Source organism: Somniosus microcephalus, chromosome 5 (assembly GCF_052327205.1).
Source record: "Somniosus microcephalus isolate GS21.2 chromosome 5, FLI_Smic_1.0, whole genome shotgun sequence".
Classification (NCBI taxonomy): domain Eukaryota; kingdom Metazoa; phylum Chordata; class Chondrichthyes; order Squaliformes; family Somniosidae; genus Somniosus; species Somniosus microcephalus.
Window position 1 is genome coordinate 189,680,356 of NC_140991.1, and position 1,153,433 is coordinate 190,833,788.

At 45.0% G+C, this 1,153,433-nt stretch overlaps 1 protein-coding gene and 1 pseudogene across 3 annotated transcripts; both read right to left on the minus strand.

Moving 5' to 3' along the window:
• Positions 1-39,124: 39,124 nt before the first annotated feature.
• On the minus strand, positions 39,125-924,449 carry LOC147117492 (zinc finger protein 385D-like). Of its 3 annotated transcripts, XR_015078456.1 has the most exons (9): positions 924,259-924,449; positions 793,523-793,665; positions 252,945-253,055; positions 114,658-114,820; positions 55,503-55,730; positions 42,541-42,722; positions 42,282-42,404; positions 40,332-40,738; positions 39,125-40,117 (listed from the first exon to the last, which is right to left on the minus strand). XR_015078456.1 is itself a non-coding variant. In XM_085988518.1 (8 exons), the coding sequence occupies exons 1-8, from the start codon at positions 924,278-924,280 to the stop codon at positions 40,508-40,510; spliced, it is 1,182 nt and encodes a 393-aa protein (XP_085844644.1). In that variant the 5' UTR covers positions 924,281-924,449; the 3' UTR covers positions 39,125-40,507. The 3 variants fall into 3 exon arrangements, 2 of the variants coding, with proteins under 2 accessions (XP_085844644.1, XP_085844643.1); XM_085988518.1 differs by having other exon boundaries at positions 39,125-40,738; positions 42,303-42,404; XM_085988517.1 differs by having other exon boundaries at positions 39,125-40,738.
• LOC147117493 (leucine-rich repeat flightless-interacting protein 2 pseudogene) lies at positions 701,834-703,974 on the minus strand (annotated as a pseudogene).
• Positions 924,450-1,153,433: the final 228,984 nt, after the last annotated feature.

A 1,153,433-nucleotide genomic window follows, 5' to 3' on the forward strand; every position in this document is an offset into this window, starting at 1 on the left:
TTATAGAAGCCAGTTAGTGGTAATTCAGGGCCTTAAAGACCATCCTGCCTGTTGGATGCGGGACGGAGTCGGGACCATCAGACACGCCTGAGTTAAAATTGCTCGGAGTCGGGAACCAGGCGGAGGGGGGGGTCCCGCCCACCAGTTTTTTGTGATTTTAACCCCCCGCATGCCTCCAAGCCCGCCTCCATGGCTCAATGAATATCGAGTCCTATGTTGTTGCTGGGAGGGGATCCCAGATGGACACCAACCACCAGACTTTCTGGTCCTCCTTGTATGGCTAGTGTACTAGATGCACCCCAATCCCCCAGAGTTAACAACCAGAGGCCCTTGGCAAGTGCAATTCTGGCATAATTACTCACATTATTGGTCCACAGACTTTCAGGGCTATGAACCCAATTGACTTCTCATAATTTAAAATCATAGATATGGGTGTTGTGTGTGAATTTGATATTTGAGAGAGCAATACAATTTTCAGTTAATTCATCTGGGCTTCTGCTGGAACCAAAAGAGCATGTTTGGCAACATAATAGCAGTGTTTTGGGAGTCCTGAGCATGTGAGGAGGGCAGTATAAATGCAAGTTCTTCCTTTCTTTCTTGTTAATATAAAATAATAATGCAAAGTGAGATCACCAAGGGAGCTCCTCAATTGTTTCATGTAATGAGTATATGCCATTTTTGATATACATATATAAATGTCTTGGCAACACACAGGATTTTTTTGTTTTGCCTTGTCAACAATATTGAAGTTGACACGAGGGAAAACATTGGCATCAGCTTCAGAGAAAAATGCAAGCATTTTAACTGTCTCTGTCTTTCTCCATCCCTCATTCCCTCCATCTCTAACTCTCCTCTCTCTCTGTCCCATAGTACAATTCTAACCCTCTGATTCTATCACTTCTCCCTCCCCAGCAAAGCTACAAAGTGAATTTACAGACAAATATTTTCCTGTTAAATAAAATTAACAAAATTAAAATTAAAAACACTTCCTGAACTCATAGAATCATACAATCATAAAATGGAAGGCGGCCATTTGGTCCGTCGAGCCTGTGCCGGCTCTCTGCAAGAGTACTTCAGCTAGTCCCACTCCACTGCTTTTTCCCCATAGCACTGCAATTTTTTTTCTTTCAGGTACTTATCCAATTCCCTTTTGAAAGCTATGATTGAGTTTGCCTCCACCACCCTTTCAGGCAGTGCATTCCAGATCCTAACCACTCACTGAGTAAAAAGGTTTTTCCCCATGTCGCCTTTAGTTCTTCTGCCAATCACTTTGAATCTGTATCCTCTGGTTCTTGACCCTTCTGCCAATGGGAACAGTTTCTCTCTATCTGCTCTGTCCAGACTCCTCATGATTTTGAACACCTCTATCAAATCTCCTCTCAACCTTCTCTGCTCCAAGGAGACCAACCCCAGCTTCTCCAGTCTATCCACATAACTGAAGTCCCTCATCCCTGGAATCATTCTCGTGAATCTTTTCTGCACCCTCTCTAAGGCTTTCACATCCTTCCTAAAGTGCAATGCCCAGAATTGGACACAATACTCCAGTTGAGGCTGAACCAGTGTTTTATAAAGGTTCATCATGATTTCCACACTTTTGTACTCTATGGCCTCGATTTTCATTGGGCCATGAGGCGGGCTTTTAGGCGTGCGGGGGGTTAAAATCACAAAACCTAGGGGTCGCGACTCCCCCCGCCTGGTTCCCGCCTCCACGCCATTTTAACCTAGGTGTGTCTGATTGACCCGAATCAGTCCCGCCTACAACAGGGGGGACTGGTCTTTAGGGCCCTTAAGCAGCACCGACTGGCCTTTATAATCCCATTTTAACAGGCCCTTGCCTGTTTAACCCTTTTCCCACGCAAAATGCGCCTGGTGGGGATGACGCCTGTGAAACCTGGCGTGAACACTATTGGCTTGCTGACTATCAGCTGCAGGTCGAACATTAAAGAGGATATTTGATCAGTCATCATTTGCAGGTGGCAGGACTTTGTTGTCTCAGGCCTGGGGGAACTTTTAGAAGGCTTAACCACACCTGTGGAAGTTTGGAGCCTCACACACTTCTCCAGTGTGACCTCCTGCGAGGCCCCTCTCGCCACCCTCACTCAGCACTTCCTCAACTGAGGCACCTACCAGAAGCATTTTTTCCTTCCCCTCTTGGCATTAGAGGACCTCCAGCCCCATTCGCGAAATGACACATGCCACAACTGCAGAAGTTGCCATCAGAAATTTTATTTACAATAGCCAACTGATGGCATTTTTAAAATAAACACATTTCACCCAAGTGACTACCCTTGTGACTATTAGTGTTTTAATTTCCTCTTACGTGTGCTCCTACATAGTGGTTCCCCTGTGGCTTCAGCAGATGTGGAGGCCCCTTGCTCACTTTCCTGCTGCTCCTGTCTCGACACCTTTGGTGGGCGTCCTCTGGGATGGCGAGCCTGTGCGGGCTCGCCAGCAGTCTGCTGCTCCTGCGGCTGCGCAGGGGTTGAGACCTCTATCTCCGTTGGGTGTGGACACCGGCGAGGCTCTGACCGAGGGCTCTGCAGTGGCATGGAAGTGTGAGTGCTTGGAGAGGAGCCCCCACTTCCTTGAGGTCTGCCACCAACCTCCCTCTCATCGGTCAGGTCCCACTCAGTGCCTGCAAGTGGCTTGAGAGCAGCTTGCTGCACATCAGGGGGGCATGGGGTCCCGTTTCTACAATGGCAGTCCTACTCAGAGGGCCTGCCATGAAGGTCTGGTTTCTCTGTTCAATAGCTGACTATCGCTCCTCCAGAGATGTCAGTCTATTCTGAACACTCACCATGTTTTCAACACTCTGGCGACTTAGCTCCTCCATGGTCGTAGCCATCCTCTCCTCTACTGTAGCCATCCTTTCCACGGAGGTTGCCATCCTTTCCGTGGTGATGCGTTCATGCGCCAATGACTCCACAAAGACTCTGCTCATGTTCGCTATGGACTCCTCCATTCGCTCCACACTCACAGCGACCCTAGAGACAAAACCTGCCAGAGACTCCTCCATCTGTGCCTGGAGTTCCATCACCTCTGATCTTACGGATGGACCCAGAGGCAGAGGGTCGACATGCAGCTGAGCCGAGCTGGCAGAGTCCTGCGCCCTCCGACAAGGACTGCTGTCCCTGTCTCCACAATCTGCTGATGCTCACTTGTGAGCTGTGATACACCAGGTGACAACTCTACTCTATGTCCTGAAGGTCCCACCGAGGTGTGAGTGTCTGCGCTGGTGCTGGGTGTGCTTATTTCTGCTGACGCTGCGCCCTCAGAGGTTGCAGATTCCTCTGAGGAGTCTGGCTGCTCAGGCTCTTCCACCTGCAGAGTGGGGACGAGGGCTCTCGATGGTCCTGTGGGGGAGTCAAGGAAAAATTTAGAGATGTGATGCCCAGGTTACATGCACATTGCATTCTGCAGATGATCATAAGTCCATATGATGTAGTTTCAGAATCATTATCAGCGACTCATGCAATGCCAATGAGAGAGATGGAAAACTATTCTGTCACCAGCTTGCGGGGATGCCCCTGCCTGTCCTTCCCCAACGTTCACATCTCAGTCAGCCCCGGCAATCTCCAGGATGCCATCCTCCCAGGGGGTGAGCTGGGCTAATGAGGGCGGCCCTCCTCCTGTCCTGACTTGCTCTCTCCTGTTGTGAGCTCTCTTTTCCCGCAATGAGGGAGACAAGTGGAGGTTGAGTGAGAATGAAGGAGTGAGTACAGAGATTGCATAGCATAGATACTTAGAAGGAGACAAAGATGGAGTGAGATTGCATGACCAAGGGCCCTCCCTGTGTGTTGTCAGTTGTGTTCAAAGCATCAGAGTGAGAGGGAGTGTGAGGGCTGCATGGTGGCATAGTTCTGTGAATGTGAGCATAGAGAGAGAGGGAATGGTTAAGGGTGCATGGATGTGAGTGTCTAGTGGGATGTGCAGGAAGAGATTGCTAAAGTTGAGTGCTGGTACAGTACTTACTTTTCCAGTGTGAAGAAGGTCATGGAATCTTTTCCTGCACTGCAACCACGTTCTTCGTGTTAGCCCCAAGGAGTTGACTTGACCTGCCACCTCTAGCCACACAGCCTTGATCTAGCTGGGAGGCCTCTTCCTCCCTGAAGAAGGGAAGAGGACCTCCCTGTGGGCCCTAGCACCAGCCAATAATGCCTGTAGTGAAGCCTCATCAAATTTGGGCGCAGATCTGGCCCTCCCGCTGGCCGTTCCTCCTGCAAGCTCCTGTGCCATCTTAATGTGGAAGGTTGGAAGCCTGCAGAGGAAGCAAGGCTTGCTGTGAACCTTAAAAGCAGCAGCAATGATGACGTCATATTCTGCGGCTTTCTGACTGGAAATACTCAATTGCCAAGGCTTCCCACACGCTGGAAATCAATTGGCCAATTGTGTTAAATTTGCATCAATCTTACAGACCCATTTACAATCATGTCGGAATCACTAAATTCGGGGAAACCGCCAATTCCCCGCACCTGAACGAAAATCAACCCCTATACCTCTATTCATGAAGCTCAGGATCCCGTAAGCTTTTTTAACTGCTTTCTCAACCAGCCCTGCCACCTTCAACATATACCCCTAGGTCTCTGTTCATGCACCCTCTTTAGGATTGTGCCCTTTAGTTTATATTTCCTCTCATCATTATTTCTACCAAAATGTATCACTTCGCACTTTTCTGCATTAAATTTCATCTGCCATGTGTCCACCCATTCCACCAGCCTGTCTATGTCCTCTTGAAGTCTATCAGTATCCTCCTCACTGTTAACTATATTTCCAAGTTTTGTGTCATCTGCAAATTTTGAAATTGTGCCCTGTACACCCACATCCAAGTCTTTAATATATATTAAGAAAAGCAGTGGTCCTAGAACTGACCCCTGGGGAACACCACTATATATCTTCCTCCAGTCCAAAAAGCAACCGTTCACCACTACTCTCTGTTTCCTGTCACTTAGCCAATTTCGTATCCATGCTGCCACTGTCCCTTTTATTCCATGGGGTTCAACTTTGCTGGCAAGCCTATTATTGGCACTTTGTCGAACACCTTTTGGAAATCCATGTACACCACATCAGCCGCATTGCCCTCATCAACCCTCTCTGTTACATCATCAAAAAACTCGATCAAGTTGGTTAAACACGATTTGCTTTTAACAAATCCATGCTTGCTTTCCTTAACTATTCCACTCTTGTCCAAGTGACTGTTAATTTTGTCCCTGATTATTGTTTCTAAAAGCTTCCCCACTACTGAGGTTAACCTGACTGGCCTGTAGTTGCTGGGTTTATCCTTACACCCTTTTTTGAACAAGGGTGTAACATTTGCAATTCTCCAGTCGTTTAGCACCACCCCCATTTCTAAGGAGGATTGAAAGATTACGGCCAGTACCTCCGCAATTTCGTCCTTCACTTCCCTCAGTGTCCGAGGATGTATCCCATCTGGTCCTGGTGACTTATCTGCTTTAAGTACAGCCAGCCTTTCTGGTACCTCCTCTTTATAAATTTTTAACCCATCCAGTATCTCCCCTACCTCCTCCTTTACTATGTCTATGGCCGCATCTTCTCCCTTGGTGAAGACAGATGCAAAGTACTCATTTAGTACCTCAGCCATATCCTCTGCCTCCATGCATAGGTCTCCTTTTTGGTCCCGAATCGGCCCCACCCTTTTTCTTACCACCCGTTTACTATTTATATGCCTATAGAAGACTTTTGGATTACCTTTTATGCCATTCTATTCTCATACCCTCTCTTTGACCCTCTTATTTTCTTTTTCACTTCTCCTCTGAACTTTCTATATTTAGCCTGATTCTCAGATGTATTCTCGACCTGACATCTGTCATACGCGCTCGTTTTCTGCTTCATCTTACTCTCTATCTCTTTCGTTATCCAGGGAGCCCTGATTTTAGTTGCCCTGCCTTTCCCCCTAGTGGGAATGTACCTCGACTGTACCTGAACTATTTCCTCTTTAAAGGCAGGCATTGTTCCATTACAGTTTTGCCTGCCAATCTTTGATTCCAATTTATCCGAGCCAGATCCATTCTCATCCCACTGAAATTTTTGAATACCCCAGCACTTCTCTAGCCATGTCCTGAACTCACACAGCACAATGTGGCACTAACCGGCAAGAAGGCCACTGAACTTACCTGAATATGGACTCAGGAGGAGCAGGAGGAGAACACGGGCTGTGTCACCACCCGGCTACCAATCTCTCCAATCTGGCCTAAGGCCCGATCACCCAACCCCAGCCCGAGGCCCGATCACCCAATCCCGGCCCGAAGCCCAATCACCCAACCCCAGCCCGAGGCCCGATCACCCAATCCCGGCCCGAAGCCCAATCACCCAATCCCAGCACAGGCCTGATTACCCAATCCCGGCCCAAGGCCCGATCACCCAATGCCGGCCCGAGGCCCGATCACCCAATCCCAGCCCGAGGTCCGATCACCCAATCCCGGCCCAGGCCTGATTACCCAATCCTGGTCCAGGCCTGATCACCCAATCCCGGCCCAAGGCCTGATCGGACACCCTTCCTCACTTAACTGAGGCTCACTGCGATGCCAACAGCAGTCCGATCTTAAATGGAAATTTGCTGGCAGCTCGCCAGATCCATAGAAATGATGCCCAAGGCCCAATATCAGGGTGCCTCGAGCCTCACCATTCAGGTGCAGGGATTGTACCTAGAGGGTATGGTAGCATCGTGATTATGTTACTGGACTAGTAATCCAGAGGGCTCGAATAATGAGTTCAAGTTCCACCATGGCAGCTGAGGAATTTAAATCGGTTAATTAATAAACCTGGAATAAAAAGCTAGTATCAGTTAAGATGGCCATGAAATTACCAGATTGTTGTAAAACCCATCTGGTTCATTAATGTTCGTTAGGGAAGGAAATCTGCCACCCTTATCTGGTCTGGCCTATATGTGACTCCAGACACACAGCAATGTGGTTGACTCTTAATTGCCCTCTGAAATGGCCTAGCAAGCCACTCAGAGGTACAAAACCGCTACAAAGAAGTATACAAAGAATAAAACCGGATGGACCACCCGGTGTAAGGTTTCGCAAGAATTTCCAAAATTTCTACAGCCCCGAAGATTATATTTTTGATTAAAGAAAACCTGGGTAGAATATACCTTAAAAATCCAGGGCATCAAAAATGGCTGTCAGGCCTCGTGGCAGAAGAAAAAAGGCAGCCTGTGTGTATGTGAAAAGGAAAATCAAAGATGGCTGTCCGGCCTCGTGGCAAAAGACACAACACAACCTGTGTGTATGTGGAAGGAAAATCAAAGATGGCTGACAAAGGATTTGAAAAAAAATCCAGCCTCTGAAGTAATGAGGTATTTAAACTGTCAATCAAATGCAGTTTGGGAAGCTGCAACATGAACAAAGAACTTTGTTTACATGAACTCTCTACAATGTTGACTCAAAAGATTAAGTACTTGAGACTGTCAATCAATTGCGGTTGGGTGGTGACCGCAGGACAATGGATTTGTTTACACTAACATCTAAGAGCTGTTTACTCAGCACTTAAGGAAACAGACATTTTTTTTCAAACTGAGACAGCTTTATTCAAACCAGTCAATGAATGGGGTAATACATTAAAACCCATCACAGTCAATGGGGGCAGATCGATTCCCTTTTGTATAGCCCAGATATATCCGGATTTGTGCGCGAAGATTTCGGCTCCCAATTGGGGTATATAGATAGCCTCTTGGGAAGCCATTCTCTCTCTCTCTGCCTCCTCACCTCCATGCTCTGCCTACAGAAGAACAGCTTAGCAAGCCCGCCCAAAGAAGTGGAATACCAGCAGTTACTTTTAAATACTGGGGTATCTCTACTTCGGGGCGGTGAAGAATACAGACCGCAGGGGCACGGAGCAGGCGTTCTCTGGTGAGCATAGATTTTCTGGCCCATCACAAGGCAACCTAGATAGGTATTAGGGGTGGGAATAAAGGGGAATTTTTGTTAAATTGTAATTTTAGTCAATTTTCCCTCGATGTGTCCGTTTTCTCCTCCCCTACTAAGTAAAAGCGTGCTGCACTAGGTAAAAGTTCTGTATTAAGTAAAAGATTGTTCTACTAAGCAAAAGAGTGCTGTAGTAAGCAAAAGTGTACTGTATTAAGTAAAAGTGTGCCGCACTAGGTAAAAGTGCTGTATTAAGTAAAAAATTGTTCTACTAAGCAAAAGAGTGCTGTAGTAAGCAAAAGTGTACTGTATTAAGTGAAAGTGCTGTATTAAGCATAGGTGTGCTGTATTGATTATTTTCAATTTATTTCCTTTTATTTCAATAAATACTGGTCTTCTTTGCATCCAACCATGAGTCTCGTTTTGTCTACATCGCTACTGAATAAGTCTGGCGGTCAGAACCAGAAAAGGGGAGCGATTCGAAACCGCACAGGGCTCTGGAGCAGCTCAGATACTTCTGACTGGCCAGAGGCAATAACCCCATGCCCCTCCCCCGCATTTCTACACAGGCATCGGCAAAGGCACCGGACACAACAAAGGCACACCCAGCCCAGTCAACCCTGCAAAGACCTCCTCACTAACATCTGGGGACTTATGCAAAAATCGGGAGAGCTGTCCCACAGACTAGTCAAGCAACAGCCTGACATAGTCTTACTCACAGAATCGTAGCTTTAAGCCAATGTCCCAGAAACCTCCCTGGGTATATCCTGTCCCACCGACAGGACAGACTGATAGGAGGTGGTGGCACAGTGGTATGCCATCGGAAGAGAGTGCCCTGGGAGTCCTCAACATTGACTCCGGATCCGATGAAGTCTCATGGCATCAGGTCAAACATGGGCAAGGAAACCTCCTGCTGATTACCAGCTACTGCCCTCCCTCAGCTGATTAATCAGTACTCCTCCATGTTGAACATTTGGAAGAAGCACTGAGGGTAGCACGGGCACAGAATGTGCTCTGGGTGGGTGCTTCAAAGTCCATCACCAAAAGTTGCTTGGTAGCACCACTACTGACCAAGTCCTGAAGAACATAACTGCCAGACTGGGCCTGCAGCAGGTGGTGAGAGAGCCAACATGAGGGAAAAACCTACTTGACCTCGTTCTCACCAATCTGCGTGTCGTAGATGCATCTATCCATGACGGTATTAGTAGGAGTGACCACCACACAGGCCTTGTGGTGACGAAGTCCCGTCTTAATACTAAATAAAACTAAGACTTGCATTTATATGGCGCATTTCACGACAACCAGACGTTTCAAAGCAATTTACAGCCAATGAAATACTTTTTGAAGTGTCGTCACTGTTGTAATGTAGGACACTGAGGACACTCTCCATCGTGTTGTGTGGCACTACCACCGTGCTAAATGAGATAAATTCAAAACAGACCTAGCAGCTCAAAACTAGGCATTCATGAGGCGCTGTGGGCCATCAGCAGCAGCAGCAGAGTTGTCTTCCACCACAATCTGTAATCTCATGGCCCGGCATATCCCTCACTCTGCCATTAACATCAAGTCAGTGGATCAACCTTGGTAGAAGATCAGCCATGATCTTATTGAATGGTGAAGCAGGCTCGAAGGGTCAAATGGACTACTCCTGCTCTTACTTCTTATGTTCAATGAGGAGTGTATAAGAGCATGCCAGGAGCAGCACCTGGCATACCTAAAATGAAGTGCCAACCTGGTGAAGCTACAACACAGGACTACATACATACTAAACAGCAGAAGCAGCATGCTATTGACAGAGCTAAGTGGTCCCACAACCAACGGATCAGATTAAAGCTCTGCCGTCCTGCCACATCCAGTCGGGAATGGTGCTGGACAATTAAACACTAACGGGAGGAGGAGGCTTCGTGAACGCCCCCACCCCCAATGATGGCAGAGCACAGCACATGAGTGCAAAAGGCAAGGCAGAAGCATTCACAACCATCTTCAGCCAGAAGTGCCGAATGGATGATCCAACTTGGCCTCCTTCTGAGGTCCCAACCATCACAGAAGCTAGTCTGCAGCCAATTCGATTCACTCCACTTGATATCAAGAAACAACTGAGCACACTGGCTTCAGCAAAGGCTATGGGCCCCGACAACATCCCGGCTGTCGTGCTGAAGACTTGTGCACCAGGACTAGCAGTGCCTCTAGGTGAGCTATTCCAGTACAGCTACAACACTGGCATCTACACAACAAATTGGAAAGTTGTCCAGGTATGTCCTGTCCGCAAAAAGCAGGACAAATCCAATCCAGCCAATTACCGCCCCATCAGTCTATTCTCAATCATCAAAAAGTGATGGAAGGTGTCGTCGACAGTGCTATCAAGCGACGCTTACTCACCAATAACTTGCTCACCGATGGCCAGTTTGGGTTCTGCCAGGACCACTCAGCTCCAGATGACATAATAGCCTTGAACCAAACATGGACTAAAGAGCGGAATTCCAGAGGTGAGGTGAGAGTGACTGCCCTTGATATCAAGGCAGCATTTGACCGAGCGTGGCATCAAGGAGCCTGAGTAAAATTGGTGTCAATGGGAATCAAGGGTTAAACTCGCCACTGGCTGGAGTCATACCTAGCACGAAGGAAGTTGGCTGTGGTTATTGGAGGCCAGTCATCTCAGACCCAGGACATTGCTGCAGGAGTTCCTCAGGGCAGTGTCCTAGGCCCAACCATCTTCAGATGCTTCATCAATGACCTTCCCTCCATCATAAGGTCAGAAGTGGGGATGTTTGCTGATGATTGCACAGTATTCTGTTACATTTGCAACTCCTCAGATAATGAAGCAGTCCGTGCCCGCATACAGCAAGACCTGGACCGCATTCAGGCATAGGCTGATAAGTGGCTTGTAACATTCACGCCACACAAGTGCCAGGTAATTACTATCTCCAGCAAGGTTAGTCTAAGCACCGCCCCCTGACATTCAACGGCATTACCAACACCGAGTCCCCCACCATCAAAATCCTGGGGGTTCACCATTGACTAGAAATGTAACTGGAAAAATAGAAACATAGAAGATAGGAGCAGGAGTAGGCCATTCGGCCCCTTGAGACTGTTCCGCCATTTAATGAGATCATGGCTGATCATCCAAATTCAGTACCTTGTCCCTGCCTTCTCCCCATATCCCTTTAGCCTTAAGAAATATATCTAACTCCTTCTTGAATATATTTAATAAGTTGGCCTTAACTGCCTTCTGTGGTAGAGAATTCCACAGGTTCACCACTCTCATCGCAGTCCTAAATGGCTTACCCCTTATCCTTAGACTGTGACCCCTGGTTCTGGACTCCCCCGCCATTGGAAACATCCTTCCTGCATCTAGTCTGGCTAGTCCTGTTAGAATTTTATAAGTTTCAATGAGATCTCCTCTCATTCTTCTAAACTCTAGTGAATATAAGCCTAATCGACTCAATCTCTCTTCATACATCATTCCTGCCATCCCAGGTATCAGTCTGGTGAATCTTCACTGCACTCCCTCCATGGCAAGAACATCCTTCCTCAGATAAGGCGACCAAAACTGCACACAATACTCAAGGTGTGGTCTCACCAAGGCCCTGTACAACTGCAGCAAGACATCCTTGCTCCTATACTCGAATCCTCTCACTATGAAGACTAACATACCATTTGCCTTCTTAACCACCTACTGCACCTGCATGCTTACCTTCAGCGACTGGTGCACACGGACACCCAAGTCTCATTGCACTTCCCCTTTTTCCAATCTATTGCCGTTCAGATAATAATCTGTCTTCCTGTTTTTGCCACCAAAGTGGATAACCTCGCATTTATCCACATTATACTGCATCTGCCATGCATCTGCCCAATCACCCAACTTGTCCAAATCATACTGGAGTTTCTCTGCATCCTCCTCACAGCACACAAGCCCACCTAGCTTTGTGTCGTCTGCAAACTTGGAGATATTACATCTAGTTCCCTCGTCTTGATTATTAATATATATTGTGAATAGCTGGGGTCCTAGCACCAATCCCTGCGGTACCCCACTAGTCACTGCCTACCACTCAGAAAAAGACCAGTTTATTCCAACTCTTTGCTTCCTGTCTGCCAACCAATGCTCTATCCAAGTCAGTACCTTACCCCCAATCCCATGTGCTTTAACTTTGCACGCCAATCTCTTATGCGGGACCTTATCGAAAGCCTACTGAAAGTCCAAGTACACCACATCCACTGGTTCTCCCTTATGTATTCTACCAGTTACATCCTCAAAAAATTCCAGTAGATTAGTCAAGCACGATTTACCTTTTGTAAATCCATGTTGACTTTGTCCGATCCTGTCACTGTTTTCCAAGTGCTCTGCTATTACATCTTTTATAATGGACTCTAGCATTTCCCCACTACCGATGTCAGGTTTACCGGTCTATAATTCCCCGCTTTCTCTCTACCACCTTTTTTAAATAGTTACCCTCCAATCCATGGGAACTATTCCAGAGTCCACAGAATTTTGGAAGATGACCAGCAATGCATCCACTATTTCTAGGGCCACTTCCTTAAGTACCATAGGATGTAGATTATCAGGCCCTGGGGATTTTTCGGCCTTCAATCCTATCAATTTCCCTAACACCATTTCCCTGCAAATACTGATTTCATTCAATTCCTCCCTCTCATTGGACCCTATGTTCCCCGAAATCTCTGGGAGGTTATTTGTGTCCTCCTTTGTGAAGACAGAACCAAAGTATGTATTTAATTGGTCTGCCATTTCTTTGTTCCCCATTATAAATTCCCCTGATTCTGACTGCAAGGGACCTACACTTGACTTCACCAACCTTATTCTCTTCACATATCTATAGAAGCTTTTACAGTGAGTTTTAATGTTCCCTGCAAGATTAATCTCATATTCTATTTCCCCCCTCTTAATTAATCCCTTTGTCCTCCTTTGCTGAATCCTAAACTGCTCCCAATCCTCAGGTTTGCTGCTTTTTCTGGCCAAATTATATGTCCTCTCCTTGGATCTTATGCTATCCCTAATTTCCCTTATTAGCCACAGTTGAGTCACCTTTTTTGTTTTATTTTTATGCCAAACAGGGATGAACAAATTTGGTAGTTCATCCATGCGATCTTTAAATGTTTGCCATTGCCTATCCACCATCAACCCTTTAAGTAACCTTCCCCAATCCATCACAGTCAACTCGCGCCTCATACCATCATAGTTTCCTTTATTTAAATTCAGGACCCTAGTCTCTGAGTCAAATACTTCACGCTCCATCTTAATGAAGAATTCGATCATATTATGATCGCTCTTCCCCAAGGGGCCTCGCACAACAACATTGCTAATTAATCCTTTCTCATTACATAATACCCAGTCTAAGATGGCCTGATCTCTACTTCGTTCCTCGGCATATTGGTCCAGGAAACCATCCCATATACACTCTATGAATTCCTCCTCCACAGTATTATTATTAATTTGGTTAGCCCAATCTATATGTAGATTAAAGTCACCCATGATAACTGCTGTGCCCTTATTGCACGCATCTCTAATTTCCCATTTAATGCCATCCCCAACCTCAGCATTACTGCTTGGGGGTCTGTATACAACTTCCACTAACATTTTCTGCCCCTTTCTATTTCTGAGCTCTACCCATACAGATTCCACATCATCAGACCTAATATCCTTCCTTACTATTGTGTTAATCTCCTCTTTAACCAGCAATGCTACCCCACCTCCTTTTCCATTTTGCCTGTCCTTCTTGAATATTGAATACCCCTGGATGTTGAATTCCCAGCCTTGGTAACCCTGGAGCCATGTCTCCGTAATTCTAATTACATCATATCCGTTTACATCTATTTGCGCAGCTAATTCATCCACCTTATTACGAATGCTCCTCGCATTAAGACACAAAGGCCTAGAAATTGGGTATAGCCCCACTTGGGGCGTTAGAATTGGTGTTGCGCAAATTTTATAGCCAGACGCAACTTATCGCCACCTCACGCGATATTGGGTTGCAGCGCCCCTAAAGGTGATTGAGGAGCGAGTTCAGGCATTGCACAGGACTCCTAAGGCGCTAACATGCCGGCGCAACACATTATCGGGGTGGGCAGGCGCATCGCAGGTGCTCTCAATTACCGATGACCACGAGACTTCCAGGCACCAGCCAGCTCTTAAAGGGGTGGGTCAGTCAGCTTTAGCATCCACACTCTGTGCCTTGTAGGCCTGAAAATCGGAGCAGGCCCTTCTCTGGCGCAAAAAAATTGGAGCAGATGGAGAGGGTGAGGCAGAGAGCAGAGCGCTTCACCAATGAGGCTCTGGAGGGATTGGTGGCCGCAGTGGAGCGCTGGCGAGATGTACTGTACCCCGACAATGGCAGGAGGCCTAATCATAAGGACTACCGACGAGCTTGGAGGGATGTTTCTCAGAGGGTCAACCCCAGCAGCATGGCGACCAGGAGCCCTGTGCAGTGCAGGAAGAAATTCAATGACCTCACTCGGGTCGTGAGGGTGAGTGGTGTTTATGCAAACTTCTGCATCCCTCCATTTGCACCTGACTTTATGGCTACAGGGTGCGCTATGCCCCAATGGCCATCTGTCAGCAAGCACCCATGGCCCTTTCTGGGCACACACATGCACATTTGACTCAGGGCATCACGTAAAGGCTCTTCCACCATGGGGGGGCATGAGATGATAACTCAGGGCATCATGTAAGGGCTCTTCCACCATGGGGGGCATGAGATGATAACTCAGGGCATCATGTAAGGGCTCTTCCACCATGGGGGGCATGAGATGATAACTCAGGGCATCATGTAAGGGCTCTTGCAACATGGGGGGCATGAGATGATAACTCAGAGCATCATGTAACATCACTTCCCGTCCTTTCCCCTGCAGGCCAAGCTGGTGAGGAACCGCAAGGACCAGCTTCGCACCGGAGGAGGTCGTCCTCAACTGCAGACTCTGACGGATCTCGAGGAGAGAGTCCACCAGATTGTTGGAGGACGTCTGAGTGGTCCTGTCACCACTGCAGCTGCCGACCCTATTGTCGACAGCGATGGTAAGGTTCTCACCTTTTACAGCTGTCTCCTTCCACTTGTTCCCCCCGCCAGCATGCTTTCTCACTGTGGACCCATGTCATAGCATTGCCGCACTCTTGCATCCCTTGCTGCCAAGCTGTCCTTTTGCTAAAGCCACTCTTCAACCTCCCTGCTTTCAGATGCTGCATCACCAGCTCGGGAGCCGGCCCCTCAAGCTGCCAGTGCCAGTGCCTCCGGAGGCGCCGATCAGGAGGAAGCCGGAACATCCGTGCCAGCCTCAGGCGAGCCACATCATCTGGAGGCTGGGGATAGTAGTTCCCTGGAGGGGAGGGGGGGTGCGCTGATGAGGAGCCAGTTGCAGGAACCAGCGGGCTGCAGCAACGCGAGGGGGATAGGGAAGCTCGGGGGCCATCTCCCCGGAGGGCGAGGCAGGCCACGATGACTGCTGCACAGAGTGCAGAGGAGGTGCGTAGCCTTGCTGACATGGGCGCCCAGGCCTGGCTCAGGCACACTGAGCTTATGGCTGCAGTGGGGAGGATGCCTGAGTCGATCGACACACTGGCAAAGAGTCTGCTGGACTTTGGGGCAGCAATGGAAAGGACTGTCCAGGGCTTCGGGGCAGCAATGGAAAGGTCTGTCCAGGGCTTCGGGGCAGCAATGGAAAGGTCTGTCCAGGGCTTGTCCGAGGCAGTGGAAAGGACTGTTCCGGCCTTGTCCAAAGCAGTGGAAAGGACTGTCCAGGGCTTCTCCGAAGCACTGGCACCTGCCACGCAGGTCCTCACTGCTGCCACGCAGTCACTTGCTGGCCTCGTCCACACGCAAATTGAGGCCACGCGAACACTCACTGCTGCCACCCTAGCTGCATCAGGCAGGATCACCCCGGGCCCTTGCAGCACCACAGCAGGCCATGAATCTGTGGAGCAGTCGATTGTGGTGGATGATCCGGTGCGGCCCCGTCAGAGTGCCAGTGTGTCGGCCGACCACGGTGCAGGTGTCCTCTCTCGGCATGTGAGCATTCCTGATACCACCGCTGGAACGTCAGCAGTGCAGCTGCCACCACCTGCAGGGCAGACTGCTTCCAGCCATGCCCAGTTGGAGCAACCAGCTTCCGGGCCTTCCAAGCCCAGGGGTCATCCAGGCTGTCCCTCAGGGGCTTCAGCGCTTCCAGACACTCAGCAGGCGTCCCCCAGCCTTGACGCAGCCACTGGGGTCCAATTACGGAGGAGCTGCAGGGAGGGAAGGGGCCGACCTCGTAAGAGAAGTCGGTCTCCATCAAGGGGTCAACAGTAGAGGGAGGTGCTAAGATGTCTCTTTTTTCGAATTCAAGGCTGTCCACACCTGCTGTGTTTGTTTGTTATGTTTTGGTTAGTCTCGCCAGTTTGCCAGACAGTTATCTGTTAGTTTGTTAGTTATGCTTTCTGTTGCCGTCACGTTGTCATGCTGGAAGGAAGCACTTTTTTGAAAATAAAGAAAATGTTTTATTTACAATGGAGCTCTAGACTATTTACAATCATGGTGGCCTTCATAGGCTTACTGCGAACCGAAGGGCGCTGTTCCAATCACACCCAGCATTCCGTCAGAGGGGCCTAGAACCGAGTCCTTATGAGCCTCTGACGAACGGCCCTTCCAGTTTCTGGAGCCCTCCCATCTTCCTCCTCCTCCTCCTCCTCCTGCTCCTCCTCATCCGCATGCTCCTCCTCCTCCTCCTCGTCCGCCTGCTCTGCTGGACCTTGAGGGTCGGCTGGCATTGGCTGGGTGCGTCGAATGGCTAGGTTGTGGAGCATGCAGCAGACAACGACAATGCATGCCACATGCTCCGGCGAGTACTGTAGGGCGCCCCCCCGAATGGTCGAGACAATGGAAACACTGCTTCAGCACACCAATTGTGTGCTCCACAATGTTCCTGGTCGCCTGATGGCTGTTGTTGTAATGCTCTTCTGCCGGGGTGCTGGGCAAACGGAGCGGGGTCATGAGCCATGGGCAGAGAGGATAACCCTTGTCGCCAAGAAGCCAGCCTCGTGGGTGAGCCGGGGCCTCAAAAAGGTCAGCCACTGAGGTCTGCCGCAGGATGAACACGTTGTGGCTGCTGCCAGGGAATTGTGCATTGACCGCCATGATCATCTGCCGGTGGTCACAGATCAGCTGCACATTGAAGGAGTGGAACCCCTTGCAGTTGCGGAACTCCTCGGGATTCTGTAATGGCGACCGCAAAGCCACCTGTGTGCAATCAATGGCCCCCTGCACCACGGGGAAGTCCGCAATAGCCGCGAAGCCCTGCGCGCGCTCCCCCTGCTTCTCCAGGGTCACAGGGAAGCTGATTAATTTGCGCCTCCTTCTATAGAGGGCAGCTGTCACTTGCCGGATGCAGCAATGCACCGCAAATTGTGAAATATTTGCAATGTCCCCAGTTGCTGCCTGAAACGAGCCGCTGGCGAAAAAGTTGAGGGCAACAGTGACTTTGACGTCCACCGACAGAGAGGTCCTGCACCGTAGCCGTGGCTGCAGATCCCCAGCAAGCAGGTGGCACAGCTCAGTCACAACATCCTTACCGAATCTGAGCCTTCGCAGACACTGCTCCTCCGACATGGTAAGGTATGACACCTGCTGCCTGAAAACCCTGGCAGCGTATGGTCAGATTTGGGGACGCCCATTGCCCCTCCTCCTTCTGGCCATTCCCGGCCCTCTCTCCCTCCGTCTCTGTGCCCTTGCCAGTTGTTCAGCCAGGAGAGCGTTCCCCTCCAAAGCAGCTCCCATTATTATGTCAGACGAGTAAGATGCACTAATCTCTCACGATCAAACTGTTCTGGACAGGGCTGAAGGTCCCAAGGCTCCGCTGGCTCAATGAGAAGAACGCTCTCCAACTGAAGGTCTGCAACTCTCTCCAGCAGCGAGCAGGATGGCCACCCCAAATGGCTGCCGCTTTTATACTAGTGCTGTCCCCTTTAAAGAGCGCCCCCCGAGTCCGAGAAGGACCTGGTAACGTTCCATCCAACTGTCACTAATAGCGCCAGGCGGAGCGGAGGCGGGCGCCACCTAATTTCCGGTCCAGGGCGCCAAAAAGGCGTTGCACACTGAAATGACGTCATGATCTGCCTGCGCCCGCTCGCGGGCGCAAAGAGTTAGCGCCGGTGCTAAAAGGCTACTCAATATGGCAGGAAGCGCTGGGTTCCCTGCGCCCGCCCGAAAATTGGGTAACGCCCCAAATCTCGGGCTCTTTAGGCGCTAATCGCTGGCGCTACCAACCGAATTTCTCCCCCAAAGCCTTCAGGCTTGTTTTTTTTAACACTCTTACGCCTTTTGGTATTATTATTTACTGTAGCCCTGTTTGATTTACACCCTTGATTTCTCTGCCTTCCACTTTTGCTTTTCTCCTTCCTGTCTTTTGTTTCTATCATTGCTTCCCTTTCCTCTCTCTCCCTGCAGGTTCCCAACCCCCTTAGTTTAACCCTCCCCAACAGTACTAGCAAACACTCCCCCTTGGACATCGGTCCCGGTCCTGCCCAGGTGCAAACAGTTCAGTTTGTTCTGGCCCCACCTCCCCCAGAACCAGTTCCAATATCCCAGGAATTTGAATCCCTCCCCTTTGCACCATTCCTCTAGCCATGTATTCATCTGAAAATCCTTCTATTTCTGTAGTGTATGTACCTTTAAGGGGAGGACTACTTTTTACAGCTCCTGTATACTGTAGTACTGGCAGTGACCACACCTGTATATAAACCCTGAGTAGGGATTTGTACGTTTAGTTTTAGAGTAACTCTCATCCAGTAAACACCTGTTGATTGTTCCCTGCAGTCTCGTGTCTAGTTATTGAAGGACACACAACATCAAAATACACGGATCTAACATTGGCGACGAGAAGATTCAAACCTACCTGCAACTCTGCATCACCTCCCAGGGTTTCGCTCCTGGAGAAAAGAAAAAAAAAAAGAAGGCCGAGTCTAGAAGCACGGGTGTCGACCATCCAGCGGAGACTTGAGCATCGCAGGGGAGGCTGTTGAGAGCTGGGCTTGGTTCTCCAGTCACGGTGGTCCAGCGAAACGGGCTGGCAACAGGTACGGCGCAGACCCTTCCTGGACCGATGGCACAGAAAAGGCCGAGCAGCGTCGATGGGAGAAGAGAGAGGGTAGAGCGCACAGGGCGCAGCCGGTGTTCAGGACCGAACGGTGTCGACGGGAGAAGAGAGAGAGGTGCGAAGGAAAACGCGCAGAGCGCAGCCGGTGTTCAAGGGATGAGCAGCGTCAGCGAGGAAGAAAGGGAAATGCGCAGAGCGCAGCCAGTGTTCAAGGGCCGAGCAGCCGCAGCGGAGAAGAAGGGAGAGCGCGGGAAACGCCATTTTGAGCCACAGCGGAGAAGAAGGGAGAGCGCGGGAAAACACCATTTTGAGCCGCAGCGGCGAAGAAGGGAGAGTGCGGGAAAACGCCATTTTGAGCCGCAGCGGAGAAGAAGGGAGAGCGCGGGAAAACGCCATTTTGAGCCAGTCTAACCACACCCAGGGATGCCGAAGAGTGGCAGTATCACAGCATTCGACAATGAAGTCGAAGATTGGACGAGATATGTCAAATGCATAGAAGTGTACTGCAAGGCGAATGAAGTGCCAGATGAGAGGAAAGCGCTGGTATTGTTGAATTCAATGGGTGCAAAAACGTATGGCTTACTGCGAAACCTAGTAACCCCAGAGAAGCCAGTGGAAAAGGATTTTGGAAACATAGTGTCAATCCTACAGGACCACTTAAACACCACACCGCTGCTGATAGCAGAAAGATTTAAGTTTCACAAAAGGAACCAGCATAAAGATGAAAGTAATGCTGAGTATTTAACGGAACTGCGCAAGCTATCGAAACACTGCCAGTTTGGAACGGGACTAGCAAATACTTTAAGGGACAAGTTTGTGTGTGGGCTTCAAAGTGAAGGAACCCAGAAACGGCTTCTATCAGAAAAGGATCTTACGCTGGACAAGGCTTTCAGCATGGCAGCATCACATGAGACAGCCGCACGGGGCGCTGCAGAGATACAACGGAGACCGCAAGAATATGACACAAATGAAATGTCATACAGAACAGTGAAGTGCTATCGCTGCGGCAGAACAGCACACGACCATAATGATTGCTGGTTCAAGGACAAAGTGTGCAGACAGTGTGGAAAAGTAGGACACATAGCAAGAGTCTGCAGGTCAGGAAAGAAAACCAGCAGCAAGAAATCTCCACAGGAGAAGTACAAGAAGGTACATAAGGTGACGGAGAGTAGTTCAGACGAACAGAAAAGTGATACAGACTCCGGAAGTAAGGAGCTGGGTTGTCTGAAACTACATAAGGTGATCAAAATGGAGGATCACCAAACTATCTGGGTCACGCTCAAGATAGCTGGAGTCCAAGTGAAAATGGAATTGGACACAGGATCAGCCCTAACAGTCATAAACCGAAGGGACTACAAGCAGCTATTCTCACATATACTCTTGAGAGATACAGAGATTGTCTTGAAGACGTACACGGGGCAAAAAGTCTACCCCAAAGGAAAAATAAGGGTGAACATTATATATAACGGCAAGGAAACAGCAAAAATGGACCTATATGTATTGCCAGATGGAGGACCACCACTATTAGGAGGTGAATGGATCCGGAAGATACAGTTAGATTGGCATTCCATACAAACACTGACTGTAGATGCCAAAAAGGATGATGACGCCATACCTGGTCGACTGTCAAAGATGTTAACTGATGCACAAGAAGTGTTCCAGGAGGGACTGGGAACACTAAAAGGCATAACAGCTGTAGTGTATGTACCTTTAAGAGAGAACTACTTTTACAGCTCCTGTATACTGTAGTACCGGCAGTGACCACACCTGTATATAAGCCTTGAGCATGCCTCTGAACCCTCAGTCTTGAGACTACCCTACTCCAGTAAACACCTGTTGATATTTAAGTTACAGCATCCGTGTAGTTATTGGAAAACATCATACTCTCAGAATCACGGATCTAACAGTGGCGACGAGTGTCGGTTCGAATCTACCTGCAACTCTGCATTTCCCTTCGAAGATTCGCTCCGGGAGGGCGCTGGAAGAAAGTCAAGGCCAGAAGCACGGGCGTCGACCACGAGCAACTGCCCAGTCGTCCGGCAGAGAGTGAACATCGCAGGGGAGGCTGTTGAGAGCCGGGCTTGGTTCCCCAGCCACGACGATCAGCAACAGACTGACAACATGTACAGTGCAGACCCTTCCCGGACAGCAGCGGCAGGAGCCGACCGACGGCAGAGAAAAAGCCGAGCTGCGTCGATGGGGTAAGAGAGAGGGTGAATTGCACAGGGCGCAGCCGGGGGTTGAAAACCGAGCGGCGTCGAGGAAAAACAAAACGGAGAGAGAGAGGGTAAAGCAGCAGCCGGGTTCAGGACCGAGCGGTGGAAACGGGAAAGGCGCACAGAAAAAAAAAAACGCGCAGAGCACAGCCAGGGCTCAAGGGCAGAACAGTGTCCGCAGGGAGAAGAAGGGAGAGCGTGGAGACGCCATTGAGCAGCAGAGAAGAAGGAAGAGTGCGGGAGATGCCAATTTTAGAAGCCGCAGCGGAGAAGAAGGGCGAGCGCAGGAAGAAAGGAAAGTGCGGGAGACGCCATTTTGTGCCAGCGGAGAAGAAGGGAGAGTGCAGGAGACGCCATTTTTGACAGTTAAATCACACCCAGGGATGCCGAAGAGTGGCAGTATCTCTACGTTTGACAATGAAGTCGAAAATTGGGCGACATATGTGGAACGTATTGAGGTGTACTGCAGGGCGAGTGAAGTGCCAGATGCTAGGAAAGCACTGGTTTTGTTCAATTCCATGGGTGTAAAAACTTATGGCTTACTGCAAAACCTAATAACCCCAGAAAAGCCTGTGAATAAGAATTTCGACAGCATAGTAGAAATTCTACAGGACCACTTAAACCCCACACCGCTGCTGATAGCAGAAAGATTTAAGTTCCATAAAAGGAACCAACATAAAGAGGAAAGTAATGCTGAGTACTTAACGGAACTGCGCAAGCTATCGAAACACTGCCAGTTTGGAGTGGGACTAGCAGATACGTTAAGGGACAAGTTTGTGTGTGGGCTTCAAAGTGAAGGAACCCAGAAATGGCTTCTATCAGAAAAGGATCTTACGCTGGACAAGGCTTTCAGCATGGCAGTAGCACATGAAGCAGCCGCATGGGGCGCTGCAGAGTTACAACGGAGACCGCAAGAATATGGAACCAATGAAATGTCCTATGGAACAGGGAAGTGTTATTGCTGCGGCAGAACAACACACGACCAGAAGGATTGTTGGTTCAAGGACCAAGTGTGCAGACAGTGTGGAAAAGCAGGACACATAGCAAGAGTCTGCAGGTCTGGGAAGAAAACCAACAGCAAGAAATCTCCACAGGAGAAGTACAAAAAGGTACATAAGGTGATGGACAGTAGTTCAGATGAACAGAAAAGTGATACAGACTCCGGAAGCAAGGAGCTGGGTTGTCTGAAACTACATAAGGTAACCAAAATGGAGGATCACCAGACTATCTGGGTTACACTCAAGATAGACGGAGTCCAAGTGAAAATGGAATTGGACACAGGATCAGCCCTAACAGTCATAAACCATAGGGGCATAGATAGGGTAGATAAAGAGGAACTTTTCCCCTTAGTAGGGGGGTCAATAACAAGGGGGCATAGATTCAGGGTAAGGGGCAGGAGATTTAGAGGGGATTTGAGGAGGAACTTTTTCACCCAGAGGGTGGTTGGAATCTGGAACTCACTGCCTGAAAGGGTGGTAGAGGCAGGAACCCTCACAACATTCAAGAAGCATTTGGATGAGCACTTGAAATGCCATTGCGTACAAGGCTATGGACCAAATGCTGGAAAATGGGATTAGACTGGACAGGGATTGATGGACTGCGCAGACATGATGGGCCGAAGGGCCTCTTTCTGTGCTGTAAAAACTCTATGACTCTATGACGACAAGCGGCTATTCTCACATATACCCTTGGAAGCTCCAGAGATTGTCTTGAAGACGTACACGGGGCAAAAAGTCTACCCCAAAGGAAAAATAAGGGTGAACGTTATATATAACGGCAAGGAAACACCAAAAATGGACCTATATGTATTGCCAGATGGAGGACCACCACTACTAGGACGGGAATGGATCCGGAAGATACAGCTAGATTGGCATTCCATACAAGCACTGACTGTAGATGCCAAAAAGGATGACGATATCACACCTGGACGACTGTCAAAAATGCTAACTGACGCAAAAGAAGTGTTCCAGGAGGGACTCGGAACACTAAAAGGCATAACAGCAATGATTAAAATAGAGGAAAATGCAAGCCCAAAGTTTCTTAAGGCCAGACCAGTGCCTTATGCGATCCGACAAGCCATCGAAGCAGAGCTGGAAGGGTTGGAACGTTCAGGAGTACTGTCCAAAGTAGACTGGTGCGAGTGGGCTACACCCATCGTTCCTGTAATGAAGAGGTCATTGAGTAATACGCCTGGGGAACCAAAGAAGGTTCGCATCTGTGGGGATTTTAACGTGACAGTGAACCCAATCCTTCACACGGTACAATATCCGCTTCCACGAATTAAGGATATTTTCGCCTCGATAACTGTAGGTAAACGCTTCACCAAAATTGATCTAGTCCAGGCGTACTTGCAAATGGAGGTAGAAGAAGCCTCGAAACAATACCTCACGATCAACACTCATAAAGGTCTCTACCAATACAACCGGCTGGAGTTCGGGGTAGCATCGGATCCGGCTATTTGGCAAAGGGCGATGGTTCAAGTCCTGCAAGGGATTCCAGGGACCCAGTGTTATTTGGACGACATCCTGGTCATGGGCGAAAATGACAGTGATCACCTCGCCAACTTGGAGAAGGTGCTCACTAGATTAAAGGAATATGGGCTATGAGCTAATCACCACAAGTGCGAGTTTTTCCAGAAGCAGATCTCATATTGTGGCCACGTTATTGATGAAGAGGGGTTACATAAGTCCCCTGAAAAGATTGAGGCAGTAGTCAAGGCTCCAGCACTGGAAAATGTGTCACAACTGAGGTCGTTCCTCGGGCTGGTGAACTACTACCATAAGTTCTTGCCAAATTTGTCTACCGTACTACACCCACTGAACACCCTACTGCAAACGGGGGTACCATGGAAGTGGAATGAAGAATGTAAACAAGCTTTCCAGAAGAGCAAAGAATTGATCACATCAAAAGAGGTGTTGGCTCATTTCAACCCAGCACTACCAATTCGTTTGGCATGTGATGCATCACCCTATGGTATTGGAGCGGTGCTGTCGCACAAATTCCCAGACGGGTTGGAGAGGCCAGTAGCCTTTGCGTCTCGGTCACTAACCTCAGCCGAGCGTAACTACGCCCAGATTGACAGGGAGGCCCTCAGCCTAGTATGGGGAGTAAAAAATTCAACCACTATCTGCATGGGCAGAAGTTCACCTTGCTGACTGACCACCAACCACTTCTCGCCATCTTTAATCCAAAGAACGGCGTTCCGGTGATGACTGCACAACGGTTACAAAGATGGTCCCTTTTTCTAGGGGCGAACCAATATGAAATAGAATATAAAGGCACGAAACAGCATGGAAACGCTGATGGACTATCACGCCTGCCACTGCCTACTGTGGAGGAAGCACCAGCAGTGGACCCTATCGAGATATTTTATTCGTCAATAATTGGACAATTGCCAGTAACTAACGCGGATATAGAGAAGGAGACCCGCAATGATCCGACGCTGTCTCGGGTATATGATTTGACGGTGAGGGGATGGCCAACACATGGCAACTCACTGTTGCCAGCATTCTCATCCAGAAGAGAACAGCTGTCAGTATACCAGGGGACATTGATGTGTGGATCCAGAGTGGTGATTCCACCCAAGTTAAGGGAGAGAGTGCTAAATGAGCTTCATGAAGGTCATCTGGGAGGGGTGAAAATGAAAAGCCTTGCTAGGGCTTATGTGTGGTGGCCGGAGATCGATCAACACATCGAGGACCTAATCAAGAGCTGCTCAGGATGCCAGAAGGTCCAAAATGCACCACCACATGCCCCTCTACACCCATGGGAGTGGCCCTCCTCTCCATGACAACTGGTGCATATTGATTTTGCTGGTCCATTCATGGACTCAATGTTCTTAATAGCAGTGGATGCTCACTCGAAATGGCCTGAGGTGATAAAAATGTCCTCAGCCACTACAGAGAAAACGATTGCAGTCCTACGGATCATATTTGCCAGGAACGGCTTGCCAGAGCAGATTTGCTCTGATAATGGACCACAGTTTGTGTCCGAAGAGTTTCGGAAATTTATGAGAAGGAATGGGGTAAGGCATTACACATCCGCCCCGTATCATCCAGCCACAAATGGGTTGGCTGAGAGGTTCGTACAAACCTTTAAGAAGGCGATAAAGGCCATGTGCGATGATGAAATTCCACTACAGCATAAGGTGGACAATTTCCTATTAGCCTACAGAAATGCAACACATGCAGTTACCAACCAGACCCCGGCCATGATGTTCTTTAACCGAAGGTTGCGATCTCGTCTGGATTTGCTCAGACCAAATGTGCGAAGAAATGTTGAGGATAAACAATTCCAGCACATCAATGAGAAGCCGACAAGGAGCTTCAATGTAGGACAACCAGTCTTGGCCCGTGACTACCGAACAGAGAAATGGCAACCCGGAACGATATGCACAAGGCAGGGGCCATTAGTGTACACAGTGGATGTCGGGGAGAACATTGTGAGAAGCCACATCGATCAGATCTTAGCGTCACAGGAATGAGTCAACCCCATGTCTCACGTACCTGGGGATGAACCCAACATGCCGGTAGCATCTACCTCAGAACCAGTAGCAGTGGAAACCGATGAACTAACCGACGAAAAGGGGCCAGAATCGCTTCCGCACCAAGAACAAGAACCTCAGGAAAGGCGCTATCCCGAAAGGATCAGGAAGCCGCCCCAAAGACTGAATCTATAAATGGACTATTGTTGTTTAATGTGCAAGTTAAATTGTTAATTGTTATTTGAATATTATGGGTACTGCTAATCGAAAAGGGGAGGAATTGTAGTGTATGTACATTTAAGAGAGAACTACTTTTACAGCTCCTGTATACTGTAGTACCGGCAGTGACCACACCTGTATATAAGCCTTGAGCATGCCTCTGTACCCCCAGTCTTGAGACTACCCTACTCCATTAAACACCTGTTGCTTGTTAAGTTACAGCATCCGTGTAGTTATTGGAAAACATCATACTCTCAGAATCACGGATCTAACAACAGCGACGATCAAAATAGAGGAAAATGCAAGCCCAAAGTTTTTTAAGGCCAGACCGGTGCCTTATGCGATCCGCCCAGCCATCGAAGCAGAGCTGGAACCTCTGGAACGTTCAGGAGTACTGTCCAAAGTGGACTGGAGCGAGTGGGCTACACCCATTGTTCCTGTAATGAAGAGGTCGTTGAGTAATACGCCTGGGGAACCAAAGAAGGTTCGCATCTGTGGGTACTTTAAGGTGACAGTGAACCCAGTCCTTCACACGGTACAATATCCACTTCCGAGGATTAAAGATATTTTCGCCTCGCTACCTGGAGGGAAACGCTTCACTAAGATTGATCTGGCCCAGGCATACCTGCAAATGGAGGTAGAAGAAGCCTCGAAACAGTACCTCACGATCAACAATCATAAAGGTCTCTACCAATACAACTGGCTGGTGTTCGGGGTAGCATCAGCTCCGGCTATTTGGCAAAGGGCAATGGATCAAGTCCTGCAAGGGATTCCAGGGATCCAGTGTTATTTGGACGACATCCTGGTCACGGGCGAAAATGACAGTGATCAACTTGCCAACCTGGAGCAGGTGCTCACTAGATTGAAGGAATATGGGCTCCGAGCAAATCGCCACAAATGCAAGTTTTTCCAGAAGCAGATCTCGTATTGTGGCCACGTTATTGATGAAGAGGGGTTACATAAGTCCCCTGAAAAGATTGAGGCAGTAGTCCAGGCTCCAGCACCGGAAAATGTGTCACAACTGAGGTCGTTCCTCGGGCTGGTGAACTACTACCATAAGTTCTTGCCGAATTTGTCGACAGTACTGCGCCCACTGAACACCCTACTGCAAACGGGGGTACCATGGAAGTGGAATGACGAATGTAAACGAGCTTTCCAGAAGTGCAAAGAATTGATCACATCAAAAGAGGTGTTGGTTCATTTCAACCCAGCACTACCAATTCGGTTGGCGTGTGATGCATCACCCTATGGCATTGGAGCGGTGCTGTCGCACAAGTTCCCGGACGGCTCGGAGAGGCCGGTAGCCTTTGCGTTTCGGTCACTTACCTCAGCCGAGCGTAACTACACCCAGATTGACAGGGAGGCCCTCAGCCTAGTGTGGGGAGTGAAAAAGTTCAACCACCATCTGCACGGGCAGAAGTTCACCTTGCTGACTGACCACCAACCACTTGTCTCCATCTTTAATCCAAAGAAGGGCATTCCGGTGATGACTGCGCAACGGCTACAAAGATGGTCCCGTTTTCTAGAGGCGAATCAATATGAAATAGAATATAAAGGCACGAAACAGCATGGAAATGCTGATGGGCTATCACGCTTGCCACTGCCTACTGTGGAGGAAGCACCAGCAGTGGACCCTGTCGAAATATTTTTTTCCACTATAATTGAACGCTTGCCAGTAACTAACGCTGATATATAGAAGGAGACCCGAAATGACCCGACACTGTCTCGGGTATATGACTTGACGGTGAAGGGGATGGCCAACACATGGCGACTCACTGTTGCCAGCATTCTCATCCAGAAGAGAACAGCTGTCAGTATGCCAGGGGACCTTGATGTGTGGATCCCGAGTGGTAATTCCACCCAAGTTAAGGGAGAGAGTGCTAAATGAGCTTCACGAAGGCCATCTGGGAGGGGTGAAAATGAAAAGCCTTGCTAGGGCTTATGTGTGGTGGCCGGGGATCGATCAGCAAATTGAGGACCTGACAAAGAGCTGCTCAGGATGCCAGAAGGTCCAAAATGCACCACCACATGCCCCTCTACATCCATGGGAGTGGCCCTCATCTCCATGGCAATGGGTGCATATTGATTTTGCTGGTCCATTGATGGACTCAATGTTTTTAATAGCCGTGGATGCGCACTCAAAATGGCCTGAGGTGATCAAAATATCGTCCACCACCACGCAGAAAACTATTGCAGTCCTACGGACCATATTTGCCAGGAATGGCTTGCCAGAGCAGATTTGCTCTGATAACGGACCACAGTTTGTGTCCGAAGAGTTTCGAAGATTCATGAAAATGAATGGGGTAAGGCATTTCACATCCGCCCCGTATCATCCAGCCACAAATGGATTGGCTGAGAGGTTCGTACAAACCTTTAAGAAAGCAGTAAGGGCCATGTGCGATGACGACATTCCACTGCAGCATAAGGTGGACAATTTCCTGTTAGCCTACAGAAATGCGACACATGCAGTCACCAACCAGACCCCGGCTATGATGTTCTTTAACCGAAGGTTGAGATCTCGTCTGGATTTGCTCAGACCAAATGTACGAAGAGATGTTCAGAATAAACAATTCCAGCACATCAATGAGAAGCCGACAAGGAGCTTCAATGTAGGGGAACCAGTCTTGGCCCGCGACTACTGAACAGAGAAATGGCAACCAGGAACGATATGCACACGGCAGGGGCCATTAATGTACACAGTGGATGTTGGGGAGAACATTGTGAGATGCCATATCGCCCAGATCCTAGAGTCACAGGAACGAGTCAACCCCATGTCTCGCGCACCTGGTGATGAACCCAACATACAGGTAGCATCTACCCCAGAAACAGGAGCATCTGAAGCTGATGAACCAACTGACGACAGGGGGCCTCCACACCAAGAGCAAGACACTCAGGAAAGGCGCTATCCTGAAAGGATCAGGAAGCCGCCCCAAAGACTGAATTTATAAATGGACTATTTTCAGTTAATGTGCATGTTAAAAGTGTTAATTGTTAAATGAATGTTATGGTACTGTTAATCTAAAAGGGGAGGAATTGTAGTGTATGTACCTTTAAGGGGAGAACTACTTTTTACAGCTCCTGTATACTGTAGTACCGGCAGTGACCACATCTGTATATAAACCCTGAGTAGGGATCTGTACGTTTAGTTTTAGAGTAACTCTCATCCAGTAAACACCTGTTGATTGTTCCCTGCAGTCTCGTGTCTAGTTTTTGAAGGACACACAACATCAAAATACACGGATCTAACAATTTCTACTCTGACTGGCATGTGGCACTGGTAGCAATCCTGAGATTACTACCTTTGAGGTCCTATTTTTTAATTTACCTCCTAACTCCCTATATTCAGCTTTTAGGACCTCATCCCGTTTTTTACCAATATCATTGGTACCTATATGCACCACGACAACTGGTTGTTCACCCTCCCCCTCCAGAATGCCCTGCAGCCACCCCGAGACATCCTTGACCCTTGCACCAGGGAGGCAAAATACCATCCAGGAGCCTTATTTGCGGCCGCAGAAACGCCTATCTATTCCCCTTACAATAGAATCCCCTATCACTATAGCTCTCCCAGTCTTTTTCCTCCTGTCCTGTGCAGCAGAACCACCCATGGTGCCAGGAAGTTGGCTGCTGCTGCCTTCCCCCGATAAGCCGTCTCCCTCAACAATATCCAAAGTGGTATATCTGTTTGAGAGGGGGATGGCCACAGGGGACCCCTGCACTACCTGCCTGCACCTACTACTCTGCCTGGTGGTCACCCATTCCCTTCCTGCCTGTGCAGACTTTACCTGCGGGGTGACCAACTTCCTAAACATGCTATCTATGATGACCTCAGCATCGTGAATGATCCAGCATGTATCCATTCGCAGATCCAGCGCTGCAATGCAGTCTGTCAGTAGCTGCAGCTGGATACACTTCCCGCACACATGGTCGTCAGGGACACAGGAATTGTCCCTGATTTCCCATATAGCGCAGGAAGAGCATGTCACGGGGCTGAGCTGTCCTGCCATGACTTACCCTTTAATTAATTTAAATTCATTTAAATCAAATCAATACCACTAATTACACTACAATTAAATGATACACTCAAGGGCCCTTGGTTACTAGCACTCCCCAATACACAACAGGGACCTTAGAAACTATAACCACAAAAATTACGACCATCTACATTTTAAAACTATTAATCTTAACTGTCAAACTATAGAGTAGTATAAATACTCACCTGGCCGTACTCACCTAATCAGCTGCTTCCTCTTGCCCACGTCACTTTTTGAATCATGACGTGGCTCCGGAACGCCGCTGCCAGTCTGTGAGATTGGTAAGCCTTTTACCGCCACTCTCTGCTCCTCCCGACACTGGCCTCAATCAGCTCCCTCCCCTTGTGCCAACATCACTTTTGACTTCTGACATCACTCTTTGAAAATTTTGCCGGTGCTGAGTTGGTACTGCCACCGCCTCGCTGCTCCTCCCAGGTCCGCACTGCCATCACTGCTGCTGCTGTGGGGCCTACCTGCACCTCGGGCTCACTTTATACCGCCACTGCCGCCTCACCGCTCCTCCCAGGTCCGCACTGCCGCCGCTGCTGCCATAAATACTGTGGCTACAAGAGCAGGCCAGAGGCTAGGTATTCTGCTACGAGTGTCTCACCTCCTGACTCCCCAAAGCCTTTCTACCATCTACAAGGCACAAGTCAGGAGTGTGATGGAATATTCTCCACCTGTCTGGATGAGTGCAGCTCCAACAACACTCAAGACTGGGAGGCTGCGATTTTGCCGACCGAGGCGGGTCCGGGGCGGCCGGGGTTGGTGTCGCAGTCCCAGCCGCTGCCTACTGCAGCCCGCACTGTCCAGTGATTTTATGTTAATAGGGCTTGTTAAGCCTGACCTGTGAGGTTCCCGGCCAATTAAAACAGAAGCGGGTCTGATGACGTCATTTAATGGCGCGTGATCAGCTGGTTTCCTTAAAAGAGCCATGTCCAAATTGATTTTAACAGTTCTGCTGTCGGTGTTCTACAGCATTGAGGTGCTGCAAACCCTGATGAGCACTGCACAAAGGTGCACGGCTACACCCAGACTTCTTCCATATGCTTATGGAGGGTGTCACATCACACAGGGAGGTTCTCTTCCCTTCCCATGGGTGGAAGAGACCTCCCCAGGAGATCAACGCAGCCTGGTTGCAGATTTCACAGGAGGGCACAAGCAGGGATGTGGTCAGGACGACCAGGCTGCAGTGGTGCAAACCTTTCAATGATCTCAGTAGATCACGAAACATTACTGCAAAGCCACACTCAACTTCATCCTGCTGTGCCACTCACCACATCCACATCACTTTGCCTTCCCTACCTTACTCCTGCACATCCTTACTCACACCAACTTAACTTGCACCTCCACCCATCCTTCTCTATCTACATTATCACTTCCCCATCTCACTAGCCCCCTCGCACTCACCTTCATCCTACAGCAAGCATACCAACTAACAACACACAAGGTTAGGCATCTGAGAGGTTTAGCCAATGTACATGTGAAGTTTCTGGCAATGTGCTGTCAAACATTGAAACCTTTATTTTCAGCGCTTTGCATTTTTGGACAGATTTGTGCGGACCTTTGGAAGTGGCTTCGTGAGTTGCAATGGCGATGAGTGTGAAAGGAATGGCTTGGGCATTGTAGGGATGCTTTATGGTGTTGGTGTGGGATGGTGCCAACCTGGTGCATCATGTGGCATCCAGGGTGTAGAGCATCAAGTGAAGTAAATCTGGCTATGGTGAGGCCATCCCTGGCGTCCCAGGCAGCAATGTGGTCAGCTGCTGATGTCCTGTGTAGCATCAGTTGATTGCGGAGAAGGCTAGTGGTGTTGTTGCTGTTGCTACTGGTGTGCCCGGTGATGTTGGTGTTGGGGCTGATCTTGGTGGGATTCGGAGGACCAAAGTGAGATATTTTCAAGGGCAATGCTGCTGATGGAATAGATGGCAGGTGAGATTGACAGAAGCGATCTGTCAATGGTTAGAGAGGTTATTCCAATGAGGTAGCACTGGATAGAGAGTTGGCTCCAAACACTTGCAAGCAGCAGAAAGCTCAATGGCCCAGAAATTCGGGTCTCCACGGGTGAGTACGCGCGGAGTACTCACCCGTAAGCCCAATGGAACTGCTGGTTTCCTGCATGCACTGCGCATGCGCGGGAAAGTGGCACTTCCGATCCCCTGAATGAAGGGGTTCAGAGGTCAAACGCGTGCATGGGAGAGGCAGCGCGGGCACATTAAACTTGCGTTTTTTTTGCAGGTTTTCCCGGGAGGGTAAGCCTGCAGAAGTTAGACATGTAAAAAGCAGGCATAAGGCCTGCTTTTTACAAGGTAAGTGGCGAATTAATTAAAATTAAAACATTTTTTCCACAGGTTTATTATTTTTAAATACTTTAAAGCAAGGTAAGTTTATTTTTAGCCCTGTTAGAAAATAAAATGATTTTTTTCAAAAATTTAAATTATTGTTTAAAATAGTTATTTCATGTAATTTATAGTTTATTTAAAAAATGTGATGTTTTTTTAAATTTATTTTAAGATTTAATGCTGTTTTGGGGCTATAGTATTTATAAGTCTTGACAGCTCTTCCTGTCAATCTTATGAATGGAGCATTCCCTGCTCCGATTGGCTCCCTATGGCCCACGTGATCCCAGGGGACGCATCGAACTAACTGCGCCCCTGGGATATGCAAGCACTGCATGCCGGCAGCTGGAGCAGGCCCAGGATCGGAATTCCACGGGGGCCCACAGCACAACGGCCAGCGCGCAAGGTAAGTGCAGATTGGGGGCTTGCACCCACGGGAAGCCCCGACCCGAATTTCTGGGCCAATATGTCTTCCAAATGCTGTAACGAACAGTTTCTGAGCTTTGAAAATGAACAGCTGTAAAATGGGATCTTTTATACAACTTTGGTTGCTGTCAGGTCATGAGATAATTCAATGCTGAATCCACTCATGACATGCTGAGCTGATGTGTTTCCCGAGCAGCGGGTAACCTGTGGGGAACACGTAAAATTGAAATGTATGTTTAAAATAACACTTAATTGGATGATAACAATCCATTTAATGATGTCAATTGTCTCCCCCGCTGCTTGGTGTCGGGCCTGTTCAGTGCCGACAGACCTGACACCTGGGAGACTCGTGTGGAGTCGGGTTGACAGCAGGTTCCCTACCCGCTGTCAAACTTTGCTATTTTGACAGCTGACCCGCCTCCGAACCCGCCCTCTGAGCGCTGGCAAAATTCAGTCCGGTGTAATTGAGCACTTGCTTTAAGGGGATAGGCAGATTAGGAGTAAAACATTGCGCCTGCGCTTCAAACTCCAAACTACCGATGAACAAAGCTACAGGAGATCCGCCAATACTATTAAAAAGTAACTGGTGATTATTTATATCAGTTAAGATTGTCTGTAATATAAAGGCTTGACATTTGCAATATATATGTGGGACACTTACTCTGACGATCAGTGACCCTTGAATGATGGATGTATTGAGATTGGGCTCAGGGTTTTTTTTTTGCAGAGGTTGGCATAGTACAGCCATTAACAAATTTAACCAGGACCTTGGCAGAATAACTGTTTATGGATCTTAAACTGAATCAAAGAAATAAAAGACTTACATTTATATAGTGCCTTTCATGACCTCAGGATATCCCAAAGTGCTTTACAGCCAATTAAGTACTTTTTAAAAAAGTGTAGCCACTGTTGTGATGTAGGAAACACAGTAGCCAATTTGCACACAGCAAGCTCCCACAAACAGCAATGAGTTAATGACCAGATAATCTGTTTTAGTGGTGTTAATTGAGCGATAAATGTTGGCCAGGACACTGGGGATGACTCCCCTGCTCTTCTTCGAAATAGTGCCATGGGGTCTTTTACGTCCACCTGAGAGGGCAGATGGGTTCAAATATTCTTCTATTGAATGTGATAATGGATCACATGTATCTTTGTAGATGGGATTGTTATTATAGAAAAAAGAGGGTAGCAATTATTGAGACTGATTTATGTCTCCATTCAACTTGGTGAACTTCACTTACCAGGCACAAATCCCAGGAAAAAGAGATGGAAATTCAAGTATCAGGATTTCATGGGAATCTCCCAAGAAGAGAGCAGTTACACTCCAAGTAAACATTTTCCTGTTTGATCATCAGGTGAGTGCCCATTTGGAGGGCCGCCAGGAAGAAATCATTTGGCCTTGCCCCAGAGGATCTGAGAGAGACAGGCAGCAAGGCCAAGGAACCCAAGAACAAGAAATGGGAGCTTTTTATTGGGTCAGCAGGAGACTTCGTGGGGCTGGAGATCTTCAAGCTGCTGTTTGTAGGTATTACCATTACAGCAGTTAGATTTCCATCTCAGGTTTCAGGTGCCTGTGGTGTATTGGATCTAAGTTAATGACCTGATCCCACAAATGCGGATGGGTTCAGGTGGAGTGTACTTTGAGTGCACTCCACCTTACTAGCTTCAAGGTGGTGAGGGTGAGGAAAATTTGTGACCAACAAGTAGCAAATGTCTATTGTGATGCTTGAGATTTACTTCTTTATGTTCGAGAGGTTACCTCAGTGAGGTCCAGAGCAGTAGGCAGGTATGTTTTTGAGTAACACTATCCCGGCACCAGGGCTGAAGCTTGCTCTTTAAAGTAATAACTATCTTGGAACCTTCAACCCACATCAGCTGAGGTAGATTGACTTCATTGTCATTGCTGCTACTCAATATCCCCATCAGGCCGTTGTCAGCAATAACCGCTGGAACTCCAACATTTATGGGCTTACCTCTGGAAGGGAACAACATAAAGTCTCACTAAATGCAGACAGAGGTCTCATGATTTCCCTCGTAGCAGTATTTGAGATTACCAAATTTGGAATTCTTTCTGGATACAAAATACTTAATTCCAAGAGGATTGTACACACCTGGGAAACTGTCTCACTGAATATCACATCTGTTTTTTTCTGTTGGTCTGATGGGAGAATTAGATTGCTACACATTTCACTAACTTGCATTATGCACATTCTCCAGGGTTATTAAAATCAGTTTATGCTAACCTTAGGAGAGGAATTTAACTCCCTACAGCTTAATTTGATTCAAAATTATTAGGATCAACATCTTTCCTTGTGAGTCTTAAATCTGTTTCAGATGGTCCTAATCTATGTATCTAATCAACATTTACAGAGCTCAATAAAAACTATCTGCATAGAACAGCAGGCATCCTTAGATTTGGCTGAAAATATTGCATTTACTGGAGGAGAATGTAGGTCTAGTGCTTCCAAATGTCAAATGGACGCAATTCTTTATCCATATAACATTTGTCAGTCCTCCTGAGACTTAATCTTATCCAGCTGTTTCACAACCATGAGGATGTGCTGAGGGGCCTCCAAATAGTTTTGTTTATTTACCAGTAGATATCTCAAGGTAATGTTTGTGGGCTGACGAGTGAAGGCCCAGAGGCAAGTGGGAGGGCAAGGAGTGAGAAGGTGGCTTTGGACCAAAGCCCATCAGGGAGCAGAAGGCCTGGGAATGAGACGTAAGATACCTGGGGAGACAGCAATAGGTTACAGCTAAAGTAATCCTGGTGACAACATACCAGCAGGCAGAGTGCAAAGGAAATAGGCAGTAGGTCAGGTGTCAAGTTAAGTTAGGATTTATCTCTGTCAGTCTATGTTTCCTGGACAGGCACCTGAATAATTTTCCCCCTTTTTTTTCTTTCTGGATACTTTTTGTTTTTCACAGTATAAATACTGAACCATTCAGAAAACTAGAACATGAGGCTACACACACAAAACACGTATTATGTAGAAATTGATTTAACTTTGCAATCTCACTGGCTTAAATAAATTGAGACCATCCCCACTCATTACTTCGAATATTTTTGCACATTGTGTGATGTAGCAGGCTACAGCTGAAAACATTTTAAAATGGGCAGGTACCTTGCAAAATTACCCTGGTTGCGTACAGAAAGACTTGAAGAAATTGTAGTGGTGTACCAATGGACAACATGTTCCCCATAGTCTGAACTTTGATCCAGCAAGTGATGATTATTTCTGCATTTCAAGCTCTGCTTGCAAGAGACAGCATTGTCTGGAAAGAGCTTCATAGGCCCCAGAAGTGCTGTGCAAAGTCTTACTTCTGGCATTCTATATGGACTAGTTAGATTAATATGAAACATTGAGATATTGCTGCAGCAGCTCTTGTTCCTGGTGAAAACATGAAGATGTGGCTTAATATTAGATAGCTGAAGAGTAGAAAAGAGCTTGATGACTTACTTAAAGGAGGCTGCATAAAGCCCTCTCAACTACTTAACTACATCAGAACGGTTAGCATGGCTTCTAAAAACATTATAAATATCTGCAAATCTGAGATTTAATTTCTTTTTGCTTCAAGATACTTTCATATATTGTACCCTAACCCCAATCTGAAATTCTTAAACCATCAAGTTCCAATCAAAAACTGATTTCCAAATTTATGAAGCTTTATGGGGGGATTTTAACCCCAACACTTATTAAGGCCCCCCATAAAAAATTAGGGGGCCTCCCAATAATGTGACTGAATGGCTCAGCAGCACTCAAACTACAGAGTGCCCATCTGGTGACACCCTCCCCTATACCATCATTGCCACCTTTGAAGAGTTAACAGCTGAAATGTTCACCTATCTTTCTTCCAGATGCTGAAGGGCCTGCAGAGTATTTCCAGCATTTTCTATTTTGATTTCAGATTTCCAGCATAGAATCATAGAATGGTTACAGCACAGAAGGAAGCCATTCAGCCCATCGAGCTTGTGCCGGCTCTCTGCAAGAGCTCTTCAGCTAGTCCCACTCCCCGGCCCTTTCCCCATAACCCGCAAATTTATTTAACTTCAAGTACTTATCCAATTCCCTTTTGAAAGCCACGATTGAATCTGCCTCCACCACCCTCTCAGGCAGTGCATTCCACTCACAGTTGCATTTGCAGTTCGTTTTTTCTTTTTACCTCACTTCCTTCAGCCGTGATTTCAGAAAAGTTGCACAGCTGAGACTTTAGAGAAATTGATTTTGACGACAGAGTAAAATGAGAGGGGATGGAGTAGATAAAGGTGGACTTTTAAAAAATGAGTAATTTAAATAGTGCTTGGAGAGAATCCTTTGTACTGGACAGAGAAGAAGGGATTGTTAAAGCATGATTGACAGTAAAATGATAATTTAAACATTTTATGTAAATACTATTCGAAGATAATTCACAGTGTATCCTCCAAAATTTGTACATTTTTACACTCAGTAGCTTTTACTTTAAAAAGTGTTTCTGTGCAAAAAATATCAAATCCCAAAGTTTTGAACATTGGGGTAACAGGAAAACAATATAAAAGTTAGGAAATTCTGTTGCCTCCAATTTATGTAGTAAAACTTGCACTTTACTTCCCACTGACCTGCAGCTAAGACTGTTTGGAATATTGGAAATAGTCCAGTCCTGCTTTTACCTTTTCTCAGTTGTTGCCATTGCTTTTGATCTGCCTGCAGCCCAAATGTTCAATATCCAACTGCTTTATTTGGGATATTTCAAATGCTAGTGATTTAGTACAAGGTTAAAAATTCAGCATCACTTAATTAAGTTTTAGTAATAAACTAACCACTAAAACAGTCTAACACCCCAAACATATGGGGTGATTTTATCAATGGGGACTTAATGGAGGCGGGAAAGCTGCTTGTCGGGTTTTAGTCCCGCCTCCATCGACGTCCGGCCAACGCACACTATTTTCCCTTGATTGACCTTGTTAAGCCTGCCCAGGGGGCTTAGCAGGCCAATTAAGGGAAAGCCAGTGACAGAGAACAGATGAATTGTCATTGCTTTGAGAAGCTGTCAAACACTGACAATCTCTGTTCTTTGGTGAGTCCTTGTACTCAAGACTCACCAAACCTCTTTCCTGAGCAGAAATCAGATGGCTGTTGCATTGGAGAATGCAGCAGCCATTCTGTCATCTCTGCCATGGAGATGAGGCAGCTCGGCAGCCTAAAGGGATGAAGCCTGGAGGAAGAAGCAAAGGTAAGTAATCTTATTAAAACACTTTAGACTCACCTCTCCACACTTGCACTCATCACTCAACTGCACACCGGACATTTCGGCCCCTCTGACCCCCGTAGACCCACAGCTCGCCTCGCTGACCCTGGTGAGGTTCAGAGCTGTCGGGAAGCCCACACTTTAAGGCTCAAAATAGGGATTAGCCAACAAACTGCCTGTTAACTACCTGTTAACAGGCAGTTAATTGGCACTAATCCCCTTCCTGCCTCAAGGAGACGGGACCCGGCGCAGGTCGGGTACCCGCCTCCTGGGAAGATGGCACGGAGGCGGGTTGGGGGTGGGATAGGTACCTGTTCCCAGGTTCTGCCATTTTCCCGGCAGTCCCGCCTCCATACCCGCCTCCCCAGGGCTGGGAAAATCACCCCCAGACTGTTAGTTAACATTGCAGTAGAATCACAGCAAGTTATCTATTAAAAATAGTGCAGAATTCTTCATTGCAATCATAATACAGGCTGACACCTTTCAAACCTTCAATCCAAAATTGTCTGGGGGTTGAAAATCATGAGATTTGCAACAGCCGTGTATAAATGAATGGGACACATTTCCTATAGATTTCAGCGGGGTAGTGTGCTACATCTAAGCATATCAATTAACACAAAACAAAACTGCTCGGAATTTAGTTTGAGATATCCTGAATGTGGTATTTGAGAATTAAAATATAAAAGAGCTACAGTAAAGAACATGAGCGGTTACCAGCCATCAGTCAGTTGATGTTTATGCTCAAGTAAGAATACCTGCTGGTGCCAAAAACTGCACATTTTTCTGTTTTTAAGATTAAAGACTTCTTTATTTATTTCTTCTTTAAATTTATATAAAATTATTGGTGTGGTTCTCTACTTGTATTAAACTACTATTTTGCTTCTAAATATGTCAGACTCTTTTGTTGTAAGTTAACTAAATATATTTCAAAGATTTTCATTGTCAGAAGTCAAACACTCCACTTCCTGGTAATCTTTGCAGCATGATTAGCCTTTTATGTGAAAATATCTGATATCATTTCCAAACCAAATGCCATTCAGTTGTCAGCATTCTTTTTATAATAAACACAGTATATTTTTGGTTAATACTAATACTTTCTTTATTAACAAATTATTTTCTATTTCAGCAAACCTTTTTACATCACCTTTAAAGATTTTGTCCTGAGCTATCAGTTTCATTTGCAGTAGTGATTTTGGTGATCATTGCTGATACATACAAGGTTGGGAAAGATTTTATTGACAATACTGTACATAGAAACATAATTTTCTTGTCACAATTTACACTCGGCTAAACTACCAATGGTCTGCAATAAAGCTGCAGGCTTTAACAGCTAGAATGTACTAAATGACTCCCCAGCTTTGTTGTGCTGTGAGCATATATGGTTAGGTCTGGAGGAGCAGGAATGAGACATTATGCAAGAAAGCTTAAAGCTTATAAGTCAAGTAAATCAACTAAAGACTTACCTTTGAAGTATATGACATTGCATGGCTGTACTGTAAACTCAATGTCCAAATGGGGAGAAACAAAAACAAAAATGTCAGCCATGTAAATCATACAGAGGAATTATCAGAGAAGACATTAAAGCTTCAGTATTAAATACAAGTAAGATTTAGAAATGGCTTCATCGTGCATCTGGAATTAATTCAAACTGGTTGCAGCTAACAGTTGAACAGATAGAACGTAAAAAATATACACTGAAAAACTTTTGTTTCACTCAGTGCACAACTCAGTTGAATGGAAATATTAATTTAGATTATGCTCTGGCAAACCTCAAAGTAAACACAATTACAATGTATTCACTTATTATGGGAAAACTACATTTAAAGATGCTAGCTTTATAAAATACTTAATGGAGCTGTACAAGAAGGTGTGTGGCAGTTATAGTGTCCGTACACCTTAATACCTGGCTTTGTCTCCAATCAAAATAAATACACAATGAACTCCATGAAGACAGCCACAGACCTTCCTGATCACAATTCGCTAGGATGTTTAAAAGTTAAACTTATCTCATCTGCTATTTCATTCCGTCTAACATTTGCAAATCATATTAGACAATTATTACATCAGAGATATACAGCACAAAGCTACAGATTCACAAGACACCATTTACAAGTTTATAGTTGGGTAAATACCAGGCAGCAAGCTGCTGAACTGTGCTGACGGTTAATGAAGACAATAGTCACAGTGTCCCATTTTGTTTTGTTTCATCCTACAGCGAGAAATTAAATGTACATATAAGACTTTAGGTTAATGCCCTTACACACATTTACAGACTATTCACAAGACATGGAAACATTACATGAAAATACTGTGTAAAAAGGCTGATTGTTATGGGTAGTTTGCAGACCCTACACATTTCTACCACACAATAAACTACTCAGATTATCTGTGTAATTGATTTTCCTATGGAAGGGTTGCTTTACTTCTTTTTGCTGAAGAAAGATGCAGCCAATCAAATTCCGTGTACGTTACTGCAGGAGCAGAGTCCAGTTTCTTTCCATGTTATTTAATTCCATGATTATCACTGCATAGTTCCCTGTTTGAATTATTGCAGTACTTTTTATTACTTTTCTAATGTTCTCTCCTGTACATAGGCAGGTCAGTAAGGAGCAAATAGAACTGGAGTGTGTGCTGCCCGCATAGGTCCAGGAGCTGGTCGAAGGAGGGCTGGAGGCAGGGCTGCTGTTTGGAATAGAGCGGCTGCCGGGCCGGAGCGCAAAGCAAATGGTGAATTCACTGCAGCAGCAGCAGCCGCAGCCGCAGCGAATGGGTTTGGTAAAAGCCGAGCAGCCAGTGGCTTAGTAAGTTCCTTCTGAAAGGCCAGTTTCACCTGGAAAAGACAACACTGCAGTGAAGTATGTTTGAACAAAGATTTCAAGGGTTTTCTTGCATATAAAGCACTGGCATCATATACTATGCTAAATCATTAACCTGACCTTTGATAATCCAGAAATATTTTCATTTTGATACATTTTTAAATTTATGTCTGCAATGAAAATATTGCTTTAAGAAAAAAGAATGAAGCCATATAACGTGCTTTATTTATTCATAATACAGCCGATTACGGAACAGCCTTTTCTTATCTACCCCAAGCATACAGATGGATGTTACATGTTAAAAAAAAGCAAAATCTAATATGACCAATAGAGCATTCATATTGAAATTGAATTCCCGAAGGATGTCCAGCTACATTAGGGAGCAACCCTGAATATAGACTTCAAGCCTCATTAGTTATATGATAGACATCTGCTTTTATCATGGTGTAAGGACCTATACAGGGCAATTTGCAACATGCCAGCTACCTTGATACTTTGGATATCCTAATCTAATGCCATGCACCAGGTTTGTTCATTGCCAACTCCTTAATATAGGCCTTCATGTGAGGGATTCGGCAAAGAGACATGCTACCGAGAAACTGCCTCCCCCTTGAGAATATTAAATGATTTCTCCCTTTACCACAAGTCCACCTCATAGCCTGGTCCTGGATCTTGCATCTGGGCCAAAGGGAGCCCTTCTGTTGAATGCTAGGAGTTATGAATCAAGGAGAACTGTTTGGAAACATGACTTGTGTGCTGCAAGCTTAACCTGTTTCAGAATTTGATGTTATTGCAGAAAGATGAGAAAGCCCAAAGGGATGTTCGCCTCTTCTCAGCACTGTCTCAAAGGACAGTGTGCAGGATGAATTTGGCATTCGCCAAGAGGCACAGGTATCAATATGAATCAACAGTTGGGATGGATGTTCCCTAGGTCTTCCAATCAATTCCTTTTAGTTCCCCTCGAGACATTCAAAACCATAATACCATACTTGGGGACACTCATCATCCTATCACTTTGCTCAAAATGGTGAGTAGAGCTCAATGGATCCCCAGGTGAATCTGCCAACATCACAATATCATCTACGAAAAAAAGCACTGTAGTTCTTTCAGAAATGCCTAGAACAGACAATCCTTTATGACGTTATCCAGCACAATATTGATGAAGACATAAAATTGGGTGGGCGACAATGGAGAATCTTGCCTCGCTCCTATTTCAATAGAGATAGGTTCAGTAACTCCTGCGTCTACACTGACCTTGGAGCAGGAGTACACATCCCGGATAAAATCTAGAATTTGGCTCTGTACTCCCATAGCTTCTAGTTTGAACATGAGAACCAAATAAGGCACTATGCCAGAAAAATCCTACTGATGCCCTCATATGATCATCAGTATGTGTTTTACTAGCAGTGGTGTGAAAAATCAACTGCTATAGATCACCTTTTATTACTAGTTATTGCAATATGACCACATGCATCTCCCTGCCTGCCTTGAGCAACCTCTGAGCATGCGATAATAATTATCCAGTTAAGAATTTTTGGCATAGTTTTCTGAGCTTACCGCATTTATGCATGCGCTTACCGCAAGTGCATTGGTACCCCTTTGGAGCTTGTTGTATGGACTGTATTTGGGTTTAGGAGGTTTTCCTGCAGCTCTGTCCTTGTGTCTTCTGCTGCTTATATGCTGTGTTGAAATAAACAGTAAAAGACAGCAAATAAGGTCTCGAAATGTAAAACAAAGATATATGGCTTTGATGGCACAGAAAAACACAAACTTTGTAGCCTTTAGAAGATTTTTCTGTTATGTTCTTAAGACTAACCTGTTTGAGTTGTGTTTCCGAATTGACATGCACGTCACAGATTTCACAGTGAAAGGTTTTATTCTGCAGGCCGGTAGTAACTCCTTTGTTGGTGGGTGTTTTGCCTTTGACGCCCGGTCTGGGGAATGCCTTAATTGGACCACCACCATTTCGAGCTTCCAGCATAGTTTTGTGCTTAGATCCTGTTGAGGAAAATTATAAAACATCACTAAAACAGAATCTAATTGTAAAGATATGAACTGAATTATAGGCTGGAATGATATTGCTCCTAATGAAGGGATTAACCTATTTAAAAGAAGTTTGGGCTAATTTATGACTTGATATTAGACAGTCAGACAGCAGAGCAAGAGTCATGGAGCCAAGGTTGGTGGCAGACAGCTGGGAATCATTGGTTTACATATGGTAGCATCACTGATAATGGCCAAGAAACGTGTGCTGCGCAGACCAATTTCTAGGCCAACATAGGTGAGTTATAGGAGGGGGCCTATGTTGAAAGCTTGGACCATGCTGGAAGTGATAATATGGGTACAGATGGAGAAAACAGCACAGGAGATGTGCTGGTTACAGTGTGTTAGGAAGCAAGAGGAGAGATGGTGGAGGAGGATGGGTGGCTGCATTGTAGCCTGCAGAGAGACAGAAAAGGAAAGAGGGATAACAGCCTCTGGTAGCAGTCACATAGGATAATACTGTTGACTTTGACTACGATTTTGGTGCTATGGCCAGGATTCAAGCAAGGAGTGGTGGACTTGTAGTTGAATGGCAAAAAAGTGTTCAAGATCCTCAGAAACAAAGAGGGGTCAGAAATGGTGCAATTGCTTGGGAGGATGGAGGAATCAACGGTGAGATTTTCGAGGAGAAGGGTGATGACAGCACTTTTGAAAGCAAGAGGAACATTGCCCAAGAAAAGAGAAGAATTAATGATGTCCATGACCACTGGGCCAAGGAGGGTTACTTGACTGGTCATGAGCTGGATCAGGAGTGGATCGGAGGAATAGGTGGGTGGTAGCTCTCATGAAGGAGATGAGTTTGATGAGGCATAGAAGATAGAAAAGAAACTATAGAGTATTCTGGCATCGGGCTTGAAGTAGCAGTAACCCTGCAAGGAGTCAGGGGTGTGGGAGGCAGTGGGCCAGCAGGATACTGAGCCATTTTTGGAGATGAATAAATACACAAGTTCCTTGCATTTGGAGTCAGAAGTGAGGATGGAACGGGCAAGGTCAAAAGGGGAAGTTTTTTGTGGAAAATGTGTCCTTATCCTCCTGGTTAATCTTGGAACAGTAAGAGGGTTTTTTGGTAGGTAGAACGAGGAGAGGTAATAAAATGGTACAATCCTAAAGGGGGTGCATGAACAGAGGGATCTGGGGGTATATGTGCACAAATCATTGAAGGTGGCAGGGCAGGTTGAGAAACCAGATAAAAAAGCTTACAGGATCCTGGGCTTCATAAATAGAGGCACAGAGTACAAAAGCAAGGAAGTTATGATGAACATTTTTAAAACACTGGTTTGGCCTCAACTGGAGTATTGTGTCCAATTCTGGGCACTGCACTTTAGGAAGGATGTGAAGGCCTTAGAGAGGGTGCAGAAAATATTTACAAGAAGGGTTCCAGGGATGAGGGACTTCAGTTACGTGGATGGACTAGAGAAGCTGGGGTTGTTCTCCTTAGAGCAGAGAAGGTTGAGAGGAGATTTGATAGAGGTGTTCAAAATCATGAGGGGTCCAGACAGAGTAGATAGAGAGAAACTGTTCCAATTGGCGGATGGGTCGAGAACCAGAGAACACAGATTCAAGGTGATTGGCAAAAGAACCAGAGGCGACATGAGGAAAAACTTTTTTACGCAGCGAGTGGTTAGGATCTGGAATGCACTGCCTGAAAGGGTGGTGGAGGCAGACTCAATCATGGCTTTCGAAAGGGAATTGGATAAGTACCTGAAGGAAAAAAATTTGCAGGGCTACGGGGACAAGGTGGTGGAATGGGACTAGCTGAAGTGCTCTTGCAGAGAGCCGGCACAGGCTCGACGGGCCAAATGGCCTCCTTCTGTGCTGTAACCATTCTATGATTCTATGATTTGCTAACTGAGTAGGAAAGGTCAAATATGGTGGTGGACAACCAGGCCAGTCACGCTTAATTAAGTCTGCAATCCTCAGATTAATACAAGCACCTATGTTTGTGAAGTGGTTAATTTAAAACACAATGCAGAAAGATTTTCTCTGCTCTCTACTTGTAGTGAAATCATAAACTTGTTCTTTATACACACACTTATGATTTTTCTACAATAATGAATAACATTGCCCTAGGATTCTCAAGGTTTGATCTGTTCTTTCCCAATGAAATGAGGTGGGCGTTCATTAAGAAGGGTGCCAAGAAGAAGTAGGCCTTAGTCCTTGCACCCAGCCCCCCTCAGATTAGTGGAGCTGAGAGGGAAAACAACAAGGCCATGGACAACCCAAAAAGGTTTTTTTTATTTGCATGTCCCCCATTAGATCTTTTGGAGACACCCTGACTGCTGTTATTGGATAGCTACAAGAGTAAATCTGTCCCCATTATTTGTGAAACAGGAGTAAAACCTTTCCTTGGGGGAGGGCCGTTGAATGTAGTGGAGAAGTACAATGTATTCAAATCCCTGTATCAGAATGTGAGTTTGTTTCCAAAAGATATACTTCAGGTTAAAACAAGATATGAGCTACTTTCTGTGAGCCACAGCATTATCATAAGGAAGGAGATTGAAAAATTCAATATGAACCACAAATGCTTTAATGCAGATTTGAAACTGCTACAAAGAATAAGATTTTTCCTTCTATAATGAATCACTCTTCAAACACCATTAATGTATTAGCAAATAGCTGATGATTCATGATATTATTGAAATGCATGACATGGTAAGAGCTCTCACTGGCGATTAAACCATCTCTTTACCATATCATGGAATCTTTTGCACTTTTCTTATTTTTGAAATGGAAAGAAATGATTAATTACAATGCTATTCACTGCAGTTTGTTGCATAAACAGCTGAAGAACTTGTTACAATGCCAAATCAAAATGAATACTGTTAAAATTAGGCAATTTAATTTAAAGTGGTTGATATAATTGATCAGCTGGTTCATTATATATGTCCAGTTCCAAGATCCAATTTTAAGTTAATCTCAGCCCCTTTCAATTCTATTCCTGGACTGGAGCCCAGCATTTCCCAGTCCTAGTCAGTGTTTTAACTCTATACCAACACCATCGTCACCTTTAACACTGCTACAACTGGGAACAGACTGGAAGGACTTTTTCAATGGTTTGGATACTCCCACGAGTTTTAATTATTTAATTAGAAACCTGTGTCTTATGTTGACAGCAACAATTTATGGTTGCTGCAGTCTCAGAGGGACCCTGTTGATTCACTGGATCTGATAGGTTCAGTAAGGGCCAGCTCTCTCTGTGTGGGCATGTAGTTATAAAAGAACTTGCATTTATATCACTCCTTTCACATCCCCAGGACTTCACTGCTTTTGAAATGTAGTCATTGATGTTTTGTAGGCAAACACACCAGCCAATTTGCACACAGCAAGGTCCCATAAACAGCAATGAGATCATTTGTTGGCTGAGGGATGAGTATTGGCCAGGATACCGGGAGTACTCCCCTGCCATTGGATCTTTTACATTCATCCTGAAGGATAGCACCTCCAACAGTGAAGCGCTTTCTCAGTACTGCACTGAAGCGTCAGCCTAGATTTTGGGCTCAAGCCCCTGATCTGGGATTTCAGCCCATGACCACCTGACTCAGAGTTGAGAATGCTGCCCAATTGAGCCAAGCCAAGTGGAGTGGAGCACATTAGAAGCGTCACTCGACCTTACCCTTGCACACAGCAGTTCAGAGAGTGGCACCCCTTGTAGTTCAGAAGGTAGGCTAGAGGAGCCTGCACAGGGAGATGCACCCAGCACAAGTGTGCAGGAGAAAAGCAGGGGATAGGACGACTCAGGAAGAAGCTTGCCGGTGGGAGATCTCACATTCTAGCATTGCTGCAGAAGACCCAGATGTAGCCTTCATGGGCCCAGCCGATCAAAGAAGACTGATGGGACGACACAGGAACTTCTAAGTGCACTGGACTGCTTGTCAGCAGGCTCACTTACAATGTCAGAGAGGATGGAAGAGTTCATCTCCAACTTGTGTTAGGACTTTGCGCAAAGAATCAAAACTATGCAATCAACCATGGAGCAAATGATCAGCTCTATGGACACTGCAGTGGGGCCCACAACAATGGAGTCTCTGGTAGCAGCTCTAACAGCTTCGATGGGAGCTCAGACTGCTGCCATCTTGGCTATGGGTTTGAGGATCGCCTTAGGCTTTCAAAGCATGAAGGGGCTTCAAGAGCATCACATCACTCTCACTTTCTGTTTTTGCACTGAGCACTGGGAGTGCTGAGGCTCAGCCCCATGTGAGTGCCAGTGACACTATGGGAGAAGCACCTACTGTCCTTTCTCAGGATGACAGCATGCCTGATCCCCTGCCAGCCTCTCAACCAGTGCCCTTGTTGGTTTCAGACAGCCAGCTGGGCCAGACTGCCCTGGATGAAGCCATGGCGCAGCAGCCTGCAGCGGAATCTCGATGGTCACAGCTCCAAGGTCGCCCACCATGGCCATTTCAAATGTCTTCAGTGGCAGTTCACAACCTTCCACAGCTCCAAGATGTAGCCACAGGGGAACCACCTCGTAGAAGCACTAAGTTAGATGAAAGAGCACAGAAGTCATGCACAAGGGGTTTGCACAAGGATGACTATTAGTTGCCCATTGGTAAATTTCTGGAATTATGAAATGAAGGTTGATGGTGGCTTTATATTTTACTTTATTTAGCTGTTGGTCTTAACATTTGTAGTAATGTTAGTGCAACATCCAAGAAAGTGCACATGTTGAGAGCATTCATGTGGTGGGTGTAAGGACTTTGGTGAAACGATAGAAGGGACTGTTGTGCATTGGGGAGAAGAAAATTATTCACTGAACCTCTCCTCGATGATTTGCTGCCACAGAGCTCTGGCAGTGGTCAGGATTGGTGGTCCTTGCTCTTCATCCGCATCCTCAGATTCCTGCTGATCCTACTGCTCCTGCTCATCCACTGCTTCCTCCCGAGATGTCTCTAAAGTTTGGCCCTTTTGCAGGGCAAAGTTACAGAGCGTGCGGCACAAGCTGACGAATCTGGAACCTCTTCAGGGGCTGTACTGAAGGACACCTCCAGTCCGTGGCCTTGCACCAATCGCAAGGTCCCTCACAGGCTGCTCACCAGCTGCTGCCGCTGGAAGAGATACTGCACACGCAGCAAATTTAAAGGGCCCACACAGAAATAAAAAATAGAGGGAACATTGCTGCAGACCTATCCAGGCAGCGGAACCTTTGCTTCAGAAGATCGATAGCTTGCTTTAATCACAGCTCTGGTGGAAGCATGGCTCTGACTGTAGTGCTCCCAGTGCTCGGGTTTCTGAGAGGAATCATGAGCCAGGTGATCAAGGGATACCCATTGTCCCCAAGCAGCCAATTTGACACCCGATGGTTTGGATGGAAGAGAGGGTTTGTTGCGGACTGGTGCAGGATAAAGGCATCATGACGACTGCCAGGAAAACAGGCACAGACCTGTATGATGCGTTGCCTGTCATTGCACATTCAGCGAGTGGATTCCTTCCTGTTGATGTATATTCCTGGCTCTTCAGGTGGAGCATACAAGATAATGTGGGTGCAGTCAATGACGTCTTGCTCCTGTGGGAAGCCTACTATCCTGGCGAAGGCTGCAGCTCTTTCATCTTGTTTTGCTGCCTCCATGGGAAACGAGAGACAGTAGATTGGTTCCTCTTACCGTAAAGCGCTTCTTTGACATTCCTGATGCAGCAGTGGACTGCAAACTGCGTAATATCACTTAGGTCACCTGCTCCAGCCCAGAATGACCCTGTGGTGTAGAAATTAAGGGCCACTGTCACCATCATAGCCACAGGCAGTGTTGTTCATGCCCTGGTCCAGGGCTGCAGATGACAATGATGCAACAGGTGACAGAGCTCAGTGACAGGGTCCCTCATGAAGAAGAGGTGCCTCCTCAGTCAGGTTGAGGTAGGAAATGCAGTTCCTAAATTCACACATGGTGTGAATTCATGCCTCCTGCAGCATCTTCTGGTCTGTGCAGTCTTGCTTGCTGGTTCTGCTCTTCCTGATCCTCCAGTCCCAATGGTAGACTCAGCAGAACACCCATTAATTGTGCTGAAGGCAAAGCAGAGAAAGACTCCTGCACCTCCAAAAAGTGATTCTGACTAATTTTTAAACACTTCTATTGCAATCAAAATAGCTATAATAAAAGGCAAACAAACCCACAATGACCCTAAAATGACTAACCATAGAGTTATGTGAATGAAGATGCTGATCCCTTAAAAAGAAATGTCTACAGCCTGCTTTCCAGCTGTTCCTGCCATCATTTGCTGGGTGGGCATAAGAGTGAACGAATCAGGCGTTGGCTCAGGCCAATATCAGAAAAAAATTCCTGAATCTGGTGAAGAACCCTCATTTGAATATTTTAATTGGCTGAACACTTATTTCACAGAGGACTAGAGGTCGACTGAACCACAGTGGATGCAGATTGGGCGTGGGTTATCGGCATCTGAAATTTGCCTCTTTAACATCTGAGAAATAGGCAAGACAAGGTCCAATTTCTGCCCCGTAATTTGCTGTGTTAATGGTGATACATGCACTAAAACTCCATTCAGTAGTAGTAGATTTATGAGTTTAAGTTAAAGTACTCTGTGTTAACTTTAGGGCATGTTCCAAAATTGACTCGTGAGTTTCCAAAACAATTACTGGTCTGCTACATGCTGCTCAATCATGTCATTATGAGGGCACAGCCCTTGCCACCAGCTATATGGCGATCAGCTGATGTGCAGGACGATGAGGAGGGGGAGAATAAAGAGGAGGTGGAGGAGGAAGAGGAAGGGAGGAGGCAACCTAGATAGTGCCTTTTCTGCCCGGGCTGTCCGTGATGAACTCATCCGAGTGCAATACAAGTCACCACAACCCCAATTCCCCATTCACCAACAGTCCCACACCTTACCTTTCCTCTGTCGCTGACCATGAACTGCATCCGCTTGGCCACAATGCAAAAGTAAAAGCCACCACAAAATAAACATTCCAAACTAAATTTATAAATTAAATCATGCCATAATGCATACAAAAGTCAAATAATCATCTTTGTGCATTTCCTCAGTGTTTATCTTCCGTGTGCCTTTGCCTATCCTAGTGCACCTACATAGTACTACCCCAGTGGCTGCAGCATGGCTGGTGGAAGGCTGCTGACTTTCAGTGGAGGAGACTGCAGATGGTCTTGGAGGATGACCTCAAGCAGCTCGGGGCCTAGAAAGCCCAGCTGCGAACTGCACCACTTCGGCCTGGGCATCAGCAGTCTGGGCTGGCTAGCTGACAGGCAACAGCAAGGGCACTGGCAGAGTCGCAGTGGTGGCAGGACGAATGCTGTCACCCTGAGAGAGGTCAGCAGATTCATGCTAAATGGACCCACTGCCACTCCCCTGAGGTGGCTCCTCAGCAGTCCTGGTAATCTGTTGGCTGCTGCTTGTGCTACAATGGAAGCTGCGACATCGGCCACCAGATGCTGCATCATGGTTGTGTCTACAAGTGTGCGAATGGAGTTGGCCACCACTTCCATGCTGGAAAGGATGGGCTCCAAGCTCTGCGTAAAACCCTATGCCAAGCAATGTTCCCTTTAATTATGCAGCCGGCACCCCGCGGGGGTCTTCACAGGAGACCGGGGACAGCAACGGGTCCAGGTGCTAGCAGGTGGCCAGCAACAAAAATGGCTGCCCGGCATCTTCCCTTTAATTTGCACCACACCAGCCGCACGTACGCCCCCGAGCCTGTCAGACATAGCGTCCGGCGGTAAGTCATGGGGCGCTACCGAAGATCGCGGCTGGAGCGTGAGCGGGGCGCTGCGCACAGCGATGACATCATCTCCGGAGGTGCAGCGCCACGGGGCGCTAAAGGTTATCGCCACCGCTAACCTCCTGCAAAATTTCGCAGGAGGTCAGCGGTGCTGCATCCGGGCGCTAGTTGCTTTGCGCCCCCCATTAGCGCCCTCTTAGGATGCTAATGGGAGGCGCAAATCAACCGAATTTTTCCCCCAAGATGTCTTACTGCAATTATATAGGGCCCTGGTGAGACCACACCTGGAGTATTGTATACAGTTTTGGTCTCCTTACCTAAGGAAGGATATACTTGCCATAGAGGGAATGCAACATAGGTTCACCAGACTGATTCCTGGGATGGGGGGATTGCCCTATGAGGACAGATTGAGTAGACTAGGCCTATATTCTCTAGAGTTTAGAAGAATGACAGGTGATATCATTGAAACATACAAAATTCTTACAGGGCTTGACAGGGTAGATGCAGGGAGGATGTTTCCCCTGGCTGGGGAGTCTAGAACCAGGGGTCACAGTCTCAGAATAAGGGGTCGGCCTTTTAGGACTGAGATGAGGAGAAATTTCTTCAGTTAGAGGGTGGTGAATCTTTGGAGGGCTGTGGAGGCTCAGTTGTTGAGTATATTCAAGACAGCGATCGATAGATTTTTGGATATTAAGTGAACCAAGGGATATGGGGATAGTGTAGGAAAGTGGAGTTGAGGTCGAAGATCAGCCATGATCTTATTGAATGGTGGAGCAGGCTCGAGGGGCCGAATGGCCTACTCCTGCTCCTATTTCTTATGTTCTTATGTTCAGACCAGTAGTGCCTGGTGTCTCACCAAGTGCCGATCCCACCTCTAAGCTATTCTCTATGATACACACAGTGTCAGTATTTGAGCTGGTGGCTGCGAGTGTCAAATCAAGTGACGGTGCTATGTCTTCCTCATCGCTCTCATCTTGATGTTCCTCCACTGCCTGGCCAGGTTGCATCTCTTGGGTATCCGAAAGTAAAACGGCACAAGGGTAAGGTTGCGGTGATGGGGTAAAGTAAGACGTGCATGCCTACACCATCTGCAGCTTGCAAATCAGAAGAGAGTGTGGGATGAGGTGGATGTGCGATGTGAGAAAAAGGATTAGGTATGAGGATATCGTCATCTTCAATGGTTTCAGCCCCGGTGCTGGCCACGGCTTCAGCAATGGCCATCCCAATAATGGCCAGCACTGTCTCCTCCATGGGGGTTAGGACATGCAGGCGTGCCTGTTCCCCCTCCGGCTACCTCCTGCTGCCACCGGTTGTGCACCACCTTGCTCTGCAAGAGAGAGGGAAGTGTGTCAGTGAGTGTCATGCAATCTGTTTGGGTGATGTGCCTGTCATGTTTGAACAGCTGGCAGTGTGTGCAAGCTGTGAGATGTGGGTTTGAGGTTTGCAGCAGTGCTAAGTGTGTGAGGGTGAGGTGAAGCTATGAATGTGAGGTATGAGGCCTGATTGAGTGAGATTGTTGGTAGGTGTGTGATGGGGGATGTGATGATTTGAGCAGTGGCTGGGGCTACTGGTGCAGTTGGTAGGCTATGTCATTTGAAGATGCATTCACTGACCTTGACCACTCATGTGAGGTCACTGAACTTCTTGCGGTTCTGCATCCAAGTCCTCAGGGCTTGACTCCTGGCATTGACCTCCGCAGCTGTCTGCTCCCACTGCCTTTTGACCATGTGGCTGAATGGCCTCCGTCCCTCCTGTGGATACAGGACACCGCTCCTCCTTTATACCTCTACAAAGACCTCCAGTGCAGTGTCCAAAAACCTTGGAGCCCATTCTCTCCTGTTGTGCCATTCCTCACTCTTTCCCAGGTCAGAATCTCTTCAACCACGACTCCCAGCACCTGGCCCAGCCACAATGCCCCTCCTCTTTAAGAGGTGTAGGCTAGCTTTAAGCAGTGCAGGCTAGCTTTAACTGGGGCTAACCTCTCATGATATTGGTCCCCTGCTGGTACATCCAGCCAATGAACAGTGCAGTTAGTGCTGGCTGGACGCAGAGATCATTTAAATGAGCAGGCAGCATGAAGTTGGCGTGCTGCCTGCATTGCCATCAACGGGTACGGCTTAATCGCACACTGCAATCCCCATGCCCATTTTCAGGGGTTATCTAATTTAGTTCCCTTATTATCCAAGCAGTAGTTAGCCTCCTTATTCTTCCTACCAAAATGCACCACCTCACATTTATCTATATTGCAATTAATTTGCCCATTACACACCCATTCTGTAAGCTTATTAATGTCACTCACTCCACAACTGTCTTTCCCCACTCTTTGTGACCTTTAGATACCAGTCGTACTGCTTAAGGTGACCTTGACAATCTTATAGCAGGTTCAATGAGATTGGCTGCTCTTTTCTGCATTAGAAATAATGCATCAGACCTCAAAGTTAGCCCACTGGTTGAAATGATCAGGAGTTACAACTAAGTCTCAGTTCAGTCAATTAGGTCTCTATGCATTTGTGGGGTACTCTCTCAGCAGGCAAGAAAGGCCAGTAGGCCCATCCTGCTGTGCAGAAGCATATACCCCTGTGTTCAGCCATAAAATACCTTTATATTATAAGACTGCACCCAACAGCAAAGGTAGTTCACTCACCACTGGCTGCAGTTAGAAGCATAAACCGCCTAACTTTACTTGTTCTGACAGAAGTAGAGACCCAAGGGCCGATCTAATTAATGCACGTGTATAGAGCCTCTCCTGCCAAGCTCGCATAGCGGGAAATCCCTGGGTTCTCCCCACGATTTTCCATCATCCAATTTTTCTTGGGTTTGCTTCTGCCAGACAGCTGATGGGGAATGGTGCAATGTGAAAATGTAAATGAGGAGATCACCACTGTCCAAAAGTGGCACTGCAATGTACAAGTACCAATAGAGGAGTGTTGACAAAGGCCACAGAGAATCCCACAATGCTACCATGGCACATTGGTTGGCGATCAGAGTGCTAGAGTTGGAATTCTGATGGGATTGAGTAGTTATATTTTAACGAGGTAGCATTTGAAAACTGAATAAGAGAAGCCCATATAAAAATTGTAGAATAGGTATGAAGTGATTTAAAAGTTAACTCATAGGTCAGAACTATGAACATGGGGCTATTCATTAAACTCATTACCTGAACATTGACACAGATTCTTTATGTGAAAAGGTTTAAGTGCCTTTGCATGTTACTTTTAGGTTAGCTATAATGGCAAATTCAACAAGGTTATGCACCAGTCATGGAGCCTCTGACAGGAGCAGAAGTTGAAGAGTTGGAGTATGAGTCTTCTAGCTTTATCTCCAACTCACGGACCTGTTGAGTGAGGCTTCACTCTGGGAACTCAGTCTTGCTGAGATCTTCCATATATTGCTTTAACCTACAATCATGTAATATTAAAATAGTCCCCATGTGACATATAGAGGTTAAATGATATTAACTGGAATAGAAAATGATTAATGTTTTGGAATGCTGATGTAATAAACAAAAAGTTGATTGCCAGTGGTGTGATGATAAAGATGTTCTATTGATAGTGGCAGTCATGGCAGCTCAAGCAACCTTGCATAACACACACTCAAGAGAATGCTTCATTGAGCATGTGGACTGATATGTGGTTGCAAGTTCAGTCACTTTTCCTACAGTCAGCACACTGAGGTAAAACAAAATGACCTTGTATATATTACAGTTTAGAGCAGACAGTTGATGGTGCAATAATAGCATGCCTGTCAGCCCTCTCCTACTGATTTTCTAAATGATGCACTCAATTCAGTGAGGGGAGTGGATCACATTTGGAATTTATAGCCAAGGCACTTTCGTTTGATATAAAGGCACCTTTATTCCAACGTAACATAATGCTAAAGAGCTAAGGGAAATGATACAAGTTTTCAGACAACATGATTTTATATTATGTAATAATATTGTCAACATAATGGAAATCCTGATAACACATACATCACTTTTTTGTCACCTTTGTTAAATTGTTTATCTATACCCAAATCATCAGCTATGAACTTGGTGGCTGTAATGAAAGATAATAAATTGATACAGAAATACTGTCCTTCCATAGCATTAGGATTCATACTACAAACCTGAGCTTCTGGCACAAAATGCAGGTGTCCAAACTCAGTCAGTAAAATACACAAATGGACATAATGGATGACGATAGTAATATTAGGGGGAAAAACACAGATGGCTTAGAGTGCAATATGGCTGTAACACAGCCTTGGGGTTTCAGATGATGGTGTAAAGCATCTTAGCTGGGGTTCCTCTGCTGCTTCAGTGGGTAATTGTACCGGGCGGTGTGATACTGAGCCACAAAGACCAGAAGGTTCCAGATTAGATCCCTGATCTGTGCTGACTGAGTGTCTTAGGCTAGTGAGGGGGGAAATAATCAGCCAGGCCTTCTGTTCCTGAATGCTGTCTGGTGAACCCTATGTGTGTGTATGGACTTGGTCAGACTGAACTGCGATGTCTTCACAGTCAGAAAGCTTGCTGATACTCAGCTTCTTGGTCCACATGTGAAGAGCGACCTAAAGGCCGCTTTTGCCCCTGGAGCCATGCCACAGCGTGAGTCACTGACTTCAGAAGAGAAGGAGGAAAAAAGACCTCAGCTTTGCTCAGTTGATTTATGAGGGCTTACTTAACTTTCAGCAGTGGTGGAAAACAGGTGGCAGTGGATTGGCCGCTTGTTACATACCCTTTTCGTTTATCCTTAGGGAAATCAGGACGGAGTATAAAATGGGCGGCCGATCCACTCCCACCACCGCCGTAAGTTCTAATCAGCCCTATGATGTCATCAGAAACCTTTGATCATGTTTTAGTCCTTTGTGACATACTTCAAGCCATCGATTGGTAGGTACATATATAACACCAAATTATTTTGCTGTGCAAATGCTCTCTGTGTTTTATCACAATCTCTGAACAGCAAACTAAAGAAGCTCCATTCCTTATGGACAGACTGTAGTTGAGTAAGTTTGTTCTGCTTAAAGACAGGTAATTATAGGAATGGAAGCTGGGAAAACAGATTCCCGTGTCTCACCACTGTTGTGTGCTTCCAGTTGTGAGGCAGAGTTGACAGCCACCTTGCAGAGTGAACAGTAAAGCAGCCGTTTTGCTTTTTCTTCTTCCGTCTCCTTTGGAAGAGCTGTGTTGCAGCTACTAGATGTAAAGGATTTCTCTGTCCCGGAAAGGGATTCTGTTGTTACACTGTCACTTGCTGCTGCCAATGTGGTCACTTTTGATATTGTTGCTGTCCCTTGAGTGCTGTCTAGAGTAAAAACAAAAAAAATCGTGAAAAGGAAGCTAAGACCACTATTGCTGTCACAAGGCTGTCTTTCAGCAAATATAGCAAAAAAAAAATATTTTAACTGCATTCCAACCAAAAATCTAATCTATCAAATGTTCAACACCATCTATTTTCTTCACTTTTTCAATACCACTTTTCAAAATTTGATCTGTGGATAAGATGATAATTCTGTGAAGACTTTGTTAAAGAAAGATCTTTGATACTATCTCCCATGTATTCAATTTGAAGTAAATGGTCTCCACCAACCACCAGGTTTGCCCTGAAATTGTAATTGACTTTCTCCCATACCCTCAACTAATTTTTCAATTGTTCATGCAGGTCTGTCTTTAGAAGAGTGATTATGGAAAAGCTATGGTGATAACAATTCATACTGATAATGGTTTTCTTGGTATTTGCTGTGCTGTTAAGACAAATGGAAAGATGTTCCTTTCTTTAGCTCAGACTGTGAATAACAATTACCTAAATTTGAATCTTCTGTGGAATAAAAATCATCATCATGCATTGTTATCTGGTCAAAACCCTGCTGTCTTCACTAACTTTACTGAACGGTAGACACCATGGGGTTGATTTCTATGTATAGTGCAAATCAGAGAGGCGATGGGTGGGGCATCTGCTACTCCTACCCAATGAGGTTGGTGTGAGGCCCCATCCATGTCCATGATTGAGTCTTATTTCAATATTCAGGGTGAGCTGCCAGTGCTAATTGTGCTCCCTATAGGCAGCTCACCCATTGGGAGTGTGAGAAATCCAGTGGAGACTACCACTATTTAAAGGAAGCCTAAAGGGGAGGTCCACATTTTATATGGTGGATACTAGAACTTATTTTTCACTATCTGCTGAGAAAGAAAGAAATTGCATTTATATAGCACCTTTCACAACCCCAGGACGTCCCAATGACTTTACAGCCAATGAAATACTTTTGAAGTATAGCAATGTGATAATAACCAAATAATCTGTTTTAGGTGTTGGTAACTATGCATAATCCTACTATGGGGAAGTGTGTCAAATTTACATTTGCAACTTATATTATAAATCAAAAGCTGGAATTACCCATAAGGTTTACACAACCAATATATCATGAGATTCTGTGTCTTTGTAATCTAACACTGGTATTGTAATGTCTATGAAACATACTCATGTTTATTACTGTAGATTTTTTGGCTTCTGTACATTTGTACATTTAATTTACCCTTCATACATCTTCAATTGAAAAAACAAATGCAGAAGATGACTGCAGCCAGCACCCCTAGGTTTGTGAATGGTGCCATGGAGGTGCCCATAGAACATATTACCAGCAGGCATGAGGTTCTCCTCACCAGTGTTGGACACCAGGTACCCAAGCAAATAGCTAAGCAGCAGTGGAGAGAGAGATGACTGACTAGGTCAAAGCCACAAACATTGCTCTAACAAACTGGCAACAATACAGAGAAAAATGTAATGACCTCACCAGAGTTGCCAAGGAAAGACTCCCCTTTACATTTCTCTTACTCTCTCCACAGCCTTGCACCACCGACTTTGGCCCCAGCATTATCAATCCTTCCCTTCCCTGCTTCCCAGACCTCATCTGCAACCAGAACAGGATACTTCACTGCACCTCCTTGTGCATGCACTTGCACACTCAGGGCTTTTAAAAAAAAAATGTTTTATTTGTTTTATGGGATGTGTGCATCACTGGCAAGGCCAGCATTTATTGCCCATCCCTAATTGCCCTTGAGAAGGTGATGATGAGCCGCCTTCTTGAACATCTGCAGTCCGTGTGGTGAAGATACTCCCACAGGGCTGTTAGGTAGGGACTTCCAGGGTTTTGACCCAGCAACGATGAAGAATCGGTGATATATTTCTAAATCAGGATGGTGTGTGACTTGGAGGGGAACTTGGAGGTGGTGGTGTTCCCATGCACCTGCTGCCCTTGTCCTTCTAGGTGGAAGAGGTCGAGGGTTTGGGAGGTGCTGCTGAAGAAGCCTTGGCAAGTTGCTGCAGTGCATCTTGTAGATGGTACACACTGCAGCCACGGTACACCGGTGGTGGAGGGAGTGAATGTTTAAGGTGGTGGATGGAGTGCCAATCAAGCGGGCTGCTTTGTCCTGGAGGTGTCGAGCTACTTGAGTGTTGTTGGAGCTGCACTCATCCAGGCAAGTGGAGAGTGTTGTGTATGTACCTTTAAGGGAGTAACTGGTCTTAGACTGCAGTACCGGCAGTGACCACCCCTGTATAAAAGGCCCTAGCAGGCTTCTGTAGTTTCAGTTTCAAGCTGCCTCTTGTTCAGTAAAGTACCTGTTAAACTGTTCTCCCGAAGTCCGTGTATTATTGAGGCGCGGACTTTACAGTGGCGACGAGTAAGTTCGAACTCACCTGCAGTGTGGCATCATCTCACAGGGATCTCGCCTGAAAGGAAGGTCCTGGAAGGTCGTAGTCTGAGCAACAGGCGTCGACTGAGGGCAACTGCCCAAAGAATCCATCGGTGTTTGGAGAATTGCGGGAGAGACTGTGGTTCCAGCTAATCGTGCTGGTAGCAGGTAGCGCGCTGACCTTTCCGGACTGCGGCGGGCTCAAGCTCGATCGAGCGGCTCTACAAATCGGGCCGCGCAGCGTCGCCGGGAAAAGAAAACAAGAGAGAGAGGGTGGAGCGCACAGGGCGCGGTCGGTGCTCGAGAACAGGACAGCGGAGAGAAACCAAACGGGGGGGGAAGGAAAGCGAGACGCGCCAAAGCTGCGGGTCGCCGCCATTACCCCGTAGAATGCTAGGAGCAGCATGGCAGTAAGGGGAAGAAGCAAAAGCACGGGAGGCACCATTTTATCCCGTTGGGGAAGAAGCAAAAGCGCGGGAGGCGCCATTTTAAATCGCCCAAGATGCCGAAAAGTGGCAGTATCACTGCTTTCGACAATGAAGTAGAAGACTGGACCACGTATGTAGAAAGAATCGAAGTGTACTGCAAGGCAAATGAGGTGGCCGATGGAAAGAGGGCGGCGGTATTATTAAACCTGATGGGTGCGAATACGTACGGCCTATTGCGGAATTTAATTACCCCAGCTAAACCAATGGAGAAAAGTTTTGAGGAGATTGTTCATATCTTACAGGAACACCTAAGCCCTACACCACTGCTGATAGCAGAAAGATTCAAGTTCCATAAAAGAAACCAGCACAAAGATGAGAGCAATGCTGACTATCTTACGGAACTACGCAAGTTATCGAAGCACTGCCAGTTCGGAGCAGGACTGGCAGACACCTTACGGGATAAGTTTGTCTGCGGGCTCCAGAGTGAAGGAACCCAGAAACGACTACTTTCAAAAAGGACCTGACGCTAGAACAGGCTTTCAGCGTGGCAGTATCCTACGAAGCAGCAGCACGGGGAGCTGCGGAAATACAACAGAAACCACAAGAATACAGCGCTAACGAAATGGCGTATGGAGCCGAAAAGTGCTATCGCTGCGGCAGAACAACCCATGAGCAGAAGGACTGCTGGTTTAAAGACAAAATATGCAGGCAATGCAGAAAAATGGGACATATAGCAAGAATCTGCAGGTCGGGAAAGAAGACCAACACGACAAGAACTACTAAGGAACAGTACAGGAAAGTAAAGAAACTGACAGATAATAGTTCCGAAGATCAGGAGAGTGATAAGGACTCCGGGAGCAGGCGACTAAGTTGTTTAAAATTACACAACGTGATCGCAAAAGAAGATCACCGAACCATTTGGGTCACCCTCATGATAGCAGGATCCCCAGTGAAGATGGAATTGGACACAGGATCAGCCCTACCTGTCATGAAACAACGAGACTATGAGCGGCTATTCTCACACATACCCTTAAAGAACACGTCCATTGTATTGAAAACATACACGGGGCAAAAGGTCTACCCCAGAGGAAAAATAAGGGTGCCAGTTGAATATAACGGAAAGGAAACACAAAAACTATACTTGTATATACTACGAGATGGAGGACCACCATTATTGGGACGTGAATGGATCCGAAGACTACAATTAGATTGGCATTCCATTCTGGCACTAACTGTGACTGACAAAAAAGATGATGACGTCGCACCTGGACGTCTGTCACAAATTCTATCTGACGCAGAAGAGGTGTTCCAACAAGGACTTGGGACTCTAAAAGGAGTAAAGGCAACCATAAAGATTGAGGATAATGCAACCCCAAAATTTTTCAAGGCCAGACCGGTGCCATACGCGATACACCCAGCTGTGGAAGCTGAACTGGAGAGTCTGGAGCGCTCGGGGGTGCTGTCTAAGGTGGACTGGAGCGAGTGGGCCACATCCATCGTTCCTGTAATGAAGAAAGCATTGAGCAGCACGCCTGGGGAGCCAAGGAAGGTTCGCATCTGTGGGGACTTCAAGGTGACTGCGAACCCAGTCCTGCACACAGTACAGTATCCGCTTCCGTGGATAGAAGATATTTTCACCTCACTATCTGGAGGGAAACGTTTTACAAAGATTGACCTGGCTCAAGTGTATCTACAAATGGAGGTGGAAGAAGCATCTAGGAAATACCTCACGATAAACACTCACAAAGGCCTTTACCAGTACAATCGACTGGTATTTGGGGTAGCATCGCCCCGGCTATGTAGCAGAGGGCAATGGAACAAGTCCTGCAAGGGATCCCGGGGACCCAGTGTTATTTGGACGACATCCTGGTTACGGGCGAAAATGACAATGAACACCTTGCCAACCTGGAACAGGTGCTCACGAGATTGCAGGAATATGGGCTACAAGCCAACCGTCCCAAATGCGAGTTCTTCAGGAGACAAATCTCGTATTGTGGCCACATGATTGATGAGGAAGGGTTGCATAAGTCGCCGGACAAGATTGAGGCTGTAGTCAAGGCTCCAGCACCAGAAAATGTGTCGCAACTGAGGTCGTTCCTCGGGTTGGTGAACTACTACCATAAGTTCTTGCCGAATTTATCTACAATTCTGCACCCACTGAACGCCCTCCTTCAAACTGGTGTAACATGGAAATGGAGTGATGAGTGTAAGCGTGCCTTTCAGGAATGTAAATGCCAAATCACTTCAAAAGAAGTATTGGCCCACTACAACCCAACACTACCGATTCGGTTGGCATGTGATGCGTCACCTTATGGCATTGGAGCGGTGCTGTCACACAAATTCTGTGACGGTTCAGAGAGGCCAATAGCCTTTGCATCGCGCTCGCTAACCTCAGCCGAGCGTAACTGTGCCCAGATTGACAGGGAGGCCCTCAGCCTGGTGTGGGGGGTGAAGAAGTTCAATCACTATCTGCACGGGAAGAATTTCACCCTACTGACTGATCATCAACCCCTGGTCTCAATTTTTAACCCAAAGAAGGGCGTTCCGGTGATGATGGCGCAACGGCTGCAGAGATGGTCACTTTCTCTAGGGGCACATCAGTATGACATAGAGTACAAAGGTACGAAACAACATGGAAACGCTGATGGGCTGTCGTGCCTACCGTTGCCTATGGCAGAAGAAGCATCTGCAGTGGACCCTGTTGAGATATTCCATGCGACCATAGTCGAATGTTTGCCTGTTACAAACGCAAGTATTGAGAAGGAAACCCGAAATGACCCGACACTCTCTCGGGTCTATGATTTGACGGTGAAGGGATGGCCAGCATATGGCGACTCACTGTTGCCAGCATTCTCGCCAAGGAGGGAACAGCTGTCAGTGTGCCGGGGAACCTTGATGTGTGGATCCCGAGTGGTAATTCCACCCAATTTGAGAGATAGAGTACTCAATGAGCTTCACGAGGGTCATCTGGGAGGGGTAAAAATGAAGAGCCTAGCCAAGGCGTTTGTGTGGTGGCCAGGAATCGATAAAGAAATCGAGGATATGACCAAGAGATGCACAGGATGCTAGAAGGTCCAAAACGCTCCACCACAGGCCCCGCTACATCCATGGGAGTGGCCCTCATCTCCATGGCAATGGGTACACGTTGATTTCGCTGGTCCATTTATGGACTCAATGTTTCTAATCGCTGTGGACGCCCATTCGAAATGGCCAGAGGTCATTAAAATGTCCTCCACCACCACGGAGAAAACTATTGCAGTCCTAAGGACCATCTTCACCAGGAATGGGTTACCAGAACAGATCTGTTCCGACAATGGCCCACAGTTTGTGTCTGAGGATTTCCGGAGGTTCCTGAAGAATAATGGGGTGAAACATTACACATCTGCCCCATATCATCCAGCCACAAATGGATTGGCTGAGAGGTTTGTTCAGACCTTTAAAAAGGCCATAAAGGCAATGTATAATGATGACATACCACTGCAACACAAGGTGGATAACTTCCTGTTTGCTTACCGGAATGCGACACATGCAGTAACCAACCAAACTCCAGCCGTACTGTTTTTCAACCAGAGACTAAGATGTCGCTTGGATTTGCTCAAACCAAACATAAGACGAGATGTGGAGGATAAGCAGTTCCAGCACATAAATGAGAAGCCAACCAGGAGCTTCAAGATAGGGCAACCACTCTTGGCCCGCGACTACCGAACAGAAAAATGGCAGCCAGGCACGATATGCACACAGCAGGGACCACTAATGTGCGCAGTGGACGTTGGAGAGAGCATTGTGAGACGCCATGCTGACCAGATTCTAGAGTCACAGGAACAAGCCAAACCTGTACCACAAGCATGTGCACCTGGTAATGAGCCCGAAGTACAGATTGCGTCTACCTCAGAGGCAGGGGTATTGGAAGCTGACGAACCAACCAATGACAATGAGCCAGAATTGACTCCACCGCCAGAACAGGATACTCGAGAAAGGCGCTATCCAGTCCGGATCAGGAAGCCTCCTCAAAGACTGAACTTATAAATGACTATTTCAGTTGATGTATATATTACTGAGGAAATTGTAATTGTAATTAGTTATTATTTAGTTGTTAAAGGAATGTTATGTACTGTTTATCTAAAAGGGGAGGAATTGTTGTGTATATACCTTTAAGGGAATAACTGGTCTTAGACTGCAGTACCGGCAGTGACGGCCCCTGTATAAAAGGCCCTAGCAGGCTTCTGTAGTTTCAGTTTCAAGCTGCCTCTTGTTCAGTAAAGTACCTGTTAAACTGTTCTCCTGAAGTCCGTGTATTATTGAGGCGCGGACTTTACAGAGAGTATTCCATCACACTCCTTACTTGTGCCTTGTAGATGGTGGAAAGGCTTTGGGGAGTCAGGAGGTGAGACAATCGTCGCAGAATACCTAGCCTCTAACCTGCTCTTGTTGCCACAGTATTTATGTGGCTGGTCCAGTTAAGTTTCTGGTCAATGGTGACCCCCAGGATGTTGATGATGGGGGATTTGGCGATGGTATTGCCACTGAATGTCAAGGGGCGGTGGTTAGACTCTCACTTGTTGGAGATATTCATTGCCTGACATGTTATCAGCCGAAGCCTGAATGTCATCCAGGTCTTGTTGCATGCAAGCATGGCTGCTTCATTATCTGAGGAATTGTGAATGGCACGGAACACTGTGCAGTCATCAGCGAACATCCCCATTTCTGACCGTATGTTGGAGGGAAGGTCATTGATGAAGCAGCTGAAGATGGTTGGGCCTAGGACACTGCCCTGAGGAACTTCTGCAGCAATGTCCTGGGGCTGTGATGATTGATCTTCATTCACCAAAACCATCTTCCTTTGTGCTAGGTATGACTCCAGCCAGTGGAGAGTTTTCCCCCAGATTCCCATTGACTTCAGTTTTACTAGGGCTCCTTCATGTCACACTCGGTCAAATGCTGCCTTGATGTTAAGGGCAGTCACTCTCATGTCTCCTTTGGAATTCAGCACCTTTGTCCAAGTTTGGACCAAGGCTGTAATGAGGTCGGGAGCCAAGTGGTCTTGGCGGAACACAGACTGGGCATCAGTGAGCAGGTTATTGGTGAGTAAGTGCCGGTTGATAGCACAGTCGATGACACCTTCCATCACTTTGCTGATGATTAAGAGTAGACTGATGGGGCGATAATTGGATGCATTGCATTTGTCCTGCTTTTTGTGGACAGGACACACCTGGGCAGTTTTCACATTGTCGGATAGATGCCAGTGTTGTAGCTGTACGGGAACAGCTGAGCTAGAGGCACGGCTAGTTCTGGAGCACAAGTCTTCAGCACGATAACCGGGATGTTGTCAGGGCCCATAGCCTTTGCTGTATCCAGTGCGCTCAGCCATTTCTTGAGGTCACATGGAGTGAATCGAATTGGCTGAAGACTGGCTTCTGTGATGGTGGGGACCTCAGGAGGAGGCCGATATGGATCATCTACTCAGCACTTCTGGCTGAAGATGGTTGCAAACGCTTATAGCCTTGTCTTTTGCACTCACGTGCTGGGTTCCACCATCATTGAGGATGGGATATTCATGGAGCCTCCTCCTCCCGTTAGTTGTTTGATGGTCCACCACCATTCACGACTGGATGTGGTAGGATTGCGGAGCTTTGATCTGATCCGTTGATTGTGGGATCACTTAGCCCTGTCTGTAGCATGATGGTTCCGCTTTTTAGCATGCATGTAGTCCTGTGTTGCAGCTTCCCCAGGTTGGCACCTCGTTTTTAGGTATGCCTGGTGCTGCTCCTGGCACGCTCTTCTACACTCCTTTTTGAACCAGGGTTGGTTCTCTGGCTTGATGGTAATGGTAGAGTGAGGGATATGCTGGGCCATGAGGTTACAGATTGTGATGGAATACAATTCTGCTGCTGCCCCACAGCACATCATGGATGCCCAGTCTTGAGCTGCTAGATCTGTTCTGAATCTATCCCATTTAGCACAGCGGTAGTGCCATACAACACGGGATGTCATCTCCACAATGACTGTGTGGTGGTCACTGCTACCAATACTGTCATGGACAGATGCATTTGCGACAGGTAGATTGGTGAGGACGAGATCAAGTAGGTTTTTCCCTCGTGTTGGTTCTCTCACCACCTGTCACAGGCCCAGACTGGCAGTTATGTCCTTCAGGAGTTGGCGCTACCGAGTCAAGCTTGGTAATGGACACTGAAGTCCCCCACCCAGAGTACATTCTGTGCCTTTGCTACTCTCAGTGCTTCTTCCAGAGTGGTGTTCAACATGGCAGAGTACTGAGGGAGGGCGGTAGGTGGTAATCAGCAGGAGGTTTCCTTGCCCATGCTTGACCTGAAACCATAAGACTTCATGGGGTCCAAAGTCAATGTTGAGGACTCCCAGGGCCAGTCCTTCCCGAGTGTATACCTCTGTGCCGCCACCCCTGGTGGGTCTGTCCTGCCGGTGGGACAGGAAATGCCATGGGATGGTGATGGAGGAATTTGGGACAACCCAGGTAAGGACGGCAGATTTCCTTCCCTTAGGGCATTAGTGAACCATTTGGGTTTTTACAACAATCCGATAGTTTCATGGTTACCATTACTAATACTAGCTTTTTATTCCAGATTTATTTAATTAACTGAATTTAAATTCCCCAGCTGCCATGGTAGGATTTAAACTCAGGATCATTAATCGAGGCCTCTGGATTACTAGCCCAGTGACATTACCACTATGCTACCGTTCCCTTGCTACTACCTCACAATTACTTCCTCCTCTTCCTAAAAAAAAAAGTATACCCAAAATACTTCTTGCAAGCAGAGAGCTATGGATTTTCAGGAGCACGTCAGGAATATGTATATGATTTGGAGATCAGGAAGACCAAAATTCTTTTCTTTACTGATTTTACCAAAATATAGATTGTGGGGAGGGATAATTTTCATCTCATCCTGTTTTTCGACTAGAACCAGCACCTCCCGGCTCCGCATTTAGGGAAGTATTTTTTAATAAAACTTACCTTTTTGGTGGCAACCTGCAGCCTTTAAAGAGCGCTGGTTCAGCTGCACATAGACTGAGTTTCCTTGAACACAGCAGAACCAGCGCCAGCTGCGTTCAGTGCAACCCAGTTTTGCACAGGGGGTCTCAAACAGGCCTGAACCCCTTATAGGCCTGTGCAAAGGGCCCAGCTCCTGTTTCAGGCGGGGGCCCTGGAAGCCTATTTTTTCCTATACTAACATGGCGACTGAGGCACTTCCGGCTCGTAATGAGCGTGCGCTTCCTGAACGCCAATTTGGCGCTTAGGTGCCGTTTTGTGCCTGAAAAACCACACGGCACCGTTGACTTTCTAGACTGAGGTGTTTGTGAAGAAATTAAAGACCATTGTTAACATTCATGAACACAACTGCTTAGATCTTTTGAGTCAATACATGCTTTATTAAATGCAGGTGAGAGAAGGTTATGTTTTGAATTGTGAAACACTTCAGCAGCCTAGATTGGAAATCTGGCATTTCATTTATCGCAAGTGACAGGCGAGCTGAATCATGGCCTGTGCCAAAAAAATACTGGCTTTGGCTCTAAAACAAAATATTCAGCCATTTTATAGAATGACACAGCACAGAAGGAGGCTATTTGGCCCATCGTGCCTGTGCTGGCTCTTTGAAAGAGCTATCCAATTAGTCCCACTCCCATTTGTCTTGTTTTGCACACTTTGTACAAAAATAATAAATTGCAGGACAACGGAGTATTACAATTTAACTCTTTTATAAAGCATTAGGTCTGATGATTTTACTCATACAGCACAGTGGGGACAAGATGGAGTTAGGACCCCCTGCCTGGGTCTTCAAAACAATAGCAGTCCTTACAGATGCTTGCAGGCCAATGACAACTCAGCATGTGATCACATGTGAATATAGTAGGTATTCCTTACAGATGCCTGCTGGCCAATGATAATTCAATATGCAAATGTAACTCCATTCTCTTTCCCCATAGCCCAGAAATGTTTTCCTTGTCAAGCATTATCCAATTTCCTTTCGAAAGTCAATATTGAATCTGCTTCCACCACTCTTTCAAGCAGTGCATTCCAGACCACAACTCGCTGCGTAATTTTTTTTCTTCATGTCGCCTGTGGTTCTTTTGCCAATTACCTTAAATCTGTGTCCTCTGGTTACCGACCCTTCTGCCACTGGAAACAGTTTCTCCTTATTTACTATATCAAAACCCTTCAATATTTTGAACACCGCTATCAAATCTCCCCTTAACCTTCTCTCTCTGCTCTAAGGAGAACAACCCCAGTTTCTCTAGTCTCTCCACATAACTGAAGTCCCACATCCCTGGTGCCATTCTGGGAAATATCCTCTGCATCCTCTCTAAGGCCTTGACATCCTGCCTAAAGTGTGGTGCCCAGAATTGGCCACAATACTCTAGCTGGGGCCTAACCAGTGTTTTATAAAGGTTTAGCATAACTTCCTTGCTTTTGTACTCTATGCCTCTATTTATAAAGCCAAGGATCCCATATGCTTTTTTAACAGCCTTCTTAAGTTGTCCTGCCACCTTCAAAGACTTGTGTATGTACACCTGCAGGTCTCTCTGTTCCTGCACACCCTTTAAAATTGTACCATTTAGTTTATATTGCCTCTCCTCATTCTTCCTACCAAAATGCTATCTTCATAGTTCTGTGTTAAATTTCATCTGCCATGTGTCTGCCCATTGCACCAGTCTGTCTATGTCCTCCTGAAGTCTGTTACTATGCTCCTCACTGATTACTACATTTCAGAGTTTCATGCCATCTGCAAGTTTGAAATAATGCCCTGTATACCTAAGTTCAAGTCATTAATATGGATCAAAAACAGCAGTGGTCCCAATGCCGACCCCTGGAGACATCACTGCACACTTCCCTCCAGTCTGAAAAACAACCGTTCACCACGACTCTCTGCTTTCTGTCCCTCAGCCAATTTTGAACCTATGCAGCCACTGCCCCATCGGCTTCAATTTTGCTAACAAGTCTATTATGTGGTACTTTATCAAATGTGATTTGGTGCCAATCAGATTTACTGTTTATCCCCAAAATGTATTTTTTGCTGAAAAAAATTGAGCTAAAACTTCAAATAAAATGACATTATACAAAGTTCATCCTTCACACTAATAATCACAACACTTCGCTCACTAGCAAGGAAAAAAGTGCCATACAATTTTTGTTATGGTCTGGGGAAGAAGGACTGTATTTCACTGATCTGGGGCCAATTCTACAATTCTGTTCGGCTACTAGAGCCAAATGTTGGATCCAGCACTGGCCTCCAGTCTCTGATATTTCCTGTGTCCGCATTCGAAGACTGAGCATCTTATAATCCTCTTTCATGCTATGGCTGCCTTTGGACAGTATCTCCCGAGACCATAAAAACATTGGAAGTTTTTCATCCTCTGTTTTGAAACAAAATTGAATTGATCTTCCTTATGACTTACATTCGCTCCATTAGCCTCAAAGCCTCAGCAAGTTATACTGCACAAAATCAGGATGACTACTTCATCTGACATTGTTTTTAATCCCAGTGTTCTCACATTATAACACCCCACTATTGTTTGTGAACTTAATAAAACAAAACCTTTATGATGTCAGATGAGGACAAATCTTAACACCATTAAACACATGTTTAGGGGTGGCTTGGAAAATAGAATTTGTTTCAGGAAAAGGATTAAAAACTGTTACAGATGTTTTTACTTGACAACTCGATAAAGCATTTTGAGTCACTGACAATGTTTGGAGTAACAACACGCTAAGTAAACATTCCAGAGATGCAGCAGAAGAACCACGCACCAGAATTGTATTAGGGGAGATTTACAGCAATATCACATTAATTTTGCAAATACTATGGAGGTACCGGGATTGTTACGAAAAATATTATAGTGGCAATTTTCAACTGTGTATGGCAGCATTTAATTATTTTCCAGCAACCAATCAAAACATTTCACTGTCTCTGAGCACATCTGTTACAACATCTTTCCAAATCCTTTCAGCAGTCACATGCTTGTCACTCTTACACATATACATTAGCAAGAGCATAATATACATTAGCAAGAGCATAACCTCTGACTCACTATGATTAACGCCACAGAAAATCTGCTAGTTCCTATTTCAAAATATGCCTTTCACCAATGTCATTTGTTAAAACAAAAGTGAGTATATGAGTTCTACTTTGATGCAAATTCATAAAACTCCGGAATGCTTAGACGCATTTTTATTGATCTTCAACAGTTTCTTAGGCGGGGTTCCAGTGAAACCATTGGAAAAATAGGGATCTGGTTCTACTGCATTCCACTGCTTCTGCGATTTTCCAGGCAGCCTTGGAAAGGGCTGACCGCCACCCACCCTGTACATAACCACTGATGTCAGGGGAAGAACTGAGGGTGGGGGTTCCATAATTTGTAATTCCCACTTCCCCGGCTCATTCAGGACCTGGCATATGGCAGGATGAGGTATATTGGCATCCAAAAGTGGGCCCCATTTATGGGGAACATAGGAATATAGAAATTGCTCGACAAAAATGACCAAGATCCATTTAGTTCACCTTCTAACAACCTTGTAGTCATTTGATGCAGAAACAATGAAGTTGTTGAATAATCATAGCAATCAATCTTGATCAATTAGTCTACAACAGACCCAGAAATGATGCAATGATGCTCTCCCTGTGGTGGAGAGCTTTGGGAACCATGGGCTAGAAATTCACTTTGGGCCCGCCAGCTGGCTTGCGCCCAAAAGTTAGCGCTGCGCGCGGAGCCACGTGCGCCCGCCGGAAATTCAGTTTCAGCGCCCCAAGTCGAAGCCGCCCGCAATTCAAGGGTGTGGCCACCCCCGCTTGGGGCGCTGAAACTGAATTTTGGCGCGCTAGGTGCTGCAGCGCCACCCGCTGCGGAGCGGCAGGCTGCGGTACTGCAGGCCTTCCTCCTTCTCTTAAGGGGGAGGTGCCTGCAACTCCGAGATCGCCGCTCGCTAGTGCCGGCAAATGAGCCCGGCACCACGGAGAAGTGCCGGGCTCCCGGAAAGCAGCCGGCAATGCTGCGGGGGGGGGGGGGGGGTGGAGGAGGCCGGGGAAGGAGGTGCGGGCAGGCAGCCGCCGAAAAAGCGGCCGGCCGCACCTCCACCTTAACTCGCCCCAATAAGGCTGCAGGACGGCCCCGGTTGCTGAACGTTGTTTGCGGCCGCTGCGGAAGAGGCGGCCGCAACTAAATATGGGGGTCGGGCCGGTAGCAGGGCGGAACCGGGGCACTGCGCACACCGATGACGTCATCGGTGTCGGCGCAGCGCTACCGGCTACCGCCGCCATTAACGCAGCGCTGAATATCAGCGCAAGCTCCTCTAGTGGCGCAAAAGCCCTCTTTGGGTGAAAACTGGGCGCAAAGCCTACTGAATTTCTGGCCCTATGGTCCAGAAATTGAATATGGCCACAAAACAGGCAGTGTTAACGCCCTACGATATTAAGCTGCGCCAGGTCAAAATAGTCTAGGTAGCACGCAAAATTTGTGCTCCGTCCTCATTAACATGATTGTTGTCTTGAGCTCAGCACAAAAACTACTGCTCATTGGTTTATCGCTCAACAGGCGGGCCAATATCGGGTCCAGTCTAATTCCCAATCATGTGTGGCATAGGCTTTATTTAGAACTTAATGGGGAGGTGCATTGATGCTACACCTCATCGTCAAGCCACTCACAACTTCAGCTGGAAGAAGACGGCAGTGGAAACACATGACTGAGCCTCAGCACAGGGAGAGAGCCTGCAGATTCTCTGACGTGGCTCTTGAGGCATCGGTCATGGCCATGGAGAGGAGGGGGGCTGTCCTCTTACCACACACTGGCAGGAAGCCCTCGCTATACACCTCTCGAAGGGTCTGACAGGAGATAGCCACCAATGTAACAGCCAGCACTGTGGTCCCAGGGTCGACCATCCAGTGCTGAAAGAAATTTAATGACCACACATGGCAGATCAAGGTGAGTGAAGGCTTCAGCAAATGCCATATCCCACCATCTGCACCACAAGCCTCACACACTGCTCAATGCACCACACCCCCAGCACTCACCGACCAACAATCTTTACCTATTACCAGTAATACCTCACAATCAGAGCTTCACCCTCACAACCTTACCACTGCTGCAGCACTCACACCCACATCTCACACCTTGCACAGGCTGACAGCTATTCAACAATGGCAGGCACATCACCCAAACACATTGCACCACACTCATTCACACACTTCCCTTTCTCTTGCAGGCCAAGGTCACACATAACCAGAGGGAGCGGCGGCAGACGGGCGGGGGGCAAGCTGACATCCAGGACCTCAACAACCTGGAGGAGAGAGTGCTGGAGATCAGTGGGTGGCAGATCATAGAGGCCGTGGCAACCAGTGAAGTTGAAGCCCTTGGGGACAACAACGGTATGCTCATTCCTAATCCTTCTACTCACATCCCACTTCCCCTCATTCCACAGTCTCTTCTCACTTTCAAGCTGCTGATGGTGTATGCATGCATATCTTGCTTCTACCCTCCCCTCACCATAACCCGACTCTTGTGCCTTTCTGCATTCAGCTGATCAAAACCAAGCACCCAAGCAGCCTATCCCTGAGGCAATGCAGGAGAGCGAGGGTGGAGAAGAAGAAGATACAGCATCACTGCTCTGCTTCTGTCAATCGCAGACACCAGCTCAGAAACTGGCACTGCGTGTACTTTAGAGGCTAGTGTCGTAGCGGGATCTGCACAGGGTGAGGGACTGGGCACGAGTGGGCTGCAGCAAGGCCGGGGGGAAAGGGTAGCTCGGGGGGCCGCTCCTCGGAGTGCGAGTTCGTGCGTGGGTTCTGCTGCACTGGATTCAGATGAGGACCTCAATGGGGTGACCTTCAGAAGAAGGGTGATGGGCATGCACACCGAATTGCTAGTTGCAATGGCAAGCCTGCCAGAGAACCTCTTCACAATGTCAAGGAACATGGAGGAGTCTGCCTCCAACATTGCATGGAGCTCTGCGCAGAGCTTGGAGCCCAGGATTTCCAGGCTGGAAATGATGGAAAACTCCTGATGAGACCGTGTCGACCCAGACATGATGCTGAGTGTGATGGACGATGTGGCGACTGCCATTGCAGCACAGGCGGAAGCGACCCAACATCTTAGTGCTGCTGCGGAAGCTCAGTCTACTCTCATGCAATCTCACCTTGCTGCCATCCAAGCTGAGACTACTGCCATCATTGCTGGGTTTACCAGTGTTGACCAGTGCTTGCAGGGTGCTACAGCAGCTTAGCAATCTGTGCTCCAACAGATTGCTTGGAATGCTGAGGCACCACCCCGGGGGAGTGGCATGGGTCAAAGGAGCAGCATTCTGCTGTCCTCTCTCAGGATGACAGCATTCCTGTTCCTACCACTACCACTCTGCCATTGCCTTTGTTGCTGCCCGTCAGCCAGCCAGCCCAGACTGCTGCTGCACATGCTGAGGTGGTGCACTCTAGAGTCGGGCCTTCTCGGGCCAGAGCTGCTCGAGGTCATCCTGCAAGGCCATCTGAAGTCACCCCCATGGAAACTCAGCAGCCTTCCACCAGCCATGCTGCAGCCACTGGGGGAGCACTTTGTAGGAGCACTGGATCAAGAGCACTAGATGATTAGATCATATCTTAAATGTAAATATGTGTCAATTGATTTTTGATCAATTTAATAATTTTGTTTGGAATCTTTTATGGTGTCTCTCATTTCAGCTTTGTGCCCAGGAGGATGCTGTGATATTCCATGGCAGAGGGATGGTATGATGGGGATGTGGTGAGCAATGGGGATCTGGGGCTTCATTCATTGGAATCAGAGGCTGATGAGGCATTCACGGACAGTCTGTCGGGAAGGGGGATTGGCTGCCTGCCTCCTCCCTTCCTCCTCTTCCCCTTGCCCATCTTCCTCTTCCTCCTCCTCTCCCTCATACTCCTCCTGAGGTGGTCCCACAATCCCTGGTGGCAAGGATGTGCCCTCATGATGGCCAAGTTGTGAAGCATGCAGCAGACCACCACGAAATGGGATACCCGCTTCGCCGAGTACTGGAGGACTCCTCCCGAATGGTCAAGGCAGCGGAACCATTGCTTCAGTGGCCCGATGGTCTGCTCAATGATGTTCCCGGTGGAAGCATCTCTCTCATTATATGAGTGCTAGGCATGAGTGGTAGAGTTCCGGAGGGGAATCATCAGCCAGGTGCAGGGCGGATGGCCCTTGTCTCCAAGCAGCCACCCTCGAGTTTCATATGGAAGTGGCCCACTGGATTGATGCAGGATGAAAGCATCGTGACTACTGCCAGGATACTGGGCATTCACCATCATGATGCACTGGGCGTGGTCACACATGAACTGCATATTAAGTGAGTGGTAGCCTTTGCGGTTACGGAAGATCTCAGGATTGTAATGCGGTGCCCGCAAAGCCACATGGGTGCAGTCAATGGTGCCCTGCACCATGGGGAAGTCCACTATCCTGGCAAAGCCACAAACACGCTCCTCCTACTTCTCTCTGCTCAGAGAGAAGAAAACGTAGTCCCTTCTCCTGGTGTCGAGAGCCTCTGTGACCTCCCAGATATAGTGATGGACAGCAAACTGTGAGATGTTAGCTATGTCTCCTGCTGCAGATTGGAAGGATCTGCTGGCAAAGAAATTGAGGGCCATGGTGACCTTGACTGCCTCTGGGAGTGTTGTGTTCACCCTGCACTCAGGCTGCAGGTCTGGTTGCAGGAGGTGGCAGAGTTCTGTGACCACCTCCTTGGTGAAGCAGAGCCTCCGAATACACTGTTCCTCGCTTAAGTAGATATAAGAGCAGTGCTCTCTGAAGATCCTAGGTGGGTAAGGTATCCTGTTGAGAGCCCTGCTGGCCCTCTTCCTCCTCCCTCTGTGCGCATCTATTCGTCTTCTTCGTTGCCTCCACTTCCTCTCCTGAAGATACTCGAGTGCGAGGGGGAATGCCAGTAGAGCCCCCATGACTTTGAGCAAGTGTTGTGACCAGAAGCCTTTAAATAAGACTGAAGGCGTTCTCCACTTGCAGCAACACTCCCTTTTATCTTAGAACCTTGAAAGAAGTTAATAAAGCTGCTGGAGTTGCAGAAAGTTGCACAGAGCCAGTCAAACTGCAGAAACATGTCAGGTACAACTTGTTGCTGATGATCCCTTTAAATACCACTGCTGAAGCCTCCTTCCTGCTTGTCAATGCTTCTTCAGCTCATCGCACTTAAGGCCGGTAAGTGGAGTGGCAAAGTTGAAACTCGCAGATCGGGTGTCAAGTGAGCATTGCACACTCACTGGCATCACGATCTGCATAATCTACATATCCCTAGCGAGCGTGGACATTGGCAGCACTGCCGGCCATTGTTTTGCCCAAATCTGGCGGTAACAGGTGGCGCTAAACCTCCGAATTAGGTGAAAAGTGACTTGTTCCTCCCAAGCATGCTACATTTAACACATCAAGTCTCAAATTACTCATATAATGTATCCCAAAATGCTATTTTCTGAAAGAAATCTATTTAAATTGCATTTGAATGAATCAATACTAACTGCTTCCACCATTTCCCTAGGGAACTGTTCAATAGATTAACCACTCGTTCACTGAAATATTGTTTCTGCAGATTAGTTTTGAATTTATCCCCCTTCTGGTACAGGTCGTGTTCTCTGGTTCTACTGTTCTGGACAAAGTGAAGTAGCTTATCATGGTTTACATTATCTAGTTCCTTTAGGATCCTTAAAGCTGTAATCCTATCATCTCTCAACCTTCCCTTTTCCAGTGAACATGCCCTGGTGTATGTAACCTGTTCCACCTTAAGAGAACTACCTTAAGAGATGTACTACTTTCTCTTGGCTGCTGTATACTGTAGTACCAGTGGTGACCACACCGGTATATAAGCGTTGTGTAGTGATTTACTGGGCAGTTCAGCCCTGACCTCCGAATAGTAAAGACCTGTTAAAGTTATTCTTGTGGTCTGTGTCCAGTGATTTATAATAAGCATAACTGGGACACACAGACTTAACAGTGGCGACGAGTCCGATCTTACCCTGCGGCAGTTTTACATCCAAGGCAGCTTCGTCCTCAGAACGGGCGTCGAGAAGAGGCATCCGCCCTCATCATCCTGCTGAGCACCATCGCACGGGAGGCATCGAAAACCCGGGTTAAAAAGAAAAATTCTGACCACGAAGCCCTCCATCAGTGACAGGCAGTGATCATCCCTTCTACCACGGTGGTGGGTAAGCCGATCAGCGACACGAGCAGAAAGTCGGCCGCGTTGACTGTGGAGTGGGGGAGGGAAAACGGAGGAAAAAGGGCGGAGAACTCGACCACGGCCGGTGAAAAGGGCCGGGCTGCAATCGAGGCCGAGAGGCGCAGCGACTGGGGCAGCTTAAGGCACGAGAGCCACGGAGAACTCAAACGCAGCCGGTGTAAAGGACCGGGCTGCTTGCGGGGCTGAGAGGCGCAACAGCAGGGGAAGCATGAATGCCCACGGGAACTGCGGGGGAGTAAAAGCAGCGTCGGGGAATTGAGAACCGCTGGGGAGGCGAGAACGGCAGCAGCATGGCAATCGCCATTGCAGCCAGCGGGGGAAGAAGGCAAACGCGGGAATCCGCCATTGTAGTCGGCGGGGGAAGAAGACGAGTGCGGGAAAGACCGCCAAGCGCGGGAAGCCGCCATTTTAGTAGGCAGGGGAAGAAGACAAGCGCGGAAAGCCGCCATTTTGAGAAAGAGAAAAATTTAAAAACTTGCAAGGATGCCTAAACATGGGAACATTAATACCTTTGATAGCGATATCGAAGATTGGACCACGTATGTAGAACGCATGGAAGTTTATTGTAAAGCAAATAAGGTACCAGATGATGAGAAAGCACTAACCTTATTAAGCTCAATGGGTGCGAAGACATACGGGCTATTGAAGCACCTTCTATCACCAGATAAACCGGTGGATCAGACTTTCGCGAATATTGTTACTGTCCTGAAAAATCATTTAAACCCCACGCCGCTGATGATAGTGGAACGATTTAAATTTTACAGAAGAACGCAGCTGAAAGACGAAAGCAACGCTGAATTTTTAATTGAACTGCATAAGCTATCAAAGTACTGTCAGTTTGGAACAGGACTAGCAGATGCGCTGAGAGATAAATTTGTGTGTGGATTGTTAAAAGAAGGAACACAAAAACGACTGCTTGAGGAGAATGATCTTACACTTGATAAAACTGTCACTATTGTAGCATCGCATGAAGCCGCAGCGAGAGGCACTGCGGAAATGCAGCTACGGTCACCGGAACTCAGCACCAATCAAATGGTCTTGGGTACAGTAAAATGTTATCGTTGTGGAAAGACAACGCATGATCAGAACCAGTGCTGGTTCAAAAATCAGGAATGCAGAAAATGTGGCAGGCTTGGTCACATAGCTAAAGTATGCCGGTCAGGAAAGAAGACCAGCAACAAAAAGTCACCGCAGGAAAAGTACAGAAAGGTACACAAGGTGACAGAGAACAGTTCGAACAAACAGAAGTCAAATTCAGACTCCAGCAGTAATGAACTGGGTAGTCTAAGAGTACACAATGTTGGTAATGAAGCAGACCTCCAAACAATCTGGATCACACTTCAGATAGCAGGAGTCCAAGTGAAGATGGAATTGGACACTGGATCGGCATTGACGGTCATAAATAAGCAAGATTACAAAAGGTTATTCCCACATATTCCCCTACGGGATACGGAGATTGTATTGAAAACATACACGGGGCAAAGAGTATACCCCATCGGGAAGATAGAGGTAAAGGTGGTCCACAAGGGCAAAGAAAGCCGAGGAGTGGACTTATATGTGCTACCTGAGGGAGGTCCACCACTACTGGGACGGGAGTGGATTAGGAAAATAAATATGGACTGGCATTCCTTAAAAGCACTAACGGTAGATTCCGGTAAAAAAGATGTCAAACCTAAACGATTGTCCAGAATATTGGACGATGCTAAAGAGGTGTTCCAACAGGGACTGGGAACACTGAGAGGAATTACGGCAAACATCAAGGTTGAAGAACATGCAAACCCAAAATTTTTCAAAGCCAGACCGGTACCTTATGCGATACGACCTGCTGTGGAAGCTGAGCTGGAAGGGCTAGAACGTTCAGGAGTACTGTCTAAGGTAGACTGGAGTGAGTGGGCCACGCCCATTGTTCCCGTCATGAAGCGTTCATCGAGCAACAAGCCGGGGGAACCGGGGAAGGTTCGCATCTGTGGAGATTTCAAGATCACTGTTAATCCGGTGCTTCACACGGTGCAGTATCCGCTTCCGCGGATTGAGGATATCTTCGCTTCGTTGTCTGGCGGGAAACACTTCACCAAGATAGACCTGGCGCAGGCGTACTTACAGAAGGAAGTTGAGGAAGAGTCACGCCAGTATCTCACGATCAACACGCATAGAGGCTTGTACCGGTATAATAGACTAGTTTTTGGAGTGGCATCGGCTCCAGCAATTTGGCAGAGGGCCATGGAGCAGGTATTACAGGGAATTCCAGGCACACAATGTTACCTGGACGATATTCTGATTACAGGAGATGATGACGAGGAACACCTTGCAAATTTGGAACTGGTGCTCACCAGATTGAAAGAATATGGACTTCGAGTTAATCGCCAGAAATGTGAGTTCTTTCAGAAGCGGATCTCGTACTGTGGTCATGTCATTGACCAGGAGGGGCTTCATAAGTCTCCTGACAAGATCAAAGCTGTTGTGAAGGCTCCCGCTCCGGATAATCTATCCCAGTTGAGGTCATTCCTAGGGTTGATTAACTATTACCATAGGTTTCTGCCAAATTTACCCATGGTGCTGCACCCGCTGAACGCTCTTTTGCAGAAGGGAGTACCATGGAAGTGGAGCGAGGACTGTAAGAGGGCCTTTCGCAAAAGCAAGGCATTGATCACCTCAGAGGAAGTGTTGGCTCACTTCAACCCAACGCTGCCTATTCGTTTGGCTTGTGATGCTTCTCCATATGGTATTGGGGCAGTACTCTCACACAAGTTGCCAAATGGCCTGGAGAGGCCAGTTGCGTTCGCATCCAGATCATTGACCTCCGCTGAGCGCAACTATGCTCAGATAGATAGGGAGGCTCTCAGCCTTGTGTGGGGAGTAAAGAAGTTTAATCATTACCTGCAGGGCCAAAAGTTTACGCTTCTGACAGACCACCAGCCGTTGGTATCCATTTTTAACCCTAAGAAGGGCGTTTCGGTGATGACAGCACAGAGACTCCAGAGATGGTCCCTTTTCCTAGGGGCACATCAATATCAGATCGAATTCAAAGGTGCAAAGCAGCATGGTAATGCTGATGGGCTGTCGCGCCTGCCACTACCTACAGAGGAGGAGGCACCGATGGTTGACCCTGTTGAGTTATTTCACTCGACCATCATCGAATGTTTACCAGTCACCAATGCAAGTATTGAAAGAGAAACCAGGAACGACCCGACACTGTCCCGGGTCTACGAAGTGACAGTGAAGGGATGGCCAGCACATGGTGATCCACTGTTACCGGCATTCTCAGCAAGACGAGAACAGCTGTCCGTCTGTCAAGGAACATTGATGTATGGAACAAGAGTGATTATTCCTCCTAAGTTAAGAGAGAGAGTTCTAAAGGAACTGCATGAAGGTCATCTGGGGGGAGTCAAGATGAAAAGCCTTGCTAGGGCTTATGTGTGTTGGCCGGGTATCGACCAACAGATAGAGGATCTGACGAAAAGCTGCTCAGGGTGCCAAAAAGTGCAAAATGCACCTCCGATTGTACCGCTGCATCCATGGGAATGGCCTTCAACCCCATGGCAACGTGTACATATTGACTTTGCTGGTCCATTCATGGACTCCATGTTTTTAATTGCGGTGGACGCACATTCGAAATGGCCAGAAGTGATTAAGATGACTACCACTACCTCGGAAAAGACGATCGCGGTGCTAAGAACGATATTTGCAAGAAATGGATTGCCAGAACAAATATGTTCAGACAACGGACCGCAGTTCGTGTCAGAAGAATTCCAGAAATTCATGAAGAAGAATACCTCTGCCCCATATCATCCGGCTACAAACGGGTTGGCCGAGAGATTTGTACAAATGTTCAAAAAAGCAATAAAGGCCATGAGCGAAGATCAGATTCCACTACAACACAAGGTGGACAAATTCCTACTGGCATATCGAAACGCCACTCATGCAGTGACAAACCAAAGTCCTGCCATGATGTTCTATAACAGGAGGTTACGGTCCAGGTTGGACTTGTTAAAACCAAATGTGCGGAGGGAAGTTGAAAACAAACAGTTCCAGCATATAAATAACAAGACCACTCGGAGTTTCGAAATAGGACAACCAGTGTTAGCCCGGGACTATAAAAACGAGAAATGGCAATCTGGAACAATTCGGGCCAGACAAGGACCCCTGATGTACACAGTAGATATTGGTGAAAATGTAATACGGCGTCATGCTGACCAACTGGTAGAATCGAGAACAATGGTCGAACCCAGGGTTACGGCAGAGACAACCGTGGAAGAAGTTAGTGAACCTGAAGCATCTACCTCAGAAGTGAATGTACCTGATGATGATGTCCAATCCATAAGAGACCAACTAGATGAGTCACCCCAGCAACGAGAATCAGAGACCCCTGAAAGGCGTTATCCAACTCGAATCAGGAGGCCTCCTCAGAGACTGAATCTTTGAACTGTTTTGCATGAAGTTGTATATATATATATATATAGATATATATCTATATGTTATTATGTTATGTTAAATGGGGATATAACTGTTAAGCTAAAAAGGGAGGATTGTGGTGTATGTAACCTGTTCCACCTTAAGAGAACTACCTTAAGAGATGTACTACTTTCTCTTGGCTGCTGTATACTGTAGTACCGGTGGTGACCACACCGGTATATAAGCGTTGTGTAGTGATTTACTGGGCAGTTCAGCCCTGACCTCCGAATAGTAAAGACCTGTTAAAGTTATTCTTGTGGTCTGTGTCCAGTGATTTATAATAAGCATAACTGGGACACACAGACTTAACATAATCCAATCTCCCCATCCCCTCAATCATTCTGGTTGCTCTCTTCTGTATCAACAACAAAAACTTGCATTTATATAGTGCCTTTAAGGTAGTAAAATGAAATAGTGAGGTAATTCTGCCACTTTATAAATCATTGGTGCGAACGCACTTAGAATACTGAGTACAGTTCTGGTCGCCACAGGACAAAAAGGATGCTGCAGCTATTGAAACTGCAACTTTAACATAGTAAAATGCCCCAAGGTGCTTCACAGGAGCGTTACCAAACAACATTTGACACCGAGTCACATAAGGAGATAGTGGACAGATGACCAAAAACTTGGTTAAAGAGGTACTAGGTTTTAAGGAGCGTCATTAAGGAGGAGAGAGAGATAGCGAGGCAGAGACGTTTAGGAAGGGAATTCTAGAGTTTAGGGCCTAGGTAGCTAAAAGCAGGGCCGCCAATGGTGGAGTGATTAAAATAGGGATGTGCAAGAGGCCAGAATTGGAGGAGCACAGAGAGCTCGGAAGGTTGTAGAGCTGAAGGAGGTTACAGTGATAGGGAGGGATGAGGCCATGGAGGGATTTGAAAACAAGGATGAGAATTTTAAAATTGAGGTGTTGGTGGACTGGGAGCCAATGTACGTCAGCGAGCATAGGGGAGATGTGTGAACGGGACTTGGTGCAAGTTAAGATATGGACAGCAGAGCTTTGGATGATCTCAAGTTTATGGAGGGTGGAAGATGGGAGGTCAGCCAGGGGAGCATTGGAATCATCAAGTCTAGAGGTAACAAATGCATGGATCAGGGTTTCAGCAGCAGATGAGCTGAAGCACTTTCAATAGCTGCATCATCCTTTTTGTCCTGTGGTGACCAGAACTGCACTCAGTATTCTAAGTGCGTTCGCACCAATGATTTATAAAGTGGCAGAATTACTTCACTATTTCAGCTCAATATTGACCTTTTAATACATCCCAACATCTGCTTTGATTTACTCACTGCCACCGAGCATTGTTGCGATAGCTTCAATTTATTGTCAATCAGGACCCCCATATCTTTTTTGTCTTCCATGCACATTACTTTCTTTCTATTTAAGTAATAGTAAAAGCACTTTGCATTTCATTAAGTTGAATTTCATCTGGCACTTGTTTGCCCAATTACCAAGTATTCCCAAACACATCTTTAGCTTATCCTGTTCAGCATTGGTATGTACTACCTTTATTGTCTTTGTATCATGGGGGTGGGGGGCTTCCAGGGAAGTGCCCTGAATCCCTGAAGAGTGGTAACCCTGGTCCATTTACGCAGAAGGCCAAGGACAGGAGGCTCCATGGGGCCTGGAGAAGGGACCTAAGAAACCCCCCACAGGTAGCCAGTGGCCGGATTTTTCAGCTGCATGAGACAGATGGGCGCCGGAGATACACTCATTGTAATGTGTTTGCCTGCTGGCCCATGCAAATTAGGTGCCTTCCCATCAACCCTGTAAACTCCGACAGGATCAGCGTTGCAGGGTGTAACCGCTGGGATCATGGCCCACAGATTTTTGGGGCCTACTAGTTTTCCCATTTTCTAGTAGGTATCTACAACCTGCATACTAAAGGAAGTTAATGTGTTGCAATAATAAAAAGTATGAGTCACCTTCGCCTGAGCAGATTGTGTGGCACAGGGCATCACTTCCCCATTGTGCGCCAGTCTGCTATACTGGCAAACTTAGATTGGGTGACAGTACTTTCTGCAAGCTTTTCAGACAACCTTCTTTTGTGTCAAGGGCGTTTGAGCCTATATTTTCAAGAGTTGAAAGTGCCAGTCCGGGTCCTGTTGTTCTGAGAATATAATAGTTACATCACGCACTTAAACCATTATTATTGGCTGCAAAACTAAATGAGGAACTTTGCAGCAATGTTTAATCGCAGGCTGAAAAGCCATAGCCCTCAGGGAAGTGCCAGGATGTGCCCGTTTTTGACTTCCATTTGGTGGGGTCAAGGGATGGTCATCAAATGTAAGTATCCTGGGTGGACACTTGTGCCACTAGGAGTGCATCTTGGATGCCTGCATGCCTGCCTTGCCCAAGAAGATACAAAATGTGTCCTCCTGGGCCCCCCGGTGATGTCCCTTCCTACGGGCGCGATCTTGCCAGCCCTGGGGAGGTGATTTGGAGGCGGGACTGCCAGGAAAATGGCAGAATCTGGGGCGGGTACCCATCCCGCCCCCAACCCGCCTCCGTGCCATCTTCCCAGGAGGCGGGTACCCGACCCGCGCCAGGTCCCGTCTCCTGGAGGCAGGAACGGTATTACAGCCACTTAACTGCCTGTTAACAGGTAGTTAACAGGCAGATAAGAGGATTATCCCCATTTTACCCCACACAAGTGCGGGCTTCCCGAAGGCTACGAACCCCGCCAGGGTCACCGAGGCGAGCAGTGGGTCGGAGGGGTGCAAAAGGGCACTGTGAAAGTAAGTGATGGGTGCAAGTGTGGAGAGGTGAGTATGTGAGGTAAGTGGAAAGTGTTAGAAAAAGTTTACTTACCTTTGTTTCTTCCTGCAGGCTTCAATCGTTGGGGATACGGAGAGTCTCGCATCTCCGCGGCAGAGATGACAAATGGCTGCTGCATTCTCCAATGCAACAACCATCTAATTTCTGCTAAAGAAAGAGGTTTGATGAGGTCTTGAATACAAGAACTCATGAAGCTACAGAGAATGTCAATGTTTGACAGCTTCACAGAGCTGTCAAACGATGACAATTCATCTGTCAAAAAAGTCATACGTTGACGTTCTCTGTAACCGGCTTCCCCTTAATTGGCCTGCTAAGCACGCTGGGCAGACTTAACAAGGTCAATCAAGGAAAAATAGCGTGGGTTGGCCAGAAGTCGATGGAGGCGGGACTAAATCCCGACAAGTGGGAGTCCCGCCTCCAAAAGCTCCCCATTGACAAATTCCAGCTGCTGACCTTGTTTGGGCCAGACCAAGGCTCCATTCCAAAGAAAGCCCAGTGGAATTTCCCACAGAATGCTACGATCCAGATATGCTGCATTCCTGCCTAATTTGTGGCACTTCTGTCACACCCCCACAGCCACAAACAGAGATTTTTTGACAGATGAAACGTGCTTGCAGCACAGCAATCAGGTGCATTTAAAGCAGGTAAAAAAAAATCATGCTCATGCTTCTCTATAATCATAACAACCTGTATTTGTATATCGCCTTTCCTATGGGTAGGTAACATTATATCATCCTACATTGCAACAGTGACTACACTTCAAAAGTAATGAATTGGCTGTAAGAGCTTTGGGGCATTCCAAAGATATGAAAGGATCTATATAAATTGCAGTTTTTCTTTCTTCTTTTCCTTATTTTGATTATCTTTGTGCCATCGGAACTGTTTCACAATCACAAGGGTTTTTTAGTTTGTACTGTACAAGTGTGGGCCACCCACCCCGATTTTGAAAATGATCCCGCCCCTGTGATTTGGGACAGGGTCTGCTTTGCAAGCCATGGGCAGACAATAGTTCTCCTCCACCGCATTTCCATGGTGGAACGGGACTCAAGTCATGGTTCTTTATGTATCTCTCAGATATACCCTTTGTCCAACTCCTGTAAATAAGAGAAGTGGAAGATGTTTTCATCACCATCAGAAACTTCCAAACCATTTCTTGGTAACAGTGACAGGATATCAACGATCTTCAGACCTTCAATACTCAATTTCATACTTAAATGCCAAAAGCATTACTGCCCAGCATTGCATCCACAGCTGACACAGGTCCCAAAATAACCATTAATGATTTTGATGGATGATTAAACTAGATTCCCAACTGTGTTCCATCTGGATGTAATTCTACACTAGTGCCCTTCCACCCCTCCTCCCCACCTGGCAATATATGCAATACAAACTCTCAGAAAATCTTCATCTACTAAGGTACTCAAATCCATGCCATCTGCTACACATTGAGATGCCACTGGGGTCTTTTTCATTCTGCACATTCAGGTTTTATGCCCTACTTTTGTGCATATGTGGCATTTTGCATGCTTAAATTTTCAACAACTAGGTAAGTGCTTTCTCCACAATGGTAACATCTTTATTCCATTTGTTTCACGCGAGTTGCCCCTTTCCATGCTTTTTTCAAATACGGCTTCACCCATTTCTCTCCAGGAACACTCAGTTTATGCTAATGAGTTGTGAACTTGCTTTTCCTGACAGTTCTGTGTATTATCTGCCATTTGCTATTGCCACAGCTAGTGCAATTTCATAAACAGACTTAAAAGTCAAATTTTTTTCTGATGGGACCTTTTTTTGAATGAAGCTCACAAGCAAAACAATCTTGCACTCAAAAAAGAGCCAAACTCACAATGAGTAGTTAATTGTTTCAAAACAAAATAAGTGGAAACAGCTACAGCTCCATTTCCATGTTGTGTCAGCCATGGCTCGGTGGTAGCACTCTCACCTCTGAGTCAGTGGGTTGTGGGTTCATAGTCCCACTCCAGGGAATTGAGAACAAAATCTAGGCTGGCACTTCAGTGCAGTACTGAGTGAGTAGCCTTTCTGCTAACTGCCAACCCCTGTCCGCCTCACCCATTTCACGTCCAGAAGCTAAACAGGGCCCTAAGAGATCAGAGGTAGAGGAGGGGAGCACAATATAAGAAGAAACACACTAGACCTTACCCTTGCAGACACCAGTTGAGAGACTGGCACCACGCGTAGTTCAGAACGTAGGCTAGAGGGGCCTGCACTGGGCGATGCACCCAGCACAAGTCCACAGGGGCAAGGGCAGAGGGATAGGATGGCCCAGGAAGCAGCTCGCCCTGCTGAAGAGGATGCCTGGTACAATTGAGCGCACACCTCACGCTCCTCCCATTTGTACCTAATTGGGATCTTACAATCGGAGCAGGACCCTGATTTGCATGTTTAAGCAGCCTTACGTCTGTTTCAGGCGGGCAGGTCCCTCGCTAATTTACAGGCCCACCTGAAAATTGCATCAGGCGGACCTTGGACGTCAAAGGGGCAGACAAGGTGCCCACCCACAATTGTCAACTGCTGGATATCAATTTTCCAGGGGAAAAACGGGTGGCTGTAAGTTGAATTTCTCCCCTGTATTTTCTATTTAAAAAAAACCTTTGTTTAAAATGAATTCACTAAATTTCCCTAGCACCTTTTAGCCTTTTATCCTCACAATATAATAATAGCTCTTAAGGTTTGCCAAGAGTGCATCAATTCTACAGTGGTTACTCCTGTTAGACAATCCTCATCCGAGCGATCATGCTTAAAATAGACATCTGCTAATGTGTCAGGACTTTACAGTCAGTCCTGCTGCCTCCTGCTGATGGAGAAATGATTGCAAGTGTCACAATATCAACAGACGGATTTTCTATATATCCTACTTACAGACAAGGGTATACATGGCCAGGACTATCACTGCATCAAAAATAATTTCCTGCATCTAGGGCCATCTCCTAGCACTCTATTCCTACAATTTTAAAGTTTCCTGCAAAAACAATAAAGTAAATCAGTGGCACGGAGTGGATTTCATACCCTGAACAAAAAGTAATATGGCTCAAGTACAAATGACAAGATTTAGCCTGTGCAAATAAATTACAAAACTCAAGGACTGTTACTGGAAGTCACTGGAATCACTTCACATACAGTTTTTACAAAGGCAGGCTTAGTTTGGGTTTAGTCTTTAAAGACAGTTTTGGAAAGTTTAGAGCTGTTATCCTGACTCAAATTTAAAGATAATTGAAAGCATCTGATTTGCCTGTAAAGGGATATAGGCCACGGTCTTAACTTGCATAGAAAAGTGGTTTTATCTGTGCTCATATTAGACGAGGTACTTCACTATGCGTGATGACTTGGAAAATCTATCCCAGAGATTTTAAATAAATCAGATCATAAACCTATTTAATTGAGTGGAGCAAGATTGGGACCTTTGAATATTTTTATTTTATATATTAAAATCCTTGAGTTGGTAATGCTATCATGCATTCAGTACAATGAAATGAATGGTTATCACTGTCGCAGGAATGGTAATGTATGTTATTCTTAATTGCTGCAGAGGTGGCACTGTGGCCTCTAAAAAAACTAGTGGGACCCCAAGTTACATATTTAAAAAAGGCCTACTGCCTGAAGCAGGCAGGCCACCCAGAAGTAGGGTCCATTTTAAATTGTGGCCACTACAACAAAGTTGCGAACTGGATGTTAAGTAGTACACCATTATTTTAAATGTATCATCACCCCATTTGCAACAGTTGGGTAATTTAAAATCAGCCCCCAAATTCTAAGTTTGCTGAAGGTAGCCTTAATCCTTTGCAATATCTTGATCTTTGAAAGAGATCCTGATGGTGCAGCTCCTTCTTTAAATCTATTAACTGTGATCTCTTTACCTTCCTACACTAAATAAATCTACTTTTCTAATTTTCAAAAGTGGAGGCCTACGGTGAAACCACTTGCAAGGGTATCTTTGAGACTCATACAAAAGCATGTTAAAGGTTGGGTTGTTTCATAAAGATTCTATGATGAAAAGGAGCCATTGAATGAGTATTGCATCACACCCCATGTACATTCAAAACTACCTTCATTTGTGCTGAATTTGTCCTGTTTATGCTATCAGGCAGATGAGGAGGAAACTGGTAAAGCAACTTTTATCCCTGTTTTAACCCTTTGCAGCAGTGGCTGGCTTCCCTCATGTATACATGTAGTTATCAGCGCACCAGACGATGAGTCAAGAGCTTTTGACAACAGGAAGGGCTATCAGTCCATCAGTGTCACGCTAGTGTGTGATCACCGCCAAAGGATCATGCACGTCTGAGCCAGTTTCACTGGCAGCTGTCACAATGCTTTCATCCTGAGGCACTCATCCACCCATACCCTCAGTATTCCACCCCTTCAGCATTGTCAAAGGATGGCTGCTAAGAGACAAGGGATACCCGGCTGATGGCACCCTTAAGAACATAAGAACATAAGAAATAGGAGCAGAAGTAGGCCATTCGGCCCTTCTCCCCCATTCAATGAGATCATGGCTGATCTTCTGCCTCAACTCCATTCACCGGCCCTATCGCCATATCCCTTGATGCCTTTACTAGTCAGAAATCTATCAACTTCTGTTTTGAATATACCCAGTGGCTGAGCCTCCACAGCCCTCTGGGGTAGAGAATTCCAAAGATTCACCACCCTCTGTGTGAAGAAATTTCTTCTCATCTCAGTCCTGAATGGCCTACCTTTATCTTGAGGCTGTGGCCCCTGGTTCTAGACTCCCCAGCTAAGGGAAACATTCACCCAGCATCCATCCGATCAAGCCCTGTAATAATTTTGTATGCTTCAATGAGTTCCCCTCTCATTCTTCTGAATTCAAGAGAATACAGGCTTAGTTTACTCAATCTCTTCTCATACGACAGTCCCGCCATCCCAGGAATCAATCTCGTGAACCTTCATTGCACTCCCTCTATGGCAAATATATCCTTCCATAGGTAAGGAGACCAAAATTGTACACAGTACTCCAGGTGTGGTCTCACCAAGGCCCTATATAATTGGAGTAAGGCTTCTTTACTCCTGTACTCCAATCCTCTTGTAATGAAGGCCAGCATACCATTTGCCTTCCTAATGGCTTGCTGCACCTGCACATTCACTTTCAGTGACTCATGTACAAGGACACCCAGGTCCATTTGAGCATCTGCATTCCCCAATCTTTCACCATTTAGGAAATACTCTGCCTTTCTGTTTTTTCTACCAAAGTGGATAACTTCACATTTATCAACATTATATTCCATCTGCCATGTTCTCGCCCACTCACTGAGCCTGTCGAGAGCCCCTTGAAGCCTCTTCACATCCTCTTCGCAACTGACACTGCCACCTAGCTTTATATCATCAGCAAATTTGGAAATGTTACATTTAGTCCCCTCATCCAAATCATCTGCAACCCCACCACGCCCGAGTAGCAAGATACAATAATAACCGTGCGACCACCAGCAATGTCATTGAACACCATTGGCATCTTTAAGCTAAACTGCCTTGATTGCTCTGGGGAATTGGGTCATATCATAGTAGTGCACATTATGGCTGTGCAACAAGGGTTGGAGGAGGCACAGCAAGAGCAAGAGACTTCACCCAATGAAGGATAATTGGGTGAAGGTGAGGGAGAACCAGAAGAAGGAGGAGCAACCTGGCGGCCAAAGAGGCCAGGGAGCAGTTGATCTCTCAGCACTTTCACTCACCTGCTCAGTCTATTCACTTGAAAGTGACAAGAAGACCCCCTGCATAACAGTCCTTGTTACCCCCTTCAGCCAACCTGTCTATCAGTGACATTCTGACAATGCAGACTAACTAGCTGCAATGAAAAGAGACCATTCACTAAACTCCTAAATATGAAAACGGTGTTGAATTTATTAACAAACAGAAGATTGAACTAAAATCTCTTCATACTCAAGTGCTCAACTTATAGTGCTTTTCTTAACAGTTGGTTTCCTCACTCTATTACCCTTTCAAGGTGCTCCCCCAGTGGCTTCAGCAGAGCTGGTGGAAGGCTGCTGTTGCTCAAGTGGGGATCCTTGAGATGACCGTGGCTGGCGACTCCTGGGTGCTCGAGCCTGAGAAAGCCCAACTGCAGATTGCTTCTCTTCGGCCTTCAGCCTTTGCTGGGACAGACTGGCCCAGTTGGCTTTCTGGCACCTTGCTAGGTATTGGTTGAGGGGGTGGTGAGGGAGCAACATCCTGAGAGAAGTCAACAACTCCCACTTACGCTGAGCCACTGCCGCGCCCATGGGGCTGGGGGCTGTCACTTCCACTGATCTGCGGAAGAGCAGACTGCAGAAGGTGAATGACTCCTTGAAAGCCCCTATCCACTTGCTTCACCAATCTGTCCAAGGTGGACATCTACTTCTCCAAACCCTCACGACAGGAGGAGTGGAACACAGGTTTGAGCTCAGAGTCTGTACGGCAGCTGTTTGAGATTCCACCAAAGTTGAACATGGACTCCTGTTGTGAGAGCCTGGATGAAGTGTCCCTGGAGGGGTCCATGCTCTCCAATGTAGAGTACAGAGCTGGGAAAGGACTTTTCCCTCTGGTGAACTGTCTCCTAGGTGCTTCCTGACCCCTGTACCTGCTGCTGCACACTAGTGCTGGGCGCATCACCATGTGTAGACCCCTCTACCTCAATCTTTAACTAAGCCATGGTGCCAATCTCTATGTTGGCGCTTTGGTTTGATGGAACGCAGGACAGTGCCTCCTCAGAAGGACTCTCCTCTGAGATATCTTCTTCGAGGGGCTCTGGCTGTTGAGAAAGGGAGATGAATTAGAATGGCATTGGGAGGCTGCACAGTTGCAGAAGACATGCATCACAATGTAATTTGATGTAGTCAATCTGGCTGTGTGTTTTTCTAGTGCTTAATGAATGGGTACAAGTAATTGTCAGAGACACTTTTCAATAAGGCCCCCAGCCTTGAAATGCCTGAGGTGCACAGCTCTGGCAGGGCCACAAATGTCCATGGTTTGTTGCTCTATCTCATTTAGAATCATGAGTTTGGGCGATCCTCCCTTGGTGCTCACCGTAAACTTGAGGAACAGCACCTCAGCTTCTGATTAGGCACTTTACAGCCTTCCGGACTCAATATCGAGTTCAACAACTTCAGATCATAATCTCGGCCCCTATTATATTTTTATATTTTTTATCCACACTTCTGGTTTGTGACTTTTCCTTTTTTTCACTCTCTCCCACATGGCAGCTGTCTTTCACTCTGCCAGCACATTTCACACTTCATCTAGAGCCATTGTCTGTTTCTTTACCTGTCCTATTACTGTCTCATCTCACCTTGAATATCTCTTAATGTCTCTTCTTTCATCCCCTTCCCCATTTCCCAGCCCCAAACTGCCTTTTGTTTCATTTCCTGCCTTTTTTTCTCAGTTCTGTAGAAGGGTTTCGACCCGAAACGTTGACTCTATTTCTCTCTCCACGGATGTTGCCTGGCCTGTTGAGCTTTTCCAGCATTTTCTATTGTTATTCCTCCCTTGGCCTTACTCCTCTCATGATTATTGTATATCATTTTGTTCTGAGAAGGAGAGGGTGAAAGTTAATGAGTGGTTACTGAAAGAAGAATGCAAACGTGTGGGATTTGTGCCTGTTGTGTATATACTGAGAGGGAGAAGAATCAAGATGCAAGCGGGATTGAAGAAGTGTTGAATGGGAAGCAAGTGTATGGAATGTGAAGTGAGGAAGGAGTCCTGAGAGAAGTTGGTGATTATGCAAAGACTAGCAAGTGAGAGGAGAATGGTTGGTGTGAAGGGAGCGAGGAAAAGATGCGTGTGTGTTTGTAATGAGAAGGAGAGCTGGCCTAGTATGGCTTGTTGAGTGGTGAAGGATGTGATGAGTGGAAGGGAATTGTTGAGTGCGGTGGGGTGGAAGATGATTAACTGCAACCATGTGTTGTAGAGAGAGGGATAAATGAAGAACAGTACTTACCCTTGCTATTCTAGTGAGTTCCTTGAAGCGCTTCCTGCACTGTATCCAGGTCCTGGGGATGATGCTCCTGGATTTGAAAACCTCTGCAATCTCTCTCCATACCTGGTGCACAGAGTGTTTGGCAAACTCCCTGGCACTGTTGAGGAACAGGAGTTCCCTCCTCATTCTCACTTCTTCCACAAGCACTGCTAGGGAGTCTTCTGGGAATCTGGGGACTTGCCTGTGACCCATTTCAGAGAAGATTCTTCTTCCAATATCTTAGAAATGAAAGAAGCCACAAGGGAATGCAAGCTCCCTTTAAGAGATACATTCCTGCTTTAAATAGGCCTCTGGATTGTAGTGTATGTACCTTTAAGAGAGAACTACTTGTACAGCTCCTGTACACTGTAGTACCGGCAGTGACCACACCTGTATATAAGCCTTGCGCATGCCACTGTACCCCCAGCCTTGAGACTACCCTACTCCAGTAAATACCTGTTGATTGTTAAGTTACAGCATCCGTGTGGTTATTGAAAAACATCATACTCTCAGAATCACGGATCTAACAGTGGCGACGAGTGTCGATTCGAATCTACCTGCAACTCTGCATTTCCCTTCGAGGATTCGCTCCGGAGGGCGGTGGAAGAAAGTCGAGGCCAGAAGCACGGGCGTCGACCACGAGCAACCACCCAGTCGTCCGGCAGAGAGTAAACATCGCAGGGGAGGCTGTGGAGAGTCAGGCTTGGTTCCCCAGCCATGACGATCAGCAATAGACTGACGACAGGTACAGCGCAGACCCTTCCCGGACAGCGGCGGCTGCAGCCGACCGACGGCGGAGAGAAAGCCGAGCAGCGTCGACGGGGTAAGACAGAGGGTGAAGCGCACAGGGCGCAGCCGGGGGTTGAAAACCGAGCGGCGTCGAGGAAAAACAAAATGGAGAGAGAGAGGGTAAAGCAGCAGTCGGTTTCAATCCCAAGCAGCGGAAACGGGAAAGGCGCACAGAAAAAAAAAAAAAAAAACGCGCAGAGCACAGCCAGGGCTCAAGGGCTGAACAGTGTCCGTGGGGAGAAGAAGGGAGAGCGCGGGAGACACCATTGAGCCACGGAGAAGAAGGAAGAGCGCGGGAGACGCCATTTTTAGAAGCCGCAGTGGAGAAGAAGGGCGAGCACGGGAAGGAAGGAAAGCGCGGGAGACGCCATTTTGTGCCAGCGGAGAAGAAGGGGAAGCGCGGGAGACGCCATTTTTGACAGTTAAATCATACCCAGGGATGCAGAAGAGTGGCAGTATCTCTACGTTCGACAATGAAGTCGAAGATTGGGCGACATATGTGGAACGTATTGAGGTGTGCTGCAGGGCAAATGAAGTGCCAGATGCTAGGAAAGCACTGGCTTTGTTAAATTCCATGGGTGCAAAAACTAATGGGTTACTGCAAAACCTAATAACCCCAGAGAAGCCTGTGAACAAGAATTTCGAAAGCATAGTAGAAATCCTACAGGACCACTTAAACCCCACACCGCTGCTGATAGCAGAACAATTTAAGTTCTATAAAAGGAACCAACACAAAGACGAAAACAATGCTGAGTACCTAACGGAACTGCGCAAGCTATCGAAACACTGCCAGTTTGGAGCGGGACGAGCAGATACGTTAAGGGATAAGTTTGTGTGTGGGCTGCAAAGTGAAGGAACCCAGAAACGGCTTCTATCAGAAAAGGATCTTACGCTGGACTAGGCTTTCAGTATGGCAGTATCACACGAAGCAGCCGCAAGGGGCGCTGCAGAGATACAACGGAGACCGCAAGAATATGGCACCAATGAAATGTCCTATGGAACAGGGAAGTGCTATCGCTGCGGCAGAACAACACATGACCAGAAGGATTGTTGGTTCAAGGACCAAGTGTGGAAAAGCAGGACACATAGCAAGAGTCTGCAGGTCTGGGAAGAAAACCAACAGGAAGAAATCTCCACAGGAGAAGTACAAAAAGGTACACAAGGTGATGGACAGTAGTTCAGACGAACAGAAAAGTGACACAGACTCCGGAAGCAAGGAGCTGGGTTGTCTGAAACTACATAAGGTAACCAAAATGGAGGTTCACCAGACTATCTGGGTTACACTCAAGATAGACGGAGTCCAAGTGAAAATGGAATTGGACACAGGATCAGCCCTAACAGTCATAAACCAAAGGGACTACAAGCGGCTATTTTCACATATACCCTTGAAAGCTACAGAGATTGTCTTGAAGACGTACATGGGGCAAAAAGTCTACCCCAAAGGAAAAATAAGGGTGAAAGTGATATATAAAGGGCAGGAAATATCTAAAATGGATATATATGTATTGCCAGATGGAGGACCACCACTGCTAGGACGTGAATGGATCCGGAAGATACAATTAGATTGGCATTCCATACAGGCACTGAAGGTTGAGGCCAAAAAGGATGACGACGTCACACCTGGACGACTGTCAAAAATGCTAACTGATGCAAAAGAAGTGTTCCAGGAGGGACTGGGAACACTAAAAGGCATAACAGCAACGATTAAAATAGAGGAAAATGCAAGCCCAAAGTTTCTGAAGGCCAGACCAGTGCCTTATGCGATCAGACCAGCGGTTGAAGCACAGCTGGAAGGGTTGGAATGTTCAGGGGTACTGTCCAAAGTAGACTGGAGCGAGTGGGCTACACCCATTGTTCCTGTAATGAAGAGGTCGTTGAGTAATACGCCTGGGGAACCAAAGAATGTCCGCATCTGTGGGGATTTTAAGGTGACAGTGAACCCAGTCCTTCACACGGTACAATATCCGCTTCCACGAATTGAGGATATTTTTGCCTCGCTATCTGGAGGTAAACGCTTCACCAAAATTGATCTAGCCCAGGCGTACTTGCAAATGGAGGTAGAAGAAGCCTCGAAACAATACCTTACGATTAACACTCATAAAGGTCTCTATCAATACAACCGGCTGGTGTTCGGGGTAGCATCGGCTCTGGCTATTTGGCAAAGGGCGATGGATCAAGTCCTGCAAGGGATTCCAGGGACCCAGTGTTATTTGGACGACATCCTGGTCACGGGCGAAACTGACAGTGATCACCTCGCCAACTTGGAGAAGGTGCTCACCAGATTAAAGGAATATGGGCTACGAGCTAATCGCCACAAGTGCGTGTTTTTCCAGAAGCAGATCTCGTATTGTGGCCACGTCATCGATGAAGAGGGGTTACATAAGTCCCCTGAAAAGATTGAGGCAGTAGTCAAGGCTCCAGCACCGGAAAATGTGTCACAACTGAGGTCGTTCCTCGGGCTGGTAAACTACTACCATAAGTTCTTACCAAATTTGTCCACGGTATTACACCTACTGAACACCCTACTGCAAACAGGGGTACCATGGAAGTGGAATGACGAACGTAGACGAGCTTTCCAGAGGTGTAAAGAATTGATCACATCAAAAGAGGTTTTGGCCCATTTCAACTCAGCACTACCAATTCGTTTGGCATGTGATGCATCAACCTATGGTATTGGAGCGGTGCTGTCGCACAAATTCCCAGACAGGTTGGAGAGGCCAGTAGCCTTCGCGTCTCGGTCACTAACCTCAGCCGAGCGCAACTACGCCCAGATTGACAGGGAGGACCTCAGCCTAGTATGGGGAGTAAAAAAATTCAACCACTATCTGCATGGGCAGAAGTTCACCTTGCTGAGTGACCACCAACCACTTGACTTCATCTTTAATCCTAAGAAGGGCGTTCTAGTGATGACTGCACAACGGTTACAAAGATGATCCTTGTTTCTAGGGGCGAATCAATATGAAATAGAATATAAAGGCACGAAACAGCATGGAAACGCTGATGGGCTATCGTGCCTGCCACTGCCTACTGTGGAGGAAGCACCAGCAGTGGACCCTATCAAGATATTTTATTCATCAATAATTGAACGATTGCCAGTAACGAACGCGGATATAGAGAAGGAGACCCGCAATGATCCGACGCTGTCTCGGGTATATGATTTGACAGTGAGGGGATGGCCAACACATGGCGACTCACTGTTGCCAGCATTCTCATCCAGAAGAGAACAGCTGTCAGTATGCCAGGGGACAGTGATGTGTGGATCCAGAGTGGTGATTCCACCCATGTTAAGGGAGAGAGTGCTAAATGAGCTACATGAAGGTCATCTGTGGGGAGTGAAAATGAAAAGCCTTGCTAGGGCTTATGTGTGGTGGCCGGGAATCGATCAACAAATCGAAGACCTAACCAAGAGCTGCTCAGGATGCCAGAAGGTCCAAAATGCACCACCACATGCCCCTCTACACCCATGGGAGTGGCCCTCCTCTCCATGGCAACTGGTGCATATTGATTTTGCTGGTCCATTCATGGACTCAATGTTCTTAATAGCAGTGGATGCTCATTCGAAGTGGCCTGAGGTGATAAAAATATCCTCAACCACTACAGAGAAAACGATTGCAGTCCTACAGACCATATTTGCCAGAAACGGCTTACCAGAGCAGATTTGCTCTGATAATGGACCACAGTTTGTGTCCGAAGAGTTTCGAAAATTTATGAGAAGGAATGGGGTAAAGCATTACACATCCGCCCCGTATCATCCAGCCACAAATGGATTGGCTGAGAGGTTCGTACAAACCTTTAAGAAGGCGATAAAGGCCATGTGCGACGATGAAATTCCACTACAGCATAAGGTGGACAATTTCTTATTAGCCTACCGAAACGCGACACATGCAGTTACCAACCAGACCCCGGCCATGATGTTCTTTAACCGAAGGTTGAGATCTCGTCTGGACTTGCTCAGACCAAATGTGCGAAGAAATGTTGAGGATAAACAATTCCAGCACATCAATGAGAAGCCGACAAGGAGCTTCAATGTAGGACAACCAGTCTTGGCCCATGACTACCGAACAGAGAAATGGCAACCCGGAACGATATGCACACGGCAGGGGCCATTAATGTACACAGTGGATGTCGGGGAGAACATTGTGAGACGCCACATTGATCAGATCTTAGCATCACAGGAACGAGTCAACCCCATGTCTTGCGTACCTGGGGATGAACCCGACATACCGGTAGCATCTACCTCCGAACCAGTAGCAGTGGAACCTGATGAAGTAACTGATGAAAAGGGGCCAGCATCGCCTCCGCACCAAGAACAAGAACCTCAGGAAAGGCGCTATCCCGAAAGGATCAGGAAGCTGCTCCAAAGACTGAATCTATAAATGGACTATTGTTGTTTAATGTACATGTTAAAGTGTTAATTGTTATTTGAATATTATGGGTACTACTAATCTAAAAGGGGAGGAATTGTAGTGTATGTACCTTTAAGAGAGAACTACTTTTACAGTTCCTGTACACTGTAGTACCGGCAGTGACCACACCTGTAAATAAGCCTTGCGCATGCCTCTGTACCCCCAGTCTTGAGACTACCCTACTCCAGTAAATACCTGTTGATTGTTAAGTTACAGCATCCGTGTGGTTATTGAAAAACATCATACTCTCAGAATCACGGATCTAACATGGATGACCTGCCGGAATTTGCTCCCCGGAAGTGGGTGGGTATCCGGTTGGGTCAGCCAACTCTGTTGGAAAGCCAGCAGTGAGATTATAATAAGGCCCTGGAGTTAAAATACTCCAGGTCTGTATTTGGCTGAAGCAGGTGAGTTTTAAACTGAAACCAAAACTGAACTGCCCAAAATCCAGAGTTAATTTCAGGGCCAAAATCTGTGAAAGGTTTTCAGTGAATTGTGCCGAACACCCCCAGTTTATCATACAATTTTGCATTCAGGAACTAAAATTTAACAAAACCATATATTCCTCTGGCCTGTAATTAAAACAAAATGCCCTTTTAATTTATCTGCCTTTAAGTAAATGGCAGACATTATACCTTTACTGTTCCCAGATAATCCATACAGCGCAACTATTGCGACACCAGCCTTTGGTTTAATCCTTGTGGAAAAGTCAATCCATTTTCATTATTTCATTTAATTAACGCAATCAGCTGCAAGCTAAGCCTTACAATGAACGCTGTCCATCAGGCTGCTACTACTGATGAGCATTATCACGCTGTTACACTTACATGTTGGAGGAAAAGGCCTTTGTACTCAGTACGTATCATATTATAGTACACTCTAGAGAACGAGCCAATCTATGTTCCTAATTATCTACACAGAGTGGAGCTATTTGCATTTAAAATTGCACTGAAATGCTTAATCTCTTAAATTGTCACAAAAGAGCTGTGAGATTTAATAAGTTATTTTGAGATTTCAAAGTTTGAGCAAACAAGCTTTGGTAATTGTAATTCATTTTCTTTTAATGTGACCATAAATCTAGATTTTTATGTACGTGTTTTGTTTCTTATATAGTGGCTCATACAAACATTTCTAAACTCAATGCATGGTAATATTCTGGAGAAGCCTGGCTGCATAAAATAGAGAGAATTCTTGTCAGCTGAAACTGTTAGAAGCCAGATCCAACATCATTAATACAACATAAATGACTTCATGCCATTTGACATAAAGACACACAGCAAAAATCAGAAACCAGAATTGTGATGATTAGGAAATTGGAAGCAATAATGAAAATGGAGGCAGTACACTCCTGTCTTAACATATGAATAGGAAAGCATAGAAAAAATGGAAAACTATACTGTACATATAACAAATAAAAGATCACATAAGATAACTTCAATAGCACAATTTAAAAAATGGCCCACAGGGCATTGACAAAACAGCTCATTATTCTATTATAAATGCTGTCTTTTTAGCGGTACTTACAAAGATTAGTAATATGTGTGGACGACATTGGCACTAAAACCTTGAAAAGTCATTTCACTTCCTCAGTCTCACTAAGCTTCTGCAATGCGTCGTTCACTGCTTGTGATTTTAGCTGCATTCTGTGCCAGCTTTGTCAGTCGCATGTAACAGTGTCCTCTAATCACAACTGCTTTCTATTTAAATACAGTGCCCGGGGCTAGCCTAATCAGCAAAAAAATGGCACTGACGTCTAAGTAAAACAGCCTCCAGAAGATCACAGGGACTCACATTTTTAATTTTTATCACAGAAAGTTATTAATTAATTTGCCAATGCAGTTTGAACACGCTTATTAATTCTGCATTTATATGACTCTAATCTATTTCACTGTGGGCCAGGTTATGCATGAATATCCAATATGCAAATATTCTGCCTTAAGGTCACTTTGCCACAGTGCATTAATTGCATTAGTTATGACATATGCTTTGAATAGTGTATGTTTTTATTTATTTTTATGAGCCTCACTGCATAATGGTAGTGGGTAATAGAAATTGGGGGTGAAATTGCTAAATGCCAGTAGTGCAAAGTGGGCTGATAGCGAATCAGCAGCCCGTTTTACAGTGCGCCTGATTTTCTTCTCCATTGAAATCACCCCCATTGTTTCCACTTTGCACCTAATAAAAACATGAACACTGCAATACCTTTTCTTATATTTGTGAGGCAAATTTGCAGTGATTGTAGATTTCCTGCACAATTGCATTAACTAGGAAACATAAATTGAGCTGAGTTAACCACTACAGCAGGGTTTCAGTGGAAAATGTCCCCAATTCTTTGCCTTGAATTTGTTTGGGGCTGTGAAGCCGAAGGCTCGCATTAGACTGCACGAATGCCTCATGCAAATCTCTTTCAAGTTTAAACTATAAATTAAAAGTCAGTACAGTGAGCCAGTCAAGTAATTTATTTTTTAATTTAAGACCTCTTGGCATATGAATTAACTTGGGGCAGCCCTTGCTATAAATCTAGGTAAAGTGGAAAGCAAATCTACATTGAGTTTGAGTCTCACAATGAAGAATGAATACTGTTTAATCTCAGAAGTTTGAAAGTATGACTGAGATTCGCAGTAACAGAAAATGCAAATGTTTCTATAGTTCCTCAATAATTCATGTAATTAAAAACTGTGCCAAATCATGCTTTAAACTAACTGGAACCCACATGTCAAATTGAATCTCCCTGGATCTTTGGAAGTAGAACACTCCAGAAGCAACATGCATAAGAAGTAAGTACAATCCAGTGCAACATGGTAATTCAAACACACAAAGAACAAAATTCCAAAGTTAAAGGAGTCTGATACAGGAGTCAACTGCAGCAGAAATGGGATTGCCCAGGACAGAGACATTCAAAATTATGCAGTAGAGGTGGATTGAATCGGGAATGAATTAACTACAAGGAACAAAGAAGTCTCAGAAAGGGATCCCTACAGCAGCAATAGAGTCCATCTGAGGGCTAGCAGGCTACCAATACCAGCCACCAGTGTTTCTCTGGTGAAAATGTGAAGTTGTGGCGACACGTCACCACGGGACATAATCCGCTCACGGCGGCACGGACAGTTTAAGCAGACGCCCCCAGCCGGGGGCCCTTTCCTCCAGCAACTTGTTTCCCGCAGGGACAGGCTGCCGGGAGCACTTCCTGTCTGGGGAGTATTTAAGTGGTTGCGTGGGCTTTTCCAGTTTCTCTTTGCCATGAGGTTGATTAAAGCAGTTGTGTTTCACCAACTCTGGTCTCGACTCCCACGTTTGCCGCGGTATCTCAACACTGGTGACCCTGACGCTCAGGACGAATCCTAAGCTAGCATGGCGGATACAAACGCAGTCACGGTTAAACTACCGGACTTTTGGGAGAACCTGGCCGAGGCCTGGTTCGTTCAAGCCGAGTCCAGATTCGGGCTGAAAAACATTACAGTCGAAGCCACGAAGTACGACTACCTCGTCGCCTCTCTCACCTACGCCACAGTCCCCAAGGTTTGGGCAGCGCTGCAGGATCCACCAGTGGAAGGCAAGTACGAACATCTGAAGGCCGCGCTCCTTAAAAAATTTCAAGCGTCCTCTTACCAGCGCAACTGCCAACTCCTCGACCTCCCCGGCCTTGGTGACGCTTCACCGTCGGATCTGCTTTCCCACATGCTGTCCCTCTCGGACGACAAAAACCCCGGCGCCCTCTTTCGCACGCTTTTCATTCGGCAGCTCCCCGCCAGCATCCGCCCGCTCATTGTGGAGTCTGGCTCCACGGACCTGAATGAGATAGCCGCAAAGGCCGACCGGCTGCTTTCTGCGCAGACCGCCCGCGACGTCGCGCCCGACCTCACGGCAACGACCACGCGGTCTCCCCGGCCCACTAGGCCCGACCGCCCTACCACTCCGGGTCACTGCTACTACCACACCCGTTTTGGCACTAGGGCCCAACGCTGCACGCCACCATGCACTTTCAAACCCCCCCCCGCACCGGCCCCCACGATGGCCGCGGGGCAAAAGGGGCCTCTACTGTACGTCACCGATGACAGCACCAACCGCCGCTTTCTGTGCGATACAGGGGCCCAGCAAAGCATCACCCCCGCCTCCGCCCTCGAAATCCAACGCGGCGCACGGGGTATCACGCTGGCCGCAGCCAATGGTTCTGACATCCGCACATACGGCACCCGCATGGTCACGCTCAACCTCACAGGCCGCCGCTACCGCTGGGAGTTCCTCACAGCCAGGGTCCTCTGCCCACTCATCGGCGCCGACTTCCTACGCGCCCACGGCCTCCTTGTCGACATTCCGAGGCATCGCCTCATCGACATCAATACTATGGCCCCCATCCCTGGCGCATTCACCCCGGCCCGTTCGGCCGGCCTGACGACCTACTGCCTCGCCAAAGCCGCCAAACATGGTGTGGAGCACTATATCCCCACCACCGGCCCCCCGGTTTCTGCCCACGCCCGCAGACTCAACCCGGCCAAGCTGGAAATCGCGCGGGCCGAGTTCACCACCATGGAGCAACTCGGCATCATCCGCCGCTCCAGCAGCCCTTGGGCCTCGCCCCTCCACATCGCCCCCAAGCCCGGCGGAGGCTGGCGCCCCTGCGGCGACTACCGCCGCCTCAAAGACACCACCACCCCCGACCGATACCCGGTGCCGCACATCCAGGACTTCTCGGCCTGACTGGCCGGACGAACCATCTTTTCCAAGGTCGACCTGGTGCGCGGTTACCACCAAGACCCCGTACACTCCGCGGACATCCCCAAAACGGCCGTCATCACCCCATTCGGCCTTTTTGAGTTCCTGAGGATGCCCTTCGGCCTCAAGAATGCAGCCCAGGCTTTCCAGCGCCTTATGGACTCAGTCCTCCGGGACCTGAACTTCCTATTCGTCTATCTAGACGACATTCTCATGGCCAGCTCCTCCCAACAGGAACACCTCGAACACATTCGCATCCTGTTCGGGCGCCTAGCCCAACACAGGCTCATCCTCAGCCCGGCGAAGTGCCAATTCGGACTAGCCGAGGTCGATTTTCTCGGTCAACACATCATCCCTGCTGGGGCCGTCCCCCTGCCCAACAAGGTGCAGGCCGTCCAGCAATTCCCCCGCCCCAAAACCATCAAGGGCCTCCAGGAGTTCCTCGGGATGGTGAACTTCTACAACAGGTTCATGCCCAGAGCTGCAGCCCTCATGAAGCCCCTATACGACTCCCTCCGAGGTAAATCCGGCAAGATGGCCGTAGCCTGGACCACTGACACGTCAGCCGCCTTCGACGCCACCAAAAATGCGCTTGCCGACGCCACCCTGCTCGCGCACCCGAGGGCCAATGCCCGGGTCGCGCTCACCACCGATGCCTCCGACCACGCGGTCGGAGCCGTGTTCGAGCAGTGGGTCAATGGCGTGTGGCAGCCACTTGCCTTCTACAGCCGCCAACTGCGCCCCCCGGAGGTCAAATACTCTACTTTCGACCGCGAGATACTCGCGCTCCACCTGTCGATCCGCCATTTCAGGTTCCTCCTGGAGGGCCGCCCCTTCACCGCGTACGTGGACCACAAGCCGCTCACATACGCGATGGCCAAGCACACCGAACCCTGGTCTGCTAGGCAGCAACGCCAGCTCGCGGCCGTGTCCGAGTTTACTACGGACATCCAGCATGTCTCCGGTAGAGACAACGTTGTCGCCGACTGCCTTTCCCGTCCCGCCATCTGCGCGAATCACCTCGCGGTCGACTACGCGCAACTAGCAGCGGCCCAGCTCACGGACCCAGACCTCCTCTCGGCGGCTACCAGCCTGCCAGGGCTACGCCTAGCCAAGGTCGCGCATGGGCCTGAAGCCACGGCAGTCACTTGCGACATCTCACTTGGCCAACTCAGGCCGGTCGTCCCTGCAACCTGGTGCCGCCGCATCTTCGACGCCCTACACGGGCTCTCCCATCCGGGTTCCCGCGCATCTGTCAAACTCCTCTCCCAACGCTTCGTCTGGCGCGGCCTCAGCAAAGATGTTCGGACTTGGGCCACCTCCTGCCTCGCCTGCCAACGGGCTAAGGTACAGCTGCACACGAAAGCCCCCCTGGGAGACTTCGAGGTACCCAGCCGCCGCTTCGACCACGTACACGTCGACATCGTCGGTCCTCTGCCGCCATCGCAAGGCCAAACTTATCTCCTCACGATGGTCGACCGCTACACACGCTGGCCTGAGGCAGTGCCGCTGACCTCCACCACCACAGCCGACATCGCCAGGGCGTTCGTTAACACCTGGGTCGCAAGGTTCGGCGTACCAGCCGACATAACCTCCGACAGAGGCGCCCAGTTCACCTCCGAACTCTGGACGGCCACAGCACGCAACCTCGGGGTGACGCTCCACCGAACCACAGCGTACCACCCGCAGGCCAATGGGCTATGTGAATGCTTCCACAGGTCACTCAAGGCCTCACTCCGCGCCGGCCTGCAGGACAGTACCTGGACTGACCGCCTACCGTGGGTGCTACTAGGCCTACGCACCGCGGTCAAGGAAGACCTCCAGTCCTCGGCAGCAGAGTTAGTCTACGGACAACCGCTGCGCGTACCAGGCGAATTCCTCCCGGAGGCTACCACGCCTTGGTCGGCCGAACAGCAGCGGCTCAACTCTTTCTCTTCCGCTCAACAGTTCGCCCCACTTCCGGTCAACCGACACGGCGAACTCGCACCTCACGTCCCGCCAAACTTACAGCAGGCACGCTTCGTCTTCGTGCGACACGACGCGCACCGCGGACCCCTGCGACCCCCGTACGACGGACCGTACGAGGTACTACAAACCGGGGACAAGGTCTTCAAGCTGCAACTCGGCGACAGGGTCGACACAGCTCCATCGACCGGCTCAAACCAGCACACACAGAACCAGGGGAACAGGTCCCCGTGGCCCGACCTCCAACTAGAGGCCGTCCCGCCAGCAAGCCAGCACAGCCGGCGGCGAACCGCCCGGCCCCACCAACTAGACCGGCGACCACTCAGAGCCGCTCCGGCAGAACCATTAGACCACCGTCACGACTCGTCCACTCCTCCTAAGTGGATTCTGGGGGGAGCTCTGTGGCGACACGCCACCACTGGACATAATCCGCTCACGGCGGCACGGACAGTTTAAGCAGACGCCCCCAGCCGGGGGCCCTTTCCTCCAGCAACTTGTTTCCCGCAGGGACAGGCTGCCGGGAGCACTTCCTGTCTGGGGAGTATTTAAGTGGTTGCGCGGGCTTTTCCAGTTTCTCTTTGCCATGAGGTTGATTAAAGCAGTTGTGTTTCACCAACTCTGGTCTCGACTCCCACGTTTGCCGTGGTATCTCAACAAAGTTCTCACCTGTCAACTAGAGTTCTTCCCTAAAAGGAGACAAAAGAAAGGGATGTCAGGAAAGGCAAGGCCTAACCAGATAGGACAGAAGATGCAATAACATTCCTTAGGGAGGTAGGTGGGAACAGTGATTTGCCAATGCATTTAGGAGAAGAAGATTTATAAATTTGAATTGTTGTAAAACTAATTTTCTCCTACAATGCAATGGTGAAAAAGCGTTGTCAAAACAGATGTTATTATTTGGAATGTCCCACCCAATACAGTTGAAGCTATGGCCCCAGTTTTAACTGTGAATCAGTTTTCGGCAGGTGAGCGGTGGTGTGAGTTTGGAACTCCAAATATGAGGTCCAGGGTATTTTAACTCCCAAACCTTATTTATATCCCGTCGGCCGAATTCCCACCTATTTTGAGTGGGAAGTGGTGGAAAATGGCGCCGGCCAGTTGTCAGTTAGCAGGTAAGTGGTAGTATAGGCTGTTTGAGCTGTCCCGCGGGAATCCCGCAATCAGAGGCTGGTCAACCTAGAGGCAGGAGAGGCCTAAGCTTTCCTGGTGGGATCTGTAGGAGCACTCCTGCTCCTGGTCCTACAAGCAAAGTAGAAAAAATGTTTTTAAACTTATCTTTTTGGGTCTCTTCTGGCTCCAATCCTCTCACCACTGGTTTGGCCTGGTGGAAACTCGCCATCTTATTCCGCACATGCCACCTAGTTAAAATTGCAGTCGGGTCCTGATAGCATCATCAGAACCTGTCATGCTTAAGAAGGACCCCACTGGCTTTGGGCAGGTGTCCTTGCTGCCTGCTCAATTGAGCAGTTTAAAATTATGGAAGATCAGTTCCCGGTGGCTCCAGGGCGGGTAAGTGACCTGGGTGATTTTAACTGCCCACCGCCCGGTTTATGCTGGATGTGTAGTGTTAAAATTGCCCCAATAATTAGAAGGATGGGGAGAATACACATCCATGTAATGCATTTTGAAGATTTACTTAATCATGTTTTGCTAACTTCTATCATCAGCCAAGCAGCAACGCCCTATATGTAAGGCAACATTTGCATCTTCCAAGGCAATGCAAGCAGCAAGGACTGGATTCCTTAAACCAAAAGGGAAATATGAATTCAAACACAAAAGAATACAACAGAATTCTATAAGACACCCATTCAATAGGCAGAGATAGCAAACATCAAAGATTCCTAAATAAGAGGAGCTGAATGGTCACCAGGGCAGCTGTGCTCCATGGCAGATATTACAGTAAATCACTAAAGAGAGGAGGAATTGAAATGCAGAAGCTTGTTGAGTCTTGGGGAATGGGAAACCTTGTGGGCAAACTTTCTGAAGGAGGGTGGAGAATTTTCAACAACCCAGTATGAAGGTAGATTACAAAATCCCACTGAGACAAGGTATTCTAACTCAAAGAAGGAATATACCTCATCAAAGGTAAACAATATGGGAGAAATAGTTCAAGCCATAATTATTTGAGCCTTATCTGAGGAAGGATGTCCTTGCCATGGAAGGAGTGCAGCGAAGATTCACCAGGCTGATACCTGGGATGGCAGGAATGGCGTATGAGGAGAGATTGTGTCAATTGGGCTTATACTCACTGGAGTTTAGAAGAATGAGAGGGGATCTCATCGAAACTTATAAAATTCTAACAGGACTAGACAGACTAGATGCTGGAAGGATGTTCCCGATGGCGGGGGAGTCCAGAACCAGGGGTCATAGTCTAAGGATAAGGGGTAAGCCATTTAGGACAGAGATGAGGAATTTCTTCACCCAGAGAATGGGGAACCTGTGGAATTCTCTGCCAAAGAAGGCAGTAGAGGCCAATTCATTAAATATATTCAAGAAGGAGTTGGATATATTTCTTAAGGCTAAAGGGATCAAGGGATATGGAGAGAAGGCAGGAACAGGGTACTGAATTTGGATGATCAGCCATGATCTCATTGAATGGCGGAGCAGGCTCGAGGGGCCAAATGGCCTACTCCTGCTCCTATCTTCTATGTTTCTATATGTTATTGAAAAGATGTGAGGACTATTCCCCAAAAATCCATCTGTGTGTATGTGTGCCCACAAAAAGTGAAGTAATGGACAGAGACAATTTAAGAACCTCTTAACACCCAAATAAGTAGGATTTTGACTCCTTTTCCTAAAAGAAGTGGAGGGAGAGAATGAATAACAATAGGAAGCCAAGAAATCTTGGATTGAATATAAAGCTGTTAGAGCCCTGAGTACCTTCACTGAATAAAGAAAGAAGTAACTGCTTCAACACATCAACCAGTGCAGCACCTACACAGATGTTTGGAATCTGAAAGGAAAATGGTTCAGGATCTTTCAGAATGAAACCCTGATGAGATTCAGTGATATTGGAGCCCCAGAAATGTGCATTAACCCTAAATCAAGTCCATAGAAATAGGGATTAACAGAATATAAACAGGGAAGGAGTGAAACTATGTAAGGCCTTTGAAGAGGATATTATAAGAAATTAAAAGGACAGACGATCCCTTTTGCAAGGCAATAAAATAGAAACCAAGGTGTATTTAGATGATAGCACTGTAGAGAAAAAAATCTATTTTCAACTTTGCCAGGGAGAACAAACCAGGAAATGAGAAGAGGGAGCCCAGGAACAGAGGTTGAATTCCGAGGCCTTGTGCTATGTTTGGAGAGGAAAATGGAGTCAAATGGATTGAATTATGAAAAATTAAATAAATTATAAATTTGCACTGAAGCACAGGCAACAGAGCATCATAGAAGGACAACATCTATAGGGAAGAAATTTACAGCACTGTGTATAACAGTTAACATGGCAATAAAATATTTGAAGCAGGGGAAATACAAAACATAGAAATAGTGGTATATCCTCCCAGAAAGAAAATTGTGGATGCTGACAAATAAATTCAAGTAAACTAAAGGCAGGGAGAGAAATGTATGTGGGAGGAATGGGGGTGGTGGCGAGGGGAGGCACTGAGTTGCAACTGATGAGCATAACCCAGGAAATCACATAAGTAACAAGAGCTAATGATGTGGCAGAATGGAGGAAGGTTGTAATTATGGGTGTTGTGTTTGTACTGCTATACACAACTACATAAAATAATAAAGTAGCAGAGACTAAGAGTAACTTCAAGTGATCTTTACAAGTCAAGTCTCTGGGGAGGCCTCCTCTGCCACTCTGGGTAACGTCTCTCCAGACTCTTTTGCTTTGGGGAATGAGACTGTATAGGTACAGTTGCATCAGGTGAGCTATCAGCACAGGTAGAGCTCTCAGCTGTGGATGAGGCTGGTGCTGATGCTGATGAATCAGAAGTGTCTGTTTCCATGTCAGGTGAGTCTGGGCGAGGTATAGGGGTGTTTTCCACCTGAATATCCAGAATTTGGTCCACATGACATCGCAAAACATTCTCTCCCACATCCACTGTATACATCAGTGGTCCCTCTCTTGTGGATATTGTCCCTGGTTGCCACTTTTCCTTCCGGAAATCATGAGCAAGAACTGACTGTCCCACACTGAAGCTTCTTGTTGGCTTAGCATTCAAATGTTTGAACTGTTTGTTCTCTACATCACGACGTACATTCGGTTTAAGAAGGTCCATGCGAGATCTCAGGTTCCTGTTCAGAAACATCATCGCTGGAGTCTGATTAGTGGCTGCGTGTACTGCGTTCCGATAAGCAAAGAGGAAATTGTCTATCTTGTGTTGCAGTGGTAGATTCTCGCTGTACATTGCTTTGATGGCCTTCTTGAAAGTCTGTATGAATCTTTCTGCCAAGCCATTTGTAGCTGGATGGTACGGGGCAGATGTGTAGTGCTTGATTCCATTTTTCCTCATGAAACCTTGGAATTCGTCAGAGACAAATTGTCGTCCATTGTCTGTGCAGATTTGTTCTGGTAGGCCATTTCTAGCGAACATGGTCCTCAGAACTGAAATGGTCTTTTCAGATGTGGTTAATTACATTTTAATGACCTCGGGCCATTTGGAATGTGCATCGACTGCAATCAAGAACATGGAGTCCATGAACGGTCCAGCAAAGTTGATGTGCATACGTTGCCATGGTGATGAGGGCCATTCCCATGGATGGAGAGGGGCTTGTGGTGGTGCGTTCTGGACCTTTTGACATCCTGAGCAGCTCTTTGTCAGGTCCTCGATCTGTTTGTCAATTCCCGGCCACCACACGTAACCACGGGCAAGGCTTTTCATCTTTACTGTACCTAAGTCGCCTTCATGCAGTTCATCTAGCACTCGGTTATGAAGCTTGGGAGGAATCACAACTCGTGAGCCGCACATCAGTGTTCCCCGACACACTGATAACTGCTCCCTCCTAGCTGAGAATGCTGGAAACAATAAGTCACCATGCACTGGCCATCCCTTCACAGTGATGTCATAAACTTTTTGACAATGTAGGGTCATTGCGTGTTTCTCTTTCAATGAGGGAGTTTGTCACTGGTAGCTGCTCAACTATTGTTGTGTGAAATACCTCTGCTGAGTCAACTGTTGTAGTTCTCTCTGAGGTCGGCAGTGGTAAATGTGACAAACCATTGGCGTTGCCATGTTGCTTGGTCCCCTTGTATTCAATATCATACAGGTGAGCCCCTAGGAAGAGTGACCATCGCTGAAGCCGTTGTGCCGTCATCACTGGAATGCCCTTCCTTGGGTTGAAGATTGAAACGAGAGGCTGGTGGTCAGTTAACAGTGTAAACTGTTGACCATACAAGTAGTGGTTGAATTTCTTGACTCCCCACACAAGGCTGAGGGCCTCTTGGCCAATCTGTGCATAATTGCGTTCAGCTGTAGTCAATGATCTTGAGGCAAAGGCTATTGGTCTTTCTGAGCCGTCTGGGAACTTATGTGACAACACGGCACCAATGCCATGGGGTGAAGCATCACATGCCAGTCGAATAGGTAAGGATGGGTCAAAGTGAGCTAGCACCTCTTCTGAAGTAATGAGTCTTTTACTCTCTTGAAAAGCTTGTTCACAGCTGTCACTTCACTTCCATTGTGACCCTGTCTGTAGCAGTGCATTTAGTGGATGTAACACTGTGGATAGGTTGGGCAAGAACTTGTGATAGTAGTTCACCAGTCCAAGATATGATCTCAACTGAGACACATTTTCAGGTGTTGGTGCATTAATCACAGCTTCAATCTTGTCTGGAGACTTATGTAAACCGTCCTTGTCAATCACATGTCCACAGTATGAGATTTCCTTTTTGAAAAACTCACACTTGTCTCGGTTTGCTCGGAGCCCATACTCCCGTAACCTGATGAGCACCTGTTTGAGGTTGGAAAGGTGGTCGTTTTCATTCTTGCCAGTAATGATGATGTCATCAAGATAACACTGAGTACCTGGGATCCCCTGCAGGACTTGGCCCATTGCCCTTTGCCAGATTGCAGGAGCTGATGCTATTCCGAATACCAGCCGATTGTACTGGTAAAGGCCTTTGTGCGTATTTATTGTCAGGTACTTCTTTGATGCATCATCAATTTCCATTTGGAGATAGGCCTGGGCCAAGTCAATCTTTGTGAAGCATCCCCCTCTTGACAGGGAAGCAAAGATGTCCTCAATGCGAGGCAATGGGTACTGCACTGTGTGGAGGACTGGGTTAACAGTCACTTTAAGGTCTCCACAGATGCGCACTTTTCTTGGCTTTCCTGGATTTGTGCTGGAGGTTTTCTTCATCACTGGAACTATAGATGTGGCCCATTCACTCCAATCCACCTTGGACAGGACCCCTAACTGCTCCAAGTTCTCCAGCTCTGCTTCTACTGAAGGGCGAATTGCATAAGGCACTGGTCTGGCCTTGTGGAACTTTGGATTTGCGTTCTCCTCAATCTTAATTTTTGCTTTCATGCCCTTAAGTATTCCTATTCCCTTCTTGAACACTTCCTGAGAGTCAGAGAGTAATTGTGACAGCCTCACAGGAGTGGCGTTGCTGTCCTCCTTTGCTGACACAAACAGTGCTTGGATGGTGTGCCAATCCAACTGTATTTTCCTGAGCCATTCGCGTCCCAGCAATGGTGGTCCTCCATTTTCCACTACATAGAGGTTCAATTGCGGTATTTTTTTTCTTTGTATGTCACTGTCCACTTTTATTTTACCTTTGGGGCACACTCTTTGTCCTGTGTATGTCTTTAACAGTACTTTAGTTGGCCTTAGCGGTATGTGTGAAAACAGTCGTTTGTCGTCATGTACAGAGATCACTGTTAAAGCTGAGCCTGTGTCCAACTCCATTTTCAGCCTAACTCCTGCCACTTCTGGAGTAACCCATATTATTCTGTGATCCCCTGTCTCTTTCACACTGTGTAGTTTTTTAGACAAGCCAGATCCTCTTCCTCTGAGTCTGTGTCACTTTTTTCTTTATCTGAACTGTCTCCAGTCACGTAGTGTACCTTCTTGTATCTATCTTTGAAAGTTTTCTTGTTTTCAGTCACTTGATGTACCTTTTTGTTACTCTGTATTGTATCAGTTTTCGGCTTCTTATTTGCTTTGCAGACTCTTTCAATGTGCCCTCGTCTGCCACATTTTCTGCAATATTTGTCTTTAAACCAACAGTCATTGTGGTCATGTGACATTTTGCCACAGCGATAGCAATTCTTTTCTTGTTTCAGTGACATTTTATTAGTTGAACATTCCAGGGATTTTTGTTGAATTTCTAAAGCGCCACGTGCTGCTGCTTCCATTGATATTGCAATACTCAGAGCCTTCTCCAATGTGAGGTCTTTTTCAGACAGGAGCTTCTTTTGTGTGCTTTCACTTTGCATGCCACACACAAATCTGTCCCTTAATACGTCTGATAAGCCCACTCCAAATTGGCAATGTTCTGATAATTTGCGCAACTTTGCCAAATATTCAGAAATGCTTTCATTTTTGCGCTGGTTCCGTTTATGGAATTTAAATCTTTCGGCTATGAGCAGTGGTTTGGGGCTTAAATGGTCTTGGAGTGTGTCCACTATTTGCTTGAATGATTTGTTTGCTGGCTTTTCAGGGGTTAATAAACTACATAGCAGCCCGTATGTCTTTGCGCCCATAACACTCAGCAAAACAGTGGCATTCTTTTCTACCTCCACTCCATTAGCCTCACAGTACAACTCCACTCTTTCAATGTAAGTTGCCCAGTCTTCAATGCTGCTATCAAATGCTGCAATTGTGCCAATCATCGCCATTTTTTTTTTCCAAACCCGTTTTTCTTTCTTTACTAGTTAGCTAGTGTCATGCAAGTCCTGTGCACTTTTCACATGACTTACGTATCCCCTGCCTAGCTTAGCAAGCGTGCTCCGTTTTCTCTACCTTCTCGCTCCTTTCTTCCAAATTTCGGTGTCCTCTGGATGCGATGCCAGAATAGGAAGACGTAGGTTCATAATTCTCATCGCCAATTTGTTGTGTTTGTACCGCTATACACAACTACATAAAATAATAAAGTAGCAGAGACTGAGAGTAACTTCAAGTGATCTTTACTGGTTAACTGGAACTTCAGCACTGACTGTGCAAATCGATACGCGTCTGTTATATACGCTCGCAACTAAGGATGTACATCCGCAAAACAAAATAGTCCCTTCAATGTTGTATACATTACAATGGGATGTAAAATATGTAGCCATATACGCAACAAGGAAAATAAGTGCACTCACCCTCTGAGTCCAGACACTGACCAGCAGTTCCTCCATTTGACAGGCTGATGGCCATACTTGTGAACTCTGAGAAGATCAAATTGCCAGAGCACTAAAGAGAGTAATCTAACTGCCTCAATGGGACATTTCATACCTTTAATCTATATTATCAGGTTCTGATAAATTGTCAGTGTCAAGAAGGGCAGTTTTGTCAGGCCCATATGAGTCACATAAGGATGAGCTAGACATGGTTCTTATAACAACTAGATGTTTGTGATGAGTAGAATATCTATCTGCAGCTAACAAAACAATTTCATTTTGCCTTTTGACAAAATAGAATGAGGTCTATGTCAACATTCTGGAAGATCAGTAAAGGAAGCCCATTAGCATCAACTACCCCATGCTTATTCACAACAGCTTTTCATTCTGATTAGATAATAAACTTAAAGCTAGAATAGCCACAGTAAATGATTAACTCAAAAAAAGATAGTTGTTCAAGGGGGCCAAGTAGCAATTCCTGGACATGCTTTGGAAGAGCAGAAGATTGTGCCCTCTGCTGAGGTATACAAGTTGGAACAGGAGTCTCAGAGGAAGGTGGAAACTGCTTCTCTGATATGACTGAGGTGGGATAGTAGATAGTAACTAAAGGCTGTGTTATTGGTGTTAGTGGTGTTTGATAATGGAATGAGAAGTGTAAATGATGCCAAGAAAAACAGGTTAGAGTGCAATGGGAATGAATGAAATCATCTCAATCCACAAAGGTGGATAAGATGAAACTATGATGAAGGTTGGAATAGGAAGTTAAACTAAAGGAAGGCATATTTTTCAAGGAGCTGTGGTGACAGGAAGAAAAAAAAGTTACGTATCATTCTAATATCATAAGGTGTTCCTCATGCTGAGCCAATCTGAAAAGTTTCTCCTCACACTGGTGCATATTTTCTCCAGACTGACCCAGAATAGATTATCGGTGCACAGAAAAGGCACTAAAAAATGAGGTTAGCTTTGGTGGGATCTACTGTCAAGTCCAAAATTGAATTTACTGAATTGTGTACAATGACAAAGACTGGGAACAAGCAAGTTGGAAACAATCATGTACAGGGTATCAGAATTTAAGAAATATGGCTAAGAAATAGAGGATTCCCATCAAAATATACTTTCTCAATTCACTTCTTTGATTAGTGGCCAGACGTATATGTAACTTGTAAAGGATAATGCAAAGATATCTCTTAACAGCTTTTATACAATCGTTTATTCTTGGAAATAATAACATTAGTACTTGAGTTTACTTATTGTTAGGCAAGAGAAGCAATAAGAACAGTGAAGGTGATATGATTGGGATGTAAGACTTGACGTTATGTTATCACATGACAGGATCTGTAATACTTTGGTTTGACAGTGAGAAATTATCAGTAGGTGAACGGATGAATTATGTAATAGTTCCAGCTTATAACATGAGGGCTGCAAAAATCAGTCATAGACAAATCATTTTAAATGAGGCCACGTTGTGCGACCTGACTGTTATTATAGATTGTCACTTTTATAATGTTGTCATGCTTGCAGGTTTCAAATAGTTGCACCATAATGAAATCATGACAATCAAGAAACCTGTATTTATCAAACTTGCATCTCAGATATCAGCTTAAGCAAGAATAAGGAATAAGCATGCACAGAGAATGAAGGGAACTGAATGAAAAAATGACAGAAAAGAACAACACATCCTTCAGGCTCATACAATTCCTAGTAAATGAACATATATTTTAAACAAAAACAACTTAAATATATATTTAAAGATGCAATTACAAGAATTTGCACTTGGCAAGCTGGAAATTCCTATGTACAAATAGAATAGCATTTTGGAAAATTACTGATGGCAGCGGACATTTCTTATCAGACAGTTTTTAGAACGTTTTTAGCAGTTTCAGACTCTTCATGAAGACCAAGGGGGAGAAATTTGGTATCGCCCCATTTGGGGCGCAATTATCGGCCGGGCGCAAAGTTTAGCGCCTGGCGCTAATTATCGCCTCCGACTGCAAACTTGGCTTCTATCGCCCCCTGGAGGTGATTGGAGCGCTAAATCAGGTGCTACACACCTGTCTTAAGGCGCTAACGCTGAGGAGCAAGGCGCTACCTCAGAGCGCTGGCGAAGCTCATGTGATGTCAGTCAGCAATGGAACACAGACACACTGGCGCCAGCCAGTTCTTAAAGGGGAGGGTCGATCTTACTCTCCAGCCACACCCTGCTCATTGCAGCCTTGAATCTCGGCCTGGAGAGACCTGTGCATCAAATCTGCTGGAAAGAACAATGGAGAGACCCAGGGAAAGAGCTCAGAGTGCAGCGGCGGCACTAAACACTACCGCCACGATCTCCTGCGCCCGCAGATCATGACGTCAGTCGAGCGTGCAACGCCCCGGTAGCGCCCTGGACCAGATATTGAGTGGCGCCCCCTGCCTTACCGCCTGCCGCTAGCAACGACAGGTTGAGGGGAGCGTTTTTCAGTCGGGAAGGGACTGGGGGAGTGCTATTTAAAGGCGACCACTTCCTTCCTTTTTTTAGTCGGCAACATTTTTGCACCATGCATTCTGAGAGAGAGAGACTTCTGGAGATATTCAAAGCTGTGTGAAGGAGTTTTGGGTACTGAGCAGCTCTTCTAAATCGATGCAAGGAAGGTCAAATCAAAATGAACCTGCAAAGTGCTGCTCAGTACCCAAAACTCCTTCACACAGCTTTGAATATCTCCAGAAGTCTCTCTCTCTCTCAGAATGCATGGTGCAAAAATGTCGCCGACTAAAAAAAGGAAGGAAGTGGTCACCTTTAAATAGCGCTCCCCCAGTCCCTTCCCGACTGAAAAACGCTCCCCTCAACCTGTCGTTGCTAGCGGCAGGCGGTAAGGCAGGGGGTGCCACTCAATATCTGGTCCAGGGCGCTACTGGGGCGTTGCACACTCGACTGACGTCACGATCTGCGGGCGCAGGAGATCGTGGCGGTACTGTTTAGTGCCGCCGCAAAATGTCTGGTCAGTTTCGCGAGCGGTGCACACATCGCCGCGCTAGGGCACTAGTTGCTTTGCGCTCCATTAGCGCCCTCTTAGGGCGCTAATGGGAGGCATAAAGCAACTGAATTTTTCCCCCCAAGGCTTTGAAGCTGCTCAAATATGTCTTGATTGTAAATAATGTGGTAGATTTATATATCTAATCGTATCGTTTTAAAGTGTGTCTTTTGATTTTATCCCCCCCTCCCCCATTTTCTAATTAGATAACTATTAATGTCTTTCCCATCACATGCCCACTTTCAATGATCTGGGCAGGGACTTCACCATCACTACCATCAAGAGTCTTTGTAATTGAGAGGTATTCTGCAGGGAGTGGGGGAATGATGGTGTTGGAGTTGCTGATCTTGCTGGCTTTCCCTCTCCCAGTGTAGGGTTACCTTGAAGCAAAGAACTCTAGTGGACCAGATAGCAGCCTATGAAGACAAACTGAATTTGAATGATAGTTGCTATTTGTTGATATCATCTTCAGTTCTCCAAACTGGTGCTATGCTTGTATATAGGAACACTTAACTCGCAAAACAACATTAAACCTTTAAAACAGTACATTATGGCATAGCCAATATAATCAAATGTAAGCCTATAAATTACTGTATGAATGCTTAACACATATTTATGTCATTCCTTTGATAACTGTTTTAATAGGGATATTAGCCCATTTACGTTATGTGTTCATATACCAATATCACAAACTGTCATTTTTAGGCTATGGAAATTTAGTCGAATATTTTACATTTGGCTTAACTGTATTGTGCTTGAAACATTGATGTTTTATTTAAAAAAAATTCTAAACTACAAATTCCCCCCTGGAGATAATTATGACTTGTGTTAACGCCATGCTGCAATTTTCTGGAGTTGGCAGTATGATTCTTGGGACTATTACTGGGAATCAAAGAATAGGCAGAAGCATACTGGCTTAAAAGTTCAACTTGGAGGCAGCACCCCCCTGTACCCAACATTCTCTTTTACACAGTATCTTAATTGGTAGCAGAAATAATACCAGGCAGAGTCTAGAGGTTGGTTTTATGCCAACATGGAATATTGCTTGTATTTCCCAGGTCTTTTCACATCAGGCATGACTGTGTGCTAACCTTGGTGGGTTGGGACTCCAATGTGTATTCTGATACCAATTGGTTCGACTATGAAAAACTTTTAAAAAAGAGCAAGCACTTACCACGTTGAGAGACCTTATGCCCATAGCTAACAGATCGTAAAAAGGTTGGTCCCCACTAGGCACAACATCCACTAAGATGGCATTCATACAAGAGTTTTAGGTACAAGTAGGGCAGTAAAATTAATGAAATATAGGCGGGAACACCAATAGCATCAACAGGAAATCACCACATCCCACTGAAAACCAGAGAAATATTGGGAAGTGAAAACAATAGAAGGATTTAAAACAAAAAATAGATCAACAGAACATTCAATTTTCACAACTACCTATAACAAATATATATATGTATATCTTTTTTGCCAAGCCTAAGCAATAAAAGACAAGAGGCACAGAAATGAAAAAGAACAAAGATATCTCTTAACCTGCTTTGTCAGAGCTGGCAGTGATGGTGGTGGTTGTGATGGAAGTGAAGGTGGTCTTTACGCTGTCCTTGGTAGTAACAGTTTTCTGCTTATTTTTCATGGCCTCCAGTGCTTTGAGCTTCTTGGCATGTTTAGTGCCTTTGTAGTGTGCCCCGGCTTGGCTCTACAAAGGAGAACAAATGAACCATGCAATCAGGCTCATTTCTTAACTGTCACCCTCTGTATTGGTGAAAATACAGAACAACTTTCAATAATGGGCACCACATTCCATGATTACTAATGTCAACAATTTTAAGCAAGAATGTAATGACAGTAGTTCAAAATAAAATCACTCATACACCTCAGTTAGCTGACAACAGGTGCCCTTATTGAAAGAACTTTTTAGACAGTGTTAGTGGTCATCAGAAAAAAAGTAAAAAGGAACACAGAACAAAAGCACATGCATGTTACTGATACAAGAAAAAATAAATGACATGAAACATCAAGAGAGACACCACAAGCTAGCACTATAAATTATGAAACATATAGGCTGACATGTCTTAGGGTAAAAAAATGGTGTTAAATATGCTTTTTTTAACCAAATATTGATATACAATGAGCCTCAGTGGTTTGGCTCCCATAATATAGTTGAGTAAGCAGATTTATGATAGTAGCTGAGGAAGGTTTTGGTTGTAATCATATCTGGCCAAAAATTTACATGTTAATTCTAATTTTGTCTTACAGAAAACACCTGCTGTATAATAAATCCTAATAAGTCTCATCTAGCATAGAGTCCTGTTATACATGATAGATTAAAACACAGACTAAAACGCTATTTATAATTAGATTTATCTGCAACAGAGCTAGGTATTGTAGTGCTTAACTACATAAGGACATGAACTTGCAGCCTGTAACAATTTGCTTGAATTACTTATGTCCAGTGGCACATATTGCGGTTGCATGCTTTTGATTCAGTAACTCAAACAGAAACTTGCTTAGAGAAATAAACAATCTCTCTTTTGGCATAACAAATCGAGGGCTTTTTTTAAAAAAAAGGGTAGAAAAACAAACCTACCATTTTGGGAGCAGGGCAGGATTCTATTGTATTGAGGTGAGCAAATCACATAATATTAAAAATGTTTCAGATATATATAGATATATATAGACAAGAGACCCTTTTACAATAACAAATCATGGGGTAGATTTTAACTTTCACCACCAGGTGGAAAACTGATGGGCGTGGTTCAGCTGCCCGTTATACTCCTCGCCCAATATTCCTTTCTATAGGCTTCAGTGAATAGGGAACTCGGGCGGTATGTACAACGAGCGGCCGATCGCTACCACCTGTTCACTGCTTGGCAGTGAAAGTTCAAATCTATCCGTGTTTTTTGGCTTTAAGTGACAACTTTGGAAAACCTTTCTGATCTTTTTGTCAGAGTTAAGACTTATTATGCTGAATTGAGGACTGAATTAAATTGTGCAATATACAATTTTTGATGGTTTGAATTTTCTTGTGGACATCTGCGTCATGGCAAGCTGGAGCACAGAAGAAAAATTGTATTCTTCAAAGTAATGCACTGGAAATCGAAATGCCCATTATACTAAAGTTAATTTTAGGACTTTTCAGTTCATCTCTTTCATGAAATGTTTCAATATTTTATAAATTATACCATTTTTTTAAAAGTTTGTTGCTGGCGATAACTTTTGGTAACATAACATTATTTCAAACTAATATGTTGCAATTAAAGGGGACAGTCTTCACTACATTCATGAAAATGTATTTACATAGAAGTTAGAACATGGAAACAGGCCATTCGGCCCAACCAGTCCACATAATAGTCCTTTACCCTCCATGTGAGCAAATAGTCCTAATTATATTTATAATAATAATAATAATAATCAACTTTATTGTCATTGTTAGTGCACAAGTGCAGTACAATGAAATGTAGGCTTGCGGCTCCCGAGAGTGTACATTTAGATTGCGCTGTTCCTATACCCCTTATCCCCTTTTCCTTCATCCGCCTATCCAATCTAATCTTGAATATTAACACAGTTTCTGCCTCAACCATTAAGCCTGGAAATTAATTCCATAGCCTCACAACTCTCTGTGTAAAGAAATGTATCTTGCTCTCTGTTCTAAATCTCTTAATTTTATCTTGTATCTATGGCCCCTCATTCTGGAGACCTAATTTTAATCTGGAAATTTGAATTTTTAACACTTCTATCATATCACCCTGTAATTTGCATGTTCTAACGAAAAAACAACCAATTTTTCAAGTCTTTTTTCGTATTTGTATTTCCTCACATCAGACAACATCCTAATGAATCTGCATTGCACTCTCTCTAAAACCTTTGTACACTCTACACTCTGTTTAATAACATATATTTGCATCTAATTTATGCATCTTCCAGTAGTATTATTCTTTGTAGCACTACTTAAAAAGCAGCGGATTTGTTAGGTCATTAATAGGAGAAGCTAATGATTAGAATGTATGCCTACTGCTCTTGCGGTACTTCTTGGACTTCTGGGCCCAGAGACTTTGGCTTCTGTTTTCCAACAGCATTCAGAAGACCATAAGGCTGGAGTCAGTCCCACAGCTTCTCAAGCCTGCAGTTGTGCTCCTGTTTCCACCCCCATTTCTTAGCACAAAGCTCTGCTATTCTAATGGCTCACCCCACCAAATTTGAGCTTACCTCGGATTGGACAAGCACTTGCAGAGCCTATCCAGTGCCTGAGCAGAAGTAGGCCAGGAAATTCAATCCCATATTAATGTTTATCTTGTCTCTGCCCTTTGGAATCTTGAATGCTTCAATAATATCACCCCTAACTTTCTCAGCCCAGTGTAAACTTCTGCAACCACTCTTCATTATTCAGTGGCCTAATCCCAGCTATCAATCTAGTTGCCCTTCACTGCACCCTCTCCAATGCTTGGATGTCCTTCTCATGATACAGTGACCAGAACTGTACACAGTACTTCAGGCAGGGCCAGACCAGAGCTCTGTACAAACTCAGAATCACTTCCTTATGTTTTGCACTCGTTTCCTCTGGCTATACAACCTAAGATGCTATTTGCTCTCTTTACTGCTGCTGCATACAGTGCTTATGGCTTCAGTAATTTATCCATCAATACCCTCAACCTTTCTCACGTGTCATGTCCTGTAGAATAATATAATTTACTTTATATTACCAATGTTTAATATCCTTTCCCAACGACTTTACATTTGCCTACATTAAACTTCAATCCAGCTCCCCAAGCTATCCAGGTCCTTCTCTATTTGATCAGTGTTCCCTCTTGTTTGCTGATGAGTCATGGTGGCTCCTTCTTATGATCCTGTATCTCTCCAGGAAGTGAGTTGAAACTCCGGAAGCTTAATTGGTGCTGGACCAGCCTACAGACCAGATATTTTATCCCGCTCTTTCCTGAAAGAGTTAGTTAATGCAGTAATAAGCACTTCTTCTGGAAGCCTGTTCTACATATCCAGTACCTTGTGAGAAAAAACAATCTTCCAATCTTGACTGACTTGAGCTTTACTAATTTTGTATTCATGTCCTCTAGTTCTGTACTCACAAGCTAAAATCCATGCCTTATCAGTGGAAAGAATTAAATCATATTTCTTTTTGTTCTCCTTTTCTCCAATGAATGCTTTCAGATCTGTGAATAGCACTTCACAATTTAAAATCCTAAGGGGGAAATATTTGGTCGCTTTACGCCTCCCGTTAGGGCGCTAACGGGATGCAAAGCAACTAGCACCCGGGCGCCGCCATCACCTCCCGCGAAATTCAGCTGGAGGTTAGCAGCGGCAGTAATTGTTAGCACCCCGCGGTGCTGCGCCGCCAGCGATGATGTCATCGCCGTGTGCAGCACCCAGCTCGCGACCCAGTCACGATCTTCGGTGGCGCCCCCCAACTTACCACTGGATGCTATGTCTGACGGGGTCAGGGAGGGCCTACCTGCGGCCGGGGCGGCGCTATTTAACGGCGAGGTGCCGGGCAGCCATTTTTGTTTTTGGCCATCTGCCAGCACCTGCCTCCGCTGCCGTCCCTGGCCTCCTGATCACACACCCCCATGGAGTGCCGGCTGCGCTCCATGAGCCCGGCACTTCTCTTGAGTGCCGGGCTCTTTTGCCAGCACTCAGATCCCGGTGGCCCAGCTAGGCCCCGGGTCGCACTGCGCAAGGCCCCTCCCCTTTAAGAAGGGGAGGAAGGCCTGCAATACCGTGGTACGTAGTGCCGCAATATTCCCTCGCAGCGCCCCAAGAGGGAGGCGGGGTGCTTCCAGTAGCGCCCCGCTTCCCTCTTGGGTGCTACCACTCAATTTCGGCGGCGGGGGTGCTAATTTTATTGGGGTAGCGCCCCGGCGAAGTTAGCACCCCAAAAGGGGTGTGACTCAATTTTTTCCCCTATGTCTCAGAATCATCCAATTCCTATTCTCATTAACACGCATGAAGGTAAGGTACCCAAAACTGCTCAAAACATCCAAATGTGGCCTCACAATGATGTATATAAGGTGAGAATAACTTGTTTCAACCTATGGGCAAATGCCCTTGATGCATCACATGACTTGATTTGCTTATTAAAAAAGATCAGATGAAGGATCCACACATGAACCATTAACTTGCCTGATCTTTCCATAGTGCTGGCTGACCTGCTGATTGTTTCCAACATTTTTTGCTTTTGTTCAGATTTCCAGCATCTACAGTTTTTTTTTGCTTTTTGTTTTGGTTTTCTTGTTAAATTTGCACACCATTGGAAATTGTACAGTCTATGTATATGTCTATGGCTCTGCAGTACTGATTCATTTATATTGATATTGACTTCTCAATGGTTTCAATTTTTCAGGCACTGTCCCTCTTTCCTTCAAAACTGCCATTATCATCCTTACTCAAAAAATCCACCCTTGACCCTTTCTTTTTCGACAATTACTGCCCTATCTCCAACCTGCCTTTCCTCTTTAAAGTCTTTGAATGTGTTATTGCCTCCCATCTCTGTGCTGATCTCTCTTGTAACTTTCTGTTTGAATCCCTCCAGTCTGACCTTGCCCACTTTTCTCACAACAACAACTTACATTTATCTAGCACCTTTAACATAGTAAAACGTCCCAGCACTGAAATATCCCTGGCCAAAGTCACAAATAACATCCACAATGTGACTCTGACCATGGTGCTTTATTCCTCATCATCCTTGAACTCTCTATAGTATTTAACAGGGTTGTTCACGCCATTGTTCTCCAATGCCTCTCCTTAGTTGTCCAACTTCATAGGACTACCCTCACATGATTCTAATTCTACCTTTCCAAACATAGCCAGTGCATCTCTAGAAATGGCTTCTCTTCCCATCCCTACACCAACACCTCTGAAGAGCCCCAAGGATCTATCCTTGGCATTCTCTTTCTCATATACATGCTGTCTCTCGGTGACATCATCTACAGGTATGGAGTCAATTTCCACATGTGTGCTGATGACACCCAGCACTACCTCAGGTACCTCTATCTTCTCAGACTGCATGTGCAACATTAAATGATTGGGACACAACTGCTTCCAGCTAAATACTGGGAAGGCTGAAGCCATCGTCTTCAGTCATTGCCGCAAATGCTGCTCTCTTACCACTAGTTCCTCACCCAGCCCTGCCACTGTTTAAGGATAAAACAGACCGTTCACAACTATGGCACCTTGTTTGACCCTATGTTTAATTTTAGACTCCATGGGCTAAAAATTGAGTAATGCCCCCTTTGGGGTGCTAACTTCACCGGGGAGCTACTTCTAGCGCCCCGAAAAAATTAGCACCCCCGCAACAGAAATTGAGTGGTAGAGCCCCAAGAGGGAAGCGGGGCGCTACTGGAAGCTGGCACTCCGCAGGGGGGCAGGTAAGGAGGCCGGGGACGGGAGCACAGGCAGGTGCTAGCAGGTGGCCATCAACAAAAATGGCCGCCCCGCACCTCACCTTTAAATAGCGCCTCCCCGGCTGCAGGTAGGCCCCCCTGACCCTGTCGGACATAGCGTCTGGCAGTAAGTCAGGGGGCGTTCCCGAAGATTGCGGCCGGGGCACGAGCGGGGTGCTGTGCACGGTGATGATGTCACCGCCGGCGGCGCAGCGCCATGAGGTGCTACCGGTTACCACCGCCGCTAACCCCCCGCTGAATTTTGCGGGAGGCGTTGGCAGCGGCGGCAGCGCCGCACCCGGCGCTAGTTGCTTTGCGCCCCGTTAGCGGGAGGCACAAAGCAACCAAATTTTTCCCCCCATATCTTCTCCATTAAAAAGACCACTTGCTTCCACCTTCAAAACATTGTCCACCGATCCCAACGCCGCTCCACCACTGAAACTGTCATATATGCCTTCACCACCGTCAGATTCAATTACCTCATGTCCTCCTTGCTAGCCTCTCTCCCTCCACCCTCAAGAAGATTAATCTTGTGAAATCTCTGCCACGTGCAGCTTCCTGTACTAAGTTTCACTTGGAATACCCCTACATTATGCAAGTGTGCAGCAGGACAGCAAGTAAACTGAGGGAGACTGCAGCATGCACATCAAACCTCCTGCCATTTTGTTCAAGTTGTCTGCTGACTTGCCGGTTAAATGGCTGGAACCAAAATTCCTTGGGATGCGATCTGGCGATCATGCCCACCAACGTTCTCCAGCGCTGACCCTACCAGTGTTTGCGGGGTCAATGCTAGGTTATCTAATTAGCATGGAGTAGGTGCCCTATGCAGCTAGAAACTCTGGCGTCTGCTTGCTATGATGGTGTGGGGGGGGGAGGCTCCCTCTGATGTCTGCCAGATCCCCATTGCCCTCCATATAAGGGGGCAAATCTGGCAAAATAAAATGTAATAGTTGCTTACTTTTGTTCGGAGGTCCAGACCAGGGAAGCGGGGTCCACATCCGTCCGTCTGGAGGCTTATCTCCACAGATATGCCAGGTCCCAACTGAGGCACTGGAGGAAGACCTCCGGCATAGGGAGTCCCTGCCTCTGGCTCCACCCCCATGACACCTGCCTGTAGGGGATGGGCAGAGGGTTTGCCACTTACAGGGCAGGTCAGAAACAGCAGAGACCCAATCTGCCTTTTTTCTAGGGGGTCCTTCCGGTCTCTCGCTGGTGCTATAGTGGGACACCAGCTGAACCCCCAAGGAATTGCAGCCTTATTGTATTAATATAGCATCTTGTCATCTCCTTAGGATGCCTCAATAGTACTTTGCAACCAATTAATTTTCTTTTGAAGTGCACTTACTGTTTGTGAGTAAATGTAGCAGTGTGGCAGAGCCACTAAGGGACTCCGATCAAATGGATATAATTCCCTTTAACAATATGTTAACTACAGCCTGAGCCTGTATCTTTGTATATACTGTTTGCATGTACAGAGCGCGGTCCCTTTAAGAGCGCGGGCAAACGCGATGACGTCACGCCGTTCATCACGTGATCCCCCACCGGCGGGAAAAACATGATGACATCATGACGCCAGCCACGGGACCGCCCAAGCAGTCCTCGTGGAGCCTCCGAACTGACTAGACCTGTATTCGTAGTTTTCTTGCATCTGTTTGTTAAACTCAATTAGTTTTACATTAAACATCATTTGTTTGATCGCCTGAGTTGACCTCAGTCTCTTGATAGGAACTAGACATTCCTACATTGGTGACCCCGACTTTTGCGAACGGTTTTCGCAGAAGGAACGAAGCATGGAAACGAACGCCGTTGCATTGAAGCTACCGCAATTCTGGGAGCAACAAGCGACCGCATGGTTCATCCAGGTTGAAGCCCAGTTTGCATTACGAAACATCGTTGCAGATCAGACCCGATATTTTTACGTGGTCTCCGCACTCGACAGCTCCGCCACATCGCGGATCATCAGCCTGCTTGAGAACCCCCCGGACGACCGCAAGTATGAAACAATCAAGGCGTGGCTGTTACAGGTCTTCGGGCTCACGAAGTCGGAGCGCGCCCGCTGACTGCTCGCTATGCCTGGCCTCAGGGACTCCGAGCCGTCTGAGCTCATGAGCCAAATGCTCACGCGCCTTGGCTCCGAACCGGAATGCTTCCTCTTTAGGGAGCTCTTCCTCAGTCAGTTACCGGAGCAAGTACAAGCTGCCCTGGCCAGGTCTGAAGTCTCAGACTGCGCAGCGCTTGCTGCCGAAGTGGACAAGATTTTTGCGGTGATGTAGCAGAACTACGCTGCCACGAGGCGCCCATCCCCCACAGATGCCACCCCAGCTCCTCAACCTTCGGGGCTGTGCTCCTACCATGCGCGGTTTGGCGCGAAAGCCAGATGTTGCCGCCCTCCCTGCAGCTTCTCTCCCCCCAAAAAAACAACTGCGGCTGCGATGGCAATCGGAAATTCTGGCAAGCTGTTGTTCATCATCGATTCCATCTCTGGTCGGCGATTCCTATGCGACACCGGCGCACAGTGCTGCATTATACCCGCGGCCGCTATTGATGTTCAAGCTGGGAGGCACGGCCTCTCACTCGAAGTGGCTAATGGCGGAGCTATCCGGACCTTTGGCAAACGGCGGGTCCAGGTGTGCTTCGGTGGCCAGCGATTTGTTTGGGGTTTCACAAGCCATCCTCGGTGCGGATTTTCTGTGCGCCAAAGGCCTCCTGGTCGATGTGAGGAACCGGCGGCTGATCAACGCGGCCACATTTCACTCCATTCCTTGCCACCGTGGTACCACCATGTCGCGCACCGTCTCCTGCGCTTTCCCAACTCCGGAGGAGTTCGCTCGCCTGCTCGGTGAATTTCCGGACCTGACCAGACCTACGTTCTCCTCTACGGCCACGAAGCATGGTGTCGAACACCACATCACTACCACCGGCCCCCCGGTCCATGCACGGGCCCGGAGCCTCAAACCCGGCAAGCTGGCGGTCATGAAGGCGGAGTTCGCTACGATGGAACGCCTGGGGATTATTCGCCGGTCCAATAGTCCCTGGTCTTTGCCTCTCCACATAGTACCAAAACCTGGTGGCGGATGGCGGCCATGCGGTGACTATCGGTGACTTAACGACGCTACCACTCCTGATCGATACCCGATCCCCCACATTCAGGATTTCTCTGCCCATTTGGCTGGGAACACCGTGTTTTCCAAGGTGGTTCTGGTCCGAGGCTACCACCAGGTCCTGGTACACCTGCAGGACGTGCAGAAGACCGCAGTCATCACCCCATTCGGCCTTTTTGAATTTTTGAGGATGCCTTTTGGGTTGAAGAATGCTGCCCAGGCCTTCCAGCACCTCATGGACTCCGTGCTGCGGGACCTCAAGTTCCTTTTCGTCTATTTATACGACATCCTCGTGGCCAGTTGAAATAAGGAGGAACACATCGCGTACCTACGCACCCTCTTTCGTCGCCTGAGCCAACACAGCCTGATTCTCAACCCGGCCAAGTGTCAGTTTGGTCTGCCCCACATTGATTTCCTGGGACATCGCATTACATCGGAGGGAGTGCTGCCTTTGCAAGCAAAGGTAGAGGCGGTGACATCCTTTCCGCGCCCGCAGACTATCAAGGCCCTGCAGGAGTTCCTCAGGATGGTAAATTTTTACCACCGCTTCGTGCCTAAGGCAGCTCTGCTCATGCAGCCCCTGTACGAGGCCCTCAAGGGCAAGTCTGGCAAGGACCCGGTAAGCTGGACGGTCGACATGGACCGGGCGTTCGTTGACACAAAAAGCGCCCTCGCCAATGCGACCATGCTGGCGCACCCGCTGCCAGGTGCCACCATCGCCCTCACCACCGACGCGTCAGACTACGCCATCGGCGCAGTGCAGGAACAGTGGGTAAATGGAACGTTGCAACCGCTGGCGTTCTTCAGCCGTCAGCAAAATGAGCGGAAGTACAGTACCTTCGACCGGGAGTTGCTGGCTCTTTTTCTGGCCATCCGCCATTTCCGGTTCTTGCTGGAAGGACGTCCTTTCACTGCTTTTGTAGACCATAAGCCACTAACGTTCGCTATGGCCAAGACTGCCAAACCGTGGTCAGCCCGACAACAGCGTCACTTAACGTTTATCTCTGAATTCACTACTGATATTCAGCACGTGGCCGGTAAAGACAACCTGGTGGCGGATTGCCTCTCCCGCGCGACCGTTCAGGCAGTCCAGCTCGGCATCGACTATGCCCTCATGGCTGCGGATCAAGCCTCGGATCCAGAGGTGCAAGCTTACCGAACCAGCCCCTCTAGCCTCCAAGCAGCCGACGTCAAATTCCACGCAGCAGGCACCATGCTACTTTGTGATGTCTCCGTAGGAGATCCTCGCCCTATTGTGCCGGTTGCCTGGTGCTGAAAAGTGTTTGACGCCATACACGGGTTGTCACACCCTGGCATGAAGGCCTCGCAAAGGCTGATGTCGTCCAAGTTCGTTTGGCGGGGCATGCATATGGATGTCCGCGACTGGGCCAACACCTGCATGGTCTGCCAAAAGGCCAAGGTGCAGCATCACGTCAAAGCTCCATTGGCCACCTTCGCTGTTCCGGAGCAACGGTTCGATCACGTGAATGTGGACCTGGTGGGGCCACTTCCACCTTCTCATGGGCTTACACATATCCTTACAATGGTAAACCGCACCACTAGATGGCCAGAGGCAGTTCCCTTGTCATCCACCACTTCGGCAGACGTAGCCAGGGCATTCATCTCCTCGAGTCGCCCGTTTCGGGGTACCAGCAGACATCTCTTCTGATCGTGGACCGCAATTTTCCTCTGAGCTCTGGAACACAGTGGCTCAGGGGCTCGGCATCAAGCTACATCGCACCACAGCCTACCATCCACAGGTGAACGGCCTGTGCGAATGGTTTCACAGGTCACTCAAAGCCGCACTGAGGTCCAGCCTCCAAGGCGCTGGATGGGTGGACAGGCTGCCATGGGTCCTGTTGGGTCTTTGCACGGCACCCAAGGAAGATCTTCACTCGTCCTCGGCAGAGCTCATCTATGGCCAGCCGCTACGCGTACCAGGGGATTTCCTTCCGACTCCAACAGAGCCATGGTCCGCATCCAATCAACTCATCAGCCACCAGGAGGCAGCCAGGTGTTTTGCACCAGTACCAATGTCGCATCATGGCTTTCAGAGCTACCACGTCCCAGCAGAGCTGAAGAACGCCTAATATGTGTTCATCCGCCACGACGCTCATCGGGATCCGCTCAAGGCCTCTTACACTGGTCCTTTCTGCGTGCTAGAGCCGGGAGGCAAAACTTTCTCGGTGGATATCGGAGGTAAACCGGACCACATTTCGGTTGACCGGTTGAAGCCGGCACACTTGGACCTTGACCACCTGTCGAGTCCGCACAGCCGGCAAAACGTGGCCGACCGCCCACAGTCGCCGTGCCAGATCAAGCGCAATCGCCCACCAGCCTGCCCGCCGTCCAGCAGCTTCCACTCCAAATGTACAGAAGTCGCTCTGACAGGCTTGTCAGGCCTCCTCGCCATTTCACTTTTTCTGTTAAAGACAATTCTGGGGGGGCGCATGTGGCGGAGCCACTAAGGGACTCCGATCAAATGTATATAATTCCCTTTAACAATATGTTAACTACAGCCTGAGTCTGTATCTTTGTATATACTGTTTGCATGTACAGAGCGCGGTCCCTTTAAGAGCGCGGGCAAACGCGATGACGTCATGCCGTTCATCACATGATCCCGCACCAGTGGAAAAAACGTGATGACGTCATGACGCCAGCCACGGGACCGCCCAAGCAGTCCTTGTGGAGCCTCCGAACTGACTAGACCTGTATTCGTAGTTTTCTTGCATCTGTTTGTTAAACTCAATTAGTTTTACATTAAACGTCATTTGTTTGATCGCCTGAGTCGACCTCAGTCTCTTGATAGGAACTAGACATTCCTACAGCAGCCAGTTACATGTGGTCCTTTGTGATGTTTTCATGATACGAGAATCATGCAGCAACTTAGTGGGGGTTAAACGAACCTCCATGTAAATAATTAGTGGTTCGGTTCAGTATGATGGGAGTCATTATATCAACAACTGCTTGATTAAAAGCTCTGAGGTGCACAAATGAAGATTCACTATGATTTCAGTGCACCAGATACATATTTAAAGGAGTAAAATGTGCTAAAAGGCTCTGAATAAAGCCATGATTAGCTCATTTGTGTTCAGTCTGCAGGCAACAAGGACAGCTGCCATGTTTAAAGCCCTAATGCCTCATAATAATCAAATGTACTCAAAGGGGAAATTAATTCTGCTTCCAAAACTGTATTTTAAATTAATAATGCAAATTGCAAGTTGCCTGATCTGTTTGTAAACACTGGCATGGTGTCAATCAAAGTTACATTTAACATTTGAAATAAGTAAAATTGAACATCGTATATACATTTTTTGGGGGACATTGAGCCTGAAATTGCTGCAATGGTGGATCTCGCGGTGAACGACATTAATGGGACTTTTATGCTCACCATTGATATCGCACTATACCTGTGCCACAAATTGCTGGAAAGTCGATCTGAAAACACAGCAATGTCAATGATGCATCTGGAGCCTCATGAACATTGTGCCAAATGGCTTATCTCCTTGACCAATGAAAGAGAAGGATAGAGAAAAAAACAGAGCGAATGACGGAGAAGGAAATAGGATGGCTTAGAGTCAAACTAAATATATAGAGACAGAAAGAGGAATGAAGAGAGGGAAAGAAAGAGAGTGGATTAAGAGTTAAAGAAAAAAAAAGAGACAGAAAAGAAAAGGAAGAAAATAATTAAAAAGAACAAGCTGAAGAAGAAGAGGACATTGTAACCCAGTTGTGTTTGTGAATTGTTGTTTTGGTCCTTGAGAAGTTAATGTGTGAATGGCAGGGTAGGTGTGCGAAATGTACAAACATTCTTGACCCATGCAGTATAGAAGCAGTAGCCCCGTCCATCATGATCAGGAACAGTGAAACACCCATTGCGAACGCCCACTGCACTGCTTTCATAGGAACACAGCATTTGCTAGACAAAAAAGACCAAGGTCCATCTAGTTTCTCTTCTACTATCATGGTAGTCACATGCTACAATGATAATGTTGACTAATCATAGCATTCAATCTCTATCAATTAGTCTACAACAGACCCATACATGAGGAAATACTCCGGGTGGAAAGCTTTGGGAATCATAGGTCCAAAGTAATTTGTTTCCTCACAAGCATGTCATGTCTTAAATTACTCATTAACTGTATCCCCAAATTATTTTCTGAAAGAAATCTATCTAATTTGCATTTCAATGTGTGACTCTTTTCTGAGTGTCGAAACAGCTTTGCGTCCTGAAAATTATTGTCTTCCAACACTAACTGGAGTGTGGATGGTAAGACTGACACAAAAATACTGCCATGACAGATGAAAAGTTTAAAAAACCTCTAGGAACAATTCACTACCTGTTGGACTGAGACTCCACAGCTTCATTGCTCCCTTTCTGGGCCTCCACGGTCGAGTTTCATGTCAGGACCATAAATCACATCATTAACAAGGTCCTCTATGACATTAATGACCAGCCCTAAATGGTTGCCGTGGGAATAATTCGTATTAACATCATAAATCCAGCAGTTTCATTATTGGCAATCACGGCGAGAAGGAACTTTTATCGGCTTTGGTGAGGCTAACAGTAGAACGACGCAAATCATCCAGTAATTTGTGGAGGATCAGTACTCATGGCATATCTCTCTTACTCCATAAATTGCTGGATATTTTTACAAATTAACAATGGCAAGTGCCATTAATGCATCATTATCATCGTAGCAAATTCTGGTCTATTATCAAACTTGTTGTTTCAAAATGTAAGAAGCACATAGATAATGAACAAATTAAACTTTAAAAAATTCCTACAATCACACTTATAAAAGTTGAAAAATGAAAGCTCATCACACCAGCAGAAAAGGGAAGATGCATAAATAACCAACACTGAAGGTTAATGCTGGAAAAACAGGGGCACAATCAGGGGACAGAAAACAGTAACCAATGGAAACTGTTAAATATTATTTGAAGATAATTCACTGTTCAATCTCTATGGCAACACATGCTTGATTATTTCAGCTGCACTGGGTGAATAATTAAACCCTGTCCTAACTTACTGAACCAAACACTGTTGCGTGGCATTTTAGAACATAGCTGACATTTACCATTAGTTGCTGCACTTTTTAAAGGAGAAATGTACTACAATAGCAGTGTTTTAGCACTTAAAATGTTCCTGCATACAATATTTATTATTGGCAATCATAGGAGGCCCTCACAAATGAGATTGACCCTATCCTCACCCAATATCATTACACACAGACTTTTCAGCAGGGCCAGGAGTGGGAGCCTTGCCTTATATTCTCATTCCTAGCCCAGTGACAATCAGGCCAATTGTAGCAGTCTTTCCACCATCTTATCTCAGCACAAACCAGAGATCATTCCTGGGACTTTCTTAGTCTCTATGGGGGAGAAATTCAGGTTTTCCAGAAAGAAGGATGCGGGAGTACATCACCGAGGCCATTACTGCCAGCAGTGTCACCCCCACGAGCTGGCTCTAGTGCCCAAAGAAGTTTTATGACCTCAGACCAGTGGCCAAGGTCAGTGAATGCATCTTCAAAAGCCGTCTCCTACCAACTGCACCACTAGCGTCACATACTGCTCAATGCATGACTCCCAAACACTTGCCTACCAACAATCTGCACCAATCACTCTCCACGGATGCTGCCTGGCCTGCTGAGTATTTCCAGCATTTTCTGTTGTTATTTCAGATTTCCAGCATCCGCAGTATTTTGCTATTATATAAGAACAGAAGAAGATTGATTTGATACTCCCAGCCACCAGCTCCTCAAGGTCAACCGGCAAGGACATTTGCAGTCTCCCAACTGAAAGTCAGCAGCCTTCCACCAGCCAGAATGCATACGGATGATGATTTCTTGATGTCACATTGGATGGATAGACGTATATAGGTGGATTGGAAAGTTTGCTTTGTGGTGGCTTTTATTTTAAGCATCATGGCCAAGAGGATGTTGTGATGGTCAATAACAGATGGCGTTGCACACTGATTGACGTCACCACGCTGCCATTTTTTCTTTCAGGGTGCTACCAGTTACCAGCAGAACAAAGGGGGACACTAATATGGCGGCTGCCGCAGGACCCACCACCAGCTGGCAAAAGAGAGGCGGCCGCCATTTCATGGTGCTACAGAGTGGCGGTAAGTAGATGAATTTCTAGCCCTATGAGTCATCATAACACTGCACCATCAAACCATCAGGGAAGTAATTTTCTCTCTTTTGTTCAAGCTATATTTAACATTCCATGAAGAGTGCAGATTAACAGTATCTACCTTAAGTTTTGGATTCCCTCCAGTGGTAACAAAGTGCAGTCAGCGATAAACATGTGATAACATTTCTCAACAACCGGCCATCCAGACAAATGTTGCACAATTTTCTTATTAGCTGAGAGAGCCTAATACTCCTACACGCTTCACGATTGTTTGCAAAAATAAGGTTCTAATGTAAAAAGGAACAAAAATCAACATCATTTTTAAAAATGGTCTTTTCCACCTGCACTCACTGATCAATGATGAATTTAATTATTTCCTAAACAAAGGCCTGTGTTTTATAAAATGAAAAGAAATGCAACTTTTGCTTTGATTGATGACTTGGGAATTTTCCAGTGGTCACACTTCGTGCAGGTACTAATTACCTTCAAGGTTGGTTGGTTACTGCCAGGGTGCAATTTGCCAAAAAGAATAAGACAAATTGTTATATTTAGTAATTCTTCCTTGGTAACTAAGAGCTGTAATAGGAATATCACATGTTATAAAGCAATCTTTTAACCCTTTGGGGTCATATTTTCCTGTCCAGTGTAATGATAAGCAGGTATGAATCAACAGTTTTAATCAACAGAATAATAGCTGCTGAAACTGGCAATGGACTTTTTTTTGCACTACCACTAATATAAAAACATAGAAGATAGGAGCAGGAGTAGGCCATTCGGCCCCTCGAGCCTGCTCTGCCATTTAATGAGATCATGGCTGATCATCCAAATTCAGTACCCTGTCCCTGCTTTCTCCCCATATCCCTTGATCCCTTTAGCCTTAAGAAATATATCTAACTCCTTCTTGAATATATTTAATGAATTGGCCTCAACTGCCTTCTGTGGTAGAGAATTCCACAGGTTCACCACTCTCTGGGTGAAGAAATTCCTCCTCATCTCAGTCCTAAATGGCTTACCCTTATCCTTAGACTGTGACCCCTGGTTCTGGACTCCCCCGCCATCGGGAACATCCTTCCTGCATCTAGTCTGTCTAGTCCTGTTAGAATTTTATAAGTTTCAAGGACACCCAGGTCTCGTTGCACTTCCCCTTTTCCCAATCTATTGCCATTCAGATAATAGTCTGCCTTCCTGTTTTTGCCACCAAAGTGGATAACCTCGCATTTATCCACATTATACTGCATCTGCCATGCATCTGCCCAATCACCCAACTTGTCCAAATCATACTGGAGTTCCTCTGCATCCTCCTCACAGCACACACGCCCACCCAGCTTTGTGTCGTCTGCAAACTTGGAGATATTACATCTAGTTCCCTCGTCTAGATCATGAATATATATTGTGAATAGCTGGGGTCCGAGCACCGATCCCTGCGGTACCCCACTAATCACTGCCTGCCACTCGTAAAAAGGCCCGTTTATTCCAACTCTTTGCTTCTTGTCTGCCAACCAGTTCTCTATCCAAGTCAGTACCTTACCCCCAGTCCCATGTGCTTTAACCTTGCAAGCTAATCTCTTATGTGGGATCTTATCGAAAGCCCTCTGAAAGTCCAAATACACCACATCCACTGGTTCTCCCTTATCTATTCTACCAGTCACATCCTCAAAAATTCCAGTAGCTCAGTCAAGCATGATTTACCTTTTGTAAATCCATGTTGACTTTGTCTGATCCTGTTGCTGTTTTCCAAGTGCTCTGCTATTACATCTTTTATAATGGGCTCTAGCATTTTCCCCACTATAGTTCCCGTTTTCTTTCTACCACCTTTTTTAAATAATGGGGTTACATTAGCTACCCTCCAATCCATGGGAACTGTTCCAGAGTCTATAGAACTTTGGAAGATGACTAGCAATGCATCTACTATTTCTAGGGCCACTTCCTTAAGTACCCTAGGATGTAGGTTATCAGGCCCTGGGGATTTATCGGCCTTCAATTCCATCAATTTCCCTAACACCATTTCCCTACAAATACTGATTTCATTCAGTTCCTCCCTCTCATTAGACCCTATGTTCCCGACATCTCTGGGAGGTTATTTGTGTCCTCCTTTGTGAAGACAGAACCAAAGTATGTATTTAATTCGCCATACCATTTCTTTGTTCCCCATTATATGCTTGACTTCACCAATCTTTTTCTATTTACATATCTATAGAAGCTTTTACAGACAGTTTTTATGTTCCTTGAAAGCTTACTCTCATACTCTATTTTCCCCCTCTTAATTAATCCCTTTGCCCTCCTTTGCTGAATCCTAAACTGCTCCCAATCCTCAGGTTTGCTGCTTTAAAGTCTAATAAAGTCTAGATCAAGCCTCAAATGTGTTAATGGAACTTAGCTGCAAAAGGAATTATCTGTAAAGACAATTAAGGCTTTGTTAAGGATCAATTGTGTTGGAATTGTGGAATCTGGATTCTGAACCCTTGTTTAGGGGGAATGGAATTTCAGGCTGCATTTATGCTTCTAGGAAACTAAGACTGAAGTATGCCAGCTGGGCCATGTAGACCTGCAGGTGAGTTCATCTTTTTCCAGACACAAGAGGCAGTGAAGGCTGTGATTGCTCTCAGCTTTTATGCTACAAAGACCCTCAAGATATTCTGCTATAAATTTATAATGTTATTATATCACTTAGATTATTAACTCATTTATTATTTGAAAAATAAGCTTACTTCATATTTTAAACAATGTCTGATGTGTTGCGCTACTGCTTTTGAATATTGAAGTGAGACCTTATGGAGGCATCGGATAATCCAGTATTTAATAATAATTACCAAACAGGGTGTGCATTTGTTTACCTGAGCACATTACAGAAAGCTCACCAAGATCTCATGGCAACGATAGACACTCTCAATCATATGGGGAGTTGGGACTCACTTATTAGAAGAATAATCTACGATATGATATGAGAGCATAAATAATCTCAGATAAGAAGGTTAGAAAAGACTCAAAAGCATAACACGTGCATAAACCTGATATATTTGTGGTAGTGTCAGGGTTCCCTCTTCTAGTATCATTTTGGACCCATTGCTTTCTGAGGGAGTGCCTGCAGCCAGGTGTGTAGGGATACACAGTGATCCGGAACTGCCTGTGACACAACTTCACTCCAATGCTCCTGTGCTTCTCTACACATGCTGATGCTAAAGGCCATTTACTCGCAACAAACATCAGTCTTAGGATGGAGCAGTGGGTCTCTGTGAGATCTTTGAACATCTCCCCGATGGAGCATTGTCCAAACAAGTTAAAGCCGGACAGCTCCTTTTTGGACCTAAAGCAGTAGTGGGAGCATTCATGGCAAATGCTGTGTTACTGCAGTTGTCGCTGAAGTTGTACTGGTGTTGCTGCAGTGAAGATGACCATTTATCCTTCCCTTTTACTGCTATAGATATGGAGCCAAGAACCATGTGTTGTAAATCCTCCATCGTAAAGCAGGCTCACTAATTTTCTGAGTCAATTCAGGAGGGGCAGACAGTATACCAGACCTCCAGTTTACATCTACCTAGCCTTCATCAGCCCCAACCTCTACAAACTTTGCATCACCAGTGCCTTGTGCTTCCACCCCCACATCCCTATATATTTGTTTTGAGGGGAAAGTATTTCTCTTCAGTGTCCAGTTACAAGAGCTTGGTGGGTCAGAAGCACTTATTACAAATTTGGTCGCAAGCTACTCATGATTTTCTCTCCATTAAAATTACTGAAAATTGTGAGTAGTTTGTGCCCAAACGGGCAATAAGCACTTCTAACCCATCAAGCTCTTATACCCATGGGCCCGATTTTGTAGATTGCGTGGGAAATGGTCGGATTCCCCCGAATGTGGGGTTCTGACAAACAAAAAAATGTGTCAGCCAGCTCCATGCAATTTTCCCTCAAGTGGCCAATTAATTTCTAGCATGTGGGCAGCCTTGCTAATTGTCCATTTCTAGTCAGAAAGCCCCACAGTATGATGTCATAATTCGTGGTGCTTTCAAGGTCCATAGCAAGCACTGCATCCTCTGAAGGCTTCCAAATGAACCATACAGGATGGCAGAGGAGCCTGCAGCAGCTGTGGCCAGTGCCAGACCCCGAGCTGCCTCCAAATTCGACGAAGCTTCACTGCAGGCATTATTGGATGAGGTTAGGGCCCACAGGGAGGTCCTCTTCCCTAGGTCAGGGAGGAAGAGGTCTCCCACTGAGACCAATGCTGCATGGATGCAGGTGTCAGCAGATGCCAACTCGCTGGGAGTCACCAGAGGAACCTTGCCAATACATCTGTAACTCCTTCCTTTACTCCCCCACAGTACCATCCAGAGCCCCCGTCCTCACTGTGGAGGAGGAAGAGGCTGTGCAGCCAGACTCCTCAGAGGAAGCTCCAACCTCTGAGGGCGCAGCGTCAGCAGAAGTAAGCGCACCCAGCACCAGCACAGACACTCACACCTCGGGGGGACCTTCGGGACATAGAGTAGTGTTGTCACCTGGTGTTTCACAGCTGACAAGTGAGCCTCAGCAGATTCTGGAGACAGGGACAGCAGTGGAGAGTCCTCGTCGGAGGGCGCAGGGCTCTGCCAGCTCAGCTCAGCTGCGTTGCATGTCGACCCTCTGCCTCTGGGTCCATCCGCAAGAGAAGAGGTGATGGATCTCCATGCACAGATGCAGGAGTCTCTGGCAGGTTTTGTCTCCAGGGTCGCTGCGAGTGTGGAGCGAATGGAGGAGTCCATAGCGACCATGAGCAGAGCCTTTGTGGAGTCATTGGTGCATGAACGCATCACCATGGAAAGGTTGGCAACCTCCATGGAGGAGATAACTCGCCAGGGTACGGAAAACATGGTGAGTGCTCATAAGAGAATGACATCTCTTGAGCAGCGTTGGCCATCTATTGAACAGAGAAACCAGACCTTCATGGAAGTCCTTCTGAGTAAGACTGCCAGTGCAGAAACGGGTCCCCATGGCCCCCTAAAGTGCAGCAAGGTGCTCTCAAGCCACTTCCAAGCGCTGGCCCCTTCTGGCCTGTGCAGCTTCAGGTGAGTGAGCGGCAGCCTGGTGCTCCTGGTACTCATCCTGCTGTTCTTGGTTCTGCTGCTGCCACCTCTGCTGCTGGAGATCCTCTAATGGCAAGAAGGGAAGGAAAAAAAGGCGTCCCATGCTTCTCGCAGATGCCTCTGCTGAGGAAGTGTTGAGTGAGGGTGGCGAGAGGGGCTTCCCAGGAGATCGCATTGGAGAAGTGTGTGAGGCTCCAACCTTCCACAGCTGTGCCTAAGCCTTGAAGAAGTAGCCCCAAGCCTGCAGCAACAAGGTCCTTCACCAAATAAATGCTGTCCCTTTAAATCGCAGCTTTCCCGAATGACCTGCAGCTGACAGCAAGCAAGCCGGCAAGCTTCACGCCAGGTTTCATCAGCGGGGTTCCCCGCAGGCGTGTTTAGCGTGGGGAACCCCACAAAATCGCAACGGCCCTGAAAATCGGCTTAAACATGGAAATAAGTGGTAATTAGTCTTCCGACGGTCAGTCCCACCAGCGGCGGGCGGGACTGAATTGGGTCGCGGAGAAACGGCGGTCCGAAAGTCGGACGGGGTGGGAAATCAGGCGGGGGGGGGGTCGCGACCCGCTTTTTCGGTGATTTTCGGCCCCCAGCCGCATGAAAAGCCGCCCGACGGCTGCCAGAAAATCGGGGCCATGTGTTTGTATTTGAGTTGCTGCTTGCTTCAGATGCATTTAGTATTGACTGGCGCTCTGTTGCCTGTTTCTCTCCATGTGTGACTGGTCCTCCTTGCTCTGTGAGGAAAGCAGATTGGACATGAAGTGCGTAAGCACATTTCTACATTTGGATACAACTAAATAAAGCACTTGTGCTTAATCAGTGCATATGGACATGTTGGTGTAGCATATGGTGAAAATGATAGAATACATAATTAATATAATACATACCAGGTGGTCTGTGCTGTTCTCCAATCTCTTGAAAACCCACGTCTTCCAAAATTTCTCTCCCTATTAACTACACTCTGTTTTGCTCATGTTCTAGTAAAGGCTTTGCTCTAATGGATCAACACCTGTTCTACTTCTTACCTTCCTGTTCAATGCAAGTTTAGTCTTTAAACGTAAGAGAGACAGATGTGTCATTACATTCAATTGTTTAAACCGTATGAGTTGGAAGAGACACCCACCCATGTGACAGCACTGACTCCACCAATTTTCCAGGTTTTGCCTAATTTGTGTATTGTGAGCGAGCTTCTGGTACTGTTGCCACCTGCTACTGGGAGCTGGCCACTGTGGGATGGATATTCATGAGAGGTGGCAATTTAAAAGGGACCAGACTCTAAATGTAACTCAGCATTGTAAACCTGTAGCGTATGTCTGAGAGCACAGCTGCAGGCCACAGAGCTCCCAAGTTCACTGACTCTTCAGTCAAATTGCTACTGGCCTAAATAAGAAAGAGGAGGGAAGGGATTGAGCATTCAAAAGAGCTGCTCAGGCACAGTGGGAAGGGGCAGTAAGTACACCTCCACCATATCCTGCACTGCGACCCAGTGCTGCAAGAAATGTAATGACCTCACAAGGTCAGGCAAGGAAAATTCAGCCACACCATCCGGGAATTTACTGCACTAAGCACGTTTGCCGCTTACAACCATCTTCATCTCACTGAGTTGAAGGGCTTAAATAGTTTACTATTAATATCCAGGAGGATAGGCAGGGCCCTTTAATCCCTAAACCATCACCCACTAGTGTTCCTTCACTTATAGCCTGATATGCATTCAGCATGTTAAAATCCTCACACAGTTTGTAATTGCTCATTTCATGTATCTGTCATCACCCCCATTATGGGCTACATGCTAACAAGTCGAGGGCATTCTCACTTTTTACATTCTCCTTGAAGGAAAAGACAGCCCATAGCATGAGAGGCACGACTGATTGAGCTCACATGATGATGTTGGTTCTCAAATTAGCAGGACATGTGTAATTCCCTCCCAGCCCCATCACATGATTGCACATGTGGCACAAAGAGGATGAGGCCAGGCTGCCCAAACAGTAGCACAGGAGCTGCAGCCAGCAGCTGGTCCACATCAGGAAACAGTTAACATGAGATGAGGGCCACCTCAACCTCCAGAGGCTATTGTTGAGGTAGCAATCAGGCATTCTGCACACTCCAATCATTCAGGGAACATCGAAGAGAAGCACAAAGCTAGGGTTATAAGGGTACACAACACATAGCAGCACCAAGGAGAAGCACTGTGGAAAAAACAGTAGGATCTATTTGCCTTAGCAGAGAGGTCAAGAACCAGGGGGCATAGATTTAAAGTAATTGGTAGAAGGATTAGAGGGGAGTTGGAGGGAATATTTTTCACCCAGAGGGTGGTGGGGGTCTGGAACTCACTGCCTGAAAGGGTGGTAGAGGCAGAAACCCTCATCACATTTAAAAAGTACTTGGATACACACTTGAAGTGCCGTAACCTACAAGGCTACGGACCAAGAGCTGGGATTAGGCTGGATAGCTCTTTTTTTGGTTGGCACAGATACAATGGCCAAATGGCCTCCTTCTGTGCCATAAACTTCTATGATTCTATGAGCACAGAAAGGATGGGGTTTCATTAAAATAATGGTTGCACTAAAATCGTTGGGCTAAATTTTGCTGGTGCTCAGAGGGCGGGATCGGAGGCAGGTCCACTGTCAAAATCCAAAAGATTGACAGGGGGCGGTATCCCGCTCTAAACCCGCCTCCTTGTGAGTTTCCCTAGTACCAATTCTGTCTGCGGTTTGCAGGCACAGCACTAAGCGGCGGGTCATGCAATTGTGCTTGATAAGAGGGTGTTTAAAGTAATTTAATCACCATTTTACCATGTACAAAGTATTTTGCCAAGTTTTCCACGAGGTTCCCGTCACTCGGGGATCATGCCAGGTAAGCATGTCGGGTTCTGAACAACTCTTCATTTCTTTCATTAGGTGACAGCTGAAAAAGTGGTTTAAAACCTGCCATTTTACAGCTGGTCAGTTTCCAATCTCAGAAGCTTCAGCCTTCGGTATTTGGAACCCACTTTTGAGCTTTATGCACTTTTGAAGCATTTGGAGTAATCGTTCTATCCACTGTCACCTCCTTGAAACAACCTATCTCATCATTGACAGATTACTTCTGTCATCTCAACCTCACCTGCCATCTATTCCATCAGCATCAGTGCCCTTGAAAAAAATCTAACCTTGGTCCTCAGAATCCCAACACGATCAGCCCCAACACCAGCATCACCAGACACACCAGCAGCACCAACATCCACACCAACCTTCTCCACAATCAACTGATGTTGCACTAGACCCTGGGCATCATCACCCGTGCACATTGCTGCCTAGGACGCCAGCAATGGCATCACCATGTCCAGATTTGCTTCACTTAAAAATGAACACCCCGGCTGACACATGATGCACTAGGTTGGCTCCACCCCATACCAACACCATTAAGCATCCCTACAATGTCCAAGATGGGGACGTTATGTCTCACCATTCACTGGAACTCACTAAGACACTTTCAAAGATGCACACAAATCTCTCCAAGAACGCAAAGTGGTGAAAATAAGGATTTCAATGCTTGACAACACATTAACAGAACGTTTACAAGAACATTGGCTAAAACATTCAAGTGCCTACCCTTGTGTGTTGTTAGTTGGTATGATTGGACTACAATGAGGGTGAGTGTGAGGGGTGGCTAATGAGATGGGGAAGTGATAATGTAGATAGAGAGGGATGGGTGGAGGTGCAAGGTAAGTTGGTGTGAGTAAGGATGGGCAGGAGTAGGGTAGGAAAGGCAGAGTGATGGGGATGTGATGAGTGGCACAGCAGGATGAGGTTGAGTGTGGCTTTGCAGCAACGTCTCGTGATCTACTGAGATCATCGAAAGGTTTGTGCCACTGCAGCTTGGACCTCCTGATGACATCCCTGCTTGTATCCTCCAGTGCAATGTGCAACCAGGCTGCGTTGGTCTCCTGGAGAGGTCCCTTCCTTGTGGCCATTACAGAAACATGGCTGCAGGGTGACAATGCCTGGGAATTAAACATACCAGGTTATTTAATGATCAGGAAGGACAGGCAGGAAGGAAGGGGAGGTGGGGTGGCTATGTTACTAAAGGAAGGAATCACTGTAATACAGAGAAATGATATTGGATCAAAAGACCAGGATAATGAAACAGTTTGGGTAGAGGTAAGGAATAATAATGGGAAAAAAACACTAGTGGGCATAGTCTATAGGCCTCCGATCAGTGGCAACTCTGTTGGACGGAGTATCAATCAGGAAATAGTTGAGGCTTGTAATAAGGGAACATCTATAATTATGGGGATTTTAACTATCATATTAATTGGACAAATCAAATTGGGCAGGGCTGCCTTGAGGATGAGTTCATTGAGTGTATTAGGGATGGGTTTCTTGAGCAGTATGTAACTGAACCAACCAGGGGGCAAGCAACCTTAGATCTGGTCCTGTGCAACGAGACAGGATTAATTAAAAATGTCCTAGTAAAGGATCCCCTTGGAATGAGTGACCATAACATGGTTGAAATCCATATTCAATTAGAGGGTGAGAAGGTTGGATCTCAAACAAGCGTGCTAAGCTTGAATAAAGGAGACTATGAGGGTATGAGAGCGGAATTGAGTAGAGTGGATTGGGAAAATAGATTAAAGGGTAAGACGATACATGATCAGTGGTGTACATTTAAGGAGTTATTTTACAACTTCCAAAAAATATATATTCCACTGAGAAGAAAAGGGTGTAAAAGAAAAGACAGCCATCCGTGGTTAAGTAAAGAAATTAAGGATCGTATTCGACTAAAAACAAGGGCATATAAGGTAGCCAAATCTAGTGGGAGGATAGAGGATTGGGAAAACTTTAAAAGACAGCATAAAATAACAAGAAGATTAATTAAGAAAGGGAAGATAGATTATGAAAGTAAATTAGCAAAAAATATAAAAACAGATAGTAAAAGTTTTTATAGTTATATAAAAAGAAATAGGGTGGCTAAAGTAAATGTTGGTCCCTTAGAGGATGAGACTGGGAAATTAATGGTGGGAAATATGGAGATGGCAAAAACACTGAATGAATATTTTGTATCAGTCTTTACAGTAGAGGACACTAAGAATATCCCAACACTGGACAAACAGGGGGCTATGGGGGGGGAGGAGCTAAACACGATCGAAATCACTAAGGAAGTGGTACTTGGTAAAATAATGGGACTCAAGGTGGATAAATCACCTGGACCTGATGGCTTACATCCTAGGGTCTTGAGGGAAGTGGTGGTAGGGATTGTGAATGCATTGGTAATAATTTTCCAAAACTCCCTGGACTCAGCAAAGGTCCCGGCAGACTGGAAAACTGCTAATGTAACACCCTTATTTAAAAAGGGCAGTAGACAGAAGGCTGGAAACTATAGACTGGTTAGCCTAACACCTGTGGTAGGTAAAATTTTGGAGTCCATTATTAAGGAGACAGTAACAGGACATTTGGATAATCATAATTTAATAGGACAAAGTCAGCATGGTTTTATGAAGGGGAAATCATGTTTGACAAATTTGCTGGAGTTCTTTGAGGAAGTAACATATAGGGTGGATAAAGGGGAACCAGTGGACGTAGTGTATTTAGACTTCCAAAAGGCATTTGACAAGGTGCCACACAAAAGATTATTGCTTAAGATAAAAAATCACGGGATTGGGAGTAATATTCTGGCATGGATAGAGGATTGGCTATCTAACAGAAGGCAGAGAGTTGGGATAAATGGTTCATTCTCAGACTGGCAATCAGTAACTAGTGGTGTTCCACAGGGGTCAGTGCTGGGTCCCCAACTCTTAACAATCTATATTAACGATTTGGAGGAGGGGACCGAGTATAACATATCAAAGTTTGCAGATGATACTTGTAAAGTCTGTAGGTATTATGGCGAATTAATACACAGACTACAAGAGTAACTTTAACAGGACTTTACTATTCGAATGTCAGGGCGAATCTGCCCAATAAATCCTGACACAGCACTTATATACCGGTGTGGTCACCGTCGGTATTACAGTATACAGCAGCCAAGATAAAGTAGTGCCACACCTAAAATAGTTCTCTTAAAGGTGGACGGTTACATACAATAGTTCTCTTAAAGGTAGAACAGTTACATACACTACAATCCTCCCTTTTTAGCTTACAACATACTTATTCCCCATTAACATAACATCATAACATATATACAACTTATGCAAAACAGTTCACAGATTCAGTCTCTCTGGAGGCTTCCTGACTCTGTCCGGATAACGCCTCGGTGGTGTAGTAGTTTTCGGCGGGGTAGTAGGTTCTTCTGGCAAGGTCGATTCGGCTTGAAGGACAGTGTCAGGTTCATCTGATTCCAGTATTACCAGATCGGAGGTAGGTGCTCTGGGTATCTCTGCTTCAACATTAGCCGTGTAAGGTTGTGGAGTAGGTTGGTCCTTTGTGGATGACCCTATGATCTGGTCAACATGGCGCCTTATCATGCTGTCACCAATGTCCACGGTATACATCAGCGGCCCTAGCCTTTTCCCAATAGTTCCAGGCTGCCATTTCTCGGTACGGTAGTCCCGGGCCAAAACTTGTTGACCTATCTGAAATGATCTAGTTGGCCTTTCATTCATGCCCTGAAATTGCCGGTTCTCTACGTCCCTTCTGACGTTTGGCTTAATCAAATCCAGCCGGCATCTTAGTCTTCTATTGAAAAACATCATGGCGGGAGTTTGGTTTGTGACCGCATGTGTTGCATTCCTGTACGCCAACAAGAAGTTATCTACCTAATGTTGTAGGTTGATGTCTTCATTACCCATGGCCTTTATGGCCTTCTTGAAGGTCTGGACAAACCATTCAGCTAATCCATTGGTGGCGGGATGGTATGGGGCTGACGTGCAGTGCTTGACCCCATTCCTTTTTAAGAACTTCCTGAATTCTTCGGACACAAATTGCGGTCCATTATCAGAACAGATCTGTTCCAGCAGCCCATTCCTGGCAAATATGGTCCTTAATACTGTGATGGTTTTTTCCGTGGTGGTGGAGGACATCTTTATTACCTCCGGCCACTTGGAGTGTGCATCCACCGCGATTAGAAACATTGAGTCCATAAATGGACCAGCAAAGCCGACGTGTACCCTTTGCCAAGGAGATGAGGGCCACTCCCATGGATGCAGAGGAGCTTGTGGTGGCGCGTTTTGGACCTTCTGGCATCCTAGACAGCTCTTGGTTATTTCTTCGATGTCTCCATCAATACCTGGCCACCACACAAACGCTCTTGCTAGGTTCTTCATTTTCACTCCACCCAGATGCCCCTCGTGAAGCTCCTTTAGCACCTTATGCTGAAGTTTGGGTGGAATCACCACTCTAGATCCACACATCAAGGTTCCTCGGCACACTGACAGCTGTTCTTTTCTTTGCGAAAATGCGGGCAGCGTTGGTTCGCCATGTGCTGGCCATCCCTCCACTGTTAAATCGTAGACTCGTGAGAGAGTCGGGTCATTTCTTGTTTCATTTTCGATCATCGAATTTGTTACTGGTAGACATTCCACTATGGATGAGTGGAACATCTCTACCGGGTCCACTGTAGCCGCCTCTTCTACTACTGGCAACAGTAGGCGCGATAACCCATCAGCATTTCCATGCTGTTTGGACCTTTTGTATTCGATGTCATATTGGTGTGCCCCAAGCAACACGGACCACCTCTGTAGCCTTTGCGCTGTCATAGTGGAAACGGCCTTGTTAGGGTTGAATATGGACACCAACGGCTGGTGGTCTGTCAGTAATGTGAACTTCTTGCCCTGCAGGTAATGATTGAATTTCTTTACTCCCCACACAAGGCTGAGGGCCTCCCTATCTATCTGAGCATAATTTCGCTCAGCGGAGGTCAATGATCGGGACGCAAATGCGACTGGCCTTTCCGAGCCATTTGGTAACTTGTGTGAAAGTACTGCTCCAATTCCATAATGGGAAGCATCACAAGCTAGACGAAGAGGTAACGTTGGGTTGAAATGAGCCAACACTTCCTCAGAGGTAATCAACGCCTTGCTTCTGCGAAAGGCCTTCTTACAGTCCTCGCTCCACTTCCATGGTACTTCTTTCCGCAACAGAGCATTCAGCAGATGCAGCACCGTGGATAGATTTGGCAGAAACTTGTGGTAATAATTAATCAACCCCAGAATCGATCTCAACTGTGATACATTTTCCGGAGCGGGGGCCTTCACGACAGCTTCTATCTTGTCAGGTGACTTGTACAGCCCCTCTTGGTCAATGACATGACCGCAGTACGAGATCCGTTTCTGGAAGAACTCACATTTCTGGCGATTAACTCGAAGGCCATATTCCTTCAACCTGGTGAGCACCAGTTTCAAATTTGTGAGGTGTTCCTCCTCGTCTTCTCCCGTAATCAGGATATCGTCCAAGTAACACTGCGTGCTTGGAATACCCTGTAAGACCTGCTCCATGGCCCTCTGCCAAATTGCTGGAGCCGAAGCTACTCCAAAAACCAGTCTATTATAACGATACAAGCCTCTGTGCGTGTTGATTGTGAGATACTGGCGCGACTCTTCCTCGACTTCCATTTGTAAGTATGCTTGTGCCAGGTCTATCTTGGTGAAGTGTTTCCCGCCAGACAATGAAGCAAAGATATCCTCAATCCGCGGGAGCGGGTATTGTACCGTGTGAAGCACCGGATTAACTGTGATCTTGAAGTCTCCGCAGATGCGGACCTTTCCCGGTCCCCCTGGCTTGTTACTTGATGAAGACTTCATGACGGGAACAATGGGCGTGGCCCACTCACTCCAGTCCACCTTAGACAGTACCCCTGAACGTTCAAGCTCTTCCAGTTCTGCCTCCACAGCAGGTCGTATCGCGTAAGGTACCGATCTGGCTTTGAAAAATTTTGGGCTTGCATGTTCTGCAATCTTGATTTTTGCTTTAATTCCTCTCAGTGTTCCCAGTCCTTGCTGGAATACCTCTTTAGCTTCGTCCAATATTCTGGACAACCGTTCAGGTTTGACATCTTCCTTTCCGGAATCTACCGTCATTGTGTTTAGTGAATGCCAGTCTATCTTTATTTTCCTGATCCACTCCCGTCCCAGAAGTGGTGGACCTCCCTTGGGCAGCACATACATGTCCATCCCTTGGTGATCTTTGTCCTTGTATCTCACCTTGACTTTTATCTTTCCGATGGGGTATACTTTGTGCCCCGTGTATGTCTGCAATACTATCTCCGTATCCCGTAGGGGAATATGTTTGAATAACTTTTTGTAATCTTGCTTATTCATGACCGTCAACGCCGATCCGGTGTCCACTTCCATCTTCACTTGGACTTTTGCAATCTGTAGTGTGACCCAGATAGTTTGTCGGTCAGCTTCTTTACTCACATTGTGAATCCTCAGACTACCCAGTTCCTTGCTGTTGGAGTCTGAGTCCGAATTCTGTTCATCTGGACTCTTCCCAGTCACCTTATGTACCTTTCTGTACTTCTTCTGCGGTGACTTATTATTGCTGGTCTTCTTTCCTGACCGGCATACCTTAGTTATGTGACCAAGCTTGCCACATTTTCTACATTCCTGGTTTTTAAACCAGCATTGGTTCTGGTCGTGTGTTGTCTTCCCACAACGAAAGCATTTCGTTGTACCCGAAGTCATTTGATCCACACTGAGTACCGCTGTCTTCCGCTGCATTTCCGCCGTGCCTCTCGCTGCGGCTTCGTGCGATGCTGCAATAAGGACAGCCTTATCAAGTGTAAGATCGTTCTCTTCGAGCAGTCGTTTTTGTGTTCCTTCCTTCGACATCCCGCACACGAACTTGTCTCTCTGTGCCTCTGTCAGATTTACCCCAAACTGACAGTATTTTGCTAGCCTACGCAGTTCAACCAGGTACTCCGCGTTGCTTTCCTCTTTTCGTTGTGTTCTCACGTAAAATTTTGATCGTTCCGCTAACATCAGCGGTGCGGGGTTAAAATGATCCTTCAGGACAGCAACAATATTAGCGAAAGACTGATCCGCCGGTTTAGCTGGTGATAGAAGATGCTTCAATAACCCGTATGTCTTCGCACCCATTGAGTTTAGTAAGGTTAGAGCTTTGTCATAATTTGCTATCTTATTGACCTTACAATATATCTCGATGTGTTCTACATACGTGGCCCAATCTTCCACATCGGAATTGAAACCGTTGATGTTACTACGCTTAGGCATCTTCACACTCTTCCTGAGAAACAACAACGAAATATTTCTTTAACTTTTTTTTTCAAAATGGCGGTTTCCCGCGCTTGTCTTCTTTCCCCGCCCACTTTCAAAATGGCGGTTTCCCGCTTCTGTCTTCTTCCCCACCTACTGGCGGCTTCCCGCGTTTCTTCCCCTGGCGGGAGGGGTAAGCTTTTCCCTCGGGCGACGACCGCTGGCTTTCGGGGTTCGCAGCCTGCGCGTCGGCTTCAGTGCGTTCCTTGTTCCCTTTTCTCGGCAGGGCAACCGGCGCTGGGTACAACCCGTTGACCCCGAACAGTTTCAGCCGCTGGGCTGGATCTCGCTCAGTCTCCCTCGCTCGGGCTCTGTCTCTCCCGCTCGCTCGGGCTCTGTCTCTCCCTCAGCGGCTTCCAATCGCGCCTCCCAGCCCTCTCGCAGTCCGGTGCTTTCCTCCCCGGCTGCGGCTGAGTTCTCCGCGATTTATTTATTTTTATATCTTCCCGCGCCTTACGATCCCGGTCGCAGTGCTTCGTGGCCTCGGTCGCTGCCCGGCCTTTTTCACTCCAATCGCGCCTCCCAGCCCTCTCACAGTCCGGTGCTTTCCTCCCCGGCTGCGGCTGAGTTCACCGCGGTTTATTTATTTTTATATCTTCCCGCGCCTTACGATCCCGGTCGCAGCGCCTCGTGGCCTCGGTAGCTGCCCGGCCTTTTTCGCCAGTCGCGGTCTAGCTGTCTCACGACGCCGTTGCGTCTCCCAGCCCGCTTGTACCGCGGCTTCCGTGCTCCACGCTGCCCCAGTCTCAGCGCCTCTGGGCCCGACTTCTGTCCGGCTCCTTTCCCCCGACCGTGGTCGAGTTCACCGCCCTTATCCTCCGTTTATTTTTTTTTTATTTTCCCTTTACTCACAGTCACCGTGGCCGAATTGCTTCTCGTGCTGATCGGCTCACTCACCACCATGGCAGAAGGGACAATCAGTGCCTGTTGCTGATGGAAGGCTTCGTGTCTGAATTCTTCCTTCTTCCTTGCTCTGCAGACTCGAGTTTTCTCTCAGCAGAACGACGAGGGCGGGTGCCTCTTCTCGACGCTCGTTAACTGCTTCAGAAGTATTGTTGCCGCAGGGTAAGATCGAACTCGTCGCCACTGTAAAGTCTGTAGGTATTATGGCGAATTAATACACAGACTACAAGAGTAACTTTAACAGGACTTTACTATTCGAAGGTCAGGGCGAATTTGCCCAATAAATCCTGACACAGCACTTATATACCGGTGTGGTCACCGTCGGTATTACAGTATACAGCAGCCAAGATAAAGTAGTGCCACACCTAAAATAGTTCTCTTAAAGGTGGACGGTTACATACAATAGTTCTCTTAAAGGTAGAACAGTTACATACACTACAATACTAAGATGGGAGGGAAAGTAGTGAGTGAGGAGGACATAAAAAACCTGCAAGGGGACATAGACAGGCTAAGTAAGTGGGCAGAGATTTGGCAGATGGAATACAATACTGGAAAGTGTGAGGTTATGCACTTTGGCAGGAAAAATCATAGAGCAAGTTATTATCTTAATGGCAAGAAACTGGAAAGTATTGAAGTACAAAGGGATCTGGGGGTCCTGGTGCACGAAACTCAAAAGGTTAGTATGCAGGTGCAGCAAGTGATTAAGAAGGCCAATGGAATGTTGGCTTTCATTGCTAGGGGGATAGAATATAAAACTAGGCAGGTATTGCTTCAGTTGTGCAAGGTATTGGTGAGACCCCACCTGGAATACTGCATACAGTTTTGGTGTCCATACTTAAGAAAAGACATACTTGCTCTCGAGTCAGCACAAAGAAGGTTCACTCGGTTAATCCCGGGGATGAGGGGATGGGCATATGAGGAGAGGTTGAGTAGATTGGGACTCTACTCATTGAAGTTCAGAAGAATGAGAGGCGATCTTATTGAAACATATAAGATTGTGAAGGGGTTGGATCGGGTGGATGCGGGGAGGATGTTCCCGATGATGGGTGAAACTAGAACTAGGGGGCATAGTCTTAGAATAGGGGGCTGCTCTTTCAAAACTGAGATGAGGAGGAACTACTTCACTCAGAGGGTGGTAGGTCCATGGAATATGCTGCCCCAAAAAGCTGTAGAAGCTACATCATTACATAAATTTAAAACAGAAATAGACAGTTTCCTAGAAGTAAAGGGAATTAAGGGTTACGGGGAGCGGGCAGGAATTTGGACATGAGTCTAGGTTCGGATCGGACATGGCCCTGTGGGTAGCGGAGCGGGCCCAGGGGCCATGTAGCCTGATCCTGCTCCTATTTCGTGTGTCTAATTCTGTTAGATGCAGGAGATGGTTCTGTGATAGTAGATTGGCGGTTAGGATCAGATCAGCCATGATCTCATTGAATGGCGGAGCAGGCTCGAGGGGCCGATTGGCCTACTCCTGCTCCTATTTCTTATGTTCTTATGTTCCGCCCATTGGAAGGGAAGAGAACCTCCTTGCGTACTGTGACTCCCTCCATAAGCATATGGAAGGAGTCATGGGAGAATCTGGGTGCAACCGTGCACCTCTGTGCAGTGCTTGTTAGTGTTTGCAGCACCCCAATGCTGTAGAACACTGACAGCACAACTGTCAAAATCAATTTGGACATGGCCCCTTTAAGGAAACTGGCTGATTACTAGTCATCAAATGACATCATCAGACCCGCTTCCTATTAATTGGCTGGGAGCCTCGCCGGGCGGGCTTAACAAGCCCCATCGTCGTAAAATCTTGTTGGAGGCCCTGATCCAGACAGATGTGAGGTCCCCACATGCCACGGACCCGCCGAGGTTTGAAAAATCCAGCCCGTTGTGTGTCCTTTTGGCAATGTATGGAAGTGGCTTTGATTAGGTGACATAAATGGGAGTCACATCAGCTGATGGTCACAGATAAGTGTCCGTAAATGAATGAATCTTTATTATCGGAAGAGGTAGATGGAGACAGGCCTGTTCATACTGTGGATTGAACTGGTAGTCACGAAAAGCTTTTCTAAATCAGACTCAAATGTCTCTGGCAGCTGACAACTGGTTATCTTTCAGGCTGCCAAGAAACACAGATAGAGGCCCATTCACAATGGAAGGCCCATAATGGCCTCGGTAGAATGGGTGAAGGAGCAGGAATGAAAACTCCACGTTCAGTAATGGAATTTTTTTTTTTTTTTAAATGGTTCAGAAATAAGGCTTTTAAATTACTTTGTAAAGTACCTGCTGTGGCCCTTTGAAACGTCTCCCAACTTTGTAACTGCCCCAGTAACGCTGGTCACCTGATTTATACATGCATTCTTAACTTTTGTTAGGAATCTGGAGCTGATGTTGGAAAATGTGATGCATAGCTTCACTCCATCATTGGCACCGCATTTAAATGCATCTGCAAAATTTGGGCAGGCACCATCACTTCTGGCAGAAATTCGGAAGTGCATCTGTAATGTGCAAGGCTCCAACTGGTTCCCACCCGATTTTCCAACCACACCCACCCCTGTACCACACAAAATTGGGCAAACTCAATTCAGAATATCTAGATCTATGACTAATACCTTTACTTCATTGATATTTTTAACAACTCACCCTAAAAGGTTTCTCCTGTACTTCATCTCCTGGCTTCATCTCCAAATTAAACAATTCACACATAAAGCAACCCACTAAATGTGTCCTTCATCTCCATATTTAGACATCGACCTGAAATTCCAGTCACAAGTGTGGTGGAGAGGAACATCCATCTACCCCAGCCTGAAACTATTGATCTCATCCCAGTTTATGGGGATGGGTTTCTTGATGGCTGGAGTGCACACAATGAACCTGCAAGGTTCAGCATTGCCCACCATGATACATTCTTGGAAAGTTGAGCAGCCCGCAGCTGCTCCACCACTTTGATGTGCCCCTAAGCCCTTAAGGACTGAAAGGAAATCTTTAAAAAAATATCTTCAGCTCCCAATAGGAGCCATTGCCCCTGCAAACCAAAGGGAATGGACCCCCTCTGGAACTTAGTAAAGGTTTAGGGGCCATTCTAAAGACCCCGCTGGGCCTCACGCCATCTTTTGGATAAAGTAGGTTGCTTTGAGGCCTTCCGAGGCTATAAAGGGCAGAACTCCCTGGGAACTTCCTCTCCCAGCACCCCCCCTCCCTCTCCCGATATACACTTTTGACATAATGGGGCAACTGATGATTTATCTATGCTCCCCCCCCTAAGGTTTTAAAAACGTGGAGGAAGTCTGGTGTAACTGGGTTCCGCTCCAAATTCCTGGAACCCCCCCACTCCCTAGGCAGAGATCTTTCTTTCGGCCCTCTCCAACCCCAGTAATTTGGGGGCCATTGTGGTACTCTTACTTCGGTGCTCTTTTTCCTTTGGTGCTCTGCCCCTTGGCTGGCCGGCAGTTAAAATCTACCACTCTGCTTTTGTCTGTGTCACTCAAGTTCACAACTTTGGGACTCTCAGGTCTGCAAGCTTCAACATGTTATAGAGGGTAGGCATGTACATTAAATATACCTTACAAATTGGCAGTGGGTATGCCACTTAAAAAGAGTGCTTCCAGATAATGATTACTGCTACATACCAGTATGTAAAAAAAATTATTCCATCATAGTCTAATGGATGTGGAATATGTTCTGTGCAGGTTAAACTGTTTGGAGAATTTTCCCTTAATGTCTAGGTGACATTTATTTCCATCAAAAAGGCTACACTAATAAATGCCAAGCTGATATGTATTAAATCATAATAAACTAAAACAGTTAAAGATGTTTCCACTGATTAATATTACTTTCCCTTGTTAAATCCGCAGTTCAAAATTTCCCTGTTGCTACACTATTTTCTTTCAGGTAGAAGGTGAAAGAATCTAGCCTCCACAATTTTATGTGGCTGCTGCAATGTCACCTCATCAGCCAACAGAAACAGAAACACATGCCCAGAAATACATTCCCAGCAAGTAAGCCCACTTTAGAGTAGGAGGGAAAATCATGGTCAGGTCTTCAACTTGAAACTGATCTTGGAAAAAAGCATTTGAATTAAAACTGCATGTTGTAACTCTGCTTTACAGATTATAAAAAGGTTTCTGAATCAGTCAAACATGGAATGCTATGGCTGGCAATGAAACAGATGGGATTCTCCAAACTCACCATTAGACTCCCCAAGGACATCTATGACAGACTTTGACTGTGAGAATACCCAAAGAACTCATCAATGCAGGATAGAGAGACATCTAGCAAAGATGTATCCTCTTCCCTTACCTGTTTAATATCAATTTTGAGTGGATTATTAGGACAGTTCTGAAATGCTTTCAACAAGCCATACAAATCAGAAACAGAAATGTTAATACATTAAGACATGCTAATTATAATCATTGCTGAAAACAAGAGAGGACTGGACACCGTAAGCAGCTGTTATGAACTCCAGGAAACTAAATGCAATGGTAACTAGCAAGGGACTACACATTCAAATAAACAGAAGATTCAACAACTCAGTGGATATGGCTATTTATGATCTTGGATGACAGAGAGAATGAAACAGCTCCCATGAGAAAAGCAGCTGACAGGCTCAACAAAATTTGGAAGGAAAGAAGCATATCTTGCAGCAAAAGGAAGAGCCTACTGGAAACTATTATATAGCCAAAAGTTCCCTACGGATGCAAAGTATGGATATTGAGAAAAGAGAGCAGAATTGTTGCAAGCCTTTGAGACACAGATGATTCTCAGAGTCCCATTGACCTGAAAACAGAGTAAACAGTGTGTACTGAAAGGCAAAGAACTGTAAAAGTGCTGCTAAGCAAGATAAAGAAAAGGACAGTCCAATACTTTGGAGATATTGGCAGAGGGGAAGACGACAATTTAGGCAAGATGAACAGGCCGGGGAAAATAAAATGCCAATGACTTGGATGTAGACCAAGGATATCACTCAGACTTACAGTAGCAACAGCACGTGACAGGCAACATTGCCACAGGACTGTGCACACAATTATCTATCACAGAAAGGTTTGTAGGTCAGTGACGTGTTACAACAACTACCTGACTGAGCAGCTTCAAATGGTACCATTTGATGAAACCAGTAACCAATCACAGCATAGGCATGGGTGTCATGTGACCAGAGGTTACTAATTGGTGTAAAAAACATATATTTTGAACTTAATTAGAACTTAGAACTGGATGTGGACAGTAACACATATAAGCCGAGAAATGATTGTTGGCAATATTAGCAGATTTAAAGCATTTGTACAACACTTTCTTGTACACAAATTGAGCACAGATTTTAACCCATTTATTTTGAATGGGTTAATGCCTCCACTAAAAAAACAGACAAAAGAATGTCATATGGATGTGTTAAGCATTTATCTGCTAATATTGCTAACAGTCATTTCTAGGCTATAGCGAAATAATGTTAAGAATGTAAATAGAGTTAGGCACCCACAGATAGAAAGCATATTAAATGTTTCAGTAATACTGTAAGATCCTGGGCCACTGCACTGCCAAATAATTTGAGTAGATAAGTTTCTTCCTACAAAATTGCATTAAAATTCATTTTATATGAAACAAGGCTGATTTTTTTTGTTGAAGAAATATATCTGCAACTAATAAAAACTCAGCAGGAACAAGACATTTACAATGATAACAAGGAAGACTAGAATTATTGCCTGCTTTTAAAAACACAATATCAAATTATCAATATAAGGTCTTATTTTACAAACATCCTATGTAGGGATGGATTTCTGACGGAGATGTGATGGGTGAGGTGGACAGAATAAGAAAATAAGAACATAAGAATTAGGAGCAGGAGTAGGCCATATGGCCCCTCAAGCCTGCTCCGCCATTCAATAAGATCATGGCTGATCTTCGACCTCAACTCCACTTTCCCGTCCGATCTCCATATCCCTTGATTCCCCTAGGGTTCAAAAATCTATCTATCTCAGCCTTGAATATATAACGATTCGGCATCCACAACCCTTTAGTGTAGAGAATTCCAAATATTCACAACCCTCTGAGTGATGAAATTCCTCCTCATCTCAGTCTTAAATGGCCAACCCCTTATCCTGAGACTATGCCCTCTAGTTCTAGACTCTCTATCCAGGGGAAACAACCTCTCAGCTTCTACCATGTCAATCCCCCTCAGAATCTTATATGTTCAGAATTTGGAGTGGAACCCGGATCCACTGGGTTTCCAGCCCATTTACACTGAACTGCAAATCCCTATCGGGGGTGGGTGGGCACTTCTTCTTCTGGGGGCATTCCTGGGCTACTCAGAGAATAGTTCCATATGTACCTATGTTCTGGTCCTGGTAATTGGCCCCAAAGCTAAAAGAACAAATGGCAATTGATCACAGAAGCACACAGGTTGGGACAAGGAGGTGCCAGAGTGGGCCTGAAGAAACATTTGAATATATCTATCTTCTCCTCTTCAGCCTGAGTTCCCCCTCTCACAAGCTGCTACCACCTCCACTGTGGCCACAGCGCGGGCGGTCTTCTTATGCTGCTACAGGCACAGCTGCCTATTCCTATTATTTATTTAAATAATCCTGGTCCCAAGTAAAAGTGGTGGGGGGGGGGGAAGCTTTCCTCTTTATTCAGAACTATTTCCTAAGGTTTTTTTTTCTTGAGTGTCCTTCACAGTTATTCCTTTGGAAATTTTGGAGATGTTGCTGTATGATCTGTGCATGAAAAATCTGCAGAAAAAAATGGAAAACTTCCCTAGGTATGTGTACTTATATTGAAGCACAGGTCTATGTATGCCTAGAAGGATACTATTTTTGAGCAAAATTTATTTTGTTGGGGCTGGGGTGAGAGTACACGAGGGAAGGCACATTGTTATTGACTACCATTTAACATTTTCCTCTTTTTTTCCTGGTCCATTAGGGTTAACGACGTGAGATGTTTCCTCTTTCATTAGAACTTTGATGCAATAGTAAAGATTTATCTGTGTTTGCAGAAAATGCATCTTTGAGATTAAATTTAAATCTTGAGACTGATCAGTCTAATGGAATAGTTCATCGGTTAAGCTACAATAGTAAACTGCACAATATATCCACAAATTTCTGAAAACATTTTGAATGAGGTCATATTCATATTCATCATTGTAAGCATAAGTAAGCTGTTAAAATGCATTTATCTACAATTGTTTTCACTTGACTCTTTTGAAACTTCAAATTAATATTACAACACATAAGGCTATTCGGATATTTGAGCAGCTATTTACTGTAATGTTTTGTTCAGCATCAAAATATGTGCGCTTGGCATTTTAAAACACATCGGGGTAGAAATCTGTCATGAGCGGTAATGCAACAAGGGCAGCAATGCATTGGCTGGCCATTATTCAGCTCCATTGTTTTCAGGACATGGATGGGCCGGAAATTAAGGTTCTAAATTGGGGGAAGGCCGATTTTAATAGGATAAGGCAGGATCTGGCCAAAATGGACTGGGATCAGCTACTTGTAGGAAAATCCGCATCGGAGCAATGGGAGGCTTTCAGAAGGGAGATTGAGATCATACAATGGCAACATGTTCCCGTAAAGGTCAAGGGTGGTTCCAAAAACCACAGGGAACCTTGGATGTCAGGGGATATACGAGAATGGATTAGGAAAAAAAGGAGGGCTTTTGGCAGATACAAAAGGCTAAAGACGGAGGAAGCCCTAGAGGAGTACAAAAAGTGCAGGGGGATACTTAAAAAAGAAATTAGGAGATCAAGGAGGGGCCATGAAATAACACTGGCGAGCAAAATAAAGGAAAATCCAAAGATGTTTTATAAGTATATTAAGGGTAAGAGGATAACTAGGGAAAAAATAGGGCCCATTAGGGACAAAAGTGGCAATCTGTGTGTGGAGCCGGAAGATGTAGGAGGGGTTCTAAATGAATTTTTTGCATCTGTTTTCACTATGGAGAAGGACGATGTAGACATAGAAATAGGGCGGGGGGACTGTGATATGCTCGAACATATTAACATTGAGAGGGAGGAGGTATTGGCGGTTTTAGCTGGCCTAAAAATGGATAAATCCCCAGGCCCGGATGAAATGTATCCCAGGCTGCTGGGTGAGGCAAAGGAAGAGATTGCAGGGGCTCTAACACATATATTCAGGACCTCTCTGGCCACAGGGGATGTGCCAGAGGACTGGAGAACCGCTAATGTAGTACCATTATTCAAGAAGGGAAGTAATGAAAAACCAGGGAACTACAGGCCAGTGAGCCTAACATCAGTGGTAGGAAAATTATTGGAAAAAATTCTGAGGGACAAAATTTGTCTCCACTTGGAGAGGCAAGGATTAATCAGGGATAGTCAACATGGCTTTGTCAAGGGACGATCATGTCTGACTAATTTGATTGAATTTTTTGAGGGGGTGACTAGGTATGTGGATGAGGGTAACGCAGTGGATGTGGTATACATAGATTTCAGTAAGGCCTTCGATAAAGTCCCGCACAGGAGACTGGTCAAGAAGGTAAGGGCCCATGGAATCCAGGGTGCCTTGGCACATTGGATACAAAACTGGCTTAGTGGCAGAAGGCAGAGGGTGATGGTCAAAGGTTGTTTTTGTGACTGGAAGCCTGTGGCCAGTGGGGTACCACAGGGATCGGTGTTGGGTCCCTTGCTGTTTGTGGTCTACATTAATGACTTGGATATGAATGTAAAAGGTATGATCAGTAAGTTCGCGGATGATACAAAAATTGGTAGGGTGGTAAATAGCGAGGAGGGTAGCCTCAGTCTGCAGGACGATATAGATGGGTTGGTCAGATGGGCGGAACAGTGGCAAATGGAATTTAACCCGGAAAAGTGCGAGGTGATGCACTTTGGGGGGACTAACAAGGCAAGGGAATACACAATGAATGGTAAGACCCTAGGCAAGACGGAGGGTCAGAGGGATCTGGGTGTGCAAGTACACAGATCCCTGAAGGCGGCGGAACAGGTGGATAAGGTGGTAAAAAAGGCATATGGGATACTTGCCTTCATTAGCCGAGGCATTGAATATAAGAGCAAGGAGGTTATGATGGAGCTGTATAAAACACTGGTTAGGCCACAGCTGGAATACTGTGTGCAGTTCTGGTCGCCACACTACAGGAAGGATGTGATCGCGTTGGAGAGGGTGCAGAGGAGGTTCACCAGGATGTTACCAGGGCTGGAGCGCTTCAGCTATGAAGAGAGACTGGGCAGATTGGGTTTGTTTTCCTTGGAGCAGAGGAGGCTGAGGGGGGACATGATTGAGGTGTACAAAATTATGAGGGGCATAGATAGGATGGATGCTGAGGAGCTTTTTCCCTTAGTAGAGGGGTCAATAACTAGGGGGCATAGATTCAAGGTAAAGGGCGGGAGGTTTAGAGGGGATTTGAGAAAGAACTTTTTCACCCAGAGGGTGGTTGGAGTCTGGAACTCACTGCCTGAAAGGGTTGTGGAGGCAGGAACCCTCACAACATTTAAGAAGCATTTGGATGAGCACTTGAAATGCCACAGCATACAAGGCTACGGACCAAATGCTGGAATATGGGATTAGATTAGACAGGGCTTGATGGCCGGCGCGGACACGATGGGCCGAAGGGCCTCTATCCGTGCTGTATAACTCTATGACTCTATGACTCAGGGCGGGAACGGGCGGCTGATGCAATGTCGCTAGATTTGTGCAACTGACAGAGATGAAGTTCTATCCCATCAAGTGGAGGGAGACCAGGACTTCACAGGATTGTTGGCAACCTAAAGCTTCAAATGTGCAAACTAAAATAATTGAAAACTTGTGCTACAATAGCAACCACTACCAGAAAGAGAAATTTGCATCATTTGTTACAGTATACACCCCACCTATTATACACCCCACCTATTATACACCACACCTATTATATACCACGACCCTTATACACCCCACCTATTATACAACCCACCCATTAGACACCCCACCCATTAGACACCCCACCCATTATACACCCCACCTATTTTATACCCAACCTATGACATACTACGACGCTTATACACCCCACCCATTATACACCCCACCCATTATACACACCACCTATTATACACCCCACCCATTATACAGCTCACCCATTATACACCCCACTCATTTTACACCCCACCTATTATGCACTCCACCCATTATACACCTCACCCATTATACACCACACCCGTTATACACGCCACCCATTATACATCCCGCCTGTTATACACCACACCCATTATACACAACGCCCGTTATACACCACGCCTGTTATACACCCCACCTGTTATACATCCCACCCATTATACAACACGCCCGTTATACACCCCGCCTGTTATACATCGCACCCATTATACACCACACCCGTAATAAACCACGCCGTTTATGCACCACGCCCATTATACACCTCACCCATTATACATCCCACCCATTATAGACCATGCCCGTTATACACCCCGCCTGTTATACACCCCACCCATTATACACCCCACTCATTATACACCCCACCCGTTATACACCCCACCCGTTATACACTCCATCCTTTATACAGCCCACCCATTATACACCCCACCCATTATACACCCCACCCGTTACACACCCCACCCGTTATATACCACTCCCGTTATACACACCACCCGTTATACACCACGCCCATTATACACCCCACCCATTATACACCCCGCCCATTATACACCCCACCCATTATACACACCATCTCTTATACACCCCACCCATTATACACCACGCCGGTTATACACCACACCCATTGTACACCACACCCTTTATACTCCACATCCATTATACATCACGCCCGTTATACACCCCACCCATTATACACCCCACCCATTATACACCCCGCCCATTATACACCCAACCCATTATACACCCCACCCATTATACACCCCACCCGTTTTACACCCCACCCATTATACACCCCACCCATTATACACCCCACCTGTTTTATATCCCACCCATTATACATCCAACCCATTATACACCCCACCCATTTTACACCCCACCCATCATACACCCCACCCATCATACACCCCACCCATCATACACCCCACCCATTGTGCACCACACCCATTATATTCCACACCCATTATACTCCACACCCCTTATATACCCCACCCATTATACACCCCACCCATTTTACACCCCACCCATTATACACCCCACCCATTATACACCCCACCCATCATACACCCCACCCATCATACACCCCACCCATCATACACCCCACCCATTATGCACCACACCCATTATACTCCACACCCATTATACTCCACACCCGATATACACCCCACCCATTATACACCACACCCATTATTCACCCAACCCATTATACACCACACCCCTTATACACCCCACCCATTATACAGCACACCCATTATACACCACACCCCTTATACACCACACACCTTATACACCACACCGATTATACACCACACCCATTATACACCACACCCGTTATACACCCTACACATTGTACACCACACACGTTATTCACAATGTCCGTCATACAGCCCTCCATTATACATCCCACCCATTATACACCCCACCCATTTTGCAACCCACCCATTATACACCCCACCCGTTATACTTCATGACCCATATAAACCCCACCCGTTATACACCCCACCCATTATACACTCCACCCATTATACATCCCACCCGTTCTACATCACGCCCGTTATACACACCACCCATTATACACCCCACCCATTATACAACCCACCCGTTTTGCACCCCATCCATTATACACCCCACCCATTATACACCCCAGCCGTTTTACACCCCACCTGTTTTACACACCACCCATTATACACTGCCCCATTATACACCAAACCCGTTGTACAACCGACCCGTTATACACCCAACCCATTATACACCGAACGCATTATACACCACACCCGTCATACACTACACCCGTTAAAAACACCACACATTATACACCACATCCATTATACACCCCAGCCGTTATACAGCCCACCCGTTATACAGCCCACCCGTTATACAGCCCACCCGTTATACGCCCCACCCGTTATACACCCCACCCATTATACACCCCGCCCGTTATATAACCCATCCGTTATACACCACACCCATTAAACACCACACACAATACACATCCCACCCTTTCTACACCCCGCCCGTTATACACCCCACCCTTTTTCCACCCCACCCGTTATACAACCCACCCATTATACACCCCACCCTTTCTAAACCCCGCCCATTATACACCCCACCCGTTATATACCCCACCCATTATACACCCCGCCCATTATACACACTACCCATTATACACACTACCCATTATACACTCCACCCATTATAAACCCCACCAGTTATACACCCCACACATTATACACCACACCCATTATACACCACACCCATTATACAACACATCCATTATACACCCCACCAATTATACACCATCCATTATGCACCCCACCCATTAGACACCACACCCTTTATACATCGCACCTGTTATTCACCCCGCCCGTTCTACACCCCCGCTTATACACCGCACCCACTCATTATACATCACAGCCATTATACACCCCACCCATTACGCAACCCACCCATTATGCACCACGCCCATTCTGCATCCCACCCGTTATACACCACACCCATTATACACCCCACCTATTATACACCCCACCTATTATACACCCAACCCATTATACATCATGACCCTTATACACCCAACCCATTATACACCCCACCCATTATAACTCCCACCCGTTATACACCCCACCCGTTATACATCAAGACCCTTATACACCCCACCCATTATACACCCCACCCGTTATACACCACACCCATTATACACCCCACCCATTATACACCCCACCCATTATACACCCCACCCGTTATTAACCCCACCCATTATACACCCCACCCGTTATACATCACGACGTTTATACACCCCACCCATTATACACCATGCCCGTCATACACCCCACCCATTATACACCCCACCCATTAAACACCACACCCATGAGACACCACACCCATTATACATCACACCCGTTATTCACCACGCCCGTTCTACACCCCACCCATTATACACCCCACAAATTATACAACCCACCCATTATACACCACGCCTGTTCTACACCCCACCCGTTATACACCACACCCATTATACACCCCACCTATTATACACCCCATCCGTTATATACCACGCCCATTATATACCCCACCCATTATAAATTCCACCCATTATACACGCCACCCATTATACACGCCACCCGTTATTCACACCGCCCGTAATACACCGGACCCGTCATACACCACACCCGTTATACACCCCGCCTGTTATACAACGCAGCCGTTATATACCACTCCCATTAAACACCACATCCATTATACAGCCCACCCGTTATACACCCCACCCAATATACACCACACCCATTATACACCCCACCCATTATACACCCCACCCATTATACACCCCACCCATCATACAACCCACCCGTTATACTCCCCAACCATTATACAACCCACCAGTTATAGAACCCACCCATTATACACCCCACCCATTATACACCCCACCCGTTATACACCCTACCCATTATACACTCCACCATTATACACCACACCCGTTATACACCCCACCTGTTATACAACTGGCTCATTACACATCCCACCCATTATACACCCCAAGTATTATACTCCATGCCCATTATACACCCCACCCATTATACACTCCACCCATTATACACCCCACCCATTATACACCTCACCCATTGTACACCCCACCCGTTATACACCCCACCCATTATACACCCCACCTGTTATACACAACGACCCTTTTACACCACAACCCATTTACACCACAGCCATTAAACACCCCACCCATTATACACGCCACCCATTATACATGCCACCCGTTATTCACACCGCCTGTAATACACCGGACCCATCATACACCACACCCCTTATACACCCCGCCCGTTATACAACGCAGCCATTATATACCACACCCATTAAACACCAAATCCATTATACAGCCCACCCGTTATACACCCCACCCGTTATACACCCGACCCGTTATACACCCCACCCATTATACACCCCACCCATTACACATCACACCCATTATACATCGCACCCATTATACACACCTTCCGTTATACACCCCGCCCATTGTACACCTCACCCGTTATACACCACACCCGTTATAGACCACACCCGTTATACACCCCACCCATGATACACCCCACCCATTATACAAACCACCCATTATACACCCTACCCATTATACACCCCAGCTATTATACACCCCACCCACTCTTTATACACCACACCCATTATACATCTCACCCATTATACACCACGCCCGTTATACACCCCACCCATTATACACCCCACGCATTATACACACCACCCATTATACACCCCACTCGTTATACAACCCACCTGTTATACACCACACGCATTATACACCCCACCCATTATACACCACGCCCATTATACACCCCACCCATTATACACTCCACCCGTTATACACCCCACCCATTATACACCACACCCATTAAGCACCCGACCTATTAAACACACCACCCATTATACACCCACCGATTATACACCCCACCCGTTATACACCCCACCCGTTATACACCCCACCCGTTATACACCCCACCCGTTATACACACCACCCATTATACACTCCACCCATTATAAACCCCACCCATTTTACACCACACCCATTAAGCACACCACCCATTATACACCCACCCATTATACACCTCACCCTTTATACACCCCACCCGTTATACACCCCACCCGTTATACTCCTCCTACGTTATACACCCCACCCGTTATACACCTCACCCTTTATACACCCCACCCGTTATACACCACACCCTTTATACACCCCACCCGTTATACTCCCCACCCGTTATACACCCCACCCGTTATACACACCAGCCATTATACACCATGCCCATTATACACCCCACCCATTATAAATCCCACCCATTATACAACCCATCCATTATACACCCCACCTGTTATACACCCCGCCCGTTATACAACCCACCCGTTATACACCACACCCATTATACACCCCATCCATTATACACACCACCCATTATACACCCCACCCATTGTACACCCCACCAATTATAAACCCCACCCGTTATACACACCACCCGTTATAGAGCGCATCCGTTAAACACCCCACGCGTAATACACCACACCTATGATACACCACACCTATTTGTACACCACACCCGTTATACACGCCACCTATTATACAACCCACCCATTATACACCCCACCCATTATACACCACAGCCGTTATACACCACACCCATTATACATCCCACCTATTATACACCCCACCTGTTACACACCCCACCCATTACACACTCCACCCGTTATACATCCCACCGATTATACACCCCACCCATTATACACCCCATCCATTATACACCCCACCTATTATACACACCACCGGTTGTACACCACACCCATTATACACGCCACCCAGTATACATCCCACCCATTATACACCCCACCCATTATACACCACACCCTTTATACACCACACCAGTTATAAACCACACCCTTTATACACCACACCCGTTATAATCCACACCCGTTATGCACCACACCCATTATACACCCCACCCTTTATACACCACACCCATTATACATCCCACCCTTTATACACCCCACCCATTATACACCCCACCCATTATACACCACGCCCGTTATACACCCCACCCGTTATACACCCCACCCATTATACACCACACCCATAATACACCCCACCCATTATACACCCCACCCATTATACACCACGCCCGTTATACACCCCACCCATTATACACACAACCCATTATACACCCCACCCATTATACACCACACCCATAATACACCACACCCATTATACACCCCACTCGTTATACACCCCACCCATTATACACACCACCCATTATACACCACGCCCGTTATACACCCCACCCGTTATACACCCCACCCATTATACACACAACCCATTATACACCCCACCCATTATACACCACACCCATAATACACCACACCCATTATACACCCCACCCATTATACACCACACCCATAATACACCACACCCATTATACACCCCACCCATTATACACCACACCCATAATACACCACACCCATTATACACCCCACTCGTTATGCAACCCACCTGTTATAAACCCCATGCATTATACACCCCACCCATTATACACCATGCTGTTATACACTCCACCCATTATACACCACAGCCATTAAGCACACCACCCATTAAACACACCACCCATTATACACCCACCGATTATACACCCCACCCATTATACACCACACCCATTATACACCACACCCATTATACACCATGCCCGTTATACACCCCACCCATTATAAATCCCACCCGTTATACACCCCACCCATTATACACTCCACCCATTATACACCACAGCCATTAAGCACACCACCCATTAAACACACCACCCATTATACACCCACCGATTATACACCCCACCCATTATACACCCCACCCATTATACACCACACCCATTATACACCACACCCATTATACTCCCCACCCGTTATACACACCACCCATTATACACCATGCCCGTTATACACCCCACCCATTATAAATCCCACCCGTTGTACACCCCACCCATTATACACCCCACCCGTTATACACCCCACTCTTTATACATGCTACCCATTATACACCACACCCATTATACACCCCACACTTTATACACCCCTCCCATTATACACCCCACCCGTTATACACACCACCCATTATACACCACACCCATTAAACACCACACCCGTTATACACCCCACCCATTATACACCCCACCCATTTTAAACCCCGCCCATTATACACCCCACCCGTTATACACCCCACCCATTATACACCACACCCAATATACACCCCACCCGTTATACACCCCACCCATTATATACCCCACCCATTAAACACCACACCCGTTATACACCCCACCCGATGTACACCCCACCCGTTATACACCACACCCATTATACACACCACCCATTATACATTCCACCCATTATACATCCCACCCATTATACATCCCACCCATTATACATCCCACCCATTATACATCCCACCCATTATACACACCACCCATTATACATTCCACCCATTATACATCCCACCCATTATACATCCCACCCATTATACATCCCACCCATTATACAGCCCACCCATTATACATCCCACCCATTATACATCCCACCCATAATACACACGACCCATTATAAACACCACCCATTATAAACACCACCCATTATACACACCACCCATTATACACCCCACCAATTAAACACCACAATCAATATACACCCCACCTGTTATAAACCCCGCCCATTATACACCACATACATTATGCACTCCACCCATTATGCACCACACCCATTATACATCCCACCCATTATACACCCCACCCGTTATACACACCACCCGTTATACACCCCATCCATCATACACCCCACCCGTTATACACCCCACCCATTTTACACCACACCCATTGTACACCATGCCCGTTATACACAACGCCCGTTATACACCATGCTTGTTATACACCTCACACATTATACTCCCCAGTCATCATACCCCACACCTGTTCGACACCCCACCCATTATACACACCACCTATTACACACCCCACCCGTTATACACCCCACCCATTATACACACCAACCACCCTTTATACACCACACCCGTTATACCCCCCACCCATTATACAACCCACCCACTATACACCCCACCCGTTATACCGCCCACTCATTATACACCACACCCATTATACACCCCACCCATTAGACACAACACCCTTTATAAACACCACCCGTTATACACCCCACCCATTAAACATCACAAACATTATACACCCCACCCATTATACACCCCACCCATTATACACCCCACCCTTTATACACCCCACCCATTATACACCCCACCCATTATACACCCCACCCATTTACACCCAACCAATTATACACCACGCCTGTTATAAACAATGCACTTTATACACCACACCCGTTCTACACCCCACCCATTATGCACCACACCCATTAAGCACCCCACCCATTAAACACCCCACCCGTTATACAGCCCACCCGTTATACACACCACCCATTATACACCACACCCATTATACACCACGCCCATTATACACCACGCCCGTTATACACCACGCCCGTTATACTTCCCACCCATTATACACCCCACCCGTTATACACCCCACCCATTATACACCCCACCCTTTATACACCCCACCCATTATACACCCCACCCATTTACACCCAACCAATTATACACCACGCCTGTTATAAACAATGCACTTTATACACCACACCCGTTCTACACCCCACCCATTATGCACCACGCCCATTATACACCGCGCCCGTTATACTTCCCACCCATTATACACCCCACCCGTTATACATCCCACCCATTATACACCCCACCCGTTATGCACCCCACCAATTATACACCCCACCCATTATACACCACACCCGTTATAAACCACAACCCATTATACACCACGCCTGTTATACACCCCACCTATTATACACCACGCCCATTATACGCCCCACCCATTATACACCCCACCCATTATACACCCACCCATTATACACCACACCCGTTATAAACCCCACCCATTATACACCACGTCCATTATACACCCCACCCATTATACACCCCACCCATTATACTCCATGCCCCTTATACACCCCACCCATTATACACCCCACCCATTATACACCCCACCCATTATAAGCCACACCCGTTATGCACCCCGCCCATTATACACCCCACCCATTATAGACCACAACCGTTATACACCCCACCCATTATACGCCACGCCCATTATACACCCCACCCATTATAGACCCCTCATTATACAGCCCACCCGTTATACACACCGTCCATTATACACCCCACCCAGAATGCAGCCCACCCGTTATACACCCCACCCAATATACACCCCACCCATAATGCAGCCCACCCACTATACATCCCACCCGTTATACGTCCCACCCATTATACACCCCACCCATTATACTCCACGCCCGTTATACACACCACCTTTTGTACACCCCACCCATTATACACCCCACCCGTTATACACCACATCCAATATACACCACACCCATTATACACCCAACCCATTAGACACAACACCCATTATACACCCCACCCGTTATACACTCCACCCGTTATACACCACACCCATTAAACACCCCACCCGTTACACACCCCACCCATTATACACCCCACCCATTATACACCCCACCCATTATACACCCCACCCATTATACACCCAGCCGATCCCAACCCATTATACTCCGCACCCGTTATACACCCCACCTGGTTTACACCACACCCATCATACACCCCACCCGTTATAAACCCCACCCATAATACACCCCACCCATTTTACACCCCACCCATTATACACAACACCCGTTATACTCCACAACTGTTATACACCACACCTGTTCTACACCCCACCCTTTATACACCACACCCATTATACACCCCACACATTATACACCCCACCCGTTATACACCCCACACATTATACACCACACCCATTATACACCCAACCCATTATACACACCACCCTATAAACACACCACCCATTAGACACCCCACCCATTAAACACCCCACCCATTATACACCACACCCGTTATACACCCCAACCATTATACTCACCACCCGTTATACACCCCACCCATTATACAGCCCACCCGTTATACACCCCACCCGTTATACACACCATCCATTACGTACCCCACCCATTATACACCACGCCCGTTGTACACCCCACCCTTTATACACACCATCCATTATACACCCACGCATTATACACCCCACCCATTATACTCAACGCCCCTTACACACGCCACCTGTTGTATACCCCACCCATTATACACCCCACCCGTTATACAACACATCCAATATACACCACACCCATTATACACCCCACCCGTTGTGCACTACGACCCTTATAAACTCCACCCATTATACACCCCACCCATTATACACCCCACCCATTATACACCCACCCGTTATACACCCCACCCGTTATACACCACACCCATTATACACCACATCCAATATACACCACACCCATTATACACCCCACCCGTTGTGCACTACGACCCTTATAAACTCCACCCATTATACACCCCACCCATTATACACCCCACCCATTAGACACCCCACCCGTTATACACCCCACCCATTATACAACCCACCCATTATAAACCCCACCCATTATACACCCCACCTGTTATTGACACCACTCATTATACAGCCCACCCGTTATACACACCGTCCATTATACACCCCACCCATTATACACCCCACCCGTTATACACCCCACCCAATATACACCCCACCCATTATACACCCCACCCGTTATACACCCCACCCAATATACACCCCACCCATTATACAGCCCACCCACTATACATCCCGCCCGTTATACATCCCACCCATTATACACCACGCCCGTTATATACCCCACCCATTATACACCAGGCACGTTAATCACCCCACCCATTATACACACCACCTGTTATACACCCCACCCATTATACACACCACCCATTATACTCCACGCCCGCTATACCCGCCACCTGTTGTACACCCCACCCATTATACACCCCACCCGCTATACACCACATCCAATATACACCACACCCATTAGACACACCACCCGTTATAAACCGCACCCATTATACACCCCACCCATTATACACCACACCCATTATACACCCAACCCATCCTAACCCATTATACTCCGCACCTGTTATACACCCCACCTGGTTTACACCACACCCATCATACACAACACCCATTATACACCCCACCCATTATACACCCCACCCATTATACACCCCACCCATTATACACCCCACCCATTATACACCCCACCCGTTATACACCCCACCCGTTATACACCCCACCCATTATACACCCCACCCATTATAGACCACACCCCTTATACACCCCAACCATTATACGCCACGTCCATTATACTCCATGCCCCTTATACACCCCACCCATTATACACCCCACCCATTATACACCCCACCCGTTATACACCCCACCCATTATACACCCCACCCATTATACTCCACGCCCCTTATACACCCCACCCATTATACATCCCACCCATTATACACCCCACCCGTTATACACCACATCCAATATACACCACACCCATTATACACACCACCCATTATACACGCCCCCATTATACACCACACCCGTTATACACCCCACCCATTATACACCACGTCCATTATACACCCCACCCATTATACACCCCACCCATTATACACCCCACCCGTTATACACCCCACCCATTATACACCACACCCGTTATACACCCCACCCAATATACACCCCACCCATTATACACCCCACCCGTTATACACCCCACCCATTATAAACCACGTCCATTATACACCACACCCGTTATACACCCCACCCAATATACACCCCACCCATTATACACCACACCCGTTATACACCCCACCCAATATACACCCCACCCATTATACACCCCACCCGTTATACACCCCACCCAATATGCACCACACCCATTATACACCAGGCCCGTTAATCACCCCACCCATCATAGACCCCATCCGTTATACACCCCACCCATTATACACCCCACTCATTATAAACCCCACCCATTATACACCACACCCATTATACACCCACCCGTTATACAGCCTGTTGTGTATGTACCTTTAAGAGAAGAACTGATTCTATACTGCAGTACCGGCAGTGACCATCCCTGTATATAAAGCCATAGCAGGCTTCTGTACTTCAGTCTTGTTACCCTCTGTTCAGTAAATACCTGTTATTATTGTTCTCCTGCAGTCCGTGTATTATTGATACTCGGACACTACACTGGCGACGAACAGGTTCGAACTCACCTGCAGTACTGCATCACCTCACAGGGATCTTTCCCTGAGAAGAAGCTTCTTCGAGGTCGAAGTCAGAGCAACGGGCGTCGACCGCGGACAACCGCCCAAGGATCCATCGGAGTTCGGAGAGTTGCAGGAAAGGCTGTGGAGAGCTGGGCTTGGCTCCCCAGTCAAGGTGTTCCAGTAAATTGTGCTGGTAGCAGGTAGTGCGCTGACCCTTCCGGACTGCGGCGGGCTCGAGCTCGATCGAGCGGCTCTGCAAAGGGGCCATGCAGCGTCGTCGGGAGGAAAAGAGAGAGAGAGGGTGGAGCACACAGGGTGCAGTCGGTGCTCAAGAACCGGGCAGCGTAGCGAAAATAAATGAGGGGAAGGAAAAGTGAGATGCGCCGAAGCCGCGGGTCACCGCCATTACCCTGTAGAACGCTAGGAGCAGCGTGGCAGCAAGGGGAAGAAGGAAAAGCGCGGGAGGCGCCATTTTATTCCATTGGGGAAGAAGAAAAAGCACGGGAGGCGCCATTTTAAATCACACAAGATGCCGAAAAGTGCCAGTATCACTGCTTTCGACAACGAGGTAGAAGACTGGACCACGTATGTGGAAAGAATTGAAGTGTACTGCAAGGCAAATGAGGTGGCCGATGGAAAGAAGGCGTCGGTATTATTAAATTTGATGGGCGCGAGAACGTATGGCCTATTGCGGAATTTAATTACCCCAGCTAAACCAATGGAGAAAAGTTTTGAAGAGATTGTCAATATCTTACAGGAACATCTAAACACTACACCGCTGCTGATAGCAGAAAGATTCAAGTTCCATAAAAGAAACCAGCACAAAGATGAGAGCAATGCTGACTATCTTACGGAACTACGGAAGTTATCGAAGCACTGCCAGTTCGGAGCAGGACTGGCAGACACCTTACGGGATAAGTTTGTCTGCGGGCTCAAGAGTGAAGGAACCCAGAAACGACTACTTTCGGAAAAGGACCTGACGCTAGAACAGGCTTTCAGCGTGGCAGTATCCTACGAAGCAGCAGCACGGGGAGCTGCGGAAATACAACAGAAACCACAAGAATACAGCGCTAATGAAATGGCGTACGGAGCAGAAAAGTGCTATCGCTGCAGCAGAACAACCCATGATCAAAAGGACTGCTGGTTTAAGGACAAAGTATGCAGGCAATGTGGAAAAATGGGACACATAGCAAGAGTCTGCAGGTCGGGAAAGAAAACCAACACTACAAGAACTACTAAGGAAAAGTACAAGAAAGTAAAGAAATTGAAAGACAGTAGTTCGGAAGAGCAGGAGAGTGATAATGGCTCCGGGAGCAGGAGATAAGTTGTCTAAAGTTACACAACGTGATCGCAAAGGAGGATCACCAAACCATTTGGGTCACCCTCATGATAGCAGGGTCCCCAGTAAAGATGGAGTTGGACACAGGATCAGCCCTAACTGTCATGAATCGACGAGACTATGAGTGGCTATTCTCACACATACCCTTGAAGGATACGTCCATTGTATTGAAGACATACACGGGGCAAAAAGTCTACCCCAGAGGAAAAATAAGGGTGCCAGTTAAATACAACGGCAAGGAAACACAGAAACTGTATCTATATATACTACAAGATGGAGGACCACCATTATTGGGACATGAATGGATCCAGAAAATACAATTGGATTGGCATTCCATTCAGGTGCTAATTGTGACTGACAAAAAGGATGATGACGTCACACCTGGACGACTGTCAAAAATTCTAACTGACGCGAAAGAGGTGTTCCAACAAGGACTTGGGACGCTAAAAGGAGTAACGGCAACGATAAAAATCGAAGATAACGCAAACCCAAAATTTTTTAAGGCCAAACCGGTACCTTACTCGATCCACCCAGCTGTTGAAGCAGAGCTGGAGCGTCTGGAGCGTTCGGGTGTGCTGTCCAAGGTGGACTGGAGTGAGTGGGCCACACCCATCGTTCCTGTAGTGAAGAAATCATTGAGCAGCACGCCTGGGGAGCCGAAGAAGGTTCGCATCAGTGGGGACTTCAAGGTAACTGTGAACCCAGTCCTGCACACAGTACAATATCCACTTCCACGGATAGAAGATATTTTCGCCTCACTATCTGGAGGGAAACGCTTTACAAAGATTGATTTGGCCCAAGCGTATCTACAAATGGAGGTGGAAGAAGCATCTAGGAAATACCTCATGATAAACACTCACAAAGGCCTTTACCAGTACAATCGACTGGTATTCGGGGTAGCATTAGCCCCGGCTATTTGGCAGAGGGCAATGGAACAAGTCCTGCAAGGGATCCCGGGGACCCAGTGTTATTTGGACGACATCCTGGTTATGGGCGAAAATGACAGTGAACACCTTGCCAACCTGGAGCAGGTGCTCCCTAGATTACAGGAATATGGGCTACGAGCCAACCGCCCCAAATGCGAGTTCTTCAGGAGACAAATCTCGTATTGTGGCCACATGATTGATGAGGAAGGGTTGCATAAGTCGCCGGACAAGATTGAGGCTGTAGTCAAGGCTCCAGCACCGGAAAATGTGTCGCAACTGAGGTCGTTCCTCGGGTTGGTGAACTACTACCATAAGTTCTTGCCGAATTTATCTACAATTCTGCACCCACTGAACGCCCTGCTACAAACTGGAGTAATATGGAAATGGAGTGATGAGTGTAAGCGTGCCTTTCAGAAATGTAAATGCCTAATCACTTCAAAAGAAGTATTGGCCCACCACAATCCAACACTACCGATTCGGTTAGCATGTGATGCATCTCCCTACGTCATCGGAGCAGTGCTGTCACACAAACTCCATGACGGTTCAGTGAGGCCAATAGTCTTTGCGTCGCGCTCGTTAACCTCAGCCGAGCGTAACTACGCCCAGATTGACAGGGAGGCCCTCAGCCTGGTGTGGGGGGTGAAGAAGTTCAATCACTATCTGCACGGGCAGAAATTCACCCTACTGACTGATCATCAGCCCCTGGTCTCCATTTTTAACCCAAAGAAGGGCGTTCCGGTGATGACGGCGCAACGGCTGCAAAGATGGTCACTTTTTCTAGGGGCACATCAGTACGACATAGAGTACAAGGGTACGAAACAGCATGGAAACGCTGATGGGCTGTCACGCTTACCGTTGCCTACGGTAGAGGAAGCACCTGCAGTGGACCCTGTTGAGATATTCCATGCGACCATAGTCGAATGTCTACCTGTTACAAACTCAAGTATAGAGAAGGAAACACGAAATGACCCGACACTCTCTCGGGTCTATGATTTGACGGTGAAAGGATGGCCAGCACATGGTGACTCACTGTTGCCAGCATTCTCACCAAGGAGAGAACAGCTGTCAGTGTGCCGGGGGATCTTGATGTGTGGATCCCGAGTGGTAATTCCACCCAAGTTGAGAGATAGAGTGCTCAATGAGCTTCATGAGGATCATCTGGGAGGGGTAAAAATGAAGAGCCTAGCCAGGGCGTTTGTGTGGTAGCCGGGAATCGATAAAGAAATCGAGGATATGACCAAGAGATTCACAGGATGCCAGAAGGTCCAAAACGCTCCACCATAGGCCCCGCTACATCCATGGGAGTGGCCCTCATCTCCATGGCAACGGGTACACATTGATTTTGCTGGTCCATTTATGGACTCCATGTTCCTAATCGCCGTGGACGCCCATTCGAAATGGCCAGAGGTCATCAAAATGTCCTCCACCACCACGGAGAAAACTATTGCAGTCCTACGGACCACCTTCGCCAGGAGCGGCTTGCCAGAACAGATTTGCTCCGACAATGGGCCACAGTTTGTGTCCGAGGATTTCCGGAGGTTTCTGAGGAATAATGGGGTGAAACATTACACATCTGCCCCATATCATCCAGCCACAAATGGATTGGCTGAGAGGTTTGTTCAGACCTTTAAAATGGCAATAAAGGCGATGTATAACGACGACATACCACTACAACACAAGGTGGATAATTTCTTGTTTGCTAACCGGAATGCGACACATGCAGTCACCAACCAAGCTGCAGCCATAATGTTCTTCAACCGAAGGCTAAGATGTCGCCTGGATTTGCTCAAACCAAACATAAGACGAGATGTTGAGGATAAGCAATTCCAGCACATAAATGAGAAGCCAACCAGGAGCTTCAGGATAGGGCAACCAGTCTTGGCCCGTGACTACTGAACAGAAAAATGGCAGCCAGGAACGATATGCACACAGCAGGGACCACTAATGTACACAGTGGACGTTGGAGAGAGCATCGTGAGACGCTATGCTGATCAGATTCTAGAGTCACAGGAACAAGCCAAACCCATACCACGAGCAGGTGCACCTGATAATAAACCCAAAGTACAGATTGCGTCTGCCTCAGAAGCAGTGGTATTGGAAGCTGACGAACCAACCAATAACAATGAGCCAGAATCAACTCCACCGCAAGAACAGGATACTCGAGAAAGGCACTATCCAGTCAGGATCAGGAAGCCTCTTCAAAGACTGAACTTATAAATGATTATTTCAGTTGATGTATATAGTACAGCGAAAATTGTATTTGTAATTAGTTATTATTTAGTTGTTAAATGAATGTTATGTACTGTTTATCTAAAACGGGAGGAATTGTTGTGTATGTACCTTTAAGAGAAGACCTGATTCTATACTGCAGTACCGGCAGTGACCACCCCTGTATATAAAGCCACAGCAGGCTTCTGTACTTCAGTCTTAAGATACCTTCTGTTCAGTAAATACCTGTTATTATTGTTCTCCTGCAGTCCGTGTATTATTGACAATCGGACACTACACAGCCCACCCATTATACACCACACCCATTATACACCCCATCCATTATACACCCCACCCATTAGACACACCACCTGTTATACACCCCACCCATTATACACCCCACCCATTATACACACCACCCATTTTACACCCCACACATTATACACCGCGCCCATTATACACAACGCCCGTTGTACACCACACCCGTTATACACACCGCCCATTATACACCTCACGCATTATACACCCCGCCCATTATACACCCTACCCATTATACACCACACCCATTAGACACCCCATCCATTATACACCACACCCATTATACACACCGCCCGTTATACACACCGCCCGTTATACACCCCGTCCATTATTGTCCTCACCCATTATACACCCCATCCATTATACTCCCCACCCGTTATACACCCCACCCATTATACACCACACCCGTTATAGACCACACCCTATATACACCCCACCCATTATACTCCACGCCCGTTATACACCCCACCCATTATACACCCCGCCCGTTATACACCCCACCCGTTATACACCCCACCCGTTAAACACACCGTCCATTACATACCCCACCCATTATACACCCCTCCCGTTATACACCCCACCCAACATACACCCCACCCATTATACAGTCCACCCATTATACATCCCACCCATTATACACCCCACCCGTTATACATCCCACCCATTATACACCCCACCCGTTATACACCACAGCCATTATACACCACGCCCGTTATACACCCCACCCATGATACACCACAACCGTTAATCACCCCATCCATCATATACCACACCCGTTATACACCCCACCCATTATACACCACACCCATTATACACCACGCCCGTTATACACCACACCCATTATACACCACGCCCATTATACAGCCCACCCATTATACACACCACCCATTATACACAACACCCATTATACACCCCACCCATTATACACCACACCCGTTATACACCCGACCCATTATACACCCCACCCATTATACACCCCACCCATTATACACCACACCCATTATACACCCCACCCATTATACACCCCACCCATTATACACCCCACCCATTATACACCCCACCCATTATACAACCCACCCATTATACACCCCACCCGTTATACACCACACCCATTATACACCCCACCCATTATACACCCCACCCGTTATACACCACACCCATTATACACCCCACCCATTATACACCACACCCATTATACACCCCACCCATTATACAACCCACCCATTATACACCACACCCGTTATACACCCGACCCATTATACAACCCACCCATTATACACCCCACTTGTTATACACCATGCCCGTTATACACCCCACCCATTATACAGCCCACCCATTATACACTCCACCCGTTATACATCAGCCCATTATACACGACACCCATTATACACCCCACCCATTATACACACCAACCATTATACACCACACCCGTTATACACCCCACCCATTATACACCACACCCATTATACACACCAACCATTATACACCACACCCGTTATACACCCCACCCATTATACACACCCATTATACACACCAACCATTATACACCACACCCGTTATACACCCCACCCATTATACACCACACCCATTACAGACCCCACCCATTATACAACCCACCTGTTGTACACCCCACCTGTTATACACCCCACCCGTTATACACCACGCCCGTTATACACCCTGCCCATTATACACCACGCCCGTTATACACCCGGTCATAAATCTCATCATCGAGAAACTACCTATGAAATTTTACTGGACGACCAACTGGTGGCGCCATCCAAGGAGTATAAATACTCAGGCGTTGGCCCCAGCATGCCAGGGACATTTTGTAAAAGACAAGGAGCTAGTGGATTCAACTAGACTTCCATGTTCTGAAATAAGTTGATTAAAGCCTTGCTTTATGCTCAAACCAAGTGCGCAGTGAGTTTTATTACGTCACACCCCACCCGTTATACATCCCGCCCGTTATACACTACACCCATTATACACACCACGCCTGTTATACACCCCACATATTATACACACCACCCGTTATACACACCACCCGTTATACACACCGCCCGTTATACACACCGCCCGTTATACACACCGCCCGTTATACACACCGCCCGTTATACACACCGCCCGTTATACACACCGCCCGTTATACACCCCGCCCGTTATACACCACGCCCGTTATACAATCCACCCATTATATGCCATGCCCATTATACACCACGCCCGTTATATGCCCCCGTTATGCACCACACCCGTTATATACCCCACCCATTTTCCACCACGTCCATTATACACCATGCCCATTATACACCCCACCCGTTATATACCCCACCCATTATCCACCACGCCCGTTATACGCCATGCCCGTTATACACCACACCCGTTATACACCATGCCCGTTATACACCACGCCCATTATACACTATGCCCGTTATATGCCATGCCCGTTATACACCACGCCCGTTATACACCATGCACGTTATACGCCACGCCCGTTATACGCCCCGCCCATTATACACCCTGCCCGTTATACACCCTGCCTTTTATAGATCACACCCCTTAGACCCCAGTCCTGTTAAGAGCAGCAAGGGCTCTGAGTCCCCGGCCTTGCCATGTTCTTTGGCATTTTTGGCCCAACCTGCACCCCTCCAACTTTCCAGGCCTATGTTTTTTTTTTAAAGCACCTCTTCACTTGTGTTTTAAATAATACTAGACGAGTTACTGTGCAATAGGATACTTGTTCCAATTTCGCTCCGAGGCACACCTTAACTCACTTGCCATTGCAATACTTGTAAACAGTCAGGTTTACCTCAAAATGAAAAAACAATATTGAACTTGTGATTTATAATGTTCTGCTGGGACTGCAGTCTGCAGATTTTTAAGGCCTTTGTGTCTAACCTTATCTCATGTTGACTGAAAACAGCTTGTACCTTGGCACAATACTGTGGATGTTATGTCTACATCTAATTTGGAAGGGTGGTACATGTTTCAGTTGTGCCATGGTTTACATTGAACAATGTTCCTTAATGTATTTTACTGGCAAGGTCGATTCGGCTTGAATGCCAGTGTCGGGTTCATCTGGTTCCAGTATCACCGGATCGGAGGTAGATACTATGGGTATCTCTGCTTCATCATTAGGCGTATAGAGTTGTGGTGTAGGTTGTCCCTTTTCGGATGACTCTATGATCTGGTCAGCATGGCGCCTTATTATGCTTTCACCAATGTCCACGGTATACATCAGCGGTCCTAGTTGTGTGCAAATAGTTCCAGGCTGCCATTTCTCGGTACGGTAGTCCCGGGCCAAAACTTGTTGACCTATCTGGAAGGTTCTAGTTGGCCTTTCATTCATGCCTTGAAATTGCCGGTTCTCTACGTCCCTTCTGATGTTTGGCTTGATCAAATCCAGCCGGCATCTTAGTCTTCTATTGAAAAACATCATGGCGGGAGTTTGGTTTGTAACCACATGTGTTGCATTCCTGTATGCAAACAAGAAGTTATCTACCTTATGTTGTAGATTTATGTCTTCATTACCCATGGCCTTTATGGCCTTCTTGAAGGTCTGGACAAACCTTTCAGCTAATCCATTGGTGGCGGGATGGTATGGGGCGGACGTGTAGTGCTTAAGCCCATTGTTTTTTAAGAACTTCCTGAATTCTTTGGACACAAATTGCGGTCCATTATCAGAACAGATCTGTTCAGGCAGCCCATTCCTGGCAAATATGGTCTTTAATACTGTGATGGTTTTTTCCGTGGTGTTGGAGGACATCTTTATTACCTCCGGCCACTTGGAGTGTGCATCAACCGCGATTAAAAACATTGAGTCCATAAATGGACCAGCAAAGTCGATATGTACCCTTTGCCATGGAGATGAGGGCCACTCCCATGGATGCAGAGGGGCTTGTGGTGGGGCGTTTTGGACCTTCTGGCATCCTAGACAGCTCTTGGTCATTTCTTCTATGTCTCCATCGATACCGGCCACCACACAAACGCTCTGGCTAGGTTCTTCATTTTCACTCCACCCAGATGCCCCTCATGAAGCTCCTTTAGCACTTTATCCTGGGGTTTGGGTGGAATCACCACTCTGGATCCACACATCAAGGTTCCTCGGCACACTGACAGCTGTTCTCTTCTTTGCGAGAATGCTGGCAACAGTGGTTCGCCATGTGCTGGCCATCCCTTCACCGTTAAATCGTAGACTCGTGAGAGAGTCGGGTCATTTCTCGTTTCCTTTTCAATGGTAGAATTTGTTACTGGTAGACATTCTACTATGGTTGAGTGGAACATCGCCACTGGGTCCACTGTAGGTGCCTCTTCTACCATTGGCAACGGTAGGCGCGATAAACCGTCAGCATTCCCATGCTGTTTTGATCCTTTGTATTCTATGTCATATTGGTGTGCCCCTAGGAAAAGGGACCACCTCTGTAGCCTTTGCGCTGTCATAATGGGAACGCCCTTTTTAGGGTTGAATATGGAGACGAGGGGTTGATGGTCAGTCAACAAGGTAAATTTTTGTCCGTGTAGGTAATGGTTGAATTTCTTCACTCCCCACACCAGGCTGAGTACTTCCCTGTCGATCCGGGCATAGTTACGCTCAGCTGAGTTCAATGAGCGTGACACAAAAGCTATCGGCCGCTCCGAGCCATCAGGGAATCTATGCGATAATACCACTCCTACGCCGTAAGGGGATGCATCGCACGCCAGTCTGATTGGCAGTGATGGGTTGTAATGAGCCAACACTTCCTTGGACGTGATCAAGCCTTTGCATTTATGGAAGGCACGTTTACAGTCTTCGCTCCATTTCCAAATTACTCCCGTTTGTAGCAGTGCGTTAAGAGGGTGCAGAACAGTTGACAAGTTCGGTAAACATTTATGATAGTAATTTATCAATCCCAGGAACGACCTTCATTGTGAGACATTTTCAGGTGCTGGGGCTTTTATGACCGCTTCAATTTTTTCAGGTGACTTATGCAACCCTTCTTCGTTAATTATATGGCCACAATATGATATTTGTTTCTGGAAAAATTCACACTTGGGGCGATTTGCTCGTAGACCCCGTTCTCTCAGCCCAGTGAGCACCTGCTCCAAATTGGCAAGGTGCTCATTGTCGTTTTCTTCTGTTGCAAGGATGTCGTCTAGGTAGCATTGAGTCCCCGGAATCCCTTGCAGGACTTGCTCCATAGCTCTTTGCCAGATAGCTGGAGCTGATGCTACTCCAAAAACCAGTCGATTGTACTGGTACAGGCCTTTGTGTGTGTTTATCGTGAGATACTTTTTAGAGGCCTCCTCAACCTCCATCTGTAGATATGCCCGTGCCAAGTCAATTTTGGTGAAACGTTTCCCTCCGGATAGTGAGGCGAAAATATCTTCTATCCTTGGAAGAGGATACTGTATTGTGTGAAGGACCGGGTTTACAGTCACCTTGAAGTCCCCACAGATGCAAATTTTTCTCTGTTCTTCAGATTTATCATTATTCAACGTTTTCTTCATGACCGGGATGATGGGTGTTGCCCACTCGCTCCAATCTACCTTGGATAACATGCCTGCTTTTTCCAAATTCTCCAGCTCTGCCTCGACTGCTGGACGAATTGCGTATGGCACCGGCCTTGCCTTAAAAAACTTGGGAATTGCCGCATCTTCCACTTTTATTGAGGCGGTGACGCCTTTCAAGGTTCCTAGTTCCTGTTGAAACACTTCTTTGGCGTTAGCCAAGATGTCTTTTAATCGTTCAGGTATGACGTCATCATCATTTTTTTTCTTACTGGTCACCGTCAGTGCCTGAATGGAGTGCCAGTCTAAACGTATCTTCCTGATCCATTCACGTCCCAACAACGGTGGACCACCATCTTGCAGAACGTATAAATACAACTTCTGTATTTCCTTGCCGTTGTATACAACAGGCACCCTTATTTTCCCTCTGGGGTATACTTTCTGCCCCGTACATGTCTTCAAGATAATGGATGTGTCTTTCAAAGGTATATGCGGAAATAGCCACTTGTAATCCCGTCGACTTATGACAGTCAGAGTTGATCCTGTATCTAGCTCCATTTTAACTGGGGACCCCGCTATCGTGAGGGTAACCCAAATGGTCTGGTAATCTTCTTTGGCAATTACATTATGTAATTTGAGACAGCTTAGTCTCTTGTTTCCGGAGTCGCTATCGCTCTTCTGGTCTTCAGAGCTGCTGTCCGTCATCATTTGTACCTTTCTGTACTTTTCCTTATTGATTTTTTTTCTGTCAGTGGATTTTTTTTTCCAGATCGGCATACACGTGCAATGTGTCCCATCTTTTCACATTGCCTGCATGCTTTGTCCTTGAACCAGCAGTCCCTCTGGTCATGGGTGGATCTGCCGCAGCGATAACATCCCTCGAAACCCCTTGTCATTTCATGGGTGCCGAAGTCCTGTGGCTTTTGCTGTATCTCTGCAGCTCCTCTTGCTGCTGCTTCGTATGATTCAGCCACACGGAAAGCCTTGTCCAGTGTCAAATCTTTCTCAGAAAGTAGCCTTTTCTGTGTTCCTTCACTTAGGAGACCGCAGACGAATTTGTCTCGTAGAGAATCTGCCGGTCCTGCCCCGAATTGGCAGTGCTTGACAGCTTTCTTAATTCGGTGAGGTAATCAGCGTTACTTTCATTCTTGTGCTGATTCCTCCTGAAGAATTTGAATCGTTCCGCTATCAGCAGCGGTGTTGGGTTTAAGTGCTCCTGTAGGGTATCAACAATCTCCTTAAAATTCTTGTCCATCGGTTTGGCTGGAGTGATTACGTTTCGTAACAGCCCGTATGTCCTTGCGCCCATCAGATTTAGAAGTACCGATGCCTTTTTATCATCCTTTACTTCATTCGCTGTGCAATATACCTCCACTCTTTCCACATATGTGGTCCAATCCTCTATATCACTATCGAAAGCAGTAATATTGCCAGTCTTAGGCATCCTGAAAATCAAAAATGGCGCCTCCGGCGCTTTCCTTTCTTCCCTGCCAAGAAAAAATGGCGCCTCCCACGCTTTCCTGCCGCTGCTGCTGCTGACAACACTGTTCTCCACGTTTTTTATTTACACAGATATTTTTAATAGTTGGAGACTCGTTCCCGCCGGAGTCTCTGGGACTTTTCCCTCCCTCTGCTTGGTCCGAATGCCGACCTGCTTTGCAGCGCCGGCCGTCTCCCGAGTGCTCCACCCTCCGTCTCTCTTTGCCTCTGCCTTCCGACTCGCTGCTCGGCCCCGCTGCAGAGCCACCCGATCGAGCCCCAACCCGCCACCCAGGAAGGACTAGTGCAGTACCTGCCACCAGCCCGGCTAGCTGGTGAAACCGCAGTTTTTTTCTTGTTTTTTTCTTCGACCTTCGTCTGAGGAATCGATCTCCTTGAGGTGCTGCCGAATTGCAGGTAAGTCCGTTTCCAATTCGTCGCCACTGTTGTATCCGTGTGTTAATGGAGACACGGAATGCAGGAGTTGGTTTAACAGGTGTTTACTGAACAAAGTCTGGAGGTGAACTAAAAGATACAAGATGCTATACAGGTTTATATACCCGAGTGGTCACTACCGGTATTACAGTACACAGGGGCTCTTAAAGGTACATACACTACAATTATCGCCGAAGGAGGTTGGGGGCAGGGGGTTGGGGAGGAGCCTGGGGCAGTGGCAGTCCACAGTATTCTTGTGGAGCCCAGAGGAACATTTTTTCAGTGAGCACGTTGCCGAGTTTGCCCCAAGATTATAATCGATGTTACAATGGAGATAATTTTGACTTTAGCCGATAGTGTAAAACAAGCGATAATGTCCATTTTTGAAAATCAGGAGAGATATGTAATGGGTGGCTGATCCGATCTCAGCTGGTTTACAATGTGTGGAAAGGGGAAAAATTAAGTCTTAAATATAAAGTAATTCCTATAAAAAAAACTTTCACAAATGGTCCATATAATGTGATTTCTACAACTTTCATTATTGCTGAGTGTATTCTGAATATATTGGCTCCTATGCACTCACGAAACACAGACCTCTAAGAAAACCATTTGTAGTTTATACACACAGAGACAATCACATCTATTACTTAAATAACATAATGGCTATAGCATTTGTTTACTTTAATTCCTTATTCAGCATTGTCTCTTTCTATTTTTGGTTACTCTGTGATTAATATTAGTAGTTATGACTAGAAATATGAACCAGACACACAAGAATCAGCTGCTGAATGAGCAATAACTATTTTAGGCATCGCCTCAATGGGCACTTTTTCCTGCTTTGTTCAAATATATTTTCAGATTATTAGCAAACTGAAGGCGAATAATACTTTAACAGACCTCCATTAGTTCCTGATTGCACAATTGTGTCCTCTCTAAGAAACAGATTTGAATGATTTCTATGCTACTGTCCTCATTGAAGTTATTGACATGGCATCCTACATAAATCCAATTTTTTTTCTGTCCTCTACTTCAGTGAGGCACTCATTCTGTGGCATGGCTCTGCGGTAATGACATCTTCTGGTGCTTAAATATTTTTCTTACGCGGACAAAGGGCAGAGTGCCCAAATGCAGCTGACATGCTGCTGGCCTATATAAGATCAGCTAACTCAGCACAGACCAGGGATTGGTCTTAGGACCTTCCTGCTCTCTATGGGTCAGGAGCATACCGTCATTGCAGATTGGGGGGCGGGGGGGGGGGCGGCGGCTGGTGGTGGTGGGAACATTTCCTCTGTGTGTATATGTAACAAAATCATAAACCCATTTATAAAAATTATTACAATTTTGTTATACAGTTTCACAAAGTGCCCAGAGGAAAGGTTACCCCATCCACACATCGTGCATTTACCCACTGACTCATCATGGTGGGAAGGTAATTATGAAAGCTAATAAAGAATTTTCCATGCTGGTAACTATTGCCATTATGATAAAACAAACTCTTCAATTATTATACTATATATAAATGATATAATTTAAACAAAATAAGGTCACCTGCTATGTAAAGAGTGGAGAATAGTGGGTACCTAGGTTCTTCCACAAGAGACGAAGATTTTCATGGCTCAGTCAGGGGAGCAAGTTAGGCAATCCACTGTTCCCCATTGTGCACTGGTTTGTACTCTACCAAAGTAGAACTATGTTCAAATTCGTTCTATTTGACACATACTTACCATATGTAGACATAGATCTTTTTAATGCTACTTTAAAATAGCTCTCCTCAGAGAATTACTGCATCTCACACCTGTTAGCTGTTTTCAGGCATTTTAAGGACCTTGAATTACACACAGTGAAATATCAGATGTAGTGTGAGATTTTAAGGAATCAGTGAGAAAACAAATGTGGCAGCTGATAATGTCACGAGCAGTGTGAAATAAAGAATAGATTTGCCTTCCAAAGCTAGGCTTTATTAACTTTAAAATCAGCAGCATATCTTTCCACATCCAGTCCCAACTAAGCTAGAAAAGGACTGAATTTAAGGTAACCACAACACATCATGTGATCATCAACTACCAATGAGATTACAACAGATATCCCAAGGCAGTTAACAAACAACGAATCACAATACTTTTACTAATCAAGGAATAATCACCACATTCACCCTTCCTTTTAAAATATACTCCAACCTAATAACTTTTACAATTTACAATTTACAATTAATTATTTACAACTAAACTATGCACGAGAATAAAACTATTTACATAACACAATACTAAATGAACAACAAATAATAACATTACGCATAAGTATTAAGTATCTCTCAACTAAAACAATATACTATAATATTTCAACAATTTTTAAAACATTACTATCAATTTAAAAGTCCATTTTCAATCGGTCGACCGGATATCTTGTTCATGTGGACCTTCTTAACCTTGGTGAAATTCCTTGCCCTCCCACGCCAGAAGGCACAGAAGTATCTTCAACAGGAAGGCTATCCATATCCCGATTCTCAACGGTTTCCGGATTAGAAATCCCATCAGAAGATGAACTAGGACGGTCATAAACATCTATCAAAGGCTGACTAATAGAAGTATGATTATCTGCAATCGGATTGGAAATATTCGTAGTATCTGTAACAGCATCCACATTATCCGAATCATAACCATTATTAATATTCTCAGAAGAGGGCTGGCCCCCACAAGGAGCCAAGTCTTTAATTGAAACAGTACTTTCTTTCCCATCTTGGAATCGAATATGAGCATATTGGGAATTTGCCTCCAACAGCTCCACCTCCTCCACCAAGGGGTCATATTTTGACAATCTAACATGACGTCGAAGCAACACAGGTCCCTGCATAGTAAGCCATGAAGGTACCGAATATCCCGTAGTAGATCTCCGCGGATAGTTAAAGAGCCTTTCATGGGGGGTCACATTAGTAGCCGTTGAAAGCAATGATCTAATGGAATGCAGGGCATCAGGCAGCACCATTTCCCACTGTGTATTCTTAAGGTTCCGGGATGTCAACGCCAACATAACTGCCTTCCAGATCACCCCATTGTATCATTCACACTGTCCATTACCCTGGGGATTATACGGGGTAGTTCGACTAGTAGAAATTCCCCGACTCTGAAGGTATTCCTTCAACTGGGAAGACATAAAAGAACTTCCCTGATCCGAATGGATATACGCAGGCATCCCAAAGATGACAAAAAGTTGAGTCAAACATTTAATAACTGTAGCAGCTGATACATCTGCACAAGGAAAAGCAAAAGGGAACCTTGAAAACTCATCCACAACAGTAAATATATATCGGTTTTGAGTAGTTGAAGGAAGAGGTCCCTTAAAATCAACACTCAAACGTTCAAAAGGAGAAGTAGCCTTTATAAGATGAGCTCGTTGAGGCTTAAAGAAATTCGGTTTACACCAAGCACAGATAGAACATGATGAAGTCATCTGCTTGACGTCTTCAACTGAAAAAGGCAAGTTCTTACTGCGTACAAAGTGTATCATCCTCGTAACCCCAGGATGACATAAGGCATTGTGAAGATTAATAAGTGTATCTCCGTGAATCACAGAACAATAAGCCCTCGACAGTGCATCAGCAGCAACATTATCCTTCCCCGGACGATAAACTATGTCAAAATGGTAACATGCCAACTCAATCCTCCATCCCATTATTTTATCATTTTTAATCTTTCCAAAATGTTTAACATCAAACATAAAGGACACAGATTTTTGATCAGTTACCAACGTGAAATGTCGCCCCGATAAATAATGTCTCCATTTACGCAATGCTTCTACTATTGCGTATGCCTCTTTTTCTATTGAGGAATGTCTTTTTTCACTATTATTCAAAGTACGTGAGAAAAAGGCCAAAGGTCTTCCATTTTGGTTCAAAGTAGCCCCAATTGCAAAATCCGAAGCATCCATCTCAATCACAAAGGGAACCTGCTCATCAATGGAATGCACAACTGCTCCTCAAATATCCTTTTTAAAATTCTCAAAACATGTCCTGGCCTCCCATGATAGAGGATATGTCGTAACCCGAATAAGAGGCCGGATCTTCTGTGAAAAATTTGCAATCCAATTAGAATAATAAGAAAACAGTCCAACAACTCGTTGCAAAGCCTTAGAATTAGTAGGACAAGGTAAATCGATCAATGGTCGCAGACGTTCTGGATCTGGTTTAATCTTATTTCCCGAAATAATATACCCCAATAGATTTACCTCAGTAGTCGAAAAGATACATTTCTCTTTGTTAAAAGTTAAACCAACTTTTTCCGCAGCTTGAAGGAATCTTTTTAAATTAGAATCATGCTCCACCCTTGATTTGCCACACACTGTGATGTCATCTAAGTATGAAAAGGTGTCAGAGAGGGAGTTATCACTTATAAAAGCATCCATTGCCGTTGAAAACAAGCAACACCATTAGTAACACCAAATGGTATTCGGCAAAACTGATACAGCTTTCCACCAGCCTCAAAGGCCGTATATGGTTGATCCTTCTTAACAATAGGAATCTGATGATAAGCACTCTTTAAATCAATAGTGCTAAAAACTTTATACTGAGATACTTTATTGATAAGCTCATCAATCTTAGGCAAAGGGTACGCGTCTAATTGAGTATACCTATTAATAGTTTGGGAATAGTCTATCACCATTCGTTTCTTGTGTCTCTCATTAGTCGTCACAACTACCTGTGCTCGTCAAGGCGAACAACTAGGTTCAATGATTCCTTCCAATAAGAGACGTTGAACTTCAGAATTAATAAATTCTCTATCCTGACTACTATATCTTCTTGACTTGGTAGCAATTGGCTTACAATCCGACATCAAATTGGAAAAAAGTGATAATGGAGGAATAGATAAAGAGGTTAATCCACAAATAGATAAAGGTGGCTTAGTCCCTCCAAATGAAAGACTAAGAGACTCGTGTAACTGAAGCACATCATGTCCAATCAAAATATCCGCACAGAGATTAGGCAAAACAGATAGGCGTGTATCACTATATGTATTACCTAGAAGAACCATTTTCACAAAGCAACAACCAGCTATTTGTGAAGTAAGGGTCGTCTGAGCCATACACACCTGATACATAACAGGCAAAATTTTCAAATGCTTCTCCTTCACAAACTGAAGACTTATAAAACTCTCAGTACTGCCCGTATCTATAAGGGCCTTCACTTCCAACCCATTAACTTGAGCCGTAACTATAGCTTTGTTTAGGCCATGAGCAAATGCAGCAGAAATTGATGCAATAAATGCCCTATCTAAAGGCTGAATAGTCACAGAAGAGGTAGTGGAGGAAGACCCTCCCACACCAGGAGAAGGGAAGGTAATTGAACCTGATGATTTGCACACACGTGCATAATGACCTCTCTTGCCGCATTTACTACACACAGCCTCCCGAGCAGGACACTTCAGACGAGGGTGCCGGATATTCCCACAAAAATAACACTTCTGAATCCTAGAGGCAACGGCCGCCGAAATAGAAACTGTTTCAAAATCTAGTAAACCACTCCCATTAAGTCCACATAATTCCTTTTCATCCGAAACTGCCGAAACCATAGTCGCAGGCCGATTAAAAAGAGCATAAGAATCCGAACTTCTCTGAGCCACATCCAATGTAGAAGCTTGCTCAAAAGCACTTTTAAGATCCAGAGTCTTATTTTCTAACAACCGCTGACGAATTGATCTAGACAATAATCCATTAATAAAAGCATCCCGTACCGATTCGTCCTTATATTCTTCAGCCGTCACAGCCTTATAATTACAGTCAACACTAAGGCACCGAAGTGCTTGTAAATAAGTATCCAAAGATTCTCCCACCTGCTGCCTACGGGCAGATAGAAGATGACGTGCAAATACCTCATTCTTTGGTTTAACAAAAATCTTTTCCAATGTAGAAATAGCCTCTTCATAAGTTTTACAGTGCAAAATATATTTATATACATCCGGGTCAATGAAGTTGATCAGCATATTCAGCTTATTTAGAGCCTCTTGATCCAACACGCCCAAAAAGTTTTTAAATGTACAATACCAATGTTTCCATTTATCATCCACTCCAGCAGAATTGGGGTCAGCCTTGAATCGTTCTGGTTGAAGATATCGCTCCATTCTAACATAAAGTTAACAAATTGAAATAAAGAATAGATTTGCCTTCCAAAGCTAGGCTTTATTAACTTTAAAATCAGCAGCATATCTTTCCACATCCAGTCCCAACTAAGCTAGAAAAGGACTGAATTTAAGGTAGCCACAACACATCATGTGATCATCAACTACCAATGAGATTACAACACATATCCCAAGGCAGTTAACAAACAACGAATCACAATACTTTTACTAATCAAGGAATAATCACCACACAGTGTCTTTAAAAATGCATGAACTCCTCTCTTATTACCTTTGTACAATGCTCTACTAAATAAATCTGAAGTGAGAGTGCCACAGCAGTAATATGCTTTCAGAGCTGAAATGTGCTTGATGAAAATCATATGCCTCTGTCCAACAAAGGGAGAACATTTTTTGGAACTGATTGTTCTAAGTCTTTAATCAGTTAAACAGGTCTCATAAGCCATGCTGGTTCTCTTTGTCCATGCATCATATAGTTGAATTTGTTGATATTTCTGGCAAAGCAAAAATATTTTACCAATACAAATTGAATTTTGCCATGATGCACTTTTTGTTGTGTGCCAGGGAAGAGAGGATACAGATGAACTTAAGCTCAGATGTAGATGTCTTCATAGGTAGAGCAGCTGCTATACTGCACAATGTCCCACTAGCTAATGGAATACCGATAGCACACGTGATAAAAATGTCATTTAAAAAATCACATTACAATCGCCCCAGTGAGGCGATTTTTCTAATTCATTATTTCATTTGAAACTAGTTAGAACATTTTCAGTCGAGAGTAGATAGCCATAGTATCTGTGCAGCACTACACAAGGCAATTCTCTGCAACAGCCTCTGGAATTTTGGTGCACTGATGCAAAAGAGTACCACAAATCCACTGTAATTAGATTTTCACATGCACACTATTGGTTAAAACAACTCAAAGAGCGCTTCAGTGTATTCTGACACAGTGTATTGGTGTGAGGGCCAACATAACATGATTTTTTTTTAAAGTCTACCGTATTCCACCATAAACTAGAGCACTGCCTATCCCTGTTACCTGACGACCCAGGCTTTCATGCCATTTTACATTGGATGACATAGTCTAGTGTAGTTGGGGGTTCAAGTTGTGAAGGGAGATTCACAGAGCTAAAAGTTCACTCGGGAAATGGAGATTCCAAGGGATATGATCCACAACTTTAAAATTCTCAGAGGCATGGATCATGTAAATACAATCAGGTTACTTAATGGAACCTAAAGCTAGAGCATCTGATTGCCAAATAAGCAAACCTCGAGCATGAAGGGAGACAATAAGAAACTTTTGAAAGAAGAGTAGTGGATATGTAAAACAGACTAGCAACAAAAACAATTATTGTTTTGTTGATTTAATTCTTCAAAAATAATGTGGAAAGTAAAATTCTGCCAGAGAACAGAAGGGTGTCAAAAGTGGCACCCCTCTTCAAAAAATGAGACAGGGATAATCCAGGAAATTATCAACCAATTAGTCAATGGAAATAAAAATGGAGAGATGTAAAATGGCAGACCCACTATCACCCACTTTACACTATCGCACTAAATCAAAATGACCCCCCACAAGACTTTATGGCCTCTATGAATAAGATTGCCAATTTATATCAAGTTGTTAGTGGCCAATGCCCACTTAGAACTGGGTTAAGAGTGCCTTTAATGAGAGAGAGATTTAATCCCATCTGTGTCGACTGGATTCAATCTCAAATCCCAGAGGTGAAGGGACAGCTGCACTGAGAATGTGCGGGTATAAGTTCGTGCTCAGAAGCAGTTGCACTTTGTGCTTGTCGAGATGATTTGGACCATCTCCAGGATATTAGTTTATTTACTTGACATCATTGGGCACATCAACTAACTGCATCGGTATAAATAGAATACCTGGAGTCAATTAGTTCGTAGCATCAGAATTCAAAGCAGAATGTATCTCACCAAAGAGAATCAGGAGTTTTAAATAATTTAGGGTAGTCATGTGCCTTATGGTAATGATTCCAATTCTTTAAAAAGTGTAATCATCTTCATGTTCCATTGCTTAACTGTGAATTTTAAATATGATACCTTAATGAACATATATAATAATGAATTATCATATAGCTTTTATATGAATTGTTAATAAATTGGAATACCAATCATCTTAATTAGGACAGATTTTATACAGACATTGCTGTGCAGCAACATAATTTAATCACAGTTTTAGCTGGAATTAACATATTGCAGTAATCTAAGTACCCTTATTAAGGGTGGAAATGTTTCCAAAGGTAGGATGGCATTTGAAACTGTCACAAAACAGGGTGGAAACGTTCATCCATTGAGGATGGCGGTTACAAATTTCTAACATCTGTTTCTAATATTGAAAATGTGTTGCTGAAGATATCGGAAAAATACCAACTAAAGTGGGCTTGTTAATCCAACTGAAAAAGGTTATGTTTCAGTTTCTCATATGCTTAAGGGGTCTGTTGATCTGTCACTGATAGTAGAATTATATAAATTTATTATAGAAGGAGGCCATTTGGCCCATTATGTTTTTGCCAACTCTTAGTTAAAGCAATCCAAAATTAATCCCACTGCCCTCCTTCTCTTCGTCGCCTTGTTTAGCTTCCTCTGCTTCAAATATTTATCCACTTTTCCCTTGAATGGTGAAATGGTCTCTGTCTCAACTTCTCCATCTTGCAAAGCATTTCATGCCTAACAGCTCTCTGGATAAAGACATTTCTACTAAAGTCTCTCCTCATTCTCTTGTCACTACAATCTTAAATTGACAATCTGTCATTACTGATTCCTCAAGCTGAAAGCTAGTGCTAAGAGGATGAAGTCTTCACCAAACATAGTAACAGTACAATCTTCTATGCCAGGGTGAGTAACACGATATACTGATCTGTCCAATACTGAGTTACACATACTCATTCACCAAAACAATCTAGCAGCCATAAAAAATAGACTTGTACATTATTAGACTGGGTATGATAGCATAGTGGTTATGTTACTGGACTAGTAATCCCGAGGCCTGGCCTAATGATCGGGAGACATGAGTTCAAATCCCACGATGGCAGTTGGGGAATTTAAATTCAGTTAATTAAACAAAGCTAGTAATAGTATCAGTAATAGTAACCATGATTGTCATTCACTAATGTCCTTTAGGGAAGGAAAACTGCCATCCTTACCTGGTCTGGCCTACATGTGACTCCAAACCTGCAGTGATTGACTCTGAACTGCTCTCTGAAATGGCTTAGCAAACCACTCAGTTGTCTCAAGGGCAATTAAGGATGGGCAATAAATACTGGCTTTGCCCACATCCCATGAACAAATAATATAAAAAACTTTGTATTCGCTAAAGTGTGTAGAAAATCATAAGATAAAAAGAAAGGCATTGTCAGTGCCAGATTCACCCATTTGGCTTTCTGCCACCCCCTCCAGACTATTCAGATCAAACATATCCATGACAGCTTTTTCAGTTGAAAGCTAGATGTTGCTTGTTTATTTTCTAGATGTCATAGCATCTCTTCCTGATTTCTTGCTACCTTTTCCCAAAGGTAGACATGGCATTGATCCAACTGGTGATCTCCTCCTAGGCTTACTTGAAGTGCATTGTGCTTGCCCAGTCTCAGATGCACCCACATTTCCTGCCCCTTTTTCGGGCACTAAAAGGATGCCTAAGCTTCCTATATGGCAGATCATTACAGGCCAGAAGTGCACCACTCACCATATTGGTATAGGCAACAAAAATGGGTACCAAGGACCCACGCTTGCTGCAGACATCAAGGCCGCGATTTTCTCATCGGTGTCGGGATGGGTGTGGGTCAGCTGGTTTCCGGGTTCCAGTCCTGCCCCAGCTTCCTCCGTTTTGCAGATGTGATTTTCCTTTCATTGGCCTTGGTAAGCCCGGCAGGCTTACCGTTGATGACGTGTCATCTGCCAGTTTCCTTAAAGGGACCATGCATAATTTTATTTTGACAATTGATTTTTCAGTGTTTGACAGCATTGAGGTGCTGAAAATACTGACAATCACTGCACAAAGGTGAACTCTTGCACCCAGGCTCTCCAATGACTCCCTCTATATGCTTATGGAGGGAGTCACAGTACACAGGGAGGTTCTCTTCCCTTCCAAGGGATGAGACCTCCCCAGGTTACCTTGCCCCTCCACCCAACCCTCTCTATCTACTTTATCACTTCCCCATCTCATTAGCCACCTCTCACACTCACCCTCATTCTATTGCAAGCATACCAACTAACAACACACAAGGGTGGGCACTTGAGGGGTTTAGCCAATGTCCATTTGAAGTTTCGGTTAATGTGTTGTCATACAGTGCAATCTCTTTTTCAAATAGTGCCCCTTATTGGACAGATCTGAGCGCACATTGAGAAGTGTCTTACTGAGTTCCAGTGATTGTTCAGTCATAACTCCCCTGCCCCACTATAGTGATGTGAATGCATGGAATGGCTTGGACATTAAAGGGATGCTTCATGGTGCTGGTGTGGGATGGTGTCAACCTGGCGCATCATGCGGCAGCCAGGGTTTACAGCATCAAGTGAAGAAAGTCTGGCCATGGTGATGCCATTGCTGGCTTCCCGGCCAGCAATTTTGTCAGGGGCTGATGCCCTGTGTCCAGAGCAGCATCAGGTGATAGCGGCGAAGGTTGGAGATGAGATTGGTGATGTTGGTGTTGGGGATGATTGTGGAAGGATTCAGAGGACCAAGGTCTGATTGTTTCATTGGCTCTGAAGTTGCTGGAATAGATGGCAGCTGCAGGTGAGATGACAGAAGCGATCTGTTACTGGTGAGGGAGTTTCTCCCAATGAGGTGGCAATGGACATACAGTTGGATTTAAGAACTTGCAAGCTAAAGAAATCTGCATATGTATTAAAAATGCAGTAACCAACATTTTCTGTGCTCTGAAACTCATCATGTGCAACATGGCATCATTGACATCACTTCTGCAGCTGTCATCTTTTCACAAACATCAGAGCAGACTCATAACATGCCAAACTTACCTGGCATGTTGTGCTCCTAAAAAAAACAAGAATACTTCTTCTCTGTAAAAAGCACAAGCTCTATTGGCACCGATTGAACGCATTTATATAGTGCCTCTCATGACCTCAGGACATTCCGAAGCACTTTTCATCCAATGAAGTACTTTTGAAGTGTAGTAACTGTTGTAATGTAGGAAATGTTGTAATGTAATCTGAAAATGGTTGCTTTATCCAACGCCCTTGAGAGTTGTGAGAGTGGGGATTTATGATTCTGGCTATAGCTCATTTAGAAACTTGATATTATCAAAATATTGGACTTTAAAGTCTTTTCAAAATTGAAGTATGATCATTGAATAAAATGAAGCAATCTTGATTTTTAAACTGGGTTTATTTTGCCACAGCTGCTTTCAATTTTGTCAAATTAGCTGAAGTTCCTCTTGTTGCACAGAAATGTGAAACTGGCAGCAAAATCAATGGAGCATGCTATACTTAATCCTGGCACTCATAATCTATTGGGTGGTACATCTCAGCATAATTTCTGAGATCTGCCCACCCTGGCCCTCTGCTGCTGACAGGGCCGTGGGGTCAAGGGGACGTCCCTTTATTTGACTGCCAGTGGTGGGTGCCCATCCCACCACAGCAGCAATGCTGGATAATTTGATTCAGATGGCCTGGCCTGGCCTGGGGAGGGTGGGACGTTGTTGACCCACCCCAGAAACTAAACATAGTTGCCGCGAGTGGCCTCCTTATAAAGTAGGACATTTTAAAAATAAAAAATAAATCCCGAGTCCAATCTTTAGAAGTCCAGACCACGATTTCAGCCTGGTGGTCCATGCTTAGGGTATAGGAGCTCTGATGTTCGGCATCCTTGTTCCAGCCCCTGCACCTTATGGGATGGGGTAGGATGAGGTTCTGCCCACACGAGGCCATCCTGGAAAGTTTGCCAAAAGTTGGGGATCTGGCATAACCAGGTTACAGCCTAGTTTCTGGCCATTCCAGCATACTGCCGCAGAGATTGTGTCAGGAGTATGGCCATGGATTTTTGGAGCCATCATGGCCTCGATATTTACAGGGAAGGAGCAGGGGCGTCTGTCAGTGGCCGGGGAAACTCGTAAATACCGGAAACACAGAACTCCTGCTGAATTTAACGGAGTTCATTAGAATTGTTTTACTCCATTTACCACTCGGCACCCAGCCAGATTGAAAATCTCCCGTACAAGGCAGCACTCAGTGACTGCTGGGCTGGTCCCCGGCAACCAGGAAGATCGGGGGTCACGGGGGAAGGCTTAGAGTGTAACATAGAGGAGGGAGATTGGATGGTGGGTCGGAAGATCGCAGGGGGAGAGATAGGATCGCAGAGAGGGGGGTTTGGCTGATCGTGGGGGTTGAGTTCACAGGGAGGGGGGTTTGGAGATTGGGGGAGGTGGGAGAGATCGCGGGGGGAGTGGAGAGATAGAGATCACTGTGGTTCAGTCGATCACAGGGAGGCAGGTTTGCTTGGGGGGCTAGGGGAAGCACTCCTGGCACACAAGCAGTACTAGAATAGCGCTTACCTGCTGGGTCTGGCTGCACTTGCCTCCCTTTAGCTGTCGGATTTCTTGAGCCCCAGGAAACCCAGCCCACAGCAGTTAATTCCAAATTGCTGACAAAATCTGAGACATGCAGCCTCATTTAAATATTATAATTATGGGACCCGCTTCTCCGCCGTGGTTAAAATGGAAGTAGGCATGTTTGCGGTGGATTTGGGTTGGGTTTCCCATTTTTAACAATTTAACCACCTCCCCTATACTGTCCTGTCTAGCCCGGGGGGGTTAAAAATCCCTCCCGTGTCTCTGAAAGACAGTTTACTTAATGGTCCAGGGCACTGTAAGGATAGAGTGTTAATCATTTGTATTGTAAGAAGAATATAAGAAAAACAAAGATTATTCAGCCAATCCAATAATAAAACTGAACAATTAAGAATGATGTTTTAGAGTACTTTAAATAGTTTCCTTTACCCTGAGCCTTGACATTGATTCCTTGATTATTGCTCCCAGAACTTTTGAGGGTAGGAATTCTGAGTGTGTGGTACTCAGTGCTTGCTGCATTCTGCACTATTCTGGATGAAGAATGGCTTCTCTTCAATTAATATGACTTTTATCTAGATGTATTGACATGAATCTTGTCATTCATGTGGAAATGACTTACGAAATTATATTGGGCGACCTGCTGGTGGCGCTGTCCAGGGAGAGTATAAATACTCAGGCATGGGCCCAGCTTGCTCAGGACATTCTTGTTTAATACTTAGACCAAGTGCCTAGTAGTTTTCTTACGTCAATTTAATCAACTGGAACCCGCTCCACGCTCTGAGTGATTTGGGAACAGACAGCTACGATTCAAACTGTAGAAGGGAACTCGGATGTAGTAATCAATCCATTATGGAGAAACTACTCAGACCCGCCCGTCTCGACCTGGACCTGAAGTCACTTACAGCTGCTAAGGTATGGAAACACTGGTATCGTACCTTCAGCAACTTCCTCGAGGAGTGTGGTGAGAATGTTCCTAATAAGTTACGAATGCTTGGCAATTATGTATCCCCTCATGTGTTTGACTTTATCGAAGACGGTGTAGATTATGACTCCGCTATCCAAACACTACAGCAACTATATGTTAAGGCCCCAAACGAAATTTTTGCTCAGCACCTACTGGCCACAACTCGACAACAACCCAGGGTATCACTTGACGAATTCCTTCAAGAGCTTTGCAGGCTCAGCAAAGATTGTAACCTTAAAGCTGTCTCAGCTGAGCAGTACCGGGAGGAATTAATTTGTGACTCTTTTATTAACGGAATTGCTTCTCCCCTCATACGCCAGCGTCTGTTGGAAAATAAAACCCTCAGGTTACAAGCTGCCTATAACCAGGCATATTCTCTGGATTTAGCTCAAAAAAATTCAGATGCCTATTTTTACCATATGCACACACTGCTGCTACCAGTTTTAGTGACTCCCCCGGTAAGCCTCAAGCAGAAGCCCTCACTGATGATGACCCTACCCTGGCGGCATCGTGGCAATCTAAAAAGTGTTTCTTCTGTGGAGGTGCATTCCATTATGGGAAATTTTGTCCTGCTCGTAATGCAACCTGCAATCATTGCAGTAAGAAAGGCCACTTTTCTAAAGTATGCCGGTCAAGAGCCTCTACAAGTGTTGCAGCTGCTATCTATAAAACTGCTCCTCCTCCAAGAGCCACTACTATTGTTACAGCTGCTATCTATAAAACTGCTCCTCCCCCAAGAGCCACTACTATTGTTACAGCTGCTATCTATAAAACTGCTCCTCCCCCAAGAGGCACTACTTGTGTTACAGCTGCTATCTATAAAACTGCTCCTCCCCCAAGAGCCACTACTATTGTTACAGCTGCTATCTATAAAACTGCTCCACCCCCAAGAGGCACTACTTGTGTTACAGCTGCTATCTATAAAACTGCTCCACCCCCAAGAGCCACTACTAGTGTTACAGCTGTTTTTCCCCAAAGCCTATCCCATGCAGCCACGAGGGTTTCAGTAAATGGACACATTTTGAGAGCATTAATCGACTCATGTAGCTCTGGCAGCTTCATCAGTGAGCAGGCTGTCAGTGAGTTGAAACTGCATATTTACCCCTCGGACAGGGAAATTGTAATGGTTCTGACGACACTGACCACCAACTCTTCTGGCTTTTGTCTTGTTGACCTTATTCTCAATGGCCGCACTTATTTTTCCACCCAGCTCGGGGTGCTCAAAAACCTATGCAGTGATGTGCTCCTGGGACAGGATTTCCAGAAACAACACAAAAGACTCACTTTCGAGTTTGGAGGGCCAAAGCTGGAGCTTACTATTTCCAAAGTGCTGTTTTGTGCGCTTTTGGCGGCTTCGCTTGACGAGCCCTCCTTGTTTGCCAATCTTTCCCCCCGATGTAAGCCCATAGTCACTAAATCACTACGTTTCAGCCAAGATGATCTATCCTTTATCAAGGCAGAAATGTCTTGCCTTCTAGCTGATGGTATCATTGAGCCATGTTTATCTTCCTGGCGGGCTCAAGTCGTCGTTATTAAAAATCCTCTGAAGCAACACAAGAAACATCTTTGCATCGATTACTCGCAAACTATTAACCAGTATACCGACCTGGATGCCTACCCACTACCACGCATCGATGACATGGTCAATAACCTTGCCAACTACAGGGTATTTTCAACTTTTGACTTAAAGAGCACATACCATCATGTACCGTTAAAGGACTCTGACAAAAAGTATACGGCCTTTGAGGCCAATGATCAGCTTTACCAGTTTTGTTGCCTTCCATTTGGGGTCATCAATGGGGTGGCCGTCTTTCAATGGGCAATGGACAGCCTAGTCAAACAGGAGAACTTAACGGACACTTTTCCATATCTGGATAATATCACCATTGCTGGTCATGACCAGAAGGAGCATGATGCCAACCTCCAGAAATTTCCTGACGCTCTCCGTCATCGCAACTTAATCTTAAATGAGTCCAAATCTGTGAAATCAGTACCATCAGTCAACATCCTTGTCTACTGGGTGGGCAATGGTGTCATTAAACCAGATCTGGAGCGACTTTGTCCGCTTCAGGAGCTCCCTCCTCCTATGAATCTCGGCTCTCTTCATCGGGCCCTCGGCATGTTTGCCTATTATGCGAAGTAGATACCCCACTTTTCCGACAAGATCTAGCCCCTGCTTCACGCAAAGTAATTTCCGTTGGACGCGATAGCCATTTCAGCTTTCGACCTCCTCAAGCAACAACTGGAAAAAGCCACACTTCATTCCATCGATGAAAATCTCCCTTTTGTGGTCGAGTGCGATGCATTGGAGGAGGCGATCTCGGCTACCTTGAATCAAGGTGGTCGACCCGTTGCATTTCTGTCCAGAACTTTGCAGGGTAGCGAGCTCCATTAACCTCCTGTCGAGAAGGAGGCTATGATTATCATCGAAGCAGTACGTAAATGGAGTCATTTTCTCGCTCGTCGCCATTTCACGCTCATAACTGATCAGCGCTCTGTGGCCTTTATGCTGGATAACCGGAAACGCACTAAAGTCAAGAATAACAAAATACAGCTCTGGAGGATGGAATTGCCCGCCTTTGGCTGCACCATACATTATCGACCCGGCAAAGAGAATGTGGCCCCAGATACCCTCATGCGTGCATTCTGTTCTTCCATGTCAACTTCGACTCTTACGGATCTTCATACTAACTTGTGCCATCCTGGCGTTACTCATATGTTGCACTTTGTGTGATCTAAAAATTTCCCATTTTCTATGGAAGACGTGAAAATAACGTGCTCCTCCTGTAGAATTTGCGCAGAATTAAAACCGCAATTCTTCCATCCGTCGGTTGGCTCGCTCATACATGCTACACAGCCTATGCAGCGACTCAGCATTGACTTTAAAGGGCCATTGCCTTCCTCAACACGGAACACCTACTTGCTTACTATGGTGGACGAATATTCACGCTTTCCCTTTGCTTTCCCCTGTCCCAATATGCTTACTTACACAGTGATCAAATACCTCGATCAGGTCTTTTCCCTTTGCGGTATGGCCAATTTCATCCACTCTGATTGGGGTCCCTCCTTCATGTCAAGCGAACTCAAAAGTTATCTTTCCCAACGGGGAATCGCCACAAGTAAAACAACACCGTATCATCCTATTGGAAACGGACAGGTTGAGAGACACAACGCCATCGTTTGGAATGCTGTTCGTCTTGCGCTGAGGTCACACAACCTATCAGACCAGCAGTGGGAAACGGTGCTCCCTGACGCGTTGCATTCCATCAGGTCTCTTCTTTCTATATCCACCAACGCTACTCCTCACGAACGATTCTTCGGCTTCCAGCGTCGCTCCACTCATGGGACGTCCCTACCATCATGGTTGGCAGCTCCTGGCCCCATGCTGCTCCAAAGATTCGTCCGATCCTCTAAGAGTGATCCCCTCGTCGACGAAGTGGAACTGATGGATGTCAATCCCATGTACACGCACATGCGGTACCCTGATGGCCGGGAATCCACAGTGTCACTTCAGGATCTGGCTCTCTGCCCAACCGGTCCCACGGACCCAATCAATAATGGGATCTGTATTAATGACGCCGATACCCTGCGCTCCTCTGAGGATGACGCCCTACCCGGGACGTCAAGGGATCTGCCAGCTATTCCGCCGGATCAACCCGGGGAACAGAGCGCTCCCCATGGGATGGCCACCCGAAGCCAGGATGCCGGTCAGTCACCGACTACTGAGCAGGGTGAAGCCAGCTCTGCGCCTGTGGGGGCCCACACCCGGAGCCACGATCTCCCCAGTCCCCCTCAGGTCGATCAAGGTGACACAGACTCTGCCAGCCTGCTGGTACGAACCAAGTGACCCAGGGACCAAAACTTGGTCCGAGGAGACGTGCCTTCCGGCCTCCAATGGAGATCTAAATGACTGCATCTATTCTTAGTCCGATTAATTCGGTAGAAGGAAGCTGCCGGACTTCCAATCTTTCAGGCGGGAAGAATGACATGAATCTTGTCATTCTTGTGGAAATGACTTATGAAATGATACTGGGCGGCCTGCTGGTGGCGCTTTCCAGGGAGAGTATAAATACTTGGCCATGGGCCCAGCTTGCTCAGGACATTCTTTAACAGGAACTAGTGAAGGACACAACTAGATCTCCATGTTGAAAAACAGTTGATTAAAGCCTTGTTTAATACTTAGACCAAGTGCCTAGTAGTTTTCTTATGTTATGTATCTTGATATATAATAAAAATAAAATACAACAATTGTACCTTTAGTATTCAAAACCAAAATGAGACTAAACTGGTAAACTGTCTGCACTTCACACGTAGTAGAAGAGACTGCACTCTTTGAAACTTGAAAATGTTGTCAAAGTTCCAATTAGGTACCCAAAGACCAGCAACACATGATGACGACAACATCAGATTAATACCATATAATAAATTAATCTGATCACCATATAACCTAGAAAGAATTATTTCTAAATACTCAAATCGTAAACCTACTCTTCTGGAAGATGTTAGTACATGTCTTTAATTACCTTTGGGAGCACTTTTTAAAAATGTAATGCATATCACCTGTATGACAAGCGACATTCCCTGTTTTCTCACTTGGGGACTTACCATGTTGAGTCCTTTAGGTGGAAACAAACTGCTCAGATAATGTATCTAACTCATCGATCTTCAGGCAGTTGCCACCGTGCTGGGTGAGGGTGGCAGGTGGTGGTGGTGGGCGGTTGGGTGGGGGGGGGGCATGAGTCCCAGCCACAACTGAATTTTTAACTGCATTATTGCACAAGGGTCAGCTAGGTACAGGAACAGTGCTCAACATAAATGAAGGGTGAATAAACATGGACACACCAGATAAATCCCCCAAACTGGTCTTTTCCATGTGCATGCTAGCTAGCATAATGGAACATTTCCTGTCAGATTTTTTAAAGCCAGTGCTCCAAAGTACGTTGGATTGAAATGACTCCTGTCCTCTTCCCCCATCAAATATTGTTTTTCTTAATGCATTACTAACTATAGTGAGTCCTGCCTTAAAGGCCCATGAGATCATTCCCTGAGGTGGTGATTATAGATAAGTTTCAATGTATAGATTTGCCATTTTCAAACTCTTTTGTTTTAAGTGTTGTGCTTTAAAGATTATTGTGCTTAAGGCTTTTACTCATACAGTGCTTGGGTGTATCAGAAGTATTTGAGCTATCAGATTCCATAATCCCTTGTGGGACTTGATCTCATTTCATTATCTGATAAAACAGATGATCACAATACCACTGGATTAACTGCCCATCCTCCTGGTGCCTTGCATCCTGATATTTCTAATCACAGGGATTTAAGAATCTATTACTGGATAAGAATCCAGCTGCAATTTGGTCCCAGAGAAGCTCAGCAAATAGGAGAATGCAGGTATGCTAAAAGCAGAAGAATAATGGGAGGCATTCTACAAGGCAGTGATGAGGTCTGATAACTTGTCAAGTCTGATTGGTAGATAATCCTTTTGGATTTTCTAAAAAGCTGCTGCAGGCAACAGGGATCTTTCTAATACGCTACTCATTTCTGAAACAAGGCCCACGGTGTCAGAAAACCACCTTTGCATTTTCTCAGACCTACGTTGAAGTACATTCCTTTCTACAACACCATGCACACAATGTCTTAGCTAAGGATAGGCCGACAGCAAGAGTCTACAGCAGTTCTGAGCATATGGGAAAGGTCAGTCCAAAAAAATCCCCAAAAGCAGGGAGCGAGTAAACCTACATAATCTTCTGCCCTTTGCCAGAATCTTTGTGCAACTGGACCTTCAGAATGGGCTTTAGTCACCATAGTTACCAGTGAGTTGATGGCTCCAGTTGTCAGCTGTAAGTTAAAACATTTGTGAATTAAAAGTCAGGGGTAGATATGCTCAATTTTGTTGAATCAAAATCTTGAAGCTCTGGAGCAAATCTATTTTATTTTTATGTTATGTTACCACATCCTAAAAACAGAAGAATAATGGGAGGCTATCTACAAGGCAGTGATGAGGTCTGATAACTTGTCAAGTCTGATTGGTAGATTAGTTCCACTCGCAACAGGTTCATTTATGGCTCTCTCTCCATCTCCATGGAAAAGAAAATCAGGAACAGTGTAAAACAGGCAGCTGATTCGCTAAGAGACAGTTTCGGCTGCTGGTGCAGAATAGTTCCATATTGTCTGAGAATAGCAGTTCATTACATGTAATGAATATCTAACAGCAAATCACAATTCACCTGAAATTATGAACCTTTGACACTTCTCAAGCAGCTAAATAGCCACTTAGCAACAATGGGCAGGATTTTAACTCAGGTGAGGGATGGTGTCGTGTTATCCGCATTTTGTGTTATCCACCCGAATCTAAATGGATGTGGGAGACTGATGCAATTTTAACTTAATTGTCCAATTGATTTCCAACGTGTGGGAACCCTTGGCAAATGGGTTTTTCATGACTGAAAGTCGCCTCCGATTATGTCATCATTACTGCTGCCTTGCTTCTTCTGCAGGCTTCCAAGCTTTCACCATTTGGTGTGAGAGGGACCTGCAAGAAACATGACAAGTGGGAGGCCCAGATCAGCTCCTCGTTTAGATGAGGTGGTTCTGCAGGCATTGGTGGATGGAGCAAGGGCCAACAGGGAGTTGCTCTTCCCTTCCTCAGAGAGGAAGAGGCCTCCAAAACAGACTAAGGCAGTGTGGAAGCAGGTGGCTGAGGAGGTCAACTCCTTGGGAGTAACACGATGAACCAGTGGGTTCAGTGCCGGAAAAGATTTCATGACCTTCAGCACACTGGAAAAGTGAGTATGAATTTCCCATCACCCTCAATCTGACCCCCATTGCCTTTCCTCACCAGCACTCAGCTTTAGCAGTCTCTTCCTCCACATCCCACTTGACACTGACATCCATGCACCCTTACCCATTCACTCTCTCTCTATGCTCACATTCACAGCCCTCACACTCCCTATCACTCTGATGCTATGAAAACAACTGACAGAACACAGGGAGGGCCCTTGGTCTTGCCACCTCACTCCATCTTTGTCTCCTTCTAAGTATCTACGCTATGTAATCTCTACACTCACTCCTTCATTCTCACTCAACCTCCACTTGTCTCTCTCATTGCAGGAAAAGAGAGCTCACAACAAAAGAGAGCGAGCGAGGACAGGAGGAGGGACAGGCCTGTGGGACTGGAGGATGATGCGCATGTGGAGGACGGACAGACGGGTGCAACACAGCAAGCTGGTGACAGAAAAGTTTCCCATCTCTCTCTTTGACATTGCATGAGTCACTGATAATGATTGTGAAGCTCTAACAGATGGAAATATGAGCATCTGCAAAAAGCAATGTGCATGTAGCCTTGGCATCACATCTCTGACTCTTTCCTTTACTCCTCCACAGGACCATCACAAGCATCCATCCCGCCTAGCCAGGAAGAAGAGGCTGAGCAGCCAGACTCCTCAGAGGAAGCTGCAACCTTTGAGGGCGCAGCGTCACCAGAAATCTGCACACATAGCACCAGCGCAGACACTCACACCTCGGTGGGACCTTCGGGACATAGAGTAATGTTGTCACCTGGTGTATCACAGCTCACAAGTGAGCATCAGCAGATTGTGGAGACAGGGACAGCAGTGGAGAGTCCTAGTCGGAGGGCGCAGGACCCTGCCAGCTCGGCTCAGCAGCATGTCGACCCTCTGCCTCTGGGTCCATCCATGAGATCAGCGGTGATGGAACTCCTGGCACAGATGCAGGAGTCTCTGGCAGGTTTGATCTCTAGGGTCGCTACGAGTGTGGAGCGAATGGAGGAGTCCATAGCGACCATGACCAGAGCCTTTGTGGAGTCATTGGCGCATGAACTCATCACCACGGAACGGATGGCAGCATCCGTGGAAAGGATGGCTACCGTAGAGGAGAGGATGGCTACGGTAGAGGAGAGGATGGCTATGGCCACGGAGGAGCTTAGTCGCCAGGGTATGGAAAACATGGTCATTGTTCAGAATAGAATGACATCTCTTGAGGAGCGATGGGCATCTATTGAACAGAGAAACCAGACCTTCATGGAAGTCCTTCTGAGTACGACTGCCATTGCAGATACGGGTCCCCATGGCGCCCCTGATGTGCAGCAAGGTGCTCTCCAGCCACTTGCAGGCGCTGAGGGAGACCTGACCCATGAGAGGGAGGTTGGTGGCAGACCTCAAGGAAGTGGGGGCTCCTCTCCAAGCGCTCACACTTCCATGCCACTGCAGAGCCCTCGGTCAGAGCCCCACTGGAGTCCACACCCAAGTGAGATAGGTGTCTCATACCCTTCTCCAGCCGCAGGAGCAGCAGACTGTTGACGAGCCCTCACAGGCTCGCCACTCCAGAGGACGCCCGCAAAAGGTGTCGAGACAGGAGCAGCAGCAACGTGAGCAAGGCGCCTCCACATCTGCTGAAGCCACAGGGGAGGCACTACGTAGGAGCATGCGTAAGAGGAAAATTCTGCACAAATAGTCACAAGAGGCTTGTTACAAAAAATCAGGTGTGTGGTACAAGTGGAAATGTAGCGGCCCAGATAGAAAGTTGGTTTTTGGACAGAAAACAAGATAAATATGTATTGTTCGAAATGGAGAAGGGTGTAATCTAGGAGTCAATGTTGGGTCAACTTATGCCTAGGACCCCTCTGCAATGCAGGAAGAAGTTCAACAACCTCACTCGGGTCGTCAGGGTAAGTACACTTATCAGTATCCTCTTCATCACTGCATGTCCACCTCACTTTATGGCCAAAGGGTCCTGAAAGCCCCAATGCCCAGCCCTCATCCAACACCTATGGGCCTTTCATGAAACTCACATGCACATTCAGCACTTTACACACTGTAAGGGCTATTCCACCATGGGAGGCAGTGCAGCCAAGATCAGGGCTTCACACTGTAAGGGCTATTCCACCATGGGAGGCAGTGCAGCCAAGATCAGGGCTTCACACTGTAAGGGCTATTCCACCATGGGAGGCAGTGCAACCAAGACCAGGGCTTCAAACTGTAAGGGCTATTCCACCATGGAAGGCAGTGCAGCCAAGATCAGGGCTTCACAATGTAAGGGATATTCCACCATGGGAGGCAGTGCAGCCAAGATCAGGGCTTCACACTGTACTCAGAGCCCATCCTTTCTCTTGCAGGGCAAGCTGGCCCATAACAGGAGGCAGCAGCAACAGACCGGGGGAGGCCGGCCTCACCTTCAAGCCACTTGTGCCTCACACCAGCATCCTTTGCCACTATCGAACCAATACAGTGCATTGCAGCACTCATGCCTCTCTCGCTACCGCCCTGTCCTCACGCTAAAGCCAATCTTGTACCTCCCTGCTTTCAGATGCTGATTCGCCAGGTGAGGAGGCGGGCCCTCAAGCTGCCACTGTGAGTGATTCTGAAGGCGATGGCGAGGAGGAAGCTGGACCATCAGTGCCACCCTCAGCTGAGGCAACCCATGGCCATAATGGGGACACGTCTTCCCTGGAGGGGAGCAGGGGGGAATGGGCTGAGGAGGGTGAAGCTCTGGGGCCCAGCGGGCTGCAGCAACGCGGGGGGGGGGGGGGGTAGGGAAGCTTGGCGGCCTTCTCCCCGGAGGGAGAGTCTGGCCTCCAGTCCTGCTACAGTGAGCGCAGAAGAGGTACGGCTCCTTGCTGAAATGATCACCCAGGTGGAGCACAGGCACAGTGAGCTCATGGCTGCAGTGGCAAGGATGCCCGAATCCATTGAGTCACTGGCAAGGAGTGTCCAGGACTTCGGCGCAGCACTGGCAAGGAGTCTGCAGGACTTCGGCGCAGTACAGACAAGGGGTCTCCAGGACTTCGGCGCAGCACAGGTGGCTTCTACGCAAGTGCTTAGTGGTGTAATGCAGTCAGTGGCTGGTCTGATGCAGACGCAGATTGAGGCCACACGAGCACTGACTGCTGCCACCTTCGCTGGATCAGGCACGAATCGCCGGGGCCCTCGCCGCGCCGCAGCAGGCCAGCAGTCTGTTCTTCAGCAGATTGCTCCGCATGCTGTAGTGCTGCCCCGTGGGAGAGCCAGTGTGTCATCCGACCAGGGAGTTGCTGTCCTCTGTCAGATGGCAGCATTCAACACTGTCACTTCTCCATTGCAGCTGCCACCACCTGTATGACAGATGGCTGCCGCCCATGCAGAGTTGGAGCAATCAGCAGCCAGGCCCTCCAGGCCCAGAGCTGGTACAGGCCGTCCCTTAAGGGCATCTGCCGATTCAGTTTCTGACACTCAGCAGCCTTCCCCCAGCCTTGCTGCAGCCACTGGGGTCCCATTGCGGAAGAGCTGCAGGGTGGGAAGGGGCGAATCTCGGAAGTGAAGTGATTACCCTCGAAGGGCAAAAAGTAGGAGGTGTGGCAAAATGCTGTTAAATGTTTTATTGATGGCCGAGGATCGTGGTCATTTTTTGGTTACTGTTTTGTTCATTGTCTCCAGGTTGTGAGAGCCAGTTATGTGTCTGACTGCTTTTTTGGGGGTTTCTCTCTGTTACTTTGTCATGCGGGAAGGGCACACAGTTTGTTAAATAAAGAAGTGTCTTTATTCAGAATGTGCATGTTTGCTCTTTGAACGATTTGTTGCCTTGACCGGCTTCGGAGCCGCAGAACGGTTCCATTCATGTTCTTTCAATGGCAGAAGCCATTCCCTCAGAGGGGGCCTAGAACCGACTTGCAATAAGCCGTTGACAGACGGCCCTTGCACTTTGTGCCTCCCTCCCGTCTTGGTGCTCCTCCTCCTCCTCCTCTGCTGGTGCTCCAATGTCTGGTGGCAATGGCTGAGTCCTGAGGATTGCCAGGTTATGCAGCATGCAGCACACTACAACGAAATGGGAGACTCACTCAGATGAGTACTGAAGGGCTCCCCCGGAATGGTCCAGACAGCGGAACCGTTGCTTGAGCACGCCGATTGTGTGTTCAATGATGTTCCTGGTCGCTTGCTGGCTCTCATTGTATCATTCTTCAGCAGGGGTGCTGGGCGCACGGAGCGGGGTCATCAGACAGGTGCACAGAGGATAGCCCTTGTCCCTGAGAAGCCAGCCGCCTGCATGAGCCAGGGCTTTGAAAAGGTCTGCCACAGAAGTCTGGCACAGGATGAAGGCGTCGTGGCTGCTGCCTGGAAAGCGGGCATTGACAGTGAGTATCAGCTGTTTGTGGTCACACACCAACAGGGCTTTCAACGAATGGAACCCCTCCGGTTGCGGTAAACCTCGGCATTCTCTTGCGGTGCCCACAAAGCCACATGCGTGCAGTCAATGGCGCCCTGGACCATGGGGAAGCCCACTATTCTTGCAAATCCCATTGCGCGCTCTTGCTGCTTGTCCAGGGTCATGGAGAAGGAAATGTACTGACATCTCCTTTTAAAGAGGGCATTCATGACTTGACAGATGCAGCAATGCACCGCAAACTGGGAGATATTGGCAATGTCCCCAGTAGCGGATTGGTAGGAGCCGGTGGCATAGAAGTTGAGAGCCACTGTGACCATCACTGCCACCGACAGAGACGTCCTGTTCCTCAGTTGAGGCAGCAGATCTGCCTGAAGCAGCTGGCAGAGCTCAGTGACCACATCCCTGCTAATCACAGCCTCCGCAAACACTGCTCCTCAGACATGTTGAGGTATGAGAACTGTTGGCGGAAAACCCTGGTGTAATGATCAGTAACATGTCATTCTAGAATGGTACACTAGGTGGAGCTGTATGTTTAAGTAAGGGACTACCCATGATGCACTAAGCTACCCACAAGGCAGTAGTCAAGATGGATGCTGTACAAGTCCACATGGGTGAATAAAGTGACTAGCTAAAGCTAGCTGTTCATAATGAAAACCTTTATTTATTTATGAACATAACATGGTACCAGGAGTGGTAAAATCTGTTGAATATTGTGAATCGCGACATGGAGACTTGGAAGCCACCGGAGGGTTTGAAACTCACGGGGAATGTCGACTGCAATTGGCGGACTTTCAAACAACAATTCGAACTCTACATTGCTGCCATCGGATTTGGTACGAAGCCAGATGCAAGGAAAATAGTGTTACTGCTCACGGTTGCAGGCTCGCAGGCAATAGAGGTATTTAATATGTTTTTATTTGATCAAGAGGAGGACAGAGAAAAAATGGACGATGTGCTAAAGAAGTTTCATACACATTGTTCTCCCAAAAAGAACGTGACCTATGAGAGGTAAGAGTTCTGTTCACGGACACAGCAGCAAAATGAGACTTTTGATAGCTTTATGACCGATCTGAAACTGCAAGCACAGACATGTAATTTTTCTGAAATGAAATGATCCATGATTCGTGACCAGATTGTGTTTGGTATTCATGATAAAAAGGTCAGGGAACGTTTGTTGAGAGAAACTGAACGAACATTGGAGAAAGCTGTGAAAATATGCCATGCCAGTGAACTAGCTGAACAGCACGCAAAGACTTTCAGTGAAATTAATAATAATGTGACTGTAGTAAGTGATAGTGCTGCTGTCGGTGCTGTGTCCTACAAGGGAAAGAAACATGGGCAGAACAGAAATGAAAAGCAATCGGAGGATGGAATTTTTAATTGTAAACGCTATGGTTACAAACACCAGTCATGACAATGCCCAGCGTTTGGAAAAATGTGCACAAAATGTCATGGAAAGAATCACTTTGCCAAACAATGCTTTTCAAAAGTAAAAACTAAGAAAGGGCAACGAGTTAATGTGATTGAGGACACTGATTTAAGTGAGACATTTTCTGTAGGAATGGTGTCATGTGACAATATCAAAAAGGATACAGAAAACGTCTGTACTACTGAAGAACTATAATGGACAGAAAATAGATAGCTTAGGTTTATGCAGACTTAAAGTGACAGTCAAAGACAAAGTGCATCATCTCATGTTTTCTGTTGTGGCTGAAGGACATGATTCACTACTAGGTGACAAAGCTTGTGAGGACTTTGAACTGGTCAAGAGAGTCTACCGTATAAACTGTGCCATAAGCAGACCAGATGACTCGGTGGATTCTGTAGTGAGTAATTTCCAGGATGTGTTCAAAGGATTTGGAGTTCTACCATTCACTTACAAGATCCAGCTAAAGGAGGATGCTCAGCCAGTGGTACATGCTCCACGGAGAGTTCCAGCACCCCTGCGTGACCGGCTCAAGAAAGAACTGGACAGAATGACCACACTAGGAGTCATCAGGAAAGTCGAAGAGCCAACAGACTGGGTTAACTCCATGGTATGTGTAAAGAAAAAGAACAATGATCTAAGAATATGCATGGATCCAAAGGACTTAAATCCAAATATAAAACGTGAACACTACCAGATTCCCAAGCGGGAAGAAATCACCAGTGAAATGTCAGGTGCCAGATACTTCACAAAGCTCGATGCCTCACAAGGATTTTGGCAACTAAAACTGGATGAAGAAAGCACCAAATACTGTACCTTCAACACACCATTTGGCAGGTATTGTTTCCTCAGAATGCCTTTCGGGATAATATCTGCATCGGAAATCTTTCATAGAGCGATGGAACACATAATTGAAGGTCTGGAAGGAGTTCGGGTCTATGTTGATGACATCATCATCTGGGGCTCCACACTGAAAGAACACAATGAGAGACTGGCTAAAGTGCTACAGAGCATCCGCCGGAATGGACTAAAGCTCAACAAAGCCAAGTGTCAGTTTGGCGTCCAGGAAGTCACTTTCCTAGGAGATCATCTATCTGGTAAAGGAATAGAGCCAGATATGGAAAAAGTAAACACCATACTCAAAATGCCCCAACCCACTGATAAAAAAGGAGTGCTACACATCATGGGGATGATAAACTTCATTGGAAAGTTCATTCCTAACTTGTCAGCCAAGACAGCCTGTCTGCGAGACCTGCTACATGAAACAAATGAGTTCGCATGGACAGAAAGACATGAACAAGAGTGGATGAACCTCAAAACAGTCCTGACAACCACACCTGTACTCACCTTCTTTGACCCAACAAAGAGAATCAAAGTGTCAACGGATGCATCAAAAGATGGCCTAGGCACGGTCTTGCTACAAGCAGAGGGTGAAGATTGGAAGCCTGTTGCCTATGCCTCCAGGTCTATGACTGATTCTGAGTGTCGATACGCCCAGATTGAAAAGGAATGTCTAGGCTTGGTAGTTGGACTAGAAAAGTTCCATGGCTACATATATGGATTTCCCACCTTCACAGTTGAGACAGACCACAGCCCACTGGTTGCCATCATTAAAAAAAACCTGAATGAGATGTCTCCAAGGATACAACGACTCATGATGAAGCTGCAAAGATATGATTTTGAACTGATCTACACACCAGGCAAACACATAGTGTTAGCAGATGCACTATCCCGAGCACCCACAATGAGTCATGTGAGCTCTACTGAGGAAGACGTGGATGTTCATGTGAGTATGGTCACTGCTGCGCTGCCAATGTCAGACACAAAATCAAAGCAAATAGCAGAAGAAACAGTAAAAGATACAGTGTTACAAACAGTAATAGAGAACATTCACAATGGTTGGCCAAAAGGTTCCTGTCCAAAGTACTATCACATCAGGTCAGAGTTGAGTGTCGCAAGTGGACTATTACTAAAACAGAACAGAATAGTCATTCCACAGGCTCTACGTCAAGACATGCTCAAAAGGATTCATGAGGGACACCTCGGAATTGAAAAATGCAAAAGGAGAGCAAGAGACACTGTTTATTGGCCTGGCATAAATAAGGACATTGAGAACATGATAGGTATATGTGAGTCATGTCAGAAACACCAAAACCAACAAGCAAAGGAACCAATGATATTAGTTGACTTACCAACAGCACCATGGCAAAAGGTTGGTATGGACCTTTTTCATTTGAATGGTAAAGAATATCTAATAGTGATTGACTACTATTCTAACTATCCTGCTGCTCTCAAGCACATCAGCAAGCAGTGTCATAATGCATGTTAAATCCATCTTCGCCAGACATGGAATTCCCAGGATTGCCGTTAGCGACAATGGTCCGTGCTTCAACTGTAAGGAGTGGCAAAAGTTTGCAGCACATTATGACTTTCAGCACATCACATCCAGTCCTCTGTATGCTCAGTCGAATGGTAAGGCAGAGAAAGGTGTTCAAGTTCTCAAGCAGCTACTGAAGAAAGCGACAGAAAGCAAGTCTGATCCTTATCTCGCCCTGCTGAGCTACCGAGCCTCACCTTTGGACTCTGGTTCTTCACCTGCTGAACTCCTAATGGGTCGCAAGTTGCGTACCACGCTACCCTGCTGTGCAAAAGAAAAGCAGAGTAAGGAACTGAGACAGAGACTTCAACTGTTAAAGCTGAAACAGAAATCATACTATGACAAGTCATCCAAAACTCTGAAACCATTGTCAGGATTGAGGATCCAGATGCATGGAACAGGAAAGCTACAGTTCTTGAGGAAGTAGGACCAAGGTCATACACTGTTAGAACTGAGGAAGGACAGATTCTCAGGAGGAACAGCCATTCCCTCCTGAAGACACAAGAAACTATCCAAGAGCAAATCGATGACAATGCCGCAACTGAATCTTTTCACTCACTACCAGAACAATCTAACACAAACACACATATAGGCTCTCATGAAAACACATCAGACTTACCTGTGCTAAGAAGATCCACACGTGAAGTAAAAAAGCCTGATAGACTTAATCTTTGAGTACAAAGTAAAGCTTTGAAAATGTATTGACTGTTCTGAAGATGTTTATGTCGTTATGATTGATTGATATTGATTGATATTGATTTTGTTTAACCTCAAAGAAAGGGGGATGTAATGATCAGTAACATGTCATTCTAGAATGGTACACTAGGTAGAGCTGTATGTTTAAGTAAGGGACTACCCATGATGCACTAGGCTACCCACAAGGCAGTAGTCAAGATGGATGCTGTACAAGTCCACATGGGTGAATAAAGTGACTAGCTTAAGCTAGCTGTTCATAATGAAAACGTTTATTTACTTATGAACATAACACCTGGGACGGTAAGGTCTCGTGTACCGACGCCTGTTGGTCCTCCGTCTGGCCATGATTGGCACTCTCTCTCGGCGTCTCTGAGCCCTCTTAATGTAATGGAGAAGCCCAACATTTCCACCCATTGCAGCCCCCATAGTATGTGGCCACTCAAGGTTATGCCAGTGAAAAAGCAAACCAACTACAAAGTTCTGGGCCCAAGCCAAAAGTACCTCTGCAAGCGCTGACTCAATGCAGAAAGCTGTCTCCCTTTGTCGCTCTGCAAATCTCTCTCTCTCTCTCACAGAAGGAGTGGTCCAAAAATGGCTACCACTAAGAAGCCAGGAAGAGCCCCCTTTAAATAGCGCCCCCCCCCAGCCCCACGGCAACTGGGAACTGTTCCAGTCAACCAGTCGCTGGGAGCGCCAGGCGGAAAGGAGGGGAACGCCACTGAATTTCCGGTTCGGGGCGCCCCAAGTGCGTTGCACCATTAAATGACGTCAGGAGCTGCGCGTGCAGCTGAGCGGGCATTGTGGTTTTGCGCCGCCGCTAAATGTCCGCTCAATTTCACGAGAGGTGCAGGTCTCGCCACGCATGGGCGCTAGCCGCCTCACGCCCCACTTATCGCCCTCTTAAGGCGCTAACAGGTGGCGCAAACAACTGAATTTCTCCCCCATAGAATCATAGAATGGCTACAGCACAGAAGGAGGCTATTCGGCCCATTGAGCCCGTGCCAGCTCTCTGCAAGAGCACTTCAACTACTCCCACTCCCCCGCCCTTTCCTCATAGTCCTGCAGATTTTTTTCCTTCAGTTACTTATCAAATTCCCTTTTGAAAGCCACAATTGAATCTGCCTCTACCACCCTTTCAGGCAGTGCATTCTAGGTCCTAACCACTCGCTGTGTAAAAACATTTTTCCTCATTTCGCCTTTGGTTCTTCTGCCAATCACCTTAAATCTGCGTCCTCTGGTTCTCGACCCTTCCGCCAATGGGAACAGTTTCTCTCTATCTACTCTGTATAGACCCCTCATGATTTTGAACACCTCTATCAAATCTCCTCTCAACCTTCTCTGCTCTAAAGAGAACAACCACAACTTCTCCAGTCTATCAACGTAACTGAAGTCCCTCATTCCACATTCCTGGAACCATTCTTGTAAATCTTTTCTATACCCTCTCGAAGGACTTCACATCCTTTCTAAAGTGCGGTGCCCAGAATTGGACACAATACCCCAATTGAGGCCGAACCAGTGTTTTATAAAGGTTCATCATAACTTCCTTGCTTTTGTATTCTATGCCCAAGATCCCGTAAGCTTTTTTAACCGCTTTCTCAACCTGCCCTGCCACCTTCAACGATTTGTGCACTTATACAGTGTCAGTTGTGGTTCAGTTGGTAGCACACTCACCTCTGAGTCAGAAAGTTGTGGGTTCAAGTCCCACTCCAAGGACTTGAGCACATCAAGCTAGGCTGACACTCCAGTGCACTGCTGAGGGAGTGCTACACTGTTGGCGTTGCCATCTTTTGAATGAGAGCTCAAACCAAGGCCCCGTCTGCCCTGTCAGGTGGACGTAAAAGATCCCATGGCACAATTTTGAAGAAGAGCAGGGGAGTTATCCCCGGTGTCCTGGCCAATATTTATCCCTCAACCAACGTCACTAAAACAGATTATCTGGTCATTATCACATTGCTGTTTGTGAGACCTTGCTGTGCGCAAATTGGCTGCTGCCTTTCCCACATTACAACAGCAATTCCACTTTAAAAAAAAGTGCTTCATTGACTGTAAAGCGCTTTGAGATGGCCGGTGGTTGTGAAGGCGCTATATAAATGCAATCTTTCTTTATACCCCCAGGTCTCTTTGTTCATGCACCCCCTTTAGAATTGCATGCTTTAGTTTATATTGCCTCTCCTCATTCTTCCTACCAAAATGTATCACTTTGTACTTTTCTGTATTCATTTTCATCTGCATTCCACCAGCCTGTCTTTGATTCCAATTTACCCGGCCTAGATCCATTGTCCACCCACTGACATTGGCCTTCCTCCAATTAAGTATTTTTACTCTAGATTGCTCCCTGTCCTTTTCCATAGCTAGTTTAAACCTTATGATACTATGATCACTAAATTGAAAGACATTAAAAGGTGTAGATGAACAGAGGGACTTAGTTCAAATACATAATTCCATGACGTTGAGACCAGGTTGATAAGGCCATAAAAAGGGCAAGTTGAATTTTGAAAATTAAAAATTGGAAAATTATTCAGTGAGAGAAAGATGCAGGTTATGGGGAGAAAGCAGGTGAGTGGATTTGTTTCGGATTGCTTGAACAAAGAGCTAACCCAAAGGGCTGAATGTCTTCCTTCTGTGCAATTAACCTCTATGGTTCTTTGGGCTAAAAATTGAGTAGCGCCCCCTTTGGGGCACTAACTTCTTGTGCTACATGATAAGTGCCGGGCTCTAGCGGTTTTAGCGGGCTTAAAAGTGGATAAATCCCCAGGACCAGACGAGATGTATCCCAGGCTGCTGTGTGAGGCAAGGGAGGAGATTGCAGGGGCTCTGACACAAATTTTCAGAACCTCTCTGGCCACAGGGGAGGTGCCAGAGGACTGGAGGACAGCTAACGTAGTACCATTTTTCAAGAAGAGTAGTAGGGATAAACCAGGAAATTACAGGCCAGTGAGCCTAACATCAGTGGTAGGGAAATTATTGGAAAAAATTCTGAGGGACAGAATTAGTCTCCACTTGGAGAGGCAAGGATTAATCAAGGATAGTCAGCATGGCTTTGTCAGGGGGAGATCATGTCTAACCAATTTGATTGAATTTTTCGAGGTGGTGACTAGGTGTGTGGATGAGGGTAGTGCAGTTGATGTAGTCTACATGGACTTCAGTAAGGCTTTTGCTAAAGTCCCACATGGGATCCAGGGCAATTTAGCACATTGGATCCAAAATTGGCTTAGTGGCAGGACGCAGAGGGTAATGGTCGAAGGTTGTTTTTGTGACTGGAAGCCTGTGTCCAGTGGTGTACCGCAGGGATCGGTGCTGGGTCGTTTGCTGTTTGTAGTGTACATTAATGATTTAGATATGAATGTAGGAGGTATGATCAGTAAGTTCGTAGATGTCACGAAAATTGGTGGAGTCGTAAATAGCGAGGAGGGAAGCCTCAGGCTACAGGACGATATAGACGGGTTGGTCAGATGGGCAGAACAGTGGCAAATGGAATTTAACTCTGAAAAGTGTGAGGTGATGCATTTTTGGAGGACTAACAAGGCAAGGGAATACACAATGAATGGTAGGACCCTAGGAAGGACAGAGGATCAGAGGGTCCTTGGTGTGCATGTACATAGATCCTTGAAGGCAGCAGGACAGGTAGATAAGGTGGTTAAAAAGGCATATGGGATACTTGCCTTCATTAGCCGAGGCATAGCATATAAGAGCAGGGAGGTTATGATGGAACTGTACAAAATGCTAGTTAGGCCACAGCTGGAATACTGTGTGCAGTTCTGGTCGCCACACTATAGGAAGGATATGATTGCATTGGAGAGGGTGCAGAGGAGATTCACCAGGATGTTCCCTGGGCTGGAACGCTTCAGCTATGAAGGAAGACTGGACAGGCTGGGGTTGTTTTCCTTAGAGCAGAGAAGGCTGAGGGGGGACCTGATTCAGGTGTACAAAATTATGAGGGGCATAGATAGGGTAGATAGAAAGGAACATTTCTCCTTAGTAGAGCGGTCAATAACCAGGGGGCATAGTTTCAAGGTAAGGGGCAGGAGGTTGAGAGGGGAATTGAGGAAAAACTTTTTCACCCAGAGGGTGGTTGGAATCTGGAACTCACTGCCTGAAAGGGTGGTAGAGGCAGGAACCCTCACAACATTTAAGCAGCATTTAGATGAGCACTTGAAATGCCATAGCATTCAAGGCTATGGACCAAGTGCTGGAAAATGGGATTAGAATAGACAGGGCTTGATGGCCGGTACGGACACGATGGGCCGAAGGGCCTCTTTCTGTGCTGTATAACTCTATGACTCTTGGAGCGCAGCCGACACTCCGCGGGGAGGGCAGTTCAGGAGGCCGGGAACGGGAGCGCAGGCAGGTGCCGGCAGGAGGACAGGAACAAAAATGGCCGCCCTGCACCTTGCCTTTAAATAGCGCTTCCCCGGCCGCAGGTAGGCCCCCCCTAACCTCTTCGGACATAGCTTCCGGCGGTAAGTCAGGGGGTGCTCCCGAATGTTGCGGCCAGGGCGCGAGCAGGGCCCTGCGCACGGCGATGACGTTATCGCCGGTGGCGCAGCGCCGAGGGGTACTACCGGTTATCATCGCTGCTAACCTCCTGCTGAATTTCGCGGGAGGCGTGGGCGGCGCAGCGCCTGGGTGCTAGTTAATTTGCGCCCCGTTAACGTCCTCTTAGGGCGTTAACGGGAGGCACAAAGCAACTGAATTTTTCCCCCTTTGGTTGTATGTAAGGCAAGAATATTACAGCAGCACAGGATGGAACGTAAGTGTAAAAATACATGCCAAAAAATCTACTAACCCAGAAACATTTCAGCAAGGATGTAGCAAGTTCTAGAAGTGAAAACAACAGGATTATGCAAACTGCTTATCCAAGTCATAATTAGAAAGATAATGCATTCCATTTATGGAGACACAGGCCCCAAAATTGGACATTTTAGCGCTGGCCATTAAAGCCAGTATGGAGAAAAAAAAAGCATCCGCTTCGCTTCCACCCTCTTCTGGCACTGAACGCAGAAGCCACCATTTTGGTCGGGTCAGCAGTGCCGCCGTTGCCTGCGCTCGCAGCACATATTTAAATGATCGAGATCGTGATGTCCATTGGCATGCAACGTCTGACTTGACGCATGATTTGTGATTATGGACGTTGCTGCTCTTAATAACGCCCTCTCCAAACTACACACAGAAGAACGTGTGTGCAGCAGTACAACAGAGATGCTGCCAGCGCTTCGTAAAGGAACACACCCAACTTTCAGGTATGTTTAGATTTTTGCTTTTGTACTGGTTTCTTTATACATTTTATTGGAGTAGTGGCTCGGCGTAATACATTTAAACAGTTGTTAAAGTGTGCAGCGAGTGCTGCTGGACATTGGCAAAGCTTTGGCTTGTAAAGGAAGTGTGTCTGTACCTTTCTACCTAGACACAAATAGTGCTCAGAACCCAGAGATTCAAACATGAGGTTTCTTTATTCAAAAGGAAGGTTCCAGAGAGAACAGAATAAAGAGAACAAAAACCCAACCAAGAGAACAAACCCAACCATTTATCTGCTGCGACAGCGCCACCGAAGGTGGGAGGAGAACACATAATACATAACATATTCCTCCCCTCTTATATGAAATGTCCACATTATTCCTCAACAGGTAAGTTACTTTCAATGCACTCAACTAACCAAGGGTAGAGGTAGACTGCCTCAAACCCTGACTGTACCCTGGGGTTTATCCTGCCCCAGTCTTGTGGGTAAGTCACTAAGCATACAGATTCAAGCGTCTTGGAGGCCGCCGCTCTCTGACAGGATACCGGCGGTCATCGCTGGCTTCCACAGCAGTAGGCACTGACACAGGCCTAGATAGAGAAGGTGCCTGTGTCAGTCGAAAGTCAGTAGTTTGCACAGGTTGAACAGTCTCTTTGACTTCCTGTGTTGGAGAAGAGCACTGTGGCAAAGGATGCTGGTTTGCGGTATCATCTGGAAACAGTTCAGGCCAACCAGCCGTTGGAGCCTCTGTGGCTGTCTCTGCTCCTAGCAACAGTTGATCAGTGTGTCTTCTCCAGACAACGTCCTCAGCAGTCTCAACCATGTAAGACACAGGGCCCGTCTGCGCGATCACCGTAGCAGGAACCCATTTCGGTCCAGTGTTGTAGCTTCGAGCTAGGACGTGCTCTCCAGGATGAAACCGTCTCTCCTTGGCTCTTTTCTCTCTCCTTTCAACTTGAGCTTGTTGTTGACGTTGGACAACCTGCTCTGCCCTTGGAGGTTTGAGTAAGTCAAAACTTGTCCGCAACTGCCTCTTCATCATGAGCGAAGCGGGGGAAGTTTTGGTTGTGTCATGCAGCTCGTTCCTGTAGGACAACAGGAAGCTGTTCAGATGTTGGTGGATTGAGCCCTGACCTTGCGATGCCTTCAAGGCATGCTTCAAAGTTTGCACGAATCTTTTTGCCAGGCCGTTAGTAGAGGGATGATAGGGCGCAGACCTGATGTGTTGGACACCATTCACTTGCAGGAAGGTTGCAAACTCCTGTGATACAAATTGTGGACCGTTGTCACTTACGAGTTGTTCCGGTGAGCCATAACAGCTGAACATCTCACCAAGTTTCTCAATTGTTTTCACTGCCGTGGTAGACCTCATCACAGCGACGTCCGGCCACTTGCTGTGAGCATCCACAACCATCATAAACATCTTCTCTTCGAAAGGACCGGTGAAGTCCACATGTACTCGCTGCCACACTTCTTCAGGTTAATCCCAGGGGTGTAGGGTTGCCAGCTGTGGAACATTCCGGACCCTTTGACATGGGGAACATGTTTTGGCTTTCTCCTCAATATTTCCATCGAGACCTGGCCAGCAGAAGTAGCTTCTTGCCATTTCCTTCATCCAAACCATCCCACTGTGGCCTGTATGAAGTTGTTGCAGTACAGGTTCCCTCAGAGGTGGTGGAATGATGACACGACGTCCCCAGAGAAGACAACCTGCCTGGACGGAGAGCTCACTTCTTTTTGAAATGTAAAGTTTCAAACTAGGAGAATCTCCTATAGCTCTCCCTCAAATGACATCATCCATTACCTCAGACAGGACTGGATCGTTGCGGGTGTACCTTCGCACCTGAACTGCAGTGACAGGTGCTCCCTCCACTTGTCTAAAGTAGAAGATGTCTATCTGATGAGGCTCTGGCGGAGTAACAGGCAAGGGCAGCCTCGAGAGACCGTGTGCATTGCCGTGCAAGTCTGATTGCGATATTTGATGTCGTATGTGTGTCCTGGCAACAGTAAAGCCCACCTTTGCATCCTGCTTGCAGCAAGAGATGGAATTCCGGTGTGAGGCCCGAAGATTGAAGTCAATGGACGGTGGTCTGTCAGGAGTGTGAACCTTCTCCCAAACAGGTACTGATGAAATTTTCAAATTCCAAAAACGATTCCCAAGGCCTCGCGCTCAATCTGTGCATAGTTACTCTCGGCCTTGTTCAAGGTGCGTGATGCGAAGGCGATAGATATTTCTTCACCAGAAGGCATGATGTGGGATATGACTGCTCCCATACCATATGGTGATGCATCACATGCTAGTTGAACGGGTAGCTTTGGGTCGAAGTCTGTCAGGACCTACGACTTCAGCAATGCTTTCTTTGCTTGGACGAAAGCTTCGGTGCACAGTTCAGTCCATTTCCATGTTCTCTTGACATAGCAACTGATGTAGCGGCTTCAGCAACGTTGCTAAGTCTGGAATAAACTTTCCATAGTAGTTAAGTAGTCCCAGGAATGAACGTAACTGGCTCACATTCTGGGGTGCTGGGGCCTCCATGATCGCCTTGACCTTTGACGGTGCCTTATGCAGGCCAGTAGCGTCAATCACATGCCCCAGGTACTCAACTGAAGACTGAAAGAATTCACATTTGTCCTTATGAACTCTGAGTCCGTACTCTTTCAGTCGCTGTAGTGTCGCATCCAAGTTCAGAAGATGATCCTCCTCATTTGTCCCAGTGACAAGGATGTCGTCCAGATAGCACTGGACTCCTGGCAGTCCACTCAAAATCTGATCCATTGCCCTTTGGAATAGAGCAGGGGCCGACGTAATTCCAAACAGAAGGCGGCAGAACCTGTATAGCCCTTTGTGTGTCACAATTGTCAGCAACTCCTTTGATTTGTCATCGACATGCATTTGTAGATAAGCCTGGCATAAGTCTATTTTGCTGAACTTTTGCCCTCCGGCCAGGCCCGTAAAAAGATCACCAATGAGGGGAAGAGGGTACTGTTCCGCAGACAGCTCCGGGTTAATAGTCACTTTAAAATCCCCGCAGATTCAAATAGATCCATCCTTTTTCAGGGCAGGAACAATGGGTGTGGCCCATTTGCTCATGCTCACAGGCTCCAGGACTCCGTTCTCGACTAAGGCCTCCAAGTTAGCCTCAACTTTTGGCCTAATTGCATAGGATACAGGTCGGGCCTTGTGAAACTTTGGCTTGCTGTCAGGTTTAATGTTCAGTCTCACGCTGATCTTTTTCATGCTCCCAAGTTCACCATTGAAGAGTTCTGCATGTTTGTTTAAAACTGCAGTCAGACCTGACTCCCCTTTTGACATCATGCGGACTGCAGGCTAGTCCAGCGTGATTTTCTCTAGCCACGCACATCCCAGTAGAGATGGGTAATTTCCCTTTACCACATATAGTGGCAATTTCGCAGTCTGTCCGTTCAATTTAACTGTCGCCTCAATGGCGCCTCTCATGGCCACAGGTTCGCCAGTATATGTCTTTAGCACAATGTTTGTTGGCTGAAGGGTAAGATGCTTTAGCATTTTGTTGTAGACAGTGTCTGAAACAAGGGACACAGCCGCGCCTGTGTCCACCTCCATCTGCACTGATTGTCCCTCCACCAGTGGTGACACCCAGTAGCCATTTGGACCACCTGCAACCGTCAGTATGTGCACCTCTTCCTCCTCAGAGATGTCGCTCCCCTCTGTTTTGCTTGTTCCATCATTCTGCACTGAATGAACACTCTTTTTCCTCTCTTGTCCAAATACAGACATTTTGCTTTCATGCTTCCCAGCTCTGTCTGTTCTTTTTTTACCTCTACAGGCACGTTCAATGTGACCCTTTTTGCCAGAATTTTGGCATTCCAGCGCCGTACACCCGCAGTCATTAGCGTGATGGCCCGTTTTCCCACAACGGTAACATGTGCTGTTCCACGCACCTTTAGGCTTAGACGACACCTTGTGAACTTTCCCTGTTGAACTAAACTGGTGAGCCTCCTTTTCCACAATCTCCATGGAGACACTAACTTCAATGGCCTTTTCAAGAGTAAGGTTGTCCTCAGTAAGAAGGCGCTTCTGTGTGGCTGCACTTTGCAGAACACACACAAGCCTGTCTCTAATGGTGTCATTCAGCACCTCCTTGAACTCGCAGTGTTCTGACAACCTTTTTAAAGCAGCAACAAACATATTCACTGTTTCCCCCTCCTCTTGATTCCGTTTGTGAAATCTAAATCTCTCAGCAATAACCAGAGGTTTCGGTGAAAAATGAGCTCCAGGAATTTCCACTAGTTGTTTATATGTTTTAGTTCCTGGCTTAACTGGTTGTACAAGGCTGCGCAGTAAATTGAATGTCTTTGCTCCCAGTATACTCAAAAAGTTAGGCACGACCTTATCGTTTGCCACCGCATTCGCCAAAGCAAAATAGTCAAAATGTTCTGTATAAGTGCTCCATTGCTCTACATTTTCATCAAAATCACCGATGTTTCCAAATATAGTTGCCATCTCAGGTTTCAAATTTTAATTTCTGTTTACTCACTGCACCCATAACGTTAATGTAATACTGCAATCTCTGTTCCAAGTGTTTTGTAGTCGAAAACAAGAAAGTACCCACAACGCAGATTCATCCGATCCTCGTCACCACTTTGTTGTGTCTGTACCTTTCTACCTAGACACAATTAGTGCTCAGAACCCAGAGATTCAAACATGAGGTTTCTTTATTCAAAAGGAAGGTTCTGGAGAGAACAGAACAAAGAGAACAAAAACCCAACAAAGAGAACAAACCCAACCATTTATTTGCTGTGACAGCGCCACCGCAGGTGGGAGGAGAATACATAATACATAACAGGAAGGACTCTGAGAACACCCCTGCTCCCAGTCCTGGGGGCTCTAGTTTCAGTCCCCCTTGGGCTGCAGCATCACATGGAGATGGAGCAGAGGCAACAAAGGGGACACGCTGCTTGCAGAGCGAGGAGGAAGCAGAAGAGGAAAAAGCAGAAGAGGAGGAAGCAGAAGGAAGGGGACAACCCAGACCGCTCCTATTGGCCGGAATATCCAGGATTGAATCATCCGCCTGCAGTCCCAGTGAACACAATCCCAATTCCTCTTTCAACTCTTGTCCCACACCTTACCTGCCCATTGTTACTGACCATCACAGCGTCCTCTTGGCCTCAATACTAAAATAAAAGCCACCACAAAGTAAACCTTAGAATCCAACTTTATACAATATTATATCACGGCATAGTGGTAATGTCACTTGGCTAGTAATCCACCAGCAGGACAGACCCACCAGGGGTGGCGGCACAGTGGTATACAGTCAGGAAGGAGTGGCCCTGGGAGTCCTCAACATTGACTCCGGACCCCATGAAGTCTCATGGCTTCAGGTCAAGCATGGGCAAGGAAACCTCCTGCTGATTATCACCTAACGCCCTCCCTCAGCTGAAGAATCAGTGCTCCTCCATGATGAACACCACTTGGAAGAAGCAATGAGAGTAGCAAGGGCACAGAATGTACTCCGGATGGGGGACTTCAATGTCCATCACCAAAAGTGGCTCAGTAGCACCACTACTGACCGAGCTGGCCGAGTCCTGAAGGACATAGCTGCCAGTCTGGGCCTGCGACAGGTGGTGAGAGAACCAACACGAGGGAAAATCCTACCTGACCTCGTCCTCACCAATCTACCTGTCGCAGATGCATCTGTCCATGACAGTATTGGTAGCAGTGACCACTGCACAGTCATTGTGGAGACAAAGTCACGTCTTCACATTGAGGACATCCTCCATCATGTTGTGTGGCACTACCACCATGCTAAATGGGATAGATTCAGAACAGATCTAGCAGCTCAAAACTGAGCATCCATGAGGCGCTGTGGGCCATCAGCAGCAGCAGAATAGTATTCCACCACAATCTGTAACCTCATGGCCCAGCATATCCCTCACTCTACCATTACCATCAAGCCAGGGGAACAACCCTGGTTCAATAAGTAGTGAAGCAGAGCATGCCAGGAGCAGCACCAGGCATACCTAAAAATGAGGTGCCAACCTGGGGACCCTGCAACACAGGACTACATGCATGCTAAAAAGCAGAAGCAGCATGCTATAGACAGGGCTCAGCGATCCCACAAACAATGGATCACATCAAGGCTCTGCAGTCCTGCCACATCCAGACGTGAATGGTGGTGGACCATTAAACAACTAACGGGAGGAGGCTCCATGAATATCCCCATTCTCAATGATGATGGAGCCCAGCACGTGAGTGCAAAAGTCAAGGCTGAAGCATTTGCAACCATCTTCAGAAGTGCCAAGTGGATGATCCATATTGGCCTTCTCCTGAGGTCCCCACCATCACAGAAGCCAGTCTTCGGCCAATTCGATTCACTGCACGTGATATCAAGAAATGGCTGAGAGCACTGGAAACAGCAAAGGCTATGGGCCCCAACAACATCCCAGCTGTCATACTGAAGACTTGTGCTCCAGAACTAGCCACGCCTCTAGCACCTTATAGATATGTGAAGAGAAAAAGATTGGTGAAGTCAAGCGCAGGTCCCTTGCAGTCAGAATCAGGGAAATTTATAATGGGGAACAAAGAAATGGCAGACCAACTAAATACATATTTTGGTTCTGACTTCACAAAGGAGGACACAAATAACCTCCCAGAAATGTCAGGGATCATAGGGTCTGATGAAAGGGAGGAACTGAAAGAAATCAGTATTTGTAGGGAAATGGTGTTTGGGAAATTAATGGGATGAAGGCCGATAAATCCCCAGGGCCTGATAATCTACATCCTAGGGTACTTAAGGAAGTGACCCTAGAAATAGTAGATGCATTATTTGTTCATAGAGTTATACAGCACAGAAAGAGGCCCTTCGGCCCATCGCGTCCGCACCGGCCATCAAGCCCTGTCTAATCTAATCACATTTTGCTGATCATTTTCCAACATTCGATGGAATCTGGAACAGTACCCATGGATTGGTGGGCAGCTAATGTTACCCCACTATTTGTAATAAGGTGGATGAATTGGCTGCGCAAATAGAGGTAAACGAATATGATTTGGTTGGGATTACGGAAACGTGGCTCAAGAATGGCCAAGACTGGGAACTCAACATCCAGGGGTATTCGATATTCAGGAAAGATAGGCAAAAAGGAAAGGGAGGTGGGGTAGCATTACTGGTTAAAGAAGGGATTAACACAATTGTAATGAAGGATATTAGCTCTGATGAGGTGGAAACTGTATGGGTAGAATTGAGAAATACTAAGGGGAAGAAAACGTTAGTGGGAGTGGTATATAGACCTCCAAACAGTAAGGCGAAGGTTGGGGATGGCATTAAAAGGGAAATTAAAGAAGCGTGTAGTAAGGGCACAGCAGTCATCATGGGTGACTTTAATCTACATATAGATTGGGCTAACCAAATTAGTAACAATACTGTGGAGGAGGAATTCCTGGAGTGTTTACGGGATGGTTTCCTGGACCAATATGTCGAGGAACCAACCAGAGATCAGGCCATCATAGACTGGGTATTATGTAACAAGAAAGGATTAATTAGCAATCTTGTTGTACGAGGCCCCCTGGGTCGGAGTGATCATAATATGATCGAATTCTTCATTAAGATGGAGAGTGAAGTAGTTGACTCAGAGACTAGGGTCCTGAATTTAAATAAAGGAAACTATGATGGTTTGAGGAGCGAGTTGGGTAGGATTGATTGGGGAATGTCACTCAAAGGGTTGCCGGTGGATAGGCAACGGCAAACATTCAAAGACCGAATGGATGAACTACAGAATTTGTTCATCCCAGTTTGGCATAAAAATAAAACAAAAAAGGTGACTCAACCGTGGCTAACAAGGGAAATTAGGGATAGCATAAGATTCAAGGAGAGGACATATAAATTGGCCAGAAAAAGCAATAATCCTGAGGATTGGGAGCAGCTTAGGATTCAACAAAGGAGGACAAAGGGATTAATTAAGAAAGGGAAAATAGAATATGAGAGTAAGCTTTCAGGGAACATAAAAACTGACTGTAAAAGCTTTTATAGATATGTGAAGAGAAAAAGATTGGTGAAGTCAAGCGCAGGTCCCTTGCAGTCAGAATCAGGGGAATTTATAATGGGGAACAAAGAAATGGCTAACCAACTAAATACATATTTTGGTTCTGTCTTCACAAAGGAGGACACAAATAACCTTCCAGAGATGCCGGGGAACATAGGGTCTGATGAAAGGGTGGAACTGAAAGAAATTAGTATTTGTAGGGAAATGATGTTAGGAAAATTGATGGGACTGAAGGCCGATAAATCCCCAGGGCCTGATAATCTACATCCCAGGGTACTTAAGGAAGTGGCCCTAGAAATAGTAGATGCATTGCTGGTCATCTTCCAGAACTCGATAGACTCTGGAACAGTACCCATGGATTGGAGGGTAGCTAATGTTACCCCACTATTCAAAAAAGGTGGTAGAGAAAAAGCAGGGAATTATAGAACGGTAAGCCTGACATCGGTAGTGGGGAAAATGCTAGAGTCCATTATAAAAGATGTAATAGCAGAGCACTTGGAAAGCAGTGACAGGATCGGACAAAGTCAACATGGATTTACAAAAGGTAAATCATGCTTGACTAATCTATTGGAATTTTTTGAGGATGTAACTGGTAAAATAGATAAGGGAGAACCAGTGGATGTGGTGTATTTGGACTTTCAGAAGGCTTTCGATAAGGTCCCGCTTAAGAGATTAGCATGCAAAATTAAAGCACATGGGATTGGGGGCAAGGTATTGACTTGGATGGAGAACTGGTTGGCGGACAGAAAGCAATGAGTTTGAATAAACGGGTCATTTTCTGAGTGGCAGGCAGTGACTAGTGGGTTACCGCAGGGATCGGTCCTAGGACCCCAGCTGTTCACAATATATATTAATGATCTGGACGAGGGAATTGGATGTAATATCTCCAAATTTGCAGAAGACACAAAGCTGGGTGGGAGGGTATGCTGTGAGGAGGATGTCATGAAACTCCAGTACGATTTGGACAGGTTGGGTGATTGGGCAGAAACATGGCAAATGCACGATAATGTGGATAAATGTGAGGTTATCCACTTTGGTGGCAAAAACAGGAAGGCAGATTATTATTTGAATGGCAATAGATTGGGAGAAGGGGAAGTGCAAAGAGACCTGGGTGTTCTTGTGCACCAGTCGCTGAAGGTAAGCATGCAGGTGCAGCAGGCGGTTACGAAGGCAAATGGTATGTTGGCATTCGTAGCAAGAGGGTTCGAGTACAAGAACAAGGATGTCTTGCTACAGTTGTACAGGGCCTTGGTGAGACTGCACCTTGAGTATTGTGTGCAGTTTTGGTCGCCTTATCTGAGGAAGGACGTGCTTGCCATGGAAGGAGTGCAGCGAAGATTCACCAGGCTAATAACTGGGATGGCAGGAATGATGTATGAGGAGAGATTGTGTCGATTGGGCTTATACTCACTGGAGTTTAGAAGATTGAGAGGGGATCTCATCGAAACCTATAAAATTCTGTCAGGCCTGGGCAGACTAGATGCAGGAATGATGTTGCTGATGGCCGGGGAGTCCAGAACCAGGGGTCATAGTCTAAGGATAAGGGGTAAGCCATTTAGGACTGAAATGAGGAGGAATTTCTTCACCCAGAGAGTGGTGAACCTGTGGAATTCTCTGCCACAGAGGGCGGTGGAGGCCAGGTCATTAAATATATTCAAGAAGGAGTTGGATATATTTCTTAAGGCTAAAGGGATCAAGGGATAAGGGGGGAAGGCAGGGTACTGAATTTGAATGATCAGCCATGATCTCATTGAATGGCGGAGCAGGCTCGAAGGGCCGAATGGCCTACTCCTGCTCCTATTTTCTATGTTTCTATGTTTCTATGTAGAAAAAAAATGGGGAATTACAGAATGGTAAGCCTGACATCGGTATTGGGGAAAATGCTAGAGTCCATTATAAAAGATGTAATAGCAAAGCACTTGAAAAACAGTGACAGGATCGGACAAAGTCAACATGGATTCACAAAAGGTAAATCGTGCTTGACTAATCTACTGGAATTTTTTGAGGATGCAACTCGTAAAATAGATAAGGGAGAACCAGTGGATGTGGTGTATTTGGATTTTCAGAAGGATTTCGATAAAGTCCCGCATAAGAGATTAGCCTGTAAAGTTAAGGCACATGGGATTGGGGGCAAGGTATTGACTTGGATAGAGAACTGGTTGGCAGATAGAAAGCAAAGAGTTGGAATAAATGGGTCTTTTTCCGAGTGGCAGGCAGTGACTAGTGGGGTACCCCAGGGATCGGTCCTGGGACCCCAGCTATTCACAATATATATTAATGATCTAGACAAGGGAACTAGATGTAATATCTCCAAATTTGCAGATGACACAAAGCTAGGTGGGCGTGTGTGCTGTGAGGAGGATGCCGAGAAACGACAGGATGATTTGGACAGGTTGGGTGATTGGGCAGAAGCATGGCAGATGCAATATAACGTGGCTAAATGTTAGGTTAGCCACTTTGGTGTCAAAAACAGCAAGGCAGATTATTATCTGAATGGCAATAGATTGGGAGAAGGGGAAGTGCAATGAGACCTGGGTGTCCTTGTGCACCAGTCGCTGAAGGTAAGCATGCAGGTGCAGCAGGCGGTTAAGAAGGCAAATGGTATGTGGGCCTTCATAGTGAGAGGGTGTGAGTACAAGAACAAGGATATCTTGCTGCAGTTGTACAGGGCCTTGTTGAGACCACATCTTGAGTATTGTGTGCAGTTTTGGTCGCCTTATCTGAGGAAGGGTATTCTTGCCATGGAAGGAGTTCAGCGAAAATTCACCAGGCTGATACATGGGAGGCAGGAATGACGTATGAGGAGAGATTGGGTCGATTGGGCTTGTACTCGCTGGAGTTTAGAAGAATGAGAGGGGATCTCATTGAAACTTATAAAATTCTGGCAGGACTGGACAGACTAGATGCAGGGAGGATGTTCCCGATGGTCGGGGAATACAGAACCAGGGGCCACAGTCTAAGGATATGGGGTAGGCCTTTTAGGACAGAAATGAGGAGTAATTTATTCACCCAGAGAGTGGTGAACCTGTGGAACTCTCTACCACAGAAGGCAGTAGAGGCCAATTCATTAAATATATTCAAGAAGGAGTTGGATATATTTCTTAAGGCTAAAGGGATCAAGGGGTATGGGAAGAAAGCAGGGACTGGGTACTGAACTTGGATGATCAGCCATGATCGCATTGAATGGCAGAGCAGGCTAGAGGGGCTGAATGGCCTACTCCTGCTCCTATCTTCTATGTTTCTATGTTTCTATGTAGTCAAGCTGTTCCAGTACAGCTACAACACTGGCATCTATCCGACAATGTGGAAATCTGCCCAGTTATGTCCTGTTCACAAATAGCAGTACAAATCAAATCTGGCCAATTACCGCCCCATCAGTCTACTCTCAACCATCAGCAAAGTGATGGAAGGTGTCATCGACAGTGCTATCAAGCAGCACTTACTCACCAAAAACCTGCTCACTGATGCCCAGTCTGGGTTCCACTAAGACCACTTGGCTCCTGACCTCATTACAGCCTTGGTCCAAACATGGATAAAAGGAGTTGAATTCCAAAGTTGAGGTGAGAGTGACTACCCTTGACATCAGGGAAGCATTTGACTGAGTGTGGCATCAAAGGGCCCTAGTAAAATTTAAGTTAATGGGAATCAGGGGAAAACTCTCCACTGGCTGGAGTCATACAAAGGAAGATGGCTGTGGTGGTTGAAGGTCAATCATCACAGCCCCAGGACATCGCTGCAGGAGTTCCTCAGGGCAGTGTCCTACGTTCAACCATCTTCAGCTGCTTCTTCAATGACCTACCCTCCAACATAAGGTCAGAAATTGGGATGTTCGCTGATGACTGCACAATGTTCAGTGCCATTCACAACTCCTCAGATAATGAAGCAGTCCATGTCCGCATGCAGCAAGACCTGGACGAGGTTCAGGCTTGGGCTGATAAGTGGCAGGTAACATTCACGCCACAGATGTGCCAGGCAATGACTATGTCCAACAAGTGAGAATCTAACCACTGCCCCTTAACATTCAACAGCATTACCATCGCCGAATCTCCCACCATCAACATCCTGGGGTCACCATTGACCAGAAACTTAACTGGACCAGCCACATAAATACAAAAGCTGGTCAGAGGCTAGGTATTCTGTGGCGACTGTCTCACCTCCTGACTCGCCAAAGCCTTTCCTCCGTCTACAAGGCACAAGTAAGGAGTGTGATGGAATACTCTCCACTTGCCTGGATGAGTGCAGCTCCAGCAACACTCAAGAAGCTCGACACCATCCAGGACAAAGCAGCCCACCCGATTGGCACCCCATCCACCACCTTAAACTTTCACTCCCTCCACCACCGGTGCAACTCGCCAAGGCTTCTTCAGCTGCACCTCGTGAACCCGCAAACTCTTCCATTTAGAAGGACAAGGGCAGCAGACATATGGGAACATACTATCTCCAAGTTCCCCTCCAAGTCACACACCACCCTGACTTGGAAGTATATCGCCATTCCTTCATCGTCACTGAGTCAAAATCCTGGCACTCCCTACCTAACAGCACTGTGGGAGTACCTTCACCACACAGACTGCAGCGGTTCAAGAAGGAGGCTCACCACCACCTTCTCAAGGGCAATTAGTGATGGGCAATAAATGCACACCCACTATTAAAAAAGGCAATATTTCTTTTAAAACTGCACTGCCATTGATTTATGTGAGTGAAGTGGATTTGTGAATGAGGACAGAATAAACTTGGCTGTGATGTTTACATAGGATTACATAGGATATACAGTACAGAAACAGGCCATTCGCCCAACCGGTGTTTATGCTCCACTCAAGCCTCCTCCCTCTTTCCTCATCTAACTCTATCAGCATAATCCTCTGTTCCCTTTTCCCTCATATGCTATCTAACCGCCCCTTAAATGCATCTATACTAATCACTTCAACCACTCCCTGTGGTAGCGAGTTCCACATTGCATTTCATTCTCATGTTTTATTATATGGCCAGAGGAATGATATGACCAGCTTTGGGTCGACATGAAACAAACTATACTGACAATGGCTGGACTGTTAAATCTAATGACTAGTTTGGACCTTTGTTCCCATAAAATATTATTTTTAAATAATTACTAAATGTTGTCAAGATAAACCAAATTATGAACGGAAAGATTATGGGCCACCTGGATATATTTTGTTGCCCGTAGATAGGTCTACAGGAGAAATAGGCGAACATAACCAATTCAAGTAAATGGGCATATTATTACTGATAATCAACACATAAGAAAGTTAGCTCTAATTTCTTTTATTACAAAGTGCACCTTTCCTATTTTTGCCATTAGATATACCTTCAATAATCAATTTCCATGTAATAGCTCACGAACAACCAGCATTTCTTCTTGTATGTAACAGCACTAAACTGTATCTGGAACTAATCTTATTGGTTTCAATGAGAATTCTTTTCATAAAAAAACGTAAAAAGCATGAAATGAGAAGAGGTAATGGGGGAGAAATTCAGCATCGCCACGTTTGGGACGTTATACTCGAGTGGGCGCGAAATTTAGCGGCCGGCGCAAATTATCGCCACCTACTGCTAAATTGACCTGATTTGCCCCAGGAGGTGCTTGGAGTGCTAAAACAGGCGCTGCACGACTGTCTTAAGGCACTAAGCCGGACAAGCGAGGCGCTACCACCGAGGGCGGGTGCAGCGCAGGTGCGGCCAGTTAGCGATTGCACGCAGACACGCTGGCGCTGGTCAGCTCTTAAAGGGGAGGTTCGATCTTGGATTGCAGCCACACTCTGCGCATCGGAGCCCTGATTCTCGGCCTGGACAGACCTGCTGCCACATTCTAACGCCTAGGACCATGGAGAGGGCCAGGGGGCGAGCGCAGTGGTTCAGTGAGGGGGCCTTGCAGATTCTGGTTGACGCGGTGGAGCGCAGGTGATCTATCCTGTTTCCGGACAGTGGCAGGAGGCCGCTGCCCAACGACTATCGCAAAGCTTGGAGGGAGGTGGCTCACAGCGTGACCTCCAGCAGCATGGTGCCTAGGACCCCTCTGCAATGCAGGAAGAAATTCAACGACCTGACTCGGGTCGTCAGGGTGAGTACCCTTTTCAGTATCCTCTACATCACTGCATGTCCACCTCACTTTATGGCCAAAGGGTCCTGAAAGCCCCAATGCCCAGCCCTCATTCAACACCTATGGGCCTTTCATGAAACTCACATGCACATTCAGCACTTTACACACTGTAAGGGCTAATCAACCATGGGAGGCAGTGCAGCCAAGATCAGGGCTTCACACTGTAAGGGCTATTTCACCATGGGAGGCAGTGCAGCCAAGATCAGAGCTTCACACTGTAAGGGCTATTCAACCATGGGAGGCAGTGCAGCCAAGATCAGGGCTTCACACTGTACTCAGAGCCCGTCCTTTCTCTTGCAGGGCAAGCTGGCCCATAACAGGAGGCAGCAGCAATGGACCAGGGGAGGCCGGCCTCACCTTCAAGACCTCAGGGACCTGGAGCAGCGAGTCCAGCGGATTATGGCAGGCTGGATGATTGGTCCCATCGCCACTGGAGATGCCAACCCCGTTCTGGACAGCAATGGTAAGGTCATCACCTTTTTGACCTCTCTCCTTCCACTTGTGCCTCACACAAGCATCCTTTGCCACTATCGAACCAATACCGTGCATTGCAGCACTCATGCCTCCCTCGCTGCCGCCCTGTCCTCACGCTAAAGCAACTCTTGTACCTCCCTGCTTTCAGATGCTGATTCGCCAGGTGAGGAGGCGGGCCCTCATGCTGCCACTGTCAGTGATTCTGAAGGCGAGGCGGAAGAGGAAGCTGGACCATCAGTACCACCCTCAGCCGAGGCAGCCCATGGCCATAATGGGGACACGTCTTCCCTGGAGGGGAGCAGGGGGGAAGGGCCTGATGAGGCTGAAGCTCCGGGGCCCAGTGGGCTGCAGCAATGCGGGTGGGGTAGGGAAGCTCGGCGGCCTTCTCCCCGGAGAGAGAGCCTGGCCTCCAGTCCTGCTACAGTGAGCGCAGAAGTGGTGTGGCTCCTCGCTGAAATGGGCGCCCAGGCGGAGCAGAGGCACACTGAGCTCATTGCTGCAGTGGCAAGGATGCCCGAATCCATTGAGTCACTGGCAAGGAGTGTCCAGGACTTCGGCGCAGCACTGGCAAGGAGTCTGCAGGACTTCGGCGCAGCACAGGCGGCTTCCACGCAAGTGCTTAGTGGTGCAATGCAGCAGTCAGTGGCTGGTCTGATGCAGACGCAGATTGAGGCCACACGAGCACTGACTGCTGCCACCCTCGCTGGATCGGGCACGAATCGCCGGGGCCCTCACCGCACCGTAGCAGGCCAGCAGTCTGTGCTTCAGCAGATTGCTCCGCATGCTGCAGTGCTGCCCCGTGGGAGTGCCAGTGTGTCGTCCGACCAGGGAGTTGCTGTCCTCTGTCAGGATGGCAGCATTCCTGCTGCCAACACTTTCACTTCTCCACTGCAACTGCCACCACCTGTAGGACAGACTGCTGCCACCCATGCAGAGTTGGAGCAGTCAGCAGCCGGGCCCTCCATGCCCAGAGCTGGTCCAGGCTATACCTCAAGGGCATCTGCCGACTCAGTTTCTGACACTCAGCAGCCTTCCCCCAGCCTTGCTGCAGCCACTGGGGTCTCATTGCGGAGGAGCTGCAGGGTGGGAAGGGGCCAATCTCGCAAGCGAAGCAGATCACCCTCGAAGGGCAAAAAGTAGGAGGTGTGGCAAAATGCTGTTAATTTTTTAAGTGAAGGCTGAGGATCGTGGTCATTTTTTGTTTACTCTTTTGTTCATTGTCTCCAGGTTGTGAGAGCCAGTTATGTGTCTGACTGCTTTTTGGGGGTTTCTCTCTATTACTTTGTCATGCGGGAAGGGCACACAGTTTGTTAAATAAAGAAGTGTCTTTATTCAGATTGTGCATGTTTGCTCGTTGAACTATTTGTTGCCTTGACCGGCTCAGGGGTTGCGGAACGGTTCCATTCATGTTCTTTCAATTGCACAAGCCATTCCCTCAGAGGGGGCCTAGAACCGACTTGCAATAATCTGCTGACGGACGGCCCTTGCACTTTGTGCCTCCCTCCCGTCCTGGTACTCCTCCTTCTCCTTCTCCTCCTCCTCTGCTGGTGTTCCAATGTCTGGTGGCAGTGGCTGAGTCCTGAGGATTGCCAGGTTATGCAGCATGCAGCACACTACAACGAAATGGGAGACTCACTCAGGTGAGTACTGAAGGGCTCCCCCGGAATGGTCCAGACAGCGGAACCGTTGCTTGAGCACGCCGATTGTGTGCTCAATGATGTTCCTGGTCGCTTGATGGCTCTCATTGTATCGTTCTTCAGCAGGGGTGCTGGGCGCATGCAGCAGGGTCATCAGCCAGGTGCACAGAGGATAGCCCTTGTCCCCGAGAAGCCAGCCTCCTGGGTGAGCTGGGGCTTCAAAAAGGTCTGCCACAGAAGTCTGGCGCAGGACGAAGGCCTCTTGGCTGCTGCCTGGAAAGCGGGCATTGACAGCTAGTATCAGCTGTCTGTGGTCACACACCAACTGGACGTTCAACGAATGGAACCCCTTCCGGTTGCGGTAATACTCGGCATTCTCTTGCGGCGCCCGCAAAGCCACATGCGTGCAGTCAATGGCGCCCTGGACCATGGGGAAGCCCGCTATTCTTGCAAATCCCTTTGCGCGCTCTTGCTGCTTGTCCAGGGTAATGGGGAAGGAAATGTACTGACGTCTCCTTTTAAGATTCAAGATTCAAGATTCAAGATCAAGATTCAAGATCATTTTTATTTCCATATGTAACTAGTACAATGGAATGCTTACTCCCCACTCACTCCCACAATACAAGCGTATAATATAAAAGCAAAAAAATAAAAACAAGTATAAATAAAAACAATAAGCAAATAAGCAAAAAGTATAGCAATAACAGTCCAAGTTGCAGGATATGATGAACAGTACAAAAAAACCTCAATTACCACTGGAAATAATAGTAATGTAATATGATAAATATATGGTAATATAAGTATAATATATATATATACATAAACATATAACTATAATATATGGGGCAGTGCGATTAGCAGTTCAGTAGGCGCACTGCCTGTGGATAGAAACTGTTCTTAAACCTGCTGGTCCTGGTTCGGATGCTGCGGTACCGACGTCCGGACCGCAGGAGGGAGAACAGTTTGTGCCCAGGGTGTATGGGGTCCTAGATGATGGAGTGGGCCTTGTTCCGGCACCTGGTCTGGAAGATCTCCTCGATGGACGGAAGTGCACACCCGATGATCTTTTCTGCCATATTCACAACTCTCTGGATGGCTTTCTTGTTCTGTGCAGTGGTGTTACCATACCACACATTGACACCACTCGTCAAGACACTCTCTATGGTGCCGCGGTAAAAGTTCACAAGCCACTGTGTGCTTATGCCACATTTCCTCAGGCACCGTAGAGGGTAAAGGCGCTGGTGTGCCTTCTTCAGCATATCCTTAGTATTATGGTTCCAGGCCAGGTCATCAGAGATCTGCAGACCCAGGAATCAGAAGCAACTGACGACTTCCACTGGTGTCCCGTCTATGCTGATGGGGCGATGGTTCCCTCGGTGGCTTCTGAAGTCCACGATGTGCTCCTTAGTTTTGCCAACGTTCAGGGCAAGGTTGTTGTCATTGCACCATTTCATCAGCTAGACTATCTCATCTCTGTACTCCGTCTCGTCATCGTTGCTTATCAGGCCAATTACTGTGGTGTCGTCGGCAAACTTGATAATCCGGTTATTGCTGTGTATGGCTGTACAGTCATGTGTAAACAGAGAGTACAGCCAAGGACTGAGGCAGCAGCCTTGTGGCGCTCCGGTGTTGAGAACCAGAGTGGATGAGGTGTTGTTCCCTATTTTCACCACTTGAGGCCTACCAGTCAGGAAATCCAGAATCCAATTGCAGATGGGGGTGCCCAGGCCTAGGTCCCTCAGTTTCAGGACCAGCTTGGAGGGAATAATAGTATTAAATGCAGAACTGTAGTCAATGAACAACAGTCTGACGTAAGTGTCCCTCCTGTCTAGGTGTTCCAGGGCAGTGTGTAGTGTTAGGGAGATGGCATCGTCTACAGACCTGTTCGCCCTATATGCGAACTGGAACGGGTCCAAGGAATCGGATATGATGCTGCTTATGTGTGTCATGACCAGCTTTTCCAGGCACTTCATGGCTATGGATGTTAGAGCCACGGGTCGATAGTCATTGAGGCCTGTTACCTTGGTCTTCTTAGGTAACGGCACAATGGTTGTCTCCTTGAAGCACACTGGTACAACAGATTGCTGCAATGAGATGTTAAAAATGTCCGTGAACACAGGAGCCAGCTGGTCTGCGCAGGTCTTGAAGACACAGGGTGAAACCCCGTCTGGGCCGGCTGCCTTCCGTGCTATCACCCTCCTGAAGGTTCTCCAGACCTCGGACTCAGTCAGCTGTAATGTGTAATCCTCTGGGTGGCTGGGGGTTTTGATGGCCGGCTCAGTGTTCTCCCTCTCAAAGCAAGCATAAAATGTATTCAGTTCGTCTGGTAGGGAGGGATCGGTGTTGGTGACTCCCGCTGAGCTCCCCTTGTAGTTGGTGATGGCCCTTAGTCCCTGCCACATGCGTCTGGCGTCAGAGCCCCTGCCATACTGAGACTCTAGTTTGTTCTTATAGTCTCATTTTGCTGCTTTGATAGCCTTTCTGAGGTCATACTTGGCCTTCTTGTAGAGTTCGGTGTCCCCTGATTTGAAAGCGGTACGCCGTTCTCTTAGTTTGTTGCGGATGTCTGAGTTCATCCATGGTTTGCAGTTAGGAAATAAATGGACAGTCTTGGTAGGAATGCATTCATCCACCAGTCTGTTAATGTATCCAGTAACGTGGCCTGCGTACACATCCAGGTCTGGGTTCTTGAAAAACACTCCAGTCCGTTATTTCCAACCTGCCCTGCAGTTGTAGTTCTGTGTCTGCTGTCCAGCTTCGCACCGTTTTTACTGTTGTGGGTGTGCTCTTTAACTTCTGTTTGTAAACAGGAAGTAGGAGTACGGAAATGTGGTCTGATTTGCCGAAGCCCGGCCGAGAAATGGCACGGTAGGCGTGCTTTATTGTTGTATAGCAGTGATCTAGAGTTTTTCCATTTCTTGTCGGACAGGAGATGTGTTGAAAGTATTTCGGCAATACTTTCTTTAAACTACAATGGTTGAAGTCTCCCGCAATGATAGGAACTGCCTCGGGATACCGGTTCTGAAGTTTACTGACCTCACTGTAAAGTTCACTCAGTGCAGCGTTTGCATCAGCTTGTGGCATTCGTGACTTGGCGGATGCAGCAATGCACCGCGAACTGGGAGACATTGGCAATGTCCCCAGTGGCGGATTGGAAGGAGCCGGTGGCATAGAAGTTGAGAGCCACTGTCACCTTCACTGCCACCGACAGAGACGTCCAGCTCCTCAGTTGAGGCTGCAGATCTGGCTGAAGCAGGTGGCAGAGCTCAGTGACCACCTCCCTGCTGAATCGAAACCTCCGAAAACACTGCTCCTCAGACATGTTGAGGTATGAGAACTGTTGGCGGAATACCCTGGGAGGGTAAGGCCTCCTGTGCTGACGCCTGTTGGCCCTTCTCCGTCTGGCCATGATTGGCACTCTCTCTTGGCGTCTCTGAGCCCTCTCAATGCAATGGAGAAACCCAACGTTTCCACCCATTGCAGCCCCCATAGTATGTGGCCACTCAAGGTTTTGCCAATGAAAAATCAAACCAACTACAATGTTCTGGGCCGAAGCCAGAAGTACCTCTGCGAGCGCTAACTCAATGCAGAAAGCTCTCTCCCTTTGTCTCTCTGCAAATCTCTCTCTCTCACAGAAGGAGTGGTCCAAAAATGGCTACCACAAAGAAGACAGGAAGAGCCCCCTTTAAATAGCGCCCCCCCCAGCCCCACAGCGACTGGGAACCGTTCCAGTTAACCAGTCGCTGGGAGCGCCAGGTGGAAAGGAGGGGGGCGCCACTGAAGTTCCGGTTCGGGGCGCCCCAAGGGCGTTGCACCATGAAATGACGTCAGGATCTGCGTGCGCAGCTGAGCGGGCATTGCGGTTTTGCGCCGCCGCTAAATGTCCGCTCAATTTCGCGAGAGGCACAGGTCTCGCCACGCCCGGGTGCTAGCCGCATCGCGCCCCACTTATCGCCCTCTTAAGGCACTAATGGGTGGCGCTAACAACTGAATTTTTCCCCCAATTTGTTTAACCAATCCCATTCTTTCCAAAAACCATAAACTATCTGCTTGATCTGTTTGCAGGGCTAAGGGGAAAGAGCGGGGGAGTGGGACTAATTGGATAGCTCTTTCAAAGAGCCAACAAAGGCACATGGCCTTCTTCTCTGCTGTAAGATTCTATAGGGGGGAAATTGGCTCGCGCCCCCTTTGGGGCGATAACTTCACAGGGGCGCCCAAAACAGTTAGCGCCCCTGCGCCCGAAATTCAATGGTAGCGCCCCAAGCAGGAGGCGGGGCGCTACTGGAAGTGCTCCCCCTCCTTCTTGGGGCACTTCCATTGAATATCACAGCTCTACATGCAACGCCGGCACATAGCACCGTGGCACTGCAGGCCTCCCTCCCCTGATTAAAGGTGAAGGGCCTAGCGCAGCGCGCACTGGAGCCCTGCTGGACCACCGGGAAGGAGGGTGCTGGCAAAAGAGCCCGACACTCAAAAGGAGTGCCAGGCTGCCCAATCGCAGCCGGCACCCCACAGCAGAAGGTGAGAGGGGGCAGGTGCTGGCAAGTGGCCCCAAAAAAAGGCCACCCAGCACCTGCTCTTTAATTATCGCCGCCCCAGCTGCAAAAACGCACCCCTGACTCTGTCGGACATATCGTGGACATATCACGGGGCACGAGCCAAGTTTACGGCTGGGACGCGAGCATTGCGCTGTGCACGGTGATGACATCATCACCGGAGGCGCAGCGCCACGGGGCACTGCCAGCAACCGCTGCCCGCTGAATTTTGCAGGAGGCATTAGCAGTGCCGCGTCCAGGCGCTAGTTGCTTTGCGCCCCATTAGTTCCCGTCGGAGCATTAACGGGAGGCGCAAAGCAATTAAATTTTTCCCCCTTTGATTCCAAGAGCATGCACTCGACGCCATTTGATTTCCTGAAAAAAGGTTCTACAAATGTTTTCCCTGCATCCCAAAAATAAATTCGATAAAATTACAGCATATCTAACCTTATGTGCTACATTTTTCATCCTTGACTGTTACCTTCCTTAATGTTTCTAATTTTCCATCGCCTCAAAATATCATGGCCTAGAAATTTGTGTTCAACACGAAAGTTGCCGTGTCACCAGCAACTGGAGTTGACGGCTTCTGAAAATGGCTGCAACTCGAAGGAGAATAAATTCATCTGGGGGGCTGGAGATTGGTGGCGCAGCTCTACCCTTCCATGCAACGCCCTCTTGGTGGCGTTAGTGGAGAACTTCGAGGTGAAGTTCCTGCCCTGAAGTGCCATTTGATCATCGTACAGCCTCTAGGAGTGAGGCTGTGGAGCTCGCAAGGAATTGTGGGCAATTAAAAGGGCTGTGAATTAAACGGACAATGCACTCAAAACTAATACAAATTAAAATGCAGTGAAAAAATGCAGTTTCCAGCCTTTACTGCCTTTCAAGAAAACATAACCATTAGAAAGCTTAATTCCCTTCTGAACCTCAAAAAATGGAAAAACTGCTTCAGCACTAACCTAAATGGCTCAGCAAGCCAGGGAAGGGGCACCCAGGGTCTCACACACAGCGCTCCAGCTTTGTGCAGGGGGTCAACACTGCAAGACAGGTCCTTTACACAGAGGGGCCAAGAAGCCCTCCAGAAAGCTCTGGGACTACATCACTGAGGCCGTCACTGCCAGCAGTGTCACCCCCACCACCTGACTCCAGTGCCAAAAGAAGCTTCATGACCTCAGACCAGTGGTCAAGATCAGTGAATGCATCTTCAAAAGCCGTCTCCAACCAACTGCACCACCAGCCTTACACACTGTTCAATGCATGACCCCCCGCCCAATCACTCACCTACAAACAATTTGCACCAATCACGAGGCACATCTTCCATTCCTAGCCTCATCTCACCTCCTTGGCAGGGGCTCTTGGCTGGCAGTGGGGCTGAAAGAATACAAGATGCTGGTATCCTCATAGTTATCCTCTTTCTGGCATGCACCTCTTGCTTTCCCGCCCTCCCCTCACCATAACTTCACCCTTGTGCCTTCCTCATTTCACACCCAAGAAATGCAGCCTGCCTAGCCAATGGTTGACCAAGTAGAGGGAAAGGAAGAAAAAAAAGAAGAAGCACCGTCACTTGATTTGACACTCCCAGCCACCAGCTCCTCAAGGTCAACCAGCAAGGCCATTTGTAGTGTCCCTGACTGAAAGTCAGCAGCCTTCCACCAGCCATGCTGCAGCCACTGGGGTAGCACTGCGTGACATCAGTAGGATAGGCAAAGGCACAACCAAGTCAATCACTAAGAGAATGCGTAAGGATGATGAGTTGATTTCTTGATGTCATATTGGATGGATAGATGTATAAAGTTGGATTGGAAGGTTTGTGGTGGCTTTTATTTCAGCATTGTGGCCAAGAGGACGCTGTGATTGTCAGCAACAGAGGAAAGGTAAGGTGTGGGGCAAATCTGGAAAGAGGAATTGGGGTTGTGGTCACTGGTACCACAGGCAGATGATTCCATTCCAGATATCCCAGCCAGAAAGGGACTGTCTGGGTTGCATCCTTCCTTCTGCTTCCTCCTGTTCGGCTTCTTCCGCTTCTGTGTTTTCTTCTTCCCTCTGTGAGTGGATGCTGTAAATCTGAAATGACAGTATAAAATGCTGGCAATATTCAGCTGGTCAGGATGCATCTCGACCTGAGACGTGAACTCTGTTTCTCTCTCCATGGATGTTGCCTGACCTGAGTATTTGCAGCATTTTCTGTCTTCCTTTAACATCCGAGGCCTTGCAAGCATCCAGCAGCACTCCCTAAACACTTAAAAAACTTTTAACATCTGTTGCAGCAAGCCACTACTTCAATAACATTAAAAAAAAGTCCAAAATTTTAAATTCAAACTTACCTGAAAGATGTGTGTGCCCCTTTAAGAGGTGCTGACATCGACACTGTCAGCCTGCTTGCATGCAAGGTTTACCAAGGACCCGGCGCTGAATTCAGCACTAGGGTCAAAGTTCGGAGTGGTGACGTTAAGTCACCGTTGCGCACCGATTAACGTCACCACACCGCCATTTTTTTTCCAGGGTGCTGCCAGTTACCGGCAGCGCAAAGGGAGGGAGAAAAATGGCTGCTGACGCAGGACCCGCCATCAGCTGGCGAAAGAGCGGCGGCTGCCATTTTTTCATCATTTCAGGGCACAACGGAATGGCGATAAGTAGATGAATTTCTAGCCCCATCTTCCTTCGAGTATTTCAGTGGACCCAGGTTCAAATGAATAAGGGGCAAATTTAGGGCTGATGTCAGGAAGTTCTTCACACAAAGAGTGATCAATCAAGGAGATGAACCTCCAGGTAGGGTAGCAGAGACAAAATGCTAGAATCATGAAAAAAATAATTGCTTGCCATGAAGAGGAAATGCACAATCTTTGCTGATCGATAAGCTAAAATGGGTACAATGACCTGGTTAATTGTAACTATCTCATGATCTTATGAACTCGATTTGTATTTATCGTTAAAACACTCAACCCCATTCCTCACCAGACATTCAACCAACTCTTTCTTAATCAAAACAGTATTACAGGTATCTCTTGTACTATTTTACGTGGCTCATCTTCACCAAACTAACTGTCCTTATACAATGGTTTGAGTTCTTCAATGCTGCTGGATATGATTTTTGTTCAGCACTGTTATAACCTACTAGATGGATATGTGAGACTAAATTAAACAGATGTTTTATGGTTTCTTTAATAATTCCAACCTACCCTATCAAATGAGACTATAAAGGCAGTATGGATTGAGAAATGGCCATTCAACCCATCAAGTGCATTTCCTCCACAAACCATGTATTCTTTATCCATTTTTGGATGCAACTCAACCTCTGAATCTCCTGAAGTAGGCAACTAACTACAAATTAAAGGTAAAGAGAACAATGCTCTGATAACTGATAACGCATCCCTCAAAAGTAATCAAGCAAGTAGTCCAGGATATTAAGGTGGTGACTTTCTCCAAGGCTTCTCCTGATCGTCTGTTATAACTTTGCCAGATGAGCTGCAGGAACCCCGAAAAATGTTTTAAATGCAGACAGCTAGCAGGCAGATCAAGCCTGGCACGCTGGTTTCTGCACGCAGGAAGCCTCCGATCGGAAATTATGGCCCATTATCATCATCTTGAAGTGATGCAACATACGTCTTCTCTGTCATATTCCAGCGATCACGTTGTGTCATTTCTGAGCTGTATACAGCAGTAAGTTTAAAGGGACGAGGAAGAAGATTCACTCAACTGTTTCAAGGCCTATATTGCACTTTTTTCTTTGTGCCAGCATTTAGGTTCTTATGCCAATTGGGTTTTCCAGTGGGAATCCCACTATCTGACATGTTTGGAAAGATGATCAATAGAGGGATACAGGAATGTCAGGAAACACGAAAGGTGTTCTATGCCCACCTGCTGTTACCTGAATGTGCAAGGGTGACCATACAGACAGTTGATGCATACATATGCTCCTATTACCAAAGGTCGCTGGGATAGCAGGCCCACTGGTATGGGAATGCTTAACTAACCGCAGAGTCGGATGCCTGTTTTAGAAGCACCCCAATCACATAGGCCCGTAATTTCCGATAGGAGGATTCCTGCGTGCAGATGCCTCCTATCGGAAAAAAATCTACGCCCTTACCTGAGGGCTCCCGAGGTCCAGACACTTCCGATCCTGGGCCTGTCCACAGTCGAAATGCACAGGGCCCACGTATCCCAGGGGCGCATGCGGTTCGCAAGCATCCCTGGGATCACGTGGGCAAAGCGAGCCAATGAAAGAAGGGAATCCCCCTTCATACTTTTGACAGATAGACCTGTCAAAAGTATGAATGGGGATCACTGAAAGAAGACACTAAAACATTAAATACATTTTTTAAAAACCATCACATTTTTAAAATGAGTTAAAATTACATTAAATTTGAAAAAATAATTAAAGTTTTTTACGGGGCTAAAAATAAACTTTCCTTTCGGAAATGTATTTTAAAACTATAAATGAGTGAAAAAAAATTTTAAAACTTTTTTAAACACTTATGCAGGCGTAAGATTTTTAAAGGTTTTCAGCAGGTGAAGGTTCTGCAAAATCGGAACTCTCCGCCCGCAGAGGCTCCTCTCCAGGGCAGGCATCCGATCTGTCAAGAGGGTGTGTACACAGCTCATACACACCCATAGGCATCGGAAAATACGGGTCAATATGTTCTGTTTTCAGTGGCACTGCATTAACAAAGGCTAGTCTGGATGATCAATAACCAACACACCCTGATTGACCGCACCCACCAAGATGCCACCAGCTATATTTACAGGTGTAGTTGCACCTACCTGGTAATGAATGTTGGGGATCTCTCTGTACAGGGCCTGGGTCAGCAGAAAGCCAGATGTAGAGCTGTACCATTTGCAGCTAGGACAACTGCAACTACCATACCAAGCCTGCCTCCAAGCATGCTGCTAGGCAGGTGGTGTGGTGGAGTGGCACAGAGGATATCCCTCTTCCCAGTGACCTCATTCAATACCATCTCCGCTTCAGCCGCTATAAAGCAGAGATCGGGTGCTGGGCTGCTCTGTCACTTGCCAGAAGACCCACAGCTGTACAGTGGGATTCCTTTCCCTTCATTTTTGCCTGCCACATCTTAGCCCGCTCTGCATTCAGCCTTGGCTGCTAAAGATTGAGCTGTCTTCTGAGCCTTTCAATTACTCCAAGAATTTTTGTAACTGCCATTTCTCTTTAATTATCTGCATCCTTTAAATTTTACTTACATGTCATTTTCCTCTCCAACCACTGGTGTGCTCCCTGCACCTGTCCAAATTTACACCTGGAGTTGTGAATAATTATGTAGATGAGCTGGCCTATAAAAGTGCTATTATTTAGCATATTATCATTGATGCGATTAGATCAATTATTGACCATTATGGGACTGAGTTATAATGGAAATTGGCCCCACTGTCTTTGGCTGGAAGAACAATCATGCTGAGTATCAGCAGTCTGTCATCCAGTGATATCAGTTGTGATTTCTGCTGGTAGGTAGGATAATGCATAATAATAGGGCATATTTTCCTGATGGAGAAAATTGGGTGTGTTTCTTTACAGACGTGCATTCTGACCCGCACGATTTTCTGATAGTTGCTGTGCCCAGGTTGTAGATCCAAGGAAATCATACCCAACAGTATTATTAAAATCATTATCGGGAAACATTATACATGGAAAGCATTTTCCCTCATATTAATGATCTCCATTAAATAAGCTTTTGTATTATAAGGGTAGACATAGATAGATCAAATTCTGTATGGAACAAGTTGATTGCTGTGCTGCAGGAATCACAGATAAGTCTTTTGGGCCAGAAATTCGGGTCCCCATGGGTGAGTACGCGCTGTGTACTCATGCGTAGGGCCAATGAAAGTGTCAGTTTCGTGCATGCACTGCGCATGCGCTGGAAACCGGAACTTCCGTTCCCTTGAAGGAAGGGGTACACAGGTGAAACGCGTGCGCCAGAGAGGCAGCACGTACGCCTGGAACTTCCGATTTTTTTTACAGGTTTCTCCGTGCCGGTAAGTCCCTAGCAGCTGCGCATGAAAAAAGCAGTCACAAGGCCTGCTTTTAACAAGGTAAGAGGTTAATTAAGTCAAATTAAAACATTTTTTCCACAGGTTTATCATTTTAAAATACTTTAAAGAAACGTAAGTTTATTTTTAGCCCTGTTAAAAACTTTAATTAATTTTTTCAAAAATTTAAATTTTTGTTTAAAATAGTTAATTTATGTAATTTATAGTTATTTTAAAAATGTGATGTGTTTTTTAATTTATTTGAAGTTTTACTTAGGTTTTGGGGCCGATCTCTATTCATAGATTTGACAGGCTCCCCATGGCCCACGTGATCCCAGGGGACGCTGCGAACTAACTTCGCCGCTGGGATACGCAAGCACTGCACACCGGCAGCTGGAGGAGGCCCAGGATCGGAATCCCACGCGGCCCCACAGCACAACGGCAGGCGCACTATGTAAGTGCACTGCGGTCGGGGGCTTGTGCCTGCAGGAAGCCTCCAACCCGAATTTCTGGCCCAATATTGTGTTTTGTGGTCTCTTCTGCCCTTCTTACTCTAGATATTTCTACTTTTATATTTTAGGCTGTTCTCATAGGTGAGTCTTAGCTCTCTTCGAATTTGAAATCTCGATAAATGTTCATATGCCGCACAAAGTAACGAACAGGAAATCTTCCTTTAAACAGTTGCTGTGGCATTGTGGGTTTATATAACTGTCAGCTAAATTCAAAAGGAGCAGCCAGCTGTACACACAAATGAACAAAATAAAGTGTTTGAATTATATGGCTTGATCTGCCTGCCAGCTGTCTGCATTTAAGACATTTTCCGGGGTTTTTGTACGCTCTTGCGAAGTGCCTTGAGATGTTTTACTACACTAAAGGCAATATTTCAATGCAAGTTGTTGTTATTATTACCATGGGTATCTAACAAGTACCTATGTCTGTTCCAGTGACAAATATGCTGTTTAAAAAAAAATGAAATTCATATTATGTACCTGCTGGACAGTAGAGTGATTTCTGGTTTATTTGAGTAGTACATAGGATGTTGAGGATCAGGAAGGGCTACTTGAATTGATACAAAACAACACAAGAAGAGATGTGAGTTTCAACTGAGATTAGGTCGATTCAGGCAGGACGTAAGGAGATGTTACTAAAAAAGTGGATTTTTTTGGAATAGCTTAACAAGGCAGGGTGTGGAGGCAAGTAGTTTACAGAATCATAGAATCATACAGCACAGAAAGAGGCCATTTGGCCCATCGTGCCTGTGCTGGCTCCTTGAAAGAGCTATCCAATTAGTCTCACTCTCGTGCTCTTTCTCCATAGCCCTACAAATTTATCCTTTTCAGGTATATATCCAATACCCTTTCGAATCTTCCACCGCCACCCTTTCAGGCAGTGCATTCCAGATCATGACAACTAGCCCCTGGAATTACTACAGTGGTTCTCCCGATTCCCTATTGCATCTTTTCAATGGAAGACTGGTGGAATCCCTGGAGAAAAGGCCCATTACATTGTTTCTCCAACGTTTCCGTCAATTTTCCAGTTACAGTGGCAGATCGGGAGAAGTGATCTCATTGAAACATACAAGATTCTTAAGGGGATTGACAGGGTAGATGCTGAGAGGTTGTTTCCCCTTGCCGGAGTGTCTAGAACTAGGAGGCATAGTCTCAGGATAAGGGGTAGGCCATTTAAGACTGGGATGAGGAGGAATTTCTTCACTCAGAGGGTTGTGAATCTTTGGAATTACCTGTCCCAGAGGGCTGTGCATGCTGAGTCTTTGAGTATATTCAAAGCTAAGATAGATAGATTTTTGGACTCTAGGGGAATCAAGGAATATGGAGATCAGGCGAAAAAATGGAGTTGAGATCGATGATCAGCCATGATCTTATTGAATAGGCTCGAGGGGCTGTATGGCCTGCTCCTGCTCTTATTTCTTATGTTCTTATGAGAACCCTATGGGAATTCTCCCCCTAGATCTCTTCAATGTTAAACTGAAGAAATATTTTGTAGTGTATGTACCCGTCTACCTTTAAGGGAACTATTGAATGTAACCGTTCACCTTTAAGAGGACTACTTTCGGGTGGCACTATTTGTTTGGCTTCTGTATACTGTAATACCGATAGTGACCACACCAGTATATAAGTGTTGTGGCATGATTGCTGGGGCAGAATCACCTGAACCTCTGAATAGTAAAGACCTGTTTTGTTTGTTAATCTTGGAGTCTGTGTATTATTTACAATACAAACCACAGACTTTACAATGGCGACGAGGCCGATCGTACCCTGCGGCAACAGTAGTTCCTAAGCAACTAAGGAGCGTCGAAGTGAGGCACCCGCCCTCGTCGTTCTGCTGGGTGAAAACTCGAGGCTGCAGCGATAGCAAAGAGGAAGATTTTGGCATTGAAAACTTCCATCTGCAACAGGCACTGACGGTCCCTTCTGCCACAGTGAGGAGCGAGCCGATCGACAAGAGAGGCAAGGCTGCCACGGACTGTGAGTAAGGGAACAGTAAAAGAAAATAAGGAAGGAGTAAAACCAGAGGATAAGGGCGGTACACTCGACCACGGTCGAGGGGGAAAGGAGCCAGACAAAGTCGGGTCCAGAGGCACTGAGACCGGGAGCAGGCCGGGTGAGACAGAGCCGAGAAATCGGGAATTGGCCGAGAGCCAGTTCAGAGGCTGTAACTGTCCGCCGTCATCGGGGGTACCCGGAGCCGGTTGCCTGCCGCGGGAAGGAGAGCGCTGAAGCCGACGCGCGGGCTGGGGATCTGAAAGCCAGCGGAGAGCGCTGAAGCCGACGCGCGGGCTGGGGATCTGAAAACCAGCGGAGAGCGCTGAAGCCGACGCGCGGGCTGGGGGTCTGAAAGCCAGCGGAGAGCGCTGAAGCCGATGCACAGGCTGGGGACCGGTAGCCAGCGGCCGTCGCCCACGGGGGAAAGTGTACCCCCCCGCCAGGGGAAGAAGCGGGAAACCGCCATTGCCGTGGGCGGGGAGAACAGAAGAGCGCGGGGAAAACCGCCATTAAAGTGGGCGGGGAGAGCCGAGAAGCGCGGGAAAGCCGCCATTTTTCGCGGGAAAACCGCCGGGGAAGAAGACAGAAGCGGGAAACCGTCATCTTAGAAAAACAATAATAAGTAAAGAAATACTTGTGTTGTACTCGAGAAGAGAAGAAGATGCCTAAGCGAGGAAATATTAATGAAAGCAATGCGGAATACTTAGTCGAACTGCGTAAGCTAGCGAAATACTGCCAGTTTGGAGGGAATTTGACAGAGGCGCTGCGGGACAAGTTCGTATGCGGCTTGGCCAAAGAAGGAACGCAGAAGCGACTTCTGGAAGAAAACGACCTCACACTGGACAGGGCTGTCCTCATAGCTTCATCGCACGAAGCTGCAGCGAAAGGAACGGCGGAAATGCAGCTAAAGGCGGCAGCACTCGGGGTGGACCAAATTACTGCATGCACTTCCAAATGCTACTGTTGTGGAAAGACAACGCACGACCAGAATCAGTGCTGGTTTAAGAACCAAGAATGCAGGAAATGTGGCAAGATCGGGCACATAGCTAAGGTATGCCGGTCAGGAGCAACGTACAACAATAAGAAGTCACCACAAAAATGGTACGGAAAGGTACAAGAGGTGACTAAGAAGAGTCTGAGGGAACAGAAGTTGGTCTCACACTCCAAATGCAAAGGACTGGACAGTCTGAGAATTCACAACGTGAGCAATGAAGCTGACCGACAAACTATCTGGATAACGCTACAGATTGCAAAGGTCCAAGTAAAAATGGAAGTAGACACCGGATCGGCGGTGACGGTCATGAATAAGCATGACTATAAGAAATTTTTCAAGCATATTCCACTACGGGATACGGAACTAGTACTACAGACATACACGGGGCACAAAGTATTCCCCATCGGAATGATAGAAGTCAAGGTGAGATACAAGGATAAAGATCATCACCGGTTGGACCTGTATGTATTGCCTGAGGGAGGACCACCACTTCTGGGACGGGAGTGGATCCGAAAAATAAAATTGGACTGGCAGTCCCTAAACACCATGACGGTGGATTCCGAAAAAGAGGATGTCAAACCTGAACGGTTGTCCAGAATATTGGACGAAGCTAAGGAGGTATTCCAGCAAGGACTGGGAACGCTGCGAGGTATTAAAGCAAAGGTTAAGATTGCAGAAAATGCAAGCCCAAAGTTTTTTAAGGCCAGATCAGTTCCTTACGCAATACGACCAGCTGTGGAGGCAGAACTGGAAGAACTTGAACGATCAGGGGTTCTGTCAAAAGTGGACTGGAGTGAGTGGGCCACGCCCATTGTTCCCGTCATGAAGTCCTCACCGTGTAATAAGCCTGGGGGACCGGGGAAGGTCCGTATCTGCGGAGATTTCAAGATTACTGTGAATCCGGTGCTTCACACAGTACAATACCCGCTTCCGCGGATTGAAGATATCTTTGCTTCGTTGGCTGGAGGGAAACATTTCACGAAAATAGATCTGGCTCAAGCATATCTACAGATGGAGGTCGAGGAAGAGTCACGCCAGTACCTCACCATCAACACTCACAGAGGCTTGTATCGCTACAATAGACTGGTCTTTGGGGTAGCTTCGGCGCCAGCAATTTGGCAGAGGGCCATGGAACAGGTGTTACAAGGAATTCCAAGCACGCAGTGCTACTTAGATGACATTTTAATCACGGGAAAAGATGAGGAAGAACACCTCACGAATTTGAAACTGGTACTCACCAGGTTGAAGGAGTATGGCCTTCGGGTTAATCGCAAGAAGTGTGAGCTCTTCCAAAAACGGATCTCATACTGCGGTCATGTCATTGACCGAGAGGGACTGCATAAGTCACCCGAAAAGATAGAAGCGGTTGTGAAGGCCCCCGCCCCAGGAAACGTATCACAGTTAAGATCATTCTTGGGGTTGATTAATTACTATCACAAGTTTCTGCCAAATTTATCCACGGTACTGCATCCGTTGAATGACCTGTTGCGGAAAGAAACACCATGGAAGTGGAGTGAGGAATGCAAAAAGGCTTTTCGCAGAAGCAAGGAGTTGATTACCTCTGAAGAAGTGTTGGCTCATTTCAACCCAGCATTACCCCTTCGTCTAGCTTGCGATGCTTCCCCGTACGGAATTGGGGCAGTACTCTCGCATAGGCTACCAAATGGCTCGGAAAGGCCAGTGGCTTTCGCGTCCCGATCATTGACACCCGCGGAGCGAAACTACGCCCAAATAGATAGGGAGGCCCTCAGTCTTGTGTGGGGCGTGAAGAAATTCAACCATTACCTACAATGTAAAAAGTTCACATTGCTGACAGACCACCAGCCGTTGGTGTCCATATTCAACCCAAATAAGGCCGTTTCCACCATGACAGCACAAAGGTTACAAAGGTGGTCCGTGTTACTTGGGGCACACCAATACGAAATTGAGTACAAAAGGTCTAAACAGCATGGAAATGCTGATGGGTTGTCACGCATGCCATTGCCGATGGTAGAAGAAGCGAGTATAGTGGACCCAGTAGAGTTGTTCCACTCCTCCATAGTGGAGTGTCTACCGATAACAAACTCAATGATTGAGAATGAGACAAGGAATGACCCGACTCTTTCACGAGTCTATGATGTAACGGTGGAGGGATGGCCAGCACAGAGCGAACCAACACTGCAAGCATTTGCACAGAGGAAAGAACAACTGTCAGTGTGTCGAGGGACCCTGATGTGTGGATCTAGAGTGGTGATTCCACCCAAACTCCAAAAGAAGGTGTTAAAGGAGCTGCACGAAGGACATCTGGGGGGAGTAAAGATGAAAAATCTAGCAAGAGCGTTTGTGTGGTGGCCAGGCATTGATAGAGACATAGAGGAGATCACGAAGAACTGCCTAGGATGTCAGAGGGTTCAGAACGCGCCACCCCAGGCTCCTCTGCATCCATGGGAGTGGCCCTCATCGCCTTGGCAAAGAGTACACATCGACTTTGCTGGTCCATTTATGGACTCGATGTTTCTAATAGCGGTGGATGCCCACTCCAAGTGGCCGGAAGTAATTAAGATGACCACCACCACGACGGAAAAAACCATCGCAGTGTTAAGGACTATGTTTGCTCAGAATGGCCTGCCGGAACAGATCTGTTCTGATAATGGACCACAATTTGTGTCCGAAGAATTCAAGAAATTCTTAAAGAGCAATGGGGTTAAACATTACACGTCAGCCCCATACCATCCCGCCTCAAATGGATTGGCTGAAAGGTTTGTCCAGACCTTCAAGAAGGCCGTAAAGGCCATGAGTAATGAAAATATAAGTCTGCAACATAAGGTGGATAGCTTTTTGTTGGCATACCGAAATGCGACACATGCGGTCACAAATCAAACTCCTGCAATGATGTTCTGTAATAGACGCCTAAGATGCCGACTGGATTTACTAAAACCAAACGTCAGAAGAGACGTAGAGAACCGGCAATTCCAGGGCATGAACGACAGGGTCACTAGATCTTTCCAGATCGGTCAACGAGTTTTGGCCCGGGACTACCGTACTGAGAAATGGCAGCCTGGAACTATTGGGAAAAGGCTGGGGCCATTGATGTACACCGTGGACATTGGAGACAATATAATAAGGCGCCATGTTGACCAAATCATAGGGTCCGCCACAAATAGGCCACCGACTTCACCACCTTATCCGGGTGATGTTGAAACTGAGATACCCAGAACACCTACTTCCGATCTAGTGATATTGGAGTCTGCTGAATCTGACACGGCTTTTCAAGCCGAATCGACCTTGCCAGAAGCACCTCCTAGCCCGCCTGAAATAACGACACCACTGCGGCGTTATCCTGACAGAATCCGGAAGCCCCCGGAAAGACTGAATCTATGAACTGTCTTACATAAACCTGTATATATGTTAGAATGTATGTTCACTATGGACTTAGTAAGTAATAAGCTAAAAAGGGAGGATTGTAGTGTATGTACCCATCTACCTTTAAGGGAACTATTGAATGTAACCGTTCACCTTTAAGAGGACTACTTTCGGGTGGCACTATTTGTTTGGCTTCTGTATACTGTAATACCGATAGTGACCACACCAGTATATAAGTGTTGTGGCATGATTGCTGGGGCAGAATCGCCTGAACCTCTGAATAGTAAAGACCTGTTTTGTTTGTTAATCTTGGAGTCTGTGTATTATTTACAATACAAACCACAGACTTTACATATATCAAAGAGAAACACATTATTTGATACAACTGTTCAAACAGCAGGAAGATGTTGTAGCAAATTCAAAACTTTCTGATCCTGAAATTCCACGGAGGGGAGGGGAGTCAGCAGGAGACCAGTGGACCCACCAGATAACAGCAGAGATCCAGTTTTGCTGGGTTCCACCATATTCAGTGCCATGTAAGGGGTGGGACCTCTATCAGCCTCTTACAAGGTAAATGACAGGCTTGGTTAACCTCCCCTCCTTGCACAGGTGGGCACTAGAGTTTCCAGCAGGCATGGGCAGTTGGGCGCTGCAGTTTGCGACCCTCTACATTTTTCTATGTTTTTTTATGTAAGCATGTTGATCTAATAGAAAGGATAGGTATGTAATCGTGCAGTACTGGGGTGTCTATTGGATCCCTGGTATACTGGAGAGGATGTATATGTGACCTCATGGTGGTGCATTCTTGTGATCCCTCGTTATCTAGTTGAATTGTGGAAGGTGCCTTTGTGGTAATAGAGTCATAGAGTCATAGAGTAATACAGCACGGATAGAGGCCCTTCGGCCCATCGTGTCCATGCCGGCCATCAAGCCCTGTCTAATCTAATCCCATATTCCAGCATTTGGCCCGTAGCCTTGTATGCTATGGCATTTCAAATGCTCATCCAAATGCTTCTTAAATGTTGTGAGGGTTTCTGCCTCCACAACCCTTTCAGGCAGTGAGTTCCAGACTCCAACCACCCTCTGGGTGAAAAAGTTCTTTCTCAAATCCCCTCTAAACCTCCCGCCCTTTACCTTGAATCTATGCCCCCTAGTTATTGACCCCTCTACTAAGGGGAAAAGCTCCTCAGCATCCATCCTATCTATGCCCCTCACAATTTTGTACACCTCAATCATGTCCCCCCTCAGCCTCCTCTGCTCCAAGGAAAACAAACCCAATCTGCCCAGTCTCTCTTCATAGCTGAAGCGCTCCAGCCCTGGTAACATCCTGGTGAACCTCCTCTGCACCCTCTCTAACGCGATCACATCTTTCCTGTAGTGTGGCGACCAGAACTGCACACAGTATTCCAGCTGTGGCCTAACCAGTGTTTTATACAGCTCCATCATAACCTCCTTGCTCTTATATTCTATGCCTCGGCTAATGAAGGCAAGTATCCCATATGCCTTTTTTACCACCTTATCCACCTGTTCCGCCGCCTTCAGGGATCTGTGTACCTGCACACCCAGATCCCTCTGACCCTCCGTCTTGCCTAGGGTCTTTCCCTTCATTGTGTATTCCCTTGCCTTGTTAGACCCCCCAAAGTGCATCACCTCGCACTTTTCCGGGTTAAATTCCATTTGCCACTGTTCCGCCCATCTGACCAACCCATCTATATCGTTCTGCAGACTGAGGCTACCCTCCTCGCTATTTACCACCCTACCAATTTTAGTATCATCCGCGAATTTACTGATCATACCCTTTACATTCATATCCAAGTCATTAATGTAGACCACAAACAGCAAGGGACCCAGCACCGATCCCTGTGGTACCCCACTGGCCACAGGTTTCCAGTCACAAAAACAACCTTCGACCATCACCCTCTGCCTTCTGCCACTAAGCCAGTTTTGTATCCAATGTGCCAAGGCACCCTGGATTCCATGGGCTCTTACCTTCTTGACCAGTCTCCTGTGCGGGACTTTATCGAAGGCCTTACTGAAATCCATGTATACCACATCCACTGCGTTACCCTCATCCACACACCTAGTCACCCCCTCAAAAAATTCAATCAAATTAGTCAGACATGATCTTCCCTTGACAAAGCCATGTTGACTATCCCTGATTAATCCTTGCCTCTCCAAGTGGAGACAAATTTTGTCCCTCAGGATTTTTTCCAGTAATTTTCCTACCACTGATGTTAGGCTCACTGGCCTGTAGTTCCCCGGTTTTTCCCTACTACCCTTCTTGAATAATGGTACTACATTAGCAGTTCTCCAGTCCTCTGGCACATCCCCTGTGGCCAGAGAGGTCCTGAATATATGTGTTAGAGCCCCCGCAATCTCCTCCTTTGCCTCACACAGCAGCCTGGGGTACATTTCATCCGGGCCTGGGGATTTATCCATTTTTAGGCCAGCTAAAACCGCCAATACCTCCTCCCTCTCGATGTTAATATGTTCGAGCATATCACAGTCCCCCCGCCCTATTTCTATGTCTACATCGTCCTTCTCCATAGTGAAAACAGATGCAAAAAATTCATTTAGAACCCCTCCTACATCTTCCGGCTCCACACACAGATTGCCACTTTTGTCCCTAATGGGCCCTATTTTTTCCCTAGTTATCCTTTTACCCTTAATATACTTATAAAACATCTTCGGATTTTCCTTTATTTTGCTCGCCAGTGTTATTTCATGGCCCCTCCTTGATCTCCTAATTTCTTTTTTAAGTATCCCCCTGCACTTTTTGTACTCCTCTAGGGCTTCCTCCGTCTTTAGCCTTTTGTATCTACCAAAAGCCCTCCTTTTTTTCCTAATCCATTCCCGTATATCCCCTGACATCCACGGTTCCCTGTGGTTTTTGGAACCACTCTTGACATTTATGGGAACATGTTGCCCTTGTATGATCTCAATCTCCCTTCTGAAAGCCTCCCATTGCTCCGATGCGGATTTTCCTACAAGTAGCTGATCCCAGTCCATTTTGGCCAGATCCTGCCTTATCCTATTAAAATCGGCCTTCCCCCAATTTAGAACCTTTATTTCCGGCCCATCCCTGTCCTTTTCCATGACCACCTTAAATCTTACCATATTATGGTCACTATCACCAAAGTGCTCACCTACTTGCACTTTTTCCACTTGGCCGGCCACATTCCCTAGAATTAGGTCCAGTACCGCCCCCTCTCTTGTAGGACTTTCTACATGCTGGCTCAAAAAGCTCTCCTGGATGCACTTTAAGAATTCTACACCCTCTGAGCCTTTCACACTTTGACTATCCCAGTTAATATTGGGGAAGTTGAAATCCCCCATTATTATTACCCTATTATTTGCACATTTCTCTGAGATTTGCCTACATATCTGTTCCTCTATTTCCCCCTGACTGTTTGGAGGCCTATAGTACACTCCCAGCAAAGTGCTTGCCCCCTTTTTGTTTTTAAGCTCCACCCATATGGCCTCATTAGAGGACCCTGCTAATATATCATCCCTCCTTACTGCAGTAATTGACTCCTTAATTAATATTGCGACACCCCCTCCTCTTATACCTCCCCCTCTGTCTCGCCTGAAGATTCTGTACCCCGGAATATTGAGCTGCCAGTCTTGCCCCTCCCTCAACCATGTCTCCGTGATAGCAACAATATCATACTCCCATGTGTTTATCAACACCTTCAGTAATGATGCATCCATGTGATCCTTAATTTATTGGCACTTGGTAGTAAGTCAAGACCAAAGGTCAGTTGTTCCGTGATGTAAGTAAAACTGAAAAGCATTTGCAAGAATCACCATTGCTTGATTGGCTTGCCACAGTTTTAAAATTCAGTCTTTTGCTCTGGAAGAGTGAATTTCAGACCATCCAAAGCTTGGTCCACAATCTAAATGAACTAATGTAATGATGTAAAACATATCAAAATTCATTGTTGTGTCATTTACACATGACATCATTTTGATGTAAGTGACACATAGCTGTTTTAGCTCCTTTCACTCCCCAAATAAAAACATTTTTGTCAGATAATATTTTTCTATAGATCAAGGCATTGCCTCTGGAGAAAACTATTCCTTCTGCAATGACTACAATGTATTAACAGTACTTGGAAGGTTCTTTTAATACTTTTTAGCAACTTTCACATATGATCTTCAGTGACCTCAATTTTTTAGCTGAGACTGGTGCTAGATTAAAAGGCTTGTGTTTGTACACATTTCACAGATGGAATACACCTATAGTGTAGCTCTGTGTATTGTACACAGCCAAGCTCTGTGGCACCCTTTATTTGAGAATATTTTCTAAAGCCTCCAGGTGCAACATTTTTCGCACTGGTGAGTTTGAACAACAAATCAGAACCGCCGCTCATCCATGACAAAAAGTGATTGATGGCTGAGATAAGATGCTGAATGGGTCAAAAGATTCTTCATCTACAAAATAATTGGCTTTGACAACATGCCAGAATTTTTTTTCCAAGATCCTATATCTAAATAAGACATTCAGGATTTTAACATTCCTCTTCTCTATTATTTTAGCACAAGTTTTTCGTAAAATAAATTAATTAACAGTTCTAGTAAGGTGCCAGGGTTTGAATACAAAATAACCAGTTGGCAACTACAGTAAAACTAGTTTCTGCAGCACAAAACAAGCCCTAAAAATCCTAGAACATGCCATTCTGGGTTGATGTTTCAGTAACAGTGTTTGCTTTTGCCTAATGTCCATCAGTGTGTTATGTGTAGAATTAAATACATCTCTGGAGCAATCAACTATGGGCTCAAATGTATCCTTGTGCCTTGTACACTCACATCAGAATTAAATCTTAGTTGGCAGATGTTGCATGAAATTACTTGTTTTCTTCTTGGAGGAAGAGGAACCCCAAACGTGTGATTTATCACTGCTTTCTGAACTGGGTCCATCTGTGAAAAAGGACAAGAAATTCAATTAGATTTCTTTATCTCCTTCAAAGGTCACAGCCTGACTTACTAAATGTTGTTGTGTATTTTTAAGATGTTTATTTGCTGCATGTTTTTTCCCCTCTCTAGATCTTCTTCCCTTGTCACGTAGCAAACCTGACTCTCCAGATGGACAAGTGAGTTGCTTTTAGGCTCCTGCCAGTACCACTGAACTGGCTGTTTGAAAAGCAATCTGTGTTGACTATTCTTCCTGCCCTCCCTCTAGGAAAGTGTCTGGTCTCCTCTCAGTGCCTTTCCATAATAAACTGAGGAGGTTTCTGCGTACGGAACAGTGGGCCTGGACCTGTATATTAACACAGTTGGTTGGTACTCCATAATCTAGGTTATGCTGTGTCCAATATTCTTGGCTCCAAAAAGTGCTTTAAATCCAGCAAGGATAGCTGTAATGTGTGTAATTGTAACATAACAGCCTATTATGGTGGTCAAAGTTTAAGATAGAGGGCTCCTCTGGCACAGCAGTTCTTTTTATTGTTAACTTATAAGCTTCAGAATTGGTCAAGTTGATGTGCTCGCAGATAAGTAACTTCAACAATGCAATGCTGACTGGTTAATTTTGGTGCACGCATGTAAAGGCCCCATTGCAAATGTACAAAGAGAAATTATTAGGACTCATGGACCATGGACTATACAGAATATTAGATCACAGATATCAACCTACATTTGGTCAAGATGTTAGTGAGGGCATTTTTATTCATGTTGTTTTTGAAGGTGTGTGGGGGTTGAGAGAATTAATATAAAGTTTGATAGACCAGTGAAAAAGTAGTTATGATATGCAATTTTAGCCTATTGGGGAATCTAACATATTTATCTAGCACAGAGGTCACTAAAATGCTTTTTGACCCATTCAGTTGCTTATCATGGAACCAGCGGGCTGCATATAAAAAGACCGCCACCAACACCACCATCACCATGACCTGCTTAGGAAGTCTTTGGGTGTTTTTTATCCGTTCCTATGTCTTTTTGATGTGTTGCCAATTTTTTCCTCCACTTCCTCCCACCAGTTAAAGCTAACACTTTTGGCCCCTCAGTTTAAGGTGGGTACCTCTTCTCATGTTCCAACATCCCAGTTCGAGCTGACACTACTCCTCCTGCCAATTTTATGCTGCCACTTGCTTCCCCTTTCAATTTCATGGCGGCACACATATTCCATAAATGGTATTACAAAAAGCCAAGGATGAAAGCAGAAAAGACCTAGGAGTCTTAATAAACTCAACCCTCAACATGTCCAACTAATGCAGAGCAGAAAATAAATAGATTGTCGACCCAAGTAGCCAAACAGTAGAATATAAGTCAGAGGAAGTCATGCTCAAACTGCATTGTGTTCTAGTTAGACCAGATCAGTTCTGATCACCAAGGCACAGGAGAAAGACATTCAAGTGCTGGAGGCAGTACAGAGTGTAGTGTATGTGCCTTTAAGTCACAACTACTTTTTACAGCTCCTGTATACTGTAGTACCGGCAGTGACCACACCAGTATATAAGCTGTGTGCATGCCTCTGTACCCCAGTCTAGAGATTACCCTCCTCCAGTAAAGACCTGTTATTTGTTCATGTACAGCATCTGTGTGATTATTTATCCACTGAACCACGGATCTAACAGTGGCGACGAGTGTCGATTCGAATCTACCTGCAACATAAAAAAAAAAATAGTCGAGTCCAGGAACACGGGCGTCGACCGCGAGCAACCGCCCAGCAGTCAGGCAGAAATCCAACTTCGCTGGGGAGGCTGTGGAGAGCCGGGCTTGGTTCCCCAGCCACAACGAGCAGTAAGAGACCGATGACAGGTCCAGAGCAGACCCTTCCCAAGCAGCGGCGGTTGGAGCCGACCGACGGCAGAGAGAGAGAGGCGAGCAGCGTCGACGGGGTAAGAAAGAGGGTGAAGAGAGCAGGGCGCAGCCGGGTTCTAGACTGAGCGGCGTCGACAAATATCAAGAGAAGAACACGCAGAGCACAGCCAGGGATCACGGGCTGATCAGGGTCCGCGGGGCGAAGCAAGGGGAGACGCCATTGAGCCGTGGAGAAGCAGGGAGAGCGCGGGAGATGCCATTGAGCCGCAGAGAAGCAGGGAGAGCGCGGGAGGCACCATTGAGCCGCGGAGAAGAAGGAAGAGCGCGGGAGACGCCTGTGGTGATTATTCCTTGATTAGTAAAAGTATTGTGATTCGTTGTTTGTTAACTGCCTTGGGATATGTGTTGTAATCTCATTGGTAGTTGATGATCACATGACGTGTTGTGGCTACCTTAAATTCAGTCCTTTTCTAGCTTTAGTTGGGACTGGATGTAGAAAGATATGCTGCCGATTTTAAAGTTAATAAAGCCTAACTTTGGAAGGCAAATCTATTCTTTATTTCAATTTATTAACTTTATGTTAGAATGGAGTGATATCTTCAACCAGAACGATTCAAGGCTGACCCCAATTCTGCTGGAGTGGATGATAAATGGAAACATTGGTATTGTACATTTAAAAACTTTTTGGGCGTGTTGGATCAAGAGGCTCTAAATAAGCTGAATATGCTGATCAACTACATTGACCCGGATGCATATAAATATATTTTGCACTGTAAAACTTATGAAGAGGCTATTTCTACATTGGAAAAGATTTTTGTTAAACCAAAGAATGAGGTATTTGCACGTCATCTTCTATCTGCCCGTAGGCAGCAGGTGGGAGAATCTTTGGATACTTATTTACAAGCACTTCGGTGCCTTAGTGTTGACTGTAATTATAAGGCTGTGACGGCTGAAGAATATAAGGACGAATCAGTACGGGATGCTTTTATTAATGGATTACTGTCTAGATCAATTCGTCAGCGGTTGTTAGAAAATAAGACTCTGGATCTTAAAAGTGCTTTTGAGCAAGCTTCTACATTGGATATGGCTCAGAGAAGTTCGGATTCTTATGCTCTTTTTAATCGGCCTGCGACTATGGTTTCGGCAGTTTCGGATGAAAAGGAATTATGTGGACTTAATGGCAGTGGTTTACTAGATTTTGAAACAGTTTCTACTTCGGCGGCCGTTGCCTCTAGGATTCAGAAGTGTTATTTTTGTGGGAATATCCGGCACCCTCGTCTGAAGTGTCCTGCTCGGGAGGCTGTGTGTAGTAAATGCGGCAAGAGAGGTCATTATGCACGTGTGTGCAAATCATCAGGTTCAATTACCTTCCCTTCTCCTGGTGTGGGAGGGTCTTCCTCCACTACCTCTTCTGTGGCTATTCAGCCTTTAGATAGGGCGTTTATTGCATCAATTTCTGCTGCATTTGCTCATGGCCTAAACAAAGCTATAGTTACGGCTCAAGTTAATGGGTTGGAAGTGAAGGCCCTTACAGATACGGGCAGTACTGAGAGTTTTATAAGTCTTCAGTTTGCGAAGGAGAAGCATTTGAAAATTTCGCCTGTTACGTATCAGGTGTGTATGGCTCAGACGACCCTTACTTCACAAATAGCTGGTTGCTGCTTTGTGAAAATGGTTCTTCTAGGTAATACGTATACTGATATATGCCTATCTGTTTTGCCTAATCTCTGTGCGGATATTTTGATTGGACATGATGTGCTTCAGTTACACGAGTCTCTTAGTCTTTCATTTGGAGGGACGAAGCCACCTTTATCTATTTGTGGATTAACCTCTTTATCTATTCCTCCATTATCACTTTTTTCCAATTTGATGTCGGATTGTAAGCCAATTGCTACCAAGTCAAGAAGATATAGTAGTCAGGATAGAGAATTTATTAATTCTGAAGTTCAACGTCTCTTATTGGAAGGAATCATTGAACCTAGTTGTTCACCTTGGCGAGCACAGGTAGTTGTCACGACTAACGAGAGACACAAGAAACGAATGGTGATAGACTATTCCCAAACTATTAATAGGTATACTCAATTAGATGCGTACCCTTTGCCTAAGATTGATGAGCTTATCAATAAAGTATCTCAGTATAAAGTTTTTAGCACTATTGACTTAAAGAGTGCTTATCATCAGATTCCTATTGTTAGGAAGGATCAACCATATACGGCCTTTGAGGCTGGTGGAAAGCTGTATCAGTTTTGCCGAATACCATTTGGTGTTACTAATGGTGTTGCTTGTTTTCAACGGGCAATGGATGCTTTTATAAGTGATAACACCCTCTCTGACACCTTTTCATACTTAGATGACATCACAGTGTGTGGCAAATCAAGGGTGGAGCATGATTCTAATTTAAAAAGATTCCTTCAAGCTGCGGAGAAAGTTGGTTTAACTTTTAACAAAGAGAAATGTGTCTTTTCGACTACTGAGGTAAATCTATTGGGGTATATTATTTTGGGAAATAAGATTAAACCAGATCCAGAACGTCTGCGACCATTGATCGATTTACCTTGTCCTACTAATTCTAAGGCTTTGCAACGAGTTGTTGGACTGTTTCCTTATTATTCTAATTGGATTGCAAATTTTTCACGGAAGATCCGGCCTCTTATTCGGGTTACGACATATCCTCTATCATGGGAGGCCAGGACATGTTTTGAGAATTTTAAAAAGGATATTTTAGGAGCAGTTGTGCATTCCATTGATGAGCAGGTTCCCTTTGTGATTGAGACGGATGCTTCGGATTTTGCAATTGGGGCTACTTTGAACCAAAATGGAAGACCTGTGGCCTTTTTTTCACGTACTTTGAATAATAGTGAAAAAAGACATTCCTCAATAGAAAAAGAGGCATACGCAATAGTAGAAGCATTGCGTAAATGGAGACATTATTTATCGGGGCGACATTTCACGTTGGTAACTGACCAAAAATCTGTGTCCTTTATGTTTGATGTTAAACATTTTGGAAAGATTAAAAATGATAAAATAATGGGATGGAGGATTGAGTTGGCATGTTACCATTTTGACATAGTTTATCGTCCGGGGAAGGATAATGTTGCTGCTGATGCACTGTCGAGGGCTTATTGTTCGGTGATTCACGGAGATACGCTTATTAATCTTCATAATGCCTTATGTCATCCTGGGGTTACGAGGATGATACACTTTGTACGCAGTAAGAACTTGCCTTTTTCAGTTGAAGACGTCAAGCGGATGACTTCATCATGTTCTATCTGTGCTCGGTGTAAACCGAATTTCTTTAAGCCTCAACGAGCTCATCTTATAAAGGCTACTTCTCCTTTTGAACGTTTGAGCGTTGATTTTAAGGGACCTCTTCAACTACTCAAAACTGATATATATTTACTGTTGTGGATGAGTTTTCAAGGTTCCCTTTTGCTTTTCCTTGTGCAGATGTATCAGCTGCTACAGTTATTAAATGTTTGACTTAACTTTTTGTCATCTTTGGGATGCCTGCGTATATCCATTCGGATCAGGGAAGTTCTTTTATGTCTTCCCAATTGAAGGAATACCTTCAGAGTCGGGGAATTTCTACTAGTCGAACTACCCCGTATAATCCCCAGGGTAATGGACAGTGCGAACGATACAATGGGGTGATCTGGAAGGCAGTTATGTTGGCGTTGACATCCCGGAACCTTAAGAATACACAGTGGGAAATGGTACTGCCTGATGCCCTGCATTCCATTAGATCATTGCTTTCAATGGCTACTAATGTGAGCCCCCATGAAAGGCTCTTTAACTATCCGCGGAGATCTACTATGGGATATTCGGTACCTTCATGGCTTACTATGCAGGGACCTGTGTTGCTTCGGCGCCATGTTAGATTGTCAAAATATGATCCCTTGGTGGAGGAGGTGGAGCTGTTGGAGGCAAATTCCCAATATGCTCATATTCGATTCCAAGATGGGAAAGAAAGTACTGTTTCAATTAAAGACTTGGCTCCTTGTGGGGGCCAGCCCTCTTCTGAGGATAATAATAATGGTCATGATTCGGATAATGTGGATGCTGTTACAGATTCTACGAATATTTCCAATCCGATTGCAGATAATCATACTTCTATTAGTCAGCCTTTGATAGATGTTTATGACCGTCCCAGTGCATCTTCTGATGGGATTTCTAATCCGGAAACCGTTGAGAATCGGGATATGGATAGCCTTCCTGTTGAAGATACTTCTGTGCCTTCTGGCGTGGGAGGGCAAGGAATTTCACCAAGGTTAAGAAGGTCGACACGAACAAGATATCCGGTCGACCGATTGAAAATGGACTTTTAAATTGATAGTAATGTTTTAAAAATTGTTGAAATATTATAGTATATTGTTTTAGTTGAGAGATACTTAATACTTATGCATAATGTTATTATTTGTTGTTGTTCATTTAGTATTGTGTTATGTAAATAGTTTTATTCTCGTGTATAGTTTAGTTGTAAATAATTAATTGTAAATTGTAAAATTTATTAGGTTAGAGTATATTTTAAAGGAGGGGTGAATGTGGTGATTATTCCTTGATTAGTAAAAGTATTGTGATTCGTTGTTTGTTAACTGCCTTGGGATATGTGTTGTAATCTCATTGGTAGTTGATGATCACATGACGTGTTGTGGCTACCTTAAATTCAGTCCTTTTCTAGCTTTAGTTGGGACTGGATGTAGAAAGATATGCTGCCGATTTTAAAGTTAATAAAGCCTAACTTTGGAAGGCAAATCTATTCTTTATTTCAACGCCATTTTGCGAAGCTGCAGTGGAGAAGACGGGCGAGCGCGGGAAGGAAGGAAAGTGCGGGTGACACCATTTTGTGCCAGCGGAGAAGAAGGGGAAGTGCGGGAGGCGCCATTAGTGATAGTTAACGCACAACCAAGGATGCCGAAGAGTGGCAGTATCTCTACGTTCGACAATGAAGTTGAAGATTGGGCGACATATGTGGAACGTATTGAGGTGTACTGCAGGGCAAATGAAGTGCCAGATGCTAATAAAGCACTGGTTCTGTTAAATTCCATGCGTGCAAAAACTTATGGGATACTGCGAAATTTAATAACCCCAGAGAAGCCGGTAAACAAGAATTTTGAAAGCATAGTAGAAATCCTACAGGCCCACTTAAACCCCACACCGCTGCTGATAGCAGATCGATTTAAGTTCCATAAAAGGAACCAACACAAAGACAAAAGCAATGCTGAGTACCTAACGGAACTGCGCAAGCTATCGAAATACTGCCAGTTTGGAGCGGGACTAGCAGACACGTTAAGGGACAAGTTTGTGTGTGGGCTACAAAGTGAAGGAACCCAGAAACGGCTTCTATCAGAAAAGGACCTTACGCTGGACAAAGCTTTCAGTATGGCAGTTTCACACAAAGCACCCGCAAGGGGCACTGCAGAGATACAACGGAGACCGCAAGAATATGGCACCAATGAAAATGACGGTGATCACCTCGCTAACTTGGAGAAGGTGCTCGCCAGATTAAAGGAATATGGGCTACGAGCTAATCGCCACAAATGCGATGTTTTCCAGAAACAGATCTCGTATTGCGGCCACGTCATCGATGAAGAGGGGTTACATAAGTCCCCTGACAAGGTTGAGGCAGTAGTCAAGGCTCCAGCACCAGAAAATGTGTCACAACTGAGGTCGTTCCTCGGGCTGGTAAACTATTACCACAAGTTCTTACCAAATTTGTCTACGGTATTACACCCGCTGAACACCCTACTGCAAACAGGGGTACCATGGAAGTGGGATGACGAACGTAGACGAGCTTTCCAGAAGTGTAAAGAATTGATCACATCAAAAGAGGTGTTGGCCCATTTCAACCCAGCACTACCAATTCGTTTGGCATGTGATGCATCACCCTACGGCATTGGAGCGGTGCTGTCGCACAAATTCCCAGATGGGTTGGAGAGGCCAGTAGCCTTTGCGTCTCGGTCACTAACCTCAGCCGAGCGCAACTACGCCCAGATTGACAGGGAGGCCCTCAGCCTAGTATGGGGAGTAAAAAAATTCAACCACTATCTGCATGGGCAGAAGTTCACCTTGCTGACTGACCACAAACCACTTGTCTCCATCTTTAATCCTAAGAAGGGCATGCCAGTAATGACTGCACAGCGGTTACAAAGATGGTCCCTGTTTCTAGGGGCGAATCAATATGAAATAGAATATAAAGGCACGAAACAGCATGGGAACACTGATGGGCTATCACGCCTGCCACTGCCTACGGTGGAGGAAGCACCAGCAGTGGACCCTATCGAGATATTTTATTCGTCGATAATTGAACGATTGCCAGTAACAAACGCGGATATAGAGAAGGAGACCCGCAATGATCCGACGCTGTCACGGGTATATGAATTGACGGTGAGGGGATGGCCAACACATGGCGAATCACTGTTGCCAGCATTCTCATCCAGAAGAGAACAGCTGTCAGTATGCCAGGGGACAGTGATGTGTGGATCCAGAGTGGTGATTCCACCCAAGTTAAGGGAGAGAGTGCTAAATGAGCTACATGAAGGTCATCTTGGGGGAGTGAAAATGAAAATCCTTGCTAGGGCTTATGTGTGGTGGCCGGGAATCGATCAACAAATCGAAGACCTAACGAAGAGCTGCTTAGGATGCCAGAAGGTCCAAAATGCACCACCACATGCCCCTCTACACGCATGGGAGTGGCCCTCCTCTCCATGGCAACGGGTGCACATTGATTTCGCTGGTCCATTTATGGACTCAATGTTCTTAATAGCAGTGGATGCCCATTCAAAGTGGCCTGAGGTGATAAAGATGTCTTCAACCACTACAGAGAAAACGATTGCAGTCCTACGGACCATATTTGCCAGAAACGGGTTGCCAGAGCAGATCTGCTCTGATAATGGACCACAGTTTGTGTCCGATGAGTTCCAAAAATTCATGAAAAGGAATGGGGTAAAGCATTACACATCCGCCCCGTATCATCCAGCCACCAATGGATTGGCTGAGAGGTTCATACAAACCTTTAAGAAGGCGATAAAGGCCATGTGCGATGAGGAAATTCCACTACAGCATAAGCTGGACAATTTCTTATTAGCCTACCGAAACGCGACACATGCAGTTACCAACCAGACCCCAGCCATGATGTTCTTTAACCGAAGGTTGAGATCTCGTCTGGACTTGCTCAGACCAAATGTGCGAAGAAATGTTGAGGACAAACAATTCCAGCACATCAACGAGAAGCCGACAAGGAGCTTCAATGTAGGGCAACCAGTCTTGGCCCGGGACTATCGAACAGAGAAGTGGCAACCCAGAGCGATAGGTACAAGGCAGGGGCCATTAATGTACACAGTGGATGTCGGGGAGAACATTGTGAGACGCCACGTCAATCAGATCTTAGCATCACAGGAATGCGTCAACCCCATGTCTCGAGTACCTGGGGATGAACCTGACATACCGGTAGCATCTACTTCAGACCCAGTAGCAGTGGAACCCGATGAACTACCCGATGAAAAGGGGTCAGAATCACCTCTGCACCAAGAACAAGAACCTCTGGAAAGGAGCTATCCCGAAAGGGTCAGGAAGCCGCCCCAAAGACTGAATTTATAAATGGACTTTTGTTATTGAATGTACATGTAAAAATGTAATTGTTATTTGAATATTAAGGGGGTATTATTAATCTAAAAAGGGAGCAATTGTAGTGTATGTGCCTTTAAGTCAGAACTACTTTTTACAGCTCCTGTATACTGTCATACCGGCAGTGACCACACCGGTATATAAGCTGTGCGCATGCCTCTGTACCCCAGTTTAGAGATTACCCTCCTCCAGTAAAGACCTGTTATTTGTTAATGTACAGCATCCGTGTGATTATTTATCCACTGAACCATGGATCTAACACAGAGAAGAGCCACAGGGTTGATATCGGTGCAAGTGCAGCAAAGTGGAACTCCTGCCTGAGTCAGGAGGCCTAACCTGACTCCTGGAACCACTGACATCCTTCACATTGCCCAACATAAAACTCAACTCCCTCAAAAAAACAGGTCAAAGAAGATATAAATAGGAGCTAAAAATAACTGGTATTGCCCCAGCATTTACAATGTACATTTGAACGTGGTATAAAAAGCTAACTATAATAAGTAAAAATCACCTCCAGTCATCTTGACTACAAAGATTTGCTCTGATTTACTCTTTTATCTAGCAAGTTCAACAAACATAATTGATCAAACAAAACTGACCATGCAACCAGCTTGGTATATAGCTAATTAAAAAAGAAACAAAGCACAAATTTACAGTTTACCCCAGACTGCTGCTTACTTGTCTGATCAAATTCTGCACCAGTCCTCTCTGTTAAGCAGTACTGATTGCAAATCAAACAGAAGCAGAAGGGGATTTCATGTCAGCTGCGTTTCAGACACAGCAGCAGTACAAATGCGTAGGCTGAGGTGCAGTCAACTCTTCATCATGGTGACAGATGTTTTATAATAGAATGAAAGAGTCCAGGGTACTCCAGCTTGCACAGCAGTAGCACGTAGGTAATGCAGAATTTTACACAGAATCATTCAAAATATCATCTGTTCTTCAGTAACCTCACACACACACACACACACACACAAACATTCTCGCTCAAAGATAACAAATACTTGGGGGGAAGGATTTTTTGTCCTGTGTTCATGAGGCGTTACAACTAGAAAAGGGAGCAGAGACCAATAACTTCAGGTCTGCACCTCTTATACATGTGGCACTCTTTTCTGGCAAGTCAGGGGCATGCAGCGAAGGGATGTCTGGGTCTGTTGCAGACTAATTGACAGGGATTGATTGCCATGATTAATCAACAACTCCATTATTGTTGTATCTTGCGACTACCAGGATGGTTGAAGGTGAACTAGATAATCCGTGGTCTTTTTTCATCCAGCACTTTCTATGTTACTATGCTCCTATGCCAGGCTGGTCAGGCAGTATGAGTGGTGCGTTGTGCCCACTCACTGGTGCCCACACACTCACATCTGCAGACAGGTTTTGGCAGACAATTAGAGCATATAGAGGCTCAAACTCTCATGGCATGTTGTGACATTAGGCCCGAATATGTGTGAACATCTAACTAACCATTCTGCTGGATGGTTCTTCAGAAGCATCCCAATGACAGTATGTGGCTTTATGTGGTACTGCATGAAAGAAGACATGCCAGGGTGCTCATCAGAAAAGCCTGATTGGTCATATCTGCCAAGATGCCACCAACCATATTTACAGGCCTTGTCACATTTATCCGGTGATAACTGAGCAGAACTATCCTCACATGGTCTGAGTTAGCAGAAAGCCAGTTGCAGAGCTGTGCCATCTTGGAAAGGACCCCTGCCGCTAGGATGTTCCACAGGGCAGGCACATCCAGTGACACAACTGGTCAACTGTAACATCAAGCCAACCTCCACCTCCTCCCAGCATGCTGCATTATGGATTCATGGAATAGTGCCATGGGGTCATACTCATGGGTGCCCTTGGAATCATGCCATGCAGATTACCTCTACTTCAACAGCTATCAAACAGAGTGTCAGATACTGGGCTGCTCAGTCACTTGCCTGCAGACTCGTGCTGCTAATGGGTTGAGTTGCTTTTTCAGTCTTTGTAAAGACTTGCAGATTTTTTTGTCACCCTGTTGTATAACTTCCCTTTAATTATTCCCATCCCTTTAAATGTGAGGTACACCCAGTTCTTGACTTGCAGCACTAGTGTGCTCCCTACAGCCACCCAAATCGGCACTCAGATCGAGGATTATTATGCAAATCACCTGCCCAACAAAATTTGAGTTCTATTAGTGCATTAAAATTGTGACAAAATTAGCAACAGTTCTTAACTATTTGGAGTGATTTACAACAATACATGAAAATCGGCTCTCCTCTCTCCAAACACTCAGTGCACACACCTTCTCTCTATCTCAAAAGACACACTCAGTGCACATACCTTGTCTCTACCTATCTCAACAGACACACTCAGTTGCAGCTTTCCTCTCCACACAGACATATATACTCTTGTTATTCTGTCTGTGTTCAGTTTTACTTTAGGCAGGATGTCAAGGCAATGGTGCAGAAAAGATTCAGTCAGGCGCTGCCTGGGATGAGAGGCTTTGTAATGAAAAGGTTAAGCGGGGATTTGATGGAGGTGTTCAAAATTATGAGGGGTCTTTGTAGTGTATGTGCTTTAAGTCAATAGTAAATAATAATTCTAATAGGTCTAAGAGCGTTAAAAAAACAAGCCTGAAGGCTTTGTGTCTTAATGCAAGGAGCATTTGTAATAAGGTGGATGAATTGGCTGCGCAAATAGAAGTAAACAAATACGATTTGGTTGGGATTACGGAAACGTGGCTCAAGGAATGCCAGGACTGGGAACTCAACATCCAGGGGTATTCGATATTCAGGAAAGATAGGCAAAAAGGAAAGGGAGGTGGGGTAGCATTACTGGTTAAAGAAGGGATTAACACAATTGTAATGAAGGATATTAGCTCTGATGAGGTGGAATCTGTATGGGTAGAATTGAGAAATACTAAGGGGAAAAAAACATTAGTGGGAGTGGTTTATAGACCTCCAAACAGTAAGGCGGAGGTTGGGGATGGCATTCAAAGAGAAATTAAAGAAGCGTGCAATAAGGGCACAGCAGTCATCATGGGTGACTTTAATCTACATATAGATTGGGCCAACCAAATGAGTAACAATACTGTGGAGGAGGAATTCCTGGAGTGTTTACGGGATGGTTTCCTGGACCAATATGTCAAGGAACCAACCAGAGATCAGGCCATCTTAGGCTGGGTATTATGTAACGAGAAAGGATTAATTAGCAATCTTGTTGTAAGAGGCCCCTTGGGTCGGAGCGATCATAATATGATCGAATTCTTCATTAAGATGGAGAATGAAGTAGTTGACTCGGAGACTAGGGTCCTCAATTTAAATAAAGGAAACTATGATGGCCTGAGGAGCGAGTTGGGTAGGATTGATTGGGGAATGGCACTCAAAGGGTTGACGGTGGATAGGCAATGGCAAACATTCAAAGACCGAATGGATGAACTACAGAATTTGTTCATCCCAGTTTGGCATAAAAATAAAACAAAAAAGGTGACCCAACCGTGGCTAACAAGGGAAATTAGGGATAGCATAAGGTCCAAGGAGAGGGCATATAAATTGGCCAGAAAAAGCAATAACCCTGAGGATTGGGAGCAGTTTAGGATTCAACAAAGGAGGACAAAGGGATTAATTAAGAAAGGGAAAATAGAATATGGGAGTAAGCTTGCAGAGAACATAAAAACTGACTGTAAAAGCTTTTGTGAAGAGAAAAAGATTGGTGAAGTCAAGCGTAGGTCCCTTGCAGTCAGAATTGGGGGAATTTATAATGGGGACCAAAGAAATGGCAGACCAACTAAATACATATTTTGGTTCTGTCTTCACAAAGGAGGACACAAATAACCTCCCAGAGATGCCGGGGAACAGAGGGTCTGATGAAAGGGTGGAACTGAAAGAAATCAGTATTCGTAGGGAAATGGTGTTAGGAAAATTGATGGGACTGAAGGCTGATAAATCCCCAGGGCCTGATAATCTATATCCCAGGGTCCTTAAGGAAGTGGCCCTAGAAATAGTAGATGCATTGCTGGTCATCTTCCAGAACTCGATAGACTCTGGAACAGTACCCATGGATTGGCAGGTAGCTAATGTTACCCCACTATTCAAAAAAGGCGGGGAATTATAAACCAGTAAGCTTGACATTGGTAGTGGGGAAAATGCTAGAGTCTATTATAAAAGATGTAATAGCAGAGCACTTGGAAAGCAGTGACTGGATCGGTCAAAGTCAACATGGATTTACAAAAGGTAAATCATGCTTGACTAATCTACTGGAATTTTTTGAGGATGTAACTGGTAAAATAGATAAGGGAGAACCAGTGGATGTGGTGTATTTGGACTTTCAGAAGGCTTTCGATAAGGTCCCGCATAAGAGATGAGCGTGCAAAATTAAGGCACATGGGATTGGGGGCAAGGTATTGACTTGGATAGAGAACTGGTTGGCGGACAGAAAGCAAAGAGTTGGAATAAACGGGTCATTTTCCGAGTGGCAGGCAGTGACTAGTGGGGTACCGCAAGGATCGGTCCTAGGACCCCAGCTGTTCACAATATATATTAATGATCTGGACGAGGGAATTGGATGTAATATCTCCAAATTTGCAGATGACACAAAGCTGGGGGGGAGGGTATGCTGTGAGGAGGATGTTGTGAAACTCCAGCACGATTTGGACAGGTTGGGTGATTGGGCAGAAACATGGCAAATGCACGATAATGTGGATAAATGTGAGGTTATCCACTTTGGTGGCAAAAACAGGAAGGCAGATTATTATTTGAATGGTAATAGTTTGGGAGAAGGGGAAGTGCAAAGAGACCTGGGTGTTCTTGTACACCAGTCGCTGAAGGTAAGCATGCAGGTGCAGCAGGCGGTTACGAAGGCAAATGGTATGTTGGCCTTTGTAGCAAGAGGGTTCGAGTACAAGAACAAGGATGTCTTGCTACAGTTGTACAGGGCCTTGGTGAGACCACACCTTGAGTATTGTGTGCAGTTTTGGTCGCCTTACCTGAGGAAGGACGTTCTTGCCATGGAAGGAGTGCAGCGAAGATTCACCAGGCTGATACCTGGGATGGCAGGAATGACGTATGAGGAGAGATTGGGTCGATTGGGCTTATACACACTGGAGTTTAGAAGATTGAGAGGGGATCTCATCGATACCTATAAAATTCTGTCAGGCCTGGACAGACTAGATGCAGGAAGGATGTTTCTGATGGCTGGGGAGTCCAGAACCAGGGGTCATAGTCTAAGGATAAGGGGTAAGCCATTTAGGACTGAAATGAGGATGAATTTCATCACCCAGAGAGTGGTGAACCTGTGGAATTCTCTGCCACAGAGGGCGGTGGAGGCCAGTTCATTAAGTATATTCAAGAAAGAGTTGGATATATTTCTTAAGGCTAAAGGGATCAAGGGATATGGGGAGAAGGCTGGGACCGGGTACTGAATTTGGATGATCAGCCATGATCTCATTGAATGGCGGAGCAGGCTCGAAGGGCCGAATGGCCTACTCCTGCTCCTATCTTCTATGTATCTATGTATCTATGTAAGTCAGAACTACTTTTTACAGCTCCTGTATACTGTAGTACTGGCAGTAACCACACCAGTATATAAGCTGTGCGCATGCCTCTGTACTCCAGTCTAGAGATTGCCCTCCTCCAGTAAAGACCTGTTATTTGTTTATGTACAGCATCCGTGTAATTATTTATCCACTGAACCACGGATCTAACAGTGGTGACGAGTGTTGATGCGAATCTACCTGCAACAAAAAAACAAAAAAAAATAGTCGAGTCCAGGAACACGGGCGTCGACCGCGAGCAACCGCCCAGCAGTCAGGCAGAGATCCAGCTTCACTGGGGAGGCTGTGGAGAGCCGGGCTTGGTTCCCCAGCCACAACGAGCAGTAAGAGACCGACGACAGGTCCAGAGCAGACCCTTCCCGAGCAGCGGCGGCTGGAGCCGACCGACGGCAGAGAGAGCTGGGCAGCGTCGACGGGGTAAGAAAAAGGGTGAAGAGAGCAGGGCGCAGCCGGGGGTTGATCACCGAGCGGCGTCGAGGAAAAATACTGCAAAACCGGAGAGAGAGAGGGTAAGAAACAGCCGGGTTCTAGACTGAGCGGCGTCGACAAATATCAAGAGAAGAACGCGCAGAGCGCAGCCAGGGATCACGGGCTGATCAGGGTCCGCGGGGCGAAGCAAGGGGAGACGCCATTGAGCCGCAGAGAAGCAGGGAGAGTGCGGGAGACGCCATTGAGCCGCGGAGAAGCAGGGAGTGCGCGGGAGGCGCCATTGAGCCACGGAGAAGAAGGAAGAGCGCGGGAGACGCCATTTTGCGAAGCCGCAGCGGAGAAGACGGGCGAGCGCGGGAAGGAAGGAAAGTGCGGGAGACGCCATTTTGTGCCAACGGAGAAGAAGGGGAAGCGCGGGAGGCGCCATGGGTGATAGTTAACGCACAACCAAGGATGCTGAAGAGTGGCAGTATCTCTACGTTCGACAATGAAGTCGAAGATTGGGCAACATATGTGGAACATATTGAGGTGTACTGCAGGGCGAATGAAGTGCCAGATGCTAATAAAGCACTGGTTCTGTTAAATTCCATGGGTGCAGAAACTTATGGGTTACTGCAAAATCTAATAACCCCAGAGAAGCCGGTAAACAAGAATTTTGAAAGCATAGTAGAAATCCTACAGGACCACTTAAACCCCACACCGCTGCTGATAGCAGAACGATTTAAGTTCCATAAAAGGAACCAACACAAAGATGAAAGCAATGCTGAGTACCTAACGGAACTGCGCAAGCTATCGAAATACTGCCAGTTTGGAGCGGGACTAGCAGACACGTTAAGGGACAAGTTTGTGTGTGGGCTACAAAGTGACGGAACCCAGAAACGGCTTCTATCAGAAAAGGACCTTGCGCTGGACAAAGCTTTCAGTATGGCAGTATCACACGAAGCAGCCGCAAGGGGCGCTGCAGAGATACAACGGAGACCGCAAGAATATGGCACCAACGAAATGACCTATGGAACCGGGAAGTGTTATCGCTGCAGCAGAACAACACATGACCAGAAAGATTGTTGGTTCAAGGATCAAGTGTGCAGACAGTGTGAGAAAGCAGGACACATAGCAAGAGTCTGCAGGTCTGGGAAGAAAACCAACAGGAAGAAATCTCCACAGGAGAAGTACAAAAAGATACACCAGGTGATAGACAGTGGTTCAGACGAGCAGAAAAGTGACACAGACTCCGGAAGCAAGGAGCTGGGTTGTCTGAAACTACATAATGTAACCGAAATGGAGGATCACCAGACTATCTGGGTTACACTCAAGATAGACGGAGTCCAAGTGGAAATGGAATTGGACACAGGGTCAGCTCTAGCAGTCATAAATCAAAGAGACTACAAGCGACTATTTTCACACATGCCCTTGAAAGCGACAGAGATTGTCTTGAAGACGTATACGGGGCAAAAAAGTCTACCCCAAAGGAAAAATAAGGGTGAAAGTGACATATCAAGGTCAGGAAATACCTAAAATGGATATATATGTATTGCCAAATGGAGGACCACCACTGCTAGGACGTGGATGGATCCGGAAGATACATTTAGATTGGCATTCCATACAGGCACTGAAGGTGGAGGCCAAAAAGGATGACGACGTCACACCTGGACGACTGTCAAAAAATGCTAACTGACGCAAAAGAAGTGTTCCAGGAGGGACTAGGAACACTAAAAGGAATAACAGCAACAATTAAAATAGAGGATAATGCAAGCCCAAAGTTTCTGAAGGCCAGACCAGTGCCTTATGCGATCAGACCAGCGGTTGAAGCAGAGCTGGAAGGGTTGGAACATTCAGGAGTACTGTCCAAAGTGGACTGGAGCGAGTGGGCTACACCCATCATTCCTGTAATGAAGAGGTCGTTGAGTAATACGCCTGGGGAACCAAAGAAGGTCCGCATCTGTGGGGATTTTAAGGTGACAGTGAATCCAGTCCTTCACACGGTGCAATATCCGCTTCCACGAATTGAGGATATTTTCACCTCGCTATCTGGTGGTAAACGCTTCACAAAAATTGATCTAGCCCAGGCGTACTTGCAAATGGAGGTAGAAGAAGCTTCGAAACATTACCTTACGATCAACACCCACAAAGGTCTCTATCAATACAACCAGCTGGTGTTTGGAGTAGCCTCGGCTCCGGCTATCTGGCAAAGGGCGATGGATCAGGTCCTGCAAGGGATTCCAGGGACCCAGTGTTATTTGGACGGCATCTTGGTCACGGGCGAAAATGACGGTGATCACCTCACTAACTTGGAGAAGGTGCTCGCCAGATTAAAGGAATATGGGCTACAAGCTAATCGCCACAAGTGCGAGGTTTTCCAGAAACAGATCTCGTATTGCGGCCACGTCATCGATGAAGAGGGGTTACATAAGTCCCCTGACAAGATAGTGGCAGTAGTCAAGGCTCCAGCACCGGAAAATGTGTCACAACTGAGGCCGTTCCTCGGCTGGTAAACTATTACCACAAGTTCTTACCAAATTTGTCTACGGTATTACACCCGCTGAACACCCTACTGTAAACAGGGGTACCATGGAAGTGGGATGACGAATGTAGACGAGCTTTCCAGAAGTGTAAAGAATTGATCACATCAAAAGAGGTGTTGGCCCATTTCAACCCAGCACTACCAATTTGTTTGGCATGTGATGCATCACCCTACGGCATTGGAGCGGTGCTGTCGCACAAATTCCCGGACGGTTTGGAGAGGCCAGTAGCCTTTGCGTCTCGGTCACTAACCTTAGCTGAGCGCAACTACGCCCAGATTGACAGGGAGGCCCTCAGCCTAGTATGGGGAGTAAAAAAATTCAACCACTATCTGCATGGACAGAAGTTCACCTTGCTGACTGACCACCAACCACTTGTCTCCATCTTTAATCCTAAGAAGGGCGTGCCAGTAATGACTGCACAGCGGTTACAAAGATGGTCCCTGTTTCTAGGGGCGAATCAATATGAAACAGAATATAAAGGCACGAGACAGCATGGGAACGGTGATGGGCTATCGTGCATGCCACTGCCTACTGTGGAGGAAGCACCAGCAGTGGACCCTATCGAGATATTTTATTCGTCGATAATTGAACGATTGCCAGTAACAAACGCGGATATAGAGAAGGAGACCCGCAATGATCCGTCGCTGTCACGGGTATATGAATTGACGGTGAGAGGATGGCCAACACATGGCGACTCACTGTTGCCAGCATTCTCATCCAGAAGAGAACAGCTGTCAGTATGCCAGGGGACAGTGATGTGTGGATCCAGAGTGGTGATTCCACCCACGTTAAGGGAGAGAGTGCTGAATGAGCTACATGAAGGTCATCTGGGGGAAGCGAAAATGAAAAGCCTAGCTAGGGCTTATGTGTGGTGGCCGGGAATCGATCAACAAATCGAAGACCTAACGAAGAGCTGCTTAGGATGCCAGAAGGTCCAAAATGCACCACCACATGCCCCTCTACACCCATGGGAGTGGCCCTCCTCTCCATGGCAACGGGTGCACATTGATTTCGCTGGTCCATTCATGGACTCAATGTTCTTAATAGCAGTGGATGCTCATTCAAAGTGGCCTGAGGTGATAAAGATGTCTTCAACCACTACAGAGAAAATGATTGCAGTCCTACGGACCATATTTGCCAGAAACGGGTTGCCAGAGCAGATCTGCTCTGATAATGGACCACAGTTTGTGTCCGATGAGTTCCAAAAATTCATGAAAAGGAATGGGGTAAGGCATTACACATCCGCCCCGTATCATCCAGCCACCAATGGATTGGCTGAGAGGTTCGTACAAACCTTTAAGAAGGCGATAAAGGCCATGTGCGATGAGGAAATTCCACTACAGCATAAGGTGGACAATTTCTTATTAACCTACCGAAACGCGACACGAGAAGCCGACAAGGAGCTTCAATGTAGGGCAACCAGTCTTGGCCCGGGACTATCGAACAGAGAAGTGGCAACCCGGAACAATATGTACAAGGCAGGGGCCATTAATGTACACAGTGGATGTCGGGGAGAACATTGTGAGACGCCACGTCGATCAGATCTTAGCATCACAGGAATGCGTCAACCCTATGTGTCGAGTACCTGGGGATGAACCCGACATACCGGTAGTATCTACTTCAAACCCAGTAGCAGTGGAACCCGATGAACTACCCGATGAAAGGGGGTCAGAATCGCCTCTGCACCAAGAACAAGAACCTCCGGAAAGGCGCTATCCCGAAAGGGTCAGGAAGCCGCCCGAAAGACTGAATCTATAAATGGACTTTTGTTATTGAATGTACATGTAAAAATGTAATTGTTATTTGAATATTAAGGGGGTATTATTAATCTAAAAAGGGAGGAATTGTAGTGTATGTGCTTTAATTCAGAACTACTTTTTACAGCTCCTGTATACTGTAGTACCGGCAGTAACCACACCGGTATATAAGCTGTGCGCATGCCTCTGTACTCCAGTCTAGGGATTGCCCTCCTCCAGTAAAGACCTGTTATTTGTTTATGTACAGCATCCGTGTAATTATTTATCCACTGAACCACGGATCTAACAGTCTTGACAATATAAATCGGGAAAAACTATTTCCACTAGTTAGTAACTCGGTAACTAGAGTTAGGAGAATCTTTTTATGAGTGAGTTGTTAGGACATGGGATGCCATGCCAGAAACAGTAGGGGTAGCAGAATCCATAATAGCTTTTCACAGAGAAGTGGATAAATATTTGAAAAAAAAAAAAATTAAAAGGATATGGGAAAGGCTAGGGACTAAGTGGATAGCTTTTTTAGAAGCTGCTACAGGCATGAAGGGCTGAATGGCTTTCTTCTGTGTTTTAAAATTTTACAATTCTATGATATGGCAAATGCATAAGCCCAATTTTTACCTAACCTTCTCGGCGAGAACTGGCCGGGTTCAGGTAGGACACCCAATTTACACCCCACTCAGTGCTACCCTCCATCGAAGTCAATGGAGCATAAAACCTCATGGGTTAGGTTCAATTCCGGGCTATAGACAGTGTCACTCTTCCTCTCTCTGTATGCACACAATATCCCTGTCTCCATCATAGACTCACTTTCTCTCCTTCTGTTTTTCTACAAGCACTCTCTCTCCCTCCCACACATAAACAGATACATCATCATAGAGTGCAGATCATCCAAGTGAGGTGAAGAAACATTGACTGACAAAGTTGATCAGCAGCCAACAAAAAAACATTCTTATAAGCACTTCTTTCATCCACATGGCAGTAAAAACAGCACTCAGAATTGAAAAATTATCTGGAAATCCATAATAATCACTCTCTTAAAACTGCATTTCATCTCACTGACACAAGATGTGCTTTTGTGTAATTAACCCCTGAAACAAAAAATAAATATCAAAAGTAACCACAACACTTGTTGGTTGCTAAGTAAAGTGTAATGACAACAACACAGACAACTTTGTTGTAGTTTTCAATTTATCACGGGTATTAGGAAAAATGCTCAACACAAATGACCAGTGAGTTAAGTTTTGCAGCTATTTTACTTGTTATATTGGCCCTGCAGTTATTTGAGGGTTTGCTGGTCTCCCAGCAGGAATGCTTAATTCCAGTAGAATGCAGTAAAACTCACTAGAAAAAGGGAGGGACCTAGTTACACTGGGACCCTGCTGACTCAAGGAGTTTTCAGTTGGTCTTTTAAGAGGTGGAATTTCCATCTGGAACTTACAAGGCCAATGATACTAAGGTGACTCTATATGCCCAGAGTTCCCACTTTCTCAGCTTAAAAGGACTCCAGCACACTGAGAGATGAGGAGCATCAGCCTCCAGATAGAATAGGGTATGATACTGTAGTGATTATGCTGCTGGACTAGTAATTCAGAGGCCTGGACTAATAATCCCGAAACGTGAATAAAATTTGTGAATCTGAATTCAGTTTTTAAAAGAAGTACTTTAGCGAAGGAAACCCACTGTCCTTACCCTGTCTGGCCTATATGTGACTCCAGAGCCTCATTAATGTGGTTGACTCTTAACTGTCGAATAAAACATACGACTAAAACTGGATGGGCCACTCGGCTTCGACCCAGGCATCAGATTCGAACACGACAAAGGCACATCCAGTCCTGTCGACCCTGCAAAGTTCCTCACACTAACATCTGGGAACCTTGTGTCAATGTTGGGAAAGCTGTCCACAGACTAGTCAAGCCACAGCCTGATATAGTTATACTCACAGAATCATACCTATGCGCCGATGTCCCGGACTGCTCCATCACCTTCCTTGGGTATGTCCTGTCCCACCAGCAGGAGAGACCCAGCAGAGGTGGCGAAACAGTGGTATACAGTCGGGAGGGAGTTGCCCTGCAAGTCCTCAACATTGGCTCCGGACCCCATGAAGATTCATGGCACCGGGTCAAACATGGGCAAGGAAACCTCCTGCTGATTACTGCCCTCCCTCAGCTGATGAATCATTACTCCTCCATGTTGAACACCACTTGGAAGAAGCACTGAGGGTAACAAGGGCACAGAATGTACTCTGGGTGGGGGACTTCAATGCCAATCACCAAGAGTGGCTCAGTAGCACCACTACTGACTGAGCTGGCTGAGTCCTGAAGGATATAACTGCCAGAATGGGATTACGGCAGTTGTGGCAGATGCATCTGTTCATGGCAGTATTGGTAGGAGTGACCACCACTCAGACATTGTGGAGACGAAGACCCACCTTCACAGTGAGGACACCCTCCATCGTGTTGTGTGGTACTACCACCAGCTAAATGGGATAGATTCAGAACAGATCTAGCAGCTCAAATTTGGCCAGCCATGAGGCGCTCTGGGCCATCAGCAACAAGTGGTCCTGGCGGAACCCAAACTGAGCATCAGTGAGCAGGTTATTGGTAAGTGCCGCTTGATAGCACTGTCAAGGACACCTTCCATCACTCCACTGATGATTGAGAGTAGACTGGTGGGGCGATAATTGTTTGGATTAGATTTGTCCTGCTTTTTGTGGACAGGACATACCTGGGCAGTTTCCACATTGTCGGGTAGAAGCCAGTGTTGCAGCTGTACTGGAACAGCTTGGCTAGAGGCGCGGCTATTGTAGTATTCCACCACAATCTGAAGCCTCATGGCCCTGCATATCCCTCACTCTCCATGAACATCCCATCCTCAGTGATGGCGCATGAGTGCAAAAGACACGACTGAACATTCGCAATCATCTTCAGCCAGAAGTGCTGCGTGAATGATCCATCTTGGCCTCCTCCTGAGGACACCCCATCACAGATGCCAGTCTTCAGCCAATTCAATTAACTCCAGAAACGGCTGAGCGCACTACAGCAAAGGCTATGGGCCCCGACAACATCCCTGCTGTAATGCTGAAGACCTGTGCTGCAGAACTAGCCACTTGGCTCCAGACCTCATAACAGCCTTGGTCCAAACATGGACAAAAGAGCTGAATTCAAGAGGAGAGGAATGAGTGACTGCCCTTGACAACAAGGCAGTATTTGACCGAGTGTGGCATCAAGGAGTCAATGAGGATCAGGGGGAAATCTCTCCACTGGCTGGAGTCCTACCTAGCACAAGGGAAGATGGTTACGGTTGTTGGAGGCTAATCATCTCAGCCCCAGGACATCGCTGCAGGAGTTTCTCAGGGCAGTGTCCTAGGCCCAACCATCTTCAGCTACTTCATCAATGATCTTCCCTCCATCATAAGATCAGAAGTGGGGATGTTCGCTGCAATTACAGGCCAGTCAGTTTGACCTCGATAGTGGGGAAGCTTTTAGAAACAGTAATCAGGGACAAAATTAACAGTCATTTGGACAAATGTTGATTAATTAAGGAAAGCCAACACAAATTTGTTAAAGGCAAATCATGCTTAACAAACTTGATTGAGTTCTTTAATGAGGTAACAGAGAGTGTTGATGAAGGTAATGCGGTTGATGTAGTATACATGGATTTCCAAAAGGCGTTTGACAAAGTGCCACATAATAGGCTTGCCAGCAAAGTTGAAGCCCATGGAATAAAAGGGACAGCGGCAGCATGGATACAGAATTGGCTAAGTAATAGGAAACAGAGAGTAGTGGTGAAAGGTTGTTTTTCGGACTGGAGGAAGGTATATAGTGGTGATCCCCAGGGGTCAGTTCTAGGACCACTGCTTTTCTTGATACATATTAATGACTTGGACATGGGTGTACAGGGCACAATTTCAAAATTTGCAGATGACACAAAACTTGGAAGTATAGTGAATAGTGAGGAGGAGAGTGATAGACTTCAGGAAGACTTAGACAGGCTGGTGAAATGGGCGGACATGTGGCAGATGAAATTTAATGCAGAAAAGTGTGAAGTGATACATTTTGGTAGAAAGAATGAGGAGAGGACATATAAACTAAATGGAACATTCCTGAAGGGGGTGTACGAACAGAGAGACCTGGGGGTATGTGTACACAAATCGTTGAAGGTGGCAGGGCAGGTTGAGAAAGCAATTAAAAATGCTTACGGGATCCTGGGCTTCATAAATAGAGGTAGTAGGCAGGATTTTCATTGGGCCGTGGAGGCGGGATTGGAGGCGTGTGGGGGTTAAAATCGCAAAATCGGGAGGCACGAACCCATCCCACCCACAACCCACCTCCATGCCAGTTTCAAAGGAGACGGATACCCGACCTGTGCTGGGAGCCGCCTCCCCGAGGCGGGAAGGGGATTAGTGCCAATTAACTGCCTGTGTAAAGTGTTTAAATAAGTTTTAATGACCTTTACTTACCTTTACAGCCTTCCTTCCTTCAGGTCTCAGGAGTCCCTCATCTCACCGGCACAGAAAACAGAATGGCCGTGAGCTGTCAAAATCTGCAGCATTCAGCTTTCTGTTCTGGAGAGATCTCTAAACCAGCCTGAGAGGAAGGAATTAACTTAGTGAACAGATTGTCAGTGTTTGACAGCTTCAAAGAGCTGTCAAATGCTGATATATCATCTGTCAAAAGCTCTTGACAGATGAAATGTCAATCTGTGACGTCACCTGTTGCCGGGTAGCCCTTAATTGGCCTGCTGAGCCCACCGGGCGGGCTCAACAAGGTCAATCAGGGGAAAATCGCAAGGGTTGGCCACAACTCGATGGAGACAGGACTACAACCCCAAAAGTTGTAGTCCCACCTCCTACACGCCTCCAGTATCAAAATCCAGCCCATAGAGTACAAAAGTGTGGAAATTATGATGAACCTGTATAAAACACTGGTTCGGCCCCAACTGGAGTATTGAATCCAATTCTGGGCACCACATTTTAGGAAGGATGTGAAGGCCTTAGAGAGGGTGCAGAAAAGATTTACGAGAACAATTCCAGGAATGAGGGACTTCAGTTACGTTGATAGACTGGAGAAGCTGGGGTTGTTCTCCTTGATCTGAGAAGACTGAGAGGAGATTTGATAAAGGTGTTCAAAATCATGTGGGGTCTGGACAGAGTAGATAGAGAGAAACTGTTCCCATTGGCAGAAGTGTCGAGAACCTGAGGACACAGATTTAAGGTGATTGGCAAAAGAACCAAAGGCGATGTAAGAAATAACTTTTTTATGCAGCAAGTGGTTAGGATCTGGAATGCACTGCCTGAAAGGGTGGTGGAGGTAGATTCAATCACGGCTTTCAAAAGGGAGTTGGATAAGTATCTGAAGAAAATAAATTTGCAGGACTACAGGGAAAGGGCAGAGGAGTGGGACTAGCTGAAGTGCTCTTGCAGAGAGCTGGCACAGGTTCAACGTCCTGAATGGCCTTCTTTCGTGCTGTAACCATTCTATGATTCTATGATTGCACAGTGTTCAGTTCTATTTGCAATTCCTCAGATAAAAAAGCAGTTCATGCCCGCATGCAGCAAGACCTGGACAACATCCAGGCTTGGGCTGATAAGTGGCAAATAGCATTCTCGCCACACATGTGCCAGGCAGTGACTATCTCCAACAAGAGAGAGTCTAACCAACTCCTCTTGACATTCGACTGGATTACGACTGTTGAATCCCGCACCATCAACATCCTGGAGCCACTATTGACCAGAAACTTAACTGGACCAACCACATAAATACTGCAGCTACAAGAGCAGGTCAGAGGCTGGGTATTCTGCGGCGAGTGTCTCACCTCCTGACTCCCAAACCCTTTCCACCACCTACAAGGCACATGTAAGGAGTGTGATGGAATACTCTCCACTTGCCTGGGTGGGTGCAGCTCCAACAACACTCGAGAACCTCGACACCATCCAGAGCAAAGTAGTCCACTTTATCAGCACCCCATCCACCACATTTAAATTCCACCCGCTCCACCACCGATGCACCGTGGCTGCAGTGTGTACCATCTACAAGATGCAATGCAACACCTCGCCAAGGCTTCTTCGACAGCACCTCCCAAACCTGCGACCTCTACCACCTAGAAGTACAAGGGTAGCAGGCGCATGGGAACACAACCACCTCCATGATCCCCTCCAAGCCACACACCATCCTGTCTTGGAAAAATATCGGCGTTCCTTCATCGTCGTTGGGTCAAAATCCTGGAACTCCCTCCCTAATAGCACTGTGGGTCCAAAAAAAAACAGCACTGTGGGAGTACCTTCACCACACAGACTGCAGTGGTTGAAGAAGGCGGCTCACCACTGCTTTCTGAAGGGCAACAAGAAATGGACAATAAATGGCCTTGCTAATGGTGTGCACATACAAGAATAAGTAATACAAATACATTTAAAAAATAGATGCAAGTGGGCCCTACTGGGGCGTGGATCCAGGCAAGGGAATTGAAGACAGATGATATTTCTTTTGTCAAGAAAATTTGAATCGGTGCTTACACATCAGATTGCAGCTCGTGGAATTTGGGGGCAATTAAGACATATTTATTCATGTAATTCAGGAATATTATACACCTATCACTTTGAAATGTACTGTATATTATGATTAAAATAGTTGATCTGCCTGAAATTCCACTAGGTTCAGTCTCTGTCGACAGTAATTGGAATGACAGACACCTCAGTAAGTCAAGTGTCAGCTTGGCTCAATTAGTTGACTCTTGTCTCTGAATCAGTGATTGTGGAGTGAGCACATTATCTTGGCTGATACTTCAGTGTTGTACTAAGGGAGTGCTGTATCGTTAGCTGTGCTGCGTTTCGGATGAGACATTAAATTAAGGCGCAGCCTGCTTAGGTGGATATAAAAGATCCTGCAGCACTATTCAAAGAGGATTGTCCTCGCCAACATTGCTCCCTCAACTAATACTGCCAAAAACAGATTATTTGGTCCATTCATGACTGTGTGCAAATTGGCTGCTTTGTTTGCCTATACAACAACAGTGACTGTGCTTCAATAGTGTTGCATTGCTAGTAAAGTGCTTTGGGATATCCTGAGGATACGAAAAATGTTACATAAACTTAAGTTCTTTCTTGGTGCACCTCTCACTGTATCATCAGCAACCTGTGACATAAGGTCGGTGGGAATATACAGCTGCAGTTTCCTCAGCCTGTCTGTGCCTTAAATGGTGACCCTGTCAGGCGTAAAATATATGTATTGATTTGCATATATTTGCTGTTTGAATATAATGAAATCAAATTAGCCTTGAAATTACTGCAGGCTTAAGTATTGGCTTAACTCATTTGCATAACTTTTCTGTATTTTATTTCACTCTTTTATTGTAGGTGCACTTATTTTAAATGGGTTATTGCCCCTAATAAAATAGCAAAGGAATTCCATATAAATGTGCTAAGCGTTTGCTCACTAATATTGCCAACAGTAATTGCTACACTAATTTTAGTGATTCTGCCACTAATACCACTTAAGGAACTCTACCTCTTTCATTCTGCAGCTTTTAGGTACATTTACTAGGGTCTGTAGATGAGGTCCATTTTCTTGGAGATTTTACATTGTAAACATAAGGGTAAATTCAGTGATCTCATGCTCCCAATGGGAAACCACATTGGAAGGGAAGGGAAATAGGGCAACAACAATGTAGCTCCAATTCTCCAACCTGTACTTCCGTGCAGTGTGGCGCTGAATTTATCCTAAGTTATCCTAAGTCAACAACAACAACTTGCATTTATATAACACCTTTAACAGTAAAATGTCCCAAGTTGCTTCACAGGAGTGTAATCAGAAAATTATTTAATAGTTACATAATTTAACATTTAACACTTATATATTAATAGGTTAGATTCACAGAATCAAAGTTCCCAGCGGGAATCAACACTCAAAGGAAGTGTAAATCAGAGATAGGGTGAGCGAGATCAATGAATTTATCCTTATATCCAGCTGTTTCATTACTCGGTTCATTAATCAAGCAGCTAACCACCAAAATGAAAGAGTTACACACTTGCATTGACATATTGATTATTTTACAGGAGATCCATTTTCTTGGCTTTCTTGGAGATTTTACATTAACATTAACACCACAATTTACTTATTTTTACAAATCTTTTTATGGTATACTTTATTCAAATAGGGTATTTAACAAGCAGTAAACAAAGCATGTTTTCAAAGAAGAGATTATATTTTAAGGCCACAGAGCTTAAATAAATCACCGTGAGTTACATTTCTGTAGGAATCTGTTAACATTTGGAGATTGATGGTCTTGTGTACAGTATACTATAAATTAGTGCATTTGTGCCACAGGTGTCATCTCAGCCCCTTTGGGATGATCCATGCTTTAATTGTATAGATTTTGATGCTACTTTCACTGGCAATTCACCATAATGAAATGAAAAGCAAACATTCACTACAGTAAATTATCACTTAATGATCGACAGAAATGAGGCTGTCTCATGGAACACTGCCAGTCTTCAAGTAGCCCTGGGCCCTAATGTTCAACAGGTTGCGGTTCTTTGTTCACAGTTTAAAGAATTGGCGCTCAGACATGATTTTGAAGCCAGCCAAGATTGGCAGGATGAAGTGGCTAGATTTTGCAATCATTCATAGTCAATGCTTGGAAATTGACAGCTCGTTTTACAATGTGCCCGATTTTCTTTTCAATCGGGCACAGTGTAAAATTGGCTGCTGATTTTCTGTGAGTCCATTTCGCACGGCTGGCATAGACCAGTTTCACATCCAATGGAGGAAAAATTTGGTTGGTTAGCTCCTCCCATTAAAGCCTCCGGGGGCGCTAACGGGGCACTAGGAACTTAGCGCCCGAGCACGGCGATTTTAGCGCCACTCGCGAAAGTGACCAGTTGTTTTGCGACGGCGCTAAACACTACCGCCACGATCTCCTACACCCGCAGATTGTGATGTCATTCGAGCGCCCCGGACCGGATAATGAGTCGCGCCCCTGCCTTAGTGCCTGCCGCTAGGAACGACAGGTAGAGGGGAGCGTTTTCAAGTCGGGAAGGGGCTGGGGGAGCGCTATTTAAAGGTGGTGCTTCCTGTCTTTTCTTGTCGGCAAAATTTTTGGTACACGCAGGTTGAGAGGGAGAGAGACGTCCAGAAAGATTTAACCCTGTCCTAAGGAGTTTTGGCCTTCAGCACCACTTTTGAGGTTCCTAAGCGCCGAGCACTTTCCCTTGGTCTATCCATTAGTGCTTCCAACATAATTGCTTTAGAAGTCTCTCCAGGCCGAGATTCAAGGCTGCAATGAGCAGGGTGTGGCTGGCCAGCAAGATGGCCCCTCCCCTTTAAGAACTGGATGGCGCCAGTCTGTCTGGCTTCCATGGTAATTGGCATCGCCTGAGCTTCGGTAGTGTTCTGAGGTAGCGCCTCGCTTCCTGATGTTTGCGCCTTAACAGAGGTGTGTAGCGCCTGATTTAGCACTCAAATCACCTCCAGGGGCAATAGAGGTGAATTTTGCAGTCGGAGGTGATAATTAGCGCCGGGTGCTAAACTTTGTGTCCGGCCGATATTAGTGCCCCAAAATGGGCGATACCCAATTTTCCCCCCAATGTCTCTACACTCTTATAACCATCAAATGTCTTATATAAAAAAGCTTGGGGAGGCTCAATCCAGTTCTCAGCAAATACGGTAAAAAGCACAAAAATTGCCATACAGAATTTGTGATATAAACTCTGGAATTAGGATCCAACTTGAATCCAAAGTGAAATGGAGGCAGACTCCCTCCTCACTCCAGAGTCAGGACTCAGCTTCACTCTAGATTTGTACTGTAACTTTAGTGTTGGTGTGAAACAAAACCACTTTGCTGCTCGAGTATAAATACTCCCTCAGAGATATAGTATAGCTGGAATGGGAAATGTAAATGGCTCACTGCTACAGTAGGATGTATTGCTCTTGTGAGGTTGAAATTTAGGAGCACTTGGGCAAAGGTTCTGGCCTCTAAACCTGTGTTATACCCTGACTAGGGCAGATTTGAAGCCATCACAAGACACAAAACAGAAACAGAAAATGGGTTCAGTCACCAGACCTGTTCTTCCTTAATTTTTTAAGAAGAAAAGGAACGAAAAGAAAATCCATCCATTAGATTTAATTTGCTTTGATGTAATTTTAGAGCAGCATAAATGGGATTAGTACTCGTGAAGCCAGTCTTGCTGGTGGTCACAAAAGCAATACTTAATCTGGAAATTACTATTTAGCTTTCTTTTCTGTGCTTAGCAGTGTAAGCAGCATAAGATAACAGCACCTTTAACATTAAGAAACATTCCAAGGTGCTCCACAAAAGCAAACAGACACCAAACCAGGAAAGGAGCAATTAGGAGGGGTGATGCTTGAGCAAAGATTGATTTTAGGAAGGTTCGTTAAAGGTGAAAGAGAGGTGGCAAGACAGGATTCGGGGGTTTGAGGGGGGAGTACCAGAGCGTACGGCCAAGAAGCAGGAGGAGGGATACGCTGGAGTAGAGAAATGGAGCATTTGGGAGAGGATATAGGGCTGGTGGAGATTGCAAAGATAGGGTGGGCAAGACTATGGAAGGATAAATAGATGAAAATGAAGATTTTAGATTTAATGAGTTGTGGGAATTCAGAACTAATGTAGATCAGCGAGGACAGGAGTGATGAGCGAGTGGGACAGGATATAAGCAGCAACATTTTGGGCAGTTTATGGAGATTAGAGGATGGAAGGCGAGTAGACATTGGAGAAGTCAAGTCTGGAATTGACCAAGGCATGTGCAAGGGTTCCAGCAGCAGAAGGGTTGAGGTTTAGGGGGAGGTGGGCAATGTTATAGCGGTGGAAGTAAACAGTCTTCTGGAGAGAAAGGATGCAGGGTTTAAAGTGAGACAAGGAAAAGGTCAGAGACAGGCTTTTTGGTGGCCAAGATCTCACTATGTTTTGCTTCAGATTGCATGAAACCTCATTGTCCTGTTTGACCCAGGGTTCTGTTTCAAATCTCATAGCCTATTCATCACCAAAGCACTTTACTTCCACCTTCCCAACATCACCTGCCTCCACCCCTCCTTCACCGGTATTGCTGACAAAACCCTTAAACAAGCTTTTGTCACTTCTGGACTCAATTTCTCCAATGCCCTATTTGCTGGCCTTCTGACTTTCACCTTCACAAACTCCAACTTGTCCAAAACTCCACCACCCCATTAAGTTCCATCACCCAATTCTCGCTGACATACCCTGGCTCCCTGTCTCCCAGTACATTGAATTTAAAATCTTCATCTCATCTACAAATCCCTCCATAGCCTCATTCCCACCCTACTTCTGCAACGTTGCTTAGTGTTTTGTCACTTTCTGCACCCTCTGGCCCTTTGACTCTGTCCTTCTGTGCCTCCTCCTCCCTACACCACACTATCAGTAGTAGAGCCATCAACTGTCTCAGCTCTGCTCTCTGGAGCTTCATCCCTGAACCCATCCCTAAACCCTCCAGTCCTCTACTTCACCATTAAAAGTCTCCTGATAACCCACCTCATTATCCAAGCCTTTGATCACCTCTCTAACTCGCCACAAAGACTCAGGGCTCGAATTTCATCGGGCCATGGAGGCAGGAATGGAGGCGTGTGGGGTGTTAAAATTGCAGAATTGGGGGGCACGAACCCTTCCCGCCCCCCAACCCACCTCCATGTCCATTTCCCAGGAGGCGGGTACCCGACCTGTGCTGGGAGTCGCCTCCCCGAGGCGGGAAAGGGATTCATGCCAATTAACTGTCTGTTAACAGGTAGTTAACAGGCAGTTTTTGGCCTAATCCCTATTTTTAGCCCTGAAGTGTGGGCTGCCCGATGGCTCCAAACCACACCAAGTTAGCGAGGCAGACTGTCGGGCTGAAGGGCTTGGAGGGTTTGAGATGTCCGGTGTTCAGGTGAGAGATGGGTGCATGAGTGCAGGGGTAAGTGTGTTTGGTGTGTGTAAAGTGTTTAAATAAGTTTTACTTACCTTTACTTACTAATGCAGGCTTCCTTCCTTCAGGTCTCGGGAGTCCCTCATCTCACCAGCACAGAAAGCAGAATGGCCACGAGCTGTCAAAAGTTGCAGCATTCAGCTTTCTGTTCTGGAGAGATTTCTAACTGAGTCTGTGGAGAAGGACTCAAGTTAGAAGTCAGATTGTTAGTGTTTGACAGCTTCACAGAGCTGTCAAACGCTGATATTTCATCTGTCAAAAGCTCTTGACAGATGAAATGTCAATCCCTGATGTCACCTGTAACCGGGTGTCCCTTAATTGGCCTGCTGAGCATGCTGGGTGAGCTCAACAAGGTCAATCAAGCGAAAATCACGTGGGTTGGCCACAAATCAATGGAGGCGGGACTATAACTCAAAAAGTGGGAGTCCCGCCTCCATCACGTCCCCATTGACAAAATCCAGCCCTCAATGTCTGTTCCTCTCATCTTTTGTGAAACTTCTTTGGGTGTTGTTCTACATTAAAGCTGCAATATAAATGCAAGTTGTTGCTGGGTGTTTTTGTTGACAGACACCTAAGCCAAAAAAGGATGGATACTACTGATGTGATTAGACAGTCATTCACTTCATATTTTACCTCCAATTACCTCAGCATTATCTTCTTTTTATTTAAATAAAGTCAATGTAAGAAAAAAAATTATATTGACTGTGAAGGATTAAATAATAAAATTTAACATCTTCTATGGAGCACTACCCTTACACCGACATTAATCCACAGCACACAACGACCAGAAATAAAAGGAAACTAGTGTTAATAGCGCTAATGATGGTAAAGGAAAGCCACACATGTTTTTAATAAGCATGATTTATGTTTCTGTTATTTATCGAAATCTTGTACATAAATAACATTGCAGTGATATCACGGTGCATTTAAGTGACTGCCATAGAATAATAAGAAAAACATGTTTCCCTTCTTTAATCTGTAAACTGTTGATGACAGTAAAATGCAAATATCAACACAGATGAGAAAAATGTCATTACTGCATACACCCATTTGCCGTCTTGTGACATATGACATTTTACCATGAAAATATATATTTATCACATGTACAGTAAATGTTGTTCTGAAGCAATAACTGTAAGAATCCATGTACTTTAGACGGTACGTGTTTGTGTCAGAGTGAAATCTGCTGCCAATGTAAATGCCTTTGATGTACAGGAAAACGGTTTGTATGCATAACATTGCTCTGTAGTGTGACACATTATTGGGTTTCCCCAGCATTAATTTTGCCTAAGTATATTTTAACAGTTACCATTCTGAAGTTTATGGAGACAAATATCACAAGCAATGAATTTAAAATTCAGAACTTAGTACATTTATACACTTGTTAATTATAACACTGAGAAGACACATTTCAGTTAACAGGAATCATAAGTACTGCAAAATCACAGCTTACAATGAATTTTGCAACAGCTGTTAACAACTAAAATAATTTAAACCAATGGAGCACTTGCCTACACAGCTGTAATGAAGTAATGAAGGAAACCACTATTCCCCGAATCCCCACCAGTTTTCCGACTGATGCTGACGTTTGGTTTCATAGGCACTGCCATTCCTCTGATACTGAGGATTCTTTCCAACATGAGTTACTAGGCAGCAATTAGGAGGATGGAACTGTGCCTGACTTTCTCCCTCCTTATCCCAGGAGTGCTTAGGCAAAGTATAATGCTTCTCAAACACCCATGTACCACACTGGGTACTGAGCCTATCTAGTGAGCCATGGGGATACCTCAGAAATATCTCTAACTTTTCTGAGCCACTTCATGTTTCATCATCTATCTGAAATAGTACATGGGATATGTCTTAATATAGAATCATACAATGATACAGCATTGAAGGAGGCCATTCGACCCATCAGCTGGAATTTTACTGGCACTCAGAGGGCGGATTCGGAGATGGGTCTGCTGTCAAAATCACAAAGATTAACAACGGGGTGGTATCCTGCTGTAAACCCACCTCCTTGCCAGTTTCCCAAGTATCGGGTCTGTCATCCCTGAACAGACCCGACACCAAGCGGCGGGTCAGCCAATTTAGATAGTTAAAAGCTTCTTAAAAGGTAGTTAAGAACCATTTTCCCATGTTCTTACCATTTTACCAGGTTTTCAACGAGGTTCGCGGAGAGCGGGTATCACGTCAGGTAGGCATGTCGGGTTCTCAATGACTGGTTTGCTGTGAATAGGTGAAAGCTGCAAAATTGATATAAAATCTACCATTTCACAGCTGCTCACTTCCCAATCTTAGAAACTGGAGCATTAATGGTTTGGAACCCACTTTTGAGCTTTATGCGCTTTTGAAGTGTTTGCAGTAATCTTTGTATCCACTGTCACCTCCTTGGAACAACTGATCTTAACATTGACAGATTACTTATGTCATCTCAACCTCACCTGCCATCTATTCGATCAGCATCGGTGCCCTTGAAAAAATCTCACCTTGCTCCTCAGAATCCCAACATGATCAGCCCCAACACCAGCATCAAAGAGCACACCAGCAGCACCAACATCCACACTAACCTTCTCCACAATCAACTGAAGCTGCACTAGACCCAGGGCATCATCACCCGTGCACATTGCTGCCTAGGACGCCAGCAATGGCATCACCATGTCCAGGTTTGCTTCACTTAACACTGAACACCCTGGCTGACACATGATGCACCAGGTTGGCCCCACCCCACACCAGCACCATAAAGCATCTCTACAATGTCCAAACCATTCCTTTCACACTCATCACCAATGTGGGGTGGGGGGAATGTCATGTCTCACCATTCACTACAACTCACTAACCAACTTCCAAAGGTGCACACAAATCTCTCCAAGAATGGAAAGTGTGGAAAATAAAGATTTCAATGTTTGGCAACACATCAACAGAAACTTTACATGAACATTGGCGAGTGTGAGGGGTGGCTAGTGAGATGGGGATGTGATGATGTAGATAGAGAGAGAGGGATGGGTGGAGGTGCAAGGTAAGTTGCTGTGAGTAAGAATGTGCAGGAGTAGGGTAAGGAAGGCAGAGTAATGGGGTTGTGATGAGTGGCACAGCAGGATGAGGTTGGGTGTGGCTTTGCAGTAACATTTTGTGATCTACTGAGATCATTGAAAGGTTTGCGCCACTGCAGCCTGGTCCTCCTGATGACATCCCTGTTTGTGCCTCACTGTGTAATGTGCAACAAGGCTGCGTTGGTCTCCTGGGAAGATCTCTACAACCCATTGGAAGGGAAGTGAACCTGCGTGCTCTGAATCCCTGCATAAGCATATGGAGGGAGTCATGGGAGAGCCTGGGTGCAGCCGTGCACCTTTGTGCAGTGCTTGTCAGTGTTTGCAGCACCTCAATGCTATAGAACACTGACAGCACCACTGTCAAAATCAATTTGGACATGGCTCCTTTAAGGAAACTGGCTGATGATGCGTCATCAAATGACGTCATCAGACCCGCTTCCTTTAAACTGTCCGGAAACCTCGCAAGGAGGGCTTAACAAGCCCAATCAACGGAAAATTCTTCTCACAGAACGGGATGGAGAAGGGAGCGGGGTCGCCACCCGCCACCTGCCTCAGTCACACTGAGCCGGCTCTTTAGTAGAGCTAATCAATTTACCCCACTCCCCCTCTCTTTGCGCATAGCTCTGTAATTATTTTCCCTTCAAGTATTTATAGAATTCCCTTTTGAAAGTTACGATTGTTAAGTCTGTGTGTTCTAGTTGTAATTACTAACACAGACTACAAGGTTGGAGGTCAGGACTATACTAAATACAATATTACTACACAGTGCTTATATACCGGTGGTCACCACCGGTGTTACGTATACAGCAGCCAGAGAAAGTAGTACATCTCTTAAGGTGGAACAGGCTTAAGTTCTCTTAAGGTGGAACAGGTTACATACACCACAATCCTCCCTTTTTAGCTTAACAGTCATATCCCCATTTAACATAACATAATAACATATATAACTTCAGGTATAAACAGTTCAAAGGTTCAGTCTCTCAGGAGGCCTTCTGATTCGGTTTGGATAACGCATTTCAGTGGTCTCTGCTTCCTGTTGCTGAGGTGACTCCTCTAGTTGGTCTCCCATGCATTGGGTGTTATCATCATCAGGTACATTCCCTGCCGAGGTAGATGCTTCAGGTTCATTAACGTCTTCCACAGTTGTCTCTGTCGCAACCATGGGTTCGACCCTTGCTCTCGATTCTACCAGTTGATCCGCATGACGCCTTATCACATTGTTACCAATATCTACTGTGTACATCAGAGGTCCTTGTCTGGCCCGAATTGTTCCGGACTGCCATTTTTCATTTCCATAGCCCCTTGCCAACACTGGTTGTCCTACGTCGAAACTTCGAGTGGTCTTGTTATTAATATGCCGGAACTGTTTGTTTTCCACTTCCCTCCGCACATTTGGTTTTAACAAGTCCAACCTGGACCGCAACCTCCTGTTATAAAACATCATGGCAGGACTTTGGTTAGTCACTGCATGAGCGGCATTTCGATATGCCATTAGGAAATTGTCCACCTTGTGCTGTAGCGGAATCTGATCATCGTTCATGGCCTTTATTGCCTTTTTGAATGTTTGGACAAATCTCTCGGCCAACCCGTTTGTCGCCGGATGATATGGGGCAGAGGTATAATGTTTCACCCCATTCTTCTTTAAGAATTTTTGGAATTCTTCCGACACGAACTGTGGTCCGTTGTCCGAACAGATCTGTTCTGGCAATCTGTTCCTTGCGAATATTGTTCTTAACACCGCAATTGTCTTTTCTGAAGTAGTGGTATTCATCTTGATCACTTCTGGCCATTTGGAATGTGCGTCCACCGCAATTAGGAACATGGAGTCCATGAATGGACCAGCAAAGTCAATATGTACGCATTGCCATGGGGCTGAAGGCCATTCCCATGGGTGTAGTGGTGCGATCGAAGGTGCATTTTGCACTTTTTGGCACCCAGCGCAGCTTTTCGTCAACTCCTCTATCTGTTGGTCAATACCCGGCCACCATACATAAGCCCTAGCAAGACTTTTCATCTTAACTCCCCCCAGATGACCTTCATGCAGTTCTTTTAGAACTCTTTCCCTTAACTTGGGAGGAATAATCACTCTTGTCCCGTACATCAAAGTACCATGGCAGACGGACAGCTGGTCTCGCCTTGCCGAGAATGCCGGTAACAGAGGATCACCACGTGTTGGCCATCCTTTCACTGTCACCTCGTAGACTCTGGACAGTGTCGGGTCGTTCCTGGTTTCTCTTTCAATACTTGCATTGGTGACTGGTAAACACTCGATGATGGTCGAATGAAATAACTCAACAGGGTCAACTTTCGTCGTTTCTTCTTCTTCAGGTAGTGGCAGGTGCGACAGCCCATCAGCATTACCATGCTGCTTCGTACCTTTGAATTCTATTTGATATTGATGTGCCCCTAGGAAAAGGGACCATCTCTGGAGACGCTGTGCTGTCATCACTGAAACACCCTTCTTAGGGTTAAAAATGGATACCAACGGCTGATGGTCTGTCAGAAGTGTGAATTTTTGGCCCCGCAGGTAATGATTAAACTTCTTCACTCCCCATACAAGGCTGAGAGCCTCCCTATCGATCTGCGCATAGTTGCGCCCAGCGGAGGTCAATGATCTGGATGCAAACGCGACTGGCCTTTCCGTGCCATTTGGCAACTTGTGTGAGAGTACTGCCCCAATACCATATGGAGAAGCATCACAAGCCAACCGAATAGGCAGTGTCGGGTTGAAGTGAGCCAACACTTCCTCTGAGGTGATCAATTCTTTGCTTTTGCGAAATGCCTTCTTACAGTTTTCGCTCCATTCCCATGGTACCCCCTTCTGTAAAAGAGCGTTTAGCGGGTGCAGTACCGTGGATAGATTTGGTAGAAATTTATGGTAATAGTTAATCAATCCTAGAAACGACCTCAACTGAGAGACATTATCCGGAGCGGGAGCCTTTACAACTGCCTCTATCTTGTCAGGAGACTTATGAAGCCCCTCCCGGTCAATGACATGACCACAGTACGAGATCCGCTTCTGGAAGAACTCACATTTCTGCCGATTAACTCTAAGTCCATACTCTTTCAGTCTGTTGAGCACCAGTTCCAAGTTTGCGAAGTGTTCTTCATCACCATCACCTGTAATCAGAATATCGTCCAGGTAACATTGTGTGCCTGGAATTCCCTGTAATACCTGCTCCATGGCCCTCTGCCAAATTGCTGGAGCCGATGCCACTCCAAAAACCAGCCTATTGTACCGGTACAAACCTCGATGCGTGTTGATCGTGAGGTATTGGCGTGACTCTTCTTCAACCTCCATCTGCAAGTACGCCTGCGCCACGTCTATCTTGGTGAAGTGTTTCCCGCCAGACAACGAAGCAAAAATATCCTCAATCCGCGGAAGCGGATACTGCACCATGTGAAGCACCGGATTAACGGTGATTTTGAAATCTCCACAGATGCGAACCTTCCCTGGTTCTCCTGGCTTGTTGCTCGAAGGACGTTTCATAACGGGAACAATGGGCGTAGCCCACTCACTCCAATCTACCTTAGACAGTACACCTGTGCGTTCTAGCGCTTCCAGTTCCGCTTCTACAGTAGGTCGTATTGCATAGGGTACCGGTCTGGCTTTAAAAAATTTTGGGTGTGCATGTTCATCAATCTTGATGTTTGCCGTAATTCCTCTCAGTGTTCCCAGTCCCTGCTGGAACACCTCTTTAGCATCATCCAATATTTTGGACAATCGTTTAGGTTTGACATCTGTTTCCCCGGAATCTACCGTTAGTGCCTTCAAGGAGTGCCAGTCCATATTCATTTTCCTAATCCACTCCCGTCCCAGTAGTGGTGGACCTCCTTCAGGTAGCACATATAAGTCCATTACTTGGCTTTCTTCGCCCTTGTGGACCACTTTTACCTCTATCTTTCCGATGGGGTACACTCTTTGCCCCGTGTATGTTTTCAATATAATCTCCGTATCCCGTAGGGGAATATGTTGGAATAACCTTTTGTAATCTTTCTTATTCATGACCGTCAATGCCGATCCAGTGTCCAATTCCACCTTTACTTGGACTCCTGCTATCTGAAGGGTGACCCAAATTGTCTGGAGATCTGCATCCTTACCAACGTTGTGTACTCTTAAGCTACCCAGTTCATTACTGCTAGCTTCTGAATCTGACTTCTGTTCGGTCGAACTGTTCTTTGTCACCTTGTGTACCTTTATGTATTTTCCTTGCGGTGACTTTTTGTTGCTGGTCTTCTTTCCTGACCGGCATACTTTAGCTATGTGGCCAAGCCTGCCACACGTTCTGCATTCTTGGTTTTTAAACCAACACTGGTTCTGATCGTGCGTTGTCTTTCCACAACGATAACATTTTACAGTACTCAAACCCAATTTATTTGTACTGAGTTCCGGTGACCGTAGCTGCATTACTGCCGTGCCTCTCGCTGCGGCTTCGTGTGCTGCTGCCATAGTGACCGCTTTCTCAAGCGTCAGCTCATGCTCCTCGAGCAGTCGCTTTTGTGTATCTTCTTTTAATAAACCACACACAAATTTATCTCGTAGCGCCTCTGTCAGTCTCGTTCCAAACTGACAGTACTTTGCTAGCTTACGCAATTCCATTAAATATTCAGCATTGCTTTCATCCTTCAGCTGCCTTCTGCTGTAAAATTTAAATCGTTCCGCTAGCATCAGCGGCGTGGGGTTTAGATGATTTTTCAGGACAGTAACAATCTCCTCGAACGTCTTATCCGCCGGTTCATCTGGTGATAAAAGGTGTTTCAATTGCCTGTATGTCTTCGCACCCATTAAGTTTAATAATGTTAGTGCTTTCTCTTCATCTGGGATTTTATTTGCTTTACAATAATTTTGTATGCGTTCTACATACATGGCCCAATCTTCGATGTCGCTATCAAAGGTATTAATGTTCCCATGTTTAGGCATCGTTGCAATTTAATTTATTTTAATTTTTATCCAAGATGGCGGCTTCCCACTCTTGTCTTCGTCCTCCGCCTACAAAATGGCGGTTTTCCCGCACTTGGCGGTCTTCACCCGTCCCCCGACGCTGTCTCCACTTCACCGCGGCTCTCGCGCCTTCAGTTGCCTCAGACGCTGCGCCTTTTTAGCCCGAATGCGGCCCGGCCCTTATCACCAGCCGCGATCGATGTCCCCGCGCTGCACCTTTCGGCCCGAATGCGGCCCGGCCCTTATCTCCGGTCGTGATCGATCTCACCGCCCTTATTCCTCCGTCTTCCCTCCCCGTCTGTACAGCCAACGCGGCCGACTTTCTGGTCGCGTCGCTGCCCGGCTTACCCACCACTGAGGTAGAAAGAAGATAGTTGACAGCTGCTGATGGAGGCTTCGAGTTCAGGATGTCTTCTGCACTCTGGTTTCTCGATGTCTGCCGCGCGACGTGTCTTCCAGCAAGGTGATGAGGGTGGAAGCCTCTCTTCGACGTCCGTTCTGTGGACGAAGCCGCCGTGGATATAAACTGCCGCAGGGTAAGAATCGGACTCATCGCCACTGTTAAGTCTGTGTGTTCTAGTTGTAATTACTAACACAGACTACAAGATTAAAGTTCAACAGGTCTTTACTGGTTGGAGGTCAGGACTATACTAAATACAATATTACTACACAGTGCTTATATACCGGTGGTCACCACCGGTATTACGTATACAGCAGCCAGAGAAAGTAGTACATCTCTTAAGGTGGAACAGGCTTAAGTTCTCTTAAGGTGGAACAGGTTACATACACCACAACTATTGAATCTGCTTCCGCCACCCTTTCAGGCAGTGCATTCAGTATCACTAAAGCTCGCTGCATAAAGAAATGTTTCATCATGTCACCTCTGGTTATTTTGCCAATCAGCTTAAATCTGTGTCGTCTGGTTACCGACCCTTTTGCCACTGGAAGCAGTTTCTCCTTATTTACTCTATCAAAACTGTTCATGATTTTGAACACCTCTTTCAAATCTTCTCTTAACATTCTCTGCTCCAAGGAGAACAACCCTAGCTTATCCAGTCTTTCCACATAACTAAAGTCCCTTAGCACTGGTACCATTCTAGTAAATCTCTTCTGCACCCTCTCTAAGGAATGAGCAACCTTCCTGAAGTGTGGTGCCCAGAATTGAACTCAATACTCCAGCTGCGGCCTAACCAGTGTGTTACTAAAGTTAGCCCTCGAAAACAGGTGCAGAGATCGCGATGCGCTAACAACCCATGCTCATTTGCAGGACTGCAGGCAGCAAGCAAACTTTGTGCTGCCTGTTTATTAGCATGATTGCAGTGCTTAGCCCAGCGCTGAATGCGCTGCGGGGTGGCTGAACCCTCAGCAGAAGGCCCAAGTTTGTACAAGGCTAGCACCAATGAAAGCTAGCCTGCACTACTTAAAGGTAGTCAGCATCTCTGGTTTTATGAAAGGGAAATCATGTTTGACAAATTTGCTGGCGTTCTTTGAGGATGTAATGAGCAGGGTGGATAAAGGGGAACCAGTAGATGTCGTGTATTTGGATTTCCAGAAGGCATTCAATAAGGTGCCACATAAAAGGTTACTACACAAGATAAGAGCTCACGGTGTTGGGGGTAATATAGTAGCATGGATAGAAGATTGGCTAACTAACAGAAAACAGAGAGTCGGGATAAATGGGTCATTTTCAGGTTGGCAAACTGTAACTAGTGGGGTGCCGTAGGGATCAGTGCTGGGGCCTCAACTATTTACAATCTATATTAATGACTTGGATGAAGGGACTGAGTGTAATGTAGACAAATTTGCTGATGATACAAAGATAGGTGGGAAAGCAAATTGTATGGAGGACGCAAAGAATCTCCAAAGGGATATAGAAAGGCTAAGTGAGTGGGCAAAAAACTGGCAGATGGAGTTTAATGTGGGAAAATGAGAGGTTATCCACATTGGTAGGAAAAATAATAAAGCAAATTATTATTTAAATGGGGAGAGATTACAAATTGCTGAGGTACAGAGGGACCTGGGGGTCCTTGTACATGAATCACAAAAGGTTAGCATGTAGGTACAGCAAGCAATTAGGAAGGTAAATGGAGTTTTGGCCTTTATTGCAAAGGGAATGGAGTATAAAAGCAGGGAAGTCCTGTTACAACTGTACAGGGTGTTGGTGAGACAACACCTGGACTTAGGCAATCCCTCAGAACCGAGGATGACTTGTTTCCACACTAAAAATGAGTTCTCAGGTGACTGATGAGTCCAATGCGGGACATACAGTCTCTATTACAGGTGGGGCACTCGGTGTTTGAAGGGGTGGGTGGTTGGGGTGCTTGGGTTGACATGCGCTCCTTGCGCTGTTTGCGCTTGGCTTCCGCTTGCTCCCGGCGAAGAGATTCGAGGTGTTCGGCGCCTTCCCAGATACTTCTCCTCTACTTTGCGCGGTGTTGGGCCTGGGATTCCCAGGTGTCGGTGGGGATGCTGCACTTTTTCAAGGAGGTTTTGAGGGTGTCCTTGAAGTGTTTCCTCTGCACACCTGGGGCCCTCTTGCCGTGTCGGAGCTCCAAGTAGAGCGCTTGTTTGGGAGTCTTGAATCAGGCATGAGGGCGAAGTGGCCTGTCCATCAGAGAAGGAAGGAAGGAAGGAAGGATATACTTGCATTGGAGACAGTTCAGAGAAGGTTCACGAGGTTGATTCTAGAGATAAAGGGGTTATCTTATGAAGAAAAACATAGAAACATAGATATAGGAGCAGGAGTAGGCCATTCGGCCCATCGAGCCTGCTCCGCCATTCAATGAGATCATGGCTGAACATCCAAACTCAGTACCCTGTCCCTGCCTTCTCGTCATATCCCTTGATCCCTTTAGCCTTAAGAAATATATCTAACTCCTTCTTGAATATTTTTAATGAATTGGCCTCAACTGCCTTCTTTGGTAGAGAATTCCATAGGTTCACCACTCTCTGGGTGAAGAAATTCCTCCTCATCTCAGTCCTAAATGGCTTACCCCTTATCTTTAGACTGTGGCCCCTGGTTCTGGGCTCCCCAGCCATCAGGAACATCCTTCCTGCATCTAGTCTGTCTAGTCCTGTTAGAATTTTATACGTTTCAATGAGATCCCCTCTCATTCTTCTAAAGTCCAGCGAGTATAAGCCCAATCGACCCAATCTCTCCTTATACGTGATTCCTGCCATCCCAGGTATCAGTCTGGTGAATCTTCGCTGCACTCCCTCCATGGCAAGAACATCCTTCCTCAGATAAGGCGATCAAAACTGCACACAATACTCAAGGTGTGGTCTCACCAAGGCTCTGTACAACTGCAGCAAGACATCCTTGCTCCTGTACTTGAATCCTCTCACTATGAAGGCCAACATACCATTTGCCTTCTTAACCGCCTGTTGCACCTGCATGCTTACCTTCAGCGACTGGTGCACAAGGACACCCAGGTCTCGTTGCACTTCCCCTTCTCCCAATCTATTGCCGTTCAGATAATAATCTGCCTTCCTGTTTTTGCCACCGAAGCGGATAACCTTGTATTTATCCACATTGCCATGCATCTGCCCAATCACCCAACCTGTCCAAATCATACTGGAGTTTCTCGGCATCCTCCTCACAGCACACACACCCACCCAGCTTTGTGTCGTCTGCAAACTTGGAGATATTACATCTAGTTCCCTCATCTAGATCATTAATATATATTGTGAATAGCTGGGGTCCTAGCACCGATCACTGCGGTAACCCACTAGTCACTGCCTGCCACTCGGAAAAAGACCCGTTTATTCCAACTCTTTGCTTCCTGTCTGCCAACCAGTTCTCTATCCAAGTCAGTACCTCGCTCCCAATCCCATGTGCCTTAACTTTACATGCTAATCTGTTATGCGGGACCTTATCGAAAGCCTTCTGAAAGTCCAAATACACCACATCCACTGGTTCTCCCTTATCTATTCTACCAGTTACATCCTCAAAAAATTCCAGTAGATTAGTCAAGCACGATTTACCTTTTGTAAATCCATGATGACTTTGTCCGATCCTGTCACTGTTTTCCAAGTGCTCTTCTATTACATCTTTTATAATGGACTCTAGCATTTTCCCCACTACCGATGTCAGGCTTACCGGTCTATAATTCCCCGTTTTCTCTCTACCACCTTTTTTGAACAGTGGGGTAACATTAGCTATCCTCCAATCCATGCGAACTGTTCCAGAGTCTATAGAATTTTGGAAGATGGCCAGCAATGCATCTACTATTTCTAGGGGCACTTCCTTAAGTACCCTAGGATGCAAATTATCAGGCCCTGGGGATTTATCGGCCTTCAATCCCATCAATTTCCCTAACACCATTTCCCTACAAATATTGATTTCTTTCAGTTCCTCCCTGTCATCAGACCCTATTTTACCCGACATCTCTGGGAGGTTATTTGTGTCCTCCTTTGTGAAGCCAGAACCAAAGTATGTATTTAATTGGTCTGCCATTTCTTTGTTCCCCATTATAAATTCCCCTGATTCTGACTGCAAGGGAGCTACATTTGACTTCACCAATCTTTTTCTCTTCACATATCTATAAAAGCTTTTTCAGTCAGTTTTTATGTTCCCTGCAAGCTTACCCTCATACTCTATTTTCCCCCTCTTAATTAATCCCTTTGTCCTCCTTTGCTGACTCTCAAACTGCTCCCAATCATCAGGTTTAATGCTTTTTCTGGCCAATTTATATGTCCTCTCCTTGGATCTTATGCTATCCCTAATTTCCCTTGTTAGCCACGGTTGAGTCAACTTTTTTGTTTTATTTTTATGCCAAACAGGGATGAACAAATTCTGTGGTTCATCCATGCGATCTTTGAATGTTTGCCATTGCCTATCCACCATCAACCCTTTGAGTAACATTCCCCAATCAATTCTACCCAACTCACGCCTCATACCATCGTAGTTTCCTTTATTTAAATTCAGGACACTATTCTCTGAGTCAACTACTTCACTCTCCATCTTAATGAAGAATTCGATCATATTTATGATCGCTCCGCCACAAGGGGCTTCGCACAACAAGATTGCTAATTAATCCTTTCTCATTACATAATACCCAGTCTAAGATGGCCTGATCTCTAGTTGGTTCCTCAACATATTGGTCCAGGAAACCATCCTGTATACACTCCAGGTATTCCTCCTCCACAGTATTTTTACTAATTTGGTTGGCCCAATCTATATGTAGATTAAAGTCACCCATGATAACTGCTGTGCCCTTATTGCACGCATCTCTAATTTCCCATTTAATGCCATCCCCAATCTCCGAATTACTGTTTGGGGGTCTGTATACCACTCCTACTAACTATTTCTGCCCCTTGGTATTTCTCACTTCTACCCATACAGATTCCACATAATCAGAGCTAATATCCTCCCTTAAAATTGTGTTAATCCCCTCTTTAACCAGCAAAGTTACCCCACCTCCTTTTCATTTTTGCCTGTCTTTCCTGAATATTGAATACCCCTGTATGTTGAGTTCCCAGCCTTGGTCACCCTGGAGCCACGTTTCCATAATCCCAATCATATCATATCCGTTTACCTCTATTTGTGCAGCTAATTCATCCACCTTATTACGAATGCTCCTCGCATTCAGACACAAAGCCTTCAGGCTTGTTTTTTTAACACTCTTAGACCTTTTAGAATTATTATTTACTGTGGCCATGCTTGATTTACACCCTTGATTTCTCTGACTGCCACCTTTGCTTTTCTCCTTCCTGTCTTTTGCTTCTATCCTTGTTTCCCTTTCCTCTGTCTCCCTGCACAGGTTCCCAACCCCCTGCCATTTTAGTTTAAACCCTCCCCCAGAGCACTAGCAAACACACCCCGTAGGACATTGGTCCCGGTCCCACCCAGGTGCAAACCGTCCAGTTTGTACTGGTCTCAGCTCCCCCAGAACCGGTTCCAATGTCCCAGGAATTTGAATCCCTTCCCCTTGCACCATTCCTCTAGCCATGTATTCATCTGAAATATCCTTCTATTTCTACTCTGACTAGCACGTGGCACTGGTAGCAAACCTGAGATTACTACCTTTGAGGTCCTATTTTTTAATTTACCTCCTAACTCCCTATATTCAGCTTTTAGGACCTCATCCCATGTTTTACCTATATTGTTGGTACCTACATGCACCATGACAACTGGCTGTTCATCCTCCTCTTCCAAAATGCTCTGCAGCCGCTCTGAGACATCCTTGATCCTTGCACCAGGGAGGCAACATACCATCCTGGAGTCTTGTTGCAGCCGCAGAAACGCCTATCTATTCTCCTTACAATAGAATCCCCTATTACTATAGATCTACCCCTCTTTTTCCTCCTGTCCTGTGCAGCAGAACCACCCATGGTGCTAGGAAGTTGGCTGCTGCTGCCTTCCCCCGATAAGCCATCCTCCCCAACAATGTCCAAAGCGGTATATCTGTTTGAGAGGGGGTTGGCCACAGGAGACCCCTGCACTACCTGCCTGCACCTACTACTCTGCCTGGCGGTCACCCATTCCCTTCCTGCCTGTGCAGCCTTTACCGGCGGTGTGACCAACTCATTAATTGTGCTATCCACGACATCCTCAGCATCGCAAATGCTCCAGTATGTATCCATTCGCAGCTTCAGCGCTGCAATGCGGTCTGCCAGTAGCTGCAGCTGGATATACTTTCCACACACATGGTTGTCAGGGACACAGGAAGTGTCCCTGATTTCCCACATAGTGCAGGAGGAGCATACCACAGCGCCGAGCTGTACTGCCATGACTTACCCTTTAATTAATTGAAATTAAATTTAATCAAATCAATCCCACCAATTACACTATAATTAAATGAAATACTCAAGGGCCCTTGTTTACCAGCAGTCCCCGTTACACAACAGTGGCCTTAGAAAGTATAAACCACAAAATTTAAGTTTGGAAGAAAGCGAGAAAGAGAAATACTCACCAACCAATCACTTATCTGCTTTCTGGTGATGTCACACTTCGATTACTTTTTACTTCTCTCTCTCCTCTCAGTGAGTTCAGGCCCCTCTCTGACCGCGCTCTTTATTTACTGGCCTCTGCTCCAGTTCCCGGCTAGGTCCGCTCCTCCTCGGCTGCTCACAGTGAGCTCAGGCCCCTCTCCGACTGCGCTCTTTATTTACTGGCCTCTGCTCCTCGGCTGCTCACAGTGAGTTCAGGCCCCTCTCTGACCGCGCTCTTTATTTACTGGCCTCTGCTCCAGTTCCCAGCTAGGTCTGCTCCTCCTCGGCTGCTCACAGTGAGTTCAGGCCCCTCTCTGACCGCGCTCTTTATTTACTGACCTCTGCTCCGGTTCCCGGCTAGGTCTGCTCCTCCTCGGCTGCTCACAAGTGAGTTTCCAGGTTGACCAGTTTGGGCCTATACTCATTGGAGTTTAGAAGAATGAGAGGGGATCTTATTGAATCATATAAGCATCTGAAGGTGCTTGACAGGGTAGATGCAGAGAAGATGTTTCCCCTCATGGGGGAATCTAGGGGGCATAATTTCAGAATAAGGGGGCGCCCTTTTAAATCGGAAATGAGGAGGAATTTCTTCTCTCAGAGTGTCGCGAATCTTTGGAATTCTCTTCCCCAGAGAGCTGTGGAGGCTGGGTCATTGAATATATTTAAGGTGGAGATAGACAGATTTTTGAACGATAAGGGAGTCAAGGGTTATGGGGAGCGGGCAGGGAAGTGGAGTTGAGGCCAGGATCAGATCAGCCATGATCTTATTGAATGGCGGAGCAGGCTCGAGGGGAAAAATGACCTACTCCTGCTCCTACGTCTTATATTCTTATGTTCTTAAAGGGGAGGTGCATTCTGTCTGCAGATCATCATTAAAGTGACTGGAGAAGAGAGAGCGAAAAATCTATTCATGATGGCACAACAGGGGAGAAAGCGGCACCAAGGTTCTCCGATGCAGCACTGGAGGCTGTGGTGCAGGAGGTCAATTCGAGAAGAGAGGTCCTCTTTCCACAGGGGGCCAGAAGGACCTCCAGGCAACAGATAAAAGTTCACTGTTAGCTAATAGCCAATGTGGTGAATACCAGCAGTGTTGTGCCGAGGACCTGGACTCAGTGCAGGAAGAAGTTTAATGACCTCACGCGAGTGGTCAAGGTCAGTAAATTCATCTTAAAATGCTGTATCCCACCAACTGCACCACTAGCCTCACACACTGCTCAATGCACCACACCCCCATCACTCACCCATCAACAATCTCTATCTAACAGGACTCATAACTCACAACTCACATTCATAGCTTCACCTCACCCTCACACACTTACCACTGCTGCAAGACTAACACCTACATCTCACAGCTTGCATACACTGCCAGCACCAGCAGAACCTAACCGGCAGGGGACAGGCTCGCCTGCATGTCCTCAATCCCTTGGAGGAGATGGTGCTGGCTATTCTTCGGAGGGACATGACTGAGCCCGTGGCCAGCAGCGGGGCTGAAAGAATACAAGATGCCGGTATCCTCATACGTAATCCTCCTTCTCACATCCCACTTCACCCTCATCCCACAACCTCTTCTGATTTACAATCTGCACATGCTGTAAGCATGCAGCTCTTGATTGCCCCCCTCTTCCCCACACCTTGCCACAACTCTAACCATGCGCCTTTCTCATTTCAGATACCCAGGAAATTCAACATGCCCAGCCAGTGGTTGTACAAGAAGAGGGAGAGGAGAGTGTTGAAGAAGAAGCAACACCATCACTCGATCTGACACTCACAGCCACCAGCTCAGATACTGGCACTGCGCAGAGTTTAGACAATAGCACAGAGACGGGATTTGCACATGGTGAGTCACTGGGCTCGAGTGGGCTACATCCAGGGCAGGGGGAAAGGGTAGTTCAGGTACCAGCTCCATGGAAGGCGAGGTCGCACATGAATTCTGCTGTAGAGGACTCAGCTGAGGACTTCAATGGGGTGGCCTACAGAAGACCGCTGCTGGGTATGCACAACAAAATGCTTGGTGCATTGGCAGGCCTGCCAGAAAGTCTGAGTGCAATGTCAAGAAGCATGGAGGAGTCCGGCACCAACCTTGCACAGGGCTTGGAGACAATCCTTTCCAGCGTGGAAGGAGTGGGCAGATCCATTAGCGCACCTGTGGACCCAACCACAATGTCTCAGCTTCCATTGCAGCACAAGCAGAATCCACCCAACATCTGGGTGCTACAGTGGAAGCTCAGACTGAAGTCATGCAAGCTCAATTTGTTGCTACACAAACACAGACTGCTGCCATCATGGCTGGGTTTACCAGTGTGCAACGGGGCTGGCTGGGTGTCACAGCAGTCCAGCAATCTGTCCTCCAGCAGATTACTAGGATTGCTGAGGCGCCGCCCTGGGGGAGTAGTAGTGGCTCCGTGGAGCAAGAACCTGCTGTTCTCTCTCAGGATGACAGCATTCGTCCTCCCACCACTGCCACTCCACCAGTGCCCTTGCTGTTGCCTGCCAGCCAGCCAGCTCAGACTGCTGCCACCCATGCCGAGGTGGTGCAGGCCGCAGCCGAGCCATCTAGACCCAGAGCTGCTCAATGTCATCCTGTAAGGCCATCTGAAGTCTCCCCCACTGAAAGTCAGCAGCCTTCCACCAGCCATGCTGCAGGCATTGGGGTAGCACTTCATAGGAGCACTAGGACAGGCAAAGGCACACTGAAGACAGGCCCTAAGGGAATGCAAGGGTTATTAGTTGACTTTGTTAGGTTATATTGGATGGATTGATGGATAAAGTTGGATTCAGAATGTTTCTTTTGTGCTGGCTTTTATTTCAGCATAGTAGCCAAGAGGATGCTGCAATGGTCAGGAACAGAGGGACGGTAAGGTGTGGGACTGTTGTTGATTGGGGAATTGGGGTTGCATTCACTCATTGGATGAGTTGATCATGGACAGCCCGGACAGAAAACGGCTGTCTGTGTTGCCTCCTTCCTTCTGCTTCCTCCTCTTCTGCTTCCTCCTCCTGCTTTTCTGCCTCCTCTTCCTCCTCAGCTGGTCGCTGTATTCCTGGTGGCAAGGGCTGTGCCCTCATGATGGCAAGTTTGTGAAGCATGCAGCAGACCACGACGAATCTTGAGATGCGTTCTGGTGAGTACTGCAGGGCTCCTCCAGAGTGGTCCAGGCAGCGGAAGTGTTGTTTAAGGATGCCAATGGTCAGCCCTATCAGATTCTGTGTGGCTGCATAGCTCTCACTGTACACATGCCACCTACATGTGGTTGGGTTGCGAAGCAGAGTTATGAACCAGGTGGTCAATGGATAGCCAGCCTCTGGTTTGTCGTGGTTGCTCACAGACTGAGAGAGCAATGGACTGGCGCAGAATAAAAGCATCATGACTGCTGCCAGGATACCGGGCATTCACCATCATGGTTTGCTGAGCATGGTCACACACCAACTGCACATTCAGTGAGTGATAACCTTTGCGGCTGCAGTACATCTTAGCGTCTAGATACGGTGCCTGCAATGCCACGTGTGTGCAGTTGATGGCGTCCTGCACCATAAGGAAGTCCGCTATCCTGGCAGAGCCACGTTCACGCTCCGCCTGCTTCTCTCTGGTCAGAGAGAAGACAATAAAGTCCCCTCTCCTGGCATAGAGTGTCTGTCACCTCTCTTATGCAGCAGTGGATGGCGAACTGTGAGATGTTACAGATATCGCCTGCTCCAGCCTGGAAGGATCCTGATGCGAAGAAATTCAGTGCCACGGTCACCATCACAGCCACTGGCAGCACTGTCCTTACCTTGGTGAGAGGCTGCAGGTCTGGTCACAAGATATGGCAGAGTTCTGTGAGCATCCCCTTTGTAAAGCACAGGTGCCCCACACACTGCTCCTGGCTCAGTTTGAGGTAAGAGAATTGCTCTCGGAAGACCCGAGGTGGGTAAGTCCTCTGCTGAGAGCCCTTTTCCCCCTTCTCCTCCTTCCTCTGCAAGCAGCTTGTCCTCTTCTTCGCTGCCTCTGCTCCATGGATTTGGCCAGGACTTTCAAGGTGATTTTAGGTTTCATGCTAATTATTTTACTCAGGTTCAGCGTCACCAACCACTCCCATAAATTGACCTTGCATCCGCTGTGCAGTGAGGAAAGAGTTAAACTGACATCGCTGGCAGTTTCACTGAATAGTGTAAGGAAGACAGGAACTAACATGAAAGACCACATCCATAAAGATGCGGTCAAAGATAGCTAACCTTTGGAGAGATAGAAAACAATTAAATGGAGACAGGATGTCCAGCATTTCAACTGCCCGTAAGAACTTTATTACCTAGGTTACATTCCAAGGTATCTTTTAATTAGCATTCAGCAGTTTGAGTGATTGATTGAGGAGGCAGCTTATACATGTTTATATTAAGATTCGTAACCAATCCTTGAAGGTGCATGCAGGCCAAGATCCAATCAGGTGGCAGGAATGAATTTAACATGAGGTGGCCATGCTTATTGTAATGTATAAAAATGTAGGGGGAAAAATTCGGTATCGCCCCATTTGGGGCGTCATTATCGGCCGTGCGCAAAGTTTAGTGCCTGGCACTAATTATCGCCTCCGGCAGCAAACTTGGCTTTTATCGCCCCTGGAGGTGATTGGAGCGTTAAATCAGGCACTTCACACCTGTCTTAAGGCGCAAAGGCCGAGGGGCGAGGAGCTACCTCAGAGCGCTGGCGAAGCAAGGAAGGGCAAATCCAAATAAACCTGCAAAGTGCTGCTCAGTACTCAAAACTCCTTCACACAGCGTTGAATCTCTCCAGAAGTCTCTCTCTCTCTCTCTCAGAATGCATGGTGCAAAAATGTCACTGACAAAAAAAGGCAGGAAACAGTCACCTTTAGATAGCGCTCCCCTAGTCCCTTTCTGACAGCATAACGCTCCCCTCAACCTGTCGTTGCTAGCGGCAGGCGGTAAGGCAGGGGGCGCCACTCAATATCCGGTCCAGGGCACTAACGGGGCATTGCGCACTTGACTGACGTCACAATCTGCCGGCGCAGGAGATCGTGGCGGTAGTGTTTAGCGCCGCCACAAAATGTCTAGTTAATTTCACGAGCGGCACAAACATCGCTGCGCCCGGCCTCTAGTTGCTTTGCGCCCCACTTGGCACACTCTTAAGGCGCTAACGGGAGGCGCAACCAACTGAATTTTTCCCCCGGAGCGTTTTCTGTAACAATTTGGAAAGTTCTGGCTAAGACAGAGCAGACTGTTTCCCCACCAGTGCAATAAAGACAACTTGACTATCGATCTAAAACCTTGTGTTGCGTGTTGGTTTAAAATGCTCCACAACATGCTGTAATCTGGTGTGTGCCTTTATCAACTTAATATCAATGTAAATAATAGCAAATCCCAGCAATCAAAAAGTGCACCACTGTCCACCAGGTTGCTGGACTGTATCATATGCTGCCATTTGATTTTCCTATTCTTCAGTGGGTGGACTGAATATATGCTCCATCAGAGCAAAATTCGGGCAATAAACTAACAGACAATTAATTTAATTATAGAACAAATAAATCAACAGTGTTCAGTGCAAAACAGTATGTATTACAGTAATTACAAACTTTACTGTTCTCTTTGACAAATGGTGAAATAATAAAGATGCTCCTTCCTAAGCTTTCTCTCAACATACATTGAACTTTAAAAACAGATGTTCACTTCTTACACAGTGAACCACTGGCACAGAGTTAAGCCAGCTCAGTTGCTCTGCTGGCTATAGAGTGTGTGACTGTAGACTGACTGGGCTCAGGTAACTGCAGCTCAATCCTCAGTTGAAGGCTGCTAGCCATAGAGCTGCTAATCAAAACCACCACCCCAGTGATGTTTCGCTCAGTGTCAGATAACTTGAACCAACCTGTTTCAAGATCTGGTCTTGATGCTTTGAGTACACGTGATCACTGGCAATTAAAACTTTGCCCAACCAGCTGTTAAAGACACTATTTGACAGAAATGCACCAACGAGTCTGCATTCAACCGACATTAGCATATACAAAAACCAAGACCCAGATGGATGGTAATTAACCTTTGCCTGCTGGAACAAAATGTGTATTTCCCATACCTTGCAGATGCAGCCTCCAGAAACCAGAATTGGCCCTATGTGCACTTACTTGTAATGAGGAATCCAAATCAACAACTTAATACAGACAAAAATATCTTTTTGTCATTGTGACATTTAGAAAGTTAACAATCTCACTTAACAAATTCAATAGAGATAACCAATAAAACTCATTGTTCTCAGCATCAGTGATAGGAATGTTGAAAACTAAATGCCTGTTCACTGAGGAAGAGATATCTAGAAATGAGCAGATATTACCTCCATTGGCAAGCAACGTCATATGGAAAAATCCCTGAACAAATTGAGGTAAATTTGAAACTTGACCTTCATTTCTACTTTGGACATGAGGTAGAAAAAACAGATTCCTTGGTTTTGCTGCTCTAGCTTTTTCACAGCCTGCAGCTTGGCCCTGGCTTCCTAGCTAAGGGAGGAAATAAATACTGTAATCCTGGCTTTTATGTAGCTTATGATGTACAAGATACTACACATGAAATAGAAGTATTTATTTCATTCAGATTGCCTTGCTTAATTGTGCACAGCGAAAATGGGCCTGATTATGTTATTGTTAGATTGCGTCCAACACACTGTATTGGATTGATTTGTAGTATGGCATATAACCTGGTCTGTACTAAGTGATAACTTGCTTTTCCTGTGTCTCAATAAACTGATTCTGTTTGTACCCATCAGTGCCCAGCACTCAATCTAAACTTGGTAACAAATGAGGTTCAGGAGCTACCATGATCTGGAGATACAGTAGAAACCAAATTGAACCCTATAACACATATAAACTAGAGATGCTTGGGTATCAGCATGGACAACCTTTCTGAAGTTTTCTCAACACTAAAGACAGCATACCGCTACACGTTTCATTTATGTCTATATTTGTCTGCACTAATTCAGTTGCTGTTTATCTTTCAGATGGGGAGTTATCTATTCTGCAGGGGGCAGTGTCATCAGTAAAGAGTATAATGATACTTTTGATGACATCCACCAGATCACTTATGAAGACAAGTGACAGAATGGGGCCATGCATGTTTCCCTTAGGGACCCCTATCTAGAAATTTCAATAAGAAAATGAACATGCATTTGCCATAACTTCCTGTCTGCATACTCTGAGGAGTTCACATACTGTACTCAGTTCAGTAGTTCTCCAAATATGCTACAAGAGGCTTTCTTCTCAGTAAGGATACTGCACCCTATTTAAGCAGTTAGGAACAGCAGCAACCTTCCCTGCTGTATTGCTGAAAGTAGAAATGGAAGTCTGCTTCACTGACTAGAGTAAATCTGCTTTGCTGACAGAGGATGAGTAGGCCTGCTGTCAGTAACTTGAACCACAATGTGTAAATCACTCTTCATAAGAATCATAAATGAAAGCATGGCCTTTAGCTAACAAATGTTCATTCTCTGGTGTTATTTTTGAGGTAGATACAGCAAAGTAATGATTAAACTGAACCTTCTGGTGCTGAAAGCCTTTCTATGATCTCCTTAAAATCCAACAGATGCACTGCTTTGACTTGGAGTCAGCCATTCCCCTATAATTAAGTTCACAGCATGCAATAATTTATGCAACTTCAAAAGCATACACTAGATCCTCTCAATAAAACTGGCCTTTTGAATCAAATGAAAAGTGTGATAGCACAGTGCTTATTGTAGCAAGAGTATTATCAGTGGTCACTGCATTAGAAATGGAGCTGTAAATAATACCTGTTATATCAGTCGTTTGGGATGACAGCATTCTAGTGAAATGTAACTTTGTTGGTAAGGGCGCCAAAACTCATAGCCATGATTTCTCTTCCTATTACTGGATGGGTTTTGGCAATTGTCAGTCGGGCCAGAGGAAGTTTCAATAAATCACTCACTTCACAGGAGCCCACTTTCTAACAGCTGACTGCAGAGCCACATTAATGGCAGCCATGGAGAAAACAGTTAGGGATTAAGGAGAAAGAATGGAAAAGAGGGAAACAAAACAAAATATGGCTTCACCTGCGAGAGAATTCTCACATTCCTTGTGCCTCACCTTTCTAATGTAAATGCAGAACTACAAGCTAACTAATCCAGGGATTCTGTTATACTGTGTATAACAATCATTGCCTATACTATAACAGTGCCTCATTCAAACCAAGTACAATACTGTATCTGGACCTCAGTTTGGCTCCTGGCTAGTGGTAGTGCTTTACTGTCAGCAGTAATTTTGTATCTAACTGCTTTTAAAATAACCATTTCTGGCTCCATACAATTGAGCTGATCTTCAAATTCTGCCCGAAATGGCTGCAAATTCAGCGGGAGCGGCCACACCGCCCACCCGTTGGTGCCAGTGTGAGACCTGAGGTATTTTGGTCGTGTCTGCAGGGGCGGGGTGGGGGGGGGGGCAATCCTGGAGAGGACTTCGAATGAACCTGCAGCAGCCCAGAGCTTTTTGGGGGGCTGAGGAGGTACGGTCCTGCCACTCTTGGGTCCAACAAAACATTTGCTGGGCTGATTTTTGAGTGGCCACCTGTGGTCCCTTTAAAGACCACTGGTCACTCCACTTCGCATCTGGTAGAAATGTGTGGGTGTGTGTGGTGTATGCTTCGCCCAATTTGTTCCTGAAAATTGTAATCGGGGTCCTACAACTAGCATATTCTTTCATTCACTTTTCTTCTTAACCGTTCCTTCATTATTCTTCTTCCAAATCTCTCTCCTATATGTTCTATGTCTCTCCATATCTCCTTTGAGCTTACAATTTTTTACTGCTTTTCCTCTTCAATATATTTATTATTTGCCCCTCCTCCATATGCTCTAAAATTTCCCCACCTCACGAGTTTAAATTCTCCTCCACTGCATTATTTACTTTCTATGCAAGGACATTGGTACCAGTCAGTTTAAATGAAACCCATCCAATCTGTAATTCTTCTCCCTGCCACTGATCTGGTCCCAGCACCCTGAAAACTTCCTTACACGTCCTCTTTTTAGCTATGCTTTGACGTATTTAATCTGCTCCCTTCTAACTCATCAGGCATGCGGCAGCGGGAGTAATCTTGAATTCAGAACCTTCACTTTAACCTAAGACTTAACCCGTTTAACTTTCTCTGCAAGACCTCCATTCTGCTCTTTCCTATGTCATCATTTCTTATGTGAACCACAACTTCTGTCTGTTTTCCCTCTCCTTAAAGAGGTGTTCTATTCATTTCATTATGTCCCTTACCCTGGCAGCCAGGAGGCAAAATAGGATGGCCATTGTCCTAATTATGGAATCTCCCCCAACTACCACTCATGTCTTCTTATGGCTTTTGTCTCTCTCCTTCCCAACATAATCCCTTGCTTCATGATGCCATGGTATTGATTACCTTCCTCTATCCTTTTCTTCACCATTGCTGTCAAGAACTGCATAACTATTGAATAAGTGCAGACCTACACGATCTTCCTGGATAGGCTCCTCTTGTTTCCTTGCCCTCCACCTAACCTTACACAAAAATCACTCTCAGAAACCCTTAAGCCCCACTTATGCAGTGGAATATAGACAGCTGGTCATTGAGCACAGCATTCCTTTTCTCAAGCAACACAACATGAAGACACATAGGGGGCGATTTTCCAGCAGGAAACTCCCGAATGTCTGCCATAACTTCAGCAGTAGAGCCGCAGAAACCTGGGGAAAATGGCATAATCACCGTTTTTCCTTGATTCTTCTGCTGAAAGCAGGAGAACCCCCATGGAAATTCATCCTCAAAGTTTGTATGGCTTCTAGTTATTTTGCAAATCCACTCTAATCCCACATCTTGCATGTAGCAGACATCAACAGCCTTGATCTGGTCATTATCACATTGCTGTTGGTGGGACCTTGCTGTGCGCAAATTGGCTGCTGCATTTCCAACAATACAACAGTGACTACATTTCAAAAGTATTTAATTGGCTGTATAGTGCTTTGGGATGTCCTAAGGTTGTGAAAGGTGCCATATAAATGCAAGTTCTTTCTTACCTTCTTCTTTCTAGATCCCGATCACTTATTTCTATGCTCCTAACTTCTGTGCCACTCTAAACTTAATTAATTGGGGCTAATTAGCATTTAAATGCCTGGTTTTGCAAATTTAGTCTCAGCACCCAAGGATTGTTTAGGAACATAGGAATTGCTGGATGATCCTGATAGTCACATGATACAATGATAAGGGAGTTGTTGACTAATCATAGCAATCAATCTCTTAGGACAAACTCTCTCCCTTACCCTTTAAACAGAAACAGTCTGTCAGGCTTTCACTTAGTCAGCTTCTTACAGCCTCTTGCTAGTTCAAACAAGGCAAAATGATTCTGCCTGTATTGCACTAGAACATAAAGCAAAGCTCCAGGGTCTGACTTACAATCATCTGAGTTATAGAAGCACTGTAAAATTTACAGAGACAGTGGGAAATATCAGTTATTTTTCAGGTAGGAATAATCAGGTCTCCCAAGTACACAGTAATATGGTTGTGTTGAGGCAAGGAGAATTAAAATCGGCAGAAAAATTAAGGGGGAAAAATTGAGTCGCATCCCCTTTGGGGCGCTAACTTCGCCGGGTCGCTACTTTTAGCACCCTGAAAAAATTAGCGCCCCTGCAACCATAATTCATCTTGGGCGCTGCGAGGGAATACCACGGCGCTATGTGCCACAGTACTGCAGGCCTTCCTCCCCTTCTTAAAGGGGAGGGGCCTAGCGCAACGCAACCCGGGGCCCAGCTGGGCCACCAGGGATCGGAGAGCCGGCAAAAGAGCCCGGCACTCAAGAGAAGTGCCGGGCTCACGGAGCGCAGCCGGTACTCCATGGGAGGGCTGTTGAGGAGGCCGGGGATGGCAACGGGGGCAAATGCTGGCAGGCGGCCAGCAACAAAAATGGCAGCCCAGCACCTCGCCTTTAATTAGCGCTGCCCCGGCCGCAGGTAGTCCCCCCTGACCCCGTCGGACATAGCGTCAGCAGTAAGTCAGGAGGCGAGACCGAAGATCGAGGCCGGGGCGCGACCGGGGCGCTGCGCACGGCGATGACATCATCGCCAGCGGCACAGCGCCGCAGGGCACTAACGGTTACCACCGCCGCTAACGTCCCACTGAATTTTGCGGGAGGCGTTGGTGACACCACGCCCGGGCGCTAAGGTGCTAACGGGAGGCGCAAAGCAACTACATTTTTTCCCCTGAGTCTTCATTCAATTATCTTCTGCCAATTTTGATCTTTGTTGCTCTATAAATAAATAAAAGATTTCAAAAAACATCCCTAACATCTTACTGAAGGCGCATTTGATGACATTTGCATAACACATTCTATGACATTTGGTTAAATCAAGGTGGCCTTCGGATGAATCAAAATGGGACAAATGGTCTTCCTCATCCATAATTATCTTGTGATCAATATGTTTCTAAGCACATTATCAGGTTTCATTATATTCCCAAAGCTCTGCTGAATAGCTGTGAATTGATAACTACTTACAGTGATGGAAGGGTAGTTGTTCTTTGAAAGTGTTTATAATTCTCAGGTATTTTTAGAGTTTCAGTATGGCAGAAATTTTAAAAACTATTCTGTATAATTTACTGCTGCAATGAACTGCATCTCATCAGCATTCGAAATGGATTACAACATTTTTTCCCTAGTGCACAAAAGTTAAAATGGCTTTTTGAAGATTAGCCACAAATTCAATGTGCTCAGGGTGTATGCAATGTCACTCTGCACCAACCACACAATTAACTGAAAAATTCAAATTGGAGAATAGAAGGAAAATGCTGGAAAGATATAGCAGGATGATCAGCCTCTAAAACAGAAAGAAGAAGGTGTGATCTTTCATCAGTTGTGCACAATAGGCTAATGTTTCATTTGGGAATTTTACACCCAAAATATCAAACTATCTTTTGCTTTCAGATAGGAACATAGGAACAGGAGTAGACCACTCAGCCCCTCGAGCCTGTTCTGCCATTCAATGAGATCATGGCTGATCTGTATCCTAACTCCATCCACCCACCTTAGCTCCATTTATCTTAATACCCTTGGCTCATAAAAATCTATTGATCTCAGCTTTAAAATTATTAATTGAGCTACCATCTATTGATTTTTGTGGGAGAGAGTTCCACACTTATACCACCGTTGGGTAAAGAAGTGTTTCCTAATTTCTCTCCTGATTGGCCTGGCTCTGATTTTAAGGATTTGTCCCCTTGTCCTAGATTCCCCCAGCAGCAGAAAAAGTATCTCGCTATCTACCCTATCAATTCCTTTCAAAGTCCTAAAAGCCTCAATGAAATCACCCCTTAACTTTCGATATTCCAGGGAATACAAGCCTAGGTTATGTACTCTTGCCTCATAATTTAACCCTTGGAGCCCTGATAACATTCTGGTGAATCTGCGGTGAACTCCTTCCAAGGCCAATATGTACTTCCGACAGTACGGTACCCAGAACTGTACACAGTACACCAGATTAATATCCATGGGATTAAAGGGACAATGGCGGTGTGGATACAAAATTGGCTAAGGGACAGAAAGCAAAGAGCAGTGGTTAACGGTTGTTTTTCAGATTGGAGGGAAGTATACAGTGGTTTCGTATTGGGACCAATGTTCCCTTTTATTTTTTTATTGGGTGCGTAGCCCATGCAAAATACCACACATATGTGGTTTTTCCCATTTAAAAGCCGGTGAGCTGGCTGCATTTGAGCTCCAGAGCGCTGCACGGCCCCCACATGGCTGTGCAGTTTAAAGGTAGCATTGATTGGGACCACGTCTCTTTTTTTGATATATATCAATGACCTGGATTTGGGTATACAGGGAATAATTTCAAAGTTTCAGATGGCACGAAACTCAGAAATGTAGTAAACAATGAGGAGGATAGTAACAGACTTCAGGAGGGCATAGACAGACTGGGGAAATGGGCAGATGGAATTTAACACAGAGAAGTGTGAAGTGATACAGCTTTGGGAGGAAGAATGAGGAGAGGCAATATAAACTAAATAGTACAATTTTAAAGGGGATGCAGGAACAGAGAGACCAGGAGGTGTAAGTAAACAAATCTTTGAAGGTGGCAATACAAGTTGAAAAGGTTGTTAAAAAAGTACTGTATACGGGATCCTTGGCTTTATTAATAATCGCATAGCGTTGGATTTTGCGGGGGCTTAGCGGGCGCGATCGGTGGCGGGAAAGTGTTTTTTTTCCCAGCGGGTCGGGACCCCACTGTGAAACCGCTGCCACATGCCTTTCCCAAATGTTGGGTCTATCAGCACTGAGCAGACCCGACATGCAGCGGCGGGGGACCCAATTCAGGTCATCATGACCTTGTTCAGAAATTATTAAGAACACATTTGAGCTCACCTTTTGATTTTATGCGCTCACCCACAGGGTCCACATTGGTCAAGGATCACATCTGTTAAGCTGAGGTGGGAGTTCAGTGGCCATTGAATCAGCTGTTGAGTTGACAGCTTCAAATGTAAAGTAAAAGCTCCCACCTTACAGAGGTATCTTCCCTCAGCCACAAGCAATTCCTCACTGCATTTCCACAACAGATTCACCATGCTGCAAGTCTTTCCACAAGTCTCCATCCAGTCTGACCTCATTCCCTCTCTCACCATTGACAGATCGCTTCTGTCATCTCTACTTCACCTGCCATCTATACCATCAGCATGGGTGCCCTTTATACTCTCTCACCTTGGTCCTCAGAATCTGGCCACGATCAGCCCCAACACCAGCAGCACCAGGCACACCAGCAGCACCAACAACACCACCAACCTTCACCGTAATCAACTGATGCTGCACAGGACAAGGGCGTTAGCACCAGACCACATTGCTGCCTGGGAGGCCAGGGATGGCCTCAGCATGGCCAAATTTACATCACTTGACGCTATATACCCTGGCTGCCACATGATTCTCCAGGTTGGCACCACCCCACACCAACACCATAAAGCATCCCTACAATGCTCAAGCCATTCCTTTCACATTCATCACCATTGCGGGTGTACCATTATGTCTCACCATTCACTGCAACTCACTAATCACTTCCAAAGGTGCACACAAATCTGTCCAAGAATGCAAAGTGTTGGAAATAAAGGTTTCAATGTTTGACACCACATTAACAGAAACTTTACATGAACATTGCATAAAACATCCAAGTGCCTACCCTTGTGTGTTGTTCATTGGTATTCTTGCACTAGGTTGAGGGTGAGTGTGAGGGTTGGCTAGTGAGATGGGGAAGTGATAATATAGATAGAGAGGGATGGGTGGAGGTGCAAGGTAAGTTGGTGTGAGTAAGGATGTGCAGGAGTAAGGTTGGGAAGGCAGAATGATGTGGATGTGATGAGAAGCACAGCAGGGTGAGGTTGAGTGTGGCTTTGTACTAATGTTTCATGATCTACTGAGATCATTGAAACATTTGCAGAACTGCACCCGGGCCCTCCTGACCACATCCCTGCTTGTGCCCTTCTTCCAATGTGCAACCAGGCTGTGTTGATGTCCTGGGGAGGTCTCTTCCACCCATGGGAAGGGAAGAGGACCCCCCTGCGTGCTGTGACTCCCTCCATAAGCATATGGAGGGAGTCATGGGAGAGCCTGGGTGCAGCCCTGCACCTCTGTGCAGTGCTTGTCAGTGTTTGCAGCACCTCAATGCTGCAGAACACTGACAGCACAAATGTCAAAATAAAGTTGGCCATTATCCCTATAAGGAAACCAGCTGATGACGTGTCATCAAATGACATCACCAGACCCGCTTCCTCTAATTGGCCGAGAAATGTGCTGGGCAGGCTTAACAAGCCCAATCAAGGGAAATTCATTTCAGGGACCAGGATGGAGACAACAGTGGGATCAGGACCCGCCACCGACATCACCCGCCACGGACCCGCCGAGGTAAGCAAAATCGCAGCCAGAAAGTACAAAAGCAAGGAAGTTATGCTAAACCATTATAAAATTCTGGTTAGGCCTCGGCTGGAGTATTGGCGAGAATTTTAATTTGGAGGCAGGTAGGGAACGTGAGGGTTGGAAAACGGTCGCCCACAAGCCCTGCCAAATGTAACGGCAGGGCCTGATTAGCATTTCAAAGCTCTGTTTCCTGCCCACAGCCATCCTCATGGAGAAGCTGGCTGTCTGGCTGTCGAGCGGGTAGGCCTGCAGCACTAGGCCGCAGAGAGGAGGGAGGGACAGATCGGGTGGGGGTTGGCTGGGGGCCAGAGGAGAATCAGCACTGGAGGATCGGGGCCAGAGGAGGATCGGGGTGAATGGTGATCAGGAGTTGGGGGCCAGAGGAGGATCGAGGTGGGGTTGGTTGAGGGCTGGAGGTGGATCGGGGCCAGAGGGGGCAGGCTAGGAAGGCGATCGGAGGCTGGAGGGTGGAGGTTGGAACACCGGGAAGGTAATCGCCGGCCAGAGGGGGGAAGTCAGAAGGCCGGGAATGTGATCGGGGGTCAGAGCGGGGAGGATCCAAGACATGAGGGGGGAATCAGGGATCAGAGGCCTCGGGAGGGAGGTTAGAGGCCTCATGGAGGGAGATCGGGAGCCTCGGTGGCGGGTGGGGGGGGACAGGTCGGGGGGGAGATCGGAGATCTCATGCGGGAGAGGTCAGAGACCTCGGGGGGGTGGGGGAGGGAAGTCTGGTGGAAGATCGGAAGGGTCGAGGGTGTCCAATCGTGGGGGTTGGGTGAAGTAGTGACGCTGGGTCCAGCAGGTAAGTGGAAAGGCACTTACCTCTTGGATCCAGCAGTCCTCACCTCCCTTTAGCTGGCGGGTTGTCCGAGACCAGGGTAACCTGCCCGCCCACAGTTAAATTTGAAATGGTGGATCACCATGAGGCACGCTAGCCTCATTATAATTTTAAATGTGTGACCCGCCTCCTGGGAACCGGTTGGCTGCCCACCTCTGTCCCACCTTCATTAAAACCGGACATGGGCAGGTTGGAGGCGGAATGGAGTCGGGATTCGGGGTTTTAACTCCTTAACCTCCCACCCAACACCAGCCCACGCTTTTTTTGAGATTAAAATCCCCCCCCGCCGCCACTGTGTTCAATTCTGGGCACCACACTTTAGGAAGAATGTCAAGTCCTCAGAGAGGGTGCAAAAGAGATTTACTAGAATGGTACCAAGGCTGTGGGACTTCAGTTATGTGAACAGATTAGAGAAGCAAGGTTGTTCTCCTTAAAACACAGAAGGTTAAGAGGAGATCTGACAGAGGGGTTCAAAATCATGAACAGTTTTGATAGAGTAAATAATGTTTCCAGTGGCAGAAGGGTTGATAACCAGAGGACACAGATTTAAGCTGACTGGCAAAAGAACCAGAGCTGACATGAGGAAACATTTTTTTATGCAGTGAGTTGTTATGGTCTGGAATGCACTGCCTGGAAGAGTGGTGGAAGCAGATTCAATAACAACTTTCAAAAGGAAATTGATAAATACTTGAAGAGAATGAGGAACGAACATGGGAGGAAGACTAATTGGATAGCTCTACCAAAGAGCCGGCATCGGCACAATGGTCCAAATGGCCTTTTTCTGTGCCATATGATTCTATGTGGTATAACCAGGGCTTTGTATATTTGCAGCAAAACTTTCTCCCCTTTATATTCAAACCCTCTAGATATAAAGGCTAACATTCTGTTAGTGTAATGTATGTACCTTTAAGGGAGAGAACTACTTTTTACAGCTCCTGTATCCAGTAGTACCAGCAGTGACCACACCTGTATATGAACCCTGAGTAGTGATCTGTACAGTCAGTTGCAGTTTGAACCCTCATTCAGTAAACACCAGTTCCCTGCAGTCTGTTGTCTGATTATTGAAGGACACAACATTAAGATACACGGATATAACATTGGCGACGACACAGATTTGAACCTACCTGCAACTCTGCATCACCTCCCAGGGATTCGCTCCTGGAGAACAGTGGAAGGAGGTCGAGTCCAGAAGCATGGGCGTCGACCACGGGCAACCGCCCAGTCATCCAGCGGAGATTTGAGCATTGCAGGGGAGGCTGTCGAGAGTCAGGCTTGGCTTTCCAGTCACGGTGGTCCAGCGAAACGGGCTGGCAACAGGTACTGCGCAGACCCTTCCCGGACAGCGGTGGCTAGAGCCGACCGAGCGGCACAGAAAAAGGCCGAGCAGCGTCGACGGGGGAGAGAGAGAGAGGGCAGAGCGCACAGGGCGCAGCCGGTGTTCAGGACCGAGCGGCGTCAACGGGGAGAGAGATGAGAGAGAGCAGAGCGCAGCCGGTGTTCAAGGGCCGAGCAGCGTCAACGGGGGAGAGAGGTGCGCAGGAAAACGCGAGGCGCTGCCATTGCCACGAGGACCGCAGAGAGCGGCATTGGCAGCAGCGCAGGAGCAGCGCACGAAACCCACAGGGCGTCGCCATTTGCCACGAGGACCACCGAGAGCGGCGTTGGCAGCAGCGCGGGAGACGCCATTTTAAGCCGCAGTGGGGAAGAAAGGAAAGCGCGGGAGATGCCATTTTAAGCCGCAGCGGGGAAGAAAGGAACGCGCGGGAGACGCCATTTTAAGCCACAGCGGGGAAGAAAGGAAAGCGCGGGAGATGCCATTTTAAGTCAGTCTAACCACACCCAAAAATGCCGAAGAGTGGCAGCGTCACAGCGTTCGACAATGAAGTCGAAGATTGGACGACATATGTCGAACGCATAGAAGTATACTGCAAGGCGAATGAAGTGCCAGATGACAAGAAAGCGATGGTATTGTTGAATTCAATGGGTGCAAAAACATATGGCTTACTACAAAACCTAGTAACCCCAGAGAAGCCAGTAGAAAAGGATTTTGAAAACATAGTGTCAATCCTACAGGGCCACTTAAACCCCACACCGCTGCTGATAGCAGAAAGATTTAAGTTTCACAAAAGGAACCAGCATAAAGATGAAAGTAATGCTGAGTATTTAACGGAACTGCGCAAGCTATCGAAACACTGCCAGTTTGGAACGGGACTAGCAGATACTTTAAGGGACAAGTCTGTGTGTGGGCTTCAAAGTGAAGGAACCCAGAAACGGCTTCTATCAGAAAAGGATCTTACGCTGGACAAGGCTTTCAGCATTGCAGTATCACACGAAGCAGCAGCACGGGGTGCTGCAGAGATACAACGGAGACCGCAAGAATATGGCACAAATGAAATGTCATACGGAACAGTGAAGTGCTATCGCTGCGGCAGAACAACACACGACCATAATGATTGCTGGTTCAAGGACAAAGTGTGCAGACAGTGTGGAAAAGTAGGACACATAGCAAGAGTCTGCAGGTCGGGAAAGAAAACCAGCAGCAAGAAATCTCCACAGGAGAAGTACAAAAAGGTACATAAGGTGACGGAGAGTAGTTCAGACGAACAGAAGAGCAAGGAGCTGTGTTGTCTGAAACTACATAATGTGATCAAAACGGAGGATCACCAAACTATCTGGGTCACGCTCAAGATAGCAGGAGTCCAAGTGAAAATGGAATTGGACACAGGATTAGCCCTAACAGTCATAAACCGAAGGGACTACAAGCGGCTATTCTCACATATACCCTTGAGAGATACAAAGATTGTCTTGAAGACAGACACGGGGCAAAAAGTCTACCCCAAAGGAAAAATAAGGGTGAACGTTATATATAACGGCAAGGAAACACCAAAAATGGACCTATATGTATTGCCAGATGGAGGACCACCACTACTAGGATGTGAATGGATCCGGAAGATACAGCTAGATTGGCATTCCATACAAGCACTGACTGTAGATACCAAAAAGGATGACGACGTCACACCTGGATGACTGTCAAAAATGCTAACTGACGCACAAGAAGTGTTCCAGCAGGGACTCGGAACACCAAAAGGCATAACAGTGATGATCAAAATAGAGGAAAATGCAAGCCCAAAGTTTTTTAAGGCCAGACCGGTACCTTATGCGATCCGCCCAGCCGTCGAAGCAGAGCTGGAAGGTTTGGAACGTTCAGGAGTACTGTCCAAAATGGACTGGAGTGAGTGGGCTACACCCATCGTTCCTGTAATGAAGAGGTCGTTGAGTAATACGCCTGGGGAACCAAAGAAGGTTCGCATCTGTGGGGACTTTAAGGTGACAGTGAACCCAGTCCTTCACATAGAAACATAGAAATATAGAAGATAGGAGCAGGAGTAGGCCATTCGGCCCTTTGAGCCTGCTCCGCCATTCAATGTGATCATGGCTGATCATCCAAACTCAGTACCCTGTCCCTGCCTTTTCCCCATATCCCTTGATCCTTTCAGCCTCAAGAAACATATCCAACTCTTTCTTGAATATATTTAATGAACTGGCCTCCACCGCCCTCTGTGGCAGAGAATTCCACAGGTTCACCACTCTCTGGGTGAAGAAATTCCTCCTCATTTCAGTCCTAAATGGCTTACCCCTTATCCTTAGACTATGACCCCTGGTTCTGGACTCCCCGGCCATCAGAAACATCCTTCCTGCATCTAGTCTGTCCAGACATGACAGAATTTTATAGGTTTCAATGAGATCCCCTCTCAATCTTCGAAACTCCAGTGAGTATAAGCCCAATCGACACAATCTCTCCTCATACGTCATTCCTGCCATCCCAGGTATCAGCCTGGTGAATCTTCGCTGCACTCCCTCCATGGCAAGAATGTCCTTCCTCAGGTATGGTGACCAGAACTGCACACAATACTCAAGGTGCGGTCTCACCAAGGCCCTGTACAATATCCGCTTCCGCGGATTGAAGATATTTTCGCCTCGCTATCTGGAGGGAAACGCTTCACTAAGATTGATCTGGCCCAGGCGTACCTGCAAATGGAGGTAGAAGAAGCCTCGAAACAGTACCTCACGATCAACACTCATAAAGGTCTCCACCAATACAACCGGCTGGTGTTCGGGGTAGCATCAGCTCCGGCTATTTGGCAAAGGGCAATGGAACAAGTCCTGCAAGGGATTTCAGGGACCCAGTGTTATTTGGACGACATCCTGGTCACGGGCGAAAATGACAGTGATCACCTCGCCAACCTGGAGCAGGTGCTCACTAGATTGAAGGAATATGGGCTCTGAGCTAATTGCCACAAATGCAAGTTTTTCCAGAAGCAGATCTCGTATTGTGGCCACGTTATTGATAAAGAGGGGTTACATAAGTCCCCTGAAAAGATTGAGGCAGTAGTCAAGGCTCCAGCACCGGAAAATGTGTCACAACTGAGGTCGTTCCTCGGGCTGGTGAACTACTACCATAAGTTCTTGACGAATTTGTCTACCGTACTACACCCACTGAACACCCTACTGCAAACGGGGGTACCATGGAAGTGGAGTGATGAATGTAAACGAGCTTTCCAGAAGAGCAAAGCATTGATCACATCAAAAGAGGTGTTGGCTCATTTCAACCCAGCACTACCAATTCGGTTGGTGTGTGATGCATCACCCTATGGCATTGGAGCGGTGCTGTCGCACAAATTCCCGGACGGCTTGGAGAGGCCAGTAGCCTTTGCGTCTTGGTCACTAACCTCAGCCGAGCGTAACTACGCCCAGATTGACAGGGAGGCCCTCAGCCTAGTGTGCAGAGTGAAAAAGTTCAATCACTATCTTCACGGGCAGAAGTTCACCTTGCTGACTGACCACCAACCACTTGTCTCCATCTTTAATCCAAAGAAGGGCGTTCCGGTGATGACTGCGCAACGGCTACAAAGATGGTCCCTTTTTCTAGGGGCGCACCAATATGAAATCGAGTATAAGGGCACGAAACATCATGGAAACGCTGATGGGCTATCACGCCTGCCACTGCCTACTGCGGAGGAAGCACCAGCAGTGGATCCTGTCGAAATATTTCATTTGACTATAATTGAATGCTTGCCAGTAACTAACGCTGGTATAGAGAAGGAGACCCGAAATGACCCGACACTGTCTCGGGTATATGATTTGACGGTGAAGGGATGGCCAGCACATGGCGACTCACTGTTGCCAGCATTCTCATCCAGAAGAGAACAGCTATCAGTATGCCAGGGGACCTTGATGTGTGGATCCTGAGTGGTAATTCCACCCAAGTTAAGGGAGAGAGTGCTCAATGAGCTTCACGAAGGTCATCTGGGAGGGGTGAAAATTAAAAGCCTTGCTCGGGCTTATGTGTGGTGGCCGGGGATCGATCAGCAAATCGAGGACCTGACGAAGAGCTGCTCAGGATGCCAGAAGGTCCAAAATGCACCACCACATGCCCCTCTACACCCATGGGAATGGGCCTCATCTCCATGGCAACGGGTGCATATTGATTTTGCTGGTCCATTCATGGACTCAATGTTTTTAATAGCCGTGGATGCGCACTCGAAATGGCCTGAGGTGATCAAAATGTCCTCCACCACCACGGAGAAAACTATTGCAGTCCTACGGACCATTTTTGCCAGGAACGGCTTGCCAGAGCAGATTTGCTCTGATAACGGACCACAGTTTGTGTCCGAAGAGTTTTGAAGATTTATGAAAAGGAATGGGGTAAGGCATTACACATCCGCCCCGTATCATCCAGCCACAAATGGATTGGCTGAGAGGTTCGTACAAACCTTTAAAAAAGCAGTAAGGGCCATGTGCGATGACAACATTGCACTGCAGCATAAGGTGGACAATTTCCTGTTAGCCTACAGAAATGCGACACATGCAGTCACCAACCAGGCCCCGGCCATGATGTTCTTTAACCGAAGTTTGAGATCTCGTCTGGATTTGCTCAGACCAAATGTACGAAGAGCTGTTGAGAGTAAGCAATTCCAGCACATCAATGAGAAGCCGACAAGGAGCTTCAATGTAGGGCAACCAGTCTTGGCCCGCGACTACCGAACAGAGAAATGGCAACCAGGAACAATATGCACACGGCAGGGGCCACTAATGTACACAGTGGATGTTGGGGAGAACATTGTGAGACGCCATGCTGACCAGATCCTAGAGTCACAGGAATGAGTCAACCCCATGTCTCGGCCATACGTACCTGGTGAGGAACCCGACGTACAGGTCGCATTTCCTCAGAAACAATAGCATTGGAAGCTGATGAATCAACTGACGACAGGGTGTTAGAATCGCCTCCGCACCAAGAGCGAGACACTCGGGAAAGGCGTTATCCAGAAAGAATCAGGAAGCCTCCCCAAAGACTGAATTTATAAATAGACTATTTTCAGTTAATGTTGCATGTTAAAAGTGTTAATTGTAATTAGTTTGATATTTAATTGTTAAATGAGTGTTATGGTACTGTTAATCTAAAAGGGGAGGAATTGTAATGTATGTACCTTTAAGGGGGAGAACTACTTTTTACAGCTCCTATATCCTGTAGTACCGGCAGTGACCACACCTGTATATAAACCCTGAGTAGTGATCTGTACAGTCAGTTGCAGTTTGAACCCTCATTCAGTAAACACCTGTTGATCGTTCCCTGCAGTCTGTTGTCTGATTATTGAAGGACACAACATTAAGATACACGGATATAACAGTTAGCCTTTTTGATAATTTTTTATACCTGACTACTACATTTTAGTGTTCTGTGTACATAGCCCCCTAAATCTCTTTGGACCTCCTTTTTTGGTGTAAAATTGATGACACAATCGAATTTCTGGGCCCCCATATATTGACAAACTATGGCTAGTGTTGCATTCTGTAACATGTCCTGGATTAGGAATATCGGAACAAGACCAGACTATTTAACTCCTCGAGCCTATTCTGCCATTCAAGTAGATCACAGCTGATCTGTATCTTAACTCCATTTACCTGCCTTGGTTCCGTACCCCTTAATACCCTTGCCTAACAAAAATCTATCAACCTCAGTATTGAAATTTTCAACTGATCTAGCCTCATAAGTTTTTTGGGGGAGAGAGTTCCAGATTTCCATTACCATTTGTGTGAAGATGTGTTTCCTGACATCACCCCTGAACGGGCTAGCTCTAATTCTAAGGTTATGCCCCCTTGTTCTGGACTCCACCACCGAAGGAAATAGTTCCTTTCTACCAACCCGATCAAATCTGTTAATCATCTTAAACATCTCAATTAGATCATCTCTTAATCTTCTAAAAAGCATTTATTTGTAAAAACACAAAAGAGTAGATTTTCATCTTTAGCATTTGGGTGTCAAGCATCACCTGGGTGCAAATCAAAGAGGGAAGTCTGGCGGGGAGGATCACACACCCTCTTGGTTTTCCATCCATTAATTTAGATGGAAGAAAAATTGGGCAGGTTTCATTACAGGTGTGTGATCCGCCCCACCCAATTTTCCTCTCTGATCTGCATCCAAACAGAAGATGAAAATCTATCCCGAGGAGTTCATACTGTATGATCATTTCAAACATGATTTTTAGGATCAAACATATGATTTCTTGCCAAGTAATAATTTAAATGTCAGAAATGCAGTGATATTTTAACTCTCGACTGATAGGTAAATTAGTTTACTGCAGATGAAGTCCACAGTACGTCTGGATTGATGGTTGAAATGCATCAGTAGAACAACCAACCATTACTATTGACCCAAATGACACCGAAGCCTATATTTTCTAATCAGTGTTACTGTATCAATAGTGTTAACCCATTTCTTTTAAGCAGGTTACTGCTGCTGTTAAAATAACATCCATCGGAAAATCAAGGCTTTAGTCTATAAAAGCATAGTTTCCAAAACTAAAAAAAGTCTGAAACATTGGTCTTCCAGTCCTGTGTTTCAATGTCCCTTCTTCTATTTATATTTTGGTCTATGGTACTGCAGAATTGCTCCAAGAAGGATTTGAGGGAGGGGGGGCGGTGGTGGTGATTAGGGAGAGCATTCTGGGGAGGGCAGAGAGGCTATGCCACCTATGATAGAGTAGAGGAATGGGTTAATGCACAAGAGGCAATAATGGAAGCCTGGTAGAGTAAGGTGAGGCTGTGGTGGGAGAATTAAACAAGAAAAAGAGTTTTGAATTCAATGTATTGTGGAATGGGTCGCAAATTGAGGTTGGTGCGGCAAGGGTGATGGGCAGTGGACTTAATGCTGGATAGCATGCAGGCAGAGGAGATATGGTCAGGTTACAGGTTATGTGGAATGGGGCTTGGGATGCCAGTGAAGAAGGCATTGGAGAAGTTGAGTATGTAGTTAAGAAAAACATGGATAAGTGTGATGATGGGGGTGGGGTAATGGCAAAAGTATTAAATTACAAGACTGCAAATTCAGGGCCTTAACACACCCTTTTAAATTCCTCTGTGAACTCTTTTTATCACAGACATTAATCAAATTTAAGTAGCCAGGTTAGCATCGATAATAAAAAAGCACACAAGAGATTACATTTGTGCAGCAGCAGTACCAGTCAAAAACTATACCCTGTAAGACTCCTATCCTTTTAAAGTTAGGTTTAGGTGGATGTGAAAATTCATATGCAAGTTAGATATTTTATTTTCTAATTACACACATTTGAGATTCTAAACCATGCATGAAATAAACAGAATATTGATATTCTCCTCAACATACCACTTCACTCCATGACAGTCACAATTATTCAGAAGTTGTCATGTTACAAACAACAAATTGTTCCAGTATAAAAAATGCAACCCATTTCCTACAAAACTTGTGCTTGACTCCTGATCTAGGAGACTTAAATGTTCAAACCCTAGTCTTCACTGTGTTTCACAATTACAGCACATGCATATTACAGAACTGCCAAGGGGCAGTTTCTACAGCAGCTGGTTTCATGTACAGTTGTTTTAAAGCTATTGATCACCATTATGTAGCTACTGGCAGTGTCCTCCCCATTGGCTAGAGAACTCTGTACAGAACAGCGATCACATAACTGATTCACTGTACAAAGTGGCAAAGATCATCATCCGTTATGCCTTCAATATCATGCTGTTTTGGATTTATGTTGCTGTTGGAGGCAGAGCTTTCACATATGTTCCAGCCAAAACTATCTCTTTCAGTGATGCACATTGCTTTGGTAGCACAAACACTACCTTGTTTATGTGGCTGGGTTGCCATAAGTAGCAAACTGGCAATGCCAATACAGCATTAGGCTTCCTGCAGCGGGTAGCCTTCTGCAGCATCTGCCACAACATCTACACGAAGGGAGGCGTAATTGTCCAGGACAATTTTTCACAAACCACTTGAGACATACCATTCGTACATCAGCATGGCTCAGTTGGTAGCACTTTCAGCTCTGGGTAAGAACATTGTAAGTTTGAATTCCATAATCAGGGCCTAAGCTTGTCATTTAACCTGACATTTTAGTGTGGTATTGAGGGGGTCCTGTATTGTTTGAATAGGCGTGCTTTAGCTGAGATCTTAAACTAAGGCCCAGGTAGGCTTAATTTGGTGCTTTATGTGCTTGTTAAGGATCCCATGGCATTATTTGAAGAAGAGCTTGGAGCTCTCCTGGTGTTCTGACAACATTCCTCCCTCAACCAATACCACCAAAAAACTGTTTACATGGTCATTCATCTCCATAGCGCTCTTTGTGGGATGTTGCTTGAGCAGAATGGCTGCCATTTTTGTCTATGTAATAGAAGTTACCGCATTTCAAAGTATCTGAAGTCCTTTGAAAGATTTCAACAAGATGAAGAAGCTATATAAGTGCATGTATTAATTAATTTAAAAAGAGGAATTTTTAGTAGCATAATTATGGACCACATCCCACAATTACAAACAAGATAGCATGGGTAAGATGATGAAGCAGAAGATAAAGAAAGAGGAAAATATTGAGAAAATAGTAGATGATGTTTCAGGCACTAAACCTGGGGAAATTGGTTTTCATAAGCTCTTGTTACTGACAATTTGTTCGCTCAATTCATCAAAGTTATATGTATGTTCAAAAGCATCCTGCACAACAAGCTCAATCTCAGATCAAATTGTGTGATTGTTAAGTTAGTAATATCAAGCAAGTTTATTCCAGTGTGCAATTCAATTTAATTTATTCAATTCAATCAAAACTTTGCAGCAATTTTGCTGAATGAAACCCATTTAAGGAGAATTGCATTCTGGCATAATGTAGAAACGACTAAAACATTATAGATAGAGGAGCTAAATGTAATGTTTCTGAGGAGGAGGGCTTATTTTTATTCAGATCTCCCTATGGCATTGCTTGAGGCCAAAAATATTAAATCAAAGTATAGTCTGCCTGTTTCAGTGGTTCAAATGTACATTAAAGTACCACGTGACAAAGAGCAGAAATTGTTCCCAATATCATAGCCAACATAACCCCTCAGCCAACACCACTAAAAAGATAACTAATTAGTCATCTCACTGCTATTTGTGGAATGTTGCTGATGCAGAATGGTTACCACTTTTGCCTATATAACAGTTACTGGACTTAAAAAATAATTATTGTGCAAGTCTTTCTTTCTGTAACTACTTTTCTGTTTCATATCTTAATTTGTCTTTTTTCTGTGTCTCTTCCACTGTTTTTCTGTTCCTTGCTCTCTTTCTCTTGCAATCTTGCTATGTAGGGACAAGGCTGAGGGGTAGTTACATGAAAATATTTAACATAACTTCAGAAGGAGCAGATCCTGCCTTACAAATCTCCTTGATATTTTGGAGCAAGTAACACCGCCAGTGGACACGAGAAATCCATCTGATACAGTATTCCAAGACATCCAGAAAACCTTCAATAAAGTTTCACATGAAAAGTTGTTAAACAAAATTAAGGCAGTGACTATTTCAGCTAGTGCTTGGAGGTGAATATGGAAGTACTTGAAAGAGAGGAAGTGGGAATGCTAGTTGGGCTGGGAGAGTTACTGAATGGAGTGGCCCAGAGATTGATGCTGGAATCACTGCTGATTTTGATCTATACAAGTGATTTGGTTTCAGGAATGAAAGTAAATTGGTCAAATTTGCAGATGACACTAAGTTGGGGAGGGGTCAGTGGAGTTTGATTAAGTTATTAGGGACTAGCTGGAGTGCCCGGCGGTGCCGAGGCTTTTTCGAGGGCATGTTGTTGTTGGAAGAGAGAGAGCGACTGGGGGGGAAGAGAGAGAGCGACTGGGGGAGAAGAGAGAGAGCGACTGGGGGGGAAGAGAGAGAGCGACTGGGGGGGAAGAGAGAGAGCGACTGGGGGGGAAGAGAGAGAGCGACTGGGGGGGAAGAGAGAGAGCGACTGGGGGGGAAGAGAGAGAGCGACTGGGGGGGAAGAGAGAGAGCGACTGGGGGGAAGAGAGAGAGCGACTGGGGGGGAAGAGAGAGAGAGAGCAACTGGGGGGGAAGAGAGAGAGCGACTGGGGGGAAGAGAGAGAGTGACTGGGGGGAAGAGAGAGAGCAACTGGGGGGGAAGAGAGAGAGCGACTGGGGGGAAGAGAGAGAGCGACTGGGGGGGAAGAGAGATAGAGACTGGGGGGAAGAGAGAGAGCAACTGGGGGAAGAGAGAGAGCGACTGGGGGGAAGAGAGAGAGCGACTGGGGGGAAGAGAGAGAGCGACTGGGGGAAGAGAGAGAGCGACCGGGGGGAAGAGAGAGAGAGAGCGACTGGGGGGGAATAGAGAGAGAGAGCGACTGGGGGGAAGAGAGAGAGAGAGCGACTGGGGGGAAGAGAGAGAGAGCGACTGGGGGGAAGAGAGAGAGAGAGCGACTGGGGGGGAAGAGAGAGAGAAAGCGACTGGGGGGGAAAGAGAGAGAGAGTGTGACTGGGGGGAAGAGAGAGAGCAACTGGGGGGAAGAGAGAGAGCGACTGGGGGGGAAGAGAGAGCGACTGGGGGGGAAGAGAGAGAGCGACGGGGGGAGGAAGAGAGAGAGCGACGGGGGGAAGAGAGAGAGCGATGGGGGGAAGAGAGAGAGCGACGGGGGGGAAGAGAGAGAGCGACGGGGGGGGAAGAGATAGAGAGAGAGGGAAGGAGAGAGGGGTGGAAAGAGAGAGGGAAGGAGAGCGAGAGGGAAGGAGAGAGAGAGAGGGAAGGAGAGAGAGAGGGAAGAAGAGAAAGAGAGGGAAGGAGAGAGAGAGAGGGAAGGAGAGAGAGAGAGGGAAGGAGAGAGAGAGAGGGAAGGAGAGGGAGAGAGGGAAGGAGAGAGAGAGAGAGTGAAGGAGAGAGAGAGGGAAGGAGAGAGAGAGGGAAGAAGAGAGTGAGGGAAGGAGAGAGAGATGGAAAGCAAAGGAGGGAGAGAGGGAAAGAGAGAGAGAGAGGGAGACAGAGGGAGGGAGAGAGAGACAGAGAGGGAAGGAGAGAAAGGGGAAAGGGGTTGGGGAGCAAGGGGTGGGGGAGCAAGGGGTGGGGGAGCAAGGGGTGGGGGAGCAAGGGGTGGGGGAGAAACGGGTGGGTGGGGGAGAAGGGTGGGGTGGGTGGGGGGTGAGAAGGGTGGGGTGGGTGGGGGAGAAAGGGGTGGGTGGGGTGGGATGGGAGGGGTGGGTGGGTGGGGTGGGAGAAAGGGGTGGGTGGGGGGGTGGGGGAGAAAGGGGTGGGGGGGAGGGGTGGGTGGGTGGGAAGGGGAGGTTGGGGGGAAAGGGGTGGGTGGGGGGAGGGAAGGGGGAGGTGGTGGGGGTGGGGGGGAAGGGGGTGTGGGGGTTGTGGGGGGGGAGGGGGTGTGGGGGGGGAAGAGGGTTGGGGGAAGGTGGGTGTGGGGGGGGAAGGGGGTGGGGGGGTGGGTGGGAAGGGGAGTGGGGGGGTGGGGGGGAAGGGTGGAAAGGGAGTGGGGGAGAGGGAGGGGAGGGGGAGAGAGAGGGAGGGAAGGGGTGTGGGGGAAGGAGGGGGGAAAGGGAAGGGGGGGAAGGGAGGGGGGGAGCCAGCAGACCCTCTCCCAGTGTTGGTCCCTGTCTGGGCTGGAAGCCTGGAGCTGGAGTTGCGCTGCTGGCCGTTGGAGAAGCCTAGGCCTCGGGCCCCTGCACTGACATGGCAAGGGGTGGGGGAGCAAGGGGTGGGGGTGCAAGGGGTGGGGGAGCAAGGGGTGGGGAAACATGAAACTTAAAGTACTTATAAAACATTTTTGGTAAATCTTTCTATAACATACACTTCACAACCTCACCAATCTTTTTATTAAAAAAGAGGTCCTCACCTGTCAGTGGGTTGTATCACAAACAATGGCCACCGCTTGCTTTTCAGTTGGAAAGATTAGGCCCCGCCCACACAGTCGATTGTCTGTCTCGGTCACCAGGACCCGATTGGGAGCACAGAAACCCCACCCACTCTATGTTCCTGTACTAAGATGGCCGCGCATGCACTCTGTTACACACTGAATCAAAATGGCGTCGCACTGAAACTTTTTGCCCTCCTTGACAAAGATGGCTGCCGTTAACCTGGGGCTGTCAGCAGAAGAAATTTCCTCAGCTGCAAACACAGGATCTTCAGATTATTATTCGGGGCTTGCGACCTACCCCAGTTGCTTATGAAGCCTCCCCACCTACTGACCCCGGGAATGGAGCTGAGGCAGCACACCCTCTCCCCTCTGCCAGTGTTTGTCTCTGTCTAGGCCGGGAGCCTGGGACTAGAGTTGCGCTGCTGGCAGTTGGAGAAGCCTAGGCCCCGGGCCTGGAAAAACGGTGAAAGGTAGGAAAATTATAGAAGTTAGAGAAAAGATTTACAAATTAATTAACTTTTTTTTAAAACAATTTGGCCTAGAAATTCAGTTGGCGCCGCGCCAGGGCTTTAGCGCCGGAAAGTTAGCGCCGGCGCTAAGTCCCCCTGCACGCGCCAAAAATTCAGTAGCGCCGCGCCCAAACGGCTGCCGGCGCTACTGAAGGGTGTTTGCGCCTGAAAATGGGCGCTACCTGCCGCATTGCGGCGCTATTCCGGCGCTGCGGCGCCCGATGCGGTGCGGCAGGCTCGGGAAGTGCAGGCCTCCTCCTTCAGTTAAGGAGGAGCTGCCTGCACCCGCCCGCTGGCCGGTAAAATCTTCACAAAAATGAGCCCGGCACCTCGGGGAAGTGCCGGGCTCGCAGCCCAGAAGCATCTGTTCCGCGGGGGGTGGTGGAGGAGTCCGGGGAGGGAGGTGCGGGCAGGCGGCAGGCGGGAAAGCGGCCGGCCGCCGCGCGACCTTAATGCGCCGGCGCAAACTCCTGTAAGACTCGGTTGCCAGAGTCTTAGTTGCGGCTGCCACGGGCGAGGCGGCCGCAACTCAATTTCGGCGCTGGGGCCCGTCACCACGGCAACCGGGACGCTGCGCACACCGATGACGTCATCGGTGCCGGCGCAGCGCAACCGGTCTACTGCCGATGGTAGGGCCCCAGGGAATTTCTGAACCGGCTGTAAGTCCAGCGCAATGACCTCTAGCGCCGCAAAATGGGCGCAAAGCCCACTCAATTTCTAGGCCTTTGTGTTTTAAAAGCAACTTTTTTTTGCTGGAAATGTAGATTTGAAAAGAAACACGCAGAAAGTGGGGAAAAAGAAATGAACAGTTTGGAATCAAGATGGCGGCCACTCACCTCGGTTCAGAACGATAAGGCCCACCCACACATGCACCGATTGGTCAACCGTCATGTCACCGCAGCGTAGGATTGGTCAATCGTCCTGTCACTCGACTCTAGGTGGGCCCGCACGCACGCGCGATGAACCTGCCCCCGCGACGCAGCGATTGGTCGACCGTCGGGTCGCTCGACCGTACGATTGGTCGACCTCGACATCACTCGATGCTAATGAGCGGAATTTTGAACATTTTTTGGATACCGCGGGCGCAATTTTTGTCTGGCCGAAACGTAAATACGCTTATGACCGTTCTGGAATCGTAAGCTTTCTTTTGATGTAACGCACGTGTAGGTACACTCTATAACTTTAGAGTGTATAGCCGGACAGACACACTGAAGGACAGACAGACAGACAGACAGACAGACAGACAGACAGACAGACAGACAGATGTATCCTTTTTTTATATATATAGATGTACAGGAGGACAAAGACAATATTTGCAAGTAGACTGATGTAATTCAATATAGGTAAGTGCAAGGTTTTACACATTGGAAGAAATAATGGAGGACATATTTACTTAATGAATGGTGCTGAACTAAATAGGGAGATGCTGAAATAAATCAGGGAGTGATAGTAAACTCAACACTGACCATGTCCAGTCATAGAGTAGCAGCAATTAACAAGTCTAAGGCCGTCGTGTTGTGCTCCAGTCAGGCCGCTGGTCAGGTATCAGAGGCAGAGGACTGAACTATGAGGAAAGTTTAGAAAAACAGGAGGTGCATGAGAGGGGCTCTTACTGAAGTATTACATAGGATTACATAGGATATATGGCACAGACATAGGCTATTCAGCCCAACCAGTCCATGCCGGTGTTTATGCTCCACACGAGCCTCCTCCAGTCTTTCCTCATCGAACTCTATCAGCATAACCCTCTAGTCCCTTCTCCCTCATATGCTTATCTAGTCCCCCCTTAAATCCATCTATACTATTTATTTCAACCACTCCCTGTGGTAGCAAATTCCACATTCTCACCACTCTCTGGGTAAAGACGTTTCTTCTGAATTCCCTATTTAATTTCTTGGTGACTATCTTATATTGATGGCCTCTAGTTTTGGTCTTCACCACAAGTGGAAACACTCTCCCTGGCCGCGATTTTGCCGGTGCTCTGAATTCAGTTTCGGAGGCAGGTCCACTGTCAAATTGAAATGATTGACAGCGGGTTGGGAACCCACTCCAAATCCGCCTCCATGTAAGTTTCCAAAGTGTTGGATGTGTGATTTCAGAACACCAAGCGGCACGGGAGGCATTTAAGCTAGTTAAATGCTTGTTAAACACTTGTTAACTACTATTTTGCCAGCCTATTTCTATTTTACCACTTTTTTAACAGGCTACACGTCGTTCGGAGATCACGTCAGGTAAGTAGGTTGGGTTCTCTGTCTCCTCATTGCTGTGTATAGGAGACAGCTGCAAAAGTGGTATGAAAGCTACTATTTTACAGCTGGTCACTTTCTAATGTCAGAAGCTTGAGCCTTCAGGACTTGGAAGACACTTTTGAGCTGTATGCAGTTTGGATGTGTTTGGAGTAAATTCTCTATCCACTGTCACCTCCTTGGAGCAAGCTCTCTCACCATTGATAGATCGCTTCTGTCATCTCAACTTCAGCTGCCATCTATTCCAGCAACATCAGTGCCCTTGAAAAAAGTCTCACCTTGGTCCTCAGAATCCCTCCACGATCAGCCCCAACACCAAAATCACCAGGCACGCCAACATCACCAACAACAACACCAACAACAACACCAACCTTCTCCACAATCAACTGACACAGGGCACAAGGCAACAGTACCTGACAACATTGCTGCCCGGGAGGCCATCGATGGCATCACCATGGCCAGATTTACTTCACTTGATGCTGTACACCCTGGCTGCCACATGATGCACCAGGTTGACACCACCCCACACCAGCACCATAAAGCATCCCTACAATGTCCAAGCCATTCCTTTCACACTCATCACAATTGGGGGTGGGGGGGTGAAGTTATGTCTCAACATTCACTGGAACGCACAAAGACACTTCCAAAGGTGAGCACAGATCAGTCCAATAAGGTAAAGTGTTGAAAATATAGACCTCAATGTTTGACAACACATTAGCAGAAACTTCACATGAGCATTGGCTAAACCATCCAGGTACCTACTCTTGCGTGTTGTTAGTTTGTATGCTTGCAGTAGGTTGAGGGTGAGTGTGAGGGGTGGCTAGTGAGATGGGGAAGTGAAAATGTAGATAGAGAGGGATGGGTGGAGGTGCAAGGTAAGTTGGTGTGAGTAAAGATGTGCAGGAGTAGGGTAGGGAAGGCAAAGTGATGGGGGTGTGAAGAGCGGCACAGCAGGATGAGGTTGAGTGTGGCTTGGCAGTAACATTTCGTGATCTACTGAGATCATTGAAAGGTTTGTGCCACTGCAACCCTTGCAGCCTGACGACATCCCTGCTTGTGCCCCCCCTATGCAATGTGCAACCAGGCTGCGTTGATCTCCTGGGGGGTCTCTTCCGTCCATGGGAAGGGAAGAGGATCTCCCTGCATGCTGTGACTCCCTCAATAAGCACATGGAGGGAGTAATGGGTGCAGCCCTGCACCTTTGTGCAGTGCTTGTCGGTGTTTGCAGCACCTCAATGCTGTAGAACACCGACAGCAGAACTGTCAAAATCAATTTGGACATGGCCCGTTTAAGGAAACCAGCTGATGACGTGTCATCAAATGATGTAATCAGACCCGCTTCCTATTAATTGGCCAGGAACCTTGTCGGGCGGGATTAACAAGCCCAATCAATGGTAAATTGCTTGGAGAGTGCGGGCTGCAGTAGGCAGCGGGCTGGGACCGCGACACCAACCCCGGCCGCCCCAGACCTGCCTCGGTCGGCAGAATTGCAGCCTCTGTGTCTACTCTATCAAAACATTTCATTATTTTAAAGACCTCCATTAGGTCACCCCTGAACCTTCTCTTTTCAAGAGAAAAGAGGCCCAGTCTGTTCATCCTTTCTTAATAGGTATACCCTCGCATTTTATGTATCATCATTGTAAATCTTATTTGCACACTCTCCAGTGCCTCTATAACCTTTTTATAATATGGCGACCAGAATTGTACACAGTACTGCAAGGTTCGATACAAGTTTAGCATTTCTTTGCAATTTTACTTTTCAATTTAATCCCTCCAGGAATAAACACTAGTGCTTGGTTTGCTTTTTTATGGCCTTATTAACATGCGTTGCTACTTTTAGTGAATTATGTATTAGTATTCCGAGATCCCTTTGTTCTTCTACCCCACTTAGATTCTTATTTTCATAAGTAATATGTGACCTCCTTATTTTTCTTACCAGAATGTAATACTATAGTAATCTGGGATGTAATGTTTAAGTTATCCACCAGATGGAGCAAATATTAAGGGTTCGCATTCACCAGTATTTAAGGTAATGGGTCATGTATTCAATGTCCTGGTACACCAGTTAATACGGTAATGTGGCATTGCATTATGGGTATAACTCAGAGGTTGATCCTCCATCTTGTGCTCGTGCAATAAGAATTGTGCCTGGCCTCCAGCTTGTAAGAGATATGTTCCTCTGCTACACCGTGTAAATAAACAGTTGGGTTTGTTCCTAATATCTCGTTTCTCTCAGTTTCGGACCTTACCACTCGGATATCACATATTGGCGACGAGGATAAACAGATCACATCTTGAAGAAGTAAAAAGAAAAGGAACACTGAATAACGGATCATGGCTGCTATGGTAGGAAAGATCTCTGCTTTTGATGTTCAGACGCAGACCTGGGATGAATACTGCGAGGTGTTGATGCATTTCTTTGAAGCAAATGATATAAATGATGTCGGAAAAAGGAGAGCTATTTTGCTCACTTCCATGGGAAGTCAGACGTATAGTTTAATGAGAAACTTATGCAGTCCTGCAAAGCCTGGAAACAGATAATTTGCTGACTTAGTGGCCTTGCTAAAGGAGCATTTCAATCCCAGACCGAGTGAGATTGTTCAGCGTTTCAAATTTAATTCACAGAACAGAAAACTGGGTGAGACTGTATTGGATTATGTAGCGGTGTTGCGAAAATTGGCACACGATTGCAGTTACGGCAACAACCTGAAAGGCATGCTGAGAGATAGGCTAGTTTGCGGGATAATGGATGATCGAATGCAGCGGAGATTATTGTCCGAGACTGGGCTTACGTATGAAAAAGCGTTGGAACTTGCTCAAGCCATAGAGACAGCGAACCGAGATGTAAAAGAAATACAAGGTTCAGACTAGGCTACTACAAAGCAAGTTGCAGGTCAGGTCATTGTGCACAAGTTAAACATGCATCAGAAACCACAACGTGAGCATGTAAAGGCATGTTATAGATGCAATGGTGATCACCTGGCGAGGGAATGCAGGTTTCTGGAGGAAAAGGGCCACAAGTGTGGGAAAAAAGGGCACATAAAACGTGCATGCAGGGCAAAAGCAATCATGGAGGAATACAAACCAAAAGGGGGAGGAAAGCAAAACCTAGGAAGAGAAGTGAAAAAACAGGGAGCATATCACATCAGCGGAGAAGCTGAGAAAGAAGACGACATGTTCATAATGCATAGTATGGTAGAGAACATTCCAAAAGTGGATCCTATCACTTTGCAACTGACAGTAAATGACTCTAAGGTCAATTTTGAAGTGGATACAGGATGCGGGATAACCATAATGAACAGGGAGTACTCAAAGTTGTGGAACCGTGCAAAAGTTCCAGAGTTAAAGTCTTGCTCTATGCAGCTTAAAACATATACCGGTGAACGAGTGGCGACATTGGGTACAGCTACTGTAACTGTGCAACACAGGGACACAGTGGAACAGCTACCTGTCGTTGAAGTATCGGGTTCTGGACCAAACCTGTTAGGTCGGGGCTGGATACAAGAACTTAAATTAGATTGGGGAGCAATAAATCAAATAGAGGGAGGCAAACAGTTGTCTTTGCAAGAAGTGTTGATTGAACATGAGAACGTGTTCAAGGAAGAACTTGGCACATTTAATGGCCCCCCAGCTAAGATTTATGTTTACAAGGCAGGCAAGTACCATGGGAACGCAGATGCCTTGAGCCATCTTCCACTGCCAGGTAAACCTATCCGTGCAGCTCCAGAGGGCAGAGTTTTGATGTTGGAGGACACGGGCACGGCAATTGTGACCGTGGAACAAGTAAGGACATGGACTGGTAAAGTTCCAGTACTGTCTAGAGTCCGAGAATATGTGATGAGGGGTTGGCCACAGCATCCGGAAAGGGCTGATTTCATACCTTACAGTGTCAGGAAGACAGAGCTGGGTGTGCAGGATGGTTGTGTGTTGTGGGGAGCACGAGTGATTATTCCACAGCCAGCACGACAGTCTATCCTAGGGCAACTACATCAGTGTCATCCTGGAGTTTCGCGTATGAAAGCCTTGGCAAGGAGTTACTTGTGGTGGCCAAAGCTAGATGAGGAGATAGAAAATCTAGTCAAGACATGCAGCACTTGTCAAGTACACAGGAAGGCACCAGCAGCGGCTCCTCTCCACCCCTGGGAGTGGCCGGATAAACCATGGAGAAGATTACATGTAGATTATGCGGGTCCATTCATGGGAAAGATGTTCCTCATAATCATTGATGCCCATTCCAAATGGATGGATGTTTATCCTGTAAATTCTGCTTCATCTACTGTTACTATAGACTGCCTGCATAGGAGTTTTAGTAATCAAGGGCTACCGGAGATCGTAGTAAGTGACAATGCCACGTGTATTGTGAGTACCAAAACAAAAGAGTTCAAGAGAAACAATGGCAGAGTGCACGTGACCTCAGCTCCATATCATCCGTCTTCAAATGGACTTGCGGAGAGAGCCATACAAACATTTAAGGAGATGATGAAAAAAAGTGCGGAAGGGAGTTTGGCAGCCAAGGTGTCACGAATTCTGTTCAGCTACAGAATAACACCTCAATCTACCACAGGACTCTCTCCTGCTGAGCTGTTGTTAGGACATCGACTACGCTCCACTCTTGACCTGTTTCACCCAGATCAAAAAAGGAAGGTGGAAAACTGACAAATCAAACAAAAGGAGAACCATGACAGAAGGACAGAGAGCCACAGTTTTGGAGAAGGAGATGTGGTCCTTACCAGGAATTTCAGTTTTGGTCCAAAATGGATTCCTAGCATCATAGGCTCAATGACCGGTCCAGTATCACATACGGTCATGGTGGGAACTGGTCAGGTAGTACGCAGACATGTAGATCAGATACTGACCAGACAAGGGGAAATTGAAATGGAGGTTCCAGAGGAGATGTCGGAGGACAAGTTGGCCCCCAGTTATCCAAATGCATCGGTGGTACCACCACCACGAACAGAGCCAGTTCCATCTGGACCCCTTCGTCAAGAGGAAACCATCGTAGCAGAGTCAGATACTCTGAGTACTGCTCAGGAGCAGCAGGTGGCTCTACCACAACCAAGCAGGGACTTGACTGTAAGACGTTCACCAAGGCCTCACAAGCTGCCAGAGAGATTGATAACGACCTGCTAGATTAGTTCAGTATGGACTATCGTTAAAGGAGTTTCCTTATGGGACTTTTTAAGAATGTTGTTAAGAATTAATGTTCAACTTAAGAGGGGAGTGAGATAGTAATCTGGGATGTAATGTTTAAGTTATCCACCAGATGGAGCCAAAAATTAAGGGTTCACATTCACCAGTATTTAAGGTAATGGGTCATGTATTCAATGTCCTGGTACACCAGTTAATACGGTAATGTGGCATTGCATTATGGGTATGACTCAGAGGTTGATCCTCCATCTTGTGCTCATGAAATAAGAATTGTGCCTGGTCTCCAGCTTGTAAGAGATATGTTCCTCTGCTACACCGTGTAAATAAACAGTTGGGTTTCTTCCTAATATCTCGCTTCTCTCAGTTTCGGACCACTCGGATATCACAAATACCCTACATTTATCTGTGTTGAAATTCATTTGCTAATTATATGCTCATTCTGCAAGTTTATTAACGTCTTCTTGTAATTTGTTACAGCCCTCCTCAGTATTGTCTATCGCCTCCAATTTGGTATCATCCACAAATTTCGAAATTATGACTGGAATTTTCTCCAGGTAGGTGGGTTGGGGGCGGGGAGCCTCTGAGGTGCACAGGAAACCCAGGAGGCCAGGTTTCCCACAGGCCCTGCTGACTTTAACGGCAGGGCCTGATTTGCATGTGAGGCCTCGGATTCCCGCCTGCAGCCAGCCAGATTGAGTGGGTGGCTGGCTGCAGGCAAGTAGGCCTACAGATGCAGAGGAGGAGTTGGTCCGGGGAAGGGATCGCAGGGGGCTCAGTCTGGGATCGTGAAGAGGTTGTGGATTGTGGGGTGGGGGAGGTCGGGGATCGCGGGGGTGAGGAGTTTGGGGAGTGGCATGGGAGGATCGTGGATCGGAGGGAGGTCGCGGATCGGCGTGGGCGTGGTCGGGGATCGGGGAGGGGGGGAGATCGGGAATCGGGAGGATGCCGGAGGCTGGGGGTCAATGACCGTGGGTGGGGGGGGAATGGACGGAGCATCAGCTGGAGGCGGTGGGTGGGGGGGAAGAGGATCGGGGCCGGCCACCGGAGGATTGTGGCAGGCCTCAGCATCATCGGTGGGGTGGGGTGGGGGAGGCCTCATAGTGGGAATCAGATGCATCGTGGTGGGGTCTCGGATCGCGGGCAGAAGGTTAGGTAGGGACCCTGGATCCAGGAGGTAGATTTAAAGTCACTTACCTCCCAGATCCAGCAGTCTGCACCTCGGTTTAAATGCCAGGTTTCACGAATTGTGTGAAACCTGTCCACATGCAGTTAAATTCAAAATGGAGGGGACAATGAGGCTCCCAATCTCATTATAATATTTAAATAATAAATTGACGCACCGTCCCCTGGGATCAGGTTAGTCGACCTCCCCCCGTTCCACCGTCGTTAAAACAGGAAGTGGGCGGGTTGGAGGCGGGTCATGTCGGTGATCCCATTTTTAACAATTTAGCTGCCCCCATGCTCCAAACTCCCCTTTCTTTAGGGGAAAATTCCGGTCTATGTTTTTGATTCCAATGTCTAAATTGTTAATATAAATTGTGAACAACTGTGGTCCCAGCGCTGATCTTTGTGGGGTCCCATTTTCCACCTTCTTCCACTCTGAATAGTTGTCCTTTACTCCTACTCTCTGCTTTCTGTCTTGAAGCCAGCTAGCTATTCATTCTGCTACTTGTCCCCTGACTCAACATTCTCTGATCTTATTCATTAGTCTATTATGGGGTACCTTATCTTTTTAAAGTCACTTTTGTAAATCTAGATAAATTACATCTACTGCATTACCATTGTCTACTCTCTCTGTTACCTCTTCAAAAAATTCAATGAGTTTGGTCAATCAAGGCTTTCCATTTTGAAATCCATGCTGACTATTCATTATTGTATTTTTGGTTTCTAGATGTTTTATATTTATTCCTTTAGTAGGAATTTCATTATTTTACCTATCACCGATGGTAAGCTGACTGGTCTATAGTCCTCTGGACATGTTCTCCCTTCTTAAATATACGTATTACTTTAGCTAATCCCCTGGCACTATACCTTTTTCTAATGAATTATTAAATATGTGTAATAGTGCCTCTGATATCTCTTCCCTAGATTTAAAAAAAATGCGCAGATGTAATCCATTTCAGGGGTGTTATCCTCTTTGAGTTTGATCAGTTTATTTAATATTTCTCCTACTTTTATTTTAATGTGGTTATATCATTTATAATCTCACCATTCAATGTCATATCTACCTGATCTGTCTCCCTGGTAAATACTGAAGCAAAGTAAATATGTAATATTTCTGCAATTTCCCTATCGCTGCCTGTGATTTTATCCTGACCATTCCTTAATGGCCCAATTCCATCCCAACTTTCCTTTTATTATTTATGTGCCTGTTGAATGATTTTACTATTTAGTTTTATGTTCCTTGATAATTTAATTTCATACTTCCTCTTTGACTTCCTAATTGTCTTTCCTAATTTCTTCATATTCTCCCTTGTCATGCTCTCCACTGCTATCCATGTACTTAGTGTATGCCTCTTTCCTTACCCTCAACTTTTTACTTATGTCTATATTATTCCATGGTGTCTCACTAGTGTTCAACTTGTTATTGTTTTTCAACAGAATATATTTTTCCTGGAGTCTGTTGAATACCATTTTAAATGTTTCCCATTGCTGTTCTACATCATTGTTTGCCAATATTGTTGTCCATTTATTTTCACAAGTTCTATTCTCAGCCCCTCAAAGTCGGCTTTTCTCCAATCAATTACCATGCTCTTTGTCTATTACCATGGTCTTTGGTCTATTACCCTGGTCTTCGTCTAATACCCTGGTCTTTGTTCTATTACCCTGGTCTTTGTTCTATTACCCTGGTCTTTGCTCTATTACCCTGGTCTTCGTCTATTACCCTGGAATTTGTCTATTACACTGGTCTTTGTTCTATTACCCTGGTCTTTGTTCTATAACCCTGGACTTTGTTCTATTACCCTGGTCTTCATCTATTACCTTGGTCTTCATCTATTACCCTGGTCTTTGTTCTATTACCCTGGTCTTTGTTCTATCACCCTGGTCTTTGTTCTATTACCCTGGTCTTCGTCTATTACCCTGGACTTTGTCGATTACCCTGGTCTTTGTTCTATTACCCTGGTCTTTGTTCTATTACCCTGGACTTCATCTATTACCCTGGTCGTTGTTCTATTACCCTGGTCTTCGTCTATTACCCTGGACTTTGTCTATTACCCTGGTCTTTGTTCTATTACCCTGGACTTCATCTATTACCCTGGTCTTTGTTCTATTACCCTGGTCATTGTTCTATTACCCTGGACTTCGTCTATTACCCTGGGCTTCGTCTATTACCCTGGTATTTGTTCTATTACCCTGGTTTTGTACTATTACCCTGGTCTTCATCTATTACCCTGGTCTTCATTTATTACCCTGGACTTTGTTCTATCACCCTGGTCTTTGTTCTATTACCCTGGTCTTCGTCTATTACCCTGGACTTTGTCAATTACCCTGGTCTTTGTTCTATTACCCTGGTCTTTGTTCTATTACCCTGGACATCATCTATTACCCTGGTCTTTGTTCTATTACCCTGGACTTCGTCTATTACCCTGGGCTTTGTCTATTACCCTGGTCTTTGTTCTATTACCCTGGACTTCATCTATTACCCTGGTCTTTGTTCTATTACCCTGGTCATTGTTCTATTACCCTGGTCTTCGTCTATTACCCTGGGCTTCATCTATTACCCTGGTCTTTGTTCTATTACCCTGGTCTTTGTACTATTACCCTGGTCTTCATCTATTACCGTGGTCTTCATTTATTACCCTGGACTTTGTTCTATTACCCTGGTCTTTGTTCTATTATGCTGGTCTTCGTCTATTACCCTGGACTTCGTCTATTACCCTGGTCTTTGTTCTATTACATTGGTCTTTGTTCTATTACCCTGGTCTTTGTTCTATTACTCTGGTATTTGTTCTATTACATTGGTCTTTGTTCTATTACCCTGGTTTCATCTATTACCCTGGACTTCGTCTATTACCCTGGTCTTTGTTCTATTACATTGGTCTTTGTTCTATTACCCTGGTCTTTGTTCTATTACCCTGGTCTTTGTTCTATTACCCTGGTCTTTGTTCTATTATATTGGTCTTTGTTCTATTACTGTGGTCTTTGTGCTATTACCCTGGTCTTTTTTCTATTACCTGGTCTTCATCTATTGCCCTGGTGTTTGTTCTATTACCCTGGTCTTTGATCTATTACCCTGGTGTTTGTTCAATTACCCTGGTCTTTGTTCTATTACATTGGTCTTTGTTCTATTACACTGGTCTTCATCTATTACCCTGATCTTTGTTCTATTACATTGGTCTTTGTTCTATTACCCTAGACTTTGTTCTATTACCCTGATCTTTGTTCTATTACCCTGGTCTTTGTTCTATTACCCTAGTCTTTGTTCTATTACCCTGGTATTTGTTCTATTAACCTAGACTTTGTTCTATCACCCTGATCTTTGTTCTATTACCCTGGTCTTTGTTCTATTACCCTAGTCTTTGTTCTATTACCCTGGTCTTTCTTCTATTACCCTGGTCTTTGTTCAATTACCCTGGTCTTTGTTCTATTACCCTGGCCTTTGTTCTATTACCCTGATCTTTGTTCTATTACGCTGGTCTCTGTTCTATTACCCTGGTCTTTGTTCTATTAACCTGATCTTTGTTCTATTACGCTGGTCTTTGTCTACTAACCTGGTCTTTGTTCAATTAACCTGGTCTTTGTTCTATTACCCTGGTATTTGTTCTGTTGCCCTAGTCTTTGTTCTATTACCCTGGTCTTTGTTCTATTACCCTGGTCTTTGTTCAATTACCCTGGTCTTTGTCTGTTACCGTGGTCTTTGTTCTATTACCCTGGTCTTTGTGCTATTACCCTGGTCTTTGTTCAATTTCCCTGGTCTTTGTCTATTACGGTGGTCTTTGTTCTATTCAACTGGTCTTTGTTCTATTACCCTGGTATTCGTCTATTACCCTTAACTTCATCTATTACCCTGGTCTTTGTTCTATTACCCTGGTCTTTTTTCTTTAACCCTGGTCTTTGTTCTATTAACCTGGTCTTCATCTATTACCCTGGTCTTCGCCTATTACCCTGGTCTTTGTTCTATTAACCTATTCTTTGTTCTATTACCCTGGTCTTTGTTCAATTACCCTGGCCTTTGTTATATCACCCTAGTCTTTGTACTATTACCCTGGTCTTTCTTCTATTACCCTGGTATTTGTTCAATTACCCTTGTCCTTGTTCTATTACCCTGGTCTTTGTTCAATTAACCTAGTCTTTGTTCTATTACCCTGTTCTTTGTTCTATTACCCTTGTCTTTGTTCAATTAGCCTGGTCTTTGTCTATTACCGTGGTCTTTGTTCTATTACTCTGGTCTTTGTGCTATTACCCTGGTCTTTGTTCAATTACCCTGGTCTTTGTCTATTACCGTGGTCTTTGTTCTATTACCCTGGTCTTTTTTCTATTAACCTGGTCTTTGTTCTATTACCCTGGTCTTCGTCTATTACCCTGGATTTCATCTATTACCCTGGTCTTTGCTCTATTACCCTGGTCTTTGTTCTTTAACCCTGGTCTTTGTTCTATTAACCGGGTCTTCATCTATTACCCTGGTCTTCTTCTATTACCCTGGTCTTTGTTCTATTACCCTGGTCTTTGTTCTATTACCCTGGACTTCGTCTATTAACCTGGACTTTGTCTATCACCCTGGTCTTTGTTCTATTACCCTGGCCATTGTTCTATTTCCCTGGTCTTTGTTCTATTACCCTGGACTTCATCTATTACCCTGGTCTTTGCTCTCTTACACTGGTCTTTGTTCTATTACTCTGGTCTTTGTTCTATTACCATGGTCTTCATCTATTAACCAGGTCTTCCTCTACTACCCTGGACTTTATCTATTACCCTATTCTTTGTTCAATTACCCTGGTCTTTGTTCTATTACCCCAGTCTTCAACTATTACCCTGGTCTTCATCTATTACCCTGGTTTCTGTTCTATTACCCTGATCTTTGTTCTATCACCCTGGTCTTTGTTCTATTACCCTGGTCTTCGTCTATTACCCTGGACTTTGTCTTTTACCCTGGTCTTTGTTCTATTACCCTGCTCTTTGTTCTATTACCCTGGACTTCATCTATTACACTGGTCTTTGTTCTATTACCCTGGTCTTCGTCTATTACCCTGGACTTTGTCTATTACCCTGGTCTTTGTTCGATTACCCTGGATTCATCTATTACCCTGGTATTTGTTCTATTACCCTGGTCATTGTTCTATTACCCTGGTCTTCATCTATTACCCTGGGCTTCGTCTATTACCCTGGTATTTGTTCTATTACCCTGGTCTTTGTACTATTACCCTGGACTTTGTTCTATTACCCTGGTCTTTGTTCTATTACCCTGGTCTTCGTCTATTACCCTGGACTTCATCTATTACCCTGGTCTTTGTTCTATTACATTGGTCTTTGTTCTATTACCCTGGTCTTTGTTCTATTTCCATGGTCTTTGTTCTATTACATTGGTCTTTGTTCTATTACCCTGGTTTTTGTGCTATTACCCTGGTCTTTGTTCTTTTACTCTGGTGTTTGTTCAATTACCCTGGTCTTTGTTCTATTACATTGGTCTTTCTTCTATTACACTGGTCTTCATCTATTACCCTGTTCTTTGTTCTATTACATTGGTCTTTGTTCTATTACCCTAGTCTTTGTTCTATTACCCTGATCTTTGTTCTATTACCCTGATCTTTGTTCTATTACCCTAGTCTTTGCTCTACTACCCTGGTCTTTGTTCCATTACCCTTGTCTTTGTTCTATTACCCTGATCTTTGTTCTATTACCCTGGTCTTTGTTCTATTAACCTAGTCTTTGTTCTAATAGCCTGGTCTTTGTTCTATTACCCTGGTCTTTGTTCAATTACCCTGGTCTTTGTTCCATTACCCTGGTCTTTGTTCAATTACCCTGGTCTTTGTTCTATTAACATGGCCTTTGTTCTATTACCCTGATCTTTGTTCTATTACCCTGGTCTTTGTTCTATTACCCTAGCCTTTCTTTTATTACCCTGATCTTTGTTCTATTACCCTGGTCTTTGTCTATTACCCTGGTCTTTGTTCAATGACACTGGTCTTTGTTCTATTACCCTGGTATTTGTTCTGTTACCCTAGTCTTTGTTCTATTACCCTGTTCTTTGTTCTATTACCCTTGTTTTTGTTCAATTACCCTGGTCTTTGTCTATTACCGTGGTCTTTGTTCTATTACTCTGGTCTTTGTGCTATTACCCTGGTCTTTATTCAAACTACCCTGGTCTTTATCTATTACCGTGGTCTTTGTTCTATTACCCTGGTCTTTTTTCTATTAACCTGGTCTTTGTTCTATTACCCTGGTCTTCGTCTATTACCCTGGATTTCATCTATTACCCTGGTCTTTGCTCTATTACCCTGGTCTTTGTTCTTTAACCCTGGTCTTTGTTCTATTAACCTGGTCTTCATCTATTAACCTGGACGTTGTCTATTACCCTGGTCTTTGTTCTATTACCCTGGCCTTTGTTCTATTTCCCTGGTCTTTGTTCTATTACCCTGGTCTTTGTTCTATTACCCTGGTCTTCATCTATTACCCTGGTCTTCATCTATTACCCTGGACTTTGTCTATTACCCTATTCTTTGTTCTATTACCCTGGTCTTTATGCTATTACCCCGGTCTTCAACTATTACGCTAGTCTTTGTTCTATAACCCTGGTCTTTGTTCTAATACCCTGGTCTTCGTCTATTACCCTGGTCTTCATCTATTACCCTGGTCTTTGTTCTATTACCCTGGTCTTTGTTCTATCACCCTGGTCTTTGTTCTATTACCCTGGTCTTCATCTATTACCCTGGACTTTGTCTATTACCCTGGTCTTTGTTCTATTACCCTGGTATTTGTTCTATTACCCTGGCCTTCGTCTATTACCCTGGACTTCATCTATTACCCTGGTCTTTGCTCTATTACCCTGGTCTTTGATCTATTACCCTGGTCTTTGTTCAATTCCCCTTGTCTTTGTTCTATTACCCTGGTCTTTGTTCAATTACCCTAGTCTTTGTTCTATTACCCTCTTCTTTGTTCTATTACCCTTGTCTTTGTTCAATTAGCCTGGTCTTTGTCTATCACCGTGGTCTTTGTTCTATTACTCTGGTCTTTGTGCTATTACCCTGTTCTTTGTTCAATTACCCTGGTCTTTGTCTATTACCGTGGTCTTTGTTCTATTACCCTGGTCTTTTTTCTATTAACCTGGTCTTTGTTCTATTACCCTGGACTTCGTCTATTACCCTGGACTTCATCTATTACCCTGGTCTTTGCTCTATTACCCTGGTCTTTGTTCTTTAACCCTGGTCTTTGTTCTATTAACCGGGTCTTCATCTGTTACCCTGGTCTTCGTCTATTACCCTGGTCTTTGTTCTATTACCCTGGTCTTTGTTCTGTTAACCTGGACTTCGTCTATTAACCTGGACTTTGTCTATTACCCTGGTCTTTGTTCTATTACCCTGGCCATTGTTCTATTTCCCTGGTCCTTGTTCTATTACCCTGGACTTCATCTATTACCCTGGTCTTTGCTCTATTACACTGGTCTTTGTTCTATTACTCTGGTCTTTGTTCTATTACCCTGGTCTTCATCTATTAACCTGGTCTTCCTCTATTACCCTGGACTTTGTCTATTACCCTATTTTTTGTTCTATTACCCTGGTCTTTGTTCTATTACCCCAGTCTTGAACTATTACCCTGGTCTTCATCTATTACCCTGGTCTTTGTTCTATTACCCTGGTCTTCGTCTATTACCCTGGACTTTGTCTTTTACCCTGGTCTTTGTTCTATTACCCTGCTCTTTGTTCTATTACCCTGGACTTCATCTATTATACTGGTCTTTGTTCTATTACCCTGGTCTTCGTCTATTACCCTGGTCTTTGTTCTATTACCCTGGATTCATCTATTACCCTGGTCTTTGTTCTATTACCCTGGTCGTTTTTCTATTACCCTGGTCTTCGTCTATTACCCTGGGCTTCGTCTATTACCCTGGTCTTTGTTCTATTACCTTGGTCTTTGTACTATGACCCTGGTCTTCGTCTATTACCCTGGTCTTCGTCTATTACCCTGGTCTTTGTTCTATTACCCTGGTCTTTGTTCTATTACCCTGGATTTCGTCTATTAACCTGGACTTTGTCTATCACCCTGGTCTTTGTTCTATTACCCTGGCCATTGTTCTATTTCCCTGGTCTTTGTTCTATTAACCTGGTCTTCATCTATTAACCTGGACGTTGTCTATTACCCTGGTCTTTGTTCTATTACCCTGGCCTTTGTTCTATTTCCCTGGTCTTTGTTCTATTACCCTGGTCTTTGTTCTATTACCCTGGTCTTCATCTATTACCCTGGTCTTCATCTATTACCCTGGACTTTGTCTATTACCCTATTCTTTGTTCTATTACCCTGGTCTTTATGCTATTACCCCGGTCTTCAACTATTACGCTAGTCTTTGTTCTATAACCCTGGTCTTTGTTCTAATACCCTGGTCTTCGTCTATTACCCTGGTCTTCATCTATTACCCTGGTCTTTGTTCTATTACCCTGGTCTTTGTTCTATCACCCTGGTCTTTGTTCTATTACCCTGGTCTTCATCTATTACCCTGGACTTTGTCTATTACCCTGGTCTTTGTTCTATTACCCTGGTATTTGTTCTATTACCCTGGCCTTCGTCTATTACCCTGGACTTCATCTATTACCCTGGTCTTTGCTCTATTACCCTGGTCTTTGATCTATTACCCTGGTCTTTGTTCAATTCCCCTTGTCTTTGTTCTATTACCCTGGTCTTTGTTCAATTACCCTAGTCTTTGTTCTATTACCCTCTTCTTTGTTCTATTACCCTTGTCTTTGTTCAATTAGCCTGGTCTTTGTCTATCACCGTGGTCTTTGTTCTATTACTCTGGTCTTTGTGCTATTACCCTGTTCTTTGTTCAATTACCCTGGTCTTTGTCTATTACCGTGGTCTTTGTTCTATTACCCTGGTCTTTTTTCTATTAACCTGGTCTTTGTTCTATTACCCTGGACTTCGTCTATTACCCTGGACTTCATCTATTACCCTGGTCTTTGCTCTATTACCCTGGTCTTTGTTCTTTAACCCTGGTCTTTGTTCTATTAACCGGGTCTTCATCTGTTACCCTGGTCTTCGTCTATTACCCTGGTCTTTGTTCTATTACCCTGGTCTTTGTTCTGTTAACCTGGACTTCGTCTATTAACCTGGACTTTGTCTATTACCCTGGTCTTTGTTCTATTACCCTGGCCATTGTTCTATTTCCCTGGTCCTTGTTCTATTACCCTGGACTTCATCTATTACCCTGGTCTTTGCTCTATTACACTGGTCTTTGTTCTATTACTCTGGCCTTTGTTCTATTACCCTGGTCTTCATCTATTAACCTGGTCTTCCTCTATTACCCTGGACTTTGTCTATTACCCTATTTTTTGTTCTATTACCCTGGTCTTTGTTCTATTACCCCAGTCTTGAACTATTACCCTGGTCTTCATCTATTACCCTGGTCTTTGTTCTATTACCCTGGTCTTCGTCTATTACCCTGGACTTTGTCTTTTACCCTGGTCTTTGTTCTATTACCCTGCTCTTTGTTCTATTACCCTGGACTTCATCTATTATACTGGTCTTTGTTCTATTACCCTGGTCTTCGTCTATTACCCTGGTCTTTGTTCTATTACCCTGGATTCATCTATTACCCTGGTCTTTGTTCTATTACCCTGGTCGTTTTTCTATTACCCTGGTCTTCGTCTATTACCCTGGGCTTCGTCTATTACCCTGGTCTTTGTTCTATTACCTTGGTCTTTGTACTATGACCCTGGTCTTCGTCTATTACCCTGGTCTTCGTCTATTACCCTGGTCTTTGTTCTATTACCCTGGTCTTTGTTCTATTACCCTGGATTTCGTCTATTAACCTGGACTTTGTCTATCACCCTGGTCTTTGTTCTATTACCCTGGCCATTGTTCTATTTCCCTGGTCTTTGTTCTATTACCCTGGACTTCATCTATTACCCTGGTCTTTGCTCTCTTACACTGGTCTTTGTTCTATTACTCTGGTCTTTGTTCTATTACCCTGGTCTTCATCTATTAACCAGGTCTTCCTCTATTACCCTGGACTTTGTCTATTACCCTATTCTTTGTTCTATTACCCTGGTCTTTGTTCTATTACCCCAGTCTTCAACTATTACCCTGGTCTTCATCTATTACCCTGGTTTTTGTTCTATTACCCTGATCTTTGTTCTATCACCCTGGTCTTTGTTCTATTACCCTGGTCTTCGTCTATTACCCTGGACTTTGTCTTTTACCCTGGTCTTTGTTCTATTACCCTGCTCTTTGTTCTATTACCCTGGACTTCATCTATTACACTGGTCTTTGTTCTATTACCCTGGTCTTCGTCTATTACCCTGGACTTTGTCTATTACCCTGGTCTTTGTTCTATTACCCTGGATTCATCTATTACCCTGGTATTTGTTCTATTACCCTGGTCGTTGTTCTATTACCCTGGTCTTCATCTATTACCCTGGGCTTCGTCTATTACCCTGGTCTTTGTTCTATTACCCTGGTCTTTGTACTATTACCCTGGTCTTCGTCTATTACCCTGGTCTTCATTTATTACCCTGGACTTTGTTCTATTACCCTGGTCTTTGTTCTATTACCCTGGTCTTCGTCTATTACCCTGGACTTCATCTATTACCCTGGTCTTTGTTCTATTACATTGGTCTTTGTTCTATTACCCTGGTCTTTGTTCTATTTCCATGGTCTTTGTTCTATTACATTGGTCTTTGTTCTATTACCCTGGTTTTTGTGCTATTACCCTGGTCTTTGTTCTATTACTCTGGTGTTTGTTCAATTACCCTGGTCTTTGTTCTATTACATTGGTCTTTCTTCTATTACACTGGTCTTCATCTATTACCCTGTTCTTTGTTCTATTACATTGGTCTTTGTTCTATTACCCTAGTCTTTGTTCTATTATCCTGATCTTTGTTCTATTACCCTGGTCTTTGTTCTATTAAATCACACAACACCAGGTTATAGTCCAACAGCTTTATTTGAAATCACAAGCTTTCGGAGCGCTGCTCCTTCTTCAGGTGAAGTGGAGAAATGCATTTCTCCACTTCACCTGAAGAAGGAGCAGCGCTCCGAAAGCTTGTGATTTCAAAAAAAGCTGTTGGGCTATAACCTGGTGTTGTGTGATTTCTTACATTTGTCCACCCCAGTCCAACTCCGGCATCTCCACACCTTTGTTCTATTACCCTAGTCTTTGCTCTACTACCCTGGTCTTTGTTCCATTACCCTGGTCTTTGTTCTATTACCCTGATCTTTGTTCTATTACCCTGGTCTTTGTTCTATTAACCTAGTCTTTGTTCTAATAGCCTGGTCTTTGTTCTATTACCCTGGTCTTTGTTCAATTACCCTGGTCTTTGTTCCATTACCCTGGTCTTTGTTCAATTAACCTGGTCTTTGTTCTATTAACATGGCCTTTGTTCTATTACCCTGATCTTTGTTCTATTACCCTGGTCTTTGTTCTATTACCCTAGCCTTTGTTTTATTACCCTGATCTTTGTTCTATTACCCTGGTCTTTGTCTATTACCCTGGTCTTTGTTCAATGACACTGGTCTTTGTTCTATTACCCTGGTATTTGTTCTGTTACCCTAGTCTTTGTTCTATTACCCTGTTCTTTGTTCTATTACCCTTGTCTTTGTTCAATTACCCTGGTCTTTGTCTATTACCGTGGTCTTTGTTCTATTACTCTGGTCTTTGTGCTATTACCCTGGTCTTTATTCAAACTACCCTGGTCTTTATCTATTACCGTGGTCTTTGTTCTATTACCCTGGTCTTTTTTCTATTAACCTGGTCTTTGTTCTATTACCCTGGTCTTCGTCTATTACCCTGGATTTAATCTATTACCCTGGTCTTTGCTCTATTACCCTGGTCTTTGTTCTTTAACCCTGGTCTTTGTTCTATTAACCTGGTCTTCATCTATTAACCTGGACGTTGTCTATTACCCTGGTCTTTGTTCTATTACCCTGGCCTTTGTTCTATTTCCCTGGTCTTTGTTCTATTACCCTGGTCTTTGTTCTATTACCCTGGTCTTTGTCTATTACCCTGGGCTTCGTCTATTACCCTGGTCTTTGTTCTATTACCCTGGTCTTTGTACTATGACCCTGGTCTTCGTCTATTACCCTGGTCTTCATTTATTACCATGGACTTTGTTCTATTAACCTGGTCATTGTTCTATTACCCTGGTCTTCGTCTATTACCCTGGACTTCATCTATTACCCTGGTCTTTGTTCTATTACATTGGTCTTTGTTCTATTACCCTGGTCCTTGTTCTATTTCCCTGGTCTTTGTTCTATTACAGTGGTCTTTGTTCTATTACCCTGGTTTTTGTGCTATTACCCTGGTCTTTGTTCTATTACCCTGGTGTTTGTTCAATTACCCTGGTCATTGTTCTATTGCATTGGTCTTTCTTCTATTACACTGGTCTTCATCTATTACCCTAGTCTTTGTTCTATTACCCTGATCTTTGTTCTATTACCCTGGTCTTTGTTCTATTACCCTAGTCTTTGCTCTATTACCCTGGTCTTTGTTCCATTACCCTGGTCTTTGTTCAATTACCCTGGTCTTTGTTCTATTACCCTGGTCTTTGTCTATTACCCTGTTCTTTGTTCAATGACACTGGTCTTTGTTCTATTACCCTGGTATTTGTTCTGTTACCCTAGTCTTTGTTCTATTACCCTGTTCTTTGTTCTATTACCCTTGTCTTTGTTCAATTACCCTGGTCTTTGTCTATTACCGTGGTCTTTGTTCTATTACTCTGGTCTTTGTGCGATTACCCTGGTCTTTATTCAAACTACCCTGGTCTTTATCTATTACCGTGGTCTTTGTTCTATTACCCTGGTCTTTTTTCTATTAACCTGGTCTTTGTTCTATTATCCTGGTCTTCGTCTATTACCCTGGACTTCATCTATTACCCTGGTCTTTGCTCTATTACCCTGGTCTTTGTTCTTTAACCCTGGTCTTTGTTCTATTACCCTGGCCTTTGTTCTATTTCCCTGGTCTTTATTCTATTACCCTGGTCTTCGTCTATTACCCTGGACTTCATCTATTACCCTGGTCTTTGTTCTATTACATTGGTCTTTGTTCTATTACCCTGGTCCTTGTTCTATTTCCCTGGTCTTTGTTCTATTACAGTGGTCTTTGTTCTATTACCCTGGTTTTTGTGCTATTACCCTGGTCTTTGTTCTATTACCCTGGTGTTTGTTCAATTACCCTGGTCATTGTTCTATTGCATTGGTCTTTCTTCTATTACACTGGTCTTCATCTATTACCCTAGTCTTTGTTCTATTACCCTGATCTTTGTTCTATTACCCTGGTCTTTGTTCTATTACCCTAGTCTTTGCTCTATTACCCTGGTCTTTGTTCCATTACCCTGGTCTTTGTTCAATTACCCTGGTCTTTGTTCTATTACCCTGGTCTTTGTCTATTACCCTGTTCTTTGTTCAATGACACTGGTCTTTGTTCTATTACCCTGGTATTTGTTCTGTTACCCTAGTCTTTGTTCTATTACCCTGTTCTTTGTTCTATTACCCTTGTCTTTGTTCAATTACCCTGGTCTTTGTCTATTACCGTGGTCTTTGTTCTATTACTCTGGTCTTTGTGCGATTACCCTGGTCTTTATTCAAACTACCCTGGTCTTTATCTATTACCGTGGTCTTTGTTCTATTACCCTGGTCTTTTTTCTATTAACCTGGTCTTTGTTCTATTATCCTGGTCTTCGTCTATTACCCTGGACTTCATCTATTACCCTGGTCTTTGCTCTATTACCCTGGTCTTTGTTCTTTAACCCTGGTCTTTGTTCTATTACCCTGGCCTTTGTTCTATTTCCCTGGTCTTTATTCTATTACCCTGGTCTTTGTTCTATTACCCTGGTCTTCATCTATTACCCTGCTCTTCATCTTTTACCCTGGACTTTGTCTATTACCCTATTCTTTGTTCTATTACCCTGGTTTTTATTCTATTACCCCGGTCTTCAACTATTACCCTGGTCTTTGTTCTATAACCCTGGTCTTTGTTCTAATACCCTGGTCTTCGTCTGTTACCCTGGTCTTCATCTATTACCCTGGTCTTTGTTCTATTACCCTTGTCGTTGTTCTATTACCCTGGTCTTCGTCTATTACCCTGGGCTTCGTCTATTACCCTGGTCTTTGTTCTATTACCCTGGTCTTTGTACTATTACCCTGGTCTTCGTCTATTACCCTGGTCTTCATTTATTACCCTGGACTTTGTTCTATTACCCTGGTCTTTGTTCTATTACCCTGGTCTTCGTCTATTACCCTGGACTTCATCTATTACCCTGGTCTTTGTTCTATTACATTGGTCTTTGTTCTATTACCCTGGTCTTTGTTCTATTTCCCTGGTCTTTGTTCTATTACATTGGTCTTTGTTCTATTACCCTGGTTTTTGTGCTATTACCCTGGTCTTTGTTCTATTACCCTGGTGTTTGTTCAATTACCCTGGTCTTTGTTCTATTACATTGGTCTTTCTTCTATTACACTGGTCTTCATCTATTACCCTGTTCTTTGTTCTATTACATTGGTCTTTGTTCTATTACCTTAGTCTTTGTTCTATTACCCTGATCTTTGTTCTATTACCCTCGTCTTTGTTCTATTACCCTAGTCTTTGCTCTATTATCCTGGTCTTTGTTCCATTACCCTGGTCTTTGTTCTATTACCCTGATCTTTGTTCTATTACCCTGGTCTTTGTTCTATTACATTGGTCTTTCTTCTATTACACTGGTCTTCATCTATTACCCTGTTCTTTGTTCTATTACATTGGTCTTTGTTCTATTACCCTAGTCTTTGTTCTATTACCCTGATCTTTGTTCTATTACCCTGATCTTTGTTCTATTACCCTAGTCTTTGCTCTACTACCCTGGTCTTTGTTCCATTACCCTTGTCTTTGTTCTATTACCCTGATCTTTGTTCTATTACCCTGGTCTTTGTTATATTAACCTAATCTTTGTTCTAATAGCCTGGTCTTTGTTCTATTACCCTGGTGTTTGTTCAATTACCCTGGTCTTTGTTCCATTACCCTGGTCTTTGTTCAATTACCCTGGTCTTTGTTCTATTAACATGGCCTTTGTTCTATTACCCTGATCTTTGTTCTATTACCCTTGTCCTTGTTCTATTACCCTGGTCTTTGTTCAATTAACCTAGTCTTTGTTCTATTACCCTGTTCTTTGTTCTATTACCCTTGTCTTTGTTCAATTAGCCTGGTCTTTGTCTATTACCGTGGTCTTTGTTCTATTACTCTGGTCTTTGTGCTATTACCCTGGTCTTTGTTCAATTACCCTGGTCTTTGTCTATTACCGTGGTCTTTGTTCTATTACCCTGGTCTTTTTTCTATTAACCTGGTCTTTGTTCTATTACCCTGGTCTTCGTCTATTACCCTGGATTTCATCTATTACCCTGATCTTTGCTCTATTACCCTGGTCTTTGTTCTTTAACCCTGGTCTTTGTTCTATTAACCGGGTCTTCATCTATTACCCTGGTCTTCTTCTATTACCCTGGTCTTTGTTCTATTACCCTGGTCTTTGTTCTATTACCCTGGACTTCGTCTATTAACCTGGACTTTGTCTATCACCCTGGTCTTTGTTCTATTACCCTGGCCATTGTTCTATTTCCCTGGTCTTTGTTCTATTACCCTGGACTTCATCTATTACCCTGGTCTTTGCTCTCTTACACTGGTCTTTGTTCTATTACTCTGGTCTTTGTTCTATTACCATGGTCTTCATCTATTAACCAGGTCTTCCTCTACTACCCTGGACTTTATCTATTACCCTATTCTTTGTTCGATTACCCTGGTCTTTGTTCTATTACCCCAGTCTTCAACTATTACCCTGGTCTTCATCTATTACCCTGGTTTCTGTTCTATTACCCTGATCTTTGTTCTATCACCCTGGTCTTTGTTCTATTACCCTGGTCTTCGTCTATTACCCTGGACTTTGTCTTTTACCCTGGTCTTTGTTCTATTACCCTGCTCTTTGTTCTATTACCCTGGACTTCATCTATTACACTGGTCTTTGTTCTATTACCCTGGTCTTCGTCTATTACCCTGGACTTTGTCTATTACCCTGGTCTTTGTTCGATTACCCTGGATTCATCTATTACCCTGGTATTTGTTCTATTACCCTGGTCATTGTTCTATTACCCTGGTCTTCATCTATTACCCTGGGCTTCGTCTATTACCCTGGTATTTGTTCTATTACCCTGGTCTTTGTACTATTACCCTGGACTTTGTTCTATTACCCTGGTCTTTGTTCTATTACCCTGGTCTTCGTCTATTACCCTGGACTTCATCTATTACCCTGGTCTTTGTTCTATTACATTGGTCTTTGTTCTATTACCCTGGTCTTTGTTCTATTTCCATGGTCTTTGTTCTATTACATTGGTCTTTGTTCTATTACCCTGGTTTTTGTGCTATTACCCTGGTCTTTGTTCTTTTACTCTGGTGTTTGTTCAATTACCCTGGTCTTTGTTCTATTACATTGGTCTTTCTTCTATTACACTGGTCTTCATCTATTACCCTGTTCTTTGTTCTATTACATTGGTCTTTGTTCTATTACCCTAGTCTTTGTTCTATTACCCTGATCTTTGTTCTATTACCCTGATCTTTGTTCTATTACCCTAGTCTTTGCTCTACTACCCTGGTCTTTGTTCCATTACCCTTGTCTTTGTTCTATTACCCTGATCTTTGTTCTATTACCCTGGTCTTTGTTCTATTAACCTAGTCTTTGTTCTAATAGCCTGGTCTTTGTTCTATTACCCTGGTCTTTGTTCTATTACCCTGGTCTTCATCTATTACCCTGGGCTTCGTCTATTACCCTGGTATTTGTTCTATTACCCTGATCTTTGTTCTATTACCCTCGTCTTTGTTCTATTACCCTAGTCTTTGCTCTATTATCCTGGTCTTTGTTCCATTACCCTGGTCTTTGTTCTATTACCCTGATCTTTGTTCTATTACCCTGGTCTTTGTTCTATTACATTGGTCTTTCTTCTATTACACTGGTCTTCATCTATTACCCTGTTCTTTGTTCTATTACATTGGTCTTTGTTCTATTACCCTAGTCTTTGTTCTATTACCCTGATCTTTGTTCTATTACCCTGATCTTTGTTCTATTACCCTAGTCTTTGCTCTACTACCCTGGTCTTTGTTCCATTACCCTTGTCTTTGTTCTATTACCCTGATCTTTGTTCTATTACCCTGGTCTTTGTTCTATTAACCTAGTCTTTGTTCTAATAGCCTGGTCTTTGTTCTATTACCCTGGTGTTTGTTCAATTACCCTGGTCTTTGTTCCATTACCCTGGTCTTTGTTCAATTACCCTGGTCTTTGTTCTATTAACATGGCCTTTGTTCTATTACCCTGATCTTTGTTCTATTACCCTTGTCCTTGTTCTATTACCCTGGTCTTTGTTCAATTAACCTAGTCTTTGTTCTATTACCCTGTTCTTTGTTCTATTACCCTTGTCTTTGTTCAATTAGCCTGGTCTTTGTCTATTACCGTGGTCTTTGTTCTATTACTCTGGTCTTTGTGCTATTACCCTGGTCTTTGTTCAATTACCCTGGTCTTTGTCTATTACCGTGGTCTTTGTTCTATTACCCTGGTCTTTTTTCTATTAACCTGGTCTTTGTTCTATTACCCTGGTCTTCGTCTATTACCCTGGATTTCATCTATTACCCTGATCTTTGCTCTATTACCCTGGTCTTTGTTCTTTAACCCTGGTCTTTGTTCTATTAACCGGGTCTTCATCTATTACCCTGGTCTTCTTCTATTACCCTGGTCTTTGTTCTATTACCCTGGTCTTTGTTCTATTACCCTGGACTTCGTCTATTAACCTGGACTTTGTCTATCACCCTGGTCTTTGTTCTATTACCCTGGCCATTGTTCTATTTCCCTGGTCTTTGTTCTATTACCCTGGACTTCATCTATTACCCTGGTCTTTGCTCTCTTACACTGGTCTTTGTTCTATTACTCTGGTCTTTGTTCTATTACCATGGTCTTCATCTATTAACCAGGTCTTCCTCTAGTACCCTGGACTTTATCTATTACCCTATTCTTTGTTCGATTACCCTGGTCTTTGTTCTATTACCCCAGTCTTCAACTATTACCCTGGTCTTCATCTATTACCCTGGTTTCTGTTCTATTACCCTGATCTTTGTTCTATCACCCTGGTCTTTGTTCTATTACCCTGGTCTTCGTCTATTACCCTGGACTTTGTCTTTTACCCTGGTCTTTGTTCTATTACCCTGCTCTTTGTTCTATTACCCTGGACTTCATCTATTACACTGGTCTTTGTTCTATTACCCTGGTCTTCGTCTATTACCCTGGACTTTGTCTATTACCCTGGTCTTTGTTCGATTACCCTGGATTCATCTATTACCCTGGTATTTGTTCTATTACCCTGGTCATTGTTCTATTACCCTGGTCTTCATCTATTACCCTGGGCTTCGTCTATTACCCTGGTATTTGTTCTATTACCCTGGTCTTTGTACTATTACCCTGGACTTTGTTCTATTACCCTGGTCTTTGTTCTATTACCCTGGTCTTCGTCTATTACCCTGGACTTCATCTATTACCCTGGTCTTTGTTCTATTACATTGGTCTTTGTTCTATTACCCTGGTCTTTGTTCTATTTCCATGGTCTTTGTTCTATTACATTGGTCTTTGTTCTATTACCCTGGTTTTTGTGCTATTACCCTGGTCTTTGTTCTTTTACTCTGGTGTTTGTTCAATTACCCTGGTCTTTGTTCTATTACATTGGTCTTTCTTCTATTACACTGGTCTTCATCTATTACCCTGTTCTTTGTTCTATTACATTGGTCTTTGTTCTATTACCCTAGTCTTTGTTCTATTACCCTGATCTTTGTTCTATTACCCTGATCTTTGTTCTATTACCCTAGTCTTTGCTCTACTACCCTGGTCTTTGTTCCATTACCCTTGTCTTTGTTCTATTACCCTGATCTTTGTTCTATTACCCTGGTCTTTGTTCTATTAACCTAGTCTTTGTTCTAATAGCCTGGTCTTTGTTCTATTACCCTGGTCTTTGTTCAATTACCCTGGTCTTTGTTCCATTACCCTGGTCTTTGTTCAATTACCCTGGTCTTTGTTCTATTAACATGGCCTTTGTTCTATTACCCTGATCTTTGTTCTATTACCCTGGTCTTTGTTCTATTACCCTAGCCTTTCTTTTATTACCCTGATCTTTGTTCTATTACCCTGGTCTTTGTCTATTACCCTGGTCTTTGTTCAATGACACTGGCCTTTGTTCTATTACCCTGGTATTTGTTCTGTTACCCTAGTCTTTGTTCTATTACCCTGTTCTTTGTTCTATTACCCTTGTTTTTGTTCAATTACCCTGGTCTTTGTCTATTACCGTGGTCTTTGTTCTATTACTCTGGTCTTTGTGCTATTACCCTGGTCTTTATTCAAACTACCCTGGTCTTTATCTATTACCGTGGTCTTTGTTCTATTACCCTGGTCTTTTTTCTATTAACCTGGTCTTTGTTCTATTACCCTGGTCTTCGTCTATTACCCTGGATTTCATCTATTACCCTGGTCTTTGCTCTATTACCCTGGTCTTTGTTCTTTAACCCTGGTCTTTGTTCTATTAACCTGGTCTTCATCTATTAACCTGGACGTTGTCTATTACCCTGGTCTTTGTTCTATTACCCTGGCCTTTGTTCTATTTCCCTGGTCTTTGTTCTATTACCCTGGTCTTTGTTCTATTACCCTGGTCTTCATCTATTACCCTGGTCTTCATCTATTACCCTGGACTTTGTCTATTACCCTATTCTTTGTTCTATTACCCTGGTCTTTATGCTATTACCCCGGTCTTCAACTATTACGCTAGTCTTTGTTCTATAACCCTGGTCTTTGTTCTAATACCCTGGTCTTCGTCTATTACCCTGGTCTTCATCTATTACCCTGGTCTTTGTTCTATTACCCTGGTCTTTGTTCTATCACCCTGGTCTTTGTTCTATTACCCTGGTCTTCATCTATTACCCTGGACTTTGTCTATTACCCTGGTCTTTGTTCTATTACCCTGGTATTTGTTCTATTACCCTGGCCTTCGTCTATTACCCTGGACTTCATCTATTACCCTGGTCTTTGCTCTATTACCCTGGTCTTTGATCTATTACCCTGGTCTTTGTTCAATTCCCCTTGTCTTTGTTCTATTACCCTGGTCTTTGTTCAATTACCCTAGTCTTTGTTCTATTACCCTCTTCTTTGTTCTATTACCCTTGTCTTTGTTCAATTAGCCTGGTCTTTGTCTATCACCGTGGTCTTTGTTCTATTACTCTGGTCTTTGTGCTATTACCCTGTTCTTTGTTCAATTACCCTGGTCTTTGTCTATTACCGTGGTCTTTGTTCTATTACCCTGGTCTTTTTTCTATTAACCTGGTCTTTGTTCTATTACCCTGGACTTCGTCTATTACCCTGGACTTCATCTATTACCCTGGTCTTTGCTCTATTACCCTGGTCTTTGTTCTTTAACCCTGGTCTTTGTTCTATTAACCGGGTCTTCATCTGTTACCCTGGTCTTCGTCTATTACCCTGGTCTTTGTTCTATTACCCTGGTCTTTGTTCTGTTAACCTGGACTTCGTCTATTAACCTGGACTTTGTCTATTACCCTGGTCTTTGTTCTATTACCCTGGCCATTGTTCTATTTCCCTGGTCCTTGTTCTATTACCCTGGACTTCATCTATTACCCTGGTCTTTGCTCTATTACACTGGTCTTTGTTCTATTACTCTGGTCTTTGTTCTATTACCCTGGTCTTCATCTATTAACCTGGTCTTCCTCTATTACCCTGGACTTTGTCTATTACCCTATTTTTTGTTCTATTACCCTGGTCTTTGTTCTATTACCCCAGTCTTGAACTATTACCCTGGTCTTCATCTATTACCCTGGTCTTTGTTCTATTACCCTGGTCTTCGTCTATTACCCTGGACTTTGTCTTTTACCCTGGTCTTTGTTCTATTACCCTGCTCTTTGTTCTATTACCTTGGACTTCATCTATTATACTGGTCTTTGTTCTATTACCCTGGTCTTCGTCTATTACCCTGGTCTTTGTTCTATTACCCTGGATTCATCTATTACCCTGGTCTTTGTTCTATTACCCTGGTCGTTTTTCTATTACCCTGGTCTTCGTCTATTACCCTGGGCTTCGTCTATTACCCTGGTCTTTGTTCTATTACCTTGGTCTTTGTACTATGACCCTGGTCTTCGTCTATTACCCTGGTCTTCGTCTATTACCCTGGTCTTTGTTCTATTACCCTGGTCTTTGTTCTATTACCCTGGATTTCGTCTATTAACCTGGACTTTGTCTATCACCCTGGTCTTTGTTCTATTACCCTGGCCATTGTTCTATTTCCCTGGTCTTTGTTCTATTACCCTGGACTTCATCTATTACCCTGGTCTTTGCTCTCTTACACTGGTCTTTGTTCTATTACTCTGGTCTTTGTTCTATTACCCTGGTCTTCATCTATTAACCAGGTCTTCCTCTATTACCCTGGACTTTGTCTATTACCCTATTCTTTGTTCTATTACCCTGGTCTTTGTTCTATTACCCCAGTCTTCAACTATTACCCTGGTCTTCATCTATTACCCTGGTTTTTGTTCTATTACCCTGATCTTTGTTCTATCACCCTGGTCTTTGTTCTATTACCCTGGTCTTCGTCTATTACCCTGGACTTTGTCTTTTACCCTGGTCTTTGTTCTATTACCCTGCTCTTTGTTCTATTACCCTGGACTTCATCTATTACACTGGTCTTTGTTCTATTACCCTGGTCTTCGTCTATTACCCTGGACTTTGTCTATTACCCTGGTCTTTGTTCTATTACCCTGGATTCATCTATTACCCTGGTATTTGTTCTATTACCCTGGTCGTTGTTCTATTACCCTGGTCTTCATCTATTACCCTGGGCTTCGTCTATTACCCTGGTCTTTGTTCTATTACCCTGGTCTTTGTACTATTACCCTGGTCTTCGTCTATTACCCTGGTCTTCATTTATTACCCTGGACTTTGTTCTATTACCCTGGTCTTTGTTCTATTACCCTGGTCTTCGTCTATTACCCTGGACTTCCATCTATTACCCTGGTCTTTGTTCTATTACATTGGTCTTTGTTCTATTACCCTGGTCTTTGTTCTATTTCCATGGTCTTTGTTCTATTACATTGGTCTTTGTTCTATTACCCTGGTTTTTGTGCTATTACCCTGGTCTTTGTTCTATTACTCTGGTGTTTGTTCAATTACCCTGGTCTTTGTTCTATTACATTGGTCTTTCTTCTATTACACTGGTCTTCATCTATTACCCTGTTCTTTGTTCTATTACATTGGTCTTTGTTCTATTACCCTAGTCTTTGTTCTATTATCCTGATCTTTGTTCTATTACCCTGGTCTTTGTTCTATTAAATCACACAACACCAGGTTATAGTCCAACAGCTTTATTTGAAATCACAAGCTTTCGGAGCGCTGCTCCTTCTTCAGGTGAAGTGGAGAAATGCATTTCTCCACTTCACCTGAAGAAGGAGCAGCGCTCCGAAAGCTTGTGATTTCAAAAAAAGCTGTTGGGCTATAACCTGGTGTTGTGTGATTTCTTACATTTGTCCACCCCAGTCCAACTCCGGCATCTCCACACCTTTGTTCTATTACCCTAGTCTTTGCTCTACTACCCTGGTCTTTGTTCCATTACCCTGGTCTTTGTTCTATTACCCTGATCTTTGTTCTATTACCCTGGTCTTTGTTCTATTAACCTAGTCTTTGTTCTAATAGCCTGGTCTTTGTTCTATTACCCTGGTCTTTGTTCAATTACCCTGGTCTTTGTTCCATTACCCTGGTCTTTGTTCAATTAACCTGGTCTTTGTTCTATTAACATGGCCTTTGTTCTATTACCCTGATCTTTGTTCTATTACCCTGGTCTTTGTTCTATTACCCTAGCCTTTGTTTTATTACCCTGATCTTTGTTCTATTACCCTCGTCTTTGTCTATTACCCTGGTCTTTGTTCAATGACACTGGTCTTTGTTCTATTACCCTGGTATTTGTTCTGTTACCCTAGTCTTTGTTCTATTACCCTGTTCTTTGTTCTATTACCCTTGTCTTTGTTCAATTACCCTGGTCTTTGTCTATTACCGTGGTCTTTGTTCTATTACTCTGGTCTTTGTGCTATTACCCTGGTCTTTATTCAAACTACCCTGGTCTTTATCTATTACCGTGGTCTTTGTTCTATTACCCTGGTCTTTTTTCTATTAACCTGGTCTTTGTTCTATTACCCTGGTCTTCGTCTATTACCCTGGATTTCATCTATTACCCTGGTCTTTGCTCTATTACCCTGGTCTTTGTTCTTTAACCCTGGTCTTTGTTCTATTAACCTGGTCTTCATCTATTAACCTGGACGTTGTCTATTACCCTGGTCTTTGTTCTATTACCCTGGCCTTTGTTCTATTTCCCTGGTCTTTGTTCTATTACCCTGGTCTTTGTTCTATTACCCTGGTCTTTGTCTATTACCCTGGGCTTCGTCTATTACCCTGGTCTTTGTTCTATTACCCTGGTCTTTGTACTATGACCCTGGTCTTCGTCTATTACCCTGGTCTTCATTTATTACCCTGGACTTTGTTCTATTAACCTGGTCATTGTTCTATTACCCTGGTCTTCGTCTATTACCCTGGACTTCATCTATTACCCTGGTCTTTGTTCTATTACATTGGTCTTTGTTCTATTACCCTGGTCCTTGTTCTATTTCCCTGGTCTTTGTTCTATTACAGTGGTCTTTGTTCTATTACCCTGGTTTTTGTGCTATTACCCTGGTCTTTGTTCTATTACCCTGGTGTTTGTTCAATTACCCTGGTCATTGTTCTATTGCATTGGTCTTTCTTCTATTACACTGGTCTTCATCTATTACCCTAGTCTTTGTTCTATTACCCTGATCTTTGTTCTATTACCCTGGTCTTTGTTCTATTACCCTAGTCTTTGCTCTATTACCCTGGTCTTTGTTCCATTACCCTGGTCTTTGTTCAATTACCCTGGTCTTTGTTCTATTACCCTGGTCTTTGTCTATTACCCTGTTCTTTGTTCAATGACACTGGTCTTTGTTCTATTACCCTGGTATTTGTTCTGTTACCCTAGTCTTTGTTCTATTACCCTGTTCTTTGTTCTATTACCCTTGTCTTTGTTCAATTACCCTGGTCTTTGTCTATTACCGTGGTCTTTGTTCTATTACTCTGGTCTTTGTGCGATTACCCTGGTCTTTATTCAAACTACCCTGGTCTTTATCTATTACCGTGGTCTTTGTTCTATTACCCTGGTCTTTTTTCTATTAACCTGGTCTTTGTTCTATTATCCTGGTCTTCGTCTATTACCCTGGACGTCATCTATTACCCTGGTCTTTGCTCTATTACCCTGGTCTTTGTTCTTTAACCCTGGTCTTTGTTCTATTACCCTGGCCTTTGTTCTATTTCCCTGGTCTTTATTCTATTACCCTGGTCTTCGTCTATTACCCTGGACTTCATCTATTACCCTGGTCTTTGTTCTATTACATTGGTCTTTGTTCTATTACCCTGGTCCTTGTTCTATTTCCCTGGTCTTTGTTCTATTACAGTGGTCTTTGTTCTATTACCCTGGTTTTTGTGCTATTACCCTGGTCTTTGTTCTATTACCCTGGTGTTTGTTCAATTACCCTGGTCATTGTTCTATTGCATTGGTCTTTCTTCTATTACACTGGTCTTCATCTATTACCCTAGTCTTTGTTCTATTACCCTGATCTTTGTTCTATTACCCTGGTCTTTGTTCTATTACCCTAGTCTTTGCTCTATTACCCTGGTCTTTGTTCCATTACCCTGGTCTTTGTTCAATTACCCTGGTCTTTGTTCTATTACCCTGGTCTTTGTCTATTACCCTGTTCTTTGTTCAATGACACTGGTCTTTGTTCTATTACCCTGGTATTTGTTCTGTTACCCTAGTCTTTGTTCTATTACCCTGTTCTTTGTTCTATTACCCTTGTCTTTGTTCAATTACCCTGGTCTTTGTCTATTACCGTGGTCTTTGTTCTATTACTCTGGTCTTTGTGCGATTACCCTGGTCTTTATTCAAACTACCCTGGTCTTTATCTATTACCGTGGTCTTTGTTCTATTACCCTGGTCTTTTTTCTATTAACCTGGTCTTTGTTCTATTATCCTGGTCTTCGTCTATTACCCTGGACTTCATCTATTACCCTGGTCTTTGCTCTATTACCCTGGTCTTTGTTCTTTAACCCTGGTCTTTGTTCTATTACCCTGGCCTTTGTTCTATTTCCCTGGTCTTTATTCTATTACCCTGGTCTTTGTTCTATTACCCTGGTCTTCATCTATTACCCTGCTCTTCATCTTTTACCCTGGACTTTGTCTATTACCCTATTCTTTGTTCTATTACCCTGGTTTTTATTCTATTACCCCGGTCTTCAACTATTACCCTGGTCTTTGTTCTATAACCCTGGTCTTTGTTCTAATACCCTGGTCTTCGTCTATTACCCTGGTCTTCATCTATTACCCTGGTCTTTGTTCTATTACCCTTGTCGTTGTTCTATTACCCTGGTCTTCGTCTATTACCCTGGGCTTCGTCTATTACCCTGGTCTTTGTTCTATTACCCTGGTCTTTGTACTATTACCCTGGTCTTCGTCTATTACCCTGGTCTTCATTTATTACCCTGGACTTTGTTCTATTACCCTGGTCTTTGTTCTATTACCCTGGTCTTCGTCTATTACCCTGGACTTCATCTATTACCCTGGTCTTTGTTCTATTACATTGGTCTTTGTTCTATTACCCTGGTCTTTGTTCTATTTCCCTGGTCTTTGTTCTATTACATTGGTCTTTGTTCTATTACCCTGGTTTTTGTGCTATTACCCTGGTCTTTGTTCTATTACCCTGGTGTTTGTTCAATTACCCTGGTCTTTGTTCTATTACATTGGTCTTTCTTCTATTACACTGGTCTTCATCTATTACCCTGTTCTTTGTTCTATTACATTGGTCTTTGTTCTATTACCTTAGTCTTTGTTCTATTACCCTGATCTTTGTTCTATTACCCTCGTCTTTGTTCTATTACCCTAGTCTTTGCTCTATTATCCTGGTCTTTGTTCCATTACCCTGGTCTTTGTTCTATTACCCTGATCTTTGTTCTATTACCCTGGTCTTTGTTCTATTAACCTAGTATTTGTTCTATTACCCTGGTCTTTGTTCTATTACCCTGGTCTTTGTTCAATTACCCTGGTCTTTGTTCCATTACCCTGGTCTTTGTTCAATTACCCTGGTCTTTGTTCTATTAACATGGCCTTTGTTCTATTACCCTGATCTTTGTTCTATTACCCTGGTCTTTGTTCTATTACCCTAGCCTTTGTTTTATTACCCTGATCTTTGTTCTATTACCCTGGTCTTTGTCTATTACCCTGGTCTTTGTTCAATGACACTGGTCTTTGTTCTATTACCCTGGTATTTGTTCTGTTACCCTAGTCTTTGTTCTAATACCCTGTTCTTTGTTCTATTACCCTTGTCTTTGTTCAATTACCCTGGTCTTTGTCTATTACCGTGGTCTTTGTTCTATTACTCTGGTCTTTGTGCTATTACCCTGGTCTTTATTCAAACTACCCTGGTCTTTATCTATTACCGTGGTCTTTGTTCTATTACCCTGGTCTTTTTTCTATTAACCTGGTCTTTGTTCTATTACCCTGGTCTTCGTCTATTACCCTGGATTTCATCTATTACCCTGGTCTTTGCTCTATTACCCTGGTCTTTGTTCTTTAACCCTGGTCTTTGTTCTATTAACCTGGTCTTCATCTATTAACCTGGGCGTTGTCTATTACCCTGGTCTTTGTTCTATTACCCTGGCCTTTGTTCTATTTCCCTGGTCTTTGTTCTATTACCCTGGTCTTTGTTCTATTACCCTGGTCTTCGTCTATTACCCTGGGCTTCGTCTGTTACCCTGGTCTTTGTTCTATTACCCTGGTCTTTGTACTATGACCCTGGTCTTCGTCTATTACCCTGGTCTTCATTTATTACCCTGGACTTTGTTCTATTAACCTGGTCATTGTTCTATTACCCTGGTCTTCGTCTATTACCCTGGACTTCATCTATTACCCTGGTCTTTGTTCTATTACATTGGTCTTTGTTCTATTACCCTGGTCTTTGTTCTATTTCCCTGGTCTTTGTTCTATTACATTGGTCTTTGTTCTATTACCCTGGTTTTTGTGCTATTACCCTGGTCTTTGTTCTATTACCCTGGTGTTTGTTCAATTACCCTGGTCTTTGTTCTATTACATTGGTCTTTCTTCTATTACACTGGTCTTCATCTATTACCCCAGTCTTTGTTCTATTACCCTGATCTTTGTTCTATTACCCTGGTCTTTGTTCCATTACCCTGGTCTTTGTTCTATTACCCTGATCTTTGTTCTATTACCCTGGTCTTTGTTCTATTAACCTAGTCTTTGTTCTATTACCCTGGTCTTTGTTCTATTACCCTGGTCTTTGTTCAATTACCCTGGTCTTTGTTCCATTACCCTGGTCTTTGTTCAATTACCCTGGTCTTTGTTCTATTAACATGGCCTTTGTTCTATTACCCTGATCTTTGTTCTATTACCCTGGTCTTTGTTCTATTACCCTAGCCTTTGCTTTATTACCCTGATCTTTGTTCTATGACCCTGGTCTTTGTCTATTACCCTGTTCTTTGTTCAATGGCACTGGTCTTTGTTCTATTACCCTGGTATTTGTTCTGTTACCCTAGTCTTTGTTCTATTACCCTGTTCTTTGTTCTATTACCCTTGTCTTTGTTCAATTACCCTGGTCTTTGTCTATTACCGTGGTCTCTGTTCTATTACTCTGGTCTTTGTGCTATTACCCTGGTCTTTATTCAAAGTACCCTGGTCTTTATCTATTACCGTGGTCTTTGTTCTATTACCCTGGTCTTTTTTCTATTAACCTGGTCTTTGTTCTATTACCCTGGTCTTCGTCTATTACCCTGGACTTCATCTATTACCCTGGTCTTTGCTCTATTACCCTGGTCTTTGTTCTTTAACCCTGGTCTTTGTTCTATTAACCTGGTCTTCATCTATTAACCTGGACGTTGTCTATAACCCTGGTCTTTGTTCTATTACCCTGGCCTTTGCTCTATTTCCCTGGTCTTTGTTCTATTACCCTGGTCTTTGTTCTATTACCCTGGTCTTCATCTATTACCCTGGTCTTCATCTATTACCCTGGACTTTGTCTATTACCCTATTCTTTGTTCTATTACCCTGGTTTTTATTCTATTACCCCGGTCTTCAACTATTACCCTGGTCTTTGTTCTATAACCCTGGTCTTTGTTCTAATACCCTGGTCTTCGTCTATTACCCTGGTCTTTATCTATTACCCTGGTCTTTGTTCTATTACCCTGGTCGTTGTTCTATTACCCTGGTCTTCGTCTATTACCCTGGGCTTCGTCTATTACCCTGGTCTTTGTTCTATTACCCTGGTCTTTGTACTATTACCCTGGTCTTTGTCTATTACCCTGCTCTTCATTTATTACCCTGGACTTTGTTCTATTACCCTGGTCTTTGTTCTATTACCCTGGTCTTCGTCTATTACCCTGGACTTCATCTATTACCCTGGTCTTTGTTCTATTACCCTGGTCTTTGTTCTATTTCCCTGGTCTTTGTTCTATTACATTGGTCTTTGTTCTATTACCCTGGTTTTTGTGCTATTACCCTGGTCTTTGTTCTATTACCCTAGTGTTTGTTCAATTACCCTGGTCTTTGTTCTATTACATTGGTCTTTCTTCTATTACACTGGTCTTCATCTATTACCCTGTTCTTTGTTCTATTACATTGGTCTTTGTTCTATTACCTTAGTCTTTGTTCTATTACCCTGATCTTTGTTCTATTACCCTCGTCTTTGTTCTATTACCCTAGTCTTTGCTCTATTACCCTGGTCTTTGTTCCATTACCCTGGTCTTTGTTCTATTACCCTGATCTTTGTTCTATTACCCTGGTCTTTGTTCTATTAACCTAGTTTTGTTCTATTACCCTGGTCTTTGTTCTATTACCCTGGTCTTTGTTCAATTACCCTGGTCTTTGTTCCATTACCCTGGTCTTTGTTCAATTACCCTGGTCTTTGTTCTATTAACATGGCCTTTGTTCTATTACCCTGATCTTTGTTCTATTACCCTGGTCTTTGTTCTATTACCCTAGCCTTTGTTTTATTACCCTGATCTTTGTTCTATTACCCTGGTCTTTGTCTATTACCCTGTTCTTTGTTCAATGACACTGGTCTTTGTTCTATTACCCTGGTATTTGTTCTGTTACCCTAGTCTTTGTTCAATTACCCTGGTCTTTGTCTATTACCATGGTCTTTGTTCTATTACTCTGGTCTTTGTGCTATTACCCTGGTCTTTATTCAAACTACCCTGGTCTTTATCTATTACCGTGGTCTTTGTTCTATTACCCTGGTCTTTTTTCTATTAACCTGCTCTTTGTTCTATTACCCTGGTCTTCGTCTATTACCCTGGACTTCATCTATTACCCTGGTCTTTGCTCTATTACCCTGGTCTTTGTTCTTTAACCCTGGTCTTTGTTCTATTAACCTGGTCTTCATCTATTAACCTGGACGTTGTCTATAACCCTGGTGTTTGTTCTATTACCCTGGCCTTTGTTCTATTTCCCTGGTCTTTGTTCTATTACCCTGGTCTTTGTTCTATTACCCTGGTCTTCATCTATTACCCTGGTCTTCATCTATTACCATGGACTTTGTCTATTACCCTATTCTTTGTTCTATTACCCTGGTCTTTATTCTATTACCCCGGTCTTCAACTATTACCCTGGTCTTTGTTCTATAACCCTGGTCTTTGTTCTAATACCCTGGTCTTCGTCCATTACCCTGGTCTTCATCTATTACCCTGGTCTTCGTCCATTACCCTGGTCTTCATCTATTACCCTGGACTTTGTCTATTACCCTGGTCTTTGTTCTATTACCCTGGTCTTTCTTCTATTACCCTGGACTTCATCTATTACCCTGGTCTTTGTTCTATTACCTCGGTCTTCGTCTATTACCCTGGACTTTGTCTATTACCCTGGTCTTTGTTCTATTACCCTGGACTTCATCTATTACACTGGCCTTTGTTCTATTACCCTGATCATTGTTCTTATTCCCTGGTCTTCGTCTATTATCCTGGGCTTCGTCTATTACCCTGGTCTTTGTTCTATTACCCTGGTCTTTGTACTATTACCCTGGTCTTCGTCTATTACCCTTGTCTTCATTTATTACCCTGGACTTTGTTCTATTACCCTGGTCTTTGTTCTATTACCCTGGTCTTCGTCTATTGCCCTGGACTTCGTCTATTACCCTGGTCTTTGTTATATTACATTGGTCTTTGTTCTATTACCCTGGTCTTTGTTCTATTACCCTGGTCTTTGTTCTATTACATTGGTCATTGTTCTATTACCCTGGTCTTCGTCTATTACCCTGGACTTTATCTTTTACCCTGGTCTTTGTTCTATTACATTGGTCTTTGTTCTATTACCCTGATCCTTGTGCTATTACCCTGGTCTTTGTTCTATTACATTGGTCTTTGTTCTATTACCCTGGTCTTTGTGCTATTACCCTGGTCTTTGTTCTATTACCCTGGTCTTCATCTATTACACTGGTCTTTGTGCTATTACCCTAGTCTTTGTTCTATTACCCTGGTCTTTGTTCTATTACCCTGGTCTTTGTTCAATTACCCTGGCCTTTGTTCCATTACACTGGTCTTTGTTCAATTACCCTGGTCTTTGTTCTATTAACATGGCCTTTGTTCTATTACCCTGATCTTTGTTCTATTACCCTGGTCTTTGTTCTATTACCCTAGTCTTTGCTCTATTACCCTGGTCTTTGTTCTATTACCCTGGTCTTTGTTCTATTACCCTGGTCTTTGTTCTATTACTCTGGTCTTTGTTCTATTACTCTGGTCTTTGTTCTATTACCCTGGTCTTTGTTCAATTACCCTGGTCTTTGTTCTATTACTCTGGTCTTTCTTCTATTACTCTGGTCTTTGTTGTATTACCCTGGTCTTTGTTCTATTACCCTGGTCTTTGTTCTATTACCCTGGTTTTCATCTATTACCCTGGTCTATGTTCTATTACCCTAGTCTTTGTTCTATTACCCTGGTCTTTGTTCTATTATCCTGGTCTTTGTTCTATTACACTGATCTTTGTTCTATTACTCTGGTTTTTTTCTATTGGCCTGGTCTTTGTTCTATTATCCTGGTCTTTGTTCTATTACCCTGGTCTTTGTTCTATTACCCTGGTCCTTGTTCTATTACTCTGGTCTTTTTTCTATTACTCTGGTCTTTGTTTTATTACTCTGGTCTTTGTTCTATTACTCTGGTCTTTGTTCTATTACTCTGGTCTTTTTTCTATAACCCTGGTCTTTGTTCTATTACCCTGGTCCTTGTTCTATTACTCTGGTCTTTTTTCTATTACTCTGGTCTTTGTTTTATTACTCTGGTCTTTGTTCTATTACTCTGGTCTTTGTTCTATTACCCTGGTCTTTGTTCTATTACTCTGGTCTTTGTTCTATAACCCTGGTCTTTTTTCTATTGCCCTGGTCTTCGTCTATTACCCTGGACTTCATCTATTACCCTGGTCTTTGTTCTATTAGCCTGGTCTTTGTTCTATTACCGTGGACTTCATCTATTACCCTGGTCTTCGTCTATTACTCTGGTCTTTGTTCTATTACCCTGGTCTTTGTTCTATTACCCTGGTCTTTGTTCTATTACCCTGGTCTTTGTTCTATTACTCTGGTCTTTGTTCTATTACTCTGGTCTTTGTTCTATTACCCTGGTCTTTGTTCAATTACCCTGGTCTTTGTTCTATTACTCTGGTCTTTGTTCTATAACCCTGGTCTTTTTTCTATTGCCCTGGTCTTCGTCTATTACCCTGGACTTCATCTATTACCCTGGTCTTTGTTCTATTAGCCTGGTCTTTGTTCTATTACCGTGGACTTCGTCTATTACCCTGGTCTTTGTTCTATTACCCTGGTCATTGTTCTATTACCCTGGTCTTCGTCTATTACCCTGGTCTTCGTCTATTACCCTGGTCTTTGTTCTATTACCCTGGTCATTGTTCTATTACCCTGGTCTTCGTCTATTACCCTGGTCTTCGTATATTACCCTGGTCTTTGTTCTATTACCCTAGTCTTTGTTCTATTACCCTGGTCTTTGTGTATTACCCTGGTCTTCATTTATTACCCTGGTCTTCGTCTATTACCCTGGTCTTTGTTCTATTACCCTGGTCTTTGTTCTATTACCCTGGTCTTTGTTCTATTACCCTGGTCTTTGTTCTATTACCCTGGTCTTCGTCTATTACCCTGGTCTTTGTTCTATTACCCTGGTCATTGTTCTATTACCCTGGTCATTGTTCTATTACTCTGGTCTTCGTCTTTTACCCTGGTCTTCATCTGTTATCCTTGTAATATATGTGGGTAGAACAATGAATAACAGAGACTGGATGAGTTGCTAGTCCAGGAGCTAGTTTACTAGGCCAGAGTGATTTGAGCATTCTCATACTAAACCATGTGAAAAATCAGGTGATAATACATTACACTGCTTTCCCCTTAAAAGAATGCACATACTTCCCTCTCAAATGCAATAAAACTATGGTTCCACCATTCCCAGCATTACATGTACCACATAACAAAAACACCTGGCTTTATTTCTTTTATATCAACTACAAATGCTACAAATGAACTACAAATCCAGTTTAATAACAGGTTTGCTGAGCCTTCCTGATTTCCTTACAAAAGGTTTTGGTGTTGAACCAATTTTCAGACTGTTTTGTTCTTGTTTCAAACTCAAAGACAGTCCTGTTTCCATCTCAGACTTGTTTGAACCTGGTACTTCAGTTTCTGAAGTCTGAACGGAGTCAAACTCGTGTATGTGTTCATGATCAAGTGGTTCAAGATCACATCTTGATTCATCTCTAGCAGAAATCATTTGATCTACTTGAACGCTTCGGATGTTGTCACCAATCTCAACCAAATATCTCTTGGCTCCACCAAGGTCTACTACAGTTCCTACATCCCACTTGTGTGAATTCGACTTTCGGGGGGTCTGAGAATATGAACACACTCGTCGGGCTGGATTTTCATTGAGGAGGCGTGTAGGAGGCAGGACAACAACTTTCGGGGTTGTAGTCCCGCCTCCATCGAGTTGTGGCCAACCCATGCTAATTTTCATTTGATTGCCCTTGTTGAGCCCGCTGGCCGGGCTCAGCAGGCCAATTAAGGGCCACCCAGCAACAGGTGACGTCACAGACAGACATTTCTTTTGACAGATGAAATATCAGCGTTTCACAGCTGTTTGAAGCTGTCAAACACTGACAATCTGTACTCTAAGTTAATTCCTTCGTCTCAGGATGATTTGGAGATCTCTCCAGAAGAGAAAGCTGAATGCTGCAGATTTTGACAGATCGCGGCCATTCTGCTTTCTGTGCTGGTGAGATGGGGGACTCCCGAGACCTGAAGGACGGAAGGCTGTAAAGGTAAGTACATGTAAGTAAAACTTCTATAAACACTTTACACACACCAAACACACTTACCTCTGCACTCATGCACCCATCACTCACCTGAACATCGGACATCTCGACCCCTCCAAGCCCTTCACCCCGACGGCCCGCCTCGCTAACTTGACGTGGTTTGGAGCCGTCGGGAATCACACACTTCACCAATAAAAATAGGGATTAGGCTAAAAACTGCCTGTTAACTACCTGTTAACAGGCAGTTTAATTGGCGCTAATCCCCTTCCCGCCTCGGGGAGGCGGGTCCCAGCACAGGTCGGGTACCTGCCTCCTTTGAAACTGGCATGGAGGCGGGTTGGGGGCAGGATGGGTTCGTGACCCCCGATTTCAAGATTTTAACCCCCCACACGCCTCCAATCCCGCCTCCACGGCCCAATGAAAATCCGGTCCGTTTTGTCTGAAACTGCGTTCTTTCCGATTGCTGTCATAATAACGTTTCTGACTCAACTGTTTCTGTTCAACTCTTGAGGCCAAATTTGTTTGAACAAGACTCAATCATGTTCTCAATCTCCTCTTCATCCAAGAGTTCTGCTGGGGTATATCCAGTTGTAGTGTGCTGAGTAGTTCTATACTTCAGTAAGAAATTTGCCAAATGTTGCTTCATGCTGAGTCCTGAACAACCTGCAAAACTTGCTTTTTGAGAGCTTCTTTTACTATTCTGACTGACCTTTTGACTGCTCCGTTTGAAGCTGGATGATATGGTGGAATGAGAGTGTGTCTGATACCATTCCATTTCATGAACTCTTGGAATAGAGCAGAACGAAACTGAGGGCCATTGTCAGAAACAAGCTCTTCAGGTAAGCTGTGACATGTGAAGATAGGCATCAACTTATCTATGGTATGTTCAGTTGTAGTATTTGAATCCATGTGTTTCACTTGAATCCACTTTGAGTGACTATCTACAAGTACCAGGAAATAATCATTTGCTTTCTCACAAGAGTCTACATGTACTCTCTGAAAAATCTACTTGGCCAGGAGCAGGGTTGTAGTGGAGCTTTGGGTGGTTTGTTTCTGCAATTTTGGCAAATGCTGCATTTGCTAACAAGTGATTCAAGATCATGGTCCAATCCAAGACAGTAAACAAAACTTCTTGCAATTGATTTCATACTGACGATCCCTGAATGTTCAGTATGAAGTTTGGCCAGAATTCTATCTCTCAAAGAAGTAGGTACCACCGTTCTGTTTCCCTACTTGATACAACCTTGCTCACAAGACAATTCAATATGACGGTTATGGAATGGTTTCAACTCTGTGTCCTTCCCTGATTCCTAAAAATGGCTTTGGGATCCCATTTTCATCGCCAAAATGTAATATATGTGGGTAGAACAAATGAAGGACAGAGACACGATGGGCTCAATTTTAACTCAGCCGTCAGGCAGGCTTTGAGGCCCGTGGGGGATTAAAATCGCAAAACCTGGGGGTCGGGACACCCCGCCTGGTTCCCGACACCTAGCCATTTTAACCCAGGTGTGTCTGATGGTCCCGAATCAGTCCCACCTGCAACAGGCGGGACTTGTCTTGAGGGCCCTTAAACAGCACTCATTGGCCTTTATAATCCCATTTTAACAGGCCCTTGCCTGTTTAACCCTTTTCCCACGTAAAACACGCCTGGTGGGGATCACGCCTGTGAAACCTGGCGTGAGCACCATTGGCTTGCTGACTATCAGCTGCAGGTCCAACATTAAAGAGGATATTTGATCAGTCATCATTTGCAGGTGGCAGGACTTTGTTGCCTCAGGCCTGGGGCAACTTTTACCAGGCTTAACCACACCTGTGGAAGGTTGGGGCCTCACACACTTCTCCAGTGTGACCTCCTGCAAAACCCCTCTCACCACCCTTACTCAGCGCTTCCTCAACTGAGGCATCTACCAGAAGCATGGGAGGCCTTTTTTTCCTTCCCTTCTTGGCACTAGAGGACCTCCAGCCCCATTCGCAAAATGACACGCGCCACAACTGCAGAAGTTGCCATCAGAGTTTTTATGCAAAACAAACAACTGATGGCATTTTTACAAAATACACATTTCACCCAAGTGACTACCCTTGTGACTATTTGTGCTTTATTTTCCTCTTACGCATGCTCCTACGTAGTGGTTCCCCTGTGGCTTCAGCAGATGTGGAGGCCTCTTGCTCACTTTCCTGCTGCTCCTGTCTCAACACCTTTAGCAGGCGTCCTCTGGGGTGGCGAGCCTGTGAGGGCTCGTCAGCAGTCTGCTGCTTCTGCGGCTGTGCAGGAGTTGAGATGTCTATCTCAGTTGGGTGTGGACTCCGGCGGGGCTCTGACCGAGGGCTCTGCAGTGGCATGGAAGTGTGAGCGCTTGGAGAGGAGCTCCCACTTCCTTGAGGTCTGCCACCAACATTCCTCTCATGGGTCAGGTCCCCCTCAGTGCCTGCAAGTGGCTTGAGAGCATTACATCTAGTTCCCTTGTCTAGATCATTAATATATATTGTGAATAGCTGGGGTCCAAGGACCGATTCCTGCGGTACCCCACTAGTCACTGCCTGCCACTCAGAAAAGGACCCGTTTATTCCAACTCTTTGCTTTCTGTCTGCCAGCCAGTTCTCTATCCAAGTGAATACCTTGCCCCCAATCCCATGTGCCTTAACTTTACATGCTAATCTCTTATGTGGGACCTTATCGAAGGCCTTCTGAAAGTCCAAATATACCACATCCACTGGTTCTCCCTTATCTATTTTACCAGTTACATCCTCAAAAAATTCCAGTAGATTAGTCAAGCACGATTTACCTTTTGTGAATCCATGTTGACTTTGTCCAATCCTGTCACTGTTTTTCAAGTGCTCTGCTATTAATCTTTTATAATGGACTCTAGCATTTTCCCCACTACCGAAGTCAGGCTTACTGGTCTGTAATTCCCCGTTTTCTCTCTACCACCTTTTTTGAATAGTGGGGTAACATTAGCTACCCTCCAATCCATGGGTACTGTTCCAGATTCCATCGAATGTTGGAAGATGATCAGCAATGCATCTACTATTTCTAGGGCCACTTCCTTAAGTACCCTAGGATGTAGATTATCAGGCCCTAGCGATTTATCGGCCTTCAAACCCATCAATTTCCCTAATACCATTTCCCTACAAATACTGATTTCTTTCAGTTCCTCCCTTTCATCAGACCCTATGTTCCCCGACATCTCTGGGAGGTTATTTGTGTCCTCCTTTGTGAAGACAGAACCAAAATATGTATTTATTTGGTCTGCCATTTCTTTGTTCCCCATTATAAATTCCCCTGATTCTGACTGCAAGGGACCTATGCTTGACTTCACCAATCTTTTTCTCTTCACATATCTATAAAAGCTTTTACAGTCAGTTTTTATGTTCCCTGAAAGCTTACTCTCATATTCTATTTTCCCTTTCTTTATTAATCCCTTTGTCCTCCTTTGTTGAATCCTAAATTGCTCCCAATCCTCAGGATTATTGCTTTTTCTGGCCAATTTATATGTCCTTAATGGTGAAGTTTAGAAGCCTGCAGAAGAAGCAAGGCTTGCTGTGGACCTTAAAAGCAGCAGCAATGATGACATCATATTCTGCGACATTCTGACTGGAAATACTCAATTGCCAAGGCTTCCCACACGTTGGAAATCAATTGGCCAATTGAGTTAAAATTGCATCAATCTCACAGACCCATTTAGATTCGTGTGGGAAACACTAAATTCGCAGAACCCGCCAATTCTCCACACCTGAGTTAAAATCGACCCCGATGAGTTGCTAGTCCAGGAGCTAGTTTACTCGGCCAGAGCGAACTGAGCATGCTCATACTAAACCATGTGACAAACCATGTGATAATACATTGCAACCCTCATCTTTGTTCTATTACCTTGGTCTTTGTTCTATTAGCCTGGTCTTCGTGTGTGAGTATTTTGAGATATTGAAGCATGTGAGATATTAAGACAAAAGTTAATGTTGAGCATTATTTTAAGTTAAACCACAACTGCAGATTAAGGAGACATAGATACAAAATGGTGAAAGGCAAGTTCAGGACTGGTATCAGGAAGCACTTTGTCACACAGAAATTCATTAATACCTGCATTGCTGATGGAGAGCAAAACTCTGGAGTCATTCAAGAAGCAGATATAGGTAGACCGTGGCCCAGAAATTGGATAAGGCCCTTTCAAAGTGGTGCATGCAGCTTGCAAAATTCGTGTGTCTGCTTATTATAATGATTGCGGTGCAGATCTCAAGCGCTAAACACACTGCTGATTAGCTTAGGATTAAGCAGGGGGGGCCAATATCGAGTGCAGTCTACTGGCCAATAACATTTTGCCGAGGCTTTCTGCATTACTTAAAGCGGAGGTGCTTTGTTGCAGAAGCACCTCATTGTCATTGTAAACAGAGCCATGGCCCAACAGCCAAGGGAAAGGGCAGGGAGATTTTTGGATACAACACTGGAGGCCTTGGTCCTGGGAGTACAAAGACGCCATCTGGTCCTCTACCCACAGGGAGGCAGGAGGCCTTCAAGGCAGAACACCAGAAGGCTGTGGGAGGACATCGCTGAAGCCATCACTGCGATGAGTGTTGTCCCAGGACCTGGATCCAATGCCACAAAAAGTCTAATGACCTCACACAAGTGGTCAAGGTGAGTGAATGCATCATCAAATGTCATATCCCACCATCTGCACCTCAAGCCTCACACACTGCTCAATGCACCACACTCCCATCACTCACCTATAACAATCTCTAGCAATCACCACTGATACCTCACAAACAGAGCTTCACTTCACCCTCACACTGCTGCAAGACTCACATCCACACCTCACACCTTGCACACACTGCCAGCTATTCAACCATGGTAGGCACATTGCACCACACTCACTGATACACTTTCCTTTCTCTTGCAGGCAAAGGTGGCACACAACCACCAGGAGCACGAGCACAATGGTGGAGGGGAAGCCAGACTTTACAACCTGCTGGAACTGTAGGAAGCAGTTCTCGACATATTTGGTGGGGCAGTCATGGAGTCCATGGAGAGCAGGGAAATTGAAAGCATTGCTGATGATGACAGGATGTTCATACCTAATCCTTCTTCTCACATCCCACTTTCCCCTCATCCCACAATGTCTTCTTACTTTCAAGCTGCTGATGGTGTATGCAAGGTTATCTGGATTCCCCCCCTCCCCTCACCACAACCAGACCCTTGTGCCTTTCTCCTTTCAGATACCCAAGAACTTCAACCTGGCTAGACAGTCCCTGAAGTGATGGAGGAGGACAGTGATAGAGGAGAAGACACACTGGCTAGGTATTCTGCGGTGAGTGTCTCACCTCCTGACTCCCCAAAGCCTTTCCACCATTTACAAGACACAAGTAAGGAGTGTGATGGAATAGAAACATAGAAACATAGAAGATAGGAGCAGGAGTAGGCCATTCGGCCCTTCGAGCCTGCTCTGCCATTCAACGAGATCATGGCTGATCATCCAAATTCAGTACCCTGCCCCTGCCTTCTCCCCATATCCCTTGATCCCTTTAGCCTTAAGAAGTATATCCAACTCTTTCTTGAATATATTTAATGAACTGGCCTCCACCGCCCTCTGTGGCAGAGAATTCCACAGGTTCACCATTCTCTAGGTGAAGAAATTCCTCCTCATTTCAGTCCTAAATGGCTTACCCCTTATCCTTAGACTATGACCCCTGGTTCTGGACTCCCCGGCCATCAGAAACATCCTTCCTGCATCTAGTCTGTCCAGGCCTGACAGAATTTTATAAGTTTCGATAAGATCCCCTCTCAATCTTCTAAACTCCAGTGAGTATAAGCCCAATCGACACAATCTCTCCTCGTACATCATTCCTGCCATCCCAGGTATCAGCCTGGTGAATCTTCGCTGCACTCCTTCCATGGCAAGAACGTCCTTCCTCAGGTAAGGCGACCAAAACTGCACACAGTACTCAAGGTGCAGTCTCACCAAGGCCCTGTACAATTGTAGCAAAACATCCTTGTTCCTGTACTCGAAACCTCTTGCTACGAAGGCCAACATACCATTTGCCTTCTTAACCGCCTGCTGCACCTGCATGCTTACCTTCAGCGACTGGTGTACAAGAACACCCAGGTCTCTTTGCACTTCCCCTTCTCCCAATCTATTGCCATTCAAATAATAATCTGCCTTCCTGTTTTTGCCACCAAAGTGGATAATCTCACATTTATCCACATTATAGTGCATTTGCCATTTTTCTGCCCAATCACCCAACCTGTCCAAATCGTATTGGCGTTTCACGACATCCTCCTCACAGCTTACCCTCCCACCCAGCTTTGTGTCTTCTGCAAATTTGGAGATATTACATCCAATTCCCTCATCCAGATCATTAATATATATTGTGAACAGCTGGGGTCCGAGGACCGATCCTTGCGGTACCCCACTAGCCACTGCCTGCCACTCGGAAAACGACCCGTTTATTCCAACTCTTTGCTTTCTGTCCGCCAACCAGTTCTCTATCCAAGTCAATACCTTGCCCCCAATCCCATGTGCCTTAATTTTGCACACTAATCTCTTATGTGGGACCTTATCGAAAGCCTTCTGAAAGTCCAAATACACCACATCCTCCCTTATCTATTTTACCAGTTACATCCTCAAAAAATTCCAGTAGATTAGTCAAGCATGATTTACCTTTTGTAAATCCATGTTGACTTTGTCCGATCCTGTCACTGCTTTCGAAGTGCTCTGCTATTACATCTTTTATAATGGACTCTAGCATTTTCCCCACTACCGATGTCAGGCTTACCGTTCTATAATTCCCCGCTTTTTCTCTACCACCTTTTTTGAATAGTGGGGTAACATTAGCTACCCTCCAATCCATGGGTACTGTTCCAGAGTCTATCGAGTTCTGGAAGATGACCAGCAATGCATCTACTATTTCTAGGGCCACTTCCTTAAGTACCCTGGGATGTAGATTATCAGGCCCTGGGGATTTATCGGCATTCAGTCCCATCAATTTTCCTAACACCATTTCCCTACAAATACTGATTTCTTTCAGTTCCACCCTTTCATCAGACCCTATGTTCCCCGGCATCTCTGAGAGTTTATTTGTGTCCTCCTTTGTGAAGACAGATTCAAAGTATGAATTTAGTTGGTCTGCCATTTCTTTGTTTCCCATTATAAATTCCCCTGATTCTGACTGCAAGGGACCTACACTTGACTTCACCAATCTTTTTCTCTTCACATATCTATAAAAGCTTTTATAGTCAGTTTTTATGTTTCCTGCTAGCTTACTCTCATATTCTATTTCCCTTTCTTAATTAATCCCTTTGTCCTCCTTTGTTGAATCCTAAACTGCTCCCAATCCTCAGGATTATTGCTTTTTCTGGCCAATTTATATGTCCTCTCCTTAGATCTTATGCTATCCCTAATTTCCCTTGTTAGCCACGGTTGAGTCACCTTTTCTGTTTTATTTTTATGCCAAACTGGGATGAACAAATTCTGTAGTTCATCCATTCGGTCTTTGAATGTTTGCCATTGCCTATCCACCGTCAACCCTTTGAGTGCCATTCCCCAATCAATCCTACCCAACTCGCTCCTCAGACCACCGTAGTTTCCTTTATTTAAATTGAGGACCCTAGTCTCTGAGTCAACTACTTCATTCTCCATCTTAATGAAGAATTCGATCATATTATGATCGCTCCGACCCAAGGGGCCTCGTACAACAAGATTGCTAATTAATCCTTTCTCGTTACATAATACCCAGTCTAAGATGGCCTGATCTCTGGTTGGTTCCTCGACATATTGGTCCAGGAAACCATCCCGTAAACACTCCAGGAAACCCTCCTTCACAGTATTGTTACTAATTTGTTTGGCCCAATCTATATGTAGATTAAAGTCACCCATGATGACTTCAGTGCCCTTATTGCACGCTTCTTTAATTTCCCTTTTAATGCCATCCCCAACCTCCGCCTTACTGTTTGGAGGTCTATATACCACTCCCACTAATGTTTTTTTCCCCTTAGTATTTCTCAATTCTACCCATACAGATTTCACATCATCAGTGCTAATATCCTTCATTACAATTGTATTAATCCCTTCTTTAACCAGTAATGCTACCCCACCTCCCTTTCCTTTTTGCCTATCTTTCCTGAATATCGAATACCCCTGGATGTTGAGTTCCTAGTCTTGTCCATCCTTGAGCCACGTTTCCGTAATCCCAACCAAATCATATTTGTTTACCTCTATTTGCGCAGCCAATTTATCCACCTTATTACAAATGCTCCTCGCATTAAGACACAAAGCCTTCAGGCTTGTTTTTTTAACGCTCTTAGACCTATTAGAATTATTATTTACTGTGGCCACGTTTGATTTAAACCGTTGATTTCTCTGACTGCCACTTTTGTTTTTCTCCTTCCTACCTTTTGCTTTTATCCCTGTTTCCCTTTCCTCTGTCTCCCTGCTGAGGTTCCCTACCCCCTGCCATTTTAGTTTAAACCCCCCCGAACAGTGCTAGCAAACCTCCCCGCAAGGATATTTGTCCCGTTCTGGTTCAGGTGCAACCCGTCCTACTTGTCCCCAGAAGCAGGCCCAGTGATCCAGGAAACTAAAGCCCTCCCTCCAGCACCAACTCTTTAGCCACGCATTCATCTGCTCTATCCTCCTATTCCTATACTCACTAGCACGTGGCACCAGGAGTAATCCAGAGATTACAACCTTTAAGGTCCTGCTCTTTAATCTGCTACCTAGCTCCCTAAATTCTTGCTGCAGGGCCTCATCCCTCTTCCTACCCATGTCATTGGTCCCAATGTGAACCACGACCTCTGACTGTTCACCCTCCCCCTTCAGAATGCCCTGCAGCCATTCAGTGACATCCTTGACCCTGGCACCAGGGAGGCAACAAACCATCCTGGAGTCATGTCTATGGCCACAGAAACGCCTATCTGTTCCCCTTACGATGGAATCCCCTACCACTATTGCTCACCCACTCTTTTTCCTCCCTTCCTGAGCAGCAGAAGCACCCCTGGTGCCAGGAAGTTGGCTGCTGCTGCCTTCCTCTGGTAAGTCATCCCCCTCAACAGTATCCAAATCGGTATACCTGTTTCAGAGGGGGATGGCCACAGGGGTCCCCTGCACTACCTGCCTGCCTCTACTGCTCTGCCTGATGGTCACCCATTTCCCTTCTGCCTGTGCAGCCTTTACCTGCGGTGTGACCAACTCACTAAACGTGTTATCCACGACCCTCTCAGCATCGTGAATGTTCGAAAGCCCATCCATCCGCAGCTCCAGCGCCGCAATGCGGTCTGCTAGTAGCTGCAGCTGGATGCATTTCTGGCACACATGGTCGTCAGGGACACCGGCAGTGTCCCTGAATTCCCACATAGAGCAAGAGGAGCATAACATGGGGCTGGGCTGTCCTGACATGACTTACCCTTTAATTAATTTAAATTAAATCAATACCACCAATTTAATGATATACTCAAAGGCGCTTGCCTGCCAGCAGTCCCCGCTACACCACAGAGACCCTAGAAACTATAAAACACAGAATTTAAGTTTTGTAAAGAAGGAGAAAGAGTAAATACTTACCAACCAATCACTTACCCGCTTTCTGGTGATGTCACACTTGGAATACTCTCCACTTGCCTGGATGAGTGCAGCTCGAACAACACTCAAGAAGCTCGACACCTTCCACAACAAAGCAGCCCGCTTGATTGGCACCCCATCCACCACTTTAAACATTCACTCCCTCCACCACCGGCGTACCGCGGCTGCAGTGTGTACCACCTACAAGATGCACTGCAGCAACTCGCCAAGGCTTCTTCGGCAGCACCTCCCAAACCTGCAAACTCTCCCATCTAGAAGGACAAGGGCAGCAGGCACATGGGAACACCATCACCTCCAAGTTCCTCTCCAAGTCACACACCATCCTGACTTAGAAGTATATCGCCAATCCTTCATCGTCGCTGGGCCAAAATCCTGGAACTTCCTCCCTAACAGCACTGTGGGAGTACCTTCAGCACACGAACTGCAGCGGTTCAAGAAGGCAGCTCACCACCAACTTCTATGAGGCAATTAGGGATGGGCAATAAATGCTGGCCTTGCCAGCGACCCCCACATCCCATAAAACGAATTTTAAAAAACTGGCACTGCATCTGACACTCGCAGACACCAGCTCAAAAAATGACAATGCACATACTTTAGAGGGTAGTATAGAGGCGGGATCTGCACGTGGTGAGTGGGCTGCAGCCAGGCCAGGGCGATAGGGTAGCTCAGGTGTCAGCTCCCCAGAAGATGAGTTTGCGCACGAGTTCTGCTGCACAGGACTCAGATGATGACCTTGATGGGGCGGCCTTCAGAAGAAGGGTGATGGGAATGCACACATAAATGCTAGGTGCAATGGCAGGCCTGACAGGGAGCTTCTTGTCAGTGTCAAGGAGCATGGAGGAGTCGGCTCCAACATTGGACAGGGCTTTGCGCAGAGCTTGGAACCCGTGATTTCCAGGATGGAAATGATGGGCAACTCCATGAGAGACCTTGTGGACCCAGCCATGATGCTGCGTGTGATGGGCGATGTTGTAACTTCCATTGCAGCAAAGACAGAAGTGACCCAACGTCTCAGTGCTGTAGTAGAAGCTCAGAATGCTGCCAGTGTGGCTGGGCTTACAAATGTGGAAAGGGGCTTGCAGGGTCTCACAGCACTCCAGTAATCTGTTCCCCAATAGATGGCTAGGAATGCTGAAGCGCCGCCCCAGGGGAGTGGCAGTGGCTCTGTGTAGCAAGAACCTACTGTCCTCTCTCAGGATGACAGCATTCTTGCACCCACCACTGCCACTCCACCAGTGCCCTTGCTGCTGCTTGTCAGCCAACCAGTCCAGACTGCTGCTGCCCATGCCGAGATGGCACAGTCTACAGCTGGGTCTTCTAGGCCCAGAGCTGCTCGAGGTCAACCTGCAAGGCCATCTGCAGTCTTCCCCACTGAAAGTCAGCAGCCTTCCACCAGCCATGCTGCAGCCACTGGGGAAACACTTTGTAGGAGCACAAGAGTAGGAAAAGGTACACGAAAGATACACACTAAGGGAATGCACAAGAGTTGACATTGTTCTTTTAATTTGCATTTGATAAATTTATAAATTATGTTTGGAATGTTTGCGGCTGGAAGATTGCTGGCAAATTGGATTGGCGCAGGATGAAGGCATCATGACTGCTGCCAGGAGACCGGGCATTCACCATCATGATGCGCTGGGCGTGGTCGCACAATAACTGCACATTAAGTGAGTGGTAGCCTTTGTGGTTATGGAATATCTCAGGATTGGTATGCAGCACCCGCAAAGCCACATGTATGCAGTCGAAGGTGCCCTGCACCGGGGGAAGCTCAATATCCTGGCAAAGCCATATACGCGCTCCTCCTGCTTCTCTCTATTCAGAGAGAAAACAGTGAAGTCCCTTCTCCTGGAGTATAGAGCCTCTGTGACCTCCCGGATGTAGCAATGGATGGCAAACTGTGAGATGTTAGCTATGTCGCCTGCTCCAGACTGGAAGGATCCGGTGGCGAAAAAATTGAGGGCTACTGGGAGAGCCGTTGTCGCCCTGCTCTCAGGCTGCAGGTCTGGTTTCAGGAGGTGGCAGAGTTCTGTGACCACCCCTTTGATGAAATGGAGCCTCCTAATATACTGCTCCTGGCTTAGGTGCAGGCAGGAAAAGTGCCCCTTGAAGACCCTAGGTGGGCAAGGCCTCCTGCTGAGAGCCCTTCTACCCCTCCTCCTCCTCCCTCTGCAAGCAGCTTGTCCTCTTCTTCGCTACCTTCACTCCATCTCCCTGTCATACTCGAGCACGAGGGGCACTACAAGTAGAGCCCCCATGACTGGGAGCAGGTGGTGTGAGCAGAACCTTTTAAATGAGAAGTGAGGCATTCTCCACTTGCAGCAACACTTCCTGTCACCTCAGCAACTTTAAACAACTCTAGAAAGCTCCAAACAATTGCACAAACTTACAGAGAGCCAATAGTAATGAAAAAGCAAGTCAGCTGCAAGTTGTTGATGATCCCTCTACATAGCGCTGGTGGGTGGGGGGTCCTTCCTGCTGCTGAATGCATGGCCAGCTGTTCATGATTAGGAGAGGGCTTTAAATGGATCGGCGCCGTTGAAAATGGCAGATTTTAAAAAATATTTGTTTATGCGATGTGGCCAGCATTTATTGCCCATCCCTTATAGCCCTTGAGAAGGTGGTGGTGAGTCAACTTCTTGAACCGCTGCAGTCCTTGTGGTGAAGGTACTCCCACAGTGCTGTTAGGGAGGGAGTTCCAGGATTTTGACCCAGCGATGATGAAGGTTCGGCAATATATTTCCAAGTCAGGATGGTATGTGACTTGGAGGGGAACTTGGAGGTGGTGGTGTTCCCATGTGCCTGTTGCATCAAATCAGCGCTGCACACTCATTGAAGCACAACCTGCCTCATCTAAATATCTACAGTGCACGCAGGCAATGGCAGCATTGCTGACCTGCCCAAAATGGCAGCTGCCGCGGGCCCCGCTGGAAGTGGGCAGAAGCGAGGCGGCCGCCAGTTTTTCTTCCAAACCAGCCTTAATGGCCTGCACTAAAGGCTCCAATTTTGCAGCCATTTTGTTGGGAATATAGTTTTCTATGGAAGGATGAGCCAGATGGACCAAATAGTCTCTCTCATCTGTACTTATCTTCGTGATGACTGTGATAGTTTTTATTCTATCTCTCTGCTTGTGTCCGACTCTTTTTCTCACTTGCTCTAGAACCTTTTTTGCAAGTCACTCCTTCCCTCTGTCTGTACTCTCTTCTATATGTTTCACAATATCTCTGCTTGGCATCAGACATGTTTGTTCAATGATATACTCAATTTCTATGTTTGTTAAAGCCCAGAGTACAGGAAGATGCCAACCAATGTGTGGTGGGTCCCAGGTGCGTGGGGATCAGGCTGAATGGCAGCAAGTGCAACACATGCAGCTGAGAGAGAAACTAGAGTTTTGGTGTTGGAGGCTAAGGCTGGAAGGCAATGGGGGGACTTTGACTTGAGGTTTGTACATAAGATGGAGTGGCGTAAGCAGTGAAGGGTTAAAGGGGAGTGGACTGTCTGGGATATTATTTCTGAGTGATTTAATTGGTTGTTTTTATGGTGGTTGCCAGTAACCTTCCTACCTGGCTATTGAATGGAATATTTTTTTCATTTCAATCAACTGTTCGTGGTTATTGCAGCCAACTATCATTTTTTGCCCTATAGACAGTTTTGAATTACAATGGTTTGAGGTCTGATGGCTTTTGAAGTGTGAAACCCTACATATGATTCTATGATAAAAACAGAAAATGCTGGAAATACTCAGCAGGTCAGGCAGCATCTGTAGAGAGAGAAACAGAGTTAACATTCCAGGTTGATGATCCTTCGTCAGAACTGGAAAAAGTTGGAGATGTAGCAGGATTTTAAGCAAGTGTAGGGGCAGGGAGAGGAGGAAATCTCCGACACCTCCTCCTAACTCCCCCCGGACCATGACCTCACTACCGAACATCAAGCCACCGTTTCCAAGACTGTCGCTGACCTCATCTCCTCTGGAGATCTACCCTCCACAGCCGCCAACTTCATAGTTCCCCAAGCCCGCGCAGCCCGCTTCTACCTCCTTCCCAAGATCCACAAACAGGACTGCCCTGGTAGATCCATTGTTTCAGCCTGTTTTTGGCCCATGGAACTTATCTCTTCCTATCTCAACTCTATTTTTTCTCCCCTTGTCCAGTCTCTTCCCACCTACATCCACGACTCTTCCAATGCCCTCCACTAATTTAACAGTTTCCAGTTTCCTGGTCCCAACCGTCTCCTTTTCACTATGGACGTCCAATCTCTCTACACCTCCATTCCCCACCAGGATGGCTGGAGGGCACTCTGCTTCTTCCTTGAACAGAGACCCAACCAGTCCCCTTCCACCACCACCCTCCTTCGCTTGGCTAAACTTGTTCTCACATTGAACAACTTCTCCTTTGACTCCACTCACTTCCTCCAAACTAAAGGTGTTGCTATGGGAACCCACATGGGTCCTAGCTATGCCTGCCTTTTCGTGGAATATGTGGAACATTCTTTGTTCCAGTCCTACTCAGGTCCCCTCCCTCTTTTTCCGGTACATTGATGACTATATCGGTGCCGTTTCCTGCTCTCGCCCTGAATTAGAAAATTTCATTCATATTGCTTCCAATTTCCACCCTTCCCTCACCTTCACATGGTCCATCTCCGACTCTTCCTTTCCTTTCCTCAACTTCTCTGTCTCCATCTCTGGGGATAGGCTATTGACAAACATTAACTATAAGCCCATTGACTCCCACAGCTACCTGGACTACACTTCCTGCCACCCCGCTTCCTGTAAGGACTCTATTCCATTCTCCCAGTTTCTCCATTTCTGCGCATCTGCTCTGACGATGCCACCTTCCATACTAGTGCTTCCAACATGTCTTCCTTTTTCCTCAACCGAGGATTCCCTCTACCATGGTTGACACAACCCTTGACTGTGTCCATTCTATTTCCTGCAATTCTGCTCTCACCCCTTCCCCTCCCTCCTGGAACCATGATAGGGTTCCCCTTGTCCTCACCTTTCACCCCACCAGCCTCCACATTCAACGGATCATGCTCCGCAATTTCCATCACCTCCAGCATGATCCCACCACCAAACACATCTTCCCCTCACCTCCCCTTTCAGCATTCCAAAGTGACTGCTCCCTCAGCGACACCCTGGTCCACTCCTCTATCAGCCCCAACACCCCTTCCCTTTTGCCCGGCACCTTCTCGTGCAAGCGCAGGAGATGCAACACCTGCCCTTTTACCCCCTCCCTTCCCACTGTCCAGGGCCCCAAACACTCCTTCCAGGTGAAATAGCAATTTACTTGTACTTCTTGCAATTTAGAATACTGTATTCGCTGCTCATGATGCGGTCTCCTCTACATTGCGGAGACAAAACGCAGATTGGGTGACTGCTTTGCGGAACACCTCCGTTCAGTCGATAAGCATGACTCCGAGCTTCCGGTCGTCTGTCACTTTAATTCTCCGCTCCACTCCCACTCTGACTTCTCCATCCTCGGCCTCTTACACTGTTCCAATGAAGCTCAACATAAGCTCGAGGAACAGCATCTCATCTTTCGATTAGGCATTTTACAGCCTTCTGGACTCAACATCGAATTCAACAACTTCAGCTCATAACCTCAGCCCCTATCATTTTTTTTCTCTCTCTCACATGGCAGCTGTCGATCATTCTGCCAGTGCCATTTACACTTCATCTAGAGTCATCTTTTATTTCTTAACTTGTCCCATTACCATCTCCTTTTGCCTTGCACCATCATCCCTTTTGTCTCTTAATCTCTCCTGCCTTCCATCCTATCACAGACCTTCCCTTTTGTTCTTTCCTCCCCTCCCCACTCTCCCTGCCCCTACACTTGCTTAAAAACCTGTTGCATCTCCAACTTTTTCCAGTTCTGGCGAAGGGTCATCGACCTGAAACGTTAACTCTGTTTCTCTCTTTACAGATGCTGCCTGACTTGCTGAGTATTTCCAGCATTTTCTGTTTTTATTTCAGATTTCCAGCATCCGCAGTATTTTGCTTTTGTATATGATTCTGTGATGTGGGTTGGCGAGGACTTTGCATTCAGCAGCACTAATCTTTGAGTCTGAAATAATGATACATTGGGATGCATCTACTCTGAACTGTTGGGGACTGAATACAGTTTGAAATAGTGATTTATTTGGATTAGCAACTCATCATTCAGAATTTAATACATTGTATACTAAAGAAAACAGGAATAACATGACCAGCCATTTAAGTTGGGAAGGAAAACTGCCTTTTAAAAACAGTATCAGAGCTCCAAATCGGCAGCAGGAGCTGGGAATTAAGTCAGGACGGAGTGCGGCAGGGTAACAGATGATAGAAGAGTACTTTGTTACTCCAGCAGTATATGTTATTTAAATGGCAACTCTTCCTCCCAACCCCAAACTTCAAAACCAGCTCCCTCTGCTATTCTAAGCATGATTTTTAAACAGAGAGATGTCTTACTGTTCCATCAGTTAGATCAGTCACACCCCCATAGCTAAATGTACAGGTTTTGGTTCGTGAATGAGTGTTAGGATCTAAATACTAATGGCATTTTATTGCTAAAAGTTAACATTCAAAGCGGATATACCTGTTCCATAATCTAGAAAATAAAATACTCAAGCTGGCCAAAGACTTTGCCTGTATCCTGTGCCAATAGGAAATCCTTTCATCAGCAAAAGGGAGAGTCCTCTTTTCAAAGCTATCATCGCCCCCCCCAGTCAATTTACTGATCCATGCAGATTTGCGACGTTCAGATTAGCTGTATCTGGCTATATTTCAATCAACAAACAAAACGGGAGACATCTATTCAATGAGTTATGAAAAAGCTGTTTCTGGCCCTCTGCAGTGATACAGGAGATGCCCTTCACTGTCTTTCCCTGGAAAATCAATTTTTCTTCCGTACAATTGTGGATCACCTCAGAGGGCAACCAGCTTCAATCGAAAATAAGTAGTTACTTGAAAGTCCCAATTTCATTCTAAAGTGTGACCTCTGTGAACATTTACTGAGTCGTCAGTGTGAAAAGGGTTATATTTTATGTTGATTCTGTTTTCAGTTAAAACAAATTGTACTACTGAATGCAGCAGAAGTCAACTTGAAGTCAGCTGCCAAATCCACTGAATACATCAGGAAAATAGGTCCTGACAGCAGCAGTCAGCTATACAGAACAAACTTACCAGCTCATTCAGCACCTTGCTACAAGTGACACATTTATATTTAAGCTTTACAAAAACATGGATGATACAATGTCACCTAAGTCAACAATCTTTACATGTCAGTTTTCATAGCCATTTGAATAATCTTAAATTAGCATTGATAATGTTACATACTGAGCTTTGAATTTCAATTCCATTCTCCTACAAGCACATGGTGAGATTCATTAATTCACATCATTAGGTAACAGCTTACAGTGGAGTCTTCTTATAAGGGGTGATTTTCTAATGCTTCAGATGAGCAGCCTCACCCATAAGGAGCCCGTATCAGAAATAGTCTAAAAATCAAGGTACGTAGGCAAGGCTTTCCACTGAAAGAGCAAAATCAAAAAATTACCCCTATAATGTTTGCAACATTTAAAGGCACATATATAAAGTATGCAGTGGCCCAACAGCATGAACAGAATGTGTTACTGGATTAAGGTGCTTGTGTGGAAGTGCAGTTAGAGACAGACAAGCGGTTCACTCTCTGTCAACTGCACTATATAAATGTGCCTAAGCTTTGGGAAGCTGATGACATTGTAACTGAACAAAAATATGGATCTACAAATGTGCCATTTGGTTAAAAGCAGCAGTTCCAGTGACGTGACATAGGGAGTCAGTCCCATGTGTTCGTACTTTGAGGGCCTATTTTCCTTTCCACTTCTTGTGCATGTTTTCCATGCATAGGCAGCCTAACCAAATGAGAGGAAAGGACTTAAGTTGGAAAATTGGGCCAGGATAATCTGCACGCTACTGGTGAGGGCATGCATCCTTTATCTCAATCCATATGAATTTTGTTTCTATATTAATGTTAGTTATGTCCCTTTTTTTGTCAATTTTTTTGTCTTAAAATACTCCTGTGCAACGCCTTGGGACGTTTTACTAAGTTAAAGGTGCTATATAAATACAAGTTGTTGTTAGCAAAATACTGCAGATGCTGGAAATCCGAAATAACAACAGAAAATGCTGTTAAAACTCAGCAGGCCAGGCAACATCCGTGGAGAGAAAATAGAGTCAACGTTTCAGGTGAATCCTTTGTCAAGACTAAAGAAGCACAGGAAATGAAATAGATTAAGAGGCCAGGCTGGGAGAGAACAAAAGAGAAGAGACATTAAGAGGTATTCAAAACGAGACGAGATGGTGATAGGACTAGTGGAGACAAAAGATGGCTCTAGATTAGGTGTGAAATGCGCTGGCAGAATGGGAGACAGCTGCCATGTGGAAGAGAGAAAAAAAGGAAAGGGGGGAAGGCCAAAACAAAGGTGTGGATAAAAAATATAAGTAAAAATGTAATAGGGGCCGAGGTTATGACCTGAAATTGTTGAACTTGATATTGAGGCTGCTCACGATGTGGTCTCCTCTACATTGGGGAGACCAAACGCAGATTGGGTGACCGCTTTGCGGAACACCTCCGTTCAGTCCGTAAGGGTGACCCCGAGCTTCCGGTTGCCTGTCATTTTAATTCACCGCCCCAATCCCACTCGGACCTCACCGTCCTCGGCCTCTTGCATTGTTCCATGGAAGCTTACCGTAAACTCAAGGAACAGCACCTCATCTTCCGATTAGGCACTTTACAGCCTTCTGGACTCAATATCGAGTTCAACAATTTCAGATCATAACCTCGGCCCCTATTACATTTTTACTGATATTTTTTATCCACACCTTTGTTTTGGCCTTTCCCCCCTTTCCTGTTTTTTTTCTCTCTCCCACATGGCAGTTGTCTCCCATTCTGTCAGTGCATTTCACACCTAATCTAGAGCCATCTTTTGTCTCCACTAGTCCTATCACCATCTCGTCTTGTTTTGAATACCTCTTAATGTCTCTTCTCTTTTGTTCTCTCCCAGCCTGGGTTCTTAATCTATTTCATTTCCTGTGCTTCTTTAGTCTTGACAAAGGGTTCACCTGAAACATTGACTCTAATTTCTCTCCACGGATGTTGCCTGGCCTGCTGAGTTTTTCCAGCATTTTCTGTTGTTATTACAAATTGTTGTTGTTGTTTCTACTTCTATTATGTTATCTCTAATTAGTACAACTACCCCACCCCCTTATTTCTTTCCTATCTTTTCTAAATATGTTATATCCTGCAATATTTAACTGCCAGTCCTGTTCTTTATGTAGCCATGTTTTTGTTATCCCTACTACACTTGGCTCCTCACTACAAATGATTGCCTCCAGCTCCCCCATTTTGTTTTGGATGTTGTGCACATTGCTGTACAGGCAATTTAATTTGTTTTTATTAATCGTTCCATTCACTTTATTTTATACTTATGTTTTATGATTGCATCTGTTCCCTGACCGTTTATGTTACCCTTATTCCTTACCTTGGTCTGACCTATATGCTCATCTTCTATTTGTTTTATTATCAGCCTTATGTCATATGAGGGTTGTCATTAATGGTAGTGGCTCTGTGTGGAGACTGGTTACCAATGGAGTCCTGCAGGAATCATTATTAGGACCATTACTCTTCACAATCTATATCAATGGTCTGGATGAAAGTGTTGGGGGTACTGCATGTAATTTTGTGGATGATCTGTGCAGGTGCCAGAGCCCTTAAGAAGAAGAAAAGATTACAATCTGATCCAAATGTGGTGGGGGAATGGGCCCACATCTGGCAGATAACATTTAATGTCAATAAATGTGATGTTATGTATGTTGATAGCGCTAATGCAAAGCATATGTATACCATGCTGTGTTCCAAATTAAAGTCTGTTGAGAGGGAAAGATGCCTAGGTGTTATAATGCATGAGCCTTTGAAGGTCCATGACTAGTGCTAAGAGGCTATAGCAAAAGAAAATAGAGTATTTGGATGTATAGCTAGGATGATCCAATGTAAAATAAAGAGCATCATAGTGTCATTGTATAAGACCGTGATTCCATCTAGAATCCAATTCTGGTCCCCTCAGATTGTGGAAGATATAGAGGTCCTGGAAAATGTTCAGAGAAGGGCCGCCAGATTAATACTTAGTTTTAAAAACTTTAGTTATCAGGGTAGGCTCAGAAATCTGGGTGTTTATAATCCAGGAAAGTGTAAACTTTGGGAAAACTTGATTGAAGTCTTTAAAATGATGAAGGGACGAGACTGCATGTGGACAGACTATTTGAATGAGATAATTAGGGAGAATGAGGGGACATGCCTATCAGTTATGAAAGCTTAGGACTTGGTTAGATATCAGGAGGTTTTGCTATTCACAAAAGGTCACTGACCTTTGGAATAAGTTGTCTGCTCAGGCAGTGGATGTAGATTTACTGCAAATTTTCAAAAGAGAACTGGACAAAGTCCTGGAGGAGGCTGATATCACTGTGTCCAAAAGATAGGTGGGATGGTGGGTGACATACCTCGTGGACACTGTTATCTCCTGGAACTCATTATTGATTGCCTTCAGGAGTCAGAGAGGAAGGCCTCGATTTTAACTCAGCTGCGGGCTATTGGCGTCTTTCCCGAATTTTGTGCTTCCCACACGAATCTAAAAGCATATGGGAGATTGATGCAATTTTAACTCAATTGGCCAATTGATTTCCAACGTGTGGGAAGCCTTTGCAAATGGGTTTCTCATGACTGAAAGTCCCCTCCGATGACGTCATCATTGCTGCTGCATTCAAGGTCCACAGCAAGCCTTGCTTCTTCTGCAGACTGCCAAGCTTTCTCCATTTGATGGCACAGGAACCTGCAGGAGCAATGGCCAGCGGGAGGCTAAGAGCAGCTCCTAAGTTTGACGAGGCAGCACTACAGGCATTTGTGGATGGGGCTAGGGCCCACAGGGAGGTCCTGTTCCCTTCATCAGGGAGGAAGAGGCCTCCCAGTCAGACCAAGGCTGTGTGGATACAGGTGGCTGGGGAGGTCAACTCCTTGGGGGTCACACGGCGCACCTGGATGCAGTGCAGGAAAAGATTCCTTGACCTTCAATGCACTGGAAAAGGAAGTATGAAGTTCCCATCAACCTCAATCTGATCCCCATTGCCTTTCCTCACCAGCACTCAGCTTTAGCAATCTCTTCCTCCACATCCCACTTGACACTCACATCCATGCACCCTTACCCATTCCCGCTCTCTCTATGCTCACATTCACATAACTATTCCACCATGCAGCCCTCACACTCCCTATCACTCTGATGCTTTGAACACAACTGACAACACACACAGAGGGCCCTTGGTCTTGCAACCTCACTCCATCTTTGTCTCCTGCTAAGTATCTAAGCTATGCAATCTCTACACTCACTCCTTCATTCTCACTCAACCTCCACTTGTCTCCCACATTGCAGGAAAAGAGAGCTCACAATAAAAGGGAAAGAGCCAGGACAGGAGGAGGCCCACCATCATTAGCCCAGCTCACCCCCTGGGAGGAAGCTGTCCTGGAAATTGTCGGGGTTGAAAAAGATGCGCACGTTGGGGACAGACAGATGGGTGCATCACAGCAAGCTGGTGACAGAATAGTTTTCCATCTCTCTCATTGACATTGCAAGAGCCGCTGATAATGATTCTGAAGCTATAACAGATGGACTTATGATCATCTGCAATATGCAATGTGCATGTAACCTTGACCTCACATCTCTAACTCTTTCCTTTACACCCCCACAGGACCATCGAGAGCCCCCATCCCCACTGTCCAGGAGGGAGAGCCTGAGCTTCCAGACTCCTCAGAGGAATCTGCAACCTCTGAGGGCGCAGCGTCAGCAGAAATAAGCGCACCCAGCACCAGCGCAGACACTCACACCTCAGTGGGACCTTCGGGACATAGAGTAGTGATGTCACCTGGTGTATCACAGCTCACAAGTGAGCATCAGCAGATTGTGGAGACGCAGACAGCAGTGGAGAGTCCTCGTCGGAGGGCGCAGGACTCTGCCAGCTCAGCTCAGCTGCATGTCGACCCTCTGCCTCTGGGTCCATCCATAAGATCAGAGGTGATGGAACTCCATGCACAGATGCAGGAATCTCTGGCAGGTTTTGTCTCTAGGGTCGCTGCGGGTGTGGAGCGAATGGAGGAGTCCATAGCGAACATCAGCAGAGCCTTTGTGGATTCATTGGCGCATGAACGCATCAACATGGAAAGGATGGCTACCTACGTGGAAATGATTGCTGCCTCCGTGGTAAGGCTGGCTATGATAGAGGAGAGGAGGGCTACGGCCATGGAGGAGGTTAGTCGCCAGGGTATGGAAAACATGGTGAGTGTTCAGAATAGAATGACATCTCTTGAGGAGCGATGGGCATCTATTGAACATAGAAACCAGACCTTCATGGAAGTCCTTCTGAGTAGGACTGCCATTGCAGATACGGGTCCCCATGGCCCCCCTGATGTGCAGCAAAGTGCTCTCCAGCCACTTGCAGGTGCGGAGGGGGAGCTGACCCATGAGAGGGAGGTTGGTGGCAGACCTCAAGGAAGTGGGGGTTCCTCTCCAGGCGCTCACGCTTCCATGCCACTGCAGAGCCCTCGGTCAGAGCCCCACCAGAGTTCACACCCAAGTGAGATAGACGTCTCAACCCTTGCACAGCCGCAGGAGCAGCAGGCTGTTGACGAGCCCTCACAGGCTTGCCACCCCAGAGGACGCCCGCCAAAGGTTTCGAGACAGGAGCAGCAGGAAAGTGAGCAAAGGGCCTCCACATCTGCTGAAGCCACAGGGGAACCATAGGAGCACGCATAAGAGGAAAATAAAGCACAAGTAGTCACAAGGGTAGTCAGTTGGGTGAAATTTTATGTATTGTTAAAAAAAGCCATCAGATGAATTCTGACAATAAAAAGTCTGATGGCTACTGATATATTTGTGGTATGCATCATTTCGTGAATGGGTCTTTCAAATTGAGGGCTTAGGATTACTTGCAATTGTTAGTATGCTGGACAAATAGCTAGGAATCCGCAGTGTGTTGGCCATTGTCGATGTTCAGGTAAGAAGCTGCGAGGCAAAAGTGCTTTATTGGCAAGGCTAAGCAAATCTGGCCAGGATGAGTGCGTTCCTTGCATCCCGGGCAGCAATGTTCTGGCGTAATGCTGCCACTGGTTGTTGGTCCTCTGCAGGATGGTCGTTTTCGCCCTCCTCCTCCTCCTCCTCCTCATCATCATCATCTGAGGAGGGTATGTGAGGAGCCACTTGGTCCTCAGGAATCTGCAAGCCATGACGCTGTGCCATGTTGTGAAGTGCACAGCAAACCACGATGATTCTGGAGACCCTGGTTGCTGAGTACTGTTGGGCTCCACCTGATCTATCCAGGCATCTGAAGCGCATCTTCAGCAACCCGATGGTTTGCTCGATAATGGACCTGGTGGAAATGTGGCTGGAGTTGTAGTGCTCTTCAGCTTTTTGACTGGCCTCCTCAACGGCGTCATTAGCCAAGTCCTCAGGGGATAGCCCTTGTCTCCAAGTCGCCATCCGTGAAGTTTGTCTGGCAGCCTGAATAGCGGAGGCACACTAGGCTGGCGCAGTATGAAGGAGTCATGGCAACTGTCAGGGTACATGGCACAAACATGCAAAATCTCCTTCTTGTAGTCACATACCAGCTGAACGTTAAGGGAGTGGAAGCCTTTGCGGTTGACAAAAATACCTGGATTGCGATGGGGTGCCCTAAGGGCCACATGTGTGCAGTCAACGACGCCCTGCACCCTTGGAAAGTCTGCCAGATGAGCTAATCCAACCGCTCGCGCCGTTACACTTGCTCGATCCTTGGTGAAATGGATGTGATTGTGCGCGAGGGCAAAGAGGGCATCGGTTACCTGCATGATGCAAGTGTGTGCGGCCGCCTGGGAAATGCCGCTGATGTCTGCTGATGATCCCTGGAATAAGCCTGAGGCAAAAAAGTTGAGTGTGGTGGTGACTTTGATGGCCACTGGTAAAGAGTGTCCACCTGGTCCTCTGGGCAGCAGGTCTTGCTGTATCATTGCGCAGATGTCAGTCACTACCTCTCACGAAAGTCGGAGCCGCCTTTGGCACTGCTGCTCAGTCATGTTGAGGTAGCTGACCCTGTGTCTGTAGACCCAGTTTGGGGGGTATCTCCTGCGCCAACGGGCTTCCAGGCGCTGGCCCCTTCTGGCCTGTGCTGCCTCAGGTGGGTGAGCAGCAGCCTGTCACTCCTGCTGCTGCTGCTGTTGTTGGTGCTGCTGTTGTTCCTGGTTCTGCTGCTGCCGCTGTTGTTCCTGGTTCTGCTGCTGCCACGCCTGGTGCTCGAGCTCCTCTAATGCCCAGAAGGGAAGGAAAAAAATGGCTCGCAAGCTTCTGGCATATGCCTCCGTTGAGGAAGCGCTGAGTGAAGGTGGCGAGAGGGGTTTCCCAGGAGTTTACACTGGAGATGTGTGTGAGGCTCCAACCTTCCACAGGTGTGGTTAAGCCTGGTAAAAGTTGCCCCAGGCCTGAGACAAAAAATCCTGCCACCTGCAAATGATGGCTGATCAAATCTCCTCTTTAATGGTTGACCTGCAGCTGATAGTCAGCAAGCCAATAGTGCTCCCGTCAGGTTTCACAGTCGTGATTCCCACCAGGTGTGTTTTACGTGGGAAAAGGGTTAAAAGTGCAAGGGACTGTTAAAATGGCATTATAGAGGCCATTTAGTGGTGATTAAGGGCCTTAAAGATCAGTCATACCTGTTGGATGTGGGACAGATTCGGGACCATCAGACACGTCTGAGTAAAAATGGTTCGGAGACGGAAACCAGGCGGGGGGGTCCCGACCGCCAGTTTTTGCGATTTTAACCCCCCGCACGCCTCCAAGCCCGCCTCCACGGCTCAATTAAAATCGAGGCTGAAGTCTCCAGAATTCTTTTTTTCCCTAAATTGGTCTAGGTTTTTGTCTCTCATTGGAGACCACATGGCTGCTAGTAGGTGGGGAGGATTGGGGGTCGTGTTATGTTGTCCAATGCGGCTAAATGGGAGAGACTCAATGGACCAGTTGGTCTTTTTCTGTACATCCTTTCCATATGTTTCGTTTTCTGTAGATTGGCCTGCAGCAGGTGACATATTTCAATCATTATCTTGCTAATGATGCAGAGATGTCAAGAATAGGTATCCTCCAACATCTCCAGGTAGGAGTGTTGTAATCTGTAAATCCAGGTCTTTGGGTAATGAAGGATGCAAGTAAGCCCCCTGAGATACCCGAGTACCTGAAAATGATGTGCCTTTGTGAATTGGTCCTCCTTATCAAATTCACACAAAACTGTGGAAATACTCAAAGGGATTCCTGTCATCCCGACTTGGTTAATGGTAACAGCAATTGCCAAAACTCCAAGAAAGACTGTCTTACCAAAATGAAGGTTCAAACAAAAGGCCAACAATACAAGTTGCTTACTGCACGAGTAGAGAAATGTTAAGTGCAAAAAGAATCTTCAATATTCAATTAAACAACAGCAGCAAACTAGCTTTAAAAAAGACTCCAAAGCAAGCCAGGCCTGTTTTCTTGTCATGTGCCCATTTAATATGGGTAAACAATACGCTGGGGGTAGATTCTTGTCCAAACTCATGAAATTCCGCCTGGGGCATGATTTACATTATTTACAACGGAGGATGTGCTCGCAGCAATGTCTTTTGTAATATTAAATTCCCCTGTCAGAAAATCAGACACTCTATGAATCAAGTGCAAAGGTCGGAGGCCTGATTTTCAAACTGCCCACAGCCAGTAAGACCCCATATCATTGGCAGAGCCTTTGAAAATCAACGCTAATGTCCTGTTGAGGTACAAAATTGTTTGATGAAAACAGAAAGGAGAGTAAGATTTCTGGTAGGGAATAAATGCTGCCACCATTTTGATCAGAAAGGTATGATACGTTGTTGCACAGAGAGCTTGTTCAATATGTCTATTATTTTGTCATGTAATCAACCTTCTCTCACTGCTTTGTGATGTGGAAATCATAATGACATCTTTTGGCAACAACTGTCATCCCTGTAACCTACAGACAATGCACAGGGGCCTGTGAAGGGCGCTGAAAGCACCAAGGACAAGCGTATTAACACACCACAAGCAGCATGTATTCCTAATGGCACTCAATTACTATGCAAATACCCCATAATTACACTCATCAAAAGTGAAGCATAGAACCAGTTAGTGGAACAGCTTCCTTGAATTGAAGAAATGGCTGCAGCTCTCAACTGTATTACAAGAAGAAAACAGTCCTACCTCTGCCAAGAGCTCAGACTGCCCACAATAGAGTCAAATGTACAAGTGTCCAAAAACAAATGCTTTTGAATAATGTAACAGGAGCTGCTCTAGTGATCAATTCAAAGATCTTAGAAAGATTTATTTCTCTTGCTGCCAATTATAAGATCATGCTTCTCCATCAAAGACTAATCAAGCAAGTTAATGATGCAAAAAATTACATTTATAATCCAGGTTTAATACAGCTGTACTGCAAACTAGTTATAAGTGCTATTGCGCTAAATGATATTAATGGCCTGTCCTTGACAATCCTCGCCTCTATCATTTAACATTGAGTTGCATGGTTTTCCAGATTTCAGTTCCACGATAAGAAAATGGAGTGAACACTAAGAATGATGTGTCTTTTGAGTCACTTTTGAATTTGCTACCACAATTAGACAATAATGAATTTGAATGTGTGTGAACATCAGAGGTTTCACCACATCCCTGACAATTCTGGCACGAGACAAGGCAAATTCTCAGTCACTAATGTGGTAAGCATTTCAAATCCTTTCTTACCACTGCATCATCTTTTTCTTTTTCAAATGATATTTGGCAGATAATGAAAGAAATACATTAAAACATAAATTAAGAATCACAGGGTTTCAAACTAGAGTGACTGTCAGGCACAGCAACAGAATATAATCTTAGAAAGAACAGCTGATAAGTTTTTAAAAGATTTCAAGGAGATTCTGCATGGTTAGTAACCCACCCCTTTTACATTGTGTTTGGGCAATCACAGCTGTAGCTGTGCTTATCCTGTGCATCTATCCAGTGTTTACAAAATGATTAAGCTGCTTCACAATTACTTATAGATAGATTTTATTCTCTTTTCATGTCGTAAGTTTAATTTTATTGCTTCCTTTTTTTAATTTTCAGGGTTGGTGCAAAATATTTCTGGAACCTTTATGGTTTGCAGATTAAAGAGTGGTATTTGGTGACTTCAGGCAATGAAACCCTTCTGTAGTAATTCAATGTCAGCTCAATCGAGCATGAACTATCATCTTATATTTTCATTTCTGGGAGCTCTGAAGGATGTCGAAAGGAATTATCTGATGGGAGGGATGGTCTGCAAAGAAGGTGCTACTGAGAAAGAATGAGACTGCAGGCGGAGGTGGCTGCTGAGAGATGTAATTGAGAGATGTTGTGTATGTAATATGTGTGCTACTTTGAACCTATGGACAGGACTGCACTACTTGTAGGGCGTAGTGATACGCAGTACCACTCCTGGCCATAGGGGTATAAATAGTACTGTGGGTACTGATCTCCCCTCAGTTCCCGCCTGTGGGCATGAAGTAAAGACCTATGTATAGTCCCTACCTCCAACCAGTAAAGACCTGTTTGAGTTATACGTTTAAGTCTTTGTGTTAATTGTTCAATACAATACACATACTTAACACTGGCGACGAGTCAGGTTCTTACCCTGCGGCAGTTGAAGAGAGGTTTCAAACATCACCACCCCACTAGAAGCGACAGGCTTTAGGACTCTGAAGCCTCCATCAGCGACTGAGCACTGGAGTGCAGCAGCCATCCTGACAGCTTCCAGCGACTGACAGAAGTCTTTCTGCAGTTTCCTTGTTCAACCTAGGTGGTGGGGTAAGCCGTGCAGCGTGGGCTGCAAAGACAGGGCTGGGGAAGTTGGAGAAGATAAGGGCGATCGCAATCCCTGATAAGAGCCGCGGTGAAACGCGCGAGCGGGTAAGCCAGAGCCCGGGAGGGAGCGAGCAAGAGCCGCTTCGGTCGGGAGCCACTTCGCGATCCAGCGATCGCATCCGCTGATAAGGGCCGCACTCGGGCGATCACGGCGAAGATAAGGGCCGCACTCGGGGGCTGAAGGGAGACGGCGTTGGGGGACGGGTGAAGACCGCCAAGCGCGGGAAAACCGCCATTTTGTGGGCGGAGGACGACGGCAAGAGCGGGAAGCCGCCATCTTTGATAACAAGTAAAGAAAATAAAATCTGAGAAATTGCAAATCTACAATGCCTAAACACGGGAATATTAGCACCTTTGATAGTGACCTCGAAGATTGGGCCATATATGTTGAAAGAGTAAAAAATTATTGTAAGGCCAATAAAATTCGTGACCAAGATAAAGCTCTAACATTATTAAATTTAATGGGTGCGAAGACATACGGGCAATTGAAACACCTGTTATCACCAGATGAACCGGCGGATAAGACGTTCGATGAGATTGTTACTGTCCTGAAAGATCATCTAAACCCCACGCCGCTGATGCTAGCGGAACGATTTAAATTTTACGACAGAAGGCAGCTACAGCATGAAAGCAATGCTGAATATTTGCTGGAATTGCGTAAATTAGCGAAATATTGCCAGTTTGGAACGGGACTGACAGATGCACTACGAGACAAATTTGTGTGTGGTTTATTTAAACAGGATACACAAAAGCGACTGCTCGAGGAGAATGAGCTGACGCTTGAGAAGGCGGTCACTATGGCAGCAGCACACGAAGCCACAGCGAGAGGCACGGCAGTAATGCAGCTACGGTCACCGGAGCTCAGTGCACACAAATTGGGTGTGAGTTCTGGCAAATGTTATCGTTGTGGAAAGACAACGCATGATCAGAACCAGTGTTGGTTTAAAAACCAAGAATGTAGAACTTGTGGTAGGCTTGGACATATAGCTAGAGTATGCAGGTCAGGGAAGAAGACCAGCAACAAGAAGTCACCGCAAGGAAAATACGCAAAGGTACACAAGGTGACCGAACAGGAGTCCGATTCAGACGCTAGCAGTAATGAACTGGCTAGCTTAAGCTGTAATGAACTGGCTAGCTTAAGAGTACTCAACGCTGGTAAGGGTGCAGACCTCCAGACAATTTGGGTCACTCTTCAGATAGAAGGAGTCCAAGTAAAACTGGAATTGGACACTGGATCGGCATTGACGGTCATAAATAAGAAAGATTACGGAAAGTTATTCCAACATATTCCCCTACAGGATACGGGGATTATATTGAAAACATACACGGGGCAAAGAGTGTACCCCATCGGGAAAATAGAGGTTGCAGTGGTCCACAAGGGCGAAGACAGTCAAATAATGGACTTATATGTGATATCTGAAGGAGGTTCTCCACTACTAGGACGGGAGTGGATTAGGAAAATGAATATGGACTGGCATTTCCTACAAACAATAACGAGTGAGAACTCGGTGAAGATAGTCAGCCCAGACTCTGGAACGGATGATGGTAAGCCCAACTCAGGTGCAAAAGACAAAGTTTCAGCACAGAATTCCACTGAGCAACAACAACATAGTTTAACTGTGGATTCTGAGTCTGGCAAGTCTACTGATGTGCCCATTTCTGAGGGACACCGGGCTCGAACTCAACTCCATTTCAAACTACAACAGCAATTAGAACAAATGCTTCGCCGTTTTGAGCAAGAGTTGAATGCAATGAAAGAGTTCTTTGATATAGAGTTGGAGAATCTGGAAAGACAACAGAAGCAGCTGATGGAGAAAATGGAGCAGGAGCACACAAAACGTCTGATGTCAGAGGAGTTAACGGTCAGCCAACTCCTGCATATGCTGAAGGACAGGACTCTGAAATGGGAAAAACTTGAACACGAACTTCAATATTCAAACGAAAGGGGTTCGGAGCTCTCAAAGGTTATTGGAAGAGCTGAGGTGGCAACACAGACTGAGATGACTGCAACAGAGCAGCCCTTGGATGCCAAAAGTACGCTGACTCACGTCAACGTAGAACAACAGACCGCTGAAACAACTGCTCCGGTAGAGGGATTGAATAGTCTGATCAATCAATCTCCAAAAGAAGTTGAAGTAGTAAAATCTCAAATGAGGTCATTAGTAAACGACTTGCTGAAAGCCCAGAAAAAGCTGGATGAAGAGGTACGCATGAAGAAGTCTCTTCAGGAAAGATGTCTGGACTTGGAACAAAAGCTGGCTAACGCCCAGCTGGGTATGGAGGAAATAGAAGACCCTCTCGCTGGCCTAGATCAGGACGACACCGAATATTACTATGTCCTGTCCTGCCCAACTTGTAACTTCGACTCCCACCATACAGAAATCATGGAGGAGCACCGAAAGTCTACGGAACATCGGGAGAAGGTGGCTCTACTACGGAAAAAGGAGGAAGAGAAGGAGGAACTGCGCATGCAGCTGGCAGCTGACAGTGGAGCCCAGAGAGTCTCCAAGAAGCAAAAAAGGAAAAGTCGAAACAGAAGATGACCCATCTGAACCATTATTACCTCTACCAGATCACACACGTGGTCCCTCCGAACGGAGCCAATTCAGTTCGGAAGTTCAAACTGTTAAATCCATGGAAGGATTATTGAATGAGTCACTCCAGCAACGTGAACCGACTACACCACAGAGATTGAATCTGTGAACTGTTTTCCGCAGAGACTGAATCTGTGATCTGTTTTGACATGAAGTTATCTATGTATCTATGTTATTCTGTTATGTAAACCTGAAGTTATATATGTATATATGTTATTACGTTATGTTAAATGGGGAGATGACTGTAAAGCTAGGAAGGGAGGAATGTTGTGTATGTAATATGTGTGCTACTTTGAACCTATGGACAGGACTGCACTACTTGTAGGGCGTAGTGATACGCAGTACCACTCCTGGCCATAGGGGTATAAATAGTACTGTGGGTACTGATCTCCCCTCAGTTCCCGCCTGTGGGCATGAAGTAAAGACCTATGTATAGTCCCTACCTCCAACCAGTAAAGACCTGTTTGAGTTATACGTTTAAGTCTTTGTGTTAATTGTTCAATACAATACACATACTTAACAAGAGACAGGAGGTTGAATGTCATGTGCATGGATAGGTGTGTATATATGTATGTGTATATAATATATATATATATATGCACACACACATGGACAAATATTAAATACTTTGCTGTTAACAGTGTGTAGCTGGTGAACTGAGTGTCTTCAGACAGACTATGGCTGTGTAGTGGTGGGTGAATTTCTCATTTCCAGATCATTGAGAAATAGCCCTGTTTCCACTGATGAGAATCGGGTGGTTTCTATAACAGCCGGCTGATCCACAACGCCAGTTTAATGTCCAGCTGGAAAGTTGAAAATCTACCCCATGTTATACTTACTGTAGAAAAACAGTTTTATTGACTAGTGCTACTAAAGACAATCAGGGACATTTTTGAGCAATAGCAATGATCTGATATAATAAAAGTATTTTTATGTCAATGTTGTATCTGGACCCTACTGAGTACCTGTACAAAGGCATAGACATTTACAGGAAAACTGCTTTAATTTCTCAAAAGTGAATAAATAATGAATGTAAGAAACATTATTAAATAGGACTCTGTAAATTGACACGCAAAATCCATTTTCTATATTTAAACTGGGTTGTCTGTCCCCATCATACTGCAAAATGATTCAGTTCTGATGCCAGTAGCTCAATATGTTCATGGCATTCTGCACCCAAAAAATAAATTGAATAGGTGACCATCAGGGCTCACGTTCCTATATGTTGACAACTCATCAAACTACCGTAGACTTAATTTTGCCAGATAATAGCCAGACTGCAGTGAAAGCATTCTCCACATCGGTGATATGTTTCATTAGAGGAACGGGGAGGAGCGAAATAGACAGTACCAGTATAATCCCACAGAAATGCACTTCTTGTTGGCCAATCACAAAACAACACAGGCTCTATTTTTATAAAAAATCAACACCGGCTAACTTGTCATTTAAAATTGTTTTTGTCAGTTCATTTTAATTTTACACAAAATTATTCTCTTTAAAAGTGTCTTCTAATTGGTCAACTAATCTCATGTTGCCTAATTTTTTAATTCCAAACTGCGTAAAGATCTCATTCTGAAACAACACAGTACCCAGCATATCTATGAGGCCAAAATCCCAGGTCCCAGTTCAGCCTCAAATCAGATAACAATCATAAAATCATCTTCAGAGACCACAAAGGTCATTGCAAAATGATTCACACAGCCACGTAAATGTCTTCTTGTTTCTTGTGAAAATCTGTAACACCTGTCAGAACAGCTTGAGAATTATTGGCCATGGTGTACAAGAGTGTGAAGCTGTAATTTTAAGTCAACCAAAATTAAATACAGAATTACAGAATGTATTACTTATTGCTACACAGTGTTGACTACTGTTACTCAAATTTAGGAGACTATCAGATAATCACACCTCCAACTCACAATGTTATAATTTTTACAATAAGCTGTGAAATTTAGATGACATATAAATCATTAGCAGACCAGTCACACTCATACTTTCAATTAACAAGGGGCTATTGATGGCAACCAATTAGGAGCCCGTTGCCCAGAGAAACCCAGCCTTTTAGATAAGGAATAAATATAGTGGTACAGGATGCTATGAGGAACTTAAAACAATGACAATGGTGTTTCAGTAAAAATATTTATAAAAGATTTTTTAAAGCATTGTTTATTCATATAATACTGTGAATGAAGAAATATGGATTCCATTTGTACATGTGAACCCTACATATTCAGAAGTGGAGATATACCACTCCTTAATGCTTTGTGGAGTAGAAGAGTTGCATGTATCTAGAAAGCCACCATATTAAATTCCCAAAAGTTTGACATAATGATTTGTTGAAGCTTGTAACCGTGCTTTACCTCGTTTTTGTTGTGATTGATATTCATTAGATACTGCTGGGGATAGGGAAGGGAGAGGGGGAATATCTTCTGGGGTTAGCAGCAGGTTAAGGTTGAATGGTGGAGATGTGGGGATGGTTAAAGATTCTGCAATTATGTTTGAGTTCCTTTCAGGATCAAAGACTGGTTATGCAGAATTTTTTCTCAGGAGATTAAAAGAGTAAGGTAGAGTCCACAATACGATAGATTGGCTGTGAAAGGAACTGGCTTGGTGGTCCTCTGATTGTGCACTTTCTTACATTCTTAAATTTACTTCAAAGTGGGCCTTGGTGGGCTTGCCAGCTGTTGTCCATCTGCTTTTGCCTGCTCTCACAGCCACAAAACAAAAATTATAATGTGCAATTATCTATCTGGCAGAAACATTTGTTGGTTGTTATTTAGGAATTCCAGCTCAGTGGGTGAATATTCAATTAAACATATATTTGCTCCATTTTTCAGATATGGTTAAATGATTACATGCATTTCAATAAACATTACTATAGATTAGGAACCAAATTACTCAAATTTCTATATATAGGAACATAGGAACACAGGAACAGGAGTAGGCCATTCAGCCCCTTGAGCCTGTTCCGCCATTCGATGAGATCATGGCTGATCTGCGATCTAACTCCACGCCCTTGGCCCATATCCCTTAATACCTTTGGTTAACAAAAAGCTATCAATATCTGATTTAAAATGAACAACTGATCTAGCACCAATTGCTGTTTGCAGAAGAGAGTTCCAAACTTCTACCACCCTTTGTGTGTAGAAGTGTTTCCTAATTTCACTCCTGAAAAATCTGGCTCTAATTTTTAGACTATGCTCCCTAGTCCTGGAATCCCAAACCAGCGGAAATAGTTTCTCTCTATCTAACCTATCTGTTCCCCTTAATATCCTGAAAACTTTGATCAGATCGCCCCTTAACCTTCTAAATTCTAGGGAATACAACCCTAATTTGTGTAATCGCTCCTCGTAACTTAACCCTTGAAGTCTGGGTATCATTCTGGTAAACCTACGCTGCACTCCCTCCAAGGCCAATACATCCTTCCTAAGGTGTGGTGCCCAGAACTGCTCACAGTACTCCAGGTGTGGTCTAACCAGGGTTTTGTATAGTTGCAGCATAACTTCTCCCCCCTTGTATTCTAGTCCTCTAGATATAAAGGCCAGCATTCCATTAGCCTTTTTGATTATTTTCTGTATCTGTTCATAACATTTTAATGATTTATGTACCTGAACCCCCAAGTCTCTTTAGACATCCACTGTTTTTAGCTTTTTACCATTTAGAAAGTACCCTGCTCTATCCTTTTTAGGTCCAAAGTGGATGACCTCACATTTGCTTACATTGAAATCCATTTGCCACAGTTTTGTCCATTCACTTAATCTATCAATACTCCTTTGTAATTTAATGCGTTCATCTACACTGCCTACAATGCCACCTATCTTTGTGTCATCGGCAAATTTGGATATATCTTTCTATGCCATCATCTAAGTCGTTAATAAATATTATGAATAGTTGAGGCCCCAACCCAGATCCCTGCGGGACACTACTAGTCACATCCTGCCAATTTGAGTACCTACCCATTATCCCTACTCTCTGTCTCCTGCCGCTCAGCCAATTTCCTAACCAGAAGCAAGCATATTTCTTATCACTATGACAAATCTCAATCAAATAAAATTAAATATAAATAAGAGCTTAACAAACCACATCAATGGGCTTGAACACCAAGTTTGGAAATACCTTGAAACAATACTTTTGCGAAATAGCTTGATATTAAGAATGGGGATGAAGATAATTTATCAAATTATAAAGCAGACAAAAATAAATCTTTAATCATGATATGACAACTTTTTGAGGTACATGACATTTATGGAGACATTTAACAATACTATGTGTAATGTATTATCTCATGGTTTGGTATGAGCATGCTCAGTTCGCACTGGCCTAATAAAGCAAGCACATGGACCAGCAACTCAACGTGTCTTTTTTTAAATTTGTTCATGGGATGTGGGCATTGCTAGCAAGGCCACATATATTACATTTTGGCGATGAGGATGGGATCCCAAAGCCATTTTTATGGATCATGGAAGGACACAGTGTTCAACCTTCGAGTGGACAAGTTTAAGGTGAATTTGTGACTCCTAAACTGAATTTTTGCGATGTTTTACCATTAATGCTCATGCAGAATCATCTGTGCTTCACCTTCGCGTGTATGTATACACAGCAACAGTGGCGTTGATTCTCACAGGTACACAGGTAGTGTGCTGAGTCACTGTTCAACGAGATCAGGACAATCATGACCACACCTACAGGATTCATCGGAAGCCTCGGCATGTATGACTGAGCTCGTGAACCATTCAGTTCTTACATTGAGTGGATGGAGATTTTTTAGGGCCAATAACATTATTGAGACCGAAGGTGCAGATGAGAATGTTCAAGCTCAAAATAAAGCAATTTTTTTTAACAGAGATTGGGCCAGATGTCTATGGAACGTTGACAAACCTATTCATGCCAGGGGAAGCGAAGGATGTGTCGTTTGAAGACATTGTCGAGAAACTCGAGGACCATTTTGACCCAAAGCCATTAGAAATAGCAGAGAGCTATAAGTTTGGTACCAGAAACCAAAAACAAAGTGAAACCATCAGTACCACCAGTACATTGTAGCTCTTAAGAACCTGTCTTTGCATTGTAACTTCGGCACATTTTTGGATTGTGCGTTTGTGTGTGGAATGATGGATGAGCGCACACAGTCCAAGTTATTGAACACTCCGAACCTAACGTTTGCATAGCATGCAAAATTGCCCTATCATTGGAAATGGCATGTAAGAATGCTAGGGAGCTCCGTTCAACTCAAGTGACTAGTGCAGCTGAGGTCTACAGTCACAAAGCCACTGCCAAACTTAAAGCTGTGAGACCAAGTCAAAAGCATGTCGGTGAGAGTAGTTCAGTGAACTGTTACCGCTGCAATGGAAATCACTCACCACAGTCCTGCCAATGCAGAAATGCTAAGTGTTTTAACTGCCAGAAGCAAGGCCATATTTCAACAGCTTGCAGAGCTAGATCGAAAGCAGGAAGTAAGAACCATTCTAGTGGCAATGTAATGCAACAACAACAAAAGGGAGGAGTTCACAATATTGAAGAGAACACACCTGATGTTGAAGAACTACAGTATCTATGCCACTAGCGGCAAAGCTAGCAGTTGTGAAAAAGACTTCCTACAAAACTTTTGATCAACGAGCAATATATTGATATGTGTATCGACACAGCAGCAGACTGATCTATCATGAGTAAGGACATAAAAAAGAGAAGTTTAATCAAGTACCACTTATAAAGAGTGCCGTAGAGTTAAAAACCTACTCTGGAGAAATCCTAGAGACATGTGGACAAATGAAAATGTACAGTTCAACACAATGGCCAGTCAGTAAAGCTGCCTATTATTGTAGCGAGCTACAACAACAGGCCAACCCTCATGGGCAAAGACTGAAAAAATATCTTCAGTGTAGATGCTTCGAAGAAGCGACTTGACACAATGCTGAACAAGTACGAAAGCATGTTCAGAGACAGTTATGAGGGCATCACTGGGTATGACGCGCGTGTCCGCATCAAGACCAATGCAAGGCCTGTCTATTGTGAGGCAAGGCCGGTCCCCTATGTGTTGAAAAGTCAGGTGGAGGAAGAGCTAGCGAAGCTCAGAATGAACAGAGTGTTAGTAAGAACTGATAAAAGTGAATGGGCTACCCCAATTGTGGTAGTGCCCAAAGCAGAGAAAACTGTACGCTTGTGCGGTAACTACAAAGTTACTATCAACCAAGCAGCTGATGATGAGCAGTATCCGTTACCTACATCGCAAGATTTGTATGCAGCACTCTCTGGGTCAAAGGTTTCTTCAAACTTCACCTGTTGCACACTTATGTTTAGCTGAATGTTGACAGAGAGTCAACAGTATCTCACCATCAACACACACAAGGGACTGTACTCCTATACCAAGCTGCCGTATGGTGTAAAATCCTCCCCCAAAATCTTCCAGGCTACGATGGATAAGATATTGCAAGATGTTCCAAATCGCTTATGCAATCAAGTCGATGTGCTGATTGCAACAAGCAACGAGGAAGAAAATCTAGAAGTGTTAGATATAGTGCTTCAAAGGTTGAATGCCCACAACGTCAAATTGAAAAGGAGCAAATGTGCTTTTGTGCAGCCCGAGGTTGTGTAGCTTGGTCTGAAAGTTGATGCAAATGGCTTGCAACCAGTTAAGGAAAAGTTTGATGCTGTCATCAATGCTCCAAAGCAACAGAATGTGTGTGAGTTAAGATCTTTCCTTGGAATGGTCCAGTACTACGCATGTTTCATACCTGAGTTAGCGACCAGGTTAGCTCCATTGCACGAGCTCCTCAAGAAGGATCTCCAGTGAAAGTGGACGAAAGCACAACAGGAAGCTTACGACGCTTGTAAGAGAAGTCTCTCTAACGATGCTCTACTTGTGCACTACGACACAGAGTGAGCTTAAGTTAGCGTGTGATGCTTCCTGCTATGGTGTGGGAACTGTCATAAGCCACATAATGGATGACGGCCAAGAGAAACTTATCACGTTTGCATCGCGAACCCTCACAAAGAGCGAAAGAAACTACGCGCTGATTGAAAAGGATTCACTGGCCATAGTGTTTGGAATCCAGAAATTCCAACAGTTCCTGGTCGGCAGAGAGTTTACCCTGATAACCGATCACAAACTGCTCCTAGCAATATTGGGGCCCAAATCTGCCATCCCTGTAATGGCCGCATCAAGAATGCAACATTGGGCAGTGTCGTTGTCACAATATGACTACACGATTGAATATCGCACTTCAAAGCAAAACGCAATCATAGATGCCTTATCCAGGTTGCCACATGAAGACTCGTGTATTGGGAGTGAAGCTACTATTTTCACGCTAGGTGCAGTTGACAAAGACTTTCCTGTGAATGCAACTGAGATTGCAGATGAGATTTAAAAGAACTCAGTACTGAAAAGAGTGTATGAAAACACCTTGAATGGATGGACTGATCAGTGTGTGGACACAGAATTGAAACCATTCCATAACCGTCATACTGAATTGTCTTGTGAGCAAGGTTGTATCAAGTGGGGAAACAGAGTGGTGGTACCTATTTCTTTGAGAGATAGAATTCTGGCCAAACTTCATACTGAACATTCAGGGATCGTCAGTATGAAATCAATTGCAAGAAGCTTTGTTTACTGGCCTGGGTTAGACAGTAACCTTGAATCACTTGTCAGCAAATGCAGCGTTTGCCAAAATTGCAGAACAAATCCCCCAAAACTCCACAATAACCTTGGTCATGGCCAAGTAGATTTTTTCAGAGAGTACATGTAGACTTCTGTGAGAAAGCAAGTGATTATTTCCTGGTACTTGTAGATAGTCACTCAAAGTGCATTGAAGTGAAACATATAGGTTCTAACAAGTCTGAGAAAGAAATAGGATCATCTTTGAGTTCGGAACCAAATCAAAACAGCCCAAAAATTGGTTCAACATCAAACCCTTCAATAAGGAGATCAGGAAGGCTCCGCAAACCTGTTATTAAACTGGATTTGTAGTTCATTTAAAAGAAAAAAAGCCAGGAGTTTTTGTAATGTGGTACATGTAATGCTGGGAAAGGTGGGACCGTAGTTTTGATGTATTTGAGAGGGGAATACATACATTTTTTTTAGGTAGAAATCAGGGTAATGTAGTATTATCACATGCTTTGGTATGAGCATGCTCAGTTCGCTCTGGCCTAGTAAAGCAAGCACATGGACCAGCAACTCAACGGGCTGGATTTTCATTGAGGAGGGGGATAGGAGGCGGGACTACAACTTTCGGGGTTGTAGTCCCGCCTCCATTGAGTTGTAGCCAACCCACGCGAATTTGACTTGATTGACCTTGTTGAGCCCGCCCAGCGGGCTCAGCAGGCCAATTAAGGGCCACCCGGCAACAGGTGACATCACAGATTGATATTTCATCTGTCAAGACCTTTTGACAGATGAAATATCAGCGTTCGACAGCTGTTTGAAGCTGTCCAACACTGACAATCTGTACTCCAAGTTAATTCCTTCCTCTCAGGATGATTTAGAGATCTCTCCGGAACAGAAAGCTGATTGCTGCAATTTTTGACAGCTCGTGGCCATTCTGCTTTCTGTGCCGGCGAGATGAGGGACTCCCGAGACCTGAAGGAAGGAAGGTTGTAAAGGTAAGTCAAACTTCTTTAAACACTTTAAACACACAAAACACACTTACCTCTGCACTCATGCACCCATCACTCACCTGAACACCGGACATCTCGACCCCTCCAAGCCCTTCATCCCGATGGCCCGCCTCGCTAACTTGCCGTGGTTTGGAGCCATCGGGAATCTCACACTTCAAGAATGAAAATAGGGATTAGGCTAAAAACTGCCTGTTAACAGGCAGTTAATTGGCACTAATCCCCTTCCCGCCTCGGGGAGGCGGGTCCCAGTGCGGGTCGGGTACCCACCTCCTTTGAAATTGGCATGGAGGCGGGTTGGGGGCAGGATGGCTTCGTGCCCCCTGATTTCAGGATTTTAACTCCCCACACGCCTCCCATCCCGCCTCCACGGCCCAATGAATATTCTGCCCATCGTGTCTCTGTCCTTCATTTGTTCTACCCACATATATTACACTATGTGAATAGTTTAATGGAGTGCGAACTGGAACATATATTAACAGGATAAAACCTATAGGAAATCCAGTGAGATAAACAATTGTTTAATATTATATTTATTTTATAACATTAGTTTTAAGTGGAGTCTGTCCAGTCTGCGAACCCTAATTATTGAGCTTTTTAAAAAAATGCATGAAGTTTCCATTAATGGCTTAGTGAGTTTATCCAGTGAGGACCTGAAGCATACAGACCAGACAGGTCAAACTCCTATCACTTGCGTGTGCAAAATTAGCTCATCTCAATCAAGGCTGCACTGGAAACGTTACAATTAGCCTCAGAACCCCTGTTTTAAGGAAGGCTCCTGCTCCTGAACTAAACTGCAATCCCTGCGTGTGTGTGTAGATAGGACTGCTGTAATGCCTCCACTGGTCAACTAGTCAACTAACATTGATCATCAATGCTCACACATAATGGCCATTTGGGCACTTGGCATGTGCTCAATGCCCCTGGAACTGAAATCCAGCAAGGAGTCAATGCCTTCAGGAGAGGTGGGTAAAGGAGAAAGCTGATGAGAGAAAAATGGCATTAATTCTCTTTTTATAAAAAGCAGAATTAATATATTTATTAATTATCACTTTCTAGACATTTCAAATTTTTTAATAATATTCATTTAGATCTTCAATATATTTAAGGCATAAATTCTATGTATTACCTTTCAAATCCATAATATCTTTCAGATAAAACAATATGTTATTGCAAGAGATTTCTTACAGACTCTGATGTATTGTAAAAGATTTCTGACATAAATAATTCATGTTACTAGCAGAGCTTGTGGATTGCTCAATGTTACAGTGAAAGACAGTTTTGTTCAGTTTTGTTATTCAATGGTCTTTCATTTGTAGTTGCGGGGCACAGGACTAGCTCCCTATATCAATCAGTTTCCAGAACTACCTAAATTTGTTTTCAAAAACTGCCTAGTTTTACGATCTGTCATAGTCTATCACTAAAATTTACGTATAGATGCATTTTACAGGAAACTTTGTGCTATCCAGCACCCATGGGACCGAGCTACTGCCGTTTTTTTAAAAGCTCCGGATAGACCAGCGTCAATGTTATCAGATAGGAGCTTTTCATCGCAGTATCTGACCACAAACACTGTTGCTCAGCAACAGCTTGTAAACACTCGGCCGTGGCTTGGAAGCGTCTCTGAAGCTGTTGCTAAGATACAGAGACGCTTTCTAGAGCCTGCCGTGTCTGACCACAAACACTGTTGCTCAGCAGCAGCTTGTAAACACTCGGCCCAGTAGCTTGGAAGCGTCTCTGAAGCTGTTGCTAAGCGACAAAGACGCTTTCCAGAGCCTGCCTGTGAAAAGAATGCTAGGAGAAAAAAAAACCTAACCAAAACGGCTGCTGATTTCTGCCGTTAGATCAAGGTTGCCGGACATTCAACTTCCGGATAGCTCAAAGTTTCCTGTAATATCAACAATCCAGGAAGAAACTGAAGTGACTCTCTCTCACCCTGGCCATTCCCCCTGGTACGGCCCTCATCTTCGCTCCCTTAGGTCCAAGGCACGCAGACTTGAACGGATATGGCGGACAACTGGTTTAGCCATTCACCGCCAAATCTGGCTGAACCACATAAAGCATTATTGGGTCCTGCTCTCGTCTGCTGAAATTGCTCACTATTCCAGAATCATTCTGGAATGCAAAGATAAACCCCGGTTACTATTCTCTACTGCTAATTGTCTTCTTAAACCCCTCTCCCCTGTCTCCTCCACACTCATCTCCAATAACAAGTGTGAGGAGCTCATGGACTTCTTTGTCTCTAAAATAGGGACCATCCGTTCAGCTATCTCTGCCACTTCCCTTCCTTCCCCTAGCCCACTGGGCCAAACTTCCTCTAAGGTTCCCCCCTGCCCTAGCCCTGAACTTACATCTTTCTCCAGTTTCTCTCCGATCTCCCCTCATAATCTCTCTGTGCTCATCTTGTCTATGAGAGCCACCTCCTGCTCTCTTGAACCTATTCCCACCAAACTGCTGACCACCCAACTTCCTTTTCTGGCTCCCATGTTAGCTGATAATGTTAACGGTTCTCTCTCCTCAGGTACTGTCACCCTCTCCCTCAAATCTGTCGTCATCACCTCTCTCCTCAAAAAAACTAACCTTGATCCCTCCATCCTTGCAAACTACTGCCCCATCTCTAACCTCCCTTTCCTCTCCAAAGTCTTTGAACATGTTGACGCCTCCCAAATCCGTGCACATCTTTCCTGCAATTCCATGTTTGAATGTCTCCGAACAGGTTTCCACCCTTGCCACAGTACCAAAACGGCTCTCATCAAAGTCACAAATGACATCTTTTGTGACTGTAACAAAGGTAAACTATTCCTCCTCGTCCTTCTTGACTTGTCTGCAGCCTTTGACACAGTTGACCACGCCATCCTTCTCCAACGCCTCTCCACCGTCATCCAGCTGGGTGGGACCACAATTGCCTGGTTCCATTCTTATCTATCTAATCGTAACCAGAGAATCACCTGCAATGGCTTCTTTTCCCGCTCCCGCATCATTACCTCTGGTGTCCCTCAAAGATCTATTCTTGGCCCCCTCCTATTTCTCATCTACATGTTGCCCCTTGGTGACATCATCCGAAAACACAGCGTCAGTTTCCATATGTACGCTTACAACACCCAGCTGTACCTCACTACCTCTTCTCTTGACTCCTCCACGGTGACTAAATTGTCAGACTGCTTGTCCGACATACAGTTCTGGATGAGCAAAAACATTTTCTAATTAAATATTGGGAAGACCGAAGCCATTGTTTTCAGGCCCCACCACAAACTCCATTCCCTAGCCATTGACTCCATCCCTCTCCCTAACTTCTGTCTGAGGCTGAGCCACACTGTTCGCAACCTTGGTGTCATACTTGACCCTGAAATGAGCTTTTGACCACATATCCACAGCATAACAACGACCGCCTACTTCCACCTCCATAACATCGCCCTTCTCCGCCCTTGCCTCAGCTCATCCGCTGCTGAAACCCTCATCAATGCTTTTGTTACCTCTAGACTTGACTATTCCAATGCACTCCTGGCTGGCCTCCCACATTCCACCCTACGTAAACTTGAGGTCATCCAAAACTCGGCTACCCGTGCCCTAACTCGCATCAAATCCCATTCACCCATCACACCTGTGCTCGCTGACCTACATTGGCTCCTGGTAAAGCAGCGTCTTGATTTGAAAATTCTCATCCTTGTTTTCAAATCCCTCCATGGCCTCGCCGCTTCCTATCTCTGTAATCTCCTTCAGCCCCACAACCCCCCAGGATATCTACACTCCTCTAATTCTGCCCTCTTGAGCATCCCTGATTATAATCGCTCAACCTTTGGTGGTCGTGCCTTCTGTTGCCTAGGCCATAAACTCTGGAATTCCCTGCCTTAACCTCTCCACCTTTTTACCTCTCTTTCCTCCTTTAAGATGCTCCTTAAAACCTACCTCTTTGACCAAGCGTTTGGTCACCTGCCCTAATTTATCCTTATGTGGATCGGTGTCAAATTATTTGTCGTAAAATACTCCTGTGCAGCGCCTTGGGACGTTTTACTACATTAAAGACGCTATATAAATACAAGTTGTTGTTATTGTGATGAGCTTATCACTGTTACTGATAATTAGTGATAAGACCAGGTCTATGCCGATAAAAGTATTCATTAATATTAAGAATATAAAAATATCTGCATTTTGTTACTAGCTGATGAAAATTTAAACCATCTATTAGGCAAGTTATCTATTTTTTTATCTATAGATATAAACGGATACTTCTGTCTATCTGTCTGTCTGTCCTTCTGTCTGTCCTCGGGTGTGTGTCTGTCCGGCTATGCGCTCGAAAGTTACAGAGCGTACCTACGCGTGCGTTACGTCGAAAGAAAGCTTACCTTTCCAAAACGGTCTTAAGCGTGTTTACGTTTCGGCCGGGCTAAAATCGCGCCCGCGGTATCCAAAAAACCTTCAACATTCCGCTCATTAGCATCTCATTATCCGCTCATTAGCGACAGAGTGACCTCGAGGTCGACCAATCGTACGCCGGGTTGCTGGCGCGTGCGGCCGGGCCCTCCTACGGTCGAGTGACGGGACGATTGACCAATCTTACGCTTTGGTGACCTGACGGTCGACCAATCGGTGCGTGTGTGGGCGGGCCTTATCGTTCTGAACCGAGGTGAGTAGCCGCCATCTTGCTTCCATTCTTTTTCCTGTTTTCTGCATCTTTCTTTTCAAATATACATTTCCAGCAAAATAAAATTGCTTTTATTAAATTGTTTTAAAAAAAACTTCATTCATTTGTAAATATTTTCTCTAACCTGAAGATTCTTTTTCCTACCTTTCCCCGTTTTTGTTAGGCCTCAAAACCTGGGTCTTTCTTGCCCAGCCAGGCCCGAGCTAGGTAATTGTCCCACGGCTTCTGCTAAGCTCCTCACCGCGGCCCCCCCCCCCGGTGTCACGTTACCCGGGGCAACGGCGTCAGCCACGAGGGTCAGGGTGCGCGCGCAGCAGGAGCAGCTGAGACGCAGCGTCTCTCTCTGTTCCCCGCTCGGCTCGGGCAGGGGGGGTGCGGGGCTCTCGGGAGTGCGGATCTCGGCCGGGGCTTGGTGAGCGGGAAGGGTTACCCCGGCAACCGGGCCCGCCGGCCGGGGCAACGGCGTCAGCCACGAGGGTCAGGGTGCACGCGCAACAGGAGCAGCTGAGACGCGGCGTCTCTCTCTGTTCCCCGCTCGGCTCGGGCGGGGGGGCGGGGCTCTCGGGAGTGCGGATCTCGGCCGGGGCTTGGTGAGCGGGAAGGGTTACCCCGGCAACCGGGCCCGCCGGCCGTCTCACAGCCGCAATCGGCGGTCTTGAAGCCAGCTCGGGAGGGCGGGGCTCCGGAGGGCGGGGGGCCGGTGCTCGGAAGTTCGGGCCTCCGGAGTTCGGTGCTTGGTGGGGGGTGGGGGGGGTTTGGGTTGGGGTGGGGGGGGTGGGGGTTGGTGGGGTGGGGGGGGGTTTGGGGGGGTGGGTGGGGGGGTGGTGGGGGGGGGGGATGGGTTGGGGTGTTGGGGTTGGGGGGGCCAACCTCGGGAGTTCGGGGGGGCGGGGATCAGGGGGCTCGGGAGTTCAGGGTGGGTGGGGGGGGCGAGCCTCAGGGATCAGGGGGCTCGGGGACTCGGCCCCTCTCCCCCTTCCCCTCCCTCCCCCCTCCCTCTCTCCCTCCCCCTCCCTCCCCTCGCCCTTCCCCTCCCCTCCCCCTCCCCTCCCCCCTTCCCCCCCCTCCCCCCTCCCCTCCTCCCCCCTCCCCCTCCCCTTCCCCTCCCTCCCCTTCCCCCCTCCTCCCCTCCCCTTCCCCCCCTCCCCCTCCCCTTCCCCCCCTCCCCTCCACTCCCCCCTCCCCTTCCCCCTCCCCCTCCCTTACCCCCTCCCCCCCTCCGCCCCCCCTCCCCCTCCCCCTCCCTCTCCCCCTTCCCCCCTCCCCTTCCCCCTCTCTTTTCCCCCCTTCCCCCAGTCGCTCTCTCTCTTCCCCCCAGTCGCTCTCTCTCTTCCCCCCAGTCGCTCTCTCTCTTCTCCCCAGTCGCTCTCTCTCTTCTCCCCAGTCGCTCTCTCTCTTCTCCCCAGTCGCTCTCTCTCTTTCCCCCAGTCGCTCTCTCTCTCTCTTCCAACAACAACATGCACTCGAAAAAGCCTCGGCACCGCCGGGCACTCCAGCTAGTTTATATATAAAACGGTACGTTGCATTTTTGTCTGTCCGGCTATACAATCAAAAGTTATACAGCGTACCTACACGTATGTTATATCAAAAGAAAGCTTATCATTAGGGGACTCTCGTAGGCATATTTACTTTTTTGTCAGACAAAATTTGTTTGGACATTACAAAAAACGTTCAAAAATACTCAAAAATCCACTCATTAGCGGTTGACCAATCATATATCTCATTAGCGTTGACTGACGTGCTGCTTCACCAATCCTACAGTTCACTCCTCATCATTGACCAATCGGTGCGTCATGGGCAGGACCTAATTCTCCACTCTCCCTAAACATCGCCGCCATTTTTTTCATCCCCACAGGGACACCACCAGCCAAACAGACCCCCACATTGCCACTCCGGGAGCTGCAGGTGAGTTTCCACACAATGGCCGGGTCATCAGCAGCGGCCGACCGTCAACCGCGCCACCCGCAGGCCCACTCCTACAGCCCAGCCGGGCCTCAAGCGCTAGGCCCCAGACACTCAACCGGTGCGCCAACTGCAGCTGCTGGCCATCAACCGCGCCACCCATGGGGGAGCTCAGCTCGGCTCCATCTCGCCCCTACAGCCCGGCCGGGCCTCAAGCGCTAGGCCCCAGGCACTCAACCGCCGCGCCAACTGCAGCTGCCGGCCGTCAACCGCGCGATCCCCTACAGAGCTCAACGACAGGGGACAGACACCGGCATGGACACCGCACCGCCCAAAATTGCCCTGGCAACGCCGGGCACCCCCTGCTAGTTTTAATATATAGCAGTCAAGCATGTGCTGTATTTTTATGTTTAACATTTCAAGTGAATAGGTTCCAGGTACTGGTGGAGCAGAATTCTACACTTTCAAATGTCAAGAAAACTGCCTTTTAAAACTAGTTTTTAACCAATATAAATCTTTTAAAAATATTTGCTTCCACCTTCAAAATAGAAATAAGAGAGTCAGAAGGAAGTAGAAAACAGGTAAGCAAGAAGTTACAATTTTTAGAGCAAAACAGTTCTAGAAAAGGTGGGGTAAATTAGCTGAAGTAGAAAATAGAGAATAGGAAAGAAGAGAAAATGGGTAAAAAAAAACAACAGGCCTGTAGAATTAATATGATTTTTGGTCAAAATTTATTTTAAGTGTTTTTATGGTTAACATTGTATTTTGCGTAGCTTTGTTAGTATAATATTGGCCCGGATTTTGCTGTAGAAATAACAGTGAGGCTATTAGCACTGTAGAAATAAGGGTGAGGTGATCTCACATGCACAGTTAAACGCGGAAATCAGGAAGTTGCTCTGTTCCTCCACAAGCTTTGGGTAACAGTATCTCGCTGAGAGACTCCACATTGAAACACATGGAATGGTGTGAGGCTGCGGTACTTAAGTGATAGATACACACTAAACTCGCCAGAAAAAGTTAGGGCTTGTCCTTTCCAGTGTAAGTAAATTTTAACGGTGTGAAAAGTCTTACTTACTGTCCAACAACCTCTCTGTCACTAAAAATTAACTTTTACAAGTGTGGAGTCTCATTCCTGCAGATTTTAATTATTATTCGAGATTTAAAAAAAATTTCAAAATGTAATTTTTTTTTACTTTGTCTTTCTTTCTCTTTTACCTCTCTCTCTCGTTATCCTATCTTTCTTTCCTTCTCTTTATTTCACTTTCTGTACCTGATTTGACACTGAATTAAATATTCTAACTTATACTTCCTGGTTCAGGCTGCGCTGCTCATTAACGAATCTTCAATCTGGTTGGTTAAGGAGACACACAGTTACTTACCCTGTTCGCACAGGCCTCAGATCCCCTGTAGAGGACGCCATGCCAAAATGGCTTTCTAATCACAGCAAGTTCCAGTGCAAAACCACATAGAAAGTCTGTGGGCAAGTACAAGTGCAATGAACATTCGCCGCTGACTGCAAAATCCCGGCCATTATTTTCAGTGTCTCATAACGTGAACTGAACATTTACAAAACCGGTTAGCCCAAGGAGACAGGATTTTCCATGGACCTGCTGGCAGTGTAAGGGAATATTCACACTGCAGCTACCATCTCAGCCCAGTAACAATAGATCAGGTTCCAGCAAGCAAAACATGTTTAAATTTCTCATTTCCTGCCTGGCTGGAACTCTAACCATGTTTCTGAGCAGAGAGTTCAGCACATGCCCTGATGTATGCTTGCACAGAGCTCTTTCCCAGCTGTTAGAAATCTAAATGTTTAGTTTATGGGGATGGAAGACTCCCTGCTCTCTAACATTTAAATTGAGGTTGTGTAGGTTTAAAAAGTGGCAAAGAGGTCCAACCTCCTGAGCACTTTGTAAACCAGATGGTGTCAAATCACAGCAACGTGAGGCTGCCCCTTCCAGGGTGTAGTGTCCGAGGATCAATAATACTCAGACTGCAGGTGAACAATAAAACAGGTATTTACTGAACAGGGAGTAATTCAAGGCTGAAATACAGAAGCCTGCTATGGCTTTATATACAGGGGTGGTCACTGCCAGTACTGCAGTATAGAATCAGTTCTTCTCTTAAAGGCACATACACAACAATTCCTCCCCTTTTAGATAAACAGTACATAACATTCATTTAACAACTAAATAATAACTAATTACAATTACAATTTTCTCTGTACTATATACATCAACTGAAATAATCATTTATAAGTTCAGTCTTTGAGGAGGCTTCCTGATCCTGACTGGATAGCGCCTTTCTCGAGTATCCTGTTCTTGTGGCAGAGTTGATTCTGGCTCATTGTCATTGGTTGGTTCGTCAGCTTCCAATACCACTGCTTCTGAGGTAGACGCAATCTGTACTTCGGGTTGATTACCAGGTGCACCTGCTTGTGGTATGGGTTTGGTTTGTTCCTGTGACTCTAGAATCTGGTCAGCATGGCATCTCACGATGCTCTCTACAACGTCCACTGTGTACATTAGTGGTCCCTGCTGTGTGCATATCGTTCCTGGCTGCCATTTTTCTGTTCGGTAGTCGCGGGCCAAGACTCGTTGCCCTATCTTGAAGCTCCTGGTTGGCTTCTCATTTATGTGCTGGAATTGCTTATCCTCAACATCTCGTCTTATGTTTGGTTTGAGCAAATCCAGGCGACATCTTAGCCTTCGGTTGAAGAACATTATGGCTGGAGCTTGGTTGGTGACTGCATGTGTCGCATTCCGGTAAGCAAACAAGAAATTATCCACCTTGTGTTGTAGTGGTATGTCATCATTATGCATTGCCTTTATTGCCTTTTTAAAGGTCTGAACAAACCTCTCAGCCAATCCATTTGTGGCTGGATGATATGGGGCAGATGTGTAATGCTTCACCCCATTATTCCTCAGAAACCTCCGGAAATCCTCTGACACAAACTGTGGGCCATTGTCGGAGCAAATCTGTTCTGGCAAGCCATTCCTGGTGAAGATGGTCCGTAGGACTGCAATAGTTTTCTCCGTGGTGGTGGAGGACATTTTGATGACCTCTGGCCATTTCGAATGGGCGTCCACAGCGATTAGGAACATTGAGTCCATAAATGGGCCAGCAAAATCAATGTGTACCCGTTGCCATGGAGATGAGGGCCACTCCCATGGATGTAGCGGGGCCTATGGTGGAGCGTTTTGGACCTTCTGGCATCCTGTGCATCTCTTGTTCATATCCTCGATTTCTTTATCGATTCCCGGCCACCACACAAACGCCCTGGCTAGGCTCTTCATTTTTACCCCTCCCAGATGACCCTCATGAAGCTCATTGAGCACTCTATCTCTCAACTTGGGTAGAATTACCACTCGGGATCCAGACATCAAGATGCCCCGGCGCACTGGCAGCTGTTCTCTCCTTGGCGAGAATGCTGGCAACAGTGAATCGCCATGTGCTGGCCATCCCTTCAACGTCAAATCATAGGCCCGAGAGAGTGTCGGGTCATTTCGGGTTTCCTTCTCTATACTTGAGTTTGTAACAGGTAGACATTCGACTATGGTCGCATGGAATATCTCAACAGGGTCCACTGCAGGTGCTTCCTCTACCGCAGGCAACGGTAGGCGCGACAGCCCATCATCGTTTCCATGCTGTTTCGTACCCTTGTACTCTATGTCGTACTGATGTGCCCCTAGAAAAAGTGACCATCTTTGCAGCCGTTACGCCGTCATCACCGGAACGCCCTTCTTTGGGTTAAAAATGGAGACCAGGGGCTGATGAACAGTCAGTAGGGTGATTTTCTGCCCGTGCAGATAGTGATTGAAGTTCTTCACCCCCCACACCAGGCTGCGGGCCTCCCTGTCAATCTGGGCATAGTTACGCTCGGCTGAGGTTAACGAGCGCGACGCAAAGGCTATTGGCCTCTCTGAACCATCAGGGAATTTGTGTGACAGCACCGCTCCGATGCCGTAGGGAGACGCATCACATGCTAACCGAATCGGTAGTGTTGGATTGTAGTGGGCCAATACTTCTTTTGAAGTGATTAGGCATTTATATTTCTGAAAGGCACGCTTACACTCATCACTCCATTTCCATGTCACTCCAGTTTGCAGCAGGGCATTCAGTGGGTGCAGAATTGTAGACAAATTCGGCAAGAACTTATGGTAGTAGTTCACCAACCCGAGGAACGACCTCAGTTGCGACACATTTTCCGGTGCTGGAGCCTTGACTACAGCCTCAATCTTGTCCGGCGACTTATGCAACCCTTCCTCATCAATCATGTGGCCATAATACGAGATTTGTCTCCTGAAGAACTCGCATTTGGGGCGGTTGGCTCGTAGCCCATATTCCTGTAATCTCATGAGCACCTGCTCCAGGTTGGCAAGGTGTTCACTGTCATTTTCGCCCGTAACCAGGATGTCGTCCAAATAACACTGGGTCCCCGGGATCCCTTGCAGGACTTGTTCCATCGCCCTCTGCCAAATAGCCGGGGCTGATGCTACCCAGAATACCAGTCGATTGCACTGGTAAAGGCCTTTGTGAGTGTTTATAGTGAGGTATTTCCTAGACGCTTCTTCCACCTCCATTTGTAGATACACTTGGGCCAGATCAATCTTTGTAAAGCATTTCCCCCCAGATAGTGAGGCGAAAATATCTTCTATCCGTGGAAGTGGATATTGTACTGTGTGCAGGACTGGGTTCACAGTTACCTTGAAGTTCCCACAGATGCGAACCTTCTTCGATTCCCCAGGCGTGCTGCTCAATGATTTCTTCATTACAGGAACGATGGGTGTGGCCCACTCACTCCAGTCCACCTTGGACAGCACACACGAACGCTCCAGACTCTCTAGCTCTTCTTCAGTGGCTGGGTGGATCGTGTAAGTTACCGGTCTGGCCTTAAAAAATGTTGGGTTTGCGTTATCTTCGATTTTTATCGTTGCCGTTACTCCTTTTAGAGTCCCAAGTCCTTGTTGGAACACCTCTTTCGCGTCAGTTAGAATTTTTGACAGTTGTCCAGGTGTGACGTCATCATCCTTTTTATCAGTCACAGTTAGCGCCTGAATGGAATGCCAATCCAATTGTATTTTTCGGATCCATTCACATCCCAATAATGGTGGTCCTCCATCTGGTAGTATATATAGATACAGTTTCTGTGTTTCCTTGCCGTTGTATTCAACTGGCACCCTTATTTTTCCTCTGGGGTAGACTTTTTGCCCCGTGTATGTCTTCAATACAATTGACGTGTCCTTCAAGGGTATGTGTGAGAATAGCCGCTCATAGTCTCATCGATTCATGACAGTTAGGGCTGATCCTGTGTCCAATTCCATCTTTACTGGGGACCCTGCTATCATGAGGGTGACCCAAATTGTTCGGTGATCCTCCTTTGCGATCACGTTGTGTAACTTTAGACAACTTAGTCTCCTGCTCTCGGAGTCCTTATCACTCTCCTGATCTTCCAAACTACTGTCTGTCAATTTCTTTACTTTCCTGTACTTTTCCTTAGTAGTTCTTGTAGTGTTGGTTTTCTTTCCCGACCTGCAGACTCTTGCTATGTGTCCCATTTTCCCACATTGCCTGCATACTTTGTCCTTAACCCAGCAGTCCTTCTGATCATGGGTTGTTCTGCCGCAGCGATAGCACTTTTCTGCTCCATACGCCATTTCGTTAGCGCTGTATTCCTGTGGTTTCTGTTGTATTTCCGCAGCTCCCCGTGCTGCTGCTTCGTAGGATACTGCCACGCTGAAAGCCTGTTCTAGCATCAGGTCCTTTTCCGAAAGTAGTCGTTTCTGGGTTCCTTCACTCTGGAGCCCGCAGACAAACTTATCCCGCAAGGTGTCTGTCAGTCCTGCTCCGAACTGGCAGTGCTTCGATAACTTGCGTAGTTCCGTAAGATAGTCAGCATTGCTCTCATCTTTGTGCTGGTTTCTTTTATGGAACTTGAATCTTTCTGCTATCAGCAGCGGTGTAGGGTTTAGGTGTTCCTGTAAAATATTAACAATCTCCTCAAAACTTTTCTCCATTGGTTTAGCTGGGGTAATTAAATTCCGCAATAGGCCGTACGTTCTCGCGCCCATCAAATTTAATAATACCGACGCCTTCTTTCCATCGGCCACCTCATTTGCCTCGCAGTACACTTCAATTCTTTCCACATACGTGGTCCAGTCTTCTACCTCGTTGTCGAAAGCAGTGATACTGCCACTTTTTGGCATCTTGGGTGATTTAAAATGGTGCCTCCCGCGCTTTTTCTTCTTCACCAATGAATTAAAATGGCGCCTCCCGCGCTTTTCCTTCTTCCCCAATGGAATAAAATGGCGCCTCCCGCGCTTTTCCTTCTTCCCCTTGCTGCCACGCTGCTCCTAGTGCTCTACAGGGTAATGGCGGTGACCCGTGGCTTCGGCGCGTCTCACTTTTCCTTCTCCGCGTTCTATCCTCTCCACGCTGCCCTGTTCTTGAGCACCGGCCGCGCCCTGTGCGCTCCACCCTCTCTCTCGCTCTCTTCCTCCCGACAACGCTGCACGGCCCCTTTGCAGAGCCGCTCGATCGAGCCCGAGCCCGCCGCAGTCCGGAAGGGTCAGCGCACTACCTGCTACCAGCACGACTTGCTGGAACACCTTGACTGGGGAGCCAGGCCCAGCTCTCCACAGCCTCCCCTGCAACTCTCCAATGGATCCCTGGGCGGTTGCCCGCGGTCGACGCCCGCCGTTCTGACTTCGACCTCCAAGAAGCTTCTCTTCAGGGAAAAGATCCTCGTGAGGTGATGCAGTACTGCAGCTGAGTTCAAACCTGCCCATCGCCAGTGTAGTGTCCGAGGAGCAATAATATTCAGACTGCAGGAGAACAATAAAACAGGTATTTACCGAACAGGGAGTAATTCAAGACTGAAATACAGAAGCTGCTGTGGCTTTATATACAGGGGTGGTCACTGCCGGTACTGCAGTATACATAGATACATAGATACATAGAAGATAGGAGCAGGAGTAGGCCATTCGGCCCTTCGTGCCTGCTCCGCCATTCGATGAGATCATGGCTGATCCTTTAATTCAGTATCCCGTCCCCGCCTTCTCTCCGTAACCCTTAACCCCTTTTGCCCGTAGAAATATATCTAATTCCCTCTTAAATATATTTAATGAGCTGGCGTACACTGCCCTCTGTGGCAATGAGTTCCACAGGTTCACCACTCTCTGAGTGAAGAAATTCCCCCTCATCTCTGTCCTAAATGGTTTAGCCCTTATCCTTAAATTATGTCCTCTAGTTCTGTTCTCACCCGCCAAGGGAAACATTCCTTCTGCATCCAGTCTGTCTAGACCTGTCAGAATTTTATACACTTCTATGAGGTCCCCTCTCAATCTTCTAAACTCCAGTGTGTACATCCCTAAACTACATAGTCTCTCCTCATAGGTCATTCCCGCCATTCCTGGTATCAGCCTGAATCAGTTCTTCTCTTAAAGGCACATACACAACACAGGGAGCCTAAATCTATTTCGCTCTGGAGTCTGTTCATGCGTTGACTCTAGATCTACATTGCCAGTTTAGCATTGGTGTGGAGTGGAAATTGTTTTGCATTGCTGCTAATCTTACAGTATTAACCCACCCCAAAGGTTAATTCCTAAAAATGAAGCTTTCAAAAAGGTGGGCAAAATGTGGAAAGAAGGGAAAGGTGCTGTACCTATAAACATCAGTTGGTTATAATTGCCTCGATTAAAATAAAAAGTATTTGGTTATATGAAGTCAAATGGTGACTGAATTTGTATTCCATTTCCTTGTTTGCTATTTTAATGATGGCATTAACCCATCAGCTAATGCCTTTGTTGCTAATATTGCACAGCATGAATACCTGATAATATTGAGAAGGCTGGCCCTCTCATGAGTTGTAAATGCACGGTGGATTATCTCTCTCAATTCTGAGATAAATTCCAGAATAGACAGTTTGACATCGTAGACGGGAAAGAATAGAAAGAATAAATATGTGCATCTTAGGATCATTAAATTTTTAATGCATGAAACAGGAGTAAATGAAAGGCTATAGCAATATGCACTGAATGAACAGAAGTATCTTTACTAGTCCAGGCTGCAGCCTCAACCCAATTTTAATGCTGGCCAATTTGATTGTCCAAAATTTCTAACATTAAAAACATGTGGCCTGCTAATTTTGTTGGTCCTTTGTTGATTTTGATTATGAGATTATGCCAATTGGTTTCTGTTACTTTCTTCTTTGAGTGGCATCCTCTTGCTCATCATCATTCAAGCGCTGTTGCTACTGCCAATCTGATTGCCATTCTCGCCCAATTGCATACATCGTCCAGTCACATTTTCCTTGGCTTCCCTTTTGGTCCTTGTTCCTTCATCTTGTGGCTCTGAGCATGTTAGGCATCTATTTATTACTTTGACATGGAATTTTAAGAATCTTTCTGTATCCCCACTTTCTCAAAGGCTTTCTGTGTCTCTCATTTTCAACATCCATACAGAGCTATTGATCATATCTTAGTTTCCAGCAGTCTCTTTGTTCTGCAAGATATGCTTCTATCCTTCAAAATCTCGTTCAGCCTTTCAGTTGCTATTCTCACTGGGGTAAGTTATCAACATTTTCTATTTGGGATCCTGTGTCATAGAGCACAACAAGTATTTAGAAGTGATAAGCGCTCATCTGACCCTAGTGAGAAAGCTGGTCGAAAGACTGAACAAGACTTTTTTTATTAATCTATAAAACAGATGCAATGTGTGGTTGAATTTTTATGCTTTTTCTAAGATCAATCTCGGGTTGAAAACATGGCCATGATTTTCATCTCCTGTTGTGAAGCTGACTTGTTCACTAGAAATATCTTGAATACAATTTTCTTTCTGCTAACTTCTTGCTGACATGTGAGGTAAATGCTTTGTTTCTGTAATTCATGTATGCTACCCTAGTGCCCTTCTTGAGTATTGGTACAAATTTGGGGATAATTTTTACCAAACCTGACTTCAAAAGAAAGTAAAATTGGGCAGGTTATAAGAGGTGGCTGATCTGATCATGTCAGTTTCCCACCGGGCAGGTTAGGATAAAATTACCCCTGCTAACTTTCCCCATTTCTCTATCAACTCTGACCATTTAGTTCTTTCCTCTTTCATCAGCTCACCTCGGATATCGCTGATATCTGAAGCTTTTGTGCTATCAGCCTCTTGATCACAGCTTCAACTTCTGCATCAGTGGGTATATGTTTCATTCGTAATTTGTTAATGCCTTCACGTTCCATCAAGATAGAGAATAAACTTCACTTTGTCTTTAGCCAGCTAGGTCCTACTCTGGAATTCCCTCACCAGATCCTTCTACCACCCTCTCTTCCTTTAAGACCCTACTTCTGACCAAGTTTTTGGTCACCCCTCATAATCTTTCCTTCTTTTTGCCTCCATGAACTTCCTTGGGATTTTTCTTACATAATCTTACATATGTTTTCTTACATATACAAAGGTGCTATATAAATGCATGGCATTGTAAGATTGTACCCAGTTCAGCCTTTATCATAGGATTACATAGGATATATGGCACAGAAACAGGCCATTCAGCCCAACCACTCCATACCGGCGTTTATGCTCCACTCAACAACATATATATAGCACCTTTAATGTAGTAAAACATCCCAAGGCGCTGCACAGGAGTATTTTAAGACAAAAAATTTGACACCGATCCACATAAGGATAAATTAGGGCAGATGACCAAAAGCTTGGTCAAAGAGGTAGGTTTTAAGGAGCGTCTTAAAAGAGGAAAGACAGGTAGAGAGGCAGACAGGTTTAGGCAGGGAATTCCAGAGCTTAGGGCCGAGGCAACAGAAGGCACGGACACCAAAGGTTGAGCGATTATAATCAGGGATGCTCAAGAGGGCAGAATTAGAGAAGCGCAGATATCTCGGGGGGTTGTGGGGCTGAAGGAGATTACAGAGATAGGAAGGGGTGAGGCCATGGAGGGATTTGAAAACAAGGTTGAAAATTTGGAAATCGAGGCGCTGCTTAACCAGGAGCCAATGTAGGTCAGCGAGCACAGGGGTGAAGGGCGAACGGGACTTGGTGTGAGTTAGGACACGAGCAGCCGAGTTTTGGATGACCTGAAGTTTACGTAGGGTGGAATGTGGGAGGCCAGCCAAGAATGCGTTGGAATAGTCAAGTCTAGATGTAACAAAGGCATGGATGAAGGTTTCAGCAGCGGATGAGCTGAGGCAAGGGCGGAGACGGGTGATGTTACGGAGGTGGAAGTAGGCGGTCTTAGTTATGTTCCGGATATGTGGTCGGAAGCTTATTTCAGGGTCAAATATGACACCAAGTTTGCGAACAGTGTGGTTCAGCCACAAACAGATGTTGGAGAGAGGGATGGAGTCAGTGGCTAGGGAACGGAGTTTGTGGCAGGGACCAAAAACAATGGCTTCGGTCTTCCCAATATTTAATTAGAGAAAATTTTTGCTCATCCAGAACTGTATGGCGGGCAAGCAGTCTGACAATTTAGGGAACGTGGAGGGTTTGAGAGAAGAGGTAGTGAGGTAGAGCTGGGTGTCATCAGCGTACATGTGGAAACTGATGCTGTGTTTTCAGATGATGTCGCCAAGGTGCAACATGTAGGTGAGAAATAGGAGGGGGCCAAGGATAGGTAGATAAGAATGGAACCAGGCAAATGCAGTCCCACTCAGCTGGACGACAGTGGAGAGGCGTTGGAGAAGGATGGTGTGGTCAACCGTGTCAAAGGCTGCAGACAAGTCAAGAAGGACGAGGAGGGGTAGTTTACCTTTGTCACAATCACAAAGATGTGATTTGTGAGGATGTCACTCAAGCCTCCTTCCGTCATTCCTCATCTAAATCTATCAATGTAACCCTCCATTCCCTTCTCCCTCATATGCTTGCATTTCTGGTATTATCCTTGTAAATCTTCTCTGCACCTTCTCCAGTGCCTCTATATCCTTTTTATAATATGGCAACCAGAACTGCACGCAGTACTCTAAGTGTGGTCGAACCAAGGTTCGATACAGGTTTAGTATAACTTCCCTACTTTTCAATTCTATCCCTCTAGAAATAAACCATAGTGCTTGGTTTGCTTTTCTTATGACCTTGCTAACCTGTGTCGCAACTTTTAGTGATTTGTGTATTTGTACTCAGAGATCCCTTTGTTCCTCTACCCCACCTAGACTCGTACCCTCCAAGTGACCTCTCTATTCTTCCTACCAAAATGTAATGCCTCACATTTATCTGTGTTGAACTTCATTTGCCAATTATTTGCCCATTCTGCAAGTTTATTAATGTCCTTCTCTAACTTGTTGCAGTCCTCCTCAACATTGACTACCCCACCGATTTGGTATCATATGCAAATTTAGAAATTGTGTTTTTGATTCCAAAGTCGAAATCGTTAATGTAAATTGTGAACAGCAGTGGTCCCAGCACTGATCCTTGTGGAACACCACTACCCACCTTCTGCCACTGTGAATAGCTACCCTTTACTCCCACTTTCTGCTTTCTGTCTTAAAGCCAACTAGCAATCTGTTGTGTATGTACCTTTAAGAGAATAACTGGTCTCAGACTGCAGTACCGGCAGTGACCACCCCTGTATAAAAGGCGCTAGAGAGCCTCTGTTGTTTAGTTTCGTTTATGCCTTTCACCAGTAAAGATCTGTTTGTTTTCTCTCCTGCTAGTCCGTGTCTCAATCATTCACGGACTTAACACTGGTGACGAGTTAGAAACGAACTTACCTGCAACTCAGCAGCAGCTCCGACGACGATGTTGAAGGTCGGAGCCAGAAGAAAGAAGAAAAAAAAAATAGGCCATTGAAACTCGAGAAACGGGCGTCGACCGTCAATCATCGATTTCAAAACTTGCAGGAGAGACTGTCCAGAGCCAGGCTGGGTTCCTCGGTCCGTGGTTTCCCAGCTAATCGTGCTGGTGGCAGGTAGTGCTCTGATCCTTCCTGGGCTGCGGCGGGCTGAAGCTCGATCGGGTGGCTTTTCAACGGGGCCGGGCAGCGAGACGGGAAGCAAAGAGAGAGAGAGAGGGTGGAGCATACAGGGCGTGGCCGGTGTTTCGAAGCCAGGCAGCGTTCGGACCTCAGAAGAGGGAGGGAAGTGTCCCAGAGGGTCCGCTCCACGATGGGAAAATAATAAAAGAAAAAGAATACGCGCAAGAAACCGTGGAAAGCAGCGCTAACAACAGCGTGGAAGAAGGAAAAGCGCGGGAGGCGCCATTTTGTTAAATCGGAGAAGAAGGCAAAGTGCGGGAGGCGCCATTTTAGATTTGCAAGATGCCAAAGACTGGCTGTATCACTGCTTTTGATAATACATTAGAGGACTGGACCACGTATGTGGAAAGAGTCGAGGTATATTTTGAGGCAAACGAAATAGCGGAGGGGAAAAAGGCATCAATATTGTTAAACTTAATGGGCGCTAGAACGTACGGCCTATTGCGGGACCTGATTACTCCAGCCAAACCGAAGGCGAAGAGTTTTAATGAAATTGTTGCTGTTCTACAGGAGCACTTAAACCCTGCACCACTGTTGATAGCACAAAGATTTAAATTCCACAGGAGAACTCAGCACAAAGATGAGAGCAATGCTGAGTATCTTACAGAACTACACAAGCTATCAAAGCACTGCCAGTTCGGAGCAGGACTGGCAGATACCCTACGGGACAAATTTGTCTGTGGACTCCTGAGTGAAGGAACACAGAAGAAGTTACTCACAGAAAAAGAGCTGACGCTAGATAAGGCTTTCAGCGTGGCAGTATCGTATGAAGCAGCAGCCAGGGGAGCTGCAGAAATTCAACAAAAACCACAGGAATATGGCACCCATGAAATGACACGGGGATTTGCAAAATGTTATCGCTGCGGCAGAACTAACCATGACCAGAAGGACTGCTGGTCCAAAGACAAAATATGCAGACAATGCGGGAAGATTGGACACATTGCATGAGTTTGTAGGTCTGGGAAGAAGACCAGCGACAACAAAAAGGCTACTAAGGAACCGTACAAGAAAGTACAAATGATGACGGACAGTAGTTCCGAAGACCAGATGAGCGATAGTGAATCCGGAAACAGAAGACTAAGCTGTCTCAAACTTCACAATGTAATCGCAAAAGAGGATCACAGAACCAGTAATATTGGAAGCAGATGAACCAAACAATGACATTGATTCCGACTCAACATTGCCAGAAGAACCTGATACCCCAAAGAGGGGTTATCCAGACAGAATCAGGAAGCCTCCTCAAAGACTGAACTTACAATTGCTTAAACTTAACCAATGTATCTAGCAACAGTAATTGTGATTGTAATTCGTTATCATTAGTTGTTAAATGAATGTTATGTACTGTTTATCTAAAAGGGGAGGAATTGTTGTGTATGTACCTTTAAGAGAATAACTGGTCTCAGACTGCAGTACCGGCAGTGACCACCCCTGTATAAAAGGCACTAGAGAGCCTCTGTTGTTTAGTTTTGTTTATGCCTTTCACCAGTAAAGATCTGTTTGTTTTCTCTCCTGCTAGTCCGTGTCTCAATCATTCACGGACTTAACACAATCCATTCTGCTACTTGTCCCCTTACTCTGCATTCTCTGACCTTGTTCATCAGTCTATTATGGGGTACCTTATCGAATGACTTTTGAAAATCTAGATGAATTACATCTACTGCATTACCATTGTCTACTCTCTCTGTTACCTATTCAAAAAATTCAATGAGGTTGGTCAAGCAAGACTTTCCCTTTTGAAATCCATGCTGACTAGTCATTATTATATTTTTTGTTTCTCGATGTTCTTCTATTCTCTCCTTTAGTAGGGATTCCATTATTGTTCCTACCACCGATGTTAAGCTGACTGGTTTATAATTCCCTGGACATGTTACATCCCCCTTCTTAAAAATAGGTAAATGTTGTATTTGTCTCTAAATTCTCCTGTGAATTTTTAAATATTCTCTGCTTTCATTCTGGCTTTCATTGTTTCTTCAGTTTTTCTTTGCCTTTCTTATGAAATTCTGAACTAAACTATTAATTCTTTGTATTTATCTCTAGCTAGGTTTCTTCACGTTGCTCTTTTCTCATGTTCAAGTTCAATGTAGATTGGCAGGTTCCCTATGATCCAATCTGTCTTTTTCATTTTTCTTTGCTTGTTTCCTTAGTGGCCCTGCTCCATAATTCATTTGGTTCCCACACTATTAAGATTCTAAAATGAGTATAAAATCTGTTGCCTATTGTGATCTCATTGTCTTCATAAATCTTAACCACATTTGTATTTTCAGAATAGATTTTCTACGCTTTTGTTTAATTTCAGATGGAACTTTGAATCTTTGCATTGACATTTCCTATGATAATTAGTATGTCTTACTTTGGTGTAGCCTTGAATGTCTGATAGTTCAGCATAAAACTTTTCAAACTTCCGACCTTTTATAGTTAATGTTCGTGCATAGAATTATATGATGGTTGCATTTATAGATCCTGCTTGTAGTCCCACTGTGAGGAAACTCTCACAATAACCTACCACAGATTTTGCTGTCTGTTTGCTCTTAATGACCACTATTTTCTGTAGTGCAGTATCAGGTTAGCATTTTTGGATGAAAACAGTCCACATGCTGCTCCCTCTAGTTCTCTCAGTTTGAATGGTGATACCCTTGAATGCTTTCATTTGCTCTGTCCATAGTGCACCCTGAGCAGAATCCCAATCACTTGTTTGCCCAAAGTCTGAGATGATTTGCGACACCACATTAATACATGTATTCACTTGCACAGCAGAAAAGCACTTATAGATTCACTATCACTATGGTAAAGCATTACAGTATAAAGAATAATTTCAACGGGAAAAAATTACTTGCAAGAAAAGATGAATTTTGCAAGGCTCCACTCCAATGCTGGAGTACGATTCCAATGTTGGAGTACGATTCCAATGTTGGAGTACGATTACAATGTTGGAGTATGATTCCAATGCTGGAGTACGATTCCAATGCTGGAGTACGATTCCAATGTTGGAGTACGATTCCAATGTTGGAGTACGATACCAATGTTGGAGTATGATTCCAATGCTGGAGTACGATTCCAATGTTGGAGTACGATTCCAATGTTGGAGTACGATTCCAATGTTGGAGTATGATTCCAATGCTGGAGTATGATTCCAATGCTGGAGTATGATTCCAATGTTGGAGTATGATTCCAATGCTGGAGTATGATTCCAATGTTGGAGTATGATTCCAATGTTGGAGTATGATTCCAATGCTGGAGTATGATTCCAATGTTGGAGTATGATTCCAATGTTGGAGTATGATTCCAATGTTGGAGTATGATTCCAATACTGGAGTATGATTCCAATGTTGGAGTATGATTCCAATGTTGGAGTATGATTCCAATGTTGGATTATGATTCCAATACTGGAGTACGATTCCAATACTGGAGTATGATTCCAATACTGGAGTATGATTCCAATGTTGGAGTACGATTCCAATGTTGGAGTTTGAGTCCAATGTTGGAGTATGATTCCAAGACTGGAGTACGATTCCAATGTTGGAGTATGATTCCAATGTTGGAGTATGATTCCAATGTTGGAGTATGATTCCAATGTTGGAGTATGATTCCAATGTTGGAGAATGATTCCAATGTTGGAGAATGATTCTAATGTTGGAGAATGATTCCAATGTTGGAGAATGATTCCAATACTGGAGAATGATTCCAATGTTGGAGTATGATTCCAATGCTGGAGTATGATTCCAATGCTGGAGTATGATTCCAATGTTGGAGTATGATTCCAATGTTGGAGTATGATTCCAATGTTGGAGTATGATTCCAATGTTGGAGTATGATTCCAATGTTGGAGTATGATTCCAATGTTGGAGAATTATTCCAATACTGGAGTATGATTCCAATGTTGGAGTATGATTCCAATGTTGGAGTATGATTCCAATGTTGGAGTACGATTCCAATGCTGGAGTATGATTCCAATGTTGGAGTATGATTCCAATGTTGGAGTATGATTCCAATGCTGGAGTATGATTCCAATGTTGGAGTATGATTCCAATGTTGGAGTATGATTCCAATGTTGGAGAATGATTCCAATGCTGGAGTACGATTCCAATGCTGGAGTATGATTCCAATGTTGGAGTATGATTCCAATACTGGAGTATGATTCCAATGTTGGAGTATGATTCCAATGTTGGAGTATGATTCCAATGTTGGAGAATGATTCCAATGCTGGAGTATGATTCCAATGTTGGAGAATGATTCCAATGTTGGAGAATGATTCCAATGTTGGAGTATGATTCCAATGTTGGAGAATGATTCCAATGTTGGAGAATGATTCCAATGTTGGAGAATGATTCCAATGTTGGAGTATGATTCCAATACTGGAGAATGATTCCAATGTTGGAGTACGATTCCAATGTTGGAGTATGATTCCAATGTTGGAGTATGATTCCAATACTGGAGTATGATTCCAATGTTGGAGTATGATTCCAATGTTGGAGTATGATTCCAATGTTGGAGTATGATTCCAATGTTGGAGTATGATTCCAATACTGGAGTATGATTCCAATGTTGGAGTATGATTCCAATGTTGGAGTATGATTCCAATGCTGGAGTATGATTCCAATGCTGGAGTATGATTCCAATGTTGGAGTATGATTCCAATGTTGGAGAATGATTCCAATGTTGGAGAATGATTCCAATGTTGGAGTATGATTCCAATACTGGAGAATGATTCCAATGTTGGAGTACGATTCCAATGTTGGAGTATGATTCCAATGTTGGAGTATAATTCCAATACTGGAGTATGATTCCAATGTTGGAGTATGATTCCAATGTTGGAGTATGATTCCAATGTTGGAGTATGATTCCAATGTTGGAGTATGATTCCAATACTGGAGTATGATTCTAATGTTGGAGTATGATTCCAATGTTGGAGTACGAATCCAATGTTGGAGTATGATTCCAATACTGGAGTATGATTCCAATGTTGGAGAATGATTCCAATGTTGGAGCATGATTCCAATGTTGGAGTATGATTCCAATGTTGGAGAATGATTCCAAAGCTGGAGTATGATTCCAATGTTGGAGTATGATTCCAATACTGGAGTATGATTCCAATGTTGGAGAATGATTCCAATGTTGGAGCATGATTCCAATACTGGAGTATGATTCCAATGTTGGAGAATGATTCCAATACTGGAGTATGATTCCAATGTTGGAGTATGATACCAATGTTGGAGTATGATTCCAATGTTGGAGTATGATCCCAATGTTGGAGTATGATTCCAAGACTGGAGTATGATTCCAATACTGCGGCATGATTCCAATGCTGGAGTATGATTCCAATGCTGGAGTATGATTCCAATACTGGAGTATGATTCCAATGTTGGATTATGATTCCAATGTTGGAGTATGATTACAATGTTGCAGTATGATTCCAATACTGGAGTATGATTCCAATGCTGGAGTATGATTCCAATGTTGGAGAATGATTCCAATGTTGGAGTATGATTCCAATACTGGAGTATGATTCCAATGTTGGAGTATGATTCCAATGTTGGAGTATGATTCCAATGTTGGATTATGATTCCAATGTTGGAGTATGATTCCAATGTTGGAGTATGATTCCAATGTTGGAGTATGATTCCAATGCTGGAGTATGATTCCAATGCTGGAGGATGATTCCAATACTGGAGTATGATTCCAATGTTGGAGTATGATTCCAATGCTGGAGTATGATTCCAATGTTGGAGTATGATTCCAATGTTGGAGAATGATTCCAATGTTGAAGAATGATTCCAATACTGGAGTATGATTCCAATGTTGGAGTATGATTCCAATGTTGGAGTATGATTCCAATATTGGAGTATGATTCCAATGTTGGAGTATGATTCGAATACTGGAGTATGATTCCAATGTTGGAGTATGATTCCAATTTTGGAGTATGATTCCAATGTTGGAGTATGAGTCCAATGTTGGAGAATGATTCCAATACTGGAGTATGATTCCAATGTTGGAGAATGATTCCAATGCTGGAGTATGACTCCAATGTTGGAGTATGAGTCCAATGTTGGAGAATGATTCCAATACTGGAGTATGATTCCAATACTGGAGTATGATTCCAATGTTGGAGTATGATTCCAATGTTGGAGTATGATTCCAATGTTGGAGTATGATTCCAATTTTGGAGTACGATTCCAATGCTGGAGTATGACTCCAATGTTGGAGTATGAGTCCAATGTTGGAGAATGATTCCAATACTGGAGTATGATTCCAATACTGGAGTATGATTCCAATGTTGGAGTATGATTCCAATGTTGGAGTATGATACCAATGTTGGAGTATGATTCCAATACTGGAGTATGATTCCAATGTTGGAGTATGATTCCAATGTTGGAGTATGATTCCAATGTTGGAGTAGGATTCCAATGTTGGAGTACGATTCCAATGTTGGAGTACGATTCCAATGTTGGAGTACGATTCCAATGTTGGAGTACGATTCCAATGTTGGAGTACGATTCCAATGTTGGAGTACGATTCCAATGTTGGAGTACGATTCCAATGTTGGAGAATGATTCCAATACAGGAGTATGATTCCAATACTGGAGTATGATTCCAATGTTGGAGTATGATTCCAATGTTGGAGTATGATTCCAATACTGGAGTATGATTCCAATGTTGGAGTATGATTCCAATGTTGGAGTATGATTCCAATACTGGAGCATGATTCCAATGTTGGAGTATGATTCCAATGTTGGAGTATGATTCCAATGTTGGAGTATGACTCCAATGTTGGAGTATGATTCCTAATTTGGAGTATGATTCCAATGTTGGAACATGATTCCAATACTGGAGTATGATTCTAATACTGGAGTATGATTCCAATGCTGGAGAATGATTCCAATGTTGGAGTATGATTCCAATGTTGGAGTATGATTCCAATACTGGAGTATGATTCCAATGTTGGAGTATGATTGCAATACTGGAGTATGATTCCAATGCTGGAGTAAGATTCCAATGTTGGAGTATGATTCCAATACTGGAGTATGATTCCAATGTTGGAGTATGATTCCAATGCTGGAGTATGATTCCAATGCTGGAGTATGATTCCAATGTTGGAGTATGATTCCAATGTTGGAGAATGATTCCAATGTTGGAGAATGATTCCAATGTTGGAGTATGATTCCAATACTGGAGAATGATTCCAATGTTGGAGTATGATTCCAATGTTGGAGTATGATTCCAATGTTGGAGTATGATTCCAATACTGGAGTATGATTCCAATGTTGGAGTATGATTCCAATGTTGGAGTACGAATCCAATGTTGGAGTATGATTCCAATACTGGAGTATGATTCCAATGTTGGAGAATGATTCCAATGTTGGAGCATGATTCCAATGCTGGAGTATGATTCCAATGTTGGAGAATGATTCCAAAGCTGGAGTATGATTCCAATGTTGGAGTATGATACCAATGTTGGAGTATGATTCCAATGTTGGAGTATGATCCCAATGTTGGAGTATGATTCCAAGATTGGAGTATGATTCCAATACTGCGGCATGATTCCAATGCTGGAGTATGATTCCAATACTGGAGTACGTTTCCAATGTTGGAGTATGATTCCAATGCTGGAGTATGATTCCAATACTGGAGTATGATTCCAATGTTGGATTATGATTCCAATGTTCGAGGATGATTACAATGTTGGAGTATGATTCCAATGTTGGAGTATGATTCCAATACTGGAGTATGATTCCAATGCTGGAGTATGATTCCAATGTTGGAGAATGATTCCAATGTTGGAGAATGATTCCAATACTGGAGTATGATTCCAATGTTGGAGTATGATTCCAATGTTGGAGTATGATTCCAATGTTGGATTATAATTCCAATGTTGGAGTATGATTCCAATGTTGGAGTATGATTCCAATGCTGGAGTATGATTCCAATGCTGGAGTATGATTCCAATACTGGAGTATGATTCCAATGTTGGAGTATGATTCCAATGTTGGAGTATGATTCCAATGTTGGAGAATGATTCCAATGTTGAAGAATGATTCCAATACTGGAGTATGATTCCAATGTTGGAGTATGATTCCAATGTTGAAGAATGATTCCAATACTGGAGTATGATTCCAATGTTGGAGTATGATTCCAATGTTGGAGAATGATTCCAATGTTGAAGAATGATTCCAATACTGGAGTATGATTCCAATGTTGGAGTATGATTCCAATGTTGGAGTATGATTCCAATGTTGGAGTATGATTCCAATGTTGGAGTATGATTCCAATATTGGAGTATGATTCCAATGCTGGAGTATGATTCGAATACTGGAGTATGATTCCAATGTTGGAGTATGATTCCAATGTTGGAGTATGACTCCAATGTTGGAGTATGAGTCCAATGTTGGAGAATGATTCCAATACTGGAGTATGATTCCAATACTGGAGTATGATTCCAATGTTGGAGTATGGTTCCAATGTTGGAGTATGATTCCAATGTTGGAGTATGATTCCAATACTGGAGTATGATTCCAATGTTGGAGTATGATTCCAATGTTGGAGTATGATTCCAAAGTTGGAGCAGGATTCCAATGTTGGAGCACGATTCCAATGTTGGAGCACGATTCCAATGTTGGAGCACGATTCCAATGTTGGAGTACGATTCCAAAGTTGGAGTACGATTCCAATGTTGGAGTACGATTCCAATGTTGGAGTACGATTCCAATGTTGGAGTACGATTCCAATGTTGGAGAATGATTCCAATACTGGAGTATGATTCCAATACTGGAGTATGATTCCAATGTTGGAGTATGATTCCAATGTTGGAGTATGATTCCAATACTGGAGTATGATTCCAATGTTGGAGTATGATTCCAATGTTGGAGTATGATTCCAATACTGGAGTATGATTCCAATGTTGGAGTATGATTCCAATGCTGGAGTATGATTCCAATGTTGGAGTATGATTCCAATGTTGGTGTATGATTCCAATACTGGAGTATCATACCAATGTTGGAGTATGATTCCAATGTTGGAGTTTGGTCCCAATGCTGAAGTATGATTCCAATACTGGAGTATGATTCCAATGTTGGAGTACGATTCCAATGTTGGAGTACGATTCCAATGTTGGAGTATGATTCCAAAGTTGGAGTATGATTCCAATGTTCGAGTATGATTCCAATACTGGAGTATGATTCAAATGTTGGAGTATGATTCCAATGTTGGAGTATGATTCCAATTTTGGAGTATGATTCCAATACTGGAGCATGATTCCAATGTTCGAGTATGATTCCAATGCTGGAGTATGATTCCAATACTGGAGTATGATTCCAATGTTGGAGTATGATTCCAATTTTGGAGTATGATTCCAATACTGGAGCATGATTCCAATGTTCGAGTACGATTCCAATGCTAGAGTAAGATTCCAATGTTGGAGTATGATTCCAATGCTGGAGTATGATTCCAGTACTGGAGTATGATTCCAATGTTGGAGAATGATTCCAATGTTGGAGTGTGATTCCAATGTTGGAGTACGATTCCAATGTTGGAGTATGATTCCAACACTGGAGTACGATTCCAATGTTGGAGTATGATTCCAATACTGGAGTATGATTCCAATGTTGGAGTATGTTTCCAATGTTGGAGTATGATTCCAATGTTGGAGTATGATTCCAATGTTGGAGTATGATTCCAATGCTGGAGTATGATTCCAATGTTGGAGTATGATTCCAAAGTTGGAGTATGATTCCAATGCTGGAGTACGATTCCAATGCTGGAGTACGATTCCAATACTGGAGTACGATTCCAATACTGGAGTACGATTCCAATGTTGGAGTATGATTCCAATGTTGGAGTATGATTCCAACACTGGAGTATGATTCCAATGTTGGAGTATGATTCCAATGCTGGAGTATGATTCCAATGTTGGAGTATGATTCCAATGTTGGAGTATGATTACAATGCTGGAGAATGATTCCAATGCTGGAGTACGATTCCAATACTGGAGTACGATTCCAATACTGGAGTACAATTCCAATGTTGGAGTACGATTCCAATGCTGCAGTACGATTCCAATGCTGGAGTACGATTCCAATGTTGGAGAATGAATCCAATGTTGGAGTATGATTCCAATACTGGATTATGATTCTAATACTGGAGTATGATGTAAATGTTGGAGTATGATTCCAATGCTGGAGTATGATTCCCATACTTGAGCATGATTCCAATGTTGGAGTATGATTCCAATGCTGGAGAGTGATTCCAACACTGGAGTATGATTCCAATGTTGGAGAATGATTCCAATGTTGGAGTACGATTCCATACTGGAGTATGATTCCAATGTTGGAGAATGATTCCAATACTGGAGTATGATTCCAATGTTGGAGAATGATTCCAATGTTGGAGTATGATTCCAATGCTGGAGTATGATTCCAATACTGGAGTATGATTCCAATGTTGGAGTACGATTCCAATGCTAGAGTATGATTCCAATACTGGAGAATGATTCCAATGTTGGAGTATGATTCCAATGTTGGAGTATGATTCCAATGTTGGAGTATGATTCCAATGTTGGAGTACGATTCCAATGTTGGAGTATGATTCCATTGCTGGAGTATGATTCCAATACTGGAGTATGATTCCAATGTTGGAGTATGATTCCAATACTGGAGTATGAGTCCAATGTTGGAGTATGATTCCAAAGTTGGAGTACGATTCCATTGCTGGAGTATGATTCCAATACTGGAGTATGATTCCAATGTTGGAGTATGATTCCAATACTGGAGTATGAGTCCAATGCTGGAGTATGATTCCAATGTTGGAGTGCAATTCCAATGCTGGAGTACGATTCCAATGCTGGAGTACGATTCCAATACTGGAGTACGATTCCAATGCTGGAGTACGATTCCAATGCTGGAGTACGATTCCAATGCTGGAGTACGATTCCAATGTTGGAGTATGATTCCAATGCTGGAGTACAATTCCAAAACCGAAGTACGATTCCAATGTTGGAGTACAATTCCAATGCTGCAGTACGATTCCAATGCTGGAGTATGATTCCAATACTGGAGTATGATACAATGTTGGAGTATGATTCCAATGTTGGAGTATGATTCCAACACTGGAGTATGATTCCAATACTGGAGTATGATTCCAATGTTGGAGTATGATTCCAATGTTGGAGTACGATTCCAATGCTGGAGAATGATTCCAATGCTGGAGTATGATTGCAATGTTGGAGAATGATTGCAATGCTGGAGTATGATTCCAATACTGGAGTATGATTCCAATGTTGGAGTATGATTCCAATGTTGGAGTATGATTCCAATGTTGGAGTACGATTCCAATGTTGGAGTATGATTCCAATGCTGGAGTATGATTCCAATACTGGAGTATGACTTCCAATGTTGGAGTATGATTCCAATGTTGGAGTATGATTCCAATAATGGAGTATGATTCCAATGTTGGAGTATGATTCCAATGTTGGAGTATGATTCCAATGCTGGAGTATGATTCCAATGCTGGAGTATGATTCCAATACTGGAGTATGACTCCAATACTGGAGTATGATTCAAATGTTGGAGCATGATTCCAATGTTGGAGTATGATTCCAATGTTGGAGTATGATTCCAATGTTGCAGTATGATTCCAATGTTGGAGTATGATTCCAATACTGGAGTATGATTCCAATGTTGGAGCATGTTTCCAATGTTGGAGTATGATTCCAATGTTGGAGTACGATTCCAATGTTGGAGTACGATTCCAATGCTGGAGTACGATTCCAATGCTGGAGTACGATTCCAATGCTGGAGTACGATTCCAATGCAGGAGTACGATTCCAATACTGGAGTACGATTCCAGTGCTGGAGTATGATTCCAATGCAGGAGTACGATTCCAATGTTGGAGTATGATTCCAATGCTGGAGTACGATTCCAATACTGGAGTACGATTCCAATACTGGAGTACGATTCCAATGTTGGAGTACGATTCCAATGCTGGAGTACGATTCCAATGCTGGAGTACGATTCCTATGTTGGAGTACGATTCCAATGTTGGAGAATGATTCCAATACTGGAGTATGATTCCAATACTGGAGTATGATTCCAATGTTGGAGTATGATTCCAATGTTGGAGTATGCTTCCAATACTGGAGTATGATTCCAATACTGGAGTATGATTCCAATGTTGGAGTATGATTCCAATGTTGGAGTACGATTCCAATGCTGGAGTATGATTCCAATGCTGGAGTATGATTCCAATGTTGGAGAATGATTCCAATGCTGGAGTATGATTCCAATACTGGAGTATGATTCCAATGTTGGAGTATGATTCCAATGTTGGAGTACGATTCCAATGTTGGAGTATGATTCCAATGTTGGAGTATGATTCCAATGCTGGAGTATGATTCCAATACTGGAGTATGACTCCAAAGTTGGAGTATGATTCCAGTGTTGGAGTATGATTCCAATACTGGAGTATGATTCCAATGTTGGAGTATGATTCCAATGTTGGAGTATGATTCCAATGCTGGAGTATGATTTCAATACTGGAGTATGACTCCAATGTTGGAGTATGATTCCAATGTCAGAGTATTATTCCAATACTGGAGTATGATTCCAATGTTGGAGTATGATTCCAATCCTGGAGTATGATTCCAATGTTGGAGTATGATTCCAATGTTGGAGTAAGATTCCAACGTTGGAGTACGATTCCAATGTTGGAGTATGATTCCAATGTTGGAGTACGATTCCAATGTTGGAGTAGGATTCCATTGCTGGAGTATGATTCCAATACTGGAGTATGATTCCAATGTTGGAGTATGATTCCAATGTCGGAGTATGATTCCAATACTGGAGTATGATTCCAATGTTGGAGTACGATTCCAATGCTGGAGTATGATTCCAATACTGGAGAATGATTCCAATGTTGGAGTATGATTCCAATGTTGGAGTATGATTCCAATGTTGGAGTATGATTCCAATGTTGGAGTACGATTCCAATGTTGGAGTACGATTCCATTGCTGGAGTATGATTCCAATGCTGGAGTACGATTCCAATACTGGAGTACGATTCCAATGCTGGAGTACGATTCCAATGCTGGAGTACGATTCCAATACTGGAGTACAATTCCAATGTTGGAGTATGGTTCCAATGCTGGAGCACGATTCCAATGTTGGAGTATGATTCCAATGCTGGAGTACGATTCCAATGCTGGAGTATGATTCCAATACTGGAGTATGACTCCAAAGTTGGAGTATGATTCCAGTGTTGGAGTATGATTCCAATACTGGAGTATGATTCCAATGTTGGAGTATGATTCCAATGTTGGAGTATGATTCCAATGCTGAAGTATGATTCCAATACTGGAGTATGACTCCAATGTTGGAGTATGATTCCAATGTCAGAGTATTATTCCAATACTGGAGTATGATTCCAATGTTGGTGTATGATTCCAATGTTGGAGTATGATTCCAATGCTGAAGTATGATTCCAATACTGGAGTATGACTCCAATGTTGGAGTATGATTCCAATGTCAGAGTATTATTCCAATACTGGAGTATGATTCCAATGTTGGAGTATGATTCCAATCCTGGAGTATGATTCCAATGTTGGAGTATGATTCCAATGCTGGAGTAAGATTCCAACGTTGGAGTACGATTCCAATGTTGGAGTAGGATTCCAATGTTGGAGTACGATTCCAATGTTGGAGTAGGATTCCATTGCTGGAGTATGATTCCAATACTGGAGTATTATTCCAATGTTGGAGTATGATTCCAATGTCGGAGTATGATTCCAATACTGGAGTATGATTCCAATGTTGGAGTACGATTCCAATGCTGGAGTATGATTCCAATACTGGAGAATGATTCCAATGTTGGAGTATGATTCCAATGTTGGTGTATGATTCCAATGTTGGAGTACGATTCCAATGTTGGAGTATGATTCCATTGCTGGAGTATGATTCCAATACTGGAGTATGATTCCAATGCTGGAGTACAATTCCAATGCTGGAGTACGATTCCAATGCTGGAGTACGATTCCAATACTGGAGTACGATTCCAATGCTGGAGTACGATTCCAATGCTGGAGTACGATTCCAATACTGGAGTACAATTCCAATGTTGGAGTATGGTTCCAATGCTGGAGCACGATTCCAATGTTGGAGTATGATTCCAATGCTGGAGTACGATTCCAATACTGGAGTACGATTCCAATCTTGGAGTACAATTCCAATGCTGGAGTACGATACCAATGCTGGAGTATGATTCCAATACTGGAGTATGATTCCAATGTTGGAGTATGATTCCAATGTTGGAGTCTGGTTCCAATGCTGGAGTATGATTCCAATGTTGGAGAATGATTGCAATGCTGGAGTATGATTCCAATACTGGAGTATGATTCCAATGTTCGAGTATGATTCCAATGTTGGAGTACGATTCCAATGTTGGAGTATGATTCCAATGTTGGAGTATGATTCCAAAGTTGGAGTATGATTCCAATGCTGGAGTATGATTCCAATACTGGAGTATGACTTCCAATGTTGGAGTATGATTCCAATGCTGGAGTACGATTCCAATGCTGGAGTACGATTCCAATACTGGAGTACGATTCCAATGTTGGAGTATGATTCCAATGCAGGAGTACGATTCCAATGTTGGAGTATGATTCCAATGCTGGAGTACGATTCCAATACTGGAGTACGATTCCAATACTGGAGTACGATTCCAATGCTGGAGTACGATTCCAATGCTGGAGTACGATTCCAATGCTGGAGTACGATTCCAATGCTGGAGTACGATTCCAATGTTGGAGTATGCTTCCAATACTGGAGTATGATTCCAATACTGGAGTATGATTCCAATGTTGGAGTATGATTCCAATGTTGGAGCACGATTCCAATGCTGGAGTATGATTCCAATGCTGGAGTATGATTCCAATGTTGGAGAATGATTCCAATGCTGGAGTATGCTTCCAATACTGGAGTATGATTCCAATGTTGGAGTATGATTCCAATGTTGGAGAATGATTCCAATGCTGGAGTATGATTCCAATACTGGAGTATGATTCCAATGTTGGAGTATGATTCCAATGTTGGAGAATGATTCCAATGCTGGAGTATGATTCCAATACTGGAGTATGATTCCAATGTTGGAGTATGATTCCAATGTTGGAGTACGATTCCAATGTTGGAGTATGATTCCAATGTTGGAGTATGATTCCAATGTTGGAGTTTGATTCCAATGCTGGAGTATGATTCCAATACCGGAGTATGACTCCAATGTTGGAGTATGATTCCAGTGTTGGAGTATGATTCCAATACTGGAGTATGATTCCAATGTTGGAGTATGATTCCAATGTTGGAGTATGATTCCAATGTTGGAGTAGGATTCCATTGCTGGAGTATGATTCCAATGTTGGAGTATGATTCCAATACTGGAGTACGATTCCAATGTTGGAGTATGATTCCAATGTTGGAGTACGATTCCAATGTTGGAGTAGGATTCCATTGCTGGAGTATGATTCGAATACTGGAGTATGATTCCAATGTTGGAGTATGATTCCAATGTCGGAGTATGATTCCAATACTGGAGTATGATTCCAATACTGAAGAATGATTCCAATGTTGGAGTATGATTCCAATGTTGGAGTATGATTCCAATGTTGGAGTATAATTCCAATGTTGGAGTACGATTCCAATGTTGGAGTACGATTCCATTGCTGGAGTATGATTCCAATACTGGAGTATGATTCCAATGTTGGAGTATGATTCCAATGTTGGAGTATGATTCCAATGCTGGAGTATGAGTCCAATGTTGGAGTATGATTCCAATGTTGGAGTACGATTCCAATGCTGGAGTACGATTCCAATACTGGAGTACGATTCCAATGCTGGAGTACGATTCCAATACTGGAGTACAATTCCAATGTTGGAGTATGGTTCCAATGCTGGAGCACGATTCCAATGTTGGAGTATGATTCCAATGCTGGAGTACGATTCCAATACTGGAGTACGATTCCAATGTTGGAGTACAATTCCAATGCTGGAGTACGATTCCAATGCTGGAGTATGATTCCAATACTGGAGTATGATTCCAATGTTGGAGTATGATTCCAATGTTGGAGTCTGGTTCCAATACTGGAGTATGATTCCAATACTGGAGTATGATTCCAATGTTGGAGTATGATTCCAATGTTGGAGTACGGTTGCAATGCTGGAGGATGATTCCAATGCTGGAGTATGATTCCAATGTTCGAGTATGATTCCAATGTTGGAGTACAATTCCAATGTTGGAGTATGATTCCAATGTTGGAGTATGATTCCAAAGTTGGAGTATGATTCCAATGCTGGAGTATGATTCCAATGCTGGAGTATGACTTCCAATGTTGGAGTATGATTCCAATGATGGAGTATGATTCCAATACTGGAGTATGATTCCAATGTTGGAGTATGATTCCAATGTTGGAGTATGATTCCAATGCTGGAGTATGATTCCAATACTGGAGTATGACTCCAATGTTGGAGTGTGATTCCAATGTTGGAGTATGATTCCAATACTGGAGTATGATTCCAATGTTGGAGTATGATTCCAATACTGGAGTATGATTCCAATGTTGGAGTATGATTCCAATGTTGGAGTACGATTCCATTGATGGAGTACGATTCCAATGTTGGAGTATGATTCCAATGCTGGAGAATGATTCCAATACTGGAGTATGATTCCAATGTTGGAGAATGATTCCAATGTTGGAGTACGATTCCAATACTGGAGTATGATTCCAATGTTGGAGTATGATTCCAATACTGGAGTATGATTCCAATGTTGGAGAATGATTCCAATGTTGGAGTACGATTCCAATGTTGGAGTATGATTCCATTGCTGGAGTATGATTCCAATACTGGAGTATGATTCCAATGTTGGAGTATGATTCCAATACTGGAGTATGAGTCCAATGTTGGAGTATGATTCCAAAGTTGGAGTACGATTCCATTGCTGGAGTATGATTCCAATACTGGAGTATGATTCCAATGTTGGAGTATGATTCCAATACTGGAGTATGAGTCCAATGTTGGAGTATGATTCCAATGTTGGAGTGCAATTCCAATGCTGGAGTACGATTCCAATGCTGGAGTACGATTCCAATACTGGAGTACGATTCCAATGCTGGAGTACGATTCCAATGCTGGAGTACGATTCCAATGCTGGAGTACGATTCCAATACTGGAGTACGATTCCAATGTTGGAGTACGATTCCAATGCTGGAGTACGATTCCAATGTTGGAGTATGATTCCAATGCTGGAGTACAATTCCAAAACCGAAGTACGATTCCAATGTTGGAGTACAATTCCAATGCTGCAGTACGATTCCAATGCTGGAGTATGATTCCAATACTGGAGTATGATACAATGTTGGAGTATGATTCCAATGTTGGAGTATGATTCCAACACTGGAGTATGATTCCAATACTGGAGTATGATTCCAATGTTGGAGTATGATTCCAATGTTGGAGTACGATTCCAATGCTGGAGAATGATTCCAATGCTGGAGTATGATTGCAATGTTGGAGAATGATTGCAATGCTGGAGTATGATTCCAATACTGGAGTATGATTCCAATGTTGGAGTATGATTCCAATGTTGGAGTATGATTCCAATGTTGGAGTACGATTCCAATGTTGGAGTATGATTCCAATGCTGGAGTATGATTCCAATACTGGAGTATGACTTCCAATGTTGGAGTATGATTCCAATGTTGGAGTATGATTCCAATAATGGAGTATGATTCCAATAATGGAGTATGATTCCAATGTTGGAGTATGATTCCAATGTTGGAGTATGATTCCAATGCTGGAGTATGATTCCAATACTGGAGTATGACTCCAATACTGGAGTATGATTCAAATGTTGGAGCATGATTCCAATGTTGGAGTATGATTCCAATGTTGGAGTATGATTCCAATGTTGCAGTATGATTCCAATGTTGGAGTATGATTCCAATACTGGAGTATGATTCCAATGTTGGAGCATGATTCCAATGTTGGAGTATGATTCCAATGTTGGAGTATGATTCCAATGTTGGAGTACGATTCCAATGCTGGAGTACGATTCCAATGCTGGAGTACGATTCCAATGCTGGAGTACGATTCCAATGCAGGAGTACGATTCCAATACTGGAGTACGATTCCAGTGCTGGAGTATGATTCCAATGCAGGAGTACGATTCCAATGTTGGAGTATGATTCCAATGCTGGAGTACGATTCCAATACTGGAGTACGATTCCAATACTGGAGTACGATTCCAATGTTGGAGTACGATTCCAATGTTGGAGTACGATTCCAATGCTGGAGTACGATTCCAATGCTGGAGTACGATTCCTATGTTGGAGTACGATTCCAATGTTGGAGAATGATTCCAATACTGGAGTATGATTCCAATACTGGAGTATGATTCCAATGTTGGAGTATGATTCCAATGTTGGAGTATGCTTCCAATACTGGAGTATGATTCCAATACTGGAGTATGATTCCAATGTTGGAGTATGATTCCAATGTTGGAGTACGATTCCAATGCTGGAGTATGATTCCAATGCTGGAGTATGATTCCAATGTTGGAGAATGATTCCAATGCTGGAGTATGATTCCAATACTGGAGTATGATTCCAATGTTGGAGTATGATTCCAATGTTGGAGTACGATTCCAATGTTGGAGTATGATTCCAATGTTGGAGTATGATTCCAATGCTGGAGTATGATTCCAATACTGGAGTATGACTCCAAAGTTGGAGTATGATTCCAGTGTTGGAGTATGATTCCAATACTGGAGTATGATTCCAATGTTGGAGTATGATTCCAATGTTGGAGTATGATTCCAATGCTGGAGTATGATTTCAATACTGGAGTATGACTCCAATGTTGGAGTATGATTCCAATGTCAGAGTATTATTCCAATACTGGAGTATGATTCCAATGTTGGAGTATGATTCCAATCCTGGAGTATGATTCCAATGTTGGAGTATGATTCCAATGTTGGAGTAAGATTCCAACGTTGGAGTACGATTCCAATGTTGGAGTATGATTCCAATGTTGGAGTACGATTCCAATGTTGGAGTAGGATTCCATTGCTGGAGTATGATTCCAATACTGGAGTATGATTCCAATGTTGGAGTATGATTCCAATGTCGGAGTATAATTCCAATACTGGAGTATGATTCCAATGTTGGAGTACGATTCCAATGCTGGAGTATGATTCCAATACTGGAGAATGATTCCAATGTTGGAGTATGATTCCAATGTTGGAGTATGATTCCAATGTTGGAGTATGATTCCAATGTTGGAGTACGATTCCAATGTTGGAGTACGATTCCATTGCTGGAGTATGATTCCAATACTGGAGTATGATTCCAATGTTGGAGTACAATTCCAATGCTGGAGTACGATTCCAATGCTGGAGTACGATTCCAATACTGGAGTACGATTCCAATGCTGGAGTACGATTCCAATGCTGGAGTACGATTCCAATACTGGAGTACAATTCCAATGTTGGAGTATGGTTCCAATGCTGGAGCACGATTCCAATGTTGGAGTATGATTCCAATGCTGGAGTACGATTCCAATGCTGGAGTATGATTCCAATACTGGAGTATGACTCCAAAGTTGGAGTATGATTCCAGTGTTGGAGTATGATTCCAATACTGGAGTATGATTCCAATGTTGGAGTATGATTCCAATGTTGGAGTATGATTCCAATGCTGAAGTATGATTCCAATACTGGAGTATGACTCCAATGTTGGAGTATGATTCCAATGTCAGAGTATTATTCCAATACTGGAGTATGATTCCAATGTTGGTGTATGATTCCAATGTTGGAGTATGATTCCAATGCTGAAGTATGATTCCAATACTGGAGTATGACTCCAATGTTGGAGTATGATTCCAATGTCAGAGTATTATTCCAATACTGGAGTATGATTCCAATGTTGGAGTATGATTCCAATCCTGGAGTATGATTCCAATGTTGGAGTATGATTCCAATGTTGGAGTAAGATTCCAACGTTGGAGTACGATTCCAATGTTGGAGTATGATTCCAATGTTGGAGTATGATTCCAATGTCAGAGTATTATTCCAATACTGGAGTATGATTCCAATGTTGGTGTATGATTCCAATGTTGGAGTATGATTCCAATGCTGAAGTATGATTCCAATACTGGAGTATGACTCCAATGTTGGAGTATGATTCCAATGTCAGAGTATTATTCCAATACTGGAGTATGATTCCAATGTTGGAGTATGATTCCAATCCTGGAGTATGATTCCAATGTTGGAGTATGATTCCAATGTTGGAGTAAGATTCCAACGTTGGAGTACGATTCCAATGTTGGAGTAGGATTCCAATGTTGGAGTACGATTCCAATGTTGGAGTAGGATTCCATTGCTGGAGTATGATTCCAATACTGGAGTATGATTCCAATGTTGGAGTATGATTCCAATGTCGGAGTATGATTCCAATACTGGAGTATGATTCCAATGTTGGAGTACGATTCCAATGCTGGAGTATGATTCCAATACTGGAGAATGATTCCAATGTTGGAGTATGATTCCAATGTTGGAGTATGATTCCAATGTTGGAGTATGATTCCAATGTTGGAGTACGATTCCAATGTTGGAGTATGATTCCATTGCTGGAGTATGATTCCAATACTGGAGTATGATTCCAATGCTGGAGTACAATTCCAATGCTGGAGTACGATTCCAATGCTGGAGTACGATTCCAATACTGGAGTACGATTCCAATGCTGGAGTACGATTCCAATGCTGGAGTACGATTCCAATACTGGAGTACAATTCCAATGTTGGAGTATGGTTCCAATGCTGGAGCACGATTCCAATGTTGGAGTATGATTCCAATGCTGGAGTACGATTCCAATACTGGAGTACGATTCCAATCTTGGAGTACAATTCCAATGCTGGAGTACGATTCCAATGCTGGAGTATGATTCCAATACTGGAGTATGATTCCAATGTTGGAGTATGATTCCAATGTTGGAGTCTGGTTCCAATGCTGGAGTATGATTCCAATGTTGGAGAATGATTGCAATGCTGGAGTATGATTCCAATACTGGAGTATGATTCCAATGTTCGAGTATGATTCCAATGTTGGAGTATGATTCCAAAGTTGGAGTATGATTCCAATGCTGGAGTATGATTCCAATACTGGAGTATGACTTCCAATGTTGGAGTATGATTCCAAAGTTGGAGTATGATTCCAATGCTGGAGTATGATTCCAATACTGGAGTATGACTTCCAATGTTGGAGTATGATTCCAATGCTGGAGTACGATTCCAATGCTGGAGTACGATTCCAATACTGGAGTACGATTCCAATGTTGGAGTACGATTCCAATGCAGGAGTACGATTCCAATGTTGGAGTATGATTCCAATGCTGGAGTACGATTCCAATACTGGAGTACGATTCCAATACTGGAGTACGATTCCAATGCTGGAGTACGATTCCAATGCTGGAGTACGATTCCAATGCTGGAGTACGATTCCAATGTTGGAGTATGCTTCCAATACTGGAGTATGATTCCAATACTGGAGTATGATTCCAATGTTGGAGTATGATTCCAATGTTGGAGTACGATTCCAATACTGGAGTATGATTCCAATACTGGAGTATGATTCCAATGCTGGAGTATGATTCCAATGTTGGAGGATGATTCCAATGCTGGAGTATGATTCCAATACTGGAGTATGATTCCAATGTTGGAGTATGATTCCAATGTTGGAGAATGATTCCAATGCTGGAGTATGATTCCAATACTGGAGTATGATTCCAATGTTGGAGTATGATTCCAATGTTGGAGAATGATTCCAATGCTGGAGTATGATTCCAATACTGGAGTATGATTCCAATGTTGGAGTATGATTCCAATGTTGGAGTACGATTCCAATGTTGGAGTATGATTCCAATGTTGGAGTATGATTCCAATGTTGGAGTTTGATTCCAATGCTGGAGTATGATTCCAATACCGGAGTATGACTCCAATGTTGGAGTATGATTCCAGTGTTGGAGTATGATTCCAATACTGGAGTATGATTCCAATGTTGGAGTATGATTCCAATGTTGGAGTATGATTCCAATGTTGGAGTAGGATTCCATTGCTGGAGTATGATTCCAATGTTGGAGTATGATTCCAATACTGGAGTACGATTCCAATGTTGGAGTATGATTCCAATGTTGGAGTACGATTCCAATGTTGGAGTAGGATTCCATTGCTGGAGTATGATTCCAATACTGGAGTATGATTCCAATGTTGGAGTATGATTCCAATGTCGGAGTATGATTCCAATACTGGAGTATGATTCCAATGTTGGAGTACGATTCCAATGCTGGAGTATGATTCCAATACTGAAGAATGATTCCAATGTTGGAGTATGATTCCAATGTTGGAGTATGATTCCAATGTTGGAGTATAATTCCAATGTTGGAGTACGATTCCAATGTTGGAGTACGATTCCATTGCTGGAGTATGATTCCAATACTGGAGTATGATTCCAATGTTGGAGTATGATTCCAATGCTGGAGTATGAGTCCAATGTTGGAGTATGATTCCAATGTTGGAGTACGATTCCAATGCTGGAGTACGATTCCAATACTGGAGTACGATTCCAATGCTGGAGTACGATTCCAATGCTGGAGTACGATTCCAATACTGGAGTACAATTCCAATGTTGGAGTATGGTTCCAATGCTGGAGCACGATTCCAATGTTGGAGTATGATTCCAATGCTGGAGTACGATTCCAATACTGGAGTACGATTCCAATGTTGGAGTACAATTCCAATGCTGGAGTACGATTCCAATGCTGGAGTATGATTCCAATACTGGAGTATGATTCCAATGTTGGAGTATGATTCCAATGTTGGAGTCTGGTTCCAATACTGGAGTATGATTCCAATACTGGAGTATGATTCCAATGTTGGAGTATGATTCCAATGTTGGAGTACGGTTGCAATGCTGGAGGATGATTCCAATGCTGGAGTATGATTCCAATGTTCGAGTATGATTCCAATGTTGGAGTACAATTCCAATGTTGGAGTATGATTCCAATGTTGGAGTATGATTCCAAAGTTGGAGTATGATTCCAATGCTGGAGTATGATTCCAATGCTGGAGTATGACTTCCAATGTTGGAGTATGATTCCAATGATGGAGTATGATTCCAATACTGGAGTATGATTCCAATGTTGGAGTATGATTCCAATGTTGGAGTATGATTCCAATGCTGGAGTATGATTCCAATACTGGAGTATGACTCCAATGTTGGAGTGTGATTCCAATGTTGGAGTATGATTCCAATACTGGAGTATGATTCCAATGTTGGAGTATGATTCCAATACTGGAGTATGATTCCAATGTTGGAGTATGATTCCAATGTTGGAGTACGATTCCATTGATGGAGTACGATTCCAATGTTGGAGTATGATTCCAATGCTGGAGAATGATTCCAATACTGGAGTATGATTCCAATGTTGGAGAATGATTCCAATGTTGGAGTACGATTCCAATACTGGAGTATGATTCCAATGTTGGAGTATGATTCCAATACTGGAGTATGATTCCAATGTTGGAGAATGATTCCAATGTTGGAGTACGATTCCAATGCTGGAGTATGATTCCAATACTGGAGTATGATTCCAATGTTGGAGTACGATTCCAATGCTGGAGTAAGATTCCAATACTGGAGTATGATTCCAATGTTGGAGTATGATTCCAATGTTGGAGTATGATTCCAATGTTGGAGTACGATTCCAATGTTGGAGTACGATTCCATTGCTGGAGTATGATTCCAATACTGGAGTATGATTCCAATGTTGGAGTATGATTCCAATACTGGAGTATGATTCCAATACTGGAGTACGATTCCAATGCTGGAGTACGATTCCAATGCTGGAGTACGATTCCAATACTGGAGTACGATTTCAATGTTGGAGTATGATTCCAATGCTGGAGTACGTTTCCAATGTTGGAGTATGATTCCAATGCTGGAGTACGATTCCAATACTGGAGTACGATTCCAATACTGGAGTACGATTCCAATGTTGGAGTACGATTCCAATGCTGGAGTACGATTCCAATGCTGGAGTACGATTCCAATGTTGGAGTACGATTCCAATGTTGGAGAATGATTCCAATACTGGAGTATGATTGCAATACTGGAGTATGATTCCAATGTTGGAGTATGATTCCAATGTTGGAGTATGCTTCCAATACTGGAGTATGATTCCAATGTTGGAGTATGATTCCAATGCTGGAGTATGATTCCAATGTTAGAGTATGATTCCAATACTGGAGTATGATTCCAATGTTGGAGAATGATTCTAATGTTGGAGTATGATTCCAATGTTAGAGTACGATTCCAATACTGGAGTACGATTCCAATACTGGAGTACGATTCCAATGTTGGAGTACGATTCCAATGCTGGAGTACGATTCCAATGCTGGAGTACGATTCCAATGTTGGAGAATGATTCCAATACTGGAGTATGATTGCAATACTGGAGTATGATTCCAATGTTGGAGTATGATTCCAATGTTAGAGTACGATTCCAATACTGGAGTACGATTCCAATGTTGGAGTACGATTCCAATGCTGGAGTACGATTCCAATGCTGGAGTACGATTCCAATGTTGGAGTACGATTCCAATGTTGGAGAATGATTCCAATACTGGAGTATGATTGCAATACTGGAGTATGATTCCAATGTTGGAGTATGATTCCAATGTTGGAGTATGCTTCCAATACTGGAGTATGATTCCAATGTTGGAGTATGATTCCAATGCTGGAGTATGATTCCAATGCTGGAGTATGATTCCAATGCTGGAGTATGATTCCAATACTGGAGTATGATTCCAATGTTGGAGAATGATTCCAATGTTGGAGTACGATTCCAATGCTGGAGTATGATTCCAATACTGGAGAATGATTCCAACGTTGGAGTACGATTCCAATGCTGGAGTATGATTCCAATACTGGAGTATGATTCCAATGTTGGAGTATGATTCCAATGTTGGAGTGCGATTCCAATGCTGGAGTATGATTCCAATGTTGGAGAATGATTCCAATGCTGGAGTATGATTCCAATACTGGAGTACGACTTCCAATGTTGGAGTATGATTCCAATGTTGGAGTATGATTCCAATACTGGAGTATGATACCAATGTTGGAGTATGATTCCAATGCTGGAGTATGATTCCAATGCTGGAGTATGATTCCAATACTGGAGTATGATTCCAATGTTGGAGTATGATTCCAATGTTGGAGTACGGTTCCAATGTTGGATTATGATTCCAATGTTGGAGTATGATTCCAATGTTGGAGTATGATTCCAATGCTGGAGTATGATTCCAATACTGGAGTATGACTTCCAATGTTGGAGTATGATTCCAATGTTGGAGTATGATTCCAATACTGGAGTATGATACCAATGTTGGAGTATGATTCCAATGTTAGAGTATGATTCCAATGCTGGAGTATGATTCCAATACTGGAGTATGACTCCAATGTTGGAGTATGATTCCAATGTTGGAGTATGATTCCAATACTGGAGTATGATTCCAATGTTGGAGTATGATTCCAATACTGGAGTATGATACCAATGTTGGAGTATGATTCCAATGTTGGAGTATGATTCCAATGCTGGAGTATGATTCCAATACTGGAGTATGACTCCAATGTTGGAGTATGATTCCAATGTTGGAGTATGATTCCAATACTGGAGTATGATTCCAATGTTGGAGTACGATTCCAATGTTGGTGTACGATTCCATTGTTGGAGTACGATTCCAATGTTGGAGTATGATTCCAATGTTGGAGTATGATTCCAATGTTGGAGTATGATTCCAATGCTGGAGAATGTTTCCGATACTGGAGTATGATTCCAATGTTGGAGAATGATTCCAATGTTGGAGTATGATTCCAATGTTGGAGAATGATTCCAATGTTGGAGTATGATTCCAATACTGGAGTATGACTCCAATGTTGGATAATGATTCCAATGTTGGAGTATGATTCCAATGTTGGAGTATGATTCCAATGTTGGAGTACGATTCCAATGTTGGAGTACGATTCCATTGCTGGAGTATGATTCCAATACTGGAGTATGATTCCAATGTTGGAGTATGATTCCAATACTGGAGTATGATTCCAATGTTGGAGTATGATTCCAATGCTGGAGCACGATTCCAATGCTGGAGTACGATTCCAATGCTGGAGTACGATTCCAATGCTGGAGTACGATTCCAATACTGGAGTACGATTCCAATGTTGGAGTACGATTCCAATGCTGGAGTACGATTCCAATGTTGGAGTATGATTCCAATGCTGGAGTACGATTCCAATACTGGAGTACGATTCCAATACTGGAGTACGATTCCAATGTTGGAGAATGATTCCAATGTTGGAGTACGATTCCAATGTTGGAGAATGAATCCAATGTTGGAGTACGATTCCAATGTTGGAGTACGATTCCAATGCTGGAGTACGATTCCAATGCTGGAGTACGATTCCAATGTTGGAGTACGATTCCAATGTTGGAGAATGATTCCAATACTGGAGTATGATTGCAATACTGGAGTATGATTCCAATGTTGGAGTATGATTCCAATGTTGGAGTATGCTTCCAATACTGGAGTATGATTCCAATACTGGAGTATGATTCCAATGTTGGAGTATGATTCCAATACTGGAGTATGATACCAATGTTGGAGTATGATTCCAATGCTGGAGTATGATACCAATGCTGGAGTATGATTCCAATACTGGAGTATGATTCCAATGTTGGAGTATGATTCCAATGTTGGAGTACGATTCCAATGTTGGATTATGATTCCAATGTTGGAGTATGATTCCAATGTTGGAGTATGATTCCAATGCTGGAGTATGATTCCAATACTGGAGTATGACTTCCAATGTTGGAGTATGATTCCAATGTTGGAGTATGATTCCAATACTGGAGTATGATACCAATGTTGGAGTATGATTCCAATGTTAGAGTATGATTCCAATGCTGGAGTATGATTCCAATACTGGAGTATGACTCCAATGTTGGAGTATGATTCCAATGTTGGAGTATGATTCCAATACTGGAGTATGATTCCAATGTTGGAGTATGATTCCAATACTGGAGTATGATACCAATGTTGGAGTATGATTCCAATGTTGGAGTATGATTCCAATGCTGGAGTATGATTCCAATACTGGAGTATGACTCCAATGTTGGAGTATGATTCCAATGTTGGAGTATGATTCCAATACTGGAGTATGATTCCAATGTTGGAGTACGATTCCAATGTTGGTGTACGATTCCATTGTTGGAGTACGATTCCAATGTTGGAGTATGATTCCAATGTTGGAGTATGATTCCAATGTTGGAGTATGATTCCAATGCTGGAGAATGTTTCCGATACTGGAGTATGATTCCAATGTTGGAGAATGATTCCAATGTTGGAGTATGATTCCAATGTTGGAGTATGATTCCAATGTTGGAATATGATTCCAATACTGGAGTATGACTCCAATGTTGGATAATGATTCCAATGTTGGAGTATGATTCCAATGTTGGAGTATGATTCCAATGTTGGAGTACGATTCCAATGTTGGAGTACGATTCCATTGCTGGAGTATGATTCCAATACTGGAGTATGATTCCAATGTTGGAGTATGATTCCAATACTGGAGTATGATTCCAATGTTGGAGTATGATTCCAATGCTGGAGCACGATTCCAATGCTGGAGTACGATTCCAATGCTGGAGTACGATTCCAATGCTGGAGTACGATTCCAATACTGGAGTACGATTCCAATGTTGGAATACGATTCCAATGCTGGAGTACGATTCCAATGTTGGAGTTTGATTCCAATGCTGGAGTACGATTCCAATACTGGAGTACGATTCCAATACTGGAGTACGATTCCAATGTTGGAGAATGATTCCAATGTTGGAGTACGATTCCAATGTTGGAGAATGAATCCAATGTTGGAGTACGATTCCAATGTTGGAGTACGATTCCAATGCTGGAGTACGATTCCAATGCTGGAGTACGATTCCAATGTTGGAGTACGATTCCAATGTTGGAGAATGATTCCAATACTGGAGTATGATTGCAATACTGGAGTATGATTCCAATGTTGGAGTATGATTCCAATGTTGGAGTATGCTTCCAATACTGGAGTATGATTCCAATACTGGAGTATGATTCCAATGTTGGAGTACGATTCCAATGCTGGAGTATGATTCCAATGCTGGAGTATGATTCCAATGTTGGAGAATGATTCCAATGCTGGAGTATGATTCCAATACTGGAGTATGATTCCAATGTTGGAGTATGATTCAAATGTTGGAGTATGATTCCAATGTTGGAGTATGATTCCAATGTTGGAGTATGATTCCAATGTTGGAGTATGATTCCAATGCTGGAGTATGATTCCAATCCTGGAGTATGACTCCAATGTTGGAGTATGATTCCAATGTTGGAGTATGATTCCAATGTTGGAGTATGATTCCAATGTTGGAGTATGATTCCAATGCTGGAGTATGATTCCAATGCTGGAGTATGATTCCAATGTTGGAGTAGGATTCCAATACTGGAGAATGATACCAATGTTGGAGTATGATCCCAATGCTGGAGTATGATTCCAATGCTGGAGTATGATTCCAATGTTGGAGTATGATTCCAATACTGGAGTATGATTCCAATGTTGGATTATGATTCCAATGCTGGAGTATGATTCCAATGCTGGAGTATGATTCCAATACTGGAGTATGATTCCAATGTTGGAGTATGATTCCAATGCTGGAGTATGATTCCAATGCTGGAGTATGATTCCAATGTTGGAGTATGAGTCCAATGTTGGCGTATGATTCCAATACTGGTGTATGATTCCAATGATGGAGTATGATTCCAAAGCTGGAGTATGATTCCAATGCTGGAGTATGATTCCAATACTGGTGTATGATTCCAATACTGGAGTATGATTCCAATGTTGGAGTATGATTCCAATGCTGGAGTATGATTCCAATGTTGGAGTATGATTCCAATGTTGGAGTATGATTCCAATACTGGTGTATGATTCCAATGATGGAGTATGATTCCAAAGCTGGAGTATGATTCCAATACTGGTGTATGATTCCAATGATGGAGTATGATTCCAAAGCTGGAGTATGATTCCAATACTGGTGTATGATTCCAATGATGGAGTATGATTCCAATGTTGGAGTATGATTCCAATACTGGTGTATGATTCCAATGATGGAGTATGATTCCAATGTTGGAGTATGATTCCAATGTTGGAGTATGATTCCAATACTGGTGTATGATTCCAATGATGGAGTATGATTCCAAAGCTGGAGTATGATTCCAATACTGGTGTATGATTCCAATACTGGTGTATGATTCCAATGTTGGAGTATGATTCCAATACTGGAGTATGATTCCAATGCTGGAGTATGATTCCAATACTGGAGTATGATTCCAATGCTGGAGTATGATTCCAATACTGGAGTATGATTCCAATGCTGGAGTATGATTCCAATGCTGGAGTATGATTCCAATGTTGGAGCATGATTCCAATGTTGGAGTATGATTCCAATGTTGGAGTATGATTCCAATACTGGAGTATGATTGCAATGCTGGAGTATGATTCCAAAGCTGGAGTATGAATCCAATACTGGTGTATGATTCCAATACTGGAGTATGATTCCAATGATGGAGTATGATTCCAAAGCTGGAGTATGATTCCAATATTGGTGTATGATTCCAATGTTGGAGTATGATTCCAATGCTGGAGAATGATTCCAATGCTGGAGTATGATTCCAATACTGGAGTATGATTCCAATGCTGGAGTATGATTCCAATGCTGGATTATGATTCCAATGCTGGAGTATGATTCCAATGCTGGAGTATGATTCCAATACTGGAGTATGATTCCAATGTTGGAGTATGATTCCAATGCTGGAGTATGATTCCAATGCTGGAGTATGATTCCAATACTGGTGTATGATTCCAATGTTGGATTATGATTCCAATGTTGGAGTATGATTCCAATGTTGGAGTATGATTCCAATGCTGGAGTATGATTCCAATGCTGGAGTATGATTCCAATACTGGAGTATGATTCCAATGTTGGTGTATGATTCCAATGCTGGAGTATGATTCCAATGCTGGAGTATGATTCCAATGTTGGAGTATGATTCCAATGTTGGAGTATGATTCCAATGCTGGAGTATGATTCCAATACTGGAGTATGATTCCAATGTTGGAGTATGATTCCAATGCTGGAGTATGATTCCAATGCTGGAGTATGATTCCAATGTTGGAGTATGATTCCAATGTTGGAGTATGATTCCAATGTTGGAGTATGATTCCAATGCTGGAGTATGATTCCAATGTTGGAGTATGATTCCAATGCTGGAGTATGATTCCAATGCTGGAGTATGATTCCAATGTTGGAGTATGATTCCAATGCTGGAGTATGATTCCAATGTTGGAGTATGATTCCAATGCTGGAGTATGATTCCAATGCTGGAGTATGATTCCAATGTTGGAGTATGATTCCAATGTTGGAGTATGATTCCAATGTTGGAGTATGATTCCAATGCTGGAGTATGATTCCAATACTGGAGTATGATTCCAATGTTGGAGTATGATTCCAATACTGGAGTATGATTCCAATGTTGGAGTATGATTCCAATACTGGTGTATGATTCCAATGTTGGATTATGATTCCAATGCTGGAGTATGATTCCAATGCTGGAGTATGATTCCAATACTGGAGTATGATTCCAATGTTGGAGTATGATTCCAATGTTGGAGTATGATTCCAATACTGGAGTATGATTCCAATGCTGGAGTATGATTCCAATACTGGAGTATGATTCCAATGCTGGAGTATGATTCCAATACTGGAGTATGATTCCAATACTGGAGTATGATTCCAATACTGGAGTATGATTCCAATGCTGGAGTATGATTCCAATGCTGGAGTATGATTCCAATGTTGGAGTATGATTCCAATACTGGAGTATGATTCCAATGCTGGAGTATGATTCCAATACTGGAGTATGATTCCAATGCTGGAGTATGATTCCAATGCTGGAGTATGAGTCCAATGTTGGAGTATGATTCCAATACTGGTGTATGATTCCAATGATGGAGTATGATTCCAATGTTGGAGTATGATTCCAATACTGGAGTATGATTCCAATACTGGAGTATGATTCCAATGCTGGAGTATGATTCCAAAGCTGGAGTATGATTCCAATGTTGGAGTATGATTCCAATACTGGAGTATGATTCCAATGTTGGAGTACGATTCCAATGCTGGAGTATGATTCCAATGCTGGAGTATGATTCCAATGCTGGAGTATGATTCCAATGTTGGAGTATGATTCCAATGCTGGAGTATGATTCCAATGTTGGAGTACGATTCCAATGTTGGAGTATGATTCCAATACTGGAGTATGATTCCAATGTTGGAGTACGATTCCAATGCTGGAGTATGATTCCAATGCTGGAGTATGATTCCAATGTTGGAGTATGATTCCAATGTTGGAGTTTGATTCCAATGTTGGAGTATGATTCCAATGTTGGACTATGATTCCAATGTTGGAGTATGATTCCAATATTGGAGTATGATTCCAATGCTGGTGTATGATTCCAATACTGGAGTATGATTCCAATGTTGGAGTATGTTTCCAATGTTGGAGTATGATTCCAATGCTGGAGTACGGTTCCAATGTTGGAGTATGATTCCAATGTTGGAGTATGATTCCAATGTTGGAGTATGATTCCAATACTGGAGTATGATTCCATTGTTGGAGTATGATTCCAACACTGGAGTATGAGTCCAATGTTGGTGTATGAGTCCAATGTTGGAGTATGATTCCAATGTTGGAGTACGATTCCAATGCTGGAGTACGATTCCAATGCTGGAGTACGATTCCAATACTGGAGTACGATTCCAATGCTGGAGTACGATCCCAATGCTGGAGTACGATTCCAATACTGGAGTACAATTCCAATGTTGGAGTATGGTTCCAATGCTGGAGCACGATTCCAATGTTGGAGTATGAATCCAATGCTGGAGTATGATTCCAATACTGGAGTACGATTCCAATGTTGGAGTACAATTCCAATGCTGGAGTACGATTCCAATGTTGGAGTATGATTCCAATGTTGGAGTCTGGTTCCAATACTGGAGTATGATTCCAATGTTGGAGTATGATTCCAATGTTGGAGTACGATTCCAATGCTGGAGAATGATTCCAATGCTGGAGTATGATTGCAATGTTGGAGAATGATTCCAATGTTGGAGTACAATTCCAATGCTGGAGAATGATTCCAATGCTGGAGTATGATTCCAATGTTGGAGTCTGGTTCCAAAACTGGAGTATGATTCCAATGTTGGAGTATGACTCCAATGCTGGAGTATGATTCCAATGTTGGAGTATGATTCCAATACTGGAGTATGATTCCAATGTTGGAGTATGATTCCAATGTTGGAGTATGATTCCAACGTTGGAGTACGATTCCAATACTGGAGTATGATTCCAATGTTGGAGTATGATTCCAATGTTGGAGTACGATTCCAATGCTGGAGAATGATTCCAATGCTGGAGTATGATTCCAATGTTGGAGTCTGGTTCCAATACTGGAGTATGATTCCAATACTGGAGTATGATTCCAATGTTGGAGTATGATTCCAATGTTGGAGTACGATTCCAATGCTGGAGTATGATTCCAATACTGGAGTATGATTCCAATGTTGGAGTATGATTCCAATGTTGGAGTACGATTCCAATGTTGGAGTATGATTCCAATGCTGGAGTATGATTCCAATACTGGAGTATGATTCCAATGTTGGAGTATGATTCCAATGCTGGAGTATGATTCCAATGTTGGAGTATGATTCCAATGTTGGAGTATGAGTCCAATGCTGGAGTATGATTCCAATGTTGGAGTACAATTCCAATGCTGGAGTATGATTCCAATGTTGGATTATGATTCCAATGTTGGAGTACGATTCCAATGTTGGAGTATGATTCCAATGCTGGAGTATGATTCCAATGTTGGAGTACGATTCCAATGCTGGAGTATGATTCCAATGCTGGAGTATGATTCCAATGTTGGAGTATGAGTCCAATGCTGGAGTATGATTCCAATGTTGGATTATGATTCCAATGTTGGAGTATGATTCCAATGTTGGAGTACGATTCCAATGTTGGAGTATGATTCCAATGTTGGAGTATGATTCCAATGTTGGAGTATGATTCCAATGTTGAAGTATGATTCCAATGCTGGAGTATGATTCCAATGTTGGAGTATGATTCCAATGCTGGAGTATGATTCCAATGTTGGAGTATGATTCAAATGTTGGAGTATGATTCCAATGTTGGAGTATGATTCCAATGCTGGAGTATGATTCCAATGTTGGAGTATGATTCCAATACTGGAGTATGATTCCAATGTTGGAGTATGATTCCAATGTTGGAGTATGATTCCAATACTGGAGTATGATTCCAATACTGGAGTATGATTCCAATAATGGAGTATGATTCCAATGTTGGAGTATGATTCCAATACTGGAGTATGATTCCAATAATGGAGTATGATTCCAATGCTGGAGTATGATTCCAATACTGGAGTATGATTCCAATAATGGAGTATGATTCCAATGTTGGAGTATGATTCCAATGTTGGAGTATGATTCCAATGTTGGAGAATGATTCCAATACTGGAGTATGATTCCAATGTTGGAGCATGATTCCAATGTTGGAGTATGATTCCAATGTTGGAGTATGATTCCAATGCTGGAGTATGATTCCAATGTTGGAGTATGATTCCAATAATGGAGTATGATTCCAATGTTGGAGTATGATTCCAATGTTGGAGTATGATTCCAATGCTGGAGTATGATTCCAATACTGGAGTATCATTCCAATAATGGAGTATGATTCCAATGTTGGAGTATGATTCCAATGTTGGAGTATGATTCCAATGTTGGAGAATGATTCCAATACTGGAGTATGATTCCAATGTTGGAGCATGATTCCAATGTTGGAGTATGATTCCAATGTTGGAGTATGATTCCAATGTTGGAGAATGATTCCAATACTGGAGTATGATTCCAATGTTGGAGTATGATTCCAATGTTGGAGCATGATTCCAATGTTGGAGTATGATTCCAATGTTGGAGTATGATTCCAATGTTGGAGTACGAATCCAATGTTGGAGTACGAATCCAATGTTGGAGTATGATTCCAATGTTGGAGTATGATTCCAATGTTGGAGTATGATTCCAATGTTGGAGTACGAATCCAATGTTGGAGTACGATTCCAATGTTGGAGTATGATTCCAATGTTGGAGTATGATTCCAATGTTGGAGTACGAATCCAATACTGGAGTATGATTCCAATGTTGGAGTATGATTCCAATGTTGGAGTATGACTCCAATGTTGGAGTATGATTCCAATGTTGGAGAATGATTCCAATACTGGAGTATGATTCCAATGTTGGAGTATGATTCCAATGTTGGAGCATGATTCCAATGTTGGAGTATGATTCCAATGTTGGAGTATGATTCCAATGTTGGAGTATGATTCCAATGTTGGAGCATGATTCCAATGTTGGAGTATGATTCCAATGCTGGAGTATGATTCCAATGTTGGAGTATGATTCCAATGTTGGAGTATGATTCCAATGCTGGAGTATGATTCCAATGTTGGAGAATGATTCCAATGTTGGAGTATGATTCCAATGTTGGAGTATGATTCCAATGTTGGAGCATGATTCCAATGTTGGCGCATGATTCCAATGCTGGAGTATGATTCTAATGTTGGAGTATGATTCCAATGTTGGAGTATGATTCCAATGCTGGAGTATGATTCCAATGTTGGAGAATGATTCCAATGTTGGAGTACGATTCCAATGTTGGAGTATGATTCCAATGTTGGAGTATGATTCCAATGTTGGAGTATGATTCCAATGCTGGAGTATGATTCCAATACTGGAGTATGATTCCAATGTTGGAGTACGAATCCAATACTGGAGTATGATTCCAATGTTGGAGTATGATTCCAATGTTGGAGTATGACTCCAATGTTGGAGTATGATTCCAATGTTGGAGAATGATTCCAATACTGGAGTATGACTCCAATGTTGGAGTATGATTCCAATGTTGGAGAATGATTCCAATACTGGAGTATGATTCCAATGTTGGAGTATGATTCCAATGTTGGAGCATGATTCCAATGTTGGAGTATGATTCCAATGTTGGAGTATGATTCCAATGTTGGAGTATGATTCCAATGTTGGAGCATGATTCCAATGTTGGAGTATGATTCCAATGCTGGAGTATGATTCCAATGTTGGAGTATGATTCCAATGTTGGAGTATGATTCCAATGCTGGAGTATGATTCCAATGTTGGAGAATGATTCCAATGTTGGAGTATGATTCCAATGTTGGAGTATGATTCCAATGTTGGAGCATGATTCCAATGTTGGCGTATGATTCCAATGCTGGAGTATGATTCTAATGTTGGAGTATGATTCCAATGTTGGAGTATGATTCCAATGTTGGAGTATGATTCCAATGCTGGAGTATGATTCCAATGTTGGAGAATGATTCCAATGTTGGAGTACGATTCCAATGTTGGAGTATGATTCCAATGTTGGAGTATGATTCCAATGTTGGAGTATGATTCCAATGCTGGAGTATGATTCCAATACTGGAGTATGATTCCAATGTTGGAGTATGATTCCAATGTTGGAGTACGATTCCAATGTTGGAGTACGATTCCAATGTTGGAGTATGATTCCAATGTTGGAGTATGATTCCAATGCTGGAGTATGATTCCAATACTGGAGTATGACTCCAAAGTTGGAGTATGATTCCAGTGTTGGAGTATGATTCCAGTGTTGGAGTATGATTCCAATACTGGAGTATGATTCCAATGTTGGAGTATGATTCCAATGTTGGAGTATGATTCCAATGCTGGAGTATGATTCCAATACTGGAGTATGACTCCAATGTTGGAGTATGATTCCAATGTCAGAGTATTATTCCAATACTGGAGTATGATTCCAATGTTCGAGTATGCTTCCAATCCTGGAGTATGATTCCAATGTTGGAGTATGATTCCAATGTTGGAGTAAGATTCCAACGTTGGAGTATGATTCCAATGTTGGAGTACGATTCCAATGTTGGAGTAGGATTCCATTGCTGGAGTATGATTCCAATACTGGAGTATGATTCCAATGTTGGAGTATGATTCCAATGTCGGAGTATGATTCCAATACTGGAGTATGATTCCAATGTTGGATTATGATTCCAATACTGGAGAATGATTCCAATGTTGGAGTATGATTCCAATACTGGAGTATGATTCCAATACTGGAGAATGATTCCAATGTTGGAGTATGATTCCAATGTTGGAGTATGATTCCAATACTGGAGTATGATTCCAATGTTGGATTATGATTCCAATACTGGAGAATGATTCCAATTTTGGAGTATGATTCCAATACTGGAGTATGATTCCAATATTGGAGAATGATTCCACTGTTGGAGTATGATTCCAATACTGGAGTATGATTCCAATGTTGGATTATGATTCCAATACTGGAGAATGATTCCAATGTTGGAGTATGATTCCAATGTCGGAGTATGATTCCAATACTGGAGTATGATTCCAATGTTGGATTATGATTCCAATACTGGAGAATGATTCCAATGTTGGAGTATGATTCCAATACTGGAGTATGATTCCAATACTGGAGAATGATTCCAATGTTGGAGTACGATTCCAATGCTGGAGTATGATTCCAATACTGGAGAATGATTCCAATGTTGGAGTATGATTCCAATGTTGGAGTATGATTCCAATGTTGGAGTACGATTCCAATGTTGGAGTACGATTCCATTGCTGGAGTATGATTCCAATCCTGGTGTATGAGTCCAATGTTGGAGTATGATTCCAATACTGGAGTACGATTCCAATGCTGGAGTACGATTCCAATGCTGGAGTACGATTCCAATGCTGGAGTACGATTCCAATGCTGGAGTACGATTCCAATACTGGAGTACAATTCCAATGTTGGAGTATGGTTCCAATGCTGGAGCACGATTCCAATGTTGGAGTATGATTCCAATGCTGGAGTACGATTCCAATACTGGAGTACGATTCCAATGTTGGAGGACAATTCCAATGCTGGAGTACGATTCCAATGCTGGAGTATGATTCCAATACTGGAGTATGATTCCAATGTTGGAGTATGATTCCAATGTTGGAGTCTGGTTCCAATACTGGAGTACGATTCCAATGTTGGAGTACAATTCCAATGCTGGAGTACGATTCCAATGTTGGAGTACGATTCCAATACTGGAGTATGATTCCAATGTTGGAGTATGATTCCAATGTTGGAGTACGATTCCAATGCTGGAGTATGATTCCAATGCTGGAGTATGATTCCAATGTTGGAGAATGATTGCAATGCTGGAGTATGATTCCAAAACTGGAGTATGATTCCAATGTTCGAGTATGATTACAATGTTGGAGTACGATTCCAATGTTGGAGTATGATTCCAATGTTGGAGTATGATTCCAAAGTTGGAGTATGATTCCAATGCTGGAGTATGATTCCAATACTGGAGTATGACTTCCAATGTTGGAGTATGATTCCAATGCTGGAGTACGATTCCAATACTGGAGTACGATTCCAATGTTGGAGTATGATTCCAATGCAGGAGTACGATTCCAATACTGGAGTACGATTCCAATGTTGGAGTATGATTCCAATGCAGGAGGACGATTCCAATGTTGGAGTATGATTCCAATGCTGGAGTACGATTCCAATACTGGAGTACGATTCCAATACTGGAGTACGATTCCAATGTTGGAGTACGATTCCAATGCTGGAGTACGATTCCAATGCTGGAGTACGATTCCTATGTTGGAGTACGATTCCAATGTTGGAGAATGATTCCAATATTGGAGTATGATTCCAATACTGGAGTATGATTCCAATGTTGGAGTATGATTCCAATGTTGGAATATGCTTCCAATACTGGAGTATGATTCCAATACTGGAGTATGATTCCAATGTTGGAGTATGATTCCAATGTTGGAGCACGATTCCAATGCTGGAGTATGATTCCAATGCTGGAGTATGATTCCAATGTTGGAGAATGATTCCAATGCTGGAGTATGATTCCAATACTGGAGTATGATTCCAATGTTGGAGTATGATTCCAATGTTGGAGTACGATTCCAATGTTGGAGTATGATTCCAATGTTGGAGTATGATTCCAATGTTGGAGTTTGATTCCAATGCTGGAGTATGATTCCAATACTGGAGTATGACTCCAATGTTGGAGTATGATTCCAGTGTTGGAGTATGATTCCAATACTGGAGTATGATACCAATGTTGGAGTATGATTCCAATGTTAGAGTATGATTCCAATGCTGGAGTATGATTCCAATGCTGGAGTATGATTCCAATGCTGGAGTATGATTCCAATACTGGAGTATGACTCCAATGTTGGAGTATGATACCAATGTTGGAGTATGATTCCAATGTTGGAGTATGATTCCAATGCTGGAGTATGATTCCAATACTGGAGTATGACTCCAATGTTGGAGTATGATTCCAATGTTGGAGTATGATTCCAATACTGGAGTATGATTCCAATGTTGGAGTGCGATTCCAATGTTGGTGTACGATTCCATTGTTGGAGTACGATTCCAATGTTGGAGTATGATTCCAATGTTGGAGTATGATTCCAATGTTGGAGTATGATTCCAATGCTGGAGAATGTTTCCGATACTGGAGTATGATTCCAATGTTGGAGAATGATTCCAATGTTGGAGTATGATTCCAATGTTGGAGTATGATTCCAATGTTGGAGTATGATTCCAATACTGGAGTATGACTCCAATGTTGGATAATGATTCCAATGTTGGAGTATGATTCCAATGTTGGAGTATGATTCCAATGTTGGAGTACGATTCCAATGTTGGAGTACGATTCCATTGCTGGAGTATGATTCCAATACTGGAGTATGATTCCAATGTTGGAGTATGATTCCAATACTGGAGTATGATTCCAATGTTGGAGTATGATTCCAATGCTGGAGCACGATTCCAATGCTGGAGAACGATTCCAATGCTGGAGTACGATTCCAATGCTGGAGTACGATTCCAATACTGGAGTACGATTCCAATGTTGGAGTACGATTCCAATGCTGGAGTACGATTCCAATGTTGGAGTATGATTCCAATGCTGGAGTACGATTCCAATACTGGAGTACGATTCCAATACTGGAGTACGATTCCAATGTTGGAGAATGATTCCAATGTTGGAGTACGATTCCAATGTTGGAGAATGAATCCAATGTTGGAGTACGATTCCAATGTTGGAGTACGATTCCAATGTTGGAGTATGATTCCAATGTTGGAGTATGATTCCAATGTTGGAGTATGCTTCCAATACTGGAGTATGATTCCAATACTGGAGTATGATTCCAATGTTGGAGTACGATTCCAATGCTGGAGTATGATTCCAATGCTGGAGTATGATTCCAATGTTGGAGAATGATTCCAATGCTGGAGTATGATTCCAATACTGGAGTATGATTCCAATGTTGGAGTATGATTCAAATGTTGGAGTATGATTCCAATGTTGGAGTATGATTCCAATGTTGGAGTATGATTCCAATGTTGGAGTATGATTCCAATGCTGGAGTATGATTCCAATCCTGGAGTATGACTCCAATGTTGGAGTATGATTCCAATGTTGGAGTATGATTCCAATGTTGGAGTATGATTCCAATGTTGGAGTATGATTCCAATGCTGGAGTATGATTCCAATGCTGGAGTATGATTCCAATGTTGGAGTAGGATTCCAATACTGGAGAATGATACCAATGTTGGAGTATGATCCCAATGCTGGAGTATGATTCCAATGCTGGAGTATGATTCCAATGTTGGAGTATGATTCCAATACTGGAGTATGATTCCAATGTTGGATTATGATTCCAATGCTGGAGTATGATTCCAATGCTGGAGTATGATTCCAATACTGGAGTATGATTCCAATGTTGGAGTATGATTCCAATGCTGGAGTATGATTCCAATGCTGGAGTATGATTCCAATGTTGGAGTATGAGTCCAATGTTGGAGTATGATTCCAATACTGGTGTATGATTCCAATGATGGAGTATGATTCCAAAGCTGGAGTATGATTCCAATGCTGGAGTATGATTCCAATACTGGTGTATGATTCCAATACTGGAGTATGATTCCAATGTTGGAGTATGATTCCAATGCTGGAGTATGATTCCAATGTTGGAGTATGATTCCAATGTTGGAGTATGATTCCAATACTGGTGTATGATTCCAATGATGGAGTATGATTCCAAAGCTGGAGTATGATTCCAATACTGGTGTATGATTCCAATGATGGAGTATGATTCCAAAGCTGGAGTATGATTCCAATGTTGGAGTATGATTCCAATACTGGTGTATGATTCCAATGATGGAGTATGATTCCAAAGCTGGAGTATGATTCCAATACTGGTGTATGATTCCAATACTGGTGTATGATTCCAATGTTGGAGTATGATTCCAATGTTGGAGTATGATTCCAATACTGGTGTATGATTCCAATGATGGAGTATGATTCCAAAGCTGGAGTATGATTCCAATGTTGGAGTATGATTCCAATACTGGTGTATGATTCCAATGATGGAGTATGATTCCAAAGCTGGAGTACGATTCCAATACTGGTGTATGATTCCAATGATGGAGTATGATTCCAATGTTGGAGTATGATTCCAATGCTGGAGTATGATTCCAATGTTGGAGAATGATTCCAATGTTGGAGTACGATTCCAATGTTGGAGTATGATTCCAATGTTGGAGTATGATTCCAATGTTGGAGTATGATTCCAATGCTGGAGTATGATTCCAATACTGGAGTATGATTCCAATGTTGGAGTACGAATCCAATACTGGAGTATGATTCCAATGTTGGAGTATGATTCCAATGTTGGAGTATGACTCCAATGTTGGAGTATGATTCCAATGTTGGAGAATGATTCCAATACTGGAGTATGACTCCAATGTTGGAGTATGATTCCAATGTTGGAGAATGATTCCAATACTGGAGTATGATTCCAATGTTGGAGTATGATTCCAATGTTGGAGCATGATTCCAATGTTGGAGTATGATTCCAATGTTGGAGTATGATTCCAATGTTGGAGTATGATTCCAATGTTGGAGCATGATTCCAATGTTGGAGTATGATTCCAATGCTGGAGTATGATTCCAATGTTGGAGTATGATTCCAATGTTGGAGTATGATTCCAATGCTGGAGTATGATTCCAATGTTGGAGAATGATTCCAATGTTGGAGTATGATTCCAATGTTGGAGTATGATTCCAATGTTGGAGCATGATTCCAATGTTGGCGTATGATTCCAATGCTGGAGTATGATTCTAATGTTGGAGTATGATTCCAATGTTGGAGTATGATTCCAATGTTGGAGTATGATTCCAATGCTGGAGTATGATTCCAATGTTGGAGAATGATTCCAATGTTGGAGTACGATTCCAATGTTGGAGTACGATTCCAATGTTGGAGTATGATTCCAATGTTGGAGTATGATTCCAATGTTGGAGTATGATTCCAATGCTGGAGTATGATTCCAATACTGGAGTATGATTCCAATGTTGGAGTATGATTCCAATGTTGGAGTACGATTCCAATGTTGGAGTACGATTCCAATGTTGGAGTATGATTCCAATGTTGGAGTATGATTCCAATGCTGGAGTATGATTCCAATACTGGAGTATGACTCCAAAGTTGGAGTATGATTCCAGTGTTGGAGTATGATTCCAGTGTTGGAGTATGATTCCAATACTGGAGTATGATTCCAATGTTGGAGTATGATTCCAATGTTGGAGTATGATTCCAATGCTGGAGTATGATTCCAATACTGGAGTATGACTCCAATGTTGGAGTATGATTCCAATGTCAGAGTATTATTCCAATACTGGAGTATGATTCCAATGTTCGAGTATGCTTCCAATCCTGGAGTATGATTCCAATGTTGGAGTATGATTCCAATGTTGGAGTAAGATTCCAACGTTGGAGTATGATTCCAATGTTGGAGTACGATTCCAATGTTGGAGTAGGATTCCATTGCTGGAGTATGATTCCAATACTGGAGTATGATTCCAATGTTGGAGTATGATTCCAATGTCGGAGTATGATTCCAATACTGGAGTATGATTCCAATGTTGGATTATGATTCCAATACTGGAGAATGATTCCAATGTTGGAGTATGATTCCAATACTGGAGTATGATTCCAATACTGGAGAATGATTCCAATGTTGGAGTATGATTCCAATGTTGGAGTATGATTCCAATACTGGAGTATGATTCCAATGTTGGATTATGATTCCAATACTGGAGAATGATTCCAATTTTGGAGTATGATTCCAATACTGGAGTATGATTCCAATATTGGAGAATGATTCCACTGTTGGAGTATGATTCCAATACTGGAGTATGATTCCAATGTTGGATTATGATTCCAATACTGGAGAATGATTCCAATGTTGGAGTATGATTCCAATGTCGGAGTATGATTCCAATACTGGAGTATGATTCCAATGTTGGATTATGATTCCAATACTGGAGAATGATTCCAATGTTGGAGTATGATTCCAATACTGGAGTATGATTCCAATACTGGAGAATGATTCCAATGTTGGAGTACGATTCCAATGCTGGAGTATGATTCCAATACTGGAGAATGATTCCAATGTTGGAGTATGATTCCAATGTTGGAGTATGATTCCAATGTTGGAGTACGATTCCAATGTTGGAGTACGATTCCATTGCTGGAGTATGATTCCAATCCTGGTGTATGAGTCCAATGTTGGAGTATGATTCCAATACTGGAGTACGATTCCAATGCTGGAGTACGATTCCAATGCTGGAGTACGATTCCAATGCTGGAGTACGATTCCAATGCTGGAGTACGATTCCAATACTGGAGTACAATTCCAATGTTGGAGTATGGTTCCAATGCTGGAGCACGATTCCAATGTTGGAGTATGATTCCAATGCTGGAGTACGATTCCAATACTGGAGTACGATTCCAATGTTGGAGGACAATTCCAATGCTGGAGTACGATTCCAATGCTGGAGTATGATTCCAATACTGGAGTATGATTCCAATGTTGGAGTATGATTCCAATGTTGGAGTCTGGTTCCAATACTGGAGTACGATTCCAATGTTGGAGTACAATTCCAATGCTGGAGTACGATTCCAATGTTGGAGTACGATTCCAATACTGGAGTATGATTCCAATGTTGGAGTATGATTCCAATGTTGGAGTACGATTCCAATGCTGGAGTATGATTCCAATGCTGGAGTATGATTCCAATGTTGGAGAATGATTGCAATGCTGGAGTATGATTCCAAAACTGGAGTATGATTCCAATGTTCGAGTATGATTACAATGTTGGAGTACGATTCCAATGTTGGAGTATGATTCCAATGTTGGAGTATGATTCCAAAGTTGGAGTATGATTCCAATGCTGGAGTATGATTCCAATACTGGAGTATGACTTCCAATGTTGGAGTATGATTCCAATGCTGGAGTACGATTCCAATACTGGAGTACGATTCCAATGTTGGAGTATGATTCCAATGCAGGAGTACGATTCCAATACTGGAGTACGATTCCAATGTTGGAGTATGATTCCAATGCAGGAGGACGATTCCAATGTTGGAGTATGATTCCAATGCTGGAGTACGATTCCAATACTGGAGTACGATTCCAATACTGGAGTACGATTCCAATGTTGGAGTACGATTCCAATGCTGGAGTACGATTCCAATGCTGGAGTACGATTCCTATGTTGGAGTACGATTCCAATGTTGGAGAATGATTCCAATATTGGAGTATGATTCCAATACTGGAGTATGATTCCAATGTTGGAGTATGATTCCAATGTTGGAATATGCTTCCAATACTGGAGTATGATTCCAATACTGGAGTATGATTCCAATGTTGGAGTATGATTCCAATGTTGGAGCACGATTCCAATGCTGGAGTATGATTCCAATGCTGGAGTATGATTCCAATGTTGGAGAATGATTCCAATGCTGGAGTATGATTCCAATACTGGAGTATGATTCCAATGTTGGAGTATGATTCCAATGTTGGAGTACGATTCCAATGTTGGAGTATGATTCCAATGTTGGAGTATGATTCCAATGTTGGAGTTTGATTCCAATGCTGGAGTATGATTCCAATACTGGAGTATGACTCCAATGTTGGAGTATGATTCCAGTGTTGGAGTATGATTCCAATACTGGAGTATGATACCAATGTTGGAGTATGATTCCAATGTTAGAGTATGATTCCAATGCTGGAGTATGATTCCAATGCTGGAGTATGATTCCAATACTGGAGTATGACTCCAATGTTGGAGTATGATACCAATGTTGGAGTATGATTCCAATGTTGGAGTATGATTCCAATGCTGGAGTATGATTCCAATACTGGAGTATGACTCCAATGTTGGAGTATGATTCCAATGTTGGAGTATGATTCCAATACTGGAGTATGATTCCAATGTTGGAGTGCGATTCCAATGTTGGTGTACGATTCCATTGTTGGAGTACGATTCCAATGTTGGAGTATGATTCCAATGTTGGAGTATGATTCCAATGTTGGAGTATGATTCCAATGCTGGAGAATGTTTCCGATACTGGAGTATGATTCCAATGTTGGAGAATGATTCCAATGTTGGAGTATGATTCCAATGTTGGAGTATGATTCCAATGTTGGAGTATGATTCCAATACTGGAGTATGACTCCAATGTTGGATAATGATTCCAATGTTGGAGTATGATTCCAATGTTGGAGTATGATTCCAATGTTGGAGTACGATTCCAATGTTGGAGTACGATTCCATTGCTGGAGTATGATTCCAATACTGGAGTATGATTCCAATGTTGGAGTATGATTCCAATACTGGAGTATGATTCCAATGTTGGAGTATGATTCCAATGCTGGAGCACGATTCCAATGCTGGAGAACGATTCCAATGCTGGAGTACGATTCCAATGCTGGAGTACGATTCCAATACTGGAGTACGATTCCAATGTTGGAGTACGATTCCAATGCTGGAGTACGATTCCAATGTTGGAGTATGATTCCAATGCTGGAGTACGATTCCAATACTGGAGTACGATTCCAATACTGGAGTACGATTCCAATGTTGGAGAATGATTCCAATGTTGGAGTACGATTCCAATGTTGGAGAATGAATCCAATGTTGGAGTACGATTCCAATGTTGGAGTACGATTCCAATGTTGGAGTATGATTCCAATGTTGGAGTATGATTCCAATGTTGGAGTATGCTTCCAATACTGGAGTATGATTCCAATACTGGAGTATGATTCCAATGTTGGAGTACGATTCCAATGCTGGAGTATGATTCCAATGCTGGAGTATGATTCCAATGTTGGAGAATGATTCCAATGCTGGAGTATGATTCCAATACTGGAGTATGATTCCAATGTTGGAGTATGATTCAAATGTTGGAGTATGATTCCAATGTTGGAGTATGATTCCAATGTTGGAGTATGATTCCAATGTTGGAGTATGATTCCAATGCTGGAGTATGATTCCAATCCTGGAGTATGACTCCAATGTTGGAGTATGATTCCAATGTTGGAGTATGATTCCAATGTTGGAGTATGATTCCAATGTTGGAGTAGGATTCCAATACTGGAGAATGATACCAATGTTGGAGTATGATCCCAATGCTGGAGTATGATTCCAATGCTGGAGTATGATTCCAATGTTGGAGTATGATTCCAATACTGGAGTATGATTCCAATGTTGGATTATGATTCCAATGCTGGAGTATGATTCCAATGCTGGAGTATGATTCCAATACTGGAGTATGATTCCAATGTTGGAGTATGATTCCAATGCTGGAGTATGATTCCAATGCTGGAGTATGATTCCAATGTTGGAGTATGAGTCCAATGTTGGAGTATGATTCCAATACTGGTGTATGATTCCAATGATGGAGTATGATTCCAAAGCTGGAGTATGATTCCAATGCTGGAGTATGATTCCAATACTGGTGTATGATTCCAATACTGGAGTATGATTCCAATGTTGGAGTATGATTCCAATGCTGGAGTATGATTCCAATGTTGGAGTATGATTCCAATGTTGGAGTATGATTCCAATACTGGTGTATGATTCCAATGATGGAGTATGATTCCAAAGCTGGAGTATGATTCCAATACTGGTGTATGATTCCAATGATGGAGTATGATTCCAAAGCTGGAGTATGATTCCAATGTTGGAGTATGATTCCAATACTGGTGTATGATTCCAATGATGGAGTATGATTCCAAAGCTGGAGTATGATTCCAATACTGGTGTATGATTCCAATACTGGTGTATGATTCCAATGTTGGAGTATGATTCCAATGTTGGAGTATGATTCCAATACTGGTGTATGATTCCAATGATGGAGTATGATTCCAAAGCTGGAGTATGATTCCAATGTTGGAGTATGATTCCAATACTGGTGTATGATTCCAATGATGGAGTATGATTCCAAAGCTGGAGTACGATTCCAATACTGGTGTATGATTCCAATGATGGAGTATGATTCCAATGTTGGAGTATGATTCCAATGTTGGAGTATGATTCCAATACTGGTGTATGATTCCAATGATGGAGTATGATTCCAAAGCTGGAGTATGATTCCAATACTGGTGTATGATTCCAATACTGGTGTATGATTCCAATGTTGGAGTATGATTCCAATACTGGAGTATGATTCCAATGCTGGAGTATGATTCCAATACTGGTGTATGATTCCAATACTGGTGTATGATTCCAATGTTGGAGTATGATTCCAATACTGGAGTATGATTCCAATACTGGAGTATGATTCCAATACTGGTGTATGATTCCAATGATGGAGTATGATTCCAAAGCTGGAGTACGATTCCAATACTGGTGTATGATTCCAATGATGGAGTATGATTCCAATGTTGGAGTATGATTCCAATGTTGGAGTATGATTCCAATACTGGTGTATGATTCCAATGATGGAGTATGATTCCAAAGCTGGAGTATGATTCCAATACTGGTGTATGATTCCAATACTGGTGTATGATTCCAATGTTGGAGTATGATTCCAATACTGGAGTATGATTCCAATGCTGGAGTATGATTCCAATACTGGAGTATGATTCCAATGCTGGAGTATGATTCCAATACTGGAGTATGATTCCAATGCTGGAGTATGATTCCAATGCTGGAGTATGATTCCAATGTTGGAGCATGATTCCAATGTTGGAGTATGATTCCAATGTTGGAGTATGATTCCAATGTTGGAGCATGATTCCAATGTTGGAGCATGATTCCAATGTTGGAGTATGATTCCAATGTTGGAGTATGATTCCAATACTGGAGTATGATTCCAATGCTGGACTATTCAAAAAGGGGGGTAGGGAAAAAGCAGGTAATTACAGACCTGTAAGCCTTACATCAGTTGTGGGCAAAATGCTGGAGTCCATCATTAAGGATGAAATAGCGGAGCACTTAGCAAATGGGGACAGGATAGGACAGAGTCAACATGGATTTACAAAGGGTAAATCGTGCTTGACTAATCTATTGGAATTTTTTGAGGGAGTAACTGGTAGAATAGATGGGGGAGAGCCAGTAGATGTGGTGTACCTGGACTTCCAAAAGGCCTTCGATAAGGTCCCACATACAAGATTAGCATGGAAAATTGAGGCTCATGGGATAAAGGGGAAAGTTTTGGCGTGGATAGGGAACTGGCTGTCAGATAGAAAACAGAGAGTTGGAATAAACGGCTCATTTTCTGAATGGCAGGCAGTAACAAGTGGGGTACCACAGGGATCTGTCCTGGGCCCCCAGCTGTTCACAATTTACATTAATGACCTGGATCAGGGAGTCGGATGCAGCATTTCCAAATTTGCAGACGACACTAAACTAGGAGGTGGGGTGGGCTCAGAGGAAGAGACCAGGAAGCTCCAGAGCGATTTGGACAGACTGGGCGATTGGGCGGATAAATGGCAGATGCACTATAATGTGGACAAGTGCGAAGTTATCCACCTTGGGTGCAGGAACGGGAGGGCAAATTATTATTTAAATGGCAATAGATTGGGAGAGGGGGAAGTACAGAGAGACCTGGGTGTTCTTGTACACCAGTCACTGAAGGCGAGCATGCAGGTGCAACAGGCGGTCAAGAAGGCAAACGGTATGCTGGCCTTCATAGCAAAAGGGTTAGAATACAGGAACAGGGATACCTTGCTGCAGCTGTACAGGGCACTGGTGAGACCACACCTCGAGTACTGTGTACAGTTTTGGTCGCCTCATCTGAGGAAGGATGTTCTTGCCATGGAGGGGGTGCAGCGGCGATTCACCAGGCTGATACCAGGAATGGCGGGAATGACCTATGAGGAGAGACTATGTAGTTTAGGGATGTACACACTGGAGTTTAGAAGATTGAGAGGGGACCTCATAGAAGTGTATAAAATTCTGACAGGTCTAGACAGACTGGATGCAGAAGGAATGTTTCCCTTGGTGGGTGAGAACAGAACTAGAGGACATAATTTAAGGATAAGGGCTAAACCATTTAGGACAGAGATGAGGGGGAATTTCTTCACTCAGAGAGTGGTGAACCTGTGGAACTCATTGCCACAGAGGGCAGTGTACGCCAGCTCATTAAATATATTTAAGAGGGAATTAGATATATTTCTACGGGCAAAAGGGGTTAAGGGTTACGGAGAGAAGGCGGGGACGGGATACTGAATTAAAGGATCAGCCATGATCTCATTAAATGGCGGAGCAGGCACGAAGGGCCGAATGGCCTACTCCTGCTCCTATCTTCTATGTATCTATGTATCTATGTATGATTCCAAAGCTGGAGTATGAATCCAATACTGGTGTATGATTCCAATACTGGAGTATGATTCCAATGATGGAGTATGATTCCAAAGCTGGAGTATGATTCCAATACTGGTGTATGATTCCAATGTTGGAGTATGATTCCAATGCTGGAGAATGATTCCAATGCTGGAGTATGATTCCAATACTGGAGTATGATTCCAATGCTGGAGTATGATTCCAATGCTGGATTATGATTCCAATGCTGGAGTATGATTCCAATGCTGGAGTATGATTCCAATGCTGGAGTATGATTCCAATGTTGGAGTATGATTCCAATGCTGGAGTATGATTCCAATGCTGGAGTATGATTCCAATACTGGTGTATGATTCCAATGTTGGAGTATGATTCCAATGTTGGAGTATGATTCCAATGTTGGAGTATGATTCCAATACTGGTGTATGATTCCAATGTTGGATTATGATTCCAATGTTGGAGTATGATTCCAATGTTGGAGTATGATTCCAATGCTGGAGTATGATTCCAATACTGGAGTATGATTCCAATGTTGGAGTATGATTCCAGTGTTGGAGTATGATTCCAATACTGGAGTATGATACCAATGTTGGAGTATGATTCCAATGTTAGAGTATGATTCCAATGCTGGAGTATGATTCCAATGCTGGAGTATGATTCCAATACTGGAGTATGACTCCAATGTTGGAGTATGATACCAATGTTGGAGTATGATTCCAATGTTGGAGTATGATTCCAATGCTGGAGTATGATTCCAATACTGGAGTATGACTCCAATGTTGGAGTATGATTCCAATGTTGGAGTATGATTCCAATACTGGAGTATGATTCCAATGTTGGAGTACGATTCCAATGTTGGTGTACGATTCCATTGTTGGAGTACGATTCCAATGTTGGAGTATGATTCCAATGTTGGAGTATGATTCCAATGTTGGAGTATGATTCCAATGCTGGAGAATGTTTCCGATACTGGAGTATGATTCCAATGTTGGAGAATGATTCCAATGTTGGAGTATGATTCCAATGTTGGAGTATGATTCCAATGTTGGAGTATGATTCCAATACTGGAGTATGACTCCAATGTTGGATAATGATTCCAATGTTGGAGTATGATTCCAATGTTGGAGTATGATTCCAATGTTGGAGTACGATTCCAATGTTGGAGTACGATTCCATTGCTGGAGTATGATTCCAATACTGGAGTATGATTCCAATGTTGGAGTATGATTCCAATACTGGAGTATGATTCCAATGTTGGAGTATGATTCCAATGCTGGAGCACGATTCCAATGCTGGAGTACGATTCCAATGCTGGAGTACGATTCCAATGCTGGAGTACGATTCCAATACTGGAGTACGATTCCAATGTTGGAGTACGATTCCAATGCTGGAGTACGATTCCAATGTTGGAGTATGATTCCAATGCTGGAGTACGATTCCAATACTGGAGTACGATTCCAATACTGGAGTACGATTCCAATGTTGGAGAATGATTCCAATGTTGGAGTACGATTCCAATGTTGGAGAATGAATCCAATGTTGGAGTACGATTCCAATGTTGGAGTACGATTCCAATGTTGGAGTATGATTCCAATGTTGGAGTATGATTCCAATGTTGGAGTATGCTTCCAATACTGGAGTATGATTCCAATACTGGAGTATGATTCCAATGTTGGAGTACGATTCCAATGCTGGAGTATGATTCCAATGCTGGAGTATGATTCCAATGTTGGAGAATGATTCCAATGCTGGAGTATGATTCCAATACTGGAGTATGATTCCAATGTTGGAGTATGATTCAAATGTTGGAGTATGATTCCAATGTTGGAGTATGATTCCAATGTTGGAGTATGATTCCAATGTTGGAGTATGATTCCAATGCTGGAGTATGATTCCAATCCTGGAGTATGACTCCAATGTTGGAGTATGATTCCAATGTTGGAGTATGATTCCAATGTTGGAGTATGATTCCAATGTTGGAGTATGATTCCAATGCTGGAGTATGATTCCAATGCTGGAGTATGATTCCAATGTTGGAGTAGGATTCCAATACTGGAGAATGATACCAATGTTGGAGTATGATCCCAATGCTGGAGTATGATTCCAATGCTGGAGTATGATTCCAATGTTGGAGTATGATTCGAATACTGGAGTATGATTCCAATGTTGGATTATGATTCCAATGCTGGAGTATGATTCCAATGCTGGAGTATGATTCCAATACTGGAGTATGATTCCAATGTTGGAGTATGATTCCAATGCTGGAGTATGATTCCAATGCTGGAGTATGATTCCAATGTTGGAGTATGAGTCCAATGTTGGAGTATGATTCCAATACTGGTGTATGATTCCAATGATGGAGTATGATTCCAAAGCTGGAGTATGATTCCAATGCTGGAGTATGATTCCAATACTGGTGTATGATTCCAATACTGGAGTATGATTCCAATGTTGGAGTATGATTCCAATGCTGGAGTATGATTCCAATGTTGGAGTATGATTCCAATGTTGGAGTATGATTCCAATACTGGTGTATGATTCCAATGATGGAGTATGATTCCAAAGCTGGAGTATGATTCCAATACTGGTGTATGATTCCAATGATGGAGTATGATTCCAAAGCTGGAGTATGATTCCAATACTGGTGTATGATTCCAATGATGGAGTATGATTCCAATGTTGGAGTATGATTCCAATGTTGGAGTATGATTCCAATACTGGTGTATGATTCCAATGATGGAGTATGATTCCAAAGCTGGAGTATGATTCCAATACTGGTGTATGATTCCAATACTGGTGTATGATTCCAATGTTGGAGTATGATTCCAATACTGGAGTATGATTCCAATGCTGGAGTATGATTCCAATACTGGAGTATGATTCCAATGCTGTAGTATGATTCCAATGCTGGAGTATGATTCCAATGTTGGAGCATGATTCCAATGTTGGAGTATGATTCCAATGTTGGAGTATGATTCCAATACTGGAGTATGATTCCAATGCTGGACTATTCAAAAAGGGGGGTAGGGAAAAAGCAGGTAATTACAGACCTGTAAGCCTTACATCAGTTGTGGGCAAAATGCTGGAGTCCATCATTAAGGATGAAATAGCGGAGCACTTAGCAAATGGGGACAGGATAGGACAGAGTCAACATGGATTTACAAAGGGTAAATCGTGCTTGACTAATCTATTGGAATTTTTTGAGGGAGTAACTGGTAGAATAGATGGGGGAGAGCCAGTAGATGTGGTGTACCTGGACTTCCAAAAGGCCTTCGATAAGGTCCCACATAAAAGATTAGCATGGAAAATTGAGGCTCATGGGATAAAGGGGAAAGTTTTGGCGTGGATAGGGAACTGGCTGTCAGATAGAAAACAGAGAGTTGGAATAAACGGCTCATTTTCTGAATGGCAGGCAGTAACAAGTGGGGTACCACAGGGATCTGTCCTGGGCCCCCAGCTGTTCACAATTTACATTAATGACCTGGATCAGGGAGTCGGATGCAGCATTTCCAAATTTGCAGACGACACTAAACTAGGAGGTGGGGTGGGCTCAGAGGAAGAGACCAGGAAGCTCCAGAGCGATTTGGACAGACTGGGCGATTGGGCGGATAAATGGCAGATGCACTATAATGTGGACAAGTGCGAAGTTATCCACCTTGGGTGCAGGAACGGGAGGGCAAATTATTATTTAAATGGCAATAGATTGGGAGAGGGGGAAGTACAGAGAGACCTGGGTGTTCTTGTACACCAGTCACTGAAGGCGAGCATGCAGGTGCAACAGGCGGTCAAGAAGGCAAACGGTATGCTGGCCTTCATAGCAAAAGGGTTAGAATACAGGAACAGGGATACCTTGCTGCAGCTGTACAGGGCACTGGTGAGACCACACCTCGAGTACTGTGTACAGTTTTGGTCGCCTCATCTGAGGAAGGATGTTCTTGCCATGGAGGGGGTGCAGCGGCGATTCACCAGGCTGATACCAGGAATGGCGGGAATGACCTATGAGGAGAGACTATGTAGTTTAGGGATGTACACACTGGAGTTTAGAAGATTGAGAAGGGACCTCATAGAAGTGTATAAAATTCTGACAGGTCTAGACAGACTGGATGCAGAAGGAATGTTTCCCTTGGCGGGTGAGAACAGAACTAGAGGACATAATTTAAGGATAAGGGCTAAACCATTTAGGACAGAGATGAGGGGGAATTTCTTCACTCAGAGAGTGGTGAACCTGTGGAACTCATTGCCACAGAGGGCAGTGTACGCCAGCTCATTAAATATATTTAAGAGGGAATTAGATATATTTCTACGGGCAAAAGGGGTTAAGGGTTACGGAGAGAAGGCGGGGACGGGATACTGAATTAAAGGATCAGCCATGATCTCATTAAATGGCGGAGCAGGCACGAAGGGCCGAATGGCCTACTCCTGCTCCTATCTTCTATGTATCTATGTATCTATGTATGATTCCAAAGCTGGAGTATGAATCCAATACTGGTGTATGATTCCAATACTGGAGTATGATTCCAATGATGGAGTATGATTCCAAAGCTGGAGTATGATTCCAATACTGGTGTATGATTCCAATGTTGGAGTATGATTCCAATGCTGGAGAATGATTCCAATGCTGGAGTATGATTCCAATACTGGAGTATGATTCCAATGCTGGAGTATGATTCCAATGCTGGATTATGATTCCAATGCTGGAGTATGATTCCAATGCTGGAGTATGATTCCAATACTGGAGTATGATTCCAATGTTGGAGTATGATTCCAATGCTGGAGTATGATTCCAATGCTGGAGTATGATTCCAATACTGGTGTATGATTCCAATGTTGGATTATGATTCCAATGTTGGAGTATGATTCCAATGTTGGAGTATGATTCCAATGTTGGAGTATGATTCCAATGCTGGAGTATGATTCCAATACTGGAGTATGATTCCAATACTGGAGTATGATTCCAATGTTGGAGTATGATTCCAATGCTGGAGTATGATTCCAATGCTGGAGTATGATTCCAATGTTGGAGTATGATTCCAATGTTGGAGTATGATTCCAATGCTGGAGTATGATTCCAATACTGGAGTATGATTCCAATGTTGGAGTATGATTCCAATGCTGGAGTATGATTCCAATGCTGGAGTATGATTCCAATGTTGGAGTATGATTCCAATGTTGGAGTATGATTCCAATGTTGGAGTATGATTCCAATGCTGGAGTATGATTCCAATGTTGGAGTATGATTCCAAAGTTGGAGTACGATTCCAATACTGGAGCATGATTCCAATGTTGGAGTATGATTCCAATGCTGGAGTATGATTCCAATGTTGGAGTATGATTCCAATACTGGAGTATGATTCCAATGTTGGAGTATGATTCCAATGTTGGAGTATGATTCCAATGCTGGAGTATGATTCCAATGTTGGAGTATGATTCCAATGCTGGAGTATGATTCCAATGTTGGAGTATGATTCCAATGTAGGAGTATGATTCCAATGCTGGAGAATGATTCCAATGTTGGAGTATGATTCCAATGTTGGAGTATGATTCCAATGTTGAAGCATGATTCCAATGTTGGAGTATGATTCCAATACTGGAGTATGATTCCAATGTTGGAGTATGATTCCAATGTTGGAGTATGATTCCAATACTGGTGTATGATTCCAATGTTGGATTATGATTCCAATGCTGGAGTATGATTCCAATGTTGGAGTATGATTCCAATGTTGGAGTATGATTCCAATGTTGGAGTATGATTCCAATACTGGTGTATGATTCCAATGTTGGATTATGATTCCAATGCTGGAGTATGATTCCAATGTTGGAGTATGATTCCAATACTGGTGTATGATTCCAATGTTGGAGTATGATTCCAATACTGGTGTATGATTCCAATGTTGGATTATGATTCCAATACTGGAGTATGATTCCAATGTTGGAGTATGATTCCAATGTTGGAGTATGATTCCAATGTTGGAGTATGATTCCAATGCTGGAGTATGATTCCAATACTGGAGTATGATTCCAATACTGGAGTATGATTCCAATGCTGGAGTATGATTCCAATACTGGAGTATGATTCCAATGCTGGAGTATGATTCCAATGCTGGAGTATGATTCCAATGTTGGAGCATGATTCCAATGTTGGAGTATGATTCCAATGTTGGAGTATGATTCCAATACTGGAGTATGATTCCAATGCTGGAGTATGATTCCAAAGCTGGAGTATGAATCCAATACTGGTGTATGATTCCAATACTGGAGTATGATTCCAATGATGGAGTATGATTCCAAAGCTGGAGTATGATTCCAATACTGGTGTATGATTCCAATGTTGGAGTATGATTCCAATGCTGGAGAATGATTCCAATGCTGGAGTATGATTCCAATACTGGAGTATGATTCCAATACTGGAGTATGATTCCAATGTTGGAGTATGATTCCAATGCTGGAGAATGATTCCAATGCTGGAGTATGATTCCAATACTGGAGTATGATTCCAATGATGGAGTATGATTCCAAAGCTGGAGTATGATTCCAATACTGGTGTATGATTCCAATGTTGGAGTATGATTCCAATGCTGGAGAATGATTCCAATGCTGGAGTATGATTCCAATACTGGAGTATGATTCCAATGTTGGAGTATGATTCCAATGCTGGAGTATGATTCCAATGCTGGATTATGATTCCAATGCTGGAGTATGATTCCAATGCTGGAGTATGATTCCAATGTTGGAGTATGATTCCAATGCTGGAGTATGATTCCAATACTGGAGTATGATTCCAATGTTGGAGTATGATTCCAATGCTGGAGTATGATTCCAATGCTGGAGTATGATTCCAATACTGGTGTATGATTCCAATGTTGGATTATGATTCCAATACTGGAGTATGATTCCAATGCTGGAGTATGATTCCAATGTTGGAGTATGATTCCAATGCTGGAGTATGATTCCAATACTGGAGTATGATTCCAATGTTGGAGTATGATTCCAATGCTGGAGTATGATTCCAATGCTGGAGTATGATTCCAATACTGGTGTATGATTCCAATGTTGGATTATGATTCCAATGTTGGAGTATGATTCCAATGTTGGAGTATGATTCCAATGTTGGAGTCTGATTCCAATGCTGGAGTATGATTCCAATACTGGAGTATGATTCCAATGTTGGAGTATGATTCCAATGTTGGAGTATGATTCCAATGCTGGAGTATGATTCCAATGCTGGAGTATGATTCCAATGTTGGAGTATGATTCCAATGTTGGAGTATGATTCCAATGCTGGAGTATGATTCCAATACTGGAGTATGATTCCAATGTTGGAGTATGATTCCAATGCTGGAGTATGATTCCAATGCTGGAGTATGATTCCAATGTTGGAGTATGATTCCAATGTTGGAGTATGATTCCAATGTTGGAGTATGATTCCAATGCTGGAGTATGATTCCAATGTTGGAGTATGATTCCAATGTTGGAGCACGATTCCAATACTGGAGCACGATTCCAATGTTGGAGTATGATTCCAATGCTGGAGTATGATTCCAATACTGGAGTATGATTCCAATGTTGGAGTATGATTCCAATACTGGAGTATGATTCCAATGATGGAGTATGATTCCAATGTTGGAGTATGATTCCAATGTTGGAGTATGATTCCAATGCTGGAGTATGATTCCAATGCTGGAGTATGATTCCAATGTTGGAGTATGATTCCAATGCTGGAGTATGATTCCAATGTTGGAGTACGATTCCAATGTTGGAGTATGATTCCAATACTGGAGTATGATTCCAATGTTGGAGTACGATTCCAATGCTGGAGTATGATTCCAATGTTGGAGTATGATTCCAATGTTGGAGTATGATTCCAATGCTGGAGAATGTTTCCGATACTGGAGTATGATTCCAATGTTGGAGAATGATTCCAATGTTGGAGTATGATTCCAATGTTGGAGTATGATTCCAATGTTGGAGTATGATTCCAATACTGGAGTATGACTCCAATGTTGGATAATGATTCCAATGTTGGAGTATGATTCCAATGTTGGAGTATGATTCCAATGTTGGAGTACGATTCCAATGTTGGAGTACGATTCCATTGCTGGAGTATGATTCCAATACTGGAGTATGATTCCAATGTTGGAGTATGATTCCAATACTGGAGTATGATTCCAATGTTGGAGTATGATTCCAATGCTGGAGCACGATTCCAATGCTGGAGTACGATTCCAATGCTGGAGTACGATTCCAATGCTGGAGTACGATTCCAATACTGGAGTACGATTCCAATGTTGGAGTACGATTCCAATGCTGGAGTACGATTCCAATGTTGGAGTATGATTCCAATGCTGGAGTACGATTCCAATACTGGAGTACGATTCCAATACTGGAGTACGATTCCAATGTTGGAGAATGATTCCAATGTTGGAGTACGATTCCAATGTTGGAGAATGAATCCAATGTTGGAGTACGATTCCAATGTTGGAGTACGATTCCAATGTTGGAGTATGATTCCAATGTTGGAGTATGATTCCAATGTTGGAGTATGCTTCCAATACTGGAGTATGATTCCAATACTGGAGTATGATTCCAATGTTGGAGTACGATTCCAATGCTGGAGTATGATTCCAATGCTGGAGTATGATTCCAATGTTGGAGAATGATTCCAATGCTGGAGTATGATTCCAATACTGGAGTATGATTCCAATGTTGGAGTATGATTCAAATGTTGGAGTATGATTCCAATGTTGGAGTATGATTCCAATGTTGGAGTATGATTCCAATGTTGGAGTATGATTCCAATGCTGGAGTATGATTCCAATCCTGGAGTATGACTCCAATGTTGGAGTATGATTCCAATGTTGGAGTATGATTCCAATGTTGGAGTATGATTCCAATGTTGGAGTATGATTCCAATGCTGGAGTATGATTCCAATGCTGGAGTATGATTCCAATGTTGGAGTAGGATTCCAATACTGGAGAATGATACCAATGTTGGAGTATGATCCCAATGCTGGAGTATGATTCCAATGCTGGAGTATGATTCCAATGTTGGAGTATGATTCCAATACTGGAGTATGATTCCAATGTTGGATTATGATTCCAATGCTGGAGTATGATTCCAATGCTGGAGTATGATTCCAATACTGGAGTATGATTCCAATGTTGGAGTATGATTCCAATGCTGGAGTATGATTCCAATGCTGGAGTATGATTCCAATGTTGGAGTATGAGTCCAATGTTGGAGTATGATTCCAATACTGGTGTATGATTCCAATGATGGAGTATGATTCCAAAGCTGGAGTATGATTCCAATGCTGGAGTATGATTCCAATACTGGTGTATGATTCCAATACTGGAGTATGATTCCAATGTTGGAGTATGATTCCAATGCTGGAGTATGATTCCAATGTTGGAGTATGATTCCAATGTTGGAGTATGATTCCAATACTGGTGTATGATTCCAATGATGGAGTATGATTCCAAAGCTGGAGTATGATTCCAATACTGGTGTATGATTCCAATGATGGAGTATGATTCCAAAGCTGGAGTATGATTCCAATACTGGTGTATGATTCCAATGATGGAGTATGATTCCAATGTTGGAGTATGATTCCAATGTTGGAGTATGATTCCAATACTGGTGTATGATTCCAATGATGGAGTATGATTCCAAAGCTGGAGTATGATTCCAATACTGGTGTATGATTCCAATACTGGTGTATGATTCCAATGTTGGAGTATGATTCCAATACTGGAGTATGATTCCAATGCTGGAGTATGATTCCAATACTGGAGTATGATTCCAATGCTGGAGTATGATTCCAATGCTGGAGTATGATTCCAATGCTGGAGTATGATTCCAATGCTGGAGTATGATTCCAATGTTGGAGCATGATTCCAATGTTGGAGTATGATTCCAATGTTGGAGTATGATTCCAATACTGGAGTATGATTCCAATGCTGGACTATTCAAAAAGGGGGGTAGGGAAAAAGCAGGTAATTACAGACCTGTAAGCCTTACATCAGTTGTGGGCAAAATGCTGGAGTCCATCATTAAGGATGAAATAGCGGAGCACTTAGCAAATGGGGACAGGATAGGACAGAGTCAACATGGATTTACAAAGGGTAAATCGTGCTTGACTAATCTATTGGAATTTTTTGAGGGAGTAACTGGTAGAATAGATGGGGGAGAGCCAGTAGATGTGGTGTACCTGGACTTCCAAAAGGCCTTCGATAAGGTCCCACATAAAAGATTAGCATGGAAAATTGAGGCTCATGGGATAAAGGGGAAAGTTTTGGCGTGGATAGGGAACTGGCTGTCAGATAGAAAACAGAGAGTTGGAATAAACGGCTCATTTTCTGAATGGCAGGCAGTAACAAGTGGGGTACCACAGGGATCTGTCCTGGGCCCCCAGCTGTTCACAATTTACATTAATGACCTGGATCAGGGAGTCGGATGCAGCATTTCCAAATTTGCAGACGACACTAAACTAGGAGGTGGGGTGGGCTCAGAGGAAGAGACCAGGAAGCTCCAGAGCGATTTGGACAGACTGGGCGATTGGGCGGATAAATGGCAGATGCACTATAATGTGGACAAGTGCGAAGTTATCCACCTTGGGTGCAGGAACGGGAGGGCAAATTATTATTTAAATGGCAATAGATTGGGAGAGGGGGAAGTACAGAGAGACCTGGGTGTTCTTGTACACCAGTCACTGAAGGCGAGCATGCAGGTGCAACAGGCGGTCAAGAAGGCAAACGGTATGCTGGCCTTCATAGCAAAAGGGTTAGAATACAGGAACAGGGATACCTTGCTGCAGCTGTACAGGGCACTGGTGAGACCACACCTCGAGTACTGTGTACAGTTTTGGTCGCCTCATCTGAGGAAGGATGTTCTTGCCATGGAGGGGGTGCAGCGGCGATTCACCAGGCTGATACCAGGAATGGCGGGAATGACCTATGAGGAGAGACTATGTAGTTTAGGGATGTACACACTGGAGTTTAGAAGATTGAGAAGGGACCTCATAGAAGTGTATAAAATTCTGACAGGTCTAGACAGACTGGATGCAGAAGGAATGTTTCCCTTGGCGGGTGAGAACAGAACTAGAGGACATAATTTAAGGATAAGGGCTAAACCATTTAGGACAGAGATGAGGGGGAATTTCTTCACTCAGAGAGTGGTGAACCTGTGGAACTCATTGCCACAGAGGGCAGTGTACGCCAGCTCATTAAATATATTTAAGAGGGAATTAGATATATTTCTACGGGCAAAAGGGGTTAAGGGTTACGGAGAGAAGGCGGGGACGGGATACTGAATTAAAGGATCAGCCATGATCTCATTAAATGGCGGAGCAGGCACGAAGGGCCGAATGGCCTACTCCTGCTCCTATCTTCTATGTATCTATGTATCTATGTATGATTCCAAAGCTGGAGTATGAATCCAATACTGGTGTATGATTCCAATACTGGAGTATGATTCCAATGATGGAGTATGATTCCAAAGCTGGAGTATGATTCCAATACTGGTGTATGATTCCAATGTTGGAGTATGATTCCAATGCTGGAGAATGATTCCAATGCTGGAGTATGATTCCAATACTGGAGTATGATTCCAATGCTGGAGTATGATTCCAATGCTGGATTATGATTCCAATGCTGGAGTATGATTCCAATGCTGGAGTATGATTCCAATACTGGAGTATGATTCCAATGTTGGAGTATGATTCCAATGCTGGAGTATGATTCCAATGCTGGAGTATGATTCCAATACTGGTGTATGATTCCAATGTTGGATTATGATTCCAATGTTGGAGTATGATTCCAATGTTGGAGTATGATTCCAATGCTGGAGTATGATTCCAATACTGGAGTATGATTCCAATGTTGGAGTATGATTCCAATGCTGGAGTATGATTCCAATACTGGAGTATGATTCCAATACTGGTGTATGATTCCAATACTGGTGTATGATTCCAATGTTGGAGTATGATTCCAATACTGGAGTATGATTCCAATGTTGGAGTATGATTCCAATACTGGAGTATGATTCCAATGTTGGAGTATGATTCCAATGTTGGAGTATGATTCCAATGCTGGAGTATGATTCCAATGTTGGAGTATGATTCCAATGCTGGAGTATGATTCCAATGTTGGAGTATGATTCCAATGTAGGAGTATGATTCCAATGCTGGAGAATGATTCCAATGTTGGAGTATGATTCCAATGTTGGAGTATGATTCCAATGTTGAAGCATGATTCCAATGTTGGAGTATGATTCCAATACTGGAGTATGATTCCAATGTTGGAGTATGATTCCAATGTTGGAGTATGATTCCAATACTGGTGTATGATTCCAATGTTGGATTATGATTCCAATGCTGGAGTATGATTCCAATGTTGGAGTATGATTCCAATGTTGGAGTATGATTCCTATGTTGGAGTATGATTCCAATACTGGTGTATGATTCCAATGTTGGATTATGATTCCAATGCTGGAGTATGATTCCAATGTTGGAGTATGATTCCAATACTGGTGTATGATTCCAATGTTGGAGTATGATTCCAATACTGGTGTATGATTCCAATGTTGGATTATGATTCCAATACTGGAGTATGATTCCAATGTTGGAGTATGATTCCAATGTTGGAGTATGATTCCAATGTTGGAGTATGATTCCAATGCTGGAGTATGATTCCAATACTGGAGTATGATTCCAATACTGGAGTATGATTCCAATGCTGGAGTATGATTCCAATACTGGAGTATGATTCCAATGCTGGAGTATGATTCCAATGCTGGAGTATGATTCCAATGTTGGAGCATGATTCCAATGTTGGAGTATGATTCCAATGTTGGAGTATGATTCCAATACTGGAGTATGATTCCAATGCTGGAGTATGATTCCAAAGCTGGAGTATGAATCCAATACTGGTGTATGATTCCAATACTGGAGTATGATTCCAATGATGGAGTATGATTCCAAAGCTGGAGTATGATTCCAATACTGGTGTATGATTCCAATGTTGGAGTATGATTCCAATGCTGGAGAATGATTCCAATGCTGGAGTATGATTCCAATACTGGAGTATGATTCCAATACTGGAGTATGATTCCAATGTTGGAGTATGATTCCAATGTTGGAGTATGATTCCAATGCTGGAGAATGATTCCAATGCTGGAGTATGATTCCAATACTGGAGTATGATTCCAATGATGGAGTATGATTCCAAAGCTGGAGTATGATTCCAATACTGGTGTATGATTCCAATGTTGGAGTATGATTCCAATGCTGGAGAATGATTCCAATGCTGGAGTATGATTCCAATACTGGAGTATGATTCCAATGTTGGAGTATGATTCCAATGCTGGAGTATGATTCCAATGCTGGATTATGATTCCAATGCTGGAGTATGATTCCAATGTTGGAGTATGATTCCAATGCTGGAGTATGATTCCAATACTGGAGTATGATTCCAATGTTGGAGTATGATTCCAATGCTGGAGTATGATTCCAATGCTGGAGTATGATTCCAATACTGGTGTATGATTCCAATGTTGGATTATGATTCCAATACTGGAGTATGATTCCAATGCTGGAGTATGATTCCAATGTTGGAGTATGATTCCAATGCTGGAGTATGATTCCAATACTGGAGTATGATTCCAATGTTGGAGTATGATTCCAATGCTGGAGTATGATTCCAATGCTGGAGTATGATTCCAATACTGGTGTATGATTCCAATGTTGGATTATGATTCCAATGTTGGAGTATGATTCCAATGTTGGAGTATGATTCCAATGTTGGAGTATGATTCCAATGTTGGAGTCTGATTCCAATGCTGGAGTATGATTCCAATACTGGAGTATGATTCCAATGTTGGAGTATGATTCCAATGCTGGAGTATGATTCCAATGCTGGAGTATGATTCCAATGTTGGAGTATGATTCCAATGTTGGAGTATGATTCCAATGCTGGAGTATGATTCCAATACTGGAGTATGATTCCAATGTTGGAGTATGATTCCAATGCTGGAGTATGATTCCAATGTTGGAGTATGATTCCAATGTTGGAGTATGATTCCAATGTTGGAGTATGATTCCAATGCTGGAGTATGATTCCAATGTTGGAGTATGATTCCAATGTTGGAGCACGATTCCAATACTGGAGCATGATTCCAATGTTGGAGTATGATTCCAATGTTGGAGTATGATTCCAATGCTGGAGTATGATTCCAATACTGGAGTATGATTCCAATGTTGGAGTATGATTCCAATACTGGAGTATGATTCCAATGTTGGAGTATGATTCCAATACTGGTGTATGATTCCAATGTTGGATTATGATTCCAATGCTGGAGTATGATTCCAATGCTGGAGTATGATTCCAATACTGGAGTATGATTCCAATGTTGGAGTATGATTCCAATGCTGGAGTATGATTCCAATGTTGGAGTATGATTCCAATGTTGGAGTATGATTCCAATACTGGTGTATGATTCCAATGATGGAGTATGATTCCAATGTTGGAGTATGATTCCAATACTGGAGTATGATTCCAATGTTGGAGTATGATTCCAATACTGGTGTATGATTCCAATGATGGAGTATGATTCCAATGTTGGAGTATGATTCCAATACTGGAGTATGATTCCAATGCTGGAGTATGATTCCAAAGCTGGAGTATGATTCCAATGTTGGAGTATGATTCCAATACTGGAGTATGATTCCAATGTTGGAGTACGATTCCAATGCTGGAGTATGATTCCAATGCTGGAGTATGATTCCAATGCTGGAGTATGATTCCAATGTTGGAGTATGATTCCAATGCTGGAGTATGATTCCAATGTTGGAGTACGATTCCAATGTTGGAGTATGATTCCAATACTGGAGTATGATTCCAATGTTGGAGTACGATTCCAATGCTGGAGTATGATTCCAATGCTGGAGTATGATTCCAATGTTGGAGTATGATTCCAATGTTGGAGTTTGATTCCAATGTTGGAGTATGATTCCAATGTTGGACTATGATTCCAATGTTGGAGTATGATTCCAATGCTGGAGTATGATTCCAATGCTGGAGTATGATTCCAATGTTGGAGTATGATTCCAATATTGGAGTATGATTCCAATGCTGGTGTATGATTCCAATACTGGAGTATGATTCCAATGTTGGAGTATGTTTCCAATGTTGGAGTATGATTCCAATGTTGGAGTATGATTCCAATGTTGGAGTATGATTCCAATGTTGGAGTATGATTCCAATACTGGAGTATGATTCCAATGTTGGAGTATGATTCCAACACTGGAGTATGATTCCAATACTGGAGTATGATTCCAATGTTGGAGTATGATTCCAATACTGGAGTATGATTCCAATGTTGGAGTATGATTCCAATGTTGGAGTACGATTCCAATGCTGGAGTACGATTCCAATGCTGGAGTACGATTCCAATACTGGAGTACGATTCCAATGCTGGAGTACGATCCCAATGCTGGAGTACGATTCCAATACTGGAGTACAATTCCAATGTTGGAGTATGGTTCCAATGCTGGAGCACGATTCCAATGTTGGAGTATGATTCCAATGCTGGAGTACGATTCCAATACTGGAGTACGATTCCAATGTTGGAGTACAATTCCAATGCTGGAGTACGATTCCAATGTTGGAGTATGATTCCAATGTTGGAGTCTGGTTCCAATACTGGGGTATGATTCCAATGTTGGAGTATGATTCCAATGTTGGAGTACGATTCCAATGCTGGAGAATGATTCCAATGCTGGAGTATGATTGCAATGTTGGAGAATGATTCCAATGTTGGAGTACGATTCCAATGCTGGAGAATGATTCCAATGCTGGAGTATGATTCCAATGTTGGAGTCTGGTTCCAAAACTGGAGTATGATTCCAATACTGGAGTATGATTCCAATGTTGGAGTATGATTCCAATGTTGGAGGACGATTCCAATGCTGGAGAATGATTCCAATGCTGGAGTATGATTCCAATGTTGGAGTCTGGTTCCAATACTGGAGTATGATTCCAATACTGGAGTATGATTCCAATGTTGGAGTATGATTCCAATGTTGGAGTACGATTCCAATGCTGGAGTATGATTCCAATACTGGAGTATGATTCCAATGTTGGAGTATGATTCCAATGTTGGAGTACGATTCCAATGTTGGAGTATGATTCCAATGCTGGAGTATGATTCCAATACTGGAGTATGATTCCAATGTTGGAGTATGATTCCAATGCTGGAGTATGATTCCAATGTTGGAGTATGATTCCAATGTTGGAGTATGAGTCCAATGCTGGAGTATGATTCCAATGTTGGAGTATGATTCCAATGCTGGAGTATGATTCCAATGTTGGAGTACAATTCCAATGCTGGAGTATGATTCCAATGTTGGATTATGATTCCAATGTTGGAGTACGATTCCAATGTTGGAGTATGATTCCAATGCTGGAGTATGATTCCAATGTTGGAGTACGATTCCAAAGCTGGAGTATGATTCCAATGCTGGAGTATGATTCCAATGTTGGAGTATGAGTCCAATGCTGGAGTATGATTCCAATGTTGGATTATGATTCCAATGTTGGAGTATGATTCCAATGTTGGAGTACGATTCCAATGTTGGAGTATGATTCCAATGTTGGAGTATGATTCCAATGTTGGAGTATGATTCCAATGTTGAAGTATGATTCCAATGCTGGAGTATGATTCCAATGTTGGAGTATGATTCCAATGCTGGAGTATGATTCCAATGTTGGAGTATGATTCCAATGTTGGAGTATGATTCCAATGTTGGAGTATGATTCCAATGCTGGAGTATGATTCCAATGTTGGAGTATGATTCCAATACTGGAGTATGATTCCAATGTTGGAGTATGATTCCAATGTTGGAGTATGATTCCAATACTGGAGTATGATTCCAATACTGGAGTATGATTCCAATAATGGAGTATGATTCCAATGTTGGAGTATGATTCCAATACTGGAGTATGATTCCAATAATGGAGTATGATTCCAATAATGGAGTATGATTCCAATGCTGGAGTATGATTCCAATACTGGAGTATGATTCCAATAATGGAGTATGATTCCAATGTTGGAGTATGATTCCAATGTTGGAGTATGATTCCAATGTTGGAGAATGATTCCAATACTGGAGTATGATTCCAATGTTGGAGCATGATTCCAATGTTGGAGTATGATTCCAATGTTGGAGTATGATTCCAATGCTGGAGTATGATTCCAATGTTGGAGTATGATTCCAATAATGGAGTATGATTCCAATGTTGGAGTATGATTCCAATGTTGGAGTATGATTCCAATGCTGCAGTATGATTCCAATACTGGAGTATGATTCCAATAATGGAGTATGATTCCAATGTTGGAGTATGATTCCAATGTTGGAGTATGATTCCAATGTTGGAGAATGATTCCAATACTGGAGTATGATTCCAATGTTGGAGCATGATTCCAATGTTGGAGTATGATTCCAATGTTGGAGTATGATTCCAATGTTGGAGAATGATTCCAATACTGGAGTATGTTTCCAATGTTGGAGCATGATTCCAATGTTGGAGTATGATTCCAATGTTGGAGTATGATTCCAATGTTGGAGTACGAATCCAATGTTGGAGTACGAATCCAATGTTGGAGTACGATTCCAATGTTGGAGTATGATTCCAATGTTGGAGTATGATTCCAATGTTGGAGTACGAATCCAATGTTGGAGTATGATTTCAATGTTGGAGTATGATTCCAATGTTGGAGTATGATTCCAATGTTGGAGTACGAATCCAATGTTGGAGTATGATTCCAATGTTGGAGTATGATTCCAATGTTGGAGTATGATTCCAATGTTGGAGTACGAATCCAATACTGGAGTATGATTCCAATGTTGGAGTATGATTCCAATGTTGGAGTATGACTCCAATGTTGGAGTATGATTCCAATGTTGGAGAATGATTCCAATACTGGAGTATGATTCCAATGTTGGAGTATGATTCCAATGTTGGAGCATGATTCCAATGTTGGAGTATGATTCCAATGTTGGAGTATGATTCCAATGTTGGAGCATGATTCCAATGTTGGAGTATGATTCCAATGCTGGAGTATGATTCCAATGTTGGAGTATGATTCCAATGTTGGAGTATGATTCCAATGTTGGAGTATGATTCCAATGCTGGAGTATGATTCCAATGTTGGAGAATGATTCCAATGTTGGAGTATGATTCCAATGTTGGAGTATGATTCCAATGTTGGAGCATGATTCCAATGTTGGAGTATGATTCCAATGCTGGAGTATGATTCTAATGTTGGAGTATGATTCCAATGTTGGAGTATGATTCCAATGCTGGAGTATGATTCCAATGTTGGAGAATGATTCCAATGTTGGAGTACGATTCCAATGTTGGAGTATGATTCCAATGTTGGAGTATGATTCCAATGTTGGAGTATGATTCCAATGCTGGAGTATGATTCCAATACTGGAGTATGATTCCAATGTTGGAGTATGATTCCAATGTTGGAGTACGATTCCAATGTTGGAGTATGATTCCAATGTTGGAGTATGATTCCAATGTTGGAGTATGATTCCAATGCTGGAGTATGATTCCAATACTGGAGTATGACTCCAAAGTTGGAGTATGATTCCAGTGTTGGAGTATGATTCCAATACTGGAGTATGATTCCAATGTTGGAGTATGATTCCAATGTTGGAGTATGATTCCAATGTTGGAGTATGATTCCAATGCTGGAGTATGATTCCAATACTGGAGTATGACTCCAATGTTGGAGTATGATTCCAATGTCAGAATATTATTCCAATACTGGAGTATGATTCCAATGTTGGAGTATGATTCCAATCCTGGAGTATGATTCCAATGTTGGAGTATGATTCCAATGTTGGAGTAAGATTCCAACGTTGGAGTACGATTCCAATGTTGGAGTATGATTCCAATGTTGGAGTACGATTCCAATGTTGGAGTAGGATTCCATTGCTGGAGTATGATTCCAATACTGGAGTATGATTCCAATGTTGGAGTATGATTCCAATGTCGGAGTATGATTCCAATACTGGAGTATGATTCCAATGTTGGATTATGATTCCAATACTGGAGAATGATTCCAATGTTGGAGTATGATTCCAATACTGGAGTATGATTCCAATACTGGAGAATGATTCCAATGTTGGAGTATGATTCCAATGTTGGAGTATGATTCCAATACTGGAGTATGATTCCAATGTTGGATTATGATTCCAATACTGGAGAATGATTCCAATGTTGGAGTATGATTCCAATACTGGAGTATGATTCCAATACTGGAGAATGATTCCAATGTTGGAGTATGATTCCAATACTGGAGTATGATTCCAATGTTGGATTATGATTCCAATACTGGAGAATGATTCCAATGTTGGAGTATGATTCCAATGTCGGAGTATGATTCCAATACTGGAGTATGATTCCAATGTTGGATTATGATTCCAATACTGGAGAATGATTCCAATGTTGGAGTATGATTCCAATACTGGAGTATGATTCCAATACTGGAGAATGTTTCCAATGTTGGAGTACGATTCCAATGCTGGAGTATGATTCCAATACTGGAGAATGATTCCAATGTTGGAGTATGATTCCAATGTTGGAGTATGATTCCAATGTTGGAGTACGATTCCAATGTTGGAGTATGATTCCAATACTGGAGTACGATTCCAATGCTGGAGTACGATTCCAATGCTGGAGTACGATTCCAATACTGGAGTACGATTCCAATGCTGGAGTACGATTCCAATGCTGGAGTACGATTCCAATACTGGAGTACAATTCCAATGTTGGAGTATGGTTCCAATGCTGGAGCACGATTCCAATGTTGGAGTATGATTGCAATGCTGGAGTACGATTCCAATACTGGAGTACGATTCCAATGTTGGAGGACAATTCCAATGCTGGAGTACGATTCCAATGCTGGAGTATGATTCCAATACTGGAGTATGATTCCAATGTTGGAGTATGATTCCAATGTTGGAGTCTGGTTCCAATACTGGAGTACGATTCCAATGTTGGAGTACAATTCCAATGCTGGAGTACGATTCCAATGTTGGAGTACGATTCCAATACTGGAGTATGATTCCAATGTTGGAGTATGATTCCAATGTTGGAGTACGATTCCAATGCTGGAGTATGATTCCAATGCTGGAGTATGATTCCAATGTTGGAGAATGATTGCAATGCTGGAGTATGATTCCAATACTGGAGTATGATTCCAATGTTCGAGTATGATTACAATGTTGGAGTACGATTCCAATGTTGGAGTATGATTCCAATGTTGGAGTATGATTCCAAAGTTGGAGTATGATTCCAATGCTGGAGTATGATTCCAATACTGGAGTATGACTTCCAATGTTGGAGTATGATTCCAATGCTGGAGTACGATTCCAATACTGGAGTACGATTCCAATGTTGGAGTATGATTCCAATGCAGGAGTACGATTCCAATACTGGAGTACGATTCCAATGTTGGAGTATGATTCCAATGCAGGAGGACGATTCCAATGTTGGAGTATGATTCCAATGCTGGAGTACGATTCCAATACTGGAGTACGATTCCAATACTGGAGTACGATTCCAATGTTGGAGTACGATTCCAATGCTGGAGTACGATTCCTATGTTGGAGTACGATTCCAATGTTGGAGAATGATTCCAACACTGGAGTATGATTCCAATACTGGAGTATGATTCCAATGTTGGAGTATGATTCCAATGTTGGAATATGCTTCCAATACTGGAGTATGATTCCAATACTGGAGTATGATTCCAATGTTGGAGTATGATTCCAATGTTGGAGCACGATTCCAATGCTGGAGTATGATTCCAATGCTGGAGTATGATTCCAATGTTGGAGAATGATTCCAATGCTGGAGTATGATTCCAATACTGGAGTATGATTCCAATGTTGGAGTATGATTCCAATGTTGGAGTACGATTCCAATGTTGGAGTATGATTCCAATGTTGGAGTATGATTCCAATGTTGGAGTTTGATTCCAATGCTGGAGTATGATTCCAATACTGGAGTATGACTCCAATGTTGGAGTATGATTCCAGTGTTGGAGTATGATTCCAATACTGGAGTATGATTCCAATGTTGGAGTATGATTCCAATGTTGGAGTACGATTCCAATGCTGGAGTATGATTCCAATGCTGGAGTATGATTCCAATGTTGGAGAATGATTGCAATGCTGGAGTATGATTCCAATACTGGAGTATGATTCCAATGTTCGAGTATGATTACAATGTTGGAGTACGATTCCAATGTTGGAGTATGATTCCAATGTTGGAGTATGATTCCAAAGTTGGAGTATGATTCCAATGCTGGAGTATGATTCCAATACTGGAGTATGACTTCCAATGTTGGAGTATGATTCCAATGCTGGAGTACGATTCCAATGCTGGAGTACGATTCCAATACTGGAGTACGATTCCAATGTTGGAGTATGATTCCAATGCAGGAGTACGATTCCAATGTTGGAGTATGATTCCAATGCTGGAGTACGATTCCAATACTGGAGTACGATTCCAATACTGGAGTACGATTCCAATGTTGGAGTACGATTCCAATGCTGGAGTACGATTCCAATGCTGGAGTACGATTCCTATGTTGGAGTACGATTCCAATGTTGGAGAATGATTCCAATACTGGAGTATGATTCCAATACTGGAGTATGATTCCAATGTTGGAGTATGATTCCAATGTTGGAGTATGCTTCCAATACTGGAGTATGATTCCAATACTGGAGTATGATTCCAATGTTGGAGTATGATTCCAATGTTGGAGCACGATTCCAATGCTGGAGTATGATTCCAATGCTGGAGTATGATTCCAATGTAGGAGAATGATTCCAATGCTGGAGTATGATTCCAATACTGGAGTATGATTCCAATGTTGGAGTATGATTCCAATGTTGGAGTACGATTCCAATGTTGGAGTATGATTCCAATGTTGGAGTATGATTCCAATGTTGGAGTATGATTCCAATGTTGGAGTTTGATTCCAATGCTGGAGTTTGATTCCAATACTGGAGTATGACTCCAATGTTGGAGTATGATTCCAGTGTTGGAGTATGATTCCAATACTGGAGTATGATTCCAATGTTGGAGTATGATTCCAATGTTGGAGTATGATTCCAATGCTGGAGTATGATTCCAATACTGGAGTATGAATCCAATGTTGGAGTATGATTCCAATGTCGGAGTATTATTCCAATACTGGAGTATGATTCCAATGTTGGAGTATGATTCCAATCCTGGAGTATGATTCCAATGTTGGAGTATGAATCCAATGTTGGAGTAAGATTCCAATGTTGGAGTACGATTCCAATGTTGGAGTATGATTCCAATGTTGGAGTACGATTCCAATGTTGGAGTAGGATTCCATTGCTGGAGTATGATTCCAATACTGGAGTATGATTCCAATGTTGGAGTATGATTCCAATACTGGAGTATGATTCCAATGTTGGAGTACGATTCCAATGCTGGAGTACGATTCCAATGCTGGAGTACGATTCCAATGCTGGAGTACGATTCCAATCCTGGAGTACGATTCCAATGTTGGAGTATGATTCCAATGCAGGAGTACGATTCCAATGTTGGAGTATGATTCCAATGCTGGAGTACGATTCCTATGTTGGAGTACGATTCCAATGTTGGAGAATGATTCCAATACTGGAGTATGATTCCAATACTGGAGTATGATTCCAATGTTGGAGTATGATTCCAATGTTGGAGTATGCTTCCAATACTGGAGTATGATTCCAATACTGGAGTATGATTCCAATGTTGGAGTATGATTCCAATGCTGGAGTACGATTCCAATGCTGGAGTACGATTCCAATACTGGAGTACGATTCCAATGTTGGAGTATGATTCCAATGCAGGAGTACGATTCCAATGCTGGAGTACGATTCCAATGCTGGAGTACGATTCCTATGTTGGAGTACGATTCCAATGTTGGAGAATGATTCCAATACTGGAGTATGATTCCAATACTGGAGTATGATTCCAATGTTGGAGTATGATTCCAATGTTGGAGCACGATTCCAATGCTGGAGTATGATTCCAATGCTGGAGTATGATTCCAATGTTGGAGAATGATTCCAATGCTGGAGTATGATTCCAATACTGGAGTATGATTCCAATGTTGGAGTATGATTCCAATGTTGGAGTACGATTCCAATGTTGGAGTATGATTCCAATGTTGGAGTATGATTCCAATGTTGGAGTTTGATTCCAATGCTGGAGTTTGATTCCAATACTGGAGTATGACTCCAATGTTGGAGTATGATTCCAGTGTTGGAGTATGATTCCAATACTGGAGTATGATTCCAATGTTGGAGTATGATTCCAATGTTGGAGTATGATTCCAATGCTGGAGTATGATTCCAATACTGGAGTATGAATCCAATGTTGGAGTATGATTCCAATGTCGGAGTATGATTCCAATACTGGAGTATGATTCCAATGTTGGAGTATGATTCCAATCCTGGAGTATGATTCCAATGTTGGAGTATGAATCCAATGTTGGAGTAAGATTCCAATGTTGGAGTACGATTCCAATGTTGGAGTATGATTCCAATGTTGGAGTACGATTCCAATGTTGGAGTAGGATTCCATTGCTGGAGTATGATTCCAATACTGGAGTATGATTCCAATGTTGGAGTATGATTCCAATACTGGAGTATGATTCCAATGTTGGAGTACGATTCCAATGCTGGAGTACGATTCCAATGCTGGAGTACGATTCCAATGCTGGAGTACGATTCCAATACTGGAGTACGATTCCAATGTTGGAGTATGATTCCAATGCAGGAGTACGATTCCAATGTTGGAGTATGATTCCAATGCTGGAGTACGATTCCAATACTGGAGTACGGTTCCAATACTGGAGTACGATTCCAATGTTGGAGTACGATTCCAATGCTGGAGTACGATTCCAATGCTGGAGTACGATTCCTTTGTTGGAGTACGATTCCAATGTTGGAGAATGATTCCAATACTGGAGTATGATTCCAATACTGGGGTATGATTCCAATGTTGGAGTATGATTCCAATGTTGGAGTATGATTCCAATGTTGGAGTATGATTCCAATGCTGGAGTATGATTCCAATGCTGGAGTATGATTCCAATGTTGGAGAATGATTCCAATGCTGGAGTATGATTCCAATACTGGAGTATGACTCCAAAGTTGGAGTATGATTCCAGTGTTGGAGTATGATTCCAATACTGGAGTATGATTCCAATGTTGGAGTATGATTCCAATGTTGGAGTATGATTCCAATGCTGGAGTATGATTCCAATACTGGAGTATGACTCCAATGTTGGAGTATGATTCCAATGACAGAGTATTATTCCAATACTGGAGTATGATTCCAATGTTGGAGTATGATTCCAATCCTGGAGTATGATTCCAATGTTGGAGTATGATTCCAATGTTGGAGTAAGATTCCAACGTTGGAGTACGATTCCAATGTTGGAGTATGATTCCAATGTTGGAGTACGATTCCAATGTTGGAGTAGGATTCCATTGCTGGAGTATGATTCCAATACTGGAGTATGATTCCAATGTTGGAGTATGATTCCAATGTCGGAGTATGATTCCAATACTGGAGTATGATTCCAATGTTGGAGTACGATTCCAATGCTGGAGTATGATTCCAATACTGGAGAATGATTCCAATGTTGGAGTATGATTCCAATGTTGGAGTACGATTCCAATGTTGGAGTACGATTCCATTGCTGGAGTATGATTCCAATACTGGAGTATGATTCCAATGTTGGAGTACGATTCCAATGCTGGAGTACGATTCCAATGCTGGAGTACGATTCCAATACTGGAGTACGATTCCAATGCTGGAGTACGATTCCAATGCTGGAGTACGATTCCAATACTGGAGTACAATTCCAATGTTGGAGTATGGTTCCAATGCTGGAGCACGATTCCAATGTTGGAGTATGATTCCAATGCTGGAGTACGATTCCAATACTGGAGTACGATTCCAATGTTGGAGTACAATTCCAATGCTGGAGTACGATTCCAATGCTGGAGTATGATTCCAATACTGGAGTATGATTCCAATGTTGGAGTATGATTCCAATGTTGGAGTCTGGTTCCAATACTGGAGTACGATTCCAATACTGGAGTATGATTCCAATGTTGGAGTACGATTCCAATGCTGGAGTATGATTCCAATGCTGGAGTATGATTCCAATGTTGGAGAATGATTGCAATGCTGGAGTATGATTCCAATACTGGAGTATGATTCCAATGTTCGAGTATGATTACAATGTTGGAGTATGATTCCAAAGTTGGAGTATGATTCCAATGCTGGAGTATGATTCCAATACTGGAGTATGACTTCCAATGTTGGAGTATGATTCCAATGCTGGAGTACGATTCCAATGGTGGAGTACGATTCCAATGCTGGAGTACGATTCCAATGTTGGAGTATGATTCCAATGCAGTAGTACGATTCCAATGTTGGAGTTTGATTCCAATGCTGGAGTACGATTCCAATACTGGAGTACGATTCCAATACTGGAGTACGATTCCAATGTTGGAGTACGATTCCAATGCTGGAGTACGATTCCAATGCTGGAGTACGATTCCTATGTTGGAGTACGATTCCAATGTTGGAGAATGATTCCAATACTGGAGTATGATTCCAATACTGGAGTATGATTCCAATGTTGGAGTATGATTCCAATGTTGGAGTATGATTCCAATGTTGGAGTATGATTCCAATGTTGGAGTATGATTCCAATACTGGAGTATGATTCCAATACTGGAGTATGATTCCAATGTTGGAGTATGATTCCAATGTTGGAGCACGATTCCAATGCTGGAGTATGATTCCAATGCTGGAGTATGATTCCAATGTTGGAGAATGATTCCAATGCTGGAGTATGATGCCAATACTGGAGTATGATTCCAATGTTGGAGTATGATTCCAATGTTGGAGTACGATTCCAATGTTGGAGTATGATTCCAATGTTGGAGTATGATTCCAATGTTGGAGTTTGATTCCAATGCTGGAGTATGATTCCAATCCTGGAGTATGACTCCAATGTTGGAGTATGATTCCAGTGTTGGAGTATGATTCCAATACTGGAGTATGATTCCAATGTTGGAGTATGATTCCAATGTTGGAGTATGATTCCAATGCTGGAGTTTGATTCCAATACTGGAGTATGAATCCAATGTTGGAGTATGATTCCAATGTCGGAGTATGATTCCAATACTGGAGTATGATTCCAATGTTGGAGTATGATTCCAATCCTGGAGTATGATTCCAATGTTGGAGTATGAATCCAATGTTGGAGAAAGATTCCAATGTTGGAGTACGATTCCAATGTTGGAGTATGATTCCAATGTTGGAGTACGATTCCAATGTTGGAGTAGGATTCCATTGCTGGAGTATGATTCCAATGTTGGAGTACGATTCCAATGTCGGAGTATGATTCCAATACTGGAGTATGATTCCAATGTTGGAGTACGATTCCAATGCTGGAGTATGATTCCAATACTGGAGAATGATTCCAATGTTGGAGTATGATTCCAATGTTGGAGTATGATTCCAATGTTGGAGTATAATTCCAATGTTGGAGTACGATTCCAATGTTGGAGTACGATTCCATTGCTGGAGTATGATTCCAATACTGGAGTATGATTTCAATGTTGGAGTATGATTCCAATGCTGGAGTATGAGTCCAATGTTGGAGTATGATTCCAATGTTGGAGTACGATTCCAATGCTGGAGTACGATTCCAATACTGGAGTACGATTCCAATGCTGGAGTACGATTCCAATGCTGGAGTACGATTCCAATACTGGAGTACAATTCCAATGTTGGAGTATGGTTCCAATGCTGGAGCACGATTCCAATGTTGGAGTATGATTCCAATGCTGGAGTACGATTCCAATACTGGAGTACGATTCCAATGTTGGAGTACAATTCCAATGCTGGAGTACGATTCCAATGCTGGAGTATGATTCCAATACTGGAGTATGATTCCAATGTTGGAGAATGATTGCAATGCTGGAGTATGATTCCAATACTGGAGTATGATTCCAATGTTCGAGTATGATTCCAATGTTGGAGTACGATTCCAATGTTGGAGTATGATTCCAATGTTGGAGTATGATTCCAAAGTTGGAGTATGATTCCAATGCTGGAGTATGATTCCAATACTGGAGTATGACTTCCAATGTTGGAGTATGATTCCAATGATGGAGTATGATTCCAATACTGGAGTATGATTCCAATGTTGGAGTATGATTCCAATGTTGGAGTATGATTCCAATGTTGGAGTATGATTCCAATACTGGAGTATGATTCCAATGTTGGAGTATGATTCCAATACTGGAGTATGATTCCAATGTTGGAGTATGATTCCAATGTTGGAGTACGATTCCATTGATGGAGTACGATTCCAATGTTGGAGTATGATTCCAATACTGGAGTATGATTCCAATGTTGGAGTATGATTCCAATGTTGGAGTACGATTCCATTGATGGAGTACGATTCCAATACTGGAGTATGATTCCAATGCTGGAGAATGATTCCAAAACTGGAGTATGATTCCAATGTTGGAGAATGATTCCAATGTTGGAGTACGATTCCAATACTGGAGTATGATTCCAATGTTGGAGTATGATTCCAATGTCGGAGTATGATTCCAATACTGGAGTATGATTCCAATGTTGGAGTATGATTCCAATCCTGGAGTATGATTCCAATGTTGGAGTATGAATCCAATGTTGGAGTAAGATTCCAATGTTGGAGTACGATTCCAATGTTGGAGTATGATTCCAATGTTGGAGTACGATTCCAATGTTGGAGTAGGATTCCATTGCTGGAGTATGATTCCAATACTGGAGTATGATTCCAATGTTGGAGTATGATTCCAATGTCGGAGTATGATTCCAATACTGGAGTATGATTCCAATGTTGGAGTACGATTCCAATGCTGGAGTATGATTCCAATACTGGAGAATGATTCCAATGTTGGAGTATGATTCCAATGTTGGAGTATGATTCCAATGTTGGAGTATAATTCCAATGTTGGAGTACGATTCCAATGTTGGAGTACGATTCCATTGCTGGAGTATGATTCCAATACTGGAGTATGATTCCAATGTTGGAGTATGATTCCAATGCTGGAGTATGAGTCCAATGTTGGAGTATGATTCCAATGTTGGAGTACGATTCCAATGCTGGAGTACGATTCCAAGACTGGAGTACGATTCCAATGCTGGAGTACGATTCCAATGCTGGAGTACGATTCCAATGCTGGAGTACGATTCCAATACTGGAGTACAATTCCAATGTTGGAGTATGGTTCCAATGCTGGAGCACGATTCCAATGCTGGAGTATGATTCCAATGCTGGAGTATGATTCCAATACTGGAGTATGATTCCAATGTTGGAGAATGATTGCAATGCTGGAGTATGATTCCAATACTGGAGTATGATTCCAATGTTCGAGTATGATTCCAATGTTGGAGTACGATTCCAATGTTGGAGTATGATTCCAATGTTGGAGTATGATTCCAAAGTTGGAGTATGATTCCAATGCTGGAGTATGATTCCAATACTGGAGTATGACTTCCAATGTTGGAGTATGATTCCAATGATGGAGTATGATTCCAATACTGGAGTATGATTCCAATGTAGGAGTATGATTCCAATGTTGGAGTATGATTCCAATGTTGGAGTATGATTCCAATACTGGAGTATGATTCCAATGTTGGAGTATGATTCCAATACTGGAGTATGATTCCAATGTTGGAGTACGATTCCATTGATGGAGTACGATTCCAATGTTGGAGTATGATTCCAATACTGGAGTATGATTCCAATGTTGGAGTATGATTCCAATGTTGGAGTACGATTCCATTGATGGAGTACGATTCCAATACTGGAGTATGATTCCAATGCTGGAGAATGATTCCAAAACTGGAGTATGATTCCAATGTTGGAGAATGATTCCAATGTTGGAGTACGATTCCAATACTGGAGTATGATTCCAATGTTGGAGTATGATTCCAATACTGGAGTCTGATTCCAATGTTGGAGAATGATTCCAATGTTGGAGTACGATTCCAATGCTGGAGTATGATTCCAATGTTGGAGTACGAGTCCAATGCTGGAGTATGATTCCAATGCTGGAGTATGATTCCAATGTTGGAGTATGATTCCAATGTTGGAGTATGATTCCAATGCTGGAGTACGATTCCAATGCTGGAGTACGATTCCAATACTGGAGTACGATTCCAATGTTGGAGTATGATTCCAATGCAGGAGTACGATTCCAATGTTGGAGTATGATTCCAATGCTGGAGTACGATTCCAATACTGGAGTACGATTCCAATACTGGAGTACGATTCCAATGTTGGAGTACGATTCCAATGCTGGAGTACGATTCCAATGCTGGAGTACGATTCCTATGTTGGAGTACGATTCCAATGTTGGAGAATGATTCCAATACTGGAGTATGATTCCAATACTGGAGTATGATTCCAATGTTGGAGTATGATTCCAATGTTGGAGTATGCTTCCAATACTGGAGTATGATTCCAATACTGGAGTATGATTCCAATGTTGGAGTATGATTCCAATGTTGGAGCACGATTCCAATGCTGGAGTATGATTCCAATGCTGGAGTATGATTCCAATGTAGGAGAATGATTCCAATGCTGGAGTATGATTCCAATACTGGAGTATGATTCCAATGTTGGAGTATGATTCCAATGTTGGAGTACGATTCCAATGTTGGAGTATGATTCCAATGTTGGAGTATGATTCCAATGTTGGAGTTTGATTCCAATGCTGGAGTTTGATTCCAATACTGGAGTATGACTCCAATGTTGGAGTATGATTCCAGTGTTGGAGTATGATTCCAATACTGGAGTATGATTCCAATGTTGGAGTATGATTCCAATGTTGGAGTATGATTCCAATGCTGGAGTATGATTCCAATACTGGAGTATGAATCCAATGTTGGAGTATGATTCCAATGTCGGAGTATTATTCCAATACTGGAGTATGATTCCAATGTTGGAGTATGATTCCAATCCTGGAGTATGATTCCAATGTTGGAGTATGAATCCAATGTTGGAGTAAGATTCCAATGTTGGAGTACGATTCCAATGTTGGAGTATGATTCCAATGTTGGAGTACGATTCCAATGTTGGAGTAGGATTCCATTGCTGGAGTATGATTCCAATACTGGAGTATGATTCCAATGTTGGAGTATGATTCCAATACTGGAGTATGATTCCAATGTTGGAGTACGATTCCAATGCTGGAGTACGATTCCAATGCTGGAGTACGATTCCAATGCTGGAGTACGATTCCAATACTGGAGTACGATTCCAATGTTGGAGTATGATTCCAATGCAGGAGTACGATTCCAATGTTGGAGTATGATTCCAATGCTGGAGTACGATTCCTATGTTGGAGTACGATTCCAATGTTGGAGAATGATTCCAATACTGGAGTATGATTCCAATACTGGAGTATGATTCCAATGTTGGAGTATGATTCCAATGTTGGAGTATGCTTCCAATACTGGAGTATGATTCCAATACTGGAGTATGATTCCAATGTTGGAGTATGATTCCAATGCTGGAGTACGATTCCAATGCTGGAGTACGATTCCAATACTGGAGTACGATTCCAATGTTGGAGTATGATTCCAATGCAGGAGTACGATTCCAATGCTGGAGTACGATTCCAATGCTGGAGTACGATTCCTATGTTGGAGTACGATTCCAATGTTGGAGAATGATTCCAATACTGGAGTATGATTCCAATACTGGAGTATGATTCCAATGTTGGAGTATGATTCCAATGTTGGAGTATGCTTCCAATACTGGAGTATGCTTCCAATACTGGAGTATGATTCCAATACTGGAGTATGATTCCAATGTTGGAGTATGATTCCAATGTTGGAGCACGATTCCAATGCTGGAGTATGATTCCAATGCTGGAGTATGATTCCAATGTTGGAGAATGATTCCAATGCTGGAGTATGATTCCAATACTGGAGTATGATTCCAATGTTGGAGTATGATTCCAATGTTGGAGTACGATTCCAATGTTGGAGTATGATTCCAATGTTGGAGTATGATTCCAATGTTGGAGTTTGATTCCAATGCTGGAGTTTGATTCCAATACTGGAGTATGACTCCAATGTTGGAGTATGATTCCAGTGTTGGAGTATGATTCCAATACTGGAGTATGATTCCAATGTTGGAGTATGATTCCAATGTTGGAGTATGATTCCAATGCTGGAGTATGATTCCAATACTGGAGTATGAATCCAATGTTGGAGTATGATTCCAATGTCGGAGTATGATTCCAATACTGGAGTATGATTCCAATGTTGGAGTATGATTCCAATCCTGGAGTATGATTCCAATGTTGGAGTATGAATCCAATGTTGGAGTAAGATTCCAATGTTGGAGTACGATTCCAATGTTGGAGTATGATTCCAATGTTGGAGTACGATTCCAATGTTGGAGTAGGATTCCATTGCTGGAGTATGATTCCAATACTGGAGTATGATTCCAATGTTGGAGTATGATTCCAATACTGGAGTATGATTCCAATGTTGGAGTACGATTCCAATGCTGGAGTACGATTCCAATGCTGGAGTACGATTCCAATGCTGGAGTACGATTCCAATACTGGAGTACGATTCCAATGTTGGAGTATGATTCCAATGCAGGAGTACGATTCCAATGTTGGAGTATGATTCCAATGCTGGAGTACGATTCCAATACTGGAGTACGATTCCAATACTGGAGTACGATTCCAATGTTGGAGTACGATTCCAATGCTGGAGTACGATTCCAATGCTGGAGTACGATTCCTTTGTTGGAGTACGATTCCAATGTTGGAGAATGATTCCAATACTGGAGTATGATTCCAATACTGGGGTATGATTCCAATGTTGGAGTATGATTCCAATGTTGGAGTATGATTCCAATGTTGGAGTATGATTCCAATGCTGGAGTATGATTCCAATGCTGGAGTATGATTCCAATGTTGGAGAATGATTCCAATGCTGGAGTATGATTCCAATACTGGAGTATGACTCCAAAGTTGGAGTATGATTCCAGTGTAGGAGTATGATTCCAATACTGGAGTATGATTCCAATGTTGGAGTATGATTCCAATGTTGGAGTATGATTCCAATGCTGGAGTATGATTCCAATACTGGAGTATGACTCCAATGTTGGAGTATGATTCCAATGACAGAGTATTATTCCAATACTGGAGTATGATTCCAATGTTGGAGTATGATTCCAATCCTGGAGTATGATTCCAATGTTGGAGTATGATTCCAATGTTGGAGTAAGATTCCAACGTTGGAGTACGATTCCAATGTTGGAGTATGATTCCAATGTTGGAGTACGATTCCAATGTTGGAGTAGGATTCCATTGCTGGAGTATGATTCCAATACTGGAGTATGATTCCAATGTTGGAGTATGATTCCAATGTCGGAGTATGATTCCAATACTGGAGTATGATTCCAATGTTGGAGTACGATTCCAATGCTGGAGTATGATTCCAATACTGGAGAATGATTCCAATGTTGGAGTATGATTCCAATGTTGGAGTACGATTCCAATGTTGGAGTACGATTCCATTGCTGGAGTATGATTCCAATACTGGAGTATGATTCCAATGTTGGAGTACGATTCCAATGCTGGAGTACGATTCCAATGCTGGAGTACGATTCCAATACTGGAGTACGATTCCAATGCTGGAGTACGATTCCAATGCTGGAGTACGATTCCAATACTGGAGTACAATTCCAATGTTGGAGTATGGTTCCAATGCTGGAGCACGATTCCAATGTTGGTGTATGATTCCAATGCTGGAGTACGATTCCAATACTGGAGTACGATTCCAATGTTGGAGTACAATTCCAATGCTGGAGTACGATTCCAATGCTGGAGTATGATTCCAATACTGGAGTATGATTCCAATGTTGGAGTATGATTCCAATGTTGGAGTCTGGTTCCAATACTGGAGTACGATTCCAATACTGGAGTATGATTCCAATGTTGGAGTATGATTCCAATGTTGGAGTACGATTCCAATGCTGGAGTATGATTCCAATGCTGGAGTATGATTCCAATGTTGGAGAATGATTGCAATGCTGGAGTATGATTCCAATACTGGAGTATGATTCCAATGTTCGAGTATGATTACAATGTTGGAGTATGATTCCAAAGTTGGAGTATGATTCCAATGCTGGAGTATGATTCCAATACTGGAGTATGACTTCCAATGTTGGAGTATGATTCCAATGCTGGAGTACGATTCCAATGGTGGAGTACGATTCCAATGCTGGAGTACGATTCCAATGTTGGAGTATGATTCCAATGCAGGAGTACGATTCCAATGTTGGAGTTTGATTCCAATGCTGGAGTACGATTCCAATACTGGAGTACGATTCCAATACTGGAGTACGATTCCAATGTTGGAGTACGATTCCAATGCTGGAGTACGATTCCAATGCTGGAGTACGATTCCTATGTTGGAGTACGATTCCAATGTTGGAGAATGATTCCAATACTGGAGTATGATTCCAATACTGGAGTATGATTCCAATGTTGGAGTATGATTCCAATGTTGGAGTATGATTCCAATGTTGGAGTATGATTCCAATGTTGGAGTATGATTCCAATACTGGAGTATGATTCCAATACTGGAGTATGATTCCAATGTTGGAGTATGATTCCAATGTTGGAGCACGATTCCAATGCTGGAGTATGATGCCAATACTGGAGTATGATTCCAATGTTGGAGTATGATTCCAATGTTGGAGTACGATTCCAATGTTGGAGTATGATTCCAATGTTGGAGTATGATTCCAATGTTGGAGTTTGATTCCAATGCTGGAGTATGATTCCAATCCTGGAGTATGACTCCAATGTTGGAGTATGATTCCAGTGTTGGAGTATGATTCCAATACTGGAGTATGATTCCAATGTTGGAGTATGATTCCAATGTTGGAGTATGATTCCAATGCTGGAGTTTGATTCCAATACTGGAGTATGAATCCAATGTTGGAGTATGATTCCAATGTCGGAGTATGATTCCAATACTGGAGTATGATTCCAATGTTGGAGTATGATTCCAATCCTGGAGTATGATTCCAATGTTGGAGTATGAATCCAATGTTGGAGAAAGATTCCAATGTTGGAGTACGATTCCAATGTTGGAGTATGATTCCAATGTTGGAGTACGATTCCAATGTTGGAGTAGGATTCCATTGCTGGAGTATGATTCCAATGTTGGAGTACGATTCCAATGTCGGAGTATGATTCCAATACTGGAGTATGATTCCAATGTTGGAGTACGATTCCAATGCTGGAGTATGATTCCAATACTGGAGAATGATTCCAATGTTGGAGTATGATTCCATTGCTGGAGTATGATTCCAATACTGGAGTATGATTCCAATGTTGGAGTATGATTCCAATGCTGGAGTATGAGTCCAATGTTGGAGTATGATTCCAATGTTGGAGTACGATTCCAATGCTGGAGTACGATTCCAATACTGGAGTACGATTCCAATGCTGGAGTACGATTCCAATGCTGGAGTACGATTCCAATACTGGAGTACAATTCCAATGCTGGAGTATGGTTCCAATGCTGGAGCACGATTCCAATGTTGGAGTATGATTCCAATGCTGGAGTACGATTCCAATACTGGAGTACGATTCCAATGTTGGAGTACAATTCCAATGCTGGAGTACGATTCCAATGCTGGAGTATGATTCCAATACTGGAGTATGATTCCAATGTTGGAGAATGATTGCAATGCTGGAGTATGATTCCAATACTGGAGTATGATTCCAATGTTCGAGTATGATTCCAATGTTGGAGTACGATTCCAATGTTGGAGTATGATTCCAATGTTGGAGTATGATTCCAAAGTTGGAGTATGATTCCAATGCTGGAGTATGATTCCAATACTGGAGTATGACTTCCAATGTTGGAGTATGATTCCAATGATGGAGTATGATTCCAATACTGGAGTATGATTCCAATGTTGGAGTATGATTCCAATGTTGGAGTATGATTCCAATGTTGGAGTATGATTCCAATACTGGAGTATGATTCCAATGTTGGAGTATGATTCCAATACTGGAGTATGATTCCAATGTTGGAGTACGATTCCATTGATGGAGTACGATTCCAATGTTGGAGTATGATTCCAATACTGGAGTATGATTCCAATGTTGGAGTATGATTCCAATGTTGGAGTACGATTCCATTGATGGAGTACGATTCCAATACTGGAGTATGATTCCAATGCTGGAGAATGATTCCAAAACTGGAGTATGATTCCAATGTTGGAGAATGATTCCAATGTTGGAGTACGATTCCAATACTGGAGTATGATTCCAATGTTGGAGTATGATTCCAATGTCGGAGTATGATTCCAATACTGGAGTATGATTCCAATGTTGGAGTATGATTCCAATCCTGGAGTATGATTCCAATGTTGGAGTATGAATCCAATGTTGGAGTAAGATTCCAATGTTGGAGTACGATTCCAATGTTGGAGTATGATTCCAATGTTGGAGTACGATTCCAATGTTGGAGTAGGATTCCATTGCTGGAGTATGATTCCAATACTGGAGTATGATTCCAATGTTGGAGTATGATTCCAATGTCGGAGTATGATTCCAATACTGGAGTATGATTCCAATGTTGGAGTACGATTCCAATGCTGGAGTATGATTCCAATACTGGAGAATGATTCCAATGTTGGAGTATGATTCCAATGTTGGAGTATGATTCCAATGTTGGAGTATAATTCCAATGTTGGAGTACGATTCCAATGTTGGAGTACGATTCCATTGCTGGAGTATGATTCCAATACTGGAGTATGATTCCAATGTTGGAGTATGATTCCAATGCTGGAGTATGAGTCCAATGTTGGAGTATGATTCCAATGTTGGAGTACGATTCCAATGCTGGAGTACGATTCCAAGACTGGAGTACGATTCCAATGCTGGAGTACGATTCCAATGCTGGAGTACGATTCCAATACTGGAGTACAATTCCAATGTTGGAGTATGGTTCCAATGCTGGAGCACGATTCCAATGCTGGAGTATGATTCCAATGCTGGAGTATGATTCCAATACTGGAGTATGATTCCAATGTTGGAGAATGATTGCAATGCTGGAGTATGATTCCAATACTGGAGTATGATTCCAATGTTCGAGTATGATTCCAATGTTGGAGTACGATTCCAATGTTGGAGTATGATTCCAATGTTGGAGTATGATTCCAAAGTTGGAGTATGATTCCAATGCTGGAGTATGATTCCAATACTGGAGTATGACTTCCAATGTTGGAGTATGATTCCAATGATGGAGTATGATTCCAATACTGGAGTATGATTCCAATGTTGGAGTATGATTCCAATGTTGGAGTATGATTCCAATGTTGGAGTATGATTCCAATACTGGAGTATGATTCCAATGTTGGAGTATGATTCCAATACTGGAGTATGATTCCAATGTTGGAGTACGATTCCATTGATGGAGTACGATTCCAATGTTGGAGTATGATTCCAATACTGGAGTATGATTCCAATGTTGGAGTATGATTCCAATGTTGGAGTACGATTCCATTGATGGAGTACGATTCCAATACTGGAGTATGATTCCAATGCTGGAGAATGATTCCAAAACTGGAGTATGATTCCAATGTTGGAGAATGATTCCAATGTTGGAGTACGATTCCAATACTGGAGTATGATTCCAATGTTGGAGTATGATTCCAATACTGGAGTCTGATTCCAATGTTGGAGAATGATTCCAATGTTGGAGTACGATTCCAATGCTGGAGTATGATTCCAATGTTGGAGTACGAGTCCAATGCTGGAGTATGATTCCAATGCTGGAGTATGATTCCAATGTTGGAGTATGATTCCAATGTTGGAGTATGATTCCAATGCTGGAGTACGATTCCAATGCTGGAGTACGATTCCAATACTGGAGTACGATTCCAATGTTGGAGTACGTTTCCAATGTTGGAGTATGATTCCAATGCTGGAGTACGATTCCAATGTTGGAGAATGATTCCAATACTGCAGTATGATTGCAATACTGGAGTATGATTCCAATGTTGGAGTATGATTCCAATGTTGGAGTATGCTTCCAATACTGGAGTATGATTCCAATACTGGAGTATGATTCCAATACTGGAGTATGATTCCAATGTTGGAGTATGATTCCAATACTGGAGTATGATTCCAATGTTGGAGAATGATTCCAATGTTGGAGTACGATTCAATTGCTGGAGTATGATTCCAATACTGGAGTATGATTCCAACGTTGGAGTACGACTCCAATGCTGGAGTATGATTCCAATGTTGGAGTATGATTCCAATGTTGGAGTGCGATTCCAATGCTGGAGTATGATTCCAATGCTGGAGTATGATTCCAATGTTGGAGAATGATTGGAATGCTGGAGTATGATTCCAATACTGGAGTATGATTCCAATACTGGAGTATGATTCCAATGTTGGAGTATGATTCCAATGTTGGAGTATGATTCCAATGTTGGAGTGCGATTCCAATGCTGGAGTATGATTCCAATGCTGGAGTATGATTCCAATGTTGGAGAATGATTGGAATGCTGGAGTATGATTCCAATACTGGAGTATGATTCCAATGTTGGAGTATGATTCCAATGCTGGAGTATGATTCCTATGTTGGAGTACGATTCCAATGTTGGAGTATGATTCCAATGTTGGAGTATGATTCCAATGTTGGAGTATGATTCCAATGCTGGAGTATGATTCCAATACTGGAGTATGACTTCCAATGTTGGAGTATGATTCCAATGTTGGAGTATGATTCCAATACTGGAGTATGATACCAATGTTGGAGTATGATTCCAATGTTGGAGTACGATTCCAATGTCGGAGTATGATTCCAATACTGGAGTATGATTCCAATGTTGGAGTACGATTCCAATGCTGGAGTATGATTCCAATACTGGAGAATGATTCCAATGTTGGAGTATGATTCCAATGTTGGAGTATGATTCCAATGTTGGAGTATAATTCCAATGTTGGAGTACGATTCCAATGTTGGAGTACGATTCCATTGCTGGAGTATGATTCCAATACTGGAGTATGATTCCAATGTTGGAGTATGATTCCAATGCTGGAGTATGAGTCCAATGTTGGAGTATGATTCCAATGTTGGAGTACGATTCCAATGCTGGAGTACGATTCCAATACTGGAGTACGATTCCAATGCTGGAGTACGATTCCAATGCTGGAGTACGATTCCAATACTGGAGTACAATTCCAATGTTGGAGTATGGTTCCAATGCTGGAGCACGATTCCAATGTTGGAGTATGATTCCAATGCTGGAGTACGATTCCAATACTGGAGTACGATTCCAATGTTGGAGTACAATTCCAATGCTGGAGTACGATTCCAATGCTGGAGTATGATTCCAATACTGGAGTATGATTCCAATGTTGGAGAATGATTGCAATGCTGGAGTATGATTCCAATACTGGAGTATGATTCCAATGTTCGAGTATGATTCCAATGTTGGAGTACGATTCCAATGTTGGAGTATGATTCCAATGTTGGAGTATGAATCCAAAGTTGGAGTATGATTCCAATACTGGAGTATGATTCCAATACTGGAGTATGATTCCAATGTTGGAGTATGATTCCAATGTTGGAGTATGATTCCAATGCTGGAGTATGATTCCAATACTGGAGTATGACTTCCAATGTTGGAGTATGATTCCAATGATGGAGTATGATTCCAATACTGGAGTATGATTCCAATGTTGGAGTATGATTCCAATGTTGGAGTATGATTCCAATGTTGGAGTATGATTCCAATACTGGAGTATGATTCCAATGTTGGAGTATGATTCCAATACTGGAGTATGATTCCAATGTTGGAGTATGATTCCAATGTTGGAGTACGATTCCATTGATGGAGTACGATTCCAATGTTGGAGTATGATTCCAATACTGGAGTATGATTCCAATGTTGGAGTATGATTCCAATGTTGGAGTACGATTCCATTGATGGAGTACGATTCCAATACTGGAGTATGATTCCAATGCTGGAGAATGATTCCAAAACTGGAGTATGATTCCAATGTTGGAGAATGATTCCAATGTTGGAGTACGATTCCAATACTGGAGTATGATTCCAATGTTGGAGTATGATTCCAATGTCGGAGTATGATTCCAATACTGGAGTATGATTCCAATGTTGGAGTATGATTCCAATCCTGGAGTATGATTCCAATGTTGGAGTATGAATCCAATGTTGGAGTAAGATTCCAATGTTGGAGTACGATTCCAATGTTGGAGTATGATTCCAATGTTGGAGTACGATTCCAATGTTGGAGTAGGATTCCATTGCTGGAGTATGATTCCAATACTGGAGTATGATTCCAATGTTGGAGTATGATTCCAATGTCGGAGTATGATTCCAATACTGGAGTATGATTCCAATGTTGGAGTACGATTCCAATGCTGGAGTATGATTCCAATACTGGAGAATGATTCCAATGTTGGAGTATGATTCCAATGTTGGAGTATGATTCCAATGTTGGAGTATAATTCCAATGTTGGAGTACGATTCCAATGTTGGAGTACGATTCCATTGCTGGAGTATGATTCCAATACTGGAGTATGATTCCAATGTTGGAGTATGATTCCAATGCTGGAGTATGAGTCCAATGTTGGAGTATGATTCCAATGTTGGAGTACGATTCCAATGCTGGAGTACGATTCCAAGACTGGAGTACGATTCCAATGCTGGAGTACGATTCCAATGCTGGAGTACGATTCCAATACTGGAGTACAATTCCAATGTTGGAGTATGGTTCCAATGCTGGAGCACGATTCCAATGCTGGAGTATGATTCCAATGCTGGAGTATGATTCCAATACTGGAGTATGATTCCAATGTTGGAGAATGATTGCAATGCTGGAGTATGATTCCAATACTGGAGTATGATTCCAATGTTCGAGTATGATTCCAATGTTGGAGTACGATTCCAATGTTGGAGTATGATTCCAATGTTGGAGTATGATTCCAAAGTTGGAGTATGATTCCAATGCTGGAGTATGATTCCAATACTGGAGTATGACTTCCAATGTTGGAGTATGATTCCAATGATGGAGTATGATTCCAATACTGGAGTATGATTCCAATGTTGGAGTATGATTCCAATGTTGGAGTATGATTCCAATGTTGGAGTATGATTCCAATACTGGAGTATGATTCCAATGTTGGAGTATGATTCCAATACTGGAGTATGATTCCAATGTTGGAGTACGATTCCATTGATGGAGTACGATTCCAATGTTGGAGTATGATTCCAATACTGGAGTATGATTCCAATGTTGGAGTATGATTCCAATGTTGGAGTACGATTCCATTGATGGAGTACGATTCCAATACTGGAGTATGATTCCAATGCTGGAGAATGATTCCAAAACTGGAGTATGATTCCAATGTTGGAGAATGATTCCAATGTTGGAGTACGATTCCAATACTGGAGTATGATTCCAATGTTGGAGTATGATTCCAATACTGGAGTCTGATTCCAATGTTGGAGAATGATTCCAATGTTGGAGTACGATTCCAATGCTGGAGTATGATTCCAATGTTGGAGTACGAGTCCAATGCTGGAGTATGATTCCAATGCTGGAGTATGATTCCAATGTTGGAGTATGATTCCAATGTTGGAGTATGATTCCAATGCTGGAGTACGATTCCAATGCTGGAGTACGATTCCAATACTGGAGTACGATTCCAATGTTGGAGTATGATTCCAATGCTGGAGTACGTTTCCAATGTTGGAGTATGATTCCAATGCTGGAGTACGATTCCAATGTTGGAGAATGATTCCAATACTGCAGTATGATTGCAATACTGGAGTATGATTCCAATGTTGGAGTATGATTCCAATGTTGGAGTATGCTTCCAATACTGGAGTATGATTCCAATACTGGAGTATGATTCCAATGTTGGAGTATGATTCCAATACTGGAGTATGATTCCAATGTTGGAGAATGATTCCAATGTTGGAGTACGATTCAATTGCTGGAGTATGATTCCAATACTGGAGTATGATTCCAACGTTGGAGTACGATTCCAATGCTGGAGTATGATTCCAATGTTGGAGTATGATTCCAATGTTGGAGTGCGATTCCAATGCTGGAGTATGATTCCAATGCTGGAGTATGATTCCAATGTTGGAGAATGATTGGAATGCTGGAGTATGATTCCAATACTGGAGTATGATTCCAATACTGGAGTATGATTCCAATGTTGGAGTATGATTCCAATGTTGGAGTATGATTCCAATGTTGGAGTGCGATTCCAATGCTGGAGTATGATTCCAATGCTGGAGTATGATTCCAATGTTGGAGAATGATTGGAATGCTGGAGTATGATTCCAATACTGGAGTATGATTCCAATGTTGGAGTATGATTCCAATGCTGGAGTATGATTCCTATGTTGGAGTACGATTCCAATGTTGGAGTATGATTCCAATGTTGGAGTATGATTCCAATGTTGGAGTATGATTCCAATGCTGGTGTATGATTCCAATACTGGAGTATGACTTCCAATGTTGGAGTATGATTCCAATGTTGGAGTATGATTCCAATACTGGAGTATGATACCAATGTTGGAGTATGATTCCAATGTTGGAGTATGATTCCAATGCTGGTGTATGTTTCCAATACTGGAGTATGACTCCAATGTTGGAGTATGATTCCAATGTTGGAGTATGATTCCAATACTGGAGTATGATTCCAATGTTGGAGTATGATTCCAATGTTGGTGTACGATTCCATTGTTGGAGTACGATTCCAATGCTGGAGTATGATTCCAATGCTGGAGAATGTTTCCGATACTGGAGTATGATTCCAATGTTGGAGAATGATTCCAATGTTGGAGTATGATTCCAATGTTGGAGTATGATTCCAATGTTGGAGTATGATTCCAATACTGGAGTATGACTCCAATGTTGGATTATGATTCCAATGTTGGAGTATGATTCCAATGTTGGAGGATGAATCCAATGTTGGAGTACGATTCCAATGTTGGAGTATGATTCCAATACTGGAGTATGATTCCAATGTTGGAGTATGATTCCAATACTGGAGTATGATTCCAATGTTGGAGTATGATTCCAATGCTGGAGCACGATTCCAATGCTGGAGTACGACTCCAATGCTGGAGTACGATTCCAATGCTGGAGTACGATTCCAATACTGGAGTACGATTCCAATGTTGGAGTACGATTCCAATGCTGGAGTACGATTCCAATGTTGGAGTACGATTCCAATGCTGGAGTACGATTCCAATACTGGAGTACGATTCCAATACTGGAGTACGATTCCAATGTTGGAGTACGATTCCAATGCTGGAGTACGATTCCAATGCTGGAGTACGATTCCAATGCTGGAGTACGATTCCAATGTTGGAGTACGATTCCAATGTTGGAGAATGATTCCAATACTGGAGTATGATTGCAATACTGGAGTATGATTCCAATGTTGGAGTATGATTCCAATGTTGGAGTACGCTTCCAATACTGGAGTATGATTCCAATATTGGAGTATGATTCCAATGTTGGAGTACGATTCCAATGCTGGAGTATGATTCCAATGCTGGAGTATGATTCCAATGTTGGAGAATGATTCCAATGCTGGAGTATGATTCCAATACTGGAGTATGATTCCAATGTTGGAGTATGATTCAAATGTTGGAGTATGATTCCAATGTTGGAGTATGATTCCAATGTTGGAGTATGATTCCAATGTTGGAGTATGATTCCAATGCTGGAGTATGATTCCAATCCTGGAGTATGACTCCAATGTTGGTGTATGATTCCAATGTTGGAGTATGATTCCAATGTTGGAGTATGATTCCAATGTTGGAGTGTGATTCCAATGCTGGAGTATGATTTGCAATGCTGGAGTATGATTCCAATGTTGGAGTAGGATTCCAATACTGGAGAATGATACCAATGTTGGAGTATGATTCCAATACTGGAGTATGATTCCAATACTGGTGTATGATTCCAATGTTGGAGTATGATTCCAATGCTGGAGTATGATTCCAATGTTGGAGTATGATTCCAATGTTGGAGTTTGATTCCAATGTTGGAGTATGATTCCAATGTTGGACTATGATTCCAATGTTGGAGTATGATTCCAATGCTGGAGTATGATTCCAATGCTGGAGTATGATTCCAATGTTGGAGCATGATTCCAATATTGGAGTATGATTCCAATGCTGGAGTACGGTTCCAATGTTGGAGTATGATTCCAATGTTGGAGTATGCTTCCAATGTTGGAGTATGATTCCAATACTGGAGTATGATTCCAATGTTGGAGTATGATTCCAATACTGGAGTATGAGTCCAATGTTGGAGTATGATTCCAATGTTGGAGTACGATTCCAATGCTGGAGTTCGATTCCAATGCTGGAGTACGATTCCAATACTGGAGTACGATTCCAATGCTGGAGTACGATCCCAATGCTGGAGTACGATTCCAATACTGGAGTACAATTCCAATGTTGGAGTATGGTTCCAATGCTGGAGCACGATTCCAATGCTGGAGTACGATTCCAATGCTGGAGTATGATTCCAATACTGGAGTATGATTCCAATGTTGGAGTATGATTCCAATGTTGGAGTCTGGTTCCAATACTGGAGTATGATTCCAATACTGGAGTATGATTCCAATGTTGGAGTATGATTCCAATGTTGGAGTACGATTCCAATGCTGGAGTATGATTCCAATGCTGGAGTATGATTCCAATGTTGGAGTATGATTCCAATGTTGGAGTACGATTCCAATGCTGGAGTATGATTCCAATGCTGGAGTATGATTCCAATGTTGGAGTATGATTCCAATGTTGGAGTACGATTCCAATGCTGGAGTATGATTCCAATGTTGGAGTATGATTCCAATGTTGGAGTATGATTCCAATGCTGGAGTACGGTTCCAATGTTGGAGTATGATTCCAATGTTGGAGTATGTTTCCAATGTTGGAGTATGATTCCAATGCTGGAGTATGATTCCAATGTTGGAGTATGATTCCAATGCTGGAGTATGATTCCAATGTTGGAGTATGATTCAAATGTTGGAGTATGATTCCAATGCTGGAGTATGATTCCAATGCTGGAGTATGATTCCAATACTGGTGTATGATTCCAATACTGGAGTATGATTCCAATGTTGGAGTATGATTCCAATGTTGGAGTATGATTCCAAAGCTGGAGTATGATTCCAATGCTGGAGTATGATTCCAATGTTGGAGTATGATTCCAATGTTGGAGTATGATTCCAATGTTGGAGTACGATTCCATTGATGGAGTACGATTCCAATACTGGAGTATGATTCCAATGCTGGAGAATGATTCCAAAACTGGAGTATGATTCCAATGTTGGAGTATGATTCCAATACTGGAGTCTGATTCCAATGTTGGAGAATGATTCCAATGCTGGAGTTTGATTCCAATACTGGAGTATGAATCCAATGTTGGAGTATGATTCCAATACTGGAGTATGATTCCAATACTGGAGTATGATTCCAATGTTGGAGTATGATTCCAATCCTGGAGTATGATTCCAATGTTGGAGTATGAATCCAATGTTGGAGTAAGATTCCAATGTTGGAGTACGCTTCCAATGTTGGAGTATGATTCAATGTTGGAGTACGATTCCAATGTTGGAGTAGGATTCCATTGCTGGAGTATGATTCCAATGTCGGAGTATGATTCCAATACTGGAGTATGATTCCAATGTTGGAGTACGATTCCAATGCTGGAGTATGATTCCAATACTGGAGAATGATTCCAATGTTGGAGTATGATTCCAATGTTGGAGTATGATTCCAATGTTGGAGTATAATTCCAATGTTCGAGTACGATTCCAATGTTGGAGTACGATTCCATTGCTGGAGTATGATTCCAATACTGGAGTATGATTCCAATGTTGGAGTATGATTCCAATGCTGGAGTATGAGTCCAATGTTGGAGTATGATTCCAATGTTGGAGTACGATTCCAATGCTGGAGTACGATTCCAATACTGGAGTACGATTCCAATGCTGGAGTACGATTCCAATGCTGGAGTACGATTCCAATACTGGAGTACAATTCCAATGTTGGAGTATGGTTCCAATGCTGGAGCACGATTCCAATGTTGGAGTATGATTCCAATGCTGGAGTACGATTCCAATACTGGAGTACGATTCCAATGTTGGAGTACAATTCCAATGCTGGAGTACGATTCCAATGCTGGAGTATGATTCCAATACTGGAGTATGATTCCAATGTTGGAGAATGATTGCAATGCTGGAGTATGATTCCAATACTGGAGTATGATTCCAATGTTCGAGTATGATTCCAATGTTGGAGTACGATTCCAATGCTGGAGTATGATTCCAATACTGGAGTATGACTTCCAATGTTGGAGTATGATTCCAATGATGGAGTATGATTCCAATACTGGAGTATGATTCCAATGTTGGAGTATGATTCCAATGTTGGAGTATGATTCCAATGTTGGAGTATGATTCCAATACTGGAGTATGATTCCAATGTTGGAGTATGATTCCAATACTGGAGTATGATTCCAATGTTGGAGTATGATTCCAATGTTGGAGTACGATTCCATTGATGGAGTACGATTGCAATGTTGGAGTATGATTCCAATACTGGAGTATGATTCCAATGTTGGAGTATGATTCCAATGTTGGAGTACGATTCCATTGATGGAGTACGATTCCAATACTGGAGTATGATTCCAATGCTGGAGAATGATTCCAAAACTGGAGTATGATTCCAATGTTGGAGAATGATTCCAATGTTGGAGTACGATTCCAATACTGGAGTATGATTCCAATGTTGGAGTATGATTCCAATACTGGAGTCTGATTCCAATGTTGGAGAATGATTCCAATGTTGGAGTACGATTCCAATGCTGGAGTATGATTCCAATGTTGGAGTACGATTCCAATGCTGGAGTATGATTCCAATGCTGGAGTATGATTCCAATGTTGGAGTATGATTCCAATGTTGGAGTATGATTCCAATGCTGGAGTACGATTCCAATGCTGGAGTACGATTCCAATACTGGAGTACGATTCCAATGTTGGAGTATGATTCCAATGCTGGAGTACGTTTCCAATGTTGGAGTATGATTCCAATGCTGGAGTACGATTCCAATACTGGAGTACGATTCCAATACTGGAGTACGATTCCAATGTTGGAGTACGATTCCAATGCTGGAGTACGATTCCAATGTTGGAGTACGATTCCAATGTTGGAGAATGATTCCAATACTGGAGTATGATTGCAATACTGGAGTATGATTCCAATGTTGGAGTATGATTCCAATGTTGGAGTATGCTTCCAATACTGGAGTATGATTCCAATACTGGAGTATGATTCCAATGTTGGAGTATGATTCCAATACTGGAGTATGATTCCAATGTTGGAGAATGATTCCAATGTTGGAGTACGATTCCAATGCTGGAGTATGATTCCAATACTGGAGTATGATTCCAACGTTGGAGTACGATTCCAATGCTGGAGTATGATTCCAATGTTGGAGAATGATTGGAATGCTGGAGTATGATTCCAATACTGGAGTATGATTCCAATGTTGGAGTATGATTCCAATGTTGGAGTGCGATTCCAATGCTGGAGTATGATTCCAATACTGGAGTATGATTCCAATGTTGGAGTATGATTCCAATGTTGGAGTATGATTCCAATGTTGGAGTGCGATTCCAATGCTGGAGTATGATTCCAATGCTGGAGTATGATTCCAATGTTGGAGAATGATTGGAATGCTGGAGTATGATTCCAATACTGGAGTATGATTCCAATGTTGGAGTATGATTCCAATGCTGGAGTATGATTCCTATGTTGGAGTACGATTCCAATGTTGGAGTATGATTCCAATGTTGGAGTATGATTCCAATGTTGGAGTATGATTCCAATGCTGGAGTATGATTCCAATACTGGAGTATGACTTCCAATGTTGGAGTATGATTCCAATGTTGGAGTATGATTCCAATACTGGAGTATGATACCAATGTTGGAGTATGATTCCAATGTTGGTGTACGATTCCATTGTTGGAGTACGATTCCAATGTTGGAGTATGATTCCAATGCTGGAGAATGTTTCCGATACTGGAGTATGATTCCAATGTTGGAGAATGATTCCAATGTTGGAGTATGATTCCAATGTTGGAGTATGATTCCAATGTTGGAGTATGATTCCAATACTGGAGTATGACTCCAATGTTGGATTATGATTCCAATGTTGGAGTATGATTCCAATGTTGGAGGATGAATCCAATGTTGGAGTACGATTCCAATGTTGGAGTATGATTCCAATACTGGAGTATGATTCCAATGTTGGAGTATGATTCCAATACTGGAGTATGATTCCAATGTTGGAGTATGATTCCAATGCTGGAGCACGATTCCAATGCTGGAGTACGATTCCAATGCTGGAGTACGATTCCAATGCTGGAGTACGATTCCAATACTGGAGTACGATTCCAATGTTAGAGTACGATTCCAATGCTGGAGTACGATTCCAATGATGGAGTATGATTCCAATGCTGGAGTACGATTCCAATACTGGAGTACAATTCCAATACTGGAGTACGATTCCAATGTTGGAGTACGATTCCAATGCTGGAGTACGATTCCAATGCTGCAGTACGATTCCAATGCTGGAGTACGATTCCAATGTTGGAGTACGATTCCAATGTTGGAGTATGATTCCAATGTTGGAGTATGCTTCCAATACTGGAGTATGATTCCAATATTGGAGTATGATTCCAATGTTGGAGTACGATTCCAATGCTGGAGTATGATTCCAATGTTGGAGTATGATTCCAATGCTGGAGTATGATTCCAATGCTGGAGTATGATTCCAATGTTGGAGTATGATTCCAATGCTGGAGTATGATTCCAATGTTGGAGTATGATTCCAATGCTGGAGTATGATTCCAATGTTGGAGTATGATTCCAATGCTGGAGTATGATTCCAATGTTGGAGTATGATTCCAATGCTGGAGTATGATTCCAATGTTGGAGTATGATTCCAATGTTGGAGTATGATTCCAATGTTGGAGTATGATTCCAATGCTGGAGTATGATTCCAATGTTGGAGAATGATTCCAATGCTGGAGTATGATTCCAATACTGGAGTATGATTCCAATGTTGGAGTATGATTCAAATGTTGGAGTATGATTCCAATGTTGGAGTATGATTCCAATGTTGGAGTATGATTCCAATGCTGGAGTATGATTCCAATCCTGGAGTATGACTCCAATGTTGGTGTATGATTCCAATGTTGGAGTATGATTCCAATGTTGGAGTATGATTCCAATGTTGGAGTGTGATTCCAATGCTGGAGTATGATTCCAATGTTGGAGTAGGATTCCAATACTGGAGAATGATACCAATGTTGGAGTATGATTCCAATGCTGGAGTATGATTCCAATGCTGGAGTATGATTCCAATGTTGGAGTATGATTCCAATGTTGGAGTATGATTCCAATGTTGGAGTATGATTCCAATGTTGGAGTGTGATTCCAATGCTGGAGTATGATTCCAATGCTGGAGTATGGTTCCAATGTTGGAGTAGGATTCCAATACTGGAGAATGATACCAATGTTGGAGTATGATTCCAATACTGGAGTATGATTCCAATGTTGGAGTATGATTCCAACACTGGAGTATGATTCCAATGTTGGAGTATGAGTCCAATGTTGGAGTATGATTCCAATACTGGTGTATGATTCCAATGATGGAGTATGATTCCAATGCTGGAGTATGATTCCAATGTTGGAGTATGATTCCAATGTTGGAGTTTGATTCCAATGTTGGAGTATGATTCCAATGTTGGACTATGATTCCAATGTTGGAGTATGATTCCAATGCTGGAGTATGATTCCAATGCTGGAGTATGATTCCAATGTTGGAGCATGATTCCAATATTGGAGTATGATTCCAATGCTGGTGTATGATCCCAATACTGGAGTACGATTCCAATGTTGGAGTATGTTTCCAATGTTGGAGTATGATTCCAATGCTGGAGTATGATTCCAATGCTGGAGTATGATTCCAATGCTGGGGTATGATTCCAATGTTGGAGTAGGATTCCAATACTGGAGAATGATACCAATGTTGGAGTATGATTCCAATACTGGAGTATGATTCCAATGTTGGAGTATGATTCCAACACTGGAGTATGATTCCAATGTTGGAGTATGTGTCCAATGTTGGAGTATGATTCCAATACTGGTGTATGATTCCAATGATGGAGTATGATTCCAAAGCTGGAGTATGATTCCAATGTTGGAGTATGATTCCAATGTTGGAGTATGATTCCAATGTTGGAGTTTGATTCCAATGTTGGAGTATGATTCCAATGTTGGACTATGATTCCAATGTTGGAGTATGATTCCAATGCTGGAGTATGATTCCAATGCTGGAGTATGATTCCAATGTTGGAGCATGATTCCAATATTGGAGTATGATTCCAATGCTGGTGTATGATTCCAATACTGGAGTACGATTCCAATGTTGGAGTATGTTTCCAATGTTGGAGTATGATTCCAATGCTGGAGTACGGTTCCAATGTTGGAGTACGATTCCAATGTTGGAGTATGCTTCCAATGTTGGAGTATGATTCCAATACTGGAGTATGATTCCAATGTTGGAGTATGATTCCAATACTGGAGTATGAGTCCAATGTTGGAGTATGATTCCAATGTTGGAGTCCGATTCCAATGCTGGAGTACGATTCCAATGCTGGAGTACGATTCCAATACTGGAGTACGATTCCAATGCTGGAGTACGATCCCAATGCTGGAGTACGATTCCAATACTGGAGTACAATTCCAATGTTGGAGTATGGTTCCAATGCTGGAGCACGATTCCAATGCTGGAGTACGATTCCAATGCTGGAGTACGATTCCAATACTGGAGTATGATTCCAATGTTGGAGTATGATTCCAATGTTGGAGTCTGGTTCCAATACTGGAGTATGATTCCAATACTGGAGTATGATTCCAATGTTGGAGTATGATTCCAATGTTGGAGTACGATTCCAATGCTGGAGTATGATTCCAATGCTGGAGTATGATTCCAATGTTGGAGTATGATTCCAATGTTGGAGTATGATTCCAATGCTGGAGTATGATTCCAATGCTGGAGTATGATTCCAATGTTGGAGTATGATTCCAATGTTGGAGTACGATTCCAATGCTGGAGTATGATTCCAATGTTGGAGTATGATTCCAATGTTGGAGTATGATTCCAATGCTGGAGTACGGTTCCAATGTTGGAGTATGATTCCAATGTTGGAGTATGTTTCCAATGTTGGAGTATGATTCCAATGCTGGAGTATGATTCCAATGTTGGAGTATGTTTCCAATGTTGGAGTATGATTCAAATGTTGGAGTATGATTCCAATGCTGGAGTATGATTCCAATACTGGTGTATGATTCCAATACTGGAGTATGATTCCAATGTTGGAGTATGATTCCAATGTTGGAGTATGATTCCAAAGCTGGAGTATGATTCCAATGCTGGAGTATGATTCCAATGTTGGAGTATGATTCCAATGTTGGAGTATGATTCCAATGTTGGAGTACGATTCCATTGATGGAGTACGATTCCAATACTGGAGTATGATTCCAATGCTGGAGAATGATTCCAAAACTGGAGTATGATTCCAATGTTGGAGTATGATTCCAATACTGGAGTCTGATTCCAATGTTGGAGAATGATTCCAATGCTGGAGTTTGATTCCAATACTGGAGTATGAATCCAATGTTGGAGTATGATTCCAATGTCGGAGTATGATTCCAATACTGGAGTATGATTCCAATGTTGGAGTATGATTCCAATCCTGGAGTATGATTCCAATGTTGGAGTATGAATCCAATGTTGGAGTAAGATTCCAATGTTGGAGTACGATTCCAATGTTGGAGTATGATTCCAATGTTGGAGTACGATTCCAATGTTGGAGTAGGATTCCATTGCTGGAGTATGATTCCAATACTGGAGTATGATTCCAATGTTGGAGTATGATTCCAATGTCGGAGTATGATTCCAATACTGGAGTATGATTCCAATGTTGGAGTACGATTCCAATGCTGGAGTACGATTCCAATACTGGAGAATGATTCCAATGTTGGAGTATGATTCCAATGTTGGAGTATGATTCCAATGTTGGAGTATAATTCCAATGTTGGAGTACGATTCCAATGTTGGAGTACGATTCCATTGCTGGAGTATGATTCCAATACTGGAGTATGATTCCAATGTTGGAGTATGATTCCAATGCTGGAGTATGAGTCCAATGTTGGAGTATGATTCCAATGTTGGAGTACGATTCCAATGCTGGAGTACGATTCCAATACTGGAGTACGATTCCAATGCTGGAGTACGATTCCAATGCTGGAGTAGGATTCCAATACTGGAGTACAATTCCAATGTTGGAGTATGGTTCCAATGCTGGAGCACGATTCCAATGTTGGAGTATGATTCCAATGCTGGAGTACGATTCCAATGTTGGAGTACAATTCCAATGCTGGAGTACGATTCCAATGCTGGAGTATGATTCCAATACTGGAGTATGATTCCAATGTTGGAGAATGATTGCAATGCTGGAGTATGATTCCAATACTGGAGTATGATTCCAATGTTCGAGTATGATTCCAATGTTGGAGTACGATTCCAATGTTGGAGTATGATTCCAATGTTGGAGTATGATTCCAAAGTTGGAGTATGATTCCAATACTGGAGTATGATTCCAATACTGGAGTATGATTCCAATGTTGGAGTATGATTCCAATGTTGGAGTACGATTCCATTGATGGAGTACGATTCCAATGTTGGAGTACGATTCCAATGTTGGAGAATGATTCCAATGCTGGAGTATGATTCCAATACTGGAGTATGACTTCCAATGTTGGAGTATGATTCCAATGTTGGAGTATGATTCCAATGTTGGAGTACGATTCCAATACTGGAGTACGATTCCAATGTTGGAGTACGATTCCAATGCTGGAGTACGATTCCAATGCTGGAGTACGATTCCAATGTTGGAGTACGATTCCAATGTTGGAGAATGATTCCAATACTGGAGTATGATTGCAATACTGGAGTATGATTCCAATGTTGGAGTATGATTCCAATGTTGGAGTATGCTTCCAATACTGGAGTATGATTCCAATACTGGAGTATGATTCCAATGTTGGAGTATGATTCCAATACTGGAGTATGATTCCAATGTTGGAGAATGATTCCAATGTTGGAGTACGATTCCAATGCTGGAGTATGATTCCAATACTGGAGTATGATTCCAACGTTGGAGTACGATTCCAATGCTGGAGTATGATTCCAATGTTGGAGTATGATTCCAATGTTGGAGTGCGATTCCAATGCTGGAGTATGATTCCAATGCTGGAGTATGATTCCAATGTTGGAGAATGATTGGAATGCTGGAGTATGATTCCAATACTGGAGTATGATTCCAATGTTGGAGTATGATTCCAATACTGGAGTATGATTCCAATGTTGGAGTATGATTCCAATGTTGGAGTGTGATTCCAATGCTGGAGTATGATTCCAATACTGGAGTATGATTCCAATGTTGGAGTATGATTCCAATGTTGGAGTATGATTCCAATGTTGGAGTGCGATTCCAATGCTGGAGTATGATTCCAATGCTGGAGTATGATTCCAATGTTGGAGAATGATTGGAATGCTGGAGTATGATTCCTATGTTGGAGTACGATTCCAATGTTGGAGTATGATTCCAATGTTGGAGTATGATTCCAATGTTGGAGTATGATTCCAATGCTGGAGTATGATTCCAATACTGGAGTATGACTTCCAATGTTGGAGTATGATTCCAATGTTGGAGTATGATTCCAATACTGGAGTATGATACCAATGTTGGAGTATGATTCCAATGCAGGAGTATGATTCCAATGCAGGAGTATGATTCCAATGTTGGAGTATGATTCCAATGTTGGTGTACGATTCCATTGTTGGAGTACGATTCCAATGTTGGATTTTGATTCCAATGCTGGAGAATGTTTCCGATACTGGAGTATGATTCCAATGTTGGAGAATGATTCCAATGTTGGAGTATGATTCCAATGTTGGAGTATGATTCCAATGTTGGAGTATGATTCCAATACTGGAGTATGACTCCAATGTTGGATTATGATTCCAATGTTGGAGTATGATTCCAATGTTGGAGGATGAATCCAATGTTGGAGTACGATTCCAATGTTGGAGTATGATTCCAATACTGGAGTATGATTCCAATGTTGGAGTATGATTCCAATACTGGAGTATGATTCCAATGTTGGAGTGTGATTCCAATGCTGGAGCACGATTCCAATGCTGGAGTACGATTCCAATGCTGGAGTACGATTCCAATGCTGGAGTACGATTCCAATACTGGAGTACGATTCCAATGTTGGAGTACGATTCCAATGCTGGAGTACGATTCCAATGTTGGAGTATGATTCCAATGCTGGAGTACGATTCCAATACTGGAGTACGATTCCAATACTGGAGTACGATTCCAATGCTGGAGTACGATTCCAATGCTGGAGTACGATTCCAATGTTGGAGTACGATTCCAATGTTGGAGAATGATTCCAATACTGGAGTATGATTCCAATGTTGGAGTATGATTCCAATGTTGGAGTATGCTTCCAATACTGGAGTATGATTCCAATATTGGAGTATGATTCCAATGTTGGAGTACGATTCCAATGCTGGAGTATGATTCCAATGCTGGAGTATGATTCCAATGTTGGAGAATGATTCCAATGCTGGAGTATGATTCCAATACTGGAGTATGATTCCAATGTTGGAGTATGATTCAAATGTTGGAGTATGATTCCAATGTTGGAGTATGATTCCAATGTTGGAGTATGATTCCAATGTTGGAGTATGATTCCAATGCTGGAGTATGATTCCAATCCTGGAGTATGACTCCAATGTTGGTGTATGATTCCAATGTTGGAGTATGATTCCAATGTTGGAGTATGATTCCAATGTTGGAGTGTGATTCCAATGCTGGAGTATGATTCCAATGCTGGAGTATGATTCCAATGTTGGAGTAGGATTCCAATACTGGAGAATGATACCAATGTTGGAGTATGATTCCAATGCTGGAGTATGATTCCAATGCTGGAGTATGATTCCAATGTTGGAGTATGATTCCAATGTTGGAGTATGATTCCAATGTTGGAGTATGATTCCAATGTTGGAGTGTGATTCCAATGCTGGAGTATGATTCCAATGCTGGAGTATGATTCCAATGTTGGAGTAGGATTCCAATACTGGAGAATGATACCAATGTTGGAGTATGATTCCAATACTGGAGTATGATTCCAATGTTGGAGTATGATTCCAACACTGGAGTATGATTCCAATGTTGGAGTATGAGTCCAATGTTGGAGTATGATTCCAATACTGGTGTATGATTCCAATGATGGAGTATGATTCCAAAGCTGGAGTATGATTCCAATGTTGGAGTATGATTCCAATGTTGGAGTTTGATTCCAATGTTGGAGTATGATTCCAATGTTGGACTATGATTCCAATGTTGGACTATGATTCCAATGTTGGAGTATGATTCCAATGCTGGAGTATGATTCCAATGCTGGAGTATGATTCCAATGTTGGAGCATGATTCCAATATTGGAGTATGATTCCAATGCTGGTGTACGATTCCAATACTGGAGTACGATTCCAATGTTGGAGTATGTTTCCAATGTTGGAGTATGATTCCAATGCTGGAGTACGGTTCCAATGTTGGAGTATGATTCCAATGTTGGAGTATGCTTCCAATGTTGGAGTATGATTCCAATACTGGAGTATGATTCCAATGTTGGAGTATGATTCCAATACTGGAGTATGAGTCCAATGTTGGAGTACGATTCCAATGCTGGAGTACGATTCCAATGCTGGAGTACGATTCCAATACTGGAGTACGATTCCAATGCTGGAGTACGATCCCAATGCTGGAGTACGATTCCAATACTGGAGTACAATTCCAATGTTGGAGTATGGTTCCAATGCTGGAGCATGTTTCCAATGCTGGAGTACGATTCCAATGCTGGAGTATGATTCCAATACTGGAGTATGATTCCAATGTTGGAGTATGATTCCAATGTTGGAGTCTGGTTCCAATACTGGAGTATGATTCCAATCCTGGAGTATTATTCCAATGTTGGAGTATGATTCCAATGTTGGAGTACGATTCCAATGCTGGAGTATGATTCCAATGCTGGAGTATGATTCCAATGTTGGAGTATGATTCCAATGTTGGAGTATGATTCCAATGTTGGAGGATGAATCCAATGTTGGAGTACGATTCCAATGTTGGAGTATGATTCCAATACTGGAGTATGATTCCAATGTTGGAGTATGATTCCAATACTGGAGTATGATTCCAATGTTGGAGTGTGATTCCAATGCTGGAGCACGATTCCAATGCTGGAGTACGATTCCAATGCTGGAGTACGATTCCAATGCTGGAGTACGATTCCAATACTGGAGTACGATTCCAATGTTGGAGTACGATTCCAATGCTGGAGTACGATTCCAATGTTGGAGTATGATTCCAATGCTGGAGTACGATTCCAATACTGGAGTACGATTCCAATACTGGAGTACGATTCCAATGCTGGAGTACGATTCCAATGCTGGAGTACGATTCCAATGTTGGAGTACGATTCCAATGTTGGAGAATGATTCCAATACTGGAGTATGATTCCAATGTTGGAGTATGATTCCAATGTTGGAGTATGCTTCCAATACTGGAGTATGATTCCAATATTGGAGTATGATTCCAATGTTGGAGTACGATTCCAATGCTGGAGTATGATTCCAATGCTGGAGTATGATTCCAATGTTGGAGAATGATTCCAATGCTGGAGTATGATTCCAATACTGGAGTATGATTCCAATGTTGGAGTATGATTCAAATGTTGGAGTATGATTCCAATGTTGGAGTATGATTCCAATGTTGGAGTATGATTCCAATGTTGGAGTATGATTCCAATGCTGGAGTATGATTCCAATCCTGGAGTATGACTCCAATGTTGGTGTATGATTCCAATGTTGGAGTATGATTCCAATGTTGGAGTATGATTCCAATGTTGGAGTGTGATTCCAATGCTGGAGTATGATTCCAATGCTGGAGTATGATTCCAATGTTGGAGTAGGATTCCAATACTGGAGAATGATACCAATGTTGGAGTATGATTCCAATGCTGGAGTATGATTCCAATGCTGGAGTATGATTCCAATGTTGGAGTATGATTCCAATGTTGGAGTATGATTCCAATGTTGGAGTATGATTCCAATGTTGGAGTGTGATTCCAATGCTGGAGTATGATTCCAATGCTGGAGTATGATTCCAATGTTGGAGTAGGATTCCAATACTGGAGAATGATACCAATGTTGGAGTATGATTCCAATACTGGAGTATGATTCCAATGTTGGAGTATGATTCCAACACTGGAGTATGATTCCAATGTTGGAGTATGAGTCCAATGTTGGAGTATGATTCCAATACTGGTGTATGATTCCAATGATGGAGTATGATTCCAAAGCTGGAGTATGATTCCAATGTTGGAGTATGATTCCAATGTTGGAGTTTGATTCCAATGTTGGAGTATGATTCCAATGTTGGACTATGATTCCAATGTTGGACTATGATTCCAATGTTGGAGTATGATTCCAATGCTGGAGTATGATTCCAATGCTGGAGTATGATTCCAATGTTGGAGCATGATTCCAATATTGGAGTATGATTCCAATGCTGGTGTACGATTCCAATACTGGAGTACGATTCCAATGTTGGAGTATGTTTCCAATGTTGGAGTATGATTCCAATGCTGGAGTACGGTTCCAATGTTGGAGTATGATTCCAATGTTGGAGTATGCTTCCAATGTTGGAGTATGATTCCAATACTGGAGTATGATTCCAATGTTGGAGTATGATTCCAATACTGGAGTATGAGTCCAATGTTGGAGTACGATTCCAATGCTGGAGTACGATTCCAATGCTGGAGTACGATTCCAATACTGGAGTACGATTCCAATGCTGGAGTACGATCCCAATGCTGGAGTACGATTCCAATACTGGAGTACAATTCCAATGTTGGAGTATGGTTCCAATGCTGGAGCATGTTTCCAATGCTGGAGTACGATTCCAATGCTGGAGTATGATTCCAATACTGGAGTATGATTCCAATGTTGGAGTATGATTCCAATGTTGGAGTCTGGTTCCAATACTGGAGTATGATTCCAATCCTGGAGTATTATTCCAATGTTGGAGTATGATTCCAATGTTGGAGTACGATTCCAATGCTGGAGTATGATTCCAATGCTGGAGTATGATTCCAATGTTGGAGTATGATTCCAATGTTGGAGTACGATTCCAATGCTGGAGTATGATTCCAATGCTGGAGTATGATTCCAATGTTGGAGTATGATTCCAATGTTGGAGTACGATTCCAATGCTGGAGTATGATTCCAATGTTGGAGTATGATTCCAATGTTGGAGTATGATTCCAATGCTGGAGTACGGTTCCAATGTTGGAGTATGATTCCAATGTTGGAGTATGTTTCCAATGTTGGAGTATGATTCCAATGCTGGAGTATGATTCCAATGTTGGAGTATGTTTCCAATGTTGGAGTATGATTCAAATGTTGGAGTATGATTCCAATGCTGGAGGATGATTCCAATACTGGTGTATGATTCCAATACTGGAGTATGATTCCAATGTTGGAGTATGATTCCAATGTTGGAGTATGATTCCAAAGCTGGAGTATGATTCCAATGCTGGAGTATGATTCCAATGTTGGAGTATGATTCCAATGTTGGAGCATGATTCCAATGTTAGAGTATGATTCCAATACTGGAGTATGATTCCAATGTTGGAGGATGATTCCAATGTTGGAGTATGATTCCAATGCTGGAGTATGATTCCAATGCTGGAGTATGATTCCAATGTTAGAGTATGATTCCAATACTGGAGTATGATTCCAATGTTGGAGGATGATTCCAATACTGGAGTATGATTCCAATGCTGGAGTATGATTCCAATGCTGGAGTATGATTCCAATGCTGGAGTATGATTCCAATACTGGAGTATGTTTCCAATGTTGGAGTATGATTCCAATGTTGGAGTATGATTCCAATGTTGGAGTATGATTCCAATGTTGGAGTATGATTCCAATGTTGGAGTATGATTCCAATGTCGGAGTATGATTCCAATGTTGGAGTATGATTCCAATGTTGGAGTATGATTCCAATGCTGGAGTATGATTCCAATGTTGGAGTATGATTCCAATACTGGAGCATGATTCCAATGTTAGAGTATGATTCCAATACTGGAGCATGATTCCAATGTTGGAGTATGATTCCAATACTGGAGTATGATTCCAATGTTGGAGGATGATTCCAATCCTGGAGTATGATTCCAATGTTGGAGTATGATTCCAATGTTGGAGTAAGATTCCAATGTTGGAGTACGATTCCAATGTTGGAGTATGATTCCAATGTTGGAGTACGATTCCAATGTTGGAGTAGGATTCCATTGCTGGAGTATGATTCCAATACTGGAGTATGATTCCAATGTTGGAGTATGATTCCAATGTCGGAGTATGATTCCAATACTGGAGTATGATTCCAATGTTGGAGTACGATTCCAATGCTGGAGTATGATTCCAATACTGGAGAATGATTCCAATGTTGGAGTATGATTCCAATGTTGGAGTATGATTCCAATGTTGGAGTATGATTCCAATGTTGGAGTACGATTCCAATGTTGGAGTACGATTCCATTGCTTGAGTATGATTCCAATACTGGAGTATGATTCCAATGTTGGAGAATGATTCCAATGTTGGAGTACGATTCCAATGCTGGAGTATGATTCCAATGTTGGAGTATGATTCCAATACTGGAGTATGATTCCAATGTTGGAGTACGATTCCAATGCTGGAGTATGATTCCAATACTGGAGTATGATTCCAATGCTGGAGTATGATTCAAATGTTGGAGTATGATTCCAATGTTGGAGTATGATTCCAATGTTGGAGTATGATTCCAATGTTGGAGTATGATTCCAATGCTGGAGTATGATTCCAATACTGGAGTATGATTCCAATGCTGGAGTATGATTCCAATGTTGGAGTAGGATTCCAATGTTGGAGTATGATTCCAATGTTGGAGTATGATTCCAATGTTGGAGTATGATTCCAATGCTGGAGTATGATTCCAATGCTGGAGTATGATTCCAATGTTGGAGTAGGATTCCAATACTGGAGAATGATACCAATGTTGGAGTATGATTCCAATGCTGGTGTATGATTCCAATGCTGGAGTATGATTCCAATGTTGGAGTATGATTCCAATACTGGAGTATGATTCCAATGTTGGAGTATGATTCCAATGCTGGAGTATGATTCCAATGCTGGAGTATGATTCCAATGTTGGAGTTTGATTCCAATGCTGGAGTATGATTCCAATGCTGGAGTATGATTCCAATGTTGGAGTATGATTCCAATGATGGAGTATGATTCCAATGCTGGAGTATGATTCCAATGCTGGAGTATGATTCCAATGTTGGAGTTTGATTCCAATGCTGGAGTATGATTCCAATGCTGGAGTATGATTCCAATGTTGGAGTATAATTCCAATGATGGAGTATGATTCCAATGCTGGAGTATGATTCCAATGTTGGAGTATGATTCCAATGATGGAGTATGATTCCAATGCTGGAGTATGATTCCAATGTCGGAGTATGATTCCAATGATGGAGTATGATTCCAATGCTGGAGTATGATTCCAATGTCGGAGTATGATTCCAATGATGGAGTATGATTCCAATGCTGGAGTATGATTCCAATGTTGGAGTATAATTCCAATGATGGAGTATGATTCCAATGCTGGAGTATGATTCCAATGTCGGAGTATGATTCCAATGATGGAGTATGATTCCAATGCTGGAGTATGATTCCAATGCTGGAGTATGATTCCAATGTTGGAGTATGATTCCAATGTTGGAGTTTGATTCCAATGTTGGAGTATGATTCCAATGTTGGACTATGATTCCAATGTTGGAGTATGATTCCAATGCTGGAGTATGATTCCAATGCTGGAGTATGATTCCAATGTTGGAGTATGATTCCAATGTTGGAGTTTGATTCCAATGTTGGAGTATGATTCCAAAGTTGGACTATGATTCCAATGTTGGAGTATGATTCCAATGCTGGAGTATGATTCCAATACTGGAGTATGATTCCAATGTTGGAGTATGATTCCAATGCTGGAGTATGACTCCAATGTTGGAGTATGATTCCAATGTTGGAGTATGATTCAAATGTTGGAGTATGATTCCAATGTTGGAGTATGATTCCAATGTTGGAGTATGATTCCAATGTAAGAGTATGATTCCAATGCTGGAGTATGATTCCAATACTGGAGTATGACTCCAATGTTGGAGTATGATTCCAATGTTGGAGTATGATTCCAATGTTGGAGTATGATTCCAATGCTGGAGTATGATTCCAATGCTGGAGTATGATTCCAATGTTGGAGTAGGATTCCAATACTGGAGAATGATTCCAATGTTGGAGTATGCTTCCAATGTTGGAGTATGATTCTAATGTTGGAGTATGATTCCAATACTGGAGTATGATTCCAATGTTGGAGTATGATTCCAATGTTGGAGTATGATTCCCATGTTGGAGTATGATTCCAATACTGGAGTATGATTCCAATGTTGGAGTACGATTCCAATGCTGGAGTATGATTCTCAGGTTGGAGTATGATTCCAATACTGGAGTATGATTCCAATGTTGGAGTATGATACCAATGTTGGAGTATGATTCCAATGCTGGAGTATGATTCCAATGCTGGAGTATGATTCCAATGTTGGAGTATGATTCCAATACTGGAGTATGATTCCAATGTTGGAGTATGAGTCCAATGTTGGAGTATGATTCCAATACTGGAGTATGATTCCAATGTTGGAGTATGATTCCAATGTTGGAGTATGATTCCAATACTGGTGTATGATTCCAATGATGGAGTATGATTCCAATGCTGGAGTATGATTCCAATGCTGGAGTATGATTCCAATGTTGGAGTTTGATTCCAATGTTGGAGTATGATTCCAATGTTGGACTATGATTCCAATGTTGGAATATGATTCCAATGCTGGAGTATGATTCCAATGCTGGAGTATGATTCCAATGTTGGAGTATGATTCCAATATTGGAGTATGATTCCAATATTGGAGTATGATTCCAATGTTGGTGTATGATTCCAATACTGGAGTACGATTCCAATGTTGGAGTATGTTTCCAATGTTGGAGTATGATTCCAATGCTGGAGTATGATTCCAATGCTGGAGTATGATTCCAATGTTGGAGTATGATTCCAATGCTGGAGTACTGTTCCAATGTTGGAGTATGATTCCAATGTTGGAGTATGATTCCAATGTTGGAGTATGATTCCAATACTGGAGTACGATTCCAATGTTGCAGTGTGATTCCAATGCTGGAGTATGTTTCCAATGTTGGAGTATGATTCCAATGCTGGAGTATGATTCCAATGTTGGAGTATGATTCCAATGTTGGAGTATGATTCAAATGTTGGAGTATGATTCCAATGCTGGAGTATGATTCCAATGCTGGAGTATGATTCGAATGCTAGAGTATGATTCCAATACAAAAGTATGATTCCAATACTGGAGTATGATTCCAATGTTGGAGTATGATTCCAATGTTGGAGTATGATTCCAAAGCTGGAGTATGATTCCAATGCTGGAGTATGATTCCAATGTTGGAGTATGATTCCAATGTTGGAGTATGATTCCAATGTTGAAGTATGATTCCAATGTTTGAGTGTGATTCCAATGTTGGTGTATGATTCCAATACTGGAGTATGATTCCAATGCTGGAGTATGATTCCAATGATGGAGTATGATTCCAATACTGGAGGATGATTCCAATGTTGGAGTATGATTCCAATACTGGAGTATGATTCCAATGTTGGAGTATGATTCCAATGTTGGAGTATGATTCCAATACTGGAGTATGATTCCAATGTTGGAGTACGATTCCAATGTTGGAGTACGATTCCAATGTTGGAGTATGATTCCAATGCTGGAGTATGATTCCAATGTTGGAGTATGATTCCAATGTTGGAGTATGATTCCAATGTTGGAGTCTGATTCCAATGTTGGAGTATGATTCCAATGTTGGAGTCTGATTCCAATGTTGGAGTATGATTCCAATGCTGGTGTATGATTCCAATACTGGAGTACGATTCCAATGTTGGAGTACGATTCCAATGTTGGAGTACGATTCCAATGTTGGAGTATGATTCCAATGTTGGAGTATGATTCCAATGTTGGAGTATGATTCCAATGCTGGAGTATGATTCCAATGTTGGAGTATGATTCCAATGTTGGAGTATGATTCCAATGTTGGAGTATGATTCCAATACTGGAGTATGATTCCAATACTGGAGTATGATTCCAATGTTGGAGTACGATTCCAATGTTGGAGTACGATTCCAATGCTGGAGTACGATTCCAATGCTGGAGTACGATTCCAATGTTGGAGTATGATTCCAATACTGGAGTACGATTCCAATGTTGGAGTACGATTCCAATGTTGGAGTACGATTCCAATGTTGGAGTACGATTCCAATGCTGGAGTATGATTCCAATGTTGGAGTATGATTCCAATGTTGGAGTACGATTCCAATGTTGGACAATGATTCCAATGTTGGAGTATGATTCCAATACTGGAGTATGATTCCAATGTTGGAGTATGATTCCTATGTTGGAGTACGATTCCAATGTTGGAGTATGATTCCAATGCTGGAGTATGATTCCAATGTTGGAGTATGATTCCAATGCTGGAGTATGATTCCAATGTTGGAGTATGATTCCAATGTTGGAGAATGATTCCAATGTTGGAGAATGATTCCAATGCTGGAGTATGATTCCAATGTTGGAGTATGATTCCAATGTTGGAGTATGATTCAAATGTTGGAGTATGATTTCAATGTTGGAGTATGATTCCAATACTGGAGTATGATTCCAATGTTGGAGTATGATTCCAATGTTGGAGTATGATTCCAATGTTGGAGTATGATTCCAATGTTGGAGTATTATTACAATACTGGAGTATGATTCTAATGTTGGAGTATGATTCCAAAGCTGGAGTATGATTCCAATGTTGGAGTATGATTCCAATGTTGGAGAATGATTCCAATGTTGGAGAATGATTCCAATGTTGGAGTATGATTCCAATGTTGGAGTATGATTCCAATACTGGAGTATGATTCCAATGTTGGAGTATGATTCCAATGTTGGAGTATGATTCCAATGTTGGAGTATGATTCCAATGTTGGAGAATGATTCCAATGTTGGAGAATGATTCCAATGTTGGAGTATGATTCCAATGTTGGAGTATGATTCCAATACTGGAGTATGATTCCAATGTTGGAGTACGATTCCAATGTTGGAGTACGATTCCATTGCTGGAGTATGATTCCAATACTGGAGTATGATTCCAATGTTGGAGTATGATTCCAATACTGGAGTATGAGTCCAATGTTGGAGTATGATTCCAATGTTGGAGTACGATTCCAATGCTGGAGTACGATTCCAATGCTGGAGTACGATTCCAATACTGGAGTACGATTCCAATGCTGGAGTACGATTCCAATGCTGGAGTACGATTCCAATACTGGAGTACAATTCCAATGTTGGAGTATGGTTCCAATGCTGGAGCACGATTCCAATGTTGAAGTATGATTCCAATGCTGGAGTACGATTCCAATACTGGAGTACGATTCCAATGTTGGAGTACAATTCCAATGCTGGAGTACGATTCCAATGCTGGAGTATGATTCCAATACTGGAGTATGATTCCAATGTTGGAGTATGATTCCAATGTTGGAGTCTGGTTCCAATACTGGAGTATGATTCCAATACTGGAGTCTGATTCCAATGTTGGAGTATGATTCCAATGTTGGAGTACGATTCCAATGCTGGAGTATGATTCCAATGCTGGAGTATGATTCCAGTGTTGGAGTATGATTCCAATGTTGGAGTACGATTCCAATGCTGGAGTATGATTCCAATGCTGGAGTATGATTCCAATGTTGGAGAATGATTGCAATGCTGGAGTATGATTCCAATACTGGAGTATGATTCCAATGTTCGAGTATTATTCCAATGTTGGAGTACGATTGCAATGTTGGAGTATGATTCCAATGTTGGAGTATGATTCCAAAGTTGGAGTATGATTCCAATGCTGGAGTATGATTCCAATACTGGAGTATGATTCCAATACTGGAGTATGACTTCCAATGTTGGAGTATGATTCCAATGATGGAGTATGATTCCAATACTGGAGTATGATTCCAATGTTGGAGTATGATTCCAATGTTGGAGTATGATTCCAATGCTGGAGTATGATTCCAATGCTGGAGTATGACTCCAATGTTGGAGTATGATTCCAATGTTGGAGTATGATTCCAATACTGGAGTATGATTCCAATGTTGGAGTATGATTCCAATACTGGAGTATGATTCCAATGTTGGAGTATGATTCCAAAGTTGGAGTACGATTCCATTGATGGAGTACGATTCCAATGTTGGAGTATGATTCCAATGCTGGAGAATGATTCCAATACTGGAGTATGATTCCAATGTTGGAGAATGATTCCAATGTTGGAGTACGATTCCAATACTGGAGTATGATTCCAATGTTGGAGTATGATTCCAATACTGGAGTATGATTCCAATGTTGGAGAATGATTCCAATGTTGGAGTATGATTCCAATGTTGGAGTATGATTCCAATGTTGGAGTAGGATTCCAATACTGGAGAATTATACCAATGTTGGAGTATGATTCCAATGCTGGAGTATGATTCCAATGCTGGAGTATGATTCCAATGTTGGAGTATGATTCCAATACTGGAGTATGATTCCAATGTTGGAGTCTGAGTCCAATGTTGGAGTATGATTCCAATACTGGTGTATGATTCCAATGATGGAGTATGATTCCAATGCTGGAGTATGATTCCAATGCTGGAGTATGATTCCAATGTTGGAGTATGATTCCAATGTTGGAGTTTGATTCCAATGTTGGAGTATGATTCCAATGTTGGACTATGATTCCAATGTTGGAGAATGATTCCAATGCTGGAGTATGATTCCAATGCTGGAGTATGATTCCAATGTTGGAGTATGATTCCAATATTGGAGTATGATTCCAATGCTGGTGTATGATTCCAATACTGGAGTACGATTCCAATGTTGGAGTATGTTTCCAATGTTGGAGTATGTTTCCAATGTTGGAGTATGATTCCAATGCTGGAGTATGATTCCAATGCTGGAGTATGATTCCAATGTTGGAGTATGATTCCAATGCTGGAGTACGGTTCCAATGTTGGAGTATGATTCCAATGTTGGAGTATGCTTCCAATGTTGGAGTGTGATTCCAATGCTGGAGTATGTTTCCAATGTTGGAGTATGATTCCAATGCTGGAGTATGATTCCAATGTTGGAGTATGATTCCAATGTTGGAGAATGATTCAAATGTTGGAGTATGATTCCAATGCTGGAGTATGATTCGAATGCTGGAGTATGATTCCAATACTGGAGTATGATTCCAATACTGGAGTATGATTCCAATGTTGGAGTATGATTCCAATGTTGGAGTATGATTCCAAAGCTGGAGTATGATTCCAATGCTGGAGTATGATTCCAATGTTGGAGTATGATTCCAATGTTGGAGTATGATTCCAATGTTGAAGTATGATTCCAATGTTGGAGTGTGATTCCAATGTTGGTGTATGATTCCAATACTGGAGTATGATTCCAATGCTGGAGTATGATTCCAATGATGGAGTATGATTCCAATGTTGGAGTATGATTCCAATGTCGGAGTATGATTCCAATACTGGAGTATGATTCCAATGTCGGAGTATGATTCCAATGTCGGAGTATGATTCCAATGTTGGAGTATGATTCCAATGTTGGAGTATGATTCCAATGCTGGAGTATGATTCCAATGTTGGAGTATGATTCCAATGTTGGAGTATGATTCAAATGTTGGAGTATGATTCCAATGCTGGAGTATGATTCGAATGCTGGAGTATGATTCGAATGCTGGAGTATGATTCCAATACTGGAGTATGATTCCAATACTGGAGTATGATTCCAATGTTGGAGTATGATTCCAATGTTGGAGTATGATTCCAAAGCTGGAGTATGATTCCAATGCTGGAGTATGATTCCAATGTTGGAGTATGATTCCAATGTTGGAGTATGATTCCAAAGCTGGAGTATGATTCCAATGCTGGAGTATGATTCCAATGTTGGAGTATGATTCCATTGTTGGAGTATGATTCCAATGTTGGAGTATGATTCAAATGTTGGAGTATGATTCCAATGCTGGAGTATGATTCGAATGCTGGAGTATGATTCGAATGCTGGAGTATGATTCCAATACTGGAGTATGATTCCAATACTGGAGTATGATTCCAATGTTGGAGTATGATTCCAATGTTGGAGTATGATTCCAAAGCTGGAGTATGATTCCAATGCTGGAGTATGATTCCAATGTTGGAGTATGATTCCAATGTTGGAGTATGATTCCAATGTTGAAGTATGATTCCAATGTTGGAGTGTGATTCCAATGTTGGTGTATGATTCCAATACTGGAGTATGATTCCAATGCTGGAGTATGATTCCAATGATGGAGTATGATTCCAATGTTGGAGTATGATTCCAATGTCGGAGTATGATTCCAATACTGGAGTATGATTCCAATGTTGGAGTATGATTCCAATGTCGGAGTATGATTCCAATACTGGAGTATGATTCCAATGTTGGAGTATGATTCCAATACTGGAGTATGATTCCAATGTTGGAGTATGATTCCAATGTTGGAGTATGATTCCAATACTGGAGTATGATTCCAATGTTGGAGTATGATTCCAATGTTGGAGTATGATTCCAATACTGGAGTATGATTCCAATACTGGAGTATGATTCCAATGTTGGAGTATGATTCCAATGTTGGAGTACGATTCCAATGCTGGAGTACGATTCCAATGCTGGATTACGATTCCAATGTTGGAGTATGATTCCAATACTGGAGTACGATTCCAATGTTGGAGTATGATTCCAATGTTGGAGTACGATTCCAATGTTGGAGTATGATTCCAATGCTGGAGTATGATTCCAATGTTGGAGTATGATTCCAATGTTGGAGTACGATTCCAATGTTGGAGAATGATTCCAATACTGGAGTATGATTCCAATGTTGGAGTATGATTCCTATGTTGGAGTACGATTCCAATGTTGGAGTATGATTCCATTGCTGGAGTATGATTCCAATGTTGGAGTATGATTCCAATGCTGGAGTATGATTCCAATGTTGGAGTATGATTCCAATGTTGGAGAATGATTCCAATGTTGGAGTATGATTCCAATGTTGGAGTATGATTTCAATGTTGGAGTATGATTCCAATACTGGTGTATGATTCCAATGTTGGAGTATGATTCCAATGTTGGAGTATGATTCCAATGTTGGAGTATGAATCCAATGTTGGAGTATTATTACAATACTGGAGTATGATTCCAATGTTGGAGTATGATTCCAATGCTGGAGTATGATTCCAATGTTGGAGAATGATTCCAATGTTGGAGTATGATACCAATGTTGGAGTATGATTCCAATGTTGGAGTATGATTCCAATGTTGGAGTATGATTCCAATGTTGGAGTATGATTCCAATGTTGGAGTATGATTCCAATACTGGAGTATGATTCCAATACTGGAGTATGATTCCAATGTTGGAGTATGATTCCAATGTTCGAGTATGATTCCAATGTTGGAGTATGATTCCAATACTGGAGTACGATTCCAATGTTGGAGTATGATTCCAATGTTGGAGTATGATTCCAATGCTGGAGTATGATTCCAATGCTGCAGTATGATTCCAATGTTGGAGTATGATTCCAATGCTGGAGTATGGTTCCAATGTAGGAGTATAATTCCAATGTTGGAGTATGCTTCCAATGTTGGAGTATGATTCCAATGCTGGAGTATGTTTCCAATGTTGGAGTATGATTCCAATGCTGGAGTATGATTCCAATGTTGGAGTATGATTCCAATGTTGGAGTATGATTCGAATGTTGGAGTATGATTCCAATGCTGGAGTATGATTCCAATGCTGGAGTATGATTCCAATGTTGGAATATGATTCCAATGTTGGAGTATGATTCCAATGTTGGAGTATGATTCCAATGTTTGAGTATGATTCCAATGTTGGAGTGTGATTCCAATGTTGGAGTATGATTCCAATACTGGAGTATGATTCCAATACTGGAGTATGATTCCAATGTTGGAGTATGATTCCAATGATGGAGTATGATTCCAATGTTGGAGTATGATTCCAATGCTGGAGTATGATTCCAATACTGGAGTATGACTCCAATGTTGGAGTATGATTCCAATGTTGGAGTATGATTCCAATGTTGGAGTATGATTCCAATGCTGGAGTATGATTCCAATGCTGGAGTATGATTCCAATGTTGGAGTAGGATTCCAATACTGGAGAATGATACCAATGTTGGAGTATGATTCCAATGCTGGAGTATGATTCCAATGCTGGAGTATGAGTCCAATGTTGGAGTATGATTCCAATACTGGAGTATGATTCCAATGTTGGAGTATGAGTCCAATGTTGGAGTATGATTCCAATACTGGTGTATGATTGCAATGATGGAGTATGATTCCAATGCTGGAGTTTGATTCCAATGCTGGAGTTTGATTCCAATGTTGGAGTATGATGCCAATGTTGGAGTTTGATTCCAATGTTGGAGTATGATTCCAATGTTGGACTATGATTCCAATGTTGGAGAATGATTCCAATGCTGGAGTATGATTCCAATGCTGGAGTATGATTCCAATGTTGGAGTATGATTCCAATATTGGAGTATGATTCCAATGCTGGTGTATGATTCCAATACTGGAGTACGATTCCAATGTTGGAGTATGTTTCCATTGTTGGAGTATGAGTCCAATGCTGGAGTATGATTTCAATGCTGGAGTATGATTCAAATGTTGGAGTATGATTCCAATGCTGGAGTATGATTCAAATGCTGGAGTATGATTCGAATGCTGGAGTATGATTCCAATACTGGAGTATGATTCCAATACTGGAGTATGATTCCAATGTTGGAGTATGATTCCAATGTTGGAGTATGATTCCAAAGCTGGAGTATGATTCCAATGCTGGAGTATGATTCCAATGTTGGAGTATGATTCCAATGTTGGAGTATGATTCCAATGTTGAAGTATGATTCCAATGTTGGAGTGTGATTCCAATGTTGGTGTATGATTCCAATACTGGAGTATGATTCCAATGTTGGAGTATGATTCCAATGTTGGAGTATGATTCCAATGTTGGAGTATGATTCCAATGTTGGAGTATGAGTCCAATGCTGGAGTATGATTCCAATGATGGAGTATGATTCCAATACTGGAGTATGATTCCAATGTTGGAGTATGATTCCAATACTGGAGTATGATTACAATGTTGGAGTATGATTCCAATGTTGGAGTATGATTCCAATACTGGAGTATGATTCCAATGTTGGAGTACGATTCCAATGTTGGAGTACGATTCCAATGTTGGAGTATGATTCCAATGCTGGAGTATGATTCCAATGTTGGAGTATGATTCCAATGCTGGAGTACGATTCCAATGTTGTAGTATGATTCCAATACTGGAGTATGATTCCAATGCTGGAGTATGATTCCAATGTAGGAGTATGATTCCAATGTTGGAGTATGATTCCAATGTTGGAGTATGATTCCAATACTGGAGTATGATTCCAATGTTGGAGTATGATTCCAATGTTGGAGTATGATTCCAATGTTGGAGTATGATTCCAATGTTGGAGTATGATTCCAATGTTGGAGTATGATTCCAATACTGGATTATGATTCCAATGTTGGAGTATGATTCCAATGCTGGAGTATGATTCCAATACTGGAGTATGATTCCAATGTAGGAGTATGATTCCAATGTTGGAGAATGACTCCAATGCTGGAGTATGATTCCAATGTTGGAGTATGATTCCAATGTTGGAGTATGATTCAAATGTTGGAGTATGATTCCAATGCTGGAGTATGATTCGAATGCTGGAGTATGATTCGAATGCTGGAGTATGATTCCAATACTGGAGTATGATTCCAATACTGGAGTATGATTCCAATGTTGGAGTATGATTCCAATGTTGGAGTATGATTCCAAAGCTGGAGTATGATTCCAATGCTGGAGTATGATTCCAATGTTGGAGTATGATTCCAATGTTGGAGTATGATTCCAATGTTGGAGTATGATTCCAATGCTGGAGTATGATTCCAATGTTGAAGTATGATTCCAATGTTGGAATGTGATTCCAATGTTGGTGTATGATTCCAATACTGGAGTATGATTCCAATGCTGGAGTATGATTCCAATGATGGAGTATGATTCCAATACTGGAGTATGATTCCAATGTTGGAGTATGATTCCAATACTGGAGTATGATTCCAATGTTGGAGTATGATTCCAATGTTGGAGTATGATTCCAATACTGGAGTATGATTCCAATGTTGGAGTATGATTCCAATGTTGGAGTATGATTCCAATACTGGAGTATGATTCCAATACTGGAGTATGATTCCAATGTTGGAGTATGATTCCAATGTTGGAGTACGATTCCAATGTTGGAGTACGATTCCAATGCTGGATTACGATTCCAATGTTGGAGTATGATTCCAATACTGGAGTACGATTCCAATGTTGGAGTATGATTCCAATGTTGGAGTACGATTCCAATGTTGGAGTATGATTCCAATGCTGGAGTATGATTCCAATGTTGGAGTATGATTCCAATGTTGGAGTACGATTCCAATGTTGGAGAATGATTCCAATACTGGAGTATGATTCCAATGTTGGAGTATGATTCCTATGTTGGAGTACGATTCCAATGTTGGAGTATGATTCCATTGCTGGAGTATGATTCCAATGTTGGAGTATGATTCCAATGCTGGAGTATGATTCCAATGTTGGAGTATGATTCCAATGTTGGAGAATGATTCCAATGTTGGAGTATGATTCCAATGTTGGAGTATGATTTCAATGTTGGAGTATGATTCCAATACTGGTGTATGATTCCAATGTTGGAGTATGATTCCAATGTTGGAGTATGATTCCAATGTTGGAGTATGAATCCAATGTTGGAGTATTATTACAATACTGGAGTATGATTCCAATGTTGGAGTATGATTCCAATGCTGGAGTATGATTCCAATGTTGGAGAATGATTCCAATGTTGGAGTATGATACCAATGTTGGAGTATGATTCCAATGTTGGAGTATGATTCCAATGTTGGAGTATGATTCCAATGTTGGAGTATGATTCCAATGTTGGAGTATGATTCCAATACTGGAGTATGATTCCAATACTGGAGTATGATTCCAATGTTGGAGTATGATTCCAATGTTCGAGTATGATTCCAATGTTGGAGTATGATTCCAATACTGGAGTACGATTCCAATGTTGGAGTATGATTCCAATGTTGGAGTATGATTCCAATGCTGGAGTATGATTCCAATGCTGCAGTATGATTCCAATGTTGGAGTATGATTCCAATGCTGGAGTATGGTTCCAATGTAGGAGTATAATTCCAATGTTGGAGTATGCTTCCAATGTTGGAGTATGATTCCAATGCTGGAGTATGTTTCCAATGTTGGAGTATCATTCCAATGCTGGAGTATGATTCCAATACTGGATTATGATTCCAATGTTGGAGTATGATTCCAATGCTGGAGTATGATTCCAATACTGGAGTATGATTCCAATGTAGGAGTATGATTCCAATGTTGGAGAATGACTCCAATGCTGGAGTATGATTCCAATGTTGGAGTATGATTCCAATGTTGGAGTATGATTCAAATGTTGGAGTATGATTCCAATGCTGGAGTATGATTCGAATGCTGGAGTATGATTCGAATGCTGGAGTATGATTCCAATACTGGAGTATGATTCCAATACTGGAGTATGATTCCAATGTTGGAGTATGATTCCAATGTTGGAGTATGATTCCAAAGCTGGAGTATGATTCCAATGCTGGAGTATGATTCCAATGTTGGAGTATGATTCCAATGTTGGAGTATGATTCCAATGCTGGAGTATGATTCCAATGTTGAAGTATGATTCCAATGTTGGAATGTGATTCCAATGTTGGTGTATGATTCCAATACTGGAGTATGATTCCAATGCTGGAGTATGATTCCAATGATGGAGTATGATTCCAATACTGGAGTATGATTCCAATGTTGGAGTATGATTCCAATACTGGAGTATGATTCCAATGTTGGAGTATGATTCCAATGTTGGAGTATGATTCCAATACTGGAGTATGATTCCAATGTTGGAGTATGATTCCAATGTTGGAGTATGATTCCAATACTGGAGTATGATTCCAATACTGGAGTATGATTCCAATGTTGGAGTATGATTCCAATGTTGGAGTACGATTCCAATGTTGGAGTACGATTCCAATGCTGGATTACGATTCCAATGTTGGAGTATGATTCCAATACTGGAGTACGATTCCAATGTTGGAGTATGATTCCAATGTTGGAGTACGATTCCAATGTTGGAGTATGATTCCAATGCTGGAGTATGATTCCAATGTTGGAGTATGATTCCAATGTTGGAGTACGATTCCAATGTTGGAGAATGATTCCAATACTGGAGTATGATTCCAATGTTGGAGAATGACTCCAATGCTGGAGTATGATTCCAATGTTGGAGTATGATTCCAATGTTGGAGTATGATTCAAATGTTGGAGTATGATTCCAATGTTGGAGTATGATTCCAATGTTGGAGTATGATTCCAATACTGGATTATGATTCCAATGTTGGAGTATGATTCCAATGCTGGAGTATGATTCCAATACTGGAGTATGATTCCAATGTAGGAGTATGATTCCAATGTTGGAGAATGACTCCAATGCTGGAGTATGATTCCAATGTTGGAGTATGATTCCAATGTTGGAGTATGATTCAAATGTTGGAGTATGATTCCAATGCTGGAGTATGATTCGAATGCTGGAGTATGATTCGAATGCTGGAGTATGATTCCAATACTGGAGTATGATTCCAATACTGGAGTATGATTCCAATGTTGGAGTATGATTCCAATGTTGGAGTATGATTCCAAAGCTGGAGTATGATTCCAATGCTGGAGTATGATTCCAATGTTGGAGTATGATTCCAATGTTGGAGTATGATTCCAATGCTGGAGTATGATTCCAATGTTGAAGTATGATTCCAATGTTGGAATGTGATTCCAATGTTGGTGTATGATTCCAATACTGGAGTATGATTCCAATGCTGGAGTATGATTCCAATGATGGAGTATGATTCCAATACTGGAGTATGATTCCAATGTTGGAGTATGATTCCAATACTGGAGTATGATTCCAATGTTGGAGTATGATTCCAATGTTGGAGTATGATTCCAATACTGGAGTATGATTCCAATGTTGGAGTATGATTCCAATGTTGGAGTATGATTCCAATACTGGAGTATGATTCCAATACTGGAGTATGATTCCAATGTTGGAGTATGATTCCAATGTTGGAGTACGATTCCAATGTTGGAGTACGATTCCAATGCTGGATTACGATTCCAATGTTGGAGTATGATTCCAATACTGGAGTACGATTCCAATGTTGGAGTATGATTCCAATGTTGGAGTACGATTCCAATGTTGGAGTATGATTCCAATGCTGGAGTATGATTCCAATGTTGGAGTATGATTCCAATGTTGGAGTACGATTCCAATGTTGGAGAATGATTCCAATACTGGAGTATGATTCCAATGTTGGAGTATGATTCCTATGTTGGAGTACGATTCCAATGTTGGAGTATGATTCCATTGCTGGAGTATGATTCCAATGTTGGAGTATGATTCCAATGCTGGAGTATGATTCCAATGTTGGAGTATGATTCCAATGTTGGAGAATGATTCCAATGTTGGAGTATGATTCCAATGTTGGAGTATGATTTCAATGTTGGAGTATGATTCCAATACTGGTGTATGATTCCAATGTTGGAGTATGATTCCAATGTTGGAGTATGATTCCAATGTTGGAGTATGAATCCAATGTTGGAGTATTATTACAATACTGGAGTATGATTCCAATGTTGGAGTATGATTCCAATGCTGGAGTATGATTCCAATGTTGGAGAATGATTCCAATGTTGGAGTATGATACCAATGTTGGAGTATGATTCCAATGTTGGAGTATGATTCCAATGTTGGAGTATGATTCCAATGTTGGAGTATGATTCCAATGTTGGAGTATGATTCCAATACTGGAGTATGATTCCAATACTGGAGTATGATTCCAATGTTGGAGTATGATTCCAATGTTCGAGTATGATTCCAATGTTGGAGTATGATTCCAATACTGGAGTACGATTCCAATGTTGGAGTATGATTCCAATGTTGGAGTATGATTCCAATGCTGGAGTATGATTCCAATGCTGCAGTATGATTCCAATGTTGGAGTATGATTCCAATGCTGGAGTATGGTTCCAATGTAGGAGTATAATTCCAATGTTGGAGTATGCTTCCAATGTTGGAGTATGATTCCAATGCTGGAGTATGTTTCCAATGTTGGAGTATGATTCCAATGCTGGAGTATGATTCCAATACTGGATTATGATTCCAATGTTGGAGTATGATTCCAATGCTGGAGTATGATTCCAATACTGGAGTATGATTCCAATGTAGGAGTATGATTCCAATGTTGGAGAATGACTCCAATGCTGGAGTATGATTCCAATGTTGGAGTATGATTCCAATGTTGGAGTATGATTCAAATGTTGGAGTATGATTCCAATGCTGGAGTATGATTCGAATGCTGGAGTATGATTCGAATGCTGGAGTATGATTCCAATACTGGAGTATGATTCCAATACTGGAGTATGATTCCAATGTTGGAGTATGATTCCAATGTTGGAGTATGATTCCAAAGCTGGAGTATGATTCCAATGCTGGAGTATGATTCCAATGTTGGAGTATGATTCCAATGTTGGAGTATGATTCCAATGCTGGAGTATGATTCCAATGTTGAAGTATGATTCCAATGTTGGAATGTGATTCCAATGTTGGTGTATGATTCCAATACTGGAGTATGATTCCAATGCTGGAGTATGATTCCAATGATGGAGTATGATTCCAATACTGGAGTATGATTCCAATGTTGGAGTATGATTCCAATACTGGAGTATGATTCCAATGTTGGAGTATGATTCCAATGTTGGAGTATGATTCCAATACTGGAGTATGATTCCAATGTTGGAGTATGATTCCAATGTTGGAGTATGATTCCAATACTGGAGTATGATTCCAATACTGGAGTATGATTCCAATGTTGGAGTATGATTCCAATGTTGGAGTACGATTCCAATGTTGGAGTACGATTCCAATGCTGGATTACGATTCCAATGTTGGAGTATGATTCCAATACTGGAGTACGATTCCAATGTTGGAGTATGATTCCAATGTTGGAGTACGATTCCAATGTTGGAGTATGATTCCAATGCTGGAGTATGATTCCAATGTTGGAGTATGATTCCAATGTTGGAGTACGATTCCAATGTTGGAGAATGATTCCAATACTGGAGTATGATTCCAATGTTGGAGTATGATTCCTATGTTGGAGTACGATTCCAATGTTGGAGTATGATTCCATTGCTGGAGTATGATTCCAATGTTGGAGTATGATTCCAATGCTGGAGTATGATTCCAATGTTGGAGTATGATTCCAATGTTGGAGAATGATTCCAATGTTGGAGTATGATTCCAATGTTGGAGTATGATTTCAATGTTGGAGTATGATTCCAATACTGGTGTATGATTCCAATGTTGGAGTATGATTCCAATGTTGGAGTATGATTCCAATGTTGGAGTATGAATCCAATGTTGGAGTATTATTACAATACTGGAGTATGATTCCAATGTTGGAGTATGATTCCAATGCTGGAGTATGATTCCAATGTTGGAGAATGATTCCAATGTTGGAGTATGATACCAATGTTGGAGTATGATTCCAATGTTGGAGTATGATTCCAATGTTGGAGTATGATTCCAATGTTGGAGTATGATTCCAATGTTGGAGTATGATTCCAATACTGGAGTATGATTCCAATACTGGAGTATGATTCCAATGTTGGAGTATGATTCCAATGTTCGAGTATGATTCCAATGTTGGAGTATGATTCCAATACTGGAGTACGATTCCAATGTTGGAGTATGATTCCAATGTTGGAGTATGATTCCAATGCTGGAGTATGATTCCAATGCTGCAGTATGATTCCAATGTTGGAGTATGATTCCAATGCTGGAGTATGGTTCCAATGTAGGAGTATAATTCCAATGTTGGAGTATGCTTCCAATGTTGGAGTATGATTCCAATGCTGGAGTATGTTTCCAATGTTGGAGTCTGATTCCAATGCTGGAGTATGATTCCAATGTTGGAGTATGATTCCAATGTTGGAGTATGATTCGAATGTTGGAGTATGATTCCAATGCTGGAGTATGATTCCAATGCTGGAGTATGATTCCAATGTTGGAATATGATTCCAATGTTGGAGTATGATTCCAATGTTGGAGTATGATTCCAATGTTTGAGTATGATTCCAATGTTGGAGTGTGATTCCAATGTTGGAGTATGATTCCAATACTGGAGTATGATTCCAATACTGGAGTATGATTCCAATGTTGGAGTATGATTCCAATGATGGAGTATGATTCCAATGTTGGAGTATGATTCCAATGCTGGAGTATGATTCCAATACTGGAGTATGACTCCAATGTTGGAGTATGATTCCAATGTTGGAGTATGATTCCAATGTTGGAGTATGATTCCAATGCTGGAGTATGATTCCAATGCTGGAGTATGATTCCAATGTTGGAGTAGGATTCCAATACTGGAGAATGATACCAATGTTGGAGTATGATTCCAATGCTGGAGTATGATTCCAATGCTGGAGTATGAGTCCAATGTTGGAGTATGATTCCAATACTGGAGTATGATTCCAATGTTGGAGTATGAGTCCAATGTTGGAGTATGATTCCAATACTGGTGTATGATTGCAATGATGGAGTATGATTCCAATGCTGGAGTTTGATTCCAATGCTGGAGTTTGATTCCAATGTTGGAGTATGATGCCAATGTTGGAGTTTGATTCCAATGTTGGAGTATGATTCCAATGTTGGACTATGATTCCAATGTTGGAGAATGATTCCAATGCTGGAGTATGATTCCAATGCTGGAGTATGATTCCAATGTTGGAGTATGATTCCAATATTGGAGTATGATTCCAATGCTGGTGTATGATTCCAATACTGGAGTACGATTCCAATGTTGGAGTATGTTTCCATTGTTGGAGTATGAGTCCAATGCTGGAGTATGATTTCAATGCTGGAGTATGATTCAAATGTTGGAGTATGATTCCAATGCTGGAGTATGATTCAAATGCTGGAGTATGATTCGAATGCTGGAGTATGATTCCAATACTGGAGTATGATTCCAATACTGGAGTATGATTCCAATGTTGGAGTATGATTCCAATGTTGGAGTATGATTCCAAAGCTGGAGTATGATTCCAATGCTGGAGTATGATTCCAATGTTGGAGTATGATTCCAATGTTGGAGTATGATTCCAATGTTGAAGTATGATTCCAATGTTGGAGTGTGATTCCAATGTTGGTGTATGATTCCAATACTGGAGTATGATTCCAATGTTGGAGTATGATTCCAATGTTGGAGTATGATTCCAATGTTGGAGTATGAGTCCAATGCTGGAGTATGATTCCAATGATGGAGTATGATTCCAATACTGGAGTATGATTCCAATGTTGGAGTATGATTCCAATACTGGAGTATGATTACAATGTTGGAGTATGATTCCAATGTTGGAGTATGATTCCAATACTGGAGTATGATTCCAATGTTGGAGTACGATTCCAATGTTGGAGTACGATTCCAATGTTGGAGTATGATTCCAATGCTGGAGTATGATTCCAATGTTGGAGTATGATTCCAATGCTGGAGTACGATTCCAATGTTGTAGTATGATTCCAATACTGGAGTATGATTCCAATGCTGGAGTATGATTCCAATGTAGGAGTATGATTCCAATGTTGGAGTATGATTCCAATGTTGGAGTATGATTCCAATACTGGAGTATGATTCCAATGTTGGAGTATGATTCCAATGTTGGAGTATGATTCCAATGTTGGAGTATGATTCCAATGTTGGAGTATGATTCCAATGTTGGAGTATGATTCCAATGTTGGAGTATGATTCCAATACTGGATTATGATTCCAATGTTGGAGTATGATTCCAATGCTGGAGTATGATTCCAATACTGGAGTATGATTCCAATGTAGGAGTATGATTCCAATGTTGGAGAATGACTCCAATGCTGGAGTATGATTCCAATGTTGGAGTATGATTCCAATGTTGGAGTATGATTCAAATGTTGGAGTATGATTCCAATGCTGGAGTATGATTCGAATGCTGGAGTATGATTCGAATGCTGGAGTATGATTCCAATACTGGAGTATGATTCCAATACTGGAGTATGATTCCAATGTTGGAGTATGATTCCAATGTTGGAGTATGATTCCAAAGCTGGAGTATGATTCCAATGCTGGAGTATGATTCCAATGTTGGAGTATGATTCCAATGTTGGAGTATGATTCCAATGTTGGAGTATGATTCCAATGCTGGAGTATGATTCCAATGTTGAAGTATGATTCCAATGTTGGAATGTGATTCCAATGTTGGTGTATGATTCCAATACTGGAGTATGATTCCAATGCTGGAGTATGATTCCAATGATGGAGTATGATTCCAATACTGGAGTATGATTCCAATGTTGGAGTATGATTCCAATACTGGAGTATGATTCCAATGTTGGAGTATGATTCCAATGTTGGAGTATGATTCCAATACTGGAGTATGATTCCAATGTTGGAGTATGATTCCAATGTTGGAGTATGATTCCAATACTGGAGTATGATTCCAATACTGGAGTATGATTCCAATGTTGGAGTATGATTCCAATGTTGGAGTACGATTCCAATGTTGGAGTACGATTCCAATGCTGGATTACGATTCCAATGTTGGAGTATGATTCCAATACTGGAGTACGATTCCAATGTTGGAGTATGATTCCAATGTTGGAGTACGATTCCAATGTTGGAGTATGATTCCAATGCTGGAGTATGATTCCAATGTTGGAGTATGATTCCAATGTTGGAGTACGATTCCAATGTTGGAGAATGATTCCAATACTGGAGTATGATTCCAATGTTGGAGTATGATTCCTATGTTGGAGTACGATTCCAATGTTGGAGTATGATTCCATTGCTGGAGTATGATTCCAATGTTGGAGTATGATTCCAATGCTGGAGTATGATTCCAATGTTGGAGTATGATTCCAATGTTGGAGAATGATTCCAATGTTGGAGTATGATTCCAATGTTGGAGTATGATTTCAATGTTGGAGTATGATTCCAATACTGGTGTATGATTCCAATGTTGGAGTATGATTCCAATGTTGGAGTATGATTCCAATGTTGGAGTATGAATCCAATGTTGGAGTATTATTACAATACTGGAGTATGATTCCAATGTTGGAGTATGATTCCAATGCTGGAGTATGATTCCAATGTTGGAGAATGATTCCAATGTTGGAGTATGATACCAATGTTGGAGTATGATTCCAATGTTGGAGTATGATTCCAATGTTGGAGTATGATTCCAATGTTGGAGTATGATTCCAATGTTGGAGTATGATTCCAATACTGGAGTATGATTCCAATACTGGAGTATGATTCCAATGTTGGAGTATGATTCCAATGTTCGAGTATGATTCCAATGTTGGAGTATGATTCCAATACTGGAGTACGATTCCAATGTTGGAGTATGATTCCAATGTTGGAGTATGATTCCAATGCTGGAGTATGATTCCAATGCTGCAGTATGATTCCAATGTTGGAGTATGATTCCAATGCTGGAGTATGGTTCCAATGTAGGAGTATAATTCCAATGTTGGAGTATGCTTCCAATGTTGGAGTATGATTCCAATGCTGGAGTATGTTTCCAATGTTGGAGTATCATTCCAATGCTGGAGTATGATTCCAATACTGGATTATGATTCCAATGTTGGAGTATGATTCCAATGCTGGAGTATGATTCCAATACTGGAGTATGATTCCAATGTAGGAGTATGATTCCAATGTTGGAGAATGACTCCAATGCTGGAGTATGATTCCAATGTTGGAGTATGATTCCAATGTTGGAGTATGATTCAAATGTTGGAGTATGATTCCAATGCTGGAGTATGATTCGAATGCTGGAGTATGATTCGAATGCTGGAGTATGATTCCAATACTGGAGTATGATTCCAATACTGGAGTATGATTCCAATGTTGGAGTATGATTCCAATGTTGGAGTATGATTCCAAAGCTGGAGTATGATTCCAATGCTGGAGTATGATTCCAATGTTGGAGTATGATTCCAATGTTGGAGTATGATTCCAATGCTGGAGTATGATTCCAATGTTGAAGTATGATTCCAATGTTGGAATGTGATTCCAATGTTGGTGTATGATTCCAATACTGGAGTATGATTCCAATGCTGGAGTATGATTCCAATGATGGAGTATGATTCCAATACTGGAGTATGATTCCAATGTTGGAGTATGATTCCAATACTGGAGTATGATTCCAATGTTGGAGTATGATTCCAATGTTGGAGTATGATTCCAATACTGGAGTATGATTCCAATGTTGGAGTATGATTCCAATGTTGGAGTATGATTCCAATACTGGAGTATGATTCCAATACTGGAGTATGATTCCAATGTTGGAGTATGATTCCAATGTTGGAGTACGATTCCAATGTTGGAGTACGATTCCAATGCTGGATTACGATTCCAATGTTGGAGTATGATTCCAATACTGGAGTACGATTCCAATGTTGGAGTATGATTCCAATGTTGGAGTACGATTCCAATGTTGGAGTATGATTCCAATGCTGGAGTATGATTCCAATGTTGGAGTATGATTCCAATGTTGGAGTACGATTCCAATGTTGGAGAATGATTCCAATACTGGAGTATGATTCCAATGTTGGAGAATGACTCCAATGCTGGAGTATGATTCCAATGTTGGAGTATGATTCCAATGTTGGAGTATGATTCAAATGTTGGAGTATGATTCCAATGTTGGAGTATGATTCCAATGTTGGAGTATGATTCCAATACTGGATTATGATTCCAATGTTGGAGTATGATTCCAATGCTGGAGTATGATTCCAATACTGGAGTATGATTCCAATGTAGGAGTATGATTCCAATGTTGGAGAATGACTCCAATGCTGGAGTATGATTCCAATGTTGGAGTATGATTCCAATGTTGGAGTATGATTCAAATGTTGGAGTATGATTCCAATGCTGGAGTATGATTCGAATGCTGGAGTATGATTCGAATGCTGGAGTATGATTCCAATACTGGAGTATGATTCCAATACTGGAGTATGATTCCAATGTTGGAGTATGATTCCAATGTTGGAGTATGATTCCAAAGCTGGAGTATGATTCCAATGCTGGAGTATGATTCCAATGTTGGAGTATGATTCCAATGTTGGAGTATGATTCCAATGCTGGAGTATGATTCCAATGTTGAAGTATGATTCCAATGTTGGAATGTGATTCCAATGTTGGTGTATGATTCCAATACTGGAGTATGATTCCAATGCTGGAGTATGATTCCAATGATGGAGTATGATTCCAATACTGGAGTATGATTCCAATGTTGGAGTATGATTCCAATACTGGAGTATGATTCCAATGTTGGAGTATGATTCCAATGTTGGAGTATGATTCCAATACTGGAGTATGATTCCAATGTTGGAGTATGATTCCAATGTTGGAGTATGATTCCAATACTGGAGTATGATTCCAATACTGGAGTATGATTCCAATGTTGGAGTATGATTCCAATGTTGGAGTACGATTCCAATGTTGGAGTACGATTCCAATGCTGGATTACGATTCCAATGTTGGAGTATGATTCCAATACTGGAGTACGATTCCAATGTTGGAGTATGATTCCAATGTTGGAGTACGATTCCAATGTTGGAGTATGATTCCAATGCTGGAGTATGATTCCAATGTTGGAGTATGATTCCAATGTTGGAGTACGATTCCAATGTTGGAGAATGATTCCAATACTGGAGTATGATTCCAATGTTGGAGTATGATTCCTATGTTGGAGTACGATTCCAATGTTGGAGTATGATTCCATTGCTGGAGTATGATTCCAATGTTGGAGTATGATTCCAATGCTGGAGTATGATTCCAATGTTGGAGTATGATTCCAATGTTGGAGAATGATTCCAATGTTGGAGTATGATTCCAATGTTGGAGTATGATTTCAATGTTGGAGTATGATTCCAATACTGGTGTATGATTCCAATGTTGGAGTATGATTCCAATGTTGGAGTATGATTCCAATGTTGGAGTATGAATCCAATGTTGGAGTATTATTACAATACTGGAGTATGATTCCAATGTTGGAGTATGATTCCAATGCTGGAGTATGATTCCAATGTTGGAGAATGATTCCAATGTTGGAGTATGATACCAATGTTGGAGTATGATTCCAATGTTGGAGTATGATTCCAATGTTGGAGTATGATTCCAATGTTGGAGTATGATTCCAATGTTGGAGTATGATTCCAATACTGGAGTATGATTCCAATACTGGAGTATGATTCCAATGTTGGAGTATGATTCCAATGTTCGAGTATGATTCCAATGTTGGAGTATGATTCCAATACTGGAGTACGATTCCAATGTTGGAGTATGATTCCAATGTTGGAGTATGATTCCAATGCTGGAGTATGATTCCAATGCTGCAGTATGATTCCAATGTTGGAGTATGATTCCAATGCTGGAGTATGGTTCCAATGTAGGAGTATAATTCCAATGTTGGAGTATGCTTCCAATGTTGGAGTATGATTCCAATGCTGGAGTATGTTTCCAATGTTGGAGTATGATTCCAATGCTGGAGTATGATTCCAATACTGGATTATGATTCCAATGTTGGAGTATGATTCCAATGCTGGAGTATGATTCCAATACTGGAGTATGATTCCAATGTAGGAGTATGATTCCAATGTTGGAGAATGACTCCAATGCTGGAGTATGATTCCAATGTTGGAGTATGATTCCAATGTTGGAGTATGATTCAAATGTTGGAGTATGATTCGAATGCTGGAGTATGATTCGAATGCTGGAGTATGATTCCAATACTGGAGTATGATTCCAATACTGGAGTATGATTCCAATGTTGGAGTATGATTCCAATGTTGGAGTATGATTCCAAAGCTGGAGTATGATTCCAATGCTGGAGTATGATTCCAATGTTGGAGTATGATTCCAATGTTGGAGTATGATTCCAATGCTGGAGTATGATTCCAATGTTGAAGTATGATTCCAATGTTGGAATGTGATTCCAATGTTGGTGTATGATTCCAATACTGGAGTATGATTCCAATGCTGGAGTATGATTCCAATGATGGAGTATGATTCCAATACTGGAGTATGATTCCAATGTTGGAGTATGATTCCAATACTGGAGTATGATTCCAATGTTGGAGTATGATTCCAATGTTGGAGTATGATTCCAATACTGGAGTATGATTCCAATGTTGGAGTATGATTCCAATGTTGGAGTATGATTCCAATACTGGAGTATGATTCCAATACTGGAGTATGATTCCAATGTTGGAGTATGATTCCAATGTTGGAGTACGATTCCAATGTTGGAGTACGATTCCAATGCTGGATTACGATTCCAATGTTGGAGTATGATTCCAATACTGGAGTACGATTCCAATGTTGGAGTATGATTCCAATGTTGGAGTACGATTCCAATGTTGGAGTATGATTCCAATGCTGGAGTATGATTCCAATGTTGGAGTATGATTCCAATGTTGGAGTACGATTCCAATGTTGGAGAATGATTCCAATACTGGAGTATGATTCCAATGTTGGAGTATGATTCCTATGTTGGAGTACGATTCCAATGTTGGAGTATGATTCCATTGCTGGAGTATGATTCCAATGTTGGAGTATGATTCCAATGCTGGAGTATGATTCCAATGTTGGAGTATGATTCCAATGTTGGAGAATGATTCCAATGTTGGAGTATGATTCCAATGTTGGAGTATGATTTCAATGTTGGAGTATGATTCCAATACTGGTGTATGATTCCAATGTTGGAGTATGATTCCAATGTTGGAGTATGATTCCAATGTTGGAGTATGAATCCAATGTTGGAGTATTATTACAATACTGGAGTATGATTCCAATGTTGGAGTATGATTCCAATGCTGGAGTATGATTCCAATGTTGGAGAATGATTCCAATGTTGGAGTATGATACCAATGTTGGAGTATGATTCCAATGTTGGAGTATGATTCCAATGTTGGAGTATGATTCCAATGTTGGAGTATGATTCCAATGTTGGAGTATGATTCCAATACTGGAGTATGATTCCAATACTGGAGTATGATTCCAATGTTGGAGTATGATTCCAATGTTCGAGTATGATTCCAATGTTGGAGTATGATTCCAATACTGGAGTACGATTCCAATGTTGGAGTATGATTCCAATGTTGGAGTATGATTCCAATGCTGGAGTATGATTCCAATGCTGCAGTATGATTCCAATGTTGGAGTATGATTCCAATGCTGGAGTATGGTTCCAATGTAGGAGTATAATTCCAATGTTGGAGTATGCTTCCAATGTTGGAGTATGATTCCAATGCTGGAGTATGTTTCCAATGTTGGAGTATGATTCCAATGCTGGAGTATGATTCCAATGTTGGAGTATGATTCCAATGTTGGAGTATGATTCGAATGTTGGAGTATGATTCCAATGCTGGAGTATGATTCCAATGCTGGAGTATGATTCCAATGTTGGAATATGATTCCAATGTTGGAGTATGATTCCAATGTTGGAGTATGATTCCAATGTTTGAGTATGATTCCAATGTTGGAGTGTGATTCCAATGTTGGAGTATGATTCCAATACTGGAGTATGATTCCAATACTGGAGTATGATTCCAATGTTGGAGTATGATTCCAATGATGGAGTATGATTCCAATGTTGGAGTATGATTCCAATGCTGGAGTATGATTCCAATACTGGAGTATGACTCCAATGTTGGAGTATGATTCCAATGTTGGAGTATGATTCCAATGTTGGAGTATGATTCCAATGCTGGAGTATGATTCCAATGCTGGAGTATGATTCCAATGTTGGAGTAGGATTCCAATACTGGAGAATGATACCAATGTTGGAGTATGATTCCAATGCTGGAGTATGATTCCAATGCTGGAGTATGAGTCCAATGTTGGAGTATGATTCCAATACTGGAGTATGATTCCAATGTTGGAGTATGAGTCCAATGTTGGAGTATGATTCCAATACTGGTGTATGATTGCAATGATGGAGTATGATTCCAATGCTGGAGTTTGATTCCAATGCTGGAGTTTGATTCCAATGTTGGAGTATGATGCCAATGTTGGAGTTTGATTCCAATGTTGGAGTATGATTCCAATGTTGGACTATGATTCCAATGTTGGAGAATGATTCCAATGCTGGAGTATGATTCCAATGCTGGAGTATGATTCCAATGCTGGAGTATGATTCCAATGTTGGAGTATGATTCCAATATTGGAGTATGATTCCAATGCTGGTGTATGATTCCAATACTGGAGTACGATTCCAATGTTGGAGTATGTTTCCATTGTTGGAGCATGAGTCCAATGCTGGAGTATGATTTCAATGCTGGAGTATGATTCAAATGTTGGAGTATGATTCCAATGCTGGAGTATGATTCAAATGCTGGAGTATGATTCGAATGCTGGAGTATGATTCCAATACTGGAGTATGATTCCAATACTGGAGTATGATTCCAATGTTGGAGTATGATTCCAATGTTGGAGTATGATTCCAAAGCTGGAGTATGATTCCAATGCTGGAGTATGATTCCAATGTTGGAGTATGATTCCAATGTTGGAGTATGATTCCAATGTTGAAGTATGATTCCAATGTTGGAGTGTGATTCCAATGTTGGTGTATGATTCCAATACTGGAGTATGATTCCAATGTTGGAGTATGATTCCAATGTTGGAGTATGATTCCAATGTTGGAGTATGAGTCCAATGCTGGAGTATGATTCCAATGATGGAGTATGATTCCAATACTGGAGTATGATTCCAATGTTGGAGTATGATTCCAATACTGGAGTATGATTACAATGTTGGAGTATGATTCCAATGTTGGAGTATGATTCCAATACTGGAGTATGATTCCAATGTTGGAGTACGATTCCAATGTTGGAGTACGATTCCAATGTTGGAGTATGATTCCAATGCTGGAGTATGATTCCAATGTTGGAGTATGATTCCAATGCTGGAGTACGATTCCAATGTTGTAGTATGATTCCAATACTGGAGTATGATTCCAATGCTGGAGTATGATTCCAATGTAGGAGTATGATTCCAATGTTGGAGTATGATTCCAATGTTGGAGTATGATTCCAATACTGGAGTATGATTCCAATGTTGGAGTATGATTCCAATGTTGGAGTATGATTCCAATGTTGGAGTATGATTCCAATGTTGGAGTATGATTCCAATACTGGATTATGATTCCAATGTTGGAGTATGATTCCAATGCTGGAGTATGATTCCAATACTGGAGTATGATTCCAATGTAGGAGTATGATTCCAATGTTGGAGAATGACTCCAATGCTGGAGTATGATTCCAATGTTGGAGTATGATTCCAATGTTGGAGTATGATTCAAATGTTGGAGTATGATTCCAATGCTGGAGTATGATTCGAATGCTGGAGTATGATTCGAATGCTGGAGTATGATTCCAATACTGGAGTATGATTCCAATACTGGAGTATGATTCCAATGTTGGAGTATGATTCCAATGTTGGAGTATGATTCCAAAGCTGGAGTATGATTCCAATGCTGGAGTATGATTCCAATGCTGGAGTATGATTCCAATGTTGGAGTATGATTCCAATGTTGGAGTATGATTCCAATGCTGGAGTATGATTCCAATGTTGAAGTATGATTCCAATGTTGGAATGTGATTCCAATGTTGGTGTATGATTCCAATACTGGAGTATGATTCCAATGCTGGAGTATGATTCCAATGATGGAGTATGATTCCAATACTGGAGTATGATTCCAATGTTGGAGTATGATTCCAATACTGGAGTATGATTACAATGTTGGAGTATGATTCCAATGTTGGAGTATGATTCCAATACTGGAGTATGATTCCAATGTTGGAGTACGATTCCAATGTTGGAGTACGATTCCAATGTTGGAGTATGATTCCAATGCTGGAGTATGATTCCAATGTTGGAGTATGATTCCAATGCTGGAGTACGATTCCAATGTTGTAGTATGATTCCAATACTGGAGTATGATTCCAATGCTGGAGTATGATTCCAATGTAGGAGTATGATTCCAATGTTGGAGTATGATTCCAATGTTGGAGTATGATTCCAATACTGGAGTATGATTCCAATGTTGGAGTATGATTCCAATGTTGGAGTATGATTCCAATGTTGGAGTATGATTCCAATGTTGGAGTATGATTCCAATACTGGATTATGATTCCAATGTTGGAGTATGATTCCAATGCTGGAGTATGATTCCAATACTGGAGTATGATTCCAATGTAGGAGTATGATTCCAATGTTGGAGAATGACTCCAATGCTGGAGTATGATTCCAATGTTGGAGTATGATTCCAATGTTGGAGTATGATTCAAATGTTGGAGTATGATTCCAATGCTGGAGTATGATTCGAATGCTGGAGTATGATTCGAATGCTGGAGTATGATTCCAATACTGGAGTATGATTCCAATACTGGAGTATGATTCCAATGTTGGAGTATGATTCCAATGTTGGAGTATGATTCCAAAGCTGGAGTATGATTCCAATGCTGGAGTATGATTCCAATGCTGGAGTATGATTCCAATGTTGGAGTATGATTCCAATGTTGGAGTATGATTCCAATGCTGGAGTATGATTCCAATGTTGAAGTATGATTCCAATGTTGGAATGTGATTCCAATGTTGGTGTATGATTCCAATACTGGAGTATGATTCCAATGCTGGAGTATGATTCCAATGATGGAGTATGATTCCAATACTGGAGTATGATTCCAATGTTGGAGTATGATTCCAATACTGGAGTATGATTCCAATGTTGGAGTATGATTCCAATGTTGGAGTATGATTCCAATACTGGAGTATGATTCCAATGTTGGAGTACGATTCCAATGTTGGAGTACGATTCCAATGTTGGAGTATGATTCCAATGCTGGAGTATGATTCCAATGTGGACTTTGATTCCAATGTTGGAGTATGATTCCAATGTTGGAGTCTGATTCCAATGTTGGAGTATGATTCCAATGCTGGTGTATGATTCCAATACTGGAGTATGATTCCAATGTTGGAGTATGATTCCAATGTCGGAGTACGATTCCAATGTTGGAGTATGATTCCAATGTTGGAGTATGATTCCAATGTTGGAGTATGATTCCAATACTGGAGTATGATTCCAATGTTGGAGTATGATTCCAATGTTGGAGTATGATTCCAATACTGGAGTATGATTCCAATACTGGAGTATGATTCCAATGTTGGAGTACGATTCCAATGTTGGAGTACGATTCCAATGCTGGAGTACGATTCCAATGCTGGAGTACGATTCCAATGTTGGAGTATGATTCCAATACTGGAGTACGATTCCAATGTTGGAGTATGATTCCAATGTTGGAGTACGATTCCAATGTTGGAGTATGATTCCAATGCTGGAGTATGATTCCAATGTTGGAGTATGATTCCAATGTTGGAGTACGATTCCAATGTTGGAGAATGATTCCAATGTTGGAGTATGATTCCAATACTGGAGTATGATTCCAATGTTGGAGTATGATTCCTATGTTGGAGTACGATTCCAATGTTGGAGTATGATTCCAATGCTGGAGTATGATTCCAATGTTGGAGTATGATTCCAATGCTGGAGTATGATTCCAATGTTGGAGTATGATTCCAATGTTGGAGAATGATTCCAATGTTGGAGTATGATTCCAATGTTGGAGTATGATTTCAATGTTGGAGTATGATTCCAATACTGGTGTATGATTCCAATGTTGGAGTATGATTCCAATGTTGGAGTATGATTCCAATGTTGGAGTATGATTCCAATGTTGGAGTATGATTCCAATACTGGAGTATGATTCCAATGTTGGAGTATGATTCCAATGTTGGAGTATTATTACAATACTGGAGTATGATTCCAATGTTGGAGTATGATTCCAATGCTGGAGTATGATTCCAATGTTGGAGTATGATTCCAATGTTGGAGAATGATTCCAATGTTGGAGAATGATTCCAATGTTGGAGTATGATTCCAATGTTGGAGTATGATTCCAATACTGGAGTATGATTCCAATGTTGGAGTATGATTCCAATGCTGGAGTATGATTCCAATGTTGGAGAATGAATCCAATGTTGGAGTATGATTCCAATGTTGGAGTATGATTCCAATGTTGGAGTATGATTCCAATGTTGGAGTATGATTCCAATGCTGGAGTATGATTCCAATGATGGAGTATGATTCCAATACTGGAGTATGATTCCAATACTGGAGTATGATTCCAATGTTGGAGTATGATTCCAATGTTCGAGTATGATTCCAATGTTGGAGTATGATTCCAATACTGGAGTACGATTCCAATGTTGGAGTATGATTCCAATGTTGGAGTATGATTCCAATGCTGGAGTATGATTCCAATGCTGGAGTATGGTTCCAATGTTGGAGTATAATTCCAATGTTGGAGTATGCTTCCAATGTTGGAGTATGATTCCAATGCTGGAGTATGTTTCCAATGTTGGAGTATGATTCCAATGCTGGAGTATGATTCCAATGTTGGAGTATGATTCCAATGTTGGAGTATGATTCGAATGTTGGAGTATGATTCCAATGCTGGAGTATGATTCCAATGCTGGAGTATGATTCCAATGTTGGAGTATGATTCCAATGTTGGAGTATGATTCGAATGTTGGAGTATGATTCCAATGCTGGAGTATGATTCCAATGTTGGAGTATGATTCCAATGTTGGAGTATGATTCCAATACTGGAGTATGATTCCAATACTGGAGTATGATTCCAATGTTGGAGTATGATTCCAATGTTGGAGTACGATTCCAATGCTGGAGTACGATTCCAATGCTGGAGTACGATTCCAATGTTGGAGTATGATTCCAATACTGGAGTATGATTCCAATGTAGGAGTATGATTCCAATGTTGGAGAATGACTCCAATGCTGGAGTATGATTCCAATGTTGGAGTATGATTCCAATGTTGGAGTATGATTCAAATGTTGGAGTATGATTCCAATGCTGGAGTATGATTCGAATGCTGGAGTATGATTCGAATGCTGGAGTATGATTCCAATAGTGGAGTATGATTCCAATACTGGAGTATGATTCCAATGTTGGAGTATGATTCCAATGTTGGAGTATGATTCCAAAGCTGGAGTATGATTCCAATGCTGGAGTATGATTCCAATGTTGGAGTATGATTCCAATGTTGGAGTATGATTCCAATGCTGGAGTATGATTCCAATGTTGAAGTATGATTCCAATGTTGGAATGTGATTCCAATGTTGGTGTATGATTCCAATACTGGAGTATGATTCCAATGCTGGAGTATGATTCCAATGATGGAGTATGATTCCAATACTGGAGTATGATTCCAATGTTGGAGTATGATTCCAATACTGGAGTATGATTCCAATGTTGGAGTATGATTCCAATGTTGGAGTATGATTCCAATACTGGAGTATGATTCCAATGTTGGAGTACGATTCCAATGTTGGAGTACGATTCCAATGTTGGAGTACGATTCCAATGTTGGAGTATGATTCCAATGCTGGAGTATGATTCCAATGTTGGACTTTGATTCCAATGCTGGAGTATGATTCCAATGTTGGAGTCTGATTCCAATGTTGGAGTATGATTCCAATGCTGGTGTATGATTCCAATACTGGAGTATGATTCCAATGTTGGAGTATGATTCCAATGTCGGAGTACGATTCCAATGTTGGAGTATGATTCCAATGTTGGAGTATGATTCCAATGTTGGAGTATGATTCCAATACTGGAGTATGATTCCAATGTTGGAGTATGATTCCAATGTTGGAGTATGATTCCAATACTGGAGTATGATTCCAATACTGGAGTATGATTCCAATGTTGGAGTATGATTCCAATGTTGGAGTACGATTCCAATGCTGGAGTACGATTCCAATGCTGGAGTACGATTCCAATGTTGGAGTATGATTCCAATACTGGAGTACGATTCCAATGTTGGAGTATGATTCCAATGTTGGAGTACGATTCCAATGTTGGAGTATGATTCCAATGCTGGAGTATGATTCCAATGTTGGAGTATGATTCCAATGTTGGAGTACGATTCCAATGTTGGAGAATGATTCCAATGTTGGAGTATGATTCCAATACTGGAGTATGATTCCAATACTGGAGTATAATTCCAATGTTGGAGTATGATTCCTATGTTGGAGTACGATTCCAATGTTGGAGTATGATTCCAATGCTGGAGTATGATTCCAATGTTGGAGTATGATTCCAATGCTGGAGTATGATTCCAATGTTGGAGTATGATTCCAATGTTGGAGAATGATTCCAATGTTGGAGTATGATTCCAATGTTGGAGTATGATTTCAATGTTGCAGTATGATTCCAATACTGGAGTATGATTCCAATGTTGGAGTATGATTCCAATGTTGGAGTATGATTTCAATGTTGGAGTATGATTCCAATGTTGGAGTATGATTCCAATGTTGGAGTATGATTCCAATACTGGAGTATGATTCCAATGTTGGAGTATGATTCCAATGTTGGAGTATTATTACAATACTGGAGTATGATTCCAATGTTGGAGTATGATTCCAATGCTGGAGTATGATTCCAATGTTGGAGTATGATTCCAATGTTGGAGAATGATTCCAATGTTGGAGAATGATTCCAATGTTGGAGTATGATTCCAATGTTGGAGTATGATTCCAATGCTGGAGTATGATTCCAATGTTGGAGAATGAATCCAATGTTGGAGTATGATTCCAATGTTGGAGTATGATTCCAATGTTGGAGTATGATTCCAATGTTGGTGTATGATTCCAATGCTGGAGTATGATTCCAATGTTGGAGTATGATTCCAATACTGGAGTATGATTCCAATACTGGAGTATGATTCCAATGTTGGAGTATGATTCCAATGTTCGAGTATGATTCCAATGTTGGAGTATGATTCCAATACTGGAGTACGATTCCAATGTTGGAGGATGATTCCAATGTTGGAGTATGATTCCAATGCTGGAGTATGATTCCAATGTTGGAGTATGATTCCAATGTTGGAGTATGATTCCAATGCTGCAGTATGATTCCAATGTTGGAGTATAATTCCAATGTTGGAGTATGCTTCCAATGTTGGAGTATGATTCCAATGCTGGAGTATGATTCCAATGTTGGAGTATGATTCCAATGCTGGAGTATGATTCCAATGCTGCAGTATGATTCCAATGTTGGAGTATGATTCCAATGTTGGAGTATGATTCCAATGTTGGAGTATGATTCCAATGCTGGAGTATGATTCCAATACTGGAGTATGATTCCAATACTGGAGTATGATTCCAATGTTGGAGTATGATTCCAATGTTGGAGTATGCTTCCAATGTTGGAGTATGATTCCAATGCTGGAGTATGGTTCCAATGTTGGAGTATAATTCCAATGTTGGAGTATGCTTCCAATGTTGGAGTATGATTCCAATGCTGGAGTATGTTTCCAATGTTGGAGTATGATTCCAATGCTGGAGTATGATTCCAATGTTGGAGTATGATTCCAATGTTGGAGTATGATTCCAATGTTGGAGTATGATTCCAATGTTGGAGTATGATTCCAATGTTGGAGTATGATTCCAATGTTGGAGTATGATTCCAATGTTGGAGTATGATTCCAATGTTGGAGTATGATTCGAATGTTGGAGTATGATTCCAATGTTGGAGTATGATTCCAATACTGGAGTATGATTCCAATGTTGGAGTATGATTCCAATGCTGGAGTACGAATCCAATGTTGGAGTATGATTCCAATGTTGGAGTATGATTCCAATGTTGGAGTACGATTCCAATGTTGGAGTATGATTCCAATGCTGGAGTATGATTCCAATGTTGGAGTATGATTCCAATGTTGGAGTACGATTCCAATGTTGGAGAATGATTCCAATGTTGGAGTATGATTCCAATACTGGAGTATGATTCCAATACTGGAGTATAATTCCAATGTTGGAGTATGATTCCTATGTTGGAGTACGATTCCAATGTTGGAGTATGATTCCAATGCTGGAGTATGATTCCAATGTTGGAGTATGATTCCAATGCTGGAGTATGATTCCAATGTTGGAGTATGATTCCAATGTTGGAGAATGATTCCAATGTTGGAGTATGATTCCAATGTTGGAGTATGATTTCAATGTTGCAGTATGATTCCAATACTGGAGTATGATTCCAATGTTGGAGTATGATTCCAATGTTGGAGTATGATTTCAATGTTGGAGTATGATTCCAATGCTGGAGTATGATTCCAATGTTGGAGTATGATTCCAATGTTGGAGTATGATTCCAATGTTGGAGTATGATTCGAATGTTGGAGTATGATTCCAATGCTGGAGTATGATTCCAATGCTGGAGTATGATTCCAATGTTGGAGTATGATTCGAATGTTGGAGTATGATTCCAATGCTGGAGTATGATTCCAATGTTGGAGTATGATTCCAATGTTGGAGTATGATTCCAATGTTGGAGTATGATTCGAATGTTGGAGTATGATTCCAATGCTGGAGTATGATTCCAATGCTGGAGTATGATTCCAATGTTGGAGTATGATTCCAATGTTGGAGTATTATTACAATACTGGAGTATGATTCCAATGTTGGAGTAAGATTCCAATGCTGGAGTATGATTCCAATGTTGGAGCATGATTCCAATGTTGGAGAATGATTCCAATGTTGGAGAATGATTCCAATGTTGGAGTATGATTCCAATGTTGGAGTATGATTCCAATACTGGAGTATGATTCCAATGTTGGAGTATGATTCCAAAGCTGGAGTATGATTCCAATGTTGGAGAATGAATCCAATGTTGGAGTATGATTCCAATGTTGGAGTGTGATTCCAATGTTGGAGTATGATTCCAATGCTGGAGTATGATTCCAATGTTGGAGTATGATTCCAATACTGGAGTATGATTCCAATACTGGAGTATGATTCCAATGTTGGAGTATGATTCCAATGTTCGAGTATGATTCCAATGTTGGAGTATGATTCCAATGTTGGAGTATGATTCCAATACTGGAGTACGATTCCAATGTTGGAGTACGATTCCAATACTGGAGTATGATTCCAATACTGGAGTATGATTCCAATGTTGGAGTATGACTCCAATGTTCGAGTATGATTCCAATGTTGGAGTATGATTCCAATGTTGGAGTATGATTCCAATACTGGAGTACGATTCCAATGTTCGAGTATGATTCCAATGTTGGAGTATGATTCCAATGTTGGAGTATGATTCCAATACTGGAGTACGATTCCAATGTTGGAGTATGATTTCAATACTGGAGTATGATTCCAATGTTGGAGTATGATTCCAATGTTCGAGTATGATTCCAATGTTGGAGTATGATTCCAATGTTGGAGTATGATTCCAATACTGGAGTACGATTCCAATGTTGGAGTATGATTCCAATGTTGGAGTATGATTCCAATGTTGGAGTATAATTCCAATGTTGGAGTATGCTTCCAATGTTGGTGTATGATTCCAATGCTGGAGTATGATTCCAATGCTGCAGTATGATTCCAATGTTGGAGTATGATTCCAATGTTGGAGTATGATTCCAATGTTGGAGTATGCTTCCAATGTTGGAGTTTGATTCCAATGCTGGAGCATGGTTCCAATGTTGGAGTATAATTCCAATGTTGGAGTATGCTTCCAATGTTGGAGTATGATTCCAATGCTGGAGTATGTTTCCAATGTTGGAGTATGATTCCAATGCTGGAGTATGATTCCAATGTTGGAGTATGATTCCAATGTTGGAGTATGATTCCAATGTTGGAGTATGATTCCAATGTTGGAGTATGATTCCAATGTTGGAGTATGATTCCAATGTTGGAGTATGATTCGAATGTTGGAGTATGATTCCAATGCTGGAGTACGAATCCAATGTTGGAGTATGATTCCAATGTTGGAGTATGATTCCAATGTTGGAGTATGATTCCAATGCTGGAGTATGATTCCAATGTTGGAGTACGATTCCAATGCTGGAGTATGATTCCAATGCTGGAGTATGATTCCAATGTTGGAGTATGATTCCAATGTTGGAGTATGATTCCAATGTTGGAGTATGATTCGAATGTTGGAGTATGATTCCAATGCTGGAGTATGATTCCAATGCTGGAGTATGATTCCAATGTTGGAGTATGATTCCAATGTTGGAGTATGATTCGAATGTTGGAGTATGATTCCAATGCTGGAGTATGATTCCAATGCTGGAGTATGATTCCAATGTTGGAGTATGATTCGAATGTTGGAGTATGATTCCAATGCTGGAGTATGATTCCAATGTTGGAGTATGATTCCAATGTTGGAGTATGATTCCAATGTTGGAGTATGATTCGAATGTTGGAGTATGATTCCAATGCTGGAGTATGATTTCAATGCTGGAGTATGATTCCAATGTTGGAGTATGATTCCAATGTTGGAGTATGATTCGAATGTTGGAGTATGATTCCAATGCTGGAGTATGATTCCAATGTTGGAGTATGATTCCAATGTTGGAGTATGATTCCAATACTGGAGTATGATTCCAATACTGGAGTATGATTCCAATGTTGGAGTATGATTCCAATGTTGGAGTACGATTCCAATGCTGGAGTACGATTCCAATGCTGGAGTACGATTCCAATGTTGGAGTATGATTCCAATACTGGAGTACGATTCCAATGTTGGAGTATGATTCCAATGTTGGAGTACGATTCCAATGTTGGAGTATGATTCCAATGCTGGAGTATGATTCCAATGTTGGAGTATGATTCCAATGTTGGAGTACGATTCCAATGTTGGAGAATGATTCCTATGTTGGAGTACGATTCCAATGTTGGAGTATGATTCCAATGCTGGAGTATGATTCCAATGTTGGAGTATGATTCCAATGCTGGAGTATGATTCCAATGTTGGAGTATGATTCCAATGTTGGAGAATGATTCCAATGTTGGAGTATGATTCCAATGTTGGAGTATGATTTCAATGTTGGAGTATGATTCCAATACTGGAGTATGATTCCAATGTTGGAGTATGATTCCAATGTTGGAGTATGATTCCAATGTTGGAGAATGATTCCAATGTTGGAGTATTATTACAATACTGGAGTATGATTCCAATGTTGGAGTATGATTCCAATGCTGGAGTATGATTCCAATGTTGGAGTATGATTCCAATGTTGGAGAATGATTCCAATGTTGGAGAATGATTCCAATGTTGGAGTATGATTCCAATGTTGGAGTATGATTCCAATACTGGAGTATGATTCCAATGTTGGAGTATGATTCCAATGCTGGAGTATGATTCCAATGTTGGAGAATGATTCCAATGTTGGAATATGATTCCAATGTTGGAGTATGATTCCAATGTTGGAGTATGATTCCAATGTTGGAGTATGATTCCAATGCTGGAGTATGATTCCAATGTTGGAGTATGATTCCAATACTGATGTATGATTCCAATGTTGGAGTATGATTCCAATGCTGGAGTATGATTCCAATACTGGAGTATGATTCCTATGTTGGAGTATGATTCCAATGTTCGAGTATGATTCCAATGTTGGAGTATGATTCCAATACTGGAGTACGATTCCAATGTTGGAGTATGATTCCAATGTTGGAGTATGATTCCAATGCTGGAGTATGATTCCAATACTGATGTATGATTCCAATGTTGGAGTATGATTCCAATGCTGGAGTATGATTCCAATGTTGGAGTATGATTCCAATACTGATGTATGATTCCAATGTTGGAGTATGATTCCAATGCTGGAGTATGATTCCAATACTGGAGTATGATTCCTATGTTGGAGTATGATTCCAATGTTCGAGTATGATTCCAATGTTGGAGTATGATTCCAATACTGGAGTACGATTCCAATGTTGGAGTATGATTCCAATGTTGGAGTATGATTCCAATGCTGGAGTATGATTCCAATACTGATGTATGATTCCAATGTTGGAGTATGATTCCAATGCTGGAGTATGATTCCAATACTGGAGTATGATTCGAATGTTGGAGTATGATTCCAATGCTGGAGTATGATTCCAATGTTGGAGTATGATTCCAATGTTGGAGTATGATTCCAATACTGGAGTATGATTCCAATACTGGAGTATGATTCCAATGTTGGAGTATGATTCCAATGTTGGAGTACGATTCCAATGCTGGAGCACGATTCCAATGCTGGAGTACGATTCCAATGTTGGAGTATGATTCCAATACTGGAGTACGATTCCAATGTTGGAGTATGATTCCAATGTTGGAGTACGATTCCAATGTTGGAGTATGATTCCAATGCTGGAGTATGATTCCAATGTTGGAGTATGATTCCAATGTTGGAGTACGATTCCATTGTTGGAGAATGATTCCTATGTTGGAGTACGATTCCAATGTTGGAGTATGATTCCAATGCTGGAGTATGATTCCAATGTTGGAGTATGATTCCAATGCTGGAGTATGATTCCAATGTTGGAGTATGATTCCAATGTTGGAGAATGATTCCAATGTTGGAGTATGATTCCAATGTTGGAGTATGATTTCAATGTTGGAGTATGATTCCAATACTGGAGTATGATTCCAATGTTGGAGTATGATTCCAATGTTGGAGTATGATTCCAATGTTGGAGAATGATTCCAATGTTGGAGTATTATTACAATACTGGAGTATGATTCCAATGTTGGAGTATGATTCCAATGCTGGAGTATGATTCCAATGTTGGAGTATGATTCCAATGTTGGAGAATGATTCCAATGTTGGAGAATGATTCCAATGTTGGAGTATGATTCCAATGTTGGAGTATGATTCCAATACTGGAGTATGATTCCAATGTTGGAGTATGATTCCAATGCTGGAGTATGATTCCAATGTTGGAGAATGATTCCAATGTTGGAATATGATTCCAATGTTGGAGTATGATTCCAATGTTGGAGTATGATTCCAATGTTGGAGTATGATTCCAATGCTGGAGTATGATTCCAATGTTGGAGTATGATTCCAATACTGATGTATGATTCCAATGTTGGAGTATGATTCCAATGCTGGAGTATGATTCCAATACTGGAGTATGATTCCTATGTTGGAGTATGATTCCAATGTTCGAGTATGATTCCAATGTTGGAGTATGATTCCAATACTGGAGTACGATTCCAATGTTGGAGTATGATTCCAATGTTGGAGTATGATTCCAATGCTGGAGTATGATTCCAATGCTGGAGTATGGTTCCAATGTTGGAGTATAATTCCAATGTTGGAGTATGCTTCCAATGTTGGAGTATGATTCCAATGCTGGAGTATGGTTCCAATGTTGGAGTATAATTCCAATGTTGGAGTATGGTTCCAATGTTGGAGTATGATTCCAATGCTGGTGTATGGTTCCAATGTTGGAGTATAATTCCAATGTTGGAGTATGCTTCCAATGTTGGAGTATGATTCCAATGCTGGAGTATGTTTCCAATGTTGGAGTATGATTCCAATGCTGGAGTATGATTCCAATGCTGGAGTATGATTCCAATGTTGGAGTATGATTCCAATGTTGGAGTATGATTCGAATGTTGGAGTATGATTGCAATGCTGGAGTATGATTCCAATGCTGGAGTATGATTCCAATGCTGGAGTATGATTCCAATGTTGGAGTATGATTCCAATGTTGGAGTATGATTCCAATGTTGGAGTATGATTCCAATACTGGAGTATGATTCCAATGTTGGAGTATGATTCCAATGTTGGAGTATGATTCCAATGTTGGAGTATGATTCCAATGTTGGAATATGATTCCAATGTTGGAGTATGATTCCAATGTTGGAGTATGATTCCAATGTTGGAGTATGATTCCAATGTTGGAGTGTGATTCCAATGTTGGAGTATGATTCCAATACTGGAGTATGATTCCAATACTGGAGTATGATTGCAATGTTGGAGTATGATTCCAATGATGGAGTATGATTCCAATACTGGAGTATGATTCCAATGTTGGAGTATGATTCCAATGTTGGAGTACGATTCCAATGTTGGAGTACGATTCCAATGTTGGAGTATTATTCCAATGTTGGAGTATGATTCCAATGCTGGAGTATGATTCCAATGTTGGAGTATGATTCCAATGTTGGAGTATGATTCCAATGCTGGAGTATGATTCGAAAGTTGGAGTATGATTCCAATGTTGGAGTATGATTCCAATGTTGGAGTATGATTCCAATGTTGGAGTATGATTCCAATGTTGGAGTCTGATTCCAATGTTGGAGTATGATTCCAATGTTGGAGTATGATTCCAATACTGGAGTATGATTCCAATGTTGGAGTATGATTCCAATGTTGGAGTATGATTCCAATGTTGGAGTATGATTCCAATACTGGAGTATGATTCCAATACTGGAGTATGATTCCAATGTTGGAGTATGATTCCAATGTTGGAGTACGATTCCAATGTTGGAGTACGATTCCAATGCTGGAGTACGATTCCAATGTTGGAGTATGATTCCAATACTGGAGTACGATTCCAATGTTGGAGTATGATTCCAATGTTGGAGTATGATTCCAATACTGGAGTATGATTCCAATGTTGGATTATGATTCCAATGTTGGAGTACGATTCCAATGTTGGAGTATGATTCCAATGCTGGAGTATGATTCCAATGTTCGAGTATGATTCCAATGCTGGAGTATGATTCCAATGTTGGAGTATGATTCCAATGTTGGAGAATGATTCCAATGTTGGAGAATGATTCCAATGCTGGAGTATGATTCCAATGTTGGAGAATGATTCCAATGTTGGAGTATGATTCCAATGTTGGAGTATGATTTCAATGTTGGAGTATGATTCCAATACTGGAGTATGATTCCAATGTTGTGGTATGATTCCAATGTTGGAGTATGATTCCAATGTTGGAGTATGATTCCAATGTTGGAGTATTATTACAATACTGGAGTATGATTCCAATGTTGGAGTATGATTCCAATGCTGGAGTATGATTCCAATGTTGGAGTATGATTCCAATGTTGGAGAATGATTCCAATGTTGGAGTATGATTCCAATGTTGGAGTATGATTCCAATACTGGAGTATGATTCCAATGTTGGAGTATGATTCCAATGCTGGAGTATGATTCCAATGCTGGAGTATGATTCCAATGTTGGAGAATGATTCCAATGTTGGAGTATGATTCCAAGGTTGGAGTATGATTCCAATGTTGGAGTATGATTCCAATGTTGGAGTATGATTCCAATGCTGGAGTATGATTCCAATGTTGGAGTATGATTCCAATACTGGAGTATGATTCCAATACTGGAGTATGATTCCAATGTTGGAGTATGATTCCAATGTTGGAGTATGATTCCAATGTTGGAGTATGATTCCAATGTTGGAGTATGATTCCAATACTGGAGTATGATTCCAATGTTGGAGTATGATTCCAATGCTGGAGTATGATTCCAATGTTGGAGTATGATTCCAATGTTGGAGTATGATTCCAATGTTGGAGTATGATTCCAATGTTGGAGTACGATTCCAATGTTGGAGTATGATTCCAATACTGGAGTATGATTCCAATGTTGGAGAATGATTCCAATACTGGAGTATGATTCCAATGCTGGAGTATGATTCCAATGCTGGTGTATGATTCCAATGTTGGAGTATGATTCCAATGTTGGAGTATGATTCCAATGCTGGAGTACGATTCCAATGTTGGAGAATGATTCCAATACTGGAGTATGATTCCAATGCTGGAGTATGATTCCAATGCTGGTGTATGATTCCAATGTTGGAGTATGATTCCAATGTTGGAGTATGATTCCAATGTTGGAGTATGATTCCAATGTTAGAGTATGATTCCAATGTTGGAGTATGATTCCAATACTGGAGTATGATTCCAATCCTGGAGTATGATTACAATGTTGGAGTATGATTCCAATGTTGGAGTATGATTCCAATGTTGGAGTATGATTCCAATGTTGGAGTATGATTCCAATACTGGAGTATGATTCCAATGTTGGATTATGATTCCAATGTTGGAGTATGATTCCAATGTTGGAGTATGATTCCAATGTTGGAGTATGATTCCAATACTGGAGTATGATTCCAATGTTGGAGTATGATTCCAATGTTGGAGTATGATTCCAATACTGGAGTATGATTCCAATGTTGGATTATGATTCCAATGTTGGAGTATGATTCCAATGCTGGAGTCTGATTCCAATGTTGGAGTATGATTCCAATGCTGGAGTACGATTCCAATGTTGGAGTATGATTCCAATGCTGGAGTATGATTCCAATGTTGTAGTATGATTCCAATACTGGAGTATGATTCCAATGTAGGAGTATGATTCCAATGTTGGAGTATGATTCCAATGTTGGAGTATGATTCCAATACTGGAGTATGATTCCAATGTAGGAGTATGATTCCAATGTTGGAGTATGATTCCAATGTTGGAGTATGATTCCAATACTGGAGTATGATTCCAATGTTGGAGTAGGATTCCAATGCTGGAGTATGATTCCAATGCTGGAGTATGATTCCAATGTTGGAGTATGATTCCAATGTTGGAGTATGATTCCAATGTTGGAGTATGATTCCAATGTTGGAGTATGATTCCAATACTGGAGTACGATTCCAATGTTGGAGTATGATTCCAATGTTGGAGTATGATTCCAATACTGGAGTATGATTCCAATGTAGGAGTATGATTCCAATGCTGGAGAATGACTCCAATGCTGGAGTATGATTCCAATGTTGGAGTATGATTCCAATGTTGGAGTATGATTCAAGTGTTGGAGTATGATTCCAATGCTGGAGTATGATTCGAATGCTGGAGTATGATTCGAATGCTGGAGTATGATTCCAATACTGGAGTATGATTCCAATACTGGAGTATGATTCCAATGTTGGAGTATGATTCCAATGTTGGAGTATGATTCCAAAGCAGGAGTATGATTCCAATGCTGGAGTATGATTCCAATGTTGCAGTATGATTCCAATGTTGGAGTATGATTCCAATGCTGGTGTATGATTCCAATACTGGAGTATGATTCCAATGTTGGAGTATGATTCCAATGTTGGAGTATGATTCCAATGTTGGAGTCTGATTCCAATGTTGGAGTATGATTCCAATGTTGGAGTATGATTCCAATGCTGGAGTATGATTCCAATACTGGAGTATGATGCCAATGTAGGAGTATGATTCCAATGTTGGAGAATGACTCCAATGCTGGAGTATGATTCCAATGTTGGAGTATGATTCCAATGTTGGAGTATGATTCAAATGTTGGAGTATGATTCCAATGCTGGAGTATGATTCGAATGCTGGAGTATGATTCGAATGCTGGAGTATGATTCCAATACTGGAGTATGATTCCAATGTTGGAGTATGATTCCAATGTTGGAGTATGATTCCAATGTTGGAGTATGATTCCAAAGCTGGAGTATGATTCCAATGCTGGAGTATGATTCCAATGTTGGAGTATGATTCCAATACTGGAGTATGATTCCAATGTTGGAGTATGATTCCAATGTTGGAGTATGATTCCAATGCTGGTGTATGATTCCAATACTGGAGTATGATTCCAATGTTGGAGTATGATTCCAATGTTGGAGTATGATTCCAATGTTGGAGTCTGATTCCAATGTTGGAGTATGATTCCAATGTTGGAGTATGATTCCAATACTGGAGTATGATTCCAATGTTGGAGTATGATTCCAATGTTGGAGTATGATTCCAATGTTGGAGTATGATTCCAATACTGGAGTATGATTCCAATACTGGAGTATGATTCCAATGTTGGAGTATGATTCCAATGCTGGAGTACGATTCCAATGCTGGAGTACGATTCCAATGTTGGAGTATGATTCCAATACTGGAGTACGATTCCAATGTTGGAGTATGATTCCAATGTTGGAGTATGATTCCAATACTGGAGTATGATTCCAATGTTGGAGTATGATTCCAATGTTGGAGTACGATTCCAATGTTGGAGTATGATTCCAATGCTGGAGTATGATTCCAATGTTCGAGTATGATTCCAATGCTGGAGTATGATTCCAATGTTGGAGTATGATTCCAATGTTGGAGAATGATTCCAATGTTGGAGAATGATTCCAATGCTGGAGTATGATTCCAATGTTGGAGAATGATTCCAATGTTGGGGTATGATTCCAATGTTGGAGTATGATTTCAATGTTGGAGTATGATTCCAATACTGGAGTATGATTCCAATGTTGTGGTATGATTCCAATGTTGGAGTATGATTCCAATGTTGGAGTATGATTCCAATGTTGGAGTATTATTACAATACTGGAGTATGATTCCAATGTTGGAGTATGATTCCAATGCTGGAGTATGATTCCAATGTTGGAGTATGATTCCAATGTTGGAGAATGATTCCAGTGTTGGAGTATGATTCCAATGTTGGAGTATGATTCCAATACTGGAGTATGATTCCAATGTTGGAGTATGATTCCAATGCTGGAGTATGATTCCAATGCTGGAGTATGATTCCAATGTTGGAGAATGATTCCAATGTTGGAGAATGATTCCAAGGTTGGAGTATGATTCCAATGTTGGAGTATGATTCCAATGTTGGAGTATGATTCCAATGCTGGAGTATGATTCCAATGTTGGAGTATGATTCCAATACTGGAGTATGATTCCAATACTGGAGTATGATTCCAATGTTGGAGTATGATTCCAATGTTGGAGTATGATTCCAATGTTGGAGTATGATTCCAATACTGGAGTATGATTCCAATGTTGGAGTATGATTCCAATGCTGGAGTATGATTCCAATGTTGGAGTATGATTCCAATGTTGGAGTATGATTCCAATGTTGGAGTACGATTCCAATGTTGGAGTATGATTCCAATACTGGAGTATGATTCCAATGTTGGAGAATGATTCCAATACTGGAGTATGATTCCAATGCTGGAGTATGATTCCAATGTTGGAGTATGATTCCAATGTTGGAATGTGATTCCAATGTTGGTGTATGATTCCAATACTGGAGTATGATTCCAATGCTGGAGTATGATTCCAATGATGGAGTATGATTCCAATACTGGAGTATGATTCCAATGTTGGAGTATGATTCCAATACTGGAGTATGATTCCAATGTTGGAGTATGATTCCAATGTAGGAGTATGATTCCAATACTGGAGTATGATTCCAATGTTGGAGTACAATTCCAATGTTGGAGTACGATTCCAATGTTGGAGTATGATTCCAATGCTGGAGTATGATTCCAATGTTGGACTTTGATTCCAATGTTGGAGTATGATTCCAATGTTGGAGTCTGATTCCAATGTTGGAGTATGATTCCAATGCTGGTGTATGATTCCAATACTGGAGTATGATTCCAATGTTGGAGTATGATTCCAATGTCGGAGTACGATTCCAATGTTGGAGTATGATTCCAATGTTGGAGTATGATTCCAATGTTGGAGTATGATTCCAATACTGGAGTATGATTCCAATGTTAGAGTATGATTCCAATGCTGGAGTATGATTCCAATGTTGGAGTATGATTCCAATACTGGAGTATGATTCCAATACTGGAGTATGATTCCAATACTGGAGTATGATTCCAATGTTGGAGTATGATTCCAATGTTGGAGTACGATTCCAATGCTGGAGTACGATTCCAATGCTGGAGTACGATTCCAATGTTGGAGTATGATTCCAATACTGGAGTACGATTCCAATGTTGGAGTATGATTCCAATGTTGGAGTACGATTCCAATGTTGGAGTATGATTCCAATGCTGGAGTATGATTCCAATGTTGGAGTATGATTCCAATGTTGGAGTACGATTCCAATGTTGGAGAATGATTCCAATGTTGGAGTATGATTCCAATACTGGAGTATGATTCCAATGTTGGAGTATGATTCCAATACTGGAGTACGATTCCTATGTTGGAGTACGATTCCAATGTTGGAGTATGATTCCAATGCTGGAGTATGATTCCAATGTTGGAGTATGATTCCAATGCTGGAGTATGATTCCAATGCTGGAGTATGATTCCAATGTTGGAGTATGATTCCAATGTTGGAGTACGATTCCAATGTTGGAGAATGATTCCAATGTTGGAGTATGATTCCAATACTGGAGTATGATTCCAATGTTGGAGTATGATTCCTATGTTGGAGTACGATTCCAATGTTGGAGTATGATTCCAATGCTGGAGTATGATTCCAATGTTGGAGTATGATTCCAATGCTGGAGTATGATTCCAATGTTGGAGTGTGATTCCAATGTTGGAGAATGATTCCAATGTTGGAGTATGATTCCAATGTTGGAGTATGATTTCAATGTTGGAGTATGATTCCAATACTGGAGTATGATTCCAATGTTGGAGTATGATTCCAATGTTGGAGTATGATTCCAATGTTGGAGTATTATTACAATACTGGAGTATGATTCCAATGTTGGAGTATGATTCCAATGCTGGAGTATGATTCCAATGTTGGAGTATGATTCCAATGTTGGAGAATGATTCCAATGTTGGAGAATGATTCCAATGTTGGAGTATGATTCCAATGTTGGAGTATGATTCCAATACTGGAGTATGATTCCAATGTTGGAGTATGATTCCAATGCTGGAGTATGATTCCAATGTTGGAGAATGATTCCAATGTTGGAGTATGATTCCAATGTTGGAGTATGATTCCAATGTTGGAGTATGATTCCAATGTTGGAGTATGATTCCAATGCTGGAGTATGATTCCAATGTTGGAATATGATTCCAATACTGGAGTATGATTCCAATACTGGAGTATGATTCCAATGTTGGAGTATGATTCCAATGTTCGAGTATGATTCCAATGTTGGAGTATGATTCCAATACTGGAGTACGATTCCAATGTTGGAGTATGATTCCAATGTTGGAGTATGATTCCAATGCTGGAGTATGATTCCAATGCTGCAGTATGATTCCAATGTTGGAGTATGATTCCAATGCTGGAGTATGGTTCCAATGTTGGAGTATGATTCCAATGCTGGAGTATGTTTCCAATGTTGGAGTATGATTCCAATGCTGGAGTATGATTCCAATGTTGGAGTATGATTCCAATGTTGGAGTATGATTCGAATGTTGGAGTATGATTCCAATGCTGGAGTATGATTCCAATGCTGGAGTATGATTCCAATGTTGGAATATGATTCCAATGTTGGAGTGTGATTCCAATGTTGGAGTATGATTCCAATACTGGAGTATGATTCCAATACTGGAGTATGATTCCAATGTTGGAGTATGATTCCAATGATGGAGTATGATTCCAATACTGGAGTATGATTCCAATGTTGGAGTACGATTCCAATGTTGGAGTACGATTCCAATGTTGGAGTACGATTCCAATGTTGGAGTATGATTCCAATGTTGGAGTATGATTCCAATGCTGGAGTATGATTCCAATGTTGGAGTATGATTCCAATGTTGGAGTATGATTCCAATGCTGGAGTATGATTCCAAAGTGGGAGTATGATTCCAATGTTGGAGTATGATTCCAATGTTGGAGTATGATTCCAATGTTGGAGTCTGATTCCAATGTTGGAGTATGATTCCAATGTTGGAGTATGATTCCAATACTGGAGTATGATTCCAATGTTGGAGTATGATTCCAATGTTGGAGTATGATTCCAATGTTGGAGTATGATTCCAATGTTGGAGAATGACTCCAATGCTGGAGTATGATTCCAATGTTGGAGTATGATTCCAATGTTGGAGTATGATTCCAATGTTGGAGTATGATTCAAATGTTGGAGTATGATTCCAATGCTGGAGTATGATTCGAATGCTGGAGTATGATTCGAATGCTGGAGTATGATTCCAATACTGGAGTATGATTCCAATACTGGAGTATGATTCCAATGTTGGAGTATGATTCCAATGTTCGAGTATGATTCCAAAGCTGGAGTATGATTCCAATGCTGGAGTATGATTCCAATGTTGGAGTATGATTCCAATGTTGGAGTATGATTCCAATGTTGAAGTATGATTCCAATGTTGGAGTATGATTCCAATGCTGGAGTATGATTCCAATACTGGAGTATGATTCCAATTTTGGAGTATGATTCCAATGTTGGAGTATGATTCCAATGTTGGAGTATGATTCCAATGTTGGACTTTGATTCCAATGTTGGAGTATGATTCCAATGTTGGAGTCTGATTCCAATGTTGGAGTATGATTCCAATGCTGGTGTATGATTCCAATACTGGAGTATGATTCCAATGTTGGAGTATGATTCCAATGTTGGAGTATGATTCCAAAGCTGGAGTATGATTCCAATGCTGGAGTATGATTCCAATGTAGGTGTATGATTCCAATGTTGGAGTATGATTCCAATGTTGAAGTATGATTCCAATGTTGGAGTATGATTCCAATGCTGGAGTATGATTCCAATACTGGAGTCTGATTCCAATGTTGGAGTATGATTCCAATGTTGGAGTATGATTCCAATGTTGGAGTATGATTCCAATGTTGGAGTATGATTCCAATGTTGGAGTATGATTCCAATGTTGGAATGTGATTCCAATGTTGGTGTATGATTCCAATACTGGAGTATGATTCCAATGCTGGAGTATGATTCCAATGATGGAGTATGATTCCAATACTGGAGTATGATTCCAATGTTGGAGTATGATTCCAATACTGGAGTATGATTCCAATGTTGGAGTATGATTCCAATGTAGGAGTATGATTCCAATACTGGAGTATGATTCCAATGTTGGAGTACAATTCCAATGTTGGAGTACGATTCCAATGTTGGAGTATGATTCCAATGCTGGAGTATGATTCCAATGTTGGACTTTGATTCCAATGTTGGAGTATGATTCCAATGTTGGAGTCTGATTCCAATGTTGGAGTATGATTCCAATGCTGGTGTATGATTCCAATACTGGAGTATGATTCCAATGTTGGAGTATGATTCCAATGTCGGAGTACGATTCCAATGTTGGAGTATGATTCCAATGTTGGAGTATGATTCCAATGTTGGAGTATGATTCCAATACTGGAGTATGATTCCAATGTTAGAGTATGATTCCAATGCTGGAGTATGATTCCAATGTTGGAGTATGATTCCAATACTGGAGTATGATTCCAATACTGGAGTATGATTCCAATGTTGGAGTATGATTCCAATGTTGGAGTACGATTCCAATGCTGGAGTACGATTCCAATGCTGGAGTACGATTCCAATGTTGGAGTATGATTCCAATACTGGAGTACGATTCCAATGTTGGAGTATGATTCCAATGTTGGAGTACGATTCCAATGTTGGAGTATGATTCCAATGCTGGAGTATGATTCCAATGTTGGAGTATGATTCCAATGTTGGAGTACGATTCCAATGTTGGAGAATGATTCCAATGTTGGAGTATGATTCCAATACTGGAGTATGATTCCAATGTTGGAGTATGATTCCAATACTGGAGTACGATTCCTATGTTGGAGTACGATTCCAATGTTGGAGTATGATTCCAATGCTGGAGTATGATTCCAATGTTGGAGTATGATTCCAATGCTGGAGTATGATTCCAATGCTTGAGTATGATTCCAATGTTGGAGTATGATTCCAATGTTGGAGTACGATTCCAATGTTGGAGAATGATTCCAATGTTGGAGTATGATTCCAATACTGGAGTATGATTCCAATGTTGGAGTATGATTCCTATGTTGGAGTACGATTCCAATGTTGGAGTATGATTCCAATGCTGGAGTATGATTCCAATGTTGGAGTATGATTCCAATGCTGGAGTATGATTCCAATGTTGGAGTGTGATTCCAATGTTGGAGAATGATTCCAATGTTGGAGTATGATTCCAATGTTGGAGTATGATTTCAATGTTGGAGTATGATTCCAATACTGGAGTATGATTCCAATGTTGGAGTATGATTCCAATGTTGGAGTATGATTCCAATGTTGGAGTATTATTACAATACTGGAGTATGATTCCAATGTTGGAGTATGATTCCAATGCTGGAGTATGATTCCAATGTTGGAGTATGATTCCAATGTTGGAGAATGATTCCAATGTTGGAGAATGATTCCAATGTTGGAGTATGATTCCAATGTTGGAGTATGATTCCAATACTGGAGTATGATTCCAATGTTGGAGTATGATTCCAATGCTGGAGTATGATTCCAATGTTGGAGAATGATTCCAATGTTGGAGTATGATTCCAATGTTGGAGTACGATTCCAATGTTGGAGTATGATTCCAATGTTGGAGTATGATTCCAATACTGGAGTATGATTCCAATGTTGGAGTATGATTCCAATGTTGGAGTATGATTCCAATGCTGGAGTATGATTCCAATGTTGGAATATGATTCCAATACTGGAGTATGATTCCAATACTGGAGTATGATTCCAATGTTGGAGTATGATTCCAATGTTCGAGTATGATTCCAATGTTGGAGTATGATTCCAATACTGGAGTACGATTCCAATGTTGGAGTATGATTCCAATGTTGGAGTATGATTCCAATGCTGGAGTATGATTCCAATGCTGCAGTATGATTCCAATGTTGGAGTATGATTCCAATGCTGGAGTATGGTTCCAATGTTGGAGTATGATTCCAATGCTGGAGTATGTTTCCAATGTTGGAGTATGATTCCAATGCTGGAGTATGATTCCAATGTTGGAGTATGATTCCAATGTTGGAGTATGATTCGAATGTTGGAGTATGATTCCAATGCTGGAGTATGATTCCAATGCTGGAGTATGATTCCAATGTTGGAATATGATTCCAATGTTGGAGTATGATTCCAATGTTGGAGTATGATTCCAATGTTGGAGTGTGATTCCAATGTTGGAGTATGATTCCAATACTGGAGTATGATTCCAATACTGGAGTATGATTCCAATGTTGGAGTATGATTCCAATGATGGAGTATGATTCCAATACTGGAGTATGATTCCAATGTTGGAGTACGATTCCAATGTTGGAGTACGATTCCAATGTTGGAGTACGATTCCAATGTTGGAGTATGTTTCCAATGTTGGAGTATGATTCCAATGCTGGAGTATGATTCCAATGTTGGAGTATGATTCCAATGTTGGAGTATGATTCCAATGCTGGAGTATGATTCCAAAGTGGGAGTATGATTCCAATGTTGGAGTATGATTCCAATGTTGGAGTATGATTCCAATGTTGGAGTCTGATTCCAATGTTGGAGTATGATTCCAATGTTGGAGTATGATTCCAATACTGGAGTATGATTCCAATGTTGGAGTATGATTCCAATGTTGGAGTATGATTCCAATGTTGGAGTATGATTCCAATACTGGAGTATGATTCCAATACTGGAGTATGATTCCAATGTTGGAGTAAGATTCCAATGTTGGAGTACGATTCCAATGTTGGAGTACGATTCCAATGCTGGAGTACGATTCCAATGCTGGAGTACGATTCCAATGTTGGAGTATGATTCCAATACTGGAGTACGATTCCAATGTTGGAGTATGATTCCAATGGTGGAGTATGATTCCAATACTGGAGTATGATTCCAATGTTGGAGTATGATTCCAATGTTGGAGTACGATTCCAATGTTGGAGTATGATTCCAATGCTGGAGTATGATTCCAATGTTCGAGTATGATTCCAATGCTGGAGTATGATTCCAATGTTGGAGTATGATTCCAATGTTGGAGAATGATTCCAATGTTGGAGAATGATTCCAATGCTGGAGTATGATTCCAATGTTGGAGAATGATTCCAATACTGGAGTATGATTCCAATGCTGGAGTATGATTCCAATGCTGGTGTATGATTCCAATGTTGGAGTATGATTCCAATGTTGGAGTATGATTCCAATGTTGGAGTATGATTCCAATGTTGGAGTATGATTCCAATACTGGAGTATGATTCCAATACTGGAGTATGATTACAATGTTGGACTATGATTCCAATGTTGGAGTATGATTCCAATGTTGGAGTATGATTCCAATGTTGGAGTATGATTCCAATACTGGAGTATGATTCCAATGTTGGATTATGATTCCAATGTTGGAGTATGATTCCAATGTTGGAGTATGATTCCAATGTTGGAGTATGATTCCAATACTGGAGTATGATTCCAATGTTGGAGTATGATTCCAATGTTGGAGTATGATTCCAATACTGGAGTATGATTCCAATGTTGGATTATAGATACATAGATACATAGAAGATAGGAGCAGGAGTAGGCCATTCGGCCCTTCGTGCCTGCTCCGCCATTCGATGAGATCATGGCTGATCCTTTAATTCAGTATCCCGTCCCCGCCTTCTCTCCGTAACCCTTAACCCCTTTTGCCCGTAGAAATATATCTAATTCCCTCTTAAATATATTTAATGAGCTGGCGTACACTGCCCTCTGTGGCAATGAGTTCCACAGGTTCACCACTCTCTGAGTGAAGAAATTCCCCCTCATCTCTGTCCTAAATGGTTTAGCCCTTATCCTTAAATTATGTCCTCTAGTTCTGTTCTCACCCGCCAAGGGAAACATTCCTTCTGCATCCAGTCTGTCTAGACCTGTCAGAATTTTATACACTTCTATGAGGTCCCCTCTCAATCTTCTAAACTCCAGTGTGTACATCCCTAAACTACATAGTCTCTCCTCATAGGTCATTCCCGCCATTCCTGGTATCAGCCTGGTGAATCGCCGCTGCACCCCCTCCATGGCAAGAACATCCTTCCTCAGATGAGGCGACCAAAACTGTACACAGTACTCGAGGTGTGGTCTCACCAGTGCCCTGTACAGCTGCAGCAAGGTATCCCTGTTCCTGTATTCTAACCCTTTTGCTATGAAGGCCAGCATACCGTTTGCCTTCTTGACCGCCTGTTGCACCTGCATGCTCGCCTTCAGTGACTGGTGTACAAGAACACCCAGGTCTCTCTGTACTTCCCCCTCTCCCAATCTATTGCCATTTAAATAATAATTTGCCCTCCCGTTCCTGCACCCAAGGTGGATAACTTCGCACTTGTCCACATTATAGTGCATCTGCCATTTATCCGCCCAATCGCCCAGTCTGTCCAAATCGCTCTGGAGCTTCCTGGTCTCTTCCTCTGAGCCCACCCCCCCTCCTAGTTTAGTGTCGTCTGCAAATTTGGAAATGCTGCATCCGACTCCCTGATCCAGGTCATTAATGTAAATTGTGAACAGCTGGGGGCCCAGGACAGATCCCTGTGGTACCCCACTTGTTACTGCCTGCCATTCAGAAAATGAGCCGTTTATTCCAACTCTCTGTTTTCTATCTGACAGCCAGTTCCCTATCCACGCCAAAACTTTCCCCTTTATCCCATGAGCCTCAATTTTCCATGCTAATCTTTTATGTGGGACCTTATCGAAGGCCTTTTGGAAGTCCAGGTACACCACATCTACTGGCTCTCCCCCATCTATTCTACCAGTTACTCCCTCAAAAAATTCCAATAGATTAGTCAAGCACGATTTACCCTTTGTAAATCCATGTTGACTCTGTCCTATCCTGTCCCCATTTGCTAAGTGCTCCGCTATTTCATCCTTAATGATGGACTCCAGCATTTTGCCCACAACTGATGTAAGGCTTACAGGTCTGTAATTACCTGCTTTTTCCCTACCCCCCTTTTTGAATAGTGGGGTAACGTTAGCTACCCTCCAATCCATCGGCACTGTTCCCGAGTCTAATGAATTCTGAAAAATCATCCTTAGTGCATCCGCTATCTCTAGGGCCACCTCCTTCAGTACCCTAGGATGCATGTTATCAGGCCCTGGGGATTTGTCCACCTTCAATCCTTTTAGCTTCCTTAACACCATATCCTTAGAGATATTGATTTGCGTCAGTTCCTCCTTTGCCAATGTCCCTATTTTTCCCGATATCCCAGGGAGGTTTTTTGTGTCTTCCTTCGTAAAGACTGACCCAAAGTATGCATTTAGTTGATCTGCCATTTCCTTATTTCCCATTATATATTCCCCCGTATCTGACTGCAATGGACCAACTTTGGTTTTCACCAGTCTTTTCCTTTTGATATATTTATAAAAGCTTTTGGAGTTAGTTTTTATATTTTCCGCCAGCTTGTTTTCGTAAGCTATTTTGCCCCTCTTGATCATGCCCTTTGCCCTCCTTTGCTCTATCTTAAACTGTTCCCAATCTTCCGCTCTGGCGCTTTTTTTGGCTATTTTATACGCCCTATCTTTGGATTTTATGCTGTCTCTAATTTCCCCTGTTATCCACGGTTGAGTCACCTTTTTAGATTTCCTTTTATGCCAGATTGGTATAAACAATTTTTGCAATTTTGTCATTCTATCTTTAAATGTTTGCCATTGTTTATCTACCTCCAGTCCTCCCAGGAACGTTGTCCAATCAGACCTACTCAGTTCCCGTCTCATGGCATCATAATTCCCCTTGTTTAAATTCAGGACCTTAGTCTCTGAGTCAATTTCTTCGCTCTCCATTTCGAGTGAGAAATCGATCATGTTATGATCGCTCTGACCCAAGGGTCCCCGTACAACAAGATTACTGATTAGTCCCTTCTCATTGCACAGTACCCAGTCCAATATAGCCTGTTCCCGAGTTGGTTCCTCGACATATTGATCCAGATAACCATCCCTTAAACACTCAAGGAATTCCTCCTCCTCATTATTTTTACTGATTAGGCTAGTCCAATCTATATGTAAGTTAAAGTCACCTATGATGACAGCTGTGCTCTTATTGCACGCTTCTCTAATTTCCCTCGTGATGCCCTCCCTAACCTCTATTTTACTATTTGGAGGCCTATATACCACTCCTATTAATGTTTTTCGCCCCTCGCTATTTCTTAGCTCCACCCATATAGATTCTGTATTAACTGAGTTAATATCCTTCTTTTCAATTGCATTTATCCCCTCTTTTACTAGCAATGCTACCCCTCCTCCCTTTCTTTTTTGTCGATCCTTCCTAAATACTGAATACCCCTGTATGTTAAGCTCCCAGCCCTGCTCACCCTGCAACCATGTTTCCGTAATCCCAATTAGATCATAATTATTAACCTCTATTTCCACAGCTAATTCATCTACCTTGTTCCTGATGCTTCTCGCATTAAGGTATAAAACCCTCAGGCTTTTTTTATGCTCACATTTTTTATGAATTAGTTTGGCCCTTTGTTTTTTGTTCCTCACCCTTTTACCATTTATTTCTGTCTGCCTTTCACTTTCCTCTATTTCACTACATAGGTTTCTAGCCCCCTGCCATACTAGTTTAAATGCTCCCGAACTGCTTTATCAAAAATTACCCCGAGAACATCAGTTCCATCTCTGCACAGGTGTAGACCGTCCCTTTTGTATAGGTCACACCTACCACAAAACTGGTTCCAATGCCTCAAAAATTTAAAACCCTCCCTCTTACACCACTGCTCAAGCCACGTATTTAGCCTAACTATCCTGTTCTCTGTACTCTTACTAGCACGTGGCACTGGTAGTAATCCAGAGATTACTACCTTCGAGGTCCTACTTTTTAGCTTGGCTCCTAACTCCCTAAATTCTACTTGTAGGACCTCTTCCCTTTTTTTAGCTACGTCGTTGGTACCAACATGTATCACGACAACTGGCTGTTCCCCCTCCCCCTCCAGAATGTTCTGCACCCGCGCCGAGACATCCTTGACCCTTGCACCAGGGAGGCAACATACCATCCTGGAGTCTCGGTCGCGACCACAGAAACCCCTATCTATTCCCCTTACAATCGAATCCCCTATTACTATAGCCCTGCCACTCTTTTTCCCTCCCTTCTTTGCAACAGAGCCAGTCATGGTGCCATGAGCCTGGCTGCTGGTGCCTTCCCCCGATGCGTCACCCCCCCCGACAACAGTACCTAAGACGGTGAACCTGTTGCTAAGGGAGACAACCCCAGGGGATTTCTGCACTACCTTCCTGCCCTTGCTCTGCCTTTTGGTCACCCATGTACTGTCTACGCTGGCCTTAACCTGCGGTGTGACCAACTCACTAAATGTGCTATCCACACCCCTCTCAGAATCGTGGATGCTCCAAAGTGAGTCCATCTGCAGCTCAAGGGCCGTCATGCGGTCCCACATGAGCTGCAGCTGGACACACTTCCCGCACACATAGTCGTCAGGGACACAGGAAGCGTCCCTGATTTCCCACATGTTACAGGAGGAGCCAACATTATGATTCCAATGTTGGAGTATGATTCCAATGTTGGAGTCTGATTCCAATGTTGGAGTATGATTCCAATGCTGGAGTACGAATCCAATGTTGGAGTATGATTCCAATGCTGGAGTATGATTCCAATGTTGTAGTATGATTCCAATACTGGAGTATGATTCCAATGCTGGAGTATGATTCCAATGTAGGAGTATGATTCCAATGTTGGAGTATGATTCCAATACTGGAGTATGATTCCAATACTGGAGTATGATTCCAATGTTGGAGTATGATTCCAATGCTGGAGTATGATTCCAATGTTGGAGTATGATTCCAATGTTGGAGTATGATTCCAATGTTGGAGTATGATTCCAATGTTGGAGTATGATTCCAATACTGGAGTATGATTCCAATGTTGGAGTATGATTCCAATGCTGGAGTATGATTCCAATACTGGAGTATGATTCCAATGTAGGAGTCTGATTCCAATGTTGGAGAATGACTCCAATGCTGGAGTATGATTCCAATGTTGGAGTATGATTCCAATGTTGGAGTATGATTCAAATGTTGGAGTATGATTCCAATGCTGGAGTATGATTCGAATGCTGGAGTATGATTCGAATGCTGGAGTATGATTCCAATACTGGAGTATGATTCCAATACTGGAGTATGATTCCAATGTTGGAGTATGATTCCAATGTTGGAGTATGATTCCAAAGCTGGAGTATGATTCCAATGCTGGAGTATGATTCCAATGTTGGAGTATGATTCCAATGTTGGAATGTGATTCCAATGTTGGTGTATGATTCCAATACTGGAGTATGATTCCAATGCTGGAGTATGATTCCAATGATGGAGTATGATTCCAATACTGGAGTATGAATCCAATGTTGGAGTATGATTCCAATACTGGAGTATGATTCCAATGTTGGAGTATGATTCCAATGTTGGAGTATGATTCCAATACTGGAGTATGATTCCAATGTTGGAGTATGATTCCAATGTTGGAGTACGATTCCAATGTTGGAGTATGATTCCAATGTTGGAGTATGATTCCAATGATGGAGTATGATTCCAATACTGGAGTATGATTCCAATGTTGGAGTATGATTCCAATACTGGAGTATGATTCCAATGTTGGAGTATGATTCCAATGTTGGAGTATGATTCCAATACTGGAGTATGATTCCAATGTTGGAGTACGATTCCAATGCTGGAGTATGATTCCAATGATGGAGTATGATTCCAATACTGGAGTATGATTCCAATGTTGGAGTATGATTCCAATACTGGAGTATGATTCCAATGTTGGAGTATGATTCCAATGTTGGAGTATGATTCCAATACTGGAGTATGATTCCAATGTTGAAGTATGATTCCAATGTTGGAATGTGATTCCAATGTTGGTGTATGATTCCAATACTGGAGTATGATTCCAATGCTGGAGTATGATTCCAATGATGGAGTATGATTCCAATACTGGAGTATGATTCCAATGTTGGAGTATGATTCCAATACTGGAGTATGATTCCAATGTTGGAGTATGATTCCAATGTTGGAGTATGATTCCAATACTGGAGTATGATTCCAATGTTGGAGTACGATTCCAATGTTGGAGTATGATTCCAATGTTGGAGTATGATTCCAATACTGGAGTATGATTCCAATACTGGAGTATGATTCCAATACTGGAGTATGATTCCAATGTTGGAGTATGATTCCAATGTTGGAGTACGATTCCAATGTTGGAGTACGATTCCAATACTGGAGTATGATTCCAATGTTGGAGTATGATTCCAATGTTGGAGTACGATTCCAATGTTGGAGAATGATTCCAATGTTGGAGTATGATTCCAATACTGGAGTATGATTCCAATGTTGGAGTATGATTCCAATACTGGAGTACGATTCCTATGTTGGAGTACGATTCCAATGTTGGAGTATGATTCCAATGCTGGAGTATGATTCCAATGTTGGAGTATGATTCCAATGCTGGAGTATGATTCCAATGCTGGAGTATGATTCCAATGTTGGAGTATGATTCCAATGTTGGAGTACGATTCCAATGTTGGAGAATGATTCCAATGTTGGAGTATGATTCCAATACTGGAGTATGATTCCAATGTTGGAGTATGATTCCTATGTTGGAGTACGATTCCAATGTTGGAGTATGATTCCAATGCTGGAGTATGATTCCAATGTTGGAGTATGATTCCAATGCTGGAGTATGATTCCAATGTTGGAGTGTGATTCCAATGTTGGAGAATGATTCCAATGTTGGAGTATGATTCCAATGTTGGAGTATGATTTCAATGTTGGAGTATGATTCCAATACTGGAGTATGATTCCAATGTTGGAGTATGATTCCAATGTTGGAGTATGATTCCAATGTTGGAGTATTATTACAATACTGGAGTATGATTCCAATGTTGGAGTATGATTCCAATGCTGGAGTATGATTCCAATGTTGGAGTATGATTCCAATGTTGGAGAATGATTCCAATGTTGGAGAATGATTCCAATGTTGGAGTATGATTCCAATGTTGGAGTATGATTCCAATACTGGAGTATGATTCCAATGTTGGAGTATGATTCCAATGCTGGAGTATGATTCCAATGCTGGAGTATGATTCCAATGTTGGAGAATGATTCCAATGTTGGAGTATGATTCCAATGTTGGAGTATGATTCCAATGTTGGAGTATGATTCCAATGTTGGAGTATGATTCCAATGCTGGAGTATGATTCCAATGTTGGAATATGATTCCAATACTGGAGTATGATTCCAATACTGGAGTATGATTCCAATGTTGGAGTATGATTCCAATGTTCGAGTATGATTCCAATGTTGGAGTATGATTCCAATACTGGAGTACGATTCCAATGTTGGAGTATGATTCCAATGTTGGAGTATGATTCCAATGCTGGAGTATGATTCCAATGCTGCAGTATGATTCCAATGTTGGAGTATGATTCCAATGCTGGAGTATGATTCCAATGTTGGAGTATGATTCCAATACTGGAGTATGATTCCAATGTTGGAGTATGATTCCAATGCTGGAGTATGTTTCCAATGTTGGAGTATGATTCCAATGCTGGAGTATGATTCCAATGTTGGAGTATGATTCCAATGTTGGAGTATGATTCGAATGTTGGAGTATGATTCCAATGCTGGAGTATGATTCCAATGCTGGAGTATGATTCCAATGTTGGAATATGATTCCAATGTTGGAGTATGATTCCAATGTTGGAGTATGATTCCAATGTTGGAGTGTGATTCCAATGTTGGAGTATGATTCCAATACTGGAGTATGATTCCAATACTGGAGTATGATTCCAATGTTGGAGAATGATTCCAATGATGGAGTATGATTCCAATGCTGGAGTATGATTCCAATGTTGGAGTATGATTCCAATACTGGAGTATGATTCCAATGTTGGAGTATGATTCCAATGATGGAGTATGATTCCAATACTGGAGTACGATTCCAATGTTGGAGTACGATTCCAATGTTGGAGTACGATTCCAATGTTGGAGTACGATTCCAATGTTGGAGTATGATTCCAATGTTGGAGTATGATTCCAATGCTGGAGTATGATTCCAATGTTGGAGTATGATTCCAATGTTGGAGTATGATTCCAATGCTGGAGTATGATTCCAAAGTGGGAGTATGATTCCAATGTTGGAGTATGATTCCAATGTTGGAGTATGATTCCAATGTTGGAGTCTGATTCCAATGTTGGAGTATGATTCCAATGTTGGAGTATGATTCCAATACTGGAGTATGATTCCAATGTTGGAGTATGATTCCAATGTTGGAGTATGATTCCAATGTTGGAGTATGATTCCAATACTGGAGTATGATTCCAATACTGGAGTATGATTCCAATGTTGGAGTAAGATTCCAATGTTGGAGTACGATTCCAATGTTGGAGTACGATTCCAATGCTGGAGTACGATTCCAATGCTGGAGTACGATTCCAATGTTGGAGTATGATTCCAATACTGGAGTACGATTCCAATGTTGGAGTATGATTCCAATGTTGGAGTATGATTCCAATACTGGAGTATGATTCCAATGTTGGAGTATGATTCCAATGTTGGAGTACGATTCCAATGTTGGAGTATGATTCCAATGCTGGAGTATGATTCCAATGTTCGAGTATGATTCCAATGCTGGAGTATGATTCCAATGTTGGAGTATGATTCCAATGTTGGAGAATGATTCCAATGTTGGAGAATGATTCCAATGCTGGAGTATGATTCCAATGTTGGAGAATGATTCCAATACTGGAGTATGATTCCAATGCTGGAGTATGATTCCAATGCTGGTGTATGATTCCAATGTTGGAGTATGATTCCAATGTTGGAGTATGATTCCAATGTTGGAGTATGATTCCAATGTTGGAGTATGATTCCAATACTGGAGTATGATTCCAATACTGGAGTATGATTACAATGTTGGACTATGATTCCAATGTTGGAGTATGATTCCAATGTTGGAGTATGATTCCAAAGTTGGAGTATGATTCCAATACTGGAGTATGATTCCAATGTTGGATTATGATTCCAATGTTGGAGTATGATTCCAATGTTGGAGTATGATTCCAATGTTGGAGTATGATTCCAATACTGGAGTATGATTCCAATGTTGGAGTATGATTCCAATGTTGGAGTATGATTCCAATACTGGAGTATGATTCCAATGTTGGATTATGATTCCAATGTTGGAGTATGATTCCAATGTTGGAGTCTGATTCCAATGTTGGAGTATGATTCCAATGCTGGAGTACGAATCCAATGTTGGAGTATGATTCCAATGCTGGAGTATGATTCCAATGTTGTAGTATGATTCCAATACTGGAGTATGATTCCAATGCTGGAGTATGATTCCAATGTAGGAGTATGATTCCAATGTTGGAGTATGATTCCAATGTTGGAGTATGATTCCAATACTGGAGTATGATTCCAATGTTGGAGTATGATTCCAATGCTGGAGTATGATTCCAATGCTGGAGTATGATTCCAATGTTGGAGTATGATTCCAATGTTGGAGTATGATTCCAATGTTGGAGTATGATTCCAATGTTGGAGTATGATTCCAATACTGGAGTATGATTCCAATGTTGGAGTATGATTCCAATGCTGGAGTATGATTCCAATACTGGAGTATGATTCCAATGTAGGAGTCTGATTCCAATGTTGGAGAATGACTCCAATGCTGGAGTATGATTCCAATGTTGGAGTATGATTCCAATGTTGGAGTATGATTCAAATGTTGGAGTATGATTCCAATGCTGGAGTATGATTCGAATGCTGGAGTATGATTCGAATGCTGGAGTATGATTCCAATACTGGAGTATGATTCCAATACTGGAGTATGATTCCAATGTTGGAGTATGATTCCAATGTTGGAGTATGATTCCAAAGCTGGAGTATGATTCCAATGCTGGAGTATGATTCCAATGTTGGAGTATGATTCCAATGTTGGAGTATGATTCCAATGTTGGAGTATGATTCCAATGTTGAAGTATGATTCCAATGTTGGAATGTGATTCCAATGTTGGTGTATGATTCCAATACTGGAGTATGATTCCAATGCTGGAGTATGATTCCAATGATGGAGTATGATTCCAATACTGGAGTATGATTCCAATGTTGGAGTATGATTCCAATACTGGAGTATGATTCCAATGTTGGAGTATGATTCCAATGTTGGAGTATGATTCCAATACTGGAGTATGATTCCAATGTTGGAGTACGATTCCAATGTAGGAGTATGATTCCAATACTGGAGTATGATTCCAATGTTGGAGTATGATTCCAATACTGGAGTATGATTCCAATGTTGGAGTATGATTCCAATGTTGGAGTATGATTCCAATACTGGAGTATGATTCCAATGTTGGAGTACGATTCCAATGATGGAGTATGATTCCAATGATGGAGTATGATTCCAATACTGGAGTATGATTCCAATGTTGGAGTATGATTCCAATACTGGAGTATGATTCCAATGTTGGAGTATGATTCCAATGTTGGAGTATGATTCCAATGCTGGAGTATGATTCCAATGATGGAGTATGATTCCAATACTGGAGTATGATTCCAATGTTGGAGTATGATTCCAATACTGGAGTATGATTCCAATGTTGGAGTATGATTCCAATGTTGGAGTATGATTCCAATACTGGAGTATGATTCCAATGTTGAAGTATGATTCCAATGTTGGAATGTGATTCCAATGTTGGTGTATGATTCCAATACTGGAGTATGATTCCAATGCTGGAGTATGATTCCAATGATGGAGTATGATTCCAATACTGGAGTATGATTCCAATGTTGGAGTATGATTCCAATACTGGAGTATGATTCCAATGTTGGAGTATGATTCCAATGTTGGAGTATGATTCCAATACTGGAGTATGATTCCAATGTTGGAGTACGATTCCAATGTTGGAGTACGATTCCAATGTTGGAGTATGATTCCAATGCTGGAGTATGATTCCAATGTTGGACTTTGATTCCAATGTTGGAGTATGATTCCAATGTTGGAGTCTGATTCTAATGTTGGAGTATGATTCCAATGCTGGTGTATGATTCCAATACTGGAGTATGATTCCAATGTTGGAGTATGATTCCAATGTCGGAGTACGATTCCAATGTTGGAGTATGATTCCAATGTTGGAGTATGATTCCAATGTTGGAGTATGATTCCAATACTGGAGTATGATTCCAATGTTGGAGTATGATTCCAATGTTGGAGTATGATTCCAATGTTGGAGTATGATTCCAATACTGGAGTATGATTCCAATACTGGAGTATGATTCCAATGTTGGAGTATGATTCCAATGTTGGAGTACGATTCCAATGCTGGAGTACGATTCCAATGCTGGAGTACGATTCCAATGTTGGAGTATGATTCCAATAGTGGAGTACGATTCCAATGTTGGAGTATGATTCCAATGTTGGAGTACGATTCCAATGTTGGAGTATGATTCCAATGCTGGAGTATGATTCCAATGTTGGAGTATGATTCCAATGTTGGAGTACGATTCCAATGTTGGAGAATGATTCCAATGTTGGAGTATGATTCCAATACTGGAGTATGATTCCAATGTTGGAGTATGATTCCTATGTTGGAGTACGATTCCAATGTTGGAGTATGATTCCAATGCTGGAGTATGATTCCAATGTTGGAGTACGATTCCAATGTTGGAGAATGATTCCAATGTTGGAGTATGATTCCAATACTGGAGTATGATTCCAATGTTGGAGTATGATTCCTATGTTGGAGTACGATTCCAATGTTGGAGTATGATTCCAATGCTGGAGTATGATTCCAATGTTGGAGTATGATTCCAATGCTGGAGTATGATTCCAATGTTGGAGTGTGATTCCAATGTTGGAGAATGATTCCAATGTTGGAGTATGATTCCAATGTTGGAGTATGATTTCAATGTTGGAGTATGATTCCAATACTGGAGTATGATTCCAATGTTGGAGTATGATTCCAATGTTGGAGTATGATTCCAATGTTGGAGTATTATTACAATACTGGAGTATGATTCCAATGTTGGAGTATGATTCCAATGCTGGAGTATGATTCCAATGTTGGAGTATGATTCCAATGTTGGAGAATGATTCCAATGTTGGAGAATGATTCCAATGTTGGAGTATGATTCCAATGTTGGAGTATGATTCCAATACTGGAGTATGATTCCAATGTTGGAGTATGATTCCAATGCTGGAGTATGATTCCAATGTTGGAGAATGATTCCAATGTTGGAGTATGATTCCAATGTTGGAGTATGATTCCAATGTTGGAGTATGATTCCAATGTTGGAGTATGATTCCAATGCTGGAGTATGATTCCAATGTTGGAATATGATTCCAATACTGGAGTATGATTCCAATACTGGAGTATGATTCCAATGTTGGAGTATGATTCCAATGTTCGAGTATGATTCCAATGTTGGAGTATGATTCCAATACTGGAGTACGATTCCAATGTTGGAGTATGATTCCAATGTTGGAGTATGATTCCAATGCTGGAGTATGATTCCAATGCTGCAGTATGATTCCAATGTTGGAGTATGATTCCAATGCTGGAGTATGATTCCAATGTTGGAGTATGATTCCAATACTGGAGTATGATTCCAATGTTGGAGTATGATTCCAATGCTGGAGTATGTTTCCAATGTTGGAGTATGATTCCAATGCTGGAGTATGATTCCAATGTTGGAGTATGATTCCAATGTTGGAGTATGATTCGAATGTTGGAGTATGATTCCAATGCTGGAGTATGATTCCAATGCTGGAGTATGATTCCAATGTTGGAATATGATTCCAATGTTGGAGTATGATTCCAATGTTGGAGTATGATTCCAATGTTGGAGTGTGATTCCAATGTTGGAGTATGATTCCAATACTGGAGTATGATTCCAATACTGGAGTATGATTCCAATGTTGGAGAATGATTCCAATGATGGAGTATGATTCCAATGCTGGAGTATGATTCCAATGTTGGAGTATGATTCCAATACTGGAGTATGATTCCAATGTTGGAGTATGATTCCAATGATGGAGTATGATTCCAATACTGGAGTACGATTCCAATGTTGGAGTACGATTCCAATGTTGGAGTACGATTCCAATGTTGGAGTACGATTCCAATGTTGGAGTATGATTCCAATGTTGGAGTATGATTCCAATGCTGGAGTATGATTCCAATGTTGGAGTATGATTCCAATGTTGGAGTATGATTCCAATGCTGGAGTATGATTCCAAAGTGGGAGTATGATTCCAATGTTGGAGTATGATTCCAATGTTGGAGTATGATTCCAATGTTGGAGTCTGATTCCAATGTTGGAGTATGATTCCAATGTTGGAGTATGATTCCAATACTGGAGTATGATTCCAATGTTGGAGTATGATTCCAATGTTGGAGTATGATTCCAATGTTGGAGTATGATTCCAATACTGGAGTATGATTCCAATACTGGAGTATGATTCCAATGTTGGAGTAAGATTCCAATGTTGGAGTACGATTCCAATGTTGGAGTACGATTCCAATGCTGGAGTACGATTCCAATGCTGGAGTACGATTCCAATGTTGGAGTATGATTCCAATACTGGAGTACGATTCCAATGTTGGAGTATGATTCCAATGTTGGAGTATGATTCCAATACTGGAGTATGATTCCAATGTTGGAGTATGATTCCAATGTTGGAGTACGATTCCAATGTTGGAGTATGATTCCAATGCTGGAGTATGATTCCAATGTTCGAGTATGATTCCAATGCTGGAGTATGATTCCAATGTTGGAGTATGATTCCAATGTTGGAGAATGATTCCAATGTTGGAGAATGATTCCAATGCTGGAGTATGATTCCAATGTTGGAGAATGATTCCAATACTGGAGTATGATTCCAATGCTGGAGTATGATTCCAATGCTGGTGTATGATTCCAATGTTGGAGTATGATTCCAATGTTGGAGTATGATTCCAATGTTGGAGTATGATTCCAATGTTGGAGTATGATTCCAATACTGGAGTATGATTCCAATACTGGAGTATGATTACAATGTTGGACTATGATTCCAATGTTGGAGTATGATTCCAATGTTGGAGTATGATTCCAAAGTTGGAGTATGATTCCAATACTGGAGTATGATTCCAATGTTGGATTATGATTCCAATGTTGGAGTATGATTCCAATGTTGGAGTATGATTCCAATGTTGGAGTATGATTCCAATACTGGAGTATGATTCCAATGTTGGAGTATGATTCCAATGTTGGAGTATGATTCCAATACTGGAGTATGATTCCAATGTTGGATTATGATTCCAATGTTGGAGTATGATTCCAATGTTGGAGTCTGATTCCAATGTTGGAGTATGATTCCAATGCTGGAGTACGAATCCAATGTTGGAGTATGATTCCAATGCTGGAGTATGATTCCAATGTTGTAGTATGATTCCAATACTGGAGTATGATTCCAATGCTGGAGTATGATTCCAATGTAGGAGTATGATTCCAATGTTGGAGTATGATTCCAATGTTGGAGTATGATTCCAATACTGGAGTATGATTCCAATGTTGGAGTATGATTCCAATGCTGGAGTATGATTCCAATGCTGGAGTATGATTCCAATGTTGGAGTATGATTCCAATGTTGGAGTATGATTCCAATGTTGGAGTATGATTCCAATGTTGGAGTATGATTCCAATACTGGAGTATGATTCCAATGTTGGAGTATGATTCCAATGCTGGAGTATGATTCCAATACTGGAGTATGATTCCAATGTAGGAGTCTGATTCCAATGTTGGAGAATGACTCCAATGCTGGAGTATGATTCCAATGTTGGAGTATGATTCCAATGTTGGAGTATGATTCAAATGTTGGAGTATGATTCCAATGCTGGAGTATGATTCGAATGCTGGAGTATGATTCGAATGCTGGAGTATGATTCCAATACTGGAGTATGATTCCAATACTGGAGTATGATTCCAATGTTGGAGTATGATTCCAATGTTGGAGTATGATTCCAAAGCTGGAGTATGATTCCAATGCTGGAGTATGATTCCAATGTTGGAGTATGATTCCAATGTTGGAGTATGATTCCAATGTTGGAGTATGATTCCAATGTTGAAGTATGATTCCAATGTTGGAATGTGATTCCAATGTTGGTGTATGATTCCAATACTGGAGTATGATTCCAATGCTGGAGTATGATTCCAATGATGGAGTATGATTCCAATACTGGAGTATGATTCCAATGTTGGAGTATGATTCCAATACTGGAGTATGATTCCAATGTTGGAGTATGATTCCAATGTTGGAGTATGATTCCAATACTGGAGTATGATTCCAATGTTGGAGTACGATTCCAATGTAGGAGTATGATTCCAATACTGGAGTATGATTCCAATGTTGGAGTATGATTCCAATACTGGAGTATGATTCCAATGTTGGAGTATGATTCCAATGTTGGAGTATGATTCCAATACTGGAGTATGATTCCAATGTTGGAGTACGATTCCAATGATGGAGTATGATTCCAATGATGGAGTATGATTCCAATACTGGAGTATGATTCCAATGTTGGAGTATGATTCCAATACTGGAGTATGATTCCAATGTTGGAGTATGATTCCAATGTTGGAGTATGATTCCAATGCTGGAGTATGATTCCAATGATGGAGTATGATTCCAATACTGGAGTATGATTCCAATGTTGGAGTATGATTCCAATACTGGAGTATGATTCCAATGTTGGAGTATGATTCCAATGTTGGAGTATGATTCCAATACTGGAGTATGATTCCAATGTTGAAGTATGATTCCAATGTTGGAATGTGATTCCAATGTTGGTGTATGATTCCAATACTGGAGTATGATTCCAATGCTGGAGTATGATTCCAATGATGGAGTATGATTCCAATACTGGAGTATGATTCCAATGTTGGAGTATGATTCCAATACTGGAGTATGATTCCAATGTTGGAGTATGATTCCAATGTTGGAGTATGATTCCAATACTGGAGTATGATTCCAATGTTGGAGTACGATTCCAATGTTGGAGTACGATTCCAATGTTGGAGTATGATTCCAATGCTGGAGTATGATTCCAATGTTGGACTTTGATTCCAATGTTGGAGTATGATTCCAATGTTGGAGTCTGATTCTAATGTTGGAGTATGATTCCAATGCTGGTGTATGATTCCAATACTGGAGTATGATTCCAATGTTGGAGTATGATTCCAATGTCGGAGTACGATTCCAATGTTGGAGTATGATTCCAATGTTGGAGTATGATTCCAATGTTGGAGTATGATTCCAATACTGGAGTATGATTCCAATGTTGGAGTATGATTCCAATGTTGGAGTATGATTCCAATGTTGGAGTATGATTCCAATACTGGAGTATGATTCCAATACTGGAGTATGATTCCAATGTTGGAGTATGATTCCAATGTTGGAGTACGATTCCAATGCTGGAGTACGATTCCAATGCTGGAGTACGATTCCAATGTTGGAGTATGATTCCAATAGTGGAGTACGATTCCAATGTTGGAGTATGATTCCAATGTTGGAGTACGATTCCAATGTTGGAGTATGATTCCAATGCTGGAGTATGATTCCAATGCTGGAGTATGATTCCAATGTTGGAGTATGATTCCAATGTTGGAGTACGATTCCAATGTTGGAGAATGATTCCAATGTTGGAGTATGATTCCAATACTGGAGTATGATTCCAATGTTGGAGTATGATTCCTATGTTGGAGTACGATTCCAATGTTGGAGTATGATTCCAATGCTGGAGTATGATTCCAATGTTGGAGTATGATTCCAATGCTGGAGTATGATTCCAATGTTGGAGTATGATTCCAATGTTGGAGAATGATTCCAATGTTGGAGTATGATTCCAATGTTGGAGTATGATTTCAATGTTGGAGTATGATTCCAATACTGGAGTATGATTCCAATTTTGGAGTATGATTCCAATGTTGGAGTATGATTCCAATGTTGGAGTATTATTACAATACTGGAGTATGATTCCAATGTTGGAGTATGATTCCAATGTTGGAGTATGATTCCAATGTTGGAGTATGATTCCAATGCTGGAGTATGATTCCAATGTTGGAGAATGATTCCAATGCTGGAGTATGATTCCAATGTTGGAGTATGATTCCAATACTGGAGTATGATTCCAATACTGGAGTATGATTCCAATGTTGGAGTATGATTCCAATGTTCGAGTATGATTCCAATGTTGGAGTATGATTCCAATACTGGAGTACGATTCCAATGTTGGAGTATGATTCCAATGTTGGAGTATGATTCCAATGTTGGAGTATGATTCCAATACTGGAGTATGATTCCAATACTGGAGTATGATTCCAATGTTGGAGTATGATTCCAATGTTGGAGTACGATTCCAATGCTGGAGTACGATTCCAATGCTGGAGTACGATTCCAATGTTGGAGTATGATTCCAATACTGGAGTACGATTCCAATGTTGGAGTATGATTCCAATGTTGGAGTACGATTCCAATGTTGGAGTATGATTCCAATGCTGGAGTATGATTCCAATGTTGGAGTATGATTCCAATGTTGGAGTACGATTCCAATGTTGGAGAATGATTCCAATGTTGGAGTATGATTCCAATACTGGAGTATGATTCCAATGTTGGAGTATGATTCCTATGTTGGAGTACGATTCCAATGTTGGAGTATGATTCCAATGCTGGAGTATGATTCCAATGTTGGAGTATGATTCCAATGCTGGAGTATGATTCCAATGTTGGAGTATGATTCCAATGTTGGAGAATGATTCCAATGTTGGAGTATGATTCCAATGTTGGAGTATGATTTCAATGTTGGAGTATGATTCCAATACTGGAGTATGATTCCAATGTTGGAGTATGATTCCAATGTTGGAGTATGATTCCAATGTTGGAGTATGATTCCAATGTTGGAGTATTATTACAATACTGGAGTATGATTCCAATGTTGGAGTATGATTCCAATGCTGGAGTATGATTCCAATGTTGGAGTATGATTCCAATGTTGGAGAATGATTCCAATGCTGGAGTATGATTCCAATGTTGGAGTATGATTCCAATACTGGAGTATGATTCCAATACTGGAGTATGATTCCAATACTGGAGTATGATTCCAATGTTGGAGTATGATTCCAATGTTCGAGTATGATTCCAATGTTGGAGTATGATTCCAATACTGGAGTACGATTCCAATGTTGGAGTATGATTCCAATGTTGGAGTATGATTCCAATGCTGGAGTATGATTCCAATGCTGCAGTATGATTCCAATGTTGGAGTATGATTCCAATGCTGGAGTATGGTTCCAATGTTGGAGTATAATTCCAATGTTGGAGCATGCTTCCAATGTTGGAGTATGATTCCAATGCTGGAGTATGTTTCCAATGTTGGAGTATGATTCCAATGCTGGAGTATGATTCCAATGCTGGAGTATGATTCCAATGCTGGAGTATGATTCCAATGTTGGAATATGATTCCAATGTTGGAGTATGATTCCAATGTTGGAGTGTGATTCCAATGTTGGAGTATGATTCCAATGTTGGAGTGTGATTCCAATGTTGGAGTATGATTCCAATACTGGAGTATGATTCCAATACTGGAGTATGATTCCAATGTTGGAGTATGATTCCAATGATGGAGTATGATTCCAATACTGGAGTATGATTCCAATGTTGGAGTACGATTCCAATGTTGGAGTACGATTCCAATGTTGGAGTACGATTCCAATGTTGGAGTATGATTCCAATGTTGGAGTATGATTCCAATGCTGGAGTATGATTCCAATGTTGGAGTATGATTCCAATGTTGGAGTATGATTCCAATGCTGGAGTATGATTCCAAAGTTGGAGTATGATTCCAATGTTGGAGTATGATTCCAATGTTGGAGTATGATTCCAATGTTGGAGTATGATTCCAATGCTGGTGTATGATTCCAATGTTGGAGTATGATTCCAATGTTGGAGTATTATTACAATACTGGAGTATGATTCCAATGTTGGAGTATGATTCCAATGCTGGAGTATGATTCCAATGTTGGAGTATGATTCCAATGTTGGAGAATGATTCCAATGCTGGAGTATGATTCCAATGTTGGAGTATGATTCCAATACTGGAGTATGATTCCAATACTGGAGTATGATTCCAATGTTGGAGTATGATTCCAATGTTCGAGTATGATTCCAATGTTGGAGTATGATTCCAATACTGGAGTACGATTCCAATGTTGGAGTATGATTCCAATGTTGGAGTATGATTCCAATGCTGGAGTATGATTCCAATGCTGCAGTATGATTCCAATGTTGGAGTATGATTCCAATGCTGGAGTATGGTTCCAATGTTGGAGTATAATTCCAATGTTGGAGCATGCTTCCAATGTTGGAGTATGATTCCAATGCTGGAGTATGTTTCCAATGTTGGAGTATGATTCCAATGCTGGAGTATGATTCCAATGTTGGAGTATGATTCCAATGTTGGAGTATGATTCGAATGTTGGAGTATGATTCCAATGCTGGAGTATGATTCCAATGCTGGAGTATGATTCCAATGTTGGAATATGATTCCAATGTTGGAGTATGATTCCAATGTTGGAGTGTGATTCCAATGTTGGAGTATGATTCCAATGTTGGAGTGTGATTCCAATGTTGGAGTATGATTCCAATACTTGAGTATGATTCCAATACTGGAGTATGATTCCAATGTTGGAGTATGATTCCAATGATGGAGTATGATTCCAATACTGGAGTATGATTCCAATGTTGGAGTACGATTCCAATGTTGGAGTACGATTCCAATGTTGGAGTACGATTCCAATGTTGGAGTATGATTCCAATGTTGGAGTATGATTCCAATGCTGGAGTATGATTCCAATGTTGGAGTATGATTCCAATGTTGGAGTATGATTCCAATGCTGGAGTATGATTCCAAAGTTGGAGTATGATTCCAATGTTGGAGTATGATTCCAATGTTGGAGTATGATTCCAATGTTGGAGTATGATTCCAATGCTGGTGTATGATTCCAAAACTGGAGTATGATTCCAATGTTGGAGTATGATTCCAATGTTGGAGTCTGATTCCAATGTTGGAGTCTGATTCCAATGTTGGAGTATGAATCCAATGTTGGAGTATGATTCCAATACTGGAGTATGATTCCAATGTTGGAGTATGATTCCAATGTTGGAGTATGATTCCAATGTTGGAGTATGATTCCAATACTGGAGTATGATTCCAATACTGGAGTATGATTCCAATGTTGGAGTACGATTCCAATGTTGGAGTACGATTCCAATGCTGGAGTACGATTCCAATGTTGGAGTATGATTCCAATACTGGAGAACGATTCCAATGTTGGAGTATGATTCCAATGTTGGAGTATGATTCCAATACTGGAGTATGATTCCAATGTTGGAGTATGATTCCAATGTTGGAGTACGATTCCAATGTTGGAGTATGATTCCAATGCTGGAGTATGATTCCAATGTTCGAGTATGATTCCAATGCTGGAGTATGATTCCAATGTTGGAGTATGATTCCAATGTTGGAGAATGATTCCAATGTTGGAGAATGATTCCAATGCTGGAGTATGATTCCAATGTTGGAGAATGATTCCAATGTTGGAGTATGATTCCAATGTTGGAGTATGATTTCAATGTTGGAGTATGATTCGAATACTGGAGTATGATTCCAATGTTGTGGTATGATTCCAATGTTGGAGTATGATTCCAATGCTGGAATATGATTCCAATGTTGGAGTATGATTCCAATGTTGGAGAATGATTCCAATGTTGGAGTATGATTCCAATGTTGGAGTATGATTCCAATACTGGAGTATGATTCCAATGTTGGAGTATGATTCCAATGCTGGAGTATGATTCCAATGCTGGAGTATGATTCCAATGTCGGAGAATGATTCCAATGTTGGAGTATGATTCCAAGGTTGGAGTATGATTCCAATGTTGGAGTATGATTCCAATGTTGGAGTATGATTCCAATGCTGGAGTATGATTCCAATGTTGGAGTATGATTCCAATACTGGAGTATGATTCCAATACTGGAGTATGATTCCAATGTTGGAGTATGATTCCAATGTTGGAGTATGATTCCAATGTTGGAGTATGATTCCAATACTGGAGTATGATTCCAATGTTGGAGTATGATTCCAATGCTGGAGTATGATTCCAATGTTGGAGTATGATTCCAATGTTGGAGTATGATTCCAATGTTGGAGTACGATTCCAATGTTGGAGTATGATTCCAATGTTGGAGAATGATTCCAATACTGGAGTATGATTCCAATGCTGGAGTATGATTCCAATGCTGGTGTATGATTCCAATGTTGGAGTATGATTCCAATGTTGGAGTATGATTCCAATGTTGGAGTATGATTCCAATGTTAGAGTATGATTCCAATGTTGGAGTATGATTCCAATACTGGAGTATGATTCCAATACTGGAGTATGATTACAATGTTGGAGTATGATTCCAATGTTGGAGTATGATTCCAATGTTGGAGTATGATTCCAATACTGGAGTATGATTCCAATGTTGGATTATGATTCCAATGTTGGAGTATGATTCCAATGTTGGAGTATGATTCCAATGTTGGAGTATGATTCCAATACTGGAGTATGATTCCAATGTTGGAGTATGATTCCAATGTTGGAGTATGATTCCAATACTGGAGTATGATTCCAATGTTGGATTATGATTCCAATGTTGGAGTATGATTCCAATGTTGGAGTCTGATTCCAATGTTGGAGTATGATTCCAATGCTGGAGTACGATTCCAATGTTGGAGTATGATTCCAATGCTGGAGTATGATTCCAATGTTGTAGTATGATTCCAATACTGGAGTATGATTCCAATGCTGGAGTATGATTCCAATGTAGGAGTATGATTCCAATGTTGGAGTATGATTCCAATGTTGGAGTATGATTCCAATACTGGAGTATGATTCCAATGTTGGAGTATGATTCCAATGCTGGAGTATGATTCCAATGCTGGAGTATGATTCCAATGTTGGAGTATGATTCCAATGTTGGAGTATGATTCCAATGTTGGAGTATGATTCCAATGTTGGAGTATGATTCCAATACTGGAGTATGATTCCAATGTTGGAGTATGATTCCAATGCTGGAGTATGATTCCAATGTTGGAGAATGATTCCAATGTTGGAGTACGATTCCAATGTTGGAGTATGATTCCAATGTTGGAGTATGATTCCAATGTTGGAGTATGATTCCAATGCTGGAGTATGGTTCCAATGCTGGAGCATGATTCCAATACTGGAGTACGATTCCAAAACTGGAGTATGATTCCAATGTTGGAGTATTATTCCAATGTTGGAGTACGATTCCAATGTTGGAGTATGATTCCAATGTTGGAGTATGATTCCAATACTGGAGTATGATTCCAATGTTGGAGTATGATTCCAATGCTGGAGTATGATTCCAATACTGGAGTATGATTCCAATGTAGGAGTATGATTCCAATGTTGGAGAATGACTCCAATGCTGGAGTATGATTCCAATGTTGGAGAATGATTCCAATGTTGGGGTGTGATTCCAATACTGGAGTATGATTCCAATGTTGGAGTACGATTCCAATGTTGGAGTACGATTCCAATGTTGGAGTACGATTCCAATGTTGGAGCACGATTCCAATGTTGGAGTACGATTCCAATGTTGGAGTACGATTCTAATGTTGGAGAACAATTCCAATGTTGGAGTATGATTCCAATGTTGGAGTATGATTCCAATGTTGGAGTATGATTCCATTGTTGGAGTACGATTCCAATGTTGGAGTACGATACCAATGTTGGAGTATGATTCCAATACTGGAGTATGATTCCAATGTTGGAGTATGATTCCAATACTGGAGTATGATTCCAATGTTGGAGTATGATTCCAATGTTGGAGTATGATTCCAATACTGGAGTATGATTCCAATGTTGGAGTATGATTCCAATGTTCTAGTATGATTCCAATACTGGAGTATGATTCCAATGCTGGAGTATGATTCCAATGTTGGAGTATGATTCCAATGTTGAAGCATGATTCCAATGTTGGAGTATGATTCCAATGCTGGAGTATGATTCCAATGTTGGAGTATGATTCCAATGTTTGTGTATGATTCCAATGTTGGAGTATGGTTCCAATGCTGGATTATGATTCCAATACTGGAGTATGATTCCAATGTTGGAGTATGTTTCCAATGTTGGAGTATGATTCCAATGCTGGAGTATGATTCCAATGCTGGATTATGATTACAATGCTGGAGTATGATTCTAATGTTCGAGTATGATTCCAATGCTGGAGTATGATTCCAATACTGGAGTATGATTCCAATACTGGCGTATGATTCCAATGTTGGAGTATGATTCCAATGTTGGAGAATGACTCCAATTTTGGAGTATGATTCCAATAATGGAGTATGATTCCAATACTGGAGTATGATTCCAATGTTGGAGTATGATTCCAATACTGGAGTATGATTCCAATGTTGGAGTATGATTCCAATGTTGGAGAATGATTCCAATGTTGGAGTAGGATTCCATTGTTGGAGTACGATTCCAATGTTGGAGTACGATTCCAATGTTGGAGTATGATTCCAGTCCTGGAGTATGATTCCAATGTTGGAGACTGATTTCAATGTTGGAGTATGATTCCAATGTTGGAGTACGATTCCAATGTTGGAGTACGATTCCAACACTGGAGTATGATTCCAATGTTGGAGTATGATTCCAATGCTGGAGTACGATTCCAATGCTGGAGTACGATTCCAATACTGGAGTACCATTCCAATACTGGAGTATGATTCCAATGTTGGAGTATGATTCCAATGCTGGAGTACGATTCTAATGTTGGAGTACGATTCCAATGCTGGAGTATGATTCCAATACTGGAGTATGATTCCAATGCTGGAGTACGATTCCAATGTAGGAGTACGATTCCAATGCTGGAGTACGATTCCAATGTTGGAGTACGATTCCAATGTTGGAGAATGATTCCAATACTGGAGTATGATTACAATACTGGAGTATGATTCCAATGTTGGAGTATGATTCCAATGTTGGAGTACGATTCCAATGTTGGAGTATGATTCCAATGTTGGAGTATGAGTCCAATACTGGAGTATGATTCCAATGTTGGAGTATGATTCCAATGCTGGAGTATGATTCCAATGTTGGAGAATGATTCCAATGTTGGAGTATGATTCCAATGCTGGAGTATGGTTCCAATGCTGGAGCATGATTCCAATACTGGAGTACGATTCCAAAACTGGAGTATGATTCCAATGTTGGAGTATTATTCCAATGTTGGAGTACGATTCCAATGTTGGAGTATGATTCCAATACTGGAGTATGATTCCAATGTTGGAGTATGATTCCAATGTTGGAGAATGATTCCAATGTTGGAGTAGGATTCCAATGTTGGAGTACGATTCCAATGTTGGAGTCCGATTCCAATGTTGGAGTATGATTCCAATGCTGGAGTATGATTCCAATGTTGGAGTATGATTCCAATGCTGGAGTATGATTCCAATGTTGTAGTATGATTCCAATGTTGGAGTATGATTCCAAAGTTGGAGTATGATTCCAATACTGGAGTATGATTCCAATGTTGGAGTATGATTCCAATGCTGGAGTATGATTCCAATGCTGGAGTATGATTCCAATGTTGGAGTATGATTCCAATGTTGGAGTATGATTCCAATGTTGGAGTATGATTCCAATGTTGGAGTATGATTCCAATGTTGGAGTATGATTCCAATACTGGAGTATGATTCCAATGTTGGAGTATGATTCCAATGCTGGAGTATGATTCCAATACTGGAGTATGATTCCAATGTAGGAGTATGATTCCAATGTTGGAGAATGACTCCAATGCTGGAGTATGATTCCAATGTTGGAGAATGATTCCAATGTTGGGGTGTGATTCCAATACTGGAGTACGATTCCAATGTTGGAGTACGATTCCAATGTTGGAGTACGATTCCAATGTTGGAGTACGATTCCAATGTTGGAGTACGATTCCAATGTTGGAGAACGATTCCAATGTTGGAGTATGATTCCAATGTTGGAGTATGATTCCAATGTTGGAGTATGATTCCAATGTTGGAGTACGATTCCAATGTTGGAGTATGATTCCAATACTGGAGTATGATTCCAATGTTGGAGTATGATTCCAATACTGGAGTATGATTCCAATGTTGGAGTATGATTCCAATGTTGGAGTATGAGTCCAATACTGGAGTATGATTCCAATGTTGGAGTATGATTCCAATGTTCTAGTATGATTCCAATACTGGAGTATGATTCCAATGCTGGAGTATGATTCCAATGTTGGACTATGATTCCAATGTTGAAGCATGATTCCAATGTTGGAGTATGATTCCAATGCTGGAGTATGATTCCAATGTTGGAGTATGATTCCAATGTTTGTGTATGATTCCAATGTTGGAGTATGGTTCCAATGCTGGATTATGATTCCAATGTTGGAGTGTGATTCCAATGTTGGAGTATGATTCCAATGCTGGAGTATGATTCCAATGTTGGAGTATGATTCCAATGTTGGAGTATGATTCCAATACTGGAGTATGATTCAAATGTTGGAGTATGTTTCCAATGTTGGAGTATGATTCCAATGCTGGAGTATGATTCCAATGCTGGATTATGATTACAATGCTGGAGTATGATTCTAATGTTCGAGTATGATTCCAATGCTGGAGTATGATTCCAATACTGGAGTATGATTCCAATACTGGCGTATGATTCCAATGTTGGAGTATGATTCCAATGTTGGAGAATGACTCCAATTTTGGAGTATGATTCCAACAATGGAGTATGATTCCAATACTGGAGTATGATTCCAATGTTGGAGTATGATTCCAATACTGGAGTATGATTCCAATGTTGGAGTATGATTCCAATGTTGGAGAATGATTCCAATGTTGGAGTAGGATTCCAATGTTGGAATACGATTCCAATGTTGGAGTACGATTCCAATGTTGGAGTATGATTCCAGTCCTGGAGTATGATTCCAATGTTGGAGACTGATTTCAATGTTGGAGTATGATTCCAATGTTGGAGTACGATTCCAATGTTGGAGTACGATTCCAACACTGGAGTATGATTCCAATGTTGGAGTATGATTCCAATGCTGGAGTACGATTCCAATGCTGGAGTACGATTCCAATACTGGAGTACCATTCCAATACTGGAGTATGATTCCAATGTTGGAGTATGATTCCAATGCTGGAGTACGATTCTAATGTTGGAGTATGATTCCAATGTAGGAGTACGATTCCAATGCAGGAGTACGATTCCAATGCTGGAGTATGATTCCAATACTGGAGTATGATTCCAATGTTGGAGTACGATTCCAATGCTGGAGTATGATTCCAATACTGGAGTATGATTCCAATGCTGGAGTACGATTCCAATGTAGGAGTACGATTCCAATGCTGGAGTACGATTCCAATGCTGGAGTACGATTCCAATGTTGGAGTACGATTCCAATGTTGGAGAATGATTCCAATACTGGAGTATGATTACAATACTGGAGTATGATTCCAATGTTGGAGTATGATTCCAATGTTGGAGTACGATTCCAATGTTGGAGTATGATTCCAATGTTGGAGTATGAGTCCAATACTGGAGTATGATTCCAATGTTGGAGTATGATTCCAATGCTGGAGTATGATTCCAATGTTGGAGAATGATTCCAATGTTGGAGTACGATTCCAATGTTGGAGTATGATTCCAATGTTGGAGTATGATTCCAATGTTGGAGTATGATTCCAATGCTGGAGTATGGTTCCAATGCTGGAGCATGATTCCAATACTGGAGTACGATTCCAAAACTGGAGTATGATTCCAATGTTGGAGTATTATTCCAATGTTGGAGTACGATTCCAATGTTGGAGTATGATTCCAATACTGGAGTATGATTCCAATGTTGGAGTATGATTCCAATGTTGGAGAATGATTCCAATGTTGGAGTAGGATTCCAATGTTGGAGTACGATTCCAATGTTGGAGTACGATTCCAATGTTGGAGTATGATTCCAATGCTGGAGTATGATTCCAGTACTGGAGTATGATTCCAATGTTGGAGTATGATTCCAATGTTGGAGTACGATTCCAATGTTGGAGTACGATTCCAATACTGGAGTATGATTCCAATACTGGAGTATGATTCCAATGCTGGAGTACGATTCCAATGTTGGAGTACGATTCCAATGCTGGAGTACGATTCCAATGTTGGAGTACGATTCCAATGTTGGAGAATGATTCCAATACTGGAGTATGATTACAATACTGGAGTATGATTCCAATGTTGGAGTATGATTCCAATGTTGGAGTACGATTCCAATGTTGTAGTATGTTTCCAATGTTGGAGTATGAGTCCAATACTGGAGTATGATTCCAATGTTGGAGTATGATTCCAATGCTGGAGTATGATTCCAATGTTGGAGAATGATTCCAATGTTGGAGTACGATTCCAATGTTGGAGTATGATTCCAATGTTGGAGTATGATTCCAATGCTGGAGTATGATTCCAATACTGGAGAATGATTCCAATGTTGGAGTATGATTGCAATGTTGGAGTATGATTCCAAAGTTGGAGTACGATTCCAATGTTGGAGTATGATTCCAATGTTGGAGTATGACTCCAATGTTGGAGTATGATTCCAATACTGGAGAATGATTCCAATGTTGGAGTATGATTCCAATGCTGGAGTATGATTCCAGTAATGGAGAATGATTCCAATGTTGGAGTATGATTCCAATGTTGGAGTATGACTCCAATGTTGGAGTATGATTCCAATGTTGGAGTATGATTCCCATGTTGGAGTATGATTCCAATACTGGAGTATGATTCCAATGTTGGAGTAAGATTCCAATGTTGGAGTACGATTCCAATGTTGGAGTACGATTCCAATGCTGGAGTACGATTCCAATGCTGGAGTATGATTCCAATGTTGGAGTATGTTTCCAATACTGGAGTACGTTTCCAATGCTGGAGTACGATTCCAATGCTGGAGTACGATTCCAATGCTGGAGTACGATTCCAATACTGGAGTACGATTCCAATGCTGGAGTACGATTCCAATGCTGGAGTACGATTCCAATGCTGGAGTACGATTCCAATGCTGGAGTACGATTCCAATGTTGGAGTACGATTCCAATGTTGGAGAATGATTCCAATACTGGAGTATGATTACAATACTGGAGTATGATTCCAATGTTGGAGTATGATTCCAATGTTGGAGTATGTTTCCAATGTTGGAGTACGATTCCAATGTTGGAGTATGATTCCAATGTTGGAGTATGATTCCAATACTGGAGTATGATTCCAATGTTGGAGTATGATTCCAATGCTGGAGTATGATTCCAATGTTGGAGAAGGATTCCAGTGCTGGAGTATGATTCCAATACTGGAGTATGATTCCAATGTTGGAGTATGATTCCAATGTTGGAGTACGATTCCAATGTTGGAGTATGATTCCAATGTTGGAGTATGATTCCAAGGCTGGAGTATGATTCCAATACTGGAGAATGATTCCAATGTTGGAGTATGATTCCAATGTTGGAGTATGATTCCAAAGTTGGAGTACGATTCCAATGTTGGAGTACGATTCCAATGTTGGAGTATGATTCCAATGTTGGAGTATGACTCCAGTGTTGGAGTATGATTCCAATACTGGAGAATGATTCCAATGTTGAAGGACGATTCCAATGTTGGAGTACGATTCCAATGTTGGAGTACGATTCCAATGCTGGAGTACGATTCCAATGCTGGAGTATGATTCCAATGTTGGAGTATGTTTCCAATACTGGAGGACGATTCCAATGCTGGAGTATGATTCCAATGCTGGAGTATGATTCCAATGCTGGAGTACGATTCCAATACTGGAGTACGATTCCAATGCTGGAGTACGATTCCAATGTTGGAGTACGATTCCAATGCTGGAGTACGATTCCAATGTTGGAGTACGATTCCAATGTTGGAGAATGATTCCAATACTGGAGTATGATTACAATACTGGAGTATGATTCCAATGTTGGAGTATGTTTCCAATGTTGGAGTACGATTCCAATGTTGGAGTATGATTCCAATGTTGGAGTATGATTCCAATGCTGGAGTATGATTCCAATACTGGAGAATGATTCCAATGTTGGAGTATGATTCCAATGTTGGAGTATGATTCCAAAGTTGGAGTACGATTCCAATGTTGGAGTCTGATTCCAATGTTGGAGTATGACTCCAATGTTGGAGTATGATTCCAATACTGGAGAATGATTCCAATGTTGGAGTATGATTCCAATGCTGGAGTATGATTCCAGTACTGGAGAATGATTCCAATGTTGGAGTATGATTCCAATGTTGGAGTATGACTCCAATGTTGGAGTATGATTCCAATGTTGGAGTATGATTCCCATGTTGGAGTATGATTCCAATACTGGAGTATGATTCCAATGTTGGAGTATGATTCCAATGTTGGGCTATGATTCCAATGTTGGAGTACGATTCCAATGTTGGAGTACGATTCCAATGCTGGAGTACGATTCCAATGCTGGAGTATGATTCCAATGTTGGAGTATGTTTCCAATACTGGAGTATGATTCCAATGTTGGAGAATGATTCCAGTGCTGGAGTATGATTCCAATACTGGAGTATGATTCCAATGTTGGAGTACGATTCCAATGTTGGAGTACGATTCCAATGTTGGAGTATGATTCCAATGTTGGAGTATGATTCCAATGCTGGAGTATGATTCCAATACTGGAGAATGATTCCAATGTTGGAGTATGATTCCAATGTTGGAGTATGATTCCAAAGTTGGAGTACGATTCCAATGTTGGAGTCTGATTCCAATGTTGGAGTATGACTCCAATGTTGGAGTATGATTCCAATACTGGAGAATGATTCCAATGTTGGAGTATGATTCCAATGCTGGAGTATGATTCCAGTACTGGAGAATGATTCCAATGTTGGAGTATGATTCCAATGTTGGAGTATGACTCCAATGTTGGAGTATGATTCCAATGTTGGAGTATGATTCCCATGTTGGAGTATGATTCCAATACTGGAGTATGATTCCAATGTTGGAGTATGATTCCAATGTTGGGCTATGATTCCAATGTTGGAGTACGATTCCAATGTTGGAGTACGATTCCAATGCTGGAGTACGATTCCAATGCTGGAGTATGATTCCAATGTTGGAGTATGTTTCCAATACTGGAGTATGATTCCAATGTTGGAGTATGATTCCAATGTTGAAGTATGATTCCAATGCTGGAGTGTGATTCCAATGCTGGAGTATGATTCCAATGCTGGAGTATGATTCCAATGTTGGAGTATGATTCCAATACTGGAGTATGATTCCAATGCTGGAGTATGATTCCAATGTTGGAGTATGATTCCAATACTGGAGTATGATTCCAATGTTGGAGTATGATTCCAATACTGGAGAATGATTCCAATGTTGGAGTATGATTCCAATGTTGGAGTAAGATTCCAATGTTGGGGTACGATTCCAATGTTGGAGTATGATTCCAATACTGGAGTATGATTCCAATGTTGGAGGATGATTCCAATGTTGGAGTATGATTCCAATGCTGGAGCATGATTCCAATGCTGGAGTATGATTCTAATGCTGGTGTATGATTCCAATACTGGAGAATGATTCCAATGTTGGAGTATGATTCCAATGTTGGAGTAAGATTCCAATGCTGGAGTATGATTCCAATACTGGAGTATGATTCCAATGCTGGACTATGATTCCAATGCGGGAGTATGATTCCAATGTTGGAGTATGATTCCAATGCTGGAGTATGATTCCAATGTTGGAATATGATTCCAATACTGGAGTATGATTTCAATGTTGGAGTATGATTCCAATGTTGGAGTATGATTCCAATACTGGAGTATGATTCCAATGTTGGAGTATGATTCCAATACTGGAGTATGATTCCAATGTTGGAGTATGATTCCAATGTTGGAGTATGATTCCAATACTGGAGTATGATTCCAATGTTGGAGTATGATTCCAATACTGGAGTATGATTCCAATACTGGAGTATGATTCCAATGTTGGAGTATGATTCCAATACTGGAGTATGATTCCAATACTGGAGTATGATTCCAATGTTGGAGTATGATTCCAATACTGGAGTATGATTCCAATACTGGAGTACGATTCCAATGTTGGAGTATGATTCAAATGTTGGAGTATGATTCCAATACTGGAGTACGATTCCAATGTTGGAGTATGATTCGAATCTTGGAGTATGATTCCAATGCTGGAGTATGATTCAAATGTTGGAGTATGATTCCAATGCTGGAGTATGATTCCAATGTTGGAGTATGATTCCAATGTTGGAGTATGATTCCAATACTGGAGAATGATTCCAATGTTGGAGTATGATTCCAATGTTGGAGTATGATTCCAATGCTGGAGTATGATTCCAATGTTGGAGTATGATTCCAATACTGGAGTATGATTCCAATGCTGGAGTATGTTTCCAATGTTGGAGTATGATTCCAATGCTGGAGTATGATTCCAATGTTGGAGAATGATTCCAATACAGGAGTATGATTCCAATGTTGGAGTATGATTCCAATGTTGGAGTCTGATTCCAATACTGGAGTATGATTCCAATGCTGGAGTATGATTCCAATGTTGGAGTATGATTCCAATGTTGGAGTATGATTCCAATGTTGGAGTATGATTCCAATGTTGGAGTACGATTCCAATGTTGGAGTATGATTCCAATGCTGGAGTATGCTTCCAATGTTGGAATATGATTCTAATACTGGAGTATGATTCCAATGTTGGATTATGATTCCAATGCTGGAATATGATTCCAATGTTGGAGTATGATTCCAATGTTGGAGTATGTTTCCAATGTTGGAGTATGATTCCAATAATGGAGTACGAGTCCAATGTTGGAGTATGATTCCAATGTTGGATTATGATTCCAATGCTGGAGTATGATTCCAATGTTGGAGTATGATTCCAATGTTGGATTATGATTCCAATGGTGAAGTATGATTACAATGTTGGAGTATGATTCCAATGTTGGAGTATGATTCCAATACTGGAGTATGATTCCAATGCTGGAGTATGATTCCAATGTTGGAGTATGATTCCAATGTTGGAGTATGATTCCAATGTTGGATTATGATTCCAATGCTGGAGTATGGTTCCAATGTTGGAGTATGATTCCAATGTTGGAGTATGATTCCAATGTTGGAGTATGAATCCAATGTTGGATTATGATTCCAATACTGGAGTATGATTCCAATACTGGAGTATGATTCCAATGCTGGAGTATGATTCCAATGTTGGAGTATGATTCCAATGTTGGATTATGATTCCAATGCTGGAGTATGATTCCAATGTTGGAGTATGATTCCAATGTTGGAGTATGAATCCAATGTTGGATTATGATTCCAATGCTGGAGTATGATTCCAATGTTGGAGTATGATTCCAATGTTGGAGTATGATTCCAATGTTGGAGTATGATTCCAATGTTGGAGTATGATTCCAATGTTGGAGTATGATTCCAATGCTGGAGTATGATTCCAATGTTGGAGTATGATTCCAATACTTGAGTATGATTCCAATGTTGGAGTACGATTCCAATGTTGGAGTATGATTCCAATGCTGGAGTATGATTCCAATGCTGGAGTATGTATCCAATGCTGGAGTACGATTCCAATGTTTGAGTATGATTCCAATGTTGGAGTATGATTCCAATGCTGGAGAATGATTCCAATGCTGGAGTAGGATTCCAATGTTGGAGTACGATTCCAATGGTGGACTATGATTCCAATGTTTGAGTATGATTCCAATGTTGGAGTATGATTCCAATGCTGGAGAATGATTCCAATGCTGGAGTATGATTCCAATGTAGGAGTATGATTCCAATGTTGGAGTACGATTCCAATGGTGGACTATGATTCCAATGTTTGAGTATGATTCCAATGTTGGAGTATGATTCCAATGCTGGAGTATGATTCCAATGCTGGAGAATGATTCCAATGTTGGAGTATGATTCCAATGTTGGAGTATCATTCCAATGTTGGAGTATGATTCCAATGTTGGATTATGATTCCAATGCTGGAGTATGATTCCAATACTGGAGTATGATTCCAATGTTGGAGTATGATTCCAATACTGGAGTATGATTCCAATACTGGAGTATGATTCCAATGTTGGAGTATGATTCCAATACTGGAGTATGATTCCAATGTTGGAGTATCATTCCAATGTTGGAGTATGATTCCAATGTTGGATTATGATTCCAATGCTGGAGTATGATTCCAATACTGGAGTATGTTTCCAATGTTGGAGTATGAGTCCAATACTGGAGTATGATTCCAATGTTGGAGTATGATTCCAATGCTGGAGTATGATTCCAATGTTGGAGAATGATTCCAATGTTGGAGTACGATTCCAATGTTGGAGTATGATTCCAATGTTGGAGTATGATTCCAATGCTGGAGTATTATTCCAATACTGGAGAATGATTCCAATGTTGGAGTATGATTGCAATGTTGGAGTATGATTCCAAAGTTGGAGTATGATTCCAATGTTGGAGTATGATTCCAATGTTGGAGTATGACTCCAATGTTGGAGTATGATTCCAATGCTGGAGTATGATTCCAATGTTGGAGTATGATTCCAATGCTGGAGTATGATTCCAATGTTGGAGTATGATTCCAATGTTGGAGTATGATTCCAATGCTGGAGTATGATTCCAATACTGGAGAATGATTCCAATGTTGGAGTATGATTGCAATGTTGGAGTATGATTCCAAAGTTGGAGTACGATTCCAATGTTGGAGTATGATTCCAATGTTGGAGTATGACTCCAATGTTGGAGTATGATTCCAATACTGGAGAATGATTCCAATGTTGGAGTATGATTCCAATGCTGGAGTATGATTCCAGTAATGGAGAATGATTCCAATGTTGGAGTATGATTCCAATGTTGGAGTATGACTCCAATGTTGGAGTATGATTCCAATGTTGGAGTATGATTCCCATGTTGGAGTATGATTCCAATACTGGAGTATGATTCCAATGTTGGAGTAAGATTCCAATGTTGGAGTACGATTCCAATGTTGGAGTACGATTCCAATGCTGGAGTACGATTCCAATGCTGGAGTATGATTCCAATGTTGGAGTATGTTTCCAATACTGGAGTACGTTTCCAATGCTGGAGTACGATTCCAATGCTGGAGTACGATTCCAATGCTGGAGTACGATTCCAATACTGGAGTACGATTCCAATGCTGGAGTACGATTCCAATGTTGGAGTACGATTCCAATGCTGGAGTACGATTCCAATGTTGGAGTACGATTCCAATGTTGGAGAATGATTCCAATACTGGAGTATGATTACAATACTGGAGTATGATTCCAATGTTGGAGTATGATTCCAATGTTGGAGTATGTTTCCAATGTTGGAGTACGATTCCAATGTTGGAGTATGATTCCAATGTTGGAGTATGATTCCAATACTGGAGTATGATTCCAATGTTGGAGTATGATTCCAATGCTGGAGTATGATTCCAATGTTGGAGAAGGATTCCAGTGCTGGAGTATGATTCCAATACTGGAGTATGATTCCAATGTTGGAGTATGATTCCAATGTTGGAGTACGATTCCAATGTTGGAGTATGATTCCAATGTTGGAGTATGATTCCAAGGCTGCAGTATGATTCCAATACTGGAGAATGATTCCAATGTTGGAGTATGATTCCAATGTTGGAGTATGATTCCAAAGTTGGAGTACGATTCCAATGTTGGAGTATGATTCCAATGTTGGAGTATGACTCCAGTGTTGGAGTATGATTCCAATACTGGAGAATGATTCCAATGTTGAAGTACGATTCCAATGTTGGAGTACGATTCCAATGTTGGAGTACGATTCCAATGCTGGAGTATGATTCCAATGTTGGAGTATGTTTCCAATACTGGAGGACGATTCCAATGCTGGAGTATGATTCCAATGCTGGAGTATGATTCCAATGCTGGAGTACGATTCCAATACTGGAGTACGATTCCAATGCTGGAGTACGATTCCAATGTTGGAGTACGATTCCAATGCTGGAGTACGATTCCAATGTTGGAGTACGATTCCAATGTTGGAGAATGATTCCAATACTGGAGTATGATTACAATACTGGAGTATGATTCCAATGTTGGAGTATGTTTCCAATGTTGGAGTACGATTCCAATGTTGGAGTATGATTCCAATGTTGGAGTATGATTCCAATACTGGAGTATGATTCCAATGTTGGAGTATGATTCCAATGCTGGAGTATGATTCCAATGTTGGAGAATGATTCCAGTGCTGGAGTATGATTCCAATACTGGAGTATGATTCCAATGTTGGAGTATGATTCCAATGTTGGAGTACGATTCCAATGTTGGAGTATGATTCCAATGTTGGAGTATGATTCCAATGCTGGAGTATGATTCCAATACTGGAGAATGATTCCAATGTTGGAGTATGATTCCAATGTTGGAGTATGATTCCAAAGTTGGAGTACGATTCCAATGTTGGAGTCTGATTCCAATGTTGGAGTATGACTCCAATGTTGGAGTATGATTCCAATACTGGAGAATGATTCCAATGTTGGAGTATGATTCCAATGCTGGAGTATGATTCCAATACTGGAGAATGATTCCAATGTTGGAGTATGATTCCAATGTTGGAGTATGACTCCAATGTTGGAGTATGATTCCAATGTTGGAGTATGATTCCCATGTTGGAGTATGATTCCAATACTGGAGTATGATTCCAATGTTGGAGTATGATTCCAATGTTGGAGTATGATTCCAATACTGGAGTATGATTCCAATGTTGGAGTATGATTCCAATGTTGGAGTATGATTCCAATGTTGGAGTATGATTCCAATACTGGAGTATGATTCCAATACTGGAGTATGATTCCAATTTTGGAGTATGATTCCAGTGCTGGAGTTTGATTCCAATGTTGGAGTACGATTCCAATGTTGGAGTATGATTCCAATGTTGGAGTATGATTCCAATACTGGAGTATGATTCCAAAGTTGGAGTACGATTCCAATGTTGGAGAATGATTCCAATGTTGGAGTATGATTCCAATGTTGGAGTATGATTCCAATGTTGGAGTATGATTCCAGTGCTGGAGTATGATTCCAATGTTGGAGTATGATTCCAATACTGGAGAATGATTCCAATGCTGGAGTATGATTCCAATGTTGGAGTATGATTCCAATACTGGAGTATGAATCCAATGTTGGAGTATGATTCCAATGTTGGAGTATGATTCCAGTGCTGGAGTTTGATTCCAATGTTGGAGTATGATTCCAATACTGGAGTATGATTCCAATGCTGGAGTACGATTCCAATGGTGGAGTATGATTTCAATGTTGGAGTATGATTCCAATGTTCGAGTACGATTCCAATGTTGGAGTATGATTCCAATGTTGGAGTATGATTCCAATGTTGGAGTACGATTCCAATGTTGGAGTATGATTCCAATACTGGAGTATGATTCCAATGTTGGAGTATGATTCCAATGCTGGAGTATGACTCCAATGTTGGAGTATGATTCCAATGTTGGAGTATGATTCCAATGTTGGAGTATGATTCCAATACTGGAGTATGATTCCAATGTTGGAGTATGATTCCAATGTTGGAGTACGATTCCAATGTTGGAGTATGATTCCAATGTTGGAGTATGATTCCAATGTTGGAGAATGATTCCAATGCTGGAGTATGATTCCAATGTTGGAGCATGATTCCAATACTGGAGTATGATTCCAATGTTGGAGTATGATTCCAATGTTGGAGTATGATTCCAATGCTGGAGTATGATTCCAATGTTGGAGTATGATTCCAATACTGGAGTACGATTCCAATGTTGGAGTATGATTCCAATGCTGGAGTATGATTCCAATGTTGGAGTATGATTCCAATGTTGGAGTATGATTCCAATGTTGGAGTATGATTCCAGTGCTGGAGTATGATTCCAATGTTGGAGTATGATTCCAATACTGGAGAATGATTCCAATGCTGGAGTATGATTCCAATGTTGGAGTATGATTCCAATACTGGAGTATGAATCCAATGTTGGAGTATGATTCCAATGTTGGAGTATGATTCCAGTGCTGGAGTTTGATTCCAATGTTGGAGTATGATTCCAATACTGGAGTATGATTCCAATGCTGGAGTACGATTCCAATGGTGGAGTATGATTCCAATGTTGGAGTATGATTCCAATGTTCGAGTACGATTCCAATGTTGGAGTATGATTCCAATGTTGGAGTATGATTCCAATGTTGGAGTACGATTCCAATGTTGGAGTATGATTCCAATACTGGAGTATGATTCCAAAGTTGGAGTATGATTCCAATGCTGGAGTATGACTCCAATGTTGGAGTATGATTCCAATGTTGGAGTATGATTCCAATGTTGGAGTATGATTCCAATACTGGAGTATGATTCCAATGTTGGAGTATGATTCCAATGTTGGAGTACGATTCCAATGTTGGAGTATGATTCCAATGTTGGAGTATGACTCCAATGTTGGAGTATGATTCCAATGTTGGAGAATGATTCCAATGCTGGAGTATGATTCCAATGTTGGAGCATGATTCCAATACGGGAGTATGATTCCAATGTTGGAGTATGATTCCAATGTTGGAGTATGATTCCAATGCTGGAGTATGATTCCAATGTTGGAGTATGATTCCAATACTGGAGTACGATTCCAATGTTGGAGTATGATTCCAATGCTGGAGTATGATTCCAATGTTGGAGTATGATTCCAATGTTGGAGTATGATTCCAACACTGGAGTACGATTCCAATGTTGGAGTATGATTCCAATACTGGAGTATGATTCCAATGTTGGATTATGATTCCAATGTTGGAGTATGATTCCAATGCTGGAGTACGATTCCAATGTTGGAGTATGATTCCAATACTGGAGTATGATTCCAATGTTGGAGTATGATTCCAATGTTGGAGTATGATTCCAATACTGGAGTATGATTCCAATGCTGGATTATGATTCCAATACTGGAGTATGATTCCAATACTGGAGTATGATTCCAATGTTGGAGTATGATTCCAATACTGGAGTATGATTCCAATGTTGGAGTATGATTGCAATGCTGGAGTATGATTCCAATGTTGGAGTATGATTCCAATGTTGGAGTATGATTCCAATGTTGGAGTATGATTCCAATACTGGAGTATGATTCCAATACTGGAGTATGATTCCAATGTTGGACTATGATTCCAATGTTGGAGTATGATTCCAGCGCTGGAGTATGATTCCAATGTTGGAGTATGATTCCAATGTTGGAGTATGATTCCAATGTTGGAGTATGATTCCAATGTTGGAGTATGATTCCAATGTTGGACTATGATTCCAATGCTGGAGTATGATTCCAATACTGGAGTATGATTCCAATGTTGGAGTATGATTCCAATGTTGGAGTATGATTCCAATGTTGGAGTATGATTCCAATACTGGAGTACGATTCAAATGTTGGAGTATGATTCCAATGTTGGAGTATGTTTCAAACACTGGAGAATGATTCCAATGTTGGAGTATGATTCCAATGTTGGAGTATGATTCCAATACTGGAGTATGATTCCAATACTGGAGTATGATTCCAATGTTGGAGTATGATTCCAATACTGGAGTATGATTCCAATACTGGAGTATGATTCCAGTGCTGGAGTATGATTCCAATACTGTAGAATGATTCCAATGTTGGAGTATGATTCCAATGTTCGAGAATGACTCCAATGCTGGAGAATGATTCCAATACTGGAGTATGATTCCAATGTTGGAGTATGATTCCAATGCTGGAGTTTGATTCCAGTGTTGGAGTATGATTCCAATGTTGGAGTATGATTCCAATGTTGGAGTATGATTCCAATGTTGGAGTATGATTCCAATACTGGAGAATGATTCCAATGCTGGAGTATGATTCCAATGTTGGAGTATGATTCCAATACTGGAGTATGAATCCAATGTTGGAGTATGATTCCAATGTTGGAGTACGATTCCAATGTTGGAGTATGATTCCAATGTTGGAGTATGATTCCAATACTGGAGTATGATTCCAATGTTGGAGTACGCTTCCAATGGTGGAGTACGATTCCAATGTTGGAGTATGATGCCAATGTTTGAGTACGATTCCAATGTTGGAGTATGATTCCAATGTTGGAGTATGATTCCAATGCTGGAGTATGATTCCAATGTTGGAGTATGATTCCAATACTGGAGTATGAATCCAATGTTGGAGTATGATTCCAATGTTGGAGTACGATTCCAATGATGGAGTATGATTCCAATGTTGGAGTATGATTCCAATACTGGAGTATGATTCCAATGTTGGAGTACGCTTCCAATGGTGGAGTATGATTCCAATGTTGGAGTATGATTCCAATGTTTGAGTACGATTCCAATGTTGGAGTATGATTCCAATGTTGGAGTATGATTCCAATGTTGGAGTACGATTCCAATGTTGGAGTATGATTCCAATACTGGAGTATGATTCCAATGCTGGAGTATGATTCCAATGCTGGAGTATGATTCCAATGTTGGAGTATGATTCCAATGTTGGAGTACGATTCCAATGTTGGAGTATGATTGCAATGCTGGAGTATGATTCCAATGTTGGAGTATGATTCCAATGTTGGAGTATGATTCCAATACTGGAGTACGATTCCAATGTTGGAGTATGATTCCAATGCTGGAGTATGATTCCAATGTTGGAGTATGATTCCAATACTGGAGTATGATTCCAATGTTGGAGTATGATTCCAATGTTGGAGTATGATTCCAATGCTGGAGTATGATTCCAATGCTGGAGTATGATTCCAATGCTGGAGTATGATTCCAATGTTGGAGTATGATTCCAATACTGGAGTATGATTCCAATGTTGGAGTATGATTCCAATGTTGGAGTATGATTCCAATGCTGGAGTATGATTCCAATACTGGAGTATGATTCCAATGTTGGAGTATGATTCCAATACTGGAGTACGATTCCAATGTTGGAGTATGATTCCAATGCTGGAGTATGATTCCAATGTTGGAGTATGATTCCAATGTTGGAGTATGATTCCAATACTGGAGTACGATTCCAATGTTGGAGTATGATTCCAATACTGGAGTATGATTCCAATGTTGGAGTATGACTCCAATGTTGGAGTATGATTTCAATGCTGGAGTACGATTCCAATGTTGGAGTATGATTCCAATACTGGAGTATGATTCCAATGTTGGAGTATGATTCCAATGCTGGAGTATGATTCCAATGCTGGATTATGATTCCAATACTGGAGTACGATTCCAATGTTGGAGTATGATTCCAATGCTGGACTATGATTCCAATGTTGGAGTATAATTCCAATGTTGGAGTATGATTCCAATGCTGGAGTATGATTCCAATACTGGAGTATGATTCCAATTTTGGAGTATGATTCCAATGTTGGAGAATGATTCCAATGTTGGAGTATGATTCCAATGTTGGAGTATGATTCCAATGTTGGAGTATGATTCCAGTGCTGGAGTATGATTCCAATGTTGGAGTATGATTCCAATACTGGAGAATGATTCCAATGCTGGAGTATGATTCCAATGTTGGAGTATGATTCCAATACTGGAGTATGAATCCAATGTTGGAGTATGATTCCAATGTTGAGTATGATTCCAGTGCTGGAGTATGATTTCAATGTTGGAGTATGATTCCAATACTGGAGTATGATTCCAATGTTGGAGTATGATTCCAATGTTCGAGTACGATTCCAATGTTGGAGTATGATTCCAATGTTGGATATGATTCCAATGTTGGAGTATGATTCCAGTGCTGGAGTATGATTCCAATACTGGAGTATGATTCCAATACTGGAGTATGATTCCAATGTTGGAGCATGATTCCAATACTGGAGTATGATTCCAATGCTGGAGTATGATTCCAATGTTGGAGTATGATTCCAATGCTGGAGTATGATTCCAATGTTGGAGTATGATTCCAATGTTGGAGTATGATTCCAATGTTGGAGTATGATTCCAATGCTGGAGTATGATTCCAATGCTGGAGTATGATTCCAATGTTGGAGTATGATTCCAATGTTGGAGTATGATTCCAATACTGGATTATGATTCCAATGTTGGAGTATGATTCCAATGTTGGAGTATGATTCCAATGTTGGAGTATGATTCCAATGTTGGATATGATTCCAATGTTGGAGTATGATTCCAGTGCTGGAGTATGATTCCAATAGTGGAGTACGATTCCAATGTTGGAGTATGATTCCAATGTTGGAGTACGATTCCAATGTTGGAGTATGATTCCAATGCTGGAGTATGATTCCAATGTTGGAGTATGATTCCAATGTTGGAGTACGATTCCAATGTTGGAGAATGATTCCAATGTTGGAGTATGATTCCAATACTGGAGTATGATTCCAATGTTGGAGTATGATTCCTATGTTGGAGTACGATTCCAATGTTGGAGTATGATTCCAATGCTGGAGTATGATTCCAATGCTGGAGTATGATTCCAATGTTGGAGTATGATTCCAATGCTGGAGTATGATTCCAATGTTGGAGTATGATTCCAATGTTGGAGAATGATTCCAATGTTGGAGTATGATTCCAATGTTGGAGTATGATTTCAATGTTGGAGTATGATTCCAATACTGGAGTATGATTCCAATTTTGGAGTATGATTCCAATGTTGGAGTATGATTCCAATGTTGGAGTATTATTACAATACTGGAGTATGATTCCAATGTTGGAGTATGATTCCAATGCTGGAGTATGATTCCAATGTTGGAGTATGATTCCAATGTTGGAGAATGATTCCAATGCTGGAGTATGATTCCAATGTTGGAGTATGATTCCAATACTGGAGTATGATTCCAATACTGGAGTATGATTCCAATGTTGGAGTATGATTCCAATGTTCGAGTATGATTCCAATGTTGGAGTATGATTCCAATACTGGAGTACGATTCCAATGTTGGAGTATGATTCCAATGTTGGAGTATGATTCCAATGTTGGAGTATGATTCCAATACTGGAGTATGATTCCAATACTGGAGTATGATTCCAATGTTGGAGTATGATTCCAATGTTGGAGTACGATTCCAATGCTGGAGTACGATTCCAATGCTGGAGTACGATTCCAATGTTGGAGTATGATTCCAATACTGGAGTACGATTCCAATGTTGGAGTATGATTCCAATGTTGGAGTACGATTCCAATGTTGGAGTATGATTCCAATGCTGGAGTATGATTCCAATGTTGGAGTATGATTCCAATGTTGGAGTACGATTCCAATGTTGGAGAATGATTCCAATGTTGGAGTATGATTCCAATACTGGAGTATGATTCCAATGTTGGAGTATGATTCCTATGTTGGAGTACGATTCCAATGTTGGAGTATGATTCCAATGCTGGAGTATGATTCCAATGTTGGAGTATGATTCCAATGCTGGAGTATGATTCCAATGTTGGAGTATGATTCCAATGTTGGAGAATGATTCCAATGTTGGAGTATGATTCCAATGTTGGAGTATGATTTCAATGTTGGAGTATGATTCCAATACTGGAGTATGATTCCAATGTTGGAGTATGATTCCAATGTTGGAGTATGATTCCAATGTTGGAGTATGATTCCAATGTTGGAGTATTATTACAATACTGGAGTATGATTCCAATGTTGGAGTATGATTCCAATGCTGGAGTATGATTCCAATGTTGGAGTATGATTCCAATGTTGGAGAATGATTCCAATGCTGGAGTATGATTCCAATGTTGGAGTATGATTCCAATACTGGAGTATGATTCCAATACTGGAGTATGATTCCAATGTTGGAGTATGATTCCAATGTTCGAGTATGATTCCAATGTTGGAGTATGATTCCAATACTGGAGTACGATTCCAATGTTGGAGTATGATTCCAATGTTGGAGTATGATTCCAATGCTGGAGTATGATTCCAATGCTGCAGTATGATTCCAATGTTGGAGTATGATTCCAATGCTGGAGTATGGTTCCAATGTTGGAGTATAATTCCAATGTTGGAGCATGCTTCCAATGTTGGAGTATGATTCCAATGCTGGAGTATGTTTCCAATGCTGGAGTATGATTCCAATGCTGGAGTATGATTCCAATGTTGGAGTATGATTCCAATGTTGGAGTATGATTCGAATGTTGGAGTATGATTCCAATGCTGGAGTATGATTCCAATGCTGGAGTATGATTCCAATGTTGGAATATGATTCCAATGTTGGAGTATGATTCCAATGTTGGAGTGTGATTCCAATGTTGGAGTATGATTCCAATGTTGGAGTGTGATTCCAATGTTGGAGTATGATTCCAATACTGGAGTATGATTCCAATACTGGAGTATGATTCCAATGTTGGAGTATGATTCCAATGATGGAGTATGATTCCAATACTGGAGTACGATTCCAATGTTGGAGTACGATTCCAATGTTGGAGTACGATTCCAATGTTGGAGTACGATTCCAATGTTGGAGTATGATTCCAATGTTGGAGTATGATTCCAATGCTGGAGTATGATTCCAATGTTGGAGTATGATTCCAATGTTGGAGTATGATTCCAATGCTGGAGTATGATTCCAAAGTTGGAGTATGATTCCAATGTTGGAGTATGATTCCAATGTTGGAGTATGATTCCAATGTTGGAGTATGATTCCAATGCTGGTGTATGATTCCACTGTTGGAGTATGATTCCAATGTTGGAGTATTATTACAATACTGGAGTATGATTCCAATGTTGGAGTATGATTCCAATGCTGGAGTATGATTCCAATGTTGGAGTATGATTCCAATGTTGGAGAATGATTCCAATGCTGGAGTATGATTCCAATGTTGGAGTATGATTCCAATACTGGAGTATGATTCCAATACTGGAGTATGATTCCAATGTTGGAGTATGATTCCAATGTTCGAGTATGATTCCAATGTTGGAGTATGATTCCAATACTGGAGTACGATTCCAATGTTGGAGTACGATTCCAATGCTGGAGTATGATTCCAATGCTGGAGTATGATTCCAATGCTGCAGTATGATTCCAATGTTGGAGTATGATTCCAATGCTGGAGTATGGTTCCAATGTTGGAGTATAATTCCAATGTTGGAGCATGCTTCCAATGTTGGAGTATGATTCCAATGCTGGAGTATGTTTCCAATGTTGGAGTATGATTCCAATGCTGGAGTATGATTCCAATGTTGGAGTATGATTCCAATGATGGAGTATGATTCGAATGTTGGAGTATGATTCCAATGCTGGAGTATGATTCCAATGCTGGAGTATGATTCCAATGTTGGAATATGATTCCAATGTTGGAGTATGATTCCAATGTTGGAGTGTGATTCCAATGTTGGAGTATGATTCCAATGTTGGAGTGTGATTCCAATGTTGGAGTATGATTCCAATACTGGAGTATGATTCCAATACTGGAGTATGATTCCAATGTTGGAGTATGATTCCAATGATGGAGTATGATTCCAATACTGGAGTATGATTCCAATGTTGGAGTACGATTCCAATGTTGGAGTACGATTCCAATGTTGGAGTACGATTCCAATGTTGGAGTATGATTCCAATGTTGGAGTATGATTCCAATGATGGAGTATGATTCCAATACTGGAGTATGATTCCAATGTTGGAGTACGATTCCAATGTTGGAGTACGATTCCAATGTTGGAGTACGATTCCAATGTTGGAGTATGATTCCAATGTTGGAGTATGATTCCAATGCTGGAGTATGATTCCAATGTTGGAGTATGATTCCAATGTTGGAGTATGATTCCAATGCTGGAGTATGATTCCAAAGTTGGAGTATGATTCCAATGTTGGAGTATGATTCCAATGTTGGAGTATGATTCCAATGTTGGAGTATGATTCCAATGCTGGTGTATGATTCCAATACTGGAGTATGATTCCAATGTTGGAGTATGATTCCAATGTTGGAGTATGATTCCAATGTTGGAGTCTGATTCCAATGTTGGAGTATGAATCCAATGTTGGAGTATGATTCCAATACTGGAGTATGATTCCAATGTTGGAGTATGATTCCAATGTTGGAGTATGATTCCAATGTTGGAGTATGATTCCAATACTGGAGTATGATTCCAATACTGGAGTATGATTCCAATGTTGGAGTACGATTCCAATGTTGGAGTACGATTCCAATGCTGGAGTACGATTCCAATGTTGGAGTATGATTCCAATACTGGAGAACGATTCCAATGTTGGAGTATGATTCCAATGTTGGAGTATGATTCCAATACTGGAGTATGATTCCAATGTTGGAGTATGATTCCAATGTTGGAGTACGATTCCAATGTTGGAGTATGATTCCAATGCTGGAGTATGATTCCAATGTTCGAGTATGATTCCAATGCTGGAGTATGATTCCAATGTTGGAGTATGATTCCAATGTTGGAGAATGATTCCAATGTTGGAGAATGATTCCAATGCTGGAGTATGATTCCAATGTTGGAGAATGATTCCAATGTTGGAGTATGATTCCAATGTTGGAGTATGATTTCAATGTTGGAGTATGATTCCAATACTGGAGTATGATTCCAATGTTGTGGTATGATTCCAATGTTGGAGTATGATTCCAATGCTGGAATATGATTCCAATGTTGGAGTATGATTCCAATGTTGGAGAATGATTCCAATGTTGGAGTATGATTCCAATGTTGGAGTATGATTCCAATACTGGAGTATGATTCCAATGTTGGAGTATGATTCCAATGCTGGAGTATGATTCCAATGCTGGAGTATGATTCCAATGTCGGAGAATGATTCCAATGTTGGAGTATGATTCCAAGGTTGGAGTATGATTCCAATGTTGGAGTATGATTCCAATGTTGGAGTATGATTCCAATGCTGGAGTATGATTCCAATGTTGGAGTATGATTCCAATACTGGAGTATGATTCCAATACTGGAGTATGATTCCAATGTTGGAGTATGATTCCAATGTTGGAGTATGATTCCAATGTTGGAGTATGATTCCAATACTGGAGTATGATTCCAATGTTGGAGTATGATTCCAATGCTGGAGTATGATTCCAATGTTGGAGTATGATTCCAATGTTGGAGTATGATTCCAATGTTGGAGTACGATTCCAATGTTGGAGTATGATTCCAATGTTGGAGAATGATTCCAATACTGGAGTATGATTCCAATGCTGGAGTATGATTCCAATGCTGGTGTATGATTCCAATGTTGGAGTATGATTCCAATGTTGGAGTATGATTCCAATGTTGGAGTATGATTCCAATGTTAGAGTATGATTCCAATGTTGGAGTATGATTCCAATACTGGAGTATGATTCCAATACTGGAGTATGATTACAATGTTGGAGTATGATTCCAATGTTGGAGTATGATTCCAATGTTGGAGTATGATTCCAATACTGGAGTATGATTCCAATGTTGGATTATGATTCCAATGTTGGAGTATGATTCCAATGTTGGAGTATGATTCCAAAGTTGGAGTATGATTCCAATACTGGAGTATGATTCCAATGTTGGAGTATGATTCCAATGTTGGAGTATGATTCCAATACTGGAGTATGATTCCAATGTTGGATTATGATTCCAATGTTGGAGTATGATTCCAATGTTGGAGTCTGATTCCAATGTTGGAGTATGATTCCAATGCTGGAGTACGATTCCAATGTTGGAGTATGATTCCAATGCTGGAGTATGATTCCAATGTTGTAGTATGATTCCAATACTGGAGTATGATTCCAATGCTGGAGTATGATTCCAATGTAGGAGTATGATTCCAATGTTGGAGTATGATTCCAATGTTGGAGTATGATTCCAATACTGGAGTATGATTCCAATGTTGGAGTATGATTCCAATGCTGGAGTATGATTCCAATGCTGGAGTATGATTCCAATGCTGGAGTATGATTCCAATGTTGGAGTATGATTCCAATGTTGGAGTATGATTCCAATGTTGGAGTATGATTCCAATGTTGGAGTATGATTCCAATACTGGAGTATGATTCCAATGTTGGAGTATGATTCCAATGCTGGAGTATGATTCCAATGTTGGAGAATGATTCCAATGTTGGAGTACGATTCCAATGTTGGAGTATGATTCCAATGTTGGAGTATGATTCCAATGTTGGAGTATGATTCCAATGCTGGAGTATGGTTCCAATGCTGGAGCATGATTCCAATACTGGAGTACGATTCCAAAACTGGAGTATGATTCCAATGTTGGAGTATTATTCCAATGTTGGAGTACGATTCCAATGTTGGAGTATGATTCCAATGTTGGAGTATGATTCCAATACTGGAGTATGATTCCAATGTTGGAGTATGATTCCAATGCTGGAGTATGATTCCAATACTGGAGTATGATTCCAATGTAGGAGTATGATTCCAATGTTGGAGAATGACTCCAATGCTGGAGTATGATTCCAATGTTGGAGAATGATTCCAATGTTGGGGTGTGATTCCAATACTGGAGTATGATTCCAATGTTGGAGTACGATTCCAATGTTGGAGTACGATTCCAATGTTGGAGTACGATTCCAATGTTGGAGCACGATTCCAATGTTGGAGTACGATTCCAATGTTGGAGTACGATTCCAATGTTGGAGAACAATTCCAATGTTGGAGTATGATTCCAATGTTGGAGTATGATTCCAATGTTGGAGTATGATTCCATTGTTGGAGTACGATTCCAATGTTGGAGTACGATACCAATGTTGGAGTATGATTCCAATACTGGAGTATGATTCCAATGTTGGAGTATGATTCCAATACTGGAGTATGATTCCAATGTTGGAGTATGATTCCAATGTTGGAGTATGATTCCAATACTGGAGTATGATTCCAATGTTGGAGTATGATTCCAATGTTCTAGTATGATTCCAATACTGGAGTATGATTCCAATGCTGGAGTATGATTCCAATGTTGGAGTATGATTCCAATGTTGAAGCATGATTCCAATGTTGGAGTATGATTCCAATGCTGGAGTATGATTCCAATGTTGGAGTATGATTCCAATGTTTGTGTATGATTCCAATGTTGGAGTATGGTTCCAATGCTGGATTATGATTCCAATACTGGAGTATGATTCCAATGTTGGAGTATGTTTCCAATGTTGGAGTATGATTCCAATGCTGGAGTATGATTCCAATGCTGGATTATGATTACAATGCTGGAGTATGATTCTAATGTTCGAGTATGATTCCAATGCTGGAGTATGATTCCAATACTGGAGTATGATTCCAATACTGGCGTATGATTCCAATGTTGGAGTATGATTCCAATGTTGGAGAATGACTCCAATTTTGGAGTATGATTCCAATAATGGAGTATGATTCCAATACTGGAGTATGATTCCAATGTTGGAGTATGATTCCAATACTGGAGTATGATTCCAATGTTGGAGTATGATTCCAATGTTGGAGAATGATTCCAATGTTGGAGTAGGATTCCATTGTTGGAGTACGATTCCAATGTTGGAGTACGATTCCAATGTTGGAGTATGATTCCAGTCCTGGAGTATGATTCCAATGTTGGAGACTGATTTCAATGTTGGAGTATGATTCCAATGTTGGAGTACGATTCCAATGTTGGAGTACGATTCCAACACTGGAGTATGATTCCAATGTTGGAGTACGATTCCAATGCTGGAGTACGATTCCAATGCTGGAGTACGATTCCAATACTGGAGTACCATTCCAATACTGGAGTATGATTCCAATGTTGGAGTATGATTCCAATGCTGGAGTACGATTCTAATGTTGGAGTACGATTCCAATGCTGGAGTATGATTCCAATACTGGAGTATGATTCCAATGCTGGAGTACGATTCCAATGTAGGAGTACGATTCCAATGCTGGAGTACGATTCCAATGTTGGAGTACGATTCCAATGTTGGAGAATGATTCCAATACTGGAGTATGATTACAATACTGGAGTATGATTCCAATGTTGGAGTATGATTCCAATGTTGGAGTACGATTCCAATGTTGGAGTATGATTCCAATGTTGGAGTATGAGTCCAATACTGGAGTATGATTCCAATGTTGGAGTATGATTCCAATGCTGGAGTATGATTCCAATGTTGGAGAATGATTCCAATGTTGGAGTATGATTCCAATGCTGGAGTATGGTTCCAATGCTGGAGCATGATTCCAATACTGGAGTACGATTCCAAAACTGGAGTATGATTCCAATGTTGGAGTATTATTCCAATGTTGGAGTACGATTCCAATGTTGGAGTATGATTCCAATACTGGAGTATGATTCCAATGTTGGAGTATGATTCCAATGTTGGAGAATGATTCCAATGTTGGAGTAGGATTCCAATGTTGGAGTACGATTCCAATGTTGGAGTCCGATTCCAATGTTGGAGTATTATTCCAATGCTGGAGTATGATTCCAATGTTGGAGTATGATTCCAATGCTGGAGTATGATTCCAATGTTGTAGTATGATTCCAATGTTGGAGTATGATTCCAAAGTTGGAGTATGATTCCAATACTGGAGTATGATTCCAATGTTGGAGTATGATTCCAATGCTGGAGTATGATTCCAATGCTGGAGTATGATTCCAATGTTGGAGTATGATTCCAATGTTGGAGTATGATTCCAATGTTGGAGTATGATTCCAATGTTGGAGTATGATTCCAATACTGGAGTATGATTCCAATGTTGGAGTATGATTCCAATGTTGGAGAATGATTCCAATGTTGGAGAATGATTCCAATGCTGGAGTATGATTCCAATGTTGGAGAATGATTCCAATGTTGGAGTATGATTCCAATGTTGGAGTATGATTTCAATGTTGGAGTATGATTCCAATACTGGAGTATGATTCCAATGTTGTGGTATGATTCCAATGTTGGAGTATGATTCCAATGCTGGAATATGATTCCAATGTTGGAGTATGATTCCAATGTTGGAGAATGATTCCAATGTTGGAGTATGATTCCAATGTTGGAGTATGATTCCAATACTGGAGTATGATTCCAATGTTGGAGTATGATTCCAATGCTGGAGTATGATTCCAATGCTGGAGTATGATTCCAATGTCGGAGAATGATTCCAATGTTGGAGTATGATTCCAAGGTTGGAGTATGATTCCAATGTTGGAGTATGATTCCAATGTTGGAGTATGATTCCAATGCTGGAGTATGATTCCAATGTTGGAGTATGATTCCAATACTGGAGTATGATTCCAATACTGGAGTATGATTCCAATGTTGGAGTATGATTCCAATGTTGGAGTATGATTCCAATGTTGGAGTATGATTCCAATACTGGAGTATGATTCCAATGTTGGAGTATGATTCCAATGCTGGAGTATGATTCCAATGTTGGAGTATGATTCCAATGTTGGAGTATGATTCCAATGTTGGAGTACGATTCCAATGTTGGAGTATGATTCCAATGTTGGAGAATGATTCCAATACTGGAGTATGATTCCAATGCTGGAGTATGATTCCAATGCTGGTGTATGATTCCAATGTTGGAGTATGATTCCAATGTTGGAGTATGATTCCAATGTTGGAGTATGATTCCAATGTTAGAGTATGATTCCAATGTTGGAGTATGATTCCAATACTGGAGTATGATTCCAATACTGGAGTATGATTACAATGTTGGAGTATGATTCCAATGTTGGAGTATGATTCCAATGTTGGAGTATGATTCCAATACTGGAGTATGATTCCAATGTTGGATTATGATTCCAATGTTGGAGTATGATTCCAATGTTGGAGTATGATTCCAAAGTTGGAGTATGATTCCAATACTGGAGTATGATTCCAATGTTGGAGTATGATTCCAATGTTGGAGTATGATTCCAATACTGGAGTATGATTCCAATGTTGGATTATGATTCCAATGTTGGAGTATGATTCCAATGTTGGAGTCTGATTCCAATGTTGGAGTATGATTCCAATGCTGGAGTACGATTCCAATGTTGGAGTATGATTCCAATGCTGGAGTATGATTCCAATGTTGTAGTATGATTCCAATACTGGAGTATGATTCCAATGCTGGAGTATGATTCCAATGTAGGAGTATGATTCCAATGTTGGAGTATGATTCCAATGTTGGAGTATGATTCCAATACTGGAGTATGATTCCAATGTTGGAGTATGATTCCAATGCTGGAGTATGATTCCAATGCTGGAGTATGATTCCAATGCTGGAGTATGATTCCAATGTTGGAGTATGATTCCAATGTTGGAGTATGATTCCAATGTTGGAGTATGATTCCAATGTTGGAGTATGATTCCAATACTGGAGTATGATTCCAATGTTGGAGTATGATTCCAATGCTGGAGTATGATTCCAATGTTGGAGAATGATTCCAATGTTGGAGTACGATTCCAATGTTGGAGTATGATTCCAATGTTGGAGTATGATTCCAATGTTGGAGTATGATTCCAATGCTGGAGTATGGTTCCAATGCTGGAGCATGATTCCAATACTGGAGTACGATTCCAAAACTGGAGTATGATTCCAATGTTGGAGTATTATTCCAATGTTGGAGTACGATTCCAATGTTGGAGTATGATTCCAATGTTGGAGTATGATTCCAATACTGGAGTATGATTCCAATGTTGGAGTATGATTCCAATGCTGGAGTATGATTCCAATACTGGAGTATGATTCCAATGTAGGAGTATGATTCCAATGTTGGAGAATGACTCCAATGCTGGAGTATGATTCCAATGTTGGAGAATGATTCCAATGTTGGGGTGTGATTCCAATACTGGAGTATGATTCCAATGTTGGAGTACGATTCCAATGTTGGAGTACGATTCCAATGTTGGAGTACGATTCCAATGTTGGAGCACGATTCCAATGTTGGAGTACGATTCCAATGTTGGAGTACGATTCCAATGTTGGAGAACAATTCCAATGTTGGAGTATGATTCCAATGTTGGAGTATGATTCCAATGTTGGAGTATGATTCCATTGTTGGAGTACGATTCCAATGTTGGAGTACGATACCAATGTTGGAGTATGATTCCAATACTGGAGTATGATTCCAATGTTGGAGTATGATTCCAATACTGGAGTATGATTCCAATGTTGGAGTATGATTCCAATGTTGGAGTATGATTCCAATACTGGAGTATGATTCCAATGTTGGAGTATGATTCCAATGTTCTAGTATGATTCCAATACTGGAGTATGATTCCAATGCTGGAGTATGATTCCAATGTTGGAGTATGATTCCAATGTTGAAGCATGATTCCAATGTTGGAGTATGATTCCAATGCTGGAGTATGATTCCAATGTTGGAGTATGATTCCAATGTTTGTGTATGATTCCAATGTTGGAGTATGGTTCCAATGCTGGATTATGATTCCAATACTGGAGTATGATTCCAATGTTGGAGTATGTTTCCAATGTTGGAGTATGATTCCAATGCTGGAGTATGATTCCAATGCTGGATTATGATTACAATGCTGGAGTATGATTCTAATGTTCGAGTATGATTCCAATGCTGGAGTATGATTCCAATACTGGAGTATGATTCCAATACTGGCGTATGATTCCAATGTTGGAGTATGATTCCAATGTTGGAGAATGACTCCAATTTTGGAGTATGATTCCAATAATGGAGTATGATTCCAATACTGGAGTATGATTCCAATGTTGGAGTATGATTCCAATACTGGAGTATGATTCCAATGTTGGAGTATGATTCCAATGTTGGAGAATGATTCCAATGTTGGAGTAGGATTCCATTGTTGGAGTACGATTCCAATGTTGGAGTACGATTCCAATGTTGGAGTATGATTCCAGTCCTGGAGTATGATTCCAATGTTGGAGACTGATTTCAATGTTGGAGTATGATTCCAATGTTGGAGTACGATTCCAATGTTGGAGTACGATTCCAACACTGGAGTATGATTCCAATGTTGGAGTACGATTCCAATGCTGGAGTACGATTCCAATGCTGGAGTACGATTCCAATACTGGAGTACCATTCCAATACTGGAGTATGATTCCAATGTTGGAGTATGATTCCAATGCTGGAGTACGATTCTAATGTTGGAGTACGATTCCAATGCTGGAGTATGATTCCAATACTGGAGTATGATTCCAATGCTGGAGTACGATTCCAATGTAGGAGTACGATTCCAATGCTGGAGTACGATTCCAATGTTGGAGTACGATTCCAATGTTGGAGAATGATTCCAATACTGGAGTATGATTACAATACTGGAGTATGATTCCAATGTTGGAGTATGATTCCAATGTTGGAGTACGATTCCAATGTTGGAGTATGATTCCAATGTTGGAGTATGAGTCCAATACTGGAGTATGATTCCAATGTTGGAGTATGATTCCAATGCTGGAGTATGATTCCAATGTTGGAGAATGATTCCAATGTTGGAGTATGATTCCAATGCTGGAGTATGGTTCCAATGCTGGAGCATGATTCCAATACTGGAGTACGATTCCAAAACTGGAGTATGATTCCAATGTTGGAGTATTATTCCAATGTTGGAGTACGATTCCAATGTTGGAGTATGATTCCAATACTGGAGTATGATTCCAATGTTGGAGTATGATTCCAATGTTGGAGAATGATTCCAATGTTGGAGTAGGATTCCAATGTTGGAGTACGATTCCAATGTTGGAGTCCGATTCCAATGTTGGAGTATTATTCCAATGCTGGAGTATGATTCCAATGTTGGAGTATGATTCCAATGCTGGAGTATGATTCCAATGTTGTAGTATGATTCCAATGTTGGAGTATGATTCCAAAGTTGGAGTATGATTCCAATACTGGAGTATGATTCCAATGTTGGAGTATGATTCCAATGCTGGAGTATGATTCCAATGCTGGAGTATGATTCCAATGTTGGAGTATGATTCCAATGTTGGAGTATGATTCCAATGTTGGAGTATGATTCCAATGTTGGAGTATGATTCCAATACTGGAGTATGATTCCAATGTTGGAGTATGATTCCAATGCTGGAGTATGATTCCAATACTGGAGTATGATTCCAATGTAGGAGTATGATTCCAATGTTGGAGAATGACTCCAATGCTGGAGTATGATTCCAATGTTGGAGAATGATTCCAATGTTGGGGTGTGATTCCAATACTGGAGTACGATTCCAATGTTGGAGTACGATTCCAATGTTGGAGTACGATTCCAATGTTGGAGTACGATTCCAATGTTGGAGTACGATTCCAATGTTGGAGAACAATTCCAATGTTGGAGTATGATTCCAATGTTGGAGTATGATTCCAATGTTGGAGTATGATTCCAATGTTGGAGTATGATTCCAATACTGGAGTATGATTCCAATGTTGGAGTATGATTCCAATACTGGAGTATGATTCCAATGTTGGAGTATGATTCCAATGTTGGAGTATGAGTCCAATACTGGAGTATGATTCCAATGTTGGAGTATGATTCCAATGTTCTAGTATGATTCCAATACTGGAGTATGATTCCAATGCTGGAGTATGATTCCAATGTTGGACTATGATTCCAATGTTGAAGCATGATTCCAATGTTGGAGTATGATTCCAATGCTGGAGTATGATTCCAATGTTGGAGTATGATTCCAATGTTTGTGTATGATTCCAATGTTGGAGTATGGTTCCAATGCTGGATTATGATTCCAATGTTGGAGTGTGATTCCAATGTTGGAGTATGATTCCAATGCTGGAGTATGATTCCAATGTTGGAGTATGATTCCAATGTTGGAGTATGATTCCAATACTGGAGTATGATTCAAATGTTGGAGTATGTTTCCAATGTTGGAGTATGATTCCAATGCTGGAGTATGATTCCAATGCTGGATTATGATTACAATGCTGGAGTATGATTCTAATGTTCGAGTATGATTCCAATGCTGGAGTATGATTCCAATACTGGAGTATGATTCCAATACTGGCGTATGATTCCAATGTTGGAGTATGATTCCAATGTTGGAGAATGACTCCAATTTTGGAGTATGATTCCAACAATGGAGTATGATTCCAATACTGGAGTATGATTCCAATGTTGGAGTATGATTCCAATACTGGAGTATGATTCCAATGTTGGAGTATGATTCCAATGTTGGAGAATGATTCCAATGTTGGAGTAGGATTCCAATGTTGGAATACGATTCCAATGTTGGAGTACGATTCCAATGTTGGAGTATGATTCCAGTCCTGGAGTATGATTCCAATGTTGGAGACTGATTTCAATGTTGGAGTATGATTCCAATGTTGGAGTACGATTCCAATGTTGGAGTACGATTCCAACACTGGAGTATGATTCCAATGTTGGAGTATGATTCCAATGCTGGAGTACGATTCCAATGCTGGAGTACGATTCCAATACTGGAGTACCATTCCAATACTGGAGTATGATTCCAATGTTGGAGTATGATTCCAATGCTGGAGTACGATTCTAATGTTGGAGTATGATTCCAATGTAGGAGTACGATTCCAATGCAGGAGTACGATTCCAATGCTGGAGTATGATTCCAATACTGGAGTATGATTCCAATGTTGGAGTACGATTCCAATGCTGGAGTATGATTCCAATACTGGAGTATGATTCCAATGCTGGAGTACGATTCCAATGTAGGAGTACGATTCCAATGCTGGAGTACGATTCCAATGTTGGAGTACGATTCCAATGTTGGAGAATGATTCCAATACTGGAGTATGATTACAATACTGGAGTATGATTCCAATGTTGGAGTATGATTCCAATGTTGGAGTACGATTCCAATGTTGGAGTATGATTCCAATGTTGGAGAATGATTCCAATGTTGGAGTACGATTCCAATGTTGGAGTATGATTCCAATGTTGGAGTATGATTCCAATGTTGGAGTATGATTCCAATGCTGGAGTATGGTTCCAATGCTGGAGCATGATTCCAATACTGGAGTACGATTCCAAAACTGGAGTATGATTCCAATGTTGGAGTATTATTCCAATGTTGGAGTACGATTCCAATGTTGGAGTATGATTCCAATACTGGAGTATGATTCCAATGTTGGAGTATGATTCCAATGTTGGAGAATGATTCCAATGTTGGAGTAGGATTCCAATGTTGGAGTACGATTCCAATGTTGGAGTACGATTCCAATGTTGGAGTATGATTCCAATGCTGGAGTATGATTCCAGTACTGGAGTATGATTCCAATGTTGGAGTATGATTCCAATGTTGGAGTACGATTCCAATGTTGGAGTACGATTCCAATACTGGAGTATGATTCCAATGTTGGAGTATGATTCCAATGCTGGAGTACGATTCCAATGCTGGAGTACGATTCCAATACTGGAGCACGATTCCAATACTGGAGTATGATTCCAATGTTGGAGTATGATTCCAATGCTGGAGTACGATTCCAATGTTGGAGTACGATTCCAATGCTGGAGTATGATTCCAATACTGGAGTATGATTCCAATGCTGGAGTACGATTCCAATGTTGGAGTACGATTCCAATGCTGGAGTACGATTCCAATGTTGGAGTACGATTCCAATGTTGGAGAATGATTCCAATACTGGAGTATGATTACAATACTGGAGTATGATTCCAATGTTGGAGTATGATTCCAATGTTGGAGTACGATTCCAATGTTGTAGTATGTTTCCAATGTTGGAGTATGAGTCCAATACTGGAGTATGATTCCAATGTTGGAGTATGATTCCAATGCTGGAGTATGATTCCAATGTTGGAGAATGATTCCAATGTTGGAGTACGATTCCAATGTTGGAGTATGATTCCAATGTTGGAGTATGATTCCAATGCTGGAGTATGATTCCAATACTGGAGAATGATTCCAATGTTGGAGTATGATTGCAATGTTGGAGTATGATTCCAAAGTTGGAGTACGATTCCAATGTTGGAGTATGATTCCAATGTTGGAGTATGACTCCAATGTTGGAGTATGATTCCAATACTGGAGAATGATTCCAATGTTGGAGTATGATTCCAATGCTGGAGTATGATTCCAGTAATGGAGAATGATTCCAATGTTGGAGTATGATTCCAATGTTGGAGTATGACTCCAATGTTGGAGTATGATTCCAATGTTGGAGTATGATTCCCATGTTGGAGTATGATTCCAATACTGGAGTATGATTCCAATGTTGGAGTAAGATTCCAATGTTGGAGTACGATTCCAATGTTGGAGTACGATTCCAATGCTGGAGTACGATTCCAATGCTGGAGTATGATTCCAATGTTGGAGTATGTTTCCAATACTGGAGTACGTTTCCAATGCTGGAGTACGATTCCAATGCTGGAGTACGATTCCAATGCTGGAGTACGATTCCAATACTGGAGTACGATTCCAATGCTGGAGTACGATTCCAATGTTGGAGTACGATTCCAATGCTGGAGTACGATTCCAATGTTGGAGTACGATTCCAATGTTGGAGAATGATTCCAATACTGGAGTATGATTACAATACTGGAGTATGATTCCAATGTTGGAGTATGATTCCAATGTTGGAGTATGTTTCCAATGTTGGAGTACGATTCCAATGTTGGAGTATGATTCCAATGTTGGAGTATGATTCCAATACTGGAGTATGATTCCAATGTTGGAGTATGATTCCAATGCTGGAGTATGATTCCAATGTTGGAGAAGGATTCCAGTGCTGGAGTATGATTCCAATACTGGAGTATGATTCCAATGTTGGAGTATGATTCCAATGTTGGAGTACGATTCCAATGTTGGAGTATGATTCCAATGTTGGAGTATGATTCCAAGGCTGGAGTATGATTCCAATACTGGAGAATGATTCCAATGTTGGAGTATGATTCCAATGTTGGAGTATGATTCCAAAGTTGGAGTACGATTCCAATGTTGGAGTATGATTCCAATGTTGGAGTATGACTCCAGTGTTGGAGTATGATTCCAATACTGGAGAATGATTCCAATGTTGAAGTACGATTCCAATGTTGGAGTACGATTCCAATGTTGGAGTACGATTCCAATGCTGGAGTACGATTCCAATGCTGGAGTATGATTCCAATGTTGGAGTATGTTTCCAATACTGGAGGACGATTCCAATGCTGGAGTATGATTCCAATGCTGGAGTATGATTCCAATGCTGGAGTACGATTCCAATACTGGAGTACGATTCCAATGCTGGAGTACGATTCCAATGTTGGAGTACGATTCCAATGCTGGAGTACGATTCCAATGTTGGAGTACGATTCCAATGTTGGAGAATGATTCCAATACTGGAGTATGATTACAATACTGGAGTATGATTCCAATGTTGGAGTATGTTTCCAATGTTGGAGTACGATTCCAATGTTGGAGTATGATTCCAATGTTGGAGTATGATTCCAATACTGGAGTATGATTCCAATGTTGGAGTATGATTCCAATGCTGGAGTATGATTCCAATGTTGGAGAATGATTCCAGTGCTGGAGTATGATTCCAATACTGGAGTATGATTCCAATGTTGGAGTATGATTCCAATGTTGGAGTACGATTCCAATGTTGGAGTATGATTCCAATGTTGGAGTATGATTCCAATGCTGGAGTATGATTCCAATACTGGAGAATGATTCCAATGTTGGAGTATGATTCCAATGTTGGAGTATGATTCCAAAGTTGGAGTACGATTCCAATGTTGGAGTCTGATTCCAATGTTGGAGTATGACTCCAATGTTGGAGTATGATTCCAATACTGGAGAATGATTCCAATGTTGGAGTATGATTCCAATGCTGGAGTATGATTCCAGTACTGGAGAATGATTCCAATGTTGGAGTATGATTCCAATGTTGGAGTATGACTCCAATGTTGGAGTATGATTCCAATGTTGGAGTATGATTCCCATGTTGGAGTATGATTCCAATACTGGAGTATGATTCCAATGTTGGAGTATGATTCCAATGTTGGGCTATGATTCCAATGTTGGAGTACGATTCCAATGTTGGAGTACGATTCCAATGCTGGAGTACGATTCCAATGCTGGAGTATGATTCCAATGTTGGAGTATGTTTCCAATACTGGAGTATGATTCCAATGTTGGAGAATGATTCCAGTGCTGGAGTATGATTCCAATACTGGAGTATGATTCCAATGTTGGAGTATGATTCCAATGTTGGAGTACGATTCCAATGTTGGAGTATGATTCCAATGTTGGAGTATGATTCCAATGCTGGAGTATGATTCCAATACTGGAGAATGATTCCAATGTTGGAGTATGATTCCAATGTTGGAGTATGATTCCAAAGTTGGAGTACGATTCCAATGTTGGAGTCTGATTCCAATGTTGGAGTATGACTCCAATGTTGGAGTATGATTCCAATACTGGAGAATGATTCCAATGTTGGAGTATGATTCCAATGCTGGAGTATGATTCCAGTACTGGAGAATGATTCCAATGTTGGAGTATGATTCCAATGTTGGAGTATGACTCCAATGTTGGAGTATGATTCCAATGTTGGAGTATGATTCCCATGTTGGAGTATGATTCCAATACTGGAGTATGATTCCAATGTTGGAGTATGATTCCAATGTTGGGCTATGATTCCAATGTTGGAGTACGATTCCAATGTTGGAGTACGATTCCAATGCTGGAGTACGATTCCAATGCTGGAGTATGATTCCAATGTTGGAGTATGTTTCCAATACTGGAGTATGATTCCAATGTTGGAGTATGATTCCAATGTTGAAGTATGATTCCAATGCTGGAGTGTGATTCCAATGCTGGAGTATGATTCCAATGCTGGAGTATGATTCCAATGTTGGAGTATGATTCCAATACTGGAGTATGATTCCAATGCTGGAGTATGATTCCAATGTTGGAGTATGATTCCAATACTGGAGTATGATTCCAATGTTGGAGTATGATTCCAATACTGGAGAATGATTCCAATGTTGGAGTATGATTCCAATGTTGGAGTAAGATTCCAATGTTGGGGTACGATTCCAATGTTGGAGTATGATTCCAATACTGGAGTATGATTCCAATGTTGGAGGATGATTCCAATGTTGGAGTATGATTCCAATGCTGGAGCATGATTCCAATGCTGGAGTATGATTCTAATGCTGGTGTATGATTCCAATACTGGAGAATGATTCCAATGTTGGAGTATGATTCCAATGTTGGAGTAAGATTCCAATGCTGGAGTATGATTCCAATACTGGAGTATGATTCCAATGCTGGACTATGATTCCAATGCGAGAGTATGATTCCAATGTTGGAGTATGATTCCAATGCTGGAGTATGATTCCAATGTTGGAATATGATTCCAATACTGGAGTATGATTTCAATGTTGGAGTATGATTCCAATGTTGGAGTATGATTCCAATACTGGAGTATGATTCCAATGTTGGAGTATGATTCCAATACTGGAGTATGATTCCAATGTTGGAGTATGATTCCAATGTTGGAGTATGATTCCAATACTGGAGTATGATTCCAATGTTGGAGTATGATTCCAATACTGGAGTATGATTCCAATACTGGAGTATGATTCCAATACTGGAGTATGATTCCAATGTTGGAGTATGATTCCAATACTGGAGTATGATTCCAATACTGGAGTATGATTCCAATGTTGGAGTATGATTCCAATACTGGAGTATGATTCCAATACTGGAGTACGATTCCAATGTTGGAGTATGATTCAAATGTTGGAGTATGATTCCAATACTGGAGTACGATTCCAATGTTGGAGTATGATTCGAATGTTGGAGTATGATTCCAACACTGGAGTTTGATTCCAATGTTGGAGTATGATTCCAATGCTGGAGTATGATTCCAATGCTGGAGAATGATTCCAATGTTGGAGTATGATTCCAATCTTGGAGTATGATTCCAATGCTGGAGTATGATTCAAATGTTGGAGTATGATTCCAATGCTGGAGTATGATTCCAATGTTGGAGTATGATTCCAATGTTGGAGTATGATTCCAATACTGGAGAATGATTCCAATGTTGGAGTATGATTCCAATGTTGGAGTATGATTCCAATGCTGGAGTATGATTCCAATGTTGGAGTATGATTCCAATACTGGAGTATGATTCCAATGCTGGAGTATGTTTCCAATGTTGGAGTATGATTCCAATGCTGGAGTATGATTCCAATGTTGGAGAATGATTCCAATACAGGAGTATGATTCCAATGTTGGAGTATGATTCCAATGTTGGAGTCTGATTCCAATACTGGAGTATGATTCCAATGCTGGAGTATGATTCCAATGTTGGAGTATGATTCCAATGTTGGAGTATGATTCCAATGTTGGAGTATGATTCCAATGTTGGAGTACGATTCCAATGTTGGAGTATGATTCCAATGCTGGAGTATGCTTCCAATGTTGGAATATGATTCTAATACTGGAGTATGATTCCAATGTTGGATTATGATTCCAATGCTGGAATATGATTCCAATGTTGGAGTATGATTCCAATGTTGGAGTATGTTTCCAATGTTGGAGTATGATTCCAATAATGGAGTACGAGTCCAATGTTGGAGTATGATTCCAATGTTGGATTATGATTCCAATGCTGGAGTATGATTCCAATGTTGGAGTATGATTCCAATGTTGGATTATGATTCCAATGGTGAAGTATGATTACAATGTTGGAGTATGATTCCAATGTTGGAGTATGATTCCAATACTGGAGTATGATTCCAATGCTGGAGTATGATTCCAATGTTGGAGTATGATTCCAATGTTGGAGTATGATTCCAATGTTGGATTATGATTCCAATGCTGGAGTATGGTTCCAATGTTGGAGTATGATTCCAATGTTGGAGTATGATTCCAATGTTGGAGTATGAATCCAATGTTGGATTATGATTCCAATACTGGAGTATGATTCCAATACTGGAGTATGATTCCAATGCTGGAGTATGATTCCAATGCTGGAGTATGATTCCAATGTTGGAGTATGATTCCAATGTTGGATTATGATTCCAATGCTGGAGTATGATTCCAATGTTGGAGTATGATTCCAATGTTGGAGTATGAATCCAATGTTGGATTATGATTCCAATGCTGGAGTATGATTCCAATGTTGGAGTATGATTCCAATGTTGGAGTATGATTCCAATGTTGGAGTATGATTCCAATGTTGGAGTATGATTCCAATGCTGGAGTATGATTCCAATGTTGGAGTATGATTCCAATACTTGAGTATGATTCCAATGTTGGAGTACGATTCCAATGTTGGAGTATGATTCCAATGCTGGAGTATGATTCCAATGCTGGAGTATGTATCCAATGCTGGAGTACGATTCCAATGTTTGAGTATGATTCCAATGTTGGAGTATGATTCCAATGCTGGAGAATGATTCCAATGCTGGAGTAGGATTCCAATGTTGGAGTACGATTCCAATGGTGGACTATGATTCCAATGTTTGAGTATGATTCCAATGTTGGAGTATGATTCCAATGCTGGAGAATGATTCCAATGCTGGAGTATGATTCCAATGTAGGAGTATGATTCCAATGTTGGAGTACGATTCCAATGGTGGACTATGATTCCAATGTTTGAGTATGATTCCAATGTTGGAGTATGATTCCAATGCTGGAGTATGATTCCAATGCTGGAGAATGATTCCAATGTTGGAGTATGATTCCAATGTTGGAGTATCATTCCAATGTTGGAGTATGATTCCAATGTTGGATTATGATTCCAATGCTGGAGTATGATTCCAATACTGGAGTATGATTCCAATGTTGGAGTATGATTCCAATACTGGAGTATGATTCCAATACTGGAGTATGATTCCAATGTTGGAGTATGATTCCAATACTGGAGTATGATTCCAATGTTGGAGTATCATTCCAATGTTGGAGTATGATTCCAATGTTGGATTATGATTCCAATGCTGGAGTATGATTCCAATACTGGAGTATGTTTCCAATGTTGGAGTATGAGTCCAATACTGGAGTATGATTCCAATGTTGGAGTATGATTCCAATGCTGGAGTATGATTCCAATGTTGGAGAATGATTCCAATGTTGGAGTACGATTCCAATGTTGGAGTATGATTCCAATGTTGGAGTATGATTCCAATGCTGGAGTATTATTCCAATACTGGAGAATGATTCCAATGTTGGAGTATGATTGCAATGTTGGAGTATGATTCCAAAGTTGGAGTATGATTCCAATGTTGGAGTATGATTCCAATGTTGGAGTATGACTCCAATGTTGGAGTATGATTCCAATGCTGGAGTATGATTCCAATGTTGGAGTATGATTCCAATGCTGGAGTATGATTCCAATGCTGGAGTATGATTCCAATGTTGGAGTATGATTCCAATGCTGGAGTATGATTCCAATACTGGAGAATGATTCCAATGTTGGAGTATGATTGCAATGTTGGAGTATGATTCCAATGTTGGAGTACGATTCCAATGCTGGAGTACGATTCCAATGCTGGAGTATGATTCCAATGCTGGAGTATGTTTCCAATACTGGAGTACGTTTCCAATGCTGGAGTACGATTCCAATGCTGGAGTACGATTCCAATGCTGGAGTACGATTCCAATACTGGAGTACGATTCCAATGCTGGAGTACGATTCCAATGCTGGAGTACGATTCCAATGTTGGAGTACGATTCCAATGCTGGAGTACGATTCCAATGTTGGAGTACGATTCCAATGTTGGAGAATGATTCCAATACTGGAGTATGATTACAATACTGGAGTATGATTCCAATGTTGGAGTATGATTCCAATGTTGGAGTATGTTTCCAATGTTGGAGTACGATTCCAATGTTGGAGTATGATTCCAATGTTGGAGTATGATTCCAATACTGGAGTATGATTCCAATGTTGGAGTATGATTCCAATGCTGGAGTATGATTCCAATGTTGGAGAAGGATTCCAGTGCTGGAGTATGATTCCAATACTGGAGTATGATTCCAATGTTGGAGTATGATTCCAATGTTGGAGTACGATTCCAATGTTGGAGTATGATTCCAATGTTGGAGTATGATTCCAAGGCTGCAGTATGATTCCAATACTGGAGAATGATTCCAATGTTGGAGTATGATTCCAATGTTGGAGTATGATTCCAAAGTTGGAGTACGATTCCAATGTTGGAGTATGATTCCAATGTTGGAGTATGACTCCAGTGTTGGAGTATGATTCCAATACTGGAGAATGATTCCAATGTTGAAGTACGATTCCAATGTTGGAGTACGATTCCAATGTTGGAGTACGATTCCAATGCTGGAGTATGATTCCAATGTTGGAGTATGTTTCCAATACTGGAGGACGATTCCAATGCTGGAGTATGATTCCAATGCTGGAGTATGATTCCAATGCTGGAGTACGATTCCAATACTGGAGTACGATTCCAATGCTGGAGTACGATTCCAATGTTGGAGTACGATTCCAATGCTGGAGTACGATTCCAATGCTGGAGTACGATTCCAATGTTGGAGTACGATTCCAATGTTGGAGAATAATTCCAATACTGGAGTATGATTACAATACTGGAGTATGATTCCAATGTTGGAGTATGTTTCCAATGTTGGAGTACGATTCCAATGTTGGAGTATGATTCCAATGTTGGAGTATGATTCCAATACTGGAGTATGATTCCAATGTTGGAGTATGATTCCAATGCTGGAGTATGATTCCAATGTTGGAGAATGATTCCAGTGCTGGAGTATGATTCCAATACTGGAGTATGATTCCAATGTTGGAGTATGATTCCAATGTTGGAGTACGATTCCAATGTTGGAGTATGATTCCAATGTTGGAGTATGATTCCAATGCTGGAGTATGATTCCAATACTGGAGAATGATTCCAATGTTGGAGTATGATTCCAATGTTGGAGTATGATTCCAAAGTTGGAGTACGATTCCAATGTTGGAGTCTGATTCCAATGTTGGAGTATGACTCCAATGTTGGAGTATGATTCCAATACTGGAGAATGATTCCAATGTTGGAGTATGATTCCAATGCTGGAGTATGATTCCAATACTGGAGAATGATTCCAATGTTGGAGTATGATTCCAATGTTGGAGTATGACTCCAATGTTGGAGTATGATTCCAATGTTGGAGTATGATTCCCATGTTGGAGTATGATTCCAATACTGGAGTATGATTCCAATGTTGGAGTATGATTCCAATGTTGGAGTATGATTCCAATACTGGAGTATGATTCCAATGTTGGAGTATGATTCCAATGTTGGAGTATGATTCCAATGTTGGAGTATGATTCCAATACTGGAGTATGATTCCAATACTGGAGTATGATTCCAATTTTGGAGTATGATTCCAGTGCTGGAGTTTGATTCCAATGTTGGAGTACGATTCCAATGTTGGAGTATGATTCCAATGTTGGAGTATGATTCCAATACTGGAGTATGATTCCAAAGTTGGAGTACGATTCCAATGTTGGAGAATGATTCCAATGTTGGAGTATGATTCCAATGTTGGAGTATGATTCCAATGTTGGAGTATGATTCCAGTGCTGGAGTATGATTCCAATGTTGGAGTATGATTCCAATACTGGAGAATGATTCCAATGCTGGAGTATGATTCCAATGTTGGAGTATGATTCCAATACTGGAGTATGAATCCAATGTTGGAGTATGATTCCAATGTTGGAGTATGATTCCAGTGCTGGAGTTTGATTCCAATGTTGGAGTATGATTCCAATACTGGAGTATGATTCCAATGCTGGAGTACGATTCCAATGGTGGAGTATGATTTCAATGTTGGAGTATGATTCCAATGTTCGAGTACGATTCCAATGTTGGAGTATGATTCCAATGTTGGAGTATGATTCCAATGTTGGAGTACGATTCCAATGTTGGAGTATGATTCCAATACTGGAGTATGATTCCAATGTTGGAGTATGATTCCAATGCTGGAGTATGACTCCAATGTTGGAGTATGATTCCAATGTTGGAGTATGATTCCAATGTTGGAGTATGATTCCAATACTGGAGTATGATTCCAATGTTGGAGTATGATTCCAATGTTGGAGTACGATTCCAATGTTGGAGTATGATTCCAATGTTGGAGTATGATTCCAATGTTGGAGAATGATTCCAATGCTGGAGTATGATTCCAATGTTGGAGCATGATTCCAATACTGGAGTATGATTCCAATGTTGGAGTATGATTCCAATGTTGGAGTATGATTCCAATGCTGGAGTATGATTCCAATGTTGGAGTATGATTCCAATACTGGAGTACGATTCCAATGTTGGAGTATGATTCCAATGCTGGAGTATGATTCCAATGTTGGAGTATGATTCCAATGTTGGAGTATGATTCCAATGTTGGAGTATGATTCCAGTGCTGGAGTATGATTCCAATGTTGGAGTATGATTCCAATACTGGAGAATGATTCCAATGCTGGAGTATGATTCCAATGTTGGAGTATGATTCCAATACTGGAGTATGAATCCAATGTTGGAGTATGATTCCAATGTTGGAGTATGATTCCAGTGCTGGAGTTTGATTCCAATGTTGGAGTATGATTCCAATACTGGAGTATGATTCCAATGCTGGAGTACGATTCCAATGGTGGAGTATGATTCCAATGTTCGAGTACGATTCCAATGTTGGAGTATGATTCCAATGTTGGAGTATGATTCCAATGTTGGAGTACGATTCCAATGTTGGAGTATGATTCCAATACTGGAGTATGATTCCAAAGTTGGAGTATGATTCCAATGCTGGAGTATGACTCCAATGTTGGAGTATGATTCCAATGTTGGAGTATGATTCCAATGTTGGAGTATGATTCCAATACTGGAGTATGATTCCAATGTTGGAGTATGATTCCAATGTTGGAGTACGATTCCAATGTTGGAGTATGATTCCAATGTTGGAGTATGACTCCAATGTTGGAGTATGATTCCAATGTTGGAGAATGATTCCAATGCTGGAGTATGATTCCAATGTTGGAGCATGATTCCAATACGGGAGTATGATTCCAATGTTGGAGTATGATTCCAATGTTGGAGTATGATTCCAATGCTGGAGTATGATTCCAATGTTGGAGTATGATTCCAATACTGGAGTACGATTCCAATGTTGGAGTATGATTCCAATGCTGGAGTATGATTCCAATGTTGGAGTATGATTCCAATGTTGGAGTATGATTCCAACACTGGAGTACGATTCCAATGTTGGAGTATGATTCCAATACTGGAGTATGATTCCAATGTTGGATTATGATTCCAATGTTGGAGTATGATTCCAATGCTGGAGTACGATTCCAATGTTGGAGTATGATTCCAATACTGGAGTATGATTCCAATGTTGGAGTATGATTCCAATGTTGGAGTATGATTCCAATACTGGAGTCTGATTCCAATGCTGGATTATGATTCCAATACTGGAGTATGATTCCAATACTGGAGTATGATTCCAATGTTGGAGTATGATTCCAATACTGGAGTATGATTCCAATGTTGGAGTATGATTGCAATGCTGGAGTATGATTCCAATGTTGGAGTATGATTCCAATGTTGGAGTATGATTCCAATACTGGAGTATGATTCCAATACTGGAGTATGATTCCAATGTTGGACTATGATTCCAATGTTGGAGTATGATTCCAGCGCTGGAGTATGATTCCAATGTTGGAGTATGATTCCAATGTTGGAGTATGATTCCAATGTTGGAGTATGATTCCAATGTTGGAGTATGATTCCAATGTTGGACTATGATTCCAATGCTGGAGTATGATTCCAATACTGGAGTATGATTCCAATGTTGGAGTATGATTCCAATGTTGGAGTATGATTCCAATGTTGGAGTATGATTCCAATACTGGAGTACGATTCAAATGTTGGAGTATGATTCCAATGTTGGAGTATGTTTCAAACACTGGAGAATGATTCCAATGTTGGAGTATGATTCCAATGTTGGAGTATGATTCCAATACTGGAGTATGATTCCAATACTGGAGTATGATTCCAATGTTGGAGTATGATTCCAATACTGGAGTATGATTCCAATACTGGAGTATGATTCCAGTGCTGGAGTATGATTCCAATACTGTAGAATGATTCCAATGTTGGAGTATGATTCCAATGTTCGAGAATGACTCCAATGCTGGAGAATGATTCCAATACTGGAGTATGATTCCAATGTTGGAGTATGATTCCAATGCTGGAGTTTGATTCCAGTGTTGGAGTATGATTCCAATGTTGGAGTATGATTCCAATGTTGGAGTATGATTCCAATGTTGGAGTATGATTCCAATACTGGAGAATGATTCCAATGCTGGAGTATGATTCCAATGTTGGAGTATGATTCCAATACTGGAGTATGAATCCAATGTTGGAGTATGATTCCAATGTTGGAGTACGATTCCAATGTTGGAGTATGATTCCAATGTTGGAGTATGATTCCAATACTGGAGTATGATTCCAATGTTGGAGTACGCTTCCAATGGTGGAGTACGATTCCAATGTTGGAGTATGATGCCAATGTTTGAGTACGATTCCAATGTTGGAGTATGATTCCAATGTTGGAGTATGATTCCAATGCTGGAGTATGATTCCAATGTTGGAGTATGATTCCAATACTGGAGTATGAATCCAATGTTGGAGTATGATTCCAATGTTGGAGTACGATTCCAATGATGGAGTATGATTCCAATGTTGGAGTATGATTCCAATACTGGAGTATGATTCCAATGTTGGAGTACGCTTCCAATGGTGGAGTATGATTCCAATGTTGGAGTATGATTCCAATGTTTGAGTACGATTCCAATGTTGGAGTATGATTCCAATGTTGGAGTATGATTCCAATGTTGGAGTACGATTCCAATGTTGGAGTATGATTCCAATACTGGAGTATGATTCCAATGCTGGAGTATGATTCCAATGCTGGAGTATGATTCCAATGTTGGAGTATGATTCCAATGTTGGAGTACGATTCCAATGTTGGAGTATGATTGCAATGCTGGAGTATGATTCCAATGTTGGAGTATGATTCCAATGTTGGAGTATGATTCCAATACTGGAGTACGATTCCAATGTTGGAGTATGATTCCAATGCTGGAGTATGATTCCAATGTTGGAGTATGATTCCAATACTGGAGTATGATTCCAATACTGGAGTATGATTCCAATGTTGGAGTATGATTCCAATGTTGGAGTATGATTCCAATGCTGGAGTATGATTCCAATGCTGGAGTATGATTCCAATGCTGGAGTATGATTCCAATGTTGGAGTATGATTCCAATACTGGAGTATGATTCCAATGTTGGAGTATGATTCCAATGTTGGAGTATGATTCCAATGCTGGAGTATGATTCCAATACTGGAGTATGATTCCAATGTTGGAGTATGATTCCAATACTGGAGTACGATTCCAATGTTGGAGTATGATTCCAATGCTGGAGTATGATTCCAATGTTGGAGTATGATTCCAATGTTGGAGTATGATTCCAATACTGGAGTACGATTCCAATGTTGGAGTATGATTCCAATACTGGAGTATGATTCCAATGTTGGAGTATGACTCCAATGTTGGAGTATGATTTCAATGCTGGAGTACGATTCCAATGTTGGAGTATGATTCCAATACTGGAGTATGATTCCAATGTTGGAGTATGATTCCAATGCTGGAGTATGATTCCAATGCTGGATTATGATTCCAATACTGGAGTACGATTCCAATGTTGGAGTATGATTCCAATGCTGGACTATGATTCCAATGTTGGAGTATAATTCCAATGTTGGAGTATGATTCCAATGCTGGAGTATGATTCCAATACTGGAGTATGATTCCAATTTTGGAGTATGATTCCAATGTTGGAGAATGATTCCAATGTTGGAGTATGATTCCAATGTTGGAGTATGATTCCAATGTTGGAGTATGATTCCAGTGCTGGAGTATGATTCCAATGTTGGAGTATGATTCCAATACTGGAGAATGATTCCAATGCTGGAGTATGATTCCAATGTTGGAGTATGATTCCAATACTGGAGTATGAATCCAATGTTGGAGTATGATTCCAATGTTGAGTATGATTCCAGTGCTGGAGTATGATTTCAATGTTGGAGTATGATTCCAATACTGGAGTATGATTCCAATGTTGGAGTATGATTCCAATGTTCGAGTACGATTCCAATGTTGGAGTATGATTCCAATGTTGGATATGATTCCAATGTTGGAGTATGATTCCAGTGCTGGAGTATGATTCCAATACTGGAGTATGATTCCAATACTGGAGTATGATTCCAATGTTGGAGCATGATTCCAATACTGGAGTATGATTCCAATGCTGGAGTATGATTCCAATGTTGGAGTATGATTCCAATGCTGGAGTATGATTCCAATGTTGGAGTATGATTCCAATGTTGGAGTATGATTCCAATGTTGGAGTATGATTCCAATGCTGGAGTATGATTCCAATGCTGGAGTATGATTCCAATGCTGGAGTATGATTCCAATGTTGGAGTATGATTCCAATGTTGGAGTATGATTCCAATATTGGATTATGATTCCAATGTTGGAGTACGATTCCAATGTTGGAGTATGATTCCAATCCTGGAGTATGATTCCAATGCTGGAGTATGATTCCAATGCTGGAGTATGATTCCAATACTGGAGTATGATTCCAATGTTGGAGTATGATTCCAATGTTGGAGTATGATTCCAATGCTGGAGTATGATTCCAATGTTGGAGTATGATTCCAATGCTGGAGTATGATTCCAATGTTGGAGTATGATTCCAATACTGGAGTATGATTCCAATGTTGGAGTATGATTCCAATGTTGGAGTATGATTCCAATGCTGGAGTATGATTCCAATACTGGAGTATGATTCCAATGTTGGAGTATGATTCCAATACTGGAGTACGATTCCAATGTTGGAGTATGATTCCAATGCTGGAGTATGATTCCAATGTTGGAGTATGATTCCAATGTTGGAGTATGATTCCAATACTGGAGTACGATTCCAATGTTGGAGTATGATTCCAATACTGGAGTATGATTCCAATGTTGGAGTATGACTCCAATGTTGGAGTATGATTCCAATGCTGGAGTACGATTCCAATGTTGGAGTATGATTCCAATACTGGAGTATGATTCCAATGTTGGAGTATGATTCCAATGTTGGAGTATGATTCCAATGCTGGAGTATGATTCCAATGCTGGATTATGATTCCAATACTGGAGTACGATTCCAATGTTGGAGTATGATTCCAATGCTGGAGTATGATTCCAATGTTGGAGGAGAATTCCAATGTTGGAGTATGATTCCAATGCTGGAGTATGATTCCAATACTGGAGTATGATTCCAATTTTGGAGTATGATTCCAATGTTGGAGAATGATTCCAATGTTGGAGTATGATTCCAATGTTGGAGTATGATTCCAATGTTGGAGTATGATTCCAGTGCTGGAGTATGATTCCAATGTTGGAGTATGATTCCAATACTGGAGAATGATTCCAATGCTGGAGTATGATTCCAATGTTGGAGTATGATTCCAATACTGGAGTATGAATCCAATGTTGGAGTATGATTCCAATGTTGAGTATGATTCCAGTGCTGGAGTATGATTTCAATGTTGGAGTATGATTCCAATACTGGAGTATGATTCCAATGTTGGAGTACGATTCCAATGGTGGAGTATGATTCCAATGTTGGAGTATGATTCCAATGTTCGAGTACGATTCCAATGTTGGAGTATGATTCCAATGTTGGATATGATTCCAATGTTGGAGTATGATTCCAATGCTGGAGTATGATTCCAATACTGGAGTATGATTCCAATGTTGGAGTATGATTCCAGTGCTGGAGTATGATTCCAATACTGGAGTATGATTCCAATACTGGAGTATGATTCCAATGTTGGAGTATGATTCCAAATCTGGAGTATGATTCCAATGTTGGAGTATGATTCCAATGTTGGAGTATGATTCCAATACTGGAGTATGAATCCAATGTTGGAGTATGATTCCAATGTTGGAGTATGATTCCAGTGCTGGAGTTTGATTCCAATGTTGGAGTATGATTCCAATACTGGAGTATGATTCCAATGCTGGAGTACGATTCCAATGGTGGAGTATGATTCCAATGTTGGAGTATGATTCCAATGTTCGAGTACGATTCCAATGTTGGAGTATGATTCCAATGTTGGAGTACGATTCCAATGTTGGAGTATGATTCCAATACTGGAGTATGATTCCAATGTTGGAGTATGATTCCAATGCTGGAGTATAACTCCAATGTTGGAGTATGATTCCAATGTTGGAGTATGATTCCAATGTTGGAGTATGATTCCAATACTGGAGTATGATTCCAATGTTGGAGTATGATTCCAATGTTGGAGTACGATTCCAATGTTGGAGTATGATTCCAATGTTGGAGTATGACTCCAATGTTGGAGTATGATTCCAATGTTGGAGAATGATTCCAATGCTGGAGTATGATTCCAATGTTGGAGCATGATTCCAATACTGGAGTATGATTCCAATGTTGGAGTATGATTCCAATGTTGGAGTATGATTCCAATGCTGGAGTATGATTCCAATGTTGGAGTATGATTCCAATACTGGAGTACGATTCCAATGTTGGAGTATGATTCCAATGCTGGAGTATGATTCCAATGTTGGAGTATGATTCCAACACTGGAGTACGATTCCAATGTTGGAGTATGATTCCAATACTGGAGTATGATTCCAATGTTGGATTATGATTCCAATGTTGGAGTATGATTCCAATGCTGGAGTACGATTCCAATGTTGGAGTATGATTCCAATACTGGAGTATGATTCCAATGTTGGAGTATGATTCCAATGTTGGAGTATGATTCCAATACTGGAGTATGATTCCAATGCTGGATTATGATTCCAATACTGGAGTATGATTCCAATACTGGAGTATGATTCCAATGTTGGAGTATGATTCCAATACTGGAGTATGATTCCAATGTTGGAGTATGATTGCAATGCTGGAGTATGATTCCAATGTTGGAGTATGATTCCAATGTTGGAGTATGATTCCAATACTGGAGTATGATTCCAATACTGGAGTATGATTCCAATGTTGGACTATGATTCCAATGTTGGAGTATGATTCCAGCGCTGGAGTATGATTCCAATGTTGGAGTATGATTCCAATGTTGGAGTATGATTCCAATGTTGGAGTATGATTCCAATGTTGGAGTATGATTCCAATGTTGGACTATGATTCCAATGCTGGAGTATGATTCCAATACTGGAGTATGATTCCAATGTTGGAGTATGATTCCAATGTTGGAGTATGATTCCAATGTTGGAGTATGATTCCAATACTGGAGTACGATTCAAATGTTGGAGTATGATTCCAATGTTGGAGTATGTTTCAAACACTGGAGAATGATTCCAATGTTGGAGTATGATTCCAATGTTGGAGTATGATTCCAATGTTGGAGTATGATTCCAATACTGGAGTATGATTCCAATACTGGAGTATGATTCCAATGTTGGAGTATGATTCCAATGTTGGAGTATGATTCCAATACTGGTGTATGATTCCAATACTGGAGTATGATTCCAATGTTGGAGTATGATTCCAATACTGGAGTATGATTCCAATACTGGAGTATGATTCCAGTGCTGGAGTATGATTCCAATACTGTAGAATGATTCCAATGTTGGAGTATGATTCCAATGTTGGAGTATGATTCCAATACTGGAGTATGATTCCAATGTTGGAGTATGATTCCAATACTGGAGTATAATTCCAATACTGGAGTATGATTCCAGTGCTGGAGTATGATTCCAATACTGTAGAATGATTCCAATGTTGTAGTATGATTCCAATGTTGGAGTATGATTCCAATGCTGGAGTATGATTCCAATGTTCGAGAATGACTCCAATGCTGGAGAATGATTCCAATACTGGAGTATGATTCCAATGTTGGAGTATGATTCCAATGCTGGAGTATGATTCCAGTGTTGGAGTATGATTCCAATGTTGGAGTATGATTCCAATGTTGGAGTATGATTCCAATGTTGGAGTATGATTCCAATACTGGAGAATGATTCCAATGCTGGAGTATGATTCCAATGTTGGAGTATGATTCCAATACTGGAGTATGAATCCAATGTTGGAGTATGATTCCAATGTTGGAGTACGATTCCAATGTTGGAGTATGATTCCAATGTTGGAGTATGATTCCAATACTGGAGTATGATTCCAATGTTGGAGTACGCTTCCAATGGTGGAGTACGATTCCAATGTTGGAGTATGATTCCAATGTTTGAGTACGATTCCAATGTTGGAGTATGATTCCAATGTTGGAGTATGATTCCAATGCTGGAGTATTTTTCCAATACTGTAGAATGATTCCAATGTTGGAGTATGATTCCAATGTTGGAGTATAATTCCAATGCTGGAGTATGATTCCAATGTTCGAGAATGACTCCAATGCTGGAGAATGATTCCAATACTGGAGTATGATTCCAATGTTGGAGTATGATTCCAATGCTGGAGTATGATTCCAGTGTTGGAGTATGATTCCAATGTTGGAGTATGATTCCAATGTTGGAGTATGATTCCAATGTTGGAGTATGATTCCAATACTGGAGAATGATTCCAATGCTGGAGTATGATTCCAATGTTGGAGTATGATTCCAATACTGGAGTATGAATCCAATGTTGGAGTATGATTCCAATGTTGGAGTACGATTCCAATGTTGGAGTATGATTCCAATGTTGGAGTATGATTCCAATACTGGAGTATGATTCCAATGTTGGAGTACGCTTCCAATGGTGGAGTACGATTCCAATGTTGGAGTATGATTCCAATGTTTGAGTACGATTCCAATGTTGGAGTATGATTCCAATGTTGGAGTATGATTCCAATGCTGGAGTATGATTCCAATGTTGGAGTATGATTCCAATACTGGAGTATGAATCCAATGTTGGAGTATGATTCCAATGTTGGAGTACGATTCCAATGATGGAGTATGATTCCAATGTTGGAGTATGATTCCAATACTGGAGTATGATTCCAATGTTGGAGTACGCTTCCAATGGTGGAGTATGATTCCAATGTTGGAGTATGATTCCAATGTTTGAGTACGATTCCAATGTTGGAGTATGATTCCAATGTTGGAGTATGATTCCAATGTTGGAGTACGATTCCAATGTTGGAGTATGATTCCAATACTGGAGTATGATTCCAATGCTGGAGTATGATTCCAATGCTGGAGTATGATTCCAATGTTGGAGTATGATTCCAATGTTGGAGTACGATTCCAATGTTGGAGTATGATTGCAATGCTGGAGTATGATTCCAATGTTGGAGTATGATTCCAATGTTGGAGTATGATTCCAATACTGGAGTACGATTCCAATGTTGGAGTATGATTCCAATGCTGGAGTATGATTCCAATGTTGGAGTATGATTCCAATACTGGAGTATGATTCCAATGTTGGAGTATGATTCCAATGTTGGAGTATGATTCCAATGCTGGAGTATGATTCCAATGCTGGAGTATGATTCCAATGCTGGAGTATGATTCCAATATTGGAGTATGATTCCAATACTGGAGTATGATTCCAATGTTGGAGTATGATTCCAATGTTGGAGTATGATTCCAATGCTGGAGTATGATTCCAATACTGGAGTATGATTCCAATGTTGGAGTATGATTCCAATACTGGAGTATGATTCCAATGTTGGAGTATGACTCCAATGTTGGAGTACGATTCCAATGCTGGAGTACGATTCCAATGTTGGAGTATGATTCCAATACTGGAGTATGATTCCAATGTTGGAGTATGATTCCAATGTTGGAGTATGATTCCAATGCTGGAGTATGATTCCAATGCTGGATTATGATTCCAATACTGGAGTACGATTCCAATGTTGGAGTATGATTCCAATGCTGGAGTATGATTCCAATGTTGGAGTATAATTCCAATGTTGGAGTATGATTCCAATGCTGGAGTATGATTCCAATACTGGAGTATGATTCCAATTTTGGAGTATGATTCCAATGTTGGAGAATGATTCCAATGTTGGAGTATGATTCCAATGTTGGAGTATGATTCCAATGTTGGAGTATGATTCCAGTGCTGGAGTATGATTCCAATGTTGGAGTATGATTCCAATACTGGAGAATGATTCCAATGCTGGAGTATGATTCCAATGTTGGAGTATGATTCCAATACTGGAGTATGAATCCAATGTTGGAGTATGATTCCAATGTTGAGTATGATTCCAGTGCTGGAGTATGATTTCAATGTTGGAGTATGATTCCAATACTGGAGTATGATTCCAATGTTGGAGTACGATTCCAATGGTGGAGTATGATTCCAATGTTGGAGTATGATTCCAATGTTCGAGTACGATTCCAATGTTGGAGTATGATTCCAATGTTGGATATGATTCCAATGTTGGAGTATGATTCCAATGCTGGAGTATGATTCCAATACTGGAGTATGATTCCAATGTTGGAGTATGATTCCAGTGCTGGAGTATGATTCCAATACTGGAGTATGATTCCAATACTGGAGTATGATTCCAATGTTGGAGTATGATTCCAATACTGGAGTATGATTCCAATGCTGGAGTATGATTCCAATGTTGGAGTATGATTCCAATGCTGGAGTATGATTCCAATGTTGGAGTATGATTCCAATGTTGGAGTATGATTCCAATGTTGGAGTATGATTCCAATGCTGGAGTATGATTCCAATGCTGGAGTATGATTCCAATGTTGGAGTATGATTCCAATGTTGGAGTATGATTCCAATACTGGATTATGATTCAAATGTTGGAGTACGATTCCAATGTTGGAGTATGATTCCAATCCTGGAGTATGATTCCAATGCTGGAGTATGATTCCAATGCTGGAGTATGATTCCAATACTGGAGTATGATTCCAATGTTGGAGTATGATTCCAATGTTGGAGTATGATTCCAATGCTGGAGTATGATTCCAATGTTGGAGTATGATTCCAATGCTGGAGTATGATTCCAATGTTGGAGTATGATTCCAATGTTGGAGTATGATTCCAATGCTGGAGTATGATTCCAATACTGGAGTATGATTCCAATGTTGGAGTATGATTCCAATACTGGAGTACGATTCCAATGTTGGAGTATGATTCCAATGCTGGAGTATGATTCCAATGTTGGAGTATGATTCCAATGTTGGAGTATGATTCCAATACTGGAGTACGATTCCAAAGTTGGAGTATGATTCCAATACTGGAGTATGATTCCAATGTTGGAGTATGACTCCAATGTTGGAGTATGATTCCAATGCTGGAGTACGATTCCAATGTTGGAGTATGATTCCAATACTGGAGTATGATTCCAATGTTGGAGTATGATTCCAATGTTGGAGTATGATTCCAATGCTGGAGTATGATTCCAATGCTGGATTATGATTCCAATACTGGAGTACGATTCCAATGTTGGAGTATGATTCCAATGCTGGAGTATGATTCCAATGTTGGAGTATAATTCCAATGTTGGAGTATGATTCCAATGCTGGAGTATGATTCCAATACTGGAGTATGATTCCAATTTTGGAGTATGATTCCAATGTTGGAGAATGATTCCAATGTTGGAGTATGATTCCAATGTTGGAGTATGATTCCAATGTTGGAGTATGATTCCAGTGCTGGAGTATGATTCCAATGTTGGAGTATGATTCCAATACTGGACAATGATTCCAATGCTGGAGTATGATTCCAATGTTGGAGTATGATTCCAATACTGGAGTATGAATCCAATGTTGGAGTATGATTCCAATGTTGAGTATGATTCCAGTGCTGGAGTATGATTTCAATTTTGGAGTATGATTCCAATACTGGAGTATGATTCCAATGTTGGAGTACGATTCCAATGGTGGAGTATGATTCCAATGTTGGAGTATGATTCCAATGTTCGAGTACGATTCCAATGTTGGAGTATGATTCCAATGTTGGATATGATTCCAATGTTGGAGTATGATTCCAATGCTGGAGTATGATTCCAATACTGGAGTATGATTCCAATGTTGGAGTATGATTCCAGTGCTGGAGTATGATTCCAATACTGGAGTATGATTCCAATGCTGGAGTATGATTCCAATGCTGGAGTATGATTCCAATGCTGGAGTATGATTCCAATGTTGGAGTATGATTCCAATACTGGAGTATGATTCCAATGCTGGAGTATGATTCCAATGTTGGAGTATGATTCCAATGCTGGAGTATGATTCCAATGTTGGAGTATGATTCCAATGTTGGAGTATGATTCCAATGTTGGAGTATGATTCCAATGTTGGAGTATGATTCCAATGCTGGCGTATGATTCCAATGCTGGAGTATGATTCCAATGTTGGAGTATGATTCCAATGTTGGAGTATGATTCCAATGTTGGAGTATGATTCCAATACTGGATTATGATTCCAATGTTGGAGTATGATTCCAATGTTGGAGTATGATTCCAATACTGGAGTATGATTCCAATTTTGGAGTATGATTCCAATGTTGGAGAATGATTCCAATATTGGAGTATGATTCCAATGTTGGAGTGTGATTCCAATGTTGGAGTATGATTCCAGTGCTGGAGTATGATTCCAATGTTGGAGTATGATTCCAATGTTGGAGTATGATTCCAATGCTGGAGTATGATTCCAATGTTGGAGTATGATTCCAATGTTGGAATATGATTCCAATGTTGGAGTATGATTCCAATGTTGGAGTATGATTCCAATACTGGAGTATGTTTCCAATGTTGGAGTATGATTCCAATGTTGGAGTATGATTCCAATGTTGGAGTATGATTCCAATACTGGAGTATGATTCCAATGTTGGAGTATGATTCCAATGTTGGAGTATGTTTCAAATACTGGAGAATGATTCCAATGTTGGAGTATGATTCCAATGTTGGAGTATGATTCCAATACTGGAGTATGATTCCAATGCTGGAGTATGATTCCAATGTTGGAGTATGATTCCAATGTTGGAGTATGATTCCAATACTGGATTATGATTCCAATGTTGGAGTATGATTCCAATGTTGGAGTATGATTCCAATACTGGAGTATGATTCCAATTTTGGAGTATGATTCCAATGTTGGAGAATGATTCCAATATTGGAGTATGATTCCAATGTTGGAGTGTGATTCCAATGTTGGAGTATGATTCCAGTGCTGGAGTATGATTCCAATGTTGGAGTATGATTCCAATGTTGGAGTATGATTCCAATGTTGGAGTATGATTCCAATGCTGGAGTATGATTCCAATGTTGGAGTATGATTCCAATGTTGGAATATGATTCCAATGTTGGAGTATGATTCCAATGTTGGAGTATGATTCCAATACTGGAGTATGATTCCAATGTTGGAGTATGATTCCAATGTTGGAGTATGATTCCAATGTTGGAGTATGATTCCAATACTGGAGTATGATTCCAATGTTGGAGTATGATTCCAATGTTGGAGTATGTTTCAAATACTGGAGAATGATTCCAATGTTGGAGTATGATTCCAATGCTGGAGTATGATTCCAATACTGGAGTATGATTCCAATGTTGGAGTATGATTCCAATGTTGGAGTATGATTCCAATGTTGGAGTATGATTCCAATACTGGAGTATGATTCCAATACTGGAGTATGATTCCAATGCTGGAGTATGATTCCAATACTGGAGTATGATTCCAATGTTGGAGTATGATTCCAATGTTGGAGTATGATTCCAATACTGGAGTATGATTCCAATACTGGAGTATGATTCCAATGTTGGAGTACGATTCCAATGTTGGAGTATGATTCCAGTGCTGGAGTATGATTCCAATACTGGAGAATGATTCCAATGTTGGAGTATGATTCCAATACTGGAGTATGATTCCAATACTGGAGTATGATTCCAATGTTGGAGTATGATTCCAATACTGGAGTATGATTCCAATACTGGAGTATGATTCCAATACTGGAGTATGATTCCAATACTGGAGTATGATTCCAATACTGGAGTATGATTCCAATGTTGGAGTATGATTCCAATACTGGAGTATGATTCCAATACTGGAGTATGATTCCAATGTTGGAGTATGATTCCAATACTGGAGTCTGATTCCAGAGGCACCTACCTCAACCAAGAGGCCATTCTTCATGTTTGATCCAAGGTAATAACCTTACATACACTATTCCACTTGAAGAGAGGTTGGTGAATTATTTTCCTGCTCTCACTTAATTTTTTACCTGAACAACAACTTGCATTTGTATGGTGACTTTAAGGTAGTAAAATGCCCCAAGGCACTTCACAGGAGTGTTATTAAACCCAATTTTTGTTCTTAAGTTCCAAAATTCACCTGTGCACTTCACTGGACAGTTACCTGAGGGAACCACTCTGTCGAATTTTTAACTTCCCTATCCTAGGGATGCTGAGGCCAATCATAGTAGTCCACATTTATCCACAACCACCCTGTCTTATATTAACTAACACTACATATACAGCAATTGTCATAGCTGGGACCATACTTTTTCTGTTTGACTCAGTACCACATTAAATGGTACACTTACCTGTGAAAGTGCCTGTGGTCCCCACATGGATTTTTTTTGGTTGTCAACATTGTAGTGTCAATGAAAATCCTTGCATTTTCTGATATTTTCCACACTTGTATAAAGTCAAGTGGCACATCTTACTTTAGTTCCATTCACATTCATCCCAACAAATCTGATGTTGGAGGCAAACGTTTGATTATCATGCTTTCTTCCGACCACAAATATATGGTGCTACCGTTTCTTATTATCTTGATCTTATCAAAATACTACATTTTATCAGCTCCTCATAGTTCGTCTTGTCTACTTTTCTATAGGGTATATGTAATGTATATATAACTTGCTTCTGTGTCTGCCATTGGAAGAAACTCTCTCCCAATTCACTTACAACGGCACTTTCAAGATCCCAGCTGTCTAGCCTTTTGCCCTCCATTCACCATGACATTTCTGCAGCTACTGATCTGCTGAACCATATCCTCACCTCCACCTTTGATGCCCTAGTCCCCATTAAAACCATTACTCTCTCTCACCCAGGCCATTCCTGCTGGTATGGCCCTCATCTCTGCTCCCCTAAGTCCAAGGGATGCAGACTTAAATGGATAAGGCAGACAACTGGTTTAGCCATTCAATGCCAGATCTGTCTGAACCACATAAAGCACTATTGGGTCCTACGCCCCTCTGACAAAACTGCTCACTATTCCAGGATGATCCTGGAATGTAAAGATAACCCCCGGCTTCTATTCGCTACTGGAAACCATCTTCTTAAACCCCTCTCCTCTGTCTTCTCCACCCTCACCTCCAAAAACAAGTGTGAGGACCTCATGGGCTTCTTTGTCACTAAGATTGTGACCATCTGATCAGCTGCCTCTGCTGTTTACCTTCCTTCCCCTAGCCCACTGGGCCAAACTTCCTCTAAGGTTCCCCCCTGCCCTAGCCCTGAACTTGCATGTTCTTGTCCATGAGACCCATCTCCTGCTCTATCGTCCCTATTCCCATTAAACTGCTGACCACCCAACTTCTCTTCCTGGCTCCCATGTTAGCTGATATTGTTAACGGTTCTCTCTCCTCAGGTACTGTCCCCCTCTTCTTTCAATCTGCCATCATCACCCCTCTCCTCAAAAAAACAACCCTTGACCCCTCCATCCTTGTAAGCTACCGCCCCATCTCCAACCTCCCTTTCCTCTCCAAAGTCCTTGAATGTGCTGTCACCTCCCAAATCCGTACCCATCTTTCCTGGAACTCCCTCCAATCAAGTTTCTGCCCCTGTCACAGTACTGAAACAGCTCTTACCGAAGTCACAAATGACATCCAATGTGACTGTGACAAAGGTTAACTATCCCTTCTTGTCCTTTTCAGCCTTTGACACGGTTGACCACACCATCCACCTCCAACGCTTCTCCACCATCGTCCAGCTGAGTGGGACTGCACTCGCCTGGTTCCATTCTTATTTATCCAGTTGTAGCCAGTGAATCGCCTGCAATGGCTTTTCTTCCTGCTCCCACATCATTACCTCTGGTGTCCCCCAAGGATCTATCCTTGGCCCCTTCTATTTCTCATCTACATGTTGCCCCTTGGTGACATCATCCGAAAATACAGCGTCAGTTTCCACATGTAAGCTGACGACACCCAGCTCTACCTCACTAACTCTTCTCTCGACCCCTCCACTGTCTCTAAATTGTCAGACTGCTTGTTTCACATCCAGGACTGGATGAGCAGAAATTTCCTCCAACTAAATATTGGGAAGACCGAAGCCATTATTTTCAGTCCCCACCACAAACTCTGTTCCCTGGCCACTGATTTCATCCCTCTCCCTAACATCTGTCTGAGGCTGAACCACACTGTTCGTAATCTCGGTATAAGAACATAAGAAGTAGGAGCAGGAGTAGGCCATACGGCCCCTCGGGCCTGCTCCGCCATTCAATAGGATCATGGCTGATCCGAACCTAGACTCATGTCCACATCCCTGCCCGTTCCCCATAACCCTTAATTCCCTTATCAGCTAGGAAACCGTCTATCTCCGTTTTAAATTTATTTAATGTCGCAGCTTCCACAGCTCTCTGAGGTAGCAAATTCCATAGATTTACCACCCTCTGAGTGAAGAAGTTTCTCCTCATCTCAGTTTTGAAACGGCAGCCCCTTATTCTAAGATTATGCCCCCTAGTTCTAGTCTCACCCATCAGTGGAAACATCCTCCCCGCATCCACCCGATCAAGCCCCCTCACAATTGTTGAATCCGTGATTCTTAAAGTATGACGTTTTCCAATAACTACACGGAGGCTGTCACTTAACAATCAACAGGTGCTTACTGGAGGAGGGTAGTCTAAAGACTGACAGTACAGAGGCATGCTCAAGGTTTATATACAGGTGTGGTCACTGCCAGTACTACAGTATACAGGAGCTGTAAAATAGTTCTCTCTTAAAGGTACATACACTACAATTCCTCCCCTTTTAGATTAGCAGTACCCATAATGTTCAAATAACAATTAACACTTTAACATGCACATTAAACTGAAATAGTCCATTTATAGATTCACTCTTTGGGGCGGCTTCCTGATCCTTTCTGGATAGCGCCTTTCCTGAGGTTCTTGTTCTTGGTGCGGAAGCGATTCTGGCCCCTTTTCGTCGGTTATTTCATCAGCTTCCACTGCTACTGTTTCTGAGGTAGATGCTACCGGTATGTCGGGTTCATCCCCAGGGACGCGAGACATGGGGTTGACTTGTTCCTGTGACGCTAAGATCTGGTCGACGTGGCGTCTCACAATGTTCTCCCCGACATCCACTGTGTACATTAATGGCCCCTGCCTTGTGCATATCGTTCCGGGTTGCCATTTCTCTGTTCGGTAGTCACGGGTCAAGACTGGTTGTCCTACATTGAAGCTCCTTGTTGGCTTCTCATTGATGTGCTGGAATTGTTTATCCTCAACATTTCTTCGCACATTTGGTCTGAGCAAATCCAGACGAGATCTCAACCTTCGGTTAAAGAACATCTTGGCCGGGGTCTGGTTGGTAACTGCATGTGTCGCATTTATGTAGGCTAACAGGAAATTGTCCACCTTATGCTCTAGTGGAATTTCATCATCGCACATGGCCTTTATCGCCTTTTTAAAGGTTTGTACAAACCTCTCAGCCAATCCATTTGTGGCTGGATGATACGGGGCGGATGTGTAATGCCTTACCCCATTCCTTCTCATAAATTTCTGAAACTCTTCGGACACAAACTGTGGTCCATTATCAGAGCAAATCTGCTCTGGCAAGCCGTTCCTGGCAAATATGGTCCGTAGGACTGCAATCGTTTTCTCTGCCGTGGTTGAGGACATTTTTATTACCTCAGGCCATTTCGAGTGAGCATACAATACAATACAAATCGCTTTATTGGCATGATAAGGTACATCTTATGTTGCCAAAGCATCAAAATACATTTATGGTTGAACACATAAACGCGGTTCCATTCATACAGTGTATAAACAGGTATATCCCTGAGTTTATAAATATACATCCACTGCTATTAAGAACATTGAGTCCATGAATGGACCAGCGAAATCAATATGCACCCATTGCCATGGAGAGGAGGGCCACTCCCATGGGTGTAGAGGGGCATGTGGTGGGGCATTTTGGACCTTCTGGCATCCTGAGCAGCTCTTGGTTAGGTCCTCGATTTGTTGATCGATCCCCGGCCACCACACATAAGCCCAAGCAAGGCTTTTCATTTTCTCACCTCCCAGATGACTTTCGTGGAGCTCATTGAGCACTCTCTCCCTTAACTTGGGTGGAATTACCACTCGGGATCCATACATCACTGTCCCCTGGCATACTGACAGCTGTTCCCTTCTGGATGAGAATGCTGGCAACAGTGAGTCGCCATGTGTTGGCCATCCCCTCACCATCAAATCATATATCCGAGACAGTGTCGGATCATTGCGGGTCTCCTTCTCCATATCCGCGTTAGTTACTGGCAATCGTTCAATTATTGACGAATAAAATATTTCGACAGGGTCCACTGCTGGTGCTTCCTCCACAGTAGGCAGTGGCAGGCGTGATAACCCATCAGCGTTTCCATGCTGTTTCATGCCTTTATATTCTATTTCATATTGGTTCGCCCCTAGAAAAAGGGACCATCTTTGTAACCGTTGTGCAGTCATCACCGGAACGCCCTTCTTTGGATTGAAGATGGAGACAAGTGGTTGGTGGACAGTCAGCAAGGTGAACTTCTGCCCATGCAGCTAGTGGTTGAATTTTTTTACTCCCCATACTAGGCTGAGGGCCTCCCTGTCAATCTGGGCGTAGTTGCGCTCGGCTGAGGTTAGTGACCGAGACGCAAAAGCTACTGGCCTCTCCAACCCGTCTGGGAATTTGCTACAGCACCGCTCCAATACCATAGGGTGATGCATCACATGCCAACCGAATTGGCAGTGCTGGGTTGAAATGGGCCAACACCTCTTTTGATGTGATCAATTCTTTGCACTTCTGGAAAGCTCGTTTACATTCGTCATTCCACTTCCATGGTACCCCCGTTTGCAGTAGGGTGTTCAGTGGGTGTAATACTGTAGACAAATTTGTTAAGAACTTATGGTAGTAGTTTACCAGCCCGAGGAACGACCTCAGTTGTGACAAATTTTCCGGTGCTGGAGCCTTGACTACTGCCTCAATCTTTTCAGGGGACTTATGTAACCCCTCTTCATCAATAACGTGGCCACAATACGAGATCTGCTTCTGGAAAAACTCGCACTTGTGGCGATTAGATCATAGCCCATATTCCTTTAATCTAGTGTGCACCTTCTCCAGGTTGGCGAGGTGATCACTGTCATTTTCGCCCGTGACCAGGATGTCGTCCAAATAACACTGGGTCCCTGGAATCCCTTGCAGGACTTGATCCATTGCCCTTTGCCAAATAGCCGGAGCCGATGCTACCCCGAACACCAGCCGGTTGTACTGGTAAAGACCTTTATGAGTGTTGATCGTGAGGTATTGTTTCGAGGCTTCTTCTACCTCCATTTGCAAGTACGCCTGGGCCAGATCAATTTTGGTGAAGCGTTTACCTCCAGATAGCGAGGCGAAAATATCCTCAATCCGTGGAAGTGGATATTGTACCGTGTGAAGGACTGGGTTCACTGTCACCTTAAAATCCCCACGGATGCAGACCTTCTTTGGTTCCCCAGGCGTATTACTCAACGACCTCTTTATTACAGGAACGATGGGTGTAGCCCACTCGCTCCAGTCTACTTTGGACAGTACTCCTGAACGTTCCAACCCTTCCAGCTCTGCTTTGACGGCTGGTCGGATCGCATAAGGCACCAGTCTGGCCTTAAAAAACTTTGGGCTTTCATTTTCCTCTATTTTATTCGTTGCTGTTATGCCTTTTAGTGTTCCAAGTCCCTCCTGGAACACTTCTTATGCATCAGTTAGCATTTTTGACAGTCGTCCAGGTGTGACGTCATCATCCTTTTTGGCCTCAACCTTCAGTGCCTGTATGGAATGCCAATCTAATTGTATCTTCCGGATCTATTCACATCCTAGTAGTGGTGGTCCTCCATCTGGCAATACATATAGGTCCATTTTAGGTATTTCCTGGCCTTTGTATATCACTTTCACCCTTATTTTTCCTTTGGGGTAGACTTTTTGTCCCGTGTACGTCTTCAAGACAATTTCTGTAGCTTTCAAGGGTATATGTGAAAATAGCCGCTTGTAGTCCCTTTGGATTATGACTGTTAGGGCTTATCCTGTGTCCAATTCCATTTTCACTTGGACTCCGTCCATCTTGAGTTTGACCCAGATAGTCTGGTGATCCTCCATTTTGGTTACCTTATGTAGTTTCAGACAACTCAGCTCCTTGCTTCCGGAGTCTGTATCACTTTTCTGTTCATCTGAGCTACTGTCCATCACCTTATGTACCTTTTTGTACTTCTCCTGTGGAGATTTCTTGCTGTTGGTTTTCTTCCCTGACCTGCAGACTCTTGCTATGTGTCCTGCTTTTCCACACTGTCTGCACACTTGGTCCTTGAACCAACAATCCTTCTGGTCGTGTGTTGTTCTGCCGCAGCGATAACACTTCCCTGCTCCATTTGACATTTCATTGGTGCCATATTCTTGCGGTCTCCGTTGTATCTCTACAGCGCCCCGTGCGGCTGCTCCGTGTGATACTGCCATGCTGAAAGCCTTGTCCAGCGTAAGATCCTTTTCTGATAGAAGCCGTTTCTGGGTTCCTTCACTTTGAAGCCCACACACAAACTTGTCCCTTAACGTATCTGCTAGTCCCACTCCAAACTGGCAGTGTTTCGATAGCTTGCGCAGTTCCGTTAAGTACTCAGCATTACTTTCGTCTTTATGCTGGTTCCTTTTGTGGAACTTAAATCTTTCTGCTATCAGCAGCGGTGTGGGGTTTAAGTGGTCCTGTAGGATTTCTACTATGCCTTCGAAATTCTTATCCACGGGCTTCTCTGGGGTTATTAGGTTTCGCAGTAAGCCATAAGTTTTTGCACCCATGGAATTTAACAAAACCAGTGCTTTCTTAGCATCTGGCACTTCATTCGCCCTGCAGTACACCTCAACGTTTTCCACATATGTCGCCCAATCTTCAACTTCATTGCTGAACGCAGTGATACTGCCACTCTTCGGCATCCCTGAGTGTGATTTAACTGTCTAAAATGGCGTCTCCCGTGCTCTCCCTTCTTCTCCGCTGGCACAAAATGGCGTCTCCCGCGCTTTCCTTTCTTCACGCGCTCGCCCTTCTTCTCCGCTGCGGCTTCTAAAAATGGCATCTCCCGCGCTCTCCCTTCTTCTCCGCAGCTCAATGGCATCTCCCGTGCTCTCCCTTCTTCTCCCCGCGGACGCTGTTCAGCTCTTGAGCCCTGGCTGTGCTCTGCGCATTCTCCTGTGCGCCTTTCCCGTTGCCACCGCTCGGTCCTGAACCCGGCTGCTGCTTTACCCTCTCTCTGTTTTGTTTTTCCTCGATGCCGCTCGGTTTTCAACCCCCGGCTGCGCCCTGTGTGCTTCACCCTCTCTCTTACCCCATCTACGCTGCTTTGCTTTTTTCTCTGCCGTCGGTCAGCTCCAGCCGCCGCTGTCCAGGAAGGGTCTGCGTTGTACCTGTTGCCAGTCTGTTGCTGGATCGTCGTGGCTGGAGAACCAAGCCCGGCTCTCAACAGCCTCCCCTGCGACGTTCACTCTCTGCCGGATGGCTGGGTGCTTACTCGTGGTCGACGTCCGCGGAGCGAATCCTTGAAGGGAAATGCAGAGTTGCAGGTAGATTCGAATCGACCTCGTCGCCACTGTTGAATCCGTGATTCTTAAAGTATGATGTTTTCCAATAACTACACGGAGGCTGTCACTTAACAATCAACAGGTGTTTACTGGAGGAGGGTAGTCTAAAGACTGACAGTACAGAGGCATGCTCAAGGCTTATATACAGGTGTGGTCACTGCCGGTACTACAGTATACAGGAGCTGTAAAAGTAGTTGGCCTAGAAATTGAGTGGGGTTAGCGCCCATTTTGAGGCGCTAGAGGGCCTAGCGCCACAAGTACAGCCGATTGAGAAATTCACTTGGGCGCTGCCATCGGCGTTAGCCGGTTGCGCTGCGCCGGCACCGATGACGTCATCGGTGTGCGCAGTGTCCCGGTTGCCGTGGCAACGCGCCCGAACGCCGAAATTGAGTTGCGGCCGCCTCGACCGTGGCAGCCGCAACCAACGATTTTTCAAAAGTTCGCTACGGGTCTTAGCGCCGGCGCATTAAGGTCGCGCGGCGGCCGGCCGCTTTCCCGGCGGCCGCCTGCCCGCACCTTCCTCCCCGGACTCCTCCAACACCTCCCCGCGGCACAGATGCGTGTGGGCCGCGAGCCCAGCACTTCTCCGAGGTGCCAGGCTCATTTTTCTCCACAGATCAACGGCCAGCGGTCGGGTGCAGGCAGCTCCTCCTTAACGGAAGGAGGAGGCCTGCACTTCCCCAGCCTGCCGCACCGCATCGGGTGCCGCAGCGGCGGATTAGCGCTGCAATGCGGCAGTCAGCGCCCATTGCGAGGCGCTGACACCCTCCAGTAGCGCCGGCAGCCGTCTGGGCGCGGCGCTACTGAATTTTTGGCGCACGCAGGGGGACTTAGCGCCGGCGCTAAATTTCCGGCGCTAAAGCCCTGGCGCGGCGCCAACTCAATTTCTAGGCCGTTCTCTCTTAAAGGTACATACACTACAACAATCTTATATGGTGTGGAGATGCCGGAGTTGGACTGGTGTGGACAAATGTAGGAAGTCACACAAACACCAGGTTATAGTCCAACAGCTTTATTTGAAATCACAAGCTTTCGGAGCGCTGCTCCTTCGTCAGGTGAAGTGGAGAATTGCATAAAGACACAGCTTATATAGTCAGAGAATAATGTCAGATGTTTACAGGTAATCTTTCCAACTGCCATTTATCACACCTCGGCAGAGATAATCACAGCAATCAAAGGTGTGAATGGTGTCCAAACGGGCCAGTCAGGAAAACATTACATCAAAGAACAATGAGGTGGGGTCACAAGGGGTCAAATTTTGCAGATGCTGGGGTCTGTATGAAAAACAAAAAAACAGACAAAAAACATTTTTTTTGCTGGAAATCACAGCAGGTCCGGCCGCATCTGTGTAGAGAGAACAAGCCAACGATGACTCGAGTCTGGATGACCCTGTAAACATCTGACATTATTCTCTGACTATATAAGCTGTGTTTTTATGCATTTCTCCACTTCACCTGGTGAAGGAGCAGCGCTCCGAAAGCTTGTGATTTCAAATAAAGATGTTGGACTATAACCTGGTGTTGTGTGACTTCCTACAATCTTATATGTTTCGATAAGATCGCCTCTCATTCTTCTGAATTCCAATGAGTAGAGGCCCAACCTACTCAAACTTTCCTCATAAGTCAACCCCCTCATCTCTGGAATCAACCGAGTTAACCTTCTCTGAACTGCCTCGAGAGCAAGTATATCTTTTCTTAAATATGGAAACCAAAACTGTACGCAGTATTCCAGGTGTGGCCTCACCAGTACCCTGTATAACTGAAGCAAGACTTCCCTGCTTTTATACTCCATCCCCCTTGCAATAAAAGCCAAGATTCCATTGGCCTTCCTGATCACCTGCTGTACCTGCATACTAACCTTCTGTGTTTCATGCACCAGGACCCCCAGATCCCTTTGTACTGTAACACTTTGCAGTTTCTTTCCATTTAGATAATAACTTGCTCTTTGATTTTTTCTGCCAAAGTGCATAACCTCACACTTTCCAACATTATAACATTGTCCGACTCCACCCTTGCCTCAGCTCATCTGCTGCTGAAACCTGCATCCATGCCTTTGTTAGCTCTGGACTGACTATTCCAATGCGCACCTTGCTGGCCTCCCATGTTCTACCCTCCATAAACTTGAGTTCATTCAAAACTCTGCTGCCCCTGTCCTAACGTACACCAAGTTCCATTCATCCATCGCTGATGTAAATTGGCTCCCGGTTAAGCAACACCTCAAATTTAAAATTCTCATCCTTTGTTTTCAATTCCCTCCATGGGGTCATCCCTCCCTATCTCTGTAATCTCCTCCAGCCCTACAACCCTCCGTTGTTGTTTTTGTTGGAGAAATTCTCCTCTGCATTCCCACCTGAAATTGGGCCGGATCATGGAATATCAAAAATTTGGCGAAGTGAGGCCAACTAGTGCCTCACTGAAATAAAGAATAGATTTGCCTTTCTAATCTAGGCTTTATTAACTTTAAAAACCCAGTAGCACATCTTTCAACACCAGTCTCCAACAATGACTAGAGAGAACTGAATTTAAGATGGCCACCATAAATCACCTGACATCCACTACCAATGAGTTTACAACATATATCTCAAGGTAGAAACAAACAACCAATTACAATACTTCTTACTAATACAGAGAACAACCACCCCATTCACCAAACACAATACTTCTTATTAAACATAGGAAATAATCACCACATTCACCCCTCCTTTTAAAACATGCTCCAACCTAAATAACCTTTACAATTTATAATTAATTTATTTACAACTAAAATACAAATATAATATTTCAACAACTTTAAAACATTACTATCAATTTAAAAGTCCATTTTCAATCGGTCGACCGGATATCTTGTTCGTGTCGACCTTCTTAACCTTGGTGAAATTCCTTGCCCTCCCACACCCGGAGGCACCGAAGTATCTTCTGCAGACAGGCTATCCATATCCCGATTATCAACGGTTTCCGGATTGGAAATCCCATCAGGAAGTAAACTAGGACGGTCATGAACATCCATCAAAGGCTGACTAATAGAAGTATAATTATCTGCAATAGGGTTGGAAACATTCGTAGTATCTATAACAACATCCACATTATCTGAATCATGACTATTATTAGTATCCTCGGAAGAGGGCTGGCCACCACAAGGAGCCAAGTCTTTAATTGAAACAATACTTTCTTTCCCATCTTGGTATCGAATATGAGCATATTGGGAATTTGCCTCCAACAGCTCCACCTCCTCCACTAAAGGATCATATTTTGACAATCTAACATGGCGTCGAAGCAACACAGGTCCCTGCATAGTAAGCCATGAAGGTACCGAATATCCCGTAGTAGATCTCCGCGGGTAATTAAAGAGCCTTTCATGGGGGGTCACATTAGTAGCCGTTGAAAGCAATGATCTAATGGAATGCAGGGCATCAGGCAGTACCATTTCCCACTGTGTATTCTTAAGATTCCCGGATGTCAAAGCCAACATAACTGCCTTCCAGATCATCCCATTGTATCGTTCGCACTGTCCATTACCCTGGGGGTTATACGGGGTAGTTCTACTAGTAGAAATTCCCCGACTCTGAAGGTATTCCTTCAACTGGGAAGACATAAAAGAACTTCCTTGATCTGAATGGATATACGCAGGCATCCCAAAGATGACAAAAAGTTGAGTCAGACATTTTATAACTGTAGCAGCTGATACATCTGTGCAAGGAAAAGCAAAAGGAAACCTTGAAAACTCATCCACAACAGTAAATATGTATCGATTTTGAGTCATTGAAGGAAGAGGCCCCTTAAAATCAACGCTCAAAAGGAGAAGTAGCCTTTATAAGATGAGCCCGTTGAGGCTTAAAGAAATTCGGTTTACACCGAGCACAGATAGAACATGATGAAGTCATCCACTTGACGTCTTCAACTGAAAAGGGCAAATTCTTACTGCGTACGAAGTGTATCATCCTCGTCACCCCAGGATGACATAAAGCATTGTGAAGATTAATAAGCGTATCTCTGTGAATCACAGAACAATAAGCCCTCGACAGTGCATCAGCAGCAACATTATCTTTCCCCGGACGATAAACTATATCAAAATGGTAACATGCCAACTCAATCCTCCACCTCATTATTTTATCATTTTTGATCTTTCCAAAATGTTTAACATCAAACATAAAGGACACAGATTTTTGATCGGTTACCAACGTGAAATGTCGCCCCGATAAATAATGTCTCCATTTACGCAGTGCTTCTACTATTGCATATGCCTCTTTCTCTATTGAAGAATGCCTTTTTTCACTATTGTTCAAAGTACGTGAGAAAAAGGCCACAGGTCTTCCATTTTGGTTCAGAGTAGCCCCAATTGCAAAATCAGAAGCATCCGTCTCAATCACAAAGGGAACCTGCTCATCAATAGAATGCACAACTGCTCCTAGGATATCCTTTTTAAATTTATCAAAACATGTCCTGGCCTCCCATGATAGAGGATATGTCGTAACCCGTATAAGGGGCCGGATCTTCTGCGAAAAGTTTGCAATCCAATTAGAATAGTAAGAAAACAGTCCAACAACTCGTTGCAAAGCCTTAGAAATAGTAGGATAAGGTAAATCGGTCAATGGTCGCAGACGTTCTGGATCTGGTTTAATCTTATTTCCCGAGATAATATACCCCAGTAGATTTACCTCAGTAGTCGAAAAGATACACTTCTCTTTATTAAAAGTTAAACCAACTTTTTCCGCAGCTTGAAGGAATCTTTCTAAATTAGAATCATGCTCCACCCTTGATTTACCACACACCGTAATATCATCTAAATATGAAAAGGTGTCAGAGAGAGAGTTATCACTTATAAAAGCATCCATTGCCCGTTGAAAACAAGCAACACCATTAGTAACACCAAATGGTATTCGGCAAAACTGATACAGCTTTCCACCAGCCTCAAAGGCTGTATATGGTTGATCCCTCTTAACAATAGGAATCTGATGATAAGCACTCTTTAAATCAATAGTGCTAAAAAACTTATACTGAGATACTTTGTTGATAAGCTCATCAATCTTAGGCAAAGGGTACGCATCTAATTGAGTATACCTATTAATAGTTTGAGAGTCGTCTATCACCATTCGTTTCTTATGCCTCTCGTTAGTGGTGACAACTACCTGAGCCCGCCAAGGTGAACAACTAGGTTCAATGATTCCTTCCAATAAAAGACGTTGGACTTCAGAATTATTAAATTCTCTATCCTGACTGCTATACCTTCTTGACTTGGTAGCAATTGGCTTACATTCCGGCATCAAATTGGAAAAAAGTGATAATGGAGAAATGGATAAAGAAGTTAATCCACAAATGGATAAGGGTGGCTTAGTCCCTCCAAACAAAAGACTAAGACTCTCGTGTAATTTAAGCACATCATGACCAATCAAAATATCCGCACAAAGATTAGGCAAAACAGATAGGCGTATATCAGTATATGTATTACCTAGAAGAATCAATTTCACAAGGCAACAACCAGTTACTTGTGAAGTAAGGGTCGTCTGAGCCATACACACCTGATAAGTAACAGGCAAGATTTTCAAACACTTTTCCTTCACAAACTGAAGACTTATAAAACTCTCGATACTGCCCGTATCTATGAGAGCCTTCACTTCTAACCCATTAACTTGGGCCATAACTATAGCTTTGTTTAGGCCATGAGCAAATGCAGCAGAAATTGATGCAATAAACGCCCTCTCTACAGGTTGAATAGTCGCAGAAGAGGAGGTAATTGAACCTAATGATTTACAAACACGTGCATAATGACCTCTCTTGCTGCATTTACTACATACAGCCTCCCGGGCAGGACACTTCAAACGAGGATGCCGGACGTTCCCACAAAAATAACACTTCTGAATCCTAGAGGCAACAGCCGCCGAAGTAAAAGGTGGAGCTGTTGGAGTAGAAACTATTGCAGAGTCTAGTAAACCACTCCCATTAAGTCCACCTAATTCCTTTTCGTCCGGAACTGCCGAAACCACAGTCACAGGCCAATTAGAAAGAGCATAAGAATCCGAACTTCTCTGAGCCATATCCAATGTAGAAGCTTGCTCAAAAGCACTCTTGGGATCCAAAGTCTTATTTTCTAACAACCGCTGACGAATTGATCTAGACAGTAGTCCATTAATAAAAGCATCCCGTACCGATTCTTCCTTATATTCTTCGGCCGTCACGGCTTTATAATTACAGTTAGCACCAAGGTGCCGAAGTGCTTGTAAATAAGTATCCAAAGATTCTCCCACCTGCTGCCTACGGGCAGATAGAAGGTAACATGCAAATACCTCATTCTTTGGTTTAACAAAAATCTTCTCCAATGTAGAAATAGCCAATTCGTAAGTTTTACAGTCCAAAATATACTTATACACATCCGGAGCAATGTAGTTGATCAGCATATTCAGCTTATTCAGAGACTCTTGTTCCAACACACCCAAAAAGTTTGTAAATGTACAATACCAATGTTTCCATTTATCATCCACTCCTGCAGAATTAGGGTCAGCATTGAATCGTTCCAGTTGAAGATATCGCTCCATTCTGATAAAAAGTTAATAAATTGAAATAAAGAATAGATTTGCTTTTCTAATCTAGGCTTTATTAACTTTAAAAACCCAGTAGCACATCTTTCAACACCAGTCTCCAACAATGACTAGAGAGAACTGAATTTAAGATGGCCACCATAAATCACCTGACATCCACTACCAATGAGTTTACAACATATATCTCAAGGTAGAAACAAACAACCAATTACAATACTTCTTACTAATACAGAGAACAACCACCCCATTCACCAATCACAATACTTCTTATTAAACATAGGAAATAATCACCACATTCACCAAAGTGACTGGGATTGCTGGGTGCTACTTTCCCACTAGCCACATACAAAAAACAGCGATGGACACAACCTTGGTCCCCAGTGGATTTTCCTCCTTTCTGCCCCATTAACTGCCAGTTCTCAGGGCCACTATATAAAGGGTGGCAGTTTGCCCCAAAAAGTAGTTCCCTCTTCTGGTGCCTACTGCAGCACCACTAGGATTCTCCACCCTCGCACTGGGGGGCTTCCCCGTGATAGCGGAAATCCCAGCTATAGCCCGCCATACATATATAATAAGCCCTGACCCAGGAAAATAGTTTGGGGCTGGGGTGAATACAGAGGGGCAGACAGAAGTCTGACCAGTCTGAATTATGTCCCAAAGAGAAAATTGCTCCCAATAATTTTTTATATTGTACTGTAACAACTTCCTGACAGAAGCAACCCTCTGAACACGAAGGCCGGGATTTTTCCCTAGATATTTTTGCGGCAGACCAAAAGAGTAAAATGTGGAAATGTGGTTTACTTCCCCAATCTGGCCCCAATAAATGGCCACCAAATTGTAAATCACCAGTCCTGATAAGCACACACCATCCCCCTATAAATGTGTGTAGGTGGTGTGACCAAGCTGTCCCCATAATTTCCACCAATGAGTAACCCTAACCCAACATCAGAGAACACTGCAACTTTATAAAGAAAAGATTTGCATTTATATAGCTCCTTTCACAACCTCTGGATGTCCCAAAGCTCTTACAGCCAATTAAGTGTTTTTGAAGTGTAGCCACTGTTGCGATATGGGAAACATGGCAGCCAATTTGTGCACAGCAAACGCCCACAAACAGCAATGTGATAATGACCAGATAATCTATTTTTTGGTGATGTTGATTGAGGGATAAATATTGGCCAGGACATCGGGGATAACTCTCCTTCTTCGAAATAGTGCCATATGATCTTTTATTTCCACCTGAGAGGGCATATAATGGGGATACAACAACACAGTGATGTCCCAAGGCAGATTCCAATACTTAAAGGGTATGATGGAGTAGCCATGATAGAGACCTGGCTGCAAGCTGGGCATGATTGGGAGCTAAATATTCCAGACTATAGGAATTTAAAGTCTGACATATTTAGAATCTCGAACTACAATTTACCATGTGCAGGAATGAGACTTCACAGTTTCAATTGCTCCCTTTCTGGGCCAGAGAAGTTGATTAGCATTGCATTAACAATTATCAAGTCATTAAAAATGTACATCACGCTAGTAAATTCCAGCTCTAACTTTCTGTGGCGAGTTTAATAGGCAATTAATGTGCAAATGTAGCAAGTTCTTAAAAGTAACGGGGAGGCTGAGGGCGAGAGGCCGTTTGTGTGAAGCAAACAGTGGAGCAGTATAAATCAACCAGCAAGTTCTGGAGATTCACAATTCGCAGCGTATCTCTAGGTCCCCTGAATTTGCTGGCTGATTTGCACATTAATAATGGTGTGTTTCTTTAACACGTCATTATTTTTCCAGCTAGATTCAGCCCAATATGTTTTAGAATCGACAGGGGAACAGGCCATACTCAATTTAATGATGAGTAATGAACTAGAATTAGTTAACAATCTGACTGTAAGGGAATATTTTGCTAATAGATGAAATAACGCGGTAAGAGATTGAATTTTATATTAGGTTTGAGATGGTAGGGTCACAAATCAAGGTTTTAAATTTAAGTAAAACAAACTTCAAAGGTATGAGAAATTAATTGACTGGCTGAAGTGTTAATAGGTAAACCTACAGAGAAACTGGGAAGTATTCAAAGAAGTATTTGGCACGATACAAAACCACTACATACCCCTAAAAGGCAAAAGCTCCACTTGTGTAACTAAGCAACCCTGGTCAACAAATGTGGTAAGAGATAGAATCAAGCTAACAAAAAGGCTTACAAAAATGCAAAGAAAATTGGAAATCCAGCAGACTCGGAGCTATAAAAAGCAACAGAGAGTTACAAAGAAAGCAGTAAGAGGTGCAAAGCGGGAACATGAAAAAATGTGCAAGGGATATCAAAGCTAACAGCAAAGGTTTTTATAAATATATTAAGAAAAAAGAGATTGCAAAGGGGAATGTGGTGAGCCCATTAAAGAGAGCTGCAGGCAAGTCTATAATGGACAATAAGGAAATGGCAGATTTACATGAACACTTAATGGTAGAGTTTCCGCTTTGGTGATCCGGGTGCAATTTGCACCCAAAATTGCACTTGTTTTGAGAAGTGTTTTTCCCCCTCAAGTTTCAGCCCAAACTCATTTGCATATCACTGAACATAAAACCTGCCGTGAACCAGTGGATACGGGCAGCGTTTTAGAACGGAATTTTTAAACAAAATGTTTTTGCTTCAAAACATATTCCTAGATATATTTAGGAGTGATAACTTGGTGCAGTTTGATTAAAACAGCTGAAATTGGGTTTATCACAAAAAACCAAGCATTTTAATCAGAGTGTCTAGTCCAGCACTTGTGAGTAACCCAATTTTAAATAACTGAAAATGACTTAAAAAAATATACAGAACAATTTGCTAGTTATATTGAGGTAGTCAGTTTCTTAGTAAATTTAAAAAAATATATATATTCAAAAGCTTTTAAAACGTGCCTATTAGTGTCCTTGCGCCCAAAAGAGCCAGCCTAATTTTTAGAGCCTCTTTGAAGGCCCACAAACGAGTACAATTAGCGGAACCTTGCAGTGGTGATTAATTCAATCTGGGGGCGTGGCCAGTTTCATGGGCGGGGCTGGCTTCTCGCGCGATGTTTTTTGAACTAGCGCAAAAGAGCGTGGAAACTTGGGCCTAGAAATTCGGTAGGCTTAGCGCCGCTTTTGAGGCGCTAGAGGGCCTAGCGCCGGAGTTATGGCCAGTTTGGAAATTGAGTGGGTCCCTAAATCGGCGTTAGGCCGTTAGCGCTGCGCCGGCACCGATGACGTCATCGGTGTGCGCAGCGTCCCGGTTGCCATGGTAACCCGCCCGAACTCCGAAATTGACTTGCGGCCGCCTCGCCCGTGGCAGCCGCAAGCAACGTTCTGGCAGAGGTGCCTTACTGGACTTTGCGCCGGCGCATTAAAGGCCCCGCGGCGGCCGGCCGCTTTCCCGCCGGCCACCTGGCCGCAGCTCCCTCCCCGGACTTCTCCCCCCCCCCCCCACCCCGGGACAGATGCAAGCCCGGCACTTGTCCGAGGTGCCGGGCTCATTTTTACAATGATTTTCGCGGGCCGCGGCCGGGTGCAGGCAGCTCCTCCTTAAGGGAAGGAGGAGGCCTGCACTTCCCGAACCTGCCGCACCGCAGCGGGCGCCGCAACGCCGGAATAGCGCCGCAATTCAGCGCATAGCGCCAGTTTTCAGGCGCAAACAGCTTTCAGCAGCGCCGGCAGCCGTTTGGGCGCAGAACTAGTGAATTTTTGGCCCGCCCAGCGCGACTTAGCTCCGGCACTAACTTCCGGCGCTAAAGCCGTCGCTGCGCCAAAACCCAATTTCTAGGCCATGATCTGCAATGGACATCATTTGCGCTTGGAGTTCTTTTGCGCTGGTTTGACTGATTTCGGGCGCATTGCGCTGGAAATAACAGCACAACCTAATGGAAACTCTACCCCCTTAGTATCCATTTTCACAGTGAAGGAAGAGAACAAAATACCAGCGGTATAAGCAAATCTAAAAATAAGTCAAGGGGATAAACTTAGTGGGTTTAATATAAGTAATAAATGGTAATGAAGAAGATAATAGGTCTTAAGATAAACAAATCTCCAGGACCTGATGGTTTCCATCCCAGAATATTAAAATAAATAGGTGAGAAAATTGCAGATGCATTAGTCATAATTTTCCAACGCTCTCGAGATTCAGGAATTGTGCCATTGGAGTGGAAAATTGCAAAATTCACTCCATTATTTAAGTAGGGTGCAGGGGACAAACCGGGTAACTACAAACTTTTCTGTTTAACATCAGCAACAGTGTGACCGAGCACTTGGACAATATGAGCTGATCAAAGAGAGTTAGCATGGATTTGTGATTAGTGTCTATGGATGTTAGTGATATGATTTCCAGAAGGCATTTGATAAGTTTCCGCACAAGAGATTATTAGTAAAATGCAAGTGCACGGAATTGAAGGTAATCTTGTGACATGGATTTGGAATTGGTTGGGAGGTACGAGACAGAGAGTAGGGATTAACAGAACGTTTTCTGATTAGTGGGAGGTGACAAGTGGTGTTCCCCACGGATCTCTACTGGGGCCTCAACTTTACACCATATAGATGAATGACTTGGATGAAGGAATAGAGAGTGAGATATCCAAATTCGCAGATGGCACTAATTTAAGTGGCACAGTAAGTTGTAAAGATGGGAGCAGGAAGCTACAAAAGGATACAGACGGATTAAGTGAGTGGGCAAAACTATGGCAGAGGGAGTTCAATGTGGGGAAGTGTGAGGTCATCCAGTTTGAATCCAAGAATTACAAATCGTAATATTTCCTACTGATGCAGCGGGCATTTACCACAATGATACGAGGCATGAGGGACTTCAGTTAGGTGGAGAGACTAGAGAAAGTGGGATTATTCTCCTAGGTTAGAGAAGGTTATGGGAAGATTTAATAGAGGTGTTCAAAATTATTAGGCATTTTGATATAGTAAATAAGGAGAACCTATTCCACAGGAGGAAGGTTGATAACCAGAGGGCCCAGAAAGGGCCCAGCTGTCTCCTGCAGCTTGCTCCAGGTCCCTTCTTGCCTTCAACACATTATGGAATGCAGGCCACCAAACTAGCCCCAACCCTTCTTTCACTGAGGTGTTCTTTTCAGGAGGCAACTAGCAGCAATAGGGGAGTGAAATGGAATGTTTGACTAAGCCCTGCCTTCCTTGCACTTGAGCACAGAGCTTAGAGACAGTTGGGTAAATCGCAAGCGGAGTGGATCGCAGGAGGAGTGGATCGCAAGCGGAGTGGATCGCAGGAGGAGTGGATCACAGGAGGAGTGGATCGCAAGTGGAGTGGATCGCAAGCAGAGTGGATCGCAAGCGGAGTGGATCGCAAGCGGAGTGGATCGCAGGAGGAGTGGATTGCAGGAGGAGTGGATTGCAGGAGGAGTGGATCGCAAGCGGAGTGGATCGCAAGCGGAGTGGATCACAGGAGGAGTGGATTGCAAGCGGAGTGGAAATTGGGAATTTGGCGATAGTAGGAATTCACTGGTGGGTATAAGGTTGGAAAAAGTCATTAGATTGGAATTTAGCTTGGTCTTGTAGCATAAAAGAAACTGCAAGGTCAGTGGCAGTTAGCAGTTAACAGACAATCAGCTGTAAGTAATTGCTTGATTAGATGGTGAAAGCTGTGAGCGAGAAGCTGATTAAGCAGTTGTAATTTGTTTGACTCTCAGAAGGTATATATTAGGTACCAGTTTGCAAACGCACAGAGCTTGGAGACAGAGCTGGGTAAATTACGATTGGAGTGGATCACAAACAGAGTGGAAGCTGGGAATTTGGTGATAGTAGGAATTTATTGCAGTCGGAAGGTGGTTTCTCACATTCAACTCAAAAGAAGGAGTGGAGCCACAGAATCTGAGGATTCTAAGTTAAATATTTAATATTTAGGTTTGTTGTACTTAGTATCTCAGTGGTTCTTGCTAAGCTTGAGTAAATAGTTTAGTCTTTGGCTAGTTTGCTTTGACAAGTAAAGAGAAAAATTGCAGTGTAGTTTAGATCTAGTTAACAGAAATTATATAAATCAACTTGTATCTAAGTGGTTTATTTTAATTTTCTAATTAGAATGGTGGGACAGCTACGACCCGTAACCTGCAATTCCTGTGCTATGTGGGAACTTCAGGATGCTCATATGTCCCAGAGACCCATGTTTGCAGGAAGTGCCTCCAGCTGCTCGAACTCCTGGATTGCAGGTTACAGGAAGTGGTCACCCCACTGCCAGATCGAGTTCAGAATAGGAAGTAGGTGGCCACCTGGAAGGGTAGAAAGAGGCAGGCAGTGAATGAAACCTCTGGGAGTGTGGCACTCAAACCGATATTCAGCATTGAATACAGGAGGGTGATGGCACCTCAGGAGTGCAGTCCCGAGCATGGCACCGTGAGGCATAGGACTGCACAGGGGGCTACAGCAAAGTGTAGTAATGCAGTAGTAATTGGGGATTCGATAGTCAGTGGGACAGACAGACAGGCAGTCTGCTGTGAGACCTGTAAGGTATGTTGCTTCCCTGGTGCCAGGATAAGGGACATCATGGAGAGGGTGTGGCACATTCTGCGGGGGTCAGGGTACGAGCCAGAAGTCGTGGTCCATGTCTGAACCAATGACCTAGGGAGGAAGAGGGTTGAGGCCCTACAGTCAGCCTTTAAGGAGCTAGGGAGGAAGTTAAATCGCCAGACCTCAAAGGTAGTAATCTTTGGATTACTCCCAGTGCCACGTGCTAGTGAGAGTAGAAATAGGAAAATATGGCCGGTTAATGTGTGGCTAGAGACATGGTGCGGGAGAGAGGGTTTCAGATTCTCAGGACATTGGGATCAGTTCTGTGGCACGAGGGGTCTCTTCAAGATGGACAGGTTGCACCTGCAGAGAGCTGGGACCAATATCCTTGTGGGCAGGTTAACTTGTGCTGTTGGGGATGGGTTTAAACTAATTCACTGGGGGTTGGGCACCAGGGTGTAGTATTTAAAAAGTAGAAACAAGTTGCATAGAGGACTGGGAGAGACAGTTCAAGTTAGAAATAATGCAGAATTAGGTGGGATCATAGAAAATACAAAGTGACCTAAGTTAGGTTTGGAGTGCATTTGTGTAAATTCAGAAAGTGTGGTTAATAAGGTTGGTGAGCTGCAGGTGCAAATAGCCATGTGGTAATATGATGTAGTGTCAATAACTGAGACCTGGAACATGATGTGATGCCTTTGTAATGATATTAATATTTGAACCTTTGTTTTAATTATTTTGTTCATATGAGATCGTGTGTATGAGAAGTGAGCTGGATCAATTCATTTCCCTCAAGCTTGTGATGACTCCATGAGTAAAGAGGACTTGATTCTTGCAGTGCATTGAACTGGCTTTTGATCAAAAAAGGGGAGGATTGGATGCTTAATATTCCTGGGTGCAAGGTATTCAGGAAAGATAGGAAAGGAAACCAAGGAGGAGGGTTTGATTTAAGGAAAATATTGCAGTGCGAGAGAGAATGTCCTTGAGGGATCAAAGACCGAATCTATTTGGTTGGAGTTGGGAAACAATTTACTTTTTTTTATTAGTTTATGGGATGTGGGCGTCGCTGGCAAGGCCAGCATTTATTATGCTACTTGGTGTCTTTTATAGGCCACCAATACAGTAGTGGGAAGGAAAATGCTAGAATCTATTAAGGATGTGGTAACAGGGCACTTAGAAAATAATAATAGGATTGGACAGAGTCAACACAGATTTATGAAAGGGAAATCATGTTTGACAGATCTGCTAGAGTTTTTTTGAGGTTGTAACTAGCAGAATAGATGAGGTGGACCAGTGGATGTGGTGTATTTGGATTTTCAGAAGGCATTCGATAGGGTGCCACACAAGAGATTATTAAACAAAATTAGGGCTTATGGGATTGGAAGTAATATACTAGCATGGATTGAGGCTTGGTTAACAAACAGAAAAGAGAGTAGGAATAAACGGGTAATTTTCGGGTTGGCAGGCTGTAATAGGATCAGTGCTTGGGCCTCAGCTATTCACAATCTACATCAATGATTTGGATGAGGGGACCAAATGTAATATATCCAAGTTTGCTGATGATACAAAGCTGGGTGGGAATGTAAGTTGTGAGGAGGATGCAAAGAGGCTGCAAAGGGATATAGACAGGCTAAGTGAGTGGGAAAGAACATAGCAAATGGAATATAATGTGGAGAATTGTGAATTTATCCACTTTGGTAGGAAAAATAAAAATGCAGAGTTTTTTAAATGGTGAGAGATTGGGAAATGCTGGTGTTCAGAGGGACCTGGGTGTCCTTGTACATGAATCAGTGAAAGTTAACATGCAGGTACAGCAAGCAATTAGGAAAGCAAATGGTATGTTAGCCTTTATTACAAGAGGATTTGAGTATGAGTAAAGACGTCTTACTGCAATTATATAGGGCCCTGGTGAGACCACACCTGGAGTATTGTGTACAGTTTTGGTCTCCTTACCTAAGGAAGGATATACTTGCCATAGAGGGCATTCACCAGACTGGTTCCTGGGATGGGGGGTTTGTCCTATGAGATTGACTAGGCCTATATTCTCTGGAGTTTAGAAGAATGAGAGGTGATCTCATTGAAACATACAAAATTCTTACAGGGCTCGACAGGGTAGATGCAGGGAGGATTTTTCCCCTGGCTGGGGAGTCTAGAACCAGGGGTCACAGTCTCAGATTAAGGGGTCGGCCATTTAGGACTGAGATGAGGTGAAATTTCTTCACTCGGAGGGTGGTGAATGTTTAGAATTCTCTACCCCAGAGGGCTGTGGAGGCTCAGTCATTGAGTATATTCCAGACAGAGATCGATAGATTTTTGAATAGTAAGGGATATAGGGATAGTTCAGGAAAGTGGAGATGAGTTAGAAGATCAGCCATGATCTTATTGCATGGCGGAGCAGGCTCGAAGGGCCAAATGGCCTACTCCTGCCCCTATTTCTTATGTACTTTTATGGAGGAGGGTTAATTTCAGTGAATTGAGGGATCTGGCTTGGGTAAATTGGAGCCAAAGACTGATAGGTGATGGAGCCTTTGTTCAGGCACAGTCTAGGTACATTCCTACAAGGGGAAAGGAAGGGCAACTAAAGCCAGAGCTCCCTGGATGATGGAGTTGGAGAGTGGGATGAAGCAGAGAAAGGGGGGTTATTGACCGGTGTCAGCTTGATAATACAAGGGAGAATCAGGTTGACTATAAAAAGTACAGAGAAGTGAAAAGGAAATGAGGGGCCAGGAGACAGTACAAGAATAGATTGGCAGCTAACATAAAGGGGAATCCAAAGGTCTTCGATAGACATTTTAACAGTAAAAAGGTTGGCAGAAGAGCAGTGGGGTTGACTAGGGACCAAAATGGAGAACGATTGGGGGAGGCAGAAGGCATGGCTGACGTAGTAAACATAGAAGCATAGAAGATAGGAGCAGGAGTAGGCCATTCAGCCCCTCGAGCCTGCTCCGCCATTCAATGCAATCATGGCTGATCATCCAAATTCATTACCCTGTCCCTGCTTTCTCCCCATATCCCTTGATCCCTTTAACCTTAAGAAATATATCCAACTCTTTCTTGAATATATTTAATGAATTGGCCTCTACTGCCTTCTGTGGTAGAGAATTCCACAGGTTCACCACGCTCTGGGTGAAGAAATGCCTCCTGATTTCTGTCCTAAATGGCTTACCCCTTATCCTTAGACTGTGACCCCTGGTTCTGGACTTCCCGACCATCAGGAACATCCTTCCTGCATCTAGTCTGTCCAGTCCTGTCCGAATTTTATAAGTTTCAATGAGATCCCCTCTCGTTCTTCTAAACTCCTGCCTCACAGCGCCAGGGACCCGGGTTCAAATCCGGCCTCGGGCGACTGTCTGTGTGGAGTTTGCACATTCTCCCCGTGTTTGCATGGGTTTTCTCCGGGTGCTCCGGTTTCCTCCCACAGTCCAAAGATGTGCGGGTTAGGTTGATTGGCCATGATAAAAATTGGCCCTTAGTGTTAGGGGGGATTAAATACGTGGGGTTACGGGGATAGGGCTTGGGTGGGATGGCTGTCGGTGTAGGGACCGGGTGCTAGGGTTTGGATGATCAGCCATGATCTCGTTGAATGGCGGAGCAGGCTCGAGGGGCCGAATGGCCTATTCCTGCTCCTATCTTCTATGTTTCTATGTTTCTATGAGTACAAGCCCAATCGACCCAATCTCTCCTCATAAGTCATTCCTGCCATCCCAGGTATCAGTCTGGTGAATCTTCGCGGAACTCCTTCCATGGCAAGAACATCCTTCCTCAGATAAGGTAACCAAAACTGCACACAGTACTCAAGATGTGGTCTCACCAAGGCCCCGTACAACTGCAGCAAGACATCCTTGTTCCTGTACTCAAGCCCTCTCACTACGAAGGCCAACATACCATTTGCCTTCTTAACCGCCTGCTGCATCTGCATGCTTACCTTTAGTGACTGGTGCACAAGGACACCCAGGTCTCGTTGCACTTCCCCTTCTCCTAATCTATTGCCATTCAGATAATAATCTGCCTTCCTTTTTTGACATAGTAAATGAGTACTTTGCATACCAAGGAAATGAGTACTTTGCATACCAAGGAAGAGGACTTTGCCAAAGCTATAGTAATCGAGGAGGTTGCTGGGATTACTGGATGAGATGAAAAATAGAGGAGGTACTAGACAGTCTGGTGGTAATTAAAGTGGATATGTTACCCAGTCCAGATGGGATACATCCTAGGTTGCTGAGGGAAGTAAGGGTAGAAATTGTGGAGGTGCTGGCCACAATCTTCTAATCCTCCTTGGATTCAGGGGTGGTGCCAAAGGACTGGAGGATTGCAAATGTTACACCCTTGTTCAAAAAAGGGGAGAAGGATAAACCTGGTAATTACAGGCCAGTCAGTTTAATGTCGGTGGTGGGGAAACTTTTGGAAACAATAATCCAGGAGAAAATTAAAAGTCACTTGGACAAGCATGGACTAATAAAGGAGAATCTGCACAGATTTGTGAAGGGAAATTTGTGTTTGACTAACTTGATTGAGTTTTATGATGAGGTAACAGAACGGGTGGATGAATGCAGTTGATGTTGTGTATATGGACTTTATAAAGGTGCTTGATAAAGTACCACATACTAGGCTTGTAAGCAAAATTGAAGCCCATGGGATAAAAGGGGCAGTAGCAACATGGATACAAAATTGGCTAAGAGACAGGAAACAGAGTTGTGTTAGTTGGCTGTTTTTCAGACTGGAGGGAGGTATACAGTGGTATTCCCCAAGGTTCAGTACTAGGGCCACTACTGTTTCTAATATACATTAATGACTTGGATGTGAAGGTGTAGGGCACAATTTTGAAATTTGCAGATGACAAAACTTTGAAGTGCAGTAAATAGTGAGGAAGCTGGTACTAGGCTTCAAGAATACATAGACAGACTGGTGGAATGGGCAGACACATGGCAGATGAAATTCAGTGCAGAGAAGTGTGAGTTGATTAATTTTGGTAGGAAGAATGAGGATGGTACAATTTTAAAGGAGTTGCAAGAAGAGACCTGGGGATGCTTGTGCACAAATCTTTGAAGGTGGCAGGACAGGTTAATAAAGCATATGGGATCCTGAGCTTTATAAATAGAGGCATAGGGTACAAAAGCCGGGAACTTATGCTAAACCTATATAAAACACTAGTGCGGTCCCAGCTGGAGTATTTAGTGTCCAATTCTGGGCACCACACTTTAGGAAGGACTGGAGAGGGTACAGAAGAGATTTACTAGAATGGTTCCAGGGATGAGGGTTTACAGTAATGTAGCTAGACTGGAGAAGCTGGGGTTGTTCTCCTTGGAGCAGAGAAGGCTAAGAGGAGATTTGATAGAAGTGTTTAAAATCATGAAGGGTTTAGATGAATAAATAAAGAGACACTGTTTCCAAAGGGTCGATAAACAGAGGACACAGATTTAAGGTGATTAGCAAAAGAACCAGAAGTGACATGAGGAAAAGCTTTTTTACGCAATGAGTGGTTAGGATTTGGAATGTACCGCCTGATAGGGTGGTGGATACAGATTCAATAGTAGCTGCGAAAAGGGAATTGGATAAATACTTGAAGGAGAGAAAATTACAGCGATTTGGGAAAAGAGTGGGGGAGTGGGACTAACTGGATTGCTCTCCGAAAGAGCCGACGCAGACTAGATGGGCCAAATGGCCTCCTTGTGTGCTGTATTATTCTATGATTCCTGCTGTCATTTGCATGCAGTGGAATGGGCAAAGAGTGGGTGGTGCAGTCCAGCCCCAGGGGTTAGTGAGAATTTCTACAGGCTGTTTGTGAGGTGGGGAATCAGCAATAGGACTTTCTTCTGTTTTCTTGCTGGCATCACCAGAAAAAGGGTGAAATCCTGAAGCAAAGTCTAGTCCAGAGTTTAATTTAAAAAAAAAAATCTCTCTTTTCTGGAACTTTTCATCTTGTGGCTGAAATGACTGTTCATGCCTAGCATCCCCAGGTGGTTCCAACTCCTACAGTATCTGCCACGTACACCTGGTGTGACCAAGGGGGGGGAAATTGGCTCCACCCCCTTTGGGGCGATAACTTCGCTGGGGCACTACCTCCAGTGCCCCGAAAAAGTTGGCAGCCCTATGCCCGAAATTCAATGGTAGCACCCCAAGCTGGAGGCGGAGCGCTACTGGAAGCACTCCCCCTCCCTCTTGGGGCGCTCCCATAGAATATTGTGGTGGTATGTGCAGCAGTGCCGTGGTACTGCAAGCCTCCATCCCCCAATTAAAGAGAGGGGCATAGCGCAGTGCGCACCAGGGCCCTGTTGGACCACCGGGGAGCGGGGTGCCGGCAAAAGAGCCCGGCACTCCTCTCTGCCTGATCATGGCCAACACCCTGCCTGGGGAGGCCAGAGGGGGCAGGTGCTGGCAGGCGGCCCAAAAAAAATGGCCACCTTCCACCTGCCCTTTAATTATAGCCGCCCCGGCTGCAAAAATGCCCCCTGACCCTGTCGAACATAGTGCTCGGTGGTAGATCAGGGGGCACAAGCCAAGTTTGCAGGTGGGGTGATGCGCATGGTGATGATGTCATCGCTGGAGGCATGGCGCTACCGGCGCTGTGACTCTCCCACTGAATTTCGAAGGAGACGTTAGCGGCACCGCGTCCGGGCACTAGTTGCTTTGTGCCCCACGAGGGGCACTAATGGGAGGCACAAAGCAACCAAATTTTCCCCCTCAAGTGTTTCTACGCTGATGGCAAACCAGGTCCCAACTGAGGACTGTGGAGGGGGAACCTCTGAATTTGGGAGTCTCCACCACGAGCCTGTCCCCTCATGCCTATAACCTTGTAGGGGCAGACGGAAACGAGCTGAAGGTTGGGACCTAGCATAGTTGAGTCCTGACCATTCATCCGGACTTCCACCGATCTTATGGTGGGAATCCACTAACGGCCATGGATTTTGGGGAATACCGCATCCCTTTTTGTGTTAATGACTCTTTTTAGCACTGAAATTTCTATTAAATGCTGCTGAGTTTTTCAATAAAAATAAATTTATCCAGACCCTTGGACAAATTTCAAATTCCACTGGGCCTCTCCTTAGCAATTCCTTCCACACACCATGTACAATTTCTCTGTCTTGGACCCTAAATAACTAAGGAGAAACTCATGATAAGGCTAATTGCACATTGCCTGTAAAAGGAAAAAGTGTCAGGGTGCAATTTCACACAAGTTCACATTCTTGACTGTCTTACTTGTGGTTAATGATCCCACTCAGGAGATAAAATTAACTGCATAATCTCTTGAAGGTGACTTAAGCTAAGCACAGATTTTTTTTAGGGTACTGAAGGAGGTGGCCCTAGAGATAGCGGATGCACTAAGGATGATTTTTCAGAATTCATTAGACTCGGGAACAGTGCCGATGGATTGGAGGGTAGCTAACGTTACCCCACTATTCAAAAAGGGGGGTAGGGAAAAAGCAGGTAATTACAGACCTGTAAGCCTTACATCAGTTGTGGGCAAAATGCTGGAGTCCATCATTAAGGATGAAATAGCGGAGCACTTAGCAAATGGGGACAGGATAGGACAGAGTCAACATGGATTTACAAAGGGTAAATCGTGCTTGACTAATCTATTGGAATTTTTTGAGGGAGTAACTGGTAGAATAGATGGGGGAGAGCCAGTAGATGTGGTGTACCTGGACTTCCAAAAGGCCTTCGATAAGGTCCCACATAAAAGATTAGCATGGAAAATTGAGGCTCATGGGATAAAGGGGAAAGTTTTGGCGTGGATAGGGAACTGGCTGTCAGATAGAAAACAGAGAGTTGGAATAAACGGCTCATTTTCTGAATGGCAGGCAGTAACAAGTGGGGTACCACAGGGATCTGTCCTGGGCCCCCAGCTGTTCACAATTTACATTAATGACCTGGATCAGGGAGTCGGATGCAGCATTTCCAAATTTGCAGACGACACTAAACTAGGAGGTGGGGTGGGCTCAGAGGAAGAGACCAGGAAGCTCCAGAGCGATTTGGACAGACTGGGCGATTGGGCGGATAAATGGCAGATGCACTATAATGTGGACAAGTGCGAAGTTATCCACCTTGGGTGCAGGAACGGGAGGGCAAATTATTATTTAAATGGCAATAGATTGGGAGAGGGGGAAGTACAGAGAGACCTGGGTGTTCTTGTACACCAGTCACTGAAGGCGAGCATGCAGGTGCAACAGGCGGTCAAGAAGGCAAACGGTATGCTGGCCTTCATAGCAAAAGGGTTAGAATACAGGAACAGGGATACCTTGCTGCAGCTGTACAGGGCACTGGTGAGACCACACCTCGAGTACTGTGTACAGTTTTGGTCGCCTCATCTGAGGAAGGATGTTCTTGCCATGGAGGGGGTGCAGCGGCGATTCACCAGGCTGATACCAGGAATGGCGGGAATGACCTATGAGGAGAGACTATGTAGTTTAGGGATGTACACACTGGAGTTTAGAAGATTGAGAGGGGACCTCATAGAAGTGTATAAAATTCTGACAGGTCTAGACAGACTGGATGCAGAAGGAATGTTTCCCTTGGCGGGTGAGAACAGAACTAGAGGACATAATTTAAGGATAAGGGCTAAACCATTTAGGACAGAGATGAGGGGGAATTTCTTCACTCAGAGAGTGGTGAACCTGTGGAACTCATTGCCACAGAGGGCAGTGTACGCCAGCTCATTAAATATATTTAAGAGGGAATTAGATATATTTCTACGGGCAAAAGGGGTTAAGGGTTACGGAGAGAAGGCGGGGACGGGATACTGAATTAAAGGATCAGCCATGATCTCATTAAATGGCGGAGCAGGCACGAAGGGCCGAATGGCCTACTCCTGCTCCTATCTTCTATGTATCTATGTATCTATGTAAGAGAAAGCTCCATGAGACTTCTCTTCAAGCCAATTTAACAACTTGAGTATCAATCTAACATTGAAAGCTACATTATACAACTATGGCAAGTAATAATTGCCAGGTGTTCATTTCTGCATTCAACCATTGTGTTCTTTCGAGTATTGGTTTGCCATGTTGTAACTTATCAAACAGGATTTTGCCAGTATGTGCTACCGGAGGTCAAAGCATATGTATTAAAATTAAAATCCCATTTGCGTTCCAGGATTTTGACCCAGCGATGACGAAGTCCAGATGGTGTGTGACTTGGAGGGGAAACTTGGAGGTGATGGTGTTCCACTGCACCTGCTGCCCTTGTCCTTCCAGGTGGTAGAGGTTGCGGGTTTGGGAGGTGCTGTTAAACAAGCGTTGGTGAGTTGCTGCACTGCATCTTGTAGATGGTACACACTGCAGTCACGGTACGCCAGTGGTGGAGGAAGTGAATGTTTAAGGTGGTGGCTGGAGTGCCAATCAAGCGGGCTGCTTTGTCCTGGAAGGTGTCACGCTTCTTGAGTGGTGTTGGAGCTGCACTCATCCAGGCAAGTGGAGAGTATTCCATCATGCTCCTGACTTGTGCCTTGTAGATGGTGGAAAGGCTCTGAGGAGTTGGGAGGTGAGCCACTTGCCGCAGAATACCCAGCCTCTGACCTGCTCTAGTAGTTAGTGTTTATATGGCTGGTCCAGTTAAATTTCTGGGCAATGGTGAGCCCCAGGGTGTTGATGGTGGGGGATTCGGCGATGGTAATGCTGTTGAATGTCAAGGGGTGGTGGTTTGACTCTCTCTTGTTGGAGATAGTCATTGTCTGGCACTTTTGTGGCACAAATGTTACTTACCACTTATCTGCCTAAGCCTGAATGTTGTCCAGGTCTTGCTGCATGCGGGCATGGACTGCTTCATTATCTGAGGAGTTGCAAATGGAACTGAACACTGCAAGCATCAGTGAACATCCCCACTTCTAATCTTATGATGGGGCAAAGGTCATTGATGAAGCAGCTGAAGATGGTTGGGCCTAGGACACACCCTGAGGAACTCCTGTAGCAATGTCCTGGAGCTGAGATGATTGGCTTCCAACAACCACAACCATCTTCCTTTGTGCTGGGTATAACTCTAGCTAGTGGAGAGTTCTCCCCCTGATTCACACTGACTTCAATTTTACTAGGACTCCTTGATGCCAAACTTGGTCAAATGCTGCCTTGGTGTCCACCAGTGGCTCTATTGCCTGTTCTTTGTTTTCATCAGTGAGCACTGGCTCTTCACGTCACGTCACTTAAACTTAGCTCCCAAATTCCTAGATCTCTCTGCCGTCAAGACTAGGCTTCTCCACTGGACTAGTGATCTAATGGCCCAGAAATTCGGGTCCCCACGCGTGAGTACGCTTTGGGTACTCACGCGTAGGCCCAACGAAAGTGCCGGTTTCATGCATGCGTGGGAAACCGGAACTTCTGTTCCCTTGAAAGAAGGGGTTGACAGGTGGAACGCGTGCGCCGGAGAGGCAGCGCGTGCGCATTGAGCTTACATTTTTTTTGCAGGTTTCTCCGGGAGGGTAAGTCTCCAGCAGTTACACTTTTAAAAAGTAGGCACAAGGCCTACTTTTAACAAGGTAAGTGGTGAATTAATTAAAATTAAAACATTTTTTCCACAGGTTTATTGTTTTAAAATACTTTAAAGAAGGGTAAGTTTATTTTTAGCCCTGTTAGAAAATGTAATTAATTTTTTCAAAATTTAAATTATTGTTTAAAATAGTTATTTCATGTAATTTATAGTTATTTTAAAAGTGATTTAAAAAAAAAAATTATTTGAAGTTTTAGTTATGTTTTGGGGCTTATAGTATTTATAGGTTTGACAGCTCTTCCTGTCAAATTTATGAATGAAGCATTCCCTGCTACCATTGGCTCTCCATGGCCCACATGATCCCAGGGAACACTTCCAACTAACTGTGCCCCTGGGATACACAAGCACTGCGCGCTGGCAGTTGGAGGAGGCCCAGGATCAGAATGCCACGTGGGCCCACAGCACAACGGCCGGCGCACAAGGCAAGTGCAGGTCAGAGGCTTGCACCCGCGGGAAGCCTCCGACCCGAATTTCTGGGCCACTGACTTGTGGATCGCGAGTGGAGTTCGGGGCCAGGGATCGCGAGAATATCAGTGCTAATTTGATCATGTGCGAGACATCATCATCCAAAGATTGGTGAAGTCAAGCATAGGTCCCTTGCAATCAGAATCAGGGGAATTTATAATGGGGAACAAAGAAATGGCAGACCAATTAAATACATATTTTGGTTCTGTCTTCACAAAGGAGGACAGAAATAACCTCCCAGAAATGTCAGGGAACATAGGGTCTGATGAAAGGGAGGAACTGAAAGAAATCAGTATTTGTAGGGAAATGGTGTTTGGGAAATTGATGGGATTGAAGGCCAATAAATCCCCAGGGCCTGACAATCTACATCCGAGGGCACTTAAGGAAGTGGCCCTAGAAATAGTAGATGCATTGCTGATTATCTTCCAACATTCGATGGAATCTGGAACAGTTCCCATGGATGGAGGGTAGCTAATGTTACTCCACTATTCAAAAAAGGTGGTAGAGAGAAAACGGGGAATTACAGACCGATAAGCCTGACATCGGTAGTGGGGAAAATGCTAGAGTCCATTATAAAGGATGTAATATGCAATCAACCACCACCTAGACCGAAGGGTGTGTTGATGCAGGGTGGGGGGGGGGGGGGCGCGGGAGGTGGAGGACACAAGCACAGTCACAAGATTGGTAAGTGAAAAACAGCAGTTAGCTGTGTTTTATTTTTAGAAAACGGGGGAAAAAAGTTATATGCCTGGCAAAATCCAAAACATATGACGTTCAAAGAGAAAAATGAAGAACAATACCATCACCTGCCCCGGGTGGTTAGGAAGGCAGTCCTTAAATCAGTTTTCTCCAAAAACACTAAGCCAGGGTTACTTTACCACTGGATCTTTCTCAGCCGGTCCAGGGATCACATCAGGCTCTCAGAACTAAACAATATTCCACCCGGGTTCAACAGCAGACCTCTCTGTGGCAGCTGCAAGCTGGGCCCCAACAGCAGCCTTGGCCTTGTCCTGGCTTTCTCCTCAGGTACCGGCCCTGTCCTGGCCCCCTCCTCAGGCCCTTGGCCCTGAAGGGATGCACTATTTGCCATTTGAACTCCTGAGCTAATGGGTAGATTTGCCTCAGGTGTGTTGGAGGTGGGTGTGGCCTCCACCTGAATTGGAGTGAGAGGGGGACTTTGTCTCTATCTGGTGGCCACATACAGTCCATCCACCACAAACCGCCCCCATAGCTCACATATCCCCCCTCCCCCCCCCTCAGCTCCGACCTCCGGGAAGGGGCGCAGGCAGACCAAAGGGCCTCCTCTTTTCTGCTTTTAGTTCATCCTCTATTTTTTCTGAGTTTTCTGTTGCTGTTTTATAACAAAGCACCTGTCCTTCGAGTCTGGCAACATTTTGTTCAATAGTGGCAATATCTTGTTCTGCCTTAAACAGTTTAAACTTGTACTCACTCAACTGCCTATTCACATCTCTCTGCATTTCAAGAATTTGTAGATCTGTACCATTTTCTGGTCGATCAGAATCCGTGAGAACATTCTCAATCTTAGAGTTCTTCTGTCGTTCCTCTTCCAACTGCAATTTCAGCCTTCTGATCTGTGCAAGTAATTCTTCCTTTTCATCGGCCAGTTTCTTTAGCCACACATCTAGTGGTCCATCTCCTGCACCTTCAAGCACTTGAGCAGCCTCTTGAGACACAACTGTAATTGCACCAACAACTGGTTCATGGTTTACATCACCATTAGGTGTGCCTTCTGGGATTATCACCAAACCGCGTTTCTCTATAAGCTCGTCTTTGCCGAATACCCTCTATTAGTTCTTCTACTTTATGTTGTGACACACTACATGTATGTTTTTGTCATTCTAGTTCCTTAGATTTTTCCTCCTTTTCTCTATATAGCTCTGCCATTTGTTCCTCCAATTCCTCAATAACATCTTTTAGTGTATCCACTTGGTAGACGAGGTTAGATTTTCCATTGTCTAGTTGTGCATTGGAGACCATAGCTTTTTTTTGTATTTCTCTTCTACTTCTGATAAGGAATCCCGCAATTCACTGAGTGAAACATCTGGATCCAGAATGCTACTCGTATCCCCACTCCCTCGTCGAGGGGAAGATCCCCCAAGTGAGGCCAGTGTCGCTGCCGACAACCCTGCAACTGCATTTCAAGAAGCAGGCTGAGAAAACGATTCAGCCTTCTCATCCAACTCTTTCTGCTGCAAAAGGGCCTCCATCGCTCCACCAAAGGGTTTTCAACACTGTGTGCTTTGTCCTCCCAGCCACCAGAGGGCTAAAGCCAGCATTCTCCACCATATGTAATCAACCACCACCTAGACTGAAGGGTGTGTTGATGCGGGGGGGGGGAGGTGGAGGACACAAGCACAGTCACAAGATTGGTAAATGAAAAACAGCAGTTAGCTGTGTTTTATTTTGAGAAAACGGGGAAAAAAGGTTCACGTCTGGCAAAATCCAAAACATACGATTTTCAAAGAGAAAAATGAAGAACAATACCGTCACACACCCTGGGTGGTTAGGAAGGCAGTCCTTAAATCAGTTTTCTCCAAAAACACTAAGCCAGGGTTACTTTAAGACTGGATCCTTCTCAGCCAGTCCAGGGATCACATCAGGCTCTCAGAACTAAACAATATTCCACCCGGGTTCAACAGCAGACCTCTCTGAGCCAGTTGTAAGCTGGCCCCAAACAGCAGCCTTCTCCTGGCTTTCTCCTCAGGCCCTTGGCCCTGAAGGGATGCACTAGTTTGCCTTTTGAACTCCTGAGCTAATGGCTAGATTTGCCTCAGATGTGTTGGAGGTGGGTGTGGCCTTCACCTGAATTGGAGTGAGAGGGGGACTTTGTCTCCATCTGGTGGCCACATACCGTCCATCCACCACAAACCACCCCCATAGCTCACAAATAGCAGAGCACTTGGAAAACAGTGACAGGATCGGACAAAGTCAACATGGATTTACAAAAGGTAAATCGTGCTTGACTAATCTACTGGAATTTTTTTGAGGATGTAACTAGTAAAATAGATAAGGGAGAACCAGTGGATGTGGTGTATTTGGACTTTCAGAAGGCTTTCGATAAGGTCCCACATAAGAGATTAGCGCGTAAAGTTAAGGCACATGGGATTGGGGGCAAGGTATTGACTTAGATAGAGAACTGGTTGGCAGATAGAAAGCAAAGAGTTGGAATAAATGGGTCTTTTTCCGAGTGGCAGGCAGTGACTAGTGGGGTACCGCAGGGATCGGTCCTTGGACCCCAGCTATTCACAATATATATTAATGATCTAGACAAGGGAACTAGATGTAATATCTCCAAATTTGCAGATGACACAAAGCTGGGTGGGCGTGTGTGCTGTGAGGAGGATGCCGAGAAACTACAGGATGATTTGGACAGGTTGGGTGATTGGGCAGAAGCATGGCAGATGCAATATAATGTGGATAAATGTGAGGTTATCCACTTTGGTGTCAAAAACAGGAAGGCAGATTATTTTCTGAATGGCAATAGATTGGGAGTAGAGGAAGTGCAACGAGACCTGGGTGTCCTTGTGCACCAGTCACTGAAGGTAAGCATGCAGATGCAGCAGGCGGTTAAGAAAGCAAATGGTATGTTGACCTTCATAGTGAGAGGGTTTGAGTACAGGAACAAGGATGTCTTGCTGCAGTTGTACAGGGCCTTGGTGAGACCACATCTTGAGTACTGTGTGCAGTTTTGGTCGCCTTATCTGAGGAAGGATATTCTTGCCATGGAAGGAGTTCAGCGAAGATTCACCAGGCTGATACCTGGGATGGCAGGAATGACGTATGTGGAGAGATTGGGTCGATTGGGCTTGTACTCGCTGGAGTTTAGAAGAATGAGAGGGGATCTCATTGAAACTTATAAAATTCTGGCAGGACTGGACAGTCTAGATGCAGGGAGGATGTTCCCGATGGTCGGGGAATACAGAACCAGGGGTCACAGTCTAAGGATAAGGGATAGGCCTTTTAGGACAGAAATGAGGAGGAATTTCTTCACCCAGAGAGTGGTGAACCTGTGGAATTCTCTACCACAGAAGGCAGTAGAGGCCAATTCATTAAATATATTCAAGAAAGAGTTGGATATATTTCTTAAGGCTAAAGGGATCAAGGGGTATGGGGAGAAAGCAGGGACCGGGTAATGAACTTGGATGATCAGCCATGATCGCATTGAATGGTGGAGCAGGCTCAAGGGGCCAAATGGCCTACTCCTGCTCCTATCTTCTATGTTTCTATGTATGTTTACACTCTAGAAACTGGTTTACGGTTACCTTATAATCACTACACAACCTTACCTTACCATCTGACTTGGGTACCATCTGACTTGGGTAAAACAACAATGGGTGTAACCCAATTACTCAGATCTAACTTGGTGATAATGGCCCATATTTTCCGATCGCAGGCCTCCCACGGGCGGAGGCCTGCGATCTGGAAAAATCTGCGCCCTTACCTGAGGGCTCCTGGGATGCGCACAGTTCTGATGCTGGGCCTCACCGAACTCCAAGTGCGCAGGGCCCACGTATCCCAGGGGCGCAAGTGGCTCGCAGCATGCCTGGGATCACGTGGGCCATGGGGAGCCAATCACAGAAGGGAATCTCCCTTCATACATTTGACAGGAAGACCTGTCAAATATATGAATGGAAATTAATGAAAAAACATAGTACTGTAAAACTTTAAATCAATTTTTTTTTAAATGACATTTTTAAAATTACTTGAAATTACAATAAATTAAGGGGGAAAAATTCAGTTGGTTTGCGCCTCCCGTTAGCGCCTTAAGAGGGCGCTAATGGGGTGCAAAGCAACTAGCACCCGGGCACGGCGATGTTTGCGGCGCTCACGAAATTAACTAGACATTTTGCGGTGGTGCTAAACACTACCGCCACGATCTCCTGCACCGGCAGATCGTGATGTCAGGCGAGTGTGCAGCGCCCCATTAGCACCCCGGACCGGATACTAAGTGGCGCCCCCTGCCTTACCGCTTGGCATTAGCAACGACAGGTTGAGGGGAGCGTTTTGCAGCCAGGAAGGGACAGGGGGAGCGCTATTTAAAGGCGACCGCTTCCTGCCTTTTTTTGTTGGTGACATTTTTGCCCCACGCATTCTGAGAGAGAGAGAGAGAGACTTCTGGAGAGATTCATCGCTGTGTGAAGGAGTTTTGGGTACTGAGCAGCACTTCGCAGGTTCATTTTGATTTGCCCTTCCTTGTATCGACTTAGAAGAGACAAGAGACAGTGGGGGCTGCACTCTGAGCTCTTTCCCTGGGTCTCTCCATTGTTCTTTCCAGCAGATTTGATGTACAGGTCTCTCCAGGCCGAGATTCAAGGCTGCAATGAGCAGGGGGTGGATGGAGAGCAAGATCGAACCTCCCCTTTAAGAACTGGCCGGCACCAGTGTGTCTGTGTTCCATTGCTGACTGACATCACATGAGCTTCGCCAGCGCTCTGAGGTAGCGTTTCGCTCCTCAGCCTTTGCGCCTTAAGACAGGTATGAAGCGCCTGATTTAGCGCTCCAATTACCTCCAGGGGCGAAAAAAGCCAAGTTTGCCGTCGGAGGCGATAATTAGCGCCAGGCGCTAAACTTTGTGCACGGCCGACAATGGAGCCCCAAACGGGGCAATACTGAATTTCCGCCCCCCGCCCCCCCCCCACAAGTATTTTAAACAAAAATTAATTTAAAAAAAAATTATTAAAGTATTTTACGGGGCTAAAATAAACTTACCTTTTTTTAAAGTATTTTTAAATGATAAGTCAGTGGGGAAAAAAATGTTCTTAAAATTTTTCTACTCCAGGCGTAAGAATTGTAAGGGTTTTCTGCGGGCAGAGGGTCTCCAGAAAGCGGATCTATCCGCCTGCAGAGGCCCTTCTCCAGGGCAGCCGTAGGATCTGTCAAGAGTATTCTTGACAGATCGGAAATGCCGGTTTACAGCGCATGCGCTGTGCATGCCTGAAACCAGCATTTCCGATGTCCCTACGGGTGGGTGCACAGCGCGTACCCACCCGTAGGGATCGGAATATCCGGCCCAATGTTCACAGTTTCTAGTCTTTTGGGTTCTTGCACAACTTTCTCCTTGAGTGCGTATGGTACAGGATGTGGCTTGCAGTAAACTGGCCTTGCGTCCTTCTGCACTCTGACACTCGCCTTGAATTCTTGGATCGGACTGCCTGTTTCACTCAACACCTTCAGATACTGCTTGATGACATCATCTTTCGATGCAAATTTCGATTCCACACAAAAAATCTCATTCCAATCCAGCTTCAGTTATCCCAACCAATTTCTGCCTATCAAGGCAAGCTTGTCTCCTGCCACTACTATGAGAAGCAAGCTCTGACACTGACCCTTGTATTTCACTGGTATGGTGACACTTCATACTACAGGGATTTGCTCTCCTGAGTAACTTCGCAGCTCTACCTTCGATTTCTCTAGTCGATAATCACGCACGCAATATAGCGATTCTGGTACTACGCTCATAAATGCATCAGTGTTGATTTCCATGGGTATCCTGGTTCCTGAGACATCTACTTGGATGATGATGATGTTACTTCGCGAATTGCTGTTAGGTACCTTCATGCTCCTGATGATGTGAATCTCCAGAAACTCCTCGTCCTGCAGCTTCTCTTCAACGGTATGTAGTGTCTGGCGATTTCTCTTTCTAGCATTCAGTCGGATTACTCTTCTGTTGGCACACCTTTGCAAGATGCCCAGTTTTCTTGCAATAGAAACACTCTGCCTTCACATATGGACAGCTTTAAGCGATGCGTTGTACCAGGCACCGATGGCACGACTTCAATGCACAATTAACTTGGCCAGTTGCTGAGGCCTTGGGGCCCAACTGCCTTTTACTTTTAGCCTGTAGCTGATTCACCTCGGTTGTCTGACGACAAAATGGCGCAAAACTCTCTGGAGTATCGGTTGGTCGTATCCATCGACATAGCTATCTGACAAGCAAAGTCAAGTTAGGGGTTGTCACCAATTTATTTCTGATACGTTCATTTTTCAACCCACAAACAAAGCAGTCACGCAAAGCTCGGTCCTGAAAGTTTCCGTAATGACGGTGAATGGACAATGTACTCACTGATACCCTCATCATTTAATTGATCACGTGTTCCAAAACGATAACTTTCAGCAATTTCCAGGGGCTCAGGACTGTAGGGCTGTTTAACATGGTTAGGATCTCCTTCATTGGCGTGTCCTTCGGCTTGGCGGGAACAAGCAAATTTTTCAGGGTTTCATGAAACTCTGGGTCTGCTTCAGTTTAAAAAAAAATAAAAAAAAATGCCCGTTTCATTTCTAAAACTGTCCGGTTACAGTTTACATCATTGGGGACTTCGACAATACTATTCATAACGAAAAACATTTCTAGCCACTGCACATATGCTCCGAAAGTCTCGGTCGCAATGGAACTCGCCCAAGCGCCTTATTATTCCCAGAGGCGTGGCCATCTGGACTCTGGCAATGCCGATAGTTCAGCCACGTGTGATCGAAATTTACCTCAAATTTTTTAAGTTTTTCTGCAAAACAAAGAACCTCTAATAGTCCCTCTGTCAGTTGGCAGGATTATCCTCCAACAAAAAGTTCAGCTACGGAATCCGCATTCGCTTCCTCATCGCCAATTCTGTGATATCTTGAGACACAGCAACAGCACAACATGCTTCCGATAAGAACTGTACTGCATTATTAGAACTAATATACATCAGTCCACCAGGTGGCTCTATTACAGTTTCTTGATATCACGTGGAGTGAAATGAATTGGCTGATGGCTGGCAACTGTGATGGTGGTGACCTCGGGAGGAGGTCAAGATGGATCATCCACTCGGCACTTCTGGTTGAAGATGGTTGCGAATGCTTCAGCCTTGTCTTTTGCACATGTGTGCTTGGCTCTGCCATCATTGAGGATGGGGATATTCATGCAGTCTCCTCCTCCCATTAGTTGTTTAATTGTCCACCACCATTCACGACTGGATGTGGCCAGACTGCAGAGCTTTGATCTGATCCGTTGGTTGTGGGATCACTTAGCTCTGTCAATAGCATGCAGTTTCCTTTGTTTAGCATGCATGTAGTCCTGTGTTGCAGCTTCCCCAGGTTGGCAGCTCATTGTTAAGTATGCCTGGTGCTGCTCCTGGCATGCTCTTCTACACTCCTCATTGAACTAGTGTTGGTCCCCTGACTTGATGGTAATGGTAGAGTGAGTGATATGCCAGGCTATGAGGTTACAGATTGTGGTGGAATACAATTCTGCTGCTGCTGATGGCCCACAGCACCTCATGGATGCCCAGTTTTGAGCTGCTAGATCTGTTCTGAATCTATCCCAGTTAGCACGGTGGTAGTGCCACACAACACGATGGAGAGTGTCCTCAGTGTGAATACGAGACTTCGTCTCCACAAGGGCTGTGCGGTGGTCACTGCTACCCTTACTGTCATGGACAGATGCATCTGCGACAGGTAGATTGGTGAGGATGAGGTCAAGTAGGTTTTTCCTTCGTGTTGGTTCTCTCCCACCTGCTGCAGGCCCAGACTGGCAGCTGTGTCCTTCAGGACTCGGCCAGCTCGGTCAGTAGTGGTGCTACCGAGCCACTCTTGGTGATGGACATTGAAGTCCCCCACCCAGAGTACATTAAGGGTACAGTTGCATAGTGGTTATGTTACTGGACTAGTAATCCAGAGGCCTGGACGAAGGATCTGGAGACGTGAGTTCAAATTCCACCAACTGGGGAATTTAAATTCAGTTAATTAAATAAATCTGGAATAAAAAGCTAGTATCACTAATGGTGACCATGAAATTATCGGATTGTCGTAAAAACCCATGTGGTTCACTAATGTCCTTTAGGGAAGGAAAGTTGCTGTCCTTACCTGGTCTGGCCTATGACTCCAGACCCACAGCAATGTGGTTGACTCTTAACTGCACTCTGAAATGGCCTCACAAGCCACTCAGTTGTATCAAACCACCGCAGTTCAGTTATCTCGAGTGTTACTCTATCAGCCCAAATGTCTGTCCTTGAGGATACTGGTGAATGAATGTGCTTTAATGTAGCTCTTCTCAATTGAGGAACAGGGGCTGTATATAGATATCATCATCCCTGATTCCACTGCTTAGCACACATACCTGTGGTTGATTAACTGTTTCTCCAGGTTTTCTTTTGGACCAGATAGCACACCTGAGTCTCACGGGGGAATTTTAACCCAACAAAACAGATGGGTTACGGTCGGGTGGGAAGTTGGTGTTAAAAACCTGAATGCCGATTGAAAACCTGCCAACTTCTGGTTTTAACGGGGCTGGGCAGCCAGCCGGCTCCGAGGAGGCAGGTCACCTATTTAAATACTATAATAATGAGGCTGGCATGCCTCCGATTTAACCATTTTAACTCATTTTAAATTTAACAGAGGCTGGTCAGGTTTTTGCAGGCCTCGTGAAACCCGCCAGCTAATGGAAGGTGAGGACTGCTGGATCAAGGAGTCAAGTGCCTTTATACTTACCTCCTGGATCCAGTGTCCCTGCCTAACCCACTCTGCGCTCCTCCGGTTCTCTGATCTGCTCTGGACTGCCCTCCCCGTGCGCACTGCCTCCCTTCCTCCTCTCTGCGGCATAGTGCTGCATGTCTGCAGCCTGTCTGCGCCTCAATCTGGCTGCGGGTGGGAAACCGCTGTCTCCAATGTAACAACAACTTCTATTTATGTAATGCCTTTAAAGTGGCAAAATGTCCCAAGGCACTTCACAGGAATGTTTTAAAACAAAATCTGACACCAAGCCACATAAGGAGAAATTAGTGTAGATGACCGACGCCATAGAGAGATTTGAAAACGAGGATGAGAATTTTAAAATCAAGGCATTGCTTAATCGGGAGCCAATGCAGGCCAATGAGCACAGGGGAAATGGGTGAACGGGACGTGGTGCGAGTTAGGACACGGGCAGCCGAGTTTTGGATGACCTCAAGTTTACGTAGGGTAGAATGTGGGAGGCCAGCCAGGAGTGCATTGGAATAGTCAAGTCTAGAGGTAACAAAGGCATGGATGAGGCTTTCAGCAGCAGATGAGCTGAGGCAAGGGCGGAGATGGATGATGTTACAGAGGTGGAAATAGGTGGTCTTAGTTATGCTGCGGATATGCCATCGGAAGCTCATTTCAGGGACAAATATGACACCAAGATTGCGAACAGTGTGGTTCAGCCTCAGACAGATACTAGGGAGAGGGATGGAGTCGATGGCCAGGAAATGGAGTTTGTGGCAGGGGCCAAAGACAATGGCTTCGGTCTTCCCAATATTTAGTTGGAGGAAAGTTTTGCTCATCCAGTACTGGATGTTGGACGAGCAGCCTGACAATTTAGAGGCTATATGGAGAGGTTGAGAGGTGGTGGTGAGGTGCAGCTGGATGTCGTCATTGTGCATATGGAAACTGACATATGGATGATGTCGCCCAGGGGCAGCATGTAGATGAAAAATGTGAGGGGGCCAAGGATAGATCCTTGGCGGACACAGCAACAAAAACAAGAACAACTTGTATTTATATAGCGCCTTTAACATAGTAAAACATCCCAAGGTGCTGCACTGGAATATTTTAAGACAAAAAATTGACACCGATCCACATAAGGATAAATTAGGGTAGGTGACCAAAAGTTTTAAGGAGCGTCTTAAAGGAGGAAAGAGAGGTAGCGAGGCGGAGAGGTTTAGGCAGGGAATTCCAGAGCTTAGGGCCTAGGCAACAGAAGGCACGGCCACCAATGGTTGAGCGATTATAATCAGGGATGCTCAAAAGGGCAAATTAGAGGAGTGCAGATATCTTGGGGGTTGGGGGGGGGAGGTTGAAAACAAGGATGAGAATTTTTAAATCAAGGCACTGCTTAACCGGTGGTAACGATGTGGGAGCGGGATGAGAAGTCATTGCAGGTAATTCTCTGGCTAGGATATGATAGATAAGAATGGAACCGGGTGAGTGCAGTCCCACCCAGATAGATGGCAGTGGAGAGGCGTTGGAGGAGGATGGTGTGGTCAACCATGTCAAAGGCTGTAGACAGGCCGAGAAGGATGAAGAGGGATTTCTTACCTTTGTCACAGTCACATAGGATGTCTTTTGTGACTTTCAGAAGTACCGTTTCAGTACTGTGATGGGGGCGGAATCCTGATTGGAGGGATTCAAACATGGAGTTCCGGGAAAGTTGGGCACTGATTTGGGAGGCGACAACATGTTCAAGGACTTTGGAGAGGAAAGGGATGTTGGAGATGGGGCGGTAGTTTTCAAGGACGAAGGAGTCGATGGGTTGGTTTTTTGAGGAGAGTGGAACAGTACCTGAGGAGAGAGCACCATTAGCAATATCAGCTAATACGAGAGCCAGCAATATCAGCTAATATGAGAGCCAGCAATATCAGCTAATATGAGAGCCAGAAAAAGAAGTTGGGTGGTCAGCAGTTTAGTGGGAATAGGGTCGAGGGAGCAGGAAGTGGGTCTCATGGACAAGGTGAGCTCGGAGAGGGCATGAGGGGAGATCGGAGAGAAACTGGAGAAGAATGCGAGTTAAGGGCTAGGGCAGGGGGGAACCTTAGAGGAAGTTTGGCCTGGTGGGCAAGGGGAAGGAATGGAAGTGGCAGAGGCAGCTGAACAGATGGTCTCAATCTTAGAGACAAAGAAGCCCATGAGCTCCTCACATTGTTGTTGGTGAAGGTGGAGGAGACAAAGGAGAGGGGTTTAAGAAGATGGTTTTCAGTAGAGAATAGAAGCCAGGGGTTATCTTTACATTCCAGGATGATCCTGGAATAGTGAGCAGTTTTGGCAGACGAGAGCAGGACCCGATGGTGCTTTGTGTTCCAGCCAGATCTGGCGGTGAATGGCTAAACCAGTTGTCCGCCATATCCGTTCAAGTCTGCGTCCCTTGGACTTAAGGGAGCAGAGATGAGGGCAGTACCAGGGTGGGAGAGAGTAATGGTTTTGATGAGGACTAGGGCATCAAAGGTAGTGGTGAGGGTGCGGTTGAGCAGATTGGTAACTGCTCAAATGTCGTGGTGAATGGAGCGCCAGAGGCTGGACAGTTGGGATTTCGTAAGTGCAGTTGTAAGAGTTGGGAGAGAGTTTTTTCAAGGGGCGGGCACAGAAGGAAGTAGGGTTGGGAGGGAAAGGTGGATGGAGAGCGATACAAGGAAGTGGTCAGAGTTGGCCTTCTAATGGTCTGTAAGAGTGACCACGAGCTTCCGGTTGCCTGTCACTTTAATTGTCCGCTCCACTCCACTCCCACTCAGACCTCACCGTCCTCGGCCTATTACACTGTTCCAATGAAGCTCAACGTAAGCTCGAGGAACAGCATAACTTCTGCCCCTATCATTTTTCTCCATTTATTTTTTTCTCTCTCTCACGTGGCAGCTGTCTTTCATTCTGCCAGTGCCATTTACACTTCATCGAGAGCCATCTTTTATTTCTTAACTTGTCCCATTGCCATCTCCTTTTGCCTTGCACCATCTCTTCATCTCTCAATGTTTCTTGATCTCTCCTGCTTTTCATCCTATCACAGCCCTTCCCTTTTATTCTTTCCTCCCCTCTCCCCTTTCCCTGCCCTTGCACTTGCTTAAACATCTGTTTCATCTCCAGCTTTTTCTAGTTCTGATGAAGGGTCATTGACCTGAAATGTTAACTCTGTTTCTCTCTCCACAGACGCTGCCTGACACAGCATTTCCTGTTTTTATTTCAGATTTCCAGCATCCACAGTATTTTGCTTTTATATGGCCTGATTTGTGACTGATACAATGGGCATAGCGAGGCCACGTGAGATGGCCGTGTGTATGGGTTGGGGAGTTTGCATTGAGGGGGAGATTAAGGGAGGATAGGAGGGCAGTGAACTCCAGGAGAGCAAGATGAATTGAGATGGAGATTGAAATCACCGCAGATGAGAAGTCACTCGCTACAGAGGCTGAGGGAGGAAAGCAGTGAAGATATCTCGGGGTGAGAATTTTTATGGTACTTGGGTGGGCCATAAAGAATGAGAATTTTAAATGAGTGGTGAGAGGTGTGGAACAAGATGAGATACTCAAAGGAGGAGAAAGTGCCGGATTGGAAGGGGGACAGACCAAGGTGCAATATGGTGATAAGAGCCACACTGCCACTACGACGGTCTGGGCAGAGCAAGTGGTGGAAAGTATAGCCAGGTAGGGAGGCTACATTTAGGGGTAAGACATCATCATCCCTCAGCCAGGTTTCCATCAAGGCCATGATGTCAATGCAATCACCGATGTTAAGCTCATGGATGGCAAGGGCCTTGTTCACAAGTGAACGTACATTCTGGAGGGAGATGCGGATAGGGGCGGTGATAGCTGATCCGCTGGCAGAGTCCACAGGGTCAGCACTGGGAGGGGTGAGTGGGGCGGGGAGGAGATTGGCAAGATTAACCCCCAGCGGGCGTACTGGGAGGGAAGATCAGCGAGAGAGTAAGATGGGGCAATTGGTGTTGCTGCTCGTAAGGATGAAGCGCGAAGTGCCTTGGAGGATGCCAAGAGAGGCACAGAGGGAAGCTGTAGGCTTATCTAAGTGGAGTTAGGCCTGGGACGGCAGCAGGAGAGTAGGAAGATCGAAGAGTAATGTAGGGTTAGGGTAGGGATTTGGGAGGGCAGAGTACCCGAGAAGGGAGAAATGAAAGGAGGCATGATGATGGGCGAGAGCTGTCGCGGAGGGGTAGTGAGAAAAGGAAAAGGGGAAGAAATAGAAGTGATTGGCTTGGGTCCGGAGCGGCAGCCAAAATGTGCACTCGAATGGACGGGGAAAACTCCAATTACACAGGTCTGGTTATGTAGCAATTATTAAGATACATGCATCCTGGTGGTAACGGGGAATAGATAATATTCCAGGATGGCTAATGTAAATCAGGCCCTGCTGTTAAACCCATTCAGCCAGGTTTCCCGACCACTTCCGAGAACCCCCCCGCTCCCAACCCGCCTCCCGATTAAAATTCAGGCCACATTCTCCCTGCTGAGTCTGAACCACTTTGGGCATTGGTCCTCCATTATGCCCAGACAGTTGCTATGTTGCAGTAGACCTGTTTTCAGAAGTAGTTTCTGGTGCAATTCAGTATCTTCACGTGGCTTCTGTGCTCCCTGCCTGCCTCCTCCTCCTCCTCCTTCCCCATTAAGAGAAATAACACCCATACCGTATGTGGTTACCTGCCTGTATGGGTGTTTGTATTCCACCGTGTACATGTCTGTACATGCCTCGGCTGACTCCTCCCACAAGTCCAGGTATAAAGGTGACTGCTCCACAGTCCCTCTGTATTCTGGACTGGTCGACCACTCGAGGCACACCTTCATTCTCTTGTTAATAAAAGCCTGTTAGTTACTCGCTTAACCTCAGTCTTTTGGGTAATTGATAGCGCATCAATTTTATTAACAAGATTTTTTATAATGGAGAATATCCTCACACCAGCATGCCTGGACTTAGAGCATCGGGAGGCGGACGCATCCACCAAGTTTGCTCACTGGCTTAGGTGCTTTGAAAAATTCCTGATCGCCTCTGCTGCAACAGTCAAATCGGATGAGGACAAACTGGATGTCCTGACCTCCAAAGTGAACCACCGAGCGTACTCGGTCATCCAAGACGCGACCTCGTACACGGCTGCTCTCAAGCTACTCAAGGACCAGTACACGCGCCCAGTGAACGAGGTGTACGCCAGGCACCTCCTGGGGAGTCGTAAACAACAACCTGGGGAATCGACCGAGGAATACCTTCAGGCACTGTCTGTGCTTGGCCGGGCCTGTGGTTGTAAGGATGTAAAGGCCGCCGTGTACACAGAGGAACTTATCCGGGACGCTTTTGTACCGGGCCACAGGTCCAATTACACCCGACAGCAACTGTTGGAGCAGAGTGACCTCGACCTCAACAAGGCCTCTGAACTCGCACTATCATTGGACGCAGCCTACCGGGGCATGGATGCCTACTCCTCTGCACCGTGGACGCCGCGGGGAACGACAGCCTGGGACACGGTAGGACCGTCTCATAGCGCCGTGCCACCCCAGCCGCATCCCAGCAACGGCCCAACTACCGCAGCAGTGTCCCAAGGCCAGAAATGCTACTTCTGTGGCCAGGCCAAACACCCCAGAGCGCGCTGCCCGGCGAAAAATGCGATCTGCTCGGGCTGCGGGAAGAAGGGATACTACACCAGCATCTGCAGGGCCAAAGCCACCCCGAACCCCAGCAGAGCCGCATGTGGGCCGTGCGGGCCGCCATCTTGGGCCTCCCCAGCCATGTGCGAACCACCGGAACAGCAGCCATTTTGGACGCCCCCAGCCACATGGGGATCGTGGACGCCACCATCTTGGACGCCAGCCGGGACGCAGCAGGCCCCCAACACCGCCTCATCTGATACCCGCAGCGACACACCGACCCCTACGCTGGCCTCCATTACGCTGGACCAAGCGAGACCGCACCAACTGGCCCGGTCCACAATGGACATTAAGGTAAATGGTCACGAAACAACCTGCCTTTTTGACTCTGGGAGCACGGAGAGCTTCATCCACCCCGACACAGTGCGGCGTTGCTCTCTCCCAGTCCTGCCTGCGCACCAGCGGATTTCTATGGCCTCCGAGTCCCAGTCGGCGGACATTGGCGGCTACTGTGTGGTGACACTCTTAGTAGGCGGGACTGTGTACAATAATTTTAAACTTCTGGTCCGGCCCCACCTCTGCGCTGCCGTTCTACTGGGGTTAGATTTTCAGTGCCACCTTAAAAGTGTTACGATGGCGTACGGTGGACCCCTCCCCCCACTCAGAGTCCGCAGCCAGCAGCTTCCAAACTGCCCGCCGCGCACCAGGTGCAACCTCTCCACACTCAGAGTCACCCCCCCCCACTGTTTGCTAACCTCACCCCCGACTGTAAGCCCATCGCCACAAAGAGCAGACGATACAGTGCAGGGGACATGGTTTTCATTAAAACCGAAGTGGAGCGGCTCCTGAAGGAGGGGATTATTGAGGGCAGCACCAGCCCCTGGCGAGCCCAGGTTGTGGTCGTTAAGACCGGCGAGAAGCAGCGCCTGGTCATCGACTACAGCCAGACAATAAATCGCTACACCCTGCTGGACGCTTACCCACTCCCCCGCATAGCTGATCTGGTCAACCAGATCACGCAGTACCGCGTCTTCTCAACCATTGACCTGAAATCAGCATACCACCAGCTCCCTATCCGCCCTGAGGACCGCCAGTATACTGCCTTTGAGGCAAACGGCTGCCTCTATCACTTCCTTAGGGTTCCCTTTGGCGTCACCAACGGGGTCTCTGTCTTCCAAAGGGAGATGGACCGGATGGTCGATCAAAATGCATTGCAGGCCACTTTCCCATATCTGGACAATGTGACCATCCGCGGCCATGACTTGCAGGACCATGACGCAAACCTCGAAAAATTCCTCTGCACCGCCCAACTCCTGAACCTGACGTATAACAAGGAGAAGTGCATATTCCGCACAACCCGCCTCGCCATCCTTGGCTGTGTTGTGGAACACGGAGTCATCGGTCCCGACCCTGACCGGATGCGTCCCCTTATGGAACTCCCACTGCCCCACTGCCTCAAGGCCCTGAAGAGGTGCCTAGGGTTTTTCTCCTATTACGCCCAATGGGTCCCCTACTATGCGGACAAGGCCCGTCCGCTGATCAAGTCCACCTCTTTTCCCTTGACGGCAGAGGCCCGCTGAGCCTTCCACCGTATCAAGGAAGACATTGCCAAAGCCACCATGCACGCAGTGGACGAATCCATCCCCTTCCAGGTGGAAAGCGACGCGTCCGACTTTGCCCTGGCCGCTACCCTTAATCAGGCGGGGAGACCCGTGGCCTTCTTTTCACGAACCCTCCAGGGCCCGGAGACCAAACACTCCGCTGTTGAGAAGGAGGCCCAGGCTATTGTGGAGGCTGTGCGTCATTGGAGGCACTACCTGGCCGGAAAACGATTTACCCTGCTCACTGACCAGCGTTCAGTTGCTTTTATGTTTAACAACAAGCAGAGGGGCAAAATCAAAAACAACAAGATCTTGAGGTGGAGAATCGAACTTTCCACCTACAATTACGAGATCTTGTACCGGCCCGGGAAGCTCAATGAACCCCCGGATGCTCTATCGCATGGCACCTGCGCCAGCGCGCAGATCGATAGACTGTGGGCCCTCCACAATGACCTCTGCCACCCGGGGGTCACCAGGTTCTTCCACTTCATCAAGGCCCGCAACCTGCCTTACTCCATTGAGGAGGTCAGGACCATGACCAGGAACTGCCAAGTCTGTGCTGAGTGCAAACCGCACTTTTATAGACCAGACAGGGCTCACCTGATAAAAGCCACTCACCCCTTCGAGCACCTGAGCGTTGATTTTAAAGGGCCTCTCCCCTCCTCCGACCGCAATGTGTACTTCCTCAACATTATTGATGAGTACTCCCGTTTCCCGTTCGCCATCCCCTGCCCGGACATGACCAGTGCCACGGTCATTAAATGTCTGAACGACCTCTTCACCCTGTTCGGTTTCCCCAGCTATATCCATAGCGACCGGGGCTCATCGTTTATGAGCGACGAACTCCGCCAGTACCTGCTCGCTAGGGGTATTGCCACAAGCAGGACCACCAGTTACAACCCCCGGGGGAACGGACAGGTGGAAAGAGAGAATGCGACAGTTTGGAAGGCCGCCCTGCTAGCCTTAAAGTCTAGGGGCCTTCCGACCTCCCGCTGGCAGGATGTGCTCCCCGATGTGCTCCACTCTATTCGGTCACTGCTCTGCACTGCCACTAACGCCACCCCTCATGAGAAAATGTTTGTTTTCCCAAGGAAGTCCACATTGGGGACATCGCTACCGCCATGGCTGACGTCCCCAGGGCCGGTCCTACTGAGAAGACACGTGAGGACCCATAAAATGGACCCCCTGGTCGAGAGGGTCGACCTCCTCCACGCCAACCCCCAGTATGCTTACATTGCGTACCCGGACGGGCGGGAGGACACAGTCTCCATACGAGACCTCGCACCCTCGGGGGCCCCAGTAACCCACTACCCACTACCACCCCCCCCCACGATCCAATATCCAACCCCAGCAGACAGCATGCCTGGGCCCCGCGACCCGCTCGACACCCACGAGGACTACACACCAGTGCCACAGCCTACGCAGGACTCGACGCCAGAAGCTTCACTACCCCTGCCGTCGCCACGTCGATCACAGCAGCAGACAAGACCTCCGGAGAGACTCCAATACACAAACTTTTAATACACTTCACCCCGCCGGACTCATTTTTAAACAAGGGGTGAATGTGGCAAACCACTGTTATACCTGCCTGTATGGGTGTTTGTATTCCACCGTGTACATGTCTGTACATGCCTCGGCTGACTCCTCCCACAAGTCCAGGTATAAAGGTGACTGCTCCACAGTCCCTCTGTATTCTGGACTGGTCGACCACTTGAGGCACACCTTCATTCTCTTGTTAATAAAAGCCTGTTAGTTACTCGCTTAACCTCAGTCTTTTGGGTAATTGATAGCGCATCACCGTAGGGCTGAGAAGTCCTTTTTGTTGTACACTTCTGTGAGTGTTGTGCTAATAATTGGAAATCTTCAATCTGTTAATCTAATTACCTGGCACTAAATACCCATTTTTGGAATGTGTTTCCCATGATTAACCTTCAGCTTTTCACCAAAGGTTTGTTCCTATTTTGGAAAGTATTATCAGCGAAGTGCTAAATATGGAGAAAAAATCCATTCGTGTTTTCTGCCACAACTTCACCCATTATTATGAACATTTACTTTTTAGAATAAATTAATTGACAAAAGGAATTTTAGCTCCTGGTATGTATGGTAACAAAAATACTGATAGTATTGAGGGAGTGCTGCACTGTCAGAGGTGCGCCATTTGGATGAGACGTTAAACCGAGATTCCGTCTGCCTTCTCGAGTGGAAGTAAAAGATCCCATGGCACTATTTCGAAGAAGAGTAGGAGAGTTATCCCCGGTGACCTGGCCAATATTTATCCCTCAATCAACATCACTTAAAAACAAACAGATTATCCGGGCATTATCTCGTTTCTGTTTGTGGGAACTTGCTGTGTGCAAATGGCTGTCACGTTTCCTACATTACAACAGTGTTCACACTTCAAAAGTATTCCATTGGTTATAAGGAGCTGTGGGACATGCTGAGGTCATGTGTATATAAATGCAAGTCCTTTCTTTTCTATGCATCCATACTTTAGAATTAAGCATACATTTTTATTCATGTTAAAATTTACGTGCAGGTTGCAGTTGATGATTTAAAAAGGAAACTTGTAAAATTACCAAGAAATAATATTGACAATTAATATTTTGGCAAAGGACCAAAGCTCCATTAATGCCCTAAATTTGGCACTCATAATTACAACTTCCTGGTTACAATCAGTTAAAGACAGAAAATTCAAAGGTTACTTACATCCTTATATAAGCACTTGTTAGCTACATGTGATTTCATGGCAAATATTAATTATGATAAAATTTAATGCAGGGCTTTTTATTTATAGCTTTAGCAGCTCCACGCCAGAACACACATGATAACAGATTTAAGATAAGAAAACAGTCCCTTCTCAAAATTAGCCCAAAGGGTTCATTCTTTTGCTGAATGGAAGTGCTGAAATATTTAGTTATTCCGTTGCATAATGCTGCGCAGACAGGAGATGTAATATTTACTTGAGTAGGGAAAGAAATCGAGCTTATATTTATTTGTGCATGACAAAAATCAGCAGGATGTTGAAGTAGCAGAATAATGAAGCTTTCTTCATAGCAAATTGCTCTTTTTTGGCTGAGATATTTTGGGTCCTTCAACATTACACATATGCTGACGATATCAGCTGACTGTTAAAGCCTTCCCTATCTGACCTAATTTCAAAGTGGAACTGTGCAAACAACTATTTAAAAAAAAAAGTTTTAATAAATTGCTTCATTTTACACAGCTGTGGTCTCCTTGATTACATATGATGTACCTCCTCCGTGTGAAATTGTACAAATATACAATGACAATATACATTATTGAAAATATTTTAGATTTGATTTGCAGGAAGCCTCACAGTCACTGGGGTAGATTTTGACTTTCGGGTGATGCAGAGGCCCCTGTGATTTTGAGGCAGGGCTCAGACTCAGCGTGCCAGATTGAAGCCTGAAGATGGGTCCGGAGCTGTGGTCAGCAAAGTAAGTTGCACGGGGGGAGAGTCGCACCCCTGTGCTCGCTGACCTACATTGGCTCCCGGTCTAGCAACACCTTGATTTTAAAATTCTCATCCTTGTTTTCACATCCCTCCATGGCCTTGCCCTTCCCTATCTCTGTAACCTCCTCCAGCCCTGCAACCCTCCGAGATCTCTACCTTTCTCCAATTCTGGCCTCTTGCGCATCCCCGATTTTAATCTACCATTGGCAGTCATGCCTACCTTTTTGACCAAGCTTTTGGTCATCTGTCCTAATATCTCCTTATGTGGCTCGATGTCAAATTTTGATTGCTAACGCTGCTGTGAAGCGCTTTGGGACGTTTAGCAAGTTGTTGTTGGTGGGGTTCTTGGGGTGGCAGCAGCCCAGATTATTTGTGTGGCCCTCAGAAGAGCACCATAAAAATAGTTCAAGACTTCCCTTTTAGAGGGTCTCTTCTCTTCCATCATACATGCACAAATGACATCTCGCCCTTAGCCTCTCCATTAATTTTAAAAACTTGCCGTATTTGCACATTAATTGCCCATTAAACTTGCTACAGAAAGTTAAGTATGGTAATTAATAGTGTAAATACCCTTCTAACAATGTGATGATTGTTAATGCAATGCCAATCAATCTCTCTAGACTCGAAAGGAACCAATTGAAACTGTGGAGTCCCATTCCTTCAGGTAGTGAATTGTTCTTGAAGATTTTAAAAGTGTCAAAATTTAAAAAAAAATTTTGGCCCATTTTAAAATGTTTATATTTTTCAAAAAAGTAATTTTATTTTAAATGCTTCATTAAAAGGACTTTTAATTAATTTTGAACATTTGATCATTTATTTTTAGTTAAGTGGTGTGGATTCTGTACGTAAATGGAATCCCCATAAGCAGCATGGGGATCCCCCTTTTTGATTGATTGGCCTGGCCCATGTGATCCATGGGATGCTTGCGAACTGCATGTGCCCCTGGGATCTGTGGGCCTTTACGCCTGCAGGCCCAGGACCCGAAGAGTCCGAAGCTTCGGAAACACCAAGTAAATTCATTTTTTTTTCCAGTTCGGAGGCATATTCTTCTGGTATGCTTCTGACCGCAAATTCAGGGCCATTATCAGTTCGCATTTCCAGCAAGTCACGACACAAAGATTTCAGCTGAAGGGTCCAGGAAAAAGTCTAACAGCGCATACCACAAGATGTCCTGCTCCAGCAATTTCCAGCCCATAATTTCAGTAAGCGAGTGGTAAATCTGTGGAACAGGCTCCCTAAGGAGGTGGCAGGATCAGTTAGTATTGATTCATTCAAATGCAAATTAGATGGATTTCTTTCAAAAAACTAACATTTTGGGGTACAGTACAGGAGTAATTTGAGACATGACATCATGGTAAGTGTAGCATGCTTGGGAGGAACAGTTGACAATGCTCCAAAACTTTCCACCACTCCAAGTTTTCTTCGCCTCATGTTTGGATGGTTGGCTCTGTTGCAAACTAATTGATAGAGATTGAATGCTATGATTAGTCAACAGCTCCAGAGGGCTCAGTATTTACTCTGGGTGGGGTCTTCAATGTCCAGCACCATGAGTGGCTCGGTAACACCACTACTGACTGAGCTGGCCGAGTCCTGAAGGATATAGCTGCCAGGCTGGGCCTGTGGCAGGTGGTGAGAGAACCAACACAAGGGAAAACCCTACTTGACCACGTCCTCACCAACCTACCTGTCGCAGATGCTTCTGTCCATGACAGCATTGATAGCAGTGATCACTGCATAGTCCTTGTGGAGATGAAGTCCCGTCTTCACACTGAGGACACCGTCCATAGAGTTCTGGGGCACTAACACCATGCTAAATGGGCTAGATTAAGAATGGATCTAGCAGCTCAAAACTGGGCATCCATGAGGCGCTGTGGGGCAGCAGCAGAATTGTATTCCACCACAATCTGTAACCTCATGGCCTGGCATATCCCTCACTCTACCATTATTACCATCAAGGCCAGGGACTAACCCTGGTTCAATGAAGAGTGTAGAAGAGCATGCCAGGAGCAACACCAGGTGTGCCTAAAAATGAGGTGAGAAGCTACAACACAAGACTACATACATGCTAAACAGTGGAAGCAGCATGCTATAGACAGAGCTAAGCAATCCCACAATCAACGGATCAGATCAAAGCTCTGCAGTCCTGCCACATCAAGTCATGAATGGTGGTGGACAATTAAACAATTAACGGGAGGAGGAGGCTCCATGAACAACCCCATCCTCAATGATGGCGGAGCCCAGCTCATGAATTCAAAAGATGCGTTTGCAACCATCTTCAGCCAGAAATGCCAAGTGGATGATCCCTATCGGCCTCCTCCTCCTTAGGTCCCCGCCATCACAGAAGGCAGTCTTCAGCCAATTCGATTCACGCCACGTCATAGCAAGAAACAGCTGAGCACACTGGATACAACAAAGGCTATGGGCCCTGACAACATCCCAGCTGTCATGCTGCAGACTTGTGGTCCACGCCTCCAGCCGAGCTGTTCCAGTACAGCTACAACACTGGCATCTATCCGACAATGTGGAAAACTGCCCAGGTATGTCCTGTCCACAAAAAACAGGGCAAATCCAATCTAGCCAATTACCACCCCCTCAGCCTACTCTCAATTATCAGCAAAGTGATGGAAGGTGTCGTCGACAGTGCTATCAAGCGGCGCTTACTCACCAATAACCTGCTCAGCGATGTTTAGTTTGGGTTCCGCCAAGACCACTAGGCTCCAGACCTCATTACAACCTTGGTCCAAACATGGACAAAAGAACTGAATTCCAGAGGTGAGTTGAGAGTGACTGCCCTTGACATCAAGGTAGCATTTGACAGAGTGTGGCATCAAGGAGCCCTAGTAAAACGAAAGTCAATGGGAATCAGGGGAAAAACTCTCCACTGGCTGGAGTCATACCTAGCACGAAGGAAGATGGTTGTTGGAGGTCAAGCATCACAACCCCAGGAGATCGCTGCAGGAGTTCCTCAGGGCAGTGTCCTAGGCCCAACCATCTTCAGCTGCTTCATTCACTCCCTCCACCACCGGCGTACTGTGGCTGCAGTGTGTACCATCTACAAGATGCACTGCAGCAACTTGCCAAGGCTCCTTCGGCAGCACCTCCCAAACCCGTGACCATTTCCACCTAGAAGGACAAGGGCAGCAGGCGCATGGAAACACCACCACCTCCAAGTTCCCCTCCAAGTCACACACCATCCTGACTTGGAAGTATATCGCTGTTCCTTCATCATCGCTGGGTCAAAATCCTGGAACTCCCTACCTAACAGCACTGTGGGAGTTCCTTCACCACACTGACTGCAGCGGTTCAAGAAGGCGGCTCACCACCACCTCCTCAATGGCAATTAGGGATGGGCAATAAAATGCTTGCCTTTCCAGCAACGCCCACATCCCAGGAACAAATATAAAATATATTATCATTGTATCATGCTTCTACCAGGATGGTAGAAATGGAACTAGATGCAGGTTAGCCTTTTATCGTCTACCAATTTCTATGGAAGACTTGAAAGACTTGCATTTATATAATGCCTTTCACAACCTCAGGATGTTCCAAAGTGCATTACAGACAATAAAGTACTTCTGAAGTGTAGTCACTGTTGTAATGTAAGAAATGCAGCAGCCAATTTGCGCTCAAGTCAACAGAAATTAAAATCAGGAGAGGTCCATAACGGGAGGCTGACCCGATATTGCCCAAAGTCAAAATTACTCTAAAATGTCTGTAGTTTTATTGAGCACCAAAGATTCAGCATATTGGGCAATCTCAAGAATCCCTTGCCCATATTCACATTCCCATCAAACTTCCATTATAAATAGTAATCTGCATTTTTTTGTGCTTGTATGTTTGTATCCTTTGGGCTAAGATGGTGCCACATCAGTCCAAAAATGCTAATCACGTAACTTGTTTCATTTCACATTTTATATGGAAGCTGGTTTCTAGCTCATTTTGATTCTGCATTTGTGATTAAATGCTGTAATTAATTAGATTGCAGTTAGGCTGTACAAATGCTGTACAGAATCATTTTAAAATTCATAAGGCGTTTTTGGTAACCTGCATTTTATAATGATAATTGTCATCCAGCAAGGTTTACTAATAGCTTGAACAGCTGTTTAACTTGAGAGCTCTGTGATAAGATACAGTGAAAGCAGTTTTAAGTCTAAGCTTAGCCACAGGTTGACAAGAGTCAAGGCTTAGATGCCTTCAAATGTGTACAGAGGCACTGCTGGAGTTTAACCAGCTAACATTGTGTAGTCTCCCAGAGCAGAGCACTGTTAATCTTGATGCTGCTTGTCCAGCTTGGATCACCCTACTACTACAACAACAACAACAACTTGTATTCATATAGTGCCTTTAATGTAGTAAAACGTCCGAAGGTGCTTCATAGGAATATTACAAAACAAAAAATTTGACACCGAGCCACAAAAGGGGAAATTAAGGCAGATGACAAAAAGCTTGGTCAAAGAGGTAGGTTTTAAGGTGCGTCTTAAAGGAGGAAAGAGAGGTAGTGAGGCGGAGCGGATTAGGGAGGGAATTCCAGAGCTTAGGCCCTAGGCAACAGAAGGCACGGCCACCAATGGTTGAGCGATAATAATCAGGGATGCATAAGAGGGCAGAATTAGAAGAGCACAGATATCTTGGGGGTGAGGGGGGGAGGAGGAGGAGATTAGAGATGGGGAGGGGGGAGGCCATGGAGGGGTTTGAAAACAAGGATGAGAATTTTGAAATCGAGACGTTGCTTAACCGGGAGCCAATCTAGGTCAGCGAGCACAGGGGCAATGGGTGAACAGGATTTGGGGCGAGTTAGGTCAGGGGCAGCCGAGTTTTGGATGACCTCAGGTTTACATAGAGTAGAACGTGGGAGGCCAGTCAGGAGTGCATTGGAATAGTCGAGTCTAGAGGTAACAAAGGCATGGATGAGGCTTTCAGCAGCAGATGAGCTGAGGCAAGGGCGGAGACGGACGATGTTACAGAGGTGGAAATTAGGTATGCTGCGGATATGCCATCGGAAGCTCATTTCAGGGACAAATATGACACCAAGATTGCGAACAGTGTGGTTCAGCCTCACACAGATACTAGGGAGAGGGATGGAGTCGGTGGCCCGGGAATGGAGTTTGTGGCAGGGGCCAAAGACAATGGCTTCGGTCTTCCCAATATTTAGTTGGAGGAAAGTTTTGCTCATCCAGTACTGGAAGTCGGACGAGCAGTCTGACAATTTAGAGGCTATATGGAGAGGTTGAGAGGTGGTGGTGAGGTGCAGCTGGATGTCATCATTGTGCATATGGAAACTGACATATGGATGATGTCGCCCAGGGGCAGCGTGTAGATGAAAAAAGTGAGGGGGCCAAGGATAGATCCTTGGTGGACACAGCAACAAAAACAAGAACAACTTGTATTTATATAGCGCCTTTAACATAGTAAAACATCCCAAGGCACTGCACTGGAATATTTTAAGACAAAATATTTGACACCGATCCACATAAGGATAAATTAGGGTAGGTGACCAAAAGTTTTAAGGAGCGTCTTAAAGGAGGAAAGAGAAGTAGCGAGGCACGGCCACCAATGGTTGAGCGATTATAATCAGGGATGCTCAAAAGGGCAAATTAGAGGAGTGCAGATATCTCGGGGGGGGGAGGGTTTGAAAACAAGGATGAGAATTTTTAAATCAAGGCGCTGCTTAACCGGTGGTAATGATGTGGGAGCGGGATGAGAAGTCATTGTAGGTAATTCTCTGGCTAGGATTTGATAGATAAGAATGGAACCGGGTGAGTGCAGTCCCACCCAGCTAGATGGCGGTGGAGAGGCGTTGGAGGAGGATGGTGTGGTCAACCATGTCAAAGGCTGTAGACAGGCCGAGAATTGTGAGGGTGCCGGTCAGTTCCTTCAGTAACCCCTAGATGGCACCTTCACTGGTTGGTTTCCCTTTGTTAATTGTTACTTGTTTCTCCTCTTTTGGTAAGACCAAATAAATGAACAAATAAACTGTAACTAAACCACTAAAAAATCTTTAAATAAACCTTAACAAATCAAATTAAAATTTGGTTGTTTAATCCAATTATGCACTCCAGTCCCCGCGGCGCCCACCGGTCACGGAAGTGCTCGAGCGCGCCGGCGGACACTGCGTGCTCCATCTTCAGGGCCACCCGGGCGCGAACATGGCCGCGGAAGAGAGGGAGGCAATCTGGCTGGATACCGCCCGCTGCCTGGACCAATTGATGGCTTTTTTCGCCAGGCCCAGGAGCAGACCCACGAGGAGGTGCTCCAACCTGCCTGCTCCCCTCCGCACCGGGTGACCGTAGATCAAGAGCGTGGGACTGAAGTGCAACCAAAAATCGAGGAGCTGCCCCTTCAGATAATGGAAGAGGGGCTGCAACCTCTCACACTGAACATAAACATGAAAAACGGACTCCTCCAGACCGCAGAACAAACAGGTGGTCTGGGAGTCCGTGAACCTATTTAACAATATATTGCACGGGACTGCTCCATGCAACACCCTCCAGGCCAAGTCCCCAATAGAACAAGGGAGGACTCCTGCATAGAGAGCCCTCCATTGGGGACCTCCGCCTCCACCGGAAGGCAAAACGGCACGCCACGGCGTGTCCGGACGGCGGGTGAAGATGACAAAGTGGAAAGTGTGCAGGAGCAGCCCGTACAGGAAACCCTCCGTGCGGAATGAAAAGGCACGGAGGGCATCTCCTCGAGACAGCTCAAGTTGTGAGGCGCCGGTTCCCGAGGGGGGTTTCGGGGCAGGGCGCCGATAAGGAATTCCGTCCGAATGGGGGAAAGCTCGGACGGGATCACCCCACGCGCTTGAGCCGCCTCGATACACCTCGTGGCACCGGGGTGCAGCGTCGCTTTCACCGACTCGCTGGCATCGACCGCGAGCCGGACGTTGTCCCAAGACATGCGCCGCGCCAACTCCTCCGGCGCCATCCAGCCCGCTCCTCCGCCATCGAGTAGGTCCCTGACTCTAGTCACCTTGCCAGGCACAGCCCTGCGTTCCGCCAGCCACCCGAACTCACGGACGCGGAGGTGCGGATTCCTGAACAGCGGCTCCCGAAGGACAGCCGCCATTCCTGACGGGGGAGAGCTCCGCCTGGAGGCAGCGTAGTTCCAAACCCATAGCAGTTCCTGGTAGAAGACAGGCAGCTCCCGCAGGCTGGTACGCCTGCCGCCCACTTCCAAAAACAGGAGCTGCATGTCGTAATTGAGGCCGTGCAGCTGGCGGAAAAAGTACGTCGCCAGCGCACACCATCTTGGAGGATTCTCGACGTACAGGTATCTCTGCAGCGTCCGAAGACGGAAAGTCGCAGCCTGGGTGCGGAGGCACACCAACGCCTGACCGCCCTCCCTAAGCGGGAGACTCAGAACCGCGGCAGAGACCCAGTGCATCCTTTTGTCCCAGAAAAAGTCGACGAGCTTCTTCTGTATCTTGGCAACAAATGCAGGGGGAGGGATCAAAGTGACGAAGCCGGTACCACAACATGGCGGCCACCAGTTGGTTTATGACCATCGCTCGACCCCTGTAGGACAACACTCGGAGCAATCCTGTCCAGCGTCCTAAGCGAGTGGTGACTTTGGCCTCCAACTCTTGCCAGTTCGCCAGCCAGGCGTCCTCGGCAGGGCTGAGGTAGACTCCCAAGTAGAGGAGGTGCGTGGTGCTCCAGGCGAAGGGCCTGAACTCCTCCGGCAGGGAGTCCACCCGCCACTGACCCACCAGGAGTCCAGAACATTTCTCCCAGTTGATCTTGGCGGAGGATGCGTCCGAGTAAATCTGCTGGCATTCCCGCATCCTCCGCAAGTCAGCGGGATCCGTGACCGTGAGGAGCACGTCATCGGCGTAAGCCGAGAGGACCACCTCCACGCCCGGCCCTTGCAGAGCCAGTCCCGTCAACCTCTTCCACAAGAGGCGCAGGAAAGGCTCTACGCAAACGGCGTATAACTGGCCGGACATGGGGCATCCCTGACGCACCCCCCTCCCGAAGCGAAGGGGCGCCGTCAAGGACCCATTAACTTTAATCAGACACTCTGCGGCAGCGTACAGAAGTCGGATCCGGGCGACAAAATGCGTCCCGAACCCGAATGCGCGCAGAGTCCCGAAGAGGTACTCGTGATCCACCCTGTCGAACGCCTTCTCCTGATCCAGGGAAAGGAAGGCGACCGACAGACCAGCCCTCTGGGAATGGTGGACCAGGTCCCGGACCAGATGGATATTATCGTGGATGGTCCGGCCCGGGACCGTGTAGGACCGGTCGGGGTGGATCATGTGGGCCAGCACGGCGCCTAGGCGAGCAGACATAGCCCTGGCAAAAATTTTATAGTCCGTGCTGAGGAGGGAGACCGGGCGCCAGTTCTTAAGGAGGCGGAGATCACCCTTCTTAGGCAGCAGGACAATAACCGCCCTGCGCCAAGAGAGGGGCATCTCCCCGGTCGCCAAACTTTCCCCCAGGACCCGTGCAAAGTCGCCCCCCAAGGCGTCCCAGAACGTCCTGTGGAACTCCACGGTCAGCCCGTCCAGCCCCGGGGACTTTCCCCTGGAGAGCTGGCGGAGGGTGCCGGTCAGCTTCTCCAGACTCAGAGGAGCGTCCAATTTTTCGGCGCCCTCCAGGCCGACCTTCGGCAGGTCCTCCCACAAAACTCTGCGCGCAGCCTCGCTGGACGGATCCGGAGAGAACAGAGCCCCGTAATAGGCGCGGGCCTCCGCACTGATTCCCTCCGGATCCGAGACCAGAGATCTGTCGTCGGCCAGCAGCCCTAAGAGCTGCTTACAGACCCCCTGTCTTTTTTCCAGCGAGTAGAAGAAGGGGGAGCCGCAGTCCAGGTCCCGCAGGAACTGGATCCGCGACCTCACGTACGCGCCTCGGGACCCGACAAGCTGCAGGTCCTTCAGCGCGCCCTTCTTCTCTTCGTACACCATCCGCAGGGCCGGGTCCTTGAAGACTTGACCGAGACGGGACTCCAGGTCGAGCACCTCCTTCTCCAACCGCCCGACCCGGGTCTCCCGCCTCTTGGTCGACCCCTTCGCGTACTCCTGACAGAAGAGACGGACGTGAGCCTTGCCCACGTCCCACCATAGCCTCAAGGAGGGGAAGCCCCCCAGCTTCCTTCTCCAGTCGGCCCAGAACCGGCGAAACGAATCCTGGAACCGCGCATCCTCCAGCAGCCGGTTATTAAAATGCCAGTACGCGGACCCCCCCCCCCGTGCGCGCAGTGGAGCAAGCTCCGCCCACACCAGGTGGTGGTCCGTGCACGGCACAGGCCGCATGGAAGCTGCCGGAATGCAGGAGACGTACGCCCGGGAAATATAAAGGTGGTCGATCCTCCTCCAGACCTCACGCTAGTGAAGGCGCTGGAGTCGGGGTGGAGATGTCGCCAGACGTCCATCAAGTCGAAGGACCCAACCAGGTCCCTCAACTTCTCCATCGCCGCCGGGCATCGCTGGGGGGCCGAACGGTCCCTCGCCTCGAGGGTGCAGTTAAAATCCCCCCCGAGGATGACGCACTCGCCCGCGTCGATGGAGCCCAGAAGAGCGGACACTTCTTCAAAGAAGCGCACTTGCTGCGCACCGGCCTGAGGGGCGTACACATTCACTAGATGGAGCGGCACGCCCCCCAGGTGCACAGTGACCTGGAGCAAGCGGCCCGGCACGAGCTCCTTGACCCCCAAGATCTCCGGCTGAAAATGCGGGGCCAGCAAGATAGCCACCCCGCTGGAAACGCTGGAGAGGTGACTCATGCTGACCCCTCCTTGCCACTCCAGGAGCCACGTGGCCTCGTCTCCCGGAACGGTGTGGGTTTCTTGCAGGAAGCACACCGCATACTTCCCGTCCTGAAGGACCGAAAGGTTATTAAATCTGCGGCGAGCCTCCCTGCTGCCGTTGATGTTGAGGCTGGTTATGGTTATCTTCATCTCAGAAGCATAGTGCAACCTCTACCTACAACTAACGGGGGGAGGGAGCGCAGCCGCTAGTCAACCGCCACTCCCTCAGGAGCCCAGTGAGGAGCGACCTGAGCCGACGCAGTTCGAGCGGGCTCACGTCCGCGTCCGCGCCCACGGCCCTGACGGCGGCGCGGACCGACCCGATGAGCAGCGCCAGCTCCGACCACCTGGCGAGGGCCAGCTGGGTCTTATTCTGACGACCGTGGCGCACGGCCACAAAATCCCGGAGTTCCCTGACGGGAATGAGGGGAGACCCGGTGAGGGGCACAGGGTCATCCATCGCCTCGTCGGCGATGGAATCCAAATTGTCCTCCATGCCCATCACCGAGTCCCCGTCCTCCTCTGGGGGGTCGTCGCCGGCGGCCGACCCGTCCGTCGCGCAGTGCGCAGCGAACGGCTCCGCCGCAACAGCCGGCCCCGCCTCTGCCCGGACCCCACCCCCAGGATCGATGGCAGAGGAATCCTCCCTGGGCTCCTCCGGGGGTGCCGGGCCAGAAGACGGCGGCGGTTCGAAGCCCCCCTCCGCCTCAGACGCCTCAGACGCCGGAGGAATCGGGGAAAAAACAAAGCCCAACTCCTCCAAGACGTCCGGCGCCGGAGACACAGTCAGAGGGCCCTCCTCTTCCCCGCCACCGGCCTCCGACCCAGCAGATGGGGTGACCTCAGCTAAAACCTCGACCAGGTCGAGCAGCCCCTGGGAAAAGTCCGGGTTGCTTTGGGCGAGCTCACTTTCGTCAAACTCGCCCGACCCAGACCCCAGGCCGCCCGACCCGTCGAGGGGTAACGGCACCGAGAGGCAATCTACTTCCGCCGCGGGTTGTTCCGCGACCCCCCCCCACGGGCAGGGTCTCGTCCCCATCCCCGGGAGGCGCGTGCTGGACAGACACATCTGCCTCAGCCTCCCGAGGGACAGGCGACCCCTGCCGACCGCCGGAGATGGTGACAGCGGAGGGGAGGGGCGCAGTACCCGCGGTGGGCAACGACTCCCCCTGTTCGGAGGGACCTTCCTCCTCCCGGTCCTCCTCCTCATCCAGGGGGTCGCGCCTTCTTTTTAGCGCGGAGGGAGCGAGGGAGACCTCCATGCCTGCAGGGGCCTCCTCCTCTGCTCCCTCCGGCGGGGCAGGTTCATCGGGTTCCTCGGGCCCAAGCCTGGCCACAGGTATTAACGTTTCCGCCTCGGCGGCGGCGGCCACAGGCTCGGGCACGAGGCCCCTCCCACCCTCGTCTGCCCTGACCAACTCCGCAATGCGCGCGGGTGTCAGGGGATCTAAGTCCAGGGGCTCGCCCTCCGCGGGGGGACCCACCCTGAAATGCTTGGATTTGCCCCGCGCCTTCTTTCCACCCGGACGGGCTCCCTCCCCCCCGCCTGAGGCCCCGGTGGCATCGGCCTCCGACGACGACCGCGCACCAGTTGTTTGGGGGGCACGGCCAGACCCGGGGAGAGGAGCGGTGGCAGCGCCAGCCTCGGCCACGCTAGACGATCTGGCGGCCTTGGAGGCGGGGCAGTTCTTTCTAATGTGCCCCACCTCCTTACAGGCGTGGCACCGCACACCGTCCGACGTCCAAAAAGCGCAGTAGGCGGTCCCCTCGTGGAGGACGACAAAAGCCCCGTCGGTGTCCTCCTCCCGCGCCAGCTGGATGTAGACCTGGCGCCGGAAGGAGAAGACGTGCCGAAGGCTGGCTTCCCGGCAGCCGAGCGGGATAGGCGCAATCCCCGACCTCACCTCCCCAAGTTGATGCAAGTGGGGGAGGAGGAGCTCACCAGGAATGTAGGGCGGGACGTTAGAAATAACGATCCTCCTCGCGGTGGCCTCGAGAGGATCCACCGCTAGGAAGGTCCCGCCCACAGTGAGCCCCTTTGTGATGGCCAGGGACACCGCCCGCTCCGACCCCAGGAAGAACACAGCCTTCCCGTACATTTTTGAGGCGGCGAGGATGGCTGAAGGGCCGACAACCCCAGCCATGGCCTTAACGCACGCCTCAATTGTCATATTGGGGTGGGTGTAGCTCTTCACCCCAAGCTTTTTAGTGATGAGTTTAAAAGGTGACGGGGCAGCAGGAGAAGCGAGAGCGGATGTGGCTGTGGCTACCACTCTCGCATAGGCCCTGGCTGACCCCGCCACCGGCGAAGATGTACTCGCCAATATGGGGTGGTTCTCTCCTTTTTAAAAAAGGAAGAGCTACACTCACCCCAAGTCACAGGCCTGAAGGTGTTAAAAGGCCTCAGGTTTTTTTTTTAAATTAAGTCTTCCCTTGAGCAGAGGGAGCTGTTAAACTAAGGCCCGCCTCTCCCCTTGTTGGAAGTAATTGGGAGAGGGGCCTACTCCCCTCTGCTCAAGTGGCAATTAGTAAGTTTTTGTAACAGAGGTGCCTCCTGAGAGACAGGGAGAGAGACAAAGAGAGGGGGGGGTGGGAAGGAGGGAGGCCGCAAAGGCAGGGGCACCACTCAGGATGGCAGGTAGGTGGGTGGGTGTCGGCAGGGGGTGCACTCCCCGATGGAAAAATAATCAAAGTCTCTATGGGTGGTCTTCAGGCAGGGGGAGAAAATGTCTTCGCCTGGGAAAGCTGGAGAAAAGCCCAGGCTCAGCCCCACACCAGGTCTTCTCGATGTACTGAAAAGGCTTCACCTGGGCAGCTCCAGCTAACCCAGGCCAGGCAATGGAAGGGGCTTTTGACACCCCTTGGTCTTCCGGCCCGGTCTTCTTTCCTCCCCCTACCCACAATACAAAGTCTTTGGGGAATGCACGAATGACACCCCCCTGCAGAAGTTCAAAATAGAAAAGAGGTTGCTCCTACCCTCCTTCCAAGCAGTGGATGTTAAGTGCTGCTCCTCTCCCCTCTCTCCCTCTCCTGAAATGGAGGCCAATTGGGGAGGCCGTGATGGAAAGGCCTCTCCTGCTGTAAATGCTGGCCTCCTTTTTCCCTCTCCTCCTCTCTCTCCAGGCACCTCGGTAGATGATGTTGTAGATGGTTGATGGTGGTGGTGGTGGCCTGGGGTCTCTCCTTCCCCTCTACTCCCAGGTCAAGGCGACCACCACTTCCCACTCTGCTGCTGCAGCACAACCTGCTCCACAGAGAGCAAGGTCTGGAATGAGTGTGAGGGTGCCGGTCAGTTCCTTCAGTAACCCCTAGATGGCACCTTCACTGGTTGGTTTCCCTTTGTTAATTGTTACTTGTTTCTCCTGTTTATTACTTAACTGCCTTTCATTTGGTTTATTGGTTTCACCTGTTTTTGCTTGTATTTAAGTTCTGTGGTTTCTTCCCTCTGGGCTCAGTCCTGACAAGGGAGTTAGTCTCGACTTGGTGCTCTGTCTCGACTTGGTGCTCTGTCTCGACTTGGTGCTCTGTCTCGACTAGGTGCTCTGTCTCGACTAGGTGCTCTGTTTTGACAAGCCATTTGCCTATGTGGTAGCTTGCCTTGACAAGCCGGTTGCCTTAGTGGTTGCTTGTCTTGAGCTCCTATGTCTATAACTGTTTATCTGTGTTATGTTTTGCTTGTATTAAGTTCTGTGGTTTTTCCCTTTGTTCTCGGTCTTGACAAGGTGCTGACAAGTTGCTCTGTCTTGACTAGGTGCTCAGTTTTGGACAAGCTGATTGCCCTGTGGTAGCTTGTCTTGAGCTCAGTTTGGACAAGCTGGTTGCCTCATGGTAGCTTATCTTGAGTTCCTATCTTGACTAGCCATTTGCCTATGTGGTAGCTTGTCTTGAGCTCCTATGTTTTGTAACTGTTTACCTGTGTGATTCTAGTAAAGTACTGTTATTTAAGACTGCATATCTGCTTCTTGCCTCATCTGTCTGCACTTGGGTCCGGAACCTGCCTCGTCCGGACAGCACGGCCCCATGTCTACACGGCCCTGTGACAGCCAACCCTGACAGAGAAGGATGAAGAGGGATTTCTTACCTTTGTCACAGTCACATAGGATGTCTTATGTGACTTTCAGAAGTGCCGTTTCAGTACTGTGATGGGGGTGGAATCCTGATTGGAGGGATTCAAACATTGAGTTCTGGGAAAGTTGGGCACTAATTTGGGAGGCGACAACATGTTCAAGGATTTTGGAGAGGAAAGGGATGTTGGAGATGGGGCGGTTGTTTTCAAGGATGAAGGAGTCGATGGGTTGTTCTTTTGAGGAGAGTGGGACAGTACCTGAGGAGAGAGCACCATTAGCAATATCGGCTAATACGAGAGCCAGCAATATCAGCTAATATGAGAGCCAGAAAAAGAAGTTGGGTGGTCAGCAGTTTAGTGGGAATAGGGTCGAGGGAACAGGAAGTGGGTCTCATGGACAAGGTGAGCTCGGAGAGGGCATGAGGGAAGATCAGAGAGAAACTGGAGAAGAATGCGAGTTAAGGGCTAGGGCAGGGGGGAACCTTAGAGGAAGTTTGGCCCGGTGGGCTAGGGGAAGGGATGGAAGTGGCAGAGGCAGCTGAACGGATGGTCTCAAACTTAGAGACAAAGAAGCCCATGAGCTCCTCACATTGTTGTTAGTGAGGGTGGAGGAGACAAAGGAGAGGGGTTTAAGAAGATGGTTTTCAGTAGAGAATAGAAGCCAGGGGTTATCTTTACATTCCAGGATGATCCTGGAATAGTGAGCAGTTTTGGCAGACGAGAGCAGGACCCGATGGTGCTTTGTGTTCCAGCCAGATCTGGCGGTGAATGGCTAAACCAGTTGTCCGCCATATCCGTTCAAGTCTGCGTCCCTTGGACTTAAGGGAGCAGAGATGAGGGCAGTACCAGGGTGGGAGAGAGTAATGGTTTTGATGAGGACTAGGGCATCAAAGGTAGTGGTGAGGGTGCGGTTGAGCAGATTGGTAACTGCTCAAATGTCGTGGTGAATGGAGCGCCAGAGGCTGGACAGTTGGGATTTCGTAAGTGCAGTTGTAAGAGTTGGGAGAGAGTTTTTTCAAGGGGCGGGCACAGAAGGAAGTAGGGTTGGGAGGGAAAGGTGGATGGAGAGCGATACAAGGAAGTGGTCAGAGTTGGCCTTCTAATGGTCTGTAAGAGTGACCACGAGCTTCCGGTTGCCTGTCACTTTAATTGTCCGCTCCACTCCACTCCCACTCAGACCTCACCGTCCTCGGCCTATTACACTGTTCCAATGAAGCTCAACGTAAGCTCGAGGAACAGCATAACTTCTGCCCCTACCATTTTTCTCCATTTATTTTTTTCTCTCTCTCACGTGGCAGCTGTCTTTCATTCTGCCAGTGCCATTTACACTTCATCGAGAGCCAGCTTTTATTTCTTAACTTGTCCCATTGCCATCTCCTTTTGCCTTGCACCATCTCTTCATCTCTCAATGTTTCTTGATCTCTCCTGCTTTTCATCCTATCACAGCCCTTCCCTTTTATTCTTTCCTCCCCTCTCCCCTTTCCCTGCCCTTGCACTTGCTTAAACATCTGTTTCATCTCCAGCTTTTTCTAGTTCTGATGAAGGGTCATTGACCTGAAATGTTAACTCTGTTTCTCTCTCCACAGATGCTGCCTGACACAACATTTCCTGTTTTTATTTCAGATTTCCAGCATCCACAGTATTTTGCTTTTATATGGCCTGATCTGTGACTGATACAATGGGCATAGCGAGGCCACGTGAGATTACAAGGTCAAGGGGGTGGCCGTGTGTATGGGTTGGGGAGTTTGCATTGAGGGAGAGATTAAGGGAGGATAGGAGGGCAGTGAACTCCAGGAGAGCAAGATGAATTGAGATGGAGATTGAAAGAAATCACCGCAGATGAGAAGTCACTCGCTACAGAGGCTGAGGGAGGAAAGCAGTGAAGATATCTCGGGGTGAGAATTTTTATGGTACTTGGGTGGGCCATAAAGAATGAGAATTTTAAATGAGTGGTGAGAGGTGTGGAACAAGATGAGATACTCAAAGGAGGAGAAAGTGCCAGATTGGAAGGGGGACAGACCAAGGTGCGATTTGGTGATAAGAGCCACACTGCCACTACGACGGTCTGGGCAGAGCAAGTGGTGGAAAGTATAGCCAGGTGGGGAGGCTTCATTTAGGGGTAAGGTGTCATCATCCCTCAGCCAGGTTTCCATCAAGGCCATGATGTCGATGCAATCATCGATGTTAAGCTCATGGATGGCAAGGGCCTTGTTCACAAGTGAACGTACATTCTGGAGGGAGATGCGGAGAGGGGCGGTGATAGCTGATCCGCTGGCAGAGTCCACAGGGTCAGCACTGGGAGGGGTGAGTGGGACAGGGGGTAGATTGGCAAGATTAACCCCCAGCGGGTGTACTGGGAGGGAAGATCGGCGAGAGAGTAAGTTGGGGCAATTGGGGCTGCTGCTCGTAAGGATGAAGCGTTAAGTGCCTTGGAGGATGCCAAGAGAGGCACAGAGGGAAGCTGTAGGCTTATCTAAGTGGAGTTAGGCCTGGAACGGCAGCAGGAGAGTAGGAAGGTCGAAGAGTAATTTAGGGTAGGGATTTGGGAGGGCAGAGTACCCGAGAAGGGAGAAATGAAGGGAGGCATGATGATGGGAGAGAGCTGTCGAGGAGGGGTAGTGAGAAAATGAAAAGGGGAAGAAATAGAAGTGATTGGCTTGGGTCCGGAGCGGCAGCCAAAATGTGCACTCGAATGGACGGGCAAAACTCCAATTACACAGGACTGGTTATGTAGCAATTATCAAGATACATGCATCCTGGTGGTAACGGGGAATAGATAATATTCCAGGATGGCTAATATAAATCAGGCCCTGCCGTTAAACCCGTTCTGCCAGGTTTCCCGACCACTTCCGAGAACCCCCCCGCTCCCAACCCGCCTCCCGATTAAAATTCAGGCCACATTCTCCCTGCTGAGTCTGAACCACTTCGGGCATTGGTCCTCCATTATGCCCAGACAATTGCTATGTTGCAGTAGACCTGCTATCAGGAGTAGTTTCTGGTGCAAGTCAGTATTTTCACGTGGCTTCTGTGCTCCCTGCCTGCCTCCTCCTCCTTCCCCATTAAGAGAAATAACACCCATACCGTAGGGCTGAGAAGTCCTTTTTGTTGTACACTTCTGTGAGGCGGAGAGGTTTAGGGAGGGAATTCCAGAGCTTAGGCCCTAGGCAACAGAAGGCACGGCCACCAATGGTTGAGCGATAATAATCAGGGATGCTTAGGAGGGCAGAATTAGAGGAGCACAGACATCTTGCGGGGGGGGCGGAGGAGGAGAAGGAGATTAGAGATGGGGAGGGGCGAGGCCATGGAGGGGTTTGAAAACAAGGATGAGAATTTTGAAATCGAGACGTTGCTTAACCGGGAGCCAATGTAGGTCAGCGAGCACAGGGGTAATGGGTGAACAGGATTTGGTGCGAGTTAGGTCACAGGCAGCCGAGTTTTGGATGACCTCAGGTTTACATAGAGTAGACCGTGGGAGGCCAGTCAGAAGTGCGTTGGAATAGTCGAGTCTAGAGGTAACAAAGGCATGGATGAGGGTTTCAGCAGCAAATGAGTTGAGGCAATGGCGGAGACGGGCGATGTTACGGAGGTGGAAATAGGCGGTCTTAGTTATGCCGTGGATATTACATAGGATATACAGCACAGAAACAGGCCATTCGGCACAACCAGTCCATGCCGGCGCTTATGCTCCACTCGACCCTCCTCCGGTCTTTCCACATCTATCAGCATAACCCTATGTTCCCTTCTCCCTCATATGCTTATCTAACTGCCCCTTAAATGCATCTATACTATTTGCTTCGACCACTCCCTGTGTTAGCAAGTTCAACATTCTCACCACTCTGGGTAAAGAAGTTTCTTCTGCATTCCCTATTTGATTTCTTGGTAACTATCTTATATTGATGGCTTCTAGTTTTGCTCTTCCCCACAAGTGGAAATGCTCATCCCTGTATCTACTCTATCAAAACCTTTCATGATTTTAAAGACCTATGTGGTCAGAAGCTCATTTCGGGGTCAAATATGATACCAAGGTTTCGAACAGTGTGGTTCAGCATCAGACAGGGAGAGGGATGGAGTCGGTGGCTAGGGAACGGAGTTTGTGGTGGGTATCAAAAACAATGGCTTCAGTCTTCCCAATATTTAATTAGAAAAAATTTCTGCTCATCCAGAACTGGATGTCGGACAAGCAGTCTGACAATTTAGAGACCGTGGAGTGATCGAGAGAAGTGGTGGTCAGGTAGAGTTGGGTGTCGTCAGTGTACATGTGGAAATTGACACTGTTTTTGGATGATGTTGCCAAGAGGTAGCATGTAGATGAGAAATAGGAGGGGGCCAAGGATCGATTTTTGGGGGACACCAGAGGTAACGATGCGGGATCGGGAAGAGAAGCCATTGCAGGTGACTCCCTGGCTACAATTAGGTAGACAAGAATGGAACCAGACGAGTGCAGTCCCACTACAGTTAGGTCTGGGTTGGCAGGATTATCTAGGTCCCAGTAATGAGCTAGGCTGGCTGGTCTAGTGCATTTCCATCATCCTCCTGGCTATACCAGACACACACATACCCAGTTCCGCCAGTTGGAGGTGCACGGCTTTCTTCTCTGCAGCCCAATCATGGTGGACAGTAAACTAAGATATATGAGAATGTGTTCTCACACCCAGTCTCTAAGTAAGATATTCCAACAACTGTTATCTCAAGTCTTAGAGTTTCCTCATCAGCTATGCAATGGATATCCACTTTCAATATAGTGGAAGGACCAAAGTGAGATAACTTGCGATGTGCCACCCACATTAATGTTCAAGATGCCCCAGTTCAATACCATGTACCATCTTCAACTAATTAATTTACTTCGAGAGATGCCCCACTGTGAGACTGACACCCCTTCAGGATGTCTAGTGATAAGTGTAGACTGAAGTGCTTCCTCCCTGCAATCACAGAATCACAGAATCACAGAAACCCCACAGTGCAGATAGAGGCCATTTCGGCCCATCAAGCCTGCACCGACACATATCCCACCCGATCCCCGTAACCCCTACACCAACACGTAACCCCACGTATTTAATCCCCCTAACACTAAGGGTCAATTTATCATAGCCAATCAACCTAACCCGCACATCTTTGGACTGTGGGAGGAAACCGGAGCACCCGGAGGAAACCCACGCAAACACGGGGAGAATGTGCAAACTCCACACAGACAGTCACCCGAGGCCAGATTCAAACCCGGGTCCCTGGCGCTGTGAGGCAACAGTGCTAACCACTATGCCACCGTGGCAATCATTTCTCCTTTTTGTCACAAATCCATCTCATAACTTAGATGTCCTACATGAGCTGAAAGAAGCCCTTGCAATAGCGCAGGTGTTGCAACACATTTTAAAATCATTTAATTTTTTTTTACTTCAAGTACAAGGCGGGAGTGACATCATAACATTTCCTGCCTCATTTTCCTAGGGTTTCGCTTGGAAGAGGCCCAATGGATGTTCACCACAGCAAGTGACCCTTTGGGTTTGTGCCCAGCCCCCCTCAGATAAGAAGCTCTGAGAAGGGTAGGCAGCAAGCAGATGGAGGCCAAAAACAGGTATGTTCTTTTTTTCCCCTGCAGGTGCAGATGGGAATAATTTCTTGCATGGAGAGCAAAGGAAAATTGGCACTTTGATATGCTTTGTCCTGTCTCCATTGCACTTTTAGGGCTAGAGGCCTTTTGGCTAATGTTTCTTCACAGCAGCCAGAAGACCCTGCAGCTGGTGAGTGTTACAGCTATTGCAGGCCTCTGCAGCAGCAGTTGGCTTTCCTCCACTGCTTCTAGACACAAGACCCTGCCAATGGGTGAGTCTGTGCTGGGTATCATCAATCATCAGGCCAAGGATAATAACCTGAATCCAGAACAGACAGGCTCAGATCAGGTCAAGCATCGTGACTCCAACAGAACTGCGCCCAGACAGTGGCAGAGGGAGGAAAATTGACCATCAAATCCAGCAAACATCATGCTGCTTCCAGATAGGAAAAAAACAAGAACAGTATCAAAGTACTTACCTTTTTAAAGGGAGCAAGTCAAGTGAAAGAAAAAGAAAGAAAAACTTGCATTTATATAGTGCCTTTCACTACCTCAGGACATCCCAATGCACTTACAATAAAGTACAATTGAAGTGTAGTTACTGTTGTAATGTAGGAAATGCAGCAGCCAATTAGCACGTAGCTGTAATGTACTCAACACATGGACACACGGACACAGGATGCATGCCTTCATTCATCAACACGAGGCTTCTTTATTTATTTCCTTTATCTGTTTACCCTCCGTCGCCCCCTACTGGGGTGGAGGGTAACTATCACCACATCACCCTTTCTAAACAGACTTTGAATACTATTCCTTTACTATTAACATTTCAAATGACCTTCTTTCAAATCATTACTTTTTTACTGTGCTTAAGAAATAACAAACTCTAACAAACATAACGGCCCAGAAATTCGGGTCCCAACGCATGAGTACGGACGGAGTACTCATGCGTGGACCCGATGGAAGTGCCGGAATCTTGCATGCACTAGGCATGCGCGGGAAACCGGCACTTCCGATCCTCTGAACCAAGGGGTTCAGAGGTCGAACGCGTATGCGCGGGAGTCTGCGCGTGCGCGTTGAACTTCCTTTTTTTTTACAGGTTTTAACGTGCGGGTAAGTCTGTACATTTTAGAAATGTAAAAAGCAGCCGTAAGGACTTCATTTTCAAAGGTAAGTGGTCAATTATTTAAAATTAAAACATTTTTTCCACAGGTTTTTTACTTTTAAATACTTTAAAGCAAGGTAAGTTTATTTTTAGCTGTTTTTTTGTAAAATTATTTTTTTCAAAAATTTAATTTTTTGTTTAAAATAGTTATTTAATGTCATTTATAGTTTATTTACAAAGTGTGATTTAAAAAAAAAATTATTTGAAGGTAAAGTACAGTTTTACAGCCTCAGCATTTATACGTTTTGACAGGTCTATCTGTCAAGACTTATGAATGGAGCATTCCCTGCTCCGATTGGCTGCCTGTTGCTCACGTGATCCCAGGGGACGCATCGCACTAACTACGCCCCTGGGACATGCCAGCATAGCGCGCCGGCCTCTGGGGCAGGCCTCGGAGAGGAATTCCACACAGGCCAAGAGGCCAACTGCCGGCGCGCTAGGTAAGTGTAGGTCGGGGGCTTGCACCCACGGGAAGCCCCCGACCCAAATTTCTGGGCCATTATCTCTAATGCACAATGTATCTCTTTTTTTTTTAGAGAAACACGAATAATGCAAGCAGAGTAAGCTTGGAGGGACAAGCTGACTGCCTGAACCCTCCACCAAGTACCTCAGGTATTATTCTGACCCAATGAGGTGTCTTGGTTCTTAAGCTATTCATGTTGCAAAGTCCTGGAGGTATGAAGGAGGATTGCGGACCATTTCAGGGTATCATCTGGAACCCGATGGAGGTGGGGTATCCCCTGTGGGTGGAGGAGTTCCAGGACCCGCATCCCCATTGTAGTCATCGGGAATGGAAGGCTCATCAGCAGCGTATGGGGGTTGCTGGGTAAGTGCGAGGTGTCTGCGGTTCCTGCGAACAATCTGGCCCTGGATATCAACCAGATACGATCTTGGGGTGTTGGCCTGTCCTTGCACAATGCCTCTTTTGCGGGAGTCACGTATCCACACATAGTCACCTGGAAGGAGTGGACACAAGGGCTTAGCTCTGTGGTGACTGTTAAAGTTGGCCTGTTTTCTTAGTTTAGATTGTTTGTCCTTGTCTGTAAAATTCTGGAGGTTGGGCCAGCCTGGGCATTGTTGTACTTTACGTTGTAGTTAACCGCTTAATCCAGGTCACCAGACAGAACACCTGGCTCATGCTCTGCATTTTGTGATCCCTTGATGGCCATCATGCAGTTTGTCCAGAATGTCTTTCTGCATTGATGCTGGAATGACCAACTGGCACCCTTGTAGCAGCAATCCTTGTGCAAAAGTGAGGTCACCTGAAACGGCCGCGTAAGGTCTAAGAACGTTGTCAAGTTTCGCATGATCTGGCCAGCCCTCATGGCAGTATGTGAAGACCTGACGAAGTAATTCATCCGTTTCCTGTTCTTGACGAAGTGCAGCCAGGCGTTTCTCGGTAATGGGCAGTGCAGTGAGTATTGAGTGTACATAATTCTCTATGCACTGCACCTCAGGGGAATCATCCACCGGCGGCTGGTAGGGAGCCCTGGAGAGGACATCGGCAGTTGCTAGGCTCTTCCCTGGCACATGTGATATAGTGAAGTGAAAGTGCATGAGTCGCATCCGAAAGCGCTGAATGCGGGGGGCAACTCGTCCAGGTTTTTAGATCCCAATAGTGTAAGGAGGGGCTTGTGATCTGATTCGACCTGGAATGTCATGCCTATTAGGTGTTAAGTCCGTGAATGATTGAGACACAGACCAGCAGGAGTGAAAACAAACAAGTCTTTACTGGTGGAAGTCAATAGTGAAAAACTAACAAACAGAGGCTCTCTAGCACCTTTTATACAGGGGTGGTCACTGCCGGTACTGCAGTCTGAGACCAGCTATTCTCTTAAAGGTACATACACAACAATTCCTCCCCTTTTAGATAAACAGAACATAACATTCATTTAACAACTAAATGATAACGAATTACAATCACAATTACTGTTGCTAGATACATTGGTTAAGTTTAAGCAATTATAAGTTCAGTCTTTGAGGAGGCTTCCTGATTCTGTCTGGATAACGCCTCTTTGGGGTATCAGGTTCTTCTGGCAATGTTGCGTCGGGATCAATGTCTTTGTTTGGTTCATCTGCTTCCAATATTACCGGTTCTGCGGTAGCTGCAATTGGAACGTCAATTTAATTACCAGGTGTAGCAGATCGTGGTGTGGAGTTGACATTTTCCAGTGACTCTAGAATCTGGTCAGCATGGCGTCTTACAATGTTCTCCCCAACGTCCATGGTATACATAAGAGGTCCTTGTCGTGTACAAATCGTTCCTGGCTGCCATTTCTCAGTGCGGTAGTCCCAGGCCAAAACCGGTTGACCTATCTTAAAACTCCTGGTCGGCCTTTCATTCATATTCTGAAACTGCCTGTTCTCCACATCTCTTCGGACGTTTGGCTTAACCAAATCCAAGCGGCATCGTAGTCTTCGATTGAAGAACATCATGGCTGGAGTTTGGTTGGTAACCACATGTGTCGCATTCCGGTAGGCAAACAAGAAGTAGTCCACCTTGTGTTGTAGGGGTATATCTTCATTACACATTGCCTTGATAGCCTTCTTGAAAGTTTGGACAAACCTCTCAGCCAATCCATTAGTGGCTGGATGATATGGGGCAGATGTGTAATGCTTAACGCCATTGCTCTTTAAGAACCTCCGGAACTCTTCAGACACAAACTGTGGTCCATTGTCAGAGCAAATCTGTTCAGGCAGCCCATTCCTGGCGAATATGGTTCGCAAAACTGTGATAGTTTTTTCCGTGGTGGTTGAGGACATTTTTATTACCTCTGGCCACTTTGAATGTGCATCCACCGCAATTAAAAACATCGAGTCCATGAAGGGACCAGCAAAATCAATGTGCACCCATTGCCATGGAGATGAGGGCCACTCCCATGGATGCAGAGGAGCTTGTGGTGGGGCGTTTTGGACCTTCTGGCATCCTGCGCAGCTCTTGGTCATCTCTTTGATTTCTCTATCGATTCCCGGCCACCACACAAACGCTCTGGCTAAGTTCTTCATTTTTACCCCACCCAGATGACCCTCATGAAGCTCATTGAGTACTCTATCCGTCAACTTAGGTGGAATTACTACTCTGGATCCACACATCAAGGTCCCTCTGCACACTGACAGCTGTTCTCTTCTCGGCGAGAATGCTGGCAGCAGTGGTTCGCCATGTGCTGGCCATCCCTTCACCGTTAAATCATAGACCCGTGATAGTGTCGGGTCATTCCGTGTTTCGTTTTCTATGTTTGCATTTGTCACAGGGAGACATTCGACTATGGTCGAGTGGAATAACTCCATTGGATCCACTGCAAGGTCTTCTTCTTCCACCGTCGGCAATGGTAGGCGTGACAATCCATCAGCATTTCCATGCTGTTTAGTTCCTTTGTACTCGATGTCATATTGGTGTGCCCCTAGGAAAAGGGACCATCTCTGCAGCCGTTGTGCCGTCATTATCGGTACACCCTTCTGAGGGTTGAAAATGGAGACAAGAGTTTGATGATCGGTTAGTAGAGTAAATTTTTGACCGTGCATGTAGTGATTGAACATCTTCACCCCCCACACTAGGCTGAGGGCCTCTCTGTCAATCTGAGCATTGTTACGTTCGGCAGAAGTTAACGAGCGTGACGCAAAAGCTATCGGCCTCTCTAACCCATCAAGGAACTTATGTGACAGTACCGCCCCAATGCCGTAGGGAGACGCATCACACGCCAGTCTGATCGGCAGTGCTGGGTTGTAGTGAGCCAATACTTCCCTTGAAGTGATTAAGTCCTTACTCTTCTGAAAAGCACGCTTACAATCATCGCTCCATTTCCATGCTACCCCCGTTCATAGCAGGGCGTTCAGTGGGTGCAAAATTGTCGACAAATTCGGCAAAAACTTATGATAGTAATTCACCAATCCGAGGAATGACTTCAGTTGCAACACATTTTCAGGTGCTGGGGCCTTAACAACCGCTTCAATTTTGTCAGGGGACTTATGTAACCCCTCTTCATCAATCACGTGGCCACAATATGATATCTGTTTCTTAAAAAATTCGCACTTGGGGCGGTTGGCTCGCAGCCCATGTTCCCGTAGTCTAGTGAGCACCTGTTCTAGGTTGTTAAGGTGTTCACTGTCATCTTCACCTGTTACAAGGATGTCGTCCAAATAACACTGAGTCCCCGGAATCCCTTGCAGGACTTGTTCCATCGCTCTTTGCCATATCGCCGGAGCCGATGCTACTCCGAATACCAATCGATGATACTGGTAAAGACCTTTGTGAGTGTTTATCATGAGCTACTTCCTAGAGGACTCTTCAACCTCCATCTGCAAATATGCTTGTGCTAGGTCAATTTTTGTAAAACGCTTCCCTCCAGACAGTGAGGCGAAGATGTCTTCTATCCTTGGAAGAGGATATTGTACTATGTGAAGGACAGGGCTCACCATCACCTTGAAATCCCCACAGATGTGAATCTTCCTTGGCTCTCCGGACTTATTGCTTAACGTTTTCTTCATGACAGGAACGATGGGTGTCGCCCACTCGCTCCAGTCGACCTTAGACAACACGCCTGCCTTCTCCAGATTCTCCAGCTCTGCCTCGACGACTGGGCGAATTGCATATGGTACCGGTCTCGCTTTGAAAAACTTGGGAACTGCATTCTCTTCTATTTTTATCGAGGCGGTTACGCCATTAAGCGTGCCCAGTTCTTGTTGAAATACCTCTTTGGCGTTAGCTAAGATTGTTGACAATCGTCCAGGAGTGACGTCTTAATCTTTTTTACCATCCACCGTCATTGCATGAATGGAATGCCAATCTAAGTTTATCTTCCTGATCCATTCCCGTCCCAATAACGGTGGTCCACCATTTGGCAGTATGTAGAGATACAATTTCCGTATTTTCTTGCCATTATATTCAACAGGCACCCTTATTTTTCCTCTGGGGTATAATTTTTGCCCCGTATACATCGTCAAGACGATGGATGTCTCTCTCAAGGGTATGTGTGAAAATAGCCGCTCGTAGTCTCATCGATTCATGACGGTTAGCGCTGATCCTGTATCCAATTCCATTTTAACTTGGGACCCTGCTATCGTGAGGGTGACCCAAATGGTTCGGTGATCCTCTTTTGCGATTACATTGTGAAGTTTGAGACAGCTTAGTCTCCTGTTCTCGGATTCACTATCGCTCATCTGGTCTTCGGAACTACTGTCCGTCATCTTTTGTACTTTCTTGTACGGTTCCTTAGTAGCCTTTTTGTTGTCACTGGTCTTCTTCCCAGACCTGCAAACTCGTGCAAGGTGTCCAATCTTCCCGCATTGTCTGCATATTTTGTCTTTGGACCAGCAGTCCTTCTGGTCATGGTTAGTTCTGCCGCAGCGATAACATTTTGCAAATCCCCGTGTCATTTCGTGGGTGCCGTATTCCTGTGGTTTTTGTTGAATTTCTGCAGCTCCCCTGGCTGCTGCTTCATACGATACTGCCACGCTGAAAGCCTTATCTAGCGTCAGCTCTTTTTCTGAGAGTAACTTCTTCTGTGTTCCTTCACTCAGGAGTCCACAGACAAATTTGTCTCGTAGGGTATCTGCCAGTCCTGCTCCGAACTGGCAGTGCTTTGATAGCTTGCGTAGTTCCGTAAGATACTCAGCATTGCTCTCATCTTTGTGCTGAGTTCTCCTGTGGAATTTAAATCTTTCTGCTATCAACAGCAGTGCAGGGTTTAAGTGTTCCTGTAGGACAGCAACAATTTCGTTAAAACTCTTCGCCTTCGGTTTGGCTGGAGTAATCAGGTCCCGCAATAGGCCGTACGTTCTAGCGCCCATTAAGTTTAGCAATATCGATGCCTTTTTCCCCACCGCTATTTCGTTTGCCTCGAAATATACCTCGACTCTTTCCACATACGTGGTCCAGTCCTCTAATGTATTATCAAAAGCAGTGATACAGCCAGTCTTTGGCATCTTGCAAATCTAAAATGGCGTCTCCCGCGCTTTGCCTTCTTCCCCGATTTAACAAAATGGCGCCTCCCGCGCATTGCCTTCTTCCCCGCTGTTGTTAGCGCTGCTTTCCACGGTTTCTTGCGCGTTAAATATTGATTCTTTTTCTTTTATTATTTTCCCGTCATGGAGCGGCCCCTCTGGGACACTTCCCTCCCTCTTCTTAGGTCCGAACGCTGCCCGGCTCCGAAGCACCGGCCGCGCCCTGTGTGCTCCACCCTCTCTCTCTCTCTTTGCCTCCCGACTCGCTGCCCGGCCCCGTTGAAAAGCCACCCGATCTGAGGAAGGATCAGAGCACTACCTGCCACCAGCCCGACTAGCTGGGAAACCACAGACTGGTGAACCGAACCTGGCTCTTGACAGTCTCTCCTGCAAGTTTTCAAACTGATGATTGACGGTCGACGCCCGTTTCTCGAGTTTCTTTGGACTCAATTTTTTTTTTTCTTTCTTTTGGCTCCGACCTTCAACAACGTCGTCTGAGGTGCTGCCGAGTTGCAGGTAAGTTTGTTTCTTACTCGTCGCCAGTGTTAAGTCCGTGAATGATTGAGACACAGACCAGCAAGAGTGAAAACAAACAAGTCTTTACTGGTGGAAGTCAATAGTGAAAAACTAACAAACAGAGGCTATCTACCGCCTTTTATACAGGGGTGTTCACTGCCGGTACTGCAGTCTGAGACCAGTTATTCTCTTAAAGGTACATACACAACATTAGGAAGTCTCTATAGCGCTCACACGCCCATGTAATGGCCAGGGCCTCTTTTTCAATCTGCGCATAGCGCTGCTCTGTTTTTGAAAAGGCTCGTGAAGCATAGGCTACAGGGCGCCAGTCAGTGTCAGGTCTCTTTTGTAAAAGGACTGTACCCAAGCCAAACGATGAGGCATCAGCTGACACCTTAGTGAGTGCATTGGGGTCATACAGTGCAAGGCCTGGCAGGGTGGTTAGCTCCGTCTTTATCTCAGTGAAAGCTTGGGACTGCTGGGGTCCCCAATACCATGAGGTCTGCCTGTTGAGATCCCAGAGTGGCTTGGTTTTATCGGCTAGATGGGGTATCTATTTGCCCAAGTGATTGACCAGGCCCATGAAGCAGCGTATTTCAGATACATTCCTTGGCGTGGCCATGTGTGCGAGGGCCTTGACTTTGTTAGGATCTGCTCTGACACCGGTCCCATCGATGACCTGGCCGAGAAATTTCACCTGCGTTTTGGCGAATTCACATTTGGAGTTAAGAGTAAGTCCAGCTTGCTGTAGTTTACTGAAAATTGCAAAAAGTCGCTGATCGTGCTGTTCTTGGGTTGCGCCAAACACCAACACATCATCCATTTGGCATAAGACACCATCAAGTCCCTCAAGGAGGCGGGACATGCGGCACTGGAAATGCTCAGGGGCGGAGGATATTCCAAAGGGCAGTCTGTGGAAAGAGTAACGTCCGAATGGCATCATGAACGTGGCGAGACGTTTTGACTCCTCTGACAAGGGTATTTGCCAGAAACCAGATTGAGCGTCAAGCTTTGTAAAAACCTTTGCATCTTTGAGCTGCCCCAGAGTGTGCTCTACGCAGGGTAAGAGATGCAGCTCTCCACAGGCACTTTCATTGAGTTTTGTTAGGTCTACGCAGATTCTGATTTTTCCGTTGGGTTTTGGGACTACAACCATTCCGGAGCACCAGGCTGTGGGTTCCTCAACTCTTGCAATTATCCCCAGTTGTTCCATGTGGGTGAGTTCCTCCTTAACTTTGGACATAAGGGGGAGCGAGACACGTCGGGGTGTAGAGAGAGCAAAAGGTTTAGCATCCGGCTTGAGGCGAATGTGATACTCCTCTTGCAGTCGCCCAATGCCTTGAAACAGTCTGGGGAACCGCTGTCTGACCTCCCGTTTGAGGTCCGTAGATACTGTCTCTGCTACTTGTGGGTCCAACCTGGACACCAGACGCAGGGAAATGATGGCGGGGCGACCGAGGAGCGCTGTTCGTAGACCGCATACCACATACACGTCCTGTTTTGTAGACCGTGGACCACGGGTCAGGGAAGCTGAAAATTTTCCTCTGACATTCAACGGGACTTAACAAGGCCCTGAAGAATCTTAGTGGTGCTCTGAAGAGCCTCTTGACCTAGGTCGTTGTCGAGGCACTCCAGGATGACAGTGACATCAGCCCCTGTATCGAGTTTGAATTAAGTCATGTGACCACTCAGGCTTAGGGTGATGGTCCACGGCTGGTCCTGCCCATCTCCAATTGACCCAGGAACGCTATCTCATTGTCGTCGTCCTCTGATATTTCAGCAACCGCAGGTGTGGATCGGCAAACTGCAGCAAAATGTCCCTTTTTCTGGCAATTCCTGCAGCTAACATCTTTGGCGGGACAGATTTGTCTATTGTGTGTACTCTGGCCACACCATCTGCAACTCCGCTTTTGTGGTTGGAAATGTGTTCCAGTTTGAGTTCCAGTGCGAGGCCTCTGTACATATTCATGTGAGTCAGTTTGTCTTGATTTTGTCGAAAAATGTTTTTGGGGGGCTGATTGTCGGGGGGGCAATTATGGTTTCAATGGACTCCTCCTCCTCATTACTATCTTTCCGAAGCATTGATTGCTGTTTCTTTATTGCTTCACTTTAGAAAACCTGTGTTTTTGCTTTGTCAACCGTGAGGTCTGGATCCATCTGTAATTTTTCAGCGAGTTTAAGATCCCTTAGTCCAACAACCAATCTGTCACGAATTAGTTTGTCCCACATAGTTCCATATTCACAGTGTTCCATGAGCTCATATAGCGTTTTGATGAAGCTATCACCCGATTTCCCTCTCTCCTGCACGCGCCTATGGAATCTTGCGCGTTCGAATATCAAATTCCTCCGCGGGATGAAATGATTAGACAACTCCGTTTTAACTGTGTCAAAGCTTTTCAGTCGATCAGCCGTAATATTCCGACACCGGACGATCGCTTCAGCCTCCGCTCCCATGGAATATAATAGCGTGTTGACCTGTTTTTCCTGTGACTGTTTATCAAGGCCTGAAGCCTGTCTGAAGCGTTCATATCTGCTGAGCCACAACGGCCACTCTTCCGGCCGTGTAAAATCAAATTCAGAGGGGGAAGAAATCTGAAAGAATGCAGGACTTTGAGTGGCCATGATAGTAAGCAACGTGGGGTAAGTACACTTTTTTTTCCCTCAGTCTCTCTTGTTTATCTCCATCCTGGCGTAACTAGCTACTATGCTACACCCGTATTGTAAACTTTCACGCACCAGGAGCTGACTGGTTTCACTGGGAAAGTTAGTTCCATTGACGCGGACAGTCTTTAACAAGGGTATCTCGGGTACTTGCCACTTCTGTCACCATGTAATGTACTCAACACACGGACACGGGACGTATCCCTTCAACCATCAACACGAGGCTTCTTTATTTATTTCCTTTCTCTGTTTACCCTCCGTCGCCCCCTACTGGGGTGGAGTGTAACTATCACCACAGTAGCAAGGTCTCACAAAGTGCAATGAGATATATTACCAGATAATCTGTTTTGTTGATGTTGGTTGAGGGTAAATATTGGTGAGGAGAATATGTTTATTCAAAATTCTTGTTCTTACACACAAAATAAAACCAAAAGCCAAAACACACATTTGAATTAACATGATTTCTCCAGATTTTCTCCAGATTTTTTCTCTTAAAGCCACTTTTCTACCAGAATCTCCGATGCCAGTTCATTTTTGCTGACATCGCTTCGAATAAGTTTCACACAACAGCAATGTCAAAAGGTGAATTTGCAGAAGGAGCAGGTAATAAACTAAAACAATTTAAGTCATTCTGTGGAATGCAATTATATTTCTTTGGTTTAGGTACTGCTGAAATAACACAGAACAAAAGTGTTAACTGATGCTTTCCACTTTCTTTGAAGATAAGCTTTTTAATTAACTTTTGAAGAAATTGAGGCAAATTGACTGGACAAAGGATTAATGTGCATGGCGGGAGTCCAATCACATTTAGTAATTATACTGCAGTGACTAAAAATTATAGTTAAACTTTACAACACTACTAAATTCAATCAACAGTTAATTCTGAATCAGATAGTTGTTTGAAATGCTATCAGAATATTTAATAAAAGATAAATAAGAATATTTAAAAAATCAAATGTAAATAAAGCATGGCAAAGACTTAACGAGATTTCTTTTTCAGTGATCTTTAAGAGGTAATAAACAGTGGGGTCCTCTCAGGTTTGAACAGAATGGATTGCTGAATTGCACGCTACAGTTCCTCACATAATACTTCAAAAAACTAGTAGTTTGTTATTAATTTCTTTGAGGAACATTAGTTTTTACTTGTGGGGTCATGAAGACCCTCTACTTAGTATGCATTCATTCTTGTAGCTGCCTTGCTTAATGTCACTGTGCCATTACCAGCCACCTGTAAGTACACAGAAATGCCAGATTATTAATGAGATTGCAAAGGCTCAGGTAGTTCTACTCTCGTTTATTTTTAAATGAGCTGCTGCCTTATTCATAGAGTTTGCGTGTAGTGTACTGAAATGTCACAGAGCAAAACAAGATAATGGGTGCAAAATTCGGATCGTTAGAGCCTGTTTTTTTAGAACTCCAAAATGGCTTCCGTAAATCGCGCCGGACGCCATATTGGCAAAGGCGTTAACGCACGCACAGTGAACATCTGTTGGCAGTATGCAGAGCAGGCAGATCATGGTGTCAAAGCATGCAACACTGATTTGACACCAGCGCTGCCATTTTGGAGCTCCCCACTCTAGCTAATGCCCTCTCTTAACCGTGGAGCGGGGGGCCATTCAAGTGGGGGGAGTTAAAAGAAATGTTGTAGTGGTAGGGGATAGTATCATTAGGGGGATAGATAGAATTCTTTGCAGCCGAGAGCGAGAGTCCCGAAGGCTGTGTTGCCTGCCCGGTGCCAGGGTTAAGGACATCTCCTCTGGGCTGGAGAGAAACTTGGAGTGGGAGGGGGAGGATCCAGTTGTCGTGGTCCATGTTGGTACCAACGACATAGATAGGACAAGGAAGGAGGTTCTGGTGAGGGAGTATGAGCAGCTAGGGGCCAAATTAAAAAGCAGAACCACAAGGGTAATAATCTCTGGATTACTACCTGAGCCACGTGCAAATTTGGCAAGGGTAAATAAAATTAGAGAGTTAAATGCGTGGCTCAAAGACTGGTGTGGGAGAAATGGGTTTTGCTTCCTGGGACACTGGCATCAGTACTGGGACAGGAGAGAACTGTTCAGTTGGGACGGACTTCACTTGGCCACTGCTGGGACTAGAATCCTGGCGAATTGAATAACTAGGGCTGTAGAGAGGGCTTTAAACTAATTAGTGGGGGGGAGGTTTTAAGAGAGCGAAAAATAAAAATGACAGCGGAGAAGGCAATAGAGCAAGGTAGCAGTGGGGGAATTAAAAACCAGAGCATGTCAGGAAGGAACAGAATGTATAATGATAAAGGTAAAGTAGTAAAAGGGGTAAAAGCAGGAATAAATTGTCAGAAAACATATTTGAAAGTTCTTTATCTGAATGCACGCAGCATTCGTAACAAAATAGATGAGTAGACGGTACAAATAAATACACATGGGTATGATCTGGTGGCCATTACGGAAACATGGCTGCAAGATGATCATGACTGGGAACTAAACATACAAGGGTATTTGACAATTAGGAAGGACAGAGAGGAAGGAAAGGGAGTTGGGGTTGCTATGTTAATCAAGGATGGAATCACTGCAATAGTCAGAAATGATATTGGGTCAAAGGATCAGGATAGTGAAACAGTTTGGGTGGAGATAAGGAATAATAAGGGGAAAAAGTCACTAGTGGGCATAGTCTATAGGCCTCCTAACAGTTGCAACTATGTTGGTCGGAGTATAAATCAGGAAATAGTTGGGGCTTGTAATAAGGGAACAGCTATAATCATGGATTTTAACTTTCATATTGACTGGACTAATCAAATTGGGCATGGCAGCATTGAGGAAGACTTCATAGAGTGTATTAGGGATGGGTTCCTTGAGCAGTATGTAACTGAACCAACCAGGGGGCAGGCAATCTTAGATCTGGTCCTGTGTAATGAGACAGGATTAATAAAAAATGTCCTAGTAAAGGATCCCCTTGGAATGGGTGACCATAATATGGTTGAATTCCAAATTCAGTTTGAGCCTGAGAGAGTTGGATCTCAAACCAGCGTACTAAGCTTAAATAAAGGAGACTACGAAGGTATGAGAGTAGAATTGACTAAAGTGGACTGGGAAAACAGATTAAAGTGTAAGATGGTACAAGAGCAGTGGTCTACATTCAAGGAGATATTTCACATCTTTCAAGATAAATATATTCCACTGAGGGAAAAGGGGAGTAAAAGAAAAGACAGCCATCCGTGGCTTAGTAAAGTAATAAAGGATGGTATTCGACTGAAAACAAGGGCATATAAAGTAGCCAAATCTAGTGGGAGGATAGAAGATTGGGAAGCATTTAAAAGCCAGCAAACAATAGCTAAAAGATTAATTAAGAAAGGGAAGATAGATTATGAAAGTAAACTAGCAAAAGATATAAAAACAGATAGCAAGAGTTTCTACAGCTATATAAAAAGAAAAGGGTGGCTAAAGTGAATGTTGGTCCCTTAGAGGATGGGACCGGGAAACTAGTGGTGGGGAACATGGAGATGGCAAAGACGCTGAACAAATATTTTGTATCAGTCTTTACAGAAGAGGGCACTAAAAATATCCCAACACTGGACAAACAGGGGGCAATGGGGGGGGAGGAGCTAAACACGATTAAAATCACTAAGGAGATGGTACTCAGTAAAATAATGGGACTTAAGGTAGATAAATCCCCCGGACCTGATGGCCTACATTCTAGGGTCTTGAGAGAAGTGGCGGTAGGGATTGTGGATGCATTGTTGATTATTTTCCAGAACTCCCTGGACTCAGGAAAGGTCCCGGTAGATTGGAAAACTGCTAATGTAACACCCTTATTTAAGAAGGGAAGTAGACAAAAAGCTGGAAACTATAGACCAGTTAGCCTAACATCTGTGGTTGGCAAAATGTTGGAGTTCATTATTAAGGAAACAGTAACAGAGCATTTGGATAAACATAATTTAATAGGACAGAGTCAGCATGGTTTTACGAAGGGGAAGTCATGTTTGACAAATTTGCTCGAATTCTTTGAGGATGTAACATATAGGGTGGATAAAGGGGAACCAGTGGATGTAGTGTATTTGGACATCCAAAAGGCATTTGACAAGATTCCACACAAAAGATTACTGATCAAGATAAGAAATCACGGGATTGGGGGTAATATACTGGCATGGGTGGAAGATTGGCTACCTAACAGAAAACAAAGAGTTGGGATAAATGGTTCGTTCTCGGGCTGGCAATCAGTAACTAGTGGTGTTCCGCAGGGGTCAGTGCTGGGACCCCAACTCTTTACAATCTATATTAACGATTTGGAGGAAGGGACCGAGTGCAACATATCCAAGTTTGCTGATGATACAAAGATGGGAGGGAAAGCAGTGAGTGAGGAGGACATAAAAAACCTGCAAAAGGACATAGACAGGCTAAGTGAGTGGGCAGAGATTTGGCAGATGCAATATAATGTTGGAAAGTGTGAGGTTATGCACTTTGGCAGAAAAAATCAAAAAGCAAGTTATTATCTAAATGGAGAGAAACTGCAAAGTGCTACAGTACAAAGGAATCTGGGGGTCCTGGTGCATGAAACACAAAAAGTTAGTATGCAGGTGATCAGGAAGGCCAATGGAATCTTGGCTTTTATTGCAAGGGGGATGGAGTATAAAAACAGGGAAGTCTTGCTGCAGTTATACAGGGTATTGGTGAGGCCACACCTGGAATACTGCGTGCAGTTTTGGTTTCCATATTTAAGAAAAGATATACTTGCTCTCGAGGCAGTTCAGAGAAGGTTCACTCGGTTGATTCCAGAGATGAGGGGCTTGACGTATCAGGAAAGGTTGAGTAGGTTGGGACTCTACTCATTGGAGTTCAGAAGAATGAGAGGCGATCTTATCGAAACATATAAGATTGTGAGGGGGCTTGATCGGGTGGATGCGGTGAGGATGTTTCCACTGATGGGTGAGACTAGAACTAGGGGGCATAATCTTAGAATAAGGGGCTGCCCTTTCAAAACTGAGATGAGGAGAAATTTCTTCACTCAGAGGGTAGTAAATCTATGGAATTTGCTACCCCAGAGAGCTGTGGAAGCTGCAACATTAAATAAATTTTAAATGGAGATAGACATTTTCCTAGCAGATAAGGGAATTAGGGATTACGGGGAGAGGGCAGGGAAGTGGACGTGAGTCTAGATTCGGATCAGCCATGATCCTATTGAATGGCGGAGCAGGCCCGAGGGGCCGTATGGCCTACTCCTGCTCCTATTTCTTATGTTCTTATGTTAACCTCGCACAACCGAACACCCATCCAGCAGCAGGAAGGAACCCCAGCAACGCTATTTAAAGGGATCATCTACTACTTACAGGCTAATTGCTGGTTGATTTCTTCTGGCTGCGGCTATGATTCTACAAGTGTTTAGTGATTTCTATAGTTGTTTCAAACTGATAAAGTCTACAGGGAGTGGTGTGACAGCTGCTAATGGACTTTGTCCTAACTTCAAGACTTCTGCACAAACCACTTGCTGCCAGAGAATGAACAGAGGCCACACAGAGCAGGACAAGCTGCTGGAAGGAGGAGGAGGAGGAAGAGAAGGACTCTCAGCAGGAGGTCATATCTGCCCAGGGTGTTCAGGGAGCAATTCTTCTGCCTGAACCTCAGCGAGGAACAATGTGAGACGTTGGCGCTTCAGTAAAGACATCCTCACTGAAATCTGCCACCTGCTGCAGCCACAACTGCAACCTCAGCAGGGCAAGGATCGCATTACCAGTAGTTGTGAAGGTCACGGTGGCGACTAACTTTTATGTGTCTGGCTCCTTCCAGGCTGGAGCTGGAGATATTTGTAACATCTCACAGTTTGCCATCCACTCTTACGTAAGAGAGGCTCTCTATTCAAAGAGAGCTGACTACATTTCATTCTCTCTTGCCAGAGACCAGCAGGCGGAGCAAGCACATGGCTTCGCTAGGATTGAAGGCTTCCCATGGTACAGGGTACCATTGACTGTACGTATATCGCTTTGCGGGTACTGCATGTCAACTCTGCCCTATACCAGAACCGAAAGGGATTCCACTCCCTCAACATGCAGCTGGTGTGTGACCATAGATAGCAAATCCTGCAGGCCAATGCCAGCTATCCTGGCAGCAGTCGTGATGCCTTCATTCTGTGGCAGTCCACTGTGCCAGCTGTATTTGAGCCACCTCGGCAAACCAAAGGGTGGCTACTGTTATGTATTATGTGTTCACCTCCCACCTGCGGTGGCGCTGTCACGGCAGATACATGGTTGGGTGTTCTCTTGGTTAAGTTTAGCTCTCTTTGTTCGTAAATCTCCAGAACTTCCCTTTCCTTCCTGAATAAAGCACTTCATGTTTGAATCTCTGAGTTATGAGTTCTAATTGTGTCTAGGTAGAAAGGTACCGACACAACAAAGTGGCGACAAGGATCGGATGAATCTGTGTTGTGGAAACTTTCTTGTTTTCGACTACAAAACACTCGGAACAGAGATTGCAGCATCACATTAACGTTACGGGTGCAGTGAGTAAACAGAAATTTTAATTTGAAACGTGAGATGGCTACTATATTAGGAAACATCGGTGAAATGTGGAGCAATAGAGCGCTTATACGGAACGTTTTGACTATTTTGTATTGGCGAATGCGGTGGCAAACGAGAAGGTCGTGCCTACCTTTTTGAGTGTAATGGGGCCGAAGACATTCAATTTACTTCGCAGCCTTGTGCAGCCAGAGAAGCCAGGAACTAAAACATATAAGCAACTAGTGGAAATTCTTGGAGCACATTTTTCACCAAAACCTCTGGTTATTGCTGAGAGATTTAGATTTCACAAACGGAATCAAGAGGAGGGGGAATCAGTGACGATGTTTATTGCTGCTTTAAAAAGGTTGTCGGAACACTGCGAGTTCAAGGAGGTGCTGAATGCCACACAGAAGCGCCTTCTTACTGAGGACAACCTTACTCTTGAAAAGGCCATTGAAGTTAGTGTCTCCATGGAGATGGCGGAAAAGGAGGCTCACCAGTTGAGTTCAACAGGGAGAGTTCACAAGGTGTTGCCTGAGCCTAAAGGTGCATGGAATGGCACATGTTACCGTTGTGGGAAAACGGGCCATCACGCTAATGACTGCTGGTGTACGGAGCTGGAATGCCGAAATTGTGGCAAAAAGGGTCACATTGAACGCGCCTGTGGAGGTAAAAAAAGAACAGACAGAGCTGGGAAGCATGAAAGCAAAATGTCTGTATTTGGGCAAGAGAGGAAAAAGAGTGTTCATTCAGTGCAGTATGATGGAACAAGCAAAACAGAGGGGTGCGACACCTCTGAGGAGGAAGAGGTGCACATACTGACAGTTGCAGGTGGTTCAAATGGCTACTGGGTGTCACCACTGGTGGAGGGACAATCAGTGTGGATGGAGGTGGACACAGGCGCGGCTGTGTCCCTTGTTTCAGACACTGTCTACAACAAAATGCTAAAGCATCTTACCCTTCAGCCAACAAACATTGTGCTAAAGATGTTTACTGGCGAACCTGTGGCCATGAGAGGCGCCATTGAGGTGACAGTTAAATTCAACGGACAGACTGCGAAACTGCCACTATATGTGGTGAAGGGAAATTACCCATCGCTACTGGGACGTGCGTGGCTAGAGAAAATCACACTGGACTGGCCTGCAGTCCGCATGATGTCAAAAGGGGAGTCGGGTCTGACTGCAGTGTTAAACAAACATGCAGAACTCTTCAATGGGGAACTTGGGAGCATGAAAAAGATCAGCATGAAACTGGACATTAAACCTGACAGCAAGCCGAAGTTTCACAAAGCCTGACCTGTACCCTATGCAATTAGGCCAAAAGTTGAGGCTAACTTGAAGGCCTTAGTCGAGAATGGAGTCCTGGAGCCTGTGAGTGTGAGCAAATGGGCCACACCCATTGTTCCTGTCCTGAAAAAGGATGGATCTGTTCAAATCTGCGGGGATTTTAATGTGACTATTAACCCGGTGCTGTCTGTAGATCAGTACCCTCTTCCCTCATTGATGATCTTTTTACGGGCCTGGCCGGAGGGCAAAAGATCAGCAAAATAGACTTATGCCAGGCTTATCTACAAATGCATGTCGATGACAAATCAAAGGAGCTGCTGACAATTGTGACACACAAGGGGCTATACAGGTACTGCCGCCTTCCGTTTGGAATTACATCGGCCCCAGCTCTATTCCAAAGGGCAATGGATCAGATTTTGAGTGGACTGCCAGGAGTCCACTGCTACCTGAATGATATCCTTGTCACTGGGACAAATGAGGAGGATCATCTTCTGAACTTGGATGCGACACTATAACGACTGAGAGTACGGACTCAGAGTTCGTAAAGACAAATGTGAATTCTTTCAGTCTTCAGTTGAGTACCTGGGGCATGTGATTGACGCTACTGGCCTGCATAAGGCGCCGTCAAAGGTCAAGGCGATCGTGGAGGCCTCAGCACCCCAGAATGTAAGCCAGTTACGTTCATTTCTGGGGCTACTTAACTACTATGGGAAGTTTATTCCAGACTTAGCAACATTGCTGAAGCCGTTATATCTGTTGTTATGTCAAGGCAAAACATGGAAATGGACTGAACTGTGCAACGAAGCTTTCGCCCAAGCAAAGAAAGCATTGCTGAAATCGGAGGTCCTGACACACTTTGACCCAAAGCTACCCGTGCAGCTAGCATGTGATGCATCACCATATGGTGTGGGAGCAGTCATATCCCACATCATGCCTTCTGGTGAAGAGAAACCTATCGCCTTCGCATCACGCACCTTGAACAAGGCCGAGAGCAACTACGCACAGATTGAGCGCGAGGCCTTGGGAATCGTTTTTGGAATTCGAAAATTTCATCAGTACCTGTTTGGGAGAAGGTTCACACTCCTGATGGACCACCGTCCATTGACTTCAATCTTCGGGCCCCACACCGGAATTCCGTCTCTCGCTGCAAGCAGGATGCAAAGGTGGGCTTTACTGTTGTCAGGACACACATACGACATCAAATATCGCAATCAGACTTGCACGGCAACGCAGACGGTCTCTCGAGGCTACCCTTGCCTGTTACTCCCCCAGAGCCTCATCAGATAGACATCTTCTACTTTAGACAAGTGGAGGGAGCACCTGTCACTGCAGTTCAGGTGTGAAGGTACACCTGCAACGATCCAGTCCTGTCTGAGGTAATGGACGATGTCATTCGAGGGAGAGCTATAGGAGATTCTCCTAGTTTGAAACCGTACGTTTGAAAAAGAAATGAGCTCTCCGTCCAGGCAGGTTGTCTTCTTTGGGGATGCTGTGCCATCATTCCGCCACCTCTGAGGGAACCTATACTGCAACAACTTCATACAGGCCACAGTGGGATGGTTCGGATGAAGGAAATGGCAAGAAGCTACTTCTGGTGGCCAGGTCTCGATGGAAATATTGAGGAGAAAGCCAAAACATGTTCCCCATGTCAAAGGGTCCGGAATGTTCCACAGCTGGCAACCCTACACCCCTGGGATTGGCCTGCAGAAGTGTGGCAGCGAGTACATGTGGACTTCGCCGGTCCTTTCGAAGAGAAGATGTTTATGGTGGTTGTGGACGCTCGTAGCAAGTGGCCGGAGGTCTCTGTGATGAGGTCTACCACGGCAGAGAAAACAATTGAGAAACTTGGTGAGATGTTCAGCCGTTATGGCTCACTGGAACAACTCGTAAGTGACAATGGTCCACAATTTGTATCACAGGAGTTTGCAACCTTCCTGCATGTGAATGGTGTCCAACACGTCAGGGCTGCGCCCTATCATCCCTCTACTAATGGCCTGGCAGAAAGGTTCGTGCAAACGTTGAAGCACGCCTTGAAGGCATCGCAAGGTCAGGGCTCAATCCACCAACGTCTGAACAGCTTCCTGTTGTCCTACAGGAACGAGCCGCATGCCACAACCAAAACTTCCTCCGCTTCACTCATGATGAAGAGGCAGTTGCGGACAAGTTTTGACTTACTCAAACCTCCAAGGGCAGAACAGGTTGTCCATTGTCAACAACAAGCTCAAGTTGAAAAAAGAGAGAGAAAAGAGCCAAGGAGAGATGGTTTCACCCTGGAGAGCACGTCCTAGCTCGAAACTACAACACTGGACCGAAATGGGTTCCTGCTACAGTGATCGCACAGATGGGCCCTGTGTCTTACACGGTTGAGACCGCCGAGGACGTCGTCTGGAGAAGACACACAGATCAACTGTTGCTAGGAGCAGAGACAGCCACAGAGGCTCCAACGGCTGGTTGGCCTGAACTGTTTCCGGATGATACCGCAAACCAGCATCCTTTGCCACAGTGCTCTTCTCCAACATGTGGTGCATGTGCCTTTAAGAGCCCCTGTGTACTGTAATGCCGGTAGTGGCCACTCAGGCTATATAAGCCTGTATAGTGTCTTGTATCTGTTAGTTCACCTCCAGACTTTGTTCAGTAAACACCTGCAAACCAACTCCTGCATTCCATGTCTCCATTAACACACGGATACAACAGTGGCGATGAATTGGAAACGGACTTACCTGCAATTCGGCAGCACCTCAAGGAGATCGATTCCTCAGACGAAGGTCGAAGAAAAAAAAAAGAAAAAACTGTGGTTTCACCAGCTAGCCAGGCTGGTGGCAGGTACTGCAATAATCCTTCCTGGGCGGCGGGCTGGGGCTCGATCGGTTGGCTCTGCAGTGGGGCCAAGCAGCGAAGGCGGAGGCAAACAGATACGGAGGGTGGAGCACTCGGGAGACGGCCAGCAGGTCGGCTTTCAGACCAAGCAGAGGGCGGGAAAAGTCCCAGAGAGTCCAGTGGGAACGAGTCTCCAACTATTAAAAAATATCTGTATAAATAAAAACCGCGGAGAACAGCGTTGTCAGCAGCGGCAGCGGCGGGAAAGCGCGGGAGGCACCATTTTTTCTCGGCAGGGAAGAAAGGAAAGCACGGGAGGCGCCATTTTTTTTCAGGATGCCTAAGGCTGGCAATATTACTGCTTTCGATAGTGATGTAGAGGATTGGACCACATATGTGGAAAGAGTGGAGGTATATTGCACAGCAAAAGAAATAGAGGATGATAAAAAGGCAACGGTACTTCTAAATCTAATGGGCGCAAGGACATACGGGCTGTTACGAAACTTAATCACTCCAGCCAAACCGATGGACAAGAATTTTAAGGAGATTGTTGATACCCTACAGGAGCACTTAAACCCAACACCGCTGCTGATAGCGGAACAATTCAAATTCTTCAGGAGGAATCAGCACAAGAATGAAAGTAACGCTGATTACCTCACCGAATTAAGGAAGCTGTCAAAGCACTGCCAATTCGGGGCAGGACTGGCAGATTCTCTTCGAGACAAATTCGTCTGCGGTCTCCTAAGTGAAGGAACACAAAAAAGGCTACTTTCTGAGAAAGATTTAACACTGGATAAGGCTTTCAGTGTGGCTGTATCATACGAAGCAGCAACAAGAGGAGTTGCAGAGATACAGCAAAAGCCACAGGATTTCGGCACCCATGAAATGACACGGGGTTTCGAGAGATATTATCGCTGCGGCAGATCCACCCATGACCAGAGGGACTGCTGGTTCAAGGACAAGGCATGCAGGCAATGCGGAAAGATGGGACACATTGCACGTGTATGCCGATCTGGAAACAAAAAATCCACTGACAGAAAAAAAATCAATAAGGAAAAGTACAGAAAGGTACAAATGATGACAGACAGTAGCTCCGAAGACCAGAAGAGCGATAATGACTCTGGAAACAAGAGACTAAGCTGTCTCAAATTACATAATGTAATTGCCAAAGAAGATTACCAGACCATTTGGGTTACCCTCACGATAGCGGGGTCCCCAGTTAAAATGGAGCTAGATACAGGATCAGCTCTGACCGTCATAAGTCGACGGGATTACGAGCGGCTATTTCCGCATATACCTTTGAAAGACACATCCATTATCTTGAAAACATATACGGGGCAGAAAGTATACCCCAGAGGGAAAATAAGGGTGCCTGTTGTATACAACGGCAAGGAAATACAGAAGTTGTATTTATACGTTCTGCAAGTTGGTGGTCCACTGCTGTTGGGACGTGAATGGATCAGGAAGATACGTTTAGACTGGCACTCCATTCAGGCACTGACGGTGACCAGTAAGAAGAAAAATGATGATGACGTCATACCTGAACGATTAAAAGACATCTTGGCCAATGCCAAAGAAGAGTTTCAACAGGAACTAGGAACCTTGAAAGGCATCACCGCCTCGATAAAAGTGGAAGATGCGGCAATTCCCAAGTTTTTTAAGGCAAGGCCGGTGCCATACGCAATTCGTCCAGCAGTTGAGGCAGAGCTGGAGAATTTGGAAAAGGCAGGCGTGTTATCCAAGATAGATTGGAGCAAGTGGGCAACACCCATCATCCCGGTCATGAAGAAAACGTTGAATAATGATAAATCTGAAGAACAGAGAAAAATTTGCATCTGTGGGGACTTCAAGGTGACTGTAAACCCGGTCCTTCACACGGTACAGTATCCTCTTCCGAGGATAGAAGATATTTTCGCCTCACTATCCAGAGGGAAACGTTTCACCAAAATTGACTTGGCACAGGCATATCTACAGATGGAGGTTGAGGAGGCCTCTAAAAAGTATCTCACAATAAACACACACAAAGGCCTGTACCAGTACAATCGACTGGTTTTCAGAGTAGCATCAGCTCCAGCTATCTGGCAAAGAGCTATGGAGCAAGTCCTGCAAGGGATTCCGGGGACTCAATGCTACCTAGACGACATCCTTGTAACAGGAGAAAATGACAACGAGCACCTTGCCAATTTGGAGCAGGTGCTCACTTGGCTGAGAGAACGGGGCCTACGAGCAAATCGCCCCAAGTGTGAATTTTTCCAGAAACAAATATCATATTGTAGCCACATAATTAATGAAGGAGGGTTGCATAAGTCACCTGAAAAAATTGAAGCAGTCATAAAAGCCCCAGCACCTGAAAATGTCTCACAATTAAGGTCGTTCCTGGGATTGATAAATTACTATCATAAATTTTTACCGAACTTGTCAACTGTTCTGCACCCTCTTAATGAACTGCTACAAATGGGAGTAATTTGGAAATGGAGCAAAGACTGTAAACGTGCCTTCCATAAATGCAAAGGCTTGATCACGTCCAAGGAAGTTTTGGCTGATTACAACCCATCACTGCCAATCAGACTGGCGTGCGATGCATCCCCTTACGGCGTAGGAGCGGTATTATCGCATAGATTCCCTGATGGCTCGGAGCGGCCGATAGCTTTTGCGTCACGCTCATTGAACTCAGCTGAGCGTAACTATGCCCAGATCGACAGGGAAGCACTCAGCCTGGTGTGGGGAGTGAAGAAATTCAACCATTACCTACACGGACAAAAATTTACCTTGTTGACTGACCATCAACCCCTCGTCTCCATATTCAACCCTAAAAAGGGCGTTCCCATTATGACAGCGCAAAGGCTACAGAGGTGGTCCCTTTTCCTAGGGGCACACCAATATGACATAGAATACAAAGGATCAAAACAGCATGGAAATGCTGAGGTTTATCGCGTCTACCGTTGCCAACGGTAGAAGAGGCACCTACAGTAGACCCAGTGGAGATGTTCCACTCAACCATAGTGGAATGTCTACCAGTAACAAATTCTACCATTTGAAAAGGAAACGAGAAACGACCCGACTCTCTCACGAGTCTACGATTTAACGGTGAAGGGATGGCCCGCACATGGCGAACCACCATTGCCAGCATTCTCGTAAAGAAGAGAACAGCTGTCAGTGTGCCGAGGAACCTTGATGTGTGGATCCAGAGTGGTGATTCCACCCAAACTCCAGGATAAAGTGCTAAAGGATCTTCACGAGGGGCATCTGGGTGGAGTGAAAATGAAGAACCTAGCCAGAGCGTTTGTGTGGTGGCCAGGTATCGATGGAGACATTGAAGAAATGACCAAGGCTTGTCTAGGATGCCAGAAGGTCCAAAACGCCCCACCACAAGCCCCTCTACATCCATGGGAGTGGCCCTCATCTCCATGGCAAAGGGTACACATCGACTTTGCTGGTCCATTTATGGACTCAATGTTCTTAATCGCGGTTGATGCACACTCTAAGTGGCCGGAGGTAATAAAGATGTCCTCCACCACCACGGAAAAAACCATCACAGTATTAAGGGCCATATTTGCCAGGAATGGGCTGCCTGAACAGATCTGTTCTGATAATGGACCGCAATTTGTGTCCAAAGAATTCAGGAAGTTCTTAAAAAACAATGGGGTTAAGCACTACACGTCCGCCCCATACTATCCCGCCACCAATGGATTGGCTGAAAGGTTTGTCCAGACCTTCAAGAAGGCCATAAAGGCCATGGGTAATGAAGACATAAATCTACAGCATAAGGTAGATAACTTCTTGTTTGCATACAGGAATGCAACACATGTGGTTACAAACCAAACTCCCGCCATGATGTTTTTCAATAGAAGACTAAGATGCCGGCTGGATTTGATCAAGCCAAACATCAGAAGGGACATAGAGAACCGGCAATTTCAAGGCATGAATGAAAGGCCAACTAGAACCTTCCAGATAGGTCAACAAGTTTTGGCCCGGGGCTACCGTACCGAGAAATGGCAGCCTGGAACTATTTGCACACGACTAGGACCGCTGATGTATACCGTGGACATTGGAGAAAGCATAATAAGGCGCCATGCTGACCAGATCATAGAGTCATCCGAAAAGGGACAACCTACATCACAACTCTATATGCCTAATGATGAAGCAGAGATACCCATAGTATCTACCTCCGATCCGGTGATACTGGAACCAGATGCACCCAACACTGGCATTCAAGCCGAATCGACCTTGCCAAAAGAACCTACTACACCACCAAAAACTACTACACCACCGAGGCATTATCTGGACCGAGTCAGGAAGCCTCCAGAGAGACTGACTTATAATTGATTAACTGCAGCAAATGTGTAGATTATTGTTCTTGTAAACATGTTAATTAATGATTACTTAAAATGTTATGTACTGGTTGTCTAAAAGGGGTGGAATTGTGGTGTATGTGCCTTTAAGAGCCCCTGTGTACTGTAATGCCAGTAGTGGCCACTCGGGCTATATAAGCCTGTATAGTGTCTTGTATCTGTTCGTTCACCTCCAGACTTTGTTCAGTAAACGCCTGTAAACCAATTCCTGCATTCCGTGTCTCCATTAACACACGGATACAACACAACACAGGAAGTCATAGAGACTGTTCCACCTGTGCAAACTCCTGACTTTCAACTGACACAGGCATCTTCTCCATCCAGGCCTTTGTCAATGCCTACTGCTGTGGAAACCAGCGATGACCGTCGGTATCCTGTCAGAGAGCGGCGGCCTCCAAAACGCTTGGATCTGTAGGCTTAGTGACTTACCCACAAGACTGGGGCAGAATAAACCCCAGGGTCAGGTCAGTATTTGAGGCAGTCTACCCCTACCCTTGGTTAGTTGAGTGCATTGAAAGTAACTTACCTGTTGAGGAATAATGTGGACCTTTCATTTAAGAAGGGAGGAATATGTTATGTATTGTGTGTTCTCCTCCCAGCTGCGGTGGCGCTGTCACAGCAGATCCACGGTTGGGTGTTCTCTTGGTTAAGTTTAGCTCTCTTTGTTCGGAACTCTCCAGAACTTCCCTTTCCTTCCTGAATAAAGCACTTCATGTTTGAATCTCTGAGTTCTAATTGTGTCTAGGTAGAAAGGTACCGACACAACAGCTACTGGGCAACAAGGCTATCTGCTGACGACATAGCTCATGACTCCGGTGCGCAATCCATGCACATATGGGCAGCATGCATACAACGAAAGCCATGCTGCCACAGGAAATGTGATAGAGCAGATTGGCTACTGGTGTGCTAAAACAACGCTTCCTCTGCCTGAACTTCTCTGGAGGAGCCCTGCTGTACTCAGCAGAGGGGGTGTCAAGATTCGTGGTGGTCTGCTACATGCTGCACAACCTTGCCACCATGAGGGCACAGCCCTTGCCACCAGCCATACAATGAGTAGCTGAGGAGGAGGAGGAGCAGCAAGAGGAAGCAAGGAGGCAACCTAGACAGCCCCTTGCTGCCCATGAAGAAATTATCCGAGTACGATAGGAATTACCACAACCCCAATTCCCAATTCACCAACAGTCCCGCACCTTCCCTTCCCTCTGTCACTGACCACCACAGAGTGCACTTGGCCACAATGCAGTAATAATAGCCTCCAGAAAATAAACATTCCAAACCAAATTTATAAATCAAATGATCACCCTTGCGCATTCCCTTGGTGCCTGTCTTCCGTGTGCCTTTGCCTGTCCTAGTGTTCCTATACAGTACTACCCCAGTGTCTGCAGCATGGCTGGTGGAAGGCTGCTGATTTTCAGTGGAGGAGACTGCAGATGGCCTTGGAGGACGACCCCGAGCAGCTCTGGGCCTAGAAGACCCAGCTTCAGACTGCACCATCTCGGCAAGGGCGGCAGCAATCTGGGCTGGCTGGCTGACAGGCAACAGCAAGGGCACTGGCGGAGTGGCAGTGGTGGGAGTACGAATGCTGTCATCCTGAGAGAGGACAGCAGGATCGTGCTACATGCAGCCACTGCCACTCCCCCAGGGTGCACCTCAAAATTTCTAGTAATCTGTTGGAGGACAGATTGCTAGACTGCTGTGACACCTTGCAAGCCCCTTTGAACACTGTAATCCACAACCACGATAGCAGCAGTGTGAGCTTCCCCTGCAGCACTCGGACGTTGGGTGGCTGCTGCTTGTGCTGCAATGCAAGCTGAGACATCAGCCATCAGACGCTGCATCATGCTTGGATGCACAAGTGTGCTAATGGAGTTGGCCACCACTTTCATGCTGGAAATCATGGGCTCCAAGCTCTGCACAAAGCCCTGTCAAGTTTGTGCCAGACTCCTCCATGCTCCTTGAGATAGCAAGCAGCCTTTCTGTCAAGCTTCCCAGTACACCAAGCATTTCATTGTGCATACCCATCAGCCACCTTCTGTAGCCTGGCCCATCAAAGTCATCATTTGAATCCTCTGCAGTAGAACTTGTGTGCGACCTCACTCTCCGGTGAGCTGGCACCTGTGTTATCCTTGCTCCCTGCTCTGGCTGCAGGCCTTTCGTTCCGGGTGTCCCACCATGTACAGATCTTGTCTCTATGCTGTCCTCTAAATAACGTGCCAGTATCTGAGCTGGTGGCTGCGAGTGTGAAATCGAGTAATAGTGCATCTCCATCATCACTGTCTTCATGCTCTTCCACCACTGCCTGGGCAGGTTTCAGTTCTTGGGTATCTAAAAGTAAAAAGGGACAAGGGTTATGGTGAGGGAAGGAAGGGAAACTAAGAGGTACATGCTTACACCAGCTGCAGCTTGTAAATCAGAAGAGATTCTGGGATGAAGAGGAAGTGGGATGTGAGAAGTAGGATTAGGTATGAGGATACCGTCATCTTTGATGGTTTCAGTCTTGCCGCTGGCCACGGGCTCAGCAATACCCCTCTCAATAATGGCCAACACCGTCTTCTCCATGGGGAGGTCAGGTTATGCAGGTGTGCTTGTTCCCACTGTAATGATATCAGCAAATAGTGATGTTATTTGCCTGTTCGATTATGATGTCTTAATAGCATGATTGCAGGTATTGATTACTTATGCCTGACCAGCAGAGGTCATGTGACCGAGAGAAGCAAGGCAGAGAGTTTTACTTTCACTTTGATTCTAGCTGCATCACAGTATAGAGTGTTCTGTAAAAAGGCTGTTAAAAAGAGTTGAATAGACTTTAGATTAAAACAACTTTCTCTTTCAATAAATGAGTCTTTATTGAACCCAAAAAGAAATCAAAACATGGTGTCAGAAGAGGATTGAAAGAGAAAAAGAAAAAGAAAGAAAAAATCTGAAGTTAGCAACTTGATGGGACAGTGCAAGCAGTTGTGGCAAGTAAGCGAAATCAGCTCTCCACAGATTAGCAAGCCAAAAGAGAACATCGTTGCTTACCATTAGAGAATAGCTAACGAAGTGAAAACATGGGAGGTTTACACCCACCAGCGACCCTTCAATTGTCAGGTAATGTGGCTGAAAATTGGAGGAGGTTCAAACAACGTGTAGAGTTGTATTTATCAGCAATCGGAGCTGAAGAGAAAAGTGATAAAGTAAAAGCGTCACTGTTCTTGCATGTCGTGGGTGATGAAGCGCTGGAGGTGTATAATAACTTTACATTTGCTGTTGATGGAGACAAAATGAAGCTAGATAAAATAATGGAACAGTTTGAGGCCTACTGCATACCGAAACGCAATGTTACGTTTGAGAGGCACAAATTTTTCACATGTGTACAGAAAATCGGCGAGACTATTGATCAGTATGTGACTGAACTGAGAAACCGGAGCAAATCGTGTGAATTTGGGGGACTCACAGACTCGCTGATAAAAGACAGACTGGTGTGTGGTATTCCAGCTAATGATCTAAGGGAAAGGCTGCTAATAGAGCAAGATCTAGACCTGGGAAAAGCCATAGCACTGTGTAGGGTTACAGAGACTGTGAAGTTGCAGGCAAAGGAGCTGTTCACTGACAGTAGCTGCAACGTGGATGCAGTGAGAAAGAACGGATACAAACCGTTTAACAAAGAGAGCGCCAATGTGAAAAAAGAGACGTGGCCAGCAAACGAAAATGAAAGAGACAATCGGAAGTCAGGTAGTCGATGCGGTACACAGCATCCACCAAGAAAGTGTCCAGCATATGGTAAAACATGCAATAGATGCAACAAAAACAACCATTATGCCCGTTGCTGTAAGAACCAAGCGCAACAAAGCAAGGTCCATACAGTAGATGAAAGCGAGATAGAGGAATTCTATGTAGATGTGGTGTCTGAAAACAAAAAAGAAGAAAGAGACTGGATGTTGACACTAAAAGTGAACGACATACACATTCCATTTAAATTGGATACTGGAGCACAAGTTAATGTGATATCAGAGACCAATTTTAAGAGAATTAGACCCAGACCAAAGTTACATAGAATACAAGTCAAAGTGACCGGATACTCAGGTACTGATATACCAGTGAAAGGAAGATGCATTGTCAAAGTAACACACAAGGACAGAGAGCACACGCTAGCATTAATCGTGGTGCCAAAGGATGCGCAAGCCATACTAGGGTTAAAAGCCTGTGAGAGACTGAACCTGGTAAAGAGAGTCCTCGTTGTGGAAAGTGAAAGAGAGACAGTCTATGATGCACTGAATGTTGTGTACACACCGGGTAAGCTTATGTATACAGCAGACACATTGTCCAGAACTGTTGACCTAGGAGAGCCCGCAAACACACTGAAAAGACTGAAGTACAAGGCAAAAGACAGTGGAACTGACTTCGACCAGAGCATGCTTGTATACCGCACAACGCCGCTCGAGTGTGGTATGTCACCAGCCCAACTCCTGATGGGACGTCGGCTAAGGTCAAACTTACCTATCCCAGAGAACCTCCTGAAAACAAAAGAGGGGGAGAAAGTGAGGAAGTTCAAGGAGCAACAGAAAGAAAAGCAAATTTAAGGACTATTGTTAAAGAAGGAAGTAATGTTATCTTATTCTTTCTTCTAGTTCTAGTGTATTGACATATTTCATGTGAACACACAAAGCAAGGGTAAAAAACCTTGATCATGATAATGATAATGTAAGTTCATTAAGTGTTACAGTTAAAATGCAGATTAATACAAAGAAAACATGTTGTTAGTTAAAAGTAAAATACTTTTGTTTTAAGAAAGGGAGATGTAATGATATCAGCAAATAGTGATGTTATTTGCCTGTTCGATTATGATGTCTTAATAGCATGATTGCAGGTATTGATTACTTATGCCTGACCAGCAGAGGTCATGTGACCGAGAGAAGCAAGGCGGAGAGTTTTACTTTCACTTTGATTCTAGCTGCATCACAGTATAGAGTGTTCTGTAAAAAGGCTGTTAAAAAGAGTTGAATAGACTTTAGATTAAAACAACTTTCTCTTTCAATAAATGAGTCTTTATTGAACCCAAAAAGAAATCAACACACCCACCGGTTAGGTCCTGCTGGCAGCGGTTGTGAGCCACTGTTTCCTGCAAAAGAAAGGGATGTGTGTCAGTGAGTGTGGTGCATTTGTTTGGGTGATGTGCCTGTCATGGTTGAATAGCTGGCAGTGTATGCAAGCTGTGAGATGTGGGTCTGAGGCTTGCAGCAGTGCTAAGTGTGTGAGGGTGAGGTGAAGCTATGAATGTTACATATGAGTCCTGATTGATAGAGATTGTTGGTAGGTGAGTGATGTTGGTGTGGTGCATTGAGCAGTGGCTGAGGCTAGTGGTGCAGTTGGTAGGATATGGCATTAGAAGATGCATTCATTGACCTTGGTTACTTGTGTGTGGTCATTGAACTTCTTGTGGCACAGCGTCCAGGTCCTCAGGGATTCTCCTGGGATTTACCTCCACTGCTATCTGCTCTCACTGCCTTCTGAGCGTGTGTCTGGAGGGCCTCCTGGCCCCCGCGGATACAGGACATCTCTCCTCCTCCTCCACCAAGACCTCCAGTGCAACATCCAAAAACCTGTTAGCCCATTCTCTCCCATGCTGTGCCATTCTTCTCTATTTCCCAGCTCAGATTCAGTTCCTGAATGACTTCCAGCACCTGCTCTAGCCACAATGCACGTACCCTTTAAGAGGTGCAGGCTAGCTTTAACTGGTGATAGCAAGTAATGACTTTGGGCCCCCGCTGATGAGTACAGCAAATCAACAGCGTGGTTCGTGCTGGCTGCACGCTGAAAGCATTGAAATGAGCAGGCAGCAGGAAGTTGGCGTGCTGCCTGCATTACATTGAACGGGCGCAGGTTAATCACACATCGTGATCCCTGCACCCGTTTTTGGTGACTATCAAATTTAGCCCCCCTTGACTATTAGTCATTGAGACTGAAAGAATAATTTTGGAGTACGGTTTGATTATTGACTGTGTGAGCTATTATCATCATTGCTGGTTCATTGAGTATGGGCGATGTACAGTGGGAGAGAGCATCGTTTATTCTGAATGTTTCTACTTAACTCTACCAGCATTCTTGGATATTCTTGCTTCGAAGCAGAACTAATAGAGCTGATTTTATGAATGCCACTGGTGGGGAGCATATTGGAAAATGGTGGACAGCAGTATTAGAATCGGCTCTGTTATCTTTTCACAGCTAGATTTTGGGGCCTTTTCAGAGGGTTTGATTTTAATGACCTCCAACATCTGCACTATTTTTGTATAGTTCCCGGATTCAATTTCATGACTAGAGGTTTAAAGAAAAACCATGCATGCTGGAAATTTTACATTAAACAGAAAATGTTGGAAATTGGAAAAGCTTTGAGCAGCTTCATAACACAAAAGACAGGTCAACATTTCAGTGCCCTTTGTCCATTTTTAGCATTTAGTCATGATTAAAATCTGGGCAGAAGTTTACAGTTTTCTTTTTACCTTCGAGGAGAAAGTCATCTCATGGTCGCCTAATTCGCGCCTGAAAATCAGGGGGAGAGCCGTGAATGGGTGAGCAGTCCTCATCCCCCCCGCTCCAAAACAGGCGCGAGGCTGTGTACATATGCAAATCAGGGTCCACCGCATGTTGTAGGACCCTGATTGCAAAATTCAGAAGCAAATGGGCAGGGCGTGAGTCTTGCACTCCCCATTCGAGACCCTAGCACAAACAAACCTAGGCTGACTCGCCAGTGCAGTACTGAGCGAGTGCTGCACTGTTGGAGGTGCTGGCTTTCAGATGAGACGTTAAACCAAGGCCCCGTCTGCTCTCTCAGTTGGATGTAAAAGATCCTATGGCACTATTTCTCAGAAGAGAAGGGGAGTTCTCCCTGATGTACTGGCCAATATTTATCCCTCAATCAACATCACTAAAACAGATTATCTGGTCATTATCTCATTGCTATTTGTGGGAGCTTACTGTGCACAAATTGGCTGCCACGTTTCCTACATTACAACAGTGACTACACTTTAAAAGTAGTTCATTGGCTGTAAAGCACTTTGGAACGTCTGGTAGTCACGAAAGACGCTATATAAATGCAAGTCTTTGGGGAAAAATTGGGGCACTAACGCCTCCCGTGAAATTCAGCGGGAGGTTACCGGTGGTGGTAGCCGGAAGCGCCCCGAGGTGCCGCACCGCCAGCGATGACATCATCGCTGTGCACAGCGCCCTGCTCGCGCCCTGGCTGCAAACTTGGGTTGCGCCCCCTGACCTATCGCCGGACAATATGTCCAACAGGGTCAGGGTTGTGTTTTTGCTGCCGTGGCAGCGCTACTTAAAAGGTAGGTGTCGAGCGGCCATTTTTTTTTGGCTGACTGCCAGTACCTGTCCCCTTCCCCTTTTTTCTTCAGGGTGTCGGTTGCAATCGCTCAGCCCGGCACTCCTCTTGAATGCTGGGCTGTTTTCATGACACCCCGCGCCCCGGTGTTCTAGCAGGGCCCTGGTGCACATCGTGCTAGGCCCCTCCCCTTTAATCAGGGGAGGGAGGCCTGCAATGACGCGTGGTGCTGTTGCACATAGCATGGTGATATTCAGTTGTAGCGCCCCAAGAAGGAGGTGGAGCACTTCCAGCAGCGCCCCGTCTCGTGCTTGGGGTGCTACAACTGAATTTCAGGCGGAGGGGTGCTAATTTTTTCAGGGCGCTAATTTTAGCGCCCCGGTGACGTTAGCACCCCAAAAGGGGCGACACCGAATTTTTCCCCCTTTATTTCTCTTCTCCCTGGGATCGCCTCCCTGTCCCCCAGACCCCACCTGCCGGCTGGCTCAGAGTAAGTGCCGGCCAATTTCCAGTCTTCCCTGACCAGCGAGCTGCAACAGGGCGCCTGCCCCTTTGGTGCCCACAGCTCGCCGGTGGCATTTAAATGAGGCACAAAGACAAATTTGGCTTGGGCCTCAAGCTGGCACACAGAGTGGTCGCCCTGCTGACCTTGTGCCTGTTTGGGGCGCAAGTCGCATTTCTCCCCCTTTGACTCTGAGTCAAAACTGTGAAGAGGTGAACAACAGTAAGGTAAAAATTCTGCTTATGCACACCCACTGGCAGCAAATATCACAAAATTGCACACCGCTAACCTATCATTTTCCATCCCTTAATTTTATCGATATGCATTCCCAGCATGCGCCAGGAGCATGGAAGTAAATTCCCCCCCAGTATTTCTAAGTGTTCTTAAAATGGGTCGTCTATTCTTACTGTCAAGCCCATTTAAAACTGTGCCTCTCTTTCTGCATGCTATTCATCATTCCCCATTTGTTAAGGATGGACTGGCAATATATTCTCAGGGTTCCTCAGTCTTGAGAAGTGGTGAGCTTTTATGCAGCTCTGAATGCACAGCCAAGATTTAAACTAGCATTGTGGATAATTACCAACACAGACCTTTGGAGTATTCTCATTTTTTTCCCCCACAAATCAGAATACAATTATATTAATGCTGCTCACTCGCTCATTAAGCTGCTAATCATCCACTTAATGACTTCAAACCTGCAAATGTTGGCTCAGAAAAAGTATGGGAAACACAATGGAGGTAATTTTGACTTAGTATGTTAGTATAAAATGGGTGATAGTGAATCGACTGCCCATTTTACATATTTAAGTAGTTTTATTTCCATTGAAATCAGTGGAAATAAAAATCGCGACCGATGTAAAACAAGTGGTCAATTCGCTATCACCTTTTTTACACTATCGCACAAAAACAAAATGACCTGCAATGTATCCAGAAATGCCTGTATTAATTCATACCCATAATGGCAATCATTCTAACATTTTTTTTAATTTAGAAGCCTGTGTTGAAGTAATTTGTAAGTGTAATCGTTGCTGCCCTTTACATGCGGCTTATCACCTGCTAAAAATACATATTCAATAGCTAATGGAAGAGGTGTGCGACTTTTCAAAACCATGAAGACGAAACCAAAAACGTGACTCAACAGGATGTATGTAACTGCAGTGAAAAATGTTACCCCATCACACAAGGGAAATGCAACAAAGGCTTTAAAGCTCTATAAATGCTAGAAAACTCTTCACAACAGGCCTATCAGCACCACATAGGGGTAGATTCTCACCTTCTGTGCTCCTGGTACAGAGCTTATTGTACTTGATCTTATAAAATATCCCCAATATGACAGGTCTCACTAAATAGAAACAGAAAATATACAGTCAGTCCATCTGCATCTGAAAAGTGGAAAGATTTGTTTACATTTCAGGTGCAGAGCATCTGTGCGACTGTCTCAACATAAAACAGTAATCTATCTTTCCACTATCTATAACAAATCGTCAGCTCATTTTGCCCTTTTCAGATGCTGATGGGCTAGTTGCTTTTATAAGGCCTGTCATATTGCACTTTGCTTATAAGTTTGGTATTTTTAATGATATTTGTTGCTTATCATTATTTTGCATTTCTGGGTAAATTTGCGACCCCAGCAGGGAAGGCACTGTCGAAGAGAGCACAAGTCAAAGATAGAGCTACAAACCCTGTGCCCCGATTCTCCAACCCTTCCTCCCTGCCAGTACATCTCTCTGCTGAGAGCACAGAATTGTGGAATTTACCCATACAGCTAATGGAAAAGGGACAAATCATGCAAGTATTCCTGAACTGGCAGTTGCAATAATCTAGTCCCATGCTCAGTTCAGAGAAAGTCCTTAAAACATCACGACCTATAAATACATCTGACACTCAAGATTCCCATTGTAGGCCTTCAATTTGATTCCCTACAATATGTAAAAGTCACATTTATTCATGCCATGATAATAGCACGTTGAATATCAGCAGGTGTAGTAAATGTTATTATTTCTCTTAGCAACAAGCTGTCCCTGAGGACTTAAATCATTCATAATGCAAAGCTCACGCTGAATAGAATTTCGCACTGTTAATCTATAGCTCTACATTCTCAAATGCAAACATGCTATATCACAGCAACATAACTGATGGTTTTGACATTGATGGTAACACCAATCCTAGGCATCCACAAGAATGAGTTTTGCATCGGCAGCAGTTTATCAGGACAGACTGGTGTTTTCTCCACTCTACATCCTAGGGTACTTAAGGAAGTGGCCCTAGAAATAGTAGATGCATTGCAGGTCATCTTCCAAAATTCTATAGACTCTGCAACAGTTCCCATGGATTGGAGGGTAGCTAATGTAATCCCACTATAAAAAAAGGTGGTAGAGAGGAAACGGGGAATTATAGACCGGTAAGCCTGACATCGGTAGTGGGGAAAATGCTAGAGTCCATTATAAAAGATGTAACAGCAGAGCACTTGGAAAACAGTGACAGGATCGGACAAAGTCAACATGGATTTACAAAAGGTAAATCGTGCTTGACTAATCTACTGGAATCTTTTGAGGATGTAACTGGTAGAATAGATGAGGGAGAACCAGTGGATGTGGTGTATTGGGACTTTCAGAAGGCTGTCGATAAGGTCCTGCATAAGAGATGAGCATGTAAAGTTAAAGCACATGGGATTAGGGGTAAGGTACTGACTTGGATAGAGAACTGGTTGGCAGACAGGAAGCAAAGAGTTGGAATAAACGGGTCTTTTTCCGAGTGGCAGGCAGTGACTAGTGGGGTATGTAGGGATCGTTCCTAGGACCCCAGCTATTCACAATATATATTAATGATCTAGGCGAGGGAACTAGATGTAATATCTCCAAGTTTGCAGATGACACAAAGCTGGGTGGGCGTGTGTGCTGTGAGGAGGATGCTGAGAAACTCCAGTATGATTTGGACAGGTTGGGTGAATGGGCAGATGCATGGCAGATGCAGTATAATGTGGATAAATGCGAGGTTATCCACTTTGGTGGCAAAAACAGGAAGGCAGATTATCATCTGAATGGCAATAGATTGGGAGAAGGGGAAGTGCAACGAGACCTGGGTGTCCTTGTGCACCAGTCGCTGAAGGTAAGCATGCAGGTGCAGCAGGCGGTTAAGAAGGCAAATGGTATGTTGGCCTCCGTAGCGAGAGAATTCGAGTACAGGAGCAAGGATGCCTTGCTGCAGTTGTACAGGGCCTTGGTGAGACCACACCTTGAGTATTGTGTGCAGTTTACGTCGCCTTATCTGTGGAAGGATGTTCTTGCCATGGAGGGAGTGCAGCGAAGATTCACCAGACTGATACCTGGGATGGCAGGAATGACGTATGAGGAGAGATTGGGTCGACTGGGCTTATTTTCGCTGGAGTTTAGATGAATGAGAGGGGATCTCATTGAAACTTATAAAATTCTAACAGGACTAGACAGACTAGATGCAGGAAGGATGTTCCCGATGGCCGGGGAGTCCAGAACCAGGGGTCACAGTCTAAGGATAAGGGGTAAGCCATTTAGGACAGAGATGAGGAGGAATTTCTTCACCCAGAGAGTGGTGAACCTCTGGAATTCTCTACCACAGAAGGCAGTTGAGGCCAATTCATTAAATATATTCAAGAAGGAGTTGGATATATTTCTTAAGGCTAAAGGGATCAAGGGATATTGGGAGAAGGCAGGGACAGGGTACTGAATTTGGATGATCAGCCATGATCTCATTGAATGGCGGAGCAGGCTCGAGGGGCCAAATGGCCTACTCCTGCTCCTATCTTCTATCTTTCTATGTTTCCTTGGTACTCTATATTTTTGTCTCTTATCCATTGTCCCTCATTCAGGTTCCGTCTATTTCAGGTCACTACACTCCTTCCTGGTTAACACCTGCTCTTGAATAAGTGTCACTAATGTGATATGCATTTAAATATAAGCCTGAATAATAATGTAATAAAACATTAAATACTGCTTATTAAGCCCTTATAAAGAAAAATATGTTAAAACTCGCTCAATGCATTAATGGCCATTAGACTCATTAACTCCCAGATGCAATCTCAGGAGCGTGGAAAAGCAGAAGTGGCTCCTATTTACACTAGCACACAAATTACACTTAAACAGAAACTTAGCACATTCACTAGCTCACAATTTTATCTCCTCTCTTTCAAATGTCAAGGAATTTGTCTGTTCGACTAAAGGAGTTACTCCTCCTCTGATCCTAATAATGATGCTTCTGGCAATCATTGCTGTACTTTGAAAGACGGGCTGTAGACTTAACTGAAGCATCTTGAAGAGTTTTTAACTTAATAGCTCAAAGTTAGGACAGATTACTGAGCCTCCAATTATCCAATATCACTTTCAGTGTTAGGCCATTCTCACATATAGCTCAAGGATCTATCCTCGGCCCCCTCCTATTTCTCATCGACATGTTGCCGCTTGGCGACATCATCCGAAAACACTGTCAGTTTCCACATGTACGCTGCCAACACCCAGCTCTACCTCGCTACAACTTCTGTCGACCCCGCCACGGTCTCTAAATTGTCAGACTGCTTGTCCGACATCCAGTTCTGGATGAGCAGAAATTTTCTTCAATTAAATATTGAGAAGACCGAAGCCATTGTTTTCAGTCCCCGATACAAACTCCGTTCCCTAGCCACTGACTCTATCATCTCTCCCTAACATCTCTCTGAGGCTGAACCACACTGTTCGCAACCTTGGTGTCATATTTCACCCTGAAATGAGCTCCTGACCACATATCCACAGCATAGAAACATAGAAACATAGAACATAGGAGCAGGAGTAGGCCATTCGGCCCCTCGAGCCTACTCCAACATTCAATGAGATCATGGCTGATTATCCAAACTTAGTACCTTGTCCCTGCCTTCTCCCCATATCCCTTGATCCATTTAGCCTTAAGAAATATATCCAACTCCTTCTTGAATATATTTAATAAATTGGCCTCAACTGCCTTCTGTGGTAGAGAATTCCACAGGTTCACCAATCTCTGGGTGAAGAAATTCCTCCTCATCTCTGTCCTAAATGGCTTACCCCTTATCCTTAGACTATGGCCCCTGGTTCTGGACTCCCCCACCATCGGGAACATTCTTCCTTCATCTAGTCTGTCTAGTCCTGTTAGAATTTTATAAGTTTCAATGAGATCCCCTCTCATTCTTCTAAACTCCAGCGAGTATAAGCCCAATCGACCCAATCTCTCTTCATACGTCATTCCTGCCATCCCAGGTATCAGTCTGGTGAATCTTCGCTGCACTCCTTCCATGGCAAGAACATCCTTCCTCAGATAAGGTGACCAAAACTGCACACAATACTCAAGATGTGGTCTCACCAAGGCCCTGTACAACTGCAGCAAGACATCCTTGTTCCTGTACTCGAACCGTCTCGCTACGAAGGCCAACATACCATTTGCCTTCTTAACCGCCTGCTGCACCTGCATGCTTACCTTCAGTGACTGGTGCACAAGGACACCCAGGTCTCGTTGCACTTCCCCTTCTCCCAATCTATTGACGTTCAGATAATAATCTGCCTTCCTGTTTTTGCCACCAAAGTGGATAACCTTGCATTTACCCACATTATACTGCATCTGCCATGCATCTGCCCAATCACCCAACCTGTCCAAATCATACTGGAGTTTCTCGGCATCCTCATCACAGCACACACGCCCACCCAGCTTTGTGTCATCTGCAAACTTGGAGATATTACATCTAGTTCCCTCGTCGAGATCATTAATATATATTGTGAATAGCTGGGGTCCTAGGATCGATCCCTGTGGTACCCCACTAGTCACTGCCTGCCACTCGGAAAAAGACCCGTTTATTCCAACTCTTTGCTTCCTGTCTGCCAACCAGTTCTCTATCCAAGTCAATACCTTGCCCCCAGTCCCATGTGCCTTAACTTTACACGCTAATCTCTTATGCGGGACCTTATCGAAAGCCTTCTGAAAGTCCAAATACACCACATCCACTGGTTCTCCCTTATCTACTCTACCAGTTACATCCTCAAAAGATTCCAGTAGATTAGTCAAGCATGATTTACCTTTTTAAATCCATGTTGACTTTGTCCGAACCTGTCACTGTTTTCCAAGTGCTCTGCTATTACATCTTTTATAATGGACTCTAGCAATTTCCCCACTACCGATGTCAGCATAATTAAGACCGCCTATTTCCAGCTCCCTAACATCGCCCGTCTCCGCCCCCCCTCAGCTCATCTGCTGCTGAAACCCTCATCCGCTGCTGAAATCCTCATCCATGCCTTTGTTACCTCTAAACTTGACTATTCCAATGCACTCCTGGCTGGCCCTCCCACATTCTATCCTACGTAAACTTGAGATCATCCAAAACTCGGCTGCCCATGTTTAACACGCACCAAGTCCCGTTCATCCATCACCCCTGTGCTCGCTGGCCTACATTGGTTCCCAGTTAAGCAACGCCTTGATTTCCAAATTCTCATCCTTGTTTTCAAATCCCTCCATAGCCTCACCCCTCCCTATCTCTGTAATCTCCTTCAGCCCCACAACCCTCCCGAGATATCTGCACTCCTCTAATTTTGCCCTCTTGCGGATCACTGATTATAATCGCTCAACCATCGGTGGCTGTGCCTTCTGTTGCCTAGGCCCTAAGCTCTGGAACTCCCTCCCTAAACCTCTCCGCCTCTCTACCTCTCTTTCCTCCTTTAAGACGCTCCTTAAAACCTACGTCTTTGACCAAGCTTTTAGTCACTGTCCCTAATTTCTCCTTATGTGGCTCGGTGTCAAATTCTTTGTCTTATAATACTCCTGTGAAGCGCCTTGGGACATTTTACTATGTTAAAGGCGCTATATAAATGCAAGTTGTTATATTTTATCAATTTCCATTCAGAAATGTGGCTGTTACATTACTGATATATGATATAAGAATAATAATAGGACATTTCTATCATTACTGTTCCTTTGTGTTCCTTTCAACCATATGGTTCAGTTCATAATACAATTAATGCATTTCTGCTGACTGGTAATAGTACACATCTCCTTTCTTTGAACAAAGCCTTAAAGGTCACACTACCAAGTTACCCTCGTTCGCCTGTCTGTAATAGTTTTACATATCTAAAATATTAAATAAAGAATTCGTTTGAACATCTACAGTACGTCAGGGCAGACAATGTAAATTACAATGTTTATGCTGCCAGTTTTCAGTAATTTGCAACATGTTTAAAGGGTAATGTTTGATATAAATAGAAATGCAGTAGCGGGAGTAGCAGCAGCAGACAATAAAAGCAGTAACTGAGGTAGTGTATCTGTGTGGATGATCTGGCTGCAAGCAAGGTGGAGGGGTCACTTTTGGAACAGTAGCAAATGGATGCAGTTGAGGAAATATGCACAAATTAGTGAGGGTATGAAATCATAGCCCTATGGAAATACTGGGAAAGGCATATAGGATGAACAAGACAGAAACATAGGAACAGGAGTAGGCCATTCAGCCCCTTGAGCCTGTTCTGCCATTTAATTGGACCATGGCTGATCTGTATCTTAACTCCATCTACCCGCCTTGATGCTGTAACGTTTAATACCCTTGCCTAACAAAAATCTATAATCTCAGTTTTGAAATTTTCAATTGACCTAGCCTCAACAGTTTGTTTGGAGAGAGAGTTCAAGATTTCCACTACCCTTTGTGTGAAAATGTGCTTCCTGACATGACCCCTGAAAAGCCGAGCTCTAATTTTAAGGCTATGCTCTCTTGTTCTGGACTCCCCACCAAAGGAAATAGTTTCTCTCGAGCTACCCTACCGAATCCTTTGATAATCTTAAACATCTCAATTAGATAACCCCTTAATCTTCTCTATGAAACAGAAAACAAGCCTAGCCTATGCAATCTGTCTTCATAATATAATTTTTAAGCCCTGGTATCATTCCATTGAATCTGCACTGCACCCCTTCCAAGGCCAATATACCCTTCCTGAGGTGCGGTGCTGAGAACTTTTTTTTTATTCATTCCTGGAATGTGGGCATCACTGGCAAGGCCAGCACTTATTGCCCATCCCTAATTGCCCTTGAGAAGGTGGTGGTGAGCCACCTTCTTGAACTGCCACAGTCCATGTGGTGAAGGTACTCCCACAGTGATGTTAGGGAGGGAGTTCTAGGATTTTGACCCAGTGTTGATGAAGGAACGGCGATATACTTCCAAGTCAGAATGGTGTGTGACTCGGAGGGCAACTTGCAGGTGATGGTGTTCCCATGCACCGACACCAGTGATGCCAAAGAAGCCTTGGCGAGTTGCTGCAATGCATCTTGTAGATGGTACACAATGCAGCCACTGTGCACTGGTGGTGGAGGGAGTGAATGTTTAAGGTGGTGGATGGGGTGCCAATGAAACTGGTTGCTTTGTCCTGGATGGTGTCGTGCTTCTTGAGTGTTGTTGGAGCTGCACTAATCCAGGCAAGTGGAGAGTATTCCATCGCACTCCTGGCTTGTGCCTTGTAGATGGTGGAATGACTTTGGGGAGTCAGGACGTGAGTGACTCGCCACAGAATACTCAGCCTCTGACCTGCTCTTGTAGCCACAGTATTTATGTGCTTGGTCCAGTTAAGTTTCTTGTCAATGGTGACCCCTAGGATGTTGATGGTGGAGGATTTGGTGATGGTAATACCGCTGAAAATCAAGGGACGGTAGTTAGGCTCTCTCTTGTTGGAGATGCTCATTGCCTGGCACTTGTGTGGCGTGAATGTTACTTGCCACTTATCAGTCCCAGCCTGGATGTCATCCAGGTCTTGCTGCATGCGGGCATAGATGACTTCATTATCTGAGGAGTTGCGAATGGAACTGAACACTGTGTAATTATCAGCAAACATCTGACCGTATGATGGAGGGAAGGTCATTGGTGAAGCAGCTGAAGATGGTTGGGCCTAGGACACTGCCCTGAGGAACTCCTGCAGCGATGCCCTGGGCTGAGATGATTGGCCTCCAACAGCCACAACCATCTTCCTTTGTGCTAGATATGACTCCAGCTAATGGAGAGTTTTCCCCCTGATTCCCATTGACTTCAGTTTTACTAGGGCTCCTTGATGCCACACTCGTTCAAATGCTGCCTTGATGTCAATGGCAGTCACTTGCCTCACATCTGGAATTCAGCTCTTTTGTCGATGTTTAGACCAAGGCTGTAATGAGGTCTTGAGCTGAATGGACCTAGCAGAACCCAAACTGAGCATCGGTGAACAGGTTATTGGTGAGTAAGTGCCGCTTGATAGCACTGTCAATGACACCTTCCATCACTTTGCTGATGATTGAGAGTAGACTGATGGGGTGGTAACGGGCTGGAATTGATTGGAGAACGCAGTACTCCAAATGGGGTCTCACCAGAGCTCTGTACAGCTGTACCATAACCTCCACCCCTTTGTATTCCAGTCCTCTTGAGATAAAAGTCAACATCCCATTAGCCTTTTTAATTATTTTTTGTACCTGTCCACTAGCTTTTAGTGATTTCTGTACTTGGACCCCTAAATCTCTTTGCCAATTCACAGTTCCTAGCATCTCACCATTTACAATATACTCTGATCTATCTTTCTTGGGACTAAAGTGGATGACCTCAAACTTTCCCGCAGCTATGGTCTCTTCATAGTCCAGCTTATTATTACTGAAATGATTCCTCCATGATTCCAGATGATGATGGTTGGTTGCTCAATGATCTCACTGGATTGAGAGGGAACAAACCTTGTGTCGATATGCTATGTTTTTAAAGCCACAATACATAATCTGAATTGATCTGCTTCAAGAACACTAAAAAAATAAATCAGCTGAAATTATATTTGCTTGAAGTTGAACCAGGAAGCTGGTTATTTGACTTCTTAGAGGGTTCCATGAACACTGTGGTGCCACTGAACCTTGGCCGTCACCAGCATAGATTGGAAAACCGCAAGGCCCCTACCTGCAATGTGCCTAAATGTGCTGGCCAAAGTTGCAAAATGACACCCCTCCCCCAATTTGTTTATTTGCTGCTAATGGAAATTCATTGCAAACCTTCGGGATCAAAGCCTCCACATCATAAGACACAGCAGTGAGTGGAAAAAATACAGTACTTTTAAAAAATACACAGACTTTTGGTGTCTGGTTTACGTTTAGGAAGTTTCCAGACAGCTCACTGGAAAACTGGAGTGTCAGGCCCAAAAAATGGGTGGGTAGATGGATACCCTCTGCATTTATTCTTTGCAGTTTTTTTCCCTTCCTTACCTGAAAGCAGTGATTCATGCCGCAGTGCAGTTCCTAACTGCCAGACACTCACTGGTACTTTGCCTAAGTGACTGTTCTTCATATGTGAGCCTGTATAGTAAAGGGTAGGTTTTATAATTTACCTGTCCTGGAGCGGAAATTCGCGCAATGGGAGCGCAAAATGAAAATTCGAAAGCAGAGGTCGGCGCACCTGATTCACGATTTTCGGAGATTCCTGTCCATTAACCTAAATGGATGGAAAATCGTGCAGTCCACGAACTGAGCACAATGACCTCCGTGCCAGAATTCCCAATATGTGTTCCCATCATGCAAAGCTCTGCACCAGAATGTTAAATCGTCAAATTTAACCAAATACCAATGGGGCACTTGATCAGCCATCATAGCCAAGACTATTGCTGCCCGCACCCAATTGGGGATAATTTTATTTTTGAGTGATAGTGAAAAATGGGCGATATCGATTCAGCCGCCCATTACACATTTTTCCCAATTTTCACTTCCATTGATGACAGGAAAGATGTTTAACGGGCAGCTGAATCGACATTGCTCATTTTACACTATCACCAAAAGTCAAAATTACCCCCATTGGCTCCACATAAGCCGCTTCTAGGAAGAGTCATGAATAATAATCAAGAGAAGTAACCCTGTCTGATTTTCCCCCTCCCTAGTCCAAAGGTCCAGAGGCCATTATATAACCCGCACTGCCCTCTCCGTTGAGATCAACTCACTCAGCACAGTTCAGAGATTCCTGGTCTGTATGGAGGTTAAATTCCTCAGCATTTCTCCCACTCCACAGCTGTAACTTCGGCAGAAAGCCTGTTTATATGTGTGCAACATGACCACAATTTACATTTGGTCACTGAGCAAGGTGGAACCCACTGTTAGTTTCTGTACTTATGGATGTACAATGTAGATTATAATAAAAATACCCAACACCAGGACTAGCTGCCCTTCACAGAAGGAGCAATGTAATACAGTCAATAAAACATGACTGCAAACCTTCTCATTCCCCTAGCAACAGTGGCTCAAATTCTGAAAATTCAACTTTGTTTGTTATTCGCTGTTATTCAGTTGCAGCTAGATTACATAGGATTACATAGGATATACGGCACAGAAACAGGCCATTCGGCCCAACCAGTCCATGCCGGTGTTTATGCTCTACTCGAGCCTCCTTCCATCTTTCCTCATCCAAATCTATCAGCATAACCCACTATTCCCTTCTCCCTCATATATTTGTCCAGCCTCCCCTTAAATACATCTAAACTATTCGCTTCAACCTCTCCCTGTGGTAAGGATTTCCACAATTTCACCACTCACTGGGTAAAGAGGTTTCTTCTGAATTCCCTATTGGATTTCTTGGCAACTATCTTATATTGATGGCCCCTAGTTATGCTCCTCCCCAAAAGTGGAAACATTCTCTCTGTGTCCACTCTATCAAAAGCGTTCATAATTTTATAGATCTCTATATTAGGTCACCCCTCAGCCTTCCTTTTTCAAGAGACAAGAGACCCAGCCTGTTCATCCTTTCCTGATATGTATACCCTCGCATTTCTGGTATCGTCCTTGTAAATCTTCCCTGCACCCTCTCCAGTGCCTCTATATCCTTTTTATAATATGGTGACCAGAGTTGTACGCAGTACTCCAAGTGTGGTCTAACGATACAGGTTTAGCATAACCTCCCTATTTTTCAATTCTATCCCTCTAGAAGTAAACCCTAGTGCTTGGTTGGCATTTTAATGGCCTTGCTAACCTGTGGCGCAATTTTTAGTGATTTGTGTAATTGTACTTTGAGATGGGTTGTTCCTCTACCCCACCTAGACTCGCACCCTCCAAGCGATAAGTGACCTCCCTATTCTTCCTACCAAAATGTAATACCTCACATTTGTCTGTGTTGAACTTCATTTGACAATTATTTGCCTATTCTGCAAGTTTATTAATGTCGTCCTGTAATTTGTTGCAGTCCTCCTCAGTATTGACTATCCCCCCCAATTTAGTGTCATCCGCCAATTTAGAAATTGTGTTTTTGATTCCAAAGTTAAAATCATTAATGTAAATTGTGAACAGCAGTGGTCCCAGCACTGATCCTTGTGGAATACCACTACCCACCTTCTGCCACTGTGAATAGCTACCCTTTACTCCCACTCTCTGCTTTCTGTCTTAAAGCCAGCTAGCAATCCATTCTGCTACTTGTCCCCTGACCCTGCATTCTCTGACCTTATTCATTAGTCTTATGGGGTACCTTATCAAAGGCCTTTTGAAAATCTAGATAAATTAGATCTCTTCTTCTTCTTAGGCAGTCCCTCGGAACCGAGGATGACTTGCTTCCACGCTAAAAATTAGTTCTCAGCTGACTGATGAGTCCATTGCGGGACCTACAGTCTCTGTCACAGGTGGGGCAGACGGTAGTTGAAGTGGGGGGTGGGTGGGGTGCTTGGGTTGACGTGCACGCCTTCAGCTGTTTGCACTTGGCTTCCGCTTGCTCCCGGCGAAGAGACTCGAGGTGTTCGGCACCTTCCCGGATGCTTCTCCTCCACTTTGTGCGGTCTTGGACCAGGGATTCCCAGGTGTCGGTGGGGATGTTGCACTTTTTCAAGGCTGTTTTGAGGGTGTCCTTGAAGAATTTCCTCTACCCACCTGGGGCTCTCTTGCCGTGTCGGAGCTCCGAGTAGAGCGCTTGTTTTGGGAGTCTCGTAGCGGGCATGCGGATGATGTGACCCGTCCATCAGAGTTGATTGAGCATGGTCAAAGTTTCGATGCTGGGGATGTTGGCCTGAGCGAGAACACTGACATTGGTGCGCCTATCCTGCAATGGATTTACAGGATCTTGCGGAGGTAGCGTTCGTGTTACCTCTCCAGTGCTTTGAGGTGCCTGCTGTACATGGTCCATGTCTCTGAAGCATACAGGAGGGAGTGTATCACTACTGCTCTGTAGACCATGAGCTTGGTGCTGGGTTTGAGGTCCTGGTCTTCAAACACTCTCTTCCTCAGGTGACCGAAGGCTGCACTGGCACACTGAAGGCAGTGTTGGACTTCATCATCGACGTCTACCCTTATTGACAGTAGTCTCCCGAGGTATGGAAAGTGGTCCACGTTGTCCAAGGCCTCATCATGGATTTTGATAATCGGGGAGCAGTACTGTGTGGCAGGGGCAGGTTCGTAGAGGACCTTTGCCTTACAGATGTTTAGTGTAAGACCCATGCTCTCGTCTGCTTCGGTGAAGGTGTTGATGATGGTTTGGAGTTCGACCTCAGAGTGTGCACTGACACAAGCGTCGTCTGCATACTGTAATTCGATGACACAGGATTGGACGACCTTGGATCTGGACTGGATGTTTGTTCTGTAGATTAGCTCCACTCCAGTGGGGAGCTTACTGAGGGTGAGATGGAGCATTGCAACCAGGAAGATTGAGAAGAGCATTGGTGCGATGACACAGCCTTGCTTGACCCCGGTCCATATGTGAATTGGGTCTGTGGTGGTACCTTATCAAAGGCCTTTTGAAAATCTAGATAAATTACATCTACTGCATTACCATTGTTAAGCTGACTCGTCTATAATTCCCTGGACATGTTCTATCCCCCTTTGTAAATATCAGTATTACTTTAGCTATCCGCCAGTCCTCTGGCACTACACGTTTTTCTAATGAATTATTAAATATGTGTAGTAATGCCTCTGCTATCTCTTCCCTAGATTCTTTAAAAATGTATGGTTTTTATCCTCCTTGAGTTTGATTAGTTTATTTAATATATCCCCTTTTTTATTTTAAATGCACTTATCTCATTACTCATCTCATCATCCAATGTCATATCCACCTGTTCTATCTCCCTGGTAAATACTGAAGTGAAATAATGATTTACTATTTCTGCCATCTCCCTATCGTTACCTGTGGTATTGTCCTGTCCATCCCTTAATGGCCCTATTCCCATCCCAACCTTCCTTTTTTTTATTAATGGGCTTGTAAAATATTGTACTATTTTGTTTTATGTTCCTTGATAATTGAATTTCATAGTTCCTCTTTGCCTTCCTAATTGTTTTTTTGACTTCTCTTCTAATCCCTTTGTATTCTCTCTTATCATGCACTCCTCTGCTGTCTATATACTTAATGTATGCCACTTTCCTTACCCTCAATTGTTTCCTTATGGCTTTATTCATCCATGGAGTCTCATTAGTGTTTAGTTTGTTCTTTCCTTTTAGCAGAATATATTTTTCCTACACTCTGTTGAACAGCGTTTTAAATGTTTCCCATTGTTGTTCTATATCGTTGTTTGCCAATACTGTTGCCAATTTTATCTTCCCAAGTTCTATTCTCAGCCCCTCAAAATCTCCAATCTACTAACTTGGTTTTTGTCATTCTTACGTCCTTCTCTATTGTCATCTTAAAGCATGTTATATTATGGTCACTATTGCCTATATGTTCCCCTACTTTTACTTCTCCTATCTGCTCTAGCTCATTCCCCATAACTAGATCCAATAGCGAATCCTCCCTTGTTGGGCTTTTTACATATTGGGTTAGAAAGGAATCCTGTAGACATTGTAGGAACTCCATTCCCTTATCCTCTTTACCTACCTCTTCTGTCCAATTAATATCGGGGTAGTTGAAATCCCTCATGATTATTACTCTACGTTTTTTACAAATTTCTCTAATTTGTCTGTATAGTTCTTCTTCCACCTCCCTTCCACTATTAGGTGGTCTGTAGACTATGCCTATTAGTGTGATTGATCCTTTATTATCTTTTATCTCTATCCATATGGATTCTATTTTTGTCTTGCTGATATCTACTTCCCTTTTTTCTACTGCCATTATGTTATCCCTAATAAGTACAGCTACACCACCTCCCCCTTTTTCCCCCCTCTATCTTTTCTAAATATGTTATACCCCTGCAATGTTTAATTCCCAGTCCTGATTTTTCTGTAGCCATGTCTCAGTAATCCCTACTATGTCTGGTTCCTCCCAATGCATGATTGCTTTCAGCTCCTGTTTTATTTCGGACACTGTGTGCATTGCTGTACAGACAGTTTAACTCATTTTTAATAGAATTTCTTCTCATTTTATGTTTAACCATCTTTTTAGACTCCTGTTCTACAACTCCATTTGCTCTCTTGCCATCAATGTCCTCTCTTACTTTATTCTTTCCTATGCTCACGTTTCGTGTTTTGTTTATATTTAGGCTGTTTATGTTTCTTGTAGATCTCTCTCCCCCCTTGTTACTAGTTTAAAGCCTTTGCCACATCCCTATTTACCCTTTCCGCTAGGACACATGTCCCATCCCGGTTCAGGTGGAGCCCGTCCCATCGGTACTGCTCCTTCCTGTCCCAGAACTGGTGCCAGTGTCCCATGAAAAGGAACCCCTCTTTCCCACACCAGCCCTTTAGCCACGATTAATTCTCCTGATCTGTCTGCTTCTATGTCAATTTGCACGTGGCTCAGGCAATAACCTAGCGATTATTACCATTGAGGTCCTGCTTTTTAATTTAGAGCCTATCTCCTGAAACTTTTTCAGCAGAACCTTCTCTCTGTTCCTACCTATGTCGTTTGTTCCAACATGGACCACAACAACCGGATTTACCCCCTCCATTTCCAAGTTCCTGTCCAGCAGCTGTGAGATATCCCTTACCCTGGCACCTGGTAGACAACACACCCTTCGAGATTCTCGTTCATGGCTGCAGAGGACGCTATCTATCCCTCTAATTATAGAGTCCCCTATCACTACCACATTTCTATTCTGCTCTTCCCCCCACCTTGAACAGCCTTCTGAGCCACAGTACCTTGGTCTGCATTGTGCATAAAGCCTGCCAGTGACAAGAGCCACCGTTTTAGTGGCATATTTTCTAAACGCTTAAATTAAAGTGAGAACTGAAACATTGGCCCTGATATTCATGAGGAGGCACATTCAGAGCAGGGAGGAGGATTTCTGGATGGGAAACCCAGAAGGATGGGTTTCCCGGATGTCCTGCAGATATTGGCCCATAATTTGCGGTCCCTACGGGCGCATATGAAGTGTATACCTGCCCGTAAGGGCTGTGCAAGTTCTGGGTTTTTGTGCGTGAAGTGCATGCGTGAAGAACCGGAACTTGCGATCTGTCAAGAATCTATCAGGTCACATTGCAGGTGGCTGTCTGCCTGAACAGTCAAGGTCAGTAAATTTGCAAAATCTCATCCCAAACCTCCAACAACAAAGTTGTTGCATTTGAATGTCAGCCATGTTACAGGAACGCTTTTAAAGTTCTGCACCAATTGACTACATATCATGTCCTCCAGCAACTCGTCTCCTTGCAGCTGAACTGTTTCTGACAAGACAGGAAACAGGAGCCAGAAGCACGAAAATGGGAAACCACTATAAAAATGGAATTAGCAAGGCAGGTAATAGGTTCTTAACTGCCTGAACTACCTGTCCCACAGGTTCCAGCCAGGTCAGTTTGGGAGCGGCTGACCCGACACTCATAAAAATCGGGTGGGGGCGGGATGGAGGTGGGTTGGCAGTCTGAAGCCATTTTTTCCGATTTTCGCTGCCAACCTGCCTCCTCAGGGCTGTTAAAATCAAGCCCTGATACTCTGCTGGGTTCGGCCAGCTCCAAATCTAAGTTTACACTGCAACTAGTCTGTTGATGTGAAGTAGAAACTGCTTTGCCCTGATGCCAAAGTTGTAGTGTAAATGAACCTCAGGTTGAGGTTGAAACATACTGTTGGGGTAGAGTTTCCAATCAGATTTCCACCCCTGCCACAGTACCGAAACGGCTCTTATCAAAGTAACAAATGATTAAGCTTATCCAAAGCTCTGGTGCCCATATCCTAACTTGCACCAAGTCCCGTTCACCCAGGTGACTGTGACCGTGTTAAACTATCCCTTCTCGATCTGTCTGCAACCTTTGACACTCCATCCTCCTCCAATGCCTCTCCTCCGTCGTCCAGCTGGGTGGGACCACACTCGCCTGGTTCCATGCTTATCTATCCAATCACAGCCAGAGGATCACCTGCAATTGGTTTTTTTCCCGCTCCCACACTGTTACCTCTGGTGACCCCAGTGACCTATCCATGGCCCCCTCCTATTTCTCATCTACATTCTGCCCTGCGGCAATATCATCCGAAAACAGAATGTCAGGTTCCACATGTACACTGCCAACACCCAGCTCTACCTCACTGCCACTTCTCTCGACCCCTCCACTGTCTCTAAAATGTCAGACTGCTTGTCCAACATCCATTACTGGATGAGCAGAAATTTCCTCCAACTAAATATTGGGAAGGCCGAAGCCATTGTCTTCGGTCCCCGCCACAAACTCCGTTCCCTAGCCACTGACTCCATCCGTCTTCCTGGCAACTGTCTGAGGCTGAACCAGACTGTTCGCAACCATGATGTTGAATTTGACCCAGAGGTCAGCTTCTGACCACATATCAGCACCATCACTAAGACTACCTATTTCCACATCCGTAACATCGCCCAACCCATCTCAGATCATCTGTTGCTGAAACCCTCACCCATGCTTTTGTTACCTCTAGACTTGACTATTCCAACGCACTCCTAGCCAGCCTCCCAACTTCCACCCTCCATAAACTTAAACTCATATAAAAGTCTGCTGCCTATATCCTAACGCGCACCAAGCCCCATTCACCTATCACCTCTATGCTCGCTGACCTACATTGGCTCCCGGTTAAGCAACGTCTCAAAATTTAAAAATTCTCATTCTTGTTTTCAAATTCCTCCATGTCTTCGCCCTTCCCTATTGCTGTATCCTCCTTCAGCCCTACAAAGCTCCACGATATCTGCGCTCCTCCAATTCTTGTGCATCCCCGAATTTAATCGCTCCATCATTGGCAGCCATGCCTTCAGCTGCCAAGGCCCTTAGCTCTAGAATTCCCTCCCTAATCTTCTACACCTCTTTTTCCTCCTTTAGGACGCTCCGTAAAACCTACCTCTCATCTAACCTAATATCTCCTTATGTGGCTTGGAGTCAAATTTTGTTTGATAACGCTCCTGTGAAGGCCCTTGGGATGTTTTACTATGTTAAAGGCACTATATAAATTCAAGTTGTTGTTGTTGTTGTCCTGGCAGATATTTATCCCTCAATCAATATCACTAAATAAAACAGATTATCTGATCATTATCACATTGCTGTTTGTGGGAGCTTGCTGTGCATAAGTTGTCTGCCACGTTTCCTACATTACAACAGTGACTACACTTCAAAAGTACTTCATTGGCTGTAAAGTGTTTTCAGGCGTCCTGAGGTCATGAAAGACGCTATATGAATGCAAGTCTTTCTTTTTTCTTTCAGATTAAAGAATCATTAAATAGCAGCGCAGTGTCTGAACCAGGAAGTGTAAGTTAGAATATTTAATTCAATGACAAATTGAGTAGAGAAAGCAAAATAAAGAGAGGGAAAAAAGATGGGTTTAAGAGAGTGAGTTAAAAGATACAGAAAGAAAGGCCTAGAAATTAGGTATAGCCCCGCCAGCTCGCTTGCGCCCAGAATTTACCGCTGGGCGCGGAGCCAGTTGCGCCCGTCAGATATTCAGTTTTTGCGCCCCAAGTCGGAACCGGGCGCTATTCCAGGGTGTGCCCGCCCCCGCTTGGGGCGCTGAAACTGAATTTCAGCGCTCTAGGCGCCACTGCGCCACCCGCTGCGGAGCGGCAGGCTGCAGTACTGCAGGCCTCCTCCTTCTCTTAAGGGGGACGTGCCTGCAACGGGTAGATCGCCACTGGACAGAGCCGGCAAATGAGCCCGGCACCACGGTGAAGTGCCGGGTTCGCGGAAAGCAGCCGGCAATGCCGCGGGGGGGGGTGGAGGAGGCCGGGGAAGGAGGTGCAGCCAGGCGGCCGCCAAAAAAGCGGCCGGCCGCACCTCCACTTTAAAGCGCCCCACTAAGGCTGCAGTACCGACCCGGTCTCCGAATGTTATTAGCGACCACCACGGAAGAGGCGGCCGCTACTGAAGATGGGGGTCGGGGCGGTAGCGGGGTGGAACCGGGGCACTGCGCACACCGATGACGTCATCGGTGCCGGCGCAGCGCTACCGGCTACCGCCGCCACTACCGCAGCGCTCAATATCAGCGCTACCACCCCTACTGGCGCAAAAGCCCTCTTTGGGCGAAAACTGGGCGCAAAGCCAACTGAATTTCCAGCCCAAAATGTTTTAAAAAAATATTAACTTTTTATTTTTTTAAATCTCTAACAATAATTAAAATCTGAAGGAATGAGACTCCACACTTATAAAAGTTGTTTTTCAGTGCCAGAGAGGTTGTTTGGTAGTAATTAATACTTCTCACATCGTTGAAAATTTACTTACACTGAAATTGACAAGCCATAACCTTTACTGGTGAGTTTAGTGGGTAGCTATCATGTAAGTACCGCAACCTCATGCCCTTCCATGTGTTTCAATGCCATGTCTCTTGGTGAGGTACTGTTATAGCGAAGCTTCCAGAGGAGCAGGGCAGCTCAGATAGCAACTTTCTGATTACCATGTTTAAATGCCCATGTGCACTCACCAAAGTTGCTGTTCAATTTACTCTTTAATAATGGTGAGCGCTGATAGCCTCACCGTTACTTCTGCCAAGGGTCTGAAGTACGAGTTGATACTGTGCCCAAAATGTGGTGGGGTGGAACTATTACCAGTTTTGACAAACAGTATATGTAGATATATTGCGAATTCGGTAGCTTGCTTTAGTTCTGTCTTACAATATTTTGTAATAAAGAGCTATAGAAAGTCATTCTTACAGCTGTAATATGTTAGAAAGCATGTGGATATTTTCAAGCTGCAAAAAGATATTTTGCACTCAGGGGTCAAAGCACACAACACTATTGTTTCGTGTTTGAATGGTATGTACATAATACACATTGAGATTTCAATGCAACTTACTCTTTAGAGAACATTTTTCAGTAAAAATCAAAAAACCACACAGCAAAAAATATGCTTTTCATATAGGAAGTGACTTTGCTTTATATGCTATATCCAAACGCTAGAGAATGACTGAAAACAGGTTCTGCAACAGCGACAGTTGTACCATATGCAGCTTAAACTCAAGATGTAGCATTATCGCCAAGTATAATTAAAAACATTCTGAGAACATAAACTTCTTTACAACGGACATATTCTAAAGAACTCATCATGCACTGCATCCCTTGCTCTTTCTGAAATATTAAAGCAAGCATTGGAATATTTTCACGACCCCCTCAAAGTTAGCTCTGCTCAACAACAGAGAATAGAAACCAAGAACTCACCGCGTTAAAATTGGGGAAAAGGCTGACCGCAGCAGCAGTGTCCAGTGGGAATGGAAGAAATGGTTTAACATCCAAGGCCGGCTGCATAGCTGGGACTGGCGGCCGCATTAAGGCAGGAAGCGCGTTGCTTTGGCATGTGCCGCCTGCAGAGAAGAGACATAAGTCAACATTTACTTTGCTATGCTCATGTGTTGTGTTTTTGCATTCCGTGTCAGACTAAAGACAGCAGCCAAAACTGGAAAAAAAACTCAACAAACTGTTTCAGCAACCACTTTAAAAAGCGCACAATCTCATGCAGTTATCGACAGCGCCAGAGAATGAATAATAGCACAGACGTCCATTTCTGATTAATCCATGGACCAGAGGAAAATAAAATATTTTGGATGGTTATGCTCAGAGGAGCATAACTCATTTGAGGTATACTGACAGACAAGCTGATCTCTGCTGATAAAGCTATGCAGGCTGCTCACTACCCTGGGGTGAGTTCAAATCTGAAAGTAGGAGCGATTCCAAGTCTCTGATGATTCGACTGAAATGAGATTTTACATTCTGAGGGAAAAGTATGCAAATGAGCAGGAAATCACAATACATACTAATGAGCAGCAGTGTGTTTATATACCACTGCAAACCCGTACATTTGTTTGCTTCTTGCCACAAGGCACAGTACTACTCTCTGTCGGCTGCCAAGAATATAAAATGGTTACAGACCTAAATAACACGGTGGTTTCAATTATTTCCCAAAGTATTGTTGTTTTAATATTAATTGAAAACGAACTGAGTCAAAGGAATGGTATTAAAGAAAAATAACTGAACAAGTTAACAACATTAATTTCTGGGATGTATGCGCTGGCCTGTAAAAAAAAAAATGCTGGTCACTTTCCAGGAGATATTAACATTGAAATGTGATGGGATTTTTTTTTACCACAACACATGGCTCAGATGTGAGACAACAATTTGGCCAGCTGACTTCACTTTGCTTTTCTTTCCCTCCTTGTGATTCTGATTAGCATAAATAAAACATAATGCTTATTGCGACAGTATAACTGTATTCAGTATCACAACAATACTTGTTTCAGTCGGAACATGCATTTGTCAAAATATGTTTGCTGCATGTTCAGACACGTAGCTCGTTGAGTACCGATTGGAAGTACATTTTTGGGGGGCAGAGGGAAGAGAAGGCAGTTACATTTTTTAGAAATATTAATGCTACCAAAGAACCACCTGTTCTATTTTGAGCACAAAATGCTAGCGTCAATCACTCTGTGGTCAAGTATAAAAAAGTTTGGATGTGAGGTAAAGCTAAGTCTCTTCTGCCCAGCAACCTGCCTTAACCTCAGCACCCCTGCTGCGTACATATCACATTTCCATTTCCCACACCACACATTCTTGTGGCCTCTCTGAATAAGGCTGCCAATTAAATGTCGGTTAGTGCTGAATTATAGTCCGTTTGGTGCTGTGTACTCATGTCTATTGCAATTGGGTTGAGGCTGCCCAATCTCAATTAACTGAGAATCCTTCCAGCTGGCACAGGGAACAGACTTTGATCCATCAGTCCGAGCTGGATTTAAATTAAGATGCCAGAGGTCAAAGGGCAGTGTTCTAACCCTCTGAGTCACTCACTTCCCTATGGAAATAACATTGGAATGTTTTAATGTCTGCAATATTATAAATATTTATCTGGCATTGATATATAAAATGTTTAATTCCCTGCTAAGACTGTGAGGTTTTCATGCAATAAAATTATCTGGAATGTCAGCAGATCAGCTGGATCTTCTGATACACTTACATCTGGTCTTATCCCTACATTGCTGCTTCTGGTAAAGCTATTCGATATGCAGCTGGTAGAAGGTGCATGAGAGCAGGCCAAGGTGAGTCACCTTCTGATTTTTCCCTGTAAGGAAGGCCCTGGTAATGGATATTTTATTTTGGCACCAGTAAAAGTTGTACACTTTTGTGGACAGGGAGTAACAAGGAACACACTTTAACTTTTAGCGCCTTTCCCCTATGATGTCTGCAAAAGAAAGTTACAGAAACATCTCCATTCACTTCCAGGATCGTTTCTCAGATCAGTGAAGGCCAATGAGGGACAGGCTAAATGAAGTCTTGATCTGAGCACATTGAGTAAATCTTTTGTGACCAGGAGACTCGATAGGACAGTTTTCCATGGGGCTGCTTTTGATTCAAGTAAACAGAAAAGGCATGCCTTTCAATTGTTTTATCTTTTTAGACTTTTTTGGTAGGGAGTACTTTAGCTGAGAATTACTTGTGCCAAGAGCACAGTTTTGTTAAGTCTGTGAATTATTTAGTTAATTAAGACACAGACTAATGAGTAACAATAAAAACAGGTCTTTACTGGTTGGAGGTAGGGACTATACTGAATACAAGATTACTGCACAGTGCTTATATACCGGTGTGTTCACCCCCGGTATTACGTCTACAGCAGCCTGAGAAAGTAGTACATCTCTTAAGGTGGAACAGGCTTAAGCTCTCTTAAGGTGGAACAGGTTACATACACAACACTCCTCCCTTCTTAGCTTTATAGTCATCCCCCCCATTTAACATAACGTAATAACATATATACATATATAACTTCATGTTTAACGTAACATATCACAGATTCAGTCTCTGCGGAAAACAGTTCACAGATTCAATCTCTGTGGTGTAGTCGGTTCACGTTACTCATTCAATAGTCCTTTCATGGATTTAACAGCTTGAACTTCCGAACTGATTTGGCTCCGTTCGGAGGGACCACGTGTGTGATCTGGTAGAGGTGATAATGATTCAGATGGGTCATCTTCTGTTTTTACTTTTCCTTTTCTGCTTCTTGGAGACTCTCTGGGCTCCATTGTCAGCTGCCACAGCTGCCAGCTGCATGCGCAGTTCCTCCTTCTCTTCCTCCTGTTTCCGTCGTAGAGCCAGCTTCTCCCGATGTTCCGTAGACTTTTGGTGCTCCTCCATGATTTCTGCACTTTGGGAGTTGAAGTTACAAGCTGGGCAGGACAGGACATCGTAATATTCGGTGTCGTCCACCAGGTCATGGTAATATTCGGTGTCGTCCTGAGCTAGACCAGTGAGAGGGTCGTCTATTTCCTCCATACCCAGCTGGACGTTAGCCAGCTCTTGTTCCAAATCCAGACATCTTTCCTGAAGAGACTTCTTCATGTGTACCTCTGCATCCAGCTTTTTCTGGGCTTTCAGCAAGTCGTTTACTAGTGACCTCATTTGTGATTTTAATACTTCAACTTCCTTTGGAGATTGATTGATCGAACTATGCAATCCCTCTACTGGAGCAGCTGTTTCAGCGGTCTGTTGTTCTAAATTGACGTGAGTCAGCGTACTTTTGGCATCCAATGGCTGCTCTGTTGCAGTCGTTTCAGTCTGTGTCGTCACATCAGCCATCTCAATTACTTTTGAGAGCTCCGAACCCTTTTCCTTTGAAGATCGCAGCTCGTGTTCAAGTTTTTCCCATTTCAGAGTCTTGTCCCTCAGCATATGAAGGAGTTGGCTGACCGTTAATTCTTCTGACACCAGATCATGGCACGCACCTTCAGAACCTGAATCAGCTTTGATTCGTTCGGCCTCCTCGCGCAGATGGTTGGTGTGCTCCTGCTCCATTTTCTCCATCAGTTGCTTCTGTTGACTTTCCAGATTCTCCCACTCTGTAACAAAGAACTTTTTTATTTCATTCATCTCTTGCTCAAAACGGCGAATCATTTGTTCTAATTGCTGTTGTAGTTTGAAATGGAGTTGAGTTCGAGCCCAGTGTCCCTCAAAAATGTGCATATCAGTAGACTTGACAGACTCAGAATTCTCTGTTAAACTATGTTGTTGTTGCTCAGTGGAATTCTGTGCTGAAACTTTGTCTTTTGCACATGGGTTGGTCTTACCATCATCAGTTCTAGAGTCTGGGCTGATTATCTGCACCGAGTTCTCACTCTTTATGGCTTTTAGCGAATGCCAGTCCATATTTATGTTTCTAAACCACTCCCGGCCTAGTAGTGGTGGACCTCCCTCCGGTAGCACATATAAGTCCATTATTTGACTTCCTTCGCCCTTGTTGGCCACTGCAACCTTTATTGTCCCGATGGGGTACACTCTCTGCCCCGTGTAGGTTGTCAATATAATCTCCGTATCCTGTAGGGGAATATGTTGGAATAACCTTCTGTAATCTTTCTTATTCATGACCGACAATGCCGATCCAGTGTCCAATTCCATTTTTACTTGGACTCCTTCTATCTGAAGAGTAACCCAAATTGTCTGGAGGTCTGCACCCTTACCAACGTTGAGTACCCTTAAGCTAGCCAGTTCAATACTGCTTGCGTCTGAATCGGACTCCTGTTCGGCCACCTTGTGTACCTTTGCGTATTTCCCTTGCGGTGACTTCTTGTTGCTGGTCTTCTTCGCTGACCTGCATACTCTAGCTATATGTCCAAGCCTACCACAAGTTCTACATTCTTGGTTTTTAAACCAACACTGGTTCTGATCATGCGTTGTCTTTCCACAACGATAACATTTGCCAGAACTCACACCCAATTTGTGTGCACTGAGCTCCGGTGACCGTAGCTGCATTACTGCCGTGCCTCTCGCTGCGGCTTCGTGTGCTGCTGCCATAGTGACCGCCTTCTCAAGCGTCAGCTCATTCTCCTCGAGCAGTCGCTTTTGTGTATCCTGTTTAAATAAACCACACACAAATTTGTCTCATAGTGCATCTGCCAGTCCCGTTCCAAACTGGCAATATTTCGCTAATTTACGCAATTCCAGCAAATATTCAGCATTGCTTTCATGCTGTAGCTGCCTTCTGTCATAAAATTTAAATCGCTCCGCTAGCATCAGCGGCGTGGGGTTTAGATGATCTTTCAGGACAGTAACAATCTCATCGAACGTCTTATCCGCCGGTTCATCTGGTGATAACAGGTGTTTCAATTGCCCGTATGTCTTCGCACCCATTAAATTTAATAATGTTAGAGCTTTATCTTGGTCACGAATTTTATTGGCCTTACAATAATTTTTTACTCTTTCAACATATATGGCCCAATCTTCGAGGTCACTATCAAAGGTGCTAATATTCCCGTGTTTAGGCATTGTAGTACTTTATCAGATTTGCAATTTCTCAGATTTTTTTTTTTACTGCTATCCAAGATGGCGGCTTCCCGCTCTTGCCGTCGTCCTCCGCCCACAAAATGGCGGTTTTCCCGCGCTTGGCGGTCTTCACCCGTCCCCCGACGCCATCTCCCTTCAGCCCCCGAGTGCGGCCCTTATCTTCGCCGCGATCGCCCGAGTGCGGCCCTTATCAGCGGATGCGATCGATGGCCCGGCTGCGCCTCGCACTTGAAAGCGGCCCGGCCCTTATCAGTGCTTGCGATCGATGGCCCGGCTGCGCCTCGCACTCCAAAGCGGCCCGGCCCTTATCTGCCGATCGCTATCGCCCTGTACCTGTCTTCCCCAGCCCTGTCTTCTACTCCGGTTCACAAGCTGATGGAGGCTTCAGGGTCCTAATGCCTGTCGCTTCCAGTGGGGTGGTGCGGTTTGAAACCTCTCTTCAACCGCCGTGGAATAACTGCCGCAGGGTAAGAACCTGACTCGTCGCCAGTGTTAAGTCTGTGAATTATTTAGTTAATTAAGACACAGACTAATGAGTAACAATAAAAACAGGTCTTTACTGGTTGGAGGTAGGGACTATACTGAATACAAGATTACTGCACAGTGCTTATATACCGGTGTGTTCACCCCCGGTATTACGTCTACAGCAGCCTGAGAAAGTAGTACATCTCTTAAGGTGGAACAGGCTTAAGCTCTCTTAAGGTGGAACAGGTTACATACACAACAAGTTTCCCTTTCAATGCACTAGACTGGGCATGTTCACTAAATAGCAACTGTCTTCCTGCGCCTCCAGTCTTCTGGTCATTTATCAAAGCTATCTCTTAAAACTTCTGTGAATCCTATATTCTATCCCTTTTGTATCCTTATGGTACATTGCTAGCTTTCCTAAAAGAAAGCTAACTTCTCTGGCTCACTTTTCTTCTCCAACAACAGCCTTGGCAAAGAAAATCCCTCCATTGCTTCTTCCTGTTCTCCCACTATGACTGACATTGATTTCTATCCTAGCCATGCCTGCCATTCCTCCAGTCTCTGGACCTAAGCAAGACTATTAAAGTAATGTAAGCTGTTCTTAACTGAACTTACTCATCATTTTGAAAACTAACCCATAATAATTAATATAATTTTCAGCATGGCTATCCTACTGGTGATCTTCTGGTCAATGTCACACACCTCTGAAATGTACTTTTGAAAAAATGGGTAATTCATTTGTCATTGCCTTTGACCTCTCCAAAGCATGTAACAGGGTCTGGCACTATGAACTTCTAAACAAGTTACCAGCATATAAACGTTCACAACTTTCGCATATAAACATATAAAATTATGTTCATGGCCATTTAGTTTCTTCTCAAATCTGTAGTTGATGGCTTATCCTCTGACTCTTATTACATTAATTCTGGGGACTCTCATCAACTATAGCACAGTTTTGAGAAGAAACAAAATGACATTGAGCATAATTTTGGTGGATGCCTGAGAAGAAACAAAATGACATTGAGCATAATTTTGGTGGATGCCCTGATTTGTGCGCCTGGTTATGCGAGGCTCCACTCCAGGCATAGCTGAGTATGGATGTCTTTCTCTTTCACTGCTCCAGTGCCTTTTTATATGGCAAAGTTGTACAGCACGCAACACACAATGATCAGATTGCGAATCTTAGCAGGACTTTATTATAGGTTTCTCCCTGTCCTGGCATCTGAAATGCAGCTTCAAGATGCTTAATGTGTGTTTAGTGATAAACCTAATGATTGCATGGGCTTCATTCTATTTGCACTCTGCTGATGTTTGTGGTTGTCTGAAAAGTGTCATGAGCCAGTTCTCAAGATGGTAGCCTTGGTCAACTAGGATTGATCGTTATGGCTTGAATAATCCTGGCACTGTGGACTGCATTAAAATGGCAGCATCATCTTGGCTACCTGGGAAGTTGGTATTCACTTGCAATACCCTGTGTTGCTGATCACAGACACATTTTGATGGAATACAAGCCCTTGTTGTTCATGAAAGTATAGGAATTGTGAGCAGGAGCCTATAGGATCACATGAGTGTTGTCAATGCTACCATAGATTTTAGGGAACCCAGTCAAAAATGTGCTGCCCTACCATTCTGATGCAGGTTTTCCATGCAGCAAGTGGTGAGATTGCTTACCTTACTAAATATTGCATCAGTCACCTGCTGGTTACATATGTTAACTGCAGATTGTTTGATGTTGCTGATGTTCCCTGTGGCAGCTTGCAATGAACCAGAGGCACAACAGTTCAAGGCTGTGGTTACATTGACAGCCGCTGGCAGTGCTGTCCCTGTGGTGGAGTTTGCTTAGACACCAGTTTCCAGGAGGCGGCACAACTTTGTCACTGCTTCTTGAGTGAGCTGAGGCCTACAAAGATCATTTTCTTCACATAGGTGTGCTTCTGTCTATATACATGGGTTCATGGTGAGGGGCAGTCCATCTCAGGTGTAATCTCACTTGCCCAGGCATCCATCCTTTCCTCCTGCTCTTCTACTTCTTCCAATAGGAATCCCATTATTTTTGGTATTTGGAAGGCCCGCATTAAAAATGATACTTCCAGTAATTAAATATATTTGCCCAAATCCTTCAAAAATAACTTTGGACAAATGAGTTACCAAAATAGCCTGAAACAGAAATCTTAACTAAAATTGTAGATTTAACAATGCAAGAATCACAGAAAATTCCATGTGTGGTTACTTGCATACAATTATAATTCATTCCAATACTGTGATAAAGCCTGCTTTTATCAATAACTTTGCCTGCTGTTTTACGACACTCCCACCCCAGAAATGATTGTACGGTGCATTATGGGAAGAGTCCTGGTGACTGGGTTCTTTGCAGGTTTTCACGAGCCATCATCACCCGGTGGTGATCAGAAAATATAATATCATTTTGTACAGCAAGCACACTTCATAGATGCGGCATGTTTGCACACACAGCAAGCTTGAAATTGGGACCAATGCATTCAGGCCTGTGTGCTGCAAATTATGGCCAATCAATTCATATGAGCTAAATTGAGTGGCCATAATATGCCGTATACACCTGACTATTTTATTAACGAAATTTGCTAAAAAATAGTAATTATGCAGCACTCTATAGAACTGTCTAAGTACAAGTTATTCTATATAAACTGTTGTGCTTAGTGGTAGTATCTGAAGGCTTAAATGTGCCTTATATATTAGCTCAAATTTTACTGTGGGGTTGGGGGTCAATGAATAGCATCCTGGATAGACAAGAACAGCCTGCTGTAAAGCTCTGCCAGAAACTGGCCAAGTTGAATACCTATGTGCATATATAAAACAGGAATTCTAACAATACATTTTTCTTTATAGCTTAGACTTAAAATTATTATAAAAAGCACGTTTTGGTAACGTGATGAGGACACTATGCACCGTTAATGCAATAGCCGATGTCCATTCAGCTGAACTGCATTGGGTGCTGGCTCCTCATATTGGGCCAGTGATTCCGGTCCCAACGCGTGAGTACGGACGGGGTGCTCACGCATGGGCCCGTTGGAAGTGCCGGATTTCAGCATGCACAGCGCATGCGCGGGAAACCAGCATTTCCTCCAAGGGGTTCAGAGGTCCAACGCGTGCGCGCAGGACTCTGCATGCACGCGTTGAACTTCCTTCTTTTTGACAGGTTTGTCCGTGTGTAAGGGCCTGAACTTTTTAGAAATGTAAAAAGGAGACGTAAGGACTTGATTCTTTAAGGTAAGTGGTCTATTATTTAAAATTATAACATTTTTTCCACAGCGTTATTGTTTTTAAGGACTTTACAGTAAGGTAAGTTTATTTTTAGACCCGATTTCTTAAAAAATTATTTTTTTCAAAATTTGATTAACTGTTTAAAATAGTTTTTTAAAGTTATTTATAGTTCATTTAATTAGTGGGATGTTTTTTAAAATTTTATTTAAAGTTTAAGTAGTGTTTTGGGCGCCCGTAGTTTTCATGAGTTTGACAGTACTCACTACCAAACTCATGAATGAAGTTTCCCCTCCCCTGATTGGCTGTCCAGTGCTCACCTGATCCCAGCCGGCACATCGCACTAACTACGCCGCTGGATCAGGCAAGCACAGCGCGCCGGCAGCTGAACCGGGCCAGTGACAGGAATTCCAAGCAGTCCCAGGCTTCAGCTGTCAGCGCGCCGGGTAAGTGCACATCGGGGGCTTGCACGCGCGGCAAGCCGCCGATCCTAATTTCTGGGCCATTATCGGGTACAAAGGCCCAAGGTCTGCTCTGCATCCAGCGCTTTCTTGTGAGCTCAAAGCACTGTTGGGGCTCCAAATGCTGCAAAAACCAGGAATCAGGATCACCAAGGGCCCAGTATGTATTTTAATCAAGCCCAAGCTCCATAATCTGGTTGGAGTGCTCTAGTTGCTCAGCAAAAGTATTAAAAAAAGTTTCTTGGGTGGTCCTGACCTCACACTAGGGTCATCCAGCCTACTTTATCACTGGGCACAAATTCTGATGTTGATCGAGCATGGCCTCCTTTCCATTCCCTCAAAAAGGTCCTTCCAACTTTTAAGTGTCAGCAACCATTTATATGCGGATGGGACAGGAGATCTATGACCTTGGCGCACTCCCAACATATCATTCGCTACGCACTGGGGATGCTGCCAAATTATGGTATTACGCTGCCTGTACATTTTGGGGTCGGCCAGATACTTTGGGATGCCATAATTAATACCACATGATTGGCAATATAGGGGCCGATAATGTGGTCCCAGCGCAGCGCAGTTAGATCAGCAGCTCCAAAGTGCAGAGTGCCTCAAAGTTACGGTCCTATTAGTGCTGCACTGGTATCATGTTATATTAATTCACACACATCTGTTGTCCATTAATAAATGCTGATAACAAAAATAAAAATATAAGTCCAGTATTGCGCCAGTTCTGGTCACCACACTTTAGAAAGGATGTGAAGTCTCTTGAGCGGGTGAAGAGGGGATTTACCAGAATGGTTCCGGGATGGGGGATCTTAGCTACAAGGACATGTTGGAGAAGCTGGATTTGTTTTCATTAGAGCAAAGGAGGTTGAGGGGTGATTTGATAGAGCTGTACATGATTATGACGGGTTTGGATAAACTAGACGGGGAAAAGCTGTTCCCACTATTTGATGGTACAAGGACTAGGGGACACAGAGTTAAGGTTTTGGGCAAGAGATACAGGGGGGATGTGAGGAAAAACGTTTTTACGCAGCGAGTGGTGATGACCTGGAATGCGCTGCCAACGAGGGTGGTGGAAACAGAGAGGCCTTGCGCAGCATGACCCAGCTGGGCCCCCGGAGATCGGGAGTGCCGGCAAAACAGCCCGGCACTCAAGAAAAGTGCCGGGCTCTTGGAGCGCAGCCAGCACTCCACAGGGGAGGGGGGGTTCAGGAGGACGGGAACGGGAGCGCAGGCAGGTGATGGCAGGCGCCCAGCAACAAAAATGGCTGCCCCGCACCTCGCCCTTAAATTGCGCCTCCCCAGCAGCAGGCAGACCCCCTGACCCTGTCGGACATAGCGTCCGGCTGTAAGTCAGGGGGCACTCCCGAAGATCGTGGCCGGGGCACGAGCAGGGCGCTGCACATGGCGATGATGTCATCACCGGTGGCGCAGTGCCGGGGGGCGCTACCGGTTAGCGCCGCCACTAACCTCCCGCTGAATTTCGCGGGCGGCGTGGGCAACGCCCTCTTAGGGCGCTAACGGGAGGTGCAAAGCAACCCAATTTTTCCCGCTATGACTCTATGACAAGAACCTCGGTAAAATCCACATTAGAAATTACACAATTGCATGAAGCGAAATAGAAATGTGATCGCTGAGAAAAGGATGACAATCTTAAGCACTATATAATTCTAACACAGAGGATCCTATGATGGTTCATCCATGTAACATAATTGAGCCAATTAGTTGTGAACATCTCAGCGCTTAAGCAAACACGCTTCAATTCAGATTCTGGCATATTCCCACGGTTAGTAGGATATTTGCCAGAATAGTTGTGCTCTGTTAACAAATCACAGTCCCACAATATCATTGACATATAGAAAGCATGAACATACTGACCCAGAAGCAGCTGCTACACAGAAAGTCAGCACATTCCCTACAACATGTCCACTTGCTTTACTGAATGCAGTATGCTTACTGCAGACCTAACATTCTCTGTCAAGTAGGCCACACCATCTTGTAAGTAAATAGAAAACCACCTGCCTGGTCACCCTTATAATCTAGCTTTCATTTCACAAGTAAAACAAACTGTACAGCTTAGAGTTACGCACAGCTTAAGCAGATATTCCTCATGGGTGAAATAAAAGGCAAACTATCATGGGTTGTACTACACTGCGTGAAATTGGGTGAACTCAATCTCATGCTGTCAGTTCTGTCAATTAAAAATAAACTAGTCGTATTCCTTTTTCAAAGGATTGAAGGAATACTATGCAAAGAACTGACAAATAACACATCAACCAATGAAAAATACATCCCACTAATGCATGACTTTTGACTTCAAGAAAAACAGAACCAAAAATGAAATGCTGTTTTACAAGGTCAATCCACTTGACCAGTCTGATTCTGTAAAGGTGATTTATTAACAGGCGTAGAGTTAGATTTTAATGCTGATTCTCTGACATGAACTTATATCGGAGCAATGTTTTGTAATGTGAATACAACGCCTTGCTATGTCAAATTGTACAGTGTGTTGCCAAGCATAATTGATTTTTCTACCATGTCGCATTCAATTGCACTTTATATCATCATTAGTATCAATGCATGGTGCAAAAATAAGATTTAGCCCAAAGTGCACTGAACTTAGAACATTTAGCTCTGGAAAAGGGCCTCTCCAAACCCACAGTAGTGGATTTACAAACAGTTTTGCCAATGGAAATGTTGTTACAGTACAACCATAAATTCAACTCACTGATGGCAAACACCAATTTCCCCTCATCTTCATTTTTGCCAAATGGACGTATCCAAAGCTACCATCATAATAAAGGTTCTTGTGCAAGTTCATCTACATTGTGACCGTTGATATATCGGTATGTTTTCTTTTACCTCATCAATTGGTTAAGTCTTTGTGGTAGAAATTCATCTTAGTCGGTCGCGCAAAATGGGTGGTGCCTCATCGGCCACCTGTTATACGTTCCACCCAATACTCAGCTCCATTGAAGTCGATGCGATATCGCATGTTTTGTGCGACCGCCCGAAACGATTTTCTACCCTTTTGTGTTTCGACTTTCTAACGAGCGTTTTTTTTTTTTTACTTTTGAAACAGCTTCATTATTCACCAATCATACTTTGCAAAGCTTTTCTTGCTGGTTTCAATTTTCTCCCAATCATATTCCAGCAAAAACAGGGTTCTACAGTGACATTTTACAGGAAAACAAATTCTTCCAAGATACAAGCACCTTGATGGTTTCTTACCCACCCCACCATACGCAGCCTAAAAATAAAATGTACCATGTAGCACATAAAATTTACAAAAAATATCGCAACTCCCCTCCTCCTATACAAATAGCACAACACATTTCAGCAGGCCTCTGATCTACAGGTATGCCCATGCCACCCCCCCAATCACCACTTACCCAGCTGACACACCACTTCCAGTGTCTTAGTGTAGAAGCGTCAATGTAAAGACACAAAAAGCAATGTGCGAGAGTCAGTCTCCATTGAAAATCTACTACAATTTCTGGGAGACATCACATGATGCTTACTACCACTCACTGGAGTCATTGTTCAATGGCCCACTTACCAGAAAGAAGGGAAAGTGAAAAGAATTAAGAGTAAATAGAAACAAGTATAATAGTAAAGCACAGAAAGCAAAGGAAGAGACAAAAGAAGAGAGCACACAATAAAACAGAAGGATGACAAACAGGAGGAGAAAAGAGGAAAGTGAGAAGAATAAAGGGGAAAGAAAGAAAAGTATAAGGAGTACAGAGAGTAAAGGAGAAGTTAAGGAGAGACAGGGTGACAGAGAGAAACAGAAAAAGCAGTAAAGGTGTAAGTCTAGGGTTCTCAAAATTTCCGCACTCCTCGAAATTATAGATCAAGGGACCCTGTTCGGACAAGTTATTAAAAACAGTGTACCCAAAATGGCTTCTGTACCCTCGTGACCAAACCAACAAGATTTTAAAGCAGGGCTCTGCAGACAGGCAGGCCTGGGGATGAAATTTAAAATGCAGGAATCTGTGAGAAGGACTCTGTGGAGACAGCCAGCCAAAGTAAACACAGAATATGCATTCATTCGCCTTGAAACAAATCAAGCTAGAATGGGCCTAAAATCGTGGCCATTAGGTTTCTGCATATTTAATTGGTAACAGCTCACAGTAGCCATCAAGTCAGGATGGGGACAATTAATTTTCATCCATGACAAACAACCAGGACATCGGGGCCATTAGACCTGGAGACAACCACTCCACAAATCGTTAAAATAAATGGCTGTAATCAGTTTAAACGAGCCCGCCAAAAGTAAAACTGACCTGATTTGGCGCGCAGATAAGGAGTTGAAGAACGGGTATAATTGTAGGCCCATCAGTGGTAATCGCTCTCTTGACTCTTGGCTCTTGCCCTTAGCTCTTGCTGCTGCCTCTCGTTCTCGTGCCCTGGCCTCGTGGCGGGCTCTCTTCTCGCTCCCCGCACCGCTCAACAACCAAGGATGCCCATTACACCAGGGCCAAATGCGGGAGGAGAACGAGACCTGAGTTCAAACCCACACAGGACACACAGGCCACAAACGGGCAAATGAGACGAGACAAGACAAAGAAGAAGGTAAACTGATAAAAGCAGAGAAGGGCAGTGAAAGACGCATTGGGAAAAACCAAACGCCTAGTTATAAGCTGATGTTTGGTGAATAAGTTGGCATTGCGTGCATGGACAGTAAAACCCTGTTGTGACGAATAAGCTGCCGTTCAAAGAGTGGGTAGCAGTGCCCGTGATGAATAAACTGGCGTTCGAAGCATGGGTAGTAAAATCTTTTAAATGGTAAAAAACGCCAACCGACCCATGACCGTGGTGTTACCGCCGACGACCGCCCGAGGGAGAAGAAGAGAACCCATCATGACTCGATGACGATGGCAGCTGAGGAAAAGGAGGGTGCTTCGCATCAACAACTCCAGCACCGCGCCCTGAGACCACGTGGCGACGGAATACCCCAAAGGACAGCAAGAGCGGACCTCAAAACAACCCAATTAAGCGACAGGTTTTGAATTGGTGAGCATGAATTCCTGGCCCCTCATAGCTTAATCTAGTTAGATATAGGGGGCGGGATAAGGATAAGGGGATTGTTAATGTAATTGTTTCCCCTCGATGTGCCGTGTGTTCCCCATTCCCATATGTAGGATTGGCAAAATTTCCACATTTCCCCAAAGGTTACTATTAATAAAAGGGACCCTGCGTGGACATTTTAAAAAGGGTACCCAAAGATGGCGTCCGCACCTCGTGACCAAAAGCCTGCAAGATTTTAAAAACTTGGACTCTGACACAAGCAGCTTTTGGGGAAATCGAAACCTAAAATGCAGTTTCTGTGAAGAAGGACTTTTGTATTTTGAAAAGCAGACAGCAGGACTTCGAATATGCATTAAACCAAATCATAGACAGAGCAAAACCAGTTAGGCCTATACTTGAGGCCATCAAGTTGTTTGCATAAATAATCAGAAACAGCTTAAGGAAGCCATCGAGGCTGGACAGGCCGATTAAGATGCCTTAATAACAATATAGCTCAGACATCAGGCTATTAGGTGCGATCAACAGCCATCTAAAAACAGTTAGTTTAGATTGCTACAATTATTTAAACAAGCCCGCCAAGATTGGGACAATAAACTAACCTGATTTGGCGCGCAGATAAGGGCCATCAGAAGGAGTATAATTGTAGGCCGACCGGCGACTGACGCTCTCTTGCTCCTTGCCCTCGTGGCTGCTGCTCTTTTTCCTCTCCCGTGCTTGCCGCCTGGCCACTGCCCATGTCTTTCCCCACCCCATCAGGGACGCCCGGCATTGCATCAGGTGAACACCGGCAAACCAGGCCAGGCGAGGCGGGATGAGACGAGGCGAGGTGAGGTGAGGTGAGATGAGACGAGACGAATTGGGAGAAGATTGAAAAACGCTTCGAATAATCGGGCCTTCAATTCAGCCGACCTACGACTATCTTCATGCAAACTCCAACTGCCGCCCGAGGAAGAGGAACCATCATCCCTGCGAGGTAAAGTACCCAAGCAAAGACTTTAACCTTGGGGTACTTTTGCCTGGATGACGCCCTTGCAGCGCCCCGAGACCACGTGACGTCGGCAGGCCCCAGAGAGCACAAAGAGCGAACCCCAAGCCCCAACATTGTTTGAGCTCAGCAGATTTTGACTCGGTGAGCATGAATTCTGGCCCCTCATAGCTTAATCTAGTTAGGTATAGGGGGTGGGATAAGGATAAGGGGATTGTTAATATAGTTTGTTTTCCCTCGATGTGCCGTGTGTTCCCCATTCCCTGTATAAGTATAGTTATTTTGTATTTGCCTGTAATTTTATACCAGTAACTTCTCGTAAGACTGTGTTATTTTCTGCTTAATAAAATCTTGGTTTTCTTACATCCAAACCAATTGTCTACTCGAGTCTTTTCTGTATCGCCGCCTGTACCTAAGTCTGGTGTCTAGAACCCAGGGGCGTGGGAGTGATTCGAACCGTTCGCAAACAGTCAGAAGCATAACTGACTGGGCGCTCGCGCCAACCACACCACCCCCTACACATATAAGTGTAATTGTTTATGCCTGTATTTTCATACCAGTAATTTTCATTAAATGGTTTTATTCTGCTTTTAATAAAATTTTGGTTTTCTTACACCGAACCACTTGTCTACTTGATTTTCTCTATCACCACCTGTACCTAAGTCCGGTGTCTAGAACCCAGGGGTGTGGGAGCAATTCGAACTGCTCAAAAGACAGTCAGCGGCGAGGCTGACTGGGCACACGCCACCCCCCTTACAAAGGAAAGAGACTTTTTTGCAGGCGTATCTGTACTGGTATCCTTCACTGTGCGAGGGAAGAAAAGGCAAGAATTTTCTGATGGATTCCAGCTCAAGAAAAGTTGAACAGGTGGGGTATGGCTGGAAAAAATTTAAGAACCAATTAGGACTCTGATACATGCAAGAATCCATGAATACATTTCTAACTTCATTTCAGTCAGAAATAGGGAGGAGGTAGAGAAACATGAACAGTGGACTGAAAATATGTGCATTTAGCAAATGAGGAAAAAAATAAGAGGTGGACATTCAAAATTGCAAGAACATTTTCTGTTTTGTCTTTAGTTTCACTGTATTCATGATGTGGGGCCATGGTAAAGAATCTGAAAGGGAGGGGGCACAACAGAAACAGGCAAAGGTTGGGGATAAGAAGTCAGGGACTGAACACACAGCACACAGGATAAAAGGAATTCGAGAACAGCAAAGAAACCACAGAGGAAATAGTACAGAAACTGTTGAAGCAGACATAAAACAAACACTCAAGGTAGAAAGTAAACATTACAGAAACTGTAGAAAGTCAGCAACTTGCACTTGAAAAAAAGGAGAAATATTACAGAAGTTGTGGAAATAGGGAAAGAGGGGGGGAAGAAAATACGTAAACCACAGATAAAATGAAGAAATGAGAAGGAAAATGCTATAAAAAACTAAAAATAACAAAACAACCAGAATGGGTAATTCAGAAATCACCTGCTGCTTGATTGGAAGGGTATCAGATAAAAGTTGTGTTGCACAAAATGCTGTATGTTTATGTCATATAATACACTTTTGGGTAATAAAATTAATATATTTTAGATTATTTTAGTGACCAGCTGGCATTAAATAACTGAAAATATGGCAACACTGATATCAGGAGTGCTGGGCCTTTGGAGCTGGAGAAGAGAGTGGGATAAAGGGAGGGAGAAAGGAGAGGGGAAATGAGATGGAGAAAGAGAAGGAGAAGGGGAGGGGGAAGGAGAGAGAGGGAGAGGGAGAATGACTGGTTGGGTGGTAGTTTGAGAGGGGTGGGTGGCAGTGCATTGTGTGATAAAGAGGCCTTATAGGGGGAAGTAGAGAGAAAGTGAGAGACACAGACAAACCATGCTGAGTGGAGGTTCCAGTGTGATAAGTTGACTTTGCCATTGATGTTTATTTTGTAATGTGTTTTGATTAATTAGGATTGTTAAATCTCTTTTATTTAAGTGTCACAGTGTCACACGGAGAACACAAATACAAGAAAAGCAGAAGAAGAGTAAACCTAAAGGAGGGAAATCCTGGAAGAACACCAACATTATTGAAGTAAAGACAGGAGTTATGAATAAAAGTCCTGAATTTAGACGTATTGGCCCCAAATATCCATGGGGATTCCGCTAGCCTCTCACCATGACTCTGGCAGGAGACCAGAGGAAGCTGTCAGAGAATGCAAGAGCCCGGTTGTGCTGGGTTTTTGATGTTTCTGGGGATTTTCTAGCATGCCTTGTAAGGGGAAGAACCAAAGTCCTCTCCTTCAAGGAAAATATCATCAGGGGGCGGAGACAGGTGTGGGGTCTCCCACACGCCTGGCTCATTCGGGATCTGGTATAGTGCTAGCGGCTGGTATGCCAAGTGAGATGAGGCATATCAGCCTTCAAGTGGGTGATTGTGAGCCCCTCTGTGGGGAGAGGGGTTCAAACCGAGAAGGCAGTACGGGCCCTCAAAGAATGCCCTGAATATCTTTTTTAAAACAAGATTGTCTGCCTTACAGAAAGGCACCAATGGAAGATTGACATAGACATAGCCATAGACGATAGGAGCAGGAGTAGGCCATTCGGCCCTTCGAGCCTGCTCCGCCATTCAACGAGATCATGGCTGATCATCCAAACCCTAGCACCCGGTCCCTACACCGACAGCCATCCCACCCAAGCCCTATCCCTGTAACCCCGTGTATTTAATCCCCCCTAACACTAAGGGTCAATTTTTATCATGGCCAATCAACCTAACCTGCACATCTTTGGACTGTGGGAGGAAACCGGAGCACCCGGAGGAAACCCACGCAAACACGGGGAGAATGTGCAAACTCCACACAGACAGTCACCCGAGGCCAGATTTGAACCCGGGTCCCTGGTGCTGTGAGGCAACAGTGCTAACCACTATGCCACCGTGCTGCATGGGGTCTGTGCAAACCCCTCTCTCATAGGCAGCTAGGCACTAGGTTTTACAGTTGCATGGGGCAGGCAGACACCAGAGATGCACCTACGGTGGTGCTTGTCCCACCTGCCTCTCCCACTGACCCTGCAACCTCTACTGGAGGATTCAATCCCAGGAAACCCATTAGGAACATCTTCTAATCAAAAACTCAAGAAGCTCGTCACCATCCAGAAAAAAGCAGCCTGCTTGATTGGCACCCCACCCACCACCTTAAACATTCACTCCCTCCACCACTGGCGCACTGTGGCTGCAGTGTGTACCATCTACAAGATGCAATGCAGCAACTCGCCAAGGCTTCTTCAACAGAACCTCCCAAACCGGTGACCTCTACTGCCTGATTACCACCTAGGACAAGGGCAGCAGGCGCATGGGAACACCACCACTTCCAAGTTCCCCTCCAAGTCACACACCATCCTGACTTGGAAGTATATTGCCGTTTCTTCATCATCGCTGGGTCAAAATCCTGGAACTCCCTCCCTAACAGCACTGTGGGAGTACCTTCACCAAAGGGACTGCAGTGGTTCAAGAAAGCGGCTCACCACCACCTTCTCAAGGGCAATCAGGGATGGGCAATAAATGCTGGCCTTGCCAGTGATGCCCATATCCCATGAATTAATTTTAAAAATTCTTTGGTAATACTAAGTTACTGTTGCATAAATCTTCTGAAAAAGGTTAAATTTTTCAGAAGTTTTGTATATTTGGTCTTCTGTATATAAACTTAATCCCTAGCCTGATGTAACAGTCTGCTTTTTATCTGTAGGTAAGCCTGTGGTATTCAATTTCCCTCCCTGTTAAGCTATTACAGGTATTATAATGACTTGTATTCCTTTTGATCAGAAGATTGTATTTTGTGCTCGTAGCCATGGTGGAAGTGTAGAAGGAATTGCAAGACGGAAAATTATTTAAAGCTAGAATTGAAAGAGCATTCTGGATAAAGCAGGAGACTGTAATAATTACATTTATGCATCATAGGTCAGGTAAATGAAAACTTTCATATTACTGTATAAACAATGGCACTGAATTCCACAGACTCCTGTCATAACTCCAAGTTACTGATTGTATATCTGAGTTTGTTGATGACAGTAAGTTAGGAGGGACAGTAAGTAGTGCAGATGGGAGCAGGAAGTTGCAAAGGGCCATAGATTAAGTGAGTGGGAAAAATTGTGGCAAATGGAATTCAATGTGGATAAATATGAGATCATCCAATTTGGACCCAGGAAAGGTAACTCAGAGTATTTTCTAAATGGTGAGAAACTAACTGTAGGGAAGCAAAGAGATTTGGGAGACCTAGTACAGAAATCATTAAAAACTAGTAGACAGTGTTGTGTATGTACCTTTAAGAGAGAACTGCTTTTATACTGTAGTACCGGCAGTGACCACACCTGTATATAAAGCCGTAGCAGGCTTCTGTACTTTCAGTTCCAGCATACCCTCTGTTCAGTAAACACCTGTTATTACCGTTCTCCTGCAGTCCGTGTGTTATTGATACGCGGACACTACAGTGGCGACGAGCAGGTTCGAACTCACCTGCAGTACTGCATCAGCTCATGGGGATCCATCCCTGAAAAGAAGCTTCTTGGAGGTTGAAGCCAGAGCAACGGGCGTCGACCGTGGGCAACCGCCCAGTGATCCGTCGGAGTTCAGTGAATCGCAGGGGAAGCTGTGGAGAGCTGGGCTTGGCTCCCCAGTCAAGGTGTTCCAGCAAATCGTGCTGGTAGCAGGTAGTGCGCTGACCCTTCCGGACTGCGGCGGGCTTGAGCTCGATCGAGCAGCTCTGCAAGGGGGCCGTGCAGCGTCGTCGGGAAGGAAAAGAGAGAGAGAGGGTGGAGCGCACAGGGCGCAGTCGGTGCTCAAAAGCCGGGCAGCGTTAGAGAAAATAAAAGAGGGGAAGGAAAAGAGATGCGCACTGGACAGCGTCGAAGAAGAATAAAACAAAGGAAATTAACTAACAAAAGAGAGACGCGCCGAAGCCACGGGGCACCGCCATTTCTATTTAGAATGCTAGGAGCAGCATTGGCAGCAGGGGGAAGAAGGAAAAGCACGGGAGGCGCCATTTTAATCCATTGGGGAAGAAGGAAAAGCGCGGGAGGTGCCATTTTAAACCACCCAAGATGCCGAAGAGTGGCAGAATCACTGCTTTCAACAACGAAATAGCAGACTGGACCACGTAGGTGGAAAGAATTGAAGTGTACTGCAAGGAAAATGGGGCGGCCGATGAAAAGAATGCGTCGGTATTATTAAATTTGATGGGCGCGAGAACGTACGGCCTATTGCAGAATTTAATTACCCCAGCTAAACCAATGGAGAAAAGCTTTGAAGAGATTGTCAATATCTTACAGGAGCATCTAAACCCTACACCGCTGCTGATAGCAGAAAGATTCAAGTTCCATAAAAGAAACCAGCACAAAGATGAGAGTAATGCTGACTATCTTATGGAACTACGCAAGTTATCGAAGCACTGCCAGTTCGGAGCAGGACTGGCAGATACCTTAAGGGATAAGTTTGTCTGCGGGCTCCAGAGTGAAGGAACCCAGAAACGACTACTTTCGGAAAAGGACCTTACGCTAGAAAAGGCTTTCAGCGTGGCAGTATCCTACGAAGCAGCAGCATGGGGAGCTGCGGAAATACAACAGAAACCGCAAGAATATAGCACCAACGAAATGGCATATGGAGCAGAAAAGTGCTATTGCTGCAGCAGAACAACCCATGACCAGAAGGACTGCTGGTTTAAGGACAAAGTATGCAGGCAATGTGGAAAAGTGGGACATATAGCACGAGTCTGCAGGTCGGGAAAGAAAACCAACACTAAAAGTACTACTAAGGAAAAGTACAAGAAAGTAAAAAAAATGACAGACAGTAGTTCAGAAGATCAGGAGAGTGATAATGACTCCGGGAGCAGGAGACTAAGTTGTCTAAAGTTACACAACGTGATCGCAAAGGAGGATCACCGAACCATTTGGGTCACCCTCATGATAGCAGGGTCCCAAGTAAAGATGGAATTGGACAGAGGATCAGCCCCAACAGTCATGAATTGATGAGACTATGAGCGGCTATTCTCACACATAACTTTGAAGGACACGTCCATTGTATTGAAGACATATACGGGGCAAAAAGTCTACCACAGAGGAAAAATAAGGGTGCCCGTTAAATACAACAGCAAGGAAACACAGAAACTGTATCTCTATATACTACAAGATGGAGGACCACCATTATTGGGAAGTGAATGGATCCGAAAAATACAATTGGATTGGCATTCCATTCAGGCGCTAACTGTGGCTGACAAAAAGGATGACGACGTCACACTTGGACGACTGTCAAAAATTCTAACTGACACGAAAGAGGTGTTCCTGCAAGGACTTGGGACTCTAAAAGGAGTAACGGCAATGATAAAAATTGAAGATAACGCAAACCCAAAATTTTTTAAGGCCAGACCGGTACCGTACGCGATTCGCCCAGCCGTCAAAGCAGAGCTGGAGAGCCTGGAGCATTCGAGTGTGCTGTCCAAGGTGGACTGGAGCGAGTGGGCCACACCCATCGTTCCTGTAATGAAGAAATCATTGAGCAGCACGCCTGGGGAGCCGAAGAAGGTTCGCATCTATGGGGACTTCAAGGTAACTATGAACCCAGTCCTGCACACAGTACAATATCCACTTCCGCGGATAGAAGATATTTTCACCTCACTATCTGGAGGGAAACGCTTTACGAAGATTGATCTGGCCCAAGCGTATCTACAAATAGAGGTAGAAGAAGCATCTAGAAAATACCTCACGATAAACACTCACAAAGTTCTTTACCAGTACAACCGACTGGTATTCAGGGTAGCATCAGCTCCGGCTATTTGGCAGAGGGCGATGGAACAAGTCCTGCAAGGGATCCCGGGGACCCAGTGTTATTTGGACGACATCCTGGTTACGGGCGAAAATGACAGTGAACACCTTGCCAACCTGGAGCAGGTGCTCACTAGATTACAAGAATATGGGCTACGAGCCAACCGCCCCAAATGCGAGTTTTTCAGGAAACAAATCTCGTATTGTGGCCACATGATTGATGAAGAGGGGTTACATAAGTCCCCAGACAAGATTGAGGCAGTAGTCAAGGCTCCAGCACCAGAAAATGTGTCACAACTGAGGTCGTTCCTCGGGTTGGTGAACTACTACCATAAGTTCTTGCCAAATTTATCTACAATTCTGCACCCACTGAATGCCCTGCTGCAAACTGGAGCAGCATGGAAATGGAGTGATGAGTGTAAGCATGCCTTTCAGAAATGTAAATGCCTAATCACTTCAAAAGAAGTATTGGCCCACTACAATCCAACACTACCGATTCGGTTGGCATGTGATGCGTCTCCCTACAGCATTGGAGTGGTGCTGTCACACAAATTCCTTGACGGTTCAGAGAGGCCAATAGCCTTTGCGTCGCGCTCATTAAACTCAGCTGAGCGTAACTACGCCCAGATTGACAGGGAGGCCCTCAGCCTGGTGTGGGGGGTGAAGAAGTTCAATCACTATCTGCACGGGCAGAAATTCACCCTACTGACTGATCACCAGCCTCTTGTCTCCATTTTTAACCCAAAGAAGGGCGTTCCGGTGATGACGGCGCAACAGCTGCAAAGATGGTCACTTTTTCTAGGGGCACATCAATACGACAAAAAGTACAAGGGTACAAAACAACATGGAAATGCTGATGGGCTGTCGCGCCTGCCGTTGCCTACGGTGGAGGAAGCACCTGCAGTGGACCCTGTTGAGATATTCCATTCGACCATAGTCGAATGTCTACCTGTTACAAACTCAAGTATAGAGAAGGAAACCTGAAATGGCCCGACACTCTCTCGGGCCTATGATTTGATGTTGAAGGGATGGCCAGCACATGGCGACTCACTGTTCCCAGCATTCTCGCCAAGGAGAGAACAGCTGTCAGTGTGCCGGGGGACCTTGATGTGTGGATCCCGAGTGGTAATTCCACCCAAGTTGAGAGATAGAGTGCTCAATGAGCTTCATGAGGGTCATCTGGGAGGGGTAAAAATGAAGAGCCTAGCCAGGGCGTTTGTGTGGTGGCCGGGAATCGATAAAGAAATCGAGGATATGACCAAGAGATGCACAGGATGCCAGAAAGTCCAAAACGCTCCACCACAGGCCCCGCTACACCTGGGAGTGGCCCTCATCTCCATGGCAACGGGTACACATTGATTTTGCTGGTCCATTTATGGACTCAACGTTTTTAATCGCCGTGGATGCACATTCGAAATGGCCAGATGTCATCAAAATGTCCTCCACCACCACGGAGAAAACTACTGCAGTCCTACAGACCATCTTCACCAGGAATGGCTTGCCAGAACAGATTTGCTCCGACAATGGACCACAGTTTGTGTCCGAGGATTTCCGGAGGTTTTTGAGGAATAATGGGGTAAAACATTACACATCTGCCCCATATCATCCAGCCACAAATGGATTGGCTGAGAGGTTTGTTCAGACCTTTAAAAAAGCAATAAAGGCGATGTATAACGACAACATACCACTACAACACAAGGTGGATAATTTCTTGTTTGCTTACCGGAATGCAACACATGCAGTCACCAACCAAGCTCCAGCCATAATGTTCTTTAATCGAAGGTTAAGATGTTGCCTGGATTTGCTCAAACCAAACATAAGACGAGATGTTGAGGATAAGCAATTCCAGCACATCAGTGAGAAGCCAACCAGGAGCTTCAAGATAGGGCAACCAGTCTTGGCCCGCGACTACTGAACAGAAAAATGGCAGCCAGGAATGATATGCACACAGCAGGGACCACTAATGTACACAGTGGACGTTGGAGAGAGCATCGTGAGACGCCATGCTGACCAGATTCTAGAGTCACAGGAACACGTCAAACCCATACCACGAGCACGCGCACCTGGTGATGAACCCAAAGTACAGATTGCGTTTACCTCAGAATCAGTGGTATTGGAAGCTGACGAACCAACCAATGACAATGAGCCAGAATCGACTCCGCCGCAAGAACAGGATACTCGAGAAAGGCGCTATCCAGACAGGTGAATTTTGCATGAAGATATTCGCAAGTTGGCTGGATTGAAGGCCCGATTATTCAAAGCGTTCTTCAATCTTCTTCCAATTCATCTCGTCTCATCTCACCTCGTCTCGTCTCGTCTCATCTCATCTCGTCTCATCTGGCCTGGTCTGCCCGTGTTTGCCTGGTGCGGTACTGGGCGTCCCTGATGGATTTGGGGAAGACACGGGCAGTGGCCAGGTAGCATGCGCAGGAGGAAGAGAGCGTGGCTACCGATGGGCCTACAATTATACTCCTTCCGAAGGCCCTTATCTGCACGCCAAATCAGGTCAGTCTATTGTCCAATTTAGGCAGGCTCGTTAATATAATTATACCAATCTAAGTTAACTGGCTTTAGATGACTGTTTATCGCACCTGATGGCCCCGGTGTCCGGGTTGTATTGTCATTAATGCATTTTAAGTTCTGATTTCCCAAAGATGCCTGCTTGTGCTACAGAGTCCATGCTTTTAAAATCTTACAGGCTTTTGGTCATGAGGTGCGGACGCCATCTTTTTGGGTATCCCTTTTAAAATTGTCCATACAGGGTCCCTTTTATTAATAACCTTGGGGGGGTGTTATGTTCATTAATAAACTGACATTCTTATTATGAACACAGCTAGCTTCTAGCTATTCATTTATTCAGTACACATTTTCTAGGTACAGCATCTGTAGAGACTTCCATGTGTGCTCCTGTGTGCAGGCTGCCATCTTGACTGTTGCCTTGTGGGTAGCCTAGTGCCTCATGGGTAATGTAGTCTTAATATCATACAGCTGGGTAGTGTAGTCTTATACATACAGCTATATACAGCTCTACACAGCTCCACCTAGTGTCCACTATAGAATGACATGCTATTGATCACTACAGGGGGGAATGTGGGAATTTTGAGAACCTTACAGAAGTTATGCTTCAGTTGTATAGAGCCTTAGTCAGAGCCCATCTGGAGTCAATTTTGGGCAACACACCTCAGGTAGGATATATTGGTCTTGGAGGGGATACAGCACAGATTCAGCCCATCCAAGACTGGAGGTCAGACAAGCAATTTGACAGAATGGAGGCACTGGAGGGACAGAGAGAGGTGGTAGAGAGATTAACCTGGATATCATCAATGTACACATGGAAACTGACCCCATGGCATTGGATGGTGTCACCGGGGAGCGGGGAATGGATGTAGATGAGGAAGGGAAAGGCGATAAAGATGGAACTTGAGGGTCTCTGAAAGTGATGGTGTGGAAGTGGGATAAGAAGACATTGCTAGAGATGCTGTGGTTACTATTAGATAGTTAGGGAGAGAAATGCTGTATCGCCCCATTTGGGGTGCCATTATCTGCCAGGAGCAAAGTTTAGCGCCTGCCACTAATTATCGCCTCCGACTGCAAACTTGGCTTCTATCACCCCTGGAGTTGATTGGAGCGCTAAATCAGGCGCTATACACCTCTCTTAAGGCGCAAAGGCCGAGGAGTGAGGCGCTACCTCAGAGCGCTGGCGAAGCTCATGTGATGTCAGTCAGCAATGGAACGCAGACACACTGGCGCCGGCCAGTTCTTAAAGGGGAGGGTCGATCTTGCTCTCAATCCACACCCTGCTCATTGCAGCCTTGAATCTCGGCCTGGAGAGATCTGTACATCAAATCTGCTGGATAGAACAATGGAGATGCCCAGGGAAAGAGCTCAGAGTGCAGCCCCCATAGTCTCTTCTAGATCGATGCAAGGAAGGTCAAATCAAAATGAACCTGCAAAGTGCTGCTCAGTACCCAAAACTCCTTCACACAGCATTGAATCTCTCCAGAAGCCTCTCTCTCTCTCTCTCTCTCTCTCTCTCAGAATGCATGGTGCAAAAATGTCGCCGACAAAAAAAGGCAGGAGGTGGTCGCCTTTAAATAGCACTCCCCTAGTCCCTTTCTGATAGCATAACGCTCCCCTCAACCTGTCGTTGCTAGCGGCAGGCGGAAAGGCAGGGGGCGCCACTCAATATCCGGTCTGGGGCGCTACCGGGGCATTGCACGCTTGACTGACGTCATGATCTGTGGGCACAGGAGATCGTGGCGGTAGTGTTTAGCGCCGCTGCAAAATGTCTGGTCAATTTCGCGAGCGGCGCAAACATCGCCGTGCCCGGGTGCCACTTGCTTTGTGCCCCAATAGTGCCCTCTTAGGGCACTAACGGGAGGCGCAAAGCAACCGAATTTTTCCCCCATAGAGTGCAACAAAGCAAGGGCAGTTCCATGTTGCTGGACAACAGAGGATTGTGTGATCAAATGTGTCAAAGGCCTTGCAGAGAGGTCGAGGAGGACAAAGAGGGATAATGCACCATAGCCACAGTCACAGACAATGTCATTTATGATTATGGTTTGGGCTGTTTTGATGCTGTGGAAGGGCTGGAAATATAACTGGAGAAATTCGAACAGGAAGTTTCATGAGCTATGTGCTTGGATCTGGGATAGCAACAAGTGCATTTGTTGTTAGAGGTCAGGGTGGAGAAGGCGGAGGTTTAAGGAGACAGTTGGTTGTAGAGAAAATCACCTTGCTGAGTAGTGAGGGAGGAGAAAGAAAAAGAGAAACCACACTGTGGAGGTGTTGGGACATTTCTGCTGGGTGTGGGGAGGATGGTTGCTTTTCCCAGTGTAAGAAGCACACATACCAAAACAATCTATACAAACGCCCCATGAGCAGTGCCACAGCACAAGAGCGGCCTTGGAAAATTTACCCTGATATATTTGTTTTCAACTGTTTGGATCTCAAAGCCTCTCTGTTCTGTTAAAGTTAATAATTCTGAATAATAAGAGTGGTGAGCTGCAATTGTGTTTGTTAATCTCAGGCCCTCAATCTGGCATCAGTTGTCCTACACACCCTCCTTCCCACCAGCCACCACTCACCTTTGCCTATATGTGCAAAGTGTAAATAATCAGACAGGCTTGTTGGTGCAACGAGCTGTGTACACACCCATAGGGACATCGGAAATGCCAGTTTCAGGCATGCACAGCGCATGCGCTAAAATCTGGCATTTCCGATCTGTCAAGAATGCTCTTGATAGATCAGATGACTGCCCTGGAGAAGGGCCTCTGCGGGGGGAGAGTTGCGCTTTCTGCAGAACCTCCGCCCGCTGAAAACCCTTAGAAATCTTACGCCTGGTAAAAGCAGGCATAAGGCCTGTTTTTACCAGCATAAGAGTTGAAAAAAGTAAAAAAAAAAAAAAAATTTTCACTCATTTATAATTTAAAAATACTTTCAAAAAGCTAAGTTTATTTTTAGCCCTGTAAAAAACTTGAATTATTTTTTTCAAAAAATAAAATTTTTGTTTAAAATATTTAATTTTTTTATAATTTTAACTAATTTTAAAAATGTGATTTTCAAAAAATTTATTTAATGTTTTAGTGTATTTTTGGGGTGATCTCCATTCGTATATTTGACAGGTCTATCTGTCAAAAGTATGAAGGGAGATTCCCTTCTCCTATTGGGCTGGCCCACGTGATCTCAGGGACGCTTGCGAACTGCATGATCCCCTGGGATACGTGGGCCCTGCGCATTTCAACTTTGGAGAGGCCCAGGAGTAGGAGTGTCCAGACCTCGGGAGCCCTCAGGTACGTTCGTAGATTTTTTTTCTCATAGGAGGCATCCGCACGCAGGAAGCCTCCTATCGGAAATTACGGGCCAATCTATTCAAAAAGCCCCATGAGCAGTGCCACAGCACAAGAGCGGCCTTGGAAAATTTACCCTGATATATTTGTTTTCAACTGTTTGAATCTCAAAGCCTCTCTGCTCTGTTAAAGTTAATAATTCGGAATAATAACAGTGATGAGCTGCAATTGTGTTTGTTAATCTCAGGCCCTCAATCTGGCTTCAGTTGTTCTACACACCCTCCCTCCCACCAGCCACCACCCACCTTTGACTATATGTGCAAAGTGTAAATCATCAGACAGGCTCACTGGTGCAACAACGTAATACTAAAACCGCCTCAGCCTCACTGGATGTGGGTGTCACAGCAAGGAATAAACAGAAAGTAACCATGATATTGCATGCTGCGACCAGGCCTAGGACTGTTCCAGGTCCTAATCCTCAATTTCGGGCCATTCTAAGGCCTCTTTCGCGGCCAGGGAACATTACAGACCCTGCTTTCTGGCCTTGAGCCATTCCCAGCCCTGTTGTCTGATCTAGGGCCACTCTCTGAGTGCTAGCTTGAATAATGTAGCATTCAGTTTCCTTATTTAAAAATTCACAGTGAACAAAATTTATCCAAAATATAGATCAAAATCTTGAATCAGTCAACGCACAAAAGGTTGGCCAAACCAGCATCGCAGAGAAATCCTTGTTAAATGAACTGTAGAATTCTGCAGGCAACAATAATCCAATGGCTGAAGGAAATTGTGCAAGGAAACTGGATGATGGATGTTCTGCCTTATAATTGCAGGAGTTTCATTTTGTTGCCGCCAGTAGGTGGCAGTAAAGGGAAATGGCCAGTAGGGTCACTCAACAGGAAGTAGTATAGTGATAGCAGACAAAGAGGTCACAGCAGCATGGAGCGAGCTGCTAGTTAATCCACTGTAATCCTACATTGTTACGCCTTCGAAAGCATTGCCTGTGAGTTGAATGGTTTCATTACATATCCATGTTTAGATGTTAGCTATATCTCATGTATGTAACAAGGTGCATTTCTTTCTTTTGTCTTTCTCAGTTTTACTCCAACCCAATGCAACTGATTTGTATTGTTTCATTGACCTCATGCAAGTGTGGCATTATTAAACACCGGAGCTTGGACGCTACATCCTGACTCCCATGTCGTTATTGAAAGGAGTTTGGCTGGCTGTCTAACTGCGTACAGACACATACACGTAGGGAGGACAGTACAATGGATGTCCCTATAGCTGATGTAACTCTATAAGGTGACATACATCTCGGGTCTTTATAAATTACGGGGTTTCTCAATGGAGGGATTTTGTCCCCTCTGGGCCTCACAACCCAATTTACAGCTGTTTAGTTCAAATGGCACTTCACTCATTCATCTTAAAGCCTTATTGTTACAAGAACTTAACTATCTATAAGCATGTCAATCAAAGCAAACCAGAATACTAAGAGTGAAAAAGCAACACAGATTCTGTTGGGGGGTTTGTTTTGAAATGATAGCAGTCTATCAGTGTGGCTGCTGAGTATTATTCAATTAATTCTTTACTTTGTTTTGAAATGTCATTATTACCTGTATGTTCTTCAGAGGTATGCTTTAAGTGCATTGATTGTGACAGCTTGATATTCAGAATTAGATTTGCATAATGAGAAAGTCACATTTTTGAATATCTATTATTCATTGTATTTCCCAATTAAATAGAAAAGTTATATCTAACTTTGATCACTTTAACATTATTCACCTATCATCATGTTGTATAAAAAGAATACATAATTGATGGTATGTGATACAATCTATATGTCACTCATGCCACTGATAATAACTCACTTGCAACAAATAAAAGTAGATTAACAAGAGCTACCTTATACCTAATAATAATGACAGCCTATAACCAACTGAGTAACATCACCACTTCTAAGTGATCAAATCAGCTGACTGGTGGAATACAAGTCACATCCCATTGCTCATCAGTATATATATATCCTCTATTATACAGTGGTGAGGGACTTCTGCACTTCAGTTTTCGTTGCTGACATTTAAAAAAAAAAAATTCATGGGATGTGGACGTCGCTGGCAAGACCAGCATTTATTGCCATCCCTAATGATGAAGGAATGGCGATATATTTCCAAGTCAGGATGGTGTGTGACTTGGAGGGGACCTTGGAGGTGGTGGTGTTCCCATGTGCCTGCTGCCCTTGTCCTTCTAGGTGGTAGAGGTCGCGGGTTTGGGAGGTGCTGCTGAAGAAGCCTTGGCAAGTTGCAACAATGCATCTTGTAGATGGTGTGCATTGCAGCCACGGTATGCCGGTGGTGGAGGGAGTGAATGTTTAAGGTGATGGATATGGATGGAGGTGCTAATCAAGTGGACTGCATTATCCCAGATGGTATTGATTTTCTCGATTCTTGTTGGAGCAGCACTCATCCAGGCAAGTTCCTGGATGAGTGCAGCTCTAACACTCCATCACACTCCTGACTTGAGCTTTGTAGGTGATTAAAAAGTTTTGGGAAGCCAAGAGGTGAGTCAATCACCACAGAATACCCAGCCTCTGTCCTGCTCTTGTAGCCACAGTATTTATGTGGCTGATCCAGTTAAGTTTCTGGTCAATGGTGACACCCAGAATGTTGATGGTGGCAAATTTGACGAATGTAATGCAATTAAATGTCTTGGGGAGGTGGTTAGACCTATTTTGTTGGAGATAGCCATTGCCTGGCCTTTGTGTGGCATGAATGTTACTTGCCACTTATCATCCCAAGGCTGGATGTTGTCCAGGTCCTGTTTTATGCGGGCATGGATTGCTTCATTACCTGAGGAGTTGTGAATGGCACTGAACACTGTGCAGTCATCAGCAAACATCCCCTCTTCTGACCTTATGTTGGAGGGAAGGTCATTGATGAAGCAGCTGAAGATGATTCGGCCTAGGACACTGCCCTAAGGAATTTCTACAGCGATGTCCTGGAGTTGAGATGATTGACCTCCAACAACCACAACCATCGTCCTTTGTGCTAGGTATGATTTTCAGCCAGTTGAGAGTTTTGCCCCTGATTCCCATTGACTTCAATTTCACTAGAGCTCCTTGGTGCCACACTCGGTCAAATGCTGCCTTGATGTCAGGGGCTGTCAGTCTCACCTCACCTCTGGAATTCAGCTTTTCTGTCCACGTTTGGACCAAGGCTCTAATGAGATCTGGAGCCGAGTGGCCCTGGTGGAACCCAAATTGAGCATCAGTGAACAGGTTATTGAGGAGTAAGTGCCACTTAATAGCACTGTCCACGACACCTTCCATCACTTTGCTGATGATTGAGAGTAGGCTGATGGTGCGGTAACTGGCTGGATTAGATTTGTCCTACTTTTAATGGACAGAACATACCTGGGCAATTTTCCACTTTGTCAGGTAGATGCCAGTGTTGTAGCTGTGTTGGAACAGCTTGGCTAGAGGCGCGGCTAGTTCGGCACTTCTGGCTGAGGTTAGTTGTGAACACTTCAGCCTTGTCTTTTGCACCGACATCGTTGAGGATGGGGATGTTCATGGAGCCGCCTCCTCCCGTTAGTTGTTTAATTGTCCACCACCATTCATGACTGGATGTGACAGGACTGCAGACTTTTGATATTCCGCTGGTTGTGGGATCACTTGGCTCTACCTATAGCATGCTGCTTCTGTTGTTCAGCATGCATATAGTCCTGTGTTGTAGCTTCACCACGCTGATATCTCATTTTCAGGTACTGCTCCTGGCATGCTTTTTTACACTCCTCATTTAACCAGGGTTGGTCACCTGGTTTGATGGTAATGGTAGAGTGAGGGTTATGCCAGGTTAGGAGATTGCAGATTACAAATTGACCTTGATGACAGGCTGCATCATATTATAACCAACGTACCTAACCTGTTGAGCGGAAATAAAATTCGGGAGTGATGTAAAATGGGTTGTCAATTTGTGATCACCTCTTTGAAATGATCATACAAAATCAAAATCTACCCCATTTTCCTTTACACGTGAAAGATCAGTTAATGTGGTACTTAACCTTAAAACATTTATTCACGTGGCAGCACATCACATTTCAATAGTCGTTGCATAAATTAAGGGCTCTCTATTCATGTTATAATTTAACTAGATATTGGATGGAAAAGATGCACTCAAGATCATTGAGGACGTAAGGTCTGCTTATAGGAGTAACTGGTGATACAGAACGCAAATGAATATCTATCACAAAAATCATCAAACTGTGACAATTATCTCCACATAATATTGAATATTAATAAAAGTATAGTGATGGTTGCACAATAGACACTTATGCATGTATAATCAAAAGCATCGCCACTGGTGCCATTCCTTTATTAATTGGACAAGAAAAAAAAGAAAACCTCACAATTGTTTTTTTGCTTTGGATTCAAATATAAAAGAGGCATGCATCATTCCAACTGTACAAAAGCGTTACTCCAGTAAAAGGGTTACTAACAGCTATACGATGTGAAAGTGTTAGTCCAGATTCACAGCTAACATGGTAATGCACGACTCCCTGAAGGATAACAGACGGCTGGCAGTAAGGTTAAGGCAGTAATATAATTGAGCAGATCAGATCACTGTAAACTGCAACAGAAAAACACAAAGCTTTATGACTGTCAGAGAATCAGTGAGGTTGAATTACTTACTGTGTTAAACTCACTGCTGGACACTTATTACTCTACAATATACAGTTAATACAAAATAATTATCCATGCTGAACCTCAGAAATGATTTTATGCAGGTGAACAGTAACAAAAGGGCATTCATGTGTGAATTGACTTAAATTAGATCACAGTTGACTACATAACAAGAGTTACTGCACTTCAGAATTAATTGAGACATTTTGATGTGATAAGGTGTTATGGAAATGTAAGCATTATTAAGATGTCATATAACTTCCACACCTATGGCACAGTTTAGTATTTCCAAGTTCTTTTTGCCAGTAGGCTGCCGGAAAAAGGATTTGGGGGGCTTCAATAAAGTTAGTCATGTGGCTCCCTACTGATCTTGCCTCTTTCCACTTTGGCACTAGGGGGTCCCTATTAAGATCAAAGGTCATTGGAATATCACGGTTCCTTACATCCTGAGACTGCACTGTGCTAAATACAAATATTTGATTTAAAAGTAACTGCATATGCAATTAGCAACAATACAAACATCTCCTCTACTCAGTGTGTGCACACAAACACACACTTTGAAGAGGAATAGAGGACTGCTTATTACCTAGAAGGTAATTAGTAAAATTAATGAGTAACGTTCTATCCCACTTCAAGAAGTTGCCATGTGAACACATGTAAGTAGGAAGTTTTTTTAGGAAAAGAAAAAATCCATTTAGCCCATGCAAGCTCACCCTTTTCTAATAGATCATTACCTACCTATCTACTCATCATATCCCTCAATCCTGTCTCTTCCTGGAAATATATCCAATTTCCCTTGACCCACTTGTATCATTAGCTTAAATGGCATCTGATGCTAATTCATTCTTTTACACTTTGGTTGAAAAAATTACAACTGACTTCCCTTCATTCAATTCCCAATTTTAACTTGTGTTCCCTGATGCTTGAACCCTTCACCAGAAAGAACATTTTTTCTGGATTAGTTTTTCAGTTACTTTTATAATCTTGAAAACTTCAATTAAGTCACCTTTAAGTCTTTTCTCCATAGAAAACAGGCTCAATTTCCCTAACCTTTTCTCACAACTTGAATTCTTGACACCTGAAATTATCTTTGTTGCTCAACTCAGTTCCTTCTCAAGTGCAATTAATACCTTCCCTATAATTAATTATCCAGGACAGCACACAATACATTAGATGGGGTCTGCCCAATGCTTTACAATGATACATGGGCCTAAATTTGCTAGCAACCAAAACTGGGCACAATTCTGATGGCCCACAGCAATGGCGTTCCAGGACAGAGAGGCCGAAGGACCAAACTAAATTCATCTTCAGGTCTCCGCATTATAATACAGGCAAGCTGTGGGCACCAGTCAGGCTCCATGGCGCTGCTCGCCTGTCAGGTTTCAGCCATTACAGAGGCCCACAGGTAAGTTCGGGAGGGGGGAGGCGATTGTGGGGGGAGGGTCTCTTGAATGATACATCAACTCCAGCAGAACCATGGCAAAAGTAAACTCTCTCAAATTCTCTCCAGTTATAGCACAATCAGGTTTGAAAACAACTGCATAAACACCTTAGTTTATGTACACAAAATTAATCAAATAAATTATATAAACACCCGCATCAAGTCCCATTCACCCATCACCCCTGTGCACATTGACCTACATTGACTCCCGGTACACCAATACCTTAATTTTAAAATTCTCATACTTGTGTTTAAATTGCTCCATGGCCTCACCTGTCCCTATCTCTGTAATCTCCTCTAGCCCTACAATCCTCTAAGAATTCTGTGTTCCTCCAACTCTGGCTTCTTCATACATCCCCCACTCCCTTTACCCAACCATTGGCGGCTGTGCCTTCAGCCATATAGGCCCTAAGCTCTGGAATTCCCTCCCTAAACCTCTCCACCTCTCTCTCCTCCTTGAAGACCCTCCTTAAAACCTATCTCTTTAAACAAGCTTTTAGTCACCCATCCTAATATCTCCTTTTTTGGGTTCGGTGTCAATTTTTCTCTGATAAGGCTCCTGTGAAGTGCCATGGGACGTTTTCCTATATTAATGGCGCTATATAAAAGCAAGTTGTTGTACTTTCTTTCCAAAATGGTTTCTAGCATACTTGCAATCAATAGTCAGAACCTATGATATATTAAAAATCTCACAACTGCCTGCACTTCCTGTCTACAAAGCCTTACTTCCTGTTTTCACATTTTGTAACACTTTTGTACCAATTTTATCCCATTATACATTTTTTTTCATATTTACAATCAAACTGCTTATGTAAACTTGTCAAACTATTATTACATCCTCTTGCCAGTGCTGGTGCTGTAGCTCCTCAGTTTTGCATCTCCCAGCTCCTCAGCCTGTAATGCAGCTAAACTCCTATGCTTCAGCTGTTGTGTACGTACCTTTAAGAGAATAACTGGTCTCAGACTGCAGTACCGGCAGTGACCACCCCTGTATAAAAGGCGCTAGTGAGCCTCTGTAGTTTCAGTTTCCCGATTGACTTCAATCAGTAAAGACTTGTTTTGTTCAACTCCTGCTGTCCGTGTCTCAATCATTCATGGACATAACACTGGCGACGAGCAGATACGAACTTACCTACAGTCTGCACCACCTCCTGGGATCCATTCCTGCAGTGAAGTGAGCAGAGGTCGAGGCCAGAAGGAAGAAAGAAGCAGTAGAAACGGGCGTCGACCGTGGGCATCCACCCCTGTGTTAGCAGAGTTGAAGATTGCTGGAGAAGCTGTCGAAAGCAGGGCCTAGTTCCTGTCGATGGTGCTTCAGCTAATCGGGCTGGTGGCAGGTAGTACACTGATCCTTCCTGGGCTGCGGCGTTCGCGAACTCGAGCGGGTGGCTTGCAACGGGGCCGAGAAGCGTTGTCGGGAAGAGGAGAGAAAGAGGGTGGAGCACACAGGGCGCGGCTGGTGCTACGAAGCCGGGCTGCGTATAGACCCGAGAAGAGGGAGGCAAGAGTCCCACAGGGTTGTTCCACGATGGGAAAATAATAAAAAAAAGAAATATTAAACGCGCAAGAAACCGCGAGGAGCTGCAGGTTGCAACAGGAACCGCGGAAAGCAGCGCTAGCAACAGTGGGGAAGAAGGCAAAGCACGGGAGGCGCCATCTTAATCAGCGGGGAAGAAGGCAAAGCGTGGGAGGCGCCATTTTGTTAAATCGGGGAAGAAGGCAAAGCGTGGGAGATGCCATTTTAGGTTTTCAAGATGCCGAAGACTGGCTGTATCACTGCCTTTGATAATACAATAGAGGACTGGACCACGTATGTGGAAAGAGTCGAGGTATATTGCGAGGCAAACGAAATAGCCGATGAGAAAAAGGCATCGGTATTGCTAAACTTAATGGGCGCTAGAACGTACGGCCTATTGCGGGACCTGATTACTCCAGCCAAACCGAAGGCGAAGAGTTTTAACGAAATTGTTGCTGTCCTACAGGAACACTTAAACCCTGCACCGCTGTTGATAGCAGAAAGATTTAAATTCCACAGGAGAACTCAGCATAAAGATGAGAGCAATGCTGAGTACCTTACGGAACTACGCAAGCTATCAAAGCACTGCCAGTTCGGAGCAGGACTGGCAGATGCCCTACGGGACAAATTTGTCTGTGGACTCCTGAGTGAAGGATCACAGAAGAAGTTACTCTCAGAGAAAGAGCTGACGCTAGATAAGGCTTTCAGTGTGGCAGTATCATACGAAGCAGCAGCCAGGGGAGCTGCGGAAATTCAACAAAAGCCACAGGAATACGGCACCCACGAAATGAAACGGGGATTTGCAAAATGTTATCGCTGCGGCAGAACTAACCATGACCAGAAGGACTGCTGGTCCAAAGACAAAATATGCAGGCAATGCGGAAAGATGGGACACATTGCACGAGTTTGCAGGTCTGGGAAGAAGACCAGCGACAACAAAAAGGCTACTAAGGAACCGTACAAGAAAGTACAAAAGATGACGGACAGCAGTTCCGAAGACCAGATGAGCGATAGTGAATCCGGGAACAGGAGACTAAGCTGTCTCAAACTTCACAATGTAATCGCAAAAGAGGATCACCGAACCATTTGGGTCACCCTCACGATAGCAGGGTCCCAAGTTAAAATGGAATTGGATACAGGATCAGCGCTAACCGTCATGAATCGACGAGACTACGAGCGGCTATTCTCACACATACCCTTGATAGAGACATCCATCGTCTTGACGACGTATACGGGGCAAAAAGTATACCCCAGAGGAAAAATAAGGGTGCCTGTCGAATACAACAGCAAGAAAATACGGAAATTGTATCTCTACATACTGCAAAATGGTGGACCACCGTTATTGGGATGTGAATGGATCAGGAAGATAAGCTTAGATTGGCACTCCATTCATGCAATGACGGTGGATGGTAAAAAAGATGACAACGTCACTCCTGGACGATTGTCAACAATCTTAGCTAACGCCAAAGAGGTATTTCAAGAAGAACTGGGCACTCTTAAAGGCGTAACCGCCTCGATAAAAATAGAAGAGAATGCAATTCCCAAGTTTTTCAAAGCAAGACCGGTACCATATGCAATTCGCCCAGCCGTCGAGGCAGAGCTGGAGAGTCTGGAGAAGGCAGGCGTGTTGTCTAAGGTCGACTGGAGCGAGTGGGCGACACCCATCGTTCCTGTCATGAAGAAAACGTTAAGCAATAAGTCTGAGGAGCCAAGGAAGGTTCGCATCTGTGGGGATTTCAAGGTGACGGTGAACCCAGTCCATCACACAGTACAATATCCTCTTCCAAGGATAGAAGACATCTTCGCCTCACTGTCTGGAGGGAAGCGTTTTACAAAAATTGACCTAGCACAAGCATATTTGCAGATGGAGGTTGAAGAATCCTCTAGGAAGTATCTCACGAAAAACACTCACAAAGGTTTTTACCAGTATCGTCGATTGGTATTCGGAGTAGCATCGGCTCCGGCGATATGGCAAAGAGCGATGGAACAAGTCCTGCAAGGGATTCCGGGGACTCAGTGTTACTTGGACAACATCCTTTTGACAGGTGAAGATGACAGTGAACACCTTAACAACCTAGAACAGGTGCTCACTAGACTACGGGAACATGGGCTACGAGCCAACCGCCCCAAGTGCGAGTTTTTTAAGAAACAGATATCGTATTGTGGCCATGTGATTGATGAAGAGGGGTTACATAAGTCCCCTGACAAAATTGAAGCGGTTGTTAAGGCCCCAGCACCTGAAAATGTGTCGCAACTGAGGACATTCCTCGGATTGGTGAATTACTACCATAAGTTTTTGCTGAATTTGTCGACAATTCTGCACCCACTGAACGCCCTGCTACGAACGGGAGCAGCATGGAAATGGAGCAATGGCTGTAAGCGGGCCTTTCAGAAGAGTAAGGACTTAATCACTTCAAGAGAAGTATTGGCTCACTACAACCCAGCACTGCCGATCAGACTGGCGTGTGATGCGTCTCCCTACGGCATTGGGGCGGTACTGTCACATAAATTCCTTGATGGTTTAGAGAGGCCGATAGCTTTTGCGTCACGCTCGTTAACTTCTACCGAGCGTAACTATGCCCAGATTGACAGAGAGGCCCTCAGCCTAGTGTGGGGGGTGAAGAAGTTCAATCACTACCTGCACGGTCAAAAATTTACTCCACTAACCGATCATCAACCTCTTGTCTCCATTTTCAACCCTCAGAAGGGCGTACCGATAATGACAGCACAATGGCTGCAGAGGTGGTCCCTTTTCCTAGGGGCACACCAATATGACATCGAGTACAAAGGAACTAAACAGCATGGGAATGCTGATGGATTGTCACGCCTACCGTTGCCAACGGTGGAAGAAGAAGACCTTGCAGTGGATCCAATGGAGTTATTCCACTCGACCATAGTCGAATGTCTCCCGGTGACGAATGCAAACATAGAAAAGGAAACACGGAATGACCCGACACTATCACGGGTCTATGATTTAACGGTGAAGGGATGGCCAGTTCGGGGGAGAGCAGCAGCGGAGGAGGAGTCCGGCTTAAAAACCGGCGCGAAGGCAGAGGCCCGACCAGTTCGGGGGAGAGCAGCAGCGGAGGAGGAGCCCGGCTTAAAAACCGGCGCGAAGGCAGAGGCCCGACCAGTTCGGGGGAGAGCAGCAGCGGAGGAGGAGCCCGGCTTAAAAACCGTCGCGAAGGCAGAGGCCCAACCAGTTCGGGGGAGAGCAGCAGCGGAGGAGGAGCTGGCTTAAAAACCGGCGCGAAGGCAGAGGCCCGACCAGTTCAGGGGAGAGCAGCAGCGGAGGAGGAGCCCGGCTTAAAAACCGGCGCGAAGGCAGAGGCACACCAAATCAACAGCAGAGGAGAGAGGTAAAAAGTAATCAGAGTGTGACGTCACCAGGGAGCAGGTAAGTGATTGGTTGGTGAGTATTTCTCTCTTTTCAATACAAGCTTGACTTCTGTGGTGTTAAATTTCTAGGGTCTCTGGTGTAGTGGGGATAGTTGGTAAATAAAGCGCCCTAGAGTATACCTGTAACTGGGGTATTGAATAAATTTTAAATTAATTAAAGGAGTAAGTCATGGCAGGAGAGCTCAGACCCGTGTTCTGCTCCTCTTGCTCCATGTGGGAAATCAGGGACGCTGCCAGTGTCCCTGGCGACCATGTGTGCGGGAAATGCATCCAGCTGCAGCTACTTGCAGACCGCATTGAGGCGCTCGAGCTGCGGGTGGATGAACTTTGGAGCATGTGCGATGCTGAGAGGGTCGTGGATAGCACATTTAGCGAGTTGTTCACACCTCAGGGTAGGGCAGCACAGGGGGTGACCATCAGGCAGAGCAACAAAGGCAGGCAGGTAGTGCAGGGAACCCCTGCGGACATCCCCCTTTCAAACAAGTATACCAAGTTGGATACTGTTGAGGGGGATGACTCACCAGGGGAAGGCAGCAGCGGCCAGCTTCCTGGCACCAGGGACGCTTCTGCTGCTCAGAAAGGGAGGAAAAAGAGTGGGAGAGCAATAGTGGTCGGGGATTCTATCGTAAGGGGAACAGATAGGCGTTTCTGTGGCTGCAAACATGACTCCAGGATGGTTTGTTGCCTCCCTGGGGCCAGGGTCTGGGATGTCACTGAGCGGCTACAGGGCATTCTTAAGGGGGAGGGTGAGCAGGCAGAGGTCGTGGTCCACATTGGGACCAACGACATAGGAAGGAAGGGGGATGAGGTCCTGCATCAAGAATTTAGGGAGCTAGGTAACAGATTAAAGAGCAGGACCTCAAAGGTTGTAATCTCTGGATTACTCCCAGTGCTACGTGCTAGTGAGTATAGGAATGGGAGGATAGAGCAGATGAATGCGTGGCTAAAGAGTTGGTGTAGGGGGGAGAGTTTTACTTTCCTGGATCACTGGGCCTGCTTCTGGGAAAGGTGGGACTTGTACAAGTCGGACGGGTTGCACCTGAACCAGAGCGGGACAAATATCCTTGCGGGGAGGTTTGCTAGCACTGTTGGGGGGGGGTTTGAACTAACTTGGCAGGGGGATGGGATACAGAGGGGAGCTGAAATAGGGGGTGATGTGCTGCCAATTATAGAGAAAAAAACAAGTCAGCTTGGTAGACAGGGCAAATATATAAGGGCAAGCCTGGATAGCATCTATTTTAATGCAAGGAGTCTTGCAAATAAGGTGGATGAACTGAAGGTGTTGATAAACACATGGGAGTATGATATTGTTGCCATCACGGAGACATGGTTGAGGGAGGGGCAAGACTGGCAGCTCAATATTCCGGGGTACAGAATCTTCAGGCGAGACAGAGGGGGAGGTATAAGAGGACGGGGTGTCGCAATATTAATTAAGGAGTCAATTACTGCAGTAAGGAGGGATGATATATTAGCAGGGTCCTCTAATGAGGCCATATGGGTGGAGCTTAAAAACAAAAAGGGGGCAAGCACTTTGCTGGGAGTGTACTATAGGCCTCCAAACAGTCAGGGGGAGATAGAGGAACAGATATGTAGGCAAATCTCAGAGAAATGTGCAAATAATAGGGTAATAATAATGGGGGATTTCAACTTCCCTAATATTAACTGGGATAGTCAGAGTGTGAAAGGCTCAGAGGGTGTAGAATTCTTAAAGTGCATCCAGGAGAGCTTTTTGAGCCAGCATGTAGAAAGCCCTACAAGAGAGGGGGTGGTACTGGACCTAATTCTAGGGAATGTGGCCGGCCAAGTGGAAAAAGTGCTAGTAGGTGAGCACTTTGGTGATAGTGACCATAATATGGTGAGATTTAAGGTGGTCATGGAAAAGGACAGGGATGGGCCGGAAATAAAGGTTCTAAATTGGGGGAAGGCCGATTTTAATAGGATAAGGCAGGATCTGGCCAAAATGGACTGGGATCAGCTACTTGTAGGAAAATCCGCATCGGAGCAATGGGAGGCTTTCAGAAGGGACATTGAGATCATACAATGGCAACATGTTCCCGTAAAGGTCAAGAGTGGTTCCAAAAACCACAGGGAACCGTGGATGTCAGGGGATATACGAGAATGGATTAGGAAAAAAAGGAGGGCTTTTGGCAGATACAAAAGGCTAAAGACGGAGGAAGCCCTAGAGGAGTACAAAAAGTGCAGGGGGATACTTAAAAAAGAAATTAGGAGATCAAGGAGGGGCCATGAAATAACACTGGCGAGCAAAATAAAGGAAAATCCGAAGATGTTTTATAAGTATATTAGGGGTAAGAGGATAACTAGGGAAAAAATAGGGCCCATTAGGGACAAAAGTGGCAATCTGTGTGTGGAGCCGGAAGATGTAGGAGGGGTTCTAAATGAATTTTTTGCATCTGTTTTCACTATGGAGAAGGACGATGTAGACATAGAAATAGGGCGGGGGGACTATGATATGCTCGAACATATTAACATCGAGAGGGAGGAGGTATTGGCGGTTTTAGCTGGCCTAAAAATGGATAAATCCCCAGGCCCGGATGAAATGTATCCCAGGCTGTTGTGTGAGGCAAAGGAGGAGATTGCGGGGGCTCTAACACATATATTCAGGACCTCTCTGGCCACAGGGGATGTGCCAGAGGACTGGAGAACCGCTAATGTAGTACCATTATTCAAGAAGGGTAGTAGAGAAAAACCGGGGAACTACAGGCCAGTGAGCCTAACATCAGTGGTAGGAAAATTATTGGAAAAAATCCTGAGGGACAAAATTTGTCTCCACTTGGAGAGGCAAGGATTAATCAGGGATAGTCAACATGGCTTTGTCAAGGGAAGATCATGTCTGACTAATTTGATTGAATTTTCTGAGGGGGTGACTAGGTGTGTGGATGAGGGTAACGCAGTGGATGTGGTATACATGGATTTCAGTAAGGCCTTCGATAAAGTCCCGCACAGGAGACTGGTCAAGAAGGTAAGAGCCCATGGAATCCAGGGTGCCTTGGCACATTGGATACAAAACTGGCTTAGTGGCAGAAGGCAGAGGGTGATGGTCGAAGGTTGTTTTTGTGACTGGAAGCCTGTGGCCAGTGGGGTACCACAGGGTTCGGTGCTGGGTCCCTTGCTGTTTGTGGTCTACATTAATGACTTGGATATGAATGTAAAGGGTATGATCAGTAAGTTCGCGGATGATACAAAAATTGGTAGGGTGGTAAATAGCGAGGAGGGTAGCCTCAGTCTGCAGGACAATATAGATGGGTTGGTCAGATGGGCGGAACAGTGGCAAATGGAATTTAACCCGGAAAAGTGCGAGGTGATGCACTTTGGGGGGACTAACAAGGCAAGGGAATACACAATGAATGGAAAGACCCTAGGCAAGACGGAGGGTCATAGGGATCTGGGTGTGCAAGTACACAGATCCCTGAAGGCGGCGGAACAGGTGGATAAGGTGGTAAAAAAGGCATATGGGATACTTGGCTTCATTAGCCGAGGCATTGAATATAAGAGCAAGGAGGTTATGATGGAGCTGTATAAAACACTGGTTAGGCCACAGCTGGAATACTGTGTGCAGTTCTGGTCGCCACACTACAGGAAGGATGTGATCGCGTTAGAGAGGGTGCAGAGGAGGTTCACCAGGATGTTACCAGGGCTGGAGCGCTTCAGCTATGGAGAGAGACTGGGCAGATTGGGTTTGTTTTCCTTGGAGCAGAGGAGGCTGAGGGGGGACATGATTGAGGTGTACAAAATTATGAGGGGCATAGATAGGATGGATGCTGAGGAGCTTTTTCCCTTAGTAGAGGGGTCAATAACTTGGGGGGCATAGATTCAAGGTAAAGGGCGGGAGGTTTAGAGGGGATTTGAGAAAGAACTTTTTCACCCAGAGGGTGGTTGGAGTCTGGAACTCACTGCCTGAAAGGGTTGTGGAGGCAGAAACCCTCACAACATTTAAGAAGCATTTGGATGAGCACTTGAACTGCCATAGCATACAAGGCTACGGGCCAAATGCTGGAATATGGGATTAGATTAGACAGGGCTTGATGGCCGGCGCGGACACGATGGGCCGAAGGGCCTCTATCAGTGCTGTATTACTCTATGACTCTATGACTCTATGACATGGCGAATCACTGCTGCCAGCATTCTCGCTGAGAAGAGAACAGCTGTCAGTGTGCAGAGGAATTTTGATGTGTGGATCCAGAGTAGTAATTCCACCTAAGTTGACGGATAGAGTGCTCAATGAGCTTCATGAGGGTCATCTGGGTGGGGTAAAAATGAAGAACTTAGCCAGAGCGTTTGTGTGGTGGCCGGGAATCGATAGAGAAATTGAAGAGATGACCAAGAGCTGTGCAGGATGCCAGAAGGTCCAAAACGCCCCACCACAAGCTCCTCTGCATCCATGGGAGTGGCCCTCATCTCCATGGCAAAGGGTGCACATTGATTTTGCTGGTCCCTTCATGGACTCGATGTTTTTAATTGTGGTGGATGCACATTTAAAGTGGCCAGAGGTAATAAAAATGTCCTCAACCACCATGGAAAAAACTATCACAGTTTTACGAACCATATTCGCCAGGAATGGGCTGCCTGAACAGATTTGCTCTGACAATGGACCACAGTTTGTGTCTGAAGAGTTCCGGAGGTTCTTAAAGAACAATGGTGGTAAGCATTACACATCTGCCCCATATCATCCAGCCACTAATGGATTGGCTGAGAGGTTTGTTCAAACATTCAAGAAGGCTATCAAGGCAATGTGTAATGAAGATATACCCCTACAACACAAGGTGGACAACTTCTTGTTTGCCTACCGGAATGCGACACATGCGGTTACCAACCAAACTCCAGCCATGGTGTTCTTCAATCGAAGATTACAATGCCGCTTGGATTTGGTTAAGCCAAATGTCCGAAGAGATGTGGAGAACAGGCAGTTTCAGAATATGAATGAAAGGCCGACCAGGAGTTTTAAGATAGGTCAACCAGTTTTGGCCCGGGACTACCGCACCGAGAAATGGCAGCCAGGAACGACTTGTACATGGCAAGGACCTCTCATGTATACCGTGGACGTTGGAGAGAGCATTGTAAGACGCCATGCTGACCAGATTCTAGAGTCACTGGAAAACATCAACTCCACACCACGATCTGATACACCTGGCAATGAAATCGACGTACCAATTGCAGCTACCGCAGAATCGGTGATATTGGAAGCAGATGAACCAAACAACGACATTGATCCCGACTCAACCTTGCCAGAAGAACCTGATACCCCAAAGAGGCGTTATCCAGACAGAATCAGGAAGCCTCCTCAAAGACTGAACTTATAAGTGCTTAAACTTAACCAATGTATCTAACAACCGTAATTGTGATTGTAATTAGTTATCATTTAGTTGTTAAATGAATGTTATGTACTGTTTATCTAAAAGGGGAGGAATTGTTGTGTATGTACCTTTAAGAGAATAACTGGTCTCCGACTGCAGTACCGGCAGTGACCACCCCTGTATAAAAGCCTCTGTAGTTTCAGTTTCCCGACTGACTTCAATCAGTAAAGACTTGTTTTGTTCAACTCCTGCTGTCCGTGTCTCAATCATTCACGGACATAATATCAGCCAACTCTAATTCTCCGCTTCCCAACCACCATAGGTTTTGCTATTTAACTGTATAAATAATATCAACTCAAAGTATGATTCAAAGATAAGGAAGGAATGTATGACTTTAAAACAGGGACTGAATTACAACTGCGTGCCCTGTTCAAATTATCCCCACCCCCTAACCCCACTTCAACTAAAGACTGCCCTTGGTCTTGCCTCCCCACCAAGGCCAGAATTTTTACCTTGGATTTGGGTCAGGTGCGTGTGGGCCGCTTAGCGGGTCAGGAACGCGATGTTTTGCTCAGCACGTTCTTCAGGGCGACTTTAACTTAATGGCCCCACTTAAAGCACCATGGGTGTTCCCCAGCCCAATTAAATGGAATGGGTCTGATGACATCATTGATGACTCATTTCCAGCACTGATATTTAAAGCAGCCTGGCACACAACTCATTTGAATGTTGATGAAGGAGTGTGTAAGGTGAATCACAAACGTCTGAGTATTGTCCCAAACGTAAAAAGATGGAAACACAAAGGCAGAGGGCTGCACCCCGATTTTCTGATGCATCCCTGCATATTCTGGTGGAGGCAGTGAGAGCACACAGGGGGTCCTGTTCCTTGCAGATAGGAGCAGGAGACCTCCCAAAGACACCAAAAGACCATGGTTGGAGATAGCAGAAGGGGCCAGCAGTAGGGATGTGGTCAGGAGGACGTGGATCCAGTGCAGGAAATGAGGCAATTATCTCATGAGGTCAGGAAACGTGAGGGCAATGTCAGAATCACCTTCATCCTGTTGTGCTGGTCATTATTTCTCCATCACTCTGCTTTCCCAAGCCTACTCCTACACATCATTCCACACAGCAATCTACCTTGCACTTCCACCCATCCCTCTCTGTCTATGTACATACTCACATCCCCATCTGACTAACCACCCCTCACACTCACCCTCATCCTATTGCAATCATAGCAAGTAACACCACAGAAGGAGGCCATTTTGCATTCTCACCCCACTCCCTCATAGTCACCCTCTACAGATGTAACTAATCCATTCCTTACACACATTCCATCACTCTCACTCAGAGTTCTCTTCTTTTCCTCCTTGCAGGAGAAAAGAGCCCAGAACATGCGGGAGAGGCAGAGAACCAGAGATGGCCCTCCAGTCTTCACGCAACTGACACCAACAGAGGAGGGGGCCCTGGAGATGTCGCGAGTTGCAGAGCTGCTGGTGGTGGGAGACAAAGAGAGGGGGACATCCCACCAGCCTGGTGACAGAATCACATCTCATACAGCCACATGGCATACAGCAGTCACTCATATGGTGACTGATGTCAGCAGCCAGTGAATTTTCATCATGCGCATAATGGTAACTTTACCCATTCTTAATATAACACTTCTAAATCATCTCTTTACTCTCGCACAGATCCATCAAGTGTCCCCACCACTCCTCCCACCACTGTCCAGCCGGAGGAAGAAGACGACTCCTCAGAGGAAGCTCCAGCCTCTGAGGGTGCACCGAAGCGCACCCAGTGCAAATACGTACACCTAAGCGAGATAGAGTAGTGTTGTCACCTGGTGTCTCACACTTCACAAGTAAGCAAGAACAGATAGTGTTGGCAGGGACAACAGTGGAGAGTCCTCACCGAAGGGTGCTCCAAGCACTACTGAGTTGCATGCAGATGCGAAGCCTCAGCGGCCATCGAGAACAAGGGTGATCTCGGAGGGGCAGCAACAATTGCATGAGGCTCTGGCAGCTTTTGCAGCCATGATGTCTGCAAATGTACAGACATCTCCAACATGAGCACTACCATGTTGCAGGCGATGGCGACGATGTGCTGTTCCAGAGCAAGGATGGCCACCTGCATGGAGCAGCAAATGCACCAGTCACATGAGCACATGCTTGCTGTGGACAACAGATGGCAGACACTCATCAACCTCATCTCAAGGAGGGATATAAATGTCAACTTGGGCCTTCATCGCCCCACTGCTGTGCAGCAAGGTGCTCTCCAGCTCCTTGCTAGCAGGGAAGTGCGGGTGACCCATGATAGGGATGATGCTGGGAAGGGACATGGAAGTGGGGGCTCCTCTCAAAGCGCTCCCACTTCTCCCCCATCGCCTCCCCATCAATCAGAGCCCCACATGCTTCCTCGACCATGATGAGGCCAACCTGGGCCTCCCAGGCGGCAATGTGCACCACTGCTGGTGCCATCTCCACCTCAGGTTCCTCCTCCTTGTCTTCCACCTGCTCCTCCTCCTCTGAAGAGGCTGTGTGCTTTGCGCCTTGCTCCTCCTGCAGCTCCAATCCTTGCTGCTGCGCTATGTTGTGCAGATCTGTCCAGGAATCTGAAGTGCATCTTCAGCTTGCCTATTGCCTGCTCTATGACACATCTGGTAGTCATTATAATGCTCCTCGGCCTCATTGCTTGGCCTCCTCAAGGGTGTCATGAGCCACGTCTTCAGTGGATAGCCCTTGTCTCCAAGCAGCCAGCCGGTAAGTCTGTTTGGAGGTGCAAAGAGCTGAGGGAGGGTGGACTGATGCAGCACAAAAGAGTCATGACAGCTGCCAGGGAATCTAGTGCACACATGCATTATTATCTTTTTATGGTTGCAGACGAGTTGCACATTGAGGGAGTGGAAGCCCTTGTGGTTCACAAACACTCCTGGGTGATGTCGGGGTGCCTTCATGGCCACCTGTGTGCAGTCGATGATGCCCTGCACCTGTGGGAAGTCAGCCAGAGCTGCAAAGCCAAGTGCCCGCTCAGTAACACTGGCTTCATCAGTGGCAAAGTTGACACAATTGGTTGACTTGTGAAACATGGCATTGGTCACCTGGGTGATGCAGTTGTGGGCGGCCAACTGCGAGATCCTGCAAATCACAGAATCACAGAAACCCCACAGTGCAGATAGAGGCCATTCGGCCCATCGAGCCTGCACCGACACATATCCCACCCGATCCCCGTAACCCCTACACCAACACATATCCCACTCTATCCCCGTAACCCCATGTATTTAATCCCCCTAACACTAAGAGTCAATTTATCATAGCCAATCAACCTAACCCGCACATCTTTGGACTGTGGGAGGAAGCCGGAGCACCCGGAGGAAACCCACGCAAACACGGGGAGAATGTGCAAACTCCACACAGACAGTCACCCGAGGCCAGATTCGAACCCGGGTTCCTGGCGCTGTGAGGCAACAGTGCTAACCACTATGCCACCGTGCTGCCGCAGATGTCTGCTGCAGATCCCTGGAAGGAGCCTGAGGGTGGTGGCGACTTTGATAGTCACTGGTAAGGAGTGTCCACCAGGTCCTCTGGGTAGCAGATCTTGTTGCAGCAAGGTGCAAATGTCTGCGACGACCTAACGCAATAGCCTGAGCCTCCTTTGGCACTGCTATTCAGTCATGTTGAGGAAGCTCATCCTCTGCCTGTATACCCTGTGTTGAGGGTATTGCTTCTGGCGTGGTGCAGCCCTGTGCTGATCCCCTCTCTCCTGTGGAGCATCAGGTCATTGAGGAGAAGGCTGTGCACTGCAGGTTGGATCAATGCAGCAGCAACAATGGTATGGGAGAGAGGCCAACAATGTAATTTTGCAAGAAAAGCAGATTGTTTTTGGTGGGAGAGCATTAAGTTCCTCTTATAGTTAAAGGGTGGTTGAAAGTCAACGAAGGTCCTTCTACTTACATAGGACTGGCAGGCCACCACACCACTAGAGACACATCTCTGTGCTGCCGGCCTCAGCAGGCACTCCAGCATGCTTGACATCAAGTTCAAGAGGGACTGCAGTGGAAGGGGTTTTTGGCTCCCAAGTGTTTAAGGAAAATATATTTTTGAACATGACTTTATAAGGTGAATAAAGGATTTTTAAAAGTTTTAATTGATAAAATGTATGTAAATACTGAAGCACTGTTGTGATGTTTAGTTGTCAACATGGCCTATACCTACCTAAAAAATGCAAATCCAGATAATTGTAGCTATTTATAAACTCAAAAGATAGCGATAACTGCCTGTACATTTCAGACCAATTAAGGCTTTCTCTTTAGAAAACAATGTTTTGCATTTGTAACAATGTCTGGAGTGTGATGGACGCACCCTAGTTTTATATATATTATATTGTGGCAGAACCACTGAATGACTCTGGCTAACTGTATATAATTCTCTTTAACGATGTTCTAACACCAGCCTAAACCTGTACCATTGTGTTAGGCATTACTGTGTTTTGTATATAGAGTTTGCATGTATGGGGCGTGGCCCCTTTAAGAGCGTGGGTAAACGCGATGACGTCACGTCGCAAACCACGGGGCTGCCCAGGCAGTCCTCGTGGCATCTCCATTGAGTAAAGACCTGTTTAATTGTTCTCTTGTGTCGATCTCTGTTATTCGTAGGAATTCGTTAATTCCTACAATATAATTATATTTATACATAATAGTTATATACATGTGCAGATCTCCTGTGGCCCTGCTCACAAACTCATCTGACGCTTCAACAAAAAACTGTTTTTCTTCTTTTCTGATGTCAAGGATCACAAGCTTCATCAACTCTTGAACACCAACGACCCTCCGGAACCACCTTCCCCTTCACTTTCCTCTGACCCCCTGTCTCCCAATCTCACCCCCTGCCGCGTTTTCACTATCCCTTCTGACATTCCCCTCTTGGACCCCAAACGATCAGTCCTCAGCAAAGGCCTGAGCTTCATCCCCTTACACCTCCACCTCAATGAATTTCGAGCTTGGCATGATGCTGAGCTCTTTTTCCGCCACCTTCACCTCCGCGCCCACTTCTTTGGCCAGGAGTCTTCCCCCCCCACACAGCTGACCCTTTCTCCCGCTTTCAGAATTCTCGTTCTACCTGGACCCCTCCCTTTGGCCTCTTACCCTCTCTAGATCTTTTCATTGCAAACTGCCGCTGTGACATTGCCCGTCTCCATTTCTCTGCTCCCCTCACTCACTCCAACCTACCTCCCTCTGAGCTTGCAGCCCTCCATTCTCTCAGATCCAACCCCGACATTGTCATTAAACCTGCTGACAAGGGTGGTGCTGTTGTTGTTTGGCGAACTGACCTCTACCTAGCAGAAGCTGAACGCCAACTCTCCGACATCTCCTCCTACCTCCACCTGGATCATGACCCCACTACCGAACATCAAGCCACTGTTTCCAAGACTGTCACTGACCTCATCTCCTCTGGAGATCTTCCCCCATGGCCGCCAACCTCATAGTTCCCCAACCCCGCACAGCCCGCTTCTACCTCCTTCCCAAGATCCACAAACAGGACTGCTCTGGTAGACCCATCGTTTCAGCCTGTTCTTGCACCACGGAACTTATCTCTTCCTATCTCAACACTATTTTTTCTCCCCTTGTCCAGTCTCTTCCCACCTACATCCGTGACTCTTCCGACGCCCTCCGCCACTTTAACAGTTTCCAGTTTCCCGGCCCCAACTGCCTCCTTTTCACTATGGACGTACAATCCCTCTACACCTCCATCCCCCACCAGGATGGCCTGAGGGCGCTCCGCTTCTTCCTTGAACAGAGGCCCAACCAGTCCCCATCCACCACCACCCTCCTCCACCTGGCTGAACTTGTTCTCACATTGAACAACTTCTCCTTTGACTCCATTCATTTCCTCCAAATCAAAGGTGTTGCTATGGGTACCCGCATGGGTCCTAGCTATGCCTGCCTTTTCGTGGGATATGTGGAACACTCTTTGTTCCAGTCCTACTCGGGTCCCCTCCCTCACCTCTTTTTCCGGTACATTGATGACTGTATCGGTGCCGTCTCCTGCTCTTGCCCTGAACTAGAAAATTTCATTCACTTTGCATCCAATTTCCACCATTCCCTCACCTTCACATGGTCCATCTCCAACTCTTCCCTTCCCTTCCTCGACTTCTCCGTCTCCATCTCTGGGGATAGGTTATTGACAAACATTCACTACAAGCCCACTGACTCCCACAGCTACCTGGACTACACTGCCTCCCACCCCGCTTCCTGTAAGGACTCTATTCCATTCTCCCAGTTTCTCTGTCTCCGCCGCATCTGCTCCGACGATGCCACCTTCCACACCAGTGCTTCCGACATGTCTTCCTTTTTCCTCAACTGAGGATTCCCCTCTACTGTGGTTGACACGGCCCTCGACCGTGTCCGTTGTATCTCCCGCACTTCTGCCCTCACCCCTGCCCCTCCCTCCCGGAAACACGATAGAGTTCCCCTTGTCCTCACCTTTCACCCCACCAGCCTCCACATTCAACGGATCATCCTCCGCCATTTCCGCCACCTCCAGCGTGATCCCACCACCAAACGCATCTTCCCCTCCCCTCCCCTTTCAGCATTCCGTAGGAACCGCTCCCTCCGAGACGCCCTAGTCCACTCCTCTACCACCCCCAGCACCTCTTCCCCTTCGCCCGGCACCTTCCCGTGCAAGCGCAGGAGATGCAACACATGCCTTTATACCTCCCCCCTTCCCACTGTCCAGGGCTTCAAACACCCCTTCCAGGTGAAAGCGTGATTTACTTGTACTTCTTGCAATTTAGTATACTGTATTCGCTGCTCACGATGCAGACTCCTCTACATTGGGGAGACCAAACGCAGATTGGGTAACCGCTTTGCGGAACACCTCCGTTCAGTCTGTAAGGGGGACCCCGGGCTCCCAGTGGCTTACCACTTTAATTCACTGCTTCATTCCCACTCAGACCTCACTGTCCTCGGCCTCTTGCATTGTTCCACGGAAGCCCAGCGTAAACTCGAGGAACAGCACTCTACAGCCTTCTGGACTCAACATAGAGTTCAACAATTTCAGATCGTAACCTCGGCCCCTATCACATATATATATTTTCTTTTTTTTTATCCACACTTTTTGTTTGGCCTTTTTTTCTTCCCTCCCACATGACTAGATGTAATATCTCCAAGTTTGCAAACGACACAAGGCTGGGTGGGCGTGTGTGCTGTGAAGAGGATGCCAAGAAACTCCAGGATGATTTGGACAGGTTGGGTGATTGGGCAGAAGCATGGCAGATGCAATATAACGTGGATAAATGCGAGATTATCCACATTGGTGTCAAAAACAGGAAGGCAGATTATTATCTGAATGGCAATAGATTGGGAGAAGGGGAAGTGCAACAAGACCTGGGTGTCCTTGTGCACCAGTCGCTGAAGGTAAGCATGCAGGTGCAGCAGGCAGTTAAGAAGGCAAATGGTATGTTGGCCTTCGTAGCGAGAGGGTTTGAGTACAGGAACAAGGGTGTCTTGCTGCAGTTGTACAGGGCCTTGGTGAGATCACATCTTGAGTATTGTGTGCAGTTTTGGTCGCCTTATCTGAGGAAGGATGTTCTTGCCATGGAGGGAGTTCAGCGAAGATTCACCAGGCTGATACCTGGGATGGCAGGAATGACGTATGAGGAGAGATTGGGTCGATTGGAGTTTAGAAGAATGAGAGGGGATCTCATTGAAACTTATAAAATTCTGACAGGACTGGACAGACTAGATGCAGGAAGGATGTTCCCGATGGTCGGGGAGTCCAGAACCAGGGGTCACAGTCTAAGGATAAGGGGCAAGCCATTTAGGACAGAAATTAGGAGGAATTTCTTCACCCAGAGAGTGGTAAACCTGTGGAATTCTCTACCACAGAAGGCAGTAGAGGCTAATTCATTAAATATATTCAAGAAGGAGTTGGATATATTTCTTAAGGCTAAAGCGATCAAGGGATATGGGGAGAAAGCAGGGACAGGGTACTGAATGTGGATGATCAGCCATGATCGCATTGAATGGCGGAGCAGGCTCGAGGGGCCGAAAGGCCTACTCCTGCTCCTATCTTCTATGTTTCTATGTCTATGACAGCTGTCCTTCATTCTGCCAGCGCAATTCACACCTCATCTATAGCCATCCTTTGTTCCTTAACCTGTCCCATTACCGCCTCCTCTTGCCTTGAATATCTCTTAATGTCTCTCAATGTCTCTTAATATCTCCTGCTTTCCATCCTTCACTGACCTTCCCTTTTGTTCTTTCATCCCTTCCCCCTTTTCCCAGCCCCTAAACTTGCTTTCCATTTCCTGCTTTTTTCCAGTTCTGACGAAAGGTTTTTGACCTGAAACGTTAACTCTGTTTCTCTCTGCATGGATACTGCCTGACCTGCTGAATTTTTCCAGTGTTTCTCTTGTTATTTCAGATTTCCAGCATCCTCTGTATTTTGCTATTGTATTAGGTCAGAGAATACGTTATTTTATAAGGACAGGAGCACAAAAGCATGTAAATTTTTGTGGTTGATCTACTAGTCTCCTGCTGTAATTCCCCAAGGGAAATAGCGTAAGTGCCTGTTAAGCTGCTTCCCTGGGAGTTATGGCAGGAGGCTGGTAGAACCCCTGCAGAACTTCATATCCAATGCATTATTCCACTGTTGTGTAACTTGGTGTATCCCTTTAAGGCAAGGAGGTGTAATTGCTGTGTCTTGCACAGGTTAATTATAGACTGATTGGTATTAGCAAATCCTCATGTCAGTTAGCAATCTGGCTGCTTTTTTTAAATGAGCCTCCTGAAGTCAATTAGAAAAGTTTAAGTAGATTGGAAATGCTTTGCTTGATTTCTCTTATTTTAAGTACGACATTTGCACATTTGACAATATGACACCTGAAGCATTCCAGATGCATTTAAAATGTTTATATATCGGATATTCCTTGGCATTGCTCGTGATAAGTCAGAGAATGCACTATTTTATAACGACAGGGGTGTTATACCATGAAACTTTTCACTTTAATCTGCTGTATGTTTTAAAATGCCAGTGTTCTGCCTCTCTCAGTCTGCAAAAGAGTGATCAAAGTTTCTAGCTTGTTAACTGTAACAGCTGCTTGTACAAACAGCAACACCCGCTTACTGGCAATTTAAACCAAACTCTCATTTCCAGCCATGCTGTGGGCTAAGTACTTGTTGACTGTATAGCCAGCAATAACTGCAACCAGCTGGAAACTTCCTTCAATGTTTTATCATTTTCTTGTAAATTTTTTAACGACTTAAAACATTATTTCCAGTAGTAAGTCCTCAGGTTAGCGGAGAAATTGAGGTGGTGGCCATAATGATTTTCAAAATTACCATTAGTAGATTTTGCTGACTGCTCAAGCTTGATTATTTGCATTCATACATCCTTAATAATTCTATGTAATCATTTTTCTAGCCCAGTTCCTCATTTTTAATTTTCCTACTTTCTCAGTTGTCATTTGTATGTCTTTTATGAATACTTAACTTCAGCTATTCAGGTCCAAGTGTGCCATAGACTTTTATATATACAGGGATGACTCCAAAGAATGCTGCCTGAAGTGTGCCAGACCTGACACTGTGGGGTAGATTTTCGTCTTTTCTGTCTGGGCAAAGCATGGAGAGAAAAATGGAGTGGAGAGACTTGTACGCCTGTAATGGAGCCTGCCAATTTTCCTTTCATTAATTTAAATCAGCAAATCTACCATGGCATTGCTCACAGGGCATCAGAGGTTATAGCTTCAAGGCTGTACAAAGCTAATGAAAAGAAACATATCAACAGTGTAACATATCAAAGTTTGCAGATGATACAAAGATGGGAGGGAAAGTAGTGAGGGAGGAGGACATAAAAAACCTGCAAAGGGACATAGACAGGCTAAGTAAGTGGGCAGAGATTTGGCAGATGGAATATAATACAGGTAGACTATCCTTTATCCGAACTTCCGAAAACCGAAAACCTCTAAAAACCGAAAGTTTTTTCGTTCAGCGTAAGTCGTGCGCACGACCCCGGCCCCCGCCGACCCCCACCCCGACCCCCCGCCGACCTCCCCGCCGACCCCCCGCCGACCCCCACCCCCGACCCCCCGCCGACCCCCCGCCGACCCCCACCCCCGCCGACCCCCCGCCGACCCCCCGCCGACCCCGCCACCGACCCCGACCCCCCGCCAACCCCCACCCCTGACAAATTTCCCAGTCTTATAAAATACCTTCTGAAATCCGAAATTTTCCGAAAACCGAAACACGGCTGGTCCCGAGGTTTTCGGATAAAGGATAGTCTACCTGTACTGGAAAGTGTGAGGTTATGCACTTTGGCAGGAAAAATCATAGAACAAGTTATTATCTTAATGGCAAGAAACTGTAAAGTACTGCAGTGCAAAGAGATCTGGGGGTCCTGGTGCACGAAACACAAAAAGTTAGAATGCAGGTGCAGCAAGTGATCAAGAAGGCCATAGAGTCATAGAGTCATAGGCCTAGAAATTGAGTGGGGTTAGCGCCCAATTAGCGGCGCTGGAGGGCATTGCGCTGGAATTATAGCCGTTTCTGAAATTGACTTGGGCCTTACCATCGGCGTTAGCCGGTAGCGCTGCGCCGGCACCGATGACGTCATCGGTGTGCGCAGCGCCCCGGTTGCCGTGGTAACCCGGCCCCAAGCCCAAATTCAGTTGCGCCCGCCTCGCCCGTGGCAGGCGCAACCAACAATTGTGGAAAGGGTTCTTACACGCCTTTGCGCCGGCGCATAAAGGTGGAGCGGCGGCCGGCCGCGTTCCCGGCGGCCGCCTGCCCGCACCTCCCTTCCCGGACTCCTGCATCACCCCCCCCGCGGCCCTGATGTGTGTGTGCTGCGAGCCCGGCACTTCCCCGAGGTGCCGGGCTCAGATGTCGGGGGAATCCGCCGGTCAGTTGTCGGCTGCAGGCAGCTCCTCCTTAACAGAAGGAGGAGGCCTGCAGTTCCCCAGCCTGCCGCACCGCATCGGGTGCCGCAGCGGGGGATTAGCGCCGGAAAACCCAATTGAACGCTGTAAGATTCGCAATTTTCAGCAAAAATCACGCAAGAAAACTGGATAAAATAAGACTGTTTATTGACCAAAGTAAGCTTGCACAGAAAAACCTTTGATAAAAGGGCATACAAAATGGCCGCCAGGCCCCGTGATCAGTTTATGAACCATTTTATTTCTGTTACTGCAAGCCAGACAGGCTTGTGGATTGAAGACAGTGAGCCCACGAAAGCCAGTCTCTGGGAACCGAAACTCAGAGCAACAGCATACATATTCAATGGATTATAAGTACAGGATGGGGCCCATCAAGATATGGGCGGACAATGTAAAAACACTTATACCCATTTCTCGTACAAAGGAAAAACCGTTTAGCAGCCATCAAGGAAAATGTCCGGACCGATCAATATGCGAACCGAGCCACGGTGACAATGCAAAAGACATTGAAAGACATTATCGGCCAGGAAGGCCAGTTTAAGTTATCACCGGCTCCGTTACAAGACAAAGCGCCCCTGCAGAGATTTCTGCCCGCCAAAATTAATACAAAAACAGGACTATGATTTGGCGGGAGATAAGACTGTCCCAAAAGAGTATAACTATGGATTGAAAGTCCATCTAAGTGACTTCGGACTTCGGGTTACTTGAACAACTTCTTCTTCACTGCCACGGCTTCTTGTTGGGCGACTTCAGGCTTCCATTTCTTCAAGAACTTTCTTCTACGAGGAACGAACGAAGGGCGGACGGTGCCCGGATCGGCGCCTCTTCCACTTCGGCAGATCGATGAAAACGTTTTCGTCTTTTTAAAGACGGACGGTTTCGGTAAAAGGACAACGTGGTCGGTGTTCAGCCAAACAAGGCTCGGCCACGACGAGAAGACGACGAGGGTGGCCCGGGTACTGGGGTCGGGAGATCATCGACGACCCAGGCCGACGGAGAAGAAACCCTCTGGAGAACCGGCGATCGATGCCACAAGATTCTCCCAAGTGCATAGCCTGCATCTGGGTCTGCTCCATGAACCCAAATTGACTTAGTGGATCTCAACCTTAACGAGCGCTCATCGAGGCTGGGTCTACCCCACCGCCTCGAGGGAGGAGAGACTATCGACTGCGCCAGAAGTTTCCAAATCCACGTGACGACGGAAAGCGGTGCCAAAAAGGCTGCGAACCCCCTTTCTCGCGATTTCGAGAGTGGTGAGCATGATCCCAAGTTCCCCAGGTCGAAACTTAGTTTAGGTATAGGGGAGGGAGTTAAGGGAAATCGTAATGTGTTTCCCCTTTTTCGATGTGCCGTGTGTTCCCCATTTCTATAGAGTCAAGTTCATAAATTTGTGCATGATTGTAGTAACTTTAATCTGTGCCTATGACATGTATTTTGTAATGCTTCAAACTGTTTAAAAATAAAAGCATCCATTTCGTGCTATTCAACCTGGTCTATTGAGTTCTTTCTCTGCACTACTGTTCTCTGCACCTAAGTCCAAGGTCTAGAACCGTAGGGAGGAGTGGGTCGAACCACTCAAGGGTAATTATTGCACGAAGCCTGGCAGGAGACCAGAAAGAGCAAGAGAAACCCCCTACAACGCCCGTTTTGAGGCGCTAAAACCCTCCTTTAGCGCCCGCCGCCACCGAATTTTCGTCGGGCGCTGCCGCATTAACGCTGGCGCAAAATTTCTGGCGCTACAGCCCTGGCGAACCCACAACCCAATTTCTAGGCCAGAGAGTCATAGAGTTATACAGCACAGAAAGAGGCCCTTCGGCCCATCGTGTCTGCACCGTCCATCAAGCCCTGTCCAATCTAATCCCATTTTCCAGCATTTGGTCCATAGCCTTGTATGCAATGGCATTTCAAGTGCTCATCCAAATGCTTCTTGAATGTTGTGAGGGTTCCTACCTCTACCACCCTTTCAGGCAGTGAGTTCCAGACTCCAACCACCCTCTGGGTGAAAAAGTTCCTCCTCAAATCCCCTCTAAACCTCCTGCCCTTTACCTTGACTCTATGCCCCCTTGTTATTGACCCCCCTACTAAGGGGAAAAGTTCCTCTTTATCTACCCTATCTATGCCCCTCATCATTTTGTACACCTCAATCAGGTCCCCCCTCAGCCTTCTTTGCTCCAAGGAAAACAACCCCAGCCTGTTTAGTCTTTCTTCATAGCTGAGGCGCTCCATCCCAGGTAACATCCTGGTGAATCTTCTCTGCACCCTCTCCAAAGCAATCACATCCTTCCTATAGTGAGGCGACCAGAACTGCACACAGTACTCCAGCTGTGGCCTTACCAGCGTTTTTTACAGCTCCATCATAACCTCCCTGCTCTTATATTCTATGCCTCGGCTAATGAAGGCAAGTATCCCATATGCCTTTTTAACCACCTTATCTACCTGTTCCGCTGCCTTCAGGGATCTATGTACATGTACACCAAGGTCCCTCTGACCCTTTGTGCTTCCTAGGGCCCTACCACTCATTGTGTATTCCCTTGCCTTATTTGTCTGTCCAAAATGCATCACCTCGCACTTTGCAGGGTTAAATTCCATTTGCCACTTTTCCGCCCATCTGACCAACCCGTTTATATCGTCCTGTAGCCTGAGGCTTTCCTCCTTGCAATTTACCACCCCACCAATTTTCGTGTCATCTGCGAACTTACTGATCATACCTTTTACATTCTCATCCAAATCATTTATGTAGATCACAAACAGCAAGGGACACAGCACCGATCCCTGAGGTACCCCACTGGACACAGGCTTCCAGTTACAAAAGCAACCTTCGACCATCACCCTCTGCCTCCTGCCACTCAGCCAGTTTAGGATCCAACGTGCCAAGGCACCCTGGATCCCATGGGCTCTTACCTTCTTGACCAGTCTCCTATGCGGGACTTTGTCAAAAGCCTTACTGAAGTCCATGTATACCACATCCACAGCATTTCCCTCATCCACACACCTTGTCACCCCCTCGAAAAATTCAATCAGATTGGTCAGACATGATTTACCCTTGACAAAGCCATGCTGACTATCCCCGATTAATCCTTGCCTCTCCAAGTGGAGACTAATTTTGTCCCTCAGAATTTTTTCCAATAATTTCCCTACCACAGATGTTAGGCTCACTGGCCTGTAATTCCCTGGTTTATCCCTGCTACCCTTCTTGAATAATGGTACTACGTTAGCTGTTCTCCAGTCCTCTGGTACATCCCCTGTGGCCAGAGAGGTTCTGAAAATTTGTGTCAGAGCCCCTGCAATCTCCTCCTTTGCCTCACACAGCAGCCTGGGATACATCTCGTCCAGGCCTGGGGATTTATCCACTTTTTGGCCTGCTAAAACCACTAGTACCTCCTCCCTCTCGATGCTAATATGTTCAAGTATATCACAGTCCCCTTGCCCGATTTCTATGTCTACATCGTCTTCCTCCATAGTGAACACAGATGCATAAAATTCATTTAAAACCCCGCCTACATCATCTGGCTCTACACACAGATTGCCACTTTGGTCCCTAATGGGCCCTACCCTTTCCCTGGTTATCCTCTTGCCCTTAATATACTTATAAAACATCTTAGGATTTTCCTTTATTTTGCTCGCCAGTGTTATTTCATGGCCCCTCCTCGCTCTCCTAATTTCTTTTTTAAGTATGCCCCTGCACTTTTTATACTCCTCTAGGGCTTCCTCCGTCTTTAGTCTTTTGTGACTGCCAAAAGCCCCCCTTTTTTTCCTAATGCATTTTTGTATACCCCTTGTCATCCAAGGTTCCCTTTGCTTGTTGGTACCACCCTTGACCTTTACAAGAACATGTTGGCGTTGTACTCTCTCTATTTCCCTTCTGAAAGTCTCCCACTGCTTTGATGTGGATTTTCCTATAAGTAGCTGCTCCCAGTCCACTTTGGCCCGATCCTGCCTTATCATATTAAAATCGGCCTTCCCCCAATTTAGAACCCTTATTTCCGGGCCGTCTTTGTCTTTTTCCATGACCACCTTAAATCTCACCGAATTATGGTCACTGTCGCCAAAATGCTCTCCTACTGACACTTCCACCACTTGCCCGGCTACATTCCCTAGAATTAGGTCCAGTACCGCCCCCTCTCTTGTAGGACTTTCTACACGCTGGCTCAAAAAGCTCTTCTGGATGCACTTTAAGAATTCTGCACCCTCTAAGCCTTTTACACTCTGACTATCCCAATTAATATTGGGGAAGTTGAAATCCCCCACTATTATTACCCTATTATTTTCGCACTTCTCTGAGATTTGCCTACATATCTGTTACTCTATCTCCCGCTGACTGTTTGGGGGCCTATCGTACACTCCCAGCAAAGTGCTTGCTCCCTTTTTGTTTTTAATTTCTACCCATATGGCCTCATTAGAGGAACCTGCTAATATATGGTATCGGCAGCGGGTGGAGGCAGAGCTGAGCGGCAGAGCGACTACAAGAGGCCCCAGAGGCTCAGGTAGGCCCCAGTGCAGCATCGGCAGCGGGTGGAGGCGGAGCTGAGCAGCAGAGCGACTACAAGAGGCCCCAGAGGCTCAGGTAGGCCCCAGTGTGATGAAATATTTCCATTCATCACTGCCTGTGACTGAGATCGGTTTCAGTGTCATTTCCCTTCCCCCAGACCTCATTGTATTGTGTACTGGAATGTGCTGTATTGTATACTGGAATGTGCTGGAATGTGCTGTGTGTAGGGCTCCGCCCATACCTGGCCCCGTTTGTAAGCTAGTTTCAGTCTAGCCCCAATCTCCAGAAGGACGACATCTCTCTCGCTTACGTGTTTCGTTCTAAGTTAATAAAAGCCTTGTTTTGTTCTGCTACCTTCGAGTCTCGGAATTATTGAGGCACATCAATTTTATTAACTTATTTTTTCAACACTATGGATCAACTCCTGAAACCCGAATGTTTGGATTTGGATCAACATGCTCCGGATGCATCAGCACGCTTTGGACACTGGTTTGAGTGTATGGAATTCTTCCTGGACAATTCCACAGCCGTCAAAGACGCTACGGACGCTGCAAGGATGAGACTCGGAATTCTGCGGAACTGGGTAAGCCACCGGGTTTACCCCCTCATCCAAGACGTCGAGACGTACCTGGCCGCCTGCGACATCTTAAAGGCGCATTACCAGCAGCCTACGAATGAGGTGTATGCTAGGCACCTGCTCGCCACCCGCGCACAGCGACCTGGGGAATCGGTGGAGGAGTTCCTAAGCACCCTGAAAATGCTTGGCAAAGACTGCAAGTGCCGAGATGTAAAAGCCGCGGTGTACACTGACGAGCTTGTTCGCGATGCCTTCATCACAGGCCTCAGCTCCACTTACATCCGGCAAAGACTGCTGGAAAAAACGGGGTTGGACCTGAAACAGGCTGCGGACACCGCGCGATCCCTGGATGTGGCCCAGAGAAATTCGGACGCCTACTCTTCAGCCCGCGCCCTCCACGCCGCCACGTGTGCACCGAGGGCACCGCCATCTTGGAAGGCATCTTCCCCGCCCGACAGCCCGACACCGGCTGGGCCCCGCTCTCCCCCCAGAAGCCCTACGACAGCCGCGACGCGTCAGGGACCCAACTGCTACTTCTGCGGGCAGCCAAAGCACACCAGAAACCTGTGCCCGGCGAAAGGCACCACCTGCTTTAAGTGCGGTAAGAAGGGGCACTTCGGGAAGGTGTGCAGAGGGAACCCCGCCGGAAAACCCGCCACCGCCGCGTGTGCGCCGTGGGAGCGGCCATCTTGGATGCCATCTTGCCCGACCTCGTGGGGTCCGCCATCTTGTGAGCAGACAGCGTGGATGCCATCTTGTATCGATCAGGGCCCTACAGTGGCATCGGTCACAGTGGACCAGACCAGGCCGCACCCGCTATCCAGATCAATGGTGGACATCGAGGTAAACGGGTGCCGGGTTAAATGCTTAATTGACAGTGGAAGCACGGAGAGCTTTATCCACCCAGAACTGGCACAACAACTCTCCCGAAAGGTGGTCCCTACTCAGGGTACCATCTCTATGGCTGACAAAACCCAAACATCGACCATTCTGGGTTACTGCACGGTACAATTGTGCGTTAACGGAACTGTATATGATAATTTTAAAGTATTAATCATGAAGAACCTATGTGCAAGCGTGATCTTGGGCCTGGATTTCCAGTGCAACCACCAAAGCATCACGCTCAAGTACGGTGGGTCCCAGCCGCCCCTCACAGTGTGCGGTCTGGCTACCCTGAAGGTAAAGCCGCCTTCGCTATTCGCGAACCTTACCCCTAACTGCCGGCCAATAGCGACCAAAAGCAGGAGGTACAGCTGGGAGGACAGGCGGTTTATCGCGACCGAGGTAGACAGGCTCCTGAAAGAGCGCATTATTGAACGCAGCAACAGCCCGTGGCGCGCCCAAGTGGTAGTGGTAAGGGGTAGCGAGAAGAAACGGATGGTGATCAACTATAGTCAAACGATCAACAGGTACACCCTACTAGATGCCTACCCGCTACCCCGCATATCAGAAATGGTGAACCAAATCGCCCAATACCGGGTGTTCTCCACCATCGACCTCAAGTCAGCGTACCACCAGCTCCCTATCAGACCAGAGGACCGCCCGTACACCGCCTTCGAGGCGAACGGACGCCTCTACCAATTCCTCAGAGTCCCCTTTGGGGTGACGAATGGGGTCTCGGTCTTCCAGAGGGAGATGGACCGCATGGTCGATGACCACCACTTGCAGGCAACCTTCCCCTACCTCGACAATGTCACCATCTGCGGTCACAACCAGCAGGATCACGACTCGAACCTCGAGAGGTTCCTGAAAACCGCACAAAAACTCAACCTCACCTACAACGAGGACAAGTGCGTTTACAACACCACGCGCCTCTGCATACTAGGCAGCGTGGTGGAGAATGGGGAAATCGGACCAGACCCCGACCGATTGCGCCCCCTATGGGAGCTGCCCCTGCCCAACACTCCCAAAGCCCTGAAAAGATGCCTGGGGTTATTTTCTTATTATTCCCAATGGGTCCCCAACTACTCCGACAAAGCCCGCCCCCTCTTGAAAGCATCCTCTTTCCCGCTCTCTGCTGAGGCCCACGCCGCCTTCAAAAGCATTACGCAGCATATTGAGCGGGCCACGCTACATGCAGTGGACGAGAACGCTCCATTTCAAGTGGAAAGTGATGCGTCTGACTTCGCCTTGGCGGCCACCCTCAACCAGGCAGGGCGGCCCGTAGCTTTCTTCTCGAGGACCCTCCAAGGGCCCGAGATCAGACACTCCTCCGTGGAAAAGGAGGCCCAAGCCATCGTGGAGGCAGTGCGCCACTGGTGCCACTACCTAGCCGGCAAACGCTTCACCCAACTTACCGACCAGCGGTCGGTAGCGTTTATGTTCAATAATAAACAGAGGGGGAAGATTAAAAATGATAAGATTCTTAGGTGGCGGATCGAGCTCTCCACCTTCGAGTATGACATCATTTACCGGCCAGGGGCCCTTAACGAATCCCCTGACGCCCTCTCATGAGGGATGTGTGCCAGCGCCACCGGGGATCGGCTACAGACCCTCCACAACGACCTCTGCCACCCAGGGCTCACGCGGCTGTTCCACTTCATAAAGTCCCGTAACTTACCCTACTCGATTGAGGAAGTTCGGTCCCTGACCAGGAACTGCCGCACTTGCGCTGAGTGCAAGCCTTGGTTCTACCGCCCAGATAGAGCCCACTTAATCAAAGCTACACGGCCCTTTGAGCGGCTCAGCTTAGATTTCAAGGGCCCCTTCCCGTCCGTCGACCGCAATGTTTACTTCCTGAACATTGTGGACGAATACTCCCGGTTCCCATTCGCCTTCCCCTGCCCAGACATGACCAGCGCCACGGTCATTAAATGCCTCAACAGCCTGTTCTGCCTGTTCGGTATGCCGAGCTACATCCATATGGATAGGGGGGCGTCCGTCATGAGTGAAGAGCTACGCCAGTACATGCTGTCCAGGGGGATCGCCACGAGCCGTACCACCAGCTACAACCCCCGGGGTAACGGCCAAGTGGAGCGAGAGAACGGGACAGTATGGAAAGCAGTCACTCTAGCTCTAAGGACCAAGGGCCTCCCTATCTCCCGCTGGCAGGAAGTCCTCTCGGATGTGCTCCATTCGATACGGTCGCTATTGTGTACGGCCACTAATACCACGCCTCATGAACGAATGTTTGTCTTTCCCCGGAAATCCACCTCAGGCGTATCCATGCCATCATGGCTCTCCACCCCAGGTCCGGTACTCGTGCGAAGGCATGTGAGGGGCCACAAGACGGACCCTCTCGTGGAGCCAGTGCACCTACTCCACGCCAACCCCCAATACGCATATGTCCGGCACGCCGACGGAAGGGAGGACACCGTGTCCATAAAAGACGTCGCCCCAGCCGGCATCGACAACAACCACGGCAATAGCGGCAACGACGATCACAGCAACTCTTACCCACCCACTACTCTTTCATCACCCCCGGAAGAACACCGACCAACGGCACCCCCACCAACTACCCCTTCAACAACCCTGGCGGCACCCCCGGCAGAGACCCAGGAGGCTACCGGGGACACCCAGCCGACACCCGCGGCACCGCAACAGCCACGTCGGTCGCAGAGGACTATCAAACCCCCGAACAGACTAAATCTATAGAAGGGGTGAATGTGATGAAATATTTCCATTCATCACTGCCTGTGACTGAGATCGGTTTCAGTGTCATTTCCCTTCCCCCAGCCCTCATTGTATTGTGTATTGGAATGTGCTGTATTGTATACTGGAATGTGCTGGAATGTGCTGTGTGTAGGGCTCCGCCCATACCTGGCCCCGTTTGTAAGCTAGCTTCAGTCTAGCCCCAATCTCCAGAAGGACGACATCTCTCTCGCTTACGTGTTTCGTTCTAAGTTAATAAAAGCCTTGTTTTGTTCTGCTACCTTCGAGTCTCAGAATTATTGAGGCACATCACCCAGTGCGGCATCGGTAGCGGGTGGAGGCGGAGCAGCGTGGCAGAGCAACTACAAGAGGCCCCAGAGGCTCAGGTAGACCCCAGTGCGGCATCGGCAGCGGGTGGAGGCGGAGCAGCGCCACAGAGCGACTACAAGAGGCCCCAGAGGCTCAGGTAGGCCCCAGTGCGGCATCGGCAGCGGGTGGAGGCGGAGCTGAGCGGTAGAGCAACTACAAGAGGCCCCAGAGGCTCAGGTAGGCCCCAGTGTGGCATCGGCAGCGGGTGGAGGCGGAGCTGAGCGGCAGAGCGACTACAAGAGGCCCCAGAGGCTCAGGTAGGCCCCAGTGTGGCATCGGCAGCGGGTGGAGGCGGAGCAGCGCGGCAGAGCGACTACAAGAGGCCCCAGAGGCTCAGGTAGGCCCCAGTGTGGCATCGGCAGTGGGTGGAGGCGGAGCTGAGCGGCAGAGCGACTACAAGAGGCCCCAGAGGCTCAGGTAGGCCCCAGTGCGGCATCGGCAGCGGGTGTAGGCGGAGCAGCGCGGCAGAGCGACTACAAGAGGCCCCAGAGGCTCAGGTAGGCCCCAGTGCGGCATCGGCAGCGGGTGGAGGCGGAGCAGCGTGGCAGAGCGACTACAAGAGGCCCCAGAGGCTCAGGTTGGCCCCAGTGCGGCATCGGCAGCGGGTGGAGGCGGAGCTGAGCGGCAGAGCGACTACAAGAGGCCCCAGAGGCTCAGGTAGGCCCCAGTGCGGCATCGGCAGCGGGTGTAGGCGGAGCAGCGCGGCAGAGCGACTACAAGAGGCCCCAGAGGCTCAGGTAGGCCCCAGTGCGGCATCGGCAGCGGGTGGAGGCGGAGCAGCGTGGCAGAGCGACTACAAGAGGCCCCAGAGGCTCAGGTTGGCCCCAGTGCGGCATCGGCAGCGGGTGGAGGCGGAGCAGCGCGGCAGAGTGACTACAAGAGGCCCCAGAGGCTCAGGTAGGCCCCAGTGTGGCATCGGCAATGGGTGGAGGCGGAGCAGCACGGCAGAGCGACTACAAGAGGCCCCAGAGGCTCAGGTAGGCCCCAGTGCGGCATCGGCAGCGGGTGGAGGCGGAGCAGCGCGGCAGAGTGACTACAAGAGGCCCCAGAGGCTCAGGTAGGCCCCAGTGTGGCATCGGCAATGGGTGGAGGCGGAGCAGCACGGCAGAGCGACTACAAGAGGCCCCAGAGGCTCAGGTAGGCCCCAGTGCGGCATCGGCAGCGGGTGGAGGCGGAGCAGCGCGGCAGAGCGACTACAAGAGGCCCCAGAGGCTCAGGTAGGCCTCACCAATCTCCAATCTCAGGGAAGGAGAGAGGTAAAAAGTATTCAAGGTGTGACGTCACCACAAAGCGGGTAAGTGATTGGTTGGTAAGTATTTCTCCCTTTTTAAGCTTAAATCTCCTTGGTTTATAGTTTCTAAGGTGTGGTATTCACCATCTAGAATCGAGGCAGAGGGTATTTAAGTATAATATTAATAAATTTAATTAATTACATAGAATGGGAGATCAGGCGATGTGTTGCTGCTGCAATATGTGGGAGCTGGTGGACACCATTGATGCTCACGGTGATCACATTTGCAGTAAGTGTTGGCTGCTCGAGGAATTCCGGCTCCGTGTTGAAGAGCTGGAGACCGAGCTTCAAACAGTGAGACACATCAGGGAGGGGGAGAGTTACCTGGACTCTGTGTATCAGGAGGTAGTCACACCAATTAGATTAATTAATTCAGATGTAGTCCGTGGCCAGGGTCAGGATGGTGTGACTAGAAGTGAGGCAGGTATGGGGATCCAGGAGGTAGTGTTGGAGGAGCCGCAGCCCTTGCACTTGTCCAACAGGTTCGAGGCTCTTACTCCCTGTGAGGATGGGAACAGGGACTGCGGGGAGGATGAGCAACCTGGCCACAGCACCGTGGAGCGGGGAGCCATTCAAGTGGGGGGAGTTAAAAGAAATGTTGTAGTGGTAGGGGATAGTATCGTTAGGGGGATAGATAGAGTTCTCTGCAGCCGAGAGCGAGAGTCCCGAAGGCTGTGTTCCCTGCCCGGTGCCAGGATTAAGGACATCTCCTCTGGACTGGAGAGAAACTTGGAGTGGGAGGGGGAGGATCCAGTTGTCGTGGTCCATGTTGGTACCAACGACATAGATAGGACAAGGAAGGAGGTTCTGCTGAGGGAGTTTGAGCAGCTAGGGGCCAAATTAAAAAGCAGAACCACAAGGGTAATAATCTCTGGATGTTCCCGATGATGGGTGAAACTAGAACTAGGGGGCATAGTCTTAGAATAAGGGGCTGCTCTTTCAAAACTGAGATGAGGAGGAACTACTTCACTCAGAGGGTGGTAGGTCCATGGAATATGCTGCCCCAAAAAGCTGTAGAAGCTACATCATTACATAAATTTAAAACAGAAATAGACAGTTTCCTAGAAGTAAAGGGAATTAAGGGTTACGGGGAGCGGGCAGGAATTTGGACATGAGTCTAGGTTCGGATCGATCATGGCCCTGTGGGTAGCGGAGCGGGCCCAGGGGCCGTGTAGCCTGATCCTGCTCCTATTTCGTGTGTCTAATTCTGTTAGATTCAGGAGATGGTTCTGTGATAGTGGATTGGCGGTTAGGATCAGATTAGCCATGATCTTATTGAATGGCGGAGCAGGCTCGAGGGGCCGATTGGCCTACTCCTGCTCCTATTTCTTATGTTCTTATGTTCTTATATCATCCCTCCTTACAGCAGTAATTGACTCCTTAATTAATATTGCAACACCCCCTCCCCTTTTACACCCCCCTCTGTCTCGCCTGAAGATTCTCTACCCCGGAATATTGAGCTGCCAGTCCTGACCCTCCCTCAACCATGTCTCCGTGATAGCAACAATATCGCACTCCCATGTGTTCAACAACAACTTCAGTTCATCCACCTTATTTGCAAGACTCCTTGCCAATGGAATGTTGGCTTTTATTGCGAGGGGGATGGAATATAAAAACAGAGAGGTATTGCTGCAGTTGTACAAGGTATTGGTGAGACCACACCTGGAATACGGCATACAGTTTTGGTGTCCATACTTAAGAAAAGACATACTTGCTCTCGAGGCAGTACAAAGAAGGTTCACTCGGTTAATCCCAGGGATGAGGGGGTTGACATATGAGGAGAGGTTGAGTAGATTGGGTCTCTACTCATTGGAGTTCAGAAGAATGAGAGGCGATCTTATTGAAACATATAAGATTGTGAAGGGGCTTGATCGGGTGAATGCGGTGAGGATGTTCCCAATGATGGGTGAAACTAGAACTAGGGGGCATAATCTTAGAATAAGGGGCTGGTCTTTCAAAACTGAGATGAGGAGAAACTTCTTCACTCAGAGGGTGGTAGGTCTGTGGAATTTGCTTCCCCAGAGAGCTGTGGAAGCTACATCATTAAATAAATTTAAAACAGAAATAGACAGTTTCCTAGAAGTAAAGGGAATTAGAGGTTACGGGGAATGGGCAGGAAATCGGACATGAGTCTAGGTTCGGATCGGTCATGGCCCTGTGGGTGGCGGAGCGGGCCCAGGGGCCGTGTACCCTGGTCCTGCTCCTACTTCTTGTGTTCTAATTCTGTGTTAGATTTCAGGAGATGGTTCTCTTCACAGGGATTAGTGGAGACCTCGGGAACAGGCTGCCAGCTAGGAGTCCTTCAAGAGTAAATTGGGCCTGTTCCTGGCTGGGGTGGAGATCACCTCTTACAGAAGGTAAGTACTGCAGGAAATACAGGGACAGAGTGATCTCCTGGACGAGTTTCGATCGTCTAGATGGGTCGGAGAGGAATTTCCCAGATTTTTTATCCCAAATTGGCCATTGGGTTTTTTATCTGGTTTTTCGCCTCTCCTGGGAGATCACATGGGTTCAGGTGGGATGGAGAGTGAAAGTAGATTTGAGGTTAGGATCAGATCAGCCATGATCTTATTGAATGGCGGAGCAGGCTCGAGGGGCCGATTGGCCTACTCCTGCTCCTATTTCTTATGTTCTTATGTTCTAATTATCAAACGTGCCACCACTCTTTTAAGATCTCATTTGTCCATGGAGCATCTCTTTACACCCACTCCAGATAAGTTAGCTTAGCATATAGTGTGATCCTATTGAAAATGACAGGGGCCGGGATTCTCATCTCTGTGCTGGACGATGTTGGTGAAGGGTCGTGGCCCTGCTGCTGGCTCCATCCCACTGTCCAAAATGAATTTACGTTGATAGGGCTTGTTAAGCCCGGCCAGTGTGTTTCCCGGCCCAATTAGAGGAAGCGGGTCTGGTGACATCATTCATTGCGCATCATCAGCCGGTTTCCTTAAATGAACCATGGCCAACTTTCTTTTGACATTTGTGCTGTCAGTATATGCTTATGGAGGGAGTCAGAGAATGCAGGGAGGTCCTCTTCCCTTCTGATGGGCGGAAGACACCTCCCCGGGAGACCAAAACAGCCTAGTTGCACATTGTACAGGAGGGCGCAAGTAGGGATGTGGTCAGGACGACTTGAGTGCAGTGGCGCAAATGTTTCAATGATCTCTTAGATCACATAACGTAGTACAAAGCCACACTCAAACTCATCCTGCTGTGCCTCTCATCACATCCCCATCACTCTGCCTTCCCAACCCTACTCCTGCACATCCTTACTTACACCAACTTACCTTGCACCTCCACCCATCCCTCTCTATATATATTATCACTTCCCCATCTCACTAGCCACCGCTCACACTCACTCGCATCCTAGTCCAATCATAAACTAACAACACACAAGAGTAGCCACTTGGGTGTTTTAGCCAATGTTTATGTAAAGTTTCTATTAATGTGCTGTCAAACATTGAAATCTTTATTTTCAACACTTTCTGGTCTTGGACAGATTTGTGTGCACCTTTGGAAGTGGCTTAGTGAGTTGCAGTGAATGGTGAGACATAACAGTACCCCCAGCAATGGTGACGAGTGTGAAAGGAATGGCTTGGTCATTGTAGGGGTGCTTTATGGTGTTGGTGTGGGATGGTGCCAACCTGGTGCATCATTTGGCAGCCAGGGTGTACAATGTAATGTTAAGTAAATCTGGCCATGATGAGGCTGTCCCTGGCCTCCCGGGCAGTAATGTGCTCGGCCTGATGCCCTCTGTCCTGTGTAGCATCAGGTGATTGAGGAGAAGGTTGGTGTTGTTGGTGCTGCTGGTGTGCCTGGTGCTGTTGGTGTTGGGGCTGAATGTGGGGGGATTCTGAGGACCAAGGTTTACCAGTATAAATGGCACCCATGCTGATGGAATAGACGGCAGGTGAAGTACAGATGACAGAAGCCATCTGTCAATGGTGAGAGAGGTAATGAGGTGAGACTGATGGAGACTTGTGGAAAGACTTGCAGCATTCTGAATCTGGTGTGGAAATGCAGTGAGAAGCAGCTTGTGGCTGAGGAAAGTGATCATCTGTCAGGTGGGAGCTTTTACTGTACATTTGAAGCTGTCAAGGAATCAGCTGGAGCAATGGCCATTGAACTCCCACCTTAGGTTGACAGACATAGTCACTGAACAGCGTGGGTCCTGTGGCTATGAAGTTAAAGTTAAAAGTAACGTAAAAAAGCCTGTTAAAGGTCTGGTAAATACATTATAATTGGTTTAATTGGGTCGCCCGCCGCTGCCTGTTGGATCTGGTCAGCGCTGACAGACCTGACATTGGGAAAGGCGCATTGCGGCAGGTTGACAGCGGGTTCCTGACCTGTTGTCAAAAAAAAAAACTTTCCCACCCGACCCGCCTGCTGACACTCCGGAATATTCTGGCCAGGATCATTTTGGAAAGCAATGATAACCCTTCTCTCTTTTCTCCACTACCAACCATCTCCTTGAAACCACCTCCCCGGCCCCACCGCTCTCAACTCCAACAGGTGCGAGGAACTTATTATTCTTTGTCACTAAAATTGAGATCATCCGTTCAACTGCATCTGTCGTACCCCCCTTCCCCTTACCTACCAAGCCAAACATTCCCCCAGGCTCCCCTCGCCCTAGTCCTGAACCCGTGTCATTCTCGAGTTTTTTCCTATCTCCCCTCATGCCCTTTCCAAGCTCACCTTGTCTATGATGCCCACTGCCTGCTCACTTGACCCCATTCCCACTAATCTACTGATCTCCCAACTTCCTTTCCTGGCCCCCATGCTAGCTGACATTATAAATGGTTCACTCTCCTCAAGTATTGTTCCCCTCCCTACAAAACCACTATCATCACCGCTCCTCAAAAAAACTACCCTTGGCCTCTCTGTCCTTTCAAATTACCACCCCATCTCCAACCTCTCTTTCCTCTTCAGTCCTTGTACGTGTTGTCGCCTCCCAAATCCATGTCCATCTTTCCTGCAATTCCATGTTTGAATCTCTCCAGTCAGGTTTCTGCCACAGTACTGAAATGACCTTTATCAAATTCAAAAATAACATCTTTTGTGACTGTGAATGTGGTGCACTGTCCCTCCTCATTCTCCTCAGCCTCATTGCAGCCTTTGACATGGTTGACTAAACCATCCTCCTCCAATGTCTCTCTGCTGTCCAGCTAAGTGGGACTGTCCTCACTTGATTCCACTCTGACCTATCCAACCATAGCCAGTGCATCTCCAGAATGTCTTCTCTTCTTTGTCCCAGAGCATTACTTCTGGAGTCCCCCAAGGATCTATCCTTGACCCGTTCCTTCCTCATCTACATGCTGCCTCTTGGCAACTTCATCCGCAGACATGGAGTCAGTTTTCATATGTAAGCTGATGGCACACAGCTCTATTTCTCCACCACCACTCTCAAACCCTCCACTGCTTCTGTGATGTCAGACTGCTTTCCGTCATCTAGTCTTCGATAAGCCACAATTTCCTCCAACCAAACATTGGGAAGACTGAAGCCATCATCTTTGACCCCACTACAAACACTTGTTACCAATTCCATCCCCCTCCCCAGCCATTGCCTCAGACTGTTCACAACTTCTATGTCCTATTCAACCCTGAGCTGAGCTTCTGACCCCATATCTTCTCCATCAAAAGACTGCCTACTTCCATCTCTGTAACAGTGCTTGCATCTGTACCTTTCACAGTTAATCTACTTCTGAAACCCTAATCCATGCCTTTGTCACCTCTAGACTTGCCAGTTCCAATCCTCTCCTGGCACTGTCCTCCCTCCATATACTTCAGCTTATCCAAAACTTTGCTGCCCATATCCCATCCTGTGCCAAGTCCCGCTCACCAATCACCCTTGTCCTCACTAAACTACATTGGCTCCTAATTTGCAATGCCTCCAATTTAGAATTCTCATCCTCGTGTTTAAATCCCTTCATGTCCTCTCCCCTCCCTATCGCTAACGTCCTATAGCCACCCCCGCAGAACTCTCCGATTCTCTGACTCTGGCCTCTTGTGCATCCCTCCATCTCTCTTAGTCCCACAGGCAACTATGGTTTCAGCCCTTTAGGCCCCATGCTCTGAAATTTCCTCCCTAAACCCCTTTCTCCATCTCCCTATCCTCTTTTAAGACCCTCCCTACAACTCATCTCCTTGACCAAGCCCCTCTTAATATTTCCTTCTTTAGCTTGGCATTTATTTTTGTCTGATAACGTCTCTGTGAAGCACCTTGGGATGCTTTTCTATGTTAAAGGCACGATAGATATGTTGTTGAAATCACATACGTTCTTATGCCCTAATTTAATATTGAAATGAATAATGGAATGTGCAAATGTGAAAAAACGAGTGGAAAATCTCATGCTCTGCAGTGGGGACTGGGTGGGATTGCGCACATGTGCACATCATGCCAATCACACCAACTCAATTTACAAGTAGAATTATTGTTGTAAGTGAGTGGCTGTCTAATTAGGGGAGGTGAGGTGATGTATATTTCATTTTTTTAATTCCTTCATGAGATGTGGGCATTGCTGGCAAGGCCAGCATTTATTGCCTATCCCCAATTGACCTTGAGAAGGTGGTGGTGAGCCTGACCCCATATCTGCAGATGAAGTGAAGGTACTCCCACAGTGCTGTTATGGAGCAAGTTCCAGGATTTTGACCCAGCAATGATGAAGCCTGCTGCCCTTGTCCTTCATCCCAGGAATCAATTCATAACTGTGATTGCTTTTTGGTACTGGAGGCATGGACTGCATCTAAATAGGGTAGGAACAGGGAGACTGACTAATAATGTACAGTATAGAATGAAGGGTCTTTTAAACCTAAAGAATGGAAAAGCAGAAATGTTTTTATAAAATTTGAGAAACTAGTAAATGTTGGTATTCAGAGGGATTTGGGTGTCCTTATACATGAATCAAGAGAAAGTTAGCATGCAGGTACAGCAAGCAATTAGGAAGACAAATGGCATGTTAGCCTTTATTGCAAGGGGGTTGGAGTATAAGAGTAAGGAAGTCTTGCTGCAATTATATAGGGCTTTGGTGAGACCACACTTGAACTATTGTGTACAGTTTTGGTCTCCTTACCTAAGGAAGGATATACTTGACTTACGGAGGTTCACTAGATTGATTCCTGGGATGAGAGGGCTGTTCTTTGAGGAGCTGTTGAGTAGAATGGGCCTATATTCTCTGGAGTTTAGAAGAATGAGAGGTAATCTCATTGAAACATATAAAATTCTTAGAGGGCTTGACAGGCTAGAAGCTGAGAGGCTGTTTCCCCTGGCTGGAACGCCTAGAACATCGTCTCAGAATAAGGGGTCGGCCATTTAGGACTGAGAGGAGGAGAAATTTCTTCACTTAGAGGGTGGTGAATCTTTGGAATTCTCTACCCCTGAGGGCTGTGGATGCTCAGTCGATGAGTGTATTCAAGACTAAGATCGATAAATATTTGGGCACTAAGGGAATCAAGGGATATGGGGATAGGGCGGGAAAGTGGATTTGATGTAGAAGTTCAGCCATGATCTTATTTACTGGGGGAGCAGGTTCTAGGAGCCGTATGGCCTACTCCTGTTCCTAGTTCTTACATTCTTATATAGAGGAGTGGGAATCAGACATTACCTCTGAATATTCAGAACTTAGAGAGTGGTCAAAGGGAAGGAATCTATAGAGAAAATAAAATTTAGGCATCGTAAACAAATCTGAAAAGGTTAAAAAATCTAAGATAAAAACAAAGAACACAATGAAGTGTCTTTTTTTCTAAATGCTAAAAGTATTCGGAATAAAATGCTGGAATTGGAAGACCTCGTCCTCACCAATCTACCTGTTGCAGATGCATCTGTCCATGACAGCATTAGCAGCAGTGACCACCGCACAGTCATTGTTGTAAAGTCTGTAGGTATTATGGCGAATTAATACACAGACTACAAGAGTAACTTTAACAGGACTTTACTATTCGAAGGTCAGGGCGAATCTGCCCAATAAATCCTGACACAGCACTTATATACCGGTGTGGTCACCGTCGGTATTACAGTATACAGCAGCCAAGATAAAGTAGTGCCACACCTAAAATAGTTCTCTTAAAGGTGAACGGTTACATACAATAGTTCTCTTAAAGGTAGAACAGTTACATACACTACAATCCTCCCTTTTTAGCTTACAACATACTTATTCCCCATTAAACATAACATCATAACATATATCCAACTTCATGTTAAAACAGTTCACAGATGTAGTCTCTGCGGAAACAGTTCACAGATTCAGTCTCTGCGGGAAACAGTTCATAGATTCAGTCTCTGCGGAAAACAGTTCACAGATTCAATCTCGGTGGATGCGCCTTCCGTGCTTCTTGACTCGGTCCTGACAACACCTCAGTGGTGTAGCAGTTCCCTGTGGTGTAGTCGGTTCACGTTGCTGGAGTGACTCATCCAATAGTCCTTCACTGGACTTAACAGCTTGAACTTCCGTCCTTCTGAACCAGCATTGTTGGCTTGTAAAAACTTGAGTACCTTGGGAAGTTTTTCTACTTCCAAACTGATTTGGCTCCGTTAGAAGGGACCCCGTGCGTGATCTAGTAGTGATGATGATGGTCCAGATGATCATCATCTTCTGCTTCGTCTTTTCCTTTTCTGCTTCTTGGAGACTCTCTGGGCTCCACTGTCAGCTGCCAGCTGCATGCACAGTTCCTCCTTCTCGTCCTCCTTTTTCCGTAGTAGCGCCACCATCTCCCGATGTTCCTTAGACTTTTTGTGATTCTTCATGGTTTCTGCACTTTGGGAGTTTTCATCACAAGCTGGGCAGAACAGGTCATCGTAATATTCGATGTCGTCCAACAGGTCATGGTAATATTCGGTGTCATCTTGAGCTAGGCCAGTGAGAGGGTCTTCTATTTCCTCCATACCCAGCTGGACATTAGCCAGCTTTTGTTCCAAATCCAGACATCTTTCCTGAAGAGACTTCTTCAGGCGTTCAGCTTCATCCAGCTTTTTCTGGGCTTCCTGCAAGTCTTTTACTAATGACGTCATTTGTGATTTCAATACTTCAACTTCATTCGGAGATTGGTTGATCGGACTATTCAATCCCTCTACTGCAGCAGCTGTTTCAACCTTCTGTTGTTCAACATTGACGTGAGTCAGCATACTTTTGGCATCCAAGGGTTGCTCTGCTGCCATCTTCTCAGTCTGTGTTGCAACCTCAGCTATTTCAATAACTTTTGGGAGCTCCAAACCCCTCTCCTTTGAAGATTTAAACTCATGTTCAATTTGTTCCCATTTCAGAGTCTTGTCCTTCAGCATATGAAAGAGTTGGCTGACCGTTAACTCTTCTGACCTCATACGTTTCCCAGTAGCTGCAGGGCTGTTTATAACCTTGCCCTGGGGCTCCTTTGCTGTTTCTACTTCGCCATCATCCGCAGCCTCCACCATTCGAATTTCCCCACTTGAATCGTCCGGTGATGCTGCACCCAACTTCAGTAGGAGCTCGGAGTTCATGGCGACCAAATCAGTCTTTTCTGCCTGCAATCCGCTAACAAGCGCTTTCAGTTGCTGAACCTCTTGCTCCACCAGATTAAAGCACGCACCTTCTGAAACCGAATCAGCTTTGATTCGTTTGGCCTCCTTGCCCCGACAGTTTGTGTGCTCCTGCTCCTTTTTCTCCATCAGCTGTTTCTGTTGTCTTTCCAGGTTCTCCCACTCTGTGTCACAGAACTTTTTCATTGCTTTCATCTCTTGTTCGAGACGGCAACTCAATTGTTCTAATTGCTGTTGTAATTTGAAATGGAGTTGAGTTCGAGCCCGGTGTTCCTCAGAATTGTGCATATCTGTAAACTGGACAGACTCAGAATTCTCTGTCAAACTATGTTGTTGTTGTTCAGTGGAATTCTGTTCTGAAACTTTGTTCTCCTCTGAAGCATAAGCATTTATGCACTCCTTCGTTTTTCCAACCTTAGTCAGCAAGTCCATTTTAAACTTGTCTTTCGCACCTGGGCTGGTCTTATCGTCATCCGTTTCAGAGTCTGAGCTGATTGTCTTCACCGAGTTCTCACTCATTATTGCTCTTAAATAGTGCCATTCCATGTTTATTTCCCAGATCCACTCCCGTCCCAGAAGTGGTGGACCTCCCTCAGGTAGTACATATAAATACATTCCTTGGTGTTCTTTGCCCCTGTCTCTCACCTTGACTTTTATCTTTCCCATGGGGTATACTTTCTGCCCCGTGTATGTCTGCAATACGATCTTGGTATCTCTCAAGGGTATGTGTGAGAATAGCCGGTTGTAATCCCTTCGATTTATGACTGATAGGGCTGATCCTGTGTCCAATTCCATTTTCACTTGGACTCCGGCTATTTTTAGCATGACCCAGATAGTTTGCAGGTCAGCTTCCTTACTCACATTGTGAATTCTCAGACTACCCAGTTCCTGAATGGTTGGGTCTGAATCCGAATTCTGTTCATCTGAACTCTTCTCAGCCACCTTGTGTACCTTATTGTACTTTTCCTGCGGTGACTTTTTTTTGTTGTTGTTGGTCTTCTTTCCTGACCGGCATACCTTAGCTATGTGACCAAGCTTGCCACATTTTCTACATTCCTGGTTTTTAAACCAGCATTGGTTCTGGTCGTGTGTTGTCTTCCCACAACGATAACATTTCGATGTACCCGAAGTAATTTGATCCACACTGAGTACCGCTGCCTTCAGCTGCATTTCCGCTGTGCCTCTCGCTGCAGCTTCGTGTGATGCTGCAATAAGGACAGCCTTATCAAGTGTGAGATCGTTCTCTTCTAGCAGACGCTTTTGTGTTCCTTCCTTTGACAACCCGCACACGAACTTGTCTCTCAATGCCTCTGTCAGATTTTCCCCAAACTGGCAGTATTTCGCTAGTCTAAGCAGTTCGACCAAGTATTCCGCGTTGCTTTCCTCTTTCCGTTGCGTTCTCGCATAGAATTTGAATCGTTCCGCCAACATCAGTGGTGTGGGGTTCAAATGATCCTTCAGGACAGCAACAATATTAGCGAAAGTCTGATCCGCCGGTTTAGCTGGTGATAGAAGATGCTTAAATAGCCCGTATGTCTTTGCCTCCATTGCGTTTAATAAGGTGAGAGCTTTATCATCATCTGCTATCTTATTGGCCTCACAATATATCTCGACACGTTCTACGTACGTGGCCCAATCTTCCACCTCGGAATCGAAGTTGTTGATGTTACCATGCTTAGGCATCTTCACTATCTCTCACTATCTTTCTGCGAAACAAACACAAAATTTTTCTTTAACTTTTTTTTTTCAAAATGGCGGTTTCCCGCGCTTGTCTTCTTTCCCCGCCCACTTTCAAAATGGCGGTTTCCCGCTTCTGTCTTCTTCCCCGCCTACTGGCGGCTTCCCGCGTTTCTTCCCCTGGCGGGAGGGGTAAGCTTTTCCCTCGGGCGACGACCGCTGGCTTTCGGGGTTCGCAGCCTGCGCGTCGGCTTCAGTGCGTTCCTTGTTCCCTTTTCTCGGCAGGGCAACCGGCGCTGGGTACAACCCGTTGACGGCGAACAGTTTCAGCCGCTGGGCTGGATCTCGCTCAGTCTCCCTCGCTCGGGCTCTGTCTCTCCCGCTCGCTCGGGCTCTGTCTCTCCCTCAGCGGCTTCCAATCGCGCCTCCCAGCCCTCTCGCAGTCCGGTGCTTTCCTCCCCGGCTGCGGCTGAGTTCTCCGCGATTTATTTATTTTTATATCTTCCCGCGCCTTACGATCCCAGTCGCAGCGCTTCGTGGCCTCGGTCGCTGCCCGGCCTTTTTCACTCCAATCGCGCCTCCCAGCCCTCTCGCAGTCCGGTGCTTTCCTCCCCGGCTGCGGCTGAGTTCACCGCGGTTTATTTATTTTTATATCTTCCCGCGCCTTACGATCCCGGTCGCAGCGCCTCGTGGCCTCGGTAGCTGCCCGGCCTTTTTCGCCGGTCGCGGTCTAGCTGTCTCACGACGCCGTTGCGTCTCCCAGCCCGCTTGTACCGCGGCTTCCGTGCTCCACGCTGCCCCAGTCTCAGCGCCTCTGGGCCCGACTTCTGTCCGGCTCCTTTCCCCCGACCGTGGTCGAGTTCACCGCCCTTATCCTCCGTTTATTTTTTTTATTTTCCCTTTACCCACAGTCACCGTGGCCGACTTGCTTCTCGTGCTGATCGGCTCACTCACCACCGTGGCAGAAGGGACAATCAGTGCCTGTTGCTGATGGAAGGCTTCGTGTCTGAATTCTTCCTTCTTCCTTGCTCTGCAGACTCGAGTTTTCTCGCAGCAGAACGACGAGGGCGGGTGCCTCTTCTCGACGCTCGTTAACTGCTTCGGAAGTATTGTTGCCGCAGGGTAAGATCGAACTCGTCGCCACTGTAAAGTCTGTAGGTATTATGGCGAATTAATACACAGACTACAAGAGTAACTTTAACAGGACTTTACTATTCGAAGGTCAGGGCGAATCTGCCCAATAAGTCCTGACACAGCACTTATATACTGGTGTGGTCACCGTCGGTATTACAGTATACAGCAGCCAAGATAAAGTAGTGCCACACCTAAAATAGTTCTCTTAAAGGTGAACGGTTACATTCAATAGTTCTCTTAAAGGTAGAACAGTTACATACACTACAATTGTGGAGACGAAGTCCTGTCTTCACACTGAGAACACCCTCCATCGTGTTGTGTGGCACTACCACCGTGCTAAATGGGATAGATTGAGAACAGATCTAGCAACTCAAAACTGGGCATCCATGAGATGCTGTGGGCCATCAGCAGCAGCAGAATTGTATTCCACCACAATCATGGCCCGGCATATCCCTCACTCTACCATTACCATCAAGCCAGGGGACCAACCCTGGTTCAACAATGAGTGTAGAAGAGCATGCCAGGAGCAGCACCAGGCGTACCTAAAAATGAGGTGCCATCCTGGGGAAGCTGCAACACAGGACTACATGCATGCAAAAAAGTGGAAGCAGCATGCTATAGACAGGGTTAAGCGATCCCAAAATCAGCAAATCAGATCAAAGTTCTGCAGGCCTGCCACATCCAGTCATGAATAGAGGTGGACCATTAAACAACTAACGGGAGGAGGAGGCTCCAAGAATATCCCCATCCTCAATGATGGTGGAGCCCAGCACGTGAGTGCACAAGACAAGGCTGAAGCGTTTGCAATAAACTTCAGCCAGAAGTGCCGAGTGGATGATCCATATTGGCCTACTCCCAAGGTCCCCACCATCACAGAAGCCAGTCTTCAGCCAATTCGATTCACTCCACATGATATCAAGAAACAGCTGAGTGCACTGGATACAGCAAAGGCTATGGGCCCCGACAACATCCCGGCTATCGTGCTGAAGACTTGTGCTCCAGAACTAGCCGTGTCTCTAGCCAAGCTGTTCCAGTACAGCTGCAACACTGGCATCTATCCGACAATGTGGAAAACTGCCCAGGTATGTCTTGTCCACAAAAAGCAAAACAAATCCAACCCGACCAATTACCGCCCCATCAGTCTACTCTCAATCATCAGCAAAGTGATGGAAGGTGTCATCAACAGTGCTAACAAGCGGCACTTACTCACCAATAACCTGCTCACTGATGCCCAGTTTGTGTTCTGCCAAGACCACTTGGCTCCCGACCTCATTACAACCTTGGTCCAAACATGGACAAAGGAGCTGAATTCCAGAGGTGAGGTGAGAGTGACTGCCCTTGACATCAATTAGCATTTCACCGAGTCTGGCATCAAGGAGCCCTAGTAAAACTGAAGTCAATGGGAATCAGGGAGAACACTCTCCACTGGCTGGAGTCATACCTAGCACAAAGGAAGATGGTTGTGGTGGTTGCAGGTCAATAATCACAGCCCCAGGACATCGCTGCAGGAGCTCCTCAGGGCAGTATCCTAGGCCCAACCATCTTCAGCTGCTTCATCAATGACCTTCCCTCCAACATAAGGTCAGAAATGGGGATGTTCACTGATGACTGTACAGTGTTCAGCACCATTCACAACTCCACAGATAATGAAGCAGTCCATGCCCGCATGCAACAAGACCTGGACGACATTCAGGCTTGGGCTGATAAGAACGATAGCAAAATACTGCAGATGCTGCAAATCCGAAATAACAACAGAAAATGCTGGAAAAACTCAGCAGGCCAGGCAACATCCGTGGAGAGAAAATAGAGTTGACGTTTCGAGTCTAACCCTTTTTCAAAACTGGAAAGGAAATGAAATAGATCGAAAGGCAGGGCTGGGAGAGAACAAAAGAAGTGAAGAGACATTAAGAGGTATTCAAAACGAGACGAGATGGTGATAGGACTAGTGGAGACAAAAGACGGCTCTAGATTAGGTGTGAAAAGCTCTGGCAGAATGAGAGACAGCTGCCATGGAAGCTCAACGTAAACTCGAGGAACAGCACCTCATCTTCCAATTATGCACTTTACAGCCTTCCGGACTCAACATCGAGTTCAACAATTTCAGATTATAACCTCGGCCCCCTTTACATTTTTGCTTATATTTTATCCACATCTTTGTTTTGGCCCTTCCCCCCCTTTTTTTTCTCTTTTTTCTTTTTTCTTTTTTCTCTCCCACATGGCACCTGCCTTTCGATCTATTTCATTTCCTTTCCAGTTTTGAAAAAGGGTTAGACCCGAAACGTCGACTCTATTTTCTCTCCACGGGTGTTGCCTAGCCTGCTGAGTTTTTCCAGCATTTTCTGTTGTTATTTGGGCTGATAAGTGGCAGGTAACATTCGCACCACAGAAGTGCCAGGCAATGACTATCCCCAACAAGCGAGAGTCTAACCACCTCCCCTTCACATTCAATGGCATTACCAGCTTCGAATCCCCCACTATCAACATCCAGGGGGTCACCATTATCCAGAAACTTAACTGGACCAGCCACATAAATACAGTGGCAACAAGAGCAGGTCAGAGGCTAGGTATTCTGCAGCGAGTGTCTCACCTCCTGATCCCCAAAGCCTTTCCACCATCTACAAGGCACAAGTAAGGTGTGTGATGGAATACTCTCCACTTGCCTGGATGAGTGCAGTTCCAACAACACTCAAGAAGCTCGACACCATCCATGACAAAGCAGCCCGCTTGATTGGCACCCCATCCACCACATTAAACATTCACTCCCTCCACCACCGGCGTACCGTGGCTGCAGTGTGTACCATCTACAAGATGCACTGCAACAACTCACCAAGGCTTCTTCGGCAGCACCTCCCAAACCCACAACCTCTTCCACCTAGAAGGACAAGGACAGCAGGCACCTGGGAACACCATCACCTCCAAGTTCCCCTCCAAATCTCACACCATCCTGACTTAGAAGTATATCACCGATCCTTCATCGTCGCTGGGTCAAAATCCTGGAACTCCCTCCCTAACAGCACTGTGGGAGTACCTTCACCACACAGACTGCGGTGGTTCAAGAAGGCGGCTGATCCCATAAACGAATAAAAAAAATGTAGCAAAGGGAAATTAGAGATTGGAGAAACATAGTTCAAGCAGCAGACAGGAACAATGTTTAAAATAAACTATTTCTGTAATACTGGGGCTGTGACATTGTCTTCAGAAAAATTGATGCAAAGTATCTACTCGGCTTATCATCCTTATCTTTATTTTCATACAAAACCTGCCCTGACAAATCCCTCAAAGGATTAATGCAGCCCTTAATTGTTTTCTAACTGCTAACATTTCTGAGGAAAGCTTTGCCACCACTACTGCAATTGTCCTCGGTCCTTTATTATATAATTTTAGCATTCCTAATGCTGATTTTAGTTATCTTCAGCTGTGTTTTATATTTGAACCTATTTTCTTGACAATTGAAACCTTTATACGTAGTGAAATATCATTCTTAGGTTAGCTTCTCTACAAAGCATCCCTATTTAACTAATTAAATTTTACTTTACCCTGGATCCTCTTTTTTCATCCTAGTGCTATGCACAAGGCTTCCTTGTCCTTCAGAACTGATTAAAAAATAATCCATTTTTTTTGGTCTCACAATTATTGTTACCTAACTGCATACCCCAGTGTAAACCTCCTGATATTAAGTACTAACATTATCAGTATTAAGTCACCTCAGCAATTGAATCTAACAATACTGGAAAGTGTGAGGTTATGCACTTTGGCAGGAAAAATCATAGAGCAAGTTATTATCTTAATGGCAAGAAACTGGAAAGTACTGTAGTACAAAGGGATCTGGGGGTCCTGGTGCACGAAACTCAAAAAGTTAGTATGCAGGTGCAGCAAGTGATCAAGAAGGCCAATGGAATGTTGGCTTTTATTGCTCGGGGGATAGAATATAAAAACAGGGAGGTATTGCTGCAGTTGTACAAGGTATTGGTGAGACCGCACCTGGAATATTGCATACAGTTTTGGTGTCCATACTTAAGAAAAGACATACTTGCTCTCGAGTCAGTACAAAGAAGGTTCACTCGGTTAATCCCGGGGATGAGGGGGTGGTCATATGAGGAGAGGTTGAGTAGATTGGGACTCTACTCATTGGAGTTCAGAAGAATGAGAGGCGATCTTATTGAATCATATAAGATTGTGAAGGGGCTTGATCGGGTGGATGCGGTGAGGATGTTCCCAATGATGGGTGAAACTAGAACTAGGGGGCATAATCTTAGAATAAGGGGCTGTTCTTTCAAAACTGAGATGAGGAGAAACTTCTTCACTCAGAGGGTGGTAGGTTTGTGGAATTTGCTGCCCCAGAAAGCTGTGGAAGCTACATCATTAAATAAATTTAAAACAGAAATAGATAGTTTCCTAGAAGTAAAGGGAATTAAGGGTTACGGGGAGCGGGCAGGAAATTGGACATGAGTCTAGGTTCGGAATGGTCATGGCCCTGTGGGTAGTGAAGCGGGCCCAGGGGCCATGTAGCCTTGTTCTGCTCCTACTTCTTGTGTTCTAATTCTGTGTTAGATTTCAGGAGATGGTTTTATTCCTGTTCCTGGCTGGGGTGGAGATCGACTTTACAGAAGGTAAGTACTGTAGAAAATATAGGGACAGAGTGATCTCCTGGACGAGTTTCGATCGCCTAGATGGGTCGGAGAGGAATTTCCCAGATTTTTTCTCCCAAATTGGCCATTGGGTTTTTTATCTGGTTTTTCGCCTCTCCCGGGAGATCACATGGGTTCGGGTGGGATGGAGAGTGATAGAAGATTTGAGGTTCGGATCAGATCAGCCATGATCTTATTGAATGGTGGAGCAGGCTCGAGGGGCCAATTGGCCTACTCCTGCTTCTATTTCTTATGTTCTTATGTTCTTATATGTTCAATACAATGATCACTACTCAAATCATAAGAACATAAGAATTAGGAGCAGGAGTGAGCCATATGGCCCCTCAGGCCTGCTCTGCCATTCAATAAGATCATGGCTGACCTTCGACCTCAACTGTACCTTTCTGCCCGATCCCCATATCCCTTGATTCCCCTAGAGTCCAAAGGTCTATCTATCTCAGCCTTGAATATACTCAACAATTCAGCATCCACAGCCCTTTGAGGCAGAGAATTACAAAGATTCAGAACCCTCTGAGTGAAGAAATTCCTCCTCATCTCAGTCTTAAATGGCTGACCTCTTATCCTGAGACTATGCCCCTAGTTCTAGACCCTCCAGCCAGGGGAGACAACCTCTCAGCATCTACCCTGTCAATCCCTCTCAGAATCTTATATATTTCAATTAGATTACCTCTCATTCTTCTAAACTCCAGAAAGTATAGGCCCACTCTACTCAATCTCTCCTACAATACAACAGTGACTACACTTCAAAAGTACTTCATTGACTGTAAAGCACTTTGGGACCTCCACTGGTCTTGAAAAGTGCTGAATAAATGCAAGACTTTCTTTTCTTTCTCAGAGGACTATCCTCTCATCCCAGGAATCAACCTAGTGAACTTTTATTGCACCGCCTCTAAGGCAAGTATATCCTTCCTCAGATAAGGAGACCAAAACTGTACACAGTACTCCAGGTGTGGTCTCACCAAAGCCCTGTATAATTTTAGCAAAACTTCCTTACTCATGTACTCCAATGCCCTTGCAATAAAGGCCAACATGCCATCTGCCTTCCTAAGTGCTTGCTGTACCTGCATGCAAACTCTCTATGTGTTTCTTGTACGAAGACACCTAAATCTCTCTGAACAACAACATTTAATAGTTTCGCACCATTTAAAAAATATTGTTTTTCTATTCTTTCTACCAAAGTGAATAACCTCACATTTCCCCACATTATACGCCATCTTCCACTTACTTAACCTGTCTATATCCCTTTGCAGGCTCTTTGTGTCCTCCTCACAGCTTGCTTTTCCACCTAGCTTTGTATTATCAGCAAACTTGGAAACATTGCACTTGGTCAATTCATCTAAGTCATTCATATAGATTGTAAATAGCTGAGGCCCAAGCACTGATCCTTGTGGCATCCCACTAGTTACAGCCTGCCAACCGGAAAATAACTAATTTATCCCGACTTTCTGTCAGTTAACCAATCCTCTACCCATGCTAATATATTAGCCCTAACCCCATGAGCCCTTATCTTGCATAACAACCTTTTATGTAGCACCTAACCGAATGCCTTTTGGAAATCCAGATATACTACATCCACTGGTTCCCCTTTATCTACTCTGCTAGTTATATCATCAAAAAGCTCTAATAAATTTGTTAAACACGATTTCCCTTTCATAAAACCATGTTGACTCTGCCTAACCATATTATGATTTTCTAAGTGCCCTGTTACCACTTTCTTAATAATGGATTCCAATATTTTCCCGACGGCTGATGTCAGGCTAACTGGCCTGTAGTTCCCTGTTTTCTCTCCTCCTCCTTTCTTGAATAGCGGGGTTACATTTGTTACCGTTCCTGAATCTTGGGAATTTTGGAAGATTGTAACCAATGCATCCACTATCTCTGCAGCCATCTCTTTTAGAACCCTAGGATGTAGGCCATCAAGTCCAGGGGATTTGTCGGCTTTTAGTCCCATTAGTTTCTCAAGTACTTTTTCTCTACTGATCTTAATTACTTTAAGTTCCTCACTATTAGCCCCTTGGTTTCCCACTATTTTTGGTATGCTTTTTGTATCTTCTACTGTGAAGAAAAATACAAAATATTGTTTAAAGTCTCTGTCATTTCCTTATTCCCCATTATAATGTATCCTCTCTCAGCCTCTAAGGGACCAATGCTTACTTTTTCTACTTTCTTCCTTTTTACACACTTGTAGAAGCTCTTACTATCTGTTTTTATATTTCTTGCTAGTTTACTTCCATATTCTATTTTCTCCCTTTTTAGCAATTATTTTGGTTATCCTTTGCTGGTTTCTAAAGCTCTCCCAATCCTCAGTCTTCACAACATTATAAGCCTTTTCTTTTAATCTAATATTATCCTTAACTTCTTTAGTTAGCCACATATGGATCACCTTTCCCGTGGAGTTTTTATTTCTCAATGGAATGTATATTCATTGATAATTTTGGAATATTTCTTTAAATGTTTGCCACTGCTTATCTACCGTCAAACCTTTTAATCTAATTTCCCGGTCTACCTTAGCCAACTCACCCCTCATCGATACGTAATTGGCTTTATTTAAGTTTAAGGCTCTAGTTTTGGACTTGCGTATTTTTCTCTCAAACTCGATGTGAAATTCTATCATATTATGATTACTCTTCCCCAGAGGATCCTTTATTATGAGATTACTAATTAACCCTTTCTCATTACAAAATACAAGATCTAAAATAGTCTGTTCCCTGGTTGGTTCCACGAAGTATTGTTCTATGAAACTGTCTCAAATGTATTCCATGAACTTGCCCTCCAGACTACCTTTGCCAATTTGATTTGTACAGTCTATATGAACATTAAAGTCCCCCACGATTATTGAATTACCTTTGTTACAAACTCCTATTATTTCTTGATTAATACTCTCTCCAATGGTATAGCTATTGGTAGGGGGCCTATAACCTACTCCCACCAGTGTTTTCTGTTCACTTGTTATTTCTTATCTCCACCCATACTGATTCTACTTCCTGACCTTCCAAGCCAAGATCCTTTCTCACTACTGTCCTTATGTCATCCTTTATCATCAGGGCTACCCCTCCTCCATTTCCATTCTGCCTGTCTTTTCAAAATGTTAAGTACCCTGGAATATTTAGTTCCCAACCTTGGTCACCTTGCAACCACGTCTCTGTAATGGCTATTAGATCAAAGCCATTTACCTCTACTTGCGCCACTAATTCGTCTATCTTGTTACAAATGCTTTGTGCATTCAGAAAAAGAGTCTTTAATTTTAACTTGTTACTGTTATTCCCTGCTTTCACCTTATTCGCTGATGCACTATTACCATTAAATTATCTGTCCCTTCCTGTCACACTCTGCTTATCTTTACCCAATTCGCTACACTACTCCATTGCCTTGACCTTTCTCTTTAGATTTCTAAATTTCCCTTCACCTGACCCCATCCCTCACTTTTTTGTTTAAAGCCCTATCTACAGCCCTAGTTATTCGATTCGCCAGGATACTGGTCCCAACCCGGTTTAAGTGAACCCCACACAACAGCTCCCTCTTTCCCCAGCACTGGTGCCAGTGCCCCATGAAACAAAACCCTTCTTACCACACCACAATTTGAGCCACGCATTTAACTCTCTGATCTGCTTGTCCCAATGCCTATTTGTGTGTGGCTCAGGTAACAATCCAGGGATTATTACCTTTGAGGTTCTGTGTTTTATTTTGGACCCTAGCTCCTCAAATTCTCTCAGCAGAAACTCGTTCCTAGTTCTACCTATGTCGTTGGTTCCTATGTGGACCACAACAACTGGATCCGCTCTCTCCCACTCCAAATTCTTCTTCAGCCGCGAGGAGATATCCTTAACCCAGGCAGACAACACAGCCTTCGGAACTCCCGGTCATGGCTGCAAAGAACAGTATCAATCCACCTGACTATACTGTCCCCTACCACTGCAACAAACCTTTTCACTTCCACCCACACCCCACCCCCCCCTTGAATGGCTGCCTGTACTACAGTGCCATGGTCACATGGTCAGTTTGCTCATCCTCCCTGCAGACTTTGCCCTCATCTACACAGGCAGCAAAAACCTCGTACCTGTTGAATAAGGGCAAAGGCCAAGGCTCCTCCAGCACTGCACCTGCTTGAGTTGCAAATACACCCTCCTATCACTGACCACTAACCAGAACCACTATCTAACCTAAGGGGTGTGACTGCCTCCTGGGTCAAAGTGTCCAGGTAACATGCCCTGCAATGTCTGCACCTCGGACCTCAGCTCAACAACTCTGAGCTGAATTCCTTGAGATGCAGACTGCAGATGTGATCATCCGGGATCGTGCTGCTCTCCACAAACTCCCACATGCTGTGGTTGCAGCACGCCACCTACACTGCCATCCCTATATAACCTTGTTTTATTTATTTGATTAATTAAAGTTTATGGCCTAGAAATTCGGTGGAGGCCCAAACGGGGCGCCAAGCTCGCCTGGTCGCAGGAATTACTGCTGCGATCGGAGCCATTGCGCCCACCGGAAATTCAGCTTGAGCGCCCCAAGAGGCGCTCTTGGGGCGCTGAAACTGAATATTGCAGCGCAACATGCCGCAGCGCCACACGCTGCGGCATGGCGCGCTGTGGTACTGCAGGCCTTCCTCCCCTTCTTAAGGGGGAGGGGCCTGCACCAGCGCGATGACCGATCACGAGTGCCGGCAAAAGAGCCCGGCACAGAGGAGAAGTGCCGGGCTCTTGGGACACAGCCGGCACTGCCCGGAGGGGGGGGATCAGGAGGCCGGGGACGGAGGTGCTGGCAGGCGGCCACTGAAAAAAATGGTCGCCCCGCACCTCCACCTTAATTTGCACCACTACCACCACAGGTAGGCTCTGTGAACCGGGCACGATTTGCGAACGGCGTTACAGAAGCGGGCGCTACCAAATATCACGAACGGGGCCTTAGCGGGGCGCTGCGCACACCGATGACACCGATAATGCAGCCATTAGCGCCCCGCTAAATATCGCGGGAGGCGTGGCCAGTGGCGCTAAAGCCACTGAGTGCCCTCTTTAGGCGCTAACTGGTGGCGCAGCCCACCGAATTTCTTGGCCTATGTATTTAATTAACTTAGCTTATAGTTTAGTTTTTTAACTAATTGCTAGAATTAGTTTAAATTATAGGTAGATTAAATTAAATATTGTAACACCTGTAACACAAACCACTACAAGTGTTGAAGGCAAAAAGCAGCAACTTCTTCCCCCTCTGCTCCGAATTCCCAAATTCCCAACTTTAATACGCTGTTTAAGACCACTCTGTGTGGACCACTCAGCTGTGGCTCAGTGGGTAGTACTCTCGGTCAGGGGGAGCTCTCCCTGTGTCCTGGCCGATATTTAAAAATCAAACAATAAGGATGCGGCAAGGGCACTGGAGGTGAGCACATTTATTGTTATGTAACAATAACATATTTTTTAGCACTGTTATCAAAAATAAAGGAACTTAGAACTCTAAAGGATAAAAGTGGTGGAGTAACTTAAGATGAAAGGAAAATATAAAAATTATTATTTCCCCGAAGCATGCACTGATATGTATAAAGTTGAATAGAGCCACTTAGTGGTCAGAGATGGAATCAATATTAAAAAACACTGGACTAGGTTTTCCACTCCACCCCTACTTATTATTCGGAAGACCTGGGGTGGGCACAGCCAAGAACTTTGTGGGGACATTCTCCACCATATCCCTGCCTCCACTCCTATTTCCTGGTGGGAATGGCTATAATGCACCTGTCCTTACGAGGCCGGGAACATGTTTTAAATCATTTTAGGGATGTGGGCATCACTGGCAAGGCCAGCATTTATTTGTCCTGTGAAGGTGGTGGTGGGCCTTCTTCTTGAACCACTGATAGCAGTTTGATACAACTGAGTGGCTTGCCAGGCCACTTCAGATGGCAGTCGGTGTGGGACTAGACTCCCATATAGGCCAGACTGCCTAAAGTCGCCAGGTTTCCTTCCCTAAAGGACATTCGTGAACCAGTTGGGCTTTTACAATAATCTGACAGCTGCATGGTCATTTTTTATTTGCAAATGTTTTAAACCGAATTCAAATTCTCAAACTGCCCTGATGGGATTTGAAATGCATAAATTTAAACAAGGGAAATACAACCTCTGCTAAGTGAGCACAGGACGCAGAAGCTGCCTGTTAGGCCCAGTGTCCAGTTTTCAATGGTTAGTGGAGGGTGCACTTTAAGACCAATTGTCAAGGGGCATGTGCAAATGCTTTCATACCCAACCATGCGCAAACCCCGGCAACAGCGACAAAAACCTTTTACTCAAGACATCTATTCTGTTCAGGCAGCTCAACAGTTACATCTTCCTGTTGCTGTGATGGGCTCGCGAGGCTAGCCACAGCAAATCTCTGCCCCTAAATCTGGTCTGAGGTGACACAAATTAATTTAGGCCTAGAAATATAGCTGAGGTCAGGGAACATCTCCATGGTGGGTGTAAGTCTAGTCCTGCTGGAGATGGCCCTACTGCAAAATTCAAGCCACCGTGTGCTTTGAGACTTGAGTTGATATTTTGGGATGACTTTTGAGACATGCTGCAGACAGTCTTCCAAATGGTGTTGTTAAAATAGATTATTTAAACTTTTACATTCACTAAGGATGAAAATACTGATTGACTGCCCAGGTAGCGTAGTACTGTACAAGGAATATCCTAGAAAATGTTGATACCCTAGGTTAAAGGGATTGAAGATTAACAAATTACTTAGACCAGATTGCATATATCCTAGGGGCTGCAGGGCTAGATAAACAATTTGTGGGACATTGCCTATAGTTATGAAGAATCAGCATTAGAGAGGTTCTGCAGGATTGTAAGCGATCAAACATTCACTCTTTTTAAAAGAGGGATAAATCTGATCTAAGCAACTACAGGCCCATTAGACTAAAATCAACGGCAGGTAAAATAATAGAAAGCATTCTAGGGAGTAGACTGGAGGAATCACTTAGTAAGAGACAACCAACATAGGGTTGCAAACCCTCCAGGATTACCCTGGAGTCTCTAGGAATTTAAGATTAATATCCAGGATGCTGCTGCGAGCAACCTGAGAGAAAAATCATAGGGGCATTAAAACATGATTAGTTATAAAAATATTGAAATGGGAAAAAAAAGGCTGTGTAACTAACAGTCAAGAATCATTCAATTGGGTAATGAAGAGTCTATGGGTAGGCGATGCACTGCGAGTATGGTCGTGTCGGGCGCCCAATGCAGGAATGTGGGGGTGGGCGGTTTGAGTCAGGAGGTCATGTGATGACACCTCCAGTAATATGTCTAATCAGAGTTGGCAACCCTAAACCAGCATGAATTTGGATGGGGAAAATCCTGCTTGGAGAAGCCGCCTTGCTTCTTTGAGGACATTACAAGTAGAATAACCCTGTGATACACTTTATTTGGACTTTCAGTAAGCTTTTGATAAAGTCCCACATACAGACTACTAAAACTAAAAACCATGGGAATCCAGGGTAGAATGTGCAATTTCTTTGAAGTTGGATTAAAAGAATAGGAAACAGAGAACTCGTGCAGTGTCAGACTTGGGGAGGCTCGAGTCAGTTCTTGGATTACTGTCGTTTCTTATCTACGTAATTAACATGGATGCAAAAAACAATTGCAAACTTGTTAAATTTCAGGACTACACTAAAATAAGAAAACAGCCATCCATTGTCAGATTTGGCTGTACCACAAGCTCTTCTGGGCCTCACACTCTTCTTCCAAAACTGTCCATTACTCTTAGATCATCCTGGAGGGCAAAAATAACCCTAGGCTTCTTTTTTTCTACTGCCAACCATATCCTTAAACTACTTACCCCTGTGTCATCCATCCTTACTTCTAACAAGTGCAAGGATTTTTTCATCGCCAAGATAAAGACCACCCACTTAGCTACTTCCTTCCTCCACCCTTCCCCTTTCTTACTGAGCCAATCCCCCAGTCTACCTCTGACTACAACCCTGACACCCAATCTTTCTCTCTTTTCTCCATCCCCACCCCCAGCCTCTTAAACTAGATCTCATACATAACTGTTACCTACTGCACCATTGACCCATTCCCACAAAACTCTTTACCACCCAACTTCCCTTCCTGGCACTCATGCTAGCTAACACTGTAAATGGTTCCCATCCTCAGGGGCTGCCCCATTCCATTTCAATAATGCTGTCATCACTCTCTGTGGTGTATGTAACCTGTTCCACCTTAAGAGAACTTAAGCCTGTTCCACCTTAAGAGATGTACTACTTTCTCTGGCTGCTGTATACATAATACCGGTGGTGACCACCGGTATATAAGTACAGTGTAGTGATATTGTATTTAGTATAGTCCTGACCTCCAACTAGTAAAGACCTGTTGAACTTTATTCTTGTAGTCTGTGTCAGTAATTAATCTTAATACAACTGGAACACACAGACTTAACAGTGGCGACGAGTCCGATTCTTACCCTGCGGCAGTTTATATCCACGGCGGCTTCGTCCACAGAACGGGCGTCGAAGAGAGGCATCCACCCTCATCACCCTGCTGGAAGACACGTCGCGCGGCAGGCATCGAGAACCCGGAGTGCAGAAGACATCCTGAACTCGAAGCCTCCATCAGCGGCAGTCAGCTATCTTCTTTCTACCTCGGTGGTGGGTAAGCCGGTCAGCGATGCGAGCAGAAAGTCGGCCGCGTTGGCTGTACAGACGGGGGGAGGAAGATGGAGGAATAAGGGCGGTGAGATCGATCGTGACCGGAGATAAGGGCCGGGCCACTTTCGGGCCAAAAAGGCGCAGTGTCTGGGGTGACTGAAGGCGCGAGAGCCACGGTGAAGGCGAACGCAGCCGGTGCTAATAACCGGGCTGCAAGAAGGGCTGCGAGGCGCGACATCGGGGAAGCGCGAATGCCCGAGGGAGCCGCGGTGAAGCGGAGACAGCGTCAGGGGAGTTACTAACCGCTGGGAAAGGGGAGCAGCAGCGGCACGCCAAACGCCATTGCAGCCAGTGGGTGAAGACCGCCAAGCGCGGGAAAACCGCCATTTTGTAGGCGGAGGACGAAGACAAGAGCGGGAAGCCGCCATCTTGGGATAAAATAAATTGCAACGATGCCTAAACATGGGAACATTGATACCTTTGATGGCGACATCGAAGATTGGGCCATGTATGTAGAACGCATACAAAATTATTGTAAAGCAAATAAAATCCCAGATGCAGAGAAAGCACTTACTTTATTGAATTTAATGGGTGCGAAGACATACGGGCAATTGAAACACCTTTTATCACCAGATGAACCAGCGGATAAGACGTTCGAGGAGATTGTTACTGTCCTGAAAAATCATCGAAACCCCACGCCGCTGATGCTAGCGGAACGATTTAAATTTTACAGCAGAAGGCAGCTGAAGGATGAAAGCAATGCTGAATATTTAATGGAATTGCGTAAGCTGGCAAAGTACTGTCAGTTTGGAACGGGACTGACAGACGCGCTAAGGGATAGATTTGTGTGTGGATTATTAAAAGAAGATACACAAAAGCGACTGCTCGAGGAGAATGAGCTGACGCTTGAGAAAGCGGTCACTATGGCAGCAGCGCACGAGGCCGCAGCGAGAGGCACGGCAGTAATGCAGCTACGGTCACCGGAACTCAGTACAAATAAATTGGGTTTGAGTACTGTAAAATGTTATCGTTGTGGAAAGACAACACACGATCAGAACCAGTGTTGGTTTAAAAACCAAGAATGCAGAACATGTGGCAGGCTTGGCCACATAGCTAAAGTATGCCGGTCAGGAAAGAAGACCAGCAACAAAAAGTCACCGCAAGGAAAATACATAAAGGTGCACAAGGTGACAAAGACCAGTTCGAACGAACAGAAGTCAGATTCAGGCGCTAGCAGTAATGAACTGGGTAGCTTAAGAGTACACAACGTTGGTAAGGATGCAGATCTCCAGACAATTTGGGTCACTCTTCAGATAGCAGGAGTCCAAGTAAAGATGGAATTGGACACTGGATCAGCATTGACGGTCATGAATAAGAAAGATTACAAAAGGTTATTCCAACATATTCCCCTACGGGATACGGAGATTATATTGAAAACATACACGGGGCAAAGAGTGTACCCCATCAGAAAGATAGAGGTAAAAGTGGTCCACAAGGGCGAAGAAAGCCAAGTAATGGACTTATATGTGCTACCTGAAGGAGGTCCACCACTACTGGGACGGGAGTGGATTAGGAAAATGAATATGGACTGGCACTCCTTAAAAGCACCAACGGTAGATTCCGGGGAAACAGATGTCAAACCTAAACGATTGTCCAAAATATTGGATGATGCTAAAGAGGTGTTCCAGCAAGGACTGGGCACACTGAAAGGAATTACGGCAATCATCAAGATTGATGAACATGCACAACCAAAATTTTTCAAAGCCAGACCGGTACCCTATGCAATACGACCTACTGTAGAAGCGGAACTGGAAGCGCTAGAACGTTCAGGTGTACTGTCTAAGGTAGATTGGAGTGAGTGGGCTACGCCCATTGTTCCCGTTATGAAACGTCCTTCGAGCAACAAGCCAGGAGAACCAGGGAAGGTTCGCATCTGTGGAGATTTCAAGATCACCGTTAATCCGGTGCTTCACACGGTGCAGTATCCGCTTCCACGGATTGAGGATATTTTTGCTTCATTGTCTGGCGGGAAACACTTCACCAAGATAGACCTGGTGCAGGCGTACTTGCAGGTGGAGGTTGAAGAAGAGTCATGCCAGTACCTCACGATCAACACGCATAGAGGTTTGTACCGGTATAATCGGCTGGTTTTTGGAGTGACATCGGCTCCGGCAATTTGGCAGAGGACCATGGAGCAGGTATTACAGGGAATTCCAGGCACACAATGTTACCTGGACGATATTCTGATTACAGGTGATGGTGATGAAGAACACCTCGCAAACTTGGAACTGGTGCTCAACAGACTGAAAGAGTATGGACTTAGAGTTAATCGGCAGAAATGTGAGTTCTTTTAGAAGCGGATCTCGTACTGTGGTCATGTCATTGACCGGGAGGGGCTTCATAAGTCTCCTGACAAGATAGAGGCAGTTGTAAAGGCTCCCGCTCCGGATAATGTCTCTCAGTTGAGGTCGTTTCTGGGATTGATTAACTATTACCATAAGTTTCTACCGAATCTATCCATGGTACTGCACCCGCTGAACGCTCTTTTACAGAAGGGGGTACAATGGGAATGGAGCGAAAACTGTAAGAAGGCATTTCGCAAAAGCAAAGAATTGATCACCTCAGAGGAAGTGTTGGCTCACTTCAACCCGACACTGCCTATTTGGTTGGCTTGTGATGCTTCTCCATATGGTATTGGGGCAGTACTCTCACACAAGTTGCCAAATGGCACGGAAAGGCCAGTCGCGTTTGCATCCAGATCATTGACCTCCGCTGAGCGCAACTATGTGCAGATCGATAGGGAGGCTCTCAGCCTTGTATGGGGAGTGAAGAAGTTTAATCATTACCTGCAGGGCCAAAAATTCACACTTCTGACAGACCATCAGCCGTTGGTATCCATTTTTAACCCTAAGAAGGGTGTTTCGGTGATGACAGCACAGCGACTCCAGAGATGGTCCCTTTTCCTAGGGGCACATCAATATCAAATAGAATTCAAAGGTACAAAGCAGCATGGCAATGCTAATGGGCTGTCGCACCTGCCACTACCTGAAGCAGAAGAGACGACGAAAGTTGACCCTGTTGAGTTATTTCATTCGACCATCATCGAGTGTTTACCAGTCACCAATGCAAGTATTGAAAGAGAAACCAGGAACGACCCGACACTGTCCCGAGTTTACGAGGTGACAGTGAAGGGATGGCCAACACATGGTGATCCTCTGTTGCCGGCATTCTCGGCAAGGCGAGACCAGCTGTCCGTCTGCCATGGTACTTTGATGTACGGGACAAGAGTGATTATTCCTCCCAAGTTACGGGAAAGAGTTCTAAAGGAACTGCATGAAGGTCATCTGGGGGGAGTTAAGATGAAAAGTCTTGCTAGGGCTTATGTGTGGTGGCATTGACCAACAGATAGAGGAGTTGACAAAAAGCTGCGCTGGGTGCCAAAAAGTGCAAAATGCACCTCCGATCGCACCGCTACACCCATGGGAATGGCCTTCAGCCCCATGGCAATGCATACATATTGACTTTGCTGGTCCATTCATGGACTCCATGTTCCTAATTGCGGTGGACGCACATTCCAAATGGCCAGAAGTGATCAAGATGAATACCACTACTTCAGAAAAGACAATTGCGGTGTTAAGAACAATATTCGCAAGGAACGGATTGCCAGAACAGATATGTTCAGACAACGGACCACAGTTCGTGTCGGAAGAATTCCAAAAATTCTTAAAGAAGAATGGGGTGAAACATTATACCTCTGCCCCATATCATCCGGCGACAAACGGGTTGGCCGAGAGATTTGTCCAAACATTCAAAAAGGCAATAAAGGCCATGAACGATGATCAGATTCCGTTACAACACAAGGTGGACAATTTCCTAATGGCATATCGAAACGCCGCTCATGCAGTGACTAACCAAAGTCCTGCCATGATGTTTTATAACAGGAGGTTGCGGTCCAGGTTGGACTTGTTAAAACCAAATGTGCGGAGGGAAGTGGAAAACAAACAGTTCCGGCATATTAATAGCAAGTCCACTCGAAGTTTCGACGTAGGACAACCAGTGTTGGCAAGGGGCTATGGAAACGAAAAATGGCAGTCCGGAACAATTCGGGCCAGACAAGGACCTCTGATGTACACAGTAGATATTGGTAACAATGTGATAAGGCGTCATGCAGATCAACTGGTAGAATCAAGAGCAAGGGTCGAACCCATGGTTGCGACAGAGACAACTGTGGAAGGCGTTAATGAACCTGAAGCATCTACCTCGGCAGGGACTGTACCTGATGATGACGTCCAATACATAGGAAACCAACAAGAAGAGTCACCTCAGCAACAAGAATCAGAGACCACGGAAAGGCGTTATCCAAACCGAATCAGAAGGCCTCCTGAGAGACTGAACCTTTGAACTGTTTATACCTGAAGTTATATATGTATATATGTTATGATGTTATGTTAAATGGGGATATGACTGTTAAGCTAAAAAGGGAGGATTGTGGTGTATGTAACCTGTTCCACCTTAAGAGAACTTAAGCCTGTTCCACCTTAAGAGATGTACTACTTTCTCTGGCTGCTGTATACGTAATACCGGTGGTGACCACCGGTATATAAGTACTGTGTAGTGATATTGTATTTAGTATAGTCCTGACCTCCAACTAGTAAAGACCTGTTGAACTTTATTCTTGTAGTCTGTGTCAGTAATTAATCTTAATAAAACTGGAACACACAGACTTAACACTCTCCTCACTAACTACCAACCCATCTCCAACATCCCTTTCCTCTCTATCACCCTTGAACATATTGATGTCTTCCAGCTCTATGCCTAGCTTTCCCTCAACTCACCATTTCAATTCCAACAATCCAGCTTTTGACCCTCCCACAGCTCTAACCAAAGTCACGAGCATCATTCTCTGTGACTGTGACCCTGTTGCATTACCCTCCTCGATCTCTCTGCAGTCTTCATTACGGTCAATCACACCATCTTCCTCCAATATCTCAGCTCCATTGTCCAGCTCCATAGGACTGCCTTTCACTTGGTTCTACTCTTACTTATCCAAGTATAGCCAGAGCATCTTCAACAATGGCTTATTTTCCCTCCATTGTCACCTCTGGAGTTCCCAAAGATCTATCCTTGGCCCTCCTCCTCTTCCTCATCTTCTACATTGCCTTTTGGCAACATAAATGTGATAACAAATCAGTAGTGAAGTGAAGATCAAGAGGAGATAGGTCCTTGTGCCACATATCAATGACACAGCCCTAGTCCACATGGTTGATGAAAATGTTGGAGGTAGTCGTCAGAATCATGATGGAAACCTTTTGACCAAAAAAGAAAGCATGGAGGCAGTAGAAGAAAAGTTCAGCATCATGTTGAGGCTATGCATCAACACCAGCCTTTTTCATGTGAATGTCATGTACCAAACAGGAAGCCTTAGTGAAAGGGTTTGACCAGGTTCAACCAGCATTTAGATCTGAGGTAAGTGGCAGTATCTGCACATCTGTGTAGCAAATGTACCTGAATGAAGCATGCTTTCTATTAAAGCACTATAGATGTAAATGGATTTCATAAATTAGGGAAAGCTTGTACTGTGAAATAGAAACAAAAACCTCTTCAGCATTGGTTGGATTCTCTCCGAGATTAGAAATCAGTCGCTACGCTGGCAGGAAGGAACAATTCATTCATACGTATCCTGCAAATTTGCAAATTAAAAGCATTACTTCGGAAAGATTTATAGATGTTCGTTCCAGGAGAAATAACTGCACAGTTGTACATACATATATATAAAATCAACTGATGTCTCATGTTTATGATGTTATATTTAGTGACTGGATGTCATACAGTAAGCAATTTCAGTTTTCCATGTCAGGTATTAAGTCCAATTATTTTTTATACCAATATTTTAAGCTGGTATCCACCGACACATACAGCAGTAATATTTTGGCATAGAGTCTTATTTTTTTTCCAAATCGCTTGCCTTTTCTTAACTGACAGAAACAAGCTTGAACTCAGTTACAGTAAAACAAAAATAAAGTTTTGGACACAGCAGACAGCCCTGATTGTGGACACAGCAGACAGCCCTGATTGTGGACACAGCAGACAGCCCTGATTGTGGAAACAGCAGACAGCCCTGATTGTGGACACAGCAGACAGCCCTGATTGTGGACACAGCAGACAGCCCTGATTGTGGACACAGCAGACAGCCCTGATTGTGGACACAGCAGACAGCCCTGATTGTGGACACAGCAGACAGCTCTGATTGTGGACACAGCAGACAGACCTGATTGTGGACACAGCAGACAGCCCTGATTGTGGACACAGCAGACAGACCTGATTGTGGACACAGCAGACAGCCCTGATTGTGGACACAGCAGACAGCCCTGATTGTGGACACAGCAGACAGCCCTGATTGCGGACACAGCAGACAGCCCTGATTGTGAACACAGTGTGATGAAATATTCCATTCATCACTGCCTGTAACTGTGGTTGGTTTCAGGTTCCCCCTTACCATTGTATTGCCTGTGACTGTGGTTGGTTTCAGGTTTCTCCTCACCATTGTATTGTGTATTGGAATGTATGGAATGTGTTGTGTGTAGGGCTCCGCCCATACCTGGCCTCTATGTAAGCCAGCTCAGTCTGGCCTCACAGCCAGTACTGCAGACCTCCAGGGAAGATACCTCTCTCCACTGCATGTTATCTTCTAAGTTAATAAAAGCCTTGTTTTGTATCGCTAACATCGAGTCTCGGGATTATTGAGGCACATCACACAGCAGACAGCCCTGATTGTGGACACAGCAGACAGCCCTGATTGTGGACACAGCAGACAGCCCTGATTGTGGACACAGCAGACAGCTCTGATTGTGGACACAGCAGACGGACCTGATTGTGGACACAGCAGACAGCCCTGATTGTGGACACAGGAGACAGCCCTGATTGTGGACACAGCAGACAGCCCTGATTGTGGACACAGCAGACAGACCTGATTGTGGACACAGCAGACAGCTCTGATTGTGGACACAGCAGACAGCTCTGATTGTGGACACAGCAGACAGACCTGATTGTGGATGTGATGAAATATTCCATTCATCACTGCCTGTGACTGTGGTTGGTTTCAGGTTTCCCCTCACCATTGTATTGCCTGTGACTGTGGTTGGTTTCAGGTTTCTCCTCACCATTGTATTGTATATTGGAATGTATGGAATGTGTTGTGTGTAGGGCTCCGCCCATACCTGGCCTCTATGTAAGCCAGCTCAGTCTGGCCTCATATCCAGTACTGCAGAGCTCCAGATGGAAGATACCCCTCTCCACTGCGTGTTATCTTCTAAGTTAATAAAAGCCTTGTTTTGTTTCGCTAACATCGAGTCTCGGGATTATTGAGGCACATCAATTTTATTAACTTCTTTTTCAACACAATGGATCATCTCCTGAAACCCGAACGTTTGGATTTGGATCAGCATGCTCCGGACGCATCAGCACGCTTCGGACACTGGTTTATGTGTATGGAATTCTTCCTGGACAATTCCGCAGCCGTCAAAGACGCTACGGACGCTGTGAGTATGAAACTCGGAATTCTGCGGAATTGGGTAAGCCACCGGGTTTACCCCCTCATCCAAGACGCCGACACGTACCTGGCCGCCTGTGACATCTTAAAGGCGCATTACCAGCAGCCTACGAATGAGGTGTATGCTAGGCATCTGCTCGCCACTCGCGCACAGCGACCTGGGGAATCGGTGGAGGAGTTCCTAGGCACCCTGAAAATGCTTGGCAAAGACTGCAAGTGCCGAGATGTAAAAGCCGCAGTGTACACCGACGAGCTTGTTCGCGATGCCTTTATCACAGGCCTCAGCTCCACTTACATCCGGCAAAGACTGCTGGAAAAAACGGGATTGGACCTGAAACAGGCTGCGGACACCGCGCGATCCCTGGATGTGGCCCAGAGAAACTCGGACGCCTACTCTTCAGCCCGCGCCGTCCACGCCGCCACGTGTGCACCAAGGGCGCCGCCATCTTGGAAGGCATCTTCCCCGCCCGGCAGCCCGACACCGTTGGGGCCCCGCTCTCCCCCCAGAAGCCCTACGACAGCTGCGACGCATCGGGGACCCAACTGCTACTTCTGCGGGCAGCCAAAGCACACCAGAAACCTGTGCCCGGCAAAAGGCACCACCTGCTTTAAGTGCGGTAAGAAGGGGCACTTCAGGAAGGTGTGCAGAGGGAACCCCGCCGGGAAACCAAAACCCGCCACCGCCGCGTGTGCGCCGTGGGAGCGGCCATCTTGGACGCCATCTTGCCCGACCTCGTGGGGTCCGCCATCTTGTGAGCAGACAGCGTGGACGCCATCTTGTCTCGATCAGGGCCCTACAGTGGCATCGGTCACAGTGGACCAGACCAGGCCCCACCCGCTATCCAAATCAATGGTGGACATCGAGGTAAACGGGTGCCGGGTTAAATGTTTAATTGACAGTGGAAGCACAGAGAGTTTTATCCACCCTGAACTGCCACAACAACTCTCCCTAAAGGTGGTCCCTACTTGGGGTACCATCTCTATGGCTGATAAAACCCAGACATCGACCATTCTGGGTTACTGCACGGTACAATTGTCCGTTAACGGGACGGTATACGATAATTTTAAAGTATTAATCATGAAGAATCTATGCGCGAGCATGATCTTGGGCCTGGATTTCCAGTGCAACCACCAAAGCATCACACTCAAGTACGGTGGGTCCCAGCCGCCCCTCACAGAGTGCGGCCTGGCTACCCTGAAGCTAAAGCCGCCTTCGCTATTCGCGAACCTTACCCCTAACTGCCGGCCAATAGCGACCAAAAGCAGGAGGTACAGCTGGGAGGACAGGCAGTTTATCGTGACCGAGGTAGACAGGCTCCTGAAAGAGCGCATTATTGAATGCAGCAATAGCCCGTGGCGCGCCCAAGTGGTGGTGGTGAGGGGTAGCGAGAAGAAACGGATGGTGATCGACTATAGCCAAACGATCAACAGGTACACCCAACTAGACGCCTACCCGCTACCCCGCATATCAGAAATGGTGAACCAAATCGCCCAATACCGGGTGTTCTCCACCATCGACCTCAAGTCAGCGTACCACCAGCTCCCAATCAGACCAGAGGACCGCCCGTACACCGCCTTCGAGGCGAACGGACGCCTCTACCAATTCCTCAGAGTCCCCTTTGGGGTGACGAATGGGGTCTCGGTCTTCCAGAGGGAGATGGACCGCATGGTCGATGACCACCGCTTGCAGGCAACCTTCCCCTACCTCGACAACGTCACCATCTGCGGTCACAACCAGCAGGATCACGACTCGAACCTCGAGAGGTTCCTGAAAACCGCACAAAAACTCAACCTCACCTACAATGAGGACAAGTGCGTTTTCAACACCACGCGCCTCTGCATACTAGGCAGCGTGGTGGAGAATGGGGAAATCGGACCAGACCCCGACCGATTGCGCCCCCTACGGGAGCTGCCCCTGCCCAACACTCCCAAAGCGCTGAAAAGGTGCCTGGGGTTATTTTCTTATTATTCCCAATGGGTCCCCAACTACTCCGACAAAGCCCGCCCCCTCTTGAAAGCATCCTCTTTTCCGCTCTCTGCTGAGGCCCACGCCGTCTTCAAAAGCATTAAGCAGGATATTGAGCGGGCCACGCTACAGGCAGTGGACGAGAACACTCCATTTCAAGTGGAAAGTGATTTGTCTGACTTTGCCTTGGCGGCCACCCTCAACCAGGCAGGGCGGCCCGTAGCTTTCTTCTCGAGGACCCTCCAAGGGCCCGAGATCAGACACTCCTCCGCGGAAAAGGAGGCCCAAGCCATCGTGGAGGCAGTGCGCCACTGGCGAAACTTCCTAGCCGGCAAACGCTTCACCCTACTTACCGACCAGCGGTCGGTAGCGTTTATGTTCAATAATAAACAGAGGGGGAAGATCAAAAATGATAAGATTCTTAGGTGGCGGATCGAGCTCTCCACCTTCGAGTATGACATCATTTACCGGCCAGGGGCCCTTAACGAATCCCCAGATGCCCTCTCACGAGGGATGTGTGCCAGCGCCACCGGGGACCGGCTACAGACCCTCCACAACGACCTCTGCCACCCAGGGGTCACGCAGCTGTTCCACTTCATAAAGTCCCGCAACTTACCCTACTCGATTGAGGAAGTTCGGTCTCTGACCAGGAGCTGCCGCACTTGCGCTGAGTGCAAGCCTCGGTTCTACCACCCTGATAGAGCCCACTTAATCAAAGCTACACGGCCCTTTGAGCAGCTCAGCTTAGATTTCAAGGGCCCCCTCCTGTCCGTCGACCGCAATGTTTACTTCCTGAACATTGTGGATGAATACTCCCGGTTCCCATTCGCCTTCCCCTGCCCAGACATGACCAGCGCCACGGTCATTAAGTGCCTCAACAGCCTGTTCTGCCTGTTCGGTATGCCGAGCTACATCCACACGGATAGGGGGGCGTCCTTCATGAGTGAAGAGCTACGCCAGTACATGCTGTCCAGGGGTATCGCCACGAGCCGTACCACCAGCTACAACCCCCGGGGTAACGGTCAAGTGGAGCGAGAGAACGGGACAGTATGGAAAGCAGTCACTCTAGCTCTAAGGACCAAGGGCCTCCCTATCTCCCGCTGGCAGGAAGTCCTCTCAGATGTGCTCCATTCGATACGGTCGCTATTGTGTACTGCCACTAATGCCACGCCTCATGAACGAATGTTTAGCATTCCCCGGAAATCCACCTCAGGCGTATCCATGCCATCATGGCTCTCCACCCCAGGTCCGGTATTCGTGCGAAGGCATGTGAGGGGCCATAAGACGGACCCTCTCGTGGAGCCAGTGCACCTACTCCACGCCAACCCCCAATACGCGTATGTCCGGCACGCCGACGGAAGGGAGGACACCGTGTCAATAAAAGACGTCACCCCAGCCGGTAACGACAACAACCACGGCAATAGCAGCAACAATGACTACAGCAACTCTTACCCACCCACTACTCTTTCATCACCCCCGGAAGAACATCGACCAACGGCACCCCCACCAACTACCCCTTCAACAACCCTGACGGCACCCCCGGCAGAGACCCAGGAGGCCACCGGGGACACCCAGCCGACACCCGCGACACCACAACAGTCACGTCGGTCGCAGAGGACCACCAAACCCCCGAACAGACTAAATCTATAGAAGGGGTGAATGTGATGAAATATTCCATTCATCGCTGCCTGTGACTGTGGTTGGTTTCAGGTTTCCCCTCACCATTGTATTGCCTGTGACTGTGGTTGGTTTCAGGTTTCTCCTCACCATTGTATTTTATATTGGAATGTATGGAATGTGTTGTGTGTCGGGCTCCACCCATACCTGGCCTCTATGTAAGCCAGCTCAGTCTGGCCTCATATCCAGTACTGCAGAGCTCCAGATGGAAGATACCCCTCTCCACTGCGTGTTATCTTCTAAGTTAATAAAAGCCTTGTTTTGTTTTGCTAATATCGAGTCTCGGGATTATTGAGGCACATCAGTGGACACAGCAGACAGCCCTGATTGTGGACACAGCAGACAGCTCTGATTGTGGACACAGCAGACAGACCTGATTGTGGACACAGCAGACAGACCTGATTGTGGACACAGCAGACAGCTCTGATTGTGGACACAGCAGACAGCCCTGATTGTGGACACAGCAGACAGCTCTGATTGTGGACACAGCAGACAGCTCTGATTGTGGACACAGCAGACAGCCCTGATTGTGGACACAGCAGACAGCCCTGATTGTGGACACAGCAGACAGCTCTGATTGTGGACACAGCAGACAGCCCTGATTGTGGACACAGCAGACAGCTCTGATTGTGGACACAGCAGACAGACCTGATTGTGGACACAGCAGACAGCCCTGATTGTGGACACAGCAGACAGCCCTGATTGTGGACACAGCAGACAGCTCTGATTGTGGACACAGCAGACAGACCTGATTGTGGACACAGCAGACAGCCCTAATTGTGGACACAGCAGACAGCCCTGATTGTGGACACAGCAGACAGACCTGATTGTGGACACAGCAGACAGCTCTGATTGTGGACACAGCAGACAGCCCTGATTGTGAACACAGCAGACAGCTCTGATTGTGCACACAGCAGACAGCCCTGATTGTGGACACAGCAGACAGCTCTGATTGTGGACACAGCAGACAGCTCTGTTTGTGGACACAGCAGACAGCCCTGATTGTGGACACAGCAGACAGCTCTGATTGTGGACACAGCAGACAGACCTGATTGTGGACACAGCAGACAGCCCTGATTGTGGACACAGCAGACAGCCCTGATTGTGGACACAGCAGACAGCTCTGATTGTGGACACAGCAGACAGACCTGATTGTGGACACAGCAGACAGCCCTAATTGTGGACACAGCAGACAGCCCTGATTGTGGACACAGCAGACAGACCTGATTGTGGACACAGCAGACAGCTCTAATTGTGGACACAGCAGACAGCCCTGATTGTGGACACAGCAGACAGCTCTGATTGTGGACACAGCAGACAGACCTGATTGTGGACACAGCAGACAGCCCTGATTGTGGACACAGCAGACAGCCCTGATTGTGGACACAGCAGACAGCCCTGATTGTGGACACAGCAGACAGCCCTGATTGTGGACACAGCAGACAGCCCTGATTGTGCACACAGCAGACAGCCCTGATTGTGGACACAGCAGACAGACCTGATTGTGGACACAGCAGACAGCTCTGATTGTGGACACAGCAGACAGCCCTGATTGTGCACACAGCAGACAGCCCTGATTGTGGACACAGCAGACAGACCTGATTGTGGACACAGCAGACAGCCCTGATTGTGGACACAGCAGACAGCCCTGATTGTGGACACAGCAGACAGCCCTGATTGTGGACACAGCAGACAGACCTGATTGTGGACACAGCAGACAGCTCTGATTGTGGACACAGCAGACAGCCCTGATTGTGGACACAGCAGACAGACCTGATTGTGGACACAGCAGACAGCTCTGATTGTGGACACAGCAGACAGCTCTGATTGTGGACACAGCAGACAGACCTGATTGTGGATGTGATGAAATATTCCATTCATCACTGCCTGTGACTGTGGTTGGTTTCAGGTTTCCCCTCACCATTGTATTGCCTGTGACTGTGGTTGGTTTCAGGTTTCTCCTCACCATTGTATTGTATATTGGAATGTATGGAATGTGTTGTGTGTAGGGCTCCGCCCATACCTGGCCTCTATGTAAGCCAGCTCAGTCTGGCCTCATATCCAGTACTGCAGAGCTCCAGATGGAAGATACCCCTCTCCACTGCGTGTTATCTTCTAAGTTAATAAAAGCCTTGTTTTGTTTCGCTAACATCGAGTCTCGGGATTATTGAGGCACATCAATTTTATTAACTTCTTTTTCAACACAATGGATCATCTCCTGAAACCCGAACGTTTGGATTTGGATCAGCATGCTCCGGACGCATCAGCACGCTTCGGACACTGGTTTATGTGTATGGAATTCTTCCTGGACAATTCCGCAGCCGTCAAAGACGCTACGGACGCTGTGAGTATGAAACTCGGAATTCTGCGGAATTGGGTAAGCCACCGGGTTTACCCCCTCATCCAAGACGCCGACACGTACCTGGCCGCCTGTGACATCTTAAAGGCGCATTACCAGCAGCCTACGAATGAGGTGTATGCTAGGCATCTGCTCGCCACTCGCGCACAGCGACCTGGGGAATCGGTGGAGGAGTTCCTAGGCACCCTGAAAATGCTTGGCAAAGACTGCAAGTGCCGAGATGTAAAAGCCGCAGTGTACACCGACGAGCTTGTTCGCGATGCCTTTATCACAGGCCTCAGCTCCACTTACATCCGGCAAAGACTGCTGGAAAAAACGGGATTGGACCTGAAACAGGCTGCGGACACCGCGCGATCCCTGGATGTGGCCCAGAGAAACTCGGACGCCTACTCTTCAGCCCGCGCCGTCCACGCCACCACGTGTGCACCAAGGGCGCCGCCATCTTGGAAGGCATCTTCCCCGCCCGGCAGCCCGACACCGTCGGGGCCCCGCTCTCCCCCCAGAAGCCCTACGACAGCTGCGACGCGTCGGGGACCCAACTGCTACTTCTGCGGGCAGCCAAAGCACACCAGAAACCTGTGCCCGGCAAAAGGCACCACCTGCTTTAAGTGCGGTAAGAAGGGGCACTTCAGGAAGGTGTGCAGAGGGAACCCCGCCGGGAAACCAAAACCCGCCACCGCCGCGTGTGCGCCGTGGGAGCGGCCATCTTGGATGCCATCTTGCCCGACCTCGTGGGGTCCGCCATCTTGTGAGCAGACAGCGTGGATGCCATCTTGTCTCGATCAGGGCCCTACAGTGGCATCGGTCACAGTGGACCAGACCAGGCCCCACCCGCTATCCAAATCAATGGTGGACATCGAGGTAAACGGGTGCCGGGTTAAATGTTTAATTGACAGTGGAAGCACAGAGAGTTTTATCCACCCTGAACTGCCACAACAACTCTCCCTAAAGGTGGTCCCTACTTGGGGTACCATCTCTATGGCTGATAAAACCCAGACATCGACCATTCTGGGTTACTGCACGGTACAATTGTCCGTTAACGGGACGGTATACGATAATTTTAAAGTATTAATCATGAAGAATCTATGCGCGAGCGTGATCTTGGGCCTGGATTTCCAGTGCAACCACCAAAGCATCACACTCAAGTACGGTGGGTCCCAGCCGCCCCTCACAGAGTGCGGCCTGGCTACCCTGAAGCTAAAGCCGCCTTCGCTATTCGCGAACCTTACCCCTAACTGCCGGCCAATAGCGACCAAAAGCAGGAGGTACAGCTGGGAGGACAGGCAGTTTATCGTGACCGAGGTAGACAGGCTCCTGAAAGAGCGCATTATTGAATGCAGCAATAGCCCGTGGCGCGCCCAAGTGGTGGTGGTAAGGGGTAGCGAGAAGAAACGGATGGTGATCGACTATAGCCAAACGATCAACAGGTACACCCAACTAGACGCCTACCCGCTACCCCGCATATCAGAAATGGTGAACCAAATCGCCCAATACCGGGTGTTCTCCACCATCGACCTCAAGTCAGCGTACCACCAGCTCCCAATCAGACCAGAGGACCGCCCGTACACCGCCTTCGAGGCGAACGGACGCCTCTACCAATTCCTCAGAGTCCCCTTTGGGGTGACGAATGGGGTCTCGGTCTTCCAGAGGGAGATGGACCGCATGGTCGATGACCACCGCTTGCAGGCAACCTTCCCCTACCTCGACAACGTCACCATCTGCGGTCACAACCAGCAGGATCACGACTCGAACCTCGAGAGGTTCCTGAAAACCGCACAAAAACTCAACCTCACCTACAATGAGGACAAGTGCGTTTTCAACACCACGCACCTCTGCATACTAGGCAGCGTGGTGGAGAATGGGGAAATCGGACCAGACCCCGACCGATTGCGCCCCCTACGGGAGCTGCCCCTGCCCAACACTCCCAAAGCGCTGAAAAGGTGCCTGGGGTTATTTTCTTATTATTCCCAATGGGTCCCCAACTACTCCGACAAAGCCCGCCCCCTCTTGAAAGCATCCTCTTTTCCGCTCTCTGCTGAGGCCCACGCCGTCTTCAAAAGCATTAAGCAGGATATTGAGCGGGCCACGCTACAGGCAGTGGACGAGAACACTCCATTTCAAGTGGAAAGTGATGTGTCTGACTTTGCCTTGGCGGCCACCCTCAACCAGGCAGGGCGGCCCGTAGCTTTCTTCTCGAGGACCCTCCAAGGGCCCGAGATCAGACACTCCTCCGCGGAAAAGGAGGCCCAAGCCATCGTGGAGGCAGTGCGCCACTGGCGAAACTTCCTAGCCGGCAAACGCTTCACCCTACTTACCGACCAGCGGTCGGTAGCGTTTATGTTCAATAATAAACAGAGGGGGAAGATCAAAAATGATAAGATTCTTAGGTGGCGGATCGAGCTCTCCACCTTCGAGTATGACATCATTTACCGGCCAGGGGCCCTTAACGAATCCCCAGATGCCCTCTCACGAGGGATGTGTGCCAGCGCCACCGGGGACCGGCTACAGACCCTCCACAACGACCTCTGCCACCCAGGGGTCACGCAGCTGTTCCACTTCATAAAGTCCCGCAACTTACCCTACTCGATTGAGGAAGTTCGGTCTCTGACCAGGAGCTGCCGCACTTGCGCTGAGTGCAAGCCTCGGTTCTACCACCCTGATAGAGCCCACTTAATCAAAGCTACACGGCCCTTTGAGCAGCTCAGCTTAGATTTCAAGGGCCCCCTCCTGTCCGTCGACCGCAATGTTTACTTCCTGAACATTGTGGATGAATACTCCCGGTTCCCATTCGCCTTCCCCTGCCCAGACATGACCAGCGCCACGGTCATTAAGTGCCTCAACAGCCTGTTCTGCCTGTTCGGTATGCCGAGCTACATCCACACGGATAGGGGGGCGTCCTTCATGAGTGAAGAGCTACGCCAGTACATGCTGTCCAGGGGTATCGCCACGAGCCGTACCACCAGCTACAACCCCCGGGGTAACGGTCAAGTGGAGCGAGAGAACGGGACAGTATGGAAAGCAGTCACTCTAGCTCTAAGGACCAAGGGCCTCCCTATCTCCCGCTGGCAGGAAGTCCTCTCAGATGTGCTCCATTCGATACGGTCGCTATTGTGTACTGCCACTAATGCCACGCCTCATGAACGAATGTTTAGCATTCCCCGGAAATCCACCTCAGGCGTATCCATGCCATCATGGCTCTCCACCCCAGGTCCGGTATTCGTGCGAAGGCATGTGAGGGGCCATAAGACGGACCCTCTCGTGGAGCCAGTGCACCTACTCCACGCCAACCCCCAATACGCGTATGTCCGGCACGCCGACGGAAGGGAGGACACCGTGTCAATAAAAGACGTCACCCCAGCCGGTAACGACAACAACCACGGCAATAGCAGCAACAATGACTACAGCAACTCTTACCCACCCACTACTCTTTCATCACCCCCGGAAGAACATCGACCAACGGCACCCCCACCAACTACCCCTTCAACAACCCTGACGGCACCCCCGGCAGAGACCCAGGAGGCCACCGGGGACACCCAGCCGACACCCGCGACACCACAACAGTCACGTCGGTCGCAGAGGACCACCAAACCCCCGAACAGACTAAATCTATAGAAGGGGTGAATGTGATGAAATATTCCATTCATCGCTGCCTGTGACTGTGGTTGGTTTCAGGTTTCCCCTCACCATTGTATTGCCTGTGACTGTGGTTGGTTTCAGGTTTCTCCTCACCATTGTATTTTATATTGGAATGTATGGAATGTGTTGTGTGTCGGGCTCCACCCATACCTGGCCTCTATGTAAGCCAGCTCAGTCTGGCCTCATATCCAGTACTGCAGAGCTCCAGATGGAAGATACCCCTCTCCACTGCGTGTTATCTTCTAAGTTAATAAAAGCCTTGTTTTGTTTTGCTAATATCGAGTCTCGGGATTATTGAGGCACATCAGTGGACACAGCAGAGAGCCCTGATTGTGGACACAGCAGACAGCTCTGATTGTGGACACAGCAGACAGCCCTGATTGTGGACACAGCAGACAGACCTGATTGTGGACACAGCAGACAGCCCTGATTGTGGACACAGCAGACAGCTCTGATTGTGGACACAGCAGACAGACCTGATTGTGGACACAGCAGACAGCTCTGATTGTGGACACAGCAGACAGCCCTGATTGTGGACACAGCAGACAGCTCTGATTGTGGACACAGCAGACAGCTCTGATTGTGGACACAGCAGACAGCCCTGATTGTGGACACAGCAGACAGCTCTGATTGTGGACACAGCAGACAGACCTGATTGTGGACACAGCAGACAGCCCTGATTGTGGACACAGCAGACAGCCCTGATTGTGGACACAGCAGACAGCCCTGATTGTGGACACAGCAGACATCTCTTTGTGGACACAGCAGACCGACCTGATTGTGGACACAGCAGACAGCCCTGATTGTGGACACAGCAGACAGCTCTGATTGTGGACACAGCAGACAGACCTGATTGTGGACACAGCAGACAGCCCTAATTGTGGACACAGCAGACAGCCCTGATTGTGGACACAGCAGACAGACCTGATTGTGGACACAGCAGACAGCTCTGATTGTGGACACAGCAGACAGCCCTGATTGTGGACACAGCAGACAGCTCTGATTGTGCACACAGCAGACAGCCCTGATTGTGGACACAGCAGACAGCTCTGATTGTGGACACAGCAGACAGCTCTGATTGTGGACACAGCAGACAGCTCTGATTGTGGACACAGCAGACAGACCTGATTGTGGACACAGCAGACAGACCTGATTGTGGACACAGCAGACAGCCCTGATTGTGGACACAGCAGACAGCCCTGATTGTGGACACAGCAGACAGCTCTGATTGTGGACACAGCAGACAGACCTGATTGTGGACACAGCAGACAGCCCTAATTGTGGACACAGCAGACAGCCCTGATTGTGGACACAGCAGACAGACCTGATTGTGGACACAGCAGACTGCTCTAATTGTGGACACAGCAGACAGCCCTGATTGTGGACACAGCAGACAGCTCTGATTGTGGACACAGCAGACAGACCTGATTGTGGACACAGCAGACAGCCCTGATTGTGGACACAGCAGACAGCCCTGATTGTGGAAACAGCAGACAGCTCTGATTGTGGACACAGCAGACAGACCTGATTGTGGACACAGCAGACAGCCCTGATTGTGGACACAGCAGACAGCCCTGATTGTGGACACAGCAGACAGCCCTGATTGTGGACACAGCAGACAGACCTGATTGTGGACACAGACAGCCCTGGTTGTGGACACAGCAGACAGCCCTGATTGTGGACACAGCAGACAGACCTGATTGTGGACACAGCAGACAGCTCTGATTGTGGACACAGCAGACTGACCTGATTGTGGACACAGCAGACAGCCCTGATTGTGGACACAGCAGACAGCTCTGATTGTGGACACAGCAGACAGACCTGATTGTGGACACAGCAGACAGACCTGATTGTGGACACAGCAGACAGCTCTGATTGTGGACACAGCAGACAGCTCTGATTGTGGACACAGCAGACAGCCCTGATTGTGGACACAGCAGACAGACCTGATTGTGGACACAGCAGACAGCTCTGATTGTGGACACAGCAGACAGCTCTGATTGTGGACACAGCAGACAGACCTGATTGTGGACACAGCAGACAGCCCTGATTGTGGACACAGCAGACAGCCCTGATTGTGGACACAGCAGACAGCTCTGATTGTGGACACAGCAGACAGACCTGATTGTGGACACAGCAGACAGCCCTAATTGTGGACACAGCAGACAGCCCTGATTGTGGACACAGCAGACAGACCTGATTGTGGACACAGCAGACAGCTCTGATTGTGGACACAGCAGACAGACCTGATTGTGGACACAGCAGACAGCCCTGATTGTGGACACAGCAGACAGCTCTGATTGTGGACACAGCAGACAGCTCTGATTGTGGACACAGCAGACAGCCCTGATTGTGGACACAGCAGACAGCTCTGATTGTGGACACAGCAGACAGACCTGATTGTGGACACAGCAGACAGCCCTGATTGTGGACACAGCAGACAGCCCTGATTGTGGACACAGCAGACAGCTCTGATTGTGGACACAGCAGACAGACCTGATTGTGGACACAGCAGGCAGCCCTAATTGTGGACACAGCAGACAGCCCTGATTGTGGACACAGCAGACAGACCTGATTGTGGACACAGCAGACAGCTCTAATTGTGGACACAGCAGACAGCCCTGATTGTGGACACAGCAGACAGCTCTGATTGTGGACACAGCAGACAGACCTGATTGTGGACACAGCAGACAGCCCTGATAGTGGACACAGCAGACAGCTCTGATTGTGGACACAGCAGACAGACCTGATTGTGGACACAGCAGACAGCCCTGATTGTGGACACAGCAGACAGCCCTGATTGTGGACACAGCAGACAGCCCTGATTGTGGACACAGCAGACAGACCTGATTGTGGACACAGACAGCCCTGATTGTGGACACAGCAGACAGCCCTGATTGTGGACACAGCAGACAGCCCTGATTGTGGACACAGCAGACAGACCTGATTGTGGACACAGCAGACAGCTCTGATTGTGGACACAGCAGACAGACCTGATTGTGGAAACAGCAGACAGCCCTGATTGTGGACACAGCAGACAGCTCTGATTGTGGACACAGCAGACAGACCTGATTGTGGACACAGCAGACAGACCTGATTGTGGACACAGCAGACAGCTCTGATTGTGGACACAGCAGACAGCCCTGATTGTGGACACAGCAGACAGACCTGATTGTGGACACAGCAGACAGCTCTGATTGTGGACACAGCAGACAGCCCTGATTGTGGACACAGCAGACAGCCCTGATTGTGGACACAGCAGACAGACCTGATTGTGGACACAGCAGACAGCCCTGATTGTGGACACAGCAGACAGCCCTGATTGTGGACACAGCAGACAGCCCTGATTGTGGACACAGCAGACAGACCTGATTGTGGACACAGACAGCCCTGATTGTGGACACAGCAGACAGCCCTGATTGTGGACACAGCAGACAGCCCTGATTGTGGACACAGCAGACAGCTCTGATTGTGGACACAGCAGACAGCTCTGATTGTGGACACAGCAGACAGCCCTGATTGTGGACACAGCAGACAGCCCTGATTGTGGACACAGCAGACAGACCTGATTGTGGACACAGCAGACAGACCTGATTGTGGACACAGCAGACAGCCCTGATTGTGGACACAGCAGACAGACCTGATTGTGGACACAGCAGACAGCCCTGATTGTGGACACAGCAGACAGCTCTGATTGTGGACACAGCAGACAGCCCTGATTGTGGACACAGCAGACAGACCTGATTGTGGACACAGCAGACAGCTGTGATTGTGGACACAGCAGACAGCCCTGATTGTGGACACAGCAGACAGACCTGATTGTGGACACAGCAGACAGCTCTGATTGTGGACACAGCAGACAGACCTGATTGTGGACACAGCAGACAGCTGTGATTGTGGACACAGCAGACAGACCTGATTGTGGACACAGCAGACAGACCTGATTGTGGACACAGCAGACAGCCCTGATTGTGGACACAGCAGACAGCCCTGATTGTGGACACAGCAGACAGCCCTGATTGTGGACACAGCAGACAGCCCTGATTGTGGACACAGCAGACAGCCCTGATTGTGGACACAGCAGACAGACCTGATTGTGGACACAGCAGACAGCTCTGATTGTGGACACAGCAGACAGCCCTGATTGTGGACACAGCAGACAGCCCTGATTGTGGACACAGCAGACAGACCTGATTGTGGACACAGCAGACAGCTGTGATTGTGGACACAGCAGACAGACCTGATTGTGGACACAGCAGACAGACCTGATTGTGGACACAGCAGACAGCCCTGATTGTGGACACAGCAGACAGCCCTGATTGTGGACACAGCAGACAGACCTGATTGTGGACACAGCAGACAGCCCTGATTGTGGACACAGCAGACAGACCTGATTTTGGACACAGCAGACAGACCTGATTGTGGACACAGCAGACAGACCTGATTGTGGACACAGCAGACAGCTGTGATTGTGGACACAGCAGACAGACCTGATTGTGGACACAGCAGACAGCCCTGATTGTGGACACAGCAGACAGCTCTGATTGTGGACACAGCAGGCAGCCCTGATTGTGGACACAGCAGACAGCTCTGATTGTGGACACAGCAGACAGACCTGATTGTGGACACAGCAGACAGCTGTGATTGTGGACACAGCAGACAGACCTGATTGTGGACACAGCAGACAGCCCTGATTGTGGACACAGCAGACAGACCTGATTGTGCACACAGCAGACAGCTCTGATTGTGGACACAGCAGACAGACCTGATTGTGGACACAGCAGACAGCCCTGATTGTGGACACAGCAGACAGCCCTGATTGTGGACACAACAGACAGACCTGATTGTGGACACAGCAGACAGCTGTGATTGTGGACACAGCAGACAGACCTGATTGTGGACACAGCAGACAGCCCTGATTGTGGACACAGCAGACAGCCCTGATTGTGGACACAGCAGACAGCTCTGATTGTGGACACAGCAGACAGCCCTGATTGTGGACACAGCAGACAGCCCTGATTGTGGACACAGCAGACAGACCTGATTGTGGACACAGCAGACAGCTGTGATTGTGGACACAGCAGACAGCCCTGATTGTGGACACAGCAGACAGCCCTGATTGTGGACACAGCAGACAGCTCTGATTGTGGACACAGCAGACAGCTCTGATTGTGGACACAGCAGACAGCCCTGATTGTGGACACAGCAGACAGCTCTGATTGTGGACACAGCAGACAGCCCTGATTGTGGACACAGCAGACAGCTCTGATTGTGGACACAGCAGACAGCTCTGATTGTGGACACAGCAGACAGACCTGATTGTGGACACAGCAGACAGACCTGATTGTGGACACAGCAGACAGACCTGATTGTGGACACAGCAGACAGACCTGATTGCGGACACAGCAGACAGACCTGATTGTGGACACAGCAGACAGACCTGATTGTGGACACAGCAGACAGCTGTGATTGTGGACACAGCAGACAGCTCTGATTGTGGACACAGCAGACAGACCTGATTGTGGACACAGCAGACAGCCCTGATTGTGGACACAGCAGACAGACCTGATTGTGGACACAGCAGACAGCCCTGATTGTGGACACAGCAGACAGCTGTGATTGTGGACACAGCAGACAGCTCTGATTGTGGACACAGCAGACAGCCCTGATTGTGGACACAGCAGACAGCTCTGATTGTGGACACAGCAGACAGCCCTGATTGTGGACACAGCAGACAGCTGTGATTGTGGACACAGCAGACAGACCTGATTGTGGACACAGCAGACAGCCCTGATTGTGGACACAGCAGACAGCTGTGATTGTGGACACAGCAGACAGACCTGATTGTGGACACAGCAGACAGCCCTGATTGTGGACACAGCAGACAGACCTGATTGTGGACACAGCAGACAGCCCTGATTGTGGACACAGCAGACAGCCCTGATTGTGGACACAGCAGACAGCTGTGATTGTGGACACAGCAGACAGCCCTGATTGTGGACACAGCAGACAGCCCTGATTGTGGACACAGCAGACAGCTCTGATTGTGGACACAGCAGACAGCCCTGATTGTGGACACAGCAGACAGCCCTGATTGTGGACACAGCAGACAGCTGTGATTGTGGACACAGCAGACAGCCCTGATTGTGGACACAGCAGACAGCCCTGATTGTGGACACAGCAGACAGCTCTGATTGTGGACACAGCAGACAGCTCTGATTGTGGACACAGCAGACAGCTCTGATTGTGGACACAGCAGACAGCTCTGATTGTGGACACAGCAGACAGCCCTGATTGTGGACACAGCAGACAGCTCTGATTGTGGACACAGCAGACAGCTCTGATTGTGGACACAGCAGACAGCTCTGATTGTGGACACAGCAGACAGCTCTGATTGTGGACACAGCAGACAGCTCTGATTGTGGACACAGCAGACAGCCCTGATTGTGGACACAGCAGACAGCCCTGATTGTGGACACAGCAGACAGCTGTGATTGTGGACACAGCAGACAGCCCTGATTGTGGACACAGCAGACAGCTCTGATTGTGGACACAGCAGACAGCTCTGATTGTGGACACAGCAGACAGCTCTGATTGTGGACACAGCAGACAGACCTGATTGTGGACACAGCAGACAGCTGTGATTGTGGACACAGCAGACAGCTCTGATTGTGGACACAGCAGACAGCCCTGATTGTGGACACAGCAGACAGCTCTGATTGTGGACACAGCAGACAGCTCTGATTGTGGACACAGCAGACAGACCTGATTGTGGACACAGCAGACAGACCTGATTGTGGACACAGCAGACAGCCCTGATTGTGGACACAGCAGACAGCCCTGATTGTGGACACAGCAGACAGCTGTGATTGTGGACACAGCAGACAGACCTGATTGTGGACACAGCAGACAGCTCTGATTGTGCACACAGCAGACAGCCCTGATTGTGGACACAGCAGACAGCTCTGATTGTGGACACAGCAGACAGACCTGATTGTGGACACAGCAGACAGACCTGATTGTGGACACAGCAGACAGCCCTGATTGTGGACACAGCAGACAGCCCTGATTGTGGACACAGCAGACAGCTGTGATTGTGGACACAGCAGACAGACCTGATTGTGGACACAGCAGACAGCTGTGATTGTGGACACAGCAGACAGCTGTGATTGTGGACACAGCAGACAGACCTGATTGTGGACACAGCAGACAGCCCTGATTGTGGACACAGCAGACAGCCCTGATTGTGGACACAGCAGACAGCTCTGATTGTGGACACAGCAGACAGCCCTGATTGTGGACACAGCAGACAGCTGTGATTGTGGACACAGCAGACAGCTCTGATTGTGGACACAGCAGACAGCTGTGATTGTGGACACAGCAGACAGCCCTGATTGTGGACACAACAGACAGACCTGATTGTGGACACAGCAGACAGCCCTGATTGTGGACACAGCAGACAGCTGTGATTGTGGACACAGCAGACAGCCCTGATTGTGGACACAGCAGACAGACCTGATTGTGGACACAGCAGACAGCCCTGATTGTGGACACAGCAGACAGCCCTGATTGTGGACACAGCAGACAGCCCTGATTGTGGACACAGCAGACAGCTCTGATTGTGGACACAGCAGACAGCTGTGATTGTGGACACAGCAGACAGCCCTGATTGTGGACACAGCAGACAGCCCTGATTGTGGACACAGCAGACAGCTCTGATTGTGGACACAGCAGACAGCTCTGATTGTGGACACAGCAGACAGCTCTGATTGTGGACACAGCAGACAGCTCTGATTGTGGACACAGCAGACAGCTCTGATTGTGGACACAGCAGACAGCTCTGATTGTGGACACAGCAGACAGCCCTGATTGTGGACACAGCAGACAGACCTGATTGTGGACACAGCAGACAGACCTGATTGTGGACACAGCAGACAGCCCTGATTGTGGACACAGCAGACAGCCCTGATTGTGGACACAGCAGACAGCTCTGATTGTGGACACAGCAGACAGCCCTGATTGTGGACACAGCAGACAGCTCTGATTGTGGACACAGCAGACAGCTCTGATTGTGGACACAGCAGACAGCCCTGATTGTGGACACAGCAGACAGCTGTGATTGTGGACACAGCAGACAGACCTGATTGTGGACACAGCAGACAGACCTGATTGTGGACACAGCAGACAGCTCTGATTGTGGACACAGCAGACAGCCCTGATTGTGGACACAGCAGACAGACCTGATTGTGGACACAGCAGACATACCTGATTGTGGACACAGCAGACAGACCTGATTGTGGACACAGCAGACAGCTCTGATTGTGGACACAGCAGACAGACCTGATTGTGGACACAGCAGACAGCCCTGATTGTGGACACAGCAGACAGCTGTGATTGTGGACACAGCAGACAGCCCTGATTGTGGACACAGCAGACAGACCTGATTGTGGACACAGCAGACAGCTCTGATTGTGGACACAGCAGACAGCTCTGATTGTGGACACAGCAGACAGCTCTGATTGTGGACACAGCAGACAGACCTGATTGTGGACACAGCAGACAGACCTGATTGTGGACACAGCAGACAGCTGTGATTGTGGACACAGCAGACAGACCTGATTGTGGACACAGCAGACAGCTGTGATTGTGGACACAGCAGACAGCTCTGATTGTGGACACAGCAGACAGCTGTGATTGTGGACACAGCAGACAGCCCTGATTGTGGACACAGCAGACAGCTGTGATTGTGGACACAGCAGACAGACCTGATTGTGGACACAGCAGACAGACCTGATTGTGGACACAGCAGTCAGACCTGATTGTGGACACAGCAGACAGCCCTGATTGTGGACACAGCAGACAGCCCTGATTGTGGACACAGCAGACAGCTGTGATTGTGGACACAGCAGACAGACCTGATTGTGGACACAGCAGACAGACCTGATTGTGGACACAGCAGACAGACCTGATTGTGGACACAGCAGACAGACCTGATTGTGGACACAGCAGACAGCCCTGATTGTGGACACAGCAGACAGACCTGATTGTGGACACAGCAGACAGCCCTGATTGTGGACACAGCAGACAGCTGTGATTGTGGACACAGCAGACAGACCTGATTGTGGACACAGCAGACAGACCTGATTGCCTTTTCAGTAGGGTTTCTTTTGTCAGGTGAACCTATATGTGGTTTATTTATACCTTTGCGAGCCACAGTTCAAGAACATGATCACTCATGAAAAGTTGTCTTCTGAAAAAAGATGAAACTTGCTTTAAAATGTAAGAAAAACAATGTTGGCAACAAACTGTAATCTGCTTTTGATTTAAGATATTTTGGAAAGAAAGATTTTGATAGAATTTATATCTGTGCTTTACATTAAGCAACTTAGATTAGAATTATATTGTATGGCAAACTTCCAAAGGAGAGTCTATAAAAACGTAGAAACTGCTGTAAATGCAGAGCATGGCAGTCAGCATCAGTAAAGAGAAAGGACAAGTCAATGTTGTAGGTGTATACCATTCTTTAGCATTGAATTTCTTTATAAAAAGAAGATTTGTTAATGTGTCCTCAGCAACTTCACACTGTTTACTGTTAATGGTTTCTCTCATACTGAGTGATAAATGCAAAATGTTCTGGGCCTGATTGATGTTATTTGCTGAAACATAAAATCTATTAGTGCCACAGGATGTTTTATTTAGTGTAGAACAAATAAAGGGAGAAATTCAGTATCGCCCCGTTTGGGGTGCGATTATCGGCCGGACGCAAAGTTTAGCGCCTGGCGCTAATTATCGCCTCCGACCGCAAAGTTGGCTTTTATCGCCCCTGGAGGTGATTGGAGCACTAAATCAGGCGCTGCACACCTGTCTTAAGGCGCTAACGCTGAGGAGTGAGTCGCTACCTCAGAGCGCGAGCGAAGCTCATGTGATGTCAGTCAGCGATGGAACACAGACACACTGGCGCTGGCCAGTTCTTAAAGGAGAGGCTCGATCTTGCACTCCAGCCACACACTGCTTATTGGAGCCTTGAATCTTGGCCTGGAAAGACCTGTGACTACATTTTCCAGCCAAAGACTATGGAGAGGGTGAGAGAACGAGCTCAGCGCTTCAGCGAGTGAGCCTTGGAGGCTCTGGTTGGCGCAGTGGAGCGCAGAAGATCTATACTCTACCCTGAGAGTGGCAGGAGGCCTTTGCCGTGCGACTACAGAAGAGTGTGGAGGGAGGTGGCTCAGCACGTCTCCTCCAGGAGCATGGTGCCCAGGACCCCTACTCAATGTCGCAAAAAGTTCAACGACCTCACTCGGGGCGTCAGGGTGAGTGGCTATTTTTCAATACCTCTCCATCCCTCCATCTCAACCTCACTCTATGGCCAGAGGGTCTTAAAACCCCAATGCCCAACACTCATCCAACACCTATGGCCCTCTCATGAAACACACATGCACATTCCACACTTTGCATACATTAAGGACTATTCAACTATGGGAGGCACATCAGGCAAGACCATGGCTGCATACATTAAGGGCTATTCAACTATGGGAAGCACATCAGGCAAGACCATGGCTGTATATTTACTCAGACGCCGTCCTTTTTCTTGCAGGCCAAGCTATCTCATAATAGGAGACAGCAGCAACGGACGGGTGGAGGGCGGCCTCAGCTGCAACCCCTCAGTGATCTTGAGGCGCACGTCCACAGGATTGTGGCAAGCCAGGTGATCGGTCCCATCGCCCCTGGAGAGGCCAACCCCGTTCTGGACAGCAATGGTAAGGTCATCGCCTTTTTCTCCTCTCTCATTCCACTTGTCCCTCACAACACCAGCCTTTGACACTTTCAATCCAACTTACTAAATCGCTGCACTCCTTCCTCCCTTACTGCCCCTCTGTCCTCACGCTAAAGCCACTCTTGTACCTCCCTGCTTTCAGATGGTGATTCACCAGCTGAGGAGACGGGCCCTCAAGCTGCCAGTGGGAGTGAAGCTGCAGGCGAGGAGGAAGAGGTAGCCGGGGCATCAGCGCCACCCTCTCCCGAGGAAGCCCATGCCCACACTGGGACCATGTCTTCCCTGGAGGGAAACAGGGAAGAAGGGTCTGATGAGGGTGAAGCTCCAGGACCCAGCGGGCTGCAGCAACGTGATGGGGGTAGGGAAGCTCGGGGGCCTTCTCCCCGGAGGGAGAGTAGGCCAGCGCTTCCTGCTGCACTGGACACAGAGGAGGAGCAGTTCATCGCTGAAATGAACACCCAGGCGGTGGACATGCACACTCAGCTCATGGGTGCAGTGGGAAGGGTGCCCGAATGCATTGATTCACTGGCAAGGAGTGTGGAGCACTTCGCTGTAGCACAGGCAGATGCCACGCTAATGCTTAGTGCTGCAATTCAGTCACTGGCTGCCATGATCCCATCTCAGACTGCTCTCATGCAAATGCAGATTCAGGCTACGCAAGCACTGAATGCTGCCATTGTCGCTGGTTTGGACACATTTCCCTGGGGCTCTCACCGCGCCACAGCAGACCAGCAATCTGTGCTCCAGATGCTGATGTGCTGCCCCGTGGCAGTGCCAGTGCGTCAGTCGAGCAGGGAGGTGCTGTCCTCTCTCAAAATGACAGCATTCCTGCTGCCACCACTGTCACTTCCCCATTGCACTTGCCATTGCCTGTAGCCCAGACTGCTGCCGCCCATGCAGAGTTGGTGCAGTCTGCAGCTGGGCCCACCAGGCCCAGAGCTGGTCGAGGCTGTCCTTCAAGGGCATCTGTAGTCTCAGGTTCTGACAATCAGCAGCCTTCCACCAGCCTTGCTGCAACCACTGGGGCCCCATTACGGAGGAGCAATAGGGTGGGAAGGGGGGAGGTGCACAAGGGAAGATCACCCTCGAAGGGTAAAAAGTAGGAGGTGTGACGAAATGTTGGTCATTTTTTTATTAAAGGCTGAGTTTCGTGTTCAAACTTTTGTTTAGTATTTTGGACATTATCTCCAGGTTGTGAGAACCAGCTATGTTAATGACTGTTTTTTTGAGTTTGTTTCTATTAGTTTGTCATGAAGAAATGACACACACAGAGTTTGTAAAATAAATAAGTTTTTGTATTCATAATGTACGTTTGGTCTTTGGAATCATTGCTGCCTTGGCCGGCTTAGGGGTTGCGGGTTGCTTTCATTCATGTTGTTCTCCATGGCAGAAGCCATTTCCCCAGTAGGGGCCGAGAAGCGGCTTTTTAGTAGTCATTGACAGATGGCACTTGCAGTTTCAACATTGTGGGCCTCCCGCCCGCTTTGGTGCTGCTGATGATCATCCTCCTCCTCTGGTGGTTCTCCAAGGCCTGGTGGCATTGGCTGGGTCCTGAGGATTGCCAGGTTATGCAGCATGCAGCACACAACTATGAAGAGGGAGACTCGCTCAGGAGGGTACTGCAGGGCTCCTCCTAAGTGGTCCAGACGGCGGAACCATTGCTTGAGCATGCCGATCGTCTGCTCAATGATGTTCCTGGTGGCGAGATGGCTCTCGTTATAACGCAGCTCAGCAGGGGTGTTGGGGTTACAGAGCGGTGTCATCAGCCAGGTGCACAGTGGATAACCCTTGTCCCCGAGGAGCCAACCACTTGGCTGATGGGGTGCCTGGAAAAGTTCTGGCACAGCAGTCTGGCGCAGGGTGAAAGCATCGTGGCTGCTGCCAAGATAGCGGGCATTGACAGTGAGTATCAGCTGTCTGTGGTCACAGGCCAACTGGACGTTTAAGGAGTGGACACCCTTGCGGTTGCGGAAATCCTCTGCATTCTCATGCGGTGCACGCAATGCCACATGCGTGCAATCAGTGGCACCCTGCACCATGGGGAAGCCCGCTATCCTCGCAAAGCCCAATGCACGTTCATGCTGTTTGGCCTGGGTCATCGGGAAAGAGATGTACTGGCGTCTCCTTTTATAGAGGGCATTTGTGACCTGATGGATGCAGCAATGGACCGTGAACTGGGAGATATTGGTGATGTCCCCAGTAGCTGCTTGAAAGGAGCTGATGGCATAAAAGTTCAGAGCCACTGTGACCTTCACTTCCACCGACAGAGATGTCCTGGTCCTCAGTAGAGGCTGCAGATCTGGCTGCAGCAGGTGGCAGAGCTCAGTGGCCACCTCCTTGCTGAAGCACATCCTGCGCAAACACTGCTCCTCAGACAAATTAATGTTGGAGAATTGTTGGTGAAATACCCTGGGAGGGTAAGGTCTCCTGTTGGCCCTCCTCCGTCTGACCATGATTGCCACTCTCTCTCTGCGTCTCTGTTGCCGCCGATTCTGCAGGTGCAGGACGATGCCCCGAATCAGTGCAGCCCCCATAGTCTCTTGGTAATCAAAGTAATGAAGGTCAAATCCAAAAGTACCTGCAAAGTGATGCTCAGTAGCCAGAACTATTTCGCACAGAGTTGACTCTATGCAGAAGTCTCTCCTTCTCTCTCTCAGAATCTCTCTCTCTGTCAGAATGAGTAGTGCAAAAATGTCTACCACAGAAAAAGCCAGGAAGAGGCTGCCTTTAAATAGCGCCCCCCCCAGCCCCACACTGTCTGGGAAACATTCCAGCCTACCTGTCGTTTCTTGTGCCAGGCGGAAAGGAGGGGGAGCGCCACTCAATATCTGGTCCGGGGTGCCACAAGGGCGTTGCATGCTCGACTGATGTCCAGATCTGCGGACGCAGGAGATTGGCGCGGTATTGTTTAGTGCCGCCGCAAAATCTCTGGTCAATTTCGCAAGCGGCGCAGACATCGCCACGTCCGGGCGCTAGTTGCTTTGTGCCCCATTAGCGCCCTCTTAAGGCACTAACGGGAGGCGCAAACCAACCGAATTTTTCCCCCATAGAATATAGTTTTGCAGACTCACACATGTATTTTAGCCCCAGTGCAACAAATTGCTGCTGCAGCACTTTAGAGAGGATCGGTTGGCAAGATTCAAATTTAGTTGCTGCCTGAAGCACTATGATGATTTTTATGTATAAACCACTTCTGCAACTGTTGCAGCAGGATCATTGTTTTGTATGCCAGCGAATTACATTTAAGCACTTTCTCTAAAAGTATATTTGGTGGTTACATACTTACAAACTCAAAAGAGTCGTCCAAGCACGCACTTCAATTTTGGGGGATGGGGTAACAAAATAGATTTATGCTGCCAAAATTGCGCAAATAGCTTCAGTATTGCCCATTAACTGATATTGTGGAAAAATAGCTTTTCAAAAGTGATTCCAGTGGGCAATAGGATAGAAACTACTGCCTGTTGATGACGCAAAACACAAGCAACTGTGGGCATTAAGCAAGCAATAAGGTCCCCCACTGTAAAAATAAACTTGAGAACGGAGGGTATCTATAATGAAACTAATGCTGACTTCAGTTTTCAGGCTTTAGGTTAAGCCATTGTCCCACACTCTAGTCCACCAAGCTGAACTTCCCCTAAGGTTCCCCCCTGACCTAGCCCTGAACTCGCATCTTTCTCTCTTATCTCACTTCATGCCCTCTCCAAGCTCATCTTGTCAATGAGACCCACCTCCTCCAACTTGATCCTATTTCCACCGAAGTACTGACCACCAATGTTCCCTGTAATTTTGTTTGGTGCTGCATGGCTCCTTAAAGGGGCTGCATGGGTGGTATGTGCGGTTTTTCCTCATTGAAAAGCCAGCAAGCTGGCTGCGTGGGGTCCCTGGAGTGCTGTGCGGCTGCACAGCTTACAGGGAACATTGCTGACCACCCAACTTCCTTTCCTGGCCTCCATGTTAGATGATATTGCTAACAGTTCTCTCTCCTTGGGTACTGTCCCCCTCCCTTTCAAATCTGCCGATATCACCTGTATCATCAAAACGCACCCTTGATCCCTCTGCCCCAGCAAACTAGTACCCTATCTCCAACCTCCCTTTCCGCTCCAAAGTCCTTGAATGTGTTGTCGCCTCCCAAATCCGTGCCCATCTTTCCTGCAAATCCATGTTTGAATCCCTTCAATGCGGTTTCCACCCCTGCCACAGTACTGAAATGGCCCTTATCAAAGTCACAAATGACATCTTATGTGACTGTGACCATGGTAAATTATCCCTCCTTGTCCTTCTTGATCTGTCTGCAGCATTGACATGGTTGACCACTCCATCCTCCTCCAACACCTTTCCTACGACGTCCAGCTGGGTGGGGCTGCCTTCATCTGGTTCCATTCTTATCTATCCAGTCATAGCCAGAGTATCACGTGCAATGACTTCCCTTCCAGCTCCTGCACAGTTACCTCTGGAGTCCCCAAAGGATCTATGCTTGACCCTCCTATTTCTCATCTACATGCTGCCGCTCGACGACATCATTCAAAACCACAATGTCAAGTTCCCAGGCTAACGATACCCAGCTCTACCTCATCAACACCTCTCTCAACCTCTCCACTGTCTCTGATTTGTCACACTGCTTGTCTGACATCCATAGGAACATAAGAACATAAGAAATAGGAACAGGAGTAGGCCATTTGGCCCTTCAAGCCTGCTCCACCATTCAATAAGATCATGGCTGATCTTCTACCTCATCTCCACTTTCTTGCATTATCCCCAATATCCCTTGATTCCCTTAATATCCAAAAATCTATCGATCTCTGTCTTGAATATGCTCAACGACTGAGCCTCCACAGCCCTCTGGGGTAGAGAATTCCAAAGATTCACCACCCTCTGAGTGAAGAAATTTCTCCTCCTCTCAGTCCGAAATGGCCGACCCCTTATTCTGAGACTGTAACCCCTGGTCCTAGACTCCCCAGCCAGTGGAAACATCCTCCCTGCATCTACCCTGTCAAGCCCTGTAACAATTTTGTATGTTTCAATGAGATCACCTCTCATTCTTCTAAACTCTAGAGAATATAGGCCTAGTCTACTCAATCTCTCCTCATAGGACAATCCCCCCATCCCAGGAACCAGTCTGGTGAACCTTTGTTGCACTCCCTCTATGGCAAGTATATCCTTCCTTAGGTAAGGGGACCAAAAGTGTAACCAATACTCCAGGTGTGGTCTCACCAGGGCCAGTACTGGATAAGCAGAGATTTCCTCCAACTAAATATTGAGAATACTCAAGCCATTATCTTAGGTTCTCACCACAAACTCTGTTCCCTTGTCACCGACTTCATCCCTCCCCCTGGCCACCGTCTGAAGCTGAACCAGACTATTCGCAACCTTGGTGTTGTATTTGACCCTGAGATGAGCTTCCGACCACATATCCGCTCCATCACCAAGACCATCTATTTCCAACACCATAAGATCTCCTGACTCTGCCCCTGCTTCAGCTCATCTGCTGCTGAAACCCTCATCCATGCCTTTGTTACCTCTAGACTTGACTATTATAATGCTCTCCTGGCCGGCCTCCCATATTCCACCCTCCATAAACTTGAGCTCAATTAAAACTCGGCTGTCCATGTCCTAACTCGCGCCAAGTCCCGTTCACCCATCACCCCTGTGCTCACTCACCTACATTGGCTCCCAGTCTGGCAATGCCTCGATTTTAAAATTTGCATCCTTGTTTTCAAATCCTTCCATGGCCTCACCCCTCCCTATCTCTGTAACCTCCTCCAGCCCTACAACCTTCTGAGATCTCTGCGCTTCTCCAATTCTGGCCACTTGCACATCCCCAATTTTCACTGCTCCACCATTGGCGGCTATGCCTTCAGCTGCCAAGGCCATAAACTCTGGTATTCCCTCCCTAAACCTCTCCACCCCTCTCTCCTCCTTTAAGACACTCCTTAAAACCTACTCTTGTTATCTGGCCTAATATCTCCTTATGTGCCTCTGTGTCAAATTCTGTTTGAAAACGATCTTGTGAAGTGCCTTGGGACATTTTACTATGTTAAAAGTGCCATATAAATGCAAGTTCTTGTTATGTGTGCTTGCTGTATTCAACCTTTAGTCATTAGATTCACCTACATGAATTCCTTCACTGTTAACCATCACATCGGTTCAGGTAGCATACTGAAAAGGACATTACCTCCAGCAGCAGCACTCAATAGTAATAACAAGGAAACAATGAGCTACTGTGCTTAGTATTTAATAGCCTGATGTCTGGTAAATGAAATGCTGCTGACAAATGGCTGCTCTTTGGAAGGGGAGGGTTATATTGATTTTCACTGGTAAATACCAGCACAGACACACATGCACACACAAAAAAAACCTCAGGGCAGCTGAACTCTACAACACACAGGTGAGAAAGTGATGATTAGCTGTGGAGCCAGCCTAGTGTAGAACTAAAAGAAAGTAATCAGATTTTGAGTAGTTACAGTGCCAGAGTAAAATCAATGGCACTGGCCTCTATACAATTTGTCAGCGGCACGTTGTTTGCCATTTACCTAATGGGGCTATGTATGAAAAGAAATGCAACATAGCATGAAGTACCACACCACTCAAAAACAAACAGCAGGCAGCATGAGGTCATGTTCAGCAGTTTATATTTCTTTTGTGTAATGAGCCAAAGTATACAGGAAGTCCTGTCATTAAAACCATCTCTATTCCTATACTAGTCATGGTGCACTGTACTGGACCCCACCAAGAAGCTTTAGATCTTGATTGCCTGCCAGAATTTCTATTGCTACACCCTTCTCAGCCATGCATATGGATGTAATGCAATGAATCTAGGGTACAGAGCAGGACTCCTGCTTTATAAGGTTTAAACCTCTGTAATCAACCACCACCTAGACCGAAGGGTGTGTTGATGCCGGGGGGGGGGGGGGGGGTGGAGGACACAAGCACAGTCACAAGATTGGTAAATGAAAAACAGCAGTTAGCTGTGTTTTATTTTTAGAAAACGGGGAAAAAAGGTTCACGTCTGGCAAAATCCAAAAAACCCATATGACGTTCAAAAAAGAAAAATGAAGAACAAAACCATCACCAGCCCCGGGTGGTTAGAAAGGCAGTCCTTAAATCAGTTTTCTCCAAAACACTAAACCAGGGCTACTTTACTACTGGATCTTTCTCAGCCAGTCCAGGGATCACATCAGGCTCTCAGAACTAAACAATATTCCACCCGGGTTCAACAGCAAACCTCTCTGTGGCAGCTGCAAGCTGGGCCCCAACAGCAGCCTTGCTTTCTCCTCAGGTACTGGCCCTGTCCTGGCCCTCTCCTCAGGTATTTTAAACTCCTGAGCTAATGGGTAGATTTGCCTCAGGTGTGTTGGAGGTGGGTGTGGCCTTCACCTGAATTGGAGTGAGAGGGGGACTTTGTCTCCATCTGGTGGCCACATACCGTCCATCCACCACAAACTGCCTCCATAGCTCACACCTCACACATAGTGAAACTTCTGGGCCCTTTGGCTTATCACTTTTTCCTTTCTTTTAATCTCCAATAAAGCTGCAGTTCACATCTACTAAAAATAACATTTGCATAGCATAACTTTCTGCTCTGTTCCAGTCTTTCATAAAAAATCTAACATCTGTTCAACACGATTACAATCAGACCCTGTAGTTTCTGCTGAGTGCTGAAATTGCAAATCTCATTTGAATGCTTCTAGTTACTACTTTTTATTTCCATTAATAAAGATGACATAGTTTATACAGCACTGTTGTCATATACCTTATAACACTATTAACAAGGTTACAATATTTCAGCTGAAAAAACATAATTTTTGTTGGATGACTAAGGAGAGTTGTTGCCATGATAAAGCCTCTTGCAAGACACTATTATGTAGTTATGCAAGGTATTGTGCAAAAGACAGTTATGACAAAATGATATTCATTGTGTCCCTAACTGTACCTTGTATTAAAAAAATTATATTTTTCATTATTGTATTAAGAACATCATAATTTAAAGTGCATTGTAAAAGTTCACCTTACAGCAGTTAATGGTTTCTGCTGCAGTTCAAACTTTCCCCAACAACCAAAATGGCAGTGTTTAGACACTGTGATGTAAGCAGGCAAATCTAGTAACTAAATCTACATGAACACTCTGCAATAAAGGTACACTGTTCCTTCAAAAGTTCAATCTCTGCCAGAGTCTGGGCAGTTTCCAGTAGCAACAGCATCTTTATGACATCACCTAAATTCAGCAATTGGCTTCCCTAGTTTGGGAAGTGGATTACTGAAAATGATAAAATATTGTCCAAAAATGTGGAATTAATGTATTCACAGACTACCAATGCTCAATTAAACTACAGAAAATAATATTTATATTAAACTCATATTTTACAGAAGGATTCTCAAAAGAGTATGTTGCCATTGTTTGGTTAAGAGTGCCCTGTGTTGTGGTGCTTTTGATAAGGTACCGCACTAGAGGCTTCTCTACAAGAGCAAAGCCTCTGGTATTAGTGGTAATATATTGAGCTGGATTAAGAACTGGCTGGAAGGACATCGGCAGAAAGTAGTTATAGATGGATTTGGATCTGTTTGGAGACACACCAGTGGTGTCATGCAGGCATAGGCATTGGGATCATTGCTCTTTACTATTTTTATTAATGATCTAGATATAGGTGTTGGGGGCACCAAGTGCAAATTTGCAGATGATTCTAAGATCTGTGCGAGCGTTAAGACTGTAGATGATTCGCGACGGCCTCAGGCGGATCTTGATGTGTTGGGAGATTGGGCTCATGAGTGACAAATGATGTATAACATAGATAAGTGCAGTGTTCTGCATGTGGGCAGGGCGAATGCTCAACATTCACACACCCTTCAGTGAAGGGCATTAGAGAAGGTGGAGACAGAAAGAGATCTGGGCATTCTATTACATACATCTTGAAAGGTTCATGAGCAATGCCATGAAGCGATAGCTAAAGTAAATAGGGTGTTGGGGTGCATTTATAAGACAACTGATTATAAGACAAAGCATACTATTTTGTTCTTGTTCAAGACCTTGGTCAGGCCTCACTTAGAATAGCGTGTTCAATTTTGGTCTCCTCATATGGTGGGTGATATTGAGGCTTTGGAAAGAGTGTAGAGGAGGGTCACTAGACTAATTCCCAGTCTAAAGCATCTTAGTTATCAAGATAGGCTAAAAGAGCTGGGACTCTACACTTTAGAGAAGTGTAGACTTAGGGGTGACCTGATCAAGGTTTATAAGATGATGAAGGGAATAGATTGTGTTCAAGTTGACAGTTTGTTCCAATAGGTTAGGGAGGACCAGGGGTCACAATTTTAAGTTGTATAAGGCCAGATCTAGGTTAGATGTCAGGAGGTGATTCTTTTCCCAGAGAAGAACTGACCTCTGGAACACGCTGCTGGTTCGTGCAGTGGATGCCGATTCACTGAATTCTTTCAAGCGAGAGCTGGACCTGTTTCTGACTGGGGCGGAGATTGCCTCTTACTGCAAGGAATCCAGGGCCAGAGTGATCCCCTGGACTAGTTTTGATCACCATGGGGAGGAATTTCACAGATTTTTTTCTCCAAATTGGTCTGGATTTTTAACTTTTTTTTTGCCTCTTACATGAGATCACATGGTTTTTGAGAGTGTATATATTGTGATACATATCGCAATTATGTGGAACAGGCTGGATGGACCAGAGGGTCTTTTCCTGTCTGTCATTGTGCGTATGTTCGTCAGATCAGGTACAGCACTTGCAGTGCACAGCCCCATTACTTTGTGTTAATAATGTTTGATTCTTTCAATGGATTTTGTTTGGATCCTAACATTAAAAAAGAACACAGCCAACAACTGTTGTTAGAAACAGGTTTTGATGCTGGTGGTTGCTGATTAGACAAATGTAACATTCATTCCTCCCACAATTGTGCTTATTGAAGAATGACAATTACAAATACGCTATGAAAGAACAGACACATGCAACCATTTCGTTTTTATTGATTTCTGTTACTTCTGCCCGTTTCTAGACCTCCCTCTCACCTTTTAAGATATTATCCAGCTTTCAAAATAATGACACTCTAAATCTGGCCATGTGGGTCACTTAAATCACTTTCATTGACCCCAGGTTCAGCATGTCTGGAGCTTAACCCTTTTATTTACTTACCAAAAAAAGAAAAAGCTTTTTGTTAAAAAATGTTTATCTACATATTGTCACCACTGGGAATTTGGTGAAAGAAAAAGCAAGATTAATATGCAAGCAATATAACATCATGAAGTCATGCATTTTACTTTCAGAAAATTGGCCTTTCTTTTTCACCAAAGCCTGGCAGTCAGTTTGTTGACTGTGAGTGTCCATGAGAGAGTGCATGAAACACTTACAATGTAATAAGGAGCATATAAAAGATGTAAATAGTGCCATTTTCTAACCAAAACCCATGACTTTATGCATTTAAAAAAGTCTTAACGAAACTGACAAATCTGGAATCTGACCCTTGATCTGAGACTAAATACTACCTCCGTCATATACCCAGTGATTTTGAACCTTCCAACTACACTCAATATACAAACTAAATTTATGATACAAACATTATCCACCCATTATTGGCTTGTATTTTATTGACAAAAGGAAAATCGGATGTGATGTATAATGGGCGGCCAATTCCATAGCGCTCAGTTAAAATGATCACCATAGTGTTTATTTTATTAAATTCAGAATTCTTAAAGTGGTGCTGTCTTCATAAAAAAAAGTTTAACAAGCCTGTTTTTCATTTGGGGAGGCAGAAGAGTGAGCAGAAGCAGTGAGTCATTGATATCAATGCACAAGTGACACATTAGTTTGATTCAATGTGATTCACGTCTTCACGTTGCATGATTATGAGCAATGAAAAAGATTTTTCAAATGTTTTCATTGCACTGTGCCTTTAAAAGTGACCCCAAAAGATGCTTTTTACATTTAAAATTTGCATAAGAGAAAAGCACCTAGAAATGTAAATCATCTGTAAAGGAATCAAAGCTTAAATCAGCTTCAGTAAATTCTGTCCTTCTGACTCTAAGTGTTAACACATCAACTAAAAGAGTTAAAAGGTCAAAACTGTTCAAATGAACATTTCTTCAAAGGTGCAAATATATTGATGCATTGCTGTAGCCCTGAAGTAGTGAAGTAATTTATAGCATTCAATATATTTTGTATATTATTTTCAGTCAAGCAAATAAAAAAAATCCATAGTATAGAAATGAGAAAACACAATGATATTTTTTACCATTGCAACTTTCTAAAAAATAATAAAAGACTCCAGGCATTGTGCAGAACACTATCAGGATCTCAGATGGTTAATGGTATATGCAATACTGCAAAGAAAAAAAAGCTCAATCATGCCATAAGGAACCATGCAGAAAATGTTTCTCAGGCGCTGAATCTAAAGCTATAAATATTCTGAAGTATTCATTAATGGTCGGTCTAGCAAGTCTGTTCACCACTTATTCTCTCCCCACCTACTCCCCTTTGGAAATCATTGGGAATCCCAATTCCATAAAGGCTGCTGCTAGCACAGTACTAAAATGTATTCATCATTATTACATGCTGCATTTTATATAAACAGTACAAGCTCGAGCACACATTGCTTCCTTCTAATATACAGGCATCATAAATATTCTGATAAGACATATAGCAGCATAGTCCCTCAGTCTTGTCTTTCTCCACAGAATAATTGTATGGTTAGTTAATGCATACTTAGATTCTGTATAACAGATCACAATGCATTTAAATCCAAAAGGCAAGCTAACACTTACCAATATACATGATGGCCTTCATTAATCATACTTTTCAAATTCCAGTTTTATATCTTCCCACTATCTCAAACACAACCTGCCACATGAAACACCAGAGTTTAAATTTGCATCATCCTTTTGGCACTTCAGACTCAGCATACTGCTTACATCCCATGCAGAATCCTTGTGTGATTAGTGTCTACTCTGTGAGCATACAGCGCTGCACATACAGTACTTTGTGAAATCTGACTCCTCCTTATGATGTTCTTGCTGTGCCTGTGACATCAGTGCTGAGAGAGCCTCACAGGTTCCTTCTCACAGATTAGCCTGTCCTATGAAGCTTGAAGTTTCCTTCCTGATCAGATTAGAACTAAAAGCAGTTATTTTCTTCCATGCCAGGCTCTTTTTGTATCAATTAGAAAAAAAGGCATTTTCCTCTTCATTTTCTGTTCATCTAATACAATGAGCTGTTAGTCTCAAATGTTAGGAAATTACACAGGGATCAATAAAACTCCTCTTAGTTTAAGCAGACAAACTGAGCTTTGTTCTGAAATTCACTAACCACACACAGTCACAGTTCAGAATTGCAGCTTTTTGTCCATTTATGATCAAACTACTGTGCGAACAGGGCATATTGGTGTACTAATGTTCTCTGCCATGCAGTGGCAGGTGTGTTTTACCCCTACAATTTCATGTAGGCAGCTTCAGAACTCAGCTTGGACATCTGGAAGCAAGGGCGAGCAGTGAGCCAGAGGTAAGGGGACTCCCATGGAGCCTGAAATTCAAAAAGAGAGCCAACCAGTACTGCTCTTATGCACCTTCTAGTGGCCAGTTAAAGAGTGACTGGAGCCTGAAAAAACTGGGCTAAAAATTTGGTTGCGTAGCACCCATTGTTGGGGCGCTACAGCTGTTGTTTTGGGTCGAAAATGGTGTCTGAACAGCACATGCACACTTCTTCTGTGGGCTGCGCCGGAAGCCATTTTGGTGAGGGAGATAGCGTCGGCGCTGGGAGCGTGCGGCAGAATTATGTAGAGTAGGCAGATCGTGACATTAGTCAGCATGCAATGTCAGTACTGCCATTTTCATCCTCAACACTGGAACTAACGCCCTGTGTTAATCTCCCACAGCTGAACATGTGTTCAGCAGCAAGCAAGGAAACCCCCACCAGCGATATTTAAAGGGATCATCAACCGCTCTCAGGTTAATTGCTGATTAATTTCTGCTGGCTCTGTGTAAGTTTGTATAACTGTTAAGAGCTTTCTCGAGTTGTTTAAAGTTGGTGAGGTGACAGGGAGTGGTGCTGCAAGTGGAGAAAGCCTTGTTTCTGACTTCAAGGGTTCTGGTCAGACCACTTGCTCCCAGTCATGGGTGCTCTAGTTGTCATCCGCCTTGGCCTGCAGCTTGACAGGGAGATGGAGCAGAGTCAGCGAAGAAGAGGACAAGCTGCTGAGAAAGGGAGGAGGAGGGGGAGAAGGGCTCTCAGGAGGAGGCCTTACCTACCTAGGGTCTTCCGAGAGCAATTCACTTACCTCAGCCTGAGCCAGGAGCAGTGTGTGAGGTGTCTGTGCTTTACAAAGGAGGTGCTCACAGAACTCTGCCACCTCTTGCAACCAGACCTGCAGCCTAACTCCATGGCAAGGACAGGTGTCCGTGGCCCTGAATTTCTTTGCGTCGGGATCCTTTCAGGCTGGAGCAGGCTACATCTGTAACATCTCCCAGTTCGGCATCCACTGCTGCATAAGAATATAAGAACATAAGAAATAGGAGCAGGAATAGGCCACTTGGCCCCTCGAGCCTGCTCCGCCATTCACTAAGATCATGGCTGATCTTGGACTCAAAGCCACTTCCCTGCCCACTCACCATAAGCCTTCACTCCCTTATCTGTCTATGCAAAAATCTGTCTATCTCCACCTTATATCTATTTAATGACCCAGCCTCCACGGCTCTCTGGGAGAATTCCACAGATTTACGACCCTCTGAGAGAAGAAATTCCTCCTCATCTCAGTTCAAAAAGGGCGACCCTTTATTCTGAAACTATGCCCCCGAGTTCTAGATTTCCCCACGAGGGGAAACATCCTCTCTGCATCTACCTTGTCAAGCCCCCTCAATATTTTATATGTTTCAATAGGATCACCTCTCATTCTTCGAAATTCCAATGAGTATAGGCCCAACGTGCTCAACCTTTCTTCATAAGTCAACCCCCTCATCTCAGGAATCAACCGTGTGAATCGTCTCTGCACTGCCGACAGACACTTGTTATGCCAGGAGAGGGGACTTCATTGTCTTCTCTATGGCCAGAAAGAAGCCGGTGGAGTGTGTACGTGGCTTTGCCAAGATAGTGGGCTTTCCCAGGGTACAGGGCACCATCTAAATGCTGGGATGCACCGCAACCATAAAGGTTTCCACTTGATGAATGTGCAGTCTGTATGCGACCATGCCCAGCATATCATGATGGTGAATGCACGGTATCCTAGTAGCAGTCATAATGCTTTTATTCTGCGCCAGTCCACTGTACCTTCAGTCTTTGAGCCACCAAGACAAACCAGAGGGTGGCTACTTGGCGACAAGAGCCACCTGGCTCATGACTCCACTTCGCAACCCAGCCACACATGGGCAGCATGCGTACAATAAGAGCCATGCTGCCACATGGAATCTTATAGAGCAGACCATGGGCATCCTTAAGCAATGCTTCCGCTGCCTGGACCGCTCTGGAGGAGCCCTCCAGTACTCACCAGAGCATGTCTCAAGATTCGTCATGGTCTGCTGCATGCTCCACAACCTCGCCATCATGAGGACATAGCCCTTGCCACCAGGCATATGGCGACCAGCTGAAGAGGAGGAGGAGGAAGCAGAAGAGGAGGAACTGGAAGAGGAGGAAGCAGAAAGGAGGAGGCAACCCAGCCAGCTTCTTTCTGCCTGGGCTGTCTGTGATCGACTCATCTAACTGCAGTACGAGCGAATGCAACCCTAATTCCCCATTCACCAATAGTCCCACACCTTACCTTCCCTCTGTTACTGACCATCACAGCGTCCTCTTGGCCGCTATGCTGAAATGAAACTCTTCATCTGAGTCTTCTGCAGCAGAAATCGTGTGTGACCTTCCACTCCTTGGAGCTGGCACCTGCGCTACCCTTTCCCCCTGCCCTGGCTGCAGCCCACTCATGCCGGAGACTTACCACGTGTAGATGCCACTTTTAAGCTATCCTCTAAACTCCGAGCAGTGCCAGTATCTGAGCTGGTGGCTGCGAGTGTCAGATCGAATGATGGTGTTTCATCTTCTTCATCACTCTCCTCTCCCTCTTCTTCTTGCACCACTGGCTGCGCCGGCTGGATTTCTTGGGTCTATGAAATGAGGTAGGATTGTGGTGAGGGGAGGGGGTAAAGCAGGAGGTGCATGCTTACACCATGTGCAGCTTGTACATCAGAAGAGATTGTGGGATGAGGGGGAAGTGAGATGTGAGAAGGAGGATTATATATGAGGATACCGGCCTCTTGTATTCATTCAGTGCCGCCGCTGGCCATGGGCTCAGCGATGCCCCTCACAAGAATGGCCAGCACCATCTCCTCTATGAGGGTGGGGTTATGCAGGCACGCCTGTCCCCGCCAGTTAGGTGCTGCTGGCACTGATTGTGAGCCAACATTTCCTGCAAGAAAGAGGGAAGTGTGTCAGTGAGTGTGGTGCAATATGTTTGGGTGATGTGCCTGTCATGGTTGAATAGCATAGATTGTGTGCAAGCTGTGAGATGCGGATGTGAGGCTTGCAACAGTGGTAAGTGTTTGAGGGTGAGGTGATGCTATGAATGTGAGGTATGAGTCATGTTTGGTAGAGATTGTTGATAGGTGAGTGATGTGGGTGTGGTGCATTGAGCAGTGTGAGAGGCTAGTGGTGCAGTTGGTGGGACATGATATTTGAAGATGAATTCACTTATCGTGACCACTTGTGTGAGATCATTGAACTTCTTCCTGCACTGCATCCATGTCCTCAGGGCTATGTTGCTGCCATTCACCACAGTGGCTATCTGCTCCCACTGCACCTTGCGCATTTGCCTGGAAGGCCTCCTGGCCCCGTGTGGAAGGAGGGCCTCTCTCCTCCTATTGAGCTCCTAGACCAAGGCCTCCAGTGCTGCATCGGAGAACCTTGGTGCACGCTCTCTCCCTGTTGTGCCATCATTCCTTCTTTTCCACTGTCTACCCCAGCCAGTTCAATGATCTGCTGCAGTCAGAATGCAACTCCCCTTTAAAGGTGCAGACTGCCTTTATGTAGTGCAGGCTAGCTTTAAGTGGTGCTAGCCTTACATGAACTTGGGCCGCTGCTGAGCGTTCAGCCACTCAGCAGCGTATTCAGCACTGGGCTGAACACCATAATCATGGAAATGAGAAGGTAGCATGAAGTTTGTTGGCATTCCTCCGAACAGGCACAGGGTGCTAATGCATCATGATCCCCGTGCCCATTTTTGGTGGCAAATCAATTTCTAGGCTGTTGTCTGCCTCACTGTCATCTTGAATGAGTGGATAACTACGAGACTCGAGTCTCTTCGCTGGGAGCAGGCACAAGGAGCGCAAGTCAACCCAAGCACCCACCCACCCGCCCCTTCAACCACCGTCTGCCCCACCTGTGACAGAGACTGCAGGTCCCGCACTGGACTCATCAGTCACCTGAGAACTCATTTTTATGTGGAAGCAAGTCATCCTCAGTTCCGAGGGACTGCCTAAGAAGAGAGAAGTAATTACCTGTGCAAGTTTAAACTGGACATTAATGTCATGGAAGTGACTTACTTATAATTTTGACCATTGGAAATCAGAGAGTCGGAGACTGATTTTTCAATGCTGTGTTTCTAAATGAAAAATTGGGCAAAAATGAATTTATTTAGCTCACGCATGCAGAAATGGACCTATTTCAACTCATACATTCAGGAGTAGACCCATCTTGTAAATATTGTGAGCAGGGTTTTTAAATGCAATATCCTCATTCAGTTTTGGACGAGACACAAGATGATAACCTTAGGCTGAGGATCGCTGCAAAATCAAAGAAATGGGAAAAAAAACCTGACCAAACGTTGAGGCGAGAGCAATCCTAAACGGTATCATTTGACTAAACTTCCGTGCTTAAGAATTTAATATTTGTTTTGTTGAAGGGTAATTATTTCAGGACACCTTGGATCAATATATTGGCTCTTCATCAGATGTGTTAAATTTATTAGGTAATAGTAAATTCTAAGCAGCATTAATTTTACTATGCCAAGGATTATTTTGGCAGCAGATAAAGCCAAAATTATTATGTAAAATCATCACTACATGTATGCAGTTGAGTTCTTTTCTGCAATGAAATCTTATACACTGTTCACTGATACACAAATAAAAAGTATCCATTTTAAAATGAAAATTAAAAAACACTAATGCCCTAAAATAATACTGTGGGTTACCAGAATATGAAACCTTAAAGCGTTCACCTGAAATTCCTCCCTTTTCCATGTTAGCAGAGGCATTCAAAATAAATGGGTTGATACCCTCACTAAAATCGTGGAGCGAGGATGTTCAGAGAAACATGTTTGTGCGTTAATATTCACAGTGTAAATTCAGGGCCTTTAACTACAGAGAAAATATAAAATTTGGAATAGGTAATTGCACCGGCAGTTGACAGAATTTTTATAGTGAACAAAAATAAATTCTACAATCTGTCTCCTGAGTGAATCTGTTTGATATTTTTGCACCGTTGTGATCAATCAGTGTTGTTATTGATTCCACAGTAATCAAGCAGCAATTTTATTATAGCTGACAAAGGTCCACAAGAGCAGTTAAAACGCCCTTAAGTAAATCACTGAAGATGCTCCTTCAGTGATTCAGTAGGCAACTGCATCTTGTGATGTGGTACTGAGTCATAAGGTCAAAAAGTTTCAGGTTAGATCCCTGGTCTATGGGGGTGCAAATTGTCTCAGTTAGGGAAAATAGCAGCCTTTGTTTTTTGTTCCTGAAGGCTGTTCAGTCACATCTGTCTGTTTGTGGGCACTGTATGCGAACAGGAACAGTCATGCTTCCAAAGGTGCCACAGTTAAATAGCTTGCTGACATTCACAGTGCAGTATCACATGTGATAAAGCTCATTCTGGTGGGTTACTGGAGGGCTGCTGTTACCCTCAATCATAGCATGATTCTGCACTTTTTAGGAAGGGTGAGGTGATAAAAAAAATCACTGCAGACAAGAAAAACTGCAAATCACACAGATTCAATAGCATGTGAGGAAAATTTTATGCAAAATGTTTTGTCTGTTTTGCAGGGTAAGTGACATTGTAATGTCAATTGGCAATAGTCAATGCTTTTTCACCTGCTGAAATCACTTGTTGAAGACTACTGACCAAATGGAAAATGATGTGACATGTGACATTTCCGCCAATGGCATTGGTAGTAACTGTTAAAATTAACTAAAATAAATAAGTATATAGCTGGAAAAAGAATACTTATGCCTTTGATTATGAATGATGTTTCCTACCAAATATCATTACAATTCCAAGTGATGGATTTATAATGAAATTGGGCCAGATTTTGCCATCAGCAAACAAATATTAGTTAGAATATTGAATTCAATGTTAAATCAGGTACAGAAAGCAAAATGAAGAGGGAAAGAACAATTGGATTAAGAGAGAGATAAAAGAGACAGAAAGAAAAAGTAAAAAAAGTATTTAATTTTTTTTATTTCTTTAAATCTCCAACAATAATTAAAATCAGAAGGAATGAGACTCCACACTTGCTAAAGTTAATCTTCAGTGCCAGAGAGGTTGTTTGGCAGTAATTAAGATATATCACGCCATTAAAAGATTACTTATACTTGAATGGACAAGCCCTAACTTTTCTGGCGAGTTTAGTTCATAGATATCACGCAAGTACAGCAACGTCACACCATTCCACGTATTTTAATGGTGTGTCTTGCAGCAAGATACCATTATCATGCAGCTTCTGGAGGAGCAGGGCATCTTGTACAGCAACTTCCTGATTTACACATTTAACTGCGCATGTGCGGTCGCTGGAAGTTGCAGTCTGATTTACACGTTAATAACCGTGAGCGTTGTTAGCCTTGCTGTTATTTTTTACCGTAAAATCCGGCCCATAATTCCTAATGGCAGTGACATCTACTTCAGGCTACATGTACTAGGAGATCTCAAAAGTCTGACTTATGCAGAAAATTTGTCATTATATCTCCCACAATATTTCTGTATTTTGGTTCAAAATTGTGATAAATCATATTTCTGAAGAAGCCTGTATGTTATATGACAATACTAAGATAACATAACCTATGCTTACTTAGTTAATTTGCATCTTCATGTATCAGACGTATATTCTGGTTATCTGATCATAAAACATTAAAAAATAGTAATTTGGAAATCCCACAAGCATGTTCTTTGCCTCACCATTGAAGCACAAGAACGCTAAATAAACAAACACCACGCTAATGAGATTAAATTGCACACATGTGCATACTTTCCTTGGGAACTAGTTGGTGCAGTAGTTACAGTAGAAACAAATCTAATTTAGTGGTGCAGAAGTCTTCTCACACCATTTGCTGTAAGAGTCATCTGAATATAAAGCCTGGGATTTAAAAAAATGTAATTTGGTCTATCAAACCTGCTTCTGTAACAACGACTGTATAATCTACCCTTCCATGGGCTCTATGCCATTTACTTAATTTCCTGAGGAAAGATTCTGTATAAATGCTCTGTGATTCCAGAAGGTAATTAGACAATACTCCAAACTGTTTACCTAACTGCAACCCTGGGCAGTTGCTCTCCACAGACAACACCTGTTCACTAAACTCAGTAACACAGGTAATGATTGTGCGCTATGGAATATTTTATCATCTCAGTCACTGTGTATCCTTATCACCTTCAATCTAGTTTCCAACCAGATATTTATTGAGTGCTCTTTTGAAGTAGCTCTTTTGAAATCAATGGAGAATTAATTGTTTTTGCTGGGAATCTGTTAACTATTACACTGGTAGAATTTTGTTTCTCTTCTAATCTTTAGTTTCACTTGAGACTTGTTAATTTTTAATCTGTGCCCTATGTCAAGTGAATTCGGGACATTGTCAACATTTAGCATTTTCAAAACAGTTTCTAATTTAACATAAATTGGCACACTTTCTCAAATGAACCACAAAACTGTTTAGAGTGGGGGAAAAATTATACTGGTACATCATGGGTGCACTTTTGAACTGGCGATAAAGGTAAAGGGCTAGATTTTCAGTTTAGGCAGTTTTGGGGCGCTAGCTTTAGCGCCCGCCCGAAGTTAGCGCCCGCCCCAAAGTAGCGCCCCGTTGCCGGGAATTCAGTGGCTTCGCCCTAAGAGGTTGGTGGAGCGCTAAAAGAGGCGTTCCACTACTCTCTTTAGGCGCTAAGCCGGCGGTCCAGAGGGATAGCGCCCAGGCGGGGCGCAGCACGGGTGCGGTCATTTTTGCACTGACAGCAGACCCCGTGGTGCCGACCAGCTCTTAAAGGGGGAAGGGACGAATTAGTCTGCTGCCACGCCCTGCACACTGCAGCCTTGCAAAGAGGCCTCAACACTACTGCTCAGCCCCAGGGAGTCATGGCAACGCCAGAGAAGGCCCGTCAGCGTGCCCTGCGCTTCTCAGAGGGTGATCTGGACATCATGCTCACAGCTCTGGAGGTGAGGCGCAAGATCTTGTTTCCAGACAGTGGGAGGAATCCAACCCACCACGACTACACCAAAGCCTGGAAGCAGATCGCCCAGAGGGTGACATTCACCGGCGAGGCCCCCAGGACCCACACACAATGCCGTAAGAAGTACAACGATCTGACCAGGATTGTGAGGGTGAGTAGCCTTTCCAGTCTCCTCCTCATTCTTGCATGTACACCTGACATGATGGGCAAAGGGACCTGAAAGTCCTTTTGGCCAGCCCTCAGCCAGCAGCATTGGGACAGTCATGAGCATCAAATGGCCATTCGGCACTCTACACTTTGGCCAAGCTATTCCACCATGGGAGGCAGTGCACACTACATCAGGGCTTCACTCTGTCCAAGCTATTCCACCATGGGAGGCAGTGCACACTACATCAGGGCTTCACTCTGTCCAAGCTATTCCACCATGGGAGGCAGTGCACACTACATCAGGGCTTCACTCTGTCCAAGCTATTCCACCATGGGAGGCAGTGCACACTACATCAGGGCTTCACTCTGTCCAAGCTATTCCACCATGGGAGGCAGTGCACACTACATCAGGGCTTCACTCTGTCCAAGCTATTCCACCATGGGAGGCAGTGCACACTACATCAGGGCTTCACTCTGTCCAAGCTATTCCACCATGGGAGGCAGTGCACACTACATCAGGGCTTCACTCTGTCCAAGCTATTCCACCATGGGAGGCAGTGCACACTACATCAGGGCTTCACTCTGTCCAAGCTATTCCACCATGGGAGGCAGTGCACACTACATCAGGGCTTCACTGCGCCCTTACAGCCCGTCCTTTCTCTTGCAGGCTAAAGTAGCGTTTAATCGCCAGGCCCGTGCCAGGGGTGGCCGCGCCAAGCTGCAGGAGCTCACTCGGCTGGAGGAGCGCGTGTGTGTGCTCATGGGAGCACGTGTGATTGTCCCCACAGCGTGCGGTGTATCCGACCCTCCACTGCCCGGCAATGGTAAGGACCTCGCCTTTTGGCCCTCTCGCGTCGCACTGGCCCATCCGAGCTATCTCCTTTGCCACTGTCCCACCAATGCGCTGAATCCCACCAGTCCTAACTCCCTCGCTGACGCCGTCTCCTCACTCTGAAGCTACTCTTGTGCATTCCTGCTTTCAGCTGGTGACGACCAGGACCCTGAGGCTGCCAGTGACAGCACCTCCAACCAGGAGGAGGAGGAGGAGCAAGCCGGACCTTCGGGGGAACAGTCACGTCCCGCAGGAGAGGAGGAAATGCTCGACACCTCCTCACTGGACGAGTGCCTGGAGGAACTGTCGCAGGGCAATGCAGCTTCTGGGACCAGTGGCGTCCAGCCACCCAGCAGCCGTGCGCGTGGCCCGCGGCCTTCCCCCCAAAGGGGGGAAGGATCAGAGGGGAGTGCTGCTGCTCGGCACACTCGCCGTCACCAACGCGGCAAGGGTCCCCTAGTTCGGCCCCCTCCTCCCCAGCGGGAGAGTCGCGACTCCAGTCCGGACACCTTCACTTCGGAGGAGGTGCGGAAGCTCGATCAGATGGCCGACGACTCGGACCGGCGCCACACGGAGCTCATGAGCGTGGTGGGGCGCATGCCTGAGGCCATCGAGTCGCTGGCGACCAGTGTGCGCGAGTTCGGGGCAGCAACTGCCGCGACTGGCCGCATGCTAACTGATGCCGTCAAGACCCTGGCGGATGTGATGCGCGCGCACACCAGGACCAGAGGGCCACTCACTGCTGCCACACGCGCTGTCTCAGGCAGGCATCGCCAGGGCAGGCGCCGCGCTGGACCATCCCAGCAAGCCGGCCGTCGGCTGATTGCTGCGGATCCTGCAGTGCGGGCCCGGCCGAGTGCCACCGCGCCACAGCACCAGCCAGCGCATCCCAGACGCCAGCTGGCCCACATTGCACCATCCGTCGCCGCCATTCCCCCTCTGGGGCGTCAAGGGCAAGCGGCTGCAGCTGATGGTGGCCAGGCTCAGGCGCGCCACTCAGGAGACGGCCCCTCGAGGCCCAAACGCCGTGTAGGCCGCCCCCCAGTGGCATCTGGCGGAAGGGCATCTGAGCCTCAGGCGCCTTCCCCCAGCCTCGCAGCAGCCACTGGGCAGAGCTTGCGAAGGAGCAGCAGGCAGGGCAGGGGAGGCAAAATGCTGGGCAAGGTCTCGCCCTCGCGGGCCACTCAGTAGAGGGTGTGGCCAGCTTTCCTTTAATATGGCGGTGGCCATCTTTATTTTGCCCATGGTTGTGCTTTTGGAGGGCTTTTTTTTTGCGTTAGGCCGACGTTGAGGCCCGGTTTCAATAAAGGTGGAGTGGCTCCTCCCCAGTTTGTGGGAGTGAGTCGTTTGTTGGGCTTTTTGTGGGGCCCGTTTATTGTTTTTGGGGATTCATGTGGGAAGGGCTTTTCATTTTTGTTTAATAAAAAATTATCTTTATTCATGCAGTCTCCATGGTTGTTCTTCTTAGTGTTTGTTGGCTTCGCCGGCTGAGGGCTTGCGGAGCGGCTGCATTCATCTTCCCTCATGGCCCCTGGCCATTCCCTGACAGGGGGCTTAGAAGTACCGTGTAATAAGGTGGCGTCGTGCGGCCCTTGGCCCTGGTCGCTCCCTCCTGGGAACGTACTCCTGCTCCTCCTCCTCCTCCTCCTCCTCCTCCTCATGCTCCTCCTGCTCCTCCTCCTGAGGTGCTGGTCCAACGTCAGGTGGCAGTGCCTGAGTCCTGCGGATAGCCAGGTTGTGTAGCATGCAGCAAACCACCACAAATTGGGAGACCCGGTCCGGCGAATACTGGAGAGCTCCTCCGGAGCGATCAAGGCAGCGGAACCGCTGCTTGAGGACCCCAATAGTTAGCTCGATGATGTTGCGGGTGGTTTGATGGCTCTCGTTGTAGGCCTCTTCAGCAGCGGTCCTGGGCGCGCGGAGCGGGGTCATGAGCCAGGTGCACAAAGGATAGCCTTTGTCCCCGAGTAGCCATCCTCTTGGGGGAGGCTGTGCCTGGAACATGTCATGCACAGTACTCTGCCGCAGGATAAAGGCATCGTGGCTGCTGCCTGGGAAGCTGGCATTGACTGCCATGATGCGCTGCTTGTGGTCACAGACCAGCTGCACATTCAGAGAATGGTAGCCCTTCCTGTTGCGATACTGCTCGCCATGCTCCAGAGGGGCCCGCAAAGCCACATGCGTACAGTCAATGGCGCCCTGCACCAAGGGGAATTCCCCGAGTCTGGAAAATCCCAATGCGCGCTGATGCTGGCTCTCCAGGGCCATGGGGAAGGAGATGAATTGGCTTCTCCTTCTGAACAGTGCTTCGGTCACCTGGCGGATGCAGCGATGCACGCCGTACTGGGAGATGTTTGCTATGTCCCCAGCAGCGTATTGGAAGGAGCCGGTGGCATAGAAGTTCAATGCCACTGTCACCTTCACTTCCACCGACAGAGACGTCCTGCACCTGAGCTTTGGCCGCAGATCTCGGCGAAGCAGGTGGCAGATCTCTGCAATCACCCCCTTCCGGAATCGGAGCCTTTTAACACATCGCGCGGCACTCATGTTTAGGTAGGAGCGCTGCTGGCGGTATAGCCTGACTGGGTAAGGCCTACGTGGCCGACGCCTGTAGCCCCCTCTGCCTCTAGCCAGGGCTGCCCCTCTCACAATACGTCTGCGAGCCCTACGGACATGGAGCTGCAGCTCCGCGTTGGCACCCCATGCAACCCCCATCAAATCCTGGCAAACACTCTAATTTCCAAATGGCCACTTGCAGCGCTGTTGCCTGAGTCCAAAAATACCTGGCTCTTGCTGCTTGAAACCAGTTAGCTATCCTCCTTGTTGTGTCTCCAGAAATGCGTTGCACAAGACTGTTTTCTGAAATAATGGATGGCCTTTATACTGGAGAGGACGTTCCCTTTAATTAGCGCCCCCCGGGGCCCGCGCTGGTTGTGTTGCGTTCCTTTTTCCAAACGCTCCGGCCGCCCGCCGCACAATGGGGCGGTCCGACTGAAGTTTGCAATCGGGGCGGCCAAAGGGCGTTGCACGAGGATGTGACGTCATTTTCTGCGCGCGCATCCGGGCGGGCGCTAAACTTTGCGCCGGCGCTAACGGGCAACTTAATTTGGGGCGGGGCGCAAACTGCGCTGCGCCCGGGCGCTACACGCATAGCGCCCGGAAATCACTTCTCTTAAGGCGCTAACTGCTGGCGCAAGCAACTGAAAATCTAGCCCAAAGAGTCTTAGTCTTGGGCAATGGGATAGTTTCTATTTCAGGCACCCAATGTCAGCAGCAAGGTCAGGTAGAGCATCATGATATGCAGAGTAAAGTTGTTTCATTTCTGCCCCAACAACTGACCTTAAACCCAACCTCAGAGAAATAATCCCCGGCTGAACCAGTGCAATTTTTTTTCCATTTTTTACATGTCATCTCATGGCCTCTTTGAGTGAGATTGCCAATTCGTACCGACTTCTGCCAAATTATTGTCAGTCTTGTGTTGTGCTCCCATGCCCATGAGGAACCGAGTTGAGATTATCCAAACTATTTCATCCTTACTCGCAGAGGAGACTTTCATCCCATACTCCGGGCTGGATTTGGACCCAGGTCCATGAAATGAGAAGCTATTGCCTAACCCACTGCATCACCCAGCTCCTATTTAATAAATCTGATTTTTTTTTCTTAAGGAAATACATTTTTTTATTTATAGCAAATCAAATAAAAGGTCACAGCTAATGAACAAGTATAAATAAACAACCTCTATTTTAACATATATCAGAGCAGCACCCGGTCTATTTTGAGAGCCGGGCCTCATTAGTATCAGGTAGGTGAGCTGCAGGCAGAAATTGAGCACCCTGGGGCAGCCTGTCGTCTCCAGGCCACCTCAATACCAGGCGACTCGGCTGAAAGAAGATTGGTCCGGGTGGGGAGCAGGGGTGGGCAGCGGGTGGTGAGGGATGGAGGGAGCTGGTGTTAGTCTGCTCCCAGGAAGAGTAAAGTCAGAGCGGCAGTGGCCCAGGCTGGTTTTCTGGAGCCCAGGAGAGCACTCTTACTCCTCCCAGGCCCACATAAATAAAGTGAAACTTGCCCATTGGCTCTGCCTTGTCCCGGCCGCCAGCTAATACTGGGCCGACTGCACAGCGCCTGCTCAGGCCAGTTCAGTCCTGAAATAGCCTTGGGGTCCTAGTGATGTCATAGGACCCCGATTTAAATATCTAAATCAGTCGTGCACCCTCACCAAAGGACCCTGGCAAAATGGAGGTGCCCAATGACAATATGGGAATGGGCAGTAAGTTCTTCCACATTACTGCTTCATTTCCAGTGGGTGGGAGGCCTGAAAAATCAGTCCGTCATTCCTTGGCATCTTTGCGCCATATCAAATTGTTCAGTGTGTTTTTTAACCTTGACTCAAAAGTGTCAGCTTTCCAAAGCTGGTGTATTTGTCACCATGAATACCGTTTAACTGATTCGGCACCCAGAGGAGCTTTGTAGGAGCATTCGTGAATACAACTGGTAAAAACGAATTAATCTTGCTGTCACTTCACTGGTGCTTTCCATAACTTATTTTGCTATCTGATCAAGTGGTTTTGTCTGTGTTAGGTAAAGCTCTGAACAGTACTCCAAAATGTCTTACATAAGCCTTATTAGGATAAGTGATTTTATAAATATATGTATAAAGTTATATATATTGTATATAAAAAATACATACGTGCGCACAGACACAGAACACAGCCTTCCACAACAATTAATGAATTAATGTCAGCTGTGGCTCAGTTGGTAGCCTCTGAGTCAGAAGGCTGTGGGTTTCAGTCCCACTCTAGAAACTTGAGCACAAAAATCTAGGCTGACACTCCAGTGCAGTACCGAGGGAGTGCTGCACTGTCGGAGGTGCTGTCTTTCGGATGAGACGCTAAACTGCCCTTTCAGGTGGATGAAAAAGATACTAAGATACTATTTTGAAGAAGAACAGGGGAGTTATCCCTGGTGTCCTGGCCAATGTTTATCCCTCAATCAACCTCACTAAAATGGATTATCTTGCCATTATCACATTGCTGTTTGTGGGAGCTTGCTGTACGCAAATTGGCTGCTGCGTTTCCTACATTATAACAGTGACTACACTTAAAAAAGTACTTCATTGGTTGTAAAGTGCTTTGGGATGTCCGGTGGACGTGTAAGGCACTATATAAATGCAAGTCTTTCTTTTTTATTACAATGCATTTTCTCGGGCCGTACATAGGACCATAGAAATATGAATAGGCCATTCAGCCCCTTGAGTCTGTTCCACCATTTAATTAAATCATGGCTGTTGTATAATTCTGTTGTTTAATGCTAACCTTTTCACAATGGTTTAGTAAGAATACAGTAGTCCAGTAGCACTATATATGTGATTTTTATATGATACAATATATTACAAGGAGCTACAAGTTAAAAACAGGAAACAATTCATGGTCAAGCCAAACTAAATTTATTTTTCCAATGTGCTAAGAAACCATACATTAAGTTTCTCTGCTATTAACTATATATTTCTCCTTCTCTTTCTTTCTCTCTCCTGCTGTACTTGCTTCCTCAAGTCTGATGGTTAATAAGCAGAAAGCTGATAACCTACTTTCCAGTTTCTATACATGTGTACTATATAAGACCCTGAAGTTACACCTGTCCATTTCATCACAACATCCAGCCACAATCTTCCTTACCTTCCTTCTGATCTATCAATATCAATGTTATTAGACAGTAACAATGGTAACAACATTCCTTGTAACTTCCAAATATTGCCCCCATGACATGTAATTTTTCTTATCATAATCAGCCTCATGCTTGATCTCGTTACACTGTAGTAGCTCAAGGACCCTCTCATTAGTCAATCTTTGTGTATGGCTAATTTTCAATATGGCCTAGATTTTCCTCCACTATTCCACATGGAATTGCAATGGAAAATAGATGAAAATTGAGTGGTGGGAGCTACCCTAACCTCTATTTTCCTCCTCCTGCCCCAACGGGAAGGCTACTGGCCACCTTTCATCACCTGCAGCATTTAAATGATGGTGGGGAATTAGGGCCCCGCAAGCAGCCCCATTTCTCTCCTTGCTTTCACTGATAGCACCAACCCCAGGGATGACCAGAAGAAGGGTAGTGGTAGTCTATGGTGTACAGGCAGCAAACTTCCAACTTTATTGTTTGGAGGGAGAAGGCCTAGTTGTGGTCTCCTTGTGAAGGAATAAGCCATATTCAGAAAAATACACCATTCTATGAAAGAATTCTGGCCTTTGTAACAAGACAAACTGGGCTTGAAAATCTAAAAACCTAACAATGGAAAAGCTGTGAACAGCATTCAGGCTATTGAGATAAGATAAGTTGTTGACACTGAATCAATAGCCTTGCTGAAACAGAAGGTTAAAGGTTCCTGAAGTCTGCAGCTTTGGAATGAACACAATGGTACACCCTGTTAAGGTGTCTTAAACCAACACTTAGGAAAGAAACACAGAAAATTAAGAAACATATGCCTTCGGAAAAATGACATCAAATGAAACACAGAAGACATGAGTCTGTGTTACAACCAGCTGAGGTAACTAAGAAGACAATGGTGCACCCGGTTGAGGTGTTTTTAATTTACACATCATAAAAAGACACAAACAGAAGACTTTGGTAAGAGTGACATCAAATAGATACACCTGCTCCACGCCGTTTTTTATGATAAGCTTCGAACACCTAAAGGTAGAGACACAATTCTTAATGCTACCAGCTGATCTAACTGTAAGAATAGCAGGGGCCAGCAGAAAAATCAAGAGAGATAATTAGCTTACATCAGCAGAAAACTTCAAAGGAAATACCACTGCAAAAGGGTATAAAATTGAACTTTCAAATGGGATGATAGACTCGCTTGAAGGGGCAAAGCGATTCTCGGCTTCAGAGGCAAGCTCTTTAAGTCTACAACTCTTTGGGGGTGATTTTCATTCAGAAGTCGGGAAGGAGGCGAGACTACAAATTTTGGGGTTGTAGTCCCGCCTCCATCGAGATGCGGCCAATCCATGCGATTTTAAATTGATTGACCTTGTTGAGCCTGTCCAGCGGGCTCAGCAGGCCAATTAAGGACCACCCAGCAACAGGTGACATCACAGACTGAAATTTCATCTGTCAAGACGTTTTGACAGATGAAATATCAGTGTTTCACAGCTGTTTGAAGCTGTCAAACACTGACAGTCTTACTTCTAAACCTAAGTCCTTCTACACAGACTCAGTTAGAAATCTCACTGGCACAGAAAGCTGCAGGCTGTCACTTTTGACAGTTCGCGACCATTCTGCTTTCTGTGCTGGTTAGATGATGGACTCCCGAAACCTAGAGGAAGGAAGGCTTAAAAGGTAAGTACAGGTAATTTAAACTTCTTTACACACTTTAGACACACCAAACACACTTACCTTTGCACTCATGCACCCATCACTCATCTGAACACCAACATCTCGACCCCTCCAAGTCCTTCAACCCGACGGCCCGACTCCTCTAACTTGGCGTGGTTTGGAGCCGTTGGGAATCCCACACTTCAAGCTTTAAAATAGGGATTAGGCTAAAAACTGCCTGTTAACTGGCAGTTAATTGGCACTAATCCCTTCCCGCCTCGGGTAGGCGGGTCCCAGTGTGGGGCGGGTACCCACCTCCTTTGAAACTTACATGGAGGCGGGTTGGGGGCGGGATGGTGTCAGGACCCCCGAATTCGGGATTTTAACCCCCTGCACACCTCCAATCCCGACTCCACGGATCAATGAAAATCGACCCCTTTGTGTCTCGGGGATCAACGGTATTGTATTTAATTTTGGTGGATATTCTGAATAAGACTAAGAACTGTAAAGATGTAGAGAAGTTAAGATTTGAGAATAAGGATCTCTGATAATAGACTTGTAAGCTTTCTGTTTTTGGAATTGTTAACGTTGCGATTGAATCACCAACTGTAAATTACATGTCGGTTCTTTAATAAATCTATATATTTTTAGAATTGTCTCACATAATACTTCTGTATCAAACTCGCAAACTCAATCTCTGTACGCTCCTTGGTGAGGAGTTGCAGAATTCTGAAGGAGTTTTCTGGACCCTCATAATATCCGGAAGTCTAGCTAAACTTATTAAAAGTGCTATCTGGAGGACAGTAACATCTTCAGGCTGTTCCTTTCCTTTAGGGAGAGATAGTCTGGACCTTTAGACCCAATTAAGCATCTTTAGGATTTAGTTGAAAGTGAACATCTGGGGAATACGTCTGATCTGGGGTAGCCCAAAAGGAGCTAGGACTAGTAACTATCCTTTCATCCTCTCCCTCCATAATGCCCCAGAACATTACTTGTTGAAGGCCTTGGTCCAGTCAGAGGTCTTCGGTACAAGATGCAACGTACTCTTTGGCGCTCTCCTGTCCCTTTATTTTTAGCGCCTTCCTCTTCTGTCACTGCAATGAATATCCCGTTGCAGCACTGCCACATCTTGAACAGATTGAAGAGCAGAGAGGACAAAATGGAGAAGAGCAGAGAGGAGAACAGAGTGGAGAACAGCAGAGAGGAAAGCAATAGAGGGGCTGAGGTCAGAGCAGACACTACCGACGAGAGGGTCTACAGACAGAGGCTCAGCTTCCTTGACCTATCTGAAGAGCAAAGCTTACACAGACTCAGATTGTCACAGCAGGTGGTCACAGACATCTACAGCCTCCTTCAAGAAGAGCTGCTCTCTGCTGGACCTGCTGGCCACGCATTGCCCATTGCTGTCGAAGTCACAACTACCCTCAATTTCTTTGCCTCTGGCTCCTTCCAGTGCACCACCAGAGACATCTTGAGGGTCTCTCAGTCGGCTACACATAAATGTATATGACAGGTCACAGATGGGCTGTCTGCAAGCGCGTCAACTTATGTCAACTTCCCCTGTGATGACAATAGCTAAAATGAGCGGACAGTAGGTTTCACATCTCTGGCTGGCTTCGCATTGGTGCAGGGTGTCACCAATTGCAAACACGTAGCAATCTGAGGACCATCAGATCAACCAAGAGTTTTTATCAACCGCAAGTGATTTCATTCCATCTGGTGATATGAAAAGTTTTATGCAGGTGTGCACCAGATTCTCTGGGAGCTGTCATGATGCTTTTATACTGTGGCAGTCCAACGTTCCAAACCTCTTCGTAACAGGAAACAGAAATTCAGGGCTGGCTCATAGGAGACATGGGATACCCCCCTTCAAACTAGGCTCATAACATCTGTGAGGAACCACACCAGTGAGGTGCAAAAGTGCTACAACAAAAACCACATGACCACCAGTTGTGTCAACAAGCAAGTTGTAGATGCGCTTCAGATAGGGGTGGAGGTGCCCTTCAGCACTCACCAGTGAGGTTCTCCAGAATGATAGTGGTGTTTTGCATCCTGCACAACATTGCACAGCAGAGAAGATTAGAGGTGGAGGATGACCAAGGCGCTCATCAATCATCCTCTGATGACAAGAACATTGAAGAAGAGGAGGAGGTGGATGATGAGGATGATGAGCAATATGAAGATGAAGTACCCATCACCAGAGCTGCCGCGTGCATTGCAGCTCTTGATGCCCCAATAGCTCAAAGGTTCAGCTCGTGACTCACACTCAAAAAAATAAAAAATGAAATCCTTCAGCCTGTTTCCACCACCCCACCCCACTTTCCACAAAACAGTGCTTCAACCAAAGACTCACCCATTGTACACCCCCCCCAATAGGTCCCGTCATGTATTGACATTCATCATGAAGCAACTGAAAGGGCTAGTTGGTACTTGGGATGCAATAATGGACAAGATGGGGAAGTGGTGCAAATCATTTAATGTTGTTATTAAAAAAACTAAACTTAACATAACATTTTGACAAACACCCATGTGCATACCATGGGTGAATTACAATTGCTTTCTCTTACACTTCCTACCACTTCGACATGGTGCATCCCTTGTGGATTCAGTAAAGATAGATCAGACTGAGATGCTTTTAGCCTACAACCTCTGGGTTTTGGAGCCCCTGAGGGACACGCCAAAGACTGCTCCACCTACACCTGTGCAGGATCAGACTCGGCCATCGGGAGATGAGACAGAATGTTGGGTACTGTCTGGGGGCGGGGCAACTAGGGAGAAGTGTGAGCACTTTGAGTGGAGTTCCTACTTCCATTTCCCCTTTCACCATCATCCCTCTTCTGGGCCAACACCACATCATTCCTACCACTCTGCACATCAGTGGTATATTGTAAGGCCCTGGATATGGTATCGGTCATCCTGTTTAAGGTGACAGACATCTCCTGCATGGCCGTGATCGTGGCCTGCATAGACTCATTTGAGAGCCATGCTTAATGCTCCATGGAGGTGACCACTCTCTCCATGGCAGACATTCTCACAATTACCTGCAACACTAATCCACTACTGTTGGAGTTGGACTCTCCATCCTCTCTGCTATTATGGAAAGTGTACCTGGCAAGTCTGTCGATACCTTGCAAAGTTGCTGCTGTGTCTCTATCATTCTCCTTCTCAATGATGGCCCCCGGGGTTCAGCATTTGTGCCCAACTGAGCAGAGTTTGGAGAGGATTGCGCGCCCCCCCCCCACCTGACGCAGACTCTCCACAGCTGTTCCTGCTAACAGTGTCTGCTCATGCTCATTTGTGAGGTGTGAATCACTAGGTGAAAATCCAACTGTCTAAGAGGATCCACCAAAGTGCGAGTATCTGCGCTGGTGCATGGCTGTACGTCCTGTGAAAGTACACTTTTAGAAGGAATGAGGTCCTCTGAGGAATCTCCTGCAACAAATACAACAACGTATATTTATATAGCACCTTTAACGTAATAAAATGTCCCAAGGCACTTCACAGGAGTATTAAAAGACAAAATATTGGCACCGAGTCACATATGGAGAAGTTAGGGCAGGTGACCAAAAGCTTGGTCAAAGAGGTAGGTTTTAAGGAGCATCTTAAAGGAGGAAAGAGAGGTAGTGAGCCAGAGAGGTTTAGGCAGGGAATTCCAGAGCTTAGGGCCTAGGCAACAGAAGGCACGGCCACCAATGGTTGAGTGATTATAATCAGAGATACTCAAGAGGGCAGAATTAGAGGAGGGCAGATATCACGGGGGGTTGTGGGGCTGGAGGAGATTACAGAGATAGGGAGGGGTGAGGCCATGGAGGGATTTGAAAACAAGGATGAGAATTTTGAAATCAAGGTGTTGCTTAACAGAGAACCAATGTAGGCCAGCGACACAGGGATGATGGGTGAATGGGACTTGGAGTGAGTTAAGGCATGGGCAGCTGAATTTTGGATGACCTCAAGTTTCTGTAGGGTAGAATGTGGGACGCTAGCCAGGAGTGCGTTGGAATAGTCAAGTCTAGAGGTAACAAAGGCATGGATGAGGGTTTCAGCAGCGGATGAACTGAGGCAAGGGTGGGGACGGGCGATGTTACAGAGGTGGAAATAGGCAGTCTTAGTTATGCTGCGGATACGTGGTTGGAAGCTCATTTCAAGGTCAAATATGACACCAAGGGTGCGAACAGTGTGGTTCAGCCTCAGACAGATGTTAGGGAGAGGGATGGAGTCAATGGCTAGGGAACGGAGATTGTGGTGGGGCCTGAAAACAATGGCTTTGGTCTTCCCAATATTTAATTGGAGAAAATTTCTGCTCATCCAGAACTGGATGTCGGACAAGCAGTCTGACAATTTAGACACCATGGAGGGGTCGAGAGAAGAGATAGTGAGGTCGAGCTGGGTGTCATCAGCATACACTTGGAAACTGATGCTGTGTTTTCAGGTGATGTTGCCAAGGGGCAACATGTAGATGAGAAATAGGAGGGGGCCAAGGATAGATCCTTGGGGAACACCAGGGATAATGATACGGGAGCAGGAAGAGAAGCCATTGCAGGTAGGTTTTAAGGAGCATCTTAAAGGAGGAAAGAGAGGTAGTGAGGTGGAGAGGTTTAGGCAGGGGATTCTAACCTGGCTATGATTAGATAGATAAGAATGGAACCAGGCGAGTGCAGTCCCACCCAGCTGGATGACGGTGGAGAGGCATTGGAGAAGGATGGTGTGGTCAACAGTGTCAAAGGCTACATACAAGTCAAGAAGTCCGAGGAGGGATAGTTTACCTTTGTAACAGTCACAAAGGATGTAATTTGTGACATTGATGAGTGCCGTTTCGGTACTGTGGCAAGGGTGGAAACCTGATTGGAGGGATTCAAATATGAAATTGCGGGAAAAATGGGTACAGATTTGGGAAGCGACAACACGTCCAAGGACCTTGGAGAGGAAAGGGAGATTGGAGATGGGACGGTAGTTTGCAATGACGGAGGGGGTCAAGGGTTATTTTTTTGAGGAGAGTGGTGATGATAGCAGATTTGAGGGAGAGGGTGGCAGTGCCTGAAGAGAAAGAACCATTAACAATGTCAGCTAACATGGGAGCCAGAAAAGGAAGTTGGGTGGCCAGAAGTTTGGTGGGAATAGGGTCGAGGGAGCAGGAAGTGGGTGTCATGGACAAGATGAAACTTGCTGTATGCGTGAAGACCATGGAAGACAAAAGAAAGGGATATGATTTAGTTGTGGCAAAGTCACAATCGCTATACTAAGTCTTTTCATAATTCAGTCATTGATGAAATGAAGTCAACATGTGTGTCAGTGATATTTGTAATCCTGTCACCAGGCATCTGCGAGTTCCCTGTCTCTCCATCTCCGACTGAGAGCGACACAGATGTGCCACTTATCTCCTTGGCCTGCTCCCCTGCATCTATTAGCTGAATGATTTGTGGTGGTCCACCTCTAGTCCTCTCCCTCTCCTTTGTGTTTTGCCCTCTTTTCTCCTGCAAGGGGCGAAAGAACAGACCTGTGAGTGAGTGAAGATGAGGTACTCACCCGATGGATGCAGTGCATTCGGTGAGGGTGACTATCAGACAGATGCATCACATTGCATAAGGATTGAGATGAGTAGCAGCGGTAGATGAATAAATGGGGGAGGTGAGGAAGTGCATAGAAAGTGAGGGCTGGGTGCTGTTGAAACTTAAGTGGGTGTGAGGAGCGATGTAATGGCAAACACTTGGCAAGGCAAAGTGTGGGGGGAGGGGCAGATTGTACACAACAGCATGTAGATGAATCAGCAAAAGCACTCACTTTTTCTGACTTGGTTAGGTCATAAAACCGCTTTCAGCACTGCATCCAAGACTGGGACACAAAGCTCCTGCTATGCATCTCCTCAGCTGTAATGATCAATAACATGTCATTCTATAGTAGACACTAGGTGGAGCCGTAGAGCTGTGTAGAGCTGTATATAGCTGTATGTATAAGACTACACTACCCAGCTGTATGTATATTAAGACTACATTACCCATGAGGCACTAGGCTACCCACAAGGCAGCAGTCAAGATGGAAGCCTCTACAGATACTGTACCTAGTCCACATGTGCTCAATAAAAGTGTCTAGCAAAAGCTAGCTGTGTTCATAATAAGAATGTCTATTTATTAATGAACATAAGATGGTACCAGGATGGTGAAGATCTGCTGAAAATTGTGAAAAGCGACATGGAGAATTAGAGGCCACCAGAGCGTTTGAAACTCACAGGAAATATCGACTACAATTGGCAGACTCTTAAACAACAATTCGAACTCTACATTGCAGCCATCGGATTCGGTACGAAGCCAGACGCAAGGAAGGTAGCGTTGCTGCTTACGGTTGCAGGCCCACAGGCGATAGAGGTATTTAATACATTTGTATTTAATCCAGAGGAGAACAGAGAAAAATTAGAAGATGTGCTAAAAAAATTTGATGCACATTGCTCTCCCAAAAAGAATGAGACCTATGAAAGATATATCTTCTGTTCTCGGACACAGCAGCAAAATGAGACTTTTGATAGCTTTATAACTGATCTGAAACTGAAAGCACAGACATGTAATTTCTCTGAGCTCAAAGCATCCATGATTCATGACCAGATTGTGTTTGGTATTCATAATAAAAAAGACAGGGAACGTCTGTTGAGAGAAACCGAACTAAATTTGGAAAATGCGGTGAAAATATGCCAAGCCAGCGAGCTAGCTCGAAAGCACGCGAAGACTTTCAGTGAAATCAATAATGATGTGATTATAATGAGTGAGAATGCTGCTGTCGGTGCTGTGTCCTACAAGGGGAAGAAACGTGGGCAGAACAGAAATGAAAAGCAATCGGAGGATGAGATTTTTAATTGTAAACGCTGTGGTTACAAACACCAGTTAAGACAATGCCCAGCGTTTGGAAAAATGTGCACAAAGTGTAATGGAAAGAATCACTTTGCCAAACAATGCTTTTCAAAAGTACAAACTAAGAAAGGGCAACGAGTTAATGTAATTGAGGACACTGATTTAAGTGAGACATTTTTCATAGGAATGGTGTCATGTGACAATATCAAAAAGGATACAGAAAATGTGCTGCCCTCAGAAATGGACAATGCTGAACATAAAGTTAATGCAGTAAAAGAGGACAAATGGATGATCCCACTGCAGGTAAATGGAGCATTAGTTACCTTGAAACTAGACACTGGGGCAAAAGCAAACTTAATCAGTATGAGTGACATTAACAATATGAAAGAAAAGCCCAAAATGCAGAAAAAGTCAGTACTACTGAAGGACTATAATGGACAGAAAATAGATAGCTTAGGTGTATGCAGACTTAAAGTGACAGTCAAAGACAAAGTGCATCATGTTTTCTGTTGTGGCTGAAAGACTTGATTCACTATTAGGTGACAAAGCTTGTGAAGACTTAGAACTGGTCAAGAGAGTCTACCATATAAACTGTGCCATAAGCAGACCAGATGACTCGGTGGATTCTGTAGTGAATAATTTCCAGGATGTGTTCAAAGGATTTGGAGTTCTACCATTCACTTACAAGATCCAGCTAAAGGAGGATGCTCAGCCAGCTAGCTGTGTTCATAATAAGAATGTCTATTTATTAATGAACACCGTCTTGGTGAGAGCAGCTGGTTTCTTCCTCCCATTGCTGTGGAAAATTATGTCCCTCCTGCTCCTGACTGCACCCAGCAGTAATTCAAAGGAAGCATTATTAAATCCGGGGGCTCGTCCTGAATCCATGTTAAATACCTCTCACCATCTCCTTCCAAAACCTCTTAGCTCCTCCAAATTCCATTTTTGCATTTGCCCTTTAAATAGTTAAATTGAGATTGCATCACGCGAGTACATATCACGCCCATTGTTGCAACTTGGAGACACGAAACCCGGAAGGAAAAATTTAATTAGGCAATCAAGTTGAAATCAAACATTCCGACCCGCTAAATTTTCTTCCAAGTTTCGTGCACACACCCCCCACCCTCTGGATCGGAACCCACCTTTGTGTTAATAACGGGGCCAACATGTCTGTTGTTACACTGGGGGCAATTTTAACCTATCCTGCCCATCGGGAAACTGACGGGCTCGGACGGACTTGCAGTTTTACACCCCGCCCAATATTGCTCTCTCTGACTTCAATGGAGAGTGAAATCAGGCGATGTACAAAACTAACGTTGCCCCCGATCCTGTCAGTTTCTCGATGGGCAGGATAGGTTAAAATTGCTCCCACTGTGTGAGAAAGGGGGTCAGACTGTAAGTGGACAAGAACATTGCCCGTAATCCTTTCATTTTAAAACAGTGGAGTAACACGAGCACTATTCCAGAGTTATTTATTTGTTTTAAACAAGTACAGATTTGTGTTCATTGAATAATGAACAACAAAATCAAATTCTGTTATATCAAGTTAAGGAAAATAGTACATTTAAAATACATGCTGAATGAGTTTCTGTTAAAAAGGCTCTAATGGCTACATTCAATCAACAGCAATTCTTTTTACAAAGCCAACCATTTATCTGCTGACTCATATGAGTAAACAACCACAGCAGCACTGATATAATCCACACTGAAGAAAACCATTTGTCGGGATTATGAGTAGCCATAGATCACCACAGAAGCAAACACGTCTATTTTAAGTAATCCTGCATTCTGGCAACTCCCCTGTAAAACATATCACAGCCAGTAATCCAACATTTCTCCGGTTTTCACAAGCTATTTTCAGTCTGATTATTTTCTTTTGTAAACAGGGAATGCTCATTTTACTGAGCTCCTTGCACCGCGTCAGTGACAAACCGGAAAAGTGTTCATGGCCATGTTTATAAACGTGTTTGTTTTGTTCTTTCGCCCACAAAGTAGTTGCTGCAATTATATCACACGTTAGATTTAATGAGGAATCACAATCATGGGATGCCCTGTTGAGGATCAACAATCCTTGATTTCCGTGCTTTAGCAGCGAACCCATAGAACCGGCCAGGTCAGTCAGGCAGGGCCTTTCCCCCAGTAAATGATTACTTGGCTTGGTGGCTGTCCGCAGGTTCAGTGAGCGCAGTCCAAGCGCACGGGATGACAGTGTGCTAACCCAGCTCCTGATAGTTAATACACACTGCAGCAGTTTCAAATCACTATGGGAACAAAGGTTTACACTGTGATTGCCCCCGGTAAATACCAGAGTGTGGAGAGATGAGTATCCCTGCTTACAAAACATCACCGTTTCCTCTACCCGTGCACGCTGCGCACGAACTTAAATATTCGCATGGTGTTAGGAGCGATCAGGGTGACAGTCTCTCTGTCTTTCTTGTCTAATCCGTGCAGGACCTGCTTCACATAAAGTAACTGTTTTATCCGATAGATTTTTTGACTATCCCCTCTTTGTATATGGTACAGGGGGTGGGGGGTGTTGTGTTTATGGTTGATGAAGTGTCGATCATCCTTTAAATATCTGCAGAGAGATAGAGAGCGGAGTCTGGAGACCCGTGCGTCAATTTCACAATGATTTTATATCATGTAGTGTATGTAACCTGTACCACCTTAAGAGGATACCTTAAGGTGATGGACTACTTTTTGATGGCTCCTGTACATTGTAGTACCGGTGGTGACCACACCGGTATATAAACCCTGTGGAGCAAAGTGTATTCCAGTTCAGCCCTGACCCTCAATTACTAAAGACCTGTTTAATTATTTCTGTAGTCTGTGTCCAGTTATTCAGCATAACTACATTTGGAAACACAGACTTAACATATCACACTCCAGTTACAGTGAAACGCTGCAACACCACCTTCATCACAGCTCGGGCATTTACAAGTGACTTTTCCCGCAAAAACACCGTGTATTTGAAAGTGAACTGCCTCTTTCTCCTGCCAAGTTTCTGTTCACTCAGCATTCTTCTTATTTCTTAAAATCCTTAAAGATGAACAGTCTTCAGTGCTCGGCAAACCAATTTTTTTATTGGACTTTCAGGAAAGTGTCTTCGCCCTGTATATGTTATGGAGTCACTGTACATAGAAATGGACAAACTTTCTTTTATTTGTTTCTTAAGAAACTGAAGTCAAAATGCATCAATCGTGGTACTTGTGCTGGGTGCTGCTGAAGGTGCTTTTAATTCTTCCTTCAGAAAAAGTGTGGATGAGAGGAGTGCAAAACATCACCAAAAAATGTTTTCCAAACATCTTTTTCCATGAATACAAAAGCAAAATACTGCGGATACACACACAACCTTCATATTGCTGTAATTCTTTCCCTTTTTTATTATTAAAGGGGTGAAGTGAATAAAAGTTGATACAAACGGAAAGTGCTTTTACATTTACCAAGTTCATGTTCCTGTTTGAAAGCTGTTCTTCCCTTCTTACAGAGGATTACATAGGATATACGGCACAGAAACAGGCCATTCAGCCCAACCAGTCCATGCCGGCGTTTATGCTCCACTCAAGCCTTCTCCCGTCTTTCCTCATCTAAATCTATCAGAATAACCCTCTATTCCCTTCTCCCTCATATGCTTGTCCAGCCTCCCCTTAAAAGCACCTATACTATTCACTTCAACCATTCCCTGTGGTAGCGAGTTCCACATGCTCACCACTCTCTGGGTAAAGAAGTTTCTTCTGAATTCCCCATTTGATTTCTTGGTGACTATCTTATATTGATGACCTCTAGTTTTGCTCTTCCCCACAAGTGGAAGCATTCTCTCTGTATCCACTCTATCAAAACCTTTCATAATTTTAAAGACCTCTATTAGGTCACCCTTCAGCCTTCTCTTTTTAAGAGAAAAGAGGCCCAGCCTGTACAACCTTTCCTGATATGTATACCCTCGCATTTCTGGTATCATCCTTGTAAATCTTCCCTGCACCCTCTCCAGTGCCTCTATATCCTTTTTATAATATGGTGACCAGAGTTGTACGCAGTACTCCAAGTGTCATCTAACCAAGGTTCAATACAGTTTTAGCATAACTTCATGACTTTTCAATTTTATCCCTCTAGAAATAAACCCTAGAGCTTGGTTTGCTTTTTTTAAGCCTTGTTAACCTGTATTGCTCCTTTTAGTGATTTATGTATTTGTACTCTGAGATCTCTTTGCTCCTCTACCCCACCCAGACTCGCACCCTCCAAGTAATATGTGACCTCCCTATTCTTCCTACCAAAATGTAATACCTCACATTTATCCGTGTTGAAATTCATTTGCCAATTATATGCCCATTCTGCAAGTTTATTGATGTCTTCCTGTAATTTGTTGCAGTCCTCCTTAGTGTTGACTATCCCCCCAATTTGGTGTCATCCGGAAATTTTGAAATTGTAAATCATTAATATAAATTGTGAACAACAGTGGTCCCAGCACTAATCTTTGTGGAACACCACTACCCACCTTCTGCCACTCTGAATAGCTACCCTTTACACCTTTTACATTTGCAGTGTGGTGAGTTCCCCTGTGAAATCTGCAGAGTACAAGTGCACTGATCCAGCACAGCACAGACATCCTTAGCCTAACAGAGACTTTGTGGGCCCATATTTTTGTGGGTTTACGCTGTGATCAGTCCCTTACTGGTCATATTTAGAAATGTAGCAAAGACAGCAAAACTGTACGTCTACAATTGACTGCATTCCTACAATGCCTAAAACACTGAAACACATGAAAAGTTGGTTATTCGTGTAATGCGGAGCACAAGAAAAAACTGTGCTGCAGGCTTCCAAATCCATGTAGAACACGGCAAAACATAGAAGCACTGTATTCCTGCTGTTAACTCATAGCAGATAGGGGCAGAAAGACTTAAATAGAAGCAATTTTCCTTTAGCTCATTGAAATTTCTATGCTCCCTTTTCACCCATTCCTGAAGGCACTAACTCCTTCTTGGTATAGAAAGTATTTGCAGTACTGTTATTACCCCTTTGAAACTGAGCGCAAATTCAGGATGTAGCGCATGCGCACCCTAACACGTAAATCCTGAAGTTGCGGTCCTGAAGAAGAATGCCGCCTCCATGGGGTAGGCTTCACCATAAAAAATGAACTAGTTGGGCATCTCAAAGACTCTCCTAGTGCTATAAATGAGCGCCTCATGAATCTTCGGCTCACCCTAGCCTGGAACCAGTGCACTACGGTCATCAGTTCGTATGCCCCAACACTGGAAGCCACAGATGAGACCAAAGAGGAATTCTACTCCAGCCTCGAACAATCCCTGTCCCGAGTCCCAACGGGCGACAAGCTGATCCTCCTTGGCGACTTTAACGCCAGAGTTGGAAAGGAAACAGACCTCTGGGGAGGTGTGATCGGCAGAGAGGGGATAGGGAAAGCCAACTCCAATGGTACCCTCCTCCTGACGAAATGCTTAGAACATGGCCTTGTCATAACCAACACCTTGTTCTGGCAGAGAGACAAGTACAAGGCTTCATGGCAGCACCCTTGCTCCAAGCACTGGCATCTGCTGGACTACGTCATCGTCCGAGCGAGGGATCACAAGGACATCCGCATCACCCGAGCCATGACAGGAGCTGACGACTGCTGGACAGACCACCGCCTAATTCACTCTGTCATCTCCATCAATGTAGCCCCAAAACAGCGGCGGCAACAGAAACAATGCCGCAGGAAAATCAACTCTGGAGCACTCAAAGACCCCGCTAAGAAAGCCCTATTCAGCCTGTGCCTCACAAACAACCTGATGACTCCCAGTGATGCAGAGACACAGAGTGTCTACAGCACCTGGTCTGCACTCAAGGCCTCCATAATCAGCACCTGTGAAGAGACGCTCGGTCACTCGACCAGGAAACACCAAGATTGGTTCAACGAGAGTGACCAGGAGATCCAGGAGCTAATAAGCTGCAACCGCAAGGCATTCCTGATCTGGAAACAGCAACACAACTCGAATGCATGAATGCAGCTTTACAGACACCTGAAGGCCGAGGTCCAAAAACAAACTCACGACCTAAAGAACAGATGGTGGGTGGAGAAAGCGCAGGAGATCCAGCAGCTAGCTGACAACCACGACGTGCGTGGATTCTTTAGCGCAGTCAAGACCGCCTACGGCCCAAGCACCCAAGGTCCTACCCCACTGCGGGCCAAGAACGGAGAGGTACTCATCAAGGACAGGGAGGCAGTCAGTGCCTGCTGGAAGGAGCACTTCAAAGATCTCCTTAACCGAGGTTGAAAAGGCCATCTGACAACTGAAGAACAACAAGGCCTCAGGAGCAGACGGAATCCCTGCCGTGGCGCTAAAGCATGGCGGAGAAGCACTACTGGTGCAAATTCATGAACTCATTTCTCTTATCTGGAAGAAGGAGAGCATGCCAGGGGATCTCAGAGATGCCGTAATTGTGACCATCTTCAAGAAAGTTGACAAGTTCAATTGCGATAATTACAGAAGAGTGTCCCTGCTGTCTGCCACAAGGAAAGTCATCGCAAGAATCCTCCTCAATCGCCATCTCCCAGTGGCTGAAGAGCTCCTCCCAGAGTCGCAATGCAGATTCCGCCCACTAAGGGGCACAATGGAAATGATCTTCACCACGCGCCAATTACAAGAGAAATGCAGGGAACAGCACCAACTGCTGTACATGGCCTTCTTTGACCTCACAAAGGCCTTTGACACTGTCAACCATGAGGGATTATGGAATGTCCTCCTCAAATTCGGCTGCCCTCAAAAGTTTGTCTCCATCCTCTGCCTGCTTCACAATGACATGCAAGCCGTGATCCTGACCAACGGTTCCACCACTGACCCAATTCATGTATGGACCGGGGTCAAGCAAGGTTGGGTCATCGCACCAACACTCTTCTCAATCTTCCTTGTGGAAATGCTCCATCTCACCCTCAGTAAGCTCCCTGCTGGAGTGGAGCTACTTTACAGAACAAACGGGAAACTGTTCAACCTCCGTCGCCTCCAGTCCAGATCCAAGGTCGTCCCTTCCTCTGTCGTTGAAATACAGTATGCAGACGATGCTTGCGTCTGCGCACACTCAGAGGTCGAACTCCAAACCATCATTAACACCTTCACCGAAGTGTACGAGAGCATGGACCTTACACTAAACATCTGTAAGACAAAGGTCTTCTACCAACCTGCCCCCGCCACACAGTACTGCCCCCCCGATAATCAAAATCCATGACAAGGCCTTGGACAACGTGGACCACTTTCCATACCTCAGGAGCCTACTGTCAACAAGGGCAGACGTCGATGACGAAGTCCAACACCGCCTTCAGTGTGTCAGTGCAGCCTTCGGTCGCCTGAGGAAGAGAGTGTTTGAAGACCAGGACCTCAAACCTGGCACCAAGCTCATGGTCTACAGATCAGTAACAATACCCGCCCTCCTGTATGCCTCAGCGACATGGACCATGTACAGCAGGCACCTCAAAGCACTGGAGAGGTACCACCAATGCTGCCTTCGCAAGATCCTGCAAATCCAATGTCAGTGTTCTCGCTCAGGCCAACATCCCCAGCATCGAAGCTTTGACCACGCTCGATCAGCTCCGATGGACGGGTCACATCGTCCGCATGCCTGATACGAAACTCCCAAAACAATTCAATTTTATTTGTCATATATGCAGCAAACATGTGTACTGCACAATGAAATGTTGATTTTTACGAGTCCTCCCAACATTGGAATAAATATGGCATAGCAATGATAAATATACTAATAGAAATACAGTAATAATAAATAAAAACAACAATAATAAATAATAATAAATTATTTGTTTATGAGTCTTATGGCCTGGGGGTAGAAACTGTTTACAAGCGCTCTACTCGGAGTTCCGACACGGCGAGAGCCCCAGGTGGGCAGAGGAAACACTTCAAGGACACCCTCAAAGCCTCCTTGAAAAAGTGCAACATTCCCACCGAAACCTGGGAATCCCTGGGCCAAGACCGTACAAAGTGGAGGAGAAGCATCTGGGAAGGTGCCAAACACCTCGAGTCTCTTCGCCTGGAGCAAGCGGAAGCCAAGCGCAAGCAGCGCAAGAAGCGCACGTCAACCCAAGCACCCCACCCACCCACCCCTTCGACCACCGTCTGCCCCATCTGTGACAGAGACTGTAGGTCCCGCATTGGACTCATCAGTCACCTGTGAACTCATTTTTAATGTGGAAACAAGTCATCTTCAGTTCCGAGGGACTGCCTAAGATGAAGAGAAGAAGAAGGTATAGAAAGTATTTGCGGTACTGTTATTACCCCTTTGAAACTGACCACAAATTCAGGATGTAGCGCATGCGCACCCTAGCACGTAAATCCTGAAGTTGCGGTCAGTCATTCACTGCTCCAATACTGGCTGCACTGTGAACACCCCCCCCCTCCCCATTCCCACCCATAGCCAGCAATTAGTGTCATCTGTCAAATCAGAGAAACTGAATAAAATTTTGACTCTTCCAGGGTAATATCATTGTTAAATATCCCATTAAAAGTTAGACCCTTTTGGATTAGGTGTAACTGGGGTTTTAACAGCGTGTTGACTGCTAATCAAAGGTCATTGCCCTGCAAAATGAATTTTAATTTTGTGGAGTGTCAAATTTATCCATTATGATAAAAATAACAATTTTTAAGAAACTTCAACTTTTTTTAAAGTTTGTTCATCTTTATTTCAAGTTTACCTTTTCCCTATGTGAGAGCCCAAATCTTTGTTTTGCTCTCTATAACATTTTTAAAAAGTTAGAATCAAAGAAGATTACTTACTTCCTGGTCTGTGAGAATTCTGCATTGTGATTGGCTGTTTAGACAGCTTGTTGACATCACAGCAGCTCACGCTATGGAATTCCCATTAAACTACGCTGATTTCAACTGCACGTCGGAAAAGCCGACTTCTCATCACAGAGAACCCAAGTGGCCAATATTTGTGTGTGAGACATGACAGTAAGCATCAGTCAGTATTTCACTATGGGGCACATCACAATCAATCCTAACCCTGTCCCCACTGGATGTCCACAGCTGTGCACGTCCAGTAGGTATCACTGGACAGCAGTAAGGAGTGGGCATCTTGGCCAGATTTCTCTTCTCAAATTTTACAGCGCTGAGACCAACTGTAGGGACCCAACACTGCACTGGCTGGGTCAACTCTCTCTGGGGATCAAACTCCGGATCTTCCCGATTTACTGAAAATTGGTTTCAAAAGCTAAGAAAAGTCTCATTCTCTCACCTGTGGGATATTTCAAGTTATAGAATCATAAAAATTTACAGCACAGAAGGAGACCATTCAGCCCATCTTGTCCATGCCGGCCGACAAAGAGCTATCCACCCTAATCCCACTTTCCAGCTCTTGGTCTGTAGCCTTGTAGGTTACGGCACTTCAAGTGCATATCCAAGTACTTTTTAAATGTGATGAGGGTCTCTGCCTCTACCACCCTTTCAGGCAGTGAGTTCCAGGCCCCCACCACCCTCTGGGTGAAAACATTGCTCCTCAAATCCCCTCTAAACCTCCTACCAATTATTTTAAATCTATGTCCCCTGGTTATTGACCCTTCTGCTAAGGGAAATAGGTCCTTCCTATCCACTCTATCTAAGCCCCTCATAATTTTATACACCTCAATTAGGTCTCCCCTCAGCCTCCTCTGTTCCAAAGAAAACAACCCCAGCCTATCCAATCTTTCCTCATAGCTAAAATTCCCCAGTCCAGGCAACATCCTCGTAAATCTCCTCTGCACCCCCTCTAGTGCAATCACATCCTTCATGTAATGTGGTGACCAGAACTGCACGCAGTATTCTAGCTGTGGCCTAACTAGTGTTTTATACAGTTCAAGCATAACCTCCCTGCTCTTATATTCTATGCCTTGCTAATAAAGGCAAGTATCCCGTATGCCTTCTTAACCACCTTATCTACCTGTCTTGCTACCTTCAGGGATCTGTGGACATGCACTCCAAGACCCCTCTGATCTTCTGCAATTCTCAGTGTCCTACCATTTATAGTCTATTCCCTTGCCTTGTTAGCCCTCCCCAAATCATTACCTCACACTTCTCCAGATTGAATTCCATTTGCCACTGTTCTGCCCACTTGACCAGTCCATTAATATCTTCCTGTAGTCTGCAGCTGGCCATTCTATGCTGATAAGCCTAAATATTGTGATGACTGTACTGTTGGTACAGAAGCAGTGAGTTAAGTAATAGTTCTTTAAATTGTGCATTTATTCATGTAGGTGCAACATCTTTCATAGCATGTAGTATTTTGAAATGCTAAACTACAGAAGCTGTCACAGTGTAACATGCTTTTATCAGGGTTTTTTTGTTCCATTCTTTTAACTGCAGGGGCTCTTTTTATGGTCCTTCTGCAAATAAGATGTCTTGGCTAGTTATTTTATTTGCATTTTAATGGACTCACTTAAAGTTGCTGCAGGGCTAACCCATTTCTTTTTATCATTCATAAGGGATCCCACAGTTTAATTCCTTTATGGACAGACCATAGCTTTTATAAGCTAAAAATGGAAATGATCGTTAAATGAAAGTTATGCTTCTGCAAAGTGTAGTTTATAAGATCAAAGTGGTTCAGTGAGCCATTATGAATGAGAAAAGATTACAATCCCAAACCAGTGATAGCTTAAAAAAAGTAACCAGTACTATGAATTCATGGAGCTTTCAGCAAAATAATCAAATGATCAAAAAACATTATTATTGTTAGATAATATTATATTTCTTGTTTACTGATGGGTCTTTTTTGCATTACTATACACTGCAATACACTCAGAGGTGGTCTGATGTATCTAAAATTGTCTCGCTAATCAGTAAAAATGTAACCTCTTGAAGACATGAAAAAATAAGTCTGCACCTATTTATGAATTACTTAGTTTAAAATAAAAATCTTTTAAGAGTTAATGATATGACATTTTTTCATCTAAATGCTACAAAGTAATTACAGTGTATTTTTGTGGGGACTTTTACATGTAACAAATGATTACAGTACTAGGATGTAGAAAATAGGATCAGTGCACAATTGCATTCCAATTACAAGACTGACAGTAAACCAAAACATTCAAAAATTGAAGGTACAAAACACTAAGATCGAGAAATTGGATATGGCTACAAAACAGGCAGTGTTAAGGCCCAACGATGTTAAGCTGCGCCAGGTCAAAATGGTCTAGGTAGCACGCACAATTCGTGCTCAGTCCTCATTAACATGATTATAGTCTTGATCTCAGTGCTTAAACCACTGCTCATTGGCTTACCGTTCAACAGGTGGGCCAATATCAGGTCCAGTCTAATTCCCAGTAACCTGTGGCACAGACTTTATTGAGTATCAAAGGGCTGGTGCACTTCATTGTCAAGCCACTTAAAATTTCACCTGGAAGAAGACAGCAGTGCAAACACATGTCTGAGCCTCAGCACAGGGAGCGAGCCCGCAGATTCTCTGATGCGGCTCTTGAGGCACTAATCATGGCCGTGGAGAGGAAGCGGGTTGTCCTCTTCCTGCAGACTGGCAGGAAGCCCTCGCCACACAAATCTCAAAGACTCTGGGAGGCGATAACCACCTATGTGACAGCCAGCACTGTGGTCCCAAGGTCAGCCATACAGTGCCGAAAAAAGTTTAATGACCTCACACGGCAGGTCAAGTGAGTGAGGGCTTCAGCAAATGCCATATCCCACCATCTGCACCACAAGCCTCACACACTGCTCAGTGCACCACACCCCCAGCACTCACCTACCAACAATCTCTACCTTTCACCACTCAAACATCTTTGAAAGTTCTCTATCTGAATGCACGTAGCATTCGTAACAAAATAGATGAGTTAATGGCACAAATAACTACATATGGGTATGATCTTGTGGCCATTACAGAAACATGGCTGCAGGGTGACAATGCCTGGGAATTAAACATACCAGGTTATTTAACGATCAGGAAGGACAGGCAGGAAGGAAGGGGAGGTGGGGTGGCTATGTTAATAAAGGAAGGAATCACTGTAATACAGAGAAATGATATTGGGTCAAAAGATCAGGATAATGAAACAGTTTGGGTGGAGGTAAGGAATAATAAGGGGAAAAAAACACTAGTGGGCGTAGTCTATAGGCCTCCGAACAGTGGCAACTCTATTGGACGGAGTATCAATCAGGAAATAGTTGAGGCTTGTAATAAGGGAACATCTATAATTATGGGGGATTTCAACTATCATATTAATTGGACAAATCAAATTGGGCAGAGCAGCCTTGAGGATGAGTTCATTGAGTGTATTAGGGATGGGTTTCTTGAGCAGTATGTAACTGAACCGACCAGGGGGCAAGCAACCTTAGATCTGGTCCTGTGTAACGAGACGGGATTAATTAAAAATGTCCTAGTAAAGGATCCCCTTGGAATGAGTGACCATAACATGGTTGAATTCCATATTCAATTAGAGGGTGAGAAGGTTGGATCTCAAACAAGCGTGCTAAGCTTGAATAAAGGAGACTATGAAGGTATGAGAGCGGAATTGAGTAGAGTGGATTGGGAAAATAGATTAAAGGGTAAGACGATACATGATCAGTGGTGTACATTCAAGGAGTTATTTTACAACTTCCAAAAAATATATATTCCACTGAGAAGAAAAGGGTGTAAAAGAAAAGACAGCCATCCGTGGCTAAGTAAAGAAATTAAGGATAGTATTCGACTAAAAACAAGGGCATATAAGGTAGCCAAATCTAGTGGGAGGATAGAGGATTGGGAAAACTTTAAAAGACAGCAAAAAATAACAAAAAGATTGATTAAGAAAGGGAAGATAGATTATGAAAGTAAATTAGCAAAAAATATAAAAACAGATAGTAAGAGTTTTTATAGTTATATAAAAAGAAAAAGGGTGGCTAAAGTAAATGTTGGTCCCTTAGAGGATGAGACCGGGAAATTAATGGTGGGAAATATGGAGATGGCAAAAACACTGAATGAATATTTTACATCAGTCTTTACAGTAGAAGACACTAAGAATATCCCAACACTGGACAAACAGGGGGCTAAAGGGGGGGAGGAGCTAAACACGATCAAAATCACTAAGGAAGTGGTACTCGGTAAAATAATGGGACTCAAGGCGGATAAATCACCTGGACCTGATGGCTTACATCCTAGGGTCTTGAGGGAAGTGGCGGTAGGGATTGCAGATGCATTGGTAATAATTTTCCAAAACTCCCTGGACTCGGCAAAGGTCCCGGCAGACTGGAAAACTGCTAATGTAACACCCTTATTTAAAAAGGGCAGTAGACAGAAGGCTGGAAACTATAGACCGGTTAGCCTAACATCTGTGGTAGGTAAAATTTTGGAGTTCATTATTAAGGAGACAGTAACAGGACATTTGGATAATCATAATTTAATAGGACAAAGTCAGCATGGTTTTATGAAGGGGAAGTCATGTTTGACAAATTTGCTGGAGTTCTTTGAGGAAGTAACGTATAGGGTGGATAAAGGGGAACCAGTGGACGTAGTGTATTTAGACTTCCAAAAGGCATTTGACAAGGTGCCACACAAAAGGTTATTGCTTAAGATAAAAAATCACGGGATTGGGGGTAATATTCTGGCATGGATAGAGGATTGGCTATCTAACAGAAGGCAGAGAGTTGGGATAAATGGTTCATTCTCAGACTGGCAATCAGTAACTAGTGGTGTTCCGCAGGGGTCAGTGCTGGGTCCCCAACTCTTTACAATCTATATTAACGATTTGGAGGAGGGGACCGAGTGTAACATATCAAAGTTTGCAGATGATACTAAGATGGGAGGGAAAGTAGTGAGTGAGGAGGACATAAAAAACCTGCAAGGGGACATCGACAGGCTAAGTAAGTGGGCAGAGATTTGGCAGATGGAATACAATACTGGAAAGTGTGAGGTTATGCACTTTGGCAGGAAAAATCGTAGAGCAAGTTATTATCTTAATGGCAAGAAACTGGAAAGTACTGAAGTACAAAGGGATCTGGGGGTCCTGGTGCACGAAACTCAAAAGGTTAGTATGCAGGTGTAGCAAGTGATTAAGAAGGCCAATGGAATGTTGGCTTTCATTGCTAGGGGGATAGAATATAAAAATAGGGAGGTATTGCTTCAGTTGTACAAGGTATTGGTGAGGCCGCACCTAGAATACTGCGTACAGTTTTGGTGTCCATACCTAAGAAAGGACATACTTGCTCTCGAGTCAGTACAAAGAAGGTTCACTCGGTTAATCCCGGGGATGAGGGGATGGACATATGAGGAGAGGTTGAGTAGATTGGGACTCTACTCATTGGAGTTCAGAAGAATGAGAGGCGATCTTATTGAAACATATAACATTGTGAACGGGTCGGATCGGGTGGATGCGGGGAAGATGTTCCCGATGATGGGTGAAACTAGAACTAGGGGGCATAGTCTTAGAATAAGGGGCTGCTCTTTCAAAACTGAGATGAGGAGGAACTACTTCACTCAGAGGGTGGTAGGTCCATGGAATATGCTGCCCCAAAAAGCTGTAGAAGCTACATCATTACATAAATTTAAAACAGAAATAGACAGTTTCCTAGAAGTAAAGGGAATTAAGGGTTACGGGGAGCGGGCAGGAATTTGGACATGAGTCTAGGTTCGGATCGGTCATGGCCTTGTGGGTAGCGGAGCGGGCCCAGGGGCTGTGTAGCCTGATCCTGCTCCTATTTCGTGTGTCTAATTCTGTTAGATTCAGGAGATGGTTCTGTGATAGTGGATTGGCGGTTAGGATCAGATCAGCCATGATCTTATTGAATGGCGGAGCAGGCTCGAGGGGCCGATTGGCCTACTCCTGCTCCTATTTCTTATGTTCTTATGTTCTTATAATCATAGCTTCACTTCACCCTCACAACCTTACCACTGCTGCAACACTGTCTCCCACAGTTCACACCTTGCACACACTGACAGCTATTCAACTATGGCAGGCACATCACCCAAACACATTGCACCACACTCACTCACACACACATCCCTTTCTCTTGCAGGCCAAGGTCACGCATAACCAGAGGGAGCAGCGGCAGACAGGCAGCGGGCAAGCTGACATCCAGGACCTCAACAACCTGGAGGAGAGAGTGCTGGAGATCAGTGGGTGGCTGTGGCAACTGGCGAGGTTGAAGCCCGTGGGGACAACAACGGTACATTCATTCATCCTTCTTCTCACATCCCACTTCCCCATATCCCATAATCTCTTCTCACTTACAAGCTGCTTATGCTGTATGCATGCATATCTTGCTTCCCCCCTCCCTCACCATAACCCGACTCTTGTGCCTTTCTGCTTTCAGCTAATCAAGACCAAGCACCTGAGCAGCCTGTCCCCAAGGCGATGCAGGAGAGCGAGGGGGGAGAAGAAGAAGAGGAAGACACAGCATCACTGCATCAGTCACTCGCAGACACCAGCTCAGAAACCAGCACTACTCGTACTTTAGAGGCTAGTATAGTAGTGGGATCTGCACAGGGTGAGGCACCAGGCACACGTGGGCTGCAGCAAGGCCAGGGGGAAAGGGTAGCTCAAGTGCCAGCTCCCCGGAGGGTGAGGTCGCATGCGAGTTCTGCTGCACAGGCCTCAGATGACAAACTCAATGAAGGGTGATGGGCATACACACCGAATTGCTAGATGCATTGGCAAGCCTGCCAGAGAGCCTCTTGGCAATGTCAAGGAGCATGGAGTTTTCCACCTCCAATATTGCATGGAGCTCTGCGCAGAGCTTGGTGCCCAGGATTTCTAGTCTACAGCCGGGGCTTTTCGAGGTCATCCTTCAAGGCCATCTGAAGTCTCCCCCATGGAAACCTTCCACCAGCCATGCTGCAGCCACTGGGGGAGCACTTCAAAGGAGCACAACGGGTGATTAGTTCATTGATGGGGATGTGGTGAGCAACAGAGATCTGGGGTTTCATTCATTGGAATCGGAGTCTGTCTGCCTGCCTCCTCCCTTCCTCCTTGCCCTCCTCCTTTTCCTCCTCCTCTCCCTTGTCCTCCTTCTGAGCTGGTCCTGCAATCCCTGCTGGCAAGGGCTGCGCCATCATAATGGTCAAGTTGTGGAGCATGCAACAGACCAGCACGAAATGGGATACTCGCTCTACTGAATACTGGAGGGCTCCTCCTGAGCGGTCAAGGCAGCGGAACCATTGCTTCAGTAACCCGATGGACTGCTCGATGATGTTCCTGGTGGAAGCATGGCTCTTATTATGTGAGTGCTGGGTACAAGCGGTGGGGCTGTGGAGGTGAGTCATGCGCCAGGTGCAGAGCGGATAGCCCTTGTCTCCAAGCAACCACCCTCGACTTTCATGTTGTGATTGGAAGATTGATGGCATAATGGACTGACGCAGGATGAAGGCATCAAAGCTGCTGCAAGGATAATGGGCATTGGCCATCAAGAAGTGCTGGGCATGGCCGCACACCACCTGCACATTAAGTGGTAGTCTTTGCGGTTACAGAAGATCTCAGGATTGTTATGCGGTGCCCGCAAACCCATGTGGATGCAGTTGATGGCACCCTGCACCATGGGGAAGCCTGCTATCCTGGCAACCACATGTGCACGCGTCCTGCTTCACTCTGAAGACGTGTCATCAGCCAGTTTCCTTAAAGGGACCGTGCACAAATTTACTTTGGCATTTGTGACGTCAGTGTTTACAGCACTGAGGTGCTGCAAACACTAAAAAGCATTGCACAGAGGTGCACAGCTGCACCCAGGCTCTGCTATGACTCCCTCCATATGCTTATGGAGGGAGTCACAGTGCACAGGGAGGTCCTCTTCCTTTCCAATGGGCGGAAGAGACCTCCCCAGCCTGGTTGCACATTGCACAGGAGTGCACAAACAGGGATGTCGTCAGGAGGACCAGGCTACAGTGGCACAAACCTTTCAATGATCTCAATAGATCACGAAATGTTACTGCAAAGCCACACTCAACCTCATCCTGCTATGCCACTCATCACATCCCTATCACTCTGCCTTCCCTACCCTACTCCTGCACATCCTTACTCACACCAACTTACCTTGCACCTCCACCCATACCTCTCTATCTACATCATCACATCCCCATCTCACTAGCCACCCCTTACACTCACCCTCATTCTAGTCCAATCATGCCAACTAACAATACACAAGGGTAGGCACTTGTGTGTTTTAGCCAATGTTCATGAGAAGTTTCTGGTAATGTGGTATCAAACATATAAATCCTTATTTTCAACACTTTGCATTCTTGGACAGATTAGTGTGCACCTTTGGAAGTGGATTAGTGAGTTGTAGTGAATGGTGTGTCATAAGGGTACCACCACCACCACGCCCCGCCCCCCCCACAATGGTGGTGAATGTGAAAGGAATGGCTTGGGGATGCTTTATAGTGTTGGTGTGGGGTGGTGTTAACCCGGCACATCATGCGGCAGCCAGGGTGTGCAGCATCAGGTGAAGTAAATGTGGCCATGGTGAGGCCATCCCTGGTGTCCCAGGTAGCAATATGGTTGGGTACTGATGCCCTGTGTCCTGTGCAGCATCAGGTGATTGCGGAGAAGGTTGGTGTTGTTATTATTGGTGCTGCTGGTGTGCCTGGTGCTGCTGGTGTTGCGGCTGATCATGGTCAGATTCTGATGACCAAGGTGAGAGAGTATAAACGGTACCCATGCTGGTGGAATAGATGGCAGGTGAAGTTGAGATGACAGAAGCAATCTGTCAATGGTGAGAGAGGTTGTTTCAATGAGGTAACACTGGATAGAGAGTTTGCTCCAAACACTTGCAACCTGCATAAAGCTCAATCTGTCTTCCAAATGCAGTAAGCAACAGCTTCTGAGCTTGGAAAGTAAATAGCTGTGGGATGGGAGCTTTTATAGCACATTTCAAGCTGTCAAGTAATGAGATGATTCCATGGCCATTTAACTCCCGCCCAGCTTAACGTGATCCCCGAGCAGCGTGGAACCCATTGGCGAGCTGGTAAATTCTAAAGGTGAGTTCAAAATTGTTGTTAATCCTCTGTTAACAAGGTCATAATGACCTGAATTGAATCCCCCCGCTGCTGCTTGTCGCATCTGCTCAGCGCTGACAGACTCGACATTTGGTAAAGGTGTATGGCGGTGGGTTGACAGCGGGGTCCCGACCTGCTGGGGGAAAAAAAACACTTTCCCACCCAACCCACCACCAATTGTGCCCGCTGACCCCCTGGAAAAGTCCCCCCATAGTCTTCAAGCTCTGAGTTATCAGGATAGGCTCCAGGAATTAGGTCTATGTTCATTAGAGAAACATAGGCTTAGAAGAGATATGATTGAGGTTTTTAAAATGAAGGGATTAGATTTTATCCAGTTGGACAAATTATTTGAGGTAGTTAGGGAAGGTAGAACTAGGGCACATGCATATAAAATACATAGGTTAAGAAGTTAGGCTAGATGTTAGGAAGCATTTCTTTTCACAAGATAGTCATCACCCTCTGGAACAGATTACTAAAATATGCAAAGCATGTGGTGAATATCGATTCCTTTGAGTCCTTCAAAAGGGAACTGGATACTGGATGGAGCGTAGAGGACATTTCCAGTTATATAGGGTAATTTGCAAGGCAACAGGGAAAAGAAGGATTTGAGAGTCACTGCGGACTCCTAGGGGGAAAAATTCAGTATCGCCCCGTTTGGGGCACCATTACCGGCCATGCGCAAAGTTTAGCGCCTGGCACTAATTATCACCTCCGACAGCAAACTTGGCTTTTATCGCCCCTGGAGGTGATTGGAGCGCTAAATCAGGCGCTTCACACCTGTCTTAAGGCGCAAAGGCCGAGGAGCTACGTCAGAGCACTGGCGAAGCAAGGAAGGGCAAATCAAAATAAATCTGCAAAGTGCTGCTCAGTACTCAAAACTCCTTCACACAGCGTTGAATCTCTCCAGAAGTCTCTCTCTCTCTCTCTCAGAATGCGTGGTGCAAAAATGTCACCGACAAAAAAAGGCAGGAAGCGGTCACCTTTAAATAGCGCTCCCCCAGTCCCTTCCAGACTGCAAAATGCTCCCCTCAACCTGTCGTTGCTAGTGGCAGGCGGTAAGGCAGGGGGCGCCACTCAATATCCGGTCCGGGGCGCTAACGGGGCGTTGCGCACTTGACTGATGTCACAATCTGCCGGCGCAGGAGATCATGGCAGTAGTGTTTAGCGCCACTGCAAAATGTCCAGTTAATTTTACGAGCAGCGCAAACATCGCCGCGCCCGGGCGCTAGTTGCTTTGCACCCCATTAGCGCCCTCTTAAGGCACTAATGGGAGGCGCAAACAACTGAATTTCTCCCGCCTAGAGCCTTGTTTGATTTGGGTCAGAGAGGAATTCCAGAGTGTTTCCAAAATTGGACTCAGGCATTTTCTTCTGTTTATTTGCCCCTCTGAGGAGATTTCATGACTGGACGGTGCATCAATAGCTCCACCATGACTGGACGGTGCATCAATAGCTCCACCATGGCTGGACGGGGTGGGCTTGAGGAACGGATGGTCTTTTCCCATCCTTCTTTTCATGTGTTCATAGAATCGAAGAGGGGAATTTTCCAGGGGGGGTCAGTGGGCGGGATCGGTGGTGGGTCGGGTGGGAACATTTTTTTTAAACTTTCCCAATGTCGGGTCTGTCAGCGCTGAGCAGACCCGACACGCAGTGGTGGGGGGCCCAATTTATCTCATTATTGCCTTGTTGACAGATCATTAACAGGCTTTTTTAACTTACCTTTTCACTTTAACTTCATGGCCACGGAAATCACACTGTTTGGGGACCATGGCTGTCAACCTGAGGCGGGAGTTCAGTGGCCATTGCTCCAGCTGATTCCTTGACAGCTTCAAATGTACAGTAAAATCTTCCACCTGACAGATCTTCACTCTCCTCAGCCATAAGCTGTTTCTTAGTCCATTTCCAGCATAGGTTCAGCAGAGTTTCCACTTTCCACTCTCGATCCAGTATCACCTCTTTGGAAGAACCTCTCTCACCATTGACAGAATGCTTCTGTCATCTGTATTTCACCGACCATCTATTCCATCAACAGGCGTGCCCTTTATACTGTCTCACCTTGGTCCTCAGAATCCGACCACGATCAGCCTCAATATCAGCAGCAACAGCAACACCACCAACCTTCTCTGCAATCACCTGATGCTGCACAGGACAGAGGGCATCAGCACCCGACCACGTTGCTGCCCGGGAGGCCAGGGGTGCCCTCACCATGGCCAGATTTACTTCACTTGATGCTGTACACCCTGGCTACCACATGATCCACCAGGTTGGCACCACCCCACCCCAACACCATAAAGCATCCCTACAATGTCCAAGCCAATCCTTTCACACTCATCACCATTGTGGGGGGTACCGTCATGTCTCACCATTCACTGCAACTCACGAAGCCACTTCCTAAGGTGCACACAAATCTGTCCAAGAACGAAAAGTGTTGAAAATAAAGGTTTCAATGTTTGTAGGGTTGTGAAGGGGTGGAAAGTTTCCGATAAATTTTCGGAAATTTTCCATGGGAAGTTTAGCTTGGGAATTTTGCCCAAAAAAGCACGTGATAGCATAATATTGTTTTTTTCTGTATTTTTCATTTTTTTCCCACAGGTCCTCTCTTAAAATTACTAACAGTGATGGAATCTTAATTATTAAGGAATTTCTTAATCAATATATGTTTATCTTCTTACTTGGCTTGTTTTAATAATTACAAGTTTTGTGTGTGACTGTGAACAAATGTGTCCTGATTGGTTGGATGAGTGATTATCTCCCTCTATTGGTGATGTAGCATCGTGCGTTCACAGGTCATGCTTCCATCACATGGAGCATCAGGAAAAGTTTACTCACCCTGTTGCAATCATGCTGATTGACCGCAGTTCGACACAGAGACGAATGCCCTTTATTTCTCTGCATAGAACAATGCCATGTTTACCGTCGGATGTGTGGAAGCATTTTACCCCAGGCATTAATGATGGAAAGACTGTGTACGTGTGCAAAAACTGTACAAAGCCATATGTAAAGAATGTCACAAAGATGCAGCAGCATTTATCTAAATGCAACAACTTCACTCAAAGGTCACAGCAGTCAGCCCAGAGATCCTCTGCTTCCATTCAAGAAGATGATGGTTCACATTCAGCATCAGGCTCCTTATCATCAGCAACTCCTGGCCCACTTGGAAGGTACTTTGATACAATGGATAACCATAGCCAGAAGAATGCAGATGAGTGCGTTGCTCGAGCTGTATATGCAACAGGCTCACTCCTCATGCTCACAGCCAATGTGTACTGGAAGAGATTTTTCAATGTTATTCGCCCTGCATACTGTCCTCCCATCAGACATGCTTTGTCTACTTATTTGCTGGAGGCTGAGTATAACAGAGTCCAAGGAAGCTCAAAGAAACGATAGAGATGGCAGACTGTGTTGCAGTTATCTCAGATGGGTGGTCAAATGTACGAGGGGAGGGCATCATAAACTACATCATCTCCACTCCTCTCCCAGTGTTCTTCAAGAGCACAGACACGAAGGACAATAGACACACAGGCACATACATTGCTGATGAGATGAAAGCATTCATCAACGATGTTGGATCACAAAAGGTCTTTGCAGTAGTTACTGACAATGCTGTGAATATGAAGGCTGCTTGGGCTCAAGTGGAGGAGGCCTACCCTCATATTACGTCTATTGGGTGCGCAGCTCATGGGCTCAACCTGCTCCTCAAGGACATCATGGGTTTGAGAACCATGGAAACACTGCAGAAGAGAGCCAAGCAAGTTGTTAAGTATGTCAGGGGAAAACAGGTAGTTGCAGCAACCTACAACTCCAAGCAAACGACAAAGAACAAGAACATCACACTGAAGCTGCCCAGCAACACTAGATGGGGTGGCATTGTCATAATGTACAACAGCCTTCTGGAGGGTAACGAGTCACTGCAAGAAATGTCAATATCCCAGTCTGGGGATATGGAAACCACCATCAAGAAAATACTGCTAGATGATGTGTTTTGGGAGAGAGTGGTTAGCAGCCTTAAACTACTCTCACCAGTAGCATCTGCAATTGCTCAAATTGAAGGAGATGACGCTGTCTTGTCAGATGTTCTCAGGCTTTTTGCTGATTTAAAAGAACAAATTTGCATTGCCCTGCCCACATCCCTGCTGCTCAAAGCAGAGGAGAAGGCAATTGTTCAATTCATACAGACGCGTCAAGAATTTTGGGTCAAGCCGATTCATGCCGCAGCATACATGCTGGACACAAAGCATGTTGGGAGACCAATACTTTCTGAAGAACAGATCAACAGTGCTTACAGTGTGATTTCTACCCTCTCACACCATCTCAATCTGGACGTGGGCAAAGTTCTGGGAAGTCTGGCAAAGTTCTCTACCAAGCAAGGTCTTTGGAATGGGGATGGGATATGGGAATCATGCAAGCATATCAGTGCACATACCTGGTGGAAGGGACTTTGTGCATCTGAGGCCCTGTCACCTATTGCATCGGTGATACTCCAAATCCTACCTTCATCAGTGGCCTCTGAGCGAAACTGGTCACTTTTTGGGAATACGCATACAAAGGTGCACAACAGGCTGACTAACAAGAGAGTGGAGAAACTGGTGGCTATCCGGGCGAACCTACAACTTATTGAGCCAGATACAGAAGTGTCCACCACACAGCTAGACAGTGACACAGAGGAGGAAATGGACATGTCAGAGCCAGAGTCAGAGAATCAGGAGGAGCAATGATGAGTAGAAGACTCAGAAGACTCATGAGTAGAAGACTCAAAGGGACAAAATAAGGACAAATTACAGGCTAAATAAGCTGACGCTCTTTTTATTTTATTTTAGATGGGTCTTTTTTGTGGGGGTTCAATAAAGTTCAAAATTATAACCTAAATAAAGTTTTGAAAGCCTGTTTTTATTTGTATGGAACAGTATGTCTATTTTGATGAAAAAGATAATATAAGGGTCAGAGACAAAAGCCATCAGTGTGCAAAAAAACTCAAAATTCTCATAAATTCCCATAAATTCCTGAAAATTCCCATGGAAAGTTTCCTCTTTTAAAAATTCCTGGAATTTTGCAACCCTAAATGTTTGACAGCACATCAACAGAAACTTTACATGAACATTGGATAAAACACCCAAATGGCTACCCTTGTGTGTTGTTACTCGGTATGATTGCACTAGAATGAGGGTGAGTGTGAGGGGTGGCTTGTGAGATGGGGATGTGATAATGTAGATAGAGAGAGAGGGATGGGTGGAGGTGCAAGGTAAGTTGGTGTGAGTGAGGATGTGCAGGGGTAGGGTAGGGAAGGCAGAGTGATAGGGATGTGATGAGAGGAAGCAGGTGAGTGTGGCTTTGCAGTAACGTTTTGTGATCTGATGAGATCATTGAAATGTTTGTGCCACTGCACCCAGGTCCTCCTGACAACATTCTGCTTGTGCCCTCCTATGCAATGTGCAACCAGGCTGTTTTGGTCTCCTGAGGAGGTGTCTTCCGCCCATCGGAAGGGAAGAGGACCTCCCTGCATGCTCTGATTCCCTGCATAAGCATATGGAGGGAGTCATGGGAGAACCTGGGTGCAGCCCTGCACTTCTGTGTAGTCATTGTCAGTATTTGCAGCACTTCAATGTAAAATAATGTTGGCCATGGTCACTTTAAGGAAACCAGCTGATGACGCATCATGAAATGACGTCACCAGACCTGCTTCCTCTAATTGGCCGGGAAACGCGTTGGATGAGCTTAACAAGCCCTATCCAGGGAAAGTCATTTCACAGAGCGGGATGGAGCCAGCAGTGGGGTCGGGACCCGCCACCGTCGTCACCCACCACAGTCCCGCCAAGGTAAGTAAAATCACGGCCATAGAATGTACACCACAGGAAAAGAACATTCAGTCTATCATGCCTGTGCTGGCTCTCTGAAAGAGCTATCCAATTAGTTCCACTCCCCTGCTCTTTCCCCATAGCCCTGTAATTTTTATCCTATTCAAGTATATATCCAATTCCCTTTTAAAAATTACTACTGAATCTCCTTCCACCACCCTTTTAGGCAGTGCATTCCAAATCATAACAGCTTGCAGTGTGAAAACAATTTTCCTCATCTTCCCCCTGGTTCTTTTGCCAATTACATTATATTGTAGGATTGCACAGCATATCAAGCTATGACATTAGACCTCACAATATACTATTGTGGGACCGTATTAGATACTAGGCTACTTTGGGTTGCAGAATACAGAAGAATGTATCATTTTCATTATAAGGTATACTGGTCTGATGTGATAATTACAGACCAAAAGATGGTGTAGCTTCCAAAAGTAACAAATCTCAGAGAAGAAGAACTTGTTTCTGTGGACAAAAGTGTAACATGAATGTATGTGCGCTTGGACCACAAATTAGATACAAAGAATATGGAGTAAAAGTAGAAATCTTTTAACATTTAATGTTCAAGGTACTATTCCAGACAGAGAATGGAACTGGTTTGCTAATTTATGGTAACTTTTTGAGTTTGCACTTCCAGTGGGGGACCTCACCCACTGGGAGCACACATCAAAAATTCCGGCACATGCTTGGTATGATTTTGCTACTCAAAAAATCTCACCTACTCAGAAAACAGTGGAGAATTTTTGATATGTACTGCCGAAAGGTGAGGTTCCTCACCAAAACTATGAAATCAGAAAATTACCCTCTGTGGCGGAGTGTGTATGTATGTGTGTGTCTGAGAGATAAGCTGGCATTTCCCAGAGGCTGTCAGCACTAGCTACTGATCAAACTAGATGAAGATTTGACAGCACCAGTGACTAACTCTTAAGCCCCATTCGTATTACATTTATTTTATTGGCGTCCTGGGATCATGATGTCAGGAAAGCTATTTCCAATATGAACTGAGGATGTCAAGCAAAAGTCAGTAACGTTTAATGATGGCTGAAGCTACTAAAACAAATCCTAGGCATACTCTTACCTCATGAAAAATTATTATGTATAATAAAATGAATGTGAGCTGTCTTAGGAAAACTATGCATTTAGTCCTGTTCATAAGATGCTAATAATAAAATGTCAAGAACACAGATATCAAAAAAATCCCAGTGATTTTGCCTGACATCATGATTTATCCATTTGAACATTTCAATATCAATCAAAATAAGTCAGTGTTATTATATTGGCTCGGAAAATCCTTGGGACATGGTTCCAGCAGTTACATCAGGATCACGTCCACATATGCTCTCCTGCTCAAACCCTGTTGGAGTTTGTGGGGTTAGTGTGAAGGCACTTCATTTGCGTGGGGCAGATGGGTGCAAATGCAACTAGGTGCACATCTCCAGCATCCTATGCTTCCCTAAGTTGGACCCCACTGGTGGGTTCCATTTACGCTCTCAACTCACTCGACATACCAGCCTCCAGAGATGCCTAGCTCAACTTAAGTGAGATCGCCTAGCATACAGAGTACACTCCTCTGATGATATTTGCCTTGGGTGGGACTGCATTTGCCTGGTTCCATTCTTATCTATCCAGTCATAGCCAGAGAATCACCTGCAATGGCTTCTATTCCTGCTCCCGCACCATTACCTCTGGAGCCAACAAGGATCTATCCTTGGCCCCCTCCTATTTCACATTTACATGCTGCCCCTCGGTGACATCATCTGAAAACAGAATGTCAGGTTCCACATGAATGCTGATGACACGCAGCTCTACCTCACGACCACCTCTCTCGACCCCGCCACTGTCTCTAATTTGTCAGACTGCTTGTCCGACATCCAGTACTGGATGAGCAGTTTCCTCCAACTAAATATTGGGAAGACCAAAGCCATTGTCTTCGGTCCACACAACAGAAACAATTCCCTAGCCACCGACTCCAACCTTCTCGCTAACAACTGTCTGAGGCTGAACCAGACTGTTTGTAACCTTGGTGTCGTAGTTGACCCCGAGATGAGCTTCCAACCACATATCCGCTCCATCACCAAGACCGACTACTTCCACCTCTATAACATTGCCCGACTCCGTCCCTGCCTCAGTTCATCTGCTGAAACCCTCATCCAGGCCTTTAACTCTAGACTTGACTATTCCAACGCTCTCCTGGGCGGCCTCTCATCTTTCACCCGCCATAAACTTGAGCTCATCCAAAACTCTGCTGCCCATGTCCTAACTTGCACAAAATCCCGTTCACCCATCTCCCCTGTGCTCAATGACCTACATTGGCTCCCGGTTAAGCAATGCCCCAATTTTAAAATTCTCATCCTTGTTATCAAATCCCTCGCCCCTCCCGATCTCTGTAACCTCGTCCAGCTCTATAACCCTCCGAGATCTCTGCGCTCCTCCAATTCTGGCATCTTGTGCATCCTCAATTTTAATTGCTCCACCATTGGTGGCACTATCTTCAGCTGCCTAAGGCCCTAAGCTCCAGAACTCCCTCGCTAAACGTCTCCTCTTTTCTACCTCTCTTTCCTCCTTTAAAAAGGTCCTTAAAACCTACCTCTTTCTGCTCTAATATATCCTTACATGACTCGATGTCAAATTTTGCTTGATAATGCTCCTGTGAAGCACCTTGGGATGTTTTACTACATTAAAGGCACTATATTAATACAAGTTGTTGTGGTAGTTAAATGTTCCCACTGGACTCTTCTGTGTGGTAGATGAGTTCTGTCAAACACAACAAAAACAAAACAGCAATTGCCCAGCATAGAAAAAAAAATCAGCAGCAAAATTTAGTACACTGCAGTACAAATTAATTTGCGGCATCAAATACTAATGAATTACAATGATACATCGAACAGTCTGAATGAAATAAATCACAAAATCAGCTCAGGAAGAGAAGACCATATGATTCATTTGATCTCATTCTTCCAGAATAGAAGATAGGAGCAGGAGTAGGCCATTTGGCCCCTCCAGCCTGCTCTGCCATTTAATGAGATCATGGCTGATCATCCAAATTCAGTACCCTGTCCCTGCTTTCTCACCATATCCCTTGAATCTTTTAGCCTTAAGAAATATATCTAACTCCTTCTTGAATATATTTAATGAAATGGCCTCAACTGCCTTTTGTGGTAGAGAATTCCACAGGTTCACCACTCTCTGGGTGAAGAAATTCCTCCTCATCTCTGTCTTAAATGGCTTACCCCTTATCCTTAGACTGTGACACCTGGTTCTGGACTCCCCCGCCATCGGGAACATCCTTCCTGCATCTAGTGTGTCCAGTCCTGTTAGAATTTTATAAGTTTCAATGAGATCCCCTCTCATTCTTCTAAACTCCAGCGTCTATAATCCCAATCGAACCAATCTCTCCTCATACGTCATTCCTGTCATCCCAGGTATCAGTCTGGTGAATCTTTGCTGCACTCCCTCCATGGCAAGAACATCCTTCCTCAGATAAGGCGACCAAAACTGCACACAATACTCAAGGTGTGGTCTCACCAAGGCCCTGTACAACTGCAGCAAGACATCTTTGCTCCTGTACTCAAATCCTCTTGCTATGAAGGCCAACATACCATTTGCCTTCTTAACCGCCTGCTGCACCTGCATGCTTACCTTCCGGCTGGTGCACAAGGACACCCAGGTCTCGTGGCACTTTCCCGTCTCCCAATCTATTGCCATTCAGATAATAATCTGCCTTCTTGTTTTTGCCACCAAAGTGGATAACCTTGCATTTATCCACATTATACTGCATCTGCCCAATCACCCAACCTGCCCAAATCATACTGGAGTTTCTCGGCATCCTCCTCACAGCACACACGCCCACCCAGTTTTGTGTCGTCTGCAAACTTGGAGATATTACATCTAGTTCCCTTGTCTAGATCATTAATGTATATTGTGAATAGCTGGGGTCCTAGCACCGATCCCTGCGGTACCCCACTAGTCACTGCCTGCCACTCGGAAAAAGACCCGTTTATTCCAGCTCTTTGCTTCCTGTCTGCCAACCAGTTCTCTATCCAAGTCAGTACCTTGCCGCCAATCCCTTGTGCTTTAACTTTACATGCTAATTTCTTATGCGGGACCTTATCGAAAGCCTTCTGAAAGTCCAAATACACCACATCCACTGGTTCTCCCTTATCTATTCTACCAGTTACATCCTCAAAAAATTCCAGTATTTAGTCAAGCACGATTTACCTTTTGTAAATCCATGTTGACTTTGTCCGATCCTGTCACTGTTTTCCAAGTGCTCTGCTGTTACATCTTTTATAATGGACTCTAGCATTTTCCCCACTACCGATGTCAGGCTTACCGGTCTATAATTCCCCGTTTTCTCTCTACCACCTTTTTTGAATAGTGGGGTTACATTAGCTACCCTCCAATCCATGGGAACTGTTCCAGAGTCTATAGAATTTTGGAATAATAACCCTACTGTCCTCCTGTTACAGTCCACGGTGGCGATTTTCACCGAATACCTTAGGCGCTAAAGAGGTAAAGAGGTAGCCAAAATGGGGTCTTAAGCTGAAACATCAGTTTAGCCCACGTTTAGCGCAAGACACCATCTTAGTAAAGGAGTTGAAGCCAGCGCTAGCAACGGTCGCCTGGAGGCTTGTTAAATAGCTGATTGTCACTTAAGATGCCTGCTAGCGCTCATTAAAGAGGCTGCACAGCATTTTGGTGGCTAGCGCTTCAACTAACGCCTTCTCCTAACAGCGACCAGCTGTTTGAGAGTCAACACAATGTTCATGTCGATTTCAAGTGCTACTTAAAGGGTTACTCACCACTTAAAGGGATACTCACCACTTAAAGGGATACTCACCATTTCATGGTTATTGCTTCTGGATCTGTGAAGAGGACCTCTGAAAGACATTGGGAGACTTTCTGGGACACTTTGTCAAGACTTCACAGACACTCATGCAACATTTATTCTGGATATTCTCTGAGGACTTCACCTAAAAAGAGGTAAATCCTGTGCTACTCCACCTTATTGGAGTCACCAGGAGAAAGGGAGTGCTTGGTCCTGGGCATCTTGCTAGGGGGTCCCCCTTGGTCTGGATGATGAATGGGACGAGGACATGAGGCCAGGTAGAGCAGCACCAGCTGCTGCAGGAGAGAGGTACAGGAGGGTGAGGTGGCATCCTCTCCCCCTGCAGGTACAGGACATACCTCCCCCTCTGAACCTCTTCCACCAGGACCTCCAGTGCTGCATCCGAGAACCAATGCGCCCTCTCCCTCGGTCCTTCTTGAGCCAACCTGAAATGTGTTGCTGTGTGCCAGGCAGAGCACTCCACACCTTCAGTGGAAGAGGGTGCGAAGAGCCCACATATACTGCTCCACGAAAATTGTGTCTAATCAACACTTGAGTGCTGAACCTGCAGGTGTCTCTGTTTAGCATCACCAGGTAAGTTCAAATTATGGTAATCAGCAACGAGGACAAAATCGTGTGCTAAATCTGGACTTTCAAACAGGTTAGTCTTATTAGCACACCATCCATTTAGCACCGGTTTTCACCCTTTGGCCAAAATAACTCCCTAAGTTTTTACCCGAACAAGCAGACTGGGCCTCAATTTAATGTTTTGCCTGAAGGACTACTCTTCCAACAATGCAGTACTCCTCAGCCTAGATCATTCGTTCAAATCTTGATGTGAGGTTCAAGGCCACAGCCTTTTGACCCAGAGACAAGAGAGTTAGCAACCAAACCATACAGGGAATGGTAGCACAGTGTTAATGTCACTGGGCTAGTAATCCAGAGGCCTGAACTAATGATCTAGAGATGTGAGTTCAAATCCCACCACAGCAGCTGGGGAATTTAAATTCAGTTAATTAAATAAATCTGGAATTAAAAAGCTAGTATCAGTAATGGTGACCATGAAACTATCAGATTGCGGTAAAAACCCATCTGGTTCACTAATATCCTTTAGGGAAAGAAATCTGCCGCCCAGACCCACAGCAAAGTGGTTGGTTGACACTTCACTGCCCTCTGACATAGCCTCAGTTGTAACAAACCGCTACCAAACAAAACAATGAAACTGGACGGACCACCCGGCATTGACCACGGCAACGGCGCAGCCAGCCCAGTCAACCCTGCAACGTCCTCCTCACCAACATCTGGGGACTTGGGCCAACATTGGGAGAGCTGTCCCACAGACTAGCCAAGCAACAGCCTGACATAGTCATACTCACAGAATCATACCTTTCAGCCAATATCCCAGACTTCTCCATCACCATCCCTGGGTATGTCCTGTCCCACCGGCACAGTGGTATACAGTCAGGAATGAGTGGCCCTGGGAGTCCCCAACATTGACTCCGGACCCCATGAAGTCTCATGGCTTCAGGTCAAGCATGGGCAAGGAAACCATCTGCTGATTACTACCTACTGCCCTCCCTCAGCTGATGAATCAGTACTCCACCATGTTGAACATCACTTGAATAGAAGCACTGAAAGGAACAAGGGCACAGAATGTACTCTGGGTGGGGGACTTCAATGTCCATCATCAAGAGTGGCTCGGTAGCACCACTACTGACTGAGCTGGCCCAGTCCTGAAGGACGTAGCTGCCAGTCTGGGCCTGCGACAGGTGGTGAGAGAATCAACACGAGGGAAAAACCTACTTGACCTCGTCCTCACCAATCTACCTGCCGCAGATACATCTGTCCATGAAGATATTGGTAGCAGTGACCACCGCAGTCATTGTGGAGATGAAGTCCTGCCTTCACACTGAGGACATCCTCCATCATGTTGTGTGGCATTACCACTGTGCTAAATGGGATAGATTCAGATCAGATCTAGCAGCTCACAACTGGGTATCCATGAGGCGCTGTGGGCCATCAGCAGCAGCAGAATTATATTCCACCACAATCTGTAACCTCATGGCTTGGCATATCCCTCACTGTACCATTACCATCAAAACAGGGGACCAACCCTGGTTCAATAAGGAGTGTAGAAGAGCATGCCAGGAGCAGCACCAGGCGCACCTAAAAATGAGGTGCCAACCTGGGGAAGCTGCAACACAGGACTACATGCATGCTAAAAAGTGGAAGCAGCATGCTGTAGACAGGGTTAAGCGATCCTGCAATCAACGATCAGGTCAAAGCTCTGCATTCCTGCCACATCCAGTCGTGACTGGTGGTGGACCATTAAATAACTAACGGCCGGAAGAGGCTCCATGAATATCCCTATCCTCAATGATGGTGGAGCCCAGCACGTGAGTGCAAAAGACAAGGCTGAAGCGTTTGCAACCATCGACAGCCAGAAGTGCTGAGTGGATGATCCATATCGGCCTCCTCCTGAGGTCCCCACCATCACAGAAGCCAGTCTTCAGCCAATTCGATTCACTCCACGTGATATCTAGAAACGGCTGAGTGCACTGGATACAGCAAAGGCCCTGACAACATCTCGGCTATTTTGCTGAAGACTTGTGCTCCAGAATTAGCCGCGCCTCTAGCCAAGCTGTCCCAGTACAGCTACAACACAGGCATCTATCCAATAATGTGGACAACTGCCCAGGTATGTCCTGTCCACAAATAGCAGGACAAATCCAATCCGGCCAAATACCGCCCCATCAGTCTACTCTTAATCATCAGCAAAGTGATGGAAGGTGTCATTGACAATGCTATCAAGCGGCACTTACTCACCAATAACCTGCTCACTGATGCACAGTTTGGGTTCCGCCAAGACCACTCAGCTCCCGACCTCATTACAGCCTTGGTCCAAACATGGACAAAGGAGCTGAATTCTAGAGGTGAAGTGAGAGTGACTGCCCTTGACATCAAGGCAGCATTTGACCGAGTGTGGCATGAAGGAGCCCTAGTAAAACTGAAGTCAATGGGAATCGGGGGAAAAACTCTCCACTGGCTCGAGTCATACCTAGCACAAAGGAAGATGGTTGTGGTGATTGAAGGTCAATCATCACAGCCCCAGGACATCACTGCAGGAGTTCCTCAGGGCAGTGTTCTAGGCCCAATCAGCTGCTTCATCAATGACCATCCCTCCAACATAAGGTCAGAAATGGGGATGTTCGCTGATGACTGCACAGTGTTCAGTGCCATTCACAACTCCTCAGATAATGAAGCAGTCCATCCCCGAATGCAACAAGACCTGGACAACATTCAGGCTTGGGCTGATAAGTGGCAGGTAGCGTTCGCAGCACAGAAGTGCCAGACAATGACTATCTCCAACAAGCGAGAGTCTAACCACCTCCCCTTGATATTGAATGGCATTACCATCGCTGAATCCCCCACCATCAACATCCTGGGGGTCACCATTGACCAGAAACATAGAAACATAGAAACATAGAAGATAGGAGTAGGAGTAGGCCATTCGGCCCCTCGAGCCTGCTCCGCCATTCAATGCGATCATGGCTGATCATCCAAATTCAGTACCCGGTCCCTGCTTTCTCCCCATACCCCTTGATCAGTTTAGCCTTAAGAAATATATCCAACTCCTTCTTGAATTTATTTAATGAATTGGCCTCCACCGCCTTCTGTGGTAGAGAGTTCCACAGGTTCACCACTCCTCATTTCTGTCCTAAATGGCCTACCCTTTATCCTTAGACTGTGTCCCCTGGTTCTGGACTCCCCGACCATCGGGAACATCCTTCCTGCATCTATTCTGTCCAGTACTGTCAAATTTTATAAGTTTCAATGAGATCCCCTCTCATTCTTCTAAACTCCAGCGAGTACAAGCCCAATCGACCTAATCTCTCCTCATATGTCATTCCTGCCATCCCAGGTATCAGCCTGGTGAATCTTCACTGAACTCCTTCCATGGCAAGAACATCCTTCCTCAGATAAGGCGACCAAAACTGCACACAATACTCAAGATGTGGTCTCACCAAGGCCCTGTATAACTGCTGCAAGACATCCTTGTTCCTGTACTCAAACCCTCTCGCTACGAAGGCCAACATACCATTTGCCTTCTTAACCGCCTGCTGCACCTGCATGCTTACCTTCAGCGACTGGTGCACAAGAACACCCAGGTCTCGTTGCACTTCCCCTTCTCCCAATCTATTGCCATTTAGATAATAATCTGCCTTCCTGTTTTTGCCACCAAAGTGGAACAGCCACTAAATAATGTGGCAACAAGAGCAGGTCAGAAGCTAGGTATTCTGCAGCGAGTGTCTCACTTCCTTACTCCCCAAAGCCTTTCTACCATCTAGAAGGCACAAATAAGGAGTGTGATGGAATACTCTCCACTTGCCTGGATCAGTGCAGCTCCAACAACACTCAAGAAGCTCGACACTATCCAGGACAAAGCAGCCCATTTGATTGGCACCCCATCCACCACTTAAACATTCACTCCCTCCACCACCGGCGTACCGTGGCTGCAGTGTGTACCATCTACAAGATGCACTGCAGCAACTCGTCAAGGCTTCTTCAGCAGCACTTTCCAAACCCGCGACCTCTTCTACCTAGAAGGACAAAGGCAGCAGGTGCAGGGTAACAGCAGCACCTCCAAGTTCCCCTCCAAGTCACACACCATCCTGGCTTGGAAGTATATCGCCGATCCTTCATCATCGCTGGGTCAAAATTCTGGAACTTGTAGAAAGGGTTTTTTTTTGGTGTGGGGTTTGTGTCTGGCCAGTCAGGCGTATCTGAGCTGCTCCAGGCCCCGTGCGGTTTCGAATCGCTCCCCTTTCTGGTTCTGACCGCCGGACTTATTTCAGTAGCGATGTAGACAAAACGAGACTCGTGGTTGGGTGCAAAGAAGATCAGTATTTTATTGAAATAAAGAATACATTGCTATCCAGTGAAAATAATAATGAATACAGCACACTTTTACTTAATACAGCACACCTTTACTTAATGCAGCACACTTTTACCTAATGGGGAGGAGAGAAGACGGACACATTGAGGGAAAATTGACTAAAAAGGACAATTTTAACAAAATTCCTCTTTAATTCCCACCCCTTATACCTATCTAGGTTGCCTTGTAATGGGCCAGAAAGTTTATGCTCACCAGTAAATGCCTGCTCCGTGCCCCTGCGGTCTGCCTTTTTATTCTTCACCGCCTCGAAGTAGAGATACCCCAGTAATTCAAAAGTAACTGCTGGTATTCCACTTCTTTGGGCGGGCTGCTGAGCTGTTCCTCTTGTAGGCAGGGCACTGGAGGCGAGGCAGTAGAGAGAGAGAGAATGGCTTCCTAAGGGGCTATCTTTATACCCTTATCTTTGCATCCAAATCTGGATGTATCTGGGCTCACACAAAAGGGACCAATTTGTCCCCATTGACTGTAATGGGTTTGAATGCATTTCCTGTTCGTTTAACTGGTCTGTGTTCCAGTTTAATATGTCCCACTGATTTCTCGAGTGCTGGACAAACAAATCCTTAAGTGTTCAATCAACAGTGCTTGAGAACAAGTGTAAACACTCCTTTGTCTTGTGGTTGCAGTCCCACCGCAATTGATTGACAGCTTTAAGTACTTAAGCCCTTGAGTCAACACTGTAGAGAGCTCGTGTAAACAAAGTCCTTTGTTCCGTACTGAAAACTTCCTAAACCGCAGTTGATTGACAGTTTCAAGTACTTCAACACATTCACACAGGCTGGTATTTTTTTTCAAATCCTATGTCAGCCAGTGATGGGAGATATTCAGACAGGCTGTCTTTCTCCTTTGCCACGAGGCCTGACAGCCATCTTTGATGCTCTGGGTTTTTAAGGTATATTCCAACCAGGTTTTCTTTAATCAAATAATCTTCGGGGGCTGCCGAAATTTTCTGAAATTTTGCGAACCTTACAAACTCCCTACCTAACAGCACTGTGGGAGTACCTTCACCACACAGATTGCAGCAGTTCAAGAAGACGGCTCACCACCACCTTCTCCAGGGCAATTAGGGATGGGCAATAAATGCTGGCCTTGCCAGTGTCGCCCACATCCCAGGAACGAATAAAAAAAACAAGCAGCATCAGTCCAGCTACAATGTATTACTATATGAAAAGTAATTAATGGGAGTCAGTTCACAACAGAAATAATATCATGCACCTTAAAATAGAAAAGATTATATGAAAGTCAACAAATTAATCAAAAGAACCAATCAGAAGAGCAACATTGCTGCATTACTTAACGTACAAAGCACTTTGACAGAACTCTATAGAACTGCAAGAACTAATTTACAGAACTATCAACATAACAAGATAGAACTGTGCCAAATTATTATATGATAAAAATAACTGATAGAATTGTGACTAACAAAGTGATAGAACAGGGTAGCAGGTGACAGCATAAGATGGTACAACTATGTAAGAACTGGTTGGCAGAACCAGAATATAAAAGCATCTAATAAAACTGGTAAATGCAGATATGTAACAGATCCTGCTGATAATTTACTTCAGAATTTTAAAAAAACTTAGCATATCTCCTGTGATGTAGGTCACAATGAATCATAGGATCTGCTAATTTATAGGATAGGAACCATTTAACACACAATGAAGTAATTTCAACCTCACCCACCCGGTGGGAAACCGGTGCAATTAGATCAACTGCCTCTTTTACATTCCGCCCAATTGTACTTTCCATAGACTTCAAGAGTATTAAAGGCAAAGATTTATCCCAACCTGGCAGCAGTAAACTATTTGCTTGATGATGGTGGAGACAGTGTATTCAGTCAATTGAACAAAACAGATTTTACTTCTCTTGAGCAGGAAATGGATGCCTGTCTCTCAGACATCTGGCTGCTCAAAGATGTTGTTGCTTTTGCCCAACTTTCTTTCATCTTATGTTAAGTGAGCTGTGTCTCTTTAAGGTCACAGTTCAAATTGCTATAGCAATCCAAATCTGCCATTTAATGCTGCCAGGCTCACTCTCCAGAAAAGGGCAGAGTCATTAGCATGGCGGAGCACGTCCTTAAGCGCTTTTCTGGCCAGATCAATCGGAAAACCAGTAGGAAAGGGTTGGAACATCCAGGCCTATATCTTTACGAAAACACTTGACATTAAATACCACTGTTCAAATCAGTCATTGCTAATATGCTAGGTACTGAAATAAATGTAACATATTGAGAGTAATTTTCAAGTACATATTAGTGGAGGGAGGGGGGTGTTCCTCACCATCAATGCATATTGCAGCTACCTGCGATTTTCCAATATGCTCCCTGCAGCAAGTACATACTTGAAAAATTACCCCCACATTTGATTCTGGCTTCATGGACTAGTTTTGTCACCTAACTTTTACCACTTTTTATTATGCCACTTTGTTCTATGAACTAGTTTGAAATTCTTAAGTTGACTATTTCTGTATCTTATTATGGTCCTATCTTGTTCTGTCCTTGAGATTATCAATTAGCCATTTTGAGTTGTTTCTGTTCTGAGGTAATTTTGTCATGATTGTTCATAGTTCATTCCGATTTGCTGCTCTTTCATGAATTAGTATAAGTTTGTCTTACAGTTCATTTTAAATATTTTTGCATATTCTGAAATTGGGAAGTTTTTGTTTAGATGAGCTGGTAGTGATCCTCAGGAGTGCTTCTCCCAGCTACACAGGAATTTTTTTTTTAAACACTTGCTATTTGGCGGTGGTCACTGCTTAGGCAGCAACCACTGAATAATCCTGAGTGGAGAAGGTCTGGAGTTTGCTCCGTTCATCGTTTACCCCTAGTGCATGGGTCCTGAAACAGGCATTACGTCTCTCACTTACATATGTAAAGCACCTCATGCACGTGTCAGGCAGGCGCCATGGGCACCTGGGGAGCCACCTATGCCAATATGGCAGTGCCTGTACCCCTGGCGCTGATCGGGTGTGGGACATTGTTCCCCAAAATTAGCGCTCGTTGGGGGAGAAAATCCCCTAGAGAGCCGTTTGGGGTGCTAAGTGAAAAATGTTTGGAAAGTTAACGCCAGGCTTCTTTTTGCTCCAAGAGGGAAGTGGAGCAATAAATCAAGCACCCCACTTACCTCTTGGAGTGCAAGAGGTGGGGAATGTCCCGATCCGGGGTGATGTGCTCAGCAGCGCCACGTGTGGCCACGCATGGTGCTACCACGTTGCAGGGGCTGTTCCCTGCATGAAAGGGATGGGTCCCACGCTGCGAGCTCTGCAGGTTTCATTGTAGATTTCTGGGCCACCGGGGAGTGAGAGTGCCGTGTGATCAGCAGAGTGCTGGGCTGAGCGATCGCGGCACGGACGCTGTGACTGGTGGCCGAAAATACATTTAAAAAAATCAGCTTTTTTTGTCCGGCCGCCCGCCACACCTTTAAGTTGCGTATCACGAGTGACTGGCCTCACTGTTCGTGATCCCTGCAGCAGTCGGTAACATCGCCCGGCGCTGCTGCGGGGCGCGAGTGCAGATTTTTCTCCCAAGGCGCTAATGGGGCGCTGCGCCCGGAGATGACGTCATGATCCCCAGGCACAGAAGATCTTGGCGATACCCGGTAGCGCCGCCGCTAACCTCCCACAGAATTTCATGAGGAGCGTCGTTATCACCCCGGGGGGTGGGGGGGGGGGGGAAAGCCATTTGCGCTCCATTAGCAACTCTCACCGGAAGTGCAAACAAGGAGAATTTCCCCCCTGTTGTGCCTGTTTTACGCCCATAAAATGGGCACAACGTGATCCAATTTATACCCCAATCAAAAAGCATTATTGCAGGTTCAAAACTGGAAAAAGATCATTTAGTATTTGTTGTCAGTTTATCATAAAGTATAATGCGATGGAACATAGGGCGAGAAATTTGGTATCGTCCCATTTGGGGCGCAATTATCGGCCGGGCGCAAAGATTAGCGCCTGGCGCTAATTATCGCCTCCGACTGCAAACTTGGCTTTTATCGCCCCTGGAGGTGATTGGAGTGCTAAATCAGGCGCTACACACCTCTCTTAAGGCGCTAAGGCCGAGGAGCGAGGCGCTACCTCACCGGGCGGGCACAGCGCAGGTGCTGTCAGTTAGCGATTGAACACAGACACACTGGCACCGGTCAGTTCTTAAAGGGAAGGGTCAATCTTGCTTTGCAGCCACACCCTGCTCACTGGAGCCTTGAATTTCGGCCTGGGCAGACCTGTGGCTAAATCTAGCAGCCAGACACTATGGAAAGGGCTAGGGAGCGAGCACAGTGCTTCTGCGAGTGGGCTTTGGAGGCTCTGGTTCGCCGGGTGGAGCGCAGAACATCCATTCTGTACCCAGAGAGTGGCAGGAGGCCTTTGCCACGCGAGTACCGAAGAGTGTGGAGGGAGGTGTCTCAAAGCGTTTCCTCAAGCAGCATGGTGCCTAGGACCCATGTGCAATGTAGGAAAAAGTTCAACGACCTCACTCGGGTCTTCAGGGCGAGTGCCTTTTTTTTCAAAACCTCTTCATCCCTCCATCTCAACCTCACTCTATGGCCAGAGGGTCTTGAAAGCCCCAATGCCCAACACTCATCCAACACCTATGGCCCTTTCATCAAACACACACGCACATTCCACACTTTGCATACAGTAAGGGCTATTCAACTATGGGAGGCACATCAGGCAAGACCATGGCTGCATAGAGTAAGGGCTAATCAACTATGGGAGGCATATCAGGCAAGTCCATGGTTGAATATTTACTCAAACGCCGTCCTTTTTCTTGCAGGCCAAACTGTCTCATAATAGGAGACAGCAGCAATGGACCGGTGGATGGCAGCCTCAGCTTCAACCCCTCAGCGATCTTGAGGCGCGCGTCCACAGGATTGTGGCAGGCCGGGTGATTGGTCCCATCGACACTGGAGATGCCGACCCCGTTCTGGACAGCAATGGTCAGGTCATCAACTTTTTGTCCTCTCTCCTTCCACTTGTTCCTCACAAAAGCAGCCTTTGACACTTTCAATCCAAATCACTAAATCGCTGCACTCATGCCTCCCTTGCTGCCACACGGTCCTCACGCTAAAGCCACTCTTCAAACTCCCTGCTTTCAGATGGTGATTCCCCAGGTGAGGAGACGGGCCCTCAAGCTGCCAGTGAGAGAGAAGCTGAAGGCGAGGAGGAAGTGGAAGCCGGACCATCAGCGCCACCCTCAACCGAGGCAGCCCATGCCCATACTGGGGACACGCCTTCCCTGGAGGAATGGTCTGATGAGGGTGAAGCTCCAGGACCCAGTGGGCTGCAGCAATGCGATGGGGGAAGGGAAGCTCGGGGGTCTTCTCCCCGGAGGGAGAGTATGGCCTTGAGTCCTGCTGAACTGGACGCAGACGAGGAGCAGGTCCTCGCTGAAATGAGCGCCCAGGCGGAGCAAAGGCACACTGAGCTCATGGCTGCAGTGGCAAGGTTGCCCGATGCCACGGAATCACTGGCAAGGAGTGTCAAGCACTTCACTGTAGCACAGGCGGCTGCCACGCAAATGCTAAGTGCTGCAATGCAGTCAGTGGCTGGTCTCATGCAGAAGCAGATTGAGGCCACGCGAGCACTGACTGCTGCCACCCTCGCTGGATCGGGCACATTTCCCTGGGGCTCTCATCGCGCCGCAGCAGGCCAGCAATCTGTGCTCCATCAGATTGCTCCGGATGCTGAAGTGCTGCCCCGTGGGAGTGCCAGTGTGTCGGTTGAGCAGGGAGTTGCTGTCCTCTCTCAAGATGACAGCATTCCTGCTGCCACCACTGGCACTTCTCCACTGCAGTTGCCACCACCTGTAGGACAGACTGCTGCCGCCCATGCAGAGTTGGTGCAGTCAGCAGTTGGGCACTCCAGGCCCAGAGCTGGTCCAGGCCGTCCCTCAAGGGCATCTGCAGTCTCATTTTCTGACACTCAACAGCCTTCCCCCAGCCTTGCTTCAGCCACTGGGGTCCCATTACGGAGGAGCTGCAGGGTGGGAAGGGGGCAATTTCACAAGGGAAGCAGATCACCTTCGAAGGGCAAAAAGTAGGAGGTGTGACAAAATGCTTTTCATTGTTTTATTGAAGGCCGAGGTTCGTGGTCAAATTTTTGTTACTGTTTTGGACATTGTCTCCAGGTTGTGAGAGCCAGTTATGTGAATGACTGCTTTTTTTTGAGTTTCTTTCTATTACTTTGTCATGCGGAAATGAGGCACACAGAGTTTGTGAAATAAAGAAGTGTCTGTATTCAAAATGTACATGTTTGGTCTTTGCATTCATTGTTGCCTTGACCGGCTTAGGGGTTGCAGAATGCTTTCATTCAGGTTGTTTGAATGGCAGAACAAATTTCCCTCAGAGAGGGCCTGGAAGCGACTTGCTATGAGCCTTTGACGGACGGCCCTTCCAATTTGTGCCTCCCTCCAGGCATGGTGCTGCTGATGATTATCCTCCTCATTCTCCTGGGTCCTGAGGTTTGCAAGGTTATGCAGCATGCAGCACACAACAACAAAGTGGGAGATGTTAAATCCGTGAATCTTAAGGTATGGTGTTCTTCAATAAATAGACGGAGACTGCAGATTAACAATCAACAGGTGTTTACTGGATGAGGGTAGTCGAAAGACTGACAGTACAGATCCCTACACAGGGTTTATATACAGGTGTGGTCACTGCCGGTACTATAGTATACAGGAGCTGTAAAAGTAGTTCTCTCTTAAAGGTACATACACTACAATTCCTCCCCTTTTAGATTAACAGTACCATAACATTCAAATAACAGTTAACACTTTTAACACGCACATTAACTGAAATAGTCCATTTATAGATTCAGTCTTTGGGGCGGCTTCCTGATCCTTTCTGGATAGCGCCTTTCCTGAGTGTCTTGTTCTTGGTGTGGAGGCGATTCTGGCTCCCTGTCGTCGGTTAGTTCATCAGCTTCCGATGCTACTGTTTCTCGGGTAGATGCTACCGGTATGTCGGGTTCATCACCAGGTACGCGAGACATGGGGTTGACTCGTTCCTGTGACGCTAGGATCTGGTCGACATTGCATCTCACAATGTTCTCCCCAACATCCACTGTGCACATTAGTGGCCCCTGCCATGTGCATATCGTTCCGGGTTGCCATTTCTCTGTTCAGTAGTCGCGGGCCAAGACTGGTTGTCCTACATTGAAGCTCCTTGTTGGCTTCTCATTGATGTGCTGGAATTGCTTATTCTCAACATTTCTTCACACATTTGGTCTGAGCAAATCCAGATGAGATCTCAACCTTCGGTTCAAGAACATCATGGCCGGGGTTTGGTTGGTAACTGCATGTGTCGCATTTCTGTCGGCTAACAGGAAATTGTCCACCTTATGCTGCAGTGGAATGTTGTCATCGCACATGGCCCTTACTGCCTTTTTAAAGGTTTGTACGAACCTCTCAGCCAATCCATTTGTGGCTGGATGATACGGGGCGGATGTGTAATGCCTTACCCCATTCCTTCTCATAAATTTCCGAAATTCTTCGGACACAAACTGTGGTCCGTTATCAGAGCAAATCTGCTCTGGCAAGCCGTTCCTGGCAAATATGGTCCGTAGGACTGCAATCGTTTTCTCCGTAGTGGTGGAGGATACTTTGATCACCTCAGGCCATTTTGAGTGCACAGCCACTGCTATTAAGAACATTGAGTCCATGAATGGACCAGCAAAATCAATATGCACCCGTTGCCATGGAGAGGAGGGCCACTCCCATGGGTGTAGAGGGGCATGTGGTGGTGCATTTTGGACCTTCTGGCATCCTGAGCAGCTCTTTGTCAGGTCCTCGATTTGTTGATCGATCCCCGGCCACCACACATAAGCTCTAGCAAGGCTTTTCATTTTCACCCCTTCCAGATGGCCTTCGTGAAGCTCATTGAGCACTCTCTCCCTTAACTTGGGTGGAATTACCACTCGGGATCCACACATCACTGTCTCCTGGCATACTGACAGCTGTTCTCTTCTGGATGAGAATGCTGGCAACAGTGAGTCGCCATGTGTTGGCCATCCCTTCACCGTCAGATCATATACCCAAGACAGTGTCGGATCATTTCGGGTCTCCTTCTCTATATCAGCGTTAGTTACTGGCAAGCGTTCAATTATGGTTGAATAAAATATTTTGACAGGGTCCACTGCTGGTACTTCCTCCGCAGTAGGCAGTGGCAGGCGTGATAGCCCATCAGCATTTCCATGCTGTTTTGTGCCCTTATACTCGATTTCATATTGGTTCGCCCCTAGAAAAAGGGACCATCTTTGTAGCAGTTGCGCAGTCATCACCGGAACGCCCTTCTTTGGATTAAAGATGGAGACAAGTGGTTGGTGGTCAGTCAGCAAGGTGAACTTCTGCCCGTGCAGATAGTGGTTGAACTTTTTCACTCCCCATACTAGGCTGAGGGCCTCCCTGTCAATCTGGGCGTAGTTGCACTCGGCTGAGGTTGGTGACTGAGACGCAAAGGCTACTGGCCTCTCCAACCCGTCTGGGAATTTGTGCGACAGCACCGCCCCAATACCATAGGGTGATGCATCACACGCCAACCGAATTGGTAGTGCTGGGTTGAAATGAGCCAACACCTCTTTTGATGTGATCAATTCTTTGCACTTCTGGAAAGCTCGTTTACATTCGTCATTCCACTTCCATGGTACCCCCTGTTTGCAGTAGGGTGTTCAGTGGGTGTAATACTGTAGACAAATTTGGTAAGAACTTATGGTAGTAGTTCACCAGCCCGAGGAACGACCTCAGTTTTGACACATTTTCCGGTGCTGGAGCCTTGACTATTGCCTCAATCTTTTCAGGGGACTTATGTAACCCCTCTTCATCAGTAACGTGGCCACAATACAAGATCTGCTTCTGGAAAAACTCGCATTTGTGGCGATTAGCTCGTAGCCCATATTCCTTCAATCTAGTGAGCACCTGCTCCAGGTTGGCGAGGTGATCACTGTCATTTTTGCTTGTGACCAGGATGTCGTCCAAATAACACTGGGTCCCTGGAATCCCTTGCAGGACTTGATCCATTGCCCTTTGCCAAATAGCCGGAGCTGATGCTACCCCGAACACCAGCCGGTTGTATTGGTAGAGACCTTTGTGAGTGTTGATCATGAGGTATTGTTTCGAGGCTTCTTCTACCTCCATTTGCAGGTACGCCTGGGCCAGATCAATCTTAGTGAAGCGTTTTCCTCCAGATAGCGAGGCGAAAATATCTTCAATCTGCGGAAGCGGATAGTGTACCGTGTGAAGCACTGGGTTCACTGTCACCTTAAAGTCCCCACAGATGCGAACCTTCTTTGGTTCCCCAGGCGTATTACTCAACGACCTCTTCATTACAGGAACGATGGGTGTAGCCCACTCACTCCAGTCCACTTTGGACAGTACTCCTGAACGTTCCAAACCTTCCAGCTCTGCTTCGACGGCTGGGCGGATCGCATAAGGCACCGGTCTGGCCTTAAAAAACTTTGGGCTTGCATTTCCCTCTATTTTAATCATCGCTGTTATGCCTTTTAGTGTTCCAAGTCCCTCCTGGAACACTTCTTGTGCATCATTTTGCATTTTTGACAGTCGTCCAGGTGTGACGTCGTCATCCTTTTTGGCCTCTACTGTCAGTGCCTGTATGGAATGCCAATCTAACTGTATCTTCCGGATCCATTCACGTCCTAGCAGTGGTGGTCCTCCATCTGGCAATACATACAGGTCCATTTTTGGTTTTTCCTGGCCGTTGTATATAACGTTCACCCTTATTTTTCCTTTGGGATAGACTTTTTGCCCCGTGTACGTCTTCAAGACAATCTCTGTATCTCTCAAGGGTATATGTGAGAATAGCCGCTTGTAGTCCCTTCGGTTTATAACTGTTAGGGCTGATCCTGTGTCCAATTCCATTTTTACTTGGACTCCGTCTATCTTGAGCGTGACCCAGATAGTTTGGTGATCCTCCATTTTGATTACATTATGTAGTTTCAGACAACCCAGCTCCTTGCTTCCGGAGTCTGTGTCACTTTTCTGTTTGTCTGAACTACTCTCCGTCACATTATGTACCTTTTAGTACTTCTCCTGTGGTGATTTCTTGCTGCTGGTTTTCTTCCCCGACCTGCAGACTCTTGCTATGTGTCCTGCTTTTCCACACTGTCTGCACACTTGGTCCTTGAACCAACAATCCTTCTGGTCGTGTGTTGTTCTGCCACAACGATAACACTTCCCTGTTCCATATGACATTTCATTGATGCCATATTCTTGCGGTCTCCGTTGTATCTCTGCAGCGCCCCGTGCGGCTGTTTCGTTTGATACTGCCATGCTGAAAGCCTTGTCCAGTGTAAGATCCTTTTCTGATAGAAGCCGTTTCTGGGTTCCTTCACTTTGAAGCCCACACACAAACTTGTCCCTTAACGTATCTGCTAGTCCCATTCCAAACTGGCAGTGTTTCGATGGCTTGCGCAGTTCCGTTAAATACTCAGCATTACTTTCATCTTTATGCTGGTTCCTTTTGTGAAACTTAAATCTTTCTGCTATCAGCAGCGGTGTGGGGTTTAAGTGGTCCTGTAGGATTTCCACTATGCTTTCGAAATCCTTATCCACTGGCTTCTCTGGGGTTACGAGGTTTCGCAGTAAGCCATACATTTTTGCACCCATGGAATTCAACAAAACCAGTGCTTTCCTGGCATCTGGCACTTCATTCGCCTTGCAGTACACCTCAATGCGTTCCACATATGTCGCCCAATCTTCGACTTCATTGTCGAACGCTGTGACACTGTCACTCTTCGGCATCCCTGGGTGTGGTTAGACTGGCTAAAATGGCATCTCCCGCGCTCTCCCTTCTTCTTCGCTGGCTCAAAATGGCGTCTCCCGCGCTTTCTTTTCTTCCTGCGCTCGCCCTTCTTCTCCGCTGCGGCTTCAAAAATGGCATCTCCCGCGCTCTCCCTTCTTCTCCGCGGCTCAAATGGCATCTCCCGCACTTCCTTTCTTCCCCTGCGGATGCTGCTCAGCCCTTGAGCCCTGGCTGCGCACTGCGCGTTCTCCTGTGCGCCTCTCTCGTTGCCGCCACTCGGTCCTGAACCCCGGCTGTGCTTTACCCTCTCTCTCTTTTTGTTTTCCTTCGACGCCGCTCGGTCTTCAACCCCCGGCTGTGCCCTGTGCGCTGTACCCTCTCTCTTACCCCGTCGACGCTGCTCAGCCTTTTCTGTGCCGTTGGTCAGCTCCAGCCGCCGCTGTCCGGGAAGGGTCTGCACTGTACCTGTTGCCAGCCTGTTGCTGGATCGACGTGGCTGGAGAACCAAGCCCAGCTCTCAACAGCCTCCCCTGCGATGCTCACTCTCTGCCGGATGACTGGGCGGTCGCTCGTGGTCGACGCCCGTGCTTCTGGCCTCGACTTTCTTCCACTGTCCTCCAGGAGCGAATCCCTGGGAGGAAATGCAGAGTTGCAGGTAGATTCGAATCGACCTCGTCGCAACTGTTAAATCCATGAATCTTAAGGTATGGTGTTCTTCAATAAATAGATGAAGACTGCAGATTAACAATCAACAGGTGTTTACTGGATGAGGGTAGTCGGAAGACTGACAGTACAGATCCCTACACAGGGTTTATATACAGGTGTGGTCACTGCCGGTACTACAGTATACAGGAGCTGTAAAAGTAGTTCTCTCTTAAAGGTACATACACTACAGGAGACTGCAGGGCTCCTCCAGAATGGTCCAGACAGTGGAACCGTTGCTTGAGCACGCCGATTGTGTGCTCAACGATGTTCCTGGTAGTTTGATGGCTCTCGTTGTATCGCAGCTCAGCAGGGGTGCTGGGCGTACGGAGCAGTGTCATCAGCCAGATGCACAGAGGATATCCCTTGTCGCCGAGAAGACAACCTCCTGGGTGATGCGGTGCCTGGAAAAGGTCTGCCACAGAAGCCTGGCGCAGGATGAAGGCATCGTGGCTGCTGCCTGGAAAGTGGGCATTGACTGCCAGTATCAGCTGTCTGTGGTCACAGACCAACTGGACGTTTAAGGAATGGAAGCCCTTTCAGTTGCAGAAATTCTCGGCATTCTCTTGCGGCGCCCGCAAAGCCACCTGCGTGCAGTCAATGGCGCCCTGCACCATGGGGAAGCCCGCTATCCTAGCAAAGCCTGTTGCGTGTTCTTGCTACTTGTCCGGGGTCATGGGGAAAGAGATGTACTCTCGTCTCCTTTTAAAGAGGGCATTTGTTACCTGATGGATGCAGCAATGCACCGCGAACTGGGAGATATTGGCGATGTCCCCAGTAGCTGATTGAAATGAGCTGGTGGCATAAAAGTTGAGAGCCACTGTTATCTTCACTGTCACCGACAGAGACGTCCTGCTCCTCAGTTGAGGCTGCAGATCTGGCTGAAGCAGGTGGCAGAGTTCAGTGGCCACCTCCTTCCTGAATCACAGCCTTCACAAACAGTGCTCCTCAGACATATTAATGTAGGAGAACTGTTGGTGAAAAACCCTGGGAGGGTAAGGCCTCCTGTACCGAGGCCTGTTGGCCCTCCTCCGTCTGGCCATGATTGCCACTCTCTGCGTCTCTGTGCCCTCCGAATGTGATGGAGAGGGACGACGTTCCCATCCATTGCAGCCCCCATAGTATCTGGGCAATCAAAGTTGTGAAGGTCAAAATGCAAAGTACCTGCAAAGTTATGGTCAGAAGCCAAAACTACCTCAGACAGCGTTGACTGAATGCAGAAGTCTCTCTTTCTCTCTTTGTCTCTCTCCAAATCTCTCTCTCTCTCTCTCTCTCAGAACGGGTGGTGCAAAAATGGCTACCACACAAAAGCCAGGAAGAGGCCCCCTTTAAATAGCACCCCCCCAGCCCCACAGTGACTGGGATGCATTCCAGTCAACCTGTTGTTGGTCGCGCCAGGCGGAAAGGAGGAGGGCGCCACTGAACTTCCGGTCCGGGGCGCCCCAAGGGCGTTGCACTCTCGAATGACGTCAAGATCTGCGTGCGAAGGAAATCGGGCGGTATTGTTTAGCGCCGCCGCAAAATGTCCGGTCAGTTTCGCGAGAGGCGCAGATATCGCCGCGCCCGGGCGCTAGTTGGTTTGTGCCCCACTTAGCGCCCTCTTAAGGCGCTAACGGGTGGCGCTACCAACTGAATTTTTCCCCCATAGTTTCTTGGGATTTTCTAAATGAAAGAATGTATTTTTCTCAATCCATAAACATTCCTGTTTAATGTACGTCTCAGTGTGAATTTGACCTGAAAAATATTTTCCCAACTAATTACCCAACTGGCAAATTAATTATAACTCGCCTTCCCTAAATTAGGGGAGTGCTTTAATGATGAAGCTATTATGTTTGTGTTTAATGTTTTAGTTTAGTCCTGTGGTGTTATTCATGATGTGTCAGAGGATATGCTATTGCAAGAGGGTTGCTGGGTGTGGAAGTGGGGAGGAGCGCATCACCATTGAAAGGACTTGAAAAGGATTTTGCAAGAGACACTGAATTAAGTGCAATTTGATTGGATCCTGAGAGATAGTGTTTCCCTTATTCACTCAGGGAGATAAAAAGATGTACGATAGAGATGTGTTTCCTTCACATACCCGCTATATAAATAAATAAATATTTACAAGTAATATGGGAAAGCAGCTCTTTGTCTTTACTGTCCATCTGATTAAGATATGGGTTTAATAGCAAGGGCCAGAAATTAAAGAAAGTTTTAAAAAATGTACATCTTTCCTTCTTTACCAAATTCTCTGCAACTGTAATTACTGTCACGAAAAGTCTTTGCCTCAGTAAACAGGTTTAAATTCAGGATTTTTATTCAGACGTTCCCTCCAAACTCATATCATGGTACAACCTTCCAAAATTCTCACTAATATATAATTGTTTTGTTTAGTTTGAACAAAATGCAAAATGCTGCAGATGCTGGAAATTTGAAACAAAAAGAGAAAAGACTGGAGATACTCAGATTGGCAGCGTCCGCTGAGAAGGCACAAGGCAGTTGACGAAGGTTTTTATGCCTGAAGCATCTCTTGTCTTTGGTTTTCTTGATGGATGCTGCCTGACCTGCTGAGCATCTCCAGTCTTTTCTGATTTTATTCAGCTTGATGTTTTTGATGTGAGGAGGATGCAAAGAGCCTGCAAAGGGACACAGACAGGTTAAGTAAGTGGGCAAGAAGGTGGCAAATGGAGTATAATGTGGGGAAATGTGAGGTTAGTCACTTTGGTAGGAAGAATAGAAAAACAGAATGGGCCATATTTTCTGATCCCTATGGGTGGATACGCGCATGCACAGTGCATACGCTGAAAACCGGCATTTCCGATCTGTCAAGAATGCTCTTGACAGATCAGACGCCTGCCCTGGAGAAGGGCCTCTGTGGGGGGAGAGTTCCGCTTTCTGGAGAACCTCCGACCACAGAAAACCCTTACAATTCTTACGCCTGTTAAAAGCAGGCATAAGGCCTGATTTTCCCAGCATAAGATTTAAAAAAAGTGAAAAACAAAATTTTTCCCCACTCATTTATCATTTAAAAATACTTAAAAAAAAGTAAGTTTATTTTTAGCCCCGTAAAGAACTTTAATTCTTTTTTTCAAAAAATTAAATTTTTGTTTAAAATATTTAATTTATTGTAATTTCAAATAATTTTAAAAATGTGATTTAAAAAACAATTATTTAATGTTTTCAAGTGTTTTTGGGGTGATCTCCATTCATATATTTGAAAGGTCTATCTGTCAAGTGTATGAAGGGAGATTCCCTTCTTTGATTGGCTCCCCATGGCCCACGTGATCCCAGGGGCGCATGCGGGAAGCCTCCGATCGGAAAATACAGCCCAATATTTTTTAAATGGTGAGAAACTATTAAATGTCGGTGTTCAGAGAGATTTGGGTGTCCTCATACAGGAAACACAGAGAGCTAACATGCAGGTACAGCAAGCAATTAGGAAGGCAAATGGCATGTTGGCCTTTATTGCTAGAGGGTTGGAGTACAGGAAGTCTTGCTAGAATTGTACAGGGCTCTGGTGAGACCACACCTGGAGTACTGTGCACAGTTTTGGTCTCCTTATTTAAGGAAGGACATGCTTGCCTTAGAGGCGGTACAACAAAGGATCACTAGATTGATCCATGGGATGAGATAGTTGTCCTATGATGAGAGATTGAGTAGATTGGGCTTATACTCTCTGGAGTTTAGAAGAATGAGAGGTGACCTCATTCAAACATATAAGATTCTGAGGGGGATTAACAGGGTAGATGCTGAAAGGATGTTTCCCCTGGCTGGAGAGTCTAGAACTAGTGGGCATAGTGACAGGATAAGGGGCCAGATTTTTAAGACTGAGATGAAGAGGAATTTCTTCACTCAGAGTGTTCTGAATCTTTGGAATTCTCTACCCTAATGTGCTGTGGATGCTTTGTTATTGAGTATATTCAAGGCTGAGATAGATAGATTTTGGGACTCCAGAGGAATTAAAGGATATTGGGATAGTGTAGGAAAGTGGAGTTGAGGTCGATGATCAGCCATGATCTTATTGTATGGCAGAGCAGGCTCGAGGGGCTGTATAAGAACATAAGAAGTAAGAGCAGGAGTAGGTCATACGGCCCCTCGAGCCTGCTCCACCATTCAATAAGATCATGGCTGATCATCGGCCTCAACTCCGCTTTCCCGCCCGATCCCCATATCCCTTGATTCCCCTAGCGTCCAAAAATCTATCTATCTCAGCCTTGAATATACTCAAAGACTCAGCATTCACAGCCTTCTGGGGTAGAGAATTCCAAAGATTCACAACCCTCTGAGTGAAGAAATTCCTCCTCATCTCGGTCTTAAATGGCCTACCCCTTATTCTGAGACTATGCCCCCTAGTTCTAGAAACTCCAGCCAGGGGAAACAACCACTCAGCATCTACCCTGTCAATCCCCCTCAGAATCCTGTATGTTTCAATGAGATCACCTCTCATTCTTCTAAACTACAGAGAGTATAGACCCATTCTACACAATCTTTCATCATAGGACAGCCCTCTCCTCCCAGGAATCAATCTAGTGAACCTTTGCTGCACTGCCTCCAAGGCAAGTATATCCTTCCTTAGATAAGGAGATCAAAACTGTGCACAGTACTCCAGGTGTGGTCTCACCAAGGCAATGTACAATTGTAGCAAGACTTCCTTACTCTTATATTCCAACCCTCTTGCAATAAATGCCAACATGCCATTTGCCTTCCTTATTGCTACTATAGAATCATAGAAACATAGAAAAATAGGAGCAGGAGTAGGACATTCGGCCCTTCGAGCCTGCTCCGCCATTCAATATAATAATGGCTGATCGTATATCTCAATACCATACTCCCGCTTTCTCCCCATACCCCTTGATGCCTTTTGTGTCTAGAAATCTACCTATCTCCTTCTTAAATATATTCAGTGACTTGGCCTCCACAGCCTTCTGTAGTAGAGAATTCCACAGGTTCACCACCCTGAGTGAAGAAATTTCTCCTCATCTCAGTCCTAAATGTCCTACCCCGTATCCTGAGACTGTGACCCCTCGTTCTAGAGCCCCCAGCCAGGGGAAACATCCTCCCTGCATCCAGTCTGTCTAGCCCTGTCAGAATTTTATACATTTCAATGAGACCCCCTCTCATTCTTCTAAACTCTAGTGAATACAGGCCTAGTCGACCCAATCTCTCCTCATACGACAGTCCTGCCATCCCAGGAATCAGTCTGGTGAACCTTCGCTGCACTCTATGGTAAGTATATCCTTTCTTAGGTAAGGAGACCAAAACTGCACACAGTACTCCAGGTGTGGTCTTACCAAGGCCCTGTATAACTGTAGTAAGACATCCTTGCTCCTGTACTCAAATCCTCTTGCAATGAAGGCCAACATACCATTTGCCTTCCTAACTGCTTGTTGCACTTGCATGTTTGCTTTTCAGTGACTGGTGTACAAGGACACTCAGGTCCCTCTGTAGATCAACATTTCCCAATCTATCACCATTTAAATAATACTCTGCCTTTCTGTTTTCCCTACCGAAGTGGATAACTTCACATTTATCCACGTTATACTGCATCTGCCATGTATTTGCCCACTCACTCAGCTTATCTAAATCACCTTGAAGCCTCTTTGCATCCTCCTCACAACTCACAATCCCACCTAGTTTCGTGTCACCAGCAAACTTGGAATTATTACATTTGGTTCACTCATCCAAATCATTGATATATATTGTGAATAGCTAGGGCCCAAGCACTGATCCCTGCGGTACCCCACTAGTCACCACCTGCCACCCCGAAAAAGATCCATTTATTCCTACTCTCTGTTTCCTGTTTGTTAACCAATTTTCAATCCATGCCAGTATATTACCCCAATCCCATGTGATTTTGCACACTAACCTCTTATGTGGGACTTTATCAAAGGCCTTCTGAAAATCCAAATACACCACATTCACTGGTTCTCCCTTATCTATTATACCAGTTACATCCTCAAAAAACTCCAGTAGGTTTGTCAAACACAATTTCCCTTTCATAAATCCATGCTGACTTTGTCTAATCCTGTTGATATTTTCTAAGTGTCCTGTTATCACATCCTTTATAATAGACTCTTGCATTTTCCCTACTACTGATGTTAGGCTAACTAGTCTGTAGTTCCAGGTTTTCTCTCTCCTTCCTTTTTTAAATAGTCGGGTTACGTTTGCCACCCTGCAATCTGCAGGAACTGTTCCATAATCTATAGAATTTCAGAAGATGACAACCAATGCATCCATTATTTCCATGGCTACCTCTTTTAGTACTCTGGGATGCAGATTATCAGGCCCTGGGGATTTATCAGCTTTCAGTCCCATTAATTTCTCCAGTACCATTTTTTTGCTAATACTAATTTCCTTTAATTCCTCCTTCTCACTAGACCCTTGGTTCTCTAGCATTTCTGGGAAGGTATTTGTGTCCTCTTCCGTGAAGACAGAACCAAAGTATTTGTTTAATTCCTCTGCCATTTCCTTGTTCCACATTATAAATTCTCCCGTTTCTGACTGTAAGGGACCTACATTTGTCTTCACTAATCGTTTTCTTTTTACATACTTGTAGAAGCTTTTACAATCCGTTTTTATGTTCCTTGTAAGTTTACTCTCAAACTCTATTTTTCCCCTCTTAATCAATCTCTTGGTCCTTTTTTGCTGAACTCTAAACTGTTCCCAATTCTCAGGCTTGCTACTTTTTCTGGCAACTTTATATGACTCCTCTTTGGATCTAATACTATCCTTAATTTCTTTTGTTAGCCATGGTTGGGCCACTTTTCCTTTTGTGTTTTTGCACCAAAAAGGAATGTATAATTTTGCAATTCATGCATTCATACCTTAAATGTTAGCCATTGCCTATCCATTGTCATGCCTTTTAACGAAGCTCCCCACTCTATCGTAGCCAACTCACTCCTCAAAGCTTCATAGTTTCCTTTGTTTAGATTTAGGACCCCAGTTTCGGATTGGACTTCTTCACTTTCCATCTTAATGAAGAATTCTATCATGTTATGGTCACTCTTCCCTAAAGGACCCCACACAACAAGATTATTAATTAACCCCTTCTCATTGCACAATACCCAATCTAGGCTAGCCTATTCCCTAGTTGGCTCCTCAAAGTACTGGTCTAAAAAAAATCTCGTACGCACTCCAGGAATTCATCCTCCACAGTATTATTGCTAATTTGGTTTGGCCAGTCTATATGTAGATTAAAGTCACCCATGATTACTGTAGTACCCTTGTTACATGCATCTCTAATTTCCTGTTTGATGCCATCCCCTACATTACCACTACTGTTTGGAGGCCTATAGACAACTCCCACCAATGTTTTCTGCCCCTTGGTGCTTCTTAGCTCCATCCAGGCTGATTCTACATCTTGATTTTCTGAGCTAATATCTTTTCTCAGGCCTACTCCTGCTCCTAATTCTTATGTTCTTATTCTAATGCTCTGAGATGAACATAAATAAAAGAATTGCAACACTGTCTATGAGAGAGCAAAAGAAAAAATACCACTGAAATCTCTTTCCTAGATCCAGTAATTCATAGAAATAGTTTCAGCACTCTTCAGGTTCAAAGGCTCCTCATTTCTGCTAATGTCAGCTGATTCTGGCAACAGATAGTCCTTACAAAAATCATTCTAAATTACTCCAGTGCATTGCTTTGTATAAACAAATTACATCTATTTTCATGGCTCTTAAAATATTTTTCTTGGGGGAGTTTAGTCCTCAGTAACGTTCTAATGATACAGAATAGTAGAGGAGGGGTGGGGATTATAAACAGCTAGTCCTGGCATACCCTGTGAATGGGCACCTTGCTGCGAAGCATATTAAAAAAAATACAAGAATTGTAGTCACAGATAAATGCAAAGAATTGCAGCCTGCCTCCTTGATGGGGTCTTTGTCATTGACAGTGATGAACCAAGTCCTAGGCTTCTCAGAGAGTCATTAACCTCCAATGGAAATGTTATTAGACACGTTTGAAATACAGATTCTCCAAAAATGCCATGTGGTGAGTTGCGCCGGACTTGTGCCAATGTGTCAGTTGTTTCCACTGATACTCTGCAGAATTGAATTGACCAGAATGTTGTGCATTCGCTCCTTTACATAGTCATAGGTAGCTCTCCAAGTCAAATCCCATGTTTTTTGAGACTTCTTCCCATGCAGAAACAAGTCCCAAGGCTGTGAAGGCAGGATGCTCATAAAAATTGCTCCAAAAAGTCGTTCCCAGCTGCAGAAATCACTCTTCAAATTCTCCACACTCTTCAAGCTCAAAAATTCCTCATTTCACCTGTCTCAGTAGATTCTGGCAACAGCTGCAGCTTACATCTCTCATTCTAATTTATCCCTGTGCACTGCAAGTATAATACAAGTGCCACTGGCCCTAATTTACATATGTTATATTGATATTAACAGTCAAATCACAGGAAGGGATAAAATGCATGACAGAATTTGGAGGGATCTATTTTGGGGTGTAAAATCAGCAGATATAGTTTCCGTTTCTATATTGCTGTTTTAAAAAAAAAGTTATGCCACAATGCTACACCAAAAGTACACTAAAAATGACATGGAAATTCAGGATCATCAAGTCTAACAGCTCATTAAAATGCAGTCTAGCCTATGACTGAAAAACAGATTGAAGGTTCAAGGCCAAAGGATTGCAGAGGGGCTATGGAAGAAAAACTTTGGAGCCTACTTAAGTCTCAGGCCCTCCTTGTCCTATCCACAAAGCAACTGTATGCTTTGCTCATTTCTCTCAACATGCTGATCTGGCAGTGATCTTATGACGCAGAGTCCTCCTACTTGATAAAGATTTCTGTTGTGTATGTAATATGTGTGCTACTTTGAACCTATGGACAGGACTGCACTACTTGTTGGGCGTAGTGATACGCAGTACCACTCCTGGCCATAGGGGTATAAATAGTACTGTGGGTACTGATCTCCCCTCAGTTCCCGCCTGTGGGCATGAAGTAAAGACCTACGTATAGTCCCTACCTCCAACCAGTGAAGACCTGTTTTATTGTTACTGATTAAGTCTGAGTATTAATTACTTGAACAACTCACAGATTTAACACTGGCGACGAGTCTGATTCGGACCCTGCGGCAGTCACTCCACGGCAGCTTCGTCCACAGCCAGGACGTTGCAGAGAGGTTTCCACCCTCTCCACCCCACTGGAAGACATCCTGACCTCGGAGCCTCCATCGGCGACCGTCAGCTTCTTCTCCAGCTTGGTGGTGGGTAAGCCGTTGTCTGAGCCGGGCAGCGACGCGACAGGCAGTCGACCGCGTTGGCCGCACGAACGGGGCTGGGGGAGCCGGAGGAATAGGGCGCGAGAGCCGCTTCGAGCGGGAGGCATTTCAACAGAGCGATCGCATCTCCTGATAAGAGCCGAGAGCCGCTTTGTGATCCAGCGATCGCATCCGCTGATAAGGGCCGCACTCGGGCGATCGCGGCGAAGATAAGGGCCGCACTCGGGGGCTGAAGGGAGACGGCGTTGGGGGACGGGTGAAGACCGCCAAGCGCGGGAAAACCGCCATTTTGTGGGCGGAGGACGACGGCAAGAGCGGGAAGCCGCCATCTTGGATAGCAGTAAAAAAAAAAAAAATCTGACAAATTGCAAATCTACAATGCCTAAACACGGGAATATTAGCACCTTTGATAGTGACCTCGAAGATTGGGCCATATATGTTGAAAGAGTAAAAAATTATTGTAAGGCCAATAAAATTCGTGACCAAGATAAAGCTCTAACATTATTAAATTTAATGGGTGCGAAGACATACGGGCAATTGAAACACCTGTTATCACCAGATGAACCGGCGGATAAGACGTTCGATGAGATTGTTACTGTCCTGAAAGATCATCTAAACCCCACGCCGCTGATGCTAGCGGAATGATTTAAATTTTACGACAGAAGGCAGCTACAGCATGAAAGCAATGCTGAATATTTGCTGGAATTGCGTAAATTAGCGAAATATTGCCAGTTTGGAACGGGACTGACAGAGGCACTTCGAGACAAATTTGTGTGTGGTTTATTTAAACAGGATACACAAAAGCGACTGCTCGAGGAGAATGAGCTGACGCTTGAGAAGGCGGTCACTATGGCAGCAGCACACGAAGCCGCAGCGAGAGGCACGGCAGTAATGCAGCTACGGTCACCGGAGCTCAGTGCACACAAATTGGGTGTGAGTTCTGGCAAATGTTATCGTTGTGGAAAGACAACGCATGATCAGAACCAGTGTTGGTTTAAAAACCAAGAATGTAGAACTTGTGGTAGGCTTGGACATATAGCTAGAGTATGCAGGTCAGCGAAGAAGACCAGCAACAAGAAGTCACCGCAAGGAAAATACGCAAAGGTACACAAGGTGACCGAACAGGAGTCCGATTCAGACGCTAGCAGTAATGAACTGGCTAGCTTAAGAGTACTCAACGCTGGTAAGGGTGCAGACCTCCAGACAATTTGGGTCACTCTTCAGATAGAAGAAGTCCAAGTAAAACTGGAATTGGACACTGGATCGGCATTGACGGTCATAAATAAGAAAGATTACGGAAGGTTATTCCAACATATTCCCCTACAGGATACGGGGATTATATTGAAAACATACACGGGGCAAAGAGTGTACCCCATCGGGAAAATAGAGGTTGCAGTGGCCAACAAGGGCGAAGGAAGTCAAATAATGGACTTATATGTGCTACCGGAGGGAGGTCCACCACTACTAGGCCGGGAGTGGTTTAGAAACATAAATATGGACTGGCATTCGCTAAAAGCCATAAAGAGTGAGAACTCGGTGCAGATAATCAGCCCAGACTCTAGAACTGATGATGGTAAGACCAACCCATGTGCAAAAGACAAAGTTTCAGCACAGAATTCCACTGAGCAACAACAACATAGTTTAACAGAGAATTCTGAGTCTGTCAAGTCTACTGATATGCACATTTTTGAGGGACACTGGGCTCGAACTCAACTCCATTTCAAACTACAACAGCAATTAGAACAAATGCTTCACCGTTGTGAGCAAGAGTTGAATGCAACGAAAGAGTTCTTTGATATAGAGTTGGAGAATCTGGAAAGACAACAGAAGCAGCTGATGGAGAAAATGGAGCAGGAGCACACAAAACGTCTGATGTCAGAGGAGTTAACGGTCAGCCAACTCCTGCATATGCTGAAGGACAGGACTCTGAAATGGGAAAAACTTGAACACGAACTTCAATATTCAAACAAAAGGGGTTCGGAGCTCTCAAAGGTTATTGGAAGAGCTGAGGTGGCAACACAGACTGAGATGACTGCAACAGAGCAGCCCTTGGATGCCAAAAGTACGCTGACTCACGTCAACGTAGAACAACAGACCGCTGAAACAGCTGCTCCGGTAGAGGGATTGAATAGTCCGATCAATCAATCTCCAAAAGAAGTTGAAGTAGTAAAATCTCAAATGAGGTAATTAGTAAACGACTTGCTGAAAGCCCAGAAAAAGCTGGATGAAGAGGTACGCATGAAGAAGTCTCTTCAGGAAAGATGTCTGGACTTGGAACAAAAGCTGGCTAACGCCCAGCTGGGTATGGAGGAAATAGAAGACCCTCTCGCTGGCCTAGATCAGGACGACACCGAATATTACTATGTCCTGTCCTGCCCAACTTGTAACTTCGACTCCCACCATACAGAAATCATGGAGGAGCACCGAAAGTCTACGGAACATCGGGAGAAGGTGGCTCTACTACGGAAAAAGGAGGGAGAGAAGGAGGAACTGCGCATGCAGCTGGCAGCTGACAGTGGAGCCCAGAGAGTCTCCAAGAAGCAGAAAAGGAAAAGTCGAAACAGAAGATGACCCATCTGAACCATTATTACCTCTACCAGATCACACACGTGGTCCCTCCGAACGGAGCCAATTCAGTTCGGAAGTTCAAACTGTTAAATCCATGGAAGGACTATTGAATGAGTCACTCCAGCAACGTGAACCGACTCCACCACAGAGATTGAATCTGTGAACTGTTTTCCGCAGAGACTGAATCTGTGATCTGTTTTGACATGAAGTTATCTATGTATTTATGTTATTCTGTTATGTAAACCTGAAGTTATATATGTATATATGTTATTACGTTATGTTAAATGGGGAGATGACTGTAAAGCTAGGAAGGGAGGAATGTTGTGTATGTAGTATGTGTGCTACTTTGAACCTATGGACAGGACTGCACTACTTGTTGGGCGTAGTGATACGCAGTACCACTCCTGGCCATAGGGGTATAAATAGTACTGTGGGTACTGATCTCCCCTCAGTTCCCGCCTGTGGGCATGAAGTAAAGACCTACGTATAGTCCCTACCTCCAACCAGTAAAGACCTGTTTTATTGTTACTGGTTAAGTCTGAGTATTAATTACTTGAACAACTCACAGATTTAACAATTTCCCTAAAAGAACTCCTAATATTAGGTACACATTAGCTGAGCCATTGCTGGGAGGGTTGTTGAGTTTCCTCTTACATTATCCAACTGTTTTGACTGGTCACCCTGGATAAACTACCTCGATGAAACATAAGAGAGATGATATGGCCAAAGATATTTGCTATGCATCAAATATCTTAATTGAAACAAGATCCTGTGAAGGAACTGACATGCTTAATTGACCCAGTGCAGTCCTAAAGACTCGCCAAGTGACATGTTTCCTAAGAAGGACAGTTTTTTTGTTGTTTTCTGTTTGCCATCACTTAAGGAATGAGACAGCCTATGATATCTTCCACTGAGAAAGTCCTCAAGTTTCGGTCCATTAAAATCAGTGGATGGAAAATCATGACAGGTGAGTGAGCGGGTTCCTGATATGCACTGCTGGTGGTTCAGGTTCAGTGCCAGAAGCATGATTCCATAAAATTATCCCTTACATTTCTGATGCTGTGAAAAATAATGGCCCAGAAATTCGGGTCGGGGGCTTCCCGCGGGTGCAAGCCCCCAACCTACACTTACATATCATGCTGACATTTGAAGACTGGGCCTGCTTGGATTTCCGGTCTGTGGCCCGGTTCAGCTCCCGGCACGCTGTGCGTGCGTGATCCAGTGGCGTACTTAGTGCGATGAGCCGGCTGGGATCACGTGAGCACTGGGCAACCAATGGGAGTTTACAAAAGTCCATTCATGAGTTAGACATAAGGGGCTAGATTTTCAGTATAGACAGTTTTGGGGCGCTAACCTTAGCGCCCGCCCGAAGTTAGCGCCCGCCCCAAAGTAGCGCCCCGTTGCCGGAAATTCAGTGGCTTCGCCCTAAGAGGTTGGTGGAGCGCTAAAAGAGGCGTTCCACTACTATCTTTAGGCGCTAAGCCGGCGGTGCAGAGCGCAGCGCCCGAGCTCGGGCGCAGCGCACGGCAGACACTCTGGTGCCAGTGAGCTCTTAAAGGGGAAGGGTGCATGTGTTTTTTTGAGGAGGAGGAGGAGGAGGAGGAGGAGAAAAGAGGAGAAAAAAATACACCGTTCACAACAACACACTGGATCCTTCCACACAACACATGCAGACTGCCGTTTATAGTGCAGGAGGAGTGCCCTTTAATTTGCGCTCCCCAGGGTGTGTTGCGTTCCATTTTACAAACGCTCTGGACGCCAGCCGCACAATGGGGCGGTCCGACTGAAGTTTGGATTCGGGGCGGCCAAAGGGCGTTGCACGAGGATGTGACGTCATTTTCTGCGCGCGCATCCGGGCGGCCGCTAAACTTTGCGCCGGCGCTAACGGGCAACTTAATTTGGGGCGGGGCGCAAACTGCGCTGCGCCCGGGCGCTACACGAATAGCGCCCGAAAATCACTTCTCTTAAGGCGCTAACTGCTGGCGCAAGCAACTGAAAATCTAGCCCAAGACCTGTCAAACTCATGAAAAATACGGGTGCCCAGAACACTACTTAAACTTTAAATAAAAGTTAAAAAAAAATTCCATTAATCAAATTAACTATTAATAACTTTAAAAAACTAATTTAAACAATTATTCAAATTTCTGCCAAAAATTTTTTTTCAAGAAATCGGGTCCAAAAATACACTTACCTTACTGTAAATTCTTTAAAAATAATAAACCTGTGGAAAAAAAATTCTAACTTTAATTATTAGACCACTTACCTTATAAAACTAAGTCCTTATGTCTGCTTTTTACATTCGTAAAAAGTGGAGGCCTTCACGCACAGACAAACCTGTCAAAGAAACCGAAGTTCAACGCGTACGCGCTGCCTCAAACGTCGCTAGGGAACCGCCTCTTAACCCCTTGGTTCAGAGGAGAGGAAATGCCGGTTTTCCGCGCATGCGTTGTGCATGCTGAAATCCGGCACTTCCAATGGGCCCACGCGTGAGTACCCCGTCCGTACTCACGCGTTGGGACCGGAATTACTGGGCCAATAACTGAGTTTGCAGGTGTCTTAAATGTTATCAAGGAAATGTATAGCCTGTTTAGAATGTCCAGTGCATTGGTCATGTTACTTTAAGAATTTTCTGAGATCGTTATATCCTGTGCAGCTGCTGGATCGCTAATCCAAATAGTTTGCTTGAACACATAACTGGAGAAAATTAGTTTGAACCAGTTGGACAGGGAATGCAAAGCAGCAAAGGATAAAAATCCAATCTTCACATCTTGTAACTTCTATGTAATATTATTTAAATATATCTATATATATATAAAAGGATAGTGGTGTCTGTCCGTCTGTCTGTCTGTATGTATGTCTGTCTGTCTGTCTGTATGTCTGTCTGTCCGCTATACAAATTCAGTGGGCCTTGTGCCCACTTAGCGCCTAAAGAGGTCTTTTGCACCGGCGAGGTGGTAGCGCGGAAATTGAGTGCAGCGGTATTGGCGGCGGTAGCCGTTAGCGCTGCGCCGGGACCGATGACGTCATCGGTGTGCGCGGTGGCCTGTAACGCCCCGAAACCACGCCGATCCCCATATTTATTTGCGCCCGCCTCCTCCGAAGCGGGCGCAAACAGCGAACAGAAAATGGGGCCGTCCTGCTGCCATAGTGGGGCGCTTTAAAGCTGAAGGTGCGGCCGGCCGCTTTTTCGGCGACCGCCTGCCCGCACCTCCTTCCCCGGCCTCCTCTACCCCCCCCCCCGCGGCATTGCCGGCTGGTTTCCGTGGAGCCCGGCACTTCTCCGTTGTGCCGGGCTCTTTTGCCGGCACTCGCGATCGGGGCTCCGGCCATTGCAGGCACCTCCCCCTTAAGAGAAGGAGGAGGCCTGCAGTACCGCAGCCTGCCACACCGCATCGGGTGGCGCTGCGGCAACTAGCGCGCCGATATTCAGTTGCAGCGCCCCAAACGGAGGCGGGCACACCCTGGTATAGCGCCCGCTTCCGAATTGGGGCGCAGAAGACGAATATACGGTGTGCGCTAATGCCTCCCCGCCCAGCGCTAACTTTTGGGCGCGAGCGAGCTGCCCGCGCCCAAGTGAATTTCTAGGCCATAGAGCGTACCTACACATATGTTATATCAAAAGAAAGCTGATGATCAAGGGAATGTCATAGGCATATTTACTTTTTGGTCAGACAAAAATTGTTCGGACAGAATACAAAAAACGTTCAAAAATCTGCTCATTAGCGGTTGACCAATCCTACTGCTCATTAGCGTTGAGTGACGTGATGGTTGACCAATCCTACAGTTCAGTGACCTGATGGTTGACCAATCGGTGCATCACAGGGGGCGTTTCATTCCATGTGTGGGCGGGCCTAATCCTGCAGCCTCCCGAAACTTCGCTGCCATTTTAAAAATACCGACAGCGACAGCACCAGCACAACAAACCCCCATATTGCGGCTCTGGCACAGTATCCCGCTCCCGCTCTGCATTTCAGCAGGATTCTTGAGCAAAGGTGCAGAGAGACGACTTCCCTCCTCACTCCTCTCAACTTTATTCAAACCTCCAGACATTAACTCCTCAAGCGGCGGTGGCCGGCCGGAGTGGATCAGCGATGGTGTGTGGTGCGGCGGGCCCAGTGGGCGGCCGGTGCCGGGGACTTGGGCTTTCCCCCCCTCGGCCCTGTCCTGGGGCTCGGCTCCATTTGCGGCCATGGGCCGGGGACTCGGGCTTTCCCCCCCTCGACTAGGCCGCAGGCAAGTCGCTGCGACTGTCCGGAGCTGGAGCCACCGTGCACGGCCTTCCCCGCAGCGTCAACCGTGCGGCCCGAGAGCCCGACCGAAAGTGAGCAGGGCTCCGGTTCACCAAGGCCCCACACCCCCCTTTCCCCCTGCCCCCACCCCCTTTTCCCCCTCCCCCCTTTCCCCCTCCCCCCACCCCCTTTCCCCCTCCCCCCACCCCCTCCTCCCCTCCCCCCACACCCCCTTTTCCCCCTCCCCCCACACCCCCTTTTCCCCCTCCCCCCACACCCCCTTTCCCCCTCCCTCCACACACCCTTTTCCCCCTCCCTCCACACCCCCTTTCCTCCCCCACACCCCCCTTCCCCCCACCCCCCCCTTTCCCCCCCCACCCCCCCCTTCCCCCCACACACACCCTTTCCCCCCACCCCCCCACACCCCCCCCTTTCCCCCCACCCCCCCTTTCCCCCCACACACCACCCCCCACACACACACCCTTCACCCCCACACCCCCCCTTTCCACCCCACACACCACCTTTCCCCCCCCACCCCTTTCCCCTACCCTCCCCTTTCCCCCACCCACCCCTTTCCCCACCCACCCCTTTCCCCCACCCCTTTCCCCCACCCACCCCTTTCCCCCACCCCTTTCCCCTTTCTCTCTCTCCTTCCCTCTCTCTCTCTCTGTTTCCCTCTCTCTCTCTCTCCTTTCCTCTCTCTCTCTCTCTCCTTTCCTCTCTCTCTCTCCCTCCCCCTCTCTCTTTCCCTCTCTCTCTCTCTGCCCCCCAGTCTCTCTCTCTCTCTCCCCCCATCTCTCTCTTCTCCCCCCAGTCTCTCTCTCTCTCTTCCCCCAGTCTCTCTCTCCCCCCCAGTCTCTCTCTCTCTCTCTTCCCCCCAGTCTCTCTCTCCCCCCGTCTCTCTCTTCTCCCCCCATTCTCTCTCTCGATCCCCGGGCCTCTCGCCCCTCCCAGTCTCTCTCTCTCTCTTTCCCTCTCTCTCTCTCTCTCCTTCCCACACAGACAGACAGACAGAGAAACTCATTTATATATATAAAAATTATTTATACTTTTTTCATAACAACATGCCCTCAAAAAACCCTCGGCACCGCTGGGCACTCCAGCTGGTATATTATTATATATATAAAGCACAGACCTGAGAAATTACAGCACTGTGTTAGATTGTAAAGAAAGCAATGACTGAACCCAAGAGCAGAACAGTGAATGCAGTGCATGACAGCACAAACAAGAATGTCTGAGACATTAACTATGGGACTTACCCATTGGCAAAATCACCCCCTTTATTTGCGACTGGGGACAGCTCAACTTGAACATGATCTGTCATTACAGTTATACTCTTGTGCTCAGTTGTTTCTGCCTTTACAATCTGGCAATCTTTGTTACTTATGACCTATTATTGATATTGTAGGTATAGGCAGTTTTGAAATATTTGCTTCCTGAGAATGCAATGTCATTAATGGGAACATAAAAAAAAATGATGATACACCAGTAATAATGGTACTTTAACACCACTGTAACAGCAGAAGAGCAACTTAATCAGTGCAAACTGGCGAAATGGAAATTGAGAAAGTCCCAATTTGCCCAACAGGAACTGTTTTCCAGGCAGAGATCTGCTTTCGTGTAAAAGGAAACAAAATAGGAATAAAATTCAACTGCAGCAGGTCTCAAAATAGGAGGCAGCAGATTGGCTGTCCGTTATACACCCCGCCCACTTTACTTTCCCATTGAAGTCAATCGGGTGAGGTGTATAAGGTGTGGTCGATCAGAAGTTCAATTTCACCCCCGATATTTTGAATTTTCATTAACCAGTTAGCATATATTGGTGATATTGATATTCTGAGTGTTAAAGAATGAAAGAACTTGCATTTATATAATGGCTTTCATGACATCAACATGTCCCAAAGTGCTTCACAGCCAATGAAAAACTTTTGAAGAGTAGTCATTGTTGTAATGTAGGGAAAGGCATGAAACACACCTTTCAATGCAAATTATAACTTCATGGTCTAAAAATTCAATAGCTCCACGCTGGCCGTTAAGGCCCGTTTTGTAGAAAAAATGGCGGCCACCTCATTTCCGCCCGCTTCCGGCGTGGGACAAAGCAGCCGCCATTTTGTTAAGGGCCATAGCACTGTCGTTGACAGCGCTGGCTTCTTAAATTTAAATAAGCAGATCGTGACGTCAATCGCTGCAACACCTAACTTGATGCCACGACTGCTAATTTGGACATTCTTGCTCTCCATTATTGATTCCACACTAACCACGCACGGAAAAGCGTGCATGAAGCAGACCTGCAGAGATGCTGACAGCACTTCTTAAAGGGACACGTACATCTTTCAGGTAAGTTTGGATTTAAGCTTTAGAACATTAAAAAAAATATTTTATTGAAGTAACGGCTTAGTGCAATAGATTAAAAAAGTTTTTAAAGTGTGCAGGATGTTTGCAAGGCTTCAGATGGTAAAGGAAGGCCTCTGAGAAGACAGAAAATGCTGGAAATACTCAGCAGGTCAGGCAGCATCATGGAGAGAGAAACAGAGTTCACGTCTCAGGTCGAGATGCTGCCTGACCTGCTGAGTATTTCTAGCATTTTCAGCTTTTATTTCAGATTTCCAGCATCCACAGTATTTTGCCTCTGAGAAGACCACTTGCTCATAGTCCTGGGGGGCCCATGAAAATGAAGCAGAGGCAGCAAAGGGGACAAGCTGCTCACAGAAGGAAGAGGAAGAAGCAGAAGAGGAGGAAGCAGAAGGAAGGAGGCAACCCAGACAACCCCTTTCTGGCCGGGATATCTGGGATTGAATCACCCGCCTGCGGTACCAGTGACCACAACTCCAATTCCCCTTTCAACATTTGTCGCACACCTTACCTTCCCTCTGTTACTGATCATCACAGTGTCCACTTGGCCACATTGCTGAAATAAAAGCCACCATAAAGCAAACTTTCCAATCCAACTTTATACATCTATCCATCCAATATGACATCAAGAAATCAACTAATCAACCTTGTGCATTCCCTTAATGACTGTCTTGTGTGTGCCTTTGCCTATCCTACTGAAGTCACGCAGTACTACCCCAGTGGCTGCAGCATGGCTGGTGGAAGGCTGCTGACTTTCAGTGGGGGACACTGCAGGATGACCTCGAGGAGCTGCTGGTTGGGAGTATCAAATCGAGCGACAGTGTTTCTTCTTCTTCTTCACTCTCCTCTCCCTCTTCTTGGTCAATCACTGGCTGGGCAGGCTGGATTTCTTGGGTGTGTGAAATGAGGAAGGCACAAGGGTAGAGTTGTGGTGAGGGGAGGGCGGGAATGCAAGAGGTGCATGCTTACACCATGTGCAGCTTGTACATCAGAAGAGATTGTAGGATGAGCAGGAAGTGGGATGCGAGAAGGAGGATAATGTATGAGGATACCAGCATCTTGTATCCTTTCAGTCCCATCACTGGCCACGGGCTCAGCCATGCCCCTGCCAAGAATAGCCAGCACCATCTCCTCCAAGGGGGTGAGGTGAAGCTAGGAATGGGAGGTGTGCCTCATGATTGGTACTGATTGTTGTTAGGTGAGTGATTGGGGTGGGGGCCATCATGCATTGAGCAGTGTGTGAGGCTAGTGGTGCAGTTGGTAGGAGGCGTCTTCTGAAGATGCATTCACTGATCTTGACCAGTGGTCTGAGGTCATGAAACTTCTTTGGGCACTGGAGCCAGGTGGTGGGGGCAACACTGCTGGCAGTGATGGCCTCGGTGATCTGGTCCCACATTGTTATTTCTGGAGGGCCTCCTGGCCCCTGTGGGTACAACACCTCTCTTGCAGTGTTGACCGCCTGCACAAAACTGGAGTGCTGCATGCAAGACCCTCAGGCCTAGAAATTCAGTTGCTTGCGCCACCAGTTTGTGCCCAAAGAGGCCACTCAGAGGCTTTAGCGCCATTGGCCACAACCACCGCGATATTTAGCGGGGCGCTAATGGCGGTGTTAGCCTGTAGCGCTGCGCCGCCACCGATGATGTCATCGGTGTGCGCAGCGCCCCGCTACCGCCCCGAACGCCATATTAGGTCGCACCCGCCTCTTCCGCGCCGGCTGCAAATAGCGACCGGTACACAGGGGCCAACCTGTGGCGGTAGTGGAGCGATTTAAGGTGGAGGTGCGGCCGGCCGCTTTTTCGGTGGCCGCCTGCCCGCACCTCCGTCCCCGGCCTCCTACACCACCCCCCCCGCGGCATTGCCGGCTGTTTCCCGAGAGCCCGGCACTTCTCCTTGGTGCCGGGCTCATTTGCCGGCACTCGCGAGCGGGGATTGCGCTGTTGCAGCCACCTCCCCCTTAACAGTGGGAGGAAGGCCTGCAGTACCGCTGCATGCCGTGCCGCAGCGGGTGGCGCTGCGGCACTTTGTGCGCCAATATTCAGTTTCAGCGCCCCAAGCGGGGCGCGGGAAGCCTCGTTTAGCGGCCGGCTTCCATTTGGGGCGCAGAAACTGAATATCCCGATGGCGCAAGTGACTCCGTGCGCAGCGGTAATTCCGGCGCCCAGGCGAGCTTGGTGCCCCAAACTGAATTTTTAGCCCTCAGTGCCCCTTCCCTGGCTTGCTGAGCCATTTAGTTAGTGCTGAAGCACTTTTATCATTGTTTTATGTGCAGAAGGCTGTTCAGCTTTAAGAGCTGAAGACTGCCATTTGGGAATTATTTTTAATGTTTTTTTTCAGAAGGCAGTTGAGCTCTAAGGGCTAAAGACTGCGGCCTAGAAATTCGGTTGGTAGCGCCAGCGATTAGCGCCTAAAGAGCCCGAGAATTGGGGCGTTACCCAATTTTCGGACGGGCGCTGTGAATATAGCGCCACCTCCCATATTGAGTATGATTTTAGCGCCGGCGCTAACTCTTTGCGCGCACCCGTGGGCGCAGGCAGATCATGACGTCATTTCGGTGTGCAACGCCATTTTTGCACTCCAGACCGGATATTCGGTGGCGCCCGCAACCTTTCCGCCTGGCGCTATTAGTGACAGTTGGATGGAGCATTCCCAGGCCCTTCTCGGGCTCGGGGGGCGCTATTTAAAGGGGACAGCACTAGTATAAAAGCTGCAGCCATTTGGCCTGGCCATCCTGATCATTGCTGGAGAGAGTTGCTGACTTTCTGCTGGACAGTAATTTTCTCATTGAGCCTTCGGAGGCACTGGCACTGGCAGCTTGAGGGCCCGGCTCCCGAGCTGGTGATGCAGCATCTGAGAGCAGAGAGGTGGAAGAGTGGCTTCAGAAAAAGGACAGGTTCGCAGCAAGGGATGCCAGATTGCGGCAAGGCTATGACATGGATCCACAGTGAGAAAGCATGCTGGCGGGGGGAACAAGTAGAAGGAGACAGTTGTAAGAGGTGAGAACCTTACCATCGCTGTCGACAATGGGGCCGGCAGCTGCAGTGGTTACAGGACCACTCAGACGTCCTCCAAGAATCTGGTGGACTCTCTCCTCGAGATCCGTGAGAGTGACCACTTGTGGAGGTCCTCCACCGGTGCGAAGCTGGTCTTTGCCAATCCTCGCCAGCATGGACTGCAGGGGAAAGGAGGGGAAGTTATGTTACCTGATGCCCTGAGTGATCATCTCATGCCCCCCATGGTGCAAGGGCCCTTACATGACGCCCTGAGTCAAATGTGCATGTGTGTGCCCAGAAAGGGTCATGGGTGCTTGATGGCAGATGGCCAATGGGGCACAGGCCACCCTGTAGCCATAAAGTCAGGTGCAAATGAAGGGATGCAGAAGTTTGCAGGAACAACACCCACCCTCACGACCCGAGTGAGGTCGTTGAATTTTTTTCTGCATTGGACAGGGCTCCTGGTCACCATGCTGCTGGAGTTGACCCTCTGGCATACATCCCTCCAAGCTCGTCGGTAGTCCTTATGATTCGGCTTGCTGCCATTGTCTGGGTAGAGAACATCTCACCGGCACTCCACTGCAGCCACCAATTGCTCCAGAACCTCATTGATGAAGCGCTCCTGCTCTCTGTCTCACCTTCTCCATCTGGTCCAAGTTTTTATTGCCAGAGAAGGGCCTGCGCCGATTCTGAGGCCTGCAAGGCGCAGAGTGTGGATGCTGAAGCTGACTGACCCACCCCTTTAAGAGCTAGCCGGCGCCTGGAAGTCTCGTGGTCATCGATAATTGAGAGCACCTGCGCTGAGCCCGTCCGCTCCGATATTGGGTTGCACCGGAAGTTTCGCGTCTTAGGAGTCCCATGTAACGCCTGAATTCGCGCCTCAATCACCTTTAGGGGCGATGCAACCCAATATCGCGCCAGGCGGCGATAACTTTCGTCTGGCTATAAACTTTGCGCATCGCCAGTTCTAACGCCTCAAGCCGGGCTATACCCAATTTCTAGGCCTTAGTATTCAGCTATATTTTGAAGAACCTTAATATTTTTGCCTCCACTAATCATCATTCTGAGCAAATATTCTTCCCAATAGCTGTTTTAAATTTATTTTTCACAAATTTCAACTTATGAAAGCTGATTTTTTTTTCATTGTAGCAACTGGGAAATACAACAGAGAGGAAAAAGGGCAGAGATCAACTGTGACAGGTCATCATCCTCACTACAGTGCTCCAGGATTCAGGGCCATTCCACAGTAGGTGGACCCGGGCCTGCACCTGCAATAGGCACAGACCAGACACTGCTCGGGAAATGAGGCGGGAGAGGGTGTTGTCAGATTTCTGCAGCCCTTTGTATAGGCAGAGCAGCACCGAAAATCCCAAACCTATCAGCTCCCAGGGACTGACGGATTCTCTGGCAGGACACTGCATTGAATAACTAATGAAACAAGAAACTGGAATTTACCTTGATAATGACTACATGTGACTTGGGCAAACACGAAGTGTGCTGCACAGCCAATGCAAAATCTATCTCCATGTCTTTTTATGTTTTGATTTTTGTTAATGCTTTTTACATTAGCCACGAAAGCTGAAAAATAAATTGGATAAGCAAAGTACTTTATGGAAAACTGAATATGGTACATATTTCACTTACTGTTAATGCTGTTAGTTATTTACCTCCTTATATGGGACACCTTACTCAGTGACCCAGCCACAAACTGACAAAATTCATTCCATGTGATTGGCAAACTCAAATGTTAGGCATCCCTCAGGCCAAACCCTATCACCACAGAGAGACAAAGCAAAATGTTCTACTGAACCATAAGAATCTCTCTCTCTTGCCAATATCTATAAATGTATGATTAAAACAGTTTAATAAAATGTCTTGCTGGCTTCTATAACTCCTATACAAAACACTGGCTTCGTTTTAAATTACATCTTAATTACACATTCATCTTTTGAGCTGCCCTAGAATTTTAAATTATTGATGAAGAAAAAGAAAATATGCAGATCTGTCTTTTTTGTTTTACATTTCACATTCTTTCTGACTTCATTGCATCTGAACTTTTAGCCGACAGGTGATTAATGGTACCGTAATTTATAAAGCCTTCGGCCGCAGAATGCTCTCAGACTAGAAGTGTTTACTGCTTAACTGTTTTTTTCCTGGAACATTAACTCTGAGCTTCCAAATGATATCCGAGCGCACCATTTATGCTGCTTTGTGGTTGTTCCACACGGCTGTATCAGACCTTTGACTCTACACAAATGCTAATGTTTCATTCCTGTACTCAGTGACATTAGGCGAAATCACAAGGGAACAGGGATCCCATCCTTAGAGAGATGACATTTTTGCTCAGCTGTGGCAAATTAATGTTTTCAATTAAAGCACAATACATTTAGCTGCATTTTCTGAGCTATTAATAATCCCTGTCAGTGTTTGTCTAGTAGCTCAAGTGGTTTTCTTCTTGACTCCCAAAAGGAAGGTTGCAAGCTTGGGTCCTGAAGATATTGATTATTCAAACCTCTTGAGCCATTAGGTGCAGTGTCAGGTAGAAGAGTGTTGTACATTATCTGGATTTGTTGACTGATTGACTTGAATGCTGTCCTTGCGGGCCTTCTGAGCTCCACTCTGCAGAAATTCCATCTCCTCCAGGATGCCACACCCAAATTCCATCTGACAATCAGACCTATCAGTGCCAACCTCCATTTCTTCCATTCCTTAGTGCATCAACTTCAAAACCCTACTCGTTTACAAATCTTTCCAGTCTTACTCCTTCATACCTCTGTAGCCTTCTCTACAGCCTTAGTCCTCCCTATCTGTGCATCTCCTCCAGCCCTACATCCCTGTTCGCATACTCTACTTTTCCACTTCAAGTATATTGTTTGTTCCCTCCTCTGCCTGCTCTACCGTAAGTGATAGCCTTCTGCCATCTCACCACAGCCTACCACTCTCTCTCCAAGCTCTTCCACCTTGCTTCACCGCTCCCTCCAACTTAAGAATCTTCCCTAAAACCTACCTCTTCGACAGCACCTTTAGTTACCTCCCTAATTCCCCTCCAGCTTCTCAGCTGTGAAGCACTTTCAGACATTTTATTATATTAAAGGCATCGTATAAGTGTGAGTGCTTGTTGAACAGCAAGTCCCGAAAGGTAACCACCAAGCTGCACCGACAGTGCCTCGATTTTAAAATTCTCATCCTTGTTTTCAAATCCCTCCATGGCCTCGCCCCTCCCTGTCTTTGTAACCTCCTCTGGCCCTATAATTATATTCTTTCTGCTATTTTAGCAAAGGTGTTAAAATAAACGGGTTGAAGCTTTCATTCAAAAAATGGACAGTGGACTTTCATACACACACATTAAGCTAATATTACCAATGGTAATTTTGAGCCTATAGTTCTTTATCCCCAGCACAACCTTCTCAGTAAATGCTTAAGTTTAATAAACAAGGAATGAGAAAACATATCAAATTAAAAGGAAACTTGAATCACCTTGGATTCTGAAACTGCTTGCAGAATCTACATCCCAAAGCATCCCAGATTTCAGTCTGGGGACATGTGTGTCACTCAAGTTCACCTGACACAATTGGAACTGAGTTCCCTCAGTTACTATCTGGGCCACTAGATGGAGCACTTTATCTGGCAACACACTGCAATTTGGGAGAACAGAAAACCTGACACAAGGTTCAATTTAATTAATACGATAGCAAAATACTGCGGATACTGGAAATCCGAAATAACAACAGAAAATACTGGAAAAACTCAGCAGGCCAGGCAACATCCGTGGAGAGAGAAACAGAGTTAACGTTTCAGGTGGAAACCCTTCGTTAGAACTGAGAAAAAAGCAGGAAATGAAACAGATTAACTCCCGCACTTCTGCCCTCACCCCTGTCCCTCCCTCCCGGAACCACGATAGGGTTCCCCTTGTCCTCACCTTTCACCCCACCAGCCTCCACATTCAACGGATCGTCCTCCGCCATTTCCGCCACCTCCAACGTGATTCCACCACCAAACGCATCTTCCCCTCCCCTTTCAGCATTCTGTAGGGACCGCTCCCTCCGAGACATCCTAGCCCACTCCTCTATCACCCCCCAGCATCTCTTCTCCTTTGCCCGGCACCTTCCCGTGCAAGCACAGGAGATGCAACACCTGCCCTTATAACTCCCCCCTTCCCACTGTCCAGGGCCCCAAACACCCCTTCCAGGTGAAACAGCGATTTACTTGTACTTCTTGCAATCTAGTATACTGTATTCGCTGCTCATGATGCGGTCTCCTCTACATTGGGGAGACCAATCGCAGATTGGGTGACCACTTTGCGGAACACCTCCGTTCAGTCTGTAAGGGTGACCCCGAGCTTCAGGTCGCCTGTCACTTTAATTCACCGCACCTTTCCCACTCGGACCTCACTGTCCTCGGCCTCTTGCATTGTTCCACGGAAGCTCAGCGTAAGCTCGAGGAACAGCACCTCATCTTCCGATTAGGCACTTTACAGCCTTCCGGACTCAATATCGAGTTCAACAATTTCAGATCATGACCTCGGCCCCTATTATATTTTAATATATTTTATCCACACCTTTGGTTTGTGCCTTTTCCTTTTCTTCTCTCCCACATGGCAGCTGTCTCTCATTCTGCCAGCACATTTCACACTTCATTCAGAGCCATCTTTTGTCTCTTTACCTGTCCTATTACCATCTCGTCTCATCTTGAATATCTCTTAATGTCTCTTCACCTCTCAGACCTTCCCTTTTGTTCTTTCATCCCCTCCCCCATTTCCCAGCCCCCAAACTGGCCTTTTAATCTGTTTCATTTCCTGCTTTTTTCTCAGTTCTGTAGAAGGGTTTCGACCTGAAACGTTAACTCTGTTTCTCTCTCCATGGATATTGCTTGGCCTGCTGAGTTTTTCCAGTGTTTTCTGTTGTTATTTCAATTTAATTAAATTTGCTTTGTAGCAAAAATGAGTTAGCTCCACATTTTGCAATTCAGATGTTTTTTGCCACAACATAAACTCCAAGTGCTATCTGTAGGGCTATCCAGGTTACAGGACTTTGCTAATACATTAGGCTAGTTCACGGATCACAAAGAATGAAAGAACTGCCTCGTTCAAATAGCAGGGGGTTAAGTGAGCCAGAATAGAGCTTGGAGAGTGGACTGTTTTTGTATTATTAAAATTCACTTCTTTGTTACTCTATCGGGGAGATTTTCCTGGGTCTGTACCCAGGTGCACTGGAAACCTTGGTGCAGCAAATTTCAGAAAATTGGGTGGGTTGGAGAGCTCACCTGATGAGGAATCCGCCTAGTTTTCCTCTATTAATTTAAATGGAGGAAAATCAGGTGGGTTCCTTTATAGGAGTGTGCTCCGACCTGCCTGATTTCCCAGTATTCACTGAGCCCAAGTGATCCAGTGTGCTTGAGTGCAGACTAAGGAAAATCTCCCCTCGTGCTTGAGCCAAATTAAGAGAAGCCGCAATATTATCTGGTCAGTTATCTGATTTGCTGTTTGTGAGACGTTGCTGTACATATATTGGCTGCCACATTTGCCTGAAAGACAACAGTGGCCATGCTTTAAAAAGTAACTCATTGACTGTGAAGTGCTTTTGGATGTCCTGAGAATACAAAACACTATGAGAAGATTAAGTGGTATGGAATTAGAATTATGGTTAAAAGGGAGGAAACTGTAGGGGTTAAGGGCAGTTTTGCAATGGCTGGAAGTGGGTAGTGATGTCCCTCAGGGCATCTGTTCTGGGGTCCGTTTTGTTCACTGCATATATCAATGATAGGGCTAGAGAGAGTGGTTTCCAAATTTGCAAACAATATTAAAATAGAAAGCATAGTAAATAATTCTGAAGACCAAAGGAAGTTGCAAGGAGATAGTGATAAGATGGTTGAATGGACAAAAAAGTGGCAGATGGAATTCAATGTCAGTGTGATATGGTACATTTTGATAAAAAAATGTCATAATTATACTTCAGAAGGCTGAGTAATATAAAAGAGCCGAGGGATTTGGAGGTTCAGGTTGACAGGAAATTAAAAGCAACACCTCAGGATGATAAGGTTATAAAATAGTTAATAAATTACTGGGTTTTATGGCAAGATAGAATCTAAAAGTCAAGATGGATTGTGAATCTATATAACACCTCAGTAAGAGCACAGTTGGAGTAATGTGTGCAATTTTAGGCTCCCGCTATAGGGAGCAAGTTGAGGCAATAGAAACGATACATTGCACTACAGATTCACTAGGATACTGCCTGATATGAGGAATTACAAATATGAAGAAAAGTTTGAAAAACTGGGGCTGTTTTCTTTAGAACAGAAGAGATTATGGGTGATTTGATAGAGGCGTTTAAAATGATTAAGGGATGGTACAGGGTAGATAGACACAGGCCTGGCCTAGAAATTCGGTTGGTAGCGCCAGCGATTAGCGCCTAAAGAGCCCGAGAATTGGGGCGTTACCCAATTTTCGGCCGGGCGCAGTGAATATAGCGCCACCTCCCATATTGAGTATCCTTTTAGCGCCGGCGCTAACTCTTTGCGCGCGCCCGCGGGCGCAGGCAGATCATGACGTCATTTCAGTGTGTAACGCCGTTTTGGCGCCCCAGACTGGATATTCGGTGGCGCCCGCAACCTTTCTGCCTGGTGCTATTAATGACAGTTGGATGGAGCGTTCCCAGGCCCTTCTCGGACTCGGGGGGCACTATTTAAAGGGGACAGCACTAGTATAAAAGCTGCTGCCATTTGGGCTGGCCATTCAGATCGTTGCTGGAGAAAGTTGCTGACCTTCTGTTGGACAGTAATTTTCTCATTGAGCCTTCGGAGGCACTGGCACTGGCAGCTTGAGGGCTCGGCTCCCGAGCTGGTGATGCAGCATCTGAGAGCAGGGAGGTGGAAGAGTGGCTTTAGCAAAAGGACAGCTTGGCAGCAAGGGATGCCAGATTGCGGCAAGGCTATGACATGGGTCCACAGTGAGAAAGCATGCTGGCGGGGGGAACAAGTGGAAGGAGACAGTTGTAAAAGGTGAGAACCTTACCATCGCTGTCGACAATGGGGTCGGCAGCTGCAGTGGTTACAGGACCACTCAGACATCCTCCAAGAATCTGGTGGACTCTCTCCTCGAGATCCGTGAGAGTGACCACTTGTGGAGGTCCTCCACCGGTGCGAAGCTGGTCTTTGCCAATCCTCGCCAGCTTGGACTGCAGGGGAAAGGAGGGGAAGTTATGTTACCTGATGCCCTGAGTGATCATCTCATGCCCCCCATGGCGGAAGAGCCCTTACATGATGCCCTGAGTGATCATCTCATGCCCCCCATGGTGCAAGAGCCCTTACGTGACGCCTTGAGTCAAATGTGCATGTGTGTGCCCAGAAAGGGCCATGGGTGCTTGCTGGCAGATGGCCAATGGGGCACAGGCCACCCTATAGCCATAAAGTCAGGGGCAAATGAAGGGATGCAGAAGTTTGCAGAAACAACAACCACCCTCACGACCCGAGTGAGGTCATTGAATTTCTTTCTGCATTGGACAGGGCTCCTGGTCACCATGCTGCTGGAGTTGACCCTCTGGCATACATCCCTCCAAGCTCGTCGGTAGTCCTTATGATTCGGCCTCCTGCCATTGTCTGGGTAGAGAACATCTCGCCGGCGCTCCACTGCGGCCATCAATTGCTCCAGAGCCTCATTGGTGAAGCGCTCTGCTCTCTGTCTCACCTTCTCCATCTGGTCCAAGTTTTTAGCGCCAGAGAAGGGCCTGCGCCGATTCTGAGGCCTGCAAGGCGCAGAGTGTGAATGCTGAAGCTGACTGACCCACCCCTTTAAGAGCTGGCCGGCGCCTGGAAGTCTCGTGGTCATCGGTAATTGAGAGCACCTGCGCTGCGCCCGTCCGCTCCGATATTGGGTTGCGCCGGAAGTTTAGCGCCTTAGGAGCAACACCTGAATTCGCGCCTCAATCACCTTTAGGGGCGATGCAACCCAATATCGCGCCAGGTGGCGATAAGTTGCGTCTGGCTATAAACTTTGCGCTGCGCCAATTCTAACGCCCCAAGCGGGGCGATACCCAATTCCTAGGCCTTGGTGTTTCCAGTGAATGAGGAGTCTAGAACAAGGGGACATAGGTATAAAATTAAATGTCAGAGATGTAGGATGTAGCAAGAGAAAGTTTTTTATACAAAGGGTTCTGAGGCTGTGGATGCACTGCCAGACCGAGTGATTGTAGCAGAGACCATATCAACATTTGAAAATAGGTTAGATAGGTAGTTGAAGGAAATGGAAATACAGGGATATGGGAATAGGACAGACACAATTAGAGCTACTGCGCATGTCGAGGGTAAACACCAACACAGACTCTGGTTGTCCCAAACGGCTAGTTTCTATATTGTAATTTCTAAGTAATATAAGGTTCTTTCCTTATTTATATCCTCTCCTCCCTCATTTACCATGGCACAATTTCTTTACGTTGCATCTGCTTTGACCACTTTGTTGCATGGAATTTGGCAGTATATAACATGCATAAACAAAAAAAATACTTACAATTGTCCAAAATGGCCTTAGTGCTTTCTAATATAAAAAGTGCATATTTGCTGCTCTGTAATGTGCCAGAAATAACCTCGGTATTATGTATGCACCATATAACTTGTCCACACTGCAACCTCATAAAATCCAGCATAAAAAGACTAGAGGAAAGATTTTTGCTCATAAATATTTACTCAATGGCATGAAATGGTCTTTGAACCACTAAGGAAAACAGGAAATTTGTTTCTTGAATCACTTAAAAACATACACAATAAAATTCCACCCATAACAGTCTTGTGTTACAATAATGTACTTTCACTCAGTTGTTGACAGAGCAACCCTGTGGGGAAGTTGTAAGGAAGTCTGTGCCCAACACTGTCTGTCTTTCTCAAAGGAGACAGTGTGGTAGGCAAGGCATTCCAGTAAGAGGAAGAGAAGGGTGAGACCGAGAGGATTTATAAAAGAAAGGAGGTTCCTTGTCTGAAGCTGTATTCTACTGGACAAGGCAGAAAATCATACAGAGAATGCTGGATCTACACAGCTGACTCCATCTGCAACTGTAAATGACAGTTTAAAGTTTCAGGTGTGGACCTCACATCTGCTCATTTACCACATTACTATTTGTGGGACCTAACTGTGTGCAAATTGGTTGCTGCGTTTTCCTGCATTACAACAATGACTACACTTCAAGTATTCCATTGGCTGTAAAGCACTTTAAGATGTCCTGAGGTCGTGAAAGGTGCTATCATAAATACAAGTTCTTTTTTTCTTTTCAGTTGTGACGAAGGGTCTACATGCAAAATGTTCATCTATGTTTTCTATTTTCAGATGCTGACTGACTTGTTTATTTGGTGACCTGTAAATTCCATTTGGGTGTGTTCATACCCTGTACATCTGTAAGGTAAGCACTGACAGTGTTAAGGAGGGAAACATTATTTTGTTCTGCACTCAGTCACGGCATCAAGCACTCTTGCATTCCATTCACAGACATGGCACAGATCCTGGTGTCAAATTTGATGGTTTTGTAGTTTTATTTGATGGCTTGGATTCCACATCGCCTCTTCTTTGTTTCAAGTTAATGTGCTGATCTCTTGGGGGAGGTGGAAGGGATTATGGCCTAGAAATTGGATATGGCTCAAAAACAGGCAGGGTCATGGCCCAGCACTTAATAAGCTGTGCCGGGTCAAACTGGTCTAGGTAGCACGCAAAATCCGTGCTCAGACATCATTAACATGGTTATAGTCTTGATCTCAGTGCTAAAACAGCTGCGCATTGGCTTACCGCTCCACAGATGGGTCATTATTGGGTCCAGTCGAATGCCCAGTCATGTTTGGCCTAGACTTTATTCAGTAATTAAAGGGGAGGTGCATTGATGCTACAGCACCTCACTGTCATTCCAGTTGGATCCCCACTTGGAAGCAGACACTACCACAAAGAGATGACTGAGCCTCAGCACAAGGAGAGAGCCAGAAGATTCTCAGATGCGGCTCTGGAGGCACTGCTGGTGGCCATGGAGAGGAGGCGGCCTGTCCTCTTCCCGCAAGCTAGCAGGAAGCCATTGGCCCATACTTCCAGTATGCTGTGGCGGGAGATAGCCGATTATGTGACGGCCACCAGTGTGGTCCCCAGGTCCTCCATACAATGATGCAAGAAGTTTAATGACCTCACACAGCAGGTCAAGGTGAGTAAAGGATTCAGCAAATGCATGTCCCACCATCTGCACCACAAGCCTCACACAATGCTCAATGCAGCACACCCCCAGCACTCTGCTTTTCTATTTTTCCTACAAAAGTGGATAACTTCACATTTCTCCACATTATGTTCCATTTGCCATATTCTTGCCCACTCACTTAGCCTGTCTATATCGCCTTGAAGCCTCCTTGCATCCTCCTCACAACTTACATTCCCACCCAGCTTTGTATCATCAGCAAACTTGGATGTATTACATTTGGTCCTCTCATCCAAATCATTGTTGTAGATTGTGAATAGTTGAGGCCCAAGCACTGATCCTTGCGGTACTCCACTAGTTACAGCCTGCCAACACGAAAATGACCCATTTATTCTCACTGTCTGTTTTCTGTCCATTAACCAATCCTCAATCCATGCTAGTATATTACCCCCAATCCCATGAGCCCTAATGTTGTTTAATAACCTCTTGTGTGGCACCTTATCGAATGCCTTCTGAAAATCCAAATACACCACATCCACTGGTTCCCCTTATCTATTCTGCTAGCTACAACTTAAAAAAACTCTAACAGATTTGTTAAACATGATTTCCCTTTCATAAATCCGTGTTGACTCTGCCCAATCCTATTATTATTTTGTAAGTGCCCTGTTACCACGTCCTTAGCAATAGATTCGAGCATTTTCCCTACTACTGATGTCAAGCTAACTGGCCTATAATTCCCCGTTTTCTCTCTCCCTCCTCTCTTAAATAGTGGGGTTACATTTGCTACCTTCCAATCCATGGGAACTGTTCCAGAATCTATGGAATGCTGCGTGTGACGGGCGATGTCGAGGCTACCATTGTAGCGCAGGCAGAAGTGACCCAACATCTTAGTGCTGCAGCAGAAGCGCAGACTGCAGTCATGCAGTCTCAGCTTGCTGCCACCCAAGCTCAGACTACTGCCATCATGGCTGGGTTTACCAGTGTCGACTGGGGCTTGCAGGGTGTCACAGCAGCCCAGCAATCTGTGCTCCAACGGATTGCTAGGAATGCTGAGGCGCCACCCGGGGGAGTGGCAGTGGATCAGTGGAGCAGAACCCTGCTGTCCTCTCAGGATGACAGAATTCCTGTTCCCACTGTTGCCACTTCGCCATTGTCTTTGCCGCTGCCTATCAGCCAGCCAGCCCAGACTGCTGCCACCCATGCTAAGGTGGTGCAGTCTACAGCCGGGCCTTCTAGGGCCAGAGCTGTTCAAGGTCATCCTCCAAGGCCATCTGAAGTCTCCCCCATGGAAACGCAGCAGCATTCCACTAGCCATGCTGCAGCCACTGGGGGAGCACTTCGCAGGAGCACTAGATCAGGAAAGGGCAGTCGAACAACAGGCACTAAAGGATTGCACAAGGGTGATTAGTGTAAATTGATTGTTGATGAGTTTAATAATTTTGTTTGGAATCTTGTGCTGGCTCCCATTTCAGCTTTGTAACAGGAGGATGCTGTGATGTTCTGTGACAGAGGGATGGTATGATGGGAAATAACAACAGAAAATGCTGGAAAAACTCAGCAGGCCAGGCAACATCCGTGGAGAGAAAATAGAGTCAACGTTTCAGGTATTTTCAATATTTTCTCTCCACGGATGTTGCCTGGCCTGCTGAGTTTTTCCAGCATTTTCTGTTGTTATTTTGGATTTCCAGCATCTGCAGTATTTTGCTATCGATGGTATGATGGGGATATGTTTGATGGGGATGTAGTGAGCAACGGGGATTTGGAGTTTCATTCACTGGAATCAGAGTCTGATGAGGCATTCATCTGTGGACAGCTCGTGCTGAACAGGGATTTGCCCCCTGCCTCCGCCCTACCTCCTCATCCTCCTCCTCTTTCTCGTCCTCCTCCTTAAGTTATCCCGGAATCCCTGCTGGAAAGGGCTGCGCCCTCATGATGGCCAAGTTGTGAAGCATGCAGCAAACCACCATGAAATGGGACACCCAATCCACCGAGTATTGGAGGGCTCCTCCTGAGTGGCCAAGGCAGCGGAACCATTGCTTCAGCAGCCCGATGGTCTGATCAATGATGTTTCTGGTGGCAGCATGGCTCTCATTTTATGAGTGCTGGGCATGAGTAGTGGGCTTGCAGAGGGGAGTCATCAGCCAGGTGTGCAGCAGATAGCTATTGGCCGGAATTTTGTTTACCTGGGCAGGTCGGTTGCGGGTGGTCGGCATAGCGGGTCGCTACCCTGTTGTTAATTACATCCCACTCCTGAAATCGACTTTGCCTTAATTGGGCCTATTAAGCCCGCCCTGCGCGTTACCAGCCCAATTAAATGGTGCGGGTCTGATGACGTCATCAATTATGTCATCAATGACGTGTTTTCAGCCGGGATATTTAAAGGAGCCATGGCCACATTGCATTTGAAGGTTCATCTAGGTGTGTGCAGGCAGTACACTGCACAATTGGACTGGTACAAAGAGTGCCAAACATGACTGCACTGAGACAGAGGGCTGCACCCAGGTTCTCCGATGACTCCCTCCACAAGCATATGGATGGAGTCAGAGCACACAGGGAGGTCCTCTTCCCTTCTAATGGGTGGAATAGACCTCCCCAAGAGACCAAAAGAGCCAGGCTCGAAATAGCAGAGGAGGTAAACAGCAACGATGTTGTGAGGAGGACGTGGGTGCAGTGACGGAAATGTTTCAATTATCTCATTAGATCAGGAAAGGGGAGTGCAAAGCCACACTCAACTTCATCCTGCTGTGCCTCTCATCACATCCTCATCACTCTGCCTTCCCAACCCTGCTGCTGCACATCCTTACTAACACCAACATATCTTGTACGTCCACCCATCCCTCTCTATCTACATACTCACATCCCCATCTGTCGAGTCACCCCTCACACTCACCCTCAGCCTAATGAAATCATACCAACTAACAACACTCAAGGAGGTCACTTGGCTTTGGAACCCCACTCCATCACAGTCACCCACTAAGGATGTAACCCATCCATTCCTTACACTCATTCCATCACTCTCACTCAACCTTCTCTTCTTTCCCTCCTTGCAGGAAAAGGGTGCCCACAATGAGAGGGAGAGGGGAGAACGGAAGGTGAAAGGCCATCATTGGTGACCCTAACATCAGCAGAGGAGGCTGCCTTAGAAGTTTCGGGAGTCGCCGAGCTGCTGGAAGTGGGAGGCGGAGAGAGGGAGACATCTCAGCAACCTGGTGACAGAATTACATATCATACAGCTACATGGCATACATCAATCAGTCACTCATATGAGTACTGATGTCAGCAGTCAGTGAATGGTCATCATGTGCATAATAGTATCTGTACCCATTCTTCATATGACATAACTAACTCATCTCTTTACTCTCCCAAAGGTCCATCAAGAGCGCACCCTCCCGCCCCACTGTCAAGGAGGAAGAGTAAGACGACTCATCAAATGAGCCTCCAGCCTCTGAGGACGCACCATCACCAGACATAAGCGCACCCTGCACCAGCGCAGATACACACACCTCGAGATAGTGTTGTCACCTGGTGTCTCACAAGTCACAAGTGAGCAATAACAGATGGTGGAGACAGGGACAGCAGTGGAGACTCCTCGCCGGAGGACGCAGGACTCTCCCAGCTCTGCTCAGCTGCATGCAAACACTGAGCCTCGAGGGTATTCCAGAAAGAAGGCGATCCTGGATGTGCAGCAAGAAGTGCAGGAGGCTCTGACAGGTTTTGCAAATGTGCAGAGAATGGAGTAGTCCGTCTCCAACATGAGCACCGCCATGCCGCAGGCAATGTCGACTGTAGGCTCTTCCATGGATAAGATGACCACCTGCATGGAGCAGCTAATGCGCCACTCACAGGAGCACATGGTCTCCATAGAGAATAGACAGCTATCTATGGAGGATAGATGGCTATTGACTGCTATTGACTCTTAACTGCCCTCTGAAATGGCCTAGCAAGCCACTCAGTTGTACCAAACTGCTACGGCAGCGGTTCAAGAACGCGGCTCACCACCACCTTCTCAATGGCAATCAGGGGTGGGCAATAAATGCTGGCCTTGCCAGCCTAGAAACATAGAAGATAGGAGCAGGAGTAAGCCATTCGGCCCTTCGAGCCTGCCCTGCCATTTAATGAGATCATGGCTGATCATCCAAATTCTGTACCCTGTCCCTGCTTTCTCCCCATATCCCTTGATCCCTTTAGCCTTAAGAAATATATCTAACTCCTTCCTGAATATTTTTAATGAATTGGCCTCTGCTGCCTTCTGTGGTAGAGAATTCCATAGGTTCACCACTCTCTGGGTGAAGAAATTCCTCCTCATTTCTGTCCTAAATGGCTTACCCCTTATCCTTAGACTGTGACCCCTGGTTCTGGACTCCCCGACCATCAGGAACATCCTTCCTGCATCTAGTCTATCCGGTCCTGTCAGAATTTTATAAGTTTCAATGAGATCCCCTCTCATTCTTCTAAACTCCAGCGAGTATAAGCCCAATCGACCCAATCTCTCCTCATACGTCATTCCTGCCATCCCAGGTATCAGCCTGGTGAATCTTCGCTGAACTCCCTCCATGGCAAGAACATTCTTCCTCAGATAAGGTGACCAAAACTGGGTCGATTAGGCTTATATTCGCTAGAGTTTAGAAGAATGAGAGGGGATATGATTGAAACTTATAAAATTGTAACGGGACTAGACAGACTCGATGCAGGAAGGATGTTCCCGATGGCGGGGGAGTCCAGAACCAGGGGTCACAATCTAAGGATAAGGGGTAAGCCATTTCGGACTGAGATGAGGAGGAACTTCTTCACCCAGAGAGTGGTGAACCTGTGGAATTCTCTACCACAGAAGGCAGTTGAGGCCAATTCATTAAATATATTCAGGAAGGAGTTAGATATATTTCTTAAGGCTAAAGGGATCAAGGGATATGGGGAGAAAGCAGGGACAGGGTACAGAATTTGGATGATCAGTCATAATCTCATTAAATGACGGGGCAGGCTCGAAGGGTCAAATGGCCTACTCCTGCTACTATCTTCTATGTTTCTATGTAAGACAAATATCATAGATTTCCATTATTTTCTATGTAATGGTAACGTTATTAGAATTTACTAGCTGATCTTTGCTGGTGTTGATAATGGGTAGTCTGGGGTCTCAAATCAAATCAACTTTTATTGTCATTGTTAGTGCACAAGTGCAGTACAACAAAATGTAGGCTTGCGGCTCCCGAGAGTGTACATTTGGATTAAGACATTTAAACATTCAACATACATTTGGCTTGTAGTATATTAACATAAACATAACCATAATAAAGTGCATTGGCAGATGTGCAGGCTTTAGAGTTTATTTGTGGAGTTCAGTAGGATGACAGCCCTGGGAAAGAAGCTGCTCCTCAATCTGGTCGTACGGGTGCGAATGCATCTGTAGCGTCTCCCAGATGGCAGGAGGGTGAACAGACTGTGGCTGGGGTGGGTAGGGTCTTTGATGATGGACCGTGACCTCCGTAGACAGCGTTTCTGGTATATGTGCTCTATGGTCGGTAGCCGGGTGCCGGTAATGCGTTGGGCAGTTTTGACTACCCGCTGCAGGGCTTTCCGGTCATAGTAGCTACCGCTGCCATACCATACTGTGATACAGTTTGTCAGGATGCTCTCTATAGTGCAGCGGTAAAAGTTAGAGAGGATCAGGGGTGACAGGTTACATCCCTTCAGCCTCCTTAGGAAATATAGGCGCTGCTGGGCCTTCTTCACCAGAGAGGAGGTATTGAGGGACCAGGAGAGGTCTTCCGTGATGTGGACTCCGAGGAACTTAAAGCTGTCCACCCTTTCCACCACAGCCCCATTGATGTGGATGGGGGTGTGACTTCCGCCTTTGGACTTCCTGAAGTCCACCATGATTTCTTTGGTTTTCTTGATGTTAAGGGCCAGGTTGTTATCGGCGCACCACTTCACGAGATGCTGGACCTCCTCCCTGTAGGCTGACTCATCGTTGTTGGTGATCTGGCCTACTACCGTGGTGTCATCCGCAAACTTGATGATGGTGTTGGAACCATGAACAGCCACACAGTCGTGGGTGAAGAGGGAGTAGAGGAGGGGGCTCAGCACACATCCTTGTGGGGCCCCCGTGTTCAGGGTCAGGGGGGGGGGAAGGTGTGGTTACCTAATTTGACAGACTGGGGTCTGTTTGTTAGGAAGTCCAGGGTCCAGTTGCAGAGGGAAGTGTTCAGGCCAAGAGTTTGGAGTTTGGTGGCCAGCTTGTTGGGGACGATAGTGTTGAATGCTGAGCTGTAGTCTATGAACAGCATTCTGATGTAGGTCTCCTTACCATCTAGGTGATTCAGTGCCGAGTGTAGAGCAGTTGTGATTGCATCCTCCGTTGATCTGTTTGCACGATAGGCAAACTGGTGTTGGTCAAGAGAGGCAGGAACACTGGCTTTGATGTGGGCTAAGACCAGTCTCTTGAAACACTTCATTATGATGGGTGTGAGTGTGACAGGTCGATAGTCGTTCAGGCACGTCACAACCGTTTGCTTTGGCACAGGAATAATGGTAGCGGTCTTGAAGCATGTAGGGACTACTGCCTGGGCACAGGAATAATGGTAGCGGTCTTGAAGCATGTAGGGACCACTGTCTGGAGCTAGGTTGAAGCTGAACTACAGATTGAATGGAGCTGGCAGCAGGGGGTTAGAGAGTAGAACACAACAGGAAGCCGGAGAGTGGAGAACAACGTGGGGGACAGAGAATGGAGCGCAGCTAAGGGCCTGGGCAGTGGAGCATAGGGGAGGTGGGAATTGGAGGACCTAGGCTGGGGAATGGAGCACTGGAGCAGAAGTGGACCAGAGAATGAAGCACAACCAGGGGTGGTGAGGAGAGGAAGGCGGGGAGGAGGGGTCAGAATTTTAAAATTAAAACCCTTGAGGGCGAAATTCAGTTGCTTTGCACCTCCCATTAGTGCCCCCGCAAAGCTCCTAGCACCCGGGCACAGTGCCACTAACGCCTCCCGCAAAATTCAGTGGGAGGTTAGCGGCGGCAGTAGCTGGTAGCACTCCATGGCACTGCATCACCGGCGATGACATCATCACCATGCGCAGCGCCCCGCTCGCAAACTTCGGTTGCGCCCCCTGACCTATCGGCGGATGATATGTCCGATAGCGTCAGGGTGGCTTTCTTGCAGTCGTGGCTGCGCAAGTTAAAGGGTTGGTGTTGGGCGGCCATTTTTTTTGGGCCGACTGCCAGCACCTTCCCCCTTCCCCTTTTTTTCTTCGGGGTGCCGGCTGCAATTGCTCAGCCCGGCACTCCTCTTAAGTGTCAGGCTGTTTTTCCGGCACCCCGCTCCCCGGTGATCCAGCGGGGCCCCGGTGTACACAGCACTAGGGCCCTCCTTTAATCGGGTAGGGAGGCCTGCAATGACAGAGCGCTATGTGCCGAGGCGCGTGGCTCCGTTGCATGTAGAGCTGCAAATTTCACTGGTAGCGCTCCAAGAAGGAGGGGGAGCGCTTCCAGTAGCGCCCCGACTCCTGCTTGCAGCGCTACCATTGAATTTACGGCGCAAGGAGGCTAACTTTTTCGAAAAGTAGCGGCCCGGCGTAGTTAGCGCCTCCCCTCTTGTGCCTTGAGAAAGGTAAGGGCTTATCTGTTTGACAGTACCAGGGTCACTGTGAGCTGAGATGACAGCTGTTCTAAGAGATTGGCCCGGATATTCCAATCCCTACGGGTGTGTACGTGCTGTGTACACACCCGTAGGGACATCGGAAATGCCGGTTTCAGGCATGCCAAGTGCATGCGCTGAAAACCGGCATTTCCAATCTGTCAAGAATGCTCTGGACAGATCGGACGCCTGCCCTAGAGAAGGGCCTATGCGGGCGGATAGTTCCGCTTTCTGCAGAATCTCCGCCCGCTGAAAACCATTAGAAATCTTACGCCTGGTAAAAGCAGGCATAAGGCCTGCTTTTACCAGGATAAGAGTTGAAAAAAGTAAAAAAAATTAAAAAAATTTCAGTCATTTATCATTTAAAAATATTTTTAAAAAAGTTAAGTTTATTTTTAGCCCCATAAAAAACTTTAATTATTTTTTTCAAAAAATTACATTTTTGTTTAAAATATTTAATTTATATAGTAATTTCAACTAATTTTAAAAAGGTGATGTTTTTTAAAATTTATTTAAAGTTTTACTATGTTTTTCATTGATCTCCATTCATATATTTGACAGTTCTATCTGTCAAGTGTATGAAGGGAGATTCTCTTCTTTGATTGGCTCCCATTGGCCCACTTGCTCCCAGGGACACTTGCGAACCACATGGAAAGGCCCAGCATCGGAACTATATGCACCTTGGGAGCCCTCAGGTTAGTGCGTAGATTTTTTCCAGATCGGAGGCCTCTGCACGCGGGAAGCCTCCGATCGGAAAATAGGACGCAATATTTTTTGCTGGATTTGATTTATAGTCAGGAGAATTTTCGTTTTGCCCAATTAAATTTGTTTCTAAAATTGACAGCACAGAGCATGTCACACATTCCTGTTTTTAAACTCTGATCTTCCTGCCCAATATTGGACTCAGTAAACGGTGGCAAGGTTCAGTTGCATTCTGGGAGTTGTCGTCCACCAGTGCGACATCCACAAATCAACACTGCAGCATTCTGGGAGACCACTACTTGGTTGAGCTTCTTCATTCAGGCCAGGCCCAGGTGCACAATGAAAGCTGGAGAGTGCAGCCGTGCTGCAACCTCAGGCCACAGAGCAAGTAGCAGACACGTGCTCGGAAACCTCTTGCTTGCATTTCTAATATACAGCAGGGGTTCTACCAGTTTCCCACCATAACTCCAATGTTTTCAACAGTTTACAACATTTCCTTGGGGGTTTTGCCAGTCTCTCACCAGAGTTATGCCAGGAGAATGTTAGAACCGCCACGGAATTCTAGGGTCCATGTTATTTTCTTGGAACAATTTAATTTTTCATGTATTTTTAAGTTATAAATATTTTATAGAGCTTTATGTTCAGATAGAGAACATACCAAGATGCCAACTGAAAGAGGTTTGAAAAAATAAATTGTGCAATGTGATTATTTTGTTTTGTGGTAGTTGCAGCTGCCAGTTTGGTCCTTTAGAAAAAAATCTGAGCAATTTAATTGCTTAGCTTTGTGTGGTTTTCTCATTTCTGATTGGTATCCTTTCAAACCTGTCTATATTTGAATGAATCAGCATAGTGAATAAATAGTGGTTATTTGAGTGAATCAGAAAAACATAGTGACAACTTTTCAGGCTGCTGATGAATTAAAGGGTTACATGCATACTAGATGATGATTGACATGCACTATATGGAAGGCCTTTAATTATATAGATTTAGTGGTCAATTCTAAATACATTTGCTTTTAATTCTTTGAGGGCGAAATTCGGTTACGCCCCGTTTGGGGGCAGTAACCGAATTAGCTCCTCACATTTAGTGCCCGGGGCAGAAGTACCGCCCCGGCCGCTAAATTGGGCTTACCATCCTGGCAAGGAAGCGGAGCGCTATCATGGGGTGCAAAGCACGGTAGCACCGGATCGTTACGCAGCCACTCCGCGTAGCACTGACACGTTTCAATGCCCTCCCCTTCCATTAAAGGGGAGGACCGCTGCGCACTCTGCAGGCTGTTTGACGGCCTCCACTAGCCCACCAGGGTGGCGTGGTGCCATGGCCACAGCCTGGCACTGAGGCGTAGTGCCGGACTGCGCGATGGCAGCCACGGACCACGCCAAGGACTGCCAAGATGGGCCGACCTAGAGGTCGGCCAAAATTAAAAATGGCTGCGCCCTGCGCCGCCGGACCACCCCTTTAATTAGCACCCCGCCAGTGGTGAGCAGCCCGGCTCGCGACCCACGAGGCTGTCACTGACACTGCCCGTGGCAGCCTCGCAGGGCGCAGCCGAATTTATGCTGTGGGATGCTAAGGGGCCGCGGCAGGGCGCTAAGGGGTCATGTCACTTGGCGATGACGTCATCGCCGGTGGCACAGCGGCCCAGGGTGCTAACGGCCAGCGTGAAAGAGGTGAATTTTGCCTTCAATATGTCCTTAGGATCATTGTGCCAAATAATATAGGAATAAGAACTGCAACCTAACATCCTAAGCCTCAAGCTGAGAGATTTGGGCAGTCCTGTTCCAAATAGAAAAACTAAATAATGAATGCAAAACATTTTGCTGTTACCAGTTAACATAACTGACAATCACTTAAAAATCTTTGAAATAAATCCTATCTGTAAAGATAGCAATGAGGGGGTTACAAATATTAAAGAAAGATTTTTTTAAAAGAATATATAATGAAAATGATCACCTCAAGCTGGCACTTCTATATTTGGCATGAGATATGCGTTCACTAAATAATTGCAAGTTCTACTCATGGTGTAATAGTTGCTTTAGGAATATTAGAGGAAGAGTTCCTCTGTGCACCTGTGTAACAAAATCATCAACCCATTTATAAAGAGCAGGTTTATGATTTTGTTATATTAGCACGCAGAGTAAATCTTCCCCCATAAACTCCAGTTAATGAGAAACAAAAACCATTTTGTCAGACAATAGCATTTTCAAACATATCCAGTCAACAATTACATATTGATAGCCATTTGTATCAGCCTCCACAAAGCAGTAAGAAAGAACATAATGGTCTTTTTTCAATTCACTTGAACTTATAATAGGTGTATAAAGTGCTAATTCCATGGTCAAGAATGCTTATTCTATCAATTAACTCCATTCACTTTGCGGTGTGTGTTACATTTACAGCACAGAAGTGCATCACAAATGCACCTCAAACTGGAAACTTCTCTGGTGCACAAACTGAGCAATTAACACTAACATTAAAGGTTTCGATGAAGTAGGGTGGGAGGAGGCTCGTGTGATACATAAATACTGGCATAGTCCAGTTGGGCCATATAGCCTGTTTCTGAGCTGTAAATTCTATGAGCTAGATATTCATTATAGCCAAGGAATGGGCGGTGTCAGCAGAAAAGTTGTAGCATTACCGCCAGGCGCAAATGTTTTAGACTGTAGGAAAAATTCGTGCTCACTGCTCAATAAAATGACTGGAGTCCTAAATCAACTCTTAAAACCCAAGCTCATTGGTGTTACACTTAAAGGGTGGACCAATATTGGGTGCAGTCTAATCGCAACTCTTCATTGCCACAGGCTTTTTTCACTACTTAAAGGGGAGGTTCATTGATGCTGCAACACCTCATTCTCAGCATTGCTGGCTGTGCAGCTGCTTCAGCAACAGAAGCAGAACAAGGAGAAGGAGCCGGAGGATTGAACCAGGTGTGCTCCACGCCCCAGGGAGACAGCCCGCAGATTCTCTGATGAAGCATTGGAAGCATTGATTTTCACTGTGGAGAGACGGAGGGCGGTGCTCTACCTGCCAAGTAGCAGGAGGCCCTCGCCACAAGTCTTCCACACCATGTGGAGAGAGGTAGCACAGCACGTCTTGGGCAGCACTGTGGTCTCCAGGACGCACACACAGTGCAGGAAGAAATTTAACAACCTCACACAGGTGGTCAGGGTGAGTGAATGCTTCAACAAATGCTACATACCACCATCTGTACCACAGTCTTCACACATTGCCCAAAGCACCACACCCCCAGCACTCACCCACTAACAATCTCTACCTACCAACACTCACACCCACGTCTCACACACAATGTCAGCTATTCAACTATGGCAGGCACATCACCCAAACACGTTGCTCCACACTCACTCACACACTTTCCTTTCTCTTCCAGACCAAGGTGGCTTACAACAGGAGGGCGCAGGAGCGCACAGGCGGGGGACAAACCAACACCCAACCACTGTCTGCACTGGAGAATAGAGTGTTGCAGATTATTGGGCGCCAGGTGGTGGGCGCCATGGCCACCGGCGACGTTGACCCCCTTGGGGATAACAACGGTATGTTATCCCTACTCCTTCTTCTCACATCCCACTTCCCCCTCATCCCACAAGCGTTTTGCACTTTCCAGCTAATCACGCTGTACGCATGCATTTCACCCTTCCTGCCTCCCTCCCCTCACCTTAACCTGACTCTTGTGCCTTTATGCTTTCAGATAGTCAGCAAGCACCTGAGCAGCCTGTCCCTGAGGGCACGATAGAGAGAGCGGTGGGAGAAGAGGAGGAGGAAGAACACATGTCTCACCCGCAGACATAAGCTCAGGTACTGGCACTACGTGTACTTTAGAGGCTAGTATAGTAGCAGGATCTGCACAGGATGAGGCACCGGGGACGAGTGGGCTGCAGCAAGGCCGGGGGAAAGGGTAACTCGGGGGCCAGCTCCCCAGAGGGCAAGTTCGTGCGCGAGTTCTGCTGCACAGGACTCTGATGAGGCCCTCAATGGGAGGCCTTTAGAAGAAGGGTGATGGGCATGCACACGAAGATGATAGGTGCAATGGCAAGGGTGCCCAAGAGCCTCTTGGCAATGATAAGGAGCATGTAGGAGTACACCTCCAACACTGCACAAAGCTCTAAGCACACCATGGAGGTCGTCATTTCCAGTCTGCAAAGGATGGTAGACTCCCAGAGACCGTGGTGACCCAGACCTGATGCCACGTGTGATGGGCGATCTGACAGCTTCCACTACAGCACAGGCGGAAGCGATGCAACGTCTTAGTGCTGTAATGGAGTCTATGCATGGTGGTATCCAATCTCAGATTGCTCTCATGCAGCCTCAGCTTGATGCCACGCAAGCTCTGACTGCTGCCATCGTGGCTGGGTCTACCACCATCGGCCGGGGCATTCACAATGTCACAGCAGGCCAGTAATCTGTGTTCCAACAGATTGCTAGGGATGCTGAGGTGCTGCCCTGGGGAAGTGGCAGTAGGTCAGTGGAGCAGGAACCTGCTGTCCTCTCTCAGGATGACAGCATTCCTGCTCCCAACGCTGCCACTCTGCCATTGCCCTTGCCACTGTCTGTCATCCAGCCAGCCCAGACTGCTGCCGCCCATGCTGAGGTGGTGCAGTTTATAGCCGGGCTTTCCAGTTCCAGAGCTGGTCGAGGACATCCTACAAGGCCATCTGAAGTTTCCCGCACAGATACCCAGCAGCCTTCCACCAGCCGTGCTGCACCCACTGGGTCAACACTTTATAGGAGCACTAGAGTAGGCAAAGGCACAGTAACGAGAGGCACTAAGGGATTGTACAAGGATGAACAGTTAATATTTTTGGTGTAAATATGTATCCACTACTTTTTGATAAATGTATTACTTCACGTACCATTCTTTTGCGGTGTCTCTCATTTCAGCTTTGTGCTGTGATATAGTCTGCGAGAGGGATGGAATGATTGGGATGTGATGAGCAAAGGGGACTTGGGGTTTAAGTCATCCTGGTGTGAGGCTGGAGGTCTGGTTGCAGGATGTGGCAAAGTTCTGTGACCACCTCCTTGGTGAAGTGGAGCCATCTAATACACTGCTCCTCACTTAATTGAAGGTAGGAGAAGTGCTGTCGGAATACCCTCAGAGGGTAAGGCCTCCTGGTGAGAGCCCTGATGTCCCTCCTCATCTCTCTGCGCACATGTTCCCGTATTTCTTGCTGCTTACGCTCCCTCCACCATAGATCCTAGAGGGTGAGGTGGCATGCCAGTGCAGCCCCCATTAATGTTACCAAGTGTAGCAGTTTGAATACTTAAAGAATAAATGTAGCTACTTCTTAGTTGCCAGAAGACTCCTGATACAAAAGAACCTTAAAATTATTGAATGAAACTGTTGCAGTGGGCGAAATTAACAAAAAAGCACCGAAACTGCACGAACCTGACAGCTGCGAGTGATTACTCATGATCACTTCAAATAACATCCCTGGATCCGGCTTCCTGCTGCTGCATGCCATCTCTCCCTGTTGGTGTTTACTCCAGGTGGAGAGGTAAGTGGCAAGAATCAATTTTGCAAATCAGGCAGTCACGATCTACTGGTGTTGATTTTCCCAACAATACCTCTTACCGGTGGCACTACGGGGTGGGGGGGAGGCAGATTTGGCATGTGGCACTGGATTCGCCTTGCCACGGTGACAATGGTCTAGCGTTCCATTAGCGCCGTCTACTGGCGCTAACAGGAAGCGTTATGGCGATGAATTTTTCCCCCTAGGGTTTATCTCTAGAGGTACAGAATATAAAAGCCAAGAGATAATTAAGAACCTATATAAAAGCTTAATAAGATCTCAGTTAGAGGAGTGTGTGCAGTACTGAGCTCCACACAATAGGAAGCATATTGAAGGTTTAGAGAGGATATGATGCAGATACACAAGGATCCTGCCTGGTGTGAGGAAATACAAATACGAATAACAGAGATTACAGGGTGATATAATAGAAGTGTTTAAAATTATGAAAGGGTAAAAGCAAACTATTTCCAGTAGTTGAGAGGTCAAGAGCAAGGAGCCATTGATACAAGATTAAATGTATGAGATTTAGACCAGAGAGCAGGAGAAACTTCTTCACACAGAGAGTTGTGAGGCTGTGGAAATCACTTCCAGGGTTATTGATTGAAGCAGAAACTATGTCAACATTACATATTAGATTGGATAGATGGTTGAAGGAAAAAGGGTTGAAAGATATGGGAACAGGGTGGGTAAAAGTGATTAGAATGGTTTGCTCGTGTAGACGGTAAACGCCGACACGGACTGGTTGGGCCGAATGGCCTGTTTCTGTGTTGTAACTCTTATGTATTTCTATGTATTACACTAATCTATCGACCCCCACCATTCCAAAGATCTTCTGGATCTACAAGTATTCATCTGTTTACTAATACTTTCCAAATTTATTGCATTTATATTTATCTGTTTACCACCATCTCTCTATCTACAGTACATTCATTCATTTGTTCAACTTTCCTACTATTTTGTTTTACCTTCCAGTCACCCATACACTGCTCCAATTACTTCCTCTGTCTACAGTGTACCATCCAAGTTTACTATTACAGTCTATATTTATAACATAATCCGTCATCTGTTCGTCGCTCCAACTACTGTCTGTCTACAGAATAAGTATTTACTTGTTCATTTCTAGCTGTCTTCAGTGTCTACAGTGTTATATTCATCTACTTTCCACGTCCTTCTATACTTAAAGGATGGACATTTGCTTGCCACCTTCGGTGGCTAAGACAGAGTATTCAGCATTCCATTCAGATTTATTCAGCTCCTCATCTCCACAGGAGCGGAGTAGTGTGAAAATGCTGTAGTCAAATCCCCAAACTGCCATGGTGGGATTTGATCTCACATTCTCTAAAATATTAGCCAAGGCCTCTGGTTTACTAGTCCAGTATCAGAAACACTACACCACCTTCAAATAAAACAAACACGTTGCAACATATGAACCATAGAACTATTACAAATCATCAGCAACACAGCAGTAATAAAATGTCTCTTAGCATTTAGTTGGGCTCTCCCATTTAATTACTTTAAGGATTTGTTAGGAATGATTAGTTTAAAATATTCCTTCTTTAATTTTAACACTAGAAGGAATGTTTAGTATTGCAGCATGTGGCATTTCTCAGCAGTAGTCACAGCATGCCAAATCAATGCACAGATTATTTAGCGACAACTGTGAACTGGAAACAAACAAGTCAATTCTCCTTATTACACCTCCTACTATAGTGTGAATTTGCTTATATTCAGTGTAAATTCTAAGAACTTAATTATTAACAATTGTTGCTCTTTTCCTAATTTCTGAAATGGGAAAAATCAATTTAACATTAAAATACATTTTATCAAAAAGAAATCACCGTGGAATCTTCCCAATAAGCTCTCAACAAACTGTTTGATGTTCCTTTGTGAGCCTTGGAAATGTTGGAACTTATTCAGCACCTGCACACTCGCAGAAATCACTTTACAAAATAACAGTAAATTTAAAACATAAAAATGCTAAATAAACAAAATTACTAAAACCATTAATAGAAAATTGCAGCAAATATTATTGTTATTCATCTTATACCTGATGGTCAGAAATGCTTCTCTGTGTTTCTTTAAAGTTTTTTTTATAACAAACATAAATGTTGAGCTCATTAAAAAAAAGGTTGAAATTACAGTGCTTAAAATTGAACAGACTTCCACAGAAACAGCTGGGCACTTTCACAAGTTTAAAACTGAAATCTGAAAGAGAAATAGTGTTTAACCCAGGAAACATGCATTTTTTATTATGAAATCTGTTAATAATGCTGTGTAACATACCTTAATGAAGACTTTTCCAATACTCTGCTCATCAAACTCTCGAGCTTCATCCTCTGCAAACTCCAATGTATCCAATATTCTGCTTCTCTAGTCTCTCCACATAACTGAAGTTCCTCATCCCTGGTACCATTCTAGTAAATCACTTCTGTGCCCTCTCCAAGGCCTTGACATCCTTCCTAAAGTGTGGAGCCCAGAATTGAACACCATACTCTAGCTGAGGCCAAGTAGTGTTTTATAAAGGTTTAGCATAACTTCCTTGCTTTTGTACTCTATGCCTCTATTAATAAAGCCAAGGATCACATATCCTTTTTTAACAGCCTTCTCAACTTGTCCTGCCACCTTCAATGATTTGTGTACATACACCCCAGGTCTCTCTATTCCTGCAGCACCTTTAAAATTGTGTCTTAGTTTATATTGGCCCAGTAATTCTGGTCCCAACGCGTGAGTACGGACGGGGTACTCACGCGTGGGCCCGATGGAAGTGCCGGATTTCAGCATGCACAGCGCATGCACGGAAAACCGGCATTTCCTGTCCTCTAAAACAAGGGGTTCAGAGGACGAACGCGTGTGCGCAGGAGTCTGCGCGTGCGCGCTGAAATTCCTTTTTTTCCACAGATTTGCGCGTGTGTAAGGGCCTCTCTTTTTTACGAATGTAAAAAGGAGACGTAAGGACTTCATTCTTTAAGGTAAGTGGTCTATTACTTAAAATTATAACATTTTTTCCACAGCTTTATTATTTTTAAAGAATTTACAGTAAGGTAAGTGTATTTTTAGACCCTATTTGTTAAAAAAAAAAAAAATTTTTAAATTTGATTAATTGTTTAAAATAGTTTTTTTTACAGTTATTCATGGTTCATTTATTTAGTGGGATGTTTTCTTAACTTTTATTTGTAGTTTAAGTGCTGTTTTGGGCGCCCTGAATTTTCATGAGTTTGACAGTTCTTACTATCAAACTCATGAATGAATTTTTGCAACCTCCCATTGGTTGCCCAGTGCCCACGTGATCCCAGCCGGCTCATCAAAACAACTATGCTTTAATTCTGTTTAAAACTACTTTACATTCTTCAAAATAATGTAAAAGTATTTAAAACTTTATAAAAGTTACCTAAAGATTAATAAAAATACAAAAAATTTATTTAAAATGCTGCTATGCATGTAAAATTGCTTTGCAGCTTGTGTTAAAAATTGGGGGCGTGGCCTATGTTAAGGAGACCTCAAGGGGCGTGTCTAACTTAGACTCCGCGCTCGGGGCTTCGCGCTGGCTGCACTCCTGGGCGGCGTGACGTCAGACGCTGCCCGGGAGTAATCAACTGAAAACAGGAATTGCAAGCGTCCCGGGAGCAGAACGGCAGGCGCGCCGGGTAAGTGCACATCGGGGGCTTGCACGCGCGGCAAGCCCCCGAACCTAATTTCTGGGCCAATGCCTTTTCTCATTCTTCCCACCAAAATGTATCACTTTATATTTCACTGCGTTAAGTTTTATCTGCCATGTTTCTACCCATTTCACCAGTCTGTCTATGTCCTCCTGAAGCATGTTACTATCCTCCTCACTGTTTACTGCATTTCAGAGTTGCATGTCACCTGCAAACTTTGTAATTATGTCCTGTATACCCAAGTCCAGGTCATTAATATATAACAGAAAGAGCAGTGGTCCCAATATTGACACCTAGGGAACACCACTGTATACTTCCTTCCAGTCTGAAAAACAACTGTTCACTACTCTCTGCTTTCTGTCCGTTTGCCAATTTAGTATCCACACTGCCACTGTCCCTTTAATCCCATGGGCTTTAATTTTGCTAACAAGTCTATTATGTAAAAATTGTCAAAAGCCTTTTGAAAGTCCGAAAATACATCATCTGCACTACCCTCATCAACCCTCTCCGTTACTTCATCAAAGAACTCAATCAAGTTAGTCAAACACGATTTGCCTTTAACAACTCCATGCTGACTTTCATTTATTAGCCCATACTTTTCCAAATGCCAATTAATTTTGTCCCGGATTATTGTCTCTTAAGGTTTCCCCACCACCGACGTTAAGCCTGTAGTTGCCGGGTTTATACCTCTCCACTTTTTTACATAGGGGTGTAATATTTGCAATTCTCCAGTCCTCTGGCAACACCCCCATATCTAAGGAGGATTGGAAGATTGTGGCCAGAGCCTCCACAATTTCCACCCTTACTTCCCTCAGTAACCTAGGATGCATCCCATCAGGACCGAGTGACTTTTCTACTTAGAACCTTCAAATTCTTGGAGACCCGAACAGCATTGTGCGAGCACTTTCACCACATGAACTACAGTAGTTCAAGAAGAAGGCTCACTAAGAACATCTCAGGGGCAACTAGTGATGGGCCTTGCTAGCGATGCCCATATCCTGAGAAAAAATGAAAAAAAACTTTGGTCACTATGGAAAACATGATAATCAGACCATTGGTCCCAATCCATACTTTGAAGTAATCCTTTAAAATAAACTATGAGATATTATCCTGTTATCTTGCTAGCATATTACCAAGTAATTAGTAAAGAATACAAATTTTCATGATATATATGCACAAGATTAAAATAGATTCACTGTAAAAGCATTATCATCCATTGAAAATTCCCAACTCAAAGCCATCATTAAACAGAGCACTCTCACTTGACAGTGCAGTCTTCAAAAGTAATAAGCTCAATCAGTAACCATAGCAATACTCTCTCCAAGGAATAATTTTACATTTTGTAATAATGCTGCCTCCACCATTAGGTAGAGAAAATGTCTGGACACTGGTAATCAACTCACAGAATGCTCTGTAATGCTGGACATTTTATCATTCACTTGGTTACTCAACTGCCACCAGAGCAACAGCACTGTTCAACCCCAATCAGGTTCCCCCACAATGAGCTATTAGTAGAGCAGCTGCATTGATGTAGAAATTTTAAAAAACAAAGGACGAGGAGAGGCTCATGGGAATTTAATCAAGAGTACTGTGGGTATGTTGGAAACAGCACACAACAAATTCTCACAAACAGCAAAGAGAAATCAATGGAAAGGAAAATCTGTCAAAGTGCATACCCGGTGGCCGATCTGCTACAGCCCTTTTTCTGCTACCGCAACGAAAGTGAAAATCTACCTCATGGGTCTTGATGTGAATCTTGGGGAGAAGATAGGACTGAGCATTGCAGGTTAGAGGAATGTTGAGATTGTAGGTAGTGGGAAGTATAGCTCAGGAATGGATGAGATCAGTGAAAGTCTAGGAAATTAAAGTTTGGTGTTCAACAGTAATAGCATGGTCCAGCAAGAGATTTAAAAATATATATATTCTTGGGTAACGGTGTCAAGACCACACATTTACTGCCCATCCCTAACTGCCCTGAGAAAGTAATGCTAGAAATGATGATTTTCCCACAATGGTATTAGGGAATTCCAGAATTTTACATCAGTGACAAAATCACTGAAATCCAAGTCCAAGTCAGGATGCTGAATGACTTGAAGAGGAAATTGAAGGTGATCTTGTCCTTTTCAATGATAGAGATCACGCTGGTGATGTGCTGCAATGCATCCTGTAGAAAGGAGCAACTGCAACCACAGTATGCTGGTGGTGGAGGGGATGCTTATTGAGTCCAGTGGCAGGAATGCCAATCAAGCGGACAGCTCTTTCCTGGATGGTGTTGAGCTTCTTGAATGTTGTTGCAGCTACACCCATTCAGGTAGGTGGCGCATTGTCAATTATATTCCTGGCTCAAGCCTTGTCGATGATGGAGAGCTTTGAAGGTCAGGGGGTGAGCCACTCATTGCAGAGTATCCAGCCTCTTCCCTGCTCATCTAACAGGGGAATCTATATTTGATACCGCACAGGCGGCGGCCTCTTCAACCGTCATCGGCTGCTTGCAAAAGTGAAAGCAATGCAGATAACTGTCCGCGACTTGCTTTTTACCGATGATTTTGCGTTAATCGGCAAAACTCGAGGGTATTCAGCAGCCTTCCAACAGCTTTGCTCGGGCGGCACATTTTGGCTTTACTATCAACTTAAAAATATCTGCTCATCCAATCACACCTGCGGTTACAATCAATAACGCACCACTTAAAGTCATGGAAAAGTTCTGCTAGTTTGAGAGCTCTTTGTCAGAACACCACAATCAACTACAGCATCACTCACTGGATTGGCAGGGCCAGCTCTGCCTTTGGCAAACTAGAGCGCAGATTCTGGCAGGAGCGAGAATGAGTCTGCCAACAAAAATTGCTATATACCAAGCTGTTGAATTCACCACCCTATTATATAGTTTGGAGTCGTAGCACTGCTGCTGCTGTCACATCAAGTGCCGCGATCATTTTTACTTATGCTGTCCACAACTTATCGCTGGCAGCAAGTGGCATGACAGGGTGCCTAACATTGATGTCCTCAAGAGCTGAAATATAAATGGAATTGAGGCCACGATCAAAAAGGTCCAGTTGTGTTGATCTGGGCACGTTGTTCACATATCTGATCACAGAATTCAGAAAAGACATCTTCTTCGGCAAGCTGCAGTCTGGATATTGCAACAGAGGTGGGGCAAATGAAACATTATAAAGATTCACTAAAGGTCACCTTGAATTCTTGCAATATTAAGCCCAAAACCTGAGGAGATGCAGCCACCGACAGACTATGATGACACCAAGGGGCTGATTTTCCATGGCTCCCTCAGGCACTAACGAGCCTCCTAGGTGGCTAAGATGGGGACTAGGGCTGAAATGCCGGTTTAGCCAAAGGAGGTAAAGGATTTGAAGCTTGCGCTAGGAACGGCCACCCGGAGGATTGTTAAAGGGTTGATTGCCACTTAAATTACCTGCTTGCGCTCATTAAGGATGCGGCACTACATTTTAGTGGCTAGCGCTTGAACTAACACCCTCTCCTTACAGCGACCATAAATTTAGACAGATAAAAAACTGTAAATAAACCATTAAAACTGTAAATAAACCAATCAAACTGTAATAAACCAATAAAACTTCAAATAAACCTTAATAATCAAATTAAAATTTGGTTCTCCAGCCCAATTATGCACTCCAGTCCCCGCGAGCGACCAGCTGATCCTCTTTTGGTAAAACCATAAATTTAGACACATAAAAACTGTAAATAAACCATTAAAACTGTAAATAAAACCAATCAAACTGTAATAAACCAATAAAACTTCAAATAAACCTTAATAATCAAATTAAAATTTGGTTCTCCAGCCCAATTATGCACTCCAGTCCCCGCGAGCGACCAGCTGATCCTCTTTTGGTAAAACCATAAATTTAGACACATAAAAACTGTAAATAAACCATTAAAACTGTAAATAAACCAATCAAACTGTAATAAACCAATAAAACTTCAAATAAACCTTAATAATCAAATTAAAATTTGGTTCTCCAGCCCAATTATGCACTCCAGTCCCCGCGAGCGACCAGCTGATTGGGAATAAACTAGTTGTTGCAGAGGATTTAGAGTGCTACTTAAAGATATATCACCTTTTACTGTTGACTTGCTGCTGGAGGTTTGAAGAGGACTTTTGAAACACATTGGGAGACTTCCTGGGACACTTTGTCAAGACTTCACCAACACTCCATCAACATTTATTCTGGAAATTCTCTGAGGACTTCACCTAAAAAGAGTGAGTGCTGTGCTACTCTACCTTAATGGACACCTTATAAGAGTCACCAGGAGAAAGGCAGTGCTTGGTCATGGGCATCTTGCTAGAGGTCCCCCTTGATCTGCAGGAGGACTGGGAGGAGGAGATGAAGCCAGGCTGAGCAGAACCAGCTGCTGCAGGAGAGAGGGACAGGAGGGCGAGGTGGACTCCTTCCCCACTGCGGGTGCAGGACATCACTCCGCCACTGGACCTCATCCACCAGCATCTCCAGTGCTGCGTCCGAGAACCTATCCATCCTCACACTCGGTCCCTAAGCCATCCTGAAACCTGCCGCTGTGCGTCAGGCAGTGCACTCCACACCTTCAGTGAAAGTGGGTGCGGTGAGCCCACATATACTGCACCACAAAAATTGCATCTAATGAGCGTTTGAGTGCTAAACCTGCAGGTGTCTCTGCTTTAGCACCTCCAAGCAAGTTCAAATTATGGTAACCAGCAATTAGGACCAATATTGTGTGCTAAAACCAGACTTTCAAACAGGCGTGTCTTATTAGCACAGCACCCATTTAACACCTGTTTTCACCCTTTCACCAAAATAAACCCCTTATCTGTCGGGTTGGTTTGAATATATTTGAGCTGCGAGTTTGTGAGATTTGGCATGACAGTCAACTCGTCTATCCACCTCACCTGGCTTTCAATGCAATATGTGCGTCCGTATATGTGTATCCAGGATTGGGATCTTCTCCCATCAGCACTCCCATAAAAACTGAGACTCATCCATTGATGCGACGGGAAACTCCATCACTATTGTATTTACCCTATTTATTAATTCTGCCATTAGTTGTCTCCTTTGAAGGTTAAAAAGCCCAAGTTTTTCCAGTCTTTCCTTATAAACTAGCCTTCTAATGCCAGGAATTAATCCTGTGGCTCTTCTCTGCAATGTCTCCAGGGTTTCAATATCTCCCTTATATCAGAACAAGACACTGTACTCAAGGTGTGGTCTAACCAGAACACTGTATAGTTTTAGCATACATTGTATTCTACTGTTGGCTGTATAGTTCAGCATTTTATTTGCTTTATCACTGACTGGACATGTTAAGCAGTTAACATCCGGACAGCTTTTTCAAATTCACTCTTAAGCAATTTAAAATTACTTGTGAAGTTCTTACATAGATACTATTTTCTTCCTATGGTATGTATTCCTATGTATACTGAATTTCATCTGCCTCTTTGCCTACTTGTATGTTTTGTAGGACCTTGGCTGCATCTTCAGGTTTTTTTTCACCCTCCGAGTTTGGTATCATCTGAGAATTTGACCAGTTTGCATTGAGTTTATGAATCCAGTCATTAATGTAGATTATACACAATATGAGTCCTGTAAAGTCTATGGGTTGTATAGCGAAGTAATACACAGACTACAAGAGTAACTTAAACAGGACTTTACTATTCGAAGGTCAGGGCAAATCTGCCCAATAAATTCTGCCACAGCACTTATACACCGGTGTGGTCACCGTCGGTATTACAGTATACAGCAGCCAGGATAAAGTAGTGCCACACCTAAAATAGTTCTCTTAAAGGTGGACGGTTACATACAATAGTTCTCTTAAAGGTAGAACAGTTACATACACTACAATCCTCCCTTTTTAGCTTACAACATACTTATTCCCCATTAACATAACATCATAACATATCCAACTTCATGTTACAACAGTTCACAGAGGTAGTCTCTGCGGAAACAGTTCACAGATTCAGTCTCTGCGGGAAACAGTTCACAGATTCAGTCTCTGATCTTCTTGACTCGGTCCGGACCACGCCTCTGTGGTGTAGTCGGGTCACCTTGCTAGAGGGACTCATCCCATAGTCCTTCCCTAGACTTAACAGCTTTACTTCCATCACTTCTGAACCAGCATTGCTGACTTTTTAAAACAAACAAAAAACAGTTAGATTGCCTTGGGAAATTTTCCTACTTTCCAACTGATTTGGCTCCGTTCGGGGGACCACGTGTGTGATCGGGTAGAGGTAATAATGGTTCAGATGGTTATCAGCTTCTGCTTCGTCTTTTCCTTTTTTGCTTCTTGGAGACTCTCGGGGCTCCATTGTCAGCTGCCAGCTGTAACGCCACCATCTCCCTATGTTTCTTAGACTTTAAGTGATTCATCCTGATTTCGGCACTTTGGGAGTTCTCGGCACAAGCTGGGCAGACCAGGTCCTCGTAATATTCAGTGTCACTCAACAGATCATGGTAATATTCGGTGTCGTCCTGAGCTAGGCCCGCGAGAGGGTCTTCTATTTCCTCCTTACCCAGCTGGACGTTAGCCGACTTTTGTTCCAAATCCCGACATCTGTCCTGAAGAGACTTCATCATGCGTTCAGATTCATCCCGCTTTTTCTGGGCTTCCTGCAAGTCTTTTACTAATGACCTCATTTGTGATTTCAATACTTCAACTTCATTCGGAGATTGATTGATCGGACTATTCAATCCCGCTACTGAAGTAGCTGTTTCAGTATTCTGTTGTTCTACATTGCCGTGCGTCAGCGTACTTTTGGCATCCAAGGGCTGTTCTGCTGCAGACTTCTCAGTCTGGGTTGCCACCTCAGCTCTTCCAATGACTTTTGAGAGCTCCCTTCCCTTTGAAGATTGAGGCTCGCATTTAAGTTTTTCCCATTTTAGAGTTTTACCCCTCAGCATATGAATGAGTTGGCTGACTGTTAACTCTTCTGCCATCATCCCTTTTCCATTAACTACAGGGCTGTTTATAACCTTGCCCTGGAGGAGTTGGCTGACTGTTAACTCTCCTGTCCTCATCCCTTTTCCATTAGCTGCAGGGCTGTTTAGAACCTTGTCCTGGGGCTCCTTTGCTGCTTCTACTTCACCATCATCCGCAGCCCCCATCATTCGAATTTCCACAAATGAATTGTCCGGTGATGCTGCACCCAACTTCAGTAGGAGCTCGGAAGTCATGTCGACCAACTCAGCTTTTTCTGCCTGCAACCTGCTAACCAGCGCCTTCAGTTGCGGCACATCTTGTTCCACCGGATTGGAGCACGCCCCTTCAGAAGCCGAATCAGCTTTGATTCGTTTGGCCTCCTCGTGCAGACGGTTTGTGTGCTCCTGCTCCCTTTTCTTCCCCAGCTGCTTCTGTTGTCTTTCCAGATTCTCCCATTCGGTATCATAGAACTTTTTCATTGCTTTCATCTCTTGCTCGAGACGGCAATTCAATTGTTCTAATTGCTGTCGTAATCTGAAATAAGTTTGCGTTCGAGCTCGATGTTCCTCAGTAATATATATGTCTGTAATTTGAACAGACTCAGAATTCTCTGTCAAGCTATGTTGTTGTTGTTCAGAGGAATTCTGTTCTGAAACTTTGTTCTCCTCTGGAGCATAAACCTTTAGGCCCACATTCGTTCTACCAACCTTAGTCAGCAAGTTCATTTTAGACTTGTCTTTCATGCTTGGGCTGGTCTTATCGTCATCCGTTTCAGAGTCTGAGCTGATTGTCTGCCCCGAGTCCTCACTCGTTATTGCTTTGAGGTAGTGCCATTCCATGTCTATTTTCTTGATCCACTCCCGTCCTAGAAGTGGTGGTCCTCCCTCAGGTAGTACGTATAAGTCCATTCCGGGGTGTTCTTTGCCCCTGTCTCTCACCTTGACTCTTATCTTTCCCATGGGGTATACTTTATGCCCCGTGTATGTCTGCAATACGAACTTGGTATCTCTCAAGGGTATATGTGAGAATAGCCGGTTGTAATCCCTTCGATTTATGACTGATAGGGCTGATCCAGTGTCCAATTCCATTCTCACTTGGACTCCGGCTATTTTTAGCATGACCCAGATAGTTTGTAGGTCAGCTTCCTTACTCACATTATGAATTCTCAGACTACCCAGTTCCTGGCCGCTTGGGTCTGAATCCGAATTCTGTTCATCTGAACTCTTCTCAACCACCTTGTGTGCTTTGATGTACTTTTCCTGTGATGGCTTTTTTTTTTGGTTGTTGGTCTTCTTCCCTGACCGGCATACTTTGGCTATGTGACCCAGTTTGCCACATTTCCTACAGTCCTGGTTTTTAAACCAGCATTGGTTCTGGTCGTGTGTTGTCTTCCCACAACGATAACATTTCGTTGCACCCGCTGCCTTCAGCTGCATTTCCGCAGTTCCTTTCGCTGCGGCTTCGTGTGATGCTGCAATAAGGACAGCCCTATCCAGTGTAAGGTCGTTCTCTTCGAGCAGTCGCTTTTGCGTTCCTTCCTTCGACAACCCGCACACGAACTTGTCTCGCAATGCCTCTGTCAGATTTCCTCCAAACTGGCAGTATTTCGCTAGCCTACGCAGTTCGACCAAGTATTCCGCGTTGCTTTCCTCTTTCCGTTGCGTTCTCGCATAAAATTTGAATCGTTCCGCCAACATCAGCGGTGTGGGGTTCAAGTGATCCTTCAGAACAGCAACAATATTATCGAAGGTTTGATCCGCCGGTTTAACTGGTGCTAGAAGATGCTTCAATAGCCCGTATGTCTTCGCCCCCATCGAGTTTAGCAAGGTTATAGCTTTATCATCATCCTCTATTTTATTGGCCTCACAATATATCTCAATGCGTTCTACATACGTGGCCCAATCTTCTACCTCGGAATTGAAATCGTTGATGTTACCACGCTTAGGCATCTTCACCTCCCTGATAAACAACAACGAAATATTTCTTTAACTCTTTTTAAGATGGCGGTTTCCCCGCGCTTATCTTCTTTCCCCGCCCCTTTCAAAATGGCGGTTCCCGCTTCAGTCTTTTTCTCCGCCTACTGGCGGCTTCCCACGGTTTCCCGCGCTTCTCTTCTTTCCCCGCCCACTTTCAAGATGGCGGTTCCCGCTTTTCTTCCCCTGGCGGGAGGGGTAAGCTTTTCCCTCGGGCGACGGCCGCTGGCTTTCGGGGTTCGCAGCCTGCGCTTCGGCTTCAGCGCGTTCCCTTCTCTCGGCCGGGCAACCGGCTCTGGGTACAACCCGTTGACGGCGAACGGTCTCAGCCGCTGGCTGGATCGCGCTCAGTCTCCCTCGCTTGGGCTCTGTCTCTCCGGTGCTGGGTACAACCCGTTGACGGCGAACAGTTTCAGCCGCTGGGCTGGATCTCGCTCAGTCTTCCTCGGGCTCTGTCTCTCCCGCTCGCGCGGCTCTCGCTCGCTCTCTCTCGGGCTCTGTCTCTCCCGTTCGCGCGGCTCTCGCTCGGGCTCTGTCTCTCCCGCTCGCGCGGCTCTCAATCGCGCCTCCCAGCCCTCTCGCAGTCCGGTGCTTCCCTCCCCGGCTGCGGCTGAGTTCTCCACGATTTATTTATTTTATCTGTTCCCGCGCCTTACGATCCCGGTCGCAGCGCTTCGTGGCCTCGGTCACTGTCCGACCTTTTTCACCCAATCGCTCCTCCCAGCCTCTCGCAGTCCGGTGCTTCCTCCCCGGCTGCGGCTGCGTTCTCCGCGGTTTATTTATTTTTATCTCTTCCCGCGCCTTACGATCCGGTCGCAGCGCTTCGTGGCCTCAGTCACTGTCTGGCCTTTTTCACCCCAATCGCGCCTCCCAGCTTCTCGCAGTCCGGTGCTTTCCTCCCCGGCTGTGGCTGAGTTCTCCGTGGCTTATTTATGTTTATCTCTTCCCGCGCCTTACGATCCCGGTCGCAGCGCCTCGTGGTCGCGGTATTTGTCCGGCCTTTTTCGCCGTCGCGGTCTAGTCGTCTCACGACGCTCCCCAGCCCGCTTGTACCGCGGCTTCTGCTCCACGCTGCCCCAGTCTCAGCGCCTCTGGGCCCGACTTCTGTCCGGCTCCTTTCCCCCTCGACCATGGTCGATTGCACCGCCCTTATCCTCCGTTTATTTGTTTCTATTTTCCCTTTACTCACAGTCACCGTGGCCGACTTGCTTCTCGTGTTGATCGGCTCACTCACCACCGTGGCAGAAGGGACAATCCGTGCCTGTTGCTGATGGAAGACTTCGTGTTTGAAATCTTCCTCCTTTCTTGGTCTGCAGACTCGAGTTTTCTCTCAGCAAAACGACGAGGGCGGGTGCCTCTTCTCGACGCTCGTTTACTTCTTCAGAAGTATTGTTGCCACAGGGTAAGATCGAACTTGTCGCCACTGTAAAGTCTGTGGGTTGTATAGCGAAGTAATACACAGACTGCAAGAGTAACTTAAACAGGACTTTACTATTCGAAGGTCAGGGCGAATCTGCCCAATAAATTCTGCCACAGCACTTATATACCGGTGTGGTCACCGTCGGTATTACAGTATACAGCAGCCAGGATAAAGTAGTGCCACACCTAAAATAGTTCTCTTAAAGGTGGACGGTTACATACAATAGTTCTCTTAAAGGTAGAACAGTTACATACACTACAAGTCCCAATCCCAATCCCTCAGCACTTTGCTCCACCCCAGTATAATTTCCCCTAACAAGAACCTGCTGTTTCATACCCAATAGCCAATTTCCACTGCTTTAATTGAAACAGCAGCCTTTCATGCAAAACTTTGTTAAAGGATTATTGGAAGTCTAGGTACACTATATCATATGACTTTCCACAGACCTACTGAGATGTCACTTTTTCAAAAAAGTCAAGGAGATTGGGTGAGAAAGAATTTTCCTTGCCGACGCTGTATTGACTGCTGTTTAACAAGTTATTATTACATTCGTTTACTTGGTATTTGTGAGGCTAAGGAATCTATAGTTCACTGGATCTGTTTGTCACCTTTTTGAAAATGGATACCATATTGGCTTGTTTCCAAACTAGCATTTAGAGTCCATCAGCGCCTCACAATTGTGTGTCTTTCTTTGTATCGTGGGATAAATACCATCCTCGGGATTTGCTTGTTTTGAGTCCTTTTAATCAATCTAGATCTCCATATCATTGATGCAGAAGCCATTAATTCTTCTTGGATAATCTCCAATTATGGAAAGCATGTTATAGAGCATGTCTTCTACAGCGAACACTTAGAGGAAGTAATCACTGAATCGCTTAACAATATTATGTACTTCCTTAGTTTCAGAATCCTTTAAGGTTCTTATTTTTTTTGACTGCTGTTATAATACTGGAAATAATTTTTGCTGTTGTGTTTAGTGACTGTAGCTATACTCATTTCCAGATACCTCTGTACCACATTGATCACTTTTTAGAAAATATCTCCCAGTGTGCCCCATCACATTTCTCCCTGAAATATGCTTTTCTTCCTCTTTTCAGCACAGATTGTTTGGTCAATTCATTTAGGGTCATGCTTGTTTGATTGACACTTGCTAATCTACCTAAGTATGTATTTTGCTCAGCTGTGTGTCTTTAAAAGTACTCAACTTGTCCTCAACTGAGGTGGTGCGAAACAATCCTCCCCAATCAATTAGCTTAAGCTCTTCCCTCGTTCCCTTGAAGTTGGCCTTTTTAAATTGAATGGCCCAGAAATTCGGGTCCCAACGCGTGTGTACGCACGGGGTACTCACCCATAGGCCCAAAGAAAGTGCCGGTTTCGTGCATGCACTGCGCATGCGTGGGAAACCGGCACTTCCGTTCCCCTGAAAGAATGGGTTGACAGGTGGAACGCGTACGCCGGAGAGGCAAGGCGTGCGCATCGAACTTACTTTTTTTTACAGGTTTCTCCGGGAGGGTAAGTCTCCAGCAGTTACACTTTTAAAAAGCAGGAGCAAGGCCTGCTTTTAACAAGGTAAGTGGTGAATTAATTAAAATTAAAACATTTTTCCACAGGTTTATTATTTTTAAATACTTTAAAAAAAGGTAAGTTTATTTTTAACCCTGTTAGAAAATGTAATTAATTTTTTCAAAAATTTAAATTATTGTTTAAAATAGTTATTTCATGTCATTTATAGTTATTTTTAAAATGTGAAGATTTTAAAAAATTTATTTGAAGTTTTAGTGATATTTTGGGGCTTATAGTATTTATAGGTTTGACAGCTCTTCCTGTCAAACTTATGAATGAAGCATTCCCTGCTACCATTGGCTCTCCATGGCCCACGTGATCCCAGGGGATGCATCAAACTAACTGCGCCCCTGGGATACGCAAGCACTGCGCGCCGGCAGTTGGAGGAGGCCCAGGATCGGAATCCCACGCGGGCCCACAGCTCAACGGCCGGCGCACTAGGTAAGTGCAGGTCGGGGGCTTGCACCCGCGGGAAGCCCCCGACCCGAGTTTCTGGGCCTATATGTGTCTGTTAGTCTTTAATAGCGTCGAATCACAGATCATGTCAGACTTGATCATTTTGTGGTCACTATCACCTAGGGATGCACCAATTTCCATTTCCTGTATGTTATCCATTGCCAAGTCAAGATTTGCACTGCCTTTCATGGCTTCCCAGATCCACTGGGTCATGCATTAAATTTACGAACTCAAACTCTAAACTGCATGGGTATCCCAATTTCTATTCTTTCCAACTATTAGAATAACCTTATAACTCCCCCAAAAAAGTTCTCTTAAGATTGTGAAAACAATTATTATCACATAACAGCTGAAAAAAAAATTCTTAAGTACAATAGGTAATTCTGGTCAAAATATATTGTGAGTTACACTGTTTTTTAAGTTTCAGTCTGCAACAATGACAAGTATCTTGATTATGGATAAAATGGTCTGACAGCTTGCCTTAAATACCAGTAATGGCTTGTTGTACGATAGTTAACAGAGTCTATTGTAAATGAAGAAATAAACGATGACACACAATATTGCAAATTTGAATTGGTATTTCATGAGATGTTAATGACTTATTTAGCACAACCAAATACAGTCATTCCCCACTGACTTAATTTACCTCAGTTGAACTGGCTGAGCTCTACACAATTTATACAGAGCTGAAACGATTCCAAAACTATTGTGTGTTCATATACAAGAATTTCATCTTTTTTTGAACCACGCAACAGAAACTCCAAACAGGCATACATAGCAGTTCAATCAATATTCCACATGGAACCTGGGAGCCGGGCGGTTACTTTCACTAAAATTACAGCCAACATTTTCAAGTACAGGAAACTTTCGATTTACCGGCACCTAAATAACCAGAAATCTCGGTTAACCGGCAAAATTCAGGAGTAGGTTCAGGTAAATTTTACTTCATATTGTACTTGCCTTCCTCCATCTGTTGCTGTGCAAGGGTGTGGCTGCAGCTGTTGCTAAGCTACAGAGACGCTTGGAACTTGTGGCCATTGTTCTGCACTTGCTATGCAACAGGGTTTGTTGCTTTATACGGAGCTGTCAGCTCTCCGTATCTTTTACTATAGCTTTCGGTTATCCGGAATTTTTGATGAACCGGCACCACGTCGGTCCTGTCGGTGCCAGATAAAAAAAAGTTTCCTGTAGTCTGTTACTTCTAGTACCAATAAATAGCAAGTTATCAATTAATGCGTTAAGTTGAGTATGAGTACACAAATCACTCAAAGCTGGTGCACAGGTACAAAATGTAATTAAAAAGGCTAATGGAATGTTGGCCTTTATCTCAAGGGGGGCTGCAATACAAAGGGGAAGTTGTACAGTTGTTCAGAGCTTTGGTCAGACCCCATCTGGAGTATTGCATTCAGTTGTGGGCACCACACCTCAGGAAGGATATATTGACCTTGAAGGAGGTATAGCGCAGATTTACCAGGGCTTAAAGGGTTAGGTTATGAGGACAGGTTTCTTAAACTAGCGTTGTATTCCCTTGAGTATAGAAGATTGTGAGGTGATATGATAGAGGTGTTTAAAATGATAAACTGATTCGATAGGATAGAAACACATGTCCTCTGGTGGGGGAATGCAGAGCAAGTGGGTACAATTTTAAGATTAGAGCTAGGCCAGTGAAATCAGGAAGCACTTTTTCTCAAAGGGTAGTGAAAATCTGGATTTCTCTACCCGCAAAAGGCTATGGATTTTGGGTGAATTGAAATTTTCAAGACCGAGATCAACAGATTTTTACTAAGTAAATGTATCAAGAGATATAGATCCAAAGCGGATAAATGGGACTTGAGGTATAGATCAACTATGATCTAATTGAATGGCAGAACAGGCTCGAAGGGATGAATAGCCTACTTATGTTCCTAAATGTCTCATTTTATTTACAGATGTACAATTCACTAGTATGCAACAGGAATTTCCTACATGTAACTAAAAACTACTTTAAAATGTTCCTACAAGCTTGATATGCTTTTTGGAAAAGTCGATGAGAAAGAAAAAAGGCTGGATATTCAGCTCCGTAACGTTCAATGTTTCAGTGATACGGGTGTCGCTTTGTGTCGAAAATGGCATCCGCACCATGCACGCACACTTCTGGTGCGGGCCGTGCCGGATGCCATTTTGGTGAGGGCGGTAGGGCGTGCGCTGGAGCTAACACCCTGTCTTAACCTCGCACAGCTGAGCATGGGTTCAGCAGCAGCAAGGAACCCCCTACCAGTGATATTTAATGGGATCACCAACCACTCTAATGTTAGTTGCTGATTAATTTCTACTGGTTCTGTGTAAGTTTGTGGAAGTGTTTGGAGCTTTCTAGAGTTGTTTAAAGTTGATGAGGTGACAGGGAGTGATGCTGAAAGTGCAGAAGGCCTTGGTTCTGACTTCTAGGGTTCTGGTCAGACCACTAGCTCCCAGTCATGGCTGCTGCAGTTGCCATCGCCCTTGGCCTGCAGCATGACAGGGAGATGGAGCAGTGGCAGCGAAGAAGAACACAAGCTACTTGCAGATGGAGGAGGAGGAGGAAGAGGAAGACGAGGAGCAGGAGAAAGCAACCAGCACCATCATTCCCTATAAGGTGTGTGGCCTCTGTGTCACTCCTGCGCAGCCCAGGACCCGCTTTTATAATGTAATGGTTCGCGCATGCACAAATCTGTGAAGGAGCCGCGCACCCAAAATAATATAAGAGGGAACATTAACCAGCACATCCCGTCTCCGGTCAGGCTGTCCATGATCACCTCATTCGACCACGGTTCCACTGAACACAACCTCAAATCCCCATTGTACAACAGTCACACACCTTACCATCCCTCTGTTCTGGGCCATCACAATGTCCTCTGAGTCACAATGCTGCAATTAAAGCCATTACAAAAGAAACATTCCAAGCCAACTTTATACATCAATTTATCCAATATTACATAACAAAGTCAACAAATCACCCTTGTGCATTCCCTTAATGCCTGTCTTCAGTGTGCCTTTGCCTGTCCTAGTGCTCCTACGAAGTGCTACCCCAGTAGTTGCAGCATCGCTGGTGGAAGGTTGCTGACTTTCAGTGGACAAGACTGCAGATGGTCTGGCAGGACAACCATGACCACTAGAAGGCCCGGCTTTAGATTGCACTACCTCGGCATGGGCGGCAGCAGTGTGGGCTAGCTGGTCGACAGGCAACAACAGCAAGTGGCAGTGGTGGGAGGATGAATGCTGTCATCCTGAGAGAGGACAGCAGGTTCGTGCTCCACGGAGCCACTGCCACTCCCCTGGGGCAATCCTCAGCAAACCTAGTAATCTGTTGGAGGACAGATTGATGGACTGCTGTGACACCCTGCGAGCCTCTTTCCACACAGGTAAACACAGCCATGATGGCAGCAGCCTGAGCTTGCATGGTAGCAAGCTGAGCCTGCATGAGAGCAGTCTGAGCTTTCACTGCAGCACTCAGACATTGGGTGGCTTCTGCTTGTGCTGCAACGGAAGCTGAGACATCGGCCACCAGATGCTGCATCATGGTTGAGTCCAGAACTGCGCTAATATAGTTCCCCATCACTCTGTGTTGGAAATCATGGGCTCCAAGCTCTTTGTAAAGCCCTGTGCAAGGTTGGAGCTGACTCCTCCATGCTCCTTGCCATTGCACTCAGGCTTTTTGGCAGGCCTGCCAATCCACCAGGCATTTTGTTGTCTATACCCATCAACGTTCTTCTGTAGGCCGGCCCATTGAACTCATCTGATTCCACTGCAGCAGAACTTGTGTGTGACCTCACCCTCTGGGGAGCTGGCAGTTGTGCTACCCTTTCCTCCTGCTCTGCCTGCGGACCACTCGTGCCTGATGTCTCACCACGTGCAGATCCCACCTCTAACCTATCCTCTAAAGTAGGCAGAGTGGCAGTATCTGAGCTGGTGGCTGTGAGTGTGAAATTGAATAACGGTGCTGAGCTTTCATCATAAGTGTCTTGGTACTCTTCAATTTCACGCTCCTCCACCAGTGCCTGCCCAGGTAAGGTTGTGGGGCGGGGAGGTGGCGGAGGGGGGGGGAAGCAAGAGATGTAAGCTTACACCATGTGCAGCTTGCAAATCAGAAGAGATTGTGGGATGAGGGGGAAGTGAGAAGGAGGATTACATATGATGATACCGTCATCTTGTATTGTTTCAGCCCCACCGCTGGCCACGGGCTCAGCGATGATGGCCTCCCAACAATGGCTAGCACCGTCTCCTCCATCGGGGTCAGGTAATGCAGGTGTGCCTGTCCCACACCGGTTAGGTCCTGCTGCCTCCGGTTTTGAGCCACCTTATCCTGCAAGAGAAAGGGAAGTGCGTCAGTGAGTGTGGTGCAATGTGTTTGGGTGATATGCCTGTCGTGATGAATAGCTGACAGTGTTTGCAAGCTGTGAGATGTGGGTGTGAGGCTTGCAGCAGTGGTAAGAGTGTGCGGGTGAGGTGAAGCTATGAATGTGAGGTATGAATTGTGTTTGGTAGTTGAGAGATGTAGGTATGGTGCTTTGAACAGTGTGTGAGGCTAGTGCTGCAGATGGTGGGATATGGCATTTGAAGATGAATTCACTGACCTTGAATTCACTGTGTGATTTCAGTAAACTTCTTCCTGCACTGCGTCCAGGTTGAAGGGGCTACAATGTTGGCATTGACTATGATGGCTATCTGCTCCCATTGCCTTTTACACATTTGCCTGGAGGGCCTCATGACCCCTTGTGGAAACAGGGGCCTAGAAATTTGTGTTCGCTTTGAAAGTTGCTGGTAACAGTTAACGGCCGCTGAAAATAGCCGCAACGCTAAGGAGAATAAATTTGTCTGGGGGGCTGGAGATTGGTGGCACAGCGCTAACCTTCCGTGCAACGCCCTGTTGGTGGCGTTAGTGGAGACCTCCGAGGCAAAGTTCCTGCCCTGAAATGGCATTCGAGCTTTGCACAGCCTCTGGGAGTAAGGCTGTGCAGCTCGCAAGGAATTGTGGGCAACTAAAGGAGCAATTCACTCAGAAGTAATACAAATTAAAATGCAGTGGAAAATGCAGTTTCCAGCCCTTAATGCCTTTAAAAAAAAAATTACATTAAAAATAATTCCCAAATGTGATTATTCAACTCTTAAAGCTGAATTTCCTTCTGAGCTCAAAAAATGGGATAACTGCTGGCTCCAGTGCTCAAAGAAGCTTCATGACTTCAGACCAGTGGTCAAGCACCTCTTGCTTTCCCGCCCTCCCGTCACCACCCTTGTGCCTTCCTCATTGCACATACGCATGAAATGATGATGGAGATGGAGATGGAGATGGAGGAGGAGATGGAGCAACAGCAACAGCAGCAACAACAACAGGAACACCGTCACTTGATTTCACACTCTCAGCCACCAGCTCCTCAAGGTCGACCAGCAAGGCCATTTGCAGTGTCCCCCACTGAAAGTCAGCAGCCTTCCACCAGCTATGCTGCAGCCACTGGGGAAGCACTGCGTGACATCAGTAGGATAGGCAAAGGCACACAGAAGACAGTCACTAAGAGAATGCATAAGAGTGATGAGTTGACCTTTTGATGTCATATTGGATGGATAGATGTATAAAGTTGGATTGGAAGGTTTGCTTTGTGGTGGCTTTCATTTCAGCATTGTGGCCAAGAGGACGCTGTGATGATCAGTAACAGAGGGAAGGTAAGATGCGAGACAAATGTTGAAAGGTGAATTGAGGTTGTGGTCACTGGTACCGCAGGCGGATGATTCCATCCCGGATATCCTGGCCAGAAAGGGGCTGTCTGGGTTGCATCCTTCCTTCTGCTTCCTCCTCTTTGGCTTCTGTCTCTTCTGAGTCTTCCTTTTCCCTCTGCAAGCGGATGTTGTAAATCTGAAATGACAGCATAAAATGTTGGAAATACTCAGCTGGTCAGGCAGCATCTCGACCTGAGACGTGAACTCTGTTTCTCTCTCCACAATGTTGCCTGAACTGCTGAGTATTTGCAGCATGTCCTGTCTTTTCAGAGGCCTTCCTTTACCATCAGAGGCCTTGTAAGCATCCAGTTACACACTTAAAAAACATATAGGCCCAGAAATTCGGGTTGCAGGCTTCCCGCGGGTGCAAGCCTCCGACCTGCACTTACCTAGCATGCCGGCCGTTGTGCTGTGTGCCTGCATGGGATTCCGATCCTGGGCCTGCTCCAACTACCGGCGCGCAGTGCTTGTGTATCCCAGGGGCACAGTTAGTTCGAAGCGTCCCCTGGGATCACGTGGGCCATGGAGAGCCAATGGTAGCAGGGAATGCTTCATTCATAAGTTTGACAGGAAGACCTGTCAAATCTATGAATACAATTCAGCCCCAAAACATAACTAAAACTTCAAATACATTTTTTTTAAATCACATTTTTAAAATAACTATAAATTACATAAAATAACTATTTTAAATAATTTAAATTTTTGAAAAAATAATTACAGTTTCTACCGGGGCTAAAAATAAACTTAACTTTCTTTAAACTATTTAAAAATAATAAACCTGTAGAAAAAATGTTTTTATTTTACTTAATTCACCACTTACCTTGTTAAAAGCAGACCTTGCAACTGCTTTTTATAAGTGTAGCTGCTGGAGACTTAGCATCCCAGAAAAAGCTGCAAAAAAAATGGACATTCCAGGCGTACGCGCTGCCTCCCCAGTGCACGCATTCGACCTGTGAACCCCTTCCTTTAAGGGAGCGGAAGTTCCAGTTTCCCGCGCATGCGCAGTGCATGTACAAAACCGGCACTTTCGTTGGGCCTACGCGTGAGTACCCAGCGCGTACTCACCCATGGGGACCCGAAGTTCTGGCCCATCATATATTGCAGCAAGCCACTACTTCAATAAAAGTTTTTAAAAGTCCAAAAGCTTAAATCCAAACTTACCTGAAAGATGCGTGTGTCCCTTTAAGAGGTGCTGACATCACCACTGTCAGCCTGCTTGCACGCCAGGTTTACTTGTCGTGCTTAGGACACAATGCTGAATTCAGCACTAGGGTCAAAGTTCGGAGTGGTGATGTTTAGTCGGTGTTGCACGCTGATTGATGTCACTACGCCCTCACTTTTTTTCCAGGGCGCTGCCAGTTACCAGCAGCGCAAAGGGTGGGAGGAAAATGGTGGTCACCGTGCGAACCGCCACCAGCTGGCAAAACAACGGCAGCTACCATTTTTCGCCATTTCATGGTGCTATGGAGTGGCGGTAAGTAGATGAATTTCTAGCCAGGACCTCACTCCTCATGTTCACCTCCTGTACCAAGGCCTCCAGTGCTGCATCAGAGAATCTTGGAGCATGCTCTGTCCCCTGTTGTGATCTGACTCGGTCCCCCAGCCAGTTGAATCACCTGCTGCAGGCAGAATGTCCCTCCACTTTAGGAGTTGCAGACTGCCTTTATTAAGTGCAGGCTAGCTTTAATTGGAACTAACCTCACATGAACTTGGGCCCCCTGCTGAGTGTTCAGCCACTCAGCAGCACGTTCAGCACTTAGCTGAATGCCACAAACATGTTAATCAGCAGGCAGCATGAAGTTAGTGTGCTGCCTGCATTACATTGAAGGGGCGCAAGTTGATTCCTCATTGCAATCCCGGCACCTGTTTTATGGGGCAAATGAACTTCTGGACAGAAGTGTTATGTGACTTTTTGGCTCTGTTACCTGATTATGGCAGAGAACCTATTTCTAAAAGTTACACATTGCACACAAGATTAGGGGAGCTGACAGGCGTTTCTGCGGCCGCAGTCGTGACTCCAGGATGGTATGTTGCCTGACTGGTTGTTGTTGTTGTTGGTGCCAGGATCAAGGATGTCACAGAGCGGCTGCAGAACATTCTGAGGCGGGAGGGTGAACAGCCTGGTCCATATTGGTACCAATGACATAGGTAGAAAGAGGGATGAGGTCCTGCAGGCAGATTTCAGGGAGCTAGGAAAGAGATTAAAAAGCAGGACCTCAAAGGTAGTAATCTCTGGATTACTCATGGTGCCACGAGGTAGTGAGTATAAAAATAGGAGGATATTCCTGGTTATAAAGTGTTCAGGAAAGATAGGAGATGGTGTGGCAGTATTGGTTAAGGAGAATGTTACAGTGCTGGAGAGGGAGGGTGTCCTGGAGGGGTTAAGGACAGAATCTATATGGCTAGAGTTAAGAAATAATAGAGGTGCCATTACACTACTAGGTGTATTCTATAGACCACCAAATATTGGGAAAGATATGGAGGAGCAAATTTGCAGAGAAATTACAGAGAGGTGCAAGAACTATATAGTAATAATGGGGGCTATAGTAATATAGACTGGGATTGTAATAATGTTAAGGGCAGAGAAGGGGAAGAATTTCTGAAGTGTGTTCAGGAGAACTTTCTTGATCAGTATGTTTCTGGCCCGACGAGGAAGGAGGCATTGCTGGATCTATTTCTGGGGAATGAGATAGGTCAAGTGGAGCAAGTGTCAGTAGATGAACATTTAGGGAACAGTGATCAGAGTATCATAAGGTTTAGACTAGCTATGGAAAAGGACAGGGAGCAATCTAGAGTAAAAATGTTTAATTGGGGTGTTATAAATCTCATCATTCATCAAGAAACTACTTGTGAAATAATGCTGGACGGCCAGCTGGTGGCGCCATCCAAGAAGTATAAATAGTCGGGCGTTGACCCCAGCTTGCCAGGGACATTTTGTAAGACAAGGAACTAGTGAAGTACAACTAGACCTCCATGTTCTGAAACAAGTTGATTAAAGCCTTGCTTTATGCTCAAACCAAATGCGTAGTGAGTTTTATTACATCATGGGGGAAGGCCAATTTTAGAGGGATGAGAACAGATCTGGCCCGGGTAAACTGGAATCAAAGATTGGCAGGCAAAACTGTAGTGGAACAATGCCTGCCTTTAAAGAGGAAATAGTTCAGGTACAGTTGAGGTACATTCCCACTAGGGGGAAAGGCAGGGCAACGAAAGTCAGGGCTCCCTGGATGATGAAACAGATAGAGAATATGATGAAGCAGAAAAAGAGTGCATATGACAGATGTCAGGTTGCAAATACATCTGAGAATCAAGCTAAATATAGAAAGGTCAGAGGAGAAGTGAAAAAGAAAATAAGAGGGGCAAAGAGAGGGTTTGAGAATAGAATGGCAGCCAACATAAAAGGTAATCCAAAATTCTTCTATAGGCATACAAATAGTAAAAGGGTAGTAAGAGGAGACGTGGGGTCGATTAGGGACCAAAAAGGAGACCTATGCATGGAGGCAGAGGGTATGGCTGAGGTACTAAATGAATACTTTGCATGTATCTTCACCAAGGAAGAGGATTCTACCATAGACATAGTAAAGGAGGTAGTGGAGATACTTGATAGGATAAAAATTGATAAAGAGGAGGCATTAGAAAGGCTAGCTGTACTTAAAGTAGATAAATCACCAGGAGCAGATGGAATGCATCCTAGGATGCTGAGGGAATTGAGGGAGGAAATCGCGGAGGTACTGGCGATAATATTCTAATCCTCCATAGATACAGGGGTGGTGCCAGAGGACTGGAGAATTGCAAATGTTACACCCTTGTTCAAAAAAGGGTATAAAGATAAACCCAGCCACTACAGGCCAGTCAGTTTGACCTCAGTAGTGGGGAAACTTTTAGAAACAGTAATCAGGGACAAAATTAACAGCCACTTGGACAAGTGTGGATTAATTAAGGAAAGCCAGCATGGATTTATTAAAGGCAAATCATGTTTAACTAACTTGATGGAGTTCTTTGATGAGGTAAGAGAGGGCTGATGAAGGTAATGCAGTTGATGTAGTCTACATGGATTTCCAAAAGGTGTTTGACAAAGTGCCACATAATAGGCTAGCCAGAAAAGTTGAAGCCCATGGAATAAAAGGGACAGTGGCAGCATGGATACGGAATTGGCTAAGTGACAGGAAACAGAGTGTAGTGGTGAACGGTTGTTTTTCGGAAGATATACAGTGGTGTTCCCCAGGGGTCGGTTCTAGGACCACTACTTTTCTTGATATATATTAATGACTTGGATGTGGGTGTGCAGGGCACAATTAAAAAAATTGCAGATGACACAAAACTTGGAAGTATAGTGAACAGTGAGGAGGATGGTGATAGACTTCAGGAAGACATCGACAGGCTGGTAAATGGGCAGACACGTGGCAGATGAAATTTAATGCAGAAAAATGTGAAGTTATACATTTTGTTAGAAAGAATGAGGAGAGGACATTTAAACTAAATGGTACAATCCTGAAGGGGGTGCACGAACAGAGAGACCTGGGGGATATGTGTGCACAAATCGTTGAAGGTGGCAGGGCAGGTTGAGAAAGCAGTTAAACGACTTACAGAATCCTGGGCTTCTTAAATAGAGGGAAAGAGTACAGAAGTGTGGAAATTATAATGAACCTGTATAAAACACTGGTTTGACTTCAACTGGAGTACTGTGTACAATTCTGGGCGCCACACTTTAGGAAGGATGTGAAGGCCTTAGAGAGGGTGCAGAAAAGATTTACAAGAATGATTCCAGGAATAAGGAACTTCAGTTACGTTGATAGACTGTAGAAACTGGGACTGTTCTCCTTGGAGCAGAGAAGATTGAGAGGAGATCTGATAGAGGTGTTCAAAGTCATGAGGGGTCTGGACAGAGTAGATAAAGGCATATTGGCAGAAGGGTCGAGAACCAGAGGACACAGATTTAAGGTGATTGGCAAAAGAACCAAAGGCGACGTAAGAAAAAACATTTTTACTCAGCGAGTGGTTAGGATCTGGAATGTACTGCCTGAAAGGGTGGTGGGCTCAGATTCAATCACGCCTTTCAAAAGGGAGTTGGATAAGTACCTGAAGGAAAGAAATTTGCAGGGTTACAGGGCAAGGGCGGGGGAGTGGGATAAGCTGAAGTGCTCTTGCAGAGAGTCGACACAGGCTTGATGAGTCGAATGGCTTTCTTCCATGCTGTAACCATTCTATGATTCTAAGGCCTAGAAATTGGGTTGGGGCACCAAAGTGGCGCAAAAGTCGCCTGAGCGCAGGATTTAGTGCAGCGTTCGAGGGAGACGGGGCGAGGCTCGAGGTGCTCCGCGTCCCTCTTAGGGCGCTGAAACTGAATATCGCAGCGCAACGTGCCGCAGCGCCACACGCTGCGGCACGGCACGCTGCGGTACTGCAGGCCTTCCTCCCATTGTTAAGGGGGAGGGGCCTGCAACAGCCTGATCCCCGCTCGTGAGTGCCGGCAAACAAGCTCGGCACCAAGGCGAAGTGCCGGGCTCTCGGGAAACAGCCGGCAATGCTGCGGGGGGGGTGGTCAGGAGGCCGGGGACGGAGGTGCTGGCAGGCGGCAGCTGAAAAAGGCGACCGCCCCGCACCTCCACCTTAACTTGCACCGCTACCGGCACAGTAAGGCCCCGTGAACTGGGCGCGGGTAGCGAACGGTGCAACTGTGGCGTTTGCTACCAAATATCGCGAACGGGGCGCGAATGGGGCGCTGCGCACACTGATGATGTCATCGGTGGCGGCACAGCGCAAATGGCTAACGCCACCATTAGCGCCCCTGCTGAATATCGCGGGAGGCGCAGCCAGCGGCGCTACAGCCACTGACTGCCTCTTTAGGCACTAACAGGTGGCGCTACTCACCCAATTTTTCCCCCTAAGATTGATATCTCTGCAATTCAATTTTCTAAGTTAATTATGGCAAATGGAATATAATTTGGAGAAATGTGAAGTTATCCACTTTGGTAGGAAAAATAGAAAGGCAGAGTATTTTTTAAATGCTGAGAAATTGGGAAATATTGGTGTTCAGAGGGACCTGGGTGTCCTTGTACACGAATCACTGAAAGTTAACATGCAGGTACAGCAAGCAATTAGGAAAGCAAATGGTATGTTGGCCTTTATTACAAGAGGATTTGAGTATAAGAGTAAAGACGTCTTACTGCAATTATATAGGGCCCTGGTGAGACCACACCTGGAGTATTGTGTACAGTTTTGGTCTGCTTACCTAAGGAAGGATATACTTGCCATAGAGGGAGTGCAACAAAGGTTCACCAGACTGGTTCCTGGGATGGGGGGATTGTCCTATGAGGACAGATTGAGTAAACTAGGCTTATATTCTCTAGAGTTTAAAAGACTGAGAGGTGATCTCATTGAAACATACAAAATTCTTACAGGGCTCGACAGGGTAGATGCAGGGAGGATATTTCCCCTGGCCGGGGAGTCTAGAACCAGGGGTCACAGTCTCAGAATAAGTGGTCAGCCATTTAGGACTGAGATGAGGAGAAATTTATTCATTGAGAGGTTGGTGAATCTTTGGAATTCTCTACCCCAGAGGGCTGTGGGGCTCAGTTGTTGAGTATATTCAAGATAGAGATCAATAGATTTTTGAATATTAAGGGAATCAAGGGATATAGGGATAGTGCAGGAAAGTGGAGATGAGGTAGAAGATCAGCCATGATCTTATTGAATGTCGGAGTAGGCTTGAAGGGCCAAATGGCCTACTCCTGCTCCTATTTCTTATGTTCTTATGTAATTGTTTAAAATTGTTTATAGAATTATGAGAGCGACAAACAAGTTATTGACTGCACATAAATGAGAACAGATAGATTTAACCATAGTTCAGCCATTTAAAAAAGATTAATTTTAAAATTTTCAAAAATACAGCAGTAGCTGTCCTTGTTACAAAACAAGGGCCCAGAAATTCGGGTCGGGGGCTTCCCGCGGGTGCAAGCCCCCGACCTACACTTACATATCGCGCTGACATTTGAAGACTGGGCCTGCGTGGATTTCCGGTCTGTGGCCCGGTTCAGCTCCCGGCGCGCTGTGCGTGCGTGATCCAGCGGCGTACTTAGTGCGATGAGCCGGCTGGGATCACGTGAGCACTGGGCAACCAATAGGAGTTTGCAAAAGTCCATTCATGAGTTAGACATAAGACCTGTCAAACTCATGAAAACTCCGGGCGCCCAAAACAGTACTTAAACTTTAAATAAAAGTTTTTTAAAAATCCCACTAATTAAATGAACTATTAATAACTGTAAAAAAAACTATTTTAAACCATTATTCAAATTTCTGCCAAAAATTTTTTTTCAAGAAATCGGGTCCAAAAATACACTTACCTTACTGTAAATTCTTTAAAAATAACAAACCTGTGGAAAAAAATTTCTAACTTTAATTATTAGACCACTTACCTTTTAAAACTAAGTCATTACGACTGCTTTTCTCATTCGTAAAAAGTGGAGGCTGTTAGATCCGTGTATCTTAATGTTGTGTCCTTCAATAATCAGACAACAGACTGCAGGGAACGATTCAACAGGTGTTTACTGAATGAGGGTTACTCTAGAACTAACTGTACAGATCACTATTCAGGGTTTATATACAGGTGTGGTCACTGCCGGTACTACAGTATACAGGAGCTGTAAAAAGTAGTTCTCTCCCTTAAAGGTACATACATTACAGAGGCCTTCACGCACGGACAAACCTGTCAAAAAAAACGAAGTTCAACGCGTACGCGCTGCTTGAAACGTCGCAGGGGAACCGCCTCTTAACCCCTTGGTTCAGAGGAGAGGAAATGCCGGTTTTCCGAGCATGCGCTGTGCATGCTGAAATCCGGCACTTCCGACGGGCCCATGCGTGAGTACCCCATCCGTACTCACGCGTTGGGACCCGAATTACTGGGCCATTGATGAGTGCAACTTCGATATTGATTGGTTATGTAACTCAAAATAGAATTTATTTGTAAAGCTTCTGCAATTAGCTACTTAACCATGGAATGGTCAAATAAAAAAAGACTTTTGAAGTATAGTCACTGTTGTATTGTGGGAAATGCTGTAGCTACTGGAGCAGGTCAGAGGCTGAATATTATGCAGGAAGCGTCTCACCTCCTGACTCCCCAAAGCCTCTGCACCACCTACAAGGCACAAGTCAGAAGTGTAATGGAATACTCTCCACTTGCCTGGATGGGTGCAGCTGCAACAATGCAAGAAGCTCAACACCATCCAGGACAAAACAGTCCACCTGATTGGCACTCCCTCCACCATGATTGTAGTGTATACTATCTACAAAATGCAATGCAGCAAGTCGCCAAGCAGCACCTCCCAAACACACAACCTAAACCACCTAGGACAAGGGCAGCTGGTGCATAGGAACACCAGCACTTCCAAGTTCTCCTCCAAGCCACACACCACCCTGACATTGCTGCTGGCTCAACATCCTGGAACCCCCTCCCTAACAGCACTGTGGGAGCACCTTCACCACCCAGACTGCAGCAGTTCAAGAAGGCGACTCAACACACCTTCTCAAGGGCAACTTGGGATGGGGACTAAATGTTAGCCTTGCCTGCAATGCCACATCTTGAAGAATGATAAAAAGTAACGTCAAGCATACAGGAACAGTCTGCTTATTGTCTAAGTTTCATTTGATAAAGAGCACTTACAAATTAAAAACACAAGAAATAGCACATGGGTGCAGTTATCAATCCCAAGAAGTTTATTAAATTATAGCATATTGTGATAAACTGTACTGGTAAAGCAGCAGGCCTGAGTTGCTTCTAATCTATGCTCTTCTAAAAAGAATTAGTGCTTAGAACAGCCCGGAATCCATATCAAGACGCTACTCTTAAGGCGCTAACCTGGTGGCGCAACCCAATTTTGCGGAGGCGGGGCGCAGCGAGGGTGCTGTCAATAATCACTTTCCCTGAGACACAGTGGCGCCGGCCAGCTCTTAAAGTGGCAGGTCAATTGGCATCACCAGACACACTCACTGCCTTGTAGGCCTTCAAAGCGGTGGGAGCCTACCTGTGGCGCACCAGCCTAGCAAGGCATGGAAAGGGTGAGGCAGAGGGTGGAACGACTCACTGATGGGGCATTGGATGCTTTGGTTGGCACAGTGGAATCAAGGCCAAGGAAGATGGTCGGAATGTGATTTATGTTTTGGACAGTCTCCCGGGTGTGAGAGTCAGTTTTGTGTCAGTGTATTAGTTTTGCTTTCTGTTGCCACAGCTTTCTCATGTTTGAAGGAACCACATTTTGTTCAATGAAACACTTTCTTCATTTACAATGGCCATGCCTGCTATTTACATGCATCTTGCCCTTCACAGGCTTGGGGGTATCAGACCGGTTCCATTCCTGTTCTTGGAATGGCAGCAAGCATTCCGTGAGAGGGGCCTAGAAGCTACTTCTGATCAGCCTCTGACGCGCAGCCTGAGAAGAGCTGCTCGCGTAGAAGTTCAGGCCAGCAGGCATCTTCTCAGCCACTGACAGAGATGTTCTGCACCTTATCTGAGGCTGCAGATCTGGCTGAAGCAGCTGGCACAGCTCAGTCACCACCTCCTTTCTAAATCACAGCCTTCTGACACACTGCTCCTGCATGTTCATGTAGGAAAACTGCTTTCGGAAAACCCTGCCAGCGTAAGGTCTGCTGTGGCGACGTCTGTTGGCCCTCCTCCATCTGACCATGCCCGCCCCCCTCTCCCAGCGTCTCAGTGCCCTTTCCAGATGATTCAGCAGCAGGACGTTCCCCTCCAATACAGCCCCCATAATAAGTGCCCACAGGGAGGTTCCCCATTGTCAAGGCTCACCAACAGCAAGGTGATGGTCAGAAGGCTGAAGATCATCTGCCTGCGCTGGCTCAGTGGTCAAATGGCTCTCAGTGTGCAGCTCAGCAACTCTTTGTAGCTCTCGAGGAAGTTGTGCTCCAAAAATGGCTGCCGCTTTTAAACCACACCAGTCCCCTTTAAATAACGCTCCTCCAGCCCGAGAGCAACTTGGTAAGGTCCAGGTAAGCTGTCACTATTAGCGCCAGGCGCTACGGAGGGGGGCGCCACTGAATTTCCGGTCCGGGGTGCCCAAAAGGTGTTGCACACTCAAATGCTGTCATAATCAGCCTGCACCCATGAGCGGGAGCTAAGATTTAGCGCCGGCGTTAAATGCATGTTCAATATGGGGCAAGGCGCTAGGCGCCTTGCGCCCGCCCGGAAATTGGCTAGCGCCCACTTCACGGCCTCTTTAGGCGTTAATCGGTGGCGCTAACAACCGAATTTCTCCCCCATAATTTCAATTTCCCAGTTCAAGTGAACGTATGAACAAATATTCATAGTTAGGTTTACTGTAACCTCAGTGAGCACACAGATCCAGACCACATTTAACAAATTTAATAACTGAACTATACTCTCTCTCACTTGCACACTGACCATGACAGTTGTTTTAAACTCATATGGATTCCCATCTTTATCTTGGGAACTATCAATTCTTTTAAACAAGATTTGCTAGAGACAAAAAAGTTTTTTTTAACAAAAACTCAAACCCATTTATTTTACTGAAAGAATTTTTCATTCAAAAATTTAAAAAGCAGGAAAACAAACTTGTTAACGAAGCAAACTATTCTATAAAGATTTTGGCCTAGAAATTCACTTTGGGGCGGCCAGCTCGCTCGCGCCCAAAAGTTAGCGCTGGGCGGGGAGCCATTAGCGATCGTCAGATATTCAGTGTTAGCGCCCCAAATCGGAACCGGACGCTATACCAGAGTGTGCCCACCTCCGCTTGGGGCGCTGACACTGAATTTCAGCGCTCTTGGCACCGCTGCGCCAGCCGCTGCGGAGCGGCAGGCTGCGGTACTGCAGGCCTCCTCCTTCTCTTAAGGGGGAGCTGCCTGCAACGGGGAGATCGCCGCTGGAGAGTGCCGGCAAATGAGCCCGGCACCACGGAGAAGTGCCGGGTTCGCGGAAAGCAGCTGGCAATGCCGCGGGGTGGGGGGTGGAGGAGGCCGGGGAAGGAGTTGCGGGCAGGCGGCCGCCGAAAAAGTGGCCAGCCGCACCTTCCCCTTTAAAGCGCCCCACTAAGGCTACAGCACGGCCCTGTTTTTTGGTCGCTGTTTGCGGCCGCTTCGGAGGAGGCGGCCGCTACTAAATATGGGGATCGGGCCGGTTTCGGGGCGGAACCGGGGCACTGCGCACACCGATGATGTCATCGGTGCCGGCGCAGCGCTAACGGCTACCGCCGCCAATACCGCTGCGCTGAATATCAGCGCAAACTCATTTTTGGCGCAGAAGCCCTCTTTAGGCGGTAACTGGCCGCAAAGCTGGCAGCGCCTTAATGAATTTCTAGGCCTAGGAATTTAAATTAATTTATATTTCACATTCTTTTAAAAATTCTGATGGCACCTAATTTTAGCATAAAATCACAGGGGGAACTACAATAGTATGATTGCAGCCCAACACCCATCAATATATAATCAGAGATCAGTGATATCATGATTACTTTAAAGACAACATATTAGCCATAAAATTCAAAAAGATTCCAAGCAGGTATCAACCTCTCAGCCAAACAGAAGCAACTTTGTCACCTGAAGACATTTTATATTTTTGAAAGCATCCTAAGTTGACTTATTTTATACTCTATGAAACCGAGCAATGTGTGTGCAGTCAATGGTAACCTGCACCATGGGGACGCCTGCTATCCTGGCAAAGGCGCGTGCTCACTCTGCCTGCTTCTTTCTGGCAAGAGAGAATGAAACGTATTCACCTCTCTTTGCATACAGAGACTCAGTGACCTTCCTTATGCAATGGTAAACGGCCAACTGTGAGATGTTGGAAATATCACCTGCTCCAGTCTGGAAGGAGCCCGATGCATAAAAATTCATTTCCACGCTCACCTTCACAGCCACTGGCAATGCTGTCCTCGCCCTCCTCTGAGGCTGCAGTTCCGCCTGAAACAAGTGGCAGATTTCAGTGAGCACCTCCTTAGTGAAGTGGAGACATCGAAAGCACTGCTCCTTGCTGAGGTTGATGTAGGAGAATTGCTCCCTGAAGACCCTGGCTGGATATGGCCTCCTGCTGAGAGCCTTTCTCCCCCTCCTCCCTCTTCAAGCAATTTGTCCTCCTCTGTGTCGCCTCTGCTCTTTCTCCCTGTCATGCTGCAGGCCAAGGGGGGATAGAAACTACTGCGCCCATGTCGTGCGGTGCTAGTCACTTCCCCTTTAATAAGGGGAGGAAGGCCTGCAATACCGCAGCGCTATGTGCTGCAGCGCACGGCACTGTAGCACGTAGCACCACGATATTCACTCGCAGCGCCCCAAGACGGGGGCGGGGCGCTACCGGTGAATTTTGGGTGTGGGGGCGCTAACTTTTTCGGGTCGCTAAAAGTAGCGCCCCAGCGAAGTTAGCACCCCAAAGGGGGTGCGACCCAATTTTTCCCCCATAAGGACTGAAAACTGCATTTTTTTTTACTTCATTTTTATTTTTATCATTGCAGTCGGCATTGCCCTTTTAAGCAAACGACAATGCATTGCCCTTTTAAAATCCCACAATGCCTAGCAAAATCATAGTCACGCTTCCAGAGGCTGTTAGAAGATGGGCGGCGGACCTGTGAGGCACAGTCAGTGAGAGGAGGATAAAAAGAGCATGGAGAGGAAGCCTTGGACCGGAGCTGAGTGGCGGACCTGCGAGAGGCATAGAGTCAGCGAGAGGAGAGAGAGAAGTAAAAAGTAATCAAAGTGTGAAGTCACCAGAAAGCAGGTAAGTGATTGGTAGGTGAGTATTTCTCACTTTCCTGCTTTTTTCCAAACTTAATTTTTGTGGTTTATAGTTTCTATGATCTATGTTGTGTAGCAGGGAGTGCTGGTAAACAAGGGCCCTTTAGTATATCATTTAATTGTAGTGTATGATGTAAGAAAAAGGAGTCTTACCATCAAGTAACATTAAAGTAAGCTTTAAGTAACTTATAAACACACTATATACAAGAGAGGTCTTTACCATGCCTCTGGTAGAAGCCTCTTACAATACTGAACAGTCCAGTATTTATACCAGTCCAACAGGAAGTGACATATGACAGGAAGTGAGGTATGCACACAGTTCATAGGTCATAGTTCACAGTTCACAGGAAGTGATGACATAACTTCCCGGAAGTTATTATTATTATTACATTCTTCCCTCCTGCAGGATTAGGAGGCTGTGGTCTACCTTTTGTTCCGCAGCCGCCGAACGAGGAAGAGTCGCACCCGTTTGGATTCCCGTCGTAGAGGGTCGCTGGTCCGCTTACATGTGGTTGGCCATTGGTCAGAGTCTGTGTGGCCTGGATTGCCCTGTGAAGGGTCAGGGAGATCATGGCTTCGTGTACGAGCCCCAATAGGTTAAAAGTCGGACTGCCTCTGTTCAGAGGGAGGTGCAGAGCTGGTCTGTGGTGGATCAGTACTTTCATGCGCGGTACTGGGAGGGTCACAACTTTGAGTACGGGGTTCTACCGGCACCAAGCTAGTTGGTGTCCGATCAGGACCCTGGAGAGGGGTACCCGATAGGTCCCAAGAGTTTCCTGGTGAAATGCCATCACCCGATGTCCCACTAGGTCCTGGTGGGCAGGGAGCCAGATCCCGTAATGATACGGTAGATTCTCGGCCATCAGAATACCGTATGTTTGCATAGGTGGGGTTGGCATCGGTTAGTTCGACCTCGTCTACGAGAGGGTCATTTTTAGACGTCCGACCGTATCTTCAGAGTAATACAGGTCCAGGAGTAGTTAGCCATGATGGGAGTGATGCCCCATGAGATGAGCAACGCTGGAATCCAAAGAACCACTCATGAGGTGTAGTATTTGTGGCTGTAGAAAGCAGGGACCGTATAGAGTGCAATGCATCCGGAAGCACTGTTTCCCATTGCTGGTCTGGTAGGCCCCGAGATCTTAAAGCGAGACGTACGGAATTCCAGATGATACCGTTATACCTCTCTACCTGCCCATTTCCGATGGGATGGTATGGTGTTGTTTTGCTTGTAGCAATTCCCCGTTCTGAGAGGTAGTCCTTGAGTTCCCTTGACATAAAGGATGGACCCCAATCTGAGTGAATATAAGCCGGCATGCCACAGAGAGAAAATACCTGCTCAAGGCAGCAGATTACTGTGGACGCCAGCATATTGGAGCAGGGGAAGGCAAACAGAAAACGTGAATATTCGTCGATCATGGTGAGCAAATATGTGTTCCGAGCTGAAGAGGGCACTGGGCCCTTAAAATCGATGCTAAGTCGTTGCATCGGTTGGGTTGCATGTATGAGTATACCATCTGAGGGGCGGAAGAACTGAGGTTTTAATTCCGCACAAAGCCGGCATTCGGAGCATATTTTCTTTACATCTCCAGTGGAAAAAGGGAGATTCCGTGATCGTACGAAATGTAGCATGCGCGTAACGCCAGGATGACACAATCCATTGTGGACATCCATGAGAGTAGAGGATGACATAGTGGAGCAGAATGCTCGTGTGAGGGTGTCCGGGGCCACATTCTCCTTGCCAGGCCGATAGAGAATGGTATAACCAAAAGAGGCCAGTTCCATCCTCCAAAGTTGTATTTTATTATTCTTAATTTTGGTTCGTTTTCGATTATCGAGCATGAAGGCGACTGATCGTTGGTCCGTGATCAATGTAAAGTGCTGGCGAGCTAGAAAATGGTTCCACTTCCGTACTGCCTCTATGATGGCTGTGGCTTCTTTCTCAACCGGAGGATAATGTAGCTCGGCACCTTGTAAGGTCCTGGACATAAATGCTACAGGACGACCTTCCTGATTCAGAGTAGCCGAGACCGCCACCTCCGAGGCATCACATTCAACCACGAAAGGGAGATTCTCATCGATGGAGTGAAGAGCCGCTTTCTCCAACTGTTTTTTGAGAAGGTTAAAGGCTGCAACAGCCGCTGTTCCCAGTGGAAATGATCTAGCATGCAGCAAGGGTTGGATTTTGTCCGAAAAATGAGGAATCCATTTAGCGTAGTATGCAAACAGACCGAGAGCCCGATGTAAAGAAGTCGGATTCTTAGGTGACGGGAGCTCTTGGAGCGGGCGAAGTCTTTCTGGGTGTGGCTTAATGATACCATTGCCTACGCAGTAGCCAAGGATGTTGATGGTCGGTTGCGACTCAACAGATTTGGATTCATTCAGGGTCAAATTACGGCGATGGAGGGCATCCCGAAATTTTTGGAGGTTGGCGTCGTGTTCCTGTTGATCGTGACCTGCAATGGTAATGTTATCAAGATAGGGAAAAGTGTCCCTTAGGTTTTCCTGCTTAACCAGGCCATCCATTGCCCATTGGAAGACAGCCACTCCATTAGTAACCCCGAATGGGAGGCGACGAAATTGGTACAGCCGTCCATTAGCCTCAAAGGCCGTGTACTGCTTATCTGAGACCTTCAAGGGTACCTGATGATAGGCACTTTTTAAATCGTAAGTTGAGAACACTTTGTATTCGGCCAGTTTATTAACCATATCATCAATGCGTGGCAATGGGTAGGCGTCCAAGTCGGTATATTGATTGATGGTTTGCGAATAATCAATGCATAGTCGCTGTTTGTGAGGTTTTAGAGGGTTCTTGACAATGACGACTTGAGCCCGCCAGGGCGACGAACATGGTTCGATGATATCCTCTGCTAGAAGTCGAGAGATTTCAGCCGCAATAAAAGATTGGTCTTCCTGATTAAAGCGCCGCGATTTCGTTATTATTGGTTTGCATCGAGGCGGAATACTGGCAAATAATGAGGGTTCATCAAGTGAAGCTGCTGACAAAGCACAAAACGGTAATTTAGATGGTATATTAGAAATAGTAAGTCCGGGTTTGGATCCTTTCTTATGCTGTTTTTGGAAGTCCAGCCCTAAGAGGAGATCACTACATAAGTCCTTGAGCACCGAAAGTTGGGTGGAGGGATACATACGACCATGAAGTGTCATATCAACAACACAAAAGCCGGAGATTCTGGTATTAAGTGATGACTGAGCCATCGCAATTGCCTGGTCCGATGGGAAGACATGTAGTTTCAATTTCGCAATAATCTGTTCCTTAATGAAACTATCAGTACTTCCTGAGTCCATTAAGGCATCTAAGGTATGCCCTTTAATTGAAACTTTTGTGGCTGCATGAGACAGGTTCTGTGGGCAAGCAGCTGTAATTGGTGTCGTTGCACAGAGAGTGGCTAAAACTCTCGGTGTGCTTCTTTGGGAGAGAGCTCGAGAGGAAGCTTGATAGGTCCTAGCTGGAGCATCTTGATAGGCCCTAATTGGGGCAGTTCGGTAGGCCTTAGCTGGATTGGCCCTCGTAGAGGCCCTTGATAGGCAAACTTTAGCAAAGTGTCCTTTTTTTTTGCAATAACTGCAGATTGCATTGCGAGCAGGGCAGGTTTTCCTAGGGTGAAAAGCATCTCCACAAAAGAAGCATTCCTTCCTAGATTGCCAAGAGGCTGCTAAAGTGGGGTCATCCTCCTCTTCTTCATCAGAATTATCAGAATTAGATTCCCCCATGATAGGGTTCACCTGAGACCGCTTGAATTGTCTGGTTGCAGTTACAGCAGCAGATCGAGATCTGGGCAGCTGATAGAGGTCTGCATTTCTCTTTGCCAAATCCAGAGAACAAGCTAGGTCAAAAGCTTTTTGTAGCTCAAGTGTTTTACTTTCTAGTAGATGCTGGCGTATAAATGGAGAGGCAATCCCGCAGATGAAAGCATCACGAATCATTTCTTCGTGGTACAGCTCAGCTGAGGCTGCCTGAAAGTTACAATCTATGCTGAGCCTGCGAAGTTCTTGCAGGAATTCGTTAATTGATTCCCCTGGCCCTTGTTGGGCTGTGGCCAGTAGATGTCTAGCATAGACCTCATTTGGGGTCTTGGCATCCCGTTTCTTAAGTGCCCAAATCACCTCATCGCAATTATCCCATTCATCAACATATTCAAACACTTTTGGGGTCACATAGTTGATAAGTATCCTCAATCTAGTAGGAGCATCCACTTTACATTCATCCAGAAAATTCTCAAAAGTACGGTACCAATGCTTCCATACCCTGCCAGCTGCTGGTGTATTCGGGTCCAAGTCCAGATGAATAGGTCTAAGGATTCTCTCCATGATGGGTGGTTCCCTGGATCCTTAACTCCGAGTTTGTCTGAAGGTCTAGTATTTGTGAGTGTAAATATCTAAGTTACTTAAATTGATGTAAGAAAAAGGAGTCTTACCATCAAGTAACTTTAAAGTAAGCTTTAAGTAACTTATAAACACACTATATACAAGAGAGGTCTTTACCATGCCTCTGGTAGAAGCCTCTTACAATACTGAACAGTCCAGTATTTATACCAGTCCAACAGGAAGTGACATATGACAGGAAGTGAGGTATGTACACAGTTCATAGTTCATAGTTCACAGTTCACAGGAAGTGATGACATAACTTCCCGGAAGTTATTATTATTATTACAGTGTAATTAGTGGTATTGATTTGATTTAATTTAATTTGAATTCATTAAAGGGTAAGTCATGGCAGCACAGCTCGGCCCCATGGCATGCTCCTCCTGCACTATATGGGAAATCAGGGACACTTCCTGTGTCCCTGACGACCATGTATGCGGGAAGTGTATCCAGCTGCAGCTACTGACAGACCGCATTGAGGTGCTAGAGCTGCGAATGGATACATACTGGAGCATTTGTGATGCTGAGCACATCGTGGATAACACGTTTAGGGAGTTGGTCACACCGCAGGTAAAGGATGCACAGGCAGGAAGGGAATGGGTGACCACCAGGCAGAGTGCAGGCAGGTAGTGCAGGGGTCCCCTGTGGCCATCCCCCTTTCAAACAGATATACCACTTTGGATATTGTTGAGGGGGATGGCTTATCGGGGGAAGGCAGCAGCAGCCAACTTCCTGGCACCATGGGTGGTCCTGCTGCACAGGACAGCAGGAAAAAAAGCATGAGAGCTATAGTGATAGGGGATTCTATTGTAAGGGGAATAGATAGGTGTTCCTGTGGCCGCAAATGAGACTCCAGGATGGTATGTTGCCTCGCTGGTGCAAGGATCAAGGATGTCTCAGAGCGGCTGCAGAGCATTCTGGAGGGGGAGGGTGAACAGCCAGTTGCCGTGTGCATATAGGTACCAACTATATAGGTAAAAAATGGGATGAGATCCTAAAAGCTGAATATAGGGAGTTAGGAGGTAAATTCAAAAATAGGACCGCAAAGGTAGTAATCTCAGGATTGCTACCAGAGCCACGTGCTAGTCAGAATAGAAATAGAAGCATATTTCAAATGTATACATGGCTAGAGGAATGGTGCAAGGGGGAGCGATTCAAATTCCTGGACATTGGAACCGGTTCTGGGGGAGGTGGGACCAGTACAAACTGGATGGTTGGCACCTGGATGGGACCGGAACCGATGTCCTAGGGGGAGTGTTTGCTAGTGCTGTTGGGGAGGGTTTAAAATAAAATGGCAGGGGGTTGGGAACCTGTGCAGGGAGACAGAGGAAAGGGAAGCAAGGATAGAAACAAAAGACAGGAAGGAGAAAAGCAAAAGTGGAAGGCAGAGAAATCAAGGGTGTAAAGCAAACAGGGCCACAGTAAATAATAATTCTAAAAGGAATAAGAGTGTTAAAAAATCAAGCCTGAATGCTTTGTGTCTTAATACGAGGAGCATTCATAATAAGGTGGATGAATTAGCTGCGCAAATAGATGTAAACGGATATGATATAATTGGGATTACGGAGACATGGCCCCAGGATGACTAAGTCTGGGAATTCAACATCCAGGGGTATTCAATATTCAGGAAGGACAAGAAAAAAGGAAAAGGAGGTGGGGTAGCATTGCTGGTTAAAGAGAAGATTAACACAATAGTAAGGAAGGATATTAGCTCTGATGATGTGGAATCTGTATGGGCAGAGCTGAGAAATACCAAGGGGCAGAAAAAGCTAGTAGGAGTTGTATACAGACCCCCAAACAGTAACGCTGAGGTTGGGGATGGCAGTAAACGGGAAATTAGAGATGCATGCAATGAGGGAACAGCAGTTATCATGGGTGACTTTAATCTACATATAGATTGGGCTAACCAGATTAATAACAATACTGTGGAGGAGGAATTCCTAGAGTGTATACGGGATGGTTTCCTGGACCAATATGTTGAGGAACCAGCTAGAGATCAGGCCATCTTAGACTAGGTATTATGTAATGAGAAAGGATTAATTAGCAATCTTGTTGTGTGAGGCCCCTTGGGGAGGAGTGATCATAATATCATAGAATTCTTCATTAAGATGGAGAGTGAAGTAGTTGACTTAGAGACTAGGGTCCTGAATTTAAATAAAGGAAACTACAATGGTATGAGGCATGAGTTGGCTAGGATGGATTGGGGAATGTTGCTTAAAGGGTTGACAGTGGATAGGCAATGGCAAACATTTAAAGATCGCATGGATGAACTATGGAATTTGTTCATCACTGTTCAGCATAAAATTAAAACAAAAAAGGTGACTCAACCGTGGCTATCAAGGGAAATTAGGGATAGCATAAGATTCAAGGAGAGGACATATAAATTGGCCAGAAAAAGCAGCAAACCTGAGGATTGGGAGCAGTTTAGGACTCAGCAAAGGAGGACAAAGGGATTAATTAAGAGGGGGAAAATAGAATATGAGAGTAATCTTGCAGGGAACATAAAAACTGACTGTAAAAGCTTCTATGGATATGTAAAGAGAAAAAGATTGGTGAAGTGAAGCGTAGGTCCCTTGCATTCAGAATCAGGAGAATTTATAATGGGGAACAAAGAAATGGCAGACCAATTAAATACATACTTTGGTTCTGTCTTCACAAAGGAGGACACAAATAACCTCCCAGAGATGTCGGGGAACATAGGGTCTAATGAGAGGGAGGAACTGAATGAAATCAGTATTTGTAGGGAAACGGTGTTAGGGAAATTGACGGTATTAAAGGCCGATAAATCCCCAGGGCCTGATAATCTACATCCTAGGGTACTTAAGGAAGTGGTCCTAGAAATAGTAGATGCACTGCTGGTCATCTTCCAAAATTCTATAGACTCTGGAACAGTTCCCATGGATTGGAGGATAGCTAATGTAACCCCACTATTTAAAAAAGGTGGTAGAGAGAAAATGGGGAATTATAGACCGGTAAGTCTGACATCGGTAGTGGGGAAATGCTAGAGTCCATTATAAAAGATGTAATAGCAGAGCACTTGGAAAACAGTGACAGGATCGGACAAAGTCAACATGGAGTTACAAAAGGTAAATCATGCTTGACTAATCTACTGGAATTTTTTGAGGATGTAACTGGTAGAATAGATAAGGGAGAACCAGTGGATGTGGTGTATTTGGATTTTCGGAAGGCTTTCGATAAGGTCCCGCATAAGAGATTAGCGTGCAAAGTTAAAGCACATGGTACTGGGGGTAAGGTACTGTCTTGGATAGAGAACTGGTTGGCAGACAGGAAGCAAAGAGTTGGAATAAACGGGTCTTTTTCAGAGTGGCAGGCAGTGACTAGTGGGGTACCGCAGGGATCGGTGCTAGGACCCCAGCTATTCACTATATATATTAATGATCTAGACGAAGGAACTAGATGTAATATCTCCAAGTTTGCAGACGACACAAAGCTGGGCAGGCATGTGTGCTGTGAGGAGGGTGCAGAGAAACTGCAATATGATTTGGACAGGTTGGGTGATTGGGCAGATGCATGGCAAATGCAGTATAATGTGGATAAATGCGAGGTTATCCACTTCAGTGGCAAAAACAGGAAGACAGATTATTATTTGAACGGCAATAGATTGGGAAAAGGGGAAGTGCAATGAGACCTGGGTGTCCTTGTGCACCAGTCGCTGAAGGTAAGCATGCAGGTGCAGCAGGCGGTTAAGAAGGCAAATGGTATGTTGGCCTTCATAGCGAGAGGATTTGAGTACAGGAGCAAGGATGTCTGCTGCAGTTGTACAGGGCCTTGGTGAGACCACACCTTGAGTACTGTGTGCAGTTTTGGTCACCTTATCTGAGGAAGGATGTTCTTGCCATGGAGAAAGTGCAGCGAAGATTCACCAGACTGATACCTGGGATGGCAGGAATGACATATGAGGAGAGATTGGGTCGATTAGGCTTATATTCGCTAGAGTGATTCACCAGACTGATACCTGGGATGGCAGGAATGACGTATGAGGAGAGATTGGGTCAATTAGGCTTATATTCCCTAGAGTGTAGAAGAATGAGAGGGGATCTCATTGAAACTTATAAAATTCTAACAGGACTAGACAGACTAGATGCAGGAAGGATGTTCCCGATGGCGGGGCAGTCCAAAACCAGGGGTCACAATCTAAGGATAAGGGGTAAGCCATTTAGGATTGAGATGAGGAAGAATTTCTTCACCCAAGGAGTGGTGAACCTGTGGAATTCTCTACCACACAAGGCAGTTGAGGCCAATTCATTAAATATATTCAAGAAGGAGTTAGATATATTTCTTAAGGCTAAAGGGATATGGGGAGAAAGCAGGGACAGGGTACTGAATTTGGATGATCAGCCATGATCTCATTAAGTGGCGGAACAGGCTCGAGAGGCCGAATGGCCTACTCCTGCTCCTATCTTCTATGCAATGCCACTTCTGGATGCCAGATTCGGGACTGATGCTTGGACTAATGCCACCAGCAGGGCCTTTCACGGTCAGTTTAGCGCTTTAATCTTTAGTCCCCAGCACAAACTTTTCTCCCCTACCATTTTCAGTGGTTGTTAACCCCAGCCACAGTGACACCAGTAACTTTCATGTCGCAGTTGAATTTCTAGGCCCAGGATTTGTAAAGTATCAGTAACGTTACATAGAGTTTGTTACACAAAAATACATGTTGTATGAGCTGTGTCTGATCAAGTGGGGTAGAGCAATTACAGATACCCATAGGATCAGTGGATACAGGCACATTACAGATAATATAAAGGGACACATAAGGGAGAAAAAGGTGGCCAGGTAATTAGGGCATAAGGTTAGAGTAAATATTTCACTGAAAAAAACATAAGCTATAATAACAGTGATTCATTTTGGGACATGCACAGGTTAATTTACAATAATTACAGTTATTTTTTAACCTTCAATCAAAAGTGGAGATGGTAGCTCCTGTGCAGTTGATGTTGATGAGTCAGAAGACATGGAGGCCAAAATTCCTCGAAGGTTCTGCCAGTCTCCCACCATAATTCCCTGGGAAAGGGCGGAGAGTGGAAACCATGCTACACTGGATTCCTGCCATTTCCAGGAGCTTTGTATTTGCTTTTCAAGGGGCAAAGCTTCAACCTGCCCCCTTACAAGGCAAATAATGGCAAGAGGTAGGAGCCAGAGGCTGGAGAGAGCCTATTCTGGGAGTTCCTGTACCTTTGGCTCTGTTGCGACCCTGCATATCAGTGGAAGTCAGTACACCCAGTGAATTGAGGCATACCAGTCTCCAGAAGGGTGAATGTGGGCACCACCAGTGCCAGCGAAACCCTCGAAGATAAAGGATTTTTCTTTCAAAAGAAGGTGAAAGTGACCAAGGCTGGGGTCGTGGCGAGGGGCCGCGGGGGAACTGGGCAATCCCATCCTGCCAAAGATACAGCAGGTATTGAATCTCTGGCCGACATAGGCAGGTGGGCACTGGTGATGCACTCGAAGTGCCACTTGTGTGTGCCTGTCCCATGCTAATAAGGTGCCCTTCCCCATACTGTGCAAATTCCGCCAGGATCACCACTGGAGAGAAATGGCGGGCGAGAACCTGATAAAACTAATGGGATTACAACCTGTGGTATTTTGGTCACATGCTATTTTATATGACAGGAGAATTGCATTATACAACACAATTTATTAGAATGATTTTGTAAAATTTGTTTATGGGATGTGGGCATCGCTGGCAAGGCCAGCATTTATTGCCCATCCCTAATTTCCCTTGAGAAGGTGGTGGTGAGCTGCCTTCTTGAACCGCTGCAGTCCATGTGGTGAAGGTACTCCCACAGTGCTGTTAGGGAGGGAGTTCCAGGATTTTGACCCAGCAATTATGAAGGATAGGCGATATACTTCCAAGTCAGGATGGTGTGTGACTTGGAGGGGAACTTGGAGGTGGTGGTGTTCCCATGTGCCTGCTGCCCTTGTCCTTCTTGGTGGTATAACTTGTGGGTTTGGGAGATGCTGCCAAAGAAGCCTTGGCGAGTTGCTGCAGTGCATCTTGTAGATGGTACACACTGCAGCCACAGAGCGCCAGTGGTGGAGGAAGTGAATGTTTGAGGTGGTGGATGGGGTGTCAATCAAGCGGGCTGATATTTACTGGATGGTGTCAAGCTTCTTGAGTGTTGTTGGAGCTGCACTCATCCAGGCAAGTGGAGAGTATTCCATCACACTCCTGACTTTGGATTTGTAGATGGTGAAAAGGCTTTGGGGAATCAGGAGGTAAGATAGTCGCCGCAGAATACCTAGGTTCTGACCTGCTCTTGTTGCCACAGTATTTATGTGGCTGGTCCAGTTAAGTTTCTGGTCAATGGTAACCCCCAGGATGTTCATGGTGGGGGGATTTGGTGATGGTAATGCCGTTGAATGTCAAGCGGCGGTAGTAAGACTCTCGCTTGTTGGAGATAGTCATTGCCAGGCACTTCTGTGGCGCGAATGTTACCTGCCACTTACCAGCACAAGCCTGAGTGTCATCCAGGTCTTGTTGCATGCGGGCATGGGCTGCTTCACTATCTGTGGAGTTGTGAATGGTGCTGAACACTGTGCAGTCACCAGCGATGAAAGGATTCACAAATTTCATGTCTCCCTCGAGGATTTACTTTTGGTTTATTAAAGAAACCCTGGTTGGAATGAGTTTGGAATCCAGGGCTCAACAAGATGGCTGTGGTCAGCCTCATGGCCAAAGCCTGTAAGTTTCAGTTTGGACTGACAAGCTTGTATTCTGATGACTGTGAGAAGGAACTTTCCAGAACTTGAATGCAGACAGGCCGTCTGCATTTATGCATGAGAAACAAACCCAGTGGCATTTGGGCCTCTGATTAAAAGCCATCAAGGTTGTTTGCACAAACAATCAAGAACAGACAAGGCCTATTCAATATGTAGTGGGACAAGCTCAGCTGCATTCAGGCCTTCGTTTAGAGGACGTCAACATTGTTTACCCAAGTGCTTCAAAACGATCAACGGGGCATTCAGACTGGAATGGCCCCATCACAAAACCAGTTGGACAAAGGGGAACACTGATGAGGTGTTTAAAACCGATTACCGGCCATCCAGGTCGATGGGCCCAGATCGGTACCTTTTGTATGAGTTTCAATACGTCCAGATTAGACAAAAGAAATGAGCTGATCTGGCGGAAGATAAGGGCTACCGGGAAGGGTATAACTAGCCCCTCGGGAAGCCATTTCTCTCTCTCTCCTGCCTCGCCTCCAGTGCCCTGCCTCACCATCAACCCAGCAAAAAGGACTGTCGATGAAGAGCCCATCCAGGGAAGTAGAATACCCGCAGTTATGTTTAAATTACTGGCGTATCTCTGCTTTGGGGCAGTGAAAACCTAAGACATCAGCAGACAACAGGGCACGGAGCAGGCGTTTCAACATCCTAGACTGGTGAGCATCAATTTTCTGGCCCATCACAAGATAACCTAGATAGGTGTAAAGGGTGTAATTGGCCCTAGAAATGCAGGATAAGGTTTTAGCGGAAGAGAAAGTGCTAGTGGCACTTCAGGCGTTAAGCCAAGAGCGCAGATGGCAAAGGAACACCAGGCAAAAGTAGAGCGCCTGGAGGCCCGGGCCGGCGAAGTGCAACGGGAACACCAGGCAAAGGTAGAGTGCCTGGAGGCCCGGGCCGGCGAAGCGCAACGGGAACATCAGGCAAGGGTAGAGCGCCTGGAATACCAGACCGCTGAAATTAAAGCCAGCGCTAGGCACAAGATGGAGCACTTGGAATACCAGGTCAGAGAGGCGAGCAGCAGCGAGATAAGGCTGCAGGACATGATTTGCGACCTCACCCAAGAATTAAAAGAGCAGGAGGAGAAAGCATACAAGCTAGCCTGCAACCGGGGTTTCAAGGAGGCCGATCACGGGCCCTGTAGGGAGGAGATAGAAAGCTTGGGCATGGCCTTATCGAGGGCGAAGGGCATGGTATGCCTCATCAGCCCGAAGGCAGGCCAGTCGGACTTTACCGGCAACCCAAAAAGAACCGTCCCACAGGCAGCACCCAGAACAAAGTTGGTTAGGGAATCAGAGGTCCCACGGCCGCCACCCATAGCTCCGAGTTTTCAGGAGTTCTGGCAGCAAGGGGGGGGGGTGGTGGAGGATGAAATGGTAGGTGAAGCACAGCAGGCCCTGCTAGATAGGCCGGGACCAGGACCGGTGTACCCCCTCCGACAATGGAGGTACGGCCCGCCCGTTGATGACGAGGACCATGGGGCTGTTGAGTCTGAGTGTCCCAGATATGCTTATTCTAAATCACTGGACACAGACAACAAGAATAACTTAAACAGGTCTTTACTAATCGAAGGTCAGGGCTGAACTGCTTAGCAAATTACTACACAGAGTTTATATACCGGTGTGGTCACCACCGGTACTACAATATACAGTAGCCAAGAGAAAGTAGTCCATCTCTTAAGGTAGTCTCTTAAGGTGGTACAGGTTACATACAGCACAATTCCTCCCTTTTTAGCTTAACAGCGTACATCCCAATTTAAACATAACATGGATAACATATATACAACTTCATGCAAAACTGTTCAAAGATTCAGTCTCTGAGGAGGCCTCCTGATCCGAGTTGGATAACGCCTTTCAGGGGTCTCTGATTCTCGTTGCTGGGGTGACTCATCTAGTTGATCTCTTATGGATTGGACATCATCAGATACCTTGGCGTCTGAGGTAGATGCTTCAGGTTCACTAACTTCTTCCACTGGTGTCTCTGTCGTAGTCATGGGTTCGACCCTTGTTCTCGATTCTACAAGTTGGTCAGCATGACGTCGTATTACGTTTTCACCAATATCTACCGTGTACATCAGGGGTCCTTGTCTGGCACGAATTGTTCCAGATTGCCATTTCTCATTCTTATAGTCCCGGGCTAACACTGGTTGTCCTATTTCGAAGCTCCGAGTGGTCTTGTTATTTATATGCTGGAACTGCTTGTTTTCGACTTCCCTCCGCACATTTGGTTTTAACAAGTCCAACCTGGACCGCAACCTCCTGTTATAGAACATCATGGCAGGGCTTTGATTTGTCACTGCATGAGTGGCGTTTCGATATGCCATTAGGAAATTGTCCACCTTGTGTTGTAGTGGAATCTGGTCTTTGCTCATGGCCTTAATCGCCTTTTTGAACGTTTGTACAAATCTCTCGGCCAACCCATTTGTAGCCGGATGATATGGGGCAGAGGTATAATGTTTCACCCCATTCTTCTTCATGAATTTCTGGAATTCTTCTGACACGAACTGCGGTCCGTTGTCTGAACATATTTGTTCTGGCAATCCATTTCTTGCGAATATCGTTCTTAGAACTGCGATCGTCTTTTCCGAGGTAGTGGTCACCATCTTAATCACTTCTGGCCATTTAGAATGTGCGTCTACCGCAATTAAAAACATGGAGTCCATGAATGGACCTGCGAAGTCAATATGTATACGTTGCCATGGGGTTGAAGGCCATTCCCATGGATGCAGCGGTGCAATTGGAGGTGCATTTTGAACTTTTTGGCACCCTGAGCAGCTTTTAGTCAGATCCTCTATTTGTTGGTCGATACCTGGCCACCACACATAAGCCCTAGCAAGGCTTTTCATCTTGACTCCCCCCAGATGACCTTCATGCAGTTCCTTTAGAATTCTCTCCCTTAATTTAGGAGGAATAATCACCCTTGTTCCATACATCAATGTTCCTTGACAGACGGACAGCTGTTCTCGTCTGGCTGAGAATGCCGGTAACAGTGGTTCACCATGAGCTGGCCATCCCTTCACTGTCAATTCGTAGACCCGAGACAGTGTCGGGTCATTCCTGGTTTCTCTCTCAATACTTGCATTGGTGACTGGTAAACATTCGATGATGGTCGAGTGAAATAACTCAACAGGGTCAACTGTCGGTGCCTCTTCCGCTGTAGGTAGTGGCAGGCGCGACAGCCCATCAGCATTACCATGTTGCTTTGTACCTTTGAATTCGATCTGATATTGATGTGCCCCTAGGAAAAGGGACCATCTCTGGAGCCTTTGCGCTGTCATCACCGAAACACCCTTCTTATGGTTAAAAATGGAAACCAACGGCTGGTGGTCTGTCAGCAGCGTAAACTTTTGCCCTTGCAGGTAATGATTAAATTTTTTTACTCCCCACACAAGGCTGAGAGCCTCCCTATCTATTTGAGCATAGTTGCGCTCAGCGGAGGTCAATGATCTGGATGCGAATGCGACTGGTCTTTCCAAGCCATTTGGCAACTTATGTGAGAGCACTGCCCCAATACCATATGGAGAAGCATCACAAGCTAAACGAATAGGCAGCGTTGGGTTAAAGTGAGCCAACACTTCCTTAGAGGTGATCAATGCCTTGCTTTTGTGAAAGGCCCGCTTACAATCCTCGCTCCACTTCCATGGCACTCCCTTCTGCAAAAGAGCGTTCAGCGGGTGTAGCACCGTGGATAAATTTGGCAGAAACTTATGGTAATAGTTAATCAACCCTAGGAACGACCTCAACTGGGATACATTTTCCGGAGCGGGAGCCTTCACAACAGCTTCGATCTTGTCAGTGACTTTTGAAGCCCCTCCTGGTCAATGACGTGACCACAGTACGAGATTTGCTTCTGAAATAACTCACATTTCTGGCGATTAACTCGAAGTCCATATTCTTTCAATCTGGTGAGCACCTGTTCCAAATTTGCAAAGTGTTCCTCATCATCATCTCCTGTAATCAGAATGTCGTCCAGGTAGCATTGTGTGCCTGGAATTCCCTGTAATACCTGCTCCATGGCCCTTTGCCAAATCGCTGGAGCCGATGCCACTCCAAAAACCAGTCTATTATACCGATATAAGCCCTTATGCGTGTTGATCGTGAGATACTGGCGTGACGCTTCATCAACTTCCATCTGTAAGTACGCCTGTGCCAGGTCTATCTTGGTGAAGTGTATCCCGCCAGACAATGAAGCGAAGATATCCTCAATCCGTGGAAGCGGATATTGCACCGTGTGAAGCACCGGATTAACAGTGATCTTGAAATCGCCACAGATGCGAACCTTCCCCGGTTCCCCCGGCTTGTTACTCGATGAACGCTTCATGACGGGAACAATGGGCGTGGCCCATTCACTCCAGTCCACCTTTGACAGTACTCCGGAACGTTCTAGTCCTTCCAGCTCAGCTTCCACAGCAGGTCGTATCGCATAAGGTACCGGTCTAGCTTTGAAAAATTTCGGGCTTGCATGTTCTTCAACCTTGATGTTTGCCGTAATTCCTTTCAGTGTTCCCAGTCCCTGCTGGAACACCTCTTTAGCATCGTCCAATATTCTGGACAGTCGTTTAGGTTTGACATCGTCCTTTTTACCGGAATCTACAGTTAGTGCTTTTAAGGAATGCCAGTCCATATTTATTCTCCTGATCCATTCCCGTCCCAGTAGTGGTGGACCTCCCTCAGGTAACACATATAAGTCCATTCCTCGGCTTTCTTTACCCTTGTGGACCACCTTTACCTTTACCTTTCCAATGGGGTATACTCTTTGCCCCGTGTATGTTTTCAATACAATCTCCGTATCCCTTAGGGGAATGTGTGGAAATAACCTTTTGTAATCTTGCTTATTCATGACCGTCAATGCCGATCCAGTGTCCAATTCCATCTTCACTTGGACTCCTGCTATCTAAAGTGTGACCCAGATAGTTTGGTGGTCTGCTGTGTTACCCACATTATGTATTCTTAGACAACCCAGTTCCTTACTGCTGGAGTCTGAATCCGTCTTCTGTTCATCCGAACTGTTCTCTGTCACCTTGTGTACCTTTTTGCACTTTTCCTGCGGTGACTTTTTGTTGCTGGTCTTCTTTCCTGACCGGCATACTTTAGCTATGTGACCGAGCTTGCCACATTTTCTGCATTCCTGATTTTTGAACCAGCACTGGTTCTGATCGTGCGTTGTCCTTCCGCAACGATAACACTTTACTGCACCCAATGCCATTTGATTGGTGCTGAGTTCCGATGACCTTAGCTGCATTTCCGCGGTGCCTCTTGCTGCGGCCTCGTGCGATGCTGCAATGGTGACAGCTTTATCAAGCGTAAGGTCCTTTTCCTCTAGCAGTCGCTTTTGTGTTCCTTCTTTTAATAATCCACACACGAATTTATCTCTCAGAGCATCTGCTAGTCCTGTACCAAACTGATAGTACTTTGATAGCTTGCGCAGTTCAATTAAGAATTCAGCGTTGCTTTCCTCTTTCAGCTGCGTTCTTCTGTCAAATTTAAATCATTCCGCTATCAGCAGCGGCGTGGGGTTTAAATGTTCTTGCAGGATAGTAACAATATTTGCGAAAGTCTGATCCGTCGGTTTATCTGGTGTTACAAGGTGCCTCAATAACCCGTACGTCTTCGCACCCATTGAGTTTAATAAAGTTAGTGCTTTCTTATCATCTGGTACCTCATTTGCTGTACAATAAACTTCAATGCGTTCTACATACGTGTCCCAATCTTCAACATCGCTATCAAAAGCAGTGATGTTACCGTGTTTAGGCATCCTTGAGAGTTTCTTTAAATATTTTATTTTTCCAAAATGGCGGCTTCCCGCGCTTGTCTTCTTGCCCCCACCTACTAAAATGGCGGCTTCCCGCGCTTGGCGGCTTTTCCTGCGCTTATCTTCTTCCCCCACCGACTACAATGGCGGCTTCCCGCGCTTGTCTTCTTCCCCCGCTGGCTACAATGGCGATGACTGCGCTGTTGCCATTCTCGCCTCCCAGCGGTTCTTAATTTCCCCGACGCTGCTTTTGCTCCCCCGTGGTTCTCGTGGGCATTAACGCTTCCCTCGTTGCTGCGCCTCTCAGCCCCGATTGCAGCCCGGCCCTTTACACCGGCTGCGGTCGAGTTCTCCGCGGTTTTCGTGGCATTAACGCTGCCCTTGTCGCTGCGCCTCTCGGCCCCGATTGCAGCCCGGCCCTTTTCACCGGCTGCGGTCGAGTTCTCCGCCCTTTTTTCCTCCGGTTTCCCTCCCCTTCTCCACTGACAACGCGGCCGACGTTCTGCCCGTGTCGCTAGATCGGCTTACCCACCACCGTGGTAGAAGGATGATCACTGCCTGTCACTGATGGAGGACTGCGTGGTCAGTAATTTCAACCCGGGTTCTCGATGCCTCCCATGCGATGCGGTGCTCAGCAGGATGATGAGGGCGGATGCCTCTTCTCGACACCCGTTCTGAGGACGAAGCTGCCTTGGATGCAAAACTGCCGCAGGGTAAGATCGGACTCGTCGCCACTGTTGAGTCTGAGTGTCCCAGATATGCTTATTCTAAATCACTGGACACAGACAACAAGAATAACTTAAACAGGTCTTTACTAATCGAAGGTCAGGGCTGAACTGCTTAGCAAATTACTACACAGAGTTTATATACCGGTGTGGTCACCACCGGTACTACAATATACAGTAGCCAAGAGAAAGTAGTCCATCTCTTAAGGTAGTCTCTTAAGGTGGTGCAGGTTGCATACACCACAGGGGCCATCCAAAATCAGTTTGTGATGCCGCATGGCACCCAACAGCTCAGGGCCATGGTTAGTCACATCCCCAAGCTCACCGAAAAGGGAGACCACTCTCTGCACTTCAGGGAGATAGAACAGGCAGCGTGCGTTAATGACTGCGATGACGCAGAGCAAGCTAAGATGCTGCTGTTTTCTCTGGGGAGTGATCTCCTGCAGACCCTATCTGATGAATGTAAAAAGGGGCAGAAAGTTTATGAGAATTTGAGGAACGAGATATTGGGGACCATGGGACTCAATGATGGTAGTCCGTTTGCCCGGGCGGAAAAAACGGTACAGCTCCCAGGGGAGTCCCCGCAGGTATTCACAGACAGGCTGTGGCCAGTCTACCGGAGCGCATGCCCGGGAATGCCAGCGCGGACATTACTGAACCAAGTCCAATTGACCCACTGGCTCCGTTGTCTAATGACAAACTGCTTGCCCCAAATCCGAGCCCAGGCTGCGGCCTGGTTTGACCCCCGAAACCCCCAGACCACTGAAGAAACAGTGATCCACCAGCTCACGGTAGCGTTTAGGAATATGAGGGGTATCAAGATGCCCCAACCCAAGGGAAAAGTCCACGAGGTTAAACCTGGGGGCCAGAATAAGAAATTGTGGCACCAGGAGGGGAACCGTCCCTCCCAGATTAAGTTAAACTGTTACGGGTGCGGGAAGGACGGCCACGGGCGCAAGGATTGTAAAAATCCATGGAAAGACAATAAAGTAAAGAACTCCACAGCCCCAGCCCAGAAGGCTGAGACAGAAATTGCTCCCGCAGCGATCGATTCATTTTTAGAGACCATGCAATCTCTTATGACCAGCCAGGGGAGAATAGCAGCCACCACCAGTGCTTTGACCCCGTCTGCCCCATCCCACTCCCAGCAATAACTAGAACCAGAGCAGCCTGTCGACCTGTGTCCCCACAAAAGTGCTGAGGGGAGCAGGCCCTCTGTTAAGATGGGGGTGAAGACGGCACAGGGGAGATATTCGGTGGACACTGGAGCTTCCAGCACGGCGGTCCATTCGGAAGACCTGACCAATTCACCCTGGTCTAACAAGGTCCCATTTAGCTTAATGGGATCCACAGGGAACGAGCAGGCTGGGGAAAGGTCAAAACCTTTGGCCATAGATTTAGGATCCCTCCATACCACGTGGGAGGGTAACCACAAGACCGACGAGGTGGCCAAGCAGGGGGACAGGGAAGGAGAGTTCTGGGACCCCTGTAGAGCAGGCCCAGTAGCAGCAATCCGGGACAAGGGAGGCACAAAGGGGGTAGCTTTGGCCCCGGACCAAAAGCAGGTCCAAGCCCAAGATTCCGCCTTTAAGGCTGCCCTGGTAAGGAGAAAGAATTTAGAACAGGGTTACTGGCAGGCTGCTAGTTATATTAAACAATGTAAGTTGTTTAAACCTGAAAAGAAAGAGCAGCCAGTTGGGACAAGGTCTGAGGATAGAGATCCTCAGCCCGCAGTGGGTACAAGCTCACAGGCTGCACAGTCAGGCACTGTGGCTTGTGTCAGGGGAGGAGCCATTCCACCCACCGTTCAGGACACTCCCCCAATCCTCTGGGATTCAGGTGGGGAGGAGTCCGGGTGCGAGAACCCCGCCCACGACCCAGGTTTGGAACCTGGGGGCGGAAACTCACAGCCTGCTGCAACAGGCAGCGAAAGGTTACCTGCCCTCAGCCCAAGTTTGGGAGAGGTGAAACCTGAAGAAGAGGACCCCCAGCCAGCGGTCGTGGAAAACCCACAGACCGCGCTAGCAAAGGCTGCGGTCCGAGCCAAAGCTCCACCCGCCAAGAAAACCCCACCCGTAGCCCTCCCTAGAAGGTCCCCTCGGACACCCCAGCCCAGAAAGGTATGGTCACCGACTCCACAGCTTAAAACGACAACCTCCCGAGTTAAAGAGAAGTCGGAAGACAAAGGCTCCCAGCTAGCAGCTACAGACTGCAAGGGACCGGAAGTGCAGGTCAGTGCAGCCATGCCACAGGGAGCAGCCTGCAACAGCCCAAACAGGGATTAGGCCGGCCGCCCGGAGATGGGCGGCGGATGTATATAGTTTTAGGTAGTTTAAGTTTTAAGTTTATATAGTGTTAAGTTTAGGGTGTTTAATTTAATTCTAATTAAGGTGATGGTTAGTTTTAAGCAATCTGCTCAGAGTGTGTACATTTGAGTCGAGGTCACAAGACCCGACCATGCTTTACCCAAGCCAACGAATCTCTAGGGAACCTGGCTGTGCGCTTCTATATCTGTTACAGGAAAATTTACGGAATGAAGGGGGGCGTAATCCTACTCGCCCTGATAGGACTGAGCTTCAGAAGGAGAGGTGACGTGGAGGATTCCCACCTCTATGGGTGCTCCGGAGGCACAGCACCAATAGCGATCGATGGGAGCGGCGAACGGGATGCAGAGGAGAATTTTACCAATTATGGGAATAGTAGTCAGAATGCCGGTGATGGGTAGGACAGCCAGACCTGCCCTGGTATACAGGGTGGAGAACATTGGAGTCATCAAGGGGTGCACACATTCATAATACAGCGGTCCCACCATACGTCATAAAATAGGAGCACGCTATGATGAGTACTGACCTCTCGGGGTGCCGTAGCCGGGAAGCACACATAAACCTGTGTCCCCAGCACGTGAATGCCTATTCGAAACCACAATGCGGGTTCAGAGCTGCTGACGCGAAACCTATAAATTGTACCATGGAAGCCATGGCACAAGGCCATGTTCCCCCACATGTAGCATATATAGGAGGTGGGACATATTGCGTCACCACAGGAGCGCCTCACTACTGTAGTGTATATGCCTTTAAGACAGAACTACTTTTACAGCTCCTGTGTACTGTAGTACCGGCAGTAACCACACCTGTATATAAGCCTTGCGCATGCCTCTGTACCCTCAGTCTTGAGACTACCCTCCTCCAGTAAATACCTGTTTATTGTTAAGTTACAGCATCCGTGTGGTTATTGAAAAACAGCATACTCTCAGAATCACGGATCTAACTGTGGCGACGAGTGTCGATTCGAATCTACCTGCAACTCTGCATTTCCCTTCGAGGATTCGCTCCGGGAGGGCGGTGTAACAAAAAAAAAAAAGTTGAGGCCAGGAACACGGGTGTCGACCATGAGCAACCGCCCATTCGTCCGGCAGAGAGTGAACATCGCAGGGGAGGCTGTGGAGAGCCGGGCTTGGTTCCCCAGCCACGACGATCAGCAAGAGACTGATGACAGGTCCAGCGCAGACCCTTCCCGGACAGCGGCGGCTGGAGCCGACCGACGGCGGAGAGAAAGCCGAGCAGCATCGACGGGGTAAGACAGAGGGTGAAGATGCACAGGGGGCAGCCGGGGGTTGAAAACCGAGCGGCGTCGAGAAAAAAACACCAAAAAAAAACATCCCGTAGAGAGAGAGTGTAAAGCAACAGCCGGGTTCAGGACCGAGCGGCGTCGAGAAATTTTTTTTTTTTTAAATGAACGCACAGAGCACAGCCAGGCTCAAGGGATGAACAGTGTCCACGGGGAGAAGAAGGGAGAGCGCGGGAGACGCCATTGAGCCGCGGAGAAGAAGGAAGAGCGCGGGAGACACCATTTATAGAAGCCGCAGCGGAGAAGAAGGGCGAGCGCGGGAAGGAAGGAAAGTGCGGGAGACGCCATTTTGTGCCAGCAGAGAAGAAGGGGAAGCGCGGGAGATGCCATTTTTGACAGTTAAATCACACTCAGGGATGCCGAAGAGTGGCAGTATCTCTACGTTCGACAATGAAGTCGAAGATTGGGCGACATATGTGGAACGTATGGAGGTGTACTGCAGGACAAATGAAGTGCCAGATGCTAGTAAAGCACTGGTTTTGTTAAATTCCATGGGTGCAAAAACTTATGGGTAACTGCAAAATCTAATAACCCCAGAGAAGCCGGTGAACAAGAATTTTGAAAGCATAGTAGAAATCCTACAGGGCCACTTAAACCCCACACCGCTGCTGATAGCAGAACGATTTAAGTTCCATAAAAGGAACCAACACAAAGACGAAAGCAATGCTGAGTACCTAACGGAACTGTGCAAGCTATCAAAACACTGCCAGTTTGGAGCGGGACTAGCAGATACGTTAAGGGACAAGTTTGTGTGTGGGCTACAAAGTGAAGGAACCCAGAAACGGCTTCTATCAGAAAAGGATCTTACGCTGGACAAGGCTTTCAGTATGGCAGTATCACACGAAGCAGCCGCAAGGGGAGCTGCAGAGATACAATGGAGACCGCAAGAATATGGCACCAATGAAATGTCCTATGGAACAGGGAAGTGCTATCGCTGCGGCAGAACAACACAGGACCAGAAGGATTGTTGGTTCAAGGACCAAGTGTGGAAAAGCAGGACACATAGCAAGAGTCTACAGGTCTGGGAAGAAAACCAACAGTAAGAAATCTCCACAGGAGAAGTACAAAAAGGTACACCAGGTGATGGACAGTGGTTCAGATGAACAGAAAAGTGACACAGACTCAGGAAGCAAGGAGCTGGGTTGTCTGAAACTACATAAGGTAACCAAAATGGAGGATCACCAGACTATCTGGGTTACACTCAAGATAGACGGAGTCCAAGTGAAAATGGAATTGGACACAGGATCAGCCCTAGCAGTCAAAAACCAAAGGGACTACAAGCGGCTATTTTCACATATACCCTTGAAAGCTACAGAGATTGTCTTGAAGACGTATACGGGGCAAAAAGTCTACCCTAAAGGAAAAATATGGGTGAAAGTGATATATAAAGGCCAGGAAATACCTAAAATGGATATATATGTATTGCCAGATGGAGGACCACCACTGCTAGGACGTGAATGGATCCGGAAGATACAATTAGATTGGCATTCCATACAGGCACTGAAGGTTGAGGCCAAAAAGGATGACGACGTCACACCTGGACGACTGTCAAAAATGCTAACTGAAGTAAAAGAAGTGTTCCAGGAGGGACTAGGAGCACTAAAAGGCATAACAGCAACGATTAAAATAGAGGAAAATGCAAGTCCAAAGTTTCTTAAGGCCAGAGCAGTGCCTTATGCGATCAGACCAGCTGTCAAAGCAGAGTTGGAAGGGTTGGAACATTCAGGAGTACTGTCCAAAGTGGACTGGAGCGAGTGGGCTACACCCATTGTTCCTGTAATGAAGAGGTCGTTGAGTAATACGCCTGGGGAACCAAAGAAGGTCCACATCTGTGGGGATTTTAAGGTGACAGTGAACCCAGTCCTTCACACGGTACAATATCCGCTTCCACGAATTGAGGATATTTTCGCCTCGCCATCTGGAGGTAAACGCTTCACCAAAATTGATCTAGCGCAGGCATACTTGCAAATGGAGGTAGAGGAAGCTTTGAAACAATACCTTACGATTAACACTCATAAAGGTCTCTATCAATACAATTGGCTGGTGTTCAGGGTAGCCTTGACTCCGGCTATCTGGCAAAGGGCAATGGATCAAGTCCTGCAAGGGATTCCAGGGACCCAGTGTTATTTGGCCGACATCTTGGTCACGGGCGAAAATGACAGTGATCACCTCGCCAACTTGGAGAAGGTGCTCACCAGATTAAAGGAGTATGGGCTACGAGCTAATCGCCACAAGTGCGAGTTTTTCCAGAAACAGATCTCGTATTGTGGCCACATCATCGATGAAGAGGGGTTATATAAGTCCCCTGAAAAGATTGAGGCAGTAGTCAAGGCTCCAGCGCCGGAAAGTGTGTCACAACTGAGGTCGTTCCTCGGGCTGGTAAACTACTACCATAAGTTCTTACCAAATTTGTCCACGGTATTACACCCACTGAACACCCTACTGCAAACAGGGGTACCATGGAAGTGGAATGACGAACGTAGACGAGCTTTCCAGAAGTGTAAAGAATTGATCACATCAAAAGAGGTGTTGGCCCATTTCAACCCAGCACTACCAATTCGTTTGGCATGTGATGCATCACCCTATGGTATTGGAGCGGTGCTGTCGCACAAATTCCCAGACGGGTTGGAGAGGCCAGTAGCCTTTGCGTCTCGGTCACTAACCTCAGCCGAGCGCAACTACACCCAGATTGACAGGGAGGCCCTCAGCCTAGTATGGGGAGTAAAAAAATTCAACCACTATCTGCATGGGCAGAAGTTGACCTTGCTGACTGACCACCAACCACTTGTCTCCATCTTTAATCCTAAGAAGGGCGTTCCAGTGATGACTGCACAACGGTTACAAAGAGGGTCCCTGTTTCTAGGGGCGAATCAATATGAAATAGAATATAAAGGCACGAAACAGCATGGGAATGCTGATGGGCTATCGCGCCTGCCACTGCCTACTGTGGAGGAAGCACCAGCAGTGGACCCTATCGAGATATTTTATTCGTCAATAATTGAACGATTGCCAGTAACGAACGTGGATATAGAGATGGAGACCCGCAATGATCCGACGCTGTCTCGGGTATATGATTTGACGGTGAGGGGATGGCCAACACATGGCGACTCACTGTTGCCAGCATTCTCATCCAGAAGAGAACAGCTGTCAGTATGCCAGGGGACAGTGATGTGTGGATCCAGAGTGGTGATTCCACGCAAGTTAAGGGAGAGAGTGCTGAATGAGCTACATGAAGGTCATCTGGGGGGAGTGAAAATGAAAAGCCTTGCTCGGGCTTATGTGTGGTGGCCGGGAATCGATCAACAAATCAAAGACCTAACTAAGAGCTGCTTAGGATGCCAGAAGGTCCAAAATGCACCACCACATGCCCCTCTACACCCATGGGAGTGGCCCTCCTCTCCATGACAACGGGTGCATATTGATTTCGCTGGTCCATTCATGGACTCAATGTTCTTAATAGCAGTGGATGCTCATTCGAAGTGGCCTGAGGTGATAAAAATGTCCTCAACCACTACAGAGAAAATGATTGCTCTGATAATGGACCACAGTTTGTGTCTGAAGAGTTTCAAAAATTTATGAGAAGGAATGGGGTAAGGCATTACACATCCGCCCCGTATCATCCAGCCACAAATGGATTGGCTGAAAGGTTCGTACAAACCTTTAAGAAGGCGATAAAGGCCATGTGCGACGATGAAATTCCACTACAGCATAAGATGGACAATTTCTTATTAGCCTACCGAAACGCGACACATGCAGTTACCAACCAACTTCTGCCTCGGCCATGATGTTCTTTAACCGAAGGTTGAGATCTCGTCTGGACTTGCTCAGACCAAATGTGCGAAGAAATGTTGAGGACAAACAATTCCAGCACATCAATGAGAAGCCGACAAGGAGCTTCAATGTAGGACAACCAGTCTTGGCCCGTGACTATCGAACAGAGAAATGGCAACCCAGAACGATATGCACAAGGCAGGGGCAATTAATGTACACAGTGGATGTCGGGGAGAACATTGTGAGACGCCACGTCGATCAGATCTTAGCGTTACAGGAACGCGTCAACCCCATGTCTCGAGTACCTGGGGATGAACCCGACATACCGGTAGCATCTACCTCAGAACCAGTAGCAGTGGAACCCGATGAACTACCTGATGAAAAGGGGTCAGAATCGCCTCCGCACCAAGAACAAGAACCTCAGGAAAGGCGCTATCCCGAAAGGGTCAGGAAGCCGCCCCAAAGACTGAATCTATAAATGGACTATTGTTGTTTAATGTACATGTTAAAGTGTTAATTGTTATTTGAATATTAGGGGTACTACTAATCTAAAAGGGGAGGAATTGTAGTGTATGTGCCTTTAAGACAGAACTACTTTTACAGCTCCTGTATACTGTAGTACCGGCAGTGACCACACCTGTATATAAGCCTTGCACATGCCTCTTTACCCCCAGTCTTGAGACTACCCTCCTCCAGTAAATACCTGTTTATTGTTAAGTTACAGCATCCGTGTGGTTATTGAAAAACAGCATACTCTCAGAATCACGGATCTAACAACTACCAGCACGGGCAGCACAGCTGGTGCGCGGCGAGTGACAGCAGCTTTTTCTTCAAACCCGAGGCAGAAGTTCAAGTGGCACAGATACGAATTGTCCCCATTCCTGAAACGTCCACTGTTCACCTCACTGTGGAGGAGAGTTTTACCCACCTCCAGAAATATGTTGCCCACTTCGGTTACCTGATTCCCCCTCTCCCGGAGCACCTTACCAAATTATTAAAAGCCGTTCTAGTATCACAAAAGCGCTTCTACACTTTGGAACAGCAGACTGTACAGATAGGGGCTGACATTTTAGATATTACGACCCCGCCCTGGTGGGGCATTTTTGAAAGTATAGAGGTCCCCTCCTGGATTCGAATGGCATCCCACATCTTAGTAGTCTGTCAGCTAGGGATCGTCCTCTACCTGGTTTGTGTCCAGTGTAGGAGAAAGGGTCCCAGGGTAGAATTTAAAGCAAAAAGGTTGTGGAAGGACCAGTATGCCCGGGTGGAAGAAGAAACACCCGTGTGAGCTTTGTGTCGTATCACTACCGAGTGATGGCAGACTTGTTTGTTATTTTTAATAAAGCTCGTTCCTTCCGTTCATTAATTTTAATAAATATGGTTTTGGCCTGATGTTGATTTTATTAAAGATTGTGTGTTGTAATAAAGTGTTATGATGTCCCAAGTAGTGCAGGGGTGTTGGACCCCTCCGTGCTTGGATTATTGTAACAGATCATATTTGCTATCGATAGATGCCTGCCGTGCACTGCGGTTTTCTCTAAGTAAGGGGAATGTATGTGTCGGGGGATCGTGAATAGATAAATATAGGGGAAGGTTGTTTGTGGGGGGTCAGAAATTTTGCTCACCTTGATTGGACACTTCAAGCAAGTTTCAGTATCCTAGGGGAACTGAAAGGATTCACAAATTACATTTCTCCCCCGAGGATTTACTTTTGGTTTATTAAAGAAGCCCTGGTTGGACTGAGTTTGGAATCCAGGTCTCAACAAGATGGCTGCGGTCAGCCTCATGGCCAAAGCCTGTAAGTTTCAGTTTGGACTGACAAGCTTGTATTCTGATGACTGTGAGAAGGAACTTTCCAGAACTTGAATGCCTTTATGCATGAGAAACAAACCCAGTGGCATTTGGGCCTCTGATTAAAAGCCATCAAGGTTGTTTGCACAAACAATCAAGAACAGACAAGGCCTATTCAATATGTAGTGGGACAAGCTCAGCTGCATTCAGGCCTTCGTTTAGAGGACATCAACATTGTTTACCCAAGTGCTTCAAAACGATCAACGGGGCATTCAGACTGGAATGGTCCCATCACGAAACCAGTTGGACAAAGGGGAACACTGATGAGGCATTTAAAACCGATTACCGACCATCCAGGTCGATGGGCCCAGATCGGTACTTCCAGATTAGACAAAAGAAATGAGCTGATCTGGCGGGAGATAAGGGCTACCGGGAAGGGTAAACTAGTCCCTCAGGAGGCCATTTCTCTCTCTCTCCTGCCTCGCCTCCAGTGCCCTGCCTTACCATCAACGCAGCAAAAGGGACCGTCGTCAAAGAGCCTGTCCAGGGAAGTAGAATACCCACAGTTACGTTTAAATTACTGGGGTATCTCTGCTTTGGGGTGGTGAAAACCTAAGACATCGGCAGGCAACAGGGCACGGAGCAGGCATTTCAACATCCTAGACTGGTGAGCATCAATTTTCTGGCCCATCACAAGATAACCTAGATAGGTGTAAAGGGTGGGAGTTAAGGGGAATTGCTAAAGTGTCATTCTAGTCATTTTCCCTCGATGTGTCCATTTCTCCTCCCCCGTTAAGTGTAATTGAGCTGCATCCATAGTGATTTTCTCTGTACAGTAATTGTTCTCTGTTTTAATAAACATTGGTTTTCTTTGCACCGAACCACTGGCCTCGTTTGTCTATATCGCTACTTGTAAATAAGTCCGGTGGTCAGAACCAAAGGGAAAGTGATTCGAACCGCACGGGGCTGGGGCAGCTCAGGCACACGACTGACTGACCAGACACAAACCCCAAACCAAAACCCCCTACAGTGAACATCCCCATTTCTGATCTTATGTTGGAGGGATGGTCATTGATGAAGCAGCTGAAGATGGTTGGGCCTAGGACACTGCCCTGAGGAACTCCTGCAGCGATGTCCTGGGGCTGTGATGATTGACCTGCAACCACCACAACCATCTTCCTTTGTGCTAGGAACAAGGATGTCTTGCTACAGTTGTATAGGGCCTTGGTGAGACAAATTCTTGAGTATTGTGTGCAGTTTTGGTCTCATTATCTGAGGAAGGATTTCCTTGCCATGGAAGGAGTGCAGCGAAGATTCACCAGGCTGATACCTGGGATGGCAGGAATGACATATGAGGAGAGATTGGGTCGATTGGGCTTGAATTCGCTGGAGTTTAGAAGAATGAGAGGGGATCTCATTGAAACTTATAAAATTCTAACAGGACTAAACAGACTAGATGCAGGAAGGATGTTCCCGATGGTCGGGGAGTCCAGAACCAGGGGTCACAGTCTAAGGATAAGGGGTAAGCCATTTAGGACAGAGATGAGGAGGAATTTCTTCACCCAAAGAGTGGTGAACCTGTGGAATTCTCTACCAAAGAAGGCAGTAGAGGCCAATTCATTAAATATATTCAAGAAGGAGTTAGATATATTTCTTAAGGCTAAAGGGGTCAAGGGATATGGAGAGAAGGCAGGAACAGGGTACTGAATTTGGATGATCAGCCATGATCTCATTGAATGGCGGAGCAGGCTCGAGGGGCCGAATGGCCTACTCCTGCTCCTATCTTCTATGTTTCTATGTTCCTATGTATGACTTCAGTCAGTGGAGAGTCTATCATGGCATTGCTTACAGAAAAAATCTGTCTCTGTGTAAGTGCCTCTGTGCTTTCCTATTCTCTAATTTTTTTTACATTGCTCTCTGTCGTTGTCTTTCAGCACCCTTTCTCTCTCTCTCCCTTTCCAAACAGCTGTCATATAGTTTCTTATTGGGATACCTCTATCATTTCATCCTTTATCTTTGCTCTCCTCCATTTCTTGCTCTCTTTCGCTTTCCTCCTTTATTTTTCACTTTCTTTCACTCTCATCCTTTACCCTTTTTCTTTTTCACTCTTCCTCTTCACCCCTTGCTCTTCTTTCTTACCTGTTGTCTCTCTGGGAAGCACTCGGCCCAGGCAAACAGGTGGGTTAGGAAGCACTTGGGATAGGTGGGTATGCACATGGGTTGGGATGCACTTGGACTGAGTGGATGAGTGAGCAGCTGGACTGCGAAATAACCAACTTGGGACGGAAAGCACTTGAGACGTGTGAGCATGTGGACCAGAAGCAGTTGGAGCGGCAGGTGACCAATCAGAAGCACTTGGACCAGGCAGCTGAGAAAACAAGCAGGCAACTGGGAAACACTTGGAGTGAGGAACAAACAGGTCGGCCATGTAACACCCAAGAAGGGGTGTGGAGGTAATGGAAAACAGGATGGCTTAGAAGCACATGGATGGGCGGAAGGAAGACCAGCAAGGGTATGACTCACTGCTCCAACATGTTTCCATCCTGCCACCACTTGAAGTCACTTGTGTTCAGGTCCTGTACTGTTTTTTTGAATGCAGTTGTAATTACAGTCAGCACACACAGGAGGAGAGCTGAATACAGAGGAAAAAGATAGCATCAGGCATGAATGGATCTTTCTGACGAAGGGTCATCGACCTGAAACGTTAACTCTGTTTCTCTCTCCACAGATGCTGCCTGACCTGCTGAGTATTTCCAGCATTTTCTGTTTTTATTTCAGATTTCCAGCATCCACAGTATTTTGCTTTTGTATGAATGGGTCAGGGTGCACCAAGAATGGGCTAGGACATTTATAATCACGGTTTTAATACTCTCTTAGTAGTTTTTCATTGGAAATTTATCTACCCGCTTTTCCCACATTCATTTTATAAGTTATCGAGCTGTTCAGTTTTGTTGTGACACTGTATAATGAATATGAAGTAGTGCTAATGTAAGCATGATGCAGACATTTGCATGTAGACAGGTGTTATGCCAAACTGTGACTCTGAAGTATGAGTCAGGATTCAGCATGTGTGATGGACAAAACTTGCATTAGATGCAACTGTTAAATAGATAGACTGAGACAGAGATAGAGGAAAACATTGCCAATAAAGATGATACTGTAGGAACGGAGGTTCCTATCAAAAAGACTGAGTTTGACTCAGGTAATTAAATTAATGAACTTTAATGAAATCAAACGAGTTTAAACTGGAAACTGCTAGAACACATCAATAACAGGTCTACTCTCCTTGAGGGCTCCACGAGGACTGATCTTCTGATCAGGAGACTGACGTCATGACGTCATCACATTCTTCCCGCCATAGGGGCATCACGTGACTAACGGCATGACGTCATCACGTTGAAACCGTGCTGTAAAGGTAACTAGGCATAGTACAGTCAAACAGTGTAATTAAAGGTACAGGCACAGACAGTAACTATATTGCTGTTAAAGGAATTATGTACAAACGCTCTGAGTCCTTTGGTGGCTCCGCCACATGCGCCCCCCCAGAATTGTCTTTAATAGAAAAGGTGAGGCGAGGAGGAGGCCTGATGAGCCTGTCCGATTGACTTCGATACCCTGGTAGAGGAAGTTGACAACCAGTGGACGAGTTGGCAGTCGGTGGCGGCTGAGCAGGCGCGGCGAGCGCAGTCGGGTTGTCAGGCGGCTTTGGTTGATCAGGTGCGGCGGCAACGGGCGGTCGGCCATGTTTGGGTGGTTGAGCGACTACGACAGGATGGTCCAGGTCCAGGTGAGCCGGCTTCAAGCGGTCCACCGAGATGTGATCCGGTTTCCCTCCAACGTCGACCAAAAAGGATTTGTCTCCTGGTTCGATGACACGGAAAGGACCAGTGTAAGGGGGCTTGAGCGGATCCCGGTGAGCGTCATGTCGGATGAAGACATACTCCGCATTCTTCAGTCCCGGTGGCACGTAGGAGGTCTGCAAACCGTGATTGGACGTAGGTATCGGAGCAAAGCATCTGGCCGCTTCTTGGTGGCGAACGAGTTGCCAGGAGGCGGACCATGGCTCTGTGGGAGAAGGGAGGAAATCTCCTGGTACACGGAGCGGCTGGCCATAGACGAGTTCAGCCGAAGACGATTGTAGATCGTCTTTGGGCGCCGTACGGAGACCCAACAGGATCCATGGGAGTCTGTCCACCCATCCTGCGCCTTGAAGACTGGCCCGAAGAGAGGCTTTAAACGACCTGTGGAATCGCTCGCAAAGGCCGTTTGCCTGCGGATGATAGGCGGTGGTACGATGAAGTTTGGTACCGAGCCCCTGAGCCACAGCGTTCCAAAGATCCGAGGAAAATTGTGGCCCGCGGTCAGAGGACATGGCCGCCGGTACCCCGAAACGGGCGACCCAACAGGAGATGAAAGCTCTAGCGACATCTGCCGACGTGGTGGAAACCAAAGGAATTGCCTCTGGCCACCTAGTGGTGCGGTCCACTATGGTGAGGAGATGAGTATAACCCTGAGAAGGCGGAAGCGGCCCCACGAGGCCCACATGCACGTGGTCGAAACGATGCTCCGGAACAGTGAACGCAGCCACTGGAGCCTTGATATGACGCTGGACTTTGGCCTTCTGGCATACGACGCAGGTATTAGCCCAGTTACGGACATCGATGTGCATACCTTTCCAGGCGAACTTGGCTGACATAAGCCATCGCGAAACCTTCATCCCTGGGTGCGACAACCCGTGTATGGCATCAAAAACCCTCCGGCGCCATGCGACTGGCACTATGGGACGAGGAACTCCCATGGAAACGTCGCAAAGGAGCGTGGCACCTGCGGCCTGGAAGACGACGCCGGTCGCTTGGAAGCTAGAGGGAACGGTTCGATATGATTGGACCTCCGAATCCGAAATCTGATCTGCCATGAGGGCGTAGTCGATTCCCAGGTGCACCACGTGGACCGTCGCACGGGAGAGGCAATCTGCCACCAGGTTGTCCTTACCAGACACATGTTGAATGTCCGTGGTAAATTCGGAAATGAACGTCAAGTGACGTTGTTGATGAGCGGACCACGGTTTGGTGGTCTTGGCCATGGCGAACGTAAGGGGTCGACAAAAGCCGTGAAGGGGCGCCCCTCCAATAAAAACTGGAAATGGCGAATGGCAAGGAAAAGGGCCAGTTGTTCCCTATCGAAGGTGCTGTACTTTTTTTCATTTGTTCGCAATTGACGGCTGAAAAACGCCAGCGGTTGCCACGTGCCGTTGACCCACTGTTCTTGCAGTGCACCGATGGCGTAGTCTGACGCGTCGGCGGTAAGGGCGATCGTAGCACCTGGACGTGGGTGCGCCAGCATGGTTGCGTTGGCCAAAGCGTTCTTGGTGTCGCCAAATGCCTGGATCATTTCAGCTGTCCAGCTGATTGGGTCTTTACCGGACTTGCCCTTGAGGGCCCCGAACAAGGGTTGCATGAGTTGAGCCGCCTTGGGGACGAAACGATGGTAGAAGTTGACCATCCCCAGGAACTCCTGCAAGGCCTTGACTGTCGATGGCCGCGGGAAAGAAGTAAGCACCTCAACCTTCGTTGCCAAAGGGACGGCGCCGTCCGATGTTATGCGATGTCCCAGGAAGTCGATTTGTTGCAGGCCGAACTGGCACTTGGCCGGGTTGATGATTAAACCGTGTTGGTTGAGGCGCGTAAAGAGGGAACGCAAATGGGAGATGTGCTCCTCCTTGCTGGCACTGGCGATGAGTATGTCGTCAAGGTAGATGAAAAGGAAATGCAGGTCTCAAAGAATGGAGTCCATTAAATGCTGGAACGCCTGTGCTGCGCTCTTTAAGCCAAATGGCATCCGCAGGAACTCAAAGAGGCCAAAAGGGGTGATGACTGCAGTTTTCGGGATGTCTTGTGGGTGCATTGGAACCTGGTGATATCCACGGACGAGGTCGACTTTAGAGAAGATAGTGTTTCCCGCCAAGTGGGCCGAGAAGTCCTGGATATGCAGGATCGGGTACCGATCTGGAGTGGTGGCGTCGTTGAGGCGTCGGTAGTCACCGCATGGCTGCCAGCCGCCGACTGGTTTCGGCACGATGTGGAGAGGGGAAGACCAGGGACTCTTTGATCACTTAATGACGCCGAGCCGCCCCATTGTGGCGAACTCCGCCTTCGCAGCTGCAAGCTTGCCGGGTTCGAGCCTTCTAGCCCGCGCATAAACCGGGGAGCCAGTAGTGGTGATGTGATGTTCAACACCATGCTTCATCGCCGAAGAGGAGAAGGTGGGCCTTGTCAGCTCCGGAAGTCATCTAGAGGAGGGAAAGCACAGGCACTGGAGCACGCCACGGAGGTACCGTGGAAGCACAGGATCGAGTGGAAGGTGGCCACGTTAACCAGCCGGCGGTGTTGGACTTCGACTAGTAGGCTGTTGGCACACAGAAAATCTGTCCCTAGGATAGGCTGTGAGACTGTAGCCGTGACGAAATCCCAAAAGAAGCATTGACCGCCGAAACAGACTTCGACCCGCCGCTTTCGTAACGTTCGAATAGCTGCGCCATTAGCCGCTACGAGGGAAAAACCGAGGTTCCCAGTCTGCGTGTCGAGCTTTCATGCAGGTAGAATGCTACACTGCGCCCCGGTGTCACAAAGGAAACGGCGGCGCGAGAGGGAATCGGTGATATAGAGGAGTTTCCCCGTAGAACCGACGGCCATTGCCACCGCGGAACGCCCGTTAGACTTGGTCATCCATCGCCAGGGACGCCGCCTGCGCCTTCTTGGGTTTTTTTGGCGAAAAACTGCAGGGGGAACGGCAGCATCGTGCTTTCACACCAAAATGGGTGTGGTAGGAGCACCAGTCCACTGTAGGAGAAACTGGGACCGCCTCTGTGGGGGGTGGGCGCCTCGTGGCCACGCAGCACTGCTGGGTAACCGTGAAAATCTTATCGGCTTCGGCCGCAAGCTTGGCGCAGTCAGTAATGTCGGAGCTGGCCAGGGAAGCCTGAACCTGTTCAGGCAGTTGATAGAGGAAAAGCTCCCGGAAGATGAAACATTCCGGTTCAGCACCCAAGAGCATGAGCATTTGGTTCATGAGCTCTGACGGTTTGGAGTCCCCGAGGCCGGGCAGCGTGATGAGCCGGCGAGCACGCTCCGACTTTGAAAGCCCGAAAACCTGAAGCCACCGCACCTTAATTGCATCATACTTGCTGTCAGTAGGAGGACTACCGATGAGGCTGATGATCCGTGATGCAGTTGCGCTGTCGAGGGCGGAGACCACGTAATAATAATGGGTCTGATCCGCGTTGATGTTCCGAATGGCGAACTGGGCTTCAGCCTGGATGAACCAGGCATCTGGTTGTTGCTCCCAGAACTGTGGCAGTTTCAGCATGACGGCGTTTGTGTCCATGTCAAATCTTCCACGAAAATTGTTCGTAGAAGTCGGGGTCACCCATGTAGGAACGGAGGTTCCTAACAAAAAGACTGAGTTCGACTCAGGTAATTAAATTAATGAACTTTAATGAAATCAAACAAGTTTAAACTGGAAACTGCTAGAACCCATCAATAACAGGTCTACTCTCCTTGAGGGCTGCACGAGGACTGATCCTCTGATCAGGAGACTGACGTCATGATGTCATCACGTTCTTCCCGCCATAGGGGCATCATGTGACTAACGGCATGACGTCATCATGTTGAAACCGTGCTGTAAAGGTAACTAGGCATAGTACAGTCAAACAGTGTAATTAAAGGTACAGGCACAGACAGTAACTACATTGCTGTTAAAAGAATTATGTACAACCGCTCTGAGTCCTTTGGTGGCTCCGCCACAATACCACATTTTAGTTCAAAGAGCAATGAAGAAAGACTTAGGAAGTTAAATCTACTCTCATTAGATAAAAAATGAAAGGGGATTTGATCCAAGTTTTTTTTAAAATAGTGAACTCCTGTAGAGTAGTACGAAAACAGGATAGGAGAACCAGAGGAAGTGATTCTAAACTAAAGTAGCCATAAACTAAATTAAGCACAGGGAATGACTCTTCCATGTTTAGAGTCATAGTGGGAAAAATTTGGTTGATTTGTGCATCCCGTTAGTGCTCGAAGAGGATGCTAACGGGGCGCAAAGCAAATAGTGCCCGCACGCAGCGCTGCTAACGCCTCCCGCGAAATTCAACGGGAGGTTAGCAATGGCCGAAACCGTTAGCGACCCGCGGCGCTGCACCTCCAGCGATTACGTCATTGTTGTGCGCAGCACCCCGGCCGGGATCTTCGACAGGGTCAGGGGTCATGCATGCGATCAGGGCATCGCGAATTAAAGGGGAGGTGCTGGGCGGCCATTTTTGTTGCTGGCCGCCTGCCAGCACCTGCCCCCATTGCCGTCCCCGGCCTCCTGTGAAGCCGGCTGTGCTCCGTGAGTCTGGCACTCCTCTTGTGTGCCGGGCTCTTTTGCCAGCACTCCGAGCCCTGGTGGCCCAGCTGGGCCCCAGGTTGCATTGCGCTAGGCCCCTCCCCTTTAATAAGGGGAGGAAGGCCTGCAGTACCACGGTGCGACGTACCGACGTGCTTGGCGCTGCGGCACTTGCAGCGGCTCAAGAGGGATGGGGAGCGCTTCCAGTAGTGCCCCGCCTCCCTCTTGGGGCGCTACCGGTGAATTTCGGGTGCGGGGGTGTAAGAATTCACAATAATTTACAGTTCTGAAGATTCATTTTTTTGATTAAAGTATCCCTGGGTGATGAGCTTTTAAATTTCCAGGGATAAAAATGGCGGACACCACATGGCCGAGACAAAAGAGGCTTGGAATGCAGCTTTCTGTGTCTGGAAGTAAGGTTCAATGAAGACAAAGGACAATGCTTTGTTTACAAAGCAACTGAATGCTATTAGCATTTGTTTGTATATCGAGTGGATACATCTAAACTGCAGAAGAGACTTTTTGTATCTTGAATGGGAAACGTTAACATTTGAATGGATTTTAAATCACCCAGTACTGGACAATAGAGCAGTTGTATCTCCCTTTTGTTTCAGCCCAGGGAGCTCTGAAAATCACATTAACTCAGTCTAACCACTTTGAGTTAGCCTATCACAGCTTTCTCTTGTGTATTGGACCCTTTTGGGTGGGGAATTTTGCACACATCCCTTGCAAGGCAGAACGGGAGGGGCTCACCAGGTATAAAGATAGGGCTGAGAAGCCAGCTCTCTCTCTTGACTTCCTGGGACCATAGGTGAGTCTCTCTCTCTCTCTCTCTCTTCGCTGGACCACATGTGAGCAGAGTTTCTGACTCCTCAACAAGGCAACCTAGTAGGAGTTAAGGGGGGATGGTGATTTAAGGGTATTGCTAAGATTGTTTAAATAACATTGTAGCCATTGTATCCCTCGTTTTCGCCATCTGCAACCCCCCTGTTATATAGTTTTACAATTTTACTGTGCTCGTGTGGGATAGTTTGATATTGTGATTATAGTTTCTTTTAGTTAATAAAGCTTGATTTTTGTTCTCTCATCCAAACCACTTGTTCCGTTTTAATATCATTAATTATAAGTTCCTCCACTCAGAACTAAAGGAGGGGTAGCGATTCGAAACCACTGTTTGTAAATTGGTTTAGAGTGCAGCAGCAAAAAGACTGCTGGCCAGGTAGATTACCTTAAACCAGTTTAAAAGAAGCCCCCGGAATCCTTACAGGGGTGCTAACTGCGAAGTTAGCGCCCCATAGTGGGCGCGACCCAATTTTGCCCCCATAATCTCATGTCTCACACAGATGCTGGCTCAGGGCTGGCATTCAGTTCCTGATTCAGTAAGGAACAGAGGGATGTGGGTTTGGGGGTAGAAAAAAGGTGAAAAGTGGCCAAATTGTCTTTTTTTGTCTCGTATTGCTATGCCATTATGTTCTCTCATTTGCCTTATTACTTCTAGCACTTTTTTAAACTGATAAAACACCACGAGATCTATCAATAATTTCACCTGATGCATCCCAAATTATTATCTTCCATCACCTTGGCAAAAAAAATCACCACTGCCAGCTTTAGCACCACGGAGAAACTCATGTTACCTATTGGTTGTGGTAAACCACTGTTGTTAGTATTGTTGTTCACTGTTAGTACTGTTGTTCACTCTTGCATATTGTTGTACTTGTCTGTGCATGCCTCAGCTGACTCCGCCCCTGGCTCCACCCTCATGGCTGGGTATAAAGGTCGCTGCTCAGAAGCCTCCAGCCCTTTTGGATACCAGGCAACCACAAGAGGCATGCTCTGTTCTTTGGTAATAAAAGCCTGTTTATTACTTTCTCAATCTCCAGTCTTTTGTAGCAATTGATAGTGCATCAATTTTATTACCAAAGTTAAATGTTGGCTGCGGATGCTGATCAACCGATGGCGCAAAACGCTGAGCAGCAGGCGCTGCTGCGAGCCCTCAGACCAACATGCCTGGACCTAGACCCCCAAGAAGCGGGTTCGTCGACTAAATTCGCACAATGGCTGCGTTGCTTTGAGGCGTATCTGGAAGCCTCGACCGTGACTCTTGATGAAAATAAACTGAAAATCCTGGCCTCGAAGGTGAGCCACCAAGTCTATACTTTAATCCAAGATGCGACGACCTACGCGGCGGCTATCGACCTACTGAAAGGGCAGTATGCACGCCCGGTTAACACGGTCTATGCCAGGCACCTTTTAAGATCTCGCAGACAGCAGCCCGGGGAATCGGTGGAAGCCTTCCTACGGGCACTGCGGGTACTCGGACGCGGCTGCGACTGCAAGGAAGTATCGGCTGCGGCACATGCGGAGGGATTGATACGAGACGCTTTCGTTGCGGGTCTAAGGTCCGACTACTCCCGGCAGAGGCTGCTGGAGAAGGGTGAAATAGACCTGACAAAGGCAGTGTCCCTCGCGCTCTCGCTCGACGCGGCCCACAGAAATATGGACGCTTTCTCCCCTTATCGCCCCGCGCCGTGGACGCCGCAATCTTGGGCCATGGGACCGCCACCTCCGACTGCTGCAGCGATGTCCAAGGCACAAAAATGCTATTTTTGTGGCCAAGCTAAACACCCTAGAGCACGCTGCCCCGCGAAGAATGCTACCTGCTCCGGCTGCGGGAAGAAAGGTCACTACGTTAGCGCCTGCAAAGGGAAGACCGCTAACGCCAGCAGCGCTGCGTGCGAACCGTGGGCGCAGCCATCTTGTCCGCCATCTTGGGCTCCCCCAGCCGCGTGGGGATCGGGACCGTGGGCGCCGCCATTTTGTCCGCCATCTTGGACGCCTCCGACTTCAACCACGGGGGAGCCGGACTCAACCACCGCCTCATCTGACGACCACATCGACTCGCTCGACCATACGCTGGCCTCCGTGACGCTGGACCAATCTCTCCCTCATCAACTGTCCAGGTCCATGATGGATATTACGGTAAACGGCCGCGCCACTACCTGCCTTTTTGACAGCGGGAGCACGGAGAGCTTTATCCACCCCGACACGGTGCGCAGTTACTCTCTCCCGGTCCTGCCGACGCGCCATCGGATCTCTTTGGCTTCCAAAGCCCAGTCAGCGGACGTCGGTGGCTACTGTGTAGTGACCCTTTCAGTAAGGGGCACAGAATACAAACATTTTAAACTTCTGGTCCTGCCCCATCTCTGCGCTGCCGTTCTACTGGGGTTGGATTTTCAGTGCCACCTTAAGAGTGTCACATTAGCGTATGACGGACCCCTCCCCCCACTCACAGTCTGCAGCCAGCAGCTTTTAAATCGCCCGCCGTGCACCATTTGCAGCCTCTCCACCCTTAAAGTCCCCCCCCCCTCCTTGTTCGCTAACCTCACCCGCGACTGTAAGCCCATCGCTACCAAAAGCAGGCGTTACAGTGTTGGGGATAGGAGCTTCATTAAATCCGAGGTAGCGAGACTCCTGAAGGAAGGGATTATTGAAAGTAGCACCAGCCCATGGCGAGCACAAGTGGTGGTAGTGAAGACTGGCGAAAAACAGCGCCTAGTTATTGACTACAGCCAGACGATCAATCGCTACACCCAACTAGATGCATACCCACTCCCCCGCATATCTGACATGGTCAATCAGATAGCACAATACCGGGTGTTCTCGACGATTGATCTGAAGTCGGCATACCACCAGCTCCCCATCAGGGCTGAGGACCGCCAGTACACAGCTTTTGAAGCTGACGGTCGGCTCTATCACTTTCTCAGAGTTCCCTTCGGCGTCACCAACGCTCCAGGCCACTTTCCCATATCTAGACAACGTCACCATCTGCGGCCACGACCAGCAGGACCACGACGTTAATCTAGAGAAATTCCTCCGGACGGCCCAGCGGCTGAATCTCACATACAACAAAGACAAATGTATGTTTCGTACTACGCGCCTCGCTATTCTTGGCTGCGTAGTGGAGAACGGAGTCATCGGCCCAGACCCCGATAGAATGCGCCCCCTTATGGAGCTCCCCCTCCCCCACTGCCAGAAAGCACTGAAGAGATGCCTGGGGTTTTTCTCTTACTATGCTCAGTGGGTGCCCAACTATGCGGATAAAGCCCAACCCCTCATCAAGTCCGCCTCCTTCCCCCTGACAGCAGAGGCCTGTGCAGCCTTCACTCTCATAAAAGGAGACATTGCGAAGGCCACAATGCACGCTGTGGATGAGTCCCTTCCTTTTCAAGTGGAGAGCGACGCATCCGACTTTGCCCTAGCTGCAACCCTTAACCAGGCGGGGAGACCCGTGGCCTTTTTCTCAAGGACCCTCCAGGGCCCCGAGATTCGACACTCCTCTGTCGAAAAGGAGGCCCAGGCCATTGTGGAAGCCGTGCGACATTGGCGGCATTACCTGGCCGGAAAACGATTTACCCTGCTCACTGACCAGCGTTCAGTGGCTTTTATGTTTCATAATAAGCAGCGGGGCAAAATCAAGAATGACAAGATCTTAAGGTGGAGAATCGAACTCTCCACCTACAATTACGATATCTTGTACCGGCCCGGGAAACTCAATGAGCCCCCAGATGCCCTATCACGTGGTACGTGCGCCAACGCGCAGGTTGATAGGCTACAGACCCTCCACAATGACCTCTGCCACCCGGGGGTCACCAGGTTCTTCCATTTTATCAAATCCCGTAACCTGCCCTACTCCATCGAGGAGGTCAGGACCATGACCAGGAACTGCCAGATCTGTGCCGAGTGCAAGCCGCATTTTTATAGGCCAGACAGAGCGAGCCTGATCAAAGCCACGCGCCCCTTCGAGCGGCTGAGCATCGATTTTAAAGGGCCCCTCCCCTCCTCTGACCGCAATGTGTACTTCCTCAATATAATTGATGAGTACTCCCGTTTCCCGTTTGCCATCCCTTGCTCGGACATGACCAGTACCACGGTCATTAAATGTCTGAATGACCTCTTCGCCTTGTTCGGTTTCCCTAGCTATATCCATAGCGACAGGGGCTCATCTTTTATGAGCGACGAACTTCGGCAGTACCTGCTCGCGAGAGGCATTGCTACAAGCAGGACCACCAGCTACAACCCCCGGGGTAACGGCCAGGTGGAAAGGGAGAATGCGACAGTCTGGAAGGCAGTCCTTTTAAACTTAAAATCTAAGGGCCTTCCGACCTCCCGCTGGCAGGAGGTCCTCCCTGCGGCGCTCCATTCCATTCGGTCGCTGCTCTGTACACCCACCAATGCCACTCCTCACGAGAGAATGTTCTCCTTCCCCAGGAAGTCCACGTCGGGGATTTCGCTACCAACATGGCTGACTTCTCCAGGTCCCGTCCTACTGCGGAAGCACGTGAGGACCCATAAGGCGGACCCCCTGGTCGAGAGGGTGAGCCTCCTCCACGCCAACCCGCAGTATGCTTACGTGGTGTACCCGGACGGGCGGGAGGACACAGTCTCCATTCGAGACCTCGCACCTGCAGGTGCTCCTGAAACACCCTCTTCGCCACCCACCGCTACTCCTGCCTACCCCCAGGACACAGTCCCCGCACGAGACCTCGCACCTTCGGGTGCCTCTGAGAGACCACCATCGCTACCTCCCATTACCCATGCTCTGACCCCTGTAGACGGCATGCAGCAGCCCCAGGGTCCGCCACCTGCTACACCTCCTCTGAACGAGACACCGGGTTCACCATTGGATGCTGCACCATCACCGCCGCTGCTGCGACGCTCAGGACGGCTTACAAGGCCTCCTGATAGACTTCAGTACACGAATTTTTAGTGCACTTCACCCCGCCGGACTCAATTCTAAACAAGGGGTGAATGTGGTAAACCACTGTTGTTAGTATTGTTGTTCACTGTTAGTACTGTTGTTCACTCTTGCATATTGTTGTACTTGTCTGTGCATGCCTCAGCTGACTCCGCCCCTGGCTCCACCCTCATGGCTGGGTATAAAGGTCGCTGCTCAGAAGCCTCCAGCCCTTTTGGATACCAGGCAACCACAAGAGGCATGCTCTGTTCTTTGGTAATAAAAGCCTGTTTATTACTTTCTCAATCTCCAGTCTTTTGTAGCAATTGATAGTGCATCATTGGTGCCAGTAAAATCATTCAAAATAGTGATCCAGACATATTTGTCCCCTAGTAGTAATACCTGCTGGGTAGTAAAATAATTCCCCTTTGTGTTTAAGCTGGTGATAACGATTCACCACAAAAGTACAAAATTAAATAGCCACAGGAAACCTGGCAGAATTATCGACCCATCAATGGTAGCTGCTGGGAGCAGTAGCCTGACTTTTCACCTACTACTTTTCAATTTTCCCCCTCAAGCATCTTTGGTGAGATTCTGTGGAAAGCAAGGTGTAAAATCTTGTTGCTGAGAAGGTGTAAAACATTGGAGGAAAACTTCCATTCCTGACAGTGATATCTTTCCCCTATTTGAACACGCAGACACAGAATGGAATATCTCTCATCTTATTGAATGTACAAACAGACACACATAGTAGTGACATCTTTCATTTTGTTAAACATACAGAGCAGTGACATCTCATTTCATTGAGCGTTGACCTGAATACATAGTACCAATATCTCTCCCCTTACTAAATAAACATGTGTGGGCACACAGACCAATATCTCTCCTCTTACTAAATAAATGTACGCATCTGGTTGAACACACACAAAAAACATCCTTTTTAAATGTGAAAAGCATTCAATATCGATAGAAAAGCGCTACTGTATTAATTGACTTGCACTCAGATGTGAGTCACAAGCTTTGATCCCCCTGAACAAACCAGTGTATGTGGACAGATTTGTAAAGTAAGACTTGCGTTTATATAGCGCATGACCTCTAAAACTGGTTTACAGCTAATGAAGTACTTCTGAAGTGTAGCCACTGTTGTAATGTAGGGAACGCAGCAGCCAATGTGCACACAGCAAGCTCCCACAAACAGCAAATCTGCTTTAGTGACATTGATTGAGGGATAAATATTGGGCAGGACACTGGGGATAACTCCCCTGCTCTTCGAAATAGTGCCATGGGACCTTTTACGTCCGCCTGAGAGAGCAGACAGGGCCTCAGTTTAACATCTCATCCAAAAGACAGCACCACCGACACACCAACAGTGCAGCACTCCCTCAGTACTACACTGGGGTGTCAGCCTAGATTTTTGTGCTCAAGCTTCTGGAGTGGGACTTTAACCCACAACCCTCTGACTCGGAGGCAAGAATGCGGTCAACTGAGCCACGGCTGATGGATTCATAATAACACTGACTTCTAAAATTTCACAATTCATATTATCTTTCTGAGCTGCAGCTTCCAAAGGTGGTATTCACTGCTCCAGGAACATTATCACTATCATACTGTACTTCATTATAATCAGGACCTCTGGGATTCTGCGACATCTCAAAGCCAGTTCCTGCTTCAACACCAGCCAAATACCACAGTAGCAGAGTATAGATTCTCCTGCAAGTCTGCCCAACAGTTTGAGGACAGCCCAATCGCAATATGTAATAAATAAGTAGCTTGCATTAGAACTTGTGCATGGTAATTAAAAATAGTTTACTGAGTTTAGGCTGAGTCCCCGGTAATAGATGGCACTTACCACCGAACTGTTTCACCTGACTGTTCACCTAGTCAGGACGAAAGCAAGGTGTTAAATGACAGCTAAATGTTAAGTCATAGATAACCAATACCAATTGAGAAACCACTGCTACTCCCATACAAATACCTAAGGGTGAAGTTCTTCTGGGAGTCTCCTGTTCAACCGCCGTAACTTATTCGGAAAAGCTAAGGAAATCTTAGAAAAATGGCTGCTCGATGCACTGCGCCCAGGTGCAACAATACACCCAGGCATCACAACAGGAAATTCTGCCCCATAACCTCACTGCTGAAGGTGTGAAATGTACACGGGTAAATTAGTGTCACCTGCAATCACTCAGACTCTGAGCACTAGACATCGGTTCCAATACGGTTCTAATCATGAAAATTGTTCTGTATTGTGTGTTCTATTGTGTGTTCTCCTCCCACCTGTGGTGGCGCTGTCACAGCAAATAAATGGTTGGGTGTTCTCTGTTAAGTTTTAGCTCTCTTTGTTCGGAACTTGCCAGAACTTCCTTTCCTCCCAATAAAGCACTTCATGTTTGAATCTCTGAGGTCTGAGTCCTAAATTGTGTCTAGGTAGAAAGGTGCCGACACAACAAAAATAATTTGGGGATCAATCAACGGTGAATACTGGCAGAGGAAGCATACAGTTTTGGAGCGCTAAATTCTGTGGCAATTTGTGTGGCCGTGGAACTGCAGGCACTTGGGCCCTTGATTATAATGATGCCAGAGAGGCAAAACATCACTTTATATTCACCCTACATATTGACATTATCGTTCATTTCTTTGGTTTATCATATTTCAAACATAAGACACAAAAGTAGAAATATGCTGAACGTGGCTTTGAGGTGTGAGATGTACCTCATGAAAACATGCTGTTGTGAATGCCACAATCATTGGAATATTCTCTCATGTTTTACTAATAGATATTGTTCATAGATAAATATTAAAAAAGAAAGCCCATAAATGCATCTGTGCCCTCACGCACTCTAGTCCCATGAATTTCCAAAAAGTGCATGAACTCCAGATGGACGTGTAAAGGGTACGGGAAGATTCTGAGGCAGACCAGAAAATCTCAATAACAGCATGCTGACACTGGTACATATCAATCCCTGCGTTTTCCGGTGGATTCTGACAGACTCCCACCAGAGTTATGGCAGGAGTCTGGTGGGACTCCTATGGATTTTTGAAGTAATTGGGCTAAAAATTCAGGGGTTTAGCACCACCCGTTAGCACCAGATTCAGGGGGAAAAATGGTGGCCGCTGCACTTCCTCCTGGTGCCGCGGCAGCCGCCAATTTTGGGTGGCTGGCAGCGCTGCCGTTGTCGGCACTCGTCAAAATTATGTAGATTATGCAGATCATGAAGTCAGTGAGTGTGCAACGTGCACTTGATGCCCGGTCTGCGAGTTTCAAGTTCGCCGCTCCACTTACCGGCAGGCCTTAAGTGCGACCAGCTGAGCAAGCGTTCACAAGCAGGAAGGAGGCTCCAGTAGCGGTATTTAAAGGGATCATCAGCAACAACTTGCACCTGACATGTTTCTGCAGCTTGACTGTCTCTGTGCAACTTTCTGCAACTCCAGCAGCTTTATTAACTTCTTTCAAGGTTCTAAGGTGACAGGGTGTGTTGTTGCAAGTGGAGAATGCCTTCATTCTTATTTAAAGGCTTCTGCTCACAACACTTGCTCACAGTCATGGGGGCTCTACTGGCAGTATTCCTTGTGCTCGAGTATCTTCAAGAGAGGGAGTGGAGGCAGTGAAGAAGAGAAGATATATGCAGAGGGAGGAGGAGGGGGGCCAGGTGGGCTGTCAACAAGAGGTCTTACCCACCTTGGGTCTTCCGAGAGCACTTCTCATAACCACTTAAGCGAGGAGCAGTTTATTAGGAGGCTCCGCTACACCTAGGAGGTGGTCACAGAACCCTGCCACCTCCTGCAACCAGAGCAGCAGCCTGAGAGCAGGGCGATCACAGCTCTTCCAGTGGCAGTCAAGGTTGCTGTGGCCCTCAATTTCTTCGCCAGCGGATCCTTCCAGTCTGCAGCAGGAGACATAGCTAACATCTCACAGTTCGCCATCCATTGCTGCATCTGGGAGGTCACTGAGGCTCTCTACACCAGGAGAAGGGACTAAGTTTTCTTTTCTCTCAGCAGAGAGAAGGACGAGTGCGCATGTGGCTTTGCCAGGATAGTGGGCTTCCCCATGGCGCAGGGCGCCATCGACTGCATCCACGTAGCTTTGCGGGCGCCACATAACAATCCTGAAATGTTCTGTAACTGCAAAGGCTACCACTCACTTAATGTGCAACCACGCCCTGCGCTTCCTGATGGTCAATGCCCACTATCCTGGCAGCAGTCATGATGCATTCATCCTGCAGTGTGCCAGCAATCATCCAGCTGCCACATGAAACATGAGGGTTGCTGCTCGGAGACAAGGGCTGTCCGCTCTACACCTGGCTGATGACTCCCCTACCCAACCACAACACTCACGCCAAGCACTCAAATAATGAGCTTTGCTTCCACCAGGTACATCGTCAAGCAGAACATCGGGCTACTGAAGCAACAGTTCTGTTGCTTTGACCGCTCGGGAGGAGCCCTCCAGCGGAGTGGGTGTCCCATTTTGTGGTGGTTTGCTACATGCTTTACAACATGGCCATCGTGAGAGTGCAGCCCTTGCCAGCAGGGATTGCAGGACCACCTCAGAAGGAAGACGAGGGGGAAGAGGAGGAGGAAGATGAGCAAGAAGAAGAGGACAAGAGGGAGGGAGGAGGCAGGCAGCCAATCCCCCTTCCAGACAGGCTGTCCATGAACGCCTCATCAGACTCCGATTCCAATGAATGAAACCCCTGATCCCGTTACTCACCACATCCCTATCATACCATCCCTCTGTCACGGAATATCACAGTGTCCCCCTGGGCACAAAGCTGAAATGATAGCCGCTACAAAAGATTCCAAACAAAATGAATAAATTGATCAAAAATCAATTTACGCAAATGATATCAACCAATCACCCTTGTGCAAACATGGAATCATAGAATGGTTACAGCATAGAAGGAGGCCATTCGGCCCGTTGAACAAGTACCAGCTCTCTACAAGAGCACTTCAGCTAGTCCCTCTCACCCAATCTTTTCCCGTAGCTCTGCAATTTTTTTTCCTTCAGATACTTATTAAATTCCCTTTTGAAAGCCACAATTGAATCTGCCTCCACCACTCACTCAGGTAGTGCATTCCAAATCATAGCCACTCACTGCATAAAAGTTTTTTTCCTCATGTTGCTTTTGGTTCTTCTGCCAATCACCTTAAATCTATGTCCTCTGGTTCTCTATCACTTCCGCCAATGAGAACAGTTTCTCTCTATCTACTCTGTCAAGACCCCTCATGATTTTGAACACCTCTATCAAATTTCCTCTCAAACTTCTCTGCTCTAAGGAAAACAAACCCAGCTTCTCCAATCTATCCACGTATCTGATGTCCCTCATCCCTGGAACCATTCTTGTAGATCTTTCCTGTACCCTCTCTAAGGTCTTCACATCCTTCCTAAAGTGCAGTGCCCAGAATTGGACACAATACTCCAGTTGAGGCCCAGCCAGTGTTTTATAAAGGTTCATCATAACTTCCTTGCTTTTGTACTCCATGCCTCTATTTATAAAGCCCAGGATCTGTAATGATCAGTAACCTGTCATTCTGGAATGGTACACTAGGTGGTGCTGTATGTATATAAGAGTGGGCTACCCACGATGCACTAGGCTACCCACAAGGCAGCAGTCAAGATGGAGGCCTCTCCAGATACTGTACCTAGTCCACATGTGCTCAATAAAGTGTCTAGCAAAAGCTAGCTGTTCTTAATAAAAATGACTAGTTATTAATGAACATAACATGGTACCAGGATTGGTAAGATCTGCTGAATATTGTGCAACGCGACATGGAGATTTTGAAGCCACCAGAGCGTTTGAAACTCACAGGAAATGTCGACTACAATTGGCAGACTTTTAAACAACAATTCGAACTCTACATTGCTGCCATCGGGTACGGTACGAAGCCAGACGCAAGGAAAATAGCGTTGCTGCTCAAGGTTGCAGGCCCACAGGTGATAGAGGTATTTAATACATTTGTATTTAATCCAGAGGAGAACAGAGAAAAATTAGACGATGTGCTAAAGAAGTTTGATACACACTGTTCTCCCACATTGTTCTCCCAAAAAGAATGAAACCTATGAGAGGTACATCTTCCATTCTTGGACACAGCAGCAAAATGAGACTTTTGATAGCTTTTTGACTGATCTGAAACTGAAAGCACAGACATGTAATTTCTCTGAGCTGAAAGCATCCATGATTCATGCCCAGATTGTGTTTGGTATTCATGATAAAAAAGTCAGGGAACGTCTGTTGAGAGAAACCGAACTAACATTGGAAATTGCTGTGAAAATATGCCAAGCTAGTGAGCTAGCTCAAAAGCATGCCAAGAATTTCAGTGAAATCAATGATGATGCGATTGCAGTAAGTGCTGCTGTTGGTGCTGTGTCCTACAAGGGGAAGAAACATGGGCAGAACAGAAGTGAAAAGCAATCGGAGGAAGGAATTTTTAATTGTAAACGCTGTGGTTACAAACACCAGTTAAAACAATGTCCAGCGTTTGGAAAAATGTGCACAAAAGGTCATACACTGTTAGAACTGAGGAAGGACAGATTCTCAGGAGGAACCGCCGTTCCCTCCTAAAAACCCAAGAGACTATCGAAGAGCAAATCGATGACAATGCCGCAACTGAATCTTGCCACTCACCACCAGAACAATCTAACACAAATACACATACAGGCTCTCATGAAAACACATCAGACTTACCTGTGCTGAGAAGATCCACACGTGAAGTAAAAAAGCCTGATAGACTTAATCTTTGAGTACAAAGAAAACTACATTGAAAATGTATTGACTGTTGAAGATGTTTATGTTGTTATTGATTGATATTGATTGATACTGATTTTGTTTAACCTCAAAGAAATGGGGATGTAATGATCAGTAACCTGTCATTCTGGAATGGTACACTAGGTGGTGCTGTATGAATATAAGAGTGGGCTACCCATGATGCACTAGGCTACCCACAAGGTGGCAGTCAAGATGGAGGCCTCTCCAGATACTGTACCTAGTCCACATGTGCTCAATAAAGTGTCTAGCAAAAGCTAGCTGTTCTTAATAAAAACGACTAGTTATTAATGAACATAACAGGATCCTGCAAGCTTTTTAACCACTTTCTCAACCTCCCCTGCCATCTTCAATGATTTGTGCACATATACCCCCAGCTCCCTCTGTTCCTGCATCCTCTTTAGAATTGTAACCTTTACTTTATATAACGTCTCCTCATTCTTCCTACCAAAATGTATCACTTCACACTTTTCTGCATTAAATTCCATCTGCTCTTTCCACCAGCCTGTCTATGTCCTCTTGAAGTCTATCACTCTCCTCCTCACTGTTCACTATACTTCCAAGTTTTGTGACATCTGCAAATTTTGAAATTGTGCCCTGTACACCCAATAATTCAACTTTATTGTCATTGTACAATGCACAAGTACATGAACAACAAAATGTGGTCTTGCAAGCTCCCATGAGTCCAGTACAAATAACATTAACGTAAATAGCACCATCCTGGGAGAAGCAAAGCCGCTGCGTCTGTGCGCGCCGCCATTCCATTTCCACCATTCCTCCTATCTTCAGCCCAACGCCCGAGCCTGCTCACCAACCACCCCTCCCGGGGCTCCTTCCGTGTGACCTTCTCACCAACCGCCCCTCCTCGGGGCTCCTTCCGTGACCTTCTACACCTGGTCTTCCCTGATGGTCACCCCTCCAGGTACAAACCAGGCCTGGCTCTGCTTAGCTTCCAAGCCTTACCAGTGACCCTGTCCCTAGTCCCAGGAACAGGGCTAAGTTATTCATATATACATCAAGAAAAGCAGTGGTCCTAGTATTGACCCCTGGGGAACACCACTGTATACCTTCCTCCAGTCTGAAAAACAACCGTTGCCCACTACTCCCTGTTTCCTGTCACTCAGCCAATTTCGGATCCATGCTGCCACTGTCCCTTTTGTTCCATGGGCTTCAACTTTGCTGGCAAGTCTATTATGTGGCACTTTATCAAACGCCTTTTGGAAATCCATGTACACTACGTCAACCACATTACCCTTATCAACCTTCTCTGTTACCTCATCAAAAAATTCGATCAAATTAGCTAAACACGATTTGTCTTTAACAAATCTGATCTGTCTTTCGTTAAAGACAAAAGACAAGGCTGAAGCATTTGCAACTATCTTCAGCCAGAAGTGCCGAGTGGATGATCCATCTCGGCCTCCTCCTAAGGTCCCCAGCATCAGAGATGCCAGTCTTCAGCCCATTCAATTCACTCCACGTGATGTCAAGAAACGGCTGAAGACATTGGATACTGCAAAGGCTATGGGTCCTGATAACATTCCGACAATAGTACTGAAGACTTGTGCTCCAGAACTAGCTGCGCCCCTAGCCAAGCTGTTCCAGTACAGCTACAACACTGGCATCTACCCGGCAATGTGGAAAATTGCCCAAGTATGTCCTGTCTACAAAAAGCAGGACAAATCCGACCCGGCCAATAACCGTCCCATCAGTCTACTCTCAATCATCAGCAAAGTGATGGAAGGTGTCATCGACAGTGCTATCAAGCGGCACTTACTCAGCAATAACCTGCTAACTGACGCCCAGTTTGGGTTCCGCCATGGCCACTCAGCTCCTGACCTCATTACAGCCTTGGTCCAAACATGGACAAAAGAGCTGAACTCAAGAGGTGAGGTGAGAGTGACTGCCCTTGACATCAAGGCAGCATTTGATCGAGTGTGGCATCAAGGAGCCCTAGCAAAACTGAAGTCAATGGGAATCAAGGGGAAAACTCTCCATTGGTTGGAATCATACCTAGCACAAAGGAAGTTGGCTGTGGTTGTTGGAGGTCATTCATCTCAATCACATGACATCACTGCAGGAGTTCCTCAGGGCAGTGTCCTAGGCCCAACCATCTTCAGCTGTTTCATCAATGACCTTCCCTCCATCATAAGGTCAGAAGTGGGGATGTTCGCTGATGATTGCACATTGTTCAGCACCATTCGAGACTCGTCAGATACTGACGCAGTCCGTGTCCATATGCAGCAAGACCTGGACAACATTCAGACTTGGGCTGACAAGTGGCAAGTAACATTCGCACCACACAAGTGCCAGGCAATGACCATCTCCAACAAGCGAGACTCTAACCATCTCCCCTTGACATTCAATGGATTACCATCGCTGAATCCCCCACTATCAACATCCTGGGGGTTACCATTGATCAGAAACTGAACTGGACCAGCCATATAAATACTGTGGCTACAAGAGCAGGCCAGAGGCTGGGAAATCTGCGGCGAGTGTCTCACCTCCTGACTCCCCAAAGCCTTTCCACCATCTATAAGGCACAAGTCAGGAGTGTGATGGAATATTGTCCACTTGCCTGGATGAGTACAGCTCCAACAACACTCAAGAAGCTCGACACCATTCAGGATAAAGCAGCCCGCTTGATTGGCACTCCATCCACCACCTTCAACATTCACTCCCTCCACCACCAGCGCACTGTGGCTGCAGTGTGTACCATCTACAAGATGCACTGCAGCAACTCGCCAAAGCTCCTTCAACAGCACCTTCCAAACCCGCGACCTCTACCACTTAGAAGGACAAGGGCAGCAGACGCATGGGAACTTCACCACCTACAAGTTCTCCTCCAAGCCACACACCATCCTGACTTGGACCTGTATCGCTGTTCCTTCACTGTCGCTGGGCCAAAATCCTGGAACTCCCTTCCTAACACCATCTTCTCAAGGGCATTTAGGGATGGGCACTAAATGCAGGCCTAGCCAGCGAAGCCCACATCCCATCAATTAATTAAAAAAAAAAAATTAATCAACACTTATCCAAGTGACTGTTAATTTTGTCCCGGATTATCGTTTCTAAAAGCTTCCCCACCACCGAGGTTAAATTGACTGGCCTGTAGTTGATGGGTTTAGCCTTGCACCCCATTTGAACAAGGGTGTAACATTTTCAATTCTCCCGTCCTCTGACACCACCCCTGTATCTAAGGAGGATTGGAAGATTATGGCCAGTACCTCCGAAAATTCCACCTTTACTTCCCTCAGCATCCTAGGATGCATCCCATCTGGTCCTGGTGAATAATCTACTTTTAGTACAGTCAGCCTTTCTAATACCTCCTCTTTATCAATTTTTAGCCCATCCGGTAACTCAACTACCTCCTCCTTCACTATGACTTTGGCAGCATCTTCTTCCTTGGTAAAGACAGATGTAAAGTATTCATTTAGTACCTCAGCCATGCCCTCTGCCTCCATGCGTAGGTCTACTTTTTGGTCCCTAATCGGCTCCACCCCTCCTCTTACTACCCGTTTACTATTTATATGCCTATAGAAGACCTTTGGATTCCCTTTTATATTAACTGCTAATCTGTTCTCATACTCTCTCTTTGCCCCTCTTATTTCCTTTTTAACTTCCCCTCAGAACTTTCTATATTCAGCCTGGTTCTCACTTGTATTCTCAACTTGATATCTGTCATAAGCCCCCTTTTTCTGCTTCATATTACTCTCTATCTCTTTTGTCATCCAGGGAGCTGTGGTTTTCGTTGCCCTACCTTTCCCCCTTGTGGGAATGTACCTCGACTGTATCCGAACCATCTCCTCTTTAAAGGCACCCATTGTTTGATTACAGCTTTGCCCACCAATTTTTGATTCCAATTTACCCGGGCCAGATCTGTTCTCAACCCACTGAAATTGGCGCTCCTCCAATTAAGTCTTTTTACTCTAGATTGCTCCCTGTCCTTTTCCACAACTAATCTAAATGTTATGATACTATGATCACTGTTCCCTAAATGTTCACCTACTGAAACTTGCTCCACTTGACCTACCTCATTCCCCAGAACCAGATCCAGCAATGCCTCCTTCCTTGTTGGGTCGGATCAAGAAAGTTCTCCTGAACACACTTCATAAATTCTTCCCCCTCTCTGCCTTTTACACTATTGCTATCACAGTCTATATTAGGATAATTGACATCTATTATCTGTAGGGGTTCGCAAAATCCCCTAAATCCCTGAAGATCGAAAAATATTGGTCCACATCGTGGACGAAGAATTACGTGATTTGAATTGCCTCTGGGTTGGACAGTGTTTTAAAATGTGCCCAGAACCGCAAAGGGCTGCGTTGCAGCACGTGGACAACACCGGAATCAAGGAGCTCTGTGGAAAAATTCGCACACTCTAAGACAGTACATTTTAATAAAATTGTTCCCTGGAGTTTGGTAATTGTAAAAGGGGTTTAAAAAAATGGCCGTCAGAAAGCATGGCCAAAAGAGACAATGGGGCTTAAAAGGCAGCTTGGAGTATGTCTGTGAAAAAGTGGGACGATCAAATACAGTGGCAGTCAGACCTGCCAATCAAAGGGAGTTTCCTTCTCAGAAGCAATCGATGTTTGTTTATTGACTTAAGGGATTAACCCACTTGAACTAAACCACAGAACAATTGGCTCTGTTTACACAGCAATCTAGCCCCATTTCAACACCACTTACACACAATGGATACATCTAAACCCCGGAAAAAGGACTTTGATAGGGGACAGATCAGTATGGATGGGTTTGAATCATCCATCACTCAGAACAATAGGGCAGTTGGATTCCCTTTTGTTTTAGCCCAGGTGAACTCCGGATGTGGGCAGGTACACTTCAGCCCCAGAGTGCAGACACATTAAGCCACTCAAACCCATTTGGGTCAGCCAATCATGGTCCTTCTCTTGTATATTGGAACTTTTGGGCGCGAGTTTTGCACACAGACCTTTTCAGCACCAAACAGGAGTTGGCAGGATATAAAAGATAGCTCCTGAGAAGCTATCTCACTCTTACTTTGCTGGACCACAGGTGAGCAGGTTTTCTGACTCCTCAGCAAGGTAACCTAGTAAGAAGTTAGGGGGTGGTAATTTAGGGGAAATTGCTAAGATTGTTTAATCAACATTGTAGCCATTAATCCCTCATTAATGCCATCTGCCTTCCCCCATTTAAGCAATTTTACTGTAATTACTGTGTTCGTGTGGTATAGTTTAAATTTGATTATAGTTTCTTTAGTTTAATAAAGTTTGACTTTCTCACACCCAGACCAGTTGTCCGTTTTAATATATCATTAATTATAAGTCCACCAGTCAGAACTGGAAGGTGGGGTAGCGATTCGAAACCGCTGTTTAAATTGGTTTACAGTGTAGCAGCAAAAGGCTGCTGACCAGGTAAATTACCGTGAGCCAGGTAAAAGGTTGGAATTGGTCAGAGTGCAGGCAAAGCTGCCTGACCAGGCAAATTACCGTCAACCAGTTAAAAGATGCCCCCCAGCATATCACTAGTTCTCGCACTTCTCTGTAATTTCCCTGAAAGTTTGCTCCTCTATTTCCGCCCGACTAGTTGGTGGCCGAAAGAATACACCTAGTAGTGTAATGGCACCTCTGTTGTTTCTTAACTCTAACCAAATAGATTCTGTCCTTGACCCCTCCATGACATCCTCTCTCTCCAGCACTGTAATATTCTCCTTAATTAATACTGCCACCCCACCTCTTTTCTTCCCTTCCCTATCTTTCCTGAACATCTTATATCCAGGAACATTTAGTACCGAATCCTGCCCTTTTTTGAGCCAGGTCTCCATTATCGCCACAGCATCATATTACCATGTGTCTATTTGCGTCTGCAGCTCAAGCAACTTTATTTACCAAGATTCGTGCATTTACACACATGCACCGTAAACCTATCTTGACCACTTTGTATTCTTTCTTAGTTTGACTCCACCTAATACCGTACTATTTCTTACTCGAGTCCTATCTGTCTCTCCCAATCCTTTGTGTACTTTGTTTCTCCTTTCTAATGCTGCATCTTGGTGCCCATCCCCCTGCCAAATTAGCTTAAATCCTCCCCAACATCACTAGCAAATCCCCCCCACGAGAACATTGGTCCCAGCTCTGTTGAGGTGCAACCCGTCTGGCCTGTACAGATCTCACCTCCCCCAGAACCGGTCTCAATGTCTCAGGAACCTAAAGCCCTCCATCCCGCACCATCTCGCCAGCCATGCATTCATCTGCACTATCCTCCTATTTCTGTACTCACTAGCTTGTGGCACCAGGAGCAATCCAGATATTACTACTTTTTGAGGTCCTGCTTATTAATCTCTTTCCTAGCTCCCTAAAATCTGCCTGCAGGACCTCATCCCTCTTTCTACCTTTGTCGTTGATACTGATATGGACCACGACCTCTGGTTGTTTATCCTCCCCCATCAGAATATTCTGCAGCCGCTCAGGGACATCCTTGACCCTGGCTACAGGGAGGCAACATACCATCCTGGAATCACGCCTGCGGCTGCCGAAATGCCTGTCTGTTCCCCTAATTATTGAATCCCGTAGTGCCTGTCATTCGGGTGCCCTTTCCTGATCTAGTGCTCCTACGAAGTGCTCCCCCAGTGGCTGCAGCAGGGCTGCTGGAAGGCCGCTGAGTTTCCATGTGGGAGACTTCAGATGGCCTTGCAGGATGACCTCGGCTGTAGACTGCACCACCTCGGCATAGGCAGCAGCAGTCTGGGCTGGCTGGCTGACAGGCAGCGGCCAGGGCAATGGTGGAGTGGCAGTGGTGGGAACCGGAATGCTGTCATCCTGAGAGAGGGCAGCAGGGTCCTGCTCCACTGACCCACTTCCACTCCCCCGGGGTAGCGCCTCAGCATTCCTAGCAATTCGTTGGAGCACAGATTGCTGGGTTACTGCAACACACTTCAAGCCCCGGTCGACACTGGTAAGCCCAGCCACAATAGCAGCAGTCTGAGCTTGGGTGGCAGCAAGCTGAGATTTCATGAGAGCGGTCTGCACTTCCGCTGCTGCAATAAGACTTTGGGTCGCTTCCGCCTGTGCTGCACTGGCAGCCACGACATCACCCATCACACGCAGCATCATGTCTGGGTCGACACGGTCTCTTCAGGCGTTTTCCATCATTTCCAGCCTGGAAATCCTAGCCCACAAGCTCTCTGTGTCTCTCGCTGTCTGTCGCTCTCCCTACTCCACTCTTATGAGTGGTCATTTTACAAGTTTATGCACTCTTAGTGGAGTTTACCCCACCGATAGCTTATATAAAAATTTAATGGATGGAAAATCACTGGGGGGAAGGAGGCACTGATTTGTACTCTCAGTGGGCGAGGCTCCAAGCCAGGAGTGCAAGCTTGTAAAATGACCTCTATGCTGTCTCTCTACTAAAAATCTATCAGTGGATAACTGCGAAGCTGTGGAATTTGAACTGAGTTGAGAAAAATTATCTGTGTGTCACAGAAGTTTGCCCAATGTGGGTGTGATAGTGAAGTGTGATGACACGTCTGTTTCAGCAGAATGTGAATTTTCCCCATGAAACTAGAATTTTTCTGGGAAAGGAAATGAGATATTGCTTTGTACTAGTGAATTACCTGCCCTTGGAATAGTAGTAATTGTGCTGTGATACACATCATCCTACGTTTTTCTGGAGATCCTGAAATTCCATGAGCCACTATACCATCCTTTAATGGTTGATGGGTGTTTTTGTGACTGGAAGGCTGTTTCCAGTGGGGTTTCGCAGGGCTCAGTACCAGGTCACTTGCTTTTTGTGGTATATATCAATGATCTTGACTTGAATATAGGGGGTATGATTAAGAAGTTTGCAGATGATACTAAAATCGGCTGAGTGGTTGATACTGAAGAAGGAAGCTGTAGACTGCAGGAAGATATCAAGAAATTGGTCAGGTGGGCAGAACAGTGGCAAATGGAATTCAATCTGGAGAAGTGTGAGGTAATGCATTTGGGGAGGGCTAACAAGGAAAGGGAATACACATTAAATGGTAGGACACTGTAGAGGAACAAAGGGACCTTGGATTGCATGTCCACAGATCCCTGAAGGTAGCAGGATCTATTTCCCTTAGCAGAGGGGTCAAAAACCAGGGGGCACAGATTTAAAGTAATTGGTGGAAGGTTTAGAGAGGATTTGAGGGGAAATTTCTTCACCCAGAGGGTTGTGGGGGTCTGGAACTCACTGCCTGAAAGCGTGGTAGAGGCAGAAACCCTAACCACATTTAAAAAGTACTTGGGTGTGCACTTGGGATGCTGTAACCTGCAGGGCTATGGACCAAGAGCTGGGAAGTGGGATTCGGCTGGATAGCTCTTTGTTGGCTGGCGCAGACACGATGGGCCAAAATGGCCTCCTTCCGTGCTGTAACTTTCTATGATTCTATGGATCACACCCACTGGTGCCCCCAAGCTCAGACCCCACCACAGAAACCAGAAAAGCCAAACTCCTGTAAATTTTCTAGGGTACAGGCCACCCCCCATGTGGACCCACTTGCACCCTTGAAGAGGCCACTATGCCTCTTCTCATTCAGTGTATCAAAGTTACGTGGGGATCACGTTCGCAGGCGTCCTCCAGCACGGAGCCTTTCGGAGTTAGGGGGTCAGGGGCAAGGCACCTGGTTTTCATGGGGCCAGCAGTACATGCTCCACCACAGCATTGCTCAGCTCCGCTATGCAAGAGGGCCGATCCAATTAAAAAAAAATCTGACCTAATCTTCAGGAGTCCAGGATGCCCCCCACCTTGCCTGCACCTTCCCGGTGGAACCTGTTTGCATGTGGGAGCTGGTATGCTTCATCCTGTGCAGTGTACCAGCCTCTAGTAATACACTGGGTCCAACAGAGTCAGGGAAGCAGGAACGCCCAATGGAGAGACACCCCATCGCAGGCTCCAACCCCTTAATGGCACTGGGCTTGTAAGGGACAGGTGGAGATTCCATACCTTACAAGGTTAGCCAGAAAACTGGAAGAGAGGTGGCACAATCAGTCACAGCCATTTTCCAGTGGGTCCTGCTAACCTCCCACAGGAGTCTAGCAGAACCTCAGAGGAAATTTAGAACCAAATTGTTCAAGGTGCACAGCTGACACAAGTAACTTTTTTATGCAATGTGGTTGGTATTTCTGCATTCATGATAGTGTAAGTTGCCAAGCATAAACAACTGCTATAAACTGAAAACAAATCATATATATTTTTAGACACTGAGTCCCAGGATATGAAGAGATGGAAACAGATGCTGTTGAAGGGGACAGAGAAGTAAAGGGAGAGGGACTCTCTGGGGGAGGGGCAGAGGAAAGAGACTCTGTTCAGAGGTAGGAGGGAACAGAAAGGGATGGAGAAGATGGTCTCTTGAAGGCTCAACTGGATGGGGAGAGAGGCAGAGGCATCTTGCTGGGGTGGGAGAGAAGCCATGTAGCCAGAGAAAGCCTTTCTTACAACGGAGCAGGATAGATACCCTGTTATGGGGTGCAAAAAGGGCAGATGAAGATAGTTTATTTGCCCTATCTAGATGATACATTCATAGAGTACCATGAGTCCCCCACCCATCACCACACCTAACCGCCTTGTGAATGATTCCACTGCCCTACCCAGAAGACCACTGTGTGAAGGACTGCTTCCTGGCACCACCCTGAACGTGCCTGATGTTCTCTTGCTCTGCAGTAGTAACTTAACTTGAAATAATGCTCAGGATTAACCTTTTCTAACCCACACGGTATCTTATATATCCTTGTAAGGTCCTCTCTAATTTGCCTCTTTACAAGGCTGAAGACATTTTCTAACCTTTCCTCATAACTGTGTAAGAAATAGCTGTTAGATTCAAAGATGGGTTTTAATTCTTAGAACAGAGACTGACAACAGGCAACAGAAAACAGAAATTCCAGCAAGTTCGAATATCAAGCACCAAAAGACAAATAGAAGTGATAAGGGAATCGTAAAATGCAAAACAACACAGGGTGGGGGATAATAGACAAAAATGGAGCCAAAAAGTCATAAAATGTCCTTAAAGAAACATAACAAAACATTCCTCAGAAAGATAAGAGGGAGGCCTTGTCAGTCATGCAGAAAGGGGCGGCGAGGGTTGCCTTCCCGCTTCACAATTGGACAATAGGATGGGGGACCAAATGATTGACACCAGGTGATTACCAGCCCACCGAAATAACTATAAATATAGACGACCGAGAGAGGAAATCAGGCAGTCAGGGGCGAAGGCTTCTCCGAGGTGGCTACGGCCTAACACCTTGGTCAAGTTTAGCCTCTGAGGTGGCTGATGGCCTAATACCTGCAACAGCTCGAAGGATGATCCAACGGAAGTGACCGCTGCAGCAGACTGTATGGAATCCACCCAATCCAAGACCACCGTGCTGCCTCCCTGTCCGATTTGGCTTTCTGATTCGGGAGTCGTAGATCGCTCCTACTGTCACAGGTTGTATATCTATTATACTCGACTTAAACCATATGTAATACCTGATTATGCTTTAAAACTGTAGCTTTTTAATAAAAGCCTTACAACTTCTAAAACGCTTTTGGGTAATCTGTGTGTGGCCTGTGACCTGGATCTTACATATCTTATATATCCTTGTAAGGTCCTCTCTAATTTGTCTCTTTTCAAGGCTGAAGATATTTTCTAACCTTTCCTCATAACTGAGACCTCTGAGGCTATGGATCAGCCTCTAATGGCCCTTCTCTGCACCACTTCCAAGGCTTGGGTGCTTGTGCATCAGTGATCAGCACTGAACATTGTATTCAAGGTGCAGCCTGACAAATGCTATCCAGCTGCAGCATGGCAGCCTCAAAGATCTATTTGATTGATGTGGCATTGTAGCTCAGCATTCCGTTTGCTTTATTGATTGCTGCTCAGCAAGTGCTGGTCATGGTCTGTGTACAGTCAACTATTACTCACTCTCCCCTAGCTAGTTAAACACCATTCATTAAGTATGTCACCTGTTTTTTCTTCCAGTGTGCAAGACCTTGTCTCTGTCTGTATTGAATTTCATCTGCCATAAATCTTCTCATTTTCAAACATTGTCCAGGTCCTTGACTGCTTCCTCAGATTCACCTGCCCTCATCCCAGTTTAGTATCATTTCTAAGTGAGACAAGTTTGACATTACATTGGAGGTGGGAAGATACGGTTGAACAGGGCAGGGAGAGAGACCCTATTGAAGCAGGGGGCAGAGAGAGAGAAAAAATAATAAAGACACCCTATTGAATGCAGAGGTGTGAGTTTTTCTGGCTCTGCTAGGAGCTGGAGGGACACTTGGAGGTGATTTGTGGGTGACTGATTCCATCGGGCAGGAGGTAGGTGGTAGAAAATGTTCATGGCGCCAGAAGGACCATTCTTTAAAGAAGATTACTTTGGGCCATTCAGTGAGCTGGCAACAGCTGTCCCTTTAAGGGCCACTGGTTAGGCTGCTTAACACCTAATACCAATGGGCGCAGCATGTGCCATGCTCAAAATTGAGTCAGGCAAATCTCGGATGGCCAATAGGCAGGAGAATTTTTCAAATTTTCATCTGCTAACTGCTTCAATTTCAACATGAATGGTAAAATAGGCCTCTTGCTGTCAGGATTTAGCAGATACATATGATAGAACACTGTGTCCTCTAACTACAGGAAACTTTGTCCGGCAAGCTCGAGCCACTGGCAAAAATCAGGAGCCGTTTTTTATTTGTTGATTCATACGGAGATGAAAATCTCCGTATGTTTCAACATTAGCTCTGGAGTGTACGACAGTTTTGAGGGAATGGCAGCAGCTCGGTCCCGTCGGTGCCGGATAGCACAAAGTTTCCTGTAACTGTAAGCAATGCCACAGGAGATACACTAGTATTTTAAAATTTATGGCCCAGAAATTGGGCTACTTACCCGTGTTAACACTGCAATCCTGGTGAACAATGGTGGCCACCTCTCTAACGCCCTTCTCTGGCGTGGGACTTGGTGGCCGTCATTTTGGTGAGGGCCTTAGCATTGCTGATAGCAACGCTGGCACTGAAGATGCAAATATGGAGAGCGTGACATCAGTCAGCGTGCAATGCCAACTTAACATCACACTCTGCGAACTTGGACCTTAGAGCTGAGTTTAGCACTGGGTCCTAAGCTCGCTCTGAAAAGCGAGCATGCAGCAGACTAAGAGAGATGCTTTCAGCACTTCATAAAGGGACATACACATCTTTCAGGTAAATTTGCATTTAAGCTTTTGGACTGAATTTTTTGTATTTCCATCGGGCAGGAGGTGAGATTTCATGAGAGCGGTCTGCACTGTCTCCTCCAAGGGAGTGAGGTGAAGCTAGGAATGGGAGGTGTGCCTCGTGTTTGGTACAGATTGTTGGTAGGGGAGTGATTTGGCGGGGGGGGTTGCTGGCGGGGGGAGTCGTGCAATGAGCAGTGTGTGAGGGTAGTGATGCAGTTGGCAGGAGACTGCTTTTGAAGATGCGTTCACTGACCTCGACCACTGGTTTGAGGTCATGAAGCTTCTTTGGGCACTGGAGCCAGGTGGTGGGGGCGACACTATTGGCAGTGATGACCTAAGTGATGTGGTCCCACATCCTTCTTGTGGCCCTTGTGGGTCAAGGTCTTCTCTTACAGTGTTGACCCCTGCACAAAGCTGGAGTGCTGTGTGCGAGACCCTGGGTGCCCCTTCCCTGGCTTGCTGAGCCACTTGTATTGGTACTGAAGTACTTTTCCCATTTATTTAGGTGTGGAAGGCAATTCTACTTTAAGAGCCGAAGACTCCCATTTGGGAAATCTTTTTAATGCTAATTTTTTTTCAGAAGGCAATTGAGCTGTAAAGGCTAAAAACTGCCTATTTTTAAATTATTTTATTTTAGTTCCTCTTTAAGGGACCGAACTGCTCCCTAAAATGACAGCTTTGCTTTAAGAGAAGGTTGTTCTTGCTGCACTGATGCTACGTCCACGCTACATTGGGCCTCCTGCCGGGAATACCGCCACAAAACAGGCCTTGCATGGTAAGGTTAGTGCAGAGCTGATGTTAATTAGCAATCAGTGCCAATTTACCGGTCCTGTCAGTGCCATCAATTTCAGCGGCGGTTAACTCTGGCCCGCCGTGGCACCGCAGGTTTTTAGAGATCTACAATTTCTAGGCCTGCATGTTATATTTATATATATATATTAGTTATAGATACACTTGTGGATTTCCCATGGTGTTGTTGATGGTGAATTAATGGAGGCACTGTTTGATAGTGAAATAAGCAGTTTGGTTAGTTGGACAGAATGTGTAATTATATATGTGTATTATAGTGGATCTCGCAACCTGTTGCTCATGATGAGTTGGAGGAAACATCTTCTCTCACCTCTCTGTTTTTCTGTGTCCTTTTCCCACCCTGCATCTCTCCTCTTCTGCTGCTTTGCCTTATTTCCCCTTATTTTCTGCGTTTCTCTTTTCCTCTTTCTTGAGCCGTAGGCAGTGAGTGGGGCAAGGGGTCCGGCTAAGGCCACAGGTTTGTTTTGGGGTGTTGGATGATGGCTCACAGAAAGACAGGCAGCAGCAGAGTGCAATGTGAAAATAGCGGCACCCATCCCCTAGCCTGTCCCTTTATCCCATGCACTCTGCTCCAACCCTTCAACATCTCCCATCTCCTTACCCTGTTCATTCATTTCATCCCACTCACCACTGTTTTCTCTTTACCTCCCCCTTTCCTCTTCCTCAGCACCTTCCCCATCTTCCACCTCTCCCCTCCCCCTTTTCACTTGAACTCCTGCCCATTCCCCTATTTCCTCAATCTTATGGCAAAGCCTCCTGCCGTGACTACCCCACACCTTCCATTTCGTCATTTTCGCTGGGTTATCAAAAAGGCCGACTACTTCCACCTCAGTAATATTGTCCATCGCCGCCCCTGCCTCAGCTCACCTGCTGCCGATACCCTCATCTATGCCTTTGTCACTTCCAGACTCGACTATCCCAATGCTTTTCTTGCTAGCCTCTCATCCTCCACCCTCCATAAACTCAACAAAAACTCTTCTGCCCGTATCCTATTCCACACCAAGTCCCGTTCACCCATCACCCCTGTGATCGCTGGCTACATTGGCTCCTGGTCCCCCAATATTTCAAATTTAAAATTCTCTTCCTTGTGTTCAAATCCCTCCACGACCTCATTACTCCCAATCTCTGTAACCTCCTCCAGCCCTACAACTCTGCGAGAACTCTGCGTTCCTCCAACTCTGACCTCTTGTGCATCCCCAAAACCATTCGCCCCACCATTGTCGTCCATACCTTCAGCTGTCTAGGCTCTGGAATTCCTTTTCTAAACCTCTCAGTCTCTTCACCTCCCTCTGCTCCTTTAAGATCCTCCTTAAAACCCAGCTCTTTGACTAAGCTACTAGTCACCTAATATAATCTTCTTCTTTGGTTCAGAGTCAATTTTTGTCTGATTGCGCTTCTTTGATGCACCTTAGGCCTTTTCTCGATGTTAAAGTGATATAAAAGTCATTGTGATGGTAGTTTTTTTTTAAGATTGCTCATTGCTCATCTCCTCCATCCCTACAACCTTGCAAGATATATGCGGTCCTCCAATTCTGGTCTCTTGAGCATCCCCGATTTTAATCGCTCCACCATTGGCGGCCGTGCCTTCAGCTGCTGAGGCCCTAATTCCTGGAATTCCCTCCCTAAACCTCTCTACCTCTCTCCTCCTTTAAGACAATCCTTAAAACTTACATCTTTGACCAAGCGATTGGTTATCTGCCCTAATATCTCTTTTTTAGGGCAGATGACCAAATTTTTGTTTGATAACACTCCTGTGAAGCACTTTGGGAGGTTTTACTACATTAAAGGAGCTATAAAAATACAAGTTGTTGTTGTATTTGAAGCCTAGGGCAGCAGGCCAGGGTTTGGGATGGGGTAGGACAAGGCAGCAAAGTGAGTAGCAAGGATGAGCTTGGGGGAGGGGAAACGAGTACAAGAAACTCAAGCCTGAGGTAGCAAGGAAAGGTGAAGGGGAGGCAAGAATTGGTGGGGAGAGCTATAACAGAATGGAGCAGAAAGGAATTTGATTAGGTTCATGAAGCAGGTGGTGTTTTAGTGAATAATGCCACTATATCACCTAGTTTTGGGAGGACTGAAAAGTAAGTATAATGCTAAGTATACATACATAACAGTTTAGCACTAACTTCCAGGCATGACAGAAATAGCATGGCAATGACCTTCCTGACTTCCTGTCAGCACAGGAAATGTGTGCCATATGTAACACCCTTAATTTATTAATAGATATATAGACACTGTACAACAGTTTAACTTACCTGACAGTGAAGGAACATATTTTTAGTTTTAAAATCATATACTTGTTATTTTTTTTGGTTCCATATCTAAGCCTTCAATCAAATGAGTACATTTTAGAACACCTACAGCATGTATATCAACTAGTTAGAACTTAACCTGGCTCCAAGGTTTTCACAATCTGCTCAAAGGACCAGAGGTTCAGGTTATATGGCACATAGTAGAAGTAGTGATTATTAAAAAAAACATTTTCTCTTTGTTTTTTTTTAGCCTATTCCCATCCTTGAGCAGTGGCCAAAATAAGTAAAAAGGAAATCTATTGTGCGGGGTGAGAGTCAGTTATGGGGTACTAGGACTTATCAGAAGGAAGAAATGACCAGTGATTTCCTCATTGTATGAGGACTACAAACTACCAGTTGACTTTAAGGGAAATTCCACTAATTGGACCTTTTTTTGCCAGTACTAAATGTGATGTTGGTCTGCAATAAAATCCTAGCAGGAGTACAAATGTATTTCATCAAAGCCACGTAGATAAGGCCAGCTTTATTCATTTGTTGATTTATACTAATAGTTGAAGTCACAAATCAAACTCAGGATATGCATACCAGTTTCATTACAGTCTGATTTGAACTGATGTATTTTTTAATCATATAATGGCCACAAGAAACACATGCAGCAGATATGGCTAAAACCGTCTCCAGAAATTTAATTAGAATTAATACTTTGCCTTAAATTTTGTGTTCATACACTGTGTTCAATTTGCAGGACAATACAGTAATGGATGCATTATTGATTATGTGTTAACTCATACAGCATTGAGTTTACTCTACAAAATGTTCTCATTGTACAAAATATATATAAAAGGAGACATTTTACATACCCTATACCTGGTTTTATTGCACTAGAATCTTATAAAATGTTCACCATAGGAACAGATCAATGCCTAAAAGTCAAATTCAAAGCCTGTTAACCTCATAGCCTGAAATCAGGCCAGTATTAGTCCAGCAGCTTGCATTCCCTTGTGACAGTAAGTTTGTGCTAACTTACATAATTACATAGAATTTACAGCACAGAAATAGGCCATTTGGAACAACTGGTCTATGCCAGTGTTTATGCTCCATACGAGCCTCCTCCCACCCTACTTCATCTAACACTATCAGCATATCCTTACCTTCTCCCTCATGAACTTATCTAGCTTCTCCTTAAAGGCACAAATGCTATTCGCCTCAACTACTCTATGTGATAGCGAGTTCCATATTCTAACCACTCTCTGGGGAAAGAAGTTTCTCCTGAATTCCCTATTGGATTTATTAGTGACTATCTTATATTTATAACCCCTAGTTTTGTACTCTCCCACAAGTGACACATCTTTTCTACATCTACCCTATCAAACCCTTTCAGAATTTTAAAGACCTCTATTAGGTTGTCCCTCAGCCTTTTCTTTCTAGAGAAAAAAAATAAAGAAACTGTAAACAATTAATATCAGCTTTTTCTCTTCTCACAGCTATCAGTAAATTATTTTTCTTATTTCTCTCTGCACCATGCACAATTTCCAAAGAGGAAATAACAAGCAACTGACCTGCTGCCCACCCTTGGCAAAATACTACTGGATTTGGAGATGTACACGCGCACCTTGATTCATCATTACTTGAGATTATGACCTACTCCTACTCAGCACCTCAACAGACGACCTGGCTGAGAGCACAAACTCTCCTTGTACATAACTGTGGCGGACAGCCCATGTTCTATCAAATCAGGTGCTATGCATGAACACACTAATGCAATAGTGATTAATCCATCCATGCTTAAATACTAAATAGAGTAAAAATAATGACTCTGAAATTACACCATGAGATAGTGCCATACCAATGCCTAATGCATTCGTCTGAAATTACTCTCGTGGCAACCCAAGCTATTCAAATGAAGGAACTCCCCCTGTCTTGACCCCTTGAATTTTGGTAGGGTCAATGGCATAAATCCTGTGTGACCACAATACAGCATTCTTACACAGGGATGTGCCCCACCCCTCCCAGATCTCCAGCCCCAGAGAGATTTCAGTTTTCTGATGATCTGGTTTGGAGAAAGTATTTTTTCACTGTCAATAAGCATTCTATTTATATCAGGAACAAAAAAGTAAACTGAAGCCATTTTGCTATTTACAAATAGTTCTGGATTCATACTTGATTAATATTCTGACGTAGAACTGAAGCTCGCACTCTTTCTGTGATTCACCTGTAAAACAATTTATAGGAGCCCATGTTTTTTCCACCTTTTATTGGTAAAGAATGTAGCTCTATTCGGAGCTGCTAATATTCACAGTCAGTGTGCTGTTTTACAGCTTGTCTCACTCTTAATTCTTTCTAATGAATAAAATCTATCCGAGTGTTTTATAAATGCACTTTTGAACTATACCTGAAATTTGAGAGGCTATGAGAAAATGCAGTACAGGTACAGACAAAATAATGACCTAAGCCCAGCTAGATCTGTACTATATAAAAAATGTCAAAACCCTTCAAGAGAAAGGAATGGTTTCAGTTGTCAATGTGAAGATCAAAAGTTAATTTTCAGGAATTGTATAGGACTCATTTTTATATTTTACCGTCAATTAAGATAATAGAATTGAAATGCATGTCCTGACCTCAAGTAACTATCATTCTGTATTGTTCAATTAAAACTGTACAAGTTTTGAATAAATTAGAAGCCAGCTTGCAAATGACTCCCCAGCAATATCCAGCTTCAGTGGGCGAGCAATGAGTGTCATTTACCAGACAGGAGCATTCATAGAAAAAGGACTGAAGAGTCTGTGTGCAGTGTATCACAGGCAGACTACAGTATTCGTGGAAGATCAATTAACAATCCACTCTAAATATGAAGAGGGAGAGAGCAGAGAAAAGAGAAAGCAAACAGCAAAAAATTGAAACCAATGATCTTCAGATTACAAAATAGTTTGGGGGGAATTTTTACCTGAAAAACAGGTGGGTTTGGAGCGTGAGGTAGTTAAATTGTTAAAAATCGGATTCCCGACCTGAACCCGCCTCTAACCCGCCCACTTCCGGTTTTAACGGAGGCGAGACAGGGGGTGGAATGAGGGCGGGCAGCCAACCCACTCCCAGGAAGCGGGACGTCAATTTAATTATTACAATGAGGCTGGAAGCCTCTTCTTTAACCTCCATTTTGTTTTCAACTGCAGCTGGTTGGGTTTTACACACCTCATAAAACCCGGCAGTTACAGCAAGGTGAGGACTGCTGCATCCAGGAGGTAAGTGCCTTTACACTTACCTCCTGGATCCCGGGTCCCTACCTAACACACCCACCACAAGGCCTCTCTGGCCGCAGGGGAGGTGCCAGGGGACTGGAGAACAGCTAACGTAGTACCATTATTCAAGAAGGGTAGTAGGGATAAACCAGGGAATTACAGGCCAGTGAGCCTAACATCAGTGGTAGGGAAATTATTGGAAAAAATTCTGAGGGACAGAATTAGTCTCCACTTGGAGAGGCAAGGGTTAATCAAGGGTAGTCAGCATGGCTTTGTCAGGGGAAGATCATGTCTAAACAATTTGATTTAATTTTTTTGAGGGGGTGACTAGGTGTGTGGATGAGGGTAATGCTGTTGATGTAGTCTAAATGGACTTCAGTAAGGCTTTTGACAAAGTCCCGCATGGGAGACTGGTCAAGAAGGTAAGAACCCATGAGATCCAGGGCAATTTGGCACATTGGATCCAAAATTGGCTTAGTGGAAGGAGGCTGAGGATTATGGTTCAAGGTTGTTTTTGTGACTGGAAGCCTGTGTCCAGTGGTGAACCACAGGAATCGGTGCTGGGTCCCTTGCTGTTTGTAATGTACATTAATAATTTAGATATTTATGGTACAGGGGGCCATTCAAGTGGAGGGAGTAAAAAGAAATGTTGTAGCGGTAGGGGATAGTATCATTAGGGGGATAGATAGCGGGAGGATCCAGTTGTCGTGGTCCATGTTGGTACAAACGACGTAGATAGGACAAGGAAGACGGTTCTGCTAAAGGAGTATGAGCAGCTAGGGGTCAAATTAAAAAACAGAACCTCAAGGGTAATAATCTCTGGGTTATTACCTGAGCCACGAGCGAATTTGGCTAGGATAAATAAAATTAAAGAGTTAAATGCGTGGCTCAAAGACTGGTGTGGGAGAAATGGGTTTTGCTTCTTGGGACACTGGCACCAGTACTGGGACAGGAGGGAGCTGTTCCATTGGGACGGACTCCACTTGGCCAGTGCTGGGACTAAAGTCCTGGCGAATCATATAACTAGGGCTGTAGAGAGGGCTTTAAACTAATTAGTGGGGGGGAGGTTTCTAGAGAGCAAATAATAGAAATGACAACAGAGAAGGTCATAGACTTAGGTAGCAGTGGGGGAATTAAAAAACAGAACGTGTCAGGAAGGGACAGATGGTATGGAGTAAAAAGTAAAGTACTAAAAAGGGAAAAAACAGGAACTAAGTGTTACAAAACATATTTGAAAGTTCTTTATCTGAATGCACGTAGCATTCGTAACAAAATGAATGAGTTAACGGCACAAATAACGACATATGGGTATGATCTTGTGGCCATTACAGAAACATGGCTACAGGGTGACCATTACTGGGAATTAAACATACCAGGTTATTTAACAATCAGGAAGGACAGGCAGGAAGGGAGAGGAGGTGGGGTGGCTATGTTAATAAAGGAAGGAATCACTATAATACAGAGAAATGATATTGGGTCAAAGGAGCAGGATAGTGAAACAGTTTGGGTGGAGATAAGGAATAATAAGGGGAAAAAACACGAGTGGGTGTAGTCTATAGGCCTCCGAACAGTTGCAACTCAGTTGGACGGAGTATTAATCAGGAAATAGTTGAGGCTTGTAATAAGGGAACAGCTATAATTATGGGGGATTTTAATTATCATATTAACTGGACAAATCAAATTAGACAGAGCAGCCTTGGGGATGAGTTCATTGAGTGTATTAGGGATGGGTTACTTGAGCAGTATGTAACTGAACTGACCAGGGGGCAAGCAACCTTAGATTTGGTCCTGTGTAATGAGACAGGATTAATTAAAAATGTCCTAGTAAAGGATCCCCTTGGAATGAGTGACCATAACATGGTTGAATTCCATATTCAATTAGAGGGTGAGAAGGTTGGATCTCAAACAAGCATGCTGAGCTTGAATAAAGGAGACTATGAAGGTATGAGAGTGGAATTGATTAGAGTGGACTGGGAAAATAGATTAAAGCGTAAGATGGTACATGATCAGTGGTGTACATTTAAGGAGTTATTTTACAACTTCCAAAAAATATATATTCCACTGAGGAAAAAAGGGTGTAAAAGAAAAGATAGCCATCCGTGGCTAAGTAAAGTAATTAAGGATAGTATCCGACTAAAAACAGGGGCATATAAGGTAGCCAAATCTAGTGGGAGGATGGAAGATTGGGAAGTCTTTAAAAGACAGCAAAAAATAACTAAAAGATTGATTAAGAAAGGGAAGATAGATTATAAAAGTAAATTAGCAAAAAATATAAAAACAGACAGCAAAAGTTTCTATAGTTATATAAAAAGAAAAAGGGTGGCTAAAGTAAATGTTGGTCCCTTAGAGGATGAGACCGGGAAATTAATGGTGGGAAACATGGAGATGGCAAAAACACTGAACAATTATTTTGTATCAGTCTTTACAGTAGAGGACACTAAGAATATCCCAACACTGGACAAACAGGGGGCTCTAGGGGGGGAGGAACTAAATACAATTAAACTCACTAAGGAAGTGGTACTTGGTAAAATAATGGGACTCAAGGTGGATAAATCCCCTGGACCTGATGGCTTGCATCCTAGGGTCTTGAGGGAAGTGGCGGTAGGGATTGTGGATGCATTGGTAATCATTTTCCAAAACTCCCTGGACTCAGCAAAGGTCCCGGCAGATTGGAAAACTGCTAATTTAACACCCTTATTTAAAAAGGGTAGTAGGCAGAAGGCTGGAAACTACAGACCTATTAGCCTAACATCTGCGGTTGGTAAAATGTTAGAGTCCATTATTAAGGAGACAGTAACGGGACATTTGGATAAACATAATTTAATAGGACAAACTCAGCATGGTTTCATGAAGGGGAAGTCATGTTTGACAAATTTACTTGAGTTTTTTGAGGAAGTAACATACAGGGTGGATAAAGGGGAACCAGTGGACGTAGTGTATTTAGACTTCCAAAAGGCATTTGACAAGGTGCCACACAAAAGATTATTGCTCAAGATAAAAAATCACGGGATTGGGGGTAATATTCTGGCGTGGGTGGAGGATTGGCTCTCTAACAGAAAGCAGAGAGTTGGGATAAATGGTTCGTTCTCAGATTGGCAACCAGTAACTAGTGGTGTTCCGCAGGGGTCAGTGCTGGGTCCCCAACTCTTTAAAATCTATATTAACGATTTGGAGGAGGGGACCGAGTGTAACATATCAAAGGTTGCAGATGATACAAAGATGGGACGGAAAGTAGTGAGTGAGGAGGACATAAAAAACCTGAAAAGGGACATAGACAGGCTAAGTAAGTGGGCAGAGATTTGGCAGATGGAATACAATACTGTAAAGTGTGAGGTTATGCACTTTGGCAGGAAAAATCATAGAGCAAGTTATTATCTTAATGGCAAGAAACTGGAAATACTGTAGTACAAAGGGATCTGGGGGTCGTGGTGCACGAAACTCAAAAAGTTAGTATGCAGGTGCAGCAAGGGATCAAGAAGGCCAATGGAATGTTGGCTTTTATTGCTAGGGGGATGGAATATAAAAACAGGGAGGTATTGCTGCAGTTGTACAAGGTATTGGTGAGACCACACCTGGAATACTGCATACAGTTTTGGTGTCCATACTTAAGAAAAGACATACTTGCTCTCGAGTCAGTACAAAGAAGGTTCACTCGGTTAATCCCGGGGATGAGGGGGTGGTTATATGAGGAGAGGTTGAGTAGATTGGGACTCTACTCATTGGAGTTCAGAAGAATGAGAGGCGATCTTATTGAAACATGTAAGATTGTGAAGGGGCTTGATCGGGTGGATGCGGTGAGGATGTTCCCAATGAAGGGTGAAACTATAACTAGGGGGCATAATCTTAAAATAAGGGGCTGCTCTTTCAAAACTGAGATGAGGAGAAATATCTTCACTCAGAGGGTGGTAGGTTTGTGGAATTTGCTGCCCCAGAAAGCTGTGGAAGCTACATCATTAAATAAATTTAAAACAGAAATAGATAGTTTCCTAGAGGTAAAGGGAATTAAGGGTTATGGGGAGCGGGCAGGAAATTGGACATGAGTCTAGGTTTGGAATGGTCATGGCCCTGTGGGTAGTGGAGTGGGCCCAGGGGCTGTGTAGCCTGGTTCTGCTCCTACTGCGTTCTAATTCTGTGTTAATTTCAGGAGATGGTTTTATTCCTGTTCCTGGCTGGGGTGGAAATCGCCTTTACAGAAGGTAAGTACTGTAGAAAATATAGGGACAGAGTGATCTCCTGGAAGAATTTCGATCGCCTAGATGGGTCGGAGAGGAATTTCCCAGATTTTTTTCTCCCAAATTTGCCATTGGGTCTTTTATCTGGTTTTTCGCCTCTCCCGGGAGATCACATGGGTTTGGGTGGATGCAGAGTGATAGAAGATTTGAGGTTAGGATCAGATCAGCCATGATCTTATTGAATGGTGGAGCAGGCGCGAGGGGCCGATTGGTCTACTCCTGCTCCTATTTCTTATGTTCTTATGTTCTTATATGAATGTAGGAGGTATGATCAGTAAGTTCGCAGATGACACAAAAATTGGTGGAGTGATAAATAATGAGGAGGGTGTAGTGTATGTACATTTAAGAGAGAACTACTTTTACAGCTCCTGTATACTGTAGTACCGGCAGTGACCACACCTGTATATAAGCCTTGAGCAGGCATCTGTACTGTTAGTTTTTAGACTACCCTCATCCAGTAAACACCTGTTGATTGTTGATCTACAGTCTCCGTCTATTTATTGAAGAACACCATACCTTAAGATTCACGGATTCAACAGTGGCGACGAGGTCGATTCGAATCTACCTGCAACTCTGCATTTCCTCCCAAGGATACACTCCGGGAGGACAGTGGAAGAAAGTCGAGGCCAGGAGCATGGGCGTCGACCATGAGCAACCGCCCAGTCATCCGGCAGAGAGTGAACATCGCAGGGGAGGCTGTTGAGAGCTGGGCTTGGTTCTCCAGCCACGACGATCCAGCAACAGGCTGGCAACAGGTACAGCGCAGACCCTTCCCGGACAGCGGCGGCTGGAGCTGACCGACTGCACAGAAAAGGCCGAGCAGCGTCGACGGGGTAAGAGAGAGGGTAAAGCGCACAGGGCGCAGCCGGGGGTTGAAGACCGAGCGGCGTCGACGGAAAACAAAAAGAGAGAGAGGGTAAAGCACAGCCGGGGTTCAGGACCGAGCGGCGGCAACGAAAGAGGCGCACAGGAGAACGTGCAGAGCGCAGCCAGGGTGCAAGGGCTGAGCAGCGCCCGCGGGGAAAGAAAGGAAGCGCGGGAGACGCCATTTGAGCCGCGGAGAAGAAGGGAGAGCGCGGGAGATGCCATTTTTGAAGCCGCAGCGGAGAAGAAGGGCGAGCACGGGAAGAAAGGAAAGCGCAGGAGACGCCATTTTGAGCCAGCGGGGAAGAAGGGAGAGTGCGGGAGATGCCATTTTAGCCAGTCTAACCACACCCAGGGATGCCGAAGAGTGGCAGTGTCACAGCTTTCGACAATGAAGTCGAAGATTGGACGACATATGTGGAACGCATTGAGGTGTACTGCAAGGCGAATGAAGTGCCAGATGCCAGGAAAGCACTGGTTTTGTTGAATTCCCTGGGTGTAAAAACGTATGGCTTACTGCGAAACCTAATAACCCCAGAGAAGCCAGTGAATAAGGATTTCGAAAGCATAGTGGAAATCCTACAGGACCTCTTAAACCCCACACCGCTGCTGATAGCAGGAAGATTTAAGTTCCACAAAAGGAACCAGCATAAAGACGAAAGTAATGCTGAGTATTTAACGGAACTGCGCAAGCTATCGAAACACTGCCAGTTTGGAATGGGACTAGCAGATACGTTAAGGGACAAGTTTGTGTGTGGGCTTCAAAGTGAAGGAACCCAGAAACGGCTTCTATCAGAAAAGGATCTTACACTGGACAAGGCTTTCAGCATGGCAGTATCACACGAAGCAGCCACACGGGGCGCTGCAGAGATACAATGGAGACCACAAGAATATGGCACAAATGAAATGTCATATGGAGCAGGGAAGTGTTATCGCTGCGCCAAAACAACACACGACCAGAAGGATTGTTGGTTCAAGGACCAAGTATGCAGACAGTGTGGAAAAGCAGGACACATAGCAAGAGCCTGCAGGTCAGGGAAGAAAACCAGCAGCAAGAAATCTCCACAGGAGAAGTACAAAAAGGTACATAAGGTGATGGACAGTAGTTCAGACAAACAGAAAAGTGATACAGACTCCGGAAGCAAGGAGCTGGGTTGTCTGAAACTACATAATGTAATCAAAATGAAGGATCACCAGACTATCTGGGTCACGCTCAAGATAGACGGAGTCCAAGTGAAAATGGAATTGGACACAGGATCAGCCCTAACAGTCATAAACCGAAGGGACTATAAGCGGCTATTCTCACATATACCCTTGAAAGCTACAGAGATTGTCTTGAAGACGTACACGGGGCAAAAAGTCTACCCCAAAGGAAAAATAAGGGTGAACGTGATATACAACGGCCAGGAAATCCCCAAAATGGACCTATATGTATTGCCAGATGGAGGACCACCACTACTAGGACGTGAATGGATCCGGAAGATACAATTAGATTGGCATTCCATACAGGCACTGAAGGTTGAGGCCAAAAAGGATGATGATGTCACACCTGGACGACTGTCAAAAATGCTAACTGATGCACAAGAAGTGTTCCAGGAGGGACTCGGAACACAAAAAGGCATAACAGTGATGATTAAAATAGAGGAAAATGCAAGCCCAAAGTTTTTTAAGGCCAGACCGGTGCCTTATGCGATCAGCCCAGCCGTCGAAACAGAGCTGGAAGGTTTGGAACATTCAGGAGTACTGTCCAAAGTGGACTGGAGCGAGTGGGCTACACCCATCGTTCCTGTAATGAAGAGGTCGCTGAGTAATACGCCTGGGGAACCAAAGAAGGTTCGCATCTGTGGGGACTTTAAGGTGACAGTGAACCCAGTCCTTCACATGGTACAATATCCGCTTCCGCGGATTGAAGATATTTTCGCCTCGCTATCTGGAGGAAAACACTTCATTAAGATTGATCTGGCCCAGGCGTACCTGCAAATGGAGGTAGAAGAAGCCTCAAAACAATACCTCATGATCAACACTCACAAAGGTCTCTACCAATACAACTGGCTGGTGTTCGGGGTAGCATCAGCTCCGGCTATTTGGCAAATGGCAATGGATCAAGTCCTGCAAGGGATTCCAGGGACCCAGTGTTATTTGGACGACATCCTGGTCACGGGCGAAAATGACAGTGATCACCTTGCCAACCTGGAGAAGGTGCTCACTAGATTGAAGGAATATGGGCTTACGAGCTAATCGCCACAAGTGCGAGTTTTTTCAGAAGCAGATCTCGTTTTGTGGCCACGTTATTGATGAAGAGGGGTTACATAAGTCCCCTGAAAAAATTGAGGCAGTAGTCAAGGCTCCAGCACCGGAAAATGTTTCACAACTGAGGTCGTTCCTCAGGCTGGTGAACTACTACCATAAGTTCTTACCAAATTTGTCTACAGTATTACACCCACTGAACACCCTACTGCAAACGGGGGTACCATGGAAGTGGAATGACGAATGTAAACGAGCTTTCCAGAAGTGCAAAGAATTGATCACATCAAAAGAGGTGTTGGCCCATTTCAACCCAGCACTACCAATTCGGTTGGCGTGTGATGCATCACCCTATGGTATTGGAGCAGTGCTGTCGCACAAATTCCCAGATGGGTTGGAGAGGCCAGTAGCCTTTGCGTCTCGGTCACTAACCTCAGCCGAGCGCAACTATGCCCAGATTGACAGGGAGGCCCTCAGCCTAGTATGGGGAGTAAAAAAATTCAACCACTATCTGCATAGGCAGAAGTTCACCTTGCTGACTGACCACCAACCACTTGTCTCCATCTTTAATCCAAAGAAGGGCGTTCCGGTGATGATTGCACAACGGCTACAAAGATGGTCCCTTTTTCTAGGGGCGAACCATTATGAAATAAAGTATAAGGGCACGAAACAGCATGGAAATGCTGATGGGCTATCACGCTTGCCACTGCCTACTGCGGAGGAAGCACCAGCATTGGACCCTGTCGAAATATTTTATTCGTCGATAATTGAATGCTTGCCAGTAACTAACGCGGATATAGAGAAGGAGACCCGAAATGATCCGACACTGTCTCGGGTATATGATTTGACGGTGAAGGGGATGGCCAACACATGGCGACTCACTGTTGCCAGCATTCTCATCCAGAAGAGAACAGCTGTCAGTATGCCAGGAGACAGTGATGTGTGGATCCCGAGTGGTAATTCAACCCAAGTTAAGGGAGAGAGTGCTCAATGAGCTTCACGAAGGCCATCTGGGAGGGGTGAAAATGAAAAGCCTTGCTAGGGCTTATGTGTGGTGGCCAGGGATCGATCAACAAATCGAGGACCTAACAAAGAGCTGCTCAGGATGCCAGAAGGTCCAAAATGCACCACCACATGCCCCTCTACACCCATGGGAGTGGCCCTCCTCTCCATGGCAAAGGGTGCATATTGATTTTGCTGGTCCATTCATGGACTCAATGTTCTTAATAGCAGTGGGTGCGCCCTCGAAATGGCCTGAGGTGATCAAAATGTCCTCCACCACTACGGAGAAAACGATTGCAGTCCTACGGACCATATTTGCCAGGAATGGCTTGCCAGAGCAGATTTGCTCTGATAACGGACCACAGTTTGTGTCCAAAGAGTTTCAGAAATTTATGAGAAGGAATGGGGTAAGGCATTATACATCTGCCCCGTATCATCCAGCCACAAATGGATTGGCTGAGAGGTTCGTACAAACCTTTAAAAAGGCAGTAAGGGCCATGTGCGATGATGACATTCCACTACAGCATAAGGGGGACAATTTCCTGTTAGCCTACAGAAATGCGACACATGCAGTTACCAACCAGACCCCGGCCATGATGTTCTTTAACCGAAGGTTGAGATCTTGTCTGGATTTGCTCAGACCAAATGTGCGAAGAAATGTTGAGAATAAGCAATTCCAGCACATCAATGAGAAGCCGACAAGGAGCTTCAATGTAGGACAACCAGTCTTGGCCTGCGACTACCGAACAGAGAAATGGCAACCCAGAACGATATGCACACGGTAGCGGCCACTAATGTACACAGTGGATGTTGGGGAGAACATTGTGAGACGCCATGTCGACCAGATCCTAGCGTCACAGGAACGAGTCAACCCCATGTCTCGCGTACCTGGGGATGAACCCGACATACCGGTAGCATCTACCCCAGAATCAGTAGCAGCGGAAACTGATGAACTAACCGACGACAGGGGGCCAGAATCGCCTCCGCACCAAGAACAAGACACTCAGGAAAGGCGCAATCCAGAAAGGATCAGGAAGCCGCCCCAAGACTGAATTTACAAATGGACTATTTCAGTTAATGTGCATGTTAAAGTGTTAACTGTTATTTGAATGTTATGGTACTGTTAGTCTAAAAGGGGAGGAATTGTAGTGTATGTACCTTTAAGAGAGAACTACTTTTACAGCTCCTGTATACTATAGTACCGGCAGTGACCACACCTGTATATAAGCCTTGAGCAGGCATCTGTACTGTTAGTTTTTAGACTACCCTCATCCAGTAAACACCTGTTGATTGTTGATCTACAGTCTCCATCTATTTATTGAAGAACACCATACCTTAAGATTCACGGATTCAACAGAGGGAAGCCTCAGGCTACAGGACGATATAGATGGGTTGGTCAGATGGGCAGAACAGTGGCAAATGGAAGTTAAACCTGAAAAGTGTGAGCTGATGAATTTTGGGAGGACTAACAAGGCAAAGGTATGCACAATGAATGGTAGGACACTATGAAGGACAGAGGATCAGAGGGACCTTGGTGTGCAGTTACATAGATCCCTGAAGGCAGCAGGGTAGGTACATAAGGTGGTGAAGAAGGCATATGGGATACTTGCCTTCATTATCTGAGGCATAGAATATAAGAGCAGGGAGGTTATGATGGAGCTGTACAAAACGCTAGTTAGGCGACAGCTGGAATACTGTGTGCAGTTCTGGTCGCCATACTATAGAAAGGATGTGATTGCATTGGAGAGGGTGCAGAGGAGATTCACCAGGATGTTATCTGAGCTGGAGCGTTTCAGCTATGAAGAGAGACGGGACAGACTTTCCTTAGAGCAGAGAAGGCTGAGGGGGTACCTGATTGAGGTGTTCAAAATTATGAGGGGCATAGATAGGGTAGATAGAAAGGAACTTTTTCCCTTAGTAGAGTGGTCAATAACCAGCGGGCATAGTTTCAAGGTAAAGGGCAGGAGGTTTAGAGGAAAAACTTTTCACCCAGAGTGTGGTTCGAATCTGGAACTCACTGCCTGAAAGTTTGGTAGAGGCAGAAACCCTCACAACATTCAAGAAGCATTTAGATGAGCACTTGAAACACCATAGCATACAAGGCTACGGACCAGGTGCTGGAAAATGGGATTTGAATAGACAGGGCTTGATGGCCGGTGCAGACACGATGGGCCGAAGGGCCTCTTTCTGTGCTGTATAACTCTAAGGCCTCCGATCACCTTCCCGGAGCCTCACCCACATCGATGATTCTGAGGCCACCGGCCCCACCAATGATCCGGAGGCCAGCTCGATCCTCCAGTGGCCAGCCCCAATCTCCTCTCGCCTCTCACCGCCCCCATCCCCCTTCCCCCTCCCCCCCGCTGGTTGATCCTAAGGATGGCCCACTCCTCCGGTGGCCGGCCCTGATCTCTTGCTTACCCCCCACACCCCCCGGTCCCTCGATGGCTCCGATCTCTTGCATCCCCTCCGCCCGGTCCCTCAACAGCCCCGATCTTTCTTCTCCACCCACCCACACCCCACCCAATACTCCAGAGGCTGGCACCGGCTCCCACTCGATCCCTCCCATCCTCCTCTGCTTGGCCTAATGCTGCAGGCTTACCCACCCACAGTCAGCCAGCCTTTCCATCTGGCTAGCTGCAGGTGAGGCTTCAAATGCAAATCAGGCCCTGCCGTTAAAGTCGGCAGGGCCTGTGGGAAACTCGTTCTCCCGGGTGACAAACGGAATATACAGCTATCTTATAATATGACTAGTTACATACTGTAGTCAGTGAGCTGAAATGGTGGCATGCAAACTAAAATAACTAATATAGTTACAAAGCAGTCAACTTACATTATTAGCAATACAATAACTAGCTACCCTGCTATTGCAATCGACTGCTTTGAACCATTAATAAGACAATTGACTTGCAATAAAACGACTTTTGCAAATTATTGAACAGGTCTGAGTTAATGGATTTGCCCAATTTGTGAAATTTTATTTTTTGTTTAAAATAGATGACCCTGTTATGCTGAATGAGCTTATACTTACTCAGGGCATTAGCTAAGCCACTTTTTTTTTAAACTAATATACAATTTGATAATTATCTTTGAAGGGCCAAGATTCTCAGCTGCCAGAGATGTGCACAAATGTTTTTTTCCCAATATTTACATGTCGCTGTTTGTGTATGGGAAAACATATATAGCATTTTTACACAAGGGCTTCAATTCTCTCTGCAGTTTTTAGCATACTGATTAACACATTTGCTTTAAATTACTCTGTGCTATTTTAATGCAGTTGTTAATCCATTTAAAATAAAACAGGCTAAAGAATGTGTTAAAATAGGACAAACAGGAACTTAACATGAAAGTGTTGCCCATTATGCTCAAATAGAGCAAGTTAAACTCCAAGGTTATAAAACAGAGACATTTACTCCGAATTTTATATATTTTCTGTGATTGCACGCAATAAATTACAATTCTATTTTCCCTTCCACTATCTGTTTGAGATTAAAATAAATGTCAGCATAATTAAAAATTTTAAATGTTGATAAGTGTAAGTAGGAGAAAAAGGGAGAAAATCTTTTAAGTGCTCAAATTTTCTAAAGCATATTCAGCACCTAGTGATATCTTCAGAATGGTCTATAAATAACAGGGTAAGTTTTCCACTTCTGCATTGCTGAGGCAGTGCCTCAGCTCCTGGGAGGTGTATCCATTGGAAAAGATAATCGGGTAGGGTTGTAAAGGTGGCTGCCAATTTGCTATCACCCGTTTTGCACTAACACCCGACACCAATTTCACCCCCTGGGACGACATCTCCATGACATTCCGATATGTGTTCTCGACGGGCAAGGCTCCACATCAGGCATGTAGAAGTGGGAATGAATCCTCATGTGCCAGCTTTCATTGTTACGTCATGTTTTCTGTTACGTTGTTCTCAAATCCAATGCATTTTAGTAGAGATCATTCAATTTTTTTAAGATCTGATGCTGCCTCTTTTTTTTCCTGCCTGCTCTTCATATCCACGCTTCATTACCATTGGCAAACCAGCCAGGTGCAAGTATTCACAATTCCTTCCAAGCAGATATCTACCGTAAACAATACCACAAAGTTGCATCACTGCAAAAAAGATTTATTTATTTCTTATGATGCAAAAAGCAGTGACCCCTGGCATACATGTCAGGATAGTAAGAGATTATACTGAGGATGGGTGAAATTCATTTTGCGTAGCAAGGTGGGTCATTAGATAAAAGATCTTCACCTTACAAGGTTTATAGACATGGTTCAATTCACAAACTTAGCAATGGTTCTTGAAATGATTTCAGGCTGATTACACCAACATTGGACAATTGAATTTTCTACTCACAGATTTGGGTAGCACTGCACACACTGCATTACAATGTGGTTAGGATCAGTTTTGGACACTGTGCTGGGAAGTTTATGACACCGATAACTCAAGAGCGCCACAGCTATGAGTGATTTATGATGGCCTCTTCTTCGAGTGAAAGAGCCTCCACAATGCAATGACAATTGTGTAATAGTCTCCTTATCACTTGAATGTCATCTTTTATGTATTGCAGAGTTTATCATGTGATCCAAGCAATTAAGTACATTTTACTGCAGTTAGTTGCCATGTTCCCAAATACAAAATTAGCTTTTTAACTCCCATATAAGAAAATATTTTATTATAATAGTCCTAATCATGATTGCTTTTCTTTTATATCGATGCTGTTGTTGAAGTTGTTGTTGTTTCTCTCGTTTCTTCCTCAAATGTGTTACAATACAATTCCAAAAGAGGTAACCATTATAATCTACATGCTCTGTGCTTCTATCCTCATTTTAATTTTATAAATAAAACCTAGTTACTCCTGAAAGAAAAAAAAGTCCCTTGCACCCTCCATTTCGATTGTTCTGGTACCCTAAAACATACCCTCTGACAATAAGAAAAGAGATACTGATGAAGGGTATTTATCAGATCATGACTGACCTAAGAACATAAGAAATAGGAGCAGAAGTGGGCTATTTGGCCCTTTGAGCCTGCTCCGCCATTAAATAAGATCATGGCTGATCTTCTACCTCATCTCCACTTTCCTGCACTATCCCCATATCTCTTGATGCCCTTAATATTCAAAAATCTATCGCTCCCTGTCTTGAATATATTCAACGACTGAGCCTCCACAGCCCTCTGGGGTAGAGAATTCTAAAGATTCACCAACCTCTGAGTGAAAAATTTCTCCTCATCTCAGTCCTAAATGGCTGACCCCTTGTTCTGAGACTGTGACCCCTGGTTCTAGACTCCCCAGCCAGGAGAAACATCCTCCCTGCATCTACCCCGTCAAGCCCTGTAAGAATTTTGTATGTTTCAATGAGATCACCTCTCATTTTTTTTTTTTAAAACCCCACAGTGCAGATAGAGGCCATTTCGGCCCATCGAGCCTGCACCGACACATATCCCACCCGATCCCCGTAACCCCTACATCAACACATACCCCACCCTATCCCCGTAACCCCACGTATTTAATCCCCCTAACACTAAGGGTCAATTTATCATAGCCAATCAACCTAACCCGCACATCTTTGGACTGTGGGAGGAAACAGGAGCACCCGGAGGAAACCCACGCAAACACGGGGAGAATGTGCAAACTCCACACAGACAGTCACCCGAGGCCGGATTCGAACCCGGGTCCCTGGCGCTGTGAGGCAACAGTGCTAACCACTATGCTTCTAAACTCTAGAGAATATAGGCCTAGTCTACTCAATCTGTCCTCATAGGGCAATCCCCCCATCCCAGGAACCAGTCTGGTGAACCTTCATTGCACTCCCTCTATGGCAAGTATATCCTTCCTTCGGTAAGGAGACCAAAACTGTACACAATACTCCAGGTGTGGTCTCACCAGGGCCCTATGTAATTGCAGTAAGATGTCTTTACTCTTATACTCAAATTCTCTTGTATTAAAGGCCAACATACCATCTGCTTTCCTAATTGCTTGCTGTACCTGCATGTTAACTTTCAGTGATTCGTGTACAAGGACACCCAGGTCCCTCTGAACACCAACATTTCCCAATCTCTCACCATTTAAAAAATACCCTGCTTTTCCTACCAAAGTGGATAACTTC

Coding starts and splice junctions, on each gene's coding strand:
- LOC147117492 (XM_085988517.1), bottom strand. CDS start 924,280: ATGAAGGCCATCATGTATATTG. Junction 253,056..793,522: donor TTTTCCCCAATTTTAACGCG/GTGAGTTCTTGG, acceptor CCTTTTTCACAG/ATGGACCCAGTTCAGAAAGC. Junction 40,739..42,281: donor TAAGCGCATGCATAAATGCG/GTAAGCTCAGAA, acceptor TGTCTTTTCCAG/GTGAAACTGGCCTTTCAGAA.